This window comes from Hetaerina americana, unplaced genomic scaffold (assembly GCF_022747635.1).
Source record: "Hetaerina americana unplaced genomic scaffold, ioHetAmer1.1.p SCAF_4, whole genome shotgun sequence".
Lineage (NCBI taxonomy): Eukaryota > Metazoa > Arthropoda > Insecta > Odonata > Calopterygidae > Hetaerina > Hetaerina americana.
This window is the reverse complement of record NW_027286985.1, coordinates 7,082,501-8,065,000: the sequence shown is the minus strand read 5'-3', so window position 1 is coordinate 8,065,000 and position 982,500 is coordinate 7,082,501. Positions and strand designations below refer to the sequence as shown.

At 39.0% G+C, this 982,500-nt stretch overlaps 6 protein-coding genes across 9 annotated transcripts in view; 4 read left to right on the top strand and 2 right to left on the bottom strand.

Annotated features, from left to right (window-relative positions):
* The first annotated feature begins 193,806 nt into the window (after positions 1-193,806).
* LOC139692331 (uncharacterized) lies at positions 193,807-682,913 on the top strand. The gene is made up of 8 exons (XM_071590451.1): positions 193,807-194,852; positions 621,255-621,492; positions 626,713-626,992; positions 644,610-644,819; positions 668,797-668,990; positions 673,900-674,096; positions 675,338-675,547; positions 681,491-682,913. The coding sequence occupies exons 1-8, from the start codon at positions 194,783-194,785 to the stop codon at positions 681,835-681,837; spliced, it is 1,746 nt and encodes a 581-aa protein (XP_071446552.1). The 5' UTR covers positions 193,807-194,782; the 3' UTR covers positions 681,838-682,913.
* Positions 682,914-688,487: 5,574 nt separating this feature from the next.
* On the bottom strand, positions 688,488-702,098 carry LOC139692026 (inactive selenide, water dikinase-like protein). The gene is made up of 7 exons (XM_071590037.1): positions 701,697-702,098; positions 701,508-701,612; positions 701,275-701,423; positions 699,626-699,738; positions 698,410-698,603; positions 690,267-690,479; positions 688,488-689,696 (listed from the first exon to the last, which is right to left on the bottom strand). The coding sequence occupies exons 1-7, from the start codon at positions 701,962-701,964 to the stop codon at positions 689,512-689,514; spliced, it is 1,227 nt and encodes a 408-aa protein (XP_071446138.1). The 5' UTR covers positions 701,965-702,098; the 3' UTR covers positions 688,488-689,511.
* A 10,904-nt stretch (positions 702,099-713,002) lies between these two features.
* On the top strand, positions 713,003-729,857 carry LOC139692172 (phosphatidylinositol 3,4,5-trisphosphate 3-phosphatase TPTE2-like). The gene is made up of 11 exons (XM_071590236.1): positions 713,003-713,097; positions 713,469-713,672; positions 715,359-715,589; positions 715,836-715,952; positions 718,573-718,792; positions 719,290-719,432; positions 720,453-720,684; positions 722,214-722,420; positions 722,554-722,649; positions 725,061-725,134; positions 729,554-729,857. Exons 2-11 carry the CDS (start codon positions 713,470-713,472, stop codon positions 729,666-729,668), a joined length of 1,638 nt encoding a protein of 545 aa, XP_071446337.1. The 5' UTR covers positions 713,003-713,097; position 713,469; the 3' UTR covers positions 729,669-729,857.
* Positions 729,858-736,806: 6,949 nt separating this feature from the next.
* Hsp83 (Heat shock protein 83) lies at positions 736,807-740,245 on the top strand. Its single transcript, XM_071590624.1, has 8 exons — positions 736,807-736,931; positions 737,011-737,160; positions 737,240-737,358; positions 737,485-737,643; positions 737,745-738,516; positions 738,600-738,981; positions 739,064-739,497; positions 739,815-740,245. Exons 2-8 carry the CDS (start codon positions 737,011-737,013, stop codon positions 739,980-739,982), a joined length of 2,184 nt encoding a protein of 727 aa, XP_071446725.1. The 5' UTR covers positions 736,807-736,931; the 3' UTR covers positions 739,983-740,245.
* Positions 740,246-744,598: 4,353 nt separating this feature from the next.
* Sumo (Small ubiquitin like modifier) lies at positions 744,599-749,744 on the bottom strand. 4 transcript variants are annotated; one of them, XM_071589775.1, is made up of 4 exons: positions 749,703-749,744; positions 749,382-749,516; positions 749,168-749,296; positions 744,599-746,205 (listed from the first exon to the last, which is right to left on the bottom strand). In XM_071589775.1, the coding sequence occupies exons 2-4, from the start codon at positions 749,397-749,399 to the stop codon at positions 746,008-746,010; spliced, it is 345 nt and encodes a 114-aa protein (XP_071445876.1). In that variant the 5' UTR covers positions 749,400-749,516; positions 749,703-749,744; the 3' UTR covers positions 744,599-746,007. The 4 variants fall into 4 exon arrangements, with proteins under 4 accessions (XP_071445876.1, XP_071445877.1, XP_071445874.1 ...); XM_071589776.1 differs by having other exon boundaries at positions 749,698-749,740; XM_071589773.1 differs by having other exon boundaries at positions 749,382-749,534; positions 749,611-749,722.
* A 231,403-nt stretch (positions 749,745-981,147) lies between these two features.
* Positions 981,148-982,500, top strand: part of miple1 (midkine and pleiotrophin 1) — a 126,490-nt gene continuing 125,137 nt past the window's right edge. The window contains exon 1 of the mRNA XM_071590217.1: positions 981,148-981,347. The gene's annotated coding sequence lies outside the window, so the exon portion shown is untranslated. The remainder of the gene's footprint in view (positions 981,348-982,500) is intronic.

Here is a 982,500-nt window from a genome sequence, read left to right as displayed (position 1 = left end):
ATGGGAAGAACTAGAGGTAGGAATGAAAGTGGGCGGGGAATTCGTAAAATCAGTTATGTTTGCTGATGACCAAGCTTTAGTTTGTCAGTCAGCCAAGGGGCTGCAAGCATTGCTGAGTGAATTGGAAATTCAGTGCGACAGGTATGGGATGAGAATCAATATTAATAAAACAAAGGTTATGCGATTTTCTAGAAAGAAAAAGGGCAAGCTTAACATTAAAATAGGAGGGCAAAAACTAGAGCAGGTAGAACAGTTTACGTATCTCGGTAGTGTTTTGGACCAACACGGTCAAAGTAGTAGGGACGTAAGGAGAAGAATTGCGCAAGGCAAAGAGGCTTTCACGAGGAGGAGGGAGTTGATGACGGGGACTTTGAGTAAGGATGTTAAGAAAAGACTCGTAAAAACTTTGATATGGAGCGTAGCTATGTACGGCGCGGAAACGTGGTCATTGAAGCAGGAGGATAGACGTAGACTGGAGGCTTTTGAAATGTGGGCGTGGAGAAGAATGGAGAAGGTGAAATGGACAGAGAAGAAAACAAATGAGGAAGTACTTGGTATGGTGGGCGAAGAGAGGGGTTTGTTGGGAGCAATCCTATGGAGGCAGGAAAAGTGGATGAAGGGGGTGTTGACCGGCAGTGGGATGTTGAAGACTGTGATAGAGGGGAGAATGTTGGGCAAAAGAGGAAAGGGAAGGAACAGGATAGGGATGTTGGACGGGATGAAGGGAGGAAGAAAGTACTCAGAGATGAAGAGGGACCTGATATGGAGTAGGATGATGGATTTTGTGTTTTGTTATGAGTAATAAAATGTTTCTTTGGTAGTTGTGTCCATTCAAAAACCTACCTTAACCGGTAGATTACCTTAAAAAAAAAAAAATATATATATAGTCCAGAGGGTCCGTAGTCCGTATCCAAAATATTTTAGGATTTAGGTCGATAATCTTTCAAGGGAGCGAAGGTTAAATTACAGATTAAATGACTTGCATGATTTACAAGAATGTACCTTTAGCAGTGATGTTGAAAATGTACAAATTATCATTTACAATACCGCCACAGAAAATTCTTACCCCGAGGATACTAAGTACACGTATAAATAAAGGTCGATAACCACGATATTGGTTTTAGCTTGTAAAAGGACCCCACAATATAAGTTTCATGCGAGTCGGGCGGAAAACTGATCCGTTGAGCATTTTCTTAAATAATTATTGTATACATACCCAGTATTATGACTTCTTGATAGGTCATGCATATGTTTTTACTTGTATTGCTTCCTCCGCTGAAAGAATTAGTTCTCCCATCCCTGTGGCTTTTCCGCCTTCGATTCCATCCTCGGTTGAATTGCAACGAAATCCATATCTGGGGATTCCGCCTGGTGCGTCGGAGTGAACTGAGCCGGAAGTATGAACCTGAAATATAGAAGTACTCCATTGAAACGTCTGCAGCATACACATCAACCGTAGTGAGGCCTTAACTACAAAAGCAGCAGAAAAGAGAATGTTAAAACATAATGGGAACACAAATGCGTGCTGAAAGACAGCCAAAATGATGAGTCAATGTGATAACACTTATGGGAAAAAAACGTTTGAGGAAACCTCTGAACAATATATAATGCATTTAAATATAAAAGAAAAGAAAACATATAGTGGAAATAAGAAGAAGACCAGAAACAGCTATATTAGAAGGTATATTTTAAATTTATGAAATCTAAAGTGAGTAGTACGCTGAAGTGTATTCTTTTTCTAATAATTATATTTGCAAAAATGGTAGAAATAAGAAAAATATTTAGTGGTGTGCCTCAGACAGAGAAAGCCAATTATCCGAAGAAAGCTCTGCTTATATCAAGTCACAACCGTGGTAGTTGAGAGAGGTATGCGTAAAGCCATTGCACTACGGAAGAGCTAACAGAGGACGGACTTGCACCGTAACCATGAAGCAATTTAATTAAACGACAAATAATAGAAATATATAAACATGAAAACTTAAGAGTATGGTGATGAGGTGGGAACTTCTATGCAATAAACTCAAGAATTGATTACCAGATATGAGAATGATACAAGTATATTTAGTCATCGTGTAAGATGTTTTTTCATAAAAAATATATTTTTTGCGAATACTATATATGAGCCGCCAGGTTGAAATTTCCGAAAATATAATAAAATTTATTTCTCGAAATTGAATCGATTTTAATTAGAAATAAAATTTTGGTATTTTATTTTACTAGATCATCGGCTGAACCTGAGTATACTCATCTAGAGGAAATTGTCAATTTTAACGCGCTAACGTTGACAATTTACGCTAATTTACAATTTTTCCCAGTTAACTTAAATATATGCGCTTAAGCGTTCTTAGTGCCACTGAAACGATAAAATTGAAAATTTTGATTAAGACAAAGTCCAATGCAAAATTGAGAGTTTAATTAAAATGTGGTATTTTCAATCGTAAGTTGAGTGAAATTAGATGAAATACGTATGAAGTTTGAAAGCGCAGTATAGAATTACATGAGCCAGTATAATAGTCGAAATATACGACATTTCTATGATAATTCATCATTATTATGCTGAAACCATGCGGATTTACATATTATATTTGCAATTGTTGAAACTTTCTTTGCTTGAGTTAAGAACTTCAGAAGAGCAACCTGAATATTCTTTGGATAAACGAAAGTGGGAAGGCGCCTTGTATTTACGTGAACTATTCAGTCCCACTGCAGATGTTAAGTCGGATTGATAACAGGGAAATTGGGAAAGTATTCCAAGATGATGTATCTGATCACTCGGCATATCAGGATGGCATGTTGCATGTCGCCCTCACATCCCAGGGTATATGATCAGAAGGAACGAATCACAATATACGCAATGGCTTCACGTTGCGAAGCGCCCAGAACTCCCTCCCTATATTTTGAACATGCCTGGGTGCAAATCTCGAGAAGAAAGAAACCGTGCAAAATAGCGACGGACAGTATCGGCCTTTTGATTAAAATGCTGGCAAGGACGATGTTAATGATAATAAGATATGGACAAATATATTTGAATTGATTTAAGAATGAATTTTACGACATGATCAATGGAGGTAATTTGGGTGTTAAAAAACTTTTTTTAATTATGTGAGTATTCCCTGTGGTCACTGAAAGTAAGATAAACCTTGTGACGACAATGACCATACTATTACGGTAGAAATTGTCAGTATCTTTAATAAGTTTATTAATATCATTAAGTAGTTTCTCGTATAAGTTCTGGATGGACAAAGACTTAACACCGATATATTTCTTCGGCAGCTCTAAGAAAATATAACATGGCATCCAACGCTCTAATAAGCACTTCTTTACGGCAAACTTCAACATAACTATCCGTTTCCTCCTCCTAACTCGCTTGTTCTTCCCTCAAACATAGCCTTTAGCATTCGATCGCCAATGAAAATACACTGCGTCCACCTTTCTCCTCTCTCCTTTGGATTTCTTCCAACAATCCTCAATCCTACGCCACCATTCATAGTACTTTGTTTGTTTACCTCTATGTCCATTTTTCCTCTGCCATCTTTTTCCACACCAACATCTCAAAAGCCTCCTATCCACGGCTATCACCCGGCTTCAACGATCAGGTTTCCGCGCCACACAAAAACGCGCTCGATGTCAAAGTTTTCGTCAGTTATTTTCTTATAATTCTCACGCAATTTCCTCGCAATTAATTCCTTGCTTAAGCTTTTCGCAATTATTTCCCGCTTTTCATACTTCATTGTCTATCTCAAAACGAAATATCGCCTAGATAAGAAAACTTCCACAAGGTTTACCATCATGTGTTTAACTTTGCTTTCCTCTTCGTATAAAACATCGAAACACATTGACTTACAGGGTTCGTCCGGAAAATAAGTGTACTGACTCCTGGGCTGGGCGCGCCGCTCCAGGCGCGCCCAGCACCGCTCTGACGGGCTGCGATTGGAGGGGGGTATGTTGGCAAGCGACGCTGAAAAAGGCAGTCGGCTCTGAGCTGTGGTGTAGTGAGGAGCTCTGTTAACGCGAACCTCCACGCTCGACCCGCGTCACGGAACGCGATGCCGAAGTTTTTGGAGCAGCGTTATTCCATCAAATTTGCGGTAAAGCTTGGAAAATCGTCTACCTAAACTGTCGGTATGATTAACCAGGCTTACGGGGAGTCAGCCATGTCCAGAAACATGATCTTTCGGTGGCACAAGATGTTCGTGGAGGGCAGAGAAGAGGTCGACGACGAGTCTTCGAGAGGTTCCCGATGATGCCTTCGCGGGAGCGTTCCAGGAATGGGAACGCCGCTGGAACAAGTGTATCGACTAGTGATTCGATCGTGAATATTAGCTTAAGATATGTAAAAGTGTGATAAATTTTTTTTCCTGAGCTCAGTACACTTATTTTCCGGACGAACCCTGTATTTGCACTCATTCTCACCCCATACTTGTCACACCTTTTCTAATTTGTCAGCAAGGATTTTAATTTCTTAGAGTTCTGGCTATCTCAAGCTTAATCTCTAAATTTACATCTACGTAATGCCCCGCAAGCCGCCGCAGAGGTGTGTAGCGGGGGGTGTTAGGTCGCCACCCGTAAAAGAGAACTAAACCATACACAAAATCAACACATCCAAGCAAACCTATACCCACAGTGGCGTATACATTCATGCAAAAACCTTTTCCACGTACACGCATGCGAATTCACATCCTATTAACTAACAAATATTTGCACCTTAGAACGTAGTAAAAATGTAACCTATAATGTGTAGGCTAGAATTTGAAAGATAAGAAGACGGAATTCTACTACCACATAGACATGCAAAATACAACAGCCTCCCCCCCTAAAAGCACAGGTAGGGAATGTAACCCAATGCTGTAGGTAGCGGGAGGGTCTCCCCCACAGAGAGAGACGAGGGTTGGAAGAGGAAACTTAAAAATAGACAAAGCAGAGCAAGTAATACTGTAAAGAGCACTACATTATCTAAAGGCATTATAATGAAGTCAGGTGCAAAGAGACGGTTTTGACAACATTATACACGAGGTTTGTGAAAGAGCATGCATTTAAGTAGAACTAAATTATTCCCTAGACTCTGAGGGTGGCAAGTGGAATTTTTGCTATCTATGACCCTTCGGTTGCTATCCCGTATCGTCCGTGGGAAGAAGGAGTCCTTGAGTCCGCTAGTTCTGGCATCTATTTCCGAAATTTTGTATGCATGATCCAAGTGCGTGTTGTATGTTGGAGTGCGAATAATTTGCGAGACCTCGGTGCTGAAGCATGCGGATCTGAATTTATTTAATAATTTACACCTAGCATTGAATCGTCATTCTTCTAATGATTCCCACCCCAACTCCATTAGCATTTCAGTGACCTTTTCAGTTTTATCATAAGAGGTTTTAACGAACCTTCACCATTCCCTGAATGAGGGCTTTTTCAGTCGGGCCCCATGAACTAGATGCATTTCGAAATGAGGCCTTACAAGAGCGTGGTAACAACGTTCCTTGACCTTGGAGTCACTTCTGCCTACAATACATTTAATGAATCCCAATAGAATCAATTGCAATAATTGCTGATTTTATGTACAGGGTTCGTCCGGAAAATAAGTGTACTGACTCCTGGGCTGGGCGCACCGCTCTGACGGGCTGCGATTGGAGGGGGGTATGTTGGCAAGCGACGCTGAAAAAGACAGTCGGCTCTGAGCTGTGGTGTAGTGAGGAGCTCTGTTAACGCGAACCTCCACGCTTCGACCCACGTCACGGAACGCGATGCCGAAGTTTTTGGAGCAGCGTTATTCCATCAAATTTGCGGTAAAGCTTGGGAAATCGTCTACCGAAACTGTCGGTATGATTAACCAGGCTTACGGGGAGTCAGCCATGTCCAGAAATATGATCTTTCGGTGGCACAAGATGTTCGTGGAGGGCAGAGAAGAGGTCGACGACGAGTCTTCGAGAGGTTCCCGATGATGCCTTCGCGGGAGCGTTCCAGGAATGGGAATGCCGCTGGAACAAGTGTATCGACTCACAAGGGTCCTATTTTGAGGAATATTAGCTTAAGATATGTAAAAGTGTAATAAATTTTTTTTCCTGAGCTCAGTACACTTATTTTCCGGACGAACCCTGTATTTTCCACCGATTTACATTGCACGCAACGGTACTTTCCATGGTTCTTTAATCAAATCTTCTGCGTGTACGTTGAAAAGCGCGATTGATTATAGACACCATTGTTTTATAGTTGTTCCCGACACGGCCCATTCCGACTCTCCGTCAGTCACTCACACCGGAGCAGTCTGACACATTTAAACATGGCGGATAAGTCACCTATGCCTCCAATCTCTCTCGCTAGAAATTCATTATATCAACTCATTTCACTATATTTCCCGAAATCTACGAAACGAACAAAATACCTTGATTGCCCTTTCTTTTAGTTATCCCATTACTTCAAAGACATCACGCGTGCCTCTCTCTTTCCTGAACCAAAACTGATCATTTCCTGAGTAATCATTTACCCTGATCTCCGTTATTTTACAGATGATCCTGAAAGCAACTTTAGGTGTGTCCGGAATCAAACTTCTTGCTCTCTAGCCCTCACATATGCTGCTGCTCCCTTTCCCTCTTTTGGGAAGGGAACAAATACTGATCTACTCAAATTCCAAAATTCATACCTCATAAATGCTAAGAGTCACCCCATTAAAGCTCTTCCTCCCTCATTTTTTGCAAAATATGAATAGTTCCGCAAATATTTTGCACCACAACTTTTAATAAATTCAGTATATAACATTTATATCTCGCAATCAAGTATTTCTTTACCTAATCTGTTGTAATCTATGCCATATTCCCGTTCTTTGTAAAATTGCTGGCCTAATGTCATCTAGCATTTTTCCAAATCCTTTCAACCTTTCCCGGTTCCAGTTATTAATTTTCCTGATGAATTCTGCATGGATTTACGGTTCTCAACCACTGGAAAAAGTTTTCAAATTCCTGTTCAAAACACCAACTCCACCCTTTCTTCGTAACATATGGTTGATATTATTAGTTAAATATTTCTGATAAAATTAACGCGATACGATCAATTTAGTATAGCTGTACGATAATGATGATGTGGGTGGTTTAACTTTCACGAAGCAGACATTGTCGACTTTACAGGATACATACGATAATGTTGGACACGACATTTATCGCCGTTAGCGTCTAGACGCTTCTTTTGTATAGAAGGATATCTATAGGGGAAATTGATATGGCGGAAACCGACCGACCGACCGGGACTGCTCACATCAACCTCTGTGCCCCCCTCCCTCCCACTCTCGACTTCACTCTCTCGTGTCATCTTCGTGTCGGGGCCTCTGCCACACTCGACCGCAGTGACGCCATCTGTAAAGGCTGCCCGAAATATGTGTGAGGAGCGTAGCCGGGGAACGGGGGGAGGGGGTGGGTTGGCAGCTGAGGGGGGGAAGGCGTTTGGGACAAAGAGGGAGGTGACATCAGTGGTGGTGTCGCGCGGGGTTGGGGTTGTCAAAGGGGAGGGGGACGCTGTCAACGCGCATTCCGCTCCCCCTTCAACGCCTCTCGCTCCCCGCCCTTATGCCGCCCCTACCGTCGTCCATACCGGACTCCCTTCGTCATATTTCTCACAATCTCGCAGTTCCCCCTCTCTCAAGTCTCTTTTCCTTTCGACCCCCTGTCGGCCCCTTTTAGCCCTCCTCGTGGACCGACCCACTTGCGCTGGGTTTGTCAGTCCGTTGGGGCGGTTGTAGCTTCTGCATATTCTAATCCGTTTAGATCTACGTTTCTCGCGACCCCAGAATTGCGCCTCCGAAGCGGCTGCTGTTGAGACCGGGTCGGAACGCGCGTCGTCTGGCTGGGAACCGCTTGCCACAAAAACGAAGTGCATCATAGCGCAAGGAGCTCTCCTTAGTCACGTTCCTTGGGTCGGAATGTTGGTAATTTCCGTGAATCAACCGTCTTCTCGAAGCAGTTAACGATTTCAGAGTAGCGAAACGCACTTAATCTTACGTGTCGTAATGAAGAATTTCAGCTTAAATAAAAATGCACTCTAGTCGTAAAATTAATGCTATCGGTTGACATCGCTGGAAACGGAAAAAAAGGGATGAAACCCAAATACCAAAGAGGACTAAAAGATGCGCATATTTTAAGTTTGCTCTAATAAATTTGAGACAAATCTCCCTAGTGATTCCCGCTTCGTCTGAAACTAATTAAAAGACATATGTTTTTGACAGTATTCATTCTCTTTCTGATTAAATATTTAAGAACACCGCTATTAGTAAAACTTTTTAAAATAATTATTAGAAAGTAACAGAGGCATTTTCCTCTCCAGAAAATATAACGCAACGCAAGGTTTAAGTTACTTTTCTATTACAAAAAAGGGAATCCCACAAAGCCTCAGCCTCAACTACCTCTCAAAGTATTGCTAATGTGTACGTACATAATGAATTTCTTTTCCAATAATCAAATGACTGCAGGCAGACTAAATTCGAAATTTAATGAGTGTCACATAAAAGAGTACACAGTCAAAAATTTCCAAAAGCAGAAATAAATTCACAATGATGACTGGTACGCAAATCAATATAGTTTTATTTGTCGCATCCGGATAAAACTTCAAGGGCAAAAACTCCAAAACTTTCAAAGTATTGTCACTGAAATTTTAATTAATAAATCTACTACTTTTAAAATAAAGTAATAACTCCTTCAAATACAAACCTTTGATGTACCTTCCTGTAATTATTCATTGGACAATTTCAATGCTCAAAATTGAAAAAAAATTGATTTTATCGGGTAATATCAAAAGCCAACTTGACCAAACCTTGCCAACTCATAAGCCTAAAACCATCTACATCAGAATTACATCGGCTACTTCACTTCAAAGCTACGGAACGAAAACAAATCATGCACGGTCTCCTCAATGAAAAGTTATTGATATTTTTAAGGCTTTGATGATTCACTTTTGCGAGTTGAAGGAACACTAGATTTAATTTATTACAAATCAAGGCTAGTTCGTAAATCTCCCTCGTTACTTCAGATAGTATACCTTCTTTGCGAATAATCGAATTTTCCCATTCTGAAATATAAACTCCGAAAAGGTTGGTATCTGAGAAGCATACAAAAAGATAGAAACTTAATGTGTCCAATATGTTTCATTATGTGGTAATTCGTCTTATTCAAGATTCCTCATAAATAAGGTTCAATGGTTCATGTAGACTTACTTTGGAATTTGATTGAACTCTCGACATTTTTACATGAGTTTCTGCGATGTTTGAGAAGCCATCAGTAAAATTACCTCTTCTAAGGCTCATTACGTAATTAACAAGTCCTTACTTGACACATATTGACCAGTGCTAAAGTTTACCACAAGGACAAAGCTTTAATGTCTTTCTTAGAGTTGTATTCAAGGAGAATAGTTTACTTTACCCTACATATTTAAGAAGCCTCAAGGTGCTTCGGTCAAATGAACTAACGCGGTGAATAAACACGACACACACAGTCAGCAAGGAATGTATTTACAGTGTAAGATGATTCCAAGCGAGAATTTCGCACAAGGAGGCGGGGTAGTCCCTGGAATGCGTGCTTTGATAAATCTGACGCTACCAAATGGAGACTGAGTGAAGTGGAAACCAAAATGGACGATGAACAGGTAAATGCAGGATCTCGGAACGCCACTCACCTCAATCCAGTCGAAATCATCGATAAATCGTCCGCACTTTTCTTTTTTTTTCAGTCCTCGTCCTAGAACTATGAGTCCAAATGATCGATCAACCTCCCCTCGAGTACGCGCACACCCCGAGGTCAATCGGATTCATTCCTCCGCCGGAGGGCGGCGTTCCGGAGCGTAACATCGGACACTACACGACCACTTGGAATCCTCCCAACGAAAGAAGGAGGTTTATTTTTCTCCTTTCCTTCTTTTTCTTTGTTATTGTTACTCTACGAGCCGAGTGAAAGGAATTATCATTTGGGGCATCTTCACCGTAATGCCAAGACGTGTGAGTGCGTTCCCGTCGACGCCACTGCGGAGGGGAGAAAGGGGGGTCCGGCTGGCTTATCGGCGGCATAAATTGAGCGTAATGTAGCACTTAAGAGAGCACTGCGGAGCGATCATTAACGCGTAAACTTCCAATCGCAATAGCCAAGCCAGCATCAGTGACCGACGCCAATTGTAGGCAGGAATTATAATATTATCCAAGGGAATCGGAGTGACATGGCAACAGCCCTGCCGGGCTAATGTCATAATAACCTTCTCGGTGACAGACTCAGGAAAGATTGATGGACGTTACATATTGCGTCGGAGAAACTTAGATTCCATAGACTCTACGACTTCTATTCTTCCATTTTTAGTATTGCGTGCATTCCTCTACCACGTGCATATTACGCCTCCTATATAGTCAGGCATATGCCTGGAATCTCATTACACTAATGTCGATATTGATATATTTTCACCAAATATATTTCCTCTATATAACAAGAATAGTTCCCGAGAACTGTTTATGAACACTTTTTGGAAATTTCAATCATGGATAAACAGGAAAAACCACTCACAGTAAAAATATCCGGGGTTGGTAATAAAGAATATTAGAATGGCCGGGTACAGAGAGTAGTCATGGATGGAGTTGAAAGTGTTAACAGACCTATTCTATTCCTAATTTACATAAAAGATATTGACTCCATATTCGCTAGTATGATACGTTAATTTGCCGACGATGCAGTGGTTTACTGTGATATCCGTGTTTCTGAGGATACATCAGTTTTGTCAGGGGACCTTAATGCTCTACAACACTGGTGCGGCATTAGAGTTACACTTAAAAAAGTGCGCAGTGATACATTTTTGAAAAAGGAGAAATTCCAACCCGAACGCTTACTGCATTTGGAACCATTTAGAATTTGTTGCAGGAACATGGAATCCTCACCAAGTGCGATTAATTGCCAAATTGGATGGCGTGCAGCGTAGAGGAGCAACATTTGTAAAACATTGTTATAGTAAATTTAGTAGTGTATCAAAAATATTGTAGTACCTAGACTAAGAATTACTCACGGAGCGAAGGTTAAATTGCAGATTGAAGCTCTCTTTAGAAGTGATGTTCAAATTTAATTATTACAACCATCATAATACGGCAAGAGAGAGAATGTGGATAATTTAGAGAGATTAAGTGTAGAACAGATTGGTTCAAGATTTCATTTCTTCCAAAAACGATAAGGGATCATAATAACATTGTTCGATAGCGGTAGAGTCTATTTCGGGTAAAATTATTCTAATGTGTATTCACCCCCTGCCAAAAACCCCTGCGGTGGCTTGTAGGGTATTAATATTGGTAATCTACCGGTTAAGTTAACAATATTTTTCTCTCCTAACAAATCACAAAATCCATCATCCTACTCTATATCAGGTCCCTCTTCATCTCTGAGTACTTTCTTCCTCCCTTCATCCCGTCCAACATCCATGTCCTGTTCCTTCCCTTTCCTCTTTTGCACAACATTCTACCCTCTATCGCAGTCTTCAACATCCCACTGCCGGTCAACACCCCCTTCATCCACTTTTCCTGCCTCCATAGGATTTCTCCCAACAAACCCCTCTCTTCGCCCACCATACCAAGTACTTCCTTGTTTGTTCTCTTCTCTGTCCATTTCACCTCCTCCATTCTTCTCCAAACCCGCATTTCAAAAGCCTCCAGTCTACGTCTATCCTGCTTCAAAGACCACGTTTCCCCTCTGTACATATCTACGCTCCATATCAAAGTTTTTACAAGTCTTTTCTTAATAACCTTACTCAACGTCCATCTCACCAACTCCCTCCTCCTTGTGAAAGCCTCTTTGCCGAGCGTCATTCTTCCCCTTACGTCCTTACTACTTTGACCGTGTTGGTCCAAAACACTTCCGAGATACGTAAACTGTTCTACCTGCTCTAGTTTTTGCCCTCCTATTTTAATATTAAGTTTAGCCTTTTTCTTTCTACAAAATCTCATAACCTTTGTTTTATTAATATTGATTCTCATCCCATACCTGTCGCACTGAATTTCCAATTCACTCAGCAATGCTTGCAACCCGTTAGCTAACTGACAAAGTAAAGCTTGGTCATCAGCAAACCTAACTGATTTTACGAATTCCCTGCCCACTTTCATTCCTACCTCCAGTTATTCCCATGCCTGTTTAATCATTTCCTCTAGCAACGGTGATAATGGGCAACCCTGCCTTAAACCTCTTCCTAACACTGCCCATCCGGACCTCCCGTTCCCCACTCGCACCTGAGCAGTCTGAGACACGTACAGGTTGCGGATTAGCCTGCTTTCCCTCCAATCTATTCCTATTTTCTGCAATATACTCATTAGTTTTTCCCAATTCACTCTACCAAACGCTTTTTCGAAGTCTACGAAACAGGCAAATACTTCCTGGTTGTAGACTATATTCCTCTCGATTAATCATCTCATTACTACAATGGCATTACGCGTACATCTTCCCTTCCTAAACCCAAACTGATCATCCCCTAAGTAATCATTTGCCCTACTCTCTATCCTTTTGTTTATGGTCCTGAGAACAGCTTTAGCAGCGTGGGATATCAAACTTATTGTCCTGTAGTCCTCACATGATGTAGCATTTACCTTTTTCGTAATAGGAACTAAAATTGATCTCACAAAGTCTTCCGGCCAGATTTCTTCCTCATATATACTACGAATCAGTCCCTGTAGACTCTTTCATATTTGCCAAATATTGTAGTAGTTCCGCAGGAATGCTGTCCACCCCCACGTACTTGTTTGATTTTATCTCCCTCTCAATGCCCTTTCCATCTCAATCGTCGAGTAAGCCTGGACTTAAGAAAGTTTCTACTAAGTCATATTCCTTTTCTTTGTCTAAACCTATAGGCCTAAGTTCTTTACCATACAGTGCTTCTAGATATTCCTTCCATCTCTCTTGGATCTTTACAATATCAACTATTATCTCACCCAACTTATCTCTAACTGTTAGCACAGATCTTCCCTTCTTACTCCCCGATAGTGATTTAACCTTTCCAAATCCTTTCACTTTGTCTTCCACCATGCTTGCAAGGGTATTTAAATAAATAATAAAATAAATAAAAATAAACAATGACAAACAATCTGCACTGAAAAATTCTCGGTCCCATCATAACTCTACCATTCCCAACATTTTCCCTCGGTAAGCTAAATAATTTACGCCCCTAATCTCAAGGTGATAAATTACTGAGAGAGTGCCTAATTAAAAAGCAACATCCTTCGGATGAATCAAAAGGATATGTAAAATAGGGTTTCTCTTTCCCCATTGTGGTAACGAAAGGGATCGGATTCGCAAGCAGGCTAACAATGAGCTCAAGCGGTTTGGAGCATAAATCACTTGCAATTAATTGTCCCTATAAATTACTCCTAATTACACTCCATTGAAAGCAGGCATCAAGAGGTTAGCACATTTGGTTACCTCCACGTGGCAACAAATTGATAATTTACCTCCACTGATGTCACACCGTATTTCATCCTGTCAACAGTGCTCAGCATAACAGTCGAATTGGAAAGGCGGTGAACATGCAAACATATTCGAGTACTTATGCTACCAGCATAATAAATAACAATTCAAAGGCCTACGGAAAATTGCTATAAAAAAATGCTTGTAATTGTATGAGAATGCCTAACAGTAAAAGGGTCCCAATAATCTTACGCGGAAGGGCATTTACATTACCAGTCATAGAATTGGCCTTTTAATTAAAATTCAATATATGTTCAATCAATTTTTATCGAGTTAATTTTTCAAAGAACTAAATAATTGCAGTAAAAATAAAATATGAATTATCTAAAATATTATTCGACATGTGGGCAAATTGAATTACCATGAAATTTAGCGATTCTGGCCTTGAAAACAATTAAGAACCATATTTTTTTCTATTACATACACATAGAAAGTAAAACAATAAAAGTGTATACATATATATGTATAGAAAATATATATATGTATATATATATATATTTTTTTTTTAAGGTAATCTACCGGTTAAGGTAGGTTTTCGGATGGACACAACTACCAAACAAATATTTTATTACTCCTAACAAAACACAAAATCCATCATCCTACTCTATATCAGGTCCCTCTTCATCTCTGAGTACTTTCTTCCTCCCTTCATCCCGTCCAACATCCCTATCATGTTCCTTCCCTTTCCTCTTTTGCCCAACATTCTACCCTCTATCACAGTCTTCAACATCCCACTGCCGGTCAACACCCCCTTCATCCACTTTTCCTGCCTCCATAGGATTGCTCCCAACAAACCCCTCTCTTCACCCACCATACCAAGTACTTCCTCATTTGTTTTCTTCTCTGTCCATTTCACCTTCTCCATTCTTCTCCACACCCACATTTCAAAAGCCTCCAATCAACGTCTATCCTCCTGCTTCAATGACCACGTTTCCGCACCGTACATAGCTACGCTCCATATCAAAGTTTTTACGAGTCTTTTCTTAACATCCTTACTCAAAGTCCCTGTCATCAACTCCCTCCTCCTTGTGAAAGCCTCTTTGCCTAGCGCAATTCTTCTCCTTACGCCCCTACTACTTTGACCGTGTTGGTCCAAAACACTTCCAAAGCCCTCCCCGGACTACAACCTTGACGTGGTGGAATGGCTTGTGCGTTCCGATGACCCCTAGAGCTGTGCTGGCGGGAGTAATAAAAATTGCTCCTGGTAGGGTCACCCATGCCAGATAGGTCGAAGGTTAGGAGCCAGACGAAAGGTAGTCCACGCAGCGTCTGTTCCTCAGTGAGGCGGCTGCAATGGCGTCTGACCCCAGTGTGGCGGCCAATAAGTGATGGTGTCACGTTAAAAACACTATTGAGGAAGGCAACGGGAACCAACTCAATTATCATTCCCAAGAAAAATATGATGGACAATAGATATATATATATATACTTGTATATATATGCATATAGATAGACTTAAATTAATCACCAATCCCTCACTCTACGTTAATGTCCATTTCTCAACCTGAGTAAGGAGTATTAATAATAAGTAGTTAATTGCTTGTTTTCCTATTGTGCCAATTTAAAGGCAGAAGAAGCCTCAATAGATTACAATTCACTGTGGTTGACTATATGTTAAAGAAACCTCTATACCATTTGGTATAATTGTGACTAACCAAGTATGGGCAACCTAAAAAAAATTAACATACATGTTTATTTTATGCAATTTATCCATCGAGATATCATCCTAATATGAATTGTTTTGGTCCACTGATGAAGTCACTAACCACGGGTTGAACTTTCCTGCTTAGAGAATGAAAAACAGAGCTTTGCGGTCTGTAATTACACAGTAAATTCAGTAATACAATAAACACCGATATGAACAAATTTCAAGAAATTACGGGAGTTGCCGCGACAGTAACTGTTAACGGAGCAATCCGCTAATATGCATTTCAATGCAAATATTTCAGAGTGTAAAAATCATTCGCCTTGATCGGGATTCGAACCCATCATTAACCGACCGAATGCTTTTGCCAGTTAAGCTATAGAGGCGTCAGGCTAAAGCAGTCAGACAGAAATCGATGGATCCGGGTTTGAATCCCGGTCAAGTTTAATGATTTTGATACTCTGAAATTGTTTCATTGGACTGATGTGAACCTTCGACAAAGTGCAATGAAGTTTGAACTGTGACCTAGTAACGCAATTTAACTCGGAAATTACAGCAACACAGATTGATATGTTCAATCATAGTATTCCATAGGTGTCCCTTGTGGAATGAATTAAATATCTCACATCATACACTTTAATGTAATCTACATTTTATTTTAGCGTTGACCTTTCGCTGAAATCTAAGAGTAACTAGGCATCAGGATATGTACAGGTGAGATATTTCCCACTCCACGTAGGACTACTAATAGCTCTTTACCTTACACCATACTCACACACCTTCACTTAGCCACAACCCATACGAGGACCACTCAATTGTAAGCTCCACGGAGTAACAATGTCGGCAGACGAGCTAATAGAGGCGCCTGAGCATCAAGGGGCATTGGCATGCTCTCTTGAGTATGCCAAAATCATTTTGACCTCCTACATCACATTCTTACTAAATATTTTGCTGAATTTAGCTTACTGTGGTCTTTCACGCCGATTCAGCGCGATTCACCCCTAAACCAACGAATGCAACAGCTTCGTTCCTCCAGCGTTAGATAAAGGTGGATCGGGTTTGTTACTTCAGAAGATCCACTCCACTTACCCTAGTATCTCGTTTTCATGTTTAATTTTTTACGCAGACCTTAGTTCTACAGGACGCACCAGAATTTTGGATGAATATTCATATTGAGGGAAAACCTATTTTCTCAAATAAATTAATGACACCACGCCTTTTGTTCCCTCTCGTCTTTCCCTTGGTGATTGAACAGCTAGGACACGTTTTTGCCATCACCATCCTATTCCTAGTAAACTACACATTTATTCTTCCTTCCTTGATATCTATTCCTTGTACGATGCAACGCCTGACTCCATCAATTTTATTGAACGAAGCAAGATAAATCACTTTGAGGTTGTTTGTCCATTATAAAGCTCATGAAAATTTACATTCTAGCCAGCGCTTCTACCGATCAAGTTTTCTGAGCAATTTCTATCACTCCTAAGTATAAAAGTGAAATATTACATCAATCATTTTTGCAATTTCAGTGCGTTCTAGTTGGAAACCCATTTTAACCGTGGTTATTATAAATCCATGCATTGAGTGTTATGTAATATGCTATGCTATATGATGCTCTGCACACATTCCTTGCTTTATTTTGCAAAGCTGTTATTTCTTTCATGCCGTGGATATATAACTAACTGTATTCATTTTATAATAAATATTTTATACACCGTGTTCATTTTACTGTACTTTAAGATATAATTCTATCTATCCATTTCAGTCATCAGTAGCAACCAATGATAAACAATGCGCGTATACATATCCAATCAACAATTTTGGAACGTAATTTCATGGTAACTTTCCAATTGTTCTATTGTTCACGCTAAAATATTTACGTAATTGTTTGTGTTACAACAGTCAATTCTAAAAAAAATCCAACTAAATTATAATGAATCGCCCCGATGAATTGTTTAAACTCAGTGAAAATAATCCACGACATGAGGATTAATGTTTTCCAAAGTGGGTTTTTATGATCGTCATTCAGGCAATTATTTGGAATGCTTCATTACAATCGCGCAAAAATTAATTAAGACCTTATTTTCTTTTGATAAAACACGCTATTATTCTTCAAAACAACAACCTTTTTATATTCATTATGAAAAAAGAGCTTTTCAATTAATGAATACCTAGAGTATAGCAGCTACGTCGACTCTCCTTCCATCAATTATGCGCTCTGTCTACTCTCAAAAATTCAGAATATTTTAATTTAGTGAATAGCTTTTTTAAGTTAGATTGATTAGCTATCTAACTTATGATAAAGAAATATCTAAAATTCCATTTAAACGCGCACGATGTCGGTACAGTAAAAGAAACCATTAGATCAAAATATATATATTTATTTGCACTGTGCAACCTAAGAAAGGTTTTTTAACACACGTACTGCAATGGTATTCTTTTGCAGTCATGGTATGGAATGGTATTGCAGTCATTTTATGGGGTTATGCGAAAAGAGTTCTGTCCATGAGTCGCAGAAAAGTAAATTAAAGTTTGAGGTGAAAATTAAAGATTGTAAGGTCAGTTTTCTAAATTTCCTAATATTTCAATGATCCTTCACTAAGATTCTGCTCCTTCTGATTTAATTACCTCTTCTAGTTGAAATACCCTTACCTTTTTTTCTCTAACCCTAATAACCTTAATTTATAAAAAGCTAAAGTATTGCATTTATGTAAGAGTGCCTAGTTAAAAAAGATATCGTATCATGAATACGTTGAGAAGTTGCAGCTTTGCAGTTTTAAGCTGATTTTCTCACCTGGTGATGTTGAGGTAATTATTATAAAACCGCACACAGCGTCTAGTCGCATTATGACCGCAACAAAAAATAAAATCAAAACTATCTATTTCAAAACCACGCATGCCATCGAGGGCCCATAGTTTGTAATGTTCGTTACGTAATGTGCTAAACAAATGTTTCCGAATTAACTCTTGACAGGTGAACGCGATTTAATGCATTATATAATTAACAAATTATACTAAGAGTAGATCTACTTAATCCTTCTGGGAAAATATTTATTGGACAAAGTAAACCGATAGCTGTTGTTGAAATTGAATGCTTTGAAAAAGGTTAATTAAATAAAATGGTGACATGTACTCAGATAAACCATTTTTATAAAAGTTTTCATCATTATATAACATTTTCGCCATTATGCACATTCATTCAATAAAAACAGATTTTGTCAAGCTTTACGTTGACAAATTCGAACACAACATTAATTGCACAAATAATATATACAGATATATAAGCTCTTGAAAATATCCACCAGAATGTGCTAATCCAAAACAAACTGAGTAGAAATCTACAAGAGTGGGAGACGTATTTTCCTCGGGAAGCGATAATCTTACAAAAACAAACTTAGCATTATTAGAAAGGGAAGTTACTGTTATGCGCATTTTTAGAGATTTGAAAAGAAAAATTGAGAAAGTATCTTCGTCAAGAAATTTTAATGAATTTCAGGTACCATTTACGTACATTCAGCTCATGGCGATAGAAGGAAGACATTTTTAAAGAAGCTCATAGCAATCAAATGAAAAGATTCAACCCTTTAAACTCAATGCCTACTCGAACAATGAAGCAATTTTTTTGGCTACCAAAAAATTCTTCAATATATTTTTGATATGCCATAACTCTAACGCAACGTAATTATTTATAACGTAACTTAGGTGTTTGTGAGCACCTCACGAAGAGAGAAAAAGGGGTACTTCCCTCGAAGTATCCATCATCACTTTTATTGCACCCAGTACATTCATTCTTTATCTATATATTTGTACCCGTCGTTATCTTAGTCTGCCGTGGGCATATGTAATTTCACACTACTATGGCCTTGAGTGAAGGCTCTAGTTTCAAAAGGAGTGGTCAATTTTATTAAAGAAAACTCTCAACCACTAATATTGGCTACTACAGAGAGTCTACAAGTCTTTAATACAATTTTTGCTACTACTGCGGGTCTGTATTATCATTTATTCATTTACGGAACATGCGGGAATCTTATAGAGGCTCATAGACAATGCTCCTGTTTATTTTATCTTTATGCAATTTGTGCACAAAAATCCATTTTTCACTTCTCTGTTCATATTTACAATATAATCTGATATTCTAATTCTCAATCCATTAATGTTTGTGAAAACTCACTTCTTTACCCTTTACATCTATTTTACCTCCGAAATAAATTTATTGATGACAACGCCAGTCTTGAAAAAAGCATGGTATCAATAGAACTATATACGCTTGGAAAGAGCATAGGAAATATTAAAGAAAAAATTACACTCGTAAACATATGTTTTACGTGGCATTTATGAAGATTCACAACGCCCTTGACGATTTCGAGGGGAACTAAGTTTTTATTAGATAAAAAAATCGCAACGATTCTCCACAGAAAGACACTTCATCAAGCGTATGAGAAATAAGTCGCCAAACTGCCAATGAAAGATGGAACGACAGTAAAAACTGAAATAAAGAAAGCAACATAAACAAAGGAAGTACCTCTTGCCCCAAGCCCTTCAACGTACACTCTTAGGAGAAAATAAAAATCATAGGAAACGGGTGACTGTAAATGGTAGCATATTCCACTTCGAATAAAAAATAACAGCCAAAGCATAAAATGGTTAAGAGAAACATCACTAAACGCAATGGGTCATTTACTTTGAAGACATGTTAGGGGAACATCAGGTGTTGTGTGCGGGAGAAATGACAAAAAGGCAAAAGTTTTGAGTCAAAGAGAGAAACTAGTGCCCGTGGACACTCTCACCTAGAAGCAGAGGAATATATAATGAAGCATTTCGATTGGCATCAAAGGAAAAAATGAACCTAGAGAAACGAAAGAAAGCGTCTATAATAAACTGTACTAAAAACAGAAAAAAACTTTAAAAAAAGAAAACAGTGCGTTGAATATAGGTATTTGTGCGAAGGTCGAATTTCCTGCACTGGAAATACCATATTAGTCTCAACCGTATTCTTTGCCTTCGTTCCGAAAGTCTTAACTTCCATCGCTCCTATTGCTCCATATTTTCCTCTGCCGATCAACTCCCTTCCTTTCTTGACTTTTAAACAAATTCCCTTCACACCAGCCCATTCCCACTCGTAAGCCCAATGCACCTCCACTGACCATTTACCCGTTAAAGAGGGATTTGCATTTACATTCAAATGCCCTGCAAATCATTGTCTGTCGTTGTTTGGCCAGACGGTCGGGTGGTGGCGCTGCTAAAGGACTTTGAGGGAAGGGGCAGTCGTCCGAGAGTGCCTTTGTTTTGAATGAGGGGTTGGGCAAGTGGGGCAGCCAAGTTCGGGGGTTGGCGTACGAAGGGGAGAGGGGAACGAGGGATACGTGTGTTCGATGGGGGTGGTGGTGGGGGCGAGAGGGGGATAGGAATGTGGGCGGAGCCTGGACCAAGCGAGAGATGAGAATGGAGTTAAAGAGAGGTCGGTCACCGAAAGGGAGGGCCGTCATCATCTGATCCGAATACGAGGGGCGAATTACTGGACTACATCCTCCCTTCGGTCAACGCTAATATTCAACAAATGGGGTAAAATTCAAATACTCATATATTTTTTACATGATATTGTGACCCAATATCTACCGTAAATGCAAATATAAATAAAAGGAATACTCCCCAACGTGGGAGTATATTCTTTAAATTCTGACCAAAACATTAGCATAAGCAGCAAACAAAAGAGACTTCTTTTTTAAAAATTCTTTTCCAACGAGGAATTAAGAAACTGAGATAATCACGGGCTACTAGGTGTAAATTATGGATGTACCTTGCAGTTTTCACTGTTTATATTGCTCAAAAATGCATTTTGCTGTATTCGTGACTAATTAAGCTGTTGAAAAGGACTAATTTAATTTTCATAATGAAGAAACTTAAGTGTCTGGGTTAACAAGTTAGAATTTATGAATAAAGAAATAAGTTAATTAAAATTCTCTAAAATCAATTAATGCGCCATTTTATGCAATAAAGAAAGTTATTTTTTCCGCATTTTGATTGCTTTTAAATGGTTAAATGTTGAGCAGATTACGAACAATACGTATTTTTTTAATCACCACATTTTATTCGCTGCATCTTATAATTGTCATTCTTGGATGCAATGTCTAATAACACTTTTCAAAGGATATGGATAAAAGCAGTAAACCCTTTTTATTCCTATTCCTCACACTTTCTAATCTACAAAGGTCGTCCACTGACAAATCATTGATGTAGTGCATAAGCAGGAAATAGTGCATATTATAAGGTTTAATTAGATATTCAATAAAATCCAGCATGGATGAGTTTACCATGGAATGAGTGCTTGAAGTTTTAAGTCGAATATTAATCTTGAGAAAAAAAATTTGAAATTCTTAAGAAATTGGATAAATAAATTAAATGCATAAAGAAAGGGTTTGAATTCATAAATAATAGATCACATCCGTTTTTTGTTTCAAGTTAGATAAAAATAGGCACAAGAATCAGAGTAAAGGAAAGTTTTCGCTTCCATTGAATAGCTCTTTGCCCATAGGAACTACGTAAGGTTAAGTGAGGGGGAAATCAGCTGAATTGAAAGGAAAATGATGATTTCGTGTTAGGAATGTTTTCATGGAGAAGAAGCTGCTAGGTCGACTTAGAAGGAGGCAGAAAATATTGATTTCTAAAGTTCGTCAATCATACTTTTCGTGTGCTCGATTAATCCAAAATATTTGCTTGTACGCGCGAAATTTGTATCCTTAATAATAGTTACTTTTTAAAATTTAATTTAAGCAGGTACCATGCTTGTTACTCATCTGAATAAACGGCACTACTGCATGCCTGGAGCTACTAATTCATTTACATTTTGAATCTGAAATGAATATTTTGGTTGCGACTCATGAAAATAGTATTTAAAATAAACCAAGTATGGCATAGTGCATATGACAACGGTGAACTCATGAATTATTTTATTTGGTAATGACAACAGAAATTCGTTTTCTAAATTCAGTCTAGTTAACCTTCATATTAATAGCACTCACTGGGTTGACTAAAAGAGAGTGAAATATGTCAATAGAGAATATCCTGCAGTAAAATTTTTCCAATGGAAAAATGGTCATTGTGGTTATATTTTCAAGTAATAAATTATTTGGCATGTGCTTTCACGTGTATGATCGATAAAGTTCAATTACTAGGAGTGTGTTTCATAAGGAAAGATGTAGTATCCCTCGCTTAGATTCAAAATGACGTTTTTTTATGTATTACCGTATATACGAAGTTTGGATAGAGTATTCAGTAGGACAGAGTCGTGGGCGACACCATACCAAATGCTTAATTTCTCAGCCTGTCACCAACGCCTGTGGATCAGATTTGACTCAGAAAGGGCAAAATGAAAATAACGAATGCATATATTTGGGGTTATAACTGTTTTCTCTCTACTTATGCCGCAAGTGCGAGATCCGTTCACAACAATCAACACTGCTCACTAGGCGTGTGGGGACAATTTTTCCGCAGTTGCATTACCGAATGTAAAAAGCCTGGGTTTACTCCGAGATAAAGCTCGTTATTCTCCCGACTGGCTGTAGTAAGCTTCTACCTAAAGAAATAGGATTGTACGTTGAATGGTTATGTCCCGCAAATATACCAGGGATTAAAGCAATTCAGCTACCCAACAAGGGATAGGGTGGTGGGAAATAAGAAGGATGAAATGAGGAGGAAAGGGAGGAAGCGCGCAAATCCCGGCTGACCGCCTTTGCACGTTTCATTCAGCAAAAGTGAGTATTTCCTCATGGCGGAGGGCTAAAATGTTTTCCCACGTCATGGTCCAAATATTCCAACACCTATACGAGCGCCGCCGGGAAAGTACCGGGCGTTCCCGGAATGTTTTTGGAGTGTGTCCGGCCCTTCCCGAAGGAGTGGGACCCCTCATATCTACACCTAATTTATTTGGTATAAATTATAAATTCCCTTACGCCAAGTACTCAAGTAATTGTCAAATTACTTCAGAGTACTTCATAGTCCCGGCATTATAATACGATTGTTTCCATATGGCATCATTAGAGCAATTCAATGCACCATAAAATAACAAAGAATAATTTAATTTCCAAAATTCAATCAATAAAATAAGCTTTTAGACCTTCAGATTTCCACTAAAATTTACAAGAGGCGAAAGGACATTAAGAAATAAAATATCCAGCCATAGGCAATTATACTCAGCTAGGGCAGTTAAAATCGCATTTGATTTAATAGTTAAATTTTCATGCAGTACAATACAATACATACTTTGAAGACCTAATATTCTTAATTCAGCTATAAGAATACGTACAATTAAAGCCTACTGGAAGACAATTATACTCAGCTAGGGCAGCTAAAATCGCATTTGATTTAATAGTTAAATTTTCATACAGTACAATACAATACATACTTTGAAGACCTAATATTCTTAATTCAGCTATAAGAATACGTACAATTAAAGCCTACTGGAAGACAATTATACATTCAGTAAAGAGTTCAGTGAGTACTTTTTAACTTCAGGAGCAATTCATGTCTTGTGTAGGAGGAAGCTAATAGGTAAGTTTCAAGGGAGCCAAAAGACGCAAATGGTATATGTTAAGGGCGATATCCGACCTCGAAATTCAGAAGGCCTTAGAATTACACTGGCATAAGTCCAGCGAACTGCAATCGAAGCCAGATGATGAGCAATATTGCGTCGCGGGGATAAGGCAGTCATCCCCCCGTATCATTCATTAGGCTCTATGCGAGATTTATTGGCCACGTATTAAACTCGAATTCCTTCTGCATTGGTCCGCTTTTCTACTACCCCAGAGTCCATATTGCAATTCGAACAAACTTTCTTTCCAGTCCAGTGCAAGTATATTACGGTAGGGGCAAATGTAAAATACACCTTTATTCATATTTTTCATCTCCAAGCGCCTCAGTTGCGTTTAGAGCAATTCATAGGGTGAAATTCGTATTTCACTGATCATCCGACTTCCTTCACGACTAATGTCTCCTCCATCGATGGTAGGGACAGATTTCAAATTTTGGATGAGGCGGATCTACGTCTCACAATGCACTTCTATCGAATTACATCATTTGAACAGATGCAATATTGGAATATGATTCCTGGACCCATTTGAACAGATTAGCGAGCATATATTTTATGGTTTGATAGCTTTCTCTTTCATAAAATTCATTTTTTTTATTTTAAAATTTCAAAAGATTAAGTTGAAATTTATATTTTAGGAATCACAAAATTACTCAAATACAGGGTTCGTCCGGAAAATAAGTGTACTGAGCTCAGGAAAAAAAATTTATTACACTTTTACATATCTTAAGCTAATATTCCTCAAAATAGGACCCTTGTGAGTCGATTCACTTGTTCCAGCGGCGTTCCCATTCCTTGAACGCTCCCGCGAAGGCATCATCGGGAACCTCTCGAAGACTCGTCGTCGACCTCTTCTCTGCCCTCCACGAACATCTTGTGCCACCGAAAGATCATGTTTCGGGACATGGCTGACTCCCCGTAAGCCTGGTTAATCATACCGACAGTTTCGGTAGACGATTTCCCAAGCTTTACCGCAAATTTGATGGAATAACGCTGCTCCAAAAACTTCGGCATCGCGTTCCGTGACGTGGGTCGAGCGTGGAGGTTCGCGTTAACAGAGCTCCTCACTACACCACAGCTCAGAGCCGACTGCCTTTTTCAGCGTCGCTTGCCAACATACCCCCCTCCAATCGCAGCCCGTCAGAGCGGTGCTGGGCGCGCCTGGAGCGGCGCGCCCAGCCCAGGAGTCAGTACACTTATTTTCCGGACGAACCCCTGTATGAGTTTTCCAAAGTGAATGATGGCAAATAAGTATTTCCCCGCAGTTTTGATGGAAATTAATTTCAGGGTACGATTTATTACTCATCGTATAAGAATAAAATAAAATCCTTTCTCTTTTTGCTCATAAAAACTTGGATTAGATGATAAAGTTATGTCATGAACACCTATCTTATTTAAGTATCATGAATTTAATCCAGTGATTTTTTACTTATGTTCAAATAAAATAATTGAAGCATGTTAAACAGTCGGTAAATTTCTGTTCTGTGATGTTATTTACGTATTTCTTTAAAGAACATCAACTCTTTGAGCTGTTCTGTGAAAGGACAGCCACAGCTATTTGGACGATCGTCTCCCTCTGCAAATGTAAGGAAGTACGGGTTTCTTAAAGAAAGTCTTATCTGTCGGCCAAAGCAAGTTACGGAGATATCCCCAGACCTCCTCTCCTAAGTACATCCTCCCTAAGATTATGTCGGTTGCCGTTTGGTACTACAAGTTTCACCGAAGTTTAAATTGCCTCCAGCGAAGAAGTGGGAGATGGCAATCCGGAGGAAATGGATGTCGTCGAAAGAGTCTTCTTTTATGGAGGGAGGGAGACGGGGGACGGAGGTTATCACCGACACACCCATTTCTCTGATAATAAAGCAAATAAATCATATCATCTGAGGTTCAATATGGTATTCAGAGGGAATAGAAACATCTGTGGGCAAGTGCACGCATGTGAACTGCGAGGTAAGTGTTAGATGTCCTTTCGAGAGGGTACATTACGTCCTTACTACGTCCTTCAAACTTGCTGCTCCGCCCTTTCCTTCCCTGCACACCTTTTTCCCAGTCAAGCGGTTCGAGAGGACTAATTCTGAATTCCGAAAGGAGTGGGACTGTAGGGGAATAGTAAAAAGACCTTCCGGTTGGACCAGCGGACGCCCCCAACATTTAACAAAGTCCAAAGTTCCGTAACTTTCGAAAACAAAGGATTGCTAATCCTCGGTGACAAATTCGTAAACGTGTCGGACCAAAGAACTAGTCCTACTATTTAGTTTTAAATACTTGAATAGTTAGCAACTAGGCAAAATCTTGCTTGTTTAAATGCCGCTGCACACAGTTTGCTCACCAATAACAGCTACTCACTACTTTAAATCTTTTCCGAAAACATAAATTGCAGAGCGTACCTGTTGGAGAATATACATTGAATTTACTCTTGAAATTTGTACAACAACTATGCAATTTCAATATTTCGGAAAATAAAGATTTTTTTTACTCGCAATTTTTACCATACATATACTCCATAATTACTTAAAGTCGATAGAGTATTGAAAAATGAGATTGGTTTGCTCTATGATCCATGAGAGGTTATTAAATTAACGTCAATATTTATTTCGGGTAACAGATCTTCCTGGGAAACCATAACCGGCACAGGGAAAGGAACTGGCCGCCCTACCCTGATGTGTGAATTTCACACGCCGTCATAGGGCTTAGTACGGGGGAACTCTACCTTCACCTACCAAACCGACCTTCGGGTTGATTACTGTGTTTATGGTTTTTTTATTTTAAAATGTAATTTGAAACAAATATTTTCTAGAAAAATTGAAAATGGCAAGGAACAGACGAAAACAGAGAAAGGGATCCCATAACTTTTTCCAATGCTTTTTCAATACACCTTTTTTAACGTGAGATATGAACAGATTAAATTTAATCAGCGTTCGCAATACTTGATACACATTTAAATCAGCATTAGTCAGAAAATTGAGGAATTATCTAAAATGTGAAAATATGGCAAACTAACATCTATTTTCGTTTTTTCCTATAAATGGTTTCTGAAAACCTATATTTATCGTAGTAAAATAAATAAAAACCTATTGTAATAAAATATGGCTGTTTCGGTAACATTGTAAGCACCTTAATACATTATATTCAAATTTTAAAAAATCCTCATGTGATATTAAGAACATTTCTAAAATAAAATGTAACTCATTCACACTATGTTTTTAAAAATTTGCGCCAACAAAAAAAATATTCAGTGTAAGTAATAAAATTTGGAATACTGATTTAAATTTTCTGCTATAACATAAAAACATCCAGTGTAAATATAGATAATAGTTATGTATTTAAGGCTAATTAAAAAAAATATATTTTAAGTATAGGAAATAATAACATTAGAAGTTTTCGTATATTGTATGACAGGATATTTAATGTGAGAAAATGTTTTATTTAGTCTTATAAACCTCGACTTGCATAAATTATGCAAAACAACACATATTATGCAATAGAGTTAATGTTGAATAAAAACATAGGAGTTCGACCACAGAGCATTCACAACCATTATGGTAATAAAGCCATTTTAAAAATAGTTTTAAAATGGTCGGAATTAGATTGCTAAAGTCGTGATGGGAATATTTATGTCCTCACCTGAGACAGTATTTGAAAGAATTATCCTCCACCATAATTTCACCTTAAAATTGGCAAGCGTTTGTAAACATCTGAGCTATTTGATTTTTCTTAGATATTCGTTCGAAGGTCGACCGAACAAAATTTCCATTTGGTTTAGGATTTAAAAATCAGAAAGCGAGATTCAATTTAAGGAAATAAACTAAAAGAATGAATTAAAAATTGCTTTAAATAATACCATTTGAATACTGATTTCAATTCTGGTGAAAAATCCTAGTACGTATTGACAGCGTAATATCAAGGAAATATTCCGCATAAAGGTTCGAATTAGAGTGAGGATGTGGGTAATAGAATAAATATGTATGCATTGCGAATTTCATCCTAACTCTCTACTCTGCTACTAATGAAGTGAAATGGGGGAGCATATCCCTCCCTTCTCCTTTCCTACATTCATTTCACTCGCTTCTTCTCGGGGGTCAATAAGACACAGTATCCATACAAATTCGGTAACTTTTCTTCTCGGGTTGATTTTTCTGACTCTGCTAAATTTTTTCTTGTCATCCACGCATTTGTACTGGGATAAGTAAAAACAAAAGCAATATCTTACACATTTTTTAGCGATACCAACACGTCGAAAAGAAATATTACAACAATAAATATAGAAGCAAAAACATACCTGTATAACGATTGTAGTGCATCAATTGAATCAATTATTATTCTAGTGATAAAAATAGGATATTTCATTTTACTTTTTCCAGAAAACCCTAAGGTCCTCTGGGGCCATTTTTTAGGGACCTGGCGCTGTTTACCGCATGGGGAGTTACTTTACTTAATTAAAATTAAAGCATGAATAGACAAAAACGGATGATTCTTGCAGCGATACTTGAAAGTGGTAACTTTACCATCCGTAAGGCGCCAATGAGTGTCTCTCTCTCTCTCTATCCCCACTCCATGAACTCTGATTAGATTGATACCTCTTTGTACAGAGAAATCAAAACACCATTAGTTTTTAATTCATTTTGCATTAATTCCCTATAACTCTTATTTTAACATAAATTTTATTTAATTCTTACTCGCATGCATATCACTGGCATTAGTTTTTTTAATAGTAAGAGTAATACATTATAAGAGAAGGAGTTAGATATAAAAAATATAGAGCTTTCGGGAAGTTGTTAAAGGACTCGCGAAAATTTAAGTTACTTAATTTGAACAGAGATTTTCAAAAATAATGTTTAATAACATTCAGCTCCAAGTTAGCACTTAATAATAGCGTTTTTCCGTTTGAAAAAAGCAAGTTATATTGCCGCACCCTGTGCCTCAACGATATGCTTACCAATTTCCGGAATATTTCCCGTAGAACTGTTATTAATGCGTATTTTGTAAACTGATCACTGGAACACAAATTTTTAAATCTTCATTCATTCCACAGGGTCTGAGTAATCCTGCAGATTCGTTATTACTTCTACTCTATTTCATTCTGTTGTTTTTAAAATTTTGTACGCCGGGGAGGCATGACCATTGAAACGAGATGATTGCTGTTACCTTTGAAATCTGTGGGTGTGGAGGTGGATGAAAAAGGCGAAATGGGCGGAAAGGGAAACAAACAGGGAGGAGCTAAGAATGATGGCGGGGGAGAGGGGATTGTTTAGAGAAATTCAAAGTGGGCATAATAGATGAATGTATATCATTCTGATAAATGATGGTATATTAAAAACAGTGATGGAAGAGTACTGTAGTGTACTGTATACAAGCAGCACATTCTAAATAAGGCCTAATAAGAGAAAGGTAACATTTCTCTATGACTTTTAATTCCGATTTACCCAGGACTCTTCCGATAAACACACATTTTTTGTTTTCTTTTTGCTAACTTGAGGTGACTGTGTCACGCAGGTACAATGAATTCAACTTATTATGTAAGGGAATTAAAATAACCGGCCGAGATCCCCGAGTACACTCGATCGTGTGCAGCAATGATGTATTTTAACTGAGAATGCATTTAAGAATGATATACGCAATAGGAAGTACGAAAACAATCCTTTTTAAAGGAATATTTTCTATATCTATACTTCTATATAAATTCGCATGTTAAGAGTTAACATTTTTTTCTTTAATTTTGCTATCCTGGAATAAAAAAATTTACTTTCCGTTATTTTCAATCAAAATTTTGTTGTCTTCAGTGAGTTTACCAGTAATAAATTGTTATATTTCGTAGTTACTTAAATGATGGATTCAAAAGGAAATGTTGAAAACCATGTATTCTCACTGAAGAACGAATCCCATATTCTTTACCTCCCTAGCAAACATTATGGAAAAACTAATCACAAAAATTTAGCCAAAAGTTTTAAGGGAGGAGAGTTCCTTTGTGTCGTATGTGGTTCTCAATAAAATACCCTGGTCACCAAATAAATCACACAGATTGATTGCAGTTGAGAGTGCACAAAGAAGTCAAACGGAATCAAGCCTGGGCCCTCCGTTCAGTATAACAGTCCTCAATCCTCTAGACTAGAACGTATTCCAAGGTAGATTTCAAATTCACTCATTTCCTCACAGTCAATTCATTTTCCTTCCGTAGTCTATTATAAGTATTAATTATCAAGTATAATTGCACGAAAACCCTTAACGGTATATTTAATTATCATCGCAATGTTTTTCCAAATCGTATTTTCAACATTTCGTATGGTGCATGAAATTCCGCTCTGATTTTGGCTATTTACCCTCAGATGGAATCAGTTCTATTTATTCAGCTATTATGCTTGGATTTTTCGTTATAAATATGAAATTACAACAACCAAATGTGAGTATTATGTTCAATACAGTAATTAAAATCGGATGAATAATTCCAAAAAGTGTATACGCTTGTCATGTCATGAGTCAATCTGACTCTTTTATTTGCAACCGTGTAAGACTTTCGGAAAAACTAAATGTACAAAGGGAGAGGAAACAAGTTTAGGAGTCAAATGCTGATATTATTGCTATAGGTAATTTAACGGTTAAGGTAGGTTTTGGATAAATACAACAAAAACACAATTCAACAACTTACTCTATAACAAGCCCGTCGTCATCGCATTGAAATTGGGCGATAATTAAAACCCATTAAAAGTACTCTTCATCCTCTAGTTGATGATCCTGAAAACCTCTTTGGATGCGTGTATAATCAAACTTATTTTTCTGTAGTCCGGTTATGAGAAGTAATGTTCCAACTACCCTAGTTTTTACCCTCCTGTGTCAGCGTTAAGCTTAGAATTCTCTAATTACATAGCCTTTTTCCATTTTTCAAATAGGAACTAACACATTGGACCAGTTAAGGTCTTCATCTGTCGTGATCTTCAGCGGGAGAGTTTTGAATTTCGCTGTCGTCATCTTGCAAACTATTAGCGAAGGTAAATCGATGGCATTAGCATAGAAGTTGAACGAACCAGTTAAATCGGGAAATTGAAATATTATAAAGATGCTGTCAAGTCGAACATTGTAAAATAAAAATCGGGAGATGGAGTGTGGAAATTTACACTTTATAGAGCTACAATAAGAGGGGGGAAAGAAACTCCAATGGCCGTAATAATTAGTCGTAACTCACGTCAGACCAATTGTTGGGTTGGTTTAACAGGAACTACGTCAGGAAGCAACCACAACCTCTCGACCAGAATACCCTCTGTGGTGGTGTAAGGGAAATTAATCCGCGTCAGGGACCACACACAGCCACACTCATACTATCCTGACTGGAATCCTTCACGAGGCTGTGTGACCCCGTCAAAGAAAATCAGGTGGAGATGGAATCCTTCACGAGGCTGTAGGGAAGACCCCGTTAAAGATTCCAGGATATCCTCAAACACTTTGTGACTGGTAATGTGGTTAGGAAAAAGAGTGACAGCGGGTAGAAACCAATAGTGTTTTATAAAAGACGGGGTAAACCACTAAGAACACTAGGTCTCTATACCAGAATAGGTATTGATGTAAAACATAAATGCTCGGGGATTCAGAAACATGTGTGTTAGCTTATATTATGGTCAGGACCAGATTTAGGAATAGCGCGATTAATACTCATATAGATAGCGGGTACAGATTCAGATCATAATTTAGTACACATGAAGGGGTACATAAAATTCAAAAAATCAATGAAACAGAGAAGAGAGTTTAGGTAATAGAATGAAGAAGTATAAGTGGGACGACAATAAAATAGTGCCCGTATCATCGGGCTGCAAATAAAATCATTGGTGATGAAAGGGAGCGGGGTTCTATAGAAAAGAAATGAAAAAAAACACCAAACCAGGGATATCGAAGGCCACATAAAACTATAGGGAGAGAACAAGAAAAACATAAGTGACAGATAATAGGATTAGATAGTTTGACGAGAGAAGGAATCGAGTAATACTAACACAGAGATAGAATGAAGGAAGTATAACGAGATAAATAACGAATAAAGACTAGAAAGTAATTGATCGAATTAAGTCCAAGGTAAATATTTGGAATATTTACCAAAAAAGAAAAAAAATGGTGTATTATTTAGAAAGTAAGTTAAGAGGGTATTTTCAAACTAAAGAGTCGTAAAAATTATTTTCTGAACCGAGGAAAGTTCAACAGAGTGAATGAATGTGTAGAGAAACTATATGGTAAAGACATTAGACCAATAATCTTAGAAATAGAGAGAGCATCTGAAGCTTAGGTCCAGAAATACTTGATGGCGATATACAAGAAAAGGCAATAAGAGAATCGAAATAAAATATCGTCATTTTGCTAACATGCCCGCGGAACTTCTTAAGGGTTTAGAAAGACGCGGGAGGAAGAGTAATGGAGTAATTAATAGTATAAATGTCGGAAGAGTTTGGTCAAAAGATTTCGTCAGATCAATCAGTGATGGTTCCTATTCCAAGATAGGTAAAGCAAGAGTAAATATGAGGGATAGGATACTTATTCGAAATCGATACGTCACGTACTGCTTATTTTGATTACCGGATGTAGAGTCGTACTGGTCAGTGATAGTAAGAGGTGTGTCAGTGTCAGTTAAATTGTCTGATATTCAAGCTTTAGTTTGTCATTCAGCGGCAGCAATCATTGCTGAGTTCATTGAAAAGTCAGTGGGTAAGGTATACCGCAAGATTAAATGCAAATAAAACGAAGTACAGTTGAATATTAAGGTAAAAGTTCATTGACTAGAGCAGTTGGAATAGTTTACCGACCTCGGAAGTGTTCTCAATCGTAATGATCAAAGTGCTAGCAAGGGCATATGTAGAAGTATTGCGTTTGGCAAAGAATCTTTCACAAAGAGGAAAGAATTGATGAGGGGAATAGGATTGCTGAGACAAATCTAAAGACTAGAAAGCCTTTGATTGGCAATGTTTGATGATGTAGTAAAGGGGAGAACTTTAGACAAAAGAGAAAATGATAGGAACAGGACAGGGTTCTGGACGTAATGAAGGGAGAAAGTAAGTTTGCGGAAATAAAGAAGGGTTTATTGTTTCGTCGAATTTCCGGTTGATTTTTGTTTGGACAGGTAAATAAATGTATTCTTTTACCGTTGCATAGGATGTGTCCATCCAAAACCTACAATTACCGCTGAAATAAAAATAATTGAAGATTTTCATTCAGATAAAATTGTAAACTTCAAGCTCCAATAATCTTGGATTCTCGATTATTGTCCGTTGCCCGTTAAAACTCATTCAGGTTAATGACTTATGATATTTACTATGCATATTTTGTATGCACAGAGAAAAATTGTGTGCATTTATGAGCCAAAGAATCCGAGTTGGGTTTAATATATCACACTATCGATTCCCATTGTGAGAACCCCGTAAGTAAAAGTTATAGATGCCAAGTATTTATGTTGATATTGTATTTTATATGCCCCATTTGTCACCCTGAATAAGCTAAATGCTTTTGTTATAGTAAACTCGAAGTTTTCAAAGGGAGTTGCTATCAGCGTATTAATTTTAGTACAAAGAAATTATAAACCTTTCAAAAAAATAATTTCCTTTATTATTCTTCTGTATCTAAACAGTGACGACAATTATGGTGGCAAACTAAATTAATCCCAAGCTAAAACCTAATCTTCTGTTTAAGAATTGCCAATCCCACCAAATGAAATATGATTCAAATTTGGCATTAAGTTTTAAAAATCGGTAAATTGGAAATTTTTCATGCTAGAAGAAGAAGAAAAATTAGGTGCAAATGGTAGAGAAACTCCAACCTTATACTTCGAGGTTCAAGCGGACATTTGACGCATGTCTACCGATGATGATCAATCTGAGCTCAAACAATGCATTAATCTTCTGAATATTTGCAGGGAGATGTCTAAATAATTTCAAAGTTCGCAAATTTGCGCAACCTCCCTCATATTTCGCAAAGATTTTGAAGCACTTGAGTTGGGCACGACCGGTTCAACGTGAAGTCAAAGAGAAGGGAAAGGGAACAGCCTTCAAATACATACCGATGAGAGAATTCATTTCACGAGACTAGATTCCAATTTCCTCGCAGCACATATGCAAATGCGCTCCGTCAACTTCCTCTGCACAGTTTCAACGCCGGTGGCTGGGTGAACGCATCCGGAAATAGAGGCCGCATTGTGAAAGAGGGAGAAGAGATGAAGAACGGCATGCGTCAGTTTCTCAAAACGGCGCCTCCTGGCGAAAACTGGTGGGGTATTTTTCCCTCCGTGCAGGGCGCAAATGCTTGCATTCTTCGCCAACGAATGCCTTGGAGACGGCGTCATCAAAACCTATTGTCTCGCTGCGTGCGTCATGAATAAGCCCTTGAAATATATTTCCATCAAGGTAATAGATGATATACAGCTCGCACATGTCCGAGACGGTACCACAAATATAATGGCGAAATTGAATTGACCCCGCATATATATATATATATATATATATATATATATATATATATATATATATATATATATAGTAGTAGTTTTTAGGGGAGGCGACCGACAGCTATGGTCATTTGCGCCATAGGGGATGGACAGGAAATGATGAAGGGTGGAGAGAAACCCGGCGTCGGCATTAGCCTACTCTTTACGAAAGGCGCCAAGGGGTCCGCAGTTTAACGTCCCATCCGACGGACGCCGTACTCACTCAAAGTGCCCTCCACAAAGCACCTCAAGTAGGGATCGAGATACCTCTGAAATATATTCAACACCGCCGGGATTTGAACCCGCGCCCTCAGGGTGGGAAGCCCTGATTGGCACGTCTTGTTTGTGTAGTTTAGGTAAGCCGTACAGTCTTGGGGGTAATGGGTTCATATTCAACAGGGAAAATTTTTCTTTATCACTGAATAGAGTTTTGCATGAAGCGATAGCGTTTTTTACCAGCCTTTGATATGATGGTGTGGGGTCTTTCAGTAAATTCTCAGAATTGGTGGAGGCAATGAAGTTTTGACACTTGCTGATGTAGTTTTCCCTATCCATAATCACTGTGGAATTACCTTTGTCGGCCTTGACGACTGCGAGTTCGCCCTCCTTAATTACTTTTTTGAGCATCTTGAGTGTCAGATCTTCTCGCACTGGACGGGGGCTGTAGAAAGGAGGCTTTTTTATGTCTGCTGAGATGATGTTGGCGATGAGTTGCTTGGTTCCAATAGGTTCACGAGACAGGGCTGTATCGCAGTCAGCCGCTAGGTTTTTGTAGCCGTTGGTTGTAGTGGGAATCACTGGGGCATATTTCAGGCCTTTGTTTAATAAAACTAAATTGGAAGGGGACAAGTCACAATTGGAAAGGTTGACAACTCGTGGGGCAAACTTATGGTCACATGATCGTAATTTTGAGGAATCCTGAGGAATCCTGAACAGAGAATAACCCCTAAAATTGAATTTAATAAAGATTTGCTTTTTGAGTAACCCATTGAAATAATTTTAGTATATAGCGGTGATTTTCAATTATTATAGGCTTAAGAAGCTTCAAGGACCGTAGGGGAAACAGAATACTATTGTAAAAATATCAAATCTGAACATTTAGAAAGGTGTACTTAGTGAAAATATGAATCGGGATTACCTTCATCAATACTTAATCATCGTCTTTTTGTAGAGGATTGAGAATAAAATTGTTTATATATATATATATATATATATATATATATATATATATATATATATATATATATATATAATTATATATATATAGGGCTTCCCACCCTGAGGGCGCGGGTTCAAATCCCGGCGGTGTTGAATATTTTTCAGAGGTATCTCGATCTAGATATATATATATATATATATATATATATATATATATACATACACACACACACACATTCAAACACGAAATCCCGCCAAACGGCGCACAAATACATACTCATTCACATGGAAATAGATTAAGTCCACACATTTGCTGCTCGAAAAAGACTCATGTAAAATAATCTTAACTCCACTCCATGGTGATTATTAACATTTTTTTAAATCTCTGCCGAGTTAACGCATTTTTTACCTGAACGCAAATAAAATCCATACATTATGTGCTTCCGAGAATGATATAGTGGGATTGTTTCATAATATGGTGGGATTGACCAAATAATAGACTCTAGCGTTTAAAATAAAATTATCCTGCCCTGGAGACATAAATTAATTAGTGGTGTATTTTTCTCTAGTAAAAAAAGTGCCTTTTTGGCTAGTCGTAAACCCATTACAATGGTTATTTGCGTGCTTGCTGTGAATTTTCATATTAAGTACATCTAAAGACATTATAACGAATATTAAAAGGTAAACGTAGAAAATGAGTGCTCATTAAAATCAGACTGTATGGCCCCTTGCTTCTTTCATATACTCAGTGCAGAAATGAACGATGTAAGTTAATTATAAACCGTCTTTCCCTCTATAGTTCAAAACGTAATCATCCTCAGGAAAGATATACGCGCTAATTTAGACGAAAAACTATTAATATTGGATCTGAATTACATGTTATATATTCACAATAAAATCTCCCCGTGCTCAATCAATTCTAAAATTCATACAATCCAACGTTTTTCATAACGAATACCTCGAGCTCAATTGATTTAAATTGATGGTAAAAATGCGAACAGACCAAATATGCATCCAAGTTGCTGCTACCTAAAAAAACACTAATTACTCTTCGACGGACGATGTATATCCTGATTACGGCGTTGACAATATCGAGTTCTGGAGAGTAAAATATGTGAATTTCTTAACTGATACAAGATAGACTTAACTGCTTACGGTACGCTTAATATCTAAAAATATACGACACACACGAGCAATAAATAGCTTACAAATTCAAACTTCCGATCATTTTTGTAATCAGATTTGTAGAATTCACAGACTTGATAAAATGAATAATTCATACGAACTTTAATATATGGCATTAATAAATTAAGCTTGCCATAAAAAAACTGACGTTCTCTTCGGAATTCTTATCTCCCACCCTTTTTACTGCATAAATTGAGTAAGCGAAAACAAATCTCAGACTGAACTTCTCCTAGGTATTTCAGTGACACCAAACGGGATTCACTCAAACTTTTGTAGAAATTTTGGTCTTTCCCGAATGGAAGTAGAGAATTGGATTGCTCTTTTTCAAAGGATTCAACTTCTTAGATCTTCATTCTACTTGAGTTTGATTCCTTTGGAAAAGCTAAAATATTTCATCAAAATCACCTTACTATAATTTTATTATTAGTACTAATTTACCAGATTTGGAAAGGTTTTTGATGTGTCTTTCCATCGAATTCTCCTGCGCTACTAAACCTTTACTCAAATGTATTCTCAGACCCCATTAAACATGTCACAGGAAATCATTCTACCTACTTCTTATCTCCATAAGTTATATCCAAATTGCCAAATCATTTAGTCTTTACTCCAATGAAATAAAATATTTTATAATTAAAATCTGTTCACTTCATTAAACACATGTCATTAAATATTTCTAACATGAGCTTGAAGTATTTCTTTGCATAAATACAATACAATATAATTTTATTCTGAATGGATGAAAATACTTTTTTCACGATGCATTCCTTGCCAATCATTGTTTTTCTATATCTTAGCAGTGCTTTCGAAAGAGTGAATAAATTAATTTCATTCAAACTAAGAACACATAAGATTTGATATCTTTACGGATATAAATATTAAAATGTAAATTATGCTATTATTTAAAATACGCGGATCATTCTTGCAGAATTCTAATTTATACCTGTACTTCTGTTACTTTTATCAGGGTACGTTCCTACTATGTAATATGAATCAAAAAATATTAATAAACATTTAACATAGAGCAACATTACAAATTAAATATAATAGTTTGCTTTTAATACAGCCCTATTATTTCAGCCGATTAGTATCTGACTAGGGATGAGATTAAATACATTAAGTTCACCCATTATTTAAAAAAAAATATGCTTCATAACTTAAGAGTAATTACCCTAGAATGAGGATTCCATGACCTTCGATGTTAGCCGATACTACAGAGTAGTACTGCAAGTCGTAATGAAACCAAGGTTTGGTTATATACCTGTAGGTGAGGGTGGAATTCTGCTAGCATAAAGCAACTGAATTGTGAAATTAAGACACGGGGGTCAGTTCCTCTCCCTGTCCCGTTTGTGGTTTTCCAGGATGATCTGGTACCAAAAACTCACGAAGTTTGGGTGACTGGGCTGAGGTTGCTTGTAGGCGTCGCCCGGAATCTAACCCGGGTCGGCCGATCCATTATTCCACTCTTCTACCCACTGAACCGTCCCGCCCCGATTAGAGTTAGTGGTAAATTAATTGATATTCAGTGAAACTAAGGCCTTAAGAAAGAAAGAAGAAACAGGAAAGTCACTAATTTAAATGCAAATAAGTTATTTGATCAAAATATTTACTCCGTTTACTAACTTGTGTTGAGGAACAAAATTACACAGAAAAACATGTAGACCTTACATCTGGAGGAAATCAGAATCACAGTCACCGATGATGTATTGTAATTTAAATTATAGGGTTGCCCAAATTTACTGGGAACAGCATTTTATATGCATATCTAATGTAATTGTTTTGCTATTTATTTTTCAGTGCATCCCTGATGCTGCCAATAGGGTCTTAAAAATCTTCTGTGACATCTAAAATTTTATTATTACATATATTTTCATATATTACAGTGACAGCCTACATCCATAATCAGCAAAACTTTATGCTGCCTGTTCTTTTCAACAGAAAGTTAAAAGAAATTACTAAGCACAACAAAAGCAGAGAAGTATTTACATAAATCTCAAGATGAAAATTATTTGCAAGTGCGTTTTTAAATACATATCGATATTATGATGCAAAAACATTGGAAGCAAAACTTCAATCGCCAAAAGCCCTGCAATTACCAAGAGTACATTACGGTTATTTCTGAATTTTAGTAGCCGTAAAAGATTTATTTTAATTAATGGAAACATACAAGGTACGGCAACATAGCTTCCTTTTCTCAATTCCTTTTTGAATAGGAGAAAAGTAAGTTATGTTGCCGCACCCTGTATAAATTAGGGATTTCTTTAGCTTTCTAAGATTTCTAAGCACAATTTCAGCCAGAAGAAAAAACCACTCTAAATTCTACGTAATAAATATTGGGTGAACTTTATAGCAAATTGTCGTGAATTAAATTATTGCTATAAATGAAAGAGCAAAGCCCTCTGCGTGAATATGACGGATTTTTATTGAAGTTAATCGAATTCAGATTTTGGCACTTCAATACCTGGCAGGGTTCGTCCGGAAAATAAGTGTACTGACTCCTGGGCTGGGCGCGCCGCTCCAGGCGCGCCCAGCACCGCTCTGACGGGCTGCGATTGGAGGGGGGTATGTTGGCAAGCGACGCTGAAAAAGTCAGTCGGCTCTGAGCTGTGATGTAGTGAGGAGCTCTGTTAACGCGAACCTACACGCTCGACCCACGTCACGGAACGCGATGCCGAAGTTTTTGGAGCAGCGTTATTCCATCAAATTTGCGGTAAAGCTTGGGAAATCGTCTACCGAAACTGTCGGTATGATTAACCAGGCTTACGGGGAGTCAGCCATGTCCAGAAACATGATCTTTCGGTGGCACAAGATGTTCGTGGAGGGCAGAGAAGAGGTCGACGACGAGTCTTCGAGAGGTTCCCGATGATTCCTTCGCGGGAGCGTTCCAGGAATGGGAACGCCGCTGGAACAAGTGTATCGACTCACAAGGGTCCTATTTTGAGGAATATTAGCTTGAGATATGTAAAAGTGTAATAAATTTTTTCTTCTTTAACTTCTCAGGTGCGAGTGTCAGATGGAGATCCGTGATGGGTAAGAGTTATTAAGAGGAGTAAGAGGAGTATGTCCATTATCATCCGTGATTTTCCGCTTACATGTAAAACAAATGGTAAACATTGCATGTAAGGAACCGGAAATAGGAATAAAAGTCGGAGGGCAGTTCATAGAATCGGTCAGCTTTGCAGATAAACCAGCTTTGCGCTTATTTAGCCAGTTTCCAAGTGGTTACAGTCATTGATGAAAAATTGGGAAATAATTGGAATAGAATTGGGATTTGCATCGATATAGTAAAAACAAAGGTTACGAAAGTTTCGTAAAAAAGAAGCGGGATGAATTAAATTTTAAAATAGGACATCCGAAGGTGTAACAGTTTACGCAACCAGGAAGTGTATTGGACCAAAACGGTCACACTAGTAGGGATATAGGAATAAGAATTTCGCTAAGCAAAAAAGTTTTAAAAATAAGTAGGACCAAACGACAATTATGTTAAGTAAGAAGGTTAATAAATAGCAAATGCATAACTTAATATTGATCATGATTTTTGTACGGCTTGGAAACTTATCTTTGACGGAGATGATAAGCATTGAGTGGATACTTATAAGGTAATGGTATAAGAAAGGACGGAAAACGCAAAATGGATTAAAAGAATGGTGTTAGACAGGCCATGCTGGGAGAAATCAGATAAAGATAGGAATGAAGGATACAGAGCATTTCAATTGTCGATGGAATGCTGAAAATGTGAGGGGGTTAGGCAAGCGGGATAGGGGTAGGAAAATGATTGTGATGGCGGACAAATTCAAGGAAGATGAATGACAGGTATGCAAAATGGAAAGTAATTTTTAATGACTATGGGTAGTTACGCTTTGCCTTTTGTGAGGAGACCAACAAAGTTGGGAATACGCAGTCTGTATCAATCCATATCCTACCATAACTCATTGGCTACTAAATAATAGTAATAAAGTGTCCATATTTTATTTGGAATAATTCATCCAAATAGCTGCACTGCATTCAAGGATGAATTCTTTAAGAAAGCCGAAATTTAATAGAAGAAACCACATTCTAATATAACATAGTTGATTAACGAGAATAAGGAGTTAATCAAATGAAAAAGCAGTGATTAAAGATTGCGACGCAGGAGCCGGGCGCGAGAATAAGCAAAACCACACCCTACCCAACATATTATTGGAGATTACAACAAGGCCAACTCATTAGCATACCTCCACTGCTTTATAAATGGAGTCGTGAAGGAATTCATGCCTTAAATACAAACAAATTTCGCAATACCAAAGAATAGTCAATCGTGAAACATGAATGAATAACTTAATTGTAGTATCATCAAGTAGAATTGATTAAAAACTCAATTTTCCTAAGTGAGGAGTTAGTATGAGTTTCAAGTTCTGTCCGAAAAGCAGTATGGTACATCTATTTTCCCAAGTAGATGAATGAACGGCTGTTTATCAAGCTGGGTTCGAGGGAGGGAAGTCTCAGGAAAGGTTGGAGGCTGGTGGCAGATGGCTCTCAGTCTTAATCGAGCCGGATCGTTCGTTTGCGAAACTTCCGTAACGTCACCTCGTAACGCCTCGTGAAATGGTTACTGGAACAGCGCTACACCATCAAATTTAGCGTGAGCCTGAGAAAAACCGGGTAAAAGGCTCATGGTAAGCTCTAGGCTGTTTATGGTAATAACGTTATGGGTAGATCGGATGTTTATGAGTGGCACACACGTTTCGGGAGGGTAGAGAAGATTTTGAAGACACCGAAAGTTCAGGACGCCCTTTGACCTCAAAACAGTTGAAAATATTGGAAGAATGACGGCTTTGTCGGACGCGGATCGCAGATTAAGTGTTTGCATGGTTTCTGATGAAATTGGCATCCCTTAAAGTGATGTGCATCGACTTGAGGCCGAAAACATGGGCATGAGAAAGTTGTGTGCGAAGTTGGCGCCACGAGTGCTCTCGGACGAACAAAAGGGGAACTCGCATGCGGATATGACAAGAGCTTCTCGACCATGTTAGTGGGGATTCAAATATTTTAGACAATGCCCTACCAGACTTCTTCCTTTTACCCCACCCCCTCAAATCCGTGCTGAAATGACGTCACCCCGCCTCGGTGGAAGCGTTACAATAGGCCTTGACGATGGATCTTTGCAGCATTTCGGGTGCCTCCTTCCAGAAGGCGCACGGGGCGTGGAAACCCCGCTGGCAGCGGTGCGTGGACGCACCAAGGTGCTGCGTCGAAGGATTTAGAGCGAATGTATCAATTCTGAAAAAGCACTTTTTTTAATGGACTCATTCCTACTACTTTTGGGACCGACCTTGCATTAGATTAATGCCTCTTTTTTTCAATACCATGATAATTAATTTCATGGAGCGTTTTGAAAGATTCCAAAAAAATATAAGAAATATGCCAACAAACGTTGTTATCAGTCAGCTTAGCAGCTGCCAGGACGAAACAGGAACCAGATAACCTGACCTTACAGATAACCTTGAGCTGCCTTGGGTTAAGAAGTTTGGTCAAATCTCACTAAAGGGTATTTATTGCCGCGCATTGCATTTTTTGTCAGCTATGAAAATCAGTAATTTTTAATTTCTAACCAACAAGGATGCTTTCTTTAATATCTACGGAATTTTCAAAAGCCCCCATGATAAAATAAAGCCTTTATCCTTCCTCAGATAATGTAAACAACAACCAAGGAATGGGCTTTCATGGGGCTTTCTAATAGATTTCATAAGCAAATTGATGATTAAATTTACAATAAATGTATGTATATACATCGGGTAACCCAAATACACAATCTCATCATACCCAGGAAACATATAAGTCAATATACATCATAACATATGCATCAATAAGTTTGGGTTTTGCTTTGTTCCCGTTCGAAGTGAATCGGCGAATACCTAAAAAGCGAACCTTCGGGTTGCTGTTTGGTCTGGATGAGCATACTTTGGGTTAGTTTTGACATCTACTCTCCAAATTCTGCGATTGATTTCCCTATGGTTTTACTAACGTATACGTCTATCCTCTCTAAAGATAATCTCATGCGGTAGTGGTCCTGTCACACAGATTGGTCCTCGTGCGACCCCAAATGTATTATGGCACCGCGGCCCCCAAAGTTCTTTTCCTACATGCGAACTAAGCTAGTCCGTTGCAAAAACTTCATGTATTATTCAGAATACATGTTATAATTTTCAAATAACAATGTTTCTAAAATCCTAGCATCGTATTTCTGGACTACTTCGGGGACAACAAGGGAGAAGGAGAAATCATTCTCTCTCTTTCATTTTTTCCGTATTCCTCTTCCTAAATGTAATAATTCGGACGAGTCAATAGAACGCATTACTATAAGTCAAATCCAGTTCCGCTAGAAATAAAATATGTCAATAGAGCGCGCCACGGAAACTTAAAAACTACCGCTCCTCGTAAATCCGCGTCGGAAAAAAAGCAAAGGCGGTGGAGCGTTATCATTTTACGACTTGGCTCCCTTCCACCGGCCCTATCGAAAGCGTCATAAATCGCATTTTCACGCCAAAATGGAAATTAAATGTTCAACTCCGGGGTTTATTTCCCCGTTTTTAGAACCAAGAAACAGGTACGATACGATACGTGGAAAGGTACACGGCATCATCCGAATGCCCTCGGAAATTTCCAAAATAATTAATCATACGTTTTTCCTAACTTAGGCACTCCTAATATTAACATTGATGAATTTTACGTTCGGTAGAAGAGGAGTCGTCAAATACAATCTCGTCCGGATGTAAAATGTTTAGGAAGATTCAAATTTACTCTGCACCAATTCTCCAAGGAATAGTTTATGATTCCCTTGAAGTAAGTTGTTCAGAAAAGGGCAAAAGCCAAAACATAGCGCCAATGCAGAACATGCAACTAAGACCTAAAAAGGCTATGTACTCAAGCTTGCTATAAAGTTGTTTCCTACAGGTTATCCGAAATTAAACTGAGCAGATTTAATGTCATTGAAATCAGTTTATATGCCAATTTGGGATGCCTGATAATTTCTAAATTTTAGAGCGATGTAAGTACATTTTAATCTGGAAAATATATGTTCAAACATCCAAGTGATTCTATTCGAAGGGAAGCGTTCAAATCTGGATTTCATAAAATGAATGAAAATTCAAAATAATGGTAAGGAGAAACAGAAGTAGTAGGATGCCTGAAAAAAGCAGAATCTAATTTAGAGCCTGTGATAAATTATGACAGGGAAATGAGATAAAAATGCATGTAGACAACACTAAAACGAGAGATCGAATTGTATAAGGACGCATTAGCTGGATAGTTAGAAAAATTAGAAAAGTCCAAAGCAACATCTAAATATACGAAAGGCGATATTATGCGTTACAAACCCATAATGAATTTTTGTCGCAAAGCCATTAGACAAAATTTGATTTTTAATTCCTAATAGGTTAATTAATTTCGGAATTATTGCAAAAAATAGGTACTTCTACGAATAGGTACTCGGTAACTTACAATCATAAAACACGAATTACGCATCTACGGCCATGTTTTTTATGGCAGCATAAAAAGACCGACGCATAATAAATTCGAGTTGGATGAGAAACCTCGTCTTATGGAGAAAAAATTATCCTCACATTACAACCGAAATCTCGACTTCTATATTTATGAGAGATTTTATGAAATATAAAAGATGAGACAATTTTTGGGATGCATTAAAAATAGCTATATGAAACGGATTACTCAATTTTTTATGGATTCAGCGGCGAAGCATTCATATTTTAGTATTCGTCAGAAATTAATACCATATCTTGATGATATGACACGAACAAAACCGTAGCAACGGAAAACTGGACTCGATTGACGAACAAGTTGCAGGTCAGTTTCCCAGAAGATAAAAGTTTCCAGTATAGTTACAAGTTTGCATGTTCAATGACACTACAGATTGTACCATGATAGATATCTACATAGGCATAAATTATTTTTATCAGTTGTGATCTTTACGTAACCCGTTGAAATATGTCTTTGGTATCTGTCGCGAAATTGAATATTTTTCTTAAAATTAAAAACAACATTTCTCACTTTCTAACCCTGACTCAAATTAAATATATGCGGTCAAAATTATCAAAAAACACATTAGTTATGAAAAATGAAAGCGGGCCAAATATTTTTTATAGAAGCCTTCCGAACCTTCAAATGAATCGGAGATGGTACATTCTAAATGAAACTCGATACATAAAAGCTTCTTTGTGAGCGAAATAGGGAGTGATAGTAGAATTTGCGAAATGAAGTGTATCTTCTTGCAATCCAATGTAAAAAATTAAAATAATATGATTTTGTGTGCACAAAGGGGTGTTTATAATAAACATTTGTTCGTATAATCATCCTCTGGTTTATTTTGCTGCTATAATATTCGCCTGCAAGTCGAAAAAAAATTTTAAAACCTGTTCTAGCAATTCAAGTAGTTGGTACAGTATCAGAATACGTTAACCTATCCCTGCTTACTCTACTCACAGGTTCAGCAAAATAGACTGGCCATAATGCATGTTCTTAATCTAATTTCATTCTTGATACTGTACTTACTGTACCATCAAGTTATGTACCCATATTGATCTACATGCCAGAATATAATGCACACAATATGTGGTTTCTACGAATGAAAATGGGCCATGATGATTTGAAATGCATCAATTAGCTGAACCAAATTGAATTACGAATTAAAAATCGATTTTGAAAGAGAAAATTTTCTAGAAGCCTTTTTTTCAATATTTGAAAACGCAATAGTGGTGCAATTGTTTAATATTAACGCGCAATTGAATTTTACAAAAATAATATGATTGAATGAATTAAAGACAATGGTATTTATACTATTGTAGATTGAAAACTTAGACCAGAACCGTAAACTTTAACATCTCACCATTCACTGATATATTATCTGTTTAATTATTTCATAGCAGAAACAACATTATAATAGCATTAACAAGAATGAGGAGTTAATCAAATGAAAAAGCAGTGATTAGAGATTAAGACGCAAGGGCAGGGGCGAGAATGAGCAAAACCACACCCCACCCAACATACTATTGGAGATTACAACAGCATCAATTCATTAGCATACCTCCATTACTTTATAAATGGAGTCGTGAAGGAATAATTCAAAATTACGCAGGTCCAGAGTAACAAAAATATTACAATTGGATTGGACATACATTTTGCGGAATTTCTAGGAATTAGTGGAATCATACGCGGAAAAACAGACGCGAATCTCGGCTGAATGGAAGAAGGAATGAGAGCTATCAATAAAATGAACGTATTCGTATTATTTGGAGGAAGTAATTCAAAGTCGTGCCAATAGTGGATTGACATTTTTTCCATGACGAAAACGCAGCCGTTAACCACTCCTCGTAGTTGGTGAAAAACAAATTACTTATAGTTCGTAAAAACGGCAGTAACACTCAAAATTACTCTATTCTTCAAAAGTTTTAAATTCACCTCATCTCAAAAAATCACTTACATATTATCTGTGTAATTATTTCAACCATTAGCTTCAGTTACATTATCTATCCTAACAAATAATTATATACATATATTTTACTAGACTTCGGATATTATATTGCTGTCGTTATCATTCAGTCAGTCGGAATACTTAACTTATTACACCTTTTGCACTTCCAGAAAATATCGTAGTCTGGAGCAATATTGTTTTTGTCTTTCCAAATATCTTTAAGAATACTGAAAATTCTACTTCTCTTAATATCCACACACACTCTTCACGCTGTGACTTTTCAGCATAGCCTCTGCCAATAAAAACCTGGAATGTGGCTAGAAAAGAATACTCACTCCATCTTAAAAATCCCTTCTATAATACGCCCTTCCTGCTTAGTAATTAAACCTTGATCACATTCAGAAACTGTTTTATACATACCCTTAAGTTCCCGAAGCTTCTAATATTCCTCACAATGAGAACCTCTTGAACCACGCTTACCTATGTGGTGGAAGGGGAAAGTATTTTTTTTAATACTCAAAATCATTTTTTTTAAATACTCATTATGAAGGAATTCCACAAATTTAACCCTGAAACTGTTATGCTTGTACTCATAATCCATTTAAACGTAGAATTTCACATCGACACGCATACCATGAAGCATTTACATTATGGGGTGATTGACGTTTGTTGGATGATGATAGCATGACATTATACGGAAAAATATGACTATAACGACTTTCAAAGCCTACACATTTGGTTCAAACGAAAATAATTCCTACCGAATAACAGTATAGTGTTCGTTGCTAATTGCCAAGTCGCTAATAGGAATGCAGACACACTGACATTGTTTGATAATGCAAAAGTTGTTTCCAAGGAAATCCTTCTTGAACGAAACACTGTCTTGGCTCCTGCGATGTGTTTTTCATATATTTTTCAACCACATAAAACACACTGCTGCGTAAGCAATCGTCCTGCCAACCAATCGAAAGCGTAAATTAATCTTGGCCACGGTGAGCGAGAGGCCAGCAGCGGGCAGATAGCGCCACCGTAGGAATCATGGCCGACCATTATTCATTACGAGAGACTGCAGGCACGAGCACGCTCCAACGGCTGCCGGGTCAGGTCAAACCTCGCTCCAGTATCCGGGAAGTTCTACCGCGTACTTTTCCGCGCCTTTTATGTTCCTTTTCTTTTCAAATTTATATTTTTCAAAGAGATCCCTCTTGAGAATTTTGATGACAAAGGAAAGCTATCAGTTTTACTAAACACTTTAACGGAAAAACGATATTCAATTCTGTGTTTCTCCAAGATATCGAATGCAATTCGATTAATATGCGTATTAAAGTAGTTCACGGCTGAATGACGTAAGAATAGGTTTGAGTTTGTGGAACATCAATAGTAGCAAATCTTTAAGTAGCTATTCAATGTCAATCAGTAGTAATTAATTTTATTGTTAAGAATTTATGTGCAAATCTTCACCTTTTTTTATAAAAAAATCTGTAGACTTTGGGTATGATAATGTACATGCGATGAGGCACTCATTAAAGTCGCAAAAGGGATATTGAACCAGTTTTTGCTGTTCAAAATGGTCTGATAAGAATATGATTGAGTTCATGCCCATGTAATATTGTCAACGAAAGCAAAATACAGCCTACACAACTGTGCAAGATTGTGCATTAATTATTTTAAAATGAGTCGATAATTTAAAATTTTTTCGTGATTTATTCTTTTAGCTTCTGAGTCAACTGATTTTGAGAACTGATGACAAAACATTTTGCCACATAATTCCTGTTTCAGCCTAAAATATATTTCGCCTATTTGCATTAAAAACATCGCTCCGTATGTTTGAGTAAAATACGTATAGTAAAGTCCAGAAATTAAGTAAGTAATTAATTTACGGAAGCGATCTCATTCTCACAACTGAGGTGTACTTGCGTTGTTGCTGGGACTAATGGCAACTGACAAAAACAAATATTTAAAGATAAAGGAAACAAAATCGTGTGAGTTTTAATTCAGAATGTGCAACCCAGCAATATTAACACATAATTAACTGTTGTCGATATAATTACCGATTCCCTGATTGAATTTTGCTTCATAAATACCAGTGCGCCTGCTTATTGATGCAGGACTTTACTCCATCTATCAACTGATGACGTAAATATATACCCTCACCTGGGTAATATGCGACGTAGGGTGCGACGCCTAAACAATTTACGCCGCAATTATGCAACATCGCAGATGGATGGAGTGAGGTCTTGGAAGAGAGGGAGCAGGAAGAGGACGCCGAATTCATGCTGACGGCAAGGCCTCTGGACCAGCTACTTTAACTCTAGATCAAATCCCAGGCCTCTACGATTTAGTAGATGCTCATTAAGAAAGTCAAAACGAATGATTTGTGTCTCTGATATATCCTCAAAATTCATATTCAACTGGAATATCTACAGAAATGAATGGAACTGTGCTTAAACTAAAAAATATGGGAACCTCAATTTTTCCAACTAAAACTTACCCTGGCAGCTTAAAAATCTTCCTTTGAATTTTTAAAATTCCTGAGTAAAATAACTAATTTGGATGATTGAATCTGCTTGAACAAATGTTGTGAGAAGCATTCATTGAGACTGTTAAAATTTAAATTAAACTCTCCGCATTAATTTATGAAAATCATCAAAATAATATTCTCAAATTTATATGTACTAATTTCCTGCAAAATACAAAATGCAAAAACCTATTTGGGAAATAATTGCAACTAAAGGAGGGGTATGGGGCAAAATTCTAATTTGCAAAATTTACCGAACAACTTACCTTAGTTAAGATAACACCTATTCCTCAGACTCTTTCCTTTGTTAAATACTAGACGAAAAATGTTAGATTATTTAAAAAAACATCACCTAACATCCGAAAACTTAAAAGAAAAGTATGCATAAGTGTGATACTTTACTTTTCACTGGATCATTTTTTAATTTTTCCCTCCGTGAATAAAGTCATCCTTGATTATCCAGCTGAATTACACGGAAGATAAACGAGAAAACGAATTCGATAAATATTCAACAAGCCTGTGACTAAATAGGTCGATCCGTGACCGAGGCAAATAATATAGAGGCAGTCAACTTCACGCAATGATGGATAGGACAGGCGGCAGAGTGCCACCAAAATACCACGACACGTTTCTTATTTATATTTTAAGTCATACAGCGTGATAAAATGATTTTCTTTAATTCTCTTGCTCCTTTAATTACATGATAATAAATACGTGTTAAAAAGGGAAGATATTTCCCTAGAGATCAAATACATTCAGCCTATCAACGAGAAATAATGTGACTACGTGTAACTTTACTTCCTACATGACCTATTTTTCGGGTATTTCCCGGCATAATCACGTAGTTTAAAATAAAATTGAATCCTAAAGATATCTGAGTTGATGCAAAAATTCTGATAAAATCACCACTTGTTGACTTATGTTCACTGTTACTGAAACGTACCATATTACTAGACGTGCTTGAACTGCACATTAATTGAAGTGAATGATGAATAAACAAGGCTGAATCTGTAACTTGGAACATTCACATCCAACCAAACAGACCCTAGTCAATTACAACGTATGCTGTGACTGCTTGGTTTATTGAATAATTTATGTTTGATAATCTAAACTGCGGAAACAAAAATTTCCCTGTCGAATCAAAAGAATTCCATAATGTTTCGGTTATACAACATTCCCTAATATTTAGAATACTTCCTAATTTCGAATACTTTACTCTAAAAACAATGTGATGAAGGAATTCCATAGATTAAATTTTATAAAGACCTTTAGACGACGTTTTTGCAATGATAAATAAATTCAAAAAATATTTTTAGTGTTTCTTATTACTTTTTGAGCAAGTTAAAGCGTATTCATTTCAAAATAAGACGTTCGTTTCTTCGGAGTCAAATAATCAACAAAATCCAATATTAACTGATGTTTTGCGACATCACATATTCATGGGACGTATAGATAAATTCATTCATAATTTCGAACAGTTACATTGAAAAGAATCATTGATGCAGCATTGTTTGGAATGTGACAATACGAGTGCGCAAAGAAGTCTAGGCATCTCTTAGACAATGAAAAAGTGCCCATAGTCTTGGTGTACGGTACCAATAATATCTTCGAATTCTGGAGCAAATCTTAAAGGATTTGAAGAATTATTTGAATAAGCGCGTTAGTCTATCCAATCTAAAATATATTGACAGAATTCTATATGCCACTCTTCTACGAATAAAATATATTTTGTTTTCAAATTCAAATATCCTTATTTCAATTATCAAGTCTGATTATAGAACAGTGCGTTATTAATTTACGCTTCTATAATTAGAACCACTTAAATTTATCTCAAAAGTCTATGAAAAAGAAGTCCAATAATAATAGTAATTCGGCTTTATTTGGGCGAGATCGAGAGTATGGCAATCCCTTCTTCCACCCAAGGGAGAAATGCAAAGGAAAAACAGGAATGAAGAATACGTTATGAGAGGAGAAGAAGGTGACAAGATGGTACCAGCAGTAAAGGAATTACGTTTACATAGGAAATTATCTTTGCCGCCACGCTATCTCCACCCATTCTAACGCTTGGTGTCCCGATCAATGTGCATCTAAACTTCTCCTCTTAAGATGAATTCTTTATACGAAAGCCAATCGGTTACTTTTCAGTTGATTCGTATGTCCATGGATTTCCATAGAAAATGCTCCGTCCTAATAAATTAAAATTAGAAAACACACTGTCATTTCCTCAATTACAAGTTATTTCCCATGATTATTGATTCGTTGAAGTGATTTATGCCGATTCTCTTTCGCAATTTACTCATATTAGAGGTGAAAAAAATATAGTTACGGAAAATACAGGGGATTGCTGGGCATTAAAAATCTTGCAAAGTTCAATGCTACAATTTCAGAGTGTAAAAATCATTCACATTGACTGGGATCTGGGTTCGAATCCCAGTTAAGTTGAATGTGCATTAAAATGCGACACTCTGAAAGTGTCGCATTGAAATGCACATCAGCGGATGACTCCGTTCAAAGTTACTGTTGCGGCATCTCCCGCAGTTTCTTTGGAAACTTGCAAAGTTGTTTGTACTCGAGTTTTGGCTATATATGTCAAGCGTTTAGGAAAAAGCGTACATAAAGACGATGATGAAATACCATTGCCGCAAATAAATCAACAGATGGGTAAACAATACAAGAAATTAGTTACTCACACATCACATACCGCATTTAGTCGACACTTATATCTTTTCCTGGCATGCTTAAATTTTGCTCCTATAGTGTAGCGCGCAGAAGGAGTTAATACGAAGGTAGGCTGAAAACTAATGCACACTTACTTTTAGACCACAAACAAAATGACTTTCAGAATCACTCCCGATGGCATGTGGAAGTAACATTTCCCCTCAACACGCATTTGCAGATTTGAGGTCGTTTCATTTACCCAGTGTATTTGAAGAAGTGGAAGTATTGAGACGTGTTCTTGTGCTATGTCAACACGAGTTAAACAGCGTGATGTTATCGAATTTTTAACTGCTGAGAAAGTGACTCCTACTGAGATTCATCGTCGTTTAAAGGCTTTTTAAGGCTACAATGCTGTTGATAGGTCTCCTGTAAATCGATGGGCAGTAAAATTTCCTCTTCTCCTCAGGCGAAAAAGTTCAAAAGACAACCATCCGCGAAAAAACTTCTTTTGACTGTGTTTTGGTTGATATGCTCACCGAGTTTATGTGACCGATTTTCTGGAACGAGGGGGAACGGCAAATTCTTCTCAGTGTATTCAGCCTTTAAAATACCTTCAACGTCGAATTTGTCGTTTTATAGACAGCCCGGCGCCAATAATCTTGCAACATGACAACGCTCGTCCACACACCTCGCGCGCAACTGGAAAGGCTCTTAGAAACCTGAAATTTGAACCGATTCCCCACCCTCCTTATTCCCTCGATCTTGTGTCTTCAATTTTAATTTCTTCAACTCAAGAGACACCCAAAGGGCAATAATCATTACACCTCGGACGATGAGGTGAAGGCAGCTTTCAAGTCCTGGATTCGAGAAAAGGCGGAAGAGTTTTTCAAAGACGAAATGAAAAAAACTTGATACACGTTGGGGGAAATGTGTTATCCGTAACGGAAACTGTGTTGAAAAATAAATATATGCTTTTGAAACTTGAGAATTTTAATTTAATGTACTCTTTGCCCAATCTTGCCATTGGTTTTTGTTTGTTTGGTCTGCAAGCATGCGTGAATTAGTTTTCAACCTACCCTCGTATTATGCATTGCCATTTAACACAAAACGAATTTTCCTCAGCAAATGGGAAGAGCCATTTTAAGAGCGTCGCACCTTAATGCAAGTATGAGTTGAGACTATAGTCATGATGCTAATAAATTAGGAAAATCTCAGATCTACAGATTTCGGGCGAGTCGGTCAACATTTTTAACCCTCTACATGATCAGATCCGTGTTTTGCATAGAAATGCGGCAATATGGACGCCAACACAATCGGTATCTATAAACTGGCAAGTTTCATAACAGAAGCCCTGGTTCCGTCAATTTAGATATTCGTTGAGGAATTAATAACTAGCATGAAATTTCGACTCCAGGTCCCTAAATGAAGAGCGAGGACGATCACATTGTCAGCAATATTTTATCAAAGATCATTTCGTCAAGCTAAAGTTCCTGGAAGGATGTGCCAGGTGAAATGGCACGAAAGGCACGACGTCATGACAGGCTCTAGAGAACTACTCCTCATTGTAATACGACTTCCTATCAATAGAAATTATAAAGTAACGTAATCATTCCAATTCCACTGATGGAATTCATTCTTCAACCATATACTTTGAACTAATACTAATAATCTTTTACGTAGAGAACATATTACGGCCAACCGAGATGTTTTAGAAGCTATCTCCTGTGGGTTCATTCTTCTGAGAAATACTGCATTTACAACCTGATAAGTGTTTATTCAAACATTTGTACTAATTTTGTACAATTTACATAATCGGCAAAGTTAAAAACGGGGAATCATGACATTAAGAATATGTATCATTAAAACATTGTATCATTTTCTCCGCCATCCATACATTTGTAAAGATTAAAGTACGTTGGCATAGTCCATCTCAATAGTTATTTACATGTATACTGCTCATTGTACCCGCTAAATATTTGCTAGTAATATTCTTAGGAAAATATACCTTCCCTAATCTATCCGTAAAGCATACTACATTACAGGTGGATAATTCATTTTTTAACATATATGTTAAAGTGATATAAATTAATAATTTAGCATCATTTTAAAAGATTCTGAGAATATGTAAATTTATTTTTTTGTGTAAATAATTCCGTAATGGTAACTTTTATTCACCAATTTTGGCCTGGTTATTCATTAATATCCAAGAAAAATAGCAATAGTGGAAACCCTGATACGCTTAGACGTTTTGTGAGTTGAGTTGTCTTTAAAAAAAGGATGACTTTTCCTTTGTGATGAGAGTGATTTTTTTCTTAGTGCCTGCGAAGTGTAGAAACAAAGATTTACTTGCGAGTGACATGAAAAGATTTTTGCGTCAGGAGTATCTATTTTGCCGATAGACGTAAATTCAAAATTTAAAAAAAAACTTTCATAGTACATCCTTTCTTCTCCTCACTTTCTTCGTGGATAACACTTGTTCATTAAGATTAGCTGTCGAAGAAACTTTTCTTTTTTTATTGTAGACCTATTAGTCAAATTACCTTTCTGTCTCAGTCTTCCTTTAGCCTAAGCTCCTCTCTTCACATAAAAAATTCATGGATAGTTTTTAATAATAGTTAAATTCCATAAAAGGAAAACTAACCATGTGGATAACTTACTAATAGTTTTAGCACTGGTTGAAATGGCTTTTAAATTTAAAAAACGCCCAGACCAACTGGTAGAATAAATAATATTTCCCCCGAGTCGTTTCTCTAACATTTAGGCAGTGGTACGCATAGCAGCTATTTTACTTTTAAGTTGGATTCCTAATTTTGGGAACTTTTGGCAAATGGCAGTTGGCTGTCACTTCCATTGGAATCGGAGAGCCGAACATAAGAAATATATGCCATTTCTTTCATGCGCACCAGGAATAGATAGTTCTTTTTCATTAGTAAGATTGGTTATTTTACCATTTCTCCATAATATTAGAATACACATGCATTTTTTTCTAATGTGGATAATGTAATCATATGATCGCCCAAACTTTGCTTTCATTCTTTGTTACATGTACTATTTTCAAGATTCAGCATTTTCTAAATGTGCAGTTTGCAACATGCGCCTGCTTACAAGATATCTTATGGTATAAGCAATCTTTCTTCTCAGTGCTCCTTAGAAGGAAATGAAATATTTTTCCGGAGTAATACTCTTCATATTAAGTGCCTAACAATGGGAACTAATGGGACACCCCATCGGATTACTGAAGGCTAATTGACGAAGTAATTACTATGCTCTGATTAATTGCTCTAATGCTCTAATTACTATGTTCGGCTTATGTATTCTGTAATAATGTGAATTTTACAGTCAACTATATCTGGCAATGTAATCTTATTAAATTTCACCTTCAAGATCCTAATCACAACGCTGTATACCGAATCCATTTTTTTAGCTGCTGCCTTAACTTTTACTCCCTGAAGTGAACATATTTTTTAAAACGAAGTAAATAGATGAAGGCTAGAAGTTCTAAACACAAAGCAGCAAAGAAACGTCAATAGACCACACAATATATAGTAAATCAATACTTACCACGCCAATGGCGTTTCCCTCCCTGCTAGTGAAATTAATCGAAGGATAGCCGTCCCATAAATGAGCTTTTCACACAACCTGCAGATTATTGATTATATAATTGTCCCTTGTGATACAATTTTTTCAATCAATTCCTTCCCGGGAACCACAAAATATTACACTATTTTTGGACTGCATTATACCAAAATATATATGGATATATGATGCATGGATAATGTATGGACCGATCTCAGTATACGTGCATCCTTCTAACCCCTAAGTCAAACAAATCGTATCTAATCAAATTATTTCGCCATTTTCGTCAAAATGAAAAACCCTTCACTTCAAAATTTTTCGTAAAAACGTGGTATCTTCGAACCACGTTCACCCGCGTGTTGTTACCGGATGAATATAAATATCTCTCAGCGGTAGGCCGGACTCTAAAGAGGCAACGGATTCAATATGGGCATCATTGGGAAGTAAAAGGGGTCTGGCCTCCGGTGATATTCTCCTACTTGAGTAATCCACCGGCTGTTTGTCCAACAATACTGCTGCCCAATCAGCGACCGCCATTTCACCAACGAACAGATACACATCGATTTTTCAGCCAACAATGAAAGTCCATTAAGTTTCACAATTTTCCACACAAGAGGAAAATATTAACACGTGAATTTGTATGCAACTAGATAAAATAGTATCATTTCAATTATTCGTTCAAGTAGAGAGTCACTATAAGCGAAATTCACAAATGTTTTGAATTACCAAATAGGACGCGAGCTTCAATGAATGCCGATCACAATGAACTGAAATAAAATCTATAAATGATGGATTTGACAACAAATTTAATGATATGGAGTATATTATTGCTCATTATTTTTGGTAGTGTGCATTTAAATTCATAGTAACATTATATTTAAGACTTAAAATTCAAAAAACCACGAGCACTATAATCAACCCGAAGGTCGGTTTGTTTGGTGTCGTTAGATTTCAGCCAATTCTAAGCCCAACAGGTAATGAAATCCACACATCAGGATACGGCTACCAGATCCTTTCCTTTTCCCGCCTATAGTTTCGCCAATAACTTCTGGCTGGGTCAGTCGTACTAAGTTTACCACGATACTAAATGTGCTGAAAGCTTCTTTTGATAGTAACACATTTTTTTAGCTCCACATGCGATAGTCCCTCCCTTCATCAATTCCATAAAGGCTGTCAATTTACTTCATGCTCCACCTCACTTTTCCCACTTTGTCCCCTATGCCACAGTCTTCAGTAAGCCATTCCATCAATTCCCAATTTTACGCTTTGCCTTCTTGCACATTTCCCACATAAACTGTATTCCATGGCTTCAAGTATAATCTACTCGTTTCTTTATTATTAAATATTCTTAATGTTTTTGATTAATACACAATATGATAGATATAATTAAGTACAACTGGCATTGTTGTTCATACAAGGTGCCATAAAAATGACCAACTCGAACTCACATTCAAATGTACATTAGAATGCATGGAGACAGACGTCGATGGCCCAACCCAATTCCTTCTGTGAACATTTATGCTGAAAAATTCGATTTTTAGGGCTTAAAAATTCATTCCAACCTGCTTATAAGAGAGCGGAAAATTTTGTTCGTTCCATTAATTTGGTAGAATAATGATTTTGAGGTTACAAGTCATGTCCTTCCAAATATCACATTTAGGCGTTATTTTTTATTCAATGATAAAAGTGAAGGATTTGAATATGCTTAGACAAAAATAAACTTCCCACGCAAATCAACTCCGTTTTCATGTTTAGAACTTACGCTAGAGGACTTTGATTGCCTGATGACTCAATTTCAATAATTAATATGATATACCATCGAGATAATACCATTATAGCATTGAGTTAGAGATTTCCTCTTGATATATTAGTTGTGGGCTATAAATTGCACGACTACTCAAGCGAAAATAAAACACAAACCATATTGGAGGTCAGTCTTAAATGTTAATCATTTTCAGATACCAAAGTAGAACATCACGAAAGCAAATGATGGATGATAAAATTTATATATCGGTGTAAAATACAATATTTTTTGTAGGCTAATATTTTTTATTTACTTTTAATTTATTGTTACTAATTGTTGGCTTCTATTTACTTCTGGAGCATGCAGTGGTATTTCCTGTGTTGCAACCTTGATGAAAATGTTTCAAAAACACGCTTGAGTAAAATAAATGATTTCGCTAGCTTCGTTTACATCCTTTCACTATTCTAATTGAATGTCAATTCCAGTGTTATGTTTTGGATTACCTTAAGAAGTAATAAATATTAAATTTTAGAAAAATAATTTGTTAAGTAATCAAAGCATTCCTAGTAATTAATTAGTATTTATAAATCTGGGGTCTACTTAGGTAATCAGGCCTGCGGCAATAATCTGCTGACGACACATTGATTGCAACAGATGAGATTTATATTTCTGGGGAGCATATTAACCGGCGGAAATTTTAACATATAAAATCGAAGATCAGAAAGTTAGCAATACGAGAGCACACAAAGTAACGGGAGTAAACAAAGTAGTTTGCTGGGTAAAAATAATTTTGCCTTTTGTATACACCTCTATCTAGTTCAGTGATTATTTTTTCGTTAAAATATTTCCCTGATGGCAAGCCTTGGTAATTAAAGACATTTTTTCTCACTCAATAGATTCCAATTGTAAAGGCTGTGACGGCCAAAAAAGAATGAAAGTCCATCATGGATATGGTCAAGATGGAGTGCTGGGAAATTAATACAAAGCATAGACTAAGCAAGATGATATCTAGTCATTTTTTTTAATTATTAATTTGAATATTACTTATCCAATAGGTATATACGGGGTTTCATGCATTTGAATTCCAGAGAAGTCATTACCAGAATGTCTGGGGAAAATCAATTATTGTACTGGAAGTCCACTCCTGGGAAAAATTAAAATGAACTAACTATATTCTGTCTTTTATTAGTCTATTTTTACAGCCTACATTTGCAACATCAACAAATTATTAGTTACATAATTCAACAACTACATTTAAGAGGCCAAATATTCATAGAAAACGATCGATAATACAATATTAGATGAATATTTTTACGAAACTATTATCATTAAAAAATGGATATTGGGTTCCTCATCATCGCACTGTTGAATTAAAAAAAAAACAATTAATCTACTAAGGCAACGTTTCGTGTCAGGAAAATTACTGACAATCTACAACAGAGGGATAGATATTCTTTCTCTCTCTCTTACTCCGCTCCTCAACCCCTTGCCGTAGGTAATTTTATGTGCATTTGATAGTTACAAAACCATCATTGTTTCTTTTTTATTCTCTAACCACTTTAAATATTATCATTAAAACATATTAATTTCACTCATTATTATTAATACCAGTCCAATCTGATAAAAATACCTTCACCATGGGAAACGGATAAAGTTTCTTTCGGACAAAAGGTGGTTTCTATTACAGAAAATCGTATATTTATGCATATAATAGATATATATATATATATATATATATATATATATATATATATATATATATATATATATATATTCCATTTTATTAGTATTATATATATAAATACTGTTATTGATTTTTTAAACATAGAAACACAAAGAAAGGGCACTCACATACATATTCACATAAGTAGTTTTGACGTTAAGACCGCACGGGCGTCATCATAGAAGCATGACGGCCAAGCCGTCGAAGCGTCAAAACTACATATGTGAGTGTCATTTCTGGGTGCTTATCTATTTAAAAATCTATATCAGTGATTGGGCATATGTATAATTTTCCGTAGTAGAAACCACCTTTCGTCTAGAATTTGTTCTTTAATGTACAAGTAGTCAATTACAATAGTCTTTAAATATTTTCTTCATAAATAAATAATTCCATTTGACAGTGTTTCATTGAAATTACACTGAATGTGGATTCAAAATAACTCTGAGAGATGCCGCGACAGAAACTTTCATGGAGCCAACCGCTTATATATATATCAAAATAAAATGAGATCCCGGTCCACGGGAATGATTTTCACCCTTTCGAATCGTGCACTTCTGAATGTGTCGTAAAATGTCCGTAGTTATCCATTATTTAAAATAATTAAAGTATTTTTAGTGCCAGTAGATAAAAGGTGCAAGATATAAAATATCACTTATATTTATTATTACGAATATTTTATAAATGCAATCAATAATTTTCCATCGGATGTTGGCCTGATTCAAATGGAGTCCTTATTTTCCTCCCTGTTCAACGGACATTTCGAAGCCCTGTCACCTCTCTCACCCAACAGTTCTCTTCATCGCCTTCCCTCTTCTCCATTCATCGCACAACCTTCCTGCCCTTTTACCGTTCTATTATGTCTCCAGCAAATTCAATACTATCGCAAGGTGTGCCCGGACCAGCTGGCCCTTTCTCTCGCTGTAGCACTCCCTTCGACCTTTTTCCTTCACTACTATTCCGTTTGCGGCATCGCTTCTATTTTCTGTACAGCTCGCATTCAGTATTCACCTCTATCTACTTCTTTCGAGTGCTCCTATTCTTCACAGAATTACTTTTGAGCGATCCATTTCCTTGTGCCAAACAATGTGCTACCATACGTACGGTTTTTGTAGCCATTGTTCCCTTGTTCTTTTGAGCACAATAGTTGCCTTTTCATCTTATTCCCATATTCAGAGAACATTAACCCTTATACCCTTGAGGTCCGAGTTACTTCAATCCCACATGATGCTCCCTCAGTAGATATGTGATACAAGTTGATTTGATCCTATCCCACTTCATAATCCATCTGTCCCAGGCTTATAACATATCTACCGAGCATGAGGATTTTATTTTTCTTTCGGCAGATGCCACGTGTTAAACCCTTGAGTTATTGATCCATTAAGTTCACGAACGCCGACAGGTTTCTTTACTCTCGATCATCGGTAATCTCAACGACATCTAGGGAATAGAGCATGCAGATTCCTTCCCAGTCACATAACTCATTTGGTTACGAGTTATTTTGCCTCCAAATTACCCATTCTAAAAGCACATAGGGCAACACTATTTTCAGCTTGCGTCCTTGTCTAATCCATTAACTTATTTTAGCTTTTCTCTTCCTCCAAGTTTCCATTAATAGGCCGGACATCTTTTTCTTCTTTCTTTTTCTCTAGATGAAGATTTACGTTTCAATGGAAAAGGAAGGTAGCAGCATTTTTTCATTACTTGGTACTCAAATCGGTTATACTATGACATTGAAATCGTAACATTAAAGTACGATTTAAGCAGGGAAGTAAAATCTGAGCAATTGGATAGCATACTGGACAGAAGTATTGGAGTAATATGTAAGAGGTGCAAACCAAAAGTTCTCAGAATGCACTTATTGAAAACCGTATATTTTCAATTAACAAATAAATTGACTTCATGTCCTTCAATTGGGTCTCATACTGTGTTGATGCACCGGTTCCCACTTGATTTTAGTTCTTGGGAGGACACTTCAGCCATATAGTATTACGTCATTTATTCCTGCGCTATCCACTTAATCTAAAATTCCTTCACAAGTCGTTCGCTCTTGAGTTTCGTTTCCATTTCCTGCAAGAGAACATAATCTCAGTTAAGTAAGGGGCCTGGGGAACGAACGAAAACCTCCGTAGACCTCTTAAAACCACACCCATCATGCGAATAATGGAAGAGTTGGTCATGATGCATAGCGCAATGTTTATTGTTTCACCTCTCAGGACATTTCCGTTCAAACTCTTCGTAAAATAAAAAGTTTGCAGGCCCCGATGGCGGTGGGGTAACATCTCCGCCTGCCAACCCAAAGGTCGCGGGTTGAATTCCCGCCTAGGATTTCCTTAACCTAATGCTTGGGTGTATGTATTTGTCTTCAATGTCGTGTCTAAGGGTTAGGTGGAAGAAGTGACTAGTAGTCTCAATCTCGCCCAATTAAGTCGATAAATAAAATAAAATACAGTACGAAAATGCACAGTAAAATAGTCCACCCGTTGGTGGTCTTTTGCCCTTTCGTTGCATGTGCCCCGTGGATTTAATGTTCTTTTAGTTCAGTCAGGACACGAGGAACTAATTTCACTACGGTGCGGTACAGTTGCAGTATGCGAGTATATGTTAAAGTTCGCCGGTAAGACCCGAACGGCAAACCAAAAGTTTCTTAGAAGTCCTCAATTTACACGGATTTGTTTCGTCAACCATGCCATGCATTCGTCGGGGAAGGCAGTCAAACTGCCAGCGGGCTCTTTATCGCATTCGACTTACGTTCTGCCATTTTTCAACCCCTTGAATGACTCGTATTTGAGTGTGATCCAAACTTCCACAAATTCTTGTTTTGACGTTTGGTGGATTTATAAGGTGGTTTTTCTCAGTTAAAACAAATTTGCGCAAATTATTTGTTCCTCCAAAGCAATCATAACAACGAACGCTGAACAGTTCGAACGCGACTTCACAACAACCCACATTGTAAACTAACACGTATTTTCATTATAGCTCGTGGTATAGTTCCCCAGTGAAATTGAAGGACAAGTCTGGCAGTGTAGAAACGTGGGACACTTGGTGGAGGCAAGACGACATCTTTCCGGGAAGTTATGCCTCACATCTCATAACAGTGAGCAAATGAATTAGTTAAAGAGCTCAAGCCGCTTTGCAGTTCGACTTGACCTTAGCCATCCTCGAAGTGGAATCATTTGACCGTACTTCTCTGGTGGGCCTTCAAATGACTGTCAGCATTCAAACATTCACCTGCGAGTACACAAATGCCCTTCTCTGAAAGTTTCCGGTTAAGACCTCGTTTAATAGTCGTGGCGGTGACAATATAAAGGTAACAGCGTCATTTTCCGCCTATTAAAGCCTTGAATAAGTTATCATCGACGTATTTCCATTTTTGTTTTGGGTGCATGGAATTATTCATTCAGTCTTTTAATGAAGCCCCTTCCATGTATATCGTGGGTTCATTAGTACACGCCCATTTTCAATTTTAATAGTTCGGTTTCTTCCTTTTCTTAGCACGAGGCTTCCACAACCTCACAGCCATCCGCAGAAAAGGAAGTAGCATTGTTAACCAAGGCGTTGTTCATCATTCAAGTTAATTAATGGTTAAGCAGGAAAAGGCAACAACATTGGATTGCATGTGTCGTGCAATATACGAACTCTACCCTCATAATGGTGCAAGCTTCCATGAACATGATCGTTTGTCTCATTGAGACCTTCTGTCAATTCAGAGCCAACTCTACTGAAAGAGATTGATCACGGCAGTTTGTAATGTCAGACTTGTAACCTCACAATGCACCTTGCGGAATTTAACCTTCCCATTGGTTATGATTAATTGCTAAACATTCTCATCCAGACTTGTTCATCTATATTTAAACTATTAATTATGTCAGTCAAATATAGAGCAATCCCTTAAATGTGAAATAATTATATTTAATAGGTAATATATATTTCAATTTTTTTCCTTGATATTTCAGTTAACTGGGTCAAATTTTAATATCGATTGAAATCATCTGATAAATTATATACTCTCCCTTTCTCTACCAACAAATATAATATGGACTATATGCAGATAAATCGCTGCCGCTATCATCTTCTATAAAACCATTTTTGTCAATTGGAACTCGGCAAAGTGTCAGTATCCAGTCGTATGATTTGATATTTCCATGAAGAAGACATTGGTGCGGACAACTAACAAAAATGATATGCCGTTATAATCGTAAAATAACTAGGACAATCTAATAATGAAATCTTTTTTCTGATTTTCTTTAACCTTTGACTTGGAGTAGAGGATTTCGTTTCCCTTTATAAATACCCTCCGATCCATGAAATGATAGAAAAACATGCCGACAGTAAACCATCAAAAATAACTAATTTCGATATGTGATATCAATAACTCATGGATCAGTAACCCTAATACAAACCATTGCATGTGCAACTCCTCAAATTACCACTTTGAATATTGAAATGCATATATGCCTATTTTGGCATATATGCGAAAAACGCTAAACGCATGAATAAAACATTTCTGTTAATAGTTAAGCCAATTTTTAAATCTGTGTGGGAAATAACTATTTTTCTTATTTTCATCCCCCACTCAAACAACACACGAGTCCATTAGATCACGTGCCCCAGCCATATCGGGCCCTTGACAAAATGTCGAATAGACCGATGGGAGACGGCTTCGTCGACTAGAAGGGCTAGCTAGAATGGGGCTCTTTGCGGGCATCCAATCAGCCTCCAAGATTGATTACAATCACCGCTTCCGGCGTCAGAACTATTGTTTAAGAGGACACCACTAAACGTAAATTTCTGGCCAAAAAAAATTAATTATTTGCACCTAGACGCACAATTGCTCCCTGAGCAAAAAGAGCAAGGTTATGAATTGTAACTACGCGCGGTTCACATTTAAGGGAAATGGAGTTCATACCATACAGTAGTTCAGTTAAGTTTATGATGATGGAACTAATGAGGAAACATACCGCCCTTTTCAAAAGTGCAAATACTGACCAGGGGTATTTTGTAAGCACTCAAATTAAGTCTATAGAGACCTGGAAGATAATACATATATCATCAATGAAGGTTTTACCGCCATTCGCTCGACACAGGAGGCCTATAAGGAAGCTTCCCTCCGATGGCTGAAGATGGTTAACACGAAGCTGAAAGACCTTTTAGAGAAACTTGAACGTTTCCGCAGAGGCACTTGATTTGATACATCTTTGAGGCTCCTATTCCACAGGACTAGGAAGTGTTACGAAATGGCAGAGAGCGCCAAGCTGCACTTCATTTTCTGTAGTCGCACGCACACACAAGCCGCATCAGTCATTAAAGATCTCAAAAAAGAAAATAATAAAAAAATATACTCACAATACTCAATATTAAATGTCCGATGTGAGCACAACACAAGATATCAGCCATTAGATAAGTTTGCAATCTTAGAATCATAATGATGAAATTCTTGATAAAAAAACTTCGACCCACACCAAATCTGTGCATCCAAAATTTTGAATACCTTTGAAAGTGAATTTATCCACAATATGCAAGAAAAAAAGTAAAATTGCAATAATTTTAGCGTTAAAATAGCCTTTAAATCAATATTTTTTTTAAATTAATATTTTTGCATTAATTAAAAAAATATATCTTGATCAATTCGTATTCCTAATGTTACTTCATTATTATATTGGCATTCGCTAATTAATTATGACCTACAGTTATTTTTCTTTTTATTAATTACCTTCAGTGAAGACAATAAACCTTAAATGCCCATAAAATATTTTTAATTAAATATTTTGAAAGCATTTTACAAACTAAAATAATAAATAACAAAATGATAAATCCGTTTAACTCTATATTTATGATTTTTTTAATTTTTCCTAAAAAATAATCATTCGCGCCGTAATTTGAAAGCATATATTTTGTAAGCTATACTTTATTATACTGGCGTACTTAATAAAGCTAATATTCTTCTGAAGAACGTTGGTCCACCAAAAGCCTCCAGACATCTAAAGATTCATTCATTGGAAAATATTCTGCAATTTTCCGCGACAAATAAAATATAATCCCAGTTAAAAGCACCACTTTAATTATTCCCCTTATTCTCCCCGCGTATTTAATGTCATATAGTAATCTAAAGATTCCTACTCCAGGAATAATTCCCTGGAAATTGGGCAGGGACAATGAGATAATATTTCCATTGCCAAGGTCCGATTCCTGGTGGAGGTAAAACCGCAATATTACTTCAGCTTCAGCATTACTTATTATTCTTCAGCGTGGCTTTATAAGAGGACTAGGTCGTCAAAACAATATATTAGCCATGAAATTCGAAATGGAGTGGGTCAATAGTAACATTAGGCTTTTATCTACTTCCCTCCTTTTACAGCACTTATCATTTTTCCAACTAAGGAAATATGTTTTCCAATAATAAATGCTATGTAAAATTAACTATAATACCACTAGTACATCCATTCTTTACAGCTTAAATAAACACTCTTCAATTCGTATTTCCACGCAAAATAGAATCAAAACTTGATCGTAAGTTCCTCTTTTTTACAGTTGTACATAATATCTTGGCGGAAATGTATTTATTCAACAGACTAATGATACTATATATGATATTTTATCACGTAAAATACTATTCTTTACATGATTATAATTAATTTTATGAAGAATAAGAGCCATCATTGCGGGATTGCACCATAGATAAAAAAAGGCGCAGAGACGGAAACGGGTTTTACCATCAAGTCAATAAATTATGGAAATCTCCAAGTCCGTGTATGATTTATTAAAAATTACTTATTTATGAAATTTCATAAAAAAATGCACGACATTGTGCAAATAAAGCTTTTGAGGTAAGAGTCGACAGGTTAAAATTTAGATTTAAAAAGTTTCAATTTTGTATCACACCTCCATATACGAAGCCTCAGTGTTATCAAATGTAGATTACGATTTTTTCACCACAGACGATACCTTACATTGTAGAACAGCACGCAAAATTTGCGTCTCCAATTCGAAAAAGAAAAAATAGCGAAACCACTCCGGCGAATAATTTTATAATATCTCTCCCATCTCGGCTACTCCTTCGCAAAATACTTTCCCTTTCTTTTCGCCAAGGCAATTGAAGTGTAGGAGAATCTGAGACACCGCTGTTTTTCTTGCCCACCTCCGCGATCGATGTAATCAGAGGGGGACCTAATGGAGTCTCGCAGCCCGGGACTTAACCTTTTAAAACGAGAAAGAGATTGCGGCGAACACCGGGGGAAGGCGATCGCCGCGTAGAAGTGGTGGGTGGGTGGGTGGGTGGGTGGGAGGGAAGCAACGGTGTGGAGTGGGGAGGAAGAACCTTGGCAACTCGCTCGGGAGAAGAGCACCACTCGAAACAAGCCAGAAAACAAAAAAAAGAAAGAAAGCACCTATAATGTATTCGTTAGAGCGGCGTCGTCCGTCGACAGCTATGCTTCGAGAGTGTCCGCGGGGCGCCTCTCAGCGGCCCCCGCCGACGCCCCCTCGCGACGCCGCACGGGAGCTGCTGCTGAGGAACGAGGGGATTAAGAGGAGTGCTATGAGCACTCGCGGTCGTTTGTCAGCAACCGGTTCTTTGACAGCGATGTTTCCGAGGCAAAAATATCAATTCCCATGAGGTCGGATATTCCACTTAGCAGTAGCGACGAAGGCGTGTAGTATTTTCCTAGCCGAAAATCAAGTTACTCCACACACATATTGGGTCGTCCGATTATAAATATAATTATGGGCTTACTTCGCGTCCTGATAAGTGTCGACATCCTCACCCCCACGCGGCTTCACATCATTTTCCTAATCTTCTCAATCGTTTCTCCTGCTAACTACCCTCTTCATTCTAACATGTCTTACTCAATCATCGTAAATCATCTGTCTTCTGTACACTAACCCCTTCTCCTAGTACTGCTTGCAATTGGATATACCGTCAATGCCAGTTTTTTTTCTCACCGTGCTAAAACGACCACTTTAAACTTCTGCGTTCCTATGTTTCAACGCGTTACAAACTCTTGAATTTTCTTTCCTCTTTGACGCTCTGCAACTCACATCGGCATTACCAAATCATGAATAATGTAAACCCTCTGTCAGTACCCTTAAAACTTTCTTTGAAACTGGAAAATTTTGGCAACAACTCTCGCTACGTACGTACACAGAGAGCTAATGGGAATAAAACTTCAAAGACGGCTTCTTTCATTCGGCGTTAAAAATAGATGAAATTCTGTCTCTAGGAACAATTTTCCGGGGATGTAGATTTTGCTTTTGAGCTTAAGGGACTAGGAGTGTATGTTCCACATCCCTGGCCCATTTATCATCAGGAGCGTCTTTGAGCTGTTTAGGTGGAGTAATTAAATTGAATCTCTCACTATGCCAGCGTTTATCCCGCATGGTACGAGTATATTTCCTAAGATTATTAAAAATAAAAAATAAACTTCCTCCAACATAAACACTTTCTAAACAAAAATTTCAGGGTGATCACTCACTACTATGGAAACATTGCAAGTAAACTAAATTAAAATGTGGACGCATATGCAAAAATCTAATCAAAGTAATCAAGTAAAATTAGTGACGGTTGGCGGGATGGGATACTGAAGATTTATGAGCTCACGCAAACTATATTTCCATTTTTTGTACATTTTTTTAATAAAACAATACCTTTTGGGGAACACTTAATCTGATGCATTAAAAAATGCATTTTAATACACTGGTTAGTGATACCAAAACTCTACTGATTAGGCCAACTACCAATTTAATGTAAGGTATTCACATTTGATCTATTTCATGTAATAGTGTTTTCAATATTCCTCCATCCAAGACACTATCTCGTAAAAGATGATATTTTACAATTTGTGTTTATGATTCTTAATAAATAGAAAATATATTAACGTCTTTTTCAGAGCAATGGAGCGAAGCTACGTACGATACAAGGTGAAATATTTGATTCGAAGTCTGTGTCTTACGCACTGGCTGATGCTCTGTCATTTTCAGCCTGTGGCATTAACTACATTTGTACATTTTCAAACAAACGAAGGTAAAAGCAAATTGAATTGTAAATTATCAAATAATGTGTCTCTAAGAGGCATTTATTGAAACTCTCGAAGATTGCACAAGAGAAGTCTTGAAATGAGGGACATGAAAAAAACATGAAATGAATGCATTCTTAAACTGATATCCACTAAACAAAAGTCTTGACCTGTCTTTTACTATCAAACCAGAAACTGTAAAATATTCAATGAAAATCTATCACATAGCATGTTCATCCTTAATGCGATTTTCCATTTTAACATTAATCCGATTTCAGCCTAGAAATCGGATTCCCGATGACCGATGTCATCATAAGAAAGATTTCAAAAATATTTCCTGAAGGTTCTAACGAGCTACTATTCAAATTATATTATGAAATATGCATTAACCGTAAAATAACATCCCTAACCGCTAGGTTTATAACTGGTAACAATTTTATGCCAATTTTTCAGTCGTGGATTATGATGTTTTGGAAACCAAATACATAATTTTTCCAAATGTTTGTGCCTATTTATTCGGTTTATTTAGAGCTGACTCAAAAATCACCTAGCGTAGTCTAATCTTACCTTTACCGATATATGCATAAACATGTCTAAAAAATTATTATTATTATAATTATTATTACAAGGTAATCTACCGGTAAGGGTAGGTTTTTGGATGGACACAGCTCCTAAATAAATATTTTATTACTCCTAACAAAAACACAAAATCCATCATCCTACTCTATATCAGGTCCCTCTTCATCTCTGAGTACTTTCTTTCTCCCTTCATCCCGTCAAACATCCCTATCCTGTTCCTTCCCTTTCCTCTTTTGCCCAACATTCACCCCTCTATCACAGTCTTCAACATCCCACTGCCGGTCAACACCCCCTTCATCCACTTTTCCTGCCTCCATAGGATTGCTCCCAACAAACCCCTCTCTTCGCCCACCATACCAAGTACTTCCTCATTAGTTTTCTCCTCTGTCCATTTCACCTTCTCCATTCTTCTCCACAACCACATTTCAAAAGCCTCCAATCTACGTCTATCCTCCTGCTTCAGTGACCACGTTTCCGCACCGTACATAGCTACGCTCCATATCAAAGTTTTTACGAGTCTTTTCTTAACATCCTTACTCAACGTCCCTGTCATCAACTCCCTCCTCCTTGTGAAAGCCTCTTTGCCTAGCGCAATTCTTCTCCTTACGTCCCTACTACTTTGACCGTGTTGGTCAAAAACACTACCGAGATACGTAAACTGTTCTACCTGCTGTAGTTTTTGCCCTCCTATTATAATGTTTAGCTTAGCCTTCTTCTTTCTAGAAAATCGCATAACCTTTGTTTTATTAATATTGATTCTCATCCCATACCTGTCGCACTGAATTTCCAATTCGCTCAGCAATGCTTGCAACCCCTTGGCTTCCTGACAAACCAAAGCTTGGTCATCAGAACACCTAACTAATTTCACGAATTACCCGCCCACCACTCCATTTTATTCATTTCTACCTGCAGTTCTCCTCGTCCAGCTCTCGAAGACTCCCCGTTCCTCACCCGAACATGAGCAGTCTGAGACAGTATACAGTTTGCAGATTAGCCTCCTTTCCCTCCAATTTATTCCTATCTTCTGCAATATATTCATTAGTTTTTCCCAATTCACTCTATCAAACGCTTTTTCGAAATCAACGAAACAGGCAAATACCTCCTGGTTGTGTTCTATATTCCTCTCGATTAATAACCTCATTACTGCAATGGCATAACGCGTACCTCTCCCCTTCCTAAACCCAAACTTATCATCCCCTAAGTAATCATTTGTCCTTCTCTCTATCCTTTTTTTAAGATCCTGAGAACAACTTAAGCTTCGTGGGATATCAAACTTATTGTCTTGTAGTCCTCACATGATGTAGCCTTTACCTTTTTCGGAATAGGAACTGAAACTGATCTCACAAAATATTCCGGCCAGATTCCTTCCTCATAAATACTACGAATCATAGCATAGATCTCCCTTTCTTATTTCCCGATTAAGATTTAACTTTGCTGTATAGCTCAACGTTGTTACCCTTCCTCTGCAGACTTTCCATATCCTCGCACTGCGTCTTCCCCCATGCTTCTTTTGCTTTATTGGTTGCCCGCCTCAATTTATTGTTTAACTCTTTGTGCTTAATTTTGCCTAAGTCTGTATTGACATTCTTCCATTTTCTCCGCTCATCCATCTTTGTAATCATCCCTTCCGTGATCCATGGTTTACTAGTCCTTTTATCGTTAACGGTTCCAATAGTGTATTTTGCGACTTTAGACAGCCCTTTCTTGAAACTTTCCACTTTTTCTTCGATAGTACTTAGCTCTTTGCCATCCTTCATGATTTCCTCTGCCGCCTGTTTGTATTCCTTCCTTTTCAAACCATTTAATGCTTCTACATTCCATCTTCTAACTCGCCGCCCCTGCCTTATCTTTTTGAAACGGACGCTACATTTCATAACAACTAAATTGTGGTCAGAGTCCGCATCCGCTCCCGGGAAGCTGTGCGAATTTATCACACTGTTCCTAAACCTGTGTCTAACCAGGATATAATCCATCTGATACCTTCCTGAGTCACCTGGCATTTTCCATGTATACCTGCGTCTTTTGTGGTGTCTAAACCAAGTGTTGGTGATGACTAACCCCTGTCTCCTGCAGAACTCAACTGCTTTCTCCCAGCGGCCATTCCTCGTGCCTAAACCGTAGTCCCCCACTCCATCTCTTCCTTCGCCTACCGTCGCATTCCAATCCCCCATGACTATCAAATGTTTCTCTCCGGGAACACACACGATTATGTCCTCTAACTGATCGTATATCCTATCGACCTCTTCTTCCTTATGGTTGCTCGGTGGCATGAATACCTGAATAATAACCAAGTTCGTCGGTTCTGCTTTTATCTCTATTAGTAATAATCTATCCGTCACCTGCTCTATGTTGACTACGCTTCTTCCTACCTCTTCATTTAATACTATGACAATGCCTCGTTGGCTCTCGTCCCCGCCGCTGTATATTATTCTATAATTATCACTCCAGTAATCCCCGCTATCCTTCTATCTCACCTCGCATAGACCTAAAATATATATATTTCCCCTTTTCATCTCTCGCTTAACATTCTCCAATATCCCTTTCCTCATCATTGTCCTAACATTCCACGTTCCTATTCTAACTAATTTGTTCTTCTTCTCCTGCGTCTTCTGTTCTGCTGCTACTGGTTTTCCCTTGCAAGGGTTTCGTGGTATAACGACCGCGGAAGCCTTGCCTCCCCCGCTGCCGGGCACGACACCCGGCCGATTGGGTCGAGCTCCGTATTTTCCAGGACTCAAAATCTCTGTATTGTCCATCATATTTTTCTTGGGAATGATAATTGAGGTGGTTTCCCGTTGCCTTCCTCAATAGTGTTTTTAACGTGACACCATCACTTACTGGCCGCCCCACTGGTGTCAGACGCCATTGCAGCCACCTTACTGAGGAACAGACGCTGCGTGGACTACCTTTCGTCTGGCTCCTAACCTTCGAACTACAAGGGTCATCCGGAAAGTAGTACCCGTTCGTGCCGCATGAAGTGCTGACGACGCGAGTAGCCGCTGGACGAGATCAGATAGCTTCAGTGGCTTGTCTGCCTTCTCTGAGCCAAGTTGCGTGACGCTAGCATTGCCTGTGTTGTTTCTGTGATTGTTTACAATGTTTAAAAAAATTGAGAACGCCGCCAGTTGTGAAGTGAGGGCAGTGATTAAATTCCTCAATGCAAGAAACGTTCACCCATGTGATATTCATCGCCAATTAAAGGAGGTGTATGGAGACAATGTAATGGACGAGTCGTCTGTTCGGCGGTGGTGTCGCAACTTCAACATGGGGAGGGGGAACACACACGACGATGAGCGTTCGGAGAGACCGTCTGTCATTACAGACCAACTGGTGAGCTCAGTTGACGAATTCGTGAGGAACGATCGGCGCGTCACAATTGATGACATCTGTGAGCATTTTCCCAATGTTTCTCGAACAATTGTTCATGAAATTGTTAAACACCATCTGCATTATGCAAAAATTTGTGCAAGATGGGTCCCTCGCGTATCTCAATGAGCTGGCGGCGAAGGACTACAGCAGGAATACAGAAACTTGTCACACGTTATGACAAATGCCTTAATTTGCTTGGAGATTATGTTGAGAAGTAGTTTAAAGTATCCTCTTTCAAATAAAATTTTTTATGTTTGTTAATATTTACTTTTGTGTCTTTATTTCACGAACGGGTACTACTTTCCGGATGACCCTCGTATCTGGCATGAGTGACGCTAAGGAGCAATTATTATTACTTCCGCCAGCACAGCTCTAGGGGTCATCGGAACGCACAAGCCCTTCCACCACGTCAAGGTTGTAGTCCTGGGAGGGGATATTTATTATATATATATTATATGTATAAACCATAAACACAGTAATCAACCCGAAGGTCGGCTTAGTAGGTGATGGTAGAGTTCACCCAGTACTAAGCCGTATACGGCGTGTGAAATGGACACATCAGGGAAGGTAGTACCCGAAGATCTGGTACCCGAAAAATCGCAAAGCTTGAGTGAAGCTGTTGGTGCCCAGAGACTTGCCCGGGAATCGAACCCGGATTACTCCGGTTAGCAGTTAGCATTCCAACGCTCTACCCCCTGGACTACCGCGACCCACTCACACACACACACACACACACACACACATATATATATATATATATATATATATATATATATATATATATATATATATATATATATATATATATATGATAGATATCAAGATAGCACTAGCGAGCAAAAACAAAAACACCAGGGCAGGAGCCGGTGGTCGTAAGATAATAGGCGAGTTGGCAGGAAATGTATCTAGATAGGTTTTCGATGTCCGGAGTTCGGTGACGTCTGTCCTCTTCTTTGTCGGATATCTTTCCTCCGATGGCGACTTTCGCTCCCTCTGAATTTCTGAGTGATACGGGGTCCGGTGGGAGCAGCTGGGGTGCACCCTCGATAAGTAGCAGCGGCCGCGCCCTCTCCTCCACAGCCACCGCTCACTCGTCCATCTCCACGGCGGTGTTCGGATTGGAGGCCATAACCATTGCCTCCGCATAGCTCTTCCGTCCTTGGTTCCGAGGGCAGGTCTTGAGCTCTTGGCCTTCTTGGTTGCAGTGGGCGCAAGTACGGCGCCGACCCTAGAAGATGATGGCGATTTGGAGTTACGAGGGGATATTCCTCTCGACCGTCATTCGCGCACCCGTCAGCACGCGCGCTATATTGTCGCCCTCCAACCTGATCTCCCACGGGCGATGGATTTTTCCAAAACGTTGGACCTCGCTTGTTAATGTTTTTATTCGAGGTCTCCATGGTGAGACAAAGAACCCAGACATTACAAGGGCTGCCGGAAGTCTCGTCAGTATTAATCGTTGTCCTACATTGATCATTCAATGATGGGAGCGGTAGTTTTCGTGGAATATTATCTAGAATCCTATCCCTTGTAGCTTCGGTTGCCGACTTCAAGAATACCAAATAGCGATTAAATCCTAATCGGGACGCCGCTATCTCTTCGAGTGTGAGGCCCAGTGACTAGCCTGAAGATATGGACCTCCTAAGGAGTGCGGGGCTTCGCCGTCTGAACATCTTGCAAGGCGAGCGTGTTTACGACCCTTTTAAAAAATTAGATTGAGCACGCCTGCTTGAAAAAAGGAGACCGCACCAGAAGAAACAAAAACTCCAAAGAGAGAAAAAAACACTCGTGTGCGCTCCCTCCCCTCTACATGCACCCGGTGGTAGCAAACAAAAAGAAGCCAAAGATCTACATCAGGAGTGAAGGTCAATCAATCTTTAACCAGTAAACAAGACGAAAGCAAGGCCTTCCAGGCGGAAGAAGTCGAGAGTCAAGCCTCATGCTCTAGAAGAACTAGGCGGTCAACCGCCGCTCGAAAAAAAACACGATCGGAACCTCGATTTCCGAGAGTCCGACAGTGCCGCTCTCAAAATCCCGGCAGCCGATGCCTCGGTTGCCGGCGAAAACAGATACTCGGTAGAAACAGGTCACCTCCTATCTATCGAGGAAACGTAAATTACACTGTAATATGCGGCGATGTTATGCCTGGAGGTGCCCGGATTCTTCGGCCAGGAGATGGCGTTAGGGAGTGGTTTCACCCACTAAAGGAGTAGGGGCGAGGAAAGGTTAGTAGGTAAACCATTCATGCAACGTCGTAAAGGATAGGCTTTATCTGTATACATTAAGCAAGGTAGGTAATTTAAGGTTACCTTTTCAACAGCGAACTCACGCGTGAAACTTAAACTAGGAGAATAGATAACGGAAATTTTTCAATCGGCCGGTACACGACTAATGGGTACATGACGTACTCAGGTTAGTGGGGAAGGTAGGAAGAGTTCTTGAAATGCTGGCTCAGGACGCTTTGCTCTTTGATCTTGATTTGCTTTGTCATCTGGCTGTAGGACGTCAAACTCTTTCAAGTGCATGGTGATTGCTTTTAAAAATTCATTTCGTTTTTTTACTTGCTTCTCTCTCGGATATAAAAATTGAGGATTTCTATATTGCTTTGATTTCGTTCGTCATTTTATTGTTTTTCGTTAAAACGCCCTCCAAAAGCGCCAAACTTTAATCAGATCTCGGAGAATACATGGAATAGAACTGATATATTTTCAGTCACAGACGGAAGAGAGGTTGACATGTCTCAAGTCTTGTTTTGTACATTTGAAAACACGATGAGATTAAAAAAATAATTTTGACGTGACTTCGACGGGTAAAGCCACCTTATTCGCAACGTCTATTCCTTGAGGAAAACCGTAAACGTTGAAACCTCACGGGTCCTAGAAACGCCATGTCTCTCTCCTGGATTTAAAAAAATATTGTACTCACTGAATGAGTAGTTATTGAGTGCGATTATTCAACAGCAAAGAGAAAAGGAATCGAAGCCCAGGAGCAAACTCCTCTGGATACAAGAATCAATGACTGAGATATGGGTGGCGTTACCTTTTCGGCTGCGAAATAACTCTGCAAATCCAGCTGCTACACCTGTGAGGTTCATTGACGTGAGTGATTCACTGAAGATCATTTATAAAAAAATTATGCCTCACGGCAAACAAGAAAACGCGCCTGGCAAGATATTGACGAAAGCAAACACACGATTTTTACATATGACCCATGCAAGTAGTACTTCGGAATGGTTAAACTACGTTATTATCCCCCCCCCATCTTCATTTTATTATTTGACAAATTTTGACAAACGAGATATGGTCTCTTACTTGAATCTCGAGTATTATTTGAAAATTATTTTTAAAAAGGAGATACACTTTGCTTGAAATGTAGTCACAATAAAATAATGATAGATAGATAGAGGTCTTTATGTGGGCGAAATTGAGACCTAATGGTCCTTTTTTATAAACAATAAAATAATGAAACGATTAGATTGACCATTTTTGAAGTTTGAGGATTGGTTGGCCGCAGCTCTGGAATCTTTATCCTCTAACTCCCAATCTCTTCATTCTCTCGTAGGCATTCCTTGGATTAACATTTTCCAATTCCTGGCCATTCATGTTCGTCTCAGTCATCCTTGCCCTCTTCTGAAACACTTTCTGTGTATGTTTTCTTCAATTGTGATATTCATTTATCTGCCGCGTGTCAGGATATTAGGTTTTCTCACTCCTCTCCTCTCTCAATCTCAAGCTTCTAATTTTGTACGACGCCTAACCTCACTATTTACATTTTTCTTCCATAGCACCACATTTCTATTTTATTCAATCCCCTTTTCTCTCATGTTTGTATCGTCCACGTCTAATATCCATAATAAGGAGTATTCTATGCTTAATTATGGTCCTTATTTGAAAATAGACCATGCGATATTAAAATCATTTTGAAGAACTACATTCTGAGAAATCAAACAAAACATTTACTCAAGATTAAATATTTAATACCGCTGGATAAAAATGACTCTCTAAAATAAATCGCTTACGACACTAAAGTCTTTTTCAAGCGGGTTTTTATGAATGTATGCCACATCTTAAAAAAAATTCTTTCAGGTAACTTCCGTTAATTAGAGATGGTTATTTCATGAGATGACCAATTCTAATCATGTTAACCTTATTGAATAATGGACTAGGCCAGACTGCTTTTAGCGAGGTGTTATGAAATTCGGTGAACCCATGTTGGTTAAAGAATATTATTTTGAGTTAATTTTTGGCGGATGGCAATTTAAGCGAATGTAGTATATTCATCCCTCATATAACTGAAATATGCGTCAGAACTCCATAATCACAGTAATGTATATTCTCGTAAAACCCATTTAACATATTCCAAGCTAATAGCCAGCAGCTTTACCTTAAATTCCTCTATGAATGTTGGGGTATAAAAATAATTCTGTGCGTTAATATTTCGAAAGTAATTTTCTAGGTGAGTGAATTACTGGCATATTGCCATAGTTTTCTTCCAAGAACTTACCGTTTGCAGTAGAGAGATGTTTGTTTTGGAGCTGTGCAGCTTCTTTGACCAGTATCAAAGATATATAAACTTATTTACATAGAAACAGATATAAGGAAAAGGGATAGGAACACACACAAAGGACGAACATAAGACCTACTTCTAGGACCTTCTTCGACAAGAACTACTTCTAGCCTTTCTCCTTGTGTGTTTTCTATTTCTTCTTTGGTGGGTGAATCGGGGCACTTGGTTGCATAAAGCATTGCATATCTCAGTTTAAATTACGTTTCCAGGATAGCTCCAGTGGTTGAGAGCCTCCGCCCGGTAATTGGAAAGATCCGGAGTTCAAATCCCGGTGTAGGAAATATTTTTGCATTCGTGATCTGCTTGAGTCCGCCTTCCCCACCTCTCCTGTGTTCTTCCTTTATGTGTGTTCCTTTTCCTTATATCTCTATATAAATGAGTATTTGTTCGCCGTTTGGCGGGATTTCGTATTTGAATGTATATATATATATAGTATATATATATATGTGTATATGTGTGTGTGTGTATATATATATATATATATACACACATTACTTCATTACTTCTACATCTTCAGAGGAAGACGGATTGTTTCCGTCGAAATATCAAGAAAATACGTGTGAGTGTTCTCTTTTTTTTGTGTTTCTATATTATGTGTTACTGTGTATTGTACTATATATATATATATATATATATATATATATATATATATATATATATTCGAATTTTCGGTGGTCGTGACCACCTTTATCAAGGAAGAGAGGGACAGAACTGAAGGGAATACGAGGGCTGGAGCGATGGATGGAAGGGGAAGGTGGGGAGAGAATTCCGAAGGGACGGGTTTGGAGGGGCAGCGTTAGAAGGGTGGGGAAAATGTAGAAGGTGATGGGGGTGGAAGGGGGATGAAAATATATTCGGAGCAGGGTAATTAATGCCTAATATTGATTCCTGGCCAATTCCAGGACTCAAAGAGCCAGATGAAGAATTGCTCTAATGCTTTCAGTTTCAGTGGAGGACCAGAGGTTGGGAGGTTAGAATCTCTACGATCAATCCTGAAAGACCTCTACCCTATCCTCAAAAATCATAATGCCACCGCCAACCTTTTTCCCAAATGTCCCTCTGTTACTTTCAAACGCCCCGCCAACCTATCCGATCTCCTCAAATCAACGAATCCACTCCTTATATCCCCAACCCTTCCCAAAACCACTCCCACGCCATGCAATAAATCTAGATGCCCGATTTTCAAAATCAAAATCCCATCCCTCTCCCACCCGCTTTCTCTCTCCCACCCAAATCCCAACTCTCTCCCACCAATTCCCTCCTCTACTTGCACATCTAGTAATGTAGTGTACCTTCTGAAGTGCAACTTTGCCCTGCCTATTATATTGGGCAGTGCACCACACCCCTCAATATCAGAATTAATAACCAACAAGCCTCATGCAAAAATTCCTCCCTAATTGATCTGTTCCCTATCCCCAAACACGCCTCCGAACACAACACTCCCTTTGATAAATGCTATAGTGTATCCATCATAGCATACCTCCCACCCTCTGATCCTCCATTGAAACTGAAATAATTAGAGCAATTCTTCATCTGGCTCTTTGAGTCCTGGAATTGGCCAGGAATCAATATTAGGCATTAATTACCCTGCTCCGAATATATTTTCATCCCCCTTCCACCCCCATCACCTTCTACATTTTCCCCACCCTTCTAACGCTGCCCCTCCAAACCCGTCCCTTCGGAATTCTCTCCCCACCTTCCCCTTCCATCCATCGCTCCAGCCCTCGTATTCCCTTCAGTTCTGTCCCTCTCTTCCTTGATAAAGGTGGTCACGACCACCGAAAATTCGAAAAATAGTGTCTCTTTTTACGTGTTTCTGTGTTTATGTCTGTGTCCACTAGTGCTAAGTGTTATACATTATTATTCACGTCCGTGAGGCTTTCAAAAAATGTTATATGTATATATATATATATATATATATATATATATATATATATATATATATATATATATATATATATATATATATATACATATATATATACATATATGTATATATATATATGTGTGTATATATATGGAGACAAATAATTTAATCAACAGCTTATTTTAAGATATTATTAATTACCATTTTGATTATAACAAGGCAAAAAAAACAAAATTCTAGGGTATCATCAAGTGACTTCCATTTTTTCCTTGGAATGGGTTCACGATTACTGATTCGTATTAATACATATTCACGAAACTGTTGAAGAAAAGACTGCAGAAATTTGGGGTTGTTAGTCCTTTGATTAATTTGATTCATAGGCATCTGAAACTACATTGTGAATTCCAATTCCACGGCTAGCCTGAAATACAAGGCAATTCAAGAATATATCCCGCGAATAGAACTGTATTCAGAGGTATACTTTATATCTTACACTATCCTTAAAAAAGGATATTGAACAATCTCTCGCCTAAAATTGATCTTTAAAGAATATTCGTGCGTGAAATTAGTTAGTTAATAGGCTCCACGTTCCGTCTTAGGTAGGGGATATCCATATGGAGGTCTGAATGACTAATGTGAACATTATTAAGCGTTTTAACAGTTGAGGCCTCGCTTTGTAATAGTTTCCCTTACGTTGGATAATCGCCCAAATTTCTTTTCACTTTAATGGTAGCCAGTATGGGGTGCTTGGCGGTCCAGCATGAAGATCGTTGAGCTGTTGACTGAAAGGTCTTGGGTAAAATTCCGAGCGCTATTATTAAAAAATCACATCTAAAAATTCATGTGCTGTGCTCTTCTGTTTATTATAACTTCGTGCGAAAGAGAATGGTTAAACATGTACTCCTATTCCAAATGTTTTAGTTGTAAAATGAGGTATAACTTATTTAGGGGTAAATTTCGGCAATTTTCTCATAGAGCCCTGGATAATTTAAAATTTTTTATTACGATCTTAATCTTGAGTTGGATTCAGGGTGGCGTGGAAGTCCAGTGGAAGAACATTTCACTACTTATCAGCGGGGATTTGGCGTCCAAGAGATTTTCAATAAACCCTGAAATTTTCGGGAAAGTAGCCCAATCACGAATATCCGCGAAAATATTTCCAGGAAAACAGAAATTAGCGGAAAATGGAAAATTGCTTAGAGAAAGGGAGTGGCGCTTAATTGATCCTATGATAATTTAATATTCGGCAGGGGTAATTTCGAAAGCCCTCATCCATCTTTCCCATTGGGTTCATTACTGCGGCATCGGAAATACGTGTGGATAGGAGGACAGCTTAAAAAATCCCATCATTCCATCAGTTCCCTTTCAATAAACCACCATTTCCAAATTGACAGTTATCTTAGGACCTCTTTGAAGAAGAGTAGCTTGCCGGGGGCGTCGATAAACTGTTTCAGTCCGACACGGCGCATGTCCCGATCTATTGACATTCTGCATCCTTACCTCTAGCAAACGACAATGGAATAAGAGGGTAGCGGGAGATTCTCTAGCGCTGGCAGGAACTAAAACAGCGGCAGGAGGGCCCGAGAGAGCGTGAGAGTGGATGAGGGCTTTCGGAATTCTGACGAATGGTTTGACGGGCGGAGGAGGCCGTCCGTCGCGCCGGCTGGAATGAGAACCCGATAGGCACACACACACACACTTATAGGGAGTCGCGTTCGAGTGTTGTGCACACAGCAGCACACACGAGGAACGACAACCCCTCTGTTGGCGGCGTCGCGGCGATTACGGCGACTCGGGGCGCGAGGGAGAGTGAAGGCCAACGGGCGTGCCACGAATGACAAACGGCGGCGGCTGGAGGAACGCACGCAAAGTGGTTGCGAAAGTGGCGCCAAAGTGAAGAGAAGGAGAAGAAGACGAAGAGAGAGTGGGGTGGGGGGTGGGAGTGATTGAGTGGGAGGCGAGAGGGAAAGGGAGGACGGGCGGACGGGTATAGGGGGAGGGATCGGGAGAGAGCAGGGGAGCGGAGGAGGATGGGGGTATAAATAAATCTGACGGAGGAAGAACGGGAGCGCGAGAGGATGAGACGGAAGTCTAGAAGTATCGAAGGTGGAGGGGAAAAAAGTTAACTGGATGCTTAGCGTTGAATTTGGAGGGAAATGAACGTAAAACTACGATTAAGGCAGTTACGATCTGAAGAACACCAGAGAAGGATTTAAAGTTGAGCTATAATTCTATCCTGTTGAAATAGTGGCGCTTAATTTTTGCTATATAATCAGCTGATGCATTTAATTTTGAGTTGGAAAGTATTTTTATAGACTGAAAAAGTATTTGATATATTCCAAAGAAACTGCGATTTTAAAGCGATTAGAAATGTAACTAGCTATATTGCTCATGAAAATCGATAAAGTACTTTCTGATGTATACCTGTAGATATGAAAAAAATCTTTAAACCTCAGTGATATGAGGTTTTTACCAAGAGAGAGTTCCATATTCAAGTATAGCCATACATTTTCTATATTTCGAGGCTGGCCCACACAGTCAATGAGCAAAATGATTCTAAAATGGGCATAATGTTTGTAAATGCGACATAAGAACTATCGGATTCAAGAGGAAATGAGTGTATTTATTCCCCAATAAGAATATATCAACTTCCCAATCACACATTCTCCATCGTCTTTTTAGACAGACGAGACTGTGAAATTAGGAAGAATTTTTAAAAATTCGCTCAAAGAAATTTAATTCAAATAAAAACACGCTATTAAAAAATTAAATAACTTCGAGTTAAAAGAGACCAAACTTACGTCAAAATGAAAAAAAATATCTCAACTCATAAAATGGAAAATAATATGGCCCCGGCGCTACAAGTTCAGGTCGAGTTCAAAGAGTAGTCATAGATGGAGTTAGCTGATATACAATAGAAGTTACTTCAGATGTTCCCCAGGGAACCTTTTAAATTCCTACTTTACATTAAGGATGTTTACTCCGTAGCAAATAAGCATAAGTAAGATATGTTTGTTTGCTGACGATGCAGTGGATTACCGTGATATCCGCGATCCTGAGGACACGACAGCTTTATCAGATGGCCTTAATAGCAGGTTATCCAAAATATTTGGGGAATCACTCATAGAGCGCAATTTAAATCACAGAAAGTCACAAGCTGGAAGGATGTCTCTTTAGCAGTGATGTTGAATCTGTGTTATTACCCCCATCGTACCACGGTAGGAGAGATTTTGTAAAGAAAGTTAGAGATATTAAGGTTAGGACAGATAGATTTAAGATTTTATATTTTCCAAAAACGATAAGGGATAAGAATAACATTGTCTGACCGCGGTAGGGTCATATTTGGGTCAAAATTAGTCTGGTGTGTATAGACCCCCTGCCACCCACTCCAGCGGTGGAGTGCAGGGTACTTAAATATATCATATCTAAAGCAAAATATACAGGTAATCGTTTAAAATTATTTTCTTTTATTTAGTCCTTTTGCGAGTTCTAATCTACATGCATGACTGCTCCTCATATTTAGTACAGTCTTATTTAAGGCGTGTTTTGTACATTTAATATTGAAACGATATCGAGACATTTTTTGCCCCTATTGCCATGAAAGTTAATGCAAATTTAACATAGCTGCATCAACTCACACATTCAGAATATAATAAGCTGGTACCTGACGTTTGGTACGTTTACCGGCGTCCTTAAACAACAATATGAAAACACATTTTTTTAAGTTCATATCATAAAGTTAAACAAAAAACTGCGCAGACGTTATTAATGGTCACATTCATATCGGCCACCAAAAAAATTTTTGTACATGGTTTCATAGAATTTTAATAGTTTGGAAGATCAGTTGCTGAAATCAGCAAAATATTTATTAGATTTCCAAAATGTGCAATGTCCTAAAGTTTTACCAGAAAGTTTTACCGCAAAACATTGCATAAAATCTAATTCCAAAAATTTCCTTTTTACTTGTAAAATTATAATCATTCTCCATAATCGACACTTACGCAGATGAACTCATGATGTCGCAAGAAAAATACGCGCATTTTAGGATATTCTAAACCAAAAAATGTTTTATCAAACAAACGAATGGAAGATTCATGAAAACATATTAATAAAATAATAATTAAAAATTGAACGAGATTACATCGAAGTATAAAAGAAGGCAATTCCCTTTAAATATAGGAAAAATAAATCTTGCGACTAAATTGATCGCATTTCATCCATTGTAACTTTTCAATGGTCTACATATCGAGTGAGATAATCCATGAAAGTTATTTACTGGAAACGCTTCCTTTGCGATTGGCATAAACTCAAACCCCCCGGTGATGAACTCGGTCCTTTATTTCATCGTTTCTCTCAACTTATAGAACCAAAATTCAGTATTTTCAGATAATGCAAAGTATTGGTTGATGTCTATTTATATGAGAAAGCAGCGCTACTTCATAAATTCATTGTCCTCCCACTATTCTCTCTGTGCATTGCAACGACTATATTTTCCTCATCATGTTTCAATTTCTAATATTGCAGAAAATTATGTGCTAATGAAGACGTTTTACTTTTAAAAAAATAGGCTTAGGTTTATTTGCACATGATTTTCTCATTCCTGCATTCTTCTCCAGTTTTAGCTCACGGGAGACAATCAATCAAGCAAAATCTCCCTATTTACTGCTTTGGCAATGTAAATGTCAACCGAGTTGGCACTTGCTTACTTCTGTGCGTAATTCTCTTTAACTTGCTGCGTACTGCTTTGTCAGAGTGAGCTCTAAGAACCTTCGGCTTGCTCAGCCAAAATATGTACGACGCTTAAAAATAATTAACTATCCCCATGAAAACCTTTTGCGTAATAAGGCTTTGAGATTCCGGCAACGCAGGGCCTGAACCTTCGCCGCAGATCGCGTCATATAACGGCGATGCTTCGAAGCGCTGAGGCCATCGTGATTGGCCATAGACTATAACCGGAGCGTTTCGCTGAAGTGACGAAACGTGGTGTTGATCTATAGAGAGGGAAAAAAACAAAATCATCATTAGTGACTTACTTCGTTGTCCAACATAAAATCCTACTTTCCGCAATAAATCATCAAATTTTTAATTCGGACTCAAAAAACAATTATAATCGAACAAAAAATGTTTTAATTATGTGGCACATTAAATGTTCAGTATGAATCCTACTTTTTTCTAAAGAAATTAAGAAAACAATATCCAATTTTGATTGACCTTTGACACTACAAACTACTCTACTCGTAGGCCCTAACTAAATCCTTGGCAGAAAAAATCCTTAGACTACATTCATATTACAATTACTCAACATGTAGCCCTGCAAACTTTCTACTCCTCATTACGTCTACAAAAATGCCTATTCTTTTCCTCCCTCCAGCTCAGTGGGCCAGCAGTCTACCCTCTATTCCCCCTTCCTGTATTCCCGTTGACTCACAGTTTTCCCTGCATCCACTAGTCTTCTTCTTAAGTCTCCCAACACTCGTCTTTTTCCCCTACCATGGCCAGCGTTTCATCATTTGCCTTCATTCCCATCCAATTTCTTTTCTCCGTTCTTCTCCACACCCGCATTTCGAAAGCCTCCAATCAATCGAATATACAATCTATCCTCTCCCTAAACGACAAATTTTCCGAGCCATGCAAAACTACACACCTCATTAAAATGTTACTAGAATTATCTTTCCGTCTATACCTATAACTCCTATCATTACCTTCAAAAACGCTTTTTTACCTTACGCAATTCTTCTTTCTATATCCCAACTAATCTGCCCAACCTGTTGACATGCCGACATATTCTTTTTTATGTCCTCAAAACTTAATCTTTATAATCACCTTTCTACTTATTCAGAGCCTTAACGCCTTCATTCTTTTGTAATTAATTCTCATCCCATACTTGAATGACTATAATGCCTCCCATGGAAGGTTAATCGATGCTATATCACTATGACCGTTGTCATCGCTATGACACAGATCTTTTATTCTACAGCCCCTCCTTTGCCTACGTTACCATTTACTACTGGCCTATAGTATACCCTAAAGAACAGGTGACATCCCTGTCATACGCCCCTGCCTAGCATTCAATTATCCATTCCAGCTCTCAATTCGCTACTCTCACCTTCGAATACATATATATATATATATATATATATATATATATATATATATATATATATATATATATATATATATGAAAGTGCTGGTTTCGCATAAGTGGTGTCAAATTTTCCCATCGAACGCTTTCTCAAAATCTAAGAACCATTGCAATACATATTCTTTTATATTACCGACCTCATTATTCCTATAGCCTCACGCCTCGCCCGCCGTCTAAACCAATACTGATCTTCTCCTAAGTACTCACTGGCTCTCTTCTCCATCCTCTCATGAAATGTTAAGGTCTAACCTATGGAATATTGCTCTAATACAGTCCTTATTTTGAGATATTTGCAATTTTACCAAACTAACATGTTCACTTTTCTTTCTACCTTCTTACCAATTTTACAATAAACATGCCTTCTTGCATTTTTAAAATACCATGCACGTAAAATACAACGGGTCAATTGTGCTCACTATGAAGAAACCTTAGGGAGGGTATCAATCGCATACATATCTCCCGTTGAGATAAACTGGAGAGTGAATTTCCTGTACTCCTGCGATTGGAAAACATTTTGATGAGAGCTCAATAAAAATCAGTTTTTCGTATGTTCTTTCACCGTTGTAACGTTCTATTAAAGAAAGAAATGGATAAACTGAAAATATATAATTTTAATAACAGTGCAATAGATATGATGATGAAATTACATTATTTAAATTGAACATTTCAAAATATAATGCATAGCTAACCAGAATTATATTGGTTAGTCCACTTGCAAGGTCGAATTCTTCATACAAGATTCCATTACTAGTTTATTTCCTCCTACGAGAGGACACGACACACTCCATGGCTGTCGGAGGTCACTCCGACATTAAGAGTGATTTCGACTAATCGACCAAGTCGTAACAAACAGTGGATTTGACATTTATTGCTTACTTCTTAGATTAAATATGTATTCATTTGTCTAATCGTTAATAATTTATCTAATATTCAAGGATTGTTCCAGCTGATCCCAGTGTTGTCACTGCTGCAGCGACTAAAGTTGATAGTTGAGATGGTGTATACGATTTACAGTCCTAGTTAGGTCGAATTAACATTCAAATCGATAATAATCAATCCGCGACGAGTGAATTCTCGCATTTAATCGCCGTCCAACAAGTTTTTCTTGAAAAGTCAGGCTGGTGAAGAGGTGCCAACTACTTCCACCTTCTAATAATAAGTTCAACCATTTGATAGCACATTGACGTTTGGACACATTATGAGGTAATGACGACATTTCACTGACATACGTTTACCCGATTTTGTTCCTTATGCAACAAAGGAAGTGATTACAACGCATGAACTTATTTATTTTTACTTACGAAACAGAAAATCATTTAAGGAATTAATGTTCGAACCAAAAGTGCTCCCAGATGTGATTTTATATGTTTATTGGAACTTTAAAAAGAAAATTTGGAAAATTAATCCCATCATTTAATCACATTGCTACAAATGAAGCTACCGTTATTCTAAGCCCTAGTTATTCCATATCAATTTATGACATGCATTTATGTTAGTACCGTTCCTCTGGACTCATTTCAACGGATGGGTGTGGAGGAATGACGGAGTTGGGAGGAATGTCTTCATGAAAAACTTCATATTTGTGTAAGTTCAATGGTTAGCTTAACTCATTCTGAGGATAAACTTATTTTTACTTAGTTGGTTATATTAAAAAGGGCTCAATGTACTCGAAATTGATAGTAAAGTTCCTTAAATGAGGGTCCCGATTAAAATATTCCGGAAGCACAAGGGAAGTGTTAATCCTAAAATATAACTATTTTCGATCTTTAATAATAAACGCACGTCAAACACATTATAAGCAATTAAAAAATGATAAAATCTATGAACTCTTTCATTGTCGAAGGTCGGTTTGGTGTTTCATGAATATATTAGCAGCATAAGCAATTGATTTTTGAGACTAAAGCGAAACATTTTCCCCATTTTGCGAAAAACTTTGCGATATATATATGAGAGATGGAAGGAATATATAGAAGAACTGTATAGTAAAGAACTTAGACCAACAAAGTTAGATATTGAAAAAGAATATGACTTAGAGGAAGACAGCTTAGGTGCAGACATACTCGACGAGGAGATAGAAAGGGCATTAAGGGAGATGAAACTAAATAAGGCCGTGGGGGTGGATAACATTCCCGGGGCACTGTTGAAATGTTTAGGCAAATGTGGGAGGAAGAGGCTATATGGGCTGATTCGTAGCATCTATGAGGAATGAATCTGGCCGGAAGACTTTGTGAGATCAGTTTTAGTTCCAATTCCGAAAAAGGTAAAGGCTACATCATGTGAGGACTACAGGACGATAAGTTTGATATCCCACGCAGCTATACCCCATAAACACAGTAATCAACCCGAAGGTCGGTGTGGTAGGTGATGGTAGAGTTTACGCAGTACTAAGCTCGACGGCTGTGAAATTCACACATCAGGGTAGGGGGGCCAGTTTCTTTCCCTGTGCCAGTTATGGTTTCCCAGGAAGACCTGGTACCCGAAAAATCAAAAAATATAAATATATAATATTATATATACATAATATTACATATATATAATATTATATATATACATAATATTACATATATATAATATTATATATATAATATTATTAGCAACAAAAAATATAGAAACACATAACGAGATCACTCACACGTTATTTCTTGATCATTTCGACGGAATTCTACTCCGTCTTCATCGGAAGTTATAGAAGTAATGATATTATATATAATATTATATATATAATATTATATATAATATTATATATATAATATTATATATAAATTATATATATATATATATATATATAGTCCAAATTGATCAACAACCACACACTAAGCAGCACTGAGGGAGAAGTTTGCCACCTACCAATAATAGTTTTGTTTTATTGTGCGTAGCAGATATTTCATTTCGCAGACTCCCGCTATCCCGTTACAAAAATCGCGCATCAGCGTGAACGCTTAAAAACAATTAACGCAAAACTGCTATTTCTCCCCTCGGTGGCATTTGAAAAAATTGCGTGCCAAGGGATGAAATCATGGCGGGAGGATTAATGATGGCACGACAAACCAAACTTGATTTATATACACCCAGTTCACATTCGTCAGATAAAGGTGATATATATACTTTTGAATGATTTATGAGCCGCCTCAGCCCAATTTTTTTCCCCTGATGATATCCCCGAAGAGCTCAAAACGAATTGATTTAGAGTAGATGCCCGAAACGGACCAGTGCCCTTACTGTAGTTGACAATTTTAAAGCAGTTTGCTCATATGCGCACCGGTACCTTTTTCGCCTCTCTACAAAGATTCAGGCGGGGTGACTCTCAGGCAGGAAGTAGGCGATTTGGGTCACTTAATTCTTTTTCGTGACTTTGCATCGCTCTATTGAAAGATTGATGATTTGCGAGTACTTCTCTCGAGATTACTCTGATGTGTGACGAGTTTAATTAGGCTTAGCCAACGTCGAGAGATGCGATCTTGATAACTATTTGTTCACCTCACCTAGCCTACCAGCTGAAATGACGTCGTAAACAATCACGCATGAAAGTTAAATTGAGTATAACTGCATTTTAAATAGCTGTGAAAATTCTATTCAAATACTGAATACTGTATAGGTTTCTTTGGTTAGTCAGCAGGGCGATGATAAAATACATTACATTTTTTATCTACGTTTAGAAATTTAAGGGATAAATGTCACTTCAAATAACTGTCTCATTAAGACGAGCAATGGCACAATTGGAATATTTTTCTAAATCTTACGTATAATTAAAGTTAAAAATATTACATTGGAAACCATTAAAAAATCAGGTGCATTATTTCTTTCTCAAAGTGTATAAATTCAATGAATACATCCTTTCAAACAAAGAATGTAGTTTCTCATGAACAAAGCAAGTATTGAAAATGATGACTTGAAATAATTTTAAGTGTTTTTATGCCCGGTTGGGTGTTTTTAAATGTTAGTTACCAATTTCAGTACGCACTTCATGAATAAATGATAGAGAAAGTGTTTTCATTCACCCGAAACCGTGACAGATCTTTATGCGGGATAAAATCTCTTTCAAGATGTTCTCTTGTCTCGAGCGTCACTTGTTGGAGTCTGCTAATCTCATATCAGTAAAGAGCATTGTACATTGGAGTTTCCCATGCACATCTTTCGATCTCACCCTCCATTATACTTATTTATTCGATAACTTTCTCCTTCTACCTTCACAGGCTTTCTTCCTGCGTTTGAGCCAACATGTCTACTTACCGTCAATGTATTTGGTAAAAAATGACCGGATCAGCTTTTTCATCGATGAATTTAAATACGATATGTACACCAAGATTTAGCAGTACATGGACAAAACGTGGTAGTACATACTAATTAAAATGCATAAAAAATACCTGACAAGTAATTTCTTTTATTTCAATTCATAACTCCGGCTTCTTTTACTCACCTTCACAAAAAATTGGATAGCTTTGTCATCAATTATTACATTAGCACGGGAGTGAAAGGGAATACCGAAAGCAATACTCAGTACCTTCAAGAGGATTTAACTCAAACTATATTTAAAGCCGGATTTGGAATACCGTAATAAACTGATCTGTTAATTCAGTTTTTTAAATTTTGCATGAGATCATAATAGTATAAGTACAATATTATTAAAAAATATTGCATCACTATTAATTGAAAATCCGGAGTAAAATAAATCTTGATTTTAAATGCAATCGTAAATATTTTACGTTTCTGAAAAACCATTCACAAATATTTGAAAAGATAGCCAGACCAAGCAAAATAAATGCACTGATTTGTACGAATTACATTGACTACCCATTCTCCTTCATTGAAGTCACCGAAATGGGCTCCAGAATCTACGGTTAAACCTCAAAGAACGGAGATAAACATTCACTCAGAGTAATGAATGTGAATTTGTGCTAGAATGCAAGACATCAAGAGATAAGCTTGGTGCACCACCAAAACTGAAACAATGATTCAACGATGGAGACATAAATGGTACCTTCCAGGGAAATATTATCAACACTGAATGAGTAAACTTGGTGTTGTTTCTCATTATAGATACCTGATGATATCGCCTATGCATCGACACCGGTAGTTGTATCATGATAAAGTTTTTGGGTGAAAAAATGCCAATTTTATTTATGGTGTGATCATGAATTTTCACTAAGTAGAGCCTCAAACCACCGATTTTAAAAATATCATAAGTACTCAAGCTTTCTTACAAATTTGTCCTGCACTCCTTTATGCCACGATTGATACATAATTATATCGATGAACCGTACCATTAGAGAAAAGTATCGCACGAGCTAGATTAAGTTTGGTGGCGAGCGGATATTGAATTTCAGACGACTGATGAAAGGAAATGGTGGAATTATAATAAATAAATATATATATATATATATATATATATATATAATTTAATTTTGTTCCATTTTTATTTTCCTTTATATATATATATGAACATATTTAAGGAGCAGGTGGGGCTACGTTAATCCAAATATGTATGAAATAAGGAAAATTCATCATTAAATAATACTGAAACAGTAAAAACCCTTCAAAATTCAATTTTCCAACCAAAAGAAGCGTGCGTTACGAGATAATTCCTTCACTCACTACCAAATTCCACTCGTGTACCCCACGCGACACACCCTCGCCGAGATCATGAGCAAGTAAATCTTCTGATACGCCCAACACGGAATAATAATAGCCCGCCGTTGTACAACGAACAGTTCACTGGATTCATGCTGATCTTCAACCCGAAATTGAAATGTGTCAAAGTAATCTGTAATATTACAGTAAAAATGTTGCCAACTCAAATACTTTGATGCATAGCATAACCATCTGACACCTTAATGTTTCTGTACCGAGTTAATTATAAATCAGTCGTCTAAACCTCTCTGAAACTCATTGACTTTCTAAATGCTGATGAAGTTCTCTATTGCGCATTTTGAAAAGACGTTTAATTAGTATTTTCAACATTTTTCATGCATTCCAAGATTGAATAAGGCACTAGAACACTCGTTATAATTAGCAATCACCAATCCTGGGAATTTCATGGCTCTATCCAAAGCTAAATGCTCATGTCTTATTAATTGAAAACTGCGTTAGTTACATTGTTATGCTTTGTTCGAAAAACTTGACCTTTTTACATTAAAAACATTGTTATCGGCAGAGCAACCAAGAGATGCTAGACGATAGCTAGCAAGAAGTCATTAATGAGGTATGATAATGCCTCTGATTACGTGCTTAGGCAATGGTTACAATTACCGCGACTTGTGGAATGATAAAAGAATAATTACCCTTTCTGAAATCCTAAAGCTTGTAAAAAATACATGATTACATCACTTTAAATCCTACATAGCACAAGTATTTGAACCACCCCATTGAAATAGTATCCAAAAATCATATTATTGGGGGTAGCACAGAGGTAGAATAATAGGGATGGTGCCCAGGCGTAAAACAAGTTGAATCATTTCAGGATCAGAAAAGAACAATGAACGATTCCATTGAGTTCCAACTACTCTCTCTCTCTCTCGTTCCAAACCACGCACTGGCGCGATCGAAAATCAATTGAAAGAGGAGGTGATGCGATCATGACGATGCTTAACTGCAATTTCGTATTGGGAGTAGCGCATTGAACAGGAACGCATTAGAATATCAGTGCGATTAAGCTGGGAAACACTTCATCACGTTGTGCCGCGGAAGACGAGACCGTAACACCATCGTCACACATTTCAATTACTCATGGGTTGGGCATGAATGAGAAATTACGACCGGTTGTTTCACGCCCACGAATGAAGAATAAAACGCCATAGCCGAGCAATAAGAGTGAGCGTCGTTTGATATTCTCCACCATATACTATAGTTACTGCTTACTAACAATGATTCAAGATTGCTAAGATGTGCCTGTCGACCACATTAAGATCCTGGTGTTTAGCTACTTAAATCCTAAACTTATGGAATCGCTATATTTAATAGCAAAACACTGGAAAATCTGTAGAAAATTACCCCCTCACTCTAATCTGTCATCTTTAATCGCCTCGATGAGATCGGAGTAACGTTCTAATCTACTAATTGCGGGATAGATTCCCACCTCTGTGAGTTTTCCTTCGTCGAATATCGAACGTTTGCGACTGTTCTCGTGAATACTTCATGTTTATACGCTCAGTGCCTATCCAGACTACCTGATTTAGCGAATGCATTCATCTAATAATAATAAATGCTGAAAAACTTTGTTTCCATAGACTGATTTTTCCGATTTCTTTCGCCTGTTCCGCCATCTGCATTACGCGATTAACCATCATTTCCCAAACGTCGTACAATTTGTATTAAACCATAAAAAATGGGTTTAACAGCGTATGCATAGGCAGCAAATGAACAATAACGGAATACGGTTGTTGGCGAACCATAGTTCTCCACGATAAGAATGTCTATGCCGGCGAATAGATTCACCCCGACCCTCCTCGCCGTGTCCTATATTGGACGCATGACTAACCTAAACCTAATGACACAAATGGCGTCATTAGCCCTACAGTACAGCTGTCTGCTACATTAATTACTACCCCCATTAAGAATAGCTTGAGCAGTGTTTTAGAAAACAACTGTAAGCTGAGTATTAAAAAAAACAAAAGTTTATTTTAAAGTTCTCAAGCGTTTCCGGTTTGCATCATTTTATAAGATTCTCTTATAAAATAGTATTTATTAATGCTTCATAGAGTATAGGATAAATAATTTAAAAAAATAAATGGCAGTATGGTTTAAAAACTGGGCATTACTTTTGCCAGACATTACTAGAATGAGATTATTATGATGTTTATGCATTAATTTGATGAAAATTATTAAAGAAACACTTCTGAAATTATCTAGCCTATGATTTTATCCAAAATCTTCTTGAAGAAGTTATTCATACCGGAGGTAATACATTCGAGATATATCAGGAATGATAAATATTAACATTTCAGTTGTTACCACACAGTACTTGCAAATTCTCTGTGAATCGGATCAAAATGATCCATTCTCCTACCCCGAGTCCGAATAATACTCATCTTTCATGAGGGTTTGCAGTCACCTAACAGTTCTCCGAGGTCGGTTTCGCGTATCCACGGTCGCGCACGATGAATAAAATCGTAGCAGACGGCGTTTAAAATACGCACGCACGTTTTTGTCAGCCGCGAGGATCGATGGAGCGCAATTTTGTTCCCGACTACCTTGAGCAACGAACGCTGTATTAAAAGCATTATTTATATTGCTAACCAGACCTCTCACCATTCATTCTGACGGGACTAATGGACAAGCCGGCAGATGGCAGTGCGTGGGCGGCGCGTGTCATTTGTCGACGAATGGCACTTTCCACTCGCCATCGCGGGCGCCTCCTCCCACCGACAGCGGCGCCTTTTGAAGCATTCCCCCCCGAAGTGCACTCTCCCATCCCAGAGACGGATTCATCACGGCTATTTATACGTATCGCTTATGATCTCGGCTACAGTTGCCGCAGCAATAATATGAAGAGAAAGCAGCGGAAGGGTTACGGGGGGTGGGATGTAAGGGGATCGGCTCTGTACAAGGGGCGGGGAGGGGGGGGGTTAGGGAGGGGTTCGCTTCGAATTCCATCTCCCCGCTCACCCTGCTGTTGGGCATTCGGCGCATGCATGGAGTGATGCCTGCCGATAACGACGTGTAAAACCAAAAAAGGACGTGAAATATTTTTCCGATCGACGATACGGAGGGGAAATATTCAGGCTCGGTTGCGTAATCCATCAGCAGTGCTCCACCGACGAAGCAAGGCGTTATGAAAAGGTAAATAAGATGAGGGAGGGAAACACACGGACACCCCTTGACAGGCCTTCGACTCGTGCAATAATTCAACAGAGTCACAGCCTGCTCAGTTTTCCAGAGCACGACCATTTAAAAATATTTTGCTTCGGGCCAAGCGACGAAATGGAATCTTCCCTTTACGTTTACCACTATGGCTCGGTAAATGAGAGTAGTGCCTTGAAAATTTGTTGAAAATCATAAAAAAATCAATAAATATACCGACCGATACCACTATGGCCGTGCCTCCTTTGGAAGCGCAGAAAGGTCATCACAAAATCAAATGCTGGCTGAATCAGTGATATTTTGTAGAGGTTTGACAAAATTTGAAAAAATTCTCTTCAAAGGTGCCACTTACCCATCATTTTTCCGAAACTATGTTTGTTATTCAAATACTGTATCAGAGTTTTGTCAATGTGACCTTTTAAAATTAAAAATCTCACTAACTGTCGTAATATTGGAATTACATACATGTAGGTACAATTAATTTGAATTTTGTGTACTTTTCTTGAATATATGAGACATTACGCTAATTGTAATTATGTGAAACACCGTTCAGAAGCAATGGTATTAATTCTATTTAAGTGTTTTAGACTGAATTTCCAGATGAATTATTTAAAATAGGTTTCCATAATTTGCGAAATACGGTTGATTTTGCAGCGAAAAATTCAATAATACACTTAAATTTGTCTTTATTAAACCATTTGGAACAGCATAAATTTTAGGTAGTTCTATCTATGATTGGTATAATAGATAATAAGTGTTTTACTTTTTTAAGCATTAAAATATGAATACCACCTTAACACAATCACTACACAAATACATTGCACATCACCAAAGAATTACATCCAAACATTTCATACAAAGATAACAGGTAAACAACACGAGAGTTTTCGGTCTCTAAAACTGCAACTCTATAAATCCACAGAATAAATTTTGAAATTATTTAAGTAATTCTCGCACAATAGTTACGAGGCAGATTAGACAGGGCGGTTCAATAAATACCCGTGTTTGACGACAAAGGGCGTTCCTGAGGGAAGTTTATGTTATCATCGTGTGCTGCCATCTATTAAACGACGGCGAAACAAATTTCAGACTAATTTAAATGTTATTTTGGATTTTACAGCCATTCAAGTAAGACGTGTTTCGTGATTTTCGCTAAGATGGAAAAAGAGCAGTATCGTTCGGTAAATCGCTTTTTGTTTTTGGATGGGAAGAAATTCGAGGAGATAAAAGCAAATTAGGATGGTGTTTATGGGGACACTTCGCCATCTATGACCACAGTTTGTTATTGGTTCAACGAATTTAAACGTGGGCGAACATCCGTTTTTGATGAGGAGCGACCAGGACGTCCGGCAGACGTGGTTACCGAGGAAATCATTCAAAAAGTCCACGCCATGATTCTCGCTGTTCGACGAACGAAAGTGCGCCAAGTAGCAGAGGCCGTGGGTGTGTTGACCGGAACGGCAATGAATATTTTACATGATAAGTAAGCGATGAAAAAATTGTCGGCCGGATGGGTGCCGCGATTGCTCACGGTGGACAACAAGCTGATGAGGAGTTGTCGCTGCCAAACTGCATGAACTACGTTATGAATTGCTGCCGCACCCCCCGTATTCACCTGATCTGGCTTCCTGCGACTTTTTCTTATTCCCTAACATGAAGAAATGGCTCGCGGGAAAAAAATTTAGCTCAAACGAGGAAGTTACTGCAGAGACAGAGGCGTATTTTGGAGAGTTCGATAAATACTATTTTTTGGAGGGGTTAAAAATATGGCCGGAACGTTGGGAGAAGTATGTCTTTCTAAATGGGACTATGTTGAAAAAAAATGTTTTTGAAAAAATGGTTTCTTCATTTCTAACACGGGTACTTATTGAACCGCCCGCGTATTATCAATCGTTTTGCCGATCTAATTCGTCTTTATAATACAGTGGAGTCATTTATTAATCGGAAAATAACAGTGACTTGAGACACGACGAATGGTAAAAAATCAGAGCAATTTCATGTCATTGGTGAAAAGTCAACAAATATTAATATCAAGTTAAGGTGAGGCAATAGAGCGGCACTGTTTTTGAGAATATTTAGCATAATAACACATCAAAAATCTAAAAGTACCAGCACATAGCCCCAATACATAGGGTTTCCATTGAACAAAACTATGAAAAAATGAAATAGTGGCCAATACTGAGGTCTATTCCATAGAAATAGGAAAATATATTTGAAATGGGTGAAAATAAACCAAAATGAATCTAGGAGTTAGAAAACAGGAGAATTAGCGGCGTATGTGAAGGGACAAATGTAGTATGAATTTAGAAGTTAATAACGGTTAGGCATGATGGAAAAAAGTGATGGAGAATTATTTTCAACGCTGGAAAATTCTGAACGGGAGAATACTAACGAATGAAAAGAAAGACCTTCGGAATATTCCCGTGCCCATCCTGGAGAAGGAATGTAAGTACCTCCCTCCAGAAGCCGTCAGTGAATGCAAATACCTTCCTTCGGGGTTATCTTATTGGTTTTCGCAGACAGATTTGTGGTGGAGGGAAATCAGGGACAGCTCGATGAATTGGAAGGTTGCCAGCCAATCAATAACTATGAATTCCTGAGTTCATTATTTTTTACCGGACAACTCTCTGTAAACTGATCATGGAGTTTGACACACGCGTATCCGTGTATGGATTAATATCCATATCTCGTTTTATTGCCAGCCAAATACCAATGGATAACTTGAAATTGTTTTTCCAGAAAAATTGTATATAGTACATCGAAGGGCGTAGACTTAGGCTTCCTCTTCACATATCAACTCCCTTTAACGAGGGGGTGAATAATAAGATCATTCATTTAGCAATAATATGCATTTATATAATTGAAATAGTTTCTGAGTTGGAGTTGTATGCGTGAAATATAGGCTTAAAATGCTGAGGCTTTAATTTTTATATCCACACCTGTCACCAAGGGAATTTTATGCATTCTTACGATGATCATTTGATGAGATGTGGTTCAATAATTGCTAAAAATTGTCCCGGATGAAATTTCCTGTTTTTTAAATATGAAATTCCTGATTTTTACGTTCATTGCAATATAAAAACCAAGACTTTTGTGTAAAAACATAAACCTATTGTAGATTGAACTTCGAAAAAATATTTCCTGTAACACCAAGGTTTACGAGGCAACTTAGAAGGATAGCATACAAATATTTCAAAATTATGCCGGGAAACTGAATTCATTTCCAATCCTGGAGCAAGGGGGAATCCGATAAATGTGTTTTAAAGGTTTTGAGAGCTTTGGTGAACGTCGCCGCCGATTCTAACGGCAGGATCGTCATTGAGAGAAGGGAGGCGAGGTGATTTTGTGCTGAAAAAAGGAAGACGAAACGATTGTTTGAGCGATGTCTACATGAATTATTGAAATATATTTTTTTATGTGTTTATTTTTCATTTACTACGTTAATACGGAAATTGTAAACCTTTGATATGGGCGAGATAACTGATCTAAATTAAATTTTCAGTGGAGTGTGGTATAGCATTCTTTTCATTCAAATCATTTGAACATTTTTTACTAAATTTGGTAATGACAGTAAAGGTAAAAAGGTGAAACGAATGTGTTCATGGCACTCTAGTTTCCAATTTTTGCAAGATGAAATTAGCTATTTCGCTTCCTCCTTCAAAACCATTCTATTAAACATATAGAGAGGACAAAATTAACTATGGAGAATACATCATCTTATGAAAGACAGTTTTCGAATTAACTCATATAATGAATTTTCAAACATTTTCTCATCAACAACATAACATCGCCCAGTTTTGGGAGCTTTGATATGTATCTTCAATAAAGACAACACTCAAAGGATCTTAAAATTGTGTATTTCCAGATACCATAGGTACTCTACTTTTATATATATATATATATATAATCTATGTTTACTCAGGGGATGATCAGTTTGGGTTTAGGATTAGGAAGGGGAGAGGTACGCGTGATGCCATTGCAGAAATGAGATTATTAATTGAGAGGAATATAGAAAACAACCCGGAAGTATTGCCTGCTTCGAAGATTTCGAAAAACATCTGATGGAGTGAATTGGGGAAAACTAATGAGTATATTGCAGATAATAGGAATAGAATGGAGGGACATAAGGCTAATCCGCAACCTGTGCATGTCTCAGACTGCTCAGGTGCGAGTGGGGAACGGGGAGTCCGGATGGGCAGTGTTAGGAAGGGGTGTAAGGCAGGGTTGCCCATTATCACCGTTGCCGTTCAACCTGCATGCAGAGGAAATGATTAAAGAGGCATGGGAAGAACTGGATGCAAGAATGAAAGTGGGCGGGGAATGCGTAAAATCAGTTAGGTTTGCTGATGACCAAGCTTTAGTTTGTCAGTCAGCCAAGGGGTTGCAAGCATTGCTGAGTGAATTGGATATTCAGTGCGACAGGTATGGGATGAGAATCAATATTAATAAAACAAAGGTTATGCGATTTTCTAGAAAGAAAAAGGCTAAGCTAAACATTAAAGTAGGAGGGCAAAAACTAGAGCAGGTAGAACAGTTTACGTATCTCGGAAGTGTTTTGGACCGACACGGTCAAAGTAGTAGGGACGTAAGGAGAAGAATTGCGCTAGGCAAAGAGGCTTTCACAAGGAGGAGGGAGTTGATGACAGGGACGTTGAGTAAGGATATTAAGAAAATACTCGTAAAAACTTTGATATAGAGCGTAGCTATGTACGGCGCGGAAACGTGGTCATTGAAGCAGGAGGATAGATGTAGACTGGAAACTTTTGAAATGTGGTTGTGGAGAAGAATGGAGAAGGTGAAATGGACAGAGAAGAGAACAAACGAGGAGTGCTTGGTATGGTGGGCGAAGAGAGGGGTTTGTTGGGAGAAATTCTATGAAGTGGGTATTGACCGACAGTGGGATGTTGAAGACAAACAAAGAGGAGTATGTTGGGCAAAAGAGGAAAGAGAAGGAACAGGATAGGGGTTTTGGACGGGATGAAGGGAGAAAGAAAGTACTCAGGGATGAAGAGGGACCTCATGTAGATGTTTTGCTAGGAGACACAAAATATTTACTTTGGTGCTGTGTCCATCCAAAAACCTACCTCAACGGGTAGATTACCTAATAATAAATAATAATAATATATATGTATTATATATTTATTATTACATAATAATTATATTATATATATATTAATTTATTTATTTATATACACATATACATAAATTTCTTCGAAATGAATTTCTCTTCGGCGACTCACAAATATGTAAAAACACAGATGTAGATTTTTAAAACTTAGAAATACAAAGAAAGGGCACTCGTACATGTAGTTTTGAATTTTCGACATCACGACCGTCGTCAACAGATGACGACATCATTCTTATGACGACGGTCGTGCGTTTCAATCGTCAAAACCACACATGTAAGTGTCCTTTCTTTTTGTTTCTATGTTTAAAAAATTTATATTTGTTTATATATATATATATATATTTATTTATTTATTTATATTGATATGCATGTATATATATATACTTTTGTGTGCGTGTTTGCATGTGGAAAAAATGAATTCACGATAGATTTGCGTGTATAACATTCTACGTTTCAAATTAAGTAGCTTCAGGCGTGATGTGGTGGAAGTCGAACATAATGAATAACTGATCGTAACACTTTTCCGCTTGATAAAATTTATTTACGACCGAGTTTCGATGTATTACATCATAATCAGGTGACCTAATGATGATGTAATACATCGAAACTCGGTCGTAAATAAATTTTATCTAGCGGAAAAGTGCTACGATCAGTTATTCATTCTACGTTTCGTTAGTGCATAGAGATTCGGGATGAGATAGTAAATGGTAAAATTACTATCCTCAAGCAATGAATTTATGAATTTGGGAAGAATAAGCAAAGAAAGCAGCATTTATTAGCAATAACTGTAGGTAGGGGGAGACATTTTTTTACGCATAGAACAAAACTATTGATCAAATAATAATAGGAATAAATAAAATATTTTTGATCAATTCACAGCATATTAAGTATCCTTTTTCTTTGGATCCAAATATCTGCACAATGCATTGCACATTACATCTGACTAATGTGAAAACAGCCGGGAAACCAAAGTGAAATAGTGTAGGCATTTAGATAGTGATAAATGAACGTGTGAGTTACGTCTTGTCACTTACATAAATATGTTTCCTGAGTCTTGTAATACATTGACCTGTTGCAACGTTACCGCAATGTTTCTATGCAGAGAATTTTGAATACCCTACAACAGTATTGTGATGTAGAATCGCTCTGTGATATTGGAAGGATATCTTCAAACACGCTATTTGGCGATCATAAGCAGTGAGGTCGGTTATTCAGAGGTCACAGAATAACCTCACATGAGATTTTCCTAGCACATGACCCATTTTATGACCCTGTGGATTGCTTGAAGAGAAGTAGGGATGAAAAAAAATTTACAATATTCCAGCCACTCGATCTAGTCACTCCTCCATGGAAACTCCAAAGTAAATAATGTTTTGCCATGACAAGAGAGGGCAACGAAATGATAAAATCATTCGCCTAGCTGAGCATTAAGGAAGAAGGACGTTTGAATGAATGGAGAAAATGTGGAAGGTTTCAAGGATGGAAGTCTATAATTTATGGCATAAACGGTATGGTTTCAAAAGTCACTGCTTCGTAGAATTGAGCTAATACTTCATATTCCCCGCGTATGTATGCATATATATTTTTGTACGCCATTAGTAGTATTAATTATCAGTTTCTAGACACTCAGAAGGTCTTTGTCTATAAATCAATAAAATAGAAGGCCCAGAAGTTCAGAAACTACCCAACTGGTTTTATGGCATTTTTCACTTACATCCCAAAACTTGCCTCCATGCTCTATCATCTGCGCCAACATCTTCATCTTCGTGATGAAAAATGATTATCGGTTCGTTCCACAGTTTATCCCCTTTGACGCATTACTACTACCTCGCCTGTCTTCGCAATGTGGGGATTTATACCTGAAATTTCCGCGAAGAGGTTGCCACTAATGCATGCCGTCTCTTGCGTATGCACGTCTTATGCCGCTAATGTATGATTTGTAATTTAAATACATTTTCATTTGTTGGGAGAAGTTCATTTCTTTTAAAACAAAATTTCAAAAGGCTTTATTGCTCAAAAAGATAGCCTATTCCTATGTGGTAATAAATATAGATAGGGGTCATAATTAACAAACATTAAATGTCCCCGTTATCATCTTTTAATTTATCCATTGAATTTAATCATTTATATATCATTGGATAAATTTTATTCTCTAAATTTAGGATCAATCGAAGAGAAATACCTGAAATACAAAGGAGGAATTATTACGGGAACGAATGGAGAAAATAAAGTAGGCGGACAGAAAGAACAAGTGACTGTTAAATACGGTTGGGAAATGAGGATAAGAAGGAGAAGCGAAGCAAAATTTAAAAAAATGCAAAGTACATTAATTCAATGCGGGATACATTAAGATATAAAAATGGTGCGATAGAGGATTGATATGAAAATATTATCAAAAGGAGAGAGGGATGAAGATAATACGCGTAATACTGGGAGGATGTTAGAAAGTCTAAACCCGCTGAAGGAAATAATGAAGGTAAGAGTTTACATTTGTGTAATCTGTATGAAATGTTGTAAGCTTAAGAGTGCGTACCAAAGGTGCCTAATATTGGCCTTCTACCAATCATTAAATACGTGATCTAGGCCGGATCCACACTGGTCTTTACGGGGCCACCAGTGATATTTTATCATTAGAAGAGGCACTCAAGATGGTACCGCATGAAATCTTAAACAGTAATAAACTTTTTGCTGGAATTAAACTATTAAGCAGCGCATATAAAACCATTAAATATTAAATATGAGCAAATAACCCCACCGTTGATATACTTACTACCAATGATAACAGAAAGATATTAATGCCACCATTTCTTTCACGTAAGGCCATTTTCCCGATGCGATACCCAAATATCATATGATCGAGAGTCAAGTGGATTTTTACCATAGAAAGGAGACATAACTAAATTTTATCTATAAATTTTTGAACATTTGACAATGAATTCCTGAAATACATAGTAAACATCACTTTGTTTTACGGCGAGGAAGAGTGACAATTTTTGACACAATCGAAGTGCTGCCATTTTACTTTATTTACGCGAGAAAAACAAAACCATTAGATTATACAGTAATTTTAAGGATTACTTAAAAGAAAAATTATTAAACATCTAAAATAAATCGTAAATCAATGGCTATTAAAGCATTCTTCCTGAAAAATCGTATACTGGTAGATAAGTAGGAGTGCATAAAGTTTGTAAGTACAAATACGTGTGTTAACAATTTCCTCATTGAATAGCACTTTTAATGGTCACCTATCTCAGTACTTATCATTAAAAGCTACAAGTAACTGTTTCATTTTGACAGGAAAACTCTGAATGCACATAATTTGCTGTCGCGGTCAGCCACTTACCCGAATGACAATCGCCCCAACACGCGGCGCTTCCCGCGGCAAGTCCATGCCGCTGTGTTTACAAGCGACGCAGATGAGAAAAGCCCACTGACGCACATTAGTGCTCGTAAAATATCCCAGTAAACAAAAAAACCTCCCCCAGTTCTAAATGCTGTAGCCATTAAATTTAATTTCGAGCGATGTCCCTTTTTCTTCATACATTGTACACCCCTGTTGGGCTGAAACGAGGCCAAATCGGCAATGTTTGCCCCGCGCAATTCCACCGAAGTTTGACGCTGTTAAAGTGCCATCCCATCGAAGAGTTTTATTAAATTGGTCGAAGGCTGCTGCGAAGCTGTTTTGTTTCGAAGCCAGTGCAATCTCATTCGTTGCAAAGATTACGCACGATTTATTTTGTGCTGGCCACATTCAGTTTGATCCTTCACGGAGGGAATTTTTTAATAAAATTATATTTTTTGGAATTGAAACAGACTGCGTTGTACCTGAAAGAGTTTAAATCGCCATTAAGTTCATAGGGAAAAAACTTAGGTGTTACCGTTTATATTTTGCCCGCAGTAGCAAGAGCATTTTTTCATAAAAACCCATGAACACAGTAATCAACCCGAAGGTCGGTTTGGTTGGCAATGGTAGAGTTCACCCAGTACTAAGCCCGTTGGGGTGTGAAATTCACACATCAGGGTCGAGGGGGGGGGCAGTTCTTTTCCCTGTGCCGGTTATGGTTTCCCAAGAAGATCTGGTACCCGAAAAATCACTTAGCTTGGGTGGAGCTGCAGGTGCCCAGAGTGCCTTGCCCGGGAATCGAACCTGAGTCCCTCCGGTCAGCATTCCAACGCTCCACCCCCTGGACGACCGCGACCCACATTTTTTCTTAGTGAATAAATAAATGTCAGCATATTTTCTCTTTCCAATAAACAAAGGTGCCATCGCTAACAGTGGAATCTGAGCCAAGTTAAAGGATGGTTGAAATATTTCCACTTCTATTACAATTGATATGGTGTACCAGCAGTTTGGAAGCTACATTGTCTCTGCCAAATATTAAGCATGTTCATTATTTCAGGCATGATTCTCTCGGCATCCCACAATACGAGGTGTGTCCGAAAACTATCCGACCTGCGTACATATTTCCTTGGTGCTAATCTTCCATAATAAATAATATAATAATATAATAATTCCATTGGTGCTAATCTTCGTCATCCGGACCGTGGCATCCTTCCAAGTAATCCCCATTTGATTGAACCACTCGCCCCCAGCGGTGCTTCCACATCTTAAAGCAGTCCTCGAACGCTGATTTTGGAATGGCCTTCAGCTCCTCGCGCGTCGCAATGTTTCGGGGCTGTACGGAGGCTGGGGAAGCTGTACACGCCTCAGGGCATTCATCGAACCTTGTGCAGCAATATTTGGCAAAACACAAGACGGGAGTTTTGGGGTTTGAAATAGTGTTTTGTTTTGCCAAAAATTGCTGCACAAGGTTCGATGAATGCGGTAATGCGTTACCGCGGTGACGAAGCCAGTCACTGCTTGACCAGAGCCGCGGTCATTACTTTCTTATGGCATCACGCAATATTTTCAGAACTTCACCGTAATACTCTTTGTTGATCGACTGATCTCTAGGAGCAATTTCGTAGCGCGCAACTCCCTCACAATCAAAAAATAATAAAAAAACGCAGGTCGAATACTTTTCGGACACAACTTGCATGTTAAGACATTTTTGTCTATTATTTTTTATCTACTGAGAAACAAATTTTAGTACATTGGTCCAGTTTTGTCTATGAAAGAGTTGTATAAAATGGCCTAGAGACATGTTATTGCCAATTAAGAAAATATGTAATGATATTAAATAATGGCACTTCACACTTAACAAACTTGACTGACTCTAGTGCAAACACTGATATTTTCGTCAATTCAAATGGAGAGCTTCTGTCTATTTCAACTCATACATACTTACAAAACACCTTTCTACCAGCAATAATTTAAATATATCCAATTAGGAATCATTAAAATAAAATTAAAAAAAATAGAAATATTGCAAGGCATTCATTCGGTTCCACAATATTGGAACGATATTTTTAAGAAACAAATGTGTTTCAAAAAAACGGCATTTGCAAATATGAATGAAAATAAATTATCCGAACTCAATTTAAGTAAATAAATGTTTTCGTAGTCATCAAAACATTTGCTTACGATGCTTTTAAATTCATTAATGGATCACTAACAATGGATTATTCATTATACGCTCGTATAAAACACTTCGAAACACCAAAATTTGAAAATGTAATGAGATTTATTCCACTATGTTTGGTACAAAATTTCACCGTATTAAGTCCCACTGGAATCAATTATTGCAAATTGGATATTACAAATGCCTCTCAATTTCTTCAACGCACTGAGTGTTCCCTAATGAATGCGGTCGAGAACCAGAGGAAAGAATTAAAATTTTCAAGCATTGCGTGGATCCAATATTCCCGCAAGAGTATCATTTACTCCTGACGGAGGTTTGGATTTTCTATACTTTTTCGCTCATGTCCTCAATATTCAACGCGTGGATCTTCACGATAAATACCTTCTTCGTAATTGTTGTGCCCGACAGGCTGGAAACTTCACGATTAAGAGTGATAAAAGAAATAGAAAAAAACGCGCTGGCACAAACTCTCCCAAAGGGCGGACGATGTCGGTATCATCTTGTTAAAGACCAGAAGACTAATCCCACGACACGACAGGGACATCGTCTCTCACTAATCCCCTGAAATATGCTGACCACAGCATCACAAATATACACAATCTTCCCTTTATGCCCTTCAGGGGTTAGTTGAAATGCACGCCGCTTCGATGGCAACGTGCGATAGGCCTTGTGTGTCGTGAAAGAGGGGATAACAGTAAGCGAGTTCATAAATCGGCAACCGATGCAACTTTATGGCCAATAATAGTCCACGAGCCTGCATGTTTATGGCGATATCAGACACACGTCCACTTACGCAATTAGTTCAAACGACGGCAGGCTTGAGTGAACCTACGGCATTGTGATGAAACGCTAAAAAAAATGGTGTCGTTTATTAATTAAACACGCTTTATCAATTGGCGATGTTTACGTACCTCGAAAAGAAAAACTTGCTTTCCTCGCTTAAACGATGAATGTAAATCTAGGCCTGGCAACGTGTAGCAACCGAAGATAAACACTTCTGTTTGGCAAGGGGATAAAAACGAAGAATAATACCGTGAACAATAATTTAAGACCGTATTTTTGCAAGCGATACGCCGAGAGCACTCTCGCCCGATGGAAGCGTCAAAGCTCCGCGGCGGTTTGCAGTGACTGCGAGCCACAGGGGTATTCCCTAAATTTATTTCCCGCCACTGACGCATGAGGTGCGTCACTTGTTGCTGGCAACGAATGCACCGGTGAGAAACTGCACTAAATGGGTCCGGAGTAACTTTGGAATTATCGAAAGGCGAAATGATTCACACTCGCGCGTAAACTTGTTCCAATGGAGTTGAAAAAAAGTAAAACTTAAGGCGAGAAACAGCAAAGTGGGAGGAGGGACTAAAGAAGGGGAAAAGGCGGATCTCTCGAAAGAGAGAGACGACAACCCTTCGGGTGGGTGACTTGCTTGTTGAGCATCGAATGCGCTCGACTGGAAGGAATAGGCTTCTTGGAGCAGACGGTTATAGATCGAGAGGGTGATTCCTTGCTAAAGGGAATATTCGGAGTGAAATAGCATGCGATTTCTTTTCCATCTGGGAGGAGTCACGTTTGAGTCGAAGGTAGACGACATCTGTAAATCGATAAGCGTGAGCCGGAACAACTTACCACAGGAGAGAGAAAAACTGCGACGAATAACACGGATAATGTGTCCAACTCTTATCAAATGGATTCCCTCAAAAAAGATTTTTAAAACTCTATTATTTTGAAAAAATATCGCAAAAAGTTTAGTACTCTAAGATTCCACGATGGAGAAGTAAGTTTCTTAATACGAGTAATTTAACTTCCATGTACTTTCCATATCCTACTACCGTGCAAATATGAATTTCTTTCTGAAATATGATAACACTTTGGAATCGATAGCATTTTATTATTATGCTTGCAAGTGATAATGATGTAAAAGCCGAAAATTTCAAATATGTCTTTTTATTTCAGGAATTTAAATGAAAGAACTTCGAACTCATCTTTCTCATTCAGTCTCTGTTCAGCAAAGAATCATCACAGCCCAATGAGGCCCCAAACGACCAAATTGCACTTCCTCCCTATGGTAGAATATTATCGCTGCAGAGTGTCGTGCCCAATGTGCCCGAAAAAGAGCCCAAAAGGCCGTAATTTTAGATTTTGAAAAGAGAAGTTGGATGTAAGGCTCCCGAGTGAAGTCCACTCACATTGCTTCGCCCCTTTCTTTCATTGTCACCCACAACTATCTGAAATCGCCTACTTCGCTATGATAAACTTAGTGGCGTATCCAAAATATCAGAGCAGCTAAGCTGGGATTTACTCACGGAGCTAAGTTTAAAACCAAAGATTTAAGTTCTTTCATAAACTGGAAGGGTATCTCTTTAGCAGTGATGTTGAAAATGTATTATTACCCCCATCGTAATACGGTAGAGGAGATCATATCAATGGAATTAGAGAGATTAAATGATAACAAATGGATTAAAGATATCATTTTTCCACGAACAATAGTGATCACCGAAGTACTGAGGATGCGTGGAATCACTGCCTTCAGATCACGCGCTCAGCAGTCAACAAGTTCATTGAATGAATGTAAAACTCCAATAGCCGTAAACAGTTTACCTTTCTAAACAAAGTAAAAATGAGATAAGTTGGCTAGCGCCACAAGTCAAGAAGGGGTAAAAGGTAAAAAGGAGAGGATAAGAAAGGTGAATACGAATACGCGTATTTCGGCCACAAAGTAGCCCTCTTCAGCGTACTGAAGGGTAATCGTCACGACAACACAAGTCGAAGTGAGAAAGGGTAGGGCAATCCGAAGAATATATAGTGTTACATGTGTGGGGGAGGGGGGCGGTGAAAAATACAAGAGCCAATAGACAAGTTCATACAACAAGTTCATTCCCTATAACTTAATAAAAGATAACACGGAACTTCGATGGCACAACGCGGATGTTATAAAGGCATTTACGACGTCAAAGGCTATGTCACGCCAAGAGGAAAAATAATAGGGATGATATCTCTAGCGACAAAAAGAATGAGATGACCTATGATTACAAAATATCTAGGGCGAATGCCAAGAATGCATTTCGGAAAGCGGTAAGAGAATTCAAAAGGAAAAGGTTAGCGGAGAATTTGAAAGAGAATTTCCCTGCACTTCTCTGAAGCATGGCCAAAAGCATTTTGTCCGTGCGTCAGAGAAATTCAGGGTAAAGAGTCAATTGTTAATTCCCCTCAAACATGTTTAAGGAAAGAGTAACCAGCAGTTTGGAAAAAGCTAACTTATTAAATTCTTTCTTTCAAAGCGTCTTAACAATGTCTCACAGGTAATCCACAATAGCTTACCAAATCGTTCCACTCAACCAATGCCAACAATTGTAATCTCATGTAACGGAATAGAACGTTTGCTAAAAAATATTAAGCCTGATAAATCCTCCGGGCCCGATGAAATACCCCCTCATGTATTTGAAGAACTTACTTCGAAAATTGCGCTGTTTCTAGAAATAATATTTAAAAAGTCGATGGCAGATAACAAAGTTCCCAGGGATTGGAAAACGGCTAACGTAACACCAATATTTAAGCATGGAGGCAACGAGAAACTGAGCAATTACCGACCATTTCCCTAACATACATTTCGTACAAGGTTATGGAACATATATTTGCTAGTTCGATCATGAGGCACCTCGATAATCAGAGGTTATTAATGAAAAATGGGCGCTATTTCCGAAAAGGTAGATCCTGCGAGACACAACTTGCCATTTTTGTTCATGATATTCTTATTTCGGGAGAAAGCAATGTTCCAGTGTACGCGATTTTTCTAGATCTTAAAAAAAGTCTTCACGAAAGTATCTCATGCTAAACTACTTGCAAAACTAGATTCATAGTTCATAGATAAAAATATCCGGGGTTGGATTCAAGACTTTTTTAATACAAAGGGTTCAAAGAGTAGTGATAGATGGAGTTAGCTCGAATGCAGTAGAAGTTACTTCAGGTGTCAGGTGGGGAAGTGTAATCGGACATTGATTCCGTAGTAACTGGTAAGATACGTTTATTTGTCGACGATACAGTGGTTTACCGTGATTTCCGTGATCCTGAGGACACGGCAACTTTGTTAGATAACCTTATTGTTATACAACGCTGGTGCGACCCTTGAAAATAAGAATTTAACTTAAAAAGGTTCGTCGTCATAAATTTTTGGAAAAAGAGCAATTCCCTCCCGAACACCTGCTGCATTGGGAACACCGAAATGGAATGTGTAGACTCAAATAAATATATAGGCGTTACCCTTACTCACAATCTCTCCTGGGCGAAGCACGTATTGGGAATATTTGGACAAGCTAACAAAAAATTAGGATTTATTAGAATAGTACTTGGTAAATGTGATGAAACGGTCAAAGAGAAATGTTATCTGTTATTGCTTAAGCCTCATTTAGAATATGTTGCAAGTATATGGGATCCTCAAAAAGTTGGATTAATTGCCAAATTCTATCGCCTGCAGCGTAGAGGAGCTAAATTTGTAAAATGTTGTGATGATAAACATAGTTGCATATCCAAAATATTAGAGCAACTAGGCTGGGAATCACTCAATGAGGCGTGCTAAACGCTAGATTCCTAGTTCTACATTTTAGTTTTTAGACGTAATTTACACTAAAATCCGCGGGGGGCTTATGCAACCAAGTTCCCCGATCCTTTGGCCAGGATTTAATTTGGAACGATTGAATGACTAAATTAAAGGACATAATGATGTACTTAGGCGTATCGCATGATGCATAATCTATTTAGATGTGATCAATTTTTCCAATCAAATAAATGAAAGCTGTTCAAAGGGAGAAGGGGAGGCTTTCTATCAAGGATAACACCATTGGACTGTTTGTGCTAATATTCTATCGTGGTTTCTTGTTGATGATGTATGATTTCTGGTTTCACTACGTTATGTAAAACGTTAATACGATCAGCTATTATATGCAATTACTACAACAGTACAACGGGGTCATAGAGAGCAGTAAATGGCCGACGGACCCATTCCTCGACTAACATTAACATAGCGTATCCTACTTGCGTTCCCAGGAATTACGCTTTACGGCAGGTAGATTGATTGTCCTTCGGATGGATTGATAGCGCTAACAGACTAACCGCATCGATGGTACGGAAGGCATCTTCCATCAGAAATCCACAAAATTAATTTATTGCAGCATATGCTAGCCGATCTTCTAAATTGCTTAGAGTAGTATTTGGGAGTACATATGTGTGTGTGTATATATATACATATATATACATATATATATATATATGTATATATATACATATAATATATATATATACATATATACATATATATATATACATACCCTCCCCGGACTACAACCTTGACGTGGTGGAGTAGAGAGGGATGTAGAGAGGGATGTTGTGTTTTGCTGGGGGTCACAAATTGATGAATTAGTAATTTTGTCCATTCAAAAACCTACCTAAACCGGTAGATTACCATATAATAATATATACACACAGTAGTTCGTGTACATTTTTATTATAACTTAAATTGTGTAACTTCCTCTCGAATTAATAGCATTTTATTGGCCCTGAATTTTGAAAGTAAATTCTGAAGGATAAAACAGATACTGATGCTACACTGACAGTAAACCACTTGCCATATCTCACTGGACAAAGGTCAATGCAATATTGTTAACGTAAGCTTGGAATCTTGAAGTAGACTTCATCCTAAATACTGCATTCTTAAGTTATTTGTAACATAATTGTCTTCACAAAACTTGCAGCAAACAGTTGAGCACGTAATTGGAAATATATAGTATTTACTATCAATTAACACCAGTAATCCAAAAATTAACAGAAGTCAAAAAAAATAAAAACTTATTCTTCATCACATTGAGACGCTCACTTTCTTAACGATATCTTTCAACATCCAAGTTAATATGGAAATGTCAGGTTTTCAAACAATATATATATATATATATATATATATATATATATATATATTTTTTTTTTTTTTTTAAGTAATCTACCGGTTAAGGTAGGTTTTTGGACTGACACAACTACCAAACAAATATTTTATTACTCCTAACAAAACACAAAATCAATCATCCTACTCTATATCAGGTCCCTCTTCATCTCTGAGTACTTCCTTCCTCCCTTCATCCCGTCCAACAACCCTATCCTGTTCCTTCCCTTTCCTCTTTTGCCCAACATTCTACCCTCTATCACAGTCTTCAACATCCCACTGCCGGTCAACACCCCCTTCAACCACTTTTCCTGCCTCCATAGGATTGCTCCCAACAAACCCCTCTCTTCGCCCACCATACCAAGTACTTCCTCATTTGTTTTCTTCTCTGTCCATTTCACCTTCTCCATTCTTCTCCACACCCACATTTCAAAAGCCTCCAATCTACGTCTATCCTCCTGCTTCAATGACCACGTTTCCGCTCCGTACATAGCTACGCTCCATATCAAAGTTTTTACGAGTCTTTTCTTAACATCCTTACTCAAAGTCCCTGTCATCAACTCCCTCCTCCTTGTGAAAGCCTCTTTGCCTAGCGCAATTCTTCTCCTTACGTCCCTACTACTTTGACCGTGTTGGTCCAAAACACTACCGAGATACGTAAACTGTTCTACCTGCTCTAGCTTTTGCCCTCCTATTTTAATGTTAAGCTTGGCCTTTTTCTTTCTAGAAAATCGCATAACCTTTGTTTTATTAATATTGATTCTCATCCCATACCTGTCGCACTGAATTTCCAATTCACTAAGCAATGCTTGCAGCCCCTTGGCTGACTGACAAACTAAAGCTTGGTCATCAGCAAACCTAACTGATTTTACGACTTCCCCGCCCACTTTCATTCCTACCTCGAGTTCTTCCCATGCCTCTTTGATCATTTCTTCTGCGTACAGGTTGAACAGCAACGGTGATAATGGGATATATATATATATATATATATATATATATATATATATATATATATATATATATATATATTATTAGGTAATCTACCGGTTAAGGTAGGTTTTTGGATGGACATAATTAAAAATCAAATAGTAGTCAAATTGTGACCCCAGGTAAAACACAACATCCAACCTTACATCAAGTCCCTCTTCACCTCTGAGTACTTTGTTCCTCCCTTCATCCCGTCCAACATCACTATCCTGTTCCTTCCCCTTCCTCGTTTGGCTAACATTCTCCCCTCAATTACAGTCTTCAACATCCCGCTGCCAGTCAATACCCCCTTCATCCACTTTTCCTGCCTCCATAGGATTGCTCCCAACAAACCCCTCTCTTCGCCCACTATACCAAGCACTCCTCGTTTGTTCTCTTCTCTGTCCATTTCACCTTCTCCATTCTTCTCCACACCCACATTTCAAAAGCCTCCAGTCTACGTCTATCCTCCTGCTTCAATGACCACGTTTCAGCGCCGCACACAACTATGCTCCATATCAAAGTTTTTACGAGTCTTTTCTTGATATCCTTACTCAAAGTCCCTGTCATCAACTCCCTCCTCCTTGTGAAAGCCTCTTTGCCTAGCGCAAATCTTCTCCTTACGTCCCTACCACATTGACCGTGTTGGTCCAAAATACTACCGAGATACGTAAACTGTTCTACCTGCTCTAGCTTTTGCCCTCCTATTTTAATGTTAAGCAAAGCCTTTCTATTCCTATAAAATCGCATAACCTTTGTTTTATTAATATTGATTCTCATCCCATACCTGTCGCACTGAATTTCCAATTCAGTAAGCAATGCTTGCAGCCCCTTGGCTGACTGACAAACTAAAGCTTGGTAATCAGCAAACCTAACTGATTTTACGAATTCCCCGCCCACCTTCATTCCTACCTCTAGTTCTTCTCATGCCTCTTTAATCATTTCCTCTGCATACAGATTGAACAGCAAGGGTGATAATGGGCAACCCTGCCTTACACCTCTTCCTAACACTGCCCATCCGGACTCCCAGTTCCCCACTCGCACCTGAGCAGTCTGGGACATGTACAGGTTGCGGATTAGCCTCCTTTCCCTCCAATCTATTCCTATTTTCTGCAATATACTCATTAGTTTTTCCCAATTCACTCTATCGAACGCTTTTTCGAAATCTACAAAACAGGCAAATACCTCCTGGTTGTGTTCTAAATTCATCTCGATTAATAATCTCATTACTGCAATGGCATCACGCGTACCTCTCCCCTTCCTAAACCCAAACTGATCATCCCCTAAGTAATCATTTGCCCTACTCTCTATCCTTTTGTTGATGATCCTGAGAACAACTTTAGCTGCGTGGGATATCAAACTTATTGTCCTATAGTCGTCACATGATGTTGCCTTTACCTTTTTCGGAATAGGAACTGAAATTGATTTCACAAAGCCTTCCGGCCAGATTCCATATTTGTATATATATATATATATATATATATATATATATATATATATATATATATATATATATATATATATATATATATATATATATATATAGATATACATATATAGAGAGATATATATATATATAGATATATATATATATGAGATATATATATATATATGTATATATATATATACATGGGTCGCGGTAGTCCAGTGGGTAGAGCTTTGGACGGTTGACCGGAGGGTCCCGGGTTCAATTCCCGGGCAAGGCACCCGTGGCACCTACAGCTGCACTGGGTGAACTCTACCATCCTACCAAACCGACCTTCGGGTTGATTACTCTGTGTATATATATATATATACAAAGGTTTATATATATATATATATAAACCTTTGTAAAATAATATATATAGATATAAGATTTTACTCTCATTTTTGTCGTTGCCTTTTAATTGGTTATGTTCTTCTAATTTCAATGGTTGAAAACAATTGGCCCAAATAGGAAGCATATTCATCCTCTTTATCGTTTAATAGCGAAGTATATTTTTCACCAAAGGCATAAGCATATATGTATTCATTTATTTCGTTACATGCTCCGTCGTGATCCCCAATATTCTAATAATTTACCCAAGAAAGCTGGCCACGTATTCAAAGTAATTTTATCACGAGTCTGCCTATAAGTTGGATCTGATGATTCAAAACACGCCTGCATCATGACCATCTTCAATGCAAATGAAATTTGCTACAATTGGTTTTAACACAGCTCTCCTTCCCTTTTTCTAAATTTAAAACTGCGACAGTCATCTTTTAGCTGTAATTCGACCCATGACCGTCGTTTTCACCTGAAAATGACGAGGCACAACTTAACCGGTCTTGGTTTAAATAAATATTTCTAATGGAATAGTGCGGCAAATTGTTCCTTATTCACACATTCATTTTTATTATATTTGACGATATCTTCTTAAACGAAGTGCAATGCGTTAAATCAATTGATTTGTAAAAATACTACAAAAAATCAATATGCCTAAATCGCTTCTTTGGATGCAAAGTTTACCACAGCAACTCCAACTAAATCATAATGTAAGAACTACACGCAATATTTTATTATTTATTTTCTGATTTTAGTTTCCTGAAACCTGAAAACTAATCTGGTGTAATGGTGTTCATACCCCTGTGGCTTTGGGAAACAATCACGTATCGCATCTTCCGAATTTATACAAACCAAAGTTAATTCATATAGAATTCAATCAAGATCAAAAGCATTTGCCAAGCATACATGTGAAATGATCTATTTCTCGCCTGGGATTGATATTTTACAATAGTTATCACACGAGGAACAATCAAATGTTGTAGAGGAACCATTCACCAAGTCAGGGGGAATTGTCATGATAGGCAATGAAAGTTAATCCCGTGGAGGTACAAAATTGTCAAAGTTAAGATCACTCATGAGCGGGCACTCAAATCAGAAAATGTACCAACCACGGGTAGATGTAATTTTAAATCAAGTCAAGAAATTGATGGCAAGGATAAATGCCTAAAATTCTACTATTAAGGCACACGTAACTGAACAGCTCTCCCGGCATAAAAAATGACGGTCCCGGGTCAGACACCAAGCATTGAAGGAGCCGTGACCGATCGCATGCGTAGTCGCTTCCATTTCGGGCGCACGTCATGGCAGCTATCTCTAAACGTTTCCATGGGAATAGTCCAGATTCCTCAAAAAAACTGAATAATGGAAAGCCGGTCATACGTTTTGATGGAGCAGGAATTGCATATTCTCATTTGAACATTCCAAAGGATGCATAGCATGTTGTTCCCCATTGATCGAAGCGAACGGAAAAAAACCTCCACCTGAAAGAGACGAGAGATTCCCTTCTTTGATAAATTTGCAAGAATGGCAGTGAATCGATCAAATCAAATACAACAGGCATAACATTTCCTAGCACATTATTTAGCTTAGAAAATAAACACTACGGAAGTAACAGAGGTATTGAATAGGCATTTATTGCTATTTATTAGCCTGGAGAACAATTAGTATCAACTGGTAGTACTGAAGAAAAATACAGGCATAAATTTAACTAAGTCAGTATACTAAATTTCAGTTGCAAAAATCTATTGCAATAGCATCTGCTAAAAATTTAGGGGAAAATGAACCAACATACTTTTTCCATTTTCATTTTAAATTGGTAGTGAACTTACATCAGGACGAGAAAGTAACTACATGATTATGGTATAATAAATACTTATTATTATTCTAACGCCTTTTGCGGAAAAATCACCCATTCGTTTATTTCCTGTACAAGGTTTGCTATTTATATTTTCAGCCTAATAATGAAAAGACAGTGATTTATAGTTGAAAATGGCATAATTGTTTTTCGAAGTATTCTTAAAACGGCTATGATCAATCAATTGCTTCTTGTAAATGACTCACTGCGTTAGACTATTGAAGAGCTAGTATAGACTCTGATAGGCAAGTACGAGGTAGGACAAGGCTGTCCATTATCACATGCTTTTAACATATACTCGGCGGCAATAGTAAATGGTTATGAGGTTTTCAGAAATGCCAAATTAAACCTTGAATTTGAATAGCAAAACCTTGAGCAGGGGAAGACAATGCATATCTTAAAAGCCTTCTCTTAGAGAAAAAAATGTTGTTCTTTTCTTATCATTGAAACATAGGCTCACGTAAATACTGACAAGCGCAGGCTCTTTAATGTACAAAAAGAATGGGTATATAATTCCGGGGGCTCCGTAATTGATTTTTATGATAAATCAAATGGAAGGATAAGTAATGGCAAGGTAATGGCGGAACAAATTTTCTTGACTCGAAAGGTTCGGTCATAGTTTCTGACACTTAAAAGATACGCGAAGAATGAAGCACCATATCAAAGTACGAGAGACTAAGTTTTAGAAAAGATTAATTACTATTTCTATTTTAATCTTAATGAGGACGAACAAAAACTAAATTAATTAAGACATTGCATAATTTAGCTAATAATAATGGTATAACATTGGAAATTTTCATAATTAAACATATGATTATTATAAAATAATGTCCGATTTAGTATTATAAGTCTCACTTTGGGAATCAATCAGTTATATTTCAAGCATATTTTTTAAAAGCGTGACAATTTCGGAACAATTAATAGTTAGTTTTTCATTGTGAGTTCCCCAAAAATCTATCCGGTGAGGAGAGGAAATGAGGATTAAAAAGAGCAATTTTTTAATCATATGAACCACACTTCTTTCCGGACTTGAGTAGCTGATAAGTAAGACTAAACTATTGGTAAAATCATAGTCTTCAATAAAATTTTAAAAAATAGCATTTTATAAGTCCTTCGTTGCAAATTACTTACAAGATGAAAAATTTCAACACCTAATAGGAATAATATGATTTATAAGGAAATATATCGATAGCAGAAGCCGCATTTTAATGAAAAAAGTAAATGAATTCACTAAACTTGATATCACTATGCATCGGTTATTATCCAGAGTAGTGATAATATTGCCCCATAAAACATAGGTATCCTTTAATAATAAAAAAAATGCTTCAACAACTATATATCCATTTAATAAAATGTAAACTTCGTCATTAACGTCGAAAAAGATTGATGGATTCAGGCGAAATGCAGTTGCATCAACTGAACTGTGGTGGTAGCATAGAAAAAAGCCGTAACTGGGATTTATAGTACCCACGAGAGCGACAGCTGAGAGAGAGCGAGGGAATGGAAGGAGTGATTAACGGATTTAAATCGCCCGAAATAAAAAAATCAATGACACTAGAATTATGGCTGGCAGAGTAATTTTCGAAGTAATTCCGCCCTAATTACAACGCCACCGGCGCAATAAGTCATTAAAACGTTGGACGGAATCAAACAGCACATAGGGGAGGAATAATTTCAGAGGCGAAAGAATAGCGTGGATGCCATTCCTACGGACAAAAATTACATCTCCTTTTTTTTGCTTTCGTTCGCTCCCAATCGAAAGCCATGGCAATGTCCACAGGTTATCGGAAGGGAGGAATATGACAGGAGTGCGGTAGTCATAAATTGGAGAGAGAGAGAGAGAGAGAGAGAGAGAGATAGAGAGAGAGTGTGGGGCGGGAGGGAAATATTAGGGTTGGGAGTGGCGAGAGAAAAGTGAAAATATTTACGAGACTAGGGGGGGCGGGGGGCAGGATCAAAGGATTACCAGGTGTGGAGGGGGGGGAACATGAAGAGGACGGTGTTATTTATTCATAAGCTTACATTTACGATTGGACGTCACAAAATGGCAGTCCAGATTGACCATAGATTTCCCACGTGGGCAGAGTGCAATATTACGAACACGAATAACTTTTAAGAAGAAAGTTTATGTCGTACACAAATTAGAATTGGCGGAGATATTGCGTGGCACACGTATTACGGATGTCTTGCCCAAAATTCGTTCCTAGAAAACGGACACCACCTTAATTCATTCAGCTATTTTTGCCTCGATAAATGACAGATATCATTTAAGTACTACGGGATTTAAATTTTTGTGAGTGAATTTTAAGCCTCAAAGAAACAAAACTGGTAACGATCTATGCTATTATAACGAATTAATATTAATTTTTCATGCAGCAAGCGAAGTCATTATTAGCGAATATAGAGACTACGTGCTACCTAATGTGTACCAATTTGGGAATAAGCCAATGACAAATTACTATCCACCTTTCCTAAAGCTACTCTAAAAGCTACTCACAATGAAATCACGTGGTAATTACCCCAATTACCCCACTATTCCATGAGGCCAGCCTCCAACACAACTCAGCCATTCTCATCTTCGTGCTCCTCGCACTTCCCCTTCCTCTGATCTCTCAGCGTGAAGCACTTCGAGTTCTCGGGTCATACAGCTGTTGGCGTTGTTTAACCCTGACGCTTTAAAGACCAAAGCAGTCATATTCTTCATGTTGAAGTCTAGTTCACCCTGTGGGTGATAGCTGGGCTCACCATTAGGTGCCAAACATAGGTGCTTAATAACGTCACCCGTGTGCAACCCGAGAGCCATAAGTGCATTCGAGTCATTGGCAATTCCTAAACCTTTATAAAGGTTTTCTGAATAGAATGGTTTAAGGCGTCACTTTGTGGAAGTGATTCAAATCGGAAAAGAAAAGAATTTGTTCTTCCACATAGATTTTATTATGTTCGACCTTGTTATCGACCTAAAAACCTGATGATGACTTTATAAGTCGAAACCTAGGTCATACATAGTAAAATATATGTGGAGGGACGAAGTTTTTTCCTTTTCCGAAACGTTTTCTGTAGCAACACTCCTACCTTTTCTAAACTGTGTTTGGCCGTAAATGTCAACACTAGTAATTATCCGAAGAAATTATAGTGTAGCAAACGTAGTACGAATAAATCCATTCTCGACTGAGTAGCAAAGTTTTAATTTAGGTGTATGTTGTGAATAACAAGCATTTTCTAAGCCATTACACTTCAAAATTCCACAGGCAAGAATGAAAAGGTTGCAAATCCTGTGGCATGGCTCGTGGAACAGCAAAAACAACGTCTCATTGATTAATTTAGTGCGACGAAGAGAGCTGCTACCGTCTCAGTACCGCCCGGTAGAAATAGTGTTTAATGTTTTTCGACAGCTGAGGTCATTTCGCACGGTCAATATCTAATATAGAACAAATATTAGCAGGTACCCTCCCCTGGACTACATCCTCGACGTGGTAGAAGGGCTTGTGCGTTCCGACGACCCCTAGAGCTGTGCGGGCGGGAGTAACAATAATTGCTCCTGGTAGGGTCACCCATGCCAGATAGGTCGAAGGTTAGGAGCCAGACGAAAGATAGTCCACGCAGCGTCTGTTCCTCAGTGAGGCGGCTGCAATGGCGTCTGACCCCATTGGGGCGGCCAGTAAGTGATGGTGTCACGTTAAAAACACTATTGAGGAAGGCAACGGGAAACCACCTCAATTATCATTCCCAAGAAAAATATGATGGACAATACAGAGATTTTGAGTCCTGGAAAATACGGAGCTCGACCCAATCGGCCGGGTGTCGTGCCCGGCAGCGGGGGAGGCAAGGCTTCCGCGGTCGTTATACCACGAAACCCTTGCAAGGGAAAACCAGTAGCAGCAGAACAGAAGACGCAGGAGAAGAAGAACAAATTAGTTAGAATAGGAAATTGGAATGTTAGGACAATGATGAGGACAGGGAAATTGGAGAATGTTAAGCGAGAGATGAAAAGGGGAAATATATATATTTTAGGTCTATGCGAGGTGAGATAGAAGGATAGCGGGGATTACTGGAGTGATAATTATAGAATAATATACAGCGGCGGGGACGAGAGCCAACGAGGCATTGTCATAGTATTAAATGAAGAGGTAGGAAGAAGCGTAGTCAACATAGAGCAGGTGACGGATAGATTATTACTAATAGAGATAAAAGCAGAACCGACGAACTTGGTTATTATTCAGGTATTCATGCCACCGAGCAACCATAAGGAAGAAGAGGTCGATAGGATATACGATCAGTTAGAGGACATAATCGTGTGTGTTCCCGGAGAGAAACATTTGATAGTCATGGGGGATTGGAATGCGACGGTAGGCGAAGGAAGAGATGGAGTGGGGGACTACGGTTTAGGCACGAGGAATGGCCGCTGGGAGAAAGCAGTTGAGTTCTGCAGGAGTCAGGGGTTAGTCATCACCAACACTTGGTTTAGACACCACAAAAGACGCAGGTATACATGGAAAATGCCAGGTGACTCAGAAAGGTATCAGCTAGATTATATCCTGGTTAGACACAGGTTTAGGAACAGTGTGATAAATTCGCACAGCTTCCCGGGAGCGGATGCGGACTCTGACCACAATTTAGTTGTTATGAAATGTAGCGTCCGTTTCAAAAAGATAAGGCAGGGGCGGCGAGTTAGATGATGGAATGTAGAAGCATTAAATGGTTTGAAAAGGAAGGAATACAAACAGGCGGCAGAGGAAATCATGAAGGATGGCAAAGAGCTAAGTACTATCGAAGAAAAAGTGGAAAGTTTCAAGAAAGGGCTGTCTAAAGTCACAAAATACACTATTGGAACCGTTAACGATAAAAGGACTAGTAAACCATGGATCACGGAAGGGATGATTACAAAGATGGATGAGCGGAGAAAATGGAAGAATGTCAATACAGACTTAGGCAAAATTAAGCACAAAGAGTTAAACAATAAATTGAGGCGGGCAACCAATAAAGCAAAAGAAGCATGGGGGAAGACGCAGTGCGAGGATATGGAAAGTCTGCAGAGGAAGGGTGAAATCGGTGCGCTGTACAGCAAAGTTAAATCTTTATCGGGAAGTAAGAAAGGGAGATCTATGCTAAGAGTTAGAGATAAGGCAGATAAGGTAATAGTTGACACAGGAAAGATCCAAGAGAGATGGAAGGAATATATAGAAGAACTGTATAGTAAAGAGCTTAGACCAACAAAGTTAGACATTGAAAAGGAACATGACGTAGAGGAAGATAGCTTAGGTCCAGGCATACTAGACCATGAGATAGAGAGGGCATTAAGTGAGAAGAAACTAAACAAGGCCGTGGGGGTGGATAACATTCCCGCGGAACTTTTAAAATGCTTAGGAAAATGTGGGAGGAAGAGGCTATATGGGCTGATTCGTAGTATTTACAGGTATGAGGAAGGAAACTGGCCGAAAGACTTTGTGAGATCAGTTTTAGTTCCTATTCCGAAAAAGGTAAAGGCAACATCATGTGACGACTATAGGACAATAAGTTTGATATCCCACGCAGCTAAAGTTGTTCTCAGGATCATAAACAAAAGGATAGAGAGGAGGACAAATGATTACTTAAGGGAAGATCAGTTTCGGTTTAGGAAGGGGAGAGGAACGCGTGATGCCATTGCAGTAATGAGATTATTAATCGAGGGGAATGTAGTATACAACCAGGAGGTCTTTGCCTGTTTCGTAGATTTCGAAAAAGCGTTTGATAGAGTGAATTGGGAAAAACTAATGAGTATTCTGCAGAAAATAGGAATAGATTGGAGGGAAAGGAGGCTAATGCGCAACCTGTACATGTCTCAGACTGCTCAGGTACGAGTGGGGAACGGGGAGTCCGGTTGGGCAGTGTTAGGAAGAGGTGTAAGGCAGGGTTGCCCGTTATCACCGTTGCTGTTCAACCTGTATGGAGAGGAAATGATTAAAGAGGCATGGGAAGAACTGGAGGTAGGAATGAAAGTGGGCGGGGAATTCGTAAAATCAGTTAGGTTTGCTGATGACCAAGCTTTAGTTTGTCAGTCAGCCAAGGGGCTGCAAGCATTGCTTACTGAATTGGAAATTCAGTGCGACAGGTATGGGATGAGAATCAATATTAATAAAACAAAGCTTATGCGATTTTGTAGAAAGAAAAAGGCTAAGCTTAACATTAAAATAGGAGGGCAAAAGCTAGAGCGAGTAGAACAGTATACGTATCTCGGTAGTGTTTTGGACCAACACGGTCAAAGTAGTAGGGACGTAAGGAGAAGAATTGCGCTAGGCAAAGAGGCTTTCACAAGGAGGAGGGAGTTGATGACAGGGACGTTGAGTAAGGATGTTAAGAAAAGACTCGTAAAAACTTTGATATGAAGCGTAGTTATGTACGGCGCGGAAACGTGGTCATTGAAGCAGGAGGGTAGACGTAGACTGGAGGCTTTTGAAATGTGGCCGTGGAGAAGAATGGAGAAGGTGAAATGGACAGAGAAGAGAACACACGAAGAAGTACTTGGTATGGTGGGCGAAGAGAGGGGTTTGTTGGGAGCAATCCTATGGAGGCAGGAAAAGTGGATGAAGGGGGTGTTGACCGGCAGTGGGATGTTGAAGACTGTGATAGAGGGTAGAATGTTGGGCAAACGAGGAAAGGGAAGGAACAGGATAGGGATGTGGGACGGGATGAAGGGAGGAAGAAAGTACTCAGAGCTGAAGAGGGACCAGATGTGGTGTAGGATGTTTTGTTTTGCTAGGGGTCACAAATTATTTGATTAGTAATTATGTCCATCCAAAAACCTAAGTTAACCAGTAGATTACCTAATAATAATAATGATTATCAGGTAACATGACCCCTTATTTCTGAGCGGGAGTCAAACCCTCCACCATAGTTGGATTCAAATCTAGGTTGCCTACCCTCAAGGCTACAGGGTTCGTCCGGAAAATAAGTGTACTGAGCTCAGGAAAAAAAAATTATTACACTTTTACATTTCTTAAGCTAATATTCCTCAAAATAGGACCCTTGTGAGTCGATACACTTGTTCCAGAGGCGTTCCCATTCCTGGAACGCTCCCGCGAAGGCATCATCGGGAACCTCTCGAACGCCTGGAGCGGCGCGCCCAGCCCAGGAGTCAGTACACTTATTTTCCGGACGAACCCTGTGCTTACACCAGCGCCCTTCTTCGCCTTCGTTGAGGTTTCAGGGCCGTCCGTTTTCATCGCCTGTGAGGACATCACGTGAAAAGCGTCGCTCGTCGAGAGTTCTCTCTTATAATTGACCTGCATCCGCTTTTTCTACTGCGGAAGCTAATTTCGGTCCATTTCAGGCGCAAGGTTACGGTTTCGAAAAACTCGCCAAAACTAAAAAGGACCTTTAAGGCAAAAAATATTTTATGATCAATGCTATAAATAATTTAGTAAATTATATAATTAATGCTTATTAGAAAAAGAATGTTTATCGTGTCATTATATAACTTATATGAGGTATATTAAATAATATATAATATATACTATTAGTGCATAAAGAAATCGCTAACTTTACAACCTGGTATTCGAAAGAATTAAATTTTCAGTGCTAGGAGTCATGATTTCCCAGGGTTCAGGGTATTACCAAATAGGGTAAAAAGTATGATGTGGGATGATTGCATTAAATTTGAATTAATTATAATATTTACTGATTAACACGCATGGAAACATAACACTCGTGTTTCAAAATTATTATCAACGACTAATAGGCATGATCTTCAATCTAATTGCAATTATCTATGGCCACCGAAGTAAACTATCTGAGGGACTGAATAATGCAGAACGGTTAGATGTTTTATTTAAACAATAGAGTTCCCATAGAACGCCCAGCCTTCCAACTTACTGTCCTTCAAAAGGGTTATAAGCCTCTTCCAAGTTACAAATATCATTACTGCACATTTTCAATGTTAGCATGACGTTTTTCATGAATTAAATACAGAAAAATATATCCTTACTTCGAAAAGGAGAGAATTAGTATTAATATTAGCGTTTTATTGACAATTTTTCTTCAGTTTTGCATGCTCTATAATCGCTCAAAGCTTCCAGTTTAGCTGATTCAAAAACACAGTGATGCATTTTGTCTAAAAAGATTTTCTTTGTATTATGTTGATCTGTTTTGTTGTTCACTGAGGGCGCCGTCTCACGTAGCATATTCTCAACTTCTTATTCCATTCCACACACTCCGTGGCGACTCTAGGGGTAGAAGTATTTTTATAGCGAATGACTAGATCTGGAGATAAACAATGTGCACCAAGTCAGCTTCGTGCATCAACAACAACCAGGTCGACTTTATCAGTCGGAGTAACTACGAAAAGTAGAAAACGCAAGGATAATAATGAATGAAAAATAAATTATTTGCTGTTTATTATTAGCACGAGGGGTATAGTGCCTTACCGCAGGAGAACGAACACAAAACTCATCGTTCATGGGCGATTAGCTGATGAACTTATTCAACGGACACTGCTGGAGATGGGTAAACTAGTCTAGAGATAACAGATTATTGAGTACTGCGACATACCTGTAGAATCATGGGGCATCTTTCGAGTTCGCCAGGTACCTCAATTGAATGTTTACGTTCTCTTACTTTCCAAATTAATGGATTAATTGCAAAGACATTCGCAGTAGTATTCGCGTATTGAAATAATATTAAGTAAGAGACGCAAATAATTAGGAAAAAAATGAGTTTGAAGATGTGTGTGACTACAAAAAATGGAAATGGAGTAGATGAGTTATATTGTTTTGCTTTAGAAAAATAATCTGAATTTAAAATTTTTAATTTGCGAGTGATCCCGAAGTATTACAGATAAAATAAAGCGCCTGAATTCAAGTAGAATTGAACGATAGAAACTTTCGAAATTCGGACCATAAAATCAATTGGTTATTATAAGGAATGACATGTTTGGAGCAGGTGAAATCTCAGAGGATGCAGGAGAAGTTAATATTGGTAGCGGTTTCTTGGACTACTGCATAATCTCTGATTTCCAATCATCTTGATGTAACATCCCGGGTGTGCTGCAAAACTTGATGGGGAGACACAAATGAAGGGATCTCAAAATGACGGGAGTGGGGAAGGGTGCAAAAAACTCTCCCGATCGACGCTAAAATGAGACCAAAAAAATCCGGCCTTGAAACAAGACGTCTTGCGATAAGTTTCGACACGCCCTTATCTCCCTCAAACCCTCGCGCGCTTTCCTTCCCTGCCGGCCCTGACAACGAGCTTCTTTATCCCTTTCTCCGCCCAACTCTTGGAAGGCGCCTGCCTTGACACTGCTTGCGGAGACGGGAATCGCCGACTCACGCATCCGTTTGGTCACTCCTGCCTTCGTGCTCAATGCAGAGAGGCAATGGCGACTTCATTAGCGTTGTCGTCCAGAGGTTCCTAGGGCAAGTTCCGACAGGAGACACACTACTTCCACTACACCCCCGGCTGTTACGCCCCGTCGTGGTCGTGCTCGCTACAGCCAGGGTCTAGAGTTAGTTTTTCAACCGTCCCTTGCGTGGATGCGTGAAGAATAAACAAACAGAAATCGAACCGTTTTATCGCGCTCTATAAATATCATTCAGCTTCAGTTGCGCGAGCATTCCAGACCCCTGACTCCGGCTCAGGGGTGCCATGGGGTTCTCTCGCACGGCTTTGCCCTTTTCAAAGTGTCCAACGTCCCGCGGGAGAAGGGGTCATCGTCGATTGATTGCTGCAGGGTCATTGTTTGCCGTGACACTCAGGTTATTGCTCCCAAATACGAAGCGCGACACACTGGCCCCGGTTGGGCAATGGGGCGCACGGTTAACGTCCTTCTCTTGTGTAAACCATTTGGAAATTAAATTAGCTTTCGTTTTCCATCATTTTTTATCTAATGTATGTGTTCATCAATAGCATAGATATCTCTCTAAACATTTGAAACATTTCGTGTAAATAAATGATTTACAAATACAAGATACTCAATGCACGATTTGAGATGACTCATACACTAAAGGCTGTTTGAACTGCTGAAAATAGCGTGACGGAAATCTCATGGCGTTTTATACGGAAACAATGTGTTTTTTACTCTGTAAAAATTTACAATAATTAACGTGTGTCCCATATGTGATAACACTATTTTATTTAATGGACGAAAACTAAATTAGAGGAATTTTGAGCACGCTAATTCGTAATTTACATTCCACATCCAATCGAAAACGTTCCATGGTCGACATTTCAAAAGTAAATCGCTTCCGATAAGAAACTGTAACCATTGGTGAAACGTCCTATTGATCTTCATTTTGTATTTTGTTTTTATACCTAATGTGTTCTCACAATCACAATGTGTGTATCTAAATTTGATGTAATTTACTATCATATCAATGACGATTAATTAATAAATAATGATAAAAATAAAATTATGGTCATATGACCCTATTTGCTTTATTTTTCATGGAAAAGCAATATTAAACATAGGTAATAATTAAAATTATTTGCCGGACAGGTCGATGGCATGAACACATCAATACTCATCATTAACAACATTCACACGCCAGAAATTAGAATACGCTCTCAGTTCATCCGCAAGCTTAATATAACTAGCTAGTTCTTGAGCCATTAGATAAAAACTTCCTGATTCCATGAATGCCATTGAATGATCCCGATTTCTACATTTTCCATTGCAAGTTTCCTCACGTCCTAGGTTTTTTAGTAAAGAGGCAATTAGCCGGAATTCAAATTTTACATTCAATAACGTAATTCGCAGTGTTAACTCCAATCATAGCATTTTCTATTCCTAAGTAATTCAGTGTTAAAATATTAATTTTCCAATTATTTTGCACCAAAATGTTTCCTTTTAAAATGCTGGGGGTGCACGAATTATGAGCAATTGGACCCGAATAATAAGTACAAGATTTCCATTATTAAGAGAGCCTGATGATTTTTTGTCAAAAATGCAGTTTCCCCCGTCTGCAGCAGTGCAGTGACCACAGAGGCATTAATCTTTGTATACTAGTTATTGTATCATATCCTATGTTAGATCTTATAAAACTATTAAATTAAATACGGCCTATGTTCAGTGTAAATAAAATGTATCTTAAATTTCCAGGTATTCATAGGAGATACCGACGAGAATAGTGAAAGAATTTTCAATGTTCGGCATGACTTTGTCCTAATCATTTTCTACTTTATAACTTCCAGTCCGTTGGTGCCATCAAACCAACGCAAAATAATTTCTCTTTACAGCCTTTATATTCGAGTATTTTGCCTCTATTTTTTCCAATCCTGATTTTATAAATTTAGATATATTAATTTTTTTTCCACATATTAAAATCGTCAAATTTTAAGCATTAGAGCTCTTAACCATTCCTGGCTCCAAAGTTTCGAATGTGATCAATAAAGGGCGTCTTTCGTGAAGTTAGCCTTGATATGATCATGAAGAAGGGAGAATTAGGTGTATGGTCTCTAAGTAACATGCCAATACCGTTCCTTGGAATGGTACGGGAGCATTCGAAATATTTTTCGAAAAAACTTGCATAAATGTAAGATTTAAATAGAATTGATATATTCAATGTTTCATTTACTGCGTTAAGAATGGAATCTAATATGTATGCAGAAAGTAATGGTTGACTGGCCAACAGCAATTTTAGATTTGTTGATGTTATGATTCAGGAGCACCCTTTAACATTTTATTCTCGAGTAGTTCCAGGTTTTTCACGTTACGCTCGGATGTGATCTCGAACTCTGTTAGGGAGGAATATTATCTTATACCGGTATGTTTGGAAGAAAATTTCTTCGAAAGCCCTTTGTAGTCTCACAATACAATGGCATGTGGGGCTGAAATTACTCCCTCTCTGCCAGGCTGATTAGCATGTCTGGGTGCCAGGGGTTAATTGTGCATGTAATCTGCGCAACTCTAGTGACCCGAAACCTATAAATTCCATTATGACGTTTACGGTTTAGCCGTTCTACACTAATTACCGTTAATTTTCCAGCTTTTCTCAATTCAGTCAATTTCCAAAGTTAAAATCTTTCGCGCTGGATCCGACACACTTGACGCATATTCAAGCTGATATCCAACCAACGCCAAATAATAGTTCTTCATAGCCTTTTTTCGAATATTTCACCTGTTTCTTCCCCATTGATAATTTTTGTTGTCCCTAGATATATTTCAAACGTTTTTTTTACATTATAGTAGTTCCCGTTGCAGAGCTCTAATAGTTATTACTTAACCCGTTGAGATTAATACCAACATATCAAGGCTAAAGGAGGTAAGAAAGGCTTATAGAGGACTAAACGTTTCTCCCTATGGCAAGGAATGTTTTCATTTAGTTGCAGAGTCCTGAGGTAAACCATCTTTTCTTATGAGAACGAAATGTATCTGCGTTCATAGATATTCGCACCGTATTTTCGGTAAATTATTTTCAATTGCCGTTGACAAATTCTACATCTACATTAAACCCCGCAAGCCGCCGCAAATGCGTTAGGCGGGCGTTTTTTAAATTTAAATTTAACTGCTAACTTTACCGTACATAAAACTCTAACTTATAATTCTGTAGTTTTAACATACTTTTACTTTTCATTTTTTTAAATACAAGACAACCACCCCCGTAATACAGTTTTCAATCGTGAGAGAAAATTTCAGGATCGTATCGATATCACCACGATTCATCACCAGTAATCACCTTGGAAAAAAAATCAGGCTCCTCTTCGAGCTGATTGATGCTCGTTAGTGAGATAGCGATGGACAAATTTGGCTGCAACCCTTTTCATAAGCAAATCTCCAGATAGAATCCTCTGAATTGAACTCCATGACACTGCAGACATCTCACAGAGTTGATCAATGGTTCTGCGAATGGTTCTGGTTGATCAACGGTTCTGTGTCTTCACGAATGAGGGCATTGATTTTGTCGACGTTTTCGTCGGTTTTAGATGCTTAAGGGTGACCTGAACGGGGTTGGTCTTCAATTGACATTTCACCATTTTTAAAACGTGTAAACCACTCGTAGACTCTGGTTTTGCTTAGGACAGCTTCCCCATTAGCAGCAGTCTTGAGCATTACAATAGTTTCTTCGGCCGATTTCCCCAACAGGAAACAACATTTCCTGCTGCGCGTTGCTCTTGATAACCCGCCATCACGTTTTTCACCGAAATAAAAAAAGTTGTTTCACTGAAACTGCTCTCACGGACGGACCGATTCAGTCACAGCGACGGTGCTGCGCATACTGACGCAGGTGGCGCAAGCCTGACGTGCGACCGGCCGAACAAAGGCTTCCCCCACTCCCGCTCCCTACCGCAGCTCAATTTCCATTACTTTTGGGCCCTCCTTCGTATGTGTGCAATATTGACGCTTTATTTGATTGCCTTTCAGGATACTTGTTTAATCAGCTTGACAGATATACATGGTTGGTTTTTTACCTACCGAAGTAACATTATAGGCTTTTTAAATACCTTTCCCAGATTGCTTTTGAAATCATATAATTGATCTCCAATAAACGAGGAGGGTAAGCTAAGTTTTGCTTATTTAAATATTTAAACAATCTTTAAACTCAGAACAGTTTTCCCACAGTCTCATTTCTACATATTTTAGTGTAAGATATATTTCCATTTTGAATTATTTCAGTTTTTGTATCATTAACTTCAAAAATTGTCCTCTTCCATGCTTTAAACTTATCTTTTACGGTTATTATAATGATGGAAAATATTTGCAAGTTGATAATCACAGGTACATCGACTAAAAACTAGCTACATGTGCAAATGTATATCAACTAAAAACGAATATCAGGCATCATAATTTGGTGTCGTTTTTCCGTTGGCCACTGCAAACAGGCCATTATAGGGGGTTTAAAAACAAGTGGTACGGTGACTAACAATAACAGTCGAAAGTTTGATCGTAGAATTCACTATTTATTGTTCTTGGCGCGAGTCCGAAATATTCTTGCATTTGAGCCATCTGTTTTATATGGACCGTCCTAATTGTTAAACCGTCCTTTTCATTAATTTATTCCGCGAACATGGAGTCCATTCCCTGTCCATCTCGTGGAGTTAGCAGGATATTGTGAATTCCCTCTTTGCCCACTGAAAGGTTCGTTTGTCGACAAAATGGTAATCGTTCATCGATCACTCAACTATTTGCTCGTTCAGAGCAAAGGCTAGGTGCCAAAATTAATTTAAAAACAAAGTCCGAGTAAAAGAGAGATTACGTATCCCATTCTCATATTTCATCCGATTGGCAGTTGCCCACTGGCTGCTTCGTTCCATCGGCAGCAATACCGAAGCTTCCACACACAACGCAGCGAAACGCCGCGGCCTGTGCGAAGTGATTCGGCGAAATGGGCCATTATGCTCGAGTGTTTGAAACAACGCAGTTTTAGTTCCTCAGGGATGGAGCTCGTTCAATCAGATCTCAATACATTGTTCTAAATCAACGAAAAAAATGGATGGACGAACGCATTTCGAAATTGACAACCTTGGATAAACCAGGAGGGTTTACACTCAAACAACAATAGCTAAGCGATTAAAAAAACATTCAAATATTTCTTATTAATAATTTATACTTAGGCGATTATTTGTCTGAATTAGGGAATATTTTTATTATTTAAAATTAAACTAATAGCCGTAGATTTAGGAAAAATATAGGAAATTCCTAATCCGTAATTTATGAGTGAAGCTGAAGCAAAGATTCAGAGAGTGTATAATCATCGCATAAATTACTTCTCTCAGTATCAGATTTGCAATGCAAGCAGTCGAATATTTTGCAAGGGAGAAATTTTCAAAATAATCAAAACAGTTCTAAAGGCAGCACATAAAAAGCCAGCAAACATACTTCACCTGTACTCCCACGCGTAAAATACCCATGAACATATTCTTCGAAAATAATTCATGCATTCATTTTTAAAAATCTTTCCGTTCCAATAGACTCCATACGGACATATTTACGTACTGCACACGTCGTGATACACGGTGGTCTGCGAAATCCTATTTAAAAAAATCCAAAAATCTTGACCCGCGAATTAAACTTTTTGCTAGAATTTTTAAAGACAACAACCCAAATTACATTATTACCATTAAAAGTGCTGTTTTAGTATCTCAACTTACTTACTAAGGAAAATGCGACGCGTTACTTCCATCTGTTGGAATGCGTACGTTGAACCTGAGTAGTGACGAGAATATTTAAGTGCAATGTAACCGTACCTCTTAATCTACTAAATCAAGGAGACACGTGCACCATGCATTCAAAAGTAAGGTCTATTCTAAGGTTAGATAATAGATTGAAATTACTGGGTTAAAAAATTAATATGTCTTCCCGTGCTTTGTCATCACCGTTGAGCAGACGAAGTATAAAACATTTAAGAAAGTCATACAAACGAGTCATGCATCTCGTTTGTAGAAATAATTATATCTTTGATAATTTATGTATACTGTAAGATTTCAATCATAAGATTATTTTAGCAAATAAAATAACTAAGCTATTTCAATCATGAATCATCACAATTAATTTGTTATTAAATCCAATCCACTGTTAAATCAGAATATTTAATCTTAACAACTAAATTTTTTAATTTTACTGGAAATTCTGATTTTAGAATATAGAGCAACTATTTGAGATTATTAAAAGGAAGTGCTAATTATTCAATTAGTTAAAGGAAATGCCCGCTAAACTTGCCAATAACTATCTCCGAAAAAGGGATAGCTGATAACATATGACTCCGCACAAACTTATATCTGCTCAAAACCTATTAGGAAGCTTTATGCCGGACAGCATTATTGAAGATTCATCCCGGAAACATATCCCTCGACTCCATGTCAAGCAAGGTATGATACTAAGGTGAATAGCCATATAATCCAATTGTATCCAAATGCATCGAGACTATTGCAAGAATGTTTGGAGGCTTTAGGAGACTTGAGTTGATTTATGAGACGAAATTATTGTGCTTCATGCATTATCAGCAAAGCATTTTAATTCGAGTTAAAAACTCTTTCTTCCATCGCATAATTTGTCAACAACCAAACTAAAGTTAGGAACCCCAAAAACTAATACCTATTGATGAAAATAAAATCTGTAAACCAAAATGCGATCTTGTTTAGATGCATATTTTTTTAAATTTAACCCTACCTAATAAAACTGATGTCTCAACACACCGTCAGACTTCCCCACAGTGGACTCACAGCCAACAGCGTGGATATGAAAACATGTTGCATTTGCATCCAAGGTCCGTATATCCGCCATGCAATAGGAATGCCGCGATTCATCTCGTGGTATTTTATGATCCATTCAAGCGAAGGTAATCGGATCCTTGAACTTCAAAGTCACAAGTTTTATTTCGCCTTTACTCGTTCACGGTAGCGAATCGAAACGCACGACATTTTCTCCCCCTAAAATAGTTCCATACAACTTCAATCATCCAAGCTACATTAAAGGACGGCCTGTACAATTTTCCACCAAGTGGGCACGAGACGGCTCGACCCTAAGGGCACTTGAACAATCGACTCAAGTGGACTCAAGACACTAATCCGAGTTGGCTCCGAAATAATCTCTCGATCACATGAGATCATCGCGCATTCAAAACAAAATGACCGGTCGCCGCTCGTATTTCGCGGGTTGGAAATTAATCCCTCCCGCCCTTCCTCGCACCGTTCTCCTATGTCATTCTTCTGCGCCGTCTTCCACGCGTGCAGGTATGCTCCCGCAGTCGACGCCCGTGCATATTAATTATATGTGCTCTCCGGTACGCATTCATCCCCACCAAAAGGCGAGGTGGAAGGGGCGCCCCTCGCTGGACCAAACGCCCCCTTCCCTCCACCCCGGCCCCCTTTCGAAAGCTAGAAACCTTTCACCCAACTTGCCTCCTCCCGCGCTCGTCTCCTACCTCCCCCCCCACTCCACCGCCCACCTAATCTTTTTCTCATCTCAAAACCAATCTCATTTATCCGCACGAGAGAATTTATCGTCCTAAAAAGTCGTAAACAACTTCGATAATAGTCGAATAACGCCGACCGCAATCGAATGCTGTGACAGGATAATGGATGACTGGATGATATATCTGTTGGTCAACCACCGGATGACTCTAATTAATGCGTTAAATTTATCAATGGCCACCCCCTACCCCCGAAAAACCCGTCAGAAAATCCTTAATCCCCATTTTCCTGTTTCACCCCCCCCCCCTCCACCACAAGTAGAAATTCACACCGCGATTCCCACTCCGTACTCTTCCCTTCTCCTTCCACTCGCCATTCTTTTGTTCCAGCCACCCCTCCCGGAGCAACATTTCCCCTGAGATTAATTTTTGGTCATTACGAGAGCGTCAATCGAAGACGGGCGATCCTAACTACGCGCATTATTTCGTCAGCGATACCGAAATGATTGGAGTTTTAAAGAGCGGATCGAACAAGGGTAGCTAACACCTCTTTTCTTTGTTTTTTTTAATTTAACGCCGAATCTACCATCCACAATTCTGCGGAACGTCCCGTTGTAAATTAATACGGCGAACCGTGTCCTTTTTTTTCAATCCGAACGTGAGAGGGAAGTGGAAATAGATATGGCACGATGTCTCTCTATACGTATCACTCCCTCTCTAAAAACGGGAAATTGAAATTTCTATTATCGCCAATTATAGGCCTAATTCCTATTCCGAAATTTCCATTTTGGCGTCAGTATTACAACGGCGATTGCAGCGGCCATGACTCGCGCGGGCAATCTTGCCACTTTCCAGAGAATTTCGCATTACAAGCGGCGATAAAATGCCATCAAATGAGGTAATCACGGGACTGCTCTTGATACAACAAATTTCTACTGCAATTGCAAAATAGCTACCACGCTAGGGAAGGTATGGCGGAATTAATATCGGAGCCACTTCCCTGGATCCGTTTACCCATTTCCATGCGCACTGGCTCCGGCGCCTCTACCGCGGCCTGCGGAATCCCAGGGCGAATCATATGACCTTGCATCAACATTAATAGATTCGTATTCCGAATTCAAAGCGCTGTCTCCAGATACTTCAATCAAGTGACTATAATGTTATTCATATCCCATTTATTATTAGCAAAGCTATTAAAAGGTACTCAAATTTGATACGAGGTTATAAATCATCTCAAATGTTTGAAACTTATTGGTTATCTAAAATAATAATTTTGCTCAAGTCTCAATTTTTCATCAATTTCAATACCAATGGCTTCATATGCTGATAAATCTGTGTAAATATTTATTTTCAATTTTTTGGAGGCATACATGAATCGCCGTATTAAAGCTCACATATAAATTTCAATCTATAATCACATACGATAGGCACTGAATCATTTCCATAAAAATATGACATTGCATATTCAAAGCCTAAACACAATGACGGGGTATGTGATTGGAACGACTGTAGTTTTGGACGAATAATGTTGTCGCAGGGCGCATGGTTTTATATGGTGTGATGTTCAGCTATTTTTGATAACACTGTGAATTGAGCGTGCTTTGATTATTTTTGTATATAACGGCTTGGTTTTTTTTTATTTGTTGTTGATTGATAAGCTGTCGTAAATGAGATGACAAGTTATTATGATAGAGAATAGTTTCCAGATGTTAACTGTTATTGTATTATTTAATTTTTCTTGCTTTGATTACATTTTTTAATTGCAGCTTATTCTGTATTTTTTAGGATTGAGACTTTGTCATTCATGAATGTGAATTTTGACATTTTTGTGATAAAGAATATTGTTGAGATGTTTCATGTTTTTGTTTCAGGATGGCATCTTTTATTGTGCTTTTAAGGATATGTTCGACACCTGACGCTGTCCACTTGCACAAATTTATTTGAATAACGATAATAATTATAGTAAGTTTATGTCATTGGCAAGACAATCCGAATAATATAGCTTTTAGCCGCGCCTTCTGGAAACTTATCTTCGCCGCTGGAAAAATATTTTTTACGGTATTTCCGAAATGCTTTCTCAGGTTAAAAGCCTCGGAAAATAACATGATACGCTCTTTCTCAACTAATAGTTATGAATGAGATACACTTTCATGGTTCTCCCACATTTAAGGCTGTCCTTGAAGGCCCTTAGACCAAAGTGCTCGCTCACGAAAGCATTTTAATGAATTTCAACAGCCATGGGTCCTGAGAATTATAACCTAAGTCCAAAGGCGGCCTGTTTAGACCCCTATCTTTAGAAGACATTGACGTATAGTTCCAAACAAACATGTCAAAGTTCTGTCGACAAAATGTTATTTTTTTCCGTAAGGTGTAGAACTCCTTGTGCAGATGAAGATTTGTTATGCTAGGGTAAACTAAGCATCAAATGAGAATGAAATGAATTATTCAGGAAAATATATAATGATGAATCAAAATCCTTAATATGCAAATTCCAATTATGGCTAAAATGCCTCCACATCCCTAAACATTCTTTGGCTACTCGCCTTTGTAATTTATTAAGGAATTGACTAGATACATAAAACATATTTCCGCAATAACTTCTAAACAATCTACTAATATTATCCGCGATTTAATATTTTTACAAAACTTCCTTGAATTTCTATAAGATGCTTCTTCAGACGTGGTACCAGTACGTTCTCAAACAAATATAAGAGAATATTAATTATATTCATTTGAATACATCATTGATTACAAACTCCGAATTGCTTCACTATCGTAATTTTTTTAAACATTCCTTAGAATATGTTTGAATTGTGTTAATAAATACGTGAATTTGCACTGAGAGCAATAAAACATTCATGTAAAATGTATACCCTTTCAAGCGCTTAAAGCTTAAGAGCCGAAAAACGTGCCTTAGTATAAAAAACCAGGAAAAAAAGTCACTTAACATATAATGGAAAATATACGATTTCTTTGGCTTAAATAAAATCACAATGACAATACAAATGTTGTTATTAGCCATTGCAAGAGGAAGGAAAATGAAAGTAAGAGAAGTTGTAAGAGAGGTCCCAACCAAAGCGAGTCAAAATTCAGCAAATGTTAATCACATTTTTTCCTTAGGCTGCACAAGAATCCATCGTGACTTGATGGCTTTATCCAGTCTTCAATTAACGACTTTTTCTTGATCCCTCTTCAGGCATTTCAAATCCTCACCACGCAACCATCTGGAACTTATAAAAAGCATAAATAACTGTGCAAATGACGCAACGCGATACACGGCAAGTTTATTGGCATGGTCCATGTACTCAAAGATCGCTGGCCTCACACTTCAATCTTTCGGCCACCTCCGCATGTTACCGCCCAACTGTTTGAGGAGAAAATTGGTAAAAGTAATGATCCTGAAAAATAGAAAAAGTAATTTTCTATAGACAATTGATAAATATATACGCATGAAACAGGGTCTTAACAACGATGCCCAAGGACCAAAATATGAACCCATATGCACGTACCGCAATGTGTCAAACGTCCAAATGCAACGAGAAGCATTGCATGACATACTATTTGAATTATTAGAATGCACAGTTTAAATAAAAATGCATTTGCATACAATTCTCATCACCAGCCTTGGTTTATAATATTAAAAATTCGAGCCTAAAGAAGAAATAAGAGTATGTATATATACTACTTTCGTGCGCTTTGCTTTTCAACCTTGAATTTCTCTTGTAATATTTTCCACAGCGAAATTGTAGTGGGCGAAACATTTTTAAAATGTCGAGCATTAGAATTATTAACATCTTTGTTTAGCAATTAGTCATCGCTTTTATTCCCCATGGCTTCAATGACTCAAATTTGGTGAGTGGTTGTTTTATGATAAGTTTAAAGGAAACAAATCAATTCAATTCACTACCGTAATATTCGATTTCAAATTCGGTTTTTCCTTTTAAATCTTAATACATCCCAATCCATTGAAACCCATATCAAATTCCATGAGTACGTATTTCTAAATTCTTCATTTTAGACAGAATTCGAAAAGCACCTTATTCAGTGTAAATAAGATTGGCGTCAATTAAAATTTCTTAAATTGGTTTCCTCATTGAAAGAAATAAGGAGACAAATTTCCGTTATCAACGCGAAGGAAAATCGGTATATGCAAGCAAAAGCGCAGCTGGTCTGAAATAATATCGGGGAAAAGTAACAAATTTAATATTTTGAACTATTCTATTGCAATCCTATCCTGTATTCTCTTCCCTCCTGATATTGTGATGAATCAAAAATTCAACATAACTTCATTCATGCATCTATAGTCACAAACATGGAATTTACTTTTACTTTTGCTGTTTTTGTTATCTTTTAAATTTAATATTATAACTCTTGTCCAGTTACGCACAGCCTAGCAGGACTTCTTCAAATCAATTGATTTACCTTCAGTTAGTAAACATCTTTTCGTGAAATTTTTTTTTTTATTTCCTAATTAATCTATGAATAGGCTCGTAAATATTCTAATACCATGTTTAACAGGGCAATATAATTGTTAACGGAATAGCTATTTATTATTCTTATCAATTTCTAAGATCGTGAACGGAATTCGATCCGATACAATGGCAGGACATTGTGGGAGATTTATTCTCACCGCCTGGATTTCCAGAGAACGTCCTTCAGGTGTTGGGCTAACACTATGTTCGCCTTGACGAATTTCAACCGAAGGAACATAAATTATAGAAATCAAGATAGTGACCACATTTATACATCGTCCTTAACCCTTACGCGAATAATGCGCCAAGGAGTACAAAAGGCCTTAACTGTTTAGCATTTTCAAGAATCCTGCCAGCAACCTGCGAACAACAACACGTAATGAGTCAGGAGTACAACGAATAGCTTAAAAATGCTGCACGATACAAAAAGCTGGAGAGAACTACTGCGGAAAGGTTCTTCAAGAAAGCCGGAACTTCGGATCCATTAGGGAGGAGCCCGAGTAGACCATAGATGAGACGGTAAAGCTGGAACAAATGGTCCTACTCCCGGGTTGGTGGGATGTAAGATGTTAGAAGATAGGAATCTACACGGAGACCAATGACAGGAGAGAAATGGATGAAGATTACGCCAATCTGTGGGGTCTGCGCCAGAACAACTAACGGCGATGAGGACGTAGAAAAAAGTACTTGGAGTTGAAGAATCCTTCATTGTAATCACGCTGTGGAGTATTAATTCTGTATCATGTCAGATGGGTCTTAGAAATGTAACAGTTCTTTGGTATTGTAATCATCTAGTAGCCACCTTTAATAGTAGATTACTCTAAATGATTATACAATTGATCATGCAATTATTGGCATAAGGGTTTACTGATACGTAATTTCATCAAGGTAATTATTATTTTCGGTAAACATTACTTCTAAAATATTTAGGGGTTTTCTTTGAGGAAATATTTCCACCTATTTATTATTTTCCTGGATGGGCTTTCTACCTCTCATTTACTCAATAACCCAACTCAGTTCGCCAGAAAATAATCATTTGGTAAGAAAATATATCCATTGCATTGCGGTGATGTTGCTCTTTATTTAAAGGACAAGGCAGTTTTGCCGTCCTGTTTTAACAGCCCAATATAGAGAGCAATGCTGAAATGAATACATTTGAAAATATAAGCTCTATTGACCGTTTGATGTACTTTTTACATCATGGTAAGCTGTTTTTCTTCCGCTCTACAACGAATATTAGTGTAATGTAGTTAAATACGATATTTTATTTCTCTTTTTTATTTTACCACAGTTTTCATACACAAATTTTCCCTAGCAGATTTATCTCCTGGCATGGGCGATATACTTTCTCAAACATCTTATACTGGAGAGCATGTGCTTCAGTATAGTTTAGCGATTTGGATGTATTCTATACGCAAAATACCCCGAAAACTGCCACAGGGATGCGCGGGGACCTGTTAGGGCAGCATCTTTCAAGTAAAATTATACACAAAGGCATAAGTATACATATATATTTGCACACATACATAGGCACTATTAAACGTATATATGAGTATAAACATTACGCAAAAATGAACGTGTTTGACTAAAGGTATCAAATTTAGCTCGTTCGATAAAAACAGTGTAATTTGTAGCAATTGGCTTCAATATAATCATATTTAATATAAAAATTATATATATATATATATGTATATATATAATATATAAATGAATCATGGGAGTAAATCGAGGGTGATTCATCGAGGTTCAACTTCCATCAACGTGCTACATTTACAAAAAATAAAACCTTTGAATAGTAGCATATGATGAGGTACACTGTAATTACATGTGCCATCTGACAAATATTTTGAAATAAGGAAAACATGATAAAAGTATGATAACTTACAAATGTCAATGAACGTAATGCATCTAATCATAAATCTCCCCCTTAAATTGGACGAAAATAGAAAAGCAAAACCAGAAAAAGAACAAAAATAAATATGTACTCGAATTTCTCACGCTACTAAAGTGAAGTACAGTTAAAAATTGCTTGTAAGATATTTACTCTATAAATAAGGTGCGAACTAAATTAAAGGCGATGAATTTAAAATGTAAGGAAATACTCCCACAATTGACGAGTATTTGGTGATAATAGAGACATCCCGAGATAATCAGAAATGTCAAAAAAATATAGCCTCTTGTTTGACAGTGTGCAATTTATTTAAAATAATTGAGAAGATAATGAGCAAAGCACGCGCGGTATCGTCCTTGTAGAGGATTCCTTAGTAGCCGAGAAAAAGCATCTGAGAAGTCATAAGTGGGCGAATTCTCCCTTAACTTTGAAATAGTCATCAATGCTCCACCATCCGGAATGTAAGAAATGTAAATGTACTGGGCAAAATGAACTTTCATTGCTAAATTCTTCAAATGAGTTCCACCAAATATTTTTCACTGATAATTAGAATGATGATTATAAAGCACAAGATAAGTCTTATTCAAAAAAATTACCGTTTTCATAATAGCCAAAGTGAATAAATAATGATTATTATTACATAAATGTTGTTGCAATTAGGCAATTGTCCTGATGTGAACGGTCAAGTCTGGTCAACGGTCTCTCTCACAATGCACATACATACATACTATACAAGAAGAATAGATATGAGACAGTTAAAGATTACCAGTTAATAGACAGTTAAAGATTACCAACCGCACCTTTACCATCAACAATGGGCTAGGTTCACACCATACTAGTACATAAAACAGCACCGTCCATCATCTCACTCCGTCCAGAACGGAACAATATTTTTAATAACTTCAAGAGTACGAGGGCGATTCGAAACGTAAGGTCTCATATTTTTTTCGTGAAACATCAAATTTATTCGCAACTTTGCGTACATTGTTGGAAAGGTTGAGCATTTAGCTATTATTCTGCATAGTCGCCTTGACGATCAATCACTTTTTGCATCCTTGTAAGCAGCTTTTTAATACCGGCGTCGTACCTTTCTCCCGCCACGTCGCCAAGCCAACTGACGACTGCTTCTCCGATGTAAATTCATCGCCATTTAGTGAAAGTGTACGGTGAGAAGTGTATAGAAATCAAAATGGTGTGGAAGTGGCGCAGGGAGTATTTTTATGTCCGGGAAAACGTCCACGATGAGCGGCGGTCGGGGCGGCCGAGTTTGCCGGAATCAACGGTGGCTCCAATTGAGATGGTGCGCAATAACCGGAGAATTACCCTTCATGAGATACAGAGGGGCCTTAATGAAGGGAGTGGCTTCTTCTCCGTGCTTCTTCTTATTTTGTCGGAGCTCCTCGGTTACAGGAAGGTGTCTCACCAAAGGAGTGTGTTTGCATCATGACAATGCACGTCCACATGTGTCACATCAAACGACAATCCTACTCAATGAATTCGGCTGGGATATCATCGATCACCCTCCTTACAGCCCGGACGTTGCCCCAGCGACTACCACTTGTTTCCCGCTCTGAAGGACCTTAGAGGACAGAAATTCAAGTCAGACGAGAAAGTGCAAGAAGCAGTCGTCAATGGGCTTCGTGACGCTGAGGGAGAAAGGTACGACGCCGGTATTAAACATCTGCTTACAAGGATGCAAAAAGTGATTGATCGTCAAGGTGACTATGTAAAAAAATAGCTATATTCTCAACCTTTCCAACGATGTACGCAAAGTTGAGAATAAATTTGATTTTTCATGAAAAAAAGAATAGGAGACCTTACTTTTCGAACCGCCCTCGTATAGTAAATAATCACTGACCCATTAAGTTTATCACCCAGTGGCTGCTTTAGACTTATTCTTAAAACTCCTTAATTTGGATGGAAAGGGCTCAAACAAACCTCCAACAAAATTTCTATTTAAAAAAGGGTATTTTTTCTAATTATTATTTTATTATTATTTATGTCTTCTTATTTTTATTTTGAAACTAGATGGTATTTTTCCTTTGGTTTGGTTTTTCTATCTCTTCCCATAAATTATCCCAAGCTACGTTATTTTCAAAAATTCAACGCATCGAATCACCTATATGCATGACAAAATGAATATCATTAGAAATAAATACATACAGGTGGGATACATCAAACGCATGTATCAAGAAAAATGAGAAAGGTGTGTTGATAGCTCTTAAGTAGTTATTTTACCATTCATTCGCATTAATATGCTACATGAGTATAGGTTATTTTCATTGTATAGGTTAAAGGACATTCGAAGCAGTGTTATGCATGCACTTTTTTGTCGTTTAAACCGTTACTTGCATCTTATAAATACAATTACAAACGGCTTCATCCCAAATTACTACGTGCAAGGAAAGCAGCAGATGAGAACGCTTAGCCCGGATTTGAACCCGGACCCTCCGGTTAGAGTTCAAATCCGGAGCAAATTGGCTCGGTCCATTTTTATGGAAATCTTCAGTTTGACCCTAGCAGCTTCATTCCTTTTGGCACAGGGGAAGCGGCTCGCCCACCCTCCCTCTGCTGTGAGAATTACACTCTGCGCAGGGAATAGCCCCATTTGATATCTTCACTCACCTATCGAGCGCCCTTATAATATCTTCAATTAAATATCAAATGGTAACCTTCACATTTTATACGTACATTCTCTGCAGCCTCGTCAAATCTAGAGCAGAAATTCATGGCTACTGCCTGTGAAGTACTGTTTTTTGGATAAAAAATATTATCAATTTATCCCGATGAGGAATATTCCTTAGCTAAAAGATTCAAAGCCTAATATCATAGTACACCTCGATAGCTACGATATCAGCTGGGCAAGTTCTAGTTATATTTCAGAAATCCATTCCATGAAAACGCTTTTCACAGGAAATACAAAATACGAGGGTCATCCGGAAAGTAGTACCCGTTCGTGAAATAAAGACACAAAAGTAAATATTAACAAACATAAAAAATTTTATTTGAAAGAGGATACTTTAAACTACTTCTCAACATAATCTATGTGGGCTATCAAGTTCGAGGTTAAATCGGCGAAAAAATAAAATTAATTTTGGAATGAATTCATCAAGGGAGAAAAATATGGGGCATATTTATATATTGAAAAGAAATGGAATTATTGACTTTGTAATTCCTCGCACTTTAAAGCCGGAGACAACGACCAAAAATGTTTAGGAATAATTAAGTTTTGAAGAAAAAACTATTAAAATTTAATATTAGGAAGTCGACCATTTGAAATTAATGCATCCATTTTTTGAAATGGAAATAATAATATTTTAAACTGCAGCAGATTATTCCAAAACTAAATTCCCACATAATAAAAATGCATAATACTAACATTAAATTATGCTCTCCAAACTATTTTTCTTCATCAACAAATGCCATTATTCTTCATAATTTTCTAATTTAACAGTAATAATAATTATGTAAAGAGGCATTCAGTATTAAACATGGATGCGTGATACCTATTCTCTACTCTTAATTTCACGTGAGGTCGTAGCGTTCCCGAGATCTAAGATTCCGACCGGTGCGAAAATCCCATATACCCGTAAAGTTTTATTTTTCACCTTAATGACTGAGAAATTAATCCCGGGACAATTACCCCTTCCTTGAGCCTCCGTACTAATTCCACCGCTCCGCATAGCTTCAAAGTCCCCATTGTCTCGTTTCCAACGGTCCATCGCTTAAGTCGGGCGTGGTATGTGGAGGACCTTTCGCTCGCCTTCCAAGGGACCCGTTTCCACGGCAACCTTCACGCGCGTCCGAGTTCTGACCTGCGGCAGTCCCTCACCCGCCGTGCCCAATGTTTCCGGCGCCAGAGAGACAAGCGATGACCTTGTAGCGGGGAGAGGGGGGGGCAGAGAGAGGCTGCAGTTGGGAGGAGAGATTTACGGGACCGCAGACGTCCGGCCATTTCAATTGCAAGCACTTCCACCCATGCGACAGGTGAAAGCTGGGAATACCGCCGTAGATGAAGGGAAGAGATTCCTTCCAACCTGGACGCCACACATTCATATCGCTCCCTCATATATGTATTATAATTATAATTTCCACTGGAATAAAGCTCCATTTCAAATCTTTCCGTTATGGCGAGATAGTATCTCGACGCACAACATTTATTTTTTCTCTCACCGCCCTCCATTAAATTTACGACGAGTTAAAAATGACCGGCTCGGACGACCGTATTCTCACTGGTTTAAGTGATTTGGAAGGCTTAGGCATAAATAATGCCCCGTTTATGTCTAATCATTGCTGTAAATTATTTCTGCTGCAAGACCCTTCCTGCATGTATCTCTTTTACATTCGAACAACTCGTTACTTCCCCATAAGTTAAGTTACCGACCGTCCGAGAGTGACATTCTCGGACTTGTCTTCGTTCCATACAACCGGTATTTATTTTGTAACCAATGATTTTACACCTACTGCTCCGAAGAAAGTTGAGATTGTTTTTTGATCATAGTGGCAACAACAAACTTTTTAATGCATGATGGTAAAGCAAGGATTTCTCATTGGAATACCAATATTTTACATTATACAGTTTGTGTATTTATAAATCAATATTAAGTATGTTTCTTGCTCACCATTTTCCAGTAAAAATTTACGAACTATCTGCGACCGCAAAAGCATTCAAGAAATTTGGTGGCTGTTGTCGGAATACCAATATTGATTATGGATAATGACAACTTATGAACATCAAATAAGTTTATTCTCATTTTTCCAATATGCATTACTGCATTATTATGAGCATTATTTTATTGTTCCGCGATGAATGAAGGTCATGTAATTAAAAGCAACTTTGAAAGTGTTTGCATTGTACAATGCAGTAATATTGGTGGAATATGAATACATATTATTTAATAATTCATATCTCTTATTCATTAAGAGTTAAGGCACCTGAAGGCATTTATCTTCAAATTATGTTTCATAAGAGCCCACACGGTTTCACCAGGTTAACAAATATTTTAAGTGGCGTGCGATTAAATTTCTTTTGTGCATTTCCGGTAAATATTACCCATTTCATAAATACTAATCTGAGAATGAAATTTTTAGTTGACACGCAAGTTTTTTTAATTCTCAAATTGTTTGCATTGGTTCTTTCATCTCAAAACATGGAAATCATTTTTGTTATCCAGTTATTTCGCCTCAGAAAACTAATTTCGTCACGCAAGCTAAAATTTACAAAAAGCGATTGTTTGGCAAAATGATGATACCTTGGACACACATGTAGATGTAACTGGGAATTTGCTAAATCCCCGCTAAACGGAAATCTTATGCATTCATACTTTCATTTAAACACGTGGGGAAATTAGTTTCGACTGACCTAACTATGTAAATATATATGACAAACATGACTGCCCAAATGCGTTTCACTAATGTGAGAAAATATCTGGAGCACACTATTTTTATTGGTTTTCAAGTAGGTCGATAAATTGTTTTCAGGAAATGACAGAATATCGAATGTGTGTGTGGATGTGTGTGAATATATATATATATATATATATATATATATATATATATATATATATATATATATTGATATCCCACGCAGGTAAAGTTGTTCTCAGGATCATAAACAAAAGGATAGAGAGTAGGGCAAATGATTACTTAGGGGATGATCAGTTTGGGTTTACAAAAGCGGAGAGGTACGCGTGATGCCATTGCAGTAATGAGATTATTAATCGAGAGGAATATAGAACACAACCAGGAGGTATTTGCCTGTTTCGTAGATTTCGAAAAAGAGTTTGATAGAGTGAATTGGGAAAAACTAATGAGTATTCTGCAGAAAATAGGAATAGATTGGAGGAAAAGGAGGCTAATGCGCAACCTGTACATGTCTCAGACTGCTCAGGTACGAGTGGGGAACGGGGAGTCCAGTTGGGCAGTGTTAGGAAGAGGTGTAAGGCAGGGTTGCCCATTATCACCGTTGCTGTTCAACCTGTATGCAGAGGAAATGATTAAAGAGGCATGGGAAGAACTAGAGGTAGGAATGAAAGTGGGCGGGGAATTCGTAAAATCAGTTAGGTTTGCTGATGACCAAGCTTTAGTTTGTCAGTCAGCCAAGGGGCTGCAAGCATTGCTGAGTGAATTGGAAATTCAGTGCGACAGGTATGGGATGAGAATTGAATATGTCTACGTTTAGATTTTTCAAAAATAAAAAAGATTCGGCTGAAACCACATGAGATATACAAAGTTAATTTGCACGTAAATTGCAACCGGGAAACCTATCAGTTTCTTTTTGGAGAAAGTAGTAGAGATCTGAATAAGTATTGAAAAGTTTAATAGTATCCAAACATTGTCCACGTATCAAATGCAGGGCTGAAATATTCACTTTAAAACTGATACGTAGCCTATGGGCAAATTCCAAGTGAATTTATTCCCGATGCTAAAAATTTAATAAAGAGATAAAAGAACCCGTAATATGCTTGTAAATACATCTCTAACTACCTCGTATTCATTAGCTCAAATTGCAATTTCCAAAAGGCTAGCGTAAAAAAAATGGCTAACTATAATTTCAACAAGACTCATTCATGGGGTCTAGAATAATTCACAGTAAAATATTTCTTGTTGTAATCCAAAGGATGTTACCTGGTAGAGGTGGCAATAATAAATTGATATACAAGTATTTTATTGGATTACTTATACCATTGTGTTTTCATTTGTTTGTAGCAATGTTCTCAACCCACGATATTTGTCAAGATATCACTCTAAGTTGTATGAGCTAAATAGCATATATTGTTTCCCGCCCGCAATTGTAACAAACAAATAAACTCTAGGGTTTGGTTTTATGTGCTATGCCATAAAAAATTTCCCGGTTTAAGACGGATAAACTGAAGAAACTTCTAACATTCAGGCGTGCCTTAACGGCTCTACAAAACGCACGTAAACATCTCCTGGGGCATATTTCGGTGGAAATGTAGGTCGAGTTTCCTCGAAGAAGGAGTACCTTGGCCCGCAGGAATCCGCGGAGAAGGAAACTTGAACAGCATTGAAGCGACTCAAGCAAAAACATAATTACTTGAGCCCACATCTTTTTCCCGTTCTGCTTCTATATAAGTTCTTATTCTCCTTCATTTCCCAGAGCTTGCTAGGAAGAATAAGAACGTAAAGTGAAATATAAACTAGAAATAATCCCTCTAAAAGGTTCTGTGTTACTGAACGTATGCATGAAGGTAGATTTTTACAGCTTCTTAGATGTCGACTCCTTGAATTTGGCATAAATTTAGCGTTCCAGCAATTGGAATTATAAGTCTACTATGCGACTAAAACATTAATGGTATTTATCAATTTTGTACTGAATGCAAATAATAAAACACTATTTGCATATCTGAATCCAAAGTCTGTATAGAGCGCAACGTAAATATGTGGGAGCTTCATGGATATCGCAAATGATACCCGTATCCCCATGAACATTCCAGTCTGACGATTTCCCGCACTTCACGATTTGGTAGCATCTCCAGATGAAGGGACCCTTTCGAAAGAATATGTCCGCAACCATTACATGCATTTTGTCGAATGTTCCTCCAATGAAATTTCATTTTGTTCATTTAAGATAGTTCCTTAAGATAGAGCGTTCGACTTTTCTTTAAATAATTTATAAAAACCCCCATGCACCTATTCCCAATAGCAACAGTATTACGAGTAAAAGGTTCTATTTTTCAGACGTCACGTGAGAAGTCAAACGTCACAATGCTCATTAATTGTTTTATTAACCATTTTTTTTTGTAAAATTTCAGACACATTCTTCAAAATATACGCTATATATATATATATATATATATATATATATATATATATATATATATATATATATATATATATATATATATATAGCGTATATTTTGAAGAATGTTATATATATATATATATATATATATATATATATATATATATATATATATATATATATATAAATCGGTGATTTAGCTGACAATGGAAGAGTTTGACTCCTAGGACGTTTATTCTTTTAATCTTGCAGTCATAAATTCCAACTAGCGCTGGCCTTTGTTCAGCATTACTTGAATGTGTGATTGATTACTCTGTTAGGGGACAGTGATGTAATGCTGATGATGATCCTTAAAAGACTAATATGCTTTTTCATATTTTGAAAAGCATAAAAATTTAACATTTTACCACACAGTATACATAACGCTTATATTACCATTTTATCCAATCAAACATGAAACGGTTAACTTTTCCAGGAGCAGAAATTCCACCCTCAAAGAAAATATAATTTTTTAAATCACTGGTCTACAAGTTTTCTCACTACATACGAAATTATCTCAAAACTTATCCATTGGATTTTTGAAAAAAAAATTATTTTAATTTTACATGTATATTGAGAACTTTTTATACAAAAATTAGAGTTTCTCGATCGTGTACTTTAAATTTATAAGAACTAATATAAAGACATCCATATGAAACCCCGCACGCCACCGCAAAAGCATGCGCTAGTGTTAGAAAGGGTAAATCACGACCAATTACCATATGCGAATCTAAATAAGATATTCATATGCATTAATTATTGCAAGGAATTTAAGATTTTATAAATAGTTTTTAATCCTACAATAGGTCAAAAATTCCAAAATATTATTTTTACTAAAAACGTAACTCGCCAGTATTCGCCTCTAAAACTCCACGAAGACCATGAAAACTCAATTTAAATTCCATACGTAGGTAGAGTGAAGGGAGAGTAGCCATATAAAATGGTAAGATGCTCTCGATAAACGGTCTCGAGTTATTTCACAAATTACGCATTCCCTCTTAGCATTAAAGACGACCTTATCTCGAAGCAGTAAATGGAGATTCTAAGTGTCCGGTACTCATTGACCACACCGATATCCATTAGTCTTCCCCACCGCAAAATTCCTTCGCTAACGAAGATGGCGTTAACAATTTTCTCACTTACTCTCGCACTTATTTTTTTTCAGGCTCAAGTAAGCCCTCTCCGAATGCGCTGGGCAATCGTCATGGTCAATCTCGAATCCGTTTCATCGTGGTAATCTGAGGAACTGTTTAAACATTCAACGCAATTTCGAAGCACGACCGTGACAAAAGAACGGGATCCTGGGTGAAATACAGCGGGACCACACGCAAGCGCCGCTCTCCAACAACCGCTCAAACCCAAAGGGATGATGCTGCCCTTCGAAGTCCTTTCGCCTCAAGTAAAGCGAAAAAGCCAATGCTCCTCTGGCAACCACGCCACTAAACCACACCTCTAGATTCGCCCATCCGAACCGGCACTTGCTCACGCTTGGCTCATTCTAATGATCAATTTGTACTTGATTGCCTTAAAGGTCAAGGGTTCGATTACAGCCTGGGACACAGATTCTATGATGTTAATTGAATGTTAGGTATTCCTGATTAATTTGCACGCTAGACTTTATACGGATGAATTCCCCAATGTCATACGACTTAAAGCCCACACAGCACTCTAAAATGTGAGTTATCTTGGGGGAAACCGGGGAATTCCCTCTTCAAACTGGTTAACTAAACATTTCTCAGGCTCCCCTGGGTCCTAATGGGATAAATCCTTTCGCTTCGTGGATTTTGTGGATATTTATTTAAAAAGTAATTGATTGATTGATTGGAATTTATATTACGTCCACAGACTGAGCCCAGCTCGTACTCAACCAACAGAAGAGCGCATTAAAGGCAGGAAACCTTTCGGTCCCTTGGCCTCCGTCAACAAAATATCCTTTATCCAGGAAATGGGTGAAGCGAGAGAAACATTTTTAAAATTAAGTTTTTTTCTTAAAAATAATATAGTGTTGACTATTTTTTTAGGTTGAAACATCTCGAACGGCAGATCACGGAAGGTATTCTCTTGACGTCTGTGGTCGATGGCCAAAATTTAGGAATAGAAGACATATAGTATATATAGGGAAAGCATTTCTCCAGGCGTACTTCATTGCTACATAAAAAGATGCTTAAAAGGAATCGAAATCAAATAAGTCTGTGGGTATGAATAGTAATATCTCCGCGGGGTTACTCTCCGTCCGTAAATCTCATGCGAAATCATACGGAAAAACTCATGCTCATGAGAAAACGTAAATAGAAGAATTTTTAAGGGCAATTTTTCATAGCATTGATGACTTCGATCGGAAGAATGTGTCAGAACGGTATAAGATCCTATCCCTAAAAGCCGTATGTGAAGACTGCTTAAAAATTTCGTACCCGACACCGTGGCGTTTAAAAACATCAATAAGAGTATTGAGAGGAGTCAATAATGATTAGTTTTGGTTCATGAAACGGGGAAAAACGCTTAACAAGATTAGATTAGTAATGAGACCACTTATAGAGAGTAATAGTCAGTATAATCAGTACGTATTTGCTTGCTTCGTAGATTTAGAGAAGGCGTTTTATAGAGTGAGATGGACAGAAATGATTAATGTACTGCCGTGCTGGAGATTTGGGACGGTCAGTTGTATGCCAAGAGAATAATTGTCGGCAAAAAAATTATACGCTTTGCGATGAAGTGTAAAACTAAGTTAAATATTAAAATATAAGGGAAACCACTTGGGCAGGTGTGGCATTTTTCTTATCTTGTCAGGATTTTGGACCTAGATGAACTAGTGGGTATATAAGAGGAACAATTTTGTCAGTCAAAAAAGCTTTAACAAGAAATAGGGAACTGATGATAGGGACTGATGATAGTCTTAAGGATGTTAAGAAAAATAAAATTGCTAAATGGACCAAAGTTTTGCACGACGCGGAAACATGTCATAGGAGATAGGTGATAGGAGTAGATTAGAAGCTTTTTCAATATAAAAGCAGAGAGGGATGGAAAAGTGGAAGTGGGTTTAAAGAAAAACAAACGAGGAATTTCAAGGTACGGTCCGGGAAAAGAGAGAGTAATGTTAGGAGAAATACGTATAAACGAGTCAGGGAAAACGGATGCAGAGCATTTCGAATGGCGATCGGATATCGAAGATGCGATAGAGCGGAGAACGTGAGGCAAGCGGGGGAGGGGTGGGAATGGAATAGGCTTGTTGTACGAATTGAAGGGATCATGCAGCATTGAAGAGGGGCTCTTTGCAGTGTTGTACGTCAGGTGGTGCTTGGTTGGAAGGCGCAAGGAAATGTTTCCCTGTGTCATTGTATTGCCTGTGTCCATCCAATGTCCAACCTTAACATGTAGATATCAATAATAAGATATTTAGGCTTTTCGCTTCTTGAAACCAAAATATATCGGTGTTTATTTCTACGTCTAAGCTTATACTTAATAGCTCTTTATTTGAAATTCCTTTATAGGTGGACTGTATAATTATCATTTTTACTAAACACGTAAGTTTAGCTAGGATGGTTGCGGATAGTTCTGTACGGTTATAAAAATTATAAAATAACCCCTGTAACTAATATTTATACCATTTACAGACACTAAGAAATTTTGGTGTACATTTTTGCTAGAGACAGCATTGTAAAGTTATTTAATTCTTCAAATATATTTATAAACACATGAGTTATTACTCCTAATTTTCACGTGTCACTGGCAGTATGAAATTAAAATATCAAATCACAGAAAAACATTCACTTTAAAATGAATACCTAAGTCATGCATATGTTAGCTCCTGGATATTCAAAAAGCCAACGTTGGCTAGTAATTGAATGAGGTTATTTTACAGGAAACATCCATTCATTCTTGCATAATTATTCCTTCTACTATGACTGGCTTCCACTGGAAGATATAATTGCATATTCGCACGCGATGATGCTCATAATATATAACAATGTGGGAACTGCTGCTTAAAGATTTCGATGAGTTGGTCTCCTTAAAGCGATGGCTCACCTGCCAGTGCCTACTTCGCGAAGGAGCAGCCAGAGTAGAAGCAATGTGCGGAGGAGAGAGACAGCGTTCCAAAAGGTAATGCCCAAATGGGTGCGAGGTTGCCCGGTTGAATAAGTGAAGGGCTAAACGGAACTTCAGAAAGCTGAATATAAGAATGGGAACATACAGTTGATGGTTGACAAAAATCCACACAAAAATGAAAAATTTTCGTCGTCGAGAAACAAGAACAGTTAAGTGACATTAAAAATGTTTACGAAGATATAGAACCTCATTAAATTATTCATGCAGGAAACAAATAAAGTTTAACATTTTCGTGCACATTACAAAGTATATAAAGATTTGCAGAAATACGGATATGAATGAATTGCTTTCGTATACCTATACTCAAGGATAACGAAAATTTATTCTTTTATTTTTTTTCCCAATTAAATGATGAATTAGTCGGAGTCTCAAGAACATGCATGAAGCAACATGGCGAAAGAAAAAGAAAAGGTCAGGCCGATAAGAAGGGTATTAGCAAAAGCGACTAATTACCCAGTAATAGCATAAAAATATACGTTTTTTCTTACATTACCTCAAACTGGAGGGGCATAAATGTTATACATGTTTATTTATTTTCCCGATCACGCATTTCTCTTGCTTGGAAATTTACCATTAAAAATCGCTATTCTGTTTCCGAATAGAAGTAACAGAATAAAAACCTATTGTTTGCAGACTCAATTTTCCATTTCATGGCCTTCAAATCTTTCTTTAGGATCCCAAATGACTTCTGAAATAATTAATTCCTGACAGGCATATTTTCCTAGGTACGTTATCTCAACAAATGTTCACAAGTTATGCATACACAACAGCTACATAATCAACTAAGCTATGTATTTAGATATCAGAATACAAACAGCATACAACCATCTGGACAACAGGAAAGAAGATATTGGCAAAATTCAACTAGCTTGGTAAAATTTGACCATAAAATTGTCCTTTATAACACTCTTATGTATTTTCAAAAATGTCTTTTATACCAAAAATCATCATCTATTTACGATAATAATGATTTTTTTAAAGTATAAGCAATTTTCATGAAAATTAAGTTCATCGTTATATGTGTAATTGCTGTTATGCGAAGGCTACACCATCATAACTTGTACTAGTATTTCTGTTGAAAGAAGATTTTTCCTCTTTCCTTTCTTCTTTAGAAAGGAATGCTTCCTTATAAGTCGGAGTTTTGAAATAAACGTTTAAATTATATTAACTGCAAGTCAAAATCTTTCAATTACTAATTTGATAAGTTGGAGACAAATTGGAAACCTTTCCAAAGGTGTTTTGTCAAGAGCGTACTAATGATATATTGCGCAAGTTCATTCAAAGCGACTCATTGCAATGCATTTTTATCAGAATTAAATGTTGACTAGGAAGCATACATTTACATAATTGATGGACTGATATTACTCAAAGAATATTTCTCACCATTCCTTAAGTTTCTTAATGGCCTGTGTTTGTTACTTGCGGAAGGCAAATGGAAAAAACTACGTGTTTGCTGAAGTTAAAAAATGACAAACCACTTAAGTACACACAGCCTGAACTGGAAGGGTGATGAAATACAACCTGAGTACGCCTTCTAAGTAATTGACTTCAAAATCTTAGTCGAGCGTAGGATCTTGGGAATTCTTCCGTGTTGTTGCACATAACCGCTTTGCTTCCGCTGCTGCGGCGACCTCTTTAGGCCAGAAGAAGCGAACCCGGAAAAGATATCGAACAACAAAACGTTAGTCCAATTCAATGGGTATTCTAGAGGAGAACTGAGATAGGATAATGTATATGGATGGCTGCTTAGTTCTCAGTAAAGGACAAATATAAATGAATTAGTAATAAAGCCTTTGCAGATATCAATATTATTTTTTTGCATAATTACAGTGCGCAGTTTACCATTATCGCACGAAATGTATGGCCCCCGAATTCCCAAAAATTATTCTTATATGGGAAGCGAAAACCAAAATGATCCACATACGGTCTTAATATATTTCATTACTATTCACTCTGGACTGAGAAACTAATAAATTACCCAGCCATAAAGGACATTCTCAATTACTTCTTAGCTGAACATATATTTTTAAGACTAATCAACATTTGACGTGCTCACATTCCACTTAACATCTAGTAACAAATTATCATAAGGGATGACTTTTTCACCTTTCTCAGGTAAATCAGTAGCTGGACGCACACTAACAGGGTCTTTTTACATGACCAATCATTACAGCAATCGATTTATGCATTTCATTTATCTAATTCACACCAAAGTGGCTGGGCTACGCCATCATTTTAAAACACAATGGCATCTGTACATCATTCTAATTGTGAAGGATATAAACACACGTTATCAATTACATTTGCAATAACATATTCATGCATTTTTATTGAGAATCATGTCAATATGTTGCAAATGAAGTGAAAATGTCGCGTTCGTTTTTATTCTTTTTGATTTCTATCAATCCAATTCAATTATTTCCTTATCTATCCAAATTCTACGAGAGGAAGTAGTTTTCAGCAATTCAAGCCTGCAATTACTACTTTTATCAGAATTAAACACAGTGTAACGTACCAAAATATTGTTCAAATTCATTGAAATTCATTCAATGTATTTAATGCCACTGAAATTCAACTCATATATTATTCAAATCATACATTTTTTTTAAATTTAAAATTTGACTTTTTCTATTCATGCATTGCATGACATTGAAAGGCATGAAGGGTTAAAGTGATATTCATTTAAATCTGAATTCCGTCTAGCATGTTCAGAAAGTGAACTATCAAATTCAATTTAGAAATATAAAAAGACACCAGATAAATTCAATTTCCTTAGGTAAATTGAAGGTTTATTGAACAATACAGATTTGGTGATATATTTTCTAAATATATCATTATTTAAGTACTTGAGTTATACATCCAACTTCAATAAAATCGGGTCACAAAAAATATTAATGCAATTCACACACTCATATACTTCTCCACACGGTGCTAAAAGGATTACTGCAATTACATTTATCGCCGCACAAAAAAAAACTAATTCCACTCACATCTCAAGACGATTAAAATGTTTCCCCTTGTCATAAAAATGTGATTCTTATCCGCCCTGCCTTTCATATGTTTAATTTATGAGTCATGATCGCAAATATTCAATTTGATAGATCAAGATTCCTAAAATTATCACTTCAAAAGCATCAGTTCTGTTATGATACGCATTTTCAGCCAGTGTACCGACCAAAGATAGATGTAAATCACTTCACAAATTTCAAGAGTACGAGATATTATTTCATCAAATAAAATTTTGTTAATTTACAAAGAACTATATTGCATCATTTTAGTTAAATGTAATCAAAACGTATACCAAGCAAGCGTCACAATAAATCTGAGGGTAAATGATTACTCTTGCAAATTAATTTCAGAAATCGAAGGGAATTTCGATAATCGCACTCCCTAAGTGCGAGGTATCACGCAGTGGGCGCCTCGTAAAATTCGCATTTGATGAAAGTTGCAACTTAACTCGAAATATCTCACCGCTCTTGAAAATGATAATGAATTTTCTACGGAATAGTCATGAACTTGAAGAATAGTTGGATATGAATTAGCGTTCTTACGCGTCCATCAATCGATACGATTCACTGAGCAAAGTCGGTAACATTCAGGGACGAACCAACATCACGGAATGGTTGCCATATCAACTGGCATGAATTCGCTGTCATCACATTCAATCAAAAGCCCGTTTTTTGTCTTCGATCATCCAGAAGCTGAAATTCATTCAGATAGAAATGAAAGAAGTACGGAATCAATTAATGCCGAGCGAGAGTGACGGGGTTACCGAGAGTTTGATAGCAGTTGAAATGGCATGTATGATTTCATCGCACAGATGGCAGTCGGTCATGTTTATACTTAACGCCGCGATTGCAAAAGTGTGATAACCCAATCGTCCACTTAAATGCAAGCGCTTATAACACAGTGCGGAGATGCATAAGGATATTGAAGTGTGGACATTCATTGAGATACAGTTAAATGACGTGAATATTATTTATAGTAAGAGTTCCAAAATCATAGTAGGCCAACAATTTTCCGTCCCGACAAGGCAGCACCAACACCAACAAACTCCAATTTGCGTCAGAGAGGATTTACAATATGATAAGGTCAGGGCTTGCGTTTAAATCGTTTAAAGAGGAACATAATTCTATTAATTGCAATGTATCCACCTATAATGATCTTGGATTCATTGTTCGGATGGTAGACAAATATACTGCTGAATCGTGGATCGGGATACATGGACGGCAACAGCAGTAAAAATGAGATTATTGGGATGTTTGGGATTACAGTGTAACGAGAAAATGCTGAAAATGTAATGGACCGATTAATAAGGCAAGAAAAATTTTTCATGAATCGTTTGATAGAATTCAGATTTGAAAAAAAGCATAAAAAGGCATAACTTAATTGAACTCATTTCTAAACACAATTACATTGGGAAGATAATATTCAATGAGAGGAGAACGGGAAGTCTCGAACGATAAGATACGTATAATAAGTAATGATAGAGAAAATTCATGGAGTACATCCAAACATGAATAGGTTAGCCGATTAAAGGATTTGATGAAAATCTGCGTGAAAATCTCTTCTCGTATTTCAGATCAGTGATGAAGACAGTAGATGTAAATATTTTTTATCGGAAATATATATGAGATTTATCATTTAAAGTTAGGTAGGCTGCATTTATAATTCATTAAAAAGTACCTCAAACCTTGTCGTGCATGTGATATTATAGAATTGGAAAAGGTGGAAAAAACATTCTATGGGTTCATGAGTCAACTATCGCAAGAAAGAAAGAAATACAGGAGTTTCAAAAAATGCTGAATGAAAACCTCTCCATCAGAGTAATGAAGACTTTTATGACGATGAAAAGGCAGATTACTTTACTGCCACCCCTCAGAATATTATCGAAATTGCACTCAATATCAGCACATTCAGCAACAGGAATAAAAATAAATATCTCTTGCGTATCGACAGATAAGCAAATAATATTTTTCCTGTCACAATTCCCGATTACAATTAATTCAGGTTTATAACCTTAACACAGGCGAAACGCGTTTTTTTCCACATAGTCTTTTTCCCCGAATATTTAAAAAAGGATCCTCTAACTCCCTACAACAACATAATCAAAGGCTAACTTATCACACGCACATGTTAATTTTGCACTAAAATATTAGTTGAAGAATTGCAGAAAAATATGCTGACAAAAATTAAATTTTATAACCCATTCAGTCATTCTGTATCCTTTCCTTTAATTTGTGGAAATGCTCTCTCCTTCAATGTCTCACAGGAGAACTCAACCGTAATAAATGATGAGACTTAAAGGTTTAATGAGCATAAAACAGTTTGTTGACTGCTTTTAGGTGTCACTTTTGAGGGGGGTGGGGCTTTAATTTAAGTGCTGAACCGACTCCCTCGAACACTTTCCTGCCTCCCTTAAGTGTACGTTCAAGTACCTATTGGCCAAACGGCAATGGAGGAGGCAAAGGGTGGGGAGTCTTAGTCGCGATCTAGGGAGGTCGTGGCGCGTAAATAGATGAAGGCATTCGGGCGAGACGCAGAGCGTGAACGGTCCGAACAACAAAGATCATATTAGGGACGAGGGAGAGCAAAAAAGAAAAGGACTCAAACACATTAGTGGTACAATTACGGAAGATTACTGGTTAAGAATAGCAATCGCACTTTCATCTTGAAAGGGTAAGTGAGGGCATGGGATCTCTGAGGAAGAGCAAATTAAGGTAGATGACAGGCATGCAGCTAAAAGGTAAAGAAAGAATATTACTTAGCAAAGGAAAATATTGTCATGTTAATTTTTATTGATCATCAGCCCAAAGGATTAGAGAAACAATATGTATTGAGTGAACGTAAGACTATCAACGAAAGCTACTCCACAAACACTTGACCGCTGCAGGGCCTTTTTTGATTAAAGTACAGTTCGGCATGTAGGTCAAATAGTGGGTTTCTAAAATCTTTTTTGCCAAATTTCATAGGTTTAAAATTAATGAGGTTCAGCGCTAGCAATAGTTTATTTAACATGAATCAGATAGCATCGGATAGAAAATTTTACAAGGAATTCAATAATAATAAGATGAAACTCGTTAAAATTTCTAACACTCATAATGTCAAGGAGACATATCTGTACTGATAGTTAATTGCCGAAGTTTAAAAAACAAAGTCGCCGAATATCATCACCTTATTCAAAGTGCAGGCGCAGATTAAAAAATTGGGACAGAAAGCCGGTTAACCACTGACATTTCCATTGGAAAAACCCTCCCAAAACCTTTTTCCATTTACTAAAATGACAGAAAAAATAGAATTGGGGGCGGTGTCTTTATTGCAGTTTAAAATTCTTGGATCAGCATGACTGAGGTAATCTCGGATAATGGTTTGGAAAGCGTTTGGTGCTCAATTAAAGTCCTCAATCCAAAAGAATTTTTGCATGCGCATTTACAGACCGCCAGTTGACAGAGTCAATTCAATCCTAGAATTAGATCAGCAAATCAAAGGTTTTTTATCTCAACACAACGATCGCGACATTATTTTCCATAGAGATTTCAATGTCCCATCTATTGACTGGAGCACATGCAATTTCAAAACGGGGATAAATAAAAACATATCTGCGAATCGCTATTGAATTCTTTGACGCTGAACTTATTGAATCAACTTGTCACTTCACCAACTAGGGGCGATAATATTCTTCATTTGTTAGCAACGAATATTCCTGAAAAAGTCTCGAAACAGTAAAAGGAATAAGTGACCGCAGGGCAGTAAATGCTAAGTTTTCACTTCACTGGGTCCGAAAAAAGAAGCCTAGAATAAAAAGAATACTTTTTTAAAGAAGAGGATTACCATGGCCTAAAGGGCGTGCTACACAAGTGATTTGCAAGTTTTAAGAGGGATAGTCATCACCGAAATACTCAGGATACGTGGAATCATCTCCATGAGATCACGCGCTCAGAAGTCAACAAGTCCATTCCCAGTAAATTTATGAAAGATAATTCGGAGTCTAGATGGTACAACGTTGATGTAAGTAAGGCATTATGACGTCAAAGGCTTTGTCGTACCAACATGAAAAATATTAGGGATAATATCTCTAGCGACAAACAGAATGAGAACACTTACGACTATAAGATATCCAGGGCGAATGCCAAGAATGTATTTCGGTATGCGTGAAGTGAGTGCAAAAGGAAAAGGTTAGCAGAAAATTTGTGAGAGAATCCAAAAGCATTTTGGTCATGAGTCAGAGAAGTTCAAGGAAATAAGTCAACTGTTAATTCACACAAAAATAATAAAGGTGAAAGAGTAACCAGCAGTTTGGAAAAGCCTAACTTACAGAGGCTTAACTCACAGAATACCTCCGGTAGCTTACCAAATCGGGACAACCGATGCCCAAAATTGAAATCTCATATAATCGAATAGAACGTTTGCTGAGAAATATTAAGCCTAATGAATCCTCCTGGACCGATGAAATACCCGCTCGTATATTTAAGAATCTACAGGCTTCGCAAATTGCGCCGTATCTAGAAATAATATTTAAAAAATCACTAGTAGATCACAAGGTACCCAGAGATAAGGAAACGGCTAACGTAACACCAATATTGAAAAATAGAGATAACGAGTAACTGAGCAATTACCGACCTATTTCCCGAACATATATTTCGAACAAGGTTATGGAACATATAGTTGCTAGTTCGATCGTGAGACACCTCGATAATCAGAAGATATTAATGAAAAAAGAGCACGGTTTCCGAAAAGGTAAACCCTGAGAAACACAACTTGCGCTTTTTGTTCATGATATTTATATTTCGGGAGGAAGCAGTGTTCCAGTGGACGCGATTTTACTAGATATTAAGGAAGCCTTGGACAAAGTACCTCATAGTAAACTACTTGCGAAGGCAGACATGGCATAAACAAAAATATCCAGTTCCAAAGAAACTGCGGGAGATGCCGCAACAGTAAGGTTGAATTAAGTACTTTTTGAATGGTCGTGTTCAAAGAGTAGTGATAGATGGAGTTAGCTCAAATGCAGTATAAGTTACTTCAGGTGCATCCAGGGAAGTATATTCAGACCTCTTCTATTCCTACTTTATGTTAACGACATTGACTCGTTGACAATCGTTGATCCCGCCAGTCGCTATGTGCGTGCTGTGATTCGACTTTTGTGTCAAAAAGGAACGTCGGCCGTTCACATTCATCAGGATTTGTGCCTAGTTTATGGACCTACAGTAATGACCAAAGAGAAGGTTAGACGATAATGTCAATACTTTTAAAATGACCACACAAATTTGTATGATGAAGAGCGGAATGGTAATCGTTCAAGCAATTTAAAATTGTTCAAAAAGTAGACCAAGGACTGCAATATGATCAACGGTTGACGATTACCGCTCTGGTTGATAAATTTCCCCTCGTTGGACGCATTAAAGACTTTTTGAATGGTCGGGTGCAAAGAGTAGCCATAGATGGGAGTAAGCTCGAATACAGTTGAAGTTCTTCAGGTGTCCCCTAGGTAAGTGTTATCGGACCATTCCTACTTTACGTTAACGGCATTGACTCCGTAGTCACTAGTAAGATACGTTTTTTCGCCGGTGATGCAGTGATTTACCGTGATATCCGTTATCCTGAGGACACAGCAGCTTTGTCAGATGACCTTAATGCCATTCAACGCAGATGCGATACTGAGAAATTAGAATCAAACTTAAAAAAAGTGCGTAGTCATACATTTTTGGGAAAAGAGCAATTCCCTCCCGAACGCCTATTGCATTGGAAACACCGAAATGGAATACGTAAACTCGATAAATATACCTAGGTGTTACCCTCACTCACGATCTCTCCTGGGTGAAACACATACGGGGAATATGTGAACAAGCCAACAAAAAATGAGGAGTTATTAGAAGAGGTCTTGGTTGATGTGATGAAACGGTCAAAGAGAAATGTTATCTGTCGTTGGTTAGGCCTCATTTAGAATATGCCGCAAATATATGGGATCCTCACGAAGTTGGATTAAATGCCGAATCGGATCGCGCGCAGTGTAGAGGAGCTAGATTTGTAAAACTTTGTTATGATAAACTTAGTAGGGTATCCAAAATATTAGAGAAGCTAGGCTGGGAATCACTCAATGGGGCGAAGGTTAAATTACAGATTGAATTGCTCTTGCATAAATTTTAAGGAAGTCTCTTCAGCAGTGATGTTGACAATTAGAGAGATAGAAGTGTAGAACAGATAGAGAACCATAATCACCTGGTTCGACCGCGGTAGGATAAAAATTAGCCTGGTGTATATATCACCCCCTGCCTTCCATCACATATTCAGATAAATTAGACAAAAATAAAAAATTAGAATCCATGTAGTAAGTGTTTTTTCGGCATGCTCAAACAACTGACCTGGTGCCCCCAAGTACGATCTTCTCATTAATTATACTACACTGACCTAAAAAAAAAACGAAAAATAGGGGTTATGGCCATTACAGGTGAGTTTTTAACGGCAAGCGAAGTCGCTTATACTATCTAAGTACCCAGTTATATTGCTACAATAACACTCAATGCCATAATTCTTTCTCTTCTCTTGTGCTACCGTATTTATTTGCTGTCATTTGGTACATTCCATTCGCGGAATGTCATTTAGGCTTATGTTCTGCTGTAACAACATGCTACCCCCTTTTTTCTTCCCCAAAGGACTTTTACTCAAACCTAATTCTTCAGCTCACTAATTAACTATTTAAGGTAGACCTAAGTATAATATGAATATTTCAGATCGCAGCAAAAAGTATTTTTTCAAAAATATGACACCGCGATAAAAAACTAGACAATTTACTTCGTGGGATTACCAAGGAGTTAAAAAATTTATTTCATTTAGTCCCTTAATTTGTGATACATAGGTCATTATTTTTTCCGATTTAGATTTTCATTTCCAGATCCAATGTGGAGGGGAAAAGAAAGTTAAATTTTTTCAGCAAAAGTAGAACATGCAACTGAGTTTAGCAATACTAACAGTAGCGTAATGGTAAAACAAAGGTTTTTCAATGAGTACCAGAACCGGGTACTCCTGAACTTTTAAGTCGAATTAGAATGGCATATATATTTCTGCACCATTAATCCACTATTCTTCTGCTGGTAGTTCTCCGCTGCTATAAGAACATGAATAACACCTCGGATTTCGATGTCGATTTCGTGTCATGAATAATTTAATTAATTTAATTCCACCACTGATTGGAATGCAAACGAAAGGCAGCGTTTATGTCAAAAGCTTACAAAGCTGCAAAGCGTATGGAGGATATCGTTGGAAATTCTGTAGGGATAGTCAAGAGTTAATCATAAAATCAGCTTAGGAATCAGATGCTGTTTTATGTCGGCATCAGGACGAGGGGTTTGAGTGCCCCTAAATGAACACCGCGGAGAATTAAACAGGCACGGAGTTTACATTCCAAGAAACTGCGGGAGATGCCGCAACAGTTACTTTTAACGAGATAATCCGCTAATATGCATTTCACTGCAATAATTTTAGGGTGTAAGAAACCCGGTCAAGGCGAATGTTTTTTACTCTCTGAAATTGATGCGTTTAAAGGTACAGAGATTAATTGAAGAAGTTTCATGGCACAGCTTTGGTAGTACGCTAGATAACTAGTTGCTTATAATAATAATTATAAAATATCTCTATTGGGGCGAGATTGAGAGACTAGACAGTGCCCCCAAATAAGAGAGTCTATTCTTTCACCTCGGATCTAAAATCAAATTAAGATTTCAAACCCAATTATTCATAGATATCTACGAAATCGAATGTATTCTTATTTCACTTGAGTCGTAAGGAACACTTTTATAATTGCATTGAAAAATAAGTTACTTAAATCTAGCTAGCTAACTGCAACTCAAAGCTACCTCTCTAACTACAAGGCCCCCTCTTAGAATCTCACCAAGCTACGCCTAAAAGAAAAAAAATTGAAAATAATAAATCTGAAAGAATTACAATGGACTGTATGGGATTTTATTATTTTATGCGTAGAAACTGTAGCTTGGAAACAACGAATTTTTACTCTATAGTAATATTCAAAGTTTTCCCAAAAAGACCCGAGTTGATAGTTAAATGTCATTTTAAAGTTTTGTAATTTGTTCATATTTGAATTGAAATGATTAAATACGTTAATATGTATCGATTTGATGCCTTTCACAGGAAATTTTTAAATAAAACATTTTCATGAAAAAGAAACGCTTCGTAAGAGGTCTCCTCACACTGCTCAAGTTAAACGTTCTATAGACGAACTGGATGTCTATTTAGTATATTTATTCTAGGAATTATTTATTTTATCAGGTTAAAGGAATAGATAATACAAATTTACCATTTGTTTAAGATATTTGATTAAGATAGGAAGCACAGCGTATATCTCTAATCCCAATGTTTCTTTCACATGCTTTTCAAAGAGGCTGTGTCGCAAACCTGTTACCTGTTTTGCTCACCCATTCCTAGAAGCATCAAGAAAGGACATGAGAAAAATGATATGTGTTTTTCATTTGCTATTCCTACCGGTTTTTTTCAAAGCAATAGTCTCTTTCCTTTAGTCATTTCCTTCTTGTTATTATTTTTAAGTCACAATTTTAGTCGTAATATCTTCTTATTTCACGACTTCTCTATGAATTCTAAAACTCTTTGCATAGCATCAGAATATAAGATTAAAGGAAAACTTCTAACAGATTCTCCACCTCCTAATAGCGAGGTTACTAGTTTTCCCAGTGTTTCTTTATACCTTCAAATGGATTCCTTTATCGTAATGTTATTTAGGTGCCCGAATATTAATTTATTTATCCTGGATATTATATCCCATCTCTCGTTCCGAACGCTACATTTAAGATTTCTTTAGCTACTTTATCAATTTTAAATGCATGCATACAAATTATGTTTTGTCAACTGCATCGCGGAATAACGGATTCATCATAAATTTCATTCATGGTGCATTGTGCAAATTTTCATACATGGACAGCAGGATGTCTGGTATTTTCGTGCAACTACGGTCCTTTTTTTTCGTTTAAATAAGTATAATCAAATTTAAGGTTAATTTTGATAATCTATGCAAATAAAGATATTATATCCCAAATTACAGTAATTCTTCCTTTTGATAAGCTCTACCCGTGTTTCGAGAGAGGAATTGGAACTCATTCTCCCCTTAGCAGTTCATTAGGCATATGCGTAGTACGTTTTCATCCAAACAGTGCATTGTGGGTTTAGCCAGCGGATTGCACCTGTGACACAGGGATGTTGAACGCATTAAGGCTTTCAAACCCGTTGTGTGCAATTGCCTGATATCCCCAATCGGTCTGGGGGGCATTTCAGTCACATGCGGATTCCGGGTACGCAAACAATGTTGGCGCACTCTTTGAGGACTTGATCAGTCTCCCTCCTGCCCGCATGGCACTAACTGACCGGCTGACTTCCAAAGAACTCCGTCCCTTCATTTGCTTGTTAACTCCATATACAAGTACAGCAGACGCGAACCGTAGCCTCTTCTTCCCATCACAAAATACGAATACACTAGGAATTTAAAACTTTGTTAAACGTCTACAATGAGGCAATCAGCGAATATTTAATCCAAATTATTGGTAAAAGATATTAGAATACTCCGGAAACTTTTGTTCGGGCAATTACTTATTTCGTACACATTATTCCTCTGCATTTATCAATCGCTTAAACTGGAATTAAATTCAGTGATATTTTGTTATTCCTGTTAGAGGCAGATCTTTTTTTCAAATTATACTTCGATTAACTAATATGAAATTATATTTTAGCCACCAATTATTTAATTTTAAAATATGTTGGGCAATAAATGGATTAAAAAGCAATTAAACTGATATCATAACATCAATAACATCAATATGATGTTATATGATCATTGTACTTAATTTCAAAATATGTCAATATATGTAGTAGAATAATAATTGGGCTTCGATTCCGTAAGAAGTTAACGTAAAACATCGTTCGGTAAAAAACCCTTCAGCTGGAAGTCTACTTTTATAATCATTTCAAATTAAATAATTCACCAAATAAAATAAGAATCAATATAAAAAGGTAAATGAAAACAAATAGACGTACTAAAGTACTTTTAATCAAATAAATAATTGTAAGTTTTCCATTTGAAAATAACTGATACTAGGAATTGTTGCTACAAATATGCATACACATCCAACTGATTCAAGTTATTTTGTACTTCTTTGTCCGATAGATGTGGATCCACAGTTAAACTATCTGTTTTTCCAATTATATAATAGCCTGTATCCAAAATGGAACCGAGTGGTCCGAGATAAAAAGCTCTTAAGCCAAAGTATAAATGATCAAATTCCTACTTGCGCGATGGATCGTGATTCATGTTACTGCCCTTTTCAGTGAGTGTTTGTGGTACGAAATGCCTACATCTGCCTGAGTTCCTGAAACGTAAACCAATTCTTACTGATAACGCAGCTGAACATTAATTTCAACTGAAAAATCACATTACCTCAACATGCTCATACATCTGCTTTTTAATTGATTATCTGGTACCGGTCTTTCGTGCTGCATGGACATAAAGGGACCATTGCGTCCAAATCTAAGTCACCTCGTACCCAAGCAGTTTTTGAGTCCCGCGACAGAATGGCGCATAAAATTCCAAGAGCAATCTGTACCTAATTTTTCTCCTGTCAGCCACACACTTTGGAAGGTTTGAGAAACACCATTCAATACGAAATGCGATTGGAGTGAGAGGTCTTGCAAGTGCCCCATTACGATAGTCTCCTTGCCGTTTTACTCGTTATTCCATCCAATCACAAGTCCATTGCCGTTTACGTTTCCTTCGTGGTGCCGACCGTCACCGAAAATTCCGCAATACCGTTTAATGTACCCGCATTCATAATCCGCCATCGTTCCGAGGTCTGCCGGGCTCTGCACTTTGCCGTAGGTTTCATAGCCCTTCGCGTAAATGCTGTCCGTCGTCCAAACAGCCCTATCTTATCTTAATGTTCATGCGCGAACGATAGGGGATCGATTAACCACTTGTCTCCTTGAGGTGGATTTACGAACATGTCGACCGAACCTTAATAAACCCTTATCCACTCACATGCCCCTCGCGAGCCCCTCCTCTTATCTCTCTCCCCATTACACAGTGCTGCATTCAGCCCCTCCCTCGAATCAAAAACGCCCCTTCCCCGATGGCTCAAGTTGCGGAGAGAGCCACTCGACTGTAGATCGTGTCGACATCGTCAAGCATGTTTTCAGAGACACACGCCCGCCCGTTCTCGTTCAACAAACTCGAGGTGTCCTCTGCGCCTGGAGAGGGGAGAAGTGAGTTGGAAGGGGGGAAATGCGACGTTCGATACTCTCCAAGCACTTGAGCTCAAATTTGAATCATGAACGACGCCGTGCAAGATACTCCGCTGAACAGCACCTCAGCATTAAAGAAGAATATATAGTCTCTCCATAGGCATTGCATTACGCCAGCGCTATTTGGTCTACGAAAAAACTAGCCTCCAACTCAAAATCAAGCTTTGTCCTGAGTGCTCACCCTTATCCAGCTCCCCTAAAAATGTGTGACGCGCACCATTTTATGCCACCTAAACCTACTGATTGCAATTTAGCTCTCATGAAATGTAACTTAAAACACAAAATGGATTAAAAGGGGTGGGTAGACACCAATATATATCTAAAACATGAAAGTAAAAGGGTAGAAGTACCAAGAAAAACTAAAAACGTTTCTGCAAGAGCAAAGGGAAATAAAAACAGTCGCGGAGAGGTGAGACTAGTGAGATAATAAATTAAATTAGGCGAGAAACTAACAGGTCCAAGTGGGTGTGGTGGATCTTTGCAATAACTTCGGGAAAGTTTTACGTACAAGGGAGAGTGGAATAGACACATAAGAGTATAAAATAAGAGATAATAGAGGAAAGATCTAAAAACCGCCGGAAAATATTTATAGCTCTATTATACGTGTGGAAGAAAGTATAAATAGAGCGGGAGTAGAGTGGAGGGATGGGCGACTTATTATTCAAAATTGTTGCATGAACCAAAGGACAGAGGTAAGGGCAGCAGAGGGAGAATGGAGACAGGAAATGATTGACACGAGATTGAGATAGGGTTGCCCGTTATAACTGGTACTTTTCAATATACGTAAACCCGTGTGAAATAATATAGGGAAATAAAGAAAAAGGTTGAGCCGGGAATAAAAGTGAGCGTAGAAATGATTTATCGGTACGATTTGCAGATGATCAAGCTACAGTTAGACAGCCAAGGGACTGTAGTTATCATAGTGATCAACAGGAAAAATGCAGGAGTTATGGGATGAGGATTAAGCAAAATGAGTGAGGTAATATGGTTTTATAGAAATAGGTAAGCAAAATTAAACATTAAAATAGGAGGGGATACACAAGAGTTTAAGAGTGGAGTAGTTCATATGTTTGGACAGTATTTTAGAGGGAAAAGGTCGTAGTAATGAGTATAATGGGTAAAGAATTGTGTTAGAGAAAGACTAATAGTTAGGAAAAGAATTGATGACGAATACACTGTGTAAAAATGCACAGGAAAGATGGGTAAAGATTTTAATATGAAGCATAGTGATTTATGGGAGTGAAATCTGGTTATTGAGGCGATGAAATGGGCGTAGATGGGCGGCTTTTGAGTTGTGGGCGAGGTGGAGAGTCGAGGAAATAAGTTGCACAGAGGGGAATACAAACGCCGAGGCTTTATATAGGATGAAAGAAGAGAGGAAGTAACTAGGGCAAATACTAAAAAAGCAGAGAAAGTGGGTGTACGATATAAGCAGAGGTAGAGGTACGTTAAAGACCGTGATAGAAGGATAGAAGTATGTCGGCTGGGAAAGGGGGAAATTGCAATGTAGAGGCTTTCAAGACAAAAGAAACGCAGGCAGAAGTTACAAATGAATGAATAATTAAAGGATTTATGCAAGAGAAATGGAGGGAGTTTTCGTAACAGGTAGAAGTAAATGGGAATTTGGGTCCATCGAAAATCTACCTTTATCGTATAGAAAGAAAGAAAACACAGCAATTCCACATTTACACTTTATTCAGACGACCATGGTTTCACCACTGCGTGGCATCTTCAGCTTCACCTGAAGATGCCACGCAGTGGTGAAACCATGGTCGTCTGAATAAAGTGTAAATGCGGAATTGCTGTGTTTTCTTTCTTTCTATACGATGGAAAAATTCCACAGAGTAACGGCTAAAACAGTCTCTTAAATCTACCTTTAAAGAGAAAGAAGACCTTGAATGAATGAATGCATTTGTTTCACGAACTGGGACCCTACATTTAATAATTCAAATGTTGTTTTTCGTACCCATCGCGCCAATTTGGAAACATGAAAATGTGGCACTTTATACGTCTCTCCATCTGGTCTACGAGCCCTCTACTCTTCGTTTATTACTTATTACCCGCATGAAAACTCAATTTCTTATAAATGTGATGCGACATTCTCAATGCTGCATTCGAATCTCTGCTTCGACAGGTTAAAAACTCAGCTGTGATGCAACTTTATAGAGGTATGCTCCAAATATTTGTGTTTACTTTTCAAGTGTGAACAACATTTGCTGCATTGGTAGTTTACACGCAAAAATTATTGCTGCACCAGAAGTTTATCGAAGGGTTAATTTTTCCATGGACCCGGTTACAATGCGTAATTTTAAGCCTTTCAAGACATTCCCTTAAAACGTCCTCGGGGATAATAGTAAATCATTCCTTTAGCCTTAAAACTTCTACATCCCTTATTTCATTGAGTATTTCTAATTGAGTAATAAATGATAATTCAAAGTTCCACCAAAAAATTACTACAACAGTAACTTTAGCACTGCCAATCACTAATATGCATTACAAATGCAGACATTGCTGAGTGCAAAAACCATTCCCATTGACCGGGAATCAAACCCGGATCCCTCCTTGCCCGGCCGAATGCTTTAGTTGGTTAAACTATCGTGGTGTTCTCTTATTCTACGAAATTTTGGCAGCTTAGGAGGTACAAGATGTTATAACATACTACGGTAAATGCAATGCCATCGGTATTGGTAGCCGTGGGCACTGTGCCGCAGCCCACGAGGTTTAAGCCAACATTTAAACATAGACGTGTTTGCCTCAGACAAATTTAAAGAAACGTGTGAATTGCCGCCGCAGTAACTTTAACAGAGTCAACCGCTAACTGTCACCATTTCTTCCTCCCACTACCACTATCTCCTCTCTATCAAGCCTCTTTCCATTTTTTGTGGTGTCCATTTTTTGAAGAAAACCTGAAAATATTATTTCATGTCCATCATCATTAGTATTTCAATCCTAGGATTGATTTACTGCAGCCCTACATCCTAATATATTTAATGTCAATCCTCTCAATCCCTGATACCTTCTCTGTTGTACGTCCTTCTTAATTTGTCATATGTCGTGACTATAGGTCTTCCTCGTGGAATCCTCCCTTTTACGTTTTTTTCCTTCTATTATATTCCTAATCAATCCATTGTGCCTCAATGTGTGTCAAATCCATATATTTCTTATTTGCCAAAGAGTTCTCCATATGGTATTATCCTCTTCTGCTCTTCTATTCACTATCTCGTTCATTAATTTGTCTGTCCATTTAATTTTCAGCATTCTCAAAGGCTTCTATCCTTCGCTGGTCCAATTTTCCAATGTCCCAAATCTTGGAACCATTTATTTCAGGTTACAAACGGTATTTACTCTCTCTTAGTGCTCTTTACTCTCTCTTAATACTCTCCCCTTACTACTTTTTTTTGCTACTATGATCCCTTATGTGACTTTAAAAACTGGTGTTATACATGTTCTCTCTCTCTCTCTCTTACCTAATATTTATTTAGGTCACCTTCTCCTACCTCACTATTGCCTGAAGAGTCTATTAAAGCACTTTAACCTCGTGATTCTTTCTCTCGCTACGTCTTCCTCCCATGCCATTTTTCGCCCTATACTATATATACGTATATGTATAGGGAGAAGAGAAATGAAATATCTATCAACCTATTATCTACCGTATTTTTGTGAAAAAAGTACGCTTTTATAATATTCCATTTTAACTTCATTTTTAAAAACGGGGTGTAATATTATAATGGAAATGCAATAGACACTCTCACTCTAAATCCCTGCCCAGATGACAAAACCTTTTGAAAATAGAAAGGAAAAAGTTTCGCTTCGATTTTCGTCCGCTGAAAGGCTTCCAAAATTTGGACAATGTCGTATCATGACAGATCATACATCAATTTTTGAACATTAAATCTTTTCCTTCCCCATTCGCTGAAATTTAAATTTTCCCAAATATAAATATGTGGGGGTCAGTACACCACTTTCCCACAACAAACCCTTAATTATGACATCCGCTATTGGTAGGATACGCTGAAGGATACTAGTCCTGGTGCAAATTAACATAGAGGGTATACATGTATGTCCGTCGCTTTCTGTCAGAAATAGTGGTTCAGAGGATTCCTTCCGGATAATTACGCTAAGACAAAAAATAATACAATTGTAATAATCGCTTACTAAAGGGAGTATAGTTTTTCATCACATGGGATAGGAATAAAAAATCGCCCTGACTGCAGCTGCTTGGCTTGTCCCGCGACTTCCCTTTTGTCAGAGGGCAGATAAAAGGCCGACATGATGACTTTTGAATGAAGATGTCCTTCAGAAGGTCTTAAGAGCGGAGCAATCCTTTATCGTCATTCACGTCGGAGTCCCCTCCCCCCATTCTATAGCACGCGTCAACATCATAACGTTAGCAGGACTCTTTCCGACACTATGCAAATACTCTCATCCGTTGGCCTTTTCCATTCTTTATCCCATTAAAGCGAAGGAGGATGAATAAGCAGTTTTGCTTTCCGGATGTATACCTACGCATTTCGAGTCCTAAAAGGATGCTACGTATTATTCATTTTTTCCATTTCAGCCCAGGTTGTGTAGAATTGGGTAGTTAATCAGTGACCAGTAAGTGGACTGGTTGTCATGGATTCAACCTCGTAAAGAGTACTTTATCGGTGTAAGCTTCTGAATTACGTGCAAAAAGAATATTCTGGACGGAGTACTGACTGAGTCATCATATAATCACTTCCAGATGAGTGGCTTCATACCCTGATTCTATCCTATCCCACAAAACTTTTACCGCCAGGAAATAGTTCCTTGCTTATACGTTGTCTTCATTGGACATTTTATAATACGTTTATTCAACCAGAGTTGGATTCAATAATAGCGTCTCACCCTCCCCTAACCTACGGTTCAATACTATTTTAAGGGGTACCAGGTGTAAAAAATATGTCGAATACACAAGTACTATGACATTTCACACATTTTCCAATAATAAAATAATTTATTACAGCCGTGTGGGCCGCTACCTTTGGGACTCTGAATAATGGTATTTAGACAGTACTACGACGAGGTTAGGTTCGTAGACTCCAGAAAAATATCATACTAGAATGGGGACTAAGGGCGCTATGGCAGAAGAAAGCAATGGCGAAAGTAACGTGTTACACGGCTGACATTATGGCTATATAAACTTAATGGGGATCTGAATATTTAATATTATTGCATGAAACGCGGGATCTGGACGTTAATTCGCCCGATAAGCTGGACAGCAGGATTCCATCCAAAATAATCAGAATTTGGCGCATCATCAAACGGTTGTCGGGATAGTCTTTTTTTTTAGTTTACCAAAAAAACACTTTTATTCATATCAATCACCTTGAAGAGTGATTATTTAGGTGAATATAGGGCTCGCCTTGTTATAAGCACGACGGCACGGGTTGTGAAATTAGTCACTGAAGGTTAGAGGGACCGTCTCTTTCCACGCGCCGCCTGCTAGATATTAATTGGAACGCTTTGAACAACGACCAAATAATTATTATTTGCTTAAATATATTTTCTTGCCGTAAATCTACTGGCATGATGGATATGCAAAAGTTTAAAGCTTACCACCTGGTCTAACACGTCCTTTTCTTCATTTGTCTACGGGAGCTTACCTCAGTGATGGGTCCGAGTGAGGCGACGCGGAAGAAAGGAAGATGAGAAACAGTTTTTCCGATTGGAGCAGCCATCTAATTGGCGAGGCTCGGCACGATGAGCCAAACGCACGGCCGAGGCTAAGCACTGAGAGATATTAATGGAGTTAAAGTTTGCGGTTAGCTCACTTCCAGCTAAAAAAAAGCATATTTATCAACCCTAAGGTTGGTTTGAAGAATGTCGAAAGAGTTCACATAGTACTAAGTCTAGCGATGAGTGAAATGCTATAATATTTCCCCACCCCGCCCACGGTTTCCCAAGAAGATCGGATCCCCGAAAAATCACGACGCTTGGATGAAGCTGTGGTTGCCAAGTAGCGTCTCCAGGAGTCAAGCCCTCCGAGCCCTGTGGTCCAACGCTCCTCCACTGGCCTACCATGCCCCCCCCCCCTTTCAGCCAAAAGTTTAAGGATTTCGATACTCAGACACCTAAAACTTGAAAACTCGGAGGGAATATAATTAAGAGAATTCTTTACATTGATTGTGCACGCATCTCAGGAAAACCTATTAACGCACCTACTACGCTGCACATCGATTATGAGACATAAAATAATGACATTGAAATGGGTGTTCATAAATTCTTTTATATCGCAATTATATTAATTGGAATCATCTGATGTGAGAATGGAGTTGTTGAGATTTCATTAAAAGAGCATAATGAAGTTTCCTGTTAGATAAGTACTCACTCTGAATCACTCAGTCGGAACAGGCAAAAATGTACTCGCATTAGACATAGATAATTAGCTTAAATGCTCCAGTGGTTTCTATTTCATCACTCAACCATTACCATTGACTGTTTATATTCAGAATCAGGCGCAGCTGAACAAGCGAAACGGAATAACTTCAACTACTAATTGGAAACAAAGCTCTCAGCGTTGCAATTACCGCCAAGGCTAGAGTATGCCATCGAGACCACCAATACCACTTCCCCTGCGAAAATGTTCACCTTTGAAACAGCCTCCTTATCCTCAAAGCACCAATGGGAAGAAGGGAAAATAGGAAGCAAATACAAGCTTTTACGTGGAGGGATAAGAAGTTAAAGAAAATACGGAAGCAAATACAGGCAAAAAGTTTGCTCAAGCAGCAAACATAGCTTGGCGCCCTTCGGGATGAAACTGGTGTCAAGATGTGCTACAGGCCTGCGCCACCTTCGCGGCTCGCCGGTAACAAACAAGAGGAAGTGGAAAATGGAGTCGAGGCGAGAGGGAGTCCATCCGCTCAGGCATTCGAACGCGGGCATTCAGCGCGCCGCGATGACTGATTGCGCGGCTCCACCCAGCAGCATTTGACGGTGTTCCCTCGCTGTCAGTCCTCCGCACCGCGAAGTCCTGCTCATTAATCATTCCGGCATTAAAACTTGCTTTCATCATTTATTCAAAGCACCCCGAAGCATTTCAACCGATGTGGGGGCGTTTATCTAAAATTCATATCATTGCGTTAATACTCTGTTCACGTAGAAAGTTGACCGAATTACCAAAATTACCGGGTAATTGCTTGATCAAACATGGAAAATATTACATCTAATCTCACAGCAGACAGGGACATCATCCATTCATGAATACATAACGCATGGCTGATTATATGGCTGAGGTTAGCTTCTTTTTTATCAAGGCCGTGTGGAATAGTCTAAATTGAAACAAAATTTGGTGAATGACAACATAAAAAATAAGGGATAGAATAACTAGTAGTTTGATATATATTTCAATTAGTTTAGTGAATATTTGTATCAAATATTCACTCGCTTTTCGTCCACAGAATTTTCATCGATTTAATTTACGTTAACTTTCCGGTGCCACTCTTTCAACGAAAAATGTGCGAGATTGTCAACATATATTGAAATAGGTGGTTATTATTACCATTATTACGTGAACATTGATAATACGTATATTACTATATATTCTATGCAGCAATGGCATAGCAGTTTAGGATAATTTGATTGAAGATTCGGAAGTTTTGGTTTATTTTAAGGTTTCAGAAGTTACTACGCTTCATGTAAAATAGAGGATATGATCACCATTCCAAAATTTTCAATTTTTCTCATTATTTTTGTAAAGACTTAATTTAGCTTGATATTGAACATAAAAGAGTTAAAGAGGCATAAGATGAGTTTTTCTACCCCCGTAATACTTATTAATAACCCAAAATGGATTGTGTAAAATAACTTTCTTTAAATAGAATTGAAATTTTCTTTCTCGTGAAACATTCAGTGTTTTAATATTCGCACGGATGGCCTTTCTCTTCGTAAAATTACGGAACGAGAAACAGGTGATGTGCCCAGGTGGGAACCTGAAAGCCAAATATAAAAATAATATTTTATAAATACGAAAGAGTTCAATTGGGACAGTGATTTCCCCTACACATGCTGTCCAAAAGAGGAGTTTCACAATTTTTTTATGAAACAGTCGAGTGCAATTTTCAATCTATTAAAATATAACGTAATTTTTAATAATATCATTAAATATTATAATTTTAAAAATTGAAGAAATAGCGTCAAACATAAAATATTTTTAGTCTCACGTCCCAATCACGGGATCGATGAAATCAGCAGGGGCGCATATGCACAGTGTGGGGCACCAACGTGAATACTGTGATTCCACCATGCTCGAGCAAATAAGCAAGATCAAAATAAAAAGAGACGTTTCAGGCGTGATATGGTGGAATATCATGATTAATTAAAAATAGCAATTTTCCACAAAAATAAAATTTAACTTTTTAATTTAAATTTTTAACCTGATTTGACCTGATGATGATGTAGTAACATTGAAACCGGTCGCATTAAATTTTATTTTTGTGGAAAATTGCTATTTTTAATTAAAGATCAAAATACTTGAGCACCAAAAATCAATGAAAAAGCACCCCACACGCCAGCCAGCCCTCATGCGTGTAGTGATCAGCGATGCATCCGCTCATGAAGGCAATAACAGACTCCATGCCAGGATATCATCCGCGCCGCGCGCAGAGAGGGACGTATAACCCAGCGTGCAGCGTGTGGACAAGTTTAATCCCTTACTTTATGAATCCGCTTTCAAAGCGCAGATTACATCGCAGCGACTTTTTATCGCGAATAAGAGACCACAATTAACTTCACGGGAACGACGCGAGAATCGAGAACGATAGCGCAATTCCACCCGGACTGTATCAACGCACAACCACCGCTCTTGGCCAGGTGCCTCCCGTGGTGCTCCGGTGCGAATGAGTGCGGGGGCTGAGCTTATGGATCCTGGGGAAAAAAATCTCTCTTCGCATAGTCATTTAGGCACCGCCGCGCGCGAGAGAGACTTCTTTCGCTTTAAAAAAACATTGGTTACCTTTTTTTCCAGCGGTGCCAATTCCCGCGCACTTTTACGTATCTTTTTCTTTTGCTCCACCTCTTCCGCCTCTTCCATTCGTTCCTCATATTTTCCCTAAAAAAAGTAAACCCTTCCTACGCGCTCCTCGTCCGTGCCCATCCGTACGCGGTGCCTTAAAAACATTTATCCTCCCGGGACGACCTTCGGCATGTCGCCTCGAGTACTATGGCGTATAATCAGCGTGGTCCTCGGCTCATAAAAGTTTACAATACTATTTCCCAAGCTATTTTTACGATTCATTTCATTTGAATTTTTTTTAGGAAATGGTAGTGGCTAGAAGCATATTCTAATCTCCACTGAAATATTACACCCTTTTTAGGAGTAATCCTCTTTTCGAGACGTTTAAATTTTATCTTTCAGCATGGTAATATTTAACGTAAATAAAATCAAAACCAAATGTAGATTAAAGAAAATATAAGTTCCACATGTGCACTAATATTAATATGTTTTTAAATAAGTCACTTTGGGCTAACGTTTAGGATTACTGGAAATGTATTTTCCAAAATACAATCAACATTCAATATTGCGTACTCGGATATTTATTCGATATGTATCTCCGGAATGTCCAAATGTGAGCCACCAAAGTGAGACATATTCAAATTCTGAGCTCAAAGGAGGAAATGCACTTAGGAAAAGTAATAAATGATTACTGAGATCGGAAGTAACTTGACCAAGAGAGGTGTTTTACTAAAAGCGACCAACAACTGGAAAATTATCTCAACCTCACCAAATGGCGAAGCTAACGGCTGTTTAAATATTGCGATGAAATATTCCAGGGGGAAATCTGCGAAATTCCTCAGTGCCTTCAATCCAGATGCAAATTGCAAATGAATATCAGGAAATTAGGAAACATAATAGCTCATTCAAACAGGGAAATAAATTGGGGAGCGTGGACAAAACTTTGGAGAGAGAGAATGGGAACAAAAGACTGTCACAACACTTCCGATGAGTTTTATGTTACCCCCTGCTCACACGTCGCACCCCGTTTTCAACAACGCGTTTTCTGAAACAGCGTTCGCATTAAATAGGCTGTCTGTCTTCGCGCTGCTTTTATGTTTATTTCCGCTCCACGACACCGAAGCCGGGAACCTTTCGCAATAATTTTCACGGGTTCACTCCTTTCAGAAATACTTTTACCAAAGCTCTTTATTGATGAGAGAATTTCGGACGCATTCCAATGACAGGGGCGATGACCAACGCAGCTATTTGTGGCAAGATGAAAACATGATGGAAACGTGGGGTGTAAATTACAATATCCAATGCGAATTCCAGGTCTATTTCTAAAGTTACCGGAGAAGTAGTTATGGTCGTCCGTTTTTTTGGTGCGTTGATTCATTGAGTCGTTTTTGAATTGAATAGGTTTTCCTAGGAAAGAGACGGGAAATAAATATACTATTATACGTATTTGCACACAATTACGTCTGAATCCCATATTTTAAATAGTAAATAAAGCAAATACATTCCCTTGGGGATTTCTGTATTTTAAAAATTACGAAATAAAATAGTTTTTTACAAATCCCTTTAGTTTTATTGCGAGTCATTATAGTGAATGTCAAAATAAAGCCTGTGTTAATAAATACAATTTTGATATGCTCTTGAATTAGAGGAATAGTATCTTGTTCAATTTATAAAATTGAATGATTTATGAAATTGAAAAATAAAATATACGTGAATATATGAGTATATTTAAAAGAACCAAAGTTTCGGCATGAGGACGATTTTATGAAGTGAGCTTGGAAAACCGGTAATATTTTCTGCGTATTAGCGTGCATCAAGGTGTGCGCAGATGCGTATCAATAATTAGAATGTGCCATTGCCCACCAAAATTGCTAAAATAATGCGTAGTCATATTCTGATACCACCCCACTCATCTTTGGCATTGAAGCACGACGATGAGACGAAATCTGAAACATGAATTTTGAACCGGTGATAAAATCAAAATACCTACTTCATTTATATCAAGTGCTTTTGTTTATTTTATTGATAAATATTTTTTGTTTTTTTTTTAAATTTTGATCTCATTGAAAAGGTCTATTTTAGAAAATAGCATTTATCTAACAATTATAGTAGCTTTATTTCATCTAATATTTCATTGATTGATTTGATTTAAATAGCATCACATTATTTCCAATACTGGATCTGTAAGCAAAACATCTATGAATTAATGATTTCGAGTGTTCAAAAATGAATGATTTGTCCAGGTTATCTCCGCTTTTAAGGTCTCTTTGTAGGCAGGCAATGGCTTTCAAATATGACTTCGGAAGTCGAGTACTTAATTGTGGAATAATCAAAGAAAAACATTTCCAATGTTAAAGATGAATTCAAAGTGATCTGCATCTATTATTTAAGATTATGGGCATTCCTTGAATAACTTAAAAGTTTTCGGTGAGCTAGTCGTGTTTTTTATTTGGACAATTACAGTTGAAATTACTGATTGAGTTTCAAAGTGTAAGCTTGTTATAAAGAGCCCAAATGTCTTTACTTTAACTACACAGCTAATCTGTATTGAAATTAATTTTTGAGCTATTTCCTCATCATGAACACCCTGTCAAGGGAGTGACCAGAGATATTGTTCGTTGAATAATGCCTAATAATCTGCTTTCTATTTCAAATGAACTTTGAATGTCACTGAAATATTCAATCACAGTTCAATTACGTCCAATGGTGGTGATACAAAGTAGACAGATTTTGCTTAAGCTCAAACTTCAAACAATAGCAACTTTTAATAGAGACACCGAAATTGAAAATTTAATTGCATTGTTTGCTATTCATTCAGCAAAGAGTTTTATCCATATAGCTGAAATGAACGTGATCCAATGTTAGCCACCTAGCGTGGTTTAAGTACTTAATCTGATTGAAAGTAATATCTCAAAGTTGGCCCAGTTAATTTTCAAAGTCAGAATTCTATTGGTGAGCATGTCTCTTAACCGGGAAAGGCTTCTTGAGTTAAGAATATCAATTTACCATCTATTAATTTAACAGAAAATCGCTTTCTTTAATTAATTTACTCACCTATCTATGATATTATTATTTTTTCTTGACATGAATTCCAAACGAAATAAACGAATGTCGTCTATTACTCCCTTAAGTTGGCCTCACAAATTAAATACCAATTGGTCTCTCCTACTCTCTTTCGATTTATTTCAATTAAGGGCGAGAAGTATTATTTTGAACTCCAAATGTTTTTTTTTAGACGGATGAATTCTTTGAACCTGATGGTATAGGAAATGTAATAGTGAAACTCATATTAATGGCAAAGATGCTTTCGCCATAAACGTCGAGCGTATCGCTGTATTGTAACCCATTTCATGCAGTCGAGAGTCAATCGGCATCGACCGTTTCCCTCATTCGCATTATTATTTACAAGCGCACCGAATATCAAAGAAGTAGCCTTAAGCAGTCCCGCTGCTTACCGAAGAGTGCCGAGGAGACACGCCCCTCGCCAATCCCGTGATTTTCACTTCCCCGCTCCCCTGTACACCCTCGGCGCCTCCAGAGCGAACATCTCCACATTGGGCCGTCCGTCCATTCTTCCGACTGCCCGCCCGCCGTCTCGCTTCCCACTTAGCGGACGGGGGGACGGACCACAAAGAGACCAAGGTCGACCGGTCGGCGGCGCAGAGCAGGCGAAAGAGAGGGGACCCCTGACAGATTCGCGCTTTTTTTGGGAGCGTCCCCTCATTTGGGTTCAAAAAGAAAAAAAAACACAAGGGTTCGGGCCCGCTGACCTCATGGCAGGAGAGGGACAAAGCGCCACAGTGTGTGCGTGTGTGTATGTGTGACAGAGAGCGAGAGAGATCTCGCGTCGGCCGGAGGGTGGTGCTGGAAAAGAGGCGGGCGATGAGCGGTTTGGGAGAGATCGGAGGGTCTTCCAATTTAATGCCCTTCCTGTCAACTCCCTTTATCCCTTCTTCAGCCTCCCCCACCCCCTGCTCCCAACAATCGCATTGCCGACCCTCTTCCAAAAACAGCCAAAACGCCGTAATCAGGGCTGCCACCTTCCTAGGTTTTAAGCCTGGCTCCGGAATAAAAATGATCTCTGAGTAGGAAAATGTCCAGCCATCCCTCTTCAGAAAGTGGCTTGTCGTTCTAAAATTCCAGGTTTTAAAACCTTTTGCTGCAAGAGTCCATTTGACCTATTCTTCCCTAGGTTTCTAATGCGAAATGAGTATTACAAGTTGATGTTTTTAGAACCTAATGACTTTCTTCTGATACGCGATATTTTTTTCTCATTTCTTAACAGCAACAGTTTTTGTTCAGCAACCTAATAGAATTTTTAAAAAGATTTATTCAAAACCGGATGCAGTAAAGGAGGCATCGCATGATATCTTAATTCTGAATAAGACCTCCAGAGTTTTGGAGAATAGCTAACTACGTTCCCAATTGTTTCTCCTGATTGAGCACTGAAATCAATTCAGAATAAAATTTTTGGAATTAATATGTAAGTTTTCCCGTGAATTTACGAAAATGACTTCTAAGAACAGGGTCCAAGAACATTCGTGAATTGATAGGAACAAGTTTAAATTGGATTATAGTCCAGCTTTTTAAATATTGGAAGAATCTTCAGAGGCAGCTTTTAGAAACGAATTGGAAGATTGTTTTATATACTAGATGGAGTCATCCTTTTAAGCCCATTCCTTTACTTCTAGGTCACATTACCAAAATCAATGTCACCGATAATTCCCTTGCAATCGCTCCCTTTTCTTCCATAATGTTCCATAAAAAGCCATCAATGAAATAACAAGAACGCATTAGGTATGGTATGGGGTAGAATCGTTTATTACTTTTAAAAAGCAAATGTTAAGCATTCCCTTCCGAGATCAATGCTACAGGAAAATCTTGAAAAGTAATATGATTGCAAATACGCAGCATGACCAATACACCTTGAACACCTATGTTGATAGTCCGGTTAGCCTAGTGACCTAGGTCACTAGGCTAACTATTCATTTCCATGAAACATTGGCGATTGTCGCACCTGCGCAATAAAATTGAATAATGTGGCAGAACAATTTCAATCACGAATAAACCGATGACCATCAAAGGAAAACATTATTAAAGTAATAATACAACTTACAGCATGTGTGTAGTTATTTTTAAAATCTACGGGTGATTAAAACCATAAAAAAATTACTCTCATTTATATTTTACTGTTTGAGAAACGCCAGTTTGGAAAAAGCAGGCAATAAATATATCCATGGGATATTAATGAGGTGGCATCACGACTTTCCCGAGCTGCGAACAACGGATCTGTCCTTCGGATATCCTCCCTTGGTCATCTTCCAAAGTCTATTGTGAAATAGGGTTCCCTTTTTCTCAACGATGCAGGTTTTTTTTATTTTGTCTCTCAATCAATTAAACGGTTGTTTAAGCAAACACAAATGCACAGGCGCCTATGTATCTTTCTTCCCACTCGAAAATCGCGAACAAATGAAGACTCCCTCTGTTTCTTCTCGGCTCTCCCGACCTCGGCTCTCTTCTCTTCCTAATTCTCTCACCCCATTCTACCACCTCTCCTTTTCTTCCTCCCTGCCACCTTCCCGCCTCGGACTTCTCCTCACTCCAAAAACTGGCACTCAAAAACCTAACTCCATCTTCAAGGAGCATTTAGAATGACATCAGGCGCAGGTTGGCGCCACAAACATAAAGTGCCCACTCCTCCGTCTCCTTAGAATATATTGAAACCACGAAATAGTTCATCACTTGAACATTTATATTCCTAGCAATTTTCAGATCAAGAACATACATCTGGTTGTCGCATAAATGAACATCGGATAAATTAGTTAGCTATGCCGAAGTTGTGTATTTTACTCATGGGAGAATCTAGCCGTAAAAATAATGGCAAACGCTGGGCTAATCATTATTTAGTCCTGGAAAAATTGATATATTTTAACAGATATTGAATCACAAAAAACGTATCGAATGCAAAAGGATAAAATCAAATCAGGAAATGGATATATAGGTAAATCGTGGAGAAATCGTAAAAAGGTTGGGTTTTTCAGTGAGCTATGTTTTTTTCATCTATCAATGGAGCGACAGAATGGCATCTCTGAAAATAGTTGTTGGCATCGTGGTCGTATCGTAAATCGAGAGGAACCTCCAGCAGCGTTCCTGTATAAATAAAGCATTTTGGAGTCGATCTCAGTAAAAATGCGGGAAACGAAACTGAACTAAGTAATTTGATGAAAATAGTGGCATTTCTCTCGGATAATTTACGATGAAAAAAGATTATTTCCATCTGCAATCAGACATAGCTTTTGAGACATACGTCATGAGAGGTAATCCGTGTGAAAACTCTTTCAAGCTAAATGAAAATGGAATAACAAATAATAAATGTATTCCTTTCGTAAAAACATTTTTATAAAAGCGTTCCCGACATAATACTTCAAACAGTTTCCTCTCCAGCCAGGATACGCTAAGTAATTAAAGTGGAAATGGAATGGAATTAAATGGATTGTCACATGATCAAAATAAAAGACGCTAGATTAATAAATAGACTGTATTTCATGAGTGATAGATTTTATATCTCAAACGCGGAGGAAAATACAATACAGGTAGTCTATTTGAGTTTTCAAATAAGCACCTCATTATTCTGGCGATTTACGCAAATCAATCTTTCCTGAGACTTAAAATATATTTTCGAAAGCCGATTTTTGGTTATTGACTCCGTCAATAAAATAAATTTACTTTCATTTAATTAATAAACTCCAGCTAAAGAGCGAATGGTACCCCATGTAGCACCATATGATTGTCAGAACTGTTTCAAGATTTCTTGGTCAACGTCGTTTATTTAGAAAAAGTTTATACGGCTATTAATTTAATGATAATTGATCGCTAGAGTTAGCAATGATATTTTTCATACAAATAACTGGTAATATCCTTTAGCACTTCAGTTGATTTTTATTTCATTCCACTAGGAATGCATTTCTCATGCTCGAATATGTTTTTGTACGTTCAGCGTCAACCTGCAGATAGTCGCTTGGGAAAATATGTACGTCCAATGAAGCGCTCTTGCTGACATACGACGTGGCTGTATTCATTAATCCCAACATTTAGGAAAGGTAAATTCAGATTTTTTTTTTTGGGTTTTCCTCTACGCTTCCTCCATCCAAAATGGAGATCTAAGTTCGCTTCCCAGTGGTCAACGTTGTAGCACGTTGAACCGCCCAATTCTCAGCATTTGTCATATCTCTCCTTATGATTGATTTGTGAAAAGTAACCCTGGGTGGGACTCAAATGTGGGGTCACTTTTCAAAACTCAATCGCAAAAAGTCGTATGACAAATGGGACGTCACGCGTCGAACACACTCCGGTATTGACCCCCATAAACTTCGGACATCATGCACTTGCGGCATCCGGGGATCGCGTGGAGGCCGGGTGGAAGCTCCCGGGCGACAGCTACTGTCAAAAAAATTAACGAAGGCAGAATGTAAATAAAATAAAAGATTGGTAGGAAGGAAGAAGCAAATCCACTGGCGATAAGTGTCAACGCAATCGACGGATTTAGGGTTCCGGTTTACTCGCCACATGTGTCTATACCCATGTTACTCTTTCGGGAGAACGAGTTTCCCATGCGTTATCTTCGACTGGCACTCGAAGAGAATTAAATTGTGGTCAGAAAACATTCAAAGCAGTGATTCCCTAACATCAAGCCGTCAACGATGCATACAACCTTGCAAAAGTGAATCGAGGAGTGCTGACCATCTATCACTCACTCGCCTTTATTTAAAGCCCCAAACTCCATTGATACAGCCAACCCGTCAATTGGGCAATCCTTGCTGGATGAATGATTTTATGGACAAGATGATCACTTCAAATCTGGTCCTCCATTGCTTACTTCACACAGGACGTTAAGGTGCCCGTTCATTCAGGAAGGCCAAATTATACCAAAATATTCATAGAAAAGCTAATAGTTAATCATTCATTATTTCCCAAGCACATTGTAACGGAAATGGGCTGTGTATAAAACAATAAAAAATTGATCGTATGTACTTATATTTCAACCGAAGTTAAAGCGGTGATATTATTAATATGCATGTATTGATGTCCTAGGTTTCACGGAACAGCGTAATTATTATATTACAAATGTAAAGTTAACCATTTAAACAACTGCTGGTACTATTTTAATGAGGCAAATGGATTCTGAGCTTAACGCACATTGCTGAACGTAAAACATCCAGTTCTTTTCCCACTACTTTTGACTTATTTTCAGAACTAATGTTGTCTGACTTTTTCTTGAGATTTCAGCATACATAATCCATTTTGAAAGTAATGCGCATGATTTTATTGTGACGCGACTGTCCTTGGCAGCGCGGTAAAACAGGCCAGGAAATGTGGTGGGGGCTTGCCCTTCCAACGCAGCCGGTCACAAGTTTGCTTCGAGCAATCTGAGCGGAAAGATTCCGCGTGGCGTGTTTTTCGACTGCAACACGGCGCGATGGAGCGCCCAGCCACGCGCCACTTGTCCCCAGCCACACGTCCTTCATCGTTACCAACTTTCTGCCCTGGAGTACCACTCCTGTGGGCCCCCAGCCCCCTTACAGTCCCAACTTGGCCCCGTGTGACTTTTTTTTGGTTTCCCGACTGAAAAGAGAGCTGAAATAAAAGCATTCAACCGTGGGTTGACATTCAGGGTGCCTTCAAGGCGTGGAAAACAAGTCTCCGCAAGTGTACGTATTGATGCAAAGGGGAGAGTATTTTGAAGAATTTTAAGTATTTGTACAAGTACGATCAATAAATCTATTTTTCCCAGAAAATGCGCATTACTTTTATAGTTGATCCTTTGCATAAAATTCTTTTAATTTTTCCCAGGCAAACGAGAGTAGTATGAAAAGTCCTCAGCCTCCCCATAGATGGCATCATAACCCCATGATTTTTTTCTTTCATATTGGTACAACTGTTACTGGACGTCGTGCTAAATTGCAAGGCATGACTCTCAGCAATTCGCGGTAGTCAGTCGTTAGAATTAGTTGCGGTGGGTGAGTTGTTATGGATGGAAAAAAATTCGTATCGTACTGCGATAAAATTCTATGAAAAAGAAGCTTTGATGCCGACCGAAATTCATTCGAGGATTGTAACTGTGTGGGGAGACACTTGTTAAATTTCCAATGTGAAGAAATGGACGGCCGAGTTTTAACGTGGTCTTGGAAGCCTCCAAGATGATCCACGTGAAGGGCAACCGCACCAGAATCATCATTAAAGTTTACGATAAGGTCTTGGCATTTCGGCGTAAGGATATCAAAAGAAGGCGTTGATTACATTTTGCACGAGGAATTGCAAGTGACAAAGCTTTGCGCAAAAAGGACGCCGCGCGTGCTCACTGTGGATCAAAAAGGTATTCGGATGGCATTTTCCAAACAGTGCTTGGCTTGCATTACGAAGAGTGACTTTCTGCGTCGATATATTACAAAGTATGAAGCATGGATCCATCAATGCATTGGATGAGTTCTTCAGCTCCGAAGATGGCGGACGCGGTGCCATCAGCGAGAAAGGTCATGACGTTGGATTATTGAGATGCGAAGCAAAGTTTGTCGAAGAAATGTTTCAAAAAAGGTAAAACAATAACTGGATAGTTCTAATTCGTTGTCTCGGGCGTGACTTCATGGAATCGACTTAACATAACGAAAAGAGAAACTTTGTAATTCCACATAGATTAAATCTATGTGGAATTAAAAAGTTTCTCTTTTCATTATGGATAGTTCTATTCTAATCTTATAACGAAACTGGATTCAAACATTCGTGAAATCAGACCCGGCTTGCAGAGGAAAAAACCGTTTTCCATTAGAACGCTGCACCTGCCCATAAAAGTGTTTTGGCGATGGAAAAATTGAGAGATTTGCACTAATAAGAGCTAAAAAAAAAATACACCTTGTTCTCCGGATTTGGCTCCCACGAACTTCAAAAACTCTTAAGAGTTTCCTGGCTGGTCAACGTTCTTCGTCCAATCAAGAAGCGATTGCGGCTGTAGACGAGTACTTTGCAGCACTTCCAGAAGAACACTACAGAGAAGGGATAATGCCCCTGGAACACTGCTGGATGAAATGTATTAATATTAAAAGCGATTATGTAAAAAATAAAACATTTTTGAAAGCATAAATTGCTTTATCATCAGATCGAGAACTTTTCAAATCACCCTCAGACAGGACCAAATTCAAATGATTTGAGAGTCCTACATTTATCCTACAGTTAATGTTAAAACATTTTGTGAAGACGATGCTGTCCAACTCTGATGGGAAATCTTTGAAAAGTACATTGAATACAAAGGTATTAGGAGTAGGACTACAAGCGACTAAAAACATAGAATACTTGAAGTAGTTCTGTGAATGACCAACTTTTGAAACGGCAGGGAAATATGTGGTAGAAAATAAGGGCCTCTGCATTGCCAGTTGTCTGGTTGATTTTTGTCATTTTATAACAAAAAACGCAAAGGCTAGGAGCACATCTATCAATGGCACCTTTATAACATCTCTAGCAAAGCATAAAAGCTCAAGGTTTCTGCCACTGCACCGTCCTTTAAATCAAAAGACAATGCGAAATTAAACAACCAACATATACCAACAATTTGGAATTAGCAGCTGTCGTCCCAAACTATATTAATGGAAACGAAATGAACGCGGAGTATGATAGGCTTGCGTGCTTGACATCGGCCGTGAGCAATATACTAGAAATATTTGCTGAAAATAATATACGGGAATCAGTCAGGGCTAGTGAAATATCAACACAATTTTTTATTAAAATATTCGTGTGAGCATCAATTATTTTCCTTTTGTCAAAATGTAAACAGTAGCGTAGGAAGAAGTGAAAAATAGCTTTTGATTTTTCCGAAGTCTTTGATAGTGTTCCACTCGACAAACTGATATAAAAAATAGAAAATACAAATTTAAATGGGCGAATTATGTACTTGATGAAAATGTTTCTCGAAAACAGGAAATGCAGGGTCAGATTGGGAAAAAACAGTTGAAAGAGGTGCGTACAGGCATACCTCATTTGTGTAATTGGGCAGAGTCTCCTTTTCTCCTTCATTAATGAACCCTCTCTCATATCATTTTAATAGAAAATTAGTTTTGTCACAGACGAATATATAACTTCCAAAATAATTTAAGAATACACAAAGACCACAAATTCTGGCCACATGACATAAAAGAGTGGTGAATTGCACACAAAAAAACATATATGAATATATACGCATCAAAAAAAAGGAGGTTTTTTTATCCGTATATATTCATATGTTTTTCTTGTGCTAGTAAATATACTTCCTTCCCCAACAAATGGCCCGACAAAAAATCCATACATAATTTAGGAACTAGTTAAGCTAACTAATCTGTATACTTCAACGTTAATTCCACAAAAAATTTAAGCTGCGGAATTATTATGCACAAAATTGTCTCTTAGGCTTACCAAAAATTTCAATTTGTCAGAAGGAACAGTATAAGACATTAATACGGCCGGCTCAAGAGTATGTTATGCATGGGGTTTATATGAAAAGGGTCAACCAAATAATTTAGAGGAAGTTCAAAGGATGGCAGGTCGTTTTATGTTGAACAGATATGGTAAAGAGGACCGTTATGCTATGCTATGAAATGCTAAACTTGTTAGGATGGTAATCCTTAAGCGAAAGAATAAGTGATAATGGATTAGTTGTCAAGTATCGGGCGTGTATGGGAAAAACACAATGGAAATCCATGGAGTGCGTTTATGAAAAAACGGCCATGAATATTAAACTAAAAAGGGAAAGCAAAGGAAAAGCTTAGGAAAGTATTCCTTTATGAATAGAGGCAAGGAAGTGGCATTTATGTTGCATAGAGATTGATGAAATCCCGCATCCATCAATGTACAGCTCTTTAAAAACAGATTAAATAATTTGAAAACTTAAAAGAACTTTAAAATGAAAATCGTCCTTGTCACTACGTCATAAGCCTATCTGCAAATGGTTCAGAATAATTGATGAAAATAAATGAGAAGTTCACTACGGAGTGGAAATATATAAATTAGCCTAATGTCTCTTGTATCTACTCATGCCCGAGACGCTTGCTCTAGTTCTGTCGAGCGCCCAGAACAGCTGTTTTTTCAAGTTTACCTCCGGCAAAATTTAGTCCAAATTAAGGATGTTTACACGATCTTTTTCATAGCTGAAACGTTTGACTATCCGAGGGTCCACTTATAATCTCCTAGGGAGCCAATTTGGTAAATAAACCTCAAGCTGGTTTCCTGATATTTCGAGCGTGACGTTCACATTCCTTTTCCAAGTATATTATCGCTGCCCATGCACCATAAAGGGAAGAAAAGGGTATCAGCTCTCACACTCCCTCCTCCAGGCTACGAGGAAGCATTAGATGCGGGAAGGATCTCATGAATATGCACGAATCTCGAATGAGAACTGGCAAAAAATCGTATGCCGCTATCACTCCTAAGATCAACTCTTCACGCTTTGCTTACGTTCATTTTTCCGGTTCCATACTATTTTGCCTTTCCAATTTCTCCTACGCATTCTCACTGGTTCCAACTCTTCGTGCCTCAGGATGTATACCCTCACCCTGCGAGCGCGTCCACCGAGTCTCGAACACGCCCAATAGATTTCTCCCCTCCATCTCCAGTTTCCATTCTGGACCACTCCTCCGTCGTTCCCTCTTCTTTCTCACCTGCATACCTTCGTCTCATCTCTCTATTTCTCAGCTTCTTTGGTCCATTTCCATCCTAAACATCCACATCTCAGCTTGATTCCTTTTATATACGTTCGGCCTCCCATTATTCTCCATTCCGCCACATCCCACGGTCCCCTTCTCACCAGCCTATGCTCTTCTCCACGTTTACGTTGGTAATTTCATCATCCAGCTTCCCGCTATCTCCCGTCATCGGAAACTTACGAAGTCGTGTTTAACCTCCTCTTGAGGTGAAACGAATACTTAAAACGCCAGGTTCCATTATCGCTGTTCCACCTCCATTCCCATGGCTGGTTCAACGCTTATCAGAGCAAGTTGGATATATAGAAGGTGCAAATAATGAGTCATAAACTTCCTCAGAACTCTTTATTTTCGCTCTCAGGCATGGATTATTCAGATGCTTCCTAACGCTTAAAAATTGTAAGCTGGAAGTATTATGACGGAGGAGCGGGAGTTCTGTTTTTCTGGGCTCTATTCGAGCTCATGTGATGAAGTTTTCCCTGAAAGTAAATAAATGCACTCTAATTATTGCCCACCTTCCCCAATGATCTAAAAAAGAGAAAAAATATCAAATATAGAATAATATTAAATATCCTGCGCTTCGTATAGTTAGTGTTTCCCACAGAATGAGCCATGTTGTATTTTTTTCGAACTAAAAAGTCGTGTGATTCTATTTCTGATGTTAACTTTGACTTCCTCACGTCAAGAACGTGAACTTATAATAACTACGCATTCTATGAGCTGAAAAGAGTGCCATTTCTCGGATGGCCTTCGAGAAATAGGGAGAAAGATAACAGCGGTAAATAACAGTCTTTATTTATGAGGAAAAAATACGATAATCGAAGCCGGAGCAATTAAAAAGAGTTAGAATCATATGGCTATTAACAGTATCTTCAGGAGTGGCAATAACGCACATGCTCAATTAATGATTAATAAACTCGGCAAACTTGAGTAGAAAATAGATGTACCTAGGTAAATCTTTCGTCTCTGGTAGATCAAACTATTCCACATCGTAGTTGCTGCATTGAGGCAATTAGGGGTAACTCCCTTTTCAAAACCGATTAATTCTAAAAACAAAGGACTTTCAATGAATTACGTAAGGTACATGTCCTTTACAGCAAGATTTACTTTTATCAATAGATAACATGATTTCAGTTTGTTCCCACCGCACAAGTTATCGTCAACTCTAAATTAGAAACTTGCCAAGGAATAACGCAACTTCGAAACCAGAGCAATAAAAAGCGAGTCCATAATGTACCGGAGAGACGGGGGCGATGGAGGCTGTAAATACAGAGCTGCGACTTCCGCTCATTAACCTACTCCTGCAATCGATTTCCAAAGATAAATCGACGCTCGGACGCTGGACACGGAGACAGAATTGATGGGGGAAAGTCGAACGAAGTTGAAATATTAAGACCCGCAAACTCCTGAAACAACTTCGTTCTAGCATTTCTCTGAGTCGATTTGGGTAATTTATACATCGGGATACATGTTTTTAATTATGGGGTAGTAACTGGCGATTTCCAGGCTACTCGTGAATAACAACTTCTATCCGAATTATGTCCAATAAATTTGAAGTCAAGGAATTTGATTATGAATTTGTCAAAGCGAAAGATAACACTGCCATTTAATAGGAGGTATGTCATTCTAAAATATGTGGTTGTGATTTCCCAATGAGAAAACTCAAAGTAAAACAGTGTTTAATCTCAGGTAGTGTTAGTGTAATAATCATTACACTTAAGTACACTTATAGCCTTTTAGCAAACTATAACTAGATTCCTTCTTCAGATTGCACACACAATCTACCTATGACTTATTTAATGCATTTAGTCTAACGTGAATCACAAAAAATATATGCATAACTTTTTTCATCATAGTAATGTACGCTGCATTGAGTTACCAAAACTGCTTGCATTGACTTACCAACTTCTTCTTCAACATCAAAATTCAAGACGTATTTCCTTTCTGCCCGAGTTTTTGGATATATCCTAATAATTTTTCTCATTTTGAGACCTATTTTTCGATTTAATTTTTGTAGATCATAATTATGCATTTTGTAGTTTGCATTTTAGTTCTTACTTCGAAAATTTTATTGGTGTTGGTATACTTATCTATTGGTGTGGGTACTTCCTTTTCAAATACAATCTAACTACCGTGATTATTTACAGGTTCTTAAAGACTTATTCTTTACTCATCACTCTTTGATTAGATGGGATAGTGCTATTTGAATATAACTTTCATAAGAACCTGCTTTCAAACTTTTGTTGCAACTCTTGTCATTAAATATTATGCATAATAAATCCTAATGCCATCACTAAATGTCATGCTTATTCCTATACAATTGTACACCTTTCGTCAAAGGGAAATTATTAGATTGAATACCTTTAACTATTCCAAGTTCTCCACCTTCACCACCTCATCTGAAATTATAAACAACGTCACAGGAATTTATTCTAGCAAAAATGAATAAAACAAATTATTGTCATTCATTTCAAATGTATGCGAACCCTTTTACATGTGATGTCGACATTTTCAGGACCATACTTTGTCTTGTAATCATTATTCAAATATACCGTACACCCGGCTAAAGTTTTTCTAGGGTCTAGTGGTATTGCATGCTACAGTTTTTCTTTCTCGTGGTGTGTTTGGGAACACATTGTATAATTTAGTTATATAATATTAGCCTTCATCGCGCCCACTTTATTACAAGCACGCATAACATAATATACAATGGAAAACATTTTTGATTAATTTATCTTGAAAATGTGAAATACCCTGGATAAGAAAAAATAAGGGTACATTACCATCTGCTCAGTATATGCGGCCCGGAGGGAGCTCCATGGACAATTCCATTCCCAGGACTCATCTTGGTGCACCTTAAAGCAAGCGAAATAAAAGCAATTGTTATTTTTGGGTACATTTTCCTGAATAATTCTCACTAAAAATGATCTTTTGTCGAGTCCATAAGCCACCAGCTTTATGAAAATACACAAAACCTAGGAAGCTGGCAAACTAGCTGACTAGCAGCGCTATTTGGACGACTTTATATCACCAGAGGAATTAAAATTGTCCACAGAGGGTACAGATGGGTTGCATTGACTTCAACGTCGCTTTAACATTTCCTTTTAAATTTGGCAGAAATTAAACCTAAGACAATTAGTTTATCAGATGGTATAAAGCTATCTAAGAAACCCAATGAGAATTTAAAAAGTCAAAACACTAGACAAAAAGGAATGCATGTTGTTATAGAATTATTTCTCAATTGCTATTTATAAAACCTGTATCCTTACGTTACAAATTAAATTATTATATTGAAAATAATAATTTGAAACTAATAAAAAAATAATTTATCACTCCATAAAATGTTTATAATTAAATGATTACACGTCGGACTTTAAAAATCACTTACTTCCTATTATCTTCGATATTTAAGCGTAAAGCTGGCGTCAGAAACATTCGGAGGACCTATTAGTCTTGAGTTACATTTTGCTACACTGTTACCAAGCCTTTGATGTTTTAGTTCTCCTAGACTAAGTCAAATTTAATTAATATATATATATGTAAAATAAAAATAAATATGTTCATAGCAATTATACACTATTTGGGAATAATGAGTGCAGGGGAAATAATTTTGAAATGGCACTGAGGTCATAAATGTTTAGACGACTCTTGTACACCACTGTGTGCATCCACTGTGCGTATAGCGAATCGTGTGCGGCAGGCGTAAACGTATTTGGCACTGCAGTTTTTAAATTGGAATTTTCCCGATGAAAAACAGTCAAATCAAATTCGTGCTTGAATACACGAGAATATTATCGCGTACAAATCAAATTTTAATAAGGCGTAGAGGATATCGTCTAAACACTGATCCATTTGCACAGCATTTACTAATATTCAGGAAATAATGACACAAAGTGAAAGTCTATCTTACCCTTACATGATCTCCCGACATGTTAAACGAATCTCCTCCTCCGATTCCTCATTTTTCTGATTCAACAATGTCAAAATACATAATCTTTATAATTCTATACCAAATGGTTCTAATTCGTCGCGGGGCTAAACTATATTTAACAGATTATTTCTGGAAAGAGCTCAAGGTTCAACTGCTAAGAATCTAGTAACAGAAAGCAGCTTATGATACATTTTTCACAGGATTAACTTTGATAAAGTCTAAACACACGGATGTAATTTTTCTTACTTCATATGAAAGAATGGCAATTTCTTCTTGAGGGTGTTTATACTTTGATATTGTGGCTCATTTCCTTTAATATATTACAAGAATTTGGAAGCACACTTTCTCAAAATAACTAAGAACTTGAAATGTGAATCTGCTTTGGATCAGGTTGATTAAAAGCACAGTATAATAATGTACTTAATACATTTTGTTAAATAACAGATTGTCTAGCCCAGAACCGCCGCTTTACTTGTTTAAATGGTACGATGTGACATGAGTAAGACTCAGGTATTTGCCAGGCAAAAAGAATAAGTTAAACATATAATCAGTTGTCAAACGTCTTTTTTCAACTTCAGCACGCGCAAAATCAAAGGAAAACAAAAATCAAATAAGTGCTAAAAGCAAATAAATACATGATATAAGCGAGACACATCTCACACTCGTTTTTCCCTCCCTCAAGTTCTCCAAGTCGATGAAAACAACGGTGACAGAGGGACAATGATTCAAATCCTGGTGCTAAGATCAATGAATTTCGATACTTCCGTCCTCGAAGATTCTTTACCGTTTAAATCTCCCCTCCTGTCTCCAGCTTGTCATCTTCCAAGCTCAACAGCAAACTTGCCCCTTATCACGCTTCCTTATCGTCTCACATTACCACATCACACCTTCCCGTGGACGTCTCTCTCGTCTCGTGGTTTGAAAAAGAATTGGAGGCCCTTGCACCCATGACCTTTGATAAAATGTCCTTCATTGTTCAAGTATTCAGGAATTAGTTCCTGTAACAACGTGGATTGCTCTAAATGCGATCAGGAAAATGTTCTCTTAAGTCAATAATTTTAATGTCAGCGGTTTTAAAACGATTTCTTTTGAGGACCTGAGATGAACTAAATAGTCCCCTAAGAACAATGATAAACTGCTACTATTAGAGGATGACCAAGAGTTGACGTTATTTTCGTCTCTATGAATAGGTAGGTGGGTATTTCCATGGGGGTGGTGGCAGTTTTGGAAGTTGGATGAGGGGGAAGGATAAGCATGTTGCGGTCATTCATTCAACCCATCTCCCAGTTCAAAATTATATATCCGTCACAACGTATTCCGAACTTTCAATCGACTAAATCAAGGGCATTGAACAATTCATCTGGCTATAGTCGAAGCGGAGCCCTCAGCGTGGGATGCCACTCAACTCACCCAACATTCGGGTTAAACCGACGCTTTCCTAAACATCTAAGTCGCTGGAATCCTTGTTGATTAAGTCGCTCCTTTATATGACGTATGAGCCTCCTTTCCCTCAGCGCATTTTTCCCGATAAAAAAGCCATAATTCAATAAAATAAAATATCATTCCTTTCATGGCGGCGTCTAAAATGTCATTTGACAATTAAGTAAAAACCTAAAGATATTTTTTAAAGATTTTTATGATGCGTTAAACGCTGCTGGCAGCCAGATGGCATTACACAATTTTTATGACGGTTGAAAAATAAATAGTCGTATTTCACGAAAAAACTTATCTTTCAATAGATATGTCACAATAATGTACAAGAAGCAATCAAAATAACTTACCGTTTTCAGAGGATAGTATTTTCACTGACAACTAATTTCGCCAAAAGACAGTCGGAATTCTATTCTGTGGACACGAAAAACTATCTTGATTCCTCCTTGAACATTCCAATAGAATTCCATATCGTCAACTATCTCTCAAAGTATTGCGATATATCAGTAAGTGATGCGTTGGAACTTCTCCTCAATGATGAAAGTGGTCGTTGCATTTTTATCCTTCATAGTATTCCAACTAGTTTCACTAGTTAACATTAGTTTTAGGCTAGTCTTTTGCGAAAATGATATAAACGAAATAAATCTTAATACCGCGTCATTAACTGAAAAACATGCAACGCTCAACGTTGCCTTTACATAATTCTGGAGCACTTTCAACATTATCTTTTCTAAAATAATAATATTGGTGGTTAGTTTTCATCATTCCTCGAACGTACGAGGGTCATCCGGAAAGTAGTACCCGTTCGTGCCGCATGAAGTGCTGACGACGCGAGTAGCCGCTGGACGAGGTCAGATAGCTTCAGTGGCTTGTCTGCCTTCTCTGAGCCAAGTTGCGTGACGCTAGCATTGCCTGTGTTGTTTCTGTGATTGTTTACAATGTTTAAAAAAATTGAGAACGCCGCCAGTTGTGAAGTGAGGGCAGTGATTAAATTCCTCAATGCAAGAAACGTTCGCCCATGTGATATTCATCGCCAATTAAAGGAGGTGTATGGAGACAATGTAATGGACGAGTCGTCTGTTCGGCGGTGGTGTCGCAACTTCAACATGGGGAGGGGGAACACACACGACGATGAGCGTTCGGAGAGACCGTCTGTCATTACAGACCAACTGGTGAGCTCAGTTGACGAATTCGTGAGGAACGATCGGCGCGTCACAATTGATGACATCTGTGAGCATTTTCCCAATGTTTCTCGAACAATTGTTCATGAAATTGTTAAACACCATCTGCATTATGCAAAAATTTGTGCTCGTAAATATCACCGACAACAGTTGGCTAACTGAGAATTTTATAAAAATATGCCACGTTATTCACCTAATTTCTAGCTATATTTTCCCAACTAAGTGTTATTAAATGCTGCTTCAATGAGCCTTCAAAGGACGGTAATGGGTACCGCAGTGCCAAAACAAATTGCGGCGAGTAAGATGTAGTGCCGAAGAAGGATTACCCGAGACGTGTGGCAGTCATTGCATAACGAGTGATCATATTACACCGAATCCATCCGAGTGACCTTGAAATAGCTTCAAATAAATGTAGCGAAGTCGTCGAGGCTGGTTTTGAATGTGCATTTGTCAGTTTTTTGGTGAATTCATAGGCATAAACTGTCACAATGTTTAATTAAATTATTCTTGTCCTTCTTTCAAACAGAAAAGTTAACAAGTTAAGTTTTCATTTTATTTTTCATCTGTGATTTCATCTTTTGAGATACCTTTATTCCCTCTCCGTTTATTTTCAATTTATGGAGGGGCGAGAGTGAAACGCCAAGCAGTAAACCAGTAACTAATTCGAGTACCGAACAGCTAATATAAAAAAGGACTCTTGAGTACTAGTGACCTCCACATATTCCCTTGACTTCAAAATAAGTACAAGGTAACCAACTGCTCTCCGTGTACAGAAGCTAACTTATGGAGAAACAATAACATATACACTACAGCTCACTCAAAGTGATTCAGATAGTGCCGTCAAAAAAAAGACTCAAGTGAAGGGGTTTTAAAGCACCCAGTTTAGCACCCAGCTAGCGTGGATGCCTAATGGAACCCGTCGAGCGGGATTGGGGGGAAATTAATTCAGGCTTTTTCGACGACATTAAATTCAACCAATTCCCCGACGTAGAAATTTGTTAGACTTTGCCTCACCGTAGGAACAAAGATAATAGGTTCTTTAAGCTGATTCTGCACGACTCAGTTAAGAGTAAAAAGAAACGTGATATGGTGGAATAACGTAATCAATTAGAAATTAAAAAATGGCAATATTTTCCACAAAATAAAATTTATAAATGCGACCGGTTTCAGTGTAACTACATCATCTTCAGGTAACATTCAAAAAGAGAGTGACAACTGGCATCTGATGATAATGTAGTTACATTGAAACCGGTCGCATTAATACATTTTATTTTGTGGAGAATATTGCCATTTTTTCATTTTTAATCAGTTAAGAGTGGCCAATACAATTGCCAAAAATTCACGATTATTCCCACAGGCATTATTACTGGGAAATATGAAAAGTTAAATACAATTCAAGGGGTAACCTTCTCCTATTCTTGAAAAAAACACCACAGGAGACGAACTCTATATTAGGAGTAAGTACTTTTCAGGGTTACGCAAACAATTCTGAAGGCATAGCCATTCCTTTAAACGTGGTTCACCATCACACAATACTTCTCTTTGGGGCGGCACTTTCCTTTTGTAATTCTATTTTCCCTCTAGACTCTTTCCTCTTTCATCCAGAACTGGCTGAAGCCTTTTCGTGCAGAAGTCCTTTTGCATTCTCTTCCACCCTGACGGTAACGACATGGCAGAGGGATAAGTGGCTGACGAAGGCCGTTCAAGAACCAATCAAAATGTTGAGACGACGTCGATGACAGCTTCCTTCATGGCAACTCTCAAGCATATAACCTCCCATAAGTGTCCGGTTATCTCCAACGGAAAATGACACATACAAAAATATCTATTTTCACTTTATCAAGCGTTATCCGGGCTCGACGTTTACTATACGAGCACAACCTCAGCGGTATAAATATAAACGGTGACGCTCGAGGAAGCAGTAACATCTGTTATATGCGTCGTCCATCGACGGCCGTAACTGAAAGCCACGATCCATACATTTGAGTGAATTATATTTGCATGTGTACGCGAGTACGCACTAAAACAGTCCGAGGAGAACATCACCATCTTTTTGCGCGGTTCCCAACTCTCCCCGCGCTTAAGGGTCCAACGCATTGCACCCGGACACCACCTAGCCACTCTCCTAATTAAGTTCCTCTCGCTTCCGCTAGACACCACCTTCATCCCCCCTCAAGTCCACTTTCATTCTCTGCCATTTCACTCCCTCTCCCCCCTCTTGTTTCATGCACATCTCTCCCTCCTTCTCTCCCCCCCCACCCTCACAGTCCTTCCCCCCTCCACTGCGTGCGTGACTCCCCCCTCCCCCACCAAACACCACCGCCACCACGGAGAGCCAGTCGCACTCTCTTGGCACCGCACTCCAGAGGGAGTCGCCGCCACCCTACTCCCCCTCTCCCTCCCCCTCCCCCCCTCGCATCCTCCGAACGAGACCAGAAACTCCCTCCACCGACACCGCCTCTCCCTCTCTGCCCTTTCCATCGCCTTCCTTCCAACACCACCCACCCCACCACTCTTCCCTCCCGTAGTAGTAGAAACACAACCAGCACACACACACACACCCTCCGGTCTCATATACCCGCGCGGTAAAGAAGCGGTCGGACACACAACGGCTTCATATCACATACCGGACACTCTCCACAGCGAGAGCGGCTTGTAGGGTGGGTGGGTGTGTGTTTGCGAGAGAGAGAGAGAGAGAGAAAAGAGGATTGTGTCGAGGGAGTATAGTCACAGCAGCGGGGTCTACTAGGCACGCGCTCCCTTGCCCTCCTCCCACGTCTCTTCGCCGCCGCGGCTGCCATCCGCGCGGGAGAGCGGCGATAACGTAACGCGAGCTTCTGGAGGAGCCCCTTCGCGGTTTCCGAGGCGCGTGCGGACAATTCGAGCCACCGTCTCGTCTCCACTCTCCCCCTTCGCCCTTCCCTCCTCGTGCCCCAAACCCGTTTTCGAGCGCGCTCGCGAGATAGAGAGGGAGACACGCGGAGGAGTTCGTCTTAGTCGTTCGCTTGTTCGCACATCCATCTCGCCCCTCTCTCTTTCATTACCCCGACGCGTCCGTCTCCTGCTCCCTTACAGCGAAGGAAAGGTTTCCGAGCGCCAGTGTTTGGAAGAGGATAAACCAACGTGAATCCCGGCATTTCCTCCTCCCCCCCCCACATCCGGAAGGAGCGACGCCTCATCAGAGAGAGAGGAATAAGCAGGAGGAGCGAACATCCCTCCCCCAAACTTACATCTCTTTTTTTAATCTCATCCCGCCCCAGGCAAACCGCCCCCGCTAATAACCTTCGCCCTCCGCTTTTCCCCGACCCGATTATTTCGCCGTATCACGGGTGAGGAACGGCAGAAGTGGAGAGGATCAACGGTGTTCATCCGCCCCGTTAAGGACTTGTAATTTCCTCTCTTAATCCCCACCAACCCCCTCCACGCCTCCTCCGCCCTCTCTCTCTCACCAGCGCTCCACGTGGTCTCGCGATGCTGAGAATGGATACGAAGGCGGTCCTCCTGACGGCGTTCCTTGTCTTGGCTTCCGGTGCCATCCTGGGTGAGTCTCTTTTACAATCAATTTCTCTTCTCTTGCGTAAACCCGAGGTCAAAGATCACCCTGATGCTCGTAAAATTATAAAGACATTTGCATATGCATGGTTCTGACTGTTGTACGTGTCGGGAGGAGAGTTCTACGCATGGAATGGCTGACGGATTTCATCGTTGGTTTAAATATTTTCACTATTGTGCTGACTTATCTTTGTACCGCATATTCTTATTATGAAATATTTATTCGAGTTTATTTATCTAAGAATGGTAAGTTCTCCCGATGTTTCTTCGCGTTCTACTTGAATTGTGGCGACAAAACTTAATTAATTTTCAAACAACTTCATTAGGGGTTGCCAAGTCACATTCAGTCCACATTGTTGCATTGAATGTGGTTTAATGATGATTTTAATGTTACTGATCAGTAATAGTGTTTTTCTCATATTTAAGTCTACAGTTATTTTGTTTAAAATTATTTTTCTTACAAAAATTCCTGAAGAAGTTAAAAAGGGTCCTAAAACTATCATTTGTGGACCTACATGTAAAGTGAAATTCCCGGATTCTATTGGATAATTGATTGCTCTCGAGTTTTTGGAGGTTTACAGACATAATTTCAATCTGTTCAAAGCACATTATGGAGCAAAACTTGTGTAACAAAATGTATAACAGGATATAATTAATGGTTTCTGGCGTAACTTTATGGAACCGATTCATTATAAATAAATGAAAGGACTAACTTTGTAGTTCCACACGAAATTTCGTGTGTAACTACAATGTTAGTCCTTTCATTTATTTATTATTGTATAACAGGACACAAGATTATCCGTTCTTATACATGCATACCTACAATTGGACATTAATCTTGCATCCACATGGTATATTTCTCCATACAGAGTAAGTAAATGAAATTGTTTTTTTTTCAACAAATAGCAATTATTTTTTGTTAATTCTGTTTGATTTCCCGAATGATTAGTAAGAATGTACGATATACTAGATCCTCCAAATACTTTGAGGCGGAAACAATGGATTTTGAAATAGCTAAACGCCAAAATATTGTTTGACCTCAGCAGCAGATCATATGGCACCAGGCGATGAAACTCACGTCGGCGCATTTTTATGAACTCCGGTAACTTCAATACTTTCAAAACGGTTCATTTCCCTTGAAGTATATTTTTAAAAACACACTGCAACAGAAGCCAGTTCTCTTCACATTCCCTCCCACCAAATGTGTTCATCGACCTATTTACTTTACGCAATAGTTTAGAGACGGAGTGTTTCGACATTAAGCATACTATACTTCTTCTCTGTTTACGGAAAAGGGGAAATTTGCGAAAGAGATACTTCGACGACGAATTCCTCGCGTCTCAAATGCACCAGTTCTAATGATCAAAGTGTGCGGTCGACCGAGGTGGTACCTATACCTATTCCGTCCCACCCCCGCCCACTTCTCCTCCCGTGGACCTTGCTCCCGTCGGCTTTCAGCCAGGCATCGTGCCACTACAGAGTGAGCCATTGGGCACATTTGTTCGTGGGACACGAATTTCGGTGACGCGTAGGCTTCGACCTATTCTCCTTCAAATTAGAACTGTCCGATGTCACGATGCGTTGACACCATCCCCATATTATTCTCGTTAAGATACATCAGATTTACTATGGATCAACGCAAGGAATACTTTTTCGCGGGTTAAAAATTATCGTCTTTAAAATAAAGAAACCTAATCTATATGACCATAAGGTTGAAATGTTCAACATCCAAATTAAAAACATGCAAAAAAATTGTAGTGACATTCCTAAAGTATTTGTATATACCACAGATCGATATTTATTTATTTTTATTTTTTTTTCGTTGCAATTAGGCGATTTTCCTGGTGGCAACGGTCAAGTTTGATCAAAGATAACTCTGTATGATAATAACTCTTTATGAAATGATGATATCCTTTGGTATGGCGAATTGGACCCTATATGCGTAGTGCATTATCATATCGTTGATATTATGTCACGGTCAATATCTTACTGCGATATTGTCAATGTACGATACGTTCGATATAGTCGGCATGCGATATGGACCATTTTGTCAATATAGCTCGATAAACCCGATAATTATCGCCGCCGATATTTCTTTATAACGGTCGGAGGGTCGAAATTCTTCTTCTCCAGCTCAAAACGGACATCGCATGACTTCGTGGCCGCGAGGGAGAGGTTCGTGTCCGTCGCCGCGGCTAAACTCCGAGTCGACTGTTTATCTCCGGTGTCTCGTCCTGCGGGCAATAAATACCCTTCGGGCTTACAAAGAGCACGGAGATGGACCAATGGCGCATAAATCCGTCGCGATAAAAGGCCTTTGGGGAATGTCCCGCGATGGTTTGTTTCAATGGAAGGACACTGGTCCGAGGTTCCTTGACCGAAATAGTCTAATTAATGGCGTTACTTGAGAATAAATGAACTCCGTTTCTTTTTTGCGTTTCAGCGCGGTCACTATTTCACCTCGAACTCAAACATCTCTGCAGCTGCGATGCACGACGCAATATTTAACGATTTATTTTTTCAGCTTAACAGCTGAAATGTTACAATAAATAACTTATCTATTGTTTGCATCAAAATAGGCTTATATATAACTATATATATATATATATATATATATATATATATATATATATATGTATGTATATATGTATATATATATATATAACTATATGTGTATATATATATATATGTATATATATAGATACATATATATCTATATGTGTGTGTATATATATATATATATATATATGTATGTATATATATAAATATATATATACATATATAGGATCAAAAAATAAAAGGATACAGAGTAGGGCAAATGGCTACTTAGGGGATGATCAGTTTGGGTTTAGGAAGGGGTAAGGTACGCGAGATTCCATTGCAGTAATGACATTATTAATCTAGAGGAATATAAAACACAGCCAGGAGGTATTTGCCTGTTTCGTAGATTTCGAAAAAGCGTTTGATACAGTGAATTGGGGAAAGCTAACGAGTATATTGAAGAAAATAGGAATAGATTGGAGGGATAGGAGGCTAATCCACAACCTGTACATGTCTCAGAATGCTCAGGTGCGAGTCTGGAACAGGGCGTCCGGATGGGCAGTGTTAGGAAGAGGTGTATGGTAGGGTTGCCCATTATTACCATTGCTGTTCAACCTGTATGTAGAGGAAATAATTAAAGAGGCATGGGAGGAACTGAAAGTAGGAATAAAAGTAGGCGGGGAATTCGTAAAATCAGTTAGGTTTGCTCATGACCAAGCTTTAGTTTGTTAGTCAGCCAAGGGGTTGCACAGGTGCGAGTTGCAGGGTTGAGGTTGAGGGGTTGCAAGCATTGCTGAGTTAATTGGAAATTCAGTGCGACAGGTATGGGATGAGAATCAATATTAATAATAAAAGGGTTATGCGATTTTCTAGAAAGGAGAAGGCTAAGCTAAACATTAAAATAGGAGGACAAAAATAGAGCAGGTAGAACAGTTCACGTATTTCGGAAGTGTTTTGGGCCTACACGGTCTAGGTAGTGGGGACGTAAGGGGAGGAATTGCGCTAGGCAAAGAGGCTTTCACAAGGAGGAGGGAGTTGATGACAGGGACGTTGAGTAAGGATGTTAAGAAAAGACTCGTAAAAACTTTGATATGGAGCGTAGCTATGTACGGCGCGGAAACGTGGTCATTGAAGCAGGAGGATAGACGTAGACTGGAGGCTTTTGAAATGTGGGTGTGGAGAAGAATGGAGAAGGTGAAATGGACAGAGAAGAAAACAAATGAGGAAGTACTTGGTATGCCGGGCGAGGACAGGGGTTTGTTGGGAGAAATCCTATGGAGGCAGGAAAAGTGGATGAAGGGGGTGTTGACCGGCAGTGGGATGTTGAAGGCTGTAATTGAGGGGAGAATGTTAGGCAAACGAGGAAAGGGAAGAAACAGGATAGGGATGTTAGACGGGATGAAGGAAGGAAGATGGTACTCAGAGATGAAGAGGGACCTGATATAAAGTATGTTGCTGGATTTCGTGTTTTGTTAGGAGTCCAAAATGTTTTATTTAGTAGCTGTGTCCATCCAAAAACCTACCTTAACCGGTAGATTACCTATATATTTATTTATTTAAATGTGTCAGCCCATTATTGTGCGGCTCGTGTGAGTTTTTCCGTACAATCGTTATATATATATATATATATATATATATATATATACACATTCAAACACGAAATCCCGCCAAACGGCGAATAAATACTCATATATACAGAAACTGTTCCTTTCCTGTATGATGTTGTATGAATTCTAACCCACTGTCCTTTCCTTTCCTTGTGTATTGTCTATTTCTCCTTTGGTGGGTGAAACTGCCCCCTGACGCCATCTCTTGGCTGAAAGAATCGGGGCGCTTGGCGACATATTAGACCCACGGATCTCAGGGTAAATTGACTATCCTCGATAGCTCAAGTGGTTAAGAGCATCCGCCCGGCAAGTGGAAAGATCCGGTGTTCGAGTCCCGGTTGAGGAAATATTTTTACTCTTGTGATCCGTTCGATTCCGCCTTCCCCACCTCTATTGTGTTCGTCCTTTATATGTGTTCCTATCCCTTTTCCTTATATCTGTTTCTGTATATATGAGTATATATATATATATATATATATATATATATATATATATAATGGGCTTACACAATGTAACACAAATAGAAAAGAATAGACACATTTAAAAGAACACTCACACGGTAAATTGTTCGAGCTTTCGGCCCTCTCAGAGGCCTTCTTCAAGAGAGACTCTCTTGAAGAAGGCCTCTGAGAGGGCCGAAAGCTCGAACAATTTACCGTGTGAGTGTTCTTTTAAATGTGTCTATTCTTTTCTATTTGTGTTACATTGTGTAAGCCCATTATATATATATATATATATATATATATATATATATATATATATATATATATATATATATATATATATATATATATATATATATATATATATATCACACACATATATATCCCCCTCTTCATCATTGCTGTATCCATTTGGAATAAATATGTTTGCGATTTAGCGGGTTTTCGTGTTTGAATGGTTATCTGTGTGTGTGTGTGTGTATATATATATATATATATATATATATATATATATATATATATACACACACACACATATATATATATAATTAAACATTTAAACCATTTAATTTTTCCCAATTTTGATAGATTCTCGTTCACCTACATACAAGACAGTTATTAAGGAAAAAATTGGCCACAATTACTTTCAATATTTCAATAAATTCTCCGAAAAAATCTCTTTATAAAATATATAATTCAAGTTATACCATGACTTATAACAAAAGGGAAGTACATTTCTCAGGGTATACAGGGAAATAAGCTGGCAAATACACTGTTACGCATTAAAAAAAAATTTATGCAAATTACTTCCTTCAGAAATTCCTCAAACCATTATTATAGATTCTTCCCCTTCTATGAAGGTCTTTTCCCGCTAACAGATTCAGAGCGATTTAATAAACCATTTCATCATATGCATTATCATTAGGGTGTTTGTATAAATATATAGACATGGACGCAATCCCATAGCATAGCTCGTATAGGGCTTAGTATTGGGTGAACTCTATCATCACCTACTAAACCGACCTTAGGGTTCATTACTGCGTTGATGGCTATATATAGTATGTGTGCGCACCAAGCATTAGCAAACGCTCTAAAGGTGTTACCTGTGCACACATTGATTTGAGTTAATTTTTGTTGAAATGGAACTGCAAAATCTATCGTTCGTTTTCATTTCCTGCTATTCCTTTTTATATCCATTATTTGAATATTTAACTGCATTATTCTCCGATGGAGTAAATAGAGTGAATGTATGAACGTGATCCTGAATTCTGACGTGGCCTTGAGAGAGGATGTATCTGGTCAGGTAAAATAAAGGTATGACATTATACAACCCTAAACCAACGTGCTCTCCCCTTGCAAGAGGAGGCACGAATTCTTTCCGCCAACCATCAACCCACCCACGCTCCCGGGTGTAAATTGCTCCTCAGCCGACCGACCCAACCCAAACGCGCGCGCACCAGACGCGGAGAAAATCACACACCCTTCCAAAGAAGACGCAAACACATTTACATCAAACAACCTCCGCCGACGATCATAAATTTATTTGCCTATCGATCACCTCATGCATAAGAGGCCATCTCGCCACCCGGAACGAAAAGTTCAATTGCCCGATTTTTGTTCGAGGAATGCAATTCAAGACAAATTAAGGAGAAAACAGCAGACGGAGTCGAGAACTGGTGGGCGACTGGGAGGACGGGATGGGCGCACGAAAGGAACAGGGGGGAGGGGTATGAGGCCCAAGTAATCTTCCCGAGGGAGGGGGGAGCTCGGAATGGTCGCGTGTTGGAATATGAAGGAGAAGGGCTCAACTCCATTATCGCACGTGACCGCACGGCGAACGAATGCGATTGTGTTTTGTTTTCGCTGGAGACTCATTCATGCGACTCCTCCCCGCCACCTAGACGGTCGGTCGTGCCAGCCTCCTCCGCCTTGACTTGCCTCCATCCGCCTCACCCTCTGCCTCCAACAACATCCCCCCCCACCCACCCACCCTCTAAGGCACGACCTGTTCATCCTGTGACCTTCCACCACTGCGGAATTCTCACGCCCACCCTAAGTGAATGGATACAAATCATATATATAACATAATTATGTGTATAAAATAGAAATAATCATATATAATTATACTATAACCATAAAAAACTACAAACACAGTAATCAACCCGAAGGCTGGTTTGGTTGGTGATGGTAGAGTTCACCCAGTACTAAGCCCGACGGCGTGTGAAATTCATACATCACGGTAGGGGGGCCAGTTCCTTTCCCTGTGCCGGTTATGGTTAACCAGGAAGACCAAGTACCCGGAAAATCACATAGTTTTGGTAGAGCTGCAGGTGCCTTGCCCGGGAATCGAACCCAGGCCCTCCGGTCAGTTGTCCAAGTGTAAAAGTAGTCGAATGTGTACGCACACAAATAAATATATATTCACACACAAATATTTATATATATACATATATATATATATATATATATATATATATATATATATATATATATATACTATATATATATATATAGGCGAATGCATTACCCCCTTATCCATCCGAATGAATAATCACCGGTACTCCTGCAATTCTGCCTCACTCTCTTTTCTTCCTATCCCTTCACACGCCAATTCCCACAACCTTTCATTCGACCAGTGTTTTGCCCTCAGCATCCTAGAATCCCTATCTGATTCAGCCACCAATATAGAGGTGAGAACTCGTGAATCCGCCCACATATTAGCTTTCCGTTCTTTCAAAATTCCCACCCTTAACCGCCATATTTAATTTCCCTCCCAGCATTCCCTCCACACCTCCCCTCCCCGCCCATACCTCTTTCCCCTCTCCAAAGCAACAGCATATTTTCAATCTCTCTTGAAGAAGGCCTCTGAGAGGGCCGAAAGCTCGAACAATTTACCGTGTGAGTGTCCTTTTAAATGTTGCTATTCTATTCTATTGTGTTATATTGTGTCAACCCATTATTGTGCCGCTCGTGTGAGTTTTTACGACGACGAATTGCCTTGCCGTTTTTAGGCGGCTTTGTTTATCAGAGGTCGCCTAGTTGGGCTTATGCTCTGTGTCTCAGTATACTACCTTGATCAAAAAGTTCCCGGAATAACCACCGTGTGGCGCTCCCATCGTTCCGATTTGAGTTCTGTTTTTTTTGTTAAATTGGTACATCTGTTGTTGATATTCCCTTTAAATCTTAGTGTCATAACTTGACATTTGCAAAAGTTACGGTCGGTTTTCGGTATGTCCATCAGTGCTTCCTGCGATTTTTCCATTACTTCCTCTCGGCTGCTAAAACGCGTTCCCCGTAATGGTTTTTTAACTCGATTGAACAGAAAGAAGTCACAGGGAGCCAAATCAGGTGAATTCGGTGGCTGTTGGATGGTATTTGTTGCATTTTTCGTCGAAAAATTACGAATAATGATAGCACTGTGCGACGGTGCGTTATCATGGTGCAAAATCCACGAGTTTTCTGCCCACATTTCTGGTCTCTTTCGGCGAATTGCTTCACGCAAACGTCTCATAACGCCCAAATAATACTCTTTGTTTACTGTCTGGCCTTCTGGCAAAAATTCATGATGCACTACACCGTTGTAATCCATGAAAACCGTCAGCATTGCCTTCTTTTTTGACTGAAAACGACGTGGTTTTTTTGGTCTCGGCTCATTTGGTGAACGCCATTCACTTGCCTGATGTCTGGATTGCGTGTCGTACTCCTAAACCCACGTCTCGTCTCCAGTAATGATCCTTTTGATGAATGTGGGATCGGATTCAGCCTCGCAAATCATGTCTTTTGCGACGTCAACACGGTCTCTTTTTTGCATGAAATTGAGGTACTTTGCTGCTACACGACGGAAACCCAAATCATTAACCACAATGTCTTGGGCGGATCCATAGGCAATGTTCAAGTCCTCCGCTATTTCTCTGATGGTTAATTTGCGGTTATTGACCAACATTTCTTTTACTTTATCAATTTTTTCACCGACTTTCGATGTCGATGGTCTGCCACTGCGTTCATCATCTTCGATTGACTCACGACCACTTCTGAACCGCTCGTGCCACTGGTAAACGACCGTTTTTTTTAGAGAATCGTTGCCGAAACACTTTTCCAACATTTCCAACGTCCGTGCGCCACTAAATCCGTTTTTTACGCAAAATTTAATACAAGTTCGTTGTTGCAAATTTAAATCCATTTCTGCAATTGTAAAAAATCGCCAACACACACAGAGATAGATGTACTCTTGGCTACGTAACTTTTGCAAATGTCAAGTTATGACACTAAGATTTAAAGGGAATATCAACAACAGATGTACCAATTTAACAAAAAAAACAGAACTCAAATCGGAACGATGGGAGCGCCACACGGTGGTTATTCCGGGAACTTTTTGATCAAGGTAGTATAATTCCTTTTTCTTTCTGGAGCACCACCAGAATCGTTGTTTTTGACCTTTTTTATATTTATTTAATTATTTTCCGTATTATTATTGGAGTGTGACATTATTAGGTCTCTTATGTTTATCATAGGGGCCTATTTTATTTATTTTTGTGTATGTCATGGCCCTATTTGGGTTTTCTTTTAACTTATCATAGTATGTTTTACACCTTGTTAGTAGGAGATCTGAGAGTTTTTCTATGCCTGTTTTTCGGTATACATTCCCATTTTCCTCCCAGGGGGGGAGCCCAAAAGCCAGCCTCAGGGTCTTCCGTTCTGTGCTATATAATTTGTCCATTAGGGATCTACTGAGTAGTCCCATCCACGCAGGGGCTGCGTAGGTCAATATTGGTCTTATTATTGCCGAGTATATTAGAATTTTTATTTCCTTAGGGGTGGCGTTTTGTCGGATAATCGGTGCCAATTGCGACCTTATTGCGGCCGCTTTATCTCGTATCTGTTTGATATGTATTTTAAAGGTCAGTCTGTCATCTAAGTCCACTCCTAAATATTTGATGCTTTGACTCCATTCAATCGGTTGTTGTCCAATCCTGATACATTCACAAGATGCTTCACGTGATCCTGGGTGGACGAAAAGTATTGCTTTGGTTTTTTGGGTATTTATCTGCAATTTCCATTTTTTATACCACGATGTTATCTCGTCCAATGCATCTTGTGCTCTTTCTTTTATTGAGGTCATGTTTTTCCCTTTTACCAGGATTGCGGCATCGTCAGCGTAGAGGGCAGTTATACTTCGCCAGTCATTTTTGTGCTTTGGGAAGTCGGCTGTATAAATGTTGAATAGCAGAGGGCCTAATATGGATCCTTGTGGGACACCAGCTTTGGCAGTTTTGTTATCGCTTTTTTCTTCGCCCCATTTGACTTTAAAAGTTCTTCCGTCTAGGTAAGACTTTGTCCAATTTATCATCCATTTGGGGAATTTCCAAAACTCCATCTTTTGAATTAGGCCCCCATGCCAGACCTTGTCGAAGGCCTTAGATAGGTCAAGGAAAATACCGATGGCTTTTTCTTTTTTGTTGTAAGCGTCACTTATGAAGTCTGTGACTCTGTGAATCTGTTGTTCGGTTGAATATCCCTGGCGGAATCCGAACTGTTCCTGTGGTATGACATCCTTTAGCTCCGCGTATCTCTTGATGTGCGGTGCTACAACCCTTTCAAGGAGCTTACCCAGGCTCGAGAGGAGGGATATTGGTCTCAAGTTTTCCTCTTTTAGCGTTTTCCCCCCCTTTTTAGGGATACATTTGATCAAGGCCTTCTTCCAATCTTTCGGGTAGTATCCGAGTGCGATTGACGCGTTAAAGATCCTTACCAGATACTGACCGGCCGCTTCCGGAAGTCTTTTTATTATTTCGTTAGAGATGTTGTCCTCTCCCGGGAATTTCCCGTTTGGGAGCTTGGCTATTTCTTCAACAACATCATCCAGTGTGATAATTAGTTGCCCCTCCGGTGACCCGGCGTCGTTTTTGTTCAATGGTTTTATTTCGGCTTTTTCGGCCCCCGTGTCGTTGGTCGTAAAAATGTTTTCATAAAATTTTGCCATATGTTTGGCCTTTTCTAGGGACGTCGTCAGGGTCTCTGTTTTTGTTTTTATACTAGGGTCACTGGTAGGGGATTTCCGTAGTTTCTTTGCTACCTTCCATACGGAGTGATTGTTTTTATTTAGTTCTGCTAGTTGCTGATTGAATTTAGCAGTCCTAGCTTCCTCAATTGAAGTCCTTATTTTTTTGTTAAGATCTTTAACCCTATTTTTAAGTTCTCGGGTGCCTAGGCGATAGTATGATCTTCTAAGAGCATTTCTTTCTTTAATTAGGGTTTTTACCTCATCGCTTAGCTTGAGGTAATCATACGGTCGTTTCTTTGCCATCGGTATCCCTTTTTTCATGCCTTCCACAATGGCATTTGTTATTTCTGCTACCATCTCGTCTATCGTCTCAGTCGTGTCTGGGCTGCGGCTCTTTTCTAAGCCGTCTACGACAGATTCCCTGAAGAGTGGCCAGTTTGCTAACCCGAGAGAGGGTCGTTTAGTCCTTTCCAGGTTTATTATCGGTTTAGTCCCAATGCTTAACAATACCGGGTAGTGGTCGCTTGTTAGGTTTTTATAGGTAATGGCTTTCGCTGGGCTCCTTACATTTTTTAATATTGCGAAATCGATGACATTTTGGCCATGTACCCTCGTCGGTTCGTTTGGGGCAATTATTTTTGCTTTGAGATCATTTGTCCATTTTCTGATAAGTTTCCCGTTTTCGTTCTTTGTCGGGCAGTCCCAGTCATAATGTTTAGCGTTAAAATCGCCACCAATAATTGTTGGTTCGTCAGAGTCTAAGAGGGCGTCAAATTCTGGTTTTACCATACTTTTTCTTGGTGGGAGGTAGCAGGAGTATATTTTTATCTTCCCTTTGTCTATTAAAATTTCCAGCCCTATGCTTTCTAAATTGTTAGAGGTTAAAATCGGCAAATCTGTGGTAGTCAGCTCTTCTCGTACTGTGATTGCTACGCCTCCTGCAGCTTTTTGTCTCTGTGTAAGGGCTCGGTCATTCCGTCTTATTTTATAACCGGGGAGTTCCCAGCTAACGTCAGTTTTTAGATGCGTCTCTGATAGAAGGCATATGTCCACCTTATTCCTTCTGAGGAAATGAAGAAGCTCGGGCGTTTTATGCTCTAGCCCTCCGTTAACATTCCACAGGCAAATGACCAATTTTTGTTTATCTTTATGTCTATTTTCCATGATAGTTGGCGCTTGTAAGTATTATGCCGCTTATTTTGGTCATCATTTCCTGTAACATTTGCATTTGTAGTTGCATCATTTTCCCGAATTCGGACATGGTTTTTATAAGGTCGGATATTTCGGGGATATGTCCGTATGTTTTTTCGGTTTCCTGGCTCTCGGTCCTAATAGTACCTGTCAAGTCCTTTCCTTCTTCCGTAGTGTGAGTTTTTCCGTACAATCGTTATATATATATATGGTTTGTGTGTGTGAATATTTTTATATATGCACACACATAAACATTACATGTTAATGTGGGCCGCAGTAATTCAGGGGTAGAGCGTTGGACTACTGACCGGAAGGCCCGGGTTCGATTCGTATATATACATATATAAAGAGCGAGAGATAAAGTATAAATATCTCTCCTCTCATGGGCTGTTACAACCGTGAAGGGGTGGAAAGGCTTGTGCGTACTGATCGCTATAAGAGATGAGCTGACGGGAGAAATAGTTATTTCACAATGCCATTTAGTCGAAGGATAGGAACCAGAAGATAGGTTGTCTACGCAGCGCCAGTTTCTCAGGTGGGCAGCTGAATAGGCGTTTTACCTCCGTGTGGCGGAGTGCTGGTATCACGTTGAAAACACTATTAAACACTATTGCGGAAGGTAACTGAAAACTCTCTTAATTATTCATCCCCAGAAACAATGATGAACATAGATCAGAGTATGACTCCTGGCGACTTTGAGATTCGGCGCGCTGGGCCGTGTAGTTTGAGGTGCATCCAAAGCATGGCTTTTGAATGCATCAACGGCTTCTTCAGGCGCCGAAAAACGTTGGCCACGCAATTCTTTCTTGATAAACGGGAATAAAAAGTAATTTGGGGCTAAATCAGCACTGTACGGAGAATGTCCCATCAATTCGACGTTTGGGCCAGGCAAATAGGTAGTTGTTTCAATCGATCTCTGAGAAGTTGCATTGCCATGATGAGGAATGATCCCTCGTTGCCGCTTCTATCTCCGTATTTCACCAAGAACTTCTGGCAAACAAATGCTCGTGTACCATTCAGAATTAACGGTTATAGTTTGCTCTAACATTACGGTTGCCACATGTGCAGTTATTCCGAAGGATCAGGCGATCATTCGCTTCGACGTGCTTCATGAACGAATCACTTTTGCTCGTCTTGAAAGACCCATACTGTGGATTGCTGTTTTGTTTCGACCTCATACATATAGGTACAAGATTCGTCACCTGTACAGATGTTATACACAGCTTACGATGCACCGCAATTGTATTTGTTGAGCATTTCTTTGCACCAATAGACACGAGTATCATTTTGAGCTTTTGTCAAATTATGCGAAATCCAACGCGAAAAAATTTTTGTCACAGCTAAATGTTCATGCAATATCTTATTGTTGCTCATCATACTAATCCCCAAGGATGCCTCAATCTCACGATTAGTCACATGACAATCTTTCTCTACTAGTTCTTTATCAGTTTTTATATTCGTTATACTAGCGTTTCCCAGTGGCAAAGGATGTAGCTTCATCGCCAAAAGTGGAAGTAAGTTGATCGACGCACTCCTGTCTTGATAATCCACCTCGAATGTTGTAAAAAATCATCGCACGTAATTGTTCACGAGTTAACTCCGTTTTTTTTCTGAGACAAAGTTTTCGAGTCACTGTAAACAACACAAGTTATCATCAAACGACAAAATGTTCTGAAGAAATTTAGCGTTTAAGGTTAAACGTTCATATGGAAACATCAGGTGACGTCTAAAGCACTTAGTGTTGTCAAGGCTCAACATATTAATAGCAACCCTCGTAAAGACAGATGAGAGAAGGAAAAGGGATAAAGTTAACACCGAGTTAGGTAGAAGAAACAATAAAGAGTTTAATAATTAAACTTAGTAGGGAAACAAATAGCGTGGAAGACGCAGTGCGATGATATGGAAAGGGTATATAGGAAGAGTGATATGTACAGGAAATACAATTACACTCACATCATGTAGGTGCACGTATATTCAATGCAAATTTGCAAATATGCATGCATTTAGGTGGGCCTACACGCGTCTTACGTGGCCCATCGGAAGGGAGGAGCTTGTCTCGTTCTTTCGAACCGCGTGGCCGCGGGGTGGTGAATAACGGCGGTGTTTACGGGGAACGAAGTGGAGCAATTACACTCGGAAAACGGAAAATCCGTCCAGCGTAAACAGAAAAACATGGGATAACTCGGTCAGTCTGCGCCCTCAGGTTGCAGAAGGCCCTTTTAATCCACCGCTCTTGTGTGCTCCGCGGCTGATATTTTTACCTTCTTGTGCGTGACTGCCGAAAGGAATTCGTTGCATTAAGTTTCAGGAAAAAAGAGTTCCTACACCACCGTGAAATCGCTACGCTTCCTCCAAACAGCGTGCAAAATAATCATAATACTAAATCAAACTCCATTTCAAGATGATATTAAGGCGTAACAACATTAAAGAGCTTTGGCCCCATGACCGCTCAATATGAAACTTCAAATGGTAAAGAATACTGATGAACGCCACGGTGGCAATTCTTTCGTGTTGAAATCATGAAATGATGGCAATAAAAATACTCCGAAATGGCTTAACAATGTTTTATTTAAACTAGTTTCGATGCATTACGTATTTTTCAAGTAAATACTTAGGTTTTCCAGATAAGGCGGTGAGGGGTCGTGGGTTGAAATATCAATACTTAGTATATTCGTGAAGGATTCTCGGGTCTTCCACCGGGTCAAGGGTTCCATATTGGCCGACGTTTCGATGCCCGACTCGTGCATCGTCTTCAGGGTTGATGGCTGCCATTCCGTATTTGGCCGTCTTATATACCTGAGCTCACGCCTCAGGTGACCTGTGATTGGCCCGAGGAGGGGGGACCTCCTGATTGGTCGCCGGGCAGTTGTGGTCTGTTCCTTCCTTTCTTTACTTGGTTTAGCACCGGTTTCCATGCATTGCTGAGGGAATAGCCGGAATCCCTATTGAAATTATGTCCTGCCATTTTTTTATTCCCTCAGCAATGCATGGAAACCGGTGCTAAACCAAGTAAAGAAAGGAAGGAACAGACCACAACTGCCCGGCGACCAATCAGGAGGTCCCCCCTCCTCGGGCCAATCACAGGTCACCTGAGGCGTGAGCTCAGGTATATAAGAGCCATTAAGAGGATTATTATCCGAATGCCGGGCCGATACCGCTCCCGTAGAAAAGAAAAGAAAGGTTTTTCCGCAAACGCTACCCTCTTTGTAGCCTGTCCTTATTTATTTCTTTTCCACCCCGAAGAGGATTATTATCCTATAACGGGGTTTCCGTGTTGTTATTGTTATGTTTACATATTGTTTATGTACTCTTTACATCTGTAACCTATAATACGGAAATAAAAACCTTTGAAACGTGAACGATTATTATCCTATAACGGGGTTTCCGTGTTGTTATTGTTATGTTTACATATTGTTTATGTACTCTTTACATCTGTAACCTATAATACGGAAATAAAAAGCTTTGAAACGTGAAACGTGAAGACGATGCACGAGTCGGGCATCGAAACGTCGGCCAATATGGAACCCTTGACCCGGTGGAAGACCCGAGAATCCTTCACGAATCAAATACGCCGGGAAAGCACCAGATCTTAATACTTAGTATAGTCAGCTTCTCCGATCACGATTGCAACACGGAATATAAAAATTGAAGCCAATGCTCACAAATGGCAAAAAATGCGTAGTCTTCCCTCATATCTTTTTGTCCCATCAGTAACACTTTTCCTATAAACTATCTATTTCAGATTAATTAATTAACGTTGCATTCCGAATTTTAAGAACTTTAATTACTTTTCCATTCGAGGAAGGGTGGTATTTAATTAACTCTTACATCATATTTGCTCTCTTTACTTTAACTCCTCACCTATTCTCTGTCTCTGGAAGGGATTACCTCTTTTGTTAAATAATAAATTGCTAAATGAAATTGACCTGGATGGATTTTAAGGTAGGAATTTTCGAAAAACAAAATATTTTATAAACTTCAGATTTTGCTACAAATAATAAGATTATGCAGAAGATGGTATTGGAACTGCAAAGTATTTTTATTTGAAATTAACATTTTTTGCTTGTCCTTGGAAAAAGCAAATAAATTGATAGGTATTAATCAATTAGCCTATTTGATTTTTACTTCCATTCGATGGCTAGAAATGATATTTTTACTATCCTCTCTCATAATATTTGGTACAATTGAAATTTCATTCGGTCAATCGGTAGAATAATATGCTTTGAAAGAAGTTTCTGTTTAATATGCTCAATACAGTGCATTTAGTGAAAAACGTTTGATGCTCTTGAGAAATTTAAAACGATATTATTCTGCAAGTGTACTTAAATATCTTATGCCTACCTTTCTCCAGTCTTTTTTAGGAATGTGGAAACGTAGGTTGATGAACACATTTGGTGACTGCCATCATTAAAATCTAATATAAACATTATGCAATAACTACTAATTAGCTAGGTAACACCTGACCACTGTGCTATGAACTGAATGTACTGCTCGAAGTTAAGATCCGTAAATTGGAGAAAAACGTCAAATAATGAAATTATGAACTCATTGAACACTCTTGAGGATAGGAAACGTTAGCCATGGAGTAAAAGAGTGGAACTGCTCTTAGCGTGCATTTCATAGAATCCATTGTTCACCATTCCGTCCAACGGATTGAGTACATGAAAAATATCGAGGGTTCTCCACACCTAACCTTCATGAAAAATTCACAAACGTCAGGATTCGAATCCGGATCACCTCAAATGAAACCTCATTACTGCCAGCAACGCTACGGAGCGATTCTTATCTAACATTCGAGTGGAATCGCCGGCATTTTATCTCCACACTCACCGTTCTAATTACAGCCAACTGGTAAATGAGATATTATACTGAAATGTCTCAGCAAGTAGAATCCACGATTTTATGGGATAATATTTCCATAGGCAATTCAACGGTGAACATTTTTATTTTAATATGAAACAAGACTATAAAAATTGAAATTATTTAAAGTACGTTACCTGGGGTAACATATCCTTAAAAGAGATTCACTTTAAACCAGAGATTATTTAATTTTTATGACAAAAGCCATAGATCACCGTTCAAATTTCATTTGACGACATGTATAATTTAAGTTAAATTTAGCTGATGTGAATACTATATATGAGAATACTCTAAAAGCCTCCTTTTTCCATATCCTTCTCCATTGTAATCTAAAATTTTTCCTTGCCGCTCCATGAAGATTGCACTTGTTTTTATATTTATTTCATTATAAAGTTTAATAAATGCGAGGAGTGACTTCAAAACTGACGTCATTAAATATGCTTCCACTGTAAAGGCAAACCTACTGCATAGATTGATGGTTATGCGATCATTACCGTATTACCGCGGCGTATTTTTTCCTATAAACCAGTGTTTCTCAAACTCTTGTGAACAATGTCCCACTTTAATGCCAACAAATATTTTAAAAGCCCTCAAACAACCCAACCAAGTAATGAAAAATTAGGTATTGCGGTTATGATTAAGAATTTAAAATAAAGAGGTAAGCAGATTAAATTATTTCTATTTTTTTCTTTCATTAACATAAATTTTACCAAAAATGGTTATTTTTTAACATAACAGTGATAAAATGACAAAGGCATAATCATTTCCTCATCATTCCCACTCAATATATTAAAATTATTCGGCGTGAGGTACACGCCCTGCTTATTTTTTATTGATTGTCAGAGAAACACTGTGACTATACGTATATAATTTTTTATGACCCTCTATGGCTTCTATGACCCTCTTTGGTTTTTGATCATATTAGTAGCAGTAATTCGTAGTTCACGTGAAGAATTCAATGGACATTCAAAATGCCACTGTAGTAACGAGATGTGACAATTCCCTGTTATTCTCCCATATAGTTCGATGGAATCATTAGCCAATGGCTAACGTCCTTCATTTACGACTGATTCCATTGCGTCCGAATGTTCAAAAAACGCCGCGCGAGAGAAACCCGTTCTCACGTGGAGGATAACAGAAGGTAATACGAGAGAGGACTTTGCGCTTTCGGAGGCAATCTGGAGTTGAAGCGCCGAAAAGAAAAATGAAAGGAACGAAAAAAAGGACGAACGCCATGGGCCTCGGAAATCTCCAGGGAGGGGGGGGGGGGGTAGAACCATAAAGGTAGGGGGGTTGAAATTATTCCCCGTTTTTTTTAATTCGCCCGGAACCGCCCCCCATCCCTCTTACGGTCCTTTGTCCGGAGGAGTCCGGAGTCAGACTCCCTCAAGCCATATGTACACCCGGGGACGTGTTTATGTACACGGGGGGGAATATAATTTTCTCCCTTCTCGTCGACAGCGCACCCCAGTTTCACAACATGTGTTCCTTGCATGTGAGAACGATGGTCGAATCAGAAAGGGGACACAGTCCGACGACCGACCAACCACCTTTCTGTGCGTCTCAATTCCACGCCCCGTGGTCGGACGCGCGTTGGTGGCTTTTTTGAGTTTTAATCCGAAGTGACAGCCTCGATTTTTTTCGCGGTAACGAGGTCGACCTCCCGGAATTACTTGAATGCGGCACTCTGGCCCCCTCCCCCCCAACTCGGGGCATTTCCGATGATATCACTCACTAAAAACTTGCTACATAAGCCAAATTGGATAATATCGGAGAAACAGTAAGCCAGCCGCCTCCGTGCATATGGCTTTGAGAGGACATTGGCTCACATCGCATTAAAACTAAGGGGGGCATCTCAACCTATATGCCGCGTTATTAGACTGAGGAAAACGATCTTCGTGCTCATTCATTAATATATTCATTTTTAATTACCTCTCCTACGACCGATGATCCCAATAAATTTTAAATTATTAATTAAGTAAGTAAAGAACACGATTATTGGGATCGCGCGAAAGTTAGATATTGATAATTCTTAAGTTCACAAATAAAATACGAATTTTGATAATTTTTCTAGCGAAACCACGCATTGGATTTTACCACATTATTCATCGGATAATTTTTCACAATGTGGCGCTCCACGCATCGTAAATATTAATTAACTAATCATCTTCACTCTATGTGTTCCTTCTTCTACGTGTTCTTGAAAACATAAAAATTCAAATTTACACAATTTATTTGATGAAATTAGAACTCTCACTCGTTTTTTTACGTTGATGATTGATAACATAATATCTTCTAGTTGGAAGAGACGACTCAGATGGAATTTTAGGCACTAACTCACGAACAAACAGAACTAATTGGCGAAAAACCCGTGCCAATGATTTTTGGAGTTTCTACCACGTTTTTTCTTTCAATTCTGGAGTAGTTTTTGCAAAAAACGACTGAAATACGACATTATAAGAAATGCTTATTGTGACTATAACTATGGGCATATGGTGAAATATTAATGAAATAAATACCGTTTATTATGACAATGGTGCCAAGACAATTGAAGTAGGTACTCTTACTCTACGTTGGAGCCAAATTGCCAAGTATTGTGTGAAACAAACTGCTGCATTCAATTGCATTACCTTTGCAACGCACCCTGTAGGTATCGATAGTACAAAGACGCCTCATCTTTTCCGTTCTACCATCGAATATCATATATGTGCATAGACTTTCTGTCACTAGAATATTTAGAAGCAGGAAGGTTTTCCCAGGTAGACTCATGTAGCACGCGAACACGTGACCTAACTACGCAGGAAGGGGACATTTCATAATCACGTATGAATGAGATGCGACTTTGGAGAAGGAATAATAGGAATTACCAAACTGCGTTGCTTCGCACACATTAATATACAAATACACATGAATATAATGTCACCTTGGGGGGCAATTACCCCATTGCCCGAAATAGGTGTCACGTGCTCATGGGCACTTCGCTCTCAACTACCGAGCTCAATTCTTCCCGACCTAGACGTCTCGCAGTGCGAGCAATCCTCCTCATAACGCATTCAGAGATAAATCCGAGGGAATAAAATCTCCCACGAGGGACGAAAATAGAACATTCTTTGGCTAACACAAAAGGGGCGATCCAAGAAACGCCAATGACCAGAGAGAGTGAGGGGGTGGGGCCAATTGAGAGGAATACGGAGATTGGAATACAGAGGCGTCGGTCGAAGCAGATTCGAATGAAGAGAGTTGCAGATCCGCGCCGCGGACGGACAGGTGTCAGCGGAACACCGGGCGAACAGAATGTCAATGCATCCGCTGCACCAACCGACCGAAAGAAAGTGGATTCTCGCGAAGACGGAGCGGCTTGAACGACCGATGAGGAACGGTAAAAATACCTGTGCGTCACTGCGAGTGAGGGAGGGAGAGAGAGAGAGAGAGAGACAGCAGGTGAGCGAATTCACGCTCCGTCGAAACAAAGAACCTTTGGCACGTGCGTCCTGTTGTTTGCGACCCAAAGGGATGGGATGGGGCTCCACCTCAATGGGACAAATTTTACGGGGGGGTTTGGGGAACAGCTTCAACACATCTTTGAGTCAAACATTGTCAAAGACATCAGAGTTTCGGAAGGGTAACCATGTTTCTGTAGTCCATAATATTGAAGAGCTGATCGTCGCGAGTGAAAATACAGTTTCTTCGTCAAGTTTAGCACTATAAACATTAGATCGAGAAGGTTTAAATGGAAATATGAAAAACCAATCTGATTGCACTCGATGACCAAACAATTTGAAATTCTGAGTTCTAATGCAAAATTCTGAAATCTTTGTATTTCTAGTCCTATGATTTGTCTCCACCAGTGGCTGGATATGTTTTCCCGGAATCTCTTTCCAGTCTAAATGGATTTTGTATTGGCACGACTTTCAACCACGCGGGCACTTGATAAAAAATACCCATAATGTTCCGATGTTCAGCTACTATGCCTGTCTATCCGTCCGTTAACAGAACACAAGTTCGGTCATTATTGCGGGCCCAAAATATCGACCATTGTCATCATACTCAAAGCATTAGATAATCTTAGTAACATTGTAATCTTAGGCGTACCAAATTGATGACGAAATTAAAAAAAAACTCTGAGATTAGAAAATGGTTTTTCTTAAAAATTGCACATGAGAATTATTACTTATTGGTGTGGGTGCCGCATATGAACACGTGTGGAAAAAATCAATACTTTTGGTAGGCTTTCAATGGTGCACTTTCAATTGAAGTCCACATAATTGAAAATAGTACTGAATTTATGTTCATTTTGCGATCTAAAGCGCAATTTTGCATATATTTTCTCCAGTTTGAAATGCAATGCTCCACGCGTACTCATTTCATGCCCATCAACGAAATGTCCAAGGTTCGTTCATTTATCGTTCACATTTTCGTTTAAGGAAACAAGGTCACTTCACATACAGTTCTAAAAGGAAGGGCACCGTAACTTTGACACGTAAAGACAAGAAAAAATTACCAATCCGCCTTCGAATTTCCACTTTGGTCAGATGAAAGTTGAAATTAAATCCGACCGACGTATTGCTTGCTTGCTATGAGTTACAATCGGAAAGGTCTAGTTCGTATTGATTCAAGAAAAACGATGACATCATTAAACATGGAGGCGCACATGCCCATGGAAGGCCTCGATTCCCTTGCCTTTGTGCTAGCCGGCAAGCGAGTTGCCCCTCTAATAAGAATTAGCTCTCTTTGTACATGACTTGGCTGATTTCTACGGCTCTCAACAACGTATGAAAGCATCATTCTCTGCACATGCAATGATATGCATCAAGCAAGTAGAGAAGAATGTATTCATTATGGCTGAACTTTCACTCGTATTTCTCAATAATAATTGCCCAAAATCTAATTGGTTAGTTTAACTAAGGATACTAATGCGCTTTTGTAAAATATTTTGTTTACTTGAGAAAAATATGTTTTCTTCTCTAAGCATTAATGAAAAAATGAACAATGATCAATCGTCGTATAGTCACGTAAATCGTCAGCCTTATAGCTTTTCTGTATCTCATTGAACATTGTTGAACATGTCCATGTCTACCGTGTCCAATTTCACAGGCACATTTGGGTGATTATTGGAATCATATTTTAGCTCAATTAAACTTTACTCAACAACTACGTTTTTTTAAAATGTAATTTTATAACTTAATTAGATTTTATGATTACGTTTCTGACTTAAAAAATGTATAAAGTGAAATAATCACACTCAAACTAAAACAAACTCTCATCTGGAGGTATCTCCAACCTTGTATCGGGCGCAATTCTTTGATTGCAAATTGCTCATGCCACATTTTAAAATAAATTTTCGTAAAAGTAGCTTTGGCTTTCAAAATATTTAAATTCATCGACGATCGAATCAGTTTCGTACTGTGCACTCTACTCGCTGAACCTAAGAGTCTGACGCAAATTCTTTTAAAATGAAATCTTCGCCGATGCTAATAATTTGTCTGAAGCGTTAAGGGTCAACAGGTGTTCCTCGTTTCTTCACGCCGCCGTCGTCCGCCAATAAAGCGACCACTGCATGGTGTGAATCTGTGGAAAGTTAATGAAAGCATTTTTTTATTTTCACCATTACCTTGAATGGAGAGAAAAACTAGCTAGCCCAAATCCTAATCTCCATTCACAGGAGTATCCCCTGCCACACACCTTTTTGGTGGCTTGCAGTGTATTGATTTAGATGTATATGAGTACAGACTTCCTTAAGGTCACCGATGTAGGTGCAACTATTCCTTTGGTGTGAAGAACAGCCTGGATTTAATTACTGAATTTCTCATTTCTTTTCTCAGTTATAGGGCTATACGAAATCCGGTTTCAAATCTCAGAATGATTCTATGGCATAAATGATCTTCTATTTCTCTCTTTCAGAGGATATAACAATTGTTTTCAAATCGTTCGACCAATTTGGGAAGTTCATTCATTAATTCTTTCACAGACCATTAAACATCTATTTGTTGGGTATATATCTTCATTTATCCTCAAACTGGCTAGATATACCACCCCGATCTCCTTGCTCCTTCGTATGAATGCTCTATTTCTTTTTTTTATATTTTCATTTTTATTTCATTTATTTCGCCATATTATTTTTTAAGTTATAATCATTTAAAGCATGGGTTACGTTGCCATTCACTCATTTCTTTACTGATGAGTTACTAGAGAGTACGCTTCCAATTATTAAGATCCTGCCAATTAATATTTCAATCGTGAAATTCATAATGCTCAACTCAGGTATACCAATGACTTAAAAACTGTATCTATATCATGAAAATTTGTCAATACGAAGCCTGAATTTGTAAGATTTGTATCAAATATAAAAAAGAGACTGAATCATAAATTGAAATAAATCTAATATTTAGAAAGAATATTTCAATGCCTGATTTTGAATAAACTTCCTTTTTTTATTCGGGAAACAACTATAACATTTCAAAAATATATACTAATACTGTTCCGTTTAAAAATGTCCTCTCACCGCAAGCTATGTCTTGGCATCAACGCTTATCACCCACATCTGGGTCATTTAATGTCCAACATATTCTGAAGTGTTTAGCCTTGAATGAGTAGGAGAGAATTATTAGTATATCTAGAGAAGCGTCTTCGGTACCCTTCTTTTGCCTTTCTCATTTACGTCACTGTATTCACTGTGAAGTAAAATGCAAAACGTAGTTCTTCTCTGAATATATGCGTGCAGTCAAATATTTGAAAGCTGCATTAACATCGGATCAAGAAACATTTACGGTGCACCATTAGGTAAACTAGGGTCTGTATAACCAAATATGGTGGAAAGGTAAGACGAGGCGTTATTTTTCATGGATCTAGATCCCACCTGGAATACGAGTCGAGGGTTTGAGACCAATCGCAGATAGCCTTAATTTCGAAACTAATTAGGAGACAAAGAAAACTGCCAATTTTGTGAGGAATAGTTATGAAAAAATATGAAATTTTCATTAGATAGACTTGTTCGGGTAACAATGAAAGCATGAAGATTACACGAAAAGCTTGAACTCTTAGAGAAATGCAACTTATTCGGGTTTTAATTCTGATACAGAAGGAATTATCCCCTCGCCAAATTGCTTTTATCGGCGTGGCCACAATTAGATTTTCAGGGATATTATTTGCTGAAGCAATCGATGCAAGGAATTGCGTTACTAATGCACAATTCGGGCCTTAAACGAATTTTAAATATAGGAGCCTATTGTTGCAATTTCGATCCGCCGCCGAATGTTTAGTATGTCATTAATTGCCTGTATTAATCCACCTCTTTGTGGATTAATACAGGCAATCAATTTGAACGTGATACCCAAATGATATACCAAGAAATGATAGTTGAAAACTGTTTCCTTCTGTGCTTCATTTTGTCTGGCCAACTGATATTTAAAAAATGATCACTCTGCCTTTCCCTTTACATTTTAACTTTTTCTAAGACTACTGGAACGCTGTTCCATTTTAATACAAAACAGTTCCTTGCCCCACGTCAGAGAGTTCGTTTACATTCCAATATCATCTCTTAGGATGACGTAGAAAATTTTAAAATGCGCAATTCTCGTTTCCTCTTGTTCCGCGATGGTACCTTTTTACGAAATAAAGAACGGAAAAAATCGTTGATGCGCCGTGCAATGCCCGTTTCTCTCAGCGATTCTTAAAAATGTTAACTCACCCCTTAACAACCAACATATGCCACATAAATTACGCTATCTATTAAAAAATTCGTTAATTTGGAGATCTTCAAACTCTAGGATTAGTACTGTAGAATAAAGTAATTGGCCAATAATTAATTCATTATTTTTTCGTCTACAGCAAAAATTTAGTTATAGTTAAAATGCATGTAATATCTATACATCCATCTATACTTTAAGTTTCTCTATTGATTGGAAATAAATTTTGCGGCATTTAAATGTCTGCTAAAACACAGTTTTCATTATTTTTAAGAGGCATAGCAATACTCTCAGAGAGAATATACCATAATATTTCTTTAAAAAACAGTGATTATTTTTGGTCGCAATTTATTAATGCGCGTTTGGGTAGTGCTTGGTGAAAATATATCACATTAAGTTTCACCAAAAGGCGAGGGTATTACAAGAAAGACAGAAAACTTACCGGTAGAGTCACCACGCCGAGAGAGAAGAACACTTGCTATTCCACACACGTGAATTGAGAAAGTGATCGTGCATGCCACAGTTACCCCATAGTCTGCTTGGACGGAAAAATCTATAAATAACTTCAATCTCTCGTCCCAAGATAAAGGATAATTATAGATAGAGGTTGGAATTCCTCCGTCGAGAATAAGCCAACGCCGGCCTTGAGAGAAAGTAAAGAATCCAAGGGGGCGCCAAGGAGATTTGCTTTTATTTCCCAGATCTTATCTTTCGCAAAATGCTACTTTCCCAACGAAATTCTTCTTCGTTTCTGTAGAAACGAGAGCAATCTGCAAAAAAGTGCTGCAATTTATAAACCGCAAGCGCCACACATTTTGTTTATTATTTTTCCCCTAAGTGCGAATGAAACTGTGCAGAACGCCATAAATCACACTCACCGCCTTATACATGTTTTTAACAGCTTTCGGAAAGGCTTCCAACACAAACGCAAAGAAACGCTTTAGATTTAAGCCCTTCGTCCAATGGACTATAAACCTTGACTCAATTATTAGCACAAGGCCACGTATCAATGGCCACCAGATATTTACCGGCATCACATATTGAAAAATTATCAAGGCGTATGCCTTGATAATTTTTCATGATGTGATAAACCGTTTGTCATACGTAAAAAATTTCATTTTAAAAGTAAGTTCCTCAAAGTGGCATCTATGTATAAGTGCATTGTGAGCTGTAGTCTCTGGTCATTCTGCCGACGTCTGGGCTAGACTTCAGGTGTTAATTACACGCTGAAACTAGTGAGGAGGGCAAAACTCAGTTACACATTAGTTTAATAGGCTAGGGTAGGACTCACCCAAACTATTCGCTACCCCGTGAGAAATGTCCACATCGTAAGGGTAGTAAATGTGGTTAGCCCCTTTCTCTGAACTGTCGGGGTCATCCATGGTAGATTTCATTCCCGAAAAATCACCCAAATATCTCAGGATGCTCGGCTTCATCAGTCGGATTGGAGCACGGATCTTCGTGCCAATAGTTCAACGCCCAACTCACGAAACTACCACGTCCCTCTGCCAAGAAGAGTGAAGACATACATCGCAAAAATATACAAACTTTGATTTACTGCAAATTGATTGAATAGCAGTAGACGCTTGTACAAACCCAACGTAAACATGGTGGTGATTGGGCGTAGTTGGAAACTGCGAAATCATTAAACCTGAATGGTTTCGTGAAAAGGGAAGCATAATTTCCTCATGTTAACGTGAATTGGGATAAAAATATGGTAAGAACCATAGAAGAACAGGCTACGGAAAAATTTAAAGCCACTGTAGAGTAAAAATAGACGTGCAAAAATAATATCACCCATCAAACATCTTTTATACTTACATCTTGCGGGTGATCATATACCTAACCATCTCCTGTACAACATTACAATCTAAACAATACATGTAGTATACACTCTGTTACCGCGTTGAATTTAATTGCGAACAGAAGAAATAGGATGAGTTCAAGTGGCAAAATTCTCTAATCAAAAGGATATTTTATTGTATCCGATTACAGTGAAATAATGCCTCATCAGTGTCCAAACACAGATGAAAATGCAATCTATAGCACTAATTTATCAACCACATTCCTTTTCAAACAGTTCCAAATTGATATCATTCCAAAGAGAAAATTTGTCTACGCATTTTAATTCATGATGCTCAAGCAATTAGCTTGATGCACAGCCCTAAAGCGTAACTCATTGCCGTGTTGTTAATCTCTGAAGGGAAAGTAGCACCACACCACTCCGCATAAGGAATTTGCAGAGGGTCACTTCGCCACTTCTAGTAGAAGTGCTCATCGGTCTCTCTGCTGATTTCCATTTATTTTTTATGATTCGAGTGAGCCTTGAATAAAAACATATGAGTTTAAGGCTAACGATGTCGCCTTTCCACACAATCCCTCAAAAAGGGAAAACGCAATTCATTGACTCACACCTGGCATTTAAAGCTCATCATATTTCAATAGGATAGCTGAAGGTAATGTCGACTTCACTTATGCGTGAACCAGGCATTATTATTAACAGTTTACTCAAGATTTTATGATTACAATGGGAGCGTAAATGAAACGCATTGGCCTAAAATTACTAAAACGTATATTGTATCTGACCAAACCTCTAATTTCAAGTTTATTGTCATCATGAATGTTAGTGATTGTCATTATGAAAACTAGTCGGAGACACAGTTTAATAAAATATGGTAAAGAGTTGAAACCATCCTGTTTATCCGTAAGCATATCTAATAATGTTTTTGCTCTAAAATTTTCAGCCCATTCGAATTTTCCGTAGCTGCGTTCACTCTTTCCAAATCATTATTAACAATCCTCCCTTTATCTGCTTCCGTATTCAGTGTACTTTTCATTTTCCTTTGCAAACAAAAAAGGCAAAACCCGCCAATGCTCTTTCAGTATTCCCGTTCCTCTTAGTCCAAATTTCTAAATGATTCAACGAGTGATGCACATCCGTTTTAAAGTCCCAACAAATTACCCTCCCTATTTCCTATTTTATTTGCTACGAGTCCCAGAAGTCAAAGACTGCCCTTTTAAATTTTTTATTACATTTTCTTCTAATTTTCATAATACGGTGGACATTTTCCTCCATAATAAAGCAAAAATATGTGTTGCTTCAGCAGGTCTAATTTATGCACCGCTACTTATTATGTGGTAAGATATAGATGAGCTTTAAGATTTAAATCTACAATCATATATTTCACAACCTGATTATTTTCCATTTCTAACATCAAGTTCCATCGACTTCCTCTCATATTGAACCTTGATCAACAGAAACTGTTCTCGTTGATATATATCCAGGTAAATAAGGCTTTTTCGTCATGACTTAATTAATGTAATTAGTTATTAACTAACCTGTGCTTCCATTTTTTGTCACCGAACTTTCCTATGGCTCTCATAACAATTTCTCAGGGCAAAATTTGAACACGTAATAACGGACAAAGCCTCTCCTATCTAATTATAAGTAATCTAGTTAATGAAGGTAGGCTTTGAACGATCTCAAACCTCCCTCATGTATTGCGTCTCGTTTGGACTTCCTCTTTTTTGCCCTGATAGTTTCATCTGCTATGCCCTTCATACCTTCGACCTGATATCATGCCCAAATCCCCAATGTCCTCCTTCCTCTTCGCCGCTATCAAGCATTCTCTCTTCGGTCATGGCGTCGGCCTCTCTTGCCTCCAGATTAAACCCTCCAAAGGTAATATCTTCTCATCTCACAATCCCTGAACCTACGCTCTTCCTCCTGCTTCAGGCACAAGTCTAGGGTCCATACATGGTTACTCTCCAGATTGAAATACTTGCTCATTCTCTCCTTATCCCTTTACTTTGCTGAGAGTACCACCGTTTCCCTTCTTCTTGCAACGTTTCTTTCTCCACCAGTATTCTTTTCCTAATATCTCAAAAATTATAAAAACTGGAACTGTTTCCCTTGCTACTGTTTTATCTCTGCCTATTGATATGAATCTTATAATTGTTTTTACGAATCATCTTCATCCAATTCTCGATTGGGTGTTCCACAGTCGTTGAGGAATGTTAAAATTCCCTTAATCTCTAGGAATCGTTTGATCACCTCTTGGTCTCATTCGCAACCATTGAAACCTAGCCGTCAATCTTTAGTCCCATCTCAAATACTTCCCATGCCACCCTCATCATACCTTGAAAAGGCACGGTAATAGCCAAAAACGCTCTCTCACTGCCCATATCTTAACCTCCCCTGTTACTTTTCCTTCTGATTTATATAAAGTTTTCTAAAAAGGGCACCAATTCCTCCAGTATACAAGTACTCCAATATTCAGCATGACTGTCATTACTTTCTCCGGCCTTTTCTGTCAGACGCTTTCCGCTAATATACAAATCCTGGCCAGCATTTTTTTGTTTTTATTTCCATTAACATGCTATTTACCCTCCATGGATAATGACACTCCTCCGTTAATCAATATGAATTCCTAAATCTATAATTACGTGGGAATCTGCAGGCCACCGCTAGAGTGTGTGGCAGTCAACACCAGGCATGAAACATCAAAAATTAAATATATCCCAAATAATAGCCACAATTATATACTTAAATTAATTCAAACGGTGGAGATTTGAAGTGTAATACATACCTTACGGTATCTATTCCTATTTCAAAGCAGATATTAATTCCCCATCTGATAATATGCTCCCAGATTCATTCAGGGTTCCCATAGCAACCATATCCATCAAGGCCCGAAAATAGTATTTTCATCATATTTGCCCATTCTGATCACACAAAATCGTTGCTAAAATCCACCAAAAAGGAACGGATTCTATATTTTATTTTTCATTTCAGTAATTTCCTCCTTTATGTTACAGCTAACATGCACGCGGCCATTCCCGTTCTGACACCCAAAAAGATCTCCCCGCACAAGAACATATGCACTATATATTTATATTTTTTCTGGATGATTTTTACACGTAGCTCAACCTTTCTAGCGTTTAAAATTAAGCTTCTTGTTCCATAGTTACCTTGTGTTACTGTTTTAAGTTTTAAGTTTTAAGTTGCATGTTTAAAATTTAAGATAAGACAAGTCTCTGGCCAAACGCTTTCCCCATATCTCTATCCACGACTAATGATCCAAAAAATTTTACTTCCGTTTCCTCCTTAACACTTAGTCTTAGCATGTTGAACGAAGACTCTTTGTTTTTCTACTTAGACTATTTTTATTACGATCTAGTTTCGTTGAAGCCTGGATGTAAAATCTTCATCTTCAGGATGAAGATGTTACATCCAGGCTTCCTACATCATATTTCCTGCACGTTACTCCTGAAACTGCGTCATATGTCACTAAGTCTTAGCAGTTTGTACATGTAGTGTTTTCCACTGTGAAGCATTTAACATGAAATTATGATTATTGGTACATTTACATGACTATTGTACTAACAGTGGCCAGGTACCGACACCTTTGAACTGTGAAAGAATGTTCTTTCCCTTGAGCATATTTCGCAATGAGATTACATTTTTTAAAATTCAGTTATCTCAAGAATTAGGCTAATTTTACTCTATTTCGCAATTGAAAAAAAACTACGTTGGATGGAACAATGGCCCAAAGTGAATATTGTACAGAATTTGATTTAAAACCTTTTCTTGCCAAAACATTGCCCTCTTACTTAGCATCTAGCTGAGATGCCGTAATTACCAAGAAATAAATGTTAATGTTTTTTATAATTTTAGATCGGTCCTCCTCATGACCGCGTTTATTGATATCTTACCTAAGAATGTACTTTCATGTCGACTTAAACAAAAAACAAGATTGGGGAAAATTTTTCGGAAATGGCCCCTGACGACTGGACTATCCATATTCGCAGCGATAATACCCCTCCTTCATGCCCCCATTCATGCCGCCTCTCAGTATCCCTCGCCCGAGATGTTCTCATCACGTCGCATACTCAGCCAAAGGCTATGGGTGCGTACTAAGTGCACACAAAACAATGGTCTTCCTTGTACTCTTCCCTTTTCAATCTCCCTCTATTCTTAACCATTATGCAACGATCTAATTCGACCAGAATTATTGACTGATTATTCTCTCTTTCAGGTCGCACCGTGTTTACCTTTTAGTTTCGCTAATGTTTGTGTGTTCTGCCACGACCTCCATTTTCCCACTCACATTTCCGTATCTATCTTTCATGCCTTGAATCAATTCTCATCCAAATTCATGGATTCCTAATACTCTTAAACTTTATCATTGCCACTGTTTTCTTTTTAGCCTTTGTATACTATATTTAATAAATATCAACTTTTACCACAATTTTCCCTCACATTAATCCTCGACCTTTTTCAGACGAATATTGATTACACTTCATTTCAACTGCACTAGATTCCGGATACTCTAAGCTACATTTTTAATTGTATTTGCTTGAATGGTAATATATACGACCTGACGGCTGAATCACAGAGAACATCTAAGCTGATACCCTGAACACTTTGCGACTTTCAAATATTTTAACCATTTTTTTATTATCTATCACTATATTTAATACATTACTCCGGGTCGCGGTAGTCCAGGGGGTGGAGCGTTGGACAACTGACCGGAGGGTACCGGGTTCGATTCCCGGACAAGCCTTCCCGGGCAAGCCTTTCTGGGCACCTGCAGCTCCACCCAAGCTATGTGATTTTTCGGGTACCAGATCTTCCGGGGAAACCATAACCGGCACAGGGAAAGGAACTTGCCCCTCTACCCTGATGTGTGAATTTCACACGCCGTTGGGCTTAGTAAATAAATAAACAATTTTTATTGCTCTGGGAGCAAAGTCCCTTGGAGCAGAATACATGTTACATGAGGTTTTGAAGCATATGGGGTGAAACAGGTTTACATAATGCATAGAATAAGGTAATTAAACCAGTCGCAAAACATAATTTAACATCAGTTGAACGAAACATATAGTACAACACATACATACAAATACAAAGAACAATAGTTAAATATTTAGTACTGGGCGAACCATCAACCATCACTTAACAAACCGACCTTCGGGTTCATTACTGTGTTTATGGTTTTTTTATTTATTACTATGTATTATGATATGCATCAGGGCATGTGAGAGATCCTTAAAAGCAAAACTTCAGTTTAATACATGAATCAACGTTCAGGGGTAAATGAGGCCCGAAATTATCGCATCAATTTTTGTCTCTTTCTTAAATAAAAGGCTAATTAGTGATATGATGTTATGCATTAATTTAAGAAAATTGAACCCCAACTAAGGTGAAGTAAATGTCCTAATAATTAATTTCAAACACAAACACTTTGCCACCACTTTATACAAACATTTGTTTTTTCACCGCAACCGCAGCTACGATGCAAAAATCTTAACGATGGCTATAAAGGTAATATTATTAAATTTTCGGTCACCCACAACGATTTTCAACCATTTATTAGCATTATAATGGAAAATAAAGATGCAATAAAACTATTATTTAACAACGAGTTTGGATATAAAGCAAGCATCGCTATAACTGAAAACAAATCAATGTAATTCAAGGTATATCCTTCCTACATATTTTCCTACCTACGAGAAACCTCCCCATATGAGGTGATAAATGGGGATTCATTTAAAAAAAGGAATATATTCCCCTGTAAAAAACTTTTTAAAGATAAATATATTCGACTTATTTGCATATATGTATATATACCTCATAATACTCGCTAGGTGCTGAAAAATCAGATTTCATTTCAATTAGCTTAATTATTCGCTGAAGCATAAATTGAAATCGTTAAAATATGATGCACCATGTGACATGAATGACACTAGAAGTAAATACAAAGCAGCTCATTCCAATTTGAAGGGCAAAAGAACGCTGCATACATTGTGTGCAGATAACCGGCCTTTTCTCCCTCCCAATCTTCGTTTTAATTTCCAAAATGTCGTTGAGTTTCCAATCTGGCTGTGGCAAGCCAATCAAACGAAGGAAAATTTTCCATCACGCAGAAAGAGACGTGAACATGACAAGTGATTACTGTTAAAAACAAAACGAGGGTGAAGAGCGTCGTATCCTGAGCAACCACCGTATTCAATCAACGTTTGAACCGAGTGGCCGGAATTAAACGACCTGGCGAACAATACCTAGGAAGCGAGTGTGTTATAGAAGCGAAGCAAGAAATTATATTTCTAACTTACAAATATTAGTCTTAAGGCTTCTAAATTACCATATTAGTCTTTAAAGGGTCGAATTGAAAGACTTACATATCACATATAATGGTTTCATATTTCAGCAAACGCGATTCAGCGGAAATTATTGAAGAAAAAATATCAGTGTCTTCATTCACATAAATTCCGCCATAGCTTGCTGCCACTAGCTTATCGTATTACTCAAAAATAGGTGATGAATAACTGTAATGTATACTGATTAGTTTTATTCGTATTTTATTATCATAAATATAAAGAATGAATCACTTTTACGACAATTATATTAAAAATTATCGAAATAGGTGACAGATGTATAAGTGCAAATACCTGATCAAATATCACCCAAAACCCTGACGTGAAATAAACAGCATCACACCATCTTCACGGAATAACATTCCAGGCATATAATATATAGAAAATTGAAGGGATTCAGGAACTCGGAGAACACTTTATAAATAGTCAAACTTCTCGCACAAAAACTTTAATTGTTGCATGAATCTATGTTTAATGTTGCATGAAGATATGATATAAAACAACTATTATAGTTAAATCTACGTCCGCTACTCAAAACTTCATTTGTGATCGTTTGAGCAAAAAAATACCAACGCAAATTCAAGGGCTATTCTGGTCCACACTTGCTAAAATCAACCCAGAATTCACTGCATATATAAAAGCTATAAACGGCACACTCAGTGAAGGAAGTAGGTATGCCATGCAAGTATATTTAGCCAAGAATCTTAATAAAAAATTTCAATTGTCAGTATAATGTTATTTATAATTTATACTATATATCTTTGCACAGGTGAATAAGACAATTGCTTCAAGAACTTGGGTGAAGAATATTTTACATGAAAACATAGTAAGCAAGCAATTGTACTCTTTATGGGCACCCCTACTGTTCTTCTAAATCCAACTTTCTCTACTTCTTCTAAATCCAACCCATATGCACTACTCCGACCTTCACTTACGCCCTGCAGTGACAACCCATTTACCTGCCCGCAAACCACTCCCTCCCCCACCCCTCTCCGCCTAAATGATCCCCGCCCTACCCCATCCCTCCCCCCGGTCGCAGTAAAGTTGTATTCTGTGAAATAGCAGAGTGCTGTTCCTTTCCTACGATTCACACATGACTAAGTTAGTCCTCTATACATATATTTATAGAAATAAGTTCGTGACAAATATTATGTCGAGTGCTTCATTTAATTGCAGCCATTTGTGGCCATGACAATATTGCACGTAAAAATATGCCCATTAGCAGGATTTTGGGCCCGTGGGACGAAGCCTTAAAATGTTCATGCAACAGCTTCGGTGGCTAGCAATTACGAGATGTTTGTTAAGTACGTTTCCAAACCTCAAAATTCTTATTTCAAGAATTAGTTCTTCCTCGCCTACTATTCCACTTCCTACAACTACTTCCGCTGTATACATCTACATCTACATAATACCCCGCAAGCCGCCGCAAGGGCGTGTGGCGGGGGGTGTTAGGTCACCGAGTTATACACGAGTTAATGCAAGGGATGGCGCTAAAATTACATGCATACATATTTCAGCATTTTCTCTACTTGTATCAAGATTCATGAGTATACAATGCATATTCGTGGGTACAATAGTTTTAAAAATAAAAATAGTTTTAAAAATTGAATTATTGATAGGACAGGTGAATAGCAGTAGGATCTTAGAGTGAAAAGAATGATTCCTATAATGGAGTATCTAACTACCTCACTCAAAGTAGTGAGTACCTCACAATTACTACTCAATTGTAGTCTAGGGAAAGGTAGACGTGAGAACCCGATAGTCCGATTAATTATAAGAATGCCCCTTCAATGTACAAAGATATGACGTACAATTCTTTACCTACTTGCAAAAGGTTAAGAAAGCTGCTTGTTTAAAATTATTTCTAGATTTTTCATGTGTATAATTCAGATTAAAGTTGTACACTATAATCACGATTTATATTAAATTGGTGCGAAGAGAATGTATCTCATTCATCCCTTTCACCATTCACTACTTAATTTCCGGTGAGATGAATTAAATTTTCAAAATTACAAGCTTAATTCTCGATTCCAAGATTTTTTCAATTGTTGATATTCCCGATTTGTTCTGTATTTTGAAGCATTCAAGGATGCCTGACTATTCTACCATTGCAGTGCTGCAATTTAACCAAGATTGAGGAAGCACCGGACGTATAGATACTCAGACGAACACTCACTTGAGTAGGGAAGGAAATTAAGACAGCATTAGCGATATCAGAACAATAGTAACAAAAATTATAGTGAAATAGTTAGTTAAAAACGAGGAAAATAGGATGGCGTTTTGAATTATATGAAAGGGAGAACAAATTTTAATTCTGGTGAATAAGCAATTTATTTGAGGGAAAAGTCCTGCGTAGAATTTAAAAACCCCCTGGCGCTGTGATTAGTTTTCTTGGGCAGCACAAAAACCTTTCTATTAGTGGTACCGTTCCATTAATACAACAGCATACTCTCAGCTTTAATATTTTTCAATCTAATTGCCTGGATATTTACTGTGATGGCTTTCTTATGAATATTACTTAATCCCTAGATAATTTTAATTTATATTTGAACATTTGTTTTTTATTCCTCTCATGGAAATCAGTTACTCGGTAGCTATGGGATTAATTTGAACTTTGTTTCTCTTATTTCACAAGATCTATGCTGCATATTTACGGGATTACATTTTTAAATGAAATTTAAAGATATAGGGTCTGTACAATAAGTATCGGGACTGGTTCCAAAAATCAAAATTTATTGCATTCATCGTTACAATTACTTAATAATCTTCAAAATGCATTCCTCCTGCATCGACACACTTAGTTCGGCACGTCTGCCACTCGTCAAAAGCCCGCTGGAAGTCGGTTTCCGGAACACTGTTGAGAGCCTTTGTCGTCGCCGCTTGAACCGCCTCGATGGAGTCGAACTGATATCCTTTGAGCTCCTTTTGAGCTTTCCTTTGAGGTAATAACGCTGTCGAGAAAATCTTCATCTTCCTGGGCGCAATCCAAAATTTCTTGCGAAATTTCCACCCGCGACAGTTTTTGTTCCTCGCTCAAGACTTTCGGCACCAGCTTCGCGCACAATTTCTTCATCGCAAGATCCTCTATTACAGTGGTGTGGACGGTTCCGACTGAAAGGCCGGTCTCCTCACTGATAAGGGCGATGGTTTAACACCTGTCAGAGTCCAAACGTTTTCACTTTGGCCACCTGAGCATCGATTCGAGCGGTCGTCGGGCGTCCGACGCGGTGCTCGTCTTCGACGAGCTCCCGGCCTTCCTTAAACATGTTTTGCCCCTCAAAAACTTGCCCCTAACACGTGACAATATATATATATATATATTGTCACGTGTTTCAATGAAGTAGAGTCTATAGTTTGAAGTTTCCACGGCGTCGGAAAGGCAAAAAAAAAACAATTATGCGAAACAAACTCTCGTTTTAAGATATATTAGGCCTTAATTTTTAACTTGGGGCAGTTAAGCGCTGCAGTAAAGTGATGCACTTAATCAAAGAAATGTAGGACGTGCGATTTTTAAATTCAGTCATTATCAATCCACCTATCGTTCTAAGCGTTTTCTAGTCACGCACAATATGTCAGCTAGCAAACGCTCAGTTTTTCAACTTCCGCATATAATTACTAATCGTTCAATGAATCTGCAGTCGTTATAAACATCAGAGATCGCATAGAATTATTCATCAATGAAGAACTGACATGGTGCTGAATGCTCCTGGTTTATTATTCTCGAGTTTCGCATTTCAAAAATCTTGATAAACATCATGGTTTATGGTCATTTATTCAAATTACGTATCGTATCACTTGGTGAACTGAGTCCAGATTATTTATTAAAATATTTATTATTATTCATTAAAATATTTATTCATAGAATATATCTCATTTATTTATCTTAAAATTTTATTGTACTTAAAGCATTATATACATTACATCCTTGAATATTCTTATTTTACAGCTAGCTCAATACGGAGTTGCGAGTTTAAGAATAGAATATATTTTTCCCTGACTTATCGTAACTCATACTGATAAAAAATGAGTTGTTAGTCCTATTTTAAACAAAAAGTTCGTAAAAGAATGATTTTATAGGATAGGAATTCAAAAAATTAAGTATATAAGGCCACTCTATGATATTCTATACATAATCTGTTTGTTTCAATTAAATGTATGAGAAATAGAAAGAAAAAATTCTCAAATTATATAAGGTCATTTTTTAAATCCCTGTTTTCGACCGCAAAATTAGATAAATTAACTTGAAAACATGATATTTTATTTACAATGAATTTATGCCTCATTATATTTACTTATTTTTACTTAAAGTGCAATATTAATTATGAAAATCATATAAATTCACTCCGCTAAATTTTCACATGTACTGCATAAAATGCAATCTCATATGGTATAATGAAGATTTAGAATTTTAATTGATAAGAACACTGCTGCATGGACAGCATTATTAAGGAAAAATATACCCGTTTCAGTACAAGGACTTATTAAAATTACACATATAGAATATAGTCCCATTTCCTATGGAATTCTCTCTTAATGCCACTCATGCAACAAAATATGGAGAAATATCACCGGATAAAAATAAGGAAATCAATTTGAGATGATGAATGAATGACTCAAAAAGTGGACCGTGAAAATTTACTCAACGCCGTGATTTCCTATATAATATAAAAAGTATTTTATAATGAATAGAATAGAATATTGATAGTTTATTGGCATGGCGTAAGGAGGTTTGTGAGTTATTTCTATATTGATGATAAAAATATATATTTAACTTAAATCATGTAGGTGTGAAATAATAATTTTAAATTTCTTTGTCAGTCGATGTTACGATATTATAGAGCTCCGCAAGCTAAAAACTAATAAAAAGATGTACCCTTCAACTTTCGGCTAAATCTGACCGATATTTTGCCACCACTCTTTTTCAAATTTACTTGAACAGACTTTATTGCTCATTTCTTCATTACGGGCATTCCTTTTTTAATATTGCTCACGCAAGTATTCCGAAAAACTGGTTGATTCATACCGAATATTTGGCACGCAGTAACATAATCTTAAACTTCTGAGGAAACGATAGGCGGAAACATCTAACGAGTGGTTGTATCTCTGTGCGGTAGAATATTGAAAGCCAGGAATACAGATTGCCAATTTGCATACAATTCAAATTTTTGATGGGTAATGATTTATTTTATTAGTTTATTTGACAGACTCAAAGAACTGCAGCAAATGCCGAATAGTTACATTAGTTACTTTAGCATAGTCATCCTCTGACGTGCTCCTAAAGTGTGCTTCATTAGCTTAAATATTTAGCCAATAGGCCGACTGGAAATGGAGGAGTCCAAATTTAGTCAGCCTTGGTCAAGGCGACGAGGGTTTCATTACATAATACCTGTATTTGAAGTGTATATGCTTGTATGGAATGAAATAGTATCTGTTAATTTATTAAACGTAAGATTTCGATGCTTTGTGTTTTCCACCCCATATTCTCATTACCCATTTCTATCCTCATTTACAAAACAGTGAATTGAAATACAAGTCCTTAGTTATTCAGACAAATATAAATCGCAAAGGTATGCCCATAATGGGCTCTATACAATTAGGATATCCAAGTCAGTAGTTTTTTATAGGAAGCGATCGACAGCTAATGTCATTTGCACTATTAGGATTGGATAGGAAAGGAAGGGTGGGAAGAAACCCATTAGCTTACTCTTATCGATAGGCGCCAAGGGGCCGCAGTTTAACGTCCCATCCGACGGATGTCGTACTCACTCAAAGTGCTCTCCACAAAGCACCTCAAGTAGGGATCGGGATACCACTGAAAAATATTTGTTTTCTCCATGATTTGAACCCGGGCTCTCTCGGTAGGATATTTGACTAGGAGGAGACTCAAAAATGTATTTCAATATGAAGCGTGCAGGATAAAAAAGATAATGAGGCCAGTGGAAGGATAAGGAAGACCTCAAATAAATTAGGAGAGAGAAAAACTTGAATTGTTCGAAGGGCAGAATTTCAGTTTGAAAGAGTACCCTTTGAGAAGGAATTTTACCATATAAGGCCAGCAATATGAGCTAATAACAATTGTTCGTTGAGAAGTAAGAATCACCAAGCTAAATAATGATAAAAAGTGTGATTTGTTTTTGATTAAAAATCATTTGAAATTAAATCGTCCAAGGGAGAGATTATCACGGATAGTTATGATTGAAAAAAACTTCAGAAGAAGCAGGAAAAATAATATCAGTACAAGTAGAGGGAGAAATCGATAGAAGAGAAGGAATAATTGAGAGAACACAAATCAAACTTTTTCACGCCAATATTTAAGTGTTTTGACCGTAAGGGTTCATGACCACACAATTTGATTTTAAAGCAGATGGTCGGTACTAACAATAAGCTCGCGGCAGATATCAAATCCGTAGCAATATCCTGTTACTAGCTTTCCAAAAGTGATTACATCAGTGATTCTCTTATAGAATATTAAAGCGAGCCTTGTGATTAAAATATATAGGTCTTGTAAATCATAGCACTGTTCCCACAAGAGGCAATACTCGTAGTACTAAAAGGCACTTCCTCTCTTTTCCACAGAATTCTTTTAGATTTTTGCGATAATGGGTCGTGGTAAAATTTCCAGTCACGTAATCAACCACTCCTCGGGAAAAGCAACCGCCGCCACCCCTACGAGTTGAGCCGGAAGACGGGCACACGAAAGTGGGCATCTGCATTACATCCTACTCCATGAATTGTTTTTAGAGCTCCTGCAGGCGTTCCGTTTATTCCGAAAGCACCCGTTTTATCAGGGGCAGGGGGAGGGAGAGTAACGGAGAGGCCGGCGAGACCAGACAGACCGCAGCCATTCCGCGCAAACCCTCAAAACCCTATCGCCCTCCTCTTCGGTCGTCGTCTGCGTCCGAGAATGAAGGACTGGAGGGAGCGAGAGGAGGGAAAGAGAAGGACGGGAACTGAGTCAGCGGTGTCGCTTGCTTTCCCCCTCCCCTTCCCTCCGGTCTCCCCCTCCCAGCCATCAGTGGACTTCATTTTTTTCTCGCCCTATCTCCCAAGTCAAGCTTCCTCTAGGATCGCAAACAAACAGCGCAATCGCACTAATCCGATGGCGCTCGCCACTGCGGGAAGTAAGGGAGACACCATGGTTTTGTGTCAAACATCCTAATGCGATCAGACTGAACGAATATAAACGTGTTTCCGCCATTATTTCTCAATTTGACCGACATACATCGGCTACACTGATTAATTATACCCCCCTATTGATGAGTGCCGCATTAAATGACTGTAATTTTCCTAGTGAACCACATTACAATCGACTATTTTTTAGCTCCATATTCTTTCTAATCTGACTTCATATTCTGATTCTACCTTGTCTCGTTTACCGAAACATTCTCCCGCCCTATCATAGCCTATAAACTAGCGCAACACTGCCTCTTCAGATTGCCAGGCAGTAATTACAGTATTTATAATTATTCCCATTGTTTTTTTCTCCGTTAAGTTTTTCTATTTTTTCTTGAGCTACGTTTCCCATTGCCTCTATCCCTGAATGTTAATATTACTCTTATTCTTCTTTTTTTTAGCATATTTTTTTAACTGCCCGAAAGAATAGGAAAAACTGATTTCCTGTTCATAATTGTCACATATATGAAAATAAATCAAAATGTACAATACATGATTTGATGGAGCTCAAATTGTCGCCTAAAGCAGCAGAAAACCTATTTTGTCTCGCGGCATCATGGAGTAAATTCATTGTTTTTTCTCCTACCAAACTGTACGAACCTTAAATTCTGCATCGAGTACTACATCGACGACAAATAACACCTTGCCAAATATTTGACTAGAGTATATTGTAATTTTTCCTTGCTCTTATAAATTCATCATCATGAATTTTTAAAAGCGAGACTTATGGAGAGATTTTTGAAGTTTTTATCGTCAGGCATATCTACGTAAACCTCACACAGGAAACATTCGCCTATGGGAAGGTTATACTGGTATGAATGCAATTGTCTAAATCAGCATGCATGGCCTTGCAATCATTTTTCGCTTTGGAATTTAAAAAAATATGAACTAATGATAACGATCACTAGGCAATTTTTAACAGTCATGCATGCATCTTTATAATAATACAATCCTTATAATTACGATATGAATTTTTTGTAAATATTTACAAGATGAACACATTATGAAATCATTTAAAACTTTAGGGGAACCATTTTGTCAAATTCCAAAGAAACTGCGGGAGATGCCGCAACAGTAACTTTTAACGGAGTCATCCGCTAATTTGCATTTCAATGCAACAATTTCAGAGTGTAAACATCATTCGCCTTGACTGGGATTCGAACACTCGACCGGATATTGAGGGATCTGGGTTCGAATCCCAGTCAAGGCGAATGATTTTTACACTCTGAAATTGTTGCATTGAAACCATTTTATGCCTATCAACCTCCATAAGCACGATGTTCTCAGTTTAGCATTTTAGTAAACCCACTCAATTGTGAGCACATAAACAAAACAAGAACAGTGAAGTCGGTCAAAATATTGTGATCCAAACTGAAATGGAGAAGTGCATAAAACACCCATGCGAATCCCTTGTCCGTTGTCAATGCTGGCCATATACCTGCTACTGCGCTTAGGAAATATTTATAAGTTGAGACGTTGCGTCAAAAACCTTTTCAGAAGCAAATTGAAGGTGGGGAGAATTTTGGATTATTTGCGAATAAATTGTTAAACCTGTAAAGTTTATCCTATGAGAATCGAGGCGTTCCTGCTTTAATCAAGGGGAGAAATACGAGTAAACTTATAAATCAAATGCACGCAAAAATTCCTTCCCTAGGTAAACTCTCTGATCATATAAATCATGTTATCTTTCAATCCTAAAATCTTAAGACTGTTATGGTACCTCTTTAAATATGATTGACATGGACAACCTTGAAAGAATTTGTTCATTTCCATCTACATATATTTCATTGAACTCATTGTGGAATACCGTTTACAACCCTACGGCATGGGTATTCATCCTGATCAATTTGGGTTTATTCCAGTGGTTGATTTTATTGTTACTCTCTACCGAGCATCGCCGCCATGCGCCGAGAATAAATGTGGAACTCGGCTCGCCATATAGGACACTAAATTGAGAACCCCTTTGTCGCTTTAAAAACCGAATTGACGTCCCCACAAGATTACTCCTTCCCAAAATCCATGAAAAGACACCCTGCCACCAAATGTCCACTCTCCCCTAATAGTTTTAATGATCATAACATTCCATTGCCTGACGCCATTGCTACTTACTCCTGTAATACTTTCATGAGTATTCGTACCTAATTTAATAAGTTATTATTATTCACTGCAGTTATATTAATAATGTCACATTTTGTTTTGTGATAGTTAAGGATATTAAGTGGAAGATGATACACTTATGCAGTCTGAATGCTATTTCTAGAGTAAATATGCGAGGATTCTCGTTTACGTCGAATAATCGTAATACGTCGATTACTCGTACAATCGCGAGGGTTAGAGAAATATATGATAGAAATATATAATTTTGTGTGTAAAAATTCCCTGAAAAATATTTGCACCAATGGTAACATAACGAAGGCATCATTAGTTATTAAAACGTAATTTAAAAGGAAAAATTCCTTGATAAATAATTCTTCCGTGATGACAAAATATAATTTAAAATTAATATTATTTATTTCGCAATTTATTTTATTAACTCGTTAATTTTTCAGTACATGGTTCAAAAATTAGCCTCTATTTCAAACACCAAACGAATTTGAGATAAAAAATACAAAAAATAACTGAAAATAGGATAAAAATGTGGATTTCCAATTTCTCATATTTCAAAGTACATTTGCACAAAAACTTGCTCGTGCAAGCTGCGCATTTAAATTTGAAAATCGGTTCTTTAATGAAATCACTTGGCTCGACTGCGTATTTGCCTCCTCATCGTCCGTAAAAAACCATCGTCCGATTCAGCGAAAACGTCTCGGACGGAATTGGGAAATCTGGGCGCAGTTTTTTTTCCAGAGAGAGAGAGAGAGAGGCGGGGTCCTTCCCTGGAGTCCTCCTCTTTATCACTCACTCAAGCAACCGCCCACACGGCCATTTCGTTTACACGGCAAACCCCCCCTTCGCATTTTGATACGCGGGGGAAAATTGGGGAGTGGATGAGGGAGCGATTTCATGGGATGGTCACGGTAAACTTGATGAGGCATGACTACGCACGTTTGGTCTCCCCCCAATGCAAAGAGCTTCACCCAGACTGAGAATTGCTGTGTGGCGCCGACTAATCTGTAGCGGGCGGCGCAGATTGCTTTAGTCCGAAGGAGACTGCTGAATACATTAGTCGAATGTTTCATCGAAATTGCTTTAGATATGGGACCCCACCTCCCGACAGATTTATGATTTTTATATGAGGTGAATTATTTCGTTTTAAAAAAAATCATTCAGGAATGTTGAATGCTATTCGCATCACACTCTTCTCGTATTTTATTGCCCAGGAACGATGAACAAAAAATCTTCCCATGTGAAGTTATAAGACAAACCAGAGATATCCATGACCTGATTCGGATGAGAATAGAATGGCTGTCGTTAAACTGATTTTTCATTAAGAGGGCGAACTCTAATTTTTTTAAATTTTTGTATCATCTATTAATATATCACCTACCTCTACTCTCTTAGATGCCTCCCGATTATTACACTTATTATTACCACAAGCACCTTGTTTTGAAACATTTTAATTTTAATTTATATATTTCTCTAATTTACACTCATCCAGATATCGGATTCTCGTCACGGCACTCATCGTTTTAAAAAGGAGATACTCATTGATGACCAAGTTTAAAATGGCCATTGGATTTTTAGAAATATTGGCTAATAAGCAATCAATGGCCAAGCTCAAATACTCATAAAATGTATCCTTAAAAAACATTTCAGCTGAAGACGACATCAGTTTTTGAAAACGGAAAACACTAATTTGCACTAACGGACACATTTCAAAATAAATCCACAATTTTGGAGCTGAATTCCTGAATAGAATTAGTTTTATTCAGCTTAATGTTTTAATTATTCAGTTTCGGTATTCCAATTAGTTACATTTCGCCGTTGTTCGAAGTCTATTGATATCGATAAAGTAGAGAAATATTGGTTTCGAAATTTAACAGATTTTACAGAATCAAATAATTTGTATGTGAATAGAATTTCATTTACGAGATCATTCATGGAGGGATGGATGTTTTTAAAGAAACTTTTGGATAATAATATTTGTAGTATCATATTAAGCAGTAAATTTAACTAACATGAATCAAAGTGAAAATATTTTATTCATTTAAAATATATTATTCGCTAATAAGTTCCCGCTGAACTATTTTTTTTCAATTTTCCTCAGAATAAGCATTGCTTTAACGCATTAAAATCGCGAAGAATGAAGAACTACATTGATTTAACAGCTATCGTGGTCGGTCTTATTTTACAGTCGCCGTTACACCACGAGAAATCCCTCGAATAAATTGACAAAACTGGAGAATTCGTATGATTCAGGAAAGTAAAATAACGCTTGCCTATCACTGCCTGATAATAATTGTCTCAAAATATAATAATTCACTCCAAAGGTCAAATGTTCTTTCAAATAATGAATCATTGTTTGGGGAATGTTGACCGTGGCATACGCTCCAATATACTGATTGCCCCGACGGCATTTATTCTGCGCCTGGGCAAATAAATATTAATTGGACTAAAGCGACTTTCGTTCGGAGGAATAAATTTGATGGGAATAAAAATCACAAATATTTGTACTAGTTACGTGAGAGAATTCAGAGAATTTTTTTTATCAATCCATCACTCTTTTACCCTAATTTGATTTTAATTATTTTATCAAAACATTGATAATCGCGCTAATACATCCCCATCTTATTTTTGAAGAGCTTATATTCTATTATAACATACTTGGATTTTAGCCAGGCTCGCCAATTCACAGGCGAACGTTGAAAACCAGACGTTGGTAATACTGAGGCCAACAATGAATACGTAGAATAAAACCTTTTCCAGATTAATTATTATATAGTACATTAATTACACTATTTCTTCTGGAAAAAGTTATTTTAATAACACTACCGCTCAGCTAGTTTTTTAACTTGAAAGGGAGAAAAAATTATGCCTTTAAACCATTTCCAAAAATATTAATTAAAGAAAGCTTATGTGAATGCTTTCTTTGTTTTAATCAGAATAAAACACTGAAATGTTAAATTAGAGAGTAACAGGTACAGATTAGGCATCTCTTCATCACTTCCTGCAATTACTTATTTCATTTAAAATGCATTTATTTACTTTTAATTTAGGAATCAATAATTGCTGATCCATTCTAATTGTTTTGCTAAAATTCAATCTCTAATTAGACTGAAAACCCAATCGGTATTAGTACTTAGCATTCCTACAAATGCTCTTGATTTATTCTATTAAACAGTCAATCCTTGAAACCATTCCCTTTATCAGTATAGAGGGCCTTCATTTTTTTTCTAATGATTTTGTATTCACAGCGTAGTTATGTTCGAAATTTTACTTTATTTTTAAGATGGGTTTGTATAAAAGCAAATTCAAAATAGGGTGTCATAAAATCTCATTTTTATCGCCATCAGACATGATCGAACCACAAATATCGCCAACTTGAAATGACGTATGATGTCAGATCTTGATACTTTGATTGTCCTTATGCGGTCTTCCTTATGGCAAATGAGATTATGATCTTGGGACCAATTAATCAGAATTTTAGATCCCTTTGATTGTAAGAACAGGAGAGAAAACAGAACTTGGGCAATTTTTAAAGTTTCAATTGATTAATTATTACAATATTTTACATGTGACACGGACTAATTATAAGAGCCTCTTCATATTGCCATAATTATGTCGGGGTTCGAGATATCTTGATCAAGATTAAACCGGACGAACTTGATTCTTCATTTTAGATACGCATTGCCATTAGTCACCTGTTTTTCGCAGACAACTCAAATTTTTATGATCAATTATTGAGTTCGGCTCCAAATATGTCCGATGTCATTACTGGTTCCTTTTTATCTGTGCACATCAACTAATTTTATTAAATTGGTCTTTTAATCAGGGAATAAACTAAATAGGTGGCCTTGTATGAAAAAGAAAATTGAGAGTTATCTTCATATTTTTAAGCTAAATGTATACTGTTTAAATACTTAACCTGCGTACGCACATCATAATAAGCATGATTTATACACCACGGCTAGTGGATAGAGTCCGTATTGTTTAAAGGCGACTGATCAAAATGCAATGATTTTAGTTAGGTTAAAAAATTGTTTTCTCATGATTATTACACATAATTCTTGCTTTAAATTAGACCCCTTTGAGTGCTACTTCTCCATTTTAATGTTTCTGGTTATTGTTTTTTTAAATATCGCTGTTCATTTAAGTCTAAGAAGATCATAAATTGATTATTTTATTAATTTGTCTTGAATCAACTTCAATCGATGATGAATTTCATGAAATCTCCACATCAGCTTCATTAGGATTTGAAATGAATTAGTCGCATTTAAAATGCTCCTTCAACGAGACAGAAGTAACGGAATCAATCCTTTTCTGGTCGAAAAGGCACGGAAGTTGTGTTGCGTCACGGTACGCTGAAGGAAGAAGAGACATTAGCCACCTAAAATATTTTCATCTACATCTACATCTACGTAATACCCCGCAAGCCGCCGCAAGGGCGTGTGGCGGGGGGTGTTAGGTCACCAACCGTAAAAAGGAAAAATACCACATGCAAAAAAACAACACGGAAAATTACACCCACAGCAGCGCACACACTCATGCAAAAATCCCTTCATCCAACGCTCATGCAACATATATACCGCAAACCAACAAAAATTTTGAGAATATTTCCCCCCCGGCATTCAGAAATGCCACTTCATAAAATATTTTTTTGCGATTATTCGATTAATTGGAATCAATTCATTGGGGTCACTAGACCCCAAAACTCTTTGGTTGAAACAGTTCAGAGAACGATGAAAAACATCAGAATATTTTTTTTATCGATAAGATTAGATCCCTTCCAGCATTAAGTATGGCTTTTCTTCTCTTCTTTCAGTCAAAAAAGCTTCTTCAACGCGATTTTTATTAGATTCCCTCCCCTTTCTCTTTGCACTTGAACCATATTTTAGATTATTATCCCTCCTGAAGGAATAAATTTTCTGTTTCAACTGTTTAAGACATTTAATTCAGCCCTATTAAAAGCAAGAAACCTGAAACCAAGACAAATTATCTAAATCATGTAGACGAGGATAATGAGAATTCCCCTCTAAACGGAGAGAAGTGTAAATTCTATTTGCAATAAATTATTGATTATGCGCTGGCTCTGAGATGGAAAAAATAGCGAGGCAAACCACTTGAGAGGAAATGGAAGTGAACCAATGGGAGCGCTGAGTAATTGGACAACCATTACACCGCATAACTCGACTCGAAATCGAGTAAAACGTTGAGGGTGGGGCAATGAAAGGCGCTAACGTCCATCCCCATGATTTACGGGGAGTCTAAAAACGCGATCCGCAGCTAAAAAGCGAGAACAGAAGGTAAATTGCCGCTCATTAACACAAAAAAATCGAAGGTATGCAGCATGAAAAATTAAGGAAAACAAGATTCCACTTTTCTTATTGTTCGCCAGACATAAGGAAGCCTGGGTGGCCCTCCGCTTAAATCGGAAAACTGGTGTGAAAGCGCTACCGACGGATATATAATGCAACGTTCAGCGTCTCGCATTAAACTATAATTAGAGAAATTAGTTGAGGCCCCAGGAAGAGGGTTGGAAGGACAACTTTCTAATGCGTGGTAAAGAGTGTAGAAGGAAAAGAGGGAGAGGAAAGGGAGGGAGTAAGATTGATTGAAATGAGGAGAAAGGGAAAAACAGAATTCATCCAACAATGCTTGATATCCGCGGGAGTCGGTTTGGTAGGTGATGAGTTCGAAGCCCGACGGCGTGTGAAATTCACACATCAGGGTGTGTGGGGGGGCCAGTTGCTAGTTGCTTTCCCTGTGTCGGTTATGGTTTCCCAGGAAGACTTGGTACCTAAAAAATCACATAGATTGGGTGGAGCTGCAGGTGCCCAGAGTGCCTTGCCCGGGAAGCGAACCCGGGACCCTCCGGTCAGTAGTCCTACGCTCTACCCACTGGACTACCGCGACCCACACACACACTCACACACACATATATGTACATGTATGTATGTATAAGCATATATGTATGTATTCCTTTTTTTAAATATTTGATAAACTAGTATGCATCTGTGAAAGATACGAGTTAAAATCGGATTTTTTACTATTTCTCCAAAGACGAAGGTCATTTCGTAATGTAGTACGTCTCGTATATTGATCCTTGGTAACCAGTAACAAATCAACGTGACACATTAGTAAAGCGGAATTAAAAACTACACTTTCATGTTAACTTGGAAAATGCGTTGCTTTTCCAATTAGGTCAAGTTCACCTTTAAAAAAATTTAAGTTTATTGGCTACCTGAAGTTCAAATTACCTAGAATTTTACCATTTGGAAATACAACTGAGACCTTCAACAAAACGGCAGAAATAGTAGTAGTTTTAACATTGAATCTACATCACAATTCCGAAATCGTTCTTTAAAATTCGAGAGTGGATGTGTTCCGATAAAGGTTTTATGTGGACGAAAATGTACAAGAAATGTTTCAAATGACTTTAAAACCGTCTAAGCAATAACGAGGCAGTACGTTTTCGTTGAAACATCTAAACATAATTAAACTCTGTTAGATTGGGTTTGATGTTGGAGATGTAAATACCATACCGTACCTATCGAAAGTAATTTTTTACCAGAAAATAAGTATAATATATCAAGCTAATAAATTATCTGTGGTGGAAAGTGAGACGCCCTTGAAATCAGAGTAGAATCAAACTTATCTCATAGCACTGCTTTGAACACGACTTATTTGAACGCGCGTTGGAATTCACATTCTGGCGTAACAAATCGTAAGCTACGTACCCTTCCCGTGTCCTTCTTAACATCACTGGAAGGTTCTGATTCACTGGCATGGATGCGATGTCTAACTCAAACTAAATAAGGTATGTTCATGTAATGGACCAATATCGACCGACACTGCATAGAAATTTGGAGGGGGTAATAGACACAGCATTGAAAGCCGAGAACATTTTGTTGGCGAGTTGTCAAAATGCTGATCCAGGAAGATGAGTGAGTGAGTTGGCAAATGAGTGAGGCGCGGATGGCGAGGTCCGAGGCGTCGGAGGTGAGTGCGGCCGAGGAATGGTTGAACGGGGGGAGAAGGGGATGGAGGCGAGGCAGGTGGTCACACGCCGAGCCGGTGAGCTCGGGGAAGAGTGTGTGGCTGGCTAATGGATGGCCGACAGCGGATTGTTGAGGGGGGGGGGAGAAGAGGGTGAAAAAACATCGAAACAAAAATGCAGGCTGGTGGGACGAGTGGGGGAGCAAAGAGAAAGAAAGTAGGGAACGGATAGCGGAAATCCTCACTCAAGGGTAACGCAGATATCACCACCAACGTGCATGATGGGTAGTCGAAAAAACAAAAGAAAGGCAAGCCTCGAAATATCCCTCGCGAATGTCTATTTCTAACCCATTTCTCTCACTCTCTTTATCCACTCCTCCTATCTTTAGTAGGCCCTGCCCACCATTCTTTTTCACACCTTCTCACGTCCGTGGACTATGCATTTTTCATAAAATTATAATCGTCATGAAATATATTCGTAGAGGAGCGCTCTGCATTAATTAGCTAGTTAACCTCATAACTAATCGACAAGTGTTTCCGTGAACCGAGATCAACGATTCCGTATGGTCAAGTCAAGATGTGGTGAGCCGTTTTCTTTTCATTTCATCTCCTGCCATTGGAGTTATTCTCTCTCTACTGCGTGAATGTCATTCATCCCTCTTCCACTTCATTCTCCTTGGCCGTCATATCTGAGGAATGGAGAGGTAAGCAGGTTGGGCTACGTCGTCCCATCTTATTTAAACCATGCGGACGGGTGCGTTCAAAAGAAGTGCAATAATATAGACTTACACGCGCATAAAAAGGAGACACGCATATTTTCACAATATTAATAAGAACAATAATCGCATATGGAGCGATATAACCATTTAGGAATAACCCATTTTATTTCGAATGCTTATTATGCTGGCTCATCCAAACTAACTGTTGCGGGCTTATTCCATACTCTAAATGCTACCTCCTCCACAGACGTGATTATTGAATATTTTACTTGGACATAAGATATCACGTACCAAAAACTTACTATTTTACACCAACTCTGTGAGAAGGAGCTGGCCTTTAACTTTAGATCTCTCGGCGAAAAGACTTTTGTTTTGATGAAGCAAATCTTCAGCAGTTGAAAGCAGAACCGACATTTTTTTTAAATAGAAAAAATAACTTAAGTTCCCTTCCTTAGGCCCTGCCAAAACTCAGGATATTTGAAATATTGGTTGGAGAACTTGACAGTTTAAATACCTCAATCCACAGCTTTGATCTATGCGTACTCCTTTCTTTCCAATGTTAGGCGAGCTAAATGCATGTGGTCTCCAAAAAATGTTATATACAGACCAATAGAAAATTTTATTTTACCGACATTATGATTTGAGTTTATTGGGAAATGTTGTTGCATTCTGTGGGCATCACTCTTCTCTAATACTTCTTCCAAACAGTGGCGGCTACAGGTAGCTTGAATGATAATATATTTGCATAAATTATCACTCACTAAATTATAAACATTAATTAAAAGCTGAACTAAGAACTGGAATATTTCTCAGGATGTAGGTCGTCACATCTATCTCCTCGGTTCTGTTACACTGAGACCCAATAGTGAAGGAAATCGAGCTCTAACGTCTCCAGAGAAAGCTATAATTGCCCCTATTGTGTGAAATATGGTGCGTACCTTGCTTTAATTATGAATTCACGTTGTCGACCAATGGAGAAGCAGCCGCCTCTGAGATCAACAGGCGATATAATAGCTAGACGCTCGAATTACCAGAATGCCTCAAGAATTCTCTTGCGTGTGTAATGCTATCCTATAATTCTTCGTCCTTAGTCTGCTAAATAATATGTATGGATAATTCATTTCCATCCATTCCAGAAATTTAAAAAACTAGCCACATATTCTTCTACATCTATATAATACCCCGCAAGCCGCCGCAAGGGCGTGTGGCGGGGGGTGTTAGGTCACCACCTGTAAATAGGAACAATACCACATGCAAAAGTTCTTTTCCATACGTATACTATCTTTTTTTAGTTCTACAATAATTAAGCGTGAAATTAGCCGTGCAAGGGTTCGATATATTGGTCGAACCGTGTGTCGATGGGTGCCTTTGTAAGAGAAAACTCCCATTAGGGGAGCCTCGTCTTCATTTTCGCGCCAAGGGGATTTTTTAAATTTATTGGCAGACGAAGGCTCTCAGCCAAAGTGCCACTCTCAGTAACCGGTTATATTTCACGGGCCGTCCGCACGGCCACAGAAACCTCTCTCTCGCCGCCCACCCCGAACCCCCGCAAACCCTCAAGCAGGCTCAATCGCCTCGCAGCCTAGTGTCGAAGCCCTTAACAGCCTGGCCCCCGGCTCCCTTCCATCCCTGCACTCAAATTACAAGGTGAAGAGACACTCTTCACTAAATTCGTGTGAGGTAGTCATCAGGACGACTCGCCATTAAAGTATAATATTAATAATAAAAAAATGAGAACGTAGAATTAAAGCGTAGAATGCTGAATGTGAGATGATGCTTACGCCAGACCGGAAGGCAGAATTTAGCATCGTTTAGCAAAACTTGCGAAAAGCGATGATGTTGATGATGATGACAAGTCATTGTTTTTCACCCAGCTTGCTTCCGATGGGAGTTGATTACGCGGAAGAATGGAAAGCATCAAACCGGCAAGTTTCTGCGTGTACGTACGCTTCAAGTAAGAGCGGAAAAATCTTTCTCCGTCCTCTTACACTCACTATTTACCTCGTAGGTTTTGAAAGGCGCCACCGAAATTGTAAGCATTGCGGAAAAATATTTACCGGTTATACAAATAACAATGCATTACTCAATGGCGGCAATGTTTATCGCCGCGGCAGACGTACATTTCCTCAGTAAATTCACACCGTAAATATTTGTTCACTCAATTAAAATTGGGAAAATATTGGCGGTAGCTTCAAATTCAAAACTTCTGATAACACAATCAAATCCATTTCAAATTTATGGTTATGAAAACATAAAAATTTCCTCTTCATTAATCCGCAATCCTTTAAACCAAATTTCCAGACATTAGCATTTCGTAGGCTTGTGGTCGAGAAACATTTCGCCTCACTACATTCGGCCGAATTATCATTTTTTTTCCCAGCTTCTCGTTGATTAAACTACCAGGCGCATCATAAGTCTTGGGTTAATGGGAACGGTTGAAACTGAAATCCGCTGTGAAAAACTAGCGCCGGAAATAAGATAATGAGGAAAGTGTTCACATCTATCTTTTCCCAAAATATAAAAGAATGCCTAAAAATAACTTCCTAACACACGGCCAGAAATTTCAATAACGTCCGAGGCTGCAGGTCGCCTCTCCATTGCTGCTGTTTCGAAACACATTTGAGTACCGCTATTATTGAGTAATTCCGCCTCTGCTCCCATGGAAATCATACGCAAATTAGAAATAGAATCCGTTTCTTTTATTTTTTTAAACTGATTATTACTTTAATAAACAGAATGTTTTCTGTTCATTTCAATACATAATACGGGTTTTTTATCCAATCTAATATTCGTCTTTAAATAACTTCGTTCAGTTCATGATGCGTTCAATATGTATCCGAAAAATATAATTAAAATCACAAAACATATATAGACACAAATAAAAGCCAGGGACAAGACTATCAGATTCAACAGCAATCTTAGATGGCATGTCATTAAATTAAGCTAGCTAAAATACCATTTCCAAATGTCTGAACAATGTCAATAATTAATAACTTATTTACCATAAACTTGTCAAAGTCTCGTGTCTTTATAGCTTGTTTACTTTTTGTAGGTATATTTTTAATCTTAAATGATTTTTTCGTTAATAATAATATGAATTTTCCTTCTGACTATTTTTCACAATATTTAAGATCCAATGCCATTTTTTTTCTATTTCCGGATGTGTAAAAAGGGCAGAAATGTATTAAAGTGGAATTTAAATTAAATTCTTCATTAGGGGATGTATCGCTATACTTAGGTCGAATTTGCAAAAACCATGTGTCTGAATTTTTCCACCATATGAATAAGTCATATGTAAATTATGACGGTATCCTTAATAAGCCGTTCCCTCAAATTGATTTAAAAGATTCAAAAAGTCCGTTGTTCGCGAAAAAACAATTATTTTTATATAAACGAGAACGAATCCCCGGTGTTTATACTTAACCTAAACTTAATTATCTTGTATTTCATATGAACTAATACAATTTGTCTCGTCCGATACGATATAGACCTCGACCATTAAACTACAGCTTTTGTCGAAATGCTTCTACTTGAGGTAATGAAACTTTGCTTTCGTTAGGATGCTCCGACGAATACTTACTATGACTCAGTTTGTAAGAATGGCTTTCATTCAGTAACACTATGATTACCAGTCTTGGCATAAGATGAAAGCATGAAACCGCACTATTTTGACGAAAATGAGAAATGGCATCGCAAATAATTCGTTTACACGAAATATTACAAGAGATGAGAGCTTCTGTTTTCATGAACACCAGAGTCAAATATTAAATGAGCAATTTTAAAATCACTCTTAGAATTGTTTTGGCTCTCTACATCAAAATCAAATGGAAGACGGACACCATACGATTTTGCAGTGTCAAAGATAAATCTATTTTCAATTTAATTTGACGTACTAAAAGTACTTTAATTTAATAGAGAATTCTGAAAATCCCGTCATTTGACGCCGGTGTTGTCGCATTCCGATTTGCATAAAAATTGAAAGTGAAGTAATCACTGACATTGACCGTGGTGGAGGTTAATCAGGGTTTATGTATTAGTCTCGAAATGATTTTTTTCTCTAAAAAGCTCTCTAAAACATTTTACGCCACATGACCAGTGCCCCTGTGCAAAAAATATTGGAAATATAAATCAGACTAAAAACCAGCTCGATTCAGCGTCCTCTCACCGCTAGTACTGAAACCATATTTTGCACCTTAACAATGGGATTTTTGTCGAAAAGAAAACTCCCTAGTGCTTGACTTTTAGTCAAAAATAAATCCATTTCTATAAGTCCACAGCAATTACAGTCGCCATTTTAAAAGATCTTCATTGGAACAAAATTTTATCTAGTAATATTAGATATTACTAGAATATAAATGAATATTATGCCAAACTGTTGTAGCTCACCCTGCAGTGCAACAAGATCAAGAACATACCTCCCACGTCGAAATGGCCGAGACAGATAAATTGAACCTAGCCTGCATGAATTTGACAATCCAAATAGAAAACGGTAATACGAACGGCAAATACGTCATCAACGAAATCTATGACGCATTACTCAAGTCAATTAAAATCTTATTACACAATTAAAAGATATGTATCAATTTTTCGCCTGAGTTATAGAAATTTGAGGCAGACGAGCAGTTATTAACCATTAAATCACTTCGAAAGGGAAAGAAGACATTTGTCCCGCTGTTCAATGATTGATAATGCCATTTGGAGAAAATTAACAGCACTAGAGAGCTGCGTGATAAAATATGAAGAACGATGATGCCTCCGTTCGATAAAAGACTTGGTTGCTGGGTCGGTTCCGCGGAATTGAGTCGTCTGCGTTTAACTCGGAGCACAGAAGTCATTACAAAAAAGTCATCGTGATGAGAATGGCGGAGAAGGGTGAGTGAAAGTCAATCACATCAGTTGAGGGTTGACAGGGGGTGGAAAGCTTTGGGTTCCAAGGGAGGGATGTCGAAATGACGGGAACGATGCACGAACCGGAGAGTGGAAAGCCTGATGAAGAAAAGATTAAGGGTGTCAGTTGCGCAGAGGGATTTCCTCTTAGTCCGCCAGGGTGTGCGTTCCCTTAGCTGATCGAAGTGGGGACGACTAGGAAAGATATCCCCGTTCTGGCATGGCATAAGTATGCGTGAAGAGGTTTGAGGCATGGGTACGGAGACGAACCGTAAAATGTCGATAGCATAGACATATCAATTGATTCGGTATTTTTAGGAAATTATTAGTTCCTAATAATTCAACCGGATTAAATGTCGTGCGATGAGAAACTTAATCATGGTCAGACCAAAAGGGTGATTCCACTTATGGCATAGACGATATTCATAGTCTTTTTATACAACTTCCATGGTGATGACTGCTGTGAGTGATGGCCATTGCGGTCGGAGAGACTGGAAAAAAGCCGTAATAACCCGAACCGGAATAGTTCCCGTAATCCGTCGTATGAAATTTTCAAACCGAAGATTTAATGACTGCAGGCCTCCATCTCTATCAGCCCATCAGTATTTTTGTTAAGTTTGAGAGATGTTCCTTTTTCAAATCCAAATTATCATCCTTGATTGCCCTCTTTGGCCTTCATCACACATTTCATCATAAGCAAATCCCCTGAGTTTCAAGATTTGTTTAGTTTAGTTGGTTCTCCTTTGTTTATTCCACCTTGTGGTGTTATTGTTTTACATATGATTTACTTTTTTCTTTTCTCAATCCATCTTTGGAACTCGCCTCTAGAACCAGTTTACGAGATCTGATATTTTATGCCAGTCCATGTCTCTGTATCAAAGACAATGAAAAATGGACGATGCATAGATGCTACTAAATTACATCTATGAATCTACGCAGCATTTTGTGCACGGACAAAATTTCTGTTCTATAACTACCAACTATGTCATTTACAGCGCGTATTGTGTTCAGGAACGGCATGATAGCCGAGAGGATAGAGTCCCCCTTCAAGGGCTCGGGCTCCATGCCGGCTGATGCCTCCCGGAGCCCTCGATCTCAGGAGAGTCGTCTGGTATTTATTCAGGATGCCAGGTTTTCTGGTAAGCTACAGGCGAAACAGGGAATGGAACGATTTGATATTTAAAATGTTATATATTTAATTTATTTAATGTATTTTGTTATATTTAATACCTATTTTAATATTACTCTTCTGATATGTAAATTGCACATGCCGTCAGGCTCAACTCAGGCCTAAATTAATAATTCAATCCTATGGCAGAAGATAAATGTGATCGGTTTCATTCCATACGCTCAGAGAAATGAGGATATCTGTATTGCGAGTCTAAATAATTTTTAGCCGTCTTCATACTTTAAGCCGTATAATATTTAGCCTTTACTTTATGACGCGGAAATCCCACTTGCTAAAAAGTGCCTGGTATTTTTTCATCATTATATGAGTACTTTTAACAAAATATTACAAAGTTTGAGCAATGCAAGGAACTTTTTCTGAGAACTCATCATCCGGCTCTGGGAATTATTCCGAACTGTTGCATACATCTTTAGGTCTATAAATAGTACCTTTATGTATTTAGGAAGAATTTCATCCGTTTGGTGCCAAAGGGTGGCAAGCTCACTGGAATGCCAACGGAGGGTCTATGCCAGGAGGAGGAGTTTTTTTCCGGGAGGCCCAACCGTATTGGCGGAATAATAATTAACTGAAATATATGAGCACGCGTAACGCAGACTTATTCAATGGACATGCTTTTCCATTGGTTTGTGTTCAGCATCTTACCTCTATGCAATATAACTCTTGTATTCATGTATCTTTCACCCAAACCACTATTCCCTTACTGCTTAGTCCTTGCGAGTGTTCCGTTGGTTATCATAGATACCATTTAGACAATTGGTAAAAAGTTAATTCAAAGGATTACATAAAATATTCCTCCACGGTAAAGGAGACCAAATAATTGAAATAAAAGCACTTTTCCGTTTCGCAATTATTCGCAAATATCTTGTGCTACTTTTCGTTTAGGTTCGTATGACCTTTAACATTTATTTTTACGCAATTATTTCAAATCAAACGTCATTTTTTTCTGATATTTTATTTTTTTTATAATTTTCATATCACCAAGTTAATTTTAAATTTCCCCCCTTCAGAACACCTGGAAAATTTAACCTGGTCTTCTGACAACGATATTGTCCAGAGCATTTATCATTTCGCCGAAGGTTTGATTTCACAGATAATCCTAGACTTTTGCACAAGACAAGTCTAACAGCAAGCGAAATCCATGCATTCGTGGCAGTGGATGCCAATTACTTTCTTTGCCTAAGACGACTCTCCAGGAATTTCTGCTGTTTGCAAAAGTGTATCGCTATAATTATAAGTTTGGGTATCTTAAGGCATAATCTGGATTCATATTCGAACACTTTCGATCGGCATTCAAAAGTTTATATCTTCAGATAACTCCTGTTGCAGAATCAAAGCTTGATCTTTTATTTATTAATATATAGAGTTCAATGCCAAATAGTTATTTTATATTATTAACCCGTTTATAGCCCAATATGTGACCCAAATGAAATTCTATTCCCATTTTATATACAACACGTTTAATTACGCAGTTGCCTTATCGAGGTCTCATTTTTCATAAATGTGTCTTAATGTTTTACATTTGCATATCAAACGTAGTTTTTTTACTAAAAGGATAAGGAAACCCGTGATTTTAAGAGATAATTTCAATTGCACACAGTATAATACAAATTAATATTAATTTTTTACTATTTTCATGGAAGTGAGCAAATAATTTCAATAACGAAAAGGTTGCATTTTGTGGGATTACATTAGCCTTTTGCATGGAGACAAAACTGTAGAAATTTGTTATTTCACGATCAATTGGTAAGTTTAGGTACTAATTGGCTTGTACTGTCGCCCATTAGAGCGATACATCCATCCCTTCCAGCGCTAATGACACAGATAAAATCTGCTCACCGCTAACGACCGCTGCACGAGAGACTAACCAGAAAATGAACACGGATACTATTTATATTGCGCCAATTTGAGGCACGCCTCCCGTCCGAACTACGGCGATGGCAGTCGGCAAAAATCACTATTCGACCGAGAGGAAATATCTGGTTGCTTGTCTGCCGACTTCATTAAGGCACGTACTGATGAGATTTTGATTGAGTTTGGGAATACTTTTATTATGAATGGGGAGGAAATTTTTTAGTATGTCACGAATGTGCGTGCATAGAGGATATTCTGTGCCATTCTAGTACGCGGAAGCGAAATCTGAACGGAGAGAAACGTGCGTATCAAACCAGCAGAGGAATGCGGTTGTACATTAGCCCTTCTGCGCACTCCACAAAGGTTAAACACGGCCTTCGAGAAAAATTATACAGGCACACTACGTAACCACCTTGAAATTTAATTACGGAGAAATTTTACGTACGCTTCAATGGATAAAAAATAGGCTTGCTGGTTGAAATTGCCAATATCTACGTTAAACCTGAATAAAACTCATCGTTATCGAAACTAGAACGAAGGTGCGTCTATTGAGGATTGTGGCACAATAAATTATTCTACCCTCACAGGATTCTTATCGCTACCGAGTAGGAGAAAAACTAAATGTTATGAATTGACTAACTAGGCAAGCCAGCAGGAAAGCAAGATTATCCCTTCAAATCTCGAGATTACCTTGGTTTTGTGATATTTCAGCGTTTTTCCGAAATCAATTGTGATAAGGAACATTTCAACGGGTTCTCGACGCATTTAACTAACTAATGAGCATATCTAAATTCATGATATCCGTTTTGCATGGTACAAGATATTTTTATACATTACAAATATAATAATCAGCTCTATAAAAATAGCCACTTTAATATTTGAAACTTTCCCTTTAAAATTGTAAATTAGATTAGAGAGAAGAATACATTCATAAAGACAACGGAAGAAATTGGTCAAATAGAGTGAGCTTCCCGTGGCCATCTCAAATCAAGACTGACTTAACAATAACTACCCTGAAAGTGTGCTGGGTGACGAGAATTGGAACGTTCCATTTTATTTCTTTATTTATTTGGTAACATATCATTCCCTAATAGGTTGACTATGTATTACTTAAATTGATGATATCATAAATGCAAAACCTAAACAACGAGTTTTTAAATATTACTGTTGAAACTGTGTCAATATTAGCTAAGAAAGTCACCATTATGAACTAAAACTGAGCTTCAAACTACTAATAATAATAATTTCCTTCGTTCAAATCCATTTCGTCTTTCGATCGGCTAAATTTTTGCCCTTAAGAACTTTAAGATTTTTTTAGAAAAACCAATAAGGCGATAGAATTACATTCAATGCCGACTTGGAAACATGTTTTGTAGTATGATATGTGAAATCTTCTTCTTAAAATAAGAGGTTATACGAGAAAGTAAAGTACTGTGAGAAATTCATGTTTTTAGCTAAATTTTAGATGCTTAGAGAGTTTCTTTCTGCCTTTCCCACGCTTGGAATAGAGGTAAAACCTCATCCCGCAGCACATAAAATGACTTTCGTCTTCTCTCACCAATTAAGTATTCAATGTTTGTTTGCCCCTTTCAAACGAGTTCATTTATTTCGATTATATTAACTTAACGATGAAAACCCTAAATGGCTACGCTGGTGCCGAAACTATAAAATCTAACTCCACAGATGTAAACTAAATAAACTTCAATAATTTTTCGCAGCTACAACAAAGAATTCCAGCCACTTAAATCAATACAAAGCAGGTTTTCGTTCATCTCATTGGGCATTTTCATGTAGTAGTAGTAGTAGTTTTGAGGGGAGGCGACCGACAGCTAAGGTCATTTGCGCCATAGGGGATGGACAGGAAAGGATGAAGGGTGGAGAGAAACCCGGCGTCGGCATTAGCCTACTCTTTACGAAAGGCGCCAAGGGGTCCGCAGCTTAACGTCCCATCCGACGGACGCCGTACTCACTCAAAGTGCCCTCCACAAAGCACCTCAAGTAGGGATCGAGATACCTCTGAAAAATATTCAACACCGCCGGGATTTGAACCCGCGCCCTCAGGGTGGGCATTTTCATGTATCAAAAGTAATAACATATCTGTTTACCATTTTAAACTCGCAAATCAGGTTCTTCAAACTTAAAGCAGGGGGGTCACAACTTTTTTTATCAACATGTACGGGTACGCTCGAAAATTTAAAGATACCAAATAAGTGTTTTTCTGTTTTCGTAGTGTAGTGGTTATCACGTACGCCTCGCACGTGCAGAATCGCCGTTTCGATTCCGGGCGTAGGCATTTTTTCTACCAATTCTTCATACTTTAAACTTAACGAGTGATTTTTTCAAATTTTTTGAACGTCTCCCTTGATAACTTTTCGCACAGACGGCAGTTGCTCTGCAATAGGCTTCAAAGCCTTTATTTCGTTATACTGCGGGTCGGATTCCTTTTTTTTAACTTTTGGAAAATCATTCTGACTACTTTATTTGAGTGGAATGAATATTTACTTGGTTTTATCGGATTTACATTAATGGCTGCTGCACTACGGATGCTCAGTTAAGACAGGGTAATAATTAAATAAGATGGCATCATTACAAGTGAAAACTTGGTATTTCTTTTGGCCGGAGGAAGTTGTCGAAATTGTCGATCAAAATTTCAAAAGCTCTCTTCCACGTTATTTCTTGGTATTTGCACTACAGAAAGAAATAGTTTAAACCGAAGAAAAATATCTTATTTAGAAAAATTAATGTTAAAAATTGTCATGACATCGTATTTAAAATATTGCTTATTTTATGAAGAGTATGCGTGAACGATATAAATTTCAAGCAATGTCTTTAACAATTGATATAATCACAAAGAGATTCTCAGTTCTAGTCACTAATGATTTATCTTCTTTCTTTGAGTCATCCAGCTCGTGTTTTTAAAGCCCCTTATACGTGCTACCTTTATATTTATCAAGTGCATAGGTTGATGATCACGAACAAAGAAACAAATGTTCAAGCAAATTCTCTTAACAGTAATGGATGCAGAGCTTTTTTTCCCAACATTCGTAATTCGCATCAGTTGTCGGGCATGTCTGTTTGAAAAAAAAGAGCAATCTAATTTTCAAGAAATAAGAGACCCAAGCTGCACGTTATTTTAAGTGGAAGAGCAACATATGGAGCGTAAAAACAGTTAACCTGCTTGGAAGTTATTTGTAGACGAGGATACAGACAAAGTGGTACGGATATCAATGGAAGAGCGTACATTTGCTGGGAAAAGATGAAGAAAAATGAGAGATTTCATAACATGAACTTTAAATAAGAAAGCAAATGAAAGAGTTTTAAAAGCTTTTATGAGCATGGGAGCGTTGTGCGTTTCAGAAATTCGGTCATTTATGTGAGTGGAGAAATTTTGCAATATTTAGTTCTAAGAATAATTGTGAAAGTAAAAGGTACGAAGGTTGACAAGAAAGTTTTTGAGAGAAATTCAAAGAAGATGGTGACAGAGGAAAGTAAAGGCAGTAATCATGGGGAAGATATGTAAGGGATATGAATACGCATTCATAAAAAGGGATAGAACTTCGTGAAGCTGAAGATAACTCATTGTAACGCAAGCAAGACTTTTAGCTGTAGAACAGGAATTGTGTCGTATTTTCAATGGTTTCATCAAGGGCAAACTCTGATCGGTAGCTCATGCCATAGTGAAAAAGTGGTTTGTATTTCACTGAAGGCTTTAAAATAAACCCCGCCCTTATGAAACCATTACCCTCCTAAATGCCTAAATGCTTCCTTGCTACGATGATCCCGGTGCTATTGTGAGGGAGAGTCGACGCGTAGTTATCCGCTAATTCTTGCGGGCTGCATGAGAAACGCAGAGACGGTGACGACGCCAAGAGTTCCTAGAAGAAGGCAGTTAACAGCGAAGCCGAAGACGTTTGCAGTCGCCTCCATTATTGCGCAATTTATGCATTTTTGATCTCATCCAGCGTCGGCATGCGACACTATCGGGTGTCGTACCCGGCGCAAAAAAAAATGAATTAAACCGCTGCCCATTGCAACATGGTCATTCAAATTCTTGGAGATGACTTCATCCGCACTGTGCGAATTGTTGGGTGGATGTTATAATAATGATGCATTGCTGTTGTTATTGCCGTTTTCAGGAAAATTGCCAAAAATATTTAATAATTGAGAGTGTCTCAAGACTATTAAAGAAGTGTTTATCAGACAGGTTTATGGATCTTTAAAAATGTCAACGGTCACAGAAATAACTGAACCCTTACTCCCGGAGTGACAAGTGCTTACGTAATCAAGCAGTTCAAAGCACATGTCAACTCTTCCATAACAGTCTTTCTGCCCATTAATTGCAGGGTCCCGGGAACTTCTCGGTGAAAACAATTAGTGCGCATGTGTGGGTGGTCAAGCTCGCGCTCAGCTGAGCTTGACCACCCACACTTACACAGGATAGTGTTCGTCGTGACACTCATTAGTAATCAGATTACAAATCAATGATAATAAATGGTTTGAATACTTTTTTCCTTTTCTGCCCCTCGTAAAGAAAAGTAGTCATCACGATGAAAGCCAAATGAGAACATTAAAGGGCGCAAGTTAATTGGATGAAACACGTTCAAAATGTCAAGTCATAGGAATGCCATTTGTTAAAAACTTACGAGTAAACCTTCGGCTACCACTTTAAACTCACTAACTTCTTGGGGAATTAATGGAATTTTTAACGGATGAAATGCATAATTATACCTGAATTCTTTCTTTCTCCGTTTGAAATACGCAAAGCAATGGGTTGAATCAGCCTTAGGATTACGGACTGAATGCTTAAAGAGCATTAATTAACATATCTGGAATCCCCCAATCCTCGTAAACAATTGTGCGTATATATACTGGTAAATTGGGTCTTCCATGTGAGTTTTCCACCTTTCAATTGACTGCTCTTTTTCGAAAAAATTCGTGAATGTGGCGCTAATATATTACGAGTTTAATTTACAACAATAAATATTCATGTGATATAATGTGGCAATGAATCATGTGATAATGAATCATATGACAGTGATAGTGAAAAATATTACGATATAAGCTATATGGTTATGCGGAAAGGAATTATTGCTCTGTTGTACTGATATCAAATATTTAAAAAAAGGATAAAAATTATCCTTCAACCACTTGTCTTCAACAAATACGTCAATTTTTATCAATTTTTCACTACCATAATACATTAGGGTAGAAATTTTTTACCTCTACCAAAAATTTTAATAACGTATCGTAAACGATCTGGAACAACAAATCATTCTTATGCCTAAAAAAACTATTGATTTACTAAAAATTGCCGCAATGGAACCCGAAGTGTGTACTTATGTGCAGAGGTCGGTTTCTAAAATAAAAATTTTTTAACCCATTGACATTTTAGAATTCAATTTGAATCCTTGAACTTCTTTTAGCTTGTAGTTCCTCGGAATAATTTTAGTTTTAATGTAATTGGCACCCCCTGCGTTATTTACCCTTTAATTTGCAGTCTTGATCGACTTCTTCGGATGTACCGTCTTGAGCCGAGAGCGTCCCCTCTCTTATGTCCCCGATCCCTATTCCCCTCCCCCTCCCGCCGCTGCCCTCCCTCTTCCCTCCCCCCGTCGCCCACCCGCAGTGACGGCCTCGCCCTCCCGCGTCTTCCCCCGTCGCGCTTCTTCCGTAGCGATCAAGCGTCACCCGTCTCGAGGAAAACTCTCCTCCGGAGCATGCAAAGAGGGGAAACGAAGCAAAATCCTTCGCCTCCAATGCAGGGCAGATTCAGGCGTCGGTTTCTTTTTATTTAGGGACGGAGGAGGACGGGGGTGGATTTGCGGGTCACTGTGGAACAAAAGACTCCACAACGGGAACTTGCGTGAGCACGGCAAGATGAATCTTCTCCCGCAGAATAGCCGTCACCGTCGGCAGGGTGACTAGGCACTTAGCTCACTTGGAGAGTCCCTCGAATTGAGTTCCGCGATACTCCTAGAGTTAAGCCATTAAGCAACGCTTATAAATATCAAGCGGCTCCCTCAAAGTCATTGGCAACCTCCGCCGTTAACTACCCTTGAAGACTACAAAATGTCGGGTGAAACTTTTACATTCCACTGTGGAAACGCACTCTCAATGTACGACGTGAATAAATATTTTGCGAATCATTTATATTTTGTTCGTACATATTAGAACGCCCTGAGGTAATACTATCACAGCGTGTGGGATTTCTGTGACGTTTTAGAGAAGTTGGTTATTTCAAATTTGGGCTGGATTTAACCTGAGAGAAAAATTACAAAACCTTCCTTCCAAAAAAAAAATCACCACCAAAATAAGGATAAAACTGTTGAGATTGTGCAACCACATGACGTAAATAACTCATGACTTTTCTCATTTTTCAACCAATCGTAAAGTCAACAGCAAGAATTGAGAAAAGGGATTCACCGATGTTGATTCAAAAAAAATTTAAATATGAAAAATATTTTCTATATATCCTGGTCATTAATCCGTAATTTTTTTGTTGACATAATTCCGCGTGCGACCAGATAGTAAAACTTACCTGCTAACATGAAATAATAAGAGATACTAAAAGAAATACTAAAACGACAATTACGCGGTATCAAAAGGGATTACAATCAGTTATGAAATTTCTTCTACGGAAATAATTCATTCGAAGGTACATCATATGGATCTTCCAGCGGCAAAAGGATTATTTATGGGCCTGAAAGGAATAGCCTCCTCTTTTTTTAAATAAATACTTAGCGAACATCTGAACTCAAGCATAACTCCATCCATCACTGCAGGACTTTCGATCTTATCTCTATCACCGGCGTGAGACAATAATAACCTCGACTTCACGAGTCGCATTCACTTTCACAGTGCCTCGGTTTCAAGTGAGAGAGTTTATCAAATGTGCGTGCGATGAAACAAAGATGTCGCCGGTCTAAAAACACCTTCTCAAATGAATTCCAAGTTTCGCCTAACTTCACACTACGTGACCTGTCATGTCAGGTTGATAAATTACCACTTCCTAAAAACTTTTTCGTAACCTCTTTGTATTTTGATTATTTTATGCACTCTTACATAAATTTTAAGTACAAAATACCGATTAAGATTATATTTTCGACGATTCATAAAAACTAATAAAAAACTTCGTGTATCTCCAAAGAATTTTCGTGTACCTTAAAAAAATTTTCAACTACACTTTTTCCATCTTCAGTACCTCATATCTCTTGACCCAATCTTCCATCCAAATCTTCATTCTTTCCCCTTCTTTAATTTTCCTAGAAAAGCTCGTAAAATCCAATACGTTTCAAGGTTTCTACCATCCACTTGTTACGACGCATGCATTTCGCTCAACAGTTTTCTATAATTCCTAACCATATTAAATATTCCACCATTTCTCTACCCTATGCCCACTTCCTTTCTAAACCACTCTTCATTCAGTATCGCTAAAACTGTCATCAAAACTCTCCTAAATAAAGAACATTATATATAGACCATTTTCTATCGTTTTTTAAGCTAATCCCCACCAATCTATGCACAATTCTTTATCTTCCTCTGTTACCAATTTACACTATTATGAATTCCTTTTTAGTAACATATTTGTCTTAATTTACATATGGCATGCCAATATTCATAAATAAGCCAGCGAAAATGAGTGAAACTTTCTACCTGTGTGGTAAATACTGTCTTTCTACTAAAATGTTGCACGTTCAATATTTGAGACCCTAATTATTGCATTTAGATCTTTGTTTTTGATATTTATGAATTTTACTATCTCAATCCTAGACTTTCGTTATTCGCTTCCTGAAGGCTTTGATTTTGTATTACCTTCGCAGAAGTTTTCTTTATCGAGTCTTGTTTTCTGTCCAACTTTCCGTAGAATTTAAATGAAGCCATCTAAACTTTTGCGGATAAAAGAATTTCAGACGATCAATCTCCTATAGTGATTCAATTCATTAATACTAACAGTGAAAATAGAATTAAATGAGCCGAAGGGAATAAACAGTCCGATTAATCATGTATTCCGTAAGAAAGAATTTAAATTTGAAGTCTGGAATCACAATTCGAGCTAGACAGTGTCAAATGAATTTAACGCATCAATATCTCCAACAATTGCTCTGAGATGTTTCATCTTAGAATACAATGCAAATTGGAAACTCAAAATTGAGTTCTAATTGAAAAGCATACATATTATTTTGAACAACAACTTTCTCACGTCGACCTTTCTTCCCCAAGCTTATTATATATTGATGGAGTTTTTTTATACAATCGAACGAACTTTTGGATTGAATAATGTGGTTTTTCAAAACATAATTTTTCTGTTTTATTCCAGAGATTATTACAGGTAGATTTATTGAGCTGTGCAAAATCCTCTACTTGCGGGACAGGAAAAAGTTTATTCCTAATCACATTACGTAAGACATTGGAAGTGGACAAATATTCCCATAGCTTAGAAATGTCTTTCGGATCCCTTCTTCAGCAGGAGGTAACAAGTGATGGAGAGAGCGTGTCTTAAGAAGGGGCAAAGTTGCGAAATTCGATGAATATTCATTGAGAAATAATCGAGAGGACAAGTTTTTAATTTCCCTGGGGATCGAAGGAGGATGACATGAACAACCCCTTCGACTCTTGCAGTGACTTCACATAAAAAAACACGACGAGCGTTCGAAAGGATCCTTGAAGGGAGTTCCTCAAGGACCCCTCGGGGCCGGTGGCACACTGAACCAAGGATGGATGCCGTCAGCGCGAAGAGGAAGGCAAAATCATTTCGCTCCCCTGCGAGGCTGAGGGGAGAGCTCTCTCGGAGGAAGGCAACAAAAACGCCGATTACACTCTTCACTTGATAAAAGACTTTCACGTTTATCCACTTCCATTATCACCAACCCTTGGGGGAGGAACGAGAGGGAGGAGGGGCAATAGGCCCCTATATCACGCGAAGAGAGCGTGCCAGGAGATCCAGGGATAGAAAGACGGGGAGGGGAACACCACTTGGCGAAGGGATGTACTCAAATCATTGGGTTTTCACGAACGATTGACTCTATGCATCCATATATAATCGATCCAAAGGCATTAAATAAATCTTATAAAAAAATAGCAAGACAGTATTTCAAAAGTGTTTAATAGTACAAAAAATACTAATCATATGAATATTTCTGCTGGGAATATTTTGTACTCTAAGAATATCATGGATTCTACGTTTTACTCGTAAGTTTACATAAAAAAAACAATACTTAGCCCAAAAAACAGAATACTAATCTTTCATGCCAAAATATGTATTTTTGACCAAATATTAACGTAATGAGACGTAAATATCCCTACTTGACGTCTTCCGTGAAATATAAATATTTAAAAGTGTAGCATCTTACCACTATGGGACGGATAAAACACTGCTGCTCGATAGATGAATCCCACGGAAAATATTTTGACGGGCAATTTTTGACAGCGTAGCAGCCAAGTGGGGATGGGATAGCATTGGGCGTCGAACTTCAGCGGATAGATCGTACAGGTAAGGCTGTTGCGCCTGTAAGTCTGATTGTACTGTATGAGGTGCACAACTCCCATTGCCACGGACTATTTATACTTTTTATGTGTAGATATTTTACTGACGGCTTACGTAATAGCATAGTGAGTTGAGCGTAGGAACGCTGCCCGAAGAGTGCCGAATCCATAACCCGGGGCATGATATTTTGCGGCTGAATACATGTACACTCGCCTCATGCATGCGGTGCGATTGCCCGGATAGCCGAGCTTGGTAGGCATTCAATGGATTCGCTACCGTCTGAATTTTGCGCCTTAAGAATGAATGCTGGAGTCTATTCCCCTCAATTTTATGACAACTTTTGTAAGTTCTTTTTAGTGTGCACCATGCCTTTTATCCAATAATTCAGAACTTTATGTATTTCCGTTAATACCATTAAACATTATTCATACAATCAAGGAGAGTAAATAGAAAAAATGGATTTCTCCTTAGGAGCATAATATGTATGATTTGTTGATGTGTCATTGCATCAAACAAGTATTTGACCTGCTCGTATATGTTTCACTCGATCCCATCTCTTATATGATATATGTTTTTTTAAACCTTTTATTTCATTATAAACTTATGTGTTGTACATTTTCTGTTTCTGTTCATTTTCTTCAGTGTTGCACCCTTACTCTATTCCCTATTCCCTACTCAAGCCTATTCATTTCCTATTATCCTAGTCTACATTGATGTCTAAATTGATAGAAAGAAACGGAAAGGAAAATAATATATATATATATGTGTGTGTGTGTGTGTGTGTGTGTGTGTGTGTGTGTGTGTGTGTGTGTGTGTGTGTGTGTGTGTGTGTGTGTGCGTGTGTGTGCGTGTGTGTGTGGTTGAAACTTATAATACATACTTCGTTAATACTCTCATGCTTGGTCCACAAAGTGCCCTTGGCATTGAAATTAAAATAGTAACATTGAAATTAGAATAAGAATATTTCTTTCTCGTGCTTATTGTACTTATACGCTTACCTCAATTACTACCCCAAAATTAATGTTGGCAACAATAACCACATATCTCTCTAAAACAGAGCAAAAGAAGGCAAACCTTCTTCGTTTTCTTTCGCCTCGTTCTTTCCAAGTGTTAGTGAATGCCTCAAGCCTTCCAGTAATGGTGCAAGTCATCATTACAAAGAGTAGGCAATTATGAAATAATATTAATGACGTAAATCATTCAATTTTCTAGTTCAGCGAACCTTTAATGCGGTAACAAGTTAAAATCTTTGATTTTTCATTTTCAATGTTTTATCTTCCTAGTCATCAAAGCTTTCCTGATGGCAAGTTAGCTATCTATAAAAAAGTCATGGATTATCCACGTTTATATAAAAATATTAAAGGTAAAAATTTAAAAAAAAATAATCATAATTCGATGAAACTCATGAGCTCGGATGGATATAATCAAACCTGCTCTTGAATCACCTTTTTTCCTTAATTTAATTCCTAAAAGTTCTTACTTGAACTTTAAAATAAATTGGTGTAACGAATGATGCATGGATATCTGCAAATGAATAATGAAATAATCATTGATTCAGCACATACAGATAGTCAAAAATTCCTCTGTAAAGCAATGATGTAAGTAAATGTAAATGTTGATTCCATAGCTTACATTGAAAGAGATAATATTTAGTGAGACAATAAGAGAAAATAAGTGGTTTGTCGCTTCGTCTTCAATGTTTGTCGCTTCACTATCTTCAGAGTGCCCATGAATATCGATTGTCGCATTTAGAAGATGCGACAGTCGAGGAGAAAATACACGAGTATTGAGTGTTTGAAAAAACAGCTGCAGATCGGAATATTCAGTACAGTGGAATAATTCTGTTTCATAAACTCCCAGGAGCTATTTGCGAGAAAGAGCTAACGTTTATGCTGACCGATAACAACATTTTCCCATTGGCTCAAATTACGTCTGTCATCACATTTCGAGAAAAACACTTCCCTGTTTCTCCTTTCTCTTCGCTAAAGAAACATCTCGAGGCGATTGTGGAAAGAGTTTCTTCGTGATGTAACGTGTATAGAGTACGGTGAAAAGTCAAAAAAGGTTGGAAAATGGCGGAATAAAAATTAAGCGCAACTATTTTACATGCCATACAGAAGCAAAACAAATATTTTCATTAAATTCTTCCGTCAGAAGATAAAATAATTCCTTGATTCGGCCTCAGACATGACATTTCTTGTCCCAGGCGTTACTCTGGAATATGAACTCAACAATTGAATCAGCGTTATTAAAAAGCCATTGAATGACGGGGACAAATTAGTCTATCGCGTTGGGCAACTGACCGAAGGGTCCGTGTTCGATTCTGGGTGATGCCTCAGAGTATCCCCAGTGTTACCCAAGTTGTGGGATTTGCGCGGATATTAGATCACAACCGCAGATGGAAAGGGACTGGCCCCATATCCTAATACGTGAATTTCACATGCCACTGGTTTAGCACTGGGTAAGCTCTATCCTCATCCATCAAAACAACTTTTGGGTTCACAACTTTTTACAGAATGTCGAATAATGATAATAATATAAATATCAACTCACCGCATACAACAAAAATATATTTGAATAAAGATATATTTATGTACTTCTGCTCGCTTCGTCGCGCCATAAAATAGTGTGATCTAGTGAAAAAATTCGTTTTCTAAAAGGCATAGTGTTAGAATCAATTCTATTCAAATGATAGAAAAGCCTTATGTATTATATATTTCCACCTTAAAAGTAAAAATAAAAAGAGAATGATGAAAAGCGAATAAGACAATGTTTGACTATGACAGAATCGATACATAATTGAATAGTTTGGAATAAATGAGTGAAATTTGCGCATTAATCTAAAATTTAGTTTTTGTGACTTTTCACATGACGAAGAGGATCGGTATGAAGAGCGTATGTGTAAAAAAATAGCCAAAGCATGAAAAAGTTAACGTCACTTCACGGCATGCAACACGTATTTTGCTAATCTCACCGCTTCGATCTTGGAGAGTCAAGCGGTGGAAAAAAAATTGCCGAAGGTACGGCAAAAAATATACGTATGCGTGCACGTATGTACAAAACGACTTGTTTAAAAGAATAAACAGCGCACAGGGTCGGAAGAATAGAAAGAATTTTTAAAAAAATATTTCTAAAGGAAACCTATGGGAAGCGGGTGGGAAGATAGGCCTTGCGGCGCGGCGCAATTGCAAAATAAATAGAACGGCGTCTGATGGCGCGTGAGAAAGCCGAGGGGTGGATGCCGCTCCGGGTGGGTGACGCTCATTGTTTGTGGGGGATGCCTACCAATTAGGCCGCCGGTGGGCATCGTCGAAGGGAGGCGTGCGGTGGGAGAGAGGAGGAGAGGACTCGCCGATGTACTGCGATCATCTGCTAGCTTGAGGGCCGAAGGGAGAGCGGAGTGAGGAAGGCTCTGCCCCAGTTTTACGGGTGACGAATATCTCACGGATTACCACTTTGCATTTACTAAAGCACGTACTCGACATGGACCTCGGGCAATCGATTCGTCCGCCAAATCTATCCGTCGTCAATGAAGTCTCCTGAAAATGTGAAGAGAATTACTGCTCTGTTTTTTTCCAAAACGACATTCCCCTGTTTTTTTATAATCCAGCCTAATAAACACTTTCATTCAAGCGATTTCACAGAATATTAGATTTGACCCAAAAAGCTCGTATCGGAAACACTATCTCAAAATTCAATTAATATACATTTATCGAAGTAATAATGTAATATATAGTTTAATGACAATTGTTTTCATCTTAAGAAGAAAGAATCTATTGGTTTCTTTTGTTCAGGTATTCATCATCTCCATGAAAAATGAATTTCATCGATAGGTACTAAATTATAAGAGAAGTCTCCAAGGGAGGCCCAGGGAATAAGTTGGTCAAGTAGAGAGGAACGTAATTCGAAAGAGCTACTAAAGCTCAGATGGGATTTAGCACCAGGAAAATTGATGCACTGTAGTCTATCACACAACCATGCTTGAAATACAGAAGACGGAAATGATGGCACCATTACTGAAAATATTAATATAATCCAATCAATCCGACAAAATAGATTCCAACGTGAAATTCCTCAAACAAATCGATGGGCAGTCACCAGGACGAAATTCCAGGCTTTTTGTTAGGATTGTTCAGTTGAAAACTAAAAAGCATAAATTTTAATTTTTTCATCTTCTAGTTTTGCGCTCGACAGGAGAACGTAACCAATCCATCAGCGATCTGAGAAAATAGTTAAAAATAAACGACACGGGATATTGAAAAGTTTTAAAGTGAGTAACATGAAACTTTTCCAAGTCACTCGAGGGTAAAAGGTTAACATTTTACAAGGGAGTGCTACGGCCGAGATAAAAATACTCTTCGAAGATAACCACATTACACAATTTTTGAAAGAGTTGCGAAGAGAGCTTGATGTAAAGAGACGCTGGAAGGAAATCCGGGGGAGAAAACGAGGATTGGTGGAAGTGATAAGGCGACCTGAGGGGATCATCAGTTCAAGGGCAAAGACAAACCGTCCCGTTGGGAAAAGTTGCGAGATGGCACAGCAAACACCTACGAATGTGAAGTCCACGGGTTGGAAATAACCATTTCGCGATTGAAGGTCCTCAACTTGAGATATTGAGCCAAGGCATGAAAGAGATGGGTTGATCGCAATGCTCGAAAATGTAGGTGGCGATAGGAGCAGTAAAAATGGAGGGAATGGGAGGATTTTGGGAAGTAAAGGGACGCGAGCTAGAGGTGGGGGTGGTAATAAAAGGAAAAAGCGAGAAGAAGGAAAGTTTACAGCAGCGGAGGATTGCACCCGCTCAGTTTGGATGATGGCTTTGCATTAACATCGTCATAAAAATGCACCGAAATAAGATAGGGTAAGCAAAAATCGATTGCATATGCTCCCACCCCTAGGTTATTAAATCCAGCGAAAAGTTTTGCATTTTACTGGTATTTTCATTTTCATATTTTAAAACCATTTATTAGTTATATAATCATCGAAAAAATACTTATTTCTTGATATGAAATAGAAACAAACAAACAATGTAGTTATATTTATGTTTAGTGAAATGTCCTCAGTTCCATACCAAGTAATTTTCTGTTCCAAAAATTAGAACAGTGTCATATGACTTAATATATGATATTATGTTAGGCATTTCGTTATTTATTAACATTTTTTCATCTTTGGGCAGCTCAGCTAACTGTTTCTACCAAACCAATAATTTTATTTAGAATGAAACATTTCATTCATCAAATACAAGCTAGTTCTCTAGCAATTTATGTCATTGTACTGAAAAATTCAACATTTTTTGTCAAAATATGATTCCACGTCAACAGCTATACTTTCGGGGAACTCCAAATAGCCCGTGACCGATGGGTGCGTTTTTCAAGTACTTGTTATTTCCAGTGGCTATATTTATAGATTCCTCCATGTTTGCTGATTTTATTAAATATTTTCAGTTACGTCCAAAATTCCTCTAACAGTGACTTAAAGGGATAATACTCGCATGCTAGATGACAATTGGTAAATTTATAGATGTTAGTGCATCAAATGAAGGTACATAGATATTTTAATTTTGAAATACTTGCATGTTCAATGTCCTGGAAATATTTTAGATTGGGAGGACATTAGCCCCTCGAATAAGGCTTACTCGGCTTAAGGCTCGAATAAGGAACATGGATAAGTATCGGTATGAGGCAAAGGTGCTGGGGTTTAGGAAGACAATAGAAGAGGTGAAATTAGTGTGATCGAGAAAATCACGTGGTCCGCCGAGCACGGCGGCGAACCGTTTTCTCCTCCTCTCGAGGAGGGTGGCCGCAGATAATATGCAAATGCAAACGAGCCACAACGTCCCGACCTAGGAAGACTGGCCTTTCTTATTATTCCTGAAGAGGCTAATCCGCTTTTTTCACGTCATCCTAGCCGATACGAGCCGGACGCAAGACCGTGGAAATCAAATAGAAACGAGCATGGGTCCACACGAACAACGCTGGTACATGCGACGGCTCCCTTGTTCGGGAGAGGGAGATGGCTGCCTTCCGATTGGGTTTTTGCACGAGCGATGAATTCTCCTGGTTCTTACGCAAGTCGGGGCTATTTCTTGCTTGTTTCCATTCCGTGTTCCAAATGGCTAAAAGTGATGCATTCATTTGTTGCTCCCATTGTATTTATCGACGGAACAAGCAAATGATTTGAAATAGATCAAACTGTAGAGGATATCAAGAGATGAGAGCAGGTTTGTCAGCAAGGAAAAAAATAGTATCCATTTCCATGTCAGAGTAAGAAGGTACATATTTTTGTGTTGTTTTCTAAACACCAAAAGCCACCCACGTTCATCAGAATAATCTCAAACCTTGAAGTTTATCGGTATACATACAGTGCCATATCTAAGAATACAAAGTAGAAATGCTGCTGGTTAATACTGGTTAAATAATACTGGTTCTGTAGTGTAAACAACATTCTTCTAATTTTATTGCTATACCCGTATTATTGACTCATGGTATCCAAGAGTACAATTTATGCAATATATGTACGGGTCCATTTCGTATAGGTGCCATGTATTTTATGCCTCGGACCGACGATTAGATTTAGAAACAGCGTCATCAACTCACAATGATTCACGAGTGTGGATGTAGATTACGGTCATAAATTAGTTGTCATCAAAAGTAATTTAAAATTCAGATCAATGAGGAAGGGTAGGAGAGAGTCAAAGTAAAATGCTGAAGGTTCAAAGGAAGTAAAAGGCAGGACTAACGAGAAAATTTTATAAATATCAAAATGAGGAAAGTGAAAAAAATAGCCAGTGAAATGCGTTATGAGATTTCTGTTTGTGACAATTGAAAGCCTATTTTGACCAAGGTCAGACACCATGCGCCCTCCTCATTAACCCCGACTCATGTAAATTACTTATTTCCTTAATGCGCTCATTATTTCGCAGTCAATACCCATGTAGATTTTTAAAGCAAGAATATCAGGTACCCTGATGGTGATGTTACTATTTTTCGAAATAAACAGAGTAGAATTGATGATATTTTCTTGACAGGCTCCGCCGTTTAGTGGAATGCCCGAATTGTGATGTGGTATGAACGTTCGTCGACACCGATACCAACCCTCCCCCGCGACTACAACCTCATCGTGATGGAGCGACCATTGCTTTCCGATGATCCCTAGAGCTTTGCTGGCGGCAACAATGATGATCGCTCCTTTTAAGGTCATCCATTTCAAAGAGGTCGAAGGGTAGGGGCGAGACCTGAGGTAGCACGCGCAGCGTGTCCCTCAGCGACGCGACTGCAAAGGCATCTGACCCCTGTGGAGTGGGTATTTGAATGATAACGTGACGCTAAAAACACTATTGAGGAAGACAACGGGATACCACCCCAATTACGTATTCCAGGTTACTATGATGGACATACATAGATCAGAGTACGAGTCCTGGTAACTATAAAATTCGGCTCGCTTGGCCCTGTGCCGTGCCCGGCAGCAAAAGAGACGAGGCTTCCGCGGTCGCCATCTCACGGACTATTTACAAAGCAAAATTGACATCAGCAGAGAACACAGTAAAGGACCAAACCAGTTGGGTTAGAAATAGGATATGTTTTTTGGAATGAATGTATGATTGAAGTGCCTGATAACAGATACTTTAACGGAGGTGTAATAAGCTATACCGTTGCACAGTTTGTGTCCATCCAAAACCTAATTCAACCGATATGATGTCCATAATAATCTATAACCATACACCCGAAAACTGCACGTTCCATCAAAAGCATACCGGATACCTGGAATTACTCCTTTAGTAATGGAGTACTCAAACGCTGGTTTCCCTACGTAAAATGATATTTTGCATGTATTTGGAGTTATCTCATTATTTTCTCAAGCTTAAGTGGCAATTCACTGAGAGAAAATGGCTGAGAAACCCTATAATTTCGAATTTCAAGGGGATCTGCCTCAAATATAACTGGTATTGTTATCTTAAACGTATATTTTTTCCAGTCGTTATCTTGGGCCATTTTATTGGTTAAACAGGATCGACTTATTCGCATTAGGGGCGCAAAAATTGCCACCGTCGAGGGTTGTCGATACCAATTGATGCAAAGTGGCTTCGCTTGATCAAAGGCCGGACCAACACAAACATCCAAGAGGGACTCAACAGCCTCGACGGATAAGGTTTCTAATATCCCATGACTTGATTAATATAATACTCGTGAAAGATATCAAATGAACGCGGGGTAGTTACTTTGCAAACTATGAACTCGCTAGGGAGGTAGGTGTGCAGGTGGAGAAAAAAACGGCGCGGAGGTGCATCCTAATTGAAAAAGGTTTGCCTCGCCAAAGAGGGCTCTATTGCAATTCTACGCAAAAAAAATATTGCAGTTCTAACCCATCAAAGAATTAAATATCAAAAGCATCTAATTTTTTTTTCATTTTTCCTTAACACTAAGGATATTTTCATCTTTTATGGCACACAATATACCTCATGTAAATGGTGTACAGATATATATATATATATATATATATATATATATATATATATATATATATATGTATCTATATAATATGCATTATATATTTATATATAAATATATATGTATGCATTTATTTATGTATATGTTTGTATATATATAGATATGTGTATATATTTATACACCCTTTCACACGAGCTAGCGAGGGTTTTCAGGGTGCCAGATAGAACATGTAGAAGTAGGCAATCATAACAAGAGAACTCATGCAACCGGATGTATTATCTTGAAGACCAACATTTGGTTAAGTCGAAAGCACCAATTTTTTTACTATGTATAAGGGCATGTGTGCGGGCACGGGAATGTTTTGTATTTTGCTTTATTTAATACCCTGCGAGCAACCACTAGAGTGTGTGGCAGGGGGTGATTACACACCAGACTACCATTGACTCAAAACAGCATTCCCTCTTAGCACGGTCGGACAAACGTTAATCAATTCTGTTCCCTTACCGCTCGCGTGAAAAATTGCATCTTAAATCTATTTGTTTTGCACTTAATCTCTCGAATTTTGTTGACATGATTTCTCCTACCGTAAAATGATGGGGCTAATAAAACTTTTTCAACGTCATTGATATGTTGTGTGTTTTTTTATATTCTTTCTAAATTAAGGGTTATGTCCTAACACACGCCCGTGCGGCGGCTTGCGGGGTATTGAGTAGATGTAGATGTAGATTTATTTCTGGCAGGGAAGTTAGCCGATTACCAGGCTGCAAATTAGAATTTTCAGTAATAAATATTCAATAGCTTGTTTTTAGTTGCTTTTTGTCTTATTTGTCTCATATGTCTAATTTGTTGAACATTACTATGGAAAAACTAACTTTTTAAATATTTTATTTTTTATGGTACCTTAATACACTTGCTCATTTGAAAATTCAACTCATATATATGATAACAAACTACTCCCTAATAAAATCTCCATTTAAACAAAATATATAAGCTGAGGACTGGAAAATATTCTAAAAGTAATGCCTGTAATATTTCGACAAGAAATAAAGTTGGACATTCCAAACATCCTGCATTTTCGCAATCTACGACTTCCCAACGTAAAACAACATTCACATGTGGTTATGCTGTTAATTCTTGTTTATTTACTCCGTGTACGGCCCTTTTACTATTACTGAGCTAAGTGTAAATCTGAGTTAGTGAAAATGCTCACAAAAAAGCCATTAGTACGCTTACGATACCCTGAAAGAGGAAGTTAGGTGTGTTTTTGCAATCAAGTGGCATTCATTGATCGGCCGTTAATGTACAAGTTTTAGTGATCTAATTAACGAGATTTTAATCAACAGGAGTGCCTGTGCGTGAAGGATGTCTTTTTCATCTCCGATTGATTATAATTATCAACGCCAACAAACGTGACTTACTCTTGTGGCCCTACATATATTTTACAGATCTCGGGGAATATTATTGGTAAATTGAAATGGAGCAAGTTTAAGGTAATTAACTAACATGAATGCTTGCTGCCTATTATTGGAATGGATTTTTAAATATGCACATTATATACTAGAGAGAAGGGCAAATGATTACTAAGCGGATGACCAGTTTGAGTTTAGGAAGGGGAGAGGTACGCGTGATGCCATTGCAGTAATGAGATTATTTATCGAGAGGAATATAGAATATAACCAGGACGTATTTGCCTGTTTCGTAGATTTTGAAAAAGCGTTTGATAGAGTGAATTGGGAAAAACTAATGAGTATTCTGCAGAAAATAGGAATAGATTGGAGGGAAAGGAGGCATATCCGCAACCTGCACATGTCTCAGACTGCTCAGGTACGAGTGGGGAACGGGGAGTCCGGATGGGCAGTGTTAGGAAGAGGTGTAAGGCAGGGTTGCCCATTATCACCGTTGCTGTTCAACCTGTATGCAGAGGAAATGATCAAAGAGGCATGGGAAGAACTCGAGGTAGGAATGAAGGTGGGCGGGGAATTCGTAAAATCAGTTAGGTTCCCTGATGACCAAGCTTTAGTTTGTCAGTCAGCCAAGGGGCTGCAAGCATTGCTGAGTGAATTGGAAATTCAGTGCGACAGGTATGGAATGAGAATCAATATTAATAAAACAAAGGTTATGCGATTTTCTAGAAAGAAAAAGGCCAAGCTTAACATTAAAATAGGAGGGCAAAAACTAGAGCAGGTAGAACAGTTTACGTATCTCGGTAGTGTTTTGGACCAACACCGTCAAAGTAGTAGGGACGTAAGGAGAAGAATTGCGCTAGGCAAAGAGGCTTTCACAAGGAGGAGGGAGTTGATGAGAGGGACTTTGAGTAAGGATGTTAAGAAAAGACGTAAAAACTTTGATATGGAGCGTAGCTATGTACGGCGAGGAAACGTGGTCATTGAAGCAGGAGGATAGACGTAGACCGGAGGCTTTTGAAATGTGGGTGTGGAGAAGAATGGAGAAGGTGAAATGGACAGAGAAGAAAACAAATGAGGAAGTACTTGGTATGGTGGGCGAAGAGAGGGGTTTGTTGGGAGAAATCCTATGGAGGCAGGAAAAGTGGACGAATGTTCACATTGTTGGAAGGATGCCATACGGCTCATTCAGCGTTCAAGTTGCCGTTAAAACTGCAAAATTCTGAAGAAGTGACATGTAACATTTCGAAACAGTCCGCAATGGTCAAATTTTTAGTAGCATCTTAAACCATCATAAGAGACTAATGTACGATGGCACCAAACGCGCAATGGAAGCACTTGACCGGACATTGAAAGATCCGCGCAATGACTCTAGATACTTTTGTGGTGCAATGATTTTACTGCCTGGCGATTTTCGCCAAACACTGCCAGCCATTCCGAGATTGACTGCCGCCGATTAAATAAACGCTTGCCTGAAATCATCAAATCTCTGGCGCTATGTGAAGAAACTTCAACTGACAACAAACATGAGAGTTGCATTGCTGAACGATCCATCTGATGAAGATTTCTCCAAGCAAATGTTGTCTATCGTCAATGGCCGTGTTCCTGTCGACGAATCGAGCGGATTGATTTCATTTCCTCAGGAATTTTGCGATTTCGTTTCATCGAAATATGAACTCATTAACAAAGTGTTTCCGAACATCATTGATGACCACAAAAATCACAAATATTTGAGTGAGCCAGCAATTTTGGCGGCTAAGAATAAATATGTGGATGACTTAAACGTCGTAATTCAGAATCAAATCTTTGGTACTCTGGATTCATTCAAAGCTATTGACTTTGCAACAAACGAAGACGAAGTCACCAACTATCCATCTGAATTTTTAAACTGCTGTGATATGCCTTGCTTACCGCTACGCAATTTACAGCTGAGGGTTAGCCCGGTGGTCATGATACTTCGAAACCTAAACCAACCAAAACTATGCAATGGAACGCGTTTGGTGAAAAAATGCTGATGATCAATGTCATTCACGCGACTATACGCAAAGGAAAATTTAAAGATGAGAAAGTTCTCATTCCGAGGATTGCCATGATCCCAACCGATATGCCCTTTGAGTTTAAATGAAATCAATTTCAAATTGGTGTTGCATTCGCGATGACGATTAACAAATCACAAGTGCAATCGTTGAGTGTTGGTGTTCTGAATCTAGAAAACCCATGTTTTTCTCATGGTCAATTATATGTGCAGGTTAACGTGTTGTAAACCATCCGCTTTATTTGTTTTGCACCTGATAACAAAAAAAATTAAGTATTTCAGATGGTGCTTGACTCAAGAGAATAAACCCGAATGTATATATATAGATTGAATAAAGAAAATGACTTTCTGGCAAGCCACTTTCTTACTTATCTTTGTAGTTTTATTGATTTTTTTCCTTATATTATTATAAAAATTCAAATATGATTAAAATCGGTATAGCCGTTCTTGATAAATGGTGGAACTAAAAAACTGTTCATTTTGATTATTAGGCGGTAGGAAGTTCGCCGGGTCAGCTAGTATATATATAATATATATATCTATATATCTATAACATTTAAACTAACTCTAATCCTGTGTATTCCATAAAATGCATTCAGCTGTTGCAACCATTATTCAAAAAACATTGTACGGCCAACATCTTTTTAAACCCGTGTTCACGAACTATTGAGTAGACGTTGAGGCAAGAATTGCACGTTCCGCCGTCCCAGAGAGGTGCATTGGCGAAGGAAATAATAAATGAATGTTTACCCTTGCCGAATTATTACTCATGCCAAAAAGATCAAAGATAAGATATTCACACCAATAGTAGTGCAAGTAGGTTTCGCACACCAATATGAGGCCCAAAAGCTTCGTGAAGTGAGAGAAATGTGTGTTGTCCAAGTGACGCAGAAATTTATGCTAATGCTTCTCGTGAAAAGAATACAAGGAATGAACGGGAAAGTACCTCATTTGCTTACCGCTAGCAATGATATCTTAATCGGTATCTATGTTGATAGAGCTTTCGAATACTGAGTTTTCGGTTGAAATCCCGGATTTTCCTCCTTTACTATTTTCTCTTTGACGTCCTGAACAAGGAGACTATTCTGGTTATGTGTGCATATCAAACTCCAGAGGACTTTGCTCAGCTTAAATATAGTAGTCACAATAATCAACCTCCATGGTAGCAATCGAGCCTCAAATTGATTACCGTTGCGCTCATTGATAAAATGGACACAAATATTAGCGTGATGAATCTAAGCACCCGCTGGACCGCGAACGTACTACGGAGAGCGCCGTGCTTTGGCCAGGCAACGCTTTCGCGATTTTTAACGCATGATTCGGCCCCTTCCTTATTATGCTATTTGTGCACGATTCCACTACAAGTAAATCACCTATATGCCAGTATCAAATATGCCCCTGATACGTACTCTACTCCGAATATCCGAATGGTATTTGTGTAAGGTTTTCCATCCTCTAGATTCGGCGTGGAGAATTGGGATCTGGGGTCGGCAATGATACCTGGTACTTGACTGAGAGACGCTTGAAGGAGCATGAATTGAAATTAACTCTCTTAATTTCCTCCGACTGTTCCCACGTACTTCGAGTCTAGATGCGCCTTTAAATTTTATTAATAAGGAGACGGGCCCCCTAGTTTTGGGGTAATCTTTATTTTGGGTATGTACCTGATTTTCTAAAACAAAAAGTTTTCCACAATTTAAATAACTAATCCTTAAAAAATGCCAATAAACTGCGGGAGATGTCGCAAAAGTAGCTTTTGACGGATTCATCCGCTATAATTCATTACAATGCAACAATTGAGTGCAAAAATCATTCGCCTTGACCGGGATTCGAACCCGGATCCCTCGATATCCGAAATTTCGGAGTATAAGAAGACGCCTCGATAGCTTAACTGTTTAAATTACTCGGCCGGACATCGAGGGATCCGGATTCGAATCCCGGTCAAGGCGAATGACTTTTACTCTCTGAAATTGTTCCATTGTAACAAATCCTTTATTTGCATTCGACTATTCAAAATATTATTAATTGTAATTGATAGTTAATTCACTTTTAAAAGCATGTAGTTATGATTTTACTATGATCACAGAACTGAGTTCGTGGGAGTGACAAGGCAATTTGCAAACAATGCTTACCATAAGGCCAAATCCGATTCGGTGCAGCTTCGTTGAATCACTACTAAATCAATTAACTTAACAACTCAAAATTTGCACTTATTGCATCATTTCCGAATTAAGAGTGATTGAATTGTTCGCAACCATCAATTTGAAATGATAAAAACGAGGTTACGAAATGTGAAATTCGTTAACTTGGGCACCCGATCACATCCAAAACATTTCGAATTTAATTATTGCTTATGATAACTGCTTCCAACTTCCTCTCACGCGAGCCAGCTTCATCAGCCGCGTGTTCTAGTGTCACGGAAGTCGTAAAATCAAAAGACCTACGCACGTCAGTTACTCGGAAGAAAAGTTTCTCTCTGCCATAGGTGCATGGTGAGCTAGCGGAGTTTTCCGAGTCGGACGTAACTCCGCAAGCACGAATTTCCACCAAAGCCCTAAATCACGTTTAAGTTTCACTCAAACTGATTCGCTGCTTATTGGGCAACACGAAGTGCGCTGCAGCACAAAGACATCACCAACATTTCCCGGTCGCATTTATTTTTATTTCCGTCTTGAACCAAGCACGAGAGATAAAAATGGTTACCAGTCGGTAAAAAAATGAGGATTAAAAAAATAGACCTGTCGAATGGCTAGGGCGAATAGTTTTTCGAGACTGCATCCGATAAAAGGAAAGCACCAAAGATTCTTTTCAAAGTCGGAGTCGGAAACGCTGGAGCGGAAAGAAGAAAGTTGGCTGTGTGGAATGCATTTGGATAAACTAAGGCGAAGCGAAGCGCCCATGGGGCCAACATCTCTTATCTCCTCCTCCGCCCCACCCGCCCCCACCCCACTTCCCCCGGAAGACGCATGCTCCTCCATTGCTTCTTCCCTTCTCCCCTTCCCACGCCTAATGATAGAAACAACCCAGAAATGCATTCAACCAGTGCTCACTTTAGAGAATCGAAGTTGGAATCCGTATCTATCTAAATAAAACCCTTGCAAACTTTCAAGGCAGGTAACCAAAGAAGGAATCCCAAGGGCAAAGTAAGAGAATAATTTGGCGAATTCTTATGCGGGAATTTCATGAAAGCATGCGAAAAGAATCAGTGCGCCTAGAATGAAAGAGATATATATTGGCAGCAAAATATTCAACGATGACCAACAAAACTAAAATCAAAACAATTGGCTGAAAGTTAGGAGGCAGGAATCTTCTAAATTATGCGTAATGGAATGAGCCCATTGGGTGAAGCAATATCCAATGTATCCATATGTGTAGACACCTATTCAAATTACAACGTCAATTTGCGTTGCAACTTATTAAGCCCGTTTGAAATCTATTTTTAATAAATCATGTAATGCGCCAAGGCATTTCGAATTTAAATTTCATTTCTTTTTAAATGGTTTGATTTTTCACCTTTTGCCTTTCATTCGGCTCCAAGCAATTGTTAGTTGATTAATAAAATAAATATGTGCGACTGATGTTCTACCTTTCCAGCACTAATTTTCCAAAGTGTCATTTAATATGTTAAAGTAAAATATTTTTTTGTTTGTGATTTATCTCTTTGAAATTGAATGCTCGCAGATGATTGTAAAAATGAAGGCGCATTGACACCCAAATAATGCCTTGGAAAAATGACTTGAGTATGCCCGGGGAAGAATAAATATCGAATAAAAGTGTTGGGTACTTGAGGAGTAAGTTGTAGAAACGGTGGCAGAGTGAGTAAAGAGTCATAAAAACCGCGGACTAATGAAGAGAAAATTGAAATGAAGTGTACTTCACTGGTTTGTTCATACTGGAATAATGGATGAGATACATATCATTAGGCAGGTAAGACTTAAAGATTTAATGTTCCCGGAGGAAGGTGTAGACTGCGGAAGTCAAAGGAGAATCTCAAAATGCTAAGTATATTTAAGAAGCCACGGTAATACTACCTTGATCAAAAATTTCCCGGAATTTATTCAGAAAATTAAAAATACAAGTTTATTCATCTAAATCTATATTGTCCCCTTCAAAGTAATCCCCATCGACTGCAACACACTTATGCCAGCGCTTGATCCAATCCTCGAAACATTTTTTATATTCGGTTTTCGGTATGCCCATCAGTGCTTCCTGCGATTTTTCCATTACTTCCTCTCGGCTGCTAAAACGCGTTCCCCGTAATGGTTTTTTAACTCGATTGAACAGAAAGAAGTCACAGGGAGCCAAATCAGGTGAATTCGGTGGCTGTTGGATGGTATTTGTTGCATTTTTCGTCAAAAAATTACGAATAATGATAGCACTGTGCGACGGTGCGTTATCATGGTGCAAAATCCACGAGTTTTCTGCCCACATTTCTGGTCTCTTTCGGCGAATTGCTTCACGCAAACGTCTCATAACGCCCAAATAATACTCTTTGTTTACTGTCTGGCCTTCTGGCAAAAATTCATGATGCACTACACCGTTGTAATCCATGAAAACCGTCAGCATTGCCTTCTTTTTTGACTGAAAACGACGTGGTTTTTTTGGTCTCGGCTCATTTGGTGAACGCCATTCACTTGCCTGATGTCTGGATTGCGTGTCGTACTCATAAACCCACGTCTCGTCTCCAGTAATGATCCTTTTGATGAATGTGGGATCGGATTCAGCCTCGCAAATCATGTCTTTTGCGACGTCAACACGGTCTCTTTTTTGCATGAAATTGAGGTACTTTGCTGCTACACGACGGAAACCCAAATCATTAACCACAATGTCTTGGGCGGATCCATAGGCAATGTTCAAGTCCTCCGCTATTTCTCTGATGGTTAATTTGCGGTTATTGACCAACATTTCTTTTACTTTATCAATTTTTTCACCGACTTTCGATGTCGATGGTCTGCCACTGCGTTCATCATCTTCGATTGACTCACGACCACTTCTGAACCGCTCGTGCCACTGGTAAACGACCGTTTTTTTTAGAGAATCGTTGCCGAAACACTTTTCCAACATTTCCAACGTCCGTGCGCCACTAAATCCGTTTTTTACGCAAAATTTAATACAAGTTCGTTGTTGCAAATTTAAATCCATTTCTGCAATTGTAAAAAATCGCCAACACACACAGAGATAGATGTACTCTTGGCTACGTAACTTTTGCAAATGTCAAGTTATGACACTAAGATTTAAAGGGAATATCAACAACAGATGTACCAATTTAACAAAAAAAACAGAACTCAAATCGGAACGATGGGAGCGCCACACGGTGGTTATTCCGGGAACTTTTTGATCAAGGTAGTATGTGCAGCACGCATGCAAGTGATGGATTATAAAAGAATTAAGTTCAGAGTAGTATGGAAGATAATCAATGAATAGAGAACAACCTTGGTGGAGGAATCATATTTATTGATAAAATTTAAAATTGGACGTTTGTTTTGACTATTGTTCACTCCGATAAAGAAATAGCTGTACGTTCGAGGGTAGGCTGGAAAGTAATGCACACATGCTTTTAGACCACAAACAAAAACATAGCAGGATCGGGCTGGAGTAAATTAAATTACAATTCCTGAGTTTCAAAATCATGCTTATATTTTTCAACACAGTCACCGTTAAGGCTAACACACTTCTGCCAACGTGTAACAAGTTTTTTTCATTCCGTCACCGAAAAACTCTTCCGACTATTCTCGAATCCAGAACTTGACAGCTGCCTTCACCTCATCGTCCGAGGTGTAATGATTACCCTTGAGCTGTCTCTTGAGTCGAGAAAAAAAAATAAAAATTGCAAGACGCAAGATAGAGGGAATTAGGAGGGTTTTGTTTGTTTTCGTTTGTGAGACGGCGTGGTACCCACCGTGCACAGATTGTACGGTATCCCAATTTTTCAATAACAAGGCCAAAACATTTCTTCGATATTCCAATACAGTTTGCGATACGCTTTTGAGTGAATTGCCGGTCATTTTGGATCAAATTTTCGACAAGTTTGCGATGTTTATCGTCTGTGGCAGTGTTCGGACGTCAACTGCGTGTTTCATCAACAATTATGGCATTTTACCAGGCTCACAACCACGAAATTTTACTACCCATTGATTTACAGTAGACCTATCAACAGTATTGTCACCATAAACAGCCTTTAATCTACGATGAATCTCAGTAGAGGTCACTTTTTAAGCAGTTAAAAATGCGATAGCAGGGCGCTGTTTAACTCGCGTTGACATAGCACTAGAACACGTCTCCATACTTCCGCTTCTCGAAATACACTGGATGAATGAAACGACCTCAAACCTACGCATGCGTGTTGAGGGGAAATGTTACTTCCACATGTCACCTGTAGGGCTTATGAGGGTCATTTTATTCGTGGTCTACAAGCATGTGTGCATTAGTTTTAAGCCTACCCTCGTATGTGTATTCAGGTTGGCGATTGCAGATATCCCCAATGTCTACTATTGCATACATCTTTGTTCTTTATGTTTAGAATTAAAAGGTGTTTGTTGTTTTGAAAAGCCCTGGCCTTTGGTCTTCCGCTCGACGAAATAGTCAATGTTTACGGGATCAGGATATGTGTTCCATGAAGGCGTCAAACAATGACGCAATTTCACTCTAGCAAAAAGTCCCGCAATAGACACCCTGGCCATTTCATTTGTTAACTGTTCGCTACGCCCTAGACCAGGGTTTCCCATGTATTTTCGAGCCACCGCCCCCTTGGATCCATAAACCTATGCTCAACGTCCCCTAATCGGTAGCTTTAAAATAATATTCAAAATCATAAAACAATAATAACCAAATGAGTAATATGGAAATAATTAAATTAAAACATTGGCTAATTAAATTCTTATTTAGAATCCAATAGATGTATAGTTTTCATATCACATTTTTGCAAAACACTTTATAAACAATCGTAGGAACTTAGGTGAGAATATACTTTGGAAATACGAATGAATTATCAAAACATCATTTTAAGAAAACGTTTTTTTGAAGTTTACATGTCATTTAAATTAACCAATTATGTAACATGAACATTTTCAATTTAAGAGAACAGAATGACCAATCATGTTATGTTAAAATTAGTTACACAACTAAGTAATTATTGATTATTGTTTTTCATGGTCTATAAGTCATTGAAGGAGATTCTATTGACTAATTTAATAAAATATTTCCATTAAATAATATTTTAATGGGAAGGATGGTCTTGATGACCTGATACTAGTTTTCCAACGTCCGGTCTAATGTCACTTCGCAGGAATCTTAAATCACCGCGTTCACAAACCTGAAGTCTATTTTTCGGCTTGGGAATAAGCTGAAAGACTTCACTAAAACCACGTTCCACCAAATAAGAAGTCAGAAATGCGAGGAGTTTTTTTGACCACCATCAATAATGCAGGATAACGACGGAAACTTCCTTTTGTCACCAAAACTCTTGATAATTTACCTTAAATTTTGGTTTCGATTCAACGTCATTTTGTAGTCCAACCAATTCTTCATCTAATACTCCAACTTCCTCAATATCTTCAAGCGGATCTATCACCCTGTCTGAAATTTGCAACAAAAGAAAATACTCAAATCCCTGCGTCATATTTTTATGTAAAGGGGCTAAATGGTCACAAACGACTCGTAAAACATCATGACCTATACCAGATTTCTCTTCTAGCTTAAGCAGGGAAGGAAGTGACAAAACTCGCTGTGACTTATGTTGCGCGTAAATAAAATCTACTTGGAAATAAACTGGTCACCCCCTAAGTAATCATTTGCCCTACTCTCTATCCTTTTGCTTATGATCTTGAGAACAACTTTAGCTTCGTGGGATATCAAACTTATTGTCCTATAGTGCTGACATGATGTAGCCTTTACCTTTTTCGGAATAGGAACTAAAACTGATTTCACAAAGTCTTCCAGCCAGATTCCTTCCTCATAGATACTACGAGTCAGCCCATATAGCCTCTCCCTCCCACATTTTCCTAAACCTTTTAGTAGTTACACAGGAATGTTATCCACCCCCACAGCCTTAGTTAGTTTCATCTCTCTTAATGTCCTTTCTATCTCATCGTCAAGTATGCCTGGACCTAAGCTATCTTCCTCAACGTCATGTTCCTTTTGTATGTCTAACTTTGTTGGTCTAAGTTTTTTACTACTTGTATATAGTTGTTCTATATATTCCTTCCATCTCTCTTGGATCTTTCCTGTGTCAACTATTATCGTACCCGCCTTATTCCTAACTGTTACCATAGATTTCCTTTCTTAATTTCCGATAAAGATTTAACTCTGCTGTACAGCGCACCAATTTCACCCTTCGTCTGTTAACTTTCCATATCCTCACACTGCGTCTTCCACTATGCTTCCCTTGCCCTATTTGTTGCCCGCCTCAATTTATTGTTCAACTCTTTGTACTTCAGTTTGCCTATCTCCGTTTTTACATTCTTCCATTTTCTCCACTTATCCGTCTTTGTAATCATTTTATTCTTGATGCATGGTATCCTAGTCCTTTTCGCGTTCACGGTTCCAATAGTGCCTTTTGAGGCTTTCGATGACCCTTTCTCGATACTTTCCCATTTTTCTTCGATAGTAGTTAGCTCTTTACCATCCTCCATGATTTTCTCTACCGCCTGTTTGTATTCCTTCCTTTTCAAACCATTTAATTCTTATACATTCCATTTTCTAACTCGCCGCCCCTGCCTTATCTTTTTGAAACGAACGCTTCATTTCATAACCACAAAATTGTGGTCAGAGTCCGCATCCTCTCCCGGGAAGCTGTGCGAATTTATCGCACTGTTCTTAAACCTGTGTCTAACCAGGATATAATCTAGCTGATACCTTTCTGAGTCACCTTGCATTTTCCATGTATACCTGCGTCTTTTGTGGTGTCTAAACCTAGTGTTGGTGATGACTAAGCCCTGTCTCCTGCAGAACTCAAATGCTTTCTCCCCGCGGTCATTCCTCGTGCCTAAACCGTAGTCCCCAACCTCATCACCATCTCTTCCTTCGCCTACCGTCGTATTCCAATCCCCCATCACTATCAAATGTTTCCCTGCGGGAACACGCGATTATTTCCTCTAACTGATCGTATATCCTATCGACCTCTTCTTCCTTATGGTTGCTCGGTGCAATTTATACCTGAATAATAACCACGTTCGTCGGTTCTGCTTTTATCTCTACTAGTAGTATTCTATCCGTTACCTGCTCGATGTTCACTACGCTTTTTCCTACCTCTTCATTTAATACAATGGCAACCCCTCGTTGGCTCTCGTCCCCGCCGCTGTATATTATTCTATAATTATCACTCCAGTAATCCCCGCTATCCTTCCATCTCACCTCGCATAGACCTAAAATATCTATTTTTCCCCTTTCCGTCTCTCGCTTAAGACTCTCCAGTTTCCCTGTCCTCATCATTGTCCTAACATTCCACGTTCCTATTCTAACTAATTTGGTGTTCTTCTCTTGCGCCTTCTGTCCTGCTGCTGCCGGTTTTTCCTTGCAAGAGTTTCGTGGGATGACGACCGCGGAAGCCTTGCTTCCCCCGCTGCCGGGCACGACACACGGCCGATTGGGCCGAGCTCCGTAGTTCCAAGGACTCAAAATCTCTGTATAGTCCATCATGTAAATCTTGGGAATGATAATTGAGGTGGTTTCCCGTTGCCTTCCTCAATAGTGGTTTAAACGTGACACCATCACTTACTGGCAGCCCCACTGGGGTCAGACGCCATTGCAGCCGCCTCACTGTGTGAGTGTGAAGTATGAGAGAAAACAATATACTGGCTATTTATTTTCGTAAAATGCTTCGCCATCATAAAATAAAACAAAAAATACATAATATTACTATAACAAGAATTATATAATGCAATGAATGAAATATACCTTACCAATAATCTTCATAATATAGTTGGAACCGAATGGTTTGGAAAATGTTTATCCAGGTAAATATTTAATGTAAAACTATCGAATCTAATTGTCAGATGATATTATTTCTCTCTTGATTCACACTAGTTGTATTCACACTTTAACTTACTGCCGAAGAACTCAGTGTCGTTAACATGTACCAACGATAGACCAAATGACATTAAACCTCTTCAAAAATTTTCCTTGTGCGCGAAAACCTTGGAAATATTTTTCAACCGTTCATAATTAAAAATACAGTGAAACACATGGTTTAAATTACTTCAAGCTGCAGGAAACAATGTATACTTAAAAAAAGAAGCTTTAAAACGGAGACAAAAGGAAGGTTACCGAGCCTTCGCAAATGTTACATTGTCATGACCCTCTGGCGCCCCCCTGCCGCTTCCTTGCTTCTCTTTGCCCCCTTAGACTAGAGCACCGCCCCACGGGGGGCGGTAGCGCCCCCTTTGGGAACCACTGCTCTAGACCAACCTTGCCAAGGGATTTTCGGAGTGTTTCGTTAAATAATGCATCAAAAATTTTGTCTTAACTCTTTCAGAATTATTGCTACTGCGTTATAATTATAAATACCCCATTGGCGGAGAACAGGGAGTAGGTAATTTTGCAATTATAGATTCCCTAGTAGCATTTTTTCACCTTACGAACAATGGAAATGCGCTTTCCATTGTTCGTAACTGATTCTTAGCTACGGCATTAAATCTGTCCTTAATAGAGTTTTCTTTATATAAAATACGTACTCCAGTTAGGAAACGCGAAAACGGAAGTAAGGCCTTCGCGTCAGCAGGCTCCCAAAAGCGTGAACCTTGTTAAATCTTAAATAAGTCCTTGTGGTTGTATATTCGGTGTACTTGATTTCCTCTCCCAGACAACCCATTCAACGGTCGTCTTTTAAACTTTTCTGCGAGAACACTGACGTCTGTGCCGACGTCGAGATAAGGAAGAATACCAGCTTCTGCTGAATGGGAATTATTTCCTTCATTTTAACGGGCATCCTCTATTTTTCAGATCATGACTTCAAACCAATCGATTTAATACAAGAGCATGTTATTCTACACCATAGTGTTTATCAACCGCCAATCAGGAACAATTTTAAACTCCTTTCCTCCTATGTTACATTAAAGAAAATTACTATTTTTTATTTAATTACATATTATGCAAATATATACCGTATAAAATTATGATATCCATAGATTTTACACTGGATATTCATTGGCTATGGGGCTATAGAGATCTCTAGTTTGGAAAATTTTAATGATTATATGTTTTTAGGGAGAAAGATATTTTAAACGAATTTTGGAAGATTTTGTTTGAATAAAATAATATTTTTACTCCGCTCAACTTTTTAAAATTGAATTTCATTGAAGCCAAAAAAAAAGAGAAATTTTTCCGACGGCTTGTATGGTGCGGTACATAAAATGGAAGGCTAAGGGTATGCATTTGAAACAGAAAAAATTGGCTGACTATAAAATAAACCGGTGAGTCCCGACACAACTGCTTACCCACTTCAGAATACAGGTAAACATTTAATAAAGGAAAGTGTTCTCCGAGAGGAAAAATTTCAAAGTCTCCCGTTGGCAGCTTTGGAAGGATAAACGTCTCCTGAATAATTCATCCGGAAAAATCCCTTAATCCCTCCTCTTTCCTAAACAAATGGTATAAGATTTGCATTCGCCAAATATAAAATCTTGCAGTTTTATGCAAGAGGAGGAGATAAATCTGAAAATCATTTTAGGCCCCATGAACACACTGGCTGAAACTAAGGGCAAGATATTCCCAACTCTGCCGAAATATAGTTAGCGACAGTACTCGGTTAAAGAAAACAGCCCGCCGTAGCATTGGTGGCCTTCATGATCCCAGATATTCCCGAGTGAAGGCATTAACAGAGCAATTGTGCGCCGGCTGCAAAACGCCGGGTCCAGCTACGGTTTTGAGGGAGGATTTAGTTGGAGTGGGCGGAGGGGAGGATTTCCAGAAAACAATTAAAATGGGCCCCTGCAAATTATTTGTGCTCACTGCATCGGGCGCCCGAGTCCAGAACCTATCTCCCCCCCCAACCTCCCCCCAACCCTCAGCGCTTTTATCGCCGCCCATAAATTAGTACCGGGCGGACGACCACCACCGGCCACGAAGAAATCCGAGCCCCCCCGTAGTCCCAATAGTTGTTATTGCGCCGGATTTTTATTCTATCGATCAACTTAACGTAGCAGCAACGAGGAGGGAATTGGAGGAAGAGAGGCGAGGGCAAAAAGGAACGGAATTGCGAGACAGCATGAAAAAACGACGCACGGGGTAAACTTTCTTTTTTCCCGACGACGCGACCACATTTCGTTCCACCTCCCCCGCCCAAAACACAAACGAACGGGATAAAATAAAGGACCGAAGGATAAAAAAAAAGGCGTCCCTCTCGCTCTTTTTCCACCCCCTACCCTCCCGCCCTCCCCTGAGGGGGGATTTAATCCACCGTCTCCGCCACATTCCCCCGGCCTCATCCCTCCCAATGATTCAGGATGCCTGCGTGACAGACAGACCAGACAGACATGGTCTGGATAATTAGGCGCTTTCGAAAAAAATTAAAATGAGACCCATGCATAATGCCCGCGCAGCTCTGACGCAGCCACTGAACGGGAAGAATATGAACCATTGATTTAAACGACTCAGACGAGACGGCAGACAATGACGGCTGCGATTATTTCCTTTTATATCCGGCAACGTGGCGACTATGTCGAATGAAAGATTGCCTAAGGAGTCTCGGATTACCCTTGCTTCACAACGGATAGTTTTTACTGTGAAGTTATTTGACTGAAACAGCATTGATACGGTTGAAACTAGTCATTGGTGACGAGAGGCGCTAATTCATAATTTTATTTCTTGATTTAGAGACAATAATAATACTAATATCCGTTGGAATGGCAGTTTATAGTTTTCTAGTTAAACATCTATACAGTTAAGCGGATTAGTTTCAAATAATTGGAATCCTTTCACTCCGAAAATGGAATTGAAATAACACTGTTCTTGTATATCGGCCATTACATTATAGTTTCACGCTTCAGCATATTCATTTTACTCGAAGAATATTTGAAATCATTGAAAAATGGTACATTCGACTCGAATCAAACATGCAGTTACTGGCAGATCAATTTCGCAAATAAGCCAATTTTATCATGAGCAGAAAACCCTAAATGGTCATATGATCGCCATTACTTTTATTCCTAAGGTTCATAAAAATAAAATACGCCAATCTTAATGTGTAAATAAATACAGCCATTCAAAGTTTGTGCTTGGTATCTACATTGGGAACGCATATTCAATGTTTACGGACTGAAAAAAATCAAACACAAATTACGGTATTTATTACATGCTCGCATTTTATCCAACGCCGTTATAATAGCGTCGTATTACTCGTATTTTTTTGTAAATTTGCTGTATAATTTTCTGGAACAAGTTGGATTTAAGCGCCAGAATAATTAATTTCCAAGCTATCATTAGCAAACCTACACGCATGGGTTAATCGATATGCATTCGACGATAATATCGCGCAAACCAAATAGCGAAATGCTGGTTGCCCTCGATCATTCCTGCGAAGGGCAATAGATAGCGCAAGTCCCATGACTAAGCCTGCGGCAGCCGAAGGTGGCTGAGGCCATTAGTTGCAATAGTGCGGGACGAATGAGCCGCAACTAGCATTAAAAGGAATCGTTCGTCTACTAAGATTTTAACTTTAGCGCAATTGCAGGACAAGTCCCCGGAGAAATATTGAATACTTCCATCAGATCCGCTGGACCGAAGTAGTCTTAGTATTGTGACAATGAGAAATACCCCAGTATACGATACAACAGGATCACAGAAAAGCAAACACGCTCCAAAAAATATGATATTTGAAGAAGAATTACGAAAATTTGTTCATTCTTCCAATTAAACTCGGCATGAGTTCTTTGAGAGATTTTTTATAATAAATGAGCAGAGAATTCTATATTGGACAGGTTATATGATTGCATATGGGGAAGGGTTATTATTTAACGCAGAAGTTTCATTAATTTAGCTCATCCAAATGATAGTGAAATTTTTGCTAAGGTATAGTCTTGATTGTGGCTAATTGATATACTAAATACATATCCCTACTGAGGCTAATTATTCTAAGATTTTATTTGTAATTTACAGCTTTTGAAGAATTTTAAGTTACTGCTGCTGTTAGCATTTCCCATTCAATTTCCATAAAGTTATCCCATTTTCTCCACCCGCATTAGGAACAAACAAATTTTTGCTCTAGTAACGGTAAACAATACTATTTTCTCATAGATTTCCGCATAGACTTATAGATTTTCTCGCATTTTAACACATCATTTTCTTGAAGTAACAAGGATTATGTTGTCCTTTGCACACCCTGACCATATTGGGTGTCAAACTAATGAGTTGAAATAATTTCTTTGGTCGACAAATGTCATTAATCTACTTCCTTCATTAACATAATGGATGTGAAAGTGTGCTGGTTACTCAATTAAGGATAATGTGGCCGCTATTGTATTTATATACATAGAGCTTTCAAATTTGACCCGAAGTTAAGTTAATTTAATTTTGATATTTTGGACTGACGTCTTTAGCCTGCTTCACCATAAGATAAGTCAAGGTTAAGCTTATTCATTAGCATAAAACATCAGGGTGGACAGGAAAGAAAGCGAGATAATTAAACATTTAACGCACAACCAATCCATTACGATGTCATAGTTTATATTCGAGGTCTGTTCCACATAATGAAATTAGAGGTATCTTCTTATGTGCCCTCGTATCATTCTCGTAAAAATCACGCAAAAACTCTCCTTACTTTTATTTTCTCAGTTACATTTTTCAGGGTTGCCATCATCCTATTACGTGTGAAATGCAGATTAATCTCTGTATATAAATTGAAGCAATTTTTCCCTTTTTTGCATGAGTGAAGGACTAAATTATACGTACAAATAAAGTGAGAAAATTTCTCTTTATAGTTCTTCGGAAGGAAATATTTTACTCGAGAATACAGTAATGTGCACCGACGGATGCCATCGAACCCTAGCGCGGTTAGACAATGGAATAAGGCCCTCGGGCACGAATCGAAGGGATGCGGTATCCGTAGAAAGTGAGTCGGCCGCAATGGCCAAGATGATTCCTAACCGTTCGTTCCGTAACTAAGCGATCGATCCTCCTCGCAACGCTCCCGCATCCGCAACAAAGGAAATGGTCAGCGTTAATAACTATGGTATTTTAGATTTTTTCTTAACATTCTTTCATAGAGGTTGGTAAGAAAATTTCGCATTTAACTTCACTTCTGGTCAATAAGATGTTTTGAAATGGAATTTTCGAGTGGAAGCGCCTTAGTGGTGAGTGTCCATCTACAGGTATACATCCAAACCAGTGCCCGAGACTTCTTGAAGCGGCACGACGAATACGTGGGGCTATTCTTGAAAATTCTTTGGCTTTAGTTGTGGTCAATCAAATTAGGTTTGGTAAGATTAATAACCGTAAATTATGGAAACAAATTTGGAAAAAATAAAGAGCATAAGATATTTTATCATCGTGGGTTATCAATCCGAGGCTTTGTTTGCAGCAGCTTCACAAACTGTCTCATCCCCTGCGAATATCTCTATTTCCTCGAGGCTCTTATGCATTCGCTGTTTCAATTATATTACCCTGCAGTCCATCGTAGAACCCTCGTCGGAAGGTATCTCTCCTAAGTACATCTTAGAATTGCTTCATTTGCTACTCTGTCTGTATGGTTTATTTGCACCATTTTTCTACGTACGCATATCACCCGTACCCATTGCCTCCAGTACCCTTCTCTCTGCTCTCACAGCATCCATGCCTCACATCCGTAGTTTAGGAGACTCAATGTATACATTTCAACAAATCGCTTCCTCAATTTTATACTGATATCATTTACCGTTTGGACTCGCTTCTTGTGATAGTAGAAAGCTAATTCGTTATCCCTATTCTTCCTACTATATGTTTTCCCATTGCTCCTTCTGCCATTAGTGATCCTGCTGTCTAACAAGCGAAAATCATACAAGTCTTCCTGGATATTTTTACATTTTATTGCTACGAGATGATCTTCCCTAACTCATCAGCAGACAATATCCTAGTATTATTGTTTTTTATATTGAGATTTTACTTTCTTATTCACTTATCTATTATTCTTGTAACGCCTGCTTTGTTTTCTGCCCGTACAGCTATTCCGTCCGGAAATCGCATCATTTATCCTTTCCCTTTGATTTTTTCCAGTTTCTTCCATGATTTCAGCGCATCTAATCGTGCTGGAGTCTGATCTCTATAACATTTTATAAGAACGTTATATAAGAATCACGTTTATAGGAATCAAAATCAACTTTAATAATTTCCTCACCATCTCTCAGTCATTCTCGATAGGAGTTATTTACTTTCTAATTAACTCAAACCAAATATCAATGCTTGTATATCACTAATATACCAGCATATTGATATTTTGCGGACAACTTTCGTGAGGGCTAGAGTTTTAATTTCATTTAAATACTAAATAAAGGGTGCGACAGCATAGCTTCTTTTTTTTCAACTTAGTTTAGTTGTTTCACTGAGGCCCTCTTCAGATCAGACTCATTCAGACTTACTCAGTCTGACCTGAAGAAGGCCTCGGAGAAGGTCGAAAGCTCAAACAATCGACAATATATATATATAATATATATATATATATATATATATATATATATATATATATATATATATATATATATATATATATATCGATGAGATAGAAGCACACTCACGAGAGCAATATAACGGCACAATAGAACACAAAATTAAACATTTAACACGTAACACATAGACGATACTCATATATTAGATTGTTTGAGCTTTCAGCCTTCTTCAAGAAAGGCTGAACATTTTCGGAGAGAAGCATGGAGTCTGTGGGTGGGGGGAAAGGGAAGGTACAGGGAATACTGGGAGGGGAATTAAAGATGGCGGTAAAGGGTGGGAATTTGAAAAGATCGGAAAGCTAGTATATATGCGGATTCTCGAGTTCTCACCTCTATATTGGTGGCTTAATCGGGTAGGGATTCTAGGAAGGGGAGGTAGAAACACTGATTGAATGAAAGGTTGGCGGAATTTACGTGTGAAGGGATAGGAAGAGAAGAGAGTAAGGCAGCATTGCAGGAGTAGCGGTAGAATAGGATTTAATTAGCCAAACCGTGCCTGCCTTTCCTACATTGAGCATGTGATCTTTTAATTCTGCATTTCCATTATTTTTTCATCACATTCAAAGCAATATAGCTCAGTTGTCACGAACTATATTTTCCAAGAATCTACACAATGAATATGGAGTACATGTTTTAAAATATGCTTATTTATTTAAAGAATTCGTGAAAGCTGTAAAGCGCGCAGGAATACTCATGAATATAACGTCATAAAAGCTGAAAATATCCTAGAGCTAATTGTTTTTGTCACCAATTCGCAACTTACCGAATGAAAATCGTACTCCTGCACCTCCTGCAAATGTTAAATATGGCATATGGGTGGGAAATCCTTAGTTATACATACCCCATCGAAGGACAAACAGTCCATTGCCTTTACATTCTTCTCAAACGCCATTGAATGTAGAAGAATGGAAAAGAAGAGTGCATGGAGTATTTTTATGTAAGACCTGACAGATTGGAAATTAGCTTGAATGTTTTTGTTGCATGAAATAGCTGCCATACACCGTCGGGAAACGAGTATAACTCTCTGGAAACGGCCGCCTTTCAGATACATCGTAGTTCGAAGGACCCCGCAGCACTTTCGTGCGCCATCATCGAACCGTAATTAGCCGCCAGGGGCAAAAGTGGAAGGAAAGGGCGAAGATCAAGACAGCGAAATGGGCAACCGCACACAAGGTCATGGGGCGAAACCCTTGGGGGAATAAAATATTGAGAGACGTCATCAAAAAAGGACGGAAGCGTAGGAGTGGCGAAAGGAACACCGTCCTCTTGTGTTCAAATGCTTTTAGCGTGGGAGGAAGGAGAGCGGGACAGCGGGCGTCCGTAATCCTATCAATGCCGCAGCCGAGACCGTACTGTTTGTCGGAAGGAGTGTGGGGAGGAAAAGTGCGAATGGGGATTGGATGCGGAAATGGGGAGCAGACTCTGGAGAGGGGTTGGGCGGGGAAGGGAAATGGTTGATCTCCGCTTTTTCAGACGAGCCGGGGGTTGGAGCCGCGTGAGGTCGCCCGCGCGAGTGGCAATGCCCGAAGACCTGCCTAAGGCCATGAAATCCTCGTAAAACCCTCTTTGGGCATAACCACCACCTCCGTCGCTCGAAGAGGGACGATGCGCGAAGGTGGTGATTCTTGGGCAACAAGCATCTCGTAGAATATGGAAAGGTGGGGTGCGGGACTTAAGTGGAAACAGGTGAGAAATAGGGTGGGAAATATTCCTTGTAAAAGAGCTGGTGCCTCAGTTTTCTAGGGGTATGGAAAGGGTCTCATCTCCGGCTATTCCCTTTCACCCACCTTCAATTTCACTATTGAATCTTATCTATTTGTTAAATATTTATGTCCCTCTTTGTATTCACAGGGATTTCCCTTCGTGAAAACGGTGAAAGTGTAATTCAAAGTTAATGAAGTATGATAAGTACATAAGTGCATACCGTCTTATCGCTTGGAAACTGTCTTTTTTCTGTGATGTAGGTCGTATTTAGCAGGAGTTGTAATGAAAATACAGCTCTATTGTTGCTGATGCCAGATGGATCGCATTAAGCTCGAAAATTGAAAAAAAATCCGTATTCCTGGCAAAATATGCGGATCTTGCTGATTTCATTTCCTTCGGTAGAATGATTACAATTAAGCTATTTAAAATAAGTAATTGATTTCGAAAATTTTAGTAAATCCGTCAAAAAAAGTTTATGTCAATATCAGAAATTTAATGAAATATTTGGATACTAAAGAAATTAAACCCACATAAATTAAAAAGCAAAGTTCATTAAAATCACAATTACCTTTGCATATTTTAATCACCAATATTTTCAATATTTCAGAAAAAAACAACCTTTTTCTTGGTTTGTTCATAGCGATAAATTAGATTTTTTACTAGGTACCCCTAGAAGTACCCTTGAGAATGAGTACCCTTAGGGAGCACCAGGAAAATTATGCACATACGTATCAGACGGATTAAATTATGGGAAAACAACGGTTAAGGTACTAAACATAATCCAGCCTTAGATAATTAGGCCCTGATGTAGTCAGAAGTCACAAAATAGAAGACGCACTTCTGCAGTAAAAAGATAGCTCTGACAAAGAACATATATGAGAGAAAAAAATAATTTTTATGAAGCGAACATATGAACTTGGAATTTAGGAAATCCTTCGCAAAAACTTTTATTTGGAGCACGTTATCGATGGAAGTGAAACTTGTGCAATGGGTATGATAGAAGAGTCTTGGTTGGAAACAAAGAAAATCTGAATTTGGAGATGGATTACAAGAAAAAACTGGATATATGTATAAGAAAATCAATGTAGAAAATTTGAGGGAAGTGAAAGAAGACGAGAATGGAAAAAGAGTTTGATATAAGGTAAATTAAATATTTGGGCATATATTTGAGGAATAAAAACTTAAAATAAAATATAATGAAGGATTATTTCTCGAATGAAAAGGAAGAGAAGAGAGTCAAGAAAGAAATTTAGATACCATCAAAAATATTATGGGTTTACTCATTTGTCAGGATTTGTAGATAACAAAGATGGAGTGGCCCAAATGACTGAAACCTTGGCATGACAAATGTCTGCCTTCAGAAGATGAACATGATGAGTTTTTACAGACTGTTGCAATCAATAACCAAGTAGCTATCGCCATACTTATGCCCTAGCAAGAACCCAATGGAAATGTAATATTCTTTGATGAATTGGGTTAACTCGTTCTCAGAAAAGAATTCGAAATGGAAGGGGCGGGGCACTTTGCATTCCATTGAAGTAATCCTGATACCCCTAGATACCCCGGAAGAGTCAATTTCAAGCGTTGAACGTCCAGCTCCGCCACCCTCGATGCCGGGGACCACTTCTAAGTCCTGTGCTACCTCCCGGCTCGGTCCCGTTTCCCCACAGTAATGCGCTTAACTCGCACGATCTGCTACATCGGTTCGTGTCGTCGAATACGAGATAGGAAATGGAATGTCCACGGAGAGACACATATGTTACTGGGAAATGAAAGTAAAGGAAGGAAAGAAGATGTCCATCTAGGTATTAACTTAAAGTTATCATTGAATAATCAAGAAATTTATTCTCAAATCATACAAACATACATCCCATTCACTACAGATACGGGTAAGCAAAAATTGGAAGGTTTAAGGTGGATTTAAAAGTTTTTATGTTAAATAACTACTTGAGTGAGAAATATCAGAAAGTAGTATATCCTTCAAAAATAATTCGCCTACTGATGAAAAAACCTAATATCTCACTTTAATTTATTATTTAGCTACAATTCACCCTGAGTTCCTGAAGGCGGCAGACAAGCACTTAGTTATGGAAATCAAATCATATATGATTTGAATGCATCCAGATTTTTGAGAGGGAATTATAAACCAAAATACGTGAATAGTTAAATAGCTCTGCACGCGATTAAACTAATGAAGTTGAAAATTGGTGTTCGGGAGATCATTTATTTTTTACAAAAAAAACCATGATCGGCTCGCATGGAAAAATTCTTAGTTTTAAGATTCGTATTCAATAGTAAAATAGTAAGTATAAAAGCTAATTAATTTCTTTTACCGAAATTAACTGAGTATTCCTTTGCAAAGAATTAATCCCAGTTAATTTGGATTAATCAGTGCACAGGTTCATTAATATAACCACTTTTACTCTCTAGGATAATATTATAAATTTATTTTTTCTTTTTGTCAAAAGTAATTTTGCCCAACCATTTATCTTCTTTAATGCATAATACCCTGTTATTATGTATTAATTACTTATTAATCGTGCACTGTAAGGCGAATCATAATTTTCTAGAAAAGTTAAAATTTACCTTGGTATTAAGAGTACAGATGAGCCCAAGGTCATATTCTTTCGGTGGGTACAGTTCACAGTGACCGCAACTTTGAGACCCCATTGAAAGCATTTCGGCACAAGTGCGTCGGGCGTCAATTCAAGTGATATATCTTGTCTCCAGCGTAACGTTTTCCGCATGGTTATACCCTTGGAATTCAAAATTAATTTAAGTTTTTTTTTTCAAGGGGTAGGTCTTATGGAGTAAGTAAGTCTATGATAATATCAGTCATAAATTGCTGTAAATTGCACATTTTAAACGAACATTATGTCTCAGATTGGACAGAGTAATTAGAAAATATCTCCCCGGGATTTATTTTTGCAAAAAGTTCCTTTCACTTTTGGCAAGCTGCCAGGAGAAGAATATCTACTTCCACAATCCTGCAGGGTGAATTCGCTTTGCAAAACGTGTCAAAAATAAAAAGGAGGAGGAGAACTTGCACATCTGCTTAGGAAACTCATATCGTGAGACATGACATGAAAATTTAATACTTGAAGAGAATTTGTACGAATAATAATAATAATAAGAAATATAAGTTTTCAAAACCGACTACCTGGTTTTGAAAAGTCCTATTTAAGAGGGAATCGCAAAGGTATTGGTAATGGGAAAGGTTGTTAATGAAGAATAAGTAAAGGAAACATGAAGAGATTTCATTCGATGAATTATAAGTATTTTCATATACTTAATACAAGAAGTATTTCTTTAAAAACGAAATACCTATTATTTTGGCATAATCTTTTAAAATTATCTATGGCCAATATTTATTTTTTTCTTCATCTTTCAACAACATAAAACTCTCGCAGATAAAATAAAGCACAGAAATTCCAAAATTAATATTTATTCTAATCGGCCGTGGTTTCGTAGGCGTGTGGCACCAACAGGTGCTGACACCAAGGTGGACACCAGATGATAACACACATACACTGAGGGAACCATGATCATTTAGTATAAATATTAATTAGGAAATTTCTGTGCTTCATTTTATCTGTACGGCGCTGAAATTCAACCAAGCAACGGCTAAAATATTATCATATCCTAACATCTCTCCTAGGTCTTATCTATAACATTTGACTTCTTATGAAGTGATATTAACTTAAAAATAAGGTAGTTAAATGGTTATAATTATTTTATTTGGCATTTTATGTGCATTGGTAGTGACGATAGCCCTAAGGTATAACTTGTCACGGATAACTAGTAAGTATTAAAATTACTGAGAAAACTACTCAGTTGACTGTAGAAAAAAGAGACTGACTGCCCACGCAGACTGACATTTTAGGCAAACATTTACTAATGCAAAGTTGAATAAAACAACCAATAAATACATTTTGAGCGGGTTAACTATATTTTGGTTACGTGTTTTAGTCGAACTCCATCATCGTTTAAACTCAATCCTATGTATAGTCAATGAAATTCAGTGTTTACATTAATTGACAGTACCAATCAAATTTAACCAGGAGTTTTCCATGGATTAATCGATTAATTACATGAAAACAAATCACGGCCGATATATACAGAAAAACGATAAATTTAAGTTGCTGCTTCCTTTTTTTTCTAATGAATGAAACGTGTTATAGATAAAAATAAAGTCATATAGATAAACATATATATATATATATATATATATATATATATATATATATATATATATATATATATATGTATGTATGTATATCTATATATATATATATATATATATATATATATATATACATACATACATACATATATATATATATATATATATATATATATAATATATATATAATATATATATATATATGTATATATATATATAAATATTCATTCATTCTTATGCATTCATTCGAAACAAAATAACGGCAATCTGTGGGAGGGAGGAAGAGGGAGTCAAAAGACAAGTGCCCAGCACGAGAGTAGATGATGAGCGGACAGATCAAAGGAGAAAGAAAGGGAGGGGAGGTAAGAGGAGGGCGACAGAGAGAGAGAGGGAGGATGGCGATAGAAAAGGATCGAAAGTGTGGGTTTGTCCTGCACTATAGAGCCCCACTCTCGGGAGGGGAGATGGGAGTAGAGAGGAATTCGTGGAGGGAGCCCGCTGTTATCGCCCGCGATTGGAGTGGACAGACGGAGAGGGAATCATGGAGACAGATGAGAAGATAGTGATGCTAATCAAGTGGCGAGTGAGAGGCGCGCGGAGAGAGAGCGAGAGAGAGGCGGCGGGATGAGGGCTGTTTTAAGAGGACCGAGGAGGGGGGAAGAGGGGGAGAGGGAGGGGCGAGCGGAAGAGAGAGAATGAATGGGGTCGTAGGTGGGAAGTTTGGTGCCACTGGGATCCTCCTCCCCGTGACCATCTGCTGGCGGACGGACTAAATACACTCGACGGCTGGATACGGGGTGAGACGGAGAGGTCGGGTTTGGGGTGGGTGGAGGGGGTGGCGCGCAGAGTATAATTGTGAGCCCGGAGGAGGGAGGCAGTTGTGTGTTGTGTTTGCGAATCGATTTATTCGGATGTAAATCTCGCCGTCGAATCTCACCCACCCCTCCGCACCCTCTCCCCACCCACCCCCCGCCCATTCTCCAACACGATTCCGCCATTCACCCCTCGCCCCCTTTTGCACTCCCGCGCGAGCTCTAAGACGAAGGAGAGAGAGAGAGAGAGTTCGTCACAAAAGAAAGAAAGGGCGAGAGTTACTGCGGGGATGAACGCTGGCACTCAACCGGCCCCTGGCGCAAAATGCTTCAAGTAGTGGTGTGTGTGTCCATTTGCAATTGTCCGCTGCCATCCCATCCAGCCCACCCCCCACCCCCGCCCCCGCTCGCACACAAACACCCCAGTCCGCGATGCTCCCGATGAATGTTTCCTCTAATTGGAATTGCTTATATAGCCCTGCTCGCCCGATTCGGTAGGCGACAGTGTTTTGTCATTTGGCTGAATAAGGGCTTGCGTTGCGGGGGTTTCGGATAGGCAAGAATGGTCGGGGCCGGGGGGAGTGGAGGGAGACAGGTGACGCCGGTCGCAATCTATCGCTGAAAGAGACGCAGTTAAGTGTGGCGTGCCACCAATGAGCGCGGCAATTCCGAAGGCTTGCGTAGGCGGGGACGGTGCACATAAACCGAGCTCAGGAATGCAATCTAATAACCTACCGGGGATATACTACTGCTCTCCTCTTGTGCACACCCAGAGTATCGCGCTGAACTTGACTTCGGAGCTATACTTCGGAGCTTCGTCGATAACTTTGCATCGCGACTGCTCGCGTTCGTCGGAAGCTTTGGGAACAATTTTACGTTCACTTCATCATTTTCTGAATCAAGGCGAAGACGTATTATTACTCGTTTTCGAGAGAGAGATAGCGAGTTCTTAGGCATTGCGTTCCATTGGGGGGATAATTAGGCGCGTGTATCATATATGTATGGAGAGAAGTAAGTGTTCAGAGAATCCTGAAATTGGAATTAGCTCACTGCAGACGAAAGGAACCGTAGTTTTTGCATCCGACGGATAGTATCCCTAACGACCTCTGGCTGAGTTGTTGCTAAGACACCCAATTAGGAATCAGAGCGTCAGCCAATTACGAAACTTTTAGACTCCTGCTACAAATTAATAAGCACCATTTCATTCGATACCTGTCGATCGATAGATTTCGCAAAGAATGAATTAATTTGGAATAGGATTTATCCTACTACGAAAGTAGAGCATGAAAAATTAATTAAAACTAAATATTATTTCTTTTACCTCCGAAATTCAGTAAATATGGCCAAATATTTTTCTTATGGTTTGCCCATTTTACTTTGCAGTTTTAATTGCCATAAAACTGACTTTTGCACCCGAAGTCTCGCCCAATAATAATGCCAACTGTTTAAGAATACGTATTGCTTCTGATTTCAGCACCTTAAACATCTGACTCCTGTGGAACGAACGCAAATTCAATAGGAACATGTTGAATTCTACGCATAAAATTCAGTACAGACCAAAGTCACAGATGTCACTCTCGTGTAACGAAACTGGAGATCAATCAAATATTTTTTGATGGCCGAACTTCTATTCCCTTTCAACATCATATCGACGGTTATTCCATGCATAGCAAGAATTTTACTCGTAAAAGGTCAAACACCGGTCACCAGTAAACATCAGCTGCCCTATCGCGCCATAAATGCCGTGTTTTTTAAGTCCACTTTCACTTCAAGAGAGAAAGATTGACGCGTTCACTATTTCATAAGAGTGAATTTAATTGTTTTGATTTTATAAAATCTAATGATAATATCAAACGTCTAATATCTCGTGCCTCAATTACATAATAAATTGTTAGTATTCTGTTACTTAGATGGGCCTTTAATTTCATTCCAAGCGTTAAAGAGTACCACATTATTTTTGTATGATATTATACAATGTAAATGCTTAGTTTAAAATTCAAAGCGACATCGGGTGGTATTTCAATAGCTTAATCGTGCAGTTAACAGTTGACTCTATCGTTACTCAGTGTTACAAGATTGTACTGAATACTAAGATAAGACGTTAAGAAAAGTTTCTAAACATGTAATTTTCTTTTAGAGTAAAGTTTTGTTCTCATGTGTATTAAGTACGTGTATTTTTAGAGAATAAAAGTCATTATATGCCTGAAAAATTGTAAATTGTGACTCATTGTAAGTTTTTGGAAAGAGAAATGCAAAATAATTTCTTAGGAGATTCTGGAGGTATATTTTAGTACTTTGAGGAAATGTAAAGAATTTAGTAGCATTTAAGGATAAACCAAAGTCTGTTAAATACATAATATTTTGAGAAGTTCACGACAACTCATGTAAATCAGTGATATGGTGGTCGTGTGCACTTTTCTGTACCATTAATAATGGTAACGAGTGTGAACAAATAAATTGGCTAATTTCTTGTCTAATATATTTTATAATAAAGTCCATTTTTATATTTAAACTGTGAAAATGAGTGCAGAGTTTGCAGAAAATTAATAACAAAAGATAAACGCTTAAAAGATATTTTAAAATTATTGAATTGGAAATATCCCGAAATTAAGAATTTTTAAAATGCCACATTAATCGTTATCTTCAATTTTACCTGTCTTATTTTATTTCTGTCAAATGAATGTTAACTCAAATACATAAATACAAATGACTGGACAGTCGCGAAGCAAACCTTCCTTTCTATATTTTCGTCGTTTGATTTTTCTTCCCCCGAAAGATTATTACCCAACGCTAATCAACTAAATGCATCCCAGAAGTATAAACTTCAAAATATGAACCACTTGGTGGACGATGTGTGCTCTTTCCAAATCCTTAACATACGTAGGATTTCATTTTTCTTTTTTTTTTACTTCACAACAACAGACTTTCACAATGGATTATTTTTAGAGTTAGGTACCACAGACCTCTTAAGTTCACCGAAAAGGGCAGAACCCAGAAGGGGAACCGAACCCAAGACCGATGGATTAGCACGAAGGCAGCACATTACCCCACCATTACCGAGATCGACATTTTTGTCTTCAACACGACGCTTGCAAATAAAATTGGGACTGCACTAATAGATGCGTTATATGGCGATAGCTATTGAGAGTAGGGGAGTTTAGTACAAACTTATTATTTCATGCTATTGGGACTGCTTTATTATCACTAAAATACCATCGTTCTTTACTACTTATGTGAAAAAAAAACATTAATTAGGCCTTTTTCATGCCCCTAATGAATATGAGCTATTCCAAGAAACTACGGGAGATACCTCAACAGTAACTTTTTACGGATTCATTCGCTAATATGCATTTCAATGCGACAATTATAGAGTGTAAAAATCATTCGCCTTCATCGGGATTCGAAACCCGGAACCCTTGATGTCCGGCCGAGTGATTTACCCAGTTAAGCTATCGAGGCGTCCTCTGAAATTCTGAAATTTTGGGGTTTCAGAGTTTAATAGGACTCTTCGATAGCTTAACTAGCCTAAAGCACTCGGCCGGACATCAAGGGATCCGGGTTCGAATCCCGGTAAGGTGATTGATTTTTACACTCTGAAAGTGATGCATTGAGTATGAGCTCTCATGAAACTTTTAAATATAAATAAAATAATACGAAAGTTTTGATAAAATATTATATAAAGCTGTATCATCGTTTGAATTTTCGATACGTAATGGGAAATAGTTGTTAGGGATTAACTATGAATGGTATTAGAATGCAGCAAAAAATTCATCATCTCGACATAAATTACTTAATAATTTAAAAATATTATTTCAAGTAAAGCAGCTATTGATGATTTGGGGATTATCGTTAAAAATTTCCCTCGTTACATATTTATCAAACTCAGTGTTGAGAAGGAAATGAAATTGAAGTGTTCCCAGGTTTTCTGCCTAGTCAAAATCTCCAGTTTCCTCAATATGTTCCAGTCACTCTTTTTACAAGATTCCGAGTATTTTTACTTCAAACCATACTCTTGATTTGCAATTCAGACGTCATGCTGGCATTATCGATGATGAGATAACTTCACCCGGAAAAGCACAGGAAAAAAATTAGCGATTTACAAAGTGAGTGTGTGTTATCATTATTTACGACAAGCAAACCGCTTAACAACGTTATCTATTGAGGTTTCACAGACTACTAGTCGGTTCACGAGTACATCAGTACCTGGGAACGATAAACAGCATCAGTCTGCCTATTACAGATGGGTTTGGGATGGTCGATAAAAATTATTTAACGATAGCATAAGGATGGAAAATGAGTTGTGGAATTTTATATTAAATCGAAAACTGATTTAAAAAATACGGATCTAAGTTTTAAATATTGAAAGGTAAATCAGCTACATGTAGTACGATCGGCAATTATGGCCGCGATCTCCTCTTTAAAACTATGTGGTTTGGAAAATGTTGGGTAATAGATGTAAGAGTCGCTCTACAGATCGAAGGAGTCAAGTTCATTCTCGGTGCTTAGAACCTTAATCAATAAAAGTATGGTTACCATTTGGATTCAAGATTTCCTCAAATCACTGCGGAGGGCGAACGTTAATGGGAACTTTAGCATTGGAGTTGAGCAAAATAGTTCCCATTTCCATCGCTGCACCCCGTGTCGTTGATGACGTTCACTGTAATATCTTTGCGGCAGTGGTTCTGGCTGGCCTTCTTCCGTCTTTTCGTAAAACCCTGCAGAGGCCAGAGGAGCACTTCCTCCTAAGTTCACAGTCTTTGTTTCAGTGCTTACACAGTACTTAGATTAGATTTTCCTCTGACAACCCTTTGTTCACCACTACCACATTTTCACAATCGCCCGCCTGTCGCTAATGGTGCAAATTAATACATTTGCTATCCTTTCAAATCAGTAGACTCTTACCACTTTTTGAATTTGTTTTACCATGCAATGATAACTAGTTCTTGGGCGCACTTTAGCCTGTCAAAAATTGTTTATAAATGTCAATTACTAAGTTCTAAGCACTTTTAAATAGTCGGCACTGGATTTCCGGGGGCCATGTATTAAACTGATCGTACTAAACCGAGCCACTCAACCGAGTGGGCACCCACTCAGAGGGCATGTGAGTGGCGATGGGTGGTCCTCCTTTCTAAAGGCCCCCTCGACCCGATAGAGGCAAACAATCTCTCTTAACGATTATTCATCACTCTAAAACACATTTGCCACATGAGTAAATTCAATATCGTCTTTAACCGCTTGGGGGCAGCGTAACAAAACACGGCCATTTGGAACGCGGATTCAATAGCCGCTGTCTCCACTCCACTTAAATGCTCACCACTTCGCTAAATTGAAAACCAGATGTTCGTCGTTACTACTCCGTAATGAGCTGATACAAGATTGGAAGGAAACCTTTCCTAAAATTTCACCGTTCCATTTTAATTCAAAAGAAAATTGTGTTTCATACATACGTACATTAATAATTTCGACAGAAAATTTCTTTTCGTGCCTTCGAGATACTCATATTATAAGGAAAAAATACTCCTGCTAATATATTTACGAATCTCTTTCCGTTCCCACTCATTCATTTCCATACTTGGAACTGTAAAAACTTTGAAAAAATAAAGAAATTTATTTTGAATTCACATTGAAAATTTCGTTTCCTAATTAGTTTTTATGATTATATAAATGATGAATTCTTATTTGAAGGAGGTTTAGAAAAAAATGCTTATCTTGTAATTGTTTGAATCACACTAATCAGAGTGTCAGTAGCTTAGTAAGGAAAGAATGACGAAAAGCGTTGAAGTATACTAGTATGCCTTAAAAACATTACATATTTTCAGAAACGGAATATCAGTATAATTTACATGTATATTTATTTGTTACATTTATTTTACATATCATATTTATTTTACTTTTTACTTCGTACAGGTGTAAAAACAACATTAAAACTTGCAAGGATGTTCTTTATTGAATTCAAATGACCAGCTAAGTAACTAGAAAAAACACGCAATAACAGTGCCCTACAAAAGGCAGATGTTGGAGGACATCAATTATTTGATTATTGTTTTGTTTGCGCCCTTCCGGTCTCCTCATCTTGCATTTTCGCGATGTCAAATTCGTAAATTTACCAACCTCATTGGGTGAAGACGTAAGGTTTGATTGCAATTGACGTGACAATTATTAATGGAACTTGATTCCAAAAGGCACTCAGTCCGAAATGCTAAATCCAAAGACATGAGCCAGTAGTGTGATCAATTTCCTTCAGTAAGACCTTTAAATGTTTTTATTGAAAAGTGCGTGGGAATCTCCAACGAAAACTTCCCCAGCGCAGGATTCTCCATGATGGTGCTTTTTCGGTTTCCCAGAAAACTAAATCCATCATTATGATGGCATCTAACGTTGAAACATGAGTCATATTTCAATAAATTTCGTTTGGAATTCTTTCATTCAAATAAAGTCGTCGCTTGATTAAGTGACAATTCATTTTTTAGAAAATTTTGAAGTTTACTCCATTTATGATTAAGCTTCAAATGGAAATACTTAAAAATCAGAGAAAAAAGATTCAACATCCCAGTATTTATCCAAATCATTGGGTATTGCGTACTATCGTCAAAGATTAAGCACCAGTTGCGAGTGATAAGCCTTGACGTCACCCGCCATTCGATTCATTGAATAGAAGCATGTGCCGCTCCGAGGGTAAATCTCCACAAATTACCAGTAATCTAGGAGTTACCGATCTCCATTTTGCGAAATAATACTACATTTTGAATTTCCCACACCACTTGGCCCCATAAAGCTTCCTGATAAGCAACGTAGCAATGCTCTTTTCCCATACATCACTAACAGTTATACGGTGTGAGTATCGGTATCAAGTTCGAGTTGTTTAGAGGTACCGTAGCCGAATTTTTTGTTTTTAGGGAATAGAAATGAATGAAGATTAGTATATGACACAGCAACGGAGTTAATAGGCTATTGAATTAGCTCGTCCCGTCCAACCAAAGAAGGAACAAAACAAAGCCTTCTGATGAATTCGAGAGTGCCAAAAAATCTGAAAAAAATGAAGTGCTTAAAAATATTCTTTATCGACGGAAGTCCCTTGCAAACATGAATCCCAACAGTTAATATTTAATAAATAATTAGTAGTAAATTATGCACAATCATCTCTTCTTAGATAAAAATTGGAAAATATATTTTTATTAACGCATAACATTTTCCGAGTTCAGAGAACCCGACTTGAAAAAGTCTATTTCCTTTTTTCAAATGTCACTTACAGCAAATAACATCACAAACGAATATTATTTATCGCAAAAACTGATGTTCGCAAAATCAAATGGTAAAGTTCAATTGGATTTTTGGGCTTATAGACCCTGAATGGTATATTTTATTAATGAAATAAACGCAATTATGAATTGAAGATCAGATTTTAATTTTTCGAAAGATTCCGTAAAAATTAGTTTGTGTCCCTCTGAATTTTTTGAAACACATCACTATCCCTGAGGTTCCATTAGAAAGATAAAGTAACAACGGCCGAATATGATATATATAGTATACTGACGATGATAAGTTACTATCACCGTTAGGAGCAATACGTTTTTTAATGAGATCTACAAATGAAAAAAGTGGTTTAGAAAAATCATAGAATCGCGATAGTGGATCAAATTCTACGAGAGAAATACGATAAAGGAAGACGCGGAATGATAAAACAATATCACTGTCAACCGAGTTATGTATCACCTAAAATCAAAACGTCAAAATAAGTAGGGCGAATTCATTGGGGTTAGATGAACGGCAAACACATCACCTCATCCTCTGAAATGCTTTTATAATGACAGGGCGCTCAGGTGAATTCAAAGTTTTACAGTTTCATCCATCAGTGTTATAGCGAGGATTGCTGCTATGGATTGGAGCCTCTCGTTCCATTATATCACCTCAAAAACGTACAATTCGTCCAGAAGAAAGGTAAAAAAGTAATCCCATTTGGGAGAGTTCCCAAAAAAAAAAGATTAATCACGCCTGCAACGGCATTGCTACGTACACCCGTTCCTCCAATCAATCCTCCGACCAATTCTCATGAAATGATATCCGTGACCCAGATTATTATTCCTCTCAAAGCATACCGACCAATACGAGTTCTCGTGCCGTGTGAAGTCAAATTTAAAGATCACAGGTTTAGTGAAATCTTATAAATATTTTTAAAAATTTAGTAATCAAATTCGCGCTATTTCTATGTAGCTTAGTTAATCTTTTGTGTTATGAATTTTCCAATTATAAGTACGAGTATATTTCTTTATCATTTTAGACCAATGGCCAATCGGCCAATATTAATCGATGATTGCACAGCATCAGCGATTCCTAAAGAGATATTCGCCAGCTCATGTTTACGGGCAAAGTGTAAAAAAACCTTAAACGGCCATTAATTGAGTCATTCTTCAGAGGCTGATTGCTCTATCTGTATCATTGCCTGCAAGTCGCATTAAGTATTCCTTTTTCGGAATTTAACTCTGAAGTTCCGCGTACCTACGGAGATTTCGAAATTTTGCATGACAAGCCACGGGGAGCAAACAATTTTTCCTGTGATGCCGTCCCTTTCTCCGTAAATTATTACTCGTAGTCCGTTTTTGATGTCAAAACATTTCGAATAATGCACAGAAGCATATGGCTCTAGACACGATAGGGATGCTGAACCCTCAGATAACGTCAAGGGAGCGACGTGGAACTTTCAGTTCGGAAACGCTTGCATTAATACATATCACTATAAAACGGCTATTCTTGCAGAAGACAATAAGAACGCTTTATGCGCCTTGAACATCTCTCCAGTCTCAAAAAACTTTTTCAAATAATTCAACCCCGTTATTTCGTTTGTTATCGTACTGGATGACTCATAATCTGTTCCGTTCAGTTCTAAAATTTTCATTCTCTTCTAAACTTATTACACATTCTTTTCCATTCTTTTATTATTAACCGTTTTGACACAAAATCCATGCATACTTCTAAATTATTAGAATAAAAAATATAAAATAAAAACATCATATGGTACATGTTTTAAAGATATCATTACCTGAAAATTATTATCCCATAAAAAATTTTTGTTAGTTTTACATTGTGTTGATATGTAAGTGGTATTTTCATGAAGTTTTTCAATTGTAAAATATGGTTTTAGGTTCGAGTTTTTTCTGAAATTTTTCCCAAAGATATCCTACGGTTCCGCCAAATTGTTTCTTCCGTTTTGCCCCTTTAACTGTAGCTGGTAAGCAAATTATCATTCAATCTATCGTCAAAAACGTTTTTACCGGAACACAGTCATCCCAAAATAGCAAATAATCGTAGCATATTTAAATTTTCGACTGGAGGTTTACGACATACATCAACGCAGAAATAGGGGACGCTCACTTGAGGGCATGGATCTATTTTATGCGAACCGGTTTTACGATGATAGTTTTTCTTCCATTTACGCATTTTACGCTAACACCAAACATTTGCGATTTGGGCTAATTTTATCACTTACAACGATAAGTTATTGAGTATAAAGGTACAGGTATGCTATAGTTTTTAATAAGCTTCTATTTGACACTAAAAAATCATAATTTCTAAAGTACGTGGAATAAATATTCTTATCATTGAGGAAAGCAGTATACTAAAATAACAAAACACAGACATTTCCTTATTGATTTGATTTATTTATAATTATAATAATTTATTAGATTTATTATTTAAACCAGGGTGCCCAAGAAAAAAAATAAAGAACGTTCCCTTGACTAAAGTCAAAAGTTGTGCTTCTCCCCAGCAGAAACTAATTATTTGTACCCGGTTCAAAATTAATTGGTAATTTCTTACGACGGAAACTGTTATCTATATATGTGTCTCCGACCGTGCCTAAGATACTCCGAGGCTATTCGGTCTGAAAATCCAACTCAGACAAAAGTTTTTCTAGTCCCTCAGCGGTCCTATAAATGTAATCGAGTTCAATTGGTGTGGGAGAATAGATATAATTCCCTTTTACATCAGTATGTTTAAGCTTTGAAATCTTCGAGGTTTCAAAATGCCCAAATCAATTCTTAACAGTAGTTAATACAAATTAATTATTTATGAAATTTTATTCAAGTCTGTTTGTTGTGAAATCATCCTTTTAATTGTAATCATATGTTTCTAAAGTAAAGCCTCGGTAACGCGACGTTGTAGTTGACGGAGACTATTCTTTGCTCTATGCCACGCTTTGCTGAAATTTTACAATCCGCAATAATTTTACGTCATTTTTGTCCCTTCACAACTTTTCAGTCGCCAGCCAATGGGTTCTTTGCTGTCGTCCTGCGTGGAGCAGCACACGCTCGTACAGTATCAGAAGGACCCGCATAAAATTACACGTTCGTGGTGGGACAAATGAAGCAATTTTTCGCTAAAAGGGAAGTGGGTAACCTGGATACACTTTGGGATGCATGAATGACGTGATATAACACCGAACAAACTTGACGATTTTAAAATCACAAATATTAATCCTGCCCATATTGTATGCACGATTGTTATGTCTTGGGATAAGGGACTCATTACCCTGACATTTTTTTAGAATTGAAAGAAATGGAATTCTTACTTCCAAAGTAGATGAAACTTCCCCGTCATAGAATGAATTAAATTGAAATCTTTGCGGTGAAAATGCTTTTAGCCCCTCAGTCATTGTTCCCAGCGAAGGTCACAGAATTACAGATTCCAAACGATCGTAATTATTAATCGATGGGAACATGAAGAATAATCACATGAGGTGAACTCTCAAAATTGTGATTACACCAACAGTTGCGGCGTAAAAATACTCAATGGAAACAGTAAAAGCTACTCAAATTAACGCTCCACTACTCCATCATGCAGGGCACTCGTGAGATTTTTCTCCATTCCATTTCATGAGGATAGAAACTGGGACTCGGCTTCACGCACTCGAGCGATTAGAAATCATGCTGCATTGCAAAAAAAAGCAAATTTGGCCAATTATCCCTTCCCACGCTCCCTGTTAAGCGCGGTTTACCACAGCTCCCTTTTCATGCTCCCCCACTCCACCCAAAATCCCTTAATGTACAACGTGTGGCTGCTGTGTCTATACTGAAACGTCGCTGTATTTGGTGGCGATATTACAGGATAAATTAGATGCCCGTTAACTTCCATGAAATTCATTTAAATGGAATCCGTAGGTAATTTTTAGTGCTCTTTTAATTGTGGGACAAGTGTTTTACTCGTTGAGAGCACACATGTTGTGCCAAGCAAATTTTAGCCCTATTCGTTCGCACCAAACTCTCTCTCCTTACCCGAGACACTTCCCAGAATGCCTACCTCCCATTTAGTTCAAAAACAGGAATCCCCTTGAGATTTGGTGCGATTTCTAGGTCTCCGAAAGGCAACAACCGATTTGATAGACATTAGATGGTGCTGAAGTACAGTGGGCATGAGTTTGGATTGAGCCAAAATCAAATAATACGGACAGCTATGACTTTGAGCGCCTAATTATTGATAGATGGCCATGAGCCACTGACTGTCAGTTGCATACACGGGTAAATAATGAAATAAGAAAATGTGTACAGAGTCTCTTTCGCGTCTGTAGCACTTAGATTCATTTTGAAACGCCATAAACGATAAAATAGTTCACGCACATTAGACAATGATATTTCCTAAGTGTCCAATCCCTGACGAAGAAAGTTACACATCAAAGCAAAAACAAATGGCAAATACATATGATTAAATTATGCAAACATCTTTTTCCTGATACCTCTCATTACAGAATACGATAAGAATTTAAATTCTCCATATTCGTGTAGGAAAAAAAAATCAGGTATAATATGGAAACTAATGAGATAATGAGAGGGAAGATAAATGTTCTCTAACCAAGTGGAGAATAAATATTTACGAATGCTAAGATAAGCGCAAACCAGATCGTCTGATTTTTTCAAATGAGTTTCCGAGAGTAACACTCATGCGTTATGTTTCTCCAATTCTCGAATTTTGCCATGGTGCAGCGAGAATGCGGGAAGACATAGGCCTTCCCCCGGCAAATGTCCACGCGCGTGAAGGTGAACTCTTTGGGTTTTGGAATAGCGCGCATAGATAGCCTAACTGATGGTGTTGGAGCCGCGACAAGATCCAAACGTCTGTTGGTCCCGTCGTCGCCCATCCGGTGCGGGAAGATTGATAGGCGTCCGACGAAAGGGTGGTCCGGAATCCCGGGAGAAAAATGTGACAGCGACATTCTCTCTCTCACGGACTCTTGCGTCCCAGTCTAAGAGACGAAGACCTTAACCTCTATTTTACTAGCAAGTACCTCTTAAAAATTGTTGAGCTTTAGTGCTAGCGTACCGAGAAGCAACCTAATTGTTTGAAAGTTTACTAAGGATGCCATAACATTTGAAGATGCATACAAAAGAAAGGAAGGCTTTTCAACGTACAGTTTCGTTGTATCCAGACTTTGTCACCGTATTTTTACGTCCAAGCCTGGGTTTTTTTGTACGTTATAATCGGCCTAAACCACCTTCAAACCTCTCGCAACGCAAAATAATTCAATTTTGTTCTCAAATTTATGCAATGGTGAATATCTCGTACTTCTTGAATGCATGAAAATACCACCTAATAATGCAAGCCCAGAAAGGATATTCTATTTCATATGAAATATCAAATTCGAGAGGGATTCGGATTTGAAAGGAATTTGCAATTCTTTCCTAATTAGAATTTTATTTGGTTGCCCAAATAAATTTGTAACGAAATCCGAAGAATCAATTCTGACTGTATTACCATACCAGATATCATTTAGAATAGAAGTGTCGCATCGTAGAAATTTCGTTGAAATTTTAAATTAAATTATTTTTATATACCAATCATAACTTTTGCAATTATTACGTAAAAGCAATGGAAATTTGCATATTTTTATAATTAAAATATTGTGGAAATCCATTGGTAAATTAACAGGTTTTCGTCCATCGTAAATTTCTGTTTTTTTTTCAATTTAATGCCAACGTTCTAGGGTTATAAAAGGGAAGCTAAGATTAGAAAAAATACCAAAATACTTCCAAGCATTTTATTTAGCGTTGAAATATGGTTAATTATATGAAAATAATCCATTCACTAATTCCCTAAATTTTATTTAAAAACCTGGTATTGGAAATGAAAAATAGTAACTTTGTGATTCCACTGAAAATAAATTGGATTGATAAATTGTATTTTTAAAAAAACTTAAACAGCTGGCAGTCAGAGACATTTCTAAAACCCAACCGCCTCAAGACTCCTGCTGCCAAATGGCGTAGAATCTTATATCTGGATCACATTGCTATGGGATTTTGCAAAAAAACTGCCGAAAGATAAGTTTAAATTAGCCTGTTATAATTAGTCGAACCTCAGGAACCTACTGTCCCACACAAAAGACAAAATTCCAATAAGTGAAAAAGTGTAGTATATAGGTTAAGATGTGAGTGTGACGCAGTGTATGTATATTGGACAAACCGGTAGAAAATTTCAAGAACTGGTAAAAGAGCACCAAGCGTGCGTGAAGAACGAAAAGTCAACGTCACATTTTGCAAAACACTTATTGGAATATAATCACGGCAGTGACATGAAAATTTGAAATTTTACATTTATAAAAGAAAGGACTTAGAATAGACGCTAAAGAGCACCTTAAAATTTTAAAAAGTGTACGCTCCAAAGAGAATATTGTTAATGAACTTTTGTACACCTCCCACTTCCCCCTCCTAAACTAACCACTTCTCGATACCTGCACTTATGAGGGTAAGAACCCCTCTACTTCCCCCACACCCTCCCTTGACCTCAGAGATATGTAAAAGATTTTTGAATTTATGTCTATGAACCGTTAAAACCCACCCACTTTCCTCCACCAATAGGAGGATCGCTGCTCATACGGTGCCTCATGTTACCCTTCCCTCCGACTATCATAGGCTCAATTCCCTCCCCCACCCACCCTCCGACCCTCTCACCTCCCCGACCCCACCGGAGTGTAATGTATGTAGATGGATGTCCGTCAGAGTTGTCACCTGAAGATGACGTTGAACGTCGAAACCCGGGTCGTCTCGTATTAAATTTTCAGTAGAATCACCAAAAACATTTCAGTGGAATCACAAAGTTACTATTTTTCATTTCCAATATGAATTGATTCCATAAACCTAGGCGGGAAACCATCAACTAAAAACCTGGTGATTGAGTAAATGATACCCCGTCATTTCTCATTATTTATCTAACTTTATCTACCTAAAGCCAATTCAATTAATGTGAAGCCTTAGTTCAATAGCAGTTCAATGGCAGGATTCCGATTTGTAATAAAAAATTTTCCAAATCCGATGTTACAAAAGCAAATTATGTTTTAGAGCAGTTAATACAAAATCATTGTAACAACATACTAATTTAACTGTTTTAAAATGGTCAATGGTTATCTATCACTCATTATATAAGTACATATTTCACTACTTGTCATCGTCATCATCATCATTCAGTACCTCATGCGAAAAGTTATTACCTTACCTAAGGATCAAATGATCACCGCAACATTGATGTCTCATTTGAGGGTTTTATAGCTATTCAAATAGAGATATGATAATAAAGTGAACAGCATTAGCTCAGTCACTTGCTCAATGGAGAGAGCATCAAAGTTAATTACACTTCATTCCCATTGCGTCAAGAACAGACGCCAGTTGAGAGAGCCAAGCTTGTTTGGCTCGCAATATCTCTCGTTAAAAGTTTTTATATCACTTTTCGCACGACGTAGTTATAAACGGCTCCACATCACCATGGAAAAAATTATGGAATTAGTGATGTCTCTAAGGATGATGTCATTTAAAAACTGATCCACTTCTGAGAAGCTGGATAATTGCCTCGCTACGTGAGTCAGGTTTCGGTTAAACCTACATCTAATAATGTCATGCACGTGGAATTGTATTTAAATCGTATGAGAAACTTGCGAGAAGCTGAAGTTAGAGAGTTAAGAAAACGCTCCATTCAACAAGCAATCTGGAGCGAGCATGGCGTGTATTCGTGATTATCAATAACAAAAGAGAAATTCCGTGCACAGAAGCAAGGCTGAATGTGCGACGATACTGCACCGTGTGAGGTGCATAGAAACTTGGATGAAGACTCGAGGGAAATCTGATCCCACAGGTATAAGGGAAATACTAGTATCCTGCTGCTGCACTTAGCTCCTCCAACCCGTCGCATGCGGCTTCTAGACATTGTGTTCGCGTGGACGCGTCGGCAAGGACGTTTTCTTGAACGAAATATTAATATTCAAGGAAGCTTGGGCCATATAAGGCGGCCTTAAATTAAACAGTTAATATGATCGTTGGATTGGTATCCGCAAATGGCCTACGATAGACTACATCAATCAATCCATGATATTTAATATATAACAGTGATACCAAAAAAACATTAAAATTATACGCAAAATAATCATGCTTACCTAAGTGGCCTTTTTCCGTGGCCTTATTTTTCCTCGAAATCGACACCGGATCCTCTTTATTTGAAAGTACCTCAAATCTCAGGGAGTGTAAAAAAAGGAAAAAATAATGTTTCCATGGTTCCACATCATCCAACTTACTGCAACGTACCACATGGCACCAACATTTAAACACCGCTGTCTTAAAAAGAGCAATGGTCTACGCATTGCGAATCCTGTGATGACGGATTTGAGCTGTACGTCGTTACGGATAATAAGAGAAGAACCTTCGGTGAACGGTGAGGAGCCCGCCAACCAAAGGGTATAGGGACTCGTACGTGTAGAGAAAGAACAATCTCTCACGACGCGTAAACATGTCTTGGCAACAACAAAATTACGCGGCGGGTCGTAGAGAGAAAAGGCCTGTCAAGAGGAAATGGGAGTGGGAGAATATTCGTCGAACAAGACGCAATCACCATTTCCAGCCAAAGGTGTAATCAGGGAGGGATGAGGGCGTTGAAGGGTGAAGAGTTAAGAGGGAGGGAATAAAGGATATTCTGTCAAGGTGGGTATACGCTAAGGGTGGAGGAGGTTACCGGGGGGACTGTGTGTGAGAGAGAGATTGAGTGTGGGTAGAGCCCCGATTCTTGCCACATAGGGTCGTTGATGAAGGGTTATAGCCTGGGGTTTAGAGCAGATGAGGAGAGGCGATGTCGGGAGGGTTTGGGGTGGGGGGGGCGGCGGGGGCGGGCGGGAAGAGACGTAAACTTGAGAGACTGTCACCACCCACCCACTCATGCTGACTGGAGACAAAGGGGGTGTCGGAGGTGGTGGGAAGGGCGCAGCGAACGGCCCACGCCCCAAAAACCATTCATTCTCCTTCGCATCACACCCGAGACCCCGCCAGACCACCACTCCTAACCCGCCCCCCTCCCTCCCCTCCCCCCCCCCGGTCGACCCTCTCCAACAGGGCACACTCCAACCACAAGAGTTCCCCCAAATCACCCACTTCCCAGCCTCTCATGTCCTCTCCCGCCCCGCCAGCATATTCTCGCATCTCCACTCACCGGTACCATTCGCCAAATCCTCCCCTCGCACCCCCAATCCACCTCCCCACACCAGATAAAATACCCAAATCACTCGCGCAGCTCCGACATACCACGCACCGCCATGCACCACGCCTTTCTCGACCGGGGCAACGAACTGGATGTTTGGTGTTATGTTCAAAGGAGGGAATATACACGGAACCAAATATGAGATCGCGCGTCCCCATTATGTGCGGGCGAGTATGAAGATCCGGGAGCCGCGCATCAGAGGGGAAAATAGGCAAAAGATAAGTCCATTCCGGGGAGAGTGTGATGCAGGGGCGCAGTTTATTGCTGTCGGAAAAATAATACTCGGGGGTGTGCGTTTAGAAAGCTATGGTGGTATTTCCTATTATTCGGAGGGTAATTTTCCGCACTACGAGTCCTCAAAAAAAAACAATTATTTTGTTTCCCATGTAATTAATAATTAATTAATAGGACACAGGAGATAGAATCCTTTAGGATTTCAGCAATTTTGGCTGCAGACACAAATTAAGAATAACGTTTTACATGAAAATTATGATTCTCCCACCTTGCTCACTCTTCTTGGAGAGTACTTCAATAATAAGATTTAAATGAAAGTGTTTACTAGGTTTAGAGAGAGCGAGAAAACAAAGTTCAAAGGAACACAATTCCGCATACAATGCCCAACTTATTTATACTATTTTTCCAAATCCAGACTTCCTGATGAACTTCAATGTTCTCGAGATTCTCGTGTCAACGACCTCAAATGAAAACAACACAGCGGTCGTTGTGACGCCATCCAATTTTTTCGCTTGAAAATAATGTGATCATTTCTTTTCCGAATAATTTATCACGAAAGAACATTCGTGAAGGTTTATTATCCCAAGTTAATCCTTTCTCCAGACATGGAAATTTGGAGCATAGTGTATCATCTGAAAAACATCAGTGAGTCGATTACATATAATAAAATAAGCTATTTTAATTAATTGAATGGATCAAATATTGAATTCAGTTTTAATGATTGAACCTACTCTTGGGCAATGAATCTGTAAAGTAGAATAATAAATGAAGATACAAACTTAATTTTTCTGTTCGCATTTAAAATAATATATCATACAACTTCATTAAAAGCAATAGTTTGCTTGGAAAACCCAGGGAAGAAGAGGGAAAAACACAGGACACTGCATGTAGTAGAATGTTTCTTCATCGAAAGTTACGGGCAAGTTACAATGTCCTCAGCTACGGTTAAATATTGATAGTTTTCTCGGGAGATGCTTAAGAGATTTTGACTTCTTCTCGTAGCTTAGATAGCCGCTGCTCAATATGTATTTGATCGTAAATTATTTTTTATCGATTCTTATCTTGCAAAATATTATTTCGGATATTTAGTGACATTTAAAAGCCAAAATATTTAGTTTCTTTACTCATCAATATATTAATACATAAAGTTAAACACTACATAAAATATTCTTTTATTTATACTTACAAGTACTTGTATATTACATTTATTCATATACGAGTATAGTATATCTTAAACAAAAAAATAACTCGGAAAAATATTAGTGCGTTATTAGATTAAATATATATAATGAAATACCTAGATTACCTAAATTTATAAGGTATTACTGCAAAAATACCTAAGTACCTAGATAAGGATTCATATTGCTGTAGTATGTTTCAAATAATTGAAACAAACAGTTTTAGATGTGTTGTTAATAGAATAAATATTAAGTTTGGCATGACTATCGAAGTTTTCTCGTTCAAATTAATATTTTACGTACATTAGGCAGAATTTTACCTCCTCAATGAGTTAACTCATGAGTTAAAAAGCGCTATTAGTTCCATTTTATCTTTAGAAATTGCGCAATATGAATAAATTCTTTAATATGGGTCCTCGTGGCTCTCACACTAAGTTAGACGGGTTCGTTAGCATCACATAAATTCTGCATTACCTGGCGCAGAGAAAAGAGCTCGAGAAGAAAACCGAGAAGAAAAAAAAGATATGGTTATTCATTGCGGAAAGGAGAGGAAAATACGCAAGGTTTTCCTTAAAATTCGAGGAATTTCAAAATTTCTGGAGGCAGGGAAGATATTGAATCAGCATGCAATATTTCACGTAGATTCGAATACGCCACTACTCATATTTCTAATTAAGGTCTTTGAGTATGGGCGAAAAAACTCATTGGCATTCCTCCCTTGGATTAATAATGAATCGGTGGGAGCGAGAAAAAAAATATGCATTTAGTCGCTCACCGAAAAAACACGAAAAATAATTGGCGCCTTAATTCCAAATCTTCCTCATATTTCCCCTGCGTCCCGTCCGCCACCTGCCACAGGCTGATCTTTTGCCACGGATAAAAATAATCCTTCCCGGGGTCCCCATTCATCCGAGGGCACCATTCCTTCCCGCGTGTTCCCACCGTCCTTTGAACGCCCTCGACCGACTACGAGGTGTGCGACACGACGACATATCGATATTTATGTTATCATCGACCAGGTTCATTTCGATAAATATAAGGATACAGATGCACAGAGGAGGTGACTTCTAATTAAGAGACGAGATTTCGTACTAGAGTTTTATCGGATCCAATATTAAATCCATTTAACTTGGATGGTGGGCCGTGATTAGACATTCAAACTGGAGCAAAGATTGTTATCGCTGTATAACTTTTTCAAAAACCTTCTGATGCATCATTAGCAATATACTAAGAGAGTGGTTTCAAAGGTTCGACCCGAAATAAGCTTCGAAGGCTTCTGAAGATTACGCATTGACGATATGAGAGCTGGTTCATTTCCCTAAGTCACAATTCAGCTTCCTTCGAATTTCCAGTCACCAGGAAAGCCTACAGCTTGGATTGTACATAGATGGTATTTACCAATGGCATCATGCGAAATTCAAACCCATACGTAATTCACCACTCCCTGGCTGAAGGATCGACGTAAGCTATTTTATCGCAGTAAAAAAACTCTTAGATAATGAATCATTAAGGATACCAAAGCTAATCAGAATTAACTTTAATAATAATAAATTTCATATCCGAAATAACTAAATCAAAAAAAAATGCTCTGGAACGCTGTGCACACTCCTTTTAAAATGAATTTATCTGCAAATTTCTATCTCACCCAAATGGCGATCAGGACGGCAGCTCCAACCAAGCGTTAAGCCAGGGAGTTGTCGACGGTGAACAAGAACAGCTGAATGTACAAGAAAAACAGAAATTCTAATTTCCAAGTTGACTCCGGTGCGATTCTAAAGAGGGTCGATGAAATTTGTTGGCGCGCACAATGTTGACCGTATACGAAATGCCAAAAAAAACCATTCGAGTGACATTCCAAATGTCGGTGTATACGTAAGAAACAACGAAAATGCTATCCCTTTAACATGAGGATACGGGTTCGTATATTCTGAATTTGATAGATCTAGTATAAATGAACTCGATATATCTTCGACAAATGATGTAAACTATATAGTCCGTATTCGATATGTATGATATTGTCAGCATTGCATGATATGGACGAGACGGACGACATATCATGAAAATCCAAGGTTGTCCTAAGCGATCAATTTACCCCAAAACTTATCGTCTGATCTATTTATTTTATATCGACGGTCAACGCGGAAAACGTAAATCGCAGAGCCCCACATCCTCCCGAAATGCCAACTATCCCCTCCCATCACCTCTGCTCCCAGACCCCTCGAGTGATCCTCATACTCCCTTACGCTACTTCTTGTCCCTCTCGCCACCCACCCCATTCCCCCCTTCCCCCCCACCCTCCCCGCGAATGCCTTAATTGGAGTGCTGGAGGCCACAAGAGGCGGTCCAGGGCGCGGCGGGGTAGGGGAACACGCGGGAGGTGCGTGCGTGTGTGGGGAGGGAAGGGAGGCTGGCAATAATTTCACGGGCGAGGTGTTGGATGCGGGGGCCCGGGAAGGTCCGTTCGACCTCACTTCCAGCTCTTCTCCCCTCCCCTCCTCCCTTCATTTCTCTCTCTCTCTCTGGCGCTTTATCACGAGAGTTAAGGTCCTTGCCGATCCCTTTCAACAGGTCTGTCTCCTCGCAACAAATGGGTCGGCCCGCCAACAGTTTATATTCTTGACTTCCGCCTCCTGCCCTCTTGGGACACCAAAAGGGACGCTCGCAGCTTTTTATCATCAGGAAAAAATTGCCATCGCCGCGAATCTGTCCTCCACGTCGATCCTCCTTCTTGATCTCGCGTTCTACGTGAGGCAATGTCCTACTTGGAAGGCGACGGTTATTTCTTATCTGTTACGCTAGAATTCCCGCTTGATAATCAACAATTGCTATTAGAATTTAAATTTTGGCAGGAGACATTTTTTTGTTCTCTTTAGGTATTAGTTGGAAAGTTGCAATATAAATCTGATGGCAAAAATAGTTTAGATTTCCCCAATGGCAAAGATGACCGATTTAGTGTAATGAGGACCAGTAGACACACGTTCTTTTATCAATGGCGCTCTCATCTTGTGTTTCCGTTTGCCTTCATCAAGTTAACATATTACTTCATTTTCTCCCAAATATTTCTATGCTGGCAAATAAAATAAAATCCACCATATCCTGTGTAATATGGTGTAAATGCATTTTATAATTAGGAACACTTTTTATTTTCTCCTCTTATTTATTTATTACAGCAAACTCTGCACTTAAGGTCTTTATCACTATGAATAAATAAGTTGGCACATCTTGTGCCCTTGATTATCCCAATTGAATAACAAACTGTGAAATTACTATGTACTGCAGTGTAAATTCAAATATATAATGCAAATGTGTAATGAATGCCATAGTGAAATTAGTAAATCAAAATTGTTTGCGTTACATTTTGCAAGGTTTGCAAATTTTGAGAGAGGGCCACAGTAGCACAGGCGAGATTTTACCTTTAAAATCAGCACTGCCGAATACACCGATATTATTTTGAAGGAATACTTGTATTTGAGATATCAGGTCTATTGGTTTTACCATTCTCTCCGTATACTAATATCCCGGATTCGAATGAAGGAATGTCATGTTTTGTGTCATGTCCCGTGAAAATTTACTTAACCTATGTGCTCATGCCTAAATGTTTCCATTCCATCTTTTATTTACCCTATACCAAATGTGTTTTTCAAATTTTATTTAATACGTTTTTTTATTTGAGTATCTCCATTACTTATGCGATCAATTTATCGATAGAAAGCCTCGCTAAGAATATAAGAAATGAGGGATTTTTACGAAAAAACATGGAAACAACTGTTCAATACGAAGATGCGAAATACATCATTAGAAAATAATGGTATTTTTCACAGTTCATGCATTTTACTTTTTCTCCCTAAATGTTCAGTCAGCATCAATTTTAGTTGACAGAACTATCCTTAATTTAATTGTTGGTTAATGAATTAAGCATTAAGAGGTCTAAAAATAGAAAGTCATTTAGCATTCGTCCCCTGTTTAAACTTTCAATTACACTACCATTTCCCTATGCGCAAATGGCAATATTCTAAATACCTAAAAGTAAACACTCAAACTTAGATGCAGATGTAGAAACTCAATGCCCAATCGATGGCATGGTAACCCGAAATAAGGTGAATATTTAAAGAGCGCGGTTACATCATATATTTGGTGTTCCATTATCATTTGTTTAGAGACTGTCGGGTAGAACTAATACTTTCGTTTAAGATAACACAGTTCATTAAACACGACGGGCATATGCCGCTCTCCGAATGTGTAGCCAAAATATTATTTATTTGTAACGAAACTACATTTCGACAGCAATTAAAATGATAATAAGTCAATGCTTGTGTTTGCTCAAAGAATCTCCGTGTCCTCCTCGTCTAAATGATATAATCGCGGGCCCTAGCCGCTCTAGCCATCATCTGTTAGTGAGTTTATCGGACGCTCTTGATGGCCTCCCAAACTTTCGTGATGGCTTTGGGTTCATCCGGAAAATCCCCAAACGGCAGATAGAGGTGAGTAATGGTCCAATTTGGCATAAACAAATGGCCAAGTTCCCTTTAGTCAACTTGGAAAACAAGGCATAATTTAGCGCATATCGACACAATGGTTAATTATCTTGTCGATCGAAAGCGTTCCATAAAAAGGAGAGTTTTCGACGTTGCATGGGAACAACAGGGCAATCCTTTCAATGTCTTCTGTTATTCGGAAGTAGTATTGTTATTATTTGAACCGAAAAACGTAGCTAATACCGTGTTTCACATTCACTATTTATAATATTCTATTACAATATGACTACAATTTCCTTCGTCAAAATTATCTTTGAAGTGTTCGCTTTTACGGTTGTTTACTGAAGTTCAACGCGTTAAAAACTATCATACATTAGAAGTCAGTGTTTTATTCCTGAATTTGAGACTCAGTTGGGTTTTCTTTGAACGTCTTAGAGAATGTTGTGTTCAATAATGTGATATTAATCGCACACGAAAAAACCCTCAGAATGAGATTATTTTATGGAACGCGTTTAATAAGGAAAAAATCCGAAAGAAAATAATTGTTAGCAGTTGGTTGGTCTAAAGAAATTCACCTTCGCGTACAAGCGGCCTCGGGAATTCGAAATAAGGATATTATTCGAATTTTATTGCAGCTAGAGTTAATTTTATCTTTTAGTGACTGGAGTCATTGCACCTCCCAGTGCCGTATAAACCCGAACGAAAACCATTACGAAACGTCTATAAATATAATTTAACTGTGATTCAGTGGATTCTCAAACGTTTCGTCACAGACGCGATTGACTAATGAAGAGCAAACGAATTATGACCAGTGAATCATGGACTGTGGCCAATTAACTGGGAGACAATTTTTAATGACAAAATCGGTAGCTAACTGAAGTTGTAAATTCACAGCAATGGATTATCGGAGCTTCTAGGCCGTAAACGGAGCTCGTTTAATGAACTTTATACCCAAAGTAAGAGAAGTTACGTTCTAAAATAGTACCATGAATGTGGAATGTCTAAGGAAATTATATCTCAGAGAGTAGCATCCATTAAATACAGTTAATACTTATTCGTCATTGATAGACTATTTATTAAAGATGAAGGTCATGGATGGTCCCGAAGAGAAAAATTATAATTTTTATAGGCATGTTTAAGGTAAAACGAAAACAATTTGACACCGTTTCTGCATTCGAAAGGAAAAGCACTTTAACGTAAAAAATAATCAATCTACAGTTTGGTTTTAGAACGAATTCTTAAGATCGTAAATATTGTGGGGTTATTTTCAAATAAACAGGATAGACCCAAATTAATCTATTTACATTTGACTTGCAATAAATATGCTAATCGAATATGTAAGTATGTGTGTGTTTATATATATATATATATATATATATATATATATATATATATATATATATATATATATATATGTATATATATATATACACACACACACATATCTGAGTATGAGTCTTACTTGAAGAAGGCCTCGGAGAAGGCCGAAAGCTTAAACAATTTACCGTGTGAGTGTCCTTTTAAGTGTTATCTATGTTACGAGGGTCATCCGGAAAGTAGTACCCGTTCGTGAAATAAAGACACAAAAGTAAATATTAACAAACATAAAAAATTTTATTTGAAAGAGGATACTTTAAACTACTTCTCAACATAATCTCCAAGCAAATTAAGGCATTTGTCATAACGTGTGACAAGTTTCTGTATTCCTGCTGCATAGTCCTTCGCCGCCAGCTCATTGAGATACGCGAGGGACCCATCTTGCACAAATTTTTGCATAATGCAGATGGTGTTTAACAATTTCATGAACAATTGTTCGAGAAACATTGGGAAAATGCTCACAGATGTCATCAATTGTGACGCGCCGATCGTTCCTCAGGAATTCGTCAACTGAGCTCACCAGTTGGTCTGTAATGACAGACGGCCTCCCCGAACGCTCATCGTCGTGTGTGTTCCCCCTCCCCATGTTGAAGTTGCGACACCACCGCCGAACAGACGACTCGTCCATTACATTGTCTCCATACACCTCCTTTAATTGGCGATGAATATCACATGGGCGAACGTTTCTTGCATTGAGGAATTTAATCACTGCCCTCACTTCACAACTGGCGGCGTTCTCAATTTTTTTAAACATTGTAAACAATCACAGAAACAACACAGGCAATGCTAGCGTCACGCAACTTGGCTCAGAGAAGGCAGACAAGCCACTGAAGCTATCTGACCTCGTCCAGCGGCTACTCGCGTCGTCAGCACTTCATGCGGCACGAACGGGTACTACTTTCCGGATGACCCTCGTATTTGTGTTCTATTTTGCCGTCCCAATATTATATGTATCTATATATATATATATATATATATATATATATATATATATATATATATATATATATATATATATATATATATACACACACACATATATATGTGTGTATATTTATATATATCATATATATATATATATGTATATACATATATATATGTGTGTATATTTATATATATCATATATATATATATATATATGTATATGTGTGTATACCATAAACATAGTAGTAATCTACCCGAAGATCGGTTTGGTAGGTGATGGTAGAGCTCACCCAGTACTAAGCCCGGCGGCGTGTGAAATTCACACATTAGGGTAGGGGGCCAGTTCCTTTCCCTGTGCCGGTTATGGTTTCCCAGGAAGATCTGGTACCCGAAAAATCACTTTAGCTTGGGTTGAGCTGCAGGTATCCTGAGTGCCTCGTCCGGGAGCGGAATCCGGGAACCTACGGTCAGCAGTCCAACGCTCTATCCCCTCGACTACCGCGACCCATTTATATATATATATATATATATATATATATATATATATATATATATATATATATATATATATATATATCTGATAACGACGGTCGTGCCATCGAAACGTCCGGCCTACGTACGTGAATGTCGATTCTTTGTGTTTCTATGTTTTAAAAATCTACATCTGTGTTTTTATATTTTTGAGCGTCCATGGCGATTGCATTCACTTTCGAATAACATATATTATTCCACTATTGTACCCATTGAGTGTTGAAGTTATGCCCATAACTATCGATTATCTGCAAAATGTTACAGTGTTTATTACTGCAAACGGAAATATAGTGCCGCAAATCAAATTTTTTCTTAGTCGAAATAATTATATAAATAATCATGTGAAAAGGACATTATAAATTATTCAAAGTTTTCTTGCCCTTTAATGGTTAAAACATGATATCTGATCCTATTTAACATTCTGAATCTGAAACAAGAGATGAATATATCGTACGTTTGCGAGAAATATTTAAAAACCGGATGTCTTTCAATTGAATGTCTAAAATGTTCAGGATTACACTTCGTGGAAGTGTAATCGTGAATACCAACGATATTAAAAAATATGTTTGCCTAATTGCCCTAAATAATGCAAACGACAAAATTGGCGCCAAATAAAATCGTATATACATTTCACGCCGCAATGCACAAACAGCAGCACTAGCAAATTAGCAAGGCCTCGGGTGACCTATTAATTCATCCATGCAATAAAGAAAGCTCATAACTTCGAGGATTTCATGCGTAATTAATGCGACTTAACTTCAATGTGTAAAAAAGGTTTTCTTGAATAACAGTTGCGTAGCGGGTTGTCCGAAAGTAAATGTCATTGCAGGATAATTAATTGTGCCGAATGCTTTCACAAAAATAGCGTGATTATTCACGACATCATGATACTATAAAAAATTAATTATTCTCAAAGAAACAGTTTTGTGCATCCAAAAACACGTGTTATTAGTTTTCACCTATGGATTAAAAAAACAATAATTCAATGAATTCATGCTTCAGGTTCCCAAGGTACCAAGAGTCACTTACGCGTGGATCTGGTCACTATGTCGTTTCCTCGTAATCAAGTATTTATTAATGTCAACACAATTTCTCTGCGTCCTAAAGAATATTATCATCCAAACAAAAGAGCGGAAGACTTATTTAATGCAGTTTCCGGAGAGATTTTCGAAGATGAATGAAGGCAGCAGGCATGGGAAAGTAAGACCCGAGTCGTCCAATTCATTTAACTCCGGCTGAGGGCCGCGTGATGAACAGAAGTGATTTACCGACAGTGGGGAATATCATCTCTTCTTTTTTTTCGTCCTCTTAGTCCCATCTTTTCCAAACCTCCACCCCTTTCCTTCCCCTCTCCCCCCCCCTTCCAACCCCCTTTTCTCCCCCTATTCGTCTAATAATAGAATCTGTTCCCTCCCAGAAGGGTGAGAGGGAGAGAGACATCGGGGTAATTAAGGGTCCATGCCATTTGGCGCGTGTTTATTGCTCCGATGACCCAGCCAATCCAACCCACCAATCTGTTAATCTTCCCTCCTCATCCCACCTCCTCCTTTTTTGAAACTCTTGGGTCATCCCTTTTCCGCCCACGCCATTTTCATCACATTTCCACGAAAACGCCACGTACGCAAGCACACGCCGAATCGGAGCGGAGAATCAATCCGGAGAGACACTTCCCGCGATTGAGGGGTTCAGAATGTATGGGACTCAGTCCCGTTCATACACTCCAGGGCTATCGACGCGGTCCCCGAATCTCAATCACTCTGCCGACTAACCCATAGTTTCAAATTTGTGCGCCGTTTAAATATTGCTCATGATTTTTCCATGCCAGTTATTCAATTCAGGTTACCCTGAAGTCGATAGGAATGCAATGAGTTCCCATTCACGAGGTAGAAAAAAACTTTCAAGGTATTTGCAAATGATATGACATGGCCAAATACCCCGTATACACAGTATTTAGTTTGCAAATAAAATTTTGCTATGATATAAGTTTTCTCCGGACGTAAAAGGGAATATTAAAAGGGGAATACATGTATATGTAATACTAGATAATCAATAAATAAAATAATGACTGTGTGTTCTTCACGAAAAAATGCTCTAAATAGTGCGTCTCTACTCCGCTTTTCCTGACTGTTCTGTTGGTCATAATATTCTAACGTACATTCATCCTATTACCTACCTAATCTATACTATTGTTCATTATAATACAATAATTGCAGCTTATAGGAGGATTATTTTTTAAAAATAGATATCTGCAAATGACATAGAAATCAAGCTAAAATAATTGGAACATATTATTTCAATATGAAAGAACTTTCCCCCTTCTATAATTTTGGTAGTTTTGAAGTATACATACGTGATATTTAAGCATGAATTATACCTTGATAATGACAGTCTGTGTCGAAACCTTGGTCTTCAAATATTAAATTAAGAGTGAAAATTGATCTGTGTCATCAATTTAATATAATTAACGTCAAACATTTTACTAAGTGATGTTTGAGGCCCTTTGCTATATTTTCACATTGAACACGAGAACGTGGTGAAAGTTAAAATAATTCTTTGGCTGTCGCTTTTTATGAAATAAATGTTTATATCGGCGGCATCACTTACAATTATTAATAGTTTGTTGCGTCATATAAACATTTACTTCTTTTCAAATTTTGCAATTGAAAACCTGGATACTTGGAAATTTATCAACCAGCACAATAATATTTGGAATTTAAGAAGCGAATTTTTGAGGTTCATCAAATTAAATTTATTCAATAGTAATGTATCTTGTAATTTGGAATCTCCCAGCTCCATCATGCGATTTAATATTTTATAATTGTGCAATGAACTAGAGGTTTTTTTTGGAGTGGTATTATCTAAAAATAGGTTTTTCACTTATTTTGAAACCAATCTGCCCGCTTATAGATTAGGATACGATACAAATCGATTTTTTCATTCAAGGTAATTTACCGTTCAAAACTTAATTTGATCACTCTCCATCGACAATTATCTTCTACATATTTCGAAAGTTTCCTTTTGTGTTTCCTACATTATTTCCTTCATTTCTTCGTAAATTCTACCAGAGTTCATTCTGTCTGAAAAGCCTCTCCCCCTCCTTCCTCTATCCTCTTCCTTCTCTCGTTTCTGCGCGGCCTTCAGAATGCCACTATCTTTCTATACTTCCCCAAGCCACTTTCCTTCTTTTTTCGGTTGAGTGGCATCTTTTCCTTTACCCGTCATATTTTTAACTTCATTTTTTTACTTGCTTTCTGTATTTTCTGCACTTTCTCCATTGCCACGTCTCAAAAAATCCTGGCATACGTTCACCTCCTTCCTTCATTGACGAGATTTGAGACCCATACCGCCTAACGCTCCATATTTGAGTATTTAGTAATTTTATTTGGAACTCATTTCAAATAATAGCTGAAAACCAAGACGCGAATTCAATCGGACCCCCGATATGATGGTGTATTTTCTTATTTTTAAAATTATTTTTGTTAACAAGCAAAAGGTTCTACATCGGTTGACATGAATGCAATGAGCTAAATTGCAAGTACTCATGTAAACCTACTACATCTAATTATCTTGAAAGTGAATTCTGTTTGGAATACATTTTGTTGTAATATTTTAAAACAGAGCAGCAGATGTATCAGGGGCTTATCATTAAAAAAAATAATGAGTGGGACTGCTTAAATGATACCAGAAATACTTATTAGGTAGTAATTTGAATTGTTTTTTCATCAATTTAATATGAAGGAATCGTTCGCAAAATCCCGAAATTCCCACGATTAATTAAAAAGGTAGTTAATGAGTGGCGTAAAAAATACAAGCCCTGAACCAAATCATGGTTAAAAAAAACTTATTTTATGATCATTTGATGGTGCGATAAAAAGTAAATTCAAAAGTTATTTTCTCTAGTGTTCATTCATTTGCCGCAGTCGCTATTTGCGAAAACGCGATAATTTTCCGCATAGCACATGTTACCTAGTATCGTTGTATAAATGACCACATGTGCACATGAAAAAATTTAATCATTCAGTCGTCCCCATTTCAGAGTGCACCCGACGCATTAATTATTCATCCATTCGCTTTGCTTATTTCCTATTTTTTGCATACCACTCTGTAGCGCATAATTATGCATTCAGGTATCATCTCTATTTTCTCCCCACCATCATTTAACAAAACGAAGGTTGCTGTTTACCGCTTATTTTGATTACAGGTGAAGTTTTTATTGGTCACAATTCGAAAGCCAATTCAGAGCTCATAAAGTATTTTTTTAAAACAGGATGAATTATTATTTAATGCATAGAAGATGAATTGTTCCTGTGGGCACGAATTTAATTCGGAAAACAAAAGCAATTTTACCGCATTGAAAATGGCGCACTGATAGATACGTATCCTCGATCAATTAGTAACTCAGATGGGTGAGCAAGTTCGACTAACCACTACGTAATCGTACATTTGCTGTATGTTAACTAAGTCTGTAATGATATACGCACGTAAAAATATTTTTTTTAAGTTTTTTATGTTTTTTTTAGTTGAGTGAAAAAAACTGAAGATCTTTCGCGTTGGCTCGCCATCAAAAGAAAGATATTTGTAAGATGATGAACGGCCTCCATTTCTAAAATATTGCAAATTGTTCAGGGATGGTTTTGGAGGAGGATTCGGAATAATTTCCTTTAATTAAATGAAAAATGCTGTGCCAATTGAATGTTCATGTTAAGTAGAGTGACACTAATTATATAACCATTCAATCAACAGTTATTCTTACAAGATTGTTAGAGAAGCTAAATTGTGAGCCCATCTAGCCAATAGATAGCTGGCCTGACTTAGACTTTTACCAATATCTACTTCCCTTCTTGCACGAGGCTAAAGTCCACTAATTTGAAAACTTCGATTTCTTCTTTCATTCAATTTATTTATAGCAACCACATGATGAAATTGGCCATTATCTTTATGCGTCTAGTTGCATGGCACTTGGAAACTCATAGGGTAAGACGTAGATTTAGATATCGAGATGAAGCTGCAAAATATGACGCTCGGACGGCCGTGCCAATCGAACTCGTAATTCACGAGAAACCATTCTGCTCGTAAATAGTTCATTTCATTACACCTATCAAGTAAAAACAGAAATAAATAAAATTATAACATAGTTTTTTCGCATCAATGTTGTGACTATTCCCCTCATCACTGTAAGCCCATGGCACAAGAACAATATAGTAAGGGGGATCCCATGTTTCCAGTTCTCAATTGGATGAAAAGGTGTCAAGGAAACATTTGAACTCAGTCCCCCGGGGACTTTGAAAGATTAACAGAAAAACAATAATTTTAAAGTACGAGATGGCAGAAGTGGCAGGACTGCAATACGACTAACATACCTACTGGTGCAGGCACGCTCAAAATTGGTGACTAGTAGCCAGTCCCACGTACCAGAACTTGCAGCCAAATGATTTTTATGCAGAATACATCCAATTCTATAGCTTGACATAAAACGTGGCTACTTCTTGACTGTTAGTTTATAATCCGCAAATAGTCATAAGTGCAAATATTTGGGTGCATTCGGTTTGGACGCAATATATAGTGTTTTATGCCCGCAGATGAAAAATACAACTTTTATTTTGCACATGCTCCTTAACGCGGATTTAAATATGGAGGAAAATCAACTGAGGCTAGAAGGAAATTTTGACCTGAAGACACATCATTGCTCTCTTGAAAAATTCAAGAGAGCCTACCATTTTCTCTCGAGTCATTCTGTCGGTAAATGCCATTCGCAGTGATACCATAGTGTTGTTTCCAATGTATTCGGGCCCAAGAATCTGTAGGTGGTGTGTAACACAGATATATTCGTAAATATTCATCGCATTCGCTTAAGTTTTGAATGGCTCTATCTGCATCGGGAACTAAAATAAGATAAATAGTTGATCGAAACCACAACTCCAAGTCGCTAATCTCTTAGAAGATGGTTAGCATTTCTCAAAAGAGGGAAATCCTACCCTAAGAGTCTGTGGCCAATTGAAATATATACACTATAGAAAAATATTTCAAATTTAACAGATATTGAAGACATTAAAAGCCAATCGCATTTCTAAATGCCCTACTGTCCAATTTGGGTTTTGCTCTATATGAGGACAGAATCATGCATTGTTTTTTTTATAAATTAAAATTGTCATCTAACAGTAGCATTTTTCAACTCATTACATATTTCTTGGAATAATTTTTCAGTTCTACATACAATTATTTTCTCTTTAGGATATGCAGTAATTTGGACTGGTCTATAAGTTTATATACCTCATTAATTCTATATTTCTGAACTTAGCTTATAATAAAAGATATACAGGGTCGCACCCAAAAGTGGTAGGACTGATTTTCTCTGGCGCGAACGGAGCAATGGAGGGGGGTCTGCCTGGCAGGGTAAGGTGGACGGGGCTTTTAGCAACAGACCGACACCAACCTCAGCCGCCTGCGGGCTGTCGTTGAGTGAGGACACCGTTTTTAGTGAAGCAAGTTTTTTGTCCGTGTCGAAAAACAAAATGAATCTGAATTCAGAGCAACGTTATTCCGTGAAGTTTTGTGCGAAACTTGGGAAGACGGCAGCTGAGACCCTCGATATGATCAAGCAGGCTTATGGGGACACTGCCTTAAGCCGTTCCACAGTATTTGAGTGGCACAAAGTGTTTAAAGAGGGTAGGGAGCTCGTTGAAGACGACCATCGCTCCGGACGGCCGTCGACTGCAAGAACCGACACGAATGTGAACAGAGTGAGGACACTGCTGAACACAGACCGACGCTTAACCAGTGAAGAAATTGCAGACCAGTTGGGTCTGTCTGCATCCAACGTCAAACGCATTATTTCACAGGATTTGGCTATGCGCAAGGTGTGCGCCAAGATGGTGCCGAAAATTCTGCCATGGCGCGCTCGTCGTCATACAGCTCCTGGCCAAATACGGCGTTGCCACGTTGCCGCACCCGCCCTATTCTCCCGATCTGGCACCACCGGACTTCTTCTTCTTCCCCCTGATGTAAAGACAGCTCAAGGGACGACGTTTTGACTCGATAAAGGCCGTTCAAGAGGCTTCGACGAGGGTCATCAACGGCATCCCCAAAGAAAATGTCCAGCGGGCGTACGGGGAATGGGAGCAACGTTATACTGTGTAGCAGCTCAAAGAGCATACTTTGAAGATTATTAAGTCGATGTAAGTATATCGTCAATAAGATGAAATGCAACTACCAATGTTACAAGAATAAAATCAGTGATACACTGCGCAAGAATTCTCCAAATAAAAACATTAAAATGATGGTTTACGTGCCAAAGTTTGTTCAAATCCAATGTCATGACACTCCAATTTGTAATAATTTTATCCTCGAGTTCAAAAGGTACGCTGACGGCGATCAATCTTTGCCGCCCCTGTCTTGAAATATTATCCTTTGCCACACCAGAAAGCGGCATGCCTTTTGTTTGCAAGTTGTAATTGTTTTTGCATAAAAACTTCATTTCTACTTCTTTATTCATTATAAAATAAAACAATGCCCTTATTATGGTTATAGAGAGTAAGGTCGCTGATCGATAAAATCGCTCGTTTGAAAGACAGTTGGAAAAAAGGACCCATAAAGGTAGTGTCCTATGAGACCACTGTCGTAATGGAATACTACCCATTAATCTTCTCTCAAGACATACCCTATGACATACATAACACTGCCGCTGGTGTAAAAAAATCCATAATTGACATAAATTCAAATTCGCCAGCCATAAAATTCACACGGCCATCGTTTCATTTCTTTTTCTCGTGTGAGAGAGAGAGAACGAACGGAGGATTCGCGCTTACCAAGTCGAAGCACACGCCAACTCTCGGCTCCCCTCTCCATGGGGATGGTACGGGAAGCACTTCATTCGATACATCTGGAAACTTTTTCATGGATTCTCTCGGAAGTCTGGAACACACAAACACACATCCATCGAACGTTGGGAAAGTAGGGCGAACGCTTATAGTTTCGACCAATAGCGGAGTCCATTCCTTCACCTCCCACCTCCCTAGGGCTCGGTTCGATTCCGAGTGAGAGGCGACGCCAGCAAGAGTCCTCGGGAAGTTATCCTCACTTGACCTCATCCTCCCGTCGCAACTGCCACTCTGGGATGCTTAAACTACAACACGTCGACGATTGGACCTGAAATATCAAAGCACACACGTGTGCGGGGGTGAAAAGATATGGGTAGGTATCGAATTCCATGCCAGGGGGCGCAACATCTTACAACGCAAGCTCTCTTGCAGTAACACAGATGCGAAGTTATTGCGAAACCATTTATTCGCCAGAACAGTGCTTCCCGTCCCGATATTCTGATTCCCCATCTTTCAAACCTCACTTTTCTTCCGCATTCACACTCCTTTCAATAACTCGGTCGAAACACAGCATTCATCTCCTCCTAGTGTCACAGTGCCATCCTTATTTTTTTTGCGGAATTGCCTTAATTTGTTCTCACGTTTTTATCACTTGTTATATATATATATATATATATATATATATATATATATATATATATATATATATGTATATATATATATATATGTAGATATATATATACATATATATATATATATGTACATATATATATATATATATATATATATGTATATGTATAATTATATATATATATATGTACATATATATATATGTACATATATATATATATATATATATATATATATATATATATATATATATATGTACATATATATATATATATATATATATATATACATATATATATATATATGTGTGTGTATATAAATATATATATATTTATATATACATATATATATATATATGTGTGTGTATATAAATATATATATACATATATATATATATATATATACACACACACATATACAAATATAGATTGTTTGAGCTTTCGGCCTTCTCCGAGACCTTCTTCAAGTAAGACATAGAGTAGTAGTAGTAGTAGTTTTTAGGGGAGGCGACCGACAGCTAAGGTCATTTGCGCCATAGGGGATGGACAGGAAAGGATGAAGGGTGGAGAGAAACCCGGCGTCGGCATTAGCCTACTCTTTACGAAAGGCGCCAAGGGGTCCGCAGCTTAACGTCCCATCCGACGGACGCCGTACTCACTCAAAGTGCCCTCCACAAAGCACCTCAAGTAGGGATCGAGATACCTTTGAAAAATATTCAACACCGCCGGGATTTGAACCCGCGCCCTCAGGGTGGGAAGCCAGTACGTTAGCCCCCGCACCATCTCGATCCCCGTAAGACATAGAGTCTTACATGAAGAAGGCCGAAAGCTAAAACAATCTACAATGTGAGTGTCCTTTTAAATGTTACCATTTTATTTGTGTTCTATTATGCCGTCCCATTATTATTCTGTTCGTGTGATTGTTTCCGTATAATCGATATAAATATAAATATATATATATATATATATATAAATGTGACTGTGGAGAAGAATGGAGAGGGTGAAGTGGACCGAAAGGAAAACAAATGAGGAAGTTCTTGGCATTGTGGGCGAAGAGAGGGGCTTGTTGGGAGAAATCCTAAGGAGAAAGGAAAAATGGATGAAAGGTGTATTGATCGGCAGTGGGATGTTGAAGACTGTGATGAAGGAGAGAATGTTAGGCAAACGAGAAAAGGGCAGGAACAGGATAGGGATGTTGGGCGGGATGAAGGGAGGAAGGAAGTACTCGGAAATAAAGAGGGACCTGATGTAGAGTAGGTTGCTGGATTGTGTTTTGTTAGGAGTCACAAAGTATTTAATTTTTGGTAATTGTGTCCAACCAATATCCTACCTTTACCGGTAGATTACATTATAATAATAATACATATATATATATATATATATATATATATATATATATATAATAATGTATAACACTTAGCACTAGTGGACACAGACAAAAACAAATGTTTTTGTCTGTGTCCACTAGTGCTAAGTCTTATACATTATTATTCACGTCCGTGAGACTTTCAAATAGTGTTATATATATATATATATATATATATATATATATATATATATATATATATATATATATTAGACCCACATACATCGTTAGTCGCCTTCTTAGCAAAAAAATTGGAATTTTCTTTTTATACACACGTACATTAATACATAAACTTCTATATTTATCTAAGACTCCTATCAACTAATCAATTGTATATAAATATAATATGAATTATTATGACCCATTCACATTAGACATCATTGTTCAATGCTTTTTTTGGAATCTAAACATTTGCTGCACTTTTGAAGAGCAGGAAAATGTTTCCAGATATTTAAAATCATATCAAAAACTTATGGGACTCACTTTAATCCATCCAAAGTTATTTATCCTACGAGCATATCTCTCGAATTACTGCCATGTTACGCTTTTCTAAATTAGTATATTGTAACGTCACCGATTCGTGGAAAATAATTATGTACTGTCCAATTGTCATTAAAGATTTATTTCGACCTACGTTTTGACGCTGCTTCGTCATCATCGCGTGCAAAATGTTGATAGGTTCAAGCTTAGTATGTAGTTGTCTCCGAGTCAGCAAAGTGGGAGGCATTTAGGGTTTTCCAGGGAATATAGGAAATTACTAGTTTATACTAAAATTGAATTTGGACGATAAAACAGCATAAACAGCCAAGTGACCCTCACACTAATGAATGAACTAATAAATGCGTCAAAAATCAATGAAGTGAGATATTAAAAAATAAGTCCTCAGGGGATCTTATGAAAGATTTTAGAGATATGTCCTAGGAATCAGTAGCTCCAAAGTACAACTTTATTGGAAAAAAAATCTCAAGTCCAAAACATGAAGTGTCGACAAACACTACACACAAGATTATTCCGTGTATAGAAGATTCAAAAGCTATGTCAACCGAAATATAGGAACACGTAAATATTTGCATCTCCCTCTACAAATAAATCACTGAATAGGTTGACAGAATGACAACTCACCACTTTCCTCAGCGCAAGGAAGCTTGAGTGCCTTTTATCCGATCCTTATATTCGCCGTTATTCTCCCCGTCTTTTATTCTCATTCCTTTCCTTTTAATCTTCTCCCCTCTTCCAACACTGAGATTTCTTCAGAATTCCGCAACCTCTTCCGGCATGCCACTTCCTACCTCCTTATCCTTATTCATCAAGTGGAAAATATTGGCTCAAAGGTATTGGTGGCGGAACAGAATGTGACAACGCTAAAGGATAGCATGAGTTAATCTGGCAGCCGACAGATATTCTCTCAATGCTCCGAAGATAGAGAGTTCAACTTCATTCCGAGTAATGGATGTCGGATTGACGAATGATGAAGAATAACTATATTTACCGGGAACAGTGATTATGTTCACAAGATTAATGGTGGACGACCCGTTCCGCCGAAACAATCCTTGGCATCGTGAACTGCGACCTCCAAATATTTTATCAAGAGTTAGTGCGATAGGCACTGACACTCGTGGACGGTAGAACATTATGAGGTTTAGGATTAAGGTTAACTTTTTCACGTGGGGTTTAATAAAATTAATGGTAAGCTGCTACCGAAAAAATGACGCCAGACAAAAAAGAAAGCAGCATAAATACGGGCAGCACGTCTCAGCGATTTGAGGGACGACACGACCTTAGAATTAGCAAGCGAAAACCTGCGCCAAACAAGTCGGATCAAGTAATGCTGAACATACTTTCTAATGGTCATTTATTTATTGGAACACAATCCCCACATACTGTGTTACAGTAAAGAAGCGGATAGTGCCAAGTGTGTTCCTACTTTATATACTGATGTTTCATTACGTCAAATATGACACGGCTTAGTTGTCCATAGGTAGTGACACCTGAATTGAATTTTCCCAATTAAACTAATTATTTTCCCAATTAATTAACTATTATATTATAATGGCATAATTTCCATATTCTTCATTTTTTTCTTTATAAACACCATTGCACATTGATTTAATATCCATAAACAGGAAATATCCGCCATCTCTTTGGCAAAGAACCGGGACACTTGGTTGTAAAATCCCCGCAGTTTATTCAGTATAAATTACGTTCCCTCGAAAGCTCAAGTGGTTAGAGCATTAAAAAGGCAAGTCAAAAGATCCGGTGTTCAAGTCCCGGTCAAGGAAATATTTTTACTCTTGTGATCTGCTTGATTCCGCCTTTACCACCAATCTTGTGCTCATCTTTTATATGCGTTCCAAACCCTTTTCCTTATATCTATTTCAATGTGAATGAAAATTTGTTCGCCATATGGCGGGTATTCGTGTATGAACGTGCGTGTCTATATATATATACACACATATTTTTATATATAATATATATATATACATATTTATATATTTATATTATATATATATATATATATATATATATATATATATATATATCCCTCCCCGGACTACAACCTTGACGTGGTGGAAGGGCTTGTGCGTTCCGATGACCCCTAGAACTGTGCTGGCGGGAGTAATAATAATTGCTCCTGGTAGGGTCACCCATGCCAAATAGGTCGAAGGTTAGGAGCCAGACGAAAGGTAGTCCACGCAGCGTCTGTTCCGCAGTGAGGCGACTGGAATGACGTCTGACCCCAGTACGGGAGCCAGTAAGTGATGGTGTCGCGTTAAAAACACTATAGAGGAAGGCAAAGGGAAACCACCTCAAGTATCATTCCCAAGATTTAAATGATGGTCAATACAGAGATTTTGAGTCCTGGCAACCACGGGGCTCGGCCAAATCGGCCGGGTGTCGCGCCCGGCAGCGGGGGAGGCAAGGCTTCCGCGGTCGTCATCCCACGAAACCCTTGCAAGGGAAAACCAGCAGCAGCAGGACAGAAGACGCAGGAGAAGAAGACATAATTATTTAGCATAGGAACGTGGAATGTTAGGACAATGATGAGGACAGGGAAATTGGAGAATGTTAAGCGAGAGATGGAAAGGGGAAATATAGATATTTTAGGTCTATGCGAGGTGAGATGGAAGGATAGCGGGGATTACTGGAGTGATAATTATAGAATAAATTACAGCGGCGGGGACGAGAGCCAACGAGGGGTTGCCATAGTATTAATGAAGAGGTAGGAAGAAGCGCAGTCAACAAAGAGCAGGTAACGGATAGAATACTACTAGTAGAGATAAAAGCAGAACCGACGAACGTGGTCATTATTCAGGTATACATGCCACCAAGCAACCATAAAGAAGAAGAGGTCGATAGGATATACGATAAGATGGAGGACATAAACGCGTTTGTTCCCGCAGGGAAACATTTGATAGTGATGTGGTATTGGAATGCGGCGGTAGGCGAAGGAAGAGATGGTGATGAGGTCAGGAGACAGGGTCTAGTCATCACAAACACTAGGTTTAGACACCACAAAAGACGCAGGTATACATGGAAAATGCCAGGTGACTCAAAGAGGTATCAGCTAGATCATATCCCGGTTAGACACAGGTTTAGGAACAGTGTGATAAATTCGCACAGCTTCCCGGGAGCGGATGCGGACTCTGACCACAATTTAGTGGTTAAGAAATGTAGCGTACGTTTCAAAAAGATAAGGCAGGGGCGGCGGGTCAGAAAATGGAATGTAAAAGAATTAAATGGTTTGAAAAGGAAGGAATACAAACAAGCGGTAGAGTAAATCATGGAGGATGGAAAAGAGCTAAGTAACATCGAAGAAAAATGGGAAAGTATCAATAAAAGGTTATCGAAAGCCGCAAAAGACACTATTGGAACCGTTAACGCTGAAAGGACTAGGAAACCAAGGATCGCGGATGAGATGATTACAAAGATGGATGAGCGGAGGAAATGGAAGAATGTAAATACAGATTTAGGCAAAATAAAGTACAAAAAATTAAACAATAAATTGAGGCGGGCAACAAATAGGGCAAGGGAAGCATAGTGGAAGACGCAGTGCGAGGATATGGAAAGTCTGCAGAGGAAGGGTTAAATCCGTCCGCTTTACAGCAAAGTTAAATCTTTATCAGGAAGTAAGAAAGGGAGATCTATGCTAACAGTTAGAGATAAGGCGAGTAAGGTAATAGTTGGCACAGGAAAGAGAGAATCCAAAAGAGATAGAAGGAGTATATAGAAGAACTGCATAGTAAAGAACTTCGACCAACATAGTTAAACATTGAAAAAGAATATAACATAGAGGAAGATAGCTTAGGTCCAGGTATACTAGGCGATGAGATAGGAAGGGCATTAAGGGAGATGAAACTAAATAAGGCCGTGGGGGTGGATAATATTCCCGCCAAGCTATTGAAATGTTTAGGCAAATGTGGGAGGAAGAGGCTATATGGGCTGATTCGTAGTATCTATGAGGAAGGAATCTGGCCGGAAGACTTTGTGAGATCAGTTTTAGTTCCTATTCCGAAAAAGGTAAAGGCTACATCATGTGAGGACTACAGGACAGTAATTTTTGATATCTTACGCAGCTCAAGTTGTTCTCAGGATCATAAACAAAAGGATAGAGAGCAGGGCAAATGAATACTTATGGGATGATCAGTCTGGGTTTAGGAAGGGGAGAGGTACGCGTGATGCAATTGCAGTAATGAGGTAATTAATAGAGGGGAATATAGAATACAACCAGGAGGTATTTGCCTGTTTCGTAGATTTCGAAAAAGCGTTTGATAGAGTGAATTGGGAAAAACTAATGAGTATATTGCAGAAAATTGGAATAGATTGGAGGGATACGAGGGTAATCCGCAACCTGTACACGTCTCAGACTGCTCAGGTGCGGGTGGGGAACGGGGAGTCCGGATTGGCAGTGTTAGGAAGAGGTGTAAGGCAGGATTTCCCATTATCACCGTTGCTAGAGGAAATGATTAAAGAGGTATGGGGATAACTAGAGGTAGAAATGAAAGTGGGCAGAGAATTCGTAAAATCAGTTAGGTTTGCTGATGACCAAGCTTTAGTTTCTCAGTCAGGCAACGGGTTGCAAGCAATGCTTAGTAAATTGGAAATTCAGTGCGACACGTATGGGATGAGAATTAATATAAAGAAAACAAAGGTTATGCGATTTTCTAGAAAGAAAAAGGCTAAGCTTAACATTAAAATAGGGGGGCAAAAACTAGAGCAGGTAGAACAGTTTACGTACCTTGGAAGAGTTTTGGACCAACACGGTCAAAGTAGTAGGGACGTAAAGGGAAGGAATTGATGATAGGGACGTTGAGTAAGGATGTTAAGAAAAGACTTGTAAAAAATTTGATATGGAGCGTACTCTGTCCCTCTCTTCCTTTATAAAGGTGGTCACGACCACCGAAAATTCGAAAAATAGTTAGTCTCTTTTTTTGTGTTTCTGTGTTTTTGTCTGTGTCCACTTGTGCTAAGTGTTATACATTATTATTCACGTCCGTGAGACTTTCAAAAAGTGATATATATATATATATATATATATATATATATATATATATACATATATATATACACACACACACTCACACACCCATATATTCTCTTTTCATGCATTATACTCTCTATTTTTAATTAATCATCTCATTAGCCACGCTACAAAACTGTGCCGTAATTAATGGCAGTGCCGCTCCCCTCGAACAGTTGCCATCAAACTTAATGCGCATTCACCTGAGGGAGAATTATTTCCCTTTAATGCTTGGAAAGAAGACCTTTGCCACAATACCTTCGGTGGCATTGAAATGAGATCTGTGTGCAAGACTCCGCTGCTAGAAACCGTCAAGATTTTTCCTAGTTTACACTGACTGCTGGATGGCAAAACTATTCCCTTCTTCCACAAGCTATTTTTTATGCAACCACCCTCCCTGACCCCGTAAGGAGAATCACTGCAGCCCTCCCTCTACTCTGTCTATCCCATCAAGAGACTTCATATCCATCCCCAGTGGGCTTAGTGGGGGGAAGGAGAGGGGGCATGGAGGGCACTCGACCGGTTTTGCTGCGAAATGTCTGTCCGCCCACGCAATCATCCAAGCGTCATTGCCTTGCAAAAGCGACAGGAAGGCCTTCACCGGTGTGGGAGAAGAACAATGTGGGGGCGGAACGAGTGGCTGCCCGGGCAGACCGGGCTTCCGCGGTTTCCAGGCAAACGAGAACGGAATGAATGGGGTAATGAGGATTGGCCGGCGACGAAAAAACCGGCGAACAAGGTTAATTTGCCTGGACGAGAACCTCAAAATACTTATCCTTTTAACCTAGTGTTCTCTTTGCTAGGCTTCTGCGTTTTGCATAAGATAAAATGTTCCGTTTGGAAAGCTGACTGAGTCACTCCACCTTTTGAGAATACTGTTTTGGAATTTCATAACTTGTGAGATGGAGCATGGATGTTGGATGAGAGCGAAATGCCTAAACGCGTCTAAAATTGTCTAGATATCCTCATTATTATTTTCCTAGTTGGATTATATTTTCAAGTGAATAGATTTTTTTTCCAATTTTATGATCGTTTTTAACGTTGCCTCCTCCTACAAAAAATCACATTTTTGGCAAATGTTATCGTGTTTACCCCCGCGAATGTGAGTTGGACATATGATAACGTAATACTATTTAGCGTTACATAAATTAGCATTATGAGCTAGCGTTACCATTAATTACCATCCCCTTATTACTGTGAATTAACGGTTAACGGCAGTAATGAGAGTTTGCGGTCACAGTTGGTTATCCAAAAAGCGACCCTATCAACGCTGTTTTGACCCCGTTCTATATGCAGATGGCAAAGCATTCCTCTCTGAACGAATACATTGTGAGAGATGGCTAGCGATGACTGCAGGGGAGAGCTGTATTTTACGTGATTTTCATGCATTTGCACATCGTGAAAATCTGTTAAGAAATTTCTGTGTCCTATATTAAGAACATTTTACAGTTTACCAGGCGTGTCTATGTAGAGATGCATACCAATTCTCACCGTCAGCATAGTAACCTGGGCGAATCGCCTGCTGGCGTTGACATTTGTAGCTTGCTAACTGCGTGTCCAAAACTAGTGCTTCCTGCATTAACTATTGCCTTAAGAGTATTCAATGTTTAATCAAAATCCAAAACGTAAAAATGCATTAGTCCGAAAATGTCGAAGTTCTTACAGAAATAGTACATACGGGTAAGAATCATAATCCTGCAAACGGTTCTTTAAAGGTCATAGCTCCTTTTAAAAACTATTTATTTATAAATGGTTTAACTAAAATATTGCATAGGCCTTTTTTCCGTATCAGCAAGCATAGCTATTTATTGTATGGCCATTTATTTGTGGATCCAGGAAGGAGATTCCAATGCATTCGCCTCACAATCGACGCAAAAATTCCTGAAAATGGAAAATAAATTGTGTACTAATTTCCTTAACCGTTTTTCAAATGTATTATCCTTAGATATAACTCTAATAATTTCCTTGAAAAGAAAAATATAGCAAAATAATATACTCCCGTGACGGTTACCTGCACCTGGTTCCAGGTGAGATAAAGAAAGTGTCCGCTTAATTTCCCTTATACAAATATATATATATATATATATATATATATATATATATATTTATGTAATAAATCTCTCTAATACCTTTAAATGTAGATTAATACAAGTAAATGTCTATTGTGCGACACGCAAGCATTAATCAAGGCCCTGTTTAGAGAGCATGATACGAGGTTTTCGCGGCTTAATGCTTGGGAGAAGAATTCTCTGGTCCTCCATAGAGCTGTTGACTGGCAACTTTCGACGGATAACTCATAATTATCTACAAGGATGATCTGAAGTCGAGTTGGAAAATTTAGCCTTATTCCCTCTCTTCAATTCTACATGCACTTTTCCAAGAACTAATTTATTGATCTTTCTACTACACTCAATATTGAAATAATTCTTCAAGGCTGTGCGTTTCAGAGGAAGGTGCTACCTGTATGCTACATATACTGTTTCTCTCTAATCTAATGGCATCTATTTGCATAAATACACTAACTAGAGACTCCTAGATACTGCTGTAACACTTCTGATCTTTGCCAAATTAGGGTTGCATTTTATCACCAGCTTGAATATTCACGACGCAAAATATACATCTAGAGAATGCAGGGTTTTTTTATACGATTGGTCAATATAACATACAATATAGATAGTTAATAAATCCAAAATACTTTCTGGAAGTAAAATCAGAAAAAAATAATAAAGTATCTAAGCCATATGGCGTTGTACTGCACCTTATGACCTAGGTAAAAAGTAAAATTTTTATTGCCATTATTGATGAATACAAATGTTAAATCTTAAACCTAAAGAATGACAAGGGAATATTTGGAATACCAAGGTTAGCATACATGCAGACCAAATATGGTGAGTAAAAACTTCTCCAAGAGCACTTTTGGTAAAACACATAATGAATTTCGAGCGGGTTATAACAGAATGTAGATCTGACGCATTGGTAGAAGACCAAGTACCAAGAGTATGCCATTCGTATACTTTTGGTCATGCTAAGAGAACGGATGAGAGTCCGTTGACGAAACAGATTAAACAAGAGAAGAGTAAATAATGATTAGAGAGGCATGAGTTGACTGAGAAAGCCAAGACTGAAAATCGTCGAAGACATTTTCAAGATATAATATGTTGTATTAGAACTTTCGAAAACAGAATGGAGAAATAATGAGGGCGTAGGGAAAAGAATTCTCTATTCAAGAAGAGGGTAGTAGAGAAGAGAATCCGTCAGTTTCGTATTGTATAGCCAAAGCAAGACTGTGTACTGCGCTGAAAGCGAAGGCCATCGATGACATTATTTCTATGCGTGCGAGTATCACTATCCAAACAAATCTGAGTGGTTTCTGAGAATACCCTGAACGAAGGTTTTGATGCTCAAGAGCAGCGTACTACCCGCTGGCTCGTGCGAGCGTCGTTACCAGCGCCGCTCCAGTTACTAAGGGTCTTTCGATTCTCCTCCACTCCATTGAGATCACCTGAGCTACGGCATCTGGGGAAGGGAAGAGCCATCCGTAATGGTTGTTAAGAAAGGTGCGGAGAGGGGAAAGAGAGGGGGCGGGAGGGGAAATGCGTCTGTGGGGTTCCATGCGTCACGGAGGTAGGCCCGGGGCCCATTCGACCCAGAGAGATCGAAGGGATGGAGGAGAGGAAATCATCGAAGACCCATTAAGACCACCCTTGACAAGTAATTAGCGAGGGGATTAGGAAACGTCCCTAAAAGCTTTGCGAACGTGTGTTCCGGGGGTCTCCCCATTTATTTTTTTGACATCATTTCTCTCTCATCGGGGGAAGGGATGACGTGAGGCAATGGAATCAGGAGCGGAGTTAGGCGAGAGGCACCACGGTGAATGGAGGTGGGCGAATGCGAAAGACCAAATAAGAGACCCTCAGATCCCTGCCCGGCTTTAAAGGTGTTGCTGCGCGTTGGACGGAATAGGGCGGGCGCGTGATGAAATAGGAATACTATTGAAGCCACTCGATGAAAAGAAAACAATATGTAATTATGAGAATTGAAAAATATGTATTAGATAGTTCTACCTCTCAAGAAGAATTAAAATTAACATTATCATGTAAAGGCATAGTCTTGCAGCTGTATCCACCCCCCCCCCCCCCCGGCCCCTCGCCAAACTTTTACTTTATTTTAAAACACTATTCACGTACAGCAGTAGCGCCAATTTACAGTAAAAAATATAACAAAATGAAAGAGGACAAAATACAAAAACAGCATAACAATAAACAACAAGAACCGAACATAGTCTGGGGAAAAATGATTTTCGTGCCAACTTAGGATTCATCTTCTATTTCAGATATCACGGCCTCAAGATAAGACGCTCTCTGCCGCCTCTGAGATCCTTTCCTAAGTGTTTTCTTCAATCATCGTTGTATCAGCTAATTATGTCTCATATATGCTCGATCGCCTTTACTTTAACCATTCCAATTAGCTTAGGAAGAGTTTTTTATCAGCTAATGGGTGAGAAAAGAATGACTGGATGATGATTGATTTATTTCTACAATCGATACCATAGCTGGATTACACACATGTCATCCATTGACCGTTTCAATAACATATCGTGTGCTTCATGGAATAAATTAATCAGTAATTAATGCTGGACTCAATACATTCTTCACGCATGCAGTTAAATCGGGAAGCTACAAACGTTTTATTCACTATCGTTCCTAGCGCCGAGTCGACTAGAAAGACTGCATTTCGCTATCGAATGAGCAGGTCTCAAGCAAGCTCTGTTGGTATGAATGACAAGAGCATTCGTGTATGAAGGAATTGTTCTAGACATCTACATCTAAAAATCAAGCTCCAACACGGAGGGGATACACCAGGGAGACCCCGTATCATGAATTCTAATACTTTTTATCTCCGCACACTCATGAAATCTCTAAAATAGCTCAAATTCCTCGCTTATGCTTCCTTCAGCGTACCTAGGTTACAAACGCCGCTTTGAGGCAACCAGAGATAATACGTGATGGTACACACGCAAAAGAGGATTTTACGCTTCGTGAAACGTCCAAAATGGACTTTTATTTCTTGGAGCGTTGAATATAAAAGACTGCCACATTGAGTGTAAAGCCCTCCGCCTTGCCGAAGGTTTAAAACATTATCATCCTCTTGCCTGGCGACCGTGCTCCATGGCAACCGCTCAGCTGAAACCGTGAAATAGCGGAAGTTCTTGTGCGTGCAGCCAAGAGGAGGAGATGGGAGAAGTTTTCCTTCTCCCTACTCCTTTGAAACTATGGTAATATGGTAATATACAAAAGAAACATATTGGTATCAGATTATCTATCAAAAAGTACGAAATCATTTAACATAAAACTGCAATGAAATTACTTGAACCCCGCTGCGAACGACTCTCCTTTGTGTTGGGAAAGACCAGTAATATACATACTACTGCCCAATTCCTTAATGTGCTGTCATTGATTGTTTTCTTCGGATTAAAACTGAGAATTAGACGACAAAAAAAACCGACATACCCTCCTTAGAGTCTCCAATTGTATGAAATTGCCAAGATTTTCGAAACTTAGCTGAACGATGCATGCGTCACCGCAATAACACTGGTAGTTACTCGCAGTAATAATTGTCATTGATTTACTTAATAATATAATCTATTTGGATGATTTATCTTTTTTCGGCATTTTCCAATAAAATACAAACAAAAATAGAAAATGATGATTTATATAATAGTTTAAACACACTATAGATGAATGTAATTGTCCGTAAAAATACCTAAAAAACTGAAAGGTAAATCACTTCTATTGTTTCGGCTCTAAATTTTTCTTGATGAAAGTCCATAGCTCTTAGCGTTAAATGCCATCTCAATATTTTGCCCATAGTTGAATACGAGTACATAATATTGGCACTACGCGTACACCCAGCAATAATTTATCCGCCGCAATTTTGTTTTACAGATAGGATAAGCAAGTGCACTTAATCTCCCCGATAAGTTGGCCCAATCATAATAGCGAAGAGAATGAAAATACCCGATCATGCTATTGAACAGATGCTCAGGAATGATCAAAAATATGCAATAAAAATAGATTCGTCCTCCTCAGATAGCAGCATACAGGCACCAGAGAAGAGGTCAGCGTGGCAACCGAAAACCGCGCTATTTGGACTTAGTCTGGAGACCTCGGAACATCCGCTACCTTTCCCTGTGTATACGTACACTAAGTAGAATAGAATAATAAGTACCCACATTACCATGCGATCATAAAGCTAAGGAACACCTCTCTATTCCATCCATTTTCAATAAATTAGAATAAATGTTTATATGGAACTTCGTACCAGCGTATCTGTTTCGTTCCATGCATTTAAGAAATAAGAGCAGAAAGTGTTATACATTTATCAAAACGTTGTAATGAATTCTATTAAGAATTTAAAGTATAGGCGGTCAATTAAACAAAATCACTGCATGAAAACAAATGCAGGTGGAGCCAGCGTTACCTGACATTTGTGGCTAAAGTTTTTTTCTCCTTTCGAGAGGTTTTAAACAGTTAACCATCCTTCCTTTGACCATCATTTTCCTACATTACAGTTTTAAATTTATTTTCCCTCTTCCAAGCTGCTTTTAAAGTATTAGATTTATTGGCCTCAAGATTATCAAGACACGTTTGCTTTTTATTTTTGATAATCCATGAGATTACTCACTTAATGAGGGTATTCTTGAATGTATTCCTATCACTTGATTTCAAATGGCCTTGAAACAACATTCATTATCACCATATTACCATCAATCGGATGATTGGAGTGGAGCAGCCGTCAAAACTATCCTTTTTCCCGGTCAATTTCTTACATTTCTAAGGGTTCCCTATCCCTGGCGCCTTCTGGCACTTGCATCTTGTAATTAATCCTCCGCATCTCGCCCCTTTAATGGTGCCTTTCATGATGGGCCACAGAAAACCATTTTGCGTCAGAACGTATCCAATTAGTTCCCCTCTTCTTCCTGTCTGTCTTCCAGCACTTCTCTCTTCTCTCACTCTTAAAAGCGCTTCTTCTTTTGTTCCTCTTTGCATTAATTCTATTTTAAACCTTCTTCTTAGAGTTGCATCTCTACCTATTATAATCTTATTGCAACACCTGATGTCTCTGCTCACACCTTAATGCCATGGAAAATTAACACTTCGCTATTTTATACCATTTCCGGCAGTCCGAACTACATTTGGCATTCATTAGCTGTTCCAACAACAATAAATATTTCTACCCTTGTTTCAATCTACTTACACATAAATCAAGCTTACGTTTTGATATTGTGGCTCTATTCTCATTTTATTGGTGATCCTCCATCATCAAATAACTAAATTCTTGCAATAGTTTGCGAATATTCTTTGGTATTTCTTTTTGAAAATGGCTCAAAATGAGATGTAATACATTAAGTGTTAGAGCCCACAGGAATCTTGTAAATTGTTTCAAATCAACGGATACATATCTATTTAAAGAAATTAAATACATTCTATTTGTGATTATTTAGTAGGGGCTCCTCAAATATCGATTTAATGTCTCTGAAATAATTCTATTCGACATTTTTATTATTGTGAGCATGGTCACAGTTCCTTACAATGTTAGGCCGTATTTTATTACATAGAAGAGTATTCAAACTGCAATAATGCAATTACTAGTTGCGAAGACTGATCTTAGTGTTGATTTGACGTAAACATCGTAAATTAAATTGACTAGAAGCTATTAGATAGCAATAAAACTATATCCACGAGTGCCAACTTGGCAGCTGCCGTTGATATATTTAATTATGTCGACACAGAGTTCTACCACAAGACATTGGATAAAATCCAGTTTATTGCCTAGCATTGGAAACGCTATTGACAAAACCTTCCGTGACTGTACTAAATTAAAGATTACTTCTTGTTCCCACGCTTAATTGATGGCATATCGATTGAAATACGCAAAACCATTTACGGAGAATGAAAATGAGACATGGAAGGGCAACGGTCTCTTGGGAGACAATGGGAGATTCTAGCGAGTATTCCAACTGCCTTCTTGATAACAAATAGCATGTGGACCATAACTCAATGACCAGCGCGCTGTTGCTTTCGTCATGTTTACGATGCTCACCAACCTTAAACTGGCTCTAAAAAAAACAATCTGCGAAGCCCAATGTATTCCATGTTTGAAGGAGCATTTATATTTTAAAAGCAAAGGAATCCTCAGCAATGGAATGAATGATGATAGAGGGAAGTGATTAACTTGAACGGCACTGAACGCGACCAAGGACTCGAGATATCGACCCACGCGTTGCCGACTCGAATGACGACACCGGTAATTATGCACTTCGGCCCCATTTTCTAAAAGCATGACGGTACGCTTTCAGGAAAACATTAAAACCCAGAAAACGCTCGCGGAAGAAAGTTAAGTCCATCCCACCCTACCCCACCGATCAACCAAAAATGGCGAGGGGGTGGCAGGGAGAGAGTAAACAAAAGATAGGGAAGAAACGAGAAACAATCGAAGACGCGATAGCATGGATGTCGACGAGAGACTGTGACTGACTTACGAGCGACGAAGCATCCTCACGAGCACAATGAACTCCATTGCCGATTGCGGACAGGGCACACTACCTGCGTGTTTGCTTGCGTGCGTTGGCGATAGGGAGGTGAGGTAGGGAGAGACCGGGACCAAACGCACACGGGATCGCGCATCCGGGTCCGTTCATCGCGCCAACCGTTCGCCGCTAGTCTCCCATTCAACGTCCTCCACCAACGCCCGCCTCCCTACTCCTCCTCCCTCGTCACCAGGACAACAAAGACGATTCTGACGGCACTCGACAATTTTTTCCCTCCATCAAACGGCGATTGGAAGCGATTAACAGCGCCAGCGTCAATTATCCGGTCCCAATAATGGCCCTCCCCCCCTCTCTCCTCGCCGTCTCCTCTGCAATCCGCTGATCCCCATTCTCATCCCCCCCTTCTCATCCCCATCTTCCCCATGGCACTTCAAAAGAATTTTTAAAAAATGAACGTGCGCTCGTTCTCTCTCCGCTCCAGTCTTTCCCAGGGGGATTGGAAGACCTCCTGTCCTGCTTCCCAATCCTCCTTCCTCTCAATTCATCCCGCCGAATCGTTGGGGAGTAAGGCAGAGAGCGAGGGAGATGGAGGAATGGTGATTTTTTTTCTCCTCTCGGTGACGAGCCCCCTGTCGACGGTGAAGGAAAAAGAAAAAAATCGAAACAGGTCAAAAAGAGAAAGTATACGGAGAGACGCATTCCATTCTAAAACAAAAGTCGTACTGTCGGAAGCGTGGGAGGTCGAAAACCGGGGTCATAGAGAGGGAAGGCAGGTGCATTCAATTCGTCTGGATAGAGTGACCCGCGATACGTCGGAGCATGGGGCGCGCCCCCCGTGACATGACGGGCGGGGAGACGTCGAGTCCCGCTGACAGGCTCTGGTCGCCCTCGCTCGAGGCACTTCTCGAGTATTTTCCGCCTCAGCGCTGGATGAACTCTGAGCCGGTTCAGCCGGTGGCGAATGGCGAGGCCTCGTATCGACATGTTTTGTCTCTCCTTTTTGTCCCCTCTTCTAATACGTATCTACTAAATAAGAGAACGCCTCACTCTTCCATGAGGACGCCCTTTTCCAACGTTCATGGAGTTCGAATGTAGACTTAAAAACAGACTAAAAACTGAGTAACACATTTTGATTCTCACGCAAGGCTTAATTCATTTTTTTATCGCGAATTTTATGCATCCAGATGGGTGACCGTCTAAGAAAGAATTGGCTACCCAGTCACATTTAGGCAATCATAGGATATTCTAGGTTCAAAATCCTAGGGCTAGAATTAGACCACAGCCTCGCTCAAACTGCGTAATTTTTCGGGTGCCAAATACTGTCAAGTGGAACGAAGAAAGCAACTCAGACCTCAACCCAATTCATGTGTAAATTTCACCAGTAAAATGGCTTATTGCGAGGTTATTTCTGAACTCACCGATTAAAACCAATCCTCGTTGATTACTGCGTGTTTTCATATTCATTAAAGCAACGACAGGGTATAAATACAGTACTCCTGGATTTAATATTTCACGGCCATGGTTTCGGTACTGCGAATCATCATTGCCTGATGATGATTCGCAGCTTCGAAACCATGGTCGTGAAATATTAAATCTTTATTGTGGAAGTGTATAGTTTCTTTTTTACCCTCATAATGAAGGAATTCCACAAAGATAAACCTGAAACGGTCATGCTTATCAAGTGCGCCAGCAATAAATTGAAGTTAAAATTGCAAATGTATTCTAATGATGCTAAAATATTAGTGTGTCGTGCTTCTCCACTAGTCAAAACTTCGGTAATATGCTGATCTAGGTCAATCATAGCAAGTTATTAATTATACACAATGCATTAATTCACATGCAGAGAATGAAAAATTCATAGCTAAATTTTTATTTATTAATACTACCAAAATATCGATATCAGGATTAAACACAAACGTGGTGTATGTGGTCTACAGGAACTTGAAGAAATATACTTTGAAAGCAAGTCAAGATTTGGCCTAACCTATATTTTATGAAATAGGAGATAAAAATTATGTTTTTCGTTTGAATTGGACATAGCTGAGAAGAAAGCTTGTTACATCAGAAGATGTATTTTATAAAGTAATACGAAATACCCGGTTTAGGCACAAAATTTTATCTCTAATATTATTAGAAACCGCACTCAAAATGATTTGGATTACATGTGGGCCTAAGTAATTGGAGGAAATGATAACCCACTCACGAAAAAAAGTACAAGTTGGCATTTATTTATAGTTTAATGGAACTTGGCATCAAATTTTATAGAATAATATAATTTGGTGTCCAAGCTATTTGCTATTTCATTTTAATCAAAATATAATTATTTTTTAATTGCTTTAATATTCTTAGCTCCTCAAACAATGTTTATTGGGGGACTGCATCCTTTTCAGTTGCAATATTTATGACTAGCATGAAAATGGGTTTTTACGTGGGAATTATTACCATTCGATTGAGTGCGGGCTGCGACTGGATTTTCGAGCGATAGAATTTGTGGTCAAGTAAGTGACGCCAATGTTACTTCAATCGTCAGACTAATAGTGTCAATACTCGGACCAATGTTGGCCACCATTTTTATTTCGTATTTTTAACATCGTTGTCCTGTTATTCATGTATTTTTTTATGAATGTCGCTGTCCACGCATTTGTCAAAATATAACTGCTGTACATATATGTCACTTAGTAAGTAAGCTAAGTGGGCCCACAAGCAAAGAAACATCATTCTAAGATCACTTTATTTGGTAGGAAATAAATTTTCAAGAAATTAGTAGTGCCGCTCGAACTCAACTTTATTCAACTAATTTTGCATTAAATAGAATTATTTCTGTGGTTTCCTTTATAATTCTATAGAAGGGAAAAAAGAGGCACATTGAGAGAGTAAGCCGCACCAGAAGTATTTACAACCAGCAGAAAATTATCTTCTTTATATCGCAGTGACAGAAATACGGAAAATTGTGTTCATCGTTGATAGGCGAGTTCAAAAAACTGAAAAAATATGCAATTCCATCTCAAGGTATAAAAAAGGGTCAATGCTAACGGGCGTGGCATCCAATTGTTTTGGAAGTCAGTTTTAATTCTCAAATGTCAGTCGTTAATGAGGCATTCGATAAGTATTATGGTAAAAACTCTAACCAGGCCGGTATAAAAACATCCCTCAGTTAAGATCGAAAGAGTTAAGGAATTCAATTTACTAAATAGCACACAAATAGTGAGTCATTCAACACTATATTCAATTATTCCTAAAAAAATCGCCATTTTCGCTAAAATTTTGCGCATTAATTCGCTCTTTCCTATCGTATCATTAAGTATTCAAAAGAGTAATAGCAGTCTCGAAAAACGATGAAGGGTGACCTCTTTGTGGGAGCATACAGAAGCGACGTCGGAGACGTACTAAAGTATCCAATGTCCAACAATGACAAACCTCCTCCATTGCCTCAACTTACCCGTCACGAGGGAAGGAGTTTATGGCACAAGTGATTCATTCAATGTAAATCAATTAAATGGGCAGGGTATACGTAGTGGACAGTAACGGCAGGCATTTTGGTGTAGAAGGTCGCAATTTACTAGTCACTGGGAGACGCACGCAACTCAGTACGCCCTGGGGCGGAGAGATAAGCAGGTTGGCATTAAATATGTATGGACGCGGGAGTGCAAAGGAAGAACGGGTACGGCCGTGTGCGCGGGTGTGCGTGCGTGCGTGTGCATTCATGTGACGCGAAGACTTAGGGGCGGTGCGTGAGTGACGTAATCGATTGGAGGCCGATGAGTGAGCGAGTGAGTTGAGCTGGCCGAATAAGCAGGGCATACGCAAGGGTTGTTGACCGAATCGAAGTGGACGCCGGCGATCGACCTTTGTATACCTGGCATTCAGCGAGAACGTTGGCGTATTTGAGAAAAATTAACACTAAGTATTGAATAAAAATCGGAAATTTTCCGGTGAGTATAAACTGATAAAACTGATTTTTTTGTTGAAATATATCGCTATAGCTTCAGATTCAATAAGAAGTAACGTATGGCGAAGACTCCTGGATAGCATTGGGCAACTCCTCTTGGTGGGTGTAAAATTTCACCAGAAAATATCCAATTTTGATAAACCGCTTTAAATATTTTAAATAACACTATAGCTTCAGATTCAATAAGAAGAAAGATAGTATAGCGAAGACTCCTGGAGGAAGTCGTGTGGTTTTAGCATTGAGCAACTCCACGCCGTGGGTGTTAATTTTCACCAGGAAATATCCAATTTTGTTAAACTACTTTAAATATTTCGGTCATGAACCACAATTCTTGGTGAAGTTCATGACCCTCCCTTATTCAATCGTCATTGTAACTCTTATGGTATCATAATTCTCGGGAAAGCACAAAATTTTAAATAGATGTACGGTAATTCAATACTCCTTTACATTTCTTAACATGTGAAAGAAATGAATCCTCAATATTCTAATCCACGTGTTTCGACGCCTCTTGCAAATTTCCCCATCGTGCTAGTTAAATTATGTCGTTTCTAACTTCGAGCGACGCGTTGAATCTCACCACTTTCAACTCCTCCCTTCATTACTGTGAATCCACTACGCACGAAGACAAAGTCATTTGGCTTTATCTTGCCATTTAATGGACACTAAAATTTGGATAATGCAATTAAGTCTTCAAAAATATTTCGTACTGATATGACTGTAATGCTTTTAGAATCTGAATTCCATATTATTGACAAATTCCGAAGAAACTGCGGGAGATGCCTGAACAGTAACTTTTAACGGAGTCATCCGCTAATGTGCATTTCAATGCAACAATTTCAGAGTGTAAAAATCATTCGCCTTGACTGGGACTCGAACCCAGATCCCTCAATATCCGGTCGAGAAATTTCAGAGTTTAAGAGGACGCCTCGGTAGCTTAAGTGGCTAAAGCACTCGACCGGATATTGAGGGATCTGGGTTCGAGTCCCAGTCAAGGCGAATGATTTTTACACTCTGAAATTGTTGCATTGAAATTCCATATTATTGTAGAAACCGGTGCAACAAACTTAACGAAAGCATGTTTACTCAATTTATAAATAAACAGCCACAACAGGTAACCGGAAGATTTTTGTGATATTAATGTGGAACTTCAGCTCTATGGCTAATGAAATTTGCTTTCTCAGAGCAGGGGGAATGTTATTTCGTCTCATTTAGTTGCACCAGGAAGATCTTGTAGCCCAAAATACAATATCACAAGGCTTTGAGGAAGCTGAGGAGAGTAGAGAATGACTCAAATTTGAACCTAGGGTATTGCATTTGGTAGCCGAACGTTATGACCTTTAGACAAACGCATTTCTTAGTAATGTTAGCAAATTTTACCCTTGAGTTTTAAGTTGCGATGGAATGAAATATCAACCAGAATCCAAAGAAATGACGTATTTACATTTCCCACGGAAGTTATCCTGTTCGATATTTCATAGTTTTTTGATTCACGTGTCGTAATACCCCCAATGCAACAGAACGCAATGGAAGACACTCGAAATGGGAAAAGATAACTAAGAAAATTATACAGTCACGCTGAGAGAATTAAAGAGCAGTCACGCGGAATTCTCGCTCGCCTATTCGCGGAGCATGTTCACAACTGTGTCGATGGTAGATAAATAAGATGGACCTTTAGTATGATGAAATATTAAGGTGAATTCACGCTTGACTTCAAATTATGTATCTGAAGTCCATCCGAATGGAATTAAAATGATGAAGAGTTATGTTAAAGAGAATAATGGCTAATTTATAACAATTATCAAGGCTAAAACATTTTCCTACACATTTCTGCTTGAATGAATTCCGTTCAAACTTGCCACTTGAAAAATAAAATGATTGATGTCATGTGCAAATTTAACAGCAATCTCAACCTATTCCCACTAACAGTTTCAAATGGATGTTGATGAAAATGCGAATCGATTTTGGTATGAATATTTGACTGCAAATTGATGCATAGTTCATGATTTTTCTTTCATTATATTATCTATGAAAACCACATTTGCTAACCAAAGCCATTCCTGCGCTGTCTGGTTTCAAAATAGTAGAATATCGAATAAAATATACATTTGATTTATTGCGCCATGAAATACTGAAAAACTTAACTCAGGGAAATTTTTGTCTTTGCCATTGAAAGTCGAGACTGTTTTATGGGCTGTTATAATTTTTTTTCTACTGTGTCCTACAAATTTAACCTTATTGAAATATGTCCGTTGAATACTCCATACAATTATATACATGCCTGTAAATTGAAAACTCGATTGTGTAACAATTAAGCTGTCAGTAACATTGATATTTACACATAAATAAATGAATAAATAAATATATATATACATATAAATATATATATACACATACACACATTTATGTATATATACATATATATATACTTATATACATATCCCTCCCCTGGACTACGACCATGACGTGGTGGAAGGGCTTGCGCGTTCCGATGACCCCTAGAGCTGTGCCGGCGGGAGTAATAATAATTGCTCCTGGTAGGGTAATTCATGCCAGATAGGTCAAAGGTTAGGAGCCAGACGAAAGGTAGTCCACGCAGCGTCTGTTCCTCAGTGAGACGGCTGCAATGGCGTCTGACCCAAGTGGTGAAATAAGTGATGGTGTGGCGTTAAAAACACTATTGAGGAAGGCAACGGGAAACCACCTCAATTATCATTCCCAAGATTTACATTATGGACTATACAGAGATTTTGAGTCCTGGCAACTACGGGGCTCGGCCCAATCGGCCGTGTGTCGTGCCCGGCAGCGGGGCAGGTAAGGCTTCCGCGGTCGTCATCCCACGAAACCCTTGCAAGGGAAAACCAGCAGTAACAGGACAGAAGACGCAGGAGAAGAAAACCAAATTATTTAGAATAGGAACGTGGAATGTTAGGACAATGATGAGGACAGGGAAACTGGAGAATGTTAAGCAAGAGATGGAAAGGGGAAAAATAGATATTTTAGGTCTATGCGAGGTTAGATGGAAGGATAGCGGGGATTACTGGAGTGATAATTATAGAATAATATACAGCGGCGAGAACGAGAGCCAACGAGGGGTTGCCATTGTATTAAATGAAGAGGTAGGAAGAAGCGTAGTGAACATAGAGCAGGTAACGAAAAGATTACTACTAGTAGAGATAAAAGCAGAACCTACGAACGTGGTCATTATTCAGGTATACATGCCACCGAGCAACCATGAAGTAGAAGAGGTTGAGAGAATAAACGATCAGTTAGAGGACATAATCGCGTGTGTTCCCACAGGGAAACATTTGATAGTGATGGGGGATTGGAATGCGACGGTAGGCGAAGGGAGAGATGGTGATGAGATCGGGGACCATAGTTTAGGCATGAGGAATGACCGTGGGGAGAAAGCAGTTGAGTTCTGCAGGAGACAGGGGTTAGTCATCACCAACATTTGGTTTAGACACCACAAAAGACGCAGGTATACATGGAAAATGCCAGGTGACTCAGAGAGGTATCAGCTAGATCATATCCCGGTTAGACACAGGTTTAGGAACAGTGTGATAAAGTCACACAACTTACCGGGAGCGGATGTGGACTCTGACCACAATTTAGTTGTTATGAAATGTAGCGTCCGTTTCAAAAAGATAAGGCAGGGGCGGCGAGTTAGGAAATGGAATGTAGAAGCATTGAATGGTTTGAAAAGGAAGGAATACAAACAGGCAGTAGAAGAACTGATGGAGGATGGCAAAGAGCTAAGTACTATCGAAGAAAAATGGGAAAGTATCAAGAAAGGGTTATCGAAAGCCGCAAAAGACACTATTGGAACCGTTAACGCTAAAAGGACAAGGAAATCATGGATCACGGATGAGATGATTACAAAGATGGATGAGCGGCGAAAATGGAGGAATGTAAATACAGAGTTAGGCAAAATGAAGTACAAAGAATTAATCAATAAATTGAGGCGGGCAACAAATAGGGCAAGGGAAGCATGGTGGAAGACGCAGTGCGAGGATATGGAAAGTCTGCAGAGGAAGGGTGAAATTGGTGCGCTGTACATCAAAGTTAAATATTTATCAGGAAGTAAAAAGGGACATGAGGCTAATCCTTAACCTTAACATTTCTCTGACTGCTCAACTGCGAGTGGGGTACGGGGAGTCCGGACGGGTAGTGTTAGGAAGAGGTGTTAGGCAGGGTTGCCCATTATCACCGTTGCTGTTCAACCTGTATGAAGAGGAATTGATTAAAGAGACTTGGGAAGAACTAGAGGTAGGAATGAAAGTGGGCGGGGAATTCTTTAACTCAGTTAGGTTCCCTGATGACCAAGCTTTATTTTGTCAGTCAGCCAAAGGGTTGCAAGCACTGCTGAGTGAATTGCAAATTCAGTGCGACAGGTATGGGATGAAAATCAGTATTAATAAAAAAAGGTTTTGCTCTTCTCTAGAAAGAAAAAGGCTAAGCTAAATATTAAAATAGGGGGGCAAAAACTAGATCAAGTAGAACAGTGTACGTATCTCGGTAGTGTTTTGGACCAACACGGTCAAAGTAGTAGGGACGTAAGGAGAAGAATTGCGCTAGGCAAAGAGTCTTTCACAAGAAGGAGGGAGTTGATGACAGGGAAGTTGAGTAAGGATATTAAGAAAAGACTTTAAGGAGAAGAAAAGAAACTTTGATATGGAGCGTAGCTATGTACGGCGCGGAAACGTGGTCATTGAAGCAGAAGGGTAGACGTAGATTGGAGGCTTTTGAAATGTGGATGTGGAGAAGAATGGAGAAGTCGAAATTGACCGAGAAGAAAACAAACGAGGAAGTACTTGGTATGGTGGGCGAAGAGAGGGGTTTGTTGGGAGAAATCCTATGGAGACAGGAAAAGTGGATGAAGGGGGTATTGACCGTCAGTGGGATGTTGAAGACTGTAATTGAGGGGAGAGTGTTGGGCAAACGAGTAAAGGAAAGGAGCAGGATAGGGATGTTGGATGCGATTAAGGGAGGAAGAAAGTACTCAGATATGTAGAGGGTCCTCTCCTGTGTCCATCCAAAAACTTACCTTAACCGGTGGATTACCTAATAATACACACACACACACACACACATATATATATATATATATATATATATATATATATATATACATATATATATATATATATATATATATATATATGACACACACACACACATATATATATATATATATATATATATATATATATATATGTATATATATATATATGTGTGTGTGTGTGTGTGTGTGTGTGTTTGTGTGTTTTTGTGTGTGGTTTTAAATCAATTATCCATTTAATAGCTTGTAAATACGCTCCTACTAATATTTTTTTTTACTTTACGCCTCTCCATAATTGTTGGCATTAAACAATGTAAGTTTAAAAAAATCATCATCTATCCTAGTTTGATGAAAATTTTTCCACCAACTTATAGTTAACTGAAATGATACATTTGGCCAACATTAAGTGCAGAGTTTCAATCTTCATTTGATTGTTTTGAGACTAAAAGTACCCATTGTATTTCATTTCCAAAAGAGATAAAATTTAGAACAATGGTGGAATGGAATAGAGGTGTTTGTGTCTCTTGGCTAATCATAGCAGCAAGGTTGATGCAAAGACTGGCCAACGGAAGAGGAAATTACGTCTTCGTTTATGTCTTCATATGAACAGCATTGTTTTTACTCCAAAGGAAGATCTCGAAAGGAATTACGGAAATTTCTCCAAGCGAATCGGCTTGGCAGATGAAATCAAATAATCCTTCCTGGTAAAGCAACGTGTTTCCGGACGAAATGAAGATTATAAGGAACTCCATCGGAATAAAGATTCTAAATTGACGGTAAAATTTAGCCAGTTGAACCCGATCAACAAAATTGATATTGCCTCAATGTAAGATCCCACATGCTGACTTTTACGACTACAGCAAGAAAAATATTGCGAGCAACATAATAGCTTTAATTAGGATAAAGAGATTTCTTTTGCTGTCTTAAAGATATTATCTCTGAATCAAATGTTTTCAAATACTACAAATACATACAAATCCTTCGATTTGCAGTATAGCACGAGGGACCATTTCTCTTTCACACCTACTTGACTTATGATAAGTTTAGGAATGAAGTCAGAATTTAAGAGATTGAAACAGTTGATAGAGCGAAACTAACAAAAATATATTTTAGCCTTTGCCAAAATTCATTCTTTGGGTTACGATAAGCTACGAGAACCTTTTCACCGTCGCTTTTCTGCAACCTCATCTTATTACCTATACCATCTCTCTAAGTGCACCTAACAGTCAGCGGAGTGAACACTTCTTCCTTTCAACGTGCTCCCAGCTCTACTCCTTCCACTCTTTTGATCCACCCAAGGACTTATCTATAAATTTTCAACATAAACATCTTTTCGAGCTTCCATTAACTAAATACCTCGTCGGTCAGACCAGAGAAATCCGAGGAAATTCCTTCTCCCTCTCTCTCTGTTCTTCTCCATCCTTCTGGCTCCAGCCAAAACTACCAAAACTGTATCGCGAGGGATTCATCCAGCACTTTATTTATCGTGGAACCTGGAGCACGAAGGGATAGAAAAGGGTAGTTTTCTCTTATGTAGGTCATTTTTCCCATTCCACTTGCCTCCCTCCTTTCTCCGTCTGTCAAAACCCCTTTCCACCCAGGCTGCCAAACTCTACACTCTTTTCCTCCGGTACTTGCAATGCAGAGAAGATGGAGAGGGAAAAGAGAGACATGGGGAGGGAAAAACTGCATTGCTCTCTTCATATACAGGATTACTTCTACTGTTTTGGGCTCACCCCGGAAATCCCCGAGCGTAAAGGAGCTTCAAAAGCGCCATGAGTTCCGAGGATACAGACGGCGCCGTATCTATAAAAGGTCGGAAGGGAGAGTATTGAGAGTGGGGCGGACATTTTGTGTGGGAGGGCGAGCCTTTTTCAGGAACCTGGCGTGGAGGCAGGGGAGGGATGTTTTTGGGGAATGTGGTGTGGGTGAGTTGGAAGGTAAAGTAATAACCAAGCACCCTCGTAGCAGGATGAAAAAATACCTTTGCCTAACAACCCCTTTCATTCGACGCGAGGGAGAGTCCAAAGGGAAGGAGACTGGGAGAGAGAAGCTGATATGGAGAGACAGATAAGGGCAAAGCATGAGAGGAAAAGAGATGATGGGGACAGGGGTCAGGAAGGAAGGGTTTTGGATGGAGAGCTCCCCAAAGGGGAGAAAAGCTAATGTGGAGCATGCGGATCGAAAATGAAATCCAAACGTGCACTTATAAAAGAAATAATAAATATGCCTCTTTATGGAAGGAATAATAGTTCGGATGGAAGAAAAATAGAGAGCATATGGAATGGAAAGCGAAGGTTCGATAGTACTATATCCAACATTTATTTTTGGTGGATTGGATCCTGCGATGGCAACGGGGTGGAAGGGCTGAAAACTTTGACAGAAAAATTACACGGAGTACGATAAACGAAGAGAATGAATTAATAGATTTTGGTAAATAACATTTCATTTTAAAAATGTCTCGGAAAAATACGTTTATTTATCTTCAAAAACCCGAGCAACTCCAGATGGCAGAAACACCTTTGAAAAACCTTTTTCTCTTCCTTGACTGGCGATAATTTTAAAATTAATCAAATGAATTCGTGAATTAATGCGAATCAGCTCCGATTTTAATTCTATTATAAAGCATTTAAAGGAACGATTTCTTCATCTTCGAATAATATAAGACATGAACAATCAAGCCACTGACAAATAAATCTGTTTTTAATTTATATCAAATTCACCTCAATAAAAGGCACAGAGGGTAGAATAACGGCACGGGTAATGGCTTTGAACTTCGGAGTCTTGTGATCGATTCTCAGAGATAGGATATTGCGGGTAGTGGCCGCCCGCGGGGTCTAATTATTTATTCGATTTATTATTTACATGGTTCACCGATTAACCCGATTGGAGTATGTTTTAGTGGGCTGGTCGGACATACCATATATCAGCGTAACCTAGCGCTTTCGTCTGGAGAAAGCTAATGCGACCCCTGGATTCCACTCACTCTACCTCTTCATAAATAGTCCTAAACCTCGTTGCGAATTTAGCCTAAAAGGCTAAGGTCTAAATCAGAAGTCACGAATCTCCTAAATCGCACGTAATTTCGTGACTTAGGTCATCAATAAAATCAAATGAGAAATCCTTTTGGTGAGCTATGCAGCCATCAAAAAATCATTTAAAAGCCATGAATTTCGAAATATTATCTAGGGCACTTGAAAAATAGGCTATAGAGATGGGGTTTTCAAAGGATAAATTAGTCACTAGCGCCTAAACTTCAACTTTAAGTCACTTACCCGTCCTTTGTCTAATCATTCTGGGCATCGAATTTACTACATTGCTGGCTATATATGAATATATTCAGGCACCGACAGCCCCAATGTTGAATTGAAATATCATAACCTTGAAATAAAATAATCGTATCGTTGGAACGCTGTCTTAATTGGGTCAACGTAAGTTTAAATTAATATAACACTGACATTTCGTGTTTAACGCTGACAAGCTTTACTAGCTTTAAAATATTTTAATACGACTAAAATGAGGACATTAAGCGTCTCAAATTTCTATTTATCAGCATAGTAAATTACAACAAGTAACCAATCTTCACCCATGAATTTATTATATATGCTTTAATGTCCTTAGTTATATTTGCAATCGATGTTTTTAGTTCTTCAGATAACTCTACTCATTCGATACACTCAAATGAATATATGCAATCATTATTTAATCCATAAAATAATATGACTGAAGTGACGCGAGGGCTAAAATTCAGGCTTATTGTTCGTTTAGTACAGGGAATAATTGCGGTAAAGAAAAAATATATACCCAATGGCATCGCCCATTGTTCAACATTTCAACCAATGCAAGCGTCTGTGTTTATGCTGGATTCCCCATCACAGTTTATTAAATCTATGGACTAGCGCCCGACATAGTTCATCAGATGTGTTTCTTTCCTTAAAAATATCAAAGGAAGGGTATCCATCATATTGGCGTCTAAGGCATTTCATAACCCTGCGGTGAGTGCTCGGTCTTCCAGCGAAGCCTGGGAGGTATTTTGAGGTGGACATGGGTGGACAAGAGAGGTGGGTCCATCTGGAAGTGAATGCGGTGGCTTTGAAATGGACTCCCTGTATGGCTGTGCGATATATCGAAAAGACTACGGCAATATTTTTCATAATCACCATTTCGTTATGAGTATTTTTTTAAAGCCGATACGCATATCGAGGATCGATGATTTTCATCGATATGATGATATTTGATGCGATTTACATACAAAATGTATGATGTTGACAACATTAAATACGTAATGGATTTGAGCTTTGAGCACATGGCGTGGAAAACTATCATATGACGACGATAGGCTCGCTAAACCTGTAGGTTATGGCCATATCTTCGTTCTGCGATGTGAGAGATATCGGCGGTAGTATCTATCTATCATCTATCTATTATCTACCATCTATTTGTATTATGTAGACGCATTTGATAAAACCTATATAGTCGAGATTATCCTAACACCTAATATTGAGAAGTGGCTTCATTTAATTATAATATCGCCACGCAGTATTGACCCTATCTCAATATGTCTTTTATATCGACGGTCGATAATGCAAAGTGGACGTTGTATAGTACACCTGCAGATGGTTAGATGCTATTTTCCTCCAGTTCGGAGAGGGCACGTAATAAAATAAACTAAGACTTTATCCGCTTAGAATGCTCTAGGATAAAAAAGTAAAACGGGATTAGGAGAAGGTAGAAATGATCTCGGCCAATACACCGATTTGAGAAGGAAGACGGTTGAGTAGAGGAACGTCACCTTCCAAACATATGAAGGTGAGCAGGGGCTCATGCTTGGAATCTATTTGCCCAAAAGGCTTGTCTTATGCTCGCCAACATCGCTAATCTGAGACACTTTGAATTGTTTGGCTTCTGAATTGAATGAAACGCATTTAGTTTCCTTGAAAGACGAGGCACTTTTGTTGTAAATAGCTATAAACGAACAGATATCGCAACATTATTCCTTGGAAAACTGAGGTTGGATATCTACGAAAGGTGCGAAGATTTAAATGCTTGACTTAATCAGCTGGATAAAAACATACCGCCCGTGTATGCTGTTGACACAGATGAAATAATTTTAGCCCCGTATTAGATTGGTAGGCGAACAAGAACTAAAAGTAATTTAAATGGCGGATAGGCCAATGTAAAATGATCTTTCACCATTCGCAAAATTAGTAATGGCGACAGTATTAAATAACAATTGCGACCATTATAACTTCCTTAAAATAAAACATTACACAATGGAAAAATCACCAAATACTCTTAATTGCCGGTGACCTAAGAGCACTATGAAATGATCTTTTGAGAATTAACATCAAAGATCATTTGATTACACGCATCACATTAGTGTACTATTTTATTAGGGTAAATCTCTCTTCTTTCCCTACGTACAGGGAATTTCCCTACCTGTATAACTACTAATAAACATTGCACAACACAGAAATAGTTTATGGCAATTCTTAAAATAGCCTTCAACTACAACTAAGCGGCATTCTTATTGCACTCTACCTCCCAGTTCTTTTGTAAGCCCCATGGAATGCTTTTTCAACCTTGCGCGCGCCAAGGAACGTCCTCGAAACGGCGTGACGGAAGACCAAACTCAGGCAGTTTCCCGCGGCGGTAAAACATTTCCCCGTGCATACTTTACGCTGGTCCATTCGGACTTGGCTCGTTATTTGGTTCACTCGTTCCAAAACTCACTCCCACCTTATCTCCTCTCCCGGCAACGGAAAAATATCCATAAAAAAAACCCCGCGCCTTTCCTTTCATTCCTAAGTAGCCGGACGGCGAGAGGAGTCGTATTAGGCACGGTGAAGGGTCGGGCCGGTGATGCACGCCTCGGTGCGGGAAAGAGCGGCTATTCCGAGAGAACCCGCTTTCTTCAAAACCCGTGGCGGGCGGGGTTTTTCTTTTTTTTTGATTTCACGCGAAATGGAGAACACAGAGAGAACTGTATAAAGAGTGAGGAAGCACGCGCGTAAAATGGACGGGAAGACTGTTGGGAGGAAGTGGAGGTGAGGAAGGACGAGGGAAGAGTAAAATATTTCCCAAAAGGCCCAAATAGAATGATGCATTTACCAAATTACGGCTCGGTGGTGGGGGAGGAGGAAAGCCTCCTACTTTCCCCTCGGATTTTAGAATCTCCCTCCACTCCATTCTTTTTTTTCGCTTGTAACGAGGAGGGCCGTTTTTTTACCCCTCTTTCTCGAATCTACAGCACCTCACTGGCAAATGTACGATTTTTTTTATCGGGGAAGGTTTCCAGAATTTTTTTGGCATTTCTCTTCTCTTTATTCCTAAAGAGACTCGCTCCGTTGTGGTCGAGGAAAAAGTTTCGAAGCTCTTGTGTGCAGGCACGCGTTCGCCCTGAACATGGCCGCCCACAGCATCCGTGGGATGGTCCGGGCACCACGTCAGCAGTCGTCCCCGCCCGCTCCTCTCCCCCTCTTCCTCACAACATCTGGTTACGAAACTTCACTCGGAAAAATGGTCGGACGAAATTGTTCAAAAATCGAGCGTATTAACGTCTCAGTCCGTTTGAATGTTGTGAGCTAATTTGAACCATTAGAAAGAATCCTCTAAAATGTTTTGACGCATGACAAGCTCGAAATTCATGAAAGGCGTCCTTGGAAATTGCAACTGCCAGCCCGCGATACGCCTGCCCACCAGGAAGAAAAGAGAGACAGAGAACAATCTACTTCGAATGTACTTGATATTCATGAACTATGTCTAGGGCGTGAATTGGAAGCTTCACAAAAGACTAGTCCCCTCTCCCTGCAATCTCTATGAAGCCTAAAAGCTGTGGGTTACGCGCTCAAAAATTCCTCATGTTATGCGGCGATTTTTTTATCCTGACAGCTATGTTCCGGAATAGAACTGCGCGCATTCTTTTAGTCATACACGAAAAAATTGATTTAGATGTTCTTTTCCTCCTTAAAATAATTATTTGGAATGATTTTAAAAATAATTTACGTTTATGGCAGTATCTTCTGCTTAAAATTTACATGAATTTTAAATCTTCATATTTTTGTCATGATTTTTAATTCCCCTTTTGTTTCCATGATTGTCCTCACACATATAATTTACTTCAAGGATTGGCAAATCTGAAAACAAGAGATTTACAGAAATTAGAAACAGGATTAAATGTCATAAGATGGATTTTAAGTCGTAAATATAACAGAAATACAGCAATTACACCATTGATATTTATTGTCGACCACGGTTTCACCACTGTGCGACAGCATTAGGTGACCGATATACTTTTGGGTGATGATTCCACAAATTAGACGACACCATAGTCGTCAATAAATAATAATTGCGAAATTCTGTTTCTATTATCTATACGGTGGAAATCTTTTAGTGAGTAGCGGCTGAAGTGGTGTCATATGAATTTTAAGTAATTTCAGAACTTCGCTTAGGTTTCTGTTTTTTCAATATGAGAACAATGAATGTTTGCTCTCGTTATCAGTAATCGAACTTTTGATCAGATTTGAACGAGACAAGGCTTTCGCCGGTTGTCATGAATAGAAAATTATTTTGCCACCACTGATGTAAATGAAAATATTTGTGGCAATCTTTTGGTGACTGGCTCTACACCCATCTGGAGGAGGAAAAGCAAAATCAACGCCAATAGATTTTATTGGGGATATGAACTTACTTGTTATTCATATAGCAAATGGAGTATGAAAAACCAATTCGGTGGACAGGGGTTTTATAATCCAGAGAAAAATAAGCTTTACGCCTCCAATACCGGACAGTTCCATTAAATTCACGTGTCACCCGAGTTCCACCTTTAGAAAACAACTTCAATTCGAATATGCATCGAGGCGCATCCAGGTTTGACCCCTTTGTTTCCATGCTGACCTTTTCCGAGCGCCAACATGTACGATATGGCTATCCCAAGTCTCGTGATACACATTTAATGCTTATTTGCTTTGAGGAAATTATCGACCCTATCAAGATATACTTTCAGGGAAAAAAGATAGGAAGCAATTACATCGCTCACCTAACTGACGAAATGGAATAAATTTTGAGAGCAAAATTTAATTGACTGTAGTAAGGCAACTTATTACTACATTTTTATTGAAAATATTTTTGTGTCTCTAAGATACTGCGCAAATATATGAGAATCGTATTCAACCTTAAAATATAGCTATACATGAATTAATCATTGCATCATAACTGTCAAAAGCAGTGTAAGGATCTATGAAATTCATTCATAAAAGGAAACTATGTAACGGTGTAGTCATGCTTTGTTCACTACCCGGCTCCTGGAATTTTAGAATGAGATAGTATCTCTCTCAAGACGTGACAGTTTGACGCATAGTTGCCGCACTGAAGTGCATGGGCTATAAAAGAAATTTTGATCCATTTCTTCCACTCTGAGAAAAATATCTCGAGCGCCATATGGGAAGTCCCCGCGTTTCTTCCTCGCCCGCACCCGTGGGCATCTAGCGCGTAGAGCAGACGTTGAATTGGAATCCATTCGACCGCAGATAGACGGAGGAGCGGCATGATCAGTGTGAAGAGGAGGTTTCAAGGTGTAAAGCCACGGGTAGGAGTGACGCCCGAAATAAAATGGCTAAGAAACGAGATTGATAAGCCGGCGCTAAAAGCGGTCTCAAAGCGAAGAAGCGGTGGCATGGACGGAGCCGGTGTCACCGTCACTCGGTGGCGCTTTTCCTTTGAACGAAGAAGGGCTGGAATCGTCCTCGCACCCTTTCCGAAATTTTATCCCCGCACTTATTTGTCTCCTTGATTAACGACACTTTTCCTGAAGCGTACAGGACCCCGGGTTTCCCTCTGTGGCCTAACCTTTCTTCCCTTTTAAACGGACTAATGAAATACGCTGTTTAAATTGATTGTAATAGGCAGATCTCGACGGAAATCTTGCACCGCGGCTAATTTTTACAAAAATCTCCCAGTCGGCTGCGGAGGGCTTCTCGACACTAACCAGTCACTCCCCACAGTATAGAACATATTACCAAATAAACCATTCGCGTCGGTAACAAAAATTACATACAGTATCTTCTTCTTATATACTTTACACTTTCAGGCTTCAATACGAAGAATATTTTGCTGCCCATATTATGATGAGTTTGTAATTTTCCACAGACTTTAAAATTTGTAGTAAATTACAAACTTATTTTATATTGACGTATTTTCTTATTACTCATTTTATTCTCATTAATCGTGATAGTTAATTGTTTCAATGTTGGTGTTAATCATAATATTAATTATAATATAGTTAAAATAGGAAACAATTATTTCATGTTATTGTATATTAAATAATGCAGAAAAATGTGCCAAATATTGGCGCATTTTTCATTGTACCAACATTCGTTATTGACTCACATCATGGAAGCAAAAACATATTTTGCAAAGAAAAAATTTATTATTAAGTAGGTGAATAACAAATTAAATTATTTTTGAAGTTGGAATTGTATCTGTTATTTTTTTTAAACAAAAATTCTCATCAGTTACATTAAAATTTTTTTTTCTTAATTGCAACTTCAAAGCGTTGCAAATGCTACGCAAGTCACTGCGCGTAACTATTAGGAAAATTTCATATTCTTTCATCGTCTTGTTGATCTGCGTTTGGTGGAGTTTCCTCTCTTACTTCATATTGTAGGTAAGGCATCATTTTCCTGATGTCCCCTTTTTTCTTTTCTGGCAGGCCGAAGCGTGTTCTGTTAAGAGGCAAATTCATGTTTCGAAAATTTTCCACAGCCACGCCTTCGTTTAGGATGCTTATACTTTTGCCCCAGTTTGTCAATTCGCCAAAATTCTACTTTACTGAATTCTGCAGCTATTAGTCGATGCTGGGATGCAGATGAAATCACGAGCTTATTTGTATTCAGGAAGGTCTGGGCTATTGTCTTGAAATCGTAAAACTCTTCTTCAGTCATAAAAGTAAATTGATTCTTATGGGCTGCACTTATAATTACTACGGCAATATCCTTCAGAGTTAGAGCCTGGCAAACTTATTTCCTATTCTCAATTAATGCAAAATCTCTGTCGCAGCTGGGAAAAGTATGCCCTTTCACTGGAAATTTGTGGAAAATTTCAGAAAAGAAATTATTTGCTATTAGTACCAAGTGCATCGCCAACATAAACTGGTTTTTCTTCTGACCTCCTCAGTTATATGACCAGCAGATAAGTTTCGTTTTCCCACTTAGGTTAGCCATGGTCAAATATTTATTAAAGACATAATGAAATTTCTTGTCAGCCCCTTCCACCAAAGTTTTCCGACCAAATACACATGCAACCAGTTCAAGTAACACTGTCGTGGATACCGAAATTACAGCTCGCAACTTGTTGAGAATAGTGCATCTCAGAGTGAGTTAGTTGTGGGATGTACATTTGCTGCTGTAGATCAAAAGTTATAACATATGCATCCGAAGATTTAGCATTTTTTTCATCATCACTCATTGCTTTAAATGCAGCGTCAGCTTGTCAATGATGTAGATCGTTGTCGTATGTCAGACTAACAATGGAACAACTAATGTCCACGGTGTTGCAAACTAGACTCCACAGCGTTTTGACTTGCTCTGCTACTTCTAGTTCGGATTTCTCCCGCTAGGGCCAGAACTATCCAGACAAATAGTATTGCCATAGAAAGATATGGCACTTACGATGTGTTTTAGTATAAAAGGTAATATTTTCCAATTTTGGCATTTTCAACGCTTTGGAAATGCACGATTCACGTAAGAAAGTAGCCAATGTCCTCTTTGAGAATTCCATAATTCCGACAGGAACATATAACTGTATTTAAATAAAATTCAAATAGATCGAGGTGAAACAAACTGCTCTGACTCATGACTCTACCAAAAAGACGAATAAATCTAGGGTAAAAAATTATGTCAATTTTTCCGAACTAGAATAGATAGAAAGTCGTCTAAATTATCCCATTGTGGGTCACAATGAACGACCGATAGTTCCCAAGATTTTAAGGATAACTATTATGAAACGCTGCACCCGCTGGCTGGTCTTGCCAAACAAATGGCTGAATTGGCCAAAGGCAACCCTCGTAAAATTTCTTGGGAATATTGTGTCTGTGGGTTCTTGTCCTAAGACTTCCGAAAGAAGCTCTGACTGGAGTTTATGATTAAGGAGGGCATTTTCCTTTCTCTGAAAACCAACAAATAGGTGAGCATCCATCGTCACCTCTTCTCCAATAAATTCTCCGTGCCTCGGGGAATGTGAGTGACTCGTTTGGTGGTAAAATATATCTCGGGGGACTCGAGCGATGGAGTCCCCGGCGCGGGTGTTCCTCCGTCACGCGAGCTGGTTTTCGAGAATGCGATATGGCGTCAACGTCGGCGCGCATTAAAAATCCAATTACCTTTACCGATACAGCACAATACCCACTGCATCATTCCGGTCCCATTGCATGTCGAAAAACGAAGATCAATTCTCGCGTTCTAATCAAATCCAAGGAGGGGATGGCCAACAAGCGGCCGGCTCGCAGCAGGTGGGATATTCGGTATCCATTCTCCAGATGGGATCTGAGGGTGAGAAATCCCACGGATCGACGAATGTGACTCTTGTAAGAACCTCGTAAAGAAGACGAGAATAGCAAGAGGTATTTTCCCCTCACGCCCCACAAGGAGCAAGTGAATGCGCTGAATAATTTAACCTCCCGCGGGAAATTTCCATTAAGAATTTACGACGGAAGGAAAGATTAGATGTTAGAAAAAAAGGGCCTCTAATTTAATAAAAAATAAGAAATCATTGAAGACAGACTTTGAGAGAAAGGAAATACCACTGTAAATGATCGGAAAATCAGGACTTCATTATTAAAAACACCGGAAATTATCAAATGCACGGAAGCTAGACATTTTTCCTTCGCCGTGAACTGCAATGGCATAGTAGCATACACCGGATTGGCCGTTTAATCCCTTTAAAATTAATTAACGCCGCGTATAACTCCCCGGAAGTAGACGAAACCCTTCCCCCGTCTGAGGGATGAGTCCAAGCTCACCCTCTTCACTATTTAGACCAAAGTTAGGGTGAATGGAAATACTTTGTCTAGTGATCAAAGTGCATTAACATGCGTGCTATTATAATAAAAATACTGCTGGTCCGAACGTTTATGAGTTTAATTCCAACTATATGCAAGGACCAGATGAAATCGTCGACTGTTCTCCTTGCTCTCCAACACTTCATTTTAGATGCAAATAATTTTTGTTGATAACCTCCAAAAAGTTAGAAATATTAAACAACACGTAGTGTATTATAGGATTCGGGGACAGGGCAAACAACATATACCGACAGTATAGCAAAGCAGAGAGTAATTGATTTCACGATTTCCGCATTCTGCTATGATTACTATGACGCATTTTAGTGAAAATAAATTCATGGAGGCACGACTAAATCAGTCATCAGCCTATGGTCGCTTATTTTTCAAGTTTGAAATCATCCACGGCATAAATTTCAACATTTTTTCAATGCTTTGGGAAGTAAATAAATATCAACCGTCTTTACAATGAGTTTCATTCGGCATACATGTATATTAATTATATTAATTCCGAAAGACGCTATGCTTAAAATTCATAATTATACTAACTTCATCTTGGCGATGAGGTTTACAGGAACGTGAAAACATTGTCACTCTTACTTTCTCGTAACTCAAAGAGTCAGTATGACCATCAATTTAAACCCTAGGGCATGTAACTCTCTATATAAAAACAAAATTTAGTGGGCAACACCAAGAAGATTGACCTTTTAGACAGATTTGACCCATATATAGCCTATATGGCTCCCAGTTACTGAGATTTACGGGTTGTAAATGAACCGGAAAACCAAATCCCAAAATCATTTCCTTTTAAAATAACCTTCCTATTATGTAAAATGACACTGGATCACACTTTGAACTAAATACTTCTATTTCCCATCTTCATTAAACGCAGCATTGTTATGAGGTTCCTGCTTCGATTCCATCCTTAGTCCTTTATTTTTTCGATCCGCAGAGCGGTTCCTTAAATTTCTATTATTTTTTTTAAATATTTCGTGCATCTGTTCAACTTTGTTTCACATTTCCCAATTGTGATTTTTTTATTAACTACGCCTCCTTCTCCGGCATATCCTCCAAGACCTCCTCCTCACAGACCACGCTTGCTCATCCGCGTCCTTGCTCGCGAACGCCGAGAAAATAGGGAAACCGTAAATTTCACGAGTCACAAAGCGCCCACACAAAACGTAACAAATTCAAAAATTCGCATGGGATAATGCGGGACGGTACTTTCACGAGTCGTTAGGCAGTGACTACTTTTTTTTCGCTGCGGGTGTCAGTGTGCGTACTGGCATAATCTCCTCATAATGTTTTTCACGAGTTTTTTTTTTTTACGAGAACATTCGGGTGAATTGGCGAACCAGAATTTCGACGGGGAGGCCGGAAAAGTAGGTGCTGAAACTTTTAATAGACAGGACTCATTAGCAATGAGAACTTTTTAATGCGTGCCCAACTCACATCGCAGCGGGTCCGACGCAGTTGCAGACGCGATAAAAAACGACCCTTTCGACACACACATACATACGAAGCCGAATGGCTGTGAAAAAATCCAATGAAGATTTTTTTAAATATCACCGAGAATGATAATTCCGAATTCGGTCTGGTTTTTTATCCTGATTACTCCTCCATAAGTCAAAAAAGAGGGAATAACCGAAGGCTTAAACAATGAACAGAGATGCGGTTTCGTGGGAATACTATTATTATGTATTCATTTCGCACAGAGCATTTTGTGTAATCGGTACCCGCTCTGCGAAATAGTGATTTTGGGATATCAAAATTAGTTTGATAACCATCTCAACACAAATTACAGCTTAAAAGAGAGCGTAATGCTCCTGAAAATATTCGCTTAAAAAATGTTACTTTCTGAATCATATATATAGCCGATTAGAAAAGTGTACTAAAAAACCACCATGATCTTCAATAACTGCTGTTAAGAGCGAATGCTAATGATCGTAGAGATGGTTGCTATTGTAATCGATGAAGATTTGTGAAGAGTAAAAGAAAAAATGAGACAATGGACAAGAGAATTGAACAACGGACAACCAATGCAAAAATTTCAGAGAGTGAAAATCAAGGTGAATGATATTTACACTCTGAAATTGTTGCATTGGAATGCACATTAGCGGATAACTCCGTTACAAGTCACTGTTTCGGCATCTCCCGAAGTTTCTTTGGAACGGACAACCAGTCTACTCTATGGCTACGTAGGTTTTCCCAGTCTACTCATTAGAGAATGAGCATGGCATGGAGAATGTTATTCGGGATTTCTCCGTGTCGTCCTCTTCTTGAAAGCAAAGTGTCAGCAAATTTGCTGAGGGCATCATCAGGCCAGGCTGAAGCCTTACTTCATTCAGCCTCGGACTGAAGTACTGAAGGTTTTGAGAATGAAGTGTATGGTGATGTCATTCCGAAGGATGGCTGGCCTGGTCTGAAAACATCTGCAGCATATAGTATAGGGTTAAACCTACTGCTAAAAATATGCAAACGCTGTGAAATACCGAAGACCAGCCGGAATTCCAGGAAAACCATTGCAGAATAAGGAATGACATTGGACTGATAAAAATAACAAATAACTGGAGTCAGCAATTTTTCAGATTGAAACCTTAATGAATAAATTGCTTTCCCAAGTTAATTTATTGAATTTCGAAGAATAATCATATCAGTGATTGGATCAATTTCATCTCCCTACCATTAATGAGGTTTTTTAGTCACGGGTCCTCACTTCAATCTTTAAACGACTTATTGTCTTTATCCTTAGCTTTCCCTGCAATTATGAAATTTTCTAACGATTATGCAATTTTTAGCTTCATTTCTTCATGAATCACACTTTGTACATTGCAGTCAATGTTGCCCATAGATTGTCTTCGTCAAGCTTTATGATTCTAGATGCGTCCATTGACGCTATTTCTCCATCTTTCCAGTTTATCCAACAAAACCGGCGCCTGCTGTGGGAGCCTCTCCGTTAAGCTTCTGAAGCTCTCATGTATCCGGGGAACATTAATTCATTTTGCCGTCCAATTCATTAAACTCTAGCAAGAATATGTCCTGGAATAAAATGTCCCTGCAAAAGGAATACAAAGTGAAAGGGAGGGTAACGATAAATTTGGAGACTTCGTTTGTCTTTCGACCACGCCCCCTAGATTTCAAACTTCCCGCGTCCGTTACTACACACCCTATTCTACTTCTTTTCGTAGAAATTGGCAACTAATTTAATCAGTCAACATGAGCATCATCAAGAATTACATACACTACCACTTCTCCACGGATCTTATAATCTTTTTTCGCTGCTGACGCATTTAGTGTCTTGATTGAGTGTTCTCTAATTTTGTGACTCTGAATATTTTCTGCTATAAATGTAGTTATCTTCTTTCAAAGTGTATGCATAGATTATTTAGAGATGTTTAACTTTCTTAGCGTGATAAATCTCCTAACCGTCCTCTACGATATATACTACACATTCTTTCTCAGTCAACAAGTATCAATTTTAATCTCTAAATCTCCGAAAATATAATTATACTAATCCAAATTATTTTATTACCCTTGACTGATGTCATTTCTCTTATTTTCTCTATATGTAAATCCAAATTTTTGCCAGTTTACCTCTAGAATTTCACTCAAAAGGGTCCCATTGCTTGTTTTATTATCGATCTTCAAGAAGGAAAGGGGTTTTTTACTGCCTGAGGATAATAAATTGAGGCACCTTCGTAGGTTTCGTATTATTCAGTATGCTTACCTCCCAAAGCCTGAGGCACACATCCTTTGAGGGTCAACCTTTCCAGAAATGGATGCTTTTTTGTTGAGAGCATCAGATTATTACCCATAGTGCATCCAAAGTTTATAGGTTTATCTATCATTCGCAATACAAAGGACTATTTGTTAGCAAGCATAGCCTCTGGAACTAATCCATGATGAGTAAATATAATTTATATATATATATATATATATATATATATATATATATATTTAGGAGAATTTTGATATGCATATATGCATATAATGTATTTAAGAATCCTTAAGAATAAAAGGAAAAAAATCGTTACCGTCAACCAAAGCAAACTCGCTGAAGCCGTTAATTTTGTTCATCAGCGATCATTGGCAATAAGATTAGACCCAGAAAGCAATAATTATAGATGAGGAAAATCCAGGACTCACTTCATGATTAGTCTCCAGGCGATCTACAAGCGAGAGACTTTACTCACAAAATTCTCATTCCCCTTATGTCATATCCCACAGCAGAAAGACTTCAAGGAAAATGTTTACACAGCAGACGGCTGAACAAAATGCCAGGCGTTTAAATGCCTCTTTAGCTGTCAGTTTCCTGTCATCTCGTAATTTTATCGACTTTTAATGTACGCGGTTACCTTCATTTCGTTCATCAGAAGCGGAGGTCCTACAGCATCGATCACTCCCATGTTTTAATTCCGCATTTGGAGAAAAGTGGCAGCGGGAAAGAGGGAGGGGAGATGGAGATAAATATGGAAAACATAAAAAAATTAATCCAGCAGGAGGCTAAAAGAGTACGTGACGTGAATTTGCATTTGGTCATCTCTATCTTACTGCCCATCCATTTGTTCTAAAAGCCCGCCGCAACATGGTCCAGTAGCCGTTTCCTCCGAGACAACACTCCGCGCCAATTTCTTTTCTTTCAACCCTTTCCCCTAAAACCACCCCACAACGTGCTTCAAAGACTGAGCTTCTCTCCTCCTCCTATACCTCGGAAAACCCTTGCTACCATCGTATGTTCTAAAAGATCCAGAAGGAGAGAGGGAGAGAGTGAAGAAGAGGAGGGGGAGAGAGAGAGAGAGAGGGAGGGAGAGATGGTTGCTTGTGAACGGTGGTATCCTCCCCTTGCCCCTTCTCTCCCGATGGGCCTGAAAACACGACTCGGCGGCGTTTAGTGAAGTTTTAGGCCGTCAGGTCGAGAGTGAAGGAGAAGAAGGAGTCATCATTTCAACTTTTGCGTCCGTTGTCTCTCGCTCTTTCCTTTATTTTATGCTCTCATTCCAAATCCCATTGCCTGTACTTACACGTTGTGCGCTTTTGTGCTTCATATGCTGTCCCACACCACTCCACCCCATGCTGCAGCCGCCGTAATCTTGTCCTTCCGTATTGTTTTTCCCGGAAAAAATTATATTCACCTGACATTTATTTTTCCAAAGCGAGCGTTTCTATGTCCTGATGAAAATTCGCCATGAGCGAAGTTGAGAGGGGCAGGCACGTTACTGAAAATGGTGATAAATTCTAAGTGCTTTTTCTTGTCGGCGAGCCATGTCACTTTTAATGGTCATAAATTAAAATAAACCAAGTCACAAGAAAGAATTTCACCCATCGATGACACGCATTATTTTCAATGGACTTGGAATCTCCTTGAATTGAAGGCCACATGTTTTGGTCCTTTATTTATTGCTCATGAGATACATCTTTTCAAATGGAGTATTCCGTCACAAAATAATTATAAAATGAGTATGTTTGAATATTTGTTCTTTTGCTTTGTAGCTGTATTTGGTGAGGCAGTATATCCCTAACTAAGAGCAATCATATGCTCCAGTGAAATATGTGTGAATATATATATATATACATTCAAACACGAAATCCCGGGGGATCGAGATGGTGCGGGGGCTAACGTACTGGCTTCCCACCGTGAGGGCGCGGGTTCAAATCCCGGCGGTGTTGAATATTTTACAGAGGTATCTCGATCCCTACTTGAGGTGCTTTGTGGAGGGCACTTTGAGTGAGTACGCCGTCCGTCGGATGGGACGTTAAACTGCGGACCCCTTGGCGCCTTTCGTAAAGAGTAGGCTAATGCCGACGCCGGGTTTCTCTCCACCCTTCATCCTTTCCTATCCATCCCCTATGGCGCAAATGACCTTAGCTGTCGGTCGCCTCCCCTCAAAACTACTACTACGAAATCCCGCCAAACGGCGAATAAATACTTATATATACAGAAACATATATAAGGAAAAGGGATAGGAACACGTATAAAGGACGAACACAATAGAGGTGGGGAAGGCGGAATCGAACGGATCACAAGAGTAAAAATATTTCCTCAACCGGGACTCGAACACCGGATCTTTCCACTTGCCGGGCGGATGCTCTTAACCACTTGAGCTATCGAGGTTGTGTTCTATTGTGTTCGTCCTTTATACGTGTTCCTATCCCTTTTCCTTATATATGTTTCTGTATATATAAGTATATATATATATATATATATATATATATATATATATATATATATATATATATATATATATATATATCTTTGAAATGGAACGAACGATATTCCACCAAATCTCCCACCTTTCTTAATTATCCCATCCCTACTCACACCGCTTCCCACAACCAATCTTTTGACGACTGCTTCTCCGTTTCGGTGATTGAAATCCTTCCCAAATCTCTGAGTATAATAAAGGTGAGAACCCGCGAGATGGCGCATATCTGGGTGGCCCAATCATTTAAACCCCCCGGGCTGAACCAAGCCCACTGAATGCATCATATGGCTGCCTACATATCCCCCACCCCCTTGTTCATTTCCTATTGGTTCCTTACCTCTCCTTCCCCCACCTCTACCCCGCACACGTCCTCTCCGCTCTTCCCCGAGAACGCCATTCTGAAGACGACAGCCGAGCTGTCGAAACGTCAAATAACATATTGTGAGTGTCCTTTCTTTGTGTCTCTTTTTTCTACAAATCTACATCCGTGTTTATATATATATATATTCAAACATGAAATCCCGCCGAACGGCGAACTACGCCCATTTCTAGTAAATTTTGCAGATTAATAAGTCAATGGTGAGTTTGAAGTTTGCCACGCGAGCGGTAAGCTTGGGAAAAATATTAAAACACGATTTGACGAAATATAGGACTCAGCGTTTTGCAAGCTACCATATTCCCCCTTCACGCACTGTATACTTCAATATGACATTCTAGAGTACATACAATTTTTACTACGATGGCATTTTCGTTTAACGACACGGTTTCATCGTCAGACTGAACGCCCAAACTCTTCAACGCCTCTCAGACAATCCGTATTCACGGTTCATTTGATACGTTTATCTTAATGCCTTCAGAGAAAAGCTGAATCATTAATGTTGATTGCAATTGAAACCAACTTATCGTTATGAAAGGGTAGAAATTAAATTAAAAAATATATAAAGATGTAAAAATTGGAATTTGTGAAAGGGCTAAAGCTAGAATTTGCAGCAAAAGCATTTTTAAATGTCTTAACAAGTACAAACGATTTGATGGGACATTGAATTTCATCAACTAGGATTGAACCTGGAGCATCTTATTTCCCAGCTGAATACTCATTCTCCCCATCAATAAAGGGAACGATCTAGCTTAATCTCTCAATCCGTCACAATCTTAAATTTTGCTACGCCGATACTGGCGGGATATATGCAAACACTTAATATTCTAGTAACCATACCGTCCTAGAAACCTGGGTTGTCAAACTAGTGTCACGGCTTTTTTTTATTTCTTCATTATGGAAAAAATTATCTTATTAGATCTTATTCCGTTCAGTATATTCAAAGTAATGTTTGTCGTATAAAGCTAGATAATGTTATCCAGACCGCTATCTAGGGGAGGATCAAGAGGAGGGGTGGGGTGGGAGAGGAAAGAAACAGAGAACACAGGGAATCCACCGCGACTAACATTAAGGAGCGTAAAAAAAGGAGGAAAGAGAACACTTTTCAGGCGACAGAAACCACGTGTGCTTCATCATAAATAATCTGCGTCCTCTTCCACCCCAAACCCCTCCCCCACACACTTCATCCCTTCTCCATTTTCCCAACACCCCCTCATACCCGCTCCCACCGCTCCCTCTCCTCTCTTCTACTTCACACCTGCGCCTTGTCTCCACCCAACGCTTCGTCCACACGCCGCATCTGTAGCCATCTGCATACGTGACACCCAAAAGCCGCGCTTACCAAAGCTCCGGATTTCAGAACGCGTGTTTTTACACAGTTCCACCATCGCATGAACTAGAAAATCTGTTTCCCCTCCCTACCAAGCGGGTTCCCGCGACGAGGAAGAAATTCGTTGAGGGCCTGTGCTCAACTGGAGCATAAGTCTTCCATTGGAACGGTTGCACTTTAAACTGTAGGCTGTGTCAGTACTTGTCGGTGCTTTCAATGCTGTTGTTCTTCCGTAGCAGGTTAATACAGGTATATCTCCTCTTTGGGAAAGAATCGGTTTTCCCCCCCGTGGAAAAAAATGGAAAAATAGTCAACAATAGAATTTATTGTCACGAGTTCCGTTAGTATTGACATTGAAAAATATTTCTCAGAGTAGTTTTCGGGTGAAAGAGAAGGCGAGGAGTAAAAACAGAACATCGAGTTTCATTTAACGTTTAAGTTAACACGAAAAGAAGTTTTACAAATTCTGCCGCTAAGAGACGAATTTAGCAAAGACAACTTGGCAAGAACTCCGCCGTTCCAATGGCTTTATCACTGCGTTGCAAAGTGAAGCGTGACACAAAATTTCTTTTGTGATAGCTTAACCTTCAAACGTGGACGTGGCTCCATTCCCGAGATGGACCTCATTTGCATCTTCTAACCAGAATATTAAATGCCTTGCATGGGTTTCATTATGTTTCATTCCCCTTGCACGCCTGTCGCTCTCCCGACGACTTAATTTGTCTCGCCGAATCACCCGTTGGATTTCCCCAAAAAAAAACCACCGCAAGATTAATTTAAATCATTTGCTAGACCATTTACGCGAGTGTTACTGCTTTAATTTTTTTAAGTAGACCACAAAATGGTCAAATATAGCTGGTCTTTTTTCACTTTATAAAACTCCCATTTTTCTCGGTTAGAATATCTGCCATATATTTCACCATATTAAAGAAAGGAAAATTGTATACCAATGCGACCAGCCATCATAGTGTGCTTTTCTATTGGCTGAAATAAAACCAGCCTAGACGGAACACTCAATGCGTACACTTACGTTAAAAATGACATCGTAAATTCCCTTTAGTTCTCTAAGTCCATAATAACTGCAAAAAAGAGAAATAAAAACCTTTTCTCTGTATACAGTCATTAATGAATGTAAAAATGACCTCCATCATATTCAAGATAAACATTAAAAACCGAAATGTTAACTGAATTACGTCAATTACATCAAGCATCAAGACAATACCCTATATTAACGAAGGTTAAAAAATATTCACTTCTTATCTCCACTGTCTTCCATAGTGAAAACAATGGGAATAGGTTTTTGTTTGATTTCTGTTATTCAAACATTTAATCACTAAGAGTGAGGCCAACGAATAAAAACAAAAAAGTTTTCGATGTAATTTCATATGCCACGGCCAGATCGAAGTGATCCGATAGGGAAGCAGCGCGGGACATTTCGGATTGGGAAACAGAAACGCTGCGGGAGAAAGGCTGATGGAAATCGGTAACGAGAAAAAATGGTAGTATCAAATACCGTCGTCGAACAGCGTCGGAGAAGAAAATTCAGATGAAAGATGCCGAGGGGCAGGGCAAGATACCGAATCGGTTCCGTCCTCGTCAGATAGCGAACCAAAATAAACAAGAACCAAGTTTAGCAATGTTGATCTACCGCGGAACAGATATAAATAGCGATCACAACCTGGTAGTCATGGGCAGTCAACTGCAATACAAGAAGGAAGTGACGCAGGAACCCAGATGGAATACTAAGATCCTGGAGGAAAAGCAAGAAAGAATAAAGTTCACATTACCATTGACAGCACAAGAGAAGGAATACGGGGATTGAGATGGTGCGGTGGCTAACATACTGGCTTCCCACCGAGAGGGCTCGGGTTCAAATTCGGGAGACAATAAATATTTTTCAGTGGTATCTCGATCCCTACTTGAGGTGCTTTGTGGAGAGCATTTTGAGTGAGTGCGACGTCCGTCGAATGGGACGTTAAACTGCGGACCCCTTGGCGCCTTTCGACAAGAGTAGGCTAATGCTGACGCCGGGTTTCTCCCCACCCTTCCTTTCCCATCCATCCCTAAAGGCGCTTATCACCTTAGCTGTCGGTCGCCTCCAAATGAAAACTACCACTGCTAGAAGGAATACCCGAGACTAGCAAAGACGGAATATGGAAAGAAATTTATAGTATAATAATTGAATTGTCAGATGAGCAGCTCGTGTATAAGGTGGCGAAATGTAATTCTCCATTTGTAATGCTTCACATAAGATCTCGTAGAGGTAAGAAGAAATTACAAGAATCCAAGATGTGAAACAAAGGTTCTTCACCATAAATGGTCTAAATTAATCTTAAGAGAGTGCAAGAGGCCAAGGAAAGAGGGTGTGGAAAGCAGCGGCAGGGAAATCAATGGCAAAAAAGAAAGTAAAACAGGGATATGGCTTATAGAATGGTGAAGAGACAATTTGGAGAAAGTAAAACAAGATCCCGTAATGTCCCATATGCTATTGTAAACATAAATGAAGAAGTTGAAGGCACTGAAAAGAGATGGCAGTAATTCACTAAAGAACTCCACCAACGGCCCAAACCACTTGAAGGTGACTTAATTACGGAAAGATAGAGGAAGGCCTCACCGAAAACCAATTAGGATTCAGAAAAAACCAAGGAGCCCCTCAAGCCCTTGAAGAGAAAACCCTCAAGCTCGGTACAACCTCTCTTAGGCAATGCCCAGCTTTGATGCTAGAAGCGCTTAATGAATTAAATGGATAGGATTGGATTAAAACGGTAGAAAAATAATCCATTGTCTTTCCAAGAATCAGGCAAAAACTTCGCAAATGAGAAGCGGATGGAAAATGAAAGACAAAATTTTCAAAACAATTAGAAAAGGATGAAACCTCTCGCCAGCATCATTCAGCGTGTATCTAAGAGGGGCAATAAAAAGAGCACAAGAATTGGGCATCTAGATGAAGGCATTAGCTCGCACCGGTTCGCAAATGAATTTGTGTTAGTTACCGAAATGTGAGAGGACTTGCAAGCAACTCTGAATGCTATGTTCCAAGTACTTCAGTTGGATAATATGACCATCGACCAGAAGAAAACTAAAATCTCTGTGTGTATGAGAGAAACTGAAGACAGAGATCACAATTTGAGGAACAAAACTAGAGCAAGCGGGGTCCTTCGCTATGAATGCGCTCATGAAGGAGAGACCACTATTATTTCCAGAGAACCAGAGGCTGTAAAACGAGGAAGCAGTTCTTTATAACGTTTGAATGGAGCGTGGCACTCCGCGGATCAGAGACATGGAAATTAGAGGCAAAGAATAGAGGTCTTTAAAACATGGTGCTGGATGTGAATGATGAACATTAAATGGAATAGTCAGAAACGGGAAAGTTTATAAAAGAGGGAACGGCAATATGGAGACCTATAAATATATCGGAGAATAAATTGAAGAAAAGAAAATTTAAGGGAAGATTCCGTAAAAGATAGACTAAGATACAAGAACATGGGATAAATGAAGGACGTAAAACAGAGAAGCTATTAATAGGCCAGGAAAGTAACACTGAATAAAAAAGAATGGAGAAGTGTAGTAAGCTTATCTTAGGATTGAAATACTGATGATTATGCCACGATCTCAGTTTCATTTTATCTCATCTTCATTGGGCAATGAAAATACGAAAGTGCATGAAAACATTTTTTAAAAAGGAAAATGTGACTAATGTTTTAGATTCTTTGTCATAAAAACTTTTAAGAGTAGTGAAAACTGAATGTCTTATATATTAAAATAATTCTAAGCTTTACAGATGTTAACTTAAGATTCAGTATTTTTACCATCACCGCTTGCATAAACTATTCAGTTAATTAGTTAGATACTCAGTACGAGATATGTTCAAAAATTTCCCCTAACTTTTTTAATAGTACGCCTCAAATTGCCTATTTTTTAATCCGCTTGAAGTCGTTGTGCCCGTGGAAACTTCCAAAATGACTGACTGCGATCATTTTGCTGATATGTTGTTTTGCGGATTAGTTACGGCCGTTTATGTCAAGGGGTGTTCTTGGAGTGCGGCGACGAATCGGACCCGCGAAAATGAGCTCTTGGAAAGAGCAGTGTCGTTCGGTGAAATTCTGCGTTCAACTCTGCAAATCCTCCAAGGAAAATGTTAAGTATATTACCAAGGCTGCAATCAGTGGAAAACAACGACCGTTCCGTAAGACCGTCAACGTCGACTGATTGCCCCCGCATCGAGAAAGTGAACCATCTCGCTCGTACCAACCGACGTTTGGCTGGCACGGAACTTGCGGAAGAGTGTGGCATCTTGATTGGTTCGTGATATGACATCCTTACTGAAAAATTGAGGATGCATCGAGTCGCCGTCAAATGTGCACCTAACCTGGAGGCAGCCGTCTGTGTTGATACCATAGGCTGATAATTATCTTTTAATCTGGCCAACAATGTCGATGTTATACTTCTTAGGCCCTCATACTCCACCTTTATTACTAGCCTCCCTTTCATTCTCGTATATTTTTGCTTTTACTTTAAAAGTGGAGGCCATACGAAGCATAAAAGAGGAAATCTCTCTTCTCATTCTCTAACGCGCCCACCCATCCAGAAGGAACAAACCAATGAAAAGTACAACGCCATCTCAGGAGCTATTTTCATTTTTTCAACCTTAAAAAAAAAACCGATGGCCCCATGAATGGCGTTTTGAGCACATTTTTGGCAGCTTATGCTTTACTCTCTCCAAAGGTTTAAAATATTAGTGGAGCTATCTTTTATTTAATGAAGATATAATACTTGAGAATCCCTCATTTACGTAACAAATTATGTTGCCACTATTGGATAAAAGTTGTCACAATTTCACTAATTATTTTTTTTTAACTCAAGCTGTATTGACGTTAAAAACTAACTCACATAATGCGACAAAAGATCACAGTAAATATTTCATTTGTTCAACAGACCTTTTCGATAGCATAACGTGAATAATATACGTGTATATATCTCGTCCAATCGATTTGGGATTTCTTTCTAAGATGATTACGACAATCCGCAGGTGGTTTATATGTCCTACCCAAGAGATCATCACATATCCTAAAACCCCATTGAGTCTTTTACTTGAAGGGGCATAATTTTACTTCATCATCCTATCAAAAAAAACTCATCCCTTTCCTCCTTTCACTCCATTTTGTAATATTCTCCCCACCATCAGCATTCCGTTGCCATTCGGTACACCCCGCATTGTTTACCCTGCATTCGAATGCCTTTCTCCACTCTCTCTCTTCCTCAGCCGTGCCAAACACTTCTTTTTTTGCCCCTTTTTCTGTTAATTTTATTTTTTCGATTATTCTTCATTAATAATTATATTCAGGCGTAACTTTTGAATGATCATTAAAATTAATTTACATGATAATAAAACTTGCTGTTCCAACGATCTATTCAAGAGTAAACTTAGTTTTCTAATGCAATAAGAGTGAATGCCGCAAGTTATTTACTAGTCAATCTCCGACACATGCATACGTATATGTCCTGATTTATTTTATTAAATACGTTAACACACCTCAAACATAGGGTTCAATTACGAAATCTGTCTCATTAGCCATTGATTTAAGCAAGAAAATCATAACTCACTCTCACATAGTTTGAGAAAAAGTAATAGTATCATTTTTTTGAATGAGAATACCACTTTTTATCACTCATGGATTAGAGTGAAATATTATTTAACGATTTCATTGAGTGTTTCGCAAACATGTAAGTGTACTCAACAATTCCTTAAGGTTCCCCACCCAAAGCCTTCCTCACCTCTCCGGTGTTCTTCCTTTATATGTGTTCCTATCCCTTTTCCTTGTATCTATTTCCATGTGAATAAATGTTTGTTCGCCATATGGTGAGATTTCGTCTTTGAATTATATATATATATATATATATATATATATATATATATATATATATATATATATAATTCAAACATGAGGGCAAAAACTAGAGCAGGTAGAACGGTTTACGTATCTCGGTAGTGTTTTGGACAAACACGGTCAAAGTAGTAGGGATGTAAGGAGAAGAATTGCGCTAGGCAATGAGGCTTTCACAAGGAGGAGGGAGTTGATGAGATGGACATTGAGTAAGGACATTAAGAAAAGCCTCGTCAAAACTTTAATATGGAGCGTAGATATGTACGGCGCGGAAACTTGTTCATTGAAGCAGGAGGATAGACGTAGATTGGAGGCTTTTGAAATGTGGGTCTGGAGAAGAATGGAGAAGGTGAAATGGACAGAGAAGAAAACAAATGAGGAAGTACTGTAGTAGTACGTGAGTGGTGGCGGCAAGCGCAACGTGAATAAGTTCTCACATCCAGCCATCGGACCCGCTAAATGAGGAAGTACTTGGTATGGTGGGCGAAGAGAGGGGTTTGTTGGGAGAAATCCTATGGAGGCAGGAAAAAATGGATGAAGGGGGTTTTGACCGGCAGTGGCATGTTGAAGACTGTGATAGAGGGGAGAATGTTAGGCAAACGAGGAAAGGTAAGGAACAGGATATGGATGTGGGACGGGATGAAGGAAGGAAGAATGTACTCAGAGCTGAAGCGGGACCTGATGTAGAGTAGGATGCTGGATGTTGTGTTTTGCTAGGAGTCACAAAATATTTATTTAGGAGCTGCGTCCATCCAAAAACCTACCTTAACCGGTAGATTACCTTATATATATATATATATATATATATATATATATATATATATATATATATATATACACACACACACACAAACACACACACACGAGGGTCATCCGGAAAGTAGTACCCGTTCGTGAAATAAAGACACAAAAGTAAATATTAACAAACATAAAAAATTTTATTTGAAAGAGGATACTTTAAACTACTTCTCAACATAATCTCCAAGCAAATTAAGGCATTTGTCATAACGTGTGACAAGTTTCTGTATTCCTGCTGCATAGTCCTTCGCCGCCAGCTCATTGAGATACGCGAGGGACCCATCTTGCACAAATTTTTTTTTTTTGCATAATGCAGATGGTGTTTAACAATTTCATGAACAATTGTTCGAGAAACATTGGGAAAATGCTCACAGATGTCATCAATTGTGACGCGCCGATCGTTCCTCACGAATTCGTCAACTGAGCTCACCAGTTGGTCTGTAATGACAGACGGTCTCCCCGAACGCTCATCGTCGTGTGTGTTCCCCCTCCCCATGTTGAAGTTGCGACACCACCGCCGAACAGACGACTCGTCCATTACATTGTCTCCATACACCTCCTTTAATTGGCGATGAATATCACATGGGCGAACGTTTCTTGCATTGAGGAATTTAATCACTGCCCTCACTTCACAACTAGCGGCGTTCTCAATTTTTTTAAACATTGTAAACAATCACAGAAACAACACAGGCAATCGCAGGCGTCACGCAACTTGGCTCAGAGAAGGCAGACAAGCCACTGAAGCTATCTGACCTCGTCCAGCGGCTACTCGCGTCGTCAGCACTTCATGCGGCACGAACGGGTACTACTTTCCGGATGACCCTCGTGTGTGTGTGTGTATATATATATATATATATATATATATATATATATATATATATATATATATATATATATATATATATATATATATATATATATATATATATATATATATGGGTCGCGGTAGTCCAGGGAGTAGAGCGACCGGAAGGGACCCGGGTTCGATTCCCGGGAAAGGCACTCTGGGCACCTGCAGCTCAACCCAAGCTAAAGTGATTTTTCGGGTACCATAACTTCCTGGGAAATCATAACCGGCACAGGGACAGGAACTGGCCCCTCTACCCTGATGTGTGAATTACACCCGCCGTCAGGCTTAGTACTGGGTGAACTCTACCATCAACTACCAAACCGACCTTCGAGTTGATTACTGTGTTTATGGTTTATATACATATATATACTACCTTGATCAAAAAGTTCCCGGAATAACCACCGTGTGGCGCTCCCATCGTTCCGATTTGAGTTATGTTTTTTTTGTTAAATTGGTACATCTGTTGTTGATATTCCCTTTAAATCTTAGTGTCATAACTTGACGTTTGCAAAAGTTACGTAGCCAAGAGTACATCTATCTCTGTGTGTGTTGGCGATTTTTTACAATTGCAGAAATGGATTTAAATTTGCAACAACGAACTTGTATTAAATTTTGCGTAAAAAACGGATTTAGTGGCGCACGGACGTTGGAAATGTTGGAAAAGTGTTTCGGCAACGATTCTCTAAAAAAAACGGTCGTTTACCAGTGGCACGAGCGGTTCAGAAGTGGTCGTGAGTCAATCGAAGATGATGAACGCAGTGGAAGACCATCGACATCGAAAGTCGGTGAAAAAATTGATAAAGTAAAAGAAATGTTGGTCAATAACCGCAAATTAACCATCAGAGAAATAGCGGAGGACTTGAACATTGCCTATGGATCCGCCCAAGACATTGTGGTTAATGATTTGGGTTTCCGTCGCGTAGCAGCAAAGTTGGTGCCAAAAGACCTCAATTTCATGCAAAAAAGAGACCGTGTTGACGTCGCAAAAGACATGATTTGCGAGGCTGAATCCGATCCCACATTCATCAAAAGGATCATTACTGGAGACGAGACGTGGGTTTATGAGTACGACACGCAATCCAGACATCAGGCAAGTGAATGGCGTTCACCAAATGAGCCGAGACCAAAAAAACCACGTCGTTTTCAGTCAAAAAAGAAGGCAATGCTGACGGTTTTCATGGATTACAACGGTGTAGTGCATCATGAATTTTTGCCAGAAGGCCAGACAGTAAACAAAGAGTATTATTTGGACGAAGGTGAAAACTCTCCAGGCATGGCGTCACTTAACTTCGAGGAGTTGCGATTAGAAGAGGTGTTGAGAGGAGAAATCAGAGGCTGGGCGACGGGAGGTAGATGCTGAGATGAGGACCGGGGAGAGGATGACAACCCATGGCGGAGAGCGAGACACCGCTAGGGCGATGGGGACTCCCTTTCCTCATTCCGAGCTGGGGCAGTGAGCGAGGGAATCTGATAGCAATTTCTTATCTATGTACTGGAACTAATCCTGTCAGTGAACAATGGCTAGTAAATATGCGAAGGTTTTCACCATATGATAGCGCAATATATGTTTTGAAGCCAAGAAGAGAGAGCTAGCGACGACAAGTAGAAAGAAGATTCCAATTCAGCAATGGCGTAAATAACGTATCTTACGTAATACCTTCTTCCTTCTCTAAGAATGGTGCATCAAAGGGACCGGTCTGGAATACTAAAATATTTGAAAAGGAAAAATCCCGTTTTACATTACAGTGTATAATTTTCGTGAGTTCTCTAGCTATCTTTGTTCATATTCGTTCACTATGACCGATTTATAAGAATTATCAAAGAAAATTAGCGTCTACTACTATATTCCCATGAAAAATATTGTATAAGTTGAATGTATGCATACCTTAGCCGGTGGGGCATCTTGAAAAATTACAATTAAAGTCGTGTTTTATTGCCGAAATGAAAAACAGCGTAATCAAATACCTGAAAATTGTTTATTCTTTTCAAATGCTCTGCGAAAGTAACAAAATCCACGAAACACTATTATCCCTCAATGAGCATACACACACACTTTTTTACACAAAAAAATGACGCTGTGATGTCATGATAAAAAACCTTTCATAAATTAATATCATGTCGTCAAGAGAAAAGTCCACTAGATATTTCTCAAGGCCATAAGATATCATATTTAATACAAGCCTGAGAGAGAGGGGGGATTGTAAACAAGGCAAAGGGAACACTTCCTGCTGGTTGCTCTGGAGATGGGAAGGAGGCGAGGGCGCTTAGTGCGCGATTGGCCGGTAGTTCTCCCATCCTCCTATTCCTTTGCCCCTGTTCGAACCATTAGCCCGGCTTCCCTTACACACGCACGATCTCCGATCCACCCCTCAACCCTCCCGCGAGAACAAACGACCAGACACCAGCGATCTCGGAAGGAACGCGTCTTCCGCTTTTCGTCCTTCCTTGCGCTACCTAATTGATCCCTTGCTCTCCATCCTCGCACCTTCGTTCTCCCGGAGGCTTCAACTCCCGTCCCTTTCTTCCTCTGATATGCTCCCTTGCCACCTTCCTTCTTTTATCAAACAGTACTTCTTCTTTCGACCGGTATGATGACGATTTCTCAGGCTTGCTGGGAGGCGGTGAGGAAAATTTCCTCCTGCATACCGACGTGGGACAAAAACTGTTCTAAAATTGGTGGGATCAACTCTCAAAAGAACATTCAATCTACAAAACGTAATGGGCTTCTGCCTCCTCAAGTAAAGAATATAAGGAGGCCATCATCTCTCCCGGAGGGAGGATTTGTTTAATGGCAGTGCTACATTTTCCCACTGCTTCATTGTGGAACTTAAGCTGGGTGGCCTCACTCAATTCAAATGCTTACGCTCTTCTGCTCTTAAAACGGTCACTTCAGAATTTATTTCTAGCATTCAGTGTCTTGGAAACGTAGTCAACCTTTGTAAAACTTATATTCTAATAAATAAATCTCCGTCAGCGTTAATTCTGTGTTAAAACAATATAGCTAATGGTACCATTTTTCACAACCAAACCGTTTTATTTTAAAATACATCTTTGCTCCGCGGGAAAACACAAATATTCGAACTGCTAAGCGGAGTTAACCGGCATGCATTACTATATGAGGGGTGGACTCGGCCGAAATGCTCCCTTAAAGTGTTATATTTCCGTTTCTTTGACAGATACGGGAGATCTATCTTGAATTGTTTTGCTTAAGCTGTAATTCTGATCACATTTTCAAGGGAGATCAAAATAGTTTCCTGCATTGATTAAAACAGAAACCGATCGAGAAAACCCTCGGTAAATGCCCTTTGTTCTCAATAATAAAATATAAATTATAGATTGGTTATACCTAGCATTACCGAATGCCTGACCTCTCCAGTCACTCCACACCCATGTATTAGGCATTCCACGGCAGAATAGAGACCACACGGTAAGAGATGATTTTCAGAGATACCAACGTTCTTCAAAATGAAATTCCCATTCATTCTAAACGAAGAAAAAGCAAATCTTAATGTATTTTAATTACACTTGTATTATATTAAATATATAAAGATATTTAAATGCATTTTTCATGTGCCTAAAACGCTTCAATTCCACCGATACGATTTGTGATGGACGAGATGTGTCCTATTCCATACTTTACCAAACTACACGAGTTGGAATATTCACCGATATGCCAATAACTCAGTTCACATGCTAGATTGGTGTCACTCCCCATTTTGATCTAGAAAAATGACTTTATTATTTGTTTCATATTTATTTCATTTAAGGAAGTATGTGGAATTGGAGTGGGATTTACTGTGGTGTCGGATGTTATGCAGTGTTTGGTTAGGAGAGGTAAAGAAATGTATCGCTGCTATAATCTGTCCGTCCACAACTGGCTTTTACCGGTAATAATAATAATTAATCATATTGATATTTTAAAATAAAGTAATAAATTTAGAAATAATGAAATACATATACATTTGCTTTCAATTTTTTCGCTAATATTAATTAAGTTTAAATTTAAAAGAGCCTTAATGACGGTATTCTGGAACAAAATACGTATTATCTATGCATACAAAATTACCGAGAAGTCAACTGAGAAAATTAGAAAACACTGCAAGTTAAGAATACCTATTCGCTCACAGTGGAATGCTTTCTAATTTAATGAAATATCGAAGTGAAACTTCCTCATTTAATGAATAAATAGATTGATTTGATGAAAAGCATCAACATAAGGAAGGTGAAGGGATCAATTGATCCACAGATAGAGAAGAAACTTGCCAATATACCAATTATAAGATTAATAAACAGTGCATATCCTTACCATTCCGGTTGGATTATCAAAATAAGATTCCACTCTTGTTCAAGTAATAAGAGTTTGAAATGATGATAACTACGATTAGTTAGTGCGTATCACGTTGCAGGTAATTTGACTGTGAGAAGTAATTGCATGACGAAGATATGATTTAAAAATTAGACTCCACCACCATCGCCATTACCGGATTTGAAAACAAGCCAAACTAATAATGCGCACACGCAATAGCGCGCATAGCTTTACCAATTGAGCAGTGCTAAGCCTGAGAAATGGCAAACACAAAACTAAAGAATTTGGCGTGCACGAAACGAACAAAGACGGAGCAAGAAAAATGTTCAGTCCGACCTGTAGCTATTTGCAACAGTCGGATGCGACTGCTGCATTCACCGGTCACGGATGTCCGCCCACGCGGGGATCCCAACCTCGCTTCACTCACTCACTCCCTTCACTGCCTTCTTCCAACACCGCCCTCCGTCTTGACAACACGCCCCGTGCCATCCGGAGCGTTCACCCAGAAATCCTCGACCTCCCTTCCACTTCCGCAGCCATCCTTCCTCCGTCGCACAATGCACACTCATCCGGTCCTCCCTCCTCTTTGGAATTCCGAAAGCGCGCGTCCTATTCCTACGCAAATGCATATACTATATACATACATCTTCCTCCCTCCCGTCGAGAAAGGCGACCCCGCACCTCGACCACCCCTTTCAATCTCCTCCAAACGGCACAATCCCTCCCTCCAGAGGGCGAAACATCTCCGGAGGGTTGGTTGCGACGTGACACTAAAATCTCGTGTAAGCATCATGGATTTAGTGGAAAAAAAGAGAAATATTTCCCCAACCAAAACGAGGGAAGCGCGATTCGATTGCGATACATTTTATTAAAACAATTATTCTGAAACCAGCGCCAACTGCAATATGAAGGCGATTTAACTCTGTTTACATTAACACTGCCACAAAAATGAGACAATGCACCCACCAAGCAATATGAAATTTATACTTTGCATGTATTTAGATTTTCAATAAAAGAATGCGAATACAAGCGAAAAACGGCAGAATCGTGCGGTAAACGATAATCCATTGCTTATGATTAATTTTTGCGTTTCCATATAAGGAATGGTCGAATCAGATTAAGACATCATAGCCACAAAGTTCCACTCACAACTGTCGAGCTTATTCTTCGCATACTTCCCACGTTTTGTGGAATTCAAAATAATTGGCCCAGTAGAAATGAAAGCATTAGGAAGGATAGGTGGAATATATTTTACGCAGTCAACATAAGGCATGAAAAGTCATCGTCCTTCTCCCTATTTAGATTCGAATTATAACGCCCTTCACAAAGCCGTTTCCAAAGTAGTCTTGCTACCTGATGGCAGAACTTCCCTCCTGTTTTCCCATCTTCCTTTCAAATTGCTCCGCGAAAAGCGACCCTTTAAATCTTATTCTCTTGCAATCTATCTTTCCTGACTTTCTTATTCGGTCTAGTCTTCCCACTCAGTCGGAGTGGCTCTGAGCGGCTGCCGTGAAACCGAGCGATCTGTTGTGAGTAAAGCACTTTAAAGTGAGAAACTAATTTACCTTTGAACCGCATTTTCAGACATAATTTGTCGCAAGGACTATTAACTTTAACCGAGAAATTTTAAGAATACCCATCTAATTGAAATGTTTTGTAACAAGTTCAAATGCGACGAAATGCATCATATTACATTAAATATGAATAGTGTAATATAATGCCATAGAAGAGGTCCAAGGAATTTTTTCGACTTTTCGATATTTATTCATTTAGCAATGCTCCTCCAATATCCTAATATGGCCTTTCCCGTTACAATTTCCACATAAAATAACCACGAGGATATTACTCAAGCACTAAGTAGTTGGACGCTTACCGAGTGTGTAGTAAATTAACATGAGTAACGATATGGGATGGAAATTCAGATATTGACTAAAAAATATTATTCTGATCTGATAGTCTTAATCAACAAAATCTCTGAAACCATGACAAGCCATTTTGGTCGACTAAAATTACAAATTTACGGTGACATGCAGGAGTAGATCCGAAATGTAGGAAGGGAGGGAATTATCTCTTCGTTTATTGGATGCTTCGTCAGTCAAACTCAAGGACAATATCTGTTGAGCAATGTTTAATTCATCACCGTGAAATTTTCTCGCAAAAATATTTGCTCCAAATTAATTTTAAAAATCAAAGGAATAACTATCAATTTGCAACAGTACTGGTCAATTTTTCAAATAATACCGACAATTTATTGTCACCTCCTCTTACATTGGAGCCTGCTTCAAGTTTTAGTGGCACAATACCTTTTAGCGGAGGGAGATTCTGAAGTCATTTGAACCCGTGGATAATACTATATATAGTGATTCTCCGCGTAAGGGCTCCAATTTCGATGACTAGGACCGGTACGGTTTTGCCACTCCATTCTCTCCAGTGAGTTCTGTTTGGAGAAAATCCGAACGCAGTGCATCAGTGGTTGGGTCGTGAGGTAGTTAGCCAGACTGAAGGACTCTGCCCTCATCACTCTGATCAGGATAATGCTGAAGCCGTGGCGCTCTCCATCCTTCCCCGTCGCCACAATTACTGTCTTGCACCAATCGCCAACCTATCGTATATGGCGTGTATAACATTCAAAGCTGGTGATTACCTTTAGTAGTGACTACAACCACATTACCCGAGATACTTAATGCATGTATAAGGATCCAGTATCCACTCCAATTCTACAGCTATTGCGTCTACATGTGACGATATTTTAAGATTGAAAGACATTTATGACTAGAAGAATGTAATCCCGAAGGGCATTCCAGTTTGGTATGTTCTAAGAGAAATTTTTTTGAAAAGGAAATATTATCTTTTATAGAAAACATGCTAGATTATTTAAAGGGAATATAAATAAACAAGGATGAAAATATCATAATTTGGACATTTGGAATTAAAAGAGTTTCGACTCAATAAATCTGTATTAAGAAGAACCTAGTGGAATCACGGGGATATATTTTGAGAAAACTATTTCATTTGATGGCTGAGATGAGTTCTGATTTCCCCCAAATAAAAATAAGAAAAATTCACCATTTAGCATTTTAATTATTTGATCTAAAGATTGCCCTTTGGAGTCTTACAGATTTTTTGGCCATTCCCCGACGTGATTCCACCCCTAAAAAATATTTTAATATGGTAATGTTTCCTCTGCCACCGCTCCTTTCATACATATCTAAATCGGTACATTTTCTTTTGCATTTTTTGCTCAGTACGTCAAACCAGGCCCATTTGTCGTAATATATTTCTGAATTGTCAATACGTGCGCCCAAAAAAGTTCACGCACCTAAGAAATAAGTAATTAGCATGTGTACCTTCTGGGACTCCATATCTGAGGTCGACTGCGAGATTAAAAGAAAAAAGGCAAGGAGGAATTTTGATAATCTGCTCTAACCTTGATCAATTAAATATGGTCACAGTGTACCGATCATGCTTTGCTTCAAGTATTCATTAGATAATTTAGACCCAAGTCAAGAATTGGGAGGAAAAATTAGTCCCTAGAGCTGTAACGAAGTTCTGATGACGGAAGAAAGTTAAAATCATCATCTCAGCCAGCAAACCCACCAAATGTTAGGCCTAATTATTTGAGTCAATCTTCCACGAAGGCCTTTTCTTTATCGGTGGGCCGTTCACAAGTAAAATTTCTGCCGGCATCTTCTTCCCCTACATGTATTAGTCATTTCTCCGCCATATTCTTATTTTTTTCTTCCTCCCTTTCTTCGCTCTCCCTCGAAGTTCTTCCTCCTTCCTCTTTCGCATCACTTCTATTCCATTTTCCTTTCGCTTTATCAACCGATTGTCGTTCCGCAGAAGAATGGCTTCTTTGATCCCATCCCTGCCCTTTGCGCTATACATCTGCAGATCCCCATTCATCCACTCATTCCACGCGTAATCCCTCCACCTCCCCCCCTCTCTCTTACTTTTTCCCCCCCCTCCCATTCATCCATCCCCCGCCTCTCCATCGTCGTATCGTGACATCACCTCCGTCAAGACACAAGCAACAATCGTCTCAGTGTCCGAAGCGTGAAATTGTCGATGAATATCAAAAAGGATCCACGACGAGAGATGACAAACACCACTTCATAAACTGCGAGTCGCGCGAACCTGGCAGCACGTAGGCGATAAACAAATCGGGCACACTTAGATATGTCGATGAGAATGAATAAATCGACCGGGACGGCGGAATCGATTGATGTATCGCCAATCGATTTATCAACTGCCGATGGGGAGGTAGTAATCGAGCTTATGGCCGTCCGGTAATGCTGATAAATCACCTCAGCCTTGCGTGGATTTTCGGCCACCCCGCTCTTCGTCCGCCGAAGGGCAAACGATTGGAGGTGATAAGTTATTAAAATATTTCGTAAGAATCCTCAACGAATTCGCTCGCGACCGAAACCTTCGGCGGAATGCCGCGATGAAGATGAATGAACGGTCTTTCGGGTCCAGAAGGGAGGCGCGCGGAGGAGGGGCGTGGCCATGCGACGATTAATCAGCGCACGCACACAAATTGAAACAAAAAAAAAGACGTGGACGCCCGTGTCCCCCCCCCCCGCCCCCGACGCGATGGCTGGCGTGCCAAAAGAAGGACTCGGACATAAAAATAAACAGGGTGGCGAATAAAAAAATAGGGTGATTTTTACTATGCATTGACGCGCACAAGGGAGATTTTTTGTGGAGCGGATCCGCGCTAAACTACTTCGCAGCTTTGACTTTTTTATGCATCTCAGCTGACCTCGTTGCGTGCCAGTCGTTACGTGCCTTCGCCGCCAGCTCATCTTAGCTTGATGTTCTTCCGTGGACACGCAAGGCTCCAGAATTAATCCACGGAAAGGTTTGTGACTGAATTGATCGTGACGCAATCGATGAAAATAATTTTAAAAATAAATCTCCATAAATATGATTGAATAACTGATAATGACACCATTGCCGACATTTTTAATTCGTTTTCAAATAATTAGTCCTGAGTTTAGTTTTATTTGCTGATATTCGTGCAATATTTTCTTCAATGAACGTTACACCTTTTCTTGGACTTACATTCACAAATTTTGTCGTTCAATGATTATTACAAAACAAATTTGAAAAGAGAGGATATTTGTTTTATTAAATCATCGTTAAGCGCTAAAATAAAATCTGACATTTTTGCTTGTGTGCGTGGTCTAAGTAAGAAGAAATATAATACTGCTATTCTATACTGTTTCTGCTTTAACGACCACCTGATTTTTATCGACTTCTTCGGCATATCCTATTTTTTATTTTTTGTCTTCCGTGAACCATTAAACTTTTCACTCTAAACCATTTCAAATGAGTGATTTAAATTTCCCTATGCAAATTTCAGTAGTTCTTCGGACACAAGTAAATGGCCTGAGGGCATTTATTTAATAATTTTTATTTTTAAAGGTAATCTACCCGTTAAGGTAGGTTTTTGGATGGACACAGCTACTAAATAAATATTTTGTGACTCCTAACAAAACACAAAATCTAGCATCCTACTCTAGCCTCCTTTAGTCTCCTTTCCCTCCAATCTATTTCTATTTTCTGCAATACACTCATTAGTTTTCCCCAATTACTTCTATCAAACGCTCCTTCGAAATCTACGAAATAGGCAAATACCTCCTGTTTGTATTCTATATTCCTCTCGATTATTAATCTTATTACTGCAATAGCATCACGCGTAACCCTCCCCTTCCTAAACCCAAACTGGTCACCCCCTAAGTAATCATTTTCCCTGCTCTCTATCCTTTTGTTTATGATCCTGAGAACAACTTGAGCTGCGTGAGATATCAAACTTATTGTCCTGTAGTCTTCACATGACGTGGCCTTCACCTTTTTCGGAATAGGAACTAAAACTGATTTCACAAAGTCTTCCGGCCAGAATCCTTCCTCATAGATACTACGAATCAGCCCATATAGCCTCTTCCTCCCTCATTTTCCTAAGCCTTTTAAACGTTCCGCTGGAATGTTATCCCTCCCCACGGCCTTATTTAGTTTCATCTCCCTTAATATCCTTTCTATCTCATCGTCGAGTATGCCTGGACCTAAGCTATCTTCCTCTACGCCATGTTCCTTTTCTATGTCTAACTTTGTTGGTCTAAGCTCTTTAGTATACAGTTCTTCTATATATTCCTTCCATCTCTCTTGGATCTTTCCTGCGTCAACTATTATCTTACCCGCCTTATTTCTAACTTCAATCGTTGATCTCCCTTTCTTACTTCCTGATAACAATTTAACTTTGCTGTACAGGGCACCAATTTCCCCCTTCCTCTACAAACTTTCCATATCCTCACATGCGTCCTCCACCATGCTTCATTTGCTTTATTTGTTTTCTGCCTCGATTTATTTTTTAACTCTCTGTGATTCATTTTGCCTAATAATAATAATTAAAAACTAATACCTTTAACGCCTATTCTAGAACCAATAAATCAAATAGAGTACCGATCCATGGCTAAAGAAATTCATAAACGAACTATGAATGGATTCCGGGTAGTTTGATAAGTGGAATGAAAGCTGAAACTCCGAACTTTTCGTTTTCTGGATACTCTAGCTTATTGAGAAACCGAACACAAGCGCAAAGAAAGGAACTGGCCTCATTACCTGTAATAGTAGGTACATGAATTTCACATGACTCGAGGCAATGTGCGTATAGTGTCCTTATTCATCAAAATCAGTCCTTTGGTTGTTCACTGTAAATAAATAGACTCTGAAATAAACTTAAAATATAACTCTCCTAAACCACCAACATAATCATTATTTTATGTGACGAATGATAAAAATAAAAATTAATCGATAATTTAAAAACAAGGCTTGTAATTATTCTATTAGGTTAACTACCGATGATAGTTGAAAATTAATTGCACAATAAATCTTAACAAGGACAAAATCCTAAAAAATACCGAGTCTTTGATTATCTCTTTAATTTTCGGGATTTTCCGCACTCTTTTTACGTTTTAATATTATGAAACCCGAAAAATATTAATTTATTCATTAGTTATCAGTTTTACATAAAACTATGAATGAGGATCCGATGAAACCCCGATGCGTTACATGCCATCCATTTGCCTATCCCCTTCCAAACCCATTATATACGTAATATAGGAGGTGTGGAATATATATATAAATATATATACATGTATAAATATACACATGATGGCTTCTGTACCGAGAAAGCTTCACTTGAAAAATGATTCAGTTCGTCGAAACTAGTCGGGAATAAATCTTTATCAAGCGGAAAATGGTAATATTCCTCGTCTCTTGTTATTTCTATAATGAGTAATAATAGAAATAAGTCAGTGAATGAATTACAGCTTCCGCATGGAAAGGGCTATTCCAATAAACCGAATCATCAACGTCCCTAACGCGATATACCTAACGCGGTATGCCAAGTCAAAAATAATTACAAATGTTTAGGTTTTTCATGTTGAAAAGTTATAATTATCAATATTATATGAAGATAATTAAGGGTGTGGTAGTGCAGAGAGCAGAGCGCGGCCGTGATCTCCTGACACTGGTGACCGTAGGGCCCAGATTCGATTAGTGGGGATCACCCTTGGTACTCTCTGTGTCATCCGAGCAGTGTGTTCTTTCGCATACCATTTCCTGATAAACCATAGGGCAGCACAGGGAAAGGAACTGATGTGTGAGTTTCACACACCATTCGGCTTGGTACTGGGTGAGCACTACACACACACCTATCAAACCAACCATCGGGTTTATAACCGTGGTTGGTTGTTATTGACAATTGCTGACATTTTACCATATTTCATATACATCTTATTTTTCACCATACTCTAAATAATATACTATGCCATCATTCAAGTATTTCCTATTTTAAGTGGTCATTGCCATATTATTCCAGAATTCATTCCAATTATTTCCACGAATTAACGGAACCAGATATTTTGTAGGTTATTATATAAAATAATCCCGCAAAAAAATCAGTATTAATTTATCATTTATTCAAATGTATTATAAAAATATTTACAAAGAAAGCAAAGATATATGAGTGCAATTAAAACATCCCGCACGTGCCTAGCTAGGTCAAGAGGGGCCCCGCTTATATTATGAAACTTTGCCGCTTGTGTGAAGGCAAGTAATAATCAAAAGCTTATGAAACCCTTCCTGGAATCCATCGGGAACAATGTAACAAAACTGAAATAATTCCGCTCATTTAAATTAGATTATAAAGGGACGCAACTGAACAAATAGCAGACGAAATAAATATGCAATACAAAGAAATAAAGTCCCTTGATAAAGTAATAAGTATAAAATTTTTAGTAAATTAAATTTTTTTTTACAATCCTAAATTGGGGTTAGGGTTAATAATGCTTGCGAGATCCTCTGCAATGCAGGATACGTTTTTTTTGTGGAGCTGGATCACAACTCGGGCTGTCACACTATTTTTTAATGCTAACGAGTAATAATTAAATTGATGCAATGATTAAGTAGAGATGTTTTGGTCCCAAACGCTATACTTTTTCCTTCTCGCTGAAAAGGAACAACACAAAATTCGTCGTGACACATCGCCGCGTCGCTTTATTTCCTCGAGCTTAAATTCTACCGTCAGCTGCACAAAATCTCGCCCGGCCAGAAATCCATGGACCTGGGCAATATGGTCTTGCTTCTGCATTTTAAGGAAAGCGCGCGACGGTTTACAATTTAATGAGTAAAGTTTTTCCATGAGGACGTGGTGAGGTAGGTGGAACATGACGTAAATCCAATTCTGTCGCTAACAAATGAAGGCGGAATTCCGTCCCTTGGAAGTCGGTGCGACGCTGCTGGTGATAATTGGCTGCTTATCCGCGTGACGGGCTCCCCCCTCCCTCCCTTCATCCACTCCACCACCCCCCCCCCACTGGTTCCTACAACCCCTGGAGAGCGCTTCTGCGAATCTCTGCCCTAATGGCATTGCCATCCCTCAACGCCGCCTGGCGGACTACACCAATCCACCGCGCCAGGCACGCCCGCCGTCTGCACCCCCCAGGGGCCATCTCCGAGCTAGACAACGCACCGGAGGGGGGGGAAGCCGGAAGGAGGCGAGCCGGAATCAGGGCTGAGGACCCACGCTTCCCCCGATGACACGGTGGGTCGGGCGACAAGAGGCGGAGGAAGAGCGGGTCGAGGTGCGGAAGATAGGATCGAGGTGGGGGAGCGAGATCTCTCACCGCGGGCTTCCGGAATATCGTGACCGCAGTCCTACCCACACAAACAAAACAAGCCCCGGCCACAAGGCTCCTCTCAACCTCGCATATCGGAAGGGAGCCAACTTATGCCGCGGGCAGCACGGATTATAGATCGTTCGATCGGAGCGATAAATCTAATTATAGATTCCGATTGGCGATTGATATTTGAGTGGCTATCAATGCATTTCTCCCCCCTTCGGAATGCACGCCGCTACCTACTCTCCTTCAGTCGACCAATCACCACCTTCCTCGGACGTACCCTGCCCCCTTCCTCCTCCTCCCAAATGCACCGTACCCTTTTCTGCAGTCTGGGTTCAGCACGGCTCCAACCGCCCTCGCAATGTCATATCTCCACGGTGCAGTGGGTGATTAGTTTATCGACAGGGTTAGATTGGGTCTCCCTCTGTTTGGGTCCCAGAGAATAGGGAGACAGGAGTGCATGGGACACGTGAGGGTCGTAGGATATACCCTCAGCGAGGAACGACGGAGCGGCGGATAGAAAGAGAAAAAAGGCCCACGGACGAGGGTAGGAAAGCATAAAGGAGCGAGTTGCCACTCAGGAGTGCACGAATGATGAAAGGGAAAGGGGAAAACGAAATAAAGGAAGTGGAAAAAAGGGGATTAAAAAAACCAGTGATGTGAAAGGGGGGAAGTTTGAAACAATGGGGCTCTCTGCCATTTAACGCACCACCGAAGATAGACAAAGCCTGGAATATGTAGTCAAAGAAATAACGCAACACTGAGATGAAATTATCATGGGAAAATAGCGTTGAAGTTCTTTTGAGTGTTCGGATGCGGATTTCAAAGATCAAAGGAGACGAAGAGTCTGCAAGGAAGAAGCTGAACAGGTGAATGAGACAGAGGCTCTCTTGGTAAGGAGGAAAGAACGTATACATTATGTCCGTCAAAATGTGGCTATAAATATTAGAGCAACCCTAACGCTTTTTATCCTGGCTTTTCAAAAGGATAGGAAAACAATTGCTCCGATAGGACGTGGAATGCTCGGCTCTGGTCGATTCTGGATCCCTTACCTTTAGATTGCGGCTTGAATTCTAAACATCGACAGCTACAGTCGTTGTTTACAATTATACATACAGTATTAATAAGATACAGTAAAAGTAGATGAGCTCTTAAAACTCACGATTCTAAAAACCCTATTTGTCACTATGGCTATAGATTTTAGATAGTCAATTTATAGTTTTCAAACCACTTCTATTATCCCTACATTAAATTGATGCTCTCCCAAGTACGATATGCATACATACGTTTTACCGTCAGTCTTTAATTAAAAGCGAAATTTGAGAATTTTCAGATTTAAGTCCATGTACTACATTGATCAAAATGGATAAAAGCAACATTTTCAAATTCTAATTTAGTAATTTAGTTTCTGCTAAAGGTTTTGTGAGTACCCAATCTCACGATAAACATGAAGGAATGATATTTTATTATTACGGGACAGAGGCAGAAACGCGAGAGCGTCTATCAGCTGTACTAAGATGATAATCGTAGAAGAGTGAATCTAGGGTATTTAAATCACACTGCAAATATGACTACACACGCTCAACCCAATATTAACTAATAATAATATTAAAACTGAAATTAAATTATCTGATAACATTTTATTTAACATAGGTGCCGAGAATATGGAAGAAGACTAGTATTGCAGGTAGCTTAAACATGAAAAAAATAAATATATGTGATGAAAGGGGCATGGACATAACTCTACAATATTAATAATAGTAAAGTAGCCAATTATGATATGTTTCCGAAACATTAGCGATTTTTTCATTTTAAAAATTAGAGTTACTTCATTTCCAGACCAATTTCAATGTAGTTTTGTGAGTTATAACTAATTTTGCTGACTTCTTCCTTGCTACATGTATACGTACATTTATGTATACATATATGCATATATATATATATATATATATATATATATATATATATATATATATATATATATATATATATACATATATATACACACACACACACATCCCTCCTCGAACTACAAACTTGACGTGGTGGAAGGGCTTGTGCATTCCGATGACCCCTAGAGCTGTGCTGGCGAGAGCAATAATAATTGCTCCTGGTAGGGTAATTCATGCCAGATAGGTCAAAGGTTAGGAGCCAGACGAAAGGTAGTCCACGCAGCGTCTGTTCCTCAGTTACGCGCCTACAATGGCATCTGACCACAATAGGGCAGCCAGTAAGTGATGGTGTCGCGTTAAAACACTATAGAGGAAGGCAAAGGGAAACCACCTCAATTATCATTCCCAAGATTAACATGATGGACTATACACAGATTTTGAGTCCTGGCAACTACGGGGCTCGGCCTAATCGGCCGTGGGTTGTGCCCGGTAGCGGGGGAGGCAAGGCTTCCGCGGTCGTCATCCCACGAAACCCTTGCAAGGGAAAACCAGCAGCAGCAGGACAGAAGACGCAGAAGAAGAAGACCAAGTTAGTTAGAATAGGAACGTGGAATGTTAGGACAATGATGAGGACAGGGAAATTGGAGAATGTTAAGCGAGAGATGGAAAGGGGAAATATAGATATTTTAGGTCTATGCGAGGTGAGATGGAAAGATAGCGGGGATTACTGGAGTGATAAGTATAGAATAATATACAGCGGCGGGGACGAGAGCCAACGAGGGGTTGCCATAGTATTAAATGAAGAGGTAGGAAGAAGCGTAGTCAACATAGAGCAGGTAACGGATAGAATACTACTAGTGGAGATAAAAGCAGAACCGACGAACTTAGTTATTATTCAGGTATACATGCCACCGAGCAACCATAAGGAAGAAGAGGTCGATAGGATATACGATCAGTTAGAGAACATGATCGCGTGTGTTCCTGCAGGGAAACATTTGATAGTGATGGGGGATTGGAATGCGACGGTAGGTGAAGGAAGAGATGGTGATGAGGTGGGGGACTACGGTTTAGGCACGAGGAATGACCGCGGGGAGAAAGCAGTTGAGTTCTGCAGGAGACAGGGGTTAGTCATCACCAACACGTGGTTTAGACACCACAAAAGACGCAGGTATACATGGAAAATGCCAGGTGACTCAGAAGGGTATCAGCTAGATCATATCCCGGTTAGACACAGGTTTAGGAACAGTGTGATAAATTCGCACAGCTTCCCGGGAGCGGATGCGGACTCTGACCACAATTTAGTGGCTATGAAATGTAGCGTACGTTTCAAAAAGATAAGGTAGGGGCGGCGGGTCAGAAAATGGAATGTAAAAGAATTAAATGGTTTGAAAAGGAAGGAATATAAACAAGCAGTAGAGGAAATCATGGAGGATGGAAAAGAGCTAGGTAACATCGAAGAAAAATGGGAAAGTATCAATAAAGGGTTATCGAAAGCCGCAAAAGACACTATTGGAACCGGTAACGCTGAAAGGACTAGGAAACCAAGGATCGCGGATGAGATGATTAGAAAGATGGATGAGCGGAGGAAATGAAAGAATGTAAATACAGAGTTAGGCAAAATAAAGTACAAAAAATTACACAATAAATTGAGGTGGGCAACAAATAAAGCAAAGGAAGCATGGTGGAAGACTCAGTGCGAAGATATGGAAAGTCTGCAGAGGAAGGGTGAAATCGGTCCGCTTTACAGCAAAGTTAAATCTTTATCAGGAAGTAAGAAAGGGAGATCTATGCTAACAGTTAGAGATAAGGCGGGTAACGTAATAGTTGCCACAGGAAAGATCCAAAAGAAATAGAAGGAGTATATAGAAGAACTGCATAGTAAAGAACTTCGACCAACATAGTTAAACATTGAAAAAGAATATGACGAAGAGGAAGATAGCTTAGGTCCAGGTATACTAGGCGATGAGATAGGAAGGACATTAAGGGAGATGAAACTAAATAAGGCCGTGGGGGTGGATAATATTCCCGCCAAGCTATTGAAATGTTTAGGAAAATGTGGGAGGAAGAGGCTATATGGGCTGATTCGTAGTATCTATGAGGAAGGAATCTGGCTGGAAGACTTTGTGAGATCAGTTTTAGTTCCTATTCCGAAAAAGGTAAAGGCTACATCATGTGAGGACTACAGGACAGTAATTTTTGATATCTTACGCAGCTCAAGTTGTTCTCAAGATCATAAACAAAAGGATAGAGAGCAGGGCAAATGATTACTTAGGGGATGATCAGTCTGGGTTTAGGAAGGGGAGAGGTACGCGTGATGCCATTGCAGTAATTAGATTATTAATCGAGAGGAATATAGAGCACAACCAGGAGGTATTTGCCTGTTTCGTAGATTTCGAAAAAGCGTTTGATAGAGTGAATTGGGAAAAACTAATGAGTATATTGCCGAAAATAGGAATAGATTGGAGGGAAAGGAGGCTAATCCGCAACCTGTACATGTCTCAGACTGCTCAGGTGCGGGTGGGGAACTGGGAGTCCGAATGGACAATGTTAGGAAGAGGTTTAAGGCAGGGTTATTATCACCGTGGCTATTCAACCTGTATGTAGAGGAAATGATTAAAAAGGCATGAGAAGATCTGGAAGCAGGAATGAAAGTGGGTGGGGAATTCGTAAAATCATTTAGGTTCGCTGATGACCAAGCTTTAGTTTCTCAGTCAGCCCAGGGGTTGCAAGCATTGCTGAATGAATTGGAAATTCAGTGCGACAGGTATGGGATGAGAATTAATATTAAAAAAACAAAGGTTATGCGATTTTCTAGAAAGAAAAAGGCTAATCTTAACATTAAAGTAAGAGGGCAAAAACTAGAGCAGGTAGAACAGTTTACGTATCTCGGTAGTGTTTTGGACCAACACGGTCAAAGTAGTAGGGACGTAAGGAGAAGAATTGCGCTAGGCAAAGAGGCTTTCACGAGGAGGAGGGAGTTGATGACGGGGACTTTGAGTAAGGATGTTAAGAAAAGACCCGCAGAAACTTTGATATGGAGCGTAGTTATGCACGGCGCGGAAACGTGGCAATTGAAGCAGGAGGATAGACGTAGACTGGAGGCTTTTAAAATGTGGCTGTGGAGAAGAATGGAGAAGGTGAAATGGACCGAGAAGAAAACAAATGAGGAAGTACTTGGTATGGTGGGCGAAGAGAGGGGTTTGTTGGGAGAAATCCTATGGAGGCAGGAAAAATGGATGAAGGGGGTATTGACCGGCAGTGGGATGTTGAAGACTATAATTGAGGGGAGAATGTAAGGCAAACGGGGAAAGTGAAGGAACAGGATAGGGATTGTTGGACGGGATGAAGGGAGGAAGAAGGTACTCAGAGATGAAGAGGGACCTGATATGGAGTAGGATGCTGGATTTTGTGTTTTGTTAAGAGTAAAAAAATATTTTTTTAATACCTGTGTCCATCCAAAAACCTACCTTGATGATATATTTATTCAATTGGGAGAAAATTGATGTCAAAACCAAATTCAGGCACTACGGTTAATTTGCTAATATAGCATATTTGTGTTGACATAAAACTCATTTAATAATAACAGACATGTAGATGCTAAGCACATAATAATAATTGAAATTATCGGAACCCAGATTTACAGAGCACGTGAGAGAAAATTGAGCACGAAAGGGAAAACGTGGTACGTTGATACAATTAAGTTCGTAGGCAATCCTTGGAGTGAGTCCATTTGACGCTCGCTTGAAATTTGGTACAAATCCACATCAAGAGGAGCCAAAACTATCCGTTATAGCTGCCGTTCTTCTGCTTTTTACCAGGTAGGGGATGCAAACCTTTTTGGCCAAGCATTAGCACACAAATGATTCAAAAAGCGTTAGCAGCCGAATCCTTTTAAGCCTTGAGAAGGCAAGAGGAAAGCAAGCAAGCAAGGAATGGTCAGGGGAAAATAAATCCCGTTCGTCCATTCCTCCATCCACGCGTTAGCGGATACTAATGGATCATATTGTTGGAATTCCTTTCCAAGAGGCAGCTAGCCTGGCGAAAAGCAGACAAACTCTTCACTGGCTGAAAAGTGTTAACAAATCCCATCATAAGGTCACGCGTACGCAATTTATAAGATTATTATTTTCATATGCTGACGAAATTCGGACATTTCCCGTCAGCTTAACAGCGATCTTAGCTGATCCAATTTCAAAAGTTACAATATGCGACGGAAACTAAATGTAAGTGAGTAATATGTTCCGGAACTGCAATCTCTCTTATCAGAAATACCATCCGTAATTTAAGAAACAACTCTTCATAACAAAGGGATCTTAATTATCTCGCATCAAATGTCGTTGCCATTCGGGGAATCACTAATACTTTATAGACGAGTACCAAGAAATGTGAGCAGTCAAAACATTTGTCCATTGCCATATCAGAACAAAAATGATAGGATAATCAGTGCAATAATTAATATTTCGGAAAACCAGTGCCAAAAAGTGTAAATGTATTCACCATTTTAGATTAATCATTGCCATGCGAATATTCGCACCCCAATGATTATCAATACCCATCAATGGAAATAACAAGATGCAAAAATATTGTGCATATTAATCTCCACCCAATTTCACACTTCATCAAATTTCAAATCCGTTTGAGAAATCTCCGCTCCCTTATCCAACGTGTAAAACTATTTCTATATAGCGATATTTGTTTAATTCAGTTATAGTGCAAAAATTAAGCTTCAGAGTCGCATGGCCTTAAACGTGTTAAAGTTTCAAGCCATGAGAATGGGAATACTCTGCTAGCAAAGTAATATCTCCGGATACGGGTGCTCATTATTCACAATTGAACTAAGCTGGCGCTGGAATTAGTGAATTAGATAGAGGGGAGCTTTTAAGAGAGCTTTTAGTAGTAAGTAGAAAATACCGGAATCCAAGAAACGGTAAATAATCCTCAAACAAGAATTCACGGAACAAAGCCATAAGAGAACCTGATAAGTCCAAAACCGCGTGGGTGGAAAGCTGCTTCGAAGAAATCGACGAAAGCATGGAAAATGTAAATATGGCCATAGCAAACGAAGATGAAGGCAGGGAACGGAATGATTGAGTACATGGAAGAAATGTATGAAGGACCAGGGCCTCCGAATGATGTTCTAATGCAAGATGAAAGCTCTATGGACGAATGCGTCGTCGGTCCAGATATCCTGAGAAGTGAATTGGACAGAGAAGCGAAAAGCCTGAAGAAATCCAAGGCATCCGGAGCAACAGAGAAATCATCCAAGCCTTCTGAGATAAATCCAAGGAAAGCCAATTTGAATAATCAAGGGAGGTACGGAAGTGGAAGATGCCCTTTGAACAAAGACTTTGAGAGGAGTATAATGATTCCAATGCCCCAAAAAACTAGTACCGAGAAATGTAAGGTACCCGGACGTTCAGTTTTGTACGAGAAGTCGTACAGTTCCAAATATTTATATTGATAAATGAGAACAAGCCTTTATAGGTTTAATTTGTGGACCTGGAGAGGGCATTTGAACATGCTCACAGGAAGCAGATGTTCAAACAACAGATAACACTTAGGATGACTGATGTATTATCTGCCAACCATGCATGAACCAAGTCGTTAAAATGAAATAAAAGACGGAGAAAAACAACAGTGAATGTTAAAAAAGCTTGAAAAAATACAACTGATGAAAACTAAACGGAAATTATGGATACACTTCTGTAGAAGAGAACAAAACTAAGGCATTTTAACATTCAATTTGTCATGATAAACGCAGGATGGTCATGCCAACATTAAACTAAGGAAAGAAATTAGTCGGATTGAAAGTAAAAATAAAATTTCAAAAAGCAAAAATGGAAATTATTATTATATTTTACTCAATCATTGATGTCATCATTAGGAATATCCATTTCAAAATTGTTTTTTAAATCATAGGACCAAGAAGTACAAAGAGATATAAATGGCTTAGTTAAATATTAAAAAATCTCATTTATGGAATATGTGTTTTTAATGTAGGTGTCAGTTATTTACGAAAACCTTCCCTCATTGAATTCTTCTTTCTCTTTTTGGCCCCTAAAATTCCCCGAATTACACCTAAATCGGGGCAATATTTTTCACTTTTATGTTTCCATAATCAGAAAAAGCGAAAAAAACTTTCATTTTATTTATGTTTTAATTAAATATATTGGTGGAATATTCCAAGTTTCCAAGTAGAATATAGTGCTGCGTCCAATGACAATGGAGTCACTAAGGTGATAATGGAGATAAACAGGCAAGCCTCCACGCATACGATCAAATTCGCAAAGTGAATTCCCTCGCACAAAGTGAATTCCCGTCGTGAATAAGGCCGTCGCATAAAATCAAATCCGCATAAAGAGGCAGACCCTAGTTTAATTAAGCCCCATGCCGCGCGACTTCGACGGAATTATAACCCACGGCCTCGCGGCGAAATGAATACCCGCCCATGCTCCAAAACAACTGACTCTCGTTCAAATTGACAGTTCGAGACTTTTAAAAGTCGCGAGCAAAAGATAAATAAAAAACGATCCGGTGACGGTTAGCGGTGAGGGAGTCAATGAACACATGAGGTACACGTGAGGGAACCAATGAATTTCTTTCACTCACAACGGATGTGTTCATCAGCATACCACTGACGCGGATACATTTCTACTTCCGACGACTCCCCCCATCATCTCCGCTTTCCCCTTCCATTCGGCGGTAGATGAAGTAGTAATTTTGTTTTTATGCGCTCCGGATGGCATTCTTCAATTCTCCCATCTCTAATAGGGCAAAGGCGTCACCCATTTCTGAGCACTCTGTCCCAGCTCCTCAATAAAAGAGCGCTCAATACGCCCAATAATAAAAAAATGGAAATCCTCCTCTTTTGCTATATCGTCATTGCCCACCTTGCAAATAGAAAAAAAAACACTGACGGATCCGACATCCAACACATTTACCCACTTGCGTCCTTCAATCTCTTAACGAAACAAACTTTGCCGAGGCAATTTAATCGATTCGCTTGGCTGTAATTTTTTTTTATATATTCTTGATTGAATTTCCTGGTTTAAAATTATTTTCACCCACTTCTTCCGCCAATGTTTTTCCATGGCGCGTAAATAAACACTTAAAAAGGAAGGGAAGGACCTCCATTTCATTAATATTCAGACGAGACGGCCCCAAGTCGGGATGGATGGAGGAAAGAAGGAAATGGTGCCCTTACCCATCATGCACTTGGTGAGGCGGGCGACGAAAGAAGTGAGTGGGGTGGGGAAGAGAAAAGTGTATAATTGGAAGGCAGTAACGGCCGGAGGGCATGACAGTGGGGAAGGGGTCAATGCTCCACCCCCCTCCCACGCCCACCCACCTTATTTATCCCTATTCTCGATCGACGCGCCAACGAGACGAGGGATTGAAGGAGACCCCTCTGCCCTCCCTCTCTCCATCCGTCGCCGGCACGGTTTATTTGCAAAGTCCTCTCCGTCTTCCAAATGCAAGATGATCCGAATGGAAGACTCAGAACATTCGGTGGGAGGCGGGATCGGTCGAGAAAGCGCCGAGGCTATAACGGAGGTGCCGGTAGGGGATGTGGGTGAGGGGAAGAGAGGAAAGGGAACGAGCTGAGGCGTTCCTCCATGGTTCTATCCCTCCTTCCACTCCTTTCTCGTTGGCTTGGAAATAAAATGGGATTTCGAGCTGATTATAGTATTACTAGAGTGGGAACCATAAGACGGAGCTCAATCAACCTAAGAAAACATTAATGCTTGAAAATGTTCTCATAACTATCGTAAAAAGGAGAGTTAGAACATGGTATCAAAGAGTAAGTTCAAAGGATTATTCAGTATATGAAAAATGGCTATTACCCTGAAAGGTTGCTTCGCTTCAATTAAAAATTTTCGTATTGTTTTCCACGGTGTATTATATTAATTGTAAAATAATTTTGTAAGGGGAGGCATGTCTACAGGAGATTATTCTTTGCTGTATGAGGAATAATTAATGGACTTCGCCAGTTCATTTTCGAAGGGAAAAGATCATGGCTGAAGGTATGTTTCACATTACACGCCATTGAAAATCCTGCCCTATAACAAATAAATCATCAACTCTCGAGCACTCAATGTGTCCTACTGATGAGCGCGTAATATTTTATGCACCATTCATCCATGCACATGAATGGAATTCCACTTAAAATTCAAGGCATCCGCGAAAATATTTTAAGCGTCCCACGAATGCCCCCCAAGAAAAAATAGAAGCATCGAGAGAGGTCGATCAAACCTTCCTCGTCTTCCCTTTTCCCTATTTTTCTTAATTTCTGTCGAAAAAAGGACGGAGTTGATGGCAAATGCGTTGGTTGGTCTCAGCTCATAAAACCCCATCTTCATTAATAATTTCACTGAGAATCATTTCGCTCCGTTCCATCGCGTTTCTTTTTTCTCCATTCCATTCTCCCTCTCCGCCCCGCAACCTCCAATAAAATACATCACACACGAAGCAGCCCACTCAATCTGGACCACTCTCTCTTCCTCCTTTATCTCTCTCTCTCTCCCTCCCACCCGCCCTCCCTCCCTCGCCCCCTTGCTCCATGGAAACAACACGCAAAAAATGCGATCACAGGAGTCCTCGAAATAAAACGACCTCCTTCAGAGCCATAAGTCAAAATGACCGATCGATCGATACCGTAATTCAATCGAGCCAAGCAAAAAAGTAAAATCGGAGACAATCTCCACATCACACACACCCTTTCCACTCATTCCCACCACTTTTCCCACCACCCCTAACTCTTTCAGGGACACGGTCCCTGTACAGGAGAGAGAGGGAGACGGGAAAAAAAGGAACGCACCCCATATACAGAGGGGAGACTTGATGTACATCTCGAAATAAAGCGATCTCCCCAAGCCGAACGCACAAGTGGACAGGCTCGATGGAAAGAGCCTCTCCCTCCGCCTTGGAATTTTGCGGATTCGAATCGATCCCCTATCGACTTGGGGATGAGGGCGTGCCGGGCACGCACACAACACCGGGCGACAATCGCACTCCCGACACAATGCTTCACTCTCACTCGATGGCAATCAATAACGGGGTTCGGGGCAAGAGGGTGGAGAGTGGGAGGGTTCGACTCCGGCCACTCGCATCGCCACCCTTAAAACCATTTGCCCAGATCTCTCCCCTCCCTTCGGCCCTTAACGCAGCGCCTTCAGCGTCCTTCCGCCTACCGTTCGCATCAACGCACCCCCCCCGTCCATGCTTCGCGGCTGTTGCGCTGGGAAAGCAACCTCCTCACCTTCATCCCCCCTCTCCCTCTTTCTCGCTCTTCCGTGACTGCCCCTCCCCCCGCCCACTCCTCACACGGCCCCTCCCTGGCCCCCTTCTCGCCCTTCCTCGCGGCCATCCCAAAAACTTTTTACGGGAGAGAAAAAGGTCTCTCACGAATCCAACCAACCTAGTCCACCGGTCTTCCAAGCATTCCTTCGTCTCTGTATATCTATTCTTTAAAAAAAAAACTGCTCCTCGCAAACTTCAAGTGTTCGGTCTCTTGTGCGGCTTTAAGATCACACGCTCCTAAAATCATTTACATGGGGAAGAGTGAGATCATCCCGGAGCACATGGTTCTCTTTTCTGATGAAGAAGTGGTCTCTCCACCGGCATGGACCTTTATGAGTAAAGTTTCCTGGCTCTTCTCTTGGGCGCGTGAGATTCAAATTTTCTGTGAAACAAGACCGCTTTCTTCTTGAATTTATTGAAAATGGACTATTCTGGAACTCAGTTACAGTCTCCTACGTAAGTGAATCAATAAAAAACCCAAAGAGTAAGGGCGAAAGCCATATTTTTAAACCAGTCACCAGCTTTTTCCCATGACACGCCTGTCCGTGCAAAAAAACAAGAGAAATCTGTTGTAAATGTCCGAAAAAATGGCAGTATGCTACAGAATGAAGAATGCCAAATCCGAATGTTTAATGCCATATTTTTAATAGGTTAATGTCAGCAGAATGAAAAAGATTCACAAAACGTCATACTTATTTAATAGCACGCGTGGTCCATGTTTAAGATCCATTCACTTCAAAGAGAGCACTTTCGACGAAATGCCAAATCAGCCTCCTCCGGTGGCGATCGAAGGCAAGGGGAAAAGGGTGCCAATGTCCACGCCCGAATGACATTCTTACTAACCAGGGAATGATTCACGAAGCTACGACGTTTTTACATTGCATATTACTAATCTTATTTTTAAATAATGAAGTTTAAAATCATCTTTTCATCCAAAATAATTTAATATTTCGCAACTACCCACTCAGCTTTCACGAGGGAGGAGTAGTCAAATATTCATTCTAGCCTTGCCAACAGCATTCAAATTAAAAATATTAAACATTTATACCAAGTAAATATATAATAAATGTAGCAAAAATTGATGAACAGGTTTTTGAATACTTATTCGTTGGTGATAGACACGACAGCATAATTTGAAATCTGAAACTTCCCAGTCGCCTTCTCAGTGGTATGGGTTTTACCATGGCTTATTCATCCAGCATTACTTACTCAAAGGACAGCATATTAACCGTAAAAAGGGCAATACATGTGCGAGTAAAACTTTTACCTTTAGTTCTATGAATCATCTGGAAGGATAATCATATGGTTTTCAAATATAAATCCGGTCCGCTGGGCTCTTACCCACCTCAAGGATTCCAATTTCCATATCGACGATACCAGCTCATGAACATTGAATTCTCTTTGACCCAAACTTTTCTTTATAAATGCAATCACGCGGTTGGAGCGCTCTCATGTTGGGAAAAGAAAATCTATGCTGTTCCACAAAAATATGCTTTATTCACGACCTGTTCCTATTCAGAGTGTCATCTTCTGCCACATGTCAATAGTTTGTTCCAGTTATATTACATATTCACCCTCAAGAGCCTTTACTACGCGCACATCCTATTCTAGTCATCCCTTCCCTCAATTTCAAACCTACCCTTTTCACCTCCCCCTCCAACAGTTGTATTTAACTGAGGACAAACTTAGCTATACCAGGAGATGATATTGAACCCCTTAATCCTGAGCAGTGATGTTGAAAATGTATTATTATCCCCATCGTGCTACGTTAGGAGAGAACCCTAAAAACCATAAACACAGTAATCAACCCTAGAGTTCACCCAGTACTAAGCCCTATACGGCGTAAGAAATTCAGACGTCAGTTCCTTTCCCTGCGCCATTTATGGTTTCCCAGGAAGATATGGTACCCGAAACATCACTTTAGCTTGGGTGGAGCTGCAGGTGCCCAGAGTGCCTCGCCCGGGAATCGAACCCGGGACCCTCCAGTCCAACGCTCTACCCACTGGACTACCGCGGTCCCCCTGGACTACCGCGACCCACGATCGTGCTACGGTAGGAGAGAACATGACATTAAAATTAGAGAGGTTAAGTGTAGAACAGAAAGATTTAAGATGCAGCTTTTTCCACGAAACTTAAGGGATCAGAATAACATAGCCCGACCGCGGTAGGGTCAAAATTAGTCTTGTGTGTATTCACCCCCTGCCGCAAACCCTGGCGGTGGCTTCTAGGGTACTGAAAACTACAAATCCTGAGTCTGCATTCTGCATCCTTCTTACTAAATCGAAACCCGTCTCAATGAAATCTTAAGTATTCTGCATATTTTATCTTCTTTTCGCGTATTTCATTTATAAATAAAAATACGGCGGTTGATGTTTGAGTTTTAAGGGTTTACTGAATAGTACCAGGCGTTTAAGTTGACTACTGAAAAATGGTTTCACTCTCATTCTAACTCGATGAAGTTATCGCGTACTCTACTGCATCGATTCACTCCACGCAATTCCGTGAAACCCATTTAATAATGACCTGCGATGATAGAATAATTGAGTATTCCCTCGATGCCCACGAGTTTTAAACTTAACGCCCTTACTTCTTTGGTCCCGCCCACTTGGCTCAGAAGCTTTTGAAGCTACATGAACGAGTTGTAGGGACAATTTCTCCCGCCGTTATTAGCCATGGACCAACGAAGCAAGCAAACTCTTCCAGCGCGCCAAGTTTTTAACGTTTAGGGAAAAATTCGAAGAAAACATAAGTAATCACTTTGCCATGCAGCGTATCGTTACATGCTCCGGAACTAGGTATTTCATGAAAGAGCAGTTATATGAGCAAAGGTTGGTGACTTTAGAGATGTGAGTATAGTTGATAACGCAGTGAAGAGTTTAGGCAGAGGGAAGGACGAGCAATGAGATTGCAAATTTGTTACAATTAAAATAATCCAAAAATAAATTATATTAATGTTGTATTACAAGTCTACCACAACAAATGACAAGATTCGATTTGAAATTTTTTGAATGGTTTTAAAGACGAGTATGATGAAGAGCCAAAATCCCAAATGGCGAATTCGGCGTATGTCGAAAAATAAGAAGATGCGCAAAACTCAAGGGAATTCAAAACTAAATCCTACGCATATTTATAAAAGAAAACTTTTCACAAACCGATGAGAAGTCCAAGCTGGACTACGAGCTAACTGGCTCCCAACAAATTCAAAATACCAGCATTTCAGTGTTTCTTTACATGTATGCCTTAACTGAGGAGTATATTTATTAATTAAACAAGGGGCACCCTTGACTGTAATGGAATGATTTCGTATTAAATCTGATACCCAGGGGAAGGTCCATGCGTTTACCTAAGCATATCCAGGGGTGTCACCCTAATTTGATCCCGAGACCTTTAGGTCAGCAGTGGAGGATTTTTACACCCTCAACCACCACGCTAAATCAATTTAAATTCGCCTAATTTGGCGCCTCGCACGAGTCATACCTCTCCCTCTCTCTCTCTGATTCCGCCGAACCTCTCCCCACGACCGAAGGCCTGCATTCCCGGCGGGAGAGGTGGATTCCCCCGCCGCATGGAGTGCGGAAGCCGAAGAAGACATGAAAAGGGCTCGTTTTCGTGACAAACGCCCGGTGTCTCTTTTTTTCCTCTATGTATTCGCACGCACAAGAGCACTCTTAACTCTCCCTTTCTACTTTTCAAAAAAGCCTGCTGACGCACCCTTCCCTGTGTCCCAGTATTTCCTCTTTTCGCCTCACTTTCCCCCACTCCTGCCCCACCCTTTCTCCCTTCCTTCTCTTTCCGGGAAAGAACTATTACGTCCTCTCACGGTTTCCAAAGGCAACCGATTGGGTGAAAAGACCAGCCCACCCCGACCGACCTCCCAAACACACACCCCCCCCACTTCCCTCCATCCACTCTCCAACGGTATTTGTCCTCCCCCCCCACCCTTCCCTCGGCTTCTCTTTCTTTCCATCACGCACGCACACACACGCAAGCACACTTTCTCTCTCTTTTTCCCCAACCGCGAGACTTAAACCGAACGGAGACAAATGGCTTTCCTGCTCTGTGCCACTTGCCAGGACGTTCTCTTCATTCCCTCGTTTATTTCTCCTTTTTTCCTCCTTTCCTCTCCCCTTTCTCTTTCGCTCTCATCTTCACCCCCACCTCTTCTCCACCCTCCCCCTCTCTCTCTCTCTATCCACACACTGCAACTCTTGCCATCCCTCTCTCCTTTAACGCCCCTTCACCCCTTCTTACCTCTCCTCCCTCCGACACTAGAGCTACGTTGCCTCCTCCTCTCCCTCCGCCATCCATTTTCCCTCACCACCGTCCCGACCCCGCCCTCAAACATGTTTTTAATACCTTTTGCGATGATTTTCTACATCCAAACCGGGCGTACGAGATTTATAAATGGGGATCCCTCTTCTGTTATTCCTTCTTTCGTCGAGCAACGATTGAAAAATTCGTAGGCTACGGTGGGCGAAATGTTTCCCTCAGCTCGTTCCGGGAAAGTGAAAAAAAAACTGCGCCGAGTGGAAAATAATGTGCGGAATGCGTAATTCCATTTTCAGGCTCTTTAAGTCGTCAGAACGCTTAAGAGCTTCCATAGCATTTAATGTAGCTTGCCTGTTTTCTAATCCTTCTTGACACATTTAGCCAAATGAAAAATAAAGAATAAGGCTTTTCTGCCCATTTACTTAGGTCTGAGCCTTTTTCAAGAATTTCAAACTCGCTACCTCGTTAAAATTAATATACAAGTAAAAGTGAATATCCCACGGCGTGAATTACACAGTAAATTTCTTATTTTATTAGCAAGAATATAGATAGATAGATAGATAGTGGTCTTTATTTGGGCGAAATTGAGACCATATGGTCACTTCTCCCATTTAACCTATCGTCGTATACATATTATATTAGGCATTAAACTTATAGTTACATTCATATAGTATGTGCACATAAATACATTTAGACAGACATCAATTCATTTAGCACAGATTTGTACATCGAAAAGAGAAAAGTATATATATATATATATATATATATATATATATATATATAGTATATGATAAAGACATAGCAAATAATGTAATGCCATTTCCATCTATAACTTACCTTAAGAGGTTCAAAATATAAGTTCGGCAGATTAATCTTGGAATTTCTTTCCCCCACGAGATTGGCATTCTCCCGTTTTCAAATAGGCCCAGTTTATTATCATCATCACACGTAGTCTATGAAAATTAATAAAGATAAATTTTCACCGGATTTAAACAGCCTCTGCGTGGCTCTTCGAGTGTTATCTAGCCTTCATTTTGTTTGACTCGCGTCATTTTCCTCTCCCGTTCTGCCAATTTTAAGTCTTCCTTCGTTGATTAATCATATTCCTATCCTTCCTCTTTCTCTTTTTCATAACTTTTACCCTAATAGTTTAGCCTTCCGCATCCCTTTATTTCTCATAGCTAATAGCAGGCAAAAAAGATATTCTGTCAACAGTTGGTATTAATTAAATGCGATAATGAAACTCTACGACAGAGGTGGCCTCAGAGTCATGCGCTGATTAATCAGCTGATAGCGAAGATGATACATCTTATTTCCAAAACATTCTGTCCACATACCACTCTCTCGGTTCTCCTGCATCCAGTGTGTAGAAATATACATGAATGTATATGTATATAAACATAATATATATATATAATATACATATTATATATATTATATATAATATATATACATATATATTATATATAATATATATACATATATATTATATATAATATATATACATATATATTACATATATTGATGATATTGCTGATACCGAAGATTATATATTATCTTATTTCCGAAAAATTCTGGCCACATCCCACTCCCTGGAGTCCCCTGCTTCCTGTGTGTATACACATATGCAATATATATATACATATATATATATATGTATGTATGTATATAATATGTATGTATATAATATGTATGTATATAATATGTATGTATATATAATATGTATGTTTATATAATATAATATATGTATATATATATATACATTTTTCTTGATATTTCGACGGAAACAATCCGTCTTCCTCGGTATATATACATACATTCAAACACGAAATCCTGCCAAACGGCGGACAAATACTCATTGAAATGGAAATAGATTTTAGGAAAAGGGAAAGGAACACATATAAAGGACGAACGCACTAGAGGTGGGGAAGGCGGAATCCGGCAAATCACGTGTGTAAAAATATGTAACTGTGTTCGTCCTTCATATATGTTCTTATCCCTTTCCCTTATATATATTTCTATGTGAATGAGTATATATATATATATATATATATATATATATATATATATATATATATATATATGGTATAAATGAAGCACCACTTATATTTCCCGCCACCTAATTGAGCAATAAGCGTGATTGCGTCAGCGTTCCACTCATTCACATGATGCTTCAAATTAACTTATGCTAACCTAATCGGCGCCAATCGTGAGAAGCCGCAACCTGTAAACGAGTTCCATATTTCCGTCCTCCCGCAGTTCTAGCTGGGCCATTTGAATCTGTGTTGGCACATTTAATGGCGGAAAGGGAGTCTCGGTTACGGCCGCAGACGCCATTTCGAAGCGCGAACCTGACTCCCTCTCACGCATTAAACACAAGGAGTTTTAATATAAATACTTTCGTCAAGGAATATATATATCCCGGATCTCAACGCTCTCTCCCCATTCAGCCTACTTCTCAACGTCCAAAACACGGCAATCGGTGCCAAATATCATTGGTGCCCTGGCCTCTCCCCGATTCCAACCGCGCTGAATACATTTACGCCTATATCTTATCGTGTTTGCCTTCTGAATACCTCTTTACCGTGCTCGCGAGGTAAGTATCTCACTGCAGTAGCAACATGCAGTCAGCAGATATGCTGTGAAGTCAAGTGAGGAATTACTAATTCAATAGAATGGAAGATTGATAACTTTCATGCGAATAAAAGATTGCAATGCTTCTAGTTGAATAAATTTCTTTGTATTTCCAATTTTGTCGAGAGACAAATTCTCTTTTGCAAGGCGTAAGTTCAGAGACGTTAACTTGTAAAAATAGAAAAATCCTAAACTCTCAGTTCAAGCTATACGTATATTCAAGCATTCTCATAAAGTCTGGCCAAAAGACTCTAAAATATATGTTCCATTTATTTTTACGATGCTATAAAGTAAGGTGACGTAGCGGATTCATCACGTCCATGTTTTATTTCGTTACCAGTAAGTCCACAGATTTTCTGGGCGATTTAATTGACTCAACCAAATTTCCCAGAATTTTCGTTGAATACATATTCCAGATTCCTCAGTTTGCATATTTCCTCGGTATTTGGCAATCCAGCTGCCTAAAAGGAATTTGGTGCCGCAATTACTTTTTCCTAACTTTAGCCTGGGTATATGCATTAATTATATAATAATTAATAATAATTCGCATATGCGCACAGGCAATGCCTGTCCGTGGATTTCATGTTAAAACGGAAAAGATAAATACGCGTTTCGAAATTTTGCAGCAGAATCCAATTGATCAAGAGAGTTTTCACGCGAAATTTAAATCAAAGAGCAGCCTAAATTTTAATCAAAAGAATCACATTAAAATCAAAAGGAACAACTTTAATCACGAGGTAGCTTTTTTCAAATGTATTTTAAATAATTTAAAAATGACCAACGATCGTATAATTTACCGGAGAGTTCGAATTCGTATTGACTTAACTGGGTAAATTACTCTGCACCACCACAGGATTTCCGAGGGGTATGAACAGCATAATTTGTTGCTATTATTTATTTATTGCTTTTATGGACAGTAATACAGGTTCCGCCAAAAACGAATCACCCTGAAAACAAACAAGATTGAAATAAAATCAATTAAGCAATTTCTCATTATCATCGCGAGTTCCTCCAATTGCTGCCCTGGCGTCTAAGTCTAGACGATGAGTGGAAGGCCGCCACCGTTCCAATCCTCAAATTCGAAGAACAGTGGCCACCAAACTTGGCAATGGTCGAAAGTTTAAGAAGCCCGTGGGTAGCTTTGCCTCTAGGGATTGAAGTTCTTTTATCGTGCACGCTCGATAAACCCACTAAGGGTGATGACCTACTCTTTCTTACCCTTCTCTAGAAGAGTATCGCGAAGAAAAGCAGGGACAAAAAGAAGTACTTCGTTCTTCATTAAAAACAACATGCCAAGTTGCATCAAGGGAAAATTTGCGAAAAACTGAGTAACTCAACATGAATAAATACGAAAATAGTACACAATGCTAATTAGATTCACCTGATGGAGGTCAATTTTGACATACTTACATTCTTAAAAAACGGAAAAGAAAATGACTTGATAATTTTTAACTATGTAAAATTTTTATCAATAATCTTTTTTTATCTGCAAGATCAAATGAGATGTTTAATTATTTTTTTATGTTATACTCGCCCTATTGGCAGCCCACAGGCCTGTGTACAGATTTATGTGTAGATTTTTATCATTACAAGAGTAATAATGAAGGAAAAACACTTCAACTTAAAATAGCGACTAAAATTATATTATCTTTTGTTAACTGATAGTCGGCCATATCTCGTCCTCTCAATCAAGTTCATCAATCATAATTTAAATACACTCAATAGTAGTCCCTTCAAGACACTCACCGAATATGCGGAAATATGCCGTAAAAAAACTCTTATTTAACCAATAGTAGACAGGTAACAAATATAGGTAAAATATTATACTTCAAAACACCGTTTTTTACAACAAGAGCTACCTTTAGAATGCATAGAGTTAAGCAATCAAATCTTAACTATATCACCTTGATGAAAAATATTAAAATTCAAGTTTTTAAGCCACATATTTGACTGAAAATAAGAATCAGAAACCGTTATTCAAACGTAACTGTTAAGGGAAGGGTTAATCTTTGGAAGTGTATTATCTCCTGAAAATTCATTTCTTAGGAGAAATTAGCCCTCGCTCCTGTCTACAGAGAACACTGAGAATAGGCAAGATAAATATAAATTTACATATAAATTAGCAACTCCAATTTATACGGCAAAGGCTTTCCAGTAAGAGGGAACACAGACAGTAGCTATATGCTGCAGACATTTAAGAAAAAATATGCATTTCAGAATACATTAAAGTTTCGCGTGGAGTATTTACTGTCCCACTGTGGAAATGCATACCTAAGAGGGCCTCCTCCTCCTCCAATTCAAATTCGAGAGCGCAAAAAACCACCGCGTGGCAAACACTCGCATAAAAAATCTTGTGCATTCCCAAATTTCAATTCAGACGAACGCGAGTATCTAACGTCGCCCGCGAGTGGCTCACCTATGAGGAAGAAAGGATAATAATGCCATCTTAAAGATTTCCAACGGAGGGATAACATGCTATCCAATTTTTCTTCTTCTCCATGCATCACTCTTTCCACCTTGAATCCACCCTCCCACTCCTAAACTCCAACATACTTTCTACTCTTCCCGGTCTCCACAATTTCACGTCCTTTCACCCCGTAAACCAACCAACCCCCTTCAAGGCCCCTCACGTCTCCCCACACAAGCCCCTCTCTCTCCCCCGCCCACCCGCGCCATTTCCCAAATGACTATCGCGCCCCAAGTTCCACCCTCCCCAACATCCCTCGCCGCCCCGAACCAACCCCTCCCCGCCCGAAAGGCCGCACGAGAGACTTGTGCCAGCGGATGTCTCATTTTTTATGTAAATAAAGAACTTTAGGAGGAGTGAGGAATGGAGGAGGACAGGAGGGGGGAGCGGGTAGGGAAGGAGAAATGGCGGGGGATTGAAGAAGGGAATTTTTCAGGGATTGGAAGGGGGACGGGTGGGTTAAGAGGGAGAGTAGTTACGTCGGGTGGAGGCAAAGAGAGAGAGAGAGAGCATTATTTTGGAAATAGCCGTGCTTTTCCTGAGCAGTAAAGATTTAGCCCCGAGGATCGTCTCTTTTTGTCCCTTCCTCCTCTCAACACTCTCCCCTGACTCACGTTCTGAAGCCTCGAGGGTATTGGCTGCCGGCATTAGGATTAGCGAGGACTTGCCAATGCTTTGTTTTATCCCTTCCTCCCTCCCACTTTGTCTTGTTCCTCTCACACGCATTTCTTTCTCTCTGCCCGACTCTCTCACTCCAGGCCCTTTCTCTTACTGGATGGAAGAATTCAGCTCAAAGGTTTATCTTTCCTTCATAAATACATACACGGAGTTGAGAGATAAGCATTTCACTTGGCAGCTATGGATTTTAAATTTTGAAAAGAGTAAAGCAAATGAAAAATAAATCCTTTAATTAATTTCCCATCCTCGGTATATTTCAGGAAACATTGGGAGCTGAAAACAACAGCTTTCATTAGTTCTATTTATCTATATTTAAAGAAGCATAACATAAATCAATAACAAGTAACACGTGGCACTGTTTCACTCCGACCGACTCTCCTAATGGCGATTACAAGTGATCATAGTTGTGGCTCAAATAATATGATTTTTTTAATACGGTGACGGGTGAGCGGTTTGCCTAACGGATTTCGACTACAGGACGGAGCGATACAAGTTCAATCTTGTAAGATATTAGCGCCCATTGCAATCAAGTCTATTTCGTAATCTCGATGATGGAAAGTTCCTTTTGCATGCACTATGAAGTGTGACTAGTTGATTTGAAAATGGTAACTCAGAAGACCAGTTTCTCGCCGAACAATTGCTTCACTGAACAGCACCACTGCTATTATCGTTTCCTGTCCAGAAATGGAAGAATATAGTAGTGAATTATCATTGAAGCATCTTTAACTTGGTCATAATCCTTTTTATTCCAGATTGAAAGCTCACAATTCGCATCGAGGAAGGACGGAACTACTCCTCCTTCGGGTTAGCAAGTTGGAACATCTTTGGAAGCTATTTCAAAACTTGAAATGTTTACAAATGTATCTAATAACATATCAAAACAATAATTTCTCCTATACCTTGTTTAATATGGCTGAATATAAGTATGATTTCCTAATGTTTGTATCTTTAGAAAATGCATGTACCCGAAATAAAATTTTCTAATCACAAATTGAGAGGTAAACTTGCATTTATGTAATAGTTAATATTATAAAATGAAAACCCAATGTGTGGTTTATGAAAGGATAATCATAAAAATATAATGCCGCATTTTTGCCACATATCAATTTGATAACTGCATAAGGTCATGCGACTTGAACTAAGTGTAAGTGTTCATGCATGAATTTATGCCAAGTTTTTTTTATATGATTTTGTGGTTATTGCATGCGGTTTTTTTTCTCTTTCTTTTCTAAATTACGGGTGGTGTCTTAACACCCCCCGCCACACGCCCTTGCGGCGGCTTGCGGGGTATTAAGTAGATGTAGATGTAGATGTAGATGTAGATGTATAATGCCTTATGTTTTACTAGGCATACAAGATTTGTATGCCTAGTAAAACTCGTATTTCTTTTCTTCACATAAAAGCATGAACCCTAATCCAAGAGCAAAATGATTAATTAGAATGTCAATCCTTTAAAATAAAATGCCGAAAGAGGCACTAATTTTGGCAGAGAGACAAGAGAAAAGGAAAAATTCGTGTAGCATAAGGTTAATTTGATGTTCTATGAACGATTGTTAAAAACTTGAATCACCTATTCAGATAACCAGAATAAAATGATTCTTTTGAATTTGTTCATCTCTGCGTATGTTTTGCAGATCTATCAACATTTATAATATTTCCGCTTCCCAGTTCCAAGTGAAAAAGCCGATAGAAGGAAGTTTTCCCATATTACCCCTTCCCGCGAAATCGACCCTCCTTTAACAAAATGACATATAAACGGCCAATCCTCTTATGAAACGGTCGAAACATAATTAAATCCCTTCGGAAAACACAGACCTCAATCGCATTAGAAAATAATCCCTTTCACACCGTTGGAGAAAGGACCTCGGGGGAATCGAACGAGAAGGGGAAAACTTCCGAGGGAGTCGCCGCCTCGTGGACAAATGACGAATCTCAATTCCACGTCCTTCCTCCCCTTTCCCCTCGCTTCGGGATCCCACGAGACATAAAAGCCGAAATGAAAGACAAGCGAAAGAGAAAAGGGACTATAAGAAGAGGAAGGGAGGAAGGGCACTATGACGTGAGGCATACAGGAACGATTTCGATAAAGTGGCCACCAGAGGGAATCTGTAAGGGTTAAACTTTCTTTCCCTCCGATAGCGTCAACATACTCAAATATAAAAATTAACCACAATATGGAATGATGGGCAGAGTCACAGTATTGGAAACACAACAACAAAATATATGTGCATAAGAAGCTCTAAAAAAAACTAGACTCATATTCAAGAAGTTCTCTCGGGTTTCCAACCGGGTCAGGTTGCAGTACACCGACGTTTCGAAGGCTGACTCTGCCATCGTCTTTAGGGACTTCACCCTGAAGACGATGGCAGAGTCAGCCTTCGAAACGTCGGTGTACTGCAACCTGACCCGGTGGGAAACCCGAGAGAACTTCTTGAATACCATACGCGGGGAAAACCTGAGATCCTTCATTAGACTCTTATTGCCCTATTGAAACTTTCTCAGGACAAAACTTATGCTTCTCGGGCGACAGATAAATTGGTTGAAAATAACACGATAGAGGATAATTCTGGAAGCAAAATTTGACGTTAATCACTATTTTGTGAAATGCAAACATGACAATGTGTTCTCCTTTAACATTTTTCAATTGCTTTTGAGTTGTAGAGGTGGAGAGAATCAAGAAAATAAGATGGACGGAAATAAAAAATAAAGGCTAATGATGAAGTTCTAGGAATAGTAGTGGTTGAGGAACGGCTTTTGAGGTAAATTCAAAGAAGACAAGCAAATTTGGGACATACTCAGAGGCAATGGTTTTCTGAAGAAGGTCAAAGAGGAGATAATATGGGGAAAGCGAGGTATGGGGAGGAAAAGGGTTGGCGTTTTGATGATATTAATGGAGGTTAAGAGTATCAATGTTAAAGAATGTGTTTTTGTGATAAATATCATGGGGTTTAAGGAAAAAATGTGTAGTTTAAGTTTGGGTTTGGAATTACAGTCATGTGTGGGACCAGATTCAATAAAAATCTACCGTTACAGAGGAGACTACTGCAAAGAAGCCTTTAATAATGGCGTCATTATCGAATATCGCATGAAATAATAAAGGTCAATTTAGACCGAACAGGATTCAATTAAATAAAACTAATTGTTCCACATTAGGCATGATGGGATGATTAAATGTGTTCTAAAGAGTGCTTGTGGATATTAACTAACTTAAAAACACTGATTCCTTATCGTAATGATAAAAACATTAATGTCCTCGTCAAATGTGTAATTTCAGGGCGAATTAAAAAAATTCTAACTAGCTAATACCAGCTCGTACAAAATATTGTGTTTAGCATATCATATTTAATATTTTACAGATATTCTTATTTTAATATATACATCTCTATTTCAGTAAGTATCATCCATGCCTTCTTTGAAAAAAAGTCTTTTAATGACAAACATATGCGAATGAAACTATTCAATGGAATTTTTGGATCGGAATGTGTTTTCAGCCTTCGGGGGTGAAGGTTGATACAATCATTCGCGGAAGGCTAAATTATGACTGCTTCGCACATGATGCGCAATGAAATCACAATTTTGTAACCTCAATCGTTCGTTTGCCAATACTCGATTCAACTTATTCAAATGCTTTCGATCTCATAACATAAATTTAACGCAAAATACGAAAGGAACCATTGTAACTAACAATCGGTCACGCATGGGAGGTTGGTTATTTGATTAGTGTCTGAAAAAAATGATGTGTCGGGAGGAATGGAAACACTCAGAGGAATATGAAGGTCAGGAAAACTCATGTGAATGTCGAAAGGAGATGAGTGGGGAATTCGGAGCGAGGGATGCAGGGGGGAAGGACGTGTGATGTGAAGAAGCAGGGAGAGGGAAGAGGCACGCGAAGATGTGAGCGTCCCCATGGCTACGTATTGTGCGTAGAGGGAAGGGGCTTGCTGACGCCGAAAGCAAAGACTCTCCTCTGATCCCAGTCGCGTGTGCTCCGCAAGTATTTCTGGACGTGTCGGTCGCGTACCTCGCCCCTCCCGCTCTCTTCCCTCCGCCAACACTGCCTGCCCTCTTGCTCTCTCGCCCGAAACTTTCCAAAGGCGCGTCTCACACACAATATTTCTCCTCTTATACTTCCTCTCTCTCTCTCCTTCGCTCCCAGCGGCGTCCAATACTGCTCTATTGCAATTATCGACCAGGAAAATGTAGCGTAACTCTATCTGAAATCTCTTGGTATTAATTTAGTTAATCCTGCAACAAAATAAATATGCTGAAAGAAAATTTTTGGGATTGAGAAAAAAAAAAGAAGTTTGAGACATCAGGTAGTCCTGAACTTAGCAGCATGGAGAGAAAAATTTATCTCGTCCGTAAACATGAAGGAGGATTAAATGATCAACTCATTCGTAAAGTTTTAAAAACTTCATTGAAAGAAAAATTCACTTAAAATATGTATAAACCATAAACACAGTAATCAACCCGAAAGTCGGTTTGGTAGGTGATGGTAGAGTTCACCCAGGACTATGACATTTGAACATGGATATAGAAGCCCTAATACTGCGTCAAAGGAAATGATGAGAGCTAATACTAATGATTAATAAACAAATCCTCGACGCCGAAAAACTAATTATAAGCATCCTTTTGTGTTTATTCTCGAAATAACTGACGGAATATTTCAGAAATTAACCATTATTGGTCAGCCTACTATTTGTCATGATAGTTGTTTAAAAATAACCTTCGAGTAGCCAGGGTGAGCATATCAATGCAACAATTTCAATTTGCCTTGGCCGAATCCCGGTCAAGGCGACTGATTTTTACACTCTGAAATCGTTGCATTGAAATACATATTAGCGGATGACTCCGTTAAAAGTGACTGTTGCGACACCCCCCCACAGTTTATTTGGAATTCGGGTGAGCAAAGTTAATTGCAAACGGCTGGCTGTTTAATAGAAAGGGAAAAAAATGAAGAATAAGAAATGGTATAAATAATTTGTTAATTTTTCATTAAAAATATCAATACATTTACCGCATGCTTCAACAAAGATGCAAACCAATCAAAATATCTGAGGAAAAGTTGCAAATCTTAGTCAATAGCTGGTTACTTTAGGCTAGTAACTTTAAGGATCTTTAATCATGCTTGAACGTCGGTAATTATTTCAACTTGAAACGAAAAATGTGGCTAAGATGAAACGCTGAAAGGGAGATAAAGCATGGGATAGTACTTTTAAGTATTTTTCTGGAATGGCGTAACTTAGGGCCCTCTTAAACATTTACCCGCTCGAATTTTAGCCTGAACCATTGTATCGTATCAGACGCGACATAAACCCACAGATGGGAACAGAGTTTATGACATTTAATAAATTAATATGCGATGGGGGGAATTAGTAATTCATCAGTGTGTACTCTGATGTATCATGTTTATATTTTCTGTTCAAAATTTCCCATTTGAAATATTTTCTACTTGCAAAAAAACGAGGTTTTTTTGAGCACCAGATGGATTCTGGACGTTACCCGAAAAATCGTTTCTCATTTGCACAACTTGACCACCACTACAGTTTTATTTGACGACCCCTCCAACTCCACGCCAAGAGTCATCTGCATTTTTTCACATGCTATCTGATTAATTAGGCTCTTTCTATTACACTGCAGGACTCACCGAAAAATTAGCCTTTTGGTTGCCAAAAGCTAGCTGGACGCTTAGAGTGCGACACGTGTTTCGAGGCCCTTTCCACTCAGAAGTGCTCGTTGTCACAGGAGAGAAGTTGGGACATTCCCTCACGACTCTTCCGACGCGTATGCAATTCAGATTCTCCCTCATCCCATTAATAGGAGATGTTTTGTAATGCCCGAGGACCAGAAATGAACTAGTTAATTACGTAAATTCATTCGTAACATCGAGCTTCCGCATAAAAGAGCGATCACGCACATTCAAGCCGAAGTAATGTAGTCAGACTAACTTCACGCCTGAAACCTTGTTAAAGATCTGTAAAATATGACGTGTCTGCAAAGAATTCCTAAATTAAATTATCAAAACAATGACTTCATACCATAGATGTATACTTTTATCTGAATGGAATGTATTAAATCCAATGTTTAACAAAGGACTCACATTCATAAAATTTGGCATTGTTATGACTAATTACCACGTCGACCACGCTTTCATCATTAGCTTTTGAATATAATTAATTCTCCTGTACCATCGAATATACGGTCAATTTTACTATTAAATTGATTCATATTATTTATTCCCCTTTAACCGACATAATCATATAAAATTCTCTGTCACAGACATCCGTGCATTCACGTCACATCGTTTACATTCGCAGCAGAGCAAGTCAAAAAGTCTTAATTATAATGTATAATATATATTTGTTAAATTTGCTTATTTTAATGCTGCATGAAATAAAGAGAGTAGAATATACATAATTAACCTCTTTAAAGTTTACTAACAAAATGGACTGCTCACTATTTAGCCGTGGGCGAATGTTCTGGCAGAGAAAACAGAATATAAAGGGGTTAAGTTTTAGAAGAAATGAAGAATATCCTAAAATGTTTAAAGGCACGAGCAAAATTGCAAAATTGAAAAAGTTGCACAATTAAACAGACGATTGAAAAACAACTCTAATGAAAATTATCTAATCTATATCATGAACTATAAAAGTTCTAGGCGGACTAAGTTTAATATTAAATAAATTCTTCAAAAGCATATAAAAATACCAAAAAAATATTTAATACAATATACCTGTAGAACACTTAAAATGATAAGAGACACAGATTCTTATTCTCCAACAAATTAAGTCTGCTTTTTCCTCCTTCGAGTGCATTACGCAAATTCCTCCTATGTAGCCCATTCTTCATTTCAACCTCTCGATCGTCCACGAAAGGCTAATGCCTCCAAAACATTATTCTTGAATTTTTTATAGCAAACATAAGTTGTTCTTTCTCCTGAATCAGCTCATCTCTAAGATTTATACAGACAATGTATGACAGACAACCTTGCTTATGATTAACGGGAAATGCCAACCAATTTTAGCCGCGACTCTCCTGAATATGTTTATAATTCGTACTTTCCAGTAATACCACCTTCCAGTAAACCCAGACCCATCCCAGTCGGTTTCTCAGCACTCAACACCGATCCTGGGCTCTTGAACCTCCCGAAACTTTTTTCAAACTCAAAAATCAATTTTCCACTTGAAAGTATTCCTCTGCTTCTCGTTGTAAATTTTCTTTAAACCTACAAACAAATTATCTCTTAGAGCCATAGCCGTCCATTGATTTCATTAATAAATATTATAAATCCTTAGAAACCTAAGTTGATGAGAAATGTTATCAGGGAATTCTTAACTCACAGTAGTGCATACACTCTTAGGCCTTCAGGAAATTCACTATCATGAAAACTTTCCATAGAGCAATAATGTTGTATGAGCCATTACAAAAGGAATTCCAATAATTTAGTGAAGTCATATTTTTGTTTGCATAAATATTCAAGGATTCGAGCCTATTTCATTCAATATTACAATTCTACTGCTGAACACACATCACAATACTGCATCCTTAAAATAAGTAGATTTTACCTAGAGTAGCATAAATTTCAAGGTCTGAAGTCTAGCTTCCAAATATATTTTATATGATTGATAATTATATATTTACCGAAGATATCTACACTAATGGTTGTATATGTCCACATACAAATACATACATTACTATACATGAATACACACACACACACCTGTGTGTGTTTGAAAATGGCAATGTATTTATGTTCTGATTTTAACTTTACTCACGATAGTATGCACAGACCTAACTCCAAAGTTATTTTTACAATGACGTTTTGACAGATGGTAGGCTGGCCAATAATGGTTAGTCTCTGAAATTTTCCGATAATAGTGTCGCGGACAAAATTAGAATAATGCCTATAAGAAGTTTCTCGGCCCCGAGGACTAATTTCTGATGGCTCGAGGTCTCTTGAGGGTTATCGTTTGGGCGCGAATCCAGGCAGGTAAGTATTTTGATAGTTCCGGTCTACTCAAGACGATATAGGAGTGAATGTTTCAAATATCTTGGAGCATAAAGTGAGCAAGGAATATTTGATCAAGCAATGAGTATATTAGAAAGTACATTTTCTTCTGAAAATAGAATTTCTCCAATCAATCAATTTTTGCAGAATGCTCGGATTGCCTTCCGTGAATTATTTTCAATTCTACATAAATAATTGTATTTACTTTGATATTAATACGCGCAATTTTATAAGTTCAAAAAGCAAAGCTATTAATCCTAATCCTGCTGATAATTCTTGCTAAATATCATAGCCGCCAGGTAGCATTTAACTTACAATATCCAAAATACCCCTTCTTCAAGTCAAAATACCCCGTCAAGGACTATCAACACATTATTGAAGTAGCGGTACAGAGAGACATAGTAATTATCATACAAAATGATATCAGTCCTCGTGTTTGTAATTTCCTTTAATCATTTAAATATTACCCAAATAGAGTTACCGTCGTTAGGTTGAGAAATGAAAAGAATTGTTCACTGAGAACGAAGTTATTTCGAAAGGAATATTTTTAGTGGTACTATTCATGGTGATAATCTTCTGCCGCCAAATAAGTCCCAATTTTGAATTTAGCATAAAATAATGCGATGGTGTACTATTTTGACGGTTTACGGAATCTTTTGTAATTTTTTTACAGCGCTTCCAGTATTTTACGACTAATGCGATGAGTACCACGAACAAATCAGAAATTACCTCCGTTGAATTCCTGCCTATATTTAAATTTCCATGTACTCCGGGAATACATCTCCAATTCTTCCCTCCTTGCTGCGGTCCACAGGCACTTCCGGCCTTTATTTCCCTCCCTCCACCCTTCATTCTCATCTCTCCTTTCCCCACCTCTTCGGTCCCGCCACCCCTAGTCGCCCACCTGGTCCTGTTCATCCCCGACCGTCTGCAAACCCCCCCACCCCTGCTTTTAATCTTCACTACCCCTTCCCTGCCATCAAACGCCCCCCTCCCCCCACCGAACGCCACCTCTGTCTCTCCCACGCAAAATTCCTTCTTAACCCTCCCGGTCCCATCTCACACACGAACGCCCCATTAATGCTCACCTCACGTCCCCTTCTCCCCAATTCCATTCCCCTCCCGTATCCTCCCCTCTCCCACCCGCCCACACTTTTCTCCCCTAATACTCTTCATGCCACTTCTCTCCCAACCCACCCCCACTCCCGTAAACAGATCCACTCCTCCCCGCATTATCCCCCGAGTCAAAAGGTTCGGGTTTAAAAATACTCTCTCAACCTCCTGCTTTCGCTCGCAAGACCCCTCATTCCCTCGCACACACCGGAGAAAGTCTACGAGGCCGAAGAGGCAGAGCAGAGTTGCGACGAAACTATTTTCAATTAAGTATATAGTTTATTAGCACGCCGACTTTATCCTTCTCTCCTCCCTCGGATTCTCTCTCGTCCCCTCCCGATCATGGCGCAGGCCACAAGGATTGCTCCGAGCCATTTCCGTGGCCTTCACGCCATAGTCCGCGAGCACTCAGGGCGGTGGCTGATCGAATGGAACACTACGGTGGTGTTCGCGGGGCGCCACTGGCCTCGAGGGTGCCGGGCCCCAGCTGCGAGTGGGCTTGAGCGCAATGATTTCCGTGGGGGAAAAAATGAGGGAGCAAATGGACGAGAAAAAAAATGCACTCCAACGCCCGTCTCTCACTCCGCGATAAGGGGATGCAGGGTTTACTGGCGTGTACACGCACCCATATTTGTCGACGTAGCATTTCAAACCCGTGGTTGAAAGTTCTACTGATGCGTAAAAACGGCTGGCGAGCAATTTGTTCTGAATGGAAACCGCCATGATTTCGTACCGTGTAGGCGAGCTCGAATGTTTGTGGTAGGTTCTCATTAATTACCAGAAATATTACCAGCAAAAAAAATTCTTACTACACGAGTGCTTCATTCTTTCGTCTATGAATATAAATTTAGATACATTTTTACTGTTGAGTTCGAAGTCAACTTCTATTGAAGATTACTTACCCCATGAAACGTAGCATTTAAAATGATGAGCGTGACATCGGTAGCACAGAAATGGTAACAGAACTAGCTAAGATATGATATTGTGATCATCTAAGTTTTCAGACACATTCACGCAAAAATGATTATCTCTCTAATCACGGATAAATACAATGCTAGAGCTTAAATAACTCTGTTAAATGTTTACAGCTAAAGTCACCTCAATTTTCTTCAACATTCCTTTTACCTTGAGAATTACTCGACTTAGAATTAAATAAAAACATGATTCATTTACTCAGCACTCAATAGATCGATGCCAATTCAGCATTCTATAATGGCATGCTTTTATAATTTAACTTATGTTCACTTGCTCGCACTTTCCTTTGGTAGGTTTTAATGTTTATCCTGTTGAAGAAATCTGGGACTCGACTATAGATATTTTTTCAAATATTCTCGAAATATAATGATGTTGCAGTTGTCAAAATTATGTAATTCTCCGATGTAACGAGTCTCAGTTTTTTAAGTAAGCAATAACTAAAATTAAGAAGAGAAGTGAAGAAATGAGCAGAACTGGTGGATTATCTTTTCATTATTAAACAGTGTGAACTTGCTATTTTCATCAGCTCAAGAACATTGACTGGAAGGCTTTATCCTTTCTGAAGTTTAAACTAAGAATGGAATATCGCAATGACGGGCATACTTTTACCTTAGTAATGAATTAAATGAGAATGAAGTTGTGAGGTGTGTAAACTGAAACACTTCAAGAGAGACATATTTTAAGATAATATCCATCGCAACTATTTCTTTTGTTTTGGCAACTCATTTTGACATATAATACTTTCTTTTTATATTATTGCAACAATAAATGCACGATCTTTATTTTATCTCAGTTTTGTATACTTTTATCCAAAAGCGAATCTTAATATAAATATTGAACAAAGACATTTAAGAATTAACTAAAAGAAGTTAGCAGTAATGTAAGCGTGGAATCTCGTAATCCTTAACTTACATGCTACGACTTGAAATAATTCGAGCAGTTAGTGGCGTGGCATATCACAACGGCGCGTAGCGCGTTCACTTTACTTCGTCCCGGATTGAAGTGAATGCTGGAATGGTGAAATGAACGAATATTCAAAACGCAAAAAGGTTGTGAAGAGCGTATAAAAGAATTGCACAAATATTAAGACAGTTCATTTGAATACAGTGCCGAAGTCTTCCGATTTCACTGCATATTACACACTCGGTATGGCAAATTGCAGACATAAATTTCACGAGGAATGGTGCGCGATTTTCCTGTCTTCGATTATCATCGAATTTAGCGAAATTTACTCTGAATGATGTAGACCAAATACAGGAAACATCCTATAACATATTAACTACCGGAAGAATATTTACATAAATAACTAAAGATCAGCCTTCTTTTCATAATTATCTTCTAATTTTAGAAACAGGATATATTGCCACAATTTTGTTAACCGCTGACTTCCTCAGCATCACAAATGGTCACAAAATGTTATTTGAGTGTTGTGTGGATGAGGACGGCAGACATGCATGGTCTTGATTCCTCTCGATGCATTATAGTCTGAGTAGTAGTAGTAGTTTTGAGGGGAGGCGACCGACAGCTGAGGTCATTTGCGCCATAGGGGATGGATAGGAAAGGATGAAGGGTGGAGAGAAACCCGGCGTCGGCATTAGCCTACTCTTTACGAAAGGCGCCAAGGGGTCCGCGGCTTAACGTCCCATCCGACGGACGGCGTACTCACTCAAAGTGCCCTCCACAAAGCACCTCAAGCAGGGATCGAGATACCTCTGAAAAATATTCAACACCGCCGGGATTTGAACCCGGGCCCTCTGGGTGGGAAGCCAGTACGCTAGCCCCCGCACCATCTCGATCCCCTTATAGTCTGAGTAAGAGTGCCTATAGCGTCTTAATAAATTCGACTCTTGAAGTTGCTTTGATGCGTAATTCACGGTAAAAATAAGTGAATACGAATCCAAAAAAACAAATGTGAATTATACTGATTTTACGCATTTTGAATTTATTTATTGACTACTATATATTTATCAATTATGAAAGTTTTAATGACGTATTAACCAGTCTTTTTCGCCTCACAAACGTAGGCGCTCGTGCCGACCATTTGAAATAGTGTTGATGCGGAATTTGGAATCGAGATGCGAAATAAAAATTAATCATTTGGGCATATTTCACCAAATATGCGTTTCAGCAGACGAATTTGGAATTTTAATATGGTTTAATGCCGTGCGTATGCCGATCTCTCACGTCCACATGTGGTCAAGTGAGATTCACTCAAGAGTATAAGTGCCGTTAGGTTCAGTTCTGCCGCGTATTTCATTTCAATAAATCCTTATGCATTTTAGCGCATTGGTGGCAATCATTGAGTTGTAGTTATTTTTTTAAATTTGCAATATGTTTACTCATACTTTAAAACGGAGGAAAAGTAGCATTTATCAAATTTCTTTGTGACAGTTAGTTGTATAGAGTAAAATTTAAAATTTCAATTAAAATTTCCATTTCATAAACGTTAAGTATTTCCGACATATGTATTTAGATATCTCCTTAAAAAATCGCGCAGTATTAGATATATAACCATACCAGTTAGTACGTAGTTTTATAACCTTCAATAAAAACTAAATAAAAGAGCAGATTTACCAAACTGCAAATAAGATATGCAAGGAATGCATCAATATCACGTTAACAGTACGTTAGTACTGAGTGACACGTAATTTTAATAGTTTAGTGGAATAAATAGAATATCCACTAAGTCATTACGGATTCCTTTCGGATATTTTTCCTTATGATTTTTTAAATGATCTATGATTTTCTAGCATTGTTAATAAATTTTCCTCTACTAAGCTTGTTTTTTAAAGGTATAATGGAATATTGTTTGCAGAGGAATCATTTCATTGTCAAAAAACTCGTCACTGGAAGATCAGAGATACCGCTCGGTTTTAATGAAATTATAATTCATTATTTTCTTGCATAATTTTTGATTTTTCCATTACGATCGAAATTCATTATCCGTATTGTTATCAATAATTTTCACTGAGGGAGGAAGGGGTCAAAGCGTTCCCTCAAAATGTTGGATTTAATGTTTTTCAATGTGGAACGATGCACACGAATAGTTTATGTCGTGCATTCAACGACGCTCTAGAGGTTTTCATCACGAATAACAACAAACTGATACGTATTTGATTCTCGAGAGGGATAAAGCAAATGCATTTATCGTTTGGCGCTTCTACCTTCCAAGGTAAAGCTCCTTATTCATCCTTCCTTGCAATTCCTTTCCAGGAAGTATTTCAAACCTTGCATTCGTGCATGTATTCCTAAGTCCCATGCCCAAATCTCACAGCCCAACCTCCGTTTTTGGTTGCAAACCCTATATACCCCTACACCTCAAGTGGTGTTCTACATTGCCTTCTTCCTCCCCATGCAAAGCAATGTGAGGTAAGGGCTTCCCATCACTGACGTGCGTATCATATCTGCAAACCCCTCCACACAGGGATTCACGTGCCAGAGCCTCAACGAGCCCGAATCGCCGACGTTAGTCTTATGGTGGCATTGCATACTGAGCACAATGTGAACCCAGATTACGGCATTGATTTCTGTGATTATTCGGTACATATATCATGAGCACAAGTATGACTCAATATAGGTTTAGCCATCGAAATACATTAAAAAAACTACGAAAACAGTTATCAACCCGAAGGTCGGTGATGGAAAAGTACGCCCAACGCTAATCCCAACGGCTTATGAAATTCAAGCATCAGGGTAGGGGGGGCTAGTTCCTTTCTGTGTGCTGTTTATGGTTTACCAGGAAGTTCTGGTGCTCACAGCTTGATTGAAGCCGAGAGCACCTAGAGGCGTGCCCGAGAAACGAACTGGGGCTCTCCGGTCAATCATCCAAGGCTCCACGCCTGGACTACCAAGTCTCTCAATATACGAGTACATAAATGATTCTGATAGTAATTACTTTCTTACTCAAAAGATGGAGCAGATACCTTCGTTCTTAACTGCCAATCATCTTAAAATAATACAGGGATTTCAAGATCACGACCAACTTCCTTTCAATAAAGGAAATACCTAATTCTTCCATCAACAGAATAAAGGTGGAGGGTTGAATTAATTGAGGCAAGTGAATATTTCTTTCAATTACCTCCAAGTGCTATAATTCCTGTTATTATTGGCAAATAGTGACTTATTCGATGTTAATTTGATAGAATTGTACACGAGTCTGTCTGTTTTTTTATCCTTAGCCTTGTGAAGCTTGTTGCTATGCAAGAATAACATAACTGCGTGAATTAATCCGTATAAAATTTTATACATATTCAATACCAAAGATTTACGTTTTTGGACGTGCATTTATCCTCAAGTTTTACGATAACGAGCGACTAGTAGTTCAAGGGAAATACTCCATGCATACAAAGGTTTAACAAAGCATCAAAACTTATCATCCCGGTGGAACAATATAATTACGTCTCATTACTCCTTCCGCTAAATATCTAAAAATTACCGACTGATATTTCCATTCCTTGGGTTGAGTGTGAAGCCGTTTAATTTCACGTGGTGGCGTCTCCTTGTTCTCTCCTGTGGGATATAGCCCAGCTCCAAATCTGAGTGGACGACAGTGGTCCATAGAGGAAAGGACCCTTGCCCGCCTCCCCCCAGTTGGATTTCAGGGCCCTCGGTCAACACAATTCCCTCGCACACTCCTCTCGCCCACTCCTCAAATTCCCAAGATTCCTCAACATCACACAGACACGCGCAAGCCTACGCACCCGGGTGTGCACGAAAAGTGCATGTACTCGTGTGAAATCGCACTTCGGCTCATGTACTGCCATTCCACGCACCCCTCCCTCACTCCCTCTCCCGCTGCCCAGGGCCGTGGCAAGGGCCAGTCGCACGCCTGAGCCGCCAAATACTGGCGGCTGGGCATGCCTCACATACTCCGTCCGCCGCCCTGCCTTCGTCCACATCGTGTCCCTCGCATACTTCTTTACTCGTTCGCCACTTTCTAATTTCCCATAACCCGCAAAGACTATGTGCTTGAATAACTCACACAAAAATCCACGGAAGACTTGAAAATCTAAATTTGGCAGTATAGCCTAGCCAAAGAGACGCAGCAGAACACCAGCGTATGGAACACCACGATTAATCAGGTGCTCCCCCGTTGCTAAATCTAGCGGATGGTCATAAAATTTTTGAAATTTGAAGTTATAATTAACTATATAATATCCGAGAACGGGATTAGAAACGACAGCATGATATAGAAGAAATTTATACTGTTTTAGAGAAAATTACATCATTTCATTGGAGGGAGATACTTACATTTATGTGCATGTGATAGAAAATAAAATCTAAAAATTAAACAGGTTCTCCCTCTTACCTAAACTTTGCTGAGGAGAATTTTGAATGGTTAATATATTCTGCCGCAGGCATTTTCTTCAGAAAGTCTCTAAAAAACGCTTTCCTCGCAGTGTGAACGAAATTGTGACATACAGGTGAACGGGTGGAAATTTCGCAAGAAATTTTGGACTGATGATGAAGATTTGGACCAGGAAGATGAAGATTTCCGTGACAGCGTTATTACCTCAAAGTATAGCTCAAAAGGAGCTCAAAGGATATCAGTTCGACTCCATCGAGGCGGTTCAAGCGGCGACGACAAAGGCTCTCAACAGTATTCCGGGATCAGACTTCCAGGGGGCTTTTGACGAGTGGCGGAACTAAGTGTATCGATGCAGGAGGAATGTATTTTGAAGATTGTTAAGTAATTGTAATGTTAACTGCAATAAATTTTGATTTTTGGAACCAGTCCCGATACTTATTGTACAGACTCTGTATGTGTACAATGAGTAAAAAAGAGAAATATGGATAGAGTGCTTTATACGAGTAATTTAAAATAAACAGATACCATGTAAAACAATTCTAGCCCATGCAACTTGTTAATATTTTTCTTATTTTCTCTTTTCAGGTAAGAAATTTTAACTACTCTTCGCCAGCAGAAATCATTCGCTCATGAAATGACATAAAGTGAGTAAAAAATTAAAATATATTTTTTCTCAAGTTGTTCAAAGTATATATTTTTTGTTCTTTTTGTTCCTATTCGTGAGGTTTCGCCATTATTTTCGACTAGTATTCATTTCACGCTTAGACATATGGCATTTGTGAAATACTGACTCGGAACTTAAGCGCCCAGGAGAGATGTCTAAGATTTCACATTCCAAAATAAATCTCCATTAAAAGCACAATATTTCCTGTGGTCCATTTCACCTGAATTCACTCATGGGTCATCTTCCAATGAAAGGAACGTACTGTGCGATCCCTAGCGCCTTCACTTATTACGTATTTCATGGCCAATACCGAGATACCGGAATTATTTCGCATATTCCACATGAGACTGATCCAAGGAAAATCACATCAATTTCGAAAGACATGGTGGTCATAATTTGTTTCCGTTAAAATTTCAGCGTTGAATATGAAATCTTAACGAGTAAAGGTTTGATGTGACGGAGGGATAAGCATTAATATTAAATATTTGACCTTAAATTTACACAATTTCAGCAAAACCCTTCCCTACAGTGAATATTTCACTGAAGCCAATCATACAGATGGATGAAGATTTAAACACATTTCATGCATTACAGAAGTATCCGCAAAAATTACTAACCTCTAAGCTGAACGCAATATTAATCCTATTACAGTTATGTCAATGTATTCAGAGCCATAAATTCCACTCAAAAATCTGGTTTTCGAGAACTTACCATGATTTCTATAATTTTTTATTTCATTCTGAAAAGACTTAATCAGCTAAGTTACTCTCAAGTTTATACCGCACTAAGAATAATGTGTACAAATTATACATTCGGGGCTGGAATCAAAAGAGTAGCAATATTATGTTGATACTAACGCAATGGTAGCCGACCAGGTGGATGAACTACACCTAAAATTTCATCAATTGAACTACTGCAGATTACAGGGCCGCATCAATATTTTAAGGTGATTATGTATAGGTCTACTTATCAATATATAAGGATGGATTAAAAATAATTTTCCGAATTCGTGAATCACATAACCCTCGGTGATTACAGCCGTCAATGATTGATGAATATGTGATAAACCTATTGAAGATTCAAAAAACATTTCTCCGGTAAGTTATAACAAAGATAATACAGACACACACACGCATATATGCATTATATATATATATATATATATATATATATATATATATATATATATATATATATATATATACATATACGTATATACATATATATATATATACATATACGTACTAGTATATACATATATATATATATATATATATATATACATACACATTCTCTTTCCAAAATTGTTTGGGAACGAGGATAGCACCATCATACGCCAATCTCTTCATGGGCCATTTCGAAAAGACTTTCCTGTCACAGTAACCCTTCCAACCTCTTTTCTGGGTATATAATAATAAGTTTGATATCCCACGCAGCTAAAGTGGTTCTCAGGATAATAAACAAAAGGATAGGGAGTAGGGCAAGTGATTACTTAGGGGATGATCATTTTGGGTTTAGGAAGGGGAGAGGTACGCAGTAATGAGATTATTAATCGAGAGGAATATAGAACACAACCAGGAGGTATTTGCCTGTTTCGTAGATTTCTAAAAAGCGTTTGATAGAGTGAATTGGGAAACCTAATGAGCATATTGCAGAAAATAGGAATAGATTGTAGGGAAAGGAGGCTAATCCGCAACCTGTACATGTCTCGGACTGGTCAGGTGCGAGTTGGGAACGGGGAGTCCGAATGGACAGTGTTAGGAAGAGGTGTAAGGCAGGGTTGCCCATTATCACCATTGCTGTTCAACCTGTATGCAGAGAAATTGATTAAAGAGGCAGGGGAAGAACTGGAGGTAGGAATGAAAGTGGGCGGGGAATTGGTAAAATCAGTTAGATTTGCTGATGACCAAGCTTTAGTTTGTCAGTCAGCCAAGGGGCTACAAGCATTGCTTAGTGAATTGGATATTCAGTGCGAAAGGTATGGAAAGAGAATCAATATTAATAAAACAAAGGTAATGCGATTATCTAGAAAGAATAAGGCTAAGCTAAACATTAAAATAGGAGGGCAAAAAGTAGAGTCGGTAGAACAGCTTACGTATCTCGGTAGTGATTTGTATCAACACGGTCAAAGTAGTAGGGACGTAAGGAGAAGAATTGCGCTAGGCAAAGAGGCTTTCACAAGGAGGAGGGAGTTGATGACGGGGACGTTGAGAAAGGATATTAAGAAAAGACTCGTAAAAACTTTGGTATGGAGCGTAGCTATGTACGGCGCGGAAACGTGGTCATTGAATAATGAGGATAGACGTAGACTGGAGGCTTTTGAAATTTGGGTGTGGAGAAGAATGGAGAAGGTGAAATGGACAGGGAAGAAAACAAATGCGGAAGTACTCGGTATGGTGGGCGAAGAGAGGGGTTTGTTGGGAGAAATCCTATGGAGGTAGGAAAAGTGAATGAGGGGCGTATTGACAGGCAGTGGGATGTTGAAGAATGTAATAGAGTTGAGAATGTAAGGCAAACGAGGAAATGGCAGGAACAGGATAGGCATGTTGGACGGGATGAAGGGAGGGAGAAGGTACTCAGAGATGAAAACGGACCTGATGTTGAGTAGGATGCTGGATTTGTGTTTTGTTTGGAGTCACAAAATATTTATATAGTAACTGTGTCCATCCAAAAACCTATCTTAACCGGTAGATTACCTAAAAAAAGCCGTGTCTATCCAAAAACCTACCTAAACTGGTAGATTAACTAATAATATGTGTGTGTGTGTGGGCCGTGGTAGTCCAGGGGGAGAGCGTTGACTACTGACCGGAGGGACCGTGTTCGATTCCCGGTCAAGCCTTTCTGGGCACCTGCAGCTTCACCAAGATATGTGATTTTTCGGGAACTAGATCTTCCTGGGAAACCATATCCAGCACAGGGAAATGATCTGGCCCCCTTGCCCTGGTGCGCGAATTTCACATGCCGTCGGGCTTAGTACTGAGTGAACTCTACCTTCACCTACCAAAGGGAAATTCGGGTACATTAGCGTGGAAAGGCGGGATGATATGTTAAACGTTTCTCCAAGTCACATTAAAGAGTACAGTACGAGTTAATAAGAGCACTCTTTTCTCTTTTGCTACTCATTGCTGACTATATAAATTTTCAGAAAATTCTCTTTTCATTAATTTATCGTGAATAAATGTGTTCAGCAATATTCTGAAATATGCATGCATAATATTTTGCATAGCATCCAGCACTTTAATATTCCGCTCCAATGAGAAATGTTTGATGCAAATGAACTTTCGGTTAAGGATGCATTATTCAATCATATAAACAGAACGTTTCCAGATTATTACAATGCCTTTAATTAATTTTTTATTAAAAATTATTATTGGAGACTAAGACACATCAAACGTCCTATTCAGAAGTCCTATATTCCTCACTTTTTAAAGGAATTCAAATTACCGAGCATTAATTTGCCAATATAATGCATTATAAGCCCTCATTTGGCTCCGTGAGTCTATTTTATGCGCGAGTTAGAGAAATCCATGGACAAATTATCACTGAAATTTTTTGTCTGGTATCAACGTCATTTGTCGATTAATTTTGATGATTGATTCAATTCAATTAGGTAACCCTATAAATTTTATTGGGGTTTAGCTTGAGTGAGGAAATCAGGTACGGCTGACCCGAAAGTTTGTGGTTTGGAAATCGGTGGCACGGATTGAAAGGAGAAGAGGAGGAAGAAAGTTTAGAGGTGAAAACGGGTGGGATAACATTTCATGTGTTACAGGATTTCCAAGCTTATACGCATGAATGTACTCCTGGACATTTTTTTATTTTTTTCCAATGCTTTAGTTAAACCATAACTGGTCATGTGCTGGTGTTTGATCATTTCTATGTTCTTCGATTGGTGACAGCTCGGTGGAAATTCTTAAATGTCTTCAATTGAAATGACCTTCCCTTCACTTATTGAAGGCTTTTTTTGAACGGAAATAAAATCTGGAAACCAACTCTTGCACGCGTCACGTGCCACAGAGCGATACGATCAAATCAGTGTTTTCTTACTCTACACATTTCATTGATGTGCTCATGGGCAACTTTTCTCATGAGTAAAGCCAAAAACATAATTCTAGATCAGGAAACATTTAACACTAAAGCAGCTTTAAATAATACAACCATTATAAATATTATCTCAATGAGTATATATCTACTTTTGAGTGTAAGCCACTTAACGGCATATGATGGAGATGATAATACCCATTTAAAGGATCAGGAAAATAAAATAAAGGAATTGTACAAGGGAAAGTAGGGTTCTATTGGCCCTAGTTATTACTTATACATCATGGATACATCAAGTCTGAAAATTCATCGCCTACTGAATCTTTTTCAAATATTATATATTCATGATACGGCATGGATAAATAAAATATATATATATATATATATATATATATATATATATATACATATATATCTGCTCTAAATAATAATAATACATAATTTAAACGCAGCGTACATTTTAAGCTCTCTAATAAATTCCAAAATAGGTCTGAACCTTTGAGGCCGTTTTCATTTCATTCATTTACACGACATTTCTACGGATTTTCCATCATAAAAATCCGCAATGCCAAATTTTTTCGAGTCCCCATGTGGAGAAGGCTTCTCCACATCGTTCTTTCACCTACGCTTTCTTACGTCTAAATGTTCCCTTGTGCATATGTCAACGAATGAAATACCGTGAAACCACAACACACCGACTGCCCTAGAATAGCCATTCTTTGCGCCTTGGTTGACCAGCGGACCGAAATTACGCGTTCGTACAAAACCTTCTCCATAAAAAAATATTACTTTCACCCAACGTCCCGCCCGTAAAAATCCCATAGGCTCTTATAACCCGGTAATATGTAAGGAGCCCACTTAAAACAAGGAGAACTGGTCGGCACATCCCATTTCCTTTCCCGAAGAGGCTCTTTTCCGGAATAAGTTGCCCCGCCACCAACTTCCAAACTGCGAGGGCGTTTTTAATTCCGGCGTCCACGTAAAATTCTTTTCTCCATCCCGGCTGTTTTATGAGCTTCCCCATCTGTCTCCTCCGACCCTTGGCGCCAGCGCAGCAGAATCCTCGAATCTCAGATAAGAATTATGACACAGCCGCTTCGGCAATGTCATCATCCTTCTATGTAGCCATCGCATTTCGAAAATCTGTCATAACTAACACCTGTAGTCGGGATCTTTCTTCGACACCCTTTTTCTCTGGTTCATTGTCACCTCAACCAGAACCAAGGGATTGTTTTTACTGAGAGGAATTCGAGCGTTATCGATGGATTTTATTTTAGTTTCAGAAAAAAAACGAAATCATTTCTATTTTCCATTTAGGAAATGGACGAATGCATCGTGCGAGGAAATACAAGGGAGCTAAAGACCATTTTTAATTAGAAGTGTAATTATAGCGAGTCATTTCGTGCAAAATGGAATATTTATCCATAGGAAAATAAAAATACACACGGATGTTTGGCACTACATTATTTTGATAGCTTCATGCCATATTTATATGCTCCATCCATCCATCCATGCTATATGCAACATCCATATTAATCCCAATTATAAGGGCATGAAGTTCAACAGAAAACCTTTAAGGCCGATTAAAATAGGAGTTCTAAATTTGCAAGTGTATTCTTTAGCGCAACGACGATATATACTGCACATATTCACTTTTTGTAATCAAACTTTCCACAAACTCAGCGTCAAATAAGATAAACTCATTGAAGAATCGCTAATTTTCAAATTTCCTTTCCTCTAGCAAGCCATGAGGTGACCAAAGTTTTTTAAGCATTAGCCAAGTGAATTCAGTTAATCTGAGTACCTGGACAGTATGAATCTATATTTTACACGCACCCAAAGAGAGAAAGCACCAACCTTAAGGCAGGCAAATTGACGAATGAAGGGAAAATCATATTCTCTCATGCCGAGCACCACTCCCGCGTTCGTGTCAATTTGCCTACGTACTTGCGAGTCAAAGAACCATGTGCCGTATCGTTTCTCCGCTTCTCTCCCATTCCCTGTAGGTAACGCCGATAAAAAAACTTGTGCCAGCTTCAATTCCCGCTCGTAATCGCACTCGAGAGTCGGTTTTCCCCAAGTATTCTTTCTCTTTCGCTCTTTCGGATGCCTCTGCCAGGAATAGCACTCTTGGGTTGATCCCGCGTTTTTGCTAAGGCCACGCTCAGCATCGTTTGGCGGTCGGCAGAATCGATCTGCTAAGCCCCTCACCACGACTAATGCAGTTCTAGTTAAAAGGAAATATTATTTTTTATTTCAAGTTTTTTTTGTCTTGCGACATGTACGTATATCTTCTTAAGGCAACGCATGCCCATGAAAGAAATAATCCAGCGTTGTCAACGAGCCCTTATTAGACCGATGAGTTACATCTCAGTGGAGCAAGTTCCATACAGAAATTTGCCTTTAACGCAAATAATGAACTCTGCAGCATGTCCTCATTTACTATACGACATTTTACTCCTAGGAGATACATATATATGTGTATATATATATATATATATATATATATATATATATATATATATATATATATATATATATATGTATATATATATGTGTGTATATATATATATATGTGTATGTATATATATATGTATGTATATATATGTATATATATATATTTACTTATCTATTTATTTATTTCATTTTTTTATACCTATAGCCTATACCATATATTTTTTTACACCTATATAGTCAAGCATATAAAAAATTGGGATTCATTAGACGCATTGTCGGCAAAAGTGACTCAAGGTCAAGGAACGTTGTTACCACGCTCTTGTAAGGCCTCATTTAGAATACGCATGCAGCGTGTGGGATCCGAGTGAAAAAGGTCTCATTCGGAAAATTGAGAAGATTCAACGCCGGGCAGCCCGTTTTGTAAAAAATTCCTACGATAAAACGCAAAGCGTCACCGAAATGCTCATGGATTTGGGGTGGGAATCATTGGCTGAGAGACGATTCAATGCAAGATTGAAATTATTAAATAAATTTAGATCCGCATGTTTCAGCACCGAGGTCTCGCAAATTATTCGTAATCCTACATACATTAGTCGCTTGGATCATGCATATAAAATTCGGGAAATAGATGCCAGAACTAGCCGACTCAAGGACTCCTTCTTCCCACGGACAATTCGGGATAGCAACTGCAGGGTTATAGATAGCAAAAATTCCACTTGCCACCCTCAGCGTTTAAAAAATAATTAGTTGTATTTAAATGCATGCTCTTCCACTAACCTTATGTGTTTTGCTATGATAACCCATTCTTTCCGAATGACCTCATTCATGTTCTGTTCATCTGTTTTTAAGTTTCCCTTTCAGTCCCTCGTCCCTCTCCGTGGGGGCAAATTCCTGCTACCTGCAACGTTGGGTCGCATTCCCTGCCTTTTAGAGACTCTTTGGGGGTAGAGTGTTTCGTGGTGCATTTTCATGTGGTGTTTCAATTTCTTGCTTGTTGTGTCCTGGCTTCCGTGTTGTAGGATGGCTTTCGTGCTGCATCATGGGGTGCAGTTTTTTAGTTGTTTTGCGGTATATGTGTTTGCATGAGTGTTGGATGAAGGGATTTTTGCATGAGTGTGTGCGCTGCTGTGGGTGTAATTTTCCGTGTTGTTTTTTTGCATGTGGTATTTTTCCTTTTTACGGTTGGTGACCTAACACCCCCCGCCACACGCCCTTGCGGCGGCTTGCGGGGTATTATGTAGATGTAGATACCTTCCCAGCCTATTGGAGTCCTATTCTTGGCATGCAAAGAATTACGGTATTTCGACTTAATTAAGAACTCCTAACAATTTTTTTAGAGGTTTGTTACGCCAATTCCAACCCTACGTGAATTATCAACAAACAACCATATATTTCATCATTAAAATATTTTTCGATATTCAAAAGAGTTAAATCATTTCAAATAGATTTTCGGAAAATCTTATTATTGTAGCGGAAGCTTGGTTATAGAGGTAAGGGGTAAGGTAGGTTAGGGTTCCCCATTTGCATTAAAAACATTAAACTCATCAAAATTGAAATCATGAATTAGGATAATTAAATCATGCGCTGTGAACAATGACTTCGTCAGTAATAATGGGTCAGCCGGAAATTTTCGACATTGACTTGCATGAATGACGGATTAATAAATAACGAATACGAATAAGTAATGGATGTCTTCGATTGTTGACGGAGCTCTTTGTAGAAATAGATATAGGCAATACCAATAGCCCATTATTCAATAAATCCCGGGACTTATTGAACGAGATATATTTTGGGATACGCAAGGTATAATTTACATGGACTACCTTGAAAAGGGGAAATCTATCAATAGCGACTATTACACTGAGTTATTGGCGCTTTTGAAGGACGAAATCGCAAAAAAACGACCACACATCTACATAATACCCCATAAGCCGCCGCAAGGGCGTGCGGCGTGGGTCACCAACCGAAAAAGGAACAATACCACATTCAAAACAACAGCATGGAAAATTTCATCCACAGCAGCGCACACACTCATGCAAAACTCCCTTCATCCAACACTCATGCAAACACATATACCATAAACCAACAAACAACTGCACCCCATGATGCAGCACGAAAGCCAGGACACAACAAGCAAGAATGTGAAACACCACCACCACATGAACATGCAACACAAAACACTCTACCCCCCGAGGAGACTGTGAAAGGCAGGGAATGCGACCCAACGTTTGCAGGTAGCAGGAATTTCCCCCCGCGGAGAGGGACGAGGGATTGAAAGGGAGACTTAAAAACATGAACAGAACATGAATGAGGTCATTCGGAAAGAATGGCGTTTTGATAACAAAACACACGAGGTTGGCGGAAGACCATGCATTAAAGTAGATCCAATTATTCCCTAGACGCTGAGGGTGGCAAGTGCAATTTTTGCTAACTATAACCCTGCAGTTGCTATCCCGTATTGCCCGAGGGAAGAAGTAGTCCTTGAGTCGGCTAGTTCTGGCATCTATTTCCCGAATTTTATATGCATGATCCAAGTCACCAATGTATGTAGGAGTGCGAATAATTTGCGAGACCTCGGTGCTGAAACATGCGGTTCTGAATTTATTTAATAATTTCAATCTTGCATTGAATCGTCTCTCTTCCAATGATTCCCGCCCCAAAACCGTAAGCATTTCGGTGACGCTTTGCGTTTTATCGTAAGAATTTTTAACTAAACGGGCAGCGCGGCGTTGAACCTTCTCATCTTCCCGAATGAGACCTTTTTCACTCGGATCCCATACGCTACATGCGAATTCTAAATGAGGCCTTACAAGAGCGTGATAACAAGGTTCCTTGGCCTTCGAGTCACTTTTGCCGACACTGCGTCTGATAAATCCCAATTTTTTATATGCTTGACCTCAGACTTTACGTATGTGAGTACCCCAAGTTAAGTCTGTTGTGAATGTAACACCTAGGTATTTTACCGTATCAACTACTGCTAGGTCACCTCCAGCTAATTTGTAAGCAAATCCCGTTGATATTTTGAAGAAATTTACTACCGAACATTTATTATAATTTACTGTCAATCCCCAGATAGAACACCATTTAGTAATGCAATCTAAATCCTGCGCTAGAATAAAACAATCCTCATCCCCAGATATCTCCCGATAGATCACCGTGCCATCCGCGAACATCCTAATTTTACTTTTCACTTCGCGGTTCAAATCGTTAACAAAAATCAAGGAAATCAACGGCCCGATTACACTTCCCTGAGGTACCCCCGACGTGACTCGAAAGCTGTCGGCACTAGCGCCATCAAGGACTGCCCTCTGTTCCCGCTCTGAAAGAAAATCTTCAACCCAATTTATTGCGCCCTTGTTTATACCCGCGACCTTTAATTTATGAATGAGTTTACCATGGGGAACCTTATCAAATGTCTTCTGAAAATCTAAGAATATTGCATCCACTTGCCTACCTCTCTCACCCGATAATAGTAAGTCATGTGTAAATAATCCTAATTGGGTTTCGCATGAACGGGTTTTCCTGGATCCGTGTTGATTGTCACTTAAAAAGTTAATTTTATCAAGGTATCTCATTTTTTAACCGAAAATTATGTGCTCTAATATTTTGCAACAGATAGAACTGAGAGATATAGGTCTGTAATTACTGGGGTCCTCCATGTCACCACTATCAAAAATAGGCGTTATTTCCGCGTTTTTCCAAATCTTAGGGACTTTGCACTCTGAGAGGGATTTGTTAAATATAAATTCAAGGTACGGGGCAATGTTTAGAGCTAAATGTTTTATCAACCTAGATGGTATATTTTCGGGACCCGGGGATTTGTTGGGTTTAATCTCATTAAGCAATTTTAGAATTCCTTGTTGGTCCGCTTTTATTTTCCATGGGTTGAGTATGTACTGTTTCTTGGAGATATGCGGTGCCAACATCGTTTGTGAAAACGATTTGGAAGAATGAATTTAGGATGTTAGGTTTACCCTCACTGTCTGTATGAATTATACAGGGTCGCACCCAAAAGTGGTAGGACTGATTTTTTACAAGAATTTTATTGATGATATACTTACATCGACTTAATAATCTTCAAAGTATGCTCCTTGAGCTGCTACACACTTAGTATAACGATGCTCCCATTCCCCGTACGCCCGCTGGACATTTTCTTTGGGGATGCCGTTGATGACCCTCGTCGAAGCCTCTTGAACGGCCTTTATCGAGTCAAAACGTCGTCCCTTGAGCTGTCTTTACATCAGGGGGAAGAAGAAGAAGTCCGGTGGTGCCAGATCGGGAGAATAGGGCGGGTGCGGCAACGTGGCAACGCCGTATTTGGCCAGGAGCTGTCTGACGACGAGCGCGCCATGGCAGAATTTTCGGCACCATCTTGGCGCACACCTTGCGCATGGCCAAATCCTGTGAAATAATGCGTTGGGCGTTGGATGCAGACAGACCCAACTGGTCTGCGATTTCTTCACTGGTTAAGCGTCGGTCTGTGTTCAGCAGTGTCCTCACTCTGTCCACATACGTGTCGGTTCTTGCCGTCGACGGCCGTCCGGAGCGAGGGTCGTCTTCAACGAGCTCCCTACCCTCTTTAAACAACTTGTGCCACTCAAATACTGTGGAACGGCTTAAGGCAGTGTCCCCATAAGCCTGCTTGATCATATCGAGGGTCTCAGTTGCCGTCTTCCCGAGTTTCGCACAAAACTTCACGGAATAACGTTGCTCTAAATTCAGATTCATTTTGTTTTTCGACGCGGACAAAAAACTTGCTTCCCTAAAAACGGTGTCCTCACTCAACGACACCCCGCAGGCGACTGAGGTTGGTGTTGGTCTGTTGGTAAGAGCCCCCTCCACCTTACCCTGCCCGGCAGACCGCCCTCTACCGCTCCGTTCGCACCAGAGAAAATCAGTCCAACCACTTTTGGGTGCAACCCCCTGTATTGTTACAATCCCTTAAGCAAGCCACGGTTCGTTTACTCCCATTTACTTCCCTAACATATGACCAGAAAGCTTTAGGGTCCAGAAAGCTTTAGGGTTCAGAGTCCAAGTACTCGCAAAGTACCTTACGTTTTAAGTCTAGTAAGGCGCTACGTAATTGTGTTTTGGTTTCAATTTTAGAGGATCAATACTTGTCCAATAACTGAATATTCTCAGGGGATGATGTGTTCACGCCTTTCTGAGGGCTTTTCTAACGTCTTTATTGTACCGCCTGGGGTCGCAATTTGCTTTAACGTATTTTATAGGGATGAAATCTATGATGCATTTTTGCATAATATTGACAAATTCTGTCCAAGTTTCTTCTACGTTGGCATGACTTAAGTGGGTTTTGAACTCGGGCAGTGAAGAGTTTAATTGATTGGAAAAAGTTCCTAAGTCTGCTTTATGGTAATTATAAATTTTTATAAATTTATAATTTTTTAAAATTAAAAATTCAAGACAATAATGCACCGAGCCACAATTCAATGAAAACAATGATCAAATTGAACAAGTTGGGCTTCACATTCTACCTCCCCACCTACCATACCTTCTCTCTAGATCTAGCCCCCTAGCGACTACTGGCTGTTTGCTGATCTTGAGAAGACGCTCCAGGGAAAAAGATTTGGCTCAAATGATGTAGTCATCGCTGAAACTGGAGCTTATTTTGAGGACAAGTGTACAAATCGTTTTACAAGCATGATATCGAAAACTTGGGAAAGCGTTGGAATTGATTGTAGGTATAGCTCTTGAAGGTGATTATGTTAATGAATAAAAATGAATTTTGCGAAACAAATGTTGTTTTCTTAGTTAGTCCCGGGACTTATTGAACGATTGGTTAGAAAAATAAAAATCTCGCTGCCCAAATTACTATCGACAAGAATATCGTTATCTGTTCTACCCGAGTTGTGGTGAGGGCAATTAAAAATTAGTGCATTTAGTTTGCAGCCATGAAATTTATCAATTTTCCTATCCTTAAAAATATGTACTCTGGCGTCCTAAGATAAGGTATATATTTTTGACCATTCTCCACGTCACCCTGAAACTCGCCCTGCACCGACCAATAACCGACCGTTTAATGCGCATTTCAAGCGCTTCAATCGGTCCATGAGATCGAGCGCTGGCCACTTTTGTGACTCCTCGAAGCACTTAAGTACAGCGGAGGACGGCGCTTTTACGCCGATATCCATCTCGGTCGCATGAATGCTGGAGGAGGGGGGGGGTGCCTTGAGAGACCCAACCCAAATATCACTCGTGAATTCACGGGTGAGTAGGGTTGCAGTTTTGGGAGGCAGTTACGTTAAGGGCTCCTGCATTAATGTGCGGTTCCAGATATCATCTGTATCCTCCCATCTATAAATCCGCGTTAGAGTTCGCAAGCGTCCTTAAATATTGAACTTGTAGCGATAGCTCGAGATAAGGGTGATTAAGTTCTCCGAGAAGGGATTGAATGCGAAGCTTCGACTGTAAATTCGGAACGACAAAGTTACTCTTCCTTTGTGTTCACAAAAACAAACCATTTGCAAGTCAACATTTCCGATGCCAAATAATATTCGAATGTCGCGACTTTATACCTATTCTTCTCTCCAGGCATTTCATATATCCGAACTAGTAAATTAAGTTTTGAATTAAGGATGTAACTGAGTTTTGATGCATATCTTTGTAGGATACTGTAACATGTTCATCATTAAATAAATATAATAATTTGGGGGAGACAAAGAGTTATTTCGGTACCTCGCTAGCTTAAGGGAAAGCTCGAATTACGAGCCTTCGGCCAAAGTATGAGAAGGGACCAACACAAAACTCTCCATTATAATATTCCACTGACCTACTAAAAACAAAATACGTTTTTCGGATTTCTTTACCCTAGTGTTCATTTCAAGGCGCGGAATCATCGCAATTTTCTAGGGCGACATCTACTTCAGGGAGATCATTTAACAAGCAAATGTGCGAATAAATCTTGATATCGGATTCAAAAATTTAATAAAGACGAAGATGATGATTTGAGCACAAAAGATCTGTATCCACATCCTTGTGTATTCATCCCCCTGTGTTACATCACTTCATGCTGAACACATTTCTGTCAGCTAAAATACTTCAGAGTAACTCAAAGAAAACTCTAGATGAGTGAATGAGTTCCATTATGCGACCAAATTATATTACATTCTTTGATTTTCGAATTTTTTATCGCGATATACGACCACACATGGCTTCGTAATAATCGTTTTAGTAGAAAAAAACGATGGGAGGATAAAAAAATTCCTTCGGCAGACAACATAATTTTTCGCCTTTTGAATTACGCTTCTTTTTTGTCTCTCGGTCGTTCCCCATGCAGCGGAATGCGCGAGCGCCGGCGCTTCGCGTAATTCACTCAGCGAGAGGTCGCCATGAATACGCCCCCCCCCCCCGCAAAAAAAATGAATACATTTCTCGCGTCATACAAACAATCTGTTTTGCGGACACACACAAAAATGCCTGCGGACATACACATATTTCTGACTCCTTTTGTCTCCCGAATACCCGATGTCAAAAATACGAGAAGAGAAAAAACGCATTTTGATGTATCCTGCCAAGCTAGCCAGCCCTACTACTGGATCATGGCCGATTATAATCGAAAAAAAATTCACAATACTCCCGTTCTCATTCCAATTTTTTTTCACTTGTGCATTCTATTTTTTTTAATTACCGCATGGAGTATAATCAATATATGGAACTCTAAATAAAAATTTCGGATTTCGCGAGGCTTTAAAGTAAGTAATCTTTAAATATGTTTCGTTGTTAATTCCACGGCGTGGCACTGTTCTATGTTCTACATGAGGGAGTTAAATGATGTAAAAGGAGGTTTTTTTAGGCTAATGCTTCTGAAAGCAGCGTACGAGGTCTGTTCAAAAAGTATTGCGAATTTTGAATTTTTGCGGGTTTCGCATATTTGATTTTCGATTTTTTTTAGGCGTTATGTTGGCACTTATGTCTCTCATATATTCCCAAAAGTTCGGCCATTTTGAATGTTCAGTTAATTGTTGACAGCTGTTTTGCTTGGACATGTTTTGGCTTGGCTTCAATTTTTGCCTGTTCAAAAAATGGATAAAAGAATCTGTATCAAATTTTGTGTAAAAAACGGAAGTAAGTGCGCGAACTCATCCAGAATGTTGACTGGGCCATATGGAGAAGCTACCTTGGATCGAAGCAACGGTAGTTAATCAGTGGTACCAAATGTTCTCAGAAGACCGAGAAGATATGAGCGACGAAGAGAGTGCTGGACGCCCGAGCACGTCAACAACAGACGAAAATATTGATGAAGTGAAGAAAACAGTATTGGCCAATCGTCGAATCACCGTTTGAGAAATTGCTGAGGACCTAAACATATCGATTGGCTCGTGCCATGCGATGTTTACCAATGATTTGGGTATGGCACGGGTCGCCGCGAAATTCATACCAAAATTGCTCAATTTCGACCAAAAGCAGCAACGCTATGAAAACATTGCTAATGAGGTGTTGGACGCGACGACACAAATTTGCTCCAGAGGGTCATAATGGTGGCAAATCATGGGTTTATGGTTATGCCGTGGAAACTAAAGCTCAATCATCTCAATGGAAGCTGCAGCACGAGCCAAGACCGAAAAAAGCGCACCAAGTTCGGTCGAATGTGAAAGTTTTGCTTACAGTTTTCTTCAATAGCAGGGGCGTGGTTTATCATGATTTCTTGTCGCAGGGTTTAACGGTAAATAAGAAATATTACCTCCAAGCTATGCGCAATTTGTGCGAAGCAATCCGCCACAAACGCCCGGAATTGTGGAAGGACAAATATTGGCTTTTACACCATGACAACGCCCCTGCTCACACATCGTTATTTGTGCTCGAATCTTTGGCTAAAAACAAAACAGGCCCCCAGTGGCTTTTTCTTGTTCCCGAAACTGAAGCGGCCCATGAAAGCTACGATTGACGAGATAAAGACGGTATCGAAGGAGGAGCTGAACAAGATCACTAAAAATTATTTCTTGAAGTGCTTCAAGGATTGGGAAAAACGTTGGCACTAGCGTATAATATCAAATGGGGATTCCCTTTTGGGGGACAAAATAGATATTCATGAATAAATAAATAATTTTTTAATAAACACAAAAGTCGCAATACTTTTTGAACAGACCGCGTACTCATAGACTGCGTATATAAACAGATAAGAGATCGGGTTGGTGCGGCGGCTACTGTTTTGGCTTACCACTCGAGAGGACTCGGGTTCAATCCCAGGGGTAGCAGGCCTTTTAGTGGTATACCCATCCCAATTTTGTTGATTTTCGGAATATTCCTCTAAGCGGACGATGCAGTCCATTGGATGGGACGTTTAATTGTGGACTCCTTCGCGCCTTTCGTTACGAGTTGGCTAATGCCTGGATCGGGTGGCTCTCCATCCTTCCTCTACCATTAATTGAATACCCTAGTTCTCGCAAATTACCCACCTAATGATCTCAGGCATCGATCGCCTCCCCTAACTTACTGCTATAACTGTACGAAAAGTACACAATACCCTCGAATTAGGAATTATTACTACGCGTAAGGAGAAGAGAATGTTTTGACCCTAAGGATATATTCGAAGAACAAGGTTCAGAGTTCATCAATGTTTATTTATCTTCTCTTTTGTTTATTTTTAAATTGTATCCCAATGTAACAGACGGTATAATAGTTCCAGGAAGCATTATTTTTAAAATTACGTACTGATCCATAAAGTATGTCATCATTGAACACGACTTCAGCGGCACTCGACTACAGTGGAATCATTAAAGCCCAAACTAAAAATGATTAGTTTTCCAAAGACTATTTATTGAAAGAAAAAGGGAAGTAGATTGTATTGATATGAATAAATGTTACGTAATCATAATTTAACATCAGATTTACGATGAGATATCGTAAAATGTACATTTTTTCCATATTCTTGGATGTAGTTATAATCAGACAAAAATCTTTTCCATAAACGAAAATCGTCAATATTAATCTCATTTTAGTGAAATGTGGTTGTTCACTATTAACTTTTGTTCAAATGAACTTTCTAAATCTCTAAAGTAATAAATATCTAATAGAGGCACGCATAAAAAATACGACATATATAATTATAGTATGACTTAGTTTTCATAATGAACAAAACGGTTATCATTTCCTTCGCTTCTAACATGTGAATAATTGAAATAGCCATGATTTCTATAATTTTCATGGAATATCATTAGAGTTATGAAAAAACGTCCATCTCTTCTTTCTTTCATAGTGAATACAATGGGAAATAACTTAGGGCTTGTATGGAACCTAGTATCATCAATAATTTCTTGAAAAATGTAAGATGTATTTCATTAATATGAAATTTTAATGAGATATTATTACAAGATACTACTCGAAAATTATTATTACCATAAAACAATTCAGAAAAACGTATAGCATTTGGTATTCGAAATGAAAAGGCGCAATGTCAAAGAGGAACACTCCTGGGGTCCTTGTCTCTCGGTTACCAGATCAAATTGTAAGCCAACTAAAGTTGTATAAAAAATCGCCTCCTAAATCTTACATTTGTGCCCCGCTCCCTTGACAACCGAAACTCGTTTTTAAAGTCACTTAACGTCGCATTCATGAAACCGTTGTCCTTGATATTTCCCGAAGTTTCGCTAATAAATAAAGGCGGCCACGGGGTGGAAATCTACAAACCAGAAGGGATTGAAAACTTCAGTTCGAGTATTCTCAGCGCGCTGACTCCAAAGTCCCCCCCCCCCAGTATTCACACTTATTGAATAAAAAAAATCCTCCCCCGTGGATGTGAAGAAGGTTTTTAATGAAACGGGCATTATTCCCATAATTCATCCGAATGCGAAGTAATAACGTGAGGGGTGGAATGGGGAGGGGAGGGACGAGGGAGGTTAGGGGGGGGGGTGGCTGGGGAGAGGGGGAGGAGTGGGGGATAATAAAAACCCCAATCTCAATCGTCGGGGAGCGTGAAGGAATCTTGTTCTTTTTTCTGAAAACGCTTTTCCTTTCAAAAATGTCACAACGCACGTTAGCGTCATCCTGTGGAGTGGGGAGGATGGGAGTTGCCAAGGGAAGCAAGAAAGCAGTTCACAGCGGAAGTTTACCCGAAAGGAGGCCGTAAATATAGAATATTAAAATATCCGGAAAATTGACGATGAGGTCAGGAGACTTTCATCGTTCCAGCCACCCTCTCTCCGTCTTTTGGCCCCTTCTCCCTTCTTCCCTCACAACCCCCCCCCCTATCTTCCCCTTCCGATCCGCCTCCTATCTTTCCCCCCTCTAAACGAGAAAATTTTTAACGGTGCGGAGATCAATTGGATATTTTCCCACGCGATGTCAATGGTAGCGGTATTTTTTTCAATTCCTACCGTGTCCGTGTGTCAAAGATCGCATTACAAAACGACTGCGGGGGCGGTAATTATTTCTGTAAATTCAGAATTCATATTTTTTTCCTTAACTCTAAGAGCACTTCCTGGCATGTGGCGGCAATAACAGATCTGAAATATTAACAACCGTGGTTAAAATCTTAAAAAAGAGCCACGTACTAAAAAAATTATATCCATTCCTGAAGCCGACAGTTGCAATACAAAATTAGCCCTAATATCAGAAAAACCGCGTTTATGTTGACTAAATCTACCCCATGGAACATTATATGTAAAGGTAATTACATTTCGAAGCATTTTTAAATAATGTAACTATTTCCCATTTATCTTACGTCTTTTCATATTTGATTGACTTAAGTTAGCTCTTCGTTAAACTTTCCGCGTTTCGTACTCTGGTGTCGAATCTCGGCGATGAACTCCGATTGTTTGAAAATGTTTGATGTCTTTTTTCACGCGACAAATAATTTACCTTTTGAAATTCAATGCTAATTTTATGCTAAATAAAATTCAAAAGCTCGTTTAGGATACCACATTTGCTAGATTATCAATTTGACGGAGAGTCCAGATTGAACGTTGATTGGCAATGAATTTAAGTTTAATGGCAGTCGCATCTCCTCTTTTCTATCTTTAAACGAGTTGCTCATAACTTTCTTCACCTGAAGATTACATTCAGACTCAATTCGAAATATTTTATCCCTATATGAGTTTAGAATACGTGGGATATTATCATTAATATTCAGATTTTTAAAGTTGATACTTCATTAACACCAATATCAAAAGTATAGCAATATGAGGATTACACACACGAATTTACGTCGCTCGAATACATTCATATAAATTACAAATGTGTGTGTACTCGTACGTCTATATATATATAAATATATATAAATATATATATATATATTTATACATATATATATATATATATATATATATATATATATATATATGTGTGTGTGTGTGTGTGTGTGTGTGTGTGGTGTGTATATATATACACATATGAATATAAAATCCACACACATACAGATATATATATATATATATATATATATATATATATATATCTTTATGTGTTTGTCTTTGTGTGTGTGTTTATTTATACATTCATTTACAACGCATTTTGGCATTGTATAGGGTAACAAACACAACGAAGAAATGTTTAGCTACGACTAATAATGAAAGAAGACATATATGTCCTCATTACATGCATGTTAACTGAAATAAAATAAAAAATAATAAGCTTCCAATTAAAAAAATATGATAATGACATGCATGTGTATAACATTGTGAACCCTCGAAATAGGTGATTTGACAATTGAATTTTGTTACAGATATTGTTTTTATTTTCTTCTGCATACTATTACTTACTTACATTCGGATTTTTTTGAGTCGAAAAATTTATATTATCCACAATAAAACCAGAGAAATAAGTAGTGATAATGTAATGGCATCCGGAGAACAATATTTTGACGCCTTTCTAAGCCTAAGCTATGATAGATTTCTCTATCTCCATCGGCATTGGTTAAAATAGAGGCGGCAGCCGCTGACACTTGAGTGTTAAATGAACTTTGAAGTTTACGCAACGTTTCGTTTCGGGCACTCATTCGAGAAGCTGAATTATTTCCTAGGATATACAGATCGCAATCAGGTCGTCAGCAACCAGCTTGAATATCAGATAAAGTGTTTTCGGAATTGATGAAAAACTAATTTACCTATCAATATCACATTCAGTTTGATGGTTGTAATTGGATGAAAGACGAGTTGCGTTGCATGTGGATATCGATATTTCTTGCCGATATCGCCGGTCTCAATTCCACACCATCTCACTCCACTCCGCCTTCCCGAGTACCGACGATTCCTTTCGGAGTATCCCGTGTCCCCTCCCCCCCCCCCTTGGCTCTACTGGGCCTATCCCTATCAAGCGGCCCCACTGATAACCCCACCGACCGCACTAAACGAACTCCTTCGGTTCTCTCCATCTCTCCGAAAAGGATGTCGTAACTTTAGGACAGGACAGATCACATTTATGGTCTCCAGTTCTTTTTCCTTTATTCAATATGAGTTCCGGTCATGTTTCCCCTCCTTATCATCGGTACGAACCGGACCAATTCTCATTCGCGAGTATTTTCCGCTTGTTACACTTGCGGATGAATTTACTTTGTCCTTTTGAATATGGGCGCAAAATTGGTGTTTCGGGCAGTGTATGAGGAGTGTCCCGACACCTTGAAATGACTTACCTCTTCAGTGTAGTGTTATAGGGTTCACACTGCACATTAATTAGCTATGACAATTTTTTGTCTCTACATACTGTGACGAAAACCTACGCACTAGATATCGGCAATTGATAACTATTATCAGAGTATTTTAAAACAGGATAAAACTAATTCATAATGCGCGAAGATGAGAAAAAGCGTTTAACTTTCGTATAACATGATAATGCACCACACTGCGAAACGAATAGAATGCATTTTAGAGTAGTCATAATTTTTTAGTTGCATACTTTTCAATATATTTTTTACTGTTATCTTAATGTATAATATGTATGGTGCATTGTTATTTTATTTTCTGGTATTTCTTCGGTGGAATCGGAGCAATTAGAAATATGTTTAGTTCCTTTCGTTCAGACAGCAAGTTCCTTCCATACATAGGAGCAGTATCTGGAGTTTCGTGTTCCTTTTCTTTTCAAATTGATTGACTCCCCTTTTTATACATTTTAAAGCGTCTTCTACTGAGTTATAGGAAAGAACAGACTCTTAATGAGCCTTCTGTGGAATAAGGCCTCGGCGAACTATTTGTTCTAGTAGAGGCTAAGTGTCAATGCAGCCTATTTTACGTCGGGGGTAACCTTCATCGTTGCCGTTTGCGAAATGAATCTTTAAATTTGCAACCACTTTCATTGGTGCAATACTTAAGCCAAAACAATGAAATTTGCACCGCTTATGCATTTCACATCAATCACACAATATGGCAGAAAATTTCATTTTTGCAAAATCAATTATGCGAATTAAACTGTTACGATCGCTCTTTATTGAACAATATTTGAGTATAATTTTTTTCAACTCAGAGCACTCGTGAAATACGGAAATTCAAAATAGTGACACGAATGTAGAAACTTCTAAAAGCGGTAGAAACTACATACCTAATTTGAAGGGAGATAGTCTCTGTAGTCATACGAAACCAGCTCTAAAGTGAAATGGTTTAATACAAGGGTCATCCAAGATCAGAACTATAGAGGATCAACTCGATTTAGGTCAGAGAGAGGGATCAGTGGCATGGCATGTTATTCTTACGAAATCAAAATGGAGATTTTGAACAAACTGTTGTGACCAGTCATCATACACACATTTGCTTACTACAAATGCATTATTTTTATTATTATTATTTTCCACTCGAGGACGCGGTAGTTCATAGGTAGAACGTTGGATTACTGACCCACATTCGATTCCCGGGAACAACTCTTCGGCTGCGTGATTTTTCTGTTACCCGGGAAACCATAAGCAGCACAGCGATCTGCCCCCCCTGCCCCTGATGTGTGAATTTCACACGCCGTTGGCCTTGGTGTTGGGTGAACTCTGAGATCACCTAAAAAACCGACCTTAGGGTTAATAACTGAGTTTATGGTTTTTAATCCGCCAAGTTTTTTAATTTTTAAGACAATAATATTTTTCTTTCGAGATGAAAAAATATCTTTTCGACCGTCTCACAGTTACTCTGGAGAAATTCCAATGCATGCTCTCCTCGCATAATCTGATCAGCTCCATTCTCTCCCATAGTACTCCTAAACCAGGTATTCTCTCTTCGAAGCGCACTTAAGAGCCGTTCTGTGCTCGTCGAAGTGGATGCAATGGCACTCAAAATTGCTTGCCTCATCTATCCCTCCCTCGAGTGGAACACACTAGTTCCAACTGGATGTCCTCCTTAGAACTCGATCCTAATCGTCGTCCTTCATTTGCCTCAAACTTCTGACATTTCCTGTCCCATTAAACATTCCAATCCTTCTTCTTTCCTTCAGTGGATGGAAAATTTAGCACTATGGCTATTCTTAGCAAGCAACTTAGGTGTAATATATGCCCCAACCAAGAAGTCCTTCTCTTTTAGATTTCTCTCGGTAGTTTTCTTTTCTCTTTTTTTCTAATCCACACTTCCTCATTCATCAACTTGTCATTCCACTCTACCTGAGGCATTCTTCTCCACAAACATATTTCAAAACTTTCCATTTATTTTCCTTATTTCTTTTTCACCATCCATGCTTCATTTCTGCAAGACACCACATTCCAGACAAAACATTTAGCAAATCTTTTCCTCAGTTCAATTGGAATTCTACTTGCAGTCAAAACTCTCAGCTTACCTCATGTCAGGGAGTATAGCGGTTTCTTTGAAAATGCCAATGACTTCAATATGATTTAAACTTTAATCAGGTTAATTTTTTTCTTCCAGAAGTTCGCAAACCATAGGTCTCTCTCTGCGGTGATGTCTTCCAACTCATAAAACCCTGTAAAAGATTCTACTTTTTGTTATTCAGTTATATTAATTTTGGCGATACATAAAAGAGGCACGGTTCTGTCAAGGTGTTCTGTCTTGGGGTATTTTCCTGAGAAAATCAGATATTTAACTATGATGTAATCGAGATATGTAAATGTATTAAGGTATGTGAATGCATTAAGGTATGGGAATGTAATCAAGATATGTGTATGTGAATTTAATCAAGATATATAATATTAGTGTACGCCTCCAATATTCATTGGAAGTCTCTCGTATGTGCTTTTGCTTATGAGTAAGAAATGACACAGATATTCCGATTTCAGATTTCATTGCATTGTCTTTTAGTTTTTTGATGAATTCGTCAGTCATTCCGTTTGAACCTCAACTGTCTTTAGTGAATACATTAAGGATCTCTGTTATGTGTTCTCCCACCTTGATCAAACACATGCCTTTTGATTGCAGGGTATTGATCACAGGTTTCAACACTGCCTAGTATTTCGCTATTATGATCGCTACCCGCTAGTGAACTATTCTCAGATTTTAAGTTGAAATTCGTAATTAATACATGCTATTTGATAGCTATTCTCCCTTCGAAATTCCCGCTAATTTGTCAGTGAAGACTAAGTAAAGCGTGAGTGTTTGCTTGTCACTTATTAACTTCTCCCCAACAACTCCTCCGCATAAAGCATGTGATAGTTTTGGCGATGTCTGAACTGCATTTTGGCGACACTTTTTCACGTGATTTCTTGATTTTTTGTCCCCGGAATCGACTGGTAAATTCAACAGATTAAAGAAAGCCTATTCAGCCGCTTCTTTGCCGCTTTGAGGCATTCACATGTGACACAGCATACTGTGAGTATAAAGGAAATAACTGATGATCTAATTTTCTTTTCTTCGATTGTTTTTGTTGGTAACTTTGTATTTGTGCATCTATAGGTAGCTTTTCGATAAAAAGCCTTGGCAACAGCTATTTCAGTTTTGTGCAGTTGGTGACTAAATGATTTAGTCAGTTCCATGATGGCATGATTCCATGATTCGATATATCCTTTAAGTTCGTGAGAATAATTCCGGAACGCTCCCAACAACTAAAGGGCACTGTGCTTGCAAAGGGCGCCTGGTGTACGCTAGCCAGGGTGTGTTTTGATCTAACCATTGAATTATGATAAATATGATTACATGATTTATTCGCAAATGGCTTCCATCTACTGCAAAACCTTAATGCCCTAGCGGAGCCCAAGGATATTTTAATTACTCGTTCTTTCCCACTTTTAGCTGAAGAGCTCGTCCTGTGCGACGTCACGGAGCATTTTCGTGGTAGCCGTCATTCACTTCATTTTTTTGGAATTGACTACACAAGCAGAAACTTATTCAGATATTGATGGAAAATAATCAATCTCAGCGGAAGCTACGTCGACAGATGCCGGAGAATTGCATGGCTTCCCAGTGTCACTTTTAGTTGAGCAGTCGTCACTGTTATCAACGCTTCCACTCCTATTGTCACGGCCCTTTTTTCTCTTAAAGTGGATCTTTCATCTCCTAGGGAGGGAAAATGCGTCGCTCCCCCTCGCTTGGTATTCCCTCAGCTAAAACAACTTTCAAATTCTCAATTTATGGGATGGGTAGATCGAATAATCGAGAGCCTTTAAGTAATTGATCTTCTTTCGGTGAAACACCAATGGGTTTCTTCTTTGGAATATTAGAAGTTGGCATCACATTTGGGATTCAATGAAGACTACTATATTTTCATTGATAAAGGGAATACCATTGACGCATTAGTACTCATTGAAGCCTGATATAGCTCAGGATTTTCAGAGCATTATTATCAATCATTTTTTATGGTTTTTACTACCAATCAGTACATGAAAGTAAAAGATGCTCAGTAAGGATAGTCCTCAACAGCTGCCTTATCTAATAAGTCAACAGTTGTTTATAGTGTTTCGTATTTCACGACGTATTACCCTTCGAACATTTAGATGCTGAAGAGACGATTTCGTTTTTTGAGGAACCTTTAACAGCATTACACTAGCTATTTACTATGATAAATTAAGGCAAGAATGGATCACCACTACAAAAGCAAGGTAAAGGATAGAATACTAACATTAATTATCTATACGGGCATACGTATTTCTCCATCCGTATTCCGAATTTTTCAATGTTATATAATTCATCTCAAGCAACTAATTTTGTCTGTCCAATTATTCATATCGCCAGGTCAATTTTACTTTTTGAGACATTTTTTTTATTTCCCATAGTCTCTTAAAATTAGGCTTTAACAAATACTTAACAGAAGTCAACTGCCCTTTTTACTGTCCACCTCCTTGGGTCTACTACAAGGGTGGAAGGACGCTTCCCACAGGATTCCCACACCTATTACACCATATTAATACATAAGGTTACATGATATTCCACTCCAGATAGACTCGCACAAGATAAACGACTAAGCTTCCGAAGATAGACTGGCATCGACGCTCCAACTCTTCATCGGAACACTGCGGTCGAAGAAAAAAATAATAGAAAAAAACCAGGCGTTCACTTCGCAGTGAGTCGTCCTTGATTGCCGCGGACAGTTCTTCCGGCACGCTTGCCGGACCACGGGACGGCCCTCCGAGCGCTTCGCTGCGAAATTGGAATTTTTTTTCTCTCGTTTTGGGACTAAAACCGTACTCCACTCGCTCCGTTCCCATCCTTCATCCGCAAACGGCAAAAACCCAGTTCACGAGCACAGTCAATCATCACGGTGCATTTCCGCCGGGTAAAACGTGCGGATGGGCTGAATGCACGGAACACGATTCCAATGATAAATGTCACAGAGTCATTTCTAAAGCATCAGTATTCCTAATTACAACGGATGCTATCATCTGAAACGCATTAGAAAGTCACGGCCAGCGGTGAGGCGGTATAATGTTTCCAAAGGAAAGAGCTTGGTTTTGACGGAGCAAGCACCGCGACTCGTGGCTCATAATTTAGCCGTGGATCATCCCAGTTTTATCGCTCTTTATCGTCCATGTCAAATAATCATCTGTTCATTTTCATCAGTAAATCAAAATAAAATATTACTTTACACTTTCCTGAGGTGAAGAAATTTTCAATCAAATTAACACGATAACTTTAGGAAAAATAGGAACGTCGATATATTAATAGCATTAAAAAATATATAATGGCCCGATTTCATGCAAGGAAAAGTTAAACTTAACGGCGGAGAAATGCAAACCGTCTATTCCACATCATTATGGCACCTTCGGCCATTACGTTCACATGAGACTGAAGAGAGCTGAAGTGGTTGAAACTCGGCGTGGAACGACTTTATTCTGTTTATGAATGCAGGTACCACTGCTATTAAATATGATTTAAAAAGAAACAACTTCCTTAACGGGTGCATATACGTATATAGGCATTTGAGTACATACTTGGTAATGTCAAAGAAGATGGAGCACATGAACAGCAGCAGTGAGGCGCCAGGTTCCGTAAAGATATTTTTCACATATTCATTTGGCATACATAACAATTTGATGTAAATTCACACGGATATAGGCAAAGGAAAAATATATGGAAACAAATATAAAAGACGGACACAAGGTCAATGGGGATGGTGGAAGGGTGTGAATTCCAAGCGGAAAAAACCCTCCTTGACCGGTATTCTAGCCACGGACCTTCGACTTACCGGACCGATGCTCTGGCAATATAGCTACCGAGGAAGACGTAATTGTTGCTGAAAATATATATACATTATACTGCCATGCATATGTATGGTAACGTCTTGTGTTAAATCTTTTTAATGTGTTTCTATCATATTTCTCCCAATCTAATCAGTATGAATATATTTCACCGTTTGGAGAAATATATATAGGTCTAAGAAAAATAATTTACGATTTCAAAAATTAATATCAGAACTTCTAATTTTGCTTGTTCAACATGCATTTAATTTTTAGTTAGTCAGGGGTTAAAAAAACCGACTTCAGCATATTTAGCATTGTCCATGTCATTAAATTCCTGGATTTTAACCGTGGAAGAAGGTAGCTATTATGTTTGGGCAAGGGCGTGGCCGCTAAGTCCGTTGGTCGTTTGGCTTCTAATCGGAGGATTTAGCATTCAAATCCCATGTGACATCTCTGGACGGCCTCATCTAAACATTAATAAGAGCTGCTGTTACTACTAGACCTTCCTAGGAGACAAAATGGGGGCAAGGGAAAAAAAACTGACACTCCTACCCTAGACACTCCTATGGATTTCACCCGCCAAAGGGTTCACATGTGGCTAATCTCTATCCTCAAGTATCAAAATCAACCTTCCAGTTGAAAACTATGTTTGATCAATCGATTGATAGGCGTGATTAACACAATGGAAAATAGCTTGAGAATTAAATGACAATTAGTATTTATAATTATCCGTGAATATTCAATAACATCTCACTAAAACACTAGTTTCATTATCCTATTATTTATTTCATGATTGAAAATTATATTCCAATGAGATTTTGGAAACTACGCTCCCCATTATATCATTGCGAATAGAATTTTTTTCAGCTACCGAGGTAAATTCGTCGTTTAATGAATCCCATTAACCTGTATTATTCAACATCCTCCTACAAAAAGATAAAAGAATTTAACTGCTTTTTGTTTCGTTAAAGTTTGCCTCCTGGGTAAAAAAATGCAAAAATAAGCGGTACTCATTAACTGATGAGCAAATTCACTCATAATTTCAACGTACGAGTACTCGTACGTTCAAAACAAATTTCAAGTGGAAAAGTGCTTCGAACGAGGAAGTACTTGGTATGGTGGGCGAAGAGAGGGGTTTGTTGGGAGCAATCCTATGGAGGCAGGAAAAGTGGATGAAGGGGGTGTTGACCGGCAGCGGGATGTTGAAGACAGTAATTGAGGGGAGAGTGTTTGGCAAACGAGGAAAGGGAAGGAACAGGATAGGGGTGTTGGACGGGATGAAGGGAGGAAGAAAGTACTCAGAGCTGAAGAGGGACCTGATTTAGAGTAGGATGTTGTGTTTTGCTAGGGGTCACAAATTATTTAATTAGTAATTATGCCCATCCAAAAACCTACCTTGACCGGTAGATTACCTAATAATAATAAGTGCTTCGATCAGTTATTCAGTGCTTTCAAAGGTTAAATGTTTCAATGGACTTATTTGAATCTTGTATAAAGCCACATAAAATCAGCCTTAACTTTGCACATCGGAACGAAAAAACATATTTCATTTTTGGAATAAGTTGTGTTAGCACCACAGAAAATCTAATAATATAGTTTCAATGTAAAAGAAAAACCCAAGCCCAAGGACTATGTTCTCCTCATTTTCAGAACGGTCAACTTCGAAGGAAATACCTTCGATTGTGTTCCTCAGTTTTTTACATTAATATTGAGGAAACTCCTTGATTTTGAAGGTTATGGTTCTATAATTTTAAATGAAGTGATTAATTGCAACTTAGTTCCAAATGTAGACTTAATGAACGATATTGGAAAAGATCGTCTAATGAAGATTGCCATCACGAGTCACTTGTCCTGTTTCATGTGTAATTAACAGCCGATGGTGAGATGATAGCTCTACAAGAATATTCAAGTATGTTATATATCAAAAGATTTCTCGATGAGAATCATCAGCAGCATCAAATTTTATTCTGAGGATATTAATGCTTGAAAAAGTGATTTTTCTATACTGGTAATACAGCATTATGCATCAAATATACGCTACAATTGCATTTAGAATACAACTGATGACCTGTCGACGGAATGGGAGACATTTCTTGGCACTGCAAATTGAATGCTTACGTTCTAAGCCTGAAACAGAGCAAACAACTTTAAATCTATATATAATCGATTAAGTTGACGCACCTGACGTAAACCCCAAGGTCAATGGGATGATTTTATTCGCTAGCATTTGAGCTAACATTTCGTAGTGCTACTGCTAAGAACATTTGCGACGATATAAAATCACCTCTCTTCGTCCCAATTGTCAGTTGAAGTTATAAGTTAGCAAATATTGGCTTAAATATTGCATCACCGCCTATAAAAAAATGTCGGGATAGCTTCTTAAATGCCATCTTATGTCAGTGTTTGACGTGAAATATACGATATTCACAAAATACAGCCCCAATTTGAACCCATCATTGATAATGCAGGGTAAGCCTCGTCAATCAGGACGTTAATCTCTTTGAGCAAGACGTATCAGCTAAGAATATAACGGAGCACTTTGCTCAGTTTTACATCTGCTCCGTTATGAGATTAGGATCGGATGACTCGCGGACGGACCTCGCAGAGCCTTGTGGCGCCCAGAAACATTTACATTCCCTAATCCACGAGCGGACAGTTCAAGGGAGGTCACGACCCATTTCCCGCGCCGGGCTGGCAATAGTCTGGGGTCACGGGTTCTTTCATTACTCATTTCTTTCCCTTTCAAAATGTTTCATTCCTGCGTCCCTCTAATTGTTAAGGCCCTGAAAAGTATCCGATTCAGAGTTAGTCAGCATGATTGCACATTCGCGTCAAGTGCCGATCATTGGTAAATGGAACTAAAATTCAGGACTCGTTTGTCTGAATTTCCCTCATCGTCAAATACGTTTTGGAAGCACATGTTTTTTTTCCGAGCGCCAGCATTGATTCATTTCATTTTTACGCACGTCATTGTTGACACCACAATACGAGAAATGGCCGGAACAGACGGAAAATCCGGCGAATGCGCCATGAGAATTGAAAATGGCGTTCATAATACCATCATACCGTTTTGTCTTTTGAAATGCAGCATAATATTGCTGGCAGGACATGCATGATGTCGTGGCGTGCTCTCCAAGCTCCGTTTCAACATCACAGCAATGTCTATCGTTGTTTCTACCGGGCGAAAATGAAAACTCAATTTCAACTGAATCTCGCGGTTTCCTCCTATTCTTATCCATACATAAGCCTGGAAATCTGTTCTATTTCGTGGAAACGTTTCAAAAGCATTTAGCTTTTGCCGTCGAGTCAGTGTAAGTGCCATTGATCGTAGATTACCCCATTAATAACCCTGTATTGAATACATTTTCTATCCATTTCAGCGAAACTACACGTTGACCTGCACATTTTATCTGTGATAACTCGATACAGCTAGCTACCTATTAAGTAAAATTTTGTGAAAGAAAGTGAGTCCAAACCATAAAAATAAGAGGAACGCGTGATCGACATGGTGCGAATAGCAAATGACGCTATTTACGATGGGCGTGTAGACTTGAAAGAACGAGTCTACTAAAAATTAGTGCAACTAGTTTCGTTACGGATGCACCTTGTTAAATGACAATGCTTCAACATCCTTCTTGTGATTACAATTATACTGTTTGCAAATTTATCATCAAATTCCTTTACGCGTATCTAATTCTTTAACGTAATCAAGTTCCTTTAAATGTTTATAAACGTATAGTTTTAACTCTTTTCTATTCTTTGGCTGTCGCTGAAACTATAAATTAGCATAATTAATAAACCAAGAAACATTTCACAATATTACCGAGTAGTTTATCTGAAAATGCTCTCTGGGCAGAATGACCATCAAGGAAAAAAATCAAAGACGAGAAATCCTTTAAGTCTACATTTTTAAAATCTCATTTAACTAATAAACGTCACAATTACCTTCGTCCCCTCGGAAATGTTTAACTATAGTTCATTAGATTGGTGAAAATCGTTAATAAAAGAAAGTAAGCACGAAGGAGTTCCTGGGAAAACTAATTTCGGAGTCCCACAGGCATGAACAGAGCCAGAGAGACTAAAAGATTCAAATAGCTTAGGGTTTACTTATGACACGGGGATTACTAGAGCTCCAAAATTCATCGCCATCTAACGGATTTGGTTAAATAGGTAACACAAATATCCTCAACCACTGGCAGATCGATATGCTTCAACATTCTTTCCTCAAAAATTCGTGATCATAACAGGAAAAAGGTAACATGGGCTACAAATTCGAATTAAAATATAAACTGTAGCGCTGTATTCCTAATGCAAGCATATCACCTTTAACCACAAGCGCCTATCAGTTGGTGTCCTAAACTATCCTACCGCAAGTTTCTGTGAAAGTTCTCGGGCAATTATGAATGTGGAGTCGCTACATTAATTCTGCGGGGGTAAAGAAAGCGAGGAGTGAATTTTGTAGAATATAGCAGAGTTCTAGCCTCAAGTCCCTGGAAGATAAATTATTTTTGGTTACCAAAAATGATCATTAGTATTATTAAATGTCATAAGTAAACCCTTTTTGCAAAAAGATTAGGCTAAGTCAGTAAATAGATGAGAGATAGCCGCTGAAAACTGCTCAATACTTATCTGAAGTTTATTTTTATCTTTCGACGTAATCTACAGATACACCAATCCCAACTCCTTCGCTCCCAAACCACAACTGCACAAAATTCTCGTGGCTCCTGTATCTGCCGCATTGGCACCTCACGTCCAACGTTCTCATCACTCGCGAGATACGTGACGCCAAGTTGAGCTCTTAGAGGGTCAACGTGTTCGGATGTCTTGGCACTAAGACCCCGAGGTGCGGCAGTGGTTTAAGAGGTTGTCACCCAAATTCGTCCGTTCTTCCTTAGATCCAGATGCCCACATGGCGTTCGACATTGTAGTGACACAGCAATTCTCCTGTCGTCGGTATGCCTGGAAATTACTTCGAACGGCAACCCGAAGCATCCGCGACACTTTCGAGAAACTGAATATCATCAATCTGGATTGAGTTTCTATCCACTGAATTTCTAATAAACCATGAATTGCTATTTTAGAAGGGGTTGTGATATTTTTACTGACGTCCCCTCGCACCCCTCATACACATTACTATTTGTAAGATACAAGTATAATACGAGTATTCCTATTATCTTCAACCTATCTGTAGAGCTTGCTAGAGTTTGAGATATGTTTATAATCTGCGATCGGGATATACGATGGTAGGTAGGCTGAAAACTAATGCACACATTCTTGTAGACCACAAACAAAATGACCAACAGAAGCACTTCTGGTGGCATGTGGAAGTAACATTCCCCCTCAACACTCATGCGCAGGTTTGAGGTCATTACATTCATCCAGTGTATTAGGAGAAGCGGAAGTATGGAGACGTGTTCTAGTGCTGTAGGAATACTCATTTTCAAATTGTGATCGTAACAGAATTTTACTGCCATTCTGAATGTCGTCTTAAGGCTTTCAAATGTAATCCATAGAGTGAGGCAGTTAGCATTGAACTCCAAGGACTTCTAAGGAAAGAGTGACACATTTTCGCAGGATATCCTAAACATATCCTTGAATCGATATCCAATACGGCAGAGAAAATCTATGTAAATGAGGTGTGTCAGCAATGATTGAATTCGATAGGCGAAGATGAAAGTGACGGCATCCCCTTCGTGCTTCTCCTTTAGACGCAAGCGCTGGAAACAAAATGATGATTTCAATCTTTTCCTTATAAGCGTACGGACACATCCCACTCGCGCCTTCCCGCCATCCCTCCCACCTTCGCCCGAGATGGGGCGTGGCATAACCTGCTCCTTGGTTCCTCGAGACACGCACACACCCACGGCGGGGAAGGCCGGGGGAGAGAGAGAGAGAGCAGCGAACGGTACCACCACTCCAGATGAGGCGTGTATTACTTCGAAAACAAAAACGTCCTGGCGGGAATCGATCTCTATTCACCTCGTGGAAGTGGCGCCGCTGTGCTCAGCCACGCCGTTGTGGGCGCACACAAGCCCGCGTTCTAACACGGGGTCGACATAAAACGAGTGTTCCCACCCCTCGATGGATATTGGACGGGAAAACGGAAGGAGGCTGAAGGGAAAAGGGGAAGACGGCGAGGAGGTATAACGCGAGACGAGAAGAAACAGACGCGCAAATTGACAGCGCCTTTTATTTAGGCCAGCCTGAGAGGAATAGAAGCTTACCTCCTACGAGTAGTGAAATACTTTAGGCAAGAGCAAAGTAAAGAGATAAAGGAAGCGAAGAACCGAATAAGTTGATTTAGAGACTTGTTTGCATAACACGTCGAGGGCGAAAGTCATTGTTCCATGAGTGCATTGACGCTGAGGGTATCCACGTTGATGTCCTTTTGAATAAGGGCAGTACATGCATAGCCGGAAGACATGCCGAATAACATCTCTGTGGACCTGTTTAGACACAGCCTCTGGGGGCATAACCTTTCCCCTAATCCTAATCCACATTCTTTATGGCATGGATCAAATAGAGTGAAAATGAATGAAATAAATTCAAGTGGGAAGCATAGTACCTCAATGAGAGTTCGTTCCATCTACTTTTGCTGATCGCATATCCCTACCACCACGATCGTAAACCCTAAGGTTGGACTTTTGACTGGTACCTCATCTCATACTTGACCTTACGGCCTGAGTGTTAAATTCATCCATTCATCCAGGAAAGGGACCTTCGGTATTCCACGATGCTCTGGTAAACGAAAACTTACACGGCATGGGTGATTCTGAGGGTATTAACAGCCACTGGTATTCAAGCCTGTAACCATTCGGAGACAGTGCGAACACTCTGCCCACTCCGCTGTCACCAAGTACATTGAAGTATGCCGATATGGATGTTAATAAACTCATTAAAGACGTCTGAAGACTCTCGGGGACACGAGCGGATAGAATGCGGTAAAAAAATAGATTGTGAATCACGTATGCCCTTGATTCAGTCGCCGTTCGAGTGGTTTATGTGACAGTTGAATGACAAGACGAGAGAGCGGAAACTCGAGAAATAGACGGTAAGAAACAGTGATGAATTATGAATTAAAAGTTACAATTAATCAAAAATGTAGCCGCACTTGTTTAATGATTGAGGGGCTTTCATTGACTTCAAACAAATCAGAGGCTCTTGTATTGAGTTTCCCCGCATGAATTATATATTCTAGCGTTTAATACATTTTTCGTTGCCGATTGTCCATGCATAGGCTTTGGACCGATTTGGAATAGCATTCCGGAAACGCAACTATCCAACCCTCATAATCAAACCTTTCTCTTTCGAAAGTTCAAAGTTCTTACCCAGCTGTAAGAATACTGCCCTTTTTGGAGGCAAAATAAGAGCATAAATTCGACGAAGGACTGCAGATAAAGAAAGAGGAAGGGAGAGAATCTGACCTTAGATGGAAGGATGGAGAGTGGGGAATTGGAGCAGCTTATCCGATTGGATATGCGGAAATTAAGGGAACTACTACTGCCATCGAATCTATTGCCTGAATCCATTATTCACCAGAGTATTAAGGCACTCTCTCGGAATATTTCACTATGTTTATGTGTGCGTGGAATTTCGCTTTTCTCACACGAGCGTGCACACGCAAACACACACAAATATATATATATATATATATATATATATATATATATATATATATATATATATATATATATATATTATATACATACATATTATATATATATACATATTATATACATACATATTATATATATACATACATATATACAGGTATATAAACATATATATATATATATATATATATATATATATATATATATATATATACATATACATATACATATTATATAACATTTGGTCCTAAAAAGGACCGAACGATATGGTCCTAAAAAGGACCGCCAGGGAAGAAAGGCGAAGACGAGATTCTGACAAGTCAATCAAGCAGACGGAACCGGACCCAAAGGCATACGCGACTATCCCCTTCGTATCCGGAACATCCGAGAAGATAGCCAGAATCCTTAAAAAGCACGACGTGGTGACAAGATTCAACTGCACCAAGAAAATAGCGGACGCGCTCCCCGGACCGAAGGACAAAATCTCGAAAGACCTATACGAAGGGGTCTATCAAGTACCGTGTTCATGTGGGAAAGCCTACATCGGGGAAACATGCCGAGCTATGAAAGTTCGGATGAAAGAACACCTCCGGGCTACTACGAACAAACAGTTTCACCTCTCGGCCATCTCCGAGCATAAATGGAGTGAACCCGGCCATGATATTCTATTCCATGACGCTACAATCATAAGTAAAGAAAGTAGATATTACCCACGCCTAATCAGAGAAGCTATTGAGATAGCCAAAAACCCGGCGAATTTCAATAGAGATGAAGGCTACCATCTCCACAACGCGTGGAAGAGAGTCCTCCGAAAAAGGACCAATCAGAGAGCAGCACTTGGACGGGACCACCTATATAAGGACGGCCAAAATCTGAGTCCCTCATCTTCGACCTGAAGACGCCGGATGAAACTTCGGCGAAACTGTTGTCGGCTTCAAACAACAACGCGGTGAAAACCCGGACATGCAGAATTCTTCAAATTAAAAAGGTCTATGCATATGAACACTCCAATGTGGTTTTGCTTGAATGAAGGAGACGGGGCTGGGTGCAGTACCAGTAGTATTTGGAGGCCAAAGCAATAAATTCACCCTGTTTATCTCAAACGTCGAAAAAGGAGTCTGAGCAGACTAGTAATGATTGCGGCTGATTTACGAGCACACTCGAAGAAAAACTTTTGGGATTGTTTCTTGAAAAAATGATACATTCCACTTATAGTTTGTTCGCTTATGTAAGGGAACTTACTCGAAGAGGATGAACATTTCAAAACGGACTCTATAGGGTTTATAACTGAGAGGTCTCTATGGAGTATTATTTCGACGTTCAGACAGGCTCTGTCTTCCACATTTACAAATAAAAATCATACCCCAGCAGACTGTAGTGAGTCAATGATAATATTAAGGTAAATGCCTTTGTCCTTACCCAGGCAAAACTATCTCCTGTCAATAAGTTAAACCATTGGCGAGAAATTGGAAGGGCGTATTAAGGCCCTAAAAGTTAAGATGATTCTTAAATTGACACATCAATCTAATTGAAGATTTTAATGAAAGTATATATTTAAGTTTATATTTTATAAAAATTTTCCATTCACATTAACCAAAAATTACACACGCCCAGCGAAAGGGATCCGTATCATTGACAAGTATGAAATATTAATACCTCTAAGTCCATACACCTGCTTAACGAAATTTGAAACATAATACAAATTTAATTGCCTAAATCTGTTTATATTAGCACAGTAAATAACTGTGAGATACTTATAAATATTTTAAAATCATGGTTGTTGCCAATTTCCTGGATCTGGTACAAATTTCTTTCCTGATATACACAACGACCGTTTTTCCCACACAAAGCTGGCAATATTAGCTCAGTCAAACCTTAGCTACAGTTTGATTATGATACTGTCATTTTCAAACCGGCGTGGCAGATCGAAAGGGAATATATAAATACTAATATTTGAATTCCCCTTAATTCATATACTTCTTAGAAACTGTGATTACACTTGTCATTTCCACTTCACACGCATGTATCATATATATAAAACCATAAACACAGTAATCAACCCGAAGGTCGGTTTGGTAGGCGATGGTAGAGTTCACCCAGTACTAAGCCCGAAGGCGTGTGAAATTCACACATCAGGGTAGGGGGGCCAGTTCCTTTCCCTTATGCCGGTTATGGTTTCTCAGGAAGATCTGGTACTCGAAAAATCACACAGCTTGGGTGGAACTGCAGGTGCCCAGAGACTTACCCGGGAATCGAACCCAGAACCCTCCGTTCAGGAGTCCAACGCTCTACCACTGGACTACCGCGACCCACATATACAGGGTTCGTCCGGAAAAAAAGTGTACTGAGCTCAGGAAAAAAAATGTATTACACTTTTACATATCTTAAGCTAATATTCCTCAAAATAGGACCCTTGTGAGTCGATACACTTGTTCCAGCGGCGTTCCCATTCCTGGAACGCTCCCGCGAAGGCATCATCGGGAACCTTTCGAAGACACGTCGTCACGGCCTCTTTGACGGCGTCCAAAGACCCGTATCGCGTTCCTTTCACACTCCTCTTTACCTTCGGGAACAGAAAGAAGTCCGGTGGTTCCAAGTCCGGGCTGTAGGGCGGGTGTGGCAGCGTTGCCACGCCGTGCTTGGCCAAGAAGTCCGACACGACAAGCGCGGTGTGAGACGGCGCATTGTCGTGATGCAGCCACCATCTGTAATTGCTCCCTAATAATCTCGTGCACTATTGTTTTTGGCACATTACACTGCTCTGCTATCATCCGAACACTAAGACGACGATCAGAGTTCAGTACATCGCGAACTTTTCGCACATTTTCGTCGGTGAGTGTCGTTGATGGGCGTCCAGGCCGTGGTTCGTCGTCGACCTCTTCTCTGCCCTCCACGAACATCTTGTGCCACCGAAAGATCATGTTTCTGGACATGGCTGACTCCCCGTAAGCCTGGTTAATCATACCGACAGTTTCGGTAGACGATTTCCCAAGCTTTTCCGCAAATTTGATGAAATAGCGCTGCTCCAAAAACTTCGGCATCGCGTTCCGTGACGTGGGTCGAGCGTGGAGGTTCGTGTTAACAGAGCTCCTCACTACACCACAGCTCAGAGCCGACTGCCTTTTTCAGCGTCGCTTGCCAACATACCCCCCTCCAATCGCAGCCCGTCAGAGCGGTGCTGGGCGCGCCTGGAGCGGCGGGAAAAAATCAGTAGTCAGTACACTTATTTTCCGGACGAACCCTGTATATATATATATATATATATATATATATATATATATATATATATATATATATATATAATTGAAAGAGCTCCCTAACGCCATCTCTCGGCCAAAGAATCGGGGCACTTGGTTGCATAAACCCCCCGCAGATTTCAGTGTCGTTTCGTCGATAGCTCAAGTGGTTAGAGAATCGGCCCAGCAAGGAAAAAATCCAGTGTTCAAGTCCCGGTCAAGAAAATATTTTTTCGCTTGTGATTTGCTCGATTCCGCCTTCCCCACCTCTCCTGTGTTGATATAAGTGATCCAGCATATGTGAACTCACTCTTTGTCACTGCCATGTTATTTTTCCACTAAATAACTTGTTCAATGGAACGCTAACCTGATTTAGAGCATGTTTGAGACAACCTACGGTGTAGAGATTGATTTGATATATCTGCTCAATACATGATATGAATAAAAAATTTTAAAGGCTAATGATAATTGCTGCTTCTGGGTAATAAATTACTATGCCAGCAAGAACACAGTGGGCATTATCTTAAAACAGCCTTCTTTTATATCCAAAAGTTATTGCAGCGCCTTCAGTCCCACTAGTAACAATATGAAGACATTTCCTCTAAATTAATATATTAATGTTGATAAATTTGACAAAAATACATAATTATAAATGTTTCACTCTTTAAAAATACATAATCCAGATACTGAGGAACCCGAAAAAATCTTTTAAAGCGTTTTTGCCTTCGTCTATTATGTCGACTTTTTCACATTTGTTCTAATTCTCTCATTAAGTTGCCTCGTTTTTTTTCGTTAAACTTGATGCAGGTCTAGGTTTTGGGCACCGTTTTTGGACCACCAGTCCATCGCCTTTCACGAGAAACGCAATCTTTTATGAAAGCGCTAATCTCCCAAGTCGACTTCATCTCCAAGCAGAAAAATCTGGAGTATCAGAGTGGCGGCGGTACCTACTCTCCTAAATGGCCCGAAGCTGATAAGCTGCGTTTTACGGCCCCTCGGGGACGAAGCAAAAGTTCATTACATTAAGGAAGTTACGGTTTCACTTAGGGACGATATCCCGCTAATGAGCATATTCAATTTCTTCCGTGAAGTTGAAAATGAACGCAGCGCCGAACAGTAAGTTCTTAGATACTACGGATTTCAGCCGAAATTACATGGCGGCGTAAAATACGCGCAGTTAAATAAGTGATGGGGCCAGTTTAAAATTAAGCGATAATGACACAGATGTAAATCTTCAGTTATAAACATAACAGTGAGGGGAATATGATTTCATGTCTACTCGTATCATAAAATCAACCATTACTCACTTGATCAAAACATGGCGTCGGGGTTCATTTCTTTCGTAGATCAATGAGTGTGAGATATAATAAAACGTTTATCTAAATATCAGATCGAGTGTTTGCTAAAAAATTTAAGAATTGACTCATAAACAAATTTCCCTGAATTTCCGTCATTTCAATAGAATTGGTACCATCTAATTTTAGTAAGTGGCCTCAATCATCCTTTTCCTCTCTTAGCCGAAAGATCAAAATTAGACGTCCAATTAGTGTTTAGTAGCAATTATTTACATTGAGTTAATTAGGTAAGCTATCACTAAGGATATTATACAGATAGAGGATAAAATGCTGAACCATGTAAAACCTACACCACCTATAACAATTATGATTGACCCTAAGATTACCATATTCCTATTTTCTAGTTGAAATGAAAAACATTAAAAATTTACGACAGTATTACCTTTCCAAGTAAAAATATTACCTTAAACTGCCAAGAGCACTGGAGAGTATTTTTTTTTAATTATTACGATTCAAGGGGATGAATTTAATTGAGATGAGTCTCCGTTTTTCAAACGACGTACTTCGTTTAACTGCAGACTTGAACAGGGGAAACGCACTGAAAGACATGGAAAGGGATTCAAAGCCACTTTTCGCGAGCGGTCGTCAAGAGGAGGAGGAGGAGGAGGAGGGAATGGCACCACGGCGCCGCCTTCGGCTTCTAGGCGCAACTCCGAAATCAGAGTCAAAGGGGTTGAGTGATTAGGCTCCCCGTGCACAATCCCTTACATATATCCCTTTCATCCACTCACGATTGAAATCTCCCTCCTACTCACGCGCCTACCCGACTGTGTTTCCTTTGCCTAAAAACACATCCCCGTCCTACCTCTCTCGCTCCCCGCGTCTAATGGGAGAGAACGCCATCCCTTTGTTGCCTCTTCCTTCCTCTCTCTCCGCGTCCTTTCTCTGTCGCCGACACATCTGCCGCTGCTCTAAGCACGACTACATTTCTGCGTGTGAGGTCTCCTTCGCCCGCCCCGCTCCTGTCTTTACTTCCGCCACGTACTCCTCCATTCCAAAAAGATAGCGCGATCACAGGGCGTCCTGCGGGGAGCGTGCCAACCATCTTGGATGCCTCTGCAGCGCTCTCGGAAGTTGAAGAACGTTGGAGGGGTGGGGAGGGAATGGAGGAAGAATAGGAACTTTGGCCCTTCTATTATTCCCTGCACGAACCCGAAAGCTGATCCTGCAGATTTCTTGTTTGTAAAAAACCAGTTATTTGTACTATTAAAGTAAATTTTTCTCAGTTAATAATTTGACACAACCCGAGATAAACTTTTTATTGTCCGTTTTATCATACAGAGAAAAACGAAGTTACAATGTTTTATGCTGAAAAAAGAAATTGAACGCAATTATCAATGGACATTGGGAAATACAGAGTCAAATATCAATTGCCCACATTGTATGTATGGTCATTGATAACCTGGTATTAATTTCTGTCCAAGGATCAGTGCGGGAAAATGTTAAGGTTTCTCTCAAAAATACTTCCACCAGCAAATAGACCAAAAGTTACTTTCAAAGAGTGAACAAAAAGGAAACCGTAATTTGTTACCATTGTTTTTCACGAGGAAAAGATTTGGAGTCCGACCCCAGATCTCGAACTGCAGTAAGATTACTTACTTTTTCTTTACAAAGAAAAAATCGACATTTATTCCTTTCATTACTTAACACTGATCAGTACTATTTTATGGTTCGAGGCATGCGGACACGCCGAGCGGAAGAATTGTACTGAGCGAGAGAGGAACACTCTCCTGTTCTTCAGAAGGGAACAGGAGGGTGTTCCACATCATTCCAGGGCTTGCCCTCTCGCTTAACAAAACGTATTCCTTTTTCAACTAGCACTTGTCCGTAAAGGTGGATGCACCATTTTTGCATTTAGTTTAATTATAACTGCCCATACAACTGACGCAAATTCATATCTACATATAAATATATACATATATATACATACATATATACATGTAAATATATACATATATATACACACCTACCCTCCCCGGACTAAAACCTTGACAAGGTTTGTGCGTTCTGATGGCCCCTAGAGCTGGCGGGAGCAATAATAATTGCTCATGGTAGGGTCAACCATGCCAGATAGGTCGAAGGTTAGGAGCCAGACAAAAGGTAGTCCACGCAGCGTCTGTTCCTCAGTGAGGCGGCTGCAATGGCGTCTGATCCCAGTGGGGTGGCCAATAAGTGATGGTGTCACGTTAAAAACACCATTGAGGAAGGCAACGGGAAACCAACTCAATTATCATTCCCAAGAAAAATATGATGGACAATACAAAGATTTTGAGTCCCGGCAACCACGGGGCTCGGCCCAATCGGCCGTGTGTCCTGCCCGGCAGCGGGGGAGGCAAGGCTTCCGCGGCCGTCATCCCACGAAACCCTTGCAAGGGAAAACCAGCACCAGCAGGACAGAAGACGCAGGGGAAGAAGACAAAATTAGTTAGAATAGGAACGTGGAATCTTAGGGCAATGATGAGGACAGGTAAATTGGAGAATGTTAAGCGTGAGAAAAATAGATATTTTAGGTCTATGCGAGGTGAGATGGAAGGATAACGGGGATTACTGGAGTTATAACCATAGAATAATAAACAGCGGCGGGGACGAGAGCCAACGAGGGGTCGCCATAGTATTAAATGAAGAGGTAGGAAGAAATGTAGTCAACATAGAGCAGGTAACGGATAGAATACTAATAGTAGAGATAAAAGCAGAACCGACGAACTTGGTTATTATTCAGGTGTACATGCCACCGAGCAACCGTACGGAGGAAGAGGTCGATAGGGTATACGATTAATTAGAGGACATAATCGCGAGTGTTCCTTCAGGGAAGCATTTGATAGCGATGGGGGATTGGAATGCGACGGTAGGCGAAGGGAGAGATGGTTATGAGGTGGGGGACTACGGTTTAGGCACGAAAAATGACCGCGGGGAGAAAGCAGTTGAGTTCTGTAGGAGACAGGGGTAGGTCATCACCAACACTTGGTTTAGACACCACAAAAGACGCAGGTATACATGTTAAATGCCAGGTGACTCAGATTAGCTCAGATCAGACTCAGATCAGCTTAGCTCAGATCAGACTCAGATGAGCTAGATTATATTCTGCTTAGACAAAAGTTTAGGAACAGTGTGATAAATTTGCACAGCTTCCCGTTGGCGGATGCGGACTCTGACCATAATTTAGTTCTTATGAAATGTAACGTCCGTTTCAAAAAGATAAGGCAGGGGCGGCGGGTTAGAAAATGGAAGTTAGAAGCATTAAATGGATTTACAAGGAAGGAGTACCAGCAGTCTGCAGAGGAAATAATGGAGGATGGAAAAGAGCTAAGTATCATCGAAGGAAAATGGGAAAGTATCAGGAAAGGGTTGTCTTAAGCCGCAAAATACAGTATTGGAACCGTTAACGCGAAAAAGACTAGGAAACCATTGTTCACGGATGAGATGATTACAAAGATGGATGAGAGGAGAAAATGGCAGAATGTAAACACAGAGTTAGTCAAAATGAATTGCAGAGAGTTAAACAATAAACTGAGGCGGACAACAAATAAAACAAAAGAAGCATGGTGGAAGAAACAAGAAATAAGCTAAGCTAAACATTAAAATAGGAGGGCAAAAACTAGAGCAGATAGCATAGTTAACTTATCTTGGATGTGTTTTGGACCAACAAGGTGAAAGTAGTAGGGACGTAAGGAGAAGAATTGCGCTAGGCAAAGAGGCTTTCACAAGGAGGAGGGAGTTGATGACGGGGATGTTGAGTAAGGATGTTAAGAAAACACTCGTAAAAACTTTTATATGGAGCGTAGCTATGTACGGCGCGGAAACGTGGTCATTGAAGCGGGAGGATAGACGTAGACTGGACGGTTTTGAAATGTGGGTGTGGAGAAGAATAGAGGAGGTGAAATGGACAGAGAAGAAAACAAACGAGGAAGTACTTGCTATGGTGGGCGAAGAGAGGGGTTTGCTGGGAGCAATCCTATGGAGGCAGGAAAAGTGGATGAAGGGGGTATTGAACGGCAGCGGGATGTTGAAGACTGTAATTGAGGGGAGAATGTTAGGCCAACGAGGAAAGGGAAGGAATAGGATAGGAATGTTGGACGGGATGAAAAGAGGAAGAAAGTACTCAGAGCTGAAGAGGGACCTGCTGTATAGTAGGATGTTGTGTTTTGCTAGGGGTCACAAATTATTTAATTAGTAATTATGTCCATCTAAAAACCTACCTTAACCGGTAGATTACCTAATAATAAAATATATATATATATATACACACACACATATACATACATATATATAATGTATGTACACCGAGATAGCACCAGCGAACTAAAACACAGAGAAACACACACAAATGAAACTCACTTATATTCAGAAATTTTGGCAGAAATACCACCATTCTCGACAGAGAGAATTAAATGAAGCTCCTCCTCTCTCTTCTCTCTCCGTTTATCTCATTCTTTAGTTTTTATTTAGGCCTTGTATATTGGCCCTGGGGGAGGAGAGACGAGGAATCACTCCCCTTGCGGAAGATGAGCTCTGAAATCGGCTTGCACTGTTCAAATGGACGCATAGAGCTTCAGTACTACCAACTCCTCGGCTTCCCCCAATTTCCTTCATTCTCTCAACAAATCGGATTTGGTACTTGCTCAACTTCGATACATTATTCCTTGTACAGAATACCAAGAGTATTAACAGAAGTTCCTCAGCCACCCATTCAGTAATAATAAAATATTATCGATTTATTCATGCCCGCTAGGTGTAGTGGCTCTCAAGGAGTAGGGAAATGCTTGGCGGAAAACAATGGATCTAGAATGCAGAATTGTGTTAGGAGAAATCAATGTAACGAGAGATTGAAAATCAAGGTGCTAGGGTCAGGAAAAGAGTTCTTGTCCACCAAGATTATTCGCCGGGAAAGTACCACATCATTCTTCAGTTCTTGTCCACGTTTTCACACAACACAATCTTTGTTGGTCTTCATTACATTCGTAGGTGTATGGAGAAGGGCAGAGTCACAATGACACCAGCCGAAGTATTTGAAATTTGAGGCCATATTTCGAGTGGCACTTATGAATAAAGATATCACGTTCTCTTCACAGATTCCACTGACATAATCCCCGAACGAAAAATCACCTCCCCGACCATTATTCTCATGTTACTTAAGGAACTCAAGAATCGTAAAATGCTCCCACTCCGAGACTTAAGGCGTCTTGTTCAGTCATTTTTCTTTTTAATGAAAGGCTTTGGGGGATATTTTTTCTCGTGAGAAGGATTTCGAGTGCGTTAGTTTTTGTTCCGTAGATCATTAATATCAATGCAATGAATGAAAAGGAACCAATTTACCTACTCTAATATAATTTAAAATAGTTGATAATAAAACATTGTTCTCTAGGAGACGACATCCTTATATACCCAGTTTGTTGGTATTATAGGAACGATCATGATTTCCATGACATAGAAAGGCTAAATAATGGGGGAAACTGACTTTGCTTTGACCCAGTTTCGAAATAGAACGCTCTTCGGCGACGTATAAATACACGTATATTAAAACATTGATATGTATTTTTGAAACACAGAAACACAAAGAAAGGACAATTACATAAGTAGTTTGGAAGTTTCAACGGCACGGCCGTCATCATCAGAATCTGATGATGACGGTTTATAATCCCTCGTTTGATTTCTCTTAACACAATTCTGCATTCTAGATCCATTGTTTTCCGCCATGCATTTCCCTGCGCCTTGAGACCCCATTATACCTAGCGGGTATGGATAACTCGAAAACATATAGTATTATTACTACTGAATGGGTGCATGAGGAACTTCTGTTAATACTCTTGGTATTCTGTACAAGGAATTATGTAACGTGGAGCGAATAGTAAATCCGATTTGTTGAGAGTATGAGGGAAATTGGGGGAAGCCGAGGAGTTGGTAGTACTGAAGCTCTATGCGTCCATTTGAACAGTGCAAGCCGATTTCAGAGCTATTCTTCGGCAAGGGGAGTGATTCCTCGTCTCTCCTTCCCCAGGGCCTACTCCCTTCCCTTGGTTTCAACCTCTCATTGCTCATTCCTCTCAAATATTAATTGGCCACCTAGTATCCTGATTCTTTCTTGTTACGGCGACTTCTACGGTGCACAAATTTAAGGTTGCAAAATAAAATCTAAAGAATAAGATAAACGGAGAGAGAAGGGAGGGAAGGAACTTCAGTCCCTTTTCTCTGTTCAAAAAGGTGGTTCAGGGGGTAGAGTGTTGAACTACTGATCGGGGGGACCAGGTTCGATTCGCAGGCAAGCTTCTCTGGGCACCTGCAGCTACACCCAAGCTTCGTGATTTTTCGCGTAATAGATCTCTCCCGTCAATTCGTAGTTCCACTGAAGCTCGTGATTGGCGTTCTTGAAAGCTATAGGCATCTAGTAAACAGTCATAACCTCAAAATGGCCGAGATGTTACGTAAAAGTGTAATGCTTCGGAGAAGTCTGGGGAAGGTTTCGCTAATCCGGTGAGGAAATCTCTTTCTCCATTCGACCAGTGTTTTGCTCTTAGCATCCTAGAATCCCTACCCGATTCAGCCACCAATATAGAAGTGAGAACTCGAGAATCCGCGTATATACTAGCTTTCAGATCTTTCAAAATTCCCAACCTTAACCGCAATCTTTAATTTCTCTCCAAGCATTCCCTGCTCCACACCTCCCCTCCCCGCCCATACCTCTTTCCCCTCTCCAGCATATTTTCAGTCGTACTCGAAGAAGGCCTCTGAGAAGGCCGAAAGCTCGAACAATTTACCGTGTGAGTGTCCTTCTAAATGTTACTATTTTGTTTGTGTTCTATTGTGCCGTTCCAATGTTATATATACCCACACACACACACACACACACACACATACACACACATACACATATATATATATATATATATATATATATATATATATATATATATATATATATATATATATATATATATATATACACACCCACACATACTTTCAAACACGAAATCCCGCCAAACGGCGAACAAATACTCATTTATATAGAAACAGATATAAGGAAAAGGGATAGGAACACACATCGTAGATCTCAGGGTATCTCAGATCTCAGAACAGCATCTCAGATCTCAGTGTAAATTACGTTTCCTGGATAACTCAAGTGGTTAAGAGCCTCCGCCCGGCAAGTGGAAAAATCCGGAGTTCAAATCCTGGTTTAGGAAATATTTTTACATTCGTGATCTGCTTGATTCCGCCTTCCCCACCTCTCCTGTGTTCGTCCTTTATGTGTGTTCCTATCCCTTTTCCTTATATCTGTCTCTATATAAATGAGTATATATATATATATATATATATATATATATATATATATATATATATATTTATTTATTTATTTATTTATTTATTTATTTATTCATTTATTTATTTATGCTGATGAATGATGTAGAAGCACTCATGAGATCATTATAACATTTAGGCGACACAATGGGACACAAAAATAAAATAGATAACACGTAAAAGGACACACACTTCAGAAAGTTTAAGCTGTCAGCCTTCTCTGAGACCTTCGTCAAGTCAGACTCTCTGATCTGATGACCAGTCTGTATAATGCCCCAGATAAGGCCGAAAGCTTAAGCTTTCTGAAATATGAGTGCCCGTTTACGTGTGTGTCTGTGTGTATATATATATATATATATATATATATATATATATATATATATATATATATATATATATATATATATATATATATATATATATATATATTCATTCATATATATATAAATTTGTATATATATATTTATATCCACGCACTGACATATATTGATAAGTTCGTTCGCCTATCTGCCATTTGTGCATGAGCATACCCTTCCATCCCGTCAAAGATCAAAGTTCACCCGGATTCACACCGATGATCGTATGTTTGATTCTTTCTCCCCAGTATACTTACGTACTCCCCTCTCCTGCTTTCATTCTCGAGCTCTCTAGACGCTGTAAATATTTCACGCTGGAAAACAAAAAGCGTTGTGTACATAGTGTGCAAGAAAGCATACGTTTCGTTGCGGATTGGAAAATTCAGATGGAAGCTCACGTTGGATGCTTGTCTTTCGAAGCAGCAGAAAGGAACGGCAGCGCCATCTCCTCGGCATTCGCGCGAACGAGGGAGAGGCAAAAAGACTAACGCTATCCGTCTCTCCATTCACCACCATTCCCCCGGGGCGAAGCGGTAGCTGGCGCATGATTTCGCTTTTGAGCTAAGTCATCATTCAAAGGGGGCCTTTGGAATTCAATTTCAAAATCAGTGTGCAATGCATGTGTTATACTAATTAATGAAATAATTCAAGCTCTATCGAATGAAATGTTAATTTCCGATTCGGAATAATTGGATCACCTCGGTAGTTAGATTGATGCGGCCGTTTGACCTTTAGCCAATGGAAAAGTTCTTGTAGCTATGGTAGCTATTAATCGGATGATTTTTTTGAGGTAATGGTTTGGGTCCTTGCGACTAAAGCGTGTTCTTCAGAGATTTTAATGCGTAGGTGTTGTCCAAAGGAAAGGCCTATTACACTGCTGGGTTTTTTTATAAATGAAAAAAATACATTTTGGAGCACATTTAATCGGTATAACTTTCTGGTAGAAGAGGAGTACTTTAGGTTTTCTTTTTTTTGTCCTTAAAATGGAATATTTTTCGCAATTTATCAGTCATTTTCTCTACTACTTATAGATAAATGGTAGTAATTATTAGTTGGGAGGTGACCGACAGCTGAGGTAATTTGCGACATTCGGGATAGGTAGGTATTATGGTAGGAGTAGTACGAGGGTCATCCGGAAAGTAGTACCCGTTCGTGCCGCATGAAGTGCTGACGACGCGAGTAGCCGCTGGACGAGGTCAGATAGCTTCAGTGGCTTGTCTGCCTTCTCTGAGCCAAGTTGCGTGACGCTAGCATTGCCTGTGTTGTTTCTGTGATTGTTTACAATGTTTAAAAAAATTGAGAACGCCGCCAGTTGTGAAGTGAGGGCAGTGATTAAATTCCTCAATGCAAGAAACGTTCGCCCATGTGATATTCATCGCCAATTAAAGGAGGTGTATGGAGACAATGTAATGGACGAGTCGTCTGTTCGGCGGTGGTGTCGCAACTTCAACATGGGGAGGGGGAACACACACGACGATGAGCGTTCGGGGAGACCGTCTGTCATTACAGACCAACTGGTGAGCTCAGTTGACGAATTCGTGAGGAACGATCGGCGCGTCACAATTGATGACATCTGTGAGCATTTTCCCAATGTTTCTCGAACAATTGTTCATGAAATTGTTAAACACCATCTGCATTATGCAAAAATTTCGTATGTTCAGGGAATGAAGGGTGAGAGGGGAAACCAGGGTCAGCCTAATTCTACTTTTAATGAAAGACGCAAAAAAGAGTCGCATAGTTTTACGTTCCATCCAACGGCCGGTGTATCCTATTTGAAATGCTCTCCGTGTGGCAATACTAATATGGATTATGCCGCCACCGGGATTCAAACGCGAACCCTTGGTGAGAAGTAAGCATCCCAGCCACTTCACGCGATCCTTTAGACGAATGTGCATGGAGCAGAAAATTAAATTCTGAATAAGAAGGAAAAACAGGCTTCTGACACAATTGCAAAATTACAATGCAAATATTCAATTCTACACTTCCATTTTTATATATCACATCAGCAATGGTTTTCTATAGAAGCAAACCCATTCGATTCGGAGGCCTTTTCTCAATGTATGTGTGAAATGAATCAACTACCATCTCAGCGCACAATTTCCCTGAATGGTTTTGAACCTGCCTGTTTGTGCCAAAAAACACATTACTCCACTTATAGTAGTAACCTGATTGATTTCATTTGCTAACAATTTAGTCTAAATTGAATAAATGTGAAAACTCCAGTGGTTTTTTATTCAAACTTGTGTTACGGTTACCTACGTAATGATGGATATACCAGTGTAAAGGAATCACGGGTTGCAATTCCTGCTTCGCGACTGACTTTAATCCTTTAACTGCAAATTGATTCAAGAAGGAAGTTGCCATTGTAACTTGAATAAGTGAACGAAAATTTGTCAGTTGTAATACCTCAAAAATTAACAAAAATCATATCACTACGTTGCTAGCGACATTTCTTAAAAAAATTAAAAAGGATAATTTTAAGATTATATGATGACATCACCCCATCAAATGTTTTTAATTCGAAAACGGAAACTCAAAAGAAAAGAGCCAACGAATTTGAGTCGGTAGAGTATATTTAAACCACTTTTAATAAAAACCTCCAAAGAGTGAGGCAAGGACTCGTTTTGAAAGAGAGCATATAAGTTGTGACATTCATCCTAACGCAAAGCAACAAATTAGAGCTGGTACCGATATTTCACGACACAGAAAACGTGAAGTTTACCGATAGAGGAAGGCTTATTATAACCCCTTGATGAAGTTGGTACACAAGTCATTCTCGCGTGAAATTAACACCTTGGATTAAGTCGTGTTTAACTTCAAACAAAATAGGATGACATAATTAACAGATCTTCTTGAAAGTTTCCCATCGTTGATTAGCAACTGTAATTTTTATTTCAAGTGAATGTAGCTATGGACTGACAGGCGTAAAGATATTCTTTCTCAATTTGAACATTTTAATTCCTTCAGTCGAGACCCGACAGCTTTGTTGAAGGCGGGCTGAAAAATCGTATCGCATGGAGAGCGTACGGGAAAAACGCCCCAGAGTCCCTTTGCCTCTCTACGCGTGATGATGATACGGTCGGAGTTCGCACTGCCCTCACCTCGACGTCAAGCCGAATCCAAATCCCAGATCGCATGTGTTGCAATAGGCATGGGAACGCGTTACGACACGGCCGCAATGTCACACCTGCCACTCCGGAGGCAGCACAAAGTACGTCCCCTCGGATTCATGATCGCATCACACAAGGCGATATGGATCAACAGGAAGTTGAGTAATATCTCCTTGTTGTATAAAAAAATCATACAGCTTTCATCCTCATTTGTAGCCACACTTCAAAGAGCCTCAAATCTTCCCCGAGTTATATGAGATATGGGAATAATATAAGGTTGCCAATTGTGAATTCATTGACAAAAGGTCTCCCTTGTATGACATTAAGATAATTTCAAGTGCTCGTGGCTAAAAATAATAGTATATCATTCTAACTTCGGAAATACCTGTATGTCCATGTAAGTATAAGTTTTTGTCGGTATGGTATTGAGACCTCAATTCTTCTATACAACTTGGTAGTTAAAAGCTTTGGCTATATCTCAACTATACTATATTACCGAGCAAGTAGAAGATATGTATGAAGTATGAATACATATATTAATCTGGCGACATACCATAAGTTTCAATTTAACACGTGACCTAATTTCAGAGTTAAGCTAGAAATTAGAATGAAGTTATATTGACATTAGTGTATTTTGTTTGAATGTATCAATTTTTTAGATGTTTAACATTGGTACAGATGTAGGAATATATTTTTATTTCTGGCAAGAAAACCTACATAAGAATTCCGAAAAAAGAAAAATGTACCCCAAGATTTACGCTCATTTCTACGTTCGTGAGAATAATTTTCGTGCTCAAAGAAGGTTTACGCAGTGAATAAATATTAGCTGACAGACTGAATGCGATCTGTACGAAATAACGGTTCATTTTCTATCGCGAAATTGATGAGGATCCAAAAAAATTACTCAGGAATCTTAAAATGAGCGGCCAGGCTGAATAAAAGAGGCTTTCACACGATTTTCTTCATCAAGGACCCATTTTGAAAGACATTTGGACATATTAAAATATATGTTAAAACTAAGCATCGTTTTATGGGCCCATAATGTGACTTAAAGCGAATATAAGAAAAGGTAGAAACCATTCCGTTATCCGAAACAGATAAAATTATCATCGTTCTGCTTTACGCCCGTAAATAGAAATATCACGCCCCTCGTCACGTCTAAATTCATATATCTCATAACAATAAACGGCCTGAGACGTCACCAAGAGATCATCCATTTTTCCGTATTAATTTTGCGTACACTTTTCCGTCGCTCGCTGGCGACGTCGGGAGGTACAATCTCCGCCTTCAACCCGTGACCCAGCGTAATAAATGAACGCGACGCCGCGGATTCGTTAAGAAAAATACATTCCGAAAGAGATCGTCGGCGTGACAAATCTCCTCGCCAAGATTCGAGTAGCATCCATTCGGTGACGTCACTAGCCACCATCCCCTCAATTCTCACCCTCCCACACCCAAAAACCCCCAGCCCCCCATCCTCTTAGCTCCCTCCCCAGGACTCCTTCGCCCTTGCAACCTTTCATACTGGTCCCGGGGTGGGCGGGAGAGGATGAAAGATAACCCACCCCATTTCTTGCCCCTTCTTCCCCAACCTCCTTACCAACACCACCACCACCAAAGGCTTTATTCTTTTCCATCATTTTCATCCCTCCTGCTCCCAGAGCACCCACCCACCCTCAAACACACACACACGCACACATAGAGACGAGTGAGAGACGCCCACATCACAGGCGTGTTTCCATGACGCCACCAATTTCGCGAGTTCCAAAAGAAGAGTCCTGACCGACTCCTTACCTCCTCCCACCCTCCCGTCTTACCTTACTCATACCCCCGCCGACCCAACGCCTAGACTTCGAAAAAAAACACCCTCCTTTTTAATAAACGTCCATTTTTCTTGCTCTTCCAGGAAACTTCCATTTTTACCCGTTCCATCCCATCCCATATTTTTAAAAGGCTTTTTTGGGAGAAAATGACCTCTTTCTCCTTTTACCCCTCATTCCTTTTCTCCCACCTAGGATAGTGGTGTTTCCTCCTCCCCGACGACAGTTAGCTGCATTCCCTGGCGTCTCGGCCCTACCTTTCCCTCTCCCGCTCGCCTCCGGACGGGCCTCGGCTAAAACACGCCTTGGAATGCGGAAAATAACCCCTCAAACCTACGAGGGCGAAGGCATTGTGACATGCATTCCATTTATTAAAATGCTTTGTTAAAAAAATGAACATATTCCAGCCCGATAAAAAACATATGTATAATATATGTACATGGAGAAGCTCGCGAACCTACTTCTAAGATAACACGAGGGAATAAAAACGTGTGGATATCACAAAAAAATAGACGAGGTTTAAGATACTGTCTTGCGTTCCTTGGCGGAATTCGGTCATACCAGGTGTAAATGAGGGAAGACTAAATTGTTAGATTCAACAAGAAATTTTATTTTGTACGACTGTTTTCGTCGCATCCTCTGATGGTATTGTCTTAGCAACGAAAGCATCGTTGTGGGAAATAAAAATTCTAGTGGAATCTATCAATTTGATCTTCCCTCATTTACGCCTCATGCAGGGTTGATAAAAATTTCCTACGGCGCCATCACCTTAAGTGGAAGGAAGAAGAAGACTCATGCATATAAAATCAAATCCAGGGTGTGGAAACCTCCAATTATTTATTTAAAATGTTCAAGAAATATTTTTCGGTCTGTGCAAAACTGTATGGTTAATATTTTACCATAACTCGAATTTAAAAGAAATCTCAGGTTATCCGGATGAAATAAGAAAATTTGGCCGTTGAATTAATGGTAGTAATATCTCGTTGGTCCAGGGAATTATTCGCTATCAAGGAAATAACGGTCAACCACTAAAACTTCCCGTGAGTCAAAACAAAATTGAAAAATTTTTAAGAAATACGAACTTTTTCATATTTTAATTCCTCTCGTGGCATCTCACTGTTTTGATTACTTAAATTCTTAGCTAGTCTGCTCAACGATCTCCCACTACCATGATAGATTTATATGGAATTACGAGGCTGCAATAGTGCCCTCAATATTTTAGAAAAGTCTCCTGGACTTCATCAGCATCACTCCCTAGCCCTCCAAACTATTTTGATTAAGTTATCCCTCATGGTATTCGTAATTACTTGCAAAAGTCCAGGGGACATTATCAATGCAGGGAAATACCTGCGACATCATGGAAAGCTTTCGCTAAAGCGTAAGTTTTATTAATATTCTGAAATGCATTAACGAAGTTTGAATTCTCCTGAAATACGTTTTTATTTTGCAGATGCTAAGGTGAATATTCATATATTCCATAATGTTGGACATTAAATGTTTTTTTTTAATTCGCCAACCTTCGCTGAAATGGTTTCATTTGTACTTACTAAGTACAGCCGGCAAAGGGTATATGTGTGCGCGACATGGCCTTTCTTTCCTAGATTAAAATAGAGTTATTAGCGTTGCTTCGTAAATTAGTATTTCTAAAATACCTTCCTAAGGATTACATATGAAATCAATTTGAACCGGGCAGGTAACTCATCCTCTGGTTTTGCGCTTTCCAACACCAATGGAATTCGCAATATACTCCTGAAGTCATTTTTCACGTTTCCTTGTTGGCAGTTTTAAACTCATTCTTTTCCAACGTCATATTCATTCATAATGTCATTTTTAAATTCTTCACGCCACGTTAGGAAGGGGAAGAAAAATTATAAAATAAAATACGACCACTATTCCACTCCCACACGCCTATAGGTCTGCAAAAAAACTCTTTTTCATTGTTTATACTAATGTGAATGCTTATAATTTATAGTGTGGGGACTTATTTTTTCTTAGATTTTAAGTAGCAATTTCCCCATAAAAATGAAAATCATACCATTTCAAAAAGTTAATTTATAAAATAGATTGAGGCTTCATTTGAAAATCGCTTTTCTAGAGAATATACGGAATGCTTTCTTATGATAAAATTTCCGTAAAAAATAAAAAGAGGATAAATTAGCAGTCCTCAATTTATTTATTTCAAATATGAGTTCCCGATATCCGATCGATTTGGATGTGAATATTGTAAAACATTCAGCATTTCAGCTTTCAAAGTATGCGAATTCTGAAAAATATCAGATAGAAAAAAGTTAAAAACAAATTATTGATCAAATTAAAGCAATTCAAAGTTTTTAATTCATTTCATATATCCTCATGTATAGTACGTCTAATTAAAGGAAAATAAATCATTGAGAAAGAGAAGAAGCAAGGAAAGGCATACTCACTTATAGCAAATAGTACGCATCACTCATCATTGATTACACCCTTCGGATATTTTCAATCCCCTCCAATTTTCACCCTCCAATTTTCAAAGGAGGAGATAAGGCACTAGTTGATAATTATAGACCGGTAAGCTTGACATCAGTTGTATGCAAGCTATTAGAAAAGATAATGGCTGATTATCTCTGGGACCTGTGGGAGAGTGAGAATTGGTTGTATAGTCGCCAATACGGTTTTAGAAAAGGGCACTCTTGTGAAACTCAGCTATTAGGGTTCTGCCAAGAAATGTTCGACTCTTATGGATGCGGGAATAGAGGTGGATGCTATAATAGTCGACCTGTCAAAAGCCTTTGACAAAGTTGACCACGATCGCTTAATGCTTAAGATGGGCCAATTGCCACTACACACAGATGGAAGAGTAATCTCTTGGGTCAGAAATTTCATGGAAGGTCGAACACAAAGGGTAAAATTAGGAGAAGTGTATTCTGAAAAAGCAAGGGTAACATCGGGAGTCCCACAAGGAAGCGTACTTGGCCCGCTATTGTTTTTAATATATATAAATGATCTCCCAATAAATATTAATTCTCAGTTAAGACTTTTTGCAGACGACTGTATTATCTACAGGAAAGTCGAAAATGACAGAGACCGTGACAAACTTCAGAGGGACATTAATAAAATGGCTGATTGGGTGACAAAAAATGGGATGGATATTAATGTTAACAAATGCAAATCCATCACTTTTAGCAATAAGGTAAATGGAAACCATAGGGAATATAAATTCTCAGAAAATGTCATTCCTAGAAGTGATACTGTCAAATACTTAGGTGTATATTTAACTAAGGACTTAGGGTGGGGGCTAAATGTGGAGTACATCTATAAGAAAGCTTTCAAAACTCTTCATTGGGTAATGAGAAACCTAAAAGGGAGCGTTAGAGCAACCAAGGAGAAGGCTTATCAGACCCTAGTAAGACCAATTTTAGAGTACGCTTCTCTTGTATGGGACCCTCATGAAGAAGGTCATATTAAAAAACTGGAAAAGGTGCAAAGAAAGGCTGCCCGATATGTACTGGGGAAGCATAGGAGGATGGAGAGTGTGTCTGACATGCTAGAAACGCTGGGCTGGGAACCTCTAGAATCTAGAAGAAAAGTAAGCAGACTTTGTGGAATGTTCCGAATTTTGAAGGGGGAGAAAGCTTGGGCAGATCTTAGGAAAGAGGCGGGGAACCCAAATTTTATAGGCAGAAATGATCACAAATTTAAGATAAAATGCCGGGCACAGAGGACAAATAAAAAAAATTTTCTTTTCTAAATAGAACAATTGTTGAGTGGAACACCTTACCTGCAAAAATATTCGAGCCCTTTCCTAACAGAGTGTATACTTTTAAGAATAGATGTAAGGTATATATGTAAAAATTTGATTTATGTGTGGTGTATGGTATTATATGTTATAGCTTAATTTTTTTTTATGTATCTTTTTTTTTCTTGCTGGTTAATGGTTGTAAATGGGATGGGGATTCACTTGTTTTGTTAAAGAGATCTGTGTTTGTCTGGTTTTATGTATTATATTTTGCAATTGTTTGGGACTTGTGTGCCACCTGACAGTGTCTATTAGCACATGTGTATTTATAATAATAATTAAAAGAGGTTATTTCATTTTTCAAAAAATAGGGCAAATTAAGTTAAATATACCATAAATATCGCTAACAAGGCACACCGTAAGTTTCTAGTGGCACCTTGGTATTTTCAAATGCTTAATACGCCTTTAATCAATTTATTTGGAGGCATCATCAGTATTGTCACTTAAAGGAGTCGTTTTAATTAGGAAACTGAAAGAAAATGAAATGACAATTTACACTGTGTATGAACGACGTCTTATTGGTGTTATTCATGCTTTACCGGTTGATAGAAGACTACATGCATCCCAATAGTATTGTGGTAAGTGATGCTTATTCTTTCACTCGAAAGTGAAACAAATTAAACTTCCACCTGACACCTCTCCTCCAATATCTTCTTCGTGCCAACTCCACCCCACCTCCGATTTTTCCCCGACATTTGACGTTCCACCATCCACTCCCCGTGTTCCGTGACGACAACCACACCGAATCTCAGGCAGACGGCCTCTTCTCATTAAATACTCCGGAGCGAGAGAGAGGAAGATGAGGGGGAGGGGCGGGAGAGGGTGCGGTAAGGTAGACAGGGGAACAGGCTACCTGAGATGGAGGGGGGGACGAGAGACGGCGGAGGGGCGGTGAGGCCCGAAGCCGTCCGTATTTCACGGGTCTTGAAATTCGCGCTCGGAGCGGTCCCCCGTCAGCCAAAAGGGGATCTGTCTTCCTCGCGAGGCGCCTTCATTCATCTCCCCCCTCCCCAGTTTCTGCATGCCCCCTCTCCCCTTCCCCCCACCCACCCACCAATGACCCCGTCCCCTCCACCCTCCAGCCTTCCCTCCCCTTTCCGTATCCTCAGCGCCACATCTTCCATCCCCTCGCCCCCTCCCCCAGCCTCAAACAAGCAACCAACCCCCTCGCCGCGCCATCATCCCCATCATCTCTCATTTGAAAAAATAAATTCCATCCGAGGAATTCACCTGACTATTCAAGAACCCGACGTGCCTCCCCGTCGGGCAGGACGAAGCTCCGTTTTCGCAAAGCACGTTTGACTGGACGGCGTATTATGATCCCATTAAGTACCGGTAAAGCGACGATATGGTACGTGTACGCTTGCATATCAATTCATTCTAGCATTAAGCTTGAGGGCCGAAGCGGGCCGCGGTATTTTGGCTTCTCGGGGGTGAAGACCCGTCAGTCCCTCACCCCATCCCCCTTCCGGACTAAGTAAGCATGGAACCTTTTTGCGCGTCAATTTTCATTCAATAAATGAAACTGATGGATCCCTGTAATAAATAAGGCATTATTTCCATGCAATATTTCTAGCGTTTCCATTGAAATAATTAAAATTGTGATATACATTATCTAAACAGAAAAAAACCCAGTACCTATCATATTTAAGACATGAAGATTTAGGTAGAATTAGCGCATCATTAAATACATCAAGTGTTCTTTATCACAATACTTCAATGTTGGACATGTAACTGACAGGTCCGTTATTTTAATCGTTCCTTTTCTGAAATCAAAATGTCCACCATCTTAATGTGTTGTGCTTCTAAAATACCTCAATTTAGCCCATTTAGAAGCAATCAAATATTACAATTAAAAACTTTCTCACCGGCACAAAGCGAACTTCTCGACCCGCGCTCTTGATATTAGATAGATAGATGGATAGATGGAGGTCTTTATTTGGGCGAAATTGAGACCAAATGGTCCCTTCTTCCATTTAACCCGCGCTCTTGATATTAAGTCGAAATGCTAACACCGTTATGGATTAATTTTTTAATGTAAAAATTCACCAAACGTTTAATTGTTTTTCGCGACCTCTTTTTTAATATGGATGGATATTTGAAGGGATGAAAAATTAACTCTTCGTTCAGGTGCCTCGAAATTTCATAAAAACGTGTGTATTTCAGTAAATTTCCTTAAATTCAACAATTTAATCTTGCCTTGAGCAAATATGTTCGTTCAGATATCTTCAGCGTAGATTTTTCACTTTGCACTTGCATCAATGTATACGCGTGAAATATTCCTAGGCTAGTTGTAAGATCCCTGTCAATGTGGACGCATCACAGTACAGCTAATGAGCAAAAATTGCAGGTAAAAATCTTTAAAATACCCCATCAAGCATTTGACATACTTAAATAGGCAACAGGTTCTTATTGCTCAACGTTGGAAATTAATTTTTGGATGTGCTGAATTGACTGATAAATTTTATCCCTAAATCCCATCCAATGAGGTGGTTCCCTGTCCTTGACCAACCATGCCAAGGAGTCAGCCCAATTCTTGACTCCGACCCAACTCTCTCTTCTCTCGAACCCGTGAAATCAACTCCACGTCCCCACAATTCCTCCACATCCCAAAAAAGCCACCCATCTCCAGTCATTCCCATCATCCTTCACGTGCTTTCGCCGTTAAGTATTCCTCTTTCATACTATTCCTCTTTCTTGATTTACAACGTCAGGCTGATTGTGAAAATCAACGCCCTCCTCCGGGGCATAGCATTATTCAATTAAGGTGTCTTTCGAGGTTATGTGACGCACGAGCGCAGGGTAATGTGAAAAGGACGCGTAACAACCCTCACCTCTTATCTTAGGTGTTCAACAACACTAGTCTTAAAAGAGTACATTGCTGCCACAGTGAAATGACTGACGTGTCAACCCATCCCATTCTGATGAAACGCGATTCTCATCTAGATCGGAGTCATTAATACGCCTAAGAAACTTAACGAGTCCACCGCCAGTAATTATTGCGTTTCAATATAAAATCCTTATTCTCTCAATAGGTAAGACCATTAGTAATGGTCTCATTTAATCAAGCAAATGAAATTGGGGCTTAATTTAGAGCATAATTCACTATAAATTATCTCCTCGCCAATAACTCTGGCTATCTAACGGTTCAGATTCGCCAGTGTCCGATAACTCCTTCGAAAATAATGAAACGATAAATGTAAGAGCAGAAAGTGAATTCCTCCAGGAAGAATGCAAAGTCACCAAGCAATTTAAGAATTTAAGTTCATGAATTCCTAATTGAATAATACCGAAAGTTGACAACTTGTTGCAACATTATTATTTGTCTGGACTAAAATTTTCTGGTAGGTTATTGTCAGGTATTGATATTAATACTACGTAGAAACACCTACACCAGCATATGTGCGTGATAGAAATTTTATTTCCACGCATATTAGTTTATGGGACGTGATATTCATGAGGGTAGAGGGCTGGGCTAATGATCGGAGTTCGGTTCTCGGTGACCCCTACGGGCGCCCACCGCTTCACTCAGGCTGTGTACCTGACCCTCCTGGGAAACAAAGTGTGACACAGGAAGAGGAACCACCCTCTTCCCCCCCCCTCCCCTCTGATGCGTGAATTAGCCTCGCCATTGGGCTTGCATGGTGCGCTCTACCCTAAACCTATCAAACCAAACTTCTGGATAATAACTGTGGTTATGTGTTAGTTTAAGAGTAGGTATATTTTATTGTTTGTAGAAATTGAAGTCTACATATGATGGGAATTTCTTTTGCTTATTATTAAACTTTCGAGTCATTTTAATGATGGATGACGAAGCTGTAATTCCAATACAACAATTTCCGAGTCTTAAAATCATTCGCCTTGACCGGGGTTCAAACCCGGATCACTCGATGCCGGGACAAAGCAAGTGATTTTAACATTCTGAAATAATTGCATTGAAATTCAAATTAGCGGAAGACTCCGTCAAAAGGTTACTGTCGCGGCATCTCCCGCAGTTCCTTGTAAAGCCGTAATAGTGATAAATACAACTGAGATCTGATTTAAAAAGAAGTATAGTATGTATTGCAAGTATTGATACGATCATCGGGTGGGATTTTCTTTATATCGTCCAACTTCGATCAAAAATTAAGTAATCTTCCTTAAGAGTTAAACTTTTTTTCGCTTGCTCTCCAGGCGGCGGTGCCACTTTTCATCGCACAATAATCTCATTTTTACCGATTACAGACATTCCTGAACAAGGAGTCATTTCAATACCTGGTTGAGCTCCTCCTTTGAAAACGGCTCCATACCACACGACTCGTTCGATTTATTTTCGAGCACGGGGCGCGAGGAGATAGAGTTAGGTGTGAGGGATGTAGAGAAATGAAAGCTTTAAAAAATATATAATGCCGGAAAGAGACTGAAAAGTCGGAATTCCGTCGCATGGGCACGCAACCTGACAGAGGAAGAAAGACGCAAACCATAGACCAGGAATGGGAGAAATTACTCAAAAGTTAAACACTTAAGGGACCGCGTCGACACGGGCGTGACTGCGGTGTCACGTTGAGGGATGGTTACCGCTCTGTGATCAATCCTGGTGTTACCTTCAGAGCGATGACGTCGCAATAGAGGAGTTGCCTAGGTACCCAACCTGGCTAACTCGGAATCTGTATTAGCTAGACACGTGTCTACCCCATGATGAAGAAAATAGCGCCGTAGAATGACTACTTTTATCTTTCTCAAGTTACTGAAACCGGCATGAGTCCATAGAGGGAGGAAATCAATTATTGAAGTTGAAAGAAATAATAAGGAATAATAGAAGCTAGATAGCGAAAGGAGATATTTTGACTGTTATGGAAAATTCCAAATTTCATGTGGTGGGCTTTAAAACTGATCAATATTAAACAAACGGCTATAAATGAAGTTTCTACGTCCTTCCTGTTAAAGGGACATAGAAATACGTTTGCACAAGACTCCTCCTATGCCTGAATTAGCATGAAACTTTTCGCAGGCGCGTTAAAATTGCTCGTTACCTCAGCTACGACAGCAGTCCAAACTCGGAATAACAGCAACGGAGAATGAAAGAGTGCAACACTCTCCTCCGATGAAGTTTTCTCGGGTCTTCCACCGGGTCAGGGTTTACATTTAGGCCGACGTTTCGATGCTCGACTCGTGTATCGTCGACAGGGTAGATGAGTGCCACTCTCAGTCTCAAAGGTGTTTATTTATCCAAGTAGTTGTACAGAGTTTGACAGTAATAAGTATAAAATAACAGTTTTATAAAGATAACAATACAACTGAGTCCTGTTTTTGGCAATGTGCTCTTTTTTCCAGTTTGTAAAGGTTTTAATTTCCGTAAAATAATAGCATACAAAAATAATTTATATAAAATTTAACAGGAACATAAAAAAAAAACAATACGGAAACCCCATTGTAAAATTAACTCCTCTTCGGGGTGGAAAATAACACAATAGAAAAGCTACGAAAGAGTTTAGCGGTTGCGGAAAAACCTTTCTTTTCTACTGGGGTTGTTCTTCTGACTCTTCGGTGAGGTGGGCGGAAGAGCGGCAGGTCTGGGTCAGGGGGCGGACCCGATCAGGTGGCAAGGTGATTTCCTGGTAGTAAGCCGGCAGGAGAGTACTGATGACGCGTGCTGCTGACTGAAGTTTTACGACTGGACGGCGGCGTAGTAGGCCTCCCATGTTGCTCAGGATGATGGTGAGCAGCTCCACGTTGTAATCAGCCAGTCGAGCCGCTGTCCTGCTGCGGGAGCGATACAACCAGTATGGGAGGTGACTCGCGATTGGTCCGTGCTGGAGTAGCCTCCCGGTTGGTCGCCATGGCGTTGTGTTCTGATCCTTCCTATTCTACCCTTCATCAGCACCGGTTTCCACGCGTTGCTGAGGGAATAGCCGGACTCCCTGTTGAAATTACGTCTCGCCATTCTTATTTCAATTGTTTCTTTAATTATTCGGTTCCAGTAACCACCGGCGCGGGCAAGTAATTTTGTCCCATCGAAGTTAATGGAATAATCCATCTCGATGCTGTGTTCAACACTCATCTACCCTGAGGACGATGCACGAGTCGGGCATCGAAACGTCGGCCAATATGGAACCCCTGACTCGGTGGAAGACCCGAGAAAACTTCATCAAGCAAATACGCCGGGAAAGCACCAGACCTTTCTTCACTCTCCTCTGATCTTCAATATTTACCCGTAATTCGCTATGCTAACTTCAAAGAGAGAGGAATATAGAAAATAATTTGCTTCTAATCTATTCAATGGAGAAATGAAAAATATCTTGGGATTGAATGCTGATGTCTCCTGAGAACATAACTTCGGTCAACTATACGTAGGGAACGCGTGGTAAGTTGGTCCCTATATTGCACGCATGCCAGCACCAATTGGAATTTCCCGAAAACTGACAGCGTGGTAGATGATGCAAGGACAGAAGCCATAGCAGTAAATGGCGTTTTGTTGCTGAAAATTTTCCAATGACATTCGATAAAATTATACTCGGTTATACGAGTGGCAGGCCCAGTATGTAGGCCGATGAAATCGTTCAACAAGTGGATAAAGACCTTCCATCTGCCCTTCGATAACTTCCTTTTGTTGGAAGTACCAATATTTACACAGCTGTAACGGAAAAGTTCGGATATCAGAAACTGTGTGCAAGGTGAGTGAGTACCGAAAATGCTTACCGATCAACACAAAGAGCAATTGGTATTGAGTGGGCGAGTGTTTTTGGGCCCTGGTCTACAGGCCGGGCCTTGCATTTGACGAATTGTTTCCCTTCTTGCTTTCTGAAGCAGTGTGTCGGTGTACAATGGTTTAAAGACGAAATGGAACTCAAGACCACGGTTGTCAACTGATTCAATTCTCAGGCGGCAAACTTCTATTCTGAGGAAACGGGTTCGGTGATACGAAAAGTGCGCAGAGTGGAATAGCAATTATTTAGAAAAGTGAAGGGTGATTGTGAAAATACAGGGTTCATCCGGAAAATAAGAGTACTGAGCTCAGGAAAAAAATTTATTACACTTTTACATATCTTAAGCTAATATTCCTCAAAATAGGACCCTTGTGAGTCGATACACTTGTTCCAGCGGCGTTCCCATTCCTGGAACGCTCCCGCGAAGGCATCATCGGGAACCTCTCGAAGACTCGTCGTCGACCTCTTCTCTGCCCTCCACGAACATCTTGTGCCACCGAAAGATCATGTTTCTGGACATGGCTGACTCCCCGTAAGCCTGGTTAATCATACCGACAGTTTCGGTAGACGATTTCCCAAGCTTTACCGCAAATTTGATGGAATAACGCTGCTCCAAAAACTTCGGCATCGCGTTCCGTGACGTGGGTCGAGCGTGGAGGTTCACGTTAACAGAGCTCCTCACTACACCACAGCTCAGAGCCGACTGCCTTTTTCAGCGTCGCTTGCCAACATACCCCCCTCCAATTGCAGCCCGTCAGAGCGGTGCTGGGCGCGCCTGGAGCGAGCTCTTCGGCGAATTCCTAATTGCTCACATAACATTCGAAAGTGATTTCCTTTAACACAGAATAATTTTCTTCACGATGTCTTATAGTAATTACAAAGCCCCGTTGATAACTTTCTGATTTACCCACCCCTCTCATTGATCGGTATTTGGCCAAAATCTATCTTGACCGTTAATGGTTTCGCTTTAGGGATGCTCTTAGTCAAGTGGTAATTCAAACCTAATTTATTGTTTTTTGTGTCACAAATGTTTCCACCCGTATCGATGAATACTTGCAGCGACTCTATTGCGGGCGAGCAGTAAAATACTTGTTTCTAATGTGTAGAGAAATTTGCCGAGTCTCCCTATCAAGGCGCACATCACACCTCAGTCACCCTTTCTGTCGGCATTTTAAAAAAGAAAGGGCATCTCTAGTTCCTTTAAGGATCTAAGAATGGAATTTATGAAAATTCTACTACAACAAAAATTGATTCTATCCTAATAAATACGCGAATTCAATTTTTCACTGAAATTAAGAAATAAACTGAAAAATTGATTGGATTAAAAAAAATACACTTTTGTCCGATATAGTTAGATATTCAGTAATATCTAATTTTCCACCTTTATGCTCGTATGCACTACACTGCCAAAATTTTTGCGAGGGAATTTGTCTCGCATCCCTGGAACTTTGAGCCGCGGGCGAGGATAAATAAACAGGAGAGGGAAAATATAGGATCGATGACAAACACGGAATTGCAAATGAAGGAAAACCGCAAAAGGGGATGGGTCCTGGGCACTGCAGTCTCATGATGACGTCACTGGAGATCGGTGGGGCAGCAGTTTTGCTCATAAGCACTTCGCAAGTCTAGCCCCTCATCCACGCCCCGTCTTGCAACCCACTTCTATTCTTAGTCTCACTTCAGCTCAAATGGCACGACAAGAAAGTTTTTAGGGCCGAAAATAATATCGACAAATCAGTTCTAATACGAGAAGAGGACAGTGAAGTTATTTAAATATTTCTTCTTTCGCACAATTATTAAAGATTGAGTGGGTACAAATGTTATCAAGGGACCTAATTTTAAGCCAAAATTCCTACTGCGAGCACATTATACAGGACAAAACTTCAATAATAAACTTCCGCGGCATGCTCCCCCAAGCGTAATCGTGGTACGGCTAGCTAGGTTTCATTTACATTCGGACATATCCTCAACAACGTCCATCTACTCTCAGTTTTTTTTAATTATTGACCAATGGTTTCACATATTGCCATAGTGAAGTGATTTTTCGAGATCTGTGTCAATAAATTAAAACAATTATTAAGTTTTAAGGTACACATTTTTCTTACTCCCCCCATTCAAGATCTATCTGACAATTAGGCCTACATTATAAATCACCATCTCGAGTAGGTTGTTGAAAGACCCGGAGATGTAAGCTTTTCAACGCTTCCAAGCCCCGCGTAATAAGTTTCTAATAACCTCCTACAACTGTACTTATTAAATTTAACTAATTAAATATCATTTTTCTTCGTATCTCTTCTACCTCTACTAATTCTATCCGACATACCATCATTGAATTTCTCCATAAAATCTTCCGACTTTTTTAATATGATTTTCAGCACTTTGCCTAAACGTTTCCGGTTTCATTTTTTCCATTCTTTCCATATCTTTCAAAAAAACACCCAGCTATATTCTTGGCCCAGGGACACGGTGCTATAATAAGCCAAGCTTCAAATTACAGTGTTCTTTAATATATTCTTTACAACTTCGCTCATTGTCCTTATCATCAAACACTTTTTCAAACGGTATTATATGTCTTGTCCATCATTAATAAAAAACAAATATAATTCATTAAGATATTGTAACAAAATCCAATAATTTCATTGGCAAAACGTTATTTACCTAATTTATTAATTCTTTTAATATCGCCAACATTTTGACAACTTTCATCTAAAACTCTCCTAAATTAGTCAAATTTAAATTTGGCATACAGCCACATGAATAGTGATTAGTTCTGTTTTACAGAAATAATTTCCATGATTTTGGGGGCGTGAGCAGTCAGCGGGTGTCTCATTGGGTTGAAAAGTCAAAGAGAGACGCTTCCAAACTTGACACTACAAATTACTTTTGGATGAAGCTGTCAGGGTGAAATCCGTGTTCCAAACATCGCCGTCGGTCTGGCGTTCTCCACTATAGCAACCAATAAATACGCCCGGAAGAAACTAGTTCTTATACGTTCCTTAGATTAATGAACGATTAAGAAATCCATCTATTAGCATGTTTTCTATGCTGGAATGCAGTAAAACCTTGAGAGTCCCGGTTGGAAAAAATTAGCTGGAGTTATCATTCCCCAAAATAAATTTAAACTGTATCTCCATGGACAGTATTCTCATCGCATTGGCTCTAATCACATGCAGTTGGTAGCCTATTCGATAATGTTCAGCTACTTCCCGGGGGGTTTACACTGCTTCACTCAAACCTTTAGTTCAGAAATGTGATGTTTTCGGGTTCGAGATCGGGGAACACGCAGGAAAATGCGCTTTGCAACCGATTTAGCTTTCGGTTGCGTTGACAGAGGAAAGTTCTTTTTGTTCAGTGCAACTGGTGACAGCATTTAAACGAGTTGATTCCCCTGGTTTTTCAAACGACCTCTCTGCAGCACAGTTACCAAAATGAAGTACCTCTTGTTTAGGAGGCTGTGAGGAGTTATATCTTATTTATAATTTGAATTTAGAACGACCGCTCTGGAGAATTAGCACCATTTCATTAGCATATGAATTCTACTTTGTTGGCTCTCAAAGTGCCTTGAAATATTATAACTTTAAATGTTATAATATAGAAGAATACCTAGAGGGAAATCATATTAATTTGATACTGAAACTATAGTATCGTGGCATTAGAAGTTAAACTTGGATATAACTCAATATCCAAAGGTATATTATAAATATATTTTATGATATTAAATGTGTTTAATGAAGCTGTCACACTCACTTTGAATGCATGCAAATCCTTCTATTTTCTTCCGTCTATCTCTCCGCCTGCCTTCGATCCATCGACGCCTTTCCGTCGTGAACCACTGCAAACGTTTAGTTTAGTAAATCACAAATGCAGGAGCATGATGTAATATGCGGCGAAGGAAAAAATTCCAGCCTGAATCTTAATGAATCACGATGGCGTAAGTCCGGATGACACCAATTAGCGCTCCTCTGCGGTCTAATCATCTCCGATTTTAATGAAAGATGACGAATTCGAATAATTAATTGCCCGAACGAGATATATAGTATAGAGGCGGCGAGATCGAGAGGAAGAGAATCTTTTTTTTTCCAACCCTCGCTTTATCCTTTTATTAACTCTCTCTCTCTCTTCCTTCCTTCCTCAATTCCCCGGAGAGTGACGCTTCGTCAAAGGGGGGAACGACGGAAATAATTGTTTCTGAAGAGCGTAATCCGAAATTTGAGGGGTTGACAACCGTTTAGGATTCCATCTCGTGGATTTCAGGCGAAATACTTTGCCACCGAAGGAAATACCACACCCATTCATCCCAACCCTGTCTCGTCATTGCATTGTCCGCTTCTCTTCGTTATCACTCGAACTTTCGTCGAAATTAATTCGTCATTACTTCGTTAATGTTTCGAACGATTCAACAAAACAAATGACACAAGATGTGTAAATAATTAAATAAAATAATAATAAAACAATGCAAGCCGAACTATGTGCGCCGATTAAAGATACTTTGCTTTGTGTGCTGAAAGGAATGAAATGACGAAGACTTAAAATTTAAAACAATGATGAAAATTTCTAACAGTTATAAGAATAAAATGGAGAACAGTTGTTTTGATTGCGAAGTACCAAACTTTCACCGCGCATAACCGAGCCATTGATAGCAAGAAAGGTATTTCAAACATTTCAAACGATGCTAAACGATGAAGAAGACAGAGTGAATATTAAAAATTAGAGGTTTTCGGTTCACCAAACTTATTTGTACAGGTAGGATTTATAAGGAAGGGAAAATATCTAACCTCTTTCCAACATTCAGGGCGGCTTTAATGCCGAGAAATTCGAGATTTTAGTGAATTTCAAACTATACTTTCTTTCCCATTTTTATGATTACTCATCATCATGCCAAGTAATTAAAATTTCTAAAGCTAAGAGCAGCAACGAGATAAAATTGAAATTTCCCAACTTCCACATTATTCAATTTGGAATTCGTCTTCACATTAATCGAGAAATGAGACCATAAAATTGTGGATCACCCGTATTAAAATTTCATTTGACTCTAATATTATGCCATGCTTTTTCTAATTTGACATACATTCTACTAATTATGTACTTATTTAGCGGCTCGGGAGTGTATCGTATTAATTCAGCGATTGACGGAATTTATAAAAGAGAAGTAAATATGCAAATGGAGTATTGCGAATTAATGAACACCTCTACAATGCTTGACTCGTTTGAAAACAAATTATTTTTTTATGCAAGGCAAAAAATATGCGCGCAACCATGCTATATAATTCAAACAATTAAACTATGTTAATGGCTTAAATCTTTTTCAGACGATTGTTCAAGTATATCAGCGATTGGGAGTTTGGTACTATCAATACTTATTATTAGATTCTGTTCCCAAATGAAAGAAAAGTTTTCGAATTCATTCAGTATGATTTTTATTCTGTATCCGAATGTCCATAAATTGATTGGAAAGTCAGCGAATAGGCACGGGGAATTTTTTAGCCCAATTGCTGCAGATAATTCTTTTTTTACTGTACCCAAGTGAATATCTGTGCGAATCACAAATCCGTCCTCCGAAACGACGATTTAGTCCCTGGATTCGCGATAGAAACTAAAAACTCAACGACTGCACGGGCATCATGATGTCAACACGAAAGTCGAGGCAATTTTTCCTAGTCACGCGATGAACAGATCCAATTAGCGACGTCTCCGCTTCCACTAGGGAATGCGAAATCGCCGAACTAAACAAATTGAAGGAAACAAATGGATAGAAACCAATTTGTTCCGGTTTTAGAAGTCTCTGAATAGTTTTGAGCGCCACCTTTCGGGCAGTGGTGATGCGAGTCTAGGTAGTGCGCCATCAATAAACAGAGAGTTGGGCTATCAGCATGGAGTGCTTGGAGTTACGTGACAGCTGCTGGGTCAACAGGAAGTGGTTGTGACTTTACGCTGTATTTTTGGACGTTTCCGAGCAACTGCGCATAAGCAGTGCCAATAAACGGAAACCGCTTCGGAACTTCCAGTAATTACAGAAATCTGATATCTTAGAAAAATGAGCCCTTAAAATGATTGCTTAAATACATGCAAAGCTGAAATTTATTAATTGCTAATGTTAAATTTAAAATAATTGATAAAGCTACCACTGTTTATCATGAGGGTCCTGGCTTAAGGTTTTTGTGTTGAAATACTCATTCCCACGAAAAGTGAAGATTCAGGCGTGATGTTGTGGAATCGAGACATAATAAAAACTTTGCGGCAATTTTCCACAATTAAAACTTTATTTCAACCATGGTTTCGATACATTGTATCATCATCAGGTGAGGAAAAGTACCAGGGGCAAGTCCCCTTGTAGTTTTCCTCACCTGATGATGATACAGTGTATCGAAACCATGGTCGAAATAAAGTTTTAATTGTGGAAAATTGCAACCAAGTTTTTATTACTCATTCCCAAATAACCGTTATAACGATAACAGAAATATTATTCTGTGGAATATTGTCTGATTTGCGTAGAAAATTTGCACTCTTTTTTCTGTTTAAAATTCTACTGTGCGATTCGATTGGTGGAAAATTATTCGTTTCAAAATAAATCAATGGTGAAATTACGTTTGGAGCAATAGCAATAACTGTTAACGAAGACTCCCGAGGCTATGTGAAGATGACACCAGGGTTTTCGGGGTACTCCCACGTTGTTCCCTCCGGCTAGACGAATCCAGCCAATCAGGGAACACCAGAATAAGGGTTCATAAATCGGCCAATCAAATGTCAGTTAAATTCACTTGCAGACCTAAAGATATTGACTGTAACCCAGTGAAACCGTCGTCCACCCAGATGGAGAAACGCGAGGGGAACCCGAAAACCCCGAAGTCATTCGCAATTATGTATTACAGCGACCCTTCGAAGGGTTCTCGAGGGCACGTTAATGCCGGTTTCGAGTTTATGTTGAGTAATACCCGTTTTTTACATCTTGCAGTTATTTTGGGGCATATGACTCCGAAGTCGTTTAAGAAGAGTGCATAGTTGCAAGTAATGAAGACCATTTCCAGCAATACATTTTCAAGGAGCCTGTTTACCGCGAACAAATAGGTATCTACCAACACTTAAGAAAATGCTAGAAATTACGACTCTCCAGACGACCCCGCCATACGAATTTTCTTCCTCCCCCGCTAGGATCCGTAAATACTAAATGAACATTCTATCTCCACTCTCGTGGGAATTTATCGGCACTTTCGATAGTTTAAATATCAATATACGAGCGAGTCAAATCACGATTTGATCATATAAAGGTTCACGAACTTGAAACGCCATTTATCTCTTTTTCATTTAAGCTGTATTAAAATTCACAAACAATTCGATTTTCATTTTATATGCTGATAAACGATTGAAGTCTTGTGACCCCATAGGTTCTTCAGCAAGTATTTTCTCTACGTCGTCTTTGGTGATTAAGGATATTCCAAAGTAAGTAAGGGTATTCTTCACAAGGAATGACTCAAATAATTCACCAGTAGGCTTTATGTAAGATTCTTACTATAGTATATCCACTCCGTAAGGAACGGCAATAATATGGCACATCCGTCTCCTCCTTCCTTGAACGTCTTACGTAATAAAAGACCGGTGATGGTGGTGGTGACGACATTTGTGGGTACCACTCACTCAGTGTTTTGCCACAGATGGCAGTTCCCTTAGAAATAAAAGGCATAGATGGCAGATCCCTTACCTCTTCTATATTCGTCTGCTCACGAAATCGAGTATTATGACAACACTTGGGAGATTCTCAGTTTTTCCTGACATTTCACCTGGTTTTGAACCCGAGCCCTCCAGTAACCAACCCTTCCATAGTGCGTGACGAAATACTTAAGCTACACTCATGCTTTCTAAAATAATACTAGAATAATTTTTTGAGGCATTAAAATTATTTTTGCCCTATTTCCTTTACTTTGCTAGTATCTGATCGTTTTCAATTAAAATGACTGCAGCGCTCTTTTATTTATTGCCACTCATTCAAGTACAAAAAGATAGTTTAATAAATGCTCGCATGGCCTTTACCGATTTTCCATTGATTTTAGACGCACAGCTGACATTATGGAATGACGGATTTCGGCCCAATGAAACCTATAGGAAAAAAAGGAATGAAAAAGGACATGAGCCCGGGAACGTCGTAATTTATGAACGCGGACTCAGAGGTAGCCATCCCAAACCGCCTCCCGAATAATAATTAACTGGGGACGTCAGGAGAAGTAAGTTGGGAAAAACATGATGGATGATGAAGAGCGGAAGACGCTCAGACGTAAGGGAAGGCAATCGTCGATCCGCCAACCTTTGGTGCTCCGCCCTAATCGAACGAACGGTTGACCGTCGCGAGTTCCCCGAGGATGGATGAGGGATCTCTCGCCTCAACTGCCGATTTCCAGGGTAAGCAATATTAGGGGCGCGGGAGGGGGGGGGGAGTGCGGGAGGTTAGGGACGTGTAATCCGCGAGACTCCGCCTCGGGCTTCCCCGTCGCGGTGTTTGCTTCTCAATCCTTCCGGAGGAAGGGCAGATGAAGGGGAGGGTTGAGAGAGGAGGGCTTTATGAAGGAAGGAAGGTTGTAAGAGGGGGTTGGGGAGAGGCGGCGGGCTCTCTGGTGCACCTCCCAGGGCTAATGAAATCACTCGAGGAGATGTTCGGAAAAGATCGAAGCAGCAGCATCTCTAAGGATAAGCTTTGAGCAGCGAGTAATCTCGTTTCACGGGTGGTCGGACGTGTATTTAGCGGGGGGTTTTACAGGAGTGCTAGATGGTGAAAGATAAGGGACTTCCCTTGTCGTCACGGAAGCGACCTCCGCCTAATTAGCAAGAGTTGTCTGGTGGAGATGCAGTTCGTCTGTTTCTCCTCACCCTTCCTCATTCGTGACCATGCTCTTCGGTTCACAGAATCACCGTTCGTCTATTGTTTACGAGGGGAGCGAACTTGCAGCCTCGTGTTTGATTTTTGATTCTTATCGCACGGTTCGAGTCGCGAGCTGGGGGCGGTGACGGTGAACTTAGACAGACGACGACATAAGCATGGCGCCTAGATGCACCGACGAGACTCAGGCACGGAAAAGGTTCGTTGAAAAATAGAATGGAAATATAATTTTATTACGAAATATTTAAAAAGAAATAAAATGTGGAAACCGTTAGCTTTAAATGACGTGTACAACCTTCAACGCGATTCATGTAATGCTCTGTTAAAATTTCTAATTAATTTACTTTCAAGTCAAAAGGTGGAAGTTATTATGTCACTTTGCCCGGTAAAGCACTAGGTTAGTGCTGCCATAAGTGTCATATCATAGAAGTGTTCGATACATTATACATGTTTTTCCTCGTTTTGATAAAACCAACTTTCAAGTTTCTCCAATTGCAGCGATAGTTTTGCGTCTTCGGCATTTTTTTACCAACATTAATTCAGGTTAGCCGTAGAGCGTCTTTCGCAGTCCACCAGTCAGGGTCGGCGTCCTTATTAGGGTGGGAAAGGTATGATTAACTATGGATGCGTTTCATTTTCTTCTAAATAATTCACATGGCACATTATTTAATGGCAGCTAGAGAGCAAAAATGAAAACTCAGGCAATATTCAAGATTTCAGAGTCAAATTAACAGTTAATTCATTCGAATATGTCGTTCTTGTAGAAAACTATGTTAACATCTATCTAGTGAAACACCATTTCCAACGTTAGTCTTCATCATCCTACTAACTCCAACTATCACAAATAATATTCTATTTCAGCAGTCAAAATAAGCATTTAATTAGACAGCTAATATCGTTCCAACTGTAATTCATATGGCATCAGTAACTATTGAGGTTTGAAACTTTTAAAGCTTTTTATCTAGTTTTATTTATTCTATGAAATATAGTATAATACTTAAACCCGACGATAAAGGCAGAAGAAGCCTGGTAAAGAAAACTGAGCAATCAAAAAAAATGAAATACGTTCTAAGGTAAAATAAGACTATTCCAAGAATAGATACTCATATTAAATATAACTGCTATAAAACAAAGAGAGACTATCCTTCGCAGACAAAAAACTATTTGCTTTCAGTGAGAATTTTTAAATCGAAATCTCACGAGAAATTTTAATTTTTCTCACTGGTTGATGAAAAAATGTCTGCTGGGAATAACTAAAGAGCACTTAAGAGTAAGGAGTACTCAAGATTAAAGGGTACTAAAGATTGAAGAGCAGTCTTTGAACTGAAATTTTCGGGTGAAAAAATGTATGCAGATCGCGCGAAAAAGGAATGCACGCCGACTTTTGTAGTAGTTGGTAATTATGCTATTATTATAATATGCATGCATCAACCTCCAAATTCTTTACATACGATTATTCATCATACAACATTAAAATGTGAATGCACAATTGTCTCTTACATGTATCCGGTAAAAACGAATTCGGATCATTCCACGGGCGTGCGTGTTATATCAAAGGGAATCGGATGTTGACGCTGAGTTTATAGAGTGAAATTACCTTTATTCCTTCGAAACATGTTATCAACACGGTTTCTTCTATTAGCATGCCGCTCGAGGACTTTAATTTTAAACTAATTCCATAAAAATAAATATAAAGGAAGGCCTCACGAAAGAGATCACGGAAGGAATTTGTAGGTCTGGTAGAGTGTGATATTGGACTGAAGAGTTTTCTGTGTTTAAGGGATTCGGCATCAGACGGGGGAAAATAGAGCGGTGCTGTCAGCAAATATTTGCACGGAAAGACTAATTATGGTCATAAAAAATATCAATTGAAGTTCTAGGCGTATAAATATTACTTTCGTTTCACCATTTCTCTTCTAGCACGTGCATTCAATAAGGGAGCAGCACTTTAGGTTTCGACTGCCCATTGCTCAGTTCACTCACCCTCTTCTGGAACTCTTCCGGCTCACCAAAAGTTCGCCATTGCTTCCATTCTTTTCATTGAGTAACTATCAAATCCGACTGCCGCCTCTTATTCGAGTTTCATCCGCGGCGAAACTTCTAAGAAAATCGTCAATACCGTACCGCCGACTGTTTAAATATCTGGGGTACCCACATTCTCGGAGAGAAAGCGAGGCATTTCTGCATCTGTATCTATCAATACCCACAGTTTAAATCGTGGTGTACATTGACTCGGGCAATGATTTTAGATACCGCGAGGGAAGTTTTCAGTTGAATCCTGCTAACGGGGAAAACAGTAGACGAAATATCAAGTTATCTTTATGATAATGGTGGAAGACAATGATAAATATAAGATCGAACCTGTACCCAGGTCTAATTACCTAGGTAGCCATGCAAAATACACTAGCTAAGTTAACTTGGTCATTTTTTATAAATTACTCATTGTATGTATATGTAACTATTGTTTTATGACTGTCACGCACTATAGCACGAGTTTCAATGCTTTTGCATCAATAACAGGTTTAGAATGCAATCGATGTTTTTCTAAGTAGCGGTAGTGAAAACAGTGGATGCGAAGTTGGATGAAGGAAGGGTGGATACAATGACCGCTAAGAATCGTTTCTGGAAAATAATCAGTGACTTTAAGTCACACCTAAACCAATCGAGTCCTCCTTTACGAAGGTTTTCCAAACCTTCCCACTATGTGGTCAATGTTCTATTTCCAATATTGGATAAGTTTCTTCGATTATATTCCACACATGAAAAATACTATATTACCATAAAGCTTTGGCAGCCGAGTGGTGTCAAATTTCGGTATGGTCTGCAACATTCATGGTAGATAAATATTGGTGTCATTTACTGTCCTTTCAATACTAAATCAAACTTGCTAATGTTAAAATTGAAATTAAATTCGATGTTTCAGCAATTGCTGTGGAAAACAACCATACGGGGAATTTTTAAACGCAAATGTAAGAAAAAGTGGTATTAGAAAGTCAAATAATTCTGCTACATGACTGAGGAAAATGACGCAAAAACAAGAAGTATTTCTGAAATCTTTCCGTATATATCTGAACATTTTTGTTTCCCGCCCAGGAATAAATGTGTCAAAGGTTTGTTGGGAGTGTTCTGATTTGTGGACGTGAAGCCTGGACATTGGAGGAACAAGAAAATAGAATTGGAAATGAAAAATAGTAACTTCAATTATAAGAAAACAGAATTCTAGAAGAAGCATAAATGTGATTTTAACGAAAGTGAACACTTGGACAACTTGGATTAAAAAGCAAATCAATGCATATTCTATAATATATTGAAGTACATAGGAAAATATAGAAGAGAGGACAACGAGGTAAAATAAAGCTCTTCAGGCTTAGTTAAAACAGTAGCTTTTCCATTTAATATTTAATACGATTTCTCAGAAAAACGTTAACGAGATAACCAATAATGGTCTCCGTGATAAATGTAAACATTGAAACGAAATTCACTTCATAAGCCGACATTAAAATTGGTCGGAGGGAATGGAGAGATGTGGTGGCATTGATAAAGCTAGCCCTTAAGAAGTAGAAGATATTGCTGAGACACGAAGAAATCAAGTATCCCTGGCCATTCCTGAGTAACTATGTATATACATACTGACCCTAGTCTCAATTAGCATTGAAATAATAGCTGAAGTCACTCCGCAAAAAAATTCGCATCTGTTCCACCAAGTGTAACCGAATTAGCACCCAAGCGCAGCCCACTTAGGCTAGAATATAAGGTCCCTTGTGGAGGCCCGTGTCCCGAGGGAAACTTAATTGCTCCTCCTCCCCTTCCTGCCCTTGGTAATAGACGTCGTCGGCCCATTGGCCCTCGCATTAATATCAAACCCTCCTCGTTCGAAGCATCTCTCGGGGACTCGATCGCTCCTTCCCATCCTACCTCTCCTTTCGCCCTCTCAACTCCCCACTCTTCCCCCTTATCCCCTCTCGCGATTCCTCCCATTGCCACCTGTCGACGAAATGTCAAAACTTCAGCTATTCGTCCGGAGGGATATGCCCTCCCCCAATCCCCTCCCAACTCTCGCCGTCGCAGCACCCGGCTCCGCCGCCTCCTTAACTCCCCTTCAGGGAAAGAGAGGGGAACTTTGTTCGGAGGAAGAGAGAAGTTTCGGTAACTCGATGATTTAACAAAATTTTAATGGAGGCATGTTTACATTTCTTCCTTCGCTTCCCGTCCATGATGGTGCAACATTGTGAGGTGGCGTGTCTTACGTTGCTCCGATCTAAGCAAATCTCATCGTCTTTTTTATGATAGGGTCGCAAAATAAATCCGAAACGCTGACCTTTATTGCCCAATGAATGTTTTAATTCCACCTGCTTCAGGAAAAATGGAACAACTCAGTGCGTAAAATTTTATGTAATCCATATCTAATGCATGAACCCAAACAAAACATCTTCTGGCCTACAAGTATGCCTTGGGTGAAATTTTCTCATTAATTATTTATTTTAAAACATTACTCACATGCAGTAGTGTCAATTTACAGGGAAAATATAACAAAAACATGAAAGAGGACAAAATACAAGAACAGCATAACAGCAAACCACGAGAGCCGAACATGGACAGGGGAAATATATAAGTTGTCGACAGGTGGGATAAAGCTTGGGTGGTGAAAGGGTTACATGATAAATAAAAAGGTTGGACAGTGTGAGGGAGTGAATTAGAAGGGAGGAGAGGCGAAATAAAGGCGAGAGATATCCTAGGAGTAGGAGCAGAGATGGAGTAGGGAGTGGGTGCGGGTGGATCGAGTTGGTACCCTGAAGTTGTAGAGAGAGAGAGAGAGAGTTCAGGGCAATCAATAGTCGAGTTTAGGGTGTTGTGGAGGAGTTATAAATCAGCTTCAAGTCTCTGGTTCTGGGGGTTAGAAATTGATGAAGAAGACAGAAAAGCATTTGAGGACGTACTGCGGAAATGAGGGACTCGGCGTTTGACTATTTTGGCAAAGAAGTGAGAGATGCAATCGAGGGATTTAAGATTAGTTGGGGATGAGGTGGACCAAATGGGGGAGCAATATGATACTATGGGGAGGACAATTGTTGAGGAGTATGAATGGAGTGCGATTGGATCTTTAATTTCTGTGAAGTGGTACGGAAGGCCTAATAGGGACATTGCATTATTTTTTACAGTCTGAATGTGGTCAAGGTAATTTAGTTTATGGTCAGTTAAAACGCTTAGGCCTTTCACAGCTATTACTCTCTTTAAGGGAGTCGGGCCCCAAATCAAATTGAATGTAAATATGTTGTTCAGATTTTTATTAATGTATTTTTTAAGCATTTGGGGACTTATTCAAGAAGTTTTTTCATTATTCATACTTATTTTTGCTGAAAAACAGACTTCGAATATTCGTTCTAGTGATTAGGATATGCATAATGGATTTAGCATTCATTTTTGTGACGCACATGAATTATTTTATGCATTTAAAATAATTTCTTCGTAATGTACATACACTCAAGATATGAACTTGGATGAATATGTAGATTGATACAATATTTCAATGAGGATGAAAGAGAATTATTTCGAGGTGAAGGATCCAGGAGTAATTTTTTATAATAGAATTTTCTTGAGTTTTAAGTGTTAAGATGCATGATTATGGCAATTTTTAAGAAAGGTAAATTGGAATGAAGGCCTTTGATTGCACAGTAACCTCTCCTGCGGAATTATCATTTATATCCTCCGGCAATATATTCCTGCTTTTTTACCCTTCTCGTATTCCTTCCTTCATTTCCCGCTAAGCATTAGGTGTTTGCCTCAACCCTCCAGCACCTGAACTTCATTCTAAGATTCGAGCCTTGCCGAGAGATTTTCATCCTCCAGATTCCGAAATTCGCGGTTCGCCGTCGCAGTAGACGTGTCCTTGGTATTCAAGCTAGACATCCACGGGGCCCGCAATTATTCGTCTCCAAATTCGACATTCAGACGATAACAAATGCCATTTCCCTTCACGGGAATTCCTGAGATGGCATCGTGGACGGGTTTCTCGATTCTGATTGCCAAGCAAACTCCATGATGGAGAAACTGTAATACCGGGTGATTCCGAGGGCCCGACGGCTCCGAAGCATTGGATTTAAATGGTGGCTCCCTCCTGGAACTCCCAGGGTTAGATTATTTTAAACTTTTTTCATTCAATTGCTCAGCACTAGTATCCAAATAGTACGCGCAATCGGTGCTGTTATTTAAGTATAGGCGTTCGCTTACATTACTCGTGCATTACAAATGAGTTTCATTCAGGGGGATGACGCATAAGTTCTTTTTATAGCTTCAGCACTAGTCTTAAAACAGATAACTTATTTGAGGCGGATGAATAGCGTGGTTAAGAAAATACTTTTGATGGAACTCGAAAGGTGTTTAAAATGCGTTATAAACCTTATAAAAGATAATATTTTGCCTATAAGAATAAAATATAAAGTTTTATAGGCAAAGGCTTTAGAGTGATTTTAGATAATTGGTTAACATTCGAGTTTCAACTTCAAGATTTTTAATCAAAATGAAAGAGGATGCTTTTTATAATTATAAATACCAATGCTTAAAAATAAAATTTATACATTTCAGTGCATCATTTTTTTCTTAGTATAATAGAATGTGCATGTTTTGTATTGAAGCCCTTAATTCACAATTGGATTGAGGCAGCTGAAATGGTCCCAAATAGTCCATGCATGAATTTTGTATTTTATAAAGTATGTGAGTTAACCTTCTCACAAACAACATATTCCTAATGAAAAATATTTAAATAGACGTGTTTAGTAAAATACTCCATGGAAGAGAAGAAGTTATGTGTTCTTTGTTTCTACATTACTTGATTCATAAAGGAGGAGAAAGAATTTTGAGAAAAATATTTTTACATGTATCACCATAAACAAACGGAAAAATAAACAAACTGTTCCGTGTAAGAGAAATTATTTTTTTCCAAATTGTTATTATTAAGAATATGGAGAATAATGAACAGGAATAGCGTCCTGCATATTAGCAGTAGAAGAACTTTATTTTCTCGAAGCATACCCTAAGCTTCACAACGAATAATACTAAAAGATTTATCGTGATATAGTGATATATTAATTATACCGAGGGACTCTTTAAATATTTCAGTTTTACGCGGTAATAATTCAACAAAAATATCATCTCAAGTTACAACTGCTTTGTTAAGGTTTTACTTCAATTATTTGGGAGAATTGAAGAACAAAATAATTAAATATGCCTATGCTCATGAAAATTGCCCGAAAGGTAATAGCGACACTTGACAAAGGACGCAATGAAATTCCGAAAATCCTCCCGAGCAAAATTCAATGTAGAAAGGAATTGCAGGGAACAGCTGAACTGAATTTATGAACTGAATTGAGCTGAACAGCTGAAATTTATGAATTGGGGTAATATTTGGTAGAAAATTGACAAAAGGTAAAAGAATTTGGAGAATGAGTTTGGGGGTTGGCGCGTTTAATATAGGTGATGAGGGTGAGGAAACTGGGGGTACATTCAAGAAGTTCTCTCGGGTTTCCCCGGTTGCAGTACACCGACGTTTCGAAGGCTGACTCTGCCATCGTCTTCAGGGTGAAGTATTGAGCATGAAAAAGGCCTGGTATTTATACACTATGCCGGGGCTCAGGTGTGCCCTGATTGGCCGGAAGCGTTCGTGTGCTCCGCTACGGCCAATCGGGTGCGTTCCCTTGCATTCTTAATTTTCTTTAGCACTGGCTTCCATGTTTTACTGATTTGGAAGCCGTTGTCTCTGTTGAAAAGTTTGGTGTCTAGTCTGATTTCAACGGCTTCTTTCACCACGCGATCCCAATAGCCGTTGGCGTGGCATAGCCTCTTCGTGCCGGTAAAGTTAATTCTGTGGTCGTTGTTCAGGCAATGTTCGGCGACCGCAGATTATGATGATGGGGGTACATGTTATCAGCTCCCTCTTATAAGAGGGAGCTGATAACACGAACTCAAGTAAAAGACAAATATAATGAATATATATATTTATTTATTTATTTATTTATTTATATATATTTATATATTTATATATATATATATATATATATATAATGAATATAAATATAATGATGCGCAGTATCGAACCCATGGTCGTGTTATATTAAAAGGGTGTGGAAGTGCAAAGTGTTTTTTCTCTTTATTTCACCCTTACCATGAAATAATTCCACAAAGTTAAGCCTGAAACTGTTAGCTTTAAATGAAAGTGAGTTTAAGTACTTGACGATGAAAAAGTAGATGCGTAGAAGAATGTGGGAAGAAGAGTAAATTAGCGATCAAGTATAAAATTTATAATAATAATGATTTAGTGAAGTCACGTAATACAGGTAGTTATAGAGTAAAGCTGAAGGTTGTAAGTACGGGATGATTTTCGTTAATTGGGGAAAAAAGAAGAAAGAGAATAGGCCCTTGAGACGGCATGTTGTCGAGGAGAATGAACGAAGAAGATTAAGAAGGGTAACACCGGGAGGGGATAGTCGTTGCTCATATTATGAGAGTATTTTCAAATCCAAGAAGACGAGACATGATTTCCGGAGGCATTCCTAAAATTGCCTATAATGATATGACAACCTATGACAAGTACCTTCTACAAAATGTCTTAAACTTTCCCTCATGTAAAGCATATTTTACGAACATCCTAGAGGGGATGAAACGAAGCTACGGAATTGCCTCTCGTGCAAGTGCCTTCGGGGATATTTGCGAGGATGGAACATTGCCGCAGGATTAAAATCGCGGTGACACAAGGTATTAACCACTCGTAAAATCCAACGGTGTTGTTTGATGGCATTTCACGAATACACAACTAACTAATTAATAAAATTGGATCACGTAGTTTCTCTTTTCATTGCGTTGACTTAAGAATGTCCTCAGCATGTAAGCATTTGCAGCAAAGCAATCCCTTCATTACGTGTCACTCAGTTTTCCCTTTAGTTTCAGTAAGCACGTTACAGGGTTTTGCAGAACAATTTGATAGCTCTAATGATTCAAATTGAATAACATCCTTCGCTCGATAAATCGTGGGAATATTTATGGATGGCTTGCGGAGTAACAATGATTACACGAGGTAGGGGAAGAAGTCTACACCGACTTAAGAGAATTGGATCGGTTTGGCGGATAGAGCACTCGCTTCCCACCCCAATGGGCCAGATGCGAATTCCGAGAAGAAGGTGGTGTGATTTTTCAATGTTTTTTCACGATCCTTCCTTTTTCAAATTGTTCACCTTACCATAATAGCGCCCAAAACCTTAGCTCTCGGTCACCTCCCCTATTCATTACTACGACTAAACTGACTATATTCTTTTAATAACGACTTCTTGGACTATGATTAAATATGAGGAAATATTTCTGATTGTCACTTTTACAAAGGGACTTTTACTTCATTCCTGCGCTCTTAAACACTCCCTTAAATGATTATTGAAGACTCTCCGTTTCCTTCAAGAAGTGTTCACGTACATGCGCTCAATAAGGAATATTTCCATGTTTTTAACTGGATAATTTTAACTGTACGCATTTATCATTTACGTTGTCATGTTGCAAGATTATTAGCGCCAGTCTGCCTTTAACACGACAAACTCGACCAATACGAGTATGTTTTGCGATGCGCTTTTTGGGTGATTCGCCAGTCATTTTGAATCAAATCTTCGACGAGTTTGCAATGTCTATCGTCTTTGGCAGTGATCGGACGTCCGCTGCGTGTTTCATCAACAATTATTGCTTTTCCAGGCAAACAACCACGAAATTTTACTACCCATCGATTTACAGTAGACCTATCAACAGTGTCGTCACCATAAACTGCCTTTTAACGACGATGTAACTCAGTAGAAGTCGCTCTTTAAGTCACGCTGTTTGACTCGCGTTGACATAGCACTAGAACACGTCCACATACTTCCGCTTCTCGAAATACACTGGATGAATGAAACGTTCTCAAACTCATGCATGTTGAGGGGGAATGTTACTTCCACATGCCACCTGGAGTGTTTCTGAAGATCATATTTTTGGTCTACAATCATGTGTGCATTAGTTTTCAGCCTAGCCTCGTATCGGTCTCCAACCCGAGTTCTTGGCAAATCTACCTGCCAAACATGAAATAAGTCAAGATTTTTTAACTTCTCACTCCTTATTGACTAGGGACATTCTTTTAAAAAATGCATGTTTCAGAATGAGTTAAAAATATGGAAAATTACTGCAGGTTCATGAAAAAAACCGTAAAGTCTTAAACTCCTCAATGTTTTAGAAATTATTTTATTTCCCTAAACCTTTGGAAGTCATCATGCAAATAATTCTTTTGGCAGCTTCAAGATTTTAAAAAATCACAGTGTTGCTAGTGATAATGCAAACATGACATATGGTCACGTTCTCTGGTTTTGCCAGGTGAAGTTGCCACTTTTCATGCGTTGTATTTTTCCGAAACACTCATCAAAAACATATATTTTGATTACTTTTTTAGCAAAACAAGACAGAAGGAACACCTGATAATGACAATTTTTTAATTAGTTTCAGCCTTTGCTCTTGAATTACTTCCTACGAAAATTTTCTGTTGCCTGTCGTTTAAACATTGGTCTGGCAAATGGTAGTAAAAAATTTTACACGTCATATACCGGGATTTTGCTTTCACTGATAGAAAGTTTCCAATCATGAGAGGCTAAAACTAATAAATTTCGAAGCAAACAAGGCCAATATTTCTTTTCCCCAAGTTGCAAACTTGGCTATCCGTATTTGGTGAGTACAATTTCTTGAGCAATCAATTCTTTAAGCATTATCATAATATTCAATATTATTTTGCAAAGCGTTCACTTAACCTTGGTCTCTAGATTATCAACTCCTGATTTAATTATTGATTATTGGTATTCACCCTCTTCCATCGGAAAAATTATTCGAGAAACGATATATATATATCGATGATATTCGAAAAATGATTCGATTCGATACCAAGGGTCATATACAAAAATCCTAAGAAATATCCGACTCAAGGACTCCTTCCCACGGACAATACGGGATAACAACTGCAGGGTTATAGATAGCAAAAATTCCACTTGCCACCCTCAGCGTCTAAAAAATAATTAGTTCTACTTAAATGCATGCTCTTCCACTAACCTTATGTGTTTTGTTATAATAACCCATTCTTTCCGAATCACCTCATTCGTGTTCTGTTCATCTGTTTTTAAGTTTCCATTACAGTCCCTCGTCCCTCTCCGCGGGGGGAAATTCCTGCTACCTGCAACGTTGGGTCGCATTCCCTGCTTTTTACAGACTCTTTGGGGGGTAGAGTGTTTTGTGGTGCATTTTCATGTGGTAGTGATGTTTCACATTCTTGCTTGTTGTGTCCTGGCTTCCGTGTTGTAGGATGGCTTTCGTGCTGCTCCTGGGGCAGTTTTTAGTTGTTTTGCGGTATATGTGTTTGCATGAGTGTTGTAGGAAGGGATTTTTACATGAGTTTGTGCGCTGCTGTGGGTGTAATTTTCCGTGTTGTTTTTTTGCATGTGGTATTTTTCCTTTTTACGGTTGGTGACCTAACACCCCCCGCCACACGCCCTTGCGGCGGCTTGCGGGTTATTATGTAGATGTAGATGATGTAGATGTAGAAATATCAAGATTATCGAAATAAAGTTATCGTTATAATTGCAGGAAGTCGTCAACAAGTACGATAAGATTTCAAGTAAAATGAACGAAGTACTCGTAATTAAGATATTTAATAACGTACTCTATTAAACGGCGAAGAGGATGACATGATATTCACGTGAAAAGTTCAAATCGTTTCGCCGGGGTTAAAGAACGAAACAGGCGTTGGATTCGCACGACACAACAGTAGCAAGCAACACGCGAGGAAGTGTCCAAGTCGTACGGATGGAAGGTCAATTTCCTCTCACGTATTCACTCTTATTTCCCTTTCACCATTCGTTTCAACTTAGGTACACTCGTGCACCTGCCGTGCACCAAGTCAAGTGACGTGATTCACCACGCGACCTTTGAACGGTGCCGTCATCATACCCGCATGGAAAATTATTAAACCTTCAGGGGAGTGAAGCGTCAAATGGGAGCGTGAAGATCGCTCCGACGAAAGCGATAACAACTTTTGTGCGTATTCAGCGTCTTAATTTAAAGCCCAGATTTTCCTCAAAAGAATGAACAAATGTCCGATAAGGCACAAAGTTTCATCGTGCGTCACTTTTTTGAAAGTTCGCCGTTATTCAGTTGTTTGGGCTCGGTTTAATCCGATCTTAGCCCCTTCGGAACTTAAATAATTAATCCTGCCCTCTCGCGCCAGTGCTTAGAACTCCATAATGGTGTCGGAAGCGATAGTTTGAAGTTATATGATAGAGTGTCAAATCTACCGCTCCAAAAAAAAAAGTCCATGATGGCTTAATTTCTTTAAAAATATCACATTCGGCGCTATCAATCCAATTATCCTGATCCAATTAATTCTTCGATATCTTATTTTCAAGAGCGGACTACTAAAAATTTCAATATAATCCCTTTAAATTATTTCCGTATATTTTACGTTGAAACAAAGTTTCAATCGACTGGCTGAGTCATTCGGTGGAAATTTAATTACCTTCTGATTTAATTTTCAAAGTTTATTGGAAATAAAGTAGGAATTACAGCTCATCGCATACATAGTATCCAACCTCCTATTATTTTAGTCACGGTTATTGGCTGAGTAAGCTACCCTATAACTTAAAATTTGAAGTAAATAAATATAGATGAGGTCAGTAATTGCAAGTTGAAAAGAGATTAATGGTGGTTTAATTCAAACGGTTAAAGGAGCAGGACACGGTGTACGCATTGGTACTTATGGTAACCAAAGAATATAAAAAACAGACTACAATTATGTTCAAAAATTTGATGATTATCAAAAGTCTTTGGAAACAAATTAGATAAGCAACTACTAATGGCAAGGAAAGAAAAGGAAATGTAGAAATATTTCACACAGATAATGCGTAGGAGATATGAAATTTTAAATTTTGAAACAATAAAATATTTCGCGCCCGTCCGATTATTGATTTTTCCTGCGTCTAAAGTCAAATTTGACACGCAATGCTTGTAAACTGCATCTCTTCCGGATGCCTATCGCTTTCTACAGAAAAATATGTGTCACAAAATTATCTGTCCGAATTGTTTGGAGAAAATGTATGGTGCCCATCCATTTATATTGGAAAGAACAGCTTTCATCACGTTTAATTCTTTTTATTAATTAAAAGAGACGACGCGGTCGATGTTTTAAATAAAATCTGCCAACGCGATATCATAAAATATTTGCCTTGGACGATTAAATTTTGTCGTAAACTTGCGTGGCAGTTTAAACGTCAATTCCAGAAATATTTGAGGAAAGGTGAAGTAGTTTGTAAGTGAAACGATGTGTTCCCACGAGTAAACTTTCTTGAGATCTCTCGTGTGAGAGACATTTGCGATGAAATTCTATTAATGCTGCACCTAAGGCTTCTCTGCTCGACACATGTTCATGCCGACTCTTTTAACTCCCAGTAAAAAAAATCGCTCCATTTCCCACTCTCTCCCCAGACACTCTGCTCGCATCGCTCTCCTCGTCTGCAAAACTTACAGGTTTCAGTTAAGGCAAACTTTCACCTGCGTCGGCCCGATCTGTCACTCGGAATATTCGCGTGTTGATATTGGCCACCTCTGGGAAACTGCGTAACCCTGTTTTTGCCAATGCTGTCATTGTCTATACAATAAAAACAAGGTTACTACTTGATTAATGAAGCACGGAAAGTCTCAAGTGAACTATGTAAATTATTTGTGGATTTTACAGGGTTTCTCGTTGTTCATGCTGGCTTATAGCCCATCAGACATTCCTCTTTGCAAGCACAGCTATTCAGTAAAACACCATACTGATATTTTTCGTTGAAATACATTATATCCTTTGGTGGGTGAAACAGTCCCCTGACGCCATCTCTTGGCTAAAGAATCGGGGCGCTTGGCGACATACTATATTAGAGCCACGGATCTCCGGGTGAATTACGTTTCCTCGATAGCTCAAGTGGTTAAGAGCATCCGCACGGCAAGTGGAAAGATCCGAGGTTCGAGTCCCGGTCAAGGAAATATTTTTACTCTTGTGATCCGTTCGATTCCGCCTTCCCCACCTTTACTGTGTTCGTCCTTTATATGTGTTCCTATCCATTTTCCTTATATCTGTTTCTGTATATGAGTATTTATTCGCCGTTTGGCGGGATTTCGTGTTTGAATGTGTATATGTATATATATATATGTATATATATATATATATATATATATATATATATATATATATATATATATATATGTATATAGCGCGGTTGGCCAGTGGGTAGAGCGTTGGACTGCTGACCGGAGGGTCCCGGGTTTGATTCCCGGGCAAGGCTCTATGGGCACCTGCAGCTCCACCCAAGATTAAGTGATTTTTCGAGTACCAGGTCTTCCTGGGAAACCATAACCGGTACAGGGAAAGGAACTGGCCCCCCTACCAAACCGACCTTCGGGTTGATTACTGTGTATATATGGGTAAAATTAGTAACATTTCCCGAATCATCACAAATCCTTTTCTTTTTCACTATGGGAATGATTATTCTTCGGAAAGCTCATTAATCTTAATTCTACGATTGTAAAAACTAGATTGTACTCTTTCTCGTACCCCTTCATCAAATCTGCTTTAATTCACCTGGGCCTACCGTCAATTCTGGGTATCACACGTGGTATAAGTCATTCATTTCGTATCGCATTTGACCATCCCTTCAACACGGAGTCTTCGTTCTCATTTCTACTTACGATATCTTCACGATTACTTTCTCTGTGACCTAATTTCTTCAAATAATTCCTCCTTAAATTATTTAATTATCGTCTTAAACTACGCCTTTGATATCTCAAGGTATTTGCCCTTTTCTCTGCGAAAATTTAAGACGTTTTTTGGCCTAGAGTAAGTGATGCAAAATTTTCCGGCATACATTGCCCTTCTTACCTTAGATTCTTCAAATATTATTACCTATCAGCAAATGATATTTCTCTCGAAATATTTAGCTCTCTCTCTTAATCCTATACCCTATCACTTCTTCATTATGCAAAAGAGGATAGGAAATGTTTGTCAGATATTCGAAAAAAATAGAAGCATGGAAGAAAAATATATTGAAAAAAAGTTGAGCTCTGGAAGTGGGAACAGGAGGAAGTATATTAAGAGTATCTGAAAGCTGTAAGATGAAGTACATGTGAAGTAATGGTGAAGTACAGGTATCCTGAATAATATGGAGACTTTAGAAACTGAAGATCTTACTACTGATTGAATCTCCTCAAGATAAAAGGAATTTAAGTAATTCGAATTCACTTAAAATACCTGCGAAATGGTGCAACAGTTCTCATCAACCGCAAAATACCGGTATCCAAATTAATATACCAGTGATTAATTTAATTACCATATTGCTATTATCTGTGACTTACGTATCAGGGCATTCTTCCAGCCTAAGAACATTTTTGGAAACTTCCCGTATGACAGTAAGTAATTGCATTTCTCTCTCAGATGTTCTATGTTCTTTCTTCTGTAATGGTACCGTCAGATGAATGTATGTATATATCGAATCGGTGCGCATATTTTAATCCGATATCCTTTAATTTTTCATTTTCTGTTTATTGCTTTCTCATAGTTTTTAAATTTTAATGTCGTGTTTCATTTTTCATTCATACTCGTCAGCACCTAAATCTTCCTTCGAATGACTATGACATCTTGATTATCTCTAAATCATTGCTCTCAAAATGAGCCATAATATTGGTAATACGTTATTCTATTCCGAGGAATATTCTTTTCATATCTTCACTATATTCAGTATTGAAATACCATGATTATTAAACTAATTTGTAATCAGTTCATCATGCAAACATTTGCCTTCTTTCGTTTTTCTTCTTAAATCCATATTTTAAACCTTTTGTCCCTTTTTGATGTTTTCCGACTATGCTAAGTACTCCATATAGGATTATGTTTTCCTTTTTCTCCTATAACGATTTCTTCTTACGTCCTGGATATATTCGCTGACGTTCTAAACCCCGTAGTTACTTACTTTTGATTGTCACACGCACGTATGTCAGCACCTTTATTAGAACAGTCTGCATTGTCCGATAGTCTCTCCGCCCAATTTCTAAGATAGTTGATTCACGCCACAGGAATTACCTTTATTGCAGCATGCTTCCTCTAGCATATCATTTCAAAGTGACCGATTAAGATTTCGCCCTCAATCCTTAAGTAAGTGGGGTCCGGTACCTTCTAGTCGTTTTATTTCGATAATTTCTAAACAAAATACGTGCCCTTTTGTCACACTTTTCCGAAAGATGAAATCCAGAAGAGAAATGGGAAAACCCCAATCGTGAATTTCTTACGAAGCACGTGTAAAGTCGTCATTTGCGCAGTGGATCAGAAATTCGTTCCAAACACCCTCTAGTTTTTTCTCCCCAAAATAAACTGATGCCTAACGCTACCGCCAATCATCAGAATTGAATGGAAAGATCCGAGATCGCAAACTTGTCCTGCAGTTGAAAATTGCTTTACGAGTGACGTAAGCGGCAAAAAGCAATAAAAAAAAGACGCGTGAAAAACCAATTCAAAGCTCTTACTTTAAGTTCAAAATCTTCAGACTTCTATAAACTATATTTTTCCATCTAGGCGCATCGAAGACATTGACCTGAAGCTGTCACAGGTGTTGTTAACAAAATACTCGTCAAATAAAGTATTTCTCACAGCGAGTATTGAATCGCATGAACTCGGTGGCAATTGATTCAGTTTCAGAGTTCTCGAAACCTCGCGGATTTCGTCTCTTCCATTTTAGAGCAAGTAACTCCGCCCCTAGTTTATCCTCACCAAGTGCAGCTAAGACTTCAAAAGTTTCCACGAGAAAAAGTCGAGGGAGGATCATTAGGGTTACATTGGAGACATTCTGGTTTGGAAAAGAAGCGCTTTGAAAGCTGCACCATCAATCGAATTCAATCAGTGGTCGAAAAAATATCGCCTCACGGACACCGATGGCAGCTGTATTATGGAGCAACTGTGAGTGTCTCGTAAAACCTCATCGTAGTTATCATATGGAGAAAAATCTCAAAACTCAACTTCGGAATAAATGTAAAATCGATGTCAAGGGAAAAATTGCTCCTGGTTTTGATTTATCTCAACTTTCATCAGGTATAATTGAGATAACAGACAGAAGATAAGATAGACGAACGGATAACGTATTCGTGACCTTTTGACACGATTGTTTCATTGGATAAACAGGGGTGTAAGTCATCAGTTGATAAATATTTCCATGCTTGAATTAACCACAAAAAACTGTTCCGAGTGTCTTTTTACATGTCATACATGATCGGGAAACCATATTAATAGGCACAATGGAACAAATTCACCATTTTCATTCACCATTCCATCATGCAAAGTCTCATGAACCACCCCAAATTTTAATTAAAAACTGAGGGATTCTCAAACGGAAATTTTTGTTTCCTTTGTCGACCAACTACGTATTTTTTTTAAACTTTTAGATTTCTTGTTTATTCAAACTTTGGCCGGATTGCGAAAGGCACAGATCGTGTGCACTGGGTGCAAGAGAAACACATCGTCTTATCCTTCCCGGAAGGGCGGAGTTCTAGGAAAAAGAGAGAACCTTTAAGCACACACTTTTTGGCGTCGCTGGGGGGAATCCGCCCCTGATCCCCTCGCACTTCCTTCACGCGTCATCCTCTCCTCTCCTTTCTCTCCCATTCCGTAACCATTCCTCCTTCACCGCATAACTCCTCCACCCCTTAACCCATTCGCGTGACAACCACCGTTCCCTTCTCTCACCCAAACACCCTCCATCTCCAAAAACCCTCCCGACACCCTTCTCTCTAAAGCGGTCGCTTCTTTTTCCCATCCATCAAGTCTCGCGCGCGCTCATTATCTATTTCGCGTGGCGCTATTCTTCTTTTTTCCCATCACGCCTCATTCGTTTTCCCCTCACCCCTCCGCTCCAGCCCCCCATCCCATTTCCTCCCCGCGCAAACCTCCGCATTCAGCCCTTTCAAACCCCGACCACCCCCTCGCATCCCCCCCTCCCCACGAGGAGCCCAACCCCGCGAGTTGGGTAGAAGGGGGAGGGGAGATCAGCGGAATTCCTCCGCCACGCTGACAAAGAGACAGACGAGCACAAACAAGGGACGCCCGACGACGCCGCCGCCGGTGGAGACATCTGTCGATGAGAAGCTAAATTGGCGTTCGGAAGAGGTTGCTAATGCCAAAAAGCCGCGGGAGGAAGAGAGGGCGGGGAGGGGGGAGGAGGAGGGTGATGCGATGGAGAATGAAACGGGGGAAGGAATGCCGAGGGTTTCCGGATGCCTAACTACGCGAGTGGGGCCGCGATAAACGAGGGACGGAGGAAGAGGGATGAGGTTCACCTTAAAAGGCACGCGCAAAAAAATGCCCCCTCCCACGCACTGCCCCCCTTCCCCTTCCCTTGCCTCACCGGAGATTCCCTTCGGCAAATCTTAAGGGAGACAGGTTTATTTTAATTTGAAAGTGGTTCAAAAGAGATATTTGACATCGGAAACAAGACAGCTGCGTTTATCTGTCACCGAAAATAATCATAGAAAGAAGAGAAATATCTGCAAAAGTGCGTAGTTGACTTCTCAGGAATTCTGGTCAATTTTCTTCGTGTGCCGATCATGTTGAAACAATTTTTGAAATTGACGTGAAATAATTTCATCTTTACCTCATTGATTTCAACAATAAAAACATACACAATTACCTCTGATTTGTCAATAGCAGTTTAAGGTCTGTGCTGTTGGGAAATAGATGTCGTCCAAAATTATGGATATCCCTTTTTTTTATTCTGTCATTGTTTTTTACCATTTCTATATTCAAACAATTTGGACAAAACAAAATGTATGGGGTTTTCGAAAAAGAGAAAGTCTAAGTTAAATAATAAAATAAGAGTTAATGAACTGGAGAAGGTGGAACAGTTTACCTATCAAGGACGTGTTTTGGAACAAGATGGTCAAAGTAGTAGGGGTATTAAAATGATTCCGTTAGGCAAAGAAGCTTTCATAAGGAGTAGAGAATTGATGACAGAAAATTTGATAAAAGATGTTAAGAAAAGGCTTGACAAATCTTTGATATGGAGCGTAGTTATATAAGGCGCGGAAATATGGTCGCTGAAGGAGAATGATAGGCATAGGTTGGAGGCTTTTGAGTATGGAGAAAGGTGGAAAAAGTGAAGTGGACAGAAAGCAAAGTAAACGAGGAAGTACTAGTCATGGTGGTTCAGGAGGGGGGACAGTTGGGAGAAATCGGAAGGAAGCAGGAAAGATGGATGCAGAGCATATTGATTGGTAATGGTATGTTGAAGACTGTGATAGAGGGGAGAACGTTAGACGAAGTGGAAGAGGTAGAAATAGGATAGGCATGGTGGACTGAATGAAGAGAGGAAGGAAGAATGCTGAATTGAAGAGGGACCTAATGCAGATTGTGTTTTGGAAATAGGCAAGGGAATTAACGTTGTACTTTCGAACCGCTGACCATTCAAAACCTACTTTAAATGATGAATTGCCGATCATAATAATATTTAATTAGTGGTTTTTAGGACAATGGAGGTAACATTTAAAAGAAGAACTTCCCGATCGTCCATGTGTTTGTCTCTTCAAGTATTCATTTTCCTTTTTAAAATTAAATGTTCTTATAAAAATATGATCATATTTTGCTGAAAATGATTAGCAAGCAAAGGTAATGGGATGAAGCATGGTGTTATACGGCGCGGAACTATGGTCTTTGAAGCAAGACAATAGACTTAGATAGGGGAAATCTGGAATGTAGGGTCATTTCTGGAATATTAGGTATTGCATTAAATATACTACATTTGCGCAAAAAATATCGTGTTTTGTCTGGTGTTCAATGAAAATATTTATAGGTTTAGGACCATATATTGGCAAAGTTACAATGTTATTCCATGTCTTTTTCAATGCAATGAATTCAGCGAAGCCTCACTGCGCTACACTATGTTACTATCGTTAAAATAAACAAAGGTTTAGCCAACTTATAAAGTTACAATTTGATCTCAAGTGATTCAATTATAATCAACCACCTTGGTAGCTTGTATATTAAGAAAATATAAAAAATTGAATCGTATCTACGCATAATACTTTTAATTAATATACATTTGAGGGATGTGGTAGTTCATCGGGTATAGCGTTAGACTACTGTCTGGAGGACCTGAGTTCGCCTCAGCTTTATCCGTCTTAGTGACTCTTCGGTTACTAGACATTTCCAGGAAACCAAAAGAGGACGAGGGAATGGAACTGGCCTTCCAGCCCTGTTGTGTGAATCTAACGCGTAGTTGGGCATAAAAATAGGTGGGCATTGCCTCTACATGTCTTACAAACCTTACAATAATGCCCCCTAAGACATTCTGCGTATGGATAGCATGATATAGTTTAGCATTTACAAATAAATTACAGTTAAACAAAATGAAAGTTTAAACCTTGATTTTCATTTTCAAAGTGATTCAACGAAAGACTTGGCGTAAATAAACTAATCCTCCTCTGACATGCGTCGAGGAAAAATCCAATTCCAACGAATAAATATCTATACTCAATTATTGAATGAGACGAGATGCTTTCATTCAATCTGCTCCATATGTAAATGATTAAATATTTAACTCAAGCAATAAAGTCAATGGAGAGAACCTTTCACGTCAATATGGATTTAAAATAAAAGATACGTCCGTAAAATTTGTAATGATTCCCATTCCTGGAGGGTATAATCATTCGAATATTGAAAGGGTTCTGGTACGTGATGCTATCACATATTTCAAGGAGTCGCACATTTGTAACCTCGCGCCGATTTCCGTTTTATTTTCTAAAGAAACATTGGAATTAAATTAAAAATCTCGATTAAGTTATTTGGATTCAATAAAGGGAGATGTTCACGGTAAAAAGTTATTCATCGGAGTGCCATGAATAATGGAATATGAAATTTCCAAAGTACACGGAAAGCATTCTTCATGAATGCTTCTTTTTTTCCGCGAAAATGATCACTAAAAGTATTCCGTTTAAAACTCCGGCGGGTGATTTGATATATTTCCGGAAAATTTCACTTTCGGTGTATTGTTTCCTTGATTCTTTTCCCTCAAAAAAACGCATTTGTGAGAAAAATGATTCGTTAGTTTCTTTTTATTCAACGTCCAATCTCATCAGAAAACTCATTTCGTAAGAATCGCTCCGCGTGATTTTCCTCCTGAGAGCGAGAGGCGAAGTGGAATGAAAAAGAAGCAAAATCAAGAGAATCGTCGGAGAAGCGGAGGAAGGGAGGTTAGAGCCAAGTGCACGAGGAGAGGGCGGTTAGTGGCGGCGAGGGTGGCGGATGATGGTGGGTGAATTCGGTGGATAAACTGGAAAGTAGGAACTGATGGGGAGGGGCCGAAGAAAGAAAGAGACAAGAGAGGCGAGGGGTTGAGGGGAGGAGAAGGGGTGAGAATGCTGGTCGCGAAAGATTTGGGAAGGTTTCCTAAGTGCGGGAAGAAATCTCATCTCATTTTCCAGTTAACCGCGTCACAACGGCACCCAGAATAATTAAAAGAGATGAAAGGACCGAGAATGATGAAAGAGTGTTTGATCAACGCAAATTCTTTCGGAAATAAACAGATTTTTCTCGCCTCGGAATCTCCCCGATATAAAAGAATTCACAAGGACGCGTGAAAATTACGATTTTCATTCTTTAAAAAAGAAAACACACCTCTACTTATGCGTAGACGAAAACTCTTCGAAGTATGGTGACTAAGCGGATAAAGCCGTGGAAAACAAAAAGAGTATACCTTGCGTTTTTATTTCATGACTGTTTGTGGGGCCTCTCAAGTAATACTTGGAAACATCGCCAATGCAATTGAAATAAACATGTCATCAAAAGATAATGAAATAAATTTGACCTTAAAAATAGAAATATTATATTTACGCAGTATTAGTGCGGCATCGTGTCCCATGCCTACATTCGGGATTATTGTCGACAGTATTCGGTTTAAACTCCATCGGATTTCCACGCACAAGCACCATCAATACACATGCCATCTTCCCTCCGACACAGAATTGGACCTTTGCCAATTTGACTGCGGCACCGAGCGCGCATACTGAAGCCCTACAGCTTGCATAAGGTACTGTTATCTCTCAGCATAAAATAGAAGAAACAGTAAACGGTAATTCTCAGAATATATTTAAAATGTAAGACAAAGACTTTCTTTAGCAATTGTTTGAGAATGTGCCCTAAAAATATCTTAATTTAATCAAAATGCATTCTGGCTTAGTTTACTACACTTTTGTGGAAAATTCAACTACAGCTACTTATGATTTAATTTGAACTAGCGCAAGTCGAACTTTCTAAAATGTTCTCTCCCACCATCAAATAAAATAAATCTGTAATAGCTACCTGCTACAGATATATTTTGATGTGCTCCCAGTAGACAGATTCGGGCGAAACGTCTTTATTCGGGTGAAATTGAGACCATAAGGCCCCTTCTCCTATTTAACCCTTCGTCAAGTATAGGTCCATCTTGAATTCATTAGTGCCATCTCTTTATAGATGACTAAAGAAGAATAAAAAATTTTGGAGAATAAAAGAAGTCATAAAAAGTTACCTACTAGCAACGCAACTGGAGGTAACGCAGAAATCCTCGTCAAAATGTAATTTCACTCGAAGAAGAACTTTTTAGGTTTTTTTGCCAGTAAGATAAGTCCATTTTTTACAGTAATTTCATCTGTACTTCATAAAGAGAGGTGCAGTTATAAGAGTGTTAGGGTTTTTGATCAAAAATGTCCATCCTTTGTGAAAATACTCTTGTGCCATTAGGTACCGAGTGGGGCTTTGTGAGAAAACCATTCGCTCATTTCCAAAGCGGATTTCCATTTCCACATCTCAGAGAAAAATACGTTTTCTTTCGAAGCGCACGAGTAAAATTCATATCCATTTTTTCCTCACACGCTAAAATAAAGAAGAGCACGGAATGGCTAAAAACAAAGAATTCTTGGCACATCATTAGCAAAACACAACCATGGGCGTACCTCCAGCCTACTCCTCCGGGAAATATTCTTTCAGTTACCAGTTTGCTTCCTCAGAGGTTTTTCAATGAGTATTTAAACTAGTCCAGAGTAGTAGGACTATCATGAATGTTAATTTCAACATTTATCATGGTAGAATGAAAAGACGATCGAAAAAAAGGTGAAATGGTAAAAAAAAGAAGAGCCTTCCCGGGGTTGTCCGTGATGCACGTCTGTTTGCGAAGGAGTTCTTTTTTAGAGAGAAGGCAGACGAAGGAGAACGAAGCTAGCAATCCTCTGGAAATTCGGAGAGGATTAGGAAAGGGTTGGCGTCCATTGCGTCCACCGTCCAATGCACAAAACGCACAATTGCGGTTCCCGGCAAAAATTCGAAAAACAAATTTGGGAATAAACTTAAGAGCGAGAATATTTCTTTGAGAGGACGTCGTTGCTCTGGAGGGAGGGAATGATTCCATAAATTACGTCGAGGGAGGTTGCCTTAGGAGGGATATTATGGACGAAAAAGTAGAAGGAGCGAAAAATGCACTTATGCGGAGCACCAATATATTCCCCCGGGTTAACTTCCCTCTCTGGCTCCTTTGCCGCCAAAATGCGAGGTGGATTGAAAGGGTGTGGGGAAGAGCGAGGGTGAGTTAAAAGCGGCAAGAGCACCGGGGAAAAGATGGAAGAAAAAAGTGTGTAACCTCCAAACCGGTGGATGTTATTAGTTATGTGTCATCTGCGACGGGCACGTCTATCCGACTCTTGCCTCGCTGGGTGTTGCTCTGAAGACGCGAAGTTGAAAGATAAAGGATTTGGAAAAGGGGTCCCCGAGCCCCGGGAGACTAGGACCACGAACCCTGAAATACTGCTTGCGCGAGGTAAACTACCTATCGTGGGGAAGTGTTCAAACGGGATATGTGAAAACGTCAAGGGAGATTCCGAGGCGAGAAAATAGATGAGAAAGCATTTCGTTGGAAATGTTCAAGGGTGGTGGAAGCGCATTACGTACCTACTAACGTCTTTTCATATTCCACACGCCAATATTCATCCGGGATCGTCACACTTGACGTCGCCTTCTATCCTAGTTTGCGCACGTGGGTTCGACAAATCCGAATCCACTCCTAGCTCAAGTCAAATGTGAAATGTGTTTTATCTTTTTCTCTCGTGGAATGAGAATACCAGGCACATCCCGCGAGGCAAAAAATACTTTCTCATAATATTTTAAAAAACTATATTTATATATCTACATTCACCAGAACCAAGGATATTTTTTATCTGCTTTATCGTAGCCAAGAAAAAGGTACAGAAATTAGCCCCTGCACCTATAAAGTTTAAAAATCGCTTTCAATGAAACCTATAAACTCTACTTAATAGGATATGTTTGTAATTTCATTAGCATGCCCGTCTTTTTAAAACTCAACTTCAATTTACGTCCCGGTTGAATGATTCTGAGGAAGTAAAAACGAGTAAATTTTGAGAATCACAAGTAAACAAAATGAAATGGCGGGATTAGCATTGATACTAAAGTGTTAGAAAGATATTCGCATATTAATCCGCACTCAAAGTACGTGTGGCTGTAGGTTAATCTAGGCCATTGCGGATATTTTCACATCCTGAGTCTTTTCTGCTTTCAAAATTACAATAAAATTGAAGATGTATGCGATGTCAGTTGAGCAAACACAATCTAGGTTTATAAATATAAACAGAATTCTGATTTATTGACTGTATTTAGAGTGAAGGCGATGAAAATTTAAGTAAAGTGTATAAGTATATGCGCGTAAGGCAATATTCTCTTTAAAAACAGCGAAATTATGTGTTCCCTCTCATAAATTATTCACATATATTTTTACTTAAAACGTCTAAACTTTTCCGCCAAACTTTACAAGCATCTTGTTTTTAAAAATAGTACTAAAGCTGAAACATAATAATTAAAATTTAATTCCCTCACCATCCATGACAGAAACTCTGACAATATCATCCTTAATATTATCCCTATACCTATACATCAGGCTTAAAGAACAAAAGAGTCGACTTTATCAATTTGACCAGCCATTGCAAATTTATTTCAACTTACTCAACTGAAGAATAATTGTTTCAAGCGTCCTAAAATCTTTTTAAATATTTTATAAATCCACAATAAATACTTGAAGAAACTATCTCATTAGCATTGGCATTCACAGTACATTACAGAGCTAATTCACGTATCAGAAATATTACGCATTCAAAGAGCACTTAGCTCACTTTAAAAAAACTAGTAAATACATAAATCAACAGGTGCAATACTTCTTTCGATTTTTACAATTCCTTAACCCTAGTATGTGACTAAGAGGCAATAGTCAGGAGCTTGGAAAATACCTCAAATGAACGAAAAGTTATTAAGCATCTACGCTGTCCTTATACACTTTCATATTTAAATGAATTTCTAAACCTAGCAACAAGCCATGATCTACACACAACTCACCAAACACAATATATTCCCTCTTTTCCTTATTATTAACAGCGTCTCCAGCCCCATCCTTTAAGTATTTCTCATTCCGTACCCTCTTCTTTCCATATAAGCACATTCACTTCACAAGTTGGAGACATTTCCTGTTATCTCTTTGTATACCGCAAGTACGAGAGTTTAACGATCAATAAACAAGTTTCAACTTGCGCTACCTATCAGTAACGTTGATAAATGATAATTTATTCACAAGCAACAAAATAAGTGTAATTATTTGCTGACGGAGGTGAGTTTCAACTAGTTGGCTTACGCAGTTCGCGTGTATAGAGGTCATTCGCTGAAGCACGCCATATCAATCGTTACTGAAAATCGTAATTCCATCGAATTTTAACGTTTTTAGTGGGCAAAAAACTTTAATCCGACTGAAATACAGTGCAAAGGTTCAACCTCTTATGAGGAAGATGTCTTGTCAGGCAACGAGGAAGTGGTTTTCAGCAGTTTGATGAAGGCCGCACAGAGTCGGCAAAAATCGGTCCGAAAATGACTATCGACACCTTTGTCACCCGACCTAAATATATTATTTGAGCCCACAGACAAAAATTTCCAAAATATTCGATTCATTAGCTCCTTGCGACTATCACTTGCTCCCTCGAATTAGGGCGGCCCGCGAAGAAAACGTTTTTCAATTATTAGGAAATGAGAAGTGGCTCAGCGAAATTATAGCGGATTTGTTTTCTCTCAGCAAGGAAAAAATTAGTTTTTCTTTCAGAAAATGTTTTGAAAAAATTACAAGAATATGTCGGAAAATGTAATGCATTTGTACGTTTTCTAAAATATACATCATAATTTTAATCCACCATTAGAGAATGTGTTCACTTGAAATGCAACGTATTGTAAATGCCATCGCACATTCACCCAGTTTAATGATACGAGATAAGAATTGATGAAAATAATAAATCTGTGATAATGAGAAATATTAATGAACAAAGAAATGAACAATATTTTGAAAACTTTAAAACTAAACCACGTGAATAAACTAAGGTTGGGAAGATAAAATTTTGGGCAATGCTTCCATTATTCATAAATGCAAATTGACTCATTAATTCAGATATTAAAATCATCTCTTTCGTCGCAACTTTTCAATCTATCCGGTAAAGTTCATTTCCCAAACGCGAACGTTAAAATCACTCCGGAAATCCCGATGGTTCCGGTCAAAGCACACCCACTTCCACCGAATTGCATTTCGTCTGCTTGACGTAGCAAGATGCAGAAATCACTCCCCCATGCCCCCCGTCAGGGCGTCTTGCCATGCACTCTCGCCCGTGCTCTCTCTATCTCACACACACATTGATTTGCGAGCGTTGCGACGCGCAACCCTCGGGCTCCTCCCATTCGGTCTGGACGTCACCATCAAAAACGCCCGGGCCCACTGCGCGGGAGCCGAATATCGCGACAATTCCGCACACCGCTGCCTCCTCCCGTCCTACCCCACTTACTCACGCTCCCTCCACCCTCATTCCCACCCCCCATTCCCCGCTTGATAAATGAACCAAATTAGAACTGCAAGTAAACTCGAGGTGGTGGAATTATTCCTCACCCACCCACCCTCCCTTTCCCCACGCTACCGGACGCGTAGAAGGAAAGGACATCCTTCCTTGTGCCGGTTAGAACACTTAAAAAGACAGCATTCGCGCCGAGCCCTTAATGGGCAGGGCGTGGGCAAACATTCCCTACGAAATCCCGGGATAAACGATTTCCTAATTCTTATTGCAGGGCTCGTTTCCCTTGTGCTATTGCATCACCTACCTTACCCTTCCTACTCCGCGCGGCATCCCGTACTAATCTGGTGTTGTGGCACGGTTAGACTCGCTGAAGCCCAAGATTCATCTCACTACACGTTTCTCGCCGTTTTAAATTTATCTCATTGAGAATTAAACGCACGTTGCCCCCGGTTGTTCCGCACCTCGCTTACTCCTGTATAAATTGACCCGGTAAGGGGTTTTTTACGGAAGCTAAACCTAAAAAGAAATTAATTATTCACTTGATAACCCCAACACTTTACACAAAATGTATCTCATACCAAAGATGAGTGTATTTTTTCTTCCATGCCCTCATTTTTTCACATATGCAGATTCACTTCACGACATGCCGGAGACATTTCCTGTTCTCCCTTTGTAAGTACGACAGTTTACCGATCAATAAATACGTTTCAAATAGCTGAAATTCACTGCAGGCAATTTTCGTTTATTTAGCACTTCATAAGACATCTACATCTACACAAGACAGGTGTTCGTCCTCAAGCCGTCCTTTAAATTTCGATGATTTTGAGGAATTAGTCAATAGATATTCTTTCACATTAAACGTTCAACGACAGACACAGTTCCAAAGGCATCTTTATATTCATTTCTCTCGCAACAAACGTGGTGATTCTCGGTAAAATGTCGAAGTGACAACGGTCATTGAATGAGAAATGTTAAATTAAATATGCACACCCATACCTTGGAAATCAAGTTAATTAGCAAGGGATGTACTCGTACTAACAACGCTGGCAATGATATGACAATGCTTTACTTACTCCAAAATTTTCAACAAAAATTGGTTGCATAAGATACGTTTTCTTATCTGTGAATTGTTTCGGAGCAAAATGGTCAAAGTGGTAAGGACATACGGAGAAGGACTGAGTTAGGCGAAGAGGCTTTCACAAGGAGGAGAAAATTGATGACAGGTACGTTGATTAAGGATAGTAAGAAAAGACTCATTAAAACTTTGATATGGAGCGTAGTTATGTACGGAGCGGAGACGTGGTCGCTGAAGCAGGAGGATAGACTTAGATTGGAAGCTTCTGAAATGTGGGTGTGGAGCAGAATGGAGAAGGTGAAGTGGACAGAAAGGAAAACAAATGAGGAAGTGGTAGGCTCGGTGGGGGAGGAGAGGGGATTGTGCTTAGAAATACAAAGGAGGCAGGAAAGAAGGGTGCAGAGATTTTGAGTGTTAATTATATATTGCAGACTGTGATGGAGGGGAGAATGATAAATAAATGAGGAAGGAGAAGTCATAGGATAGGCATTTTGGATGGAATAAAGGAAGAATGTGGAGTTGAAAAAGGGTTTGGTATAGAACAGATTTCAGATTGTTTTACGTAGGAAGAGACAAAGGAATTGTCGCTATCCCATTTGGTAGCGTAGTAAATCGAAGTATACTTCAACCGGTAGATTACCTACAGTGAATAATAATATTTAGCATGTGGCAATTCCTTTTGAAAACTTTAAACTCGTAAATATATCTACATCAGTTCGTTTTGATTGAAACAACACATTTTTTTAAAGTTCTATAGCGGTGTTCCTGAAATGCTGTAATATCTTTTGAATGTACTGTCAAATTAATGTTTAATTTATAACACAGTGCGTCACCTTGATAAAGAAACGCCGTGTAGAAATCGTAGTTGGTATACTAAGTTAAGAGCGAAAAGTGACTTACTTTATTCTCATATCATAATGGAAATTAAAAATCTCTTTCATTCTTTTTTTCTTATCTGTTTATGTTAATATGTTATTTTCTCAAACAATATCGAATGAAGTAACTGAAGAGTGGTATTTCTAAAACGAAATGTCTGATACAATGTATGCGAGTATATTACATCATCACTTGGCCTCCCACAGATGCTTGCCTTGTGATGAAGAACTCCAGAACCGAAATTCCACTATTGTATTCATAAGTTCATCCATTCGACACTAAGAACCTCATAATCCTTAACCCACCCTCGAGCATCCAACCCGGCTCGATGGAAAAGGATTCCCATTCTCCTTGACGACACCATCATCAGGTTCGGAAGCCAATAAAAGAAGGCCATCGAGTATCGAAGATCTAAACTTTGCATCGGAGTTTCGCATGGGTAAAGGCGTCGCTCCTCTCCCTATCTGGAGCATTTAGGTGGCGCTAAGTTCCTCTCGCCTAGGGATGTGGGGTCGGCGAAGGCGCGGCTAGGCCCTCTTCCTCCGTTCAAACCTCGCACACACGCCCCGCCCCGGCGGCTCAGTAGCAAGCTATCTCGCAAAGCAAAGACGTCGCCCTTATCCCCCCCCGGGCCCTCTCCTCCTCTCCCCCCCCCCGCCCCCTCAGTAAGAGGAGAAGTAGGAGAACACAAATTCCACAAATACGGTCACGTCGGAGGGAAGAGCGGGAGACATTTCTCCAGGGCCTCCTTTGATCTCCTCCCCTCCTCCGCCGCGGTTAAATTCAACCCCCTCCGCTGCCCCGACAACCGCACGCCCCCTCATCCTCCGCACGCCATCCGGAGGGAGGGCGTTCGACCTCCTCCAAGTATCTCCCCGCCTCGTCCCACTCTCCCCTGCTCCCATAACGATCACACCCATACTTCATCCCCCGCCAAACACCACTCCACCCTCCCTCTCTGACCCAACCATCCCCCTTATCCTCTTTTCCGCCATTACCCCTCCCTCCCTTCCTCTACCTCCTAGCAATCCGCCCCTTATCTCCCACATCCGAGTGCAAACACATCTCGCGAAATGCTCACCTAGTTTCCACCTATCTGAGAGGTGAGCTCCGTAGTTGGTTATATTTTTTCCGCTCCTTCGCAACCCCAAAACCTCCCCCCCCCCTCCTTTGCCTCATCCACCTCATATCCCTCTCCACGACTTATAACCCCTTTGTTTCGGGTTCCGCTCTTGTCTCTCTCTCTCTCTCTCTCTCTCTCTCTCTCTCTCTCTCTCTCTCTCTCTCTCTCTCTCTCTCTCTCTCTCTCTCTCTCTCTCTCTCTCTCTCTCTCTCGCCTCTCTCTCCCTCCCTTGCCTCCTCAACCACCACTCTGCGATTCCTCCTTCGATACCAAAATCTATTTCTTTTTCCATTTCCTCGAAAAATTTAAATTCCTCCCCCCCCCTAAATTCCACTTCTTCAGCCCCTCCTTGGCGATCTCCTTTTTTTGTGCTCTTCTAACCCACTTCGCAGTAATTTACATATTTTCCGCTACTCCGGCGGAAAAAGAGTAAGCGCATCCGTTCCCACCTCTCTCGTGCATACTCTAGTTACTCCTCAAGGCCAAAATTTTCCTTTGCAAAGTACGAGTAATTAGGACCGCATCGGAAACTCTTTTTTTTTAATGGATGCAGAGAAAAATTAAATGCAGACAATGCCGAGGATAGAAGAAATGTATAAACAAGGGAAAATATCGCAATGGCGCGCGTAAGTCGGCAATTCAGAACTGAAAAGAAATGTCGCGGAATATTAATGATTGGGACACCTTGTGATTTTATAAAAACGTAATTTTGAAATGAAATAAAGCAAATAATGGCGTGATAATAATATAATATGGCTGATGCTCTTTGTTAAGTCCACATTTAGTAAGTCGAGACTGTGAGACCGTACTTCTTGAAGAAATACTGCGCGCATTCTTAATAAACAAGAGCGAAGACTCGTGATAAAAGCTTATGCGGGATTATTTCACTAATTTTAAAGATGATGCGAAATATTTCGGGCCTAAAATGTCTAGTTGTGAAGCGAAAAAATGTATCTGGTCTCTTGTCTATGCGAACAGAGAAAAATGAAGCAATTCTTGGTACTTGAAGCAGTACGTTAAATCGGTGAATTATCAGAGAACGCATTTACGAAACCATTAACCCCTCCGCCGCCTGCAAATACCTTATCAGGCAGAAAATTTTCTAAACAAATTTGATAGAATGATGAAGAAAAATGAAAACACTGCGGGATGCGGAGTTTTTTTTTCATTCTAGTATCATGCACGATTGAGGAGTCTGTTAATGGGGTTTTCGATGAATAATGGAGTATTAAAGACGTCTGGAGACATACTTTGCACCTTTTCTTTTCATTTCCACGCCTTTCCTAACTTGGCTCATGGTAATTAATAGTGTAAACGAAGAAAATTATAGCAATGGCCGCCATTTTACTCAGTTAATACCAGAAAAAATTTCTTTAAGATAAGCCGTAATGATATTTGAATATTAGTTGTAATAGTAGACTCGGTTGGATAGTAGATTACATAGTTGATCCATGGTAGTATGGAATGGAAGATATGAGGCATTGGCTCGAAATTTTATGGAAGAAACACCCTAAACCGAGGGTAAGACTTTTTAGATACTTGCACAGTAGATTGCTTCTGCCTAGTACGTAACAGCAAACAGTGTATGCCAGGACTTTAAAGAGTTCTTTAGAGCCAAAATGGTTCTTCTTTACAACTATTACAACTTTCTTCTTTATTGCAAATGCCACATCTTTAAGTACTGGATGAAAATAGCAGCACGGCATAGAATGATAAAAGCGATAGAAATGTGGCACCACGAAGAGTAAATAAAATAAAGTGGACAGAGAGTTGCTTATGGAAAAATAATTCTGAGAGTGGGCAAATAGAGAATGCATAGCTAAGCACAGAAAGGAGGGAAACTAAATGGACATAGTCCGTGGCAAATAGTTTACTGAAGAGCCAATACAATAATTAAGAGTTATAGAGGAAGGTTAAGAGTGAACTACTAGAAACAGGTGTTGGAAGAAACCATTGCAAGGAAAAATGAAAGCATATAAAAGATTTTCAGGATAGGGCTGGAGTAGCATAGAACTCGGTGCCAGAAATAATTCAAAGGTAAGACAAGGGGGGGGAGGTAGTATCCGCGTAAATTTGTTAGTGGTCAAACCAGCTCAAGGGATAATTACTGCGGTTATTTAAACCAAGGCGTATTGTATATGTTTCCTACTACTTCCCTATTCTAAGAAAGTAAATTAAAGCAATGAATCTAGTTTTGATTAAAATCTCATGGTGACGACAAATTAATCAATGCGAAATCTTTTCCCTCGATGCCCTGTCTCGTTCTCCGAAAATAGGATTGACTGATATAAAGTGAGTCAAAACTAGAAACAGACTTAATCGGCGATAATGACGAAAATTTTCCTCCTATCGAAGTTGTAATTGAAGTTTTAGACGGGCTAAACTTCTATAACAATGCAGTTGGAAGATCTGAAATGTCTTATGCGTGTGAGTCAGATGGCGTCAATACGCTTTTTGCTCCATGGCATATGCTGGCAGTAGTTCCAAGACACCATTTCCAAAGGAATCAGTGATGAAAGAAAAAGAGAAATGGGAGTTGAAACGGAGATTTCAATCAACAGTGAAGTAAAAGCCATTGATAACTACCTTACATACCGGTTAAAAATAGAATGCAATGGTATTGATTGTGTGCCAAGATTGAATGAATGGATTACCTGCACGCTGGCCGGAACCTTTTAGGAAACTCATCGTTTTGACTTGAAATTATAGAGAATATAAAAACAAATCCTTCTCGTTGTCGACCCCCTATTAAAACCTTCTAATACAGGTAACACGTGCTAGTGGCTCCTCCCATGCAATCGCTTCGATAAACATTTATTATGCCACACGCAATTTAATGAATTGCTTGCGTTCTTTCATAGATTTTCTCACTTCACTCACTGAGTGATATGAAGGGAGGAAAAGAATTGGTAGTAAATAAGGAGTTACTAAGTTCCGAAGATTTACTTAGTGTAGTGCAAGTTTTAACAATGTCCTTTAGAAGACAAGGACCTTGAAAAAGTTCTTAATTAAAGTTTGTACAAGTGACGACACAAACTCAAACAAGTATTTTTTTATTTCCTATCACATATTTTTAAGAATGAAGTAAAAAAGATGCGAGAATATTGGCCATTATAAATTGGCAAATATAAATTACCCTTCGGAGTATTTCAAAGGTATTTCATACGGATCGTGAGAGGAGATTCAACCGAGTCCACTATAACTACTGGAGACACGTCATTTCTCCCTTCGTTTATATATGTAAATGTTGTCTCGTCTTCTCAAGCATCGCTAAAGACATATTAAACTGAAACGCAATCTTTATCGCGTTATCTATCGCAGCACTCAAACAATAAATAGGGGTAAAATTATATCTTCCACCATTTCCTCAAAGACGATTTAAAATAATTTCTATTCCGTACCAATCGTTTCGATACCGCCTACTTACAATGCATTTTCCGGGTCATTGCGGCTTATAAAATATGTGTGAGAGCAAGGTAATATGTAACGTAGGAATTAAAAGTAATGTCTAAAATCTAAAACTTTTCCACCTCTGAATTATGATAACATCGACATATATCAATTTCATCAGAGAACGAACAGAAATAGGATTAACGGAGCTGCCTCGTTCACAGATTTTCAGAGCAATAGCAATTGTTTTAAATTCACCATTTAAAAAAAAGTGAATCCCTGCGAACACTCCTGTCGTTTCGATCAACTAAAAGCGATAAGTGAGGACGCCCCGGATATTCAGTATATTCATGTAACGCCATGGAGTCATGCAGCTTAGAGCCGGAACATTCGCGTCCCCTGCTGCTGAACGGCGCCATCTCGACGGTTCCGAAGTAGGTTTTACTGATGTTTGCGTCGATGGCGGTGCCTTCATCTTTATGCATCCCCTTAAGACTGTCGGTGGCGCTTCTTCACTCCCAAGGAACCATTTTTCTCTCCATCGATCCGCTTCAGGATCCTCGTCGTCCGCGTCGAAATGCCCTCCTCTCCCCTCCTACCCCCTTCCCCCCCACTCCCTTCCCCGACAACCGCCTCATCCTTAAAGCCCCCTAGGCACCTTATCTTCCTCTTCCAACAATTCCATTATTATTATCATTTTTATTTTATTTTACTATTCTTCGACATCTCATAACCCGAGAGCCGCTTTTATTCCATTTTTCGTCCGAACCCCAACCCTTGGTGCTTGGTTTTTATTTTTTTTATATTTCTCTTTTTCGGAAAAAATAGAATAAAGGAGCGCGAACACCCCACCGCGACCTACATTTGTATAGCGTGTCACACGTATGGCGTTATTCACTTGGTCTCCTCCCATCTATCCAACTACGCCGCCACAACACTCCTCGACACCGTGTGGGTGGTGGGTTCGGAGGGGCAAGGGGTGGAAAAAAGCAGGCGGGGGGGGAGGGTTGGAGGGGGAAGGGGGGGGGAATTTCGCGTTCCGCTAAAAAGAAGGGAGCAGTGTCATTGTTCCGACTGTTGTAGTGAGCGCAGTCGAAACTTGTGATCCCACTCGCTCTCCCTCCTCCACCCTCTCCCTCCTCCACCCTCTCCCTCCTCCACCCTCTCCCTCCTCCACCCTCTCCCTATGAAACAATAAACCGCCTCCCCCGTCCTCACATCCCCTCCCAAACATCCACGCACCACGGGTCTAAATGCGAGTATTTGGGCACTTTTTCCGTAGTAAAATCCTCGAGGTTTTTTTATATATGTCCATGGTACCGGGTTGACGAGCTTCTTTCTATTTTTTTATCTCTTTTATTTTGTTTTTTTTTCCGAGAGATTCCCCCTGAAAATCCCTCGTCACGCCTTTGCGCAGAGAAACCTTCGATGTCGCTACCGGTGCCATCTCTCGCTTCAAAACCTTCACACACACACACACACACACACACACACGTCCTTTCATTTCCTATGCGGAAGAGAAGGAGACCTCTGAGGGTTTAGATTTTCTGATACGTGAATATTAATGAGTCTTAATGTTCCTAATTTTTAACCAGACGACCGCTATGTGGGCACAAATGATTCAGTAGGATTTCTGGTGTTGGTCCTGTAATGGTGTAATAATGTGTGACACCCTACCCGTTCCAACGGCGTCTTGCGTTTCACAGAAGATGGTTATTATTTTTGAGTGGGCATGCGAATTGAATTATCATTAGTGATGGCATGCCCGTTAAATTACGATGAATAAATTTAAAAAGCTCATCCTGAAATTCGTATTAATCACTATTGCATTGCAGCCGAATTTCTTTTCGTAAAGGTGCATGAATGTCATCCTTTGGACAATGGGCCTAATATCGTCAAGTGCATCTCTTGGGAATATGTTCGCGATAGCCCCGAATCATCATTTACAAATCGAAACGATGGTTATTTCTCTTTCTTAGTCGACAAAGACCAAGATCAATTTCATTTATCAACAATCAAGTACGAAATTAAGCGTACCAAAATTTTAAATATTCACTCAAATCATCATAGTTTTCATTCATCCAGCAAATATCAATGTTTACTGAAGTCTTGGAAAATTTCAATGAATACTAACCTTCTGAAGGACGTAAGTTAGATCCCTAAATGAACGTTTTTCCCAAATAGGTGTGGGGACATAATTTCTATCAAAGCAGCATTACAAAGATGAAAATTGTTCAATTATATTAATTCTCTTTAATGGGGACAACTGAAGTTGAGGAATGCTCATGTTATTATGTTCATCCTGTTTCGGAATAGAAATTGTTTTAAACTCTTTCAAGCATCGCAAAAAATATTTGTTTAAAACTCTTTCAAGCATCACCAAAAATGAATGAAATGACTTATATGCATAATTTAATATATGCTGTGTCCTAAGTCAAACATAAATAATGTTTTTATTTAATATTGAATTATGAAGTCATGATAAAAGAATTCTAAAAATTTTATAGCTAGTGTAAAAGCGTCACTCCTCAAGACATGAGTTTTAATCATTTCATATAAGCACCAGCTTTTACAATGATACCATTGTACCCATTGGCAATACCATAAAAATAAACTGAAGGTATAAAGTTTGCAGCAAATTTTTAAAACGTCTTCTGGATGAATGTAGTAAAACCAGAAAAAAAAACAATATGGCGTTGACGGGTCATTGCATGTGTTTTCGTTCAGTATGGCCAGTACGTAGAGGTCTGTTTTCGGGAACTTGTTTTGGTTTTTTCTCCAACTCAAAGTCCGAGTACAATTAGTCCTGAAATCAGGAAAATTTATATTTTTTCAAACAAAATGAGAAACATGGGTATTTTTATAACGTAGCCATAGAAATAATTTCCTAAATATTTCCTCATTATCGCGATCCATCTACAAAAGAATCTCGATAAAACTGCCTGGGGGCAAAGGCTACGAAGATTGGCGCCCGAGATTCGCGGGTGACACCAGGATCACCTATTATTACAATTCATATACCTACCCAGACATTATTGTAAAACAGTATTATTTCGAAATAAGTCATACACATTTGACAATATATTTACGGCTGACGTGTGTAAGGACGTGTTCTTGACTCTCTCGGCTGGGAGAAAACAGTCTATTCTTAGATATGTGGTAGATTAAGTATTATTTCAATATTAAAATAAGTTTTCGCTCACAAGTAATTAAATATTTGCTTCAATTCATCAATCTTATATATAATGGAGGCAATGTGTTCAATATATACGTGTAGCTTTTCCAGCTGCTACCTCCACTTGAAACTAGCAGTCCTACAAGTGCTGAGGCCTTTAATTTTCTCTTCGGTAATTAAGAGAAACAAATTCTCCAAAAATAAAAATAATTTTTAAGGAAATAAAATTTGAATTTGGTCAATTATAAAAATAAATCTGTGTTTATCACAAAACACGAAAACACCACTTGTCAATGTGACGAGAGGATGATGAATGATGGAACTCGTTGAGTCGTCAAGCAAGAAAGAAATTTCACGTTAGGCGAAGTCATTAACGGAAAGATCTTTTAAAGGATCGTTTGAAATAGCTCAAAAAGATGAAAAAAGTGGATGATTGGGCTTACAGATAGTTGACATTTAATCAAAATCCTATCTGTTTTGTGGATTGCTAAAGCAATATTAATTTCGATATCAAAACCTAGTTGCAACCAGACACAATGTTTGTTCATCAATGGAAGGAAATAAGTTTAAGAGAAGCATCGCATTCTCCCGCTCTAAACTTTTTGCTGCTTTTAGACGAATTCATCACAATTCCACCAAGGTTTACAAATAATGAAAGAAAAAATCCATAGATCGTACATTCATAGGCGACAAAACAAAGATAAAACGAATAAGCAATTTGTATCATATGAATCTTAAATGTAAAACAAATACTATAAAACAAATTTATGGATTATTACAGTTTTATGAAAATGATATTGATGTTATAATTATTCATTTTAATATTTGAATGAGTTTTGGTTATATAGATGTACTGATTAAAAGGGTAATGCTTCGAACAGCCGCAAATAATTTAGTACTCTAAATAATATAAATGAAATATCTAACTCATTGGTGTTAGTGTTATTCCTCGTCATTATTTCCGGTCATCAACGAAAATCATATTATATCATTTAGGAAATCGTTGAGGCTGCACCAATATAAATCTAATGTAACCTGTTTGGATTCCCGAGGGAACCAAAATATGAGAATAAAAATATAATCAAAATTTGAGTAACTAATGCACTAAATCAAGTTAATTGCACTTTTAAAAGTTTATGCCATGTTTCCTCTCCGTTACACTCGTTTTCCGAAACTACCTAAACATGAGTCCGGCGAGATATCGAAATCTGACGGTAACTTCAGGGATAGTGAAAAGAATTCGGTTTGATTTTTAAAATCTTTGATTAGCAAGCATTAAACATGCAGTTAATTTTTCTGGGTAATATCGTAATATAATTTTTAATTCAATGGGTGATATTTACGAATATTACGAAAAACAATTAAATGCCCGGGGCAGTAAATTTATAAAATTTACTACCCCGGGCTTTACAGTACTGTTGGTAACCTAGGACCATTTTTTATAGTTGGAAGACTCGGAAATTATCAAAAAGTGTCTTTAGAGTTAAATTCGACAGAAAATCGAAACCTTTTTAGCTATTCCTCGATGAAATTAGCTATAAAAAATAATTTTCATGTTCTGTCATCACATAATTCGTGATACCAAGGGGTCGTATTTTCGCTAAAGATATATCTATACTGCCTACGCATCAATGCAAATGGCATATCTGTAATTAGCTGAAATTTTATCCAATCAATATTTACAATAAGATAAATATATACACACACATAAGTTTTATATATATTTATATAAAACTTGGGTCGCGGTAGTCCAGGGGGTAGAGCGTTGGACTGTTGACCGGAGGGGCCCGTGCAAGGCTCTCTCGTCACCTGCAGCTCCACCCAAGCTATGTAATTTTACGGGTACCAGATCTTCCTGGAAAACCATAACCGGCACAGGGAAAGGAACTGGCCCCCCTACTCTGATGTATGAATTTCACACGCCGTATAGGGCTTAGTACTGGGTGAACTCTACCATCACCTACTAAACCGACCTTCGGGTTGATTACTGTGTTTATGGTTTTTTTATATAAACCTTATTTGAAAGTCTCACGGATATGAATAATAATGTATCGCATATCAAGTTAGCACTATCGAACAATAACAAAAACCCAGAAACACACAATAAAGAAAAGAAACACACGCTTCCGAATTTTCGGTGGCGATAACACATTTATCGAGGGTTCCTTTCTTCTCTCCCTTGAGAAAAGTGGTGTCGCCACCGAAAATTCGTAAACGGGTGAGTTTCTTTCTTTTATTTTTTGTGTATTTCTTGTGTTTTTGTCTGCTAGTACTATCTTGATATACATTATATGTAGAGGGTGCGGCGTTTAAATCCGGGCAAGCACGCGTTTCCATGAATGAGGTTTCCTCGCCGGGTTAGCGAAACCTTCCCCAGACTTCTCCGAAGAATTATACTTAGCCAAAATATCGCAAACAGTTGATCTGGGGTCCCAGAAGAAGAGTCGATCTATTATTCGAAATATAACGCCCAGCGCGAACACTTTCGATATTAGCGGTTCTTTGACTGGACTCCGCGCTTGTACGCAACATATTGGACATTTTGAGGTTATGACTGTTTACTAGATGCCTATAGATTTCAAGAACGCCAATCGCGACCTCCTGTCGAACAACGATATTGCGGGAAATTCGAATTGAAATTTGCCTGGATTTAAGCTTCGCACCCTTAATGTGTGTGTGTGTGTGCATATATGTGTACAGTACCTGTATGTACCTTTATATATGCGAATTTTAGTGTAACCAATGAATGCATATTTTCCAAATCTAATGTAACCGCGTATTCCCGATTAAGTTCCTTTAGCAAATTTTGCATTTGTATACATTGAATTGTATAGAGTGCCTAAGTTCAAGTTTATAATGGACTCTTTTTCTTCCAATAATTTTCAATATTTTTCTTTATAATCTCAATCCTAGAATGCAAAAATGGAATTTTATTTCTGTTCTTTTTGCAGTGCAAACAACTATAGGATCAATCGTATCCGGCCAAATAAACTTTATTTAACAGCGTTTCCGTAGTCATAGATAAAGTCCTTTGACTATCTGTAAAGAGGATCTTACCCTTCCAATATTCACCTTAGCGGGCTTGTCAAAAACAGCCGTCTAAAATTTCCGAACGATTGCACTTCCCTTTGCATCGCAGTGACTCAATGAGAAAACTGGGTCATTCGTGACGTCATTCGGAACAGAAAAGTGTGTTCTAAAACTAGCAAATGATTCATTTGTCACGCCATCCAATATTAGTGCACCCCTTAATCCACAATTTTCACTGATTTTCGTCGTGTAACATGGACCGTTTAAAGACCTGATCGCGGAAATGTCCTCGGTAACCGTTGAAAATTTTCATCACACTTTTCTTTAAATGATTCGTGTTTTCAGAATAGAAGGTCCCTCCATAAACAGAGTCACATAGCATACGTGTATGTTCCCACCAAATGTAGTTTTTCTTAATGTTTACAGCGATTGCTCAAATTCGTAGTAATAGGTAATTTATTTAGGCATTCCATTACGGTCTCGTTATCAGAAATTAACGTAAGTTTCCATTTTCAATGGTGTTCTTAAATGTAAGGTGGCTTAATTTCCTGACTCACTTCTCCTTCGCAAATTTCTTATCCAAAGTGGACAGCAACACGGAAAATAGACTAGTTTTATTAACTTAGCGTCCGTTCAATAATTCCGTTGGATTCATTGCACGGCAGGAACTCTTGATGACCGAGCTATCGCCTCCTTAAATTAAGCCATCCCATATTTGCATTCATGCAGCCAATTCCTTTCGGATTTTCCGAGGGCCTGAGAACTTCCACCAGCCAGTTAAAATTAGTTTTCGAAGACTCTGGGGGATGGAGATTAGATTCCATTCTCACTAAATGCTTATAGCGTTAAGAACTCGGAATTCATATTAGATTCACCAACTGATTCCATGAAATTGGCAATACGATATTAATTTCACACAATTTTGCATCAAAGAAGTACTTAACATCTGCCTAGGATATGTTTCCCAAAGTATTTGCATGGCACATTAGAAAATCACGGTGAAACTCGAAATTTAGTCAGCAATTTCTGTTAAGTATAACCCCATATGGAAACAAAGTATATTTTATTACTGCTACAGAAATGCATTTGCGTAACATGTTCAATGAGATGGCTGAACTTCATTTGTGCCTGTGCATTATTCCTGTGGTTAGCATAAGTGGTTTCGACACCACCCATAGCATGATTACCAGGCAAATTAATAACATGAATTCAAATAAAATGATTGAGAAAAAAGTAGAATGAAAGGGGTGATTATTACTAATAGGCCATACACCCCCGCCATACGCCCTTGCGGCGGCTTGCGGGGTATTATGTAGATGTAGATAGGAATATTAATATATGAAAAAAGGTTAGAAACAATAAATATTATTAAAAAACTTTTGCGAAGAAATTAACGAAACCATTCAACCCTCATTCAAGTGAGTTACTCGTGACAAGAGGGGGAAAAGTTGAAGAAGCCATTTTCCCCTATTTCGCTCATATTTAGGCCCGCGTTCAGCAATTAATTAAACGTTTTGCTGGTCTCAGTTTGCCTATTCGTACTCAAAACGCAACGTTTTCGTGAGGATAATCAGAAGTTTAAGTGATAATCCTACTTAGCCAAGAAGTATTCTTCAATGAAAAAATGATTGCATAGTTTAAACGAACTAATAAATCAAAACATTGACACTGAACTAAAAGTCGTGAGAAGACAAATCAATCGCCTAATTTGATTTTTACCCACCTGCCGATGTTAATTAGTCGGGTGATTTCATTTATTAAAGTTTCGGGATACTAGCTCATGTAATCCAACACGTAATCCTCATTTAACAACCTGCGCATTACCCGTATTTTCCGGCTAGACTACGCTACAGTTAAATCTTTATCCGATGTCTGCGGCATGGTGATTAGCTGCGAGGAGTACCTGAATGATGATCGGACGGATTCTGTATTCCAATCCGAATGATGGATTTGGATGAGACCTTAAGGAATGGGGCGCCTTTCCCGGAGCCGAAATACTCTACGAACAAGTGAAGAGAAACGTCATTCCAACCGTTAAGAAATATTACCCATCATTATAAATAATACCCGGTAAAACTTCTGAATTTTAAAAAATTTTCATAGCATTTGGATTTCTGATTAACTCGGAATATTGGAAATAATGATGCAATTGCCGCTTTCCTTGGCCAATGCTCGACAGGTCTACAACAGTGGCCATCGAAAAAGATTAATTGTTCCCTCGAGTGAAATATACAGATAGGACACTAATAAAGAAAAAAAATATGCTATAATAATATATACCATTCGCTGATTAATTCCGCCCCTTTTTTATTTTCCTATACTTTTCTCACATGTCCTCTTTACTTTGCAGTATTTCGAGAAACACTAAAAATTTTGATCCTCATTGAAAACTTGAAGCATATCACCAAATAATTGAGTTTAAAATTTCAAACCATGCGCTATATGCCACATTATATATTTATCAGGTTTAAAGTCAATGAGCCGGGATGAAGGAATTGAGCTATTTTGTTGGTTTTTTCATGCTATGAGAATGAATGAGAGTCGAATGAACAAACTGTGAAAACTAAATATTATTGGAGAAAGTAATACACCAAGTAAGTAATGAATGAGTTTGGTAGAAGAGACCCTAAATCGGAGTAATGTAAGAAGCCTCGTAAGCTGAAGAGCATTTATAAAACAGTCAGTGAACGTCCTAAATAATTGGCTCAATAATCAATTTAATTGGATATTGTAGAATTTAACATGAGAAAAGTATACGTTTCTTAGTTTATCTACTTGTTCTTTTTCGAAAGGATAACGTCGTTTAAGATCTCGCTGTCATGTAGTCTTAGAGTAAATTTTTGCCGATACCATGCAAGCAATTTTTTTCTGTCAATTCTATGTTCATCGAATCCTACCCTATTTCCTTCCTTAGCTTTTTCTGTCCATCTTCATACCGTCAAAAGTCCAGTTTTTTTACCTCCTCCTTCCCACGTTTCTATTACATCATTCAATATTCCTCTTAGCACCTTTTCTTAATCCACTTCTTCAAATGTCTGCCCAAAACTTTCTCTCTTCACTTGTCATACCCAACTTTTCATCTTCTCTAGCCATTTTAATTGTGTCCATGCTTAAGAATGTCTGGAGATTTCTTCAGCCCTTCAGTTCTATACATTAATACCTGACATAATCAGCCTACATAGTATATGTAAATTTTCTAAAATCATGTACTCAAGGAAACTAGATATTCATCTCAAGAGGATTCAACCTCACTCTCTCTTGTGTTTTATCTAATATCTGTGAAATAAGAATTAACAAATATCTGCGTGTCAACGACATATTTCCTGCATATCGATCTGATCTGGCAAAACAAAATTAACCAATACTGCTATTGAATGACCCACAATAATGACTTTTGTAGGTTTGGAGATGATGAAAGTCGCCAACCATGTAAATTACGGTGGTTAACTCTGAAGATCACAAAGCAAACAATTCTCATGATCCTTGATTCGTCATATTGTAATTATTAGTATTTATATATTCAATAACTTATTCATTCATAATTTACTCATGTATTGCAACGTAAAAGCGTGAATATGTGTAAAAATCGCAATGTAAAAACTATTCGCTTTTACCGGGATTCGGACTCGGATCCCTCGATCTTTGTCCAAATTCGCAGTTTAAGTGCAAGCCGAGGAATGCATTTCAGTTCTTAAAATTAAATATTATCAATTTAACTGGCCGATTCTAATTCTGTAAGTTATTAAATTATTGCATTATAGAATCAATTATTGCACAACCTTCTTCGGTGTTTAGCTTAGCATCGCGAAATATCATATATGTATATTTTTACTACAATCATTTAATGATGGATTGTCTAAGATACACTCTTGATAGAGATCCATTGATTTTTACGCTGACCCTTGAGCAATACATTGAGGAATGCTTGTAATTTCTTGTATGATTGATTTTCAGCCCTAGAAATAAATGGTTAATGTTGCAAAGATAAGTCCAAATTATTGCTTGATTCGCATCATGGGTAGAATTACAATCCACCGTGGAAATTAAATCGGAATCACGAATGTATTAATCACTTCAAGAGGGCCATGATCAAATTATCAAATCTTTGTTAAAGAAAGAAGTAGCCGTCAATAGTTATAATAATTTTTCCAGTTATCTGAAGATTTCTATTGATCCAAATTTTATCCCATTTCTGGATTAATATAATACACTCAATTGTTTTTTAAAGTGAGGCACAGCCGTCAATCGTAGTGATAAAAAATCCTTAAACTTACATGAATAAATAAGTATTTTCACTGTGAAAAATTCCAAATGGAAAAAATGGAAACAAAGTTAATAAAGAGTGTGTTTCCACTGCTTTTTGATTCAACACTAAAGTCTATCTTACTTACTGCCCATGAATGACCGAAAAATTATTTTTTCGAGCGACATCCGTTGAGGTCATCCGGTCCCGGATGTAATAAATCAAAATTTCGAAAGCAGTATAATTCTCCCTCATCCCATCTCTCATTAAATCAGACACAAAAATCTCATTACAGTCGAAACTCTCACCCGTAATAATCCCCCCTTAGAGCAAACCGCGGCGTGTTCATTAGCCGGAATTCGTATTCCTTTCCTGGGGACTGAGAGATGAGGCGAAATGGCAGCGGAGAGTGGGTTGGTTCAGCATCGCCTCTAATCCTCCTTCCACTCCGGACCTGGCTGCACAAAGAATTACAATCACTCTTTCGATCACCAAGCGATTGATGGAATGAGTGCTTATTGCTATTTCCTGTCGCCATTAATGAAGATAAAATTTTGCCCATTTCGTCGGGGCTCCACCAGTGGTTCAATAGAAGAGCTTTGTTTATTTCAAATGCCGATAGTCCGCGCTTTAATTAAATACTTTTCTTTAGCATATCCTATACAGTTTTTAATATACATAAAATATATGATGATGCAGGACATAGACATGCATTACTTAGTTTTCTTGAACGAATTACCGTCCTAACTCAATTAAAGGAAAATGAATCGGACTTTCGGTAAACCCCTAAAGCCTAAGCCACATCCACCATCGAATAAATTAACAAATATGGATTTATCACTAAAGAGAGAGAGTAATGCATTAAACCTGCAGTGAGAGAAAAGGAAAATTACTTCAGGGGAAGAAATATTATAGTACATATTGCATAGTGAACTGGAAAAAATAAACTAACTATCACAACAACAATTTCGTGAGAAAGAATTAGTTCAGTTCAAAACAACTCGATTAAAATTATTGAAAAATCTGAGAATTCAGCATTAAAAAAATCCCATTTTTAAAACTATTCAAATTTTAATTTCGCTGCGGTAAATTACTATTATTAAATACGGGGAAAATTTTGTGATAACAATAACACAACGATAGAACAAAATCATATTTTACATTATGCCGAAAGAAATTCTTTAAAAAACGATCGAAATTTGAGGTATTTCAAGTAGCAGAGCATTACAAATACACAACTTCTCTTGCTTTGTACCATTTTAGTAGCATTTATGTATTATGTGAGCACAGGCTATTTAGGAATTATATCCGGCATATAACTCTTGATGAGGGTAGCTGAGGAGATGTTTCGTCAAAGAAAAGGTCCCAAGTAAAATTGGGGACACTCCTGAAGGAATAACATGAAACCGAAAAGAGAGAGAGACACTACGCAGAATCTAAGAAACTGTGTATGATGTAAAAATACCCGCTGAAATAGTTTACTGGACCGGAAGAAGAAAGAGCTTGCCAATCCCACCGTGAAAAATGTTCGCAGTAATGGGCGCAGACGAGAGAGAAAGTGAGGATTCGAGGCGGATTCCGAGGAGGACGAAAAGGAAGAGCGAAAAAGAGGCGATAGAAAAGGCTTAAGTTTTGGAAAAACTTTATGTGCTTCCTTTCCCTTTCACTCCCAACGTCTTTCTTTGCCAAGTAGAGCCGAGGTAATGCGCCGTGAACTTCTCGATATGATTGCTTGGGACAAAAAAATATTACGACTTCCAAATGCCTGCCAACACCTTTGAGACGAGTATGTAGGTACTTACGATGTTTCTCAGAGAAAGAATAAGCGTGGGAAAGTCGAAGGAACGTGATAAAACCGATAATCCACAACCTGATCCAAAAGAAAGTACGTAGGGACCTCTTCCGTTTACCTCAAGAGTTATTCACTGGCTCAAGTCTCAGCAGTAAAAATACGCGAGAAAATAACTAAAGAGATAGAGGCACGCAGGATGCGAGCGAAATGAATAAATCATACCAAGCGCCAAACGCCACAGGGGTGCATTGCATATTGACATGTAAGAACTTAAACATCAATTTTTTTATGATTAGTGCAGCAATAATTTATTTTGAAAAAGACGTGTGCTTTCTATGAAATTATAACACACAGTTGGAAGCCACGCAGGTATTTAATTTTACTTCCGGTTAGTGCTCACTGACATTAAATAATTTTACGAGTACACACTTTGATCGTTGCCCATCCGTCGAGTTTCTACCGCCCCGCGTTTTAGTCTCCGCATAATAATTATGGTGATAGGATTAACCCGGCGGACGCCACAGTTAAAACAATTTAGTCCCACCTCGGGTGAGTTTGTTGTCTAAGCCTTGATTATTACATGATCCGTAATAGGTTCATTATGGCCCTAAGAAGTTAACATGACTTCAGTGTTTTTCAGAGTTGAAATAACTTCCGTTTCCGTAAAAGGTGTTTCAATTTGTATAAATATGTCAATTAGTGACATTCCCCATTTGGAAGGTAATATGTAGATGATTTTAAGACATCTCTATCTTAGCCTATAAGCCGTCATTAAGACGTGTGGCAGGGTGTATGAATCATTGATGTTGATTTTTCGAGAGTAGTTTGAGTTTTCGCACTTGATATTTGTAATTAAAACAGCTTTTCCTAGTTTACTTGAAATAGCCGACAAAGATTTCGACACTTACACCGTGATTGACAACGAGGAGAAATAAGGTCTCGCAAGTCTTTTTACAGAAAAATAGCAGTTGGTGGACCGGGTTTATTAAATGAAAGAGTGAGGAGAGAATGACAGACGGGGATGAAAAGAGGGAGGAAACGTGCAGTGGGCGAGTCGTGGCTGATCAAAGTGACGAGGTTGAGAAATGCCAGATAAAAATATGTGGAGGTTGGGAGGAACAAGGAAAAAGATAAAATAATGGAGAGGAGTGGATGAACACCGTACTAGAGCCGTAACTCAGAAATCTGAATTAATCTATTCATCGCTAATCTATTGCGATTTGTGTTTATCAAGTAGTCATTTTAAGTAGTAGTAGTATCTTCGTGATTTCCATGACTACCAAGTGCGTTACATGGTCCACTATATTTATGTGCTCCCCTCACAGTCCATAAGTATAAAGGTTTAAATGGATTTATATTCGCAGAAATGCAATTCTGCATGAAACTGTAATGAAACTTTAATCTGAAATGTGTTACTCATGGTTAAATTCCTGGTTTTGTGCATTCAAGATTCCGAGATGTTTGCTATAGAGATTTTCTGAGTCACATTTAACATTCATTCCGCAATGGAATCACAATATTTCTTTTTAGAATGATTTATGGCATAGATACTTGTTTAGCTTCAAACCAGCATACGTGGGTCAGGGGCAAGTTCTAACGCATGAAGGTAGCTCACTTGTAATTGCGATTTTAGTATATATTTTATAAGATTTTTTGCAAAGATTAATTCTGCAAGTACTAATATATAAAATTCAAGAAAGGAGTTTTATCTAACGACTTAAATTCAACCCGGCACAGTTAAATTTTTAAAATACGAAGTGTGCGAATGAAAAATCGCCAAAACAGTGCAATCGCGTGTGAAGAGAAAGGATGGCTGATTGGCCAGGATTTTCTAACTGTCGAAATGGAAAACTCACCAGATTATCCGAAGGCCACACCCCTTTGAGGATATCGTGATGTTATTACTGTCATGGTTGACTGTTCCTTCTAACACAGGGTATTATATTAATTTGAAACACCAAAATTCAAACACTGATCCTTCTTATCTTTACCACCGGAAACTTAATTTGCAATAATGTGTTTCCCGTAATCAAGCATTAATTTTCATAACTAAATTAACAGAAGTGCGACAATTTCTGTCTGTTTTCGCAATATTGAGCTCTTTTGAGCGCCGAATCTTTTAGCATTATGCTTGGCCGAAGGCTTCGGGACCTAATTAAACATCGTATTTACAGAGGGCCTCAATATTAATGCAATAATAATATTTATGTAATGTGAGAACAGGTGAGTCATGGTAGTCCAGGGAGTAGAGCGTTGGACTACTGACCGGAGGGGCCGGGTTCGATTCCCGGAGCAAGGCACTCTGGGCACCTGCAGCTCCACCCAAGCTGTGTGATTTTTCGGGTACCAGCTCATAACCACAGGGAAAGGAACTGGCCCTCCTACACTGATGTGTGAATTTCACACGCCGTATAGGGCTTACTACTGGTTCATCACCTACCAAACCGACCTTCGGGTCGATTACTGTTTATGCTAGTAATGTTTCTATATGACTTATTTCAAAAAATAATTATTCAAAATCCATCCCTCAAAAGTAAACGTTTGCAATTAATGCCCGTCATTATGTGAGATTGGTTGGCTAATTAATATCCATTTTTTCTTAATTAAGCAGAGATTGACATCAAATTTTCTCATTACATTTCGTGAAAATAGCTCGCACATTTTATTAAGTTAAAAAAAAGATGTAGCCACTGATGTAATAAATTAATAGATAGCGTGCAGCCAGGTGTAAGATTGAAGTTCCGAAATTCGTTGGTTCGTCATTAACTTTGAATTTTTATTCTCTTGATCAGTAGAGCCCAGGAAACGTCTCATTTTTCAACTAGATGGCTGAATAAAAAAGATCAAAGCTCCAGCACGCCCCTTTGCCAGACGCACTCCACGATTATTGGAAATACTAGATGGAAAAGGATTAAATACATTTTTAGCGCGACTTTCCATTTCTTTCTCATGATTACCTCAGATCTATGGAAGGAGGGTTGGTCATCTAAAATTCACGTGCTCGTATGATGCAACCCTATGACATTAAATTTCATTAAATTGACTAAGAAAATGCAAACAATTTAGAGTGTAAGAATCATTCGCCTTGACCGGGATTCGAACCCGGATCTCTCGATGTCCGGCCGAATGTTTTAGCCAGTTAAGCCATCGAGAGTTTCTCTTACACTCAGAGATTTTAGTCACGGTGTACGATTTTTACACACCACCATTGTTGCACTGTAAAGTACATTTAGTGGATTACTCCAGAAATTTATTAATTGCCCTGAACTGCTCTCTATCTCTCTTCAACTTCAGGATACCGACTCGATCCACCCGCACCCTACTCCCTACTCCATCTGCCTATTCCTGGGATATCTCTCACCAAGCGCTCACCTTTATTTCGCCTCTCCTCTCTTCTTAATTCACTCCCTCTCACTCTCCATCCTTTTAATTTATCATGCAACAATTTCACCACCAAAGCTTCATCCCACCTTTCAACTAAATTTTTCCCCGGTCCACGTTCGGTTCTCATTGTTTATTGTTATGCTTTATTGTCTTTTGTCCTCTTTCATGTTTTTTTATATTTATCCCTGCAAATTGGCGCTACTACTGTATGTGAATAATATTTCATAATGAATAAAAGAAATGAAAAGTTTGTCGCGGCATCTCCGCAGCTTCTTCGAAATTGACTAAGGTGTCATCATTATTGATATGCTGCTGTTTGAGGCAGTTTTTGGAGAAAGGCTGAACAGCGATAAATTCCTATAAAATCTGTTCTTCAATTTTGGATGCATTCTACCTCCTTACATTCCGTCCAACTTCCTTTTCCAACACCTTCCTCGCTTGCCTATCGTCCTCCTCTTCATCACTGTCTCCAGCATCCGGCCGCCAATCACAACACTAAAATTGACAATGTTAGTGCTCGCATAAAACGGGGTGCCTGGTACTCGATGCTGTTTCTGGTATTACAGTAAGAGGTTGCTTGGGCTACATTGGAATGTAAATAAGGATGAAGTTTGGAGAGAGGCCTGGATTGGAATTTGATTACTCATAAAATGGTAACGACCATCCAAGTTTGAAATTTGTATTTTCCTAAAGGAATACATAACTATGATCCACGATCTCGGTAGAGATATTCAGTACACCATACCCATTTACAATTTGACTCTGCTCATATAACAGGAGTAAAATCAAAGGACGGGATTGAATTTATATCATAACTATAAGTGCTGCAAAGTCAAGCAATACATTTTATTGTTAAAACATTCATAATATTCCTCTGTGCTTGAAAAAACAAACTGTTTTCCCCCTATCTCTTAATGGATGGCTTCCGTATGGAATGCAAAAATGTAAGCTTTATACTATGAAATTAACCAAATAGTCGAATATGGTGTTATTATTGTGCATTAAATGGGAGTAATGTAACTTCTAGATTTCTTTTATCAAAGCTACATGCCATTTTACTACGGCCTAGTGGGCTGTTCAACTGCCGAATTAAAATGGAAATAAATCGTATGATCCAGCTATCACTTATTTTCTTGTCACAAGATTGTTTTTCTTAAGTTTTATATCATCTGTTTCATAGGACTCGTAAACTGACTTAAGGTAATTAGAAACCGGCAGCTAGTATCGAGACGCCTACAGTGTGAAAAAAATTAGGATAGGAATCGTTTCTCTCCAAGCTTTCTTTCTTTCTCATTACCTCGATAATTCCCAAAACATTTTGTATTATTTTTTTTAAAACTCTAGGAGATGATCGATGATTGGCCAAAAACGGCCTACCTAGCCTTTTCAAGTTTGCTATCTCTTTTTTCAGTTTTTTTCACCGCTGTTTGGGGAAAAATTTAGATGATTAGAAATATATTGAACCATAACTGGCTATTTTGAATTGTCCCTCTGGTAAATCTGAAGTGTACACATGCATAGAGATCAGTGGCTTTGAAAGAGGCAAATGAAGAAGAATTGGAAAGGACTTTGTCAGGGTTACTCCTGACCGATTAAACATATCAGCATGTTTGTTGCACCTTAACTTGCGCAATTTCGAGAATAATTAACTCATAAAATTATGATTTATTGAATACTACGTGAAGTAGGGTTCACTAACGTTTGCAGAAGATACCTTAGGGCATTTTTATCATCGATAGACATTAATAATCGGACAACCCTAAAATATGACATGATCGGAGATGGCTTTCAAGCAGGCACACTGTTAGAGCCTCTGAACTGTTTCACCGAATTAAATGTTAGAATTAAACCAGAAGTAAATCATTATTAATAAAATATTTGTTTGGTAGTTGTGTCCATCCAAAAACCTACCTTAACCGGTAGATTACCTTAAAAAAAATCATTATTTTGGTAACCCAGCATTTTAGCAAACATTTTTTAAATATTTGAAATTATCGTTAAGTCTTTGCAAATAAATAAATACTCGTAATAACAAATCCAAATGTATGAAATGCCATAGCTGCTACCTCCTTGCTTTTCTACTAACCTACTTCAAGAACAGAGCTATTGACTGTTGTTAAGTGTTTATCTAACCATTCGATCGAAATGAGATGAAAGTGTTTTCATTTCATTTTTTATGGACGTATCCTATTATCTTTCTATCGCTCCTCACGCAAGCATCTTTACGTTATCTTCAGCCTTCACTATCCCGCTAATTCTCAACATAACCTTCATTCGTCTATTATAGGCTACAGCTAGATAGATAGAGCTAGATAGCTCCTAAACGTATACGACCCACATAAGTACGTCTCAGAATCCTCTAATCTGCGCTCATACTCTTTCTTCAGAGAACAGATTGGAAAGCCTTAGAAAAAAACAAGTCCTCGAAGGTCAACGAAGTGTGTATTACGCATAGTAATCGAAGTCATTACTAATTTTTCCTTTACACCATAATTTCTTCTGATTATTTTCTATTGCGTATTAAATCGCCTACATCTCGTCTGTCTGACATCTGATCTGTCTACATCGTCATGTCTGATTTCATTATTATTATCGGCTCCGTTGTCTGTTTTTATGTATTACTAAAATAACTTAAATTACTCGTGAAAGACGCTTGCAGTGAAAATTCGACACCGGCACCTTTCAAATGGAAACTTGAGGAGAAATGCCAAAAGATCAATTGGTCAGGGTCAATTATAATCCACGTAAAGCACCTTATAATTAAAATAAAGTAAGTGCAATGCTATGGAGACACTCAAAAATACAATTACAATACCTTTGAATACGTTTCACTGACTGGATTTTATTCTAAAAAATAACAAATAACACCTGATTTGAAGACGCCGACTGCAACGCCAGCGGAACTGTCTTCCTAAAAAGTGGATCTACATGGAAGAAATCCCTGAGGATTTGAATCTTCAGCCTAAAAAATTATATATAGTGGCAGAAAATGTCTTTTTCATACATGCAATACGCATTTTAATTACACTGCATTATTAATTACACCTGATATTATTTTTTTCACCTGTTTCACACTGAATATTTATGCATATTGGAATACATACTATATAACTTTTCTAGGTGCCAAATATGGTGATAGAGTTGATTCGTAAGGAAACATATCGTAGTCCAGTCAAAGTTTACCCGGGGATCGATGGTGCGGGGGCTAACGTACTGGCTTCCCACCCTGAGGGCACGGGTTCAAATCCCGGCGGTGTTGAATATTTTTCAGAGATATCTCGATCCCTACTTGAGGTGCTTTGTGGAGGGCACAGTACGCCGTCCGTCGGATGGGACGTTAAACTGCGGACCCCTTGGCGCCTTTCGTAAAGAGTAGGCTAATGCCGACGCCGGGTTTCTCTCTCCACCCTTCATCCTTTCCTGTCCATCCCCTATGGCGCAAATGACCTCAGCTGTCGGTCGCCTCCCCTCAAAACTACTACTACTCAAAGTTTACCCCAAAATCGCACGCCGTGACGCAAATTATTACAAGAAAAACCCACTTAAAAGATATACACGAGGCAATAAAGGTTTATGACCTAAGTCTATTTTTGGTAAGTTATTGAAGTAAATTACTTGAAGGAATTTCTTAACAATATGGTATTTTACCAATTATACTGAAAATTTCATTGCTACATAAAATGTTTCGTGCACTTAGAACAAAAATACTCAAATTTATGGATTTGGATACCAGGACAATTCAAGACAATTTTATTGGGCGAAAAGAATGGCAGCCGTTTCATTGCACTTTTAAACAGTTTTACGACGGTTAAAACTTGGCGATCCACAAATAGAAGAAGTAAAAGAATTTTATTATTCATGAAGCAAGGCCAACAGGAGCGGAAAAACAAGATCAGAGAAAATGGCAATATAGAAGGTATCCTACAAAAAAATCTGCGTAGAGAACAAAACTTGAGAATAAATACGAAAACACTTCGCGAAGCATACGAATGGAGTTAACTTCCCGACGAATGCGAAATATAAACAGTGGCGGAAGCAAAGAGGAAAAGGATGAAGATGAGTGGATGAGATAAGAGGGAAACGGGTGGACGGCATAAATAACAGAGAAGTTCGGCGAAAAGTGAGAGAAGAAAGTCTACGGAAAACACTGGAAGAAGTATCTCACTTATCGCACACATTTTAAGAAATGATGTATTGAAGAAGTTAGTTTTGGAAGAAAACTCGAACAGAGAGCATTTTCGAGGATAACTCGAGGCAGAGATAATTGAAGGAAATAATAACATACGTGAAAACGAATTAATTTGTGGACATGAAAAGGATGGCCGTAAGAAGCATTGAGTCAGTCAGCCGCGCCATAACAATTGCAGGATTGGTGACCCATGGCGCCTTAAATTAATGATATTGAAACAGCAATAGGATTTCCCACCAATCTATCAATATATACTTAATAATGCGAAACAACATGAAAGGTAAATCTTGGGTGAAATTAATAACATATTTAAGTAAAATGTCATCTTGTAAAGAATTCCACGATATTTGTGTATATGTATTGAGTATTCTTATCCGCGTATGCTTGTAGTTGGGGATTCATGAGTGCATTGTCCCAAAAGTAATCTATCCAACCCAAAGGTCGCAGATTCGATTCCCGCCTGGGTGTGTTTTCCTCCCCTAAGCCTTGAGTGTTTGTAATTGTGCCTATTGTTATACGTATTGATAATCAACCAGTGGGATCAGTTTGATGCGGTGGACGATATGATATCTTCCCATCCCAAAACCCGGCTTCGAGTCTCGGAGTTTGACGAATTTTTCACAGCAGTGGAGGTATCCTGATCCCTACTTGGGTATCACGTGGACAGCACTTCAAGTGTAGTATAACGCCCTTCCAATAGAGTGCTGAATTTTGTGACCCCTTGGCGTGTTTCAATTAGTGTAGGCTAGTGCTGGTATCAGGTTTCTCTCTCCCCCCTTCCCCTACTCCTTTAAAATTTTTCCCTACCAAATTATTAACCCATCCCTAATGATACTAAGGACCTGAACGATCGGTCGCCTCCTCTAATACTACTACTGCAAGAGTAATGGAAAACAAATTTCATTGTTGCATTGAGGAGCTCACATTAATAGTTAAGCATGGACTTCGTCAAAATTGTTTATCATGTTGATGGCAGCCAGTTCCGCTTAAGTGCCTTCATCAGTTAAATGTGTATCTAAGCGTGATGAACGAACGCAAGTTCAGAATAGTTTAATTCTTTTCATCATATTATGTACTTAATCTAAGAAGCGTAATGGTAAAGATTCTGAACATGAAATAAAAATTTAATGCAAGTTATAGTTTATTTCAATTGAAAAATTATTATAAGTTTAAATTTAGCTGCGATTGTGTTATTTCTATTGACGAAAATTGGAGGTAAACAAGGCGGCGTGCAAGGAACTTTGCAAAACGAAATTTTAATGATTAAAATAAACATCATTTAAAGCAGAGTAACCAATCGGGCTGAGATAGGATAGGGGTGCTAGGTAGATAGGTTAGGGGCAAGAATACTCGTATCGTTCAGTAGTGAGTTTACTATTAATTTAAAGTGGGGTAGAGAATAATCATGGTATCGACCTTGTTATTTGATATCAACAGGAATTCAGCACAAAATGTTGATGCCATTTTATAATGTATATAATGAAATTATTCCTTGTTAAATTCAAACTCTATGAATCAATTGTTCTTATTTTAATCATTGTTCGTGATTCGTGGGAATTGCTTATAAAGATTAATAGAATTTCTCCTTAAAACTGCATCAAAAAAATTATAAATCGCCAAATCCAGGTGGAACCTTTGCTTCCCCGACTACTGATCTCATTTCAAGTTATTCTTGAATCGACAAAATCAGCTCTACTACAGATGAGAACAACCAGAGATGATTAGCCAAGTTCCCTTCAAAGAAGGCATAAATCATTTGTAAAACTTAAATGTGGTTTCCAGATAACGAGACCATAGCTAAACTTCCACTGTATGCCCAAAAAATGTCATCAGAAGTTATTTATTTTGGTTTCGGTTCCTCATAACTGTAACATCCAAGAGCATCACTAAAATAAAAAAAATAATTACCGTTATGATTATCGCATTTGAATCGTTTGAATCATTCACGGAAAACCTCTTTGGCACAGAAAGATGTCTGAATTATTTACTCATGGGCCGCTCAGAATATTTCTTAAACAACCTTTGAATATTCTTAACTTCATATTGATATCCGTAGTGTGTCGTACATGTGGTACTTGGTGTGTCGTAATAATAAAAAAAGATGTTTCGCCAGGGAAAGCATATAACTTTGAATATACCCTACAAGGGTCTTTAAATTTTCATAAGTCATTTCAAGAAGACTTTTCAGGATAAGACTACTGTGCAACGCCCGGTCGTATTTCGGAATAGCCATAAAAATTGCACGTATGCTATACGAATAACATCATTGCAATATTACAGTGATATGCCGTTACTTAAACCCTAACCATATACAAAAAAATGGTTCATTAAAAATGTAAACAACAGCAGGGTTAACAATATTCTTACATGTTATTCTAAACTACCATTCGTATCCTACACGCTGAACGCGTATTTTTCAATCCCACCGCCAATTTTGAAGCATATTATTTTTTTTATTTTGTAAATACGTCCTGAGCAACTTAAAACAGTGTTCGAAGTAGGATAATGTTTCACAAAATATTTTTTTAATTTCTTTAAGATTTATTGTGGAGGCCAAAATTTCTGCAAACAATAAATGATATTTATTTTAAAAGGGCGACTAATCCGCTACTGTTGACCATATCTGATGGCCACAAAGAAAACCGTCCGTTTTTGCCGTACAGCAAGCAACACGGGAAAAGCACCTCCTTTGAAAATCATTTGCTCACTCGGAAGTAATCTCCACGGGTACGCAACAGGAAAACAAAACGCGAAAATAGAGCTCCCTTGGATCCTGGCAAGGGATTACGGGTTTCGCCCCAGCTTTTCCTATTCTTCCGCCAGATGTCACCTATGGCCTGGAACTCCCTTTTGAGAGCTGCGGCGCTAAGCAGAACATTTCTCCGGAATAACGGAGGAGTGGTCGCTTAAAGAAAAAGAAAAATTGGAAAAAATTTCATCGTGCTGGGAATGCATAAAAAGAGCTCTATTTTTTCACTTCGGTATTCTGGTCCCCTTGCGACGGAAAAAGCAAATTTGTATCACTGACCATCACCGACTCTATTTCGAAACTCCAGAAAGAAATTTCTACATCGTAAATGACGACATAACAAACAAAATATCATCCAAGATTCTCGCTATCTTTGAAGGCAATGAGATCATTGAGAACCACTTCATAATTCGGTATCAACTTTCTCCGAAGGATATGAACGCAGGAAATCAAAAGCAATTAGACTCGCCAGTTCATTGGGATTCATGGCCGATACCTCACGAGGAACTACTGGCCAAGAAAATGAAATAAATTGCATTCATTCGATAAGGTAACATCTGTACAAGGAAAGGAAAAGCAATTAGCAGTCGTATACTCTGTTTTGCGCCGCAAGAAAAAGGTTTCGAAACTCCATAATTTTGCTTCACTTTGGCGTCGCTTTTATGGTCAAGAATCAATGGATTTGATTGCGCCTTTACTCCACTTTACAGCAATTGTATCGAATTCAATGAGCACTAACAGCTTCTTCAATGGCTTTCATCAAGGCGCAGCTACGCCAATAAAGCTGTTTAATGAATAGATATGAAATACGGAATGTGGGTATCCACTTCTTGCAAATAAATTGCCCAACCTTCCCTTTAACTTTTTTCATGTCCCTTAACTCTTGAGTATTCATCAAAGGTCTATCTTATTAGTTTTCCATTCAAAAATAAATTAATTCTTAAAAACAAGCCCAAAATATGAGCAATATGTTTCAAAGGACTTTTGATGACAAGAAAAATTATCCTATAGAAACGAATGAATGACCTCGCAGGTCCTAAAAGGAAATGATACGATTGTGAGCAATACAAGGTATGTAATTGAATATATATTTTTCTCTTTTAATCGAAAATATAACAACTTAAAAGTCAGGCTTTTTCGATAAGGTTTCTTTAAAATATAGATATACTATACACCGGGGGCTACATATTTCAAACCTCCCGATATCATAGTCTTTTTTTTACATTTAACGTGTAATCCACAATTGCTGATCGCGTTAAAATCCAATTAAATATCAAAAAAATACAGTAAATGAGGACAAAGGTATTAAAAAGCGATAAATAATACGGGGAAATTTAGTAACATGTCGGAGTGGAGACTGACTTAAGGAAATTGGGTGAAATTGAAAATAACGCAGTGATGTAGACCAAAAGGATTCGATTGCTTATCTATATGGTTATTTGTAGCTACTTGGGTTTCAAAGAACTGATTTTGATAGTGAGAGGCATCTAGGGAGATAAGCATTTCACAATGCGAATAAGAAGTTCTAAAGATAATGTAAATGATAAAATCCGGCCTTCCGGAACTTTTTTTGTTCTACTTACAAAGACTTGGCCTTAAAATTCCCCAAAACAATAAAATCACTTTATAAATACACGATTACACCCAAAGTATAATGGTGAAATATTTAAATAAACTAATTTTCATAATACGTATATGTGAAATGGGATGGAGGATGTTTGTGAACGAAAGGGTTAGCGGGCAAATTCCCGGCAGGACACCTTTAGAGTTCACAAAATAAGTACAAGGAAAAAGTAATGAAAATCGATTATGAAGGATGTGTTATGTACTCTATGAATATGTGTAAATTTGAAATCTTGAATCTTGAAAGTATTTCTATTTTTCTCTCCTAACCTCCTATGCACGTTCCCCTCAAACATAACGTAATCTTTAATTCTAACAAACACTCTATTGCGTAATTAGCCATGCTACAAAGCAGAACGTCATCCCAGGATTCATTAGGAACAATATATATGTACGTATATACGTACCTACGCCTGTGTATTGTTATAATATGCATCGTTGCGAGGTTTTTTACACTTACTTAAAGGTGAGGATATAGCCACGATCCGTTAACTCTGTCAATGCATGAAGCCTAAAAGATTCTTTAAAATTCCTTTTAAGAGTGTGTACATTTAACAATTACCTCCTCAGATTAAAGGATTAACCTGTAATTATTTACTTTTGCTCTAAAATCAAGGCGAAAATTCTAATAAATAATTTACCTTCAGTCGTAGATGAAAATTAAAGCCACCGAAAATGCTATCACTATTAGACTTGTTTTAAGCATGCGTACTGCTTCCAAACAAGTCCCATATGGATAGACACACCATCAAGATAGATAACATTGAGTATAACGCCTGCAAAAATTGCGGTCGTGTGAATAGACTTTTTTTTCTTTCTGTGGTCGTTTATCGGGAACATTGCAACAAGGTCAGTTATTCACATGGTATAACCAATGATATCTCCGCCCTTAACTACTCGTACCTTCAGACCCCCATTCCGCTACATTTCAGCCAACTCTGACAGCCAATGCTTTATTTAGTTGAATTCATAAAAAGTACTATGTAATTATTATATATCTGAAATAAAATATTATGAATGTTGTACTTATTTGCATGTTTGCATTTTTTTGCTTGCAATATTTACTGTAAAATGCTTGCTAAAATTTTACCACAATTGCCTTGTATCAACTTTTGAAATCTTGGCGGGATTTTTAATTAATTGATGCATGCATTAACAAACTCTTATTAAAAAATCACAAAACTTCGTAGAATTAAAATTGAACTTCCAAAAATTCGTGACAGTATGCGCAAAAATTTGCACTCTAAAAATGAAAGAGCTTGAACTTAACCCGTGATTGAAACACATTTTTGGATATTGCAACGTGCTTATGTTTCACAGTTCCAGGCGTCAGCTTGAAATGTAAGTTATTACCAAAGAGAAATAAATAGTAGTTGAAGACTTAATGAAAGAGACAATATTAGAGGGCAAATAAACCAGAGGAACTTCACTCTTTTTGCGGCTATATACCTTTCAATTGTCCATTATGTAGATGTCATGCAGTGATTTCAAAAGTAACAGAATGGCATATGAAAGAGCGCCAATGAATCGCCCAAAATAAAAAGACGGCCATTTTGTGAATAGAGGTCGCCCTGAAATGGCAACCAAAAACAAGATTCGAACATCCCGAAATTTTTTTATGAAATCCTAAGGAGCAAAAGGAATAGCGACGCGGTCCTTGTTTACTGCTTTTTTTGTAGAATTTCGAATAGTCCCTCCGCCGTCGACCGAAGCGGAGAATCGATGGCCTTGTCCATGCGTCATCACCGTTTCCCCGTCACTTTTCGATGCTTTTTTGCACTGAGTTTCTTCACGATGGCACCCTGTGACTTAACGCTAAAGAGAGGGCGTTTTTGTGTGTTGCTTTTGCTTGTGTATTCATGTACGTACGTGCGTGCGTGCATGCATGGCAGATTAAAAAGAAAACTTTTCCGTGCCGAGAAAAATCAACACACACGAGCACAGCAGATGCACACCAACACGTGGGGGCGGAAAAACAGAGAGCGCATGTCCCGGGGCGGTGCAGTTTGGTTTTCGGTTTTGGTCCTCGGGAGATGTGGGGAGATGCAAGAGGGGGGAGGGGGACGGAAGAATGATTAAGAGGGATGCGAGAGGGGGTGGGTGGTTTGAAGGAGGAGAGAAGAGGGAGAGAAGAGTGGATATTCCGCACCGTAGGAGGGGGGAGGGTGGGTTTGCGGACGTTTACAGAGGAAGGCATTAGAGCGACGGGGGTGGGGTGGGTAGGGGAGTGACTTCAGAGGGAGAGGCGATGGCGGGGGAGGGGGGACGAGTGAGTGTACCGGAATATTGCGCACATCAAAGGAAGGGCTCGCCGATCACCCCGGTCGCCATTCGAATGTTTGCTTTCCTCCTCAAAAGTAAGTGCTCCCGACGGTTGTGCGGTATTTGCGCACGGCACCGTGGCGTAAACCCGCCATAAACAAAGGGGGGGTGGGCACGAGTGGATGAGAAGAGCGGGGGAGGAGGGGATTGAGAGAGAGAGCCACCCGATAGCCCTAGTTCAAGCACGTGTTAGATATGTGTGTGTATATATATATATATATATATATATATATATATATATATATATATATATATATATATATATATATATGAATAGTATAAATTATAAAGAACTTCGCCCAAAAGGCTGCTTCTATCAGTTAATTTACATAGTGACAACTTCTCCCGTTCCTTCCTATATCAGGTCCAGGAAGGCCTACTGAATAGGCCTCATTGAAATGAGGGGCTGCATCGTGAAAATTCTCAGAGAAGGATTTATCAACGGGAAGAGAGGAGAGGAATGAAGAGAGGCAATGAGGAAGTCCACCAGCAATTATAATGGACGGTGCAAGATCTCCCCCGCGAGTAAAACCTCTGTCCATAACAATTCAATTGTAATCTCTCTGAAAACAAATTATACAATCAGTATTTCACATGCAGGGTGCGGCCCTTAAATCCGGACATGCACGCGTTACCTCGAATGAGATTTCCTCGTCGGGTTATCGAAACCTTCCCCAGTAGACTTCTCCGAAGCATTAAACTTAGCCACAATATGATAAACAGTTGATCTGGGGTGCCATTAGAAGAATCGAACTATCATTCGAAATATAACACCCAGCGCGAACAATTTCGATAATAGCGGCTCTTCGATTGTACTCCGCACTTGTATGTAACATCTCGGCCATTTTGATGTCATGACTGTTTACTAGATGCCTATAGGTTTCAAGAACGCCAATCGCGACCTCCGGTGAAACTACGATATGGTGGGAAATTCAAATTGAAATTAATCCGGATTTAAGCACCGCACCCTGTATATTATTCACTCTTAATCTTTTGAAGTATGTATTGAAAAATGAAAGCTAAAAACCATAAGCAGATAACAAAAATCAATTATTTTCATAATTTATCATTTTGAATTGAAGACTTTGAATCCCATTCTGATTCGAGTTGCTGCAATGAAGAATCTTGACTTACTTATTCCTTCTGCCCTCGAAGTTACACATTGTTATGAATAGGAAAATGTGGTTATAAGCCTCCAAAACTTCTGCAAACGATAATGATGTCTTATGGGCTGGGACCTAATCAAACAAACTTAAGTCAATCATGAAATAATAAATAAATTATTTTTTTTTCAATTTTAGAACAAAAATATGCCATTTATTCGAATATTCGAACGATAGGGTCGTGTCAATCAATCTCATTCGGAGTACGTGCGGTGACTAGGACGGCGACTATTGCTGATATCGAACTCGCCCACGAACAGCGATGAACTCGCGCATTGAAGGTGGAAATGATACAAATTAGATATCGACTTTCCAAATAGACTCTCGCTGGAGGCAACTCGCATGTGCCCTCGGATGTGTGTACTCGCATTTATACGTTTCCCAATTTTAGCCCAAACAAATGTTTACATAAGTTTTAATTCGATGTTTCTCCACCTAAAGATCGAAATCAATTCGCGTAAAAACCATTTTGGGAAAGCCATTGTCCCAAGTGAATTTTGATCCCCTTCATATGATTCTGCGATCCCCTGCGATATGATTCTAATCGATCACATGGAATCCATTCTTTTTCGCGATTCGCCCAACTCCGCCCCACGAAGACCGTTGCTATACCTTCACTTGCTCTCCTTCACTCCCCCTCCCACTTCGAAGCCCCGTCCTAGCCTTTCTCACGCCCTCCCACACCTTTCCCCTTCCCCACCCATCACAAGTGCAAACAAGAGCGACTACAGCCCCGAGAGTTTTCATATTTTCTGGCCGAAATGAAACGTGTCGCTCACCGGGAAAAAATAAAACTATACTGAGCGCACACACCAGCGCGTGGTTCGTCCTTCGGGGTACGGTGGGGTGGGGTCGCGGGTGAAGAGGGTTGGAAGCGAAGGGTGGACCGAAAAAAAATACAATCGATTTTACAAAATTCACATTGATTTCGAATCAGAATAATAGGTGGAATTCGGTGGCTTTCCGTTCCACTTTTTTTGCGACCGACAAACGAGGACCACTGAGCGTCCATTGCTGCGGGAGTAGCGGACATTAAAACGAATGCTATTTATATCTGGGCCCGTGGGAGAAGAATAATTAGCGCCATTAGCACAACAAACACTGCCATTACTCAATATCTAAATCCTAAACCAAAACAAATGAAGGACTCAAAAGGAGGAGTGCGACAATTAGGAAAGGGAACGGAAGGTAATTAACTAAATAAGCATCATTGTTGGGAATTATTTTTAGCAGTGTGACAGTTACTGAAAAAAATGGAAGCTAAAGTGATGTAGCAATATCAATACTCTCCGTTTTCCACGGTGTTGCTATTTACCAATTATAACATAAAAACCTATCCTAGGATTGAGGACTTACCTAGAACCTCCGCACGATAGCATTTTAATATAAACCAGTACTTGACACCAATCAAATTTTTCCATTGCATTTTTGTTATTTTGAACTGTGCGGCAATTCATCTCTTTGTGGTTTCAATATAATACGAATAAAACTGCAAGTTCCTCATACCATTGAGCATCAAAACTGAGATGAGAAAACCGAATTTAATCTTCAAAAAGCTAGAAACCTACGCCTTGTTCTGTTTTAATACACTAATTATCTTCTCTCATAATATTCACAAGTTTTTCAAAGAGAAAAAAAAATAGGGTCTCACATCTACACTCCATATAATTAGTGGCACGCAAAAATGTAACCAATCATACAAAAGTACACACTAATTAGTACCACCTGAGACTGATTTTAGTTATTACTTATTTAAATGGATTATTATATTCTAAATCAGGAGTGTGAAGGCGTAATTAAAGGTCGATTCCCCATGAACAGACTCGACCCTGAATGAACTCAGCAAGTAGAAAGGCAACACTGCCAAGAAACCTAGAGTAGAACGTTTTTTTAGAACGTATATATATATATATATACACATTCAAACACGAAATCCCGCCAAACGGCGAATAAATACTCATTTATATAGAAACAGATATAAGGAAAAGGGATAGGAACACACATAAAGGACGAACACACACACATATATATATATATATATATATATATATATATATATATATATGTATATAAAACAACCTTCAACACACATATATATATATATATATATATATGGTTGAAGGTTGTTCATATATATATATATATATATATATATATATATATATATATATATGTATATAAAACAACCTTCAACTATCCATTTCATCCCCAAAAATAAGGTCACCAAGCCTACTATTTTAACCGTTCACATCACAACCGCTACCTTCGTTCACGACTACCAACTTACACAAGCGCAATCGTCCATTTGAATTGGCTCAACCGGTCACGCACAATCCTGAACACTGGGAATATCTCATACCATACGCACAAAGAGATCGATAAAATATCCAAAACATCTCATATATTCATACACTGTTTGCTTCAAGCATGAGCACAATAGTAATTAACTAAATCACCAATAAAAAATCCATTTAATTCTGGAATATTATGAGATATTGTTTCAACTTGGTTACAATAGCAGTTAAGCTATCGACTAAGTTATTAATATGCAGACCTCATCCTCCTTCCAATTTGGATAAACCTATTTCATGAATATTTCCCATTGTATTTACCGTTTGGTTTATTCTATGCAAAAATAGATAAAATCTTCATAAAATCTACAATGATTACCGACCTTTGACTTCTCGTCGATCATTTCACGAATTTTATTTTTTTTGGCCTTCACGTTTTCAGATACAACTTACTTCGGTGAAAATGGGGAGAAATGATCTTTAGAATCGCAGTAAACCTGGTATTATAACAGAGGTAGCCGTATTTTATCTGCTCCGTTAAACTCATTTGCCTCATCATATGCGCACTTGGTGGAGTTAGAGGCTCACTGATACCGAATATTAATTGCATACCTCCCCATTGCAAAAGCCAGTATATTTACCTCAGGTATGCTTAAGGTTTTGCTCCTGATTACCAATTCGATCGCTTGGCGATACCGTACTACTTACTGTGAGGTCGCCAGGTGACCAGCGATATTAGACGCGGTTTTACAAATGCACGTGACGGATGTTCATATGCATCCGGAAGCATGTGAATGTAATCGATGTCACACTTTTGCATTTTAGGATTTTCTTAAATTAAATTTAAGATGTGAGCCGACCTTTAGTAATTGCTCGGATAACCCTCCCTGGCATTTCAGTTTATATAGGTACGAAAGCTCACATACCAGCTCTACTAATCGACCTTAGAGCGCCCATCGGGTAGAGGAAATACAAACAAACAGTTCACCTACTCCTTTTTACGGAGTTTATATTTTAATTAGCAAAAAAAGGTTAACAATTCAAAATTTTATAATTATTCCCTATCAGACTAATTATGTCCGGAACTATCGAAAATGCACATAAAATTGATTATCTATACTAAATATAATATAATTTTGATGATATCTATGTATTGATTAACGGAAGATTAAATACTGTATTTATATGGACTGTCGCGTGAAAATATTTTATTTTCTTAGCTGCCGATGGTATTTATTTATTAGGGAGTGAAAGGTACGGTATGTAGATCTATCGGCTCTAAAGACCGTGTGATTTTCGCGGGACCAGATTTATCTTAGAGTTACAGCAAAATGAGGTTCACACACAACCATTATGGTGTGGTTTCGAACACATTACGTCTCAGTCCACCGTTCCATTAAACCATTTAAACCTACTTTCGGATCGATGACTACCGTATTTTCAATTGCGAGTTCTCGAGAAATATTCACTTCCAAATTGGTTATACACGATTGTCGTTCAATATCAGGTGAACATTTTAAATTGAATCAGTGGTCAAATAAACTGTCGTAATATTTAACTTCCAATTATATATTTAATATCTCATAATATTAAGCAAAACGGACAATTCCTAGGTATTGAAACGATTATTCCAATGAACATTATTCCCCTCCTAGTAGTTTCTTACACTTTACTGTAAACCACAAGTAATCATTATTTAATCGATCCTACGGAGGGTAATGAGGTTCTATAACCCTTAATCCCTCTTGAAAAACCTCGTTGTAATGGAAGACCTAAAAACCGGACTCGGCCCAAATCTCGCAAACTCAGGTTCCTACGCCAATGATCCTCAACTTTTTCCCTCAACAACCTTGGAAACTTGAGGTGACTTTTTTCATCCTCGTTTGATTCATTGGTTTGTTTTATCGCATCCTCCCGCCGCGCACGGCCGCCTAACTCCCCTCCAAATGGTGGCCACGCTCACGAACACAAATGCCAACATTTTCTTATATTTTTTCACATTAAGTCAGCTTTTTCCTTTTCAATTTCTCATAACTACCTGGAACTGCTCTGACGTGGGTTTCTGGCGGACGCTATTTCGGAATTCATGAATCAAATTCCAGTTATCAAGCCGTTCATATTTTTTCCCGCTCTTTTCTTTTTTTTTCTCAATCTCACTACTTTCTCTCCTCACACCCCTCCTCGCCCCGAACCTCCCATCGCCCTCAAATCTCTCCCTTTCAGAACTATTTCCGATTGTTCCGGCCGTTTCCGTCAGGAAATTCATTCGACGCCTTTCGCGAGCATTTATTTTGCCTCATTTCGTTGAGCGGGGCAAGATATTTACCCTTTTAACCTCACTCTTCAAATGAGTAGTTGGTACGAATCTTATAAAAGGAAAGGAACCCGAAAGTTTTATGCTGAAACGACGTCGAGTGTATGACTATTTGCGGGGAAAATCATTTAAAGATTTGAAACCTCAGAAGCAAAATCATATGACAAATATCAACTGAAACTAAGACGAAAAGCACAATGATGCGCTACACCATATTCTGTTTTGACGAAAATATTTTCTGGTGGGCTTAAATTTTATCATCGAAGACACTGTCACCTCATGGTAATAAAGGAAAATGTAAAATATTATTTTACATTTTTCTTATAGTCCTATGCTAGAGGTACTTCAATGATAATTAATGCAGTATGGAATGAATGTCAATGAAAATACTCCCTGCAAACATATAGGGTGAGCTGCAAGGAGTTCTCGGGAGCATGTGTTAATTTCTCTCACGGTCATTGCTCTATCTAAATACTCACCATAAACCTCTAATTTCTCTACGCTTTGTCAATTTTGAACTCTTATTGAAGTGGAGGAGACCATCAAAATCGGTAGTGACTATCGAATTGGCTGTAGGCATCGCAAACGTTGATGACCAATCATTCTGCGTATGGCCTGCGGGCGAGCACCCTACGGATAGAAATCCGGGAGGGATAAGTAGATCAATGCCCTTCATGCGTCCCAAAACCTTTGCATCTGGAGTAATGATTGGAATATTGGATCGCCATAGTTCTTTAGAAGTTCATATCTTACTCCAGCCATCAAACTTCGATTGAAAAGAATCTACTTTACACAAATAATAGGCGTTGATTTACAATAATACAATGATTTCGATAATCGGAGCAGAAGGAGCCTTGTATTGGAATTCTTTGGCTAAGCTACCCAAACAGCAATTAGGAGAAGACAGAGATGGAAATAACGGAGCAGAGATAGTTGAAAAACTAGCAGCGACTAAATGTATAAAATTAAGCAATGGTAAACACATGTAGACGTATAACCGGACGGAAATTGGCTCTTAAGGGTTATTGAGAACAAATTGATCTCGGTTTTCTTTGCCCCTGCGTGAAATTCCAAGTGAAAAATGCCCAAAATCAGCATACTTTATCAAAATTATGTTAAAAACTACATTAAATTCAGTTGATGAAAAAATGTGTTGAGTGTATAATTTAAACTGTACCACATTTAATCTAATAAACATATACCACCGGCAATGATGGAAATCAGTCTCACAAAGCCGAATGGCGGGTAACGCTCATACATCAGGGCAGAGGGTACCAGCTCCTCACCCTGTACCACCTCTGGTTTCCCAGGAAAATCTGGTATTTGACCATCTGGTATCTGGTATCAGAGTCGTAACTCGGGATCGAACCCAGGCCATCCAGTCAGAAACCTAGCGTTCTACTGACTAGACTACGACATCCTCATAATAAATATGTAAGACAAAAATTAATTAACATCTTTGAGTCGTACTTTTTTCAGTACTTTACTAAATGAACATTTTACAGCCTACTAAAGGAGAAAATTTTTAAAAGTAGAAATGGATCTAACATAACACATCTTCTCAAGTTATTGAGATAATTCAATACAGTACAGTTTGATAAGAATCAATTAGGTGTGCCTTCGAAAAATCATGTAACGGATTATTAATAATCGCATCGGAACAAAGATATAAGTTAATTCATGGTGAGACAGGATAAAAAAGTTATTGGTAAATGCCACGATTATTCGGTAATGTCTCAATTCACAGGATGATTGTATATTGCGGTTTCTGATTTTATTCCTCTTCCTACACAAATCAAAAGTATAAAATGCTAAACATCCTAAATCATTATTCTTTTCCAATAATTCTAATAAAAATTTAAAATACTAGCCTATCTGTATTCATACCCATACAGTTTCCCTTCCTCTCTTTATTAACATCCTCCCTTCTATCATCGCCTTCCCATTTGTTCAATATCCTCAGCCTTCCTTATTCTGCTCATTTAATATTGTATTAGACATCAGCATTAACAGTATGAGTACCGACAGTTAAAACTGAATTCCAACCAAAATCATTGTAGCCAGAGGACGATGGCGTTGATTTTGAGGAATGGACGGAGATATCGCGAAGCAGTAGTGTGGTCCAGGAAGGACGTTAATCGCAAGAGACGGAGTATAACTCCTAATGAAGTCCCAGGATTTGCCGAAGTACGTACACCTCTCCTATCATTTCCATGGCTCCCGGGGAGTTTCGCCGAAATCCCGCAGACTCCCCCTCCCCCTTCCCCGCTTTCATCACCGCTTATGGGCGCACGTTGGACGCTGTGTTGGTACGTACTCGGAGTTGACACCAGCCTTATATCATCGTTATTGGGCTTATAGTCGCGGGAAGGGGATGGAGGGGTGCTTTTTCCTCGTGGAATATCATAGTGAGTGGGGGCCGGCTGTCTTATAAAATGCCATTTGGTACTCGCCAGGATTACAGCCTGGCGGCGGCTCGCCCACACATCCGATTCACGACTGCATACTTGTCCCCTGGGGTATCAGGGGAGTATATAGTCGCAGGCATACGTATATTCGCGCGAGTGTGAACATCCGCATTATGTGTCATTCATATTTTCCCAATTTACAGGGAGGAGCGCACCAACCTCCAAGAGAAACCGTGTATTAGCGCTAAATAAGAATGCAAGGTAATTTTCACATTTCTTTCTTAACACGCCCAATGGAAGATCGGGGAAGAATAATAAAAGTTGCCATGGGCAAATTTCTCCCAGAATTTATTTTTTACTTTCACTTTCGGCGAGAGTATCTGTCAAATGGTGACTCTTTATCGGGATATGAAATGAATAAATAGATCAAAATACTAAGCGGAGAGCGGAAGCTTCCTGCAAAGGTTTTAGATCAAAATAAATTACGCTGAGATAGTAAATAATTGTGAGCAGAAGAGGAATATGGATCAAAAGGTTTTAAGACCGCCAACTGTTCTTAGAACGCCTCTGTATTGCATTTACGAATGGGATATAATAATTCTAAAATCACAGCTGTGCTGATTTTACTGGCTGTGGACGCTTTTGTTAGGTATAGGTTCCTGCTACGGAATTGAATTCTTTGATGATACTGACAATTCTGTACCAGACTTGAGGGGAAGTAGTGAGAAATAAACCCCAACTTTTCACTATCTTAATTTTCCCAATTTTGCAGTCACTTTAAAGAATGGATATTGAACTTCTTTTGCAATTGGTTATTAAATACCCATGACGGGGTCAAGGTACATCGATTCGCGTGTCCCACACTACATTACGGTGATCAAATATCAATTTTATGATGCCACCAGATAGGAAGAGCGGAGTGTGCACTGCTCTCATTGACTGTGCATTGCCAACAAACGATTCGTTCCGCAATCCACGGGCAGAGTTTGACTCCGAAGCCCCGAGTAGGCCGAAAATGTCGACGATGCATGCCAATCAAATCGAATCTATGGATTTTTCAATTATAATTAAAGTGCAGGACATTTAAATGATTATCACAAAGCCCTGACAAATATCTGACCATGAATGGCGTCGGCGTGACTTACTACGAGCATACGATGGACACAAAACAGCAATGGAGCGAATGTGACTCTAACATCGAGAATTCAATCAAGAACCCAGATCGACTTCTCAGGTTAGTCTAGTGTTAGCAACACGGACTGATATGATTAAAAGTTAACAGGATTTTTTTCCTCACAGAGGTTGTAATTTCTCCTCATCGTGAATTTCAGAATAACAGTTCAATGGACAAGTGCTTCTCACTACTCTTCCATAGAATTTGGTTTGATTATTCCCATGGAAATACATTTTTTTGGAAGTGCTACATTATTTTTTTTAAATCGAGCCTCATATAAATGCACAGTGAGAGGTTATACTCCTTTTCGCCCTTGCGCTAGTCAACCAGTTGCCCGTTCGATTTATTATTAAAATAACTAACATTTCAAATAAAGTATACAGCCATTGAGCATAGAAAAACACGCTGAAAACTGGACAAGAAGGGATTGTGTGCATTGCTTCTCGGACAGAATCACAGGGTTCCGACTACAGCGTTAAATATGGATAGAATGGTGCTGACCCATGAGGAAACCAAACTCTAAAGGAAACAAAACTAAACCTCTGTAACTTCAGAGGTTTCCACTCCGCCTGAAGTTATTGGAGCACCAAGAGAAACATTCAAATACCCCAACGAAACTGGATGCGTTGAAGTTTCCCTTCACAGAGAAGGCAGCCAATGCCTTTTAGAATCGAGGAGACAGGAGTGCACCTTGGAGCAATTTATATGAGTTTTCGACCACAATTCACACAAACAGTGTTCCTAGTCATTTCGATGCTGCATTTGGGGCATCACTGTTGACCTTCTTCCGTCATCAACGTTTGAAAGTTTGACGAGCGCGTGTGCTACCAGCCTGGCCTGTCCTTCGAAAACATTACACGATACGCTCATATTCCACGATGACCGTGATTGCACGGTTTGCACGATACTCTGTAAAAAAACGTGGACCCAAACATTTCGGAGTGGCAGTACAAGAGTACATATATACGTAACAGCATTTCACACTACAGGTAATATTCATCTCCACGCGAGTTAACCATTTTTAGATTCACGACTATATTTTAATTCACGAGTGTCGACAAAGCGGGACACATATTTCTGATGTTAATTGAGACATAAAATCCCTCGGTGTTGATAATAAAACTCTCTCTTGACCGAGTGGATGTGTGAAATGGGGTTCCCCTGAGAAATCATTGAGGGCTGTTGCATTACTTGTAACGCAATGGCAAAAGTAATCAGGAGTAATTGACTGCCTAGATCTTCCATAAACACTTAGAATGGCATACAATAAACGATACTAATCCGCATTTTGGCATACATCGGTGCATATCTTGGAAATTAATTAGCATATTCAGCTAAGCACACTTTCCAAGGAAAATATTGTATGACTAATTAATTCCAAGTGACCCCATAAACATCTTAATTTTTTTCCACCTTCTTAGCTAAATACGATGAAATTGCACTCGTGACTAAACCTTGTTGGGTTATAGAAGTTGCTAGTAAGAAAAAGTGGGGAATTAAAACTTCTCAGGGAGTAAAATCTGTTTTAGAAGCAAGTATTTTTGACATCATCGTCTTCCGAAGATTGCAACATAAATAGTTCATATATTTACATAAAACCATAGACACAGTAATCAATCCGAAGGACGATTTGGTAGGTGATGGTAGAGTTCAACCAATACTAAGCCCGACGGCGTGTGAGATTTACACATCAGGGTAGGAGGGCCAGTTCCTTTCCCTGTGCCGGTTATGGTTTCCCAGGAAAATCTGGTACCCGAAAAATCACACAGCTTGGGTGGAGCTGCAGGTGCCCAGAGACTTGCCCGGGAATCGAGCCCGGGAACCTCCGGTCAGTAGTCCAGCGCTCTACCCCCTGGACCACCGCGACCCTATACTTACATAGGCCCAGTAAAATATTTTCCCGACTGCAATAAGATTTGATTTAAAAATTAGACAATGCGTCCCCCCACTCCTTAATTCCTCGTTCTAAATGCTTCTAGATAATAGAGGAAGGACAATTGCAGCACCATTGGTTCCAGATGTTGCCTCATTGTGGTGGTCTAAGTTGAGCATTCGTGATAGGATTATATCATCATCCCAGCTTATTGCTATCGTCTCACAGAACTCATGCAGATGCGGGCTTCATGCACAGTCTAAGGATCTTTAGTCGTAGTGGGTCGCATATTCAATGGCAAACGAAGCGAGGAAAATATATCGCAACGATGAAAAAACAGTTAATATGTCCTCAGTTAAGAAACAGTGAGGGGAGGGAGAATCAAAAAAGAAAATTAAGATAAAAAAAAATATTACACTATCATTTAATTTCTACCCCAAAACATAAGCAACCATTCCATAGTATGGTCTATTATTTGAAGATTTACTCTTTAATTTTAGATAAGTCCTATTTCTCTTTTCTGTTTGAAAAAAGTCCGAAATTACGATCAACTAACACGTAAAACCATTTGTCCCAATGTCCTCTCTTAGACTTGAACCACTTTCTAAGAACTAATCGGAATCATGCTTTGAACTCATGAGTTTGAGGTTCATGAAGGGTAGGTGTCTAAGAAAAAAGCCTAACTTTATCTGATAGCTTTAAGGTGAATATAGGCAATACATTACGTCCATTTTTTTATGGTGCGTGTATGTAGACTATTTTAATATGGAGCATAATTAGTACCGAGTGTTTTATTTATCAAATCAAAGCTGAAGATACCTCGTATTAGGCTGTAACGAGCCCAAAGTCGTCAATAAAACATTTTTATGTGGAAAAATGTCGTCTTTGAGACATCACCCTCTTTTTCCATTGACAATTAAAAATAAAAATTTGCTGTATGAGGCAATGCAATTTTTAATGAATGAATGCGGTGGAAAACAAGCGAGAGGGTTAATCATGTTTGGCTTCCGAGCACAGTCATTCCTTAGGGAGCGAGTGAAGTCGAAAAAATTCTTCCTCGCGTACCCCTTGATTGCCTGCATTGAATTAGGCGTTTCTTAATTGAACTCAGTCGGTTCCCTCAGTCTGACACTAAGAATGGCATAATTTAATTGTCTGCTTGTCAAAAGTTAGACTTAAAGATAACGCAATTGTGACTGCTTCAATAACGATATTTCCTCAAATTATTTAGAACTGTACAATGGAATTGTCCCGTGAGTGGTTTTTAGTGGAGAATATCCTTCACTGAGTTCGTCACCAGGGACTCGTAATTAGAGATCTGTCAAAAATGAAATTGTGGTAACCTTTTTGTTAATCTCTAAAAAATATATCTCGAACACTTGCTTATGGCATAATTTGAATATATAACCATTTATTTTATGCCTTACAAAATTTAAACCAATATTTACCATTTTGTAATATTAAATTCGAAATTAAGTGGTGTTCTAAGGGTTCTTCTTATCAATGGCTTTGATAGCAGTTGCATCACAATATTTCTCTGACATTTAGCAAGCATCTCTAAAATACATTGAAAGTCGCGTTCGTTCTAAAACTTTGTAGGCTTGGATTTTATGTAAAACACAGTTGAGAGTATCATACCATCTCTACCATACTAGCAAATTCACCATAGTTAGGGAAAAAATATTTTTTTTAAATAGTCTGATGAACACTCGCCAGGAACTGGCGAGGCATATGCTGTCTTTTTTTAATATGCTCCTTTTCAAAATGACCTCCTCGAGATTCCATTTGCTTAATTGCATAATAAATGGGATAATAAAAATATGCTGAACGAGAAAACAGATAGTTATTCCTTAATTTTCTAGGTAACTCATTCGTATTATCTGTAATTACACCCTGCAACTGGGGCGCATGAAACAATGCGCGCCCTCCTCATCCATTAATATTAAAGGGTAAGCAAGTAGCAATTTCAACTCAGGAAAATGGGAAAAATTATAAATGAGATTTACACTTCAAAAAAACACGAGCCTTTTGAACACTTCTGAATCTTCAACAGTACTTTCATTTCGTCCTTTCCCCATAGGTAAAGTATCAAGCGGTGAAATCAACATCCGTTCGAGATTTTATCGCTCTAAGCATTCCTGACTACAACGCCTCTACGCTGCAAAGAATATAAATTATCTTTAAGAACTTTAGTCCCCCCCCTGAAGGATCAAACTTTGTTTCGTTTCTTATGCGCAATGATCGGTAAAGGTGAGACTTAATTCATCGGGCCGGTTAACCCTTACCGTAATTCTCATTGACTGCCCGTTAGGGCAGTCAATGTACATTACGATAAGGGATGATATTTGTAGATTAGAAGGGCATAACGGACTAGTGTGCTCCAACAGTGATAAAACTTATTTCTTTACAATAATGGGAACATTTTTACAACTTCAAAGAAATTTCTATAATGCGATGAAAAAATGAGTACTACCTGAGATTTTATGTTAATGCTACAAAAATTATTAAAATTACTGGTGATCTATTTTCTTAAGATGCTCATTTGCTCCAAACAAAAGATGAAATGCGATTTATATGAAAATATACCTTTTCTTCGATAAACTCAACTTAATTGACAGAGATGTAAATTAAAAGGGTTCTAGATAATCTTTGATGCACTGCTATTTATTTTCCCAACAATAAACTGACCAACCATTACGGCTCGCATGAAGATCACAAAAGATTCTCATTAATTATTGGCAAAAGAGAATTTTTAAACCATGTAAACCCGAGCTCTGGCGGAAGTTTTCAATAGACCCAACAAAAAGCTAATTATAATTAGCCACGTCGGTATTTTTTCTTCTTGAATTCCATTTTCAGAAAAAAACCGACGACCTCCCTAACTCCCGTGAAATTTTATCATACATCCTCATGATCAAGGAAAAGCTCTTTTTACGGGTTTGCTGACACCATATTTTTCTACTTTGGTTATTGGCAAAAATAAAAAAAAAGAATTTAGGTGCTGCCCAAAAGTAAAATGAGCGAAGATATTCCGAGGGAGCGCGCGCCCCATTTTTTTCCACCAACAAGAGTTAATTGGATTTTACCCGGATGTGAAATGGGTCACGCCCACGTAAAACCCGCACCTGTTGTCTCCACCAGGAGATATAATTGGAGGCAAAAAGGACATTGCTTGAATTTGCCTGGCCTAAAATCGATAAATATATTAAGCAACATTTCGACGCCCCCTCAGGATGACTAATGATATTTTCAATCCACAGAAAATTCGCTTAAATGTCTTATTCTTGTAATTGAATAGAACCGGGAAGAATATTTTTTATACACCATTAACGCAATATATTTCTCTCATGTTTACAGGAAATTCTCTTCAATTCGCCAAGAAATAAATGAGAAATACTCATGGAATACGAAGTACAAGAGGATTACTTGTTCCCCACGAGTTTCTACATTCCTCATTTAATATGAATCAATTTTGTTATCATTTTTAAACTGCTTTATTATTGTTACACCTCCTTCCTCTTCTCTATTCCTACGATCTCATAGGTTATTGCGATGATTCCAGAAGAAAGTAAAGGAGTTGATCGCGCCCCCAGTTAGACCAAATGCAGAATAAGTTGCAGGTATTGAACCAGTGGAGAATGCTCAAGCTAAGCACATAAGCACATTTCATAAGATAGAACAGTTAAAACTATTACAGTGAAATTCACCGTTCATTTTACCTATAATTGTTACCTGTAATTAAATTTCATTTTTTACGCCTAACACATCTTTATCGTTCTCTAACGAATCCGGAGCATTATACACTCGTTAAATGCAATGAGAGAACTAAAGAGCGTTTGCTAACGGTGCCGAGGGACATACAAGCCAAAATACATTACAAAAAAGTTTAAAAAATTAGTGGGAAATTTAAAGACAGTTGACCTTAAAGTTAAAAATACTTGAACTTCTATTCGACCATAATTTTATTGGTAAACAAGATGGTGATGAAATATGAAAAGATGCTAACAGCAAAGTAATGGTGACACAAAAATATGAGCTGTAATTATTTCGCTCTATTCCCTCAAAGCACTTCATCTTTAGTAAAAGGAAATTAATTAAACAAATTCGCTTCCGTTTTGCGCAGCAGGATCAGGACCACAAGCCTGTTTGCCACGCCCTATCATAGCGACCTGCAAATCAGAATGTTGATATAGGCTACCGACGGAAATCGCTAGCGCCATAGATTTTTTTTATTAAAGGCACGATGCGTCAGAACGCGTAATCATGCAACAGGCCACGTGAATATTAGGATAAAATATTTGAGTTGGGAATCCTGGATGAAGGATCTTGGGGAGAATCTTGGGTGAATCAACCAATTTAGGCCTAAATTCCAAACGGAGGAAGGAAGCACCGAATATATATATATATATATATATATATATATATATATATATATATATATATATATATATATATATATGGGCAGAAGCAGGAGGGAAATAAAATAAAGGCATTGTGAAAACCAATAAAGAATGGAAGATTTTGGCCGCATGACGGGAATGGAAGTGGATGGAAATCCCGATAAGTCAGTTTATGGAAAGTTATCATTAATTCAAAAACTTCACATATTAGTTTCAACCGCTTCAACATTATTTGTCTTTAAAAAATATTACTTCCAACTCTACCGGACCAAATGTAAGAATGAAAAAAAACAGGCGAGCTAATAAATAGAAGTTTTTAATGTTGAAAAATTTTCTTCTTGTTGACTTTTTCTATACTTACGAATTCATAAAATTCAAATATTTGGCATTACACATGGAATTACCCATTAAAACCAAACCGTAGACAACTAATTGCGGTCAATATTTATTTCATTCAATGTGACAAATTCTATGGCGTGCTGAGCCATCATTAATACATTCTATGCTGGGCGTTAGCATTACTTTAATATTAGTGAGTAATTTCCATAAAGCATATTTCAAGATGAATCACGAGGATATTTTTATATTTACCATCACGTTAGAATGAATTATCTTCGCTTAAAAAAAAATTGAGTTGATTTTCGACCGTTACTGCTTCGGCTCTTTCCATCCTTGAATGGATGGCGTAAAATTAGGCACTGAAAGCTCATTCTTGAAGTAAAATTTATCTCTTCTCTTACATTTAGCGGTAACAAAGTACATCCAGCTTCCGTTGAGAGATGGCCATGAGGCAATTTTATTTATAGCCGAGTAATTTACAGTTTTATTATTTCACGACGTGGTTAGTTTCTAAAAAACTAGATTCCCCCACGACTACCAATATCTGTTAATTTTCTATTTGGAGTTCATAAATAACCTCTTTAAAATAGTTTAACTAATATGCAACTAGCGTAAAAATCGGTGCGTGCTACACCATGTCTGAGAGATAACTTCGGTCCCCTCTGGACGAGTTCAATTCATTGCGTATTCCTTACTGTATTGCTGCCTGTTAGTATGCAATCCACGATTTCATAATCTGATGCAGCAAAGAGAACCTTTTATTGGTTCACCTACAGAATCTTTCGTTCCTAAGTAAAATTGATTTTTTTTAAATGTTATTTTCGCTATTATAAATATCTCACCTTTTCATCAAATTGTCAGATGAGCTAACTTGCTGCAGCCCGCAAGATGCTGTGTGTTTTCGAGAAACCAACTGAGGTGGTGAGCCAATATTATCACGGCGTCTGAGAAAAAAAAGGCATTTATGAATTACAAATTGATTTCAAAAGTTTACAGAATAACTTCAGGTTCCTCTTAGAACTAGCAAATCGTAATAATTACTCAGAGCGTAATAGAACTAGAAGAAGAAATAACCTGCCATTGTCACTGAAGTGAATAAACCTTTATGTGTCTCAGTTATCATTAGTGAGATGACCGAAGATTCACCAAAATACTTTATTTGTACATAATTATCTCAGTCTTAATGGAACATACTTACTTTCCAAGACATTCATCAGATACTTAATGATGAATCGGCGCTTGCAAAATATGATTAAAGATATTAATTGATGCATTATTAGCATAAGAAATGTTACGCAATTAATCCTTAAGCTAATCGATTGTACTCAATAATTATGTATTTTGAAGTAATTATTATTTCTTTCGTACTACTTTCTTTAAAATCAGCTAAACTCAAAATTTAACTTTATATTTCTTTCTCACTTCAAACGCTTCATTTAAGGGTTAAATAGGGGAAAAAAGAATTTTATATAGCGAGAGACAACATTAAATCCTACAGCAGAAATAATGATCGTGGTAAAAAATTTCTTAATTAAATTTTGATGAAAAAATAAAGCATGTATGAGTTGAAAATTTAAATATATATTATCGTTTTTTAATGGCTATCTAGATTTTTCGAGCGACCATAGGGCATATTTAATCAAAACTAATATAAAATTCAATTAATGTGGCGGGTTGAGGCTTAAAAATCATTTTCAAAATTATTTACGTAGAAACATTTTTATTGCCGTTGTAAGGTCCCGCGTAGGATATAATAATTCAAGCATATTGCAAAAAGATTGGTCCGCAATGCCACGTTAAGCCCCTATGCGTTAGCTTGCCAACTCTTCCCATCAAGAACCTCTAACGGATACAGTAGATGTCCCGTCAATAAACACGAGTTTAACATTTTTGTGTCCAATTCCAGGATGTACCATAGCAAACCCCTTTCGAGGAACATTAGAATATTGACAATTTTAACAAACATCACTTCAAACCACATCAATTCAAACACAAAAAATAATTCATACGATTGCGTTATTCACTCAGTAGTTAGGACACTTTACGTTCGCACGCTTCAAATAATATTACTGACACATAATTACATTTTTAATTATAATTGTAATCTGCGTTACATTTAAGCTATCTACATGCTACAAAATTATATGAACAATATTGATTCTTATACCATCCAGCACAACGTATATAACAGTTAAAAATACTAATTAAATGGCTTTGGAATAGATTATGTTTGCGTGTTTAATTTATTTCAAATCTTTAGAGTGGATGGTGATTTGTATCCTTGATAGTAAATAGCATTTGGGTCAATATTTAGACAATTTTGATTAAAATTAACAAATCAGTTGGAACAAATAAATAACCGTCACATATTTTCAAGCCGTAGAATCAAAGGGAAAATATTTATTTTGTTTTTGCCTCAGCATATAATGACTTAGTCTTCCTTATTTCCGCTTTAAAAGGGAATTGATCACTGTGATATGAAAACCTGTCTTCATTTACTTATGCATCAAAATGAGTCCTGAGTATTAGAGGAAAATGTTAGGAAAATAGGATTGCATTTCCTAAAGACTTAAGCACGGAATAAGAGGCACATGAACCGTACAAATAAATCACTTTGTTTGTGCCGTGGATTTCGAGAAGATTTCAACCAAATGTGTCGAGTTAATCAAATGGATGCATTACGGAGATCATGTTATCATTTTTATGTAAATTGAAATCAGAGCATGAATCAGACTACAACAGTTATGATAAGAGATAGAAATCAGGAGATGGAGAGCAGGGATGAACGGAAATGGACGCAAGAATAAGGTAGGATTTTTACTATGGCCATGGTTACTTAACTTATTTCAGGGTGAATAATAATAAGGACATGAGAGGATTTTTCAATTTTATATTACATTAGATGGTGGGCTGAACAAACTAGATGGTGGGTAATATAATCAAATGTGGAGATAATTAAGGCTACTTAAGTAAATAAAGGATCTACGTAAATGGCGAACGAATCACAGGAGCATTCTTCAATTCGTGGAATTAGGTTAAATCAAAAGGAAAATATGAGCATTAATTTTATCCATGAATAAATGGACAAAGTAGAAAATGACTATAAATTATTAGGCATGAACAGATGGGAAAATTAGCCTAAGTTTTTGGGAAGGATTGCAAATGTTAAAGCAGTAAGTATAATGGGGGAAGAATTAAGTTGGCAAAATGTATGCACATTCAGAAAGGAAGATAATGTCAACCGTGAATCTAAATAGAGACGAAATTTCCGCACTGGTGAGGATTAAAAATGGAACGTGGATTTTTAAAGCACGTAAACGATACTTAACGAAGGAAGCTGAGCGAGGGTAGGATTTTTAATTGCGGTTATGGAGTCGGTTGGTAAAATTGGGTCAAGAGCAAGGCACAAGACTACATTTTTCATACCGGACGTAAGGAGGAGGCAGTTCTAGGGAGACCGTTAACGTGGATGAAGTGGTGTAATTAAATTTCATGTAAAAGATGATACATATGGAAGAATAATACTCTATGGGGGAAGAGTATTCCGACAAATGACGACATGACATTACAGACAAGTAGACATTATTAGTAAAGAAGGCAACGGTAAACTAGGCAGGATTTTCATATTTTTTAATTATTGCAGAATTTGGAAAGAATACATCTACATAATACCTCGCAAGCCTCCGCAAGGGCGTGGTATATGGGGGATCCATATACCAATGCCATAACTCCTAATATGTATGTATTTTTGCAGATGGCGATGTTGGTAATCTATTGACAAAGATCGTGAAAAATAACAAATTTTAATAATGTCATCCAATGTAAACAATTTCAGAGTGTAAAAATCATTCGCCATACCCGAGATCCGAACCCGCATCCCCCGATGTCCGGCCGAGTGCTTTAGCCAGTTAAGCTATGAAACTTTGGGGGGCTTCAAAGGAACAAGATGTTGTGACGAAATACCGTTCATACAATGTCACAGGCATTCGTAGTCGCGCCACAGTCCGCGAGATTAAAGCCAACTTTCCAAAAAGCCAACATCCCGGTCAAGGCGAATGATTTATACGCTCTGAAATTGCTTGCATTGAAATGCATATTAGCGGATGGCTCCGTTGGAAAAGCTACTGTGGCGGCATCTCACGCAGAGTCTTGGAATAATGTCATCTAATTAGTCTTTCAGTTAAAAGTTTTTGGCCTTGGGGCGTAGCTAATGAAGTGAAGATCTCAAAATAATTGTGTAAATTCGACGAAGTTGAATGTGCGTATTCTCATTACGGTTGTATCATAGGACTGCGTATCATCCGGGTGTGACAAATGCTATAATAACACAGCTACTGCATACTACTACATCGAAGTTATATCCAATTCCCCAATGTTAGTCTAGGAGCTAATAGGAGTAGTATCTGGATGGAACAATTTTCTACTACTGATATGGATTTTACGTACAAGCTACTGTGATCCCTGAGTACTCATGACATACGTGTATTTCATTTTTTTGTCAGCAGTTTGACAATATTATGTCAGAAGAAGGGCGTAAAAAAACAGTTCTTTGCGAGAATTTGTTTAACGATTGAAGTTATATGTACTTACTATTTAATTATTATTAATATTAAAAATTCACATGTGTTGATAGACAGTGTCAGGTGGCGCACAAGTCCCAAGTAATCACAAAAGATAATCAGCCAGTAAAACAAAAGTACACTTAAAGGAAACTTCCAAACACAAATCTCTTTAACAAACCAAGAAAATCCCCATCTCATTAACAACACTCAATCAGCAAGAAAAAAAAGATAAATTTAAAAAAAAGTTAAGCTGTTACATATAATGCAATACACCACACATCAATCAAATCATTACATATATTCCTTACACCTCTTCATAAAAGTATGCACTCTGTTAGGAAAGGGGTCGAATAGTTTTGCAGGCAAATAAGCAAATTTGCAGGTTAATAAGCAAAAACATATGCCATGAAAAAAAATATAAATATATATGTATGTGCAAATAACAAGAAAAGTTAACATACATGTTTTTACACGCACGCTCATAATTGAAGGTTCTGCAGGATACGAAGCACATCTGTTGTCGCGAGGCGCTGTTAAAAAATAAAGTTTTTAAAAAAGACTGCGGAGAGGCTTGAAAGGAAGCGGTAGGGAGAGAGGCGAGGAGAGGTGGGGCCAGATGTATGCAGGGCATAGGCAAAAAGTAATATCACGCGAAAAGGGATGCGCCCAGGGGCGAGGACATCCCCGAGGGTTGAGACAGAGGGGGCAAGACCTCGCAAGCAGTGGCGCTCAAAATTTTAGAGTCACCCTTGGAAATAATTACGCCTCGCGGGTGAGGAGCGAAGAAAGGCGGATAGAGCCTGCTTTTTAAAGTGTATCCTGTTTCTTTCATACTTCCGCAGCGCATCCCAATTAGGGTGTCATCAATGTCAGTATGAGGTCTACCATCGCCAAGAGTGGAAGGGAATGAACCCGCCCTCATCGAGCCTCTTTCTATTGAGGTATAATTATGACAGAATGTTGAAGTATTTCTGCCAGCAGAGGTTGATAGTTAAATTTTGAACCAGGGATTCTTTTTTTATTTTCGACAGATATGAGTCATTTTAGACGGTAATACAGATATTATTCCCCTCTCTGAGAGTATTTAAACATAAATGGGGCACTATAGGAATATAAATAAGTATTTAAATAGGGTAACATATTATTTAAACACAAATAGGGTCTATTTAGAAGTGATGCTGAAGATTTATAATCATCCCCATCGTATTACGGTAGTAGAGGTCATGTCGATAAAATTAGAGGGATCAAGTGCAGAGCAGATAGATTTAAGATATCATTTTTTGCAAGAGCGATAAGGGATCAGAATAACATTGTCCGTCAGCGGTAAGCTCATATTCGGGTCAAAATTAGTCTGGTTCCCTGCCACACACCTTAGAGGGGGCTTACAGGGTGCTAAAATAAAAAAAAAACTAGTTAGTGCTTCCAACTCGGCCCCTGAAAATATATTTTAGAATTTTTTTATTCTCACAGGCCGTCAACCAAACGGGATTTAACAGGTGAAACTCTTCGGATATCAGAGCATACTACAAATCAGAATCATGATATCTGAACACTATTTAGATAAGTGGAAGCATTCACTGTTCAAGAAAAGGGTAAAAGTAAAAAAAATGAAATTACGTGTCGTGATATAAATATATTTATGCTGAAAGAATGCATATTGAAAAAAAAACAGAATATTCAGTTAGAGTAAACCGCTAAGATGGCAAACATACTCCGAACAGAGCTTTTAAAAAACCTATCCTGCTTCAAATATTACTTGAGATGAGTTTTAAATGATACGCGCAGGTCATGAGAGGAAAAACTGTCGCTGTAGTATTCCTATGCATAAACCACTCCACAACAATGCCGTACAGGGTAATATACCTGTAGCTATCTTCAGGGTTTCAGGAAGATCAGATCCTCCACCATTTCATAATACCGGAAAACTTCCATTAGCTTGCCGTCATGAAGTAATTACGGTGCTTATATTAAGATATCTATAGATAACGACTGTGATATTTCACAGTCAATGATGGACGCCCGGTTCACGGGACGACCAGGAATCCAAGTGCTGTCAATTGAGCTACTTTGCACGTTATCCTTCAGTGCGTTGTAATTCCTGAGCTTGTATGACTACAGTCACCCACTTATTATATATTCAGTCACTCTGTATGAGTTACGTTGAATGAATATAGGAAAGTAGAGCGATAGGAAAAATACGAATACACATCATTGATAGGGGAGGAAATATTCAGTTTAAATCATAAATCTATTGCGGTGAAAAAGCTAGCTTTTATTCAACGACTACCACTCTGCAATGGCAAAGACATGAATCATCGTGGGTACCACACTTCTTATACCTTCTCAGTGAGCATTACTTACAAAAGAGTAATCACTCATAATCACACGACATGAGTATTCGCCGGCACATTCGCCGGATAAGTTAGACCCAACAAGAAAACAGTTTAATCTGAAATTTATTTTAATACTTCGTGAAATTTTGGCAATGGTTCGAGATAACATCCACGCACGGATAGTTGGTAGAACCTCAGAATCGCTGAGGTAATTTAGACACTGAATTTGCGCTTGGGCGCCTTCTCACATTTGCAAGGCCCAGGCGGGTGGGGGGATCAAAGGAGACGGGACGAGGGGTAGCAACAGGGAGGGATAGCAACTGCCGGGGGCTCAGGAGGGAAAGAGGGAGGCGGAGGAAAGGAAGTCCCAGGGATGGGTCGAGCAGGGAGAGAGATGGAGGAGGATTTAAAGGGAATCTTTTGTCCAATTTGGTGGAGCCAAAGGCTAAAAACAGAGAACTTGCAGGCGTAGCGCAAGGGTTGGGAATTAAGGAAGGCCGATTGCGAGGAAGAGGAACCGGGACAAATGAGTTCATTCTCAAGGGAGAGGTTAAACGTGCAGTTCCTCCATGATTCAAAGACAATACAAAGTATACTCATAAATTAGTATACCACAGATAATGAATAAACGGTGCTTCCAATTATTATCCTTTCAATCTATTTTTTCAAGCAGAAACAAGTGGCACATGACGAGTTCTTATTTATTTTTATTGCCATTTTAAAATACAGGGTGTGTTCCAAAAGTAATGCAATTAAATTTCCCGCGCCGCTCCTATTGGTTGGAGTGTAATGAAATTATTTGGAGTAGGTGGGTGGGGGGGACGCTAAGCTTTGCCGCAAATCCGGTCTCAGTGCTCTTTAAGCTGTTGAGGCGGCAGGACGTCAGTTATTGTAAACCTCTGCGCGCTGACCGTGTCACGAAAATAATGGAATCCACGATCGAGGAACGTGACGCGATTACTAAGTTTTGTACTGTGCATGTCTCACTGAACAACTACCACCTGATCAGAAATTATCAAAAAGCTCATTTTAATATCATCTACAGTTCAAGATACTGCTTTCAATGTAAACCCTTTTTCCTTTTTATATGTCATATTTTACTTACAACAAATACCAAAACAAGCGCAAATTCTGAAATGAATAATTTTCTATTATTAAGAAAAAAGTTACAAATCGACTGTTGCGATCTGTTGGTACCATTTGAAATATGTAAAAGACAAATTTTACATGAAATTGATATAAAAATTAAAATTTTATGAGTATAATATTGGAGTATCTAAACAAGGACAATAAATGAAAATTCACCCATGTGTGCGACGCGCACACTTGACCAAATAACATCGATACCCACACAAACGAATAAAAGCCACAAAAAAATTATACAGTCCATACGCAGCACCATTATTCAAGTAAAAGAATCTTTTTTACACTTTTTGAGAGCTTATTGTCCGAAATCGCTTGTCACCGAATCAGGAAAGCAATTAAGATAAATGATTGCATTCAGACTAGAAGCAGAGACATAAGCATGTACCTCCTAACGACTTCGAACAGACACTCGATTTTTTTAACTTCACGAAAGCGTAGATCTTGTAAAAGACTAAGAGCCGGGCTAATAATTAGAACATAAGGCATATGCAAAAATAATCCTTGCAACCCCAAACCAATAAATTCATTTGATTTTATGCTAAGTGACAATGCCACTGAACAGAAATATATTTGTAGTGAAATAGTTTATGTTACAAAAATATCATTCTTGGAAAGAGGTTTCAAATCTCATCTAGGACACGATACTGGTCTCCTGCCAATCAGTTAAACCGTGGTGAAAAATGGCCCTATCTGGGATCCTGGAATCGAATTTTACTATTGCTATGAAAAGTGAAAGAGATTGATTGGCAAAGCTTGGAACGATTCCAGTAAATACGTCCGTGGGAAGGTTCAACGCAACTAGCAAAATTAAAAACACTACATTGCAAAGCCCTAATACCTACAGTGCGCCATCTCAAGAAGAAAAAAATTACTTTGACTAGACAAACTCTTCAAATGCCATTTGCAAGAAAATCATAGCGCGAGAATGTATCTAAAATGACACGAAAAATTATAAAAGGCAGTGGTTTTCAACTGCAATTGGTCTGCCTCGTAAGGAACGTATAACTGTCGCGATATTATTAAAGCAAAATTTGGATACAAACTTGGAAAACGAGGTAGAGATCGCACATATAAATAAATGGACCATAAAACGAAATGAAGACGGAAATATATGAAAGAACAACATTTTATATTTGGAATGAGTTCACGTTTACAGAGTCCAATAACCAAAAACAACTGTAAAAAAACTCATCGAAATACGCAACTGGATGTATCTCACATGGTACTAGGACTAAAACTGAAATGCAATTGCGTACAATACCACGTAGACGCGTCGTAAGCACACTATTCATTTACGTGCACAACTCTTTACACCGTCATATGGGACCCATTTATTTAGTACGCCATTGATAGTAGAATTGTAATTTTATGGATAATGAAATAAACTGTGATGATATTGAGGATTCATGCGTAAAACTTGGTTACCGAAAAGATATCAAAGCAGCCGCAAGAGAAAGGGTGCGAGAAAAACCTAAGAGACTACTGATGGCAGGCCTAGAGATAGGAAGAATGAAAGTCAGTGAAGGTAGGGAAGAGTTGGGGAAGATTGTTAAGGGGAGGCGGGAGGGGGATGCTGGGGACGTCGGGAGGACAGGGGAGGGGAGGCCACGATGCAAGGAGCGGCCGGGGAGGAAAGAGTGTGTTTCAAATGGAATGGGACGCGGCGGCCCTGATTTATGCGCCCCCGCCGACGCCAAACGCAGAGCGAATTCCCACCCCCGTTCTCCCCCTCCCCAACCGTGCCCAACCAACTCCTCCTCCCCAAACCATTGCTTCCCTCCCTCTCCAACACTCCCACGTGAGCGGCCGTTACCCTTGCTTGCTCTTCGGTGCTCACTCCACTCCCCCTGCACGACCTCAGCCCCACCACACTCCCCTTCACCCTTCCAAAGGTCAGGGTATACCGCGGCTTAAACAGTGTGTAGAGTGAGGTGTACCATAGCTTTACTCACGGGAAAAAAGTAAGTCATACTTATACACACACACACACACACATATATATATATATATATATATATATATATATATATATACAAACATATATAAATATAGATATATATATATATGTTAATACATGAACTATATATGTGAGTGTCCTTTCTTTGTGTTTCAATGTTTTAAAAATCTACATTTGTGTTTTTATATATTTGTGCGTCGCCGGAGAGCGGTGCATTTCGAATATATAGTATATATATATATATATATATATATATATATATATATATATATATATATATATATATATATACACACACATATTTATGTATATTGAAGTAAAAAGTAAAAAACATGGACCAGACAATTTTCCATGGATGTAATTGAAAATTAAGTCAAAAATTATTCCCCGATCATTTTAAGTGATGAAGAATCGTTTCTAGAAATGGTATTTGAGCTTGTAATCCTCGAACATGTTATCAAGTATTCTCCTTTCATTTAAACGGCATGCAATGCTCCCTTTGCATTACGGGAATAGACCAAAGCTCCACTAGAGTTTGCTATCTTCCAGCCTCGTGCAATTGAAACGGTGTTTAGGGACTTTTACTCGACCCATAAACATCTGGATGAGAGGATTTCCAAGACGCCCCAAATTTTCATCCCCAGAGGCCTTGGTCCAAACCCAGCGTGCGATATCCATCCCATCGCATCACGATTTGCCGTTGGCGATGGAACTCAAAGCACCCAACGTTATTAGAAGTATTAGCGTGCATGTTCGATGTGGATTACTACCATTGACCCCTTTTGCCCCAGCCTTACGTTCTAACCCCTTCTGCATTTTTCCCTCTTCCCATGCTTCTCCGCCTTCCCCCTTCGAGGAGACGGGAGGAACAGATACAGCCAAGGTGGCGACTGAGAAATGGCAGGGAAGGCGGCTTCTCTGTTGCGAGGAAACGACTTGCCCGAGAAGGAAGGAAAAATAAGTTAAAATGAGAGGGGAGAGAGAGAGAGAGTTCCTGAAGAGTGAGATTAGACTTAAAAGATTAGACTGTGGAGGCAATGAAAGTCAATATGGCAAACGCATTCTGTAGGAAGTAGATGCGTGAATCATTGCCCAGTCATACCCTAAACGCCTGCTCCAGCTTTGCAAAGTTCAGGGTAAGCTTCCAGCTTACCCAAAACTTTGTAAAGCAAGGAGAAAAATGGGAATCATTCAAATTGCATTTATATGAGAGTATCCACGTGGTCCCAAAATGACTGAAGGTGACTAGGACACTAAAATATGGAAATTTAATTGTCAAAACAATGAGTATAAATTTTGATTCAATACAGGTTAATTTTTAACGAAGACTAATCCTTCTAAAAGATATTACTTTAGTTTTTTCGTATATTACTTCTCGTCATTTTAATTTGTCCGTCTATTTGAGGTGCATGGATATGGATATTGTCTTGAGACCCATCGTCTTTGACTTCTAAAGCCCTTCATAGCATAAACACCTACTGTCATTCATCATTAACTGCATCTGCCCTTCTCATACCGTATCTTTCTTTCAATCCAAGATCCTCCTTCTTACCAGTTTAAATAATATTCTACTTTATACCACGGCCTTTTACAGACCACTAGCTCTCAACGTCTCCTCCATCCACTTTTTCTGTCTTCTTTGAATTTCCGCCTTATCCCTCTCTTTCTCTCCCATTTTAATACATCTTATTGTTATTCCATCTCTTCCTTTCTCTAGCTTATTTTATCCTATTCTTCCCAAAATTTCGGCTCAAAACACTAGTTAGGTGACATGCATAGGCTATCATTCGCGGAAAAATGTTACATTGCCTAACATTTTAAAGCTCTCAGTTTACTTGGTTCACTTTTTACAATAAATGAACGCACTTAGAAGCTTCCACATGAATATTTATTTGTTTCCCGCTACCTTTTCTCTCCCTATCCACCCCCTCGCCCTCCACCCCTCCTCTCCCCCCCCACCTACGGTAATTAATATATATATACCTGTCCTGTACTGCCATTTGTCACCTGAAGATGTTGCCTTGCACCGAAACCATGGTCGTGCCAAATAAATACTCATGCGAAAGAGTCAAAGTTTGTTAATTTATTATGAAAGACTTCCGCCAAGTCACTCCGGAGACAGTGCCTCATTTCACTTTATTTTCATTTGACTACGTGTATATCAGGTAGAGACACCATTGAATTAACGGTCATAAAAAGCATCTCTCAGACTTCCTCGCATTTCTTGGCTCCTCAAGAGGTATTGAAGAAGGTTATTGCATTGTACTCTTAATGTCATGATTTACAGTTAAAAAAACGAAAATTTTAAACACATCCTAATGTCCGAAATGAGTAATTTATGGAGTCGGTTTTCCTCGGATACCATCTGCAATATGCGTCATCTCTACCGTATTTATGGCAAGTACGAGTAATGCCATCACATATTGACCGAAGCTCTTCAAAACTTTTGACTCGGAAATAAAATCCAGAGCCATGTAGCGCAATCGTCGGAGGCCATTTCGGTATTAATCCCCCGGGCGACCATTCGCAAAACTCCTTCGAGTTTCTGAATTCTTGTTTTCGGAACCTTTTTTTTTTTAAAGAAACGCCATTGCATTTCACGATGGAATAAATACCATCCAAAAAAATTGAAAATTCTGCCACCAAAGATAAAATTCTTCCTAAATTTTCTGTTGTTCAGAAGTGCAATATTGCTATCTGCAAGAACACGGTGCACTTCAAACGGAAAAAAATGAGCAAAAATTGATATTTCACATTTTTTTTTCAGAACATTGAACATTTACCTCCAACGCATCTGCTAGACCTGGCAGATGAAGCGCTGGCAATATACTCGTATATCTCAGGAGTACATTAACTCAGCCGTTAAAATTACTGCGCGTCGTATTTCCTTTTCTACTTCACTCTTAAAAGTTTTAGTGATTGATATCAAACACCCAACGAGAAAATGATGGCCGTCGTGGGATGATCTCGAGGATTTCTACATTGCACCGCAAATAGTAATTTTGGAAAGTCTAGGCGAAAAAAATTGAATTGCAAATGCGTTCCCACTAACCCTCTCTAAGAGGAACGCCACCCAGTGAAGCAGGCATGCAAGCCGCAACTCACAAACTCAAGCCAACGAAGGGAAAGGTAAATGTAGGACGTGGAATAGGAGGGGACGCTACGGTGTTCTGTGTGTGTATGGCCGTGTATACCCTCCCCCTCTCTTTTCCCTCCACACGAGAAATCCGGTCGGGGCGCAAGGGAGGGGGTGGAGCAGGAGGAGGCCTAAATGGAACACGAGATGGTTGCCGTCATAGGTGGAACAGGGGCGGCACACGTGCGACGTCCGAAAAACTTTAAACGAGCAAAGAGGGAAAAAACATAGGGGTGGCCCCCACAGGTGACACCGCACCCACTTCGTTGTGGGGGCTGGTTTTTTTTTCAATTTCAATCATCCCTTTCGTCGGACGCTAATATCCATGCTGAGCCCTCCTAGACTCATTTCGACGGCTTCTTTTCTGGATGGGGAGTTCGATCACTGGAGTTACTCCGATTGAGCATAGATGCAATTGCCCACCTATTCAATCATCCATCACCATGGGAACACAAGCCAATGTAAGGCCAGGGCACAGAAATGTAAAGTCGCGCGGCTTAATTTCTCAAAACATATGAGAACCAGCAAACCCTGACGTAATTTATAGTGATTAAAATGTATTTGTCTAGCTGCTGATAATATAGCCAGGAGACAAATTTTGGTGGGTGCATCGGTGATATAACATTTGCGATTATAAGTTGAAGAAAGGCTTAGGGAGACTATAATAATTCGAATGAAAAATATCAACGCCTCAAAGTGAATTACTTCGATTACAATACTTTCGCGTTTACATTTACCTCCTCCAATTAACAAATTGAATTTTAATTACAATGGTTACAAATTAATTAAAATAATTATGAATGCTGTTCACCGAAATGTCTTAGTGGAAGTTTTTGTATTTCAGCCTACTCTGAGATGAAAATATTTGAAAAAAAATATCGCTAAATGTGGAAATACACTTAATTTTATATTTAACCGCATAAAAGTGTGTTCGATCCCGTTGAAAATTACGAGGGTCATCCGGAAAGTAGTACCCGTTCGTGCCGCATGAAGTGCTGACGACGCGAGTAGCCGCTGGACGAGGTCAGATAGCTTCAGTGGCTTGTCTGCCTTCTCTGAGCCAAGTTGCGTGACGCTAGCATTGCCTGTGTTGTTTCTGTGATTGTTTACAATGTTTAAAAAAATTGAGAACGCCGCCAGTTGTGAAGTGAGGGCAGTGATTAAATTCCTCAATGCAAGAAACGTTCGCCCATGTGATATTCATCGCCAATTAAAGGAGGTGTATGGAGACAATGTAATGGACGAGTCGTCTGTTCGGCGGTGGTGTCGCAACTTCAACATGGGGAGGGGGAACACACACGACGATGAGCGTTCGGAGAGACCGTCTGTCATTACAGACCAACTGGTGAGCTCAGTTGACGAATTCGTGAGGAACGATCGGCGCGTCACAATTGATGACATCTGTGAGCATTTTCCCAATGTTTCTCGAACAATTGTTCATGAAATTGTTAAACACCATCTGCATTATGCAAAAATTTGTGCAAGATGGGTCCCTCGCGTATCTCAATGAGCTGGCGGCGAAGGACTATGCAGCAGGAATACAGAAACTTGTCACACGTTATGACAAATGCCTTAATTTGCTTGGAGATTATGTTGAGAAGTAGTTTAAAGTATCCTCTTTCAAATAAAATTTTTTATGTTTGTTAATATTTACTTTTGTGTCTTTATTTCACGAACGGGTACTACTTTCCGGATGACCCTCGTACCTTAACCTGTGTACAAATATATTTCAAATTATTAGTTTAAAATTCTTGAGATAAATGAATTTTAGTATATAATACGTTTAATTTGGAGATCCAGAAATATTGCAAGAGAGAAAGGGAAAGTGAAAATAGTGACAGAATATGATGTTCAAACTTTAAGTAATAAAATGGCGTTAGTTTAATAAAATGTCCACGGTGAATTTCTAAGAAAACAGATTTATAACGATTCATTTGGTGACTAATGTACGTCAAAAACAGCTTATGATTAATTAAATAGCTTATCCAGTGGATAACCGATGCCTCATATCTACTCAGGATTAAGCCAAAGTTACTCCAAAAAAATTCAACTGGATGGTAAATCACCGCCTTTCCATCACAATGGCCTACCCATACAAGCGATGAGACAAATTTATGACGAGTTCAGAAATGAAACCCTTTGTTCATCCCCATGACCTGTCATAATTTTTTTCGCACATGTCCGACCATGTTTCATCGAGAAGAGATTTCGAAATCTCTTCTATATATTTTTAAGGTTCGGAAAATAACTCGATACTGGCAATATATATATATATATATATCGCGCAGTTCCTCATCTTTTCAGCGCGACATCTTCAGTTCTTCACTGCGGACGACGACGCAGTTCCGTTCTCCCTCAGCACGTTCCTTCCTCTTCCTTTATCCGCGATAAAATTCTTCATTCATCTCCATTCCAAAGCCTCTCACTCCATTCTTCATCGGTTCGACCGTATTTCTACCCCACTTTCTCAATCCCACAACTTTTTCCCTTTCACTCCTCACCCCCTATGCCTTTATCTTGCTTCTTTCTCTTTCTTTCAATTCCATATATTTTGTAATGTGAGTTAGGACCTATTACAGGGGTGGGTTCGAGTCCGTCGGGAGCTTACAAACTTCCATGATTCACGCCTGACTTAATACGAGAAAAATTTCATACACTTCCCCGAAGGACATATTCATAAATCATAAGCTGTAAGACAAAGAAACTAAGAAAAAGAAAATCTTTGAAAATTTTATAATTATTTTGGTTTCATGAAAATCACTTTTTAAGCAGTATATATGTATATCTCAATACATAGCGTGGCGATTATTTTCTTTAAATCTATGATACTTTCAAAATATTAAATGAGTTTTAGCATTCCATTCCAAGAAAGTGGCTTTGGCCTCACCCATGTTATATTGACTCTGATAATGGTGAGTTTTCGCGAATTGGATTCTCGACTATTAACATAATGCCAAATTCTAACAGCAATACGTAAAGAAAAAATTAATCACTCAAATAATACGACTCTTAGCTGAAACTCGTTTGACTGAGTGGCTCCAGTACTATTAACAATTTCTCAATTGCTTCTAAATTATCTCATCAATGGTATTCAATCATCTCTTTCCTTAATCAATGGGTATCACCTGGGCCTTTTTAATATTAGGATTTTATCATTATATAATCCATTGTGATCAGTACATTGAATCATCAAGAATTCAAAGGATCAGATTAAATCTAGTTGTCGTTCATACAGGGTTCGTCCGGAAAATAAGTGTACTGAGCTCAGGAAAAAAAATGTATTACACTTTTACATATCTTAAGCTAATATTCCTCAAAATAGGACCCTTGTGAGTCGATACACTTGTTCCAGCGGCGTTCCCATTCCTGGAACGCTCCCGCGAAGGCATCATCGGGAACCTCTCGAAGACTCGTCGTCGACCTCTTCTCTGCCCTCCACGAACATCTTGTGCCAACGAAAGATCATGTTTCTGGACATGGCTGACTCCCCGTAAGCCTGGTTAATCATACCGACAGTTTCGGTAGACGATTTACCAAGCTTTACCGCAAATTTGATGGAATAACGCTGCTCCAAAAACTTCGGCATCGCGTTCCGTGACGTGGGGTCGAGCGTGGAGGTTCGCGTTAACAGAGCTCCTCACTACACCACAGCTCAGAGCCGACTGCCTTTTTCAGCGTCGCTTGCCAACATACCCCCCTCCAATCGCAGCCCGTCAGAGCGGTGCTGGGCGCGCCTGGAGCGGCGCGCCCAGCCCAGGAGTCAGTACACTTATTTTCCGGACGAACCCTGTAATATGAGACTATACGTGGATATGAGTAACGGGCCAAAGTTGAAAAAAATATGGCACACCGAACCACACGACCAACACCTACCCATTTGTTTCTAATGAATTAAGGCCTGTGTCACCACTGAAAGTAATTTTTCCTTTCTCCTACTTGGAAGCAGCTGCCCTTGAGCTGCGTCGGTTTTGACTTTAACTTAACCATCCATATGAAAGTTTCTCTCGGATTGAAGGATGCACATGCAGTAGATTTAAGTAGTTCTATGATATTTTGTAGCATGATTGTACCCACAGCATCCTTATGGAAAACAGAAATGGTTTTAGAAAATTGTATTCACGCAAAAAGATATTTTGAACTGAGTCGCTGCCGTATACGCATTTTTCTCATCATTGAAAAATGTTTGACTCCTTGAGATGAGTTCTGCTCTTTTGAGTGGTGAATATTGCATCTTCCAATAATGTTAGAACAAATGAAAGGGCACTTTTGTGGAGGGCACTTTGAGCGAGTACGCCGTCCGTCGGATGGGACGTTGAGCTGCGGACCCCTTGGCGCCTTTCGTTAAGGGTAGGCTAATGCCGACGCCGGGTTTCTCTCCACCATCCTTCATCCTTTCTACTCCATCCCTAATGGCGCAAATGACCTTAGCTATCGGTCGCCTCCCCTAAATACTACTACTACTACGAATGAAAGTCTGGCAGTGACAGGGCGTTGGGGCATTGAAATGGGTCGCACGTTCAACTGCCGAGTGGAGAGATTCGGTTCCATATCCGAGTGATCCCTCTACAATTCTAACTTCACCCTGCCATGGCATTTTCAGTAAGAAGTGTGTTCTACCTTTAGGTATACAACCAACCTCCGGGTTAATTCCTATGATCAGTGGTAAATTAAGCATAAAATTACAGCGGGTGTGATTTAGGCAACAATTTATAATTGTTCTATTGCATAAGGATTTAATAAATTACCTATCTGGTCTCTTTACTGTTTACCGGCTCTCGAAGTAATACCAATTTGCCCTCCTCTCAAACCAATTATCTGGCGCCCGAGAAGGACATTAAATAGGTCAACACCTACCCACTCGACATCTCTTCTAGAGGAAAATAAACCCAAGTACCCGGCCAAAATTAGCTCCGTTATTTTCAACAAAGACTAATTGAAGCCAGCGACTCAAATTATTCGTCAATAGTCAAAAGGCACGAGCAATAGCTCAAAACTGATTAATGTGGAAATGGAAATAACCAGTTTTATGCTACTGGGAGAAGTTCTGTTGAAAATTAGGATGTTTTGTTTGTCGTTACCAGATGGCATATTTGCATTACTCCTTCGATAAGTGAATTTTGATAAATGCATCTCCAAAGTTCAACTATTGCTAATATGATACGATCCAATGTATTTCTCACTCTCGGAAAAAGATTGGGTGAAAAGTAGAGTAATAACACCTGTACCGGCAGATTTTTTGAGCTACGGCCTATCAATAAGGACACTCGTCACAATTTTGTGAGTAATTAGTATTAATAAAGTTCAAAGAACATATATAACAAGGTTTAAATCAGGTGAAGTAATATAATATTGAATTCAGAATCACTAATTCAAATGATCCTTTCTAAGGATCCTTACGTTTGCTCGAACGTATAGAATACACACAGTTCATCCTTTTTGCGACAGTGAATATTGGACCAGATTAAATCTGAAAACCCGAACTTTCAAGTGACTCAGATAAATTTTCCATGGCAGGAGGAAATCACCACGACGAATAATGTTTTATATTGGCTATATTTATATAACGGCAATGATACAACATCAGAGTTATCCCGTTCCCTTGTCTAATTCAGCGAATCAATAAAAACAAGTATGATGTCATTCTTTGGGTGTATAATATCTGCACACGAGAGAGAGATAAGAAATAAAATTAAATCTGGCCATTCCCTTTCACTCAGAGGAAATATCGGTGAAGTATTTTCTAGCGTAAAATAGCTGATATTCTCTGAAACTACGATTCAGAATCACACCAAAGATCAAATATTAGAGCAAAAATGGATACGTGGATCTGTTAGTGGCTGTACTGTTATGTATGTATCTAATTGAAATAACCTAATCTGGCGGCAATCATCTTCTTGAAAATATTAACGATCATAGAAATATTTTTAATCCAAAAACAAATTTTGAAACGAATTCATATTCACACAGTTTGTAATTCTAATCATCATTTTAAAATTAATGAACTCATTCAATTTTCGTATATATATATATATATATATATATATATATATATATATATATATATATATATAGTATATATATACGAAAATTGAATATATATATATATATACGAAAATTGAATGAGTTCATTAATTTTAAAATGATGATTAGAATAATGAAGTAATTAGTCACTTTTCTCTTTGAAATTAATATATATATATATATATATATTAATTTTAAAGAGAAAAGTGACTAATTACTTCCCGTTGAACAGTACGGATGGACAAAATGCTAAGCATTCTCAGAGATTCTAGGACCACATTGCCTATTGAGATATTTTCGGAGAACAAATGTTCCATAATGCACTAGCGGGATATTATAACTAGTAAATCAATTATGGACATTGAAAATATATCTGAGTACTTAATAACAATTCTCATATTATGCATTCCATCCATTGCTACACTATTTGACAAAATGACCTACGTATTTCTTTAACTGCTTATCTTTATTTAATTTACATTTATATGCTGCGAGAAAAAAAATGGAAATTTTCATACCTTAGGGCTGAATACGAGGGCTATCCAGAAAGTAACTTACGTTTTCGTGTAGTAGCGTGAGAATTAGTTGAGGAAGTCGAATGGTCGCTGCATTGACGCACACAGTAGGTCGCACCGATCTGCAGTCATTTTGAGGTCACGTTGCTTGGCGTTTGTTTGCAATGGCAAGTCTAAATGAACAATACAATTGAATTTCCCACTAAATATTAAAAATTCGTTCAGTGATTGGGTTTTAGCTGATAAAACACTGATAAAAGCTGCTGACAACCATCGGGAAATTTGTGCCCTGTTGGGAGCAAATATGATCAGGTACAGAGTTGTGCGTCAATGTTGTCATTTGTTCAAGAGTGAAAAAAATGTCCACGATGACGACCGAAGTAGCCGCCCGTCTGTTTTTAGCAATGAACAGCACCTGAAAATCGTCAAAAAGTTCGTAAAAACCGGCGATTCACGATATCTGAAATCTTGAGAAGTTTTTCCACATTTCTACGACTCTGTTGCATGTAAACGCGGCTGAGAAGTTAGACTACTACATGTTTTGTAGTTGTCTAAACGAGGAACTTCAAGATGCCATCATCGGTTGGCTGCGATTTCAGGCGGGAGAATTTCATGCTGAAGGAATTCGAAAACAAGTTCAGAAAGGTACGACAAATGTTTAAATCTGTTTGGAAAATATGAATAAAATAGTAGAGATACGTAGTTTTGAGATGAAAATAATAAATTTTCCTTATCTATTCGGTAGTATTTTTCATAGCATAGCGGAGGTTACTTTCTGGACAAACTCTTCTACCTGGATCCATCGGAAAACTTAGAGATTCAACGCCTTTTAGTCAACTAAAGTCACATTTCCGCTTCTTGGGAATACTAATTTTTGTTAAGGAGACGATACTATCGCGATATGGAAGAAACAACATATTGAGGAATTCCGTTTTAATATTCTTTCTTGTTACACCTAAAGATTGTTGCAGCGTAGAGTCTTCCCATTTTAGATAATTGGCATTTACATACCATAGAAAACAAGGGTCGTGAAATTAAGCATTTATCAATGTTATAAAATTTTAATTACGAAAATAGTTTTTTTGGTGACTACTTTTTGGGCCCCAAAAGGCATTTTCACACTCTTTTCCGCTCCAACTTTCACTTTACATTTACCGCGGAAAGCCATTTTCCTGATCTCAAACTAAAGCCTCAGAGTTGGAAAAAATACTGAAATTCGGCGCATTAATAGTTTCAGACAGTTGTGATAAAAAAATGAATGACTTTGAATAGCCATATGTATCTTTTCATTTAAGATAACATTCATCCGATGAATTTCCTTCAAATGTGAAGACATACCAAAATAATTTACCTGTCTGGGGGGTCGTGCTTGGGATGTCTCCTCAGGGTGAACATTTTCGTGAAATTAAGAGAGTAGGGAAGTGAGTTTTTAATTAAAAAAATAGCATTATAATGCCACTTGTGATCACCACCTGGTGAACCCTTTCACTTTCATTTATTCCTAAAGGTACTCAATTATGTGTTTACTGCGGACGTACTCCGTAACTTCTACTTCTGAGATTCACATCGTGATTACGAAGTTGCGCGGTTGCGGGGTTGGTTAACTTTTCGGTTTGGCACGTGATCACAGCCGAATCTCCACCCACCCTTAAATCCATTCATTCCCTCTCCTATCATTCCTACCCTCCCACCCCCCCGACCAAGCACATCACCCCCCTCTCTCAATCCGCGATGTACCCCCCCCCGCACACCCCTACCCATAAAACCTTTCAAATCCCTCCCCCCCCCCTTAAAACCCTAACTTTCCACAGCGCGGCAGGTGTACGGGGCGTGCACCCCTCCCTGTTGAGTGGAGGGAATTAATTGGTTTGCGATTTCGGGTTTTTTTTCCGGGTTCCGGGGCCCGCCCCTTGGTACGCTCGTTTCCAAGACGTGTTCTTCCCCTCTCTCTCTCTCAATGCCCCCCCCCACTCTCCCCCCCTCTTCCTCTCCCAATTCCCCCATGCGACCACCACTTCTGTCCACCTTCTTTTTTTTAAATTCGGACGAAGGAAATTCCGTTCGCGATAATCCACGCGGTGAAATACGGTCTACCATTGGAAAATAATAAATTTCCCATTGTCTTTGTGGATGGTGCAATTTCAGTCGGTCCAATTGCCCGATTGGCGTGCTTATATTCATGTGGAAATCCAATTCGCCATCGCAATATTTCATTTCATCCCGACGCCGGAATCCCTAATGGATTCCGACTCTTGTGGGTTTTAAAAAAAGTTATGAGAGGCCGTTGCGCGAATGAAGGAGTGAACACGAAAGCGAGCCCTCTGAGGGAGGGAGGGAGGGCGCCAGGAATTTTTCAGAGGTTTTCTTGATGACTCGTCAGAGGGAAGTGTGACAGAGGATAGAACGCAGGTAAGAACGTGGAGTAGATTTATAGAGAGTATTAGCGATGGTTCACAGTCAAGAACTTGTAACCTCTTACGCATGATGCCCTCTCGACTTTTTTCTTAAACAGAACATAAAGTTACTTCTTGGTGTTTTCTGAGGGCTGAAGTGCGTACCCTTTACGCGGGAAACAGATGAGTGCCTTTATGGGCGGCTTTGCCTCTGACGCTAGCTCTCTGCGATGTCACACCACTTGGTTTTCGCCCGCTCGCGTTCTTAAACACGACCCTCTAAAACATTCCCTTCGAAAGTGGCAAGGAAACACCTGAACCTCGCCAAAAGGCTCTCCTCCTCATCGTAATCTTACGTTACACTTACCGTAACAAGATATCATGGCGTCATCGAGGTATTTACGTAGGAAAATTCTTTAAAAATGCTTTGAACAACTCTCACTAGAAGCTTTGATAAGAAATCTTTCCATAAATTTTCTTTGAATTGTAAAATAATTACTTTTGAATTGTCGCGCAAAAGAATAGTCAGTGCTCTGCCAAAATTATAAATGCCAACTGGAACCAAAACTATCCCCGGTATCATAATAAACTCTCAAAATTCTAAGCATAACAGTTTCAGGTTTAACTTTGTGAAATCCCTTCATTATGAAGGTAAAAAGAAACTTTGCACTTCCTCAATAAACATTGTGGAAGTGTAGAGTTTCTTTTTACCCTCATAATCTCAAATTCTAGTTCAAAGTATAACTGATAATAGGCATTGAAAAACTAAGTGAAGTTTTATTCTGCGATATCATTATCATAGTTAAACTGATGTTTCATCGAGAGACAATTATATAGAATCATTAAGGAGAGAGGTCGAGATTATGGTAATTTTTAAAGGATAATTATTGGGTAAGAAACCAAGTACGTATGATACAAGTCCATCCTATAAGTATCAAATAAATATACCTATAACAAACGAGAGTATATTGATTACGACTATCAAAGTGAAATTACAACAAAATACCACAATATCTGAGGTCAAAATTGGGACTGGGACCTTCAAACATACTATTGTTTCATTTCATTAATGACATACAATCCAAACGATTTTTTCAAAAGGAGCATGCTTGGACAACTTATAATAACTATTGAGTTTTATAATAAATATGAGGAATAACTGAGGATCAAATTGGTATAACTCTCTCGCGTATTAGCTCGCAAACAAGAGCAGAAAATAAGAGTCAAATTCCACAAGAAGTTTAAGAGGAAAGATAGCTGAGTCATAGGGAGGGTGAGGCGAGGGAGTCTGGAGACGAGACGGAGGCATTCACGAGGCCAGAGGGGCACTGGGAGTCGCCGGAGACACACAATCGGCGGTGGAAGTTACGAGGAGGGCATTATAACAAAATAAAAATTCAAGAAAAAAATAATATGGAGGAAGGAAGGATGGACCGAGGGAACTGGCCCAGAGTGAATTGATGACGGTCCTTCGCTCCCGAGTTATGAGGAAGGGTCCTCTCAGGAGGGAACCGGGATGAGGGGTGGGTGGAAAAGGGGGTCGATGCGGGGTGGTGGGAAGTTGGTGCATAGTTGCGCGCCCTCTCAGAAGTAAGGGAGGAAAGCAGGGGTCGACCTAAGGGGGGGAGGGGTGACTGCGGTAGAAGGATGATCGGTGGCCTTGTTTATACCTCGAAGCGGCGAACACGGAGGAAAGGGGTGTCGCTCCCAGCCACTGAACCCTCTCGGAACTCTTGCATCTCCATCGCCCTCTCACCCCCTTCCATCTCTCTCGTCGGAGGGGATGGGGTGAGGAGACCAGGGGAGCTGGTCCATAGGAAAACGGGGAACGGGGTGGTACGATGGAGGAAAGAGGATGGAAAAGAAGTCCTTATGAATCGTATTAAGGGGTGGAAAGAAGGCCGGTAGTTAAAAAATAATGCCCGTGAAGAGAGAAGGCTTCCGAGGGTGGAGGCGGATGGATCTGCCCGATGGCGAGGGTGGTGCGCGTCTCTTTGCGTGAGGCGGGCCTGCCTTCCTGCTGGTGTCCGATGTCGCCACGAAGAGAGCTATTTTATTGGTCAGTTCGGATCGTCAAAGAGGAAAACTCTCCGGATAACTATCCTTGTAAATTTGCAGATTAGAAAGTTTATAGCTTCCGGCTGTGATTCCTCGGTGGAAATATCTCAGGATGAATGAGTTCCACTTTGTGTATCAGCAGGGACTTCGAGTGGTATCGTCCTTTTAAAAATAAAATACTCACAAAGCGATAGTTGGGAAAGATTGAGACAAAGCTTGACGAAAACTCAGTGCCCCATTTTAGCTGTTTTTGAGATAAAGTTATAATATTTATGGCTTAATTTCAAGAGGGAAGTCTATAGATGTAGTGTCCACGTAGCTATTGTTACCGCCGTAAACGTTTGAAAATGTGAATGTAACTCTATATCCTTGGTGCAGTTAAAGGTTAATCTATGAGATGCAAAGGAGTACTTTGGGATGAATGTGTTTTAGTTGGACCATTCAAAATCAAGCCCCAATTGTTAACTGATTGGTCGCGATACTTTCATCAGAAACATTTTTCCCAGCTATACTATCTGCGTAAAATCAACCTACGCCTGGATTTGGCTGCAATGCTGCAGAATGGTCACCAAAGACATTTGAGAGATATGTTGATGTCGGTATAGTGTTATCAATCAGATGAGCGGTATACAGAGATCGCGTACACCCGGCCAATAAAGGTTATTGAAACATAAACTTTATTACTGAGCTAGTTTGCCGCATGATTCTGAATTCGTGTTGGAGCGTTTCCATCGATAATGTGACTGTCTAATATTCTTTGTAACCGTTTGAAACCCCTTTGCGTGAATCTGGAATCGATTGCCGGTTTTATCATTTTCTACGAAAAAAATACTATAACTTAAAGAGAATATTCAAAAAAGATAAACTCCAACCAAACCTTGAAAATGTGATTATAAAGTATAGTACGAAGATATCTTGGTTGTATTGATGAAGGGAAATAAACGGTCTGAAATATTAACCATTTGACAGACATCATAATGGGCAGCAAGTTCTCCTTCAATTATGATCCATTTAGATTAATATCGTAAAAGCAAATGTATCGGCTCTGTATTTATTTTATTGCCCCTGCAATGGTACGAACGCGACCGCAACAAATATACATGTATATTCATATGTTAGAAGTTATGGTTTAAGTTAATAGTTGAAATGGAAGGAAGGAAACTTTGACTACTTTCATTAATTTCATAGTAACGCAATTATTATGGCATTAAATTTCAATACGACAGCTGCGAAATGTGAAAAAGTAATGTTACTAAGGAATTATCTTCATGATTATACGTATTATACCTAATTAAAGATAGGTTTTGGGCGGTCACAAACAACCATTGGTATCTAAATATCCTGAGAATATTCTCTTCCTTGGCGCTAGATTTATTTCTTCATTTTTTCGTACCTTCTTCCTGCTTCGTGCTATTTAGAAAACTCACGCATTCCTCTTCCCCGTTTCCCAAACGCTGTTCCTTCTATCACGGCCTCAAAAAAAATTACCGAAATACCTTTCGGTATTTCCTCCGTTCACAGGATTTCCCCTCGTAACTTCCTCTCTTCGTCCAACCTATTTAAATCTCGGTTTTTCTCTTCCTCTCTGTCCGACTTATTTTCTCCACTCTCCGCCACATCCATATCTCAAAAAACTCCAATCTATGCTCATCCCCTTGCCTCAAGGGCCAAGTCTTATACCCATAAACCATTAAACTCCATATCAAAGTTTTTACCCATCTTTTACTATCCATATAGTATGCTCAATTCAACTGTCATCAATATTCTTCTTTTGGTATAAGCCTCTTTTACTCATCTCTTTCTAATGTCTCCAATAATATGCCAATTTCCTAAAAAAATACGGCCCAATACCGCTCCATCTGCTCTAAATTATCCGATTCTTCTTTGATATTGTTTAACTTACCTTTCCTAATTCTCGGGAATTGCCTTACTTTTGTTTTCTTGTGGCTACTCATCATCACATACCTTTCGCCATATAGTACATGGAAATTATTCAACACTGGCAGTAACCCCTCACCTGACTCATACTTTCCTTTTTCTTCAGTCAGTTTGCTTATTCCCAACTGAATCATCCACCCACCCTCTTTTTTTCCAGCTCAAGCCTATCCCATGCTACCTTTACCATTTCCTCAGCATATCTTTATCAATATAAATTGATACCAACCACCCAATATATCCGTATAAAGATATCAACAGCAATGGGTAACTCTGCCTCACTCCCATGCTAAATACATCCATCCCAATTCTCTTTCTGCTACCCTTACCTGTGATAACCGATTCATGTACAAATTTCAAATAAGTCGCATGTTCCTGCAGGCTACCCAAATAATCCGAATTATCTCCATTAACTCAAAATCCACACCAAACAATTCAAAATTCACGAAACACACAGGAACAATCGAAGCCAAGTCAAGGGGAGGTGCAAAAGAAAAAAAAAGGAAACCACGTTAAGAGCTTCACTGAATTGACAAGGAAATACCAGGCATTTATTTCCAAATCATAATTTCACGGTGGATAATTTCCATCACCTCAATTTTTTTCAAGTATACACACACATGTATGCAAACACGCCGCTGAATCTACGCAGACTCTTCTTCACCTGAATAAATAAGGCGACAAAATGACCTGAAGACCTTTTTCTTGTCCTGCACAAGAGCCCCCTCTCCTAAAATCTCGTTTCCAAATTTCCCATTTTCCTACAGACGCGTCAACATTCCTCATGTCCTCGGACCGCCTTCGAAGCAGAACTCCCTCTCCCGAAGTTTCAGGGTTCTATCCCTGTCTTTGATCGCAATGCAAAACACTCCCTCTCATCCGTTCTCTTTCCGTATTCACCAGCCCTTATACTTCTACCACGGTTGCTATGTCATCATACGGTAATTTCACTTCAAAGAAACGTCCTATACCAAAGAGAGAGTAACCAGTTTTACGTGCATAGGTTCAACTTGCACCCCCCCCCTTTCCATCCGCTGTAGCAGTCACAGAGCATCTCCAGTGCAAACATGCCCTCATCCGCAAACTTTCATTCGAGAATTACTTTTCCGGTTCTATTCCCCACGTCCTCCCTCCCGCTGCGGTGAGTACACTCCTTATGTTTAGGGAAATGTCCATATTTTGGCTATTTAAACCATTCCATCATCCAGGACTCAAAAATTTCCATTTAATAACATCGTCTCCACTTCACCAAACATTCGCCTGATCCTTAATTAGATAATTACCTCTACCTAAATTACCACGTAAATCTCACTTGTGCTTACTTTATTGTTTCCTGCCTCCTTCCTCCCCAACTCTCCACACCGATCGGAATATAAGAGTAATTTTAAGATGGATTTATTCTTCTCTTCCCGCCTAAAAATACGGTCTCCTGACTCCGAGACGTCCGTGAGTTTCATTAGATTCCTTTTATCTTATTTTTTATATACTTTGTTTAAAATCGCATATATATATATATACATAAAAATATATATATAATATATATACATAAAAATAAATATATATATATATATATATATCTTTATATCCCTACGTTGCTATATATATATATATATATATATATATATATATATATATATATACTCACTATTTTTCGAATTATCGGTGGTCGTGACCACCTTTATCGAGACGGACAGAACTGTTGTTTCTGAGGGACTAAGGGGTTTCTGAGGGAGGTTACTGAGGGACAACTGTGTGTTTTTGTGTGTCCACTAGTGCTGTGTTATATATATATATATATATATATATACATCCCTCCCCGGACTAAAACTGTGACGTGGTGGAAGGGCTTGTGCGTTCCGATGACCCTTAGAGTTGTGCTGGCGGGAGTAATAATAATTGCTCCTAATAGGGTCACCCATGCCAGATAAGTAGTCCGCGCAACGTCTGCAGGAAAAGTGGATGAAGGGGGTATAGATCGGCAGTGGGATTTTGAAGACCGTTATAGAGGGGAGAATGTTAGGCAAACGAGGAAAGGGCAGGAACAGGATAGGCACGTTGGACGGGATGAAGGGAGGAAGGAAGTACTCAGAGATGAAGTGAGACCTGATTTAGAGTAGGATGGTGGATTTTGTGTTTTGTTAGGAGTAATAAAATATTTATTTGGTAGTTGTGTCCATCCAAAAACCTACCTTCACCGGTAGATTACCTTTAAAAAAAAAAATATATATATATATATATATATATATATATATATATATATATATATATGTTTGTGTGTGGGTTGCGGTGGTCCAGAGGCAGAGAGTTGCACTACTGACCGGAGGGCCCGGCGATTCCCGGGCAAGCTTCTCTGGGCACTTGCAGCTTTACCAGATCTAGTACCAGAAAACTTTCTGGTACTAGAAAGTTTTCTGGTACCAGATCTTTCTGGGAAACCATAACCGGCACAGGGAAAGGAACTGGCCCCCCTACCCTGATGTGTGAATTCCACACGCTACCGAGATTAGTACTGGGGGAACTCTACCGTCACCTATCAAACTGACCTTTGGGTTGATTACTGTGAAAAGAAAAATGGAAGTATCGCAATTGGAGAAGAAATGCGTAATTAAGCCTTCTAAAAAGCTGAAAATTAAAAGACACAAAGCTTGAGCTAACTATCGGATCATTGCTGAAACAGTGTTATTTAAATTTGTGTTGTAATCATTTTTTATGATTAATTTTTTGTTATTTTCGAGCATTAACTTACAATCCCTAAAGCCAAAATAATTTCTCAATGTCGTACTCCTATTTTCGGGCCGAAAACACCCAATCACTGCATGCGTAAAATCTATGATCGCTCATAACTTGCAAAACTAATTACTCCCTGCCTGCTATTGTATACGCGGCACATCCATATCAGTGATCTCATTCATAAAGCCAAAATAAAATTTAACAAGATACTAAGTGTATCAAGTACGTATTTCGCGAATCGTTATTTGTGCCTTTTTTGTAATGAAATAAAAATTCAACCGAAACCTCTTTCATTAAAAGGAAGCAAATACGAAAAGACATGGACATATACAAATAAAATTAGCCATGGTCCATTTAAGCGACTAACGTGATACTGGCTCAAAGGTTCCTTAAATAAATAACCTGACGGAGATGGTGGCGAATCTTTGCCTCCCGGTTTCGCTCTGGGGATTAAGCACGCGATTTGTCTCCCAAGGAAACCTTTGCTACGCCATGGAGGGATAATTGGAGCCAATTTTTCTCAAGGGATTAAATTTTCAGCGTAGCAGTCTGTCGACACGTTTGTTTGGGTGGTCTGGCAAACGTCAAAATTCATTGCCGCAATCATTCCCCGGAATCAACACGGTCTTTGTGAATCAACGGTGGGAATTAACTTGACTGTCAGACTTTTAGTATCCTTTGACAAAAACACGCATAGGGTGGTGGAAAATAACGAAATACACCGAATATTTCATCCTGGATCTGAATATAGAAAAGGAAACTCCAGGGAAAACAGGTCTGTGATTGGCGTAACAAGGGAAGCATATGCTGATTCAATTGAATTATTCACACAAAAAAACACCAAATATTTCACCAATTTGTCTACATATTTATTAAGTATTTACAAATATTCCTCTTGTGTGTCTGAATGCATAAAAGGAATTCCCAAGAAATACACAAATTGACGGTGATACGCAACAAGGAAAAATACACGCTGATTTATACGTAGGGAGAAAAAAATATCGAAATGGCCGTCCGCTTCTCCCTATTAAACTTTTTCAAGTGTTTCAGCATTGGTCTTTCAAAATAAACGAATGATTTCATCAGGTTATCTCATTAAAATTACAAACATCACGGTCAACTGAAAATAACTACGTAGGTACGTGTTTCCGTCTAATTTTAAATGCTTAGAAAAATGTAAATCACGAAAGAAGAGTTTACTTATTGGAATTCATAATTCATTGGGGTGTGAGAGTCAAAGTTGAATCCTTGGTAAAAAAAACAGAGGATGCTGCGGAATGTAAAATGGAAATTTGATGAAGTTAGGTAATAGTGTGTTTACAGCAAAACATTATAACCACTGAATTATTACGAAAATTCAAGGACTTATATGCTAGTACATTATTATCACTCGTATAACCACAACTAATTAATCGCTATGATACGAAACTCGGAAAAATGAATAGGGAAATTAGTAGAAGATTTTGCTATTGACCTACATGTATACCGCTGGTTAGTTCATCTCTAGTAGGTACCTAGGTCAAAAGGCAAGTGAATATGTGTTCACTAAATGTAGTTAAATGAATGTCATGCATGGGTCAAGAAGGTCAATATGTATTGTAATAAGAACTTTTGGACGGCATCTCGGAGGAGGGATTAACGAATAAAATTTCTGCTGAGACTATCATTTGAGAAATACATTATTTTAAAATATTCGACACAAATTGGAAATTCTTTCCAACGATGATCGTAAGATATTAGAGAAGGGCATACTTACAAATGTGAATCGCTTTTTAAAGATTCTCATTCTTTCCTGGCGGAGAATGGCGCACAATGTCAACGATTACTGTGGAGGAGGCATCCATTAATTGTAAGCACGGCTAACGGTAAAATTGTACGTGCTCGTTTTTTTTTGGGAAATATTTTCGCTCATCGCGCATTAAGCTATTCCATAAAATCAAAAGTAATAAATCATATCCATGGATATGAAGCTTCTGAATAGTTTCTGCAGCTCCTTGGTGTGATGCAAATCATGTTACTCTGGACCAAAATCTCAGTCTCGTTAGACACCGTTCCCCGGGCCGGCGGATGTTCCCCAGACTCTGTGACATGTATGTAAAGTGATTTACTCCATGCACGAGCTGGTGGGCCATTAGGGAAGTATTCCTCCCGAACTCGCAGTATTGTAAGCGATTTTAAGCTACATACGACCAAAAATCTACATTCCATGCATGCGGAATGCAATTTATTCTTGAACGAAGACGAAATAAATATTTAAAATAAAAAACTGTAACATAAATGACGTTTTACCCCATTTAAAAGATTATTCAATTCCATATACAGAGTAGTTCTCCACTGGGGCATAATTAAACTCGAGAGATCCAAAATATCAAACTCATATGCATGAATGTACAATCTGAAACATATCTCATCGCCAAAACCAGTGAATGGCACCAATGGAGAATTGAAATAAATGCACTCCCATGCCCTGAAGGGGTATTCACTATCAAAAAAAGCCTGTTTTTCAGGAACGGAAAGAAAAATGCTTTCTTTTACTTATTTATTCTATACTTCTCTATTCCTGAATACTTCTTTGGTTCCTGTCACCTTCATTCATATACGATATTCATACTGACTACCCCTCCTGGTGTGTGCGGGCAACGGCAAGCTTATTAGGTTAGCCCCATGAGAAGGCCACGAGCTTGTTTAGGATTGTGGAGCATTTCTGGAGTCATTGCTAAGCTTCGGTTCCGCTGGTAGCATGCCGGCGAAAACGTGACAAAATCGCCCGGTGGGGTGCCGTGACCGTGAGAGAGGAATTTAGCACGTGACAGTGGTACTGCCGAGGCCGATAACTTTGCATACCCTATCTTATTTTTCTTTTAAATGTTGATGAAAAACGTTGTGTGCCTACTCCTCACACTTTAAAGGTTTCATTAAAAAACTTCATCGTATTAATGCGTTAACTTTCTCAAATCAATTTTTATTAGAAAGCCTATCATTAAGGTAGGTTTTGGATGGACACCCTACATTACTAATAAACCTTCTCCAATTCTGCACACTTTTATCCTCCCTTCATTCTGTTCAACGTGCATATCCTTTTCCTAACCCTTCCTCGCTTTCCTAACGTTCTCCCCTGCATCGACAATGTTATCCATCCCCAAGGTCTTATTTGATTTCTATTTCTCCTGCCACACAACTTTTTGGTGGCTCACATGGTATTGATGTAGATGTATTCTCAAATGGCCCTTTTTCTCTTGTAATCAAGTATGCCTAATTTATCCCCATTCATGGCATTTTTTTTGTTTTTCTAAGCTTACAGTCCTAATATCTTTAAGAAATTATGTTTCTCTATGCATGTTTTTTTATTTCTCTTAAATTAATTGAATTAATAATTTTCCTGGCTTATCTTTGATTATTTGCGTAGATTTTTCCCTTTTCATTCTGACAATTCCTTCACATTCCTGCATAGCGCCACTATCCGCACTTTCTCTGTAAACTTTTCGTATCCTCGCAGTGCGTCATCCGCTATGCCTGCAATCCATGGTTCCCTTGTCCATTTCCTATTTATTTTTCCTTTAGTATCGTCTACGCCTATCAATATTTCTTTTTTGATACGTTCCAATTTCTTCTACTCTACCCAGCACCCTATCCTCAACAAATATTTTCTCTACAAACTGATACATCTTTTTGTCATTCCGGTTAATACTTAAACATTCCATTTCCTAGTCTTTCCATTCTACATTCTTCCCTGTTTTATCTTTTGGAATATGGCGCCACACTTTATTAACGCCAAATTATAATCTGAATCCGCTCCCGAGAAACTATTTGAGTTAATCTCGCTCTTCGTAAACCTAATGCACGTACGGTTCCGAAATCCAAACCATAATGAAAGTACAGCCTAACAAACATCTCTCTGAATTCCCGAGCATTTTCCATGCGAACCTATTCCTACTGATGAGCTTTAACCTAGTGTACGTAATGATTGAATTGTCTCCTGGATAATCCTATTTCTATCTCCCCGCGGTCCATTCTTTGTTCTTAAACCGTAGTCCCCTACCCCACTACCCTCCCCTGCTCTCGCGCTCCCATTCTCAAACATTATAAAATATTTCCTTCCAGAAACATCGGCATTTATTTCATTTATCGGATTGTATACCCTCTCAATGATTGCCTATTCGCATGCATACCTGAACAATGATCAAGTTCTTCGGTTCAGCTTTCACCTTTACTAATATTATTCTACCGGCTACTCTAAGTTTACTACGCTCTTCGTTCCTATATTTTTGTTGAATAATTAACAAACAATTAACTGAACGAAAGATCTGGTGCTTTCCCGGCGTATGAGTTGGGTGAATTCTTCTCGTATCTTCCACCGGGTCAATGTCTCCATAGCTGCCGACGTTTTGATTCCCGACTCGGTCATCGTCATCAATCAGAAGCCCTGATGACGATGACCGAGTCGGGAATCGAAACGTCGGCAGCTATGGAGACATTGACCCGGTGAAAGACCCGAGAAAAATTCACCCAATTAACTGAACATTCAAAACGGCCGAACTTTTCGGCATAAGTGAGAGAGAGACTTAAGTACCAACATAACGCCACAAAAAAATCTGAAATGAAATACACGTAACCCGCAAAAATTCAAAATTCGCGATACTTTTTGAACAGACCTCGTATATGCTTACCTTAGCCCCCTAGTAACCCGAAAGCCACCGCGTTTGTTCACCAGGATGTTCGGCCAGGGGGGGGGGGGGTGCGCACCAGACTAATCTTGACCCAAAACACTTTTCCCTCCTAGAAAGGTCGGACAAACGTTATTTTATTTAGTATACGTTATCGCAAACCCTTATCGTCCGTGGGAAAATACATCTTAAAAATATGCATCTGTTCGGCACTTAATCTCTCGAATTTAATTGAAATTATCTCTTCTACCATAGTACGATGGAACTAATAACACACTTTCAAAATCATTGCTCAATAGATATCTTTCCACTTTATGTAAGGTAATGACTATGCTTTTCAATTTTTAATCAACCTTTTAACCTAATTAATAATACGTAAATTGGTGATTACTTTGTCAATAAATATTAAAATATCTTCTCAAGTACACTGTCTTTTTAACCGCTTCATTTAATGTTGTTTTCGCTATGATTACTTTTCCTATATCACAGTTTTGAGTATTTAAACGATTTTTCAATAACTTTATTAAACAAATTTTAAGGCATATCACCATGATGGAGGGAGTCTCGGAACGTAAATCTGGATGAAAAACAAAAAAGTGAACAAAATGAGCTAAACCGGGAGAGCCTAGGATAGGATACATGGGAGAAACAATGGCAGGCGTAATAGAGAAGAAATACGTAGGCATGAATATATCAGTTTATGGAGGAATTCACTGGAACATTTGGAAAATGACAGTGATAATAATGATGACTTTGCAAGACTATGTTAAACGGGTTAAGAATATGCATCCCTTAAATGAGAGAAACACCATGAAACAAAAAGAACGTGTACTAACAAAAAACAAAAAAAAATAATTGTAAGCGCAGGTAATGGCTTGATCCACATCTTCGAGGGTTGAACGTCCTTGCGCTAGACGCTCTTGGATAAACCTTGGAATAGCCCTAGTGGCACTGTTCGCCCGATGCCGAGTCCAAGACTGACGGAATATGAGAAACTTAGAAATACATTTTCAACTTGAGCATACGCTTTTGTTGATTAGCTCTATAATATTAGGTATTAATTTTGTGCACCTGAATTTCAAGGTTCTTTGTCTCAAGCTAAACGTAATAGCTTCTCTCAAGGTGCCTAATGGCATTTTAACAGTACTTTAACGCCTGGTGGCATCAGAAGAGACATTAAATACCTCCTCCAGAAGTTCCAGTTTTGATACCTAGACCATATGATAAAAGGGCCATAAGTCTTGGACGTTTCGTGACTTGTATTAACCATAGGATTGGGTTGTAGCTAAGATACTAGCCCGACTGCTCTGGTAGCTAGTTAACCGGCTATGGCTTTTGTTACTTATCATTTTTGCAAAGAAGCTTTTAGTCATATGAGAAAATAATTTGTATCTTGTAGTAATTTTGACAATAATTTTTTTGGTCATCTTTTATAATATCCAGCCCGAGACTGAAGGTAGCGAACCCATTTGGCCAATTGTGGCTTGAATGTATGACTACATCACGATTGGTCGGCTAATTCAATCGCTAACAGTAAGCCGTCAATTTGGACGATGAAAATCGCCACTTCCGACCGTGTTTCGTCCGTGCTCGCCTACTTCCGTCCGATGGTCACGTAGCAGGAGGAGGGTGCATTTGCGCACGCCATTACACCTGTGCTCGCTGCGAGATGTGGAAGTCATTAGTGGCACAAACTCCGAGAGGGACTTTTCTCCCGGAAGTCTACTCGGGCGAGACTGGACTCTCTTCCTTTCTGACCGTGGACCCTAGTGACCAATTTGGATGTTAACGCCGAAAATTTTGCATTCGTTTAGCAGTCGCGAGTGGCCTCATTTGAATGCATTTGGTCAACTGCGCTGTGGTTGAAGTTGAGGATTGGCGCTCTAAGCAATCGTGGGTGGACCTGCTATAAACTCATTTCACTGAAACGGCATTTCCTCCCAGCTCTTGCTCTGCAGCTAATTTTCGTACCTCTAATTTCCTTCGGAGTCTCTACATCCTCAAAGGTGTCTTTTACTGCCACCGAAGACTTTGATGTCGCTGGAAAAGCCTCCTTAAAATATATCCCACCCCTCTTAATGTTCCCAACACACCTCTCCATGATAAAGCGGAAGAGATAAAGACGGTTAACAGATTGCGAATTTTTTGGAAACAACATGTGTGATTCCCATTTTTTTAATAAAATGCAAGGTGAAAGGGTCGCGAACACGTTTGCGAATAAATAAATCACCAGAGGAGAATTTTTTTACGTCAACCGAAAGACAGAGTTTCAAATCGAATGTTTCCGTACCGTCTTTGGTAGGAGGACGAGATTCAACGTCAAATTATTTTTGACTATATTGAAGGAATGAAGATGGCCAACAAAATAGTGCGATGAATTTTAAATTAGCTTTCTTCACTACTCCATTCTGCGGGTGTGTGATAGGTTGCCTGGTGTATACGGTGACTGCACTCTCCATCCATACAATTCAAATTTAACCCAATTGTAAGGGTTAGCACTAAGGCAAACATTTCTCTCCAGGGGTCATTTAAAAAAATAAGCGGTGAGGTGTAAACGAAATCGACCATTGGGTAATTAACGAGCTTTCAATTGCAAATACATACAAATGGATGCCTCATTTTTAAAATGTTTCATGAAACCTAAAAATTATAACATCAAAAATGAAATGTGAGGCGTAAAAGTGCACGTTTCAAATCTGCATACCATGTAAACCACTGCAATACTTTGGACGTTATCTATGAATACCCGGACTTCGCTTTTGTGGAATGATATTTTCTTTGAAATAATTATTATGGCTTTCCCTATACCGCATATACTCGGCATAGCATCGGTTTCTTACCACAGAAAAAAACACATGATGTAATGAAAACATTTTTAAACAATAAAATATCTTTCTGCAGCAATTATTCGATTATTACAAAATGATTTACTAATTTGCGAATTATACTATAATGCATAAAAATTATCTGGAATATTTCAGGGCTACTTTTAAAAGTGTGGCTATAATTTTTTCCATGCATGCAATTTTTATCCATGCATTTGCTATATTTTTTGTGCAAATTGCTCAAAAGAAACCGGAAACAATATTCTTGAAGCTTATCTAGCGCTGTTTATAATTATTATGACCACGAGTTCAGACACACATATATACTACATATACATCCGTATGATAAAAATTTATAGTACATTACGCGGACATACTGCATCAATAGTAGCCACGTACAAAGGCCTAGAGATATGTATGCCAACTTACGAATTGTTCGCTAAGCAGTTCCTTAAATTTGGAGGAAGAGAAGGAAGGTTTCTGCATAGTTTATCCAATAGCCGTGTTTTAGAATAGCTCTAGAGGGGTCACCTATTACACCCGGAACACAACTGAATTATGAATTAACTTCTGGAAGACTTCAGCGTACTTATAACACTCGATTGTAGGAAGTGTCGTTTAGCCCTTTTTAAAGTATTTTTTTACGCTCCAACTCTTAAATAAATAAAAGACGATCCTATAAAAAAACAATATAATTTAGAGAGCTCCTCTGCAATCTAAGTTTAGCTAACATTAATTCATCATTAAAATGGAGGAAGTTCAACAAAGCGTCAAACTAAAATCCCTTCTTCCCTAAATCCCTAAACACCCCTCTTCCTTCCCCCCCCCCCCCAGTCGTACTCCGCCCGTGGAATGCATTTGTCAGTCGCCCGAGATATATTAAAACCAAAATTCCGTTGAGGACAATGGAAAAATCCACAGCTCCCAGTATTTTTAGCTGTAAGTTGAGAGGGGCGAATAAATCCAACCAAACGTCAAAGTCCCACCTTGGTTGGCACTCCCGCAAGGTCTCCCGTTCCGGAAATTCTCCGACATCCAGCGTTGAGCTCACGGATCCCGCCACACCCCCTTGCCTCCCTCTCCTACCTCCCTCCCTCCCACCCGAGGAACCCCTACCACCTCAAAATGAAGACAAGGAGCACATTCTTCCTCGAAGCTACCGGTGCGGAAGGAAAAGGCAAGCAGTTTGCGCGCGACAGACGTGGAAGAGAGAGAGAGAGAGAAATGGGTGGTGAGACGGAAGAGGCTTTGCCAAGGACCCATGTCTAAGCGACGATCCCCTTCAAACTGCATTTGGCTTGGGCTCAAATTGAGTTACGCTGCAACCAGGTTAATCAAATAAACTCCTCCCTACCTTACGTGCCCTCCCCCCCTCCTCCTCCTGCTGGATTCCTCATCTCCCCATCCCGTGAACAGACCTCCACCTCCCCCCTCCACCACCACCACGCTTTCCTTTCCCTCCGGAGGTTCCCCACGGAGCGTACCTGTCTGCACCCATCGGCCATATCGCACTATCCACACGGAAAGGAGGAACGGAGGGCGAGGGAAATGGAAGTCACTAGCGCGTCCGCAAGTTTAGGAGCAGAATAAACAAGTAGGCGAGGCGCTTGTGCATTGAGCACGTGACTCCCGTGCATGGGGATGGTTGCCGTGCTGCGGCGGAGCTGGTTATTAATAAAAAGAAAGGAGTCGAATGAAAAAACGAAGACATTCTCCGGCACCCCGACCGGGAGGTGTTCATCCCCTCGGCCATCGGACGTGAGCGCCAGGCGTTTGTCATTCGGACGTTTTTCGGCAATCCTGACGTTTCGACCGAGCCGCCGCCGGAAAGAGAAAAAAAAGAGATACCTCGAATCACTGGACTAGACAGACGATTAGTGGGAATATTTTTTTTTCCAGTCGCAGCATCAGACTGTCACAACTCTCCTTTTTTTACACAATTATATAGTGTGCCAGTGGTTTTTGGAAGTGATGGGAACGAATTCCTACGAGAAAACATGCTCAAAGGAAATTCGTAATGGGAGCGCGAAACGAGAGAATTTATTTGCCTACGCACTTTGAAAAATTGTGGTATTAATACTTCATCCGACTTGCATTTTTTTTATATTTCTCATCTCTGGTCATCTGTCAAAGAGCCAAAAAAAAAGAAACATCTGAAGTTCCACCTCTCGTACTGGAGACGCGTGCTTAGGGATTACTGGTAAAATCAAAAGGAGACATAACCGGGGTTCAGAACCGGATCCAATCACTCAAGAACATCTTCTAACTTTCCAATCATCAAACGAACGAAAGAGGAGCAGTTCTTCAAAACTTTCTTGAGAAATGCAACGGTAATTTTTGGTCAAACAGAGCTCGAAAATAATTTGTCATTTCGTGGCCCCGTAACAAGCTCGGGTAAATTCCAACTTCATCTACGTTGCCAAGAAACTGTATGCTATCCTTAAGTATGACGTAATAATTAGGAAGTAAAATTTTCAGTAAGTTTTGCCTCTATGAAAAAGAAATGAATTTGTTTTCAAAGATATCATTCAAAGAAAAGTAATCAATGCAACGACCACGCCAAATAAATTTAATGCAAGAGATTCAGAGTTCTTTCATTTTGATCCGAGAGTTAAAGTTAATATAGAAAAGGTTTGCGTAAAAATATTTGTTTATTTGACTTTTCTTCGACCACTGCCGGATGATGTCGTCATGTAAAATACATTAAGTTAATTCTACTTCGATTTCCTACTTATACGCTTATAAAGAACGAGGGCGGAGTACGGCGCGTAAACGCATTTCAGCAACATATTTTCTAATATTTGCTGCTCAAATAAATCCGTACTTATATAGTACCATAGTTAAATACGTAGCACTCACTAAATATTTAATCATTACATATTTAAATATCCGATGTGGTTGAAAGAGAATAATACATACACGGTGTGTCCGAAAAGTCTCAGATATGCGTTTTTTTATTATTTCATTAATTTGAGGGTGTATTGTGCTATGAATTTGCTCCAAGAGGTCGGACGATCAACAAAGAATATTACGTTGAAGTTCTGAAAATATTGCGTGATGCCGAGAGAAGAAAACGACCGCGTCTCTGGTCAAGCGGTCGCGAATGGCTTCCTCACCACGATAACGCGCCAGCGCATTCATCGAATCTCGTTTTGCAGCAATGTTTGGCGAAACACAAGATTAGGCAGCCCCGCCAGCCTCCGCACGGTCCCGAAACATAGCTCCCTGCGATTTTTGGGTGTTCCCTAAACTGAAAATGGCGCTCAAAGGAAAGCGGTTCGAGACGATTCAGAGTAATGCGACGCGCGAGCTGAAGGCCATTCCAAAATCTGCGTTCGATGACTACTTTAAGATGTGGAAGCACCGCTGGGAGCGTATGGTTCAATCAAATGGGCAAAACAACTTCGAAGGATGCCACGGCCCGGATGACCATGAAGATTAGCACCAGTGCGGAGATATGAACGCAGGTCGGATAGCTTTCGGACATAGCTTGTATATAAATATATATGTATTTCATGGAAATCAAACACTCTAATAAGGAACCGAGATAGTACAACGGAGAAGTCAACACCTCGGCCGGTCACCATTAAAAAACTGTTTCAATGACGGGGTATTCGTAAAATGTAATGACAAATCAAAGAGGTGTTACCTCGCGTTAGTTAGGTCGCATTGGGAATACGTGGTGAACATTTGGGATTCATGGAAAAAATTGCTAAATAAGGGATTTGAAAAAGCAGACAGAATTCACTAAATGTTTTGAACACTTAAATGAGAAAAGAGTAGGTTACGGATGTGCAGGAGAAATGAGAATGAGAGCCCTTAATTTATAAAAAAGACTAATTAAGACTACGGCAATGGAAGGTGTAGAATACCCAACTTTACTTGTGGGACCGAGAGAATTATTATGACCCCGTATTTAGTTTACAGGTTGAACCTCCACGATAAATAGGAGACACACCATCGCTGATAGATTCTAGTATTCCTCTCTCGCACGATATTCAATCACATCAGAATCAAGTCAATGTTACCAAGATATGTTTTTGCCTAACTTAGATGGCATGCACGTGTGCGTTAAATGTCTGTATTTTTATGTGCATGTGGAAATTCGTATTCATTTTTAGGTAAAACTGCATTTCTGTATAAATGGATGGTATTTTATCTTCCCTTGCCACACTTCCTACCAAGGATTTTGCGGTCATTGTGTATATATGCATCATGAATAAAGTACCAAATAATTTAGGACCTCCGGAATGGAAAAAAGATGCAGCTAACTTCCAGAAATCAGAATCCACTAAGAACATAAATATTTCTTAAAGAATGGTGGGATAAGAATCTCAAAAACGGAGAGACAATAATAAACTGTTTGGAATGAAAGACGGAGATTGTGCAGGAATAAGCATAGCCGTTGTCATTATGTGTCGGTCTTTGTGCTCTTGGAAATTATATCTCTTAGCGTTCGATTTATTTTTTATTACTGACTCGACAGAAAGACCGCAGCTGCCTATTCCACAACTGCCTATTAGTTTGTAACGAGAAATTTTGAATTACTATAGTCAGGATGGTCCCTGGTATACGCCATTCAGTCAATGGGCGAGCTCATAAGTTTTTAAAATGAATTCCTTTAGAGCTAAAAATAGCAAAATATCTTACCAATACATTGTCTACCTATTCAAGAAAAAGATTACGACAAATTTTTACGGCAGTCACACCAGGCTTGTGTTGATTCGCAGCTACTTTAAGAAAAAATATTCATGTGAAATTATTAAAGTAAAATTTAAATGTATTTTTATTATAGACTAAAACGTCATTCAAGTTTTCGCACCTGGCTACTTTACAAGCATGATCGTTAATAATCCGTAGTAATAAAAAAGTACTAAATGGTGAGAACCAATGAAGTTTTTTTTTTAATAAAATAATTGGATGTACAAATTAGTTAACGAAATATCAACTTCCATTTCAATGAAAACTACCTCTCATTTAGGGTTATAACTTAAACTTCATAATGTATGATAATATACAATAATACACATTCTTTTACAACGACATTACTCATTCTCATTTACACTTTAAAAATGCTTTCACTTGCACCTTCTGATTCTCGAGTTTATTAGTATTTGGGCTAAAATGAGCCTACGACTGATTTTTCACGCAGGATACGCGGAGAAACCCACGTAGCCCGAAACGCACTTGAGCAATATTTCCCAAGACCCTCTCTAACTTAAGACACATTCTTTGACCGCATGAGATCGTTAAAGTGGGCAAGCGCAAATCGTTCCGCAAGACGAACATAAAGGCGTAAAGTTCCGAAATACCTTTCCGCGCACACTTTCCTTCCGTTTCGTAAACCGATTGACTATTAGCATCGCGCCAGTATTCCTCCGCAGACCCAAGAATACGCGCATGGCTCATTTAATACGTCAACCGAACCCCTCATTTTTTTTGGATGGCGCCCCCAAGACCGCAATTCCCCACTCCTCATTTTGTTTATCCCGGCATTTCCAAACCTAAGCTGCATCCAAATGGCCGCCTCCACTAAACTTTTAAATAGCCCCTGTTGCGACGAGAAGAATGAAATGAACCAATTTCCCTTTTTTCCATTCGCGGACGACGACGACGATGCAGAGGTCTGCCCTCAAGACGAGGAAGCCAAGGGCCTCCCGGTATCCGCGGAGGGGCAGCTGGACCAACCCGTCCCTCCAAACAGCCGCCACCAGGGAGGTGCGGCGGCCGACCAATCGCACCACCAGCGGCACCACCAGCAGCAGCACCAACTACATCATCACCGGCCGAATATAGCCCTGACGCCCCACCACCACCAGGCATCTCCAGCCGCCGCCGGCGTGAGGCGCCACCATCCGCGGTAAGCAGCCCCCGCACAAACCCATCGAGCATCATGGGAGCAATTGCTTTTTCTTTTTTGAGGGCGTGCGGAATGCGTTGAGATCTTTTGTTGGTGCGCCGTGCAAATAAAAGTATGCATCTGGTTGCAAGGGCGGCCGCCCTCTGCGTGTATGCACGTGTGTGTGTGTGTGGCCACCAGATGCGGAATGGGGCCGAAAGCGATGACGCCGTCGAGAGGCGCCAGCTCGAAATTTATGGCTCTGGAGGGGAGGGGGGAGGAAGGTGGGGATTAAGCAAACGTCCACGGCACTAATGACTCGGCCGAATGAATCGTCGATCTGGCGTTTTACTGCGGTGCGGGTCGAAGTCATGAATCACACGTAAAAGTGCATCTACGTAAACTTTGTGCGAGCGCAGCGACTCCTGCCATTGCACCACGGATCACTCCGCTGACGGGTGCCACCTGAATTATGGAGGGATACGTCTTATTTTCAGATCAATTGGTCAATGTTACAATCGCCTTATTTTTCAGCTACAATTTTCAATTCGTCTCTAAGTACGGTGCATTTTTTTGTACAACGGAGACACGCGTGTGCACGGGTCACTCTTTTTAAACGCCTTGACGGCCTCAAAACGATGGTGATAGTCTGATAATGCATTCTTTAAAGGATTTGAGCTTTTCAAGCAAGTAGAGTGGATTCACACTTAGTACACCCAGATTATCATAGGGACCGAGAGTATAAGCATAAATAAAATATTGATGAAAACTTTGGAACGGAGTAGAGCCTAGTGTGTTTCCGAAACCTGGCCTTTGAGAGAATAAACTGTATTCTCATGATTCTGAGGTATTGACATGGAAAAGATTAAAGGAACTGAAACGCGCGGAAAGGATAAACTATATAAATTAAATGTAAAGAGAAAATAATTTCTATAAATGGTACAGGATTAGAGTAGACCTTTGGGAGAAATCAAATAGTAATGGAAGGTATACAAGTATGTATGAGGAAATGGGAATTTAAAGGCTGAAATAGAGGTGAGAAACAAGGTTATCAAGGTAGAAGGCATAAAACAATGGAAATTTTGGACAAACAGGAAATACTCACGATATGAGTATCCGACAGATGGTTTATTGCATTGTATGCTGTTAGAGTATGTAATTTTGAGCAGGACCTCAAGGTGCAGCAGTGACGACTCCTTGGGTAGCAAATGCGCAGTTTCCATGGCACCGTGTGCTAGTATTTGTTAGATCCGTCACGAAAATAATAATCATTGGAAGGCTAATTAGCACGCAGAGACTTTTTTCATTGAACTGAGGATTCCTTCAAAGAAATAATTTTCAGTCTACACCGACATGAGAACGAAAGTCTGAAGATTTTCCAGTCTCTTATTACTTAATTAAAATTAATTTTGGAAAACTTGTCGCGTAAACTTGTAAAATCAAAGGCTAGTGTTTCAGAAACTGATGAAACCCAAAGTGCAATACGTGCATGCTGGTCAAGTTCATTTTCGTTTATGATTCTCATGTTTATATTCGTTCCCTCTTGGTTAACAAAAATGTACCACCCAAGTAAAATTGCCTCGGATCTACATCTACTTAATACCTCGTAAGGGCAAGTGGCGGGGGGTGTTAGGGCACCACCCATAATTAAGAAAGAAAAAAACTGTATGCAAGAGCCACAAATTTCTACCATCTACAAACAAAACATGGTGTGTAAGAGCACTTACACCCCACACACACATGCAAACACTTAAACTACCAACTGACATAAACATGTATCTACAAATACACCTGATAAATTTGCTATTTTTAATTTTATTCCGACTCGTAAATTCAATGTTTTCAATATTTCTAAAGTGACTTTGGTTTCTTGCTATTATGATTTCTGATTGTTCGGGGAAAGAATGAATATTTGTATCTATCTGTACTGAAATCTATCTCCCTTATTTTATCTTTGCGGTCTGATCTACCATAATAAATCCATTAGTGGGGCCATAATCAATCCTTCAGTGTCATCGTTAAACTCGTTGGTTCTGAACCTTTCTAAAAGTCTAAGTCTCGCTTGGTCTCTTTGTATTTCAAGTGTTTCCCAGCCTAAACCCCTTAAGAGACCTGTCACACTTGCGTTCTTATCATAACATTTTTTAACAAATCTGGCGGGATAAGGCATCTTACTGTGATCAAGTAACTCTTTCAAATAAGGGAAGTTTACCAGCATTTGATTTTACTATAAAACTGATGTACTGTGGCTTATAATATAATCATTTTCAACTGGTAATGTTGATTTTAATTCAGGTTACCTATTATGTATCGGACGAAAATCTTTTTCCGTACCTCCTAAATTTACCACCGGCTGGTTCCATAAAGAACCCCCTGGCAATTAAATATTGCATTATTACCTTCCGTGGGTCCCTCTGCGAGCTCCCCATAGATTTCCCACGGGCGCAGCTTGGAGCATGAGGTTGCAACTCCCGTCAAATAAACTTTGTTAGATGGGACGAATGCTTCTACAATCATATTACTTATTACGGGAGAAGCGTTAAGCCCAATATTCCCTAATTCCCAGTGAAGCGTTCCGAAAATCAGCGGCGCGGGCTAATGGAGCCGATTGGCTTTGTCTTTAATCACGCGCTGTGGCATTCAAACTTTCTGACATGACGTCCACCGTCCTTTTGATTGAGATTTCACTGTCATCAACCTCGTTTTTGTTACCGGGCATGTCCAAAAACCTTCGCTTTAACGGTAATTTTATCCCAAGCCCTTTTCAGAGTAAATTGGTGAAATCAAACAAACGATGCAATTGATTGTTTCAGTGCGCAAAAGGAATTCCAATTTACAAGCTGCTAAAAATGAAACGCACGTGTATCTACGTATTAAAGCATTATGGGCGGGAATATATTTAAGAATAGATATATTTTTCGAGCTGCTACGTAAAACTGTTTACTGATCATTTATTTGAGGTTATTGCATTAATAATTGCTTAAATTTCCATTCATAACACTTTCGCCATATTTTTTGGCACCCTTGAATGACTATGATTCGAATCAATCTCGTGATTATATTCACTTTCCATCGTTTGGCGATTACTTATCCGGAAATTTCAGTATGAACAAAATCTGGAGTATAGAAATTCCGTCAAAAAATATGCTAAGCAATTCTTTTTATTTTCTCCATTTATGGCAAACAGAATGAGATTTATTTCTCAGATTTAAGTTTTCTTGGCAAAAATATCGACTAACCATCAAACCTCACCAGGGTGATGTCTGCCCACTGCTTTCAAGTGGTTTTCGCAAAAGCGGTTTCCTGGAAAAGATACGACGTGAGGCTTTACAAATATGTATCAATCACATGAGAATAGAAATCAATGAGCAGGTATTGCTTCAAGAAGAATGGATTCTAATACATAACAATGTATTAATATATTGCCATAATTTGTTAAGGATAGAAGAGTAATTAAAACCGATGTTTATTTTAAAGAATTATATATTCGACATTTGAGTTTTGATAAAATCAAGCGTTGGTACATTTTTAATAAAAGATATTCTATGATATTGCTGTGTTTTTCTGCTACAACTCATCCCAATTTTTTGATCGCAAAGTTAATGACTATTTGGACCAAAGTGTTGAATTTTTTGAATCTGTCTAAATATTTTCTGTGGGCAACCTTATGTTTCCCGTTAAATTCATATTCCTCCCAAATATTCGCATGCTAGAGGGCAATACGATGGAGATGAAACGTATGACTGATTGTTTTACTGTTTCAAATATTGAAGAGAATAATTAATGATGAAATATTTATTTATTTATTCAAATTCTGATAGAGAATTTTTATTCTAATAGTGCTCTTTGTTTTTTCTTCAATCTTATTTTTCCAAAAGGTTAAATCAGATTGATTCATTCAGAAAAACTATGACATTTTTATTTGCCCACAAAACATTCTCACGGCAGTGTGTATTTTAAATTTTTTAAATCAATTTCTTCCCTTTACTCCCACACGCGATAATTGGAAATTGTACACCACGGATGGGCGTTTGGTTGACGTTCCCACCGACGAAAAACTCCCGCTAACAAGAAATGACTGCGATTGAATTCATCGCGCCTGGTAGACCTGTAATCTTGGAAAACTTCGAAATCAAATATTTCCTAAAAATTAATCCCATATCACTAAATATCAATGGGAGAGGAAGAACCATAATATTAACGATGATCCATACATTCAACATTCAGAGAGGAAGAGGCAGGAAAGGACGCATTGGATACATTTAAGAGAGGAAGAATATATATATATATATATATATACATATATATACATGTATATATATTCCCCGCTTTCGAAAGTACCTCTGTCACAGACTCCCAATGTGTATAAACCCTTCCCACTCCCCGCTTTTACCCCTTCCAGAACATATTTCTCCGCATTGGTTACAAACCTCGGGATTTCACTCAACCAAACCCTTATTTGACGTGATCAAATTCGATTGCATCAAGTAATTTCATTTTATCACTTTAATACCTTCAAATTTTAACTAATTACTATGAATATCCCAAAATATAAATTTCACATTTAAACATATACTTTGAGAAAGCAAAGATCAACAGCAGGGCTCTTTTTTATTTTCGGAATGTAGTGTTCCAGAGCTGCTTCTTGTCTCCTCGTCTAACCCGTGGAATTTCTTCCCGTGCAATATTAAAAATCTACAGTTAACCTAGTTCAAATCTAGCAGTTTTAATATAATTCTCTTTAAATACCAATTATCTATTTAAATTATAACAAATTGTTCTGCAAAAGATATTTTTTTAATTTAAGAACTATTTCTGTAATCATTGAATATTATTAAGGTATTCATTTAATGTATGTACAATAGTATAATGTAAAATAATCGATAATACTGAGTATATATGTGCCATCATCCATGGGACTTATTGTCTCAGTCCAAGTAAGTCAGTTTCTTTCTTTTTCTCTCGCGTCCTGAGAATCCATTACCTGACTATCTTCACAATTACCACATACGCGAATCCCCCCTCCATCCCCTACTTCTTCCCTAACCTCATATGACGTATAATGATCTTCATAATCCTCTGACCCCCATCTTGAAAGTAGATAAATTTATCCTTGGCAATATTCTATGCTAGAGTGTGTCGCCTTTTCGACGAAACCGCACTGATTTGAATTAATAACTGTGATAGCAATACACAGCTGTATCGTTTATTGAAGTTTTTTTCCCAATCTCTTCCAAACAGCGGATACAACGGCGGCTACGACTCCGACACCAGGGTTGTCCCTCACGTGGCCAATGGAGTGGTGGGGAATCCGACTTGGGCCCGGTCGCAGCTGGCCCACGACTCGGCGGGTGCCGTTCCGATTCCCGTCTACGGCCACGCCCCGGTGTTCTACCACCCACCGCCCTTCCCCCTGCGGCAGTACACGACCAAGGTGTTCCGCACACACCGGAGGGGATCGGCCGTCATCCCTTACGAAGGCGCCTCGGTTCGGGTCCCAGCGACCTGGGGGCAACGCAAGGTGAATATGCTCGACCCCAACCACTGCAATCAAACCGAAGGGTGAGACTCACCTCCCACTGAACCCAAAAGGTATTCACGTATTCAGAGGGCCGTGGGGGGGTGAGCCGTTCCATTCCCCGGATCACCTGCGCTCCTTACCAGGAGTTCTGGTAGGAACCCGAAAAATCACACAGAGTCGGCGAAGATGAAAGTTCCCGGCTTTGGAATTCAGGCCCTCTGGTCTATGCTTATAGTGTCCTACCTACTCGACGACGACTTCCTCATATTTGACCGAGAATTGAAAGTTTAATGATATTTATTTTCAACTATACGAGGAGCCTTTTAAGTAACACTTATCTCCGAAAATCGAGGATGAAACGGAACAAAATTATTCATTAATTATTTAGACCATAGTCACAAAGTAATTCGTGCGTAATTATTTTCAACGTGTACAAATGTGTTTAGGAACAAATTAAATTTTATTTTAAGAAATATTTTTGATCAGCTGATCTCTCCCTCATACAACTCAATAATTCCTTTCTAATAAAAATTTGTTTAGAGATCAATTAAAATAAACTGTCATTTCGTCATGTGAATGTATTCCCCGTTGCTCTTACTGATCCTGCATTGTTTCCCACAATTACATCTGCTTCACATTTTATTATGACATCACTCAATTCACACCCCTGGTGAAATATATCTTAAAATTGGCAATAATATTAAGTTACGCAGGTTTAATGATTAAGTTCTAATTTTAACTGTTCAAAGTATGGCCTATTGCCTTGGACCTAATTCAAGGCGATTTATGAAAATATTGGAGCCAAAATTAAACATGAGCTTTGAATAATCGATTGAATGTAATTCTACGGCATCTCCGATACTTGAATCTTCAGATATGGTGCCAATAATCTAATTGATAAGGTAAAGTGAAGTGGAACGAAATTATAATTTCGACTAGCCAGAAATTTGGTCTAGATTTCATGACGGGTGATCAGGTGTGTTTTCTTTAAATTTGACCAGTTCCAGGGATCACCTTGTTTGCATATAGTATAATCGAATACTGCAAAAACAGCGAATATTTTACCCTTATTTTCTTACCTAAATATGCTGAACGGTGTTCTGACACGACCGTCGTCCATGCCGTATAGTGGCATAGCCACCACAGCTATGCAGTTCCTTATCCTTGACTCGATGGTTAATCCATAACTCCAGGCAAGCAAATTTTGTCGTCGAGGTGAGATACACTAACCACAAAACACGCGAGTACTACGAATTGCATATATTTCGGGAGGGGGGTATGATACTTCCTTCTCGACAAGAATTCACCCCACAGCTTTAGTTTCTGGAGCAGATTTGAAAAGGTTTGGTGACGACTGACCCATTGAGGAGTATTAGGCGTTACTCGTCTGGTTAATTTTTAAAAGTTACTTTTTTACGTTTTTACGGATTAGGAGTTCTACTATTAGCAATCAAACAAAATATTTCTAGATTTTATAATGCAGCATTTTCGTTATTCAAGAGTTAAATGAGTAAGAGACGTTGAACTGTGTAAAATGAACATAGTTCTTGGGCTCTGGTAAGAACCTTCAGTCATCGAAAGGCAGAGTTAATTATCGTCGAGACGATCTTCATGTACGCGATGAATTCATGCATGAATAATATTAGGAACCTAAATGATATCACTTCGTAAATGTAGCGAATTGGTCTCGACTTTTTAAAATGTTATTAATAAAACATGCAAGCAAAATAAATACAACAATACAGTGAAACAAATCAATTTAAGAAATTTGAACCCAAATGCAAGCTCGTTTCAATTTTTTTTTAATATGCACCGCAGTAGGGGGCAACTGTGATGTGTGTTATGGGGACCTATGTGAACTGTGATGTGGGTTATGGGGGCTATTTTCTATCACCAAAACAAAAAGACTAATTCCCGAAGAGGGACTAGAATCGAAAATTTTCGAGATTATCAGGGAACGAGATTAGTTTATTCGGGAAAAATTATTTCCGAGTATTTTTGTTCCAAAAATCACGATCGTGCGCCAATCAGAATCAAAAACTATGATTAAGTGATTTCATAGCATTTTCTGCGCATACAACCCGGGTTTCGACGTTTAACTTAATCTTCAGATTCTATATTGAAATATAATGCAATACTGTGGGATAACAAAGTTATGGTGTTTCATTATGGTATAAATCTACTCCATTAAGTCACGCCTGGAAACCACAGATAATTGTTTGGCAATCAGTCAAACAAGGTATTCTACCTATTTTGAACGCAGGTTTTTGGAAGGTCACTTTCGACAATTTATTTAAAATTTACGTGAAAACTTCCTATTTCCTTCTTCATTTCTTCCTAACTTCTGCCTGCCTTCATGTTTGTAAAAGCCTTATCTCTTCCTTCCTCTACCTCACTGTACCAATGATGTTCCTATTATCACGGTGTTCAACATACCGATGCCACCCACCATTCAACCTATGAATATTCCACTTCCTCAGCCTATTTCAGATTTTCCCAAATAGCTTCCTATCTTCGCCCACCATATTTAAAACACCTGCGTTTGTTCTCCTCTCTGTACAACATCATTTTTCCATTCTCCAATACATTCACATCTTTGAAGCCCCCAAACTGCGCTAATCCTCTTGCCCCAAACACCAGGTCTCACATTAAGAAAGCGCTAACCTCGAAATGTAAGTATTTAATGATATCATCTTCACGCCTTTACTCAGTGTACCCGTCAACCATCCTTCTTAGAAATTCCTTTTCTGCTAACTTAATTTTTCTTCATATTTCCTATTACAAGTCCCTTTTCCACTAAAATACAGCCCACCCATATTGTACGGCAGTAAGCATGAGAAAACGTACTTTTTATGCAATATGAAAATATATGACAAAATTAAGAGGCTTTGGATATGTACCACTCAGAAATAAAATAAAAACAATAAATTATAAGCCGAAAAGCATTAAAAACCCTTAATAAAAATTAGGAGCTTCTATCCATTATTAAAATAGAAAGAAAGACTCGTACTTTTCCACAGATTTTATTATACGGTACAACGCGTTTCACCGACTTGCGGCATCATCAGGTACCTCTTTCTTTCCTCAGGAGTCTTTCTTTCTATTTTAATAATGGATATTAATTACTTCCACGAAGTGAAGCCTGAAACAATAGAATATATAGGAGCTTCTAAATTGAGTAACATTTTCACATCAGGTCGCAATTTTGAGTTCAGCACAAAACCCGTCACATCGCCATAGATTATGAACAGTAAATTTTGAAATACAGCAGATGGGTTTCTTTGATGCTACACTGATTGTTGAAAGGCAATGAATAATGAAGAACAAGTAAGAGTTTTCATCAGGCCATTGAAAACAAAAAGGTTTTGCAATTACGATTTTATCCAGCCTTCTTCTCTTTGCTGTTAAATTACAAACGAGTATTCGACAGCTTGTGAAAAACGGTGCTTCCTGTAATCAATTCGCTTTGCAATCGGTTCCGTGCCAATAAATTCACGGATTGCAAAATAATCAATCGAACAACTGTTTCGGTTCAAGCCAGCGGAGGGAAAAACTGAAATTTAGTCAATTATTGTCCATCTACGAATCGCTTTCGGGTCGTTATTAATTTAGCAGAGACTGTTATAACCTGCCACGCGAGGAAAATTTGTGAACAACAGACAGTTCCATGTAATCGATTTATTAATCTAATAACAAACTTGCCGAGTTCATCAAGAAAATGCGACAACGAAATAATTACCTTTTTACCACCGCATAATGATGAATATTCAAGTTACTAGACACATGTTTCGAGAACAAAACAAATATCGGAAATGTTATGACAAATTTACCAAACGGTGAAAACATAAAATGAGGTAAATGAAGCGAGGTGAATTTTATTGGAAGGTAGATGGACCCAACAATTAATTGACACATTTAAATTCTAATTTTGGTAATGAAACCTTTTCTTATATGATGATGATGATTTCTTATTATACCTAGAGGAAAACGAAACATGTTAATATTTCAATTATAACGAACGGTGAAATTTAAAATGAGAATCACATGTTCATCGCTCAAATCAGCAGTAAATATTACCCTGAAATAATGTCTGTTCTCGAAGTTTATAACAGCCATTACCAAATGCGCTTCTATCTTAAAATGCTGTCAAGTAAGTTCATATAGTATTAATTCATGAATCCACATTTAAAGTGATGAAATATCTAAAAAAAAATTGATAAATTAACTGCGTAGTTTTACGCGCCAGATTTTGCAGTTTATTCGTAATTAAAAAGCTTTTTGCACTAAATTCTGATCCACATCTTATCGTAAAATCAGATCATATTTCAAATTTTAAATCATAAGTCACGGAAATCTCTCCCTCCGTAAGAATTTCGGCGAGTCTTAGGCCGTAGACTTAAAATGATAAATAAAATTTTTTAATCCGGTGGGAAATTAAATTTTATTTAATGTGTGTCCATCGATGTGTATGACAGAGGCAAAAATCTGGTTATCGTTCGCCTAAAAAATGAGAGTGCTGTCATTATATGCTATGCGAAGCATGGAAATCTCGTTTGCTTACTATCTTTGTCCTAAATGGAGATTATAAAAACGATGCTGGACCCATAATTCAGGTCGATGAGAAATTTAGGCACATACTATATGCTATCCCAAAGGTTCGAATCCCACCTTTGAGTGCGTGTTTCTGTATTCTTTTCCGGTATTTATTAGGATAGATGGTGCGAGAGGTATAACATTAGCCGTTGAGTATTCGAGTCGGAAATATACCACTACCCTGGAAACAATCAAACAATCACGATATTTAAAAAATATCACGATATTTAAAAAATAAATGTATCTATTTCTTTAAACAAAAAAACCTCACCTTGACCAATCGAGGGTAGGAAGATTCCACAACTAAATAATAGCAAAACTATTCATTTTTATTAGCTAAGTCCTCTTCAGCACAGATTTTTCGGATCGAAGGATCAGCCTAGGGAGCTTCCATTCCTCTCCGATAGACCCCACCGCCATCCACCCCTTTCGCTCGGAGGCCGGTTAATATTGGGCCGCAAAGGAAGATGAAAATCGGGAAACCAGGGCATGGAAACAGATGAGGCCCTGAGTGAGGGAATTCACATTCCCCCCTGGAAGGACGGGATCGATTCTGTGGAGAGGCGACGGCCTCGGACCACGCCAGGCGCGCCTTTGATTGGGGGAAAACATTCGCCGGGCTGCGAAAGAATTACAAAAAAGGAGCGATAGAGAGAGAGAGATGAGAAAAAGGGGAGGGGAATGGAGGCGGGGAGGGAAAAGATAAATATGCAGCGAGCCGTTTGGTCGAGGGAATAAAAAAAATATATTTAATGGGGAAACGAAACGACAGAACGAAAAACTCATCAAAAAGTGTAGAAAATTGTTGCGTGTGTTCGTGAGAGAGAGAGAGAGAGAGAGGTGAAGCTGTAGAAATAAATCTGTAAGGATGACACAGATCAATATGGTAAGGGGTTTTGGAATCGAGATTCGACTTCCAGAGCGTCCGCGTGGAATGCCGCTCGAACGTTCGTATTCCGGAATCGATCCGGGATCTAAAAAAAAAGCCGTCGCAATCGGAAGTCGAGATCGTATGCTAATTTTTAATGTGCAAAATCTGCACTGCCCATTTAATACGCAGATTGAATCTGTTCCCGGTGGGAAATGAATCCAGCCCCGAGGTCACTCCGGTGACCCCGGCCGACTTATCGACGGCCCCACTCATTCCTTCCGAGCTTTTTTGCGAGTGTTTGCGCGAGCGAGGCAAGTTTAAAAAAAAAACGTGCAAACCACGGCGTTCCGCTGGAGGAATAATAACCGAAGGCCTTGAATGACCTGCGAAGAACACCATTGTGTTGGAACGGCGTTCAGAGATATTTTATTTTCTCTTGAATATTGGGATTTACAATGGATAACACTCGCGGAGTTCGACAAGCATCTTCTGAGGCATTCGATAATATTGACGCCCCCGTGTGATAAAAATTAATATGTTGATATGAAAGGCAAAAACGCTATTGATGGTCATTATCCCCGCCCCTTTAATTCTAACGCAGAGATTGGATCTATTGTCAGAATCACCTCCAAAAAGATATCAACAAAATTGAAAATTATCACTCTTTCACTATGAAACTACGGTCTCATTATTTATTTTAAATTTATAATTGCTATCATCAAAATACGTGAGTATTTAAATGCATTAAGAATGTTCATCATGTAAATTTTCCGAAACCGTAATTGGAATAAAATGACATCATTCGGATAAAATTAATATATTGAACCGTGCGTAATTATTATTTTCGACATCTATGAAAGGTCACCGCTATGTACTAACTGCAATTGAAATTATAATTTCTAAATCAGGCATTCAGACAAATTATTTGAAATTCTTATGGATGCGAATTTTATCATGATGAAATATGAGTAATAATTATCATTTCACTTCAAATTGCTTTCATTAAAAATCACAGAATTATCCAAGTCATATTTTATTCACTGTGAACTTCAAACACACACTGGATAAGCTGGAAAATATTCAGCAAAGGAGAATTTTGACACCCTAATGCACTTTGTTCACCACGAATTCTTTAATTGTGCAAAATCCCGAAGACTTATGTTTTTTCCAATATTTCATTGATTGGTAGGTATAATTGGACATTCATTTTTTTCCGCTCGTTTTAATTTTGCATCAGAACGAAATGAGGTTTGATTTACGCAAAATTCTCCCTAGACAGCTTATTCGATTCAGTTCCATTAACACTTCAAACAAAAACCCATGAGGTGGCACCATATTAAGTTTTAATAAACATTCAATCGCTTTCATTAACTGTTTATACGTGGTAGCGAGTTGGACTGCCCAGTTGGATTAGCACGCTTCGCAGGTTGACTGGATTTACGTGTTGCGATTTGCGAATTTCGCCTTGAGCATTAACGTATTGCATATTTCACGTGATTAAATTTTATCCACGTTTCAGTCAATTACCAGCATCCATTCACTTGTTTTCCTCCCCAAGGAATAAACCCTAGAACATATGGAAGGACTTGTAGAGTCCAATGACCAGTAGAGCTGAAATTGCAGGGCCAATGATAATTGCTTCTGGTATACATAGAGTCGCCCGTGGGTCGTGGGGAGGTAGCCAGGCGAAAGGCAAAGCTCAATCAGCGCCTCTAACACAGAGAGGGGGCTACAAAGGCATTCGATCCCAGTGGGTTGACTATTTAAAGGATGACGCCACATTGAAAGAACTATTGCAGAATACAACGGGAAGCCAGTAAAAATTGTTTTCCTGTGAAAAAAATGTGAACGCTAACTTATGGATGATAATCCCCATCAGCTCTGGTATTCGGCCCAGGAGGGTAGGGTATCGTGCTAGACAGCGTTGAAAGCGAAGTCTCCCAGGTCGTCAATACCCAAACACCTTGCAAAATCGAATTGGAGTGAAAATAAAGGCCTCAAACGAGATCACTATTATTAGGAATAAGAACTTGGTATGAATAAAAAGTAAAAAAATATAGACGATGGATTGGATCACGGTGTGTGCGAGGTGAGTTGGTGAGACAACAGGATTACTGGAGCAATACATGTATAGTACGAATTAACGCGAAACCTTCATTATTTATGGAGGGGAAAAGACATTTTTAATGGAGTAGATGTAGGAATGCATAAGAAAATGGATGAGGGTAGTGGTTACAGAGCAGGTGAGTGATACACTTTTACCGGTAGATTTAAATGCAGATAACCTCCATCTGGCACATGCATAATCGTATATGCCAACATGTAGTCACCGGCATGAAGAGTAGGTACTTAGTATGATTAATTAGAAGAGATAATTGAGGTACCGATTATGAAAATGTAGTGGGGAATGGAAAAGAGCGTTGGGTTTAGATATTGGGTAAGAGTGTATGGTGTTGGAATTAGGTATAACCATTAAGATAAAGCAATATAGTTTTGCAGGAGAATTATTTTTAACAATAGCTAACACCTATTTCGCAAATCATCACAAACATTGGTTTAGATTAAAATGCAGGCAATAACAGGTAGGCAACAGTTATTACATTATAGTTAGAATAGAACAGCGTAATCAATTTGCAGCGCTTCCCAGGGACATAAAAATTCAGTCCAATATTTAGTTTTATTACGTGTGTTCAATTCAATTCAAGTAGATCAGGGAGGATAAAAAAGAGTGTGACATCGGAACGTTGAATCCTTCACGAGTGTATTAAGTAATACCTACAAAAACGGAATCGAATGCGAAGCAAAGAAAACGATACCGTAGCAACGATAAATTATAAGATACGTGTGTTAATCCCGTACACGTATCTTTCAGTTTTATCGGTTGTTAATATTCCAGTTTAAGCATGGATCCCTGATTATTTAGGTTTTTTCTGTGGTCTCCATGTTCTCCTACCTGGCGGCGATCATTGCTGAAAATATTTCTACTGATGGATGTCATTACACTGATGCCCCTGTTTTTGTTTGGGTCTTTCTTACTTCCTTTTTTATATATGGCGGGCATATATAAGATAAGAACCATTCTTTCGAAACTTCCTCTCCTTTAAAGGTCTAATTGAACATCTTAAAGGGAAGCCTATTCAGCTGCGGTGGTCCATATTTCCATAATTCTATCAAATTTCCCTCTTGCTTACTTGTCATGCAACATGATCATAATCCGATCCACATTCTATTTCTCCCTTTACTTGCACATCCTAAAATTGGATTAGATGTTGTTTTCCTATAAATAAATAACTATAATTAATTTCAGATTCATCTTAGTTAACCCATGTAAACTTATGAATGCTGAAATTTTGTTTTCATAACAACATAATTCTGACTCTGACGGAAATCGGTCGATCTTCTCTCAAAAGGTCAGTAACTTACTCATTTATTCTCCCTCCAACTCCTCCGTTAATGTCACCCATCATTACCAACGAACATTTAACCGAACAGCCATCAATAGCAGGCCATATTATTTCCAGTTAGGACCTATTACTTCCAATTTGGAGCATCTTACTTCCATTTTGTTCCAGATACTTTCATTGTTATTTTTATTTTCCTATCATCAACTTTCTACTTATTAATTGTTCCTTATTTCGATTTATCTTTACAAGAATAGATACTCCATATTTTGCTCTCTCAGGTTTTGCTAGTCATATTCAGAAAAGAATATAACCGACAAGCAATTGATATCCACTCCCAATAGTTGTATTCCCTTCATTATCTCTTCAATAATTTATCCACTAAAATCCCGTACATTACAGATGTTTTAAGTCAAAGTCCTTTTAGAAAGTCAAAGTCGTTGTCGGTTAATCCGTCCGGCTTTCGTTTCTTTGGGAAATGTTGCGAAATTATTTTTAACGGGAAGGGGGACAGGTCCTCCGCCAGTCCCTTATCCTGGAGGACCATGAGTTTATTCCTGGGTCTTCTCCCATAAAATGGTTGGCTTTAGCACGCCTTTAGAGTTACCCCATCCTATACTGTGGGACATACTATACTTGGGAGGAACTACAGGCAGCTAAGCGCCCGCCGGCATAGTCCTCGGCTGCATTAGGGCACGCAAACCCCTCCGCCAATCACTGAAGATGCCTTCGTTAAGGCGTTTTCCTTTAGAACGGAAAATTCAATTTCAAAAACTTTAATCAAAAGGATTTATATTTAACAGAATAAAAATTATTTGTACCATATCTTCCCTAGTTAATTGGTTTATATACAGGTAAACAGCACTGCAATCAATGGATGTTTACCGCTTGGAATTTGTGCTAAGTATTTATTTCAATGATTTGTTTAAATGCTTTATTAGTGTCTTTCTCGATTTATAGCTATCGTAAATCCCAAAAATATTCAAATTTTATGGAAATCGGTTTTTGAGACTCCATTATCATCATTTTCCCGGGAGAACCACTTGACAAAATTATAATACTCTCATCACACAACCAAAGCATATGAAAATACGTCCTGTGAAGCAAAGTTCACAACTATTTCTTAATTCCAAGATTTCACAATAAAAAATATGATTTTCGAATAATTTAATAGTTCGTTGAACTCAAGATATACATTTCAACACCAATCTCTATTCCAATTAATGAAATTTGATGTTTTTATACGGTACGGAAATTTGAAACAAACAGCTTATCAACTTAGCGCATTAAACTTTGCATAAAATACCAAAATTTTTAATTCCCGTTAAAATAGAAACCAAATCCATAAAAAAGTTAGACGCGCAAATTTATTTTATGGCAATATGATACTTCATGTGTAATATCAGAAATGTAACCCCCCGATTTATGATAAATGCCATTAACACTGGTCAGAAGAAAGGCTTAAATGTGTGAGTTAGAACAGATTGAGTAGAGAAAACTAATGGTAAATTATGACTACGCTCAGTGGTTTGTATTTTATTATTACTACTATTGGTATCACATCATTCAAAGTAGAATTTGAACGGGCCCAGACTAGATAAAGTTATAGTAATGAATTTATTTGCCTCTCCTAACGAAACACAATCTGACATCCGAAACTGCAATAAGCCACTCTTCAATTTCGCATACCTCGTTCCTCTCCTCATTCCATCCAACATTCCTTCCCTATTTCCTCTTTCTGCTAATTTCACCTTTTCCATCCTTCTCCACATCGACTGTTCAAATGTCTCCAATCAAATTTTTATCGTCTTGTTTCGACGATTTGACGAGGCGTTTCTCAACATTCTTACTGAACGTAACTGTTGTCAATTCTTTACTTAATGTGAAAGCTTTCTGTGCTAGCTTAGAAGCTAGCTTTGAAAGTGAAAGTGTGACTTCTTTGCCTAACACAATTCTTCTTCTTATGTCCCTAATAATTTGACCATTTTGATACAAAGCACTTTCGAGATACGCAAACTGTTCCACCTTCCCTAGTTTTTGCCCTCCTGTTTTAACGTTTTACTATGTATTTCTCTTTCTGAAAAAGCCTCCATTCTACGTCTATCCTCCTGCTTCAATGACCACGTTTCCGTGCCGTACGCTCCGCGAAGGCTACGCCCCATATCAAACGTTTTACGAAGTCTTTTCTTAACATCCTTACTCAACGTCCCTGTCATCGACTCCCTCCTCCTTGTGAAGACCTCTTTGCCTAGCGCAATTCTTCTCCTTACGTCCCTACTACTTTTACAAAGGGACCATTAGGTCTCAATTTCGCCCAAATAAAGATCTCTATCTATCTATCTATCTAACTACTTTGACCGTGTTGGTCCAAAAGACTTCCAAGATACGTAAACTGTTTTACCTGCTCTAGTTTTTGCCCTCCTATTTTAATGTTTAGTTTAGCCTTTTTCTTTCTGGAAAATCGCTAAACCTTTATTTTATTAATATTGATTCTCATCCCATACCTGTCGCACTGAATTTCCAATTCACGCAGGAAAGCTTGCAACCCCTTGGCTGACTGACAAACCAAAACTTAATTATCCGCAAACCTAACTGCTTTTATGAATTTTCCACCAACTTTCATTCCTATCTCTAGTTCTTCCTCCACTTATAATTTGAAAATCACGGGTGATAATGGGCACCCCCACCTTACTCCTCTTCCTTACACTGCCCATCCAGACTCTCCATCCACACTCGCACCAGAACAGTCTGAGACATGTGCAGGTTGCCGATAAATCGCTTATCCCTTTAATCTCATCTAACTCTCCGCAATACATTCGTTAATTTTTTCCAACTCAGTCTATCGAACACATTCTCTAAATTTATTAAAAAAACAAATACATACTGATTAAATGCAATTCTCCTCATAATAAATCACCTAATTACAGCAGTGACATCGCGCGTACCTTTCCCCTTCATAAATCTAAACTGATCATACGATAAATGATAATTTGCCCTCCTCTTCATCCTCAAATTAATGAATTTGAGTACCACTTTTCTGCGTGCAAAATCAAACTCACTGTTCTATAATCCTCACATATTGCTGCCTTTCCCTTTTTTTAGATGGGAACTAACATCGATCTCACGAAATATTTCGGCTCAATTCCTTCCTCATAAATGTAGTATGCATTATTAGCCGATACTCTTTCTTCCACGATTTCCTACATATTTATGTAGTTTCGCAGGAATCTTATCCATGGCCTTATTTGATTTCTATTCCTTTGATTCTCTTTCTATGTTGCCACCAAGTGTACCTGGACCTGAGCTATCGTTATCTACGGGATAATATCTTTATCATAGGTCTTAGTTTGCTAGCCTTTTATCTTCACAATACAGTTCTTCAATAAATCTAATATTTTTTTTGACTTATCTTCAATTATTATTGAATTGACTATAGATTTTCCTTCTTACTTCCAGAGAGAGTTTTACCTTCTTTACCGCATAGTTCTTCGAGTGTCTCTACACTACACATTTTTCGAGATTCATTTAGCCTTTGGGGACTGTGAATGTTTGTCTCAAAATTTGATTTCCATCTTAAGTAGCTCATATTTTGCTTGGTTTTTTATTTAAAAAAATACTGAAATATATTATTTTGCAAAGTCATTAATATAAGTTATTTGTATTCAAGAAAACATTTAACGCCTTTTTCCACGTTTGGAATGACCTCACCATTCCTCAGAAAAAGCTATGGATATTCACCATTAAATTCGCTTGTTTTCAAACTAATTCTATTCGCAAGAGTAGTTGCCGAATTTCGTTTCGTTCGTCTTTATCTTTTGGCATTCAATTTATTTAATATCCACTATTGGATGAGTGACCTGGTGCCGCCGCGTGAACTCCATTTGAAGAAATAGCTTTCAATGAATAAAAAAACATAACAATGAAATAGCAATCCCGGAAGGAAAATGGGTGATCGATAATCTAAGGAATGCACTAATGAAACACTTTGGAATATATATTTCCGCTGAATATCTCGGGAAGGAAGAATCACTCCTGGATCAACGAAACATCTTTGATGGAGAGGAAGCATTCAAGCTTTTGCGGCAAAAAAAGAAGAGGAAATCCCCAGTAAGAACTTGGAAAGGATTAAAAACATCTTAATATTTTACCAAGTTTCAAAGAGCTCACGACGGATTTTCATTTTTATTTTGGTTGACCTACGTTAATATCAAAGCGACCGAACAATTTTAAAAAGTGATCTGGTGATGGGGAGATATTAAAAAATTATTTCTGAGTAGCGGTCCAGGAAACCACGTCAGATATTAACCCATTTTTGTTCGCGAAATTCCTCAAGCATGCCTAATACATCTTTCCTGGAATGCTTTTTATTCGACTTTTATCGTATATTTTATTCTCTGCGAGTTGGGCTACATTTCAAATCCCCGCCTTACAAAACACAGAATACATTCTCCAAAATATGTCTCACAATAAACCATTCTTCAGTCCTAAATACGAGCCCTTGTACTTACTGTCTCCCTTAATCTTAATCAAATTCTACAATGTCATCTACCCAACATTGCATCATCTAGCACAGTTTTCAGCAGCCGACTATCACTCGGTATGCCCTGCGCTAATTTTTCCTCTCCTCTTTGAATTTCCCCCAACCAACCTTTCAACCACCAACATTCATTCTCACCTCCCCTGTCATGCCTCCTCGACTTCTCGCCTGTTTTCTTTTTCGACCATTTCACCTCTCCCATACACACCTCTACACCCGCATCGTGCTCATGCCATGATCTAATAAAAGCGACCTGGATGAAAGTAATTTTCTAATTTCTGCAATGGCCTAACAATGATTTCAATTACAAGTGATATAGTTCTAGACTCAGTAGAACTCGAAAACGACTGTTTTGCAGCTCAATTAAGTGGGAGTAAAGAATAGATACCTTTACAGAAGTAATTCGGAGAAAGCCAGAAAAGAATGGGGAAATATAAGAGCAAGTTGCAGGATGTAGCGAAGTAGTATGTAAGTTAGTGTTCAAACTGCGCACCTCTTATCCAATTTATCATTAAATACGTATGTTCAAGTCATAGTTAGACTCCCCTAATATCTAAAATGTACAAACGGAAATATTTTCTACGGTGCTCTATTGAAATAGACCCATTAAAAACTGGGCAACTTGTTCACATATTTTGTAAATAAATTAGGTAAATAGGAAAATCCTCGAAAACTTTTCTGTTGAAGCTTATACATTGGAATTTTATGCTCAAAGGTGTCAAAGGCATTGGTAAGGTCAATAAATAAACAGGCTCTCTTTTTATTTGAGTACATCGACAGGTAAATCTGGGTCCATCAATTTTCCATGGCTACTTCAATTCCCTTTTCGCACAAAAAGCCTAATTGATTTTGGCTAAAGAAACTAATTTTATTAGTAAATATGACGCATCAATTTTACTATTATTTCGAATAGTTTAAATAATATTAATGGCAATGAAATCAGCCGATTACTCTGCAATTTTAACCGATCGCCTTTTATGCAAATGGGCTTGACTACTGCTTTCTTTAGCCCATCTGAAAAACCACCACTAATAAAACTTAAATTAAAAACATGCGAAAATATGTGTGCTAAATCATTGATTAAGCCAGAAGTTTGCTATCTAATCCGTCATTATCAAGTGCTTTATCAAGAAGAAAACATTCAACTTATTTAATATTTCGTAAAAGTAAATATAATTAATATTTCTATCATGAGAGATAACTAAATTCAAAACTTACACGCTATACTAATACAGCCAGATGAGTTTTAACGCTACAATCTATTTCCAGAGAGATGCTTAAAGACTCCGCGGCACCTGAATAGGTTCCATTCACACAGGCTCCATTGCGTCTTGGAGTTACCGTTGATTTTTAAAATCTTTGCAAATGATAGCAATTAGTGGATGCTGCCCGAAACCTAATAATCAATGCAAGTTGCAGACTTTGATTCTATCGAAGTTGGATCATCGACCAAAATACGATAATTCTATAGAACTCAACAAGTTTTAATAATTATTCCAGTTATTTGTTAACGCCGTCATGTTAATTTATCACCAGTCACAAAAATTTAACAATAAATTCAGATAATCATTGTATAATTGAATATATTTACCTGCTTATCAAATATAAATCAATAAATTCAAGTTTCAGTTCCCAATGTTCGACCTAAGGCGTAAGAGCTAGAATTGCTTTTGAAATTACAGTCGATCGTATTTTTCACATAAAAATAACACCTCTTACTCGATTACATTCCCAGAAGCGAGTAAAATATTTGTAGCCGGTTAACTTCTATTGATCAAGCTCATGATCATGTACCCAAATTTCAATCAATATTATAACATTCCCAATCGTCAGTCGATGGCGATTGAATGCCGTAGACTGTTCTAGAGGAGAGGATATTAGGAAAGCAAGGTAGGGATTGGAAAAGGATAGACACGGACGGAATGAAGGGAGGAAGGAAGTATGCGGAATTGAGGGTGGGTTTATTGTACTGCCGGGTGTCACGTTCTCCTCTAAAGCGAGGCTAAGAAATATACGAGAGCGCAGTCTGTGTCCATCTAAATACCTTTAAAAACGGGATACTACCAGATATACAGATACATGTATAATAGCATCTGGGCAAACTCGTGAAGCTGTGCAGATGCGCCATGCATAAATCAAAATTGCCTCTGACACTACGAATATTTTGACCAACAAGAAACGTTGCATTTTTTTCATATATTTGATTATTAAGAGAATATGATTCTTAATTATACATAACATTAACACCATGTAAACATGTCGAAAAAATCCTGGTTCTTTCTCATCTTTCCGGGTCAAGAGGTTGACTCCACGTGAGCGCAGGTCGTATTTGTAGTTTTTAGTATTTTTTTTTAAGCCTTCGCAGAATTCAGAACTTTCCTTCTTCCGGGACGGAGAGGTTCTTTGATGAATAGTGTGGGTGGGGGCAACGTTGAGGTTCAAATGTCGCTAATAGAATTTGCTCGTCATTCTTTTTTTGGCCAGTAGTTTGTCCTTAAGAACTCATGAATAAACGTCGCGGAAAATAGAATTTTTCGAGGTGAATTTAATGCGGTAACCGCTATTTATGGCGTGTACGTTGCTTTGTACTCAAAATCTTCTCTTGCTTTTACCAATTAGATAAAAGATCGGCAGGTCATCATTTTTTTTCGAAGAGATAACCGTGAACTTCAATAGAATGGACAAGGTTACTTTGCTCGAGGTCATTGGTCTGTGCAGTTAGTAGTGCAACTTGCTTTTTCAGAGAAAGATTTTTAACTTTCTGAAGACATTTATTGCAAATCATTCTTCAAATCGCTTGTCATAAGCCTCAAGAACCAAAGATAGATTGCTCAATCTATCTTTTAATTTATTGATCGAATTGCCGAGATTCGTCTCTCTAGATTTTAGATCAGCTTTAATTTCTTTAATCCAGCGCAAACCGCCTCAAATGAAACACTTTGGGACGATATAATGATATGTGCACTATTAATCTATTAATATTAGGTTCATCGCTCATGCTAGGCCCTCAAGCCACTGTACACTCACTGCACCACAGACCTTGCTTATTAGATGCAATGCTTTCAATGTCCAGTTTTCTTAAGATGGTTTTCTAAATTGTTTCCCTGAATTTTACTGCGCCAGTCCGTATATGCCAATATTACTGCATTTCGTATTGATTTCCGACAAATCTCACACGAGTGTGTATATTGGTAGCACTTAGCACTCTTACTAAGGCATTACCTTGAGATGAGGAACAGAATGAGACAAAATCCCAACTCAACGGAAGTCTGACCTAAACTGCTTCAGTCCTAGAGGGAAACTGCCTTTAAGGTCTGTTTTGGCTGGTTGCACAGACAGAACACCGCTACATATTTATAAGTCTAACCGTAAGACTCAAATCTGGCGTGCTACAATACAGAAATTCTTCTTCAACTCCGCATACTTTCTGCCTACCTTCATTATTCCGATCAACGTCTCTCGATCCTCTCCCACCTTGCTTGCCAAAAGTTCTCCCGTTTCCCACAGTTTTCAACATTCCATCGCCTATCAACATTCTCTTCACCCCCCTCCCCTTTCTTCTTTGAATTTCTACCCCAACAACGCTCTCCATTCTCCCAAATTCTCAAATTTATACCACATCGAGTAGTAGTAGTTTTTAGGGGAGGCGACCGACAGCTAAGGTCATTTGCGCCATAGGGGATGGACAGGAAAGGATGAAGGGTGGAGAGAAACCCGGCGTCGGCATTAGCCTACTCTTTACGAAAGGCGCCAAGGGGTCCGCAGTTTACGTCCCATCCGACGGACGGCGTACTCACTCAAAGTGCCCTCCACAAAGCACCTCAAGTAGGGATCGAGATACCTCTGAAAAATATTCAACACCGCCGGGATTTGAACCCGCGCCCTCAGGGTGGGAAGCCAGTACGTTAGCTCCCGCACCATCTCGACCCCCATGCCTATTGTCACATTTGTTTTCTTCTCTATCCATTTTTATCTTTTCCACCCTTCTCCACACCCACATCTCAAAAGCCTTCGAATCTACGACTATCGTCTTGCTTCAAAGACCACGCATCCGCCCCGAATATAAACACGTTCCATATCAAAGTTTTGTCCAAAGCTGAAGTTAAGTGGAGTAAACTTTCCTCTTATTTTAATTATCTATTGTTTTCTTGTTGACTCCAGATGTCTCTCTTTTCGCGTGACTTCCTCCCACCCTTTTGTATTCCCTCTTCGCAGGCGCACAGCGGGACGATAAGGACGTCGGTCTGGCCGGCCGGGACGTTCAGCACGTACACGAGGCACTACACTCCCCCTTCTCCCCCTCTTCCACCCCAACACCACCAGCACCAGCTGCGACCACCTACCGGACAGCCGTCGGAGAGGGGAGCCGCGGTGACCAAGAGGAGCGGCGGCCGCGGCCACAGACCCACGCACCTCGACAACGAGGTTGGTGGCGGCATAAAGCGATGCATGCATATATTGCGATTGTGATGCAAAATAATTGATCCAACAGACAAATGTCAACTCTATCTTGCTTGACAAGGTAACTGCATGATGTGCATTACTAATCGATATACTACATGGCTTACCATGATATACATGTATGATAAGGTGTTGTTGAATGTCTTACGGGCGTCATGACGACTGTGGGGTCGTAAATGTCATCTTTTACGCTGGGACAAGCTAGGACTACCTACGAAATAACTGATTTGGAATTGAGTACACACTTGGGCATCACTTGAGGTAGATTTACCTGTATAAACCACCAGAGTAAGTTCTAGCAAATTGTTTTTTTTTTTAAGTTTAGATAACATTTCATTTTCGAGTAGTTAGAATGGTCACACGTGAAGTCTACTTTTATGGTCACCAAATTTGTATGAGAAAATGATTTCTTATAATGATTTATTCGGTAGAGAATTTCCCTTAATCCGTATTGCGTCCGGCCTCAGCTACAAATGTAATGCGGGGTTACAATTGTTTCTAAACTGTGTCAGTAATGAATTTCATAGAACATATTTATTCTAAAAGTTAAGTCGTACATTCAATACATATATGCGATATTCATGTTTCAATTGACTCCCAACCAAGGATTTCCGAGCACAGAGGGACGCTTTTTGGTCATCCACAAACATTTTTCATGAGATTGTGTGGTGACGTCTGTTCGCAGGAGATGCAGAGAAGAAAACCAAAACATTGTCCGGAGTTAAATCTGTGAAGCATCACGAGGAAAAAACCAGTGCGACCTCGTGCCGCATAATGGATCTGATTAGTATGCCATTTTCGTAGTGACATCTTCTTTGTTAGAGTGCATTGAAGAACGCTGGTGATTTATTTATTTTGTCCGTGCGGCGTCACGGATGGCCAGCGTCCCCTCCCCAGTCTCGGAGTGCCAAGCCTCTTTCTCTGCAAGGCAGTCTAAGATATTTGATCTTTCGCCGTGACGGGTTAAAATCATTATTACGTATTTTCGTGCCGATGCCCGTCCAGTCTCCATGTCTCCATTCTCGGATAAACATATAGGGCACAAAAGAGAAATATCATTATTTTCTTTTATTTCCTAAACTCCGATCTCTACTGCCTGTGATATAAATTGACTGCCATAGCCCATAGCGTTAGCCATATTCCTTTTTCCTCACTTCGCATCTTGCAACAACTTATTCCGCAACCAATCCGTCCTCGTATTTTTTCGTTATCATCATGAGTAATCTCCTTGCGTATAGGCCCTAGGTGTCCTCACGCTTCCATTTATCCCTGTCCCCTTCCCTTCTCTACAATCTTCCGACACTTCCCCATTCTTCAAGTTAGCTATCTCTCATTTCCATCCTTCCACTCTTTACCTTCTATCACATTCTTTAGAAAGCAGCTCCTACACATTCCTTGGTCATTCCAGTTCTTTTTCTTCTATTTTTACTCTTATTGGAGTTATTTCTTCGTTTTCCCTCTTCAGTGGGTACCTCATCATTTCTTAATTTATCTATGCACTTGATTTTTGATAATTTCCTGCGAAGCCTATACTATCTCGAAATAAAAATAAAGTCCAAATCAAGCACTTAATCATCCTTTTCCTCAGATCGATGTCGACTTTACTGCTGAATACTTTTTCCTGAATGCTAAAAAACTATCTTATTAGTTCTTATTCATACTCTCCTTTCACTTTCGTTCTAGTCTCTCCTCGACTATTTGCCTACACATTCACACGTTCCCACCAATTATAGCCTCATACTCGTTATAAACGCTTACATCACTTCCTTACTGTACACCGAACACTTTTGTCTCATTTTGATTTAAAATCGTACTACGTACCGGACTCACTATTTTTTCAACATTTTCTTCACCTGACCCGGATTTTCTGCTGCTAGCATGATATATTTATATATATATATATATATATATATATATATATATACTACCTTGATCAAAAAGTTCCCGGAATAACCACCGTGTGGCGCTCCCATCGTTCCGATTTGAGTTCTGTTTTTTTTGTTAAATTGGTACATCTGTTGTTGATATTCCCTTTAAATCTTAGTGTCATAACTTGACATTTGCAAAAGTTACGTAGCCAAGAGTACATCTATCTCTGTGTGTGTTGGCGATTTTTTACAATTGCAGAAATGGATTTGAATTTGCAACAACGAACTTGTATTAAATTTTGCGTAAAAAACGGATTTAGTGGCGCACGGATGTTGGAAAAGTTGGAAAAGTGTTTCGGCAACGATTCTCTAAAAAAAACGGTCGTTTACCAGTGGCACGAGCGGTTCAGAAGTGGTCGTGAGTCAATCGAAGATGATGAACGCAGTGGCAGACCATCGACATCGAAAGTCGGTGAAAAAATTGATAAAGTAAAAGAAATGTTGGTCAATAACCGCAAATTAACCATCAGAGAAATAGCGGAGGACTTGAACATTGCCTATGGATCCGCCCAAGACATTGTGGTTAATGATTTGGGTTTCCGTCGTGTAGCAGCAAAGTTGGTGCCAAAAGACCTCAATTTCATGCAAAAAAGAGACCGTGTTGACGTCGCAAAAGACATGATTTGCGAGGCTGAATCCGATCCCACATTCATCAAAAGGATCATTACTGGAGACGAGACGTGGGTTTATGAGTACGACACGCAATCCAGACATCAGGCAAGTGAATGGCGTTCACCAAATGAGCCGAGACCAAAAAAACCACGTCGTTTTCAGTCAAAAAAGAAGGCAATGCTGACGGTTTTCATGGATTACAACGGTGTAGTGCATCATGAATTTTTGCCAGAAGGCCAGACAGTAAACAAAGAGTATTATTTGGGCGTTATGAGACGTTTGCGTGAAGCAATTCGCCGAAAGAGACCAGAAATGTGGGCAGAAAACTCGTGGATTTTGCACCATGATAACGCACCGTCGCACAGTGCTATCATTATTCGTAATTTTTTGACGAAAAATGCAACAAATACCATCCAACAGCCACCGAATTCCCCTGATTTGGCTCCCTGTGACTTCTTTCTGTTCAATCGAGTTAAAAAACCATTACGGGGAACGCGTTTTAGCAGCCGAGAGGAAGTAATGGAAAAATCGCAGGAAGCACTGATGGACATACCGAAAACCTACCGTAACTTTTGCAAATGTCAAGTTATGACACTAAGATTTAAAGGGAATATCAACAACAGATGTACCAATTTAACAAAAAAAACAGAACTCAAATCGGAACGATGGGAGCGCCACACGGTGGTTATTCCGGGAACTTTTTGATCAAGTATATATATATGATTTCGTCGACGTAACACAGTGCCAAATAATAAATTGGACAGCAACAAACAATATAGAAACACATAAAAAGATCACTCACACGTTATTTATTGATCATTTCGACGGAATTCTGCTCCGTCTTCATCGGACTATATATATATATATATATATATATATATATATATATATATATATATATATATATATATATATATATATTTATATCTTCGAAATGGAACGCTCTTCGGTGACGCACAAATATATAAAAACACATGTGGATTTTTTAGACCATAGAGACAGAAAGAAAGGACACTCACAATATGTTATTTGACGTTTCGACGGCTCGGCCGTCGTCTTCAGAATGGCGTTCTCGGGGAAGAGCGGAGAGGACATGTGCGGGGGAGAGGTGGGAGGAGGAGAGGTAAGGGACCAATAGGAAATGAACAAGGGGGTGAGAGGGGATATGTAGGCAGCCATATGATGCTTTCAGTGGGCTTGGTTCAGCCCGGGCGGTTTAAATGACTGGGCCACCCAGATATGCGCCATCTCGCGGGTTCTCACCTCTATTATGCTAGCAGATTTGGGAAGGATTTCAATCACCGAAACGGAGAAGCAGTCATCAAAAGATTGATTGTGGGAAGCAGTGTGAGTAGGGATGGGATAATTAAGGAAGGTGGGAGATTTGGTGGAATAGCGGTGGTTATTCATGCGGAGGGAAAGTGTGGTCGTGTATTCGCCCATGTAGAAGGCAGGGGAGAAGTTACAGGAGAGGCGATGTAAAATATTTTTTGAAGTACAGGTGGCGACCGGTAACTCTCCGGTCTAAAAATCTACATATGTGTTTATTTATATATATATATATATATATATATATATATATATATATATATATATATATATATATATACATATCGGAGTATTTATTACTATAAAGAGAGATTTATTAATACTTTTAGTTCTTTTTATCAAAATGAAAACAAGTGGTTTTTTTTATCAGATCCTTTGTTCAGCATAATAATTCGCGACACGTCATATTTTTCTAACTGCTAAGCTTGCTTCTTCTGATTTCAAAAATAGGTATCCCTTAGTCCTTATTGTATGTCCTAATTGAGACCATGTTATATTGTCTGTTATTGTACCGCACAGTGCAATATTTCAAATGTGCCAGAATTTCCACATGAGCTTCAGTCAAACGATGACTCAGGCAATGTGTGCATTTATACAGGGTCGGGGAAAGTAACTCAGTCCACCATAACTACATTGATTTTACAAGGTCGATCAAAATAGACAACTTTCACTGGGCAGCAGATCCTCGGCGCGTATCGCGGTCCATGTAATTCATTCCTCCTTTTCCCGGTAACAGGCAAATCTGAGCATGCCAACCTCTTCATTATTCCATTTCACCCATTCCACTTACAGTCACTTTCTTTGTGCGGTCCCTCACATATCGAGTCAATCTCCTCCCCACACTTCCCGCCTTATTTGGAATTTCGGAATATCTGGTTGGCCCGCATCCCAATCCGTCCCGTTTTTTTCGCTATTAATGAAATTCCAAAAAATCGAGCGAGGGAAAATTCTCGAATCAGGGGGGGGGGGGGGGTTTGCATTTTGGAGAATTTGCGCGAATATTTTCCCCCGGCGAGCTGGCATCTAATGAACATCGACATCAAAGTAAGCTGTTAAAAAAATTAAAGTATCGTAGAACAAAATTTTCCTGGCAGGAAAAAAATCATCGTTCCTTTCAGCCTCCACTGTTCGCTGCGAAATGAGTTTATCGGACCGGATTTTAATTTCATCGGGCAGCGTTAATCCTACCAGTGGTTAAACAATTTCGTTTGACGCCGGCAATCAAAAATTTTCTTCAGCTTTCCAATTGCTCATTTCCAGTCCTCATCATTTATCCCTCTGATCTTCGTATTTTCGCCTTTCCCAACTGTTAATCACTTTCCCCTTCCCTTCGATATCGTTAGTTCCCTCCTCAAAAGTCATCAGACCTTTTCTCTCCTTCTTCCCCCTCTCCCCCGCCCAATCCAGGGGTTCTTAAACCTCCAGGGAGTCCCTCCACCTCCAGGAGAAGCGCGGAGGAGGGCACGTGGGCCACCCTCCCCAGTGCTGATTGTTTTAATAAATTTCTCTGATAAATCTATCCTCAATTCTTTTATTCTACTTTCCGCTTGAACAAGCAAGTCAAATATAAAATTATAGGGGACGTCTTGGGTACACACAGAATCCATTTATCATCTTAATTAATCTTTCTTTTACAACTTTTTTAAAGTTCGTGTTTTGACAGCAAAATCAATCTTAAGGGTGTGTGTCGACCAGAGGGTCAAAAATCTTTGTTTCAGGCGGCTCAAATCTTTTCCTCTTTAATAAAACGCTCAGCGTCATCTTTAAGGACCTATTTGGTCAAGTTACATGAAAAAAGGCGTTATTCAGTGAAATATTACCCGTTTCGTTTACTTTAATTTATTATTCAATAATTCCGTTGTATTTGACCTGATGTGGGGATCGGGATGGTGCGGTGGCTATCACACCGACTTCCCACCCAGAAGACCCGGGTTCGAATTCTGGAGACGGCAGATATTTTTATGTTTTCCATGCAGATTTGGTACCCGAAATTCATGACGAGATGAAAAGTATTTGGCGCACCATAGAGAGAAACCGGAAAAAATCTACATATTTGATATTTCAAGGTAAACCCTTTCCAATTCAAAGGTATTTATGATACTCACATGTCCACCCTCATCCGCAGAAACACATAAAACGTTTCACTTGTTGGACATGATTTTAGTTTTAATTCATTATTTTGAATAACCATGGCCTTGATATCACGGCTATCAAATGCGAGTCCAGTGAGGTAAACTCAACATGTTGACCACGGTATCAAAGGGTGAAAATACCAGCAATAACATTCTACATGCGTGGTCGTGGCATTAAAGCAGCTGCCATCGTATGATTATCACGCCCCTATGAATGAAAGTCGCGATCACATGAATCATTTAGCTGAATTATGACATTCCATACCCGCGGCCAAACAATAAAAGCAAAAAATATATTTTATTCATTAAAAAACTTCAGAAAAGTTAGGCACTATTAAAAAATGACTGCAAGTATGAATATCGACAACAGCTTGCATAGGAAGTTGAAAAACATTAAATTAATCACAATAAAACACTGTCTCGACAAGATTGCCACGAGAAAACGAAAACACGAGGGTAGCGAACTAGTACGGTTGTTGAAGCCAGAAGAGATTTAATGCAAAAGAGAAAATTACATCAAAAATCCAAAAGCAACATGATACAAAGAAAAAGTTCACTCATATTTATGTATAATCTGGGAATAAAAACATCACTTAGACATTATAAAAACAATGGGAAACGTCCGAAGCAACTTAAAAGTAAAAATAGAAGTTTTGATTCCTCAAATATATCTTGAAACTTATTCGGTTATACGTCAGGGAAATCCAAGTAAATCAAAGTGCAGAATACATATCCTAATTATATTATTGCAATAGGACTATATTTAGAGGCAGCTCATGTTAAGTACTCCTAACCTCGTAGTGAGAAAATCTTTTTGAAACGGACGCTACATTTCATAACCACTAAATTGTGGTCCGAGTCCGCATCCGCTCCCGGGAAGCTGTGCATATTGATCACACTTCCTAAACATGTGCCTAAACAGGATATAATCTAGCTGATACTTTTCTGAGTCACCTGGCATTTTCCTGTATACCTGCGTCTTTTGAGGTGTCTAAATCTAGTGTTGGTGATGACTAACCCCTGTCTCCTGCAGAACTCAACTGCTTTCTCCCCGCGGTCATTCCCCGTGCCTAAACCGTGGTCCCCGACCTCATCACCATCTCTTCCTTTGCCTACCGTCGCATTCCAATCCCCCGTCACTATCAAATGTTTCCCTGCAGGAAAACACGCGATTTTGTCATCTAACTGATCGTATATCCTATCGACCTCTTCTTCCTTATGGTTGCTCGGTGGCATGAATACCTGAATAATAACCAAGTTCGTCGGTTCTGCTTTCATCTCTACTAGTAATAATCTATCCGTTACCAGCTCTATGTTGACTACGCTTCTTCCTACCTCTTCATTTAATACAAAGGCAACCCCTCGTTGGCTCTCGTCCCCGCCGCTGAATATTATTCTATAATTATCACTCCAGTAATCCCCGCTATCCTTCCATCTCACCTCGCATAGGCCTAAAATATCTATATTTCCCCTTTCCATCTCTCGCTTAACATTCTCCAATTTCCCTGTCCTCATCATTGTCCTAACATTCCACGTTCCTATTCTAACTGATTTAGTCTTCTTCTCCCGCGTCCTCTGTCCTGCTGCTGCCGGTTTTCCCTTGCAAGGGTTTCGTGGGATGACGACCGCGGAAGCCTTGCTTCCCCCGCTGCCGGGCACGACACACGGCCGATTGGGCCGAGCCCCGTAGTTGCCAGGACTCAAAATCTCTGTATTGTCCATCATTTAAATCTTGGGAATGATAATTGAGGTGGTATATGTGTGTATATATATATATATATATATATATATATATATATATATATATATATATATATATATATGCATGTAAAGATATATATATATTGATTTATTAACATGGAAATAGATAAAAGGAAATATAATAGGATCACATAGAATATGAAGAATATATTATTAAGTGATCTACCGGTTAAGGTAGGTTATATATATAGTATATATATATATATTTATTTATTTAGAAAAAAATGCCGTTTTATGGCTTAGTTTCACATTTTTCGCTCCTCGATTATGACGTCGGAACATACGGATGGAGATGAAGAACCCGAAGGCATTTAGACACCGCCAAAGGTCAAATCATTGCTTTCACGACTCGTAGTCCTATTTATCACATGAGTGGAAGCCTTCACAATATCCATCCAAACTGCTCGCAAATGAAAAAATAAACATGCCCTTTATGAAAAAGACCATCGATGCTGCAGGGTAAGAGTGCATGACGGTAGGTCGTTGACCTGGCGACTCTGGGTTCAATGCTAACTCTTGCCTTGGGCGGCATGAGTATTACTCGGGAGTCACGGGATTAATAAATTTATCTGAAATGAGATGAATTGCCGAGAGAGAGAGAGAAATGTGTCCCCCTAGGATTGGAATCACGAGCCTCACGGCATTTTACAAGCAGCAGCACACCGCCTTTTCCTTCTCGCAAATTCACGTCTCATATTTCACCAATCATTTCTCGCATACATACACCGTACATATCTCACATAGATGTGGTTCTATAAACTTGGACTTCTTGAAATAGGTCAGTAGACTGCCTTATCATAAAACTCAGCAAAATATGTGGGAATGACAAGCAGCCATTTTTTCCATTTTTTTATTTGTGTTTTCGTTGCAAGTAACTGGTTTCGTCTTAGGAAATGACTAGACTGAATTATCAGACTTGTGGTTTCGGCACACGTAGCTTCAAAGCCAATTAAAACAAAATTTATTCAACAAATAATTTCTCATGTTTAATGCATGAATTTAAATATTAAAACGCAATGATTTTAAAATATTGGAATAAATTAAAAATTCACAGTAGGCTAGGAATTATTAAACGTGAATGAAACGTAATCGACCCGCCGATTCCGGAATCGGGTGCCACTTCCCTTCGCTAACCATCGCAGAATGCTCGGGGAATCAATCACCTTTCACTGTCAACGGTCGATGCAGGAAACCAAATTACGCACAAATCTGGCAGCGAATTTCATGATGCTCTTCATTCAGAGATCGTAACTCCGCAAGTTGCTTTTCGCGATTCTGATTAACCAACTAAAGGAATTGATTTGCATGAAACGTTTTTCTGCTTTTAATTCAAAATTACTGCAGTTGAGAAAATTCACTATTTATAATAGTTGGACGAAGGATATTTGAGTCTTGGGGTTAGCAAGTGGATGTTAGTTTTTGGGTAGAAGGAAGAATTTTCCAGCCATTCAACGCACCCCGTTAAATATTTGCAACAATAGTCGCACGCATATGACTTTATCTTCCGACTTCACTCAGTTACTCGTATAAAATTAGCGTTAAAACATTATTCCTCGATTGGGTTTTTTCCAAAAATCTTTCAAAATTAAAGCTTCACATATAGATGGACACCAATCTAAGTACACTACGGACTAAATCAAATCATTTAAACATATAGAAACTAGTTTGGAAGAACGTATACATTTTTGAATTTTGTGTAATATGGCAGGGACGATTTCTTTCTTAGTCAATGCAACGATTTCAGAGCGTAAAAATCATTTGCCTTCACCGAGATTCGAACCCGAATCCCTTCATGTCCGGCCGAGTGCTTTCAGCCAGTTAGCTATCGAAGCGTTCTCTTAAACTCTGAAACTTTGAGTTAAAGGGAACGCCTCAATAGCTTAACTGGCCAAAGAACTCGACCAGACATTGAGGGATCCGGGCTCGGATCCCGATCAAGGCGAGTGATTTTTACAACCTGAAATTGTTGCATTGGAATGCACATTAACGGATGACTCCGTTAGAAGTTACTGTTGTGGCACCTCCCGCAGTTTCTTTTGGTCCATTCCCAGTGTTCAAACTAGCATTTATTTGCCGTTGCCAACATAATAAGCAATTATCAAAGACTAATTTACCAAACCAAGTGTATTTCAATAAGTTACCCAATACACCACTTTGATGCATAATTTAATCAATTATCCTAGATATTTCGGAAATATTAAAAGGAATCTGTCGTAATACAAGGAGGTACTACATTATATTCGAAATTCAATGAAGAAAACTCTGTGACCCGAAAAAATAATGAAGAAATCAAAAAACCCCAACACATAGAAACGCTGTTGTTTCGTCCATTTTTTTAAACTAATGTTTTTCAGTTCTGTCCCACGATTGTGGGCTGTAGTATTTTTTAGCTTTAACACTACATTTAATTACAATTCTTAAAAATTAATTGCATAATCGATCTTAAAGGATACAAATCGTGCTTATTAAGTCGAGCAGTTTCTAACTAATCCCATTTTATTTGGACATAGTTTTTAAATTGCCCAAGTCCGCCGTCGAAAGGTTATCACAGCCAGCAAACCAATACGCCACTAAGGCAATCACCACTAAGTATGGAAGACAGACTTTAAAGCATTCTTCCATGAGATTTATCAAGACTTACTCTACGCTTTCCTATTTTCCTTCGACATAAGAGTCGTATTCGTATTACGTGCGCTTTACGACAGAGTTCTCATGGAGCAGTACGCACAGACCAAAGCAATAGCCGCGAGGCCCTCAAGAGTCATTAAATAAGTCTTCTGGGTCGATTGACAATCGCTCGGTGGCGAGCGACAGAGGACTCTCCAGTTACAGTTACCAGAGACGACAGTGCACTGTAGAAGGGAGTGTACTAGAAATTGAATTTAAGGACTCCAAAGAGCATAACAAGGATTGGAATCCACACCGCCGTGGCATCTAAAATAATATTGTATGAAAAATGAATTTGCAGAGATCTTATATGTATATTTTGTTCAATTTTTAGAAATTAGCGTCTTACTTGTCTAAAAATAACCTTAATATGACCCTACCTATTTTTAGTACAATCTTCTCATTACCCTTTTTCATACAGCCACTTTCACTTGGATCGAATTTTGAAAAAAACAGAAAGTGCACCGTACGTTAAAATACCGGCGAAAATTAAGACGCCGCTCATCACACATAACTCGCGTTGAGGCGGAATCAAATTATATGGCTTTTAGGGAGAAGTTGCGCTCTTTGGCATCGTGACATGAGTTTCCGTGATATTTCGTTTCATTGCGATTAACCGAAAAATTTTAAAAATCTAAAATATAAAAAACACAAATGAAAACGATTTAGTGGTTGTAATCCGAAAGATAGGCAGTGTGTAAAGACACTTTCACCTCACCTAGGACCTATGGAAGGACTTGAAAATTATGTATTACAACATGGTAGCAGATGGCGCCGATTGAATGGGTGACTAGAACCCACCCTGGGCTGTAGCGCCGATTAAACATGTCAAAACACTGACGTTTATCTGAATTCGGCCATAGGAATTAGCTGCCTGACAATACGCATATGCACTCAAATTCTTGGGCTGCATATTAAAACATGGTTCATAAAAAATGAATGCATATATTTAAATTTTTTGTTGATCTGGTACAAACAAAGCATAGGAAATTAATTTTTTTTAATTCCTTATTTTGTTTTCAATACTTTTTTACGAGAAACTCGGACAAGCGCTGGCAAAAAGATGCATAATCAAATTTGCAATGGGGCAATAATTCAAGAAACATAAAATAGTCTCAGAGTTTCGATAAAAAAATCAATTAAATACATCAGTGCAAGGAGCGTTAAAGAAACAAAGAAGGCAGGATAGGGTGGAGGACTACTATTATTAATTAACCCCTAGAATACATAGCCTGAGATGATTATTATTAATGTTAGCCTGGAGGTTAATGTGGTGGTTAGATGGACTCACTGCCACGTTCATAAGCCTCACCTAACACGAAACAATGTGACACCTTACGACACAATAAACCCTTCTTCCATTCCGCACACTTCCTTGACTTCCTCTTCGGCTTCAGCCTTCAACATTTCATGACCTCCCAGCACAATATTCTTCACCCATTTCCCAACCTTCTTCGAATTTCCCCACCCAATTCCTCTCCCTTACGTTCTGTATTCCTCTACTCTAAAAATTTGATTTTCTTTCCGTCCAATTCACTTGTTCCATCCTCCACATCCATGCAATGCATATGTACACCATTGTACGTATATCTCAATCCTCCGATCTACGCTTATCCTCTTGACTCAGCGACTAATTTTTCTACCTGTACCAGCCCTACAATCCATGTGAAAGTTTCAATTATCTTTTCATTGCATCCTAACCAAAGGTCGTCACCTTGCCAATAACTCCCTCCTCTTTGTGAAAGAGTTTTGGCCGATAGCAATTCCTCTTAATTTTTCCCTACTACTTTGACCATCCCTACGATGATCATCACGAGGTCACCAATACTGAAATAACGGTCATCCTGATAGAATATGGCGTACATAATCTCTATAGAACGTAAGGGTTAGCTGCCTTCGCCACTATCGACGAATGAGGGGTTCATTACATTGGGAAAATATTTTGACGCGGAAGGGAGATTCTTCGTAAAACGTTGTGCATTTGCATATTTTGATGTGCATGCCACAACATCGCCCGTCCCACACGCCTCGTCTCGTCCCCTGCATCTCTTTAACCCGATAGGTCATCGCCCAGCGGATAAAAAAATACGTCTGGGTCACACGCTCCCTCAAGCGCCAATTGTGTAACTTCACAGCAACAGCGACGAATTCATCCCAGCGATGGTATTTCTGCTCCGAATGTGCTTTATATGCCGGAGCTGCGTGGCTTGTTTTTTTTATTATTATTCAGAACAGCGTCATCTGCGAACAGCGAAGAGACGCACCTCGTGTGCGTGTGTGTTTGTTTTTTTTCCCTCCTCGATCCAACAACAACGGCATCAAGGGTTCACTCGAATCATTTCAAAACGCGTTTCGCGACCCCGATTTTGACAAGTCCGCGGTCTTTTGCTCTTTTATTCTCCCCATTCCGAATAACACACTCCTGAAACCACTCACAGTTTATTGTTTCCGGAAGATACTGATGGCAAAAATCACAACGGGCGCGATAACACACTTATTAGGCACTTAACTTCACCTCCGCTTTATATGTTCCCCCTACGTAAACAAATAAACGGATTGCCTACCATTTGGTACGGGGAAAACAGCCGTTTTGAACGTTTTATCCTCAGTACATATATGGTAAAAATCAAAAAAGAGAGTTGGAACGGTGCGAATCTGGAAAGACGCGAATGCTAAGGTCACCAGCAACATCAAGAGCACATGAGGAATTAGGATTACATGTGTATTCAATTGTTCCCGGCTCAACTTTGTGGAAGCTCATTTTTATTAAATGAAGAACACAATGTATCTTTCCACTGTCCTTTATTTACGTACAATTAGTTTATACGCTCAAGCGTCATCATCTGGTACGTACCTGATGATGACGCTTAAGCGTTGAAACTAGTTGTACGTAAATAAAGGACAGTGGAAAGATATATTGTGTTCTTCATCTAATGAGCCCACGATGTGTTTGAAACCAGGCATTTACTACATACTTACATCCGACTCTGAATGAAAGGAAATAACCACACCCATCGATTCTTGGGGTCTTCTCACGCATTGCTTTGGAGGGACACAGTTGTCTTTGCTCGGAAACGAGTTCCTTCCTTTTGCTTACCTATGTTGAGTCATATCTTGATTCCCTTGCATCTGCGGGACAACGCTGAAATTATGTGATTGTTTTCATTTGCAAGAAATATTCACGAGAACATTTTGCTCTGATTGTGGAATCATGTTGTTGCCCGCAGAAGCTTCTTCCTTTCTCCAAATTGGTGTTGGCTTGCTTGATCTCTTGCTCTTTCAAATTGATTCTCGAATTTAAGATAAGAAAAAGTTATTATGCTCTCCATTTTTTTCGATTTCTCTGTCTTTTCTAAACTTTTTGAGTAATATTGGCGATTTTCCAAGGGTCTTCAAATTTGCATTTAATACTCTTTCCCCTTAGGAAAAGTTTTCTTGCTATCATCGTGCGCATTTACTTCAAAATGCGGGAGGGAGGCAAGACCAGACGTTCCAAATTCACCGTATATTATGGGAACACACGATGAGGGAGATCAAGGGCATGTGGTATATTCCTTTCACTGGAACGTTGGTAACTGCATCAGGAAAACATTTTGTAATTTTAGCGAATCCTTTGATGACTAATTTTTTACCTTTAACTCATTTCCTTTTTTGAAAATGAGACAACAATCCACCCCCAACAGTTATATTGGGGGAACATTTGTATGCGTTTGTCCTCCATGCTCTACTTAACCGTCCAAAAAAAAGCGTTTTAGTTTTTCAGGATACAATTTCAAATGTACTTTTCCTCTCTCATGACGGATAGAGAAACAGCCACGGATAGCGCAAAGAGATTTCATTTTTTGAATTCCACTCCTGGATTTAATTAGCCACAGTCCTCTTTCAGGAAAATCAGGCTTATCCCCTTACGTTTTCCACCGTCCTATCACTTTTTCCTCGAGTGACATCCAATGGAACACTCCGGTTTCACCATTCTCGTATTAAATAAAGGCCAGCAACGGGTAATTCCAATAACCCAAATACAGCACAACGGCACACACTACGTCGCGAATGAAACTAACGCATGGGCCACTCTGTGTCAACTAAACCTTTCCATTGCCGAAAACTAACCAACGAATAGGTTAGCATACATTTCCGAGAGTATTTATTTCTATGGAGCTTTTTATTGCTCTAGACTCCCTTTGCTATGGACGGCCGAGTAGCGGACCTCCTTTTCACAAGCAACTCGAGATAATTAAATAATTGTAAGGCTGTCTTATACTTTTATACCGAAGTTAAAAATGAAGAAGAAATGTGTGTGTGTGTATAAGTATATATACACACACACATATACATATATATATATATATATATATATATATATATATATATATATATATATCTGAAGACGACAGCCGTGCTGTCGAAACGTAAAATAACAAATTGTGAGTGTCCTTTCTTTGTGTCTCTATATTCTAAAAATCTACATCTGTGTTTTTATATATTTGTGTGTCGCCGATGAGCGTTCCATTTCGAAGATATTATATATATATATATATATATATATATATATATATATATATATATATGCCGACCCCGGTGGCGGCGGGGTAACGTCCTCGTCTGCCATTCCAAGGGTCGCGGGTTCGATTCCCGCCTGTGTGAGTTTTCCTCCACCTAGGGCTTGGGTGTTTGTAAATGTGATCATTGTTATCGTTGTTAATAGTTCGATGTAAAGGCCAGAATGTGCTGTTTTCGGACTTATACTGAATAAATAAATAAATAAATAAATAAATAAATAAATAAATATATATATATATATGTGTGTGTGTGTGTGTGTGTGTGTGTGTGTATATATATATATATAATTATATAAATATATATATATATATAAAAGTATATATATATATTAATGGGCTAACACAATATAACACAAATAGAATAGCAACATTTAAAAGTACACTCACACGGTAAATTGTTCGAGCTTTCAGCCCTCTCAGAGGCCTTCTTCAAGTCATTGTCCTTTTAAATGTTGCTATTCTATTCTATTTGTGTTACATTATATATTTATATATAAAACCATAAACACAGTCATCAACCCGAAGGTCGGTTTGGTAGGTGATGGTAGAGTTCACCCAGTACTAAGCCCGACGGCGTGTGAAATTCACACATCAGGGTAGGGGGGCCAGTTCCTTTCCCTGTTCCGGTTATGGTTTCCCAGGAAGATCTGGTTGGGTGGAGCTGAGGGTGACCAGAGAGGCTTGGCCGGGAACCGAACCCGGGCCCTCCGGTCAGTAGTCAAACGCTCTACCCCCTGAGCTACCGCGACCCACACACACACACACACACACACACATATATATATATACATATATATATATATATATATATATATATATATATATATATATATATATATATATATATATATATTAGCGCGGTCGGATAATAATAATTAATTAATTAATTTCGCCCGATCGATCAGAATCGGGCAATTTATTGTTTCAATTTTTTCTTCGGGAACCTCATTTTTAAACCCCCGATACAATTTCGTCAATTTTTACAAAATACAAAATATGAGTTACATGCCATTCCTTTCCGTCGTTCTTCCCGTTCCCACTTCAACTTTTGTTGATAAATCTATCCAATCAATATTTTCCTAATCGGTTCCTTATGCAGATATTTCCCAATTTGTTGGACGTTGTGCAAATACCCAAGGATAGCTTCCATTTCGCGTCTTTCCTCGGCATAAAATGGGCAACAAAGGACTCTTTTGTGTATTGCCGTGTCGTCCTCCATCATGCATTCACACGTCCCCTCCTTGTTTCCCTATTTTCTTGAGGTATGATCTAAACTCCCCGTTCTCTCTTAAAATTTACGCAATTCCTTCGTAAGTTTTCAAGTTGATCTTCATTCTTTCCTTCACGATAGGTAGGAACTCTCTGGTTGTTTCCCCTTTTCTAATGTTTCCCATTCCCGTTTTCATTCCTCCAGGAAATGCGCTCTCATAACCTTTCTGTTCCTGCTCCACTTCTCAGTTGGAGACAAAGTTACATCTCCTAGAGTAGCCTCTTCCATCTGCCTCATCCGTGACTTGATTCCTGTTTCCTCTATTGAGAACGTTATCGGCAGTATCCCAGTTATTATTTGTAGAGCTTCATTACAGACCGTATTGCAGCTCCCGGATATTGCAATTAGGCAAGATCTTTGGGCCTCCTCCAGTTTCCTCCGGATTCTGCCGTAATTTAGCCTCTTCCCCCACAACTCACAGCCGTATGCCAATATTGAGATGGTGACTCCGTTTTATACAGTTCTCAGGCTATTTGTGGTGATGCCAAATCTGTTTCTGCACAGCCTTCTTAAGTTATTGAATATTTTCTTGACCTTGCCTGCTGCGTAATTTGCGTGGTCTTGGAATGTTAGTCTATCATCGAATTCAATGCCCAGGAGTCTGAATGTCTAGTTCTTTTGATGTTTTGACCATAGATTTTTATAGTTGGGTTTCGTAACAATTTTTTCCCTAACACGACGTATTTGATCTTATTAAGAGAAATTTATAATTTCATTTTCGCTCAACTACTTTCATTCCAGCTTACTGTTTCATTGCATCGTGTTCTGGTCAGAGGGATCGAGGCTAGAGCGGAACCTTGCAGCGCCTACCTGAGTGATCTCACTCGAGCATCAATGTTGTTTTTGCTGGGATCCCATTGCAAAATTCACATTTGTGCTAATTGTTCTGTAATAATATCTCCATTAATTTGCCTAAGTTTGCTGCACCGATATTAAATCTTCCCTGATGACAGTTGTCGTTTCCTGTAATGGTGCCAATCTGGTAAGCGATTACTAGGTGATCGCTGTTGGTTGGTTCGGTATGAACCTCCCATCTCTGCATATCTCGTATTAATGCCGAATTACTGATGGATAGGTCTATATTGGAGCAGTCCATTGTCGAACTAAACGTAAACGGTTGCCCCGATTCGTTTAATATATACAGATCTTCGGATGGTATTAAGTCTTCCAATTCCCTGCCTCGGTCATTGGTTTCCTAACTGAACCATAATTTGTTCTTTGCGTTAGAGTATATTGCGACTAGTATCCTTTTATTTGTTAATTTCGGTATTAGGCGCTTTAATTCTGTAATGTAGTCTTCGATGTCCTCCGATGGTGGCATACTACCTTGAACAAAAAGTTCCCGGAATAACCACCGTGTGGCGCTCCCATCGTTCCGATTTGAGTTCTGTTTTTTTTGTTAAATTGGTACATCTGTTGTTGATATTCCCTTTAAATCTTAGTGTCATAACTTGACATTTGCAAAAGTTACGTAGCCAAGAGTACATCTATCTCTGTGTGTTGGCGATTTTTTACAATTTCAGAAATGGATTTAAATTTGCAAAAACGAACTTGTATTAAATTTTGCGTAAAAAACGGATTTAGTGGCGCACGGACGTTGGAAATGTTGGAAAAGTGTTTCGGCAACGATTCTCTAAAAAAAACGGTCGTTTACCAGTGGCACGAGCGGTTCAGAAGTGGTCGTGAGTCAATCGAAGATGATGAACGCAGTGGCAGACCATCGACATCGAAAGTCGGTGAAAAAATTGATAAAGTAAAAGAAATGTTGGTCAATAACCGCAAATTAACCATCAGAGAAATAGCGGAGGACTTGAACATTGCCTATGGATCCGCCCAAGACATTGTGGTTAATGATTTGGGTTTCCGTCGTGTAGCAGCAAAGTTGGTGCCGAAAGACCTCAATTTCATGCAAAAAAGAGACCGTGTTGACGTCGCAAAAGACATGATTTGCGAGGCTGAATCCGATCCCACATTCATCAAAAGGATCATTACTGGAGACGAGACGTGGGTTTATGAGTACGACACGCAATCCAGACATCAGGCAAGTGAATGGCGTTCACCAAATGAGCCGAGACCAAAAAAACCACGTCGTTTTCAGTCAAAAAAGAAGGCAATGCTGACGGTTTTCATGGATTACAACGGTGTAGTGCATCATGAATTTTTGCCAGAAGGCCAGACAGTAAACAAAGAGTATTATTTGGGCGTTATGAGACGTTTGCGTGAAGCAATTCGCCGAAAGAGACCAGAAATGTGGGCAGAAAACTCGTGGATTTTGCACCATGATAACGCACCGTCGCACAGTGCTATCATTATTCGTAATTTTTTGACGAAAAATGCAACAAATACCATCCAACAGCCACCGAATTCCCCTGATTTGGCTCCCTGTGACTTCTTTCTGTTCAATCGAGTTAAAAAACCATTACGGGGAACGCGTTTTAGCAGCCGAGAGGAAGTAATGGAAAAATCGCAGGAAGCACTGATGGACATACCGAAAACCTACCGTAACTTTTGCAAATGTCAAGTTATGACACTAAGATTTAAAGGGAATATCAACAACAGATGTACCAATTTAACAAAAAAAACAGAACTCAAATCGGAACGATGGGAGCGCCACACGGTGGTTATTCCGGGAACTTTTCGATCAAGGTAGTATATCCGGAAATTAGTATGTGGTCCGGATGACAGCCCGATGGTATCAGCCCGAATTTCCGGGGCTGCGAAGTGGTTTGTTGTGCAGTGCTCAAAACTCAAGAAATCATAATTTTTGTTTGAAGACCATGATGCCTGCAAAGAATTTTTCTTTGGGATTAGCTGGTGTAATGCGCGTTTGCACTCCGAATGCCGGGATTTTCCATTTGCTTTCATAACTGTTGCTGTACACATATGGTTCCTGCGTCAATATACAGGTATCTAGCCTGATATCTAGCCCAAGATCCGTTGCTATTTTTCTCAATTCATTAGTATTGACCTTTGCCCGTTGAAGATTGATTTGCCCTATTTTTATGATGTGGTATGACGTGGTTTTTAGTCCCCATAATTGATTAGCTCTACGATTCGTTCTAGTGCCTTCTTTAGACAAGGGCCTTTCTTGTCACTTCGTGGCTACAATCTTTTATGCCTGCTTTCTGCACGGTCGGATAGTTAGTCTGACCCCTTACAGTTCTTGAAAAAAATGATATCTTAAATCCTTTCTACGCTTTATCTCTCTAATTTTATTGTGTACCGCTGTAGTGCGATGGGGCTTGTACTGCATTCTCAACATCATCGCTAATGAGATCCTCCCAACTTATTTTAGTTTTAATACGTAATTTAATCTTCGCTCTGCGAGTCATTCCCAACCAAATTCCCAGAATGATTGTGACACGCTACTCAGTTTATCATAACAACGTTTTACTAATTTGGCTCCTCTACGACTCTCGTGATTCAATTCGGCAGTCAATCCAACTCATTGAGGATCCCATGTGCAAGCAGAACATTCCAAATGTGGCTTAACTAGTGAAAGATGCGTGCCTTTTACTTTGGTATCATATTTCCCCAATGCTATTATTATTAATCATATTTTTTTAATAGCTTGTCCTCATCCTCCGTACACTAGTAAGTATGTTCCATCCAGAAGAGGTCGTGAGTAATGGTAATGACGAAGTATGTAATCGAGTCTTCTTGCTCTTTTTCGATATTTCTGATGCAGTAAGCGTTCGGGAAGTAATTACTACCGGTCCGAAAATTAATCACTAAGCACTTTTTTAAGCTAATCTTATTCAGTGCAGATTTTCCCAACGGCGAACATTGTGTTTAAGCTCTATATACTAGCGAAAACGGTTTTTTTGGGTTTCCAGTTGCAGGCTTCGAAGTATAGTAATGTAATACTCCTTTTTCTCTCCGTCAATAATGATACGGTGGGAGTATTATGAAGATCCATGATCGCACCTCCGATTATATAAGGATATTTCTCGCTAATGAATTTGCTAACTGATCGATTGCATATCTACGCATACGGCCTAAAAGTAAACCATGTTGATTTATGGATAGAAATGAAGTAAAATTTTAAATACGGTGAAAAGTAATCCCCTCAGAAACGGAAGAAAGAATGGGAAGCAAAGGAATGGGAGGGTAGAATTATATGCCATTTTTCGAAAGTTTTATGTATAGGAATAACATTTGTTATATTCCACCAGGGAGGGAAAGTGCCAAGAGAAAAGAATAGGAGGCTTAAAGTTTAGGCAAGGGAGAAATGACGGTTGCGTACAAATTTGGGAATAAGACCATCTGGGTCAACGAAACGACGGAGGTCGGTTGTAGGGATATTCAAAAACCTCTCTGGGAGTGGTTTGTATCTGGGAATGGCTGTAGTTACCAATGCGAACGAGAGGATGAACGCGGGCAATGGGGCGATTGGATACACATATAAGATATTATGAAAAAATTGGGGATATAACTTCGGTGTATCTGGTCCTACAGTATTAAAATTTTCAAGTGCATGAAACTGCATTCGGAATTCCAGTAGCGGCAACGGCGAAGATGAACAAAAGATCAGAATGTTCACTGGTATTGGAGACGGAATGAATTTTAGTTACAAAGATCAAAAACTTGACTTGCATATTTTTCCTCGCATTTGTTCATTTCCATTACCCAAGAGGGTTTGGTGACTCTGTAATTTCAATTTTTCGGGCTCGAAACTTTGAATGACCACGCTGTGTAGTGTAGTAAAATGTGTCAGTATCTTGTCAGGGAATAAATGTATACATTTGAAAAAATGTAAGAATTCACTAGAAATCCTTATCAATTTATTAATCTTCACCAAATAAAAATATTCACTTCCCTAAGTAACGTAAAATATCCACGTTACTTTGCTTTCCCCATCTTCCTTTGCTTTAAGATGCATTTCTCGGTGACTTCCACTTCCGGGAGTTATCCAAACTTATCCCGGATATCTTACATTACCACCAAACCATACCATTGCAGTTATACAATAATGGTATAATAAGGAATAATTCATACGGTTATTCAGAGCAATTAAGATATGTACAACCTCTGCTATCAGCTTGCAATGTATAGCATCAAAATTGAAATAAAAACAAATAAAGGGAGCGAGACAAGTGTTCTCATTAAAAGTAATGCAACTTTATTATTGCATGTATTACAAGTACGACTATTCAATGCAAATTGAAATGGTGGCTGCAAGAGAAACTTCAGGTCGATAGATAATTTTACCATGCTACCCAATTATTACAGTATCAGTAAAATAGCAACCACGAACATACGACGGCTGTTGAAAAAGTACCACGACTTCTGTGTTTTTTCAAAAAGTATTTATTTATTCAAAAAATATCTATTTTGCCCCCTTCAAAGTAATCCCCATTAGATATTATACGTTTCGGAAACAAGGAAAAGTCACTGGGGGCCAGGTTTGGGTAATACGGTGGCTGCGGCATCATTAGTGTGTTGCTTTTGGCTGAAAATTCGCGCACAAGTAACGATGTGTGAGCAGGGGCGTTGTCATGGTGCAAATGCCAATTTTTGTTCCTCCACAAATCCGGACATTTTTGGCGGATTGCCTCGCACATATTTCGCATAACTTGCAGGTGATATTCCTTATTTACCGTTCTACCCTGTGGCAAGAACACATGATGCACCACGCCCCTAAAATCGAAGAAAACAGTAAGCAAAGCTTTCACATTTGACCGAACTTGGCGCGTTTTTTTCGGTCTAGGATCGTGCTGCAGCTTCCATTGGGGTGATTGGGAGTTGGAAGTTTCCACGTCAAAACCATAACCCCATGATTCGACACCAGTTATGACCCTCTGGAGCAAATTGGTGTCGTCGCGGACAGAGTCCAACACCTCATTAGCAATGTTAATGCGTTACTGTTTTTGGTCGAGATTGAGCACGAATTGAGGTACGAATTTCGCGAACGACCCGTGCCATAACCAAATAATTGGTAAAAATCGAATGGCACGAGCCAATCGATATGTTTAGGTCCTCAGTAACTTCTCCAACGGTGATTTGACGATTGGCCAATACTATTTTCTTCTCTTCATCAATGTTTTCGTCTGTTGCTGTTTACGTGCTCGGGCGTCCGGCACGCTCTTCGTCGTTCACATCTTCTCCACCCTCTGAGAACATTTTTTACCACCAACAAACGTTACTTCGGTCTAAGGTAGCTTCATTATATGCCACAGTCAACATTCGGCATGTTCCCGGGCATTTAATTTCATTTTTCACACAAAATTGGATACAGATGCTTCGATCCATTTTTTGAAACACGTAAAAATCAAAGACAAGCCAAAACACGTCCAAGCAAAACAGCTGTAAGCAATTAACTAAACATTCAAAATAACCGAACTTTTCGGCATAAGTGAGAGAAAATCAAATATACGTAACCCGCAAAAATTCAAAATTCGCGATACTTTTTGAACAGACCTCGTATCATAAACCATTATGATGCGTTCTTGTACTGATTGAAAAGAGCATCAAGAAGCATTATGCCAAACGGAATGTTTAAAATGCATTATCTACCCTTATAAATCATAATTAGGTAATTTGTGTAAACAATTCACGGATATTATATTTATAAAAATTACCGTACTCATTTGCAACTTAAGATGCAACATAAATTTGTGTTTGACCAATATCTTTTATTTGTACATCTATTGTTCTTTTATTATCATAACAACTAAGAAGGTTTGATTATTGAGGCGAAAAAGAGTTTAGCGCGATTATTGCGGTAAATTGCCATATTGCAAATCGATCGCTGAGGGTAGTTCACATATAAAAATGAGATACTTCACAAATCTGGTGTTTTACACTTAATAATTCTTCTAAAAAACATTCAGCACATGTCACGCTATGTTTTTCAACCTATAAACGGTCACCTTTACACAAAATATCCCCATCCGAAGCTCTAGTTTTTATCCCGGAGGAACAGCATATAAGTAAGGTTAAATGAGAAAGTTTTCATTCCTCGCCTATTTTCATTTTTTTCGTCCAGAGATTTCTAAATGTTAACATAGGATCGCTGAAAACGAGAATTTCTTGTAAAAAAATGCTTTGGTGCTACGGAATCCTTTTCTACTAAGGACAATCCTTGAGTGAAATACCTGCTTGAAGCGACGCCCAGAGGAATATCAATGTTAAGATATCGAATACCATGACAACATTTCCAGCATCTCAAAGGTAAATCAGGCGAAGAGAGGATAGAGTAAATAGGAGCCTCTATCCTCCCCTTCCTGTCCGATCTCTGCACTGCGTCCACAAGCTATCCATAGAACTGCTATAATTTCCATCCCAACCTAGGTCAGTCATCATCGATGAAATTCCTGCTCCAATAATTCTCGAAATCTGCATGTAATCCATAGCTAAGGGCTTTCGTTCATAATTTACAGTTCGCTTTCCCAGTATTCTCCACCCTTACTGTAACATTTTCTGCATCCCATCGCCTCTCAATATATCTTGTTTATTTTACCATAGGAAAAATAATGCTCGACGTACCTGAAATTACTTCATGTATCTGCCATTGTGGAAATCACGCGATATCTCCAATAACTATTGCCAAGTAGATGTATCGTCTCCACCTCGATATTTGTTTAATATCGGCGATCGACATCAGAAAATGAATGTGTCACAATATCTCATCCAACCAAAGGGTGTTTAGCCGCGCCTTTTAATCACATTCACATTTTGCAGGTGGACACCAGCAGCTCCGAGGGAATCAGTGACGAGTCCTTCTGCATAAGGTGTCCGCGCAAGAGGGTATCGCTGGTTGCAGCGCGCGGGGAAACACGGACCCTGCTGAAGCTGCCGGAGACGTATCGCCGCTGCCCGGGGCGGAAGGCCGTCCGTGGAAAGAAGAGGAGGGCCCTCAACAGACACGGCGGAAGGTAAGGGCCCCTGCCAATCTCAACAGTCATGGCCCTCGAAGCCAACCCATGAGTCGCCTTTCACTCTTAAAATTTTCGGGAAATTCCGAGAATTGTAAAACCCCATTTCATCCAAGATGTTCGACGTATTAAATGTATTTTCTGGACGATTTCTATCATTTATTATTGCGCAATGCGTATAGCCGGAACTCCCCCTTATTATCTCATATTATTTCCTTTTTCAGTTTTTCGGTACTTAACGTTACGCTGGTTAAAACTCCTATTAGCCTTCTCTCTTCTTCCGCGGTATTAAATCTCTCACTACCTTTCTGTATTTCCTCGACTCATTTCTTCTACCCTCTCCAGATTTCCCGTAGCTACGTCCTAACTTTGCCCACCACATTTGAAACTTGGTCCTTGGTCTTCCTCCACAGCCTAACATATATCCTCCATAATTTCTAATCCATCCCACTGATACCTCACCAGTTTCTAATCTGCACTCATCCTCTTGCCTCATGGGCAAAGTTACAGATCCAAGCAGCGCTACGAGAAAACTCCACCAGATAAAAATAGTTTACCCACCATTCCTATGATGAATTTCGGTGATATTTTCATGGAAATAGGTCTGCCGATTAGAGGAAGGATCTGGAAAATCCCTGATCACCAGTGCGCAACCTCGTTGGACTTATGAACACTTTCTCCTAGCTTGAACTCTTTTGTTTGCCTTACACTATTTATTTTTTTGGTCCTTAATGCTTTCCACCGCTCTTAATGCCCTACAAAGAGCATATTTTCTTTTTCAGTTTCCCTAAAACTCCACATATCTGGATATTATTTATAAATGAATGGAGTCGATAGTTTATAAAAGAGAAATAATCAAAAATATCTGTAAAGCCAAAGCACCTCCAAAAATAATTAACTAACGTTAAAATGCTTTAATCATACCGCCATTCTTTTGCAGAATTGTCCTAATAAGATAAAGATATACCTTAATTTTAAATAGTAAAGATAACAATTTAGATGTTTGAGTCGATTGTTTCGTTATTACTCCGTGGTTATTTTTAGCATAATAATAAAAGGGGTTAAAATTCAAAAATACCTCATAACATGAAATTTGGAGTATCGCTCATGAATTACCCACACAACCAAGGTAATTGGGGTTAATGTAAAGTTCAATACAAGACCAATGTGAGATGTTTGAGAAGAAAATCAACCAGTAAAAAATAAAATTAAAAAATAATGGGAATAATGAAAAGGAGGAATAGCAAGTGAAACCAATTAGCTGGAAAAAACGCGACAAAAAGAGCTGTTGGATTACACCTGCTTTAAATGAAGATGTAACGGAAAGATTAGAACAGATTTTATTATTAAACGTATCTCTTGAAAATCTAGTGTTTGAGCCATAAGGATGAACGCAGTTTGGATGAACTTAATATATGAGGGAGAAGAAATTTGTAGAAACACAAGTTGGATGAAGAGTAAAACTGCCGACGCAAAATATTTTTTATAAAATTTTAAGTACGGTGGCAGAAGAAATGAAGTTATTTGAGGAAATTTGATGAAAATATAAAAAGGAGGACGTATAAAAAAGGCAGTGGGGTGGTGAATGCCGCGATAAATAGATAATGTTAGGGAAGAGATTCGTGAACGTGAAACATTCGATTCTATGATCATTTCCACCACGCCTACACTCGTTTTGCACAAAGTTAATAGGGACGAAGTATTTCAAGCCGCAGGCAACTGACAGCTACGTATTAAAGGAGAAAATGTACGATCAAAGGTTTACCAAGCCGAGGATTGGTTTAAAACGACCCTCAAGTCAAGCAAAACCAATTATATGTACTCTCCTATCCTTCTAGATGTTGTGCATGCATTGTAGACGAGAACATAATAAGTTTTCCTTTCAAAGTACCCTAGTACCCCATTCTCCAGTGCGACCCGCTTCACTATCACGAATATTTTCACCCTCCGAATGACCAAAAATTGTAGCCACCTCACAAATCAAAAGAGCAGCAGAGTGTAAAAATCATTCGCCTTTCAAGGCGAATGATTTTTACACTCTGAAATTGTTGCATTGAAATTCACATTAGCGGATGACTCCGTTAAAAGTTTCTGTTGCGGCATCTCCCGCAGTTTCTTTGGAACAAAACATAAGTTTATTCTGGTAAACCTGGATAAATGTGGTACTTCGAAGATGGAGTACTTCCACATTGGTCTTTAGGGAAACCAACGGGGCGGAATCAGCCTCTTTTCTCCTTCACAAGCCTCGTATGGAGCATGGCAGTCTACGGATTAGGGACATGGAACATTTGAAAAGTCGCCCTGTGAAGAATAGAATATATTGAAACGTGGAACTCGGAAAGAATGCTAAAAACTAAATTGACTTGACAAAGTAAGGAACGAGGAATTATACAGAAAAGGAAAGGACTATATGCAGAACTCAACGCCAAAGAAAAACCAGATGGATTCAAGACAACATGTGGCACGATGTAATAAAATTTGGGTGAAAATGGAAGGGAAATTTCCGCGAGCATAAACAAGAGATAAGTGCATTGGAAAAATCAAAAAGAACGTAAAACAGAAAAGCTGTCAGGGAGTGAGGGAATTAACACTGCATAGATGAGAATTGAGGGCTATAGTAAACCAATCACAGAAATGAATATTACCACTATTATAGGTAATCTACCGATTGAGGTAAGCTTTGGATGAACGCAAGCTACCTTCCCTAATAACAAAATACAACCCAACATCCTACACTACAATAAGCTCCTCTACAACTTTGTGTACTTTTTCCTCCCTTCATTCCGTCCAACATCCTTATCCTACTCTTGCATAACATTCTCCCCTCTATCACAATCTTCAACATCCCATTGCAAATCAATGTGCTTTGAATCCATTTTTTCTGTATCCGTATGATCCCCTCTGCCACACACCTTTTTGGTGGCTCTTAGGGTATTGATGTAGATGTAAATGCTTTTTCAGCAATCCCCTTTCCTCACCAATCATATCTAGCACCTCATTTGTTTGCCTTTCTGTCCATTACACCTTCTCCATCTGCCTCCACACCCACATTTAAAAATACTCCAATCAACAACGCTTATCATCCTGCTTCAATGAGCATGTTTCAGCGCTGCACATGACTACACTCCACATCAAAGTTTAACATGCCTTTTCTTATCATCCTCAATCAATGTCACTGTCATTAATTCCTTCCTCTGTGTGAAAGCTCCTTTGCCCAATACAATTCTTCTCCTTAAATCCCTACTACTTTGACCATGTTGGTCCGAAAAACTCCCGAGTTAATTAAACTGTTCCATCTGCACTAGTTTTTGCCCTCATATTTTAATATTAATCCTCGCATTTCTCTTTCTGGCAAACTGCATAGCCTTTGTTTTATTTGAATTTATTCTCATCCCATATCAATCGGACTGAATTTTCAATTCCCTCAGAAATTCTTGCAATCCCTCTGCTCAATGATACAATAAATCTTGGTCATCCGCAAACCTGACTGATTTTATTTATTCCCCACCGACTTTCATTCATACCTCCAGTTCTTCCCATGCCTCTTTAACCATTTCCATCACATAACCGTTGAACAGCACCAGTGATAGAGAACAATCCTGCCTTACATCTCTTCCTAACACTGCCCATTCGGACTCTCTGTTCCCCACTCACACCAGTGCAGTCTGAGACATGTATAGATAGCGGATTAGCCTCCTGTCACTCCAATCTACTCTATTTCCAGAAATATTTCATTACTTTTTCCAAATTCACCCTATCAAACGCCTTTTTGAAATCTAAGAAACAGGCAAATAAATCCTGATTGTATCTTATGTTCCCCTAAATAAGTTACCTCATTATCGCAATGGTATCGCGCATGCCTCTCCCCTTCCTAAACCCAAACTGATCATTCCTTAAGTAATCATTTGCCTTGCTCTCCATCCTATTGTTGACGGTCCTGAGAACCACTCTAGCTGCATGCGATATCAAACTTACTGTTCTGTAGTCCTCACATGATGTAACCTTTACCTTTTCCGGAATAGGAACTGAAACTGATCTCACAAATTCTTCCAGCCAGATTCCTTTCTCATAGAAACTACGAATCAGTCCATATAGACTCTTCCTACCACATTTTTGTAAACCTTGAACTAGTTCTGCAGGAATGTTTTGACCCCCTAGGCTTTATTTGGTTTCCATTCCCTTAATGCCCCATAGAAGAACAGGGGCCTGTATCTCACCGTCGAGTAAGTCTGGACCTAAGCTATTTTCATCTACATCATATTCTCTTTCTAATTCTAACTTTGCTGGCCTAAGTTCTTCACATCGACGTAGTACACCGAAGGGCATGTGGCGGGGGGTGTTAGGTCACCACCCTCAAAAGAGAATAAAATCACATGCAAAACCCACAAAATGCCAATCTACATCTAAATAGTAACCGCAAGCCATCGCAAGGGTGCGTGGCGGGGGATGTAAGGTCACCACCTGCAAAAGAGAATAAAATCACTTATAAAACCCACAAATTCATGCCAATCTACACTCACAAAATTGTAAATATTCACGCGAAAGTCTTTATAACTTACGCGAATTCAAATACATATTTGCATATTAATACATCCTCAAAATTCAGAAAATGGACTGTTTAGTCCTTTTTAATACAAATTGTTTAATAGCCCCAAGAATTGATTATTTTTAAATTTAGGAGCAGAATTGATATATATGGCCTCTCAAGGCTTCATTTTCAAAAATTAAAAGATTGAATTTCTCAATCCAAAGAATGAGATAGGTATGAACCTAATTTAAAACAATGAAAGGCACCTATAGCAAAAAAAAATTGTCTCCATTGGCAACTTCTGCAAAATGTTAATATTTTATACATTTGCGACTTTTGCTTGGATATATTTATGTTTTTCTCTTTCCTATTTTGACCCAGGACTGCCCAAGGTGATGAGCACAGAAACGCAGATGCTAACCTGGTAGATGACGATGGTGATAGAAACGTCAGATTGGAAGTGTTATGGGGGCCCCCTCTAGGAACAATGGCTCAGGAAGGAAGGCACATGACTGTTTTCACTCTTTTACATAATAACAGAGCAGTGGAGACATGTCATGTAACCATGGTGGTTAAAGGTGAGTAATGTATTGAATGATTAACTGCAATAGCCATTAATTGGTTCAATTAATTAATTCCTTCTCAAGTCATTACTTCTTCCACAAGATTTCAGCATTTCATGCAATGATCCACCGATTAGCTTCTATACCTATGTCAGAATCCAATGTAAATAAGGAACTTAATGTAATTGAAATGATAGCAGTATCCAGAAGACCCAATAAATAAACTTACGAAAATAGCCTTAAGCAACATTAACAACCGCGAACATTTAAAAGATCCCGCTCCCAAATGGAGATAAATACTCTTATCTAGGGAATATTTCTCAAAAATAAATCAAGATTTTACCTAAAGGAAAAATTAAATGTGTCTTTTACAAAGGTTTATGCCTTAAGAACCTGATCTCTCACACTAAAGACAAAGTTCCCCAAGACGAGAGGAGTGGAGTGTATGAATTAAAGTACTTGGAGTGTGGCAGAGTATATTGGGTAAACAGAATGAAAATTTAAAGAATGAATAAAAGAACACAACACGTGTGTGAAGAATGAGAGCATAGCATCCTTCTTCACAAAACACCACATCGACAGTGACCACAAAAGTGACTTGGTGACTAAATTCTTCATTTTGAAAATTAAGGTCAAAGGCTTGATGCTTTGGAGCAGTTGGAACGTTTGTAATCCATACATTGCAAGGATGAACTTGCCAGCGAAATATTGTATCCCTCCTACTCCTAGGTATACCACTCTTCCTAGTCAATGATTGGCATTGAAAGATGTAATTCTCTTTCCTCCTATCTACATTTTAACCTTTCTACCCCTCCACCCTCCCTCTGACCAACCCCCTCTCACAAGGTATGCATACCAAGTTCGCTTCTATAAGGACCATGATGTTCCAATTCAAAACCTGGGTGATGTGTTTTTAAATCAAGTGTGTGGAATCACAAAGTCAATAATTTCATTTCAATATGTTATGAAAAATCCATAGTGTTATGCCAGAGACAACAAATTTTAGTTCACATGAATTAGAAATAAGGTATGGCCTAAAAGATGGCTTGGCAATGAAAGTAAATCAAATGAGGAGGGAGTACAAAAATGAGGAAAGCGGTGAAACCAAAAGGGAAAAGACAACATATGTTAAGTAATTCTTCATGAAATAAATGAACCTATGCATATAATTTATGTGTTCCACAAAAACATTTGCAAAAAATATTTCCTGGGTCCTTTTTAAGAGATGAGATCAAGATTGCAAACTTTTATTCCAGTCCAGAGATGCAAACCTTTGCTCCTCCCTCCAAACACAAGAGCTCAATGCTCACAAGAGACAGCATGGGGTTCCAGATGTGAATTCCAGTGCATTGGCAAGAACTCCAAGACACTTTACATCCCCTCTGATGTGAAAGAAACCACATGTGAAATGATGAACGTCAATGGCTTAATGGGATGGTCTCATGAACCACCGGCATGCTTGGAAGGTAAGATATTAAAAAGTTCTCCACTAAGTTAGAAAATGTGAATGATTTCGTGATAGATGAAGTTTACTTATGGTTTCCAAATATTATGAAATTAAAGATGCTGAGCAAAATTATCAACACTATACCTTAAGTCCTTGGTTTCATCAAAATTGCTTTAGAATTACAATCCTTGCAATGGCATTTGATAAATTCAACAAGAAAGACCAAAGACTTATAATAAGATACACAACAGAGACCGTATTCACGTTAACCATAAATAAGTTTTTCAAACTAGTCGAATTTTCATTTTTTGACAATCTTCGATGGGGTTAACACACAAAAAGGCAAAAGAAACACCAGCCTTAAATGTTTGATTCATCAGTGTGGTTACTGCTCTAGTCAGTTTCTTTGGATTATTAGTTAAAATGATGAACATAATTACAAAAATAATAAATCTATAATTCAAAAACATTCAAATTAAAAATTATCAAAGCACATCAAATATCAACACATAATAGGTCATGGTAGTCCAGAAGTAGAGCATTAGACTATTGTCCAGAGGGCCCAGGTTCGATTCCCAGGCAAGCCTCTCTGGTCACCCTTAGCTCCACCTAAGCTAATTGATTTTTTGGGTATCAGATCTTCCTGGGAAACCTCAACTGGTACAGGACCCTTACCCTAATTTTGGAATTTCACATTTCATAAGCGGCTTAGTACTGGGTGAATATTACCACTACCTTCCAAAACAAACCTTCAGGTTGATTAGTGTTTGTGGCTTGTTCATCAATACATATTTTTCTTCAATTTAAAAAGACTGCCAATTATCACAAATTGAGTATTTTTATAGAGGTGGATATTCTGGATTATTTTGAAAGTCAGCAGCAACTCTTTAGTCTCCAAGTAAAATATTTACAGTTGGATACCTAGAGTTAACTATTGAGTAATACTCAATGTATTTATACGGCTTTTTGAAATGATTCAAAATTCTTTGCATGGCAATAAGTAACTCTCTACAACCACCAATATAGCTATAGAATATTAAAATGCTTCAATAGTATTTCCTTCTTCAAACTGTAAACTCAAAAATGGCATTAACAAGCCCCTAACAATATTTTAGAAAAGATACGATTGGGTAGATTTCTCATGTCTCTATTCCATATTTGTTGCTCTATACTTTTTCAGTCCTACAGTGATAAGAGTGTTGAAATTATTCTTGCTAATTTCTTCATTTATAAAGATGAATTTTTTCCCAGGGAAGGTGTAACCCATTAGCTATGGCAATCTAGGGTTACGTGCTTAATATATACCCATATATCCAGGATTGCCAATACTCAATAGGCAAGAATGAAATAGGAGTTACATCATAGAATAAACAGTGAGATATAGCCATAGAGTAGCTGATTACTTAACAGATCACCTTAAAGGCAAGCAAATACTATTAAAGACCATGTTGTAAAATAAGGGAAAGGAATGAACATAAGGGCTATGGAAATTGTTGGAATTATAGAAGATTTTGAGATCATTCTCTACCCCAAATCTAAACACTAGTTTAAGGGATGAGAAATAATATGATCGTAATAAAAAGGACCTATGACTTTCTCGAAAACTACCAAATATGGCAACTACAGACCAAATTCCAATTATCTAGAGATTTCTGACATCCCTCAGAGAATCATAAGAGAACCAATTTTCCATGAACAAAGCGAATATTTCAAATATATGAAAAGTAACATAGGGCTAACCACACATGGTACCACAATTGACAGAAATAACATATTACTTGGAGAAAAATGATTTAAAGCAATTTGTACAGCATTCCCAAATGGGCATTCAATGGGGACAATAATTAAATACTAAAAATGGGTACCTCACCAAAACAAACAAACAAATGCTATGGGTGCTCAGATGATCATCACAGAACATGGACGTTACTCAAGTGCTATCACCACATTATTTTTATTTATTTTTATTAGGTAATCTACCGGTTAAGGTAGGTTTTTGGATGGACAAAGCTACTAAATAAATATTTTGTGACTCCTAGCAAAACATCTACATCAGGTCTTCCTCCCTTCATCCCGTCCAACATCCCTATCCTGTTCCTTCCCTTTCCTCGTTTGCCTAACATTCTCCCCTCAATCACAGTCTTCAACATCCCGCTGCCGGTCAATACCCCCTTCATCCACTTTTCCTGCCTCCATAGGATTTCTCTCAACAAACCCCTCTCTTCGCCCCCCATACCAAGTACTTCCTCATTTGTTTTCTTCTCTGCCCATTTCACCTTCTCCATTCTTCTCCACACCCACAATTCAAAAGCCTCCAGTCTACGTCTATCCTCCCGTTTCAATGACCACGTTTTCACACCGTACATAGCTACGCTCCATATCAAAGTTTTTACGAGTCTATTCTTAATATCCTTACCCAACGTCCCTGTCATCAACTCCCTCCTTCTTGTAAAAGCCTCTATGCCTAGCGTAATTCTTCTCCTTACGTCCCAACTACTTTGACCGTGTTGGTCCAAAACACTACCGAGATACATAAACTGTTCTACCTGCTCTAGTTTTTGCCCTCCTATTTTAATGTTTAGCTTAGCCTTTTTCTTCCTGGAAAATTGCATAACCTTTGTTTTATTAATATTAATTCTCATCTCATACCTGTCGCACTGAATTTCCAATTCACTCAGCAATGCTTGCAACCCCTTGGCTGACTGCCCAACCAAAGCTTGGTCATCAGCGAACCTAACTGATTTTACAAATTCTCCGCCCACTTTCATTCCTACCTCCAGTTCTTCCCATGCCTCTTTAATCATTTCCTCTGCATACAGGTTGAACAGCAACGGTGATAATGAGCAACCCTGCCTTACACCTCTTCCTAACACTGCCCATCCACCCACACCTGAGCCGTCTGAGACATGTACAGGTTGCGGATTAGCCTCCTTTCCCTCCAATCTATTCCTATTTTCTGCAATATACTCATTAGTTTTTCCCAATTCACTCTATCAAACACTTCGAAATCTACGAAACAGGCAAATACCTACTGGTTGTATTCCATATTCCTCTTGATTAATAATATCATTACTGCAATGGCATCACGCGTACCTCTGCCCTTCCTAAACCCAAACTGATCATCCCCTAAGTAATCATTTGCCCTACTCTCTATCCTTTTGTTTATGATCCTGAGAACAACTTTAGCTGCGTGGGATATCAAACTTATTGTCCTGTAGTCCTCACATGATGTAGCCTTTACCTTTTTCAGAATAGGAACTAAAACTGATCTCACAAAGTCTTCCGCCCAGATTCCTTCCTCATAGATACTACGAATCAGCCCATATAGCCTCTTCCTCCCACATTTGCCTAAACATCTCAGTAGTTCCGCAGGAATGTTATCCACCCCCACGGCCTTACTTAGTTTCATCTCCCTTAATGCCCTTTCTATCTCATTGTCGCGTATGCCTGGACCTAAGCTGTCTTTCTCTACGTCATATTGCTTATCTAGGTCTAACTTTGTTGGTCTAAGTTCTTTACTATACAGTTCTTCTATATATTCCTTCCATCTCTCTTGGATATTTCCTGTGTCAACTATTACCTTACCCGCCTTATCTCTAACTGTTAGCATAGATCTCCCTTTCTTACTTCCCGATTAAGATTTAACTTTACTGTACAGCGCACAGATTTCATCCTTCCTCTGCAGACTTTCCATATCCTCGTACTGCGTCTTCCACCATGCTTATTTTGCTTTATTTGTTGCCCACCGCAATTCATTGTCTAATTCTTTGTACTTCATTTTGCCTGACTCTGTATTTACATTCTTCCATTTTTGCCGCTAATCCATCTTTGTAACCATCTCATCTGTGATCCATGGTTTCCTAGTCCTTTTCCCTTTAAGCGTTCCAAATAGTGTTTTTTGTGGCTTTAGATAACCCTTTCTTGATAGATTCCGATTTTTCTTTGATAGTACTTAGCTCTTTTCCATCCTCCATGATTTCCTCTATCACCTGTTTGTACTCCTTTCTTTCCAAACAATTTAATGCTTCAACGTTCCATTTTCTAACCTGCCACCCCCACCTTATCTTTTTGAAACGGACCCTACATTTCATAACAACTAAATTGTGGTCAGAGTCCACATCCGCTCCTGGGAAGCTGTGCGAATTTATCATCTAACCAGAATATAATCTAGCTGATACCTTTCTGAGTCACCTGGCATTTTCCATGTATACCTGCGTCTTTTGTGGTGTCTAAACCAGGTGTTGGTAATGACCAACCCCTGTCCCCTGCAGAACTAAACTGCTTTCTCCCCGCGGTCATTCCTCGTGCCTAAACCGTTGTCCCAAACCTCATCACCATCTCTACCTTCGCCTACCATTGCATTCCAATCCCCAATCACTATGAAATGTTTCCCTGCAGGAACACACGCGATTATGTTCTCTAATTGATCGTATATCTTATCGACCTCTTCCTCTGTATGGTTGCTCGGTGGCATGTATACCTGAATAATAACCAAGTTCGTCGGTTCTGCTTTTATCTCTACTAGTAGTAATCTATCCGTTACCAGCTCTATGTTCACTACGCTTCTTCCTACCTCTTCATTTAATACTATGGCAACCCCTCGTTGGCTCTCGTACCCCCTGCCACACACCTTTTTGGTGGCTTGCAGGGTATTGATGTAGATGTACCCGCCGCTGTATATTATTCTATAATTATCACTCCAGTAATCTCCGCTATCTTTCCATCTCACCTGGCATAGACCTAAAATATCTACTTTTCCCCTTCCCATCTCTCGCTTAATATTCTCCAGTTTCCCTGTCCTCATCATTGTCCTAACATTCCACGTTCCTATTCTAACTAATTTTGTCTTCTTCTCCTGCATCTTCTGTCCTTCTGCTGCTGGCTTTCCCTTGCAAGGGTTGGGACGACGACCGCGGAAGCCTCACCTCCCCCGCTGCCGGGCACGACACACAGCCGATTGGGCCGAGCCCCATAGTTGCCAGGACTCAAAATCTCTGTATTGTCCATCATTTAAATCTTGGGAATGATAATTGAGGTGGTTTCCCGTTGCCTTCCTCAATAGTGTTTTTAATGTGACACCATCACTTACTGGCCGCCCCTCTGGGGTCAGATGCCATTGCAGCCGCCTCACTGAGGAACAGATGCTGCGTGGACTACCTTTCGTCTGGCTATCTGGCATGGGTGACCTACCTGAAGCAATTATTATTACTCCCGCCCGCACAGCTCTAGGGGTCATCGGAACGCACACAAGCCCTCCCACCACGTCAAGGTTGTAGTCCGGGGAGGGTATCACCACATTATTCTAAAGTAAATACTTGATAGGTGCAGTACTACATTAGGAAATTAAACAGTAAAATACTAAAAGAGGCACATTTGTGTTTAGGTAAACCATATTGAATATGCTAAATTTGGGATAACAAACACCTAAAAAAACGTTTTTAGAGTGGACAAAATCACAGGAAAAATTGCCCGGTTCAAGAAAATATTGCCAATAAAGAACACATTAATTAGTCACTTCACATCTGGTGTGATAAACTAGAAACACAAGGATGCATTGCCAAGACAAGTCTGCAAGGAGAGTTTTAAGCTTGCAATTTTTCTTGAGACAAGGAGATAATTCATTTCATCGTATTGACGGAAAAAATGGAGCAAAATATAAGACTACTGCACCAATAGATTCCAATATTTATTTTCCCCTTTCACAAACTATAATCAGTTTAGAAAGAGGGGGAAGAGTTATATCAGAAGACATGATGAAACATATCTCCCATCACAGATTTCTCCCATTCTTTTTCATGGCTGATATCTAAGCAACCACTGCTTCATGCCCTCTTACCCAATTGCAGGATACAAGAGTGTTCATGCATTTGCAAAAGTGTGTACATATATTCATGATTGTATGTATTAATTTATTCTCTCTTCATTTCTACTTTCTCCGCCCTGGTCTCTCTACATCATCCAGATTCTTTGACACAACCCATAGAACCGGCAGAATCTAACTTTGATGTGGCAGAAGAGGAGATGTGTGCCATGCCATTTGCTCCCTCTGATGGAACCATCTCTTGTGGTGATGAAGAGGACAGCTCTGAGAAAGAGACGGTGCCAGTGGGCACAGTTTGTCAATACAAATGCTCACAAGGGTTTCAAATCCCTCCAATACAGCGACATCTTGCAACAACTAAGTGTTTAAGTGGCGGAGATTGGTCAACCGCAGCAGACCCATACTGTGAAAAGATTGTGGAAGATGTGCAGGAGACAATGCTTCCAAAGTCTTCGATTACCTCCAGAAACAGCAGAATTGGGAAGTAGCTGTTTCCGTGCCTTACTTATTCAATGAAATGGACTCGAGATGTGAGAAAAGACTAAGAGCATTGCAGTGTAAATAAATGTGACTAACATTGTATAATACAACTGAAATCTACTGCCTGACTGATTCTGCTAATATAATTATTTAATGGTTTTACTCAGTATATTAGATATAACATTAACCAGATTTAGTGACCTTATGGTGATCAAGTACATACTAAAATGTTTGGTAATGCATTTACAGCACTTCTGTATTCATTTAGTCATGCTTAAAAAAACATGCGTGTAAAGTAAAGAGCAAATGATTTTACCATGAGATGTTTAAGGAAGTTAAGTTTTGTGTGATGTGTGCTCTACATAAATTAAAAAGTGCCAACCGAAGATACATTTTTTTTAAACAAAAATATTCAATCTCTAAGTCAACTGGCATACAAAGAACATTAGAGATAAGTATTAAAATGAGACAACTTAGACACGCAGGACACTTTCAGTGCTATCAGCACTTCTATCCACTTGACCAGAGGGTGTACAAACTGGTTTCAACGTAAAGCGTTTCTCTTTCCCGAGTACCACAATCTTGGGTATCCTTGCAAAAAGGAAGACTGGACTTGTTTTTAAATGGTTAACATCAAAAATCCTTTAATGCTTAATATACCTTTTGGATCAATTAAAACATTAACTAAAATTTTCTTAAGTTATACATTAATAAAGTTTGGTCCTAAATTACATAATAATAATATCGCAAAAAAAATTAATTCAATACAAGGGCAAAGGTATTGTGCACATGTCTCTCTAAAACAGTTCTTACAAAACTGACAAATAAGATTGATGTTTCAGAGTCATGCAGTCAATTACATTTATCAGCATGCTTTTATGCACAAAAATTAACCACACTGGATTAAAATATGGTATAGCTGGTGTTTCAGTGTTAATTGGTCAAAAGGCAAACTTAAATTATGATCAAACTTGTTCATGCCAGCCTGCAGGTCAGGCTTGGTTACAATTACAATGCTGTAAATACAATAAAGTTTAAAGAAGAACCCAATGTATGTCATTATTATTTCATGCATCACCCACATATGGATTTGAAAGGAAATGAAAAACATTGATTTCATAGTAATTCCATATAAAATATTTATTCCACAACCAAAGTTTCATCATGCTGTGATATCATCAGGTTATTATTAGTCTTGATGGTAGCATTAATTATAACTACCAACATAGCATTTTTAATAATACTACTACGTGTACACACATTATTTCCCTTCACCAGAGAGAAATTTCATCAAATTACGGGAGGAAAAAATCCACTTAGGCAAAATGTCTTGTCTGTGATGTTTTCATCAAAAATAAATTACCATCTGTGGAAGAATATTATATATATATATATATAAATATATATATACACACACATATATATACATACAAATATATATATACAAATACATACAAATATATATATACAAATACATACAAATATATGTACATATATATATATATATATATATATATATATATATATATATATATATATATATATATATATATATATATATATATATATATATATATATACAAATACATACAAATATATGTACATATATATATATATATATATACATACATATATATCAATATATAGAATTCAATTCCGTCTTCATCGGATGAAGGCGGAGTTAAATTCTGTCGAAATGATCAAGAAATAACGTATGATCTTTTTATGTGTTCTTATATCATTTATACATATATATATATATATATATATATATATATATATATATATATATATATATATATATATATAGTACAATACACAGTAACACATAATATAGAAACACAAACAAAAAAGAGAACACTCACACGTATTTTCTTGATATTTCGACGGAAACAATCCGTCTTCCTCTGAAGATGTAGAAGTAATGACTGCTGGAATTGTTGAGGTGAGGGGTGCGAGAGAAAGGGAAGGGGGCCAGGGGAAGGGGAGAATGGGAGGCGAAGGAGGGGTGAAAGGAATGGTTGGGGAGAGGAAAGGGAGAGGGAAGGGGTGGAAGTAACAATTTTAGGCCACTCCCATCAGTGAACGACATTGAGGCCCGGATGCTGATAGGCCATACAGATGTAAATGAATGCCAATTCAAGGGTTTTTAATTCTATAGGGTTATCGGATGTGGGAAGGGACGCTAGGACGGAAACATTGTAACACTGGTTGAAGGGGGTATTATGATGGGAAGCATGTTTAGGGATGGGGAGACCCGCGGACGGGGAGGAGGGATTGCACGAGGCGCGGTGGTTATTGATTCTAATGTTAAGTGGTGTGGAACATTGGCCTATGTAAAAGGACGGGCAGAGTTTACAGGTAAGAAGATAAACAACATTCTTGGAAGTGCAAGAGGAATAGGGGAAGGGCGGGAGAGAGTTGAATGGTGGGATGGAGTGGGGTGGAGTGGTGAAAATAGGGCAGGTTTTGCATCTTGCTCGATGACATGGAGTGGGTATGGCTCTGGGTGTGTGAGGGGATTTTGAGAGTGGCCTGGTGGATTTGAGGATATCTGCTAGGTTGGCGGGACGTTTGAAGGTGACAGAGGGGCAATTGGGGAGAAGGTTGGAGGAAGTGTTGTGATTTTTGAGGATGGGGAATAGGTCTTTGAGGATGACTTTGAGAGACTGAATGCCTGGGAAGTAGGTAGTACAGATTGAGAGAGGCTGGGAGTCTGTGGTTGACGCAGGCTTGGGGGTGTAGGAATGTTTAAGTATTTTTTTATGGAGGAGAGAATCAGGGTATCCTCGTTGGAGGAGGGAGTGGTGAAGGTTGTTAAGGTATTTGTTAAGGGATTCGGGATGGTTGCAAATGCGGTGACCGCGGATAGAAAGAGAGTAAGGGAGGGAGCGCTTGGTATGGGAGGGGTGACAACTGCTGTAATGAAGGTATTGCTGCTTATTAGTAGGTTTGGTGTGAACAGAGGTAAGGAATTTGTTGTTGCTGAGGGAAATATTAACATCGAGGAAGGTAATCTGAGAGGATGAAATGGTCGAGGTGAAAGACAAAGATGAGGAATCATTGAGTTTGGAGATGAAGGAATTGAGGGAATCTATGCCGTGTGGCCATAGTAGAAAGATGTCGTCAATGTATCGGAGCCACAGGAGAGGTTGCAGAGGATAGTTGGAAAGGAAATTCTCTTCCAGGACACCGAGGTGGAGGTTTGCATATGAAGGGCTGAATCTGCTACCCATGGCACAGCCCTTTATTTGGAGGTAATGGTTGTTGTTGAAAGAAAAGGAGTTGCGGGTGAGAATGAAGTTGGAAAGATCAATGAGAAAATCGGTACTGGGGAATTGAGGGGTAGGGCGTTTGGAGAGGAAGTAACGTAGGGAAGAAAGGCCTTCTTGGTGAGGAATGGATGTGTATAAGGAGGTGACATCGATTGTAGCCATAGTAATTTGGTTGTCAGGAGGGAGTGAAGTTGAGTGGAGCAATCTGAGGAAGTGGTAGGTATCTTTGATAAAGGAGGGTAGGGAGTGAACTAAAGGTTGGAGATAGTGGTCCACGAAGGCGGAAATTCTTTCGGTCGGAGAGCTACACGAGGAGACTATAGGGCGGCTTGGGTTGTTGGGTTTGTGGATCTTAGGAAGGATGTAGAAGTGAGGGGTGTGAGGTTGGGAAGGGGAAAGGAGGGAGATATCCCTGGGGGAAAGATTCTCCTTAGGGCCATTGTCTCGGAGGAAAGCGATTATTTCATTATATATATATATATATATATATATATATATATATATATATATATATATATATCCAAAATCCCCTCACACCCCCAGAGCCATACCCACTCCATGTCATCGAGCAAGATGCAAAACCTGCCCTATTTTCACCACTCCACCCCACTCCATCCCACCATTCAACTCTCTCCCGCCCTTCCCCTATTCCTCTTGCACTTCCAAGAATATATATATATATATATATATATATATATATATATATATATATATATATATATATATATATATATATATATACATATGTATGTGTGTGTATATATGTATGTATATATACCAGTAATTAAAACAAATTATACTGGTTATGCATATATATATATATAACACATATATATATATATATATAACACATATATATATATACATATACATATATATATATATATACATAACATTTTATAAAAACGAAAATATTGTAGATGCTGTGGTAAAGCAATCTATACCAAAGGCAAGAGCAAATCTGTGATGTAACTCACTTCCTGCAGGGCAAGAAGGGACTGAACTTGATATAAAGGAGGATGAACGTCACCCAGGTAATTTCAGCATTTATCCACTACTTCCATTGAAATGGAAGTGTTGACCATCCATATTTCTGGTACAGCCTTTGGCATCGTTATATTGTAATTAAAACAAATGGTATGCTCACATCACATTTAACGTGATCACAGCAGGCCAGGAATAGGTTCAATTTAATTTCTGGCATCACTGATTCTAATGAAAACTGCTTTCGACTCACTGTCCCAAGATACATACTAATCAAATGTTCATTCACACTTGGAAGTTACATGAACATAGGCCCAATTATTGAGGTGCTGAGCTCATTCATCCACAGGGATAAAAGTGAAGAAAATAGTTCAGATATCTAGGAGTTCCAAGGTGATTTGGTTTTGGTTTGGCTACATTAGTTTTTCAGGAGACCTCCATACTTACTTTTTGGCACAATGGTTTACTCATCTTAGTAAAACACTATACTTCACAAGTGTGTGTATGTGTGTGTGTATGTGTGTGTGTGTATATATGTATATGTATGTATGTATGTATATATATATATATATATATATATATATATATATATATATATGTATGTGTGTGTGTGTGTATATGTGTGTATATATATATATATATATATATATATATATATATATATATATATATATATATATATATATATATATATATATGTATATATATGTATATATATATATATATATATATATATATATATATATATATATATATATATGTATATATATATATATATATATATGTATGTGTGTGTGTATGTATATATATATGTATATATATATATATATATATGTATGTGTGTGTGTATGTATATATATATATATATATATATATATACATATATACACACACACACACATACATATAACCATTATTATACATACATATATTATAAATATATTATTGACCCAAACATTTACTTTCAAAATTATCTACTCTATGTGTCTCTGACTGATTTCCTTTAAAAACTTACAAAATTCATTCTAACGCACAACTCTTTCACACTTGACAATGGCATTGACATTCAAATTAAAGGTTGCACCATGGGAAGTAAATTCAGCCTTTCTTATGCCAATCTCTACCTTAGCCTCCTTCAACAAATTTTTCTCACCAGCCATGCCCTAAAACCCTAAGTCTGTCTAAGATATGCATATAGATATTATTCTCATTTCACAAAATTTCGTATGAAGTCCCTTTAAGCTTCATCTCTTTCCTTAACACAACATCCTCAATTTCCTTCACCTTTACTTATTAAATCACCCTTCTAGATGTCCAAATCCCCCCCCTCAATTACAAATTCCACACTGCAGTCCAAATTAAAACCATAAACAAAAAAATATATCTTCACTCAACAGTTGTCACCCTCGGCACACCAGTCAATCAATCCTGTATTTTATTTCTAGCCGATGCCTAAGCATCTGCAACAACCTGATTCCCTCAATGAATTCCCTTAAAGGCTTCAGGCCTCTCTTATCTGGGTGGTTACTTGAAATCCCTCCTGTACAAAAAAATCCTTGAACATAAATGTAACCCCAAAATGTCCCATTATAGGGAAAAAAACATGCCCTCCATTTGCACAACCTATTTCCTGCAGTCCCTAAAGCTTATTCTTGCACACCTTATCACCATTCCCTTCAATAGCTAAATAACCACAAACCTACGTTCCAAATGTCCCTCTTACATTCTTCAGACCATCAGGCCCCTTTTGAAGTTCATAGGGCCCAACATCAGGTAGCAAAAAAGAAAAACACACTTTCTTCAACTCCAAGATTGAGTTGACAGGTGAGAGTGAAATCACCTGGTTCCCATTTTGAGGTGATATTTACTCACTCAAGGTCAGTTCATCTCCAGCACTCCCTGCCATTTTCCAGAAAACTATGATACCTGGATTATACATATTGGAACATCTCAAGACATCACCCAGGTTGCAAACCAGTGCCCTGCAGTCAGTGTTTGAATTTCTCTCTCATTTAAAAAGGAAAAAAGATACTACTTGATACCACAGATGAAAATATCAATGGTAACACCAAAGCAAAGTGTCTTTCGATGACTATGATACCTTAAATCAATCACATTTGTATTTGTACGCACACATAAAAGGTTTGAGGATAATGTTGATGCATTAATCCTCAAATAGTTGCGACTTGTTAACGAACATTCACCTCCTGTTCTCTTGTTTGCCAGAAATATATGCTTCAGTGAGACTTGAAATATCTCAAAACATTAACCAAGCATTCTAAAAAATTTAAAATTAGTATCTTCAGGCCAAAAGTAATTGGCCAGACAGTTGCCCTATACATTTTGGAATAGAACGGAACAAAAATTATTGGATAATGATAAAAATTATCCAAAACTAATGAACTTAATAATCATTTTATTTAAAGGCACATTAGCAGAACAATCATTTAAGCCATCAATACAACCAAGTGAACCTCAAAGGATAAGGCCTTGATGAAACAAGTTTGTCTCACCCTTGTCATAAGCTTGATTATGTATTATGACAATTCTAACACAGCCTTTACTTTTAATGATAATATTAACAAATATGTTAAATATATACACTTAGTGTGATGGAAAATATCACATCTGATTAGGAATATGACAATAACCATAAAATGGTCCCAACATTATAATAGTTAAGGCATATAAAAAAACCCAAAAAAATTGAATCAGTGAAACAGCAATTAATACACACATCAGCAGTTACCACCTTCATAATATTGATATATTGATGACTCCTGTGTGTTGATGTATAGAGAAAGAACTTGATAAGAGATTAAAGGTAATGAATACACCATTTGGAAGTGTCACAAACACATCGGTACAAGAGAGACTGTTTGAATATGAGAAAAAAAACAGGTGAGGGAGGTTATTCCATTGAACAAAAGTGTCATGAGTGCCATTTTAGCAGTTAAAATAATGACATCAAAGGACACATAACTAAATTTCAGAAGAACTAAAGTGAATAAATGAATGCATGGCTTTGCAGGAGTATGCAACAGTAGAAAGTAATAAGGATATGCTGACCCACTTATTGGTTTAACATTTGAAACAGCATAGGGTAATTTTGGCAGCACTCATGGATTCAGTGCGATTGTCTCAGGAATTGTTGTAACTGCCCTACAAAATGAAAATGAATGGAAAACATATATTGTCTCACCCTATAATGCTATCTTAACTGCTTGAAGCTAGTCTGCCACTCTTCAAAATGTATGAGAAATGAAAATAAAACCCTTCCCGAACTATATCATTTTGCAATAAACATTCCTCATTTACAACCACTTACATTTCCAAGTAAAAATTCAAAATGCACAGTAAAAGAACCAATTATTTATTTAAGACAATGTGCACCTTAGTTTGCGCAAAGCAGAACTGGTAGGTCTACCACAAAAAGCCCTCTCTTTCCTTAGATGGCACTTCTATAACCCTAGGCTTCTCAATGATTCTCGCCGTTCTCATTCCTTTCTCTACAATGCCAATGATCCACGCCTGGTAACCTTCAGCTGCTTCGATTTCTTTGCAGTATTCTGCTGCCTGCTCCCTTGGCAAACAAATAAGCAAACCTCCTGCGGAAAAACCACATTTCTGCAATAAGTTTAACTGGTTTAGTCTCACAAATTATTATAGACATTCACACAAATAGCTACTGGAGAAGTGCAAATAATGGCAACTGCAAAAAAATTCTGATCAGTAAAGAAGATAGCGAGATAATAGTGATATTTAACCTCCTGTTACACATCACCCTGCATCCACCGATGATCTACCAGCACACAAACACCTCAGTGATAGAAGTCACAACATGCACATATTGAAGATTTCCTCAGAAGAATATGTATTTATGAACATTTGCTATAACTTTTGCAGCATTGTAAAACCTATTAGGTTTCATGATATTCTTGCATTCAGGATACCGTTTCATCCTTGGATGTCATTCTAAAAAATGAGGAGCTTCATAGCAAGTAGAATGAAAAACAGGCAATAGCCATTCTCAACCAAATTTGCAAAACTTATCTTTTGACAGGAACCTTTTCCCACAAGAAATTCTAACTAAAAAATTTTAATATCATCTAGAAATTTATTCAGCATAAAGCATATGATATCCATTGATATAAAACGGAAAATTAAGAAATCCTCACCGGATGTTTCAGGTGATAATCCCTGATGAAGCCTCAGAGAAGAACCACAGGTTTTTGCAACAAGAGCCATTTTGGCAATTACTGGAAGATTATGGATCACAAATGAAACTTCTCCAGTCTGATGTCTTGCCAAGTTTTCAGCATGGCCAAGTAGACCAAATCCAGTGACATCAGTCACACCATGCGCTTGATATTTGTGCAGAAGCAAAGCAGCTGAAAATGATAATCATAATTCAATTACTAAAAAAATATATAAAGAAACCATAAACACAGTAACCAACCCAAAGGTCAGTTTGGTAGGTGAAGGTAGAGTTCACCCAGTACTAAGCCCGACGGCATGTGAAATTCACACAACAGGGTAGGGAGGCCAGTTCCTTTTCCTGTGCCAGTTATGGTTTCCAAGGAAGATCTGGTACTTGAAAAATCACATAGCTTGGGTGGAGCTGCAAGTGCCCAGAGTGCCTTGCCCAGGAATCAAACCGGGCCCCCTCCAGTCAGCAGTCCAATGCTCTACCCACTGGACTACCGCGACCCCAAAACAATATATGTATTCCAAATAATTTTCATTGTTATATTCATCCATACACATAACAAAATGTCGAGTTTCGTAGGAGAAAGAGAGATTATATGAAATAAGAGGTATTATGGCTGGTTGAAAATAAATGGAAGCCTGATAGCATTCTGAAGTGAGCAATGGACGAGAACTTTACATTCTGGCGATCTTTTTTCAGACACCGATAATCTCTCAAAGACATTGCGTTACATTTAGCTGACTTCCAAGTAATGAAAGGCAAACGATGCAAATGAAAAAGAACTTACAACACAGTAAATAGATAACAACAAACATCTGCATAGGTGGTGGCATCCTTTGGAGACGGCACTTATGTCGACAACGACATAATGGGTCGATACTAATCATTTATAAAACAAGCCATGCTATTAATTAAGCTTTAACTTTCCTTTTCCTTTCATGCAGATGATTACAAGAAAAGTTATTGGAAAAATAGACAAAAATCCCAATTCCCCTCGTGGTGAAACTCCGTGTCAAGTGTGGCTCGACATACGAGCTGCTGCCATCGCCAAGCGTGTCAAGTCACACTTGACATCCGAGTGCAAAAGGTTAAGGATGACCTAACTCATTTTTATGATAAAACTATAGTAATCCTTGATAAAAAAAAGAAATTACTTATTTATTCTGATTTGCTTTTAACTTAAATTGCCAAATTGCCTGAGATTTGACAATAAAATAAAATTCGAAAATTTCATTTTCATGAGTTTTTCTTGAACAATTAGGTAAATATCTGCAAAGTTTAACGATTATATGCAATATGATATGAATTGAATGTAAATCTAGAAACCTAAATGAGTGGCCTAAAACAAATCTATAGCTTCACAGGAATGTGGTCGAAACAATATAAGCATAAACTACTGTACATACTTGCTTATAGGTCGACCTGTAAAATACAAAATTTCAATGAAAAAAATCAAGGGTCAACCTATAAACAAGAAGCATTCATTGTAAGTTCCTAAAGATGTCATTTAAGATACATTAAACATCCATCAGTTGGCATTCTATAATTCACTGCCATTACCACCATGTAACAATAATGTTATTTTGTTGATAATGGTCGATATGTCAAAATATTGATTAAATATAAATTGATGACTATGTGTAACATTGAAACTGTTAAATTACATCTCTCCTGGACTTGTTACTTGTGAATATGCATTTAACAAAAGTTCACAAGGTGTATTTATAATTGATGTACTGGAATTAGCATCGCAGCATTTAATATGCCAAATTCAAGGAAAAGGTAAGAAATACTGCAACAGTAACTTTTAACTGAATCATCTGTTACTGTGCATAGTAACGCAACTATTTCCCAGGATAAATCTTGGTCCAGCCAAATGATTTTTACATTTTGAAAAATTGTTGCATTACTACTATGATTTCATCTGCTTCTAAATATTTTTCAGGGAGCATTTCAGTCAACCTATAAATATATTCTATGCATCTTTCAGTCTATTACTGTTCCTATTCTGGCTCTCAGAATGCTCTTTTGAAATGACTAGTTGCATTGAATGCCAATATGATAAATGAGAAACCTGAACCTACAAGGTCTGTTCAAAAAGTATCGTGAATTGTGAATTTTTGCAGGTTACGTATATTTGATTTGCGATTTTTTTGTGGCGTTATGTATGGCACTTGTGTCTCTCATTAATGCCGAAAAGTTCGCCCATTTTGAATGTTCAGTTAATTGATGACAGCTGTTTCGGTTGGGCATGTTTTGGCTTGTCTTCGATTTTTGCCTGTTCCGAAAAATGTATCAAAGACTCTGTGTATCATACTAAAAAGAAAGACTCATACTTTTCCACAGATTTTATTATACGGTACAACGCGTTTGCGTTACAATGCGGCATCATCAAGTACCTGATGATGCCGCAAGTCAGTGAGACTTGTTGTACCGTATAATAAAATCTGTGGAAAAGTACGAGTCTTTCTTTTTAGTATGGATATTAAATACTTCCACGAAGTAAAGCCTGAAACAATAGAATAGACTCTGTATCAATTTTGTGGGTGAAAAACGAAATTAAGTGGGTGGATGCATTCCGATTGATGGCTGTGACATATGGAGAAGCTACCTTGGACCGAAGAATATTTAACGCTGGTACAAAATATTCTCAGAGGGTCGAGAAGATGTGAACGACGAAGAGCATGCTAGATGCCCGAGCACGTCAACAACATACAAAAACATTGATGAAGTGAAGACAATAGCATTGGCCAATTGTCGAATCACAGTTAAAAAAGTTGCTGAGGACCTAAACATATCGATTGGCTTGTCGTGCCATTTGATTTTTACCAATGATTTGGGCATGACATGCGTCGCCGCAAAATTCATACCAAAATTGCTCAATTTCGACCAAAAACAGCAACGCATTAACACTGCTAATGACTCTGTCCGCAACGACCCAAATTTGCTCCAGAGGGTCATAACTGGTGACCCTCTGTAGACACGAATCATGGGTTTATAGTTATGAAGTGGACAGTAACGCTTAATCATCCCAATGGAAGCTGCAGCACGAGCCTAGATCGAAAAAACCACGCCAAGTTCGGTTGAATACGAAAGTTTTGCTTACAGTTTTCTTCGATGGCAGGGTCGTGGTGCATCATGAGTTCTTGCCACGGCATAGAACGGTAAATAAGAAATATTACCTCCAAGTTATGCGCAATTATCACGAAGCAATCCACCACAAATGCCCAGATTTGTGGAAGAACAAATACTGGCTTTTTCACCATGACAATGCTCACACATCGAAGCTCTTGCGTGAATTTTAAGCCAAAAACAACAGATCAATGATGCTGCAGCCACTGTGTTCCCAGGCCCCCAAAAACATTTTCTTGTTCCCGAAACTAAAGAGGCCAACGAAAGGATGACGCTACGATAGACGAGATAAAGGCTGCATCGAAGGAGGTGCTGATTAAGATCACAAAAACATTGGCACAAGTGTAAAATATCTAACAGGGATTACTTTGAAGGGAAAAAATAGATATTCGTGAATAAATAATTTTTGAAAAAACAAAAAAGTCGTGATACATTTTGAACAGACCTCGTACAGTCACTTATCACCACCTCGAGAGCACATTTCCCTGGCCACATGCTCTAGCCACAACTTGCAGGGTATTCTTTAAGCACAATTATTCTTCCAGGTATTGCGATAACATAGAGCTAGGTCACTATTTACAAATATGATTAATGTACCTCTCAGGTTCAGGCAAGGTTGAGTGATTAATGTGAATGACCTGAGTGCTGGGTCCAAATCAATTTTGGTCACCTTCAATTCCTGAACGGGGCTTTCTCATTCAAAATATTCTACCTATTTAAAGGTAGGTTTGGGATGTGTGCCACTGACTTTTTACTTATTAGTACCATGAGGACCTTTTTTTTGGCCTTACATTATTCCCTTCTTCAGCAATTCATAACTTCTGCTCGCCTCCGTGCTGTCCAAAACCTACTTTCCTCCTTCCAATACCCCACGTACCCTACATTCTCCATTCTACTGCAGCCACACTACCTTTCAATATTTTCCCCATTCACTTTTCTAAACCCTTTTTTGATTGATTTCAATAGTAATTTCCTCTCTTTGCACACCCTATTTCAAATGTGAGTTTGTCTTTCTCTTTATCCAACTTATTTCCACCATTATCCACCTAGCCCACATGGCAAAATCCTCCAATACATGCACATACTACTATGTCCAATAAATATGCAAACTGAGGCTATAAAAACTTTATTTTGCAAAATTTAATCCACATCGATTTTGTCCCCTTCAAAGTACTCTCCACTCATTGCTATGCACTTATTCCATCTTCTTTTCCATTAATGTATAAAGCACCCTTGGAAGTCCTCAGCAGTTAGACTTGTTAGTTTTCCCGTTGTTTCTTGCTTTATTGTGTCCACATCTTCCCAGTGATGTCCCCTCATCACATTGTTGCATTCTGGAAAGAGTAAAAAGTAGTAGGGAGCGAGATCTAGCGAATAAGGAGAATTATAAAGGATGGTGATTGAATTTTGTGACAGAAACTGGTGACCAATCAATGCTGATTGTGCAGGTGCATTGTCATGGTGAAGGATCCATCCATCACATTCGGTCAAAATAGTATGCACAGTTAATTTTCCTGAATTCAGTTCATCAGCTATCATTTGGAAAGTTTTTTCGACGAGCTGTAAGGACAAGGGACCGCACACGATCAATGCTGTCGTCAACATAGATGGTTGAAGGTCATCCCGGCCTTGCATCATCCTTAGCATCTTGTGGGCCATCTTTTAAGTGCTCAATCCACTTGAAAACGGATATTTTCTTTGGAGTAATATCACTGTAAACAGCTGTCAATATTTCAGTAATTTCTTGATAACTTTTACCGCACTTCACCAAAAACTTGATGTTGATTTGTTGCTCCGCGATTTCATCAATTTCCATTTTCGACAAACAGTAAAAACAAGGACAACAGAAACTGACACCATTCGCACAGCTCAATGATCTGCCAAGCACAGACTGGTCATTGGGTCTCAATGAACTAGCGCTGCAAGTGGGCTGGGCTATATAGTCCACATCATAGCCACCAGATTGCACCAATTCGCGAATTTATTGCACATACCTCAACGACCAGATCTTCAGAGTCACAAAACACTACACTCCTTATGAAAGTCAATCTTTTCCCACATCTTCACTTAATGTATCAATTATTAATTCTCTTCTTCCAGCAAATGCTTCTTTTGCTCATGCAATTATCCTAATGTTCCTGCAACTTTGCCCCTTGCTTGCTGTGACTCGCATTACTTTTATTTCCTAGTGGTTAATCCTCATCCCATAGCTCTTGCATTTAAAGCACTTAATAGTAACTGTAACCCCTTGCCTATCAGACTCTTATTGCCTATTGCATACCTGCTTAATCATCTCACTACCCACTTTCATTTGCAATTCAAGTCCTTCCCACACTACCCAGCATCTCCTCACTACGTAGTATTTCCTCAGCATATGAAATAGTAAAGAGCAGTATCTGCCTGAAGCAGTATCAGTACCACACTTTACTATATCACTCCAGGGCTTGATATGTAAGAGAAGACAAATCTGGTCCATTTCAGAGACTTTCCTATGGGTTTGACCAAGGAATTCACAACAGAAATCTGTTAAACATAGTGAAGAACTTCAGTTAAAAGACATTTTCACTACACAGTCTCTTACTCCTCTAGCAAACCATCTTCTGAAAGTTTCATTCTTTGCTTAAGCTTGAAAAATAAACTGGGTAGATTTAGGAAATATTTACACGAAGTGCAGAAATGGACTAACAAATGAGCACCTTAACAACCTTGTAATAATTTAATAACAATGTATTCTGCAGAAACAATTAGTAATCTATCAGCATTCTTAGTAAAGTAATGGATTCCCTCATATGTAGAAAAATCCCTTGATAGTGGGACTGGGTTAAAATGTCTGAAGAGAAAATGCCTCAATATCAAAAGGATAATAACTGCGGTGTTTAATCTAGTCTAGAACAGATAAAATATTATTAAGATAATAGGAAAAAATAGCATTAAGATATAATAACAAACTACTCTATGGTGGTAGTCATATCAGCATTGAAACTGTTTCAGAAGCATTTTGGAGTACTGAAAGCATGTTATAAATTCATTATGGGTCTGGTGATCCAAGGATATGTCCAATGATGCATAATTTGTGTCTATGTTAATCGACGTTCTTCCAGTCAGAATAAGAGTTCCTTTCCATTTTAAAAGCTTATCTTCAATCCCAAAACGATATAATATTCTTAACTTAACGTGGATATATGTATCTCAATAATGTACAATATTTGCCATACATTTTACAGAAAAACTTTCCTTAAGTCAGGCCAATACATAAATAAAGCGATTAGAGTTAAAGTAACATGAGGACTTCATAATAAATTAGATTCACACAATTTTAATACATTCATCAAAAATTTGTTTTATTCAAGCTATATGATTTTTTTTATATCATTTCTTCCTGGGAAACCCTCCCTGTCCCCTACTATGATGTGTTAAATTTAACACACCTATTAAGTGAGCTCTTAAAGTTTCATGCAAAAAACTATGGTGGTTTTGAAGGCAAACATGATGTAAAAATGAAAATTATGATGCTTACTGAAAAATTTTCATGCTGAAACTTGCATTTTCAATTCATTCAATCTCCTTCTTGTCATTAGGATGACCAATAAAAGGTTAACTGCTTCCATCATAACTTAGTGGAACATTTTCATATTCAAATGATGACGTACCAACTTGTTTTTTCACCAAGGTAATTTTTCTGATTTAGAGCAAAACAAGGTGGGTTTTGTAGAAGATTTCCATCACCTTGTGCAGTTATAGGACATGATCAGGTTTACATATTGCAATTAATGGGGAGGAGGATGAGAGATGTCATTAGGTGAATGGTTTAAGTGGACAGGTAAAGAAGAGCATGAGTTGGCTACCCACACTTGGAGGTGCACGGAGGGTGAAATGAATAGAGTGGACCAAGGTGGTGGGGGACCGTTGTGCAATGCCTATTTGCCGTCCCAGTTTGAGATGGGGAGAATTAGAAATGTATAGAAACTCTGTAAGCACTATCCTCTTCTCCACAAGGTTCTTAAAAATTTAATTTCTTCTTAAGAGTCAAACCTCTCAGGCACTTACACTTTCAGTGTAAAATCTTAGGTTTCAAGGTGTTTGGCAAGTATGTAAGTGTCATTCAAAGATTGTACATGGAATTTGCAATACATTGAGGTTAATATGCCCAATTCAATGAAATATTTCACAAGAAAATAGCTATTCAGCATATTTCAAAGAAAAAATACATAAATTCAATAGAAATCACAAAATATACCAAAATTTTAATTCCCCACAATCCTAAAAAATGAGCTCAAGCATTTCCTCCATTTTCATCCCACATGCACACACACATTAATTGGGTGCAGTCGTAGGAAGACATGCATTATAATCTGAGCATGGTAATAAATCAGAAGTCAAGAATCTCACTTTCTTATTTAATAGATTATTATTAGCAACGATGATCTGGAATATTGAATGAAAAATTACAAATTCAGCCTGTTGTCCTTTAATAAATGTCAGGCACCTACGTTGCCATGTTGTGTTGAAAAGGATAAAATTAAAACGAATGAAAAATTTTTCCAGCATGTTTTCTTAACACTTTTCCAGGTTTTACCAATTTATAATTTTCCAGGTAGGTGACAGCCCTCTTGCATTGATTTTGCACAACAAACTTAAAAATCCTACTCCAGTGTGTACACTGAAATTTGAGAATTCTTGAGAAGTCCAGCAATATGAAAGCTCGCATGAAAACAAGAAAAATTACTACAATTGAATCAGTACATTGAGTCCTGCCCTGCATTGGGGGAGCTTATATGTTAATTCACACGGGGGCAGTCATACAAATAATAAATAATATTTTCCTAATAACATACACTTGTTAAACCAGAGCTGGAAAAAGCCATGCCACCACAAATTTAGACCCATTTCTCAACAGGCTCAAACTAGTGGTTTCAGGTACTTTTACTCTTATGAAAATCCTCCCAACAATTCACAAATATATACAAAAATATAGTCACCAGTTTGGTTAAGACGCGCCATGGAAGACATAGCACGTGCATAGGCAAGTTTGCAATCTTTGTCAGTAATCACAGAGCGGAGGCGTCCCCAGCGTTCCCCTTGGGCATTGAACCACTGGTATGTTAGTGTAGCTACAGTGGTTCCTAATGGTTTGGTCAGCACCAGAACATCTCCTACGGCTGCATTTCCAGGCCTAGTAACATGGAAAACAATCAAACTCCAGAAACATTGAAAACTCAAGGACTACTACGCAATCAATACAGATTACAATACAAGAGCTGAATCAATGAAGAGAATAAATATTATATGCTCAAATATATTCAGCCAGGATTTCTAACTGGACAAGGGAGATATAAAAGTGAGGGGTCAAAATAAATGAAAACAGTAGAGTCCATGATTTCATGGTAAAAGGCCAGTATAATAAAAAAAAAGTCGTCAATAAACCAAGTTAAATAAAATAGATTTGCCCAAGGAGAAAGGGACAGTAGCCCTTACCCTCTCAGACATACAGTTAACCTCTGCTTTAAATATTAATCCATTCAACAGGATTTAATGTAACAGGATTTATTGTATTGTATATAACATAAAACAAACCCAATATGCGAGCCCTTCCATACAAATATAATCAGTTACACATGACACAGTTTGTCTAAAACTAATTACAAGCCTTGTTTTTCTTTTCTTGAAGTAAACTGATGTAATTACTTTGCAACAGTGGAATTCCTGTGCAATGATCAGTTTGTCGACAGAACTCTTCCATGATTCAAACTGGCATGTGGATGAAAAAAAATGGCTGCCAATCATCGGGCATTTCTGTAAGATTCTAGATATTAAAGACTACTAGATAACCTAATTATCACACTTAGTCTTCTGAATTAACCCATCCAGGCTTTCAAAGCTCATTCTCCCTCAGAAGCTGGCCTCAGGACGGTTACTATATTATTGTAAATTGTTATAATATTTTTAAGCATAATGAGTCAACAGAAAAAGTTCACACGGGTTTATAGCAGGGTGGACCACTTCAACTTTATTTCATCAAGCCCAACAACTTAGAGAAGAAAATTTGCCTTCTAAAGTGCTAGCTGTTTATGTCAAATTCCCACAGAATCAAAAAAGTCATCTCCTAGGTATTTTTTTATCTAAGAACAAAGCATGAATGCCATTTATCTGAGAATACAGTTAACTTCACCACTGCAAATCCAATATGTAACTTACATGATGATCTCAGACTCGGAGCACACTGAAGAGGCAACTCCACCAATGGTGCACCAAGGATTCATTACAGTCTGACCACCAGTTATCTTAACGCCAGCCACCCGGGCAGCATCCTATATGCACAGGAAGACATACAGGGGCAGATTAATACACTTCCGATATGCAAAATCAAAGTATATGTTCCTTACTTTTGCAAAAAAAGAATGAGCAAAAACTAAAGATCAAATGAAAATGGTCACAAACCATTTGCTTTATCGTAGACTTTTCCAATTTAAATTCTCTGTCAAAACAGAAGTGACTTCTTCAGAAACCACATCAATCACTTACAAGTTGAGAGTTGACGAATGCAGCACAACTGTTGCCCAGATTTTCTAACAGTAATAAAATCCATTCACAACACTGGCAGAGATTTATATTTTCAAAGCAAAAATATAGAATAGTACCGAATAAGCTCACACGCATGTCATGCAGATAGAGCCACTTAGAACACACATGCAGACAGGCCAGGAGTCACTTCGCAGAATTCGATTTTGAACAAGCTCCTATTTTTCTCTACTCGTATTGATTTTTACTTAAAAAAGTGATTTTTAATGAAAACATGAGTTTTCATTTCATGTTATTTTTTTACAAACCATTTTTTTAAGGGCTGGGTAATTCCATGTCAGCATACCAAACTAAGTTTAAAAATCCAAATCAGGTTTTTCCGAAACTTTTTCATTATCTGCCCACAAATGCTACTACCATCTAAAATTCATGTTTTTTTTCTTTTTGATGATGTAGTTTCATAGGGCTTCATTCCTATTTTTAACACAACCATGAAGTTGAATACAGTTCAGAATCATACATCAAACTGTCATAGCTTTATGAGACACCATAGCTTAATTCGTTTTTAATTGTATTAATTTTTTAAGCATGAAAAACATTACTGCATTGAGAAATTAATCATTCACTGGAGGAGTTGCCAAATATTTTTAATGGAATCTTTAGATTTTTGTCGCATATGGCTTGGAAAATACATGACCTACTGAGTATAAATTATGAATTGATACCATCCCTAATGGCGCCTTAATGAAGGGATACCATCCCTTAGCTGTCAGTTGCCTCCCATAAAAACCACTACTACTTATGAATTGATCAACTTGGTGGTATTAGTTTTTGAAGTAAATTGCTTGAAAATTGTATTTGGTGAGCTCCATAAGATATGTGCATAGCAGTCCAGTTTTACACATCCATACACATGTTGCATCATCATGAACTATACCGAGTGGCAAGACCTTCAAGAGTATCAATATAAGATGATTATTTCTTTTACTGGTGGCAAGGGTTAATATTGGAAAATAGAGGACTCAAAATTCCAAACAAACTGAGGATATTTTTATATTGAGCAATAATTGTAAGGACAACTTTTTCTACCTTAAAATGCGTTCAGCAACAACAGAATTTCGTCCATTTAATATTTATTTTCACTTAATACTTTAGTTTTCAATTTCAAATTGTAAATAATTTGCTCACATACATCACTTGAATATTAGTGTACTTATTGTAAAAGGACAGTGAAGGAGAAATTGGTCAGGCTACAGAATTACTAAACATTGGTTTTTTTTCAACGGTCAAGGTCAAAATTACTAATTACGAAAAAATGAACTAACCCGAAAACCAGTCATCATAAGGGGGATGACTGCGTCTCTCTCTTTCTCTGTCATTTTCGTGGATACGCCAAGAATCATTAACATGTTGTCAACCTGGGTAACCCCCATTGCATACACATCACTGAGAACGTTGGCACATGCTATCTTTCCTGTAAATGGCAAATGAACATTGAAAAAATATATATCATTACCTACTTATATAAAAACATACATATCTCTCAAAGTAAACCTACCCATAATGTAAGGATCGTCGATCAAAGGATAAAAGAAATCAACTGTTTGAACCAAAAATAAACCAGGGTGCCTTAGAGGAGTGACAGAAGAATCTAATCCGATTCCTGAAAATTAACAATTCCATAATTATTCGCATACCCCAAAACCTACGGTACATCAATAAAGGCAGGGCCAGAACATTTTTTTACCAATTCCTTTCGCCCCCTCAATACTTTCTGAAGCGTCTGCTTCAATCCCCTCCAGCAGTTTCAATAAAACTGCCTGGGGGACTTTACATCCTCATCCACGAAGATCGGCGAACTTGGTCAGTCGAAAATCTGCTGTGAGATCATGTGAAAGAGGATCAAACGGTTGATGTTCGCCCCAAAGACGCTCATCGCCCACCAGCGTTATTTCTGCTTGCTTAGCAGCTTCTACCGGCACTTGAGTTGTTTCAATCAGCTGAGGCTCACCCATTGTTATTTTCACGGCCAGATAAAAGCAGGTAATTAGACTAAAATGTATCCCTGAAAAACTATCAACCAAGCGGTACAGTACTTTACAAATTACGCCGATATCGCAATTCACAAAATCTTGTAAGGAGATTTCATCACGATTGAGCTTGAGCACGATAGGTCGATATAGTCGATATGCATGTTGGCAGCACCGGCTGCAATCGGTATATCACTATCATAGTAGGGGAGAATTACGAGACTTTAGTTATGTTTAAGTCAATAAATAAATATGTGAACACGTAATTCCAAATCAGATTCAATTATTATTTTCATTTCTTGTCTGGATCGTCTAGAACCATTGAACAAATCGACGAAAGCGACTGTAAGCAACTGAACTGAAAGAAATTGGCGGAAATTTTCAAAATGGGTAGCAAACAAAATTTATTTTTACATAATTCACGTACTTTTTATTTTAATGCAATGTGATAATTACAACTTTCAGTAATCTTAAGTGCTTATTGATTTACTTATCAATTGTGTTCATTAATACCGAAAAACTGCTGGTTAAAATTACACTAAGTATTATTCATTTTGGGTGCTTCAAAAAATATTGTCTATTAAAATAGCATGTCAAAGAGGAAAAATTATTGAACATGTTTTAGCAAAGTGCTTAGCGTCAAGTATCTACTCCTAATTACTTACATCAAACTGTCACTGAAAAGAGCGTGGGCTTGCAAAGGTAATTCCTAATTTCTTGCATCATACATCACTATTAACATAATTTTTAGCGTCTCCCATGCCTATCATTTGGTATAACATGCACGTGAAGCGCGGCGGGTGTACTTGAAAATAAAGTAAAATTGCGGGTGGAGCAAACCCTATACAACACTCACCTTGGGGAGGAAACAGAGGAGAGGTGGTAGTAGTAGCGGGCATAGAAAAACTTCTGTGGGGGTGGCCATTTTCAGAATTGAAAAAAAATATGACTTACTTTTCTCCTAAAAAGAAAGTTTAAAGTCACGTTAAATTTGAAACATGTTGCACTAAATTATACCCGCAACACACCCTATGATGCATAATTTTAAGGTAGAGAGGATAACAGTTATGAAAAAGTAGTAAAAGGCATGCATGTAAACAATTTTTATTTTCGCCAAAATATTCTCCAGGAGGAGACTTTCATTCTTAACAACTTACTAATATTTTTATTAAAATAAGGGTTTTCCTTTGTGAATATAGTAAACAGTTTGAAACACTAATCATCATTTTATGTAAGTGTATATATAAGAAGGCATGTTGCATCTTATATATATCACAGTAAATATGAATTTGGCCCCGACTAGACCTAAAGTGTGAGGGCCCGTTGGGCAAAAATTGATGTTAAAAAAAAAGATAATAAAAAAAATAATAATAATATATCAGATAAAAGCAATAAAAAAAATAATAATAATAAATTTATATATATATCTAAATAGATATAAAAAAAAGTATTTCAAGAAAAAAAAACAAAGGAAAAAAAATATATACATTATATATACACAGCTTAGACCAGAGTGTTAAAAAGCTAAATTTAAGTTTGTAGAATCAGAAAATGTTATCCCGTCATGTTGACGAGTTTTGGGCAAATTGTTCCCGCCCTTAAATTAAGTTAATTTTAGTTCTTGCATAAATTTAAGGCCAATTGCCAACCCACTAGTGGTCCTTCTTTCAATTTCTCCTTCACTAACACTGGAAAGGTACACGTTCGTCATTTACACTTTCGTTCGCCATTGTTTCCCATGTGCCAATTGCACAACCACTGACGCTGAAGGGGTGGACGTTGTCTCACCGAAGCAGCATTGAAAACGAAGGGCAAATGCCCAGACAATAGGGATTCTGGTCTGGTCTTGAGAAATAGCCCCCAAAAATTTCCCCCCCCCCCCCGGTGGATGCGCTCCTGTGAGAGCGTCGATTCTGGCCGGGAGAGGATTCCATTAAACCAGAGCCACGGAAATGGAAAAATCATACAGTCATCTTATCCACCTCGGTTGTATCCTCACATGTTGGGCGTAAGTTGGATGAATCACTTTCTCATGACAAAAGAGAAGGAATCGGATTGGTGCGGTGGTTTGAGTACCACCTCCACACTCGAAGGCCAAGATTTGAATCAAGGCAGTAGCGGAATTAAAAAAATATCCAATTCCGTACATAGGATGCAGGTATGTAGTTCAAATGGGATAGTACGCCATCCGTCGCATGGAACGTTGAATTGTGTGTGAAAACCGTCGTCATGAGTCCGCTAATGTTGATGCCCAGTTTCTTTCCACCCAATCCCCAACCTGCCTCATCCATTCTCTGAAAATTCTCCCTCTATCAAATTACCCTGATCCATCCCTGATAGCGCAGATGAAGTTGTCGGTCGCTTCCACCTCGGAAAACAACTACAATTACTACCCCCCCCCCCCCCCGGTAAAGTATACGTTTTCTGTGACATGCCAAGGTTGACAGAATGAAAAATTAGAATATTGTACAAACTATGATCGCAATCGCATTTAACACATGTCATGGCCACTAACAATATTTTTATAACAGCTAGCCTCATGTTGAGAAATGTGCTCTCTCCTAAGAGCAATCGGTGAGAGAGTGGTGTATAGCTAAATCCTTTTGGGAAATACCGCACTTTTTAAAAACTTTAGTTAAAACTTAATCATGACCTCTCTCTCCTGACTGATGGATAAAGAGAGAGTCACAGAGGAGGGAAGGAAAATTTTACCTCTCATCACGAGATAGCCTAATTTTTATCTGAAAATGTATTGACAAGTAAAAAAACTCCTCAGATCAATTTTTCAGTTTAACGGTTACTATTCGCTACCTCTTTGATGATTTAATATCCCTATATGGTATACTGGAGCCAGAGAGATAACCTGCGGGTCTCATGTAAATATTTATTTCTTCAGGATAACACATTTTTTAATTTGATTCTTTCAAATTGAAGCATGAAATAAATAATTAATTAAATATGAATTCGAATTGCCTTTCTTAAAAATTATAAAATTGCACATTTTCTTCGTCCCCGTAAACTTTTTTATTGACGGAAAAAAATGAACAAACAAGCACCCCGTGAACGAAAAGAACAAAAGCTCACATTCCGCAGATCGTTATCGAGTCCAAGTTTACATGTAGAGCACTTCACGATCGTGACTTCCTACAAAATAGCTTAGCATAAAAAGATGTAGACATCGCGCTTATTCAGTTATTCTTAAGAATATATCTAGTTCCACGTTTACTCATCAGTTCCCGTGTTTCTTTAAAAAAAACTGGACGAATGGCCATGAGATTAAACCCGGGTGAGTGATTCTTCTATGCATCCTCAGCTAAGCCAAAACGTGATTTTTTTAGGTCACGGAAATGGACTCTAAATCTATAGCCAGAATAATAAAAACGTGTAAGATGAGTCCCTGAATATATTAATTTCGTTGACGGTGGAGATAAGAATCATATTACCTCTGCTCTTATCAAATGAACGGAATTGGACTGAATATTGTTGTGGTAGCCTTCCAATCTTGCCAATTCACTATGCATTCGCCGCGCCCGAGCTAGATTTCTCGCGAGAGAGCTTCTAATAACCATTCCAAGACATGCTAACCTACGATGTAGGCATCAACGATTAACCCCACCGATCTAATGGTATTTTTCACTTTCAGATGTCACCATTTCAGAGCGCGACGTCGCCCTGGGGACCGGTCGTCAGTTGGGGACGACTTCATTGTTGTGTGCCAAGATCGGCGAGAGGAGGGAGCTGGGACGAGTGTGATTCGCGATTCCTCGATCCCTTCTCGCCAGGAGAGGACGCGGTCACGTTCTCCGTTGGTAAGTTGATGCTTTATGTTGGCCACGCTCGAGGAAAGAATATGGTGGTTCGGCCCAAGATGAGGATTGTATTTTTGATTGGTAGGAGATAAATATTATCTAATGAATCCTGGTTCCCAAACATGGAACCCCCGCAGGAGAAAAACTGAGGCCATCAGAATTGATTTTTCCCCAGTGATACGAGTCATAAGTTCACATTTTACGCAGAATTAGTCTGAAGTCATCGAGGATACCTCTGGTAATTCCTCAGTTTCTGATATTTTAAACGCATAATCGGTGGACGAGGTAGGTAAAATCACAACAAATAATAAAGATAGTTTGCACAAAGTAGGCGATATTAAGCTTTGATAATGAACCTAAGGCTTTTGAAATGTGGGTGTGGAGAAGGATGGAGAAAGTGAAATGGACAGAGAAGAAAACAAACGAGGAAGTACTTGGTATGGTGGGCGAAGAGAGGGGTTTGTTGGGAGAAATCCTATGGAGGCAGGAAAAGTGGATGAAGGGGGAATTGGCTGGCAGTGGGATGCTGAAGGCTGTAATTGAGGGGAGAATGTTAGGCAAACGAGGAAAGGGAAGGAACAGGATAGGGATGTTGGACGGGATGAAGGGAGGAAGAAAGTACTCAGAGATGAAGAGGGACCTGATGTAGAGTGGGACGTTGTGTTTTGCTGGGGGTCACAAATTGTTGAATTAGTAATTTTGTCCATCCAAAAACCTACCTTAACCGTTATATTACCTAATAATAATAATAAATGAACCTAATTCAATATAATTGTGTGCCTGAAGGCAAAATTTAAATTAAAGTATATCATTTGTCATGCATTATGCCACCAATTGTGAAATATTATAGCAGACTTCCACGGTCCCTCAAATTGGACTGTTAGATGTTTTAAAGCTCATATTTTGTAGATGATGGTGATGGAAGTTTTATCCCAGACTGATTGTAAAGAGAGAAATTGAATTTCTGTGTTTTTAAGGTGTTCCCACAGCCAAGTCTACGTTGCATTTTGAACACTGCACATTAACTCGTCAGAAGATAATACAACACCCATACCCAACGCGGGAATCGGACCCTATGGGACTAACCGGAAATCGGATATTAACATGCATTTTCAAGGTATTACCTTTTCATGAGCTCCAATATGCATACCGAATATCTTGACAATAAATAATTCGAACACAAAATCAAATCCTCTTCAATTAATTTCCCTCAAGACTGCTTTTACTCCGCTACAAAGATAATATCACGCCGTAGACAATCCAAGAAAATGTATCGCATTAATAATACCGTTTCCGGAATTAATTTGGCCTTCGCGCATGAGGCAACGCCGCCCGCGGGGCTAACAGCTTCGGTGCATATCTTCCCCTCCGCTATTAGTAGTGCGACACATTGAATGAAGTAAGCCGTTGGAGGACTTGCAGGGCACTATGTAGAAACTGCACCCCTTCAGAAAATGTGTTTTGTACACACTGTAGATATCAGTAACAGGTGACTTCTACCCTTACCTAAAAAACCAACCCTTGTTATAGAGTGCTTGTATGGAAAAGGGGAACAAAGGAACCTCAGCAAAGGGAAACGAAAAGATAATGTTGTGTTTTGGGGCAAGGAAGGCGATTATCAAATAGAAATAGATAAATACACAATTGTAAATGTAGAACAGTTTACTACACAGAAATACTTAGAACATTATGTGTGGCTGGCTTAAAATGAAGGGTATTAAGGCAATTGTCTTGGAAATTCCTGATAAGAAGAAGAGAAAAATATTGGACACCTTATGTGGCGAAAATTAAGAATAGAAAAGTAAATTTCGGAGGACATCAGAACAATGCACAATGGAAAAAGAAAAAATATGACTCGGAACAAGATAGCTAGGGCCTCTGCTAAGAATCACCCCAGCTTTGATTAACAGTAATGCTGATAATGTTATCTCTCGGCGGAAGGACCTGACTGGAGTAACTAATGTCGCGCTTCAAACCCGCCTTTGCACGGATATAGTAACTATCTAAATTGATGGGAGATACGGTAAGATACTCTGCTGCTTGAATGGCTAATACACATCAAATAACGAATGACAACTATCTTTGCCTCCTACCGTAACCAAATGACCACGTCCTTGAAACACTTCAGATACTTCCAAGAAGGATCAAAATATGAAATAAGGAGTGATCCCATCTTGGGAACCCTTCCACTCGTCAAAGCATTGGTTCCTCGTTTCACTGGCAGAGTTATCCTCCCATTGGAGAAAGTAGGGTGGAGAAGCAATAAGCACAAGGGAAGCAATAGGAAAACAACTGAACAAGCAGGCTGGAACGTGGGAGGAGTGAATCACACGAGTACCCAGGGAGTGGGCTCTGCTAGTTCGTCTACATCTACATAACACCCTGCAAGCCGCCGCAAGGGTGTGTGGCGGGGGTTGTTGGCCTCCACTGTAAAAGAGAACAAAACCACATGCAAAATCAACACATCCACGCAAACCTACACCACAGTGGCATATACATTCATGCAAAAACCCTTTCAACTTATACGCATGCAAATACATATACTATACTATCAACTTACAAACAATTGAACCTTAAAATGTAGTAAATATTTGTCCAAAAATGTGCAAGCTAGAATTTGAAAAGAAGGCGAAATTCCTCTACCACATGGATGTGCAGTATACAACGGTCTCCTACCCCAAGGACACAGGTAGGGAATGTGACCCATTGCTGTAAGTAGCGGGAGGGTCCCTCCTCAGAGAGACGAGGGATTTGTGTTCATCTATGTTTGTGTTTATCAACATAGTTAAATATTTTAAAGTAATTGAGAAAAGAGCGTAAAAGGGGCTGAAAAAATCCTGTTGATAATAAAGTGGTAATAACACTTGTGCGTTCATACGGGTGAATCTTCTTGGATATATGCTGTGCCTAGATCTACCTTCGTGAGAGATCAGACTTGGAGCTTTCCAAGACTCACACAACAGAAATAGGTATCTTCTCCTTTGATGTTGTATTTCCCGCAAAATGTTTCCTCCTCCTTACTCGCCGTGAAGAATGTGGTGAATTCTTTCCCTCGTAATCTCAATTAATGAAGCATCGGATAGTGCGTCATTCCATTGAGGAAATGTTTTGTCTGCTCTAGAAATCTCACCTTAAATATTATACTTTACTAGGTAACGTTTTCGTGAAAGTTAAAAGACAGGAACATTCTCATGCCATGATTCAGCCTGGTCGTATTTATGGTATTTTCTTCGGTCGATGCATTACCTCGCATTTTTATTTATAACTTTTTTCCAATAGTCTTTCGAATTTTACTTTAAACGTTGATTTTCGCAAGCGTATGTATGGAACGCGGTTTTTTACGGCGTGGAAACAAGGTCCATGAAGCAGAATGATAGGCATAGATTGGAGGCTTTTGAAATGTGGGTGTGGAGAAAGATGGAAAAGGACAATGGGACGGAAAGAAAAACAAGCGAGGGAGTGATAGGCATGGTGTGGGAGGAGATGTATGCTGGGAGAAATCAAAAGGAGGCAGGGAAGATAGATGCAGAGCAATGCAGAGATTGGCAATCGCATATTGAAGATGTAATAGAGGAGAGAATGTCATGCAAGCGATGAAAGGACAACACTAGGACAAGGATGTTGGATGGAATGAAGGGAGGAAGGAATCATGCAGAATTGAAGAGGGACCTAGTGTAAGGTTTGGATGTCGGCTTTTGTTTTGTTAAGAGAGACAAGGGAATTGTCGCTGTACCGTCCGGTAGCTTCTGTCCATCCAAAACCTACCTTAGCCCATAGAGTGCCGATGATAATGTAATGTGCTTCCGGCTGAGGTATGTGCAATTACTTCCTGACGTCAGGCTTACACATTTTCTACCTGCGGCGTCAGGAGTCAGAAGTTGCATGACCCTAGTCTGATAAAGTTTTCTCCTTCTTGCTTTCCAGGTCTACATGACTCGTCTTATGGTGGCGGTTTATCGCATAAATAGTTTAGGTTCATTTTTATTCCCTCCTATTTAATATAACTGATAAATTCCGTGGTGGGTAAATCTAACGTTTCAATGCAACAATTTCAGAGCGTAAAAATCATTCGCCTTGACTGGGACTCGAACCCAGATCCCTCAATATCCGGTCGAGTGCTTTAGCCACTTAAGCTACCGAGGCGTCCTCTTAAACTCTGAAATTTTGGGGCTTTTAAAGGAACTAGATGTTATGACGAAATACCGTACATACAATGTCACATGCATTCGTAGTCGTGCGCGAGGCGCCACTGTCCACGAGGTTAAAGCCAACTTTAAACACTTATGGTGTTTTCCCTTTGACAAATTCCAAAGAAACTGCGGGAGATGCAGTCTACGAATGCAGACTACGAATGCATGTGACATTGTATGTACGGTATTTCGTCATAACATCTAGTTCCTTTAAAAGCCCCAAAATTTCAGAGTTTAAGAGGACGCCTCGGTAGCTTAAGTGGCTAAAGCACTCGACCGGATATTGAGGGATCTGGGTTCGAGTCCCAGTCAAGGCGAATGATTTTTACGCTCTGAAATTGTTGCATTGAAATGCACATTAGCGGATGACTCCGTTAAAAGTTACTGTTGCGGCATCTCCCGCAGTTTCTTTGGAATTAATCTAACGTTTGTTTAAGGCTAACATGCACAGATGTGCACCACTATCCAATTCGTTTTCAGGGTTTTTATGAGTATGTTTTCCCCCTTTCCCTCGCCCCTTAAATACAGTCTCTCTCCCATATTCCATACTCTTTCCCCATGGTGCTTGCACCCCCTGCCACGCAATATTTTTGGAGGATCGCGGGATACTTATTTAGATGTCAAGCCTAAATTTCCAACATTGCTTTTGTCACAGGTAGGCCATGGTTATGAAATTCCTTAAAAGAAGTGCGCCAAAAGTGAATTAGTCGATTCGAGGATTAGGGAAAGCTATAAGAAACTGGAATTTACGTTAAACGAAAAAAAATCCGCAACACTACATATTCCTTCCGCGATTATGACTCGGGTTCGTGCTATCGTGAGATTCACGTTAAGCGAGCATCTGTATCGAATTACCATTTACAAATAGCTGGGCAGTTTTTCGCAGGTTTTTTTCATCTTAAAAAGCCACCAGCCGCAGGAGATAGGACCATAATCCATTTGTTTACCTCGGAACCGATAGGCGCTCTTGTGCTGAGCAGCTGTCAACGGATTGAGAGCTTATCCTTTTGCTTTCAACCCGCAGCTCAAACGCGAAGAACTACCGCGAGATTGCCTCCACACATTCTCGTCTCTTCATCATCCTTGGAGTTTATCTCGTTGCATGGACATAAATGGACATCAAATCATCTCATTGTTACAGTCCATCAGCGTGATCCAGTATGAATGGTAAACTTGCTATTAATATTCGACAAGACCAGTAAGTTTTTAAATGTTTCATCTACATTTATTCTCTACCCTGAAAGCCGTCAAAACGTCTTTTTAATGGAGTGTTAGATCACCAGTCATACTTCACCTACTCCTATACTTCCTCTTACTTGGCACGTAGTGATCCACTGAAAGGATAATTGGGAAGGGGGTGACTTAGAACAATATCCAAACAATATTCGTCATGCTCATTACAGTTGTAATGCTCTAACTACTTCAATGACTACTTAGGAGAAAAATAAGGAAACCCATAAAAAGGGTGGACATCAGTTATAGGACTCACATGTGACGCAGTCACCAATTATCATGTAATATTCTATCCATGCAGGACGGACAATTCATATATGTATAGGATCTACAAATTTATTTGCACGACACCCCACCACTCAACCAAAGACGCATTGTGGGGGACGTCAGCCATTATTAGGTTTGAGAGGGAATGTAACTTGTATCCTCCCATTTTCGCCAGTGCCCACTCATTTCTGTCGGAAGTGGTTCTCCCATAAGTTGTTATCACGAATAGTGAGCGGGAAAAGGAATGGTTGAATCTGTCCACTAGGCAGTCTACGTGTTTCCCTTATTCAGTGACAATTGTCTGTCCTGCGCATATGTTTGGGGGCCTGAATTATATCTTCTACTTCGGATGTAAAACTACAAGATTGGTATCTTTGTAATAGGTTTAATCTTACTCGGGAGTCTTCGCAGAGTTCCCATCCTAGATCATGTGGTAAATGCGTGACACTTTGTGTCCTTCTGTGGAATTTATGATGAATATGGCGGCCTCTTCTATGTGCCCTGTTCAATTCCTTGAACAGTTTTTTCCCACAAATCCTCTCTATGGATCACAAATACCGGTCGGTATAGTCCATACGGTTATATACATCTAATTTATTGTCATTTCTATTTAGAGAATCTCGAACCAAATCGTCATGATTTTATGCTAAGTGGATTACACTCCAGTGCATAATCATTGAAAATTATTGTAGATACTTTTTACGCAAATGCAGTTTTATGTTATTGGCGGTTTTTCTAAATAGCATCATTCTGTTGTAAATTTTAAACCTGAGCCTGAATCCACGTGTGAGGATCATAACTCGGTCACAAATAAACCGAAGTATGTATTAGACAACCTGCCACTTATAACGCACAATACTGAAGTCAAATACTGATGTTGTAAGATTGAATATCAATGAAACTCTTAAGTGTATTGCGCTAATCCAAAGAACCTTACCTAAGGTTACAAATTTTTTGTGGCTTTTATGTTTTAATCTTATTATTATGTCCTGTCAATTGCATATATTTCTGCAAATGGGAATTTACATCCTTATCCTATCTACAGTACAATCCATTAGTTAAATACTTAGTTAGATTAGACAAATTATAAATTATAATTAAATTGATAAAATTCCTTTCCGGGTTATTTTTGTTGACAAATCGTGTAGACAGATGTCAACAATATGGACCACGACTATGGGTTGTTTTTCAATTAGGATTCTGCGACAGATCCCTTAAATGTGCTCAAATCGACGACCATAAAACAGCGATTACTGCAAGAGTATCCTCCTTCACGCACAAGAAGGAATATCTTGAGTGAAGCACAATTGAAACTTCTATTAAGAGTTAAACTTTGAATTTCCCGGGCTTTTGTAGTACTATTAGAATAATGAATATAATTGAAATATATATGTGAATTTCTCATATTTATACCAAAACGTTTATCAGTTTGATTTACGGAATTTACAATTTTATTACTGTCTTTCCGCATTCTTCATATATTTCCAAATACTAAACGAAGGTGGCATTGGCATCAATTCTCAAAAGTTTTAAAAGGACTAGGGGGTGTGTCAAGAAACCAGTTCAGGAAAACAAAAATCGCTCAACTCAAGGAAGCTAGTTCATGTGCTTAATAACACGTAATTGAATGTGTACATATATATACCTATGATACTATTGTAGCCCTTTAATCGACTTCAGCATGATGTTCATACAATGGGTGATATCATGGTGTCAGATTGTAAATGACGCATGCAAGTTCGAGGTTCTCATTTTGTTCACCCACGTTTTTGTGGAAAGACTGCCTGTTGTTACCCAAGACATTAATTAACCGAAAATTAAAAATTGTACTTTCGTGATGTTCCGTTATTAAATGAAATTGGAGCTTAAACCACATGTTTTAATGACAGCCAAATGTTTAAGCAAAACAATATTTGGATAGAGAAGTATTATATTTTGTAGTGAGCATAAGGCGTGATCATTAACGATTGGTGTTTTTTCTACATTATAGAATGACAAAGTATCGGAAAATGGAAGAAGAGAGTAAGTCTGAATCAAAACCCAATTCTAAGGTGGCTGACAATCATGTTTCACGCAAAGTAGATAATTCGATGGAGTCCCCGAGTCAACAGGAAACTATTCAGAGAGCTTCAGTATTCTTTTGGAATGCAGAGGATTATATCCTTGCGGACGAAGACGTATTTGATGATGGAAAGTAAGTTACACCTTGGTATCATTATAGTACGCTAAACTAACATTAGCATAATGTAAAAGAACACAAAGGTAATGAAAAATTTCTTTATAAAAGGGTATCTACTCACCGATTGCCATTAATATAGTTTACTTTCAATGGCTTAAATTGAAGAACATACTATTTTGTATGTGTTCTATGGTTACTTTAGTATGCATTGAAGACATTTTCCACTCTTTAAGTATAATTTCTTTTCCAGAATGAGCTCCTGAGCCAAATAATGAATCTGAACATAATTGTTTGTCTGATGTGGCATTACTGGTATTCTATTGACTATATATGCAAAAATTATAAGAAAATAGACTAATTAAATGTATTCCTGAATCTGATGACTAGCAATGAAAACTAATAATTTCAAATGCCTGAGAAAAGTATAGAAGTCGACTTTTGTCCTACTTGTTTTCTTTACAGCAAATAGTAATAAATGGGTAAGTTATTGGCTAAAGAAGAATCTGAAATTTTCCTGGCATATGCTCATAATGAAATGTTTATCTGTTCCGGGATTTCCACTGTATTGTATTCTGCATTGCCCCTAATGTTTCAATGGTGGACGGAAAATGATTGACTAATCATCTTATCTAAACGTCAGCAGCAATGCAGAATATGACCTGATGGCAAGCCCAAGAAGAATTCATCAAGAATTACTTAGCCGGGTGTGTGTCTATCTAATTGAGGACAATTATGTATGAAGGAACTCAACTGCATGCCTAAGTGACTACATTAGACTATTTTGTAAATATGTTAGCATTGCTTCAGGGACTCTCCTCAGGGAAGGAGTGGTTTAGAATTTTTTTTGCTTCTTTAGTTTAAATACCATTTTAAATTCCTTTAGCAACATTGATACTACTCTTAATTTAACCATTCATTCTTTGCACTTACTTCTATTATTCCTTTAAAAATATCTTCCTTTGTTACAAGTTATCAAACAACTGCTTTTGCTCGGGCTTCTTTTATTGAGGAGAAATTAACCTCAGAGATTCAAATATATGTATAGCGTTTGTGTGTGCATATATATATATATATATATATATATATATATATATATATATAATTATATATGCATGTATATACTTGGAAGTATATTACTATATTTTGGAAGTTTTCCTTTCCTTCTGGCTTGGCCTAAGGTCGCCTATTGAAATCTCCTAAGGGTGGGGATGATCCAGTCATGGTCAATATGATGTGATCTTTTATGTAATGTAACCCATTATTTCTAGCATAGTAGCCAAATAGTTACACTTTTGTTATGTTTCTATTTATTACAAAACTATCATTATGCCAAATCAAAGGGTGTGAAAAATTATTAAAGCTTTTATCTTACATTCCATGAGTTATTATTAAGAATCCATTTCATAGTGGTGGCCAAATTTTTATTTGGTGTCCCTATCCCTTCTTGGGGTGCTATTTGGACCGTACCCTAAGTGAGTGTGTTGTTCGTCGAATGGGACATAAAACTGCGGACCTCTGGGCACCTTTCATTAAGAGTAGGCTAATGCTGACACCAGGTTTCTCTCAACCTTTCCTCAATTCCCATCCATTGCTAATGGTACAAATGATTTCAGCTGTCTGTCGCCTCCCGTAATAACTACTACTAAGAATAAATTTCATAAGTTATCCATTATTCATTGTGTCTACTTAATTTTCTTTCAGTGCGAACCGTCAACTGAGAAGATTTGTTGAAGGTTTACCATTCCGTCTTGTGACCAATATCCTCATTATAATTGATTTATGCTTTGCTGTGGCAGATGTAGCTGGCAGTTTAAAAGATAGGGATTTTGAAGGAGACAATGTTCCTGTGAGAAATGTAGTTTTTACTACACTTGAAGTTATATTTTCATGTTATTTTGTGGTTGAGATTGTACTAAGGATAGTTGCATTAGGGTAAGTGTCTGCCCTGGAGTTTCTAAATAGTTTAACTGTCTTTTTGCAGTCATTAAAATATCTATATTCAATGATAGGCGTTTCAGTTTTTAAAATTTGTAAACCAATATTTCTAATATTTTCTTCAATAACTTCACATTTTACTGACTTCATCTCAGCACTTCTTTTGTTGAGTGTTGTCAAAACGGTATGTTGTATATTGATACCATGTTTACTTTTCTAATGAAATCTATATTTTCTTGACAGGTGGAAAGAATATTTTGATGCATTTTATAATGTCATAGATACAGCTGTTGTGTCAGTTACATTCATTGTTACTATTATTGATGTTGCTGTGGAATCCAGCACAATACGCCCTTTCAAGTGAGTATTCATGGCTATTTTTTCTCAGATTTAATTCCTGAAAAGGTGGTATTGTGATATAGTGAGCAGAGCAGATAACCGCTCGGGGAAAATGTGTGTGATCTTTGGAGTACCACAGTTATTAAATAAACTGTAGAAGTAGGGGGGAACACCCTTATAGCTTGGCTTCGTGATTTTACATGTTGTTAGGCTCAAGGTACATGGGTTCTAATTCTCACCTGAAATGATAGATGGTAGGTTGACTGCATTACTCGGTATTAGAGATGAAACGATACCAATCTTTTTAAATACATTTATTATAAATGTTCAAAGTTATTTTGATATGCAATACTTCTAGATGTGAACTTTGTAGTTTTTGACATAACTTTGTGGAAGAGAAGTATGTTCAAAGTATTGGCAGAGATGGTATTTTTTCCTGTTTTTATTTGAACCAAATGTCCTGTTTTCCAACAAATGGATGTGAGCTCCATTTAAATGTAGGAGTTTCCTCATGGGGCAATACTTTTATGTGAGTTAGTCCTATTAATAGTACATATTTTGATAACTGAAGAGGAAAATGGAATCATCTACGTAGCCATTGGAGGAAACTATTGGGTGCTTGAACAATGATCAAACCACTCCATAACCAGCAATGATTGCACCACTTTATAAGCCCCCCCCACCCACCTGCTTTATCCCTGTGAAAGCCTCTTTATTCAAAAATCCATCCATAGAATTAAAGGATACTCCCATTATTTCCCTTCTCTTTTAGCTAACCACTTCAAAATCAACCCACAAGACCATATTCCATGCATGTCCACCCTCACTTTTTTGGTTCAATTTCCCTAACCACTCACAACCACTACATTTACCCTCTCCAACGTTTATTTTATCTTTATTCCCTTTCCACCCCTTCTTATCAAATTGGTTTGTCATGTCCCATTTCTCAGTTGTGAATGTCAGTTGTAATCAAAATTGAAACAGTCATAACTTCCATTCCTTTTTGCAAACAGAAAGTTTCTGAAAGAATCTCTTCCAGTGCCTTTGTATCCATTACCCTCTTACACCTCATTCCTTGTCCCCCATTAACTCAACTCCACTCAAGTACCTGCACATTGCAACACCCATAGTAACTTCATCAAACAACTTAGCATCCATGAATTTAAGTGCTCTGTGGTCTTTATCCAGTGTCTTCATCTTCAAAATGATGTAAGTGCTGTGTATTTCCTAACTACCCCCATCCTCCCTTACCCTACAGTTCTTCTTCTCATTTTAACCACATCTTCTCTTTTCATTATGAAATGGCCGTGCTCTATATGATTTAAATTTGCTCACTTGCCATCCTCATTTGGCCTGAAAAGAACAAACTCTGGTCAGGATCATCTTGGAATCTTATAGATGCAACCAGCAGTCAGTCTGTCCTCGTGGGTTATGAGCAACTAGCATTCATATCGGAAAAGAAATACTTGGTTATTCCAAGTATATTTTATCAAACATGACCTAGGTTTCGACTTACGAAGTCATCATCAGGTGAAGTACACTACTAAAACCAAGTATTTCTTTCCCGATATGAATCGCTTCCACAAAGTGACGCCTCAAACCATTCCATTCTAGGCATTCATTTGTACTAGTTCCGTACATTCCATCTGTTATGGCTGTGTAAGGAACTTAAAGTTGAGCTAGTAAATTGAGATTTGACTCTTTGCTAAATCTTTAATGACAACCAATTTGAAAATTAGAAAAGTGTGCAATTGTTTCTTTAAAGAGATTTTTTTACCACTGTGATGTAAGGATTGTATAATCTTAAAGAATTGAGCATTATACCATGGTTAAAGTATCAAGATATACCTATGTATTAATACAATGGAAGTGTGAGGGTGTCTCTAGTACTGGTGGATGTTCTTTCATAATGAAGAGTCTATTTTTACAAATGGGTCTTTTGCCAAAGGGTTTGCTATCCCTTCCTGAAATTAAATATGAATTTGACTACTACCACTGAAGAAGTAGGTGTTATGCATTCAGATGCTTCATACTTAATGATTCTGATCATATCACCTGGCAAACATATGCAAAGACAAGAACCCTTGAATGGACAATGTACATAATAAAAATAGAATATCAACCTAAAGAGATAATACTATTAAATAATCTAATTTCACATAATAAATTAAGGGTAAGAGCAGCAGCTATATTAGAAGAATAAAGTAAAAATCATAAACTCATTCTAGGTATAAGATTAATTAAACCCTTATTAATTAATAATCTACGACTAGACAGTCGCTCATAGGAAATATTAGCTAAAGAAAATATCCCCGAAGAACAGAGACCATGAGCAATTATTAAAGTATAAGAACCTCTCATACCCCAATAAGTCATTGTTATTCAACCTCCAAGAACAATCCCTATATGAGCAACAGAAGAATAAGCAATTGAAGACTTAAAGTCTCCACAAAATAATTTTACTAAAACACCTCCAACTAATCTTAATCCAACAAAATGAGCAGTGAAAGATATGCCTAAAAAATAAATTAAAGGAAAAACACAAAGAAGACCGTAACCCCCCAACTGTAAAAGAACCCCAGCTAGAATCACGGAACCAGCAATAGGAGCTTCAACATATGCCTGTACATTGTCATTTCAGGTTATTGTTGGTGCTTCGTCTACTTCGAACGGTTCGTATGATACGTCTGATCACAGAGAGAAGAAATTTGGAAAGAGGTTTACGTCAAGCAGTATCTCAGAACAAGAGGCGCTATCAAAAAGATGGCTTTGATCTCGATCTTACTTATGTAACCACCAGAGTAATTGCAATGAGTTTTCCATCGAGTGGTTTTATGTCCATGTACAGGAATCCAATTAAAGTAAGTGTGTGCCCCTAATTTGTCCCTGTTCTTCAAAACCAGATTTGCATTTAAATACCTAGGTATACTTTATCAAGTTTTATCTACATATGCACGTGTAATTTATACAAAACTCTACAAAATTTTAGTATATATGGCTATTAATACTGTCATGTACTCATTATTAATGACCTATTATCATTGTCCATATTTATTCAATACATGATTGTATTAAAAGATTGATTTCAGTTTAAAATATTTTTTTATATCCCTTCCACTTTCAAATCCACAGATATGCATATGACCGTATGTTTATAATAGTAAGACCTTTTAAGTTTTGTGTACTTCTCATCATTTTTACATGTGCACCACAATTGTTTTATTTTCATTTGCCTGTAAGGCATAAATTGCATTTTCTTAACCCTGTAAGTTGAATATACGTCCAATGTTCTGAATGAAATCTCATCCTGATGCATGTATGAAAAATTCAGTGATTAATATATTGTCAATGTCTTTAGGAAGTAGCAAGATTCCTTGATACTAAACATGAAAACCACTATAAAGTTTATAACTTGTGCAGTGAGAGAGAATATGATGTGGCATTCTTTCATGGGCGAGTAGAAAGATATTCCATAGATGACCACAATGTCCCTACGCTAAGGTAAGACCATTACCATTAATATTTCATTCAGTTTTTTAGAAGTACTTACCTATGCAATTTTCCTAGCTGGGAAACTCTCATGTTTTTGTCCACATGACGAGCTACTAGTTAGAATAATGATTTCTTAAGGAATATGCAATATATTACATTTATTTGTCCATAGATTTGTGGTATGCAAACAGGTGTTTGAACCTCTAGCATCTGCTTCTCTTTCTTTAAATTTCTTTTGCAAATTTCTTCTCTTCCCACACCTTATCATTTTTTTGTCTTCATCTCGGCCCAGCTGATATTGTGCATTCATCTCCACACCCATATCGACAAGGCTTACATAGGAAGTCAGTTTTCATCATTGCACTCTAAACTCAGTGCATGGATCCCAGTTATCTTGTTTTTATGAAGGCGTTTTCTGCATCATCTTCGTCTTCTTCTGGATTCCTTACTCTTTTGCCCCCACTATAGCCCCCCTAATGTTTTATGGTGAAAAAATAAATTTTAAGCATGGAGAGGTTACATTTTTGTCCTCAGAATATGAGCATTTTCAGAAAATCTTAAGAGTTTGAGGGTGGACTCAATTCAGATGTACATGGTACTCCACCCATATTCACCTAAAATACTCCCACGCACATAAGGAATAATCCTTTTTGTTTATTTCATACCCTCCTGATTTTATTTTAACTTAAATTAAAAACCTTATGGAGGATGTGGTTATGAAGGTATGTATCTACATATGCATTTTCATTTTCTTGTTATGTACTTTAATCCCATCCATTTTCATTTGAACTTGTGATGCATTGAACAATATTCAGAGGAATAATTTTCTCCTAAAATGTTCACCTGCTTCACATCTCAGTTTACTCGCTGGTGCATAAGGACTATGGGGATTATGATTTTGATTCGTGATATGTAATATTTAAAATAATGTGTACATTGATATACTCTGTTCCAGACCAGGTTTTTATGCTGACATTAATTATAGTATGTAAAAAATGTTTAATAACATAAATTTTCATGAATGTGTAGGCAAATGTTGGAATTCAAAGATAGTGTCAAAAGCTGGTTGGATGATGATCCATTGAATGTCATAGCAGTGCATTGTAAAGGAGGAAAAGGAAGAACAGGAACAATGGTGTGCATCTGGATGATTTATGCTGGACTTTTACCCTCAGCAGATGACTGTTTGACTTATTTTGGAGATAGACGAACTGACCTGGAGGTTGGAAGCATATTTCAAGGGGTTGAGACCCCTAGTCAGGTAATCGAAATCCTTTTGTACTCAAGCTTTGTATGTGTTGCCAACAGGAACTATTATTGTTATTGAATTTGTCAAAGGAAGGAAGTGTTAATACATCAATCCATAGTTACTTAGATATGCCTTTACTTGACTGTAAGGCCAGTGCCTGTTGGAATGATGAGAGCAGATTGCCATATGTAATTAACAGAAATAACCATGCATTACCCCTTCTGTTGGATACCACATTGTCAATCGGGGCTCTCTCATTTTAACTGGTAATAAGCACCACATTTGATAGCTGCAGATTACTCAGTTGCCCATTACTTGTTGTGATGAGAGGTTGTCAGCAGTCAATCAAGCATAAGAAGGTCTCGAGCAGTGTTTTCCAACATGGGGTTTGTCCACCACACAGGAGGGAAACTAAAATGTTTCAGGGAGAAATTAAAAAATGATGTTGACCCCAAAACATCAACAAAAATATGTAGTAAAATAAAGCACCATTGCCATTTATATTCATCGAAGATAGTGAAATCTTATATTTTTAACAAGGTTGCATAATAATAATTCAAGCTCCTCTTTATATGATTATCTTTTAGAGTTTGGTCAGCTGTTTGAGGGGGAGGATCAGTATCTTGGATTTTCAGTATAAGGTATTGAGGTTAGGCAAAATGCAAAACATGTTGGAAAATTGCAGTCTGGAGTGCTCTTAAATATATCCCTTTTTCAGGCTTTGAACTCTGTCCTAGACATGAATGATGGTGGGTATTGGGATGGTGCAGTGGCTAACGTACTGGCTTCCCACCCAGAGAGCCTGGGTTTGAATCCTAGAGGTGGCAGATTTTTTTCAGTGGTATCCCGATCTGTATTCGAGGTGCTTTGTGGAGATTACTTAAGTGTGTGTGTCATCTTTTGGATGGGACGTTTAGCTGCCTGCCCCTTGGCACCTTTCGTTAAGAGTAGTCCAATGCCGACACTGGAGTTAGACTGGGTTTCTCTCCACCCTACCTCCTTTCCCATCCATCCCTAATGGTGCGAATGGCCTTAGCTGTCAGTTGCCTCCCTTAAAACTACTACTACGATGAATAATGGTTTGTTCTGCACCACATTATTAGTTCTCCATTAAAATAATATACATGTCAACTAGACCATGATAATGGTTGAATTACGAGTTGGATCATTTATGTTAGTTATGCACTCACCTGCCAACTCAAACTTCATTGGGTTTGAGTTCCACCTTGGGCGTGGAAGTTGTCTCTACTCTGATTTTTTAGCTCCTGGGAAGGCTGATGACAAGCTAGTGACTTATCAGGATGCCAAGGGGTACATGGTCCACCAGAGTAATCAAGAGAGTAAAAACGTTTTGTAGCATGAACTATATAATTTTATCTACATCTTGAAAATGCTGAACCTCTTCCATGTTGAAAATCAATATGTACATTTACAAATGTTGATTCAATGAACTTTCATTTTAAACTTATGCTGAGTGCTGTAAATAAATGCTTAGAAAGCATTTGTATTCAATTGTTAATAAGATACATATTTTCTTACAGAGCCGATATGTCCGGTATTTTGAAAAAACACTCAAACAATGGGGTGGTAGTCTGCCTCTCAAGAAGAATCTCATTCTGCGTACAATTAAAGTAAATCAAATTACTGGAGTTGGTAAGGGAAATGGATCTGATTTCTCTGTTGAGATCTCCCTAGGAAGAAATAATGTGGTGTTTGTTGCAGACTTTGGATCATTCCGCAATTGCCAAGTAAGACAATAATTAATAGCATATTATGTCAAAAATAATGAAGACATGATCAAGTGCTTTTCTGGAACTTAGATACTGTTGTTTCAAAACTGAGGAAGAGAATTGTGCACAATAAATAGTTCCTTTTTTCCAGGTAAATTATAATTTTCAAGGTGACACATTAGAAGTCCATCTTTTAAACTGCCCAATATTGTCCGAGGATGTCAGGCTGCTGTTTCAATGTTCATCTGTGAGTAAATATTCCAGATGTGTGTCTGTATGTAACTTTTCTGTGGTATTTACATATTATGTGTTTATTTATTTATTTGCCAGTCTCTGTCAGATGTTTAAGATGGGTTTTGGATTGACAGACTGAACCCAGGTACATTTAAAAGCTTTCTCCTAATGAGACAACCCAACAGACTATACTGTCATCATCATTATCAGTATTTAATTCCCAAGATTGTTTCATTGCAGCCCTCCATTCTTCTCTATTCAGCGTCAATTCTATCACCTGATAACTTTCCTCTTTTATACCCTTCTTAATTTGTCCTATGTATTGAATCGTGGTCTTCCTCACAGGATCTTCCATAATATTTGGGTCAATCTAGTGAAAACCAGACGTACAAAAACAGTAGACCAGTCTGTTCACCAGCAAGGATATAATCCAGTAAATCCCTCTGCACCTAAGAGTTGTCACTCCTCCAGTTCTCCTGCCACAGCGATGGCAGTATCAATACATAACAAGAGTGTTGCCACCTTTCGTGCAGACTGTGGTGTGTTATGGCAGATGCTTGGTTTTCATTTGACTGCCCCTCATATTATAATAGCCTGACTCATTCACACACACTTTTAGATACATATTCAAGTAACTAATACACACAAGGATAACTTAGGACAACCTGACCAACCGTAAAAGCTTTTGATAGATTTGACTAGATGGCCCTGGACAGTATAATCTGTAGAGGGTAAATCAGGACAGTGTTGGTCACTCATTGAAAACTAATTGTGGATTGGGTGCATTAGCAGGGAATACATTAAAGGTGTTCTAGCCTCTTCTTTGTGGCCTCCTTGAAAATAATAGATGGAACAAACTCCAGGGGAAGGCCCTGAATATCATCATCAACTCTGGTCACCTGTGCCGCAATTAGCTTGCATCAGCTTTGTTTGATTTACCTATCCACTCAATTTTAATTTTGGCTTATCTCTGCAAGTCTACATATTTCCTTCTCATTGATTTATGTATTTATTTCATAGATCTTAGGTAGAATATTCCTCTGTAGTTCTTCCTATTTATTTTCCCATCAGATTATACTGAGCAGAATGTAAGGCGTTACAAAAAAAGATACTTAGTAGAGCTGTGGTTAACTGGGTAGTCTTTGTGCTGAGAGAGTGACTTATTTTTGGGGCATACGTGGTCTGCCCAAAAAATATGCCAACTGGTGCAATATGGTGGCCGTGACGCCCCCGCCCACAAGCGGCGCTAGTTGCCTGAGACCCAGTGAGCCATCTCTGTGCTTGGTGGATCGTCAAACTGTGCGTTTGGTGCCAGTCATGTTAGTTTCTGTTGTCCTTGTTTTTAATGTTTGTCCAAAATGGAAATTGACGAAATTACGGAGCAACAAATCAACATCAAGTTTTTGGTGAAGTGCGGTACTAAAAGTTATCAAGAAATTACTGAAATGTTGACAGCTGTTTACGGTGATGATGCTCTGCAGAAAACATCCCATTTCAAGTGGTTTAAGCATTTTAAAAATGGCCAACAAGATGCCACGGATGATACAAGGCCGTAAGGACCTTCGACCACCTGTGTCGACGACAACATTGATCGTGTGCGGTCCCTTGTCCCTACGGATCGTCGAAAAACTGTCCGAATGATAGCCGATGAACTGAATTCAGGAAAATCAACAGTGCACACTCTTTTAACCGAACGTGATGGATGGATCCTTCACCATGACAACGCACCTGCACATTCAGCATTGATTGTTCGCCAGTTTCTGGCAAAGGATTCAATCTCCATCCTTGATCATCCTCCTAATTTGCCAGATCTCCCCCGCGACATTTTCCTATTGTCAAAATGCAAAAATGTGATGAGGGGACATCACTGGGAAGATGTGGACACAATAAAGCAAGAAACAACGGGAAAACTAACAAGTCTAACTGCTGAGGACTTCCAAGGGTGATTTATACATTAATGGAAAAGAAGATGGAATAAGTGCATAGCAATGAGTGGAGAGTACTTTGAAGGGGACAAAATCGATGTGGATTAAATTTTGCAAAATAAAGTTTTTATAGCTTCATTTTGCATATTTATTGGACAGGGTAGTAAAAGTGGGTTTCATCCAGAGAGATGATGATTGCAATGGAAACTCTACCGAACAACAACATGACTAGGTACTCTTTGAGACCATGTGAAGAGTCAGCACCCTGAGCAGAGGAATTTGTCACTTGCACAATATGGTCAGAGGAGCATTACTGGCCTAAATAATGGGTTTTCAGGTTTCTGCAGCATAATATTATATTTCTCAAGCTGCCTGAAATTTGCAATAATCACAAGGTAATGGCGAATGATTTCCACTGGGAGTCCAGATTTAATAATAAGTGATAAGAATGCTGTATTATTTTATATGCCGTCAATATTTTAATTCTATTTTTTTCCAGAAAAATGTCCCTAAAGGATATGAAAATGTTCCTTTCTACTTCTGGTTCCACACAGCCTTTATTGAAAATAATAAGTAAGTATACAGAGCAACTAATTCTATAGCTACTATCTTTTAAAAGTTCAAATGTAAACTAAAAATGTTTTGAAAATTAGCTGTCTCTATAAAGTTTAATAGAAAATGGATGCTAGCATCTGTAACCATTTAATAGCTATCTATAATTAGTTATATTAGAGCATAAAATACTTTAACACCTTAACATATGGGTGCGTTAATTTCCTTTCAAATTCATGTTTGTTTTATCAGATATGTATGTGATTGCAAATATATTGACGGATACATGGAAAATAGTGTGTGGAAAAACTTACACTAAAGAATTTAGGTCATAGCAGACATAAAATACATGGGCTGTTATTAATACTTTTGAAGTTTCGGGTTCAAAAGCATTGGATAATTAGAAAAAAAACTCTGGACATTTTGAACCAGAGAGTGAGATTATTTAACATCTTCTATGGAACTTCTCAATGGATAGGGTAACATTAGAAGTAACAGTTTTGGTTTTGGCTCTGGCAAAAGAATTTAAGAGGAAGTAGTTAATACTTTATTATGTCACCTTGGATTTTCAATGCATTTATAAGAACAGGAGATAACGAGGGGGCTATAGAGGGCCATTCTTTTTAATTTAAATATGACATGAATGGCATTGAGAATTATCGTTAGAATATTGTGGAATAAGCAAACAAACTGTGTAATTTCGATTTTACTTGTAATTTACATAGTCCTTGAATGTGCATATTTTTGGAGTGTGGAGAGTGCTCTCTTAAAGTCAATATAATGAAACCTCAAATTTATCTCTGAAGATGGACTTTTAAGGAAAATATCACCCATCATCTTGGATGGCATAAATATTTTTTCACATTTTTTTCGCAGGTATCATTCATAACTTATTTTTACATGATAATTATGTTTAAAGGTTCATTAGTTTTCATGAAGAGATTGATAACTAAAGCATTTATTAATTAATTTTAAGTTGATCATTAATGAAGTTATCCACCAGTGTATTAACCTGGATTGCTTTATATGCTCCACAATTTTTCCCGGTGGAGCAGAGAACTTTTTAATAACCCAAAAAAAACACTAAAGCTGTTGAATAAATGAAACAGTTTCTGGCGTCACTTGGTGGAAATTCTTCATATTGAAATTAAATTTAAAATACTTCGCCTTTCCACATAAACCACTTTTATTACGACCTAGGTTTCGTTCCGTAGGTCCTGACCTGATGATGTTATACGATAACGAAACCTAGGTCGTAATAAAAGTGGTTTATGTGGAAAGGCGAAGTATTTTAAATTTAATTTTAATCTGTTGAATAACATTAATTTTTAATGTTATTTCATTTTGATGTTGATATAATCATTCTTTTGGGAGTTTTTGATTCATCCAGGAAGTTAGACATTTACGTATATAATCTGAGCCCAGAAAAGAAAAATAAACCCAAAATTAAGTAGGGAAATTTATTCCCGTAGTGTTTATTGCTTTGTTAAAAATTGTTAGGGTTTTATTTTAATCATGACATATGTGTAAAGAGAAGATGAAGATGATAAGGTAAAACACATTTGTTCGTATCTCATCGGGCAATGCACATTATCATCAGATGGTGTGCACTGTCAGTAGTTAAAAATATTTAATGATGGACTGTTTACATTGTCAACATTTATAAATTCAATAGATCTCTTAATCCCATATGAAACTTTCTACTGCAGATTCTTCAGTGTTGGGACTTTTATAAACAGTCATTGCTTGTTTAAAAAAATGTGTTCATATTCTTCATTTTTGGGGATGTGGTAGTCCAGGTGTAGAACATTGGACTACTGACAGCAGGGTCTGGGTTCAATTCCCAGGCACTGTCAGCTTCACCCGAGCTGTGAGATAGAACTTTCTGGAAAACTAAAGGCAGCCCAGAGAAAGGATCTGGCCCCCTAACCCTAATATGTGAATTTTAAACCCTTTACTAGCTGACCCGGCGAACTTCGTACGGCCTAACTATCAATGAGCAGTTTAGTTACACCATTTATAAATCAAGAATGGCTGAACCGATTTTAATCATATTTGACTGGTTATAATAGTATAAGGAAAAAATATTCAATAAAACTACAAAAATAGGTGTTGCAATGGCTTGTCAGAAATGAATTTTCTTTATTCAATCTATGTATCGAAAAATGATTGACGAATCGAGCGGATTGTACTATCGGGTTAATTCTCTTGAGTCAAGCACCTTCTTAAATGGAGCATTTTTTGCTTTGTTATCAGGCACTAGAACAAATAAAGTGGATGGTTTACCAGCACGTGAACATGCCACGTATAATTAACCATGAGAAAAACATAGGTTTTCTAGATTCAGACCACAAACACTCAACGATTGGCATTGTGATGTGTTAATCATCATCGAGAATGCAACACGAATTGGAAATTGAATTCATTTAAACTCAAAGGGCGTGTCGGTTGGAATCATGGGAATCCTCGGAGTGAGAAATTCTTCATCTTTGAATTTTCCTTTGAGTGTAGTCATGTGAATCACATTTATCATCAGTTTTTTATCGCCAAACATGTTCCATTGCATAGTTTGGTTGGTTAAGTTTTCGCTTTGTTCTTAGCCGCCAAAATTGCTCACTCACTCAACCATTTGTAATATTTGTGGTTATCAACGACATCAGGAGCATTTTTTTGATGAGCTCATCTATTGATGAAACTAAATTTCAAAAATTTTGTGGAAATGAAATCAATCTGCTTGATTCGTCCAAAAGAACACGACCATCAACGATAGCCAACAATTGCCAGGAGAAATCTTCAACAGATGTATCATTCAACGATGCAACTCTCATGTTTGTTGTCAGTTGAAGTTTTTTCACATAGCGCCACAGGTTTGATGATTTTTGAGGCAAGCATTTATTTCATCGGCAGCTCTCGATCTTGGAATGACTGGCAGTGTTTGGCGGAAATCGCCAGGCAGTAAAATCACTGCAGTACCAAAGCATCTGGAGTCGTTCAGAGAGAGAGATCTTTTAATGTCCGGTCTAGTGCTTAGAATGCGCGTTTGAGTGCTATCGTGCATTCGTCCCATATGAATTTAGATGTGCCTTTGCAACGAATTTTGGCCATAGCAGACTGTATTGAAATGTTACATGTCACTTGTTCAGAATTTTGTAGGTTTAACGGCAACTTTAATGCCCAATGAGCCATACGGCATCCTTCAAACAATGTGGCCGCTATGCCAGAAGAGCAACTGCTACCACAATGCCAAATCTTGCACGAGTAGTGGTCATAAGCAGTGATATGAGGAATGTCTTCCCAGTTCCCCCAGGGGCATCCAGGAAAAATGAGCCACCATTTTCATCATCAATTGCCTTCATTAATGTATCATATACTTCCTTCTGTTGGGGGTTGATGAGGGGTACATTTGTTTGAACTGATTGGTCTAATTCATGGCGATCATATTCATGTTCACATCCCACTTCTCGATTAAACACGTCGTTCATTCCAAGATCTGTTGCTGGCATTCCTAACTTCACTAATAAACTACCGCACATGAGGTGACAAATGTCTTCAATCAACAGCAAAGCCTGGTTATGCATCTCCTCATTTACCTCAATATCGAGATTTCTTGAACTTACACGAATTGGATGTAAAATGTCTTCTGACATGTTATCCTTGTATTTATTCTGAATGTCATGTGGATTGGATGGGAAATGTGTCGAAAGGATGATAGCAAATAATGTGCGTATATGACTTGGAGGTGCAGAATTAGTTGCTTCAGCCATTGTCGTGCCCCAATGATTATCATGTTCAAGCAAATTGACGTCTTGACACGCAGCATGAAATGCTGGGCACGCTATACCATGAACAGTTTGTAGTGAAGTAAGATCTGGTGCTTTCCCGGCGTATTTGATTCGTGAAGGATTCTCGGGTCTTCCACCGGGTCAAGGGTTCCATATTGGCCGACGTTTCGATGCCCGACTCTTGCATCGTCTTCAGGGTTGATGAACACATACATGGTTGATCAACCCTGAAGACGATGCACGAGTCGGGCATCGAAACGTCGGCCAATATGGAACCCTTGACCCGGTGGAAGACCCGAGAATCCTTCACGAAACAGTTTGTAGTGGTTCGAACGATGTTGGCCCTAGAACATTCTATAGTAATTTTAAATACATTTTTAACAATTTCTTCTCTGGCCACCTGAGATACATAAATTCAATATACTTGGTAGAGAGCTAATGAGTGTAAGAGGGGACAAGAAACATGAAATTAATCATAAAACTGATAGGAAGGAATAAAGAACATGTTTAGATCTAAGAGCAATTTTGTTGTCATCAATTTTAATATACAGGCAATAATTTATTCCAGGGCTTTGGTAAATATATGGCTATTTTATTGTCCGTATGTTAATATTGAAGAGTTAGATGGTAACAGACACCTTTATTTTATTATTTTCAGATTATATCTTACCAGAGAAGATTTGGACAACCCTCATAAACGGAAAACATGGAAGACATTCCGCAAGGGATTTTCAGTTGAACTTTCATTTGGAAACCCTGAACTTGTACATTAAAAGACAAATGAAAAATGTTTATACGGCTGTTGCATATTTAAACACTCACTATATGTATGCATGTATGTATGAGCCTGTTAATGTTATATAATTGTACATTTTATATTTTTTGATAAACATTTATGAAAAAGCACCTATACAATATTGTTATGAATTTAATGAGCCATAATGATCAACAATAAAGGCATACAAAAGGTATTCCCATGTTTTCACTTGTTTCATTTCATTAGCCATTGGCCAGAAGTCATGAAAATTTTGAATTACACTCTGGCATGTTAGCATTCATTATACTAGTTCAATTGTTAGCTTTATTTTTCAGGGAGCATATAATAAACTATGCCTGGAAAAATAGTCTCATCTCATTGGTTGATGCTTAGGAGAAATGAACTAGTGATGGTGTCACGTTAAAAGCACTATTGAGGAAGGCAGCAGCAGGACAGAAGACACAGAAGAAGACCAAATTAGTTAGATTCGGAACGTGGAAATGTTAGAACAATGATGACAGGGAAATCGGAGAATATTAAGCGAGAGATGGAAAGGTGAAAAATAGATATTTTAGGTCTATGTGAGGGGAGATGGAAGGATAGCAGGGATTACTGGAATGATAATTATAGAATAATATACAGTTGCCAGTATTGAATGAATAGGTAGGAGGCAGCGTAGTCAACATAGAGTACGTAACGGATAGAATACTACCAGTAGAGATAAAAGCAGAACCGACGAACTTGGTTATTATTCAGGTATACATGCCACCGAGCAACCATACGGAGGAAAAGGTCGATAGGATATACGATTAATTAGAGGACATAATCGCGGGTGTTCCTTCAGGGAAGCATTTGATAGTGATGGAGGATTGGAATGCGACGGTAGGCGAAGGGAGAGATGGTGATGAGGTGGGGGACTATGGTTTAGGCACAAGTAATGACCGTGGGGAGAAAGCAGTTGAGTTCTGTAGGAGACAGGGGTAGGTCATCACCAACACTTGGTTTAGACACCACAAAAGATGCAGGTATACATGGAAAATGCCAGGTGACTCAGAATGGTATCACCTAGATTATATTCTGGTTAGACACAGGTTAAGGAACAGTGTGATAAATTCGTACAGCTTCCCAGGAGCGCATGCAGGCTCTGACCACAATTAAGTTGCTATGAAATGGTGTTAGGAAGATGTGTAAGGCAGGGTTGCCCATTATCATCGTTGCTTTTCAACCTGTATGTAGAGGAAATGATTAGAGGCATGGGAAGAACTGGAGGTAGGAATGAAAGTGGGCGGAGAATTCGTAAAATCAGTTAGGTTCGCTGATGACCAAGCTTCAGTCTGTCAGTCAGCCAAGGGGTTGCAAGCATTGCTGAGTGAATTGGAAATTCCGTGCAACAGGTATGGGATGAAAATCAATATTAATTAAACAAAGGTTATGCGATTTTCTAGAAAGAAAAAGGCTAAGCTTAACATTAAAGTAGCAGGGCAAAAACAAGAGCAGGTAGAACAGTTTACATATCTCGGAAGTGTTTTGGACCAACACGGTCAAAGTAGTAGGGACGTAAGGAGAAGAATTGCGCTAGGCAAAGAGGCTTTCACCAGGAGGAAGGAGTTGATGACAGGGACATTGAGTAAGGATATTAAGAAAAGACTCGTAAAAACTTTGATATGGAGCGTAGCTATGTACGGTGCGGAAACGTGGTCATTGAAACAGGAGGATAGACGTAGACTGGAGGCTTTTGAAATGTGGGTGTGGAGAAGAATGTAGAAGGTGAAATGGACAGAGAAGAAAACAAATGAGGAAGTTCTTGGTATGGTGGGCGAAGAGAGGGGTTTGTTAGGAGAAATCCTATGGAGGCAGGAAAAATGGATGAGGGGCGTATTGACTGGCAGTGGGATGTTGAAGACTGTAATTGAGGGGAAAATGTTGGGCAAACGAGGAAAGGGAAGGAACAGGATAGGGATGTTGGATTGGATGAAGGGAGGAAGAAAGTACTCAGAGATGAAGGACCTCATATAGAGTAGGATGCTGGATTTTGTTTTTCTAGGAGTCAAAATATTTATTTAATAGCTGTGTCCATCCAAAAACCTACCTTAACTGGTAGATTACCTAATAATACTTCTGCATTATAATAAGAGTCTGCAAAATCATGGTTGGAGGATTGTTGCGGTATCGTGCCCTGATAGGCGAAGCAAGTGAATCAGAGGTAAGAGTGGCACATCTGGGGAGAAGAGAAGGGTAGGAATCACATCTTGGCAGGAGTAAAGTGTGAGAAGCAGAATAGTATCCTTCCTTCCAGACTTCCCATACCATCATTAACCCAAGGGATGTGCAGTTCTTTCATAAACACAAGGAATATTTAGAGTTTCTGTGGAGAGGCAATCAACTACAGCATATGTTGTGCATGTGACTTGACTTTTGTAACATGTGGCAGGGTGTGCAGAAACTGAACTGATGGGTTAGGGAAGAAAACTTGGATTGTGAAGGTTTTAAGATATCCGAGCTATCCTTTTCATCCTATGGATTGGGAATGGTCCCAGAGAATAACTCCCTTTGGTATAAGTTTTAGGGGGCCTTGATTTCAAGGGAGAAGAAAGTTATCCATGGAGAAAGCTAAAACAATCCTTAAGTTAAAATTTGCTTGCAAGCATTCCAAAATTTATTAGGGCAAATTTAAATCCTCAATTATTGATGTTTTTTGAAAGAATGCTACAATAATTCATTTTATTTATGCATTTCTTTCCTTTCATATATTTGTTACATCCTTTATTTAAATATGGACAGACTTAATGAATGCAACCGATCATGGCTGAATTTTAACTCCAGAGATGATTGTCAGCCCATAATCTTGTTTTAAGCAACAGATCTCATGAGGCCATCTTTAAATTCTGCGAATAGATTCATTACTTCTCCCTTACATCTCTTAATCTACTTGGTGCCCATCTAGAAAAAAAATTGACAACCCATTGTTCCGTGATAAAAAGCCTTCTTAATCTGTTGTAAAAGCTAAAATTCTTATTTCCCTGAGATAATTCCCAGTTTGCTATGCTTTGTTCCATTCCCAAATTTTTTATGGCCTCAAACTTTGTGGGCAGTCAGTGGGTGTCAAGTATTTTATTGCAAAAAAGAGCAATTAGAAGAATCACATGTGCTTAGCTTCAATTCATACGCGTTCATTCTTTTCACCATTGGGTATCTTATCTTGCCAATGTATTATCAATTTTTCGATGAATCTCTTTGTGTAAAGAAAATTCTCTGAAATTGTTCATGAGTTAATGTTCACACTCATGAAACAGTAAACAGAGTACGAGAATGAACTACTTAGGCAGATGAAAGTAAGAAAGAATCATGGAGAACTGAAGGAAATAATTTCTGGCAAAAACGGAAGTTATATAGGACATTTGGACCTATTTCTGCACTTAACAGCTTTTCATGGGAAAATGAGTACATGTAGGGACATTTGGAGAAAATCTGAATTATTGAAAGACAAATTAACCATATCTACAAACAGGATGTATGTAGATCAGAGACATTTTTGATTGGGGTCCAGAAAAAATAGCAGAAATGACGCCACCAAGCTTAAGTCCAAAGAAGGTAGAAAAAGATAATGTTGAGAGGCAGTAAATTTGAATGGTCTTGATGGGATTTCTGGATTGGCTCAAGCCAATGCCATATGATTTCTGAAGTTAAGAAACAGGCCATCAGGGCTATCTTAAACCAACCTTAAGACACTCATTTTCATTATATACAAAATATGCTACTGGCTGCTCGCTATGTTTACAATCTAATCTTATTTCTTCAGGATTAGATGCGTGTCTATGAACAAAATCTTACTATCCATCATCATAATACACATACTAAGCTTGACATATAATTCGGCTTGTACACCAGCAGCACCGTTTGCCTAATTTAGTCAACGAAGTATCAATAGTTTTCTTCAAAGATAACAATTATACGCACTCATAAAAGATTAAATATACACATTGATGCAGACAACTCAATACACTAAATTAAACACAAATACCATGGAGAAATATCTCCAATGACGTCATTTAGTACATTCATTTTTATTATATTCCTCACGTGGACACATGCACAGTAATATTAAAAACGCTCTAAATGCGAAAGTTATGGAGCGTGGACTGGCGCAGAAATACAATTCATTACAAACTCAAACAGATACGATAATCAGGTTAAAATTTAAAACCAGCTTAAGAATTGCTTAGCTGTAACTATCATTACCATTGTCCATCATACTTCCTTCTTTACGGTTAGAAACCTTTTACAAAAAGGAAGGTAAATTAGTCCCAAATTTATGCATACAAAACATATGGGTACTAATTGAATAAAGATACTCACTCATAATTGATAGTTAAAATATCAATTAGAATCTTAATTTTCAACGCATGAAAGACAGTTTCAGATGGTATACAGGTACGCATATATATGAAGTTAGATTTATCAATGTAGACGAAATGCCAACATTAAAGAATAGTCCATATAAAAAAATGGAAACAGAACGTAAGAAGTATAGTATTTGTTGCAGGCTAGATGATGATACGAAATTATGTATGTTAGTAGTAGTCATTAAATAGAACTTGTGGCAACGGACAAGAAAATTCATCCACTGGGCATTAGGAACATCTCAATGACATGTGTAGATAATCACACACTAACAATTGGCATTCTAAAAAAAGGAATTTTTAATATCATATTTATAAGGGTTCCTGGTGAGATAGAAACTAAGTCAATGTAAACGCAACTATTGACATCTTTCAGTGTGATGCAATTTCACTCTTCCTGATCCATTGCAGCATTGCATATAATGAATTAGGAATGAAAAGCACACAGCATAAACGACTTCATAGAGAATGAGTCATGAAAACATCTCGTCTCTTGAGGTGGTAATGTTTTCATCATTCTCAATGTAGATATCAAGTGTTTCATTTTACCCTAACATGTACCAACTGCAGTCGAACAATGTTATTATGATCCCCTACGTTCGTGGAATAAATGACATCTAAAATCTTAGCTTTAAAAAATTACATGTAAATAAAAAATAAATAATAAAACTAAAAGAAAGTGCATAACAATGACTGGTTCCTTTTTCTGTCGATTCCCACGTATCATATTATATTTGGCTATATTTTATTATTTGATTAATATATTTCCCGTCGAAACCACCTTCAGTGAAAGGATAGCTGGTAACACAAAATTGTGGAAACAAAAAAGTGAAAATATAAAAATGTAATCGAGGCAACCAAAGAACCCAGTCCATGTATTGTTAGCAAAATCTCAAGCCATTCTTTCAACATTACTTTCGAATGAACCAGTTTCCTTTTATTTTTCGGCAGGTGGTAATGACAAAATACCAATCCATTATTTGTTAGTTCAGGTAAAATAAAATTTGTAAGAGCTGCTTTCCAACAACGCAAGGGAACTGCTTGATAATCGACAGAAGCACAGGATAACACATGCACGCGCAAAAGAACACAAAACACAACAGAAAGAACAGCCGAACACCACAGAAAACACAGCCTTTTCATCAAACCACGTTATGTCTAAACAAATGTGCCACAAATTACTGGATTAAACGGCAAACTGCCCGGCAAATTTATTTACTCCCCTTCAGAACAACAACGAGGTATTATACCATGCATTTTCTAAGCAGTTTTCGCGAAAAACTAACACAAAAGCTATTTATTTAGATTTCACAGTCAGATCCGCATGCATTGCAAAATAAAAGACAGTATTAATCCGTAACGTCTTGCCGGCAAAATCTCGCGCCAAATAGACATGCGTATTGCAATCCACTATTGAATGATCGTGAATGTTCTAGGGGCTCTGGGTTAATAGGTCATGCGTCAAGATACAAATATATATATTTACATGCATAACTGTTATCTGAAAAGGACACTCAAATTTTGTTCTAAATCCGCTCAAACTTAGTCTAGCGGCCTATTAACTTGAAATTGTTGCATAAAAATGCTTCATACTATTAAGATAGGTAGCATGCCCAAATAATTTGAGAAAACTAGTGAAGAAGAAATTTGTTTCAAACGATTTCTTACTAATTGGAGTTATACTTAATGTCTCTCTGTGTCATCTGTCCCCTCCTTCATTCAAAATTTGCATAGGTTTAACTGATGCCACACAATGACCAGATCAACCCACCATAAATAAAACTTTATGCACACGATTATAGAGTATTCATCCATGTTCAAACTTATGTAATTTTAGTCTTAAACAATGTGAAATAAGATAGGAAAAGGCGTACTGAGGATAAGATATGAACATAGCCCTTGACTTGACAACGTGCGAAGAACCCCATTCGGATGGAATGTTAGTAAATTAAAAAAATAGTAGTCTTAAATAATATATGATTATAAATACTTCTGCGATGACTTAGACTTCAGAATATTATTTCCACGGGCAAGAAATAAAAACATCATCCACGACAGGAGAAGAAACCAGTAATTTTTATGTACTTTCTTTTAGTTAACATACCCATTTGTGGATACATGATTACATGTGTAAGTAATGAATTAACTTGGAAATGAGGATTAAATAATCGTTAATTTTTTTTAGAAATTTCATTGCATAAAATAAAGGAAGCATTTTAAACAAGTTTGTGCCGAGACAATACCACTCTCCCGTTATGGTTACACGATCTAACTACCATCTCATAACAAACTATTTAGAAACCGATGATTCTCAAAGGTCGAGTATCAAAAATGCATCAAATGTGAAGTCTCAGTAAATTTGAAAACATGTCCGTTAAACGTGGCAACATTGCCAGAAATCCACATGGTCCCAAAATCTATATGCGACTGCTGTTCTGGAACCTTCTAGAATTTTCTAGAAGGTTCTCGTCGATAACGGAAGTTTGGAATATGTTGGTGAAAACAAGTGCTTCGTAAATCAGTTAAATTATACTGCTGTCGCATAGCTTACGTCAAATTTCGTAAAACTATTTTATTTGAATATACATATAATATAAATAATTTTAAGATAAGCATTATTTCGTATTTTTAATTTTGTATGTAACAAAGAATATCATATCTGCATTGATAGAATATTCTCGGCAGTGGGAGGTGCTTAAACCGGAAGTGCAGGCTTACTCTTGAATTTCGAGAAAGATCCAACCGAGGCCTATATACGTGAGCGGCAGCCTCTACCGGCGTCATTTCTGATTCTATCATCGAGTGTGTATACACACAGGATTGCAGAGGAGTCCGAGTCTCTGTTCTGAATTGTGGTGTTGGAAGGATTACCTATCAATGTAAGTTTTAGTCGAAGTTTTTGTAGTTTTGCAAGCATCCAAATAGTGCAGAATTTCATAGTGTTTGTTTAATTCACAGATGCCCGAAGACGTAATGATGCAGTCTGATGCAGAGGTGGAGACGTTCGCGTTTCAAGCTGAGATTGCTCAGCTTATGTCCTTGATCATTAATACCTTTTATTCGAATAAGGAAATATTTCTTAGGGAGCTGATCTCAAATTCCTCGGACGTAAGTAAAGCAAGTGAAAGACTCGGATCTAGCTTTTTGTGTATGGAAATTTATAGTAACAATCATATTAATGTTGCAGGCATTGGACAAAATTCGCTACGAAAGCCTTACCGATCCCTCTAAACTGGAGAATGGAAAAGATCTGTTCATCAAAATCATTCCCAACAAGAACGATCGAACTCTGACAATCATTGATACGTAAGTATTCTGCTGATTAGTGGCGCATCAGCCACTTCGTTCTTGTGCCTAATTTACTGTACATCCGTCTCAAGTCTTGGCGGAGTAGTCAAGACTTAAGTTCCTCACAAATTTGAATTTTTCTAGTGGAATTGGGATGACCAAGGCGGACCTCGTTAATAACCTTGGAACCATCGCCAAATCTGGTACGAAGGCTTTCATGGAGGCACTGCAGGCCGGAGCCGATATTTCAATGATTGGACAATTTGGTGTCGGCTTTTACTCTGCATACTTAGTTGCTGATAGGTACGTACATAGCAACTGGATATCACCTCTGCGGCCGCTTGCGGTTTAATACAATAGTCAAAATGTGTACTATCAATACTAACAATTTATTATTATTTCAGGGTTGTGGTGACTTCAAAGCACAATGACGACGAACAGTACACATGGGAATCATCCGCAGGTGGATCATTTACTGTTCGTCCTGACGCTGGCGAACCATTGGGTCGCGGAACCAAGATTGTCCTTCACATCAAAGAGGATCAGGCCGAGTTCCTGGAAGAGAGGAAAGTTAAGGATGTGGTGAAGAAACATTCTCAATTTATTGGGTATCCGATCAAGATGATGGTCGAGAAGGAACGCGATAAGGAAGTATCTGACGACGAGGAGGAAGAAAAGAAGGAAGAGGAGGAGGATAAGAAGGAAGATGATAAACCAAAGATTGAAGACGTAGAAGACGACGAGGAAGAGGGCGGCGAGAAGAAAGGGAAGAAAAAGAAGACCATTAAAGAGAAATACACTGAAGATGAGGAACTGAACAAAACAAAACCTATTTGGACCCGGAATCCAGATGACATCAGTCAGGAGGAGTATGGAGAGTTCTATAAATCTCTTACCAATGACTGGGAAGACCATTTGGCTGTGAAACATTTCTCGGTGGAAGGTCAATTGGAATTCAGAGCATTGCTGTTTGTACCTAGGAGAGCACCCTTCGATTTATTCGACAACAAGAAAAGGAAGAATAACATCAAATTGTACGTGAGAAGGGTTTTCATCATGGACAACTGCGAAGATCTCATCCCTGAATATTTGAACTTCATAAAGGGTGTTGTTGACTCGGAGGACCTTCCTTTAAATATTTCCAGGGAGATGTTGCAGCAGAACAAGATTCTTAAGGTAAGCTTTCTCCATTACGGGCAAATTTTCCACTAAGATATTATGAAAAAGTCTGTAATACTCATTTGATGTTCATCCCATAGGTGATTCGAAAGAACCTGGTTAAGAAGTGTCTGGAGCTGTTTGAGGAGCTGGCGGAGGATAAAGAGAATTATCGCAAATGCTATGAACAATTCGGGAAGAACTTGAAACTGGGTATTCATGAAGACAGTCAAAACCGAAAGAAGCTCAGTGAACTCCTCCGCTACCACACTTCTGCTTCCGGCGACGAGGCATGTGCACTGAAGGACTACGTTGGACGTATGAAGGAGGGTCAGCAGAGCATCTACTACATAACTGGAGAGAGCCGGGAGCAAGTTGCCAATTCTGCGTTCGTGGAGAGGGTTAAGAAGCGTGGATTTGAAGTAGTCTACATGACAGAACCAATTGATGAATACGTTGTTCAGCAGCTGAAGGAATACGACGGTATGTTAACTTCATGCAAGTGTTAATGTAACTGTCGGCCAATGCTCTTTGATAAGTGTATAATGTCTTTTTCCCTAAACAGGCAAGACCTTGGTGTCTGTGACCAAGGAAGGTCTAGAATTGCCAGAGGATGAAGAGGAGAAAAAGAAGAGGGAGGAGGACAGGAATAGGTTGGAGGCACTCTGCAAGGTCATGAAGGATATCCTCGATAAGAAGGTTGAGAAAGTTGTGGTGTCGAACAGACTTGTTGCTTCTCCGTGCTGCATAGTTACGTCTCAGTATGGGTGGACGGCGAACATGGAGAGAATAATGAAAGCCCAGGCTTTAAGGGATGCTTCAACACTAGGCTACATGGCTGCTAAGAAGCACTTGGAAATAAACCCGGACCATCCAATAATCGAATCCTTGAGGAAGAAGGTCGAAGCAGATAAGCACGACAAGGCTGTGAAGGACCTGGTACTGCTCCTGTTTGAGACTGCCCTGTTGGCATCTGGGTTTTCCCTGGAAGATCCTCAGGTCAGTAGAAAATTATTGGAACTATTGAGTAGCACATGCTGCTCAGGTCTGCAAATTTAAATTGGCTTTTCACTTATTGCTGGAACGTACCGAATTTAATCATGTTGAAGCGATAGTCAACGTGATTACATATTACCTAGAGTAAGAAATTTTAATGTTAAAATTAATTGCTCTAGAACTTTTCAATTAGTGCAATGATGGGTACGTAATTAGGTGCCCTCAATACAGATGTATTGTTCTGCTTAATGCGTTTCTCGCGGTCCGTAAATTGGCATATTGTTGGATTTGTTATTTATAATGAAATATTGCGATTTCAGGTACATGCCGCCAGGATCCATCGCATGATCAAGCTGGGTCTGGGAATAGACGAGGATGATGCAGAGGAGGAAATGACAGCTGGTGCATCGGATGAGAAGAAAGATGAAGAGATGCCGCCTCTTGAAGGTGACGCTGAAGATGCTTCAAGAATGGAAGAAGTAGATTAAATTGTGCTGTGTTATTTATTTGGACTATTTAAAATTTCGCCTTCATTTTTTCATTCACATTCCTGTTCATAATTCAGTATTTGCCCAGTTGGCCATTGTGTGGCCCAGGAAGTGGTGGGTACTAGTTCACAATTTGTTCGAGTGATTTGTTTGAAATGAATGAGTTGCATTTAAGTGCAAGCCCTCTCTATTGAGAATAATTGTTTTGGCATTAAATGTCTATTTAAGTTAAATCTTAATAAACGTGTTCTTTATAAAATAAACTTTAATTTTCTAATTGTGTTAAAGGAATGTCAGTCCTAAAGCTTAACTATTTGGAAAGTTTTCTTGGTTTAAACAAATTGCCCAATCCTTAACTTAGTAAACATGAAATGCCAGTCAAGCAATTAGGTCAAACATTCTCTCCTTGGGGGGTGAAGGGACTGGGAGAGAGGAAAGCATGCAAGGGTTCACGAATCCTGGAAGTAGGCTGCGCATTAGGTAATGAAAATCCGATACCATCACTTAATGGTAAAATGCACTTCATGGAGGCACTACCTTTTGAAATATGTCAAGTGCTGGATAGTAGGAAAGTATTTATGATTGTTATGCTGGTAGTAGCTTGGACTTAGGATCTGTACCAGATAGCCCTGGAACAAAAGGCTGGTATTGATCTTATGGCAAAGGTCGTGTGTGAGAGGAGTAGGTAAACATGCTGACCCCCCACTAAGTTGGTAGTGTAGAACTATCCTACTATCCTATCCCATTGTTACTGAACCTTACGGTACCTGGGTGTATTAGAACCAATGTGATTCACAATTTATCAATTTGTAATCTAACGAGTAAATAGAAATGAGCCATCTTAATGTGAGAAGTGAATGCATGCGATCCGTAAGGCTTGTTTTGAGCATTGGGTACTAAGTTAGTGTGGAAATGTCAAGCTAATGCATTGTCAGTGAAATTTTCTTAATGTTGTATAAATGAAATCTTTGTCTTCACTGTCACTGGCTTCATAAAGTAAATGGACTCGGTAATTTGGTTTGGTAGCGAATTTGATCCCATTCAGGGAGGAGGGGCTTGATTTGCTAATCGTGATAGACCAAGTAGCCATCTATGCAATCAAAATTATTGCAGGAGCCATGTGGTCAGTCACCTACAGGGTAAAGATTGCATTAATGGAGAGCTGCCTTCAGCCATCATGTCCTGTGGCATTAGCCCCATCCTAGATGGTAGGCAAGATCATGTTAATGAAATAAGAGAGACCAAGCCTAGATTGAGTTGAGATTTAAGTATTCCTTGATCAATGAGTAAACGGATTAGTATTGTCCTGACTCTTAAGGGAAGAGTATTTTGGGTAATTATTAGTCGGGTGGGTAGTCACCTCCAGCCACACACTGGTCGCTTGTAGGGTACGAAAGAGCTGAACTACGAGGGTCATCCGGAAAGTAGTACCCGTTCGTGAAATAAAGACACAAAAGTAAATATTAACAAACATAAAAAATTTTATTTGAAAGCGGATACTTTTAACTACTTCTCAACATAATCTCCAAGCAAATTAAGGCATTTGTCATAACGTGTGACAAGTTTCTGTATTCCTGCTGCATAGTCCTTCGCCGCCAGCTCATTGAGATACGCGAGGGACCCATCTTGCACAAATTTTTGCATAATGCAGATGGTGTTTAACAATTTCATGAACAATTGTTCGAGAAACATTGGGAAAATGCTCACAGATGTCATCAATTGTGACGCGCCGATCGTTCCTCACGAATTCGTCAACAGCTCACCAGTTGGTCTGTATTGACAGACGGTCTCTCCGAACGCTCATCGTCGTGTGTGTTCCCCCTCCCCATGTTGAAGTTGCGACACCACCGCCGAACAGACGACTCGTCCATTACATTGTCTCCATACACCTCCTTTAATTGGCGATGAATATCACATGGGCGAACGTTTCTTGCATTGAGGAATTTAATCACTGGCCTCACTTCACAACTGGCGGCGTTCTCAATTTTTTTAAACATTGTAAACAATCACAGAAACAACACAGGCAATGCTAGCGTCACGCAACTTGGCTCAGAGAAGGCAGACAAGCCACTGAAGCTATCTGACCTCGTTCAGCGGCTACTCGCGTCGTCAGCACTTCATGCGGCACGAACGGGTACTACTTTCCGGATGACCCTCGTATATATACATATTATGCTTTAAAGGGAGACTATTAAAAAGAGAAGTGTAAGAATTGCAGGAAATAAACAGAAACTGCTTTGAAATAAACAAGTACCTAAAAACAGGTGGGAACCATGGAGGATCATAGTAATGTAAATGAAAGTGATTAATTTTCCCATCGGCTGATAATAATGGTTAACCTAACTGGTAACCTCAATTACATGTTTTTTGGTAAAATGTATGAAGGATATCACTTGTAAGCTCCTACGGAAACAACAGGTGAAGTCATTGCGGAGGGGAATGAGATACTAGAAACATGGGAGGAATAGTTCAATGAAGTAGCTCCAGGGTTGAAGAGCAGATGCTAAAGGAAGTGCAGAAAAGCAAGGAAATGAGAGAGCACCTATGGCAGATGCAATTAAGTCAAATGATAAAGAATGGGAGGCCAAGAACTAATTAGAGCATTACACCTGCTAGTTCGCAGTATTTGGAAGACAGAATTTTTTAGTAAAGCTGAGGATAGGTTTGATTTGCCCAATAGGGGGTGTAATATTTGATGCGATGGGGTAGCGGTAGTCCCACAAATATTTGCAAATGCATACCACATAGCTCTTGCAGCATGAAATATGAATAACTCGGAAGAATTGTACTAATAAGATGGAGGAAATTGGTAAAAGAATGGGTCTAAATATAAATGAAAAGAAGATCAAAGACTAGAAATATCACCTCTTCAAAGCAAATGTGCTCAGCGAAACATAAAAATTGGGAACCAGGAGTGTGTCAAAAAGCACACTTATCTGAGTCATTCTAAACAATGAAAGTACAATTTATAATGAAATCAACCGAAGGATTGAAATGATTTCTGGCGTGATATGGTGGAATTTATCCATCATGGAAATGAAATAATCTTTGCAAACTCCATAGTGAATATTTATTGGGATGACTAGTCTTCCAATAAATATTGTGATTTCATTTGTGCAACCAGTAGTGATGGCCTATTATGCTAGTGTACCTTCCCTCAAATGAAATTTCTTTTCAATAAAAATAAAATTGAAAATATGTACAACCCCCATTTGACCTGTTCATTACATGATGTGTGGGTTCTATTCAAGAATGGTAAAGAAATGTGTACTCTGGATATTTGAAAGGAAAATAATAAGAATTTATGACCTGGTTAAGAGTACATATGAAGAATCAGAATGAATTGAGAGATAAACGATTGTTAGGAGGGGATGATATATACTAGCGTTGAGTTTTCCAAGTCACTCGCATGGCTGGGTCACATGAGCACAAAATTCTCAAATGATGGCTCAGTAGCAATGTGGAGGAGAGGAAGGCCATGGAAATGATGGCTGCAGGATGTTGACGGTCCGAGGGAGAGAGTTGCAATGTGGAAGGAGAAAGCAGAAGATTGGAGTACAGGATGTCATAGCGGGAGGAGGTAGGAACAGGGTGGAATGACATAATTATGAGAAATTGAAGATGGGCTTGCTGTAGTGCAGGATGCCAGGTTGTGTTCAGTATTGTTGTAGTTTGCATCCATCTAAATTCAAACCTACCTAAGCCATAGTCTACCCTACCTCACTTTCCTCTCTTTGCAATACCACTCCCCCATCACAATCAAATGTTTCCTTCCAGAAACACCAATGTCATCTAACTGATCATTTACCCAATTAACATCTTCCTCATGATTGCTTGGAGGTATGAAGACCTTTATAGGCCTATATATATTCCTCCACACTAATTGGTTTGAACAAAAGATTGTATGCTTTAAAGGAATGTTTTCTTTACAGTATATTTTCAATTAAATTTTCTTTGTAGCCATTTTTCATTGCTAAACCTTCAATCATTTTGAGTTTTTTAACAAAATTACTTTTGGAAGTTGCCAACCTCTTTCCTATTCTCCTGACCTAAACATTATCCTAACATTCCCAAGTCCCTATTCTAATTAGTTTGCTCATCTTCTGTACTGCTTCCACTATGAAAGGGTTTTGTGAGAGAAGCCTTACCTCTCTCTTGCTGTTGGGCACAACACACTGAGTCCCGTAATTGCCAAGACTCGTTGTTTTATTCTGCCCATCGTAGCACTCTCGGGATAAGTGATTTGAGGTGTTTTTCATTGCCTTCCTCAATAGTGCTTTCAATGAGACACCGTCAGTCAAATGACCATCCCACTGGGGTCAGAAGCCCCGGACCCTACCTTGCTGTGGAAGATTACCTTTCGTCTGGATCCTCACCTTCAACCTATTTGGTATGGATGACCCTACTAGGAGCAAATATCACTGCTCCCACCAACACAGCACTATAGGTCATCAGAATGTACCAGCACTTCCACCACTTCATGGTTGTAGTCCATGGGAAGGGTACCAAAGAATAACCATCAATAAATTGTATCTGGAAATGCTACACAGTGGCTTATTCTTATAGGAGCAGATCAATGAGTGGGGAGTACCAGTGAATAAATTATTAACGAGAAATAGTGAAACCATTCCTTTATTTCCTCCATAAAAGTAATCAACATGTTACAGTGATGTATGTAAAACATACAAAGAATAACCATGGGTTAGGCAAGAATAGAAAACATTACACAGTTTTGAATTCTCATGCTTCAGCTTTCCTTTTGCCTGTTTCTTTGAGTCACAACTGAAAAATGAGGTTATTTTCAGAGGAACTTTTTCCTCTTCAAGTTACAATTCATCACAAAAGACAACTAACTTTGTGAACAAAATTTATCACTGGGTATGGTCATCCTAGAGAAAAGGTAGGTATTGCTCAAATCACATTCTTCGAACTACCATCTTGTGATAGATGCAGGGCAAGAGAACACAACCTAAAATGTGGTCCCAGAATTAATGTGCTGCTCTGCAACTACCAAAACAAACTCGACTTTTGAAGATACTTGACAACATAAGTTACAAGAAGGAGATTACTGAGAGTATTACACAGCATCATGTCAGAGTACAGAAAAGGATACATATTAATTTGAGAAAGTTACAATGTCCCAAATGCAACAATTTCAGAGTGTAAAAATCATTCCCTGATTTTTACTCTGAAATTGTTTCATTGAAATGCATATTAGCGGATGACTTTGTTAAAATTTACTGTTGCGGCATCTCCTGCAGTTTCTTGGAATTCAACACAAGAATGTTTACAGGCCAGTTCAAATATAATTTGTGTATTACACTCTTGTTTAACCAACTCACCCTCTTTGTGAAATGCATGAAAATGACGGCTAAGTGGATGTCAACATTCACATAATGATTTAACAAGTTTTAGTGGACCATACGTAATACGCCTCTGGGTCTCCTTCAGTGAACAATGTTAACAAAGCACATAATGCCAAATACCAATTCACGGTACCTTAAAAATTCATAGAAACAAGTTGGGGAAACATTTTCATCGAAAATGAAAAATTATGTCAACAGGAAATAAATACACTGCATATGCTGCAAGTGGTTTCATCCCGCCACTCCCTTTCACTCAAGAATACTTACTTAAAAAAAGCACAGGAAATTACTCTCAAAGTCATTATGAGGAATTAATGAAAACTTTAAAAAAGTAAAAACAGTTCTAGAAGAATAATAAAATTTAAATCAGGATAAAAAAATACTTCCACTACATAGTGGACATTGTGTATTCTTGCTTAACACTATTGGTGTTATTGCAACAAAGACAATACATTTCCTTATTACAACATAAGAAACTGCACTCTTAGTCAGTGAGGAAGGATGCACACAAGCACAATGGACTTTTATGAACAAAAAAAAAAGATGGATTACAAGGAGCCATCAGGTCAATTTATGTATGCACATTACACTTAAACTTATCAGTCGAATGCAAGAATAGTGGCTGGTGATGGCATAAATTCACTGAACTTAAACCTGCATCATGTTAATTGTTTCTTAAGGGTACAAAATACTGAAGAAAACTGTTTCCTGTGAATATTGTTGGGGAAATATCCCCCAGTCTGTTGGGTATACACTTCGATTGTATCACCATCTTCCATCTCTAGATGAGACGGAGTGTCTGCTTCAGTAATAGGCTGACCATCAAAACGAAAACGTGCTATCTCCTTTGCAAGTCCCTGAAGAGAGAGGCAAAAGAAGAAAAAAATAGAATTAGCCATATAGTATGTTCGAATGTAATTGCAGTGGAGGCATTGTTATCTAAAACAAATTTCGTTACTATGGCCGTCAAGTCAAAGATTGGGATGATTGTCGCAGGCTGCCATATTTGGGCTTAGGGTTGGATGAAGGAAGGTGAAAAAGGGAAGAACAGGGAGGTGGGGGTGGGAAATAATCATACACTCTCCTATTTGGGTGTGTGAGCAGTGCCCCTGAGTCACAATCACACATGCATTCATCATTAGTGAGGAAGAAGACCTAACGGCAGTGACTCCCAGATCATGCTCTAATGAATAACATAGGGCAATATCAGTGAAAGAGAATACCCTCTTCCACTCAGGTTTGCGTGGTGCAGTGGCTCTCGTGAGTAAATCACACAAGCATTTATGAGAAAAAACTCATTCGGTGGTGACCCATCACAAACTCTATAACAACTACTGCAAGAGAAAAATAAAATTAAAAACTAAAAAAGGAAGTAGGTAGGCAGATATGGTTTCATCTTAGATCCAAATAAATACTGCACTTTTTTCCAATTAAATAAAGACCTTTGTAAAATATTTCTGTTCAAATAGGAAACTAATTGATGACTGGGTTAGAACATACCAATTTATTTGGTTTAGAAATAGACAACAAGTTAAGCTGGAGGTTCCAAATGGAAAAATGTAGTAAAAAATTATGCTCAGCCCTATTAAAAATCCCTAGCCCAATTATGCTCAGTCCTTTTAAAAAATTTTGCTAACTATTGTAATACAGAAGTATTCATCCCAGTATACCATGGTATATTTGAGCCCAAAGCTCGATATGGCATCGTCGGATGGGGAGTTCAGCACATGGAAACATCAATAGGATACTCACCCTTCGAAAACATTAAGGGTTATATTCACACTAAATACAAGAAAATTCTCCAGGAAGTATTTTAAATGTCACAAAATCATGACCACTCCCTTTATATATATATGTATAATGTGATTCTGTAAGCCTGCACCAAAACCCCTTCTCTGGTCAGAAATAGGGATGTTCACAAGTACAACACCAGCGGTAAAAATAATGACCATTGCCGAGTAGCAGTACTACAAAAAACTCCAAAAGTTTCAGGTAAACTGCTCTTTAATCGACTTCCTGAAGAGTTAAAACGAATACTCCCCCAAGAAAATAAATTCAAAGAAATGTTAAAAGATTTCTTTGTAACTAATGTTTTATTTTCTATTGCCCAAGAGAACATAGAAAGAGCCAATAGATGGAAATCTGTTATTTAAATCTTTAATACCCATTTATTTCAAGTGCATCATTATTCCTATGAATTTGTATGCATGTAAATCTCATGTACCTGTAAATGTAATTGAATCTTAACAAAGCCCATACAATTATGCCTTGTTCTATGGCGAACAAATCTATCTATCTATTCATTTATCAGCGGTGGTGAGAGTCAAGAAGCTGTACAAAAAGCCATAGCCAGGTTATGGCCATCCTTTAAATCTCCCCATTGGAGGTGGTTAGAGTAAATTTTATTAAGAGAATTTGCAGAAATATTGAAAAATCCAAAGAATTTCAACCACGAGGATGGCTACACCCTGACTTTTACATGGAAAAGGGTAATCACTGAGAAGTAGCCAATCAGAGCTCTCCGGGCCAGCCAGTATCTCTTATACATAGCAGCATAATTGCAACAAAGATCACTTCCACCTGAAGATGCCTTCAGGACAGAGGGGCGAAACTGTTATGCAACTAACCAACCTATGGGATGGTAATTCCCGGAAGCAGCATGGAACATCCATCGTGGATACCTTAAGATCAACTATAAGTGAAAGTGGGCGGCCAATACATAAAATTTACCACAGTGGATATATCAAATAATCCTCAAACTGGGGAATACCAGAAGCATTTGGACTCAACAGCATTTTCATAATGTGTGATAGGAATAGGTTCTTGCATTTATGTTTAGTCACAGATAATGCTGCTAATATATACACAATAAGGAGAGCCTTGATATAGATGATAACTCAATACACATTATTGCATATGGTTTCTCCACTCTCATTCTTAAGTTGCCATGTGACAATCCCATTTGAACAGTGTGACCTACGATATTATCCATGTCTTTTAAATATTAAAGAGAAATAATAACTACACATCATATTCAAATAATAAAAACGATAAATGGCATATTATTTGATTATTGTCATTGAAGTTACATGCAATACTTAATTCACTAATGAACCATTACTACAGTTATAACTTTTTGTGGAACAGGTCAGAACACTTTACAGGAAAAATTGTTATTATTCCATGAAGAATGACTTCTTTAATTACAATTGTGTGTCGAGGGAATTTTCACGGAGACATAATTATACAGTGGTTTAAAGTAAAATTTCAGCATGTACTAATAAATTTACGATGCCAAAATATGAATGTTCGTCGTGGAAAATCATTCTAAATATCTTAGATTTGAAGGTGGTGCACAACCACAGTTATCACCACAAAGTACTCAAGGGACTTATGTAGGAAGAATGTATAACATTTGCCGGAGGCCAATGAAACATGCCGAAGATACCTATTTTATTAACCCATCAAAGCATGCAGTACAGACATGTGCCTTCAGGACAACACCCCCTGAAACTGTTGCACCAGCATAGAAGTCGAGCCAACTCCAAGAAGCACAATACCGTATTGTGTGGGGTTAAACGACAATCTATGCTAACTGCCCACCATTAAAGCATAAAAATTTGCATTTCATTAGAGATATAATTCAACGATGTACTAGGTAGTAAGGCTTCATAAAAAACTAGATTCTGGACCGCTCGTCACTATTTACCATTGATAAATTAAATGGAGAGAATTGTTTAATACACAAATGATTATTGATTTACTCTGATTCCAGTTTATTTGAAATATAATGGCTCCAATGAGAAAAGTAACACTTACCACACGAATGCAATAAGCTCTCATTAGTTTCCTCAAGGGGGTGCGAGTTTTGATTTTGAACTGGATTACTGACCCATCCTGTCCCAGCACCTTGAGATTAATGTGTTCAACCGAGGGTTGAACAACATCCTAGGGAATAATAAATGATTTGAAAAACAGGTTCGCATTTCCTGGAAAGAGGTGAAATAAAAGCCGTTTGAAAATATTTTTCAACCTTTTTGTCTTCTGACATATTTCAGATTTTTCTCAGCCACAATTTCACCACGACGGCTTGATATTCAAGAATTACATAAAGCGAACATGAAATATGATTGCTGAATTCAGCAAATGTTCACAAGACATCGAAACCCTGAAACAAATTAAACCGCTACAATCAAATATGATAAAGTACTTAACCGTGTACAACAATAAAAATGCAAACTCCATGAATAAAGAGCACTAACAAAATAAATAGGTTTTCAATAATACAAATTCTTAAATGTTGCAAGCAAATTCAATATAAAACACATCAAATCGAAATAATGAAATACTTCACATATCAGACGCCTCCTTGTATTCGCACCTTCCTTTGTTTTCCTGTAACTTTCGTTTGCGCCGTTTCAATGGTTACGTCGCTATCGTCGCTGACCGTTTGGCTTTTTATATTCTATGGGAAACTTGATAGCGATACACTCATATAAATTAATTTTTGATTGAAAGAGAAAGAGTACAGCATATAAAATAAGGAATTTGGAACAAATATTTCTAATTCAGAAATAAATTCGCCAAAACGAGTATTTCCAATTGATTTTGAAATTTGATGCTCAATTGAATGTTGCATGAAGTCCTTTAAAAGCCTCTTCTAAGTTCATAGATTTTAATGTCTCGAGTAAACCGAAATTCGAACGAATTTTAATAAATGCAGCCAAGAGTAATTTTAGTGATCACACTGAATACAGATACTTGAGATACATTCAAATGTTGTCTACACTGATTTGTGGATTTGTATTCGTTTTTCTTCTATTCTTCTTACACGTTACCAAGGAGATTCAAAATTGTAAATGGCAGGCCCTTGGGAGAAAATTTGTTGCGCTGGCGGCATTTAACTTTCATAATGGAATTTTGGTAGATATTTTAATGACGTGTGAGCTTCAGTTATATATTAAAAATTTTTATAAAACTACTATGACATATTATATTCAATTTTTTCTCTAACACCAAATAATTTCACAATGAATATGCTGGCGCAAAGTGAGTGTTGACCGAAATCCAAAATGAATTGATTTATTTTCAAATTTAAGCTGGTTTGCGAGTTTTCTTTGAACCTGTGGTAATTTTGGTGAGTGTTTTCTAATGCTAAAACTGAACATTTTTAATCAAATCGCTAATGTCACGAGCGTTGAAATATGGGGCGAGAAGCAAGACCATATAAACCTGCCCGCTTATCATTACTTTTTCTTTCTCGAAGACGAGGTGTCGTAGAAGTCAGAAGAAGATTAGTATTTTATACTCACACATTTTCTATTGGTAAGTTTTAATGACAACAATCTAAATAAAACAATGTGTCTAAAATGTATGTGAGTCCTGAAATGCCATGGGGGCAAGAGTATCATTGATAACAATACTGAGTCTCTTCTATTGGCACCCATTAGTTTACTCTATTTACTGTATGATTTACTTTTGTGATATACTTGGGTTTTCCTAAGTAATGCTGGAATTGGATTCTACCTCTAGGCTTTTGAAAATTATGGCTCTCAGGGATGCAATTACTGAGAAAATACAAGGATTATGCCGTAAACCACAACCCTGCTGCAAGAAATGGGAAGGCAGTTTTGAAAGGTAGCACCTACTTTGATTAATTCTTTTGCCTGATATTTAATGTGTAAGTGGGTGATAAAAATTCCAGCCTGAGTATATGGGGTTGGGCATTAAAAATTTCCAATTGAATGCACGAATTTAAGTTGGCAATGGATAATGATTTCCCTATTAAATTCCCCATTGCTTGACCATTTAGTGTTTGGGAAATAGGAAATTATTTCCTTCCAGAGATGATTAATGGATTTGATTCCCTATGAGCAAATTGTTACATTGAGTACTATTTGAAATTTATTTGTTTAGGCCTGCCTCTTTTCATGTTCCTCTATGTGCACATTCAGTATACTTTATGATACCACCATTCAGTTCATCTCCATATTTCACAGAGAGTAAAGTCAAAATATGACCATTGCTATAATCTGAATTATGAAATTGAGGTGCCATAACACTTATTGTCGGAATACATTTGAATAACAAATGATTTTTTCCAATGAACCAATGTCTTTTGGTTCATTAAATAACACTTTACCACAAATGACATTGTTGTAGTTTAAGTATCTATTAGTTTCATCATGAGTTCCTACCGGTCATATTTTATAAACCCTGGACCCAGTGGGCAATCTGGAATTCTATTTTTATCCCTTGTAGTTTTGGGACATGACAGTAGCTAGCATGTTTTATGTACTATATTTGTATGTAATGGTCAAAGTATTAGTTGAAAATCAGCCTCTCCAGGGGTACAGCAGTGCTAGTATTCAGGAACTAGTATGCTCACTTGCACTTGCACCAATAGTAGTAGTCTGTACTATTTAAGTATTCACACCCTGTACTACATCCAGGACTATTACTAATCACAGTGAAAAAAGTACATGAATGCTACCTTGACGACTTATTTTTAACACCTTGAGTACTACTTTCTTTGAAGGTAGTGATACAAAGGAAAATTTTTGAAAAATTAGGGAAATACAAGGCAGAGGAGGAGATGGTGAGAGGAAATATAGAAATTTTAGGGCTATGTGATGTAAGATGGAAGGATAGTGGAGATCACTGGAGGGATAGCTATGTAGTAAACACATTTAAGTTCAGGGCTAGAGATCCATTGAGGAGCAGTAGTAGTAGTATTCAACAAAAGGGAAGAAAGAGCTGTAGTAAACAAAGGGCAAGGGAGCTGAACAAGCAAATTTGGTCATTTGTCAGGTCTGCACTCCTAAAAGTAAACATAGGGAGGAAGAAATGGGTGGAATATTCTATCAAATTAAGAAAATGATTTTGGGTTTCCCTGGGAATAAACATTTGATAGTAATGGGGAATTTGCATGCAGTGGTGGGTGAAGTGAGAAATGGGAGTGAGGTATGATAGAATATGGTTTAGGAAAAAGGAATGACGTCGGGGAGTAAGTAATAGAATTCTGCAGAAGATAGACATCAGTTAGAATATACATGTTGTGCTAGACACAGATTCAGGAGTCACATAATTCTTTTGAACTGTGCTCAGGGATCAGGTGCAAACTCAGGTATTAATTAAGTACTACTGAAGAGTACTGTTAGATTCAAGAAGATGAAGCAGGGAAAACAAATGTGGAAATGGAATGTAGAAGTATCACACAGATAAAAAAAGGAAGAAGTAGAAATAATTGTGTTGGAGGAAGTAATAGAAAAAATTATGAGTGAGGACAGAGACAGGTAAAAAAGCAGACTAATCTCAGAAAAGGGGTATCAAAAGTCACAAATTTTAGGCATAGGCAATATGAAATGGGGAGGGGAACTATAGATTACTGATAAAAGGATTAGGGAGATAGATGGGAGAAGGATATGGAAGAATGAGAGAAGAATGTGCACTAAGCAAAGAGATAAATAATAAACTGAGGCAGACAAGTAGTAGAGTGAAAGAATCATGGTAAAAGATTCAGTGTGTGGATATGGAAGGTTTGCAAAGGATGGGTGATATTGGTGTGCCATACTGATAGATGAAAGGAATGCCTGGTAATAAGAAGGGGGAATATGTATGTGTACATTATCAAAGATGAGGTTGGAAAATTATACATGTATATTGAACCAGGAAAGATCAAAAAGAGATACAAATAATGCATGGAGGAACTATATGGTAAAGATATTAGGCGGCCAGCTTAGATATTGAAAGCAAATATGACCTAGATGGGGATAGCTTAGGTTTAGACATACTTGATTTGATTGATTGCATACTGGACGCAATCGCAGTTGGCGAGGAATACGTTAAATCAGTGATAGCTGTGGATGATTAAATTTTAGTTAACCAGTCAACCAGTAGCAATAAGCTTCCCCGAATATATTACAAAATCATCGCAATGGGTATGGGATGACAGTAAATGTAAACAAAACAAAGGCAATGTGATTTTCAACAAAGAGGAAGGCTTACATAGCATTAAAATTTGAGGGCAAAAACTAGGGTAGATTGAACAGTTTACCTGTCTTGTAAATTTTGTGGACTAAGATTGCCATAGTAGAAGGAATATCAGAAAAATAAACTCATTAGGTTTCAAAACCACTCTGAAATGGTAGAATACTAATGATAATAATAACAATTTGTTACCTGTGGTTTATTTTTTGTCCCTGAAGCTTTTTCTGCCTCAAAGCTTCCTTCAAGTCTCATAGGACTCCTCTTTCTATGCCACAATCGTTACTAAGTAGTTTTTGAAATATTTTGCTCCTTGATTATATCCTGGGACCGATACCATGAGTGTTTTCAGTTTCATACATTTTTCATGTTAAAGTTGATTTTTCTTTGCTTCATTGTCTCTTGAGAACTTGAACCTTAAAATTATAGTAAATATGGAGCAGGTGATTGATAGAATATCATTTGTGGGAGTATAAGCTGAACTAAGAAACTTGAGTATTATTGAAGTCTACATGCCAACAATTTATCTTAGGGAGGTTAAAGTTGACCGGGTATATGATCAGTTAAAGGTGATAATAACAGGTTTTCCTTGGAGGAAACATTCATAGACATGGGGGTATAGAACTTGGGCATAGGGGGAGATGAAGTTGAGGTTGGGTATTACAGTTGAAGAACAAAGAATGTAAACCTTGGGGAGAAAACGATATAATTCCATGGGAAACTTGGTTCAATCATAATGAGCATTTGGTTAATATTCCATTATAGACATACAGGAGAAAATTTCAGAAGATTGTGAGAGATATCAGTCAAGCTTTACTATTGTTTAGCCCAGCTCTAGGAACATTGTGATCAACTCACAGTTTCCCAGAAGTGGATATGTATTCAAATAAATTTATAATAATGAAATATAATGTCAGATTCAAGAGAATAAAATGGGGGAGGCAGGTATGCAAATGGAATGTATTAGCATTAACTGAAATAAAAAGAAGTATCAGGAGGCACCAGACAAATACATGGCGAGGGAGACAGCTACAGTAGAAAAAAATGTGAGCTAATCAAAACAGGACATTGAAAACTGCAAATAAAATTATAGGCATTGTTGATCGGGAGCAAGAAAAAACATTGGTTAGAAGATGATAAATTACATTAGAAGGTAAGAGGAGGAAATGAAGAGAAGAATGGAAACACAAAATTGGCAGAAGGATATATATAATAATAAATTGAGGTCATTAACTACCTAATATGGTAAAAGATGCAGAGGAGTAGATAAGAGGTAGGGTCAAGGGAGTCTGAACCCTTCCAGACCCAAAAATAGTAGTATATTGAATGCCAACATATAAATAAATAACCTTATTATTGTAGGCATTGGCCATTCATCATGTACACGTAAGAAGAAAGCACCATCATTATTGAACAGTTGTTAATAGACCCGGGACACTCAGAGGAAGTTAATTGCCAAAACTGGTCATAAATATATCACAGTAGTACTTTTACCAATTCCATAGAGAGGGAGGCCAATTCACATGTTTTTACAAATTTTCTGTTTTTGCAGTTTAAAATTAAATAGAATCTCATAACTCTGGCAGCCTCAGGAATAAGCATGAATAGGATTTTAAAAAGTTATTTCTACAAAAGCATGTCATATTGCATAATTGCACAGGGTATGCAAACTGCACTGTGATTTTAATTACTCAGCATATCAATATATTTCAACACAAAATGCAATAAAGAAATAAGTATTTCATTTATTTCAAAATTTTAAAATTGAGAGTGTCAAGTTAATGATTATCCCAAGATCAAGGATGGATATATGAGCTATAGTTTACTTAGCATTATTTCTGGATAAACTTGCACAGTGAGATAATCTTAAGCTTTAGGAAACAAAATTATTGACACCTATGAAAAGAAGAACAGTGGAGGATGCAATTTCAGGACAAGGGAGATACAAAGGAAGGTTGTAATGGTTGCACCCTAATGAAAAGAGAAAGTTCGATGAGGAAGTGAGATGGGAAAGTCCATGCGCAATATCAAATACATGTCAGAGAAATTATTTATTGAACCAGGAAAGATTCAAAAGAATGATAAGAATATGTAGATTATCTGTTCATTAAAAACAATATCCCAGAAAGCTTAGGCATAGAAAGAGAATATGACGGAGATGGGGATAGCTTAGGTCGCAGCACATTTGATTGCAAGATAGAAAGGGCATGTATGGAACTGAAATCAAATAAGGTCTTGGGGTAATTATTGTATTTATATTTAATTATTATTATATTAATATTATTATTTGTACTAATCTTATGGTTGAAATGGACACAGCCTATACAATTGTACAACAATACATTTACTTGTCTCTCCTACACAATTTTACAGCTATAAATTTACTAAATTTACTTGTCTCTCCTAAAATACAAGCTGATTTCTAACACTACAGGAAGTCCCTCTTCATTTACCTCATGCTTACTTCCATCCTTCCATCTAACATACCTCTCCCCATACTTAGCACTTCCTAGTTTGTTTTCCTCCCTTCTCACTCTACCGTATCCATCCTCCTCCATACTCACATTTCAAAGTCCCAATTATTGTTTGCTCTGTCCTCCTCTGTGTTCCTGTGCTGCTACTGTCACTTTTGCCTTACAATGATCTCATGAGATGACAACCATGAAAGCCTTGCTTCTCCTGCCACAGGGCATGGAAAATGACTGATTGGGTGGAGTCTAATAGTTTTGAGGATGCATGCTCGGAATTATGTCCATCATAGTAGCATGGGATGAAAATCATATGTGGTTTCCCACTTCCTTCCTGGTTAGTGTTTTTAATCTGACACTATCATTCAAATTGTTGTCCAACTTGGTCAGAAGCCTTTACGGCTGCATCAATGAGGAACATATGCATGGACTGCATGGACTACCTTATACCTGGCTTGTACCCTTCCACCTATTTACCTACCTACCCTGAATCAGAGTACACAGTCGTGTTTTATAAAGCAATATGAAATAGTGATAAAAGGGGCCGATCTTGGTTCTATCCAGGCAGTAGAATAAAATGTTTTCAATATTCAATTTAACATGAAGATTGCTTGAGTAATTTCATATGGCACAGCTATATTAGGAAAATGCCATCTCTATGGTCAATCAACTGTCAAAAAATTGTATGGGGTTCTCCTAAAAAGTTTAGAAACTATAGACATTTTAACCATGGGATGAAATTCTAAAAAAAATTGTTTTCTTGATCATAATTCTTAGCCATGGCAATTCAGTTCTTTAGATGTCATCAATGTGGTTGCTGGGTGCCCATGAAATGGATGAAAATTTTTCAACAATTTAAAAATAAATGCCTACTCAATTTTATCATAATGGAAGCATTCTTCTCCTCAAGTATTTGCTTTATGGTGCAACACGTTGACTAATCAAGTTCGGTGTACATAATGTAGGTAACTAACCTATTGCTACTAAAAAGGTTCAATTACAAACTTTCAAGGGATGTGAAAAAGATAGAGGCAGACCCTCTCCAAAATTTGATGATACCTCCCTTAAATGATCCTACACATGCCCCTAACATACAAATCTCATAATTACTGACCTGTTCACATTTGGATTCTCAATGTCAATGACAACATTACAGGATATGTCATGTTTTTATGCTTTAAAGGAACGTTCACCCTCCGCTTCATTTGCCTCCTTTCTGGTGGAGTGAAAAACCTGGGTCAAACTGGCCTTGGCAGTGTTGGAGTTTGGATGATTACTCCTTCAAAAACTGCAAATGGGTTGGGTGTTATAGGTCATGCCCATGCCGGCAAAAGGAGGATGAGATCACAGTAAGTTGCAGGTTTCCAGGACACTGTGGATTTCACTTACAGCTCCAAAAAGACAATCTAACCTGTTCTGAGGATAAAAAGCAAAATGCTATGAAAAATTTATGCTGCTTTTGCAAGTTAGAAAACTCTGAAAGAAACCAAACATCTTGTGATGGTGTATTGCCTGACCCTCGTTGTGTTGGCCAATATCACCGCTCCCTTTTGGAGAATATTTTGGGCCGAGGCACCACTCAGGCAATAGAGAAAAACAAATGCTGTGCAAGCAAAGGTCATTTCTGTATGAGAGGATATATTCCCGGGGATGTGCATGGATTTAAAGGCTGGAGTGGATGTGTTGGGGGAGATCCTATGCGTGAAGAGCTAAATAATTCATTTTTTCCATTTGAAAACGCCTCCACCAATTCTAAACTCTCCAAACTGAGTGGAAATCAGGAGGCAGTTAGTCGGTGAGTCTAAAATGTCATATTTGTCGAAATTAATTAGTCTGCATGTTGACTAGTTTATTTAGCTGAATGGTGTAATAGGAACACAATTTTTCCCTTTTACAGGAGTCCCTGTTATGAACACATTTGCCAAGATCACCGGTATCAGTATGGTATTAAACGGGAACAACTCCACAATGTAATTTAACATGATCAGTAATGTGTAGTATTTTAAAACATATGCTATTAATGCTATTTTTGAGCTATTACTAGACAATAGTGTCGCAATCGAATTTTGGGAATTCTCTCTGAATTAATGGTTGAAATAGGTGCATTTAGTATTGTCCATAATTTAGAATAAAAATATTTAACCAGTGGAATGGATAGGCTTCGTAGAAAATAAAACATAAGCAGTACTTGGCGGATTCTCCTAATATTTTTTTCTTTGATTTTTGTAATGGTTCATTTTCGATTAATATTGTGCCTACGTATTTGATGGAAAAGCATAATTTCAGTATTTCATGCATCTGAAAGCGTGAAATAGAGAGCTAAAAGTAGTCGTGCAATGAAAAAATGTGCATTTCTAAGTGTATCATTTTTGTATTTTCGTACCTCCGATTCTAATCGTTATATGGGTAGACAAGTAAGTTTATATATGTGCCGTATGTGGCGTAGTAGTTGTTAGTACGGAGCTACATCTATTGGTAATTATGTTAACTATATTGTCTCTAAAGTGTTTGACCCCTTGATACCAATGTTTTTGTGTTCTCTGTGTTCTATCGTCAATTCGTGATTCGTGGTGGATGAATGGCTCGGAGGGTAGACCGTTCATAAGATTCTGATTCCAAATTCGACAGATGTCTTGAAGTGAGGAGCCTTGCGAGGGATTCAGAAATTAACATGGGAAGAGAAGTCTAAGGGAGAGTTTTGTAGCGAGGTTGGAGGGGGTGTGCTGGCGGAAGGACTGATGAAAGGGGAGGGTAGGATGGAAAGATAAGAGGAAACTTCCTCCCTTCGGCAGCGCTAGGGGTCCTACAAGCAATAGCAGGCACCCTCTTCTGTATGGATGAAGCTTAAGCGTTTCCCCTGTCATCCTGAAGTCCGGTGATTATGGTCTCAAGTAACGAGGTCCTGTGCAAACTAGAGCGAAAATGATCCCGCGTGTGCATGGAAATACTTTTGTCACAGGCAAGTTTGTGCGGTAGTGGAGGAATCGAATGCTGGACGTAAAAAAAATTAAAATGCGTTGAAAAAATGAAGAAAATTAATAAATCTTTAGGCGCCGACCAATAGCCAGGGCCGAATTCAATTGCAAGGCAGCGTTCAGCCTAATGCCGCGAGGGGTCGCCTTCAATAGGAATTGACCTGTGAATGATATTAGCGATGAAACTTGATTTTCTTGATGATATCCCGTGCATGTAATTCCAGCATCACTGCACGGCCAATTTCAGCAGTACGCATTTTCCGACTAGGTTTCTTGTTCGACGTAGAGGAAAATGACATGAAGTGAGAGTTTTGTGGTGTTGTTATTCACAAACCACAGAATCAGGCAATATTGCAATCCTGGGCCGCCAATAATTACCATATATCGCTTTGCTATGTGAAAATTATGGTTTAAAGGCGATGCCGATTAGATATGAAATCGCTTCTAACGTAGAATATGAGATGATGGTTCTAACAGCTCGAACCACGAGCGATAGATCCTGAAATTTTGGGAGAGCATATATTGTAAGTTGCTAAAGTCGCCAGAAAAAAATATGACTTTGTTCGTAGATGTCTTGAATTTGATGTCTGAAATTCTGCATGACTGAATGTATGTTTTTAAAAATGAATAACATATGAATTAGCTGTTAAAATTAACACGGATTTATTATAATAGCTTTAGAGTCAAAACCTTGTTGAGGTTGTACCAGCCTGTAAAATATGGGTAATATATACGGTTCTTCGATGTCTCAGTCCTTGCTTCAGCGAAAACAATTTTGTGAAACGAAAAATATTTATTAAAAGCTTTGGCATTCTATGGCATTAATGTACACATATATTACAAACCAGGTTTCAACACAGTTCAGCGTCGCATGTTGTTCTGTAGTTGAGAAAGAATCAGTTAATGGTAAATTTATTTGGGGGAAAAGTAAAGCTTCAACCGGGTTATACAAAAAATTAGCATAAGACACCAATCACGCATTTTAACTCTATAAACTAAGAGATTCCCCAAAATATAATCTTTATAAATGTGGCGAGATAACTTTCGTTATTCATAGCAATTATTTTCCTAAAATGTCTCCGGAAATTTAAGAGGGCGAAAAAATTAGTCCGTAAATTTTCAGCCTACTGGGCGATCTAGCACCAAGTTCTCCTGTGGAGTTGAAGTGGATTACAAGTATCGCTGCGTGCGGACAATTTTGTGCTCGACATTGCTAACACCAGAGAAACTCTCAACCAAAGAAGTCTCAGTACGCAGGGAAACTCGAAAGCCACCTCAATGTCATCGAATATATGCTTGGCTGGCTGTAATCAACATGTTTAATTTAAATTTTATTTCCATGTGTCGATTATAATTTCAAAATAATATCAATGGCGATTTATTTCTGTCTATTACAAGAATATGTGACTCGGATGTAAAACAAAATGTCACTACCAACTTTTGTATTGTAGTGACAAGGAATGAAGCTTACTTTAATAGGTGGAATGAACTCGATACCGGAATTGTTTTGGAGTTTATTTATTTTTTTACCCGTTGTGAATTTCATTGACGCCCCCGATCATTTATTCATTATGGGTTGCCAGCGATCGATAATGTATTGTGCTTTCTCGTCAGGAGGAATGGTTTTTTTTCCAACTGAAATATGAAGAAATTTCATTTCAAATGTGTGATCTTGATTTAAAAAAAGGAAGTGAAAATAGTTTCCTACTCTGGTAGCACTTCTTCACATCTCTCCTGAATTTTAACGGAGACTGCTTTCGAGCGTATAAATCGTTTTCTGCCTTTAAGACCGTAATTTCGATGTGTAGACACCCTCTTGCCAAAACGACGTCTTGATCACCAAGGGTGGTTTGGCATGTAAGGTTTGGAGCCAACTTTTTGCTCATTTATATCATCATGATTACCCTAAACAACCCCAAGGTTGTATTGAAGGCGCGGTAAAATCATTGCATCCAGAGAACGGGGGTTCCTTTGCGACGTCAATTGGGCTACCACTACTAAGATGCGTTAATTTCACATATTCAGGGGAGAGGGACAAGTTAAGTCCTTTCTTTAGGCTGCCTACGATTCCCTTGAAAGTTCTGATTCTAAAAAAATCCCAGGGCTTTGTTAACTGCCGATACCCAAAAATATCACTCCGATTCAATTTGAAGACCACGGTATACTCACTATCATGTTAAAATATATCATATTTCAGATTTAAATATTTCCTATTAATAGAATTAATCATAATGGGCATCATCAACTTTTTAGTATTCTCTTGTGCAGGGGAAATCGCTTTTCGCCTCAGGTAACATTATAGAGGCCTAAACTTAATCACTGTAACACAAGAAACACTTGATTCCACTCACTTGGTCTTATTTTGAAGCTTAGGGTGATTATATTTTATCTTTTCATCGTTCGGGGTCTATTTACGGTAATTTGTATGAAGAATAATTTAAATTTTCTGGTGAATAACATTTCAAATCAGCTCGTTACTCATTAGTTTAAGTCACAAAATGATTTCAAGTTGAAATTTTTATTATTTATATCTTCTAAATATATTTTAGTTTAGCACGTGTTGCTAGAATGTATTTTATTTGCTTTTATAATTAAGCTAAATTTCTTAGCTCCTCATTTGGTATTATCAATATCAAGTTTTTTCATGAGTGTGGTACAGTAATAAAATTAGAAGGGTTAAACAAAATTTCCCTTCTCATAAACACAAATTCATATCATTCTATCAAACGGGGTATATAATTTCATAATTGAAGCAATTTTTGCTTATTGGTGTAATAAATTTGCAGTTTGGACATCAGTCAATATAATTTTCTTCAAATCTCCAATTAGCCAAAAAATTAACATTCTAACCTAAATACTTCGGGTTTGATAATTTAGAAACTTTCCCTAAATCGAAAGATCTCCTCTTCGCTCTTGCCACTTTAGAAATTTTGACAATATTCTTGGATACCTGGGTCGTTCATGCTTCACTAATTAGTAATATAAAATATTAGTTTAAAGTTTTTCAGTCTATTGCCATTTTATTTCTACTAAAATTACTAGCTGTTTTTCATGACGATCAAATATCTTCTCTCTGACTTCGCGAAGGTTTACACGACGTTGCGTTGACGACGCCAAGGTTCGAATCGAATCGGTTATTGAGATGATCAAGGAGAATTATGATGATTACTTTTGGAAAAGTTTAAATAATTCAGCGAGGAGCAGAAAACCAATGGCCTGATATTTTTCATACCTCACCTATTACCCCTACAGACTTTTTTATAATTCGTCTCCATTCGAAAATTGTAAAATGGTCACGGATTTTCTCTTCACTAGAATATAATGCTATCGAGTCAAAATAGCAGTGAATTCTTCTCGGGATTTCATCCGGGTAATCTCCTCCATCTCCATCGCTGCCGACGTTTCGATGAAATCCTTTTCCATCGTCATCAGGGCCGATGACGATGCCCTGTTCATCGGCCCTGATGACGATGGAAAATGATTTCATCGAAACGTCGGCAGCGATGGAGATGGAGGAGATTACCCGGATGAAATCCCGAGAAGAATTCACTGCCATCATCCGCCGGGAGAAAGTGAAGTCCTACATAACGAGTCAAAATATTTGGTCTTAGGCTATCATTCATCAACAATGCATTGACATTTATTTGGGCCACTATTTGAATCCACAAGAAATTAAAATATCAAGTCACGGGTGACGGTAATATGAGGATGCATAGTAAGTGGATAGCGCTCCTGGTCTAGGGACCGAGTTCGATTCGCCTGGTTGCTCAGGCATGGCTACCTTTTCTATAAATTACCATGACCCTCAATGGATGTCGCGTGGTGGTCTATTCGAATGCGTTTCAGCGTACTTGGCATGAGGCCTCAAGGACATTGACAATTTCAGACAAATTCAATGGCTACGCCGAGTCACCCTCCACCTTTGCTATCTCCCTCGATCCAGGCACGGCGACGGTCCTTGGCTGGCACAGCACTCAAAGGGTTGAGGGCTGTAATGTTGCCCAGGGGGTAACAATATTTTTGGTTGTATCCATCAGTACTTCTGATCAGCACATAAGGCGGATATTTTTCTTCATGAGCATAATTTTTTTCCTCGTAAGAAAGAAAGCAGCACTCGAGTACTCCGAATTCGTGCTTCTCGTGAAGACTAGAGAGGCAGGGATGGTGCATAGGAATTTCATGTGATTATGGCAGTTTACTACCCTGAAATTTTGTCATCTTTCCCTCTCTTTACATACCCATCCTTAAGCAGTCACGGCTTGCTCAGTGTTAATATTCTTAATAATACAGCACAGAATACGTGAGCAACAAGGAAATTTAGCCGTCTAGTTTTCTTTGGGGACTTATTAATGGGCCCAGGGGAAAAGAGGCCACGTATAAGTGAATTGTTGGTTTTTGCTCCATTCCATAGGTGCTGTAAAATCGCATCAACTTTATGCATTTAAAATTTCTGACACTTGGCCAACTAGTGAGTAGATCCAAAGTAAACTTATCTTGTTTCTATAATCAAGAAAACCTTTAGGCAACTCTTTCATGTCATAGAATACGTTCCTGTGCGTCTGTTTTTGGCCCTCTGTCATTAGGCATCACTGATTTGAACTGATTTTTCTCGAGGTCTCAACGAAAAGTCTCCAATCCATAGATTAATCATATTTTCGCGAGTGCCATAGATTTCAATCTCTGTTTCTTAGATTGATGGTTTTAAAATAATTGTATAATTTATTTTAAACATTTTCTAGAAATAGGAGTTAAATGTTGAAGTTTATTTTGTGAACAGGGTCTCTGGTTTTATTAATTTGAGCAGTTCTTTCGAATCCAGCTTCCCATCCTCATGACGGATCCAGAGGTAAAAGTACGCAAGAGTATATGTGCGTATGAAAGGCAGTCAATTAGAGGCAGGAAAAATAAATGTTATCAATGTAGGAAAATATGCTAATTGGTATTTTTTTAATGAAAGCTCAAGTTATTCGTAAGATTAGCAACAAACTCCTGCGGAGGCGATGAGAGCAACAGAAGCTGATTCCCTTCGTTTTTATGTTAGGTTGATGGTCGATGACGAAATTGGAGTTAGCTGAGTGTAGCAACTACTTGCATATTATATCACCTCATATTTGATCACGTTGATTTTGTATCAGGTCATATTATAAGTTGAAAAATAAAAATGACAAACACAATGCTGAATGGAAAATATGTAATCTGTGGGGAGTGTATGGCAGTTTTGAACGATAAAAGCGTTCTATTATAGTGACTTGATACTTAGGCAACACCCGCAACGAGCCTATTTCCCCTCTAATCCCACTCCATCTTGGGCGTATCAATTTAAAGCAACTCAGCGCTGAGTAGGAAGGACTTCCTTCAGTACCATTTACACCGCTACGTATGGCTTTTCTCCCCCTCAACAAAAGTAGCTTTCCTCATTTCCCACCCTTGCGTTTATCAAGCGCAGACTCACTTAATTCCTCTCACCCAGAGCATATAAAGCAGCCATCATTTAACACCGACAACCGTAAGGGAAATTTCGATCAAGTCTTTAGCGCGAACATACGCTCTCAGGCCTTCACTCTCCTTTTATCCACCCTCTCCCTCCTCTCTCCCCTTCGTCGGTTCCAACCAGGCTTTTTAGCCGTCCAATCTTCGAGGCCCACTAAAAGTCTTACTTCTCTCTCTCTCTCTCCCCCGAAATTTTCCATCCCCCTCCCTTCTCCGCCTCTCCACCCTCCTCCTCCCGCGCAACCACTTCTCTCTCCATCTCCGACACACGCACTCGCTCCCCTCCTCATCTCCTCAATTTATTCTCCTGCCCGTCGTTCCATCAATTCTCCGACAAGAGGCCGTCAGCCCCTCCGCCTCGTTCGTCAGGGCCACTCGTTCCTCTCCCCGCCCTCTGCTCCCATTCCTCCCTCCCCTCGGCCCCCTCCCTCCCATCCTCCCGTCTCCCCTCCCCCCCACCGGCTCGTCTGTTCTCTACCCTCCACAACCCAGCGTGCTCTTGCATTTTTATTTCTGAGCATAGGACTAACGATAAATTCACCGCTGATTACTCATGAAATATCCACCGCCCTTTTTGGCTACGCATCGTCTCAAGGATGGCAGATTCGCGTGCTGTTTTTATAATCCTGCTCCAACTATTTAATGAGTTGGCTTGTTTTTTGATGCAGAAGTTTCACAGGATTGAATCACTCTTTTTGCCTCGAGGAAACCTTGTATCCTTGGGCGTGATTTTTGCGAGCAGGTTTTCGGTCAGCTTTTTCTTTGAGCAAAATGATTGCATGTCGTGCTCTAATCTAGATGAGGCAAAAAACTGGTACATATAGAGCTCTTTAGATGGTAGATGCACGACCATGAAAGTGGCGATTTAAGTCCAGCATGGAAGTCATAAGTTTTGGTGATACCTTTTTGGATCAAATTCTGACAGTTACCATTCCACCGTTTATATTTTTTCATTTTAGTTAACCCATATTCGTAATTGTGAAAATTGTATATAATATTATTCTTGTTCATTGTTTAGTCTAATATAGATAGACATAGTTTTATCACAAATAAATGTTTTTTTCGCGAAACACAAATCATTTTACTCCCTTATGCTAAGGTCTCTAGATAAATGCTAACTAATAGAGAAAACGGCGTTTTCATCGTGTTTAAACGTAATGAAATACCATAATACTCTTGAGAACATAATGTTTTATCAATCAAATTCATATAAATCCATTTAGTTGAACATTTTTGGAGACTTTATCGCAGAAAATAATGATGTACATGCGTAGGTATTCAACTATACTTTTATACAGCTCTAATCTATAATTAGTACTCTTCATTTTTAAGATTCTATTTATGATTTTGTCTTTCAAATAAGCAGCATTTAATTATAATCACCACCAATATGTCAACATGTATCTAAAGAAGTGCTATATTGTTTCCTGGAATGTAGGAGCGAGTCCTCACGTTGCCTTTTCCCCATTTTCCCACCGAAGTCTTTAGTCTCACTGCTGCTTGCTTGCTGTTTTCGATCTGGCGATCTTCTGACATGATGCCTTGTTCTTCGCTCTGTCCTCGCCAAAAGAGGTTGGGCAATATGTAAGCTCGTCCCTGGAGGAGCACCCTGGCATGTGCGCATCTCTACCGTCAGCCTAAGAGTGCTGCCGCTGAGACCCATCCTACGGAGCGTAAGCTCATATGATCAGCGATGATAAGGTATGTAGAAATCCATGCTTTTGAATTAACAGCTACGAGATATCGCCATAAATGAGTTGAAAAATAAAACCGAGAAAATGCATTTGTACCACTGCGGTGACCTACGAGCCTCTGAATGTACTATTACATTGTAATTCATTTCTAATCGCAAATGAAATGAAATATTGACCGAATTCGGAGGTGTTTAAATTGTCTGATTCCATCATTTTTAGTGTAAATGCATCTGTGTATCATCTTCTCGACGCATTTTAGACGATCGAATCCTTTACACTTCTCATGTTCATTCTTCCCACTAACGAATGTTGTAGTTTTAAATAAGGGTTTTACTGTCATCCGAATTACTTTCCGCCTACTCTTCAGCGTGAACATATTAATCCTGCCCTTGACTCTGTAATCTGGCCGTCGACGTTCCACTATGCCCATCTTCAAACTACCCTTCAAAAATTCTGGAAGGCAGCGGGCCGAACGTGATCATTTTACAGTAACTTAATTGTGACGGCAATGGAGACCAGTAGCAGAAAGAACTCGGAACTCCCTTGGGCATTCACGGAGCTAAGCTGCTAATAGCCTCTCGCCCGAGCTCCGCGGCTTGGAGTGGGGATTAGACAGTTGCGAGTAGGGGAAGAGGGGATGAAAACATTTATCGGAAAATGGGAGAAACCAATGGCGCATGAGCATCGGGGAGTTTGCGTTGCTTCTGCATGGGGAGGTGATGAAATCCCTTAAGAATTGAGAAAAAGGGCTTAACTGAATAAATATTCCGTTTCATTCCCGTAGAAATAAAATTACGTTTCGGGTTTTAACCTCTGTGACCCTGAGGAACTTACAAGTTACATCTGTGCGTGTACCCAACTCGTCATCTGGCATTTTATTTTAGGGATCCAAGCACTCGGGAGAATGATCGCTAGAGCAGAAGGGAGAGGATTAGGAGTGAAGGACTGAGTATACCTATGTGAAAAAGTGGAGTTTATGATTACATTCAATTGCGATTTATATGTGCATGCGTTTTTGCAGACGAAATTATATTGCTAATAGGCTTTTAATTTATTCTTTAGAGCACCGCGTGTGGTCGGATATAATGAGTATTTCACATATATTCCTCTATTTTTTACATTTTAGACCCGATAGGAAAAGATAGTCCAATTGTAATGGTCTGTTGGGAAATGAGTTCATTCGTTTTAGAATTTGTTCAGATAATTTACCTCCATCGTTAAATTTAATGATGACTTTTTATAACGATCTCGTTCATTTTCAATCGGTGCGGAAATCCCTCGTGAAGTCGAATCACGAATTTAACTGATCCCTCGCGCAAGCTATCATTGACAGCTCTGCCCTACTTTTCCCTAATAGTTCTCACTTTATGACTCCTAACATTAAGGATGCAGCCCAAGTTCCGCCGTGACCGGTCGGTCATTTTGCATGCGCAACTGTCTTTAAGAGTTCCCCGAGTTGAAGTCTTTTGGAGTTCGAAAGGAGGAAAAGCAACCCAGGAATCTCATTACGCTCTTTAACTTCCTCCTGTACAGGCGAATTCGATTCAATGCTAATGGGGGCGAAGGAATACAAATCCTTTTCAGTTTGTGTTTCAATTCCCCAACGGGCAATGCAGAAGAAGCACCGTCGACGCAGGATTATGCGAGACGAGATCACAAGATTTTAAAATAACAGAAGACGTGCGGGCGTCTTTGGGAGCAAAATACAGCAATAATTTCCTCCGCGAAACTTCATAATTAAATTTTCGTTGATAACTGTGCTTCTGCGCAGCGCACGGTTTCCCCGACCCCTCAAAAAATTATAATCACCGCCGACTTTCTCCACCCACCGACTAACTTTTCGTTAGTTTTTCCGCTTCTGATTCTCACGGCGATAATTACGGCAATGGCTTCTGGGTCCGGGGGCACTGCATTCGGGTGCATGCATACATGTCCCAATCCCACGAACGCGCTCGGCCCCCCGGGGGCAGCGTGAACCCCGTGGGGCCGGATCCATCCGCTGCACATCGGTCTTCCCCTTTCGACTACCACCACAACCCGACGCCCCCTCGCCTCATTTCAGCCTACAGTTTCCCCCAATAAACACCTCGTCCACCCTCCTCCCTCCCTCAACTTGTGCTACCCTGCGTCGACCCTTGTTCTTTTTCCCCCGTCACTCCAACCTCGACTCCCCTTTGGGTGCATCCCCACCCCTCCCAGGGGGGAGCACAAGATGTTGTTGTACGGGGGAGTGACGAGGAGTTTTCTCTTTTTTTCAGAGGATTTTATTTTGCTTTAATTTTATCATTTTTCCCGCCTTCCCCCAAGAGCGCGTGGGTGGTGGTTTGGTGTTTCTTCATCCCCCTCCCACTCCTGCTCGCACTTCCAGCTTCCCTCCACCCCAGCAAAACCCCTCATTACCAACTCGTACCTACCTCGCGCCCTCTTGCGTGTGCCCTCTTGAGTTTTATTTTTTCACACTTTTCCTCCTCGACCAGACGTGAAAGTAGGGGCGGGGCGAGGAGGTGGAGGCGAGGGGGTTGACGCGGGAGAAGGGGGGAGACGGTTGGACTCCCGTGGAAGGCCTTAACACGCTGCCGCCGCCATTACACGGCGAGGGGGGGAAGAGAGGCGCCCTAGACCCTTCTCATGCAAATCCAGTGCTCTCCCCCTCGGCCCCACTCTGCTCCTTTACTCCCCATTCCTCCCGAGACCTCTCCCCCGGACTCCCTCTCCCTTCCTCGCAATCATAATACCCATAAGGATAAGGAGTAAGCAAAAAAAGTACAGCGTTTCGTGTTATTCACACAAATAAAAAATAAAACTTACCGAAATCAATGTATGAGTCAAAAGGATTGAATAGAATATTAAGTGAAATATAGGTATATTGAAAAAACTGCAGTTCCGCAGTTAGCGACCCGGGGGTTGATTTTCATGGATTAGGGTAGAACCCACTCCTAACTGGGGCTAAAGGAGTTTCTAATTCACACAAAATGGGGGTGTAGTTTCTTTCTCTCAGCTACCATTCTTTTTCTTACGAAATTATAGTTACCTGGAAATTAAATTGCTTGGATTTGTGGGGTTATCTAGGGGAATTACCCGATATTTGAACTCTGGGCTCTCCGGTCAGGAACTGAATCCTCTGCCCATCGGCCAGAGGATTCCGGGGCTACGCTACCTTCACTGGTAGTGCAGCTCTGTTAATCGTACCAAGGCAATGTCTCAAGACCGTGAGGATGTTTTCAGGTACAAAATTACCTTCGCTTATAATGCATTAAAATAAATATTGAAGAAGCGGGAAAATAATTTGTTGGAAGAAGGAAGTACTAAGCACTATTTCATTATAACGACTTAGAACGTAGCCTTCAGGTTTAATTTCCTCCCGTTAAAAGCACGCCGAATCTCCGCACGATACATCATGCCTGCACCAGTCTATGTTGAATCATGGCTTAAGAGAATTTATTTTCATGCAGAAATATTAACCCAGTTCACAGCTCCTACTGAAATTCTCAGTACATCCCTGAGAGTTACACCTAATGGTTTTACGGTAAACCTTCCGATTGATCTCGTTCTTTCCTGCATTCATGGATTCATTGTATCACCACCCGCATCATCCAGTGACCGAGTCAAACTCTCCTCCACCGACCTGAGTAAGGACAAAATATCGGTATTATCCAAAGGCCCCTTATTCTCTAACAATAGCAATATTAATAAAATAGCGCTCACTTCCGATGCCCTCAACTTCTGTCAAAATCTTCTGGAAAACGCTCTCAATCCAACACCGCCACAAATCCTGTCATGCATAAATTCCAATCACATTCCACTCCCGATCTCGAGTGCCTTCACTCCAACAACCCTGCTGAAATGTTCATCAAGCAGCTTCTCCAGAGATTATCTGAACATCGTTTCCTTAACTTAATGAAAATAGCCATAAATCTCTCCACTGAATAACTAACCGCAAATCGAAAGCTACAATCCCAGGTATCACCATTTGTCCAGCGTAAAAAGACTCCTGCGCAATGGTCATGAACACCACGGACTACGGCACTGAAGCACTCCGGCAGCTGAATGATACTTCATTTTATCAATCCCTTTCCCACCATCCCAATCCTTGTTTTTAATCAGGTATACCTCTATGCCTCAGAACCCTCGGACCCCAGGAAAGGCTTAGAAAATCTGATACTACCATCATTGCTCCCGCAACCCATGTATTTCCCGCTTTTACTTGCTCCCCAAAATACACTAACCAAACCACTCTGAACAACTCTATACTTGCTAATATGAATTCATCCACAGAAGGCATTCCTACTTACATCGATTTCCATCAAATATCTCGGAGTAAATTTCGTCAACGTAAGGAAGAATACAAGAGGTCTGTCCACTTAAATATGCAAAAGATGACAGTTCCCTGGGGAATACCTGAAGTGACTTTTACTGCATTAGAGCTGACAACATATGTCTACTTCTTGTATTCGACCGTTCAAAGAGTCTTTAATCCAGCACAGGATATTTTTAGCTATGCGGTAGGCTTCTAACTTTGTGAGTAGTTCACTCTGAGGTACTTTGTCGAAAGTCTTTTTCAAATCTAGAAAATCCGCGTCCACTGGAACATTCTTCATTCCCGGACTGAAGACACCAGGAGCAAAAAGCGCTAGTAATGTCTCGCGGGTTTACTTTCTCGGAAGCCGTGCCGATTTTTCATCTAAGACTACTGATTATTGAGGTGCCTCACTATCGAACTAGCAATTGTATGTTCCATGAATGGATGTGAGGGAAAAATGTCTGCAATTGCTCGGTTCCTCCTCGTATCCGTTTTTAAATATGTGTCACGTTAACCGTTTTCCAGTCACGTGGAACCTTATGATCTACTATCGATTTCTCAAATGTGATTTCTAGATACGGCGCAAATCCGACGCTAGCTCCTTAAATTTACGAGCGGTTATTTGATCGGTTTCGAAGAATTTGCTAGGAATAATATTTTCAGCGAAAGGTCTATTTTATTAAATAAAATATCAATTTTGGGCATCGGTTGGCGGGCACGATATAGTAAGCTATCGGAGACATTGATGAAGGCGCTTTGAAAGATGAATTTAATAATTTTCCAAACTGCTGGTTACGCTTTCGCCTTTATAGTTTTTGAATGAATTAACTGTAGACATTTCCCGTAACTTCCCTGACATATGATGAAAATGCTTTTGGATTCTCGTTTAAATATTCTGCTAACCTTTTCCTTTTGTATTCGCTTAATGGTTTCCGGAATTCCTTCATGGCATTCGCCCTAGATATCTTATAATCAGTAGTTATCTCATTCCTTTTGTCGTTAGAGATATCGTACCTTTTATATCTTCCATGTTGCTTTTTTAAATTTACTTGGACTGGACCTATGGACTCTGAGCTGTCAAGGAAGTGATTCCACCCATCCTCAGCATTTCGGTGTTTACTATCTTTCTTAAAAATTTCAAATGAACTCTGTAACACTTCAAAACCTTTATAGTCCTCTTTTTTAAAAAGGTAAATTTTTTCTTAAGGCGTCTCATTTTGGACTCATATATACAAAGAAAAATTAGCATTTACTGTCCTACGGTCACTATTTCCTTTTATATTTAATACTTGGTTGAGTGAGAAGTGATGAATGGAGTTCAACGTAAAGGAATGTAATAGTGAATAACTATATGTGCTCCAGTCAATAGATGGGATATTGAAATTTCCACTGATTATAACCATGGGCGATATAAGCATACACTTTCATAAATAAAACAGTTTATGGCGTCCTTTGGTTAAAAATCTTCATGTTGAAATTGAAACTAAACAGCTCGACTTTTCCGCATAGAATTTTTTTTTATTTACGACCTAGGTTTCGTTATGGTATAATATCATCATGTAAAAATTCAGGTCAAACACAGTTATATATCTCTGGAGGGAAGGGAAGAGGAGGGAGGGAGGAAAGCAAGGATTGGTGGAGGTAGGAAGAGGGGGCGGAGGAGGAGGAGGATTGGTAATATTGATAAATTAGCCGGGTGGGAGGAGGAATTAATACAATGTTGAAAAATGTTTTCCTTGGCGTCGGGTTAGTTGGCAGAGGAATGGGGGAATGGGTAATGTGAACGGGGAGAACGGCAATGGGTAATTAGTCATGTGATCAAGTAGCAGGGTGGAAGGGGTTACTACATCGTTGAAAAGGGTTACTTGGTGTCAACCATAACGAAACCTAGGTAGTAAATAAAAAAAAATTGCGTGGAAAAGCCAAGTTGTTTTGTTTCAATTTAGATATACTTCTATAATTCTATGTACTTCTATAGTTCTCGTATGATATATCTTTGTCGTCCGATGGCCTGTAAAATGCACATGAATATAGGTTAGGCAAGAGTTTTTAACTGCAATAATGACACCGCCGCCGATCCTATTTGCTCTCTCATTTCTGCAAACGGAAAAGGACATCGGGAAATTTTCACTCTCGGCGATATCAGTGCACAACCAGCTCTCAGCTCCAGTCTACCGCTGTGCTTTGAGCAAGGATATGATATCCAGCGACTCACTCTCCGTACGCGCCCATTGCATTTGCGGTATTCATGCATCACTCATTCTTCATTTAAATGACACCAAAACCTACCTCCTGAAATGTGCTAATCCACCCTCTCTTCTTAATCGCAGAATCATCCCTTCCGCTTACCCATTCACTCCATGCCACATATCCACCACCATTCACTGCTAAAAATCTAGACTACCTACTTCCTAGGACCATTTACTCAAAGATCTTATCCTGATCCTTCAGGACAGCCCCATCTTCTGAAACCTGGTTTTAAAATGCCCCACATCTCGTACAGGTGACCCGCCAACCTTAACAATATTCTTCGTCATCAACGCCCTCAACACGCAACTCCCTCCCACCAAGTGACGGGGTCTTATGCCTGTCCACGACCATGTTGAAAAAATTGCCCTCTCATACCCTCCCTTTCTCTTTTCACCAGCCCTAACATTCCTAGGTCACTTCCAATTCCATTACAAGACGACTTCACTTCAAAAAATGTATACCTACTTCAGTGTAACCAGTGTCCCCCGTTTAATGTAAGTGAAATTTCTAACGTCCTTTGCCATCCGCATTAACAATTATGGAGTATTTTTCTCGCAGGATCCGGTCCTAAAACATCATTCGATAATTGTTTTTCCTTCACGTTCTTCCTCCCATTGTGTCGCGTAAACAGCTGAAAAGTATGGAATGATAAATAATGTAGTTATTGAAGTCATTCTAATCGCCAGAACCTTCCAGATTTCATTAAACAGCATTGTTCCCGCTTCCCCTAACATTGGCTTAATCCTTAATTAGATAATTGAATTCTCCTCATGCCAAAATTAAATCTCGCCTCTGGCCATTACATCTCCTTCCTCCCCGTACCGCATTCCTCTCCTAACCTTCACTTTCCCCTCTGTATTCATCATCTACAATAGTTCAGTGAACTTTCAAATCCTTTGTCTTCTGTTAATGTTGGCCTACTGGCCCCAAGACGTTCGCGAGTCTCACGACAATTTTTGTATGCTCCATGGATAATAGTAATTTGCTGACGCACAGGGGTTAACAGTAATATCCCTAGTTCTGAGGATAAAGTAGCAAACGATCTTAATGCCATTAAAATTTGGTGCGAAACTTGGAAATTAGAATTAAACTTAAAAAATAGGTAGTGATGTATTTTTGGAAAAATAGGAATTCCCTCCCGAACGCCGACTTCATCGGGAGCACGGAAATAAAATGTGTAGACTCGATTAAATACTCAGGCGTTACTCTCACTCCCGATCTCTCCTGTTTGAAACCTACACGGAGAGTATGTGGACAAGCTAGCAATAAATTAGGATGTATTTAAAGAAACTTGGGGGAAAGTGATGAGAAAGTTAGATGATGTTCTAATCTATCGTTAGTTAGGCCTCATTTGGAATATACAGATAGTATATGGGATCCTAATGAAGTTGGATTGATTGCGGAATTAGATCCCGTCTTAGATCTAAGAGGAGCTGGAGTTGTAAAATATTGTTATGATAAACTGAGTAGCGTATCCAAATTATTGGAGGAACTGGGTTGGGAATCACTCAAGAAGCAAAGGTTAGATTAAAGATTAAATCTCTTGCATAAATTGGAAGGTCTATTCAATCTTGACGTGGAAAAAGCATTATTAGCCCTCTGGTACAACGGTCAGAGAAATCATGTGAATAAAATGAGAGACATTAAGTGTAGAACAAATAGACTTAAGGTGTCATTTTTCCCAATAACGATAAGGGGTCAGAAATACTGTATGCAACCACGCTAGGCTGGTTTGAGTATTTGCATTTTTCTTTTGTCATTCTAAGTGGAGCAGTACATGTATGTTGTCATTATCTCATCTAGCATTAGTTCATTAGTTATTGCCCTTCTCATTGCCAACAGCTACTCTTGTATAGGGATACTAGGGATAAATGTATTAGGAAATATGAATGAACTCATGCATAATACCGCGAATAGACCAATACTCCAAGCGTAGGGGAGAAATAGGAGTCCAACATTGTTTTTCCACCTGACGTAGTGCATTATACAAGTTTCATAATATATGAATCTCAAGGGAAATTTTTCGGTCACTCTATATGAGAACAATCGGGAAAGAGCAAAGATAATTTCGGCCACAGTGAACATTGAGTGCGCCATTCGTAAAATATTTGGCATCGAAAAGAATATGCCTGAGGAAATGTTATGAGCCAGAACGGTTTAAGCTACTTCAAATAGGCTTACTTAATAATTTGGTTGCTCTAGGATTTGAGAATTTCCCGGTGAATAGCATTCATGAAGATGACATCGGAGTCAGCCACTGAAACATCGATGTTCTTCAACTCTATCTCCGGTGTGAAATAGTGAAATAAGCCTTCGTGAATTTTGATTGCTAATGTACCGTCAGTGATTAAAAACACTCTTGGCTGCGAGCCCCTAATAATCGTGACAAATTAGCCAAAGAAGTAAATGAACATGTTGGAATTATTTTTTTTTTTGAACGACGTCATTCGAAAAGTGGGATACCTGAAAGATTGGATGGATTTTCCCTTTTAGCAAAGTCAGTGCAAATTCCGTAGAATTTCAAGAGCACCAAAACTTGATACACGCCACGTTCATGTGCACATTCGCCCGAGTCCGTCAAGGTGAACGCTCTGATCTTGTTCTCTCCCCATGTGGAAGGAAGGACAGAAAGAAAGAGCGCGAGGGAATTAAGCCGAAATTGATGCGGGGCATCCTTTATCGGATTGTGCCCCGGGGTCTGCTCCCCTGGATCTCGTTGAGGGGGCCAACGGGCGGTGGGCGGCGAGGGATGTCCGTCTCGTAAGCAAGCTTGCAGGTTGGTTGTCAGCCAATTGCATTCGCTCCCCTCACTCCCCATGGCTTCAGCGGCCATGGCGGATGCCTCAGTGCGTTTCCCTGGCTAATCGATCCGAAAATTCTCTTAATTTCCATTCCCGGAGAATCGTCAAGGGATCACATTGCTTCGACAGGTCAGACCACCCGGGTGAAAAGAGAGAAATGGACTGCCGTACGTAAAAGTACAATCAATTACCGATTATCCGCGGTCATCAAAATACACGTGGTTAAACAGAGTCAAATTTTTAAAAAGAGTTTAAAGTTATGATTTTTTGGTCGTTTTCTGGTCTACTTCTCATCTTCCCCTCATCCCACTCCTCGTCTCTCCCCACATCACCATCATTGGCCATCGAAAATCCGTCTAAGGAATCATATTTCCATTTGGCTGAGAGTCAATTAACGTTATTTAAAAGTTTGTCCATGTTTTCGGTAAAAAATCGTGCTTCTGTTGTTTTTAACCTAGTCACCAAATATTCCTTGGAAGCATTTGAAATAATAGGAAGCAGTAATAAAAATGAAAAGGATATTTCATGGAAAATTCATGTACATTATTAATGTATCATTGTTCCGTTATAAGATGCGTTCAGAAAAATCAAAATGTGAGCATCCTCCAATACATCTTTATATAGAATAGGTAGAAGATTTCACAGCGGCTTCCAAATCATCAATAGATTTTGAAATCATAATGTGGTCATTTTTTGCTCATGAAAATACGGTAGTGGATTGTCTATTAAGATTTTTAAAAACTACGTTCACTTATGGTTTCGACTGTAAATAGTCGATCTAATTGGCCAACCCTTCCTCTAGGGACTCTGCCCTTGTCACGCCCCCTGGGGTTCGAGGAGGGTGGAGAGTTAGTACTTTGTAGACGTAGATGAAGGGTAACTACCCAGGATTACGTATTATCACGATGGGTCTGTAAGTAGGGTATCCCGTGCAGCCTTTGACCTTTCCCTCATTCACCATGACTTTTTTCCTTTTTTCTTGGGGATAGCGTTAGGGATTCGTCTTGAACCTGTGGTTCTCTCCATCGGTCACCAGGTATTTCAGAGGAGTGAGAAGCAAGTCCTTAACCTCTTTGCCGTAATGCCTTTCTTGCTTCCGAACTTATTATCGTGGCGGTGGAGGGTCACTGGTGAGCGGCATTGGGGGAAGGAGTGGACTTGAGGGTGGAGAAGGGTAAGTCGTCTGATGGATCGGCCTGAGACCTTCCCTTCGCACGAATGACAGTTTTTAGAGCTAGAGATATTTTTTCACCGCAAGGATGCTTTCGGACTCTTCAGTTCTCAAGTGTAACTTATGACTGATGGTGAAAATTTAGGCATTTATCAATGACACAGTTATAGCAAATAACTTAAGATCTAGGTAATATTGCGTAACTCATTTCGAACTGTAATAATTAACAGAATTAATTGCACACGATCCCTCTCTGTGATTTGAATTTTTTTATTTATATCAGTATTCTACTAGATTATTGTAGTTTTTTGATTGACTCTGACACTATGCACTACTCTGCTCCCAAGCACTCAAAATATTGATGCGTGTAAATGAAAAACACGTGACACAAAATATTCTTGAACTCCAGGCTAAATATTACAATAATTAATTATTTGGCCCTTTAATATCCCTTAATTTCATTCAAATTTCCTATTTTTTCTCCTTCTACCTCTATACCCCTGATTTCCCCCTTCTATCCTAATACCGTTTTTAGCATTCCATTAACTCCCTGCATCTCCTGCATCCACTTATCATTCTTTGAATTTCTCTCAATAGTCGTCTCCCTTCCTCTATCATGCCTAGAACTTCATATTATGCTTTCCTTTCCGTCTGTTTTATGTTTTCCATGCTCCCATCTCAAAAACTTCCAATTTACGTTTATCCTCTTGCGTCAACGGCCAAATTTCTTTGCCGTACAAAAACACGTTCCACATCAACAATTTCCTTAACATACTTACTCACCGTCCCCGTCGTGAACCTCCTCCTTGTGAAATCATCTTTGCCTAGCGTCATTCTTCTTCATATCTCTACTACTTTGAACATCTTGGTCAAACACTCCCAAGATAGGTAAACTGTCCCACCTTGTTTAAGACCTACAATTAAACATTTTACTTAGTATCTCTCTTTTTAGGAAATCGCATGAACGTTGTTTTTTTACATCGACTCTCATGCTGCACCTATCAACCTAACTTTATAATACACTCGGGAGTGATTATTACTCCTTCAATGAGTGTCCGACTAACGCTTGATCATCCGCGAGCCTTATTGATCTTATGAATTCTCCACCAACTTTCATTCCTATCTCCAACTCTTCCCATATCTCTTTTACCATTTCCTCCGCAAAATATTTTGAAAATCACCGGTGATAACGCACCCCATTGTCTTACCCCTCTTCCTAGAACTTAGAACTTCCAAATAGAACCATAAATACTCTTGTCAATTTCACCTATTGACACAAAAATTCCCTAATCCTCGGATTTTGCAATCGGTCTGTTTTGCCATTATAAAATTATCAAGAAGCTTGCGAATCATTTGAAATTCTCATGAGAAATCGCTTTATTGTTTTCAAAGATATTCATCCAATTTTATTACGGGCTAATCGCTGTTGGAAGAAATTTGTATTCCTTAAGATCACCTTCAAAAAGGTGAAAGTGAAGCGTCAGGGAGTACGTTTCATCAAAATATTTTCCGAAATTAGAGCGAAATATAAAGGATTTGTCTTATGTCATCTCAAGAAAGGTGTATGTATAAATAGGAATCGCAAGTAATGAGACTCTTTGGGGTATCCTTATTGTTGCCATTCCCACGCTCCCTGTCCATCCGCTGTGTTCGACACTGGCATTAGCTTGTAATGGCGGTCGTGATTTTCTTCACACGGAATATTTTACTTTGGCATATGCCGAATTTCCTGTATTAAAAATTTAAAAAGCAGCACATTTAATGATTTTTTTCTAAAACCACTGAAGTTATTGTTTTGATTCAGTGGTTATTTGCCTATGCATATAACAATGTCCGCGTAAATCGTTGCTACCGCCTGTTACGAAGTGCGTGCTGTAGTTAGAATTTGGCGTGCAAAAGGACCTTCAGCAACCCAAAAATTCATCGAAAGTCGTGCCTAGTTATGGACCTACAAGTGACTGAAGGAAGAATTAGGCAATGGTGTCAAGACTTCAAAAATTGCCGCTCGAATGTGGATAATAAAGAGGGGAATGACATGACTAGTATTCAGACCGATGAAATTGTTCAAGTGCCAAGAACTAAGAACAAGTGTCAGACCGAGAACTGGGATCTGATCAACGAATGACAATTTGTGCTATGGTTGATAAATTTCCTCTTGTACCCACCACTACATGGTCCGTACAATAAGTATCGTGACTGGTTCGCTGTAGCCTCAGCGGAGCGTTGGATGGGGGTCCGACCGATCGGCTCGGTCGGGGGGTCCCCCACCACTCAGATGCACTTTAGTTCAGTCGCCTCCGGGCATGCGTTGAGACAGGAGGTGGATTTTTGTGAGGGTGATTGTTTGTGGTGTCGTCGCGCCAGCATGGAGCGCACCGTCGAGCAACTCTACGCTTTGAAGTTTTGCGTTAAACTCGAGAAATCCGCGTCGGAGACCCTTGACTTCACTAAACAGGCTTATGGGGATGATGCCTTAAGCCGTGCAAGAGTTTTTGAGTCGCACAAAATGTCTAAGGAAGGCCGGGAGCACCGCGTCGGACGCCCGACGACCGTTTGAACCGATGCTCAGGTGGCCAAAGTGAAAAAAGTTTTGGACTCTGACAGGCGTTTAACCATCACCCTTATCAGTGAGGAGACTGGCCTTTCAGTCGGAACCGTTCACACCATTGTAACAGAGGATCTTGCGACGAGGAAATTGTGCGCGAAGCTGGTGCCGAAAGTCTTAAGCAAGGAACAAAAACTGTCGCGGGTGGAAATTTCGCAAGAAATTTTGTATTGCGTCCAGGAAGATGAAGATTTTCTCGACAACGTTATTACCTCGAAGGATAGCCCAAAAGGAGCTCAAAGGATATCGGTTCGACTCCATCGAGGCGGTTCAAGCGGCGACGACAAAGGCTCTCAACAGGATTCCGGAAACCGACTTCCAGCGGGCTTTTGCCGAGTGGCAGTCGCGCCGAACTAAGTGTGTCCATGCAGGAGGAATGTATTTTGAAGATTATTCAGTAATTGTAATGATAACTGCAAAACATTTTGATTTTTGGAACCAGTCCCGATACTTATTTTACGGACCCTTATTTACACTATTGTTATGGAAAATCTCGGATATGGCAAATTGGGTGGAAGGTGGGTACCGAAAATGCTTACGCACCAACACAAAGAGCAAAGAATGTTGACCGGATGGACCGCTATCCCCGGTCCCGACCTGGCATCTAGCGAATATTTCCACTTTTTGCACTTGAAACAGTGGCTTGATAGACGACGGTTCCAAGAAGACGATTAATCCAAGACTGCCTCCGTCAACTGGTCCATTTCCAGGAAGTTGAAAGAATGCCTTGAACGACGAGTATATAGAAAAGTGAAGTAGATTTGTAGGAAACTACAGCCGCTAATCAACAGTTTTCTAATCAATATATTTTTAAATGATAAACGGAACTAACTTAAAAAATAACCCTCGTATATGGACGGATGAAATGATGATAACCCGTGTTATCAACACCCAGAGGATGATGGCCAGAGGTACCCATCGAAGCGTCGGCCGCTGAAACTATGACCCAGTGGAAAACCCGCAAATGCTTCACCACAATTGTGCCCCGGGAAAATAATAAATGTATAATTGTTCAATTTTATTTACGGAAAGAGATATTTCTTGTAATTGATTCTTATTTGCTAAAGTAAGATTTTTTGAACTTCCCCAAATTCATTTGACCAATTGATTCTCAACTAAAAGACACTTCACAGAATTCTATAGCATAAAAGTACCGAAGAGCTATAAATATACACTATTACGTTTGCACAACTGACTTGGAAAACAATCAGGTGTCACAACTATGTCATTTTAGTAAGTAGGTTTCATACGAACGAGTATCTAGGGCTGTTCGCTTCGTTCCTCTGGCGGTGTGTATCCTACTGGGCGTTCACCTTCGCTCCCTCCGCGTGAAACTATCGCACTCCCAATCCCGGCTCTCGTGTTGCCTGATGTCATGCGGGCGTAGCGGGTCCCTCGGTTGCAGGGACCCTCGAGGGATTCCCGGGGGCAAATGGGCGGAGGAAGGGAGGCGAACGGTTAGGCAGTCCTCGCTCTCGCGACGTTGTTGTCGTGTCCCTTCCCCCACCCCCCAGTGCAGGAGGAGTGAGACGTGACGCTGTATGCATCACATATCCCTTCCAGCGGTGCTCCGATTGATCGGCAAGTATTAACGAAGGGACTTGAGCGTGTCTCCCGGAGAACAGAAACCCCGAATCTCCCGAGCCTGGTGACGCCTGCATTTAGAACATAACTGGTACTGTTGTCAATTTTCGTAGTTAGGTGGAAAAATTCTCAGTCCGGCACAGGGGATGAAATAAAGAATTAGATCATCACTCTTATGCGTATTTAATTGTCGTATTCTGCCCTATGGGCTTTCGAAGATTCCTAAAACCAATGGCCCATTCCATATTTTGTGTTGTAAATATTCAACTTTTAGAAAAAAAGTCATTTCCCAATTCATAAAATACATATATGATATAATTGTATATCATGTATAATAACTGGCGATCAAGGTTAAATGTATGAAATTGATCCATATTAGAATGAAAATCTATTAAGTTGTGATTCCACAATATTTTATTCAGATACAACCTTGGTTTCGTCATTCAACAGCACCTTGCGGTGGCATTGAGGATGGAAATTTGGGTCTTATCTAAATTAAGTACTGTGGAATCACAAAACTGTAGTTTTTAATTTTAACATGTACCTCTAACAATTTCGTCATACCAGAATAACCAACTTCCACAAAATTTTGATTTTATTTAAAAAACAATTAATCGTCCAGGGTGCTTCATGTATTTCAATCTGCCTACAATGCGTGCACCTGATGCGTGCCTTGTGGTCAATAATGAGTGGGTAAGAATGTTCAGCTAATGAAGGTGTTAAATTTTATATGCACGATTTTCTTGGGAACTGAGTAATGTTACACAACTGAAGATAATGCACCAAAAGCGCATCCGTTAAGTAACTTTTTATCCGCTACGTTGACGTTCTTAGCATAGGAAATGCCCCACTGTGCATTTAGAAGTAAGCTGCAAGAATTTTGGGGTCTAATTGATAGTGAGTTCTTATTGTCTACATCCTCTGGCGGTGGTGTTCAATATGTTCATCATTTATGCTTCCAAATTATTTTTCCTATTTGTCCAAAGGTGATTAGAGAGCATGCTTGTGTGAGAATAATTTTACCCCAGGGCTCTTCAGTTTTCATTTAGTTGGAATATTACTCTTTTATAGTTGTCAGACTTCTAATTTTCCAGTTTAGCTTTTGGAGATCCCCATATAAATACCGCCAACTCATTCAGATTCTCTAATTGTATGATCTGAATTCTTATCATCCGGCAAATTACCCTGCTTTGGCTCATTGCTCTGGTGAAATTATTCATAAATTCAAGTCTCAAATGGAAAGGCGTATGGTGTACTTTATAAGGCTTCAAAAGATATTGAAAAACTATACTTTTCTTCCCAGGTGAGATATTTACTTTTGGTCTCAATTAAAAAAAATTTCCTTTATTATTATTATTATTATTAAAAATACACATGTGCTGATAGACATTGTCAGGTGGCACACAAGTCCCAAATAATTGCAAAAGATAATACATAAAACTAGACTTCAAAACACAAATCTCTTTAACAAAACAAGTGAATCCCCATCCCATTTACAACCATTTATCAGCAAGAAAAAAAAAGATAAATTAAAAAAAAAAATTAAGCTATTACATATAATACCATACACCACACATCAATCAAATTATTACATATATGCCTTACATCTATTCTTAAAAGTATACACTCTGTTAGGAAAGGGCTCGAATATTTTTGCAGGTAAAGTGTTCCACTCAACAATTGTTCTATTTAGAAAAGAAATTTTTTTTTTATTTGTTCTCTGTGCCCGGCATTTTATCTTAAATTTGTGATCATTTCTGCCTATAAAATTTGGGTTCCCCGCCTCTTTCCTAAGATCTGCCCAAGCTTTCTCCCCCTTCAAAATTCGGAACATTCCACAAAGTCTGCTTACTTTTCTTCTAGATTCTAGAGGTTCCCAGCCCAGCGTTTCTAGCATGTCAGACACACTCTCCATCCTCCCATGCTTCCCCAGTACATATCGGGCAGCCTTTCTTTGCACCTTTTCCAGTTTTTTAATATGACCTTCTTCATGAGGGTCCCATACAAGAGAAGCGTACTCTAAAATTGGCCTTACTAGGGTCTGATAAGCCTTCTCCTTGGTTGCTCTAACGCTCCCTTTGAGGTTTCTCATTACCCAATGAAGAGTTTTGAAAGCTTTCTTATAGATGCACTCCACATTTAGCCCCCACCCTAAGTCCTTAGTTAAATATACACCTAAGTATTTGACAGTATCACTTCTAGGAATGACATTTTCTGAGAATTTATATTCCCTATTGTTTCCAATTACCTTATTGCTAAAAGTGATTGATTTGCATTTGTTAACATTAATATCCATCCCATTTTTTGTCACCCAATCTGCCATTTTATTAATGTCCCTTTGAAGTTTGTCACGGTCTCTGTCATTTTCGACTTTCCTGTAGATAATACAGTCGTCTGCAAAAAGTCTTATCTGAGAATTAATATTTATTGGGAGATCATTTATATATATTAAAAACAAGAGCGGGCCAAGTACGCTTCCTTGTGGGACTCCCGATGTTACCCTTGCTTTTTCAGAATACACTTCTCCTAATTTGACCCTTTGTGTTCGACCTTCCATGAAATTTCTGGCCCAAGAGATTACTCTTCCATCTGTGTGTAGTGGCAATTGGCCCATCTTAAGCATTAAGCGATCGTGGTCAACTTTGTCAAAGGCTTTTGACAGGTCGACTATTATAGCATCCACCTCTATTCCCGCATCCATAGAGTCGAACATTTCTTGGCCGAACCCTAATAGCTGAGTTTCGCAAGAGTGCCCTTTTCTAAAACCGTATTGGCGACTATACAACCAATTCTCACTCTCCCATAAGTCCCAGAGATAATCAGCCATTATCTTTTCTAATAGCTTGCATACAACTGATGTAATACAACTGAACTTAATATCCGACTCGCATTGAATGAAGCAGGATTCTGCGTATTCAAATTTATATCAAATTCGGATCACTAATCATAATATATAGTCCTGATTATTATTTGGAGGCTCTGTCGGTTTCGGGATTTGCTGCCATTTTGGATTGCCATAGTGTAAGTGATGAGTGTTTTCTAGTTGTCTTTGATGACTAGTTTGGTATTCTTTCTATTATATAGTGTTTATGAATTTTGTAGAAGAGCCATTGTCATTTTGCCAGTTACATTTTAATTGAAGGCTTATAGTTTTTTGGTCATGTTGGATTATGAAAGGGGGGTGGTTAACACCTTTACCTGTGGTTTACCTGTGTAGCATTAAGGAATGGCGGCCAATTGTTGTGAGGAATGGTGCCTTGAGTTGCTGTGGATGATTTGGTTGCATTTAAAATCATTAAGGGCATTCACTACTGCAGCACCGATAAGTTTCGTACCGCTTTTACTCGTACATACGTCTCACTTGCCTTTGACTTACCCGGTAATATCTTGTTTTAGAATTATTAAGTAAAAAAAAATGCCGCCTGACTCGCCGAAAAACCTCGCTCCCCCACTAATTTTTCATGCCAGAATCATATGCAGCCATCAGCAGTGTCTATTATGTGCCCACGGAAACAATGATGGATTCATTTCCTTTATGAACTTTCTATTTATTTTAACTTTTTCCCATTTCCCATCATGAATTTGACTTTTTCGTACGTTATTTCGTAAACAAAATTATTTGTTGCATGTTTTATGCCATAATAGATTATTTGACGTCCAGTCGTGCGCTTGTTTTTGCCTAGGTAAGCCCTAATATGACGTACACACTCTTCACAGCCCTACTGAGTTTTACGTTGAAGTGGAAATGCATCGATCTCGTTCGCTCTCAATCCTATTGGATGGGACAATGGTGGAGTTGTTTTCAGCTCCAGAGAGGAATAGCGTGTTTTTTATAGGCTTCCTTTCATTCCTTCGTTCTCCGATAAAAATATTGAGGGACTCGTATCGGTCACTGTATAAGCCTTTTGAAAGCTATGGCTCGGGTTTTTTTTTCCACCTTTTAGAGTTTTTATCTTTAAAGTATAGGTGCAGCGTTGTTGCTTGTTTGATTTAGAAATCGATTTACCGTTTATTTTATTGTTGCAAAATTTGTTGTTCTATTGAGGCGTACATTTCAACAGTTCGCAGAGTGATCAAAGTAGAAGAACCACAGTCTGCTTACACTACCACAGCAGGATGCGTGGACTGAGTGCGGGGACACTTAGCCACCAAGATGGTGGATCTAGCCTTTCCCATCGGTACGATAGGCCAAAACGTAAGTTACTTTCTGTACCTGCCTCGGGAAAGCTGCTGATTTGTAGTTCATTTCTCATAACCTCTTTGTTTTGACATAGAAATTTCATTAAAAAACAAAACGTTCTCTTTTTAAATAGGTGAATCTTTTGCTCATATTGCCTACGCTATCGTAAATGGTAAATATTTTTATAAAAACAAAAAAGAAAACATTAAGAATTGAGAGTGCGTATATAACTCCTAAAAAACTGTCGACTATAACTGATTTGTAAATGCCGTGAGGTCTGAAATTGTTCGAGAAACATACGAAACACCGAAAGTAGTGGTAACAATTAATAATGTGGTAGTCTGTGAGTCAAAATAAATTGTTAACCTGATTCTGAAAGAGCATAGCGCCTTATAAACTATACTAGCAAAAGGTATTGCGGAGTCGTTATAATACTTTAAAGGTTGACAACATGAATTTTTTATGGTCTTTATAAATTTAAGATATGAGACTCGGACGAGTGCAAGACGAGATTGTTTAAAGACAGGGTGTGGCACCATAACTTCCTTTTTTAAAAGCGTTTTGCGTTTGAAGAAAGGAAGTTATAATGCCGCACCCTGTAGATAATTCTCTAATGAGATTGAACACATCCACATAGACCCTTGAAAATCAAAAGTTGTCTTTGCTTCCGTGAAGTTTATTTGGCAATGATCGTACTTAGCCAGAATTTTTTAACATTATTAATGACAATGAGAAAGGCTTGACGGTGAATTTTTCAAATTCAAATACGCGCATGGTCATTGAGAAAGCTGACATTTAAACATAAAGAAGGCGCTGTTTGTGCATGCAACGAGACGTGAAATAAATTTAAAATCTCAATTGCAAAGCAAGTTCCAGTTGAAGTTCATTAATAATCAAATTTATTGCAATCATACTCAAAGTTTAGCAATATTAATAGCTAGCAACGTTTCACTCAGTTTTAATATAAACATCAAATTTGTGAATAATTATGTGCCGAGGAAATTTATTTCGCAGCTCGCGTAAAAAATCAGCTAATAGCCCGAAAAGAAAATTTATAGGAAAAATCAAACAACATTCATTAATCATAATAGACTAATGAAATATTAATTCAAGACAAGTATAGTTTGTGTTTAGCATAAAAGCTCATTCAAGCTTGATTATTCGTAGATTTCCAATTTTGTCCAATTATTTATAATATTCTTAGGGATGTACGTTCTGTCTTTTTAATCTAATTTCGGGGATAGGTATCAAGATCGATCTCTTCCAGTGGAAAGTTCGGCGTGGAAAAGAAATAATACAGATCGAAAGCGGACTGAATTAATGGAATTTAGACAAAGAGAAAACCTATTTACGGCCCTACCTATTGAAATAAAAGAAGGCAATAAGAAATGGAAATAGGTTCTTCGCAATATTTTCTTACGCCTCTTTTGTCGACCTGGATACATATTCCCGAGTTATTTAACCTCAAATAACATACTTCAAAACGAATATGTATATTTAAGGTCAGTTTTTGTAGAGTGTTTCGAAAATCATTTGTTTTGCTACTTGGCACATGTTGCAAGGGGCCTTATTTTTTTTAAGTTACTATCTTTAGTGAAGACATTTTTTATCTCGATGAACAGTGATCATGACTAAAATTCCACGGAAATAATGTTTAGAACGTAGCGCTCTCTAGCATTAGTTGATGCTACAGTAATATTTGTCTAGCAAATCAGAAATTCTAATTAAAATTTCCTCCATCCCTCGTTTCATTTCTTCGGCTGGAATTCAATTTCATTGAGATGTCGCTTAACTTTCAAATGCATCGTTGTATGGGTGATTCCAACATATGCTTAGTTATTTAATGTGGAAATCCTTTGCGTTTTAGTGCTAACAGGGAATTTACGCCTCTGCTTATGAATACCTCACGACGGATTTAAAAGCTTCGTAGCTTTCAGTATCCTTTCCCTTCTCCCTTTTTTCGGAAATGAAAGCACAAAAAAAAGAATTCAGCGATGCAGACGTAAATCTCCCAAAAGTTCATTTCCCGTCCTATGCTTCCCGACTTTTCCTGCGGAAATGCTATTTCATTCCCCGGGAGCAGCATTAAATATGCGATTGCATCGAGGCATGCGCAGAAGCTCCATTCCTCTCCTCCGACCCAGGACTTCGAACGCACTCTTCCGCCTTTTATGCTTCAGTGAACCCTCTGGGCGTCACCTACATTTATATATTAACGTGAAAAGTATAAGAAAAATATATAATTGCTATATATATATATATATATATATATATATATATATATATGTATATATATATATATATGTATAGAAATATATATATATATATATATATATATATATATATATGTGTGTATATATATATATATATATATATATACATGTGTGTGTGTGTGTATATATATATATGTGTGTGTGTGTATGTATGTCTATACATATGTATAGATGGTACATGGTAAGGGTTTCCTATGTTGTGCATAAGTAGGGTAAAAATACACCAAGTAACTTAGGATAGGTCCCACTTGGGAATAGATTTTTTGGATTTTTTTTTAGAACGAAAAAAATCAATTATTTGATGAAGAAATAAAAACTTTTCTCACATATATGGCATCAGATATTTCCCTCAGAATTAAGATTGCAATTCATTCACTTCAATGAGGAGCGCCGAGAAAATATGACATTCTTTCTCTAGATATATCATAAACAAGCGTATACAATGATTAATGTTGACAACTGAGTAAACACTTTGTTTATTGTTGCTGTTGCAAACTTCGATAGTCTCCGATTATTTCTTTGAAAGTTAGCTTAAAAGTAAATTTCTCGCCTCTTCGGGCTCTAGTTGACCCTTGACCTCCCGGAGTTTGAAGAAAGTTGAAAAAAAAATGATTTATAAATTTGGCGAAAACTGAAAAAAATTTCATAGCTATTTTTCAAAATGGTGGGTTGAAAAACACTGGATCTTCATTACCTTATGTTCAAGAACAAAATCTGCGAGAAAGGACCTTTGATGGCTTTTGTTTTTATAATTTCTGGATTCGCTCAATATTTTATGGCCTTACATCTTATTATGTAAAGTGCACACATTTTATTTATACAAGCAATTTTGTATAAAATGTTGGAATTTATTGAAACCAATATTCGGAGATTTTTCTCATTTAGTTTATTTTCATTATTTTTGTTTGGCTTTCCGTTTTCCACCGAGAGATGTTCAGTGCAAACGATCAAAAGATAAAAAGATATACACACTTTACATGAAAAATGAAGGCAGGTTAACCTGTTAGAAAGGCAAACAGTACCTGTTGTGTCAGCTTCGGATGAGTTACTAATCTAGCGTTACTGATCCATCATTTCTTGCACCTTAAAAACCGTTTGTAAGGCTTATATCTATGTATTACGCACGAAAAAATATGTTCCTTTTCTTTCTCTCTACCTGCAGGACATTTCTACCGAAGCAGGGGTAGCGAGAGAGAGAAAATGAAAGAGAGAATAGGGGAGAGAATGTTGGTGAGCGACCTGAATGTTAACATCCGTTTGTTGTCCACAGAGACTTCGTGATGCTACCATCCGTTGAATTCACTCATGACTGCCACGGCTGAGGAGGATTTAGTCGCACATTCTCTAAAAGTGCATGGGAAAGCGAAGGAAACAAAGGAAAAGATACGTGCGAGATACTGGGACGAATTAGGCGCGATATCTATTCCCAAGTCTCTCCTTACAATCATATTGTGCTGGCCCAAGGGATGTACTTAACGCTTTAAGAACCTTTTGATATGGAATTATAGAAGCAAAAAGCTCGAGAGTATGAAATATGAGCCTACTTTTTTTGCTGAATCCCAGAGCCGTGTGTGTCCATTTGAGAGGGGTAAAAAAGTCGACCGGGAAAAAAAGGTAGGAGTAAACAGGATTTTTTAACTCTGCTTATGACGATGATTTTTTTTCCGTAGGTAATTAAAAAAAATATCTTTAATTACGTCAACACGAAACACCTTTGTCATCGTTATAGAGTTTTCCGGTATCAAACCATGAAATTAACCCTGATGCTATAACTTCTTGGTAACATTTAACGGGAAGTTTTCTGGGAAAGAATTATATGGTTATTGCCACTAAGTAAAATACCAATGCACTAGTATTACTACTGCAATAGATTTATGATTATTTGCAGATGAGGAATATAAATATTTATATTGCATATATATATATTTAATGCTCCAACGATATGTTCCTGATGAATAATAACGGTTTCTCTTTGGGGTAAAGTCAGTGAAAACGCTTATTAAGGTATTTATATTGGATATTTTTGTAAGTGTACTGTAATCAGTCACCAATTTTCTCAAAACTTAATTCAATTAGCTAATATATTGGATTGGTAGAGGAATGATATTTTTCTGCGCCAAGACTTGATGTGTTATCCTAAGTGTAGTTTTATTGATAGGAAAATTGTAACATTGAATTTACCTTATCAATTCTAACACTATTGTCTCTGGCTATCTAAGAGTAGACCCAAAGTGAGGAGTCGCAGTATACATTAATCGGGGAAAGGAAATATATATTAAGCTGACTGTAGCGAGTGTACCCAAACTGGTGCGATTTTAATAGCGATTAAGGATTTTGTGTTCAAGTATGACCAGTATCGCAACTTGAAACAATAACTTATATCAGAGTTGTCTGAAAAGAAACGATTCTTACGGTCTTGTGATACACACCTTTACTGGGGTGACTAAAAGAAATCCCTTTTGTCATATCAAGGACGAGGAATAATCTCTCGCACTAATGAAATCATCTTCAAAATATATTTAGGTGAGAAAATAACCCCATGTAGATAGAACACCGGATTTGCATCTTCTTAATGCAGTCACAAAGCTGGAATTCCTCCCTTTTTCGTAAAAATTTTCATATATACTTTTCGTAAATACTCGATCCAATTTTAAAAGAGCGATTTAAATGCCAACGCGGTCCCCTCTCCTGGAAGCCTCCCTAGCAATAACAGAAAAACAGAACCTCTAATCCCTTCCCCCTAACTCCCATGGACTCCTAACCCGTACCTTTATCCCCATTAGCCATTGACTCAAATTATACCGACCAATGAAATTTTCCCCTTTCTTAACCCACCTTCCAATCCCCCCCGCTCACTAACGCTTTTCCTGGTTTTTCCTACCCTCTCCCACATTCCTTCGTACCTACCCCCGTACTCCCCTCCCCGCCCCCTCTTCCCACAACTCCCCCACCCTTTCCTGAAGAGGGTATATATACAATGATTGTGACTTTAAACTTTGTACCTGAGGATGACGCCGTAGCGTCGAAACTAGTCGTACCTGAAATAAAGTGGTGGATTGGAACAAAGTGTTTCTTTTTCATTTATGCCAACGCGGTTTTTATTTGGATTTCAGTTCACTTATTCCAGGAATTCGAGCTGGAAAAGACGAATTAATTATTAAAATACCATTGGTATCCGGCCAGCATGAATTGCGTTACCCCAGGTTTGGCTCCAAGATTACTTAAATGTCGACCAAACAATATGTTTCATAAATTAGGACCATTGCAAAAATTAATGATTTGAAGAATATAATTTACGTGCTATTGATTGGCATTAATTATATTCCAAACTCAATAGTTCTTGAGCATTTGCCCAACGAATGGTCGGTATCGGGCAATGGCTCTGTATGGATGGGGGATGAAGATATATTTGAACTTTGGGGTCAGCGTCCTGATGATCGGGTCGAGCGACATTCACCTGGCTACTTGGCCATGCGATACCACCAGTTAGTCCTGCCGGATTACTTCCATCTTCACGGCGAGGAAAGGTTTAGCCATGTATGTTGAATTATTCATTATTTTTATCAACATTTACCGATTCAATGGATTGAAAGGAAAATCAATTCTCTTTCACTTCTTTTTCAATCTAAGACTTGACTTAATAATTTTACATTGACAGTTAATCATAGAACTGTCACTGTAACTCTGTGGCTGCCATTGCCAGCTCTGTCAAGTATTAGAGTAGGATTACAGTAGCAATGCTAAAACGGCTGTAATATTTTTAACTGACATCTTAACAGTAATATGGTGAGCCTATTTTTATACCTGGCCGAGGTCAAACTTTCATTTTTATCTCACTAATAAATGGAATGGAGGAATCAGTGTAACTGAAACTTAAATTTGATTTTTAGGCGTTTAATATTTATAAGAGATTAAAATTATGAAATAAGTAAATTCATTAGAAGGTTGAAAAGCAGCTTGTAGACCATACTCATAATTCAAAATTAGCCTACACTAAATATTCTTTCTTGCGTCAATCCTTTTGTCAAATTGATCGTGAGTAAAGAAACTTCTGCCATTGTGCATCGCAGTGAAGCGTTTGAGGGGAGCTTTCCCTGGAAAGGTGGCGAGATTTTCCGAATCACCTCTCATTGAGACAATGGGGACAGCAGAGCCACTCAAACGCCTTCTGTGTTTTGATTTTGATTGTTCCAAGTAATTTAAGATTTTCAACTCTTACTTAGATACGAGCACCAATACTCGAAGTTGACGCGGAAATTGTTGTTTCAACAAAAGATCTTTCAATTCTCTCGGTGGCTGTGCTCGGTGGGTGTTGCTCTTCCATCCCAATGAACCCTCAAAACATTTGATCTCACCGAGGAGGAAAGAAGACTTCTTTCCCGTTTCCCCTTTCCTCGCCGAGCCTATCCTTTCCCACCTCTCCTTCCATTCTCTCCTTCCTTCGATTGTTTCATCTCCGCCTCTAATTGTTCCTGCCCCACCGAAGAACTTCGTCTCACGCAACCCCCAAACTCGGGAGAGGTCTTTTGTTCCATCTTTTTCCTTTGTCTTCTCCCTCTCTTTCCCTTCCACACTCTGGTTCTGCCCCTTCGTGCTCTCTTCTCATTTCCATCGTCTTCCCACGTTCCCCTTTTCTTCAGGCCTCCCCGCAACTCCAATGGTCGGTGACCTACGACCTGGGTCGCCTCCATCCGCTCCTTCCACTCTCGCTCCCCTATTCCTCGCTCCTCTCCGACCCCTTCTTCCGTCGCCCTCTCCTCCCTAATTACCCCCCCTTCGTCTGCTCTCTCTTTTCTACTCCTGCAATTGTGTGCGAACCCTTCCTTAAAATTGAGGGCGAACCGCAGGGATCCAAGGTTAGCGGGCCCAGCCGCATTTCACTTGGGCGGAAAGGGCGCGCGAGGGCTCTTTACAAAACGGACTTCGTAAGACTTGCCTTCTCCCTTAAGCCCCTGCAAACTTCTCTTTCTCTACTCTCTCCAAGGCTTCCCTTTTGCTCTCTTTTCGTTCGGTACCTTTTATAAGGTCGTATCAACACGCATCATAAACCACGTAGTTATTCCTGTTAACGCTCTATTTAAAGCTGCTAAAATTTCCAGGGAAGTTTCGAAATTCCTGTTAAATGGTGAAACGGGCGCACGAAAATCGGCTCACGCAAGAATAGTTCACGCGAAAATTTATTCTCAAGAAATAGAACTAGATTTAATTGAATGCGCAAATGTTTACAGTACATCAAATTGAGTAGAGTCGCTCGAAAAAGTAATTGGGTATAACCTATTGGCCGGAGTTGTTCCATTTAAACTATATTATTTAAAGGGAGTTAGGTATTGAAAATCACATGTTGCATGATGACCAGCGCAAAATATTATCTATCGCTCAGATACTTTTCAGTATTTGTTTACGACGAGAACATAAGAGTAACTAGTCTTTCGACGATATGGGCTGTTGTATAATCATTTATACAATATTTTCGATCGTCGTCTTTGCTAATAGATAGGTTTTTAATTCTAAGAACTCTAATAATTGTTTTTGCTCCGTGGTCTAATTTTCTCAAATTATTGCTACACTCCTTTAGTTCCTCAGTCTTTCTACTCACCTCGAATGCCTCACCGTTATGGTGCCATATTTTTGATGGTTTGTGGTATCAGTTTTGACAACTCTTCACCACGTATACTGTATTATGATAGCAAGTTGGTAATGATTTACTTCTGAAAAATGTTCGTTCTCGAAGTCTGTCCAATTCCATAAAAATGGTGGAAAAAGCTTGAATGGCATGTGTTCCTGATGTAATAAAGAACAGAATGCCCAATGTCGTATGTTTTCTAATCTAATTTCTCCGGTTCAAGGCATCGATCCTTCTCGCCTGTTTTTCGGTCAGCGACATATGCTAGGCAATTGATCAAAAGTTTAATGCTTCGTTTTGATTTATGTTGATCATGAATTTTAACATAACACTTTAGATACAAGTATTAATTGAAGCTTTTATTGGTGAAAAACTGCAGCATCGACCGGCATTGATGATTGTTAAACATTATTTTGGTGTATTCCGCCAGTATTTATCTCATCTACAGGGTCGCACCCAAAAGTGGTAGGACTGATTTTTTTTACAAGACTTTTATTGACGATATACTTACATCGACTTAATAATCTTCAAAGTATGCTCCTTGAGCTGCTACACACTTAGTATAACGTTGCTCCCATTCCCCGTACGCCCGCTGGAAATTTTCTTTGGGGATGCCTTTGATGACCGTCGTCGAAGCCTCTTGAACGGCCTTCATCGAGTCAAAACGTCGTCCCTTGAGCTGTCTTATCATCAGGGGGAAGAAGAAGTCCGGTGGTGCCAGATCGGGAGAATAGGGCGGGTGCGGCAACGTGGCAACGCCGTATTTGGCCAGGAGCTGTCTGATGACGAGCGCGCCATGGCAGAATTTTCGGCACCATCTTGGCGCACACCTTGCGCATGGTCAAATCCTGTGAAATAATGCGCTGGACGTTGGATGCAGACAGACCCAACTGGTCTGCAATTTCTTCACTGGTTAAGCGTCGGTCTGTGTTCAGCAGTGTCCTCACTCTGTCCACATTCGTGTCGGTTCTTGCCGTCGACGGCCGTCCGGAGCGATGGTCGTCTTCAACGAGCTCCCTACCCTCTTTAAACAACTTGTGCCACTCAAATACTGTGGAACGGCTTAAGGCAGTGTCCCGATAAGCCTGCTTGATCATATCGAGGGTGTCAGTTGCCGTCTTCCCGAGTTGCGCACAGAACTTCACGGAATAACGTTGCTCTAAATTCAGATTCATTTTGTTTTTCGACGCGGACAAAAAACTTGCTTCACTAAAAACGGTGTCCTCACTCGACGACAGCCCGCAGGCGACTGAGGTTGGTGTCGGTCTGTTGCTAAGAGCTCCCTCCACCTTACCCTGCCAGGCAGACCCCCCTCCACCGCTCCGTTTGCGCCAGAGAAAATCAGTCCTACCACTTTTGGGTGCGACCCTGTATATCTACATAATACCCTGCGAGCCTCCGCAAGGACGTATATCGGGGTGTGGTAGGGCACCGGCCATGCATAAACATTACTATGTACCAAAACACTCGTAAACACATGCATTCCTATGCTTGGAAATCATGAAAAAATTACTTTTTCATTAAATGCTAGTCTTTCATTAAATATATTTGGGTGCTTGGGTTCGATGTTATAATGAATGCGTGTAGTGTGAGAGAAACACGAATACTTCAATTCTTGCGTATCTCCCTTATTGTACCCTGGTGGTCGAATCTACCAATTTGGATTTGGTGCCCTAATAATGCCCTCGGCGTGGCGAGAAAACTGAAGAGTTTTCCCGTAAGTCTTTATTTCCTGTTCCGTTCTTGAATCAAAGGGCTCTCAACCTAATCTCTCCAGCATACCCGTCACCATGATGCCGCGTTGTGGCTGAGGAACACCTTTCTCTTACAATGTCACACATTTTTTCGCAACCCGAAAAATAAAACATCTTTTCTTGAGGATTACCTGAGGAAAAGTTTGAAAGATCAGTACAACAACGACGTTTTTTACTTATTTTCAGAAGCGTACTTTGGTCCCATGTAATTCATAATGTCCCTCTTATTTTTTTCGTGTTATTTCAAAGCTTCAGTCCCGTATATTTTTTTGTGTTTAAAATTCCAACCACCATTTCTTAGAGCAATCCAAGACACGTTCTCGGTTTCTGTCAGCGTTGAAGAGAGGAGGAGGCGCGATGTATATTTGTTGAATAATTTCCGTTTAAGGGCGAAAGCGGATCAGGTCCTCGCTCATCATTAAAGCTCATCTAGGTAAACTCCTGTTGAAGGAAAGGGAGTGCACGGAAACGAGCTGTCTCACCAGTTTAACTACTACCGAACCGCCGACCCGCGATGACTTCCCTCTGAAGTTTCTCTTCGAAGGTTGGAAGGGTTGATTCACGAAGGAGGGTGCTATGCATCCATACGCGGCATTAGAACAAATCTGTGCTCTTTTAAAGACAATAAATGCTAATGAAACGACTGTCGTAATGAACAATGATTTCCAGTGACCCCCCCAATGCTCTGTGTCACATATTTGTTCAGGGGAGCCGTCGAATAGTTAAACTGAGTCCTAGAAAACAACCTAAAAAGTACAATTTTTGCTATAAAATTACAATTTTTCAATAATTTGCGGAATTGATTGGTATTTCGGGTTTTTCTTCAGCCAACTCTTTTCAATCGGTTAATTCGGTGTTGTAAAAAGGGTTCATTTTTTTTGCATATGATCGCGGATTTGCTCTTTTTTTATACATTATACTTAAATGATGATCTTGAAACTTTTTATGGTTAGGTAAGCCATGAAGTAATTAACGGTACCTCTTCTGGAACGGAACCTCTTCTGTAATGATGAGTCGTCGATTAAATTAGAAAATTGAAGAAAGTATATTTTGTTCAACTTCTTCGATATTATTTCGCAGCCGCATCGTGAGCATAAATTTTCTAGTGTGTATGAATAATGTTGCAGGGGAATGTTTATGCTCGAATGACTAAATTGAATAATAAAGAAGTTCTAGAAACTGTCCTTGGAACACGCCGATGAACTTCTTCCAGGGAAATTATGTTAGGGAACTATTTAGAACATAAAAATCAAAGTGAATATCTTAAATTTTAGGTGACAGAGAAATAAGTTATATAAAATGTTTACTGAAGGAAGTTGTGGTAAAGAGAAGTGATTAAGATAGAGAGAAAATGAGTTTTTTAAACTCTTGCAAATCTAATCTACTGAGTTAAATGTGAGAATCTTGATCAACTCTAAGCCCTAAACCAAAACTTGTTCAAATATGAGTGTGAAGATGAAAAGTCGTGCGCGTTCTCAAATTTTATAATCTCATACGAGCGGTAATTGTACGTCGGTAAATGTTTCCATGGAAACGGCTGTAACGATTATCATGAAACTTAACTTCGCATCCATGGTTTTTGGAGCGAAAAATTGATTGAGCCAAGTTACATCTTCAGTTAATCATTTTGGAGCGGAAACACGAGTTTTTTTCGAGTATTGAATTTCTGTTGTTTTCTTTGGACATGCTGTCATAAAAAATTGTGGATTATGATATGAAATAAAGTTTTGGTTTTGTGCTAAATCATTTTAAAACAGATAATGTTAAAACTATGTAAAAATGTCGAGTTTTGCAACTTTTCAAGTTAAATAAAAGTCATTTAATAAAAAATAAATCATCCTGTAATATAGATCGAGAAATTACTGTGAATGGGATCTCAAAAACAGGTTGAGTTGAGTTTAAGGTTTTCGGGCGTGAGAAAGAAATTAAGCTAGGTCTCCACTTTTGCAAAAAAACTATAAAGGAGGGTTCTAAAATCACTTAGTCCACCGTAATACTATTTTTTTAAATTAATAAATATGATAATGTAATTTTTACGACACAGATATCTGAAGTATTGCAAAATATATGTATAGAAAATAATGACCACAGCGTTTTCACTCTGTTCATAGTTTTTGGTCCCCAAGGATTCTGATGATTTGGGGGGAATATATTTTTGCAGCAAGAAAGTTTAGTTAGGTTAAGACACGTAAATAGTACAGTCAAGGAGATTTAAATAAATGACTAAATAATCTTTACGTTTTGTTTTTGCTAGTTTAATAAAAATAAGAAAATCATTGGTAGGATACTGCACTGAGAAGTATTGTGAAAGCTAGAAATGATGATAATTAAAGCGATGTGATCCAGCCCGTATATTTGATCACTAAGGATTTGGATGAAAAAGTATTTAAATAAAATATGAGAATATACTTTTGTTTCTCAGATGTTCGCTCTAATCAAGCAAAAATCCACCATTGTTCCATTATTCTCCATTTGTCTTCGTTTTGTAATATAATATTAATGTAGAAGATAATGGTTAATTATAACGCTCTAAATAAAATAATATAATTTTTTCTAATTGATCGAAAATTCGGTTCAGTTCCTGTTTAACAGGGAAAGCTCCGTCTTCCGGGTACCATGTGGAGTGAATCAGTTAAATGATGAAATGAAATCGGTAAGATTCAATAAAATCATATCCCTGTATTTCCCATGTGCTTTCTTGATCGTGGAAGGTTCGAGTATCACTGACTTTCTTTGGGCAGTTTGTTTTTGTCGTTTTGAAAAAGTGTAGAAGTTGGTTGCATATTCTTTCGAAAAAAAAGCTCACTAGGAAATATTCTCGGTTGAGAAGAGCTAAAATATAAATTAAATCTTTTATTTCTCACATCATTGCCGTTTTCAGAATTTTGCTTGTAGAGTGAGCCTCGGGGAAGAAGAGAAAACCTCAGCCACGCTGAAATGAGAGACAACTCATTTGAATGCCCATTTCCTTGACATTTGCGAATCTCTTAAATCTTCTTCCCATCATTCACTTTGTCCCCAACTGACATTTGATCATATGTGCCTAGACGTCCGCAAGTCCCCAAAACACACATGCTTACGTTAGATTGAATAAAAAGAGCTTTTGGTCATCCATCAAAATGACAGGCCCTAGTTTGATATGGACCTTCTCCAGTTCTAGAAAACTGTTTGTCTCTCCTCTGTTTGTTATTAATTTGATATCCGACTTTTATTCCATATCGTCCATCTTCTCTTCCACATTATCCAGTACGTACTTCCCTTTTTTACGAAGAATATCCTCGTCATGACGCGTTTTGGTGATCGCCAGTACTCTCTGCCTTAAATCGTGATAGATTCTTGCGACAATGGATGGCGTTGGGTAACTGCTATGAGTCTCGGATGATTTGATGATCACCGCTGATTTTGAGAAAATGGATTAATTTCTGCGCTCCAAAACTTTCAATACGAGTGCGGTGGTAGCCTTCGAAAGGCTTGTGCTCCGTAATCCCTTCTCCTCTTCTCTTCTCCTGTATACTTCCTCGTTTTTACTCTTTCGCACTCCATTCCATCGTCAACACTACCGTTAGTACCATGCTTAACACCATAGGGCATGCCTATTGATTAACCAAAGAGTTCCACGCTCAGAATAGAACGTTCCCATGTAGAGCTTCCTCGTTTGCAATCGTACTTTTCCTAAGCAGAGCGATTGTCTTACCGGTGCTTGGTCTGAGCGAATGTGCGCTTTATGCCAGTCGGTTCTTCTCAATCTCAGGTTATGCAACTCTGAGGCAGGTGAAAGATTCCACTTGTTCTAGTTTCTCTTCTCTCAGCGTAGCTCCTCTCTTAGGTATCCTTGGATTTTTATGTGAGGCATTTAATTCGAAATATTATATAAACTATTTGAACTATTCTAGTCTTTCGCTATTCTTCATGAACACAGTTCGAGGCCGTGCTATTGCATGTGTATACTCCTCCTCGACGTAAACCCCGGCATCATAAGAAAATCCATGGAAAGACAAATATTTCGGGAACGACGCACTCTCAGTTCAGGCGCTCGTATTGTTTCGACCTCGAATTCCCCGGAGCGAGAGTCAATGACCTTTCGAATGCACGAGGGCAGAAAAGATGTTATACATTCCTGGAAACAAACAGAAATTTATTTTTTTACGAAAGAACATGTTCCCAGTGCTGGGCGAGATAATACAGGTCTGATTGGGGTTCTATGTTGCTCCAAACAGAGAAAGCGGTAAATGGGAATCACAAACGCCTTGCATCAATCTCGCGGTTGTAGTTTTTGCACATTCCAATCTCATTCGTTCTGAAACAAGACGAATAATCAGCCATTTCAGGCCTTCTGAACTATGCAAATGTAGGGTATACATATTAGAAATTCCTTATTCATAAAATTAATTATTCAGATACCTCACCGCGAGCGTCTGAATAATATTAAAATTAAAAAATATACGAATTAAAAGACATTTGCCTTCGGCACAAAGTCATATTTTAGCACAATTTGATTTTTAATTAAGATCCATTAGCTGACATTAACTGAATATACATTTTTATTTTTTTCGTTACCAAAAAACTCGTTCTAACTGCAATCGCTCTTGAACATGAAGGCATTTATTCTGGAAACTACTTTTAAGCTTGATATTTCAAAAATGTTTACCCTTCATGGAATTTGGGTAATTTTAGTTTATTGTAGTATTTTCACTGGAGGTGTTCATAAAGATACATCTTTAGAGGAATATTTTGAAGTGAAGTGGCTTCTTAAAATATATCCATACTTTGCATTAAAAAATCATCCCAATGATTATAAATAATATTGCAAATTCTGGCTAATGAGGAGGAACTCGCCTCCCGACTGTTTATTTTACGTAACTGAGACTATATTTCTTTAGGTTATTTCTCTTAAAATAACTATGAATTGAAAACATTTTTTGAAGAACGAAAAGAGATTCAAATTAGGTGTTTTCTGGGAACTATCTAATTTTAGAAATTACAGCTAAGAATATTTCTTAAAATTACGAGTCCGGCATTGAAGCAGTCTTGAAGATTTTTTTTAAGGTTTCAATTCACCTGTATGTCGAAGTAAGAATCGATGCGGAAGGGAAATAATATTTAAAAGGTTCTCGATCGCCTTTCATAAAGACTTAACAAACTCTAATACTTTACATGTAATTAAAATTTTAAATCGGCGGAAGAAAAAAATAATCACAATAGAAGTGGCTACCCTCTTCTAGGGTCTAGGATTTCATTTACAAGCATTTGAGTTTTCCATCTATGCAAAAATTATTCAAATTTTCTTAAAGAAAGTGGAAATTGAGCTTTTTAAGTCCAGCTCCTGGCAAAGTTTTTCGGTTTGAAATCGGTGTATTTTAGCGAATAATTGCGGATAATTGTAGATTGGGGAAGATAGGATGCTATCTTCCCCAATCTACAATTATCCGCAGTTTTTGTTTCCCTTATCCCTATTATTCCGTGAGTATCATAAACATAAATGCGTATGTGGACGAGACTGGATAATCAAAAGGGAAGAACCTAAACAAATAAAATATTTAGTATCAGAGGGATAACACAAATATATATAGGTACATTTAACGTGACGCTCATTATTTTGGTGGAATATTTTAATGGTAGAATAACCTTATTCTGCGATTTCTCGTTTCTATTTCTCACTCTTTCGCTGAATATGTTGAATGTGTTACCGAAATCTAAAACGTTAAGCGTCTATAGTTTTCAATTCATGACATGATAACTAGGATAGAAGAAAGTCGTAGATTGACGGATATTGAGACGTGGTGTGGAGAAGAATGGATGAAGTTAATTGGACGGAAGGGAAAAGAATGAACGAAGTCACTATGCATGGTCGGAGCGGAGGGAGGAATGTTGGGAGGCATGTACAGTATGGAAGACGGGAAAGTGAACGCACGGCTGGCGAAAGCCGATTAAGTGTTGAAGATTATGATAAGGGGGAGAATGTAGGGCAAACAAAATAAAGAGAGAAAAATGCTGGGCATGTAGGACGGAATGAAGAGAGGTAGGAGGGAGTTGAATATTGGTTTACTGTTGTGGAGGGTGTTACAGTGTTTACTATTATCGTATTAGGGGAGAATCTGGGGTGACTCAGTGTTTAGTTTCTTCTGCCGGTTAGGAACCTATCCTAACCAGTAGCCTACCATTTTCAATACAAAATACACGATAGCATTCTCAGTGCTACAAAACACACAATATTTTCTTTTTGGTGGTATAACCATATATATAAAATGTTTTCTTGCCATCAATCTTAATACTCTCTAGCTATCGTGAATTATGTTAAATAAGCTGCCCAAATAAAACTTTTGATTTGACCAAGAGTTTGCACAATCTCGTAAGCATGTCATTTTTAGATAGAGGTGTGAAAAACAGCCATAGTTTTGAGAATACGAGGTGGCGCAATGATTTTACTGTCTGGCGATTTCCGCCAAACACTGCCAGTCATTCCAAGATCGACTGCTGTCGGTGAAATAAACGCTTGCCTCAAATCATCAAATCTGTGGCGCTATGTGAAGAATCTTCAGCTAAAAACAAACATGAGAATTGCATTGCTGAACGGTCCATCAGCGGAATATTTCTCCAAGCAATTGTTGACTATCGGTAATGGCCGTGTTCCTGCCGACTAATCGAGCGGATTGATTTCTTCGGAATTTTTACAATTTCGTTTCATTGAAAGATGAGCTCATCAACAAAGTGTTCCCGAACATCATTGGTTGCCACAAAAATCACAGATGGTTGAGTGAGCGAGCAATTTTGGCGGCTAAGAACAAAGATGTGGATGACTTAAACTTCGTAATTTAGAATCAAATCGTTGGTACTCTGTATTCATTCAAGTCTATTGACTTTGTAACTAAAGAATACGAAGTCACCAACTATCCATCTGAATTTTTAAACTCCTTTGATGTGCCTAGCATATCACCGCACAATTAACAGCTGAAGGTTGGCTCGGTGGTGACTATGCTTCTGAACCTATACCAACCAAAACTATGCAATGGAACGCATTTGGTGACTATACTCAAAGGAAAATTCAAAGATTAGGAAGTTCTCATTCCGAGAATTCCCATGATTCCAACCGATATGCCTTTGGGTTTAAACGAATTCAATTTCCAATTCGTGTTGCATTCCCGATGACGATTAATCAAACGTGGAGTGCTTGTGGTCTAAATCTAGAAAACGCATGTTTTTCTCATGGTCAATTATATGTGGCATGTTCACGTATTGGTAAACCATCCGCTTCATTTGTTCTTGCGCCTGATAATAAAACAAAAAATACTATATATAAGAAGGAGCTTGTCTCAAGAGAATAAATCCGAATGTGCAATCCGCTCGATTCGTTAATGATTTTTCGATAAATAGATTGAATATAAAAAATGCCTCCAGACTAGCCATTGTAATACTTATTTTTGTAGTTTTATAGATTTTTTCCTACTACTATTTTTTTACTTCTACTATTAACCAGTCAAATATGATTAAAATCGGTACAGCCGTTCTTGATTTATAAATGGTGTAAATAAACTCTTCATTGATTGTTAGGCGGTACGAAGTTCGCCGGGTCAGCTAGTATTATATAAACCATAAACACAGTAATCAACCCGAAGGTCGGTTTGGTTGGTGACCGTCGAGTTCACCCGGTACTAAGCCCTATACGGCGTGTCAAATTCACATATCAGGGTACTGGTCCCCCCAGTTCCTTTCCCTCTGCCGGCTATGGTTTCCCAGGAAGATCTGGTACCCGAAAAATCACATAGTGGAGCTCGTGTGTATATGAAATATATATATATATATATATATATATTAATATATATATATATATGTATATATATATATATATATATATATATATATATGTAAATATATATAATATATAATTATTTATATACCGTACGGATATACGATAACTTAAAGGAAAAGCGATAGATAACACAAAAAGGACCAAAACACGGTTAGTTTGGAAGGTGGATGAGTGCGGATTCCTAGCAATGTAAAGTTCCCTTGGTCAAGGGCCACCCGTAGGTTTCACGACTAAATTTTCTAATATTTCAGTGTATCTGCTTAACCAGACTCATATACATGTGTATATATATATATATATATATATATATATATATATATATATATATATATATATATACACACATGTATATGATATACTACCTTGATCAAAAAGTTCCCGGAATAACCACCGTGTGGCGCTCCCATCGTTCCGATTTGAGTTCTGTTTTTTTGTTAAATTGGTACATCTGTTGTTGATATTCCCTTTAAATCTTAGTGTCATAACTTGACATTTGCAAAAGTTACGTAGCCAAGAGTACATCTATCTCTGTGTGTGTTGGCGATTTTTTACAATTTCAGAAATGGATTTAAATTTGCCACAACGAACTTGTATTAAATTTTGCGTAAAAAACGGATTTAGTGGCGCACGGACGTTGGAAAAGTGTTTCGGCAACGATTCTCTAAAAAAACGGTCGTTTACCAGTGGCACGAGCGGTTCAGAAGTGGTCGTGAGTCAATCGAAGATGATGAACGCAGTGGCAGACCATCGACATCGAAAGTCGGTGAAAAAATTGATAAAGTAAAAGAAATGTTGGTCAATAACCGCAAATTAACCATCAGAGAAATAGCGGAGGACTTGAACATTGCCTATGGATCCGCCCAAGACATTGTGGTTAATGATTTGGGTTTCCGTCGTGTAGCAGCAAAGTTGGTGCCAAAAGACCTCAATTTCATGCAAAAAAGAGACCGTGTTGACGTCGCAAAAGACATGATTTGCGAGGCTGAATCCGATCCCACATTCATCAAAAGGATCATTACTGGAGACGAGACGTGGGTTTATGAGTACGACACGCAATCCAGACATCAGGCAAGTGAATGGCGTTCACCAAATGAGCCGAGACCAAAAAAACCACGTCGTTTTCAGTCAAAAAAGAAGGCAATGCTGACGGTTTTCATGGATTACAACGGTGTAGTGCATCATGAATTTTTGCCAGAAGGCCAGACAGTAAACAAAGACTATTATTTGGGCGTTATGAGACGTTTGCGTGAAGCAATTCGCCGAAAGAGACCAGAAATGTGGGCAGAAAACTCGTGGATTTTGCACCATGATAACGCACCGTCGCACAGTGCTATCATTATTCGTAATTTTTTGACGAAAAATGCAACAAATACCATCCAACAGCCACCGAATTCACCTGATTTGGCTCCCTGTGACTTCTTTCTGTTCAATCGAGTTAAAAAACCATTACGGGGAACGCGTTTTAGCAGCCGAGAGGAAGTAATGGAAAATCGCAGGAAGCACTGATGGACATACCGAAAACCGACCGTAACTTTTGCAAATGTCAAGTTATGACACTAAGATTTAAAGGGAATATCAACAACAGATGTACCAATTTAACAAAAAAAACAGAACTCAAATCGAAACGATTGGAGCGCCACACGGTGGTTATTCCGGGAATTTTTTGATCGAGGTAGTATACACACACACACACACACATATATATATATATATATATATATATATATATATATATATATATATATATATATGTCCTATATGACTTATCAGGCATTAAAAGTCCTATGTTACATTTTACTAATTATTGTAGCGAAGAAGTAGAATTATTATTTACATTTCGTTGCCAATAGGTAATTGGTCCGGCGGGAACGGCAAAGTGGAGCACCCTGGTACTGCATAACAAGAACATACGAGTACATATATGAAACAAAATGCATTTAAAAACAGTGACACTTGAAGAGTCTTGATATTCCCAACCTTAACTGTGCCATCACACATGGCCCATGTTCACACCATACAAAGCCACCCACCGTCCAACATCACACTCCGTCCAAAATGACGCACTGTTCTACATCATATCCCGTCCGAAATCACGTACCGGTAAGATATCACACGCTCTTACAATCCAGCTTCTCACACCGTCCATATCACGTAAAGAACAATATTTTTAATAAATAAATTAATATAATAATCACCGACCAATTAGTTGTCGCGCATATTGTTTTAAGGCTCCAATATTTATTGAATGAAATTTTTTTCTGCCATGATCATCTTGATATAAATATTCATTCTACAGTTTCTTTTACATCAGGAACTTACTGAACCTCATCACATCCTGCCACACAAGAGCATTCAAAATTAGCAAGAACTGAAACCCCAGCACAGAGCGCCCTATTTGTTTGATGTTATTAAATAGCAGCATTCAAATAAACTATTTTTTTAACTACTCACGATCATGTTCGTGTAGTGCAGACGAACAAGAAGTATTATCCATTGTTTACAAAAACATGCAAAAACCGCAAATTTTCGTGTTGTGCCTGTTCGATAAGGCGTGTTGGTAATTGTTTTGAATAAATATACTAGTTATTCTGGAATTCCAAATTAAGGCGTCAAAACTTTATCAGGAAAGTCCGTGAAAGAAGAATCTCATGAAAACCATCTGGGAGGTATTGAAGAATTTAAAATTGACGAGTTGTGTGTGGGTATGCATGCCTGTGTATATTTATTATTGGGGAATAATCCCAAAAAAAATCGTCCGTTGCGTCTCCAATGGCGATTGGGAGAGTGTGTTTGGTTGAGTGAGATGACTTTTTTCTCCTGTTCGCGAATAAGCTCAAGGCGATTCCCGTGGCCACGGTATGGGAGAGACGAGGCCCGTAAATGCAGGTTTTGGGGATGGCCGGGGGTGAAAAGATAAATAAAACATTTCCCTCGCTCCCTATTCAGTGTCCCTTCAGAAGTACCTGAATACGAAATCCCAAATTGATTCGATACTCCCACGTGTACCGATCAATGGTCTCGTCCTGTAGCCAAAGCATCGGCGGGGACTTAAGCCGGGAGGGGCGAGGGAGGGATTGGAGGGAGCGTCGCCTGTCCAGCGGCATCGGCCCTTTCCTCCTCCCCACCTCACCCTCGCCAAATGAAGGGCATCGACAGCCAACACCGCCCGTGTGACTGCTGTCATTTAAAAATCACCCTTTATGGTGGAAAGTATTCAGTCATTCATCATCGGTGTTTCGGAACATCGGTGAAGTGGAGAACTCATATGCTAATTTTCATATCATTATTTAATAAAGGTATACTGAGAAGGTTAAGAATCAGGAATGCCAGTTTAATTGATAACTTTGCAGGGATTCAATGCGAGCAGGCGGAATAATTTACGAATTTGGACTTCATTCATGAGATAAATTAGTTCAGGATGTAAATTAAGCAAAGAATTGTGCCAAGAGGTGAACAAACATCAAATTGATGAAGGAAGAAGATAAGGAGACTAGGGGTTGATGTGTGATTAGAAGGTCGCTAAACATCCTATGCCTGAGATTTTATATTTAAGTAGTTACGAAAATGTTTAGAGGAAACAGGAAGAGCGTGGAATTCGACATCAAACATTCGCTAACAATTTATATCCTAATGACTTTTTCACTTTCATCTTTCCATTTATAATATTTAAAGTAAGCTCTATTCACGCATTAAACTTCATCTGTTGTAACATTAAATGATCGTTAGAATTCAGAGAAATTTCCTTCTGTATAGTTGTCTGGATAGATGTACATTGCCATGTTCAAAAATAAAATAGTTTCGGTTGAAGGTCATTACAGTCAATCATAACGACATTAGGACGGGGTAATCGAAGATCGGTGACCCACCCCCGATATTTCGATACTATCGAACCCTACCTCCGTCCCCGAATGAACTGCCGATAGCGGTGTGCCCGTAATTCCCGACCCGCAAGCCGCCCTAAACCCTTCGGCCTCCTCTCGCCGCTCTTCCCGCGGTCCCACCCGCCCGGATGTGCAACCGTTCCGCAGCGGAAACGGCCTATTTATTCGTGAACCCCGAGACGGTCCCCTCGCGCACCCAGCGTACACAGGTCCAGGGATTCTCTCGTCGCCGTCGTTACGTTTTCGGGGTGAAAGATTCCGCGCGTAACTTTTGACCGCATTCTTCCACTTATGGGCGGAGATGAGGAGTTTGGGGAGCGTACCTCTTGCCCTGCGAGTCCCATTTCGGGGCGCCCTTCGCCCTCCCTCCCTCCCCCTCTCTCCTCGTTCAAAACCCATCCGGTCGCTCGCCGGTCCACCGCACCCGCAGAGCGTCAGCCGAGCGCCTCTCCGCGTCCACCGCAAAGGCCCTCCCTCCTCCGGCCTAAGGCTCCCGCCCGCACGCCTCGGCTGCCCCCCCTTCTGGTCTTCGCCTTCCTCCACCCCCGCCCCGAGTCCACGCACGAAAGAGCCGTCGGCAGTTGTGTGTGTGTTCGAATGTGAGGAGAGCAGTTACAGTTTTAGCCTTTCCGCTTTGGCGTTTCGGCCGTCCGCATTTTGGGCGGGCAGCGCAAAGAGGGGTTCGTTCGCCCATCCGTGAGCGAGGCAAAAAGAAAGAAAATGGAAGCACACTGACACACATGGTTTTTTTAAAGGGCCCGCCGCGCATTTTTTTTCTTCATTTTTTTTAAGGAGTCGGCCCGAGAGAAAAGCTGCTCTTCATCCTTCCGGCGAAAACCAACTTCTCCGTTTCTTCTGCCCCATTTTTTATATTCTCCCTATCTTTCGCCCCACCCCACTCCATCCATCGCGTCCGTCCCCGACCCTCCCGCCCATTTCCGCCAAACTCGTACCCCTTCCTTTTTTTCTTAAGCGACCACTCCTCATTTTTCCTCACTCGGAACACCTCCTTCCTCCCATTTCTTTGAGGGGAGGTCGATTATCTTCATGAAGAAGAAGGCAAAAGGTCTTGGGAGGTCGAAAGGTCTCCCGGGGATGCACCAAGCAAATTCTCTGTTCCCCTTCGCCGCCGCCTCGACCCCTCCCTTCCTCCCCTTCCTCTCTCACCCACTACCGCCATTCGATTCTTCCTTCTCTTCCTCCCAATTCTCTGCTTTATCTAACTCTCTCTTGATGCCATTTTATTCCTTTTATTAGATGATTTCAAATCTTACCAACTGATTTGTCGTTTTGAGGCATCCTGATTAATACGTAGTATGCCCATACTTGAATATATTTTTAATATTTTGAATGAACCTTCCTATTATTTCCTATTATTGGATTTTTAATGCTCATCTTCAGGAAGTGAGTGAAATAGATTCGGCGATTTCGCTGTCCCAATTTATTTGAACGGGCCAAGTTTTGCTGTTTTGCAACATATCTTCAGGTGGAAATACAACCTTCTACCGAAAGCATGGTGTACAAATGTATTTTCATCTAATTCGGCACGTCAGCAAAACCTGGGTCGCCTATATGAATTGAAAATGTGGATTTTTCAAAATGTTTGCCCTTAGCTATACTTGATGGATAAATTCTATCCAGCAAAGACGAAAATGTGTTGAAATAAGTTCAAGTGGAATGTTGGTTCGGATGTTTTTTAGTATTCCCGTTTCGCACGTTTACACCCTACCCCATGTTTATTATTTGGGTGCTTCCCTTTCCGGAACTGGGCTCATCTTCATTGATAAATATTTACTTAGTAGGATGTGAGAGTCTGCCAGTTCACATTTTATGGGATTTTCATGTTCAAAGTAAAGGAAAGCTTTTACTTCAAAATTACAAGCTACAGTCAAAATCGAAGACATAATTTTCTTTTCTGCTTGTGTTACCAGCGTAATTCCTTCGCTAACTTTGAAAATAAACTTATTTGCGGTTAATATCATTGGCCTTGTACTTATGATTTGTTTTCACAGAGACTGTTTTTACAGGACTAGATTACGCGGATGTTTTTAGCACTTGTAAAATTGGAAGAGTGATGGAAATAAATTCAACCTTGAACAAACTTCGATTGTAAAATTCTTTCAGTGAATCCCAAGTAAGGTTTAAAGCAGGGCGTAAAAGTTGGAGGCCAGATTTTCATAAGATCAAGGATCAGCATACGGATTGAAGGAAAACAGTTGAACCAAGATATTAAACTGATCTACAGCAATGATAAAGCATTGAGTTGAATCATTGATGCAATTGACTCAATTACTTATAGGCCCGAAACATACTATGGAATCTTTGCCATGCTATACGACACATGAGATACTCTGCTTCGTTTCGTTCCGCCATTTTATAATTATTTGTGTCCTCTGTTATTGTGATAAATTATCTTTTGAAGTACTATGTATCGCAAAATTAAGACCTTTGGTAATTTTAAAAATAATTTCCTAATTCTAGAATAGTGTAGTATTGACAAAATTATGCCAAAATATGAAGAACTACCGACGTTATTGTAAACCTTATGCAGAGAATAGGCAAGATGCGGATGCAAAATGGATCCATGAGAAGAAATAACCCTTAATACTACCGTTAAATGAAAAAAGAGCTTTAAGTATTTTCAAAAAGTGTAAGAAATGAGAAACCATCTATGGAATCGTTAAGCACTCAATTGAAGTACGTATCGTCTCACAATAAGTAACCAGTGACATAATGGATGGCCTACATATAATCAAGTATCGCATTATTCATTATTAATAAAAGAAGATAAAAATTTTATCTTAATGTCCTTCTATTACTCTCATATTAGTTATTTGTGAGAGGATTAGGAAGAGTGCAACGGTGCTGTTTTCCTTTTTAAAATGCATTGACGTACATTCAGAACTCATTCTTGCTGTCTTGAATGTGGATGAATTCACTAATGTCTTATTTTTGCACTATTGCGTTTACAAAAGCACATATAATTTTTGCTTCATTATTTCCTTTAGACTCTTGAAAGTGGATGAAATACCCTTCTTTTAATAATTTTTTTATCATAGTTAAACTAAATAGTTAATCGGAAAAGAATTACCCATGATTGAATAATTTAACGACACTTTCAAATTGCATACTTGGGAATGCACTAGCGGAACGCATTTTGTGTTTTGTTGGTTTTTAACAAATCACTTTTTGTTCCAAATCCAAATTTAATATTCCTTAAAAATCATTATTAATGGTTGCTAAATTTAAGTGTAGATATTCATAGCGTTATTATCACTTGAATACTAAAATGTAAGTCTGATTAAAGCCAAATGTGATTATTATTTTTGGAGGGGTATCAATGACTAATGGGAAATGAAGTGGGGGAGGGAGAGGGGTGGGGTGAGCGACGGGGAAGAATTAAACAGGGAAATGATAACACACGAGGCTCGATCGCGCGGTCGAGAATCCTTCAAAGATTGGCGCCTGCCGGACCAACTGGACGTTGGTGACACTTTGTGAGGGAATTGAGGAAAAATCAGAGGAAAATGGGAAACGAGAGAGAAATAAAGGGAGATGTAACCGTTGCCGTTTCGATGGCAAGACCATCTTCATCAAGCAAGGAAGGATTACCGAATCACATCACAGCACATCAGAACGGGTAAGTAAGGCGGAAGGGGAATAAAAGGGGACGAGGTAAGGGAGGGGAGGTTGGGATGTAGGGCGAGATCATACCTGTGCGGATAAGACGAAGAAAGGGGGGATGCTAGGTACACATTTAAGCTTTTTTAGAATTTGGAAATGGTTGACTCTTTAGGTGGTGCAAGCCCGCGGAAGATACAGAAGGATTGTATTCAGTGAAATGTTTGCCGTTGCTGAATATTCCGGATCCATTGTGTCAAAAAGGCACGAGGTGTTCTTTGAATTCGATGAGGAGTTGAAATTTGGTTTGCTCGGTGCACGTTTTGTTGCAAGGGGAGGGGTAGTGATTTTCACGCTTCATTATCATTGGCCATTGAAGCCCCTAGAAAAATAATTACACTTCTCTTCTTTAAACTGAAGTTGACGTTTGGTCTCAGAACAAGTTAGGGCATTTTGTATGCCATCAATCAGAGTAAAAAATACTGAAACAAGAATATTTATGCAATAAATCGGGTCAAATTTCCATGACAACAGGCAAGAACCGTCTTCAGATGATAGCTGTAAATTAAAATTCATGTGCAACATCTCACTAAAGAGATTACTATTCCAGTTCAATCTAGTGCCAAGGACTTTGAAAATTATTGTAGCCAACAACTAAGTCAGCTCGCTCTTTTGTCTTGTTGGTATTTCCGAAATGTTAGCCCTCATCTCCCCTCCTGCACACTCCCTCCCTCTTCTCCACATCCTGCCAGCGGTCGATCTTGCCGAGTCTTTCCTACGCACGCGTTGCTTCCCTCTGCTACTGACGCATGGTGCTCCGTGCGCCCTGGTTATTTTTTCCTGCCCACGCCCGAAAGAATCCCGGCTCTCAGTGACCGAAATTCACTCGACTTTCTTTATCCGTTCACCTGTCTCTGGGTCATCCCACTGCGGGCGGGTCACCCCCCTGGGATTCAATTTGCGGCGTCTCAATTGGGGAAGGTAACTGCGATTTATCGTTGCCTTGGATTCTTTGCCCTCATTTCCTGCCGAAAAAAAGGTCACTGTTGTTATTTCATTGAGCAACGTAACGCCCCCAAATATTTAAATTTTTCGGAATTCTAGGCAAATTTTTTATTTAGCACATACAGATTTCCTCTAATGTGTTATCCTAATGATGAACAATGATTATACGAGTAAGCCAGAAAAATAAACTACCAAGAAATAAATTATGAAATACATGCTAAAAGAACAAAGGGAAAAGATGGACCATCAGTTGATCGCAAGTTAGTGGTAATACAGTTTGTTAAATACAGGAAAAGCATTTATTTATAATAATTTGACTCAAAGTCTATAATATAACCATAAATGATTTGATAAATGTACAAATATATGAGATAAAATGGAAGGATGAGTATCACTGATAGATAATTGCTAAATAATTAAACATTCATAAATAATGCAACGCAGCTTCATAACATATAAAAATATACAACAGTTGATACTAGTATAATGAATAAACTGATCTATGCACTTGAATGACAAATTAAATGCACACTCAAGTCACCTCATCTTGCATATTCAACCACGTATTTCATTTTTTTCTGGGAAGCGAAGTAAAGGCAGGGAAACTCAGAAATATTGAATTGTAGAGAGCCTATTTTTTTAATTTTTTCCCCGAAATTCTTGGATATGCTGCAGGAGCGAAAGATGTGACTGGTAAAAATAGTCAACCACAATTAAAGGCCACATGTATAGGTGATGCATTTATTTAGATTTTGAATAAATTATAAATTAAGAAAAATATGCCATTAAATCGAAGCCTGTGCTTGGACAAAAGGAAATACTCGCTGTAGTGGTATATTTACCATTTTTAACCCTCTTTACAGATGCTATAAGGCAAAACCAACGGACATTTTCAATATTCTTCGAACTCCTAGATTTTCTTGACTCGAAGGTGGAATTAAATTTTAGCTGTGTTGTGCATATCATTTTCTACATGCGAATTTTCATCGGGAAATCATTATCTTGTCGCAGATAGATGGCTAGCTCATATTGCAGAAAAGGAAGGCGAGCCTTGTTGGACACATAAATAAAACCGATGGATAAATTCAAAATAAAATATGAAGTCACATCAGTAACATTAATGCAATTAAAAAGAATTTGAGAAAAAGTATTCCGCTGAGTGGCCATTAAATTACTATAGTTACGTTTTCACTTGTTCTTTGTTTATAAGCAGTACACGAAAAGTATTTACGGCATTTGTCACAATTTGCCTTCTTCGATGAAAATATTAGAAATTAATCGGGGAAGGTAAAATTAAAATTAGAAATTAGAAACCGGGAAGGTAAATATCATGTAACATTGCCCTTTTGCCTTTCCCTTAATAACTTACAATATGTAACTCCCCCTCATTCCTTACTGTTTTTTGCCAGATGATTTTTCTCGAAATTTATTGGCGTGTATCAGAGCCTTCTCAATTCCCATTCTTCTGGGAAACCCGATTGGCTGATGTGAGAGGAATATACGAGGGGATTAATTGGGAAAAAATAAATACATTAGAGAAACCCCTGTGAAATCCTCTTTCGTCCATCTATAAGAGCTTCCGTGAGATGAAGTAGCTATGTCATCAGTTTAATTGGATGAATAGGCTTCCATTGTGAGCCAGAGATCTCAACCTGGTCACCTTATGCGAGAGGATCCCAATTATACCTGAATAAATGAAATGTAGTCATGAATATTGGAAGAAATTCTTTATTGATACGAGAAAGGCTAATTAGCGTTATGGTTAATTTTTTTAACTCAGTAAGCTAAGTATCGCTTTTTAAAATGGTTTTAGGTGAATTTTAATGCAGGTCATCATGATATTATAATTCCTGCGCTTATGTGAAGATACGTAGAAAAACAATTTAATTGGTCGGAACTTGAGGACTGTTTTCAAATTTTCAGGCCTTTTAAAATGATTTATTTACGTTAGATCTCAATTTTACTCATAAAATTGCACCAACTGTAAAGCGTGCTCATTTGGGATTTCCTTTGATTAAAGTTATTAAAAATATTATTATTAGAATATCTCTTTCTGCTCCAGAACACAGTTGGTTCGTCTTCAAACTTGAAATATTTAGCTAGTTGAAGTAGTTTCGTCTGCTAAAAGGACTTCAATCGTGGGGCGAGGGAAAAATGGTCTGGGTACTGGGGAGTTTACCTTATTTTCCAAAGAAACCCCATCGATACAACACCGTGCAGAAGCTCTAACCGCTTCTTTTTTATGCCTTGCAAAAATTAGGCTGAGGGACTGCAGCTCGTGTTGTGCCAAGTACGTCATCACTTCCTTAATGTGGCGAGGAAAATGTTGGAGCGGTTGATTTTTTAATGAGTCCGTGGGGTCTTCTCAATTCTCACGCGTGCCCTCTTCGGCGAAATTCCCTTTCCTTACCCCCCACTCTCCTTAGACTCCTCCTTCCATCGCCCATCACGTGACCTTTTCCTCCGGTGTACCCCAGCTCCCCTCTATCCCCCGTAACTCCTCCCAGTCCCGTTCCTTTTCCCACAGCGCCCCCCCAGCAGCCTCCGCCAATCCCACCCTCGCCCCTCACGTCCCCCTTTCCGACCACACGTCCACAAAATGTTTCGGATAAAAAATTTTATGATCCTCCTCGTTCCCACCTCCCCAAAACCCTTGCCCTTCAGAGCACCTCTCCCCACTTCGAGTCGCGGTGGATTGAGGAAGTGGGTTCCATCTCCATCTCCCTGCGAGGCCAAGCTCCCACTGAGGGATTGAAATGCAGAAACACGTTCCCTGATCTGGCAATGTTTTTTCCTCATTTTTTTTACGAGACCTTCTGCGAACCTGAGGGTGGCGCGGCGCAGGTGCGGTATCTGAAGGCACGCCTGTCTGCGGAAAGTTGCGCGCGGAGTCCTGCTCTTTGGTCGGTGGCCGCCGCTATCACCCATTGACCTGCTGCTGTCTTGCATTCCTCGCTGCTTCTTCCCGCCCCCTGCAGATCGGAACCCAAGCAGGGAGTGCAAGCCGATGTGTTTCCCTCTCGCATCATTCCCGTGCCAATCAGGGCAGAATTCTTAAGTGTTTTGATACAGATGCCTATTTTTCTGAAGGGTAAAAACATATACAGACCTTCAAGCAGTTTCCTTTAAGGCATAAACGAGTTAAGAAAGCCTGATTTTAGGTTAGGCAGGGATACTTGCATACGTCTATTGTCTCTTCTAATTTCATACATTTTTTCTAACATGATAATCTGCCCCTGAGTCTTTTAAAATTCGAGTCTTGAGAGTCTCGTCCACCACATTCACCTATGACTTTCGAGTCTGCCTTTTCTGTAAAACGATTTCCTCGTTTCTATTTTGTCTTTTTGATAATGTATCCCTCGGCTTATCTCCAAACTGCACCAAACCAACTTAACATATGTACTTCTTTAAAATTTGTCTTTTACCGGTGAAAAGAATTCACAATCCTTCATTAACCTATTCATATCCGATTTCTCTTCATCATCACGGGTCATCAATCCGAGGATATATGTAGGTTTGAATCAGCTCTCCAAATTGTCCTGACTTCTGTCAATCTCTTCATTCCCTCATAGCATCCTGCACCGACATTTTCCATCAAATTCTTCTCGTGGTTTACCCTAGACCGTCCTCTATAGCACTTCACTTCCATATTTCCTTCAGTTGGTAGCTTCAATAAACGATCATACCTTGAGAAATGATCAATCAATTTCCCTCTTTTTCTTTTCATAGGCTTCTCTTATCGACGTGCTTCTTTACCTGTTACTCTCGTCTATCAACTTTATTTTTAGCATTTTTCTGCAGCACTACATTTCCATCGCTTCAAATGTCATTTTCCATGTTGCTCCTATCATCCAAGTCTCGCATCTGTAGAAAGGTAGACCTCAAATATAACTCTGAACGAACCGCATTCATGTGCCTTCTCCTACACTACAAATACTCCTTATCTTAAGGGCTGTATTCTCACTGCATTCAGTCAAAGGTTTTTTATTTCTTTGTAATTCCCAAGTTTCATTCCCATACAATAATTAAGAGTAGGAGGAGTGAATGATACACTTTTATGGATTTTCCAGACTGTTGCCTTAGGCAAAAATTAAATTTTTTACACAATTCACGTGCTACTAGCAGTCTGTGTGCCCCCAATCGTATGCTTATTAATTTCTTCGTACATCGTAACATCTCCTCTGAACATTCTCCATGCTATGCAAACATGGCGTTGATTCCTTTGTTAAACCTTGATATTCAATTATTCTTCTCATTCCCCTTATATTCCAGGACGAAAATCTTTGTAAATAACTCATAAATGGTTTTCAGGTCCAACCGCTTCCGCCACTGGCAACTAATGATGCCGCCTATGCGACGGAACCATTCTTACCTGTAATGGATCATTTATGTGGCAATGATCAACTTTTTCCATCTCTCATCATGCGGCATCGCAAAGTTGAGCTTGATTCAATGGAATTTATCCGTATTGTTGTACTATTTACTCCAATCCTTGAGTTTCTTCTATAACTCTAGGAATCGTAGCGTAATCATCCCTGGCAAAAATATATGTTGTGGGAAGCAGGTTATATAGTATGGGTAAATGGACCTAATACTTGCAGGGCGTGAATAAGTTTTGATAGATTTGAAAGGTTCTCTTAAGCCAAATGCGCTTCCAGCTAACGTTAGTTTTAATTTCTTTGAGATTGCTAATTTGCTAATTTTTCTGACTTATAAAATGCCATTTACAGGTCAAGTTAGAAGTAGGGCTTAAATTCACCAGTTTGACTTATAATTTTTAATATTCTCATTGCTTGAGAGAAATTTCAAGTTTGGCAGCACTGCGGAAGTATAAACAAAGATATTGCGAGAATTAGCATAAAATATTTTTGGTAGATGCTATATTTTTATCTTAATGTATAAAAATGACTATTTTATCTTAAATCCACTCTCAATCTATAATTATGTCAATAATACAGTGATAGGTGTGGAGAGTCAAATGATTTATCTACCAGGAGAGAATATATTTTAAATCTGTATGTAATTCATTATATGAATTCAAATTACAGTTGATAGGAATTTCAACAGTTGATCATTTTTATAGACTTAAACCTAACAAATCAAAGCTACTTTTTCACCAGATTTACTAACTTATAACCTAATTACCTAAATTTTTGGACACATAAAAAATGATTAACGGCCTCGACCGGCTTCGCCGGACCAATTTGTCCGTACTGCTGTGATTGGATTCAATTCGCATGATAGGCATTTTTAAGTACGTTGCCAGTTGCTTCATCTCAGTGGCGTATATGGGAAAGCTATTTTGCAGTTGTTATGGACAAATTCGATTGCATTTTTGCCAGACATTAAGAATACTAACGTCGGAGTAGTAGTAGTAGTTTTGAGGGGAGGCGACCGACAGCTAAGGTCATTTGCGCCATAGGGGATGGACAGGAAAGGATGAAGGGTGGAGAGAAACCCGGCGTCGGCATTAGCCTACTCTTTACGAAAGGCGCCAAGGGGTCCGCAGTTTAACGTCCCATCCGACGGACGGACGGCGTACTCACTCAAAGTGCCCTCCACAAAGCACCTCAAGTAGGGATCGAGATACCTCTGAAAAATATTCAACACCGCCGGGATTTGAACCCGAGCCCTCAGGGTGGGAAGCCAGTACGTTAGCCGACTAACTTTGGAAATACGAACTGATTCATGATAAAAGTGTACTCTTAGAGAAGTACTCGTAATTAGAGACCATCCAATCACTGAATAAAATTATTCAATTTTAGAGTCACTTTAACAAAACTAATGTGTCAATCGAGTTTTTCAGCAGCTGTTTAGAACGCACGAAGCGTCTGGTCAGCTGTCGACGTAAATCATAACATACAGCTACGTACGTTTGTATGTACCTGTATGTTATGATTTGCGTCGTGTTTGTACTTATGATTGCAAATGCTTAATTTAGCTAGAGAAAGAATGCGACAGTTAAATTGTCGCTCTTCATTGAAGTGAGTGAATTAAAATCATAATTACGAGCGAAGGATATACTGCCATCTGTGTGTAAATAATAAACTAAAAATGTTATTTTATCTAAATGATTTCCAGAAACTAATACCCAAATCGGACCTAGCCAATATTACTATATATATTTTTACCAAATTTATCCAATATATTAGAAACCCTTACTTCTTATCGTCTTTGTCTGATGTTTTTCCAAACAAATAATTTAATCTTTACATTTATCAATAAACTAATTCACGTAAGTTTTCCAATGGAGTAGATACACCGTGTGTACCCAAATGTTCAGCTAAGCTAGAAAAAAGTGATATCACTAAGGCAATTATATTTTTTTTAAAGTTTTCCATTTAATATTTATCTTGTACCGGTATTATGAGGAGTATTAAAAGAAGCTTTGCAAAAAGGAAGACATACCTGTAGCTCACACTCGCTCCAAGTAAATAGGTAAAGAAAAGTTGAGTCAACGATGCGCAGTGTTGCATTACCTGGTGCCGAGACAGTCTATGGTGAATGAGGATGACAACTATTCGTGATGAAAGATATTTGAAATATCGAGGTGTGGCCTATTAACAATAGATTACCAACAGTAACATTGGCGTCCATATATAATGATAAATTGGAAATTAACTTTTTTTTAATGTGTCTGATTTACTCAAGTTTCTCGAGTTAATTCAGTTAGTCATGAATTAATCTTAGGATTTTTTAATTGAGTGATTATTTCATAACTAAACGCCCCTAACTAAATTAATGTTTCAAACTAACGTCTGCGAATCTCGAGAAGCAAGAAGATATGTGATAGAAGTGGAAAGAGTTATTAATCAGAGCCCTGATTTTCTCCCATTATGATACGTTTTAGTTATCGTGGGTGCGTCGAGACGGCTGAATGATGTCTCTCCATCTAGCGACTAATGTATATTTTCCCGGGAGACGTTCCGTGACTAGTGAACTGCCAACAGAGCACTCGCTCACATGATGGGTCGTGGCAGCATCAAATCCATCAGGGAGCACGCACCACACTAGGGCAACGCTTCTAGGATCCCACTTCATTTTGAGTTTTTGAAAGCTGAAACTTTGTAATTGGATACTTAATACTCTGAAATTGAATTATGTTAGTGCATTTATATAAGGTTGGTTTTAGAAATCACTGGCAAATACTGATCCACGAGGAGAGGAGAGAGACCGCATTTTGATGAGAAGACAGACTAAAACATTTTTGCCTTCTCTAATTGAGAATTCTCTCTAATGTGCATATATTCACTTTAATGCGCTTTAATTTTTTTAGCGTCGAATGTTTTTATACTTTAAGAACTGAAATACATACGTAAAGGAGTACTGGTTTAATATTTATGTATCACAAATCTACACAAGAGAATACCACTTGAATGTACTCGTAAATCTTTAAAAAAAAGGTTAAGGATCATTATTCTAAAAACCTAATCACTCATAGTCGACCTTCACTTACCCCCTCCTTAATTACAACCAGCGTGGTGTTGTTTATATTCCCTACCCTTCATGCAAAGTCTAAAGTAGAGTTCTCTGAACCTCAGTGCTACGAAAACACGATTCGAGTATGTCCAACGGCTCATTTGACGGGGAGGAAGGCTCCAAGAATTGGAGAATAAAAAATTAAATTCAAGAGGAAAGAACTTTTTTCATGAATTCTGCTGCATATTTTATCCAGCAAATGTATGCTTATTATTTTTATGGATATCTCTGAAAAATATCGATTTCACTGATACACCGGCACAACCCTTGTTTCCATCCCCAACCCTCCACCGCACCCTCCCCCCTCAATTTTCTCTGAAAACGTCAATGTTGCGGAGCATTCTTTGCACAGGATATTTTTTATACTGAGAATTTTTTTCTCTTTTCGCGTTTGTTTTTTCTAACAGCATCCTGCCCAATTTATTTTTTATTATTTATTATAATCAATCCATGTGACGTCATGGACGCTTTTTTTTCTTACCTAGCGAGCTCACTCATTAATAAAAACATTTGAAACTTCGTCCTCCAAATAACTGCAGAATTGGTACAATTCGTTGAGAACGAATTGTACTAACTCTGCATTTATGTATCAAATAATTTCATAATTTCAGAGCAGATAGTAAAGAGAAAGAGAAGTGGTTCAATTTGGGAACTTTCGGTCATCCTCCCATTTATTTTTGCCTCCCTTGTCAATGGAGGGGTGACAAAACTAGGAATTTATCGCTATTAATATCTGACGAGGCAAAGGATTCAAAAGAAATCTCGGGAAAATTGCTTTCCTCCCTCATTAAAACCGATGTGAATGAAGTCGGAAAAACTGTTTTTAATTGGACGGTTGATTATTCCATATTCGTAAATAATAAATCGCAACGCCGTTCAGCTATTATCTGATGAGCCTCCGGATGAAATGGCATTCGGGGCCTAAGCCGAATTTCGCTCCATCCTGCTCAAACTAACTTATGTTTTGCATATTGATTATCGCTACTGGGGTTCTTACCCCATAGTATTCTCTAATTATTCGCTTTCTTTGATCAAAATGCTTCCTTCTATGACATTCCGTAATAATCCCCTTTTGTTCAATAAGAGGCTTCCCCTTCATATTTTACATATAAATATCATTTTTTCCATTTCTTCACAGAAAAAGTATTTAAAAGAGAAAAATAGACAACTAGTTATTAGATAAAAGATTTCATGGGAAACGATAGTGAAATAAAGAGAAAATAAATGGTTCGAATCACTCACTCATATTATTTTTTTAAATATTCTTCGATTTTTTTCTATAATTTTAAGTTCTTGAGGTTTACTGTAGCTAATAATAAGCTACTCTATGTTTTACAGTGTGAAGAGAGTCGGAATTAACTCTTAACTGTTTAAAATTTTTTCTGGAAATCATTTGCATTTGACCAACATACATTAAACCAAAACTTATGTAATTAACGCGAATTATAAATATTTACAACCAGTTAGTTTTAATATCATTAAATAAATATAATATAACCTAAGTTGAAAAATATCTTTGTGATAATTTGAGTTGAGAGATTAAAAGAACTACGACAACTCGGCTCGTTAATCAAAAAGTCGTAACTTGCACTACGATCTTATTTAATCGATAATATATAACCTATAATTATGATATGCAATTACATTTCTTTAAAAAACTATGGGTAAGTATCACATCATGTTTAAGAAATGTTGAATAAGTTTTCTTTTATGAAATTAATTGCTTAAATCTTTGCCCCACGTAAATTTATGGATGGAGATAAGTAATAGTCTTGGGCAGTGCTTTGAGGATATTTACATCATTAAAAGCCAAGTGATATACAGTAAAAGCTTTGCGTTCGAAAAAATTAAAGTCGGAATGCCAAGGAGACGCAATGGCCTTTGAAAATTTGGGGTGTTAAAAATCTTTAATGGTGTGTTTGCATATGGAATACGAATCCTCATGAACTATTGTGTATGCGTTTTTGGCGAATTATTTTATGATAAATATTAGGAATTCGCTTACTAATTTATTGTTCTATTATAAATTTCGTAAGTTGTGTATATATCGTTCATTTTTTTAGAATTCGGGCAAATCATTATTTTCATCGCCATCTATATTGTGAAAACATTTGTGTCAGTGGAGCGGAAAGCAGGATCAAATCAACCGTAGGTGTGTTAGCAGTTACAACTGGTACTAATTCAACTCATGCGAGCAAAATGAATTAAATAATTGAAAAATTGGTTGCAATTATTCAAAGAGAGAATAACGAGGCTGTATTGACATGATCTGTTTTTACGATTCCCTCGTGGTACAAGCATTAATAGCACCTTTACGTCCGTAAATCCCTCCCGTGGACTACAAACTAAGCACGATGGAAGATTGGTGGAATATTCAACCCTAGATCTCTGTTGGTTGGTCACCCACACCAGATTGGTCGAAGAGTGGTTCGCGCTGCGCCGGAACTCAGTGGGGCGGACCCCGAGTAGTGGTGTCACGTTAAAACACTACAGTGGAAGACGGCAGTAAACCTAATCAAATCATCATGCGATACGTCAATGGTGGGCACAGATTTGAGAATGAGTCCTTGTAACTACGAGACTCAGCCCAATCGGCCATGTGTCGTGTGCCAACGGGAGATGCAAGGCTTCTACAATATTCATCTCACAAAATGGACAGCATCAGAACAGAAGAGTACCGGAACGGTTGGATTAAGGGATTGGAATTTTACGAAGATACTGAGGACAAGGAAATCGGAAAATACGCAGAAATACAGCGGAGGGGAAGAGAATCATTGACGGGTGGCAATAAAATTGAACGAAAAGGTAGGAGGAAACGTCGTAAACATAGACCAAGCGACTGATAGAATATTATTAGTAGAAGAAATAATTGAGCCAACAAACTTGGTCATTATTCAGGTCTAGATGTCAACAAGAAATCATAGGGATGAAAAGATGAAGGCAGGGTGTACGATCGATTAGAGGAAATAATTTCGGACGTTCCTGGAAGAAAACATGAAATAGTTATGGAGGATTAGAACGTGGGAGTAGGTGATGGTCGTGGGATTTAGGCAGTAAACTCAAATCGTAAACACATTATTGTTCGAAGAAAAGTAAGAATGTTAAGAAGAGGTTCACGGAAACTATTTTATGGCACGTGGTTTTGGTACGGTGCGGACACATGGTCATTGAAGCTGGATAGAGTGCTAGACAAGGGGGAGAAGTGTCGGCAGAAATCCACAGGAGGCAGAAAATATGGATGGAGAGCATCTTGATTGGCGACTAGATGTTGAAGGAGTGGGCATTTTGGAGGTGCAGAAGGGGTAGGAAAACGAAAGGAATATTTTGCTGATTGAAGGGAGGTAGAATGTATTTGGAATTGTGTTCAGTTAGTTGAGGCTAAGAGACTTCTCGTTGTTCAGTGTTGTACATCCAGAACCTAGCTGAAACAGTAGTATACCAATAATAATACTTTTTTAATATTTACACGGGCCCTGAACTGCAAGCCAAGATTCTTTGTTCGGAAAAGAAAGCGAGAACTATAGGCATCGGTAATGGGATGGAAGAGGGCATTAAGCAGCGGTGAGCTTTTGAGCAATTGTTATCTGAACCTCAACCTTCTTCCTCTTGACTATCCTCGACCTAGGTCTCCATGAATTGTTATTCGACACTGACCTTGCGACACAGAGCTGCCCTCGATTTTGAACTTCAACGATGTCATGAATTAGAATTACCTACCTAAAGCGGATGTGACAAAGCTAAGATGATTACTCTCCCTTACTTTTAAGTTACATCCGCATAATAAGCTTTTAAGAAGGATGGAATTTATAAACGTAAATTCTCTCTTCTGACAAATGTAATGAGCATTTGAACCACCTGATTATATATGATCAATAGTCGATTAAAAAATATATTTCACCGAATAAACTACTTTCAAGTTAAAGGGATAATATTCGTCGTTTTTAACAACCAAAATAAAAACGGGCTCAACAGTTCACAGCGAGTTTTCCATCACGTCCCTTGTTTTGAAGTGGTTGATTTTGACGTTGGACATGTCGTCTTGATCTCCTTCATCGATCTCCTTTCGACCCGACCGGCGGCATAGGCAGCGGGTAAATATCGTGTCTCACGGCGGGGGAGACTCCATCAACATCTTTGAAAATAAGAAGTCAAAGGGTTACCCCTCATAAATCCCAGTCTCTGGACAACTGACCTGCGGGAGAGGGCGCAGGAAATAAACCAGTCCTATAAAATGTCCTCTCTCACCTCCGCGCGCCGAAGTAATTGTTTGGATTATTTATTTTTTCCATCGGAAGGCTTGTTTCAATTTCATTCGAAATTTCCACTTCCATGATACGGCGCGGGGATTTCAAAGTATTTTCATTTGAAACAGCGTTAGAGCAGATGAAGCAAAAGGAAATAATAATTTCAAAAAAAAAATAATCCTCTGCCGTAATCCAACACGGTGGTCATCCTTCGTCCTTTCACCCCTTGTGTCCCTTCGTCGTCGCATTTCATCGCGGAATTAACCCCCATCCTCCCCTTTAGCATCGCTGCTGAAATTTTCACAATACCCTTGTCTCATATTGCCTTGAACACGCTAGTCGTCGCTCATTTTAGTGGAACGACCGCACGTTTCGGGCGAGACGCGGAGGCGCTCGTGTCGCTAACTGCCCCCTTGGGATTCCGTGGGGGAGAGAGAGGGCACGGGGTCGGGGGCCGGGAGGAGAAAGGCAGTGGAAGGGGAGGGGTAAAGGGTTTGTGAAGATGGAGTGGGAATAGGAGGAAGATGGGAACGCTGGGAAGGTCGCGGATGTGGCCGAAGGGTGGGGAGACAAGTTTTGACCATGTATCCCTTTCTCCCCGTCTCCATGTGCTCCCGGCTAGTCATATTTTACCGGTTTTAATATTACCGTCGGTCTGAAAAGGCTCGACAAAATATCATGCTGAATCTTTAGCTCTTTCATTGAATAAAAATCTGTAGAAAATCATATTTTTTTGCTTTAGACTTCCTATCTGGGTATTCTGTTTAAAAAAAAACCGGAATATTTTTTGAGTTTATGGTCTGTGCGCTGGCTTTTCAGTGCCAATTGCATTCATAATTGGAGTCATTCTCGCAACTAGGTTTTAAAATAGTACCTCCTTTGCAGAGCAACAAAAATAGTAAAGTTATATATATAGAGTATTTTTGGAGCTGTTTTATTTTCATGGTGATAAATACGTTTTAATGCAGCTCTGCGCACGAGAAAACTTGAGAGGGTAAAAGTTTTAAGTAGATAGATAAAAATAGAATAGAAATATCAATATCTCTACATCTACATAATACCCCGCAAGCCGACGTAAGGGCGTGTGGTGGGGGGTGTTAGATCACCACCCGTAAAAGGGAACTAAACCACATTCAAAACCAACACATGCATGCAAACCCATGCCCACAGTGGCGTATACATTCATGCAAAAATCCTTTTATTTTACAAGCCTGCAAATACATATATTATAATCTAACAAATAATGACACCTTAGTATGCAGTAAGAAATGCATCCAATAACGTGTAAGCTAGAATTTGAAAAGCAAGAAGGCGAAATTCCACTCCCACATGGACATGTAACGGTCTCCTCCCAAGGACGCAGGTAGGAGGTGTGACCCAACGCTGCAGGTAGCGGGAGGGTCCCCCCAAGGAGAGAAACGAGGGATGGAAGGGGAATCTTAAAAACAGACAAGGCAGAGCAAGCAATAGTGTAAAGAGCACTACATTATTTAATGGCATTCTAATGCGGTCATGCGGAAAGGGTTTTGACAGCAAAACACACGAGGTTAGTGAAAGTGCACGCAATTGAGTAGAACTAACTATTCCCTAGACGCTGAGGGTGGCAATTGGAATTTTTGCTATCTATAAACCAACAGTTGCTATCCCGTATTGGTTGCGGGAAGAAGGAGTCCTTGAGTCTGCTAGTTCTGGGATCTATTTCCCGAATTTTACATGCATGATCCAAGCGACCAATGTATGTAGGAGTGCGAATAATTTGCGACTCCTTTGTGCTGAAACATGCGGAACTGATTTTATTTAGTAAGTTCAACCTAGCATTGAAACATCTTTCTTCTAGTGATTCCCACCCCAACTCCATAAGCATTTCAGTGACGCTTTTCGTTTAATCGTAAGAATTTTTAACGAAACGGACTGCCCGGCGTTGAACCTTTTCAATTCGGATCCCGTATAGTACATTCATATTCTAAATGAGGCCCTACAAGAACGTGTTGACAACGTTCCTTGACCTTGGAGTTACTTCTGCCGACAAGGCGTCTAATAAATATATCCGTAATGCATTTTGACTTATTTTAATACGCTCACCCTAAGCAACATCTCTACTTAGATCTGCTTTCTCATTTTGTAGGTGAAAGCAGTAAATGCGTTATAAGGTGATTCATTTACATGTTCATATCCAAATCCGAAGCAATTCCATTTTTTCCAGCGATAATTTGTGCCCCAGGAAGTTGTGGTATGGAAAGTCATTAGAGTGAGTGTTAGTTTTTCTTTTAGTCTTACTGAAATATTAAAAGCCAATCTTATTTGTCGCCTTTAGGTTTTCGATCTTAGCTTGCAAAAGTACCACACCAGACTTATGATTAAATAATGACTTTTCTGTTGGAGCTTTTCTTATTCCAAGTGAATTCTTTAGCAGACAAGAGATTAGAGTTACACTCGATCTCCGGGATTTCCAAAATGGATGCCATGCTACTGACATCAAAATTCCGAAATCGCGAGAAATCCAATGAGAATATCATTTGAAAAATAGGGGACGAATGCGAGAGTGAACCTAATGATGGAATTTGCGAAAAAGGTGCGGAAAAGGTCTGTCCCAAAAGTAGTAGGACTGAGTCAATTAAAAACCTTTGCTGCCAGAATTAATGCATTCACTCAAAAATCTTCGAAGCAGCGGATTTTCCCCGCCTCGTGTGCCTTCTGGACGGCAGCGTCCGGAATGTTGCTAAGCTCCCCCGTCACGGCCTATTGTAACCTTTCCACCGAGCCATGGTGACGTCCTTGCTGCACGAATTTGAGGTGGGGGAAGAGGAAAAAGTCTCGTGGGGTATTGCCAACAAAATTGAGATCTTCGCTCACGTGGTGGAGAAGCTCTTGGCAGATCCGCGTGCGAGTTTCCTTTGGTTTTGCGTTTTGTGTCGCATGTTCATGTGGTGGTGGAGTTTCGCATTCTCGCTTGTTGTGTTCTGGCTGGCGTGTTGTTGGATGGCTTTCGTGCTGCATCCTGGGGTGCAATTGTTTGTTGGTTTAAGGTATATGTGTTTGCATGAAGGAAATTTAGCATGAGTGTGTACGTCGCTGTGGGTGAAGTTTTGCATATTGTTGATTTTGCATGAGGTATTGTTTCTATTTACGAGTGGTGGACCTAACACCCCCGCCACACGCCCTTGCGGGGTATTATGTAGATTTAGATGTAGAGGCAGTTCGTTCGAGAGCACTCGCGGCGCCAACTTTACACACACTTTTCTTATGGCCATGTTTTGGGTCAATAGTCGATGAACTTCACCCTTAGGGATGCCAAGTTCACCGGACTCCCTGCCAACACTTCATGTGCGAACTTGTCCAGCAAATTCTTCACTCTCGCAAGATTTTCGTCACTTTTTGAGGTCGAAGGGCGTCTTGAACGTTCGGCATCTTTAGTATTTTCTCTACCCTCCCAAAACAACTTGTACAAATCAAAAACACCCGATCTACCCATAGCTTTATCACCATAAGCTGCCTTGAGCATCTCATGAGTTTCTTTTCCGGTTTTACCAGGTTTCTCGCAACATTGATGGCAAAGCTCTATTCCAAAAACCGGTTCATGACGGAGCGTAACGAAGTCACATTATCGAGGTTTCGCAAAGAGCGATCCGCACTCCGCAAAGGCTGGGAGTGAACTACTACCGGCCTTCAGCCTTTCCTGAGACTCCCATTCCTCGAAACAAGCCGGACAAACCGCCTCCCGTCCGCCCGTCCATCTGGGAAAAAATAAATCACTACTTTTGGGACAGACCTTGTACTAGTCTCGATCAGAGAAAGCCTTAACGGCTCCTGAGGATTTGTTGCTAAGCTGTTTGGTGTAGTTCTACAGGTGATATTCTCTGCAGCAAGCACCACGCCGAAAAGCCAGGTTATTGCACCCGCAAGCTTAATTGCCAGTTTCAAAATCGATTCACCACTGCGAAAACTCGTCATCGTTGATGAAGTTTGGCCAGAATTTTGTTTGCCTAAGCCACCATGCCATCAAGTGGAATATGAAGTCAAAAAACCATTTGTGAGAGCAAATATGTTGGCATAGTGCCAACGGTGTTGAGGAGGTCGACTTTGCAGTCAATTTAACGGAACTACACTTTTAGCTTTTGAATTTACGCGCATAAAATATTGTTTTCCATTCCATGCAAGCTGGCGAGAGAGATAAAGAAACCCAATGGGAGTCAACATTGCCCCCGTCCGCCCAATTTGTGGAACAATATCAACATGGGATTAGGAATCTATTTTAAAATGCACAAAAAAATATTTACTACAGTATCGTGTCCCGTTAAATTATATGCCAGGAGGAATGCGCTTTTAATTACGTTCACAATCATCAGTGAAGGATTTTGAACGTAAAATACCTTTTTTTTAACTTGTTGGAAAATATGTAGCTGGGAGGCGCATGATTCAATATCCGAAAACATTTTGCAATAATATTTTATTGATTTACAGCATGTGTTGCAGTAAAATACCCTATCGTAGTGCGGGGCTAATAACGTCTAGTCATTCAATAGGATAAAACTGAAGCCATTAATTTAGAACTTTTTTTCAGGTATATGTGTACATTTCTAAGCCGATAATTTTTTTAAACCTCTAAACTTATTTTAATGTAAACAAACAATTTAGAGGGGTAAACAACAACATGTAGAGGGGGATCTATGCCGTAAGTAAACAAAGCATTTAAATAATATTTCAGGGAATGAATCAAAATATTTTAGTTAATTAATCAGTTATTTTTATAACCGAAGAGCACATTACCATGTTAATAGTACTGTAACCTCTACAGGATCCAAATCTTCATTACACATCTCATCGGTTGCAGATTAGTAGTTTTGATGAAGTTGGTTAAATAATCATTATGAGTAAATGTCAACCTCAAGTCTATTGGACATCTCACGTGACGCAAAGACTTTTATTCATTGCGATCTCTACATTTTAACTTGAAACTTGCATGAACAATGTTAACAACTAAAGTACCGAGTAAAGGCAAAACTACTACAAAAATTTAATGAATGAAAGCAACGTGAAAATTTAGAGCAACTGGATGAAGATTCTATGCGAAGAAATGCAGTATAACCTCTTCTAAGAAAAGGTTGAAGCAGCTTACGGAACTGTGAGAAACCACTTCAATTATCAGCACTATTCGGGTTAGGAATGGTGAAATTCCAACTGATAATGAATAGGTATGAGAATAGGTATGACGAAAATAATTAATATTGGCATAGTCTTAGAAGAGGAATGAGAGAGGAGACTGTATTCTAAGGCCTGAAATTAACGCAAAACCAAAGGATTTTAGGAAAAACCAGACGTTGAAGTTGAAAAAATATCAATGGAATTGAAGACAAAGTCAGAAAAATAAATTTTATTTGATGCAGCTCTATATTACATCTATAAGATATCAGATTTGCCAATGGGTTTTAAGAAGATTGAAATAATTACTACGCCAAAAAAGAAGAGAACCGAGTTGAAAATCTTGAGTGATTAGTCAGGCGACCCATGCATTATGACAAGTGTAATCTACGTGGGATGGAGTGGGAAGCGGAAGAGTGTCTACTTAAGTGTGGGCTGCTTTGAGTACAGGTATGAAAGTACGAGGGTCATCCGGAAAGTAGTACCCGTTCGTGAAATAAAAAGACAAAAGTAAATATTAACAAACATAAAAAATTTTATTTGAAAGAGGATACTTTAAACTACTTCTCAACATAATCTCCAAGCAAATTAAGGCATTTGTCATAACGTGTGACAAGTTTCTGTATTCCTGCTGCATAGTCCTTCGCCGCCAGCTCATTGAGATACGCGAGGGACCCATCTTGCACAAATTTTTGCATAATGCAGATGGTGTTTAACAATTTCATGAACAATTGTTCGAGAAACATTGGGAAAATGCTCACAGATGTCATCAATTGTGACGCGCCGATCGTTCCTCACGAATTCGTCAACTGAGCTCACCAGTTGGTCTGTAATGACAGACGGTCTCCCCGAACGCTCATCGTCGTGTGTGTTCCCCCTCCCCGTGTTGAAGTTGCGACACCACCGCCGAACAGACGACTCGTCCATTACATTGTCTCCATACACCTCCTTTAATTGGCGATGAATATCACATGGGCGAACGTTTCTTGCATTGAGGAATTTAATCACTGCCCTCACTTCACAACTGGCGGCGTTCTCAATTTTTTTAAACATTGTAAACAATCACAGAAACAACACAGGCAATGCTAGCGTCACGCAACTTGGCTCAGAGAAGGCAGACAAGCCACTGAAGCTATCTGACCTCGTCCAGCGGCTACTCGCGTCGTCAGCACTTCATGCGGCACGAACGGGTACTACTTTCCGGATGACCCTCGTAGTACAGGGCAAGAGAAGCTGTTATTTCCCTCACACTCATCCTAGAGAAGAGGACACAGAAAGAAAAACTAAAGTACAGAAACGTACAAAAAGTAAAATACGGAAAGTGCAAGAAATGAAAACTTAAGTACAAAAAAGTAAAATACAGAAAGAAAACCTGAAAGTGACATTAGCATCTATGAAGAGTAAGTACCGTCTCAACGTAAACGAGGGTTAAACTAAGGTTGCCTCGCAAGCATAGTCGAAGTAAGGGACTGACACAAAATTTAGAAATGATATAAATTTTGTTAGCTATCCGAAATATATCTCAATACATATATGTATTTTGGAAATATTTTTACTTTCTCTCCCCCTAGCGAACAAGATTATAACATATAAATGAATATAAAGGTTTCCGATTCCCGTATGTGTGGGTATGCATTGATCGTCATCACCATAGGCCATCTGGCGTGGTTGGCAGGTCCAGGGATGCTTATTCTCCGCCATGTCTTCCTTCCCCGTGCCCTCCCCTTCATCGCCTCATACCCATCGCCCTCTTCAACGCCGTCCGTCATTTTCACCCTCATCCGCCCTCTCTTCACTGACCCTCCACAATGCTTTCTAGCTCCTCCTTCAAGAGGTATGCCCTTCTTAGAAGGTGCCTAAATCAGTTTTTTTCCTATTTTTGATTGTTTTCATTAATCTTCTCTCTTCTCCCGCTCTCCTCATCAATTCTGAAATCATTACCCGGTCTAAAATTTGTTGTCTCAGGCGTAACTTTGTGGAATTTGCATAATATATTGAAATGTAATGTAATAATTGACTTTGTAATTCCACACACTTTATTTAAAAAACACGACCCAGGTTTCGACGTCCTGATGATGACGGTCAACGTCGAAACCTGGGTCGTGTTTTTTAAATAAAGTGTGTGGAATTACAAAGTCAATTATTTCATTACATTTCAATTACCCGGTCTGTTCATTTTTTGCTCTGCATTCTTCTTCAAACCCACATCTCAAATACCTCCAGCCTTTCGCGGTCCCTTTTTCGCGCAGTTCACATTTCACAGCCATATAAAATAACAATTCATACAAAATACATGTGCAGTCTTTTTCTCAGCCAAATACCCATTTTTCTACATAACACCTTTTCCTTTTGAAATCTTCCTTCGTATTTCATCATCTCCACCAACATTCATCACCCAGGTCTTTCTCTTCATCGAGCCCTACTCCTATTACGTTCCGATGTTGTTGCATCCCGTTTCATTGTTCTTCTTCCTCGGCAAGAGGGATCATGTCATCAGCAAGCCTGATGCACACCATCCATCTTCTTCCAACTGTCTGTCACTCCTGTATCTTTCTCCAGCACCCTCTGACCATGCCTTCCACATAAAGTTTGAAGATGTTTGGGGGGAGATAGCTCCTATGCCTCACTACCCTCCCAATATCGACCGAATCCGTCATCTTTTCACGAATACACACCTTCTGATTTGAGCACAATATTTCAATCAATCTTCAGTCTCCCCAGTTCACACCTTTTTCTTTTATAATTTTAAGTTTATCCATAGTACACAGTAAAAAGTCTTCATCATGACCTTATTACTGTTCTATCAGGCTAAATATTTAACTATTGTTCTTTGTATTTGTATGTATGTAATGTACTATATGTTTCGTTCAACTGATGTTACATTATGTTTTGTGACTGGTTTAATTACCTTATTCTATGCATTATGTAAACCTGTTTCACTCCATAGGTTTCAAAACCTCATGTAACATGTATTCTGCTCCAAGGTACTTTGCTTCCAGAGCAATAAAAATTGTTTATTATTATTATTCATCATATCAGCAAAACACACACACACACAAGTCTTCTCCTGTCTCTAAGTATCGCTTGCCAACGGCTACTATTGCATCTCTTGTACCCACTCCTCTTCTGAAGCCATACTATTCCTTCGTTGTGCTCTCCTCCATGACATTTTTCGGTCTCCTATTCGCCACTCTTAACAATAACTTAACTGCATGAGTAATGGCACTCATCCCTTAGTCCTATTCACATTCTCAAAAGTCTCAAATCCGATAGGCGACTTTCGTATAGGGTGTTAAAATAAATTTATGAATTTTAATGTCGAAGTTTGGCAGTCCCGGCTTTCTATTCTGTACGCTTTTTTGGTTTAATTGTGACTCGTGTAATATTTTCCGAAAATCCGTATCTATCCATGGAAAGAGTTGCTTCAAGGAGTGCGGGGTTGAAATTGGAAGAGCTTTCTCTCGGCTTTAACGAGTATACTATTCACTATGTATTCCATCAGGGGGAGCTGCTTGTTGGTGGCCCGAGGCAGATTGACGAAGTTTTGGGGTAGAACTTTGAGCTGCGGGATCCAGATTGGAAAGACGTGGAGTTTATTTTAGCACGATACACACTTCTCAAATAATATTTATATTTAAAAAATGTACTCTCTTGAAGTTTTTCAATTAATTCACTTCGATGAAGGCTATTTCATTTGAATGATTCTCTTGCTGAGAACTGAGTTTGGAGACAAGGAACGCATGAAGATTAGATGCACGACTTCAAATACTCTATAGATAAAAATAGAATGCTTTGAAACCGACTCAGGGGGATAAATCTTACCCTGTATTACATCAGTAGGCAAGATCACGAAATTTAGCGAGAATTGACTACTGCGCAGAAGAGTATATGGCCCATCTTATTTTTGACCATATCAGTAAAAAAACATCACGTATGAAATCTCGAAGTATCCGAAAACTTAGTCTATGTAATGCTATTTATCGTCAATTATTATAATGGCTAGCGACCCAACGCACGTTGCTGGCCCTCGTGGCAGCTTGCAGTGTGATGGAGTATTAGCTTTTCGTGAGTAATTGTATTCGATAGTAGTTTATAAGGAACTGACCAGCTTTAATTTTGTTACAGAAAAAGTTCGTCAAATCTTGTGTACCAATTTATGATTAAATAATTCGATATAATATTGAAATGAAATACTCTCCCTAAAGATTCATTCGGGAAGTGAAAGTTAATCAAAACGGAATAAATAAACAATTTGCTCTAATTATTGCGTAAAAGGAAGTTTTAATTTGTAAGATGATGCAAGAGTTGCCATCTATTCTTAGAAAGGGAGCATTTAGTTCAGCTTTACTAGAATAAGAAAAAAATTCTTTCTTATTTCAATCATATGCTCCCAATTACAGGTGTAGTGTTAATTCTCGGTTAATTAAGCGTCATATTGTAGGCTCATATCTAATAAGTAATGCCGGAGTTATTATCTTTGTGGTGCGGGCTTTTTTCATAGGGATTCCCTAATGATAATTATCAAATATTTCCCAAAGCTTACTCCAAGTATTGTTGTAAGTATAAGGCCCACCATCATTACAAACTACTCGGTAGAGAAACAAAAATAGGATATTCATTTGATTGATTTCATATAGTAGGGAATAAAATCATTTATTTGAGCTGAGTCTTTGAGACATATTCGTACCTCGTTCCGATTGATTATTTAGAGGTAGAAAGAATAATGAGCTCCTAATGCGACCCCGTTATCAATAATAATTGCTCACCATTTCGTATCTCTCCAATGGCGGTGACAACATTTTTAAAAACTGCCGAAAGTAGTCAATAATCTCATCAGTCAAATTTTTCTGTTTTGTAAAAACGATTATTGGAGCCGAATAATAATATAAAACACTACCCATCTCCCTTCTTGTATATTTCATCTTGATCTTTAGCGAGAGAGGTTTTACCACTTATATGTATGAGAAATATTAATCGCCGGCCACTGATTGGTTGTAAGCAGATCGAATGGTGCCCTCCACCCACTGTTATATTGTCTTCCGAATTCCACTTTCATATTTTTTCTGTCTATCCTAAAGAAACCTCTGATGCAATGTAATTTTTGTCCCGACTATTCTCAGTTCTCTAACCTAACCTCGATGTCCATTCAGCCCCAGCAGCTTCACGAGCTCTTTCCTTTTTTGTTAGCTATTTACCGACTATTATGCAACTAAAACCTCGGGCCTTTAGGTTTAATGCTACAATAACCTATAAAAATATCATTTATATTCTTATATACATGCAAATTTAAGTTAAAATTTAGAGCTCACGAATTACAATGTAAAATGTATGAGTCAGAGGATGGGAAGGAGTGCAAAAATGAAATTTAGAGGATTAACCGGGACGAAACGGATCGAGAAACGGGATGTAATAGATTACATTATAAGAGAGGATAAGAGGGCGGGTATAGTGGAAAAAAGATGGGAATATCTAAAAAAAGTGATCAAGAAAGCGATCAGTGAAACAGTAGGTTAAAAAAAGGTTAGAAAGCCATGGTCTAGAGAAGATATGATTTTGGAGATCAGTGCGAGAAGGGAGTACAAAGAGATGAAAAATAAACTGAGACAAGGAACTAGAAGGGTAAAAGGAAATACGACGAAAAGAGTAGTTGGAGGATGTGAAGAGTTTAGAGGGACAGGGCGAAATGGGCGCGCCATTCAGTAAGGGAGGAGTAACGGTAAAAGGAGTAAATGCCATGACATAAGAAATTAATAACCGTTTACACTTTTAGAGTCGGACCCTAAACTATTAATCGAAGAAAAGATTCTGCTAAGACTGAATGAGTATATAAAGGGACCTTGTGGAAAATTGAATAAACCAGTTACTTTGATAAGGAAAGAGGATAAGATATCGAAAAGGATTCGTTATTACCAGGAATGCTTGAATGCGAGATTGAAAGGGAATTCAGGTAAATGAAATCGAAGGGAGGGTAGACAAGACACCAGAAGAACAACTCAAGAATTTAGGAAAACAGGAAAGGAAGAGTTTTTATGGAATCATTCGTAGTTTTTAGGAGGGAGGAATTTGACCGCAAGATTTTGTTACATCAGTACTTATAAAAGGGAAAAGTAGAGGCATGTGAAACATATGAGTTTTAATTCACACGCGGCAAATGTAGTACCTAGGTTAGTATCATCAACAAAAGAGTGGGGAAGAGAGTAAATGAATACTTGAATAAATGAATAAGATGAAGATCCGTTTGGGTTCAAAAAGAATATAACTAGAATTTATTTATATGCCTCTGGATTCTGAAATGGGAGAGTAATCATATAACAGAGTAGAAAAAAGATTTTTCAGATGATTGGAGCAGATTGGAGAGATAGACGACACGTCAGAATCTGCATGTGTTTCAAAAGGCATAAGTGCGGATAGTGAATGGAGGGAATGAGCAGTTCTGGGCTGGGGACTAAGGCGGGCAGGTCCATTATAACCCGATTTTTTCAATATATATGCAGAGGACAGGGAAGGCAAATCCATAATTTTATGTCTGATTTGCTATAGATATATCATTAGTTTTCGCCAAAATTTTATTAATCCATAAAGACACCGAAAAGGCTATTGAAATGGCGTTTTGGAAAAAATCAAGCAACAAATGGAATACTCGAAGTAATACAGAAAAATTCCTGAAAAACAGTGGACGAAAGAATATTTTCTGCATGCTTATGTCGACATTAGATTCAATAGCTTTTTGGAGTTGTTTCCTGCTTTTCTTTCTATTACGTTTCGTCAATTCATATTATCATCATCAGTTTTTCAATCCAAGGATCGGTTTACTGAAGCCTTATATGCTACTGTATTGTATGTCAGTTCCCTCAATCCCTGATACCCTCTCTGTTTTACGTCCTTCTTAATTTGTCCTATGTATATGTCTCAGTCTTCCTCGTGGAGTCTTCCCTTCTATTATATTCCTAATCAATCCATTGTGCCTCAACGTGTGTCCAATCCATCTATTACTTCTTTGCTGTAGAGTTCTCTACATGGCCATATAGAGTCCTCTTCTGCTCTTCCATATACTTCCTCGTTCTTTACTTTGTCTGTCCATTTAATTTTCATCATTCTTCTCCAGCACCATGTTTCAAAAGCTTCTATCCTTCGCTGGTCCACTTTTCCAATATTCCAAGTCTCGGAATCATAGATTGCAATGCACCACACGAAAGTCTTGACGGATTGCTTCCTTGTTTCCAGTCTTGGGGTCTTTGACCATAGTAATTGCTTCCTCTTCTTCATGAATACGTTCTCAGCGTGGGCTATTCTTCGCTTGATGTCGGTCGAACTCCTTCCATCCCATGTTATGCTGCTGCCCAGGTAGATGAAGGATTCTTCACTTGCTCTAGTTTCACCCCTCGAATCAGGATACCTACATTCAGCTTCTCTCTTCCACACACTAGAATTTTAGTTTTCTTCTTGTTGATGCTCATATTATATTCCCCCACTACTTGATCCATAGCACTTAGAGTTGCTTGCAGGTCCTCTCGCGTTCCCGTCACTACTGCGTTGTCATCTGCAAACCGGAGTATACTATTCAGTATTCATTTCTTCTCCATTTACCTTGACTCCTTTAATACCCAATTCTTGTGTTTCTTGCATTGCCTCTTCCAGGTATACGCTGAATACTGCTGGCAAGAGGTTGCATCCTCGTTCATATTATTTTGCAAAATTAATCGATTTGAAAATTAATTGTTTAAATTTGAAAATCCTTGTTGTAACCTTTTCTTTTCAATGTACATAAACTAGCCGTCTTCTTTCAGTGTGCAGCCGTAAACACCTAAAAACTAATTTAGCTACCAATAAAGAGTGAATGATTCACAACTCTCCCCTTTTAAATATTCAGGTCATGTCAATTTTAATTAAAGCGTGTAAACCTCCATTTTGCATATATTGTTTTAATTTATGGAACTTTAGTTTTGAATTAACATACGAAATGCTATCCCGCATTATTTAACCTATACAATACACCTTCCGTTAATGAAGCCCTTGTTTCCAGATCACAGATCCCCTGACTCATAAATAAGTCATTCGTATTGATCAACCAATGTACATACGTCGCGCATTAATGAGAAACCACTGAAATTATTTTCCACGGGATCGTGAGTCACAGGTCGGTCAAATTAAATGAAATTTTGATGCGTTTGGTCCCTTATTCATTTACCTTTGTTTTAATCTCACGCCATCCATGGGTTTACACAAGGCAGCTTCCAAAACGCATCCCGCGAGTTGACATGCGAATACCTAAACGCTTGAATGCTTCAAAGTGCTGCATTTTCGCGGCAATGTGAATCATAGAAGTCAAAGGGAAAGCTACCATGGGCATATCATTTTCGTAGTTTTACTGTAAATCTTCTTCAGCGATCACTATCTATTTAGTTTTTCTTCCAGTTTCCATAAAAATTTCACCCTTGCGCTGGTTCAAAACCATTACTTGTCCCCAAGTTGAAAATCTTAAGAGGGACGTTTTCATTTTTAGATAGTCTTGTGAAGTCGTCCACCCAGTCAGATCAGTTTCTCGGTTAATTTAAACGTCCGACAAGGTCTGTAGAAGGAAAAATTCCCTAATAACACTAACTTTCGGGAAAGTTCGATCAAGTTTATAAGTCCCAGGCGACATTTATGCACAGTTAATGCAAATCAAAGGTTTTTGAGCTTTCCTGTTCATTGCTGACATATTATGATTGAAAATGAAACAATTTTGTGACAGATGGACTAGTTACTTCCGAAGTAATGCGCGATTACGGACAAGAACCCTCTTTCTTGTGAATACGAATATAGTATGTCAATAACGAAGCGTAATTTATGTCACGCAATTACTATTTCTTTCTTACTTCACATATTCAACCAAAAAATCGCTATTGTGCATTGATAAATCGTCGATAATCGGTTTGTTTAGTTTAGTCAAATGAATTTTCTTGGAATTGAATGAATGCATTTTTCCAAATGAGGGAGGGTCACTCCCGTCGACTCCCTCGCCCCTCCCGCTACTTTCATTGGGGGCGCTCCTCACTCAGCATCATGCCTCCGTAGATTCCATCAATTTACGCCACATCCGAAAACAACTCCCGATTCAATGACCTTAAAGAGTATATGCCTCAAATTAAACATCATCAAAGGTCGCATCGGGAATGGAAATATGTCCCGGTCATTAATCCTAGGCGTGTATGCCTGCTGCCCCGTTACTCGCGTTTGGTGTAGATGCCCTCTTCTTGTCCGGCCGAGTCCATTGCCGTGTAGGCCTTCAGAGAACACGCGAGTCCAACGCGCAAACGGTGGTCTCTCCTCCACAGCGCTTGCTAATCAAACGTAAACAATCCGCCGGCTCTCTCCCCTCCCCGCCCCCTTCCGCGGATCACCCTCTATAATCCCCGCGAAGGGAGGATTTACAGCCTGCGCGTGCCCTCCATTGCCACCGTCACGTGCCGTGTACGGGGCACAGGGAAAGGAAAAAAGGATATGCGCACTACTCGCGAGGGATAAGTGGAGCGCTGCACTCTTTAACATTCTTTGCGAAGGACTTGAATTAGTGTGTCGCTCTGCGACCAAATACCAGTGGCCCTCGAACGAGCTTGAAATTCTACGTTCTTTCCGGCGAGGTAATTTAAGTTTAAACACTCTAGTTAAAAATAAGCTTATTTAATTTCCATTCGACATGAAATCGCAATCGACCTATTTACTCTGCTTTCCTGACATGCGAAGGGGAACCATGAAATTTTCCAGTATTTGAGTATTTTGGTGAATTTTGCTTACTGAAGCGCATCATTTTTTAATAATTGCTTGTTTTCCGTCTAGTGTACGGAAGAGGCCCTCTGTCGCTCTGTTTAGCTATTGTGCATACAAAATGATTCCGATCGTTTCACTCAAAATCAACCTACAACCAAATCAGGAGCAAGGAAAAATATACGTTAGTCTTGTTGATATTATTTAAGAATGGGCAGACGAGGATTCTGAGCAAGTGCATCACCACTCCAAAAAGATTTAAGGTGCATTCAGGAAAAAAATTAAAAAATTCCCTGGACGTCCATCTTATTGAGGGGGTGGAATGAATACAACCACCGAATGAGACCAAGAAAAAGCGGAGGGTCGAAAACCGTGCGTCGATTTATTCAAAATCCGTTCATCAGTGGCTGTAACTATTTTCTAGGCTCGAAGCGGTATTCAGAACGGACACTTTTGGATCGGATGATTATTAAATCAATTACATCGGTGACCACCCACTGTTTAAGATTTTGAAAGTACCTAGGGATAACACAAAAGGGTAAATTACTCATTAATTCTTAAATAGCGATGAATATTATCTTACCAAGAAGGGTTTAAGCAATTTTGATGCAGGATATTTTAAGTACAAGTACTTCAGGGATCATTGATGGGCATCATAATTTTCCTTCCTACCCATCCTAGTTTTGGCTGGTCATGAAAAAGTAGAAAAGCATTAGTAATCAGTATTTCATTTTACTTCGGTATGGAAATACAACAAATAGATTTATCAATATTTCGGATTCTTTGAATCGAAACATTGAAATGTAGCCTCTCGTAAACAGAGCTGTTTTACTTGCTATTTGAGGTGATTTTACAAATTTATACAACAGAAATAAATTGTATTAATAGTTTGTGACGTTTAAAACACGGTTTCCCTTCCAAGTAGAATATAAGTATATATTAGATAAGAGTAATAATATCGTTTCAGGGGATAAGAATAGATATTATAAGATATTCGAATCGATAAAAATCGATGAGGTACAGTGAACAGCTGTGTGCAGTTAGGAAATTTTCGTTTTTTTTTCTGTCGCCATCTCAAGTTTTGCCAGTTGGAGAAGATTCCGTGCAATGGGTGGCTCCTGGTGGGACCAATGTCGAGTTAGAGTTATTTCTGCGGTTTCAAGATGATGGACAAACTATAACATCCACACAATTCCACGCAAGCTGCCTCAAGGGCGAGTAGCGGAGGTTTTCGCTACAGCCAAACGATCAGTTCATGCATACCTTTGAGTACTACATGCTAGCATGCGCACAATTCTCGCGCACCTGCATGCAAATGCCTATGAAATATGTACACACTATAATTTTGACACGTGACCAATTGATAACATTTTAATATTCAAGTTAATTTAATTTATCCGGGATCTTGGCTTCGATTGTATTATAATTGCGTATCGTTTGACCGAAGAAAGAGTACTAGCGTTGGTCTATTTCTCAATTACTAATATGAATATGACTAATGAATACTCATTCCGATGCTAATCTTTCCAAATGACCAAAAAGATACATTCGTGAATCATAGCTTTATAACCGAAGTGTTACAGTAAACTTATTAGTCGTGCATTGGGGAGTTTCATTTGGTGTATTCCCCTGAAACGATATTATTATTTGACGTACCAGCAGTTTAGTTAGGTTTTGGATGGATACAACCTACATGTACAATTGTCCAAAAATACCATCACCTAACCCTCCTAACAAAAGATGCAACCGATATCCGATACTGCAGTAAAGCCCTCTTCAATATCACAAACCTCCTTTCGGTAATCCGTCCAGCATACGTGCGCGAGCATGTGCCATTCCTGCCGCTTCCTCGGCTGCAAAACATTCTCCCCTCAGTCATAACCTTTGACCTTCCATCGCCAATCAAAATGTTCTTTATCCATTTTTCTATCTCCTTATGATTTCTCCCAGCAATCCCCTCTCCTCCCCCACCATATTTAACACTTCCTCATCCCCTTCACCTTCTCCATCCTTCTCCATGGCCACATTTCAAAATCCTCCAATCGACACCTATCATCCATCTTCAATGACTTTGTATCTGCCCCGCACAAAATCACGTTCCATATGAAAGTTTTGAAGAGCCTTTTCTCAACATCCTCAGGCAACGTCCCTGTGATTCATTTCCTCCTCCTTGTGAAAGCTTCTTTACCTAACGCAATGCCCTAACAACGTCGACCAGTTTGGAAAGTCCCTGTTTCCACCTGCTCTAATGTTTTAAATCCTAGTTTAATATTTAACTTAGCATTTTTACTCTTATTTTTATTCTTGGCGATATTATCTACTCCATTTATGACCTCATTACTGCTTGTGCCTCTCCCATTCCTGAATCCAAACTGTCCATGTCTTAAGTATTCATTTACTCTCCTTACCATCTTCTTATTGGTAATCATTAGAAACACTTGAGCTGCTCCGAAAATATCATTAAAACTAGTTGTTCTGTAGGCCTCACATATAGCTGCTTTCCTTTTTTGAATACGAACTAACACTGACCCGACGATGTCGGCGTGGTGATAACGTATCATGGATTGAGGACGATGGTAAGTTGTAGACCAGTGAGTTTAGCGTTGAGCTAGTGATCTTAAGGCCCGGATTTGATTCCGTAAAGTGTATATCACCGCCCAGTAGCAGATCACCCCGGGGAACCACAGGTGACTATGGGAAAGGAGCTTCTTCCCTTATTAGCCGGCCGATGTGTGCATTCATACGCCGTTAGGGCTTTGCAAGTGGTCAGCTTTACCCTCACCTATCAAACCAGTTGATTACATGGTTTATTTGAGGATGAAATTCATTTTCTTATTTATGCGTGGCGATCAAATAAGTTATACAGACATATCGAATAGATCGTCCATATAGTTATGTAGTGGCTACACTTGATTCTTGGAGTTTGTTTGTAAAGGAATCCAATTGAAAGGATGATTTTTACGTCTTTCTATTCAGTAGAGATCGATTTATGAACGGAACATAACCGCCGCCCTTCTCGTTAGCGAAGGGAGTTTGACTAATACAAAAAAATCGTTCCATTCGCCCTGGAAAATATCGGAAAGAGTACACTTTTATTGCTTGCTTCATGCACTAATCATTAGTCATTAGCTAGATATTAAAATTTAGCTGAAGACCGCATATTTAACTATTTTTGACCACGCTACCACAGTAAAAATATAGGTGATAAGTTCCGAGGGAGTATGAGATACCCGGCTGCCTCATTAAGTCCATTTTTGAATTCAAGTTAGCGAAAATTGACAAGCCTCAACTCAGCTCTTCGATAATAAAAATTTATATGTTATCTCACATACATTTATGAAAAAAGGAAAGATCACGCGATTTAGGTTTTTGAATCTTTCGGTGGTATAAGAGCACGGGCGATGAATGGGAGGCAAGGGCAGGTGAAGGAGAAGGGAAGGGGACAGCGGGGTTTCGAGGGGTGAGTGTTAAGGGGAAGAGTTCACGGGAAGTGGGAAAGTTCAAGTGGGCAAGGGTTCAAGCCCGGGTCCGAGCATACTCTACTAGGAACCGAATCCCGGCACTTCGAGGACTTCGAGCCGCTGTGGTGCGTCTTAGGTTGGAATGGAGGCGATGATTCCTGTCATTGGAGGAAATAGTATGGTGGGAGGCATGTTTGAGAACTATTAGGGATGCTGATGTAGAAGAAGGGTTGCAGGAGGCGCGGTGATTGTTCAAGCGGATGTGGAGGGGTGTGGTGCATTGCCCAGCGTAGAAGATGGGGCAGGGCTTTAATTCAGTTGGTAAATGAAATGGCTAGAAGTGCATGAGGGAGTAGAGTGGGATGGGAAAACATCGGCAAGCGCTGGAGGGAGGGAAGGGGTAGTGAAGATGGGACATGTCGATTTGAAGGTCTCGGTGTGGATTTTTGGATAGAGGAGGATTTAGATAAGGGTTTAGCGGATGTCAATGTGTCAATTAGATTGGCAAGTCGTTTAAAAGTGAGAGTGAAACTGTTAAGCCTCAATTTTGCCTCCCCTCTACCATCAAACACATTATTGCAGCTCAAAACACTCGAGGCGGCTTGAATTTGGCTCCTAGGATCATGCTCGGACCTGGGCTTGAACCTTGTATACTGAGAGTACCATGGGATGTACATCGTATGTATAGGGAAGATGGACTTACTGTAGTTTCGGATATGAGGCTGTGTTTTTGTTGGGAGAGGCAAGTAAATGTACTGCCGTACAATTTTACAGGCTGTGTGCATCGAACGCCTTCATTGGTGGTATACAATTAAACGGGTGTGTACGTTACAGATATACATTCATGCATATAGTATCATCATTCCCATGGATATAGATATAAGGAAAAGGGATGGGAACACACGTAAAAGATGAATACAGGAGAGGTGGGAAAGGCGGCATCGAGCAGATCATAGGTGCAAAAATATTTCCTTGACCGGGACTCAAGCTACGGATATTTCGACTTGCCTGGCCGATGCTCTAACCACGGCGAAAGGGTTTGAGGAAATGTGGTGAGTAAAGAGGTCGGGTGATTGGGAGGGGGTGCAGGCGGATGGAGGGGCGTATGAGGTAAGGTGTGGAGAATTACAGCTGATATCAATGGACTGCGTCAATACCTGTTAAGGTGAAGGATTCATTTAGCCACACACAAGGTCTCTCCCGGAAGTAGTTGGATTGAGTCGATTAAAAAAAATTATTGCCAGAGTTGATACAATCACTTCGTAAAATTGATACAATCAATTCATTTAATCACTGTAAATTCTTCGAGGCAGCACCACACACCGCTGCCAGCGGATTTTCCACGTCTCGTACGCCTTCTGGAAGGCGGGGCCGGAATGCTGATAAGCTACCTTACGACGGCCTGTTGTAACGCCTCCACCGAGCCATGGTGACGTCAGCACGGATTTGAGGCGGGGGAAGAGGAAGGCTCTCGTCTCCACTAACGATATTGTGATCCGCGCGCGAGTTTCCTTTTGCTAGTCCAAGAGCACTCGCTTCGCACACACCTTTCTCATGCCCATGTTTTCGGTCAAAAGTCGATGTACATCACTTTAAGGGATGCCGCATTCATCAGAAGCCATGCAACCCTTAATCTGCGATCCTTGCCCAGCAAATCCTTCACTCTCGCGAGAATAGTCTCTTTTTGAGGTCGCAGGGCGTCCTGAACGTTCGGCGTCTTCAATATCTTCTCTACCCTCCAAAAACAACTTGTGCCACTCAAAACCACCCGATCCACCCATGGCGTCATCACAATAAGCTGCCTTGAGAACGTCATTTGTCTCTTCCGGTTTTACCAGTTTCATGCAGCATTGATGGCATAGTTCTGTTCAAAAAACCGGTTCATGACGGAGCGTAACGAAGTCACATTATAGATGTTTCGCAAGCAAGCGATCCGCACTCCGCAAAGGCGAGGAGCCAACTGCTACTGGTCTTCAGCCTTTCCTGAGGCTCCCCTCCCTCGAACCCATCGAGAGAAACCGCCGCTCGTCTGTCCGTCTATTCGGGTAAAAATAAGTCATACTATGTTTGGGATAGACCTTGTAAGCCATCTCATGAGGTCTGACCGTGATGCTGCTGGCAGGGTTGGGAAGAAAGTCAAGTATTTATAAATGGAAAGCTGTCGAATGATAGATCACGGATGTTGTGAAGTTGTAGGGCTTGGTTCAGCGACGGTGATGGTTCATATGGACGGAAAGGGTGATAGTGCATTCGTCTTTGGATAAGTTAAATTTTAATTAGTAAATTAAATTTTTGGACATAGCTTGAGAAAAAATGTTACGTGTAGAAAAGGAGCCCCTATCCATAATCCTCCAAAATAAAGTGTTGACTAATATTTCTTCACGAATTTACTCGGAGTGGCTCACTTCAATTTTCTTCTCTTATGATAGCCATTTTCGCCCGAGCGATTATTCTCCTAATCCCCCCATTTACTTCTCTCTCCTTTTCCACCTGGGCATTGCTCCAGTTCATTACCTCACTGACTAAAATTTAACTTTCCTTTCCGTCGGGGCTCGTAGTCCGTGTCATGGCCGACAATTTGCACCAGCTCGCGCATTTTATTGCACATACCACGTATTTATGAATCAAACATCATATGAATTCTGACAATAGTTATGCCTACTTTTTGCAATTTATGTACGTGTCGTTTAAAAAGTTTATATTACGTTTACGATGATTTTAGAAGGCTTTTGAATACGCCTTTGAGGCAGAATCGGGCCACAGGCATCTAGTCATCGAGCCATTAAGCTAAGTATCACATCATTTACATTCCTTTTTTTTTAGGAACAAAAATAAGAAGCAACTTTTTTGCATTCGAGTTTTGAGTGCTCGCACATGTGTGCGCCTTTTCCGGAAGCTTTGAAGTTTAGGATGAGTTTGGGAAAAATAATGGTTTTGTTGCTAAAATGTAATTTGAGAATAATTTGGGAAATATTTACAAGCTGTTGCTCAGTTGAACCATCGGAGCGTCCATCCGTCCTTTCCAATTAGTTATGCACTAAGCTGGAATTCAATATTCAAATTCCGCTAGACGCTAATGCATCCTCTCTCGGGAAACTCACTCGAGATATTCATTCTCCCGAATAAAGATGAGCGGCCAGAAAATATCCCGGGCTCCATTTAATGAGAGGAAAAGCAGTATAACGAGGGAGTCAGTGAGATGGGAGGATCCCTGGCCGACGTTGGCTTTTTTGCCGGGGAAGAGCCCAATTGAAGGAAAGAATCATCACTTGAATAAACAGATAAAATCACACCCAGTTGATTGAAATACCGACTGTGCCAGGCAAATTGAGTAAACTTGGGCACTCCACCTATATCTTGATTTCCTCTGCTTTAATGATTACTTTCCTTTTCATTCCTTAGAAATGCTCCCTTGATTCCAAATGTATGGGGCCAGATTAATTGTAACGCTAATAAATATATTTGAAAACTATTTTAATGCGTTAATGGAATATTTAAAATATGAACAGCTTTCTAAATTTGTCCTCAATCAGTCCTACAGTTCGAGGGAAAGGATAGTGACCGAGGTGTCATTTTTATTTTTATCTTTCAACCAAAAACTTATTTCTATACGGTCTTTCAAAAAGGCGTATGATGATAAAGACGATAGGAAATATGGGCTGAGTTAGAATGGAACAAAGGAAAAATTTGAAAGACAAGTTAAAATAATATGAATGAAAAATTGAACAGTTAATGAAAAACGTGTACTATAGGTCATGTTGATGGTCATGTTACATATGTTATTGAAATGAACAAGGTGCCATTTATTTCACATTATCTTTGATTCTGTGAAATGTTTGAAGCATTACATTCATCAATTTATTATATAATTTACATCTATGACAAGATTACATAAGGAATGTAATTTGGGATTCGGTTAACATATTCAATGTCCGGAGAATACGCGATTTAATTTATTTTCGCCCCAAAAAAACACCAAAAAGACATCAACGATTAAATACTTAATGCGAACACAAATCAACGAAGTTAAATATGAAAATTCTTCTTACGTAAAAGTATACAGAAATATATCTACTTTATGTCACGTTCAATATTTATTTTGGAATCCCTAAATGGAAATTTTAAAGATAAGTAAATCAAAATTTAAATTGAGTTTCGAAGAACCTAAATTGAATGGAAACTTGTTCATAATACATGGAATGTGAATCCATCTGCTGACAATTCTAGCATTGTCATACTATATTACCCTAGACTTTACCCTACATAAGAGGCTTCGACAAACTTTTGGGTCCAATGGAGAGGAGCCATCTGTCTCTGCCAAGAATGTAGTTTTCGAAGAACATGGACAGGAAATTTTATTGAGATAGAGCCACTCATCTATTCAACCACAGCAATTTCAATCAAGGTGCGGTTTCGCAGTCTTGAACGAGATGCCCTAGTTTTCCATTGCCAGAGTACTCAAGGAATACCTCTTTGCAGAGATGAGAGTGCGGCCTAATCAATTGAAGTTAGAGGGGCGAGAAAATTTCAAAATATTTCAAATGATATAGTTTACAACTTTCATAAACGGTTAATAAACACCCTTTTGAAATCTCATAGAAACCGTTTATGCATGATTTTACCGTGTTGGTCACTGCTCATATTTTCCTTAACTTAGATATAGAAGTTTTAGGTCTGGCAGTCACTATAAATTGATTGCTAAATGTACCGCTCCAACGTTTGCAAGGTTATCTTAAACTAGGCCTTGGCAATTCCTCTTGGGCCCTGGACCATCTTAATTTCCTTTACCACCTTGCCTATCACTTATACCCTGCGTCGTTATATCTGCTCAGTATAATACCACAAGTGCGTAAAGAAGAATAGACCTTAATAGCTTAATAACCTTTATAGCTCTTTTTGCAATTTCCAATATTCATTTTTGAGAATTACATTTATTATGTGATTTATAAGACTCTCTGAAACGTGAATTTCTAAGATCTTGAAGACTTTTTCCCTGCGTGTTAATTAATGCGCCAATAGTTGATTCTTGGTAAGCATGAGAATTTCAAATTTCGAGTTCATTTAACCCGAGAAAACCACGTGTCATATACATGGTTTGCATAAAAATGTTCGGGAAAATTTTCGAAAAAATAGATTTATTTCAGATATTGCAACAATGCCTCTTGCAAAATTCTTCAAAGTACATCCCTCGAGCGTCGACACACTTTTGCCAGAGCGCCTTTTCCACGACTCGAAGGCTCCCTGGTAGGTGAATTCCGGAAGGTCCTTAAGGGTATGCGTACAAGCTTCTTTGATAACACTTAGGGTCCCATGGTGGGGTCCTTTGTGGGAGAATTTAACTTTTCGGAATGGGAAATAGTCTGATGGTGTCAAGTCGGGACTGTAAGGGGGTTGGGGAATCGTTGCGATACCGTTGCAGAAGGTCTTCATAAGCAGGCACTCAACTTTGCTCTTGGTCATTCGACAACACCTTCGGGATAAGTTTAGTGCAGTTTTTCAAATGTTCAGTGATAATGGTTTTGCACTGTTTAATATTATCAATGCCAATACAATCTGCAATCATGCGCGCACTCAAAAGACGGTCTGAATTCAGCACTCAACGCACACGTCAAGAAACAATTGTAACCTATAATTTTTATGCAAATCTTGTATGCCGATGTTGTATCCAAATTTTAAATGCTTAACTGAAAATTTAGCATTTATGCAGATTCTGTCCCATGCTTCTGGATGAAACTAGCAGAAGCATTCTTTGGCTCTAGCTTTAACCTTAGTAATATAATAATTAATATATTTCTCAATTGCTTCACGGCCTACGACTGATTGAAATCGTAGAAACACTGCAGAATTCTTCCGTAACCTTCTCATCCTCGGGCATCTGTTGCCGAGACAACGAATCTGTTTACTCATAAAACTTTTATCGCGGATTTTGGAGCGAATTTTGTCTCACGAGCGAAGATAATATAAAAAAGAAGCGCTGTTCTACAATTACTACCAACGGGTTTGTTTACCCGTAGGTCATCGCTAGAAACTTAAATTTTGGAGAAGCCTCAAAGGAAGACATAAATGGGGCTGACCTTACCAAATAGCAGTGACGTCATTTAAAATGAATTTTATGAAAATGAAGCAGATAATAAATTAAGCATAAGTAACAAGTAATATCTCCCTGAATGGTTATTCACAGTCTTATGTGAGAATTTAATCATCGCTTATCATCAAAAGCACAAAAACCTTGCTCAAGTTTGATGAAAGAAAGTATTGAATAATTCCGCGTTCAATCTCCTCATTGAATGCAATGAATGTAAATTTTGAATTAAGTAAATACATTTTTTATTCAAATGCAGTTATGAATTAGAAATTAATTTGTGCCATATTATTTTGAAAACTGATACAAGGGTGCAGTTGGCAGGGTAAACATGACAATTCGATGCAGCCGACATGTGTTGCGACTCAATTGAAAAATGATCGTTTAAATTGAATACTTATAAAAAGTCTGGTAATCATTATCAACTTAATGAGCAATCTACCATGATAGGGAGGATTTACCTTTCATGTCATAACGTCCTTGTTGTGATATGAAAAATACTGAATGGGATTTGGCAAGAGGTTCAACCACTTATTGGAATCTAATATTAAAGTAACATTATTCCTTATGCCATTTTTATGACTTTAGCTATATTGTTCATGCCATTAATCAATGTTCATTCTTATAAAGAAGTTAAATCATTTCGTAAAAGGTTTAAACAAACCAAAATCGGTTAGCTCAAAATTTTGTACTACATGGTCACATTCGAAATCTCCTTGTACAAATTGGCCAAGTTTTGGAGCTGACTCTTGGTCGAAAATCGGCTGACATATTTTTTCTTTTAATCTATGCACTTTGCAAGAAATATGTACTAGATTGACAGTATGTGGTATGCATGCACTTCCATGGAATATGGATGAAGTTTTCTTTGAAAATATACCTTAAAAAATGTAATAAATTCAAGATAGAGGAAGGAGATTATCTGCCATTGGACAGTCCAAAACGGACTGCTTTATTAAAACATTTTAGAGTAATTATCACCTTAGTAATACTGATAATCGACTATATCTTGTTAGGATAAATTGAGTGAGCCCATGTACAGTCTATGAACCTACTTGAAAAATATTCAAACTTGGGGGTAAATATTCACCGTAAGAATTTTATTGATATTTTGATTTTATAATTAATTTGTTTCTTAAGTGTCTTTATTCATAATGGTATATCTGAAAACAAATCTAAAAAACTTTGCCCTACCATGTTTCTCACACGCGTCTTCTGAACTTCGAATATTCAACGAAAGCGAAGAAAAATAATTTTTTTTAATCCATAATTTTCTCACTTATGGAAACTTTGGTTTCTATATTTTTTGTCTAAGAAATTAGACTTGGACTGAAAGTTAGAATTTTGAATATTTTATCGAACATGTTCTGAATTACGTTTATAAACATGAGCGCAGAGTATCAGAAGTTGCAGCATCTCCTTTATTACTGGTTACGCGTTTCAAAATACCTACTCTTCGAACTTTGGTTTGATTAGTTATCCGAATGATAATTTCATAAATGATGGAAAAAATAATGAAATCTAAATAAAAGCTTCACGCGGGAGAGCTCAATAGGTCTCACTTATATATGGTACAATTGGAACCTCTTCAACTAAGGAAGTACAAAGAAATAATAAATAATAGCCAAGATTTATGCAAAGGTAAGTCTACAAGTTTGAAAATAATAAATAGTTAGCATGAAAGAATGCATAAAAATTCTACCTGGGTGGAAAATAATTAAAGATGGAAAACAGGAAATGAAAGGACAAAATTAAATGGGAGAGAATAATTTAAATATGGAATAAAAAATAGCAAGCGTAAACAGGGATGAGATATTATGGTGATAGGGAGATGAATGCGAATAAAATTAATTGCATGGATTGTAATTGCCCTGAAAGTGCAACTGCTAATCATTTTATGGTAAATGAATAGCGATGTTGAGTAATTAATACATATTTTTAATCTGAGTTATTCCTTTCTAAGTTCTAACGTTACGTCTATGAGATCGATTAGGACTAAGTTTTCTAATATAAGGAGGAACAAATAAGGGATGTCAACGCGGCGAGACGAAATACTATACTGAAGAGGGAGTTATTCTGGTACACCGACGCAGTCAAAATTTAGGTTTTATTGACTGAGAGAAGGTAATGAAGCTTACCGCTCCGAGTCGTGCAGTGCGAAGGCCCCTCGAAGAGTTTTCTATTATTTTTGGCGGTGAGCCCCGTCCCTCCCACGGCGCACCTCATTTTTGTGGGAGGGACGCTATTGGTACGGACTGGGGGCGATAACGGACCATGGTGGAGCGAAGCATTAAAAACTTCGCTTATTAACAGCTTGTGGAGCGAGGAGGGACCGATCCTCGCCTGTCCCCCCACCCCCCCTGCGGGGCCCCGTATCGATCATCATCCCGCCTCCGCTTCCGCCGAACTCATATTGTGTGCAGTGAGTAAATAAATCCCTCAAGCCAACGTTGGCACGACTCCCGGAAGAAACTGCGGAAATTTCAAGACTTAAAAAAATGAAAAAGCTGTATCATATCGGTTGAGTTTGGTGACATGAGAGGCATGACGTAGCCGAATCTTAGATTCAGTCTTGCGTCGTAATTTGCTTCAATAATCGATAGCCACGAAATATCGGCGATGGAAGGGTAAAGGGGAGGGAGAAATTCCAGGCTTTAGTGTCCCGTTAACCCGGCAGAAATATTGGGGTCATAGCTTTTCTAATTACTCGACCGGCGCGCATTAATATTAATTCCCCAGGGCACGTCATAATTAACGGAGCAGACGGGACGGGAATATCGTCGTGACAACGCGTAATGCGTGCACGAGCGGACGGACGAAAGGGTTGGTAGAAAAAAATATTTTAAAAAAGTTTATGAATAGGAACAGCGGCAAAAGTTGAACATCGGGAGTAGGAAGAGGAGGCGGAAAAAAGGGGATTTAGACTCGAATGAATAGCACGGAATAAATTATGCAAGCAAGACTTTGTACTTTGTAAAAACATTATATTCTCCAGTTTATTTTATTTTTTTACTCGGCCTCTCCTTTTTTACGCTGCTAACTTTCCGCATATAGGTGTGTGCCTATAGAAACGTTTTCTTTTTTCCTGGGAAACAAATTAAGAGGGCCTCGCAAAAAAATTGCACAAGCCGCTCTCCCCGGCGCATTAAAAAAGTAACACCCGTTCCCTTATAAATTAACAGAGGCGCGCGCGGGAGTGGAAGTGTGTGGAGGGAGGGTGCGGGAGTGGAAGGGTGCGGGAGAGAGGGTGCGGGAGGAGGAGAGAATGGGTGGATGAAATGTGAAAAAACGGGCGAGGAGGGAGGAGAAGAAGTCCTCTGGGTGAGAAGGAATGGGGCGATTCTAGGAAAAGGGATAGTTTGCAATTGGCGCCTCACGCCATCGTCTCCCATTGTTCCAAGTTCATGATTCCTTGGTACCTCGGGCTTAGACTTTGAAGAATTGAACACTCGAAAATTTCAGAGACCGTTTTCTCTGACACTGGTTAACTGAGCCCAAAACCATTAATTTCGTTGCACCCTTTATGTTTGGATTTGGTACTCAAGCTGGTATTCTCAGCTGACCTGGCTGGATTTCTTAATCACGTTTACTGATTTCATTACTGCGTCCTTTGAATAGTGTATTACATGGGAAGGGGAGGATCAGCGGTAGCCCATCGGTAGATACCCCATCATTTCGCCTCGTTTGTCCGATTCGGCCGTGATATACAGTGTGCGATCCAAAAGTAATATAATTAAATTTCCCGCGCCGCTCCTATTGGTTGGAGTGGGGTCAAACGACTTGAAGTAGGTAGGTGGGGGACGCTAAGCTTTGACGCGAATTTGGTCTCAATGCTCTCCAACTTACGTAGAAGCGACAGGACGTCAGTAATTTGTAAACCTCTGCGCGCCGACCGTGTCACGAAAAAAATGGAACCGACGATCGAGCAACTATACACGATTGCTACGTTTTGTGCTAAACTGAAAACTTGAGGAGACTAACAAAATGATTCGTGAGGCTTACGGAGACTCTGCACTGTCCTACTCACAAGTTTAGAGGTGGTTCAAGGCCTTTAAGGAGGACCGGGAAGAGGTTCCCGACGAACAACGCTCTCGGCGGCCGTTAACCAGCAAAACCGACAACAATATAGCTCGTGTTCGACAATTGTTGGACCCTGACAGTCGATTGAATATCAAGATGTTGACAATGAACTGAAATTGTCCCTGTAGAAGAAAGAAATATAAAAACATAAGAAACATTTAAAAACAATAATAAGACTGGCATATGTGACATCACGGGCAATGTTTTAAATGAAATGGAACATGGCAGAAAAGACATACACCACAAACTAATGAAATATCTTAACTTAAGCAAAGAGCAATATATTTTTCCACTCAATTTTATTCGGTTCAATTAGTTTTCGACGCATCGGCGTCATTCTGAGGTACCTGAGCATGACGCCCATGCGTCAATGGTATTTTTACTTCATTGATGATGGATTGCCAAAACGTTTAGCATGAAAATATCGAACATATATTTTTATTAGGTAATCTACCAGGTAAGGTACGTTATTGGATGGACACAGCTCCTAAATAAATATTTTGTGACTCCTAGCAAAACATCTACATCAAGTCCCTCTTCATCTCTGAGTACCTTCTTCCTCCCTTCATCCCGTCCGACATCCCTACCCTGTTCCTTCCCTTTCCTCGTTTGCCCAACACTCTCCCCTCAATCACAGTCTTCAACATCCCACTGCCGGTCAATACACCCTTCATCCACTTTTCCTGCCTCAATAGGATTTCTCCCAACAAACCCCTCTCTTCGCCTACCATACCAAGTACTTCCTCATTTGTTTTCTTCTCTGTCCATTTCACCTTCTCCATTCTTCTCCACACCCACATTTCAAAAGCCTCCAGTCTACCTCTACCTTCCTTCTTCAATGACCACGTTTCCGCGCCGGGCATAGCTACGCTCCATTTCAAGGTTTTTTCTTAACATCCTTACTCAACGTCCCTGTCATCAACTCCCTACTCTTTGTGACAGCCTCTTTGCCTAGCGCAATTCTTCCCCTTACATCCCCACTACTTTGACCGTGTTGGTCCAAAACACTACCGAGATACGTAAACTGTTCTACCTGCTCTAGTTTTTGCCCTCCTATTTTAATGTTAAGCTCAGCCTTTTTTTTTCTAGAAAATCGCATAACCTTTGTTTTATTAATATTAATTCTCATCCCATACCTGTCGCACTGAATTTCCAATTCACTCAGCAATGCTTGCAGCCCCTTGGCTGACTGACAAACTAAAGCTTGGTCATCAGCAAACCTAACTGATTTTACGAATTCCCCGCCCACTTTCATTCCTACATCCAGTTCTTCCCATGCCTCTTTAATCATTTCCTCTGCATACAGGTTGAACAGCAACGGTGATAATGGGCAACCCTACCTTACACCTCTTCCTAACACTGCCCATCCGGACTCCCCGTTTACCACCCGCCCCTGAGCAGTCTGAGACATGTAAAGGTTGCGGATTAGCCTCCTTTCCCTCCAATCTATTCCTATTTTCTGCAATATACTCATTAGTTTTTCCCAATTCACTCTATCAAACGCTTTTTCGTAATCTACGAAACAGGCAAATACCTCCTGGTTGTGTTCTATATTCCTCTCGATTAATAATCTCATTACTGCAACGGCATCACGCGTACCTCTCCCCTTCCTAAACCCAAACTGATCATCCCCTAAGTAATCATTTGCCCTACTCTCTATCCGTTTTTTTATGATCCTTACAACAACTTTAGCTGCGTGGGATATCAAACTTATTTTCCTGCAGTCCTCACAAGATGCAGCCGTTACCTTTTTCGGAATAGGAACTAAAACTGATCTCACAAAGTCTTCCGGCCAGATTCCTTCCTCATAAATTCTACGAATCAGCCCATACAGCCTCTTCCTCCCACATTTTCCTAAACATTTCAATAGTTCCGCGGAAATGTTATCCACCCCCACGGCCTCATTTAGTTTCAACTCCCTTAATGCCCTTTCTATCTCATCGTCGAGGATACCTGGACCTAAGCTATTTTACCTCTACGTCAATTTCTTTTTCAATGTCTAACTTTGTTGGTCGAAGCTCTTTACTATACAGTTCTTCTATATATTCCTTCTATCTCTTTTGGATCTTCCCTGCCTCAAGAATTATCTTACCCGCCTTATCTCTAACTGTTACCATAGATTTCCTTTTCTTACTTCCTGATAAAGATTTAACTTTGCTGTACAGCGCACCAATGTCACCTTTCCTCTGCAGACTTTCTATATCCTCACACCGCGTCTTCCACCATGCTTCTTTTGCTTTATTTGCCGCCCGCCTCAATTTATTGTTTAACTCTTTGTACTTTATTTTGCCTCACTCCATGTGTAAATTCTTCCATTTTCTCCTCTCATCCATCTTTGTAATCATCTCATCCGTGATCCATGGTTTCCTAGTCCTTTTAGCGTTAACGGTTCCAATAGTGTCTTTTGCGGCTTTAGACAACCCTTTCTTGATCATTTCCCATTTTTCTTCGATAGTACTAAGCCCTTTACCATCCTCCATAATTTTCTCTACCGCCTGTTTGTATTCCTTCCTTTTCAACCCATTTAATGCTGCTACATTCCATTTTCTAACTCGCCGCCCCTGCCTTATCTTTTTGAAACTGACCCTACATTTCATAACAATAAAATCGTGGTCAAGGTCCGCATCCGCTCCCGGGAAGCTGTGGGAATTTATCAGGCTGTTCCTAAACCTTTGTCTAACCAGGATATAATCTAGCTGATACCTTTCTGAGTCACCTGGCATTTTCCATGTATACCTGCGTCTTTTGTGGTGTCTAAACCAAGTGTTGGTGATGACTAGCCCCTGTCTCCTGCAGAACTCAACTGCTTTCTCCCCGCGGTCATTCCTCGTGCCTAAACCGTAGTCCCCCACCTCATCACCATCTCTTCCTTCGCCTACCGTCGCATTCCAATCCCCCATTACTATCAAATGTTTCCCTGCAGGAACACACGCGATTATGTCCTCTAACTGATCGTGTATATCCTAACGACCTCTTCTTTCTTATGGTTGCTCGGTGGCATGTACACCTGAATAATAACCAAGTTCGTCGGTTCTGCTTTTATCTCTACTGGTAATAATCTATCCGTTATCTGCTCTATGTTGACTACGCTTCTTCCTACCTCTTCCTTTAATACTATGGCAACCCCTCGTTGGCTCTCGTCCCCACCGCTGTATATTATTCTATAATCATCACTCCAGTAATCCCCGCTATCCTTCCATCTCACCTCGCATAGACCTAAAATATCTATTTTCGTCTAAAATTCTCCAATTTCCCTGTCCTCATCATTGTTCTAACACTCCACGTTCCTATTCTAACTAACTTGGTCTTCTTCTTCTGCGTCTTCTGTCCTGCTGCTGCTGGTTTTCCCTTGCAAGGGTTTCGTGGGATGACGACCGCGGAAGCCTTGTCTCCCCCGCTGCTGGGCTCGAGACACGGAAAAATTTACAACCCGTTTAGGTCTCATACCAAAATAGGAATGGAAAAAGATTTATATTATACTCCGGTGTGATTCAGCTACACGCAAAACGCATGGTAAATAATATAATTGTTTTAGAGAGAGAAATTGGAATAGTTACTCTCCATTTAGATGAAGCAATTGATACACGCACTGAATAAAATAAGAAATAGAAAAGCCACTGGTAAATATTGAATTAACAGATTAAGCATGACTCTTAAAAAATATACAGTATGATGATCAATAGAATACTTCAAACCACATCTGATAAGATCTCTATAATTATAAGAAAATAAGCCTAATTCTGAAAAGGAACATCTTGTATAGGTGATGATTTTACGTTGAAACGGAAAAGACGGGACGCAAAGACTCTAACCTAAAGACGTATCTTAATTCATATATTAAAAATTATTGGATGACAACAGAAAAATACTGTTGAAATTCGATGTAGACGATATTTTAAAAATCTGGTCAAATTAACCCAGATTTTATGTTCACATAAAAATCTACAATATAATTGGTCCTTGAAAAAATATGCCAGCGGAAATGTCATGAACAAGGATGTATTACGAGAGTAATTTGAAAAGTTCTCGGAATGGAATAGAAATGAACGTCTTACCTCAGTGAAACCATTCCATTTTTCAATTTAGTCTCCCTGTACACTTATGCACTTGGCCCAGCAATGTTTCAATGTCATGATCCTATCTCGAAAATTAGATTCCTGCATGAATACCCGTTTACTTCGGCTGTTACTTGTTTATTTGAAGAGATTCTCCATCCACCGAGGAAAAGTTTGAGTTTGAGAGATAGATGGAAGATTGATGGAGCCGAATCAGGCGAATTAGACAGGTGTGGCAACAATTAGTATCTTATTTCACGTATTTCTTGCCATGGCAACGACACTTTCGTGTGGGCGTGCTTTGTATTGATGAAAGATAAATTTTTTCCTTGCCAAACCTGACTTTTTCCGTGTATCTGTTGCTGTAGTTGGTCCAGGAGGTTAGCTAAGTATTTTCCAATAATTGTTTGAACAACGGGCAGCCATCCATTTCGCATCCCTGAAAACTGAAGCCATTACCTTTCCGGCCGACTGTATTGCCTTTGCTTTCATTGGTGGCATTGAATCAATGTTTCCACTGCTTTGACTGCTGTTTTGGGGGGTCTATTTATTAATGGGCCTAAGTTTCATCTACGGATCACCCACCGTAGCATAAAACGTTGTTGGTTACTCTAAAAACGGGTCAAACATCGTTCGGAAATTTCTATTCTGAAGCTTTTGTGATCGTGCGTCAAGAGTTGCGGCCCCAATGAAGCAGATAATATTCTAACATCCAATTCCCCTGTTAAAATGTGATATGTCCGTTCATGTGACATCCATACAGATTCAGCGATATCTCACACTGTCAGTCGGCTATCCTCCATGACTATTTTATTCACTTTTGCAAACATTTCTGGGGTAGTGGCACATTTTGGCCGACCACTACGCGGAAATACCATTTAAGCTGTCCCGACCAAACTTAAAAGTCAGCATGAATTTCCTTTGCTTAAATACCTTTCTTTACAAAGTATTTAGTCACTAGTTGAGCCTCAAATTTTTTCCATGTACACAAATTAATAGACGGGAACAGCAACAAAGAGGCGTCCGAATCAGGGATCTCTTCCCAGAGCACTGAGGCGTTACGTGCTTACTCATAAACGATTACCTATTACTACGGGGGACTGCGAAAAAAAGAGCGCTGGCCACTTGTTTGCAGGAAGATATCTTTATCTTTTATCTACTTGTTTGCATGTAATATCTCTGCAACCTTCAATACAGTAATCAACCCGAAGGCCGGTTTGGTAGATGATGGTAGAGTTCACGCAGAACTTAGCCGGACGGCGTGTGAAGTTCACACATCAGGGCAGGCGGGGCAGTTCCTTTCTCTGTACCGGTTAAGGTTTTCCAGGAAGATCTGGTACCCGAAAAATCACATAGCTTGAGTGGAGCGGCGGGTGCCCAGAGTGCCTTGCCCGGGAATCGAACCCGGGTCCCTCCGGTCAGCAGTCCAACGCTCTACACCATGGACTATTGCAACCCACATAATTTCTCAGTGCGTCATTGTATTATGTACTTATTGTACTTACTCTCTGTGTATTATTTTATCATGTATTTATTGTAATATTTTAAATGTTCTTATGCGTAAATAAATGCAAGTCTAGCTAACTTAATAACTCGAAGGGGAAGTGAGCAAGGGGAAGTGAGCATAGAAAAACAATTGAGATTGTGGAAGGAATACCACATATCTCCATATATAAAATTAGAAATCATAAAGTATTTAAACACAGTAATGATCGCCGATTATCACGTTCCTATAAAAGCTAGAGGAAGTCAATTGCAAATGGCGGTACACAAACTGCAACACTGAGAAACACGTAAAACCTGATAATCCAGATAGCAAAACCAAAAATAATGGCATTCTTAGGAAACCATGCGAAAGTGGCAAAAATTGTTTCCTTCGATTACATGCTAGAACAGGGATATCATTACCAATATTTATGATATGAAATAACAAACGAAGAAGGCAAATACAACGATTAAAATCGAAAATGTGTAGAGGATATTTGGTTAACGACAGGAAGATCCAAAAAATGTAAGGCAAGAAGAGAAACTCATACGCCCTGAAATTTTGCGTAATACCGGAAAAAAACTGAAGAAAAGACTCATGAGATGCTCAAGGCACCTTATGGTGATAATGACATGGGTGGACCGGGTGTTTTTGAGTGACCCAAGTTGTTTTGGGAGGGTAGAGAAGATATTGAAGACGCCGTACGTTCAGGACGCCCTTCGACCTCAAAAAGAGACAATATTCTCGCGAGAGTGAAGGATATTCTGGACAGGGATCGCAGATTAAGGGTTGCATGGCTTCTGATGAACGCAGCATCCCTTTAAGTGATGTACATCGACTTCTGACCGAAAGCATTGGCGTGCGAGAAAGGTGTGTGCGAAGTTGGCGCCACGAGTGCTCTCAGACGAGCAAAAGGAAACTCGCGCGCCTATCTGCCAACAGATTCTCGACCACTTAAGCGAGGATCCCAATTTTGCAGAAAATGACCCACTAGACTTTTACCTCTTACCCTGCCTCAAATCCGTGCTGAAAGGGCGGCAGCACGATTCGGTGGAAGCGTTACATCAGCCGTGACGAGGGAGTTTAACATTCGTCCCAGAGAAATCGTACGAGGCGTGGAAAACCCGCTAGCAGCGGTGTGTGGACGCCCAAGGGTACTGCTTCTAAGACTTTAGAGTGAATGTATCAATTTCGGCAATTTTTAATCGACTCAGTCCTAATACCTTTGGGACAGACCTTGTAATTCGATCTAAAACGCTGTACCAAAGCATATCGACTGGAACTAATGAAAAAAAGATAGGAGAATGTAATGCGGATGCCCAGAGAGAGAATTCAAAAGGAAGCTGAGCAGGAATATAAGCCATCGGGAGGGATTGGAATCGGAAGACAAAGGATCAGCTATTGAAAGGGGAGCAGGAGGAGGCATGGAGCCTAAACCTGGAAGGCATGAGAAGAAGACTAAAATTTGAGCCCAGTTTTCAATTTTTGATAAAATAAAAGCATTGCATTAAATCATCAATACCCTTAGCTTTGATTATATCTCGGTTGTTTAATGAATTGATCGTATTAGGCAATTTTCTCATCTCAAGGTAAGCAATAAAATGAGATTAGTGATAACGCTGAGTATTTCTTCCAGCTTCTAATAATTTTTACGCCTAATCACGTATTGCATACTTTGAAAAAGGACGATTACGACTTATAACCTTATAATACAAAATTCTAAAACCTTTTTCTGTAAAATTAAAGAAGTGAAGCAGTCGGCGTAGAGTAACAAAATACTTCTTTAAAACTAGAATGAATATAATTTATTCTTTTGGCACAAAGGATAAAGTGTGTTTAGTATTATAATTTAGGGTATTATTTCTCAAAATACCATTATATAGACTGTTAAGTGTAATGATTGATCCATTGAACATAGATCCTTTCGACTGTGCTCACTAAACTCCAATCCACCCAATTTATTTGACATGATATTTAAAGTAATTGAAAAAAACACCGATCATATAATTGGTACCTTTGCTGGTAATAAATTTTCATCTCTTCATTTATTATAGCTCATAAAATGTCAGCGGCGATCGTAAAAGCCTTCGTAATCCCCAGGTTTAAAAAAAGGGAAAATAATTGCACGGTGATTACACAGATTCATAACAAATTTTCAATTAAATCAGCTATAACGTTTGTTTACTCAGTTTATTGAAGATTATAAATTGGCACATTCGGTGATGGGTCGTTATTTACATGCGTTATAAATGTTGAGTTTTTGAAATTAAAATATATTGCCTCAATGGATGATAATTGAACACCATGAAGCCATATCCAATCAGTTTTCAAAAAATAAATAAGAAAAGAATACTTAAGAAATTACATCATATTTCCTCCCAATAAGATGAATCTATTGATTTGCCTTTTGTGTAAGCGTTGATATACCGGTACTTCATTATTGATAAATTAAAATGTATTTTAACGTGAGTTGTTGGCCATTTTTATATATAATGTATATCAAGATAGCACAAGCGAACAAAAACAGAAACACAGACACATACCAGAAAGAAACTCTCTCGTATTCCGAATCTTCGGTGGTCAAACTGCCATTCTCAAGGGAGAGAAGGAAGGAACTGAGGGGAAGGTTTAAGCAGAAGGGGTCGGGTACGCTGAATAGAAGGGGAAGGTAGGGAAGGGTTTGCGAGGGGAAAAGTCGGGAGGGGAAGGTGGGATTGATATGGAAGGTTTTGGGAGTGGAGGGGGGATGAAAATATGTGGAGATTGGGGTAATTAATGCCTAGTGTTAATACCTAGTTCATTCCAAGAATCAAGGAGCCAGATAGAGACACCTGATCTATTGTTTTGAGTTTGATGCAGGGCTCAAGGGTGGGACGGATACTAGAATGGAGACACTATAGAATTTATCAAAAGGATTTTTATGTTCGGAGGCGTGTTTTGGGATTGGAAGCGTCCTAGTCAGGGAAGAATTCTTGCATGAGGTGTGTGGTACACTGTCCAATATAACTGGCAGGGCATAGTTTGAACTTCAGAGGGTAAACTGCATTGCTGGAAGTACATGAGGGGTAGGGAATTGATGGGAGGAGAGTTAAAAAGCAGGTAGTAGAGGGGTAGAGTTCGGGCTGTGAAAATGGGATATATTTTGCATCTAGGTTTATTACAGGGCATAGGAGTGGCTGTGGGACGGTGATTTAAGGAGTGGATTGGTTGATTTAAGGAGATCTAATAAGTTGGCTGGGCGTTTGAAAGTAAAGGGGAGACATTTAGGAAAAAGGTTGGCGTTGGCATTATTGTTTTTGAGGATAGAAATAGTTTACGCCACTCTCATGCTCTGCAATAAACCTAGATGCAAAACATGCCCCATTTTTACATCATAAACTACGCTAGCTTACAGATTTTAGTGTTTACATTATACATTATGTCAGCTTACAGATTATTGTTGCAGCATGTTTTTTTACTTATATAAATAAATAAATAAATATATATATATATATATATATATATATATATATATATATATATATATATATATATATATATATATTAATATATACTTACACATACATAAGGAGGTACGGAGAATATTTCTCTCGACCGTCATCCGCACCACTCTCGTACCCGTTAGCACGCGCGCCATTTTGTCGCCCTCTCACATGTTCTCCCACGAAAGATGGATTTTTGCGAATCGTCGGAGCTCGCTAGGTATGTCTTTTAACAGGGTCTCCACGGGGAGACAAAGAACCCTGACATTACAAGGGCTGCCGGAAGTTTCGTCTACAATAATTGTCGTCCTCTGCCATTTAAGAATAAAAACGGTAGTTTTTGCGGAATATTATCTAAAATCCTATTCATTGTTGCTTCAAGAATACCAAAAAGCGATTATATCCTAATTGAATCACCACTGTCTCTTCGAGTGTGAGGCCCAGTGACTCTAGCGTGAAGAGATGGACCTCCAACGGAGTAGGGGGTTTCGCCTTCTCGTAAAATTGCATGGCGAGCTTGTTTACGCGACGCACAACCATTTTGAAAAAATCAAATTGAGCACGCCTGGGCAAAAAAATAGGAGAGCGCACTAAAAGAACAAACACTCCTAAGAGAGAAAAAAACATTCGCGCACGCTTCCTCCCCGCTACAAGCACCAGGCGGTAGCAGACAAAAAGGAGCCCAAGATCTACACCAGGAACTGCGGTCAGTCTTGAACCAGTAAAGAAAACGAAAGCAAGAGCATCCCGGCGGAAGAAAGACGGGAGTCAAACCTCACGCTCATGCTTCTAGAAGGACTAGGCAGTCAACCGCCGCTCGATAAAAACCCGATCGGAACCTTGATCTCGAGAGAGTCCGGCAGTGCTGCACTCCAAAACCCGGCGGGCGATGCCTCGATCGCTGGCGAAATCAGACACTCGGTACAAAGAGGTACATCATGGCTATCGAGAAAAAGTAACAGACTGAAATCTGCGGGGGGTTTAGGCAACCAAGAAATCCGATTCTCTGGCCAGGAGATGGCATTAGGGAGCTGTTTCACTCAGCAAACGAGAAATGGACGACACAAGAGGAAAGGTAGTAGGTAAAGCAATCATACAACGTCATAAAGAATAGAAGCAATGCGTTTCATGGCACTCACTACCAGAAGAAGGAGACGAGCCACATTGGCTAAATACGCATGCAAACACAAAAATCCGAGATATGGCGAGCAAATACTCATTCACATTGAAACAAGTGTAAGGAAAGGGTATAGGGAAACATATAAAAGGCACACACACACATATAACATACACACACGTGCGTGTATGTTATATGTGTGTGCCGTTATATACATAACAGCACAATAGAACACAACATGAAACAGGTAACACGTTACAAATAGAGGACACTCACATTGTAGATTGCTTCAGCTTTCGACCCTCTTCGAGGCCTTCTTCAAGTAAGACTCTAAGAAGGCCTCGGAGAAGGCTGAAAGTTCTCAAACAATCTATTATGTGAGTGTCCTCTATTTGTGATGTGTTACCTGTTTTACCGGAAAGTAGTACCCGTTCGTGCCGCATGAAGTGCTGACGACGCGAGTAGCCGCTGGACGAGGTCAGATAGCTTCAGTGGCTTGTCTGCCTTCTCTGAGCCAAGTTGCGTGACGCTAGCATTGCCTGTGTTGTTTCTGTGATTGTTTACAATGTTTAAAAAAATTGAGAACGCCGCCAGTTGTGAAGTGAGGGCAGTGATTAAATTCCTCAATGCAAGAAACGTTCGCCCATGTGATATTCATCGCCAATTAAAGGAGGTGTATGGAGACAATGTAATGGACGAGTCGTCTGTTCGGAGGTGGTGTCGCAACTTCAACATGGGGAGGGGGAACACACACGACGATGAGCGTTCGGAGAGACCGTCTGTCATTACAGACCAACTGATGAGCTCAGTTGACGAATTCGTGAGGAACGATCGGCGCGTCACAATTGATGACATCTGTGAGCATTTTCCCAATGTTTCTCGAACAATTGTTCATGAAATTGTTAAACACCATCTGCATTATGCAAAAATTTGTGCAAGATGGGTCCCTCGCGTATCTCAATGAACTGGCGGCGAAGGACTATGCAGCAGGAATACAGAAACTTGTCACACGTTATGAAAAATGCCTTAATTTGCTTGGAGATTATGTTGAGAAGTAGTTTAAAGTATCCTCTTTCAAATAAAATTTTTTATGTTTGTTAATATTTACTTTTGTGTCTTTATTTCACGAACGGGTACTACTTTCCGGATGACCCTCGTACATACACACACGCGCGCGCATGCAGAGAGTTGGAAGGACTTATTGTAACTTCTCATGATTGCTGTAGTAAAATCAAGGTGATTTACGGGTATTAAAAATTCCGTTGCCTCCTTATTTCAGTTCCTTTTTCTATTGGTACAACATTGCCGCCCATTTTTCCTCGTTACCACTCTCTTTTTTATTAACAACGCCACAATCGCTTCTGATTTTCAGTAATGATAGATTCATACAACTGGCTGGGGTAAAAGGAATTCGTTCTAAATTATTTTGGTGCGATTCTCAAATGATTAGAGTACACTTCACTTTCGAGTTTTACGGTTACTTGGTTGGCTATAAAATACGCCCGTTAAAGTTTTCTCTTCTCAACCATTGCTATTATTTTAGATCAATCCTATGTCCTTCAGAGTAGATGGCGTTTAATTCCAGGTATTATTGACATGTATGTGTTGGTGAAGGTCATATCCCTCTATGTATAATACCACTTTTTCCAGCAGTCGAACTGGTCTTCTGCGATTTCTTCCGAAAAAGAATTGTTGTTAACACTATCTGAAATTTGCGGTATAAATCTAATTTTTCTTACATTTTCACATTTTTAAGTTTCAAAAATGCTCTCTATATGCATTAAAAGTAGGATAATCAAATTCGCCTTCAAATCCATGGACATGCTTCCAATCCCATAAGTGACGCATATCAGTTTTCATAATCCAGTCAAGATATTCTTTCCGTCATCATATTTTTTACTCTAAGGAAATGTGAACGACTGCTTAGGACTCTTGCCTTCTCGTAAATTCTTTACTACTGCATCAAATTCTGATTTCAATATAGTTTCCTTTTTTATTCTCATCGTCAGTGTTTCAAGCCACTGGCACCTATTATTCTTTTGAATTTTCTACCATTGTAAATTTTCTCAGCGTTCCTCAAAATCTTCATCTTTTCTTCAATTTCCATGAAAATGTTGTGCTTTACATTCAGAAAGACATTCCTTTTTAAAGGGCGAGCTTTGAAATGATTTCTTGCAGCTCTAGTCTTCTTGAAATTTTTCTTGTGATAAGATGTCATTCACTAAGTTCTTCATAAACTTCTTTCTAGTTTTTATTGGCGCATGGCTATTTTTCTGATTTCATTTTATATTTATATATATATATATAAATACATATATATATACATATATATATATATATATATATATGTATATATATGTATATACCCCGGACTACAACCTTGACGTGGTGGAAGGGCTTGTGCGTTCTGATGACCCCTAGAGCTGTGCTGGCGGGAGTAATAATTATTTCTCCTGGTAGGGTCACCCATGCCAGATAGGTCGAAGGTTAAGAGCCAGACGAAAGGTAGTCCACGCAGCGTCTGTTCCTCAGTGAGGCGGCTGCAATGGCGTCTGACCCCAGTGGGGCGGCCAGTAAGTGATTGTCACGTTAAAAACACTATTGAGGAAGGCAACGGGAAACCACCTCAATTATCATTCCCAAGAAAAATATGATGGACAATAGAGATATTTTGAGTCCTGGCAACCACGGGGCTCGGCCCAATCGGCCGTGTGTCGTGCCCGGCAGCGGGGGAGGCAAGGCTTCCGCGGTCGTCATCCCACGAAACCCTTGCAAAGGAAAACCAGCAGCAGCAGGACAGAAGACGCAGAAGAAGAAGACCAAGTTAGTTAGAATAGGAACGTGGAATGTTAGGACAATGATGAGGACAGGGAAATTGGAGAATTTTAGACGGGAGATGGAAGGGGAAAAATAGATATTTTAGGTCTATGCGAGGTGAGATGGAAGGATAGCGGGGATTACTGGAGTGATAATTATAGTATACAGCGGTGGGGACGAGAGCCAACGAGGGGTTGCCATAGTATTAAATGAAGAGGTAGGAAGAAGCGTAGTCAACATAGAGCAGGTAACGGATAGATTATTATTAATAGAGATAAAAGCAGAATCGACGAACTTGGTTATTATTCAGGTATACATGCCACCGAGCAACCATAAGGAAGAAGAGGTCGATAAGATATACGATCAGTTAGAGGACATGATCGCGTGTGTTCCTGCAGGGAAACATTTGATAGTGATGGGGGATTGGAATGCGACGGTAGGCGAAGGAAGAGATGGTGATGAGGTGGGGGACTACGGTTTAGGCACGAGGAATGACCGCGGGGAGAAAGCAGTTGAGTTCTGCAGGAGACAGGGGTTAGTCATCACCAACACTTGGTTTAGACACCACAAAAGACGCAGGTATACATGGAAAATGCAAGGTGACTCAGGAAGATATCAGCTAGATTATATCCTGGTTAGACACAGGTTTAGGAACAGTGTGATAAATTCCCATAGCTTCCCGGGAGCGGATGCGGACTCAGACCACAATTTAGTTCTTATGAAATTTAGCGTACGTTTCAAAAAGGTAAGGCAGGGGCGGCGAGTTAGAAAATGGAATGTAGCAGCATTAAATGGGTTGAAAAGGAAGGAATACAAACAGGCGGTAGAGAAAATTATGGAGGATGGTAAAGGGCTTAGTACTATCGAAGAAAAATGGGAAATGATCAAGAAAGGGTTGTCTAAAGCCGCAAAAGACACTATTGGAACCGTTAACGCTAAAAGGACTAGGAAACCATGGATCACGGATGAGATGATTACAAAGATGGACGAGCGGCGAAAATGGAAGAATGTCAATACAGAATTAGGCAAAATGAAGTACAAAGAATTGAACAATAAATTAAGGCGGACAACAAATAAAGCAAAGGAAGCATGGTGGAAGACGCCGTGCAAGGATATGGAAAGTCTGCAGAGGAAGGGCGAAATCGATGCGCTGTACAGCAAAGTTAAATCGTTATCGGGAAGTAAGAAAGGAAGAGTTATGCTAACAGTTAGAGATAAGACGGGTAAGGTAATAGTTGACGCAGGAAAGATACAAGAGAGATGGAAGGAGTATATAGAAAAACTGTATAGTAAAGAACTCATACGAACAAAGTTAGACATTGAAAAAGAAAATGACGTAGAGAAAGCCAGCTTAGGTCCAGGCATACTAGACAATGAGATAGAAAGGCCATTAAGGGAGATGAAACTAAATAAGGCCGTGGGGGTAGATAACATTCCCGCGGAACTTTTAAAATGCTTAGGAAAATGTGGGAGGAAGAGGCTATATGGGCTGATCCGTAGTATTTACTATATGAGGAGGGAATCTGGCCGGAAGACTTTGTGAGATCAGTTTTAGTTCCTATTCCGAAAAAGGTAACGGCTACATCTTGTGAGGACTGCAGGAAAATAAGTTTGATATCCCACGCAGCTAAAGTTGTTGTAAGGATCATAAAAAAACGGATAGAGAGTAGGGCAAATGATTACTTAGGGGATGATCAGTTTGGGTTTAGGAAGGGGAGAGGTACGCGTGATGCCGTTGCAGTAATGAGATTATTAATCGAGAGGAATATAGAACACAACCAGGAGGTATTTGCCTGTTTCGTAGATTACGAAAAAGCGTTTGATAGAGTGAATTGGGAAAAACTAATGAGTATATTGCAGAAAATAGGAATAGATTGGAGGGAAAGGAGGCTAATCCGCAACCTTTACATGTCTCAGACTGCTCAGGTGCGGGTGGGAAACGGGGAGTCCGGATGGGCAGTGTTAGGAAGAGGTGTAAGGTAGGGTTGCCCATTATCACCGTTGCTGTTCAACGTACATGTGGAGGAAATGATCAAAGAGGCATAGGAAGAACTGGAGGTAGGAATGAAAATGGGCGGGGAATTCGTAAAATCAGTTAGGTTTGCTGATGACCAAGCTTTAGTTTGTCAGTCAGCCAAGGGGCTGCAAGCATTGCTGAGTGAATTGGAAATTCAGTGCGACAGGTATGGGATGAGAATCAATATTAATAAAACAAAGGTTATGCGATTTTCTAGAAAGAAAAAGGCCAGGCTTAACATTAAAATAGGAGGGCAAAAACTAAAGCAGGTAGAACAGTTTACGTATCTCGGTAGTGTTTTTGACCAAAACGGTCAAAGTATTAGGGAAGTAAGGAGAAGAATTGCGCTAGGCAAAGAGGCTTTCACAAGGAGGAGGGAGTTGATGACAGGGACTTTGAGTAATGATGTTAAGAAAAGACTCGTAAAAACTTTGATATGGAGCGTAGCTATGTACGGTGCGGAAACGTGGTCATTGAAGCAGGAGGATAGACGTAGATTGGAGGCTTTTGAAATTTGGGTGTGGAGAAGAATGGAGAAGGTGAAATGGACAGAGAAGAAAACAAATGAGGAAGTACTTGGTATGGCGGGCGAAGAGAGCGGGTTTGTTGGGAGCAATCCTATGGAGGCAGGAAAAGTGGATGAAGGGGGTGTTGACCGGCAGTGGGATGTTGCAGACTGCGATAGAGGGTAGAATTTTGGGCAAAAGAGGAAAGGGAAGGAACAGGATAGGGATGTTGGGCGGGATGAAGGGAGGAAGAAAGTACTCAGAGATGAAGAGGGACCTGATATAGAGTAGGATGATGGATTTTGTGTTTTGTTAGGAGTAATAAAATATTTGTTTGGTAGTTGTGTCCATCCAAAAATTTACCTTAACCGGTAGATTACCTTAAAAAAAATATATATATATATATATGCAGTCCTTCTTCTTTCCTATTTACTTCTACATAATTCGAGCGAATGTGTGATGTCATCTTTCCGCTAGGGCTTCCAATTCTCCTTCTATTCCTTAAGCTCATTATGAATTCTTCCTCTTTTCTCCTCAATCCATTTTTCTTCTTTTAGTGGGTATACCACTGTTGTACTGAGATCATATTTTGATTGGGCTCTTTTCATGTTAGGACTCTATGATTCATCATCATCCTACGATCATTTGAAAGACAAAACAAAATAATTTTTATGCTGTTTCCCACGTCAATCATTCTTCTTTGCTCTTTTGTGTTTCAGTTTGAGTTGACTCGCCAACACAGTGGCAATTGTAACTTATTTTCGATATCTACATCCGGAAATCTCTACTCCTACATATAATTGGCTCGAGATATTTTTGGCCAGTATATAATCCATTTCAATCATTTTCATCTCTCCCCTGAATCCATATTTGGTTGTTTTCCTTATTATTGGCTTCATAATTAAATCCGTGCCTTTTATTTTCCATTTCTCTTGCCCAATCCAATTTTTTGTGCTATCTTCCCCCTAAGCCATGTCCAGCAACCATTCTCCAGTTTACTATAATTATAAAACTTTACTCTCATTTAAAGCTTTGTCTGTTTTCCATTGCTCCCTCGTTTGCATTTGATCTATTTAGTTCCTCCCATCTCCACAATCGCCCGTTTGTGTCTACGCAGATGTACATTCACTCCGGCGAATCTGAAATTCGATTCGTATACCCAGCAAATATAATCACGAGGTTCTCTTTCAAACCGTTTCATTTAACGAATGTATTCATTTTACATAACTATAATAATCATTACTTCTTTCTATCATATCTTATTAATATGCCATTCTAGGAACCCATTGAAAATTGTTATTTAAAACACTTGACTGATGTATTTGTTTCAACTTGAGCGGACATCCCCTGCAATATCGATTAGGACCAAAAAGTATGAATTTCTTGGAACGACCAAAAGATAGCGTTGATGGAAATGGACGCTAACCATAAGTAGAGCACGCAATGCTCTGTCCATGCGTCCAATTCGTGCTACACTATACCTTTGTCACGAAAAAGGCGATAGTTTGGCGATTTACCGGAGGTATTCTTTTTGACGGAGCAATCTCATTTCTTTCAAAGTATTCCCATATCCATACTAAAAACTGGCCTCACGAGTAGAATTATTTACGTAGCTGTGATGACCGAAATAATGCTGCATGAGTAAGCACTTCCGTTGATTGTACCCTTTCGTCCGGGTCATATCGCCCACCAGTTCAGATTTTGCATTAAATTTGACGTGAGTTATTATTGACCAAGCCTACAGGGATATGAAGTTTCACTTCCATGCACTGCCCATTGTTACGAGGGTCATCCGGAAAGTAGTACCCGTTCGTGAAATAAAGACACAAAAGTAAATATTAACAAATATAAAAAATTTTATTTGAAAGAGGATACTTTAAACTACTTCTCAACATAATCTCCAAGCAAATTAAGGCATTTGTCATAACGTGTGACAAGTTTCTGTATTCCTGCTGCATAGTCCTTCGCCGCCAGCTCATTGAGATACAGGGTCACTCCTTCTTTAAGTTCTTCATCGCTGTCAAATCTTTTTCCTGCCAAAAAGTCTTTAAGCTTTGTAAAGAGATGAAAATCTGAAGGGGCCAAGTCCGGGCTATACGGTGGATGGCCGATCGTTCCTCACGAATTCGTCAACTGAGCTCACCAGTTGGTCTGTAATGACAGACGGTCTCTCCGAACGCTCATCGTCGTGTGTGTTCCCCCTCCCCATGTTGAAGTTGCGACACCACCGCCGAACAGACGACTCGTCCATTACATTGTCTCCATACACCTCCTTTAATTGGCGATGAATATCACATGGGCGAACGTTTCTTGCATTGAGGAATTTAATCACTGCCCTCACTTCACAACTGGCGGCGTTCTCAATTTTTTTAAACATTGTAAACAATCACAGAAACAACACAGGCAATGCTAGCGTCACGCAACTTGGCTCAGAGAAGGCAGACAAGCCACTGAAGCTATCTGACCTCGTCCAGCGGCTACTCGCGTCGTCAGCACTTCATGCGGCACGAACGGGTACTACTTTCCGGATGACCCTCGTATATCAACGGGCAATCTGAATTTTACACACACACACACACACACACACACATATATATATATATATATATATATTAATAAATTGGACAGAAATAAACAATATGGAAACATATAAAAAGAACAATCATACGTTATTTCTTGATCATTTCGACGGAATTCTCCTCTGTCTTCATCGGAAGATATACAGGTAGAAGTAATGACTGCTGGAATAGTAGAGGTGAGGGATACGACAGAAAGGGAAGGGGGCCAGGGGAAGGGGAGAACGGGCGGCGGAGGAGGGGGAGAGGAATGGTTGGGGGAGAGGAAAGGGAGAGGAGAGGCTAGAGGGGAGCGGAGATAGGGAAGGAGGGAGAGGGAGGAGGTGGAATTGACACAAAATCGGAAAAGAAAACAATCTGCTCACCGCAGCTATTGCAACATCCGAGACCTAGGTTTCAACTTACTAAGTCTTCATCAAGACCCTGCAAGTCGAAACAAAGGCCACACACACCAAAACTCATGCGGAAAAACAAAGTGTTCAACTCTCTGATATGCATCGCTTCCACAAAGTAACAATTTTAGGCCACTCCCATCAGTCAACGACATTGAGGCCCGGATGCTTACAGGCCATACAGAGCCAAATGAATGCCATTTCAAGAGTTTTTAATTCTATAGGGTTATTGGATGTGGGAAGGGACGCTAGGGCGGAAACATTGTAGTACTGGTTGAAGGGGGTTTTATGATGGGAAGCATGTTTAGGGATGGGTAGACCCGCGGACGGGGAGGAGGAATTGCACGAGGCGCGGTGGTTGTTAATCCTAACGTTCAGGGGTGTGGAACATTGGCCTATGTAAAAGGCCGGGCAGAGTTTACAGGTCAGAAGATAAACGACATTCTTGGAAGTGCAAGATGAGTGGGGAAGGGCGGGAGAGAGTTAAATAGTGGGATGGAGTGGGGTGGAGTGGTGAAAATAGGGCAGGTTTTACATCTTCCTCGATGACATGGAGTGGGTTTAGCGCTGGGGGCGTGAGGGGATTTTGAGAGCTGCTTGGTGGATTTGAGGATATTTGCTAGGTTGGCGGGCCGTTTGAAGGTGACAGAGGGGCATTTGGGAAGAAGGTTGGAGGAAGTGTTGTGGTTTTTGAGGACGGGGAATAGGTCTTTGAGGATTAATTTGAGGGACTGAATGCCTGGGAAGCAGGAAGTACAGATTGAGAGAGGCTGGTAGTCTGTGGTTGAGGCAGGCTTGGGGGTGTAGGAATGTTTGAGTATTTTTAATGCAGCAGAGAATCAGGGTACCCTCGTTGGAGGATGGAGAGGTGAAGGTTGTTGAGGTATTTGTCAAGGGATTCGGGATGGTTGCAAATACCGTGACCGAGGGATTGAAGAGCGAATCGAGGAAGGTAGAGAGTGGGCATTTTCAATGAAAACATAAGGATATACGAGAAAAATAGTAGAATTGGACGATGGGAGTCTTTTGGGTAATATTTTATAAATGTTTCGTGATTATTTATTAAACTAGAAGGAAATTTCATAATTTTCGAATCCGAAAGCTCCTCTTTAGTTTAATAATAATAGTAACAGCATTATGTTAATTGGAGTTAAATCCACTAAATTCTGTATTGGCTCTTCAGTGGGCTCATTTCAGATATTTTAATTCTGTAGAAAAAACCTTCAAGCAGGCTCTGCAATTTACATTTTGATTTTACATGTCTCTGTGTGAATTGTTCGGCCTACTAGGAGAATGTATGATTGCACTCTGTGCTCTCATGTTTCGTTTTCACATTGCATAATTACTTCGCGAAGACTAAATGTCACCTGACGTAGTCCTTTTCGTACGATTTGCCTAACTTTCAATATCGGAAAACAGGATGATCAAAAACAACTCTGCTCTGGGTAGATAAAAATACATTCAGGCTGCATTCGAGTCCATAAACTGCAGATTGGTGGTGGAGGGCGATACAATAGCTCTTTTCTGAAGGTTTTTGTTTTACTGTTGGTAATTACAGCTTAATTTGGTTGGTGCTGACGTTCGCTCCCAGTGAAAGTTGGCATTTGCACTTCAGCGTGATTCATAATGGCAAATGATACGTCTGGCTGGATGACATTTGGCCATTTCTCCATAGAAAGCACATCAAGGGCATCCCATCAATTACGTCGCACGGTTTTTGACATTTTTGACTTCCACCTTTTCTCTCTGGTCGCACTTTATCACACTTGACGAACTACCCCGAAGATAGTGCCCGCACTGCCGGAGTACATGGCTTAATTCATTTATGGGATTTCACTTTGATGCGGCATGTCCACCCAAATTAGACTGGCGAGCGAGTAATGCGCCCGCTTCCAATCCTCCACGGACATTGGCGTTGTGTCGGCGCGTAATGCATTTGTTTGGGTCTTCATGCGACGGGAGGGAGTTCCGTGCGACCGCAGTGGCTGAAGCACATTTAATGGCCTATTGCAGTTCTTCAAAGTGAATGGGATGAAATTTTGAAGCGATATCTTTTTCATGCTGAATTCAGTTCCAACTTAAACTGCAGCGAAGGGAAAAAAATTTAAAAAATATTCCTATAAAAATTATAGTTTTAGACTCCAAAAATTATCATTTGTTTGCAATCAAATTGGTAATGCAAAAGTCAAATGACGGATCTGTAATAAAAAAATAGTCTAAGAGATAAGGTTTTGGAGACGGACGACTGGGGTCAGCGATAGTTTGCGGTATTATTACCTTTAGAATAGAATTTGATTGGTGCGATATTTCACTCAGATAATTTTTACCCTCATCATTATATTTTTAATTCTGTTACGATACAGCACTAGGGGTCTGCCAAAGGACCCATTTCGACGAGTATCAGTTGAAAATTTGCTGCAACGTCATGATATGCGTGTGAATTGGCCGTATTACATATGTGCAATCCGCGCAGATCATTACATACTTTCACCATCGGTCGGCGCTATGGGATTAGGGTCGAAGGGATGTGTGTCGGAGGAGGGGGGGGATGGAGCGATGGGTGGATGGGGCGTCTGCTTTCTATTGACTAAAACTCCGCCTCGGCGGTTCAGAAGAAGAATATAGCTATTAATATTAATGATTGGATAAGTGAGGGAAGGGGAGACTACCATCCATTAAATTGTGCGTCCCGTTCCTCCCTCCCTCCATCGTTTCCCGCTGCCTTCGAATCGATCCGTTTCCCCTTTCCCTTATTTCTCCCCCTTCAGCCCTCGGTTCGCCTCCCACCCCCCACCCCCCCTTCCATTCTCCCTTCGCAAAAGCTCCCCGTAATGAGCGAATTATAATCATCGCGCGCCGTCTCTCTCTCCGATAGTTTCTGCTCCTCTCCGCACTCCCTCTCCTTTCATCTTCGAGTCCCATGAAACTCGTTCGACCGTGAATTCGGTCGACTTCGTTTTAAAAAGTTTTCATCTCGTTGCCATTCTACCACCAACCACCATTCTAAATTTAGGCGTAACACTCCTCGTCGCCTTTGATTTATCGATTTCAACTAACTTCACTGTCCCAGAGCAAGTCCCCTCTCCGTAATCTCTCCTCCCTCAACCAAAGTATTTTTCTTAATTTTTTTCCAACTATCCCTTCCCTTCATTCCTTCTCTTCAATAGTAATCTTTGCGTTTGTCGGAGTGTGTCGAAGGAGCGTGGATCCGACACACACGCGGCCCGGCGACTGCCATCCGATCAGGGTACTTATCCTCAATTCGAGACTTCCTCATAAAAGAGAATCAAATCTCCTTTACTCGGATGCGCTGTGCACCCATGATATTATAGAACTAATTCTTCAAGGCATCAATAAAGTTACAAATCCTCAAATATCCTCTTAGATACGTAATACAAAAGTCACTTTATATTATGTGAAATGAATGAAGCTGATAAGTGTCATAACACCTTCCTTGTCAATGTGACATCCTAGATGGCCAATTTGTTATAAAGTAAAATTGAAATTGAATCTTATAAAAAACCGACCTCTTCTACTTGCACGATGAAATGTTGCGGAACTACGTTTGAGATGTTAAACGTCAGCATGTATGTACGCTTACGTTGAATAAGATTTCGATGTCATTGTTGTGAATTTCTCATGTGTATCACGAGACACGCGTAATTTGAAACAAATTGAAATAAAAACTTTGGGAAAAACGAGAAATATTATTTGCCTACCCCTAAACCGCTGGTTTCGCTCCTATCTGTCTAATCGTCAGCAAGCTGTCAAAGATGAAGACGGGAATGTATCTGTTTTCCAACCTGTCCTATGTGGAGTTCCACAGGGGTCAATTCTCGGGCCGTTATTGTTTACTATTTTTATAAAAGAACTAGCTACCATAATAACTCATTGTAAACATCACTTTTATGCTGACGATCTACAGATATATCTTGAGTCCTACCCCTCAGAATTTAACCATGCCATTGACTTGGTCAACAAGGATATCCAACTCATCTGTGAATGGCTGACCGAAAATCGGCTAAATCTAAATCCCAAAAAGACCAAGTCGATAATCTTTGGAAGCACCGCCAATGTACATATGCTGCTCGCAAGTGATCTCCCTAAAATAAGTGTTTTAAATATTCAAATTGACTACTCAAATACAGTGAAAAGCTTAGGAGTTTATCTAAGCAGCACCTTAACCTGGCGCGAGCAAGTAAATGCTATTTCTAATAAAGTTCACAAAACTCTTTACACAATGAAGCATTTCAGACACCTAATCCCTATAACGTTACGCCAGAAGCTTGTTCAATCGTTAGTATTACCACATCTCGACTATTGCTCAGTTGTCTACGCTGATGTGAATAAGGAGCTAAGTACCAAATTACAAAGGCTCCAAAATTCTTGTCTACGATTCATCTTTAATATGCGTTTTAATGAACGTGTAACTCCTTACTATAAAATGTTGAATTGGTTAAAACTCGATCAGAGGAGAATGCTTCAAAAGGCCTCACAATTATTTAAAGTTCTGAATTCAAAAACCCCTTCATATTTATATGAAAATTTTATATTCAATTCTCTTACGACAAAAAGATCAACCCGCATTACAAAAATATTTCATCTTCCCAAATACCGCACGGCTATATATGAAAAGTCATTCAGTATTTCATCCTGTAAACTATGGAACTCTTTACCTAATAATGTAAAATTATCCAGAAACACATCCCAATTCAACCGGAAAATGTTTGAATATCTGTCTACCACACTACCAAAATGACCTTATTGCTGTTCTATCAGGCTAAATATTTAACTATTGTTCTTTGTATTGTATGTATGTATTGTACTATATGTTTCGTTCAACTGATGTCAAATTATGTCTTGTTTCAGTAGTTTAGAACCAGTGTCACTCCATACGTTTCAAAATCTAATGTAATCTGTATTCTGCTCCAAGGGACTTTGCTCCCAGAGCAATAAAAATTGTTTATATATATATATATATTACGAAAACCGAACTCCCTTGCAGACATGTATTATCCACTCATCCAAAACATGTGTGTTTTATGTGTTATGTAGAATGAGATTATTTTTACTACTCTTTGAGTATTTGCGCAGTGATGAATAAGCAGTAAGTCATAGTCAATGTAAGCGGAATCAGCGAATCCCTGAACCACCAGGCAGAAAGTTCGTTAAGTTAAAGTTAACTGATCAAGATATCACAAAGACCCTACCGCTGAGTACAACGGAATATGATAGGTTATCAAAAGTTTTCCACTTCCCTCACACAGCCTCAGTTTCTCGGGTTTTTCCCGAACGGTACTCCTTTTTAAGTCTCTCCTCACAATCTGGGGCGTGACGTTCGGTGAGGTAGTGGGAAAGCGAAAGCCTTGGGGGGGGGGGGGGGTCTCTTGAAAGGGGTTGCCGAAAGTTGTCAACGCTGCATAAATTAAAGAGGCGTCACATTATCTTGTGCCGAGCGGCGAAATCCCCGCCCTCTTCCCTTTCCCTACCCCGCAACTCCCCCCCCCCCGCCCGTCACCACCCCCCGAAGGCCCCCCCATCGAGTCGGGACATCTCTCCTGGACATCCGTATCCTCCAGAGCTGCCTTTATTATGCAAAGGCATGTGCGAAACCATTCAGGTTTTAATACGAAATCCAAATTCCACTTTTATATTGGGTTTTAATTTTATCACGTGCCTGTGTTATTGAAAGTTATTTTTTTTAGTCCGTCGTTTACATAGTCGAGCGGTACCAAATTGTTTTCGGGACGTCAGCGTCGTTCAGCGATTATTCCAAATTGAAAGGTTTCCGGTTAGGCTACCATGTTTATTTATCTAGATGTTCTCCACATTCTCAATTATCACACACCAAAAAGTGGTCTGTCATCAGCCTCTTTACGGGGACAGCGTGTAGAAAATGTCGGGAAAAAATAAAATTTTTGTGCATTCAGCCATGTATATATTTAAATCTTGCGAGGGATTAATTGGAAACTACGATCAGAGATCGACTTGACAGCGCGGCTGAATATTGCTCTTTCGTTTCAATAACAAAGTCTGTTTTTGTTGCTGACATTTGATATCTCGTTGATACTCATCGAAAAACGTATGCAGAAATTTGAAAGCAACTGGTGAGTCATATCAATTCAAAGCGCCATGGTAAAGCATCAGTTTAAATAACGGTCTCGTGGTGATCTCCGTTGTCTATTGCACTTATCGTAATATGGCTGAAATCATGTCTGATTATTCGTTTCTATGATACAGCAGTACAGCAGCGCACTGTTATCGTTTATTCATTTCCATATATGATCACAACTCTAAGTCTTGCTTTTTATACGAAAAGCGTAATTATGAAATCATCTATGGACCAGATTTCTTTGCGTCACAATTTTTTATTAATATTTTATACCTGTACTTGATGAGCATATTGGTATGGCGGTGATTCAATTAAAATAGCTAATTTTACAAATGGGTAATTTTGAACCAATATATTAGCAATTGCAGTCTCAAAGTAATGCATCAAACGTATCGTCAATTTTACAAAGGTAAATGCTCATGGGGTTATCTTAGCTCTATTTAAGAAAGCAAAACAAATACATTTTATGACGATAAACGATTAGAAATGGTTTTGGAGTGATTTTATTTTATTTCTTTAGAATCTTTCACTTTAAAGGCACATTTTCAAACAAGAATTATCGGTAAGGTAATTCAAACTTTCAAAGCGTCAAGATTGAAATTTAGGTGTTCTCAAACGATCTTTGGAAGTAAAAAATGAGTGTCAGAAATAAAAGGCATGTTATTGATAATGTTTAACTTTAGAAATACGTTTTACATCTAAAATCGAGAAGGCAGGTCATTATAACCAAAAACTGAGAAATACCACTGCATTGATATCTATTTAATTCAATAATAGTAACTGGCATTCGTATATGTTTTGTGCCACTCTTGGAAAGAGTTGCAAAAACTCAAAGAAAAGTCTGTCAAATTATTATTGAAGAAGAAATGACTTAAGAGAGATGATGGACGATACAGAGAAAGTATATGATAAAAAACAGTGATGTAGCAAGCTTAGACATAGAGAGAGAAGAGGACTTAGGTGCGGATAACTTAGGCCCAAGCTTACTTGATGGTGAGATAGGAAGGACCAAGGGAATCTAAATGAAATAAGGCCGAGAGGATTGATAAAATTCCCACGGAACTACTTAAGGGATTAGGAAAACGTAGGAGGAAGGGATTTTATGGACTTGAGTGGTACTCAGAATCAACCATAAGTGAATGGGGGGGGGGGGCAAATGCTTACCGAAGGAAAGATCCGGCTGGGTACAGGAAAGTGAGAGGCACGCGTGAAAACATAGCAGTAATGTCACTCACAGAGAGAAATATAGAATATAATCAGAATGTAAGATTTTAATAAGGTCTTCGATAGATCAACTTAAAAATAATAAATGTATTGTAGAATTTAGGAGTAGATTGTAGGTATAAGTGAATAATCTGCAACCGTATTGGAGGGAAAGGTGACCTTCTCGCAACGTGTCTCAGACGGCTCAAGTACGAGTGACGGATTGAGAGACCAATCGGCCAGTTTTAGGACGAGGGGTGAGACAGAGGCGTCCATTATGCCGACCCCGGTGGCGGCGGGGTAACGTCCTCGTCTGCCATTCCAAGGGTCGCGGGTTCGACCTGGGTGAGTTTTCCTCCACCTAGGGCTTGGGTGTTTGTAAATGTGATCATTGTTATCGTTGTTAATAGTTCGATGTAAAGGCCAGAATGAGCTGTTTTCGGACTTATACTGAATAAATAAATAAATAAATAAATTTTCATCCGTGCTTTTCAATGTATATGTGTAGAAAATGGTTAAGGAGGCACGGGTTGAACTGGAGATGGAAATAAAAGTTAGTGAGGAACCCAAGCAATCAGTTGGGTTTGCTGATTCTCAAGCTTTGGTTTGTCGGTCAGGAGAGGGGTTGCAAGAATTGCTGAACGCATTGAAAAGTCATTTCAATAGGTATGGGATGAGATTAACTGTAAACAAAAGAACCGCTTTGCGTGACAGACTAAATGGAATGTCAAGTCATTAAATGGATGAGTCCATAAACTAGAGGAGGTGGGATAGTTCATCCATCATGGAAGTGTTTAGATACTGGTGAAAGGAGTAGGGACATACCAAGAATTGTGTAAGACAAGGAAGCTTTCACAAGGACGGAATTTATGACAGGGAGGTTGAGTGAAGCTGTTAAGGAAAGCCTCGTTAAAATTTTGATAAGGAGCGTGCTATTGTATGACTCGGAAACATGGCCGTTGAAACGAGACGATAGGTATAAATTGGGGACTTTTGAAACGTAAGTGAGAAGAGAAAAAAAGGTGGAATTGGCAGAAAGAAAGACAGACGAGGAAGTGCTTGGGGGGATTTGGTGTGGGGGGAGAGGGGACATTTGGAAGAAATCCAAGTTGGCTAGCAAAGATAAATGCAGAACATTTAGATTGGCGATGGGACGTGTAAGATAGTTACTGAAGGGAGATGGTTAGGCAGGCAAGGTGGGGTAGAAATATGATATGCATTTTCGATGTAATGATAATTGGAAGGATGTATGCAGAATCGATGAAGGTTTTATTGAATTATCGAATGTCAAGTTTCGTTTTTTAGGAGATGCAAGTAAGGAGAGATGTACCATTGTACATCTATAGTCCATCCAAAACCTTCCTTTAACCTTAGAATTAAAATAATAATATCTTAGATTACTTAAGTGATCATTAACTGCGAAGAGTCTTTAAAGTATTTAGAGCTTCAGATGTATTAAGAATAGACAAGGTTCTTAATGAAGGTTAGTCACCATTAAATAAATAGTACTGCCTTTTTGAATTTCAGTCACTTATCAACACTGATATGGATTTTATTGATTCAACATTTTTACTTCTTCAAAATTGAGGACTTATTAGTCAAAGGTTACACTTTATAAAGTGATGGGGAACCATCGTGTCCCGGGAAAGCGGATTAAAAGCAATCATAACCAAACGCATAAATCTTTTTTCCGTTAGCATCAAAGTAATTACTTCACCAGTAGGTACAATGCTTCGTTCATGAAATTTTGAACGAAAGAGTCGGGTCATTAGTGTGGCATGCATTTTATTAAATGCTACAAGCTTAATTCAAATAATTTAAACGATAGCGGAAATATGTTATTCAAAGAGTTATCTTAATGAGAGCCTCTGGGTCATTTTAGAAGTGTGTGAAGATTTTCTTCAAAGAAAGAACTAAAAATTAGTAATTGAATGACGTCAATTTGAAATACCAAGAAATGGGGTTTATTATTGTCATTTCAATTCAATTAAAAATTTCAGTTCAAATCAAATCTTACTCTGGATTTTTATTTTCCAATTTCTGTGCTAGTGGTGGGAAATAAAAAATTCTATTACTCTATACCTGTTTATAAAAGAGTACGAATGTTCGATTTTCCTCTTTCCATGGCTTTTCGATTTCCGCTTCATTTTCAATGTGCCTCTATTTTGCATCGCAGTCACTTGATCGGAATCTAAGTCATCATCAACTGCCAATCACAATATGCATCTGCCAGTGGGGCAATCAACTCTGATGCGGAGTGGTTAAAATCTTTTGACTTATGTCGAGAGCATAGATAGAGAGATGTAATCATCCGTTGAAATTATACCGAATTCATCGATTAAAAATGGTGGATAAATATTTCTGCGCCCTTGCTTCTTTCCAAAACTCTATTTCGGGGTAATCTTTCTTTTAGAAAAGAATAAAACAAACTCGTGCAGTGATGGAACGTCGAATTGTAAAGCGACATTAACATTGCATTGAAATCCGGGTGCATTTTTACCGGCGGCCCAATTGCCCCGTGGCATCATTTTGAAACGTGACGAGGTTCACGGGATGCGTGCTTCAGATAATGCTCTTTTTTTGCTGTGCATTTGGAAAAGGCGAGTGACAGACGTGCTTACAAATCTTTCTCTTTAGCTAGAGCCTTCGATCGGTCCCGGCCCCCCGACCGTGACACCCTCAGTTGGACGAGGGTGTCATAGGGCGAGTGGAAATTTCCGGACGTGGGGGTCGGGCACCCGCGAGCACTTGTGAACAACTGCAGTGATGGTTTATTATCGCCCTCTGGCCATCTTTACTGCGAGGGGTGAGTCATGATAGCCTCCCTCATCTGCCGTGGAAAATCCTTGAAATTTCTCTAAGCAGGAATTAGAAATTTGAACTGTATTACAATTGAGTTTTATGGCGAATTTTTCTGTTGACAAAGAAAAAAAACTTCTCGGTCCTAATTCATATTATTTAATCATTACTAAGTTTAGGCGTACCTTCGATCTTCAAGACACTTGGAGGAATTAGAAATTTGAACTGTATTACAATTGAATTTTATGGCGAATTTTTCTGTTGACAAAGAAAAAAAACTTCTCGGTCCTAATTCATATTATTTAATCATTACTAAGTTTAGGCGTACCTTCGATCTTCAAGACACTTGGAGGAATTAGAAATTTGAACTGTATTACAATTGAATTTTATGGCGAATTTTTCTGTTGACAAAGAAAAAAAACTTCTCGGTCCTAATTCATATTATTTAATCATTACTAAGTTTAGGCGTACCTTCGATCTTCAAGACACTTGGAGGTAATAGGAAAGCGGCGCATTTAGGGGTATATATTCTCGATAACCCTCCCATGGACTACACCTTGACGTGGTAGAAGGGCTTTTGCGGTGCGATGACCCCTAGAGCTGTGCTGGCGGGAGCAATGATAATTGCTCCTGGTAGGGTCACCTATGCCAGATAGGTCGAAGGTTAGGAGCCAGACGAAAGGTACGTCCACGCAGCGTGTGTTCCTTAGTGAGGCGGCTGCAATGGCCTCTGATCCCAGTGGAGCGGCCATTGCTTGAGTGAAGGTGTCTTAGAACAGGTAAATAAGAGAATAAAAAGCGAGAGATGGAAAGAAGAAATATAGATATTTTAGGTATATGTGAGGTGAGATCGAATGAAATAGGGGATTACTGGAGTGATAGTTATAGAGAAATATATACGGCGGAGGAGACAAGAGGTTGCCATAATATTAAATAAAAAGGAGCGAAATAGCATAGCCAATATATGGTAGCAAGAAACGAATAGAATAATACCAGTAGAGATAAAAGTAGTGCCGACGAACTTGGTCATTGTTCAGGTATGCATGCCACCAAGCAATGATAATGAGAAAGAATTCGATAGGATATCAATTAGAAGGTAAAATCGGATGTGTCCCTTCAGGAAAACGTTTAATAGCCATGGGGGATTGGAATGCGACGGTAGGCGAAGGGGGAGATGGTGATGAGGTGGGGGACTACGGTTTAGGTACGAGGAATGACCGCGGGGACAAAGCAGTTGAGTTCTGCAGGAGACAGGGGTTAGTCATCACAAGCACTTGGTTTATACACCACAGAAAAACCTTGGTATGCATGAAAAATGCCAGGTGACTCAGAAAGGTATAAGTTCGATTATATTATGGCTAGGCAGAATTTCAGCAATACTGAGATCAATTCGCACAGCTTCCAGGGAGCGGATGCGGACTCAGACCAAAATTTAGTTGTCATGAAGTATAACGTCCATTTCAAAGAGATGAGGCAGAGCGGCGGGTTAGGAAATAGAAGGTAGAAGCATTAAATGGGTTGACAAGGAAGGAGTATCAACAGGCTGTAGAGAAAATCATTGATGAGGGTAAATAACTGAGTATAATCGAAGAAAATGGGAATGTATCAACAAAGGAGTATCTAAAGCCGCAAAATAAACTGTAGGGACCGTTACTGGGAAAAGGAAACCATTAATCACGGATGAGAGGAGAAAATGGAAGAATGTAAACAGAGTAAGGAGAAATGAAGTGCAAAGAGTTAAATAATAAATTGAGACCGGCAACAAATAAACCAAAAGAATCATGGCGGAAAACGTAGTGAGAGGATATGGAAAGTTTGCAGAGGAAGGATGAAATTGGTGCGCTATACAACAAGGTTAAATCACTATCGGAAGGCATGATCTATGTTACCAGTCAGAGATAAGACGGGTAAGATATTAGTTGACACGGAAAAGATCCAACAAAGATGGTAGGAACAAATAGAAGCACTGTATGGCAAAGAACTTAGGCCGACAAGGATAGACATAGGAAAGGAACATGGCGTAGAGGAAGATTCCTTAGGTCCAGGCATACTCGACGATGAGATAGAAAGGGCACTAAGGGAGATGAAGCAAATAAAGGCCGTGGGAGTGGATAACATTCCCGCGGAACTATTGAAATGTTTAGGAAAATGTGGGAGGAAGAGGCTATATGGGCTGATTCGTAGTATTTATGAGGAAGGAATCTGGCCGGAAGACTCTGTGAGATCAGTTTTAGTTGCTATTCCGAAAAAGGTAAAGGCTACATCATGTGAGGACTACAGGACGATAAGTTTCATATCCCACGCAGCTAAAGTTGTTCTAAGGATCATAAAAAACGGATAGAGAATAGGGCAAATGATTACTTAGGGGATGATCAGTTTGGGTTTAGGAAGGGGAGAGGTACGCGTGATGCCAATGCAGAAATGAGATCACTAATCGAGAGGAATATAGAACACAACCAGGAGGTATTTGCCTGTTTCGTAGATTTCGAAAAGACGTTTGATAGATTGAATTGGGAAAAACTAATGAGTACATTGAAGAAAATAGGAATGAACTGGAGAAACAGGAGGCTAATCCGCAACCTGTACATGTCTCAGACTGCTCAGGTTCGAGTTGGGAACGGAGAGTCTGGATGGGCGGTGTTAGGAAGAGGTATAAGACAGGGTTGCCCATTATCACCGTTGCTGTTAAACGTACATGTGGAGGAAATGATTAAAAAGACTTCGGAAGAACTGAAGATAGGAATGAAATTAGGCGGGGCATTCATAAAATCATTTAGGTTGGCTGATGATGAAACTCTAGTATTTCAGCCAGCCAAGGGGTTGCAAGCATTGCTGAGTGAATTGGAAATTAAATACGACAGATATAGGATGAGAATCAATATTAATAAAACAAAGGTTATGCGATTTTCCAGAAAGAAAATGGCTAAGCTAAACATTAAAATAGGAGGGCAAAAGATTGAGCAGGTAGAACAGTTTACGTATCTCGGAAGCGTTTTGGATCAACACGGCCAAAATAGTAGGGACGTAAGGAGAAGAATTGCGCTAGGCAAAGAGGCTTTCAGAATGAGGAGGGAGTTGATAACCGGAACATTGAGTAAGGATTTTAAGAAAGAATTCGTAAAAACTTTGGTATTGAGCGTAGTTATGTACGGCGGGGAAACGTGGTCATTGAAGCAGGAGGATAGATATAGACTGGAGGCTTTTGAAATGTGAGCGTGGAGAAGAATGGAGAAGGTGAAATGGACAGAGAAGAAAACAAATGAGGAAGTTCTTGGTATGGTGGGCGAAGAGAGGGGTTTGTTGGGAGCAATCCTATGGAGGCAGGAAAAGTGGTTTAAGGGGGGTATTGACTGGCAGTGGGATGTTGAAGACTGTGATAGAGGGTAGAATGTTGGGCAAAAGAGGAAAGGGAAGGAACAGGATAGGGATGTTGGACGGGATGAAGGGCGGAAGAAAGTACTCAGAGATGAAGAGGGACTTGATGTAGAGTAGGTCGCTGGAATGTGTTTCGTTAGCAGTCACAAAATATTGATTTGGCAGCTGTGTCTATCTAAAAACCTACATTAACCGGTAGATTACTTAATAGTTCTTCTCGAGAAAGGAATCCGCGATATGTTTAGCCAACGAGTATATCGGGTCTCGTCTATGAGTGGTATATGTGTCTCTTACATTGTTAAAGGTTACAGGATATTAGGCGAAAATTACACTCATTAGAACCGAGTGACAAACAGTCCTCAAATATTCAATTGTTTCCGGCTCAAATTTGTGGAAATTAATGTTTATTGAATGAAGAATACAATATATTTTCCCACTGTCCTTTACGTACAACTAGTTTCAACGCTCAAGCGTGATTATCAGGTACCTGATGATGACGCTTGAGCGTTGAAACTAGTTGTACGTAAATAAAGGACAGTGGGAAGATACATTGTTTTCTTCATTTGATAAATAGTCTTCAACCCTGGATGGATGGGTTTGGCGTAGTTCACCTTAATTTTTAAGATACAATAATCTCTTAATGTCTTTTTATTTGTTCACGTCGATGCATGCCAACATCAGCCTCAAGCATTTCGTCTAGCATTTTCATATATTCTTCCCGTTTGCTACTTTATATATCCGCAGTTTCCTCAAGTCTCTTTTCGGCTAGTGCCTCCTAATACAGGGTCCGTACAATAAGTATCGTGACTGGTTCGCTGTAGCGTCAACGGAGCGGTGGATAGGGTTCCAACCGGTCGGCTCGGTAGATGGGTTCCTCACCCCTCAGGCTCACTTCAGTTCAGTCGCCTCCGGGCATGCGTTGAGACAGGAGGTGGATTTTTGTGACGTGTGATTGTTGGTGGTGTCGTCGCGCCAGAATGGAGCGCACCGTCGAGCCACGCTACGCGCTGAAGGTTTGCGTAAAACTCGTCCGCGAAATCCGTGTCGGGGACCCTTGGACTCGTTAAGCAGGCTTATGGGGATGATGCCTTAAGCCGCACAAGAGTTTTTGAGTGGCACAAAATGTTTAACGCAGTGCTCGTCAAAGACGAGCACCGCGTCGGACGCCAGACGACCGCTTGTACCGATGCTCAGGTGGCCAAAGTGAAAAACGTTTTGGACTCTGACAGGCGTTTAACCATCACCCTTATCTGTGAGGAGACCGGCCTTTCAGTCGAAACCGTCCACACCATTGTAACAGAGGATCTTGCGACGAGGAAATTGTGCGCGAAGCTGGTGCCGAAAGTCTTGAGCAATGAACAAAAACTGTCGCGGGTGGAAATTTCGCTAGAAATTTTGTATTGCGTCCAGGAAGATGAAGATTTTCTCGACAACGTTATTACCTCGAAGGATAGCTCAAAAGGAGCTCAAAGGATATCGGTTCGACTCCATCGAGGCGGTTTAAGCGGCGACGACCAAGGCTCTCAACAGGATTCCGAAAACCGACTTCCAGCGGGCTTTTGCCGAGTAGCAGACGCGCCGAACTAAGTGTATCGATGCAGGCGGAATATATTTTGAAGATTATTTAGTAATTGTAATGATAACTGCAATAAATTTTGAGTTGTGGAGCCAGACCCGATACTTATTGTATGGACACTGTAGGTCCAATGAATTATAATGGGGTTAAGACTGCATAAAGCAGTCAAATGAAAAGGATTAAACATTATTTTTAGATTTCTATTTTTTTCCTGTTCTCCTCTTAAAAAGCACTTCTTTTAGTTTTATAATTTGTCAGTTTCATATTCATCATTACACGTACCATATTTCCGTTGAGTCAAGTTTTTTCCCTCTGCCTTCTCCGTCTTTGCCTCTCACCAAAAGAGACGTTTAATTCGTATTAATACCTTGATAAAATGTTTAAAAAATTTATGGAACATTTTTTTAATTGCTGAAAATATATCCCCTCTGTGTTGATAGCTCTCACGGTGAGAGGCAAAAACTCTTCCACTCTTGCTTTAAATCACTGACTTATTTATTTACTCGTACATATATGGCATCTGACATCTTTCTGCCGCAGACTATTATCTTGATCTCTTGTGCATCTTAAATCATTGTCGTAAATATTTTCGAAAAAAATTCAGTTATACTTTCAGTTTTCCTCTACATTCTTACGTTAAACCTGTAGTTCACTTGAAATACGATTAAATGAATGGGATGGCGTCACCATTGTGGGTACACCTTTCGGCTTCCAATCAGAGTTCTCAAGGTCCACTCGCTACGTCTTTGATATCTCTACACAAGTACTTGGAGTCCTATACAAGCTGTGTGATTCTCGGATATCAGATCTCCCTGGGAAACCCACACAGGGAAAAGAACCGCCCCCCGTACCCTAATGTGTAAAGTTTAACGCACCGTATACGGTACATGATTTTCTTTACCGTTGCCTAGCAAAACATCTTCGGGTAGATTACTTTGGTTGGGAATATAAGAACCAGCATAAATTTATTTGCCGAAAAATGTTTGGTTAATGCTTTGATAATTTCATGGAAAATAAGTCGACTCATGTTATCGAACAAAATTGGAAGTCAGTCCATTGCAAACAAGAAAGATTCAGATAACTTCTTTGTAGAAACCGATGAACGATAAAATGTTAGGGTGAAAGGCCTGGCTCATTAATGAGTAATGAGTCCAGAATATGATCAACGGTTGTTTTTCAGGGGCTGTAATATAACACGTATGACTTATGAATACGTAAGGAAAATTAATTTGACTTTAGAAAGTGGAAAGGAACGCGTGACAGCGCTGGGTGATGTGAGCTTTAATAGAAAGGAACAGCGTATAATCAGAACGTATTCTGCGCTTCATTCAGGGGGCGCCCGGCCGTGTGCAGCGGGAAATGGTAATGGAGATAGTGCAGAATGTGGGAGTGGAATCGAGGGAGGGAGGGACGACTTATGTGAAATTTGTTGGAACCGTTCAAAAAATAACCTTAAATATGTAGAATGGCCTGAAGGAATGATTACGTATTGATAACCGTTTGAGGGAATACATATATGTCTGTAGGGACCGTAATACTATATATCTGCAGATGGATGAAGGCGCACTTCCAGGTATGGCATGCAATTACCAATTTGTTCACACAGTCCACGTTTTTGTTATTTCCAAGTCCATGCCCAATGCGTATTCCATTTCCCATTAGTGGTCGTTTAGCTCACGCTTTCTGGGCCGTAAACACTCGGGGGAGGGGGGGATGGGAGATGGTCCGGGAGACGGATTTGCTCACCTCTTTGAGGCCAATAGTACCGAATCTCCTCTCGCCTCTCTTCACCCCCTCCCTTATTCCGCCCAATTCGTAATTACCAAGTCGCCCCATAGGGTGAAAATGACCTCTGCTGTTCATTGCTTCCAACAATAACTATCACCAATGAGGTCGAGTAAAGTCTTTCCCTGGACGCGCCATCCCGAGGCACGTCAACGGCCCATTTCCAGCTTTCTGCTCAATCATGGGAGAAAATTGCGAAGGTTGTGAGGGCGTTATGAGTTCGCCGACGAAAAGTTCGTTTTCCACCCCGCCCTCCTCCTTCCCCTTCGCCTGGGGCGCCGGTTCCTCGTCCATCGCCCCTTCACACCAACTCCCGGCGGGGGTCCATTTGCTACCGACGCCCCCTTCCCCCGTCTCTCCCCGCCAGCCAAACTGGAACGCCCATTCCCCGGAGATCCGCCCTCCTATTCCCCGAAATCTCGCCGCGAGCGAGAGGTAAGGGGCGGCGGACCCTCGCCGTGGTGATCGCAGCCGCCAGCGTCCCATCCCATCCCGTCCCATCGTTGCGAGGGGCAAGTGGCGGCTCTTCTCTTTTCCTCTCGCTGCCAGCACCACACCCTTAGCCGTGCACCAAGCCCTCGGGCTACGAATCTGGCCACATCGAATGCCCTCTCGCGCCGCTTCCCCCTCTCAGCTTCCTCCTCTCAGCTTCCGTGTTCACTCGGCCGCTCTCTTCTGAAAGTCACCCACCCACGCGCAGCCTTTTGTTTCTCTTTGTCACCCCCTCAACACAAAACCCCTGGAAGGTTTACTCGCGCTCTTCTAACTTGGATTTTGTCCAGGGCAGTCACGTCTAATCTTTTCGGCAGATATTTATATTCTTTCCTTTCTTTATCAAAAAATGTGTTTTCTGCATGTGTATGTATGTATATATATATATATATATATATATATATATATATATATATATACACACATACATGTATATATGTACATATATACATGTATATATATATATATATATGTATATATATATATACTGTTTTCTTAATGGAAGAACCAGGACCACATTTATCTACCCGAGGCTCCGTTTGGCAGATGAGGGAAGAGTTCACCGAGTACTGAGCCCGATTGAGTATGAAATTCACGCATCAGACTAGGGTGGACTATCCTGTGCGGCCTATGGTTTTCCAGGAAGAACTGGAACCCGAAAGAGCATACTGCTTAGGTGAAGCTGAAGTGCTAAGATGCCCCTCCTTGAATCGAACCCTGGTTTTTCAGTCTGTAGTCTAACGCTCGCCCCAAGAGACCATCAGATCCCCAAACGGAAGATGTACCATAATTTTATTGTTTCTCTATCTTTTAGTTTATAACTGTGAATGGTACCAGGGAAAAAGGAATCCAGGATAATAATGTTTACAATTCAACATTTTTGAAAGTTAAATATCATTCGGTAGGTTGAAATTGACTTGAAGTTTAAAATGTGTCAAAAAGTTGGCACCACCCCTCTTTTATCAGTTCCTCTCTCCTGATTTCTAGATTCCAGTTAACGTGAGGTTCTCGTGCATCATCTGTAATATGTATTTACCTGAATATGCTGTCTTCACAGTATATACAGGTTAGGTCCAGGTATACTCGAAGATGAGGCAAAGAATATTAAAGGAGAGGAAATCAAATAAGACCGTGGGGGTAGACAGCATTGGAACTACTAAAGGATTTAGAAAAATGTGGGAGGAAGAGTCTATATGGACTGATTAGTAGTATCTATGAGAAAGGTTTCCGGCCGGAAGACTTTGTGAGATCATTGTTAGTTCCTATTCCGAAAAAGGTAAAGGCTACATCATGTGAGGGTTACGGGACAGAAGTTTGATATCCCAAGCAGCTAAAGTTGTTCTCAGGATCATCAACAAAAGGATAGAGAGTAGGGAAAATGATTACTCAGGGGATGATCAGTTTAAGTTAAGGAAGGGGAGAGGTACGCGTGATGCCAATGCAGAAATGAGATCACTAATCGAGAGGAATATAGAACACAACCAGGAGGTGTTTGCCTGTTTCGTAGATTTCGAAAAGACGTTTGATAGATTGAATTGGGAAAACCTAATGAGTACATTGAAGAAAATAGGAATGAACTGGAGAAACAGGAGGCTAATCCGCAACCTGTACATGTCTCAGACTGCTCAGGTTCGAGTTGGGAACGGAGAGTCTGGATGGGCGGTGTTAGGAAGAGGTGTAAGACAGGGTTGCCCATTATCACCGTTGCTGTTCAACGTACATTTGGAGGAAATGATTAAAAAGACTTCGGAAGAACTGGAGATAGGAATGAAATTAGGCGGGGCATTCATAAAATCATTTAGGTTTGCTGATAGCCAAGCTCTGGTATGTCAGCCAGCCAAGGGTTTGCAAGAAATGCTGAGTAAATTGGAAATTCGAAGGATGGGATGAGAATCAATATGAATGAAATAAAGATTATGCTATTTTCCTGATTGACAAAGGCTGAGCTATATATTGAAAAAGGAGGGCAAAAACTAGTGTTTACAGTTTTAGAGTTTAGATGTAGTTTACGTATCTCGGAAGTATTTTGGACCCAAATGGTCGAAGTAGTAGGTACCTAAGGAGAAACATTACACAATGAATAGAGGCTTTCACAAGGAGAAGAGAATTGATTAAGGAGGTTAAGAAGAGGCTCATTATAATTAAGATTTGGAATGTACGAGTACTTATGTTGGGCGTGGAAACATGGTTACTGAAGCTGGTTGATGGGAGTAGATTGGCGGATTTTGAAATGTGGTTGCGGAGAAGGATGAAGAAGGTGAAGTTGACAGAAAGGAAAACAAATGAGGAAGTGCTGGGCATGGTGGGGGAGAACAGGGAATTGCTGGAAGAAATCATAAGGGGGCAGGAACAATGAATGCAAAGCATTTGATGGGCAGTGGGATGTTGAAGACTGATAGACGGGAGAATGTTGGGTGGACGAGGAAGGGTCAGGAATAGGATAGGGAATTTGAACGGAATGAAGGGAGAAAGGAAGAAGAGGAGTGGCTTGTAGTGGAGTAGGATGTTGGGTTGTCTTTTGTTAGTAGAAACTAGAGATTTATTTGGTATTTGTGTCCATTCAATACCTGCCTTGATCAGTAGATTATCTGATACTAACTGTCTTGACTCATTTTGTGGAACTATGCTACTATGCTGAAATAATGAGGTAAATTATTTTTTCTAATATTGAACGATATTTTTCATACTTTTTGGATTATTTATCCGAGCATGATATATTTAATTCTTGTAGTGCGCGGTACTTTTCTTTTACCAGCAATGCGAAATAATTTATAAATTCAGCAATACTAATCGTTTTAATGCATGTAGATGAAGCTGTAACTAGAGTTCCAGATTAGTAAAAACATTACCCTGGTAATTTCGAATTTCTTGTGATCTACGAGTGTGAGAATCACCACAATCCATGGATGTGCCAACCACGGTAAATAACTTATGATGATGAAAATCACGGTAATTAATTCACAAATTCACCCTTAGAAACCTAAGATTTGGTCTAAGAAGAATAATTCATCGGAAAAATAGTCCCTCCGAGTTAAAAAAAATTTATTAACTTACTACATCATGCGAATTATGACGCTGTGTAATATATCTTGAAAGATCATGTGATGAAAATACATTTCTATAATCAAATGGAACAACACAATTTGTGATTAACGGCTGTGGTGTGAATTGAAAACGAGAAAATGATTGAATTTTATAAAACTAAAGAAAAGAGCCAAATAACACATAGTATAAGCCATACAAGATCACCATATAATTTAATAGGTTTTCATCAATGCAACAATTTAATAGGTTTTCATCAGTGAATATGCATGCCTTTTTGAAAACAAAAAATTGCATTTATGTGGATGCCTATAGCTACTTTCAATGTGTTTATTGTTAAATGTTTGATATAGGAACCTAGTCAAACATTCATGTGAGTAGATTCATTTTATAATCACACTTTAATATAAAAAAGTGGGCCATACGACCAGCAATGTTTCTCTCATCGAAGGAGGATCCATTGTGCCTTATTATCATATTTTCTCATTTGTAATGGTAAATTATGCATTTCCATAGCCGTTTTACCTGTATTACTTTAGGTTATAGTGTAAGGTTTTTATTCTCTTCTATTCTCATATGACTTATCAATGTAATTACAGCTTCTTGAAAATCTATTCGTATGAAGGTATATAAATCTTCTATAATTGCAATGTATCCTGATGGCGTTATTCTATAAAATACAATGGCATTTTAATGAAGTGCTACATTTTGCGCTGCATTAATTCATTTTGCTACTACTGGTGTAACTCTCAGTTTTCATAATTTAGATTAATTGCGGTTAATTAGGTAACAGGACCGGTTCCAAGAAATTAATATTGCTAGTGCATTTGATTGCCGTGCGCCCAGCATCTACTTTAGTCAGATTAAAATATTTAAATATTAGAACGTCATTAATATTTCGAAACATTGGAACAATGAATTTTTCAATTATCTTTTCGTTTGGCTATATATTGAAGAAAATACCCCTAAAAGACTAAAAACTGAAGATTTGCCTCGGTGAGAAACATTTTACGCCATCCAGAACTACCTCCTGATGTGGGCAAGTACATGAAAATGCAATCAATCTCAATTCTAGAGAGGGGTCGGACTGTTAACACTCACAAGCCTTGAAAGAGCCGTTTTCCAGGTTGGCTGCTGTTCAATGCATACAACTTTCCCCTGCCTGATTCGCAATAACAATATTATTACTTGTCAGTAACGAGGTATGTATATACATTTTTTATGAATTCCCAAGACGCATGTAAAAATAACACCTAGCTATAAGGAGCTTTCTTCAGTTTGTGTCAGCCATTTTTTGCCGCATTGATGCTAATTTGCACGCTAGAAAAGTTACATCAACTCCCCGATGAAATCTTTTTCTATATTACTGTATATTAAAGATTACATCGATTTCCCTATTCTTATGATGATTCCGAAAAAAATATTTTCCGCTTTTTCAAAAGATGTAAACTTTTTTGATTTTCTCTTAGAGCGCCGCGGAATTTTCGCTATTTGAACTACTAGGTAATTGAATCGTCTCTTACACTAACCATTGGCCAAATGCGGCGTCCAAAGTTAAACTTGGACCTGAATGCCTTCCTCAAAAATTATAAGTACAGGTTAAGCAGATGACCATTGTAAATTTTTTTCACTGATCCTGGCGTGCTTCATGTGAAAGAAGCATTATAAAAAAGGTGTTCTTAAAGACACGAAGGAAAAAAGAAAAATATTTTCAACAAAGTTCAATCTTTCATTTTGTGGAGTAATATAATCTCTCCTTATATATGGAGTAACTGTACTTTAATTACCAGAGATTGTAAAATTTCTGAAAAAGTATTTTGCCCCATTCTTGTCTTATTTATAAAATTCCTTTATATGACTATGCATACATCTACAATTTACACAACTCGATGTGGATAATTGTAAAATTATTTATTTTCAAAGTATTTGCATATATTTGTTTCGCTTCGACTACATTTCATCCCAATTAAAGCCATCGACTGTCGACACATCAGGTGTTTTGGACGCTGTCATCAATGAATAACGTGACGAAACGAGGTACAGAAATTTCATATATTACGGGTAAACAAATAATTTTTCATTGGAAAGCACATATGGTTTGTTAGTCAAGGAGGTTTAGTGAATAATTTAACAGATGAAATGGACGAGAAAATCATTACAGTACCGAGCTTTTTCGAAGGTACAGTTGAAAAATATTGCTCCGTGTAAGTAGAAAAAGCGTATTTTCGTCTGATAATACCTTTTCTGCTGCTAAGGTATTAGGAAATACAATCATTACTTAGCTCCTTAATGAGTGATGACAGCGCTTAATTATTCTTGAGTTTACTGTTTAATATCAAAAGTGAACCAATCAAACGTGACCATGAAATTATTTAACGCAGTAACGACCTATATTTAGCTTCTTAGGTCAAAAACTAGCCTACTACAACCCTTTATTCATCCCAATCACATACTAGCAGCAATTATTAGTTACGATCCATAATTTTTTCCTCTCGTCCCTATGGTTCAAAATTAAATCTCGCCTCAAAGGAGGTTACTTCAGGTTTCAATCGCAAATATCGTAGCCATGAAGTTATATAAGTATAATTTACCTTGGCAGTTTGTATGGGGGGCGGGAGGAGGTTGGTAGGGTTAAATTGGAGAAGACAGAAAAAATGGCTGTTGGGGATATTGAGAGGCGAAGGGGGATTGAAATCTGTGCCTCAAAGAAGAATATTGGATAAGTGGAGCAGAGGGAGAAAGGGAAAAGGAATTTAAAATGAAATGGTGGATGGGGGGTGGGGAAATACCAATTAGCAGTTTTAGAATGAAATTGAATGAAACAAAAATTGCTTTTATCTTATCACAGGCCCTGAGTACATGTTTATCCGTTTTACGCGGTTACAGAACCAGATGTTTTTTCTTACGATGAAGATGCCTTTAAGTATAAGCACAAGTACTTCTCACTTAGCCTTAGCTCTAAAATTTGTGATACATATTTCAAGATTTTTTCTTTACACACACTCTCCAAGTATATGTCCTAAATATCCAGAATTATATTCTTTCACGCGTTATCCAGGATTTAACATGAAAGAAGCAAGCGAAGCTAGCATTTTTATAAGGGACAGGATGAGTTTACTTTTGACCCCATTACTTGGACACTATCGGTAGATAAAATCAACCAGGCGTTATAAGAGAATGGCATGGAAAGAATCAAGCACCCTTTCTTATTCCGCACATCTTGATATGACAACAGGGACTAGGTGAAATACTCCAACAATTGTGATTGCAAACTCTATTGAGATTATATCATATTCACCTGAATTTACATAGTACACGTGTTTTAAAACCTCTTGCCACATGATTCCATGGCGGCTGGCAGAGTACAGTTGAGAAATGAATCTAAAAATGTTTGTAGGTTTCTCTGTAGTTTCTTACAATTGGTCCCGCCAGTTAATTCGGTCGCTGGATTGACTCCTCAATGAGGATTATTGCCTTGGGGTGAAATGATTTTTCTGTGCTTCCTTTAAGGTAAGACACGAGGCATCGTAGTATTTCCTTTATTAATCGAATATCTTACGTATCTTCTTTATTCAAATTTTCAATAATATGCAGTCGCTAATTATATTACATTAAGTTAACATTGTAGAGTAAATTATCGAACAGTTCCTGGCATTTATGTTTTATTAACGAAAAATACCGATATGCTTATCGTAGCAAACGAAATAAAAAAAATTGAAGAGTATTGAACATAGTACGCTAGTTATTAACAGCATCCTACGGGTGAACACATGCTTTTGATAGGTCCAGGGGCTGACTAAGCGCTACTATATTTTAACTAAGGCCAGCCCGACACGGCACTAAGCACCTTTGCCACACATTACAGGAAACAATTTTGTAAACTCACATGCTTCTATCACGATCCCTTCATTATACTTCCTAATCATTTCCTTCTTCTGCCTCGTTTACCATACATTATTCCCTCTAGTATCCACCTTTTTTGACATTACATTGCCTCTCAGTATTCTGAAGCCATTTTTTAAACCATGGTCGGATTTCTCCAAACGCCTTATCATGCTTACCATTTTCCTAGTATTTCTTCGTTTATTTATCTCTCCGCTCATGTTATTTTTTTCCATTCTTCCCCGGTCCTCACCTCGAAAGCCTTATTTATTTGCTTATCCTCTTTTGTCAATGACCAAGTTTAGAAGCCGGGTAAAACTGCGCTCCATACATAAATTTTCTATCCTTTCGTGACGTCTTCACTAATATATGTGCCATCAACGCCCATCTTTTTGTAAAATCTTCTTCGTCTTCCGCAGTTCTTCTATCAATATTCTTGCTACGCTATCTATTTTCATATGAAATACTTTGTGAATATGAGAAATGTTCTATCTGATATGCTATCCCCTAAGTATATGCTCTCTTAATACTCAAGTTTGTCTTTATAATCTTCTTGAATTTGTTTTCTTTTAATTGTTTCTCATCCTAAATTATATCACTGGGTCCATAATGGGCCCAGTAATAATTGCAGTCAATTGGTTGACTAGCTAACGGCTTGGTTACCCACGAATAAGTGACTTGATCTTGATTTCCCAATTACTTCAATTCTGTCTCCGTTCCTTCCCACGCCTCTCTTGCCAAATCCTTCGCGTATACGTCGAATAGCACGGGTAATAATGGACATCCCTTCCTTACCCGCCTATCACTGCCCCTTCTGGTTCTCTATTCGATACCCGTACTTTTGCAGCCTAGTAGACATTATCCACAGAAAAATAAATTTTTGTATTGAACATGTTTCAACTTTAGTTACTGTCTAACGATAGCGAGTGTTCCAGTTAAAGGAAATGAGAGTCATTCGGAGGAAGGAAATGAGAGCCACTCCATTACATTAGCTCGGAAGAATGTGTGCCGCGGAGCGAGAAAAAAGGTCGGGGCACACTGTCTTAGGTTGTCACTGTCAGAAAAGTTTTTGCAATGACAAAAAGAAATCTTCCTCATGGCCCCGTGTCACCAATTCACCCTCCATATCTTCCTCCGTCAGCTCTATCCCTTCACCCGTCCGTCTCTCCTCTTTCCTCACTAAACCAACACCGTCCGTCCACCCCCTGTCGCTGTGTCTCTCCCCAAAGCGAACCGAACTCTCTTCCTTTCACCCCTCCCCCCACGGTCCTCATAAACTCTCAGACCCGTCACCCTGCGAATCCCTCATCCTTCACTTCCCTCGCACCACGTTATATAAGATAGGTGAAGTTTTTGCCATGGAAAACCCCGCTGTAAACAGAAAACATTCGAAGTAATCGAACTGTGAAATGCCGGCCTCGTAGATATGCGCGAGGAGGCCGCTCGCTGTGTCGCATAGATATTTAGAACTGTGCTCCTTGCCTATGATGTGGACCAACGGAATAGAATCCTAAATGGGATGCAGGCATGCATTTTCAAAATGGTTTATTTTTTACTTTCTTCGATAGGAACTTTAAATTTCTGTCACATTCCTCGTTCTAATTGTGCGCGGGGGAAATAAGATTGCGGCATCTATTCAGGTTCAAGGAATAGTCTGGAAATTACATTTTTACTTTTTTCTGCTCCATATTTTTACCCTGGTTGTTACTCTATTTCACAAAAAAGGTTTCAGAGAGCATATGTGTTAATGGCATCCTATTTGTTTTCCAATACATTCATCTGCTTTTATTAACATTATTCCACCAGAAAAGTCAATATTAACAAGTTAAGGTCTGTGGGCCTGAAAATTTACATTTCCATTCTTTGTGAATGGAATGTGACAGATGACAACTTGCTTATCATGTCGCAAAATCATATTACTATTAATTGGTAGTCTTACGTTAAAGGTGGGTTTTTTTATGAGTACTCAAACCGACCTTCGGGTTGGAATCCGTGGTTACTATGCATATGTACGAGTTTTATGGACACACGCCTCAGTTTATTTTTTATCTCTCTTAACCTTCTTCTGCCTAATATTATATTTGTATCTTGTCTATATTCCTTATCATCTATTCTATAATCCATAATTTCCTACTCCTTTTCTTTTTAACTCTTCCAATAATTGGCTGGCGGCTGTCGATATCCTTTTCTTGAAATTTTCCCCTCTTTCTTCTGCTTAACCCGTCTTCCTACCCTCTCACGTTTATCGTTCCACTGCCTATTGGTTCCCATTCCTTTTAATCTTGGTGAATGCTTCTACATTTCATTTCCTCGTCCTTCTTTCCTGTTTTAATACTCTCAAATCTGACTTTATACTCAATACATACTTTTTTTAATACTTAATAAATACTTTTAAATTTTTACTACGCTTCTGTTTACTACGCTCAATATTATTGCCACCCGACCCTGGCTGTCTTCCCTTCCGCTGAATGTTACTCTATAATTATCACTCCAGTAATTCCCGAAATCCTTTCATCTCACCTCACACAGTCCTAAAATATCTGTATTTCCTCTCACCATTTCCTGCTTCATATTTTCATATTTACTAATTTTCCAGTCCACAGATTTGCCTTATTATTCCAAATCCCTAATCTAACTTGTTCAGTCCTCTTCTTCTCCATTGCTGCAGATTCAGCTTTTCAAGAATTACGTGTGATAACGACCGCGCGCCTTGCCGTTCCCTCTGCCGGGCACGACACACGGCCCAGTGGGCCGAGTCCCGTTATTGCCAGGATCTATTTTCATTTCAGTTCCATCTTATTTTATTTAGATAAATAATTGAGATCTGCTCTTAGTGCCTATCTGAATTGCCGTTTGACGTAATACCATCACTCAAATTGGGATTAGTCGCCTTTGCCTCACTGAGGATCATACGATGCAGGAACTACCATTTGTTTGGCTCCTATTCTTATCCATATCTGTCGTGGGTGACCAGACCAGGAGTAATTATCATTTCTCCCGCCAGCTAAGCCTAGGAGCCATCAGAGCGTACAAATCCTTCCACCATGTCAAAGTTACCACGTGCGGTGGATGCATTCCCACATGGGGTGAGAATCAGATGTATCTGGTAAGAAGGTGTGTGTGTGTATGTATGTATATATATATATATATATATATATATATATATATATATATATATATATATATATATATATATATATATATACCGTGTGAGTGTTCTTTTAAATGTGTCTATTCTTTTCTATTTGTGTTATATTGTGTCAGTCCATTATTGTGCCGCTCGTGTGAGTTTTTCCGTACAATCGTGGTATATATATATATATATATATATATATATATATATATATATATATATATATATATATACATATATATATCTGTGTGTGTGTGTATTTTAATGATGGCATAATCCCTTAAAATATAATCGTATCTTATTAATTCCAATCATATAATGTTACCGACATAAGCAGGACGGATGTAAACGGTTAATAATTGGGATTTATTCGTATTTTGAAATGAAGTAAAATATAAGTTTCAAGGTAAAAATTTAGCTGCTAGCATGGTTTCGTGTGCTTACTAAATTTGCATAATTTAATAGTCGCACTCAATTCGTATGGCATGAAATCGCTGCGCCTGGTGTTTATTCTACGACGTTGATGATATTTTCCACATCAAAATTGAAATAGTTCCAATACATCCATAAACTTTTGCCCTCCTGAAAACCAATAAACTAGTCGTTAATACGGAGAACGTGTACCAACCGGATCCTAGCGAACATATTAGATGACAATGTTACTTCCGTAGACCCAGAGCCTCTTCATTTTTTATGCTCCGCCGTTTCGGCGGCTGAAACACGAGGGCTGCCATTTTCGTGGACGTTCATGATCGTAGATAGGACGTCAGTTTCCGTGGAGTTTCCACGTCATTGCGCAACTTGACGAATCCGTTTCCCCTCCGTTCCCCCCCCCCTCTCCGACGCCCCACATCCCCCCTCCAATTGTCTTTCCCTCACCCACTCTTCGGCGAGTTCTCAAGCAGTCGACTTGTCTGCTACCCTCGGGCATTTAGTTTCTCTATCTCCCATGGACAATTTTCGGTCCTTTCGATGAAGGAAAACATGCATTTAAATGCAATTCGTTGTCTTATTACTCATTGGCTTTTAATTATATAATTGTATGTAGTGCAGTACAATACTCGCCATCGGAGTGAGTTTTTCGGTCTTCTAATTTGGATTCGTTTAGTGAGCAGTTCATTTTTTACCTATCTTTGGCTTGGAGCATTTTGAGTAAGTTATTTCTCAGTACAGGGGAGCACGTTTAGACTTGCGTACCAAGTACTAGAGCTATCAGGAATTTTGGTCTCATAAAATAACAGAAAGCTGAGCTTTTTTGGCTCTGCCACCCCAGAGATAATGACGTGAAAAGTTTGGGTGCATGTAAAATTGAAATTAGAAACGAATCACTTTTGCTAAGTTTTATGGTTTTAGTTGCTACCTTCGATCTAAAAGTATTGTGTAACTTCCGGAGAAAAATTTGAGTTCAAACTTATTATAAAATAAATCATTGATTTCGGAATACTATGTATTCCGAAATCAATGATTATGTATCGAATAGTATGTATAACTTAATAATTTTTGTGGTAATATTATTCAATAGTACTAGCATAGTACTCGATTTATCATTATTAGTAGTCTACAACCTCAATAGATGAAAATAATAGTGACCGTAGTTGCATTAATCATTTGATGTATGTACAGGTATGTACGTACTGTATTAAATATTTGGCACTATAGCAATCATTAAATACCATTGTTTAGCTGAGATGAGCACAGGAGCGGACTAGCATAAAATCGATTTGAATCGAAATAAATAGTTATCAGTTCGACTCAGTTTGAATTAGCAGTCGTGCCTACATGTTCAACTAATGCCTAGATAGTTGCGAATTTAACACTTATAATTCCGACTGAAGCGATTTTCGAACGTTATGAGAATGAACCGCACGAAATTATTAAAAACGTTTTTCATTTTTCTAATGAAATAATGGGTAAACATTTCGCTACCCAGTAATTTAATCCGAACGATATGGTCAAGCTTGCTGAGTGGAATGGCGTCAAAGAAGGAGACTATTCCATCCTATTCTCGGAACCGGCCGAGGTTGGTGGTACCCTAATGTAGGGACAGGCATATATACATATATATTTTTATATATATATAAAACCTATAAAAGTTGACCTTCCCTTAACGAATCAACTCGCGCGCGTATTTGCTGCTTTAACACTGATGCCCTTGTATGGATATAGTATCGATTATTCCAGCGCGATGGGACTTCACTGGACTCCATACAATGGAATGATTATAGCCTGTCCGAAATTGGCCAGGGAATCACCCATAGAGTCATTTTTCATAGTACCTCTGCGTACTGCGGTACATTTTTGTGCATTAAAATATCATGTCGATTCGGTTTTTTTCCTGACCCTCAGGATATTCCAGTTACAGTAAAATTTGAGGGGATCAACTCTTGGTCACATATAAGAGATTTTCCATGGATTTTATCACACCATACTCCCTGGTTTATGTCCTTATTTAAATCATAAATGGATATTCTTCCGAGTTAGGACCGACCTCAAGCCAACATTTGTTTCCTGCATCTGCCAATACATTTCGACTTCTATTTGGAACACTACTACAACGAATTTTGGTACTCTGAAATATGTGTTGAATATATATGCATACGGGCCCCTTTAAATATTATTAATTAATGTGTGATAATATCCCTCAAAATTGTTCACATGTTTAGTTAAAAATTTGGAATTTTCTTGAAAAGAATACCATAAAATTCCAATTAAATTCAAAATTCAATTTAAAATTTACAAAGTCTCAATTATCTGGGTTTGAAAATTGATTTTGCGAGAGTGATAAAATATTACAATGCGTAAAAAAATTTGAGGAAGTGTAATTTTTCTTCGTTTAAGGCAGCATTAAAAGCGCTTATTCAATACCTCTTATTTTCAATAATGTTACGTGAAAATCTACACCTATATTAAAATTGATATGATTATTTACCGTGTGCACCGAGTTATCTCAAGGGGAGATTCAATCCACACGAGAGATTTTAAGCGCATATCTTCAAGCAGATATTTTTGCAATTTCAGTTTCATTGGAAAATCAAGAACTCCGTACAACATGCATAATTACCAGTATAAAATTCATACAATAGCCGATTTCCTTGCATAGGCATTCGATATGTGTAAGCCCCCATCAATCTCCATCTCTACAATATTTAACTTAAATATTCAGAAAGTTAAATTAATAAGTCAATGTGAAAGATAAGGAACTGTATGATAACATAGACACATGGAAATTTCCGGGGGAAGATAATGAAAATACATTGCTTTCGGCAGTGTCTATTGCTGTGAATAGGGGAAAAATAACAAGTATCAATTCACTCTGGAACCACATTTCTAAACTATCTAAATCTATTAATTTAATTTATATATTATATTTAATATATCTATATATTATATAACGTTATATTTACGACAAATTTACATCCATGCGTCATCCATATCATATTGAAGTGAGAAATAATGAATTCTGGTTTATTATTATCCTTTTTGAATATGCAATGCATATTGCTTGCTAACTATGGTACCTTATGAAGACGTTGAAGTGAAAACATGAAAGCTCTCTTATCTTTCTATACGAAGATCTCACTGACAATAAAAAATACAACGCATTCACATTGCTGATGTAGGGAAGATAGGAAACTGTTGCATGTTAATTCACTTATTGGTCTCATAAGTATAGAATTTACATCACAGGGATCACAAGAAAGATCTCTAAGAACGGATGAGCTGATGCCGTCACAAGAATTATGACAGCATACGCTGATATTCCGTTGGCTTCTTAAATGCTCCATATAATTCTTGCACTTTAAATTCTTAAAAATGTAGTCAGAAGATTTATGGTAGAATGAAATTTGCCTTGAGCAGTTATGAAGTAAATCTATTGATTCACGATACTGAAAAAAAAAACAATTTTGTTAACGAGTTTTTTTAAAATATTGTTTCTCTTATCTCCATATTCCTCAGTGACATTGAAATAAGTGTACATAATCATTAGTATTACTCGTATATATACTGCCACACCTCGCAATTAAAATATATCTGGAATTAATGATATCCTTGGAATCTAGCGAGGTACTCACACTAAAAGAATTAGAAGCCAGACATTATTGGAATAAGAAGAATGAATCGGGTAATGATTTGATTGGTATTCGACAGTGAAAAGAAAATTCTCTCTAGGTACTCTCGTATTGGAATGTATGTTCAGCGTAATGAACATTCACAATATTTGTTGTACTTATATGGTTCCAGGAAATACCAAATATCTTGAACACGAAGTTTGTGAGGAATCTATTTTTGACCAAAACTCCAAAGTAAATAATTGGATACTTACTATGGAGCCAAACGCACCACTAAAATTTAGCATGGAATTTGGTGAGTGGTTTCAACAGATGGGTTGAATTCTAAAATTCGCACCTCCATTATATTTTTATATCCATATTTTCCAATGAAGAGCGAATGCTGCTCTCTGCGACGCGACCGGGCGCGAAGGCTAACTTTAGCACCTTAACTCGGAAGAGCGTGAGCGAGTCCTTCAAAAATTATTGAACCAAATATAATCAGATTTTTTAAAGTGAGAGTTGGTGTATAATTTCAGGCTAAAAAATGAGGCATATTTCATTCAAAATGGGGTCTTGGTAAGTTAATAAAGAATATTGAAAGTAAAATTAGACATGGACACCTTTGGCATATGTAAATGACCATGTTAAAAATTGTACGTATATTAACATCCGAGTATAAATTCAGTACCAAGGTAGTCCAGTGGGTAGAAGCTCCGCCTATTACCTGGAGGGCCTGGGTTCAAATCCGAATGGCCTTTAGCTCACTCAGCATCACCCATGCTCTGACTTTTTCGGGTTCTAGCAGTTTCAAAGAAATCGCAGGCGACAGATAGAAAGAAGATGAACCTGCCAATATTAAGTGTGACTTTCCTACTCCGCAGGACTTAGTACCAGATCAGTTCTTTCTCTTCATCTGTAAAACTAACTTTAGGGTTAATCATTTTTGCTGTTTAATATTTTAGCTCAGCGAATGGTAAGGAAATTTTATTAATCTTAATGACGAATGCCGTTTTTTGCTAGCAGTAAATAAAATGTTGATAGATTCAATACTAAAATAAAACCGAGAGATTCTTTAATTTTCGCTTCTTTCATTGTGAAATCGACCGGTAGCTTAAATGAGTTCTACACAGCTTTATCTAATGCAGCCACAATGTAATATATCTTGGAAAGAAAATGAAATAGGGTATTAAAAAATCAAATAGCCTAAGCGAATTCAAAACAAGTAACAAGTGATGGGTCATACTTGTATACACTCCGTCGAATCTCTCGTTGGCAGAAGTGGCGGTCCAGTGTGTGCCACGCTCTGCTCTGGCTGAAGTTCCTCTAGCTCAGATCCGGAGGTCGCTCCAGCAGCTCCACACTTACCAATGCCACACGTTCGGAGCACCAGAGCTTCGTGAGAAACTGCAGATGGAACGAGAAAAGAAACTGGTGTCTCTACCCTGATTGGCTGAACTGCATGCGCCGTTGTAGTCCGAGAGGAACACGTTCCACCAAGCAAATCAACATTCGGGGTCAGTATTCTCAGTTCATCATTCGTTAACGGTGTTGGAAAACTTTTGTGAGTCCAGTTCAATGGGAGAACTCTTCGACTAATTTTATCACCACCTAAAAATTATTTTTCTAGCTCTTCCGCTCTTTAGCAATGTCTTTTAATGTTAGTGCACAATCGCATTGATTTTTAAGTGGGTCACTTGTTGGCTAGAATGATTAAGATAGATAGATTTGATTTACGATATATTATAATCATAAAATATATTGTTTCCGTCCGGCTATCTTTTTTAATTTGCCACGAAAATGATCAAGGTGGAGACGGGTCTTCCCTCATTGTTTTCACCCAATGGCTTCCAAGCCATAAGTGGAGTGCAATCCACAAGTTGAGAATAATATTTTTAGTCGTGAGCCTTGAAGCGACGTTGCCTATTGTGATCTCCATCTGTATATCCATGAGGTGGTGAGCTGCATATCTAGTATGGTGTCAAAATGCGGAAATTCTTCAACCGTAATGCGTCGAGATTAATGGAATTCCCCCTTTTAGCTTTACCTTTGTACTAGGCAATGGACTTTGAATTTCAAATTTGTTCTCTGGGAAATAGGAACTCCTCAGAATTTTTACTCTTTCTAGTATTATCTTTTTTAAAAAAGAAAGAAGTGGTCAAGGCTTTTTTTATTTGGCTACTTGTTACTTCCTTGCTGGTTCGTTAATTAAAGCAATACTGGAAAATTTTCGGTATTCCGAGAATCGATTGTGTAAATCTCGAAGGTGATTATGATAATTTGTCATGGGTAATAAATTGAAGTTGATTATTTTTACTCTTCCACTTATTTTCCCTACACATTTTTCGCCCATAAGAGAATGACAGCGGCCCATATTAAAATTGTTCTATTCCTTGTTTAGGATTTTGGAGAGGTGGAAAAATCGAGACATGAGCATCACCGATGTCGATTCCCAACAAAGAAGTGTTTCATCCGCAACGGATTTCCAAATGAGCGAGTGACTGACATCCTTACCAAACGCAAAAAAGTTAATATCTAGTATTATCAGTATACAGGGTTCGTCCGGAAAATAAGTGTACTGAGCTCAGGAAAAAAAATTATTACACTTTTACATATCTTAAGCTAATATTCCTCAAAATAGGACCCTTGTGAGTCGATACACTTGTTCCAGCGGCGTTCCCATTCCTGGAACGCTCCCGCGAAGGCATCATCGGGAACCTCTCGAAAACTCGTCGTCGACCTCTTCTCTGCCCTCCACGAACATCTTGTGCCACCGAAAGATCATGTTTCTGGACATGGCCGACTCCCCGTAAGCCTGGTTAATCATACCGACAGTTTCGGTAGACGATTTCCCAAGCTTTACCGCAAATTTGATGGAATAACGCTGCTCCAAAAACTTCGGCATCGCGTTCCGTGACGTGGGTCGAGCGTGGATGTTCGCGTTAACAGAGCTCCTCACTACACCACAGCTCAGAGCCGACTGCCTTTTTCAGCGTCGCTTGACAACATACCCCCCTCCAATCGCAGCCCGTCAGAGCGGTGCTGGGCGGCGCGGCGCTGAGCGGCGCGCCCAGCCCAGGAGTCAGTACACTTATTTTCCGGACGAACCGAAATTTATTATATTGATAGTATGAAGCCGGATTACATTTCAATGTATCAGTTTCATTTTCCAATAATTGACAGAAATGAAAATGATGGTGAAAAGAAGTTGTATAAGGAAATAACAAGAACGAGAGAAGTTTAAAATAGGTAGGGAATCACTATGAAGTGAGTTCAGGAAGGAATTGAGACAACTACTGTCGAATACGATAGGAGAGCGAATTTTAAGAATAGTAGTAATAGAGTATTATAATTTACTTTCGTGATTTCCCGTAGGTAGTTTCGTATTTTATGCAGATTTTCGATGAAAATAATTATTGGGAATCGCAATAAAATGGAGCATACCCTCTCGCGTGGCTAATTTTATGTTTAAAATATTGACGACGAGAATTAAAGAGGACATTCTTTCTTGAAATTAAATTAGACTGCACATAAAATCGAATTTCTAACATTTTTATAATAATTATTCAAACATTTTTTAAAGGCACGACATTAGATAAATGGAAAAATGTATATAAATGGATACAGACGAATTTCCCCAGAAACGGCGCCTCCCCTCGTTCCCCTTCCCCACATCAACTTTCTCCTCCCCGGCAGCACGCACGCACGCAACCCCCGCTTCCCTTCCGCACGGAGAGCGGGCGGGGGAGTCGGCGATGACAGCGACGCCGACCGACGGTTCGGCCTTGTGTCAAAGGGACTCTTTGTTCCGCGAGGGCGGTGCTCTCGCGCCCCACAACGGCGACGCGGTCGCTTTACGCGGGCGTCGACTCCCGGGGGCGGCTCAGCCCTCCACCCCACCCCACGGGGGGGGTCCAAGGGTGTCGACTCTTCTCCCCCGCCTGCCTCCTCCCCTCTCATCCGCCCTTCAACTAATCCCGCCCCTCCCCCCCCCCACCCACACCCTTCCGCCCTTCCACCCCGGCGGCGGGGCCGTTCTTTAATCTCTCGCCCCGGCGATCGATAGCTCTCCGTCCGCGTGCTGCCGCGATTATTCCACGGATGGATTCACCTCCCCTCTCCCGCTCCTCACTCCGCCCCTCCCGCGATGGCACGCACCGGATGATGGATCGTGTCGCCCCGAGTTCGGGAATTGAATTTTGGCGCTAATTTAGATGTCGTGGGCGTGTCCCCAAGAATGGATATTCTCTCTCCTACCCTTGGAGAGGGTGTGGGGTGGGGGAGTGGGGAGGGATGGCGGGGGGAGGGGGTGATTGTGTCGACGTGAGTTGTACGGAGGGAGAAGTGAGACAAAAATCGCGGGGAATCCTTTTTACTTAGTGCCTTTGAATTAGGGATGAGGACAGCCGAGGAAGTGAAATCCCCGTGGGGGTGAGCTACTAGGGTTGGGGGGCAGGAAAAGGGACTGGGGGGGAAAAACGTCCCTCGACGCGTCCTTTTTCTTCTAGAGAAGAGTTTTTCAAGTTTGTTTTTGAGGGGATTTCCGCGTTGCCTTGTTAATCGCGATGCCATCGCTTAAGTGAAAATATATTCGTGAGTGGAGGGAATGTTGGGTGATGAGTGCTTGCTTAGATTCTCGGTGACGTAACTCTTACTGATGTCCTCAACGCACTCCAGTGATTAGCATCCTTGGAAATTGGTACACTTTCCACGGAAGAGATATTCCTAATGTGTTTTTCGAATTCAGAACACATGTTTACATGCTTGGAATTAACTTTAAACTGAATTTGAACAGCTGCAGGATACAATACGTAGTAGGGAAACTATTATCGAGGTGCTTCTGATATTAAGTATGATTTAATAATTTAGCAAACGATTAGATTTGTTGCATTTTTCCGTTCGTGGAAGTAATTTTAAAAACTCTAGTTCTTTTCAATGAATTTACCTTAATCAAACAGGTAATGTTGCTTTTGTTATTTTGGATAGAGTAAGATCTCGCACCAATTTTGATATCACCCATGAGAAAGGAGCCCATTAATAGCTGGCGATTTTCTCTTTCCTTTCTGAGTTCAAATATGATTGAAATTTCAATAAAATTATAATGGAATAGTAAAAAAATATGTTTATCTTCATTTATATAAATATTCCTTCGTAATTTCGATAATTCTGACGAATATTTTTGTTGCATCATGATTAATGGATAAAAAACCGTGAACACAATCCTACTTCCGTAACAATTTAACAAATTTTAATATAACATGTGTATGAAATTGACTCCATGTAAGCATTGAAGCAATCCACTGTGTGGGTCTTCCAAGACGAGCCAGGTCCGACAAAAGTGATTCGTGCACGAAGCGCATCGAAGCAAATGATCGCCTGTTTCTTCGGAATAACTGCACACGTAGCAACCGTACCGTTAGGGCAACGTAGAACCTTGGATTCTGAATGGCACATGAACATTTGTTTGCCAAAACTGCTTGGTTAAATACGAAAAAAGAACCACCAACGAAGGATGATGACAATGCAAGTTCTCACGGATCGGCTGAAACAACTACCTATTTGACTGGCCAAAACGTCGAATTGATGGGTCATCCTCCGTATCTCCTTGATTTAGCGCCAAATGACTTCTTTTTATTCCCGTTTATCAAGAAAAAATTGCGTGGCCCACGTTTTTCGGCGCCTGAAGAAGCCGTTGATGCATTCAAAAAACATGTTTTGGCCGTACCTCAATCGGAGTGGAACAAGTGTTACGAAAATTGGTTCGAGTGCATACAAAAATGTATTGATTACCATGGTGAATACTTCGAAAAATAATAAAGCCATTTTCAACAATAAAGTACTGTCTTTTTCATTATTAGCCTGAAAATATAAATATCAACTCCCGTACGTATAATAAATAGGCATATAATACATACTATTATGTGTGTGTGTAATATGTTGCCTATATAAGAGGATTAGGCAAGAGAAACAGAAAGCACGAAACAAAGTACAATAATTTCAACCGACACACCACATTTTTAATTGCTATCTATATAGAAAAATTCAATATAAAAGCTCTCCCCCATTTTCACCACAATCAAAGCCATCGCATAATTCATAAATGAATGCCCGTCCGTATATGAAAGACGTCCACCCAGCCTAGCAACATCCTCAATCTCTATCGTTCCCTGTGACGGATATACGATATGACACCGCCCCGTACCATTTCCCAAAAAAATGCGAAAGACGGAAATATAAAGCATGCCCCATCTTTCTTCCCATCGCTAATTTTTGCTGACTGAAAAAGAACACTCCATATGTCATTCAAGCCCACGAAACGTCGAACACTTCCTAACTAACCTTGCGTTCGTACTTTCTTTTCTCCTCTCCCTTTTCCTTCGAGAATGTTAGTGATAATTATTTTTTCTTTGATCGCGCCAAGAACGTTAGAGGTCTGTTCGAAATCAAAGTCCCAAGGCTCGACTCCCAGTGAAGGAAACCTTTTTCCTGTTTCGAATTCCACCTTTCCGATTAACGTTGTGTTTTGTCCTTTATGTATGTTTCCCTTTATCTATGTCTGTATTAATATGTTTCCACCATAAAGGGGGTAGTCTTGCGGTGCTTTGTCTAAGCGGCTATCTATTATTTCTTGATCCGTACTTACATTACCCGTGTCACAAACCTGGAGGGTTCACTTATTTTGGCGTGTATGTATGTATATATATACATACATATATATATATACATACATACACATATATATATATACACATATGGTTTATATATATATATATATATATATATATATAAACCATAAACACAGTAATCAACCCGAAGGTCGGTTTGGTAGGTGATGGTAGAGTTCACCCAGTGCTAAGCTCTATACGGCGTGTGAATATTCACACATCAGGGTAGGGGGGCCAGTTCCTTTCCATATATATATATATATATATATATATATATATATATATATATATATATGTACATACGCACACATATAGGCAAACATAAGTAGGCGCTCCAGGACTGGGACGTAGAGGAGGTTAGTAATGGCTTATGATTATTAGGTAGCCACATAGAATAAAGTACTTCAGGAAATGAAGTCCAACGTGGTAGTGAGGAATGATGATATCCCCACCAGAAAACGTAAGGCCCTAAAATAAATTGGAAGGGGTTATTTTAACTTAAATAAGTAATATTTGTGAACCTTAGTGTCATTAATTTAACAAGCGGAAAGTGCAATTTGGATAATATTTAAGGTAAATTTACATAATTATGCATCCAACTGCCAAGGAGAAGATTTTATTTAAAAAGAGTGGAACACTTGGCGCCCTTGCGGTAATGATAACATTAATATACATAAATATTGAATGTATGCATAGGATGTCTTAATATGCTTCTGGGATATCAATTGAATGTTCAAGAGGGTAGAGTGGCTATTGTTGATGGAGGTTGTGAAATATAGATAGGTAGAGGTCTTTATTTGGGCGAAATTGAGATCTAATGGTCCCTTCTTCAATTTAACCCATCGTCGTATGCATAAAATATTAGGCAGTAAACTTATAGCTAGATTCGTACGTACACATTGTAGACAGACAAAAATTCATTTAGCATTGATTTGTACATCGAAAAGAAAAGGAAAAAAATGTATGTACTCGTATATATACACATATACATTTATATATATATAATTACACAAATAAACACCCGTACATACATAGATATACATACATATATAAATTAAGGATACACATATACATACATACATACTCAAAGTAAATAATAGTGAAGAAAGAGAACAATCGAATAAGGGAAGTCTTAGCAAAGAATGGAGTAGGCTTAAGGGATATGCGACTTATTCAAAGCCTTAAGTTAAAAAATTAGTCGGCACAAGCAAAGTAAGTGAGGAGAGAGTCGGTATGGTCAGGGATAGACGGGAGAGAACGATGTGATTTTCCTTCATTATCCGTGCTCTTCAAGTTACATGATGGGTTGTGCTACGTTAAAACTGGCGTGGGACGGGCTTGTGCTGGAAAAAAAGGGTGATGGGGTGATTCAGTCCGTTGGATCTGCAGATGAGCTATCTTCGATCAGGTAGCAATGGAATCGCTGTTATATTTGAGTTTTTTCAAGGCCCATTGTTATGTAATGAGATTCTGAAGAAGTAGGAAAACTATGTTAAGTATTTCAGTGGGATGGAATAAAATAAAGCAAGTGAAACATCGAAATTGGGCATTGTTTGCAAGGAAATGGATGTAATAGTTTGGACAATAGGATAAAGATTACGTTTCCAATAGAATTGTTTGCTGAAAGAAGGGGATTAAAGACAGATATATTACGTAAATACGTACTAAGTTTAAATAAAGCATTTAATATTGAGAGCAGCGCTATATAAATCCAAAACCCAGCAACAAAACTGGATGATGTGTGAGCATCAGAAGATTTTTTCATGAATATGATGGATGACTGAGTTAATCTGTTGAAGAGAGAGGATAAATTATAAGGAAAGCTGAAATGAAGGGAGGATATTCAAGGCCGTGGCAAAGGAAGAATGTTGGGTGAGCGGGAAATAGGAAGGGCAAGTATTGACACTTTGTACGGCATGATGGTATACAGAATTGAAAAATTTTGATTGAAATGTGGTGCGCTAGGATATTTGGTGCTTACCAGGCTGAGAGAGGAATCAGTTCTTAGCCTCTGGGCCCATAAAAAACCTGCCCTACCCACTAGTCCCCGTGGACTACTGCTGAAAGAAGAAATTAATTTCTTTAAGAGTAATAAATGACAACGCTCCATACTAGAGCGCAGCGCGTTGCTATCAATAGTGAATATTGGATAATTCCTCGCAGCGAAGCCTGAAATAGTTTATTGGGCTTTGTAAGAGGTGGAAGAGGAACTCTGGCTGGTGCAAATGATAAACTATTCAGAGGGCAATGAGGGGCGAGATGGAGGGTGGCGGGGGTGAGGCAGTTTTATAGCGCCGCAGCCGGCCGGGGTTGCACGTGCTCTGTGCTTCGCCCTAGAAGCCTTTTAGCAGCTCCCTCCTCCGCCACAGCATGCTAACCGACATCGTTCGCGCATGTTTGGAAGGGAGCCCAGGAAATATCGAGAAAGCTCGATAAAAAGACCATCTCTTCGCTCACTTCGTATTCGTGAACCTTTATGCTGCTCATTGGTGACCGACGAACTCGTTTATTGAAAAAAATGTGGAAAACCATTCCTTTAATAATTTGTGTACGTAAGTGAGAACTTAGCCAGATACATTTTTGGTTTTAAAGAACAGTTTTACATTAACCCATTCGCTCAGTTAAGTAATTTTTTTATGATCATACTTTTACAGCCTACCAATAAATTACCGTTTCCAGCTTAAACGTATACATTTCGGCGCTGCTTCCTAAGTAATATTATCCCTGAGGTACGGGTATCGTTCCCAATAAACCTGGCATTTTCAAAATGCATGGGTATAAACCGATGTTTAAATCCATTAAGTGCACCTATTCACTTCAAAGCTAAAGTGGCTTCGGAAGCACCACCGATGGAATTATTGAAGAACAGGGGTTGCGATCGTTAAAAAAATTGTTTTTGGTAGGCAACCTCCAAAAAGAAGTCATCACATTGCCTACAGCGAAGGACCTGGGTTCATCTCTGTGCACATATAGTATGCCATTCATGCCGTATATACACCTTAGGGTGCCGATTTTTTAAGGGTATGTACTGATAATCCGCTCTCCTTCAATCGTTACGAGTAGTAGACTCCATATCCCATCCTCGAACCTCATGCGAGAAAAATAGCACTATCGCCCCGCAATTTTTCGCTGAGGAAGCTCAAGCACTCACTCCATTTTCGCGAAGATACGAGGCGCTCCGCCCGTGTCGGTTTTATGCTTTCATGGGGGCCGGAGGCGCGGAGATCAATTTTCGCTTCGGCACCCGAATGCCAAAGCGCACACCGGCGTCGACCACCCGTGTCTAAAAGCGGCGGTGGTCCCTCCAGTGAAGTCGGGCGAGTCCTCTCCTCCTCGCCCACCCCCGCTGCACGCAAATCCTACCCGCTCTCGGCGGTGTATTAGCCCACGCGCGGCAAACGCGCGCCACCCGCGGGGTCAACCCCACTCATGTCTTGACCCGATCCACGTCCGCATCCGTCTCCGGGCCACAAAATGACGAACCTCATTACGTGTGGCTAAACCAGGCCCCGGCCGTTTCCGGGGGGAGAAGTGACGGGACAGGAGGGACGACGCGCGCTGCTGTAAATAACTAATAGGTGGTGATGAAGTGAAATGGAATTTTTAAACTCGTCCTTTGTATCCGTTTTGGGGTGAGCCTTGATTGAAAGGGAGGGGTGGGAAGTCAGTAATAAAGTGAGAGGGAAAGCGGGCGGCATTCAACGCACCATAATAATGTCTCTGCCTTTTTTTTCAAATGACTATTTTCACACAGCATACCGCTACAGATTATTAAACATTTAGGTGCATTTTATATTCCAGAAAAGTTTAATAATTTATAGTGACTTCTTGAAACATCATGATGTATCTTATTCTAATTTTATTACGGATGAGTTTAACTGGTATACCAGCTTAATATACTAATTAATATTAGCAACAGGATTAGTATTGTGTGCTGCCATTCCACATACTGAGGGATTTTCTTCTCGTAATTCTACCAGTTTATAATGCATGCTATCTATGTGAAATATTATCTTAAACCATAATACCAGCAATATTTGGATTTACATACGAACATATTTCATGTTCTAAACATTTCTTAAAATTTTCATAACGGCCCTGAGAATGTTAATAGAAGTTTGTACCTCGAGGTTTTTAAGAATGATGGGCTCATCGAACAAGGTCTTATTTGTGGGAAAATTCATTCAGGGTTGAAACCTTTTGTGGCCGAATGAGTAGCATTTGCATGTAAGTAAAACTTTCAACTAGAAAAGCATTAGTGTTTTCATAAGACTTTGTATCTATAGGTTTTTTGGTGTGAAACGTTCATTGAGTTGGGTTTCATTTTTGGGGAAACATTCATCAGAAGCCAAAAATGTCCCCATAATGCATATTAAATTCGCCGAGTGCATGAAACATGAACCTCGGTTTACTTTGTGAAATTTAAGAGGGATTTTTAATTAGTAGTGATCATAAAATTTTTATTCGCATAATTTATTTGGCCAATCTTTAATTTTATGCTATGCTGTTACATAATGCGCAATGTATATGAAGTAAAGGTTTAATCGATTTCTCTGCACTGTTACGTCAGTGGTGGCCGCTGTAATTTGAAACAGATTCGGTTTACCAATGGCAACGTTCGAGGTAACCGTGAACAGCATTGAAAAGCTTGTACAATATTTCAGCTGGGGCCTATGTAATGCTACAAGAGACTGATGAGGACTATTCTTCCCTCTAGCGTAGCTAGGGCATTGTTTTAAATGCTTAAGGATGGAAGACGATCATTTTCAAAGGAAAGTACATCCGAAGTTCTATTCACTGCTCTTGCACTGGAAGTAAATATTAAGCCCGCTGATGCCACTGCGAGCGAGGATCGTTAAATACGGTTAAGATCAATGTATGAAAATTGAAAATTCAATTGGGTGCCACCCACACGGTTGACAACAAAAACATTTCATGCGAATCTTGTTTGTGCGCAGTGTGTTTCATGAGGTGGCGAATTTCTCGCGAAAAAAGGGTGCCCGTCATCCACCCTATAGTCAAGATTTAACCCCTTGACTTCAGTTCCCCAATGTGAAGAAACGCCTTCGTGGAAAGCGTTTTTTTACCATTAGAATCAGACGTAGGCGAACCGAACATGCATTGAATTAAACGGTTGCCGCTGACGCTATGCTCAAGACAAATGAATGAAGCTTGCACACATATAAATGCGTAATTAGCTCATAAAATATCTTAAAACGAAACTTGTGCACAACAGATTGTGCGAATAAAAAATTAATTGATCAGTCTTCATTGAAAAGTCCTTTTGCATCCAGTGTGCCATACGCTTACTTTTCAAGAGTTTTCCCTTCACTATTTTTCCTCGATTTACGTTTTGAAAAAATACCACTACAAAAATGGGATGAAAGTGATGCGCGTTATTGTAAATTTAACATTATAGAAAGTGAAGTAAGTTGTGAGTTTAAAATGCTCCAAATTAAGTTCGAACTATATGAGAAACGTTCGAGTTACAAAAAAAAACATTTTCAGTTAAATAAAAGAAAAGGTTTAAGATTGGAAATAATTGTGCATTAATTATTTTGTCATTCTAGAGCAAGTACTTAATGTGAATTTTATTTTGAAAACGGTCCTTGAGATTTTGAAGAAATGATGTACCGTTACTGGGAATGGGCAAGCAATTTTTCTGCGTCTCTATTTGTGGAAAATACTTATACATTGAAGAAATAGGTAAGAAACTAAGTGAATCATTACGTTTTGTTTTTGCGGATTGAATAAATGAACATCGTTGCTGCTTTAAAGTGCTGAGCAGCATTTAGAAAGAATAATCAAATGGTGTAAATAATTTTTGCCTATAACTGATTTGACGATATTTTTGTGAAAATATGATTTGAGAAAAACTTTTGCTGAAAATATTTTAATCGGATGCAAACCAAACGAACCTGATAATTTATCTGTGTTGTAATATATATTCTCACGTTTTCTTCGATATTCTAGCTAGCTGATTTTGACTTATAATTCCGCTCTTTCAAAAAAACCGAATAGTTAAAACTTTTCATTAACAAGTAAGTTTAATAATCAGCCGCCGTTTACGAGGCGAGGTCTTGTTAGTTTTGGCTGTAAAGGCTATTTTATCCGACATTCATTTTTGTGTCGGCTTATTACCAAGATGGTTTGCTCTATGGACTATTATGCCGTCTGCCTACCCTGAAGCCAAGAGTTTGATTTCTGCCGTGGAAATCGGGGTTACCGATTTGGGAAGTTTAATGGCCCATGGCACCACAGGCCAAAAAAATCTAAATTTTAAATACCGCACGTAATAGGATTCATGTGGAGAAGTTACTTTCGTCTTACACACAAGTTATTATTAAAATGTTTTACCAAGCGTGCAATAATGACTACGATCATGGATGATTAAATAAAGATATTAACACGTTAGTACAAATGACTGTATTTCGAATCTCTAAGAGTGTTTTCTTCACAAATATATATTTTTTGTGCTCCTTTTTGCTGTCCAAGTGGTAAATTCTCTCGTGAGGGCTTCTGCATCATCGATGCATATAATATTTATGTATAAGATACATGTTATGTACTATATATATGTGTATATACATATGTATCTATATATATATATATATATATATATATATATATATATATATATATATATATATATATATATGCATATATGGGAGATCTATGTTAACAGTTAGAGATAAGGCGGGTAAGGCAATAGTTGACGCAGGAAAGATCCAAGAGAGATGGAAGGAGTATATAGAAGAACTGTATAGTAAAGAATTTAGACCAGTAAAGTTGGACATAGAAAAGGAACATGACTTAGAGGAAGATAGGTCCAGGCATACTCGACGATGAGATAGAAAGGGCATTAAGGGAGATGAAACTAAATAAGGCCGTGGGAGTGGATAACATTCCCGCGGAACTATTGAAATGTTTAGGAAAAAGTGGGAAGAAGAGGCTATATGCGCTCATTTGCAGTATTTATGAGGAAGGAATCTGGCCGGAAGCCTTTGTGAGATCAGTTTTAGTTCCTATTCCGAAAAAGGCAAAGGCTACATCATGTGAGGACTACAGGACAATAAGTTTAATATCCCACGCAGCTAAAGTTGTTCTAAGGATCATAAACAAAAGGATAGAGAGTAGGGCAAATGATTACCTAGGTGTTGATCAGTTTGGGTTTAGGAAGGGGAGAGGTACGCGTGATGCCATTGCAGTAATGATATTATTAATCGAGAGGAATGTAGTATACAACCAGGAGGTATTTGCATGTTTCGTAGATTTCGAAAAACCGTTTCATAGAGTCGTTTGGGAAAAACTAATTAGTATATTGCAGAAAATAGGAATAGATTGGAGGGAAAGGAGGCTAATCCGCAACCTGTACATGTCTCAGACTGCTCTGGTAGTAGTTTTGAGGGGAGGCGACCGACAGCTAAGGTCATTTGCGCCATAGGGGAAGGACAGGAAAGGATGAAGGGTGGAGGGAAACCCGGCGTCGGCATTAGCCTACTCTTTACGAAAGGCGCCAAGGGGTCCGCGGCTTAACGTCCCATCCGACGGACGGCGTACTCACTCAAAGTGCCCTCCACAAAGCACCTCAAGTAGGGATCGAGATACCTCTGAAAAATATTCAACACCGCCGGGATTTGAACCCGCGCCCTCAGGGTGGGAAGCCAGTACGTTAGCCCCCGCACCATCTCGATCCCCGACTGCTCTGGTGCGGGTGGGAAACGGGGAGTCCGGATGGGCAGTGTTAAGAAGAGGTGCAAGGAAGGTTTGTAAGAAGACTGTAATTGAGGGGAGAATGTTAGGCAAACGAGGAAAGGGAAGGAACAGGATAGGGATGTTGGACGGGATGAAGGGAGGAAGAAAATGCTCAGAGATGAAGAAGGACCTGATATAAAGTAGGATGCATGATTTTGTGTTTTGTTAGGCGTGAGAAAATATGTATTTAGTAGCTATATCCATCCAAAAACCTACTTTAAACGGTAGATTACCTTATATATATATATATATATATATATATATATATATATATATATATATATATATATATATATATATTTTTATATATATACTACCTTGATCAAAAAGTTCCCGGAATTTATTCAGAAAATTAAAAATACAAGTTTATTCATCTAAATCTATATTGTCCCCTTCAAAGTAATCCCCATCGACTGCAACACACTTATGCCAGCGCTTGATCCAATCCTCGAAACATTTTTTATATTCGGTTTTCGGTATGTCCATCAGTGCTTCCTGCGATTTTTCCATTACTTCCTCTCGGCTGCTAAAACGCGTTGCCCGTAATGGTTTTTTAACTCGATTGAACAGAAAGAAGTCACAGGGAGCCAAATCAGGTGAATTCGGTGGCTGTTGGATGGTATTTGTTGCATTTTTCGTCAAAAAATTACGAATAATGATAGCACTGTGCGACGGTGCGTTATCATGGTGCAAAATCCACGAGTTTTCTGCCCACATTTCTGGTCTCTTTCGGCGAATTGCTTCACGCAAACGTCTCATAACGCCCAAATAATACTCTTTGTTTACTGCCTGGCCTTCTGGCAAAAATTCATGATGCACTACACCGTTGTAATCCATGAAAACCGTCAGCATTGCCTTCTTTTTTGACTGAAAACGACGTGGTTTTTTTGGTCTCGGCTCATTTGGTGAACGCCATTCACTTGCCTGATGTCTGGATTGCGTGTCGTACTCATAAACCCACGTCTCGTCTCCAGTAATGATCCTTTTGATGAATGTGGGATCGGATTCAGCCTCGCAAATCATGTCTTTTGCGACGTCAACACGGTCTCTTTTTTGCATGAAATTGAGGTACTTTGCTGCTACACGACGGAAACCCAAATCATTAACCACAATGTCTTGGGCGGATCCATAGGCAATGTTCAAGTCCTCCGCTATTTCTCTGATGGTTAATTTGCGGTTATTGACCAACATTTCTTTTACTTTATCAATTTTTTCACCGACTTTCGATGTCGATGGTCTGCCACTGCGTTCATCATCTTCGATTGACTCACGACCACTTCTGAACCGCTCGTGCCACTGGTAAACGACCGTTTTTTTTAGAGAATCGTTGCCGAAACACTTTTCCAACATTTCCAACGTCCGTGCGCCACTAAATCCGTTTTTTACGCAAAATTTAATACAAGTTCGTTGTTGCAAATTTAAATCCATTTCTGAAATTGTAAAAAATCGCCAACACACACAGAGATAGATGTACTCTTGGCTACGTAACTTTTGCAAATGTCAAGTTATGACACTAAGATTTAAAGGGAATATCAACAACAGATGTACCAATTTAACAAAAAAAAACAGAACTCAAATCGGAACGATGGGAGCGCCACACGGTGGTTATTCCGGGAACTTTTTGATCAAGGTAGTATATATTCACCTTGGCTATCGAAGAAATAAGTCCGGGAGTTACTAGTGAATTCTACATTTCATTTTAAGAGTGAATTATAGAGTCTATTAATATTACTTAGGAATCCTATAGAAAAGAAATAAATTTCTTCATAATTGATCTATATATCTGGGGGATTAGAGAGGGAATTTACACACTGGTTGAAGTGGATCAGAGTTTAGAATTTGCCTGCTGTTCCGAACTAATCCTCGAAGTGACGTTGATGGAGATAATCAGCGTTGAAAAGCAGGAAATGGTTTCCACTTGCTCTCTCCTTCTTCTGCTTTTGACATCACTTCTTCCCTGAGAGCTTAGACATAATTTCAAGGAAAGGGGCTGGCGGCTTGTTTGGCCACTAATTGAAAAGATCTGTCAAAGGAAGTTTTATGTGTCAATAAACGTATTTGTTTATTTTTCTTGGTAGTCTAATTGTAGATTTTATCTTACAGGAATTCAATTACGTTGTTTTAAGTGCATTCATTTGATAAAAATGTTTGAAATATGAAGACGTTAGCGGATGGTGCGATGGCTAACGTACTTGCTTCCCACCCAGAGCGCCCGGGTCCAAATCCCGGCGGGGGCAGATATTTTTCAGTGGTATTTCCCTACCTGAGGTTCTCTGTGTAGAGCACTTAGAGTGAGTACGCCGCCCGTCGGATGGGATGTCCCGCTGCGGACCCCTTGGCGCCTTTCGTAAAGAGTAGGCTGATGCCGACGCCGGGTTTCTCTCAACCTTTCATCCATCCCTAATGACTTCCACTGTTGGTTGCTTCTCCTAAAAACTACTACTACTAACTATGAAAAAAAGGAGTTTTTTATTATCTAAGACGGCATTTATTTACGTACTCGGAGGATCGGGATAGTGCATTGCCTAATTCACTTGGCCTCCTACCCCGAGGCCCCGGGTTCGAAACTCGGTGATGGCTAAAATTATTCAGTGGTACCCCGATTTCAAAATGGGGTGCTCTGTGGAGATGATTTAAGTTAGTCCGCCGTCCGTCAGATGGGATTTTGAATGTGGACGAATGGATGAGGAGGCTGGTCAATCGTTCGGGTAGGAGCGTCGATGCACTCTCGCCGCCTGGAGATTCGAACCGAGGCCCGCGGGAAGGCAATACGACGTTCGTTCGACCGCTTGTTCGGCAGGCCGGAGGGATAAATGAGAGAGGATGCTTGTCGGTAGCCCCTGGCCCGAGGTGGATTGTTGAAGGAACAAATGAACTCAAGGCCATCGCACAGTGCTCCAGAACCCAAATCTGACTGGACCAAACCAAAAAATGCGACTATTTCAGAGAGATTTCATTTTCTGGTAAGTTGAACTAGAATAGTGGTGGAGTCCAAAACCACAACTGATACGTTTCTGAAGGAATATAATGCCAACCAGGAGTATTTTTTAATAGTAAGCATTATCCGCGTGGCCACTGCCACCAACTCAAGGCGACCGAGTTTTTTGGCACTCGGTAGCCATCCCAACTTGTTCAATCCTATCCAAAAATATTTCATTTTTCCAACATATTAGTCAAGTAGTATCCTTCATTTTGAACTCTGAACGGAATGGTCGTCCTATAAAGTATTTTATAGGACGACCATTTGCGTAGCGTACACATTCATGCTAGAATAACGAAAGCAAAGTTTCTTTAGAAAGCTCTAAACAAAAACAACTGTCAAAATCCGTGATAAAATAATTCAAAGAGTAGAGAGTAGTCTTTCGAGAAATCTGAAAATTAATGATTTGCTGCAACCTTCAGCAAACTTCGCATTAATAATTATTTTATTCGAGCCTGGTACGGCTATCTCGGATAGTGCTTCTTACGGTACGGTCGAGTGAATACGCTGAGTTTATATGGAAATAATTTTAATATTAGAGACACATCTGACGACTAAAACGAGAGGTGTTACATTTGTTTACGTCCAGTTGTTCGCAGCAGCAGCGGTACGTGTCTTAACCTGAACGTCGCTGCGTGCAACGGCAGCAATGAAGGAGCTAGAGAAACGGGCTCACTCGGCGCTGATCGAGACAGAGTTTTTCGCCAGAAACGGGACTTCCGTGATCCCGCAGCCACCCTACTCTCCAGACGTGGCTCCATCAGACTTTTTTTGTTTCCAAAGTTAAAATCAACCTTGAAAGGGCGCCGATTCGTCTCTATTGCGGACATTAAAACTAATTGTTCTGTGGATCCGAAGAGGATCCCTAAGGTGGCTTACCAGGCAGGGTTCGGGAGCTGGAAGAAACGTTGGCAAAAGTGTGTCGTAAGCCAAGGCATGTACTTAGAGGGCGACAAGCTCGATTCAGCTGTATCCGTCGAAATAAACAAGGCATACAATCAGTCCTGTCTTTTTTTTGAGCACACCTTGTATAACAGCCATTTAGGCTGAATGAACGATTGCATGGGTTTAATTGTAATTAAAGTAGAAAAAAATACAATGGTGGGAAAAGGCTTTCAGGGTGCAAGGTAGAGTGGAGAATATCTAAAAAGTGGCCTATAAAGGAAAACAGAATATCACCCAAATAATTCTCCTTGAAAAGTATTTATGGACAGTAACACGTAATCAAAACGAAATTATCTTAAACATTCTGCGATTTCTGACATGAAAAAGGTATAAAAATGATCGGAAATGAGAGACGTTGAATGTGTATGGGAGTGTGGAGAAGTGATGGGAGGTGCGAAAGAGTCACAGATGGAAGGCGAATCGCGAAGAACCGAACGAAATCGGGAGGCTTTTTCATTGATTTGGAAAAGTTGCAGTCGGTGCGAGAGGGGAAGGATCAGCTAACCATATTTTTATAAGCTATAAAGAGGAAAAATATTAAATGGAAATGTTTGGAGATCAATAGATAATGAGGGTTGGTGAGGGGAAAATCACGGACACTTCTGTGCTCTCATCCATTATACCGCCTACCCGGAAAACTGTCGCCATAAGTGACCAAGGTTCCATTATTTTTCAACTTTAAAACGCGACATTAGTCTAACAACTCACCGGAAGAAGTGTAGATTAAAAAAAATAATAATGACAATAAAATTCGACATCACAAAGAACATAATGACTATATATATTACAGTGTGTGATCTCGGATAAGAGCTTTATAGATCGGACGTTATCGACGCCCAAAATCTGCTGCGGCTGATGTCAGCGACGGTGTCCTACACGCAACCCGGGGCCAGACGAATGTGATTTAACTCACGGAGGCTCCGGCTAAAGGTATGCCCTTTATTTATTCAATGATAATAATGTCTCTATATCTCTACGTAAGTTTTAGTATTTTCTTTAAAAGTATAGGCAATTCCCCCAAAGATGAAAATATATTGTGTTGAGCATCATTCAGAACAAGTTGTTGTTATTTATCATATATTTATATTGAAGAGTAAAATCGATTGTTTCACAGTATTCTAAGTGACAGATAGGGTATAAAGGCCTAACTAAATGCGACTTCATGTTCTTCTTATGTATTTTCGATGAGAATTACTAGGGAGGAACTCTTTTAAACCATTGTGAGGTGAAAACGACTCTGGCAAAAAAAAACCTTGAGCGTATATAACCATGTGTGGAACTATTTCCGTTTAGCAGACAGCAGCGATTAGTTAAGAGCATGCACGCATGGGTAAAATATGTAAATGTGGTAAATTTTGTGTTGCATTGATCAAAATAGGGTAGGGAAATTATTGAACTTTTACTTCATTCATGTCGAGGAACTTTATGTCGCTTAGTGGAGTAGTAATTTTATTCAAGTAGAGTGTAAAAAACAGTATCCCGGCACTAGGCAGCAATTTGTTGTAACTTATACAGTACATCTGCACCTCCAGGTCATCCTAAAATGCTATCTAAGAGAGCGAAAAAACTAATATAGCGGAAACCCTAGGGAAAAGATTAGTGTAATATCTTGCCACTAGTGTAAGTATTAATGAATTAATGTATTTGGATTTCGCAGCCAGCATTAGTTTACGACAGTCACTAGGAAAAAGGAACGCAGTTGAAATCGTTCAGCAAGTATCTAATTATTCTCCGCAGAGGGCCACAATGGTTAAGAAAGTCTTTCAATCCCCTGTAACAAAATTACCTACAAGCCTACAGGTGATGCCAAGTTTGGCATCATAAAAAACTTTGCGACCCAGAAGACAGAAATCACAGAAATTCGTATCTTCAGAAATAAAGCAACAGCCACTCCTAGGTGACACAATATAACACCTGCTTTTTGTCCAATGTGATATGTTGCAAATAATTAAAAATAACCATAAAACACACTCATTTCGGAAAATGATAATCAAATGGGAATTTGGGAGAGCATCAGGACTATTCCCTTGTTCTTTTACAAAGAACTGCTGTAAATAAATGCGATCATTAGCCGAAGGAGCAACAAATTATTTCTCTGACAGAATCCAAGTACATCAGTCAGTCAGATATTGTAGATCAAAGAATCTAGGAGATAAGGTTTACCGCGGGGAGTACGCGACTGGAGGCCAGCCCAACAAGCGACACCCAAATCAAGGAACTTCGTCTAACTAAAGTTCAAATCAAAGATCAGGAAATCTTGTTCGAACGACAACACCATAGCGAAGGTCAATCACAAGATATAGAGCATACTTTATGATCAGTTGACGTAGAATTGTTTAATTTGAGGATCATGATTCGATGTGACATATGTATAATTCCCGGGCGGTGAAAATAATTAAGAACATTATAACATATTGAAATCAATTTCGAAAAAATAACTCAGGAGACGAGAATTTTCCATTTGTTGTTTAATCATAGCACCCCAATTCCACTGCCCTCCACCAGAACCTCCCACTATGAGTTCCCCATTATGAACATCTCCTCGGTTGCGGCCACTAGTTTTATTGCAAAATAAAGGGACCGGTCATAATTGAATCATATTAAAACACTCATACTTATCGAGGAACATTTAAAAATATTTTCAAATACTCCACTTGTAATTAATAGACAATATTTGTTTGATGGCACCTATGTTACGACACGTCATCGGTTAAGGTTGTCCTTGAAACGTGCAAAAAGTAAATCATTAATTAATTTAAAGACAAACGTTACAAGAGAAATTGACGGCTATCAGGTGTTAACAGCTGTCGCCAAGTGACACCCTGAAGCGAAGGAACGCCCGAAAACCTTCACCATTGGGGATAAACGCCAATGAAATCTCTAATTTCACTTTAAAAGAAGATTTAGCATTGTTCCAATATGTTAATGAGAGTAATTTATTTCCACAAATGGTAATATTTCAATGGTATTTTGGGATCGACCCTCAAGGTCGAGCCTGGATACGTGTGGTTCTTTGCAATAACCTTAGCTTTGTATTGCTTGCGAGAACAAGACCAGAAATAAGGTCTTCAGTTTTTTTACAAAAGGGAAGGAAACAATTATTTTCAATAAAATTAAAGCACAAAATTCTTCTATTTTTCTAAATAATTGTAATTCAAATGTATGAATTTTTATAGGTTCTGGCATAGCTTTTGTGCATCTTTCTCAATCCAGTTAGCTCGTAGAGTGAATGAGATGGATAAAAATGTTAATCCATTTATTCCATTCACGGCCCAGTAGTGTGCTGAATTTCACCGTGGTATTTGGCACCCACCGTGAAGTTACTTAAGTTGGTCGAAACTACGAATGATTTCTTCATATTCGGGTGAAAATATCTGCGGGTATTCACTAACGTAATTTTAAAGGTGTAAACTGTTGCTTCACACTCGGAAGGCCAAGCGAAAATCATTCCATTTTGAGGAGGCGGGTAAGTGGCCGTTACTGCGTGATTGTCTGGTCACGTATCTTCGGTAAAAGATCATCTTGCCATACAGAACAGCTTCCGTACACGTGGGCGCCGGGTATTTCATCACCTCCTTAAATTTATCCAAATCCGGGCTACCCTCTCCTGTCAATCACGTGACCCACTTGTTTTTCTTGTCGTTTTACAAAATGACACCTTTTGAACTTTAAGGAAACTTTTTTATCCTCGGCTGTTCAAAAATACTTCGCAGTTTTTCCACATTCCCGCCATATATTAGAGCCAAATATTATCGCATCAATAAACAAGGCAGTGGGTCGGCTTTAATCTTCGCAGGACCCCGTCTACCATGCACGTCGAGGAAGCCGGTGATTTCGCACGCCGAAAGCCATGCGCTATATTTATTGAATCAACCTTCCACTTTGAAAACCGTTTTCTTCTGCCAATCAGGGTGCATTGGAGTTTGATATTAGCTGCTCGTTAGGTCCAGATTCGAAAACTAGCAACTCTCGCCGAGATAGCCTATCGTTTCCGCAAAGTTCGATAGAGGGTGTACATCCGGTACTATAATAGCGTCCAAACCACGGCCATCTACAGAGAATCGATAGTTAGGAGAGTCATCAGTATGTTTATTGGCAAAATCACTACCGAGGATGCCCATGGACTTTCGCTCAGGACTATAACGCCTACCACAATAACACCCCGGGGCGTCTAACTATTAAATATTTCTGTTATATACTCCTTGTCTAAAAACAGCTCTTCCTCGGTAGCCCCTATTCATCTCATGCCCTCACTTAAATTTGGATTAATTGCCGAATCGGATCGCGTGTAGCCGGGAGGAGATAGCTAGCTATATAAAACGTTTTTATGATTGATACATGTTTTTATTAGCGTATCCAAAATATTAGAGCTGCTAGGCGGGGAATCATTTACGGAGCGAAAGTTAAATTACAGATTGAAGTTCTTGCATGAATTGGAAGGGAGTCTCTTTAGCAGGGATGTTGAAAATGTATTATTATCCCAACGGTACTACGGTGGGAAGGATCATGCCAATAAAATTAGATATACTTATTAAGTGTAGAACAGATAGATCAAATATATCATTTTTTCCACGAACGATAGGGGATCATGATAACATGGTTCGACCGCGGTAAGGTCATGTTCGGGTAAAATTATTCTGGTGTGTATTCACCCCCTGCCGCACACCCTGGCGGTAGCTTACAGGATATATGTATAACTAAAATTAAAATACAATGAAATAAATAAACGAGGAAATTAATTCGTTCCTCGCATTCTATCTCAGGCACTCCTTTGTCGACCTTGTTTCTCGCAGGGGGATCTAATTCGACCCCATATGTATTATGCTGTCACAAACTTTAATAAAACTATGGTACTTCAATAATAAACTATGCCCAGTATGCCACTGCAACCTCCAACGTAATTTACTATTTGCACGGTCACATATATCGCTGCCCTTCCGCTACAAAGTCTACCTCCTCTCCATTGCGTCACACGGTGGCTCCACTAATTTGTTTAATTTGATCAGGAGACCTCAGCAACTCATGTAAGCTGCACATCTCTCGGCTCAACGATCAGACCTGGGTACTGGCGCCAATCAGGAGTGTACGCTCTCTACCCTGTGTGCTAACTTCCGCCTCTAAATTTTCTTTTTCTGTCGTCGAGGCAACCCTAGGGAGCACAACACTTCAAGGGACCCGGTTGGGGCGGGTTCTCTGGGCCCTCGGGGGTTTAACTCATTTACTTCCGTGGAATGGACTCTTTGCGCAGTGCCGGGCCAGATGTGTTGTATCGTCGCAGACGTATCACCTCCTCCCTGCTCTGCAATTTCGCGCGGTGTGGCTTCCGCCCCGAGGGAGATGTACCGCCCGCACGCCGGCTCATGGGTATTACTACCTCGTGGGAACCTAGAGGCAAGAGGGCTTGGCTCGGCGCCCTCGATAGTTCTGGAGAGGAGGCTTTCTTCTTCCCGAATTTGCACCACCGCCATATTACTACAGAGTAGAAGTCATAGTGGGGACCGCAAATCTACAGAGCCGTCCCAATTTCATATTGGGACGGCTCTTCTCTGGTCCGTCTCTCGGGGTCCATGGCTTCGTAGGCTTTAGCGTTCACGGCCTTCACCGATAAGCGAGACAGCTCGCGGAAATAACGAACCGTTTTCTTTGCGTAATACGTAACTTCTTTAAGCGACCGATAGCTCCCAGCCGCCTGGCATTCTCCTTTATAACGAGAAAACTGCGCTGCTCCCTACGCGAGACGGATCCTGACGGCATTATCGCCGTCAACTCACTCGCTTCTCTCGGTCACTTGTTTGACTTTGTCCCGAAACGACTTTGCTTCTCCCTGGCAACCAGAGAATACGTCAATTGCTAATAATATGAGCTGTACTCGTTTCTCGGTCCCTCGGGGAGGCGTGGGCGTTAATTGTGCCGACCGGGACTTCTTAATTAGTAGAAGTATTTAGGAGAGGCGACCGACAGCCAAGGTCATTTGCGCCATAGGGTATGGACAGGAAAGGATGAAGGGTGGAGAGAAACCCGGCGTCGGCATTAGCCTACTCTTTACGAAGGGCGCCAAGGGGTCCGCAGCTGAACGTCCCATCCGACGGACGGCGTACTTACTCAAAGTGCCCTCCACAAACCACCTCAAGAAGGGATCGAGATACCTCTGAAAAATATTCAACACCGCCGGAATTTGAACCCGGGCCCTCTAGGTGGGAAGCCAGTACGTTAGCCCACGCACCATCTCGATCCCCCCGGGACTTCTTAAGTCCCGGTTCTCTTCTCTCGACGTTCTCCGCTGCCGGATCCCACTTCTGGTACCTACTGTAAGACCGCTGGATGGTCCACCAGAGAACCGTTCAGGGTAGTTCAAAGCGTAGGGAAGGATAAAAGAGACCATCCGTGCATTCCGGTTTTAGGAATCCATTTATTGATGCACCCAAAGTAAGCACAATCAGTGCCGTGCGCGCGCCACTGAAGCCGCGTCCCAGCCGCCACACTCGATCCTTTTGTACCCCCGCTCTTCACAGGCGTCTCCCGGGAGGATGAGGTGTGGGGATAGGAAGGAAGAGGTGCCGGTAAGAAAGGCACGCAAGGGAATCATTGTCAGCATTCGGGAGGGAAGTGTAGGAAGGCGGTTTTGGGATGAGGAGACTGCAAAATGCAATCTTGCACGACGACTGAATGACTTCCCCTACTGGCTACTTACATGCATGTAAATATTCCATGTAAAACTTTCTCCTCGACGGGGATGTGCGGCAGGAGGTGTTAAGATCTTTTACCCTGTATATTTAGATTAAATGGACATGTTCGCGAAGGGGATTTGTTATCGAAATTCGGTTCTTTAAGTATTTTTATTAGAATATACAGGTACAGGTATACCTGTACCTGTATATTATACAGGTATACCTGTACATCGTTGTTCTCAGGGCGAAAGTAGACCAGAGGTATCGTGTCTGTCTGTGGAGCCGAAGGTCACTGGCAAATCACGTGACCGGCGAAAATTTTTCAGCTTAGAAAGAATTTGTTAATGGTATTTCGGAATGAGACAGCCAAAAATTAACAGAAAACCCATATTGATGGTTTTCGGAAAGAGGCAACGAGAGCAATAGACTCCTAGCTACCTTAAACTCATGGTGAAAGGCAGCAGTTTTATCATTAGGCACTGGTGGCTCAGATAAGCGAGTCGGCCCGACGCCAGCTGCCGCAGCTTCGGGCGAGAGTGAAGTTCGCGACCGCAGTACTGCGATGAGGAAGGCAACATGAAACCACCACATTATTCTCTCTAGAATGTGCAGCCTTGCATTCAAATAGAGAGGAAAAGGGAGGGCTGCAGTATCCTTATTCGAATCCAAGGATTGAAATACTGATGATGAAATTTGCTCTTATTGTGGACGCGAAAAGTGCAAGGGAAGAAAGGCGAACAGCATTTGTCCGTTTCTCTTATTTTATCCGAGTGGTCCGGTCTATCAATAAATATAAGTCCCAAATAATCCTCTTGGTGCGACTAGTGAGCTAATTATTACTATTTGACTTATTTAACAGTAGTCTATCAGCTTAGGGTGGGCTATTTATGGACTACGGCACCACACACTATTATGCTCGTACTCCCTAGTTAGCGCGATAAAATAAAATACTCAACCCCCATGCTACAGGTTACCACAAATCCTTCATTAGCTTTAAATGCTTTCTACCTCCCTTAATTTTATCCGAAATGCAGAGCCTTTTCCCGGCATTCTATCCCCCATTTCCCTTTTCAGCCCTCCATTGGCTCTTAGAATCTCTCGTATCCACTTGTACCGCCTTCTTCATATTTCCCCATGTAGTCGCCTCTCTTCCTCTACCACGTGAGGAGCTTCATCGTTTGTTTTCTTTAATGTCCGGTTTATCTTTACCAGCCTTCTACACACCAGCATCTCAAAAGACTCAAATCCACACGCATCATCCTGCTTCAACGACTAAGTTTCCGCGCTGCACAAAACCATGCTCCATATCAAAGTTTTCACTATTTTTTCTGAACATCCTAACCCGAAGTCCCACTCATCAACTCCCTCCTCCTTGTGAAGACTTCTTTGCCTAAAGTAATTCTTCTTCCGACCCTGCTACTTTAACCATCTTGGTCCAAACCGCTTCCAAGGTAATAGTTCAACTTTTCCATCTGCTCTAGTTTAAGTCCTTCAACTTTAACTTCTGACTTACCCCTCTGCTTTCTCGAAAACTTCATAACTTTTGTTTAGTTTAAATTACCTCTCATCTAATAACCATCTCACTGATTTTCTCATGTGCTCAGGAATGCCTGAAATCCCTTGTCAGACTAACTAATGAAAAGGTTGATCATCCAAAAATCAGACAGATTTACGGATTTCCCCCCTTATTTAACTCTAACCTTCAGTACTTCCCATGGCTATTTTACCATTTTCTGGAATATGTTGGAAAATGCGGGTTAAGTTGGTCAGCCTGATCCTACCCTGGTGCGTAACACTTCCCATTCCGTGTCTCCATCCGCCATACGCTAAATAAGTTTAATGGTATAGAGAAAAAATATTCATAGCTTTTAAATATTAATTATCAAATTATTGTAACTAATATTCCTGGTAAAATTGCCTTATCATAAAAACAATTGACTTGTTCACGATTAAAATACGAATTTCCTTTAGCAGCTAGTTTTTTGCGCATGAAATCGATAGATTTATGTACTGCTTCAACTAATTCAAATAATTTGAGCAAAGGAGCCATTTTGTCCTTCGCGAGAATTTTGAAAATTTGGTGACTTAAATACTCAAGATGATCTGAAAAGGAATTTGCATAATTTCATTAAAACGAATATATAGTAAACATATTTTAAACATTAGCCGTTTAATAAACCGCTGTTTTTTAGTATTTCAAATAATACTTGAACCGAGATATCAGGATTGGAAAGAAGTCCCTATGTGCGTAACTTGGAACTCTTTTGAGAAAGACGTTTGGGTAAACCAACATGACAAGTGCTGAATTTTAAAATTTTTAATGGACAGAAGTCGATTTCGAGAGACTTGTGTGATAATGATATTTGGTCCATCGTCTTGATAGCCCAATAGTGCAACGTATGTAGGGCAGGCATTCTGTTGAATCTCCAGAAAATAGACCTATTTTGATCGTAAACGTCTGTCCTATCCTGTGCGTAATTCTTTGAAATTTCATTCGCGTGTTAAATCAAGCCTTTATTATTCAATGCTTATAGTTTAGAGGGATACTATTTTAAAGAATTGCCTGTTAGTAGCACAAAAACCTTTCTCTAGTCCCTTTGCGTGTAAAGGCCCAATGTTTGACGTAATCGACCGTCCGGCCGTATCGGGGATGGCGATGCGGAGTGCCCTCCTCGCTTGACTCGCCCACACACATTCTGCCCCAGATACTGGTGCCAGGATGTCACGCTTTAATTGATTGCTCTCGTTGCAAACACATCGTGAACCTACTGGGCACATCGCTACGTAGAATGTCTCTTAGGTACGGAAAGCTATTACCCTCGCTGACCCTTTGGAGAGTGGAGGAGCGAAAAAATTAAAGATTATCCTCTAGATCCGGGTTTCCCAAACTTTCTCTGCAATGGAGAATTTCGCAAACCTTTGACGGAACACTTGGCTCATTTTTTAGGTTAGGTAATTCTACTGGATAAAATTTAATAAAAATTTTATTTAAAGAAACTACATGTACAGTAGTCGTTTTTAAATATAGAACTATTATAATATTTTATTGGGTAATCTACCAATTAAGGTTGGTTTTTGATGGACATAGCTAGCAAATAAATATATAGTTTCTCCTAGCAAAACAAAACCCAGCATCTTGCCCCTCTTCCTCTCCGTATGCTTCCTCCCTTCATTTCGCTCAACATCCCAATGATATTTCTGCCCTTTCCTCGTTTGTCAAACATTCTCCCCTCTATTAACGTCCTCAACATCCCACTTCCTATCATTATGCCCTTCATCCACTTTTCCTGCCTCCTTAGGATTTCTCCCAACAGACCCCTCTCCTCGCCCACCATACCAAGTACTTCCTCATTTGTTTCCCTCTCGGTCCATTTCACCTTCTCCATTCTTCTCCACACCCACATTTCAAAAGCCTCCAATCTACGTCTATCCTTCTGCTTCAGTGATCACGTTTCCGCGCCGTACATAACTACACTCCATATCAAAGTTTTGAGGAGCGTTTTCTTAACATCCTTACTCAACATCCCTGCCATAATTCCCTCTGGTATGGCATCAAGCCTATGTCTGAACTTTGACTTCGTTCTAGTATAATAAGAACATCCCGCTGCGCATGAATAGGTTGTACCAACGGAAGTCAAGCAATAATAGCTTGTTTTGATAAATTGGGGTACTCTTCTGACAAACTCGCCCAGAAATCACTATAGACTGATTTCTGTATTTTTGTCACAAATCAAAGTCACTAATTAAATCAATTAAACATAAGTAGGCTTAAACCTAAGAGACTATGTCATATAGTTAAGCCTAAATGTCATAGGTCACATAGGTTCTCTCAAAAGCTTTGGAAACGTCGTAATCTGCTTTAAAATTTAATTCACCCAAACATTCATGTAAGGCAGGAAAAAAATCAAATTATTAGATCTCACTGTTGAAATCCAAAATTTTATTTTTTTTTAAGTTGCAATTTTACCTTTTGTATTAAAAAAATGTAAGATTTTTTCCTTGTAATGTTAAGCTAACTTCATTTCATTCGGTCAAAATGTCTGCCAGTTGTGCAAGTTTTATCAACCATTATGGATTTGTTAAACAAATAATTGTACTTGCACTGAATTATTTTGTGTCTTCAGACGCAGAATAATTCAGAAGACCGATAGCTCACTTCGAAGTTCATAAAGTCTGAATAGTGCCTTCCCTCTGGATGGCCATCTCACTTCAGTGTATAATAGGAGCGCTCTGTGTCCACCACCCATTTCATCGCATAACATTTTCAATGATCTGGATAGAAATGGTCTTGATTTTACACAGTTTATCACTTGTTCGACATCATTTGTGATATTTTTTAAATTTGTGGAAATTCTTATCCATCAGTGCTTGCCTCTGCAAAATACAATGAATACTGATTAGCTACTTTCTGGATCACCTTTCATCTTTCCAACCATAGATCGAGAACCATCGGTACAAATATCAATTCATTTCTCCCAACTTATATCTTCATTTGTAATGTAATCATTAATACAGTCAAACATATCTTCTTCTGTAGTTTGTCATTTAAATATTGACACATGAGTAAATCTTCAAAACTTTGTAAAACTGCGAAGTCCAAGACGACGAATAAGCTCTTTCTCAGTGCCATTAGAAAGCTCTTAAATGCGTCGTGGAACAGTATTATTTGATAATTGTATTGGATTTATTTTTTTACCAGCCTGCCTGTTGATAATGGGTGGCACAATGTCTTTCACAAATGCATAAATGAGTGATTCCCAAATCATTCGGGTATCACCATTACGGATAATACGATAACTCTCGCGATAAAATATCTGTTGCATTTTCATTTTCCGTTTTAACTATTGTAATCATTTGAATTTCTGATTTTACTGGTGAGCCACGGTGACTCTAAAAATAATCCATGTCTTTTCCTTTAAAATCACTGTGTATTGTTTGGAAGTGCCTGCGGAGTTTTGCTGGAGCCGAAGAACTGTCTTCGAGTATTTGATCATATAAAGCGCCCATTGCATCAGGAGCATCCGAATTGCCAATAAAATGCACGAACTGGTGCAACTGGCGGCCTATATGACGCGGACTATAGCCCCGCCCACAAGTGGCGCTAGTTGCCTGAGATCCAATGAGCCATCTGTGCTTGGCGGATCGTCGAGCTGTGCGTATGGTGCCAGTTATGTTAGTTTCCTTGATGTCCTTGTTTTTACTGTGTATATAAAATGGAAATTGACGAAATCATGGAGCAACGAATCAACATGAAATTTTTTGATGAAGTGTGGTAAAATATATGAAGAAATTACTGAAATGTTGACAGCTGTTTACGGTGATAATGCTCTGAAGAAAACATTCGTTTTTGAGTGGATTAAGCGTTTTAAAGGTAGCCGATAAGACGCCACGGATGATGCAAAGCCGGGACGACCTTCAACCACCTGTGTTGACGATAACATTGATCGTGTGCGGTCCCTTGTGCTTACCGATCGTCGAAAAACTGTCCGAATGAATGTAGCTGATGAACTGAATTCAGGAAAATCAACAGTGCACACTATTTTAACCGAGCATGATGAATGGATCCTTCACCATGACAATGCACCTTGACATCCTCCTTATTCCCCTGATCTCGCCCCCCTGCCACTTTGTCCTCTTCCCAAAATGCAAAAGTGTGATGAGGGAATATCACCGGGAAGATTTGGACACAATACAGCAAGAAACGACGAGAAAACTAAATAGCCTAGCTGCCGAGAACTTCCAAGGGTGCTTTAAACAGTGGAAAAGGATATGGAATAAGTGCATAGCCTACGAATGGAGAGTACTTTGAAGGGGACAAAATCGATCTAGACTAAATTTTGCAAAGTACAGCTTTCATGGTCTCAGCTCGTATTGGATAAAGTAATACACCTAAATCCCAAGTTTAAATAACATTTATAAACATAACAGTTTAAGGTTTAACTTTGTGGAATACCTTCATGATGAGAGTAAAAAAGAAACTTTACACATCCACATAAAGATTTAATATTTCACACGACCATGGTTTCGATGCTGGGCATCATCATCAGGTAACATACATCAACAATATATGTTGATTTATATGCATATGTTGATGTATGTTACCTGATGATAATGCCCAGCATCAAAACCATGGGCGTGTGAAGTATTAAATCTTTACTGTGGAAGTGTAAAGTTTCTTTTTTACTCTCATAACTTTGATAAGTTTAAATATCCGGTTTGGTCTGTTCATAGATGGCACTTGTTCTTAATATTAGATTTTGAAGGAACCACGGGTTCTCGATCATTTTCTTCTTCAATGACGGACGTATTTGACGTATCAGTACATGTTTAATGACTTGGTCTTCCTTTTTTCATGCTCCAGTTTTTAACCAGAAATCCAGGGTTAGATAGTCTAAAAATAATATTTGAATTATATAATAAGGATAAACTTATCAACAAATGATGAGCCAAGTTTTAAATTTAAATAACATCGCGGACATACTTAAGAAATTTCCCGCAGACCTTTACCTCCTGATTTTATGCACTGATGCCGAAGACTGTCTTTTGATGAAGAGTGGATGAGAGCTATGATTTCATTTTTGAGGTATTTTCAAATATACAAAGATGAAAAGTGTTCTTGATATCTACTAAAATATCCAATATAAGATGCATGTTTGTTATTAGTTTAGCCAGCAGCACTGAGTTAAAAAAGTAGCTCATGACTCGCGAGAACGCGCGAGTGGATTGGTACGAAGGTCCGTACTTGGGCAGAGGGAAGAAGCATTATTAACACGGAGCCACTTTTACTTAAAATATCCACACAAAATAAAATTCCACATTAGCGGATATTCCACAAAATAATGTGGAATATCCGCTGGCAGCGGTGTGCGGACGTACAAGGGTAGTGCTTGGTACAAAGTTGAGGGAATGTATCAATTCTGGCAATAAAGTTTTCTAATCAACTAAGTCCGGCTACTTTTGAGACCGACCTGGTATTCATCATTCACTCATTCATCGATCGCCATGGTTATAGTGGAGACTTTGTTGGAATCGACTTTGTCTTTTAGTCCTAGGTTCATAGCAAAGTGTTAGCAGTCAATTTCGAATGATTTTTTGTAGCAATTTTGCCAATAGAAATTGAAATTTGTAAATCGAGAGTTATGATCAGCAGGTCTGAAGGAGTGATAAGGGTAAAATTGCCCAGGCAATCGATAAAATAGTCCGGGCGTGTGACACATTCGACACCGGGAGTAGCCTACTAACAGTCGATAATACAAGCGCGTGAAGCGAGGAAACGCCAGGCAAAACATATAGGTTCAGCATGGGCCTTTGCGTTAATCAAGCTTGGAAAAAAAGCATCAAAAAAGTAAAGATTTTCACTATTGCAACAAGATAGTAATAGATATTTTAGTACTTCGAAAGCCACTGCTAGGGTGTGTGGCAGGGGATGAATACACAACAGACTAATTTTGATCCAAATATGACTTTACCGCGGTCGAACAATGTTATCATGATCCCCTATCGTTCGTGGAAAAAATGATATATTTAATCTATCTGTTCTACACTTAATATATCTAATTTTAGTGGCAGGATCCTTCCTACCGTAGTACCATTGGGGTAATAATATATTTTCAACATCACTGCTAAAGATACCTCCTTCCAATATATCCAAGAGCTACAATCTGTAATTTAACCTTCGCTCCGTGAGTGATTTCCAACCTAGCTGCTCTAATATTTTCGATACGCTACTAAGTTCATCATAACAACGTTTTACAAATCTAGCTCCTGTACCCTGCACGCGATCCAATTTTGCAAATTAATCCGACTTCGTGAGGATCTCATATGCATGGGTGGTCTGAAAAGTTTCCCACCTCAAAAATTTTGGAAAAAATGTCTACTATTTTTGTTAGGTCGGAAACTTTTCAGACCACCCTCGTATTTGCAGCATATTTTAAATGAGGCCTAACCAGCGACAGATAACATTTCTCTTTGGCCTTTTTATCGCATTTACCCAGTACTATTTTAATAAATCCTAATATTTTATTAGCTTGTCCACATATTCCCCGTATGTGTTTCACCCAGGAGAGATTTTGAGTGAGGGTAACACCTAGGCATATTTATCGAGTCTACGCATTCCATTTCGGTGTTTCCAATGCAGAAGGCGTTCGGGAGGGAATTGCTCTTTTTCCAAGTATTTATCACTACGCACTCTTTTAAGTTGATTCTAATTGCCAAGTGTCGCACCAGCGTCGTACAGCATTAAGGTCATCTAAAAAAGCTGCTGTGTACTCACGCTCGCGGATATCACCGTCAACCACTGCATCGTCGGAAAATAAATGTATCTTGCTTGTGACTACGGAGTCAATGTCGTTAACGTAAAGTAGGAACGAAAGAGGTCCGATGACACTTCCCTGGGGAACACCTCATGTGACTTCCATTGCACTAAAGTTAACACCATCTATGACTACCCTTTGTGCCAGACCATTCAAAAAGCCTTTAATCCAACCCCGGATATTTTTATCTATGCTGAAGACTTTCTTAAAATCTAGAAATACCGCGTCCAATGGAACATTGCTCTCTCCAAATAAGATTATCGTGAATAAAAAGAGCAAGTTGTGCTTACCCTTTCTGAAATCATGCTGATTTTTCATTAATAACTCCTAACTACCTGGGGTGTCTCATGATAGAACTAGCAACTATAATGCAATCGTATATATTCCATGACATTGCATGAAATATGTAGATGTGAGGGAGATAGGTCTGTAATTCCTCCTAGTCTCCGTGTTTAAATATTGGTGTTATTCTAGGCGATATCCAATCTGTGGGAACCTTGCGATCTGCTAGCAACTTCTTGAATATGATTTCTACATACGGTGCGATTTCCGGTGCTAGGAGCTAAATTAGACGAGCGGGTATGTGATCGGGCCTGGAGGGTTTATTAGCGTTAATATTTGTCCACAAACGTTCTATTCCATCATATCAGATTTCAATTTTGGGCACCGATTGCCAGGCACGATGTGGTAAGCTAACGGAGCCATTCGGTGAGTCATTGGTGAAGACGATTTGAAAGAATTGAATAGGTTCGCCTTTTCGAAACTGCTGGTTACCCTATCGTATTTATTATTTTTAGTGAATTATCTGTTGACTTATTTCCCTTGATTTCAGGATAATGATGAAAATTCAATATACGGATCAAGTTTCTAATCTAGAAGTTGAACGAATGGTATAAGAAGAAATAATTCTGATAAAAACTGAAACTGGAAGAATGTATAACGTTATAGGGAACAATTCGTGAGACGGTGGTCTGAAGAAGAAAGTTTTTTAAAGCAAAAGTCAACGGGTAGAACTACAGAGGAAGACAAAAGAGGTAGAATCCACGGAACAAATTATGACTGACGTCAAAGACAATGAATACATAGGCATGTAGAAATCGGCGGGTAGTAGAATTACAGAAAGACTGTGTCAAATCAATCCTATGAATGACGACCAGAATTCCGGACACAAAAAAGCCATTTCGTTTGGCGCAGTTTAGTTAAAACGCCATGGAACTGACCGCTAAACTTCCTTCCTTAAATATCCTGCACTCTGAGAAGACGATAATGGACTGGAAACCTTCGATGTCTTCAGAGAAATCGGAAACTTTCCCATCCTATTGTATGAAGCCTCGAGGCAAAGCATTTCGCAGAGCGCTAGATTTGCTCTAATAGCCGCAAAACGCGTACGTGCCTGTCCTCCCATTCCTCCCCCCCCCCTCCCGGAATGCGGCAGAAGACCTCTCACAATTTCCTTGGACCCAGTTTTCGCATTCTCCCGACTCTGAGATGGGATGCGAGAGAGAGAGTGAGATAGGCGCATGTATGTGTGTGTGTGTGTGTGTGTTTGTGTCGACCGTGGCCGCCGCATTCGGTACACTCGCGATATATTATTCATACATGTAGTGGAAGTGCTGTAGAGGTAGCGGGGCCCGGGACCCTGATACCCGCCTTGTTCCGTCTTCCCCGCCGCCCCGACCACCCTCCCCCCTCTCCCAGGCCAAGAGCAGGGGCGGGCCCCGACGGAGGAGGGCAACTCAGGAAATCTCCAAGTTTTGCAATGAATGAATTCGTGTGGGGAGTTGCATCTCCACGGAAGTCGCCGTTCGCCCCGACCGCCTCCGAGGTCGCTCAAGAACTGTTAACTGCTTTAATGGAGTGCTCCCGGGGATGGCGTCGACGGGGGACTACTGCATGGACCGTGGCAATGGCTTCGTTAAATTTTAGAAAAGAGAGAGGGAGGGAGTGGGAGGAGACCGACCTGAAAGCGGGGGAGAGAGAGGGGGGGGATTGTGAGAACGAGCCCCGGCGTCGGTGTCCGCACTTACGCCTTTAAACGAAAATAAAAAGAAAGGACATCAGTAATACAGAGCGGCGTCGAGACGTGTTGCCGTGTTGGCAAGATGGACTGGATGAATATTCAAGCGGAATGCGTTTACGGCGCCCTTCCGCGTGCAAGCGATTCGAATTTGGTGAGGCTGACCGTTCATTATATATTTTAAAGTCAAAACCTTCCCTCTACTTCCTCATTTAAACTGCACTGCGGAAGAAAATTTTGTATTTTTATTCATAAAACTGGAATCCTTAGAAAAGCGTAATTTCTCAAGCGACGTGGCTCATGGTCGTTCTTTTATTGCATGGACATTAATAAGCGATTGTTAACCACTTGCATTTTTATGAAGATTTTCTTCCACTTGGCGATATATTCCGTATTTTAAAGACTGACGACCTATTGTTTTATTTTAAGTATTATCTCGAATGAAAATTTTGAAGCAGCCTCCTTATAACAGCAAATAGCTATTTTAGGATTCTTCTCCGTTAAAATTCCTATGCTGTTAACTAAGTTTTGTGGGGGTAAGGATAGGTGACTGTCTTTAAAATGAGGAATATCGTGGAGTATGGGTTGCCTCCCCTTTGCCTAAGACTAAGGTCAACAGGACTTCCTCTGTGGAACATTTGCATGCCCAAGGCGAGTTCCAGCTCGAGAGCTCTGAGGTCTTCAGACGATCTAGGAAGGACCACGAGGAAGCATCCATATGGAATGAGAGAACTTTTCTAATTTAAACATTGAATGCTTAATCTTCCTTTAGTTTTTTATAATTAAGTTAGGATTTCCATGGTGTATTTAATATTCCCTGAAGAGGCTCATCATTGCGCCTTAGAAACGACGTCTCAACATCTCGGCACATTTGACAAAAAAAGAATGAAGGGAACTTGCACCTCAATTTGCAGCCGTGATTATGTTCCATGCGAATTACGTTTTGTCGTTCATGCTACTAATTGGTTTATATTTTCTATTGTTTCAGGCTTCACTTCGTGGAAGTATTTAATATCCATTACTAAAAAGAAAGAAAGACTCGTACTTTTCCACAGATTCTATTTTATATTTTATTTTACTCTCTCTTCGCCAAGCATTTACCAGAATTCGACCACAGCAGTGACTTTGTCCCAGAGATATTACACACACTCCCAAAAGGATTAAAAATGGACGCTCTCGAGCAATTAGAGATTAGAAGGCACTTGGTGAACCCCAACACGACACTTTGTAATGAGCAATTGTTCCCATACCCCTCCCCACTCCTCTCAGAAAAACTAGCCTGGAAATGGTCAAAACAATCCATCAACGCACCTGCGAGCCCCCACCCCCCTCAAATCCTTCCAACCCTCCCTGCCCCCACTCTGTCCTGAGGGTATATATGCTTGCTCTGTCTGTTTTGCAAATTTGTACCTGATGATGCCGCAAGTCGGTGAAACGCGTTGTACCGTATAATAAAATAAATCTGTGGAAAAGTACGAGTCTTTCTTTTTAGTATGGTTTATATTTCTTTGCGATGATATCGGCTGTTTTAGAAACTTATAAAATGTGCTCTTTTGCATGTAAGCATTGTTATGACAAACTGTTACAGGCAACATAAGGTTTTAAAATTTAAAAAAAATGCCTAGATCAGTGCGTTTTTCTCTATCTAAATCTATCTAAAATAGATTTCGTTCGGTCTGGTCAAATGAAATTAATGGGTGAACATTTATTTTGCTGTTCGCAGTAAAAGTTTTTAAGCTATAGTCTCCATACTATATATTTTAGTCATTATAGTGAAACTCACCTAACGGTAAGTTAGTGGTGTGTCTACATTTGCCAATATTTTCAGCGCAAAGTAAATTTATTGAAATGTCACGTAGCAAATTCAACATAAGTGTTTCTATGCCAAGAGCAGAAAGGTTACGGTAGAACTTTGAAGCAGATGAATGGAAGAAATAGCGAACTGCCGCAATTGTAGTTGTTTACGGTGTAGTAAGTCTGTGTAACTTTAAGAAATATTTAATGATTTTATTGCAATATTTTATTAAAATATTCAAGATTTTTCTGGTCTTCTTCGTAACAAATGCTAAATATTTTTAGAATCCCTGATTCGCCTAGGATTCATTATACTTAAGGAGTTGATATATAATAAAATGAAAGGAACTTTGGACTTTTTCAAACCTAGGAATATTTCTTTCACAAAAATAACCAAAGCAATAGTTCTTATCTCCTCGAGGGAAAATATATTAAGATATAGGGAAAATAATTGGATAGTGTTAACAGTTAATAAAATATTTACAATACGCCCATTATAATGATACAAGGGGGAAGGCCTGCGAAAACGAAAGACATAGTAAGATAGCTTAATCCATGAAACTAGGAATAATATTCGGCCTTTGAAACCACAGAACCCCAGCAAAAACTCAGAAAGTTTGGAGCTCTGAAAGTTTAGCGAAGTCTTGAGGGTAAGTGGCCACATTGGGGCTAATTAAGACCTATCTCTATATTACGTCTTGGAGCTGAGATTAGGAGAGAGATTAAATTCTGCAAAGAGAGTAGTAGGGGGGATAAAACTCGATGATTTGGCTTCGTTAATTTAATGACGAAATAATTGGAAGAAATTTCTCTGCTTGAGAGTTTATTAATTTCAATAAAATACGATAAGAGGGGAAAAATCAAGTTCCATTGAATTACATAGGATCTCATGGCTCTGCAAAGAACTTACTTAATAATCCGACCCAAATTGATATGACTATTAAATGCATGGGGAGTAAGTAAATCATTTCTTCCATTCCAAATTAAAGCGTTGGGTGATAAACGGGATGAAAAGTATAGTCGCCATTATGAGATATAAAATATTCCAGAATGAAATCTCAGCATCCGATGGATATGGTGCCTCAATGCATCCTTACTACTCATATTTAAATTGCGTGCAGCAGCCGCGACACTCTCCTGTTTTTCTAACCCGCGCCCTTCCGTGATATTTGCGAGGGCAGTGAGAAAGGTGCGAGCACGCTGGGTTCCACTACTGCTGACTCCTTCCAGAAGCAAACACAGAGCGATCTGCATTCGCGAATACGGCAATCGAGGCGTTGTGGCTTTGAAATTCTTCGGCCACCCTATTCCCCCGATCTCGCCCCAAACGACCATTTCTAATCCTCGCAGCTGAAAAACCATTGTGGGGACGCAAATCACATCGTTTTAGGATTGGAACGATGATTTGCGACGCAACGTGCCGAGTTCTACAATGATGCCCTTCTGGATTTTAAGACACACTTGGAGAAATTTATGATTCTGGATAGAGACTGTCGAGAAGTATTGAGAATAACAAATAAAAAGTTAAGTTTCTATCTCTATTTTTAGATAGAATTAATTATGAGTTTGCGTTACCCCCTCGTATGATCCTGATTTTCTGCAGATTCCATTCCATTTTCTTAAGTATGTGATTGGCATTTAGAGACTTCTGGAGTAATTCAAATGTGAATATTACAACCGTCTTCTATTAAAAGAAATTTCATTTGATAAATATTTCTATTTTAAATTGCACTCGCTTATAAAACTGAGATTTCAGTTATGTGGAAGCTGAAGTTATTTGTGTTCATTTCAATATTATTAGGTGCACATGCTACTCTGCTTTGACAATATTATCATAGCGATAGCTAACTTAAGAAATTATTCAATTTTAAAGGCGACGGATGGCTGTTGAACTATATACGGTCAACCAAAATACTCCCTCTTGACCTCTTTGTATGGTGGAGGACAAATCTTTCATTATACCAAAATGCCAAATATTCGAAATATTTTGAAGATTTAAAGGCCGCTTATTCTCTGCAGTATCCTTAATGCATAATTATCTCATTAAAATAAATAAATTAACCCAGTTTATCAAAGGTAAATATAATTTTTTTATGACAGGGTTGTGTGACCTTGCCCTCTTTCATGGAAGGGTCACGTTCCCGGGGAAAACGTTTTCCATGGGAAACTTTGTGAACCAAGAGTCTTGTTCCCATCATTTCAAACGGGAGCATTTAGCCCTTGTGCTGTATAATAACGTGATGTCAAAAATTTCCTTTTATCAGAAGGTCTAGAATGGTTTGGAAACACAAATATCAATACCACACTACTTAGGTAGATCAGACCACAAAGATAAACTAAGGGAGATAGATTCCAGGACAGATAGGTACAAATACTCATTCTTTCCCCGAACAATCAGAAATCATAATAGTAAGAAACCGAAGTCACTTTAGAAATTTGAAAACATTGAATTTACAAGTCGGAGCAAAGTTAAACACTGCAAAGCTGTTAGGTATACTTTCAGGTGCATGTGTATGTAAGATGTAGATTGAGTGTTTGCATGTGTGTGGGGTGTAAGTGTTCATGCATGAATGTATGCCATGTTTTTTTTGTGGATATATGATTTTGTGGTTATTGCATGCGGTTTTTTTTATTTTTTTCTTTTTCTCTTCTAAATTACGGGTGGTGTCCTAACACCCCCCGCCACACGCCCTTGCGGGGTAATAAGTAGATGTAGATGTAGATACCAAACAAGTCGGAAAGGCAAAGATTTCTTAATTTGGCATTTGTATGGCCGTTTACACACACTGCTCGGATCCTTCAAACCAAGTATCCTAACATGAACAGATTAATTACGATTTCAAGTGAGCTTGAAAATTTCGGGGACTGCGAAATTTTCCTCCTCCTCCTCCTTTAGGGAGAAGTTTGCGGCTTCAGGTTGGCAGGACTGACATAGAGTTAGCAGCGAGGCCGGGGTGCGTTAACAGGAACAAGGAACGATGGTGGAGGGGAATGAACAGGGAATGGAGGAGCAAGGGAGAGTGGGTGGGAGTCGGGAGGGAAGGAAGGAAGAGGAATGGGAATCCTGCGGAAGGAGTTGGGATGTTATCCCACAGGGTGCACTAGTGTTCCAGCTATTTTGCTGCATGGATACATTATTCAGAGAGGAATAATGGTCTCTATTAGTCGGAGAGGTGGATAAAGTGGGAGTGGGTGCTACAAAGCAGTGCCTAACTAAACCAAAGCGAATGAATTTGCTCCTGGTGGGAGCTCGGAGGATGGGCAATATTGCTCGAAAAAAATGGGAACTCAAAAAGTGTTTACACCGCGTTACGATCCGGGATGAAATTGCTTCATGTGAAATGACGATAGCTAGAATCATTTTTTAATCATACTTGAAGTTCTCGCGGTAAATTCTCTCCCCCCAAAATATGTCGTAGTGGGACAAAGCGTACTGATTTAGCGAATGAGCCCAAACTAGGGGATAATTGAAATTCAGAGGGGCTGAGAGAAATTAGTTAACTGCCGGCCATTTTAAGTAGAGCAAACGTTGCATAAATACCGTAAAAATAAGCCATTTTTTATGTGTTGTCGGCATACCTTGTATCCGCGCATATGAACGTGGTGAGCGAGCGCATTAGTGGTGAGTTACGATAGAGAGAGCGAAATTTAATGATAGCAGCAGGCTAGAGTAAATAGCTTGCTGACTGTTACATTGTATAATTTTATATTTCCATTAAATTATTTTTTTTAGCTGAACCGCTCCTTCGCATTGGTCGGAATATTTGCTCCCTCCGCTTTCTAAACAATTGTGGAACAGAATAAAATTATTCCGTTATTAATTCGTTTTGGAGATCGTTCATGGACTTAAGGTATATTCCCGAGAAAAAGATGATATTTTCATTTGTTAAGTATAGTTTTGCGATATCAACTCAGAGAGCAATCTCTTAAATTCTTGGCCAAACATGGTAATAACATAAATGATTTAGTAAAGACTTGACCTCGAGAAATAGATCAAGAAATTAAAATTCGACTGTTTTCAGTTGGAAAAACAGGAGCAATCGTGTTTGAAACATTGAGTCTCCGAAAATTGCGACCGAAATCCGTGCTAATTCATCATCAATGCGTAAGCGTACGTCATTAAAAACATAAAAAACGTTACGCGGGGTTTGATCATTGATTTGATTGAAAGATTTTATTCAATCATAATTTGAAAACAGATCACATATTTCGAGGTGAAGGATGCGAATGGAATGTAACCGTCGATGAAATAATGCAAAGAAATTTAGTTAAGTCGATCCAAGACCGTTCTTTTGACAGTATATTTATGTAGTATGTAGTTTATTCCTCGAAACAAATTTCAGGCGGGGTGCTGGAACAATCAACTCAGAAGAAGTGCTAGGAAAACGCCAATTGTCGTAAATGTTCATCAAATCCACTTAGTTGAGGGAGTGAATGAAAGACCGCATGATTGTAAGACCTGGTGCTTTCCCGGCGTATTTGCCTGATGAAGTTTTCTCGGGTCTTACACCGGGTAGAACCGGATGGTACTCCTGACCCGGTGGAAGGCTCGAGAAAACTTCATCGCGCATAATTGTATTTTGGTAATAGGCAGACCTTATTAATTTTAAATTAATTATTTAAAAAACACGGCTGCTATCATGGACGATAATCTGATAACAATCCGCAGGTTTCCTTGTTCTAGCCCCCCTCTCCGGTCACTTCTCGCTCCTATTTTCATTACTTTGGAGATCCATGACATCGCACATTTCCTCTGTATTATCTTCTCCATTCTAGGTCTTCTTACCTATTACTTTACCCGATATTTTCTTTCCCATTAATTAAGGTTTCATGCTTCAAGATGATGTGAATGATTACATCCTTATTGAATGTCCTTTTTGCCTTTTTCATCCCTATTTTGGTTGATTATCTCGCATTGCTTTCACCGTGTAAGAAGTGAATTATTTCACATCAGACGAATACTGGTCTGGTTTTTTCACCATCCCGTATTCATCGGAATTTTATAAGTCTTGTCCAATATGGTTGTTGGTTCTAAACAAGATGGGGCGAGGCTTTGTCCCGCAAACACTTCTTAGAGCCTCGTGAGAATGTTCTTTCAGAACTTTGACTCAAGGCGTTTGGATTTGATACAATGAGTAGACTGAAAAAAAATGAAATAAGCTTCACAAATTACATATCTCCAAAATATTCGTAGATCTCCTGGAATTAGGTTTTCCTGTATGCGATTAAGTCATTCTACCTCTGTTTTAAAAATCGAAATATTTTACTTAATGTGCTTCTGTGTCAATTAATCTGAAAATAATGGGACATTTTACGAAGATAAATTATGTCTTTTTAATGTTACGACAGCAAGTTAAATACATTAAATGTAATAAATTTTAACCAGGATGAAAGAGCACTAGGGTTGGAAACTGTACTTAGGGGTAAAGCTTGAATTCTATCCAATGACTATGTTTAATGCGAATGCCTACAATACCGGTGAACGAAAACCGTAATTTCGTCTGTCGTCTTTCATTATTAAAATACATTTTCTTGCAGACGGATGCAAATCGTAGTAGGGAATGTAAAGTGAAAAGTTACCACAGGGTTAGATAGCTGCGCGGAATGTGGAAACCACATGACCTCTATGAAGATGGAAAACTGAGCAAAATCAATAGACAAAAACATACTACGGTTCAACAAAATTATTGATTTTACATAAGTAATTTTTATATCTTTTAAGGCGACACAAGACTGTTAAAAACGATCTCACTCTTGTAAAAATCAGCATTTAAAGAATTGGCCAAATAATTAAAATTGAGTAGCCTGTGGTTACAAAGATAGATAAATCGAATCGTATTCGCACCGTCGAGTTTCCGAAAATTTCGGCCGAAGTGAATCGGCTACTCATTGTTCGAGGTGAAAATTTTTATCCGATGATTCGGAGGGTTGAGTGAAAGTGTACCCGTATTCGGAGTTGGAGGGAAAAGGTCCTTTGAGAGGATGAGGGCGGATGTGGGAAAGAACGCTGTTCCCGGATAATATCTCGTTTGTATCTTGACCTCCATTGACCTCCCCTCCTCCTAATCATTCTAATCAAGCCGTTGGTGAAATAACCACAAAATATCCTTTTCGCAAAATTAAACCTTGTGAAATTATTTCCAGCATTTAACAATCTATTGGTTTCGCGAAGTTTTCTTTAAACACAAACAGAAGTAATAATCGACGGAATCTCTTCCGATTTTAGGACATAAATGTCCTTCGTCCCTCTAGGGAAGAAGTATCCTCTCTTTCCTTCTTCGCGATAGTGACAATTTTCGCAAAAGATTCAGCAGCATTAAATTACTGACCGAGAATGCGCTCCTCTCCACTGAGTTATATGAAATAAAACGAGTTGCGAGGCTCCATCCCTATTGCGACTTCCATAATGTTTGGTCGCGGCATCAGAGACAGGATGTCCAGCTAAATCTGGAACTAAGGATGAATTAATGAATTTCTTTAAAAAAATCTCATTCACCCTAACGCTTATTGCTCTACATGAATAACTTTAAAAACACCTCTTAGCTAAATTGGGCTAAGAATTTTGGAAACTCTTTCGTGATATTTGCGGGACTAGCCAAAGAAAGGTTTGTTCAAATGGTAATGGAAAATGGAATAATTAAGGTGAGGAGTTCTATCCCGTTGGTTAGATCTCCCCTTTAATACGTGTCTAGTCATTGGGGACTGGCACAGAAGGGCTTGATTTCTGAAATGAAGATAGGTAAATACCATAGTTACCCGTTTCATTAAAATTCTTATCAAACGAACTGAGAGCTTCATGCTGTAAACGTAATTAGAGATTAAGAGTAACTTTAAATCAAAAGATTGCATCGAGGAAATGTACTACTGGATGAATAAAAATTGAATGAGATAAATACGAATTTAGAGAATTATTCTAAGCCCGTTTCGTACCGAAAATTGAAGCCACAATGAGAAAACAAGGGAAATTTGCCTGCCTTTCGCCTCGCACAATTCGTGATCACAACATTTAGCGGAAGTCAAAACTCACGGCCACTCTAACTAATCGAAAATAAAATATTATATCACTCCCGCTTAAATAAATTACTAACTACCCGATTGGTTGGCGACCCAGCCTCCGCGGCCATTCGCCATTGTTGCGGCCTGCGGGCTAATATGTAGCCGGGGGTCGTCGGCTGAAAATTAATTCGATTTTCCTCCACTTCCGTTCCGAATTCTCGACGCGTGAGGCTGAGGATTCTCTCTCTTTCTCTCCCTATGGCTACGCCCAACAGAGCCAAGCTATTCGTGCTACGCGGGAAGTGAATGTGTGCTTCCGAAACCCGTGCTGATAAAAAAATGCCAAAAAGAGAAAAACAGCGATCACACATACCCACGCGCGTAAGCTCACGCGGACGTGTCAGAGGACGGGATTTTGCCATGCGATGAAGAAATTTTAGCTGAGTTAGTTTTATCTCGTGCCGTGCGGGGGTGTTTGCAATGGGAATGGAAAATCTAGGCCATCATCTCCGCGGGAAGGCTCGCTCCCACATGAAAGGGTGGGGAAGGAGGAGTATCTATGCCCAAGCAAACACGGTCCATCTGGAACAATGATTGTAAATATTTTACCCGTTCCTACGTTCGCAGATTAAAAAGCGCTCATTTTTTTCCCGTTCGTTTGCGTAACCTGTAGCTGAGCGCTATTCACATGGGCATCTAAAGGGTATTGTTACTCTGGATACCAACGGTCATAAAACACCAGTCTAGTTATCCCGAAAACTATTATTCCCAAGGGAATTTCAAATAAAGCAGCCTTTAGTTCAACAAAGGTGGATGTTATAGGGTGCGGAGATCTGGGCCAGAGATTATTTTTAAAGGGTGGCATTCACTTTATCGATTGTTGTACGGTAACCGGTTGGGATTAAGGTTAGAGTGGAGCAATTTTTGTATGCTTAATCGGAAGCTTAAAAAGTATGATATGGATAACGATCGGGCCGGAAATTACATTTCAACGAACCTAAATACTTGCGCTCTATTTCTTTGAGGTATGAAAGAATAAGAATGAATGACCCGAGGGCATGGAAGTCTTAAGATCTTCCGCATCGCATCCGTCAGTTTTTAAGAAAGTTTCGGGAAATAAATTAAACGTTCGTCAAATTGTAGAATTACAACAAAAAAACCTGCACAAGAACTTAGAGAATTCACGTCAGTTTTTCCTTTTTTTAAATCATCTTTGGCATTTGGGGATAAAGTAATATTAACAGTAATATTCGAAGAAGTGAAAGTTTGTCAGGGAATTAGTTCCTTCTGACGAATAATGCGAGTGTTATTGTCCATTTAAATACCATTGATAAAGAAAACTGAAAGTTTAGTCATCACCGCATAAATCTCCCATTGAAGGCGCTGTGAGGCGCTCAACAATGGCTATAAGCCTACACACGTTCCCAAGGCATGTCCCCAGCCCTCTATGTGTCCTTCTCTCCTCCTGTCTATCACTTTCCAGTCCGAATATCTAGACGCTCTTTGTGCGATTGACTGTATGCGTAGAGTTTCCAAGTAAGAAAATCACCCTCCATTCCTTTCCTGTCTTATTCAACATGCACATGTTTTCTGCTCTACAATATCTCGAAATAAACAAAACAATTTGAAGCATTCCAACCATGTTCAAGATGTCATCCTTTTCCCCTTTCAAAATCAAAAATGATTCTCAACTAAGTAGTGGTTTTTGCTTTTCTCCAAGCTTTTTGCGAATCCCATAATTCTACTTTGGACGCTTGGAAAATTATAATTATAGTCCTCCTTTTTCGCTGCTCTTACTCTGGGCGTTATTAACATTGGCTAACTAAGTGTTCTGACTTAGGTCCACCATAAATTATGCGATATATTTAGCTCCAACTTTCTCCAGCTATTCCCTGATCATCCAACACATTATGGCAGAATATTATAAAAAGGTGAAACTATCACTCTCTAGTATTATAATCAACCTTATACTGGTTCGTTTCTCCTGTATTTCTGTATGGTAATGTACCCAACATTCAGGGTCCCAACGTTACGTCATGAAATCTCATATCCTGTCTTCATCCAAATGCATTTGGCTGAAATTTTTACTATCGCCTCAAAAGTAAATTCGTCAAATTTTTCGGCCTTCTGTTTTATCGTATTTATCGCACCGACAATCTAAGTTTACATTTATCGAAAATTAAAATATAAAATGCACATTCAAAGCTCATCATTCTACATAGCCGAATGCATTGCCCATTTATCCATTCGTATGAACAATCACCGTTACTCCTGTAATTCTCTTCTCTTCCTATCCCTTCACACGCTAATTCCCTCAACCTTTCATTCGACCAGTGTTTCTGCTTTATGCAACCAAGTGCCCCGATTCTTTGGCCAAGAGATGGCGTTAGGGAGCTGTTTCACCCACCAAAGGAGAAATAGACAACACACACAAGAGGAAAGGACACTAGTTTAGCAATCATACAACATCATAAAGGGTAGGAACAGTGCGTTTTGTGGCACGCATAGCCAGAAGAAGAGGCGAGCCACATTGGCCTAATTTACATTCAAACACGAAATCCCGCCAAACGGCGAACAAATAATCATTCGCATAGAAATAGATATAAGGAAAAGGGATAGGAACACATCTAAAGGACGAAGGCCCTTTTCCTTATATCTATTTCAATGTTAATGAGTATTTGTTCGCCGTTTGGCGGGATTTCGTGTTTGAATGTGTATGAAGCACTCACAAGAGCAATATCACATTTGGACGGCACAATAGAACACTAATAAAATAGATAACACTTAAAAGGAGACTCAAATTGTAGATTAACAACCGGGAGACTTTCACTCATTATTTATATATGCATGCAATAAAAATATATAAGTATACACATGCATAATAATTAAATATATGATATATATTATATATTTATAATATATTGCTATAATATGGTAGTTGTGTCCATCCAAAACCTACTTTAGCGAGTAGATATCCTAATAATAAAATAATATGTATACAGTGGGCGGCAACATGAATGAAATTCCCTCCAATATTCATTATTCATCAGCATATATTTTTATTAGTAGTCTTGTACGACCAATGTTGAATGAGGAACTGCTGGTGAGACTCTTAGAAAATAAAATATAACTGAAAATATACCATGCTCTATTGGATCTTTTGTCCAAGAGCAAAGATTTAGTTTCGTTTCTCTTGGAAAATATAATAGGAGGCCTTCCGCATCCATCCCTCCGCCCTTCCCCTCCCCCACCCCTCTCCGCTGTTCCTCCCCAATCTCCACCCGCCCCCATCCCCTCCATAAATCCATTATCCTCTCGCGTTTCCCGTCCCCCCCATACCCTCTCTTCTCTCTTCTTTCCCTCCCACGGACTGCTTTCTCGTCTCCACTCCCCTGCGCACATAACCCTTTTCACTCTCTCCCTTCCTTATCAAGGCGCGGATCTCTCTCTCCGTTACCCCCACACACGCAAAATATCAGCAGCACATCACACACACACACACACTCCCCTTCGAGATAGAGAGAGAGGTGGCGATATCGTTTTATCGCGCGAAAATATATATTCTATTTTTTAGAGCTATGCATAGTGAAGGGGTTTCACAAACTTGTGAATAAGGGAAAGCGCAGCTTGGAAAACTTTTGCTTCCCACAATGAGGCTGGTTGATTGGTAAAGGTACGAACCAATCCTATTAAAGGAGCCCATTCGGCAGAAATATATTCGACCGATAGATCACGCGGTCATTCACTCGCATGATGAATGTTCCGAGGCGCGTCCGCCACGCCCAAAAGGGCGATTCCGAGCTACTCCACTTCATACCTTTTTCCTGGGATGGCTCATGATAGAGGGGGTAATAACATCGAGATCGAATTTTTGTAATCTTGATGTGTTTGATTACTTGAGCTCAAGTCGTGTCGGGGATTTAAAAGATTCGGGAGAACTTACTATTGGGTTCACTGGGGCACTCAGAAGAAGATGCCTTAACACCGTGTTAACCCCCAATTCCTCACTTCGAATGACTTCGGTCGGCCTGCCATTTGTTTGAATGCATCATGGAAACGTTCATTCCATAGTTCACGCTTGTTTCTATCTGGAATATGGCCGTGAAAATCGCGCATAATCCATTCCTCTTTCGTAAGGGGAAAACTTCCTCCCCTAAGAGTAGGCAACATATGCCGATGTACTTAGACATTGGTCTCTATGCGAGAGTATTTTTTGATTGTTCGATGTAGGAAAACTGCGGGTAACGTTTCCGAGCCCTGATATTTCTTCCCTTAGCCTTCTTTTTTTTAACCTCATTGAATGATGGATTAGCGGTGCTGTGGGCTTGTTGTAATTATTGCGGTTCGTAATTGGAGAAACTCATTAACCTTAAAAATCGAGAAATACCACAGCGAATCATTTAATAGTGCGTCAGATTTGAGACAAACGCCTCCAAGTATAGGTGCGGCTTATTTGGCCCATGGATAATAATAATTTTATTTACTCTTCACAAAAACACGCAGTGATTTAATGTTTTGAAGTATATTGAAGGGTTTTATGATGCGGAATTGAAATTTATTGGGTAGAATTCGAAGAAAGCGGAAAAATTCCTCTCTTCGAGCATTTGGAAAAGGTATTTTGTACCAAAAGTGAATTTCAATTTACCAAGATTTTCTTTGAGATAAATAAGATAATGATATTTTAAAGAAATTTTCCGAACATCACTTAAAAATTGTTTTGTGATTGGCGGTGTTATTTTCGGTTACCACAATAATCAATGTGGAGATGTTTGATGTGAAAAGGGGTAGAGCTCACCTGACGCGCATATGACACGTGAAATTTCACATAGGGTTTCCAGTTCCTCTATCCGTGTCGTCTGAGGTTCCCCTGTACGATCTGGCGCACGAGAAGTCACTCAGCTTGTTTGAAGATCAGCATCAGCAGACAGGCGTCTTAAACACGAATTCCAGTGCTCAGACCGTGATGGAATCCTATGTTTAGTTGAGAGCAATAGTTAAAGATTTTCATTTAAATCAATAAAAATATGATAAATTGATTTTACTTAGTAAGGTTCTCATTTATTATTATTATCATTTAGAATTACGTTACAATTAGGCGAGTTTCCTGGTGGCAACGGTCAAGTTTGGTCAAAGATAACTCTTACAACGAAAATTACATACATACACGCCCTATAAAAACAGATAAGAGACAAAATATTCTTACGTACAATGAAATTTCCACATCACATACAAAATGCCGTCCACATCACATACAAACAATATTTTAACAACTACAATGAAGTTTATTACCCAGTGGCTGCTTTACATTTCTACTTAAAACTTCTAAAATTGGATGGAAAGGGTTCAAACAAACCTCCAGGCAGCTGGTTCCAATCAATAATAGTTCTATTTAAAAAAGAGTATTTTTTCTTATTTTTTTTGCGTCCTTACTTTTATTTTGAAACTATGGTCGTTTTTTCCCTTTAAGTTAGGCTTTCCTATCCCTTGCCATAAATCTTCCCACGCTTCGTCCTTTTTAACAATTCTATACAACGCGCCTATCCTACACCTTTTCCTTCTGTTTTTCAAACTCTCCCATTTCAGTACATCTAACATTTCTGTGACACTATCTGTTCTTTTGTACCTTCCGAGTACATATCTTGCTGCCTTTCTTTGAACTTTTCCTATCTTTTTATGTCCCACCTCATATGGATCCCATACTATGGAGGAGTATTCTAGGATAGGGATAACCAGAACCTTATATGCTTTTTCTTTTGTGGCTACGCTACTTTCTTTTAAATTTCTCATTACCCAATGAATACTTTAAATGCCTTCCGTGTCAAATTATCTACTTGGACTCCCCACCCAAGATCCTTAGTGAAATAAATGCCTAAATATTTGCATTGACTGGTACATGGAATTCTCTCTCCAAAGAGGGTGTAAATTTCCTTTTCTGAATTCTTTTTATTTGAAAAATTTATATGCTTACTTTTACTTATATTAATGCCCATATTATTATTTGTTACCCAGTCACCAAGGCGATCGATGTCATTTAGTAGTATTACGCGGTCATTTACATACTCTATCCGTCTGTATATAATGCAGTCATCAGCAGAGTCTTATTTGGGAATGTAAATTGTTTGGTAGATCGTTTACGTAAATTAGGAAGAGTAATGGCCCTAGAACACTGCCTTGTGGAACTCCTGCTAAAAAGCTCGCCTCATTTGAAAATGTATCCCCTAATTTTACTTTTTGAGTTCTGCCTCTAAGAAATTTTTTTATCCATTGTTTTACCCTCCAATCCTAAGTCTAAGTCCAATGGCAACGAATCCAACTTTAACAATAATTTATCGTGAGGCACTCGGTCAAAATCTGCCGTAAAATCAACAATTACTGCATCCAAATCCTTTCCTTCATCTATTGCGTCGCCGATAAATTGGCTGAATCCCAAAAGCTGCGTTTCACACGAGTATCCCGTTCTGAACCCATGTTGTTGTTTGAATAGCCATCTATCTCATATCCACCAATGTAGTCAGCTATTCTTTTTCCCATTATTTTGCAAACAACTGAGGTTATGCTTACCGGTCTATAATTGTTGGCAATTGTTTTTCCCCTTTCTTGAAAATTGTTGTAATATTTGCTTTTTTCCATTCATTGGGCAAGGCATCATTATTTAAAGTTACTTTGAATAGATGACTCAGGTACAAAGCTATTGCGGTATCACCCAGTTTTAGAATGTTAATTGAGATATTATCCGGTCCCACCGACTAATTTTTCCTCATCCTCCTTATTTTTTTCACAAAATATGAGTCCTCCAAGATAATACCGTTTGTCGAGGGCAGTAAGCTATTTGGTGCTGTTATGCTGATGAAGTTCTCTGTCGCTTCTGAGCAATTTAGGCAAGCCTTATTTTCCTTTTTGTTTCCTATTCCCCGAAAAACATCCGTAAAGCAGGAGTTGAACATATTTGCTATTTCTACAGTGTCTGTTACAATGCCATTTTCCTTAGTTTTTAATATATTCACGCGTTCCCTGTTATCTTTCCTCGTTCTCATGTATTTATAAAATTTCATTGCATTGTCTTTCGAAATTGCATTTATAAGATATTTTTCCTTTGCCTTCTTCTTTTCCCTATTTAGGTTCCGGACCAAGGTCCTGTAATGGTGTGACATTTCTTTACTTTCATTCTTTAATCTGTGCGCCTTTCTTACCGCTCTCTTGAGTTTTTTTATGGTTTTGTTGTAGTGCTCCGGATCCGTTTTACGTTTCAAATTTTTTATGGGAACATACTTCATTTGCTTCATACTTCATGCTTGCCTTCATATAATAATTGAAGTAAGTTTTTGTATAGAATGAAAATAATTAGAAAACATACTTTTTTGGTTAAATGGACATGATAAGAAATGCATTGTTACTTCTCAAAACCAGTGCATGGCCAATTATGGAATGATCAGAAACAAAATGTTCTTCGGTTTGTGCGCATTGCTAGCAATTAATAACGTGAATTTCCCACCTGCCGAGAAAATGATTTATTCCTATTAATAGCTCTGGTATTTCTTCTTCCTGCACTTATATTTCATACTGCTGCTTCTCTTCATAAAACATTGTGTTCTTCAATTAAATTTTACCTAACCAACAGCCCAAAAGAATAATATTTCCCACTGAGGGAGGTTCATCTCTAATAAATCAAGTTTCGTCGTAAAATGCGTCCTGCTAAAGATTATGACGGGACTTAATGAAAGGAAATATTAAGTTCTCATCTTCTTGTTCTCATCATGAATAGGTAAGAGTTACGTGTCGAGTTAGAATTAACCCATTAGGTGACCGAGTTTACAGGTCACTTTATCTAGCTAAAAAACCTTATGGAATACAGGGACTTTTTTATCTCGGATCACCATTGTATTACCCATATAGTGCATTGCATGTTGGAATATCTAAAATTGTATTCACACATGAATTTTTTAAAACATTAACCATGCTTTGATGTTATTTTTCGTCGTAAAATGCGTCCTGCTAAAGATTATGACGGGACTTAATGAAAGGAAATATTAAGTTCTCATCTTCTTGTTCTCATCATGAATAGGTAAGAGTTACGTGTCGAGTTAGAATTAACCCATTAGGTGACCGAGTTTACAGGTCACTTTATCTAGCTAAAAAACCTTATGGAATACAGGGACTTTTTTATCTCGGGTCACCATTGTATTACCCATATAGTGCATTGCATGTTGGAATATCTAAAATTGTATTCACACATGAATTTTTTAAAACATGAACCATGCTTTGATGTTATTTTTCGTCGTCTCAGGGTTCAGCATACAGCTGCTATATTACAGGTTATATATATTACAGCTGCTATATCACTGTACATCTATGAATACGTTTCTCCATTTATTGGACGCTCTGAAATCTCTCAGTAATGACACGATGCAGTAATTATCGTATAACCGTTCTGGATGGGATTCAAAGGAAAGCAGGGCATGTTTCTTAATTGTTTAAGTCTTGTAATATCCGCAAATAACGTCAGTTACCGTCTGAGTGGAGATTGGAAATTATTTTAATAATAATCTGACTTGAAATTTTATTAGGAATGATTAATGAGATAAATACTTGCATAACAAAGCAAAACGAACGGTTGTTAGGTCATTTTAAATTCAGACACAAAGCACTTTGGGTGCTGATTTGCTACAGCACCTATCGGTAATCCGTGGCGTATTACTATGTTTTTATAGCTTAGCGTCAAGACGTTCGTTTGTGGTAATGCGCAAGAGAGTTTCGACCTTCACCTTGAATTTCACCGTCATATTTTATTTCTCTGACGCAAAGAACTTATTTCTCGCCATTTTGCGAGAAAGTGTTTCTAAGCGATACTAAAATTGAGCAACATTTATCTGCGCTTATGGCTATGGTCATATTTCTGATTGTTGCAAGCGAATTCTCCACATCCAAACGTGAGACTAAACTCCCTTGTAGATTTGTGGTTTGCTTGATCAAAGATTTCTCCTTTGACCTTTGACTTTCCTCCTTCATTCTCCTCGGTCGAAACCAGCGGTGGTTCGTATGGAAGCGGCCCCGGGAGCAGGCGCATTGTAAGTGCTGTTGACTCGTTCCTTGTTCAGATGACAATAACCCCTCTTCAGAAGTAAAAAAAAAACTCATGCTTATGGGACGAGTATGCCGATATAGAGTCGCTGGATAAAAACGGGAGTTTCCCTTACCCTTTGTTTGTCAAGGTTTTTGCTCTATGATTCTCGGATTCCCGGTTTTGGTTTTCTCGATGCAAACGCCGTTTCATCTCCCTAACTCCATGCAAAGTTGCTTGCAGTAATATCTAAGCATATTTCTATACGCGCCTTAATACATGTATGTATAAATCTGCGAAAAAGAAACAAGGGTATCGCAAGAAATATTCGCCCGGCAGTTCCGTTTTCAGGCGCCGAAGCTTTAGCTTTGAGTTTATGGCGAAGGGTTTTGAACCCTCTCGCTCACCTATATAAGCCTGAGCTTCGGACTCACCGAGGATGACCCGACGCTCGTAACCGATCGTGCATTTCGCCTATAGGACCTTTCCCTGCAATAAAACTACAGAAACTAAAGGGATTTCTTTTTTGCTGCTTTTGTCCCTATCTTTCTTTTCTACTCGTAACTGCCACCCGTAACTGGATTCAGCGTGAAAGAGGACCCAACGGTTATCAATTCCTCCCGGTTAAAGTCGTTTGTTTTTCTGTCTCTGCCTACCCATCCCTCCCCTTCATCCCACCCTATCCTCTCCATCGCCTCACACCCTAACTCTCGACGTGTCCTCCTCAGAAACCTTCTCCCAACCCTCCAGTAGGGGAAGGGCTTTTGTCAAACCCGGCTCCCCAGTTTACCCCGTCTACATCTCCCCAAACTGGGCGCGTCCTCTCTCTCTCTCCCTTCCTCTCTTTTCTTCTCTCGCTTCCACTCCCTCGCTTTATACCTCTCTCCTCATCCCCTGTTGATTCGTCCGTAGGAAAGAGATGGAGTTAAACCTCGCCTTCACTTGCAAGGGTTCTAAAACTGGGAAGTGAGGGTTTTGGGACCGGGGAGGATGGAGAGAGAGAGAGAAAGGGGGGCTTTGCGGTGGGTTTGGGGGTGGGGATGGTAATATCATTGGTTACCATCTACCGGGAGAGGCAGCGGAGGAGAGATAGGGAGACGGTGGGAAGGAGGGACGTGAGCACCAGGGGGAGCGGAGGGATGTGAAAGGAAGATGAAAGGAGTGTGGAAAAGAAGAGGGTGGGTGGGTGGATGTGGTGGCTGCGGCCATTGGGAGGAGAGGGGTTAAAAAAGTATGCGTGCGTGTGTGTGGGTGGAGAAGAGAAATTGGGGGCGGTGGGGCGGGGGTGGTGAAAAATGGGAAGGGTTACGGGGAGGAGGGCAGGGAGGATCAGTCACGGGAAGAGATGGATTTTGCAAGGATACATCCGGAGAGAGCTGGGTTTTTTCCGAGTAGGTAGGGAGAGGGAGCGAAAAGGCGGGCCCCATTTAATCGCTTTACTTAATTGGAATCGGTAGTAAAAATTTCAAATGCGATCGACTTTACCCCTTCCTTTCTTCCCCCTCCTTAATCCCTCCTCTCGCCTCTCAACACACTCTCTCCTTCCCTTCCCTTCCCCCCTCCTATCACTCCACACTCTCTCTCTCTCTCTCTCTCTCTTTTCTTGTCTTTCCCTCGTCTCACCGCTCTTACACTCCAAGCGTGGCCGAACTCGTCCAAGAAATCTGGTTTTAATAACCCCACTTCATCCTTTCGCGGATGAGTGCACCGCAGAAAAATAATAATCCACCCTTTTAGAGTGAGGAGAGTGTGGATAGAAACTCGCACCCAAGTTGCTTGCACTGTCGTAGAAGAATGGAAGAAGTTGAAAATACATTCGCGGAAGTCATACCATGGCAATAAATGCCATCGACATAATGGAAACGTATATGCGTAGTAATTTCCCCCTCAATCGTCACAGGACGTGTGAGCAATAAAACTCGAAATAGCATGCTCTTCGTCATTATAATCATATAACCTATTACTTCTATACTTCTACAACCTGATTGCCAGGGTGCTATCTTATTTAAGGCATTCGAAAGCATTTAGAGAGCTCCACTTCCAGAATGAATGAAGAAATGTGCGAAAATATTTTTAGGGTGCCTTCCATTCAGTATTTTAATGCTCCTCATCCTGAAATATCTGAGCACCCCTGTGTCATAATCAACATTTACATCATCAGTTATTTTTGAAACGTTTTTGTTAAAACTAAACTGGTCAAAAAAGTATCTTTTTGCATGCAATTCCTTAAAATGATTATAACTAGCATGAAATTGTTATTCTTTCTTTTGTAATGATTCAAATCTTCATTGAATCCTTTATGAAAGTTCTGCGGATAACTTAGTAAAGCCAGGTTTCTTGAATAAATATTAGCACAAAGATGCGTAATATGCAATTAAATTATTTGAATTCTGAAACAATAGTATTATCGCATTCATTTTTGTTAATGCGAGCCGCATAACCTTTTTACAATACATATTTAAAGTATTGTATGGTGCGGGGGCTAACGTACTGGCTTCCCACCCTAAGGGCGCGGGTTTAAATCCCGGCGGTGTTGAATATTTTTCAGAGGTACCTCGATCCCTACTTGAGGTGCTTTGTGGAGGGCACTTTGCGTGAATACGCCGTCCGTCCGTCGGAAGGGACGTTAAACTGCGGACCCCTTGGCGCCTTTCGTAAAGAGTAGGCTAATGCCGACGCCGGGTTTCTCTCCACCCTTCATCCTTTCCTGTCCATCCCCTATGGCGCAAATGACCTTAGCTGTCGGTCGCCTCCCCTAAAAACTACTACTACTAGCTAGAGCTGAACTCGGGTAAAATAGCGGAAAATCGGGCATTACTGGAGGAAAACTTACATTCACTTTGGTACGCTAGTTGGAGTTTAAGAACTTGATGTTCGGGTAAGGATTACCGGGAATATCATAAAAATTTGGTGTGCGATACTTTTGGCAGATTCTTTTTTGAGTTGCGGTGAAATAGGTATCAAACCTCCCCCACAGTCAGTGGAGTACTTCGATTGAACTAAATACGAAAGATTTTATTAAAAAAGATAGACCGCATGCCATATTCACTCATGCGCATACGAAGTCCTACGAGAGAAAATATATCGGTGATATTAATCTGTGCGACATGGTGCCCTTTCGTCTCCACCCGGCAAGTAAAAGTTCGGAAGGATTTCCGAGTTTCTCGCTGGAGGCAGAGCCGCTACGTCGTCAGGTGGTAATCATTTTTCGCCTTCAAAAGCACTCGCCCCTTCGGGGGAGTGCGAGGGTGAGGGAGTCCTGGCGTCGACACCGCCCGGCTGCACCTTACACTGGGAGGATGCGAGTGCCCATCGGCTTGCCATTCCTTCGAGAGGGAAGCTGTACTGCAGCACTTGAGGCAACACGACTAACTCATGAGCAGAAAATACTTGAACAATTGAAAGGTTTGCGCTAATGATTTTGATGAATGATATTTGTACAACTAAGGTTTTTGATTAACAGACCTTCATTTTAAGTTCTTTTTTTAATTGCACATAAGATTGAAGCTGAAAAATGCCCAAGGCTTTGCTCATTAGTGAACACATTTTTAGTAGACGAATTATTTGAATTTTTCGTCGCGTCTGATGAAATGGAAATCATTGGCCAGGGACATGATGTTCTTCAATGTAAGCTCTGATTTTTTCTTTCCGGAGGACTTCCCCAGAGTAAGCTCAAATTGCTCACTTTGACCTTGAGTTCTTTTTTCATTTTAAGTCGTCTTGGATTACTGAAACTGTGTTTGTTTCTAAAGGAGATAAGATAGCTTGTTGAAACCGTAATATCAATTAGGTACGTCCAAAGAGTCAAGAAAATGTATACACGCATCGTGATTATGTCAAAAACTTGACATGAAGATATTATTTGTGATTGATTGGCACGCGAAACCTTATATTAACATTTGACTTACTATTTACGTTTTGACGTTTGATTGAATCTGGTCCTTCGGTCAGCACAATTATCAATCTTTTGAAGGGTCAATTAAGGTCCAACTTAATGAATTCACATATTTTTTTGCATCACGTAGTGATGCCATTTAAGGAAAACTTTCATATGGCGAATATTAATTATCAAACGACATATTTATTTGGTATACATGCCAGCTGATCACTGAAGCGTTATTTTGTATTTTGAGTCCTTTTTCTCTACTTTGTTTGAAGAATTATTGCCGATACAGCGAAAAAGATAAGGTTGATTGATTATATTAAAAAATCGTGCATTATTTCTAAGGGACGCGTCCGTATTCCGAGAGAGTTCTTTTATTTACTCTGTCCCTGCAGCTACGAGAGAATATTTCGCGCAAGAAAAAGTACGACCTTCCGTTTTTGTGGAAAATACTCGAGCCCAGCGGACGTAGGACTTAGGCTAGACTTTTTTGTCCCAGGAACCCTGACTCCCCGGGTATTTTTCCTACCCCCAGAATATCATTTCCAAGTTCTGAACTTCGAGGCTTTAACATCCCCTGGTAATAAACTGAGAACTATTGGAAATGTTATGCCACGAAAGCCCTGTATTTTTTTACGAGTATGAATGGGCGCAAATGGTGGAAGAGGATTCCCTGCGGAATTACAAATCCAGTGAGTCGGCAGCGTAAGCACGATCAAAGCGCTAGTCTAGTTAACTCGGACGAATTAAAATCCGTAATCAAGGTCAACGAGATGCCAGTTATAATCATTAGTGTATCAAAATATCATTTGCGCTTTCCTATGATTCATAAATAAACCCATGTCATCATTTCCGCCATCCTCCTTGTTGATTCAGGGACACGCCTCATTAATTTGTTTGTTTACGGTTTTATAGGTTAATAACTCTTACAAAGGACTTGACTTCGTCGGCTCCCAAAAAAATCTTCCGTCGCACACACTCCAGCCTAGGACAACTTGAAATTCTAAGCTAAAAAACCACGTTTGCCCGGGGCACTTGGAGTCAAAAGCGGAGGGAAATTAGCTTGGTTTTGCATTTGATTAAATTTTCCGGTAATCATGCACGGTTTACATTTTGAGTCCCTCTTTTGAGAGCCTGCTTTTCGTGGTGGGCGCAGCAATGGCCTGGGCGTCGCTACACGATTCAGACACTCCCTCGGAATTAATCATAGCCGTCCGCTTTTTTTTCTTTACTCACCCTCCGTCCCGGCCCCTTTTAATTGCTGAGTCGCATTCCCTCGTTCTCCGAGATGTGTTGGGCGAAGGCTTGCAGTTCACCGAATTGTGAGGGGGTGAAAGAGGGAGGAGAAAAGTGTGCCCATGAACAGAGGCCTCGTTTACTAGCCGAGTGTGTATCTCTCCCGCTCACTCGCTCTGACACACACTCTCCCTGCCTGCCTGCCCTCTTTCGCACTCCTCTTAAAACCTCCGCTCCGGCCTCCACTTGCTCGTGTCCCTCCCCTCTCTTCGGGACCATTTTGTCTTTCGTCTTGTTTCCTTCCCTCCCTCTCTCTCTCTACACCTACCCTTCCCTCTTTCCCTTCTCCTCCCTTACAATCCTCTCAAAACTCCCCCTGCTCGCATAGTCCTCGTCTACTTTGCGGCACAGCATAATGCGCTACGAAAACATTCGCCCGGAGATGGCGTGAAAATACGAGCAAACTTTCCTCCCACTCCATCTTTTCATCTCTCTCTCAGGTTCTCTCTTCCTCACTCGTGTTCCTTCTTCTTTCCGTCCCGTTGCGACCCCATTCCCTTCTCCTTATTCATCTCCCCCCTGTCCCCATTCTCTTCTCCCCCAGTGCATAACATCCTCCACCAGAAAAATGCCTTCCACCTTCCTCTTCCCTTCCGCCCAACCCTTCCTCCTTCCCCGTCCGGCCTTTGCAGCACGCCCCCGACGGTCCCTCCCGCCTGCCCTCAACAACCCTTCTCCACCCCCTACCGCTCCCCTTTCCTCCCCCCACGCCCTTTCGGCGACTCCCCTTCCCCCGCTCCCCTCCTCGCCCCCCCTCAACGCCCCTCTCACCTAACCCTCCTCCCCTTACTCTCTCCACCCCCCTCCTCCAAGTTCTGAATAATGTTATTGTACTCGACCTTAGTTTAACCTTCGCTTGCCCCTGTTATTCTCTTTCCTTTTCTTTTTTTTCTAATTGTTGATTTCCAATTATGCCGACCCGGTTCGAGCCGTAAGTAAGTGTGCCTTGCCAGAGAGTTTGAAATGTCGAAGCGGGGGTAGAGGTTGGTGTATGTGTGTGTATGTGTGGGTGGGTGGGGGTTCGAATTCCACTTGGAGAGGATGGAGGCCCGTGAATGTCAATTAGACGATCTCGGGTTCAGGAATCGGGAGAGAGAGGCCCTTGAAGGAGGAACTTGCCAATTAGCGCTCGTGCGTGCACATGCCAAACACTCGCCATCCTCGGGATAACGCTGTTTGCAGAAAGTTCTGTCAAAAAGCCAGTAGGTATATAATTATAGTTTGATTTAGTTTATCGATTCTCCATAACCTTAAATGAATACTCAGAGATCATTTCATTTCCAGTTACTTTCGTTGAATTACACCTTCAGAATTTAGAGCAATAATTTGTACTCCGGCAATAGTTTTTATTATTCCAAATCAATTGGCTCCTTTGAAGCGATCAGACCTATATCACCTTTACATTTTTTCTTTCAAGCTTAACTCAAACTCTTTTCGTTGCAAATTTTATTTTCATCGCTTTTTGGAATTGTTGAAAAATTTTATATTTTTAGATTTTAATTAGAAATAATTTTGGTATTTCAAGGTTATAACAGTATGATTTGTTGATTATAATGTTCCGTAATTGACTTTTCTTACTTTCTATTCTCTGGGTTTATACGACCTTCAATGATGTTATCTTCTAAAAAAATGCATTTGCATGGTAGATACGCTTTATATAATTTTCACAGATGAAATTAGCGAAAAGAGATGAATTCCAAGGAAACTGCGGGAGATACCGCAACAGTAAATTTCAACGGAGTCATCCGCTAATATGCATTTCAATGCAAAAATTCCAGAGTGTAAAAAAATCTCGGTCAAGGGGAATGATTTTTACACTCTGAAATTGTTGCACTCTGAAATTTTTACACTTTGAAATTGTTGCATCGAATAGATATGAGTTGATCGGCTGCCCAAGAGAAGAGCCTATGAAAATATATTTATTTTCTTTTCCCTTTTATTAATTCAGTCCTTTCCTCTTCTTTCCGCCGTTTAAGTCGCCCAAGTATACTGGACATACATTATCCCATGCATTTTTTAGAACAGCATGCCCAGGACGATAATTTGTTCAGCCCGTAAAACAGATAGGCTAGGCGTAATTTGGTAATAATACTAATTAAACAAATTGATTGTCCAGGCAACGGCTGATGAGTAAAACATTATGTGCAAATAAAATGCCGATTCCACGTAACAATAAATATGCGCCTTGATGCATCCAATGGAAGGCTAGTTGCATTCTACGCATATTACGGATGGTGTCCTGACGCCCACGCCACATGTCCTTGAGGCGGCTTGCGGGGAATTATGTGAATGTAGATGAAGGCAGAACCTGCTGCACGTGAATATGCTGTAGAGAAGAAAAGGCTTTCCCGACCGTATTTCGATAGAATGTGCAGAAAATAAACGAGGAAAGATTATCTCGTCTCACCTGACACGAGATTTCTGTTTGTTTGTCTCAACCTCGCATCCTGAAATAAAACATGAACAAAAAATATAAAGAAATAAAATATAAAACATAAATATATCTTTTGTCCCACATTAACTGACCTACTATTTTAAGAATCGGGCTACCTGGGGTTTATGGTGGAGGATTGTTGGAACGTCGGGAATTTTAAAAATTTTTTGAAATAGTAAAATTTAGCTTTGACACATTTCCACGAAGGAAAATGGAGGGAATAGACAGTACTTCTCCTTTCCTCAAAGACTACGTAAACTCTAACCTGCACCGGGACAGGATTCATGTAGATTCATGAGAAATATGATGCATTTACACTTAATTTTCTATTTATAATTTAAAACTAAAACCACTCGAGTAATTTAAATTGGACAGCATCCCACCCTCAAAGTTCAATTGCATTTTCATTCATGTTTTCTGAAAAACGCGCATATACTCTTGGCAACGTTTTTTATAAATATGTAAATCTTGTATATATCTGCGCTTATTTTATTTTAAACTATACTGAGGTACATAATTTCTGAGGATATTCAAATTTCACCCACATTCGTTAACCGCTGATACGCAAAACTAGTGTTCGGCCAATTTAAGCACCAAAAGATCCTAAAAATCGAAGTCGTGGGTAAATATTTGAAATATTAATGCAGCTTGTTTATTGCTGTTGCATAAATATATTGGATGGAAAAATAACCAATGTAAATACATGGTATTAATGCATGTATACTTTTTAAATAATAAATTATTTTACATAGGTTTATTTTATAAGCGCAATGAATGATTTATCATGATATGATATGATTTATTCTTTGAAAAAATGTGTTATTCTGCTTCAACCGTACAAACATATTGATTAAAGTCACTCTGCATATATTGGCTATGAGCAACTACTTGGTATATATTCGAATTACTGTATTATGTTTTTACGACATCGAATCCAATAAAACGATGAATATTGTGGGAATAGATAACAACCCTACAGAGGTACTGAAGAATTTAGGAATTTAGGAAATAATCATATCAATATAAAAACATTGAAGGGCAACCAGGATATATTTTTGTACTTCGTAGATATTGAGAAGGTATTCGACAGAGTAACCTGGAAAAATCAATGGGAATATTGAAGAAGATAGGAGTAGACTAGAACGACATGCACGGAACCTGTACGAGGCAGGGGAGTAAGAGAGGAATGTTCATTGCAATCTGCTATTTACCAAAATGTGCGGGAAAATTGGCATGGGAAGGGCTGGAGTCAATATATGAGAAAGAGAATTCTTCAAATCAGTTTGTTGCAAATGATTAGTCATTAATTAATCGGTAAACAAAAGGTTTACAATCATAACTTGGCACATTGCAAATTCAGTATGGTATGAGATGAGAATTTAGCATAAGGAAACAAAGGCAATAAGTAAAACAATTTCAGAGTTTAAAAATCATTCGCCTTGCCCGGGGTACGAACCCCTGAAGAGACTAAGATTAACGTAATACATACGGGACATAAATTAGTACTGGTAGAAAGGTTCAGCTATTTCATAAGTTTTGAGAAAGAAAATGGAAAGAGATTTAGGGGAGTTAAAGAAGCATTGCATTTGATAATGAAGCGTTTAAAAAAAGGCAAGACTTTATAATAGAAGCCGTAAGTAAAAACGTAAATATAAAGTATTACTAGTATAGCTTAATTCTGGTCGTACTATTCGGATCACTTGGTTCTCGAGGCAAGGAGATGAGCATAGATTGGAGGCTTTAGAGATGTGCGTGTCCCAAGGGTTGTAAAAAATAAAATGGAAGGAAAGGAAAATCGATGATGAAGCCATGGCACGGGATGAGAGACGGCTGTTGGAAGAAATTCGGAGGAAGGACAAGTGGATGCAGTATATACCGAGAGGAAATAAGATGCTGAATAGGGTATTAGAGGGGAAAATGCTATGAAAGCGAGACGAAGTGAGTAAAAGAATAGCCATTTTGGATGCAATTAAGGGAGGTAGATAGCAGTCAGAGATAAATAATGAATTACTTCAATATATAGAATGGCTTTTAAGGTTATTTTGTGCCATTTTAGTCAGGGATGCTAGGGACAGAAGTATATAATTACATGGGCTATCAAAAACCTTTATAAGCCGGTAGATTACCAGTATTAAAAATTATTTTTTTACCATGAAGATATTCTAGTCTGTTCATTAATATGAATTTAAATAATTGGAGCGTTTCCCGGTTCAAACCATCCAAGCATGAACGTTTGCATTATAATTGGAAAAATTCATCTTGCTCATATATATACTTCCTATGGTGTAATTTTGTTACCTCAGTGGGTGAAATCGGAAATATATGGTCTTATTACTTCACTAGGGTGATGAATGGGAAAATTAAAACTTATCCTACGTTGCTGTGAGGAATATTATTGATGATACATTTTTTCTATCACCGCCAAAGGGTCATTCATTCAGATTAGTACGTTTTTTTAAATAAAATTTCATTCGGGATAGATGTCCTATTGAGAACGATGGACAGAATACGTTTAAGGAATGGTACTTTCAATTTACAGTTTTCGAATAATTGTATACACTCACAAGTCGCATATAGAATAGAGTTCAAATTTTTTAATTTGATGTTTCATTAAAGTTGGTTTCATAATATCCATACCGCGAATGTAATATTACGCAAAACAAGCAAAAACGAATACACTGCTGGACATCATCCATACTAGGTGTTGAACACGAGAAAAATATTCGCCATGAGGTGTATGCACTACCAAGCTGGCTAATTAGGTCCATCTATCGCTTTGTTTTCAATTAGCCAAAGTGTTTGTCCGCATAAATCCCTCAGAAACTCTGTTGCCGAATAGGATGCCCCGCAAGGATAAGCGGTGAAGGAAATACGAGCATCAACTAGGCTCATCGGAGTTCATACTTCAGCAAAGGGAGTATTTATAACTTTTCGCGTCGAATCTCCACCAATCTGTACGCGCATACATTAACATAGACGCGCATTTATTTATCTTCTCCGCAATCAAGGTATCCGTATTCTGAGCGGCATCCACGGATAAAAAGATCATTTTCTCTGATAAAGGAACCTGAAAGTGCCCGGAAAATAGGTAGAGGTCCCTTGTGAGTGTCCTGCTACCGTCGGTTTTTATTGAGCCTTCCTATGCCATTTCTCGTACGTTCCACCCTCGCCCTCCGCCGGCGACTAAAATCCCTCCCGTCGCACGGTTCCCTGCCCTCTTACCTCCTCACTCACCACTCCCCCTCCCCCCGCCCGCCCCCGCCCTCCTCCCCACCCTCATCCATCTCTCCCTCTGTTTCCCCCGACGCCTCCCTCCCTCCCTCCCCATCCTCCCGTCCGCAGTCCCTCCTCCCCTCACTCCTGCCCCTCTTGATCAATAAGCAGACAGACCTCGAAAGAGGCCGAGTCATGCTGTCATTGTGTATGTGTTTGCCTGTGTCTGCCTGTGTGTGCACAGTGGAGGGTTACCGAGAAATCGCAGAAAAATACGTCATTGCGCACTCACCGATTCATTCTCTTCTTCCCCTTTTTCTCCTTCCCGTGATGCAAACTTTCGTTCTCCCTCCCGATGCAATTGTGCGAGTAACTTGGGTAAGTGAAGCCCTTTCCTCTCCGCACATCCCCGCCTTATGTACCGCTCTCAGCCCAGCTCTCCCTGTTCGTCCCCTTCGAGATCACTGGCACGCCACTTTTTAGTGCACGCCTGTAAACGTACTCCCGCGTCCTTCAAGTCATATAAGTGGGGGGGGGGGAGGAGAACGGAAAAAATTTAATTGCAGAGACCGTCCGACGTATGTATTTTAATAACGAACAGCCGATAATGGCTTTTTGGAGGGGTTTCCCAAAGATGAAAGTGGGAAATGAGTAAATAAATAAGACTAACGAATAATGGCCAAGTGGCCTCTGCCTAGAGAGCACGCTCTTGAGATGAGTGGTCTGCTTTCTCTGCAATGATGAAGATAGTTTATTTGAGCTTCCAATGCTTGGCTATTCATGTTCATAAATTTTGTCTTTTGGAAAAGTCTTGCGATGAGAGTCGAGGAAGTAGGTAAAAAAGACATGGGCATTCCAGATCGCGATTAGCAACATGTTTTGGGATTATTATGAGCCATTTTACCGATTTAAGACGTCTTATCGTGCTCCTAACTCCTCCTTAAAACCATATGGGTCAGTATCATTGAACTTTCTAAGGGACTCTCACTTTAATTTTAATATCTCGTCATGCGGACTTCAATACTGCTACTGACCTTGAAAATAGCTGTAAAAAATAAGCCAAAGTCACTCTGTAATAAGTATTTTACAATATTGATCAAAATTTCAGACATGAATGTGATGTCTTCAGTTAGATCCACGGAATATTTTGGTTTCTGTAATGCAACTTCCTCACTCACATCTTCATCCTATTCAATATGAGCGCGAGTCGAGGAGGAAAGGCGTTGGCTCAGAGTTCCATGTTATTGGAAACGTTCAATTTGGATATCTTTATGGAAAAAGACTTGGAAATAGCTTAATCACTGGAGAAAGTACACATGCATGAAAAATAAGGTTCAAATACGCCGTGATTGTGTGGCCTCGAACGCAAGGTCGATTCACACTCTCTGGTCACTAACTTATTTGACATGTCAAAAAATTTATGGTCCCGTTGTTCATTCATTCGCGCCCTTAACGTTGAGGGAGGTCAAAGAACTCTACCTTGCGGATTTGGAAGGCAAGAATGAAGCATTGCGCAGGTGTTTTAGGGCCCGGTTGATGGTTGTAACCTCGGTCAAGGTCCTCACGTGCTGCTTTAATTTGTGTGGGTCAGTCACGATGCTACTGTGGAAAAGTGATATTTCCCGGCAAGATCTCTATTTTAGAGCTATGAGCGCAAGACATGTGCATACGACTAATCGGTGTTTCTTTACCGTATTATTCACACACTACGGGATGATTTCCAGTAATATATAGCGTGGACACTTTTAAAAGTTCAGTCCTCACAATGCTTACGTTTCGTTCACGGCAAACAGGTCTAATTTAACATTATGGCGCCGATTATCGGCTGTAAAATTCCTCACAATGTTACTGGCACGCGACACCCACCGAGAGATAAAGCGAAGAGGCGCGAATCTGGTGCCCACTTGTCAAGAATAAATTTAGTATTTAACTTTATAATGTCTAAAAAAATATCTAGGTTTCCTTTTTAATACGATACACTTTTCCTCGCTGAAATGCGGAGCAAACAGGCGCTGGAACCGAAAAACATAAAGACGCTTTCTTATCTCGATCAAATCAATTTCACTAATGTTTAAAATACAATTGTTTCCAAATAGTATATATTTTTTCCATCGCCATAGATTACAAACCTTGACGGTAGGGGAACGGCTTTTGCATTCTGATGACCCCGAGAGCTGTACTGGCTGGGGCAATGATAATTACTCCTGTTAGGAGGAGAAAGGTGATACGACCTGGTCAGTATGCCAACCTTCTGATACTACGGCTCTGACATTATCCTTCTGGACTTTTACTATCTCCCAGTATTGACCTACGCACCTTTTGGAATACATCCTCGGTGATTTTCATCAGCCCCTGGCTTTCGAAGCACTCGGGAGAGTTTCCTAACTTAACCTCACCCTCTCGCTCACTGGGGAGTGGCGCTCACTCCCTTCCCCATCCCCCATGTCGTGTCGCCCGGACACTCTCGGAAGAGGACTCGCCCCTCCGTAGCTTTTCCAGAGGGTAAGGGTGGGTCAATTCCGTAGGGATCCACCGCATCTCCCTGTAAGCCGCGGCTTAGCCTTAGAGCGTTCTATTTAATTCCTGCGCCCTCCATCGGCAGCGCCGAAGGACTCCACGTCCCCTGGATGGCCAGTTGCTGACTCCAGTGATGGCGTTTTCTCGACCCTCGCCCAAGCAGACGCAGATGAGGCTCATCCAGCAGTCTTCCCTCGATTCCCACTGCAGAGCACAATACCGTGACAAATCCCCTGGCCACCATTCTCACCATATTACCTAAGATTGCTACCGCCTTCCGTACCTATGTGAACGAAGCTATTTGATACACAGGTGCCAGCCCACCCCACCCATGGCCATCGCTTCCAGGCCTACTCACCCCACAGTCTCGCCGTCTGACACCTCGGAAGGTTCTCTCAAGGGCCATAAAAACAACCCCGATTCGCTGACGGCTAACGCTCCGTCATGACCACCATCCGACACTATAATATAATAATAACGTTAACTTCGGCTGAAAATGCGTGTTATAGAGTCAATTTGCAAATCTTAAGAAAAATATTGAACACCAAAATACTGAAGATACATGGAATCACTCTCTTGCGCTCAGCAATGAACAGGTTCATTCCAAGTAACTTTCTAAAAGATAACGCCGAAACTAGATGGTGCAACGCGGATATTAGAAAAGAATTGTGACGCCAAGGGCTATGTCACGCGAAGATGAAAAATACTACAGATGATATCTCTATCGATAAAAGAAATGAAATACTTATGATTTTAATTTTCCTAGGGCGAAAACGAAGACGGAATTTCGGAAAACGTTAAGCGAATCCAAAAGAAAAAGATTAGAAGAAAATTTGGAAGACAATCCGAAAATATTTTGGTCTTTTGTCGGATAGGTCCAGGGAAATAAGTCTACCGTCAATTCACGCAAAAACAATAAGGCGAAAGAGGAGCCAGATATTTGGAAAAGGCTAACTTATTAAATTCCTTATTTAAAAGTGTCCCACTAATGTCTCACCAAATGTTCCGATAGCTTACCAAATCGTGCCCGCCAATCGATTTCCAAATTTTAAATTTGATATGATGGAATAGAGCGTTTCTTGACAAATATAAACATAAACACAGTAATCAACCCGAAGGTCGGTTTAGTAGGTGATGGTAGAGATCACCCAGTACTAAGCCCTATACAGCGTGTGAAATTCACACATCAGGGTAGGGGGGCCAGTTCCTTTCCCTGTGCCGGTTATGGTTTCCCAGGAAGACCTGGTACCCGAAAAATCACTTTAGCTTGGGTGGAGCTGCAGGTGCCCAGAGTGCCTTGCCCGGCAATCGAACCCGGGACCCTCCGGTCAGCAGTCCAACGCTCTACCCACTGGACTACCGCGACCCCTTGACAAATATATTAAACCCTAATAAATCCTCCGGATCTGATTACATTCCAGCTTGTATATTTTAGGAACTGCCGTCGGAAATTGGGCGCTATCCAGAAATCATATTTAAGAAATCGCTCTAAAACCACAAGGTTCCTAGGAAAACGTATAATGTAACGCCTCATGTAACACCCAATGTAACGCCTAGTGTAACGCCGAATGAAACGCCTAATGAAATGTCTAATGTAATGCCGGTAAACGACTAATATTTAAAAACGCTGACAAGGAGGAACCTAGCTACGAGCTCGTATTACAGACCTATTTCCCTAACATCCATATCATGCAAAGCCATGGAACAAATAATTGCTAGTCTGATAGTAGGACACCTCGATAGGAGTTAGTGATGAAAAATCGGCAAGGTTTCTGAATAGGTAACTCCTGCAAAGCACAACTTGTACTTTTTGTTCGTGATATCCTTAGCTCGGGAGAGAGTAATGCTGCAGTACACCAGGTTTTTCTAGATTTAAAAAAAAAGCGTTTCATCAAGTACTTCATAGTAAACTATTTACAAAACTAGAGGGCTATGGCAATGATAAAATATTCTGGGCTTGATTAAAGACTTTTTGAATGGTCGCATAAAAGTGTAGTCATCATGTCGATGGTGTTAGCTCTAATGCAGTATAAGTCAGGTCAGGTGTTCCCCAAGGAAGTGTTATCGGACCAATTTTATTACTTATTTACATTAACGACACTAATACGTTTATTTGTCGACGATGCAACGAACTACAGATATTTTTATTATCCTCAGGATAAGTAGCCTTAGCAGGTGATCTATACGCTATATAATGTTGGTGCGACAATTGATAATCATAATTAAACTCAAAAACGTGCATTTGGATGAATTTTTAAGAATAAGAGCATTTCTCTCCGTCTATTTCGCCTATTGCGGATCAGCGGGGTGGAAAGTGCAGGCTCGATTAATTAGGCGTTACTCTCACCCACGATCAGCGTGTGCCTCTTGGTAAAACATATATATATATATACAGAGAGAATATGTGGGCAAGGCGACGAATGTTTAGGATTGATTTAAAAGGTGTTTTGGGAAATGAAGGAAAAAGGTTTTAGGGGAAAGTTTCTTCTGCTAGTAATTTATGGTATGCTGCTAGTACGAGTATTGTACTGCTAGTACTCACGTATATGGGATCTGTATGAATGGCTTGATTGCAGATTAGATCGCGTGAAACGTAGAGGAGTAGATTTGTAAAATGTTGTTATGATAAACTGAGAAGCGCGTCTGGAGTATTAGAGAAACTGGGTCGGGAATTACTCACGGCGCGAATGTTTAATAATAGATTACATCTCCGGCATAAATTTCAGGGATGTATCTTTAGCGATGATGTTGAAAATATATTATTAGCCTGATCTTTCTGCGGTAGGAGATATAATGTAAATAAAATTTGAGAGATTAAGGGCAAAACAGATAGATTTAAAATGCCATCTTTCCCATGAATTATAAGGGATCAGAGTAACGTTGTTCGTCCGCACAAGGGGGGGGAAGTAAGTTTTGTTGATCTGGCTTGTAACCATCGAATCACGGTGGGGCAAGAGAGAGGGCTCCACTTCACTATGGAGGTGGAAAAGGATCATCAACTGCCCTTCTTGGACGTCATGGTGAAGAGAAATAAAGGGAATGGGAGGCTTGGACACAGAGTATACAGGAAGCCTACTCACACCGACCACTACCTCAATGCTGCATCGCACCACCATCCCAGTCAGAAGACCTCACTGGTAGACACACTTGTCAACCGAGCATATAAAATATGTGACTCCGATTCTATTGCCAACGAGAAGAAACACTTGACAAATGCCCTACAAAGGAATGGATACAGCGCTCATATGATCCAAAAAAGGACCGAGAAGGAAGAAAAGAAGAGACAAACCACCGCTGTTCCTGACAGGGAGGAAGACTCCAGACCACGACCGAAGGCTTACGTCACCATCCCCTTCATCGCAGGGACTTCGGAAAGAATCGCGAGGGCTTTAAGGAAACATGATGTGGTGACCAGATTCAACTGCGTCACCAAGATAGCTGACACCCTACCCGGACCCAAGGAAGGAATTTCACCGTTAATATCAGAAGGCGTGTACCAAGTGCCATGCTCCTGTGGCAAATGGTACATCGGTGAAACATGCAGAGCGCTGAAAACACGCATGAGTGAACACCAGAGGGCAACCAAGGCCAAACAGTTTAGAGCATCGGCCATCGCTGAGCACGCCTGGAGTGAACCTGGACACTCTATTCTGTTCGACGACGCTAAAATAATAGCGAAAGAAGGAAAATACTTCCAGAGAATAATCAGAGAGGCCATTGAAATCGTTAAAATGCCAGAAAATTTTAACAGAGAGGATGGATATCCACTCCACAGTGCGTGGAAAAGAATTATTCCGCGAAAATATGAGGACGTTCCCTGATTGGCCAAGAAATTTCCCGGTATTGGCGCCGGATTTTTCCTATATAAGACGGGACAACAAGCTTCTTTTCATCCTTGACCTGAGGACGCCAGCAGGATAGCTGGCGAAACTGTTGTACATTTAAACGACATACGCGGACGCAGCCCGAAAAATGTGGAAATCAAGAGAGAGGGCTGTCGGCAGATATCCAAAGGAGGGAAGAATGGTTAATGCAAAGCATTTTGATAGGCGATTGGACGTTGAAGATTGTAAAAGAGGCGAGAGCGTTAGGCATGCGAGTAATGGGTAGGAAATAGATAGACATGCTTGATGTAATGTAGTATGCAGAATTGAAGGATCAATTCTAGTGTTGGGTTTAAGGTTATGCTTAGTTAGGAGTGGCAAAGAAATGCAACGTTGTTCAGTCCCTCCAAAACCTACCTTCAACGGTAGAATACCAATAACCATAATAATATAAATTTGTAATGGCATTCCACATTGTGAAATAAAGCCTCCTCAGTGAGTAATAATATGTTTCAACTTGAAACATCCTGACAGACTTGAGGATCAACGCTGCCTACTCGCACTGAGTTATTCGTGGTATTCATGGCACACCCCGATAGAATCTTAATCGCCAGTTGTCCAACGACTGCAATGAAATAATGATGTTGAATTGCTACTTTCTCCTCAACGCCCTGCTACTTTTCCTCATCTATACAGCGATTTTGATGGCTGTCATTTTTCACCGAGCTGATCAAATGGACCTCAGGTGTTCTATAAAAAATATCAATGTTTTTTATAGTCATTTGGACCAGTCGAAAAGTTAGATAAATCTTGAATCTTGAAGATGCATGGGCAACACAAAACCTCGCAGAGCTCAGAGTAAAGCCAGCCGCTTGCCTACATTACGAGGCTTAACGGGAGGTAAAACTCAACTTCTGACGCCGATAATGGTCAACGCAAGAGTGCTTAAATTATATTAGGAAGCACAAAAACATGCTAGGGGATACGGCATCTCATGAGAAAGTATAGGGTCACTCTCCATAACACTAAATTTAACATCTACCCCGCAAATCGCAGCAATGACCTCTGGCTGAATGTGCTAAGGCATTAGCAATGCATGCACAAATATTAGTTAATTCATATCTATTGATAATTATTTTCTGATATACAAAAGCAATTGCATAGATGCACATATGTGCACCTGCATAGATCATGCAATAATTAGTAAGTTTAACTATATCTTTAAATTTTGGTGTAATAACAATATGGGTTTTTGGTGGCGAATTTTTTTATATTGATTGTGCGAAGGAAGTCAGAGTACTTGAATCTCTCTGCGTCTATCTCTCTTACTTTATCTCTGTCGTCAATTCTAATATCATGGAAGACCGAAATAATTACCTCGGTGTCGCAAGCGGACTCGGATGCCCCATACCTTTGTAAAAGTCTATTCGTACGTCTTGCTTGACCTCTTCCTGTTTAAAGGAGCTCGCATCCTGATTTGTCCAACATACCCTTTAAGTTTACTATCTTCTCATAGAAAATTCCAACAAATCTAAAGATTTCCTCTGAATAATACTAAACACAGCTCTATAACCATATTTAGAAAAATCCTGAGCCATTCACTCGTCCATGAAAATAGGAATTAGAATTAACTACAGCCCACTAAAAACTTATTAAAATGATAAACTGCTTTGGAATGAGCAAAGCAACTGACAGGTTAAACTCAATCATTGCTGGGAAACTTAGCGCCTTCTACACCATGTACGACGGAGACTATCATTCACTCCCAACTCTTCTGTATTGTTTATAGTTTTCTTTCTTTTGAGTCGAGTGAGTCCTCATTGCATTTGTGACGTTTATGAAAATACAACCCAATACCCAATGACCTCTCAATGTCCGTGTTATTTAGCTGTTACGTGCCAGGGGAATTCTTTGTAGTCTTATAAGGGGCAGTCAAATGAAAACCGAACACCCAAAATAACACACAAAGTCCGCTCAAAAGGTGGCAACACCGTTGTCACGTATCGATACTGCCGTCGCTGTGGTAGGAGAAGTGCATAGTGACAACTCAGAGGCGCACGCAGTTGCGGGGTTATGTCCTCGTTGGTTCGCGGACTGGTCCGTTGTATTCGTCCTTTAGGTTTTCATTTGACTGACCCTCGTATTTATGTAATATTTTTTGATCTAATTGAATTTATAGTGCAAAGTTTCTAAAAACAGTTTCCAACTTTTTCAGCATATTTGCTCGGTTAATTGGATAAAAATATTGCGAGCATGTATTTTCGGTGGAATAAATCCCCCTTTGAATCGTGGGAGGTGTATCCTACCGCTGTAAAAGGCTTCATCCCAGCTAGTCACGGAAATATTCGGGAAGCTAAAGAGAGCTGGGTAAAGTTTTTATTTTTGAATGAGCGACAGACAATATCACATTTTGAGAAATCGCAATTCGCAATGCTAATGAATGCACTCGCACGGTATAATTTAAAAATATTGATTGAGCGCATGAATTTACATTTAAAGGTCTGAATGACCTAGATCAAGGTTGAAAACAGCTTCAAACGAAAGTTGCACAGTATTAATCTATTGAAAAGATACAGAAGAATACCTCCCCGCTGGACGAATCCCTCAAAATCAACTATTTCCACCGTCCATTTACTAATTTCGCGGTGCTGGTGCCGATAGAACTGCGGCCATGCCTGGGAACAAATTTTGAAATGCGCTGGATGTAGCCTATGCACTGATGAATGAAAGAAGAAAATATAGTCCTGATAGCATGGTTGTTTGTGACGCAAATATCTATCTATGGAGTAAGTCAGATATTATTATATGTGCCATTGATTGTGCACTGTCGTTAGCTGTGAGCCATCTGGTAGTTCCACATCCAAAATCGTAATTTTTCCTCGCTTCATCACTTAAACGATAGATAGGTTACATGATTGAGGCGCAGAATCAATATTAACATGGAACAAATTTGACATAACTGTCTAATTGTTATTTCATAATAAGAAATATAAATTTTTTCCCACCTTTTCCTTTGACAGCAAGACGTTCATTTCTAAAATGGGAGAATGTAGTATCTTGTCGTTATTATCATTTATATAATGTAAAAGACCAACTCTTTCGTGTTAAAAATTTTCTGAGGTCCGCGCCACATGGCCTTGGAGACCCTCTTGTGGACTGGTCCATAGGAAATGATGAAGTGTACGGAAGCGTAGCAGAGGAAAAGGCTGAATGAAGTACTGCATAGAAAAGAACCAGATAGGTTGCACGAAACTGGAATCATAGCAGATTGGTTGGAGGCGTAATAGAAGGAAAAACATAAGTAACACTCGAGGAGAAAGATCGAGGGACACATGTACTGACCAAATAGAGGGATCTGAGAGATTCGCCAGGGCGTGGCAGAATTAGTATTAGATTGGGGACAAGGTTTAGTGCGCATTCAAACGAACTTCGGATTGAGATACTAACATAGGAATGAATGAATCGGGCACTATAAAAGTTTATAATTGATTGAGTTGGGCTAGGCGTGTAGGCAAAGATTTTAGTTGAGTTACTGGCATTAGAATTTGTGATTTCAAAGCAGACACCTAACCTATCCCCAGATATGTGCTCTAAAATAATCATAGGCCATCATTAAACCCAATAATTATGTAATTTCACGTAAGATAATTACTATCTCTCAGGTGCCAGTAAATATCATATTAATTAGGTATTTTGTGGCATTATTACTGAGCGCCCTAGATGGAAGCCCTTTTTTATGCAACTAGCACTTTCCAAAGTATGAGTTTGTCCAATAAGAAAGTAAGTCATCGAGGGGGAGTTGTGTTAACGTGAAATGTATGGTACACATTACAGACTCTCTTTGGATCATTTATCTTTTTCGTCTAATTATATATTTAAAAGATTATTTGGTGATATTCCACCTTCTTTCAATTTTATCTTAGTCGTGCTTCGTGTGGTCTAGCCATGTAGAGCATCAAATTTGGAATGAAATATCAGCAGACGGCGTGGAAATTGAGTTACCCTCTCCATGGACCTTGGGCTATCGCTGAATGAGGAGTTTTTTCTCATGCGATTCCTTAGTATGGCATGCATATTTGGCTAATTATTTGGCTTGGACTGAAAAATATGAGTACAACAATGACTACTCATTAGAAGAACGTCAACGCACTATGACGACAAAACTGTACTTGGAACAGGAGTCCCAAGTAACGATAGCTCGTAAAATTATTGCTGCTGTGCGTGATAATCTTACCGTCACTACATGAGGGATCGATTTTTGCAAGAGCATTGTAGCAGATGCGATTTCAGAGGATTCCTCTTCCTCATGCGCACGCTCCAGTGGCAGATACGAGAGCCTTTGTCGCATACATTCAATGTTCATGAGCACTAAGCAGCATGATGCCACGGTGAGAGGATCAAGGCTGCTTGACATGGGGGATGGAGGCACGGCAGGAGAAAAACTCCCTCGTTTTATTATTTTCCGGTGTGTGTGTGTATATATATATATATATATATATATATATATATATATATATATATATATATATATATATATATATATATATATATATATATATATATAATATATATATGTATACATGCATATATATATATATATATATATATATATATATATATATATATATATATATATATATATATATATATATATATATGTGTGTAGATGCATGTGTAGGTATCTCTGCATGTATATTTCGTTCGTCTCGCTCCACCCACGAGCCCTCTCACTCTATATATCTATCTCATTCCCTTTATCTTCGTCCCATTGCCGCTCCTTCCCCAGAGCGTGGTCCCCTTCCCCATCCCCCCATCTCTCTCCCACCCCCCGCCCCCCCCCCCCCGCCGCCGCCGCTGCTGGAAAAAATCTTTACTCCAATTGTTTTCGTGCTCATCCCATAACTCTCTCCCCATTTCCTCACTCTTCCGCTTCTCTCCACCCTCCCTCCCTCTCTCCCTCGAACACATAAACGCGTTCTCTCTCTCTCCTTTCCCTCCACCCCTCAACCCTTTCAACACGCACACACACACACACAACCTTCCCTCCCAAAGGCTCCTGCTGATTTTTTTCCACCACCCGCCCTTTCTCCCTTCCGCCCCCCCCCTCACCCCACCACTCCCCAACCATCCCCCCGCGTTCCGTTCCGCTTCCTTTTTATTCGCCGCTCCAACGGGAAAAGGAGGAGTGAAAGGCGAGGAGCGAAAGGGTTGTGTCGGGGAGTGTTGGGGGGGGGGGGGGAGATGGAAGAAGAAAGCGCCGAAAGAAGCAGCCAGGGTGCAGTCCTTTCTGGATTCGCGCGCTTTCAATTTGCGTTTTCGTCACGGTGGAGGAGGAGAGGCATAATATTTACCTCCCCTTAATCGAGGACCTTCTTGTTCCCTCGTTTATTTTTCTTTTGCCGAATTGTTGTCCCCAACCACCAGGCGGTGGTGATTTGGTGGAGGCGTTCCAACGTTGTAATTTCGCCCATGAAAATGAGTGAAAACAGCAATTAATCATTCATTCGCAAATGTAGGCGCATATAAATCGCATTCAGGTACGCCTTAGAAACATAATTTTCTGGTGCGTTGATCATGAATCTCAAGTCGTCCTGAATAATATACTCTTTTTTGAATATCAGTGACATCAGAATATCAGATTCTTCTCTTTCTTCAAATTAAAATTTTAATACGGATTCAGATTTATCCGAAGCCGCCGTAGTTATTGTTGAAATACTTACAAATAGCTTTAAAATATCTGGCAAATCTACCCTGGTCTGATGTACTGAAAGTTTTTGTCTCAGTGATTATAGCTTCTTATTAACGGCACGGTTGACCATAGAAAATTCCAGCGTAGTCTGGATGCATCGCAGGATAAATGCTTAGGGACAAGCTCCCCAAGTCTACTTGCGTGGCACCCCAAGAGCATACGGGGGACCTACGGGCATAACTTACCACCTTGATCCACCCCCGACGCAAAGCGTAAGGGCTGAGTTGGAACAGTGAGTGTCGGAATAGCGCCAAGAGATTTTTTCCACCCCTCAAGGATACAGCCCAGGTCGTCTAGATGTCCACACAAGAAATGACACACGTGTATTGGGCCCTTCGATTTGCGCGGGGGTTTGATTCTCTCCTCACGTTCCTCCGGAACTCGTTTACCGGGCGTATACCGAGGAACTCCCCCTCTCACTCCCCCGACACCTAGCTGCCCATCTTCCCTCTCTGTCCCTCCCTATTGTCCTTCCCTACCGGACCTCCTCCGACCATCTCTTCACGCCTCCCCTCCATTTTTCCTCCCGGCCCAGTTTCTTCCACCTCTCTCCTTCCTTCTAGTCCATCTCCCCTTTCTCGTCTTACAAACTCGGCCGGTTCGTTCCGAAGGGATCCCTTCTCAAAAACCTCCCTCGCGCCTCGGCAACCGCCTCTCCTCTCCCTCACCTCGCTCAACTCCGCCATCTCCTTCCTTCTTTCTCCTCCGTTCCCACACAGCCACACCCACACACACACGCTCTCTCTCATCCCCATTTGCCATTGTGTGGGGGTGCGATTGGGTGGAAAGACCTCATGGAGGGATTCGGCGAAGATAGGGAATGCTTAGAAGCAGTGGCGGATTCAGGGACAGACGAGCCCAGGCGAAGTGTTTTCCAACCCGGCGTGTCCGTGGTGCTTCATTTACGGCAAAATAACGAAAGAGTATCAAAATTAAAATCATCATCAGGTATATCAATGCATGAATTGTGCAAGTCAACTATTTTGAAAAAGAAGATATTATATTCTCATTTTCTATCCAAGGCTTACTTATGTCTGGTTGTGTGAATTCATGAGGATATACATTCTATTCCTAACCGGCTTCCTTCTCGAGTCGTTAGACTATTCCCACTTAACTGTATTGCTTTTCGCGTCGACCACACTTTGGTGTTCCTTAGGACTCTCGAGGAATTCACCTGTGAATGTCGCCGTATAGAACCCTGTTAATGGCGGAACAACGGTCCTAACTCATAAGTCCCAAGGGTGTGGGTACCCCGGAAGGGATCAATACGTAGCTATCATTTTTAATGCAACAATTTCAGAGCGTAAAAATCATTCGCCTTGACTGGGACTCGAACCCAGATCCCTCAATATCCGGTCGAGTGCTTTAGCCACTTAAGCTACCGAGGCGTCCTCTTAAACTCTGAAATTTTGGGGCTTTTAAAGGAACTAGATGTTATGACGAAATACCGTACATACAATGTCACATGCATTCGTAGTCGTGCGCGAGGCGCCACTGTCCACGAGGTTAAAAGCCAACTTTAAACACGTATGGTGTTTTCCCTTTGACAAATTCCAAAGAAACTGCGGGAGATGCCGCAACAGTAACTTTTAACGGAGTCATCCGCTAATGTGCATTTTAATGCAACAATTTCAGAGCGTAAAAATCATTCGCCTTGACTGGGACTCGAACCCAGATCCCTCAATATCCGGTCGAGTGCTTTAGCCACTTAAGCTACCGAGGCGTCCTCTTAAACTCTGAAATTTTGGGGCTTTTAAAGGAACTAGATGTTATGACGAAATACCGTACATACAATGGGTAGCTTAAGTGGCTAAAGCACTCGACCGGATATTGAGGGATCTGGGTTCGAGTCCCAGTCAAGGCGAATGATTTTTACGCTCTGAAATTGTTGCATTAAAATGCACATTAGCGGATGACTCCGTTAAAAGTTACTGTTGCGGCATCTCCCGCAGTTTCTTTGGAATTTATCATTTTTAATGTTCAAAAATCTTACGTATTTTCTTTGAAAATCGCTACGCTTCTCTGCATTGAATCGTACACTTAAGTGCTAAACTGAAAAAATTATGATCTCTAAAATAGGAGTAGGCGTCCAAGGCCTGGAGAAATATTACATTGTCTAAACACGGCGGAGAACCATTAGGCACAAACTACGAACCCTGCATCTTCGTAAATTTTCCACCTGTTCCCGTCAAGACGTGTAAAATGCATATTTTAACATTGATACAGAATAATGACGAGAAAACTAATGCATTTTCTTCTGTTTAAAATGGTCCTTTTTCGAATAATTGTATTATTAAAATGAAAATATTGAATCAGAATTGCAACCATTAAAGCCTCCAGTCTCAAAATAGTTGCCTAGTCGCACAATTTAGTGACATAATGGGGTGGAATACTATTTCCGACCAAGGATCTCAAATCTCCAGAATTCCGTACCTTTTTGGAAGGGCAGTAAATGAGGGTAAACAGGTCTAAAGCGGGTCTGAGTACCCCTTTTTAAACCGTCTCCACAAGTTCTTCACGAAAACAATAGAAACATTACAGGGACTATTCGTGGATGTAAAAATTAAATGAATAGGAGAATTACATAAATTAATCTACATGCGAGGTAGATCAATGTTGGGGTTGCGGCGCATAAATACACAGGACGTGGTTTATCCTTGTAAAATCTACGCAAGGGAGATGAAAGGGGAGGGGGGTGAGTGTGAAAAATCTACGAAAGACCTCCCGCTTTCGGGAAGGGGGAAGATTTCTTCCTCCTCCTCCTCCGACTGCCGAGTTATGTACTGTGTGTGTGTAGGCAACGCAATCTCACCTCCCCTCTGTCGCCTCTACAACCTTCTCCCGCCCTCCCTCCCGCTTTCAAACCGGCAGACTCTCCCCCCGGGCCCTCCCCTCCCTCCTCCCCTCGCAACCCACCCTCGCTCCCGAGGGGTTTTCACGACCCACTCTCTCAATATCCATCTCTCTCTCTCTCCCCTCCCTCCCCCGCGCCTTCCACCCGATCCTATTTGCCCCCGCAACCCCCACTGCCTTCCCCGCCCCGCCCCCCGCTCTCTCCCTAACCCCCCGACGCCTCCTCTCCCTCTCTGCTCCTGCGCACCTCTTCCACGCATTTCTCTCTTCTTCATCTCTCTTCCCTCCCTCTCTTCGTCCGAAATCCGCCCCTCCCCCTTTTCCCGAAATCACCCCCTCTCGCCCTCCCAGGAGCCCCCCCCCCCAGCCAGGACGCCTCCTACTTCCCTTCTCTACCCTCTCTCTCTCTTTAACCTCTTCCCCTGCACCTTTGTATACGTGTGCACCATTCTCCCAGCCCTTCTCCTGCCTCGCCCACACCTTTGCGATGCCCGCTCTTCTCTCGACAGCCCACCGATGTTTCCCGAGCATTCATGGGCCCCCGCATCGATGGGTGTGCGGCGGTCGCACTCAGTCTTCGTGGGAGATGACTCGGTGGGCTTTTAGGGCGTTAGCCATCGACTCCTCGCGGAGTCGTTCGGTGGCAAGCCGGCGTACACGGCCACAATTGAAGAAGCATAGACACGCAATGAGAAGACACTGTCCGTAATACTCGTGCGCGGACAGCACCGGTCACATATTCTTCTGTAGGACTTTGCTTGCGACCATTAATGATCGCTCTTTATCATTTGCATGGGCATACCATTAAAGGAGTACTCGATACACACTCAGCATCAAAAATTCCCTGGAATGCATCGAGTGCTGGTTTATTCATAATGAATGCTCTTTCAAGTGTGGAAATAAAAAAATCAAGAAAAAATTAAGCGTCGATAGAGTTTACATCGACGAAAAAGCACTCGTTAAATGTTTAATTTTTGCTTTCATTCACGTGAGCAGTGTAACATGTTTTAATGTTCCCTTTTCCCTGTGTGCAATTCGATATTTCGACATCGACGAAACGATGTTATCCGAGAATCGCTGTATCACATAACCCCCGTGGTCCGCACACCCCGACTCCACTACTCCCCCCTCAACCCCAACACTCACAGTCCCCCTCCCTCCCTCCCCCCTCTGCTCCCACACCCTCCCCACCCTGTGCGCCCTCCCTCCCGCCCTCCTACGTCCCGACCGTTCCCTGAGCAACACTGGCAGTGTAGGAAAGGAGTCCGGACAGTCGAGAGGTGATCGCCAAACTCCCGCGTGCGGACTCGAGGATCGCAGCCGAGGGAAAAACCCCCCGTTCCCCCTTGTGTTCTCCTTGCTCGGTCGGCCCATCGCGTCAGTCGACCCACAACCACCTTCGGGAACGCTCGAGTCAATCTCTCTCCGAACGCTAAGAGGCAAGGTAAGTCCCACCCGATCGAGTTCCTCGGTGCGGTAGGCTAATTGCGAACTTAATCTCCGAGTATTTTTCTTTCTTCAGCGGCTGGTTTTTGCGGCCTTCTCTGCTTGGGCACCCGATTTCTTTCTTGCCATTCCGAATCAATTTGCCATAACTTTTCCGGCAAGTGATAACCCAATTGTTTTACCTTTACGCGGTTTGTGCCTCCTCTTTCATATCGGCTATCTGAATGCGTTTGCTTCACGCCACATTCCATGCGACAAATTTGAAGGCTGACAAATCCCACTTAAGCTTTCGGCATCCAAGAGGGTTGAAAAAGTGGTTATGTGCTGGTGGAAGTTAGATACGTGTAGGACGAGACTCGCCTAAGCGTGTGTTCACTTCACGGTCGTATCGTGTAGATTGGTGGTTGCATTGTTAAGGGTACTATGGTTGCATGCGATGGAAATCGAGGAACATCATATGTATGGCAAAAGTATTTTTTAATTATGATCGAATGTTTAAATGTATAAGAATAACTAAGCGTCAGCGTGAGAATGTCATCATTTAAACGCTTCATGGAGAGAGAGTAATTTATCCAATTGAAACGTTTATTACACCGTCAAAATTTAAGCTTGTAAAGTTAAAAAGTATGCTTGCTTCGCTTCATCGTTTATTTGTGAATGCCATACACTGGTCGCGAGTACGGATTTGGTTATTGTCAGGATCCATGCAGACCCGTGCAGCCCTCCCCGAAAATAGGCTCACGTTGCTCTATCCCCGCCGATAAAGTAATGTGCTCTAGGGAGAGTCGGAATGTTGAGGAGTATTCCGTGGGTTCCGAGGATCTCCGACACTAACTACTCGCAATGCCGGAGGATACAAGCCGGGAGCATTGCGTGTCTGTGTATTGGGGCGGCGTGCACTGGTGAAGCGGGGCTGAAGCACGCCCGCCGATGTTGTGGCCAAGCGGCGGAGCAACGCCTCGACAACGGATCGGCGTGCCGTTCCCCCACGAGTACCGACGCACTCACGGGTTGTTTTTCCTAGGCTGAGGCTGTTTAAGGGCCGGGTGTGGGTGTTGGTCCATCCGAAGGGGGAGAGAGGGCGTGGAGGAGGTAGGGAAAGGCGAGGAGGGTCGAGCAGGAGGGGGAGAAGGGAAGGGGAGAGTCGAGGG

Bases quoted from the DNA above. Each gene is read 5' to 3' on its own strand.
- LOC139692172 (XM_071590236.1), top strand. From the start codon at position 713,470: ATGACAAAGTATCGGAAAATGGAAGAAGAGAGTAAGTCTGAATCAAAA. The intron at 713,673-715,358 runs GTAAGTTACACC...ATTTTCTTTCAG, and splicing joins GACGTATTTGATGATGGAAA to TGCGAACCGTCAACTGAGAA. The intron at 718,793-719,289 runs GTAAGTGTGTGC...CAATGTCTTTAG, and splicing joins TGTACAGGAATCCAATTAAA to GAAGTAGCAAGATTCCTTGA.
- LOC139692331 (XM_071590451.1), top strand. From the start codon at position 194,783: ATGCTGAGAATGGATACGAAGGCGGTCCTCCTGACGGCGTTCCTTGTC. The intron at 668,991-673,899 runs GTAAGGGCCCCT...ATTTTGACCCAG, and splicing joins CTCAACAGACACGGCGGAAG to GACTGCCCAAGGTGATGAGC. The intron at 674,097-675,337 runs GTGAGTAATGTA...CTTTTATTCCAG, and splicing joins TGTAACCATGGTGGTTAAAG to TCCAGAGATGCAAACCTTTG.
- Sumo (XM_071589775.1), bottom strand. The intron at 746,206-749,167 runs GTAAGTGTTACT...CTCTCTCTTCAG, and splicing joins GAGCTTATTGCATTCGTGTG to GGACTTGCAAAGGAGATAGC.
- Hsp83 (XM_071590624.1), top strand. From the start codon at position 737,011: ATGCCCGAAGACGTAATGATGCAGTCTGATGCAGAGGTGGAGACGTTC. The intron at 737,359-737,484 runs GTAAGTATTCTG...GAATTTTTCTAG, and splicing joins ACTCTGACAATCATTGATAC to TGGAATTGGGATGACCAAGG. The intron at 739,498-739,814 runs GTCAGTAGAAAA...TTGCGATTTCAG, and splicing joins TTTCCCTGGAAGATCCTCAG to GTACATGCCGCCAGGATCCA.